The sequence below is a fragment of the Lycorma delicatula genome, chromosome 6 (genome assembly GCF_047948215.1).
Source record: "Lycorma delicatula isolate Av1 chromosome 6, ASM4794821v1, whole genome shotgun sequence".
NCBI lineage: Eukaryota > Metazoa > Arthropoda > Insecta > Hemiptera > Fulgoridae > Lycorma > Lycorma delicatula.
Window position 1 is genome coordinate 102,679,407 of NC_134460.1, and position 1,153,433 is coordinate 103,832,839.

The 1,153,433-nt window shown below is 29.4% G+C and overlaps 8 protein-coding genes across 33 annotated transcripts; 4 read left to right on the plus strand and 4 right to left on the minus strand.

Moving 5' to 3' along the window:
- Positions 1-13,763: 13,763 nt before the first annotated feature.
- Positions 13,764-43,075, minus strand: Patsas (palmitoyltransferase Patsas). The gene is made up of 11 exons (XM_075369458.1): positions 42,787-43,075; positions 35,479-35,593; positions 31,407-31,532; positions 28,903-29,066; positions 26,866-27,001; positions 25,798-25,943; positions 23,537-23,633; positions 21,796-21,948; positions 18,887-19,059; positions 16,438-16,603; positions 13,764-14,010 (listed from the first exon to the last, which is right to left on the minus strand). The coding sequence occupies exons 1-11, from the start codon at positions 42,909-42,911 to the stop codon at positions 13,819-13,821; spliced, it is 1,593 nt and encodes a 530-aa protein (XP_075225573.1). The 5' UTR covers positions 42,912-43,075; the 3' UTR covers positions 13,764-13,818.
- Positions 43,076-43,537: 462 nt separating this feature from the next.
- On the plus strand, positions 43,538-90,757 carry Pgant7 (N-acetylgalactosaminyltransferase 7). 2 transcript variants are annotated; one of them, XM_075368226.1, is made up of 12 exons: positions 43,538-44,004; positions 51,391-51,596; positions 55,282-55,448; positions 62,432-62,639; positions 65,423-65,599; positions 67,623-67,740; positions 69,906-70,031; positions 73,657-73,878; positions 78,509-78,607; positions 79,357-79,482; positions 85,132-85,268; positions 85,676-90,757. In XM_075368226.1, the coding sequence occupies exons 1-12, from the start codon at positions 43,861-43,863 to the stop codon at positions 85,680-85,682; spliced, it is 1,737 nt and encodes a 578-aa protein (XP_075224341.1). In that variant the 5' UTR covers positions 43,538-43,860; the 3' UTR covers positions 85,683-90,757. The 2 variants fall into 2 exon arrangements, with proteins under 2 accessions (XP_075224341.1, XP_075224342.1); XM_075368227.1 differs by lacking the exon at positions 85,676-90,757 and having other exon boundaries at positions 85,132-85,568.
- A 20,370-nt stretch (positions 90,758-111,127) lies between these two features.
- jhamt (juvenile hormone acid methyltransferase) lies at positions 111,128-142,465 on the minus strand. Of its 4 annotated transcripts, none has more exons than XM_075368228.1 (6): positions 142,308-142,465; positions 125,790-125,982; positions 124,686-124,861; positions 122,909-123,041; positions 117,226-117,370; positions 111,128-111,391 (listed from the first exon to the last, which is right to left on the minus strand). In XM_075368228.1, the coding sequence occupies exons 2-6, from the start codon at positions 125,973-125,975 to the stop codon at positions 111,204-111,206; spliced, it is 828 nt and encodes a 275-aa protein (XP_075224343.1). In that variant the 5' UTR covers positions 125,976-125,982; positions 142,308-142,465; the 3' UTR covers positions 111,128-111,203. The 4 variants fall into 4 exon arrangements, with proteins under 4 accessions (XP_075224343.1, XP_075224344.1, XP_075224345.1 ...); XM_075368229.1 differs by having other exon boundaries at positions 142,228-142,364; XM_075368230.1 differs by lacking the exon at positions 142,308-142,465 and adding an exon at positions 138,962-138,982.
- An 18,878-nt stretch (positions 142,466-161,343) lies between these two features.
- scat (VPS54 subunit of GARP complex scat) lies at positions 161,344-287,434 on the plus strand. 4 transcript variants are annotated; one of them, XM_075368233.1, is made up of 20 exons: positions 161,344-161,751; positions 209,615-209,912; positions 213,253-213,375; positions 218,163-218,265; positions 220,318-220,595; positions 224,046-224,188; positions 230,725-230,824; positions 231,444-231,586; positions 233,462-233,591; positions 240,601-240,870; positions 242,530-242,639; positions 244,593-244,742; positions 246,458-246,635; positions 252,581-252,713; positions 257,068-257,173; positions 262,892-263,154; positions 264,388-264,568; positions 264,930-265,082; positions 266,065-266,207; positions 285,181-287,434. In XM_075368233.1, exons 1-19 carry the CDS (start codon positions 161,636-161,638, stop codon positions 266,189-266,191), a joined length of 3,105 nt encoding a protein of 1,034 aa, XP_075224348.1. In that variant the 5' UTR covers positions 161,344-161,635; the 3' UTR covers positions 266,192-266,207; positions 285,181-287,434. The 4 variants fall into 4 exon arrangements, with proteins under 4 accessions (XP_075224348.1, XP_075224347.1, XP_075224350.1 ...); XM_075368232.1 differs by lacking the exon at positions 285,181-287,434 and having other exon boundaries at positions 266,065-266,575; XM_075368235.1 differs by lacking the exons at positions 161,344-161,751; positions 285,181-287,434 and adding an exon at positions 207,567-207,672 and having other exon boundaries at positions 266,065-266,573.
- A 6,720-nt stretch (positions 287,435-294,154) lies between these two features.
- Dscam1 (Down syndrome cell adhesion molecule 1) lies at positions 294,155-901,675 on the plus strand. 17 transcript variants are annotated; one of them, XR_012756684.1, is made up of 37 exons: positions 294,155-294,297; positions 338,915-339,101; positions 551,092-551,276; positions 579,923-580,061; positions 608,353-608,529; positions 622,800-622,949; positions 647,429-647,555; positions 725,499-725,680; positions 727,006-727,263; positions 730,686-730,830; positions 734,051-734,313; positions 735,402-735,563; positions 773,369-773,656; positions 808,559-808,678; positions 809,926-810,099; positions 812,256-812,403; positions 815,062-815,210; positions 816,223-816,354; positions 817,404-817,571; positions 818,272-818,491; positions 819,220-819,461; positions 821,348-821,503; positions 822,193-822,335; positions 822,822-822,978; positions 824,367-824,636; positions 825,505-825,736; positions 830,853-831,029; positions 831,257-831,423; positions 835,667-835,858; positions 843,076-843,243; positions 850,283-850,480; positions 860,624-860,808; positions 861,719-861,899; positions 862,344-862,508; positions 871,189-871,233; positions 875,479-875,542; positions 896,686-896,758. XR_012756684.1 is itself a non-coding variant. In XM_075368244.1 (36 exons), exons 2-36 carry the CDS (start codon positions 339,038-339,040, stop codon positions 896,756-896,758), a joined length of 6,006 nt encoding a protein of 2,001 aa, XP_075224359.1. In that variant the 5' UTR covers positions 294,155-294,297; positions 338,915-339,037; the 3' UTR covers positions 896,759-901,675. The 17 variants fall into 17 exon arrangements, 16 of the variants coding, with proteins under 16 accessions (XP_075224359.1, XP_075224360.1, XP_075224363.1 ...); XM_075368244.1 differs by lacking the exons at positions 608,353-608,529; positions 871,189-871,233 and adding an exon at positions 597,980-598,141 and having other exon boundaries at positions 896,686-901,675; XM_075368245.1 differs by lacking the exons at positions 835,667-835,858; positions 871,189-871,233 and adding an exon at positions 835,461-835,631 and having other exon boundaries at positions 896,686-901,675.
- Positions 901,676-929,202: 27,527 nt separating this feature from the next.
- Positions 929,203-955,525, minus strand: LOC142326802 (15-hydroxyprostaglandin dehydrogenase [NAD(+)]-like). Its single transcript, XM_075369516.1, has 6 exons — positions 955,433-955,525; positions 945,308-945,431; positions 943,006-943,112; positions 941,095-941,271; positions 934,668-934,825; positions 929,203-929,320 (listed from the first exon to the last, which is right to left on the minus strand). Exons 1-6 carry the CDS (start codon positions 955,523-955,525, stop codon positions 929,203-929,205), a joined length of 777 nt encoding a protein of 258 aa, XP_075225631.1.
- A 9,295-nt stretch (positions 955,526-964,820) lies between these two features.
- LOC142326085 (leukocyte receptor cluster member 1 homolog) lies at positions 964,821-973,337 on the minus strand. The gene is made up of 3 exons (XM_075368253.1): positions 973,232-973,337; positions 972,447-972,546; positions 964,821-965,820 (listed from the first exon to the last, which is right to left on the minus strand). The coding sequence occupies exons 1-3, from the start codon at positions 973,252-973,254 to the stop codon at positions 964,879-964,881; spliced, it is 1,065 nt and encodes a 354-aa protein (XP_075224368.1). The 5' UTR covers positions 973,255-973,337; the 3' UTR covers positions 964,821-964,878.
- A 374-nt stretch (positions 973,338-973,711) lies between these two features.
- Positions 973,712-1,103,014, plus strand: LOC142326086 (protein tudor-like). Of its 3 annotated transcripts, none has more exons than XM_075368254.1 (20): positions 973,712-974,930; positions 992,771-993,006; positions 1,005,774-1,006,025; positions 1,012,803-1,013,082; positions 1,027,597-1,027,927; positions 1,031,930-1,031,996; positions 1,034,155-1,034,259; positions 1,046,343-1,046,771; positions 1,054,752-1,054,831; positions 1,056,930-1,057,012; positions 1,063,594-1,063,756; positions 1,066,772-1,066,938; positions 1,071,175-1,071,360; positions 1,075,915-1,076,013; positions 1,076,554-1,076,827; positions 1,081,885-1,082,223; positions 1,089,562-1,089,716; positions 1,090,166-1,090,336; positions 1,093,055-1,093,212; positions 1,097,493-1,103,014. In XM_075368254.1, exons 1-20 carry the CDS (start codon positions 973,947-973,949, stop codon positions 1,101,460-1,101,462), a joined length of 8,529 nt encoding a protein of 2,842 aa, XP_075224369.1. In that variant the 5' UTR covers positions 973,712-973,946; the 3' UTR covers positions 1,101,463-1,103,014. The 3 variants fall into 3 exon arrangements, with proteins under 3 accessions (XP_075224369.1, XP_075224370.1, XP_075224371.1); XM_075368255.1 differs by having other exon boundaries at positions 1,056,930-1,057,003; XM_075368256.1 differs by lacking the exon at positions 1,034,155-1,034,259.
- The last annotated feature ends 50,419 nt before the right edge of the window (positions 1,103,015-1,153,433 follow it).

The following is a 1,153,433-nucleotide window of genomic DNA, read 5'->3' on the forward strand; positions in this document are numbered from 1 at the left end:
ATACAGTTCATACAACTTCTTTATCAATGGAGTTATTTTCTGAGACTTAAATGTCACCTCACCATATGTACTATATGAAATTGTTTGGATGATTAATGAATGCAACTGTGAGGTACTGTTAATACATTACAATAACTAATAATCTTTAAAAAGAAACATTTTAGAAACATACTGATTTAATAAATGTATGCTCACTGTATTGAAAGTATACCTGCAAATATAAAAGCCAGCTACAAAACTGAATATTATACACATGAGAATTCATACATGACTGAGAATTAAAAATATTTCTCTAATCTTTTTTTTTTCCAGTTTAGCCTCTGGGAATCATTGTCAGGTATTACTTCAGAGGATGATATGTATGAGTGTAAGTGAAGTGTGTAGTCTTGTACCGTCTCAGGTCGACCATTTCTGAGATGTGTGGTTAACTGAAACCTAACCACAAAAAAACACCGGTATCCATGATCTAGTATTCAAGTCCATATAAAAATAATTCTCTAGTTTGCACAATAGTTTATAAGTAAATATATTAATAACAGAAATAACTAATGACTGGATGATAGTTTATAGTAAGATGAAAATAGGAGGAATGAGTCACTTTCTTATTCATTTCAATTAGAGTGTAAATAATAAACATAACCAATTTGTTAATGACCAATGTCTAACAAATCAGTGTGATAACAATTATGGGACTGTAATAAATAAAATCTATTTAGTTGATAAATAATATAATAAATTAAGTTTACAAAATGCTATGCATATGGAGTTCATGCCTGATACTACCTGAAAATAAGAACGGTAGTTACAAAAAAACTAAGCCTGATACATGAATTCTGATATCATATTTTAAATCTGCATGAAAAATACTTTAAAAATCAAGTTATTCACTCTCATTTAACAAAATCATTGTTTATCAGTGTAATTGGTATTTCATTTTTTTATCACAGGGATGTTTTAATAACTATGATATAAATTTATCTAGTTTCAGATATATATTGTTTAATTTTTTCTTCAAAATAATTCCAGACAATTTTCTTAATTGTGATTGGTTAGATTAAACTAGATATGCACAAACGGACTTATTTATTGTATATAATAATTCTTTAGTAATGTATCCAGAATACAGTTTTTCTCTAACTCTTATAATTTTTTTCTATTCTTATTGTATCACATTACATCTATTGTACATACACATATGCATATAAATACTCTTTGTATTGGTTCATAAATGAAGCAATGTCCAATACATGGAGGTGGATGAGATGATTGATGGGCGCAGGCTTCTTCTTATCGTGAATTTTAATAACTGTTTCACCAAAATGGTCAGTACTTTATATAAATAAAACATTATCATCAGACTTCACATTACCAATGACTTAAGTTTTTTAAAGCTTTATGAAAAGTTTGACATAATTTTGGTTAATTTTTCTCTGATTATCAATCTACTCTACAAATTGCATTTTGAGGAATAAATTACTCATCCCTCTTTATCAAAATCATACCAACTTTTACTGCTATGATGTCCATTTCAGTCTCAATTAGTGTAAGTACTTAGATTATTCAGTCATTAAATTTATTATATTTTATTTATTAATTTTCCCTTTATCAGACCATAGTTTTTCAATCAAATGATTTTTTTCTATAATCTCATAAAGAAGCTGCACACACTGGTGGACTTGTATAATATTAAGTTTAATGGCAAGGCTCTTTAGAATGATGACTCATTTACAGTGTTCAGAAATCACATGACTTATTAAAAAAATAAATAATGAGTTTATTAGTTGCAAATGGTTTTCTTTGTCATTCTATCAGTTCATCCTTCTGAAATTATTGCCATATGTCCCCACAGTACTGTTTTAAATATTATTATCGTAAGCATCCAATTGTCAGTGGAAATCAGCAGTGCTGTGTTTTTTCACTTACAAAAAAGCCAATCATATTCCACACATCATAGTTAATAACAATGACAGGTCTCTGTTAATAAAAACAATTAAATCTGTATTAAAAGTTGTTCAACTCTTTGAACAACTATTTTGTACCTTTTTATTGTGCACAAAAATTTTGCCCACTTTTTTCTAAGCAAATCCTGAAGGACTTGCTTAGATTATATAGATTATATGTATAGAGTGAAGATTATTTTATTAATTAACCGAAAGTTTTGACAGCTCCAATACCACTTTTAAGTTGTATTCTTAATATAAATATTGTTCTTATACTGGGTGTAAAATTAAGTTCCCCCAGGACTTCCATAACCTATACTACTCATGAAAATAATGGAAAAAGTTCATATAGAACTTTTATGTCTTAAAATGCTTTGTTTGCAAGTTATGGCTAGTAACTTGCAAACAGAATTTTCTGTCTGATATTAATTCATTATTGCTTAGAAATTCATAAGCAATAATTAAAGATTTGTTTGGGAGTTTTTAATGACAGAATGTTAACTTTATATAAACAGATGATTGATATGAATCATGTACACACTGGTCAAAATCTGTGGCCCATTTTTGCAAATTAGAAATAAGAAGATCTAAAATTGATATTTATATCATAATTTATCTTTTGCATTTTTTTTTAACTTCAGCCCACTGTTTCCTGTTATTTAAATTCAAGCCAATTTGCAGTATTGCTAAAACTCCCAAAAGAATTTAATTTTTCTCGCTATATTAAAGTTAAATGTTCCAATAAGATGCAAAAATAAAGAAAAATTATTTTTCCATTGTATAAACCTTTAATATTTTTTACAAAAAAGTACAATACACTTCATTACGCTTTCTTTATCTCAAACAATTAACCAGGATATTAAATTTATTTAGCGTATGGCACCAAAACATAACACCAATTACAGTCAAAATTACCAACAAAGATTTAAAAAACTAATATATGCTACTGATTCAGAATATATGCCATCAGAAAATCTTCAGGATTCCCTTCATAAGCTGCCCTAGGGCAAACTTCTGTGATGTCTCTGACAGTTTGATTTTCACCACACTCACAAAGGGGCATCGGTGTTTTACCCCATCTATACAGGAAATAGGTGCACCTACCATGCTGAGTCCGTATTCTGTTTAACATTGACCATGTCTTACGTGGCAAGTCAAAACCCAGCAGCCTTTCAGTAATACATGGGATTTGGTTATTCTGCTTTGTGGTCCATTCTCAATGCCAGGCGTCAGTTAGGTTAAATCCATCCTCTGTGGCAGTAATTGCTGTTTTTATAGGTGGCTTTCCAGATCGAAGGCGACCACGATTGGCATCCTTAATGTCCTCATGTATTGGCAGGTTCCGGTTGTCCATAATCTTCTTGTACTCTCTTACAAGAGCGTTCATACGGCGCTGGTTCAGGGGTGGTATGTGGCTCAATACCGGGAGGCATTCCACGGGAGTAGACCTGATAACCCCAGCAATCATTCTCATAGTGTTATTAAGTTGAGCATCAATTCTATGAACATAAGGGCTGTTAAGCCACACTGGCGCAGAATATTCAGCAGCCGAGAAGACAAGGTTTAGAGCTGATGTGCACAAAGTGGAAGCCAACGCTCCCCACGTCGTTCCACAGAGCTTATGTATGATGTTTCTCGCTCTTGCTCTCAATTTCCCTGCAGTTTTCATTAGGTGCTCCTTAAATGAAAGAATTCTATCAAATGTCATGCCTAGGTACTGCGGTGTCTTATTGTGAAAAAGCCATGTATCCTCGAATAGAATTTTAAGCTCCCTATTAGCAAACTTGTTACTCAGATGGAAGCATGACACCTCTGTTTTACTAGCATTTGGTTGGAGGCGCCATCACCGGAAGTACCTTTCCAGTTTCTCCAGGTCAGCCGTCAGGACCTCCTCCGACTCTTCAAATGATCTTTCTTTCTTTTTTCCTGTTTAGCCTCCGGTAACTACCGTTTAGATAATTCTTCAGAGGATGATATGTATGAATGTAAATGAACTGTAGTCTTGTACATTCTCAGTTCGACCGTTCCTGAGATGTGTGGTTAATTGAAACCCAACCACCAAAGAACACCGGTATCCACGATCTAGTATTCAAATCCATGTAAAAATAACTGGCTTTACTAGGACTTGAACGCTGGAACTCTCGACTTCCAAATCAGCTGATTTGGGAAGACGCGTTCACCACTAGACCAACCCAGTGGTCTTTTTCAAATGATCTACATTTTATTGTTAGCACCCAGTCAAGGCAGGCGTAGCCATGCCTTTTAGATCTCGTCTTTGGCATGTCTGCAACATAGAGGCTGAAAAGGAGAGGCGCAAGTACCAATCCTTGTGGCAGGCCGTTCTTGAGTTTCCTCGATGAGTTTATACCAGATCCCATTTTAACTTGGAACATTCTGTTGTTCAACATGTTATTAAGGAGGCGAGCTGTTAGTTTGCATGGGATTATATGGAGGACCTTACAAATCATGCCTTCTCTTCAGACAGTGTCATAAGCGGCTGATAAATCAACAAATGCAGCAGAGGTTTTAAGATTTCTTTTGGAACCCCACTTCAATGTACATTGTGAGTAAGAGAACCCGGTCGGCACAACTCTGACTGGTACATCCTCTGACAGATCCTGATGTAGATAAGCCTTTTCAGTAATTTATGTAATATATGTCACTGATAGCAATGCTATAGGCCTGTAGCTATTTATGTAAATAATAAAATAATCAATAAATTTTTGTCAACTGTTATTGACTTAAGACTTTGTTAGCCTTCTTATGAATTGTTTATTATTTTTATTTAAGTTTACTGGAAAATTTACGTTTACTAATGGAAATATTTACCAAATAAGAGAGAGGAGAGAGTCTAGTGATAAAAGATGCAGTTTCACTGCACCTCTTCAAAAGAGGATACTAATATTATTTTTAATGTTTTCTATTGTTGTTCCTTTGAAAAATTCTTATTGATGAAGTTTTCTAAGTAGTTCCAAAATATTTCCTTTTTTCATAAATAATGTTTATTTAATTTTCTGAATTTAAATTTATTCTTCCCTTGATACTTATGTATTCTAAAATTGCACATTATAAGTTTGTTTAATGTTAATGTTTTAGTCAGCAATACATTTTTGCTGCAGCTGCAGCATTGACATGTAATTTATGTTTCCTCTTAACATCTATATTCCTTAACATTTTCATCTCTGTTGAGAGGAACAATCTTATCCTTAACACTAACTTTCTGACTTTTAGGTAGTAATCTAGTTATCCCATTAATTTTTTTAAAAATTTAATTCTATTCAAGACTCCATAGCAGTCTAAAGAAAAAGTAACAAAAAAGTTTCCTACTTTGAATTTATTCCTGGGAAATGTTAAATCACAACCCAGTTCTCTTTGCTAAGGAGCAAATTTAAACTACCTTCAAAATCCTCTACATTCTATTCTATTTCCTAGAGTTAGGATGGTTTAGTTGCTGTAAAAGAACCAATTGTTAAATTAGCTGATAAGCTCTGTCAATTTCAGTTTTAAGCAATCTTAATTATAATACTGTCAGTTATCGCTCTAGAAATAGGAGTAATTCCTATGAATGTGTTTATTTCAAACCCTAGGTAGAAGAAGCTTATCATACTCTAAAATCTATACTCTATGTTCATTTCACACTAATTTTAGTATTAACCTTGCCCAAAAGAACAATTTTTATTTTATTAAATAAAATATTTATATTATATAAATATATTTAATAAAAATATCTGAAATATTTATCTATACTATTATATAAAGAAGAAGATGGTTTTTGTTTGTTCAGGATAAACAAAAAGACTATCATTCAAATTTTTACCCTGTTTCTTGGCATAACTGAGAAGGTTTTTATATATATTTCATCTGAAAAAAAAAAAATATATATATATATATATATATATGTAATAGTGGAAATTTTTGCTGGTTGAAGAACAAATTTTTTTTCTTTTTCTGTTTAGCCTCTGGAACCACCATAAGATATTACTTCAGAGGATGATATGTAAATAAAGTGTAGTGTTGTACTGTCTCGGTCGACCTTTCTTGAGATGTGCGGTTAATTGAAACTCAACCATCAAAGAATACCAATATCCACGATATAGTATTCAAAACCACATAAAAGTAACTGCCTTTACTAGGATTTATATCTTAGAACTTTAGACTTCAAAATCAGCTGATTTGCGATGACAAATTCACCACTAGACCAACCTGGTTGGAGAAGCACAAGCTTTAATGAATTGTGAACTGTGAGTCTCAATCATTCTAGGAGCTGGATTTAAACTGAATGATTCAAATCAGTCGAGTGATTAATATTAAAAACATAATAGAATTTAATATTAAAATAAAATTTAAACTTAAAATAATCTTAAATAAGTTTAAAAAATTCTGGTTAACAATAAATGGGCTTCCCATGGGGACGGTCTGAGGCTAGAGTGGTGAGGTATGCGAGCACCTCATGGAAGGCTAGACCAATCATCACCATCAACTGGTACAAACTGCGTGCTCCTCAGGCACTGTTTTGGAAGGTGCAATGGGCACTTATAATATTTTTGCAAACAATCATCCAATTTTCAAAATTCAAACAGGGAAATTGTTAGTAGGTTGAAGACTAACTTTAGCATGCAGCAGGTACTCTCTCGATCTAAGAGATCACGGTTATTCGGAAATGTTATCTAAAATTAAAAATTATTTATTAAAAAATGTAAACAATATATAATTCATTTGGTGCTGCACTTCTCATTCAGGCCATTAGGCGGTGAGCCGCTAAATTCTCATGGTTCTTTCTTACAGCGAACCACACCCAAGATATTTTTCAGGAAATATTTTCATTTTAGGTCTTATTGAAATTGAAGACAACATGATGTTAGCAATTCATAATCAATGCCAAGCAAAAACTACTGAAGATAAATTAATTAAAATTTGTATACATATTCTTCTTACAGTGTAATTACACACTAAGAAAGGATTTTTTGAAATTTCAAGTTTAAGGGGTAAAATGGAGTAAAAATGAAATTTTTCATTTTTAAGTAGTACCGTTTAACAGTTCTTAACTCTTGTCTTTTTCCAGAAACTGAGACTGCTTCACTTTTACATACATTAAACACCATGTTTGATAATTTAATATGCATTGAAACTATAATATATGGGTCTAATTCATTTAATGAAAAATCAATTTGTTTTTATTGATGTGATATATCAAATATTTTGATGCGTTACTGTCAAGAAGGACTTTGCGATAATGAATGTTTTTTTTTTATTGATATAATTTTTTTTCTGTGAAATTATGACAGTGAACTGTAGTCATGCTCTATCTCTAAATTTGTCTGATTAGAATAAGCTTCATTGTATACTTTGGAAAACCCTCAGGTTTATGAGTTACTTTTTTTTATTTTTTCGTGATGTTCGGTTAATCAAAGATGTTTCAAAGAGTATTTACATATTTATTAATTGTAGAATAAACTAAAAAATAATGCTATGTTAATAAATTACATGATTTTATAAAACTTTTTTTTATTTTATTATCAGATATTACATATATTTAAAATAACATTTAGAGTTTTAAGTAAAAAATAAAGCTTATAGTAATTACATAGCAGAATTAGTTATTACTTGAAATATAAATAATAATAATTAATTATATTTAAAAAATAATAAAATATCCTTAAAATATTTTTTGTTTATTTAAATATACGTAAAGCTTTTTTTAAAGATATATCATATTAAATTTCTTTAATTTTCTTGTTAAAGTATTTATTGTTTGATTTTGCTAGACACTTTAAATAATTTCAAGAAGATTTGTACTGTATTGTATTAGTTTCATTTATTATTGTTGTGCATTTGTGATCTTTTCTTATTTGAAAGTAACTAGTTAGTTACAATTGCATTTTTAAATTTAATTTTATAAATTCTCATACATAGATACTTAATTTATATTATTTTCACTTATTTTAAAAATGGATGAAAATTATATATTAAAAATGGAATTTTTAAAAATGATTTGCCATAAAATACAAAATTGAGGGTTATGTATTATTGTTGTTCATTTCAGTAGCTGCAGATGAATAGCACTACATTAATAACTGTTATTCTTGAGATAAAATAGTATCACCTATATGTTTAGCCATCTGTGCCAAGAATGATGAAAAATATTAATATAACAAGTAGTTCAGCTGGTTTCATTCATTAATGGTTATTTGGTTGTCTAATTCAGTTCAACATGGTTTTGCTGAAAGGTGCATATTCCAGAGTACATCATGAATGTAAGTTAATTTTTAAAAATAATTAATAATTTTTTCATTTGTTCATTTCGTTTGCAGCATCTCTGAAGTGAGCTATATATAATATTCTTATTAGTATACTTATTTTCACTGTAATTTATACTTGATTTGTGTGGTGGATCCCTAATTAAACATCTAAATTCATTCTCAAAGTAAAGTATATCCAGGATTTAAAATAAATCATAAAAAGCAGTTTCTTCCAGAAAGGAAGGCCTATTCCCTTAAAAAGTATTTTTGAATCATATTTTATTATTTCTGCCCATTAAAATCTACATTTAATGAATCTTTGAGGGTACTCACAAAAAAGCAACCATCAAGATTGAGGCTAAGTCTCTTTGTGGGATATTTTCTACTAAAGTTGTTACAAAATTATATTCCTTTTTTATGTTGCCTGACATGTTTTACATTTTCAGTAACAAAAGAAAAGAATGAACCCTGAGAAATGTGCTGATTTAATTTTTTTTATGTGTAGCCACATTTTTCTTTGATCTAGAAAAAGAAAACGCAGGAAATTTTCAAGTTTTTGAGTTTGAGGTCTAAATTATAAGTTTAGGATATGAGTAGGTCATAGTTGGTGAACTCTCATCCTCGTATGTTTCAGAAAAAAATTTCTTAAGGAAGAAAAAAATGAATTTTCTATTCTTTCAGTAATGAAAAATTCAATCCTGGATTTCACAAACTTTCTGTATTTGTTATTACCATACACTTCAGTAATTTTCTAATTTATGAACTTGATGGACCAAAGAAAAAGTGATATGGTGCCTTTTTTGTCATTAACACCTGTCTTTTCTAAGGCCTAGACAAAGGGTTCTTTTATGGTCAGTTGCCTTTCCTTACTTAAGGCTATTAATAGATAACACTCAAGAACAGTCTCCCATCCATTTATTACTAATCATGCCCAATGTTAATTGATAAAAATTTATGTGGGAATCAGTTATTAACATAGTTGTAGAAGCTGCCCTATAAAATCATATTGATATCAATCTGTTTTTAATAAATTACTCAGTTTGATGGTGTTAGATTTTTGATGGATTCAAAGGAGTTTCCAGTTTGATTTTGAATGGAAGAAAAAACAAAAAATCTGTAAAGTTTAAATCGCATTACAGAAAATATTTTACTTGTACTTATACTAAATTGAAATAAAAATAACTTGCATAGTTGTTTTATAATAAAAATTATAAAGTCTTCTTTTAAAACACTATTTTTTAAAGTTCTATATTCTTCAAATAAAGTAGAATGTTAAAAACCTCAAAAACAGATACTTTGTTAGAGATAGATCCAAAAAGATATGTAAAGGACAACACAATAGTACAAAATATTAAATAATTTATAGTAGTGAAAAGGTCTTGTAAAAGAATTATTCATATTTTAAAGAAAGAACTACTTTTCAAAATCACATGTTTATTGATCTAAATATCAAATAATAAATTAATTCAATTATTATATTATGAGGCATAGTGAACATTTTAATAATAAAAAATGTTTTGGCAAATACAGATATTTGGAATTGGAATGTAAAAGTTGAAAATTTGAAAATACAAAAAGGCTCAGAGACCGAAGGAGATATTGATTGACAAGCCAAAAGATGTTACCTCCTCATGAGGATGAGGTGGTGAAGAGACTGGAAGCCAGGAAAAAAGGACTGAGGATAATTAATGTAAGGGATAACCTTAAGGGTGTAAGAATCGTGGCTAATAATAGTGAAACTGAGAAAGAAATCAGAAACAATGAAGTATTAAATAAATATCCCATCATAACTATCAACACGAAGGTCTTAAGGCCACGGATGATTGTATATAGTGTTCCACGAGACATCAGTGAGGAGGAGTTTGTTGACGCAGTAAGAGTTCAAAATATGGATAAGTTTGTGGAAGAATTTTCGAGTCTTTTTAAGGTGGTATTCTGGGCTAGCCACAGAGAATGTAATATGGTCCATTATGTAGTTGAATGCGAGAAGTAATTGCGAATAAAATTCCTAGAAATCGTAGATTGTTTATAGACTATCAGTAATGTAAAATAAAGATTATTTAGATGTCAGTCGATGTTTTCAATGTCATGGCCTTGGTCATGCAGCCAGGGTTTGCAAGGAGAAGGAACTTTTATTTCTTCTATGACAAGGAAGGGTATCTGGTGAAGGATTGTCAGGTTAGAAAGGACTGTGGTCCCCCTACCTGCATATACTGCTCTTGAGCTTGGAAGCCAGCAAATCACAATTGTCGTTTCGAGGAGTGTCCCGCGTACAAACGTGCACAGGAACCTTTGTGCTGCAGAATAGATATCTAGGCGGTTAGTATAGGGTTAAATGTTTTCCGGGTATTCGTTTCATTTTGTTGATTGTTATTTTTTATGCTTTGATAGGTTTAATTATTGTACGATATTTGTTATTTTTATTTTGTTTCACGTAGGTTTTAGAAATATTATTAGCTGATTTTGATGGTAGGAGTTAGGGAGTTTTATATGTTGTTTATTCTTGCTCTGGTTAGTTTAATTTTGCGTTTATTGTTTTGTTGTAAGTTTTATTGTAAATTTTTAGTTATTTATAGGTTTTTTGTTAGTTTTTACAAGATTTCTTTAGTTAGTTTTATTAGCTTTTGTTTATGACCGTACACACTTCTTGTTTGTGATCTATTAGGTTTTATGTTTTGGTTTTGTTGTAGATTTCTTGTGTTGTTTACTCTTGTTTCGGTTAGGTTAATTTTGTGTTTAGTGTTTTTTTATAAGTTTATAGTAAGTTTTTAGTTATTTGTAGGTATTTTTGTTAGTTTTTATGTGATTTGTTTAGTTTATGACTGCCCACACTTCTTGTTTCTCGTTTGTGATTTAATAGGTTTTAAGTCTAGGCTGTGTTTATTAGGATTGATAGGTTTGTTTTTTCATGTAGTTTTATATTAGTTGTTATATTTTGTGTTTATAGAGTTCTTGTTATATTTTGTGTTCTTGAGGCATTATTTTGGTTTGGTATTTTTGTTGTTTATTCAGTTAGGGTTTTGTATTATGGATAGTTTAGTTTTTATTTATATGTTCAGTTTATTTAGTTTGTTGTTTATTATTCTGTGGGGTAGTTGGATGCTTGTGGCATTCACATCGGTGGTATCTTGACAGTGGCCAGATGAGATGTGTCTTGAGGCCATGAAGATGACCTCTGACAGAGCCCCTAAGGGGTAAGTACGGAGGGGGTGGCGTGATGGTCAGACTCATCACATGGTGGATGTCGTCCCCTTGTGGTCAAAATGTCTCGTTTTTCAGATAAACGATATCACATTTAGTTGCCTCTTTGAAGAAGAACGATTTGTACAGTCTGTTTGCTTAGGGCACAAAAAACATTGACCTTAGGGCTATCACAAATGTGCTGCAAGGTTTCATGAGAATTTTCGCTACCCCACATTCAGCTGTTATGGGTATTCATCTTGCCACTGATCTGAAACACTTACTCATCACTAAAAATGTATCGTCTACAATCTATCCATCATTTCTACACAAAACTGCAGCCAAGTAACTTTGTCATCATCTCTAATGGGCTGAACCATGGTTATTTTGTATAGCTACAAGCATGTTTACATAATATGCACCAAACTGTCATTTATGGAATGCTAATCTTGCATGACACAAGTCAAGTTGATTTCATCTGTCTACATGCAAAGCTTTCTTTGAGTTTTTTCACAGCAGCTTCAAGGATAGGTGGGCATCGTCGTTATTTTGTATGTTTAACAGAACATACAATGAATGTTTTCTGCCAAGAGTAAAAATTACTTTTTTATCTTAACTGCTTGTTATATCAGTCAGCAAATTGTGAAACCAAAACACACAGCAAGCATGTTAGTACTGTAAATATATTAAATGGTATCCATTTTTAACAACATTGGTGGCTGAATTTGGTACTAATGTACTACTTGAGTCAAAACTTGATGTGTTTTGCTATGAAATGAGCTGCAACTGAATTTGTAAATTGTCTAAATAAAAATTTTTATATGCTTTTAAAATTATGAAGTGCGTTCTGAATCATCAGTATATATACGTAAAGTATAGGAGATAAAAAGACCATAGATTCCCTCATATACAAAAATCCAATAATCCCTCCCCCAAGACAATGTTGGTCAGTATTGTTGTGAAATCGATTAAAATGTTAGCAATATAAAAAGAGATATTGAAGATAAAAAGAAGAAAAACAAACTTCTTATGAAGTACGAGAAATTAAAAGATATGAGACCCTGAAAATTTTCCAAGAAAGTCTACCATTGGACTGTTTAGATTAGTCCCCATTACTGTCTTGCCAAACAACATAGTTCACATTCTTTCAGTTACCTTACTGTGCAGTAAATATAAGAAGGGAATAAAAGACATAACAAAACTTGCCAAACCTTACTAAATGAGGTAGATTTCAAACATACAATTAATTGATGGCTCATTAGGTAAAGGCTTAACAACAAATCTTTAATCAGATATACATTGTTTACCATAAAACTGTAATTTCTGGTGATCCAATCTGGATGGTTGCTGCCTACCCAATGTCTGTTTTTTATATTATACTACACATCAGCTGGAGGTATAGACAAACAGCTTTCTAAAAGACATATCTATCAACTGCTATCATATTATATAAATCATTTTGCTTTAGAAATATAATACAGTACTGTTGTGTGAATTTTTTCAACTTTATATTACCAAAAATTACTTCTTATAATAATTTGTAGTTGTAATTATGAACCAGTACAACATATTTTACTGTTCATGATTTTATCATCCATTATAAATTACTTCTCCATTACATATTTAGATCATTCATGATTATTAAAAGATCATTTAGTTGAAGCATTACATTTAAACTTAGTATGATATAACAAATTTCAAATATAAAATTGAATGGACAATGTAAAAAAATTAATTTAATTTTTGAGTACATAATTTTTACCCTGTAATCAGTAGACAAGCAGTCAAGATAAAATTGCTTAATTATACAGATTAATCTATATTCTAAACTAAGCAAACTGGTACATCAATGTATCCATCTGTTTGATGGCATCCGCTAACCTGTTAATTCATCTTCAGTAAAAAATTTTGTAATATTTATTTTCACAATAAAATTGTTTGATTCTATTAGAAAAGTATTTTCATAATTTTTTATTCATATTTTTAAGCCTGACTAATTTTCTTTATGCACACTTCATTTAGCATTCATTTAAATTTAAAAAAAGAATAAAGAAGTTTGAAAGTTTTGAATTTTTCTGTAGTTAGTTTTTTTTTTGTAGTAAACGACACATTTGAACTTAATAAATAATAAAATTGACTGAGACGATAGCGTATAATCAATCTTTAAAAGCATTTGATAAAATGTAATTATAAAGTGCATACACGCACACAAATGAGTTTATAATATAAATATCATATAATTTGCTGTATAACACATTTAAATAAATAACTTTCTGCTGATTATTTAACCTTAATATTAACCTTCATTATATTTAATATCACATGGTAGCTCATTTTTACGCTTAAATTATAATTATTTCAAAAACTAAAATAATTTGCATGCTATATTTCATTTAATGAAATATATTTAAAATGAACATTTTAAAGAAAAAAATATATTTATTTATATATAATTTATTTTATGCAGTGTCATCTATTAATAATTCTTGGTCCCCATTTGCATTTGGTGTGCATACAAAAAACTCTAATAAATTTAAAAGTGGCCCACGTGAGAATGGATTTAAATATTTGCCTCGTTTGTCTCTTAAGTATGAGTATCTTTTATAGTTGAACATTTCATTCGTTGTTAAATTCATACATGCATGTAATACCTGGAAAATAAAATTAGAACAATTACATTATTAATTTAATCGCTTACATTGTTAGAAAATATTACTTAAAAAAAACTGAAAATAGATTATTTTAATCACCTCAGACATAAAGCACTTGCTCTATTTCATTTTTAAAGAGTGAATAATTTATTAAAGAAAGTTGATTACATTTTTAATATATTATATTTACCGTTTAAATTCCTGAAGTAATAAAATTTATAAAAAAGAAAGCTTTTTCTGTTGAATAAATTTTTTCATTTATATTATTTGTTATGATTCAGTTCAAGCATCATTTACAATGATTTATTTTTAATCACCATCAAAACAAAGGGTAATAAATGATAAAAAAATTACAAATTTCTTATACACATGCACTCATTTGAGTGTGTGCATCTTGACCCCATAGGGAAAGGCACCCTCCATGTGATGGTTTCAGTGGTCGCCTTGCCACCCCCTCTGTACCTAGCCCTTGTGGGCTTTACCAGAGGTCATCTTCAGAACCTCGGCAATGATATCTTTCATTCAGTTGAGCTTCAGCTAGGATGTCACTGATGCGAATGCCACAAGTGACATTCCCATCGGTGTCCTACTAACTAACATAAACTCAAAACAAAACACATCTAGCCATGTCTCAACAAGACTGAATGACTTTCAGAACGAAGAAACTGAACCCTACTTATCCGAAAGGTAAAAATGAGTTTAAAACACAACGAATCATAAAACGCATAAAAAAACACTTAACAAAACATATCAATAAAAATAAATAATACAACATAACTAACAAAAAACAAACAAATTTATAATCAAACAGAAACAAAAACAGCAACAGTTTAACAAACCATATAACAAAAAACAATAAAACCAAACATAAACACAAAGAAGGAAAGTCCAAGCGGAACATCACACCACTTCATCGATCCTCTTTCTATCGCCAAATATGTAATAAAACTCTACAATCAACTATTTGACCTGGCTTTTCCTATTAACATGGAGATCAAGTGTCGACCCAATAATATCAAGCAGACAAATGGTCCTCATTTGCATTAAGTCATACCATTTTTTTCCTCCGTTTAGCCTCCAGGAAACACCGTTAGGTATTACTTCAGAGGATGATGATATGTATGAGTGCAAATGAAGTGTAGTCTTGTACAGTCTCAGGTCGACCTAAGACTGAGATGTGTGGTTAATTGAAACCCAACCACCAAAGAACACCAGTATTCACGATCTAGTATTCAAATCCATATAAAAGTAATTGCCTTTACTAGGATTTGAACTTTGAAAATCTGCTGATTTGCAAAGACGCGTTCACCACTAGACCAACCCGATGGGTAACATTAAGTCATACCTAGAATATTCATATATCACGTGATAAGCATCATCCAACAATCTGCATTGCAGAGAAGATCATGCATATATCACCCATACTTTGTCTCATCCCATCTGGCCTGCCACAGAGTGACACCATGCTGTTCCATCTCCTTTATATTCTCCAAAGTAATAGTGTCAAATTCTGAAGAAGGCATTACAGGCCTTCCCCGCAATGTATTGAAGGTGCTTCTTCACATAAAATTTCTCATCAAAAAACACCCTGAGGTACTTTCGAACCTGAACATATCTAATACATTGGCCTGACATCAATATGCGGACTTGCCACCTCACAACCAAATGCCCTTTGAAGAGCATCATCATGGTTTTCTTCAGGCTAAACATCATCTTTCATTGACGACCCCATAGCTCGAGTATACTGCATGCTTGAGTGGCTCGAATTCAACTGCCCTCCTCAAACCTCCTTTGACCAGCAGGAGCTCATCGTCAGCATAAGCCATGATGCAACAACCGCTGGGCAACCTCAGCTGCAGAAGTGAATAAAACTCCACAAATAAAACCCCCACAATAAAGGACCCAACACACTCCCCTGTGGACAACTCTTGGACAGTGACTTCCCCACTTCATGGCTGCCCTTGCAGAGCAGCACATCCTGATTTAATCTGGTCTTTGAATGAAATGAATGAAGTTTTCTTAATCACATTCTACTGAGAAGCCTTTCTTTCATATTTTTCTATTTACTAATTTACGAGATCAATAATAATAGTTCAGCTTAAAAGATTCTTAAATAATTTGAACTGAAAGTAGCTTTGAATTGTTTAATTTAAATAAAGGTGTTATTTAATATTAAAAATATTTTTTTCAGGAAAAGTATACTTTTTAAATGTAAAGTATAGAATTAAAGTGTTCATCCTTGAAAAAGACTTAAATGTAAATATTAAAATATATGATATTTTTGCTGATATATTTCATTTTAATTTTCATTATATTTTTAATTCTGTAATAAAAATTCTATCCACCACAAATTATACCTAATACAGAGATTTGTAAGAAAATATAATTAAAAATGTTAAAAGCTATGAGATAAAAAATCAATCTTACAGAAGTGCATGTAAGCGTCCAACCAAGTCCACAGAAGACAAGTGCTTCCACGAGTCCCATTAAGTAAATAAGTTCAAAGCCTTGTATTGCAATACAATAACAGGCAAAATAAATTGTAAATGAACAGTTTATAGCGACACTCATTACAAAAAGGAAAAACCACATCCTGTGAACAATGTATTAGTTCAAATTTTTATCTATGAAACTATAAATAAAAAATGTACAAGTATATTTTACAAAATCTTAGAAAATGATATATTATCATATATATAATCTGTATAAAGACAAAGTTTGTTGTGACTTTTATGTCACCTTATAGTGTTAAGATGATTCATGATCAAGGCAAAGATGAACATCTTTAAGTTAAAAAGATCAGATGATCAGCAAATTTTAACATTAAAATTAATGACTGAAAATCAACTGAGAATGTAAGTAAAAAATTATGAACTTGCAGAGGCCTTTTTAGTTAATGATTGGTGGTTAAAAATTAAAACGAATGACAAAAGATTGTATACCAAAAGATTGTAACCATCAAATCATTAACTAAAAGGCCTCTGCAAGTTCATAACTTCACTTACATCCTTAGTTTATTTTCAGTCATAAATTTTAATGTTAAAATTTGCTGTTCATCTGATCTTTTTAACTTGGAGAAGTATATTCTATCAATTATTTAATGTGTTTTGAAAACTGTAATTTACACTAATATGATGTATGCAGTACATAGTAAGCTTGTGTACATCTATACTGGCTTCTAGTCAAGCATATATTTTTTTTAGAATCGGGATGTATTAAATATTCAAAAAATTCCTAAACCCACTTCATAACATGAGGAACAGTTGTTCATTGTAGTAGTCTTTAGAATAATGGTATTTGTTGCAATCTGTAATCAATAGAAACTCAACAACATCCTTAAAAATTCTCCCTAAGTGTAAGCTATATTCAGATCAGGAGATTCACCTGGCCATTCAGAATTTTCAAACTCAATATCACATTCTCTGTGTTGAATCATAGGAACTTATAAGAAATCTGAAGAATCTTCAGAAAACTGAAGAATCTTGTAAAAATGGAATTACATTTTCTTGAAAAACAACATTCCAAAAGCATATTACATTGCATTGACTTGCTGATCTAATAACCCACATCATTCTCTTTATTGTGAAATAAATTGATACTCTGGTCCACCTTTGCTTTTTAGGAATTCTCTGATAATACTCTTGATTAAAAATATCATTCAGCACAAAAATGGCCAGATCCTCTCTTTTTGGTCATTAAATCTCCAAATTTTGTACAAAAAATTAATTACTTAACTTGTGATACATGAAATCTTGTTCATCCCAATTTTCAAGATTATTACCAAACCATATCTAATGCTCTGTTACAATCTGATTTCATAGACTTTGGAATAGCATAATAGGACTTTTAAAACCAAACTAATAACCATATCTCTCAAGCTTTGAGAAATGGTCAAGTGCTTTCACCATTTCTGAAGAAATTCATTCAACTCTATTTGAAGCCATTCACCACTCCTGCCTTCTTGTAAGAGTTTTTCTGGTATCCTTCACCAAATTCAGTATTACAGTCTTTCCAATGACTGCTGTTTCTAAACTGTAGCTCTTTAGCAATCCCCTTGTAATCGATAATTGTTCACTCCAGCTTCCATAGCCTCAAGAATACAGCTCATATTCAATTTATTTTACAGCACCTAAACTAAAAGAAGCTATAAACAGTAAACAGATCATATTAATAAAAAAAATAAATGGTTATTATTACTCTAAAATAATTTCAGTTAAATGCAAACTTATTTTCTCAAGACTCCTGGCAAAAATTCTTTTACTGATAAATCTTGCAAGCCTCTCTTGGCTAAATTATTTTATACCATTTTGTTGTTACTGATTGTGAGAACTAGAATTTGCATATATTTACAATTATATTTTCTTACCTGGATCAGAAGCATATTTTTGCTTATTATTAATATTACTTCAAATTAAAGTTTTACAAGCCAAGATTAGTATTTTACAACATTTCTCACACACATTCTATAAGGTATGATTTTTTTTTTATTACCTGAAAGAAAAGTGATTTTTTGAGTTTAATAAAACTCAAAGAAATGCTTGCAAAATTTTTATGTTAAGGTAATACTTTATAAGATGAAATTAATTTTATTTATAAAAATATTCTTTTGTATTAGTAAACTATATCATTTATTTATGTAAATGATTTAATTTGTGATTATATAATAAAATTTAAAAAAGATTAGATTTGTTCAGTTAATGTTGAAGATAGTGATCTATATGGCCAATTCTGATATTACAAGCATTTTCCCTATTGATATAAATATGTACTTTATTATAAATCTACATCACAGTTAGTTAGTTGTTTTCTTATGTAAATTATTAAAATTTATACTGATTAACAACCAGTGAAATATAAATAAAATAATTCCATTTACCTATTTCTTACACCAACACAATTATAGATGAATGGGCAGTGATGATCAAAATATGCAACACATCTGTTACATATACGGCAGTGTTTAGCTCGTAGTGGTCTTAAGCAGCGGCAGGTGTGACACATCCTTGATAAAACAATATCCCGTTTCTTCCATTTATCATAATAAGGAATCTGACAAAAATCATTCAGAATTTATTTCTGATGATTATTTAAAACAAGATTTTCCACATAGGAAAATATAAATATATAAATAAATACATAAGAAATCTCCTCAGACTTCTTTTGTGATTTAATTTGATGTAATTGTTTAATGTATAAACTTAGCTAAAGTAGGAAAAGGAGTTTTAATTTTTTTCATTACAGTTTTTTTTTTGTCTTCAGTCATTTGACTGGTTTGATGCAGCTCTCCAAGATTCCCTATCTAGTGCTAGTCGTTTCATTTCAGTATACCCTCTACATCCTACATCCCTAATAATTTGTTTTACATATTCCAAACGTGGCCTGCCTACACAATTTTTTCCTTCTACCTGTCCTTCCAATATTAAAGCAACTATTCCAGGATGCCTTAGTATGTGGCCTATAAGTCTGTCTCTTCTTTTAACTATATTTTTCCAAATGCTTCTTTCTTCATCTATTTGCCGCAATACTTCTTCATTTGTCACTTTATCCACCCATCTGATTTTTAACATTCTCCTATAGCCACATTTCAAAAGCTTCTACTAATCTTTTCTTCTCAGATACTCCGATTGTCCAAGTTTCACTTCCATATAAAGCGACACTCCAAACATTCAAAAATCTTTTCCTGACATTTAAATTAATTTTTGATGTAAACAAATTATATTTCTTACTGAAGGCTCATTTAGCTTGTGCTATTCGGCATTTTATATCGCTCCTGCTTCGTCCATCTTTAGTAATTCTACTTCCCAAATAACAAAATTCTTCTACCTCCATAACATAAATTGTATCAGAATATAAAAAAAAAATATTAAATTAGATTGATAAATATATGTTTATTAATCTAGAAATATAATTCAAGCAGCTAAAGAGACCAGCATTATTATCAATTAGAGCAGTGGTAACCAAACTTTCCTGAATTGTGATGCCCTTCTTCAATTAAAATCTTTCCATGGCACCCTACCCTAAGTAAAAGAAAATACTCGTAATTAAGAGATAAAAATAAATAAAACTCATATATCTTCATAAATTTTTTACTATATTAAAACTAAATTAATAATTAAAAATGTCTTGGTTCAATTAATTATGAAGCTTTTACAATATTTTATGGCATCCTCGCGACTCCCTGGGGCGCTGTGGTGCACAGTTTGGGAATCACTGAATTAGAGTATAGTGCAGGAACTTTAGATGTACTTGCATTACCCAGGTTGTTATTCATAGAAATCTACTTCCTTACTTTTTTCATATGATTTTCTTTCTAGTTGTGTTAGTGTAATATTATTTTAAAATATTTAAATGATTACAAATTGTTTATCTTGACAAGTTTTGAAGTAGAAAAACGAAAATATCTGGTAACAGAAGAATAATTGGAAAATTTATAACCCCTATAATTACAGCTATAATTTTTATTAGCCTGGCTTCTCATCAAAATAAATTGTGGCTCCCTTTCACCATTATTTTTTAAGTAATTTAAGCTAAGAACTACCTTCCATACAAAAAATCTAAAGGGAAGTAAGTTACAACTCTGTCTACCTATACATTCCACCTCTTCATTTATCTCTCATTTTAAATTTTTACTAAAATTTCTTCTATGATGTTTACTTTCATTTCCCAGAAATAACCATGTGCCTTAATTTATCTTTTACTCATGTCTTTATACAGCAAGTACTGGCTCTACAATTTTCTGTTGTCTAAAATAATTATTTCAGTTACCTTAAATAAAAATATTAACCTCATTTTTAAAAAACAGATGCGATCAAATGATTGGCAATAAATAGATTTTTAGAATCTCAACTTTTTTAAAAATCTTTATGGAAAAGTTTTCTATCATAAGATCATGAAATAGTTATCCCTTCAGTGTTGTTCATGAGAGGGGATATCTCTTTAATTAGTCTAAGGTTCACTCGCTGGTCCTGGAACACCATTCTATATTACTCTATGGGAGAATTAAAAAAGTGTCTTTCACATAAAATTTATTTTAACTTAAAAGCTGATAAAAATATAACCTAAATTACAAAAGTATAAAATAAAGTTTTTTTTGTGTTTTGTACTTAACATCTGAAGAAGGTACAGTGTACAAATTGGTTGTCAAGTTTAAATAAAACTTGAGAAAATCAAAAAATATATATATTGTAATTTTTAAATTATAAAAATCAGACCACATAATAATGGCTCTTTCTTTTGTTGTAGGCAAATGACAACAAAATAAGTCATTAAAAATTTAATTCATGAAAAAAGTTAAATATTTGGCATGTAAAAGATGAGTTTTCTTCTTATCAATGTAAACATTGAAATGAATGTGCATTTTTCATAACATTGTCATCGTGGCTGTGAACCAAATTCTTGCAATTTGTTATAATACAAAATCAAACATCCCAGTACTGAAAAATTTATGAGTGCACCCCTGTTCACCCTATCTCTGATTTAGAGCTGACTTACGCTAAACTAATTCTAAAGTATTCATTGATAATGAATCTTTAACAATCAAAATAGCCATCTAGTTTTAGATTTTAAGTAAATATTTCATTAGCGGCTTTTGAATGTTTTTCTTTTCCAATTTATTTAATGAAGTTAAAAATAAAATTTATTTAAAATAAATATAAAAAATAAAATTAATTATATTTATTATTTAAATATAATTAATGATTTAATTATATTTAAATAAAATATTTTATTTTTATTTAATATAAATATAAATAAAATATGATGTAGAAATTATTGCTATGTACTTACATATTTTATAGCTCGATGATAGCTGTCTGTATTTTGTGGTATATACCCTGGATCTCTACGATTAGCAACAATCCAACTAAGCCACATTAATAAATTCCAATAAATAAAACAGTAATGTGATCCTCTTAGCAAATTCCAGGTAATAGGTACACACTACACAAAGCAAAACAAACAGTTATCTATAACAATATGAAATAAAATTTATTTATATATTAAATATATGTAATTATAAAAATCTTCAGCAATCAACAGACCTATACTATTCATCGGCTATGTTTTTAGAAATGAATCAACAAAAATTATTTGAATTCAACAATTATGGTAACAAATAAAATTTATTTTAAAAATATTTCAGAAATACACATATATTTATGTATATTCACACACACACCTGCACATGTGCACACATACACATACTGTACTGTTAGTTTCTAGTATAATTCTTAATGATAATTAAGAACAATTATGAAAGTGTAATGAAGATAATTAAAATATAATTTGAAGATTGTTCAATAAATTAATAAATATGAAAAATAATCTGTTCAGAATTGTTAATGAAAAAGTATGGCTTGGTATACACAAAATTAAAAATCCCTTTCAGCACACAGGAAGGCGGAGGTATTTCACCAATGCTAAATAGGGGATAAAAAAGATTTCCACCTTAAAGTTAAGAAAAACTTCAAATTTACTCAATTCGACAATGGTTGCATGTGAGCAAAAGTTTCACATGTTTAGCATATGACAAGCCCAATCTTCTTACAATTCCAACAACATTTTGGTCATCCCTTGCCTTAAGGGTTGGTCATATCAAAAAATGTTTTAAAGAAAAGTCTTAGGTAATGTTTAGAGGACTAACAACCACTTTAAACCGATTCGATACTGTGCCTATTAAGGGTATGATTTTTTTTGTCTTTGAAACCCCGGTTTTTCCACTCCCTTGGCCAATGGTTGGTGATATAAAAAAATGTTACTTATATAAGTTGTAGGCTCTTATCCAAAGAATAATAGGAACTTTAAACAAATTCAATATTTTACTAAATAAGAACGTTATAGCGGTGTTTCATTTTTTCAATAAAGCCCCCCATGGTTCGATTTTGTCCATTAAGTAACTCAATCAAGATTCATTATATTTTATGTATCAATTTGAAAGTGATTAGCGCAAAATTACGGCAGTTATTGTGTCTGCAAGAAAGTGGAATATATATATAAATATGCATATAAACTTTTGAACTGACAGTGGCTTTGGGGCCTGGGAAACATGAAACGCGAAGATATGTCAAAATTTTCCATAAGTCAAATCATAGTACTCATTACAATAGGTAGCTTTCTTATGAAATCTACCTAATAAACGTGAATTAATATTTGTTTTATAGATGACTTTTTATAGATGATTTTTCCATTAAGTCATATATCTCAAATCACAATGTGATATAAGATTATATGATATAAGATATAAGATTATATTACAATTACGTGCAATTCAAGGACACCTACAAAATTTAAATACACCACATAACTCCCACAACACAAGATATGGTGAAAAATACTTATACTACTAAAGTTACATACCAGTTATAAATGTAAATGCAAGACACTGATGTGTATCCCAATCGTTTTCACCCACTAACATAATGAAAATTAGAACTTTATCATTCATTCTAAATAATTTCTGCTATATACTTCAGAAAATCATCTATTAATAATAATAATATCTTTAAATTAAAAGATTAAGTAAACTTACTCTTAAAAGGTACATGGGATAACCCCACAATAAAACTGAACCCATAAACAATAGAAGTGGTCCTTTAGAGTTACCAGCACCACCAAATAACAAAGACCTGAAAAATAAACAAATTTATATTTAAAAGCAATTGCATTACTTAATTGAATGATTGAATTTACTTAGTTGAATTGCTTCTTATGAAAAGCTTTTATTTTTATTTTTTTTTTAATTCTTAATTTTTTATTTTTAGTTTATGAATAATCGAGTTTTATACAAAACCTGTAATTTTATTAGGATTAAAATTATTTTTTAATAATGACTCAACTTAATGCTTTTTTATTCATGTTTACTTATTAGCAATTTTATGCAATGGCTGCTTCATCAGGTAAGTTCTGCATTTAATTAAAAAAACTCCTTAAAAATTACTAACTTTAAATACAGCTAGTAAACAACTTCTAACAATTTAAAAAAATTGATTATGTGGTGCTAGTATTGTAAATTTGTAGAGATTAGAACTAATGTTTGGTGCTTTAGTTAAAGGTAATTTAAACTTAAATGAATTATAAGTTAAGTTTAATTTTATATTTATTTAACCAATTCAGTACAATTAGATTTTTGTTTAAATTACTTAATATAATACTCCTGATATAATTTTTACTTCCTTGTACAAAGTAACAGAAGTATTGTGATCACGAAAAATTTCATTCGGTTTTCAGATTTCAACAGAAATATCCATTTTGACCTTCCCTAAATCCATTTTGACTAGTTCGACATGACGTCTGTATGTATCTTGCGTAACTCAAAAACGATTAGCCGTAGGATGTTGAAATTTTGAATTTAGGACTTAGTAACATCTAGTTGTGCACCTCCCTTTTTGATTACAATCGAAAGGACCAAAAGTGTCCAAAAAAGACCAGAATCCAAAAAATCTGCATTTTGGACGTTTTCTTAACTGCAGTAATAAGCCCTCATTGAGAGCTTTTCAACGATATATCATAAGTGGTATTTATTTTCATTGGTTCCAATGTTATAGCCAAATAAAATTTTAATAAATGAAATATTTGGATCTTATAAGGCAAAAGCACATTAGTTCAAATCCAACTTAATCTCCTTTTCATTAACTTTTTTTTTTTTTATTAAATATATTGATTTATTAATAATTAATTATTAACCTCTGATTGTAAAAAAAATGTTTACGATAAATAATAACAATAAAAAATATATTTAAAGAAAATATCAGGGAAGTTATTAATGAAATAAAAGTTTATGTACTTTTACATTAAAAAAAAAAAAGTGTTTATGTAATTTAATAGGTGTACAAGAAAGTCATGTGGTGTCCACATCAGATTTTTTAAATTTATATTGGTTTATATGTACAATTTTTTTCCTGTTTTGTTTTCCATATTTTACTTTATAAATACCTACTTTGTTGTAAATATATAAGTTGATTGTTTTAATTATTTACTTTAATTATTTTTTTATTAAATATTTTATATACTATTTTACTGCCCCTGCTAAGTGAAAGCAATGTAAATAATACATTGATTCATAACAAAAAAGATTAATCTATTGTTTTACAGCAAATGTCTCAATCTTTTGTGTAACTGTAATTCATATAAAACAATTGAAGTTCAAGATCCCCCAATCAGAGTTGCTTTTTTTGTTCACTATACAGTCAGTCCCTACGATAAAAAAAATTCAAGGTCACCTCATAGCAGTAGGCTTGACATACTGATGCTCAACGATATATTTGGTTCAGTGAAGAAAGCAATGGAAATCCAATTTCTCTTCAATAAGCATAGCATAGAATGCTTGTTATTCTTGAACATGATTATGTCTTTTTGGGAGTTACTTTGGCTCGTTTCAGGGCATCTACATATATTACAGTTATTTTATCTAGCATACATATATTTCTGAATGGCTAAATTAAAAAAAAAAACAATGATACCTTAGAACAGCATATGCAAATTAATTTAAAAAGTTGTGAAAATTGTTTTGACTTTCCTGTTTCAATAAGTCATCAAGAATCTTTAGTTTTTTTTTAAACAAAAAAAATAATAAACATATTTGTATAAACATTTTTATAATAATAAACATGTTATCGCTATAGAGCAAATTAGATACTATATTAAACATTACAGAAATTTCAGCAGTGTTGTAGCCATTTTATTACATTTGTTTTAAGTTGTAATTAATTGTAATTTGTTTTAAACTAAATTAACATGAAAATATGGTAAATATTACAATGTTTAAATTTATTTTTTTACAACAGTACTTACCAAATTTCTGATATTGGAGGCATCCATCTAGCACGTTTTTTCTGTTCACCAGTTAACACTTGTACAATTTCATCATGTCTATGACTTTTTGCTAATGTTAGTGGAGTTTTACCATTTTTGTCTTTTGGTTCCAATTCAATTTTGCTCTGTAAAATTTATTTTGATTTTGACAATTTAAGAAAATAAAAAACATTTTTTATATAATTACAATGCACAATTTTAGAATGAAAGTCATTTGAAATTGACATAGCATGTTATCAACATTAACATTTATTTATTTATACTGTTAATAACCACAGACTGAAACCCAATTATTGTCACCTTTTCATGATATGATAATGATAATAATAACAATAATGAGAAATAAATTTTGTAGTTCAAGTAAAATCCCAAGCCCCATTAAGACACAAATTCAAAATCTTCCTGATACAAGACACTTTCCTCAGACACCACCACTCCACCAAGTAGAAGTAATGTCAAGACATTAAGGACAAAAACAAGATTATAAAACCATTTACAATCATGAGTACTACTCACATTAGTAAAAGAATTTATAACAGTTTCAAAAACAGATTATCTTCAGAAAAAAACATATGAGATAATTATTTTATTTGTATATCATAGTTTTTCAATTTCACAGAGAAAGACAGAAATCAATAAATACTTTCTTTTCCTACACAGTTCTTCTTTCTACTAAACAGTGGAAAATTCAACATTTTTCATCAAATCATATGGTTAAGAAGCTTCTTTAGCATCTCTTTTAGCAGTGCTTCTTCAAAAACGTTTGATGTCTGGATGTATTAATGTAAATAACAAATAATAAACTAATCTAAATAATAAATCCAGTTTAATACCACTAGAGTTTATACAACTTTTTTTTTTAAAGCATAATACTAATGGCTACTCATTCACTCATTTTCCTTGATAATAGTGTGAAAACCTTTTAGTTTAAGTATTACCACATTCATGCTGCTGAATGTAAAACAAAAATGTTTAATTATACCATATGGTTGTAATTAGTATGATTAAATTTTTACGCATATATATTAACAAAAGCTAAACGTTCACCTTCTCACAAAGTATTTTAACACAAGTGACATTTCCAGAAAGACAAGCCAAATGGAGTGGTGTGGAACCAAAATTATCAGCTTTTTGAAGATCAACTCCAGAATACATCAATAATCTTATCAAATCTGGATGACCTGTTGATTAAAAAAAAATTTCAATACATTAACATTAATTATTAAGTAGCAATCTGTTAGTATCTACAAGCACTTAGAAAATTTTGACCCCCAAATATGATGTTATACTGAAAATTTACCAGTACATACAGATAAATTTATACTGTAACAGTATTTTCAACTGTCAGTTTTAAAACATACAAAGTTATTACAAATAATTATTCTGACATCTATAACTTCCAATTTGGAGAGTAGGGTGCAGGATTAAGTACAATATAAATATATAAAAGGTATTCCTTATAACACCTCCCCATGCCAGCTTATGATCTTACTATTGTTAGCCACTTTTAAACAATGCTGTGATTAACATTAACCCTGTAATAGTGAAAAAAATTAAGGAACTTTTGAATAAATTATTAAATATTATACTTTTCCCCTATTTTACTGACCTTTCCTTTATTAAAATATTAATATGAAATTGAGTAATTTATAAATTTAAGATAAAAATGTGTATGTTATTTATGAAATTTCATAGATAAATGCTGCTCTGTTATTATATATATATATATATATATATATATATATATATGTTTATGTATGGACATGTTTATTTACATTTAATATAATACAGAACATAGGAACTGTTCTATTAATGTATTGCCTATGATAACAGAGCTTACATTCATCTGTGAAATTAGACATTATTTTACCACCAGTTTTGTTAAAAATGGTTATAATACATATCATTGTAAAACTTCTTCTATAAATGGGTCTACTTTGCATTTGGAACTCTTATACTCTGCACATGCCAGAATTAAAATCAGTAATTTTGTTTGTAATTTGTTAAACCAACAATTAATTTATTTGTAGAATATCATCAATTCATTGGGAAAAAAGAAAATAAAAGATCAAAGAGATGTATTATCTATTTCAGTCATTCCCAAACGTTTCCAAGTCACAGAAAAAAATTTCAATTAAAATTTTTTCACCCTCAGTATGACTACTCGTAAGAGATAAAAATAAATAAAACTCGTGTATTTTCATTATTTTTTTTATTTTATTAACATTAAATTAATGTTAATAAAGACAATTAATTGTGTCTTTATTAACATTTGTTATAAATGGTTCAATTAATTATGAAGCTTTTACAATATTTCGCAGTGCCCCTGTGAAGAGGCTGCGGCTCCCCAGGGCACCGCGGCACACAATTTGGGAATGACTGGTCTATTTGATTGTTTTTGTAATTTTAGTAATCTTGCAGCATTTCATAGAAATACTCAATTCTACTCATATAACTACTGATCCTTAGACTATTTTACTAACTCTTCTACATCCCCTTCCTGCCCATTGTGATTTAATTATTTTAAATATTGATATTACAGTGATAATGAAATCAAATGTATTATCTTATAAGGACTTTACATAATATAAAATTACTTTCCTAACTATACATAAATAACACAAAGAATAGCAAAAAAAATACATTCATTTACAACTACTGAACAATTAACCAAACTGTATGCAACATTAGCAGAACAAAGGCTCTGACTGCCAAAGTAATTACAGTGGGGGTGATCTAGGAGACTTGTAGGTGTGATAATCTTTGACTGCACTAGTGGTGAACGAAAAGAGTAAATCATTACATGAAAGTAGAGATAAAGCCATGTTGGGAATTATAAATCTTAGAGTATGGTTTTTAATATTAAACTGTTCAATAATAGTATTTAACTGCAAATAATTACAACATAGTAAAAGAAAAGGTATCCTAGTTTTAGAAGGTGTCACAAAATCACTTCACATTATTTTCATATTGTCAAGCATGATAATCAGTTCTAAATTTGATAATATGCATCATTCAGCATTACAATAATTAAGAAAATTTGTTAATTTTAAAAATAAATTTAATTTTAACAACTACTTTCCTTTATACGCAGCCCAATGTAATGCAGTATCACCATTAATATCTGTCAAATGATTTAGTGCACCCATTCCCAGAAGAAATGCTGTTGTAGCTGCTCTTCCAAACATGCAAGCAGTCATTAATGGTGTTAATCCTTTGAAATCAGCAGCATTTACTGCAACCCCAGCCTAAAAACAATAAAAAATTCATTTATGAAGATGTTTAACGTAATAGAATAAAGATAATAGTTATCTTAAACTTTGTACAATTTAATAGAAACTTATTTCCTAATAAACGCAGTTACTTATATATGGATTTGAATACTAGATCGTGGACACTGCTGTTCTTTGGTGGTTGTGTTTCAATTAACCACACATCTCAGGAATGGTCCAACTGAGAGAGACTGTACAAGATTACACTTCACTTACACTCATCATACATATAGCATCCTCATTCATCCTCTGAAATAATACCTAATGGTGGTTCTGGAGGCTAAACAGAAAAAGAAATAGAAGCTTATTTAATGTCTTATTTTTTTTTTGCTGTAGAATTTCAATTTTTATTAAATGTAGCATTGTATTTGTATTTCATGAGGGATTAAGAAACTTTGATTTCAAACTATTGTACAAAAGCCAAGTCAACAAATCCCATCCAGACAATAGTTTCAATGCAACAGTCATCCATCCTACTCATAGCCCCTCATGATCAGAATAATTTTATCCGAGTTAGGAGGAACACAATTACTGTTAAAAATGTTGCATTAAAGCATTAAACAACCTAAACATATGCTGAAAAAAAATTGTTTTTTTTTCTTACCAAGACTAAAGACCAAACTCACCCATTCACAGAGTTTTGTAAGGTGTTGAATTATCCCATTATTACTGAATTTACTAAAAAATGGAATATTTATTCTATACTTAAAATATTTTTTTAAATTATTATTTATTTAAATTTTTACATGTTTAAAAATAGATGAACTGTAACTGAAAATTTTGAAACTACTATATCAGAAAAGTAAACTGTTAAATATGGACCAAGACCAGTAAAAAGGTCACACGGAATAAGTTTAATCCTTATATCTTTTTGTAACACAGGTTGTTGATATTACAAAATGAAATGATAGATGAATGAAACAAAATCATGTAAGATATTGAAATAAAAAAACCTGTCATTTTTTATGGCTAATATAAGTAATGAAATTGTTTTATTAAAAAAAAGTAATAGTTCAGATGACTTGAAGTTGAGGATTACAGAATGATTACACAAATAGACAGAGGAAAGGTAATAAGTCAAAAAAAAGGAAGGATGAAAACTATGACAGAATAAATAGTAGAAGTTGATTATATTTAATTATTATCATAAATTAGTAGAAACTGGATCAGAAAATATAGTAGAAAAATTGATATCCAAATCACTCTACAAAAATGAATACCCAAGAAGATTGACTGGAAAAACATATTACAGTCATTAAATATGTCAATATTGGAGGAAATTATACACAGCATGAGGAGGTGATACAGGTAAAGAATGAATATAAGTTATTAAAAGTACATGGTCTTGATATTTTAAACAAATGAAGAAAGTTCCTATGGTGTTGTCCATACAAGAAGGCTGGAACTGAGAATGAAGAAGAGAAAAAGAATTTTGAGAAATGGGAGTATTTAAATAAATTAGACAAGAAGCTGTGAGAATGGAGGAGTGGTATGGATATAAATGAAAAAATAAAAAATATGACAACACTACAAAACAGATAAAGAGTTATGATATAAAAAGAAGAAGAAAAATAGATTTTAATATTCTCATCCTCTTTAACTAAGAAACCAAACCAAATCTTCACCTTTAGTCGATGAATGTATATTTCAAATGTTATATTTAAATTACCATGATAAATTTGGAAGTTATGAACATAAACTCAGTTTATTTAATACAAACTACACACAAACATTTATAAAAATAGTTTTCTGAACTTTAATTGTAAATGAATGTTAAAAAAAAGTCTTGTTTTTATCTTCAGTAACTAGATCATTTCAAATAAATATATAATAACATGTACATGATTATGATTAATATCTTATGCAGGTTAATTTTTTGGAGGAGGAGGAGACCTAGCTTTATCCAATATCCACAAAAGCTACTACTTAGCATTTTTACAATTTCCAGATAAGAAATACAGTTACTGGAGTCCTACAGACTTGTTACTATTCTATTGAGCCCAAAAAAAAAACTGCTGTACTGCTGGTTAGTAGAAAGTGGTACCAAAATACTAAAAATGTAGCCAGGACGGGTGGTTGGCACACTTATGGAAAGTATCCAGAGAAGAAAGAATAAAGAATAACAAAAAGAAAAGGTAGAAAAAGAATCAATCAACCCACAGAAGGGCTGCTTTAGTTTATAAGAGTTTATATTCTTCTTTGCAGCGCATCTTATTTCATTAGACAAAAGTAAAATTTAAAATAAAGAAACAATCAGTAATATTGAAATTAGTTATATTAAATTATTGTTTGTGAATAAAAATTATTTAAACTAACCTGCAGTAATACTTGAACAACAGCTGTATGTCCTTTTCGACAGGCCCAGTGAATTGGTCGAGGTCCTTGTGTTCCAAGACATGGTAAATCAACTGGAGCAGCTCGTTCCACCAAATATCTCATAACCTATTTAGACAAATTTAGAACAGACATAACATTTCAAGTACCAGTGCACTGATTTCACATTACTTCAATATTTATTCATATTTAATTACATTAATTAAAAATTATTATTGTTTATTTACCTTCATTCTGCAAGTTATATAAATGTAGTACTTACAATTAGTTCATGATTAGTTTGATAATTACCTTTATAGTTAGTTGGTCTTATCCATTGTCTGGCAAACTGTTCAAGAGACAGTGCTGCTAACTGAATTCCAGTAACCCTAAATATTTTTTAATTACTTGGTTTTATGCAACTAAAGTTCATATGTTCAGTTTATATAAACTTAATTATTTAGCTAATTAATATCAGCAGTTTATTGTGGAATAAATTTCCCATAAATAAATTACCACTATGTTTTATGGTATCTATTTACCCCAAAAATGCTGTGGGCAACACATCCTGCACTTTTCATGGTCTTGTTAAATACTGTACCAGCCTAAGAAATATACAGGCTGAATTGAATCTCATTTTAATTTTATATTACAATTACTAGCTCACCAAACTTTTAAAATCAAAAGGTGATAAAAGCACCTCTCTCACATGGTTAAATTTCTTTTTTTTAAATGTTTGAGAAACGGTTGCTCAAAAATTAGTCTTAATTTTCACCACTGTTATTCCTCTTTTTATTAAGTTCTTTAAAATCTGTTCTTTAAATTTGTAATAAAATCAATTCACTATTTCCAATTAAACAACAATATTAAGGGATCTGTTAAACAGGTAAATAAATGAAAAGTTGAGCAGTAGAAATGTATCTCAAGGCAGTTCAGTCACAAGGCTATTGTGCACTTCCAAAACTACCCTAGTCATTCTAGTTATTTATTTATAATGAGAGACAGAACACTTCTAAATAGTTCAGGAATTTTATCACTCCTAGAAGTAAGGCTTAAAAGATGTAGAAGTATTTTCACTACACAAGCTACTCACATTTACGGACGATGTGAATGTCTGGGAACTGATAGCAAACCTGACAGTTGGCACTAGCTCAGGGTAAACCTATAATAAAAAGTTACCTCTAGTTGGTTTATGTTCACTGATAAAACATCTGTACAACTGAATCAGGGAATCAGAAAAGCCTACGGAATTTATAAATCTTCCCCTTATTTTGCCTGAAGTATTTTTGTAATTCCAGTGTACTCATTATAAGCTTATTTAAAATTTTCAGTTTATTCAAAATTAATGTCAGAGACATATTCCAAGCATATATTAGGTAGGTGAAGTTTTATTAACTGTATACTTTGAAATATTGAATTTAAAAAAATTAAATTCAATAAATAACATTTTTTTTAAATTTAGTTGTATTTCTGCTTTGATTTAATTGGAAAAGGATCTTTTAACTTAAATTGCATGTACAGTAAAGGGTTTTTAATTTTAATATGTAATTTGGAACAAACGATTTGAAAAATTATTTAGAGCAACTGATGATGCAATGTACTTGCGAAAGTGCTCTTGCTTGGATTATGGAATAAGGTAGGTATTATCCTATTTTATTTTATTTTATTAATTCTGTACTTGGGTTGATCGGATTAATATACTTTGAAATACATAGTTCCAGGTCCCAATAGAACTTCATTTTATTTTCAGTTGAGAAAGAAAGCAAATCTTGTTAACAATTCCATACTAACAAATATTTTAACCAATATATAAAACTAACTCCCCATCACAGCTTCGCCTGCGCTATATGGTTACTTGTGTTTCCCATAGCGGTCAATTCTTTTATTCTATGTTCTTTAGTCAAGAAGACGGAGGTAGGTCCAGCCAGTCACACATACAGTTATGGTGGCAGTGGCTGTGTTGGTTGAACCACAGCAGCGCCATATACCTTCGCACCCCTTAAAAAATCAGAATTTAAAAAAATTCTAAAATGGTTTTTAAATATTTACCTGAAGAGTATTTGCAAGCCCAAATTTACTGAATATCTAGTTTACTATAGTTGGGTTTGGGAAAATTTGCAATCATTGTTCAAAACTTTTTTACCCTTTTTCATCCCCTTTCAAGGTCAAATTTAAAAAATCTAGAAATTGGTTTATTGATCTGAAGATTACACCGACCAAAAATCAGGTTGATTTCTTCATTTGTTACCAAGAGATTAAAAAAAGTAACAGGATTTTAAAAAAATCAAAAATTTATTTTAACACTTTCAGTCTCTGAATTTCAAAAAATTTAGAAATCAATTTTTAGATATTCATATTAAGATTACACACACCAAAAGTTAAGTTGATATCTATCTCTGTTACTGAGAAATCCAAAAAAAAAAATTCATTGTTACTCCATTTTAACACATTAAACTCAAAATTTCAAATTTCTTGGTATGCACTTACACCGCAAGGAGAAAGTATATACAAATTTTCATCAATTTATCTAGTTTTTGCTAAGCGTTGATCACTCATAATATTATTTTATATACACATATAGAGCATCCCCCATCTCAGCTTTGCCTGAGATTATAATGTAGCCAACCCATTTTCTAACAGTAATAAATTGATAGAACTTCTGGGTATAGATATTTTTTGCGTCGTTTTAATTTTCTGGTAGCACAATGTATTGACTTTTCAAATTACCACTTCTGGAAAGTCTAACATATAATTGTCCATGAGAAAAACAGTTTGATGGTAAATCAATACCAATATGTTTGAATGGCCTTGCACTTTGTTGATTGTTATAGCAAACAAACGTTTTATAGGAAATTGCAGCCTCTTGAATTGAAATGGTAAATCTGTTGGGATCATTGGGATGCAGGGTATAAGAGCCCTGAAGCTGGACCTGTCAGAGAAGTAGCCTCAATGATGTGATTTTGCATAGTTTTGATTTACAACCTTGTGCCATTATGTAACTTTGTAGAGCTAAGGTTTCATAGTAAAATAATCAGAACTCCCATTTTAAAATCGAGACTATGAGCTGGAAAACATGCAGGATTAAGAGAATTCAAAAATTCTGGAGGATAATGGACTGCACTTCAATATTGATTACAGAATCTACAGATCAATGCCTCCTCCTCGCGGTTCTCTCCACAACCTGGCACACAGCGCCCATCGCATCATACTATATGTGTGTGTATGCGCATGTGTGCATGCATACACATGGCATGATCAGATTACTTGAAGATTATTTTGGAATTAATGAAAAGTACTATTATCTAAACCCGCCAAATTGGTCTAGTAGTAAAAATCAGCTGATTTTCAAAGTCAAGAGTTCTAAGGTTGGAGTCCTTGTAAAGGCAGTTGCTTTTATAAGGATTTGATTGCTAGGCTATGGATACTAGTGTTCTCTTTGGTGGTTGTGTTTCAATTAACCACACTCTGGAATGGTTGACCTGAGTCTGTTCAAGACTACATGTTTACCGGTATGTTTACACTTACATTGCATTACATCTGCAACTATGTCAGGCCTGGCAAGCCGGTAGCAGTGATTGCAGTTGCTAATCTATACACACATGTCGGCCTCTATAGTATGAGTGGTAGCACCTCGGCCTTTCATCCAGAGGTTCCAGGTTTAAATCCTGGTCAGGCATGGCATTTTCACACCCTACAAAGATTGTCAATTCATCTCATCTCTGAAGTAATACCTAATGTTGATCCCGGAAGTTTAAAAGAAACGAAAAAAAAACTCTATACATACATACCCAACCCAGCAGTAGCTGGAAAAATTGGTTGGAGAAAACAATCATTAAAAAAAATACATAAAATAGTTATTTAAAAATCTAATCAACCTGCAAAACTATTTTGTTTAAACTGATAACATGGCTGTATCACAGAGAATTTTGTTCAAAGGTTCAGTAATAATGTGTAGCTTAACAATTTTTTGGCTGACTAGAAAAATGTTTAAATTTGGATCCACTGCTTAAAAATATATCAGTATAAAATCACTTAACAAAATAATAATATAAAAAGAATACTTAACAAAACTTACCTCAACGTTTCCATCCAAAGCTGCCCAATGAGCTGGTGTATAACCCCATTCATCTCTTGCACTAAGCGATTCAGGTCCAAGCTTCTCCACTAAACATTCAATATCTGATACCGCACTAAAATAAAAGTTATAAAGAATATTAACTTATTAAAAAATTTAAATGTTTTCAATTTTAAAATCCCTGTTTATTATATAAAGTTAAATGCCAAATAGTGTTGGTTTTATCATTTCACTACTACCCATTGTGGACTTATTATGGTGAAAGCCATAATTTTTTTTGATAAGTTAATTTTGATACATTATCAACAGGAAATTTTGGCCTATCACCTTCCTATTTATCAAAGCTATAACAGTGTTTTCCCCTTTTCCTGAAAGTTAATTTCAGAAAAAATAATACTGTATATGACACAAACCAAACCTAGATAGAATAATACCAACAAATAGTTTGGGTTATTAATCCTTTTAAATTGAAGAATCAAATTAATGCTATAAATAGTGTGAAAAATAACCATTTCCTAGAGATCTACAAAACAATCCTATGGTTCACTACAGTTAGTATTTGTAAAACCTCATTTCACAAAAGCTTTTATTTTGGTAGGTTATAATATCTCAGTATGTCAATATTTAGCTAGTTCTTCAATGGACTCCCACATATTCATAATCTTTAGAGGTAAGAACTTAACAATGTCTGAAGAAGATATTGTAGAAATCCAAGAGATTACTTTCAGGTGAGTTAGGGAAAATGTTCAGAAAAGATTTTTTACTCATTTTTTTATTTTTATTCATTTTTAACAAAAAAATTTAATCTTATTTTTCATCATAAGTCTTCACTGCATAAAAAAACCACGTTTTTCTGCAGTGCAACTTTCAGGCTGTTCCCACCCATTTACATTAAATCAACTTCAACTGTCTGTTTTAATATATTGTTACAGATGTGTAATCAACAGACCAGTTGTTCTTTGTGTTATTCACTAAAATAGCCATCATCAATGAAATCATTTATGATTCATTCAGAAACACGTGCATGTAGGTTTTAGTTATAAAATATAAACAATAAATATAGTATACAACCATTACTGAGGTTGTATACCCTTAAAAAATTGTTGTTTTCTCTATTTACTTAAATTGAAATATATATTTAACTATTTATGGAACAATCAGATAAAAAGTACACAAACATATTTTTTGTCAACAGTCATTTGGCTGGTAAGGTAAATTGAGTTAAAAGTAGATAAATAAAAATTAATACATTATTCTGATCTTAAAAATAGTTACTTCCTTCTTTATATACTAATTTCTACTCCTTCTAAGTTAACTCTTGAATTATCTGATAAAATTCTAATTAAAGCAGCTAATTTGAAAGTATCAGAAGTATATAAATAAATATCTTTAAAATTATTTTAGATTATCTTGATTCAGGTCTCAAGTTTTATATTTTTAGAGCTGAAGAATTACATGAATATATTTTAGTTGACTTATAGACAGATTGAATAAAATTTTCAGAATACAGAGGCAAGACAAATTTTTTGTATAAAAATAATTAATGTATATTATATAAAAACAAAAAAACCTACAGTTTGGTTTTATATACTGTATTTGTAAATGAGTATGACCATGATGATAAAAAATTAACTATTAGTTATTTAATTAAATTTTAAATCATATAAAACAGTCATTATAATGACATTTATTATATATATATTATTGTATATTATTATTTACCGTATATACCCACTGTATAAATAATATTGTACTATTTATATAAAAATTAGCAACTACATTAATGTACAAATTTAATCAAAGCCACTTTAAGTCTAATTTTAGTTCAAATTAATTGTTCTTAATTCAATAGTCAAGTAGCTTAACATTTTGTTATTTGCAAGCAAAACCTCATATGTAATTTTTGCTAAAATAGGGTTACCCCTACTTTAGGTGAGGTGCGGTGGTAGGCCCGACCACCCCATTGCATTATTCCTATCCTAACATTATTACTTCAATCATGTTTATTATTCATTTCTTGAAGTTAACTACTTTTTATAGAAGTAATTTTTATTATATGTGTTAATTCCTTTCTCTGTTTATTAATGATTTTTATTTAACTTCAGTTAAAATCTTTTTGCTGATGAAGCTTTTCTTTTCTTTTTCCTCTAATCAGGTTTTTAAATCAACTTCTGTTATTAGTTGAGGAGTAGAGAATTAGTAGGCATACTTTTAAAAGTAATACCAATAGAAATTAAAAATTAAATAACAGTTGTTTAGTTATTGACTAAATAATGCTAACTATTCACAATTAATAATGTAAATTGAAAAACATAATTATGCTATAAAACCATTTTAAAAAGACATTACATAAAATCTAAATGTTTTCGATTGTTAAATGTTCAACATCATCAGTACACTAAGGGAAAAGTATCCATATGAATATAAGTAAAAATAAATAAATAAAAAAAAGAAGATAATAACAGTAAATATTAATTGATCAACTAACAGATAATCACTGTAAATCAGCCCACCGGGCTGGTCAGGTGATTAACTCGTCGCTGTAAATTAGTTGTTTAACAGGTAATTTTTGAAGTCAAAGTTTCTGAGGTTCAAATCCTAGTAAAAATGTGTTGCTTTTATACTACTAGACAGATTTGAACAGAACTAGACAGATTTGGATATTAGACTGTGGATAAAGCTGTACTTCGGTAGTTGGGGTTCAGTCAATCACATGTCTCAGGATTGGTTGGCCTGAGTTTGTACAAGACTGCACCTTATTTACGTGTCATACATATCATTGGGCTATGGAGGGGGGGGTTGCATTTTGTTTACTAACTGAACAGACTGCTACATACAAACTATGACTAGACTGGCATATGCCAGTCTACTGCGAAGGTATTCCAGAAAGGGCCCTCCCCCCTCCTGTAAACTGGTGAACCTCTGAAATCGCAGAAAAAAGGAAGGCCTGCCACAGAACTAGGAGATTCATGACGAGGGCGTACTTCCCTGCCCTTAAGAGGCATCCTTCAGATAGATATCATGAATGCAAAAAGGATCTTGTTAGATGCATCCGAGAAGCTAAGAAGAGGTCTTGGAAGAAACAAATTTCGGAAGTAGAAATGGATCCATGGGCAGTCAACATACAATGACCTTGAGAGCACTGCAAGGTTAATAGCTGGCCTCCTGCCTAATACTGGTGGACCAACTATACATCAGAGGAGATTATTAGCAAGAGTGACGTATGCTACAATGCTGTACGTGGCGGAGCCCTGGGTTGATGTAATGAGATTTGCAAAATATCGTGGAAGACTGGTCAGTTCATAGACGATGTTGTCTGCCAATCACAGCAGCATATAGAATAGTCTCTAGGGAGGCAGCTGAAGTCCTGGCGGGTGTAATACCGATAGATTTAGTTATTTTGCAGAAGAAGAGGCTATGGGAACAGAGACCTCTGCCATTAAGAAACAAAAAGCAAATATCATCCCAGATAATGACTCCCAGATCCATGGCTAGTTGAGATACAGATTAACACAGTTCCTAGCGGGTCATGCTAGTTTCAGGGCGTTTCTGTATAAATACAGCCTGGACCACACAGATCACTGCCCTGACTCCAATGAGGAAGAAACTCCTGCCCACATGCATTTCTCCTGCCCACGCTTTGATGAAGAATGCAGGGAGATGTTAAATATGTTTGGCTTGGAAGATATGTTCCATCCAGAGGACACAAAAAGCGTAATGCTAAAACTAGTTAAAGAACGGAAAGCGGTTGAGAACTATGTCAACAAGGTGATAGATAAGCTACACAATTTTGAAGAGTCCCACCAGGAAATGAGATTTCAGAGGGTGCCAGGGCAGATAGGCCTGCGGCTGAGCACTTACAGCACCCCTCGAGCACATGAGGGTCACCTCTGCACAATGAGTTAGTGGGCACTCCGCATTTCAGTGCCTGACAGCATGACACTGCCCTTTACTAGACGTAATGCTCTCCATGAGCGGTCCCAGGAAGGGGAGGATCGATGAGATAGGAGTTTTAGTCAGTGTGGTGCAGACACATATAGGCACTTAACAACATCTTGCTGAACCCGTGTGAGTCCAACACTTCCCCACTTGTGGAGGGTATGTAAATGGTATTTCTTTGACTCACCAGAAAAAAAAATACATATATAAATTGATGGTATACTGACATAATTGAAATAAAATACCATATATTCATATAAATATATTTTCAACTATATTCTAAAACGTACTTACATCAGAGTGAAAAACTGTTGTACAATCAATGAAGATGGCTATAAAGGGACTAAGGATTGGATGTAAATTAAAAAAAAATACATTAAAATAAATTTGGTTTGGTTTATAATTAAAAAAAACATGGCAAAGGCTTCAATAACTTCTCTGGCTTTGCCTATTACAGATGTTTATTTCAAATACACAATTATAAATATTATTTACTTAATTATCCAATATTTAGAGTACAACTGCTAAAAAGATCAAAATGTTCAAGAAAAGAATGTGGGTCCAGTTTGAGTCCCTTGATCGATAACATTTTTAACTTACAAATTATGCAGTATAAAAGTATAATTGAGAATAAAAATCAAAATTTCTAGAAAAAATTTGGATTCTATTTGGCCTCCTTGCCTGTTATATCTCATGTAACTTTTATAATAATAACTACAACTTTAAAAACCAGTAAACTGCCAGGAAAACATCCAAAAACTTTTTTTAATTCTTAAGTTGGATACCATGGGTCCTGCTTTTTTTTTTATAAAGTTCTCATGTCATCAACATTAATATCAGATACATTATATAGATAATCTTAAAAATTAAACTATAAAAAATGTATATTTTAGGTGTAGGTCTCATTCAGCCCCTTGCTTTTTGGGGCTTAAAGCTTTATTTATTGGAGTAATTATTTACTTCAATAAGTTGAACCAATTTGACTATTCAACAAGGCTAAATAAGATATGACACAAAAACTGATCAGAAGTAATGCTAAATATCCTCCAATCTTAAATCTGATTGATTTAAACTTTTGAATTTTAAATTACTTAAGTACTTTCATCGCACTAAACTCAAAAATTACCATTATACAAAAAATTGAAAATTAAAAATGACAAAAACTACCCCTTCCCTTGTTTAATTTTTTCCAAAATTTAATCCCATCAACACCTATAATTTTTGTGTATCATTAACATCTATTTTCTGTGACTTTTTTCTGAATTTTTGGACTAAGGGAGCCTTGAAATGTCGACATTTGTAAAAACCCTCTCAACCAATTTGGCTGATAGCTATACTTTTCCTTTATAGCTAAGTTGCTACAACAGTAATAGAGCTATATATGAGAAAGTAAAAATGTGTTGTTGAGTACAGCATACACTAGCTATAAAACAGTGGAATTTCATCATAATATTTCTAAAGATGCAAGAAAAGTTAAACTAAGGTGCAATTACAATGCTGATGCAATAAAAAACTGAAACTATATTTTTATGTAGTCAGATTCTTGATAAAGATAAAAAAGATTCTAACTTATTTTCGTTGCTACAAACATGGGAAGAAAAAAAAGCATATGTTAAAGGGCTTGTTGACACATGTAGAATTAGGAGGTGAAGAAAATGGGAAACTAGAACTTATGTTGACGATGAAGCAAGTCGGAGGATACAAAATTACCTGTAAGAAAAAGGGCCATAATACTTTTCTGGATAAATGTAACTGTGAAAAAGGGGGTTTCTTGAAAATGTCTTCTCAATACATTAGAGTTAAGGGAAAATTCATTTAAACAATGGTTTAATATGTCTAAAGATACAAGAACAGTGAAAAAAATAAAAATAAAAAATGACATCAAAGATATACCAACTACTCCTCATATAAAGAATAAGACCAGTTTATCTGAAAACATAATGATAGAGAGACTCAATAGTACCCCAGAAGTTCCAAGTGACTACTGCAGAAAATTATCAGAGGTTATATATTGAACCTGTTTTTCTACCAGTATCAGTTCTATATGTTAACAATTTTTTAGATAATGGTGTAAAGAGAAGCAAATAATGGCACCCCATGAAAAAATGTTTAGAAATTTCTTTTTAAAAAGAATTGTTTTGCTATCAAACAGGTATATCTATCAAAATAAGAACAAAACCTTGGTAAGTACCTTAAATGATCTCTCTATAAATCATTCTATTACAACTGAATAATTGTTTTAATAGAAATAATCCACAATGATGATAGCAGCTAATGTCCATATTACTTCAGAACATTTTTTCAAGATTTTTTTTTAATGGATCATCTGACTGCATTGCATGTATGCGTATAACAAGAAGTAAATACCTGTTCACTGAAAATATAGTTGATAATATGTTATTCAAGAATGATGTAAAAAAATCTAAATTTACATCAATCTGTCCAGGAAGAAAATCAAGTATTTGTTCATGACATGTGAACTAAAATACTTTTCAGATAGTGAAGTATATTACAAAGCTAATTTCAAAGATAAGAGGAATATTCTTCCCTAAAGAAGATCAACCTTAAGTCACCTCAAAATATTATAAGATTATACTAAGTTCACCAGCTATCAGTCATTTAAGTACAAGGGCTCAACTAAGCAAAAAAGGATCTATTCATATACAATATATATCATATACAATCAATATCATATATCAATATATATCATATTCAATCTTAGCTGAAATTCTATTGAAACACATAAGAAAAGTTATAATAAATACAATTATTAATTTTAATAATGTTTAATTAATGTAGGTTGCACTATCTAAAACAATGCTTAGATTTTCTTTTTTTAAATAAGTTTTTTAATTTTTTAAAATATCTTTTTTTAATGTTTATTATATGATTCTGCTATATTTTAAATAAATTTAAAATAGTTATTTGTATTCAGATTATAGTAACTTAATGAATACTAATATCACACTATTATATAGTTATGTTGACATAATATTGAGGATACAAGCAAAACCTCACATGTAACAAAAAAAGATTAATTTATTGGTTTATTTTTTTAAATTCTATTACAATCAAACACATAATTTAGAAAAAAATTGTAAAAATGAGTTAAAATGTTTACACTTCTATATTGCCCTTCTTAAAGTTATTAATATTATTTTTTTTCTTGGTTTTGTCTGCCAAGTGAAATATTTTTTACCACCACAGATGAAACTACCTTGCTACAACTTAACTGTGTATATAATTAACAATCTAATAAATAATTTACCAATTTTCACATTAACACTTAATAAAACTGCATTATTTATTTTTTATTTTTATTTGAGTAATTCAATATCTTTAATTATTAAATCAATAAAACTTACTCACCCATTCCTCACCAAATCAAATATTGATTTACAATTATGTTCAACATTATTAAAATCAGTACTTTCAGAACAAGACAGTATATTACTGTCTTTCTGGTCACTGACAACAGCTGTAGCTGAAACCATTATATTACAGGATTGACCTGTACCAGTTTCTAAACCCCAGACGCTTTGGGCAGCGCCCGGACTCGGAAAAACTTTAGACAACGTGTTGCAGTTATAGTAAAAATAATTTCGTTACTAATTCAATTAAAAAACAATCTAGGATTGTTTCATTAATTGATAAGAAATTTTACGGTGTAACGGAGGACAAGCGAGATCTTGAGTAATCAATATTTACGAGATTTAAACTATTGTAACGTGTGCGCCAGCGCACTTCAAAGTATATTCATGAAACCTTGAATTCTTTACAACGAAATCCAGTGATTAAAATCGGAATTAACTTTTATCATAAACACATTAAAATGTATTCCATTAAAACTGAAATTTAATTTAAATGTATATTTTATGTTGATTATACTTATTTCTTTTGTGATTATAGGAAACAAATAAGTTCAATGAAAAAATAAAAAAGAATTATTTAAAGAAAAATATACAGTGAATGAAAAAGTTATTAGTCACAAATAATAAGAAGTTAGTAGATTCCTCTGACTACCGGTGTGCGTTTTCTGCTGATTAGGATGTTTTGTCACATAAATATTGTTATGAGTATTAAAGAGTTTTGTGTACTAGCCGAATCATGTGGCTAACCTGGCTTTTGTTTTGGGTTGAGCAAACTGTTTGACGTGTTCGTAATGCCAGTGTGGTTGTGATAATGTGTTAAATTGTAATTTTTTTAAATGTAGTATTTATTAAATATTCAGAACGTAAATTTATAAATATTATTTCAGTATTGAGGTTTGATTCTTTATCTTTTTAAGTCGGAAATACGTTCTATCTAATAATCAAACAAGATTAATGTCATCATTGTTGCACTAACCCCTATTTTCTTTAGTTTTTTTTATGATAATTATTATTTAATCATATTTATGATAATTTGTTAGTTTTACCCTTTATGTAGAACTTAATAGCTAGAATGAGGATATTTCAGGTTAAGAAAAATAGGCTACTTAAACTAGTTGCTTTTTCTGTGACTTTGATTTGTACATTTTATTTGTTATTAACTCAATCAAATAGAAGTAATATATTTTCCCCGTCATCGTTAAAATCGTTCAGAAAAGTAAGTATTTTATCATTTTTATATAACTTTTATTTATGTTGCAAATTTAAATTTTTAACTTTTTAATTTTCCATAAAATGATTAAATGAGGAAGCACTTTAAAAGCTCAGAGTTAATAGAAAATAAGTACTTGTTAAAAGCTTAAAGTAAATATAAAGATCACTATCTATGAAATGGATAATTAAACTTATATGTTTCGAAGTGTTGCAGGACGGAAAAGTAGATTATTTTTTGGATAACAATTAAATAGTAGATAAATGTAGTAGTATTTCATCAGACTGGAGACAAAATTATATCTACTTGAAAAATTCTTGAATCTTATATGTTGCTGATCTACTTCATCTTGTGTTTTCTCTCATATTTTGTATTTTGACATTAGATTTTAATTCTGTGTAAAGAAAACTTCAAGTAGAGATAATCCATTTTTTCATATTTATTACTTATATACTTAGGCACACAATCATTCCTGCTAGTTTATCACATCTCTAAAATCTGAAAATTTGATCAATTTTACAAAATGAACTGTTTCTAAAACTTATATAATTTTTTTCTGTAAAATATTGGTTTATATTTGTTCACTAGTATCTGCCTTTTTATTTACCCACATTGTTGATATCATGTTTTTTTTTTATTTTAGATAACTAATTTTTAATAAATAATTTCATCTAGTAAGATTGGATATTTTCTCATTAATTGGTTGCCACTTTTCTATTTTTTTTTTTTTAAATTCTGATGCAGTTATAAAATACAACATGATAAGATTCAAAATATAACATGAGATAAGTGCTTTACCATATGAACATGACAACTAAAAACTAAGAAAATCAAAACATATTATTTAAGATTATGTAATTTACTCTATGTAATCATTTAATTAAACTCATTTGCTGAATAAATAAAGTGAGTTATTTTTATTTTCAGTCTATTTAGGTAGTTCATTAAGCTAACTAAAGTAGTACTTATTTCTATTAATCATGTTCACCTGTGGAGGTTAAAATTTAATGGATGTTTTCATAATAGTGTCACACTGCCATCATAAACTGCATGACTCATAATTCAGAACCCATATAATGACATTTGATTTCTTTGTATTTTTTATCCACAATTTTATTAAAATGCTGATGGCCTTTGATGGTTTAAATGTAAACATCCATCTGCAGTTAATTAATTGTGGATAATTCATTTGAAAGTGCCGAATTTCTTATGGACCATTTTGGAGTTACATAGGCCTTTAATAAGAAGTGAGGGTCATTCTATGTCAAATCAACAAGCCTCACAACTTGACCATCATCAATTTCAACAAAATTCATAGGATTGATCATGTGGTGCAAAAAACTTTTTTTTCAGATTTTTCAGTCACTCAGTCTTTTGTGTAGGACCCCCATAAAAAAGTGAAAAAATTGCAAAAAGCAAGGTTCAGGTAATTACAAAAAATTAAAGCTCTTGGAATGGGCTTTCATGTGATCTATAACTTGGCAAGATTTTGTAACATAAATACTTAAAGGTAGCCAAAACATTTACTTGACCTTCAATATATCCAAAAGTGTATTTTTTTAAATTTGAAAAAATATATTTTTTGCTTCCTAGTGTGTTGTAATGTGGTGAACATTTTATAATGGGATTGCAGTGTGATCATGGTGAAATAAAATAGTGAACTTGTACGTACGTACTCATCACTTAACTGCAATTCGTATAGCTTCCAAACATATTTACAGAAGAATTACACAGTGTACACTTCTTTTTACTATTTTTGGTTAGCATTGTCCACCTCTTGCTTTGAGGGGTTATAAACTCTTGCTGTTGGATTTACCCTGGGATCTACTTTTGAAATAATATCACTCCTATGTACATTAAGAACATCATTAAAGTCTGGGTAGTTGAAGGAAGGTGAAGGTCCATGTGAATGTAAGAACTTCATCTTCACTATTTGAGTTTAGTACATATCTTAACAACCAGTGTCCATCATATCTACAGATCAAGAACCCAACCATTTCTGTAAATTCAAGATCATCCTCAATATTTGTTATGCTTGCGACTGTTGAGTTGTTAGAAAATGAAAACACCCTCACTTGTTCCCGATTCTTGTTCAGTGGAACAAAAGATTGGAGTTTCTGAGTACCTGGTATAGTTCTTGCTGTTATTAGCCTACTCTTCAAAGCCTCTTCTTCTCCTTAATGCTGTTCAATTATACTGTAATGGAAATGTATCGACTCAATGTGTCCATTTGCCCAGTCATACAATTGTCGTGGAATCATGATCTGGTCGTTGTAGGTTATTTGAAAACTTGCTGTAGCTACAAGTCTTTTAACAGCCCCTTCCACACCATCACATGCACTTTTGCATTGCGATGTGGCAAAAAAGTGCCACTCTGCTTTGATTCCAAAGTCTGATTCCAGGTAACAAAGGTTGAGAAAATTGAGTGTTTTTGTTATGAGAGGCAGCACCATCACTGTAGTAATAAATCAGGTTTGGTTTTGTGCTGAAATGAGACTGCATTAAACCAATTAAATATCTCTGAAAAAGGTGCACTGCTATTGTAGAAATAGATTGTGAAGGGTGAACTGTTGCCTATGCATTGTTCCAGTGGAAACCTTGGGCTGCATCCTGGAGAGTGAATGAATAGTTTTCAGTGAAGTCACAGATTACAAGATATTCACTTTCTTTCTGAAATTGCTTCAGATGGATGCGGTAACTAGACTGTTGACTAACAAGAAGAGAGTGTTGAAGAAGTTTCGGAAGTTTTTCAAAAAGTATGCTGATGAATTCTTCAGTAGGTTTGACTAACGTCTCAAGGTGTGTTCTTTTATCAACTTCTATCCACTGTTTGTAGGTGATGTTTTCAATGCAGTTGAGCTGGAAAGCTTTCTCAATCCAGAAGTTTGAAGAAGTCAATTCCATTGACTTCTTCAAACCCAGGACAATTTTTGCAATTTCCAAAGTAGCAAGCTTCAGTTGGATTAGCACACACTACATAAGTCATAATATCTTTGTTAAGACTTAATTTGTCTATCGCCTTTTATCAGTTCTTTCATTCTACAATGTGTAACCATAAGTTTTGGTGCATTATACATACATAAACTTGCACCTGCAAGAACACAGTACTTAGGCCTGAGTTTACAGAACTTTGAAAACCCTAGTTTCTGCAATGGATACCTCTGTTTAAACAATGCAAAAGCTTCACGGAGATTACACAGAATTATTTTTTTCTGAACATGGCCTCGTCTTCCATTTATCTTAAGAGAAATAAAATCTTTTTTCCGGGCATCATTCGACTTATTTTCTCACTCTCATACAGATTAATTACTTTTTCTGCTGCTTCAAAAAGTTTAGGATCAGGACATGACTTGATACCTTTTTCTTTAACCAGGCTTTTAGCTTTCCTTGCAATCTAGTCTAATACTCCAAATTCATCTTGAATGTCTTTTGAAGTCCAGCTTTTAGAGAGTGTTGTCAATATTTGCATCCTGATGTTCTTATCATCTGTAGTATTAAATTGTTCCTTCAATTGGTTGACAATTTCACGGTCTGAGGAGAGAGGAATAGTATTTTGTTCAGAGTCTGAATCCATGTTCAAAATTTTGCTTTTGAACACTACTGCTGCTGCTTTCTTAAGCTTTTCTTGAGGGTTTTTTCTCTCACATAGTCATTTTTTCTGAGTAGGTGATTCATTTAAAACAATTAAACTTTTCTTCAGAGCACTTACAGCTTCATCATTTTCAGGGGAACACAAAGGATCTAATTGTTGAAATTCTTCATCTGAAGTAGATTCTTCAGCATTATTTTTAGCAGATGCTTCTAACTGTTTGCAGCAAGTATCACAAATTTTGTAGTCTTGTTTAAGAAAAGTAAATGTTTGCACCAAGTTCTTGCTTACACTTCTCAGGTTTTTCTTATGGGAATTATGATTTGACTTTTTAAATGGATTGCAGCAATACATTTTACTTGAAACTGTAGAAGTTGATGGTTCCATGCTGGTCACTGTGTTGTGGTCCAAGGCTGTGATGAATTAGTCATAAAACTCCAAGTCTGTAGAGAAAGGGAAGCTCAGTTAACGAAGAGCGACTGAAAAATTGGAAAAACAGTTTTTGCATTACTTTATAGATATTTTCATGTGTTCATGGCTTGGATCAGGATATTGAGAGATTGACAATTGAAAATGTTTATATAGTTACAATTTGTTTGTTTAAAAACATAAGAAAAAGAAGACAAATCAATAATGATAACATTAATAATAATAGTAAATGACAGTCATAAAGCAAATAAATAAAAAAAAGTATAGTAATCACAACCACAATAATAATCAGAATAATAATAATAATAATAATAACAGGCAATAAAAAAAACATTCGCAATAACATTTACAATAATGACAATGATTGCAACAGTAAACAATAATATTAAATGTCAATAATAGTAATAATAATAAAAAAAAAACAGAGATTACGTATAAACAGAATTTAAAGTATTCATTAGGATTTATTCGCAGGTAGATAAATAAAATGGAAAAGTAGAATTCAGTCCCATTGACAAAAGACATTAGGATGACCGCTAATTACTTTTAACCACAAGTCTTGTATTAACAACAGTAGATAAGACAAGTTTAAAATTCCTTCACTGTAAATACTTACTTAAAAACTACCCTAACAATTTATGAATGAAATTTAGTACTTTATCTCTTTCATTTATAATCTTTAATACTGACTCATCAAACAATTTTTTGTTTTCATATACTGGAATTAGTTACTCACATCTCACAGACTCTCTTCACAGAACTGATTTTTAACTGGTCTTCCCCAGAGTATTTCTATCCTCTTTATCTGCCGAATTGGACCCAGCTCGAAGCATGAGAATGATTTGACCACCCTCACATTTTCCCATGGAATTCCAAGCCTTGGTCTGATAACTCTTCTCACAGAACCACATGTGTGTAGTGTGTCACATTTCCTTCATTGGCTGGCCAAAAATAGTTAAAGGCAATTACTTACTTCTTTGCAGTAATCATTCAGATGTAACTATCTCACAAAGTAGTAAGTTACAATTATGGAATGTCGGAAAAAATCTTTTTTAAGTTTGCTCAGTGAAGTTTATTAAATGATGGAAAGTGTGAAAAAATCTACCTAAGTGTTAACTGTAAAAAAAAATATCAGCTGTAAAGCTGCAGTCCTGGTAAGAATAAGTTTTTGAAAGTTGTATTAAATGATTGATAGTCCTAAACCAGCTGGATAATATTTTCTTCCATAACCCAAAATCACTTTTCAATTACCTTGAGTTCTGGAAGAAGACATATTCATTACTTCATCTATATTGAGTATGCGGTAATCAGTACTTGTCATTCTAAGAGAGATTGTATGAAGAAAATTCCTAACTTCATATTGCTATTTTACCCTTTTTCATTGATCATTGACTATGCTCATTGTGGCAGTTGTCCATTCAAAACGAAATTGTAGCAATTCTATATACGTTCTAAAAAAAATTCTGTATACATTCTAGTGAGTGATATCCTATTGTGAGAGGTTTTTTAGTTTTATTTACTAAAAAAAAGTGACAAGCTATATCAGTGCATATTTAATGATAATAAATATATATTTTTTTTGGATTAGGATGTATATATATATTTCATAATTTAACTTTTCAGTTGAACTTGTTCTTCTAAACTTCCATTAGGTAGGTCCTGTGGTTCCTTTGTTTAATTAAAAGCATTCCATATAGAATACATGAAGTATCCAATGTTTTATAAAAATGTTCAAACTATAAGTTATAATATTAATTGTAACCTTACAGTACAATTTAGATAAAAATAAAAATTTATAAGGCTATAAAATTGTGATACTATCCCTTTAAAAAGTATACATAGCAAAACAAGGGCATGCTCACTATGTAGTGGCAAGCAGTAAGTTCATAGCATGCTGAATTTGTGTTATTCCATATATAATGGGATGTGTGTTAAAGTAATTTTTGTAATGATATGTCCAAATACATCATTGATTTCATATGTACCTATAAGTAGAAAAGGAGGTTACATCTAAGCTTGAATCTAACTTTGAAAAACCATAATAGTGGATCCTAAAAAAGATCCAGTAAGCCTATGGCTGTGAGATTGGCAAGGTATGTTGGGTTACACTAATACTGTAAGAGGGGAAGAACATTACTAGATGATTAAGAGTGGTAAAGTGTCTTAAGTCTTAATATAATTATTATCTGGTCCGAAGAATATTTGGATTTCATCTGAGTTAACAATAAAAATTAAAATATGATATTCAAAGAACAGCAACATCTATTCCAAAAACTTGAACAAGAATGGCTTTCATATATCACAGCCAATAAATCACGCAAATTTGAAGTTTTGTAACAATACAGTAAAAATTTAAGAAAAATATGAGCATGCAGAAGCTTATAGAGCAAAAATAAGCATACAGAAGCATCATCAGGTGTAAACGTGTTTATTAATCTGGCAGTCCCCAAATATAAACAGCATAATGTATAGACTCTTCCTCCGTAAAGAATGCTGATTAGTTTTCTTCATATAGCCAATATTTCTAACTCTCTTGTAGTTGAAAGGTATCATCTTTGATATGAAGTCCCCCCCCCCCCCATGGGCTTATACTTACCTCTTTTTTCATACTTTCAATGATTTCAAAGTATGAAAAAAAATGTATATCTTGTGTATGAGTATTGTCAGACCATCATAAAATAAATTAAAAACATCACCAATGTAATTTGGAACAATCCAGATAGTCCTTAATATTTTCTAAACATTCATCACTGCATTTATTCCTAGGTTTCCCAAACTTCGTATCAAAGGTGATGCTCTCCAACTACAAGAGACTTAGACATATTGGGTATATGAAGAAAACTAATCAGCATTCTTTGCAGAGGAAGAATCTGTACATTATGCTTTATATGTTTGGGGCTTGCCAGATTAACAAATATGTTTACATCTGATGATGCTTCAGTATGCTTGTATGTAACTGTTAGATAAAAATTCATCACATTTTTTCCTAAATTTGTACTGTATTGTTACACAAGTTCATATTTTCGTGATTGATTGGCTGTGAATATTTGTGATAAGTGAAAGCCATTGTTTAAGTTTTTGGAATAGATGTTGCTGTTGTTTTACTTTCATATTGTTTGACTTAGATGAAATTCATATATTCTCTGGACCAGACAATATTCATGTTGAGACTTAGACACCATGTAATAGGTGTCTTACAACCTCCTATTGTTGTTTTTTTACCTGTGTATCCTAATGAAATCTTTTTGTACAATTTCATTTTTTAGTGTTTTGATGAAAATAGTTTTATCTATTAAAATTTTTTTTTAAATGTTTAAAATCTTTTAATTGAATTATAACTTGCATGTCTGTGAAAAGAAAATGTATTATTTCAGGCTCCTCAGTTGATAGATGGATATGGAAATTTTGAACCACCAATTGTAGTTCCTAGAGAAGGCCCTGGAGAAGAAGGCGAACCTCATAATCTTCGTCCTGACCAGCAAAATGATGCTGCTCAGTCATTGTCAGAGTATGGAATGAATATTGCATGTTCTGATGAGATATCATTAGATCGTAGTATCCCAGATCTTCGAATGCCTGAGTAAGTATAAACGTTTACTTAATTATTACAAATATTCAACTTCTTTTATGAAATTTTCAAGAGTATTTGGGAGGAAAATATAAATATACTAAATTCTGTTTGTAGTCTGTGTTTAGCCAAGATTGTTGTATGAATCCTCGTTTTTGAAACTCGGGTTACTGATATGAAATTCACAATTTTATTATAAATAAAATAAATTATGGTTTCATTTGTCAAGTTGGTAGCAGCTTAGCTTGGAAAAATAGAAGAACAGCTCATCCAATCTCAAAAAATATTAAGAATATTCATTGTTTCAGACTGTCATACAAAAAATGAAAGCTAAGATTAAAATTACTGATTGAATAAATTATTTAGATTCATAATAAAAGCAAGAGTCTCCAAAAAGCATTATTACAATTAATTGGCTTTTTGCAGTGAAAAAATTACAAAATTATATTAACATACTAGTACCGTAATTTTTTATTTCAATGAAACAAAATTGATCTAAAAAGAAAGCACTCCTAGAAATTAAGCTTCAGATAGGTGCAGTCCTGATTTGAAGGTAGACATCATGGAAATATGTTGACTTTTAAAGTAATTTTATCTTTTATTGTAATTTCCATGTATTTTAAAATGGGAGATATCTCGGAATAACATAATAGAGTACTGACATTATTTTAAGGCAGTTTCATCTTGCCATTGTTTTCAAATGCTATGACGTTTCTTAAAGTTTTCACTCTGGAATAGTTAAATTGTTACAGCTATTTCAATAAAACCATTATGGTTATTTTTTCCCAGTCTCCAATATACATTCAAGTTTTTAATTTTTCTGGCATCTGGCAGAAAATTTCTGTTTTGATTAACAATAGCAGATATTACTTAAAATTGTGCTATAAAAATTATATAAAAATTATTATTATAAAAATTAACTTTTACTGATATTATGACAGTAACCTTTTGTTGCAGGTAAAGTAAGAAAATGTTAACATCAATGCCAAAGTAACTGAATTAAAGATTTGAAAATATCTATAAGTAAATTTTATCATTTAAAAAGCAAATTTTTTATGTATTTTTTTAATTCTTGTATTGCATTTCATCAAGTACATATATTGTTATTGAATATAATGGTATTGTTTTAAAAAAAATTGTTCATTTTAAAATAGTGACTGTTGTTTTTTTTTTTTTGAGCATATTATTAAGTTTTAATTCATTAATTCTTAAGCTCAGAAGAAGGGACAATTGTTTAAATGAACAAAATTTAAAACAAATTATTTTCATTGAACTACTCTTCTGCAAATTCTATTTTTGTTTTTATTCACAGCATTTTTTTTATTAATTCCAAAATCTTTAGACTTGTTTATATTTGTTAACATTGTGATGATTGTTTGCTTTAATTTATTAACTCTTTGTTGTTAAGTTATAAGAGATCTAAATAAAAATTCTTTTACCCTCCATCCTGTTACTATGAGAGAGCTATACATAGCTGCTTGTACACCTAAGTGCTATTTGTGATCCATACATATGACACTTTTAAATGTGCACTACTAATCCACACAACTAAATAATTTATAACATATGTATTAATATATTAACGTTTTATCGTTAGATTGCACACTGAATGTATGATATATAATAAGAATTCCTTATTGAAAGACGAGGAGGAATTTCTTGATTAGATTAGCTATCAGATTTTTTTAATTTTGTAAATGCTTTTAAATTTATTTTTTTTTTACATAGAAAGTGATTGTATATGTATATATATATATATAATAATTATAATATCCTTAGTTGGTTTTTACCAGTGGTGAATTTCTCTTAAAATCGTACTTATTTCAATATTTTTTTACGTTATAAAAAACAAAATGTACTAAACTTTTTTAAAATTTTCTTTTAACACATTAATGACCATCTTAAAATTTTAAATATTTACTCCTGGACCAAGGCAGTTTTTTGTTGTATTTTGGTAAAAGGAACTATTCTATAGTATATTTCCTTTAGATCAAAAAGTTGCTGGGAAGGAGTTTTATATAAAGAAAACCTGTGCACCAAATTGTTACATGCAGTTGGAGTAAAAGAAAAAAGTGTTAACTTTACCACTGACCATGTGCACCATATTGGGTCACAACCAGAGATGTTTTTTTTACATTTTATTGATTTAATAGAAAAGAATTGTGTTCCAAAAACATAATAATTGCATATTTTATTATATATATTATAAAAAGAATGGAATTTTAAAAAACAACTTGCACACATATATGCTATATTTTTAGATCAAGCAGAACAAAAAGAATATACCTTTTGATATTTACATTGCCAATTGGTGCCCTTTTCTTTCAGAATATTTTTTTATAGCAAGTTGAACAGCTGTCTTGAATTTCCTTTTTCTGTATAGTGTGCTGCAGCTGATCTTCATGTCTAGGTTGACTTCCAAATCCATTAGGGCAGATACAACACTTTCATGAAATTCTGTTATACTCACATTTCTTCCAGTCACTTCTTGGAACGCAACCACGGCATTAACTACATTATTTGTTAATAGTTCAATTATGTTTTTTCAACACCATTTGATCCCTTGGCGTATTGGAGAATTATAGGAAGCTTTTCGGTCAGAAGTAACAATAAACCCTTTAACCGTATTGTATTTAATTATTGTTGACTGTTTCAAAGTAGGGCCTCTTTTTATGTGCACTTCAATAATTTCTGGGATAGATTTGGTTATCAGAAATAACATATATATATATATATGTTATTTCATTTATGTTTGAAACATGCACTGTCCCAAATATATGGTCTCTGCAAAAATTCAGTATGCATCCACATGATGCACATGGTCATTAACATGTTAATTTGACCAAAAAAAAGCTGTATACTGATATGACATATGATTTTGTAGAAATTCAGTACTTTTCTATTGAAATTTCTTATTACTCCAGTAAAACTCATCAAAAACCATAGTTATGAAAGATTATTCATTAAAATTGCTATTTTAAAATATATTATTATTTTATAAATATTATCAGAATAAACATATAAAAATATACAAAAAGTAGATAAAAATATGTAGTTGCAGGTCTGACACAAAAAAAAATAAATAAATATATATATATTAAAATACGGTGTATTTTAATATAAATTTTGAGCACCTCATTTAGTTTCCAGCAAAAAAGTATTTAGAATAATAGTAGAAAAAAGTACACAAATATATTTTAATGTTCAGTGACATCACCTATTAAAAAAAAGTATTACTTAATTTATATATTGTACAATCTCATAATTTGATAAATCCTTGATGGATTTTTTTTCAAACTGTAAAAAAATGGAAACGTAAACATTACTTCAAGTTATCCTGAATTTAACATTGTTAAATTCAGGATATTGTTGAATTCATTGTTAAATTTGAATTGTTAACATTTTATTTTGTTTTAATTTTAATAAAATTTATGTAATTGTATTGGAAAGTAATTGAATTGAGTAAAATGAACTAGTAAATTGCCCTAAACTAATGAAAATATGCTGACTAGATTGTAATGTAGAATTATATTGCCCACCCTGAATTGTATTCTGTCAAGCGTAATTTGTTTTCTTATGTTGCTTCAGCTATTTTAATAACCCCCCCTCACCACAATGATTTATTCTTCTAATTATATAATTATAATTCTTTTTTATATCTACATCATTATATAATATCTTTTCTTTTAATCTACAGATGTAAACACTGGATGTATCCTGAAGATTTGCCAAAAACAAGTGTAATTATTGTTTTTCATAATGAAGGTTGGTCTGTGTTAATGAGAACAGTTCATAGTGTTATTAATAGAACACCTGAAAACTTACTTGAAGAAGTCTTATTAGTTGATGACTTTAGCAATAAAGGTAAGAAAAAAAATTGTTCATTTTTAGTTATTGCTCTAGTAGAAACCTGATTATGTTCATATTTCATAGGACTGAGATTTCTGCAAATAATTGAAAATAGCAAACTGTTTTCTATCTTATGAAAAAAGGAATCAAAATCTGTAACCAGTTAATTTTGAATTATTAAAATAAATTGAAAAGTAAAATTTACTTAAAAAAGTCATAATAAAATGTTACCATAATACTTTTTCTTTAAATTTCGACCTTCGACTCCCGTTCAAAATTAAAATCCACTACAGTCTACTAACTTTATTTGGCACGACTTCAAAAAGTCAAAATTTACAGAATGTAAAAAATATTACATTTTAGTTTTAGGTTTTTATCTTTTATTTTTACTGGAAAACATGGTTGGTCTACAAAGATGCTGCTTATGAAAAGGCTCTTCACAAGAAATGAATAGGTGAGATGTGTGTATCATGATAAAAATAAGAAAAATGCAAAGACAACGAAAAAAAAGACTTTTACCAGTGTGAGCTAAGGCACTTTGGAATGTAGAATATTTATTATTGTTCTATCAAAATTTTTCCAACTAATTTTCTTGAATGTATGAAAATTGATTTTGATGTTAGAATGATATCAAGTTATACCATCCTATACTAAATGACAGTACAAATCAATCAAAATTAAAAACTAAAAACAATAGGATCTTCAAATTTTGTCTGTAGGCTTAGTAATTTTTTGTTTAAAGATTCTTTTATTTAATTTATCCTTTAAAAAGAAATGTAAGCTGCAGAAAAACTTTTTCTTCAGAATTATAAAACAGTCATTGAAATTGGTTTATTTGGTGAAAGACTTAAGCTTACTTTAAAAAACATAAGCTTGAGTACCTTTCTTTTATTTTAAATGTATTAAAAATGTTAAATTATTTTTGGATTTTTTTCATTGCCTTTGATACACAAAGATGGACATTTTTGCAGTAGAAAATTTCTTTTAAAATAGATTTTTTAACGATGCGAGATGAAAATTTAGACTAATAATCTGCTTTTGATTATTGCTCTCAAAATTTGTCCACATCAACAGTGTTCAAAAAATAGAACAGAGGTAAAAAAGATTGTAGTCTTAATCGGCTATGATAAAATGCATTATTTGAGACTAAGAGAAATTGAACAAATTACTAACATGTTTGATTTTATTCAACTTCAAGTTGCAGGTTAACATAATTTAGAAAGAAAATTCAGTTTTCTTTGCTTGTGGGTAAAAATATTTTCATATTTACATAAATTAAATAAATTTACCTCTATGTATCATTCATGTTTATGATGTTGCAAGGTTGTGAAATGTATTTGGTATATCTATTTAGATAAAATACAATTCTAACTGAAATAAAATGTACTTATATTATATTATTATGGTTAATTAAAATTTTATGGATTGCAGATTATGGAACATTTATTTTCTTTGCTTGCTGTAAGTAATTTTTTGCTAATTGGTCTTAAATCTGTATATTTTTTTTTATTGTTACTACCTGTTACCATGTAATATTTTGTTTTATATAAAAGCAATGCAATTACACCACCAAAAGTAAACAGTTGCAAAATATTGAGTGTAAGGTATAGTTAATAAAAAGAAACCAAAATTGTATTTTCTTTTTATAAAATAACAACAATTAAATTAAATAATTTAAAAAAATAATAATAAATATTAAATTAAAAATTAAATTGTCATTAGGTTAATAGTTTCTGTGTTAAAATGAAACTTAAACATCTGTCAACTTAGGATACTCACAGAGACATTAATTTTCAGTTGACCCAAGATCATGTTTGCCAAGCTGAAAATTATGACACCTGTCCAGCAGATATGTAGAGACACATCAGTAAATAATGCTAGGATTTTATAGTGTGTAGTTTTGTTTGTGTTAGGCTGCTTGTTAGCAGAGAAATTAGGTTGTCACTTGCATCTGATGGAGTCACAATATATACCTTGTGTATAAAATTGTATGTGTAAGTTGTATTTCTTATTTAAATGTATAGTATACAAGGGCTGTTAGATAATTCTGTAACAGAAATAAAGAAAACATAACTTTTGAAAAAAAAATTTTTTATTAACATAATTATTTTTCAAGTCTATATCCTTTATCAAGTTATACTCAAGTTTTTTGATCCCATCTTTGTAGTATGATTTATCAAAGTTTTTAAAATAGATAAATGTTTTGGCAATAATTTTGTCTAAAAAAATTTCTATCAGTCCTCTTCATATTTGGAAACTGGTAATAATCCAAAGACGCTAAGTCTTGTTTAGAAAGGAGATGCAGAAGAATTTTGCTGCAGAATTACGTACAGTTTTGCTGTCACAAACAGAAGAGTGAGCTGGTGCATTATCTTGTAGAAAAAAAAAACGTTTTCATTAAATGTGGTTTTTTCTCTTTATTTTCTGGTTTAGAATATTTAGAAAAATTAATTTTATTGTCTAGTTATCATGTCACCCTTCTTCAGGGAGGCAATAAAGCTATGCTATAACCACCTCAAAAGATAGTTGCCTTACCGTTCCTGCTGATGGAATAGTATTTCGCCTTCTTTGGAGCAAGTTCCCTTTCTTCATCCCATTATTACTTCATTCCAGGTTGGTCGTAATTTTCGCAAGTTTCATCAAATATAAAATAACACAAAAATTTCTCGATTACATTGAAACAGCCGAAAACATGTTTAGAAGAAATGTTTACTTGTTTGTACTTTTATTCAGTTGTGTGCAAACCCTGGTATCCATCTTGCAAACAGTTTTTTATATATAAATAATATTTATGTAAAATATGATGTGCCTATTTTGAGATGTGTATTGTTTTAACAATCTCACACACTTTCAGTTTTTATCCTCTATCATATAGTGGATTTTTTCAATATTCTGTGCAGTTGAAATCTCAACAGGCTGTTCAGAATGTTGAACATCATTTGTGCTTATATTACCTCAAAAAATAACCAAACTATATTTTAACTGCTCTAATCTATGGAACTGACTGACCATAGAATTTATCCAGCTTAGCTTTACTTTCCTGAGCAGTTTTGCCTTTCAAAATGTAATTTGATCACTACACAAAATACTCTTTCATCCATTTTTCATAAATCACAAACACTTGGTCGGGGCAAATGACTCCCAGCCTCAGAATTATGAATATCTCTAACTGAAAGTTGTATGTTCCTGGTAGATATGCGGGAAACCTAAGAATGCCCTTAACAATGTATTGCAATCCTTACCACTTTGCACAGATTTAGCAAACAATACCTCACATTCTGTAATTTATTTTTATTCATACACATATGTATATTTTATATGTATGTATATATATATTTATTTATTTTTTTGTTGAAAATTAAAGTAATTCATTAATATATAGACCACTTTGCTAATAAGATTTAATATTAAATGAAATTTAAACCACCAAAACACAGTAAATAGATAAGTTATATTTAACATATTAATTTCAAGAATCAATTTTCTCTGCATCCCACATCTTCATTTAGTATTTAATTCTATAATTACATTAAAATAAACTGTTTTTATAATTTGTGAATTTTGAATTTGTCGAAAATGTTACTGTTTTATAAATTTTGAAATTATTATATGAATGAATATGGCCTCTCTACTGGACAGTACTATTCATCCATAATAATTTAAGAATTTATGAACAGTAACATTTGCAATAAATTCACAAATTATAAAAACAAGTTACTTTAATGTAATTATAGAATTAAATACTAACTGAAGATGCTGGATTCAGTGAAAATTGATTCTTAAAATAAGTTTAACTTATCTGTTTACTGTGTTTTGGTGCTTTAAATTTCATTTAATATAAGAGAGTGTTTTTAATATAATAGTTATTTCAGTGAGATGGTGTTGAGTTATTGATGAATTTTATTCAGAAAGAAATGAAAACTGGATTTTTACTCTAGTGACTCACTTCAAGAATTTTTCCCATAACTTTATTATTTATGTATGGATTTGAATAAAGAAGGTGTCATAAAACACTTATTTGTAATAACATTTAAATAAACCAGTGGTTGCAGTGATATTAACAATTAAAGAGTTTACATAACCACCATTTTGAAATGAATTGAGAGATCAGGTTCATTATTTTTATACAAGTAAACCTCTAAGTACCCTACAGCAATAAATGAAATTTCAGCTCGACAGTTTGGGATAGACAGTACCAGCTGCTAGCATCTTGCGCTATCCGTCTTAAAGAACAACCATATCACCTGGTTTTTAAAGCAGTCCTTGCAAAACTTCATTAACAAGTGTGTGAAGGCCATTAACATTATACCTATGAGTGTTTGTACCCTACAGTAAAATTTACTGTATTTTTAAAATTTTCCCAACCCATCCGTGTTCATATCATCTGTCGAGACTCAACACCATAAATTTTAATTATGATTTCACCATAATAATATAAAATCATGAATTCCTTTTGCCTTTCAACAGATGTTTTACCAATTTTTCTCCAAGACAAACCCAGACACAGTAGTATACACAGATGGGTCAAAACAGAATGATCCTTATTTTAGCGATTCTTGTAGTGCACTCCAAGCCTTAGAAGACCTCTATTACCTTTGTATTCTAGACATCCTATCATCATCAAAATGTATTATGCAATCGCAGAGTTAAACTATCGCAACACACAAGTGAGTTTCTGCTGGATTCTCCTAGCCATGTGGAAATCCCAGACAATGAACATGCAGATTCTGCTTCTAAAGACATTTGTAGTAACCGTTTTTCATCACTCATATTACTATTGCCGATTTTATTATTGCTGTTAAAACACATTCTTCAAGGAAAGTGTCAAAGTGACTGGACTGCTGCAGTAGATAATAATCTCCAAAACATCAATGATACTGTGCTGCCATAGAGCTCTTCATGCAGGAATAACCGTTAAGAGGAGGCTATTATTTGCAGTTTGCAAATAGGCGCATTAAACTTACTCATGGACATCTCTTGAATCAGACTGATGCATCTGCCTGTGCTTGCTGCGACTGGCAATTAATGGTACATCAACTAGTCAAACCCCTAGATTAAACTACAAGCTTACATCCAAAATATCTTAGGCAAGAATGTATCATTGTTATCGAATGTCTTATGATTTCTTAAGGGCTTACATCTGGATTCAGAGATTTGATTAAACCTATTCTCATTCATTTTACACATCTCTCCTTATAAAATATTTATTAAGCATAAAGTTCTCTAAAATCTAGTTTGTGCAGAATTGCACATTCTGTAGACCAACTAAAATATTATTATTCTTCATTCTCTGAAGAGCCAATTTAACTTATTTTACTTTAATCAGATACATTTGTGGATTCCAGTAATAAGTTTGTGATAATAGTCCTTTAATTAGTTAAATAAAAAAAAAACTTCATTCTTGTAATATGTTAACTACATTCTTTGCGTCATGAGATTTGTTAGTTTGGATTGAATTATTGCTTTTCCTTACACTTCAGCTTCAAGAAACTATTCTTCACATTTTCAACTGTTTCCTTACAATACATTTTTTTTATATATAATCTTTTTTTACCAGGATCCTGAAGTTGTTAGCCATTTTTGTTGCAGAATATTTTTCTCCTTTACTAAAGGTCTAAAATTAAAAGAATCTTAAAATTAAAAACTAAAAACTTAAAAATTCCCTGTAATCTTGTGTATTCCGTTTAGGTTAATCCAAAGTATCCAAAACTTCTGTTTCTTTCATCAAGCTTACCTTAAAAGTTGTTCTTACTTTTTTAACACCATGTTCCTTTGTTGATTATGTTGTTTGCCACTTTCATATACAAAATAATATACCTCATATTTATTAAGGATGTTTCTAAGATTTCTTCCTTTTAATTTAGAAACAGTCAGTACATCTAATGACAAAAATTGATTTGTGTGTGTCATCCTATGCTCTCCTCTGTTATGAGTTTATGATCTAAAGAACATGTAGTTTGTATAAACCTCAACCCTCATGACTGAAAGCAAGTTTTCTTTTAAATATTTTTGTATCTATTAAAAAAAAAATCATGATCAATAAGGAAGATTGCTCACCAATTATCCCCAAAATCCTCAAATTAACCTTCATCAATGTCATGTATTTTCCCATTCTCTCATTTAATTTCTCTGAAATTACAACTCCTTTAATTTTTGCCCTTCCTGTGCTTCCAATATTGGATGTAAGTATTCAAAAGAATTCCTCTTACAGCTGAATTCCAACATTGTCAGTGTTGTTTCCTTCTTTTATTCTAGAAATTTTGGATATCTTAAAGTTATTCAATCTTCTTTATAGTTTATAATACATGTTAAGCAACAATCTATCTTTAATTCATTAATTTCTAAAGAGATCATAAAATGAAAAATAATTACTTTTATTAAGACATCAGGTACTTCAGTGTCATTATTTAGAATAATCATGTTTCTCATGACAAGCTGGTCTATCGTCTTGTAATAACAACGTGAATTTATCCTTTTATAATAATGTTATTTATTACATAATGTTATTATACATTAACAGTTTTAACAGTATTATCTGGTTGTGCTCTCACAGTTAATTCCATACTCAATGGCAATTAACACTTGAAATTATTAGTAATCTAGTGATTTTTAAAAAGTTCTCCTCTGCCAATGATATTTTTACTACTAAACATGTTGATGGTGTTTAAAATTAATTACATTGATTAGATGATAATAATTTGCCAAAAATAGATAAAATGTCAATAATTTACATTACCTTTTGCACAAACCCTCCATGAATTGATCACTTTATTTTGTTAACTAACTAAACTATTGGGTAATAATATGATGTATCTTGACCACATTCAACAGTTTGGAAAAGGAAAAAGTGATGAAGACCAATTGATGGTTAAAATTATATTATGTAGAATTTGGTTAAAATTTAATGCAAAATAACAATTTAAATGATTAATAAAATAATATTTCATATGTTTCCAGCTTTTTGGTGTATTATAATAGTGTTTAATTATAATTTACAGAAAACCTTAAAGGAAAACTTGAAACATATATTGAAAGATTTAATGGTAAGGTACGATTAATTCGTAATAAAGAGCGTGAAGGATTAATCCGTACACGTTCAAGAGGTGCAAAGGAAGCTCATGGTGAGGTTATACTTTTTTTGGATGCTCATTGTGAAGTTAATGTTAATTGGCTACCACCATTACTAGCTCCTATTTATAGGGATAGGTAAGTTATTTCTTATCTAAATATAGTTATTTATATTGCATTTAGTGCAACAAGCTATCCTGCTGTAAAAAAACTGTCACAGCATAGTTTGAATAAAAGTATACATCATTATTTGATATTGATGCTTTTAAATTATACTTTACCTTAATAATATGCATTGTAAAAAATAAAGTCACTTAGTCGCTAATGGAAAACATTATAAAAACCTAGTCATCCTGTACTTTATAAACTAACAGTGATGCTCGAAACACTGATTGTAGAGAATATAAATATTTATATGATACATGCATTGCAGTAAATGTAATTAATATGTGTACTAATATGTGCAATATTTATATAAATAAAAATATAAATATTTGTTAGTTAAAAATCTTATATCTCCAAAAGTTCTTTACCAATTACTTTGAAATGTTGCATTCGACTAAAATGTTCTATAACAACATAAATGTTGCGAAATGTTGCATTCGACACATGTTGCTATAGACTAAAAAACTACTGGACCAGTTTACACATAGAGGAAAACAAGAGAAAGGGAAAATGGAAGAAGGGGAAAAAAAATGGAAAAGAGAAAAGTAGAAGGGAAAGAGAAATGGGGGAAGGAAAGTGAGAGGGAATATGGTAAAACTGAAAATGGGAAAAGGAAAAGGGGAGAAAGGGTAAAAAGGAAAGGTTAAATTTTGTGAAGTTCCATTAGGTTCATTTTGTTGTTTTATCAGACTTTCAGTTGTGTTCATTTAATCTATATATATATATATACTCAAAATATATTAAACTATATTAGTATTGAAATTAGAATAGTATTGACAGATATTAAATAATAAAATTACTGATATACCTAGCTGTAAACCAATTTTAACCTTTAAGTCTCTAAACATTGTCCATAGTAAATGAAATTTATTTCATTTTTTTTTTGTTAGAAAATAATGTCATAATTTTAACAAGAATTATTTCAATATTTGAAGACATCATATTAAGAAAATCATTATTAAAAAAGTAAAATTTCTTTAACTCTTCTTCATGTTCACCCTGACGGGGATTCTTATTCTTTAAGACTTTGGGGATTGACATCCCCATGGGTCTAGCCTCTGCAGCTTTTCTTCCCACTACACACAGTTGCACAGAACACTTTACACTATATACATAACTACATCAAGAACAGTACACAAATTACAACATATACCCTTACATAACCTCATGACAACATCTTATGCTACATCATCTTAACACTTACATTCAGCGGTGTTGCAATACCTTTTGAAACGCAACCGTAACGCAAGACAGAAACTTTCTTGTTGTTGGGTGGATGCTCTACATAGTGAGTCTCAAACAATTTCTTCTGGACACCTGGGTGAACCCAGTTGTATTTAGCTGTAGATGTGTGGGCTCTGAAGAGTGGTATTTTTTTCTGGTACTCGTGGGACCAAAATTAGTAATTCCCAAGAAACCCCTGTGATGGTGATGGTCCATCTGAAAAAACCACCACTCAAAGTCCAAAGGTGGCTATACTACAACTTCTTGGAAGAACACTGCAATATGTGCTCAGTCCACAAAAGAAGGCCACAACACTCAGTGCCAGGAGGAAGAAAAATCTGTTAACTGTGGGGGATCGCATTCAGCTCACTCACAGTATTACCCACCTCTTAAAAAGGAAAAGGCAGTTCTGAGATTTGTACAAAGTAGAAGCTATCATTTCTGGCCACACAAAAAGAGTATAAAAAGACAACACCAAATAAAATTCCTGCTGCACCAACAACGCAGCAAACTACCAAGATCCCTATGAAGTGATCAATCAAAAAATTGTTCACCTGATATGGTGAACCCCCAGCTTCCAAGTCCTCATCTCTTATCTCAAGATCTCTAAGGGAATATAGAGGCCGATTAAATGCCAGAAGAAGCAAAGCACTTCATAAAAGTTATTAACAGCAAAAAGAAAAACCGAATTGTATTTTTCAAATAATGTGCACATTCTGATTATATCTATTTTTATATAAAAATCAAAATATATATAAATAATTTCAAATCCACTCAATAATGTAACATTGGCTGGCCAGGTTGCATGGTTTAAATTTTCTAATTATTTTATTTTTTAAATTTAATTTTTAATTCATTCTGATGTCATATTTAAATATATAGTTATTTTATTTAATTGACTTCACGTTTTGTATATGTGATAGTAATTTTATTACTTTGAATCTTTTAATTTTTATTCTAAAAAAAAAATTGTTATGTTTGCTATGTAATTTTATATAATTTATATACAACTGATGATGCGGGATCCTGTGAAAGTGCTATTGGAATAAAGAAAAGAAAAAATAAGGTAAGTGTCATTTCATTTACTTTGTAATTCTGAACTTGGGTTGTTCAAGTTAGTTTATGATTATAAAAAATACAATATACATATATATAATTTAAAAAAAAAAAAATAACAATTTGAACCCCAAAACAAAGTAACAGAAAATCTATAAAAACCCAAGACCAATATTCGACTTTCTAAGGATCCCGCATCATCATTCGGTACACAATTCTAAAATTACATCAACATAAAAGGAATAAAACTTAAAAATTTGAAAAACATAAGAACTAACCACAAAATTTTTAATAATTTCACAACTTCACTACCATTACTGGAATTGTTGATGAATTATTTTGAATTTTCAAAAACTATATATGTATATAAAAAATTATATTATTATATTTATTTATCGGACATAATTTCTTAACATGATTTAATTACTTCTCATGCATAAATTCACTTTATTATATTCGTTGTAATAATGTTTCAGAACTGTAATGACTGTACCTGTTATTGATGGAATTGATCATCAGACATTTGAATATAGAGCAGTATATCAAGCTAATCACCATTTTAGAGGTATATTTGAGTGGGGTATGTTATACAAAGAAAATGAGTTGCCAACTAAAGAAATTTCTGCTCGTACATATAACAGTGAACCTTACAAGTAAGTCAGTTTTTCTTATTTTTAAATTTAAAAGCTTGTTTAAGCATTAGAATTTTACATTTCTATTAAGTGACATAATCAAACAGTTCATAGGTGACTTGATGTGAGACGACAATCTCTTCCAAAAACGACATTTTTTATTCTCAAGAACAATAACCATATGCCAAACTTAAAAATGAAAAAAGTATAAATTTATTTCCCATTGCTTTTTTTGGTCAAATTTACTGTTATATAACACCCACTAAAATTTAGTTCATATTTAAAATCTGATACTCCTCCACAGGGATTGTCTGTGTGATTAACATTATTACTCTGGCTGTGTGATTAACATTATTACTCATATAAAGTAACTTTAGTGCAACAGACTTGTATTGTTTGTTTTATCTTAGATACAATATATATGTCTAAACCATGAGAAAAATTGGAAATTGAGAGCGTAAAACAGTCTTATATTCCTTCTGTAGGGTACAATGCATTATATATATTCTTTTCTCTCAAAGAATGAATTAAAATCATTGTATGTCAATATTAACAACTTTTAACATTACTATAATAGGCTGATTTTTGCTTTGTACGTTTTACGTAGAATAAGTTGTATTTACATGTTGCCCATGCTATTTTAACCAACACTGTCTGGTTCATCATTTTTTTCTAATGTTAAAGACATGAACCATATCAAGATAATGGTCATAATTGTTAGATAGGTAAAAACTAAATAAAAAACATAGCTTCATTTTAGAAATTAGTGTTATTCCTTTGATATCAGTATTATTAAATTTAATAATAATAATTATTATTATTATTATTATTATTACTATTATTACATTAATTATCTTCAAATTCTGTTAAGTAATAAGTAATCCAGATCAGCTTTTTTAATAACCATATCTTTCTTCTCAAACCAACAAGGATTATACTGCAAAGAAATATCAATAAGTTCATCAAACATTTAACATTGAGATTAGAATCTATTAGCCCTTAGTGAATTAATCTAATGCTTTTTGTCCATATTGTCATTAACCACATGAATTAACATATACTTTGACTTAGTTTTGACTTTAGCCAGATTAATTTATTATTCTACATATCACAAACTTAACTTTTTATGTAATATTACAGTGAAAACTTACAACTACATTGTAGAATAAGATCTTTGCTATATCTTCCTATTAGTAACCAAAGCTGATTGAAATTGGCAGGTTTTGAAGGTCTGTTGATGTAGGGGTAGTAATTAGTAAAAAGGGGTAGTAAGTACATGTATGATTTATTACCATTAATTTGATATTTGAAGATTTTATTTCTATGTTCTTTTAATTTCAATATATTTAGGCCCGTTGTGGTGAAACTTTTTTTGTTAGATTTTATATTTTCTTAAGTATTTTGAAAAAAAAGTAAAGGAGGAAGGAAAAACATACATGGACTATAATTTACATGTTACCTGCCTGCTGGACCATTAGCTTTTGCACAGTATTTCAGCTGAGACATTGGTTATCTAGCAATACAACCTATTCTTTTTTCTTTATGCCATAACGTTTTTCAATTGATTAGAGAATTGAAAGTAGCTTCATGGAAGTAACTGAGATTGTTTAGCTTATATATTAATCTATACTTAGTTATTTATTTCATTAATTTATATTTAGTTACTTATTAATCTAGAGAACTGTTTAATGTAAAGATATATATGAAAATACATTGTTTGTTTGTTATATATTGTATTTGGTTACTTTAAACGTACTTAATAGAATGGTTATAACAATTTTAAAAAATAAAGAAATAAATATTTTTTTAGCTGCTGATGTAAATCTAAAAAAAAATTTGTTTCACTGAATTTTATTTAAATCCACAGAACTAGAATGTGTGGGTAGAAATGTATGAAACCATTAAAGTTACTATATTTTGCTTTTTGAAGTAGAACAAAAATTAAAAACTACTTTGTGAACAAAATTAAAAAAATAAATAAATTACTCAAAAATTTTATTAAAATTGTAATTTATTTTATTCATTTGAAAAAAAATTTGTCTAGGTCACCTACACATGCTGGTGGATTGTTTGCTATTAATCGTGAATACTTTTTAGAAATTGGTGCTTATGATCCAGGTTTACTTGTTTGGGGAGGAGAAAATTTTGAACTTTCTTTTAAGGTAAGCTGTAGGAAAATTAATCCAAAAATGGAATCTTTTTATAGTAATCAGTGATATAATTCGCCTGTAATATAACTTGAAAATAAATTTTTTTAAAGTTCTTAGAAAGTTATTATATATTGCTGTTAAAGACAAATACCGTAACTTCTGAAAGATTTTTTTAATAGCATCATGGTTTCAAATTTTTTTGTAATGTATTTCTAGTTTTTCTGTTCTAGAAATGGTAATAATGCATCACATAAAGTAGGCTACAAAGATTATTTTTTTCTTGTTTTTATTACAAATATGACATTTTATGACAGCGTTAAAGAAGTTGAGAAGTAAAGACTGTTCATAAACTTAAAAGGAGATGCAGTACACCTATGGGTAATTGAACTAATTAAAACCATTGCGTTATATTATCTTCTATATGTATAAAAATGAATGTTTGTTGATCCATATGTGTTCCTATACCATTCATCCGATTGCAATGAAACTGGTGAGTTGTGCACAGACCTGCGAAGGTTTCTGAATTAATTTGGACCCACTAGGTAGCACAGGTTGAGATATTTCAAAATATTGTATTTGTTGTCTGATTTGGCTCATATTCAGAATATATATTAGTTAACGTGAAAAGAAAAAGTTTTGCAAAAACTATACCTGTTAGGTGGCACCGATGTCAAGATATTTACAAAACAAACAAATGTACAGACAGACTTTCTTCTATATATATAAAAGGCAATGTTTGTATGTGTGTGCTATAGACTAAAAAACTACTGGACTGATTACGTGCGGGTTTTTGCAAAAATGATCCATGTTGTCTGGAGAAGGTTTAAAGCTACTAAATCCTTGATTTGACCAGTAGAAAGAAAATTAGGGGTATTTTGAAGTGACTGCTGTGTTTAGAGAGTAGTTTGAATGAAATCCGATAGGTAGTGCTGTTTTGACGATTGAATTTATTTACTTTCTGACTTTTATAAAGTGAAAGGTTAAATTTTGTGAAGTTTCGTAGCGTTTTTTAATGTTTTATTAAACTTTCAATTATGTTTATTTAATCTGTGTATATGCTCAAATCTAGCAATAGCAAAGCATAACAATCAAATTACAGTTACTTATGAAATAAGTATATATATTAACTTGGCAAAAAAAACGATTCCTTTGTTACTGTATTTGTCCATATTTTCCTCTGTACTAATATCTCAAAGACACAAGTATAAAAATCGTTAACCGCCAAGAGTACAGAATTTAATAATGCTTCTTACCTTATGGTTATTATTTTTTAATACCGCTTTCAAGGTTTTCCTTCATCATCAGTTAAACTTTTTTTTTCTCAAATCGCTCAGTAAATTCAAATATTAAAATTACAACATATAAAAATATGTATTCAAAATATTAATAATAATATACTATGTTAATTATATTTTGTATTAATTATATTAGATTTGAGAAAAAAAAGAAAAGTGTAAGATGATGAGGATAAACCTCGATAGCACCTTTAAAAAATAATAAGCATAAGGTAAAAAGTATTATTAAATTATGTATTGTTGGTGGTAAACAGTTTTTATACTTTTGTGTGTGTGTGCATACGCGCAATTTGTTTTAGTATGCAAAAATTAAGAATTATTGAAATAATTATTGTTGAGCTTAACATCAATAACTGGTCTTTATTAATTTTAAGATTTTGAACATTTCCTCATCTTTTTTATTAATGCTGAAAAAAATATAATAAAAGTTAAAAGTGTTTTAAAAGAAAATTTTAACACATATAACAAAAGATGAGTAAATGAAATAATAATAAGATATTAAAATGGTTTTTGTTAAAAGAAACACTTCTGAATTGTTGAAAATTGTTATTCTTTTAAAAATATACCTATTTTTAAAAAAGGTCAAAATTTTTTGCTAGTTAATGATTCTTTGTAGTACGTTTTCTTTGTTTTTATAAAATTGTACAAATGTTGGTTATAAATTAAAATTTACAATTTTCATCATTAAAAATCCTTTACTGCTAGTTCAGTTTTAAGGAACTTAATTACCAGATGTTTTCTTTACTTGTAATTTAAATCACATTTTGACAGGTACATTTACTGTTTATTCTCTTTGATTTTTATTGAGAGTAGATGAAAATCTTTACTGATATTTCAATTTATTTAAAAAATTTATTATGTGATTATTTATGACATTTTCAGATATGGCAATGTGGTGGAAGTATAGAATGGGTACCATGCTCACGTGTTGGCCATGTTTATAGAGGGTTCATGCCTTACAACTTTGGTAATCTGGCCAGTAAGAAAAAAGGTCCTCTTATTACTAATGTAAGTCAGTTATTTTTTTTTTATTTTACGTCTTGTATGCATAAGTATATATGTTTATGCCAATGCGTAAAGCAGTTATAAGTTAATTCAACTGGTTTGGTATTTGACTTATTTTCATCGAAAATTTAACAGTATTTCGAAGTAATGAATATTTCAATTATAAATAAGAAATTTTTCATACACTGAAATTTATGCATTCCATTCAACGTATATATAAATATATGCTCAGCTGAGTTTTATTTATGCCTTTTGTATTGATTATTTATTAAGATTTAACTCTGTATTATTTCATGTTTATAATGTTTAAAAAAAAACCCTAAACATGTTGCATTCACTCGGCTCCTGATGATTCACACAACTCCTGGTGGTTCACTCGGCTCCATCTACACTATATAAGCCGGCTCCCCACTAGAGTCAGTCTGTGTTTCTCTCAGTGTCTCTCTCTGATCACAGTCTTTGACCATCATTCAAAGAACCATTAGTGCATCTTACAATTCTAATATTGTTTAGTCAAAGTTTACACTTCATGCAGTTAAGTAAATTACACATATTCTACAACAATGAATCTTTTTTTGTATATTAAAAATCCTTTAAACATTATGTTTGTGTTTTTTCTTCTCTATAATTGTATGATAAAATATTAAACTTAAGGAATTTATGTAGACATATATAAAATCCACGATTATGAGATTATATTTTGTGCAAGTGAATATCAAGATGTCAATGTTTTTCATTCTACAGTAATCGTCCGTTAAACTCTCTGTTATGATAATCCAGATTACATCCTGCGTAAGTGAATATCAAGATATTAATGTTTTTCATTCTACAGTAATCGTCTGTTAAACTTTCTGTTATGATAGTCCAGATTACATTCTGTGCCAGTGAGTATCAAGATATTGTTTTTCATTAACAAAAAACAGTAATCGTCTACTAAATAATAAGTTAATCCTCTATTAAATAAAAAGATATTATTATTATACTCTGTATTTTTATTATATACTGTGTGTATGTAAAAGAAATATTTAAGGTAATAAGTTTACCTGTACTTTACTTAAGGATTGTTGTATATAAATATCACACAAGGAGATTTTGTGCAAAGCATTTGTCTTAACAAAACAATAATATGTAATAATGTATTTATGCATTTTTTTTTGTTTTTATGAATATGGTTATACAATTCTGATTTTCATTCTGTTAAAAATAAAGTCCAATTTTCTTTTGGCAAAAACGAGCTATGTGTAATTTTATTTTTGTAACTTTCCCCAACAATATAACTGATTTCCTTTTCTTTTTTTGTCTTCAGTCATTTGACTGGTTTGATGAAGCTCTCCAAGATTCCCTATTTAGTGCCAGTCATTTCATTTCGGTATACCCCCTACATCTACATCCCTAACAATTTGTTTTACATATTCCAAACATTGCCTACCTGCACAATTTTTCCGATCTACATGTCCCTCCAATTTTAAAGCGACTATTCTAGGATCCCTTAATATGTGGCCTATAAGTCTGTCTCTTCTTTTAACTATATTTTTCCAAACTCTTCTCTCTTCATCAATTTGCTGCAACACCTCTTCATTTGTCACTTTATTCACCCATCTGATTTTTAACATTTTCTTATAGCACTACATTTCAAAAGCTTCTACTAATCTTTTCTTCTCAGGTACTCCAATAGTCCAAGTTTCACTTCCATATAAAGCTACACTCCAAACATATACTTTCAAAAATTTTCTCCTGACATTTAAATTAATTTTTGATGTAAGCAAATTATATTTCTGACTGAAAGCTTGTTTTGTCTATGCTATGCGGAATTTTATATCACTCCTGCTTTGTCCATCTTTAGTAATTCTACTTCCCAAATAACAAAATTCTTCTCCCTCCATAATCTTTTCTCTTCCTATTTTTATATTCAGTGATCCATCTAATTATTTCTACTACATTTCATTACTTCTGTTATGTCCTTCTTTATTTTCATCCAGTAGTATTTGCATAGGACTTCATAAATGCCATTTAATCTTTAATCTTCCTTCTACTGTTAATCTGAGGCTAAAATTGCTTCCCTTGTCCCTATACTTTTCCTGAAACCAAATTGGTCTTATCCTAACACTTTTATTCTCCTCTCAATTTTTCTGTACAGAATTTTAGTTAACATTTTTTATGCATGAGTAGTTGAGCTAATAGTTCTGTATTCATCACATTTATCTGATCCTGCTTTCTTTGGTATCATGACAATAACACTCTTTTTGAAGTCTGACTTCTTCTTTTTATATAAACAAAATTTATTGAATGTATTTTATAACGGATGGCTTAAATACTTAAATAAGAAACAAGTAGAGAAAAAACTAGTTAAGTAAAAAATATGTTCAAAAGAGGAATGTGTTAAAAAGTATGTTGAATAAAATAACTATTTTTGTATAAAAATTTTACTCCTTTATAGTACAAAAATTAAAATAATTAGAACAAAAGATTTAAAATTAATCTGCAGTTTTGGAGGAAGTTACTTTCTACGATATGCTTTAAAATATTTACACATAATATTGGACTTGGCGAAATGTTTTCTTCTTTTATAGTTCGTATATAAAACTGACATCATCTCAGATTTGATAATTTCTTCAAGATTATATACTATTACATCATATATGTCATGTAAAGACACTGCTGTTGATTTAGCTACCTTGACTACCTTGGACACAAAGTTTCCACTATAAGTGTTTAGTTTTACTTCCAAATTTTTAAAAGCAGTTAGTTGCTTTGAAATGTGGTATGAGCATTTATTTCTCTTTTGTTTTACTTTTTATTTATTACCAGTCATTAACTTTAAGTCATATAAAATATATATATATGGCAAAGGCTCTTTCGTATATATCTGATATAATTTTTCTGCTCTTTTAATTTCTTAATTTTATTATTAATTATCTTATAATTTTATTGACACAAAATTGACTGTTAAAAAAATTTGGACCAGTAAAACAGTCTTGTACCGCTGGGCCATCTTGTAAGAATCTTATAAATAGTTTACTGTAATATATAAAACTAATTAACTTACTGATCCTTATATACGTTTTTCCTCATATGATTTTTTTTTCTAAAAAAATATTTTAATAATTGTAAGGAGTGTAGTGCATAGATTGAAATCATATAAATATCATTAATTATTGAAATTTTGACTTTAATTGATATTAGTAATATTTTTTTTATTTATGTTGATCTGGGATATTTTGGATCCCAGATTTGAAATTTGATAGGCTTAATAATTTTTATTTTGCTACAAAGATTACAAGATTTCTGTTTGCACTTTATGTGATGAATGAATATAATAAAAAGCCCTGTTTCTAATTTATTAAAACAACCTTATAGAATTAGCTAAAGTAATCATTATTAACTTTATTTAAAGAAATGTGTAAGAAAAATATATCTAAGTTTAAAAAACACCCACTGTTGCTATATAAGTAAAAATTACCTCTAAATATAAACTGCATTTTAAAAAAATGTTCTTGGTGGTTACTTAAATAAATTGAAGTATATCTGTTTAAAATAATTATTACAAGTTTTTTTAAATTTAATATTTTTATTAATTAAAATAATTATATTCTTAAATTTATCATTCTTTCTTATTATATTCTTACAGAATTACAAAAGAGTAATTGAGGTATGGTTTGATGATAAATATAAAGAATATTTTTATACCAGAGAACCACTTGCACGATATCTGGATGCTGGTGACTTAACAGAGCAATTTACTTTAAAAAAACGACTAAAATGCAAAAACTTTCAGTGGTATATGGATAATGTTGCTTATGATGTCGTTGAAAAATTTCCTGAGTTACCTCCAAATATACACTGGGGAGAGGTGAGTTTGTGTAATCTATTCTGTAAAATTGAATTGTCCACACAATATTTCTTGATAATTTTGTTCAGTAGTTTGAAATTTTTTTCATACAAAACTTAAAATAATCAGTTGATAATCTCACTTTTACTTGTTACACAAGAAAAAACTGAACTGATCAACAAAAATTATTGGATAAATTTGAATTAGTGATGTTTAAAATCTAGGATGTATCTTTAATTTAACACTTATAGGGAAGCTCTACCCATGTCTGAATAGAAAATAATTCAGTCATAACAATTAATAAGGCTATTGTAATAATTAATAATGCTAATTTAAATGGAAAAAATTAACCCTTGAACCAGCAACTGTATCATTTTAAAGTGGCTTTTAAGATTTTTATGACATAATATGAATGTAGTAAAAAAAAAAACTGGAGAACATATGTTTTAATTATGTTTATATTTTATGAAGTCATAACCTTTGAATATAATTATTAAAAGAATGTTTTATTAATTTAAACGTGACTTTATTTTATAAAATTGTTTATGCATTTGTTTAAAGATCCGTTACTTGTAAGCTGCATTAAAAAAAAAAAATCAAAGATTAGTTCGGTAAAAAACATAGATTGCAGTACAGACATGCATGAGGAACAGCAGTAAACAGATACCATCATGCTGAATCATTTTGTATATGTCAGGATCTATTTACACAGTTTTTATAACCATGTGCACAGGTCCTGCTAGAATGTTGCTATACACTGATTAGGTGGAAGAGAGGTAGCATCAAATTCTAAGTCACACTTGAAAAATCTATGACAAACCTCTTAAGTGATGCAGCAGGCCAGCAGAAATAAAAAAGTGAACCAGTAAAGGTGTTTTGAGTGGCACTTCCATTTAAAGGGAGGCAGACTAATCTCTCGTGAATGAAGAAAAAATAGGTGACCCTGCATGATCACAGCCCTTAAAAATTAGAATAAAATTAGGCAGCAAGTGCATGAAGATCATCACCAAATTTCTGTCATTATCAATGTGTGATTTGCAACTGTGATGTGCAATATTCACATGTCAAGTTCAAGTCTGGTTCCTGATCTTCAAGAAGAAGCACCATATCAGCATTTATCATGATCTCATTACCAAGCCTCAGGTAACCCAAACTTCATTTCAAGAGCCACCACCAGCTAGGCTGAGTGATTAAGCAGCAGGCTTTGCAATGGAAGAGTGAACAAAGAATGAAGAAATAGAGGCAAATGAGGAATGCAGTGAAAGGCATGCTCATAGTTATCTTCACAACGGTTGGGTTTTATGTCATGCACATGTATTCCTGCCGGTTACACACATTGTCAAGTTCTCCTGTATTGTTTTGAGGCATTCAGTGGCCAAAAGGTAATGAAAGTATTTCCACCCTCACAATTTACAAAATGTGAGTAATTTTGATTCAACATCATAAACATCACTCCACACACTACTGTATTTACTGAATTCTGGATTTGGGCCCTAGAAACTTCTTCCTCTTTCACAAGCTTAAACTCAAGTTGACAGATTGCGATTTGACACTATTTATTTTGACAAGATTCAGTGTAAGTCACAAATATTTTGGTTATACTTAAAAAAACACAACATTATAAAAGTGAGAGAAGCACTAGGATCAGTTTATTGCTGCACAAGGGGACTAAAAATGGGAGCCAAGTACTTCAGGTGGTAACCAAATTTAAGTGAGATTTTTTTAATAGTTTTTTCTCAGAATTTTTTCATAACATCTCACTTTAATTGGTAATAATATTTAAAGTATTAACATCAACCGCAGGAACTACTGAACAGTTAAAATAACATGATCCAAATGTAACCAATTTGGATCATATTATTTTCATGCCCAGTCTACAAGATATTTTACAAAGCGTAAACTAATATTAGGTTCTTTAGTTTACAAAGAAAAGAAACGCTTGATTTTTTCGTACTTCCTTTTATATTTTCCTTCTTATTCAATTATTTTCTTATTCACAGAAAAATATTAAGCAAACATTTACGAGTTTACTTCAGTTAAGAACAGTACATTCTAATGTTAACTCTAGAACTGCTGGGCTGATCTGAATGAATGATTCCTTTCATCAATGTTTTTTTATTGAAATCTTAGAATGGTTTCACATGTAAATTTACCCAGATAACTCCATTATTGGGTTCAGTAAAGCTTAAAAAGAGAGCATGTAATATTTATTTAGTCTTCTTTTTTTTTTGTAATATTTAATCTGATAAAATCATGTTTATGATTTCAAAAAAAAAGTAATAATAATTTAATTTAATTATTGAAATTTAAGCTGGATTTTATTTTAGTTTTTCATTATCATGTTCAAGTAAAGATATGTTCTAAACATATTTATATCTTACTATATCACAATTTTCATTTAATAAACAAGTGATGTAATCTTTATTAATGAGAATATTTATGTATTGTATGTGTAATTAAAGTTACACTAGTAAATAACTACAAAGTTGTGTTTTATTTTTCTGTTACATGTGAACCTAAAGTAAATTAGGCTTATGCTTTTAAATAATGTAATTAGTATCTATTATTTGTGTCTGTTCTATTGTTTATATGGAGTTGCATGCAAATGCAATTCACATAACTTTTATTGAAACTTGAAGAATTAACTTATTTTAACAAAGCGTAACAATTTACGTGATTGTCACCTTAGCAATGTCTGCAGCTTTTTAAAATGGATTATTTATCAGAGGACTGCTTTCTCTTGATAAAAAATAAATCTTTAAAATTTACTTGCTCAGGTTTTACTATATAAAGTATTAGGTTAGGAAGTTAAAACTGCTCTCTTTTTGGTAAAATGTTCTTTAATTTGCATGCTCAGAACTATTTATTTTAGCAACAAGTTTAAAGTAATGAAAATTAAAGTAAATATACACAAATTTTCCCTCCCCTCATTTTATAAATACAGGCTTTTCTGGATGAATTCTAGTAAACTATTTCAGGAGATTAAAATTAAGCAAATAAATTTGTAAAAGTTTGTGTGTAAATTACTTTTTTGGATTTCTTACTGAGGGTTGGTTCCTTCCTTGATAACTAAGATTTTGTACTCTGAGGAATACCAAGTAGTTGTTAATGTATACTTATAATAACTTATTAAATAAATCTACTGAAGTAGTAATGATCACCATGTTAACTTCAAAAAAAAATTTTGTCTAGGGTTCATTCTTGTTCAAAAGTACAAAAACAATTGTGTTTGAGTATGAATATGAATTTTATTTATTTCTCTTTACTATTTATTATATTTTATTGCAAATCTCTGTTGCGAAGTGGTCAGGCATGTCATTTTTCATACACTACAAAATTCATTTATCTAGTGACTATAAGAAGGCATAAGCATGTCATTACTGAGAGCTACATTAATACAGTACAAACAGTAATTTCATCGTGATAGTTAATTGTCTTCTGGTCATGACACACAAAGTCGCAAATCAGCTATACAGGCCTATTGCTGCTATGTAGTTTTATTTTTCTGAGCTAAACCTTTATAATACTATTCACAGTACTGTTGTTTTTAATTTGTAACACAGTACAATGTTTTTAACCATCTGATTTGGACATGAACAGCTGTGTTTTGTTTTGAAACTTCGTTACTAATTTACATTGCACATGAAAATTGCTTCTACAAGTGCAGATCATGTTTCTGACAGTGATATTGAAGATTTAGTGTTTTTAAGTGATAGTGACTCTTCTGTTAGTTTTAGTAATATTTGTGACTACAGTGATTCTAGAAATAATGACAAAAATTTAGATGATGGGGCCAGAGGTGGTAATAGATTATGTTAAGCTGTTGACTGGGTAAATCCAAATAATTTTACAAAACCTAATTCATTTGTACATGACTATGGCCCTCATCTTGATTTACACAAGATTCTATTGAGTTAGATAAGTCTCCAGCCCTGAATAAACATTGTTTTACAAATTTAACATTCAGAAAAAATCTTCACAACTCATTGGAACTTTCTCTTCAAGACATAGTAGAACATAAAGTGTTCCAGCTGCAATAAAATTCCCAAAATCATCCCACCAGCTCATAAAACTTGAAAAATATGTTCAGAATTGTATACTTTGTAGCTCTAAAAAGATAAAAAGTCATTCAAGAAGAGGAATTAGATCTTCATTCAAGTGTATACAGTGCAACCTCCCATTATGTAGAGTTAAATGTTTTCTTGAGTATCATCAAGAGAGACGTGTTGAAGTATCTCAATAAAAAGTAGTTGAATTTTTCTTATTTGAATTTTTTATATTAATTATTAATGATAGTTTTTTAAATATAGACCAAATTTTATTGCTGTAGTGATAATAAAATGAACAATATGTGAGTGAAGGATCAACCTAGAATCGACGTTTCTTCAAATTAATAAGGTAAATTACCACCATGTAGATAGTTCAAATAATGACTGGGAGAGAGTTAATGTTGATATCAAAAACAATTTAGTTTTACAGCAAAAGAAACACTGATGACCTTAGAGAAATATATATATATATATATATATGTATATGTATGCTGGCCAGTCATCAGTTTCATAAGTTTTTTTAAAAATAAGTGCATTAAGTTTATGTAGCTTAATTATTTTTTTGAAATATTTTTTTTTGTTTTTTCTTCCTTTTTCTTTAGTTACACAATGTTGCTAGCCAGACATGTATGGATACATTAGGTCACTCACCTCCTGCACTTATGGGAATGTCACATTGTCATGGATTTGGAAATAACCAGGTAAATTAAATTAGTTATTTTTTCTGTATTGTAATATTATAGTTTATTGATGGTGTTATTTTCTTTAAATTATTTTTTAATTATATAAAAACATGTGATTACATTTTTTTCTTCATAAGATAACATGATTATTTGTTAAGAACCTATATGAGTTATATTTCATTGTCTAAATTTTGCGTACAAAGTTGATTTTGTATTTGGTTTTTATTATAATTTATATGTATGCACTAGATCTTTGGTATTTAACAAAGTGCTCATCAATTAAAGATATTAGTTTAGATTCTGCTCATCAATTAGTGTAGATTCTTTGTTGTAGGTGTTTAGTAGAAGAATTATATAAAATTTGAGATATCTGTGTTAGATAGTAGAGAAAATTTTTATCAATTAACATATCCTGCTGTTTCTCATAGAATTTCTTGACAGTTTAAATTAGAATATTCTGTCACCTCATTCCCTAAAATAAACCCTATATATTATCTTATTAAAAAAAATATAAACATTAAGTTTAGTTTTATATGACACATGATTGAAAGTTTTGCTACAATATTTACATCTAACTTTTGATTTTACACTATTGCCATTATTTTTAAAAGGTTAAAGTTTAATGTTAATTCTCCATTTTGTATGACACTAAATAAACCACAAGGTTGAATTTATTTGTAGTCGTTGCTCAGAATGTTAAGATACTTTATTGCCTAGTTTAATTTACCACTTATTTTATGCTATATTTTTATATTTATTTTTTATAGTTATTAAGGCTTAACGCTAAAGGACAACTTGGTGTTGGTGAGAGGTGTGTGGATGCTGATACCCAAGGCATTAAATTAGTATTCTGTCGTTTAGGTACAGTAAATGGACCATGGGAATACGATGAGGTAAATCCTATTAATATTGTAAAAGCTAAATCCATTTAAATATAATTTGCACGTAAAGTATGTTATATTTTTGTTTATTATTAGTAAAACATATTAAAAAATTACGTGGTACAAGTAATTCTGTCCCTTAATTTGCTATTCACTAGCATTAAGAAAGAAATTAACATTTCTTCTAAGTTTACAGTATGGCATAAAAGAAGCAGTCCTTTGTAGTAACTTACTAACATTACACTATCAGTTTTTTAGGTAGATTTAATTAGAAAGCTACCTATTGTAATGGGTACCATGATTCGACTTCCAGAAAATGTTGAAATATCTTCACGTTTCACACCCCCCAGACCCCAAAACTACCGTCAGCCCAAAAGTTTATATATATATTTCACTTTCTTGTGGACATAATAACTGCTGTAATTTTACATCAGTCACTTTCAAATTGTTCCTTAAAAATAACTCATCCCAAAATCTCAGTTGAGTTTGTTAATGGCCAAAATCAGACCATGGGGATAGAAATAAGGGGGGCCTTTTTGAAAAAAAAATATTTCTAACTTTCTTATTAAGTAAAATATCAAATTAGTTTTAAGTTCTTGCTATTCTTTAGATAAGGGCCTAAAATCTATGTAAATAAAGTTTTTTGATATCACCAACCACTGGCCCAGGGGGTGGAAAAATGGGGTTTTGAAGACAACAAAAATCATACCTCCCAAGGCACAGTATCGTTTAAAGTGCTTGTTAGTCCTCTAAACATTACCTAAAACTTTTTTCTGAAACATATTTTGATATGACCAACCCTTACGACAAGGGATGACCAAAATATTGCTGGAATTGTAAGAATATAAACATATGATAAACAAGTGACACATTTTCACATGTAAAATGTGTCGTATTGAGTAAATTTGAAGTTTTTCTTAACTTTAAGGTGGAAATCTTTTTTATCCCCTATTAGCACCGGTGAAATCTACCTCCGCCATCTGGCATGCCGAAAGGGATATTTTATATTGAATTTACACTTTTTATTATATTATATAGTAAAAAATGTAATTATGTCTATTTTTTACAAAAATAGAAAAAAAAGAAAAGCGGAGCATAAAAAAATTTTTTAGCAAATTCTTAGAAAAAAATAAGCAATTTTACATTATTTAAAGGAATAATTCTGTATTTACTTGGATACGCTCCCTCTCGTAAGACATATACTTTAAAAATAATGGTGTAGTTTTTGGGAAAAAAGTTAATATGTAACATTTTCAATTAATTTCTATTTATTTTTTGGACAGTAAAAATGAATTACTAAAATATGTACTTTAAAATTAAATTATTAAATACTACATTATATAATCATAAAAATAAAAATACATTGTAAAAAATATGGATGTCATCCCACATGGCAGAGTCCTCACTTCTATCTAGGTTATTAGAAATGTAGCATTTCTTGAAAATCTTCACAACCAAATCATATGACGTAGATCTCATGCAGCTAAGATTCGCTTGATGTTAATGTCATACTCTGTTTTTTTTTCAGTCTTCCTGTAGGAGTCGTTTCACGGACTGTAGTCACCATCTACTCTCAATAAAAATGTTTCAAGTGGGCTTTGAAAGGCCAATTAATATAAGCATTGATTGAGTAGAGAAATGATGTCATTCCAGTAGGAATACAGGCTTGCACTGTTTTACTTCCTTAAAGTTTTTTTTTTCAAATTGTCTATTACATGTCCTTGAAAACTGTCCATCACTAACATACTTATCAATTTTTGAAAGAACATCAGTTGCTAATTCCACACACATTTTACTCACTAAAACTAGTACATTATCCATTCATCCTTTTTCTTGGTATGTAACAATGACACCAACAGGTAAATTTTTCATCCTTTAGAAGGGTGTTTTTTTTAAATGTAATAAATGGTGGAAGTTTTTCTGCCATCTGCAAGTACTGTCAACATGACTGTAGATTGCTATTTTTCTTAACCATAAGTATGCAAGCAAACAGTTTTATCATTGACAGCATTAATTGTTGAATCTGCCAGGACATCAAAATAAACTGGTGATTGATCGGTATTTCCTATCTCCTCCATTGAAAAGTTATTTTCTTTTCGTAACTGAATTGCATGTCTCCACAAGGCCAAAAGTGTTTCCTCAAAGGCATTTGGCAAATATTGACAAATAGATGTATGTTTTCTTATTGATAGTTTATACTTATTGATAAAATAATTTAACTACCCTCGACTTACTTTAAAATTTTGGTATTTGAAATTCCTTCACAATTTGAGCAGCTTTTAATTTTGCCATCTCTGTTGAAACAGCAAATACTTGCTTGTATATATCTTGAATGTAAGAAAACAAGTGCTTGCAATTAGGACATAACAGATGTGACTCAATATTAAATTACTGATGTGAAATAAAAAGTAATTAAAATGCACTTTATAACTTGTTTATGTTACTACTGTATATTAGTATATTATACCACAATATGTAATACAATGGTTTAGAAGTCCCTGCATGTCTTCTGCAGCTATAAATTTCATGTTAGTTTTTAAGAAAAAAGGTGTGCTTCATATGCGAGTAAATACAGTACTAAAAGAATAGTACATAGCTCACCATTAGTCATGGGAAAGATTCATAAGTAAGATTGAAAATGATTTATATGGTAAATGACTTTTACAAGCAGTAGCAAATAAAACATTAAAAGCTCTAAACATCTCCTATTGAGAGAATGTATAGATTGATTGTACCGAGGAGACTAATTGGAAAAACCATTGGTAAACTTTAGTATGATCAGAACCTAAAAAGAATGATGATTATTGGATGCCAGAAGTTATGAATATAGATAATTTGATGATGGATGAGATGAAGAGTCTGAAGAATAGAAAGGTGATGGAGCCAGATAGCATAAATATGGAATTAAATATAATGAAATTTTGTTGCATCTTGGGTTTTACTTTTTAGCAATATATGTGAGAATACACGTCAAGTCCCAGTAGAATGGAAAACATTTAGAGACATTACCTTGTTTAAGAAGGAAAGTAGAAAATTATGTCAAAATTATTGTAGCATTAGTCTTTTAATACAGCTTACAAATTATATATGGTAATGTTGAATTACAGAATGAAAAATATAATTGATTGTTTACTTACAGAGGAGCAATTGGGCTTCAGAAAAGGGAGAACTTGCATGGATCCTGTTCACTTTGAAACTGGTAATAGAAAAAAAGAACGGACTTTAACCTTGACACTCATTTGTCTTTTATCAATACTGAAAAAGTATTTGGTAACATTAATAGAAGTAGATTATGGACGATTTTAAAGTTAAAAGCTTAGCCATTTCATTTCATTAATATCAGAGGATTATATAGAAACACCACTGTAAGAATTATTGTAAAAGATAAATTGCTTAATCATATCAAGATGAATAATAGACACTATTATTCTTATCCTTTTTTACCTACATTCTTAATGAATAAATGAATATTTTCAACAAATTACAAAGATATTGGAACTCTCTACTTCATTTTTGGGCTCTGAGCTAGATTACTAGGAACAATAAGAAGAATAATTATCTGATTAGAATTAATACAACTATATAGGTGTTTTACGTAACAATTTATATAGGTGTTTTACGTAAATGGAAAGAAGATTATAATTCAAGAATTAAGTGAAGAGGAACACCTCAGAAGAATGCATTGTGTAAACAATATGGTTTTATTTCAAGATAGTAACGCTAACACTGAGGAGCAAAAAATAATTTTTTTTTTGTTTCGGGAAGAAAAATATGTGATGCTGGTAGTATTTTTTCTCCTGAATTCAAATATGATTTCTCCCCATCACCCAAGGTTTCTGAGAGACAGGCAGTTATAATTTCAAACATTTTAATACTTTCTCCATTCTTAATTATACAATATTCAAACATTAGGTAATTAAACAGTAAATTAGGATTCCATTTGCCTTCATACATTTTTTCCATTGCTGAAATCTCCTGATGAAAGTGTTCCCTGAGCTCATCGCTCACTGCGCCAAGATTTTCCGGGAAGAACTCTAGGTGCGAGTACAGGAAGTGTACTTTTAAGGACGTATTACAACCCAAATTTTTATAAGAAGTTATAAGATCATTGAAATATCATGGTAATTTTCCACCTTTTGATTTCCCAAAAAAGTCTGAGTAACATTTTTGAATGTTTGCCGATCTGCTTTCTCCAGTGGATTCAATAGTTCCTCAAACTTTTCATCATGCATTAGTGATCGTATTTGTGGTCCCATAAATATTCCTTCTTTAATTTTTGCATCACTGATTTTAGGAAACTTCTGTTTGAAGTACATGAAACCAGGAGTTTTGTCCATGGCCTTGACAAATTCTTCATTAATCTTAGTTTGATATATAACGGAGGTAGTTACACATTTTTAGGATTACAAATGGGTCATGTTTCACATTTTTCTGTTCAGGAATGAGTGATTCACATTAGGCCATTCTTTTCTAATGAAATGTTTTTTCTGCCCCTACTATCGCATTCACACAAAAAACAACAGTACATTATATAACCAAGCTGCAGACCAACAATAAGTGCAATTACCTTCAAACCACAAATATTCCATTCATACACTGCATATTTAAGCTTTTCCAATATAAATTTAAAGTTTTCATATTTCTTTCATACTAGCAGAGAGTTAGCCACAGGTATTGATGGGAATTTATTGCCATTATGCAGAAGCACAGCTTTTAAACTGACTTTAGAGGAATCATTGAACATGTGCCATTCTGTTGGGTTATGTTCATTGCAAAGTGTCTCCATAAGAGAAGAAATGTCATTACAGTACACGACTATATTTCTGAAGAAAATAGCTTAGTGTACTAAGCTATTTTCTTAGTACACTAAGAAAATAGCACATTATTAACATATGTTAATACATATGTTAATATGTATTAACATATTAACGATATGTTAATACATATCGTTATGTATTAACGATAAATACATATCAGTGTATTAACGATATCAATGTATACATATACAATGTATCAGTGTATACATATCAATGTATTAACGATAAATACATATCATAACTAAAATATAATTTTTTGTCTGCCCTCAAACTTTGAATTTTATGTATGGTAGGGATTTCAGTGCAATATACAAAATTCCAACATATGTTTTTCATTAAGATACTATAAGTATTTTTTCTTGATTTTGATATGATTCATTCAGTTCAAGTCAGATACTTTATACATAATTTATAGTCAAAAGTAGCACTTAACATTGTAAAAGGTTTATCCAAAACATTTTGACATCAGCAAGTATACAACTTATTACGATTGTAGCAAGTGCACATTTGTTTTTTTACTGTTTACTTCATATTAAAATTTATTTGGTTACAATTTCACTAATTGTCAATTAATTGACTGTCATATTGTTAGTGGATATGATTGTATGTTAAACATTTCTACTCTATCTGATAATGGGAAATGGGTGAAAAATAAAGGCTTGTTATTGTTAGTATTTTCTTAATGGTGCATTTAGTTAAGTGCATGTTTTTAATTATTGTTACCTATGTAATGGTAATGGTACCAGTAAAAATAGGTACGTAGGTTTGTTATTTATATACCTGTAATATGTAGAGTTATAGTTATAAAAGTGTGTATAAATTCAATTTTATTATTTATTTTCAGACTGCACATACACTGTTCCATAGGATACATAAAAAGTGCGCTGCACTACATCCACAAACATTCCATTTATCTTTAATGCCTTGTGATCCAGTTAATACTTATCAGCAGTGGACATTTAATGAAATACACCCGAAATGGTAACTTATTAATTTAAATTCAGTATGCAAAAAAAGGTTTTTATGCCATTCCAACATAAAATCAAAGATCAAAAACAAAATTTATCTCTCTAATAAGTTTTTCTTATGGATTGTATTCCCATTTTTTATTGTATTTTTTATTCTAGTCTTTTACATCACACTCAAATTATTATCGTATTTTTTTTTTTTTTGTAACTTTAAATTTGTATAAAACATTCTTAAATGTTTATGAAACAAAAATGTATTTAATAAATATTTATTTTTATTATAAACCTTCTGAACATGCATTTGTACTATAAATTTTTTAATATCTATTATACAAAAAGAAACATTTCTTTTTATTGTGCTTAAAAATAAATTATAAAATTTTCAGTTTACTTGAAATTTTTTTGTATTTTATTTTACAGGGTTTAGAGAGGTTTTTATTTGGTTCTGATCAGAAGAGGTGTGATATTTAACTGTTAATTAAAATAGTTTTGTGTATTGCAAAAATTATATATATATATATATATATATATACAGAACAGAATTACATGAACAGAATATATATATTCTGTTCATATAAGAAAGCAGAATATAATTGTATTAATGATGTTAGCTTTTATTATAGACATGTAAGAACAACCATACTAACTGTTATCTTGTTGGACCAGCTCATCCTACTGCACATAACTATTTATGATTAATATTTTTTGCTTTATACTAATTTTTTTGAAGTTAAAACATTAGTCTATAAAATTAAAATTGGAAACATTAGTCTATTTGATTTGTCTTGTCACACTATATCCTGATAACTGGCTGTTTACTCTTTTATTAATTCTTAAAATATTTCTCTATGAAAAAATATGTTTTTTATGTACAATTATAATAACAATAATTGCATTGCACTGCACATAGTAATTTTATTTTTATTTATTTCTGGATTTTTGTTTAACTAATTACTTAATGAATTAAAGTTTTTTTTTTTAATGTACAATATTTAAAAAATAAAAAACAAAATCTCATTAACACTACTACTCTAATTATTTTACTGCCTGAGTTGGCAGGAAGCTGGAATTTGATGTATTTTATCCTTAAGGATGGTGCTTAGAAAAAGAACTTGGCCAAAGTGTGGTTAAATATATATCCGGAACAGTCTAAATTGAAATTACATTTTTCACAATGTAACCTCTAAATTTTTAGTTTTTCAAGTGAGTAGAAACTTTTAAAGTTTAACATATACACAATGGAAAAAATGATGACATCTTCCTGAGTAGTGAAAATCTTATATAGTTTTTCCCTTGAAGGACCCTAAGATAAATACTAAGATAATACTGTTTTAAATATTTTCTTAAAAAACTGCAAACAAGGTAAAGAAGTATAAAATAATTTATAATTATTTAATAAATTTGTTACAATCATTTGAGAAAAATTATTAATATATAAAATAGCATATACTTGAAATATTTTAGTAATCACGACTATATAGTATGTAATACACACGACTCCTACATCCTTAATTGCAGTTGTTATAAATAGTGTAGTTATTTGAGTTTGCACCAATGTTAGTTCCTCTCCATTGTGTATGCTAATCTGCATACTTGCAGATACATAAAGTACTACCAATACTAGTACAAATATGTATATTATTCACTTCAACTTAGTTTATAATAGTGCATATATTTCTAAATAGTGCAAATGTATTGCAAGAAGATTAAATTTTAAAATATAAGTTTTTCTGCTTTATTACAGTTTTTAAAGTATAATATCCATTTTTCTTGTTATCAGTTTTTACATTCTTTTCTTTTTTGGCAACATTGAAAATAATAATTAGTTGTTTCTGTTTGACAAGGTTTAAAGCATTTTATGCGATACTTGTTTTGACCAGGGCTGGTGAAAGTATGGTACACGTATATGTTTGTATTCAAACAAAAAATTTATTGCTACCATTTAGTTTAAGCATTTTAAACTTGGCAGTAGAATTGAGTACATATGGTTTTTATGGGTCATCAAAATCAGTACTTGTATAGATTATATAACCAATTGATGTAATTTTAGAATATCGTTTCAGAACTAATCGTTCATAAAATATAAAATTTATTTTATGTTTTATTATTTTTAGATATTTTTATCTTACGATTATCAATATTTCCTGGTATAAAACACAGATAAGGGAATCTGTGTTAAAATCATGTATGAAAGTATTACTAAATATTATAAAATAATTACACAATAAATCTTTCTAACTTGTAAATCTTTCAGTCAACATTTAACACTTACCTAGTTTATTTTTCTCAGATATGCCCATCATTAACTATTGTGTCACTTTTCTGATCACTGTCTGTTCATTACTAGAAATGATGGCTGGCTTTTCATTCATCATTTCATTATACTTGATGTTGTTCATCCATTTTACTGATTGAATCTGATTAATTTTATTTACTTTATATTTTAATTTGTGGGAAAACAATTTTTAAATATTATTATTATTACTATTATATTAATAAAATTTTACTTAAAAAAATTTATGTTACATGCACTCATATTTTTCAAGAGTGTTGCACATTACGATAGTAGTTAATAAAGTAATAGCATAATTGCATATAAAATGTAGATGCTGTTGATTCATTTTGTCTAGATGCGTATAAAAAAATATGATCTTATGTACTTGACTTGTTTCAAAATATTCACTTGGCTTGTAAATGGTGTTCACTACTTGAAAAATTTTCATTAACCTTGGTCATGACTTTCTAGAACAGAATTTAAATATTATTTATGTTTGCTAAATATGAATTGTGTAGATGATTTTTTTAGTGAAATAATTGTTTATAATAACAGATGTTTAAAAAGTATTTGTAAAATATTACTGCCAAATAGTTAATTTTATCTAGACTATTAAAATCTTCATTAAAATAATAACGTAGAGTTTTTTGATACATAGATTTCTTGCTCAATGAATTTTCTTATTATATAGTTTATATATTAGTGAGACTTAAAAATTAATTTAAATTTTGTGTAGTATTTTTGTCATTTAAGTAACATGTTTTATTCAAATTGTAAATCAGTTTGGTAGTTCATTTTAATAGTTAATTTTTTTTATTATATTTAAACCTTTCTTCTTATATTACAAAACATTTGGGAGTTCTATATATAAGAAAAAAAAATGATTAATGGCTAGTTGGTTGTTCCAAACATTGTGACATTTAATATTAATTTTAATTAATTTATTATTAAATATTGATTTTAATTTGACTTATGCACAAGATTTTCTTTTAAACTTTATAATAGCTTAGAATATTCTGTCTTCTAAACAAAATATTAAGTTATTATATTATCATTTTAATCAAGTCTATGTGGTAAGTGATAAATGATCAGAATCATGTCCTACAACCAATAAAAACAAAAAGTATGGTTTTTATCTTAAAATGCATTTGTGTACTATGATCCTCTCTGTTGATAAATAATTATGGATGGAAAACATTTGCATTTCATTAAAATCTTGTATGGTTAAGAAAACTCTGTTGCTGAAATTTATGTTATAAATATTATATTTACTTGTAAAATATATTGCAAAAGCAATTTATTATATTCATTGCTTAATTTAATTGACGTCTCAAAATGGCTGCTGATAATTAATTATGCCAATCAGAATAGTTAATAGAATAAGTATTTATTTTTACTAGACAAAATACAGCGAACAAATTATGTGACAAAAAAAATGTGTTGGAATGAGTATTTTTATTAAAAAAATCGAGCAATGTTATTCTTTAATTAGTTGTAAATTTTACATAATTTATAATGCATAGGGAATTCATGATATTCATTTAATTATTATTTACAGTTAATATCCCTTACATTATAAATATTAAAAAATTAATTAATGTTTATATTTTGTCCTCCATTTTAGTGCCTTGAAAAAGAAACAAATTATTTATAAATTAATTAGAAACATAAGAAAAATAATTCCTGATTTTCGTATAATATTTGAATGTGTTAGTGTATTAATTTTAAGACTGAAAAAATAAACAAAATTTAAATTATTTAATATTTTTATTTTTTTAAACTTGACTTCATGTAGAATTTGTATTTTTATTTAATCAGTATTTTCTTTTAAGTATTTTCTAAAAAATAACATTTTTTGGATGATTTTCTTTAGGTCGTTTATGTATTTTTGTATGTAGAGTTTTTATTAATTGTTTCTTTCGTTTTAGATTCATATACATATTATGTATGGTTTTTGTTGAGTAATAAATTAATTATTATAAATGTTATATAAATTATTTTATTGAAATAAAATGTAATTAATTTATGGATAATTATTATTTATTGTTATCATTGATAATAGCGTGACAAAGTTACTGCATGGTAAAGCCAACCTGCAAGCTAGATATTCAGAGAACTATACTTGTTTATAAACTGAAGTCCTCTAGTATCTTCTCCCAGACCATTAGAAAATTTATTTGTACATGTTTATTATTATTCAGTCGTTTCTAATTTAATTGTCTGTTGTGCAATATTTATTATTTTCAGACACATTATTTTATATTTTTTATTATAGAAATTTTATCAATATAAAATGAATATTCAGTTTACATGTAATGATATTGTGCTAGTTACAGTTTATTTCTTATCACTTCAATTAAATAAATAATTGCAACATTCAGTATGATTTCTATGGCAAAGGGTAGTATCTAGGCCATCATGCAGAAGATTCGTAAAATTATCATATTACATTCCCAAGATTTAATTAATTTTATTTGATAAATTAATTGTAAAACATATGTTGTATAAAAGAAATAGAGATTTTGTTTATTGCTATCACTTTTAGAGTGTGTGGTGTACATGATTAAGATCGAATCGTGTACATACAGTAGATGTGATAACTATATCACCCTTTATGAAACTTTAAGCAGAACATAAACTGTGCAGTTCTCCCTTGTCTGGTTAAAAGTTAGCTTTGTCATATTATAACTAGTGTAGTTATATGGAATTCCCACCGTCAGTTGGTAGAAATAGCCCATATAGATAAAATGGCCATACAATTAGCTTTTTATGTTTCTAGATGACTGAGCATATAAAAATTATTTCATTGGCTGTACGTAATGTGTTTTTTGATATAAATTTTCCTGTCAGGTTCATTGTAGCTCTCTCACTACATCAGTTGAAAATGATTGATTCAATAACTTTGACATATTATAAATTTCTTTATTATTATTTATAATTTCATATTCATAAGTTATTTTTTAATCTGTATTAATTCTTTTTTGTAAGTCGTTTGTATTATATTTAATAGTCTTTCCTATATACTGTTTATTTTTAAGGATTTTTTTTGAAATTGCTTTGTATCAATTCATGATACACTCCTGTTTATTAGTATGTGCAGGATTCTCATATAGTTCTTAATCAAACACCCTGAACTAGTGTTTTCTTTTCTTTTTTTTTTAATTATGCAGCATGAGTTTTTGTACTTTCTGTACAAAAATTAAAAAAATGGATTTTTTGTGTACTTTTTACTTTTTCTGTTAATATTGAACTTCTCAAAAATTTGTCATTTGTGATATTTTTCAAAACTAATTAAATTATTTTGCTTATAAGATTTTATTTTTAACATAATTAAAATTATATTTAATTATATTACTTAATATAAAGTTCTTGAAAAGATACCAACAAAAATTGAATTTTTGAAGTCTTGTCCCCCTTTTGTTATTTTCATAAATTTTAAGAGATTAATAAGGAAATGAATCATTACTTGGGAAAAGGTTTGCTTATATGTATTAAATAATTTGTAACATGATATTAAAAAGATATTTTGTCATTCTAAATGAAAGAAAACAAATCAAAGTCAGTCATTTCTTTTTATTTATTTATTTTTAATAGAAAAAGGAGGGGGGTTTAGGGTTTAATCAAATCTTAGACTTACAATTGCGCATATCTTAAGCTGCCCTTACTGAGCTTTCTGTAATGTATTAATTTCTCAACCAAGGGAGGATATCTATTACTTTAAATTCATTATCGTACACGCACTTTCAAGACTTCACTCTTAAACAAAGAATTATGTCCTTGATGTTACATTTTAACTAAAATATTTTAGTTTGATTCACTATGTTACTTTACTTAATGTTGTAAGATTATTTAAGTTTTGTTAATTGCTTAGGTTTGTGTATTGAAATTCTATTTGTCTTTGAGATTATATGAAATATTAAATTTGATAATGTTTAACATTTTTCGCATACAATGTAGTCTAATTGTTGTGTTAAAAGGTAGAAGTGAGCATATATAGAACTTCAATAAAGTGTTTAATATTCCCAATTGATTCTTTTCAAGAACAATTTTGATTTTGCACAATATTTGTAGGGGGATTTGGTTATTGTTCAAATTATGTAAGTATTTTGTTTATATGCTTTTGCTTTTTTTCTAAAGTATGGATTTATCTTCTTTTTTTTATTTTTCCTTTCGTGCAACTAATTGACTTTCATATCAGCATCAGAATATTGCCAATAGATTGTAATGCATCCGATATTTCACTGAGACTGATGACATTCATTCGTATACTTAATTTTTTTTAACACAAATAGTGACATTACTGGCATGTGTATGGCTGATATTGTCAGTGAATTAGTTGTGTAAAAGAACTTAATGAAAATATCTTAGAATTAAGCTATTTGTGGCCAATTTGAACAAAATAATTGTAGTGTATAAATAATTAAGATTTTTTGTTAATATCATAATTGTTATAAATTTTGAAGTAGATTTAAAGGTAGTAATAAATATATTTGAGTTAAAGCTTAACTTCGAGTTAATTTGGACTATTAGGAAGGGACCATTCTAAATAATGAAACTTTGATTTTACACTAATTTTTTTAGGGGGATTGTTAATGTTCAAATTATATAAGTATTTTGATTATGTGTATTTTGATTTTTTCTAAAGTCTGAATTTATATTCATTTATGTTTTTTCTTTTTATTTTTCTTTAATCCCAAATAGAAGAGATTGCAAGCACATTTATAATAACTTGAGTTGAACAGAATTTGGCCAATCTTTCAGATTGGGCAAATTGATTGTTTTATTATTTTAAATTCCTTATGATATGTAACAATTTAATACCAAAATAAAGTCTTGTTCTAAAATTAAACATTGAAAAATATAAAAATTAAAGAATTACAAATTGATGAAATTAAGTAGATAAATTAGTAAAAAAAAAACACGAAGAACAGAATATTAAAATAGGTAAACCAAAAATTTAATTAAACTCTTAAATTATGTCTATATATTAATACCCATAACTTGTAAAAACTTATTTATATTCTGTACTGAAATTTAATTTAATAAAACTTTGTTAGAAATGGTGAACACATAAATTATCCAAGTCCAAAATAGTGAATGAGATTTTAATATATGGTCCGTAACTTTATAAAATTAAATAATATCATAGAGTATTGATATCTAGTATTGATATCCTAGAGACAATTTTTTGTGTTTCTAACATTGAATTTACAATATGACAGTAAATTTAATACGAAACGTATGCTTTTAAAGTTTATGAAATTGTTTTTTAAACAATTATTCTTATTAACTTTACTTTTATTAAGTATTCTACAGCTACATTCTGTATTATTATTATTATTATTATTATCAAATATTAGTTAGAAAATATGTAAAATGATTTCTAATACTAGTTTTATTATATATTTATATGTGCACGCATGTATACACATACACACACACACAGATAGAGAGAGAGATACGTATGATTGAATTTATTTATCAGGCTGAGTAAGAAGAAAGATATAATTTACATCCTGCATGGCACCTAGTGTGCTATATTAAAATTATTAAACTCTATTCAAATTATTAAGGACTTTAACAATCATTGTAGACTCTTTAACAGTAGGAGTACACCTGGTATATATTTCCATTATATATAATGTTGTTACACACACACACACACACACACATATATATATAATTACGCAAGTAGAACCCTTTTTAACCGAACTAAGGGGGCAGAGCCATTTCAGTTAACACGATTTTTCAGATAATCCATGAAGGCTATTGCTATCTGTTAAAAAAACAAAAAAAAGAAGTTCAGTAAAAGTAAACGTATTAAATAAATAGTTAAAAACAGTAATTTACAAGGTACACATATAAATGTTCGTACACAAATCATCATGTGTACACAAGATGATAGATTTTTTCACGCAAGTAGAACCCTTTTTAACCGAACTAAGGGGGCAGAGCCATTTCAGATAACACAATTTTTCAGATAATCCATGAAGGCTATTGCTGTCTGTTAAAAAAACAAAAAAAAAGAAGTTCAGTAAAAGTAAACGTATTAAATAAACAGTAATTTACAAGGTACACATATAAATGTTCATACACAAATCATCATGTGTGCACAAGATGATAGATTTTTTCTGAACAGTTTCTTAACAGCATTTGCAAGCTGCTATATATGCCATCTCTTCAAAAGTAAGATATCAGATTGTGTTGCCTCCTTAGTCTGTTCCACAAAATATAAAGCTTCCTACAAAGTCAAAACATTTTTGTTGACTCTATCATGCATGATACTGTAGTACAATTAATTGATTATTAACATAAGAAAATATCTTCATGCTCTCCTGACCCTGTAGGGGAAGACAGTCGCCATGTCACCCCCTCTATATGTAGCCCTTATGAGTTTTACTGGAGGTCATCTTTGACAAAAGATGATCTTGGCAAAAGACATCTCTCAGCCTTGTTCTTGACAAAGTAGTGTGTATGTATATATATATATATATATATATATACACAGAGAGAGCTTATCTCTAAAGTAAAAACTGTTTCATTGTAAAGTTTGCATCCAAATGGCTCTGGCTTGACCTTTGTTGAACTGGTTTGTGATTGAGGATTACAACATTCACTTGACTGCAGTTTTATTTTTGGCGTGTAATATGAAATCTATGTTTCATCACCAGTAACAATTGAATTAAGGAACTCGTCACCTTTTTCTGTGTAGTGCATCAAAAATTCTAAAGTAGATCCCATTCGGATTTTTTTCTGATGTTTCGTTAAGACGTACGCCACCCAACATGCACAAATCTTTCTAAAGCCTAAACAGTCATGAACAGTGCCATTAATAACAGCTCTTGATACATCAGGAAAAAGAAGGGCCAGGTCAGAAGTCATTGAGGGACGATCTTGCTGATTTATCATCAACGTGTTTCAACAAGTCCTCTGTGATTATTGAGGGCCTCCCCAAATGTCCTTCATCATGCACATTAATTCTGTTATTTCTAAACCTTTCGCACCATTTTCAGATGATTCTCTCATTCATTACATTATCACCTTACAGAGCAACCAGCTGCCTATGAATTTCAGTGGTTTAAAAAACATATGACTCCACAAATTTCAAAAGTTGGCTGCAACATCGATTTTTCTATTCATTTCATAATGTAGTAACTCACATGTAATTAAAGATACTACAACGTAACAACTTACAGACAACAATGCAGTGTGTACATTACTAGCATGGCCATGAATGACACAGGTTTGCCAACCTTAAGAACAGAAATTCCCTGTCAGACTGTACTTTAGAGATATCCCTCGTTTATATAAAGTAAAGATTTAAGTAAGGAACTAATATAATCCCTGCACAAATCAGTTTCGTATTACTAGATTGATACTGTAAAGAAAATTAATTCAGAGGTGTTTACACTAAATGTGATATTGATTAATATTGTGAATTTTAAAAAGTATTAAGTCTTGATATTAGTAGTAGCTGTTAGATTACAATCATCTTATCCATTAACTCCAGATCAGGGAATCTTTTCTCATTAGTCCTTTGAACTAGTGTGTGTGTTTTTTTCATTTTAAATAGAACTTGTTCCTTCTAAGAATTGCCTATTATATGATCTCTTATAAAAATAAACACTGCCCATGATGACATCAAATAATAAGCATTTTTAAATGAACTTCTCACTGAATAATGGAAAGCACAGTTGAATACATTAATGACAGTTTTGGGGGGTTTTTCATTATTTAGTTTATTTTGTTCCAGTTAAGAAAAAATTTACCATTTGGTATATAGTTTTTATTTATATATATTTTGAACAAGCTGTGACTGAAATAGAAATAATGTATTTATTAAAATTTATTTTGCAGTTCAATATAATGTGTTAATTATTACATTCAATTTTCTGTACATAGTAATTTTATTATAATTAATTATGTGTTAATAGAAATAAATTATGTATATAATTAAATTAAATATTTTAAGTTTTCATTTACAATAATAGTAACGTGGTGACTTAGATGAATGTGTGTGCAGTCTCAGTGACAAAATGATTTCTTCAATCGTAATGTAATTTAAGATATCTCTTCAATAACTAGATGTCTCATCAACTTAACCAATTTCTTAATATAAGAAATGTTACATAAAAAATTTGTTGTGCCAATCTTTATATGAGCATCTCAGCATTTTATCTAAAAAATCCCAGTCAGGCATTGGAATTTTTTATACTACAAAATTTCTATTTCATATCGGAATGGAATTGACATATTTCATATATGCAAAGATTTAAAGCTATGTGATGAATTAATAATCAAAAAATAATAATTAACTGTAAAAATAATGAATTGTTTAAAGGTTAATATTTAAAACATTTAAGTTCAAAGCAAAATCCAAAATAATTTGATAAATTTTAATTAAAGAGATTGGCACTGGGACTGATAAAAAGAATTTATTGAATGATTATGAAAATGTTTGAAATACAATCAAAGATGTAAGAGTGCAGTTGTTTAATAGTAATAAAGTAAGAGTGTCTGTGTGAATATTTGTCTTTTTCATCTATTAAATAATGAAAAAAGTAAATGTATTACCACATTTGAGATAACTGTGCAAAAAAAGTGCTATCATAAATAGTACATGATTAAGAAATTATATATAGTGAGTATGATTTCAGTTTGTTTTTTTTTTTTTTTTTAGAGTATTTGTAACTAGATTTTTTTCTAATAATTTGGTCAGGATTTTAACCATTAACATCATTTTCTATTGGTAGCTAAGTAGGTTTTTTATATAGTTAGTAAACAGTTATTTAATGATATTAATATTATAATATAAATAATACATTGTTTTTTAAATAATAACAGTAGTCATAATTTTGGGATGGTTTGGTTATTTTTGTGTATATTTACTATTACTAGGGTAGTGGAACATTGGTTCCAGGTAACATATTAATTACATTTTTATTTATATAATTGAATTACAATTACACATTTTAAAATAATTTGTTTTTCTGATAACTGATGTATATACATAAATGATATCCATTCCATTACTATAATGAAAAGTCAAATTATATATATATACTATTTGTCTTATTTTTATGAAATTTATTATGTGTTTAAGATTTTATTGCATATTAGTTTTTAACGTGTATTTATATTTCATTGTAAGAATTACAGTAAAACCTCACCACATCCAAATGTCTCATTTCTAGATTTTCTCATAATTAGAAAGACCAAAAATTGGAAAAAGTGTTAAAAATTCAAATATATACAGTTAATGTCATAGTAAGATTGAAAATATTGTCTTGCAAATTCTTTTTTTAGTTTTACATCGTTCAGGAAAATCTGATTATATATTATACACATTATAATTGGTTGAATTTATGTCATAGATATATATATATATATATATATATATATATATATATGTGTGTGTTTGACTAGTTATCTACTACTTAAAATATATTTTACTATGTTGATATAAGGCTATAAAAAAAACTCAGTAGTTTGTATTATTTATGTCTTTTTGTAATAATACTGTTTAATAGCAAAAGTTAAGTTTAAAAGCCAGCCTCTGTGGCAGAGTAGTAGTGTCTCAGTCTTTTATTCAGAGACCCCAGGTTTGAATCCCGGTCAGTCACATGCTATAAAATTCATTATCATCCATTGGTAACTGTAAGTGAATGGAAGTCTGTTGTTGCCAAAAATAAATAAAAGGTCATTCAAGTTAAAGGTGTTGTGAATGCTGTAAAATGAATTTATTCTACATACACTACCTCAAATGTTTTAAACTTGCTGAGTTCATGGTGTAACATCAACAGTTATATTAACAAAAAGGAAAAGATCTGAAACTTTTATGAGAACTTATTCCCTAGTATTTTATCCAGTGTCTAGATCAATCAGTAGAAAAAGATATGAACCAAATATTGGTTTGTTATTTTATTACAGTTGATAAATTTTCAAGATAATTTTGTTAGGTAATTTTGTTTTTGGTTATCCTTATTAAATTAAAGATATATGTATTATTATACATATTGGTATACTGATTTAAAAAAAAAATCATTTTCTTTTGTTCAGACGTATCCCAAATGCAGAATCTGTCCCGCTAGTTATAAGAAGTTTTACTGTAATTTTTATAATCTTAAAAAGATTCACTATTTTGAATATAAGTAAGATTTTATTAAAAAGACAATAAGGATTATCATTGTTCTGTGAATAATTATATTATTTTATTTGTGTGATTTTTAAATAGTGATATTGTATTAAACAAATTTAGTACATGTTATTAAATAAATGTGCCTTATTTAGATACTATTAGTATTTACTAAACTTTATACCTTAATGTGGTTTTTAATTGCCTTTCTTAACTGTTTTTAATTTGTAACAGTTTTAGGTACTCTTTATTTATCTGGACAACTCTTGTTTCTTTTTTATTATAATTAAATGTGTATAAAAATGAAATTAATTAATTAATTAAATTCTTTAATCATGGGGTACTGTCAGATTAAATTAGTATAATCTCAAGATAGATTAAAAAAATAATAAAAACTGCTGGGTCGTCAAGAAAGTAAAAAAATGATCTGATATCAAAAAAACATGATAAGAATTAATTAAACAATTTTCATTTTATGTTTACAGGAACCCTTAAAGTACATTTTACATAGACACCATACAAATTCAGATTGTCATATTGCAGTAATGTTCATTAACAACTTCTTTCAGTTCACCATTGTCTTGAAACTGCCTGCCTCCTAAAAACTCTTTCAGCTTGGGGAATAAATGTTATTCCCTAGATGCCTAGTCAGAGCTGTATGATGGATGTTGAAAAACTTTCCAGCCAAAATGTTAAAACAAAACTCATGCTGCTACAGCTCAGTGTGAGTTAGCATTACTGTGATGAAAACACCACTGGGCAATATACTGTGCCGTTTATTCTACATGACACATCAGAGGCAGTGGTGTAATGGACAGGATGCTTCTGAATTTATCATCTGTTCTCTTGGGATGAAGTCAGATATTAGGAGCTTCAATCCAAAAACACAGTTACAATCAACATGCTTCGACTAAGCTTATTTTGCTTTTTTGGCTTTAATGGCAATTTGGAATGATGCCATTCCATTGATAGACACCTTGTTTCAGGTGCTTTTGTAGGTGATCATGTCTCATCAGTGGTAACAGTATGATGCCAAAAGTTTTTTGTCAACTTGAGTACAACTGAGAAATGTCAAAGCTGTTCCCAGTCTTTGGTTTTTATGATGAACAGACAATAATCAAGGCCCCATTTGGTACACTTTTTTGTAACCAAGGTGTCAGGTGAATAAGCTTGTTGAGGAACTACAGGAATCTTTTTCTTTGCCAAAAACTCATTAATTAAGAGTGCAGTATAACAAAGTGCATTGTCATGATGCAGCATCCAGTTGTCTTTGATGGCTGTTCTCATGCGGGCAACTCTTTTAACAACATCTTTCAAGAATTTCTCAGTAAACATATTGATTTACAGTCTGTCCTGTAGGCAAAAACTCCTTACGGACATTGATATTACTCTCAAAGAAACAAATTAGCATGGTTTTGATTTTTGATTTGCTCATTTTTGCTTTTTTGGGATGTGGTGAGTTTGAAGTGTGCCACTCCTTGTTTTAGCGTTTTATTTCTGGGTCATATTCAAATATCCAACTTTCATCAGCGGTAGTAACATTTTTTTTTAGAAAATCAGGATCAGTTTCAATTTTAAAAGATCATGGCACATTTCCACCCTGTTGTTTATCTGTTCAACAGTGAGGTTTTTTGGGACCAATTTTGCGCAAACTTTTTCCATATTCAATTTTTTTGTCAAAATTTGATGGACTGTGTTATGGTTCAAATTCAATTGCTCTGCAATCATTCTGATAGTTGATCGCCAGTTGTATTATATCAAGTCTCTGATTCGCTGAACATTGTCATCACTTTTTGATTTTTTGATGTTAACGGTCTTCCAGACCGTAGATTATCTGCAACTGATTCCCGGCCATCTGAAAATGGTTTAACCACTTAAAAACTTGGGCTCCAGTAGCACATCATCTCCATATGCCCTTTTAAATTTTGAAAATGTTTCAGTAGCGTTCTCACCGAATTTAACACAAAATTTGATTGCACAACATTGTAGATAATTAGTTAGTATCACTCATTTTTGTAACGCACAACGAAAACTTTTCATGAAAAGTTTGTTTATATCTCACGTGCAACAATAGACTAAAAATAATAATACCTAATATAAATCAGTTACCCATTTGTTTATATAGTTCATATACCTTTATGTTTCTAGTATCTTTACAGTGTTGCCACTTCGGCTGCCAAAAAAAAATAGTCTCATTAATTTATTTACAGACCTCACGTGTGTGTGTATATATATATATATATATAAGATTAACTCATGCAAAATTTGGGTAGAACCTGTATCTTAATTACTCATGTATGTAAAAACACATTATTATTTTATTTCAAATATTTTCTGTTTTGAATTTTGTGATTGTTTTTTGAGACAAAGTATTTATTTCAAAAAATGTTTTCCATCGGTAAGTGTTTTAAATCCATCTTGTTTTATATTTTTCAGTTTTTAAAGATCTCTGTACAATCTCTTGGTTTTTGCCTTTTTTTCATTAAATTTTTTTGCTTAAATTTTTTTAAAAATTTGTTTAGCTGTCTTACTTTTCAGAATTTGCTTTCTTTTGTAAAAAAAATTACTTTTAATATCTTTGCTGCCAGCAGCATAATTCTCATTCACATTTTCTTGTTTACACAAAATAGTTACGAAACCCATTTGGTACAAATCTTGTGTTCTAAGTCGTTTACCAACAATTTCATGTAAGACTTGAAATCTGAGGAAATGAGCTATGTTATCATCCTTACAAATTTTGTTGTCAGTTTTTTATCAAGTTTTAAGTCACAAAAGATCCTTCATTCCGAACTACCTTGTCATGAACATTCAATCTTCCTTCATTAAATATAATACACCATTTTATTGTTGATTCATTCATAGCCCTATCATCATACTGTACCCCTTACTTGATTATAAATTTCTCTAGGATGACTTTTTTTTACATTTAAAAACTAGATCACATTTCAGTATTTTCCATTTTATTCACACAATTTAAACTTTATAAAATAGTAACTATGTAATTGTATTTACAGAACTTTGTTCACTCTTGGTTATACAACAGGGAACCAACCAATTTAGTATTGCTGGTGGGAAATCTATGTGTTAGCGCTGCATATAAACATTTGTCTAAATCTCATTTCAATGTATAAGTTTTTTGATAGTTAAAATTGTTAATTAAACGTGAACATTGTTAGATTGTTATATTATACAATATCTTAAAATGTGCAGCTTCAAACATGTGAAAAAGATTTGCATGGGGTATGTTTATTTTACAAATATTGTATATATTTAAAAAACCTTATATTTTCTTCAGAATAGGTTCTTTCTACTAAATACTTCAGCCAGTGTGCATAAAGTTTTTGGGACATTTCTGAAACCCATTCATATTACTGAAACCTGCTACTTTATCACATAAGCAATAATTTCATTTGCATCCTTGTATAGCTGCTATCCTTTCAAAATCAAATGAGGATGCAAATAAAAATAGATTTGTGACAGTTCAGGTTGGTATGATAGATATCCCAGAAATATCACATTGAGCCATACAAGTTACTACCATGGATTGATTTGTTTGCAACATTTTTGAAACAACATTTTTCGATAAACAAGATGCATTTTCAGATTATCATGAACTGTTATTCCAACTTCCGGTGCTACTATTTCTACAAATTTCATTCACATTCACTTGTAACATGCTCAATATTTTCGTCATTTGTTTTAATAGATAGATTCCCAGTATAAGCATTATCATGAAAACTAACCCTTATAGAAGTAGTTTTGTCAGTCTTGAACTGAGGTTTTTTTTTCATTGCTATTTTATTATATTCTTTATCAAGCGATGTTAGTCACTGACTGCAATTTTTTTAAGCAAAATGCATTAACATTCAATAAGTTTCAATAATGGACACTTTGAAGAGCAGTAACGCAACATGCATATTTTGCAAGCACCCAGTTGTTACTATTGCCAGAAATGTGACATAAATACAATACATCCATATTGTAACATTATGAATACTATTAAATAATGAAACAATATTTCTCTGTTACAATTACATTTGAAACAGGTAATACATTCCAGGAACTAGTTAGAATCTAACTCATACATATATGCTAACATTCATAATTACATACCTAGTATAGTCTATATATATATATATATATATATATATATTTTCGCCGAATGGCTTCGACGGCACGTGGCACTTACTAACCTTATGATAGCCCTGAAAAGGCCGTTTTTGTCATCGATTGGCTTTGTCAGCTCGTTGTAATTACTAACTTTATAATAACCCTGAGAAGGGCTGTTGTTGTTGAATGGCTTCAGTGGCTCGTAATTCATAACCTTGTGGTGGCTCTGAAACGGGTAGTTTTTTGAGTTAGCTCTGAGAAGAGCTATTGGGTCTGGAAGCTGGTCTCCGGCGAAGTCTGGGAGTTGCAGCTCATCCATTGAAGTCAGACCAAGCTTCCACTCAGCGGCAGTTGGGTCCCCACTGCAGCATGGTAGTGGTGGCCCACAGTGTCAGTCGTCCTTCACCAGTGCAGCCACGGTAATTCTCCCCGAGTAATCCCACGCTGGGCTGGCTACTGCTGCTGAGTCCGTCGGCCAGGGCAATTGAAGCCCAGTGAGCTGGAGCAGGAAGGTAGCATCCACATCCAGTGGCTCCCTCGGCAGGTTGGCCAGGCCTGCTGCTCCAGTGGGGATGTTGGCATCCGTTAGGTGATTCCTTATTGAGGCAGCTAGGGAACATCTGTCTTCTTCCATCTTCTTCTTCTTCTTCTTCTTCTTCTTCTTCTTCTTCTTCTTCTTCTTGGTCTTCTCCAGGTGGTGGTCGATGATGAATTGAAAATTCACTCTCATGCATGCTCTTTTATTGGAGCCACTATGGTGGGAGAACTGCACAGTCATCTGCGCAGCAGTAGTGATTCTTGTATCAGCGCTTACGTACAGTGCACCAGCTCACATGTGAGTTGCTACTGTGTCTGTCCACCAATATTAAATTAGACACATATGTGGTAACAATATATATATATATATATATATATGAGGGATATCTCTAAAGTAAAGACCTCTGGGAAATTTCTCTCCTTATGATTGGCAAACCTGTGTTGTTCATGGCCGTGCTAGTAATGTACACACTGCATTGTTGTTTTAAGTTTCGCATATTAGTTTCTTTGACTACAAGAGAGCTATACATTATGTTATAAAATGAATAGGAAAAATTGTTGTTGCTGCCGACTGTGAAGTACGTGGAGTCATAAGTTTTGTAAACATTTGATGGTGTTCAGCTGGCTGAAATTCATAGGCAGTTGGTTGCTATGTGCAGTGGTAATGTAATGAATGAAAGAAACATCCGAAAATGGTGTGAAAGGTTTAGAAATAACAGAATTAATTTGCATGATGAAGAACGTTTGGGGAGTTCCTCGATAACCACCAAGGACTTGTTGAAACACGTCGATGATGAAATCAGAAAAGATCGTCCCTCAATGATTTCCAACCTGGCCCTTCTATTTCCTGATGTTTCAAGAGCTGTTATTGGTCGCATTGTTCATGACCATTTAGGCTTCAGAGAGGTTTGCACCGTTGGGTGCCGCACATCTTAACGGAACATCACAAAAAAATCCAAATGGGATCTGCTTCAGAATATTTGATGCACTACACAGAAAAAGGTGATCAGGTGATGAGTTCCTTAATTCAATTGTTACTGGCGATGAAACATGGATTTCATATTACATGCCAGAGAAAAAACGGCAGTCAAGTGAATGTCATCATCCTCAATCACTGACCATACCAACAAAGGGCAAGCCACAGCCATTTGGAAGCAAACTGATGCCCACAGTCTTTTGAGATTAGTTTGGCATACTGCTGATTGATTTCTTGCCATGTGGAACGACTATAAATGCAGAAGCCTACTGCAAAACTCTATGTAAGTTATGGCGCGCCATTCAAAATCGGCAACATGGGTAGCTTACTGACAGCGTTGTCCTGCTGCATGATAAGCGGGTCCGACACGTGATTTACTGAGAATGTTTGGATGGGAAATTTAGTCACCCACCATATAGTCTAGACTTAGCTCATTCTGATTACCATTTGTTTGGAAAATTGAAAGAATTTCAAGTGGTAAGCAGTTCAGGGATGATGATGAACTTAAAAATGCTGTTAATCAATGCCTAAATGGACTGGTGACAGAAGAATATGATGAGGGTATATTGAAGTTGGTGTATCACTATGATAAATCTCTTAATTCATGTGGCGATTATATAGAGAAGTAATATAAGGTATGTAATTTAAGAGAAATAAAAAATATTAAAAACATTTTCAGAATAAATTTTTTTATAATGATACTTTACTTTAGAGATAACCTCTCATATATATATTTATATTAAAATTAATTAACTTTAACTTTAAAATTAATTAATTTTTTATGTATTAAAATTAGCTTATTTATATGTATAGTGTTTATGATTTTTATTCTATAGTAGTGATTTATTTTATATAGCATATGTTACAGATTACAAGGCTTCTTGAAGAAGTTGCAAAATATAGAATAATGTGATCCAAAATATCTGTGGCTGCTAGATGTAATGGTAGCTTTTGTTAATATTTTTAATTTTTGGGAGTTTCATTATATACTTTACCATTGCTTATGCACATATCCATAAAGACTATTATAAGTAAGTTTATGAAGATTTTTTTTTTATTTTAGCTGTTGATAAACTAAAATTGAAAGAACTCTGATACCAGATAAACTTCAAGACTAAAATTGCAGTATACCAATGAGTATAATTAGCTGGAATGATTTTTCCTTCTACAGATACTAATACTTTCATAGTGTTATTTACATTTTATGTATAACTATAATTACATAAATATAAATTTTAGGATGGCTAACAAGAATTGTTACCAGAATGGGCACACTAATACTGTATATTATTTGTTTACCAGAAGGATCAGGGTTTTTTTTTATGAGAGATTTCTTTCCCTTTGTCAAAAAAAAAACAGCATTAAGGTGCTGAGGACTCGTCTTTTCACCCTCTTTTATCTTGCTGCATAATGACAACCCACATGCTTCCTTGCCTTGCCCAAAAGCCACACAGTGAGAATTTGTGTAGGATTTGGTGCTGGAGTTGATAAACTTTATATGTAAAAGAAGATTCTGTCCTAACAAAATCAGTATAGCATTTAGAGTAACCTCATTACCATCGGTTTCCTGCCAATGTTCTTTATCAGTCTTAGATCTCCAATTATTAAGATCATCCACTTGTTAAGGTGAGGAAGATATTTGGAAACCTATTAAGAAGCTTAATATATATTACCCAACTACCTGTTGACATAAATTGATTTTGAAATCTCTTCGGTAGCAAGTACTTGTGTCAGTAAATAAAAGAAATCTCAAATCTTAAAAAGAAGGATCTCCTGTTTCAAAACTAAATCCAACTCCTTTAACCATTCATACCCTGCCTCACTTACACTGTTCAAACCGGCTTTCCCCACAAAAAGGCACGCAAAAGGCAATCATTAACTGTGTGTGCTATAGTTAGAGTATCAGCTCTACAATCACATGACTGACCACACATCAGTTCCCATTTTAACTTCCAGTAACTGCACCTACCCTCTCTGGTACAGAAAAAATTCTCCATTCCTTTCGAAGAAAGTTCATTCATTGGGTCAGAGACTAAAAAATTATTCCATTCATCGAACATATCCGAGGTTGACATCCAGCTGGTTTTAGGCAAAAAATCAATTGGCATGCTGGCTCCAAGGGTCGGTTTTTTGACCTGAATCACCATCTCAGAGCGAGATATCGTGCTGTATGGGGAGAAGTGAGAAACATCTGATTTTGTTGTATTGTCTGAGCAATGCCTCTTTGTGCCAAATTTCAGGGAGAGCTGTTACAGCACTGGCAGCCATGGAAGAGATGTTGTGTTGAGGGTGCCACTAATTGTCCTCATGGCCGTATTATTTGGACATCAATCTCTCTAGCATGAGCAATTTATTTATCTAGCACAATGGAGTGCAGTATTTTCGCAAGAATAAACCAAAAACAAAGTTGTGGTATACAGAGCTTAAATGTGGGCTTCCCAAGTTGATCCAGCAAGATTCTGTACACTATTGATCTTGGTTCTTACCTTCACCGCATTTTTTTGATGGTAGCCTCTATGTTAGAGAGCAATTTAGAGTAACTCACAGGTACTAAGGGTGTTGGTGTTTAAGCCTTAAACCATCAAAACAGTTGCTCTAGTGAAAGCAGGCAACTTATGTCTTTGTTGGGTTGGGTTTGAGCTTACAGCTTCTAAAATGGTTTTTAAGGGCAGCAACATCATTACTGAGTGTAACTTCAGTTTTTTGATAGTTCTTGTGTTGATGAACATCAAACAGATATTGATGAACTTCAAACAGATATACTCCCTATGTTGGATGTTGACCATATACACTTTGAACAGAAGGGAGAACAGACCTTGTGAAAGGCCATTATTGAGGTGTCTAAATGAGCTTTACTTTCGACCCAGGTAGACCTTTAACCTGTTACTTAGCATAGAATTTAGAAATCGTAGAAGGAAGAGATATGGAATAAGATGGTAAAATTTAACCAAGAAGACATGTCTCTGAACTGTAAAATAAACTGCCTTGAGGTCAATGAACATTGCTGAGGTTTTCTTCTTGTTCCCAAACCTATTCTCAATGAAAGATGTAAGAGTTAGGCCTGAAGCCAGCTTGATCAACTGGAATACTGGAGTCTAGAACAGGTAAAATTCTGTTATATAGCATTCTCTCAAGCAACTTTTAACAAACACTTACGCGGGCTACTGGATGATATCTTTCCACACACTCAGGTTCTTTACCTGGCTTTAGAACAGCTACTATCTAAGATGTTTTAAAAATCATACTGGCTAATACAGTATTAAAACAGTTTGAAGCCACATTTTTACCCTGATCATGATAAGTTTAAAAAACTGTAGGAAGATATCTAATCTGGCTGCTTTTCTGACTGGTTGATTGCAGTGATCACCATTTCTAGCTCCTACTAAGGAAAATTTCTGAAGACTTCCAGGGGTGCCTGATGAGATTTATTTAGGTTGTTCAGCCTGTAAAAACACATTTGTCAAAAGAATGACTTGGCAACTTTGACAAATCCACAGTTTGCTTAACTGTGGCTTGAGGTTCAGGATGCGACAGTGTGCATTGAGTTGAAGGCTTACCAATGGAGTTTTTTTCTAAGAAGTGACCAAGCTTTTCGACTGCTATGGGTAAAATTCAGGTTTTTTAACAGAAGTGTTTACCCACTTTTGTCTTCTAGCTCTGTCGACAGAGCTCGCAGTCTTATCAGTTGTGTTGAAGTTTCCATTTTCATTATAATACAGATAAAGGTCCTCACATCCTTGACTCCAACTTAGAATACAATTACTTCTTCAACCTCGCAAAATGCAGGTTTTTTAGAGGACAGTATGAGTGGTGAATTGGTGTCATAATTTTTTATTATAGTAGAAATGAACAAGATGCCATGTTCAAGCCTTTTGCTAAAGATCTTCCAATCAGCTTTGCTAAATTCCACCTTGGCTGAGAAAAGTATCTGAGTGGAGGTATCAGGATTCTAACGGTAATCAAGATAGGTCTGTTCTGAGAGTGGGGGAAGGCACCAAGAACTCTTCTACCCACTACTATTGGCTTTAAAGATCAATCACAGGTGCGGAAACACAAATCTGGTGAGTAACCATGATGCTGCCGAGCCAAGTAAAAAGTAATTGCATCAATTATTAAGAAGTTGTTGTTCTCAGCCCAGCTGGTTAGGCTTCTGCCATTATCATCATCGGACAACTATCCCCACAAATTATGATGACTATTAGTTTCTGACAAAAAGGACAGGATGTTCAAAACTAGGAAGACAGTGTCTGGCCATTGGATATTAGGAGGCTTATAAATATTAACTTTAACTGTCTTGCAGATACTTTTATTGCCAATATAAATGTATTGTCGCCAGAAGTTTTGTGAATAACAGACACCTCATCAATGACCTCTCTCACGTAAGTCCCCACACCTTACACCCTATGACCAATGACTTCCACAAGTCTATACCCCAGGCTACTGCCTTTTGCACAGTTTTCTGAATTTTCAATATGAGTTCCTTGTAGTGCAAGGATATCGGCACTGTTTTCATGGAAGATTTTGCTTAAACACCTACATTTTCACTTGCTTAGGCCCTCAGCATTAAAATGACATATATTTAGAACAGATTCCTGTGCTACCCTTGAAAAGGGTTGGGTGGCAGCTGACATAGCTGGAAGATCATGATCTGTGATCTAGCTACCAAAGTTGTTCTTTTAGAATCTTAAAGGGGATATTAAGGTTCGTACCCGGACCTGCACAACTTCATCTCCCAAGAACTTGATGGAGAATATGAGTATATCAGGAGTTAAAAGAAAAGATATGTATGGTGATTTTGAGTTTGTATCTAAAATAAAGTAGTGGAGTTGTTTGGTAAATACATGTTGAAAGAAAGGTTGACTAGGCTGTGAGAGAATTGGTGTGCCAGGTACTAAAAGAATGAAGGAACAGTTTAAAAGATGATGATTGTATCTGAAGTGGATGAAGATGCCAGGGAGTTTAGAGTATGAAAATGGGAGCAGGTTGCTAATGATTGATATGGTTGGAAAGAAGTTCTGAGGAATATTTTAATTTAGGGTTTGAAAACAGCATTAACCCTTCACCAACCTTTTTTTAAAGTTTTATTTTACTTATTGCTTCTTTATTCAAAATAACATTTTTTTAATTAGAAAAATTAAAATTGCATTAATTCTTATAATAGTAATAATTGTGATTATTGAATATTTGTAACAGAATGTTTATTATAAAATATACCAAATAATAAATGTTATTTTAATATTTAATATTAATGTTATTATTCATTTTATATACATATATTTTTTGGCATATGTCTACTATCAAGCTAAGTTGTATTCATATTAATTTAAACAACAGTAAATATTAAACATTTTTTTGTTGGATAACAGATAAGCTAATTAAAACTAGCATAAACAATCGTCATAAACAGTTATGGGCTTTATAATCCAAAATTTTATGTCAATTATAATATATTTTGATGAATTGTTGAAACATTTATATAAATAATGTATGTTTCATTCGAGTAATCAAACTAATAGATATCTCTGTTTTATTTCAGATTAATAATCTCATGTTGACTATTTAATTGTTCTAGTATATATTGTGAGTTATTCATGATTCAACTAGAACAAATGAGTTTTGGGTCATAAATTATAACATAATTAAAGTTAAGTCCTTACAGCATCTTATCTCATTGTCTTTACGTAAGTTAATATTCATTCTTAACTTTTTACATATTTGTCTGCGCATTGGACCCCATACATAATGATTTATTTGATAAAATTAATTTGTGTATTAAATTGTTTATCAATGGTTAAATAAATTAATTGCAAATTATTAATACTTAGGGATAGTAGTTTTAGGCATTATTAATGTGAAATTTTTTTTTATGAATTTGGAATAGGTGTAGTTTGTAACCCATAAACAGTGATACTGTTTATGGCTTGTTTAAAAAAAAAAAAAAACTGATATGCACTGTCACTACATTTTAAGTATAAATTGATGCATCTTCAGTGGTTAATTATGGAACAGTATTATCTATGATTTTAAACTGTCTAATAAAATTCTAATCATAAAATATTACATTTTATCTTTAAAAGGTTGGATTCCTGCTTCTTGTCAGTGTAAGTGATATAATTGTCTTCTTGTTCATTATTTGTTTTGTACATAACTGTTATAAAAATAAACATTTAATGAAGGAATTTTTAGTTACCACTTTAGACCCTTCTTTGAGAGAAAGTATAGGAATTATTTTTTATTTTGTTATATTAATCTCTTATAATAAAATGTAACCTGCATATACTGGTAGCTAATTATTTACCACTACCAGTATGTCCCATGATTCATATAACCTCTAATGATCTCAAAATGTTGTTCCTGGATCAGCTTGTCATAAGTTCAGTCTAAGAAATACCTTGATGCAAACAAACTACTGTAATATAGTTAGACTAATTCAAATATTATCTTTTTTAATCAGGTCTTCATGATTAATTAATAAAACATATCAAATTATTATATACTAGCAGTGTTTGATAGTCTATGCAAAAATAAAAAAGACAATATGTTGGAAAAAATCGTAATTTCCTTTCAAATTTGTACCCTTGATCCAACAAAGCTCAAGTTTTTTGATCCCATCCTTATAATATGATTTATCCAAGTTTTGAAAATAGGCCGATGTTTTGACAGTAATTGCATCAATTTCCATAAATTTTTTTCTAGACACTTCTTCATATTTGGAAAAAGATAACTGTCAAAGTGCTAAGTCTGGCCAGTAGGAGAATGTAGAAGAATTTTGTAATGTAAAACAAATATTTTACTGTGATAGTTGCAAAAGCTGGTGCATTGTTTTCATCAGCTGTGGTCAGTTTTGTTTTTTTTTGGTCATTGAGACAATCCAGCAGTAATTCATATTATCAGTTATTATTTTACACTTCTGAAGTCAATGAGGATTATGCCACGAGCAACAAGCATTCCAAAAGATGCAGTAGCCATCACCTTTCCTGCTGTTAGAATAATTTTTACCTTCTTTGGTATAAGTTACCCAGCTGCAGTGTATTGTTTTCATTGTTCACTTGGTTTTGGGGTAGTAGTGATGTATTTAAGTTTCATCAACTGTTATGAAACTGTGCAAAGTTCCTTTGTTACATTGAAACAGTGTCAAAACATGGTTAGAAATGTTTACTTTTTCATAGTTTTGGTCAATTGACACAAAGCTATTGCTATTGCTATCAGTACATATGCAGTTTTTGCATATAAATTAGGTAAAATGTTATGTGTCTATTTTGAGATATATATTGTCTTATCTATCTCACACACTTTCAATTTCTTTCCTGTACTGTTATGCACTACCACAACAGTAAGTACATCTTAAAATATCTCTCATAAGTACAGACAGCCGCATTAGACAGATGTTTTGATGAACATAGTAATTACATCTTTGAGAACAGAAGAAATTAAATATAAAACCACATTTGGCAAGCCAGTTTCTACTTAAGTTTAATTAAACAACTCTGGTGGTTGTTTCCTTTTGTACACTGCTGGTATTCAGTAGTGTGTGACAATAATAGTGAAATAACTTATATTTAAAATTATTGTTATAATTTTTCAATAATTTTAACTAAGCACTTTATGCTTAGAGATTTATAAATTATTTAGTAACACTAAGAAAAGATGTAGAAATACTTGTTTTTATTGTTTATATCTTAATTCTTTGTAATAGATTGAAAGTTTAATCCACTTGCAACATTTTTTATCCAATATTCACTCATATATTAATGGTAAATGAATGAAAATTCTCAATTGATCAACAAAAAAGAAAGTTTCTTCCATGCATTTGTCTCAATTAAATAAATGTAGAATGGCGAGAATGAAAAACTCTACTTCTGTTAATTTATGATTGAACCTCTTTCCCACTCACAACCATTAAACCATGATTCATTTAACTAATTTTTTGACAGTATGTTATTAGCAATTGATTTGGTTTAATATATGATATATTTTGCGGTTCACTTTCATTTGTTTTAACCAAATTATGATCAAGTATTTTATTCATTAAACAATTCATATATTCTCCCTGAATGTCGATTGGCATTCTATTAATGAATGGATTAACTGCTTTCAGCGCCTCTGAAAATGAGAAATACACATTAAAACTCTGACAGAAAATAAATTATACTTTAATAGTAAGTAACAGATGTTGCAAAATTATAATTCATTTCATAGAAAATTATGTACAGTACATCGTGTTCAAATTTTCCCATAAATTTTATTGTATTATATCTGTTCACTATTCCATATCTATTGGGGCATTAACTCTCAGTTTATGTATTTATATCACCCTGATCGAGAGCCATCCTCCAATGGGTTTCTCTACCCTGCTTACCTTCTCATTCATCCCTTCTTCCTTTAATAGGTGCTATGTTGGTATTATAACATAACACTCAGCTAATATCAGCTGCACAATGGCATCTAGTAGTTGGTCAAGAAGCCTCTTCTGTATTGGGAACTAGTGGAATAGAATTTCATTTTGTATGTAGAGTTGGATAAAAAGTAATTGATGAAATACCTATTTGGTTACCTTCTACTTCTAAAATTCCATCAACCTACCATTACACTTATTTTTTCATTGCATAATATTTTGCTATTTTTACTGTACTTATAAATTAGATTGGACAGACGATTAAACTGGATGGACTTTTGTATGTAAAATTATGAAATTTTTATCTAATTCATTTCTTAAATAAAAAAAAATTTCAGCAATATGAGATCTAGCTTTATGTAATAAATCAGCCACTAAAAATGCCCCATACAAATATTAGGAGTTTTTTTGCAATTCCAGTATAAAAACGTCCTATGAGTCAAATCCTATTGAGTCTATGTAAAGAATTGTTGATCTGGTGACTATTAAAAAATGACAACATAGGTGAAGAAAAATGTATCTTAATTATTTATTTTTTATTTACATTTAATTTTTGACTTGAAAAATTTATGTTTAAAAATCTAAATTAAAGAAAAATTGAGTATCTATATGTAATAAGACGTAGCCAGAAATTATTTTTAAATAAATAATATGAATTAAGAAAAAATCATAGAAAATATCCAATTTTTAGAATAATGTATGTTTTGTGAAGGCTGTTTGTTTTTTGAAGGTTTTATCTGATTACAGCATTTCAGATGTGGACTGGGCAATTAAGACAACCGTTGTACAAGAAACAAATATCTGTGACATTTTCATTGGCAGAGCTACCCCCCACCAAATTATAGAAATACCAATCATGTAGGGCCCCATACCTTTAAATAAATCCACAGGATGTCTTGTCAAAATTCACAGACGAAAGGAAATTTGGATGATGGGAAAGAATTGATTTAGTATACAGGTCAAGTCGATTTGAAGTCAAGTCGATTTGCTCTTCCTATTCATAATTCTAAGAAAGATATTGCCATCTTACCCAAAATAGCAATGAATTATACTGATCAATAACACTGCCCAAAAAAATATTTTTTTTGACTGTTTCCTTTTCACTTCATTTGTCAAATCTTACTAATTATGGGTTGAGAAAAATGAATATGACAGAAAACTTTTTATTAGCTCGAGTTTCTATGATATATATACAATGGGTGGAAGTATTTTATTTTAATGGATTAAGAGTAAACTATTCATTTAATTATATATACCAACAACATAGAAAGTCCATTTGACATTTTTTTAATACAGTTACATTCTAAGAGTTCTTAATTGATGGAAGAATACCTGGCAGTTGGTTGGGTCTGAAGAGAATCATATGGTGGCTTCATGAGATCGTTGTCTTTTGGCTTTCCTCTTGTAAGTGAGTTCCAGAGCATTCCTACTCACAGACCAGCAGTAATTCGCAAGCATTGCTTCATTCCAATTGCCCTGATATCTTTGTTCCATTACAGAAATATCCTGATGAAATCTTTCTCTGTGTTCATCACTGACTCCACAACTAGGAGGGAAAAAGTCCAGGTGTGATTGGAGAAAATTGATTTTAAGGGACATCTTGCATCCGAGTTGATGGTATATTTGCAGAAGTACTGCCACCAACTGACTGTAGTTTTCATCTCTTCAGTTGCCTAAAAATTCATGAATGAGTCCCTTTAAGACTTCCCAAGCTTCCTTTTCTGTCCCCTCCAAAATTGGGTCAAATGAAGGATCCTTTACAAGTTGTCGAATTTGTGGCCCAACAAAAATATCTTCTTTATATTTTGCATCACTTAATTTAGGCAATTTAAGTACTTAAAGGCCTGTCCTTCTTGGTTCATACTTTTGACAAAGTTTTACCAAACCCAGCTTTATATGAAGGGGTGGAAAAAGAACATCTTTTTGATCCACAAGAGGCTCAGCAATAACATTTTTCTCGTAAGAGTTAAGATTTTTTGCAGGTCAATCTGCTTGAATATAATTTGATTTCCTATACCTACTGTCCCACATACATAAAAAACAGCAGAATTTAGTGTACCCCGGTTGCATTCCTAACAGTATATCAATGACTTTTAGATCTCCACATATTTTCTACTTTGTGTTCAGCATATTTGATTGACTCTAGGAGGATTGCCATGTTTGCATAAATCTCCTACATGTGAACTTTTCTTTCTTTTTCTGTTTAGCCTCTGGGAATTACTGTTCAGGTATTACTTCAGAGTTGAAGGAGGATGATATGTATGAGTGTAAATGAAGTGTAGTCTTGTACAGTCTCAGTTCGACTATTCCTGAGATATGTGGTTAATTGAAACCCAACCACCAAAGAACACCAGTATCCACGATACTAGTATTCAAATCCATATAAAATAACTCTTTTTTCCAGGATTTGAATGCTGGAACTCTCGACTTCAAAATCAGCTGATTTGGGAAGACGTGTTCACCACTAAACCGACCTGGTGGGTTGCCTTCTTGTGAACTCATAGTAATAAGCCTGGCCTCATTGGGGTGCCACCGATACAAATGCCTCGGTAGACATTTTCATCGGTGATTCAATAGCTCAGCTTACTGCCTTCGCTGTAGGCCTTGTTCGGACATCTTGAATGTCCTACATTGTCTTCCTCTGAACTAGCTAACCGAGCTCGCCGAAGCGCAAACCCCGCGCCTAGTTCTACTTGTTATGAGCCAATTTCGTGAATGTCTCGTAATTCGAGGCAAAAATAACACAACGTACCAACAAACATGTTGATCGCAACAACAAAATTTAGTCCTAGTTCACTTAGTAAAGTCAGCATGCGCTAATAAACCCTGACTTAGGTTAATTACGGACTCCGGTCTGGTCTACCAGGCAGAGGGGGATTGATCGCCTACTACCACTCAGCTCCATCACAGAGTCCCGCGTGACATTCACCACAGTAAACCATCGTCGGGAAGCCACTACACCTCACGGCTGCATGGTGTCCCATGCCCTTCGGCAATGCAGTCGTCGTTCCGCCGACAGCTTAACAATTCAACAATTGACACCTCTTATCTAACTAATCGTGGCTCGCTGCCAAAGCGCCTACCTTCAGCCAGTCAACTGTCCAGGCGGACCCTAGCCATCCCGGATCCTACTCTATTACCTACTAGATTCCTTCGGCCGTCCTGCGCAGGGGAAGGAAGCCTGCAACTTTGGACAATCTCTGCGAGTTATCCAGTTGACCCGTAGATCAAAGAAGGGGTTAACTCTCTCAAGTTCCCTTAAAACTCTGGTAACGGGAGTCCGGGGCAGACATAAGGACAAGGTCCACAGCGTCATCGACCCTACAGTCCGGACACAAGCCGGAGTCAACCAACCTAAAGCTAGCCAAACTATCCCTAAAAGCACCTTCCTGAAAGAAATTGCACTGACTCCGCCGGGAAGCGTAATGAACTCTAACAAGTAGTCCAGATCCTGCTGGACTACTTTGCCCAGCGGGGCAGAACTGCCGGATCTGCCCTTCGCTTTCCTGAATGCTTCGACTGCTGGGGAGGACCGCACCTGGGTGGGTGCCCCCGTGTCCAACGCGATGCTCACCTCGCCTTCGGAGGAGCACGTTGACGGCATCGGCTCAGGCTTCCTTTTCCGCTTGGACTTGCAGACCTCCTGAAACTCGGAAACTTCGGTAGGGGCCGAATTTCCCTACCGCCTAGCACATCAAACTTCCCTAACGAAATTCTCGCTGTCTTCCTCCTACCATACTAAATTGGGCAAGTCCACAAACGTGACAACTGCCCGCAGCGAGACAGGCACCTTGTTATTCTCCTGTCACACTTCGTACTTCTTGGCAGCTGCTGGATCGATTAAATGCAATATGTCCAACGTACGGCAAGAAACCACGGATTACGGCCCTCGCTGGAGAGAGCGTGAGTAGACTAAAGGGCACTACCCTTTACTCATTACGGGGATTAACGACCAGCAGTCGTTGCCATCTTTCAGCCACGATGAGGCAGGTATGCGTTGCACAAAACCACACCAATCACCTCCGAAGAAATTAGCAAGGATGAGTCCAAAATATAAAAGTGCTGATTGTGTCCGCAGTCTGATAACCAGTTAAGCATTGATACTGCTGGAAGGTACACACACAACCAGCAGCCAAAAAATCACTGATAATCAACAGATAGCCACAGCACTGGCAATGCACTCAAGGACTTCTTCTGAACTGCATGACCAACAGGAATGAAGGAAGATGGTTGCCAGTAATACAGCTTTCAAACTAAGCTTGGAGGAATCTATGAGTAGCCTTCAATCAGTTCATCTAACTGACTGATTCAAATTCAAACATTTCATCAAGCCATTAACATCGCAGCAAACGACAAGATTGTTTTTCTTCTCAAAAAAAGAAAGCAGATCCTTATGACGATGTCTGTACTGTGAGACCCTGAATCACGTTGAAGAGGATTCCATTGCTGTAGTCTTGATCCTAGAAGTTCTGCCTTCTCCTTCAACAAATCAAGGTTTCAAATGAAATCATTCAATTCCACGTGATTCATTCTGTGCACTTTATCATCTTTTTTGTTAAAATCAGTCATGGAATGTGGAACTCTTGTTGGTTCTTCTTCTTCCACACTGTCTTCATTTTCTACTTCAACCTCATAATTTTGGGGTGTAGTAGGAACTGGTAAACTATCTGAATGTGGAATAGGTCGAATAGCAGATGGAGAATTAGGGTATTCAACTGTTCCTCTTTTCTTCATTGACAATCCTGCCTTTATAGGTGAAGTCAAGCAGAAATAGCAACTATCTGTATGGCTTGTGGGCTTCCGTCAAACCATAGGCACAGCAAAAGCCATAGATCGTTTTTTTATTTTTCAACCATTATCATACTATAACTGAACAAAAGTTGCAACATATATGTGGAGCCCATGATTTATCCTGGTCCCCTTCCTTCATACCAAAATAATGCTGATAAGCAGTTTTCACAAGAGATATACGATTACATTTCTGTGACGAAAATGTTATTTCACCATAGATGTAACAAAAATTATTCACTGAATTTATACATTTTCGTGGCATTTTGATTTAATACATTTTTCACTTCAAAAGCACTCAAAAACCAGAAATTCTGCACTAATTTCAGCACAAAAGCAATATGAAACTCCCAACAACAATAATAATGTTTATAATCTACAAACAGCAAGAGAACATTGTGTTTTGTCATTTAACAGGTGTGACAACTCCAAAAACAAAATTACCCACAATCTAAAAATGTAGATCAGGTAAAAAATGAAGTGTATCTCTAAGGCTATCAGTCATTTTTTGGTGATTTTGGATTCAGCAGATGGAAATACATAAGAATAAGTTATTTTTGTACCCAAAACATTTTTATTGTTGTGCAGTGTAATTGTAGACTGAAAGCCCATACACAGACTGCAACTGATTACTGAACTTATTAACCATGCAGCCAAATTATTCTGAAATGTTGCAGATTGGAAAATAATCTCTGTTTTCTTACCACTGTAGTTTTTATCAAAAGTTAAAACTTAATGTAATTATAATACTTACTTTCAAGTTCTTTAATAGTTCTTGCATTAACTGAAGTTTCTTTTTCATAGCATTCAATAACTTTAAAACCAGTTGCATGAAGTAGTTCACTATAAATTTCACAGGGATTTTGTACATCTTGATATGAAGCATAATTATTTACATCCTAGAAAGAAAACAATTAGTAGTTTAATAGTTACTTTCTTATAGAAAATATTATTACATAGAATAATGCAATAGGATAGAATTATAAAATAATAATTTACAATAGAAGCAAACTGTTTGTAATCTCCAGTTATTTTCTTCTAGTTTATTATATACTTTCTTTAGAAGAATAATGATTCATCTAAATCTGATGAATGTAGCAATTTAATAGAAGGTAGGCATCATCTTATCTCATAATGCTTTATTATCTGCAGAAGTTTTTTATACCTGACTGATTTTGTATGTTTGTACTATATAACAATATTACATAAATGTTAAGCAGCATTGTGACTAAAATTGATTTACTATTAAAATTTTAAATGTCTGTAAGACTTTTGACTGAATTTTGTAAGTTTTTTTAATGTTGTTTTTTGTTTAGCATTCAATAATCTCCTAATTTAATTACTAGTACATTATATCAGTGCACTATATGTATTTGTAAATATTTATTTATTTTAAAAATGTTATTTATTTTTGTAATTTTTTTTTGGTTTTATTTCTACTTGGTTTTTCTGATGTAATCTTGAATAAGGATTTTGTATGTTATGTGCATAAAGGAAGGAAGTTTTCTGAAGGATTTTTTTAACAATAAGATATAAAAACTTTTAATAGTAAAAATACCAAATAATGGACCCTGAAACAGATGACTGCTGAATAAATAATTTACTTTTTGCTGATTATCAGCTATCAAGGCGAGTGACAGAGAGTTTGTTAACATGATACAAAAATTGACAGAAATATAAATGGTAGAGCTGGAAAGTCAGATATTAGAATATCTAATTCCAGGCAACAGAGATTAAAAACAAGCATAGACAAAATTAATTAAAGAGAGCTATTGTTGTTGCATTATTCATTTTTTAACTAAAAATATGAAAAAATGATTTTAAGTTCCTTGAAAGCTACATGATGTACGTAGCTGAGATGTAGGTAATGCCAAAAGATATAGAGGTCCCAGCTTTAGAAATTAACTATTATTGAAGAAGTAATGGAGTGAATTAGTTACAAATTAAGATATATGATAAAATGGGAATTTTTGGAAAATCTTGTGTAGGGTGTGTTCATTAAACAGCAGCATATTTATTTATGGGTATATGTGGTAATGGAAGAGTTGAGGTACCATAGCAATCGTGGGGATGGCAATCAGTTATAAAGAGGTAGAGAAAGATCAACAAGCTCACAGCTATGTAAAACGAAAATTCTCTCCTATATCTGGGAGAGAAAGGAGAGCAAGATGTGAGAAAAAGCTGTTATAACTTTTCCATAAAAGTAAAGTATATTATTAATTGATGGATTTTATTTACATTATGGTTACTTATTCTTTTGTTAGAAAACAAACATTTGCTGTGTGCCATACTTGAAAAATTTTAATTTTTTAAAATGTTTTTTATAACTTCTACCAGATTTTATACATATTTTGTATAATTATAGTCCCACTTTTGCATTATATGCTCCTGTTTGATAAATATTTTGTGTGTTTGGCTTTGTATATTTTATAATTCAAAAATAATTGTATTAAAAGTAATCCTTAAATGTTTGTACTTCATTTTATTTTAATAAGAACACTTTTGGTTGTTCATTGAATAAGAATGTAGAAAGTAATGGACGCAATGAGTCTGTGATTACATTAAAAGGCATTTTATAAGAACCAATATAGATTTTATAACAATGAAGAAAAATTCAGGAGAAAAAAATATTTTTAATGAATGATTAGAAAATACTGAACTTGTTTAAAGTAGGGTAAAATAGCATAAGTTTCTAAAGTAAAGCTTAATTTAGTAGAAACTTTTAATTTGGAGTTTATAAATGCGCTGGAATTTTTTTTTTTAAATATAAGTGGATAATTAATTTGAAGGGACTAGAAAAAATAAATAAAATTGAATGTTTTAATGAAACTTTATCGGAAAAGACTAGAAATAAAATTAACTGTTTTGATATGTTGTTAGTATTCATGATTTTATGTTACTGTTTTTAAATACGTGCATATTATATGAATATTCATTACATTTGAGGAAGAACCACATTGATACATAAGTAAAGAAATAATCAGTTCAATAGATACATGTTAAATCACATTTCATGGTATAATTTGTATAGTTATCATTGTGACTTCATTGTGAAATGTAATTATCACAGTGTTCAACAATGTTTTAAGTGCTTTAAAGTTATAACAAAAATTATGTTGTGTGGAAATCATTTCTTTTACATTTTTGTGTCAGTAAATCAATAATTTTTTAATTAATTTCACTTATATTTGTTGTTAATGCTATGGTTTAACTATATAATTACAACAGATGTTCTTTCTGTGTAATTACATTTAGTTTTATGACTATTTTTATAGTTAATATAAATAATTTTGTTGTATATCTGCATATTATTTCTAAAAGAATTAATTTTCTTATTATTTGTTTTAAATTTCAAATTATTTAATATCGGCATAATTTTCAAAGTTGTATTAACATACTCATTCCTTAATTTTAAATGATTGTTTGATATCCATTACATTACAGTTATAGTAGCAATATGAACCTTTACTCATAATTACATAACTGTTGAAAATTCTGCAACTTAACATTTTAGTGGGTAACTTTATTGTATACAGCTGATAGTTTTTTTAATTACATTTGTGCATTTTTATCAAGTAAAAATAGATTAAAAACTTAACAACGAACTGATTACTTTTAACATCATGATCTAAAATTTTGCATTGAATATGAATGCCTTTATTAGGCAAATACATATTTTGCATGTTTCTCCTCTCTTTTTCTAGTGGATAATACATTTAACAAAACAAGTATGACATCTGAAGTGAATTACTATGTATATGCTGTACTTTCTTTAGAAAAAAACATTTTTATCAATATCACACACATGCTTAACATTTTTTTAAATTTTATAATATTCATTTGAATTTTTTGCATTTTATAATGAAAAAATATGAATTATTATCCAAGCTTTGAAATGTATAGAAGAATATTGAATATAGAACAGTTTTTAAACTGACTACAATATATTGTACTGATACCTTTTTTTTAAGGTGAAAGTTATAGAAATATTACTTCAATCTCAGATACCTTACATAAATCAATTGTCTTAAGAAATAAAATTAAAAAGTACACACTTGAGTTGATTTAAATTATTATTTAAATCAAACATCATGGATACCAAAATTCAAACTTAAATTGTTAAAAATTGGTGGTTTCACAAACTTAGAAAAGATAGAGAAAACGAACTTTATAATATTAAGCGCTGAACTAGTTATTCATAGAAGGTAAACTTGTTAGGTATTACAAGTTACGTTAGTTTGAAAGTGAAAGGAAATGTACAGAACTACACAGACAGTATTGTCTGGTAACATTGAAATTGCCAGATGTTTCTTGTAACATTAATAGAAAATTGAGATGTATAATAATTTAAACAAAATTCTGATAACTGAAAATCAGTTTCGACATCATTGTTTTAGTTTTTTCCTTATAAACAAGAAAAGGTTTTGCATTTTATTAATATTTATATTACATTTTATTCCTCAGTTTTAAGATATGATCACTGAAAGTGTATTTTTTAACAAATTTGGCATTCAATGGTTTCTTTCTAAACCATTTTATTTATTTTTTGTACCAATAGTATCTATAGTTTTCTTCCATACATTGCATTTAGAGTTCAGCAGATGGGTTAATGTTCATGGATGTATAATGTTTATTTTATCAAATTTAAACTAAATTATAGAATCTGTGATATTCTATATAGAGTGCTGGGAGTTAATGTGAAACATTAGTCTTCCCTTAAAATGCTGTAATCATTTTTAGGAATAACAAACACCCCTTGCCAGGCTTATTAAAGGCTTGGCAAGGCTTAGCTTGCCAGGTTATTTTTAGGAATGAACACACTGGGTTGAGTATAGTGTAGCATATCAGCCAAGCCCTCTAAAATACAGGTGATATTCAGCCCTACAAGCTTTCACCGATGATTGTCTCCTGATAGTTCATGGTAATTCACGACCACAACTAGAAGACCAAGCGCAGGCTGCTTTGTCAACCGCAGATGGCTGGGTGGACATTCAAAATTTAAGGATTTCTGAGCCCAAGATGAAGTTTATGCTTCTCAAGGGTGCAGACAAATTATCATACAGTTGTAACCCCCATATTAAGTATAAAGGCTGTGTAATCAGTCGAGTTCGAGTTCATAAGTACCTAGGTGTTTTGTTTAATGAGAAGTTTGTGTTTAGCAACCACATTAGGCAAGTAGCTGCGGACGCAGTCTCTGTGATTCACAAGCTTAGGAGGATTGCTCAGGAGTACAGGCTGTCCTTTCTACATGGTGTTACTGAGGTGTCTTCGAGAGTATGGTCTCTTTATGCTGTATCCATTTGGGCCAAAGGTTGGATAGAAATCTAGCACATATTCAGAATTTAAGGAGTGCCCAGCGTAGAGACTTAATTTTATTCACTGGTGTCTTTAAAACAACCTCCTATGATGCTAACACCATATTCGGAAAGGCTCTCCCAATCGATTTAGTGATGAAAGTTTGGTTGGCCATGTGGAATTGTGAAGAGGCAGTGAGGCTGAGATATTTGGGATGCAGTTTCGAGCAGGACTCAGGCCACCCTGTAACTTATATTCACTTGGAAATTATATTAACAATATTCACCTGGAACTGGAGGTCAAGGGGAAAATTGGCCACTCACAAGTGCCAAGTCAATGTGGTGAGAGCCGCATTGTCGAACTGTGTGGGAGTTCCTTGATGCGGTTGCTTTGTTCAACCAACATCAGTAGTTTACCTAAGAGAAAAGACTCCTACTGCTGCTGTAGGAAGCTAACTGAAAGATATGGCTGACTACCAGCCAGATTAAGGCTCCATGCGCTTTAATGGTGAACAGATACTTGCTGGCATTCAGTGGCCTAGGCGTGGCAGTAAATTGCTGTCTTTGACAAGATAAATTAGTCATTGATAAGTCATATATTTTAGTAGTTGACGGGGTGCGCCTACCCATTTTAGTGATTGATATATGACAAGTGGGCGGTGGGACACGCAAACAAGTGGTGTATGGTACCACACTTATTCCGCTCACGCTTTTAGGTTAGCTCTAGAAGCCAGTTAGGACACTGGTCGCTAAACTGTTTCGTGGCTCAGTAGCCGTTTGTGGCATAGACATTCGGTCTTACGCTTAAGGCGACCAAATGGGGTGGTGGCAGGAGAAATGCCAAGCAAACCAACAAATGCTACAAAAACATTCATCTCATCCTCTGAAGCAATACTTAATGGTGGTCCTGGAGGTTAAACTACTTAATACTAACCACTTCATCCTTTTACATACAATAAAAAATAAGGCTTCTCCAGTACTTATTTACAGTTCAGTCAGTTCTCATATGTTTTTTTCTTCATTTAAGACCTTTTTGATATTTTAGTTTCATAAAATATCCCTTCCATTGTTAATCTAACTAATGAGATTAAACTAAATATATTAATTAATAAAAATTAATTATTATTAATTTTCATAAAATACCAGCATGTATTCTTTCCATTTTGGTTGTTCACTAAGCCATTTATACAAAGAAAATAATGAACTCTTGGCGATAAAAACTATAAGTGCCATTCCACCAGTTTTCAGTAATTTCCATATATTTTCAGCTGCTTTTCTGAAAGAATAATACTTTTAAAATACATTTAAAATATACATTTAATATACATTTTTAATGTTTATATACAATTATTTTTTTCAGTTATATTTATTTGGAATTTATTTATTATGATTTTTTGTGTCTTGGTAGTGCAAAAGGTTAGCAGGACAAGAAAAGTGTCTTCCCACGTAAAAGAATGTTAGCTTGATACAAAAATTTCCAAATAATATAAAGTACTGTAAAATTTAAAAGATTATTGAAGTAAATATTTCACTAAATAATTGTTTACATTTTATTAAAATAATTTAGCCCCTTTTGTAGAACGTAAGTAAAGAAATATTATTTTATATGATTAATTATTCTATCTTAAGTTATTTACTTCTGCTATGCTTTTATTTATTTAAATTAAACAATTTTTAGTAACAGAAAAAGTTCGTTTTCAGTGAGCAATATTCAAAACAAAAAAAAGTAAAGTAAGACAAAACAGCTTGAAAATAATTTAAAAACAAACGACAGTAATAATAAATTTAAAAAATACAAATTAATTACTCATTAATGCAATAAGGATAATATCATTTAATAATATCAAATAGGTTTTTAATGTTTATACATGACAACATTTAAATATTCAAACCAATTATATTTCGTATTACAATTTATTTGAGCGAAGAAAGAGTCTCACATGAGACTCTTTCTTCGCTCAACACATGCAGTAAGTACTGCACTAAATTTAATTGAAACTCTGCTAAGCTTTAAGCAGATGATCAGGCCTGGACTGAAATGCCTTAGCAATATTCCTAAATACATTGATATCTTCATTAATTATAACTGATTATGTATTTAGGACATTCACTGTAACATGGAATGCCAATCATATCAAGTTTTTCGGAACATTAAATGAAATGTCTCTTATGCAATTACAAAGAAGTTATGTACAAAGAAATTTATTAAAAAATACCAGTACTGTCAATTCAGATCTATATTATGTAAATAAATTACCAACTTAATATGTAGTATAGCTTGAAGAACATTATCTTATCCTTAAAGATACCTCAACCAACATTAGGTTATATTAATTCTTTACATTAGAAATACCTTAAAAAGCTTTTCTGCCCATTTTCTACAGTATGATCATAAATATTATAAAATTGGTACAAAATTACGAATTCATATTCCACTGTCAAACTTGCAGGGGAGACTTAAAGAAAATTAGGATTAAAATGTTGGAAGCTGTCTTAACCTTGGTCATTGCTTGGGCCTTTTACAACCTGTACATAAAAGCAGACAGGCCCATGTACAGATTCATCTTCCCATCTGCACAGAGTAGATATAGGGGTTGACCTGATTTTTTTGTTAAACATATCAAGAGAAGAGTAGAAAGAGAAAGCAATTATGAACAGAGGTCCAGGAGGCCAACCAATCATATTGTATCCTTCCAATATTCATTAAAAGTATATACACCATTTAAATGTTTCATTAGAATAAAAAGAATGAAATTAGTATTGTTTCTAAAACATGCTGCTTACATAAAGTTAATATTTTTGCTAATAAATTTCTCACTATATATTCATCTTTAAAATTATATCTAACTGTATAATTGATGAAATTAGATAATTCTTTGATTTGACAAGGGGTATACATTTATCAAGTATACAGCTCTACCTTTGATCAGGTATCCAATGTAAACAGTAGAATGAAAATATTTTGTTAAAAGTTTCATTTCCCAATATTTCTGTCACATTATCTGCAGCAATATCCAGAGTAGTGAATCTCAGTTTATCGTTTTTGTAAGTCTTCTGGGCAAATTTTATCATATCCTTTGAAATGTCAATTCCTGTCTGAAAAGATTACAGAAATAGTTTCATCATTCATAACAATATAACAATACATGTTACTCTTATCTACTATTAGCATATTAATTGTACTTAGTGATTTATTATTATCTGCACAGAAATGTTAATACACTTTCACTGACAATGAGATATAGGTAATAGTATGGTTAAAGAACGGGGAAAAGAGAGGAATAGGTAGGTGTATAAATAAATAAAAAAATTCAAGCAATAAACACATGGCATATTTAAGTAATTAAAAGCATATTCCATGGGTATAATTGTGTACATAGAAATAAGTATGTTATACATGCAAAGTGAACTTTCTATTTGTATTGGTTGATGAGAGAAGAGATGACGTTGCTAGAAAATATAATTTAGGAAAAAGGGATATCAGAAAGAATAAATTATTCAACTTCTGCTAAGAGAATGGCTACCAAAAAAACATTAAGCACCAAGAAATCCCAAACAGTTAAAAGAATTGATAATCAAAATTAAGAAATGGAAGAAGAAAAAAATGAACAGATAACATTAGAAATAGAGGAATGAGGAACAAAGAAAACCATTTATAGTAATGAAGATTAAAAAAAGTTGGATAAATTACTGGAGAAAAAAATTTAGTAGTGGAAGATCTACAAAGAATTGTGGATTGAGTGGGGAAAAGGAGAAGATTTCAATTAATTGATTATATCAAGGTGGAAAGGAAACAAGCAGATGAAAAGGTCAGCAGAAAATTAGTTTGCTATATTTTATTATCCATGGCAAAATATTCATTATCATTATCATTATATTGTAATTTATGTCTTGATCATTCTGGAATGCTCTACACACTTATAAAAATGTAACAGGAGTTTGTAAAACTCTTGAATACAAAGTGTGATTCAGCAGAAAATATTAATAAAAGGGGCAATATAATTAATGAAAAATCAATACTCACCAGACTTGCTGACTTAGGAATTATTGGTAATATAAGATCAACAGTTGTATTTCCAGTACCACAACCGATATCTAAAATCTGTTCATTTTCAACCCAATTTAACTTATTTTTATATTCTTGTAATATTTTTTCATTATCTTTATACTGATTGCTGTTAGATTGTGCATATAATTCTGCATGTTCCATTTTGTATCTGTAAGAACAAGTAATAATTAACCAGTTATTTACCAATTAAATAGGTTTGTGTTTGTATTAGGTGCTAAATTCTTATGGTTTAGGTGATTTGAGACACATATCATTCTTAAAAATGATCTTGCCATCTTTAGACATTCAACTAGAATACAATCACAGTCTTACTAGAAAAAGTGAGAAATTAAATTATTTCCTGTTGCCTTATACTATGTACTGCATATTCAGTAAGAGAGGTAATATTCTTATAATTTTTTTAAATGTCTCTTATATGTCAAAATAACCAACAAAAAATGTAAAACATAAATATACTGTTTAATTTTGATCTGATTAATTACCAGTTTCTAGAATTTTTTAAGCATTTTTGGCCGAAGTGTCATTCTTACAAAAGATTTGTAATAATATAAAGTAATTTATGAAACAAGATCAAAAAAGTTAATAAAACACTTTTAACTAAGTTTTTTTAGCTCCTACTTTTTTTTAATATTCAATATTTCTTTGGATGATAGGAAGCGCATTTAATATCAATTGAGGCATACACAATGCCTGTATGATGGCATTCAAAGTAAATTTACTTATTTATCCTGCAGAGAATTCTGGTTAAATCAGTCATAGTTTTTTTACTCACCAGATTTGCCAAAACTTTTTGGGGATGGGTGGGATGTCTTAAGAAAGTTTGACTTTACTTTTGAATTGCTATTTTGTATCTGAAGGAATAGCAATTTTTACTGCATATTTTTAAACTGATTAACATAATGATCAATATATACTGCTCTCATTCTGAATAGGGATAAAAAAATCTAGATCTGAGGAATTATGGAAACCCTCACAGCCTTTTACTACTGCTCTGGTTGAGGTTGTTTGTCTTACGGGTTTTCTCTGAGTAGATTGTTTCTTTCTTTTTTTATCCTTAATTACTTGCTTTCAGGTGATATTCAGCAGATTTTAACTAAACATAACTGGATCCAGCTGAGGGTTTTGATGTTTGATTGCCTACCTCAGTCTCTAGCTTTATCCAGAAACTGTTTCCTTATCATTGACTGTATAAAAACCCTGTCTGGAGCTAAGTGTTTATAATGTTCCTAATCCTATCAGTCATTATTCTAAGGAGCTGCACAATATTAAAACTTGATCTGAAGTTAGGAATTAGTTTTTTTATTAAATTATTTTTTATTGATGGTTTGCTAGTTATTTTAATTACTATCCTAACATGATCTATTTCAACAAGAATAGTAATTCATCAGCAACTGGAGTTATTATAATACATTTCAAGCTTTTTTATTTACTTACTACAACTGTTTTATCAACTTCAAAAAATTACAATTGTTAACTAATTGCTACAAAATAGTTTTATTGATATTGGTGTAAGATCTTCCGTTAATAATATTCATTGCCTCAAATCAACTATAATCATTCATGAACATTAGTACTTTAAGCAGTCATGCTGATCTACAGTTTAGTTTTGGATTTTTTAATATTTTAATAAAAACATTTGGTAATATAAATGTTTAATCTTCTACTTCAGGCATTAAACCTACCAGCAAGCTTCATCCTCATTAAATTAAAAAAGGAAAGTGGAAATGTTTTTAAATTTTCCTGAACCAAAATTCCTTTCCTATCTTAGGTTTCTTGAAGATTACCAGTGTGATACATGTAATCCCCCAGCCACTCTGGTCTCTAAGAAGGTGAGTTAAGCCTAGTAGGATACAGTGCTACCTCGTTGCCTCCAAGCAGTGAGGTAGTTCATTCAGCTTGCAGGATTCTTTCAAGGTTTGCTCTCCTAGGCTCTTCTGCTCTCTCCACTGTTAAGAATATTTTCCTCTTTCACTTTCAAGACAGTTGACTGGTTGTCACCTCTAATCCTAGGCAGAGACCGTATAACTATATGCTACCATCTGGATCTAAGTTTTATAATGAGGTTGTAACTACTCCTCCACACCTACCCATCCTCTTGAATGATCGACCTGGACTTGGAACCAAGCTGGTGATGGTGTTTGATCTTTAGTGTATATATATATATATATATATATATATATATATATATTCTTAAAATTTGTAGATATGTTTGTAATAACATAACACAGTTATTAAATAACTTTTTAATTAATAGCTCAGGTTTTAAAATAATACAGTTAAATGTATGATATACTCAATAATAATGTGAATTAATATCATAGCTGTATATAATAGTAGGTAGAATTCAGTACTTTCAGCACCAAATTAGTTATAGACAATTTTGACATTGTCAGTTGTAAAAATATTAGATAAAAGCCCCGTAACATTTTTTCCACTTAATATTGAATAATTCATATAATTTAAAAATAAAATAAAATCCTCACTAGTTTTCAATTTGATATATGAGTAGTTTTTCTTTGGACAATCATTGGAGATGATTTTTTACCATAAACTGTATTTTTTGTTACTCTATAATTTTTTAACGATTTAACCCATTTTAATGTGGTTTTTCCAAAATAATCTGTTATTCTTTAATGTAAGCTTCTTATTTAAATATGAACTGTTTAAAATATAATCAAATTCATGAGCCGTTTAAATATCCGAAATCTGTAAACTTTGAATAACTTTTTCTAGTTTTTGAATTGTGATGAGGTCTCGTATGCGCATCTTTTAACAGAAATTCGCACTGATGGTGCGAATACCGTGTGATTAACATCGTTAAACATAACCAGCATCATAAATTTATAATTAGATAAGGAATTATGTTTAAAATAGCATTCTTTCACGCATTCGCATAAACTAACGCCTCTAGCGTCGTTTTATAAATTAATTTTTTCGTGAATTTTGATGAGTGCTTCTTGTACAAACAATATTGCCAGCGCTGTTTTTGTTGTTACGAAACATTCTTTCGCGCTTGTGCGTAAACCAACTACATGTATCATATTTGTGTACCAACATCTTTGCCTATGGGGTTTTTAAAATTTTTTTTATTTGTGTCTTGAGCCTTATTCTTCACTAACTCCGCGATTTCGTAGAATTTATATTTATTTTACAAAGCTTTGGTTTGTTTTAACCTTTTCATCATTAATTACTATTGGATTGTTATAGTACAATGATTTATAGCCTAATATCATTCGGATATTCAAAGTATTTAACTGTCCCTTTGCATCGTTCTCTGCTCTGCTTTTCTTTGTTAGACAAAGACGTTATTTTTCACCTTTGCGTTCCAAAAGAAAAAAAAAGAATGAAGAATAAAAAAGCAGCCTCCCAATTTTACCTCACCAAATCCCATCATTCTTTCCAAAACTTACAATTTTTTACCAGTCAGACTGCCTCCGGAGAGGGGAACGCATTGCTCCTCCAAACACTGAGGCCCCGAAAGGCTTATTCCTGTTAGGCCAAAAGGCGCTAGCACCGAAATGACTTCAAGTGGACTGAAGTGGAATTACGCCGAGAGAACGAAGCTCATGTGAGCCTAGTCTCCCAGGAACAGCCCCGGTCAAATATTTATCATTGATGTAAAGGACCAGAACGCAAATCACAATTACTTCCATAAATATAAGAGCCACTAAATAAATAATGACCCACCCGTTAAAATAAATGCACAGCAGCAAGGGACATTCGTCCAGGTTCTGCGATTAGTAGGAAGATAATAAACTCTTTCGTTATCCTGGCGTTCCATTCCGTTTCTTGTTAACTGCAGCTACTAGAAGTGCGGAGCTCAAACGAATACATTATTATGTCTCGGATTAAACTCCGGGTAAGTTCTATTAGAACAATATTTTACCTCATTAACAATATATATCCCCTATTTCTTTCGGGAACCTAGATGAAGCTGGGTGTAAAAATTTTAAGATAAAAAATTAACAATTTTTCACTATTTTCGTTATATTAAAGTTGCATTACCTATCTCTTTTTAAAAATAATTTTGAATTGAATTACGTAAGTAAAATTTTTAACCGTGTATTTTTTTTTATTAGAACATTCTAAAATAGTGTTTTGGGTGGCCATAAATCTCCAGCATAAACATTTTGTAAAATATTTAATAAGGATGTATTTTTAAAACTTGGAAGCTGTTATAGCCCAAAGGTGTAAGGGATATTTTGACGTAAAAGTATGCAGTGCGTAATTTTTAATAAAGTTTAACTTCCCAATGATCTAAAGACATTTTATAAATCAACGGTAATATAGTTCGTTTAAAGAGAAAACTCGATAGCCGTTAAGAAAATAAAAATCTGAATCTAGATGCGCAGTGTTATTGTTAAACAGTCATCTTAGGTAGATAAAGGGAAACTGATAAAATCAGCCATAAATGTAAAGTAACATTTAGTAATAAATATAAAAACTACTAACAATAAACTTTGTTAATAAACCGACCGAAAAAAATACATCTTACTTGCTGATATACCATAACACTAATGTTGACTTCTAAATAACTGCAAATATTCTTTCAAAATATATTTCAGAACTGTATCTTTCTCAATGGTGTCGCACCACAGAATGAAACAGTTTTTAGAAAGTGGGTCGTATTAAATTTATTACCTTTTAAGTATCTTTTCTTGATAGTAAACACCTACCCATCTGTTTTACTAAAATTAAAGTTATTATCCTTCCTGACGACGTCAAAAATAAAACTTCAACTTATTTTTTTATTGTTTTCAAGATATTAATTCTTTCACTCTATGACGTGCTATATATGTTTTAACTAGAAAGATAAGATAGTTGAAATAAATGATTTGTGCAAACAAAAGCCAAACTTATCGGAAGTAGAACCCTATATTAGCTGATTTACTGTAGAAGACAGCGTGTAACATTATACCAACTAGCCGGCATAAACTATAACTGGTTGTAATTGTAGAACTTTTATCTCTATTGTGGTAGCCGAATTTGTATAATTTCATTTAATTGCATTCCTAAGTATGATATAAATTATTTATTGTAATTTACTATGATTAATTAATTAATTTATTATTATTATTGTAATTAATATAAGTTTTCTAGTTGATAGAAGCTAAAAAAATACATATTTATTAAATTATATTATTTATTTTTTTTTTATAACTAGCTGAAAATCTAAATGAAAATTATGAAATTGTTTTTTATCATTTAGGTATTTGAATGCTCATTTTTTTAATATTTGAATCTTTAAAATTTTTTTTTTTTATTATTTTAATTCAATGATCTTTTTAATGTAGTAGTCCTTCATGATAAATTTTTACTTGCTTTCGAGGCGTATCAAATTAAAAAAAACCTGTTGAAGAAGAAATAAAAAAACGTTACTAGTTAAATAGAACGAGTGTCAGTGACTCGTCCTACTAAAATCCAAATCCGTGTAACGGTATACTACAGAATCCTAGAATGGAATTTTGTTTGTATATAAAAAATTAGTTATTTTGTTTATTTATTTTTTTTTTTTAAGAAAAGAAAAAATTAATTATAATTGTAAAAATTTGCTTTAGTCTTTTAAATGCAACTCTATACTTTAAATAAGGGTTGAGGTTTATACTCGCAAAAAATCTGTTGTGGATACCATATTAAATTACTTACACATTTTTGTTTTCTAAAGAAAAAGTACTTAAAATTTTATTTTATTAATAACTTCTGATATTTTTATTTTTTTTATTGTTATTATTGAATTATTATTTATTGTAATTTTTTTAACAATCAGAGGTTAATAATTATTAATATTAAAAAAAAGGAAGTTAAAAAAAAGGAGATGAAGTCTGATTCGTACCGATGTGCCTTCCCCTTGTAAGATACAAATATTTCATTAATTAAAATTTTTATTTGGTTATAACTCTGGAACCAATGAAAATAAGTACCATTTATGATATATAGTTGAAAAGCTCTCAATGAGGGCTTATTAATGCAGTTAAGAAAACGTCCAAAATCCAATTTTTTTGGATTTTGAGCTTTTTTGGGGCACTTTTGGTGCAGTCGATTGAAATCAAAAAGGGAGATGTACAACTAGATGTTATAACAGTTCTAAATCCTAAATTTCAACATCCTACGGCTAATTGTTTTTTAAATATGCGAGATATATACGTACGTACGTAGTACAGACGTCACGTCGAAACTAGTGAAAATGGATGGTCAAGGATGGTCGAAATGGCTATTTCCGTTGAAATCTGAAAACCGAAATTTTTCGCGATCACAATACTCCTTTACTTCGTACAAGGAAGTAAAAAGATAACGAATGAATTTTTCTTGAACTTGTAGCATTTTTTTTATCATGATTATTAGTTCACATCATATAAGGTCAAAACTTAATATCTTTCACTGCGAAGAAAATATATAGTATTTATAGTGTACGGAAAACGCATGCCGTATGAAATTATCTTACTGGAATTCGAACTCGGAACTTTCCGAATGAAAGACCAAGAGCCATTTTTCTTTCTGTTTTAGTTTAAATGAAAATCAAATCTATTAAATTCTTCTTCATTTTAATTGACCTTTCTTATATAGATTTTCTGAGAATTAAATTCTCTGGAAATTTTATTTGCTTTAAAAAAATTTAATTTAACGAAGTTATTGTATGTTAAACCTAAAAAACTGTTTCGCATTAACAATTTTTTGTGTTTTAGTAATTTTCTCAAAAATTACTAGATACACTTCTGGTAGCTTTTTTATTCGATTTTTCAGGTCAAAACCATCATGTTTAACCTTAATATGTTGTATGTGTTGATTTCAGTGGTTTTGTTTGTGAGGTGTGTGATATCCTTTCGGTTTGTTATGACTGTGTGTGAGCGATTCCCGTTTCTTGATGAAATGCTTCATTAGTGGTACCTAAAAGCGGGAAGCCAGGGGTGAAGGTTTAGTCGGTAGTGCGCAGGTAGTTTAATATACGCCCTTGGTTATAACTGGCGGAACCTGTCTCGACACTGCTTAGCGCCCGAAAAAATTGGGTTTCTCCACCTCTTTAACAAAAAAATAAATAAAAAGTTCCAATAATTTCAATATGGCTTGGAGAAGAAATCAGAACAAAATGTTTTATAAACTATAACTTGAAAACAAAGCGTTTCCGGATAAGTTTATATGAACTTTTTTCTTTACTTTCTCTTTTAGAACATGTCTTAACATTTTTTCGTTCTTTGTAAGGCTACCTTGTGTATATATCTGTGTTAGTAAATGTGGCTAATGACAAAAACTTTGTTATCAACATCAAAATGAATCGCTTTAGGCGAGGAGGATTTGCTTACTTATCATCCAGACAAACCTTATAGTCATTTATAACTTGTGTTTGCAACATTTATGTCAGTTAATCCAACCCAGATGAAATCGTTTTTGTTCTTCCTTGTATGGAGGTAGCTTGGTATCTCAGGAACAGGTTAACCTTCGATCATGAGATTTGGTATAGAAATTGACTGTTAATTTTTTTTTTCAAATTTCCGTAAGGATTTGGTAGAAATAGTGGAGAATCAATACATCGACGCATATTGTATTATTAAAGTTTTACTCGTGAATTTCATTGTATCTTATGAAGTTAAAATATTATATTCGGAAATACAGTTGAAAATATTTTTGAATATTAATCAATCTTACTGATTTTAATAATGTTTCTAGCTTTTGACTGTTCAAACATATCGACTTGAATTTTGTTTTATTCTTTTTACTTCCTTGTATGAAGTAAAGGAATTATTGTGGTTGCGAAAAATTTAGGTTTTCAGATTCGAATGGAAATATGCATTTTTACAATCCCTGAATCCATTTTGACTAGTTTCGTCGTGACGTCTGTATGTACGTATATCGCATAACTCAAAAACGACTAGCCGCAGGATGTTGAAATTATGGATTTAGGACTGTTGTTACATCTTGTTCTGCAAAACTCCTTTTAATTGCAATTGACTTGACTAAAAAAGCCCAAAATCAAAAAAATGGATTTTGAACGTTTTCTTAACTGTAGTAATAAGCCCTCATTGAAAGCTCAGGTACTTATTTTCATTGGTTCCAGAGTTATAGCTAAATAAAATTTTAATTAATGAAATATTATGATCTTACAAGGGGAAGGTACATCGGTTAGAATTCGACTTCTTTTCCTTTTTTAAATTTAAATATATTGTTTTACAATAAATAATAATTCAATAATAACAATAAAAAATATATCCAAAAATCAAACGATATTAATGAAATAAAAGTTTATGTACTTTTAAGAATGTGTATGCGTAATTTAATGGCGTACAAGGAAGTCATGTGAAGTCCTCATCAGATTTTTTTCTATATGAAGCGTTATCAGGGTGAGAAAAGCTTACAATTCTTACCATTGGAATAAGGGTTTTATATGTGGAATTATAAATAATTACAGAGGAATAAATATTAAGTGTAAATTACAAGGGTTATAACTTCTAAAACTTTTTCCATTTCAAACTATCGATTCAGTTTTTTGTGGTTTTTTTTTTATTTATGAGGTATTATCAATTTTTTTTTTTATAAAAATAATTTGTATCCTTTAACTCAGAAGTGGAACATAATTTGTTTTTAATGTTTATAGAAAGTTAGTCAAAAGTATGGAAACTCCTCAACAAGTTTAAAACGGTTTCAGATAGAATACTATAACTTTCAGGATAATGTATCGGTCAACTACTTTACCTTTTAACGAGAAATTGAATTTTCAACTCCTTCTTGGGTGGATGGCCCATGGTTTGTAACAAAATATTTTAAATGTAACACCCTTTACGTGATAGATCATTTTAAAGGTCTCTTTAAGACAAGAAAAATGGTATAAATAAAACTTGGTATGACGTCTGTACCCAAAACGGTGGCGGGATAAAGTGTGGACTTTGAAAATTACTAAATTTAGTAAGTTCAAATAATAAAATTAAATAAAAAGAAATTAAACTAAAATTTATTTTAAAAGTTAAATTAAAATTTTTAAATAAACATTTTTATTTATTAACACAAAAAAAAATTGTTTTTGTTTCAATTTAATGAATAAATAAATAAATAAAAACATTGTCACCTAATCATGCGTATCATCTGATCATTGATGGTTTCTTACCATTGTTACAAAACTGAAGCTTACTTCATTGTTGTGTAATATTCCATTTAAAGTAGTATTTCATTACTTCACTCAGTTTCTTATGAGAATTTATTGTAATCGGTTGGCTGATTGATTTTGTCTACCTACCTTTACCACATTTATTAGACACTTTTGTTATTTACGTCTTTTTTTGATTTTTTTACTGAATTAGTTTTTTCTGTGATACCTATTAATATTGTTATCAACATGTCACTTAGTGACATGTCACTTAGTGAACAGGAGAAGGTCACACTTTTAATGTGAGGCGCTTTGGTGATAAGAGTTAGGTCTTATAATGAAGTAGGTGAATTGTTCAATGCAACATTTAATAATCCTAATCCTATTTGAAAAGGTTCTGTGTCAAAAACCATCAAACGGTTTGAAGAAACAGGGAGTATTAATAATAAGGATAAATCCAAGGAAGCCTACATCTGCAACAAATAATAACAAATCGTTAGAGATTATGCGAAAGAATTTATTAAGAAAGAAAATTTATCAAGAATTTATTGATTATCCTCATTCCTCGACTCGAACAGCAGCACGAGAATATAAAATTAGCCAAAATTTAGGGATTCGAACATTAAAAAGTGAAAATTTCTAACCCTTCAAAATTTATCTAGTGCAAGAACTTAATGAAGATGACTACTGTCGAAAGCTTCAGTTCTGCGAAATTATAGTGAACAATATTTGTGTAAATCCTAATTTATTAAATAATATAGTTTTTAGTAAATACGGCCACACTTTTTTTTTAAATAGCCATGTAAATCGGCATAATTGTCGATACTGGACTGATATTCGTGAACACAGGTATTTTGAAGCACAAACACAATATCCAGTCAAAGTAAATGTACGGGCAGGTATTGTTGGTAGATGATTGATATGGCTTATATTTATCGACGGAAATTTAAACGCAGTGAAATATGAGGCTTTGCTTCTCGACCATATCATTCCAAACGATGTTAGCCTCAACTTCCAAAACATTTGGTTTTAACAAGATGGTGTGACGCATCATTTCGGTCTTCAGGTACGTGAAATTTTAAATGTATTTTTTAATAGAAGATAGATTGGCCGAAAGGGTTAAATAGAAGGCCAGCGAGATCACCCGACTTGTCACCATCATATTACTTTCTGTGGGTCACTTAAAAAGTACTTTTAATCATAATAAGCCCCAGAATATCGATGATTTACAAAATAAAATTCGACAATCGGCACAAAATATCGCTACGGAATCATTGAATAATTGAGTATCATCCTTTTACAACTAACTGGCACACTATCAAACAAAAAATGGAGGACGTTTCGAACATTTATAAAAATTAAATGTAAGTAAATAAGCAAACGTTATGCTTAATAAATAAATATATATTTTTTTAAATAAATTTATTCGATTATATCGATTTAATCAAATTTATTGATTTGCGATAACAGATATTTAAATTAGGAACATAATTTTTTGTCAAAATCCAAATTTTGTAGCCAAAATGGTGACGGGATTTTGAAATTCCGTGACAGACCAAATTTTTTTTATACCATTTTTCTTGTCTTAAAGAGACATTTAAAATGATGTATCACACAAAGGGTGTTACCATATAAAATATTTAAGTTACAACCCCTGAGCCATCCCCCAAGAAGGAGTTGAAATTCTATTCGTTGTCAAAAAGTAGTTGACCGATACCTTGTCTTGAAAGTTACAGTATTCTACCTGGAACGGTTTTAAAGTTGTTGTGGGGTTTCCATTCGTTTGACTCGCTTTGTAAAATTTTTTGTACAAATAGCCAAAAATACTATCGCTGATTGAATTTATTTTAAGTTATACAACTTTTACTGGTTTTTAAAATAATAATTATAAAGCTTTTTTTGTTACTTTTTCGACAAGAAAATAAAAATAATATTTTTCAGAGAATCAATGAAGATCATAAGAATAGTTGTAATTTTCAATGTTAACATTGAAGGATTTTAAAGCTCTTGAAAACTCCGGTATGTTAATTAAAAATTAACTATATTTTTGCAATGTCTTTAGCAACAACCTCATGTTAAATCAGTTTTTAATGTTTTTTTTCATCATCATGAAAAAAAGTTTGTGTGCTTTATATCCTATTACGTTAATGCAGTCATAATGAATTAATAACATTACTGTATCAAAATTTACTTATTCTCTCTCTCTCTCTTTTGTGTGTGTGTGTGTGTGCATGTGTGTGCGCGCGCGTGTTTACAGAGAGAAAACATTTTTTGATTATTATAGAATAATAGAATTGTTAAATCTATTTCCTCGACTATATATCTAGATATTTAGTAATAGAAATTACTGTATAAGTCGTCTGCAATAATATTTTGTAGATAGATAATTTAACAAGGGATATTAATTTTACTGGAGGACTCATGAAGTAACAACTCTAAGAACAGACTTTTAGCATAATTTTAATAATTGCAGATTTTTAATTTATTTTTCAAGAATGGAAGATAAGAATTTTCTTTTAAAAGGCTACCTGTATAAGTAAATATGTCGTTTGTCAGAAGTAAAGAAGCAAATCGTTGTATCGTATACCGAAAAGTATGATTCTTTGGTGTCGTACTATCGGTTCATAGCTAAATTCTTTTTAAAGTTTTAAATCGAATGATGTACATTTTTTAATTATTAAAAATTTCCTGCTATTTTTCGTCATAATTTTCTTTGAAATAAAGTGAGTATATATTCACAATATATAAAGCCATTTTTTTTTTGTTTTTCTTTTCTTTCTTTTTGGCTAAAAATTTTGTTTCGTATTTGTGTAGCCCTTACAGTAATTCTGGATCTAGAGAATTCGTTCTCAAATGGACAATTACGCCCCCTTGTGGACACTGAAGGCCTTCAGGGGAGGGAGGAGAAGACTCACAGAAAATTGGAGGCGTTCAGGCGGTCTAGGAAGGCTGATTAAAAAAACGCAAAAGTTTTTTCTGATATTTAAAACTAAAATTAAATACCCACTACACTAGTACAAAAAATTAAAAGGAAACCTATATATTATGATAAAAAATGATTGTATTCAAACTACAAAACTTTGCAACCAATAGGGTTAGAGAGACAAATAAAAAGAAAGATTAAAGCTTAAATACTCTACTTTTTGACAGTATACTTCAGGTTAAACTATCAAATTAAAAAAAAAATCAATGAGAAGAAAAGTTTTAAAAATTTGAAAGGTTTTTTCGCGTTTGATCGAGCGCATGAAGAAACGAATTTTTTCAATATACTGCATTAAAATCGTTTAAAAGCTTAAAATTTTACCTTTAATTTCTTTTTTTTGTGTCTACAATTTTTCTGCACTGAAATATTCCAGTTTAAATTGAAAAGGCCAGTTTTGTCTTTATTGCTACATATCTCCCGATATAAACAACGTATTGATATAAATAAATATGGAAATTAAAAGGTTTTTTAAATGCTGTTTTTAAGAACGCATGTTAAAAAACAGTAACTGCAATTATTATTTTTAACAGATAGTAAGTTTAAAAATTTTGGGGAACGCTAGAAAATTTTTGATTCTCAATGTGGAGCGGTGGGCGAAACAGTTTTATAATCAATGGTTTAGAGAATCGCGTTAATAGAATTTATGTTCGTTCTTTGTTCTCTTTCTTCACAAATATATTTTATTTACTTTTATGATATCTGTATTAATGTAATATTTAGAAAAGATAGAAATCGATGTAAAATTTTTGTTAATACAGGACTAATTAGAATGTTTATGGCATACGTGTAGAAACGTGTTTAATTCGAAGCTGAAAATAATGAACGTATACCTGATACATGTAAATTTACGTTTCCTTTAAATATTTCCTTTTTTTAAGTAGACAAGAAAATAGATTCTCTTGGACTTCCCCTCTTAAGAAACGTTCGCATTAAACTTTTTTGGCTTCGATTAGAGGGAGATACCGGCAATCCGAGGGTAATTTTATCGTTTCAGTACCTATTGTACTTTATAATAAAATTCGACAGCTGGTACTAAAAATTTGCTTTTTACCGATATAAATATATATTTACGTATTATTCCAGTAAAGAGGTCGAAGAAGCGATAACGTCTCAGCCTTTCGTTGGGAAGATCCCGGTCGGTCTTATCTCTTTTCATACGCTAGAAAGTGTTCACAACGTAATCCTATGCCCAAGTTCACATCTTATGCCGTAAATAAAGTGTAAAAAAAAATTAGTATATATGTAATCATCTTTTCAAAAACTGTTTTTTGTAACTTTTGTAGAGATTTAAACTATACAATCAATTGTTATGATATATAAGCCGGTTCCTTTTCCCATATGAAAATTGAAATTGTCATTTAAAAGTTGACGTTTAAGCGTAGAAGTATATACAGAAAAATGAATACGTCTAGACCGTCCGTCTTCTTATAAATTTTCTTATTAGTACATCGAATTCAGGATAAGAGCAATACAAAAACGTATAGGGTTAATATATATTTAAGCCTGTTTAAACCGAATGAAAAAACAACAACAAAAAACACTACTTTCGCATGATAGACACGGCATTATTTTAATTATTTTTCATTAAAGAATTTTATTTTTATATTTACAAAATATGAAGTATATTTTGCTATTATGTTATTTATGTGCTCAAGTAAATACAGGTATTAGAACCAGTTACAGTTACCGATATGAGAGAGAAATTTTGTAGTGTGCGAAAAATGTCATACCAAATCGGGATTTAAATTGGGATAAAATAAATTTTTATAAAATATTGACTGTTTAATCCCTAGTATTTGTACAGAACTTTAATTTTTAATTTTTTCCAACTTTGATAATGATGAAAATTATTATTACGTTATAGCACAATTAATTTTATTTAAAATTTATTAAAGAAAAAGAAGGAGAATTTAAGAGAAATATTTTTTCAATTGTTTTTTTTATTTTTATTTTGTCGACAAAATAATATAAATTCTTTAAACCAGCGATCTAAATATTTATTTTCATTTTTAAAAAAATCTCTTTTAAGGATCTTCTTTGATTACAAGCCCAATCGACCTAATCGAAATGCTCGAAATTTAAAAGGGTTGATTTTTTTATAAATCCTAATGTGTACTAATTAGATATAAAAATGTTATTATTATTATTTTTTTTAATATTATTAAAATAATATTTACTTTTTAGAGCAATAGTTAAAAACAGATAAATTAAAAATGAATAGAAAATAACATTTTTAGATTAAATGAAATGCAACATACCTAAATTATATATGATCTTAGTAAAAATTATAAAAGAATGTATATTTTGTAAGTCGAATGTATATTTACCCGTATTTGCGTCCTGAGTACTTTAGTACGCGTTGTTTATAAACAAACATCATTGCGGTAGGAGAACAATAAAGTTAATATAGACCACAGAGAAACCAAAATAAAAAAGGATAATAGAAATCAGTTTATTTTGTAAACAGTAAGCTTTTAACATACATAAAAAACACAGTTTGAATTAAGAATTTTCTCCTCCTAACTCCGTAAATAATTACATTTCTGGATAAATGATTTAAAATATTTTTTTTTTTGTCGTAATCATTGCTTGGTATTAGATTATTGTTTAACCTAATGATAAAGTGTAAGTAATTCTGATATTCACACGAAAAATAGTTTGTGAAAATTAGTTTGTGATATTCACAAAGTATTTTCACACGAAAATTAGTTGGAAAACTTGGTGCAAAAGATAATATGTATTACGTCATCCTTGAGTACTTCATGGTCGGCAGCAAAGTCACTCTACATCGATTCTCTGGTAACCTTTTCTTATCATTACTATGACGCAGAATTCTCACCCCTGCGTTCTTGCAATCATAAGAACAGCATTTTTTTTTTTATAACTTTTTGTGTTTTAAATAAAACTAAAAAATGTAAAATAAAGTTTAATTTAAAAAAAAAAAATCTTTCCTACTTTTTTAAAAACGTTACTTATTAGTAATGCGATTTATTCTTCTATAAACTTGTATTTTATCATCAAAAGTAAGTGAATGATTTGTAAGTTGTTAATGTAATTGCTCTGAATTTGGCGCTGATTTCTAAGTATAGAAATTTAAATACGAATTAAAAAATAATCTTTTTTTTTAGATAATTTAATTTACTATTATAACGTTTTCTTGGAAAACGTTTACATCGCTAACGATTAACGATTATTAAAAAATCTAATGTGGACACCACATGACTTCCTTGTACGCCTATTAAATTACATATATACATTTTTAGAAGTACATAACATTTTATTTCACTAATAACTTCTGATTTTTTTAATTGTAATTATTGAATTATTATTATTTATTGTAAAAGTTTTTTACAATCGGAGACTAATAATTATTAATAAATCAATATATTTAAATTTAAAAAAAAAGGAAATGAAGTATTCGAAACGATGTAAGACACAAATATTTATATTTCCCTTGTAAGGTACAAATATTTCATTAATTAAAATTTTATTTGGCTATAACTCTGGAACCAATGAAAATAAGTACCACTTATGATAATATCGTTGAAAAACTCTCAATGAGGGCTTATTACTGCAGTTAAGAAAAAGTCCAAAATCCAATTTTTTTGGATATTGAGCTTTTTTTGAACACTATTGGTCCAGTCGATTGCAATCAAAAAGGGAGATGCACAACTAGATGTTACAACAGTCCTAAATCCAACGTTTCAACATTATACTCCTAATCGTTTTTGAGTTATGCGAGATATATACGTACGTACGTACAGACGTCACACCGAAACTAGTCAAAATGGATTCAGGGATGATCAAAATGGATATTTCCATTAATTAATAATTAACTTAATTTTATTTAAGTTCAGAAAAAAATAGAAAGAGCAACATACTCGTTCAGTTAAATGTAATTGAAGATTAATTAAATATTATTAGTTAAATGTGACTGAAAGAGAATGTATTTCTTTTTCAGTATTTTAATTTTTTCACCATCCATTTTTGCTGATTAATTAGTATATACTAAGAAAGAATTATAAAACAAATAATAATAAAAATAATATTAATAAAGCATTTTATATTGTAAAATATATGATTTTCTTTCATTTTGGCTTTTAATGGATTTGATAGAGTAGGGAATTTTGGAATCATCTAAAACTACTTTTTTTAACTTTTTCAATAAATTTGTATTTTTAATCTTCTTTGATTACAAGCCCAATTGACTATTTTATACTCGAAATTTAACAGAGTTGATTTTTATAATAAATCCTAATGATTTACCACTAGATACTAGTATCTATATGTTCACTAATTAGATATAAAAGAATTATTATTATTAAAATAATATTTACCTTTTAGAACAACATTTAGAAACAAAAAAATTAAAATGAATGAAAAATAAAATCTTTGGATTAAATGAAATACAACATACCTAAATGATAGTTGATCTTGGTATAAATTATAACCAAAAGTCGAACGTAAATTTATGTGTGCCCTAGTAACTTCAGTACGCGTTGTTTATAAACAAATATCATTGTGGTAGATGAACAGTAAAGTTAATATATTCTGACCCTTCCACCAATCTTATTACTGTACACTAACTTTAACTACTATCCCCTCCAGATAAAACATAGATGATCTCAGATTTCCATGACATCCAAGAAAAATATTTCCTTTTAGAAAATTATTTTTGTTACTTTATTTTTATTATTCTTTCTATTGTTATTTTTATAATGTTATGTTGCTTTAACAATTGTTTACTTTCATTTTTTTCATGACTTTTTTTATAAATATTTTATAGTTTCATATTTAACATGAAAATTGATTCTGCATTTCCGATTGATTTTTTTCTTTAAAAATAAGATGTTTAGAATTATTATTTTATTTATTTATTTTTTAAAAAAAATCATTATTTGAGCTTTAATTTTACTTTTGCTATTTTCAAAACTGTTGTTCTGTTCAGAAAATGATTCATATTCATTATCATAAATTTTATTAACATAACCTTCGAAAAACATGAATTTTTTTTCTTAAAAGTGAAAATAGGTCATATATAGACCTATATTTTTCTTTAAAATATAGGTCTATATATGACCTATATTTTAAAAATAATAAATAAAACATTTAAAAAAATATATTTCTAGGCTAAATATTTTTATTTTCTATTTACTTACTTTTTTTTTTTGTATTTAATTTGAAAATAATTTTCTATTATTAATATGTAAACCGTTATTAAATATTATATATATAAATAATAAATAAATATAATAAATAAATAAATAATGTAAATAATTAAAATCTCCCTAATTTTATTCTAACCTGGAGGTGTGGCCGCGAGGCTGAACGCACCAGTTTACACACTTACCGGGTTATATATATATATATATTATATTATTATTATTATTATTATTATTATGTAAACCGTTCTATTAAAAGGCAGCTAAAGACAGCTTTCTTTTTTGCAGCTTTATAGAAGAGTTTTAACCGTTTGATAATATTTGTTGCGCATTTATTACAATACTCTAACAGATTCATTATAACAATAACCTTGAATAGAGTAATAAAGATAATATACTGAGTTTTATGAGTTAATATTAAATTAAATAATGTTTTATTATTACTATTATTAATTATTATTATTATTATTAGTAGTAGTATTATTATTATTATTATTAGTAGTAGTAGTAGTAGTAGTAGTAGTAGTAGTAGTAGTAGTAGTAGTGTGTATATGGTGGTACTGAAGCATATTTCTCCATTCTACCGCTAGGAGCGCTAGTTTCACTGTCTACCATCTTGGAGTTTCCCTTATTCCTTTGGTAAGTTTCTTTTCCCTCACAGAGTTGCCAACCTAATTATTTTTTACACTGTAAATATTAATTAGAATATTCAAAGGTTGGCTGTATTGGATCATCAGCTGTTATCTTCCTCTGCTAAGGTGAGGGAATAATCAGTTGTTGTTGTCATCTGCTAAGTTAAGACTTCAGAAGTTGGCGGGAGAATTAAATAAATAATATTTGAAGTGTAAAAAAGTTAACTATCGGTATCGAACTCAGTCACCCGGTAAGTGTGTGAGGACTGATGCGTTAAGCCTCGCAGCCACACCGTCACCCGAGCTGCCTACATGAATTTTATTTAACATAAGTAGTTAAAAAACGTAACTTTTTATTATATAATATTAATATTAAGAATAAGAATATTAAAAGTTTTATTCAATAGATAAATAATTAAATAAAAAAATTAAATAAGCAAATATATTTAATTTATTTGCATGTGAATTAACACGACTGGTGGGGTAAACTGCTATTAAAAAAATATTTGTTAAAGATCAGTTATGTACGGTAATCGAAGCATACTTTACAATATTTAGCTTTCGTCAAATGAAATTGCTATCACCTTATGACGGTGAACGTTACGTGTTGCAAAGGTAGCGCTAACGGATCCGCTAGCTGGTGCGCTAGATTATTATGTAGATTTATATTACATAAATTATTATGTAGAAAATGTTTCCGTCTTGTACGAAGACATTCTCTCAACAAAATCTTAAACAGAAAAAGAGAGGGAGAAAGAGCATTAAAAAGGTTATTATTTTATTCAAACATGCAGTAATCGTAACCATGGCTACGGGCTTCTTTTGCGGTTCTTGATCTTTTTTTAGTATTCTATATTTTTAGTCAAGCTATAATGGTCGTATAGTAAAGAAAAAAAGAGTTTTTAGGTGGTTCATAAAAGGTTCATTAAGGTTCATAAAAGAGGGATCATCCTTCTCTAAATCTCCCACAACGTTAAAATACCTTTATGAGAGGATTTACATCTGGAATAATTATATCTTTAGGTGTAAATATTTTTCAGTGTAATTTATTCTAATAATTTTTTTCTTTTTTTTTTTCTTTAAAGATCTTCTTCGGTATGTCTTACTGTTTCAGTATAGCCAACGATTTGACCTATATTAGGATCGTTTTCGAAATCGTATAAAATAAATTGCTCATTAGTGGTTAGATACATTGTAAAAAATTATTACAATTGACGAAACTTCCCATTTTAGTATAAATATCTAATTCAAATAAATGAATAGCTTCCTACTGATTAATATTTGTTTATATATATATAATATACGATATAAATAATTAAAATCTCCCTAATTTTATTCTAACCTCGAGGTGTGGCCGCGAGGCTGAACGCACCAGTTTACACACTTACCGGGTTACCGAGTTCGAGGCCTACAGTTACTTTTTTACGCTTTAAATATTATTTATTTAATTTTCCCGCCAATATGTGAAGTCACAATTTAGCAGATGACAACAGCTGATGATGATTCAGTATTACCAACCTTTGAAATATTCTAATTAATATTTAAAGTGTAAAAAATAATAAGTTGGCAACCCTATGATGGAGAAGGAATTTCCTACAGTGAAAAAGGGAAAATCCAAGATGGCGGGTTGCGACGCTAGCGCTCCTAGCGGTAGAATGGAGAAAAATTGATTCAGTACCACTATTTACGCACTATATTATTATTATTATCTTCTTCGACTAATGCAGACATTATTTACCCAGAAGGGAGTATGAGCAATCTTTGGTTTTATACTGTTTAAGTTTTTCATACGGCTGTGAATGGTGTAAAAAGCATCAGAGATAAAAATTATACTAAGCCATTAATGTTTTCTGTAAGAATAATAATGTTTACTGTAGATTTCTTTCTTTGATAGACAAAGTGAAAAAAGGACTTGAGAGTGTTGAATATAATTTGCTTTTCCGCGGGCTTGATACACTGATATTCAATAGTATAATTTGGGTTCAACAAGAAAATAATGGTAAATCAATTTATTCTTCACAATATTTATTAACCTTAACATGATATGCTTTTATTCATGAAAATGATCAGTTATGAATAATTTCTCACGTCAGATTATCTACAAGAATTGTGTTTATATAAATTTATTCATATATTAGTTTTAATGTTAATCTCAGGTTACTTTCATTAATCGACAACCTCTTTTTTGTTTTTAGATTCCTCCATTTCATGTAAAGAATTTATAATAAAATTTCAACTAAAAAAATTATAAAAAAAAAAAAAGATAAAGGAATTCGTAATTTATGTAGTGGTCACAAGTAATAATTTATTACTTTTTTGACAACTCCATCATTCAATAAGCCTATTCTACCATTACTCTTTTCGCATTAGTTTAAGAAAATTAATATTAATCATTTATGCGTAACACATACAATACAGTGCATTTAATTACGTTAAGTTATAGAGAACGAGTTCAAGTAATTTGGTACATACTTAATTGATAATTAACTTGTATAAATTAATAGTAATATTATATTTTTTTATATCCAAAACTAATCCAAGTAATACATGAAAAAATTCCCATTCGTTTCATAATTGAAGATGTCGGCTATTTTCGTAGAAATGAAAAATAGTACAAAGTAGTTCACTGTGGTAATAATGTTTATAATGTTTATAATGTTTATAATGTTTTGATATACTATTAAACTATATAAGGTAATAATTTTTATACTTATATAGAAGTATATTATTATTATTATTATTATTACTTTATATATATATATATATATATATATACATCTAGCATGATTGATATTCACTGCAGCCGTAAATTTTTCATATTATTTGAATTACGTAACACATACACCGAAGTAAAAAAAAACTTTCAGGATTCAACTTTTATAGTAAAAAACTGATTATATTTTATTTATAAAGATCTTTTAAAAAAATAAAATAAAATAAGATAGAACTGAATCCAATTTAGATAGAATTATGAAGGAATTTTATTGGATCGTGTAGGAATTGTATTGGATCACTGAAAATATTAATATAACAAATTCAGTGTGCTCCAATATCATATTGTAAGTACACAGTAAAAACATAATCTTTATAATAAATAGTTTATGATTCAAAAGATGTCATCCCTATTACATTTTGTTAATTTTTTCATCTCCATATCAGTATATACTACGATTACCTTTCTAATAGAGAATTGTTTTTGCAAGTTTTTACAAATATTAATAGCATCTACATCAGTAGGCGATGACTGTTGAATCTCATCAATGTATTTTTTTCTATCTACCTCCTTAGCTGTGGCGGCTTGCGTATAGGCACTGTGGAACTGCAGCATCACCTATTTCCACTTGATATTATCGATAACATTTAGTATAATAATGAGTCCTCTTTTCTTTAATTCTTTATTTATACTTATACAGTATATAATCGTTAAGCTTAATCTCAGTAGACATCCCCCATTTTGTAAAAAAGATACAGAACTCTTTGAATGGAACTGTACGCTTCACAGTTCCAGCGGCGTGGTGTTTGGCTGTTGTGCGCATGCGCACATATGGAACTGCACGCGAGGGAGAGGGAGCATTGTCATTACCGCAGCGATGACCCTGGCGTGCTGATGGTAAGTAGTTTTTTTTTTACTCAGCGTGTATGAAACGTTCCTTGTTCGTTACGTTTTCTAGTTTAATCGGTGGAAGGAATTTGAAAGCGGTTTAGTTGCTTTTTCAGTAGTGATAAGAAGATGGCGGAAAGCAAGAGCTCTTTAATTGTAAAATCTGTCCAAAAACACGCTGGAAGGGCGAAAGAGAAGGTAATTAGTTAAAATTAATACATAGAAATTTCAATTAAGCACCATTGGACTGTAGTGTTTTTAAGTGGACATTTTATTAATCTATTATCTAATAATACTAAAAAATATTATTTGTATGACATTATATTATTTATTCGGTTAAACCGAATACAGTGTACCATATTCTTGAATGTGATAAAGTGTAGAATTAGACTATTATCCTGCTTCCAGCTATTCTATTTCATTCATATTTTTTTCGGTTGTTTTATTTTAGAGAAAACTTTAACTATGACCTTGGAAAGGCACAGAAAAAATTTTCTGGAGCAGCACCCCCACTAATTTTAGCTAGGAGCCGCCACTGCTCCTTAATAACTACCAGTAGTTGTTTTACCAACTCAATTGCCAGTACAATACTTAATCAAATTTTAAACTCCGACATAATAATTTTAATTAATATATTACAAATATTTTCTGAGAAATCAATATTATCAGCTGTTACTTACTCCTTACACCGAGTGTTGTTATACTACAGATATCTATCCTTAATTATGATGGGATTAGCGTTTAAAAAAATATTAAGAACAATTATTCTGCGTGTAATTTGGCTCACATCTAAAGTTAATTTTAAGTGTAATCAGATTTACTTACTTTTAATCGAATTTTAATACGACCATTAGGCGTGAAATTTTTTAATTGTAGTTTATTTAATGTTACTACTTCAGACTTAAATAATACTGAACGAGATTTAAAATTTAAAAAAAATTAATAAAAAATAAATTTTAGTAAGATAATTGTCAGGTAATATAGGGAATAAAAAATTTGTCGTTGTTTTAATTTAGGCCTAATGTTTTTAATCTAATTTTAAAGAAAGTAGACTTTCATACATAATAGTCTAATTTAGTATTTAAACTGATGACTAAGACTATACGTAATGTATAAAAAAATTAATACCCACCAGTTTTTTTTTTAATTTCATAGTGAGAGCTAACAGTTGACGTTTTTCTCAAGAGAGTCTAATTTACAATTTATATAAAAAAAACTAGCCCATCAGGGCTCTCTTCGCTCGCCTTTCCCGTCTATCCAGGGAGCGGATCCCTCTGGACACACCCCCCCCCCGTGTTCGTTATCCTCATGGTTGTAAGAATAATAGTGATAAATATCAACTGAAACGTTCTCTTTCCTCTAACGTTTCTTTCGTTCTTGACTTAGAAACTCTGATACCCTACCGAGAGGGCTAACGCGTCGATGTATATCTTAAAACCTTACCTGGGATAACACGAATGTATCCTGAAAATTTGAAAGCAATAGGTCGGTTGGTTTTCGCGTGATACTCTGATATCCCCCCTCGGTTATTTAGAAAGCTATCAAATTTGGTGAAAAGGGCCAATTGGTGTTATCAGGTCATTTTTTTGTTCCTGTATTAGAATAAAACGCTTGCTTTAATTCGTTAGTGTTACGCAGGGAGTAGAAGAACGTAACGTATGATCGAGTTAAGGCAGGACTTGTTTCGCTAAATCTATTATTCAATAGTTTTCTTTTGTCGATTTTGGCACTAATTTACCTTTATGCCTAGTTAGTTATTTATCTTTGTGCCAATAAAAAAATTAATTAAATATGTAAAATTTACCGCCTCCGGATAGTTAAATTCTAACAACTTGTTTTATGATTACTTCACAAAATTAAAATATTCATTACACAACTAAGTACAAATAAAATCGGTTCAGAATTCGATTGATGTCTAGTCGATAATATATAAACAAAAAATGAAAACGCGTTTTGAGAGTTATAATTATTTTTATTCATTATTAAATTGTTACAAAATTTACTTGAATAACTGTCTATAGATATTTAGATAATCTGTACGGAATATTAAATGATATAAACCTTTAAATATTTAGAATCTCTGTTAGTTCATTGTAATGTAATGTAATTATTTTTAAGTTTTTATCTCATGATTCCGTTAAACATTCTAATTTTATAACTCTTGAGACGAGTACTCCTAATCTCATTTTATGAGGGGTGAACAAGTGGTTTACTAACCAAGGTCAGTAATGTCATTGCCTCCCTAGGATTTTTATTTCTATTAGTATCCGAGGGTAGTAATAAATATTCAAATCAGATTTTTTTTTATTTGACTACTTCCTATCCTCATTTCTTCTTAAATGTATGTGTTGTGTAAAAATACTTTAGAGATCTATACAGATGAGGAAGATTTTGATTGTATATGTTTAGGTTTTGTAAAATACTATTATTGCTGAGAATAATATATTGACAACTTTTATCGTACAGTTAGTCGGGAGCTAATAAAAATTAACTTCAGATCTAAAAATAAAGATCACTAATTTTCAACTATTATATAATATTTTTTTATACGCACACACCGCACGCTTTATTTATGTTTATAATTTTTTTCAACACGTTAGTTTTTTTAAATTGCTGTACATCTGTTAAAGCATATCTTTTAAAAGCTACTAGGAAAATTTATTTCTATTTTTTAGCTTTTGTTTTAAGGCATATTTTTATTTAATTTTGTTCAGTAAGCATTCTTAGAATTTCATATTTAATCAATAGTTTTAAATCTACGTTGATTAATAAATATTATTTTATAAGACAATTAAATTTTAATAAAAATATTATTGTATTAATTTCTCGATTTATGAAAATGTAATCAAAAATTTTACGAATGTATTTAAAATATTTTTACTTCCTTGTACGGTAAGGGAAGTATTGTGACCGCGAAAAATTTCGGTTTTCAGATTTCAAGGGAAATATCCATTCCCTGAATCCATTTTAACTAGTTTCGGCGTGACGTCTGTACGTACGTATGTATGTATATATATATATATATATTGTACAATTTTTTTACGATAAATAATAATTCAATAACAATAATAATAAAAATATATGAAAAATATCAGAAGTTATTAATACAATAATATTTTATGTACTTTTCATTTTAAAAAAATGTGTATATGTAATTTAATAGACGTACAAGGAAGTCATGTGGTGTCCAGATAAGATTTTTTTATTTTTTTTTCTGAATTTTTATGGGCATCGACTGCTAAGGTCATTAGCCCTCGTCATAATCTTTAAAAGAAACTACTATCACCATCTGGATCGTCATATGTAAGGGTGTAAAGGGCCCTTACATTTTATTTAAAAGCACAAAACTACACAAACATTTAAGACATAAAGACAAGGACAATCACAAACACTTATGGGGTGTAAAGGGCCCCAATATTAAAATTTGAGATAGGTTCCCAAAAGACCATTAAATAAAAATTAAAATTAAAACTTATCCTACCATATCTTTCTTTCTTTCTTCTACGAGTCTCATTTATAGTTTGTTTAAGCACCCTCGGGGCGACCAGAACCGCCGTTGAGCAGTATATCAGTCGCGCCAGGGTGCCGTGGCAGTTGAATCCTTCTTATAAAAAGGATATAGGTATGCACAGCATACACCCACAGCCTCGCGCCCTCAATCCACCCTTGAGGGTTCCCCATGCCATCATCGGACACACCCCGACTCACTGCTCTTGAATGCAGGTGAGCCAAAATGGCCTAGGCAAGAGGGCTACCTCCCGTCACTATACGTGCCACGTTTCGAGACTCCCTTATGTATATATGCATACATTTAAAATTAAAACTAAACTTATCAATACCATTTTTCCTTTATATCTATATAAGCTACCGCTTAGAGTTTCTTTTGTCACAGCTTTAAACTTTCATTTTTATAGACTTTTAAGAAGTCCACTGGCGTGTAAAACTGCAACTATATTTTCTTCATTTCCATTATCCAGATCAGCAGTAATATTACTTCTAAAACGGAACCTCTTTCTGAGGTCCTCATATATGGTAAACTCTTCTATAAGATGCTTGATTGTCACTGTTTTATTACAAACACCGCACATTGGTCTCACTTCGCCGGTTAACAAATATAAATTTGTTAATCGCGTATGACCGATTCTAAGTCTGGTCACCGCTACTTGTTCACGGCGAGTCAACTTATAGTCGCTTTTCCATTTATAAGGAGAAGATTTTACTGTGTTTAATTTTGTATTTAATCTCCTCCATTCAGCATTCCACTTGTTTTTTACTATGTTTGTTAGACGGTTTTTAACATCTGCCACTCTTACAGGAAATGCATCCAAAACATCGCAGACTGTTGCCTTTCTGGCAGCTTCGTCTGCGATTTCATTACCTGTAATACCAGCATGCCCCGGAGTCCATACAAATACGCATCGCTGTCCTCGTTGTTTTAGTACGTATAAAATGGACAGGATGTTTGCAATTAGGACATCCTTAATGTTCTTGTTCCGAATTGCGACGAGTGAACTTAATGAATCGGAACATATTAGCACTCTCTCTTCGCAATAGTGTTCAGTGTAGCGAAGAGCTTGCTGAATTGCAGTGAGTTCTGCCGTGTAGACACTGGCCACATCTGGCAGTCTCCAAAAGTGGGCTTCTTCATTTACATATATCGAGCATCCAACACCATGTTCGGTTTTAGAACCGTCAGTATAAATTCTAATATGTTCTTCGTAACTACTGACGGTTGCCAAAAATTCCTGCTGGATGATCACTGCTGGTTTCTTTTTTATTTCTCCTTGATAGAGATCCAAACTTGTATTAACCGCTGGCAAGAGCCATGGCGGTATTTCTCTAGTAGAAATTGCCAATGTATCTGGAATGGCAATTTCATATTTCTTTCTTAATTCGTGGTACCTAATTCCGGCTGGTCTGAATAGGTAGCACGACGTTCGTATAATGCAGCCATGGGATGATTCGTAAACAATTTATTATTTATATGAGCAGGGAAAGCCCATATATTTGCTGCATATCTTAACAAGAAGATCTCTCTTCTATAATGTAGTGGCATTATTCCGGCTTCAGACATCAGACTAGCCGCCGGTCTTGTGCGGAAAGCACCTGTTGCGTATCTTATTCCGCTATTATGAACTACGTCTAACTTTCTTAAGTGCGACTTTCTAGCGGATGAATATACGATACATCCGTAGTCTAGTTTAGATTGAACCAATGCTTTATACAATCTCAATAATGTCTCTTTTTCTGAGCCCCAATTTAAGTTCGATAAACATTTTATAATGTTTAGGGCTCTTTTGCATCTATCACTCAAGTCCTGTATATGTAATCCCCATGTAAGGGATTTATCCAATACTAGTCCTAAATACCTTACGCTGTCTTTATATTGTATTGGATTATCATCAATTGTCAACGCAGGACTTTGATGAGGAATTCTCTTCCTACAAAAGTGTACACAGCACGTTTTTTCTGGTGAGAATTGGAATCCATTATTCCTTGCAACTTCATTTAGAGCATTGATCGCTCGTTGCAATTTGTACCTCACCATAGCAGTCTTGTTGCTGGCATATACGATTGCCAGATCATCAACATAGACGCTTTTGCTGATTTCTACTGGAATGGCTAATATCAATTTATTAATGGCAATGGTAAACAAGGTACCGCTCAACGGCGAACCTTGCGGTATGCCATTTTCCAAGATTCTTTCACATGAATATTCATTGTTGACGCGTACTTGGAAGGTACGGTCATTCATGTAGTTGCTGAGCAGTATAGGCAGATTGCCACGAATGCCCCATTCCTGTATCTGGAGCATTATACCATGACGCCAGGTCATATCAAAAGCCTTCTGAAGATCAAAGAAGACTCCGACACAATGTTTCCTTGTAATAAAGCTGTTATATATAATGTCCTCTAAGCTGATCATTTGATCAGTGGTAGTATGGTATTGTCGAAAACCTGCTTGATACGGTGATATCAGGTTTTCTTTTTCCAAAACCCAGACGAGTCGATTATTAATCATTTTTTCCAATATTTTCCCCATAGCACACGTCAAAGAAATAGGACGGTAGCTATTGGGGTCTGTTAAATTTTTATTTTTCTTTGGTACTGGAACAACATGAGCTTTTTTCCACTGCTGCGGGTACGTTCCATCCCGCCATATTTTATTATAAAGTTCTAATAATCTACACTTTGCAGTGGTATTCAGCTGCCTGATCATATTATAGTGGATTTCATCCGGACCAGCAGCTGTGTTACCTGCTTTTTCCAACGCTTTCGCGAATTCTTCCATTTTAAATGGTACATTATATGAGTAATTATATTCAGTTCTAAAATTTAGTAGACCTTCGAGTTCTTTTTTGGTTCGAAAACCTTCCTCGTAGTTGGCCGTTTTGCTGGCCTTTTCGAAGTGATTGGATAACAGCTCTTCAATTTCATATGGAGTATCTTTTATTTCATCTTCATCTTGAAGGCTAGTTATGGGAGCAAAATCATTACGCCCACAAATCGCCTTCACTTTCCTCCAAACATCTGATGCAGTAGTAGTTTTGTCGATGGATGACACGTATTGCTGCCAGGATCGTTTTTTCGAATCTATCATAAGACGTTTTGCATACGCCCTGTATTTCTTAAAGGCAACAAGCTTTTCTATACTAGGACGCTTCTTAAAGGCGTTATACGCCCTTTTCTTTCTTTTTATAGCTTCACTTATTTCATCGTTCCACCATGGAACGGGTTTCTTTGTAAGTTTCCCAGATGTTTTGGGAATATATCTCGATGCCGACTCAATTATTGCATTTGTTATGGCGTCGACATCGTCTCCGATAACTCCAGTTGTTTCCGGGAGTATCGTTCTAGCTGTGAAGCTCGTCCAGTCTGCCTTTTCAAATAACCATCTTTTAGGGATGGGATATATTGTTCTTGTAACATCAGTTACAATTTGCACCGGGAAATGATCCCTTCCATGCAGATCGTCTATAACATGGAAGCTGTACCTCGGTGCTATCGATCCGCTTATAAGTGCAAGATCTATACAGGACGTCGATCCATCTCTGGCATTGAAAAAGGTTCCTGATCCGTCGTTTAAAATAATAAGTTCTGAATTCATCAGGAACCCTTCCAGTTCTCTTCCACGGGGATCTACTCGATCTGATCCCCAAAGAGAATTATGAGCATTAAAGTCACACACCAGTAAAACAGGGGGGGGGGGAAGCTCGGAAATTAGTCTTGCTATGTCATCCTTATTCCAATCAAAATACGGCAAGTATATGCTGCAGACAGTGACCTGGAGCGGACGCTTCATTCTAACGGCGACCGCTTGTAGGTTTGTGTTTAGAACAACCGCTTCGGTGGTAGCTCTAGTCGATGTTAATATAGCTACTCCACCTCTAACTCTTATATTTGGCGGTTGATCTCGCCGAAATATATTGAATCCTTTTAATTTAAAATTTTCATTTCGGCGGAAATGTGTTACTTGCAGACATATACAGATCGGGTCTACATCATGTACCAAGCGTTGGAGCTCATGGATGTTTGAAAAACATCCATTGATGTTCCACTGTACTATCGACTCACTAATTTTTAATTAAATTATTGTCTGGGTTTTCCTTTCGGCCATCCTTTTTTTCGCTTCTTCTCCATGTTGGGAACAGCAGCATGTTCGCGGAGAAGGTCGTCGCCTGTAAGGCTTCCGGTCTCCGTGTCGGAGACTACCGAAGCCGCCGACGACGACGGACATGGATCGGCGCCGGTTTCAGGCGCCGATTGAGAGGCGGCAACCTGGCCACTCCCCGACACGGGGATAGCACCGGTCACCGCCTGTGGGAGGGGGGACACTCGCCCCCCTGTGTGATTTTTTGTGGCCTCTGGGGTTTAGAGGCCAACTCAGTTGCTGGAGGCTTTGGAGCCTCCATAACAGTCTGTAGGAGTCACCTTTTTCTTTTCATCAAGAATCTCACTGAGACGGACTTGACATTCTGCTTTGGCGTCCGTTTTCTTGAGAGTAAGAGCAACTTTCTGTGTTTTATCTTCAGGAGGCTGTACTAATATCTTTGGCTTTATTGGCTCTTTACTATTGAAAGGTTTCATTTTATTGTCTATAATTCTTTCAATCATATTAGCCAAGGTCGGAGCAAGTTTACTTATGAGTTGACCCTCATCGACAGCAACTGGAGCAGTGACAGGAGCGGCAGCCGCAGCCTGAGCGTAAGTTGTTGTTGCTCTAGGCTTACGGGCGTTAACTATCTTCTTTGCATCGAAGTAGCTGACCTTTTGCAGGGTTTTTACTTCCTGCACAGATACTTCATCTTTGTAGACAGGACAATTCCTTGATCTACAAGAATGCGCTCGTTTGCAATTAATACATGTAGGAGGCTCTTTACACGGCTCTCCCTCATGCACCTCTTCACCGCACACGCATATTTGCGGTCTTTCGCATCTAAGAGCGGTGTGGCCAAAGCGTTGGCACTTGAAGCACCTCATTGGCTGTGGGACAAATGCCCGCACATCCAAACGGTGAATCCCCGCTCTTATCTTTTCTGGCAAAGTAGGCCGGTTGAAAGTGAGGACATGAGAAGCTGAGGGTAAGACTTCACCGTTCCTTCTCATGTTCAATCGACGGAACTCTATTACTCCTTGTGCTGCCAGTTCCTCTACAATCTCTTGCTCCGAACAATTTAAAAGATCCCGACAGACCACAACACCCCTTGAGGTGTTGAGCGTGCCGTGGGGATCAACACGTACAGCTAATTCTCCAATTTTCTTCAGTCCTAGAATCTTCTGAGACTGTATATCATTAACAGTCTCTACATGAAGTCCCGTGAAAGTTTTTCTTATTTCTTTAACAGGGCCTCCAGCACATTTGTTTATTTCTCGAGCGATGAGGAAAGGACTCACCTTCGAGAAATTACCTTCTTCCTTCGTAATAACCAAATACTTAGGTTTTGGGATGCTGCTCCTGAAAAAGGCTTTCTGCAAGCTTTTCCTAGCCTCAATCTCAATCCTCTTAATCTCCGTACTCTTTCGGCGTTTCGCTTCAGGCGAAACAGCCGGTTCTAAACGAGGGTGTTTGCGTGAACCCTCTGCCACGTTTAATTGTTCAGTTTCCATGAACAAATAATCCCTTCTGTAGTAAGGCTAGCCGCCGGGGTACACCCCCACTCCAGGGCTACCAACCCTGGAGGTCCGTTCCGGTACTCCGGTGGAACCGGCATATGTCCTGGCAGAGAGCGGATGCGCAGTCTCTGCACTGACTCCAGGCCCCTACACACCGAAGCTTTCAGGGCTCCCATGCTCCGAACATGGGCACCTTAACTACATGCTTGCCATCGCGGGGGGCATGTGGACGACAAAAGGTCTCCGTTACACCTGCAAATAACTTTGACCGTGGCCGCCACATCGCCAGCTCTAAAGGCGGTATTAATCCATTTCCGTAATCGTTAAGAATGTCGTAACTGCAGGTGGCCGTAAAGTCCAGTCCTGTAATTCGGCCTATAGATGTAAATCGACCGAAAAAAGCATATCCGAGAAACAACACTCGGAACCCCGTTAGCCAGCTATATGTAATGTACTTGAGTACAGCTGTTGCCGCCCTGGACGTGGAACGTAGATGTTGTGTTCCGGAGGTGGGGAATATCTACCTCAGGGCGATTTTTTTATTATTAATTATATCTTACAAATTATCAGTGTAAGAACTGATTTGTTTTAATACAATACTAAAAAAAAGTATTGTTTAGAAAAAATGTAAAGGACTATTAGTAAAGGTACAAAAAATAGTAAATTTCCAAAAACGTAAAAATTTTTTTGACAAAAGAAAGTACTACTGATAAAGTTTTATTACATTAATATATTTAAAAAAATTTATTTACAAATAACAAACTAAAAAAAAAAAAAAAAAAAAAAAAAAATATTTCTCATTTATTCGAGAAAATCTGGCTTCTTGGACTGAAGCATGTAATAAATTCAAATATACACACGACACACATTCACATGTACAGGATATAGAAATCATTATTTTCTGATTCTGAATCTTAAAAAAATATTTCTGAGCTAAAATGAAGAAAAAAAATCAGTATTTCTCGATAACAACAGTTTAAATTTGGAAAATATATAAATACGACAAGCATTAACCAAATGTTTTCCCTCTATATTATATTCAAACATTAATATCCTATGGGGAAACTAACTGGGAAATTTTTTAAACGAAAAACAACATTGTCAGCGTAAATCATCTAATTAATAATAAAATCAATGTTAAATATTATTAAGTAACGTTAATATTAATCACCGTTAGTTATCTCGTTATGCTGTTGATTATTATGGCATAATCATATATTATTGTTGTGTAATCATAATGGATAATTCAGGAGGAAAGAGAAATAATTTGGGAATGATTCTAGAACATGAAATAAGGAAAAAAGTTCATTCAAACATATGTTCGAAAACGCTTTGTTATCAAGTTACGGCTATGAAAAATTTCGGTTTGATTTCATTTTCTCCAATGAAATGAGGTCATTGAAATTTTTATGGAATTGTGCAAGGGGTAAACTTTTGCCCTGAAAAATCGAATAAAACAGATCCCAGAACTAAATCTCCCGTTGTTTTCATGATATTTAACGTAAATATAAAAAAATCGTTGGCAAAAAACAGATTTGTTTTGATATATGTTTGTATGAACGTTTTTCTTTATTTTAAGTCTTGGTTCAGTTCCCATATTATTTCCTTTTACTCCTGAATTACTCTGTATGTAGGCTATATATGATTAAAGATGTAATTTAATATTCAAAATATTTTCACGCAAAATAGTAGGAAAATTATTGGGAAAACTTAAAAATTATACACATTTCGTACAAGAAAGCAAGAGCGCAAGCGCATCTACTTCTAGATCATCTGTGGCCAACCCGCGACTCGCGCGCCACTTGTAGCATGCAGAGTCATTGTGAGTAGCACGAGGAGGATGTAGAAATAAAAACGTTTTTGGAATGTCAAAACTTTGGACAAAAAAATTAAATCTTTTTGTAAGTTTCGATTTGTACGAGTTTTCTCTAAAATTTCGTTGTAGGTTTGGCTCCACATATGTTTGCAAACAGTTATTAACAATTATGAATATGATAAAAAATAAATTCCGATCAAAGCTAACTGATTCTCATTTAAAAATCTTATTGTTGGCTTCTTCAAAAATCAACCCAGATATAGTTGTCCAGTCAATAAGGATTTTTTTGCCAAAAAAATGAGTAGAGTTTATGGAAGTAAATGGGGCTGTAGATTAGGGTAAATATAAGTTGTTTATATGTGACTGGAAAAACATTTCGCTAACTGGACAAAATGGCGGCCGTTAAAAGGTGGTGAAAATCGGTTTATCAATTTTGTAGGCCAGGTAAACTTTCTAGGTGATGAAGTTCTGATTAGAAGTTTTGGTATTAGTAGTACCTATAATTTAAGCCTTTAAACTTTGAATTTCGTTAATTAGTTATTGCAAAAAAAAGTTAAAAATGACAGTTTTTTGCAAAGCAATATTTATTACAAAAATAACTTTTACTTTTTTACTATTTTTATTACTTTAAAATTTAGCTCTTGGAATTTCGAATTCACTAAGTGATTACGCAAGAAATTGGTTTATTCGTTGCTGAGTATTGTAATTTGTTTATAAAAAGACTCTTCAGGTAACTGTAATTATTTTGGCTTTTAAGAACCTTTTAGTGTCTATTTCAAGTGCAATCTATTCTTCAAGACTTTTACTTTCAAATGGTGAACATTTTTAAATTAATGTAAAACTTGTTTAACTTTTTCGAAAAAATGAGCGAAAATTAGAGTGCTCGTGCGGTAGTCTTGGTGGGGGAAGCGGTTTGCGGCAGTCGCGCGCGAATAATAAAGCTGAATTCGTTACTTCAAATCGCCGTGTACGAAAACATCACTCTATCTCCTCGAATTTTGGACGGATCGAGACTATTTCTTTAAACTGGGATAGCTCGAAAAAATAATAACTATCGCGCTATCAGCTTTTACATATTATTTCAGATATAGTCGGCTTTTATGTACATACCACACTCTTCTAACTTTTTGGAATTGTAACCAACCAACGTATATTGATTGGATCGGATATACATAAACACAACAAACAGTGTTTGTAACTAGTATTCTATCTTATTTGTGTTTTCACGGATATTACATAACACAAAAAATCATGTTTATAAATAGTATTCTATCTGCGTATATACAGAGGATTTTACACGGACTGAATTACAATTATAGAGTGCACTCATAGTAATGAGTTACAACATATTACAATGATTATTATTTAAATTTGTCAATTTTTTCTTCAACAAAAACGAAGAGAAAAAATTTCGTAGAAAAATTAATTTTTTGTAGGATGTTATTATTTCTGAAGAATTCTCATTATTAGTTTTATTGTAATTTACATCTGTAATAATTGTAGATGTTTAAATTAAGTTTTTACAATTTATAAATTATAATCGTAATTCAGTAGCAATGTTAATATTCAACTGTCAATAATTCATAGAAAAATTAAATATGTTGACTCATTATTTTAAATCAACATATCTATTTTTTTCTATTAGTATTTCATTAGCATCATAAATTTGTACAGTACCTAATTAAATTAAAAAATATCTATGATATATGTTGCCTGTGTATCGGTAATCATGTGAGTAAAAGTTATTTTGAACGGAAATGTTTATCCTTTAATTTTGTTTTCTTTTTTTTTAATTTTTGCTGTTGTCTGATTTGATATTTAAAGTAATATTTAAAAAATAAGTCTTAAGAAAATTATCACGTAAAACGTTATCGAAGTCATAAGCTTAAAGATAAAGGAAAGGTAGAGAGTGGAAAGAACTTTGTCATGAAAGTAACACTCTTAAGATTCAATGCTTAAAAAGTGGCACCTTATTGAAAAAGGTTGGCCACGAATGTTCTCGATGGTAACGCTATCTAGAAAGGTAACAACTCAGCTCATGCTCAGTATCAGTACATTCTGTTCATTCCATTTTTTTTCACATTTTTATCAAGGCGTCGTTTCTTGCCATCGTCTTTTTTGATAATGACTTTTTTCGTACGATTATTTTTTCTTCTTTATGCCTATCCACATTTTAGTTTAAATTAAAATCATAAAATGTAATTTTAAATAGACTTAAAACATAAAAAATAATAATAAAAATGGCAAAAAAAATGTGCAGTAAGATCTTCAAAAGAATCCTTTTAAAATTCTTACTGAAATTTCTACTTTTTTTAAAAATATGTCCCAAATTAAAAGTAAAGTCATGTACACTTAATTAGGTACAACAGTTAATTAATCATACTATCATATTAATTCATCTATCATAAAATTACTGTAACTGGGCATACGCCTGTTGTTGCTTTAATATAAATAAATTAATTAATTAATTACAATATAAAATCAGGATTTGTTAATTTCTAATTCGAGCATATTTTATCGTAATGAAAAGCCTAACTATTTGACAATTTTATCATCTCCATTGAATTAGATGGAATAATTTTTTTCATTGTGATAAGAATTTTTTTTTAATATCTAAAATAATCTTTATGCAGATATAATATTTATAGATTTAAAAGTTAAAATTAATAGTGTGCGGTAATAATTTACTCCTTAAAATATTCTATAAATGTGTTGATGGTTTCTTATTTTTAAAATTATTTAAAAGAATTAAAAAAGGAATTTAAATTCAAAGTAAATAAAAATATGAAAGAAAATGTTTTTTAATGAAACAAATTTCAGGATGTATTAGATGAAGGTTGACGATACTATCTGCTTAAAATAAAAACATTAGAATTGAATCGGAAGAATTAAATAATCAGTGGTGTAATAAATGAATGCAGTCAGTACATTTTAGATATGTTCTATTATAGCTTTTTAATGCACAGATTGGTACTAGAATCGCTAATCAACTGCCTTGTAAGTAGTGACTCGTAAAAACCATAGATCCGTTCTCCTTTTGAAATCAGGATATTCGCCGGCTGATCCCGTGAAATAAAGTTTTGCGCATGCCTGTTTTGAATTAATCAGCTGTTTGGATAAAGGTTGCATGATGGGTAGTAAAATAGGTTATAGTAAATTTGATGAATCTGTAAATTTACGTTTTAAGTTCGTAAATTCCTTATTAATTGCTATTTGAAATGAGGTAGTCCGTAAGTGGTGTACGATAAGATTATTTAATGCATGTTAAAATGTGGTGTGACGACATTAAAAATATCCAGATGTTTGTTAGGTCGTATTTATATCTCTCGTGATAGTTGTGTAAATTTTTACTTTTAGGTTATGGAAATTCATTTTTTTTTAATGAAATGAGTGATAATTTAATGTCTGAATATTTGTATAATGGAAAAAGTCGATGTGAGTACAAATTTCAGTAGACATTTGCTACAAAAACAAGGCTGGATTGCCTGTGCGTATTGTAATTCAACTGAATTCAATAAACTTCCAGATTTCATTAAGTAAGTAATGCTTCTAGTTAAAATTGAGTTTATTTCTATCCATTTTTATATGAATTATTCAGTGCTTGTATTATATTAATCTATCGTAGGGAAATACTATATTTGACAAATATTTTAAATGAACCTTAATGTCAACTATTTTATGTATTGATTAATTGTGTAGAAGATTTAGTAGAACTCTAAGCTCTAAATAATTTTGTGTAGTTTAAAAAATTTATTTGTCTTTCGGCATATAATGAATTTGACTGTGATAATATACTTCTGCTGTAGTAAAAATTTAATGTCAGACTTCATTATGACATTTTTGTGGGTTGTGTCGTGTGTGATGTTTACGAACTGAATGGACTGATATATTTTTTGTTGTTTACTAAATTAGGATTCCAGTGTAATTATTGGGATTTATTTATTTAATTTTTTCTTGCATTGGTTGAAGCAGTACTTCAATGACTACTTGTTAGAGTGGAATGCTGTTTTTAGGTTATGTTATACCAAATTTTTATTTTCAAGTCTGTCATTCATTTTCATTGTAATTTTTATAGGTTTTGTTAATTATGAGGAAGTTTATGATTAATAATACGATTTATTTTATATAAAAAAAAACGAATTTTTTAACCTAATTTACTGAATTAGATTGTAATTTCTTGTTACTACTCAGGTATGTTATTTTGTTAATATTAGTTTGATGTTTTCATGTGTGAAATCAGCAGTTGGTTTAGGTTTTATTTAAATCCAAACTGAATCAAAATTATACAGTGATGCCATTCATTTTTAAAGTCTAGTTCGAGATCTCCAGAAATTAGATAATTTTCATGCAGCCTCTTAAATTTAGACGTTTACTAGTTTTGAAAAGTTCAAACTAGATAAGTTTCTTATTGAATCAGAAGTCCTGAATTGTGGCAAAAACAAAAACCTGGTATATTACTTGTTCTTTGAATTGATGAATAACCTAATCAAGAATCTATTTATAAAAGGTATTTTTTAGAAATAGGTAATTATTTTATCCATCTTTACTACCATTTCAATGAAAAAACCATTCTAATTAATGTGTTACTTATACATTATATATACTTATTATATTCACTGTAGCTTACATTATGTTACTGTAAATTTTTAAGAATTTTTCTTACTAACCAGCTGGTCTGCCTCAAGTATAATGAGTAGGTTATTATTATTTTTTATCTAATTGCATTCTCCTCAGTTAATTTATTTTAGAGTAACTTATCCAGTTTGATGAAGTATAGATTTTTTAATTAACTGTATATATTTACTAATCATTTCTGTAATTTAAAAAGTAGCTACCATATTCCTAGGATATAATGTTTCTTCTAGGAAACTAATAGATACTAAGTTTATGGTAGATCACTGTTAGGTTAGATACATGCAGTAATATTTTTTCAATTATTCTTTAATTATTTCATTATCTGCCTTCTTGATAGATTAAAAAAACTTCTTTAATCATAATTTTAAAAATAACAAACCTAACTGAAGGCTTTGTGTTTTTTATTTCATATTATAGCTGATGATGGTTTCGTTTTATTTTGAAATTTAGAATTATCCATTATTTATATTGCTCTGAAATTGAATGACTTAATTTATTTCATGAAGATAATTTTTCTACAGCACATAAGTAATGATTATATTTTTAATTCATGATGCTGATATTAACTTAATATGCTTGATTATTAATTTTTTACTTTTAGTACTGCTATCCATCAAGTTTTGTTTTTCACACACTGATTACTGAATATTGTCAGGTTTAAAATTAATTAGTATACTGATCTTTAAGATAATGATATTACGTATTGCAGGTGAAAATTAATTAATTATAAGAAATGAACACATCATGTGGGTGCTATCTATTTATACAAATTTAAAAGAAAAACCAGTTGAAAGTATGTAAATTATAAGATGTAAATAAAAGCTTGAGACAGATTTATGTATTTAATGTAAAATTCAGTTGTTTTGTATTTTTATTTTAGCACAGTCAGTAGTGAAGATTATACAAAACTGTTAATTTTAAATGACAAGCCGAACCAAATTTATTTTAATACTTTTATTTTAATTTTATATATATAAAATTAAAATTAAAGACCGTGATGGATGACTTATTTATTTACTACACCTTAGACTACTCAACATTACTTTCCTCTCATCTCTAAGAAGCATGATGCATAGATTTTATACCATAATTCAGCCTTAAAAATACCAGTATGCTCATTGACTCACTTTTATGGATAAGTAGTAAAATTATATCAAAATATAAAATACATTAGCCAACATACATAAACAAAGACAGAAAAAAAATTCACAAAAAATTGGATGAAAGTAGCTTTCTGAAAATAAACAAAAGAATGTTACACACAAAGTAAAATCACCAAATAAACATAACATACCTTTGGAATATTTAGGTGAGACATTCTATTGCTTCAGGGAGTGAGAGGAAAGTGGGTGTCAATGAGATGAGCTTGGAACAACAGGTGAAATTTGGCAGAGGTGGGATGGTGGACACACTGGCTCATTAGTGACGTCAGGAGCTGAGTGACAGGGGCTCCTCAGAGTCGTTGTTTGCCGATGATCCCCTGGGGATATCGCTCTGGCTATTCTAATTCGGTGACAAGAGCGCCCGGGCGATTGCACAGGGGCTGTATACATACCATGTGAATTAGGTCTGGCTCCTGTATGACTAGAGGGGAAGATTTTTTTAGTGGGTGAGAGCCCTGAACTTGCCGTCAGAGTGAGCCAAGGAAAAAAAAAGGATGCAGTGAAAGTTTAGAAGCAGTTGGTAATAACATTTTTTTACTGCAAGGTATCTTTAGCGCATGTGATTTATCATTTTTATCTATCTGGATAAAAAAATCCATGCCTCACTGTTTCAACATGATTTTTCTTAAAAAAATAAATAAATAATTATTTTTCTTAAAATAATTCCATTTTAATTTCACATTGTCAAATCATTTTTCAAGATTAGGATTTCTCAGTTATTTTTTCTTCAAAAATTAATGTCAGTTTCCTTTTTTAATTACTTGTCTTAGAGGCCTTTATCATCTTTTGCATTTTTACTTTTTCTGCTGAACTGGAGACTGGTGTGGTAAATTGACAAGAATTCTCTTATTTCATCAGATTATTGCTAATTTTAATCTCATTGATATCTTTGTCAATCACTTAATCCTCTTCAGAGCAGCTATGCAGTTTGTTTTTGTTCTCAGTGTATACTTAGTTACTGTCTTCTTCAAAATGGAGAAGATGAGTTTGTGTAGGTGGCTATATTGAAGCACCGAGATGTAGGTGATTTTGCTGAATTTTTAGGGGATTCCTAAATAATAAGTATATCTTCACCCTTTCAGATTGGACAAGCAGTTACCAGACAGTTAATTAGAAAATGATTATATTAAATCATTATTTTATGTTGTTTGCTTTTGCTATAAACAAAGTTGTAAAATGTAAGATTAAACCAATTGTGTGTATTGGATGTTAATGATTTTTTATTTTGTCAGCAAATTGTTGAGCGTTTGATTCAATTAATTTATTGAGTGATTGGGAAAACTACTGAATTCAGATTTTACAAACATTATGTATTTACTTCAGTCATTTATGAACCAATAATGCTGCTATACTTATGAATAATGCTTTTATTTCTGAATGAAGAAGAAATCTCAGTAGCTACCATGTAATCTTTTTGGGACTTTATTTGGTACTTACGTATTAACGCCACCACAGCTACAGCTTTATTTAAAAACAAAGTAGTCAATCGGATTTCGGTGGAAAATGGGCCGATATAGAGTTTAACGATTCAAAACAGTCTCTTTATTAATTTTAATAAATGGTTATTTATATTTATTTATTTTATAAATATAATTTAACCATACTTAACCTACACTCGCTTCGCGCGCCAACCTTGACTAATTAACAGGAGTGTTTGATTATTTAAATAATAAATAATTGCAATAATTACTGAATTTATTAAATAAATACTCAAAAAATTACAGTGTTAATTATGCAAGGTTAGCGAGCATAGGTTAAGTTTGGTTAAATTATATTTATAAAATAAATAAATATAAATAACCATTTATTAAAATTAATAAAGAGACTGTTCATTTTCCACCGACATCCGATTAACTACTTTGTTTTTAAATAAAGCTGTAGCTGCGGTGGCGTTAATACGTAAGTATCCTTTATTTTCATACTGATCAAACATTAAAAGGAACTCAAAATACAGTATTAACAAATTTTAAATATTATTACATGCTGTTAGTATTATTAGCAGTTAGGACATTAATGAAATACAGATGCCTAGATTCTACTAAGCATTGTTAAAATTACTAGATTATGGTTCATTGGTTTATTGTCTGCTAGATATAGCAGTTGGAAGGCTCTGTAAGGCTCATCTTTCATTTGGTATGAGTGGTTTTATTTAATCTAGATCTTTTAAGAAGGATTTTATTTAATAGAGACTTCTAAAACTTTTCTCTGGAAACTTAAAAACCTACTAATAATGACTTGTATGTGTCATATTAAGACGTAATCTGAATATCCTGTTTATGATCTTGTTTTTTGGAAATAGCATTTAAAACCTTTTACTTATCATATCCATTATATATGGTTCTATTGATTTCTGAGCTGGTTGTTTAATTTCTAAGTTTGGATTTAGTTAACCCATATATGCTCATCAGTATATGTTTTTTCACCACTTCTGCAGCCAGTATTTGTTTATCTACAGTTGATTTTTTTTAAAGAAAATAAGTGCTAATCATGTGAATTTCTTATGAAACATACAAATCTGTTTATCATTAAACATTATTAAGTGACGATGAATTTTTTTCTCCTTGGCTACTTTTTAAAAGTCTAGTCTTATCAAAGAAGACTTGAAAATTCTTATTGGAGGGGTGTAAGACTGGAATGGGAGAGAGAGAAAACTACTCCTCCCACATTGGTTCCAAGATTACTCTCCAAGGTTGTTTCAAGTCAGCAGCCTCTAAACCAAAGGTGATGTTGGTTGATAAACCAGCTGATATTTCCTTGGCTGCCTTCAAAGATGAGATGGTGAAGATGGATGCTAGGGGGCAGGGTTTGCGGATCGTCAGACTTAAGGAAAACCCAAAAGATGTTGGAATTTTGGCTGACGATGCTGAAACCGAGCAAGTTATATGGGATATTGAAGGGATAAGTAAGTATCCAATTAAGAGTATTAACACAGCCTCTGTGGCTACAAGTCATCACTTATGATATTCTATATGAGATGGAGGAAGAAGATTTTATGGATGCTCTATGGACCCAAAATATAGTGTTTGGGTGTTTTGATTATGATAAATTAACTTATAACGTTATTGGTCAGGCTGATAGAAGGGATAGCAGAGTAGTTTACTATATTGTTAAATGCAATAATGAGTTGCAAAACATTATTATGGTAAAGGGTTGTTTCTTTACAGATTATCATTCATGTAAGGTGAAAGACCACATTAGGGTTAGTCAATGTTTTAAATGTCTTGGACTTAGGCATTTGGTAAAATTTTGTAAAGAGAAGGATTTGTGAGCACTGCTCTAAGGAAGGGCATCATGTTGATAGTTGTCCTGTCAAAAAGGAGGGTGGCTCACCAACTTGTTGAAATTGTTCCAAGTTTAGAAAGCCGGCTGTCTGGACACAATAGTAAGTTGAGTGATTGCCCCATGTACAAGCAAGCACGGGACTTATTAATTAGTTGAATTGATAAATAGATTGTTTGAAATTTTAGTTGTGAATTGTCTTGTTTTGATTTATATTCTACTTATAGTCTTGTAGGTTTTATTTGTTGGTTATGTTGTTATATTTCTGTTGTTCTCTTTAGTGTTTATTTTACAGAATTTTCTTTAGTGTTCTGTTTGTTTTTCAGGTTTTGGTTATATTAAATAAGTTAAGTTGTTCTTTTTATTGTGTTTTCTTTAATGTTCTGTTTTTCATATTTTTGGTTTTTATATTTGTTTTATTTCATACTATGTTTTGTTGTTTTCAATTTACATCTGCTTCTCAGTTTTGGTTTTAGGTTTAGTGTTCGTCTGTTTGGGCTTGGCGCTGTGTGTTGGTCTCATTCTTCCATCAGATAGGTAGCTTTCAGCTCATTCGGATGGTCTTGTTTAAGACTTGTTTAATGTCTACAGGAACAGTTTAAGAGTAGTACACCGATGGGAATGTCACATGGACATTCACATTGGTGACATCCCAACTGAGGCAAGATAAAATACGTTTTGTTGTCTTAAAGATGACCTCCGGTAAAGCCCCTAAGGGCTAGGTATGGAGGGGGTGGTGTGGTGATTGAATCCATAATGAGGTGGGTGTCTTCCCCTTCAGGGTCAGGATGATTAATAGTGATCAATGAGGAAGCTTATACATTTTATCTGCCCTTCCAAACTTACTACTCCTGAACTTTATTGCAGATTTGTGGTCTAATGTCTTGTTAGAAATTTGTACCATTTTATTCTTTTCAATAAATGATTTATAAAATGCACATAAAGAAGATTCTGACATACGCCCTTCAGATTCAATAATTATTGGCAGTTCTAATGTTATTTTTGTTCTCTTCCACTACAGTACACATGTTTATTTTGTATTCCAAGCTATATATATATATATATATATATATATATATTTATAGTGTATCTCAGGAATGAGTAAGCCAAATTAGGCATCAAGAAAGGTTGCAGTCAACTAGCTGTTGCAAAACATGAGATTTATTTTTATTACTTCTGCTTTGTAAGCGTCATTTGAAGGCACTATGACAGAATCAGTGACTTAGTTCTTGATTGCATTAATTTACAGCATATTAAAGATTCTGTATTATTGTGGAAGTCATTAATGCAAATCATCTGTTATCATTTTAGTTTACAGCATACCATGTTAATATATGAATTTCTTATATTGTTTAAGGATGTCTCATTATTTATTTAATTTTTAATTTACATTGAAATGCTTTTTTTATCCACAAATTGTACATATGCATATATACTATTAGAATTTTAATTGAAACAATTAGAAGTAAACAAAGTTACAGAACACTCTGTTTATGTTTAACATGTAAAACACTATAACTATTCACTTAAATTCAGGATGAACTCAATTAAAAAAAAAATCATTTGTCAGTTATAATTTTTCATTATTCTCATTTTTTAGTAATTATTACTTCTCTATCTGAATTATTCTCTTATGCCTTAATTATCATTTTTTATGAAGTTGAATGAACATTTTTGTCTGTAGCCACTAGTAAGTGTCTGTTCTTGAGTCAATTAAACATTGAATTTCATATTATCCCTTCGTTATCAACCTACATCCAGTCTCTTTTTTTTGTACTTTTGCTTATTAATTTATTATTAGATTAACTTTGTTTAGCATTCAAGTCTACTCTTTTATACATTTTACATTCTATAATTGATTTAATAATCTGTCCCTATTTATTTTATTATATACGTTTCTGTACCAACTGGTCCTAAATATCTATACCAATATTTAAAATTTGTTCCCATTTATTATAAAATGCCAGTGACATTCTGAAAACTGAAAGGCACCAAAAACTGTTACTATGAATACAATTAAATAAGTTATATTTTTTTTTTAATTCATGTCGATGCTTTAAAATAATAAAATCAGATGTGGTGGTGTAGTAAGGAAATACTTGTATAAGTGACCTACGTTGATGATAGCCATATATGGTGTATATTAAACATAAGAATCCATGCACTAATTTGTTGATTATAAAATTAATAAAAAATAAAAAGTCTTTAATATAGAAAGGTTAATTATAATGATCATGATAAAATGGATGATGAAATTTTTTTTTATCATTGTATAATTAATATAAATAATAACTAAAATAAAAAGTTATACATATTAAATTAATATAATTAAAAAATTATACCAATTAATTAAATTTTATTTACTCATGTTTTATTTCATATTCATTATTTATTTTTCTTTTTTTAATATGACATTCTCTGAGACTAGCACCGCTAATTGCCATCAAATGAATTAGTTACTTGCAGTTTGATTGCGTGGTAAGTGTTGTTAACAATTACTATAGCTGTTCTATGATGCAACATGAAATATATTCAAAAACAGCCACCTTAAATTAAGATGTACATATTTTAAAAAGAAATTATCAAACATGTATTATCAGTTTTCTTTAGTAGTTAGCTTGATGTGATCTGTTAACAGGACTTATTCATAATAGGCCACTTGAAATTAGAAAGACCCAACTACTACACAATACTTGTGCTTAGAACAACCTGCTGTTGAGCCAGTATAAGGCTGAAATAAAAATATATTTTTTGACTCATTTGTTACATTGAAAATAATTTTATTTTACTTACTGCAGTATTAAGTTTATTTATTAATTAGGTTGCATATGACTTATAATTTTATTTTCCTTTTACTTATAACGTTCTGAAATCTACATTTACATGGCAATTACTGAGTGATTCATCTAATTGCGATGAAATTTTACAAATATTTTCACATATTATCTCATTAACATAACAATGTCGATTTAATTATAATATGAACTGAATTTTACAGATTTGAAGGCATGGTGGTTATCAAGGTGGTCATGCCATCATTTTATCAACTATGGAAAAGTAATATCTGTGAAAATAAACAGTTTTGGTTTAGTGCCATGGAGCACAATCTTTTAAAAATGTGACATTTTTATCTTCAGTTTGGGGCACTGCATATAATTCCAATATTATATGACATCAGAGATAGTTAGATAATATTACAGTAGAATTATTTAAAGAATTGTATGGGAAGGTATGACCTATGATCTGAACCCCAGACCTTATTTAGATTTTTACTTCTGGGATTATATCATACAAGTAATACATAGTTTTTTATAAATAATATTGAGTTATCGAAAGTAGTTTTTAATACCCACTTACAATTTATTGATGTATTGCATACGTTCACGCATATTAAATATTTCTCTTTGTATAGTTAACGTATGTGTCAATGTGAACAAAATTTTTATTTAAAGCTCTATGGCCGGTTGGATTAGCATGGTTTTTCATGGCCCTTGTGGATGCAATTTGACTTGTTTATCTGATCTACCTTTGTAAAAATATTTTTTACAAAATATTTTTCCCAGAATAATATAAGATTATTTTAAATGAATAAATAAATTAATTTATATTTTGTACGGGTTTTCTTTTGGTTACAAAATGGATATCCATTTTATTCTATTTTCTTTTATATAAATGCTAAGTTTATTTTTTTAATTTTATTTTGGATCCATCCCTGACAGCAACCTATCTGAGGAAATGAAGTATTGAAATTTGTCTCGTGAAAAATGCCACAAGCCTGTGGTTTTCACATTTATTTTATTTTTCAGAGATCATATCATTTCTGATTTTTTAAATTTTTTTTGTTGACCTTGAGTAATTATTAAGTACTAATTATTTACATAACTTGTTATATAAATATACTTATTCTTTGGTTTTTCAATGTTATAAATAAATAAATTCCATTTTTTTTCTTTTTTTTATATTGTTGTAATTTTATATTGAAATTGTTACTCTTGTTAAATTAAGTATGAGATTGTTAAATAAAATTCCAATTTAACGTATCATTGAATTTTTTGATGTTGTTTTTTATTCTCATATTTTTAAATAAAAGAAGGTCATTGCTTACTAAATTATGTAATAAGAAGGATTATATAACTAAGCTTTTATTCACTTTTGTGTTTAATTAATTTAAATTTCATATGTTGTGTGTTTTAAATGTGTGTTTGTTATATTTTGGTGAATTGTTTCAAATATATTGATTCAACAATGAAAATGATAGGTAATACTTTTTTGAAAGTGTTTGTGTATTTTTATTATTATTTTAATAATGGAAATCTGTGTATAACAAATTACTATTAATATTTAATTTTTTTAATTTCATAATTAATTGGAATTAGTTTCAGAAGTTCATGGGTTTTATTTTTTTATGTTGTTAATCCATATTTCAAAACACTTCATTAAACGTAAATATCAAATTCTATGTTTTGGCCAAAATTGTATCATTTTAAATGTTGCTATATCTGAGGTTTTATTTTATAGTTTCTTCTTAAAAATGAATGAACAATTAATAGGTAAAGGAGTTTTAGTTCATTAAACAATTTATTTATAAATACTTTTTTCAGAAAATTTAGCTTATGGATTTATTATTTTGTTTATATAATCTATGATTTGCCAAAATATGTTACTATTTCTTCCAAGGCTGTTGTTGCAACATGATAAAATATTTTTAGACTTTTGTAATATGAGAAAGGAAATAATTTGTGTACTAAGAGTTTTGAAGTCGATGGGACTGTTTAATAACTATCAGTAAGTCATATCTCATAGTAATCATTGCAAGTCACTTGTACTTTATAAACATTAATCAAGATTTGTTGTGTCATCTCATATCGCTCACCAGGCTGATCTAATGGTTAACTCGTAACAAATTACTTGTTTTAACAGCTGGTTTTCTAAGTTGAAGTTTCTGAGGTTCAAATTGTAGTAAAAGGTAGTTGCTTTTATACCCATTTGAATACTAGACAGTGTATACTGGTGTACTTTGGTGGTTGGGGTTCGATTAACCACATACCTCAGGAATGGTTGGCCTGAGTTTACACAAGACTCATTACATGCCATACACATCATCCTCATCTTATTGGGCCATGAAGGGGTTGCTTATTATTCACTATTTTAACAGATTGCAATGTACTCATTAGAAGAAATAAAAAAAAATATATTAAAATGAAAATGAAATAAATCAGATTTTAATCGCATACATTGTTCCTTCCAGTAGTATACTATAATGACTTATTGTTTTATAGATTGATCTTTTTTTTAATGATAGGTTTTATTACAGGACAGCTGCAAGATTTATCATGATTTTTTTTTTCAAATTATTTTTATTGCCACTGCAGCATTAAAGACTTCTCAACAAATGATGATTAGTGATTGTACCACATGCGTTTACATTTAAAGAGTAAAACCCTAGTTGAGAATTATGAAAATAAATAATTTTAGTTTTTTAACAAATATTTTCCATTTTTTTTTTTAATCAAAAAATCACTATTTTCATCTTATAAATTTATTTAAAAATTTGTTATAGTATATAGAATAATTTTTATCTCAACATCTTAAAATAAAAAAATACAGAATGATTCGGGAGTAAAGGGAAACAATTTGGGAAGTGATTCTAGAGCTTGAAATAAGGAAAAAAGTTCATAAAAACATATATCCAAAAACGCTTTGTTATCGAGTTACGGATCGCGCAAAGTTTCACCCGGATTTCAGCCCCTTCCGGGAAAATGTGGTCATACTTAAATTTTTAAGGGACTTATCTATTGTAACGGCACCACTTAAAAGGCGATCTTTAGTTAGTCAGTTAGTCGCTGTAGTTAGTTGTTAGATGGCGCCAAAAGTACCATAATAATATTATAAATATAATTAATCAAACTTAACCTCGCTTTGCTCGCTATTCTTCACTAGCGAGCGTAGATTAACTTTGGTTAAATTATATTTATAGTTTTATTTATTTTCATGTAGCCTTTTAGTGGCGCCATCTAACAACTGACTAACTACAGATCGGATTTTAAGTGGAGCCATTGTAATACATAAATAACATTTTTAATAATTTAATTTTACTTAAATTTTTAACTTTATGATTTCTTTTGATTTTTATCTTAAAAATTGAATAAAACAGGTCCCAGAATTGTATCTCCCATAGTTTTCATGATAACTAACGTAAAACAAAAAAATTCTGTGACTAAAAACAGGTTTTTTTTAGGTTTGAATTATAAACAATAACTTTGTTAAATGACTAATAAATGCGTAAATTTCATTATCAAATCTTGTAGAGAATTTAATTCTGAGAATATTGATCAATAAAGTTTTCAAAAAACACAATCAATTATAAAAACAAAACAGAAAAATTGTATGAATTTGTGAAATTTAAAAATAACTGTTTTCAGTGCAATAAATTTAAACCTCGTGATAATGCTACACTTGGGAGCGCTGATGTTTCATTTGAAACTGATACTTGGCGATGAAATAGAAACATTCTTCACGTGAACAACTTAGTTCTACAACGAGCACGCGAAGAATTTCTACACGACTTATCATTCCACAAATTATAGTATGGAGGACTTTACATGGGCACAGCTGCGTCCTGATCATCTTCAGAAAGTATAACAACTCCAGCTTGGTGACCGTGCCGTGCCGGACGACTGCAGTTTTGTCAACGGGTTAACAGGATTTACCACTTAATTCGGTTCAAACTATTTTCGAATGAAGTTACTTTTATCCATAATGGCATAAACAAAACACAGAATTCATCTCGGTGGTCTGAAGAAAACCCGCATGCTGTAATAGAATAAAATTTCCAGCAACGATTTTCGGTGAACGTTTGGTATGGCATGATCGAAAATAAATTAACAGGCTCTTTCATACTAGAACAACGTGTCACGGAGAGAAATTTTCTGGATTTTTTAAACAATAAATTTCTTACAGAACTTGAACATTTCTCATTGGCGAAACTGATGTATTTGATGGAATACAAACACATTTCACGAATGAATAAGACAATTTTTAGATGAAAAATACTACAACTTCTAACCTATCGGGTAGGTAGTTGCGTATTAATTTCAGTTCCTTCATGTCACTCAATCTTGTTAAAGACTCGACATGTGTTTTGTTTTAAAGAGTATTTCCTTGTAGTACACCGACGGGAATATCACATCAGTGATATCCTGACTGAGGCAAGAACAAGGCTGAGAGATGTCTTTTGCCGGGGTTTAGAAGATGACGTCCGGTAAATCCCATAACGGCTAGGTACGGGAGGAATGGATTGGCGACCGAAACTGTCACATGGAGGGTGTCTTCCCCTACGGAAACAGGATAGTAAATGGATTGGACGTAGAGGGTCGGTAAATTGGTAATCTAGATCATCTGGCCTTACTCCCTCAGATTGCTGTTTATCGGGATGGATGAAATGCTAGGTAAACAAGCAAAAAGTTGACATACTTGATGAACTGATCGCTAGCATTTTTAATGATACTGCCTGCGTAAAGGAACGCGAAAATATTATCAGGTTGGCGGTAGAAAATTAAGAAAACAGTTGAAAAGTGCATCGAGATTAATGGTGGTGGAATTTTCGAACATTCATTGTAAATTAATACAGTACAAACCGTAGTGTGAGTATTTTATTTAAAGTAATTTAAGGGTAATTTTATTTTTCAAATTCTCAATTTATTGTTTTAAAAATGGCTGTTTTTAATTTTTAAAAGTTCATAATAATTTCTGTTAACTTTAGTTCTGTTTTGTTTTTAATAATAAAGTTGATTTTTTTATGTTTCGTAGACTTTATTACATGAAGTTACCAAAGAATTAAATTGTGTACAAGTTTTGATAATAAAGTTTTTAAAGTTAAAAATTTAAGTAAAAAATTAAATTATTAAAAATGGTATTTATGCATTAATAACGGCTTCACTTAAAACCCCATCTGTAGTTAGTCAGTTGTTAGATGGCGCCACTGAAAGGTTACATTGAAATAAAATTATAAATATAATCTAGATCTTGGCCATAATCATGAAAACTACGGGAAATACGGTTCTGAGACCTGTTTTATTCGATTTTTTTATATCCAAAAACATTGACCAAGTTTATCCCGTATATAACGTCTTAAAAATTTCAGTATTAGCTCATTTCACCGGGGGAACTGAAATCCAGCGAAATCTTTTGTTAACCGTAATTCAATAACAAATCGTTTTTGGTCATATGTTTCAATTGACGTTTTTCCTTATTTCAAGCAGTAGAATTAGTTCCCAAATTAATTACCTTTGCTCTTGAATCACATTATATATTACCAGGTAAATTGTAATGTATTTAATTTTCATCTATTTTATTTGGAACGTTTTATTGAATTGAATTTTGAACAAGTAAATTGGAAAACTTTTCATCATGAGTTTGGTGGTGCCCCCCCATTTAAAATTTTAAATGTATTTTTTATACTAGTTGTTTCAGGTTTGATGGTTTTAATTTTTACTGTACTCAGTAATTTTTTATTGAAGTTCATGCTAAATGAATAAACTGTAAAATATTATTTTTCATGAACTATAATTTTTAATGTTTCAGTAAGAGTAAGATATGTTATTTTTTTATTCAGTAGACAAGTCTATTAAAAAAATCTTTTTATAGTCCAGTTTAATGTTCTCTTTTCTTTGTTTTAATATAAATACAAAGAACTGTGATTAATGGACATAAAATAATACTGAAAAGAAAAAGTGCTCAAGAACGACCGACAACAAATAAAAATGTTGACCTAAACATGTATCTAGATCTTGTTAAAATTAATTGCATCTACTTTTAGTTTTTGGTAATTGTGAGCCTGAACGTCCTCAACCTTAATCTTTTTCAAATTGAAGTATGCTGAAAAATATGTTATATAATTAATAAAAATACAAGTTTCAAAAGTCGGAAGAATGAAATTACCTCATTATTCTTCCTCAGAATCTGTAATGGCAGTAGCGTTGTTATCGGATGTTTTGGGCAACTCCATCATATAGTCAGGATACAGTGAAGCAAAAATGAACCGTAAATGATGTACTCGGGTCTTGTAGTCCCTGTATTTTCTTTTGAAAAAGAACTCTGCGAGATGCCCTTGCAAGTGGTGCTTTCAATTTCTTACCGAGGAACGTTTGAGCACACTTCTCGCCACGCACGCTCGATTGTCTGTGTGTGAGGTCCCGTGTCCGGATGTATGAAATTATATTTGTGTTTCATCGCTAAATGTTGGTAACTCTCGTGTTGCAAACAATTATATGTCTTCCAGTAATCGCTAACAATTATTGTACCGGGAAGAATATACTTTTGTATGATAGGCAATAAGGTAGCGTGTGTGATAGCTGGTGCAGCTAACTCTACAAGGTATATATTGTTAAAAGTAAAAATTTTTTTAAATTGATTTGGGAAAAAGATCTGAAACAGCAATTTGGATTTACAGGGTGTACAAAAAAAGAATATCGGTATTTATCGGTTATCTGAAATCCAATTGTTTGCGTATATAAAAATAAAATCATCTGTACGTATAACGTATTGTATATAATTTTTATTTTTAACGATAATCAGACGAGGTTAGCGAGTGTAAGTTTTATGTTGATTCCGCGTAGTGACGTATCGCGCACTATATCAATATAACCTAACCAAACATAACCTACGCTCGCTAATTCGTCTAATTAACGTTAAATATACAAATTATATATATATTTTACCGATTTAGGTGGCCAGCAGACAAGTAGACAGCTTCGTTTTATCCTGACTATACAGCTGATAACACTACTGTCATTATAGATTCTGAGGAAGAATACTAAGGTAATTTCACTTTTCCGACTTTAGAAACTTGTATTTTTATTAATTATATAACAAATTTTACAACATACTCGTACTTCAATTTGAAAAAGATTAAGGTGAGGACGTTCAGGCTCACAATTACCTAGTTTTTTATTTTTTGAAAATGGTTCTTGAGTATATTCTTTTTCAATATTATTTTGAATAATGCGATTGCGTTAGTTAATAGAATTTTGTTTAGATTTTTATTGTTTTCTTACTAATCTCTTTTCTGTTTTCTTGTCCCATTCATGAGCATAGTAATTTTCTATACAGTTTTCCTTTTCTGGTCCTTTATCTTTTGATGTGAATTGTCTAGGTGCTGGGAATTTTTTGGACTATAAAGTAGATTTTTTCTTACGAACAACATAAAATTCTGTTATGAATTACTAAAATATTTATTTTATTCTTGTATTGTTGTAACTTATATAAACAATTATTACGTTTCGGCATGTTTGTGCAGTAAATCCACAAAATTATTTAACTTTAAGTTAAATCAAAAGTTTAATTGGTTAAAATCATTTATCGTGGTTTAGATTTAACAAAATTATTATCAGATTGGCAGAAATAACTTCTTGGTAAGATAGTATAAAAAAAGTCTTTAAAGCATCTTGCATGTTTATTTTGTTTTTTGTTTAATTAGATTATACTGAATTAATGTAACTGTTTTTTTTTATTTATTTATTTTTTGTATAGTTCAATTTATTTATTTGTTTTTATAATTTAATTTGTATCAAGATCAAACTACATTGTTATGCTTTGAAGCAGGTAAATCTTATTTATATAAATGAATGTTTGTTTGCCCCGTATGCGTTCCTATACCATTCATCAGATTCGATGAAACTTTCGTGAGTTGTGCGCACGCCCGCGAAGGTTTCTGAATTAGTTTGGACCCGCTAGGTGGGTCTGAGAGTCGAGATATTTCGAAAAATTGTATTTACGGTCTGATTTGGCTCATATTCAGAATATATATAGTTACGTGAAAAGAAATATTTTTGAAAAAATGGACCCGCTAGGTGGGGCTGGGGTCGAGATATTTACAAAACAAACAAATATACAGACTTTCTTCTTGTTCATATAGAAGGCAATGTTCGTATGTGTGTCTGCTGTAGACTAAAAAATTACTGGACCAATTTACGCGCGGGAAAAAGGGGAAATGGGAAAAAATAAAAAAAGGATAAAGGGAAAAGTTAAATTTTGCGAAGTTCCGTAACGATCAGTTTTTTAATATTTTATGTAAATTTCAGTTATGTTCATTTAATCTCTCTATATATATATATATATATATATTCAAATCTAGCAATAGCGAAGCATTGCGGGTCTGCTAGTATTAAAAAATAATGACAAGCTTAGTGTCGCATTAAGATGCTACAAAGAAGAACAGTATAAGCTGATTTTTGTTACAGATGAAATCAGTTTGATAGTCCTGTGAGATATTGTAGTTTAACAAAACGCCATCAGATTTCATGGTTTATTTTACAGAAATGTTGTCGTTAATGAAAATACGTTTTTCATTTACTGATGTTACTACTTAAAGTTACAATTATTGTTTGCTATGTAAATTTATTACTTCTGTTGCATATATCGCAAGTTTTATTCATCTTTTGCTGTATAGTTATAGTCCATCGAGTGAATGATGTTTTGAATTGCTAATGTAGATTTTTATTTTCCTTTTAAATAATTAATAAACTTTAGGTATAGATAGTTGCATTACCCCAATACCGATGAAAATTATTTCTTTTTGATATTTTAGTAAATGTTATTGTAAATTATTAAAGATTTTCCTTTTTTTTCTGCATTGCTGTATTTAAAAGTAATTAATTTGTATTAAACATGTTTCCTATAAATTAAAGAAGATATATTTAGATGATAGTATTTGTTGTTCTTTTTTCCTTATAAATTCTGTTCTTTTTCTGATTTATTACTGTCCTTGGACAATTTTTATTACTTCAGTGTTCTCATGATTATTCCTGGTATAATTATTTGTTTGATTATTAAACTTTTTATTTTTTATTTTTTTTATTATTATTTCTCTCCTAAAGTAAAATTATCCATTTACAGTTGTTGAAGAGTCGCTCCACCGTGTGTTGGTCTCTTTTTTTTTTGTTTATCTGTTCATAATCTTGACCTTTTTTTAAATTATCCAACTTTCATACTTTCTCCTTCTCATGGTCCTCTTGTTCTTTCTTCTAATTGTTTTGTGAAAGTAGTTTCTTAGTTTATGATATATCATTTATGTTTAGTTTTTATTAAACCGGTTCTAGTTACATGAGGTTTAGAATATAATCTGTGATGCCGCATAGTTGTTACTGTTGTTGTTTAAATCGTGTTGCTTCATTATATTATCCTGTTGTGTATTTATTATTTTAAATAGTTTTTAATAAAGAGCTGGTCCTGAATTCGCAATTCTATTTGTTTGTATTTTTCTAGTCTTTTTTTTTTTTTTTTAGGTATCTACAAGCATTATTTTACACCAAATGGACCGATTTTGGTTATTCACATTTTCGGTTTCGAGGTGAAGTACCTCTGTTGTTCCGTTGTACATTTTGCAGAAATAACTTAAGTGGAAAATTTTTCTTTAAATGAAAAATTTTCTAATGACGATTTAAAGTCATTATCCCTTTCTTGTCGTAGTTCATTATTGTCGGATACAAAGAATTTTCTAGCGAAAATTTAATAAAATTAATCGGGAAAGGTAATAAAATACACATTTCGCATTCCATGAAACCTTAGCTTACGTTCGTTAGTAGTCGTTTTGCTTCGTTTCTCTGCGTTGTTTTTTTTTTTTTTTATAAAAAACGAAGAAGTTAAAAAGTATTAATTCTGGATTCCAGGGAGCCTTAGTTTATTGCAGTCTTTTTTTCATTTTTACTTCATTACTTTTATCTTTATTTTTTTTTTTTTACAAGGCTCCAGTTTTTCACATCTATATTACTTCTGGGCAGCTTCTTTGTTAGGGATAACATTTTTTGTATGGCATCCCAACCCCGTAGGGGAAGACATCCGGCTTGTGACGCTTCCGGTCGCCACACAACTCCCGTCCCATTCATAGCCCTGCTGGGTTTAACAGGAATCGTCTTTCGCCCTCTTAACTTTTTACATCTTATAGTAATAAACCAGGCCTCGTTGGGATGCCACCGATGTAAATGCCTGGGTAGACATTTGCATCGGTGATTTTTGAACTCAGCTTTGCTGTAGGCCTCGTCCGACATCTTGAATGTCCTACATCTTTTCGCTCTGAACTAGCTAACCGAGTCCGCGGAAGCACGAACCCCGCGCCTAGTTTTACTTTTATTGAGCCAATTCTAGTAAATGTCTCGAATTCGAGGCAATTTAACTACAACATACCACCAAAATGTGTTGTTCGCAACAACGAAATTTAGTCCTAACTCCCTTAATGAATTCAACTTCAGTTCATACCCCAGACTTAGGTTAATTACGGACTCCGGTCTGGTCTACCAGGGAGACCAGAGTAGCAGGCGGACAGACCTCCTACTCCCATTCAGCTGCATCGCAGAGTCCCGCGTGACATTTACTTGCTTTCAACCGTCGTCGAGATGCCGCTACACCTCACGGCTGCATGGGATCCATGCTCTTTTTTTGGTATGGCAGCCCAAATTTAAAATAAAAATAAAACACCGGATAATAGTTGCATTAATTTTCCGGAAAGCCGGGAGAGTTATGCAAATCTTAGCCGATTTTTTAAAATTTTTCCAGTGAAGCCGGAAAAGTTACCTAACTCTGCAACATGTAGTAGACTATTATTTACGACTACTGTTTAGGAAGAAAATGATTAATAAGCCTTATGCCTTAATAATTTTGTGGATTCGTTTCGACTTATTTTACTACTGTATCCTTGCTTATCAAAGGTATATTGTTTATGGACGTTTTAACGAGCAGAAATTCATTGCTTATTGATTTTCCAACAAAGAATGTTAATCGTTGTTGTTAGCTCTACAAAAACAAGTTTTTTTTTAAAGGACCACAAATTCTTTGGGATTAATATCTGGGCTTTGTAGTGGCCAATCTAAAGTATTTAATTCCTGATCATTGAACTACTTCAGCCAATAAGTAAGGAAATTTTTACGATCCATTAAAAAATGTTTCTTTGCTTTTAGTTCAAGATACGAAGAGACAAAATACGAACCAAAAGTGTATAAGCCTCCTAAGTGATATTGAATTATGTAAATAAATTATTTTACTCTTCATTAGACCAGATTATTTTGAGATACGAGACTTACGGAGACAGTATATTTCCATCACCTTGACCAATTATAACCAAAATTAAATCGCATCGTGAACCATAATCAGAAGTCATCTCCCTCACCCCGGAATTGTCCAGATATATAACGAAAGTAATATAATATTCTAATTAGTACAAGACCGACTTGGAGCCAAAAACAAAAAAAAAAAGAAAAATGTGTTTTTTGCCCTTACACCATTGTACATGGTATTAAAAACCATAATTTTAAAACCATCAGAAAGTATCTTAACTACCCAAGAGGCATTAAATTACGTAAATAATGTGTATATCCTTTGAATAAAATTTTGATATTGAGACCCATATGATTCGCATCTCTCTGACCTTTTGAATAATTGTAACCGAAATTGACATCAATGCTTCTACGTAAAGAAATTATCGTGCCATACACATTTCATCGGCACGTACAATCAAGAGATATCAACCAAATAACATATAACGTACACACATCTTTTTTTTTTGAAATCTTTTAATGCTAAAATTTTTGGTGAGTTTTTTTTGTGAGAGATCATACAATTTTAATATTATAAAAACTGCGACATGCAAAATTTGAACCGATTAATATACTTTCCCTTATGTAGTGTACTGTTTTTATGTAAAAATAAAAATAAAAAAAATTGAAAAGAAAAACATTTCAATAAAAACAAAAAGAAAATCTCATCATTTAAAGGGGTTAATGAGTTGTCGGTAGTTTTTTTTTATTCGGGCCCATTTTCTATTAGTCAAAATTTAAAGAAGAGTTGATCAATTATTATTTTATAAATTGTTTTTTGTAGTATTTTTGTTTAGTTAACTTGTTTTGTTTCTATTTGTTTGATTTTGATGCGTAGATCTTTCAAGAATTAGCTATAAATAAAAAAAAATTCTTGCGCTCTTTTGCGAAAGAACACTTGATTCTTCGTTTCCAACCTTCTCACTGTTTCGCAATCTGAAACGCTCTGATTTTCAGAGTACAGCGCACTACATACGTTCAATTAACCAGTAAACCAAACACGTAAGCATCAGGTTTCAGTTGGCTCACCACTGTGACTCACTGCATAAGCGCGTTTGAAAAATACACCACTACAGGGTCAACGAAGAAGAGAAATTAATTTTCACCCCGTTCATACCTTGCGACTGAAGTAATACCGTACTTTTCATCGAAAACGTTTTACCACTTTTCGAATACTTGGTGTATGTCAATAGAAAACTATGAATTTTAATATTAAATCTCTGCATCTGGTCTCCAGACAGAAAAATTCCGATTTAAAAATCATTTATAATTTTATATTTCCTCGTACGAAGTAAAGGAAGTATTGTGATCGCGAAAAATTTCGGTTTTCAGATTTCAACGAAAATATCCATTTTGACAAGTTTCGGCGTGACTTCTGTACGTACGTATGTGCGTATGTTATTTCGCATAACTCAAAAATTAGCCGTAGGATGTTGAAATTTTGGATTTAGGACTGACTAACATTTAGTTGTGCACCTCCCCTTTTCATTGTCCAAAAAAGTTGGGCAGTTTGGACTTTTCCTTCACTACAGTAATAAGTCTTCATTGAGATCTTTTCAATAATATATCATAAGTGGTACTTATTTTCATTGGTTCCAGAGTTACAGTCAAATAAAAGTTTAATTAATGAAATATTCTTACAAGAGGAAAGAACATCGGTTCAAATCCGACTTCATCTCCTTTTTTTTAACTTAAATATATTGATTTATTAATAATTATTAACCTGAAATTATAAAAAGATTTTACGATAAATTCAATAATAACAATTTTTAATTACGTTATTAATGAAATAAAATTTAATGTAATTTTCATTTTAAAAGTGTAATTTAATAGGCGTACATGGAAGTCATGTGGTGTCCACGTCAGTTGTTTTTTAAATTAAAATAGTTTATTTGCATTTTCCCAAGTTTAATTTACATAATTTAGAAAGAAAAATCCACTCCAATGTGAGAGTTTTCTAATTTTTAAGCTTTTTCTTAACTCAACATCGTTTGTGTCTATATAATGCTACATATGCTAGAGATTAACATCATCATTCACAATACAATTGTTTCATGACGCTATAAAACTGAAGTTCAAATCCAGTTTTAAACTTGGTTGTTTTTAATTAGATCTATGTATATTGTTGTTAGAGTTTAATTAACGGCTTGTTAGATAAGACTATTACATATTGTCTAAGCTCGCAGATTTTTACCCGAGGCAGTATAACTGATGATTTTTATTGTAAAGACATTTTTTTAAAACATACAAAATATTGTTATTATTATAATAACTGATATATTTTTAACTCTTTTTTTTCACAGATTCGTAATTGTATTGACTTTAAAGACATTAAGCGATTTATTCTGGTATTTAGTATAAATAATATATAAAAGTTTGTAAAATTGATTCGCGTTTTTTTAATTTGTAATTTATCGTATGAATGTTTGTTTACTTTTAAAATCAGAGAATCTAAATTTATAATAAAATAACTATAAATATTGATTCATGTTATTTTTTAACTGTTATATCGTTAAATAATAAAATTAACTGCATTGCTACGGCGTATGTCGTTTAAAATTAAGCATGTTTAGTGAAAGCTAGATTTAACCTTGTAATAATAAATTCGCCCGTTACTATTTCTTTTAGTTTTTCTGTATGGTATATAAGTCATGCAACTTGTAGTAAAAAAAATATATATATATATATGAAGAAGAAAGTTGAAGGATGCGTGCAGTTGAAATTACGTAATAGACTGTCAAAGAAGAACGAGTTGATAACATTTTTACGCGTTGTATGTCACGGAATTTTGTTTTTAGTTGGTTTTGTATTCTTTTCTTTCTTCACCGTTGAATTGCCGAATCGTCAGATTAACTTGCCTGCTATGTGCCCTTCACAAAGGTGAACATCATAACAAACATACTAAAATTAAAAAATTCCCATGAAATTTCGTAAAATTCATCCATATAAATTAATTGTTAATTAAAAACAAAAATAAGTTTGTACGTAAATTTATTTCTTAACGAAATAATGAAGATGTTTTAATTTTCGAAGAACACTAAGTTCTCAAGATTAACATTATTTGTTTCATGGTTGTTTCTTAGTATTTATCAGAAGCATTTCGTAAAATATATTTTTTAAATTACAGATTTTTTTTTTATTAAGGACAGTTTTAAAATGAAATTACAAAATTTTTTTATCGTGATATGGAAAATTTTCTGTCAGTTAAAAAAACCTATATATGTAGGATCATCGTACAAGATTGGTGGGGGTTTAAGGGATGATCAAAAAACTAAATCATTTACTTATATTATTTTATTAATCAAATTATCTATCCCAGTTAGTTTTACATAGTCAGTAAATTTCAATATGTGCGCTTTTTCGTTGCTTAGTAAATCTCCAATTTATATTCAGTTTCTACCCGAATACAATGTAATATATCTTCTGTTGCGGTTGTAATTCCTACCTTAATTTTTTCCTTTAAGTAAGTAATTCAGGTCGAGTAATTTTTGCGAGTATGTTCTTAAAGTACCTTCACAAGAAAAAATCATAAAGAATTTGGTCCGGACTTCTTGGAGAAAAGGGCTTAGGGCGTTCTCGGGTTATCCATCTGCAAAGTTTTTAATTTAAAACCTGCTAACGAATACATTAAAGCAGTAATTCGCAAACTGTGCGCCGCGGCCTCTTCACAGGGCGCCGCGAAATATTGTAAAAGCTTCGTAATTAAATGAATCAAGAAATTTATTATTATTAATTTTGTGTTAATAAAATAAAAAAATAGTGAAGATACACGAGTTTTATTTATTTTTATCTCTTGCTTACGAGTAGTCATACTTTTACTTAGGGTAGGGCGCCCTGGAAAATTTTTAATAGAAGAAGGGCGTCGCGACTCGGAAAAGTTTGGGAACCTCTGCATTATAAGTGTGGGGTAAAGAACCATCTTCTTTAAATAAATTCTATGTAAATTTCGGGTTCATCCGGTTGAGGTATACGATAGTAATCTACATATAAAAAAAGTCATTTCCATTAGTAGTCTTTTCAGCAAAAAAGGACCAGTTACATCATTTTTCATGAAACCACACCAAACATTAACTTCAGGTGTTCCGCATGCTTTCTTAAATATTATATATAGTTTTCAGATCCCCATATTCGTGAATTATTTCTATTAACACATCTATTTAGGTGAAAAATAGCTTCATCCGTATAAATTTCGTAATATTTAAAATGATCCGTTTTCACTATTTTTTTCTAAAATTTCAACAGCGAACTGGAAACGTTCTTCTGTATCAGATGGTTTTATATCTTACAGTAGCTGAATTTTTTAGAACTTTATGAGCGTTTGTTTTGGAATTTGTAACTCGAGACTTCGACTATGGATATAATTCTTAGATTTCGTCTGATTCGTTTAACATTTTCCTTTAATCGGAAGCCTTCCTGGTAATCTTTGTTTGAGAACTGATCCTTTTTCTTTAAACCGATTGAATCAACTTATTGTATTGTTTTCATGTGGTGGCTCATTTTTATACGTACGTCGAAATGTACTTTTAACTAAAATTATTGACTTCAGTTCGGCATGCCGTAGGACAAACTGTGCTTTTTCTTGAACAGTAGAAATAGTAAATAAACAAACTTCAGCAACAATAGAATGACAATGGTTATAATGGCTGTTACTGAAAGGTTTCGGGTGGTTTCAGAGCATCAACATAATTTCTCAAAATTTCCCCTTAATGCCGTGATAAAATCTATTGAAACCCCACCATTCTTTCACGATGATTCTGTATATTTATATATATATATATATATATATATATATATATATATATATATGCGCGAATGGAATGGATTTTAGATAAAATTCTATACAAATCTGTGAAAAAATCAGTTAAATTTAATAGCGAAACAAAGAGATAAATATTAAAAATTAAAAAACAAGACTCAAAAAAACATTGCTCTTAAATATAGGATAATTAAAGAGCGTGCGGGTGACAATTTTGTATATAGCATAATTTTGTTTTCAATTTTTTTAGATTTACGTATTATACAGTTAGTATACATATAATACACATTTATATAACCTGAGATACTCCCGGTAACGGTAGGATTCCAACAGGAGGGTCATACATTTAAATCGGTTCAGCCGAACAAACATATATACGTACACCCTAAATACATTACACTCCTTTTTGGGCAGTCGTGTAAGAATTAGATAAAGCTGTTTCATTCCTGACCAAAAAATAGAGATATGGTATGATTTTCTACATTTTTATATACTAATTAATTATTTCTGAAGAATTTTGGATCTAGATAATATTAATATTTAAAAAAATAAAATTTACTTACAATTTAAAACATTTAATATTGTAACAAGAGCGGGTATAGCAGACCTGAATAACGAATTCCTACCAATTAAGAAGGAAGTAGTAGAATATAATAATGGGAGGAATCCGAAGAGGGTAAAAGGAACCCTTTTGGTAAAGTAACAGGTCCGTTTAACAATCGTCTTTTGTAATACTGCCTGCTGACACACCGAAACAGATGTTCTTCCATGAGAAGAATTACTGAACCAAGGTTTGGAATTTCATGGGAAAATGTGAGGGCGGACGATCATTCTCACGCTTCGAATTGGGTGCGGTCCGGCACATAAAGAGGAGTATAAGGTAGGAGTATAAATACTCCAGTTGGAAGACCAGTTGATATGAGTTCTGCGAATCAGCCTAAGCGAGACGTCAGTCAGTTTGCAAGATGCGAGTCTGCGAGAGAGTTCTACGATAGAGGAGTTATGTGAGTTGGTCTAGTGGTGACCGCGTCTTCCCAAATCAGCTGATTTGGAAGTCGAGAGCTCCAACGTTCAAGTCCTAAGTCAGTTAGTATGTGAGTTTGAAGCGAGATTATTCTGCGAGGAGGTCAGTAAAGGAGCGAATTTCGAGTGGACGTTCGATGAAACTATGGTGACGCCACGAGTAATTCCAGTTCACGAAAACAAGAAATGGTTTGGTGAGTTACTGTAAGACTAAGTGAAAGAGATAATATATTAAATTTCATTCATAAATTGTTAGGGTAGTTCTATTTGTGAACAGCAAAGGTATTTGCAGTTAAAGAACTTTATACTTATCTATTGTACTGGTGGTTAAAAGTGTTAAGACTAGCGGTCATGCTAATGTCTTTTGTCAATGGGACTGAATTCTGGATTTCATTATTTATCTACCTTTGAATAAATCCTGACGATAACTTTTAATACTGTTTTGTATGTTATCATTGTTGTTTATTATTATTATTGTTATTGACATTTTTTACTATTATTGTTGTTCTTGTGGTTGTGATTACTATTTTTATTATTCTAATTGTTATTGTGAGTTGTTTATTATTGTCGCTTATTATTATCATTACTATTGTCGTTAATATTATAATTGATTTGTCTTGTTTTATATATGTTCTTTAAATAATAAATTGTGATTATATAAACATTTCCAATCATCAGTCTCTCAATATCCTGTTCGAGCCTCGAACACGCGACAACATTTTACCAGAATTACTTAGGGAAATTTGACACGGTTGGGCTATTGATAAATATTAATTATTAATGTAGCGGAAAATGTGCCATTTCTCTTAATTTGGAAAACTTGTATATTTGAAAATATCTAATTCTTCGCATTTGATATCACTGACTATGCTCTCACAGTCGGTATTTGACGCTTCGATTCCTCGTAATGCAATTATTCATTCGAAATTACATCTGTAGTAATCCATTAGAATTAAAGGATGAAAAAATGATTTACATATATGTATAAATCGTTTTTAAGAGAATTAAAAATTAAAATATTTTCATACATTTTATTTCGAATGTGCAACTTTTGAAAAAAAAGCCAAAATAAAAAAAGAATATTTTTCCTGACAAAGAATGTTTTCTGATTATTCTGATGTTATATACCTGTGATTAATTCAAATAATGCTGTACTATGATTAGTTTGGGATATGCTTTCTTCTCATTTGTTAACATAATTTAGTATTGTGATCGGTCAAAATTTGATGTTTTCTGATTGGTAGACCTTTTTCTGATAGGTTGGGATACGTTCGTTCTGTTCTGATTGATAACTTAATTCTGTGTTGTGGTTTAATCTAAATCTGGATTTTCTGATTGGCGAATCATTTCATACATAAATTCGTATCACAACTTTCGTGCAATTTCTAAAAATAATTATGTATTTGATTGTTCGCAACGTGTTGTATTGCGAGTGAAGAATTTAGTGCGCGATTCGTGTGAAGAATTTCTTATTACAACAGATGATTATATTTAGCGAATTTTGATCCGTTATATTCCTTCAGTCATGTAATTCCATTCGATATTTGTATTGTATTGGGTTAACATTTGTAGGTTTTGTTTGATATAACTTAGAATTATTTATTTTCTGTTAATATTATCTTATGATTTCGAAGATTCAGTAAATCGATATTACAAATTATTTCTTTATAATTTAGTAAATAATCGTATTTCATACAGTAATATTTGCCAAATTAAATAAAAAGATTACTCACAATAAACTTTATGCCCGTAAAATTAGAAAACATATTTAGTTTGCGAGCTTGTGCTTGAGATGGATTGACTTAATTATTTTTTTTTTTTAATTTATTAGAATGAGGAGATCTTTTTAGGTTGTACTTTGTCTTTATTTTCTACTTCAAGAAAATTTTACACATTGATAAAAAAATAATACCATCTGCCGACAGGTCGGCAGATGGTATTGTTTGATGATTACCTCTGCTTAGTGCAAGTTAGACCTGTACTATTTTAACCTATTGGGTATTCAAGGCTGCTTTTCTGTATATATACTTATATATTTTTAAATTATTTCATTTAGTTATATTTTTTTTATTGTAGCTTTTTTTTAATAACAAAAATAAATTAATATTATTAATTACTCCTTCCTTAAACGGTGGTATTCTCTATCTGGGAAATATTTTATTTCAATTTTAAGTGTTTTTAAATCGGCTATATATTAGCATTTTTTATTTAAGTAAAATAAAATTACTTTTATAAATGATTTATATTTTTGCTAATTAGGCGTTATCAGGCGGTAATAATTTCAGTGTCACATATAACATTTTTAATTTGCCTAAAATATTACTTTTTGTGCAGACAGCTAAAAAATTATATTTTAAGAACTTTTTATTTTTTATAAAGCAATTTGTGTGTGTGTATGCGTGCTCGAGTATATATTTTATTATTTTTCTTTAAATAATTAAAACCGTAAGGTTTGTTCTAGAAAAAATGCTGGAAAAACTTTATTATCATTACCATTCATATGAATTTACAAAATTTTACCATGACTATTAGACCGTACTTCTGTATAACGCTTCGTTTACGAGTTGCTGTTCTAAATATTTCGCCGTTGAATTTCTGATCCATTAGTAAAATGTACTATAAAAAAATTATTAGAACACGAACTATTATGGGAAAATTAATGGTTTTGTGTAATATGCAGCCTGGTAAAAGAAAAAGAAAGTAGTCCTAGAACTGTATCTTAAGCTTTAAGAGAAATATTGAAGTCGAAAAACACACGTTAGTTTATAAAAATCGAACTGATCAAATTTTTATAGATTTATTTAAAACCAATAAGCAGCATTTACTTTTATTTAATTAACTAAAATTATAATTGACTTACCGTAAAGATACTATCTAAATGACGTATTAAAACCCGTTGATCTACAATGTTAGTGTTTACTTAGTTACCCTTAATATTACGTCTGTTCGTAAATATACTTTACTGAAACTGTACAGTCAGTAATTAGATTGTATTTACGCGAGTGTGGGAGTTTTATAATTTCAGATTTCAATGAGTAAGCCTAGATATTCTTATCTAACGAGCCTGTTCGCATTCTCGCACAATTCGCTGTCCATACTTGCTCCCTTGTCACATCGATGTCTGAAAGAGCTACGACGAATCTAAATACTTAAATACGTCAAGTACGACACAGTTGTTTGCTTGCTATTATATTCGTGCACTGACTTTTCCAACTACATTTTATCTGTGTTTTTATGTCGTATGTCATTTTATCTATTCAGTATTTATATCATCATGAAATTTCTACTGATTAATCTCTTAAAGCATTTATTAATTTAAAAAAAAAAAAATCTAGTGATTTGTTTCTCATTGTATTGTAAGTTAATAATTATTTTATATTGAGTAGTGAAATTTTTAATTGCTTTTTTTTTGGGGGGGGGGAGTGTTTACGACCGTATTTCCAGTTTATATATAACTAGTCTTTTTCCAGTTTTCTTTAATTTTTACAGTGTGGCGAGTTGTTGTTTACTAAAATCTGGCAACCCAAAATAGCTTCGTTTTAATCAAGTCTAATTACCTATGGTAAGGAAGAATTAAGTCGTTACTTTGTCATGTAGCTTGCAGAATGCTTGAAGAAGAATATACAATACTGGACGAAAACCTGGGTGAGATGTACGAGAATTAGACTTATATATAAGTTCTGAAAGTGTAGTTGTTGATGCACAGTAGTTCATTTGCTTGACTCTTCTTTTTCTGTTTAGCCTCCGAAACCACCGTAAGTTATTACTTCAGAGGATGAATGAGGGTTATGTGTATGAATGTAAATGAAGTGTAGTCTTGTTCAGTCTCAGGTCAACCATTCCTGTGATGTGTGGTTAATTGAAACCCAACCACCAAAGAACACCGGTATCCACGATCAAGTATTCAATTCCGTATAAAATTAACTGCCTTTACTAGGATTTGAACCTTAGCACTTTGTACGTCAAAATTAGTTATATTGCGATGACGAGTTTATCATTAGACCAACCCGGTGGGCTCATTTACTTGATGCTAGATATGGTTGTGTGTTGGTGTTGATGTCTGGGTGTAGTGGAAGTATAGCATTGGGAGGGGAACGAACTGTTCGTGCGTTATAAAACAATTCACCCTTGAATCACTTTGCATCGTTTGACTATGTCGTTCGTGTCTATTGCATCCTGACCAGTCGTATTATTTTTAAATGCTGTACAGTATTTTTTTATACTAAATTAAAATGTCTCAATCAAAATCGACACGCTTATTACGTGAAAGAATGGTGCTTAGAAGTAAAAATAAATACACCATTATGAATATATTCCTCGATTACTGAATGGATAAAGCTGGTCTACTGGACAGACATAGATTCAGGAATTTTATAGTGATGCAGTTGGTATATAGATGCCGTCGCTGAAAATTGACATTCGTTGCCCGATAGCTATTACGTTCACAAGCTCGAATCTTTTGCTTGGGAATATGGGATAGAAATTTTATAGCGTTTGAAAAATTTTCAATGCGTGACCGAGATTTGAATCCGGAGCCTTCTGGATGAAAGGCGTTGATTCTACCAGTTTTCTTTCTTTATCTAAGGTTTTTGTATTGACAACCAAACATATAAAAACAGGTCGAATGATTGTTGAGATAAAACTTTGTTAATGTGGTCGATTATAAAAACTGATTGTATCTACGTTTTAGAGGTGCGTATTTTATACGACTCATGTGTAATACACATGACTCACTTTGTAATTTGTATATATCATTAAAAGGTTTATGGCTTGGTTTGCGTGTTACATTGTAATTAATGCTTCAAATAATAAAAACTGCTGTTTTTAAATGTATAATAAAGAAATAAATCGACGAATTTTTTCCAAATTTAAAATAAAAATTTCAATTTTGAAAACGTACTGTTATCAGTAAATTCGTGTATGCTATTATTATAATTATCTTGCAACAAAAATATATGAAGTTATTTTTATATCACACGTGTTAATAACGTGTGAATGCAGTAATGCATACAGAAACAATGATTATCAACGGGTACAAAGTAGAGCATTGTAAACGACACGTTAATATTCAATATCGTTAGAAAATATAATTATATAATGGGAATTTGTGATCGGTCGTAAGGTAAATTGCTTTGATTAAATTTGCTACTTTAAAGGATTTATAGTAATCTGTAAAACGGATTAATAGAATAAGTTGGGCTAATTGAAAAGTTCGGTATGTGAATTGATCTTTTTCTCCCGCCTTCCGCTCTCGAACTCTATTTATTTACGCGCCTTGAAAAAATTGGAAGAATACTTATAAACTTTGAAACAAAAAATTGTAGGAAATTGTGTAAAAATGTTTACTTAAAATCTAGAACTACGGGGCATATTGATCTCCGTATAACGGCGAGATAAGTAATATTTAAATACTTCAATAGAATATTACAATACTTCAATAGATAAGTAATATTAAATCACAACTTCAACGCTATTCTAAGTCTAGGAAATTGGCTTCTGTCATCTAAAACTACACAGATAAAACTAGAACCTTCGCGAACATTCGTAAATAATTTGTTAAGCCAGTATTTTCAATTTAGGATAGGAAGAATAAACAAAAGATGAGATTGAAAGTAGAATAGAAATCCAAAGAGATGTTACTAGACCAAAGAGATCGGTGTTAGCCTAAAATTCCATGGAAACAATCACTATGCTTCACTAAAAATTCAATCACTATGTTTAAAAAGTGTTTTTATTTGAAAAGTCTGTAATAAAAAAAAAAACGTATAAACAAATAACGTAGAAGTTCTTTTACTAATTTTAAAATCATTATGTAATCTGACGATTAACCGCAAGAACTGAATCTCACGTGAATAAAAAAGTACTCCATACATTTTTCTATCCAGGGCTATGACGTTTCATCAGAAAAGCCGTTACATATATTCGGCATTGATTAGACTTTTTGCTGTTAGTATTTTTGTAATGGCTCGGTCGGCGATGTCATAGATAGGAAGAAGAACTTCTAGGGCTGCTAGAATTTATGATCATAAACAACAACGTGAAACTACGCGAGAACGTAGATTTTCAAAAGATTTGAAAAGCAACGTACACTATACGCTCGACTAAAAATCGAGTTCAATCTTCGAGAAATATCTTATAGGTTGTGATTAGGGTTAACTCGAGAACAAGAGCCCAGACATAGTTACTAAAAAACTATTTCTATATTCTTGAAGTTCTATATGGATATAGCACGAGCGAAGCCGCAACGGGAAAAGTTAGTTTTTAATAAAAGTAAAATTTCTCAACTGTTTTACATGTTCAGTTTACTTTTCTTGTATAGGTTTTCTCAGAATTAAATTCTGTATAAATTTTGTCCCAACGTTTTTTTGTTTACTAGCAAATTTAACGAAGTTGTACGTCAAACCTTAAGTATTGTATTTTGCGACACTAATTTTTGTGTTCTACAATAATTATCTAAAAAGAGATTCTGGAGATACAGTACTGGGACCTGTTTTATGGTTTTCTTGAACACTCTGTACATGAGGTGTAAGTTTTATTTAATCCTATTACAAGAATAGATGAATTACTTTTACAAATTTCGGTCATGAATTTCTGTGGTGAAACAAAACTACACAGTAACACCATGATTTCAGAAAAAATCAACTCCTTTAAGTCAGTTTGTAATTAAAATAAAAAGTAACAATTACAATCAAAAAGACCATTATAATCACGATTATTTGACATTGTAGAAATGGGTGATGTGCTTAGTTTTAAAAAAGTAAAAAAATTATATTTTGTTAATTTTCGGAACATTGTATTTTTAATGGATTTTCAGCACATACTGAGTGAGTGTAGCTCAACGAAATATTTAACAAAGGATTTTATAACGCCGTGTCAGATACCTTCCTTCATCAAATAGAAACGGAGATAAATTGTATATACGAGATGCGTGAGAAAAGTAATGAGATTGGTAACACTGCGAGCGATCTGGCAACGCCGTGTCTACCGGTCTGTGCTAGACCGGTTTGTTCATCCCTTCCAGATGCTCAGTACGAGTTTCAACTCCCTTCAGCCAACACATTATTTTCGACAGCGTCATCAGTGAAGTTGTGTGTTACGAAAATGGAGCATCGGAATTTGGAACAACGTTATGCAATCAAGTTTTGTGTTAAACTTGGGGAATCCGCTAGTATGACCTTTGAAAAGTTGAAATAGGCCTATGGGGAACATTGCTTATCAAGAGCGCAAGTTTTCCGCTGGCACAAATCATTTTTGGAAGGCCGAGAACACGTTGAATATCAACATCTCTCAGGGAGACCTTTAACTTCAAAATCTGACGAAAATGTTGAGCGTATGAGGGTTCTTGTGGGATCAGACCGTCGTTTAACAATAAGGATGATAAGTGAACAGTTAAATTTAAACACACTGACCGTACATCAAATTTTGACGACGATTTGGACATGCGAAAGGTTTGTGCGAAATTGGTGCCGTAAAACCTCACAACGGAACAAAAGGACAGTCAAAGAAACGTGTACGTTGATCTTCTTGAGAAGATTGACAATGAGGAAAAATTCTTCAATCGTGTGATCACAGGTGATGAATCCTGGACATTTGAGTACGATCCTGAAACAAAGCGGCAAAGTGAAGAGTGGCACACTCCGTCATCTCCTCGACCGAAAAAATGTCGAATGAGCAAATCAAAGATCAAAACCGTGCTGATTTGCTTTTTGACAGTAGGGTCTCGTGCATAAAGAATTTGTTACTCCAGGACAAAATGTCAACCAAGTGTTTTACAAAGGTGTCCTTGAAAGGCTTAGGAAAAGAGTGATTCGCGTGAGACCAGACATTGCAGACAAGTGGATGCTTCATCATAACAATGCCCCGTGTCACACGGCCATTTCCATCTGGGAATTTTTGACCTCAAAACGCATTCCTACAGTTCCTCAACTCCCCTATTCACCTGATTTGAGTCCTTGTGACTTTTCCTTTTCCCGAAATTGAAACATGTCTTAAAAGGACGTCATTTTGGAACTCTGGAGAACAGTCAAAAAACTGTGATCGACCAGTTAGAAGCCCTACCAGTTGAAGCCTTCCAGCGCTGCTACCAGGAGTGGGAACAACGACTTCGCTGGTTTATAGCTGCCCAAGGAACTACTTTGAAGGGGATAATATTGTTATTTAAAAAAAATAAAAACTTTGGTATGTAAAAAGTCAGTCTCATTACTTTTCTCACACACCTCGTATTCCAGACTTTTTCCCAAAATAGTGCGTGTGTGTCTATACGGTAAATTTGACTAAACCAGTGTTTATGAATAATTACCAGTGAATCTGATTAATCGCCTCCAATGTTGGAGAATTTAATAAATTTATAGCAATTTAAAATAACTCGACCATAAGCACTAATTACTGAATTTATTATTTAAATAATCAAAACATTACCGTTAATTAGTTGAGGTTAACGAGCGTAGGTTATGTTTGGTTAGTTTATTTTGGTTCCGTGTACTGACGATTCGTACGTATATCATATAACGTAACCAAATATAACCTACGCTCGCCAATCTAGTATAATTAACGTTAAATATACAAATTATATATGTTATTCTCCAACATTGGAGGTGATTATTCAAATTTACCGTAACTATATATATATATTTATATATATAGCACCGATTGAGCTCAAATTTTAGCACGATATATAACCCGCATCAAAGATTGTTTTCATCTATTTTTAATAAATCTATCTATCTATTTTTAATTTTGAAATGTAAACAAAGGAAAACCAATCAGATCAATGCAAGATGGCCGCTGTCGAACACAACGACCAAATTTCTTTGAATTATATTTAACAGCTAAAACATCTGTATTTTATTAAAAAAAAAAGATAAAAAAACTTTTAGCACGATATATAATCCGCATCAAAGATTGTTTTTAATAAATCTATTTTTAATTTGTACAGTTATTTAATAAATAAGATGGAAATATAAACAAAGGAAAACCAATCAGATCAATGCAAGAAGGCCGCTGTCAAACACAACGACTAATCACAAAGAGCCCGTATGGCCGTTGCCAATGTAAACAAAATCACAACTGATTAAGTAACAAATTTCTTTGAATTATATTTAACAGCTAAAACATCTGTATTTTATTAAAAAAAAAAAAAAACAACAAAAAGAAAAGCCACCAAGAAGAATAACTTACAGTAAATAAATTAAAACACCCAACTTTCTTATAGCCCAGATAGACTTAAGACTAAAAAGTCGAAATAACCAAATACACAGAAAATAATATCTCTACATAATGACCAAAAAATCCTTTGTTAGGTTATGTTTTTACATATATATGACCAAACAATCGTTTTTTGGTCATTTAGCGTTCTTTGCTATGTAAAAGCAAAGAACAAAATTCACAAATAGTAACCCTGAAACCACACAACTATGTATTCGTTTTTTTTTTGTTTTTTCTGACCTCCGAAACCACCGTTATGCATTGCTTCAGATGATGATATGAATGATTTATAGCGTATGAAAATGCCATATATGACCGGGATTCCAACTCGGAACCACCGGATTAAAGTCCGAGACGTTACCACTCACGCCACGGAGGCCGGCAAACATATTCGTTAGGAGCCGAATAGAAACACGACTTACCAATATGGCGTTGTGTGTCAAACCAATTTTATACGGACTATAATTACTTTTAATACGCGAAACCCTTTGCAATGATTGAACATTAACTTAAACCTCCTCAAAAATTATTCTTTTTGAACTAAGCCACATTTTGATATCATTGTTTTTCTATAACACGGCTGGAATTCTTTTCGTTTAATGAGAAGAAGCGTTGTCGAAGACAATAACCGAATTCACTTCCAAAGGACATAATACACCGCTAAACTATTTCTAAATAATTCAAATTCGTGTAATTTTTTTATGAATCGCGTTTTTATCAAAATCTCACCTTTTTCTCAATTGACCTGCGGGGTTTTGTTTTCTTTGGAGACCTTAATTTATTAGTAGGTTCATACTCGAGAATCACGTTGTACACTGAAGCAGCACAACTTCTACTTACGTTAGCAGTTTATTAACATCTGAAATCAACGCCGTTTGATTATTCTGTAATTTCTAAGCATTACTCTGCTTTTGTAAGCATTTAAAATGATGTGTTTTTTCACACGACTTAAGGGCTTTTTTTCGCATCCCACAAATCTTTATATATAAAAATGTTAAGTTCGTTTGTGTACGCTTCAAAAACTCAAAATGATCTGCACCGATTGAGCTCAAATTTTAGCACGATATATAACTCGCATCAAAGATTGTTTTTATCTATTTTTCGCATCAGTCACATACCCGCGACCGCGAGAAAACAGTTTTTTTAACGGTCAGCTGTGTACCAGTGACCGCGCCATCTGCCGGAAGCGAGGGGAACACTCGCCATACTAGCTAACGACAACCGCTGTCACATGTGAAACAATACCTGTTCCCAATTACATTGTTTATTAACAAAAAAAAAAAAAAGTATCCACTTGCATCTGATTCAGATTATTATACAATCTGAATTAAATATTCACTTTAATCGAGGTACTTTTGTGTGATTGTGTCGTGATTGAGCTGCGCCTTTCACCAAGCTCTGAATTTATTAGAAAACGACCAACAGTGGGATATATGTATTAATGACGCGTGCAACACTGCACATCCAAACCAAATTCGCGCATTATTCGCAAATATATTGACCGCTTGCTTCCCTTCATCTCCCACAGAGTTATGGGAAAGATATCGAACGCATATGGCTGAGGATATTTTGCATAGAGTACGCCTAGAAAATACCAATATGACCATGGAATTTACAGAAGGCATTTACAACGAAGCATTGATAAATATTGAAGACAAGTGCTTAGCTATTGCAAATAAAGTTCTTAGTCAATTGGGAATTCTAGTACACACCTGAGCTGCGATTGCTTCATTTGATGTGGATTTATGCCGTGAACAGAGTTACAACTTTGGTGATCTTCAGTCATATGTCCAATCAAACATTCCCAAATTAACGCGTGAACAGAAAGGCATTTATGATCGCATAATGCAAATGATAAATGACGGAGTTGGGGGAACCTTCTTCTTGGATGCGCCAGGAGGAACTGGGAAAACATTCCTCATTAGATTGATTCTAGCAACGGTTCGATCAAAAAATGACAATTATTCTGTTGCGGAATATTAATCAGCCGAAACTCCGCAACGGTACGCGACTTGCAGTTAAGAAATTGACGAATAACGTACAGGAAGCAACGATTTTAACGGGGCCTTTCAAAGGTGAAGATGTCCTCATTCCTCGAATACCCATAATCCCGACCGATACACCATTTTAATTTAAAAGATTGCAATTCCCAATTCGATTGGTATTTGCAATCACAATCAGTTAAGCTCAATGTCAATCTTTAGAATTGTGCGGTTTAGATTTAGATGCGGATTGCTTCTCACATGGGCAACTGTATGTTGTGTGTTCCCGACTCGGCAAACCAGGTAGCCTTTATATCTACGCAGATAGTGGAAAAACCAAAAATATTGTATATCCACAAGTATTGCAAAATTAAACTTTTATGAAACGTATGCTTTGTTTTGTTTCTCATTTCTCATCCATGCAACCACAATGTGCCACAGCGAAGCGTGACGGGTAGAGCTAGTATATATATATATAAACTAGGCCCTCTGGGCGGGTTGCCTTGGCTGGCGGCTTCTCGGAATGGGATTATTGGTGTCCAAAATTGATTACCTCTTGTGTAAAAATATATTTTTTTTTTTAATGATGAAAAGTAATATAACGTAAGATAAATTAGAAATTTAACTCTAGAAATTGATACTAACGAATCGGGATTTTCCGCTAGTGATCAGTTTTTACTTTTCCGCTAGTGATCGGTTTTATTTTTACTTTAGGCCAATCATCATCTAATAATAAATAATAAAAAAAAGCTAATATTATTATTATTATATATCGATATATAATATAATATAGCAAGTATACACCTGCCCACCACGAGACATGTACTAACGAATCGGGATTTTCCGCTAGTGATCGGTACATTCTGTTGCTAAGCCAAGGAGGACACACACACAGACACCCACAAATGCTATTTATTAGGGTAGGATTTATATTATGTCTTATGTTTTGTTACATTTATCAATAATAATAATGAAAAATTTAATATAAATATAGGTCTGGAAGCTTTGTTTTCTCTCAGACTTCTACTCTAAAGATCAAAAAAGGTATACTAAAAGGCCGCTACGGACACACATTTTGTTGAGCAAAATTAATGGTTTTTATTTGCTATGTGCATGAAAGTTGAAGAAAAAATGGGATCTAGAACTGTATTCCGTTGTGTTAAGGAAAATTGTTGTTAAACCGCCCATCTCCGTGGCAGAGTAATAGCGTGTTGATCTTTCATCCGGAGGTCACAGATTCGAATCCCGGTCAGGAATGTAATTTTTCATCCGTTATCAAATTTCCATTTCATATTCCCGTGCACAAGCTTCGGAGCTTATACGGTGAATTAATCATCCAAAGAAAAAAAAATCTGGTCAAAAACCATACTTTTTTTTAGGTTTGGCAGATTTACTTTGTTAAATAACCTATAATCAATAAAACTTATAAAAAAAACAGTGGAAATCAATAAAAACCAACTAAAATTTTCAAAATGCATTATTGTTAAAAACTAAACAAAATAAAAAAATTTGAATTCTTGCATTACAAACGAGTAAACATTTCTTACTATTATACTGTATTTAACTTTTTATTTTTCTTATAGCAGTACATTGATTAGTCGCTGAGCGCGGTAATTTACATAATAGTGATTATGTTCTACATTATTTCAAAACATCATAGGTAGACTCTTTAAAGATTATTTTAATACTGTTATACGGAACTCTTGTCAGGTTAAATTTCAATGCAAAATAAAAGAGAGAAAATTTAGCGTATATTGTTACAATATAATAGTATCGTATCAATGTAAATATCACAACCCGTAAACATTTTATAACAGTTGTGTGAATTTTGCACAAGCTCACTTTTACAAGTCGTAATTTTCCAAAAAAATATATAAAAGATTAAGAACACGCAGTGTTTATCGAATGGAAATATTTTACTGCCGACAGATCAGTTTAGTATTTACCAATGTAAGATAGGTATTATATGCAAATTATTTTATAACAAAAGGAAGAGTGATTAACATAAACAGATATATTCTTATGACGTTTTTTACCCACACATGTATTTGTTCACGTATATACATTTATATTATTGTAAAGCCTTCCGGGTTTTTAGGAGAAGAAATAAGCTTTTTATACTAATTGTTAAATAATTTTATATGTTTGAAATACACTGTGTTTTTTTAAAACCTTATTGCATTATGTAACGGACTTTACAATTTTCTTATTTAACAAACCTAATTCAATTCTCTGTAAAAAGTGAAATTATTAATTAATTTCAATCAAACTTAGTCGTGTAATAGACGCAATTAACATAATTTAACCTACAATTAACGATTGTAATACAATTTAGTTGAAAGATAAATTATACCACCCGATAACAGTGCACAATAGTACAATGGTATGATACATTTTAATTATTGAATTATTTACATGAAGTTTTGTAATTACAAATAGCTGAAAATTTTAAATGTACCTTAATTTCTCAACATTGTAGCAAATTACTTTATTCTATTTACATTTCATCTAGTTATAACTTAATTAATTTTTCAACTGCATCCTTTTATAATATTATTTTTTGCTGCGAAATACGTTATTTGCAGTTGACTGTATGATAACATCCCGAGTAGAAAAACGACTCCAGTTAATATATTATCGTGGTTTTTGCCTTGTTTTTTTTTTCAGAGTAATAAAAAGGATGTTCAAGAAGATAACGATAAAGATAAATTATAAAAAATTGTAAAGCAACTTAAGATAAAATGTTTAATAATGATTTTTTTTGTATTCAGTCATTGACTGGGTTGATGCAGCTCTCCAAGATTCCCTATGTAGTGTGTCGTTTCATTTCTGTATACCCCCTACATCCTACATCCCTAACATTTTGTTTTACATACTCCAAACGTCTGCCTGCAGAATCTTTTCCTTCTATCTGTCCCTCCAATTTTAAAGCGACTATTCCAGGATGCCTTATTATGTAGCCTATAACTATATTTTTCCAAATGCTTCTTTTTTCATCTATTTGCCGCACACCTCTTCATTTGTCACTTAATAATGTATAGAGTAAAAAAAACAAAAAGAGCGAGAAAAGAAAAATGCGTTTCACCTTCAGAGAAGAATCATAGAAGAGAAAAGTGGAACAAAAAAGAAAAAGAACTAGCATGCATCTTGTCGGGTGTAGAGTAAGTAGTTATGTTCAGCTAAGGGCAGATAGGATACTGATAATTAGAGAGTAAACTGACACTTCTTTTACTAAAAAAAAGGACACTACTGAATAGAAAAAAAACGCTGTTGTACAGTAGTAGGAAAATGATCTAAGAGGCAAACCTCTACATTGATGTCGAATAAAACGGAAGAGTATCTAACGGAAGTATCTAATAGGTACACGTACTCGCTGATAAGCAGATTGGAAATGTTTATGAAGCCAGGAGTGGAGGGGAGAACACATGTTACAGTTATGGCGATGAAAACTGCCTCTCCACCCCTCACAATCATTTAAGAAAAATGGGAGAAGCCATATTGAAATGGAAAACTATGAAAAACTTAAACATATATTTTTTTCGCCAAATAACGGGGAATCTAGTTCATAAATATTAAAATTTATGAAGATTGGGAAATTTGTGTTTGGCCGTGATGTGGGAGTCCTAATTGAACAGGATGTCTCTTCAGACGAAATGTTTTAAGGACCTCTCTTTACATGACTTATTATCATGATCGTCCTGTTAAAACAGGACTGTTCATTCGTTCAGTTACCTCATCACTTGTTCTGGTCTTATTCTTCAATAAAAGTTAATTTGAGAACAAAACATAATAATTAATTTCTTTAGCGTTCTTATTCGTTTATTTATTCAATATGCGCGCGCGCATGTAGATCCGGTTCACTTTAATATCTTTCTTCTATCTGTAGAGATTTCATTATCTATTGTAGTTGTTCTATGAATTTCTTTCGCAGTAGTGTATGCCAACTTTAAAATAATTGTTTGTATGTTTAAAAGATTAATTTAGAATTCAGCTGTAATAATGTGAAAATTATATGTATAACAAATATGGAACTTTAAGAAATGTTAAATTCAAAACAATAAAAATTTAAACTTCCGTTAAATTAATTTTGAAATAAATCCCTGTAATTTATTTTTGTATGTTTTTCTCATCCCAGTTACATAAAAGGATAAATAATTAATGAGTTTGTATAGATTTGTGTCACTTAAAATTATGATTCCAACCGTCTTACTGACAAATAATGAATGAGGTCAAAAATTTAATTAATTTTATTTGCTTAATTATCGATAAAAATGTTAACTGTTTGAGCGAATGAACTTAATGTAATCAAGTATATGTTAATTAAAATGCCATAACTAATTATTGTAATCGTTCATTTAACTTTGCAGTTACTAATAATATACTTTTATAATCATCATTTAATCCATTAATTCGTATTTTTTTATAATTTCAGTAAACTCATAAATTTTAATAATGAGCGTTGTAAAACACGAAAAAAGATATTTAAAAAAAATACAGACAATATTGAATTATGATCGAAGAGTGGTTTACGATAAAATTTTTCCGTGATTAGTAATTACTGTAAATTGATTTAATTCTTTAAAAAAAGGTTCCAAATTGTTAGTAAGAAAGAAACAATAATAAATACATAACTAAGTTGTGAAAAATTGTTATTTACAATATTTTAATTTTTCCCTCAGTTTTTATGAATATGTTATGAAATTTTTCGTTTCCTTTTGTTTGTTTCATGAGTGACAGTGGGGTTATATGGATTGAAAGGTAAATCTTCCTAAAAATTATCTATTCTTTCTGAATCTCCAATAATTGCAACGATGTAGAGAATTCCACTATCAGAAAATCAAATGATTTATTACTTCCTTTTTTTTGTACGTTTATGTAAGGTGCTACAACTGAATGAGTATAAAAAACCTGATGTGAAACCATCAGTTACTTCTGAAAACAGAATAGCTATTTTAAAGAATAATTTAGCGTCCAGTGCCAGGCTTACTATGTGAAGTGAACAGCTAAATTGATATCCTTTATTTTCACTGACCCGAATATACTGTTGAACGTCAGCATTCCAAGTTCATCTAAGTACATATTCGCTTTGTTCATTTTAAGAACTCTTTATGTATTATTCATTTTTACCTATTCTTAACTGATGCCATTCTGTACTTTAGATGCTTTATATTTGTTAACGAGCGTAAAGAACATTGCGTCAGGTTGTTTAAACCATAATATGTACTTTTTATTCTGGAAAACATTCTGTTGTATTTAATGTCTTAAGTCAGGAAATTTTTTATTCATAAATATAAAACAGATTAGTGGAAAAATGTTTTAATTATTTAAAAAATATTTTTGAAAAACACTTTTCTAACTTTATTAAGATAATATATTTCGTTAATTTATTCTAACTAAATGTAAGTAAAGCGGAATAAAAAATGATCATTTCTACTCAAAAGGGCTGTGCCTCCAGATTTATTTTTGTAATTCTAATTAGGAGTCAAACCAGGCATAAGTTTCTTTGGCTGTGTTGTAAGTTCCTAGTAAAGGCCTGATTACCGACATCAAATATCAAACTAGTCGAGTATTCCGCCTTCCTATATCAGTTTAATTAACGTGTTAGGCTAGCCTTTTAGGGTGCAAACTCTTTACTTGCTTCTGCATCTAATTCTTTAATGTTAAGTACTCGACTTGTCTTCTAAATTGTTCAGATAACTCTTTTATTAACTCTGAACGCTTCCTCAGTTTTATATTACTGTTGTTTTAATCTCTAAAAATACTGACAATATCTTTGTAGAAATTGTTACATGATCGAAAATATACGTGTCGATTGCATCCAGTACTTAATCGGTTCGGTCATATTTTCATTATTAAAGTGTAAAGAGTTCCTATTTTCTTCAACAACAACAACGGAGTGGCACTACTTTTTACTACTACACATTGTTGAATGTAAATATTTGTATTTTGCCAATATTCTTCTAGCTATTGTAATTTCACAAGTAATTAATGTAATTTAAAAGTTTCATGCGTTTTTTAAAAATCTGAATTTTTTTTTAAAGAATGTCTATTTCTTTCTTTCTGTCATTTCATCGCAGATATTTATCGCCAACAAAAATTAATATCTTAATCTTTATGGTAATTTAATCGATACTTAAAACACAAAACTAACACTTAGAAAAATTAACGCAAACCACGATAACAAAATTCTTCTAGTAAAATGTTATTCTCCAGCGTTATACCTTGTGTAAAAAGGGTTAAATAACAAAATAGGTCAAATTGATACATATGCAGGATATTTTTAAAATCAATAAAATTCGAATTTTTCTAACTTTTCTTTGTTTTATTCAACTTATTATCTTAAATCATTTTGTTCAGAATTAAATTCTGTACAAGTTTTGTTTAAACGTCTTATGTGTTCATTACATCCATTTAACAAAGTTATTATTGTACGTCAAACATAAAAAACAGGGTTTTTTACCCAAGATTTTTCAAAAACTACTGCAGATGCGCTTGTGGAACCTATTTTATACGATTTTCAGGTCAAAAACATTAACAAAATGAACATTATGGAACTTCACAAAATTTAACCTTTCCCTTTTCCCCTTTTCCTTTTCCCAATTTCATCATATTACATTTTCCCCTTTCCCCATTTCCCTCTCCCTTTCCATTTCTTTCCTCTTCTTCTTCCCTTACTTCTATTTTCACCTTCCTCTTTCTCTTTACCCATTTTCTTTTTTCCTTTCCACGTTCTCCTTTTACTTTCCCTCATTTTCCCCGTCTCCCCTTTTTCCCCCATTCCCCTTTTATCTTTTTCGATTTCTCCCTTTTTCGCTAGTAGTTTTTTAGTCTATAGCGAACACACATATCGGAAAATTTGAAATGGAATCGTAAAATATTTAATACAGCGTGTATTGCTTTTACGTCCAACAGATAGCACTGTTTTTAAAAAAAAAAAACATGTTTGTACCTGTCACAGATGTGACATCTTAGGTATATAAATAGTAGGTTTATAAAAACGCGCGTATTCGAATGCAACGTTGTGTCAGAATTTCAAAGCATCCGTGAAGAACTTTAAGAGATTTAAGATTTTGAACTAACGAGCATTTAAATTTTTATTTATATAGGTACACAGAGAGAAAGAGAGGGAGTGAGTGAGTAAAACTTTAAGTCCCATTAATTTTACAATGCTCGTTAATAAAATGGAAACCTTTTTTGCAATGTTTACCGTTGTAAAGCGGAATAATAAGAAAATATTTTCCCTTAAAGTTAAGTGGTTTGAAGGGAGGAAATCTATGAATTATGTAAGTGGAAGAAAATTCTGAGCACAATTTGAATACAGCAAAGTTTTTTCCTTTAAATTAATATAAAATTAGTAATAATTCAATATATTAAATAGGCTATTTCCGGCCTTTAATCTGATACTAGAATGCTTTCTCGAAAAACAAAATACTACTGGATATTACAAAAAATTCATGAATTATATCGCACTTTATAATTGTTAAATAATATTCGACTTGTATTAAGCTATTGAATGTACTATATATTTTTGCGCTAGTGTGTTTTGAATTAAAAATATATCTCAATCGATTAACCGTAGTTATGGATGACTGAATAGGCCTCAGGTAAAGTAAAACTATGATTAATTTAAAAAGTCATGTTAAAGCGTAACTTTTTTACAAATAAATTATACTCCTTAACATTGCCAATATCTAACGTAGGTAAGTTAGATTTAAAAATTCCTGGTATTAAAAAAATAAAAATTTGTTACCTGTAATAGATTAATTCCGATTTTTTTTTCTGTACCGTATTTTACTAATATTTTGATTATATTTCAACATAGATATAAAAATGTACATAATAAAAATTAATCAATATAAACATCTCATGTACTGTAATAAAGTCTAACTTATTCAAATTTACACGTTTTTAAAGTAATTTAACATTGATTTTTGCTTTTTAGCGACATTCTACTTTTTCTTTATTTCTGAATGAATTCAGTTGTCGGTTAATATTCGCGTGACCCACCACGATGAAGTTGCAGTTAGTAATCTGCTCCCAGTTAATCGGTTGAATATACTTTGAAAATAATTACAATGAATACTGTTGTAATGATATTACACTGTATTCTGTTTTACTGCCGTTTTAAATACTGTATTTAATTATTCATGGTTCGTATAAATTGGTGTTTTTTTTAACGATCACCAAATGGAAAACGTGTTTTTATGATTTTCGTTTTCTTTTTTAAACAGTATTTTCATTCGAATTTTGTTAATATAATATTTTTTAAAGCTATTATATTTTATAAAATTCTCTGGAATAAGATTATAAGATGGAATAAGAATTAAATAAGTGGATAATATTAAATAATTAATTTGTTTTAATCACTGTACGAAACAAAAATATACAAGATATTAAAAAAAAAAAATAAAAGTGCAAATTGTCTTTGAATGGTTGAATGAAAAACGAGACAAAGAATGTTTTTCGATAATAACGAAGTTAACCGCCCTGGTTAGGAGAGGCCATAATTACTTAAGCAAAAGAGATGGAGATTTTTCAACCGATTATAAGCTCAAGTTTTACTTTTTCGAGAAAAAAGTATCGAATGGTTGTCTTGAAAGCTTAAAAGGATGAAATTAAGTTTTCAAGAGGTGTGATGTAAATGCAGTGACAGTAATAAAATGGAAAGGCCGACTGCTATTGTTTACTATCGCTGGTCTAAGGTTCTAAGATACCATGTTGAACACAAACAGTGACGATGAATTGGGTTATTTTTAAAATTATTGCCGTCAAAATAGTTGTCTGAATATGGTATTGTGGAGTACTTTTTAAATTCATCATGTTTTTGTAAATTAAATTAAATTAAATTTTATTATTCGATTTTTGGTAACAAATTAATTAAATGCACTGATATATAATTAATTCTTTTTTATCACCTCGTCTGTGTGGAATAATCCATCTTTTTTAAAATGGAAACGTGCAAGATTTCCTAGTGGTTTCGGTTTTAGGAAGATTTTACTGTATGGATGGATGTATGTGTGTGTGTGTTTAGATTTTTCTTCTCAAGGTGACAAATTACTTTTCAGCCGTATTTGCGTGCGGTACACACGTTATTTGAAATCGGACAACATTTTTTTTTTAGACTCTTATGTTACCCCTCTATTAGTGAAATATTTTAAGAATGTTGTATATTCAGAAAGTTTCCTCTCGGAAAGGAAATATAACATAAGCTAATCGCTTATACATTTAAGTAATTAGTGATGTTATATTTTAAATAGAAAAAAATGGTGGGGAAGTGAAGAGGTTTGTTGACAACTGCTTCTTTTATCGTCGTGACTTTTGATCATAGGTTTGTATAGCTATCCATATTGTATGTGTACAAAATGTATTGCACACATTGTTTATTACTAGGTTTTTAAAGCAATCTAGTAGAAATAAATATTGTATCAAATGATATGATATGAAACAATTTTATTCTAGGATCGTGTTCCAAGCGATGACGTATCCAACGAGGTCTACGAGTACGCAGCTCAATAAATGCTTAATGAAATCCGGTTTTTTCTTCAATAGTAAAATTTTAATTGGAAATTTAATGAATTTAGATTATAACATGGAATTTCCAATCTAATAGTGGGATAAACTATCAATTTAAAAAAAAAAGGTTTATTCAATGCTTCACCAAATGGGCTTTTCGGATGTGTCGTTAATTATTACTTATTATAGTGTAATATTATTATTGTGTTAATGAAAAATTAATGCTCTTTTATAATATTGTACATGTGTTTTCTTGTGTTTAATACTAATTGTGAAAGAGTTAGAAATAAAACTTTGTTCAGTTAAAGAGTTCTTCTGCTGGTTTTCATTAAAAAATATCAATGTTTTGGTTTCAATTCATGTAAGTTAATTTAATTTTTATTGTCATTAAAAAGTAGTTGTTATTAAAACTGTAAAAAAAGTGTCAATTATTTTTAATGTATTTATTTTATACTTCCTTGTACGAAGTATTGCGATAGCGAAAAATTTCGGTTTTCAGATTTCAACGGAAATATCTATTTTGACCATCCCTGAATTTTTTTGATTAGTTTCGGCGTGACGTCTATACTTACGTACGTATGTATCTCGCTCAAAACTCAAAACGATTAGCTGTAGGAAGTTCAAATTTTGTATTTGGGACTGTTGTAATATGTAGTTGTGCATCTCTCCTTTCGATTGCAATCGACTGGACCAAAAGTGTCCAAAAAAATCCAAAAAATTTTAATTTTTGATTTTTCTTAACTGCAGTAATAAGCCCTCATTGAGAACTTTTAAATGATATATCATAAGTGGTACTTATTTTCATTAGTTCAAAAGTTATAGTCAAATAAAATTTTAATTAATGAAATATTTTTATCTTACAAAGGAAAGGCACATCGGTTCAATCCAACTTCATCTCCTTATTTTTTTAACTTTATTTTTTAATTTAAATTTATTGATTTATTAATAATTATTAACCTCCGATTGTAAAAAATTACAATAATAACATTAAAAAAAAATATCAGAAGTTATTATTGAAATGAAATTTTATTTACTTTTAATTTTATAACAAAGTTTATATGTAATTTAATTACAGTATAAGGAAGTCATGTGAGTCCACATCAGATTTTTAGTTACCTTGAATACTGTCTTATTTAAATAATTTATATATTTATGACTAAATGACTATATATATTTATATATATATATAGTCATATTTTGTTTATCATACATAGTTTATATGTTTGTTTAAATGTAATTTTTGTTTTAATTTTATGACTTGTGTAATTCTATTTTTATTTATTTAACAGAATTTTGCATATTGCTTGTAAAAATAACCAGACACATAACAAGTTATTTTATTTCATTAATTTTAAATCAGTTGATTTCTTTTACTACATATATATGTTTAAGGATTATAATAGAATTTGTTTATACATTATTTTAATGTATAAAAAAAAATTTACAAAACTTCATTTGATGGATTGGTGTAGTTTGTGATCAAACCTTGAATTTTATTTCATCAATGTTATTTATCTTGAAAGAATAAAAGAAATACAAAAGTAAATTAAATTTGAAAATTTTGCTTTATTTTGTTATAGTAAATTATTGTAAATTATTATAGTAAATTATTGAAACTTTTAAACAATATTTGTTTAAAATTGTTAATGGGTTTATCTGAACTGGTCTTTTTGAAGTTATTAATGAATTCTGTTTTATTTATATACATTGTTAGTTTTAAAAGTTGAATTTTATGGGATTTTTTTTTCTTATTTCAGACATTTGCGACAAAAGCATTGTACCCAAGAAGGTGGTTCATTTGTTTGTCGATACGGTGATAATAAAGTTTGTTGCACGTTACCAGTGGAAGGTGTAAGCGATGCAGATTATGAACAGCATGTTTACAAGCATCACGCTTTTTCAGGCCCTAACAACAAAGCTAGAAAAGTCTCTTCAGCATCTATGGCATCGAACCATTCCCGAGCCCAAAGCTCAGATGGTAGTGAAAAATGGACCATATTTTCAGCATCACAGAACTTACCGGCTGTTCTCAATGATCCAACAAAAGGAAAACAGGTGCTTTTTAAAAAATTTGTTTAACTAAATAGAACAGTGTATATTTTCAGTATAGAATTTTTCTTTGGTATCAATTGCTTGACTGGTTTGATGCAACTTATAACTTTCTATTCTTTGCTAATCATTTTATGTTACCTTATCTCCTATATCCTTTGTCATCAGTTGTTTGTGTTATATATTGTACAGTTTTCACTCTTTAGATTTGTTTAATACCCAAAAATTAAATAAAGCCAAATTACAAGATTCTACCACAGGCAGAATCTTCCATTCATCTGTAAACTTATTCATTTCACACTCTCTTGAAGAACTTAATTTTTAACATTCTTTTATATTTTGTATTTTAAAAGAATCTAATTTTCTGGGCTTTTTCCAGACTTTTCTATGGTTTGTTTAACCACAATAAATCTCTAAACACCCTAAAAACATTTTTACGAATTTCTTTATAATTCCAGAAAATATATTTACAAAAAAATTAATTTTATCTATAAAAACTCTCATTTGTCATGCCAATCTGCTTTTGATTTTTTTTTATTTTTTACATCCTTTGTGATGCCTATTACATAAATAAGAAAATCCTGCAAACTTGTGTTGTATCTTAATGTTTACTTCATTATTATTTTTTTAATTTGATTTTGTTAATTACATTTTACTTTCAAATTAAATTTTTAATACCTTATTTTTTAATTAATTGTAATTTAGAATAGTTGTATTCAATTCATGGTCTAAAAATTTTGTGTAATCCTTCAGAGAAAGTAAAGATTCATAAATCTAATTTATTTATGTCTTGTAATAAACAGCAAAGAATAAATTATTGGTCTTCTCAGTTAAATACTCTTTTTCGTAGATGCAAATTGTTAAAACCAGTATGAAAATACAATATTATATTGTCAGTTAAGAAATTGCTTTTGCCATTTTTGTAAAAATACAGGACTGACAGTAAGTAAAAGAAATGGGTTATAAACTAATGGATGCATAGTAATTATGATGTGTGCTCTATATTTAATTTGGTTATTCCAGATAAAACTACTATCTATTATTTAAAATATTTTCAATTGAACATGATCAAATACAAATGACTTTAAACACCTTCTAGTATTAGTTGTTATATTTAGGGAATTTATTAAAGCAACTGATTTTATGAATTATTATACTTTTGGTTCTTATCTTATTAACGACAAAAAATGATTTCACTGGAAATAGTCATATTTTCATTCTTAAAAACTACTACTTATGTCAAAAATTATTTTATTCTCAGTTGTTTTCTCCTTTATCCGACATCTTAATCTTACATTATTACTTTGATTCATGTTTTATTTTGAATATAACGTGTAAAAGACAATTGGTATTATTTTAAATAATGTTAATGCGACAGTGAATATTTATTTAAGTACAGGACACCCTTTCAGTTCAGCATGCCAATCCCATCCATGACATGTAATTGTTCACATCGTTTTATGTATATTTAACAGTGCCAATGGTTTACATCATAAAATCATGAATAGACCTACTACATACATATTATTTTTACTGAACATATTTTTTTTATTTAACAAACAGAATAATAAAATATGATTTACATTTAAAAATGGGAATGTAATAAAATACATGGATATAAGTATTTTAAATTTTAACTTCACAGTAGTAACGCAAATCATTTATAATTTATATTTAGTGAAACAATAACATACTGATACTGCGTACATACTAAAGAAAAAGTATATAGAACAATTTGATTTTACCATTTATTCATACTGACAGCACACTGGCATCCAAATTATCTCTACATTTTTTTTTTTTATGATGAGAGGTAAATTCTGTAGTGATGAATTAAAAAAATAATAAAGCATTAACTTATTAAATACAGTACTAATGTTATTACTTCCTTGTAAAAAGTAAAGGAAGTATTGTGATCGCGAAAAATTTTGATTTTCAGATTTCAAAGGAAATATCCAGTTTGACCATCCCTGAATCCATTTTGACTAGTTTTGGGGTGACATCTGCATGTATGTATGTTTCTCGTACTACTGAAAAACGATTAGCGGTAGGATGTTGACATTTTGGATTTAAGACTGTTGTAACATCTAGTTATGCATCTCCCTGTTTGATTGTAATCGACTGGACCAAAAGTGTCCAAAAAAGCTCAAAATCCAAAAAAAATTTGGATTTTTAACTTTTTCTTAATTGCAGTAATAAGCCCCCATTGGTTATTGTAAGCTTTTCAATGATAAATCATAAGTGGTACTTATTTTCATTGGTTCCAGAGTTATAGCCAAATGAAATTTTAATTAATGAAATATTTGGATCTTAAAAGGAGAAAGCACATTGGTCTGAATCAGACTTCATCTTTTTTTTTACCCTTTTTTTCAATTTAAATATATTGATTTATTAATAGTTATTAACCTTTGATTGTAAAAAAGTTTTACGGTAAATAATAATTCAATATTCAATAATAATAATAAAAAATATGAAAAAATGTCAAAAGTTATTAATGAAAAAATAATTTTATGTACTTTTCTTTTTAAAAAAATGTGTATATGTAATTTAATAGGTGTATAAGTTATGTGGTGTCCACATCAGATTTTTTTTGACACTAGTTTAAACCTTACACAGTCTGATACATTGGACAATTCCACTTTTTTTTTCATCACATAAGCTTGAAGCTTGTGCATGGGATATGGAAGTGGAATTTTGTTTGTAGCATATGAAAAATGCCATGACTGACCAGTATTCAAACCCAGGACCTCTGGATGAAAGGCCGAGACACTACCACTTCGCCACTTTATAAATTCAATTTCCTCAGAGAGCTCAATTTCTGTATAAAAGTTTAGAATTCTTGAGAGTTTCAATTTAAAAATAAATGAGGTCTAGTATTTTCAAAACTATTAGTTCAGAATTTTTTAATTAGCATTTTTTGTAAATTTAAATTTATTAATTTTATATTTCAATTTATGTTTCCACATTATTATTAATATTGTTATTCTGTTTTGTTATTCTTCTGGTTCATGTATATTTTTAATTATCTTGGTTTAATATATATTTCTGTTTGTTTACCTGTAGAAATTCAATTTTCTTACTGCTTGCTTGCTTCTACTTAAAAAACCTTCTTATAATTTTAACAGCTATTATTTTTGTATATTTTCTTCAGAATTGTAAAATTGATTCTTAATTTAACAGCATTTTGTTATATTTGCAATTTTCAGACAATAATCTGATGTTAGCCTGGTATTTTGCCCTTAAAAATTTATCAGAGATTTATAAAACTATTTTTATAAATGAGTATTTTATTAAATTTTTTGTATACATTATAGTAATACAAATTTTTTTCAATGTTTGCTTTCAGAAAGATTTTTTCACCAAGATGTGGGGTGATAGTTTTGTTGAAGTTACAAATATTCCTGGTCCAAGTTACCTTCCTAATATCACATTGCAACATTTTCAAGGTTACCTTAGGAAGATAGCTAAAGTAAGTATTATTAATGCCTATGTAATTTACATTGATTTTCTTTTCTTTGCTTTATTACTGTTTTTATCATAAGTATTGTGTTATTTATTCTGGCAACCATTTTAGATTAAAATTGTATTCTTTGAGATGTAATTTTTATTGCTTGAATCATGATTAAAAAATATATATCATTAATCTTTATTTTAAAAATTGTGTCGATGGTAAAATTTCTGAATTCACTTTATACACACATAGGTCTTTTTTAAAGTGATTTTTTCTGTTAATATCAGATGGAGCGAGTAAAACTTATTTTTTAAAAATCTGTTGGGTGCAATGATATAAAAATATCCACCAAAGAACACTGAAATTTAACAGTTCACTGTAATATGTTTTTGTCTACCACTAACAGATACTGTATTCAAGAGAATGATGTGTTTCCATTGTGCACCAGTATTTTTATCAAGTCACCTTTCAACTTCATTCATGAACAATTTAAAGAAAAATATTTTGGTGAGTTTATTCCTGTGAAATTACCGTCTACCGTCCATGTCACTGAAAAAATGTTGTGTAATCGATGTTGTGGCCCAGACAAAATAAAGAGAAATAACCAGTTGTGTGAACACTGAACACTGTTGTCAGCAGAGCAATCTTATGTTAAGAAATCCCCATAAGTCAACATATTGATAAGCCCAGAAAAGGGATTCTAATAAGTCATGTAAATAGTTTGTTTAATATGCATTATGGCACTTCCTGTTTACAGCACAGAATATACTTTAAATTTTGTATTTATATGATCTTAGTATTATGAATTATGTAAGTTGAGTGATAGCTATAATTATAAAAGTTGATTTATTAAAGGTCTTCTCAAAAAGTGTTGTTAGATAAATCATTGTATTAAAAATATCAATGAGATTTATCATACATATCATACACCAAACAAGGTATCTACAGACAGTTTTTGACTTACATAAATATATTGTTCCAGGACTCTTTGTGGAAGTCAAAATTTATGTAAGTCAGATTTTTATCATAACCTAAGGTCTTTTGTAAACTTGTATGAAAAGGTACGAAAAAATACTCAATTATGAAAAGATACTGCAATACAAAACTCAATTACATAATCCTCCTTTACCAATAAGGTACAGAACCTCATATTCATACAACACCGATGGTAAAAAATTAACTAATTAATAATAGTTCAACAATAATTAATTACCTCATTACTAGGATCATCTATGTCCAACTTTTCAAATGCAGCATCAGCGATGTTGAAGGAAGTGACTCACGTGAAGTAAGCACTATGTTGTCAACATGAAGACTATTGCTAGGCTGGTTGATCTTTTTAAAAAAAGATCTAGTGGTATTTGAACTGCTGTTCTCTTTTTCTCTGCATATAGTTCTTTGTAACATGCAAAGGAATCTTCAACCATTCTTTGCATCTTAAGGAAACGCGACGAGTTCAGATCCATTTTCTCAAACCGTCTCAAACATGAACTCAAATCCCAAAATGCAATCACCATACATTTCATTCATAACAAATCTCTTTTAACTCTTCTTCTAGCTCAGATTTTTTGCTTTTTTTTAGCAATTTTTGCAGCTTCCAGCTTCATTAAACCAGTATTCCATAATATGTTATAATGTAATTCAATGAGTTCCTCTACATCATGTTCAACCAATTCCATTTCTAGTTGTTTAGATAAATCCACTATTTCTTTGCTCACTTCCTGAAATGTGTTATCTGTTTGGAAATGTCTGAAATATGGAGCAAATTACACACTTTCCGTTATATTTCATACATGTAGATATACAAAAAAGTTATAAAAAGGATAGAAAGGTTGTATTTCCATGCTTTTCTAATGATCTTAATTACATTAAATATTAAATGAATTCCAGAAATCTTGAAGAATGATGTTGGAGTCCTAAGTATAAAGGAATCTAAAGAGCATCCAGTGCTTAAATTGTCTGCATAGATGTTCTATGTAAATAGTTTGCCGTGAAGTTTGGTTTTTCACCCTGATCCACAGGTTGTAAAAATGTAATCTTATTGGGGAAGATTTACATTAGGATGAAAATCTTCCAGATGGAAAGCTTGCTTCAGAAGAAGCAATATCTAAAAAGAGATGCCTTTTTCAAGGATGTTGCACTTTTTGCACTTCTGTTATCAAAGAATTCATAAACCATTCTTCAAACAGAGTGATCCAAACTAGAGTGATCCACAATTTTTTGTGGATCAATAATTAACTGGAAACATTGTTCCTTGCTGACTCCTTTTAGTGCTCATGGATTTTCAGATTGGTGGCTTAACATTGGTTTGAACTAACAAAAACCAGCTGCTTTAACCCCTAAGCAAACACGTCACTGTTTTTAGATACTTTGTGGACAGATATTGTTTTGTCTTCTAAAGAATGTAAGAGTGAGAAGGTATTTTGTGATAGTACAGGCCAGTTTCATCCTCATTAAACACTTGTTGAGACATATGGATTTTCTTCTATAATTGCTTCAAAATTCAATGGAAAGGTTTTCTGCTGCTACTGTATTGCCACTTGTAGCTTCTCCATACACTTGTAAATGATAAAAACTTGTTCGCTTTTTGAAGCAGGCAAACCAGCCATTGCTCTCTGAAAATGTTTGTGTTTCGTCAGGATATGTTCTCTTCAGATCTTTGAACAAATCTTTTTCCTTAAACTGTACAACTATTAGTTTAAGAGGCACACACTTCTGGATGTGAACTTTCATCCATAATGTAATTATCTTCTTTGTAAAAAGAAGCAGCTTTTCCATCTCCATAATAACACCCTCATGTCTCTTCATTATCATTGTCAACTTCATACCGACTGTCCCTTGTATATGCTCTGTGATACAGGCAGCACCTTTCACTATTGTATTCACTGTGTATACTGCAAGCCCAAGTTCATATTTTGTAGAAGATAATCTCTGGACATCTTCACATTTTTATTTTCCTAGCTCTAGAGCTATCCTGCAAAAAGAAAAGTATGGTAATCGGTCAAAAAATGGGGTATAGGTGTTTTTGCATTTCTCAACATTTCATGACACAGGAACCCCAAAAAACAAGAAATGTTCATATGTATGTGTGTTGGCGTATTTGAATCGCTGGTTAAACCAACTTTGATGAAATTTTTTTCAGACACTCGTGTATATGTGGCAATCGTTCAAATTTTGAGATCTATCTCCTGGGGGTTTTTGGAGATCAATTTCCTGAAAACATTTTAAACATAACCCCCACATTATATTAAGTTCAATACATATGTGCATGTTTATCTTACCATTTAAAAAAAAAAAATTGCTTCAAAATTCCAACTTCTCCAAAACTCAAAAAAAACACTAACTTTTTATTTATTGCATATTTTTTACTGAATTTTTTTAATGTCTTCCTAGATGCAGTAGTATTGCAAGTGACCCCAAAAAAAAAAATACTTTGGGAGCAATATTGGGGGTGGAGAGCCAAAGTCTAAAAATATTGATTTTTTTTTTTTTTCAAAAATGTTGGTCTATTTAAACTTTTAATAATGTTATAATTTTATATAATAGATTTTTAGTAATAATATTACAATAAAATTTCATCAAAATTCACCTCCATTCCTCAAAAAAAGAATTAGGTAACGTTTTTTATTTGTTATACATTTTTTAGTGGATTTTCTTTTGTTTGTTCCATTTAACATAGTAAGCTGATAATTTTTTTGTCTGTTTTTATTTCCTCTACTAAATGTAATAAAAATTATTAATAATAGATAATCATAATAAATTAATAAAAATTATCACTTTGCATTTTGGTGCGCAAGCATACTGTCAGGTTCATTGTCTGTAATTACTCAATTGTCAACAAATTTTTACAAATAAGTGTCATTTTGTTCAAAACAAAATGCTGATTAAATTTTATAGTAAATAAAAATTTAATTAAAGAAATAATTACAAAGATTTTGAAGGTGATGTTTTCAAAATTTTTTACTTTCTAGATTAACACACTATTCTTAGATTTGCTAAATTTAATTAAAGTAGTTTTATCCGTTCCTGAGAAATAATTTTTTGTAGAAAATATCAAAATGGCATCCAGACGAAAAAAAACAAAATAGGACTTATATTGATATGAACTTTTTTTACTCATTTTGGTCTCATGAATATTTCCTGATGTTAGGCAAATATGTCCAAGAACACTCCGTATAACTATAATAAATAACCAATGCCAAGAAAGTATTACAATTTTGCTATCAGCCCATTTTTATAATTTACAATTTCAGTTCCTTGCAAATTGTGCTTGTTTTCCAAGATGGGACTTTCTGTTTTGCAACAAGAGTACATTTTTTACCATCAGACATAAGTTTTTCTGTAAGTCAAATCACACATTACTTCTCCAGACACATACAGATTTAGACTGAATGATGCCATACCCCGTGTGTTTCGTACTGTTTATGACAAGTCAGCATTGCCAAATTAGCATGTAGTTCATGCGTTACTCACTAGGTGGCTCTCGGAATGGAAATTAAATACTACTTCTAAATACTAATTTAAAAATTTAGTACTATTTCTTGCTTCAAATGTAAGTACCATTTGTTTATTTTACTTATATCAGAAATTTCTTTTACTAAGTATGAAGTTTTGTATGTCGAATTTAACCCAGGTACAGTCTGCACTTATACAATAGACTTGCCATTTCTAAGTAAAATGAAAGAATTTATGTTAGAAATTGCAATCTTGCATCCTATTATTATATTAAATATTTTATATAATTTTTTATTTGTTGATTAGTTCAATGTAATGTTAATAACATTCCAAGTTTTCTGTTTGTTTAGAGACATCGTAAACACTCCAAACTGAATGCTGCTATTCCTAAACCGCATTCACATGCTGATCTGTTACAGAATTTTCCAAATCTTAGAGTAGGAAAATGTATAGGTATGTTATTACACTTATTAAATATAAACTTTTGTATTATCTAATTTTAACTATTAATCAAAGTGAATATTTTTCATTTTTAATTTGTTTAATTTTCAGTATTCAGTTTGATAGAAAGTTATAATCTTTATTGAAAATTACTATATCAGTAATTTAATAATAATAATAATTACATTTCAGTAATTTTGTAATACTGAATTACATTATTATAAACTGTAACTAGTACAACATATTATATTAGATTTTTGTATAAAAAAATTGGGAATTTTAGATATCTGGAATATGAAAAGTTTCACTGAAAATTTCTTCATATTTTTGTTAGATTTAGTAGTTAAGTTATTCTTTTAAAACCTGAATTATTTGGAATAGAAAAAACATGATTTTAAAGGACTCTTAAGATATTTTTTTGATTTAACTTTGGTATTTCTGAGTCATATTATTAATAATATTAATATATTAACCTTCCTAAATTCAGAAACGCCAAATTCTTTAATTACTTTTCCAATGGTAATGCTGTTTTAATCTGATTAATGTTTTTGTGTTTAATTTTACAAGCTTATTATTTATGTTCAAAAAGGATATATGAATTTTGATGCTAGGCTTGTTTTTTATATTAACTTACAAACCATTCTGTTTTTTACTTTATTATGCTTAAATAGTCTAGTATATAGTAGAAGAATGCTATAAAGAGATTATGTTTGCTTAGAACAACTTTTTTATTGTTCATAACATAGTATCTGGATAAGGCAGCAGATTATTATTGTTTCTGTATAGTAATAAACTAATATTAATTATAATCATGAAAGATTTTCCTATTAAATGATGAGACTGACTTAATTCACTTTTATTTATATGTATTATAGTTCTAATGCTTGTATCCTTCAATAGAGTCTTCATTCACACTTAATTGCTGACACAGTCTTTTTTTCACTGGTGGAAGACATGGAGGATCAGTTCCTGTCAGCTATTTTAACTCATTGCCATTTTCTTCTTTATTGCATCAGTTGACTCAAAACGTGTTCCTTTAAGCACAGATTTCACTCTAGGGAAAAGAAAAAAATCACATGGTGTCAAATCTGGCTTGTAATGTGTTAGACAGCCAAAAACTGCTTCACAGAAAGTAGCATGTAAAAGACATGCTGTCTTAATGAAGAATGAAACCATTTTTCTACATCTCTGTTTATTTTTACTGACCTTTCAGCTTTGTTAAAATTTCCTTACAATAATGCTTGTTCACAGAGTTGGCATCAAATTGGTGCAGCATGGCAATGCATTACACTCTGCAGCATGCTACAGAGTGTGGTGATGTTTGTTCTGGTAAAAAAAACATGTTCAAGGTCTCTGCCAAGAGCTCACTATCAATTCTCGTTGCTTTCTCTAAAAGATAGAAATAAATCATTATTTTTATAGGCGCACCTTTTATATAAAATTGACTGTGTAAAAATGAACTGTATTTAAGTATGACTTTCATTGTATTAATTTACATTTATAACTTTTTCTCCTATTTTTGGTAAAACTATCTTTGTTATCTTGATGCAGTTATTGAATTGTTGATTTTGCATAAACCTTAGCTGTGAAGTCAAAGCTTTTGTTTCAGGAACTTTAGTTTGAGCTAAACTCTGTTTTTAAATAGCTGCTCACTTACTGACAGTTGTCAATTTTTTTTAACTGTAGTTTTCCATTTATCTAAATTCCCTGGTGATGTGACTGTTTCTTACTTGTATTTTCTTTGTTTTCACATTGTTAATTTATAATATTTTAATAGGAAAAACATTTTTTGCATACAATTAAGCATTGATGTATTGAAATTTTGTTTTTATTTTTTTTAAGTGTATGTCAATTTATAAAAAGATAAGCTGAAACAAATAATATAACTCAGGATCAAAAAAATTACGTGATTTACAATTTGCAAACATTTACAAAGAACAAATGAGTTGATCCTTTTACACAGCATATTATCTCTGTAATATTGAATAGTATATTTCAATTTAAAATGTAACAATTGGTTAGGGTTTTAAATTAGTGATTTGTTTTTGCTTATTTTTTTTTCAGATAAATTTCAGTTTGATGTTAGTTCAATCCCAAAAATATTTCTAGAGCAGAATTTTAATTTAAGTTCTATAGAGACTTTTAGTGCTGTTTATCCACATACTGCCATTTCATCATCGTCACCAACATCTTTGTCTACTGCTAATAGTTCATCGACATCTTCTTCTTCTCCTTCTCATAATAGTGTTAATAAAAATAGTAGTAATAATAATAATTATAGTAGTTCAGATATTGTTAACACCAGTTCGCCTAATAGTTCAGCTAAACTTCTTCAAGAAAAGGTAAATAAATTAATTATTTGCATGTAATTAAGTACATTAAGGAGGCTAAATATTTCAATTAAGTGCTTTTATAGTATGTTAATTAGTTTTATATGTTTTATAGTTTCAGAATGTTATTTTAATTTTGAAGATTAGTATATATTAGAAAAAAGTTCTGAAGTTTTATGTTTGAGGTTTATAAAATTTAGTACACATATGCATAATGTATGTGGCATACTGTATGGGGCTTAGTAAGATTAGGTATAAATTTTTATGTTTAATATTTTAAACAAATTTTTTTAATTCAAAGATTTTTCTAAAATTTAATTTGTTACTTTAGAACATTTTTTTATGTACTTGAAATACTGTAAAATTTTCCACATTTTTATTTTTAAAAGAATCAAAAACTGTTAGTTAAAAATATCTTCTTTTTTACTATTTTTTGTATTCATTGTTATAACTTACATGAGGCTCTAAAACTATATGTTAATTTTTGCTATCAAAAAATTATTCAGAATATATAGAATAGTAATTTACAACAAAAAAAAAAGGTAAAAGAAACACCAAAATAAAAAAAAATTTAATTTTTAATGTTAATTATGGAATGTTGTTATGTGTGGTAAACCAATTACAGTCAGACACAGTGTGTAATTAGCTGATTTTTTATTTGATATATCTGTTTATTATTATTTATTATATCCGTTTATAATCTGTTTATTAGTGTATTAGCTGATATATCTGTTTCTCTATATGGTTTTCTTGTCTCACATTGATACATGTGTTATTTCATTTTCATGCCTAAAACTATAGCAGTTCTGTATTTACATAAGGTATTATTAGTCAATAGTTTGTTTTTTTTAATACGTAGGAGTATTGACTTCCTGACTACAAATAAAGACATCAGAACATTTCATATCCTTCTAGTAAGCATTAGTCACATAGAGATCATGATATTGTTACAAAATGTGATACTTCACTTTTGTGCGTAACTCTGTATACAGTTTGTAAATTTTTCCTTCTTTTTAATATGAATTTTTTATAGATAATAATAGTAGGTCATAATTTTTTTTTGATTAATTTGATTAGTATTTATATTTTATAAAAAAATTTATAATTCGAGCAAAAAATAATTTTTTACTATTACTGTATGATAATTGTTTATTTTTTTCCAGTGTTATTTATATTACTTGAAAAGTAAGTTGTTAGTAAATATAATCACAACCATTCATTAATGGTCTTGATATCATCTGTTATGTTGTATCTGCCAGTGTAAATTGGACAATGTACTCCTCCCTTTGGTACTCCTCCTCTTTCTACCACACGTTCTACCACCCCATCATCCACTTCGCAGTGCAGCCTACGTCCCATCAATAGGAATATTCTTCTGAGACTCCCAGGGACTATGAAAAACGTCAGTGCCTTGTGTATAGCGGTGTGAAAAATGCTATTAAAAGATTCTGCACATCTTGGGTAACAAGCACACAGAGATTGCCACTGGGTCGATTCCCTTCAACTCCAAAAATTCTCCCTGTCGATTGACAGACAGCAGCTACTGCATCAAGGGAGGTCCTCCACTTGTGAAAGCTGTATTGTCTTTCAGAGAGACCACCCGCCTCCTCTATTGCCTTTGTGAGCCTCTGTTGCAACATGCAAAAAAAATCAAAAATCTTAGCCAGTGCATCTGCCATGGGCAACAGCCTGTAACATGACAGTATATCGGGATCTTTCCCTGGCTTAAGGATCAAGACTTCTCTGGCTCTGCGTCTACATATCTCAGGAAATATCACCTCTTTGAGGCAAGCATACTATACCTGTAACATTGCCTTTGATCTAGCCCTTGCTATAACCTTAGTCACCAGGTTTGGAGAAGGTTTGGCCCAGGGGGCCTGTCTGCAGGCATACATGATGCTGCAGCAGTGAGTTCATTCCCAGTGAAGGGTGGGGTAGACTCCTCTCCACCCTCTTCATCTTCCAGGAATGCATCCACATGTGGGAAAACGCACCCAATGATATTCTCAACTTCCCTTTTGTTCCGTTGTGCAGGTGCTCTAAATCTGAGGACTCTCCTGACTAGGAGCTAGTAAGGTTTCCCCCACGGGTCTGCATCTACTTCGGCTATCAGCCACCACCAGGAAGCTCTTTTGGCATCCCGTATGAGGAAATTCATCTGTCTCCTGCTTGCCTTGTACTGCACCGTGTAAAGAGCCCTTAGAGAGAGTTGATAAGTCCTTGTCATCAGTCTTTTTAATCTAAGGCATTCACTCTGTTTTATACTAATCTTCTTAGTTCACCAGTATGCCAGTGGGTGGCATTTCCCGCAGTATATTTTGGGGAGTTATCCATTGCATGTCTCCTATTGGCAGTCCACCAATTTAGAGGCCTTCTCTTTGGCTGTTGCAGGCTCACTGCCAGTGAATGTCATGACAATGGCCTGATGATCACTAGCGGTGTAGCCCTTCCATACTTGCCATCCCTGCATACTGCCAAACAGTTCCGGGATGGCGAAGGACACATCCACCACTGAGCCAGAAGTTCCTCTCCTGAAAGTGTGGGTGTCACCAGTATTCAGGCAGACCAAGTCATGTACAGAGGCAAGGTCTGATAAGTTGTTACCTCTGGTATCCGTCCTGGTTGAACCCCACTCTTTTGTCTCTGAAGAGTTGTGAGATCATAAGCCCCAACAGACTTAACAAGGACAGAAAATTAAATCCACCCTAGGAATAACTTAAAAAATAAAAAAATTAAAATCAGTAACTTGAAATTGAAAAAAAAATACGTAGAAGTAATTACAACTCAAGGTTTTCCCCAAGCGGCAAATGCAGACCCTGCCCACAGTTCCTTATGAGGTAACTTTTACTAATTAATGATTTTGCATAATGACCATCTTAAGTATATGCTCCAAACAAGTTTCTTTCCCTCGAAATGTTGAAGAGCCATCTGAGAACAAGCTTGCCCAACCTCAAGATTCTCATACAGAAGAATCCAGTTGTACTATAGACTGTTAGCCAGGTCCCCGTTGGAGAGAAACATGTTAAATATTGTCTGAGTGGAATATTGCTTTCTAAAGAAATATTGCTTTATTTCATTTATTATATTTTGATTTCTTTTTACTCCCTTGTACGAGTTAAAGGAAGTATTGTGATCATGAAAAATTTTGGTTTTCTGATTTCATTGGAAATATCCATTTTGACCATCCCGGAATCCATTGTGTGGTTCAATGTGATGTCTGCATTATTGATTTAACCTCTGATTGTAAAAAAAAATTTAATAATAAATAATTATAATAAAAATAAAATATGAAAAAAAATCAAAAGTTATTAGTGAAATAAAATATGTACTTTTAAAAATGTGTGTATGTAATTTAATAGGCGTACAAAGAAGTCATAAATTATGTAGTCACATCAAATTTTTTATACGTATTTTAAATCTTTTATGATTGTTATCCATTGTACTTAATATTTTCATTTTCAGTTAACCCATTACCTCGATATGGTAGAAGTTCAAATTGCTCAACAAGTTGCTCAGAAATCAGAAGCTTTTTTTCATGCAATGACATCACATGATACATTAATGGAACAACTTGGTCAAAATATTGCTATAGTGAAAACATTAAGGTAAGTTACTTTTGTGTTTACAAAGTGTTTGTAAGTTTTTCTTAAGCACTTAAATATAACAAACAAAAATCAAATTATGCACATCACATAAAGTGCAATATACATACATTTTAAAATTTTCAAGACAGAAATATTAGAAATAAATAATAATTAAAAACACAATCTCTTGAAAAAATACATGTAATAAAAAACAATAATATTAATATTATGAATGAACAATTTTAATATAATGAATTGATTCAGCAAATAGTAGAATTCATATAATTTAAATTTTCATCCAATAGATAGCAATATGTTTTATTATCAATAAAGATTTCTCTTTTTTGGTTAGGTTTACAACCTAACCAAAAAGAGACAACATTCCTTTCTTTAGATTTTTAATTTATTTTAATTTTTACATCTGATGAAGTGGTGCACACCATGAAATCACCAATGATAAGTATTATAAAAACAAGCAGTAAGTAAATATTTTCATTGTTTTATTATAAGTAGTAATAATTATTATACTGGGTGATTAAAAAAGGACTTTACAACTTTAAAAGCATATAAAAATTAATTGAGATAACTTACAGCTTCAGTTAAAATCTCATTTCATAGAAAAACAGATAGTTCATCACCCAACATTCACTTTGATTCAATATGGCTTCCATTTGTAATGCAACATACATCCCACCTGAAGTCAATTTCATTCCAGACTGTAGCCAGCAAATCGGGCATTACCTGTACAGCTACAATGTTAATTTGAAGTCTTAACTCAACAAGATCAGCTGGAAAATGGTGGTACGTAAACCTGATAATGAAACCCCACAAGAAAAAATCTAGCGGGGTCAAATCTGGAGAAGGGGTGGTAATGCAATTGGACCTTCACAACCAATCTACTGGAAATCAAGTATCAAAAAAATCTCGGGCTTCTAGGCAGTAATGAGGTGGTACCCTCCTTGTCTTACTGATAGTAACGGCGTCCATCCTCTTCATCATCATCTAACTGAGAAATTAGAAAATTTTGAAGCATGTCCAGATAAATTATACAATTTATACCTTCTGGAAGAATAATGAGACGTACTGTCTTTGTTTGCTTAGGGCATAAAAAAGTTGACCTTAGTGCTATCACAAATATGCTGCAAAGTTTCATGAGGGTTTTCGCTACACCATATTAGGCAGTTATGGGTGTTTACCTTGCTAGTGATATGAAATGTTGATTCATCACTAAAAATGTATCATTGTCTGCAATTCTATCCATCATTTCCGCATAAAACTGCAATTGAGCAACTTTGTCATAATCTGTAATGTTTAATTGAACAACGCTTAGTTTGTGTGGTTTCAATCACAGTCATTTATGTAATACATGGCAAACAGTCTTTTATGGAATGGCAGTCTCTTGTGACGCACGTCGAGTTGATTTCTTTGGACTATGTGCAAAGCTTTCTTTGAGTTGTTTCTCAGCAACTTCAGGGGTGTGTGGGCATCCTGGAAATTTTGTGTGTTTAACAGAACAACTTTCTCAATGAAGGTTTAGTGCCAAGAGTAAATTGTACGGCCTATTAGGAGGCTCTCTACCATACTCTCCATGAAAATTACGTTGCTAACTGCAAATTGTGAAACCAAAACCCACAGCAAGCATGTTATGCACCCATTTTTAACAACAATGATGACAGTGCTGCTGGCACATTTGGTACTAGTGAACTACACGATTCAAAGTTGATGTGTTTTGCTATGAAGTTAGATCCCAACAGAATTTGTGAGTTGTCTAAATAAATTTTTTTATGTTTTTAAAGTTGTGAAGACCTTTTTGAATCATTATACTGCTACAATGATGCTTAATTACAAATTCACTAAAAAAATTCACTTTTAGTATAATTTTGTCAGAGTATAACTTGTCTAAAGAAAATTTAAAGTGCTAGAACTATCAATAGTTTTTATTAACTTTTAAGTTCAGTAAACTGTTTTTTAATAAATTAACTTAAATTACATATTAACATAAAATACATCTTATCATTTTTGGAAACATACAGTAAAATATGTGATTGAAAATAAAAAAAAATGTTTAGAATGTTTTCTTACTTGTTATACTCTTATTAATTCCTCGATGAAATAAATTTCTGGATTAACAATGCAGGACAAGAATTTTGAAGAAATAATTCTTGAAATCTTGTCCTAATTATTTGATTTATTGCTAAATTGTTTGATTTAACTTTTTAGGGGTATAAGGAATAATTCCATTGTAATTGGGGTTTATGAAAGTTTATAAGAAATGCTTACTTTTTAGATTTTATCTAAAATATTCTGCACTAATGATATAACAATTAAAGGCTTAGCTTGTATTGATTACACTTGATTAGTTTCCCTTATATACAAGAATATGTCGTGGTTCATCATCTTCTATTTCTGGAATACCCTAGTTGTCATCATCTAATTTTGTCACTAATCTTGATTCATACTTGCCATTGAAACACCGATTCTAACAAAGAGATTTCTCATGAAACTTCTTAATATTTAAAATTTGTTCAACTTCTTGAGTTTGAGATGTCAATTATTACAACAAATAAAAAAACTTTTATAAATTTTCCAAAAATTGGCACTTTATTTTATATAAAATTACATAGCCATTTCAGTTCCATTGGAACCATCTTCAGTAGTAACAATCAGTATTATTGAAATATGGAAAGGAGAACATGTAGCTTCTGCGACAATCTACATGTTACTCTTCCAAATTTCATGCGTTTATCTGTAATTGTAGGCTATATAGCAAAGCCATTTAAAATAAAGTCCCAATTTTTGGAAAATTTATAAGTGTTTTTTTTTCCTAACATTTACCTAGATCTTTGTTACACTTATACTGAGATCTCCACAAAGTTTTATTCATTCTTGATGTTTTTTTTTTTTATATATATATATATATATATACTAGATACCCGTTACAGATTTGCCTGCAAAAATTGTCATAACTTATTTATATACTATGTCAGAAGTTCTTCCATTTGGCGTTAAAAATCTCTAAACTTGATGGAGAACTCACTTTGGAGCAGGTCACATGCCATAGGAAAAACATTCTTCTCTTAAATCTATTTCTGCAACTTTCAGTGACTACCCTTGTAACTTAATTATCATTGCAAAGCAGATTTTAATTGGAAATGTATCTTTTTGAACTCGATAGGGTAGTCAAAAGGTATTTGTAATCTTTATAGTTTCAAAGTTATCATCTGCTGCATGATCTCTTCCTTAGAAATTATTGGACCTAATATAAAGTTAACAGAAAAAGGGCTGTGATTATCACTAGACCACATTCCATTTACCTTTTTATTTTCTGAGTTCACTTGCATCCAAATAAATAAGGAAACATATTTTCAGTAAAATATAGGTTACAAAATGAGTTTGGGTTCTAGTTTTTCCTGTTTTCTTCAGAGCTATTTAATGCTTTCTTTTGTTTCACTTGATTTCTTAATAAAGTTTTACATTCTTCAATTGAGCCTCTGTAGGTTTTAGTTATGAAGTAAAATTATTTAAAAGATATACTCCTATCACATTTTAATAGCATAGGTTTTAAAATATCATGATCCTTGCTAAGTTACTGATTAAACATTGTCAGAAAAAGGTTTGACTTTTGTTTGTATGTTAATTTTTTAAACAAGTCAGTATTGTGCAGTACAGGAGTGCCTAATCAAAGAACACTGAACAGTGTTCATGAATATTTTAACCAGTAACATGTTAACCATAGTAATAATAATAATAATGCATATTTTTTTTTATAACTTTACAAAATTCATAAATTATTAGCCATAGAATATTACTGCTTAAATGAGATAAGGTTGACCTTTTTATCTCATTAAATTACAACATACCCTGCATAAACATTTGGTTGCGTGCGAGTTGGTGTTTATCTAAACTAGCTAATTTCTACTTCAAATTATAAGTAAAATAAATAATTTATGTATATATTCATCGTTTACATACATATGCGATGGGTACATCCTAACACACATTAAATATATCTTAATGTAAATTCTAATAAAAACTTCAGGCTCTAATTTCAGTAAATCAAGAATAAATGAACTGATATTAATATTCTCTTTTTCAACATTAAACAAAATAAAATGTAATCCAAATGACACCAAAACCCTTTATAAGTTTTGCTTAAAACTTCAATGAATCCAACACTGAATTCAGTTAAAATAACATTCAGCCTAATTACATTATTTTTTCGACATTTTCTTTTAACTTATATTAAATCTTTTTTTTTTTTTAGATTATCTGCTACATAACATTGTTTAATGTTATTTTTTGTGTCCTTTCTCTTTATGTCCAATTTTTAAATCCTGTCAAGCTACCATATAAAAATATTAGTTATCTGCTTTTTACTTATTCCAGCCTTTGTCTTTCTGAAATAGTTTTTCCCTTTACATATCCATAAATAAACTAAACTTTAATTAAAAATAAGATATATTTGATACTTTGCATATTACTCTGACCTACTATCTCTTTCAAAATACTTCCCTTTACTGTTAATTCACACTCCTAGAATTTTTTATCTTGAATTAATTCACTAAAGAAACTAGTAGAGAAGATGTAATGTGGGAAAATGAAAATGGAAATTTTGTAGCATATAAAAAATGCCATGCCTGATCGAAAAAAAGCAAAAATGCTACCACTCTTCCACAATGATTGGGGGGGGGGGGGGGTGGCGATTTTACTTTTCAAGATTGATTTTAGTTTTGCAAAAAGAAAACAATTTACAAAATCAATTTTCAGATTAGAATAGTAAGAGAGTCGAGTAACAACAACTGTTGTATATTTTCCCAAAAACTCATTGCCGAGGAATAGTGCATGAACAGGTGAAGAACCTATAGTTGACCAACACCTCTTGAGTGCATCGTTTTCACAGACACTCAGATTCTGCATCACTGATAAATAGAATTCCTTTTTTTATATTAATTTTGCAGGAAAAACTCCTGATGAATAACAGGAATATAAAGTAAATAACAAGACCTTATCGTCAGAGAAACTTTATTATGCTGTATTTTGCTTGAGCTAATGATTTTTCCATCTTCCTTTTGATTGGTTTCCATGTCATAAATAATTCACCCACATCTTGTCACTTATGACATTTTTAAAAAATTTTTTTATTACTATTTCACCAATCCAAAATCCTGACTGGCAACAATGTAAACTTCTTCGGTAACAGTTGTGACATAAATTTTGCTGTAATATGATGTGTATTCAAATGTTTGAGATTATTAAAAAAATTCCCATTTCTTGCAACATTTCTCAAACAATTGGTTGCATGTATTTTGATAATAGAGTTCATTTTCAATCGGTTTTCAAGACTAATTCAGATTTTATTGTTTTCAATTGTTATTCTACGTAGTTAGAAACAGTTAAGAAATTAATCATATAATTTTACATGGTTCATTCATTTTGCTCAGTTACTTTATTGAACATTTAAAAATGTGTGATATCACTACATTTTTTAAAAATAATTCAAATAAAAATGAAAAAGATACATATTCTGCTTATTTAAATAATACAGTGTATTTAGTGATGAGACAAATCAATAGTGTGACAACCACATGCTAAATTAATTCATATTTTATTACTAAGAAAAAAATTGTTATTTGAAAATGTTAAAGGATTATAGACATTGGAAATTATATTCTAAATAGAGAAAGGGAATTATTGGCTTTGGAGAATCCTGCACTACTTTTCCAAGAATCTTTTATTTTTCCATGAAGTAGTTCATTGTCAACTGAAAACAACAGTTAAATTAGCCATAAAAAGTCAGTAGTTTTATGGAATCTGAGGATGTAGCAAAGTACATAGCATCTTGTTTACTGTTTATGAGCTTGTTCCAATTAATCTTGACAGTAAACTTCTGCAGTTCAAGGTGTATTTTATAAAAAGAATATTGTTTCACTTTAGGATTGTTTTTTAATTACTATAAATCTTGTTAATTTATTTCCGGATGATTTACTTTTAATCATTATAGTTATTTACAATATTAATTAAATATAGATTCAATCATTTTTTAACATTTTGAATTGTTCTGTTATTTGCCCAATATATTGTTTAAATATTTTTTTTTTTTTTGTAATGTATGAAAACGGCCTTCCCTGACCAGAACTTTTTGGATGAAAGCCTGAGATGCCATCCTTCCACCTTGGAGATCAGCAGAATGATATTTTACTAATTAATTCATTTTTGTATCTATAGGGTAATTCAATTTTAACTATTTTGTTTTTTAAAAAGTGGATTTCATAGCATGTGCAAAAAGCTGAACCTCTCCAGATTTCAAGCCCAGTATGGATCAAAATCAGAAATTATTTCACTTTGCAAAAGAGGTCATCTAGTAAGTATGTTTACTGTTTAAGAGAAAAATACTTATTATTATAATGTCTTGGCTGTGCAGTAATTAACAGTTCTTCACATTATTAGCCAACAACCTGTTGAGCTACAGTAAGTCATTAGGTTAGAAGAAACACTAATAAATGCTTAAATAGTATTTTATTTACTTTTCACAACATACCTTTATTCTTCTGTTCCAGAGAAAAAATACGTAGTATAGATAATGATTTAGTTAAAGATCCACTTTTAATAATGAGATCTGAGAGAACAAGACGGAATCATCATGTAGTGTTAGAAAAGGTATTAGTTTCATTTTTTAATTAGTTATAGTTTCAATTTGTATATTTTTAAATACTGTGTTTCTAATTATTATATTAGCCTAATTTGTAATGTTTTCGTATGTTAGGTTCTAAATTCTTTAATTTACACTTTTAAATATATGATAATCCTTTTCTAAGAGTAATGATGTTCATTATGCAGTCTCTCTGGTAAACAGAATGAAGATCATAAATGATAATTAGTTCATTTGTAGGACCTTGTATTGCCTGCATTTTTGAAGAATTAGCATACTGATGTGATACATAATATATTTGACTCTGTGAAGTAGGCATCAAAACCACTTACTATTCTCTTTCTCTGGTATTCTCATTGTATAAATGTATTCTTGCAAACATCTACGACTTTCTTGTCATTCATTTGTGTTTTATGTCTAATTGCTTACAACCGTTAGTTTGTATATTCAGATATCCTAAAAAATTATTAATTTTGAAACAGTTTCTGTTTTATCATTTTTCTGAAATGGTTTGATAATTATGTTGTACATTAAGAAATTTTATTATTTCTATCTATGTTATGTTATGTTTCTATTATGATACTCGAAGTAATTTATTTTGTATGTAATTTCTATTTTGTATTTTAGCTAAAATTAATGTCTTCGGTGCTCCAAACACAGCCTACTATTCAATTATTATTGTCAACACCAGATTATGTTGCTGCATTAGATCTCATTTATACCACACAAGATTTACTAGCACAGGAATTGGCTGGTGTACATAGTTTTAGGTAATTTTATGTTAGTTTCATTTATGTTATTAAAAGTATTGGTTTACTTATAAAATTTAATTTATTCTATTGTGATTATTTATTTAGTTTTATTATATTTGATGTTTATTTCTGACATAACCAGTAGACTTATTTCTTCCTTGTTATCTTTATATATTTTTTTTATTTGATTGTTACTTGAAAAATCTTCCTTATGCACTCTATTTATTGTCATATTTCTTCATTGTTTTTACTATAAGAGTTATTGTGGCTTGTAATGATATATTTTCATAAGAATATGATTTTTATTTATTCCTTAAAGTTAATTTAAACAAAGTTCAATCAGTAAATTATTTATTAAATTGTTTTTTTTGAATGTTTTTATTTTTTTCTGTTCACAAGCGTTTTCACATATGTACCGTTTCATTAAGATGAATATGATAATAACATTTTTTTTACATTATTCAAGAAGAATGACGCTTGTTTCAGTCACAGATTAGTAAATATATTTACAAATTTAAAAATGATAATATAAATATATATTTAAAGTGATAATTGGTAATTGATTATTTATGAGAGGTAAAAGCAGTAATTGAAATTTAAAATTCAATCTGTATTCTACAGCCATGATGCGATTCACTAAATTATTTTATTAGTTTTAATTGGTTATATTATTTTAATTAATTTTATTAAGCATAGCCTGTTGGTATTAATAACTAAATTATTATTTATATAATGGAATAATGGCATAAAGTTTTTGGATATAAGAATTAATAAAAATTATAACAATTACAAACTTGATGTTGACCTATACAGGAAACCCACTAAACAGGACACCATAATTGATTTCATCCTTGGAATCAAAAAATTTTAATAAAATAAAATTAATATAAGAAAATTAAACATTGAATTAAATAATATTAAAAATATAGCCATAACTAATGGATGTAATGAAAACTTAATAAATAAATTATATAGTAAAGTAAAAAAATTAAATTTATATAAAAGATAATATAAAACTAACAAATAATAATAATGGATATACTAAATCTGAATCCAATATAAATTACAAAAAATTCAATAAAATATTTAAATATTTTGAATTAAAAACTGCATATACAATGAATAACAAAATAATTTTATAAACAGCAGAGATCCTACTAGAATAATAAAACATAACAATAAATTTAATTTAAACAGGGTGTATATAGTTTAAAATGCACAAATTGCAATGTGGAATATATCGACTAATCAACCTTTTTCGATTAGAATTAATGAACACATTAATAAAGGAAATAAAGAAGGATCCAATTTTGCTAGACATATCTTAGAAGATAAACATAATTACAACCTAGATAATTTTATTATTAATATTCTTGAATATTACAATAACTTTCATAAAACAAATGTTATAGAAAAATATTACATATACTTAAAAATAAAAGTTTAATAAATGAACAAACAAAATTTGAAAATGATGTATTATTCAAATAAATATTAAACAATAATTTTGATTCTTAGATTGGTAATACTGCTTCATACTAATAAACATAACAATTGAAACCTTCATACTGACATGACAGATAACGTTAATTTTATTTTACCTTTTGACAATCAATTGTTATATTTATATTTTTATAAAATTTAATTTAGTATAATTAATTATATGTGAAGTAAATAATAATTATAATGTATAACACATCATTGTTCCTGAGGATGGATTAATAATCCGAAAGTGCTTGAACATTACTATTAAAGATTGTTGGTAAGTGGGAATACTTATATAATATTTTAGTTCTTTTATTTATTTATTTTTAGTACATAATTATATTATTTATTAATTTTTTTTGTATAGATTCATTTTTTATTACTGTTGTTTGTTTGTTTTTGTTGTAGACATCTAAGTTCAGAGTTAAATGAAATGGTTAAAGTTATAGATACATTAATGGCTGGTGAATTTGAGAGATACGCAACTGCAGACTTAAACAGGCCTTTATTGGAATCTGAAGCTACAGTACTGGAAGGGGTATGCTAATTTTTGTTTTTAATTACTGTAAATTCTGAAATATAGTCTATTTAAGTTAGTTTTTATTTATGTAATATGTTTACTATACTGAAAAGTCTAATTATTTAAATGCAGATGATCAGCTAATTATAACAGAAATCTGATATTGGGTAAGTAGTTTTTTTATGGGGCTTGATTAAGTAAATTAAGGTAATGCTTTAATTTTTCTTGTACTGGAAGGAGTGACATTATTGCATTTGCTGATCAAATTATTTTGTTACGTACTTTAATTGAAATTCAACAGACATATGTGTGTGTTATATCACACTATACTATGAGACATATATGTCTACAACTGTAACATATGATGTAGTTGGGTTTATCTGTATGAGCTGTGATCAGGAAATATTCCAAATTTTTGTTTTTCTAAAAAAAATCTTTATCTATTCACCAACATTGATTTTGTCACCTTCAAAGTATTTCCATTCCAATATAATACAATCTTGCCAGCACTTCTTGCAATCTTTGAAGCAGTTCTGGAATACAATTTTCGGTATGGTATTTAGCTTCTTCAGCATTTCTGTCTTTATCTCTTTAATGTTGGGAAAATGTCATCTTTCATCTTTTCATGGTTCTTTACATTTTTGGGATTAAGAAGAAGTCACAGGGGACTTTGGTGAATAAGGATATTGAGGCATCGTAACAGTGTTGTTTTTAGCCAAAAATTCATGAATAAGCCGTGAAGTGTGAGCAGGTCCATTATTTTGGTGCAGTTACCATGAGTTGTTCCACCACAAATCCAGACATTTTCATCAGATTGCTTCATGCAAATGGTGTAGAATTTCCAGGTAGTACTCCTTATTAACCGTATGACCTGGTAGCAGGTATTCTTACACTAAGCCATTGAAATCAAAGAACACTGATCAGAACCTTCACATTCGATCGAACTTGATGAGCTTTTTTTGGTGTTGGCTCTTCAGGAAGCTTGGTAAGGATTGGGCCTTAGTTTTGACATTTTACCCATATGCCCATGTTTCATCACAAGTTATGACCCATTTGAGTAGGTCTGGATCATTATTCACTTCATTCAGCAACTCCTGAGCAATGTTCATTTGGCACTGCTTTTGGTCAAAATTGCTTGGCATAAACCAATATGAATACATATGATGATATGCCAACATCATCAGCAACCTCTCTGATAGTCATTTGGAAATTGTCCATAATAATTTTTTTCACTTTTTTGACGTCATCGGTTGTTGATTCTTCAACTTCTTCACAGTTCTCTTGGAAATGTTTGTACCTTTTGTAAATGCTTGTTTTATTAATAGAAGAATTGCCAAAAGCAACATTCAACATTTCCAATGTTGAATAAATCTAATCAAAATGTTGTGGGTCCTGTTTCCTTTTATAATAGCTACATTTTATTCAATTATTGCATGTAGTAAGAATTTTTAATAATTTAAGTTCCAGTTCTGTTCATTTTAAATTAGTGTGAATAATGTATTTTCACAAGTGGAGAGTGGAGGAAGTGTTAGGAGAAGACCAATTTGGTTTCAGGAAAAGTATAGGGACAAGGGAAGCAATTTTAGGCCTCAGATTAATAGTAGAAGGAAGATTAAAGAAAAACAAACCAAAATACTTGGCGTTTATAGACCTAGAAAAGGCATTCGATAACGTAGACTGGAATAAAATGTTCAGCATTTTAAAAAAGTTAGGGTTCAAATACAGAGATAGAAGAACAATTGCTAACATGTACAGGAACCAAACAGCAACAGTAATAATTGAAGAACATAAGAAAGAAGCCGCAATAAGAAAGGGAGTCCGACAAGGATGTTCCCTATCTCTGTTACTTTTTAATCTTTACATGGAACTAGCAGTTAATGATGTTAAAGAACAATTTAGATTCGGAGTAACAGTACAAGGTGAAAAGATAAAGATGCTACGATTTGCTGATGATATAGTAATTCTAGACGAGAGTAAAAAGGATTTAGAAGAAACAATGAACGGCATAGATGAAGTCCTACGTAAGAACTATTGCATGAAAATAAACAAGAACAAAACAAAAGTAATGAAATGTAGTAGAAATAACAAAGATGGACCACTGAATGTGAAAATAGGAGAAGAAAAGATTATGGAGGTAGAAGAATTTTGTTATTTGGGAAGTAGAATTACTAAAGATGGACGAAGCAGGAGCGATATAAAATGCCGAATAGCACAACCGAAACGAGCCTTCAGTAAGAAATATAATTTGTTTACATCAAAAATTAATTTAAATGTCAGGAAAAGATTTTTGAAAGTATATGTTTGGAGTGTCGCTTTATATGGAAGTGAAACTTGGACGATCGGAGTATCTGAGAAGAAAAGATTAGAAGCTTTTGAAATGTGGTGCTATAGGAGAATGTTAAAAATCAGATGGGTGGATAAAGTGACAAATGAAGAGGTATTGCGACAAATTGATGAAGAGAGAAGCATTTGGAAAAATATAGTTAAAAGAAGAGACAGACTTATAGGCCACATACTAAGGCATCCTGGAATAGTCGCTTTAATATTGGAAGGACAGGTAGAAGGAAAAAATTCTGTAGGCAGGCCACATTTGGAATACGTAAAACAAATTGTTAGGGATGTAGGATGTAGAGGGTATACTGAAATGAAACGACTAGCACTAGATAGGGAATCTTGGAGAGCTGCATCAAACCAGTCAAATGACTGAAGACAAAAAAGAAATGTATTTTATCTAGAATGGTGTTTTTCTGTACTTCGATAATAATATTTAACGTTGATTGTTTTTTCAAAAATATTCTTTTAAATTTTATCAGTAGATTATAAAATTTAGGTGAATTATTTTCCTTTTCTAAAAGTAATTAATTTTAATTGTTGCTCACCAATAATGTAATTATATTACACACCAATAATATAATTCCTTCTTTACTGCTACAAATTAAAAAAAAGAGTTATAAATATTATTGAAGAAAAAAGATTTAGAATATTTTTTAGAAAATAAAGGTTGAAAAAGAACAGTTCTATACTTTGATTCAAAGTGTTAGTGTACAGTTGACAGAAAATGTATTCAAGCATTAATACATAAAAATAATAAACAAATGAAATATTGGAAAGCAAATATGTGAAGTTACTAAATTAATAAAATCGCTGCAGAAAAATAAACACTTCAATAGATATCATTAAAAGTTGTTAGAGTAAATATTATGTGCATGTATTAAATAAAAATGCAGCAAATTCAGGAATTTTAAACATTACTATGTAAAACCTCATCAAAAAAATAATATTGAAAAATTTAAATTTAATATAAGAAAATCTGTTAATTTTATGTTAAATATATCAATTGCAAGATGTTAAACAATAATTTATTAAATGTGCTTCTGCAGAAACTTATTAAGATCTTAATACAAAATTATTATGCTGTGTTATGAAAAAAAGTGTTTTTGTTGTCTGACTTGAGAGATAGATATTACTATTTGTTAGGAACAGTAACAATGAATTTGAGCTCAGTATTCATCCCTGATCAAAATCAGTAAACAAAAAAAGATTTCTGCATATGTATTATTCAACTATTAGATTTTCTTTGTTTCTCAAAATAACTTGACTAGCAGCACTCTGAGTTAAGAAACATTTATTTTCATGTGGCCTGAATCCATATTTTACCTTAAAATAGTCTGCCCCCTATGCTAATCTTTTAACCTCAATATCTGACACATATATTACATCCTACATTCTCAATTATCTTTTTTTCTCTTTCTTTTATATTCCAGTTTTGTGTTTTCCACTACTATTTTTACCTTAAACAATTATCTATTGTTAAATTAACTAAACCTAAATGTCATAACATCTGGCCTAACCTGGCTCATAAAATTGTGCATGTATTAATTTAATGGCGTAACTCTTGATTGTGTTTTAGACTGCTAGTTTAAAATAATAATATGTCAGTTTTAATAAAGTGTTGAGATTCTTACAATTCATTGTTATAAAAAACTTGTAAGAAAAAATATTTAGAATATTGATAAAGGTAGCTGATAAGAAGTCTGATCAATGTTTTTTTTGTATATAATTATCTCTTGACACAGTGACTTAAGTAAGTCTATTATTTATTGTAGTCTATTGTATTGTGACTTAAGTAAGTTTTAATTAGTATCTTGTAAAACCTATTTTTCTGCCTTTTTGGCTGCAGTTCTTACATTTTGCAAAAACAAACGTGTTATGTTCATAAGTGCGTGCCATATCTTTGATATAGATTAGATTTTATTGTCACAGTGAAAGAATATTATGCTGTTTTAGAATATTTTCATTGAACAAATTAGCCAAAACAAGGAAGGTGAATAATATTTGGTGAAAAAATATCTTGAGTGATTTCTTGTTAGATTGTAAATAAATACCATTCAGACGATATCCGCATCAAAGTAGTAGCACTTTGGCCTTCAGTCCAGAGGGCTTGGATTTAAATCATAATCAGACATGGCATTTTTCATATGCTACAAAATTTCCATTTCACATTCTCATAGAAAAATCTTTAAGTTTACGTGCTGATAAAAAAAGTTTAAGTTTATGTGGTGATTAATCATAAAAAAGAGTTTTTAATAGTGAAAAATCCATTCTAAGAACATATGGAACAAATATATATTTTAATAAGTTTTGCATTCATATTTATGAAATAAATTAAAATACAACTTCTTCTTTTTTCTTATTCAGTATTGTATGTTGAATTGGAAAACAATCATAGTAGTAGTAATTTTTTGTTTAGTTTCCTGTAGCCTAAAATAATTCAGTTGTTATTAAATCATTCTTTCAAATTCTTCACTCAAGAAGAATCCAGAACCTGTTGTTCCTTTCTTTTTTTTCTGGACTATGAGTTACAATAGATTGTATCTTTCCTGATTTCTTATTATGTGGCCTTAATATTTAATTCATTCCTTTGATAATCATAATAATTACATCATTTATTTACCTAAAAACATCTACATGATTCACCCAAGAAACCTTTTAAAATCTATTAAACACATCAAAAGCCTTTAGTTTTTTATTCATATCCTCTGAAGGTCCAGGAACTCTGTGATGAAAAAAAAGTTGGAAAAATATTATAAGCTTCTGTAGAAAAAATACCTATGAGCTTTAGTTTTCTTTTTTGCTTAAAGGTGATATCAATACTGTTTTTACTATGGATATAACTGTTCTAGCTTTTTCTATTTTACTTTTGATTTTCAATGAGTGATTCCTGTGTAAATTTACCAGACTCCATAACCTTTCCCATCACAATGATCCGCGGTTGATTAGCGCTCTGCGAAAATATGTTGGTATCTGATTGCCTCCATTCATAGTCTTATGCTATCCTCTTGTGAAAAAAATTACAGTATATTAAAGAGATTTAACAGATTCTGACAAAAAAAACCGTTACGATTGGATATTTTTTTATGCCTGTAACAAGAAAAAATTGAAAAGTACAAAAATTACGATAATTTAATTGCAGAATTTTTTTTGCTCATTTGTACCGCGTTTTTTATTAGCAAATTTTTTTTTTCTTTGTGTTTATGAAACATAGTTTGCTGATTTTAAAAATAATACTTTCAAGCAAATCGGTTGAAAATTGGGCAAAATATGATGAAAAACCCGTGTCATTAACCACAGATTAGTAACATATGTTAGTAGTATAAGTGAAAGTAGATCAGAAAACTACGTTTTATAAAAATCCCCATCACTCAAAAGGCTATTCAGATTGACAAAAAACCATTTTTACTGTATACGGTTGTTCATTACGAATCGATGTGTATTACATGTTTACCAATATCATTTGTCAGAAAAGATATTTATAGACCTCAAGTAAAATTGACGTATTTATGATCACAAATTCCTTCTCTTTTTTTTGTGTGCCGTATATCATAATTTGTTATGTGTTTCAATACATCGATATGTTGCTAGTAAGATAAGCTATTTTTGTAAATAATAAATAAATTCATAATCCTCATAGCAATTATAATACATAAGTCACACAACACAAGCACATTTCTGAGAAAAAAATGGTCATATTCTTTCTAGTCTAAATAAAACATTTTACATCGTATAAATGTCGTTCAAATTGTGTAATAAAACTGATTCCTTTGTGAATATAAAAAAAAATAACCGACTTAGATCCCATATAAAATGATTTTGTAACAGCATTTTAAAACTGACGCCGCACATAACCAGTTCCAAGGCTACATGATCTGAAAAGGTTAAATAATTACCATTATTTATCTGGATTTTTGAGTTATGTAACAGAAGTCTCCCTTGACAAAATGATTTTTAATAACTTTGTTTTCCTCATATTCACTCTAGGATCGTACAATTTATTTACAGTTCAATACCTTGTTCAGAGCAGTTACAGCTTGTCCATGATGATTGTGAAGATGACAGTACCGTCAGCATATCATTTACTCAATTTCTTTTTTTACAATAACAAAAATCCCACTACCTGTTCGTATCAGCTCTAACTTGAATATCATTTCTGAATAAACAAAGGAGATAATACACATCCTTTCCTATTCTATGTTGGTCACCCACTTTTATAATACAATAGCTTCCATTCAGATATTTACAGTCTGATTCCAGTGAAAATTAACTACTCAAGTAAAAGGATTTGAAATCTTTAAAAAGTGTTTTTCGAAAAACAAGTCCATTGTTCAGCTGTCTATCAAAAATTTTAATCACAGCCTCTGTTTATCATTCTAGTATCAGTCGTAACATACATCAGGCAATCTTTCTAGCTTAAAACTGCTTGTTCTTAGCAGCTGTATTCCAGTAAAGCCGTTTAAGAAAAACACAAAAAGAAGAGTTGTTATTTTTAAATGCCATAGTTGTATTAAATTGTATTAATGTGTGATGTTTTCTAAAACTGTATTTACCTTCTAATGATGTTGACTTTTATGACTAATCTTTACATGAAATAATTTTTAAACAGTAGCAGGTTATCATAGAGAGAGATAAGAGTTTTCATGTAGTTTTTTGTTTAATGTTCCTGGTTTTTGTTTTTTTGTTTTTTTTTAAGGACAAATTATCTTGTATTGTGCTGGGTATGCTAAGACAAAGTAGTTTTGAATTTGTTGATGCATATCAACAAGAAACAGTAGCAGCGATAAAGGCAGCAGTGAAGAAAACAGGTATTGAGGTTGTTGCATCTAGTGAATTTGCTAATAGTAAAGTTTTAAACGATTCAGTTAGTCTGGAAGACCAGTTAAAAGCTCTTTCTGTTGAAGAATGGACTTTGTTATTAAAAAATGCAACGACTGATCTTCTAAGACTAGTACGTCGAGTCAAAGTAAGTATATCATTATTCATTTTTAAGTTATAAAATAAGCTTATAGTTCAAGTAAAAGCATAATAAATTGTTTCTTAGTTTGAAAAATGTAAATAACTATGCAGAATATATAAAATGAAATATGTTAGCAGTGATATTATGTACATTGGTAAAAAAAATCTAATTTTTAAACTATTAGATATTAGTTATTTCTGAGTATAAAAATGGAAATTCTAAATTATCTAAAGTAGGAAGCTACAATATCACATCTTTAAGAAGCATGAAATAATAGATGTAAAAACATATTTAAAAATACTTGGGATGATGATAATAATAATACTTTATTATAAAAATTAAAATGTATATATATGTATAAATTTTAATTATTTATTTTGTGTTTTATATTACTTTTTATATATTTTAAATTCAGATAAAAAATGATGGGCCACCAGTTTGACAATTTAAATAATACATATCAAGAGAAACTTTAGCTATACTTATTTCATAGCTATAATGTCTATAATCTTATAGGTTAACTTTCTAAACCATGAGTTTGTAATACTTAAACTACCAAAAGTGTATGGTAAAATTCTAAAGTAATCAGATCCAAATTTTTTTCTTTGATTTTTATGTTAAATTTTATTACTAAATTAGTAATATCATAAGATATAACTATATAACTAAAAATTGTAACTGATGATCTAAGGGCAAAAAAAGTCCCTCAGTATATATATTTATAAAATGAGTGTTATCACAATATCTGCTAAACTGATTTTTATAGATAAAAACAGAAATTGAAATATTTTAACATTCTTTGCGTAAGAAAACTTTTAAAAATTTCCATTCTCAAAAAGTTAGTTTCCCTGAATGTGATTAGTTATCCTGAATATGTGTCCATAATTATATATTATAATTATGTTTCTTTTATTTTGTGGTTACCCATTTGTCTAATTTTATAAATTAGACAAACTAGTCAATGGATTTAGGATTTTAGATACAATAAACTTCATGAACTGTTATTTTTGTTGTTTATTTGAAATATAAATTTATATAAATTCATAATTATATAAAATACACAAATCATAAATACACACAGTTAAAATTGAAAGTTATCTAGACGTGCATTTTCAGTATTTTCTTTCATTTTAATTCTTCAGGTTTCTAATTAATTAATAGAAAACAATTATTTTTTAAATTATTTTAAGCTTGTATGATTATTTTCCTAAAATTATAGGCATTTTTAAATGTAAACATGCACGCATGCACATGCACACACACACACACACAAACACACACACTTCTGACCAAATTGAACTGGCCTGGATGTTTTACGTTTGAAAAAGCCTAGAATTTGAGGTGTAAAACATCATGTAAATTTTTAAATTGAATTTAATACTTCTGGAGATCTAAAGAATTAAAATAAAAGAAAATACTGAATTTTGACTAAATTTTTATAAATACTTTACAATTCACAATCTAACCCAAAAAACTGTGTAAAAGAATCTTGAATTTATACTACTCAAGTTCCATACCATATTATTATCCATTTTTTCAACTTCTGTAATAAATTTATCATTAAAAAACTTATAAGTTTTCTTATTTAAATTTTGTTTGTTTGGAATAGATTTTGAAGTTGTAAGATTTTTTTTTACTTAATTTTTATTATTTTATTTTGTGCAGAATGCTAAAGATGTTATGCAGAGAGCTGCTGATGTTAGTGCTGGCAAACAACAATCAATGGTAGCTTCAACAGACAGTGAGATAACTGGCCAGCCACATCTTTCAGTTGTGTTAGTTGATATTTTTTGGATTATTTATTATTACTTTTTTTATACATAATTTTCAAATGTTTATTGATGTATTGAATTTAATATACAGTTTTTTTTTTTTTTTTTAATTTTTTATAGATTTATATAAAGAGAAAATTGCATATACTTCACTATACATGATTTCCATTGTTTTGAATTTTACTTTTTTTGTTTATTTAAAGTTTCTTTTTTATAAATTTCATTACCTTTAACAAGTAAGTAAAATTATATTTTAACCATTCACATCTAGAAGATCTGGCAAGAATTTATGGAACACTAGTATTATCTATTGCGCTGAAAATGTGCAGTTCTTAGTTGGGTGCACAAGGCTGTCTCCCTTCAGCTATGCTATGGTATAAGACTATCTCAGGTGGTGCTGCTGGCGTAGTGGTCAATCTTGTACCCCTGGATCTACTCTTTCAGAAGAGGAAGAAGATATACTGGGGTGCAGGTAAGGCGAATGTGGAGGCATTACTTGTGCACAGGTAGCAGAAGAGATGGAATCAGCTGACAAAAGGCAGATGGACCCATACACTGATCCTACGCCTCCAGAGATGGAAGCTTACTGAAACTTATGGGGGCTGGGTACAAGCTGACCAAGTTCCTTACCAGTCACAGATATTGAAATCCTCTGCACAGTGTGATTATTGCAGGAGGGAAGACACTGCAGAACACATGGTGTTTGTGTGCAATCGATTCCTGCGACATAGGGAAGTACACCAGAAAGAATTCGACATTCATACTCCAAAGAATATCATTAGGACTGTCCTAAAGAGAGTGATTGTAGCATATGGTGTCCTTAATGTTTATTAAGATTACCCAGAAAGAGATGGCTGAAGTGAGAAATTCCTCATAAATCTCCCTTGCGACTGTATTCATATGAAAGCAGGTCCAGCCCCAAAGTGGAGGAAAGAAAAGATCTGGCAAGAAGCCTTCCTGATTTGCCAAAAAGATTGAATATATCCTTATATTATCAAAATGCTATCTCTAAAGATTTTCATTCTCAGTAACTCTATGACACTGTGTGAAATTTGTATTGACCTGCATAGAATAGAGAATTTTCCTAATTTTTAAATGGTTATTATAAATAAGGTGTTTTTATAAAATTTTTATCCTACATCTTACTTCCTTATTGCATACTTCTACACTCTATTTCTTAATGTTATAACATTATTTGTAAGCATGTGCTGTCTCATTGGACTATTTATGAACTTTCAGAGCTGATTGACTTGCACATCAGTAACGCATAATTTTGATGAATGTGCTATTGTAATGCTATTCAAATCAAAGTCAGATTATATCCCTTGAATTTTAATCAAGAATAAAGAAAATAAATTCCCCTTTTATCAATACTAGACATTTTTTCTATTATTTGTTTCTTTTTCTGAATCAAATTAGTATAAATAATGTATTGTTTCAACACAGAAAAGGGTGTACTCTTATTTTGCTTTTTCACATCTGACACAGATTTTCTTATGGTTTTGAGGCAGTAAATTCACAAAAAGCACCAATTTAGAGTTGCTTTCTGTAAATGTTTACCATACAGCCAGTTCCTGTTGTGAACAGAGTGAAGTTGTCACTTGTAGAGCTGATGTTACTTGAATTTTGGTGAGCTTGACATGCTGATAACCCAACTATATAATCGGATTAATGAAAATGGCAACAGGAAGCCACTTTACTCTATACTTTCCCTAGGAAGCGTGGCACAAGGTATTTTTTATTTTTAAGGATAGCTATAATTTTTGGAAGTGACTTGTGACTCTTGTCAGAGTTACCTAAAACTATTATAGTTATGGCATTTAACATATACACATTGATTATACAATATAGTTTACACTTGTATCCTGTTTATTGTCATAGCCAGTACTTTTCAGATTTAGTGTTCACTTGTATAAGTTTATGTAATGAAAATAAAAACTTTATTTGAAATAATAGGTCTGAACCAGGGGAATGTTTCCTGTCATCAGAAGATTATTCAAGAGTAACTCATAAATTAAATTGTCTTCTTGTATCAACATGTCAGTATGCACAGGAACGTTGCGCTCAGTTATTATCTAGTCGATCATTGGTTTGGCCTGAAGAAAAGTGAGTGTTTTAGTTTTTTCTTTTATTTAAAAAATATTTTACATTCAATGCTCATTTATGTTTACATAAATGAGCATTTTTCTTCTTGTGTTTTTTCTCTCTTTTTATTTACTGAAGAATGATACAAGGAATCACCTTAAATATCAAGAATGTATACATTACAAGAGGTCATCCAGAAAATAAAGAAAATTTTGTGTATTTGTATATGCATGTAACCTCCTACCAGTGATTTGATTATTCAGAGAACTGATGTTTATTCCTTGATGTATTAACTAAGTCTGAGCCAAATTTCTGACTATAAGTATTGTATCATTCTAATTGTGTCATTCTTATTTTATCATAATAAGCTTATGAATGAGTAAAGAGAAAATGGTGCCTATTGTTCAATGAAGAAAGATTGCATATTCACTTTAAATATCATTATGGACAATTGTTTCTTTTGATTGAAGAACTGAAGCCAAAAATTTATTGAAATGAATAAATAAGTGAAATTATTAAGAGAGGTAGTTCATTCTTCATAACTAACTCATTTCCCTAATTTTGAAATGTTTGTTTCATCAAATTTTCTTGAACATTTTAACTACAAAAATATTTTTTGTAGATACATTGCTAGATTTCTATTTAAAAAAAAATAAGAAGATGGAATTGTGTTAACATTTCTTGACTGGTATAAGCAAGAAGGTAATGAATTTCTTAATCATTTTATTATTTGTGATCTGTAATAGACTAGTGATGGTAACTCCTTTTATTATAGTGGCATCATTCAGAAAACTCCTTCAAAACCAAAGAAATTCAAACAAATGGCGAACATGGAAAGTGAGGCAGGGATTTTCTGGGATCAGGATCATGCCTCCTTGCTGATTTTATCCTAAATGAAATAATAACAAATTCACATGCTTACCTTTTATTTCATCTAGCTTTTATCAATTAAAAATCTGGTCTATTTCAGGTTGCATTTTTTATTTTGTGATAATGTTTACCTGCAATTGGCTACTTAAGTGCTGCTTCAGAAATTTGGTTAGAATGTTCTTAAATATCGCTCCGATCTGACTCCTAGTGATTTTCATTTGTTTCACAAACTATTAGAATTTTTTGGCAACAGTCATTTTTTTTAAATTGTCAATAAGCGATCAATTAATTTAAGATTTCTATTTTGATGGATAAAAAACTAGTGACATGATATATAGTATAATTTAAGTGGTAACTTTGTGGGAAAAATTAAGATAAGATTCTTTATCTACTGGGTATTCATATATTTATATAAAAAATGTTTAGACAATTTCATATAGGAGAACCTTAAGTTCTTAGAAAAATAAAGGTATGTAATGTATCAACAATGAATTATATCTTATCTCTACAAATTTTTAATTTTAATTGCAAGAGGTCATTCAAAACAATCTTCACTGAACACGATGTACCGCATATCATATTCCATTTATAAACTTTATGTATAATAAAACATTATCTGTTTTTTTTTGTGTATTGAGTAATGATTTATTATAATAGTGACTTAAGATATATTAGAAAATAAAATTAAAGTTGTGAAGGAGCATGTGACAGCTAGTTGTGTAATAACACAAGTAGCACAGCTCCCAATGGATGTAATAAATTGACTGGAAAGACTTAATATTGATGAAGTTAATTTATTACAGATTAGTATCATTTTGTTTTTATCATTATATACATGTATGTATTTATTTAACTTTTTCCTCTAGTGGAAAAGAAGATGACAGTTATGGAAATAGTAAAGTATCAGCACATTGGTTAGCAGAGCGAGCAACTCTAACACAATTGAGTGAATTGTCCAAACATGTTGACTTATTAAGTATAGAATGTGAAAGAATATGTCCTGATGCTCCCCCTTCATTACTTCGATCTGCCTTTAAATCACAGGTAACCTATTGATGATAAATATTTATTTATAATGTGGTTATAAATATTATATTCTTATGTTTAAAAATATAATACACATGCATGTAGAAGATTCAGGATGGAGTTTACACTATTATCATCAAAATGATATATAATTTTTTTTATTATACTATAGGAGTATATTAGTTATTTCATAATTATTCACATTCTGGTAAATGAAAAGTGTTAAATAAGGATAAAATGGTAATGGCTGAAGACTTGTATAATATAAAGTAGTTAATAAACAGTGTTGGATGCAGTTTTCCTGTTCTTTGTAAAATGAATTTTATTTTAAATACATACACATGTAGGCCATAAGTTAAGCACAGTAAAGTTACATCTTTGCTCTCATTGAGTTGTATGGCGAAAAAAGTCAGTATTTTTGACTTTAGCTATTAACTTCTGTTTAATGTTTAATGTCTTGCTTTATTTAAATTCTGTAGTGCATGGTATCATTTCACAGTGGTATCGTATCTAGCTGTTTAGCTGACAATTCACCTAACATACAAGTCATCATGTCTTTTGCAGGTAAAATAGCTCTTCACTGATTGTACAAACTTTTTCACACTTTGCTATTCCTAAGCTCACTAAGAAAGATGCCTCAACTGCTTTTTGAGCACTGCCTGTAAAAGATGATGTAATTTTCTTTGTGTATTTTAGACAGTTTTCAAGCAACATAATCTGTATGTTTAACAGATTTCACATCAAGGCCATGATTTATAGTTTACATTTGTTAATTCAATATTAATATACTCAAGATCATATTTTCTTACAGCTGTTCAAAAAGTTTTAAGAAGTTATGTAAAAATCTTGACTTACCACAAATTTTGATTCTGAAGAAGAGCTTGATGATGCAGGATTTTAAAGTGATGATGTTTTGTCCTGGCATTTTATTAAGCTAGTTAGTTATCCATGTTGATTTATATTTTATTTTGACTAAAATAATTAAACTAAACCAAATTAATTCAAGCAAAGTATGTATATAAGAAAAAGTCCCTTCTGAGAGACATATGTCAACACTAGTATTTCAGTTTTACCAAGTGAAAATGCAACACAGTAACAATCTCCAAATCACAGTACCTTCATATCATAGATTATGTAAAAATTTGAAAGAAATTTATCCACCTGTCTTTAGGATAATCACGATTGAGTCACTTAAGTACTGGGGGGAAAGTATGGTAATACCTTTCTAGAAACTTGTTTGTACATGTGGGATGCAGTGCACGCATGGGGCAGATTATATGTATAATAAGTTACATATTACATGCTACATGTCCACTGTGGTACGTAAGAACCCGTCGACTTTGCATGTTCGTTCTTGGTAGTCAAATAACTGATATTCTTACTGTTGCTGTACATAAATAATTTCCTCAGATTAAGGGATAAGGAAATGCATGATAAAAATACTTTTATATTACAACGTATCAAAAAATTTTGAGAACCGCTGATCCTCTGAATAATAATTAAATATCTTGTACTACTAATTTTGTATTATAATAATTAAAATACATAATTTTTGTATTTTTTTTTTTATTGTTATAGTTTTTTTATATTGTGTTTTGTTTGTGTACCAGCAGTGGTATGCATGTCACAGTTTAAGAACCACTTTCTTAAGAGTAATGATATTCACTACACAACCAGTTTATCATATGAATAAAATTAAAGTGTAGTGAAGAATATAAGTTTCATATCCATGATTCTTATTCTGATTGTATGCTGCATTGTATTATGTTCATTGAAGGCATCTCATGTACCACTTCACTTTTGTTTCCTATTAAATTAGTGGGCAGGCAGGAGTAGGTTTCATTATGAGCAAGAAGATAGGGAAGAGAGTAGAGTATTTCAAAACACATAGCGATAGAATTATTGTAATAAGGATAAAATCAAAACCTAAACCAACAACGATTGTTAACGTCTATATGCCTACAAGCGCCCATGATGATGATGATGAGGTAGAGTGTGTATACGAAGAGATTGATGAAGCAATTAAACACGTAAAAGGAGATGAAAATTTAATAATAGCTGGAGATTGGAATGCAAGCATTGGAAAAGGCAAGGAAGGAAATATAGTGGGTGAATACAGGCTGGGCAAAAGGAATGAAAGAGGGGACAGACTTATAGAGTTTTGCACGAAGTATAATTTAGTAATTGCCAACATCCAATTTAAAAATCATAATAGAAGAATATACACTTGGAAAAAGCCAGGCGATACTGCAAGGTATCAGATAGATTATATCATGGTTAAGCAAAGATTTAGAAATCAACTCGTTGACTGCAAAACTTACCCTGGAGCAGACATTGATAGCGACCATAATTTGGTGATAATGAAATGTAGATTGGGGTTTAAAAACCTGAAGAAAAGGTGTCAGATGAATCGGTGGAATTTAGAGAAGCTTGAGGAAGAGGAGGTAAAGAAGATTTTTGAGGAGGACATCGCAAAGGGTCTGAGTAAAAAAGATAAGGTAGAAAATGTAGAAGAAGAATGGGAGAATGTTAAAAAGGAAATTCTTAAATCAACAGAAGCAAACTTAGGCGGAATAAAGAGAACTGGTAGAAAACCTTGGGTTTCAGACGATATATTGCAGCTGATGGATGAATGTAGAAAATATAAGAATACTAGTGATGAAGAAAGTAAAAGGAACTATCAGCAATTAAGAAATGCTTAAAACAGGAAGTGCAAACTGGCGAAAGAAGAGTGGATTAAAGAAAAGTGTTCAGAAGTGGAAAGAGAAATGAACATTGGTAAAATAGATGGTGCATACAGGAAAGTTAAGGAAAATTTTGGGGTACATAAATTAAAATCTAATAATGTGTTAAACAAAGATGGTACACCAATATATAATACGAAAGGTAAAGTCGATAGATGGGTGGAATATATTGAAGAGTTATACGGAGGAAATGAATTAGAAAATGGTGTTATAGAGGAAGAAGAGGAAGTTGAGGAGGATGAAATGGGAGAAACAATACTGAGATCTGAATTTAAGAGAGCATTAAAAGACCTAAATGGCAGAAAGGCTCCTGTAATAGACGGAATACCTGTAGAATTACTCCGCAGTGCAGGTGAGGAAGCGATTGATAGATTATACAAACTGGTGTGTAATATTTATGAAAAAGGGGAATTTCCATCAGACTTCAAAAAAAGTGTTATAGTCATGATACCAAAGAAAGCAGGGGCAGATAAATGTGAAGAATACAGAACAATTAGTTTAACTAGTCATGCATCAAAAATCTTAACTAGAATTCTATACAGAAGAATTGAGAGGAGAGTGAAAGAAGTGTTACGAGAAGACCAATTTGGTTTCAGGAAAAATATAGGAACAAGGGAAGCAATTTTAGGCCTCAGATTAATAGTAGAAGGAAGATTAAAGAAAAACAAACCAAAATACTTGGCGTTTATAGACCTAGAAAAGGCATTCGATAACGTAGACTGGAATAAAATGTTCAGCATTTTAAAAAAGTTAGGGTTCAAATACAGAGATAGAAGAACAATTGCTAACATGTACAGGAACCAAACAGCAACAGTAATAATTGAAGAACATAAGAAAGAAGCCGTAATAAGAAAGGGAGTCCGACAAGGATGTTCCCTATCTCCGTTACTTTTTAATCTTTACATGGAACTAGCAGTTAATGATGTTAAAGAACAATTTAGATTCGGAGTAACAGTACAAGCTGAAAAGATAAAGATGCTACGATTTGCTGATGATATAGTAATTCTAGCCGAGAGTAAAAAGTATTTAGAAGAAACAATGAACGGCATAGATGAAGTCCTACGCAAGAACTATCACATGAAAATAAACAAGAACAAAACAAAAGTAATGAAATGTAGTAGAAATAACAAAGATGGACCACTGAATGTGAAAATAGGAGAAGAAAAGATTATGGAGGTAGAAGAATTTTGTTATTTGGGAAGTAGAATTACTAAAGATGGACGAAGCAAGAGCGATATAAAATGCCGAATAGCACAACCGAAACGAGTCTTCAGTAAGAAATATAATTTGTTTACATCAAAAATTAATTTAAATGTCAGGAAAAGATTTTTGAAAGTATATGTTTGGAGTGTCGCTTTATATGGAAGTGAAACTTGGACGATCGGAGTATCTGAGAAGAAAAGATTAGAAGCTTTTGAAATGTGGTGCTATAGGAGAATGTTAAAAATCAGATGGGTGGATAAAGTGACAAATGAAGAGGTATTGCGACAAATTGATGAAGAGAGAAGCATTTGGAAAAATATAGTTAAAAGAAGAGACAGACTTATAGGCCACATACTAAGGCATCCTGGAATAGTCGCTTTAATATTGGAAGGACAGGTAGAAGGAAGAAATTGTGTAGGCAGGCCACATTTGGAATATGTAAAACAAATTGTTAGGGATGTAGGATGTAGAGGGTATACTGAAATGAAACGACTAGCACTAGATAGGGAATCTTGGAGAGCTGCATCAAACCAGTCAAATGACTGAAAACAAAAAAAAAAAATTAAATTAGTCATAGTTTGTTGCTAGATTGGTTAGTGGTGATTATCAATGACTTGAAGATTAAAAAATATATTCTTTTTAGATTTTTAAATTATGAAATCTGTGCCTAATTAACAATTAGTATGATGTTGCTTTAGAATTCACAGTATGTCTGAAAAGTTCCAAAACTAAATTAAATAAAAATACAGAATTAAAGATAAACGAATTTACTCACATCAGCCCTTTACATAGAACCCTTCACTAATTATACACTCATTGCAGCACTGGTGGAGCAGCTGTTGACGGCCTCCCAATTTGTTTATCATCATCCAACTACTCTATTGTCTTTAAATTGCTTACACCATGTGTATGTTGCATTACGAGATGCAGCATTCATCACCAAATGCTTGCTGTATCGTAGAATAAGTTTCAATGAAAGAGTTTTGATATCAAACACAAAATTTTATCGCACTTCTCTGTTCCATGTCGCAAGCTCACACAAAGTCACATGAACACAACGTACATGGCCAAATATAACTCAAGACTGGAGTGACAAAATGTAATGAAATTTTGTACACACACTCATCAGATATCATACTACATAGTTCCTTGGTTGTCTGAGAGATGGTGGTACTTGCATCGATTACAGAAATTTAGTTGGTGAACTTTTCAGACATACTGTGTATATATCAAGGAGACAACTAAGGATGTTGGTGTAGGTTGTAGTAATTATATTAAGGTTAAAATATTACCATAGAACAGACGGACATAGAGAGTAGTCAAATAAGTCAAATGATTGATTAAAAAAAAAAAAATGTTGATGTTGAGTATTTTATGATGAAACTAATTGAGCTCGTAAATAATATCATTATGAAAATTAATCTCACATGATAATTTGAAAATTGCTTTTAGAACATTTTAATTAAAAATTAAATAAATGTTTTGAATGTAATTGAAAATTTAAAAAAAATTGTAATGAAAGTCCTCTAATAATTTTAATTTTTCTTCCTCAAAGAATGTGGATAAGTTAAAAAAAAATAGATAAAATTAAAAAAAGATTAATTTAATCAGTATTGAGCCATATTGATTCTTTTTAAATGTAGAATATAACCATAATGATAAAACTTTCTATTCTTTCTTTGCTAATTTAAATAAAATAGTAAAAAAAGCACTTGTACTTAATTAATTTTGTTTTTAAATTTATAGGTGTAATATTTTTTTGTAATTCATTGATATTTTTATCTACTTATAAAATTTCTCCATATGTTTTCTATACCTTGGTCTGTTTTTATGAAATATTTGGTCAATATACATAAGGGATAATCTCAAAAAACCAATAATGTGATGATTAGAAAAAAAAAATTGGATTCCTTTATGATCTAAAATTCAGTGAATACGTGATCAATCCAGTCTTTTTTCTTTTTCAGTAGTTACTGGGAGATAAGCACTATGATATGCAATTTTTTTTATTTGCAGGCAAACAAATTCATGCATCGGTTTCACCTAGAACGTATGACAAAATTGTCATTAATTTTAGAGAGTGAAGCTTGGAGACAAACTGAAGTCCCTGTTGAATTCCAGCAACTAGTCAATCATATCTCAGAATCAGGTACATTCTTTTTATGTAATTTTTGTTTTAAGTAATGTTATTAAATTTTTATCATGTTCTAAGTACAGTAAAATCTGTAATTCAAAATAATTTAGCTGAAGTTCATTTTAGATTATCCACAATCAAAACTAAAGTATAACATATATAAATGTTATACTGTATATAAATGTAAGAAAGACATAATAAATCTACAAATGGAAGAAATGAGCATGTTTATTAAATAACAGGTTAATTGCTACAAAATATGCTATACAATATTTTTGAATTATATTAATATAAATTTCTTTAAAAAATTTCAATTTTCTTCTTAATTTTTTTTATGGTCTTAGATTTAAGGATTGGGATGCAAGTTTTATCTGAGCCATTAATGTATCTTTTGCGTAATCTACGAATGTCAGAATTTGGCTCCCAAACAATTGTCACACATTGCACCTTAATAAAGAAGCACAGCCCCTTCAACCAGTAAGAGCTGTCATCATGTGGCACAGGTGGAGCCAGTGATGACACAGTTTCAGTGATACCTGTTAGGAAAAGGAAAAAAGGATATTTATAGTAGGAGGGCAGAGGATAAGGATATCAACCCAAATAGAGGAAGCTGCTTCCAGTTGGATTTGATTGGGTGGATTTATTGTACATCTTGCCAGATAAACCATAATTTTACATTACATCTCTTCATCTTGTGCAAGTTATCATTTTTATGTTTCCATTCTTGCAGTTTATAGCACTTACTTAATACATTCCTTTTCCATTTTTTGGTAGTTGGTAGCTTTTGCCTGACAAATTTTTTTAGTGTGTTAATTTTAACAACACCATTTTTCTGTCTTTAAAATCTACCTGGTCATTTTTCTTCAGTTTTATCTTGTTCAAAAACTCTTAGTTTGATTTTTATTTGTTTGTCTTAGAAATAATTAATAAAATTCAAGCTGTTTATACAATGCATATAAATCTGTTTCTTTTTTATTTAATAAAAACTAGTTGAATAATTTACATGATACGCCCATGAACAGAGCTTTATGCAAAACTGCAAAAGTGTTTCTCTGTAAAACAAATAAATCATCTCAACCCATTAATAAAAAGAAGGTAGGAGGGTACCGTGTTGTAGATATTAAATGGGTATGTAGATAAATTATGTAAGAGTTGAATTAAAAACAACTTAAGGCAATACCTTTTTAATATTAAGTTCCCTTTAAGTCACTATATTTCACATTACATTCTTTAAAATCCTTATGGAAACATGGCTAAAAACCTCTATTAATATTTCATGTAGAGATTTTGAAAAATTGAAGAAAAAACTCTTTAAGTCTATTTAATTTAATTATATCTTGGTCTGGTTATATCACCAAGTGAAAATAGATAACAAATATCAACAATTTGATAAATAATTAAAAAGAGGAGATGTAAATTAATATTTTGATATATTTTAATGTGGAAAATAATTATTTTAATGTAATACAGGTGTAATTTTGTTATAATGAAATATCCAGATTAACTCATTTTTTAGAATTTTTGTTTGGCCAGCCATTTATAACCTTGTTAAAAAAATCTCATTTTAACGAATGAATCAAACAAAAAAAATCAGTATAACAAAAATATTTTTGGAGGTAAATAATTTTTTTCTTAAAAAAAATTATCTCAGTGGAATTATGGTATGTTATAAGATGAATGATTCACCGAAAGCAAACTATGCCATTGCTTTATCTTGCGGCTGAACGACAAGTTTAGAACTGTGAAGTTAATGTACAGTTCGGTTAGTTGATAGATTTCTTTTATCATTTTGGCGTGCAGCTTTGAGTTATTTGTTTATCTCTTGTTTGTTGTGTTTTAATGTGCAGTATTGTTGTTTTGTGCATCTGTTTTGGTTATCTGTGATGCAGTTTTCAAAACTGTGTAACTGCTTTAATCAAAAATTTACTTTAATTGTAATTAGAATTCAGTTTAAATTAAGATGAAGAAAAAATTTGACAAAGACGTCAGTTTACTGTCAAAGAAAAATTAGAAATGATAAAGTATGTTGATTCAGGTAGAAAAAATTGAAGTAGCAAAAGATTTTGGAATAACTCCATCAACTTTATCAACCATATTAAAAGACCACAAAAAAATAAAGGATGCATATTCTAACATAGCCTTAGCTCCTAAAAATGCTTGCAGCTTTACATGATGATTTGGACGAAGCTGTTTACACATGCTTTGTTGAGATTAGATCCCAAAGTTTGGTCATAAATGGAAACATTATCCATAAAAAAGCTTTAGGTTTTTCAAAACTATTTGGTTATGATGAATTTCAGGCCAGTGTGGGATGGCTGAATCGATTTCAAGGTAGATACAGGATTGCTTACAAAGTGGTCTGTGGCGCGGAAATGGCTGTTCCTGTTCACTGTAAATGATTGGAGAAGTGGAAAAATAAAAGAAATCATAAATCTTTACAAGAATATTTTCAATGTGGATGAAGCAGAGATATTTTTTCAGTTGCTTCCACATCGTACACTGATAGTCAAAGGAGAGAAAAAGTCTAAGCAACATATCACAGCATTTTTCTGTTGCAATGCTACCAGCAACAAGAAATTAAAACCATTAGTAATCTGTAAATCTTTGAAACCCTGCTGCTTTAAAACGGTCACTGTCATGCAATTATTGCACCAATAAACTTGCTTGGATGACCCAGTCCATTTTTAATGATTGACTAGTAAAGCTGGACATTAAGAAGAAACAAAAAAAAAAAGAAAAAATCCTTTTCATAGACAATTGCAGCTCATAATGCTACAGGCAGATTAGAAAATATTCATGTTGAATTTTTCCTGCAAACTGCACTGGTGTTTTACAACCACTTGATCTGGGTATAATAAGAACTGTAAAAGTACAGTACAGATCAAAATTACTTAAGAAAATACTACTCAGTATAGATTCAGATTCAAACGAAAAAATAAACATCAAACACTTTTGCAAAATGATTTCAGATTCTTGATCACTGGTAAAAGAATCAGCCATTAAAAAATGTTGGAGAAAATCAAAACTATTTGACTACACAAAGCCTTGCAGCCTTGATGAACCTGATGAAGACAACAGTGCTGAAAATGATGGAAGGGTCTTGTGGGATTCAGCAGTGAATTCTTCAGCTCTTATCCCAGAATCAATGAGATTTCAGGACTATGTTAACGTGGATGATGATATACTGGTTGCTAATGAAATGAGCAACTAAGAAATTGTTGAGAACGTAAAAACTTCTTCTGCTTTGTCTGATTCAGCTTCAGTAGCTTCTGATTCAGACAGCAATGATACTGAAAATGAAGACGACAAAAGTTCATACAAAATAAAATTGTCTCTGAGTGATGTAAACAAATATTTAACAAATATTCAATCATACTTCACTATGTTCCCAATCGTTCTGGAACTTATTTTTCAAAATGTTAACTCCGTTAAAAATTTCATTTTAAATGCTGCAACTAAAAAGGCATTGCAATAAAAAATTACAGATTTTTTTAAAAGTGGACAATAATTCACTAATTATTGTTTTGTTCTGTTAATCACTTTTCCTTAACACCATACCGGTATCATTTAAATAGATCATAAATTAAATTTTTTATGGTTATTTTATAAGATTCACAATAACAAAATTTCAGTATAACAAAAGGATCATAGCAGTGCTGATGATTTCCTTATAACGGAATTTGACTTATAGTTACATTCAATTAGATTTTATTATTTTGTTTTATTGTAAATTAATTTAAAAAACTTTAATTTATATATACTTTTAGATCAAAGTTGGTGGGCCTTATAGATTCTTTAATTTCCAAGCTATTCTTTTTACTCTATTTTATTTTCATCATTCCCTTAAAAAAAATCAATGGATCAGCTTGATGGTTGAATGCATTACATGAAGAATCAATCTGCTCCTTCTTCTCATTACTACTTACTATTAAGTTCCTTGTCACTTATTTTTAAAAGCTTTTTTCATTTCTGCTTTTCTGTGTCCATGACTCTGATACAGATAGACATACTTCATGTAGAGTTTCCAATGTAATGCTTTCTTATTTCCAGACCATTGTTTTTGAAAATCATCATTTGTAAAATGCTTCCCTTACTTTTTGTTATTCCTTTCTTTCACCACTTTTTATATATCTTCCAGCTGTTGTTTTAATACTAATTTGGTGTTTAAAATTAGTAATAGGCTTCAGTTTCTTATCACAGCCTTCTGCTTTCCACCATTTTTAATCTTATAATTTTTATTTTTTCAATTTACTTGTATACTCTTGTTAAAAAAAAAACATTAATTTTAATTGTCTTGAGTAATCCAATAATTCACAAATTTATTGTGCTATATAACAGACATATTACATCATGTACAATACTTTTTCAGGAAGATTTTCTGTGTCAAAAGATGAAGTGGAGGAGATGAAAAAGCAAGGAAATTGTAAACCAGCTAATGTTTTGTATGTTGGCTCAGAAAAATTTGCAGTCGTAGGGTATGTTAAACATGTTTTTTTTTAAATTTTATTTTATTTACAAGAAATACACATTAAAAAATTAAAATAATCAAATTTTGCTGTTGTGACAAATGTATTGACAAATTTCCCAAGAAATTTATCAGTACTGTTTTAAGGTTAATAATAATAGATCATGTTTTAAGATTGATATATAAAATTGTGTTATTTTCCTAGCATTTAACTCTTCCTGAATTAACTTCAGTCTTTCATTCTTAAAGTATTTATTAAAAATTGTTTTATTCAAAGAAATATTATTTTATTTACCAGAGTGCTTGTCAAATAATATGCCGCCTTGATTCATTACCTCGGTTAAGTTTAATTATTCTAAATATTTTATTATTCGCTGTCTCATTCAGATAAATAAAAGTCTTTATTTCATTTATAATGTGAATTATTTTTATTATAATCTTTGAACATGTAATTCATTTATATAACATTATTATATTAATTATACATTCAATACATTCATAATAAACACATGTTGAGTCTTTGAAGGATGGAACAAGACTGACTAAAAATAGGGCATTAGTCCAATTCAATTAATAACATTAACAAAATAGTGTAAGCACCTTCACTGCTTTAACAAGTTCATTACTGATAACCAACTGTACATGATATCTAAATGATTTACTTATAAGGAATATGTAAATAATAAGTAACATTGAGTTGTTAAAAAAAAAATAATAATCATTTGTTTTATCTTAAAACACTTTTCTGCTTAACTCCCACATTTATAGAGGCATTTATCTAACATAAATTTTTGTATTCCCTCATCATATAAAAAAAGCCATGTCTGAAAATTCTGCTCTGCTCAGCTGTATTAATATTATTGTTGTCGAAACACTGGGTAGAAAGGAAGCTTTTAGTTGCAAAAACAAATGAAAATAACGTGACTCTAAGTGTGGGTTATACAAGGAATGATTCATTTCCAAACCAAATGATGAGTTAACAAATTCGAGAAGCAGTGTGCATCAGTGCATTGTTGTAAAGCAACGTAACACTACAACCATACGTTGCAATGTATTCTTGTATTATACAGTGCAATTTCTTTAAGATTTCTCAGTAGGAGCCAGCCTTATTGTTGTTGGAATTCAACAAACAAAACTCCTAGTGAAAAACAGTGCAAATGATTCTTCAGATTGAATTTTAGCCCTTTCAACAATGTAATGTGCCACTTAACAGACTGACCTAGAGTCTGTTGAAACATCCGTGTCTTGTCACCAGGATGGAGTGAGTAATTTAGGAACTCTAACACTTCCCTCCCTGTATGTCATGAAGACTACAAAGGACTGCCAGCTCACTTGAGCTTGTACTTTTCAAAGTAACTTCAACATTCAACATGATCACAACTTCCAATAATTCAAGTGATCTAGTAAATCAAGTGATCTAGTGAGTGTGATTGTTGAAATATCATGATGGAATAAGATTGTGAATCACCTGTTCTTACAAAATTATAAATTTATTATACGTACCAAATCACAGAAACAGCCATCATGGTAAAGTGTACATTTTCAAGTTTTTCATTGAGATGTTCTGATCAATTTTTTTCATCACCCCCATCACTTGCCATTTTGACCATGCACCTGACAGATTTATCAGTAAATTTTAGCTGATTTCGATATTCGTCATTTAAAAATGGATAGCCAACAAACATATTGTATCATCAGCAGTCTCTGATCAACTTGAACTTTTTTAAATGCTGTGAACAAGATGTAAACACAGACTTTTGTTCTTATAATTATGGTGGTCATTTTGCAAAAAGGAAGGGATTCTACAAATGAAGATGTTTACAAACAATATTTACTTTCAAAATTTTTACTCCACAATTTCTATTAGAATAAAAATAACATATATACATGAAAACAATCTAGTAAGAATTTTTGCAGAAGTTAAAATGAATAATATCAAATTGATGTTACATACAGGGTGCTATATACAAATGAAGGACCACATACAACTATAAATAAGTTAGTATCAGTCCCACAACAGTACATGATTCTTTTTTCTCAGCCACAATTTTCTCATAAAGAATGAATCCCCAAATTGTCATTCATGATTGAATTGCTGCCTGCATTGTGACTGTAGCATGAATTGCTGCCGGCATTATGACTGTAGCACTATTATTAGCAATAATTCTACATCAGCAGTTTCTATTATAAGAAACCACTGACTTTGTAATCGGTACTCTTTTTCCTTCAGTACAGTACATTTTATCTCATCTTCTGTTTTTTTAAACGCTTTTATTCAGTGCAGGAAAGGACTATTATAGTGTAAGTTTATGTTTTTTCAGGATCCTTTAAGAAAAGGTCTAATGTAGTATTCTGTATTTTTAAAATTTAAAGCCATATTGTGTAACATTTATGCAATAGCTTAAGGATACAGGCAAACTGAAACATATAAATTACTGTAACTGGCTTCTCAATAAAATCACCAATGATGAATTAAACCTCCCATATTTCATGATTAATCCTTAACTCACAAAGTGAGGGTATGTCATACCACTAGAATATTTTGAAATGGTGACCCTCATGCATAAACTGTTTCAACGCCACCACTAAAATACTTTTCGCATATGTTCTCTTCTTTCAGTCGCCTTTGTTAGTTGTTACCTTCAGTGCTTTTTAGTGTAGTGTTGGCATTCTGTAGTCATTGTGTTGTACGCTTTTATATTCTAATGTTTGTCGGTTCTATATACCACACCTCGTAGTGAGTGTAACTCTTTTTATACATTCTATTTTCTAATTACTTAATTCTTTTTTCATTACTTTTAATTTATGAGTGGTTTTTTTTTTGTTATAATTTGTTTAATGTTTTCATATTGTTAAAAAGGTTTATTATTTCATTAAAAAAAAAAACATTTTTAAAAAAATTATATTTTTTGTTGTGTATTTTGGAACTATTTTAATTGTACATGATGAATTGTGATCCTAGTGTTAGTAATGCTTCAACTGATGTGCTGAAGTAATAAATAGTTTTAACTGACGATTTATTTTATGAAGACTTTAGTGATGTAGATGATCCAGACATTGATAAAGACTATGTTATTTAAAGTTATTGCAACACTTCATCTGAACGTGAAGATAGTTCAGATGATGAAAAATAACTTCTAATCCTCGGGACAATATCGGTCATTTTTATTATGGGGGAAAATGGGCTTAACTGATCAGCCAAACCTTTCCACACGAGAAATACCAGAACTCAACTGTACAATATCATGGTCCAGCTTCCAAGACTAAAACAACATGTGCGTGCCTTAGGTTCGAAACCAGAACTAGTTGAAATTTGGGGTCTAATTACTGACAATGATCTGTTGCGCAGAATCATACACTTTACTAATGTAAAACTTCAAATAGTTTGAAATTTGCAAAAAATTCCAAACACTACAGATATATGCAATGTTGAACCTATTAAAATGAAGACCTTTATTGGTTTGCTTTTTTTACTTGGCAATTTTTAAATCTAATCATGAAGACACATGAGCAATGTGGGCTACTGATGGAACAGGATGCGATATTTTTCATTGCGTTATGAGTAGAAACAGATTTGAAAATTTGTTATCGCATCTTTCCTTTGATGACCAAACTGACCGTCCTTAATGCATGCAAGAAAATCCAGTGGCTGCAGTTTCTGAAATATTTGAACAATTGTCAGGATTCATACTCTATTAGTGCTTATGCTACAGTAGATGAAATGCTTGTTGGTTTTAGAGGTTGGTGTAGATTTAGAGTTTATACGCCAAAGAAGCCATGCAAATATGGAATAAAAATTCAAGATCTAGTTTTATTTCCACACCATTTTATCAACGGTTACATTTGTGTTGGTAGACAGTGATGGTGATACACTTGATGAAGCTGACAGATAGTATTCCAAATTGACCCAGTCAGTCATCCATCTAGCAAAGAAGTCTATGATAGAGGATTAAAATTTGTCGGGACAGTGCGTCAAAACAAGCAAGAAATTCCACCTGAGTTCAAACCTCAAAGACATATGGTATAAAAAAACAATTGTATCTTACATTCCAAAAAAAGGTAAAAGTGTAATTTTTCTTTCTACAATGCACAATACACCAGAGAGCTGCGAAAAGACAGGCCTAACTTAGTATTTTTTTTAGTTCTTGATTAAAGAAATATTTTTATTTTTATTTTGTGTTTTTTGATAATGTGTAAAGATAATTTCATTTAAGAATATAACCTTGTGTTATATTAAAGTTTTTAAATTTTACTATTGTTATAATAAACTTTTATTTTTGAAAAATTTGTTATTTTTATTTTGTTTTTTTAATATAAGTAATATTAATAATAATTCAGATTGTAAGCTAACAATATTCATTAAAAAAATACCTTTAATAAAAGATTTTATAATGTAATGATGATTGAATTACAGGTTAATAACCTGTAATTTTAAAAAATTTCCAATCTGAATTTTTAGTTACTTCCTTTGGAAAAAGGTGATAAAAAATAAATACAATGTTTTCTTAAGACAAAAAAGTACTAATAAATTGAAATATAAAGTATATATATATATTGTTCTAAAAAGAAGGGTTTGAAAATTGTGATATGACAGACTGGACCTTGTAAACAACTGTAAAACATTTAAACCTAGTTGGTTGAGAGTTAATGAAGCTTTAATTATAACTTAATTTTTCAGATCTGTTATTATTAGTCTGGAGATAACTCCTCCACTTGATGAGAGAAAATTAGGATGTAGTGTGTAGTGTCATGCAATTTTATTGTGCAGAATATCTTATTTTTGGCTGGACTATCAATACAGAAGTCTACCTCAAAATTTTCAAAGAATTTTGTCCTCATTTGGTGAATATTTCAACAAAATTTCTTTCAAAATGTCACATATCTTGCACTTCACTAGTGTTTTTATTTAGAAAACTGAGTAGTCAACAAAAATCTATGGTCTCCATGTTCTCTAAATTTATCTGTTTATGGGACTAATGGAAGGATAAAGTTTATGAAACAAATTTCCATACTTTGAAGGGCTAATATCCAATTTGTTATCCAAGTTAAACATTACATTGACTGAATTGTTTTGCATCAGGAGTCTATCAACATGGTTACTCAAACAGAAAAATGTATCATTGAAATGGACCACTTCCAAATTCTTTTTAAAAATAAATATGTAAATTTTTACTAATAATGTAGCTATTAAGTTTTCTGTTTCATTTCTTTAATTTATGCATAATATTATTGTTGACTGGCTGTTCAGGCAGCCCTTCTGCCAAAGGTTGATCTTAAGTTGTTTACCCTGCATTATTTAAGCAAGAATACAACCCAAACATACTAAGTAATGTCAGTGGGTTAATTAATAATAGAGAATGTTGTTTTCATTTTCTCTAATTTAAAATTCTATGCAATACAGCTATTAAATATTATTTTGATATTAGCATTTCAACAGTTGCATACTTTATAATGTTAAAGATTTTGTTTTTGTTATAAGTTTAAGGGATACCCACCCCAAGTTCACTAGCTGCCACTGGTTATAATGATAACTATGTTATATGTTGACATGCTTTCACAACTTTTGATTTCATTATTATAATAAAATGTTTTAATAGATAATTGCACCATTAAAGTTAAGCAAAATATGTTTTGCTTTAATATATACTATATTTTAAAATTCAGGAATGTGTTTTGAGATTTACTGTTCTGTAGTAAATTTTCTAAATGTAGCTTTTTATTTTTTTAGAACTGTTCTAATATTGGTTGATATAGTGGCTGAATATTGTGTTCGGGCAGAGGACATAACATTAACAGCACATTCATTATTGCGCCATCTTGCTGAATTATTACAAGTTTTTAATTCACGAACTGCTAAACTTGTACTCGGCGCAGAAGCTGTTTCTGATAAAACCGGTCTTAAAAAGATTACTAGCATTAATTTGGCTCTAGTTCTTAGAGCTTTACAACTTATTCTTTGGTTAATACCTCATGTTCGCATTCACTTTGAAGGTCAGTAAAATTAAACATTTTTTAAGTAATATTTTAATTTAATGTAATCATTCTATTTCAGACATTTTCATTTCAACAAAATTGATTTCATAAGGTTTTTTTTAGTATGTAATGCCATCATATACAGGTATGTTATATTTAATTATAAATTTTATACCATAAGTTATTCTATTAAATAAGTCTTAAGATCTTTTTCCTAAAATAATTAAAGGAAGGATCAAGCTATTAGAGCAGTGGTTCCCACACTCTTTCGGATTGCAGCATCCTTTTTCAATAAAAATTTTTCCATGGCGCCCTACCCTAAGTAAAAGTAATCTGACTACTCGTAAGTAAGAGTAAAATAAAACTTGTGTTTCTTCATTATTTTTTTACTTTATTCACATTAAATTAATAATTATAAATGTCTTGGTTCAATTAATTATGAAGTTTTTACAATATTTCATGGCATCCCTGTGAAGAGGTCACAGCTCCTGAGGGTACCATGGCGCACAGTTTGGGAATCACTGAGCTAGTGTTTAAATGTATTATTCAAACACTGGATTGGTGAAACCTAATTATTAAAACATTTTTAAATTAACTAACTCTATTTGAAAAAGAATAATGGGAATTATTCTTCAGGGAATCCCTTACCAGATCAGACTAAGGATACTCAGGCTCTACAGGTACTAGAACCTTCAGTTTATACCTAACAGGTTGAGAATACATCCACAGAATCGAAAATTAAGAAAAAGGAATCAAAGATAAGGAATTGGAGTAACTGATGAGAAAGGACAATCTACCACTTGAAGGACCCATAGTTTTTTCCTGTTTAGCCTCCAGGAATCACTATCAGGTATTACATCAGAGGAAGAATGAAGATGGTATGTGAGTGTAAGTGAGGTGTAGTTTAAATAAAACATAAGACTTTTTTTAAGCACATAGTTGAATTTGTGAAGAAATTTTTTTTATAAAGTTTTAGTGATTTAGTAAATCAACCTAAGAATTATTATTAATACCGTTAAATAAAATGAAAGAGATAAGAATAAGATCATAATGATAAATAATCTTTTGCTTTAATAGACGTTAGATAAATTAAATTTTAATTTATGGCAAATACCAGTTATAAGAATTGAAAACTCTGTCAGATTATTGGTAACTTTTATTCCCTAATAGTAATATATTTCTAAAAATATAAAAAGAAAAATTTTATGCACAAAATGTATGTAAAAATTTATGGAAAAATTATTTTTTCAGGTTTACTTCCTGAAAGTTCACGTATGACAGCTTTGGATCAAGTAACACAACAAATGAGATCACATGTTAGAGATGTTCAGAATAAATTATGTGCTATTCTTGAACCGCTAATTAGCAATGAATTACGACAATGGGAAGCAAAACCTCCAGTTCCATCAAGGGCATTCCAGAATATTTGCAGGTACAAACTGTGAGGAATTGCACTGTGCTACTAATTTAATTTTGTATAATATTTCAAAAGTATTTTATCTCTTGCTTGTTTATTTTGCTTAACCAGAAATTAATTCTTCTATAAACAGTGGCTAAATTAAACTCACTGTTTGGTTTTTATTAAAAGCTGTTTTTTTTTGTTTATAAAGTATAGCTTTTCATATTTTGTAAACTATGAGTAATATGTTTCATTGAAATTCCAATACATTAAATACAAGCTTTTTATTAGCTTCTTCTTACAATTTTTTTTTTTTTTTTTTTGTTTAATTAATCCCTTGCTTTATACTGTAATCACTTTTGTTTAAGGGGTGAATGAATTTTTTTGTGTTTAGTAAGCTGAGAAAGTTATATGAAGCAGTGGCTGGAGTTCTACCTGAAGAGCAGATTGAGGATCTCTACCGGAGTATTAATACAACATTCAAAGATATCTTGAGAGAACACTTATTACGCATGAATATCGTAAACAATGGTGGACCACAACATGGGTATGTGTTTCATACTATTCTATAAAAGTAGTTTTTACTCTACCGATTAAAAATTTTTTTTACTGTAAAAAATGGAAAGTTTGAAATTTTTGCTTTTCAGCTTTTGTTAGAAGTGGCATATTATCATTAAAATAGTATTATGAGTATTAATTTTATACTTTTTCTTTCGCCTATCTGATTTAAACGTGGGCTATTCTAACTTTGTCCATGAGTGGTCAGAAAAATTAAAATTGAAATAAAAACATTCAAAGGATCTTAAAATAGAATGTACTTCTTTTACCCACACTCTCTCTGTCCATTCTTTTTACCTTGCCAAGGTATTTTATGAGTTGGCATTTTTCATTGCTTCACTTCAAACATCATCAATGATTGAATCATCAACATGATTCAATGATCAAACATATCATCAAATGTTTCCTCTGTCAGATGGTCTTCCAGAGTTGGGCAGTTATGTTTGACAGAATCAGTTTGTTTTAACTTGTTGCAATGTGGAACAGTGATGTCTAGAAATCTTTGATGGAACAATTCCTACATGTATTCTGTGTACCCACCACCATAATTTTTGTTCTTCAAATCATAAATGTTTCATTCATGTCAGTATTATTAATCAGTTCAATATCAAAAATATCCAAAGCCAAAGAACAGTCTATCCCCATCTTTTCTGTTATGTTGACATTTTCTTGGTGTTTTTTTTTTTTTTTTTTTAGACTGGCCAGGGATTTTGCTTTTCTTGTGAAAGATGTTTTTCCCCATTCACTTATCTTTTGGAAGATATATTTAAGTTTTATGGTAATTAAAATTTGGTAGACAACATAATTTTTTTTTAACTGTTTGTTATTGTTGGATTTGTGAAGAAGTAACAGTTGTATAGCACATATCACATGGGTGCTTGCATATTCAATATTAACTAGAAAAAAGAAATTGATGACTTTTAAATTAAACTTGCAGAACAATTATAATTAGTTTTTATTCATTTCCCCAGATTGGTAACATCTGAACTGATATTCTACATAGAAGATTTAAAAAGAATTAAAGCATTGCCAGAACATGAGTTAAATTTAAATTTAATGGATGATATTTGGACATCGAGACAAGCTGTGATAAGATAATAATATCCAGACTTAGGTAATATGATTTAACTGGAATAAACACAATATGAGGTTCTTATTAATTCTGTTTGTATGTGATTTAGATATATATATTTATTATATATAAGTATATTTAATAATAGTAATATTTATACATGAATATAGAGCAGGTAACAGTTACTAGCAATTGTTATATAAAAAGATGATATTAAATACAATGTAATCATAATTTTTAATTCGCAAATTACGTAAAAATTATTTATTTAAATGTTAATATTGATAATGTACATATATACGTAAACTTGTAATTTTAATGGTATATGCCTTCAGTTCTATTTAGCTTAGCTGTTAAAAATGAAGTATATTAAAGTGTAAAAGTAATCATTGACTTTCCACTTATTTTTAATGTAATATATGTAATTTTATTTCCATAAATTATCAGCTTAGTAATGAAGTGTAATTTTTTTTTCATCATTTAATCATATTAAATTATTTTAAAATAAATTTAACTTTTTATTTACCATTTAAATATTATATATATTCCATTGTTGCATGAATAATCGTCGCATTTTAATATAAGATATTGGTTCGTCGTGGGTTTCTATTTATTAAATTTATTTTTTATTCGCTTGAATAAAATTGAAAGAAATACATACAGAAAAATCTGTTAAACTAGGCTTCAATTCAGTTTGATCTTTTGATCAATTCAAATTATTGATCATATAAGATTTCTTATCTTAATTTTTAGGGAAAAATAGTGATCAGTAAAAATTTTGCTAATTATTTTTTTTTGTCCAGTTTAATTATCTGTATTTTGGCTACATGTAATTATGGAGCCAAATAGAGACGTCTCCATTTATACAGATGTAATAAATTATACAGTCTCCATAATTATTTAAATTACTTCTTTCATTCTTTTGAAAATCTGTATCTTCTTTTTGAAAATGACTTCTCTATTTAAATGTTACTCTATTAGGGCCAACTACATTAAGGATACGATTAATCCTAGTGAGAACAAATATTACATATGTAATTAGATAATTCATCTGGACTTATCCTTACAATAGTTTCACCATTTTCATACCTTCATTTATTATTTAAACTCCTATTATTAAAGTTTTAAGTTTTTGTAATCTTTAAATAATTTTAATAAAAATGTTAAATAATGAATTTGTAAATAAATACTGAGACATTTAGTTGATGTAAACATGTTGATCGAAAGAAAGTACCCTGTCAAGTCTGAATTGTCAGGTTCCTACTGTATGTAAAAAACAAAAAGATATAAATTATAGTGTGATAGTTGTTTTATGATTCTTATTTACAGTAAATTTTTCAGTTATTCAAACCTTTTTAAGTAGGATTAATTAACAGATTGACTGAAAATTTCAGAGTATAAAAAATGTCAGATTACTCATTGTTATATAATAAAAAAATAAATTATGATTGTTATAAAGTTATAGATTTTTAATAAAAAAAATTATGTTAAAGTAGAATAAAAAAAAATAATGTAGTGCAACCTAAAGTAAGGATTAAATGCCTAGTGGTAAAGTTACATCTTATAAACAAATCCTGTGGCCCTGCATTTAAAAAAAAAAACAGTTTCCTTTTATATGGGTAATTAATTAGTGTTGGTATTTAATTAATAGTAATGACAGCGCTTCATCTGTGTGGTTTCAAATAATGTAAATCAAATTGAAATCAATGGGTTTATTTTCTCTACGATAAAATGAAAATATAAAATAAATGCTAACATTTGTATAGTTGAGAAATTATAACTTTTAACTTTGTGCAGAAAGAAAGAAAACTTTCATTCATTCATTATTTGCTATAAGAATCAATTTTTACATCCTGTAATTTTTAAAATTACTTTAAATAGTATCTGACCAGGTAGGGACCTATATATTTTGTTCTAGTATTACATTAGCCTAATATCTTATGGGATTCTTTAGATATTACCCAGTTTTCATTAATACAATAATACAATTTAAGCAGTTTGTGCAAGTACAATACTGCTGTACTCCTCTTGTTGTAATAATAATAATAATAATAATAATAATCTATGATAACAAGGGAAATATTTTACCATTTAGGGTAAAATTAGTATTTTAGAATTTAATTTAATTTTTAGCTTTTTATGTATTAGGTTACATTTTTCTACTAGCATGATTGATGATATACTTAAACTAAATCTGATATTTTTTCCTGATAAATTAAAATCCGTGGTACCTTTATATGACATAATAATTACAAAAATACCACCGTGAACTACATATATTAAACTTAAATTTTAGATTTTTTTTAATGTATATTCTGCTGTAGTTATTATTTATTTTTTTTCAGTTAAATTTATTTTCCTAATAATTTTACTAATGATAGTAGCTATGTTTTGTTACAACGTACATTTCTTATTTGTGCTTTTATGAACTGCAGTGACTCTTTCAGTTTTATTATGGCATATACAAGTATAGGACTGCATATAATTAGTCTTTGTTTTGAATTTCTTAAATAATATTCTTTTATAGATGATTTAATTTTGTGTTATAATGCAGTGAGTTTCCTTCTTTTTTGACTTATTCGTACAGTAGTAATATAAGTTATTAATGAAAATGAATCTATCTGTGCGGATTTACATGCTATGTATATCATAGTTTTTTTTTTTTTTAAGTCCAATTTGTTGTAAAATACTGAATTACCCTCAGTATTTATTTTAGAATGGAATAATCTTCACCTTGAAATTTGATACAAATTTGATTTCATTAAATTATTATTATTTGTTTTTTTTACATGTATACAACTTTTAATATCCTTTTCTTTATCACAAATATAAAAGATGTGTATTTATTATCATTTCCTCTGTTATTCACTTTATACAGTATTATAAAGTAATATATACAGGTGTTTGAATATGCCTTGATGAATACTTTGTATGTAAATGTGATCAATTTATACCTTTGCATTTATTACATAAAATATTCCCAATTAGTTGTAGATTTTTTAATCTTATGTATATTCTCATACTTACATGAAAATCAGAAAGCTGAAACTATACCATTCACTATGCATCTAAAGACAACATCTCATAGATGACAATCATTCACAAGTACGCATCTTTGCATTTGTGAATGCAGATTCATTGTAACTTGCTGAAAATCGCAATGGAAATTGCCTCAGTCTTTTCACAAATCTTAGCCTTCACTTCAGTAATGCTATGAAGATAATGAAAGAATACTCATTTTTATGAAAATTACCATAAAACATAATCACGTACCAAAATATCTTGAAAGCAGCAATCTACATTCTTACATTATCGTAACCAACAAAATTTAGAATGGTTTCTGTAACCATTCTAAATTTTGTTGGTTACAGAACCCCCCTTTTTTGTTGTTTTGAATGGTTTACCAATCAGAACAACAACAAAAAAAATCACCATATAAATTTTGTTTTTATACAAGAAATAATAAAAAATTTACATAACAATCCTCGGATAAAAATTATTTGTATAACGTAACAATATCTCAAGACTTACATATGTTAATCATCTTCAGTTTATAATTTAATCACAATCTCAACATAATACATATTACATGAAATCATCAATATTCCTACCTACACACAAGTACAATAATACAGAAATCTGGCTGTACAAAAAATTTATTATTATTTTTTTTTGTTACAAAACAAAAATACTTATAAAACAATTATAGACTTATAAAATTCTGAACTTATCAATCCAGTCAATAACTTTTACACATTACAAAACATAACAAATTCATAATAAAATAAATTCTACAAACAAATACTTCTGTTCATTCTATTATAAGCTGACAACATCTTTTATATCAATTCAGATTTCATCTAATCTACTGGTACATAATATTTCATTATAGGTTTATTTGACTTAATATTTAATAACAAACAAATTACATAACTCTCTTTTATATAACCTTTAATAGATTACATTTCACTGTTTTCATAAAAACACGTTATATTAGATATAACAACAAAAACAAAAAATAAACAAAACATTCTGATACTCAACAAATACTAATATTACTATAACTAACATTCACTTAAAACTAATTTTCAGAATTACGATTTATTACTCTTATTTTCTTTAATAGGCCTAAGACCTTCTGACAACATTGTACAGGTCTCTCTCAATGCTGTCTCACCCCGTTTCCTGTATTTTGGTGCTCTCCGTCTCCTCTTACTCCCTTTGAGCTATTATCATTGCGATACATCTTTTCACTACTGCTTTGATCAATTCTATTACTACTTTGCGCATTATTGTTTCTATACCGTGTCTGTTTTTCCCTGCTCTGTTCCTATCATACCTTTCATAGGTATCATGTCTGACATAACTTTGCTCGCCATTATATCTAAAACCTCTGTGTTCACTCCTATTATTAAATTTCTGATCCTCCTGCCATCCCATAATCAGGTTCTCTAATGTATCTAAATTTTCAGGCCGTGCTGCTAACAATACTAGTCTTAAATTTTCTGGTAACTGCCTTGCAATACTTCTTACAAAAGTGGCAATTGGCATAGGCGGATCCAAATATTGTGATTGATTGTAAGTCCTTACTACGTAACTATGTACATCCCAGTAATGAACCCATAAACTTACTACCACCCATTATCCTGCCTCTTAACTCCTCTTGCTTCTCTTCTGACCAAAATCGTTTCAAAAATGATACCTTAAATTCATCAAACCCTTCCCATTCTCTATGGTGTGCCTCAAACCAAAGTTCGGATTCTCCTTTAAAATATTTTCTCATACTTGCAATTTTGTATTCCCATTTCCATCTTTTTTGTTTAAAATTCATCTTTAGATGATCTAAAAATGTTTTTGGATGTGGTTCCCTGTGCTCATTGTAGAACTCTGGTACCATCTCCGCTTGCACTTCTCCAACAACATTTTTATTGACTAAATCTAATTCCAGTTCTTCTTTAAACATTTTATATTTGTTATTCATTTTAGTCTCAACCCCCTCAACATCACTTAAAGCCTTGTCTAAATGTGACTCACAAACATTTAATTTTTTACTAATGTGATTCATACTTTGATCTAATGTAACTAATCTTACGTTCAATTCTTTTTTATTTTTTGTAATTATAAGCTTAGTTTTTTCTCCTTCTTGTACTGCCTGTTTCTCAACATCATCAATCTTATCAAGTATCGTTTTTGATTTATTCTCATTTACCTCCACAATTTTCTTAACTGTCTCATCAAACCTAACCTCAAAATTTAACTGTTTCTTCTTAACCTCTTCATCATGCACATTTATAGTCTCCTTCAATTCTTTATAAATTTGTTGACATTCTTTTTCAAAGTTTTGTACCGTCTTGTCAAAATATATTGTATATTCACTTAACCTTCTATTTGTCTCCTCAATTTTAGAATTTAAATAATCAAATATGGAGTTTATATTCTCAGTTAGTTCTACTTTCACTTGTTCAATTCTATTATTATTTTTCTCCAATTTTTCATTCAAACTAGTCATATTCTGTTCTAGTTTAATATTCAAACTAGTAAAATTTTCTGCAGTTTTTTGTTGCATAGCGATCAAAAATAATTTGAAATCATCATAGTCATTTTTCTGTATACACAAACCCTGATCTCTACTTCCCTTATCATCTAAATCATCTAAGGCCTTACATCTGTCAACAATACTGTTGCTACTCATATCACCATCCTGAAATCCACTATCTGATAGACTATCATTTTCTTTAATGATAGATGGTTTTAAACCCATTTTTTATAGCTTATTAATTTTTTAATAGAAAATATTGTTATTTTTTTTTACAAAGCAAAAGACAGACCATATAACCCACTTCGATTATTCGTGTCCCAGTTCGAGCGCCATTTTGCGAGCTTACTTCCAAATTAAAAAAAAAAAAAATGTAATTTCAAAAGCTCATTGTAGAATCAATATAAAATAAAAGCTCAATCACAAAACAATTCAAATTAAGCGGGGAACAACGAAAAAATGTACTAGGGCTATGTAGTCTGATCACATGTATATTATTAAAATTAAAAAAATAATTAACATTAACAATACGATAAATAATTTTTTTAACATAAATTGAACATATTAAGCATATCGAAATTATTTTAAATCATATATATGGAGTCATAGAAAACACATTTCCACACTACTCGTTTGTCATATTTAAAAAATATATAAAATAACGTAATTAACGTTAACAATACAAGAAGATAATTTTTTCTTAACATTAGTTAAACATATTATTTATATAAGAGTTATATGGAATCATATTATTAATTTTTCTCTTCGTATACATAAGGATACTTTCCTGCACATATAAAAATAATGATGACCTCGCATCGAATACACCTATTTACCCAGTCTCACTGTCCTGTCTCATCGAACAAAGAACACATCATCACTTCCGTGCGATCCAACTCAAAACACGTCTCCACTCCATGACTGCTAAATTCACACAAGCCCCGAAAACAAAGAATGTCAGTCTGGCTTCCCCTGCCAGACGCTCGTTCGTATTTTATGCACGTACACACTTTTTTCTGAGAAAGTATACGTACTCACCAGTCCACAATGACACCACCGTCTGGCTATCGAGACCATGTCATACATCAAAAAACAAAGTTATGTAATACAATTTCTTATCAAACTAATTACGTTTATTTAACTATTAAAATAATATAATACTATGCCTATTCTCTGTTTTTAATATCAGCTAAGCCAAATGAATATTAACTACTTTTTAAAATATTGAAACTTTTTTCTTTATGACATAAATATATATATCGTTCGTAACCAACAAAATTTAGAATGGTTACAATTATGATGAGCTGTAGTAGTATCATCTTGCTGAAACCATGTGCTGTCATTCACCCTATAATTGTTTGCTTCATCTACCAGAAACATTTCAGTCATAATTACTTAGTTTTCTGAAAACAAAGTAATTGTACATCCATGCTGTTTTGAGAAAAATATGGCTGTGTAACTCCTGATTATACTGCATACTATGCTGTCAATTTCTCCCTGTGCAGTTGTCTGATGTAAAAGGCAAGTAATCTTCACAGTTAAGTAATACACAGTTCAGTAAAGTTCTGTTTGTTTGTAACAATTTAAATGAATGTGTGGGTATCATAAGACAGCTAATTTTTTTTTTAATTTTCATCATAATTGACTCTCATTAAAATATGTATTTGAATTCCTGAATCTAATAAATTTATATGTATATAGATTTATTTATAGAAAAATATTTTGTCTAGTGTGATGAATGCCAAATAACAAAGGAACCAGATATTTTTTGTTGATTTGTGATTTGCTTATTCAGCAATGTACATGAACTTTAAAAATGTTCAAATCTATACTTTGCACTGAGTTCTGATGAAACGAGATCGTGACCTAATTTACAGTATTGTCTTTTTCTTATATGCTTGTTTTGAATTATTATTTTACTTCTGATAGTGTGCTAGAAAATGAATGAACTGTTTATTTTTTAATTGTATGTTATATTTTTGTTAACAGTAGGATGGGTGTATAATTGAACCAAAGATTTGTTATAAGTTAAATGTTTTAAATTTTTTATATCAGTGCATATATATTTACTTTCTAGTCATTAGATTACTTTCTAATTAGAAACTTAATTACTTTCTAGATTTATAACTAAGCTTGATTCTTTTGTTTTTATTTTACGATTAGTGTTAAAAATTCTTTTCAAGTGTTATTGTCATTTTCACTAGGTAGTTAAATAATTTTTCCATAGTTCCTGAATGGAAAGGAAATTCTTTTATGTACTTAAAATCTTGTAACATTGCATACCGTTCATTTCTAATTTAAAAGCATCTACTGCAAGTGTAAAACTTTTCACTTAAAATGATTTTTCTTTTTAATTTCTTTGAAAATGTAAATAAATACTTAATAATACTGGGCGTCTGAGAATTATCTGAACAACTTTGATGTCTTATTAGAAAAAAACTATCAGTCCTATTAATGAATGGTTGGTCTCTCTGTAACGGCTAACTCATAAAGTTTCCCTTGGCAAGTAGTAGATAGTGCTATGATTGCATACATAAACACATACATCAGTCACAATGAAAGTCACAGATGAAAGTACAATGCGTAGTGATTTATTGAAACAAAATCAGACACACAAGTTCAATGCAATTTAGAATTCTGTATAACTTGACCCTCCCTCTAGAACAAGTATTCCTTCATGATATGATAAATTTAAAGAAACTGGTAGTGTTGAACATAACAAGGGTGCAGACAGGCCTAGAACATCTGATGGAAAAATGGAGATTATTTATCAGTCTTTTGTTCACAGCCCCAAGAAGTCAACTCTGATTGCAGCGCACAAGTTAAGTCTTCCACAGTTCACCATTCACAATGTAACAATCCATAAAGAAACTATTAAAATTTTGTCCTTTTAAATTACAAATATTGGAGCACATAACATCACACTATTAGAAAGGAATTTATTGTGGAAATGATTGAAAGAACTGAAAATGATTAACATTAACTTAAAAAAGTTATGTGTTCTCAGACGAGGCTACATTTAACATCTTTGGAAAACTGAACACTCAGATTGTTTGAATAGGGGATTAGGAAACCCACATATTGCACTTAGAGATAGCCCAAAAATTAATGTTTGGTAAAGACTGCTTCACGATCACATGATAACACAAATATTTATCTGGATTTGTTAGAAGGGTCTCTTTACCCTCAGCTTAAAGAGTTACAACCCAAAATCACATTCCAACAAGATGGAACGCTGCCACATTTGGGTTTATTGCGTGAATCCCTCAATAACACATTCCCAAATCTCTGGATTGGATGTGATGAATTGATTGCTTGGCTAACTCGTTCATCAGATATAAACCCCATATGACTTTTCCCTATAGGATTTCATCAATGATAATGTATATAGAACTTGTGTAGTAAATAATATTGATGACCTTAAGGAGATGATTGTTAAGACATTCAAACTGATAGATGTGGGTGTTTTACAATAAACATGGCAGTTGGATATTTTGCGAATAATCAGTGGTGCACGCATTGAATATCTTTCATTACAGGTAAAAAAAAACTTTCAGGTTTAATGTTTCTAAATTCATACAACCTGTTTAAATAAATAAATAAATAATTTACTCACTATCAAAGTTGTTCAGAAAATTCTTCGACCACTGGTATAATATGTAATTTCAGTATTGCTGTTTGAGCTGGTGAGATTTATGTAGAAATTAATTTTTTTTTCTTTTCATAAAATTTTTAATTATATGACAGATTAGTGTTGAGAATAGAAAGTTAAGTTAGTGTTTGAAAAAAATTAGTCTCAAATTTGAAAAGTTATTTTCAAATAATTTGAAAAGCTCTTGAGGAACCAAGGAGATAGTTGGAAGAATAGAAGATGGAATAGTTGAAGAATAGTTGGAGAATAGTGAGATAATAATAGATTAGACCATATCTGAAGAGATACATCAATTTTTTTTTAAATTGCTAATATCCGTTCTTCAAAATTTGTTCTTTTTTGTCTTCTCTCAAAATAGAACTTTCAAAATTTTAAGGAAATTGGAATTTTCATACACAAAAATTGTAAAAATTTACAGCGTTTGATCTAAAAAGAATAATAATTATTTACTTTCGTAATAAATTCTAACATTGGTTATTCATAGTAGTCAAAAAGAAAGTGTAATAAACATTAAACTCTGACAACAAAGCTCTATCTAACTGATATATTTTTCAAAATAGTGGATGAAAAGTACATAAAAAAAGCAAAAAATAAAAACAACTGTTATTTGTCTCAGACCATAGTTTAATTTACTTGCTTATGAATTTTTCCAAAGCACATTGAGTTTTGTTGTAGTATTTTTAGTAATGCATTATACACACATATTTTCTATGAGTACTTAGTCTTTTATTGTTTAAAAATTACCTTATTGTAAACTTACTAATGTGAATTGTATTCTAGATTTGAATTGATCAGGATGATTTTTTAGGGTATTCTGTTTGCATATAATATTTTTAAATTCTGAAGAAGTTGTTTTAGAAAAGGCATTTTTTATGTTATTTATGCTTGTAAAGCAAAGTTAAAATTAAAAAAAAATTAATATGATAACATAAAACTTTATTTAGTTTCTTATTAATATGGAGACATAACTTTTTTTATGATAGTATAAATTGTTTTATATTGTTTCTGCATAAAATTGGTACTAAGAGAATAAAGCACTTACACAGTTGGGATCAGTGTGAAAAGTTGTGTCAGAAAAAAATGTTAGAAAAAAAATGATACAATATATTTCACAATATAAAATTTAACTGGAGCACTTTTAAATGGTGATAAGTGTACCATGAGTATGCTTTTTGCATGAAATTTTCAGACATAAAAATCCACTTATTAGAATAAGATGGATTATTTCAAAACCAAAAAACTGGTATTCTAATATGGATCTGTTGCATAATTTCTTTGTTTAGTTATGGACTTAATTGAGGGTCAGGTGAGATTTATTAAATTTATTACAGTGCATGCAAATGAACAGATTAAATGCCAAATACCAAGGTTGAAAAGATCTTGTTTACTAAGCCAATTATGGACAGACTAAGTTTACAGTTGACTATAGACTTTTTAAACTTGGATGTGTCATCTTGCTGATTGATTGGAACTGAAATCTGGAATCATCATAAAATTCTCTCCTTTAAAAGTACTATATATGCAACTTGTATTAGTTAGATTAATATATTTTTTTAATTAATATGGCTAGCTGCTGCTTCTCTAAACAATGAATAATGCTCTTTTAATCTTAAACATGGAATGTTACCACTCACTTATACAACTGTTATTGTGTTTTGTGTAGACATATGTGAATATATCCACACAATTAACAAGTATTAATTGTTAAGTAACTTTTTCTCAGTAATTTTTTTTTTTTTTTTTAATCTCCTGAAGTGCATTGGCACTTCATATTGTAACAAATGTGAATCATTTTTACAAATGTCTTACTACAGCATCACAAAAATCAGTGTCTCCTGATTATTCTTCTTTTATACATTATTTTATGTATCCTATCTTAACTTTTTTACTATATATTTTTTGACAGTGAATTTTGTAAGCTCTTTAATCACTAACTAGTATTCATCTATTTTTACTAGAAGCTATATTCATTAACAATCTTCAGATTTATTTTTACTTCTCTGGAAATCTTCCTTTATAGGGTGATTAAATGATTAACAGGAAATAAGACTGTCAATTTTGTTACATGAAAATCTCTTTATAAAATATGAAGCCTATCTTTTGTTTTTTGATAATGAATTTTAAATAAGTTGTTTATAAATATTCATTTTACACTTAATCACATTCTGGTTCCTTATAAAACCAAAAAGACTTTTTTTTCTTTCAATAAAATCTAAATGATTTTAACAATTTCAAAAGTTTCTACTTCTTTAGACAATATTGTGGCTAAAGACAATAGTCAATTATATTTTGAGAGACGTTTTAGATTGTTAATCAGGCAAATATGTTAAATTTGAAACTTTACAAGAATTCATTTATTTATTTATCTGTACTATAGGTTGCTGCAAAACTAAAATTGCTTGTGTATATTTTTACTTATTAAATGTAGATTACTCCCGTTTCAAGAGATAAACTTCTGTTGAAGCATTGTCAGTGAGTGACTAACACTCTCAGCAGATTTAATGAGAGAGATGCTAATTACTCACTTAATGTGAATGACTGATGCTGTCACTACATAAAATATGTTTACTGATATTTATACAAAGTCGTCTTATTAAAGTTTTTAACAAGCATTGTGTATAATAATATGTTAATAGTAAAACATTTGACAATTGGACATATTGAACTGCATATAACTGCTAAGTAATTTTTTTTTCCCAGTGTTTGGTTATACATGAAATTTAATATTACACCAACTTTTATATTATTTTGTTTTAAAAATTATTAAATATAAATTATTATGTATAGTTAAGTTTTCCTTGTATTTCTTTTAACAGCCAACATTTGATTAACTGCATGCTACGTGTAAAATATTTCATAATATTCATATTATATAATTTTTATTTGTTGTATATATACCAATTTTTTTTATTGAAGATTATTTCATTGTAATTATTCAGTTTTAATTTTATCATTCTCATTTATATCAGCAAGTGGAAATTAGGTTTTTATGTTGTATGTGTATATGCATATCTTTTATTATGACAAATATTGTCTTTCTGAAATCCATAATGCCTAAACATTGGAATTTACAGTGATATTTATTTATTCAGATTATTTTATATAATTTATTGTTTTATCTATTTATTTCTCAATAAAATCTCTATTAAATAGTTTTTAATTTTTTTTTAATATTACTCAGATTATATTTATTAATATTGTTGTATGGTTACATTTTAATGTTAAGATTTTTCTTGTAGTTATAATTTTTTATTTATTCATTTGTTTTTGTTTTTTTTAACTTGGCCAGTTTATGCAAATATTATATGTTTATTTTCGATGATAAAGACAAGATAAAGAAAATTGTTAAAATATATTTGGATTTTAAAAAAATGAAATATTTTCTAACAAAGAACTTTAATTACAGATATTAATATAATTATAAAAAAAAATAATTTTCCTACGTTAGTGCACTGTGTACATGAATATACAATCTCCCTCTCAAAACAAGCACACCTTTATCCTCACCAGCCAGCCCACAACTACTCCCCACCACTTCGTCAGTTGTATGTCATTAGATGAACATACAATTTCTCTACCATCCACAAAATTTGCACTCGGGCAAAGTAATCATGTACAACACTTACCCAATCATCTAGTTACAAAAGTGTGAACAAAGACTAATTGCTGGAGCTTACTTATACTTTTTTTTCAGTAATTCTTTTAATAGACAACAGTTGATTTTCATTTAATTGTTAATTGAAATAACCGAAGTACTGTACTTTTTATGTTTTTATAGGTCACTCTTGTTGTTTATTAAAAAATTATCTGTAGTCAGAGCTACAAGGTACAGTAGCAGATCTTCATTATATGACCTGATGCTGTATAAGCAAAATCAGGTATCTTTTATCAGATTGAATTTCTAACATATAGGCACTTTAATTGATTCATTGTCATTTAAGTTCATATTCAAATAATTATGAATTTGCTTTGAAATAATTTTATTGTTTGAAAATGATGAATGTTTGTAAGCTACTTGCATAAGTAAAAAGATTCTATTTATTATTTAACATAGTTCTTGACAAGACATATGGAATTTGTTAAATTTAGTTAATAATAAACTTAAAGTCAGTAGAATCGTATTTCCAGTGAAATTCACGACTTGTTAAAATAAGATAAATATTTAATCAGATTTTTTTAAAATTAAATTAAATTAAATTAGTATCAGGTGAATTATAAAACATTATATGATTAACAAAGAAATTAATTTTTTTTTTCATCAGTTCAAGATACGGTTAAAAATAATAATGTTATTTATTTAAAAAAAAGCACTTATTATGAAGAACATTAGGGTACAATTCCTAAAAAAAGAGAAAAATTAAGAATTAAATTTTTTTCCTGGCATTTCCCTCAGTGTTAATTTAGTTATGAGATTACTTTACAATTAATAAAGAAACAAACATACCACTAGAATTAAAAAGCAGTTGTAAAAAAAAAGGAATAACCATTATTAACAAAATGCTAAAATATTTTGAATTGTTATAATATTCTTGTTCATTTGAAATTTCATCTGTTAATCAGTTATAGAGAAGGTAAATAAAAAAAATATTGCTTTTTCATTAATAAAAGGATTATTCTTCAATTGTTTTTTTTTTTTTTTTTTTGTTTATGCTTGGATTATAATTGATATATATTAGGGATATATTTACTTATTTTGTATGTGTGATTTGTTGGCATTTTATATATTTTCTGTTTAAATTGTTTTCTCTATAATCTTTTACCTCATATAAAACAATTAATAAAATAATTATTTTATAAAATTAATTTGAAAAGTATTGCTGTTTTTGAAATAGTTTACTTATTGTTAGCCTTTTGTTTTGATTGTTAATAGTATTTACTAAAGTTTTCATAGAAAAATAATGAACTGACATGAAATAATATTTTAAATGTTATATTGTTCATTAAATATATTTATGCTTTTGGAAAATAAAACAAATAGTAAGAATTAAATATCACTTAGAAGACTTTAATTCCATGATGTCAGTGAATGCAACTCTCAATACTTTTAAAATTCTTACAGATAATTGCACTTCTATACTACATAGAAAAAAAATGAGAGCTGCTAAGAGCTCTTATTGTTCAGAATGTGAGCTGTTTTTAAGAGTTACTAAGAGCTGTTATATTAGCAGAAATAAGAAAATTATGGTAAAAATCACACATTATGATGCGTATTTTATTACAGCCTACTAAGAGTAAATAAAAATTTAAAGAATACTTTCTTACAAGCAAGTGTAATATTTGACATCAATTCCAAAGCTTTCTGCTAGTTTTATATATTAAGAGATCTGGTTTTGGTAACAAGGAATCCTCTCCGGGATCAGCTAGATAAGATATGCAATTTCTATTCCCTTAAAAACATCCACTGGTTAATATGATGTCCTAAAACAATAACATATTTAAAATCAGCATAAGTAACAAAATAAACAATTCTCAAGGTTATTAAAAATTTGTCTCACAAACTTGTATTTGTGAAATAAAATATCCTTTACAATATCCGTTCATGGGAATAAAAGTAATTTTTCTAGAGATGTGTATTATGTTAGATAGTATAAACTGCATATGATAATTAGTGTCTTACTTTATTCATAACATTAATAGTCATATATATTTGTTAGCTAGTATAAACTGCATATGATAATTAGTGTCTTACTTTATTCATAACATTAATAGTCATATATATTTGTAACTCAAGGATTAAAAAAATGATGAATATTTTCACATTTTTAGATCTGCCTGGTCGTAGATTTCAGTATAAACAACCAACATAGTGTTCTCAGTTGCTTATTATAAATACCACTAATTTTTTGTTTTTACTGTGAGCAAAATGTTAGTTTTTTTAGACCTAAAATTATTAATATGATAAATTCTGCCTTCCTTTGTGACAAGATTTGTAGCCTTCTCCCTTTCAAATAAAAGGTTCTGGGTTCGAATCTTAGTCAGATTGCATTTTTCATTCACTACAAAGCTCATTTCTTGTCTAAAAAAGAAGTTTGTTGTTGTAATTGTATATACAGCTATAGTTACTGGAGGGAGAATAAAATATTTTGAATTTATGTGAACATTGCAAATTTAAGCCCAACATTCAAATCTTTTACAGTTCGTGTGTAATATTTATTTATAAAACTGCTGAATATCTTATTATGTCCTATATAAACTTAGAAACACTGTTAAAATTGTGAAAAATTTTTGTCATAAATATTAATTTATTATATTTTATTAAAATCAATCATAGCAGCAGATTAAAAAAAATAAATAAATTAAAAATTTCATTAAACTGAATATTCTTTTCTTTTTTCTTTTGAAGCACTTTCATTTTGTATTCTATTTTGTCAGCGACAATTTCAAACTTACATGATTTCTTTTTTTGATGTTATAAAAATATTAAGCCATATAAGAAATTCATGGAAAAAGCAGTAATACTTTTTTGTACAGTTCAGTTTAAAACTAATTATTAGTTACCAGATTATCCTGCTACTATTACAAACATTTATTTTACGTATAAAATATATATTATATATATAATAAAATATATTAAAATATTTTATATTACGTATAAAATATATATTAAATATATTAATATCAGTTTGGCATGAGTGAACTGATCAAGAATTATATGTAACTTTTGTTTCTTATGACATGAAATATAGAATAATATCCTGTATTTAGGAAAATTTAAAATTTATTTATCAATCTTGTCTAAATGATTTAATTAAAAATATCTATGATATATACATGTCAATGCTTTAAAATTTAAGTTAAATTATATGAATGATTCTACCTTAAAAGAGAAAATAGAAAAAAGTGCTCTTACCTCCATAATTAGTACATTCTTTTTTCTTTTCAGTAGCATGTGTTTTTTGTGTACCTCCTTAGTCAGTTGATTTTTTTTAAATTATACTAAATTCCAGAAATTGATATTGTGTACAAAAATCATAAAAAGTATATAAAATAAATAGTGTTAAATATAATTCAGTTATATTGTTATCTCTGAAACATGAAAGTTAAAACATGAATAAAAAAAATTAAATAATTTTTCTTATATTTACTCCATACTGTGAATTATATATATAAAATGATAATTTATGAATTACAAATAGAAGAGTAAAATATCATTATTTCATATTGTTAGTAATTGTAAGCAACTAATGTATAGTTACCGAGTTTTTAATTGACACATTATGTAAATAAAAATATAAATGTATTATTTTTTAATTAAACATTTTATTTAAAAATTGAATGAATTAATAGTTATAAAATTATTAATAACTGTAAGACTGTTTTATTAAATAAAAATTAATATTCATTTATTTTAATGATTATTTTTTGTTGAAAACCTGAAAGAAAGAAAAGCTGGAGGAAAATATTTTCTTGGAAGTAATTGGAAAATCTCTGTACATTGTAAAATTTTATTATTTGTAATCACTATTACAATTGCACTTTGCTGTATATCACAATTCAAATAAATTTGTTTTTAATAGGACTGGAGTATATTTAAATTTAAAAAAAAGTATTTAGCATTCAAAAACTAAAATAGATAATAATTAAGTTTCACAAATTTATTATATTTTCCAAATTAAGAAGAGACATTAGAAAATTAGATCTACTTTTAAACTTCAACTTAAGTTTATGTTTGACAAAACTTGATAGAAAATTTATAACTTGATTGCTAAAAATGCAATTGACTTGAAAGTTTGATCAAATTAATTTTTGTAAAATTACCTATAAATTTTTTTTTAATAAAAAAAACAGAAATAGAATGTTGAACTTAATACATCATTTGCTGAAAGGAATAAACTATACTGACATAGTTTTCATAAGCATTTTAGCACTGTATTTAAGTTCATAATATATTCTCACGTTCACAATCTATTCTTATATTTATTTGGAATAAGTTCAACTTATAATTAAACATCATTCCAAATGTTTTACTTAACTGTAATTTGTAATTGTTTTATAGGGTAATTTCACGTAATCTAACTACAGATCATGAATTTAGCTTTGAGAACAAAAAACCAGCCATAAAAATTTTGAGGTTTCCTCCTCTTTTTAAAAGAAACCTAGTTCAAAGTAAGTTTTAAAATTAGCAGAACATTTTTTTATGGAGTAATTTTGTAGGTGATATAGTTGTAGAATTATTTTTTGCAGCCATATATAAAGCATGGGGTAATAAATTTATTCCATGCTGCTGAGATGATTTTACTGAAAGCAGTTATTTCAGTGAGATATGTAGGTAGCAAACAGAGGACAGATAGAGCATAATGAATCCTAATCAATCACATTTAGCACATAACAATGTTTTGCATGAAATTTTTGACTGAATGGATAAGAGGCATGCTTGCATGCATCATAAAAACTTTCTTTTTGGAAAAACCATGATATTGATTAGTGAACGAGTTATTTTTGCTTCTGACATTCAGTAATAAGTTTGTACATCGCACACATTTTTTCAGGAAAATTGAACCAAATTTATGAAATGTAATATAAAAAATTATGTCACAAAAATCGTATTTTAAACATGGGTTTTAAAATGTTAGATTTAGTCAAGTTTGCCATTAACAAATTAATAACCTCATATATAAGAATTTTTATTTATTTTAGCATTATCAAGAAAGTAGTTATTTTAAGTACATTACATACAGTTTTCTTTATCTGACCACAATGCAATAAAAAAATAACCTACAGATTGTTCATGATTTTCATCACCTGATAATGACAATCATGAACAACTTGTAATGCTCTAGGCCCCAGTTTCAAATACAGTGCAAATGTATTATTACTTTAAGTTAGATTTTAAAATGGACTTACTATCCCTGCAGTTAATCAGTGGTGTTTAAGTCTTATAAGCATGTCTCATGCATCATGTCATGTACATAATCTCTGTCTTGTAAAATTGTTAAAATACTACTACAACTCCAATCTTCCAGTTAAATAATTTTTTAGTACTAAATATTACTACAATTCTATGATTCCATTTTTTTTTTGTAAACTTTCATGGTATGGTGTAGGTCAGTAGTAATAGTTCCAGAAAATCTTCTTTTTTTAAGTTGTTTTGATTAATCAGAGAAGTTCACCTGTTATTGTAATGATTCTGTTTGATAACTACAGCAGCTTTCTTTTATTTTTATATAACTTATTTGTAAATTGTTTTTGAATTAATAATGTTAATAAATTTTACCTTATTTTTAATGGTGTTAATTTAGTTCTAGGTGATGATAGATAATTAATTAGTTTCCTCTAAAATAGCTGCAATGTTTTTTCTTCGAAAAGTTTTTTAAAAAATTCATTGAAAATTTGTAATTTTATCATCTATTTTAGTAGTAGAGGTGAATTTTAATTTGGTGGCTTAAAAATAAAACTCATAGGCTATATTTTATTTCTCAGAGAACTTTGTTATCTTAGTTATGTAATTTTTTGTTTGATATGTTATTTATTAACATTTCATCTCTCAACCCATTATTTTTTATTTTTGAGATGCTATAGATTACAGTATAGTTTATAAATTAATCTTATATATTTTGAAGAATTTAGAAAAATAAATGGTTCTAACTTATTAAAAGGTTTTATTTTATAATGTAAAAGCAGATGTTAATTAATTCTTCCAAATTAAAGATCTTCCAACAAACTTCAACTGATCTCCATTTTTCTTTCTGGTTTTTTTTAGTAACATTAACTGCTATAGTCATAATCCATTAATGCTCTGTTTCATGACTTTAGTGATCTATAAGAACTGGTTTATTAAAACATTCTTTGACTAACAGCACTTTTTCTTCTCACAATTTTAATTCCAGGATGATTCTTCCTGAAACACTCCAGATATTATAGAACCTACAGATTGTAAGTAATGTAATATACCATCTTACATATGATCTTCTTTTGCTTCCTAATAAACTTAGTTGATGCTTAAATCATGTTAATACTACAAACCTCTGCCTTTCATCTGATTAAAATCCCAGTAAACCACTTTTCATACTATGAATTCATTTTTCATCTATAATAAAAACAGAAAACTAATTGTAATTGGCTTCAGCCTGTTATTACTGTATGATCGAATAAAAAAATGATTAACTGGTTTGGATATTGCTGCAACTTCCTTAGTTATTTAAATTCCTCTTCAAATTAGTTTTGTGAAAATTTAGTAAAAAGATGTTGTAGATGTGAAGAAATTTGTTTTATTTTCCATTCAATTTCCTTAGAGTAATGGTTATTTTATCGAAATCTAATAAATGATCAATAGCTTTTTGTAGAATTGAATAATTGTTTTTATTATGTAATGTTTGGTTCATGTTCATGCATATTCTTTTTTACACTGCCTGTTTTTTTCTTTAGTAATTTACATTGTTTTTTTTTTTTTTAATGTATCCTGTGTCATAGCCACATCAACATATAAGTAAATCTAATGTTATTATAACCTTTTTCCCAGAATAAATTTGTAATGTTTACGTCATATAAATCTGTACTCTTAACAAAGATCTTTATAACAAAATCTAAAAAAAAGAAGTTATTTATTGTTATATCATTTTATCAAATTTACTATTAGTGACTCTGCTAATGACATGTATATGAAAATGTGGATTACAGATTATGTCACTGAAGTTTACTCACTGCTTAGCTTATAGTTCAATAAAATTAATACAAGCTGTCTAAAAAGTAATTAGATTATTATTTGATATTAACATGAATGTGTGTTTATTATTTATAACAGGACAAAATGTTAAAAATCATGTTGGTCAGACTGTATTTAAATACTCCTTTAGTAATACAGTTTAGTATTATTCATTTCATACAGGTTGGGTAGCTCTTTTGCTGAACTTATAGGTTTTGCAAATTATCCCATCTTAACTGGTGTTATGAGAGGTGTTTGAATTATAAGAGGTGAATTGAGTAAGACGTGGTTTCAGTTTTTAATTTAGACATATTTTTAATTACTGTAAAAGTAAACCACTATATAATTTAATTTATATAATTGAATTTTACATGCTTTATACCATCCTCCAATATCCATGGAGGAGTGGTAGTATCTTTGTTTTTCATCGAGAAGGTTGAAGGTTTGAATCCTGGCAAGGCTTGTCATTTTTTTCATTATTCTACAAAATTTGTCAAACATCAAGAAATTGTTATTTGATGTTAGCCTGTTGTTTCTCGAGTAAATAAATATATGTGAATATGTAAGCATACACTCAAATATATACATTATATATATACTTACTTGTGTGGTTAATCATAATACCTTAGGAATGCTTGGTTCAAAATTGTACAAGGTAAGACAATTGGGTTTACAACCTGTTACGGATAGTATAATCTTGTATAAAGATTTAATCTTTATAATCTAATATAGCATAAACACAAAAAAATTATTTCTTTATAAATTTTTATCATTTCAGACTTTATACATAACAGATTTACTTTAATAATAATTTACTCATTTTCATAATAATAGACATAAAAATTATAATAAAGATTTTTAAAATTCATACTAAGAATAAACTAATTTTTTTAAGTGATATAATATGTTGTTTAAAACCAATTGTAATATTAATAAAATTATGGCCCTGGTTATTATGCAATTTATTTGTTGTTGATTGAACAGAGAAATGCTATTTTCATTGTTGGTGCTGTTGCTGGTGTAGTAATTTGTTAGTGATTATTATGACCATTTAAAAGGTTAAATAAAATAAAGGTCATTATTGTATTCTTAATAATGCTTAGATTAAAGTATCTTTTAATAAGATTTAGAAATAATCTATTAATGTAATTAAAGTTTAAGAAATTATAAAAATGTAGAGAAAAATTCTGAAATCTAAGAATTGAAAAAGGGTATTGTTAAAAAAATTACTATTATTTAATGTATTATATTTTATAAAATGTATTATTTATTTATTTAATAAATGTATCATTTAATCTAAAATCTGTAGTAATTTTTATTAATCATTGTTATATAATGCTTAGTATTAGTAACACACATTTAAAAAAAATAAAGCAAAGTATTGTTCATAATTCAATTACCTTATCAAAAAAAGATTATGCATTTAATTTTTAAATAATATATAACTTATATTATTGTGTTGTTAATAATAATGTTATTTATGTATGTAAAAAAGGGACCATTAATAAAGTGTTTAATTATTTCATTACTATTATTATATTTTTAATTATTTTTATTTTTTTTTATTTTTTTAACTAAATAAGTGTTCATTTCATATGTTTGTCTCATCCTGTAAATTTGTATGAAAATTTATTAGTTATCTATCAAAACCATTTAAAATTAGAAAACAAAAAATAACAAGACCATTTTATATTCTATGTATGTGTATTTTTTATGCATTCTTGAACATTAACATATTATATGAATAAAAATAGCAAGATATTGTGATATTTCAATATTAAGTTATAGATTGTATTTTCTGCATCATTTCTGTATTGTAAAGTTTTTATCATAAAGTTCCAATTTAAGGCCATCGTAAAAAGTGAGAAAAGGGTGTGGCATCTAGGCAGTATTTTTGATTTTCAAATTGACAACTATAGATTATCAATGTGAATTGTATGTATTTATGAATTAAGATAAAATTTTAATTTTATAAATTACCTGGGGTACAAATAATATGGATAAATTGAAAATGAGATAGGTATAACAATTATGTCATTTAATCAGTGAAAGAATCTTTTTTAAAGCTGAAGTATTTTTTATGTAAAAATATTGCATCAACATTTTCTTTATTTTATAATTGATGAATAAAACCATTTCACTTTAATATTTGAAAATCATTTCATGTATTGCATGTTTTTCTATTCTATCGTTATTGAATTATGCTGCTACTTTTATTTATATTAAATAAATAAATTTATTAAGTAAAAACTTGAAAACAAAAATGTTTCCAAACATAAGTTAATTTGAACATTTTCTCTAAATGACTCAAGTATGTGTTCTGGAAGGGGGTTTCATAAAAACCCAGATAATGGATATAAACCAAAGATCATATTACCTTGATTTCTCCCTATGAAAATTAACATTAAAGTTTTAGAATGTAAATTTACTTTTTTTAGTAGCTATTCTATTTCTAAGGCGATGATTATTTAACGTTTCTGCTGCTGTTTAGTCCATGGTCTGTATTATGTAATGTGCTTACTATTTTCAGATAAATGGTTATTTGCAGTCTGTTCATTCATTATTGGTTCATTCATTGTGGTAAAGGTCAGCATATTGCTGAACTCTGTATCATTTCATACACATTTGAAGCATCTTCTGTTCAGTACGTACAATGAAAATAAAAGCTTGCTTGCACAAGGCAGATAGTCGCTGTGCAGGGCATTACATTACTCTTTTTTCATAAAATTAGACTCATTCAGAAACCAAGTATTCTACAAAACAGTGTGTTTAACTATTTTCATAAATAGCAAAAATTCTTTCCACAATTAAAATTTATTATTTTGTTTAAATTCAGACAATTTTTTTTAAATTATTTAGGCGTTCTTATAAATATTTCTTACTGTATACAATACATAAACATATTGTTTATACTTGTAAAAATAGATTATTAGACTCCCTTTATCAAGTGATCATAAAACGAATGACTATTTTACATGAATCAAAATATTTCATTTGAATTATATTTATATACGCTTGTTGTAATGGGTATTAGTATTGTTGATAATGTTTATTATTATAAACATCATGATAAATAAAATAATGATGTTGTAGGGGCCTACACTACAAATTATAATAGTTTACTAATAGCTTAATCATTTTATATGTATTCATAGAATAACTAAGTAATCTTTTTTTTGCATTGTTGACTAATATTCAAGACAATAAACACCAAGATCTCAATAAAACAATATGAAATTTACTAATAAATTAAATTTGAGAAAAACATGATAATTAATGAACATTCATAACACAGGTAAACAAAATATTTTATACATAAAGAGATTTCCTAAATCAGTTTATTCAATATATCAAAGATAATGAAGATATTACCAAATTCATGAATTATTTCTCTACTTGTCAGTCATAATTCTTTTGTACTTTAAATTCTAATAGTAGATTTTACCAATTCGATCTGATCACTTCTAAAAATATCATTATTTATTATCATCATTTGTGATCTTTTTCTTATCTATATCTTGACTATCTGTTGATAATGTTGCATTATCATGAAAAACTGCTGAATTACGTAATATTTTCAAAATATTCTATGATCATCACTAATATCTTTTTTCATAAATAAATCATTATCCTCATTAAAATCACTATTTTGTTTTAGGTTACACTTTTTAATTTTTATGCAAACATTATAAGAATTAAAAAAATCATGAGCATGCTCCATTTCTTCAGGCACCATACTTGCACGTTCAATCTTCGCACATTAAATGTAATACTACATGACTAGCCACTTTGGCATCAACATTTTACAAAGATGTCACATCATATCCTTCTCCCTGTTGTCTATTTTCTTTTTATCGTCTTTGGTAATATCATTATCATTATAAATATCATCATCATCTAATTTATGGTAGATGCATAATTATTTTTATGAAATAAAACAGAACTCGTTATAAATCATTTGATAAAATATCTTGTTAACATTGTATTAAAAGTGCATATGTCTTGACTTTATTTCCAATGTTTGGATTGAGAACTACAGTCTGATCAGATATATTGATATGAAATTTTACAATATCTTTTCAAAATAACTGTACAGTCGTTATTGAACTATGATGATAAATAATACGCATATATCTGGTTTTAACTGATTGTGGGTGAGTGGTTTCATGAGACACTATGCTACTGGATAACAAAATATGTATGTATTATTTTTTTAAATATTTCAACAAACTTGAGAATTTGTTTGTTCCTTGCTATGAAATTCAACAAGAGCCCTTTTTAATACTTGAGAATCTCAGGTTTACTTTCCATTGGATCAAAGTTTGCTAGATTTTTTTCAGTTTTGAAACAATCTAAATTTGATACCACACCCTTGATTGGTGTTTACTTTTTTGGCAGATTCACGTCTCATCAATGGTAATTATAGGGTTTGGAAATTCATTCTTTTAATTATTGAATCTGAGAAATATTAAGATCACTTTTGTTGTCAAATAGTCTTGTATGAAACAGTAATACATAACTATTCATTTGGCAGAAAATATTTTATACCAAATTGTTTATTAACGCAAGAAAAACCTTGAAATCTTAGATATTATATATAGTTCATCTATATTAAATTGTGTACGGTTAAAAATATCAAACTTAATTTTTTCTTCATTCAGTTATAAGAAAGGATCAATCATTAAGAACCTTGATCTTACTTCAGTATCTCAGTCCCTTGTTTTTACTTTCCCAGTAATACGTGTATGCTACAATAATAGTTACAGCTATAACAGTAAAGTATACAAATCAGTAAAAAAAAGTGGTCTTTTTTAAGTTAGTTTTTTGTTTGGTTTTGTTTTATCAAATTTAATGTTTTTTTAAGTTTTTTTTTTTTTAATGTTTTGTTCCCCTATCATGAATTTAGAAACGAAAATAAATTAACAAACAGTATAAAACCCCAGTCAAATCTAAATGTAAGTTGGCCCCGCATATAGTTCAATCCCTTATTTTATGAAAGAAAAAAGATCTTGACATATATTTGGGTAAATATGGTAATTTATATACAATTACTATAACTGTTAATATCCATACCTGTATTGGTTTTATCTGTCCTTATTGTATAAGACAAGTTACACCTGAAATATCAAAAAGTAGAAAGCCTAGTATAGAGTACTCATGGCAGTTTAACCAGAAGAAATGAGGTAGAAATGGTTTGCTGTTTAGAAAAAATATATATATCCACTTAGTTCTTAAAATTATGCCATATATAGTTTCTACTGATGTTATTTGTAGCATCAAATGCAAAATCTTTTGTTCAAAACATTGACAAATATTTGTACACCAGAATTTACCTGTACATCTTTATGTTTTATATATGCAGCAGAGAAATACAGCTGTTGTAGCCATTTACTGTATCCTAATCTTCATTTTCCTATATCAAAAGTGTCCGTCATTTAATTATATCCTCTCTGTTGCTTCATCCAATCCCCCTTACCGCATATTTATTTTCATTCCTCTTTTCCTTGGGCAAAGTGGGGTTCACCCCAAATCTATTTTGCAGTCAACCATCATGCATTTTGCATATGTCCCCATAGCATACAAGTCGTTTTATTTCAAATTGTGCTCTTTCCTAATACTTTGGTTACTTACATGATACATGATCTATTAGAGACCTCTAATCATTTCCTCTAAAACATCACATCTGTTGCTATAATCCTTCTTTCCAGGTTTTTGTTCAATATCTAAACCTTCACAACATAGGTAATTCCATTCTCTAAAAATGAAGCAAACACCCATTTATTATTTTTTCTAGATATCTTGAACTTCCACAGAACAGAATGCATTTGCCAAATAATAGATTTTCTCTTCTTGAGTATTTAAAATATCATCTCTTCTGTATGAGATTAACATCAGAGTCTTAAATTCATTTACACATTGAATCATTTCCTTTCCCATTTGTAGATTTTTCCCTTGTCCTCTGTTCACCAAGCTTATCCATATTAATTTCTAAACCCCGTTTTTTTTATTCATCTTTTGGCTTCTTAAAGATACAGTTTATATCATCCTAGTTTGCCACTAAAATTACTTGATAATTGGCAAATAACAAACTACACACCTATTCAAAACTGTACTTATTGGGTTACATTTTTGTCTCCAATCATTTTAAATGTTAAAAAGAGTATGGGAACTATCAAGATCCCTGTCTCAAACCTTTGTTTGTTTATTCTAAAACCTGGGAAAAAACCTGCTTTTACTATGCTCTTTGGGCTTTTATACAAGCTTTTAATTGCAATTATATATAAAATTTCAATACTTGATTCTTTCATCACCTTCTACAACCCATTTACATGGACATTGTCATATATTTTCCTTTGGTCAACAAAAATAATGTAATTCCTTTCTATATTCAATAAAATTTTCTGCAAGTTGTTTTAACAAAAAATATCAATGTACTGTAAATATCAATGTATTTTCCAGCCCTCTTTGCTCTTTTGAGTCGACCAATTGCCTCTCCAGCATAGACTCCAATACCCTTCTGTAGAATTTGGATGTAGATGTCACAGTAATTCCCCCTTGTAATTCTCACAATCTATTCTGCAGCATTTCTTATTCAGTTTATATACGCAAGCCCCATTCATTTAGGCTACCTTCTCTGTGCATACAATCATTAAATAGTTGATAGTTTCTAAAATTGCAGTTGTAACATTCTTTATCAATACCTCTAGGACTTCCAGCCCTACCATTATTCATTTTCTTAACAGCCTGCATAAGTCATTATTTGACCAGCTTTTAACCGACAAGAACATTTTCCCCTGTGGAATCCATATTCATAAAATAATTTCTTTCCTCAGTAAATAGTTTCTTGTATTAGTGATCCTGTGTTTTCAGATTTACTGGATCAATCACACCCATATGTTTAGTATTTTTCTTTAGAGCCCTTAATGTCTTCCATATTTGCTTTGATTTTGAGCTTCCCATAAGACTGTCCACCTCATCACACTGTCTTTCCCAATCTTCATTCATAGCTTTTCTTTTTTCTTTCTTTACCGGATATTAAACCTTGTGTATATTTGTATTTTTTACATCCTGGATTTAGTAACCACCAATGGTAAGCCTTTTATTTCTTTGCTATCACTTGTTCTATATATTCATTATACCAGTACACTCTTTATGCTTATTACAATCTACCTCTCTCCAAATGAATGCCTCATCTGCAAAACAAAAATATCTAAAAACATTTTTACAAGATTGAGGTGATTAATCAACCTGTGGGACCAGATAATTTTTTATATGGGTTTTCTTCTCCTACCCTTTTGATAAGTCAACATCTAACTAAACAACAGTGGCAACAGAAGCAGTGTTAGGTTTTTGGTTGACCCTGGATATTTTATTTCCCTAGCATCCACTATAGTGAGCTAATCCACCACCTGGGAAGATGCTTGATAGGGAACTAGGGTTTTCTGTTTTTTAACAAATATATTATTGAAATAATATATACCTTTAATCAGATGACTGTGAAGTGCTTTTTTTTACAAAATTTTAGTGTAAATTTTAAGAATAATATGGCAAAGTTGTAACTACCAGACTGCTGTAAAAATGTTTTTTATCTTCCACTGATGAAGTCATAATTAGGTTTAGAGTCACCACATGTTATATTGTGTTATATGATATTTTCAAATGAAATGGTAATTCATCTCTCAGTACTAGGAAGTTGTTTTAACACGCATTTTGCCATCAATGTCAAAGATTATCACTACCCCTTCAGAATTGTTATTTCTCTAAAGTAATGGATATGTTACATATTTATTTATAATTTTTTGTATATAAAACATATTATTTTGTGTATATACCTTTATATCCCTTTGCTTTTATTTCTGAAGGTTTTGAAATGTTAGTATACGTTTTTTATATTAATTATTTATTTTATATTTATTTTTTTAAATAATAAAATACAATATTAATTGTATAAATGTAAAAATAAAAAAATAATCATAAAGAGGAAGAGAGGGTAAGCTTTGTATATATGAGAGGAATCATTTGGGAAGGAAATTCAATTAGAATTTTAGAGGTGAGGGCGCTTGTTGTTGAGAGCTGTCGTTCTGTTGATGACGTCATGCATCGGAGCTGCTAAGCTATTGGTGGTGCTATCTGCTGGTCGGCGAGCCTAGACTTCCTCCAGGCAGGCGATCGTACCTCATTCATCAATACACCTCGGTGCGTTGAGAGTCGGTGTTCCGTTCGTTCGGTGATATTGTGCGGTCTAATCCGTGTGATTATTGCCTCTTCGCTTCGATTCGCCTCTCGGCTTCTTCCTTTACCGGTAAATATATTTATTATCATTCACATATTATATAAGTTTATTGTTCATGAGTTATTTTTGCACAGATAAAATTATCAACGAATAGGGTGGAGATGTTTCTTTGTGTGCTATTAAAACCCTCCCGGATTAAGTGTTACCTTATTTTGAACAAAATATACAATATGCTGAATCGCAGATTATAATTTGGAAATTGAAAATCGTTTTATCTTAAAATTTGTTTTTTTTATTAATTATTGTGCCAGTTTACTTATAATAATTTATATCGAATTATTTTTATGAGTAAATCTAGCATTACCTATGAATGAAATGGGGAGGATCTGCTTGTAAACAAATAGTAATCTGTGCTATGTTTCATGAATTAAAATGTAACTGAAATTTTATATACTGTCGCTTATATTTTAATTCAGTGTCTGTTAAAACTGGTTTAATCAATATAGTATCATTTTTACAACAAATTAAGGACTGCGGCAATCTTATTTATTTTTTTACGATATATAAATGAACTTTTAGTAAACGTGCGTGCTATTTTGTGAATATTTCAACAGATAAGTGGATTAAATATCTATGACCTCTTAATTGGATAGCATCCCAATAATATTTGCAACCCGTTATTAAACAAAGTTATCAATTGCCAGCAAACATATCCGTTAATGTTTTTTTTTTCAGGAAACTCCTTTTTAGTCGATTCACCTCTGAAAATTAAATACATTTTTAACGCTAGTACTTATTTTATATTAACATTATTGTGATTAAACAAAACTAATTGTATTATAAAAATATACATTCGTATTTTAAAAAAACTATAAATGATAATTAGAATTTTCTAGACAAATTTTCTGCTGCTACTTTGGTCTGTACCAATGTAGATTTTTGGATACGCCCTCCCCTTTAGTTAATCGAAACTATTTAATGCTGGATATAGTTTGTTATTGGTGTATAATATATGACATAGGTTATTTTATTAATTACTCGAATTATATAAATATTATTTCTTGTGGTCTTTAAAATTAATATAAATGTTTTCATTGTTTTTTAAGTCAGACATGCTGAAATTTATATGGGTTTATATTTATAAACTTAAGTCGGTTAATGTAACTTTAAAACTATATTACTTGATAAAATTATCGATTCCATTAATATTTGTCGTTATATGTAAGATTATAAACATTAACATTAACTCATTATTTTAAGATATAGTCGTGAAACAGTTTACGACCTATGCACATTCATTTGATATAATAAAGTATTTGTGATAATTTTATTTACTAATATTGTATTATACGTCTAATAAAACATTTTTTTTCTTTTCGATATATTCTCTAGTAATTATACGGTTTTATTGATTTTAAATTGCATGGTATTTTATTAGATACACATAATATACCAGTGCTACGGCTTGTGTTTAATTCGTAGGCCTTACTGCTTTGTCTCTTCGCCCTCATCTTTTTTTTGACTGAAATATCTTTTCAAATTACTTTTACGAATATATTATTAATCATTAAAGTGAATTTATTTTAAAGGTCGTGTTTCTCATAACTAAAATATCTAATAAATTTCAGAATAAACAAGACGTACAATTTGAATTTATTATACCGTAGTTCTTTTTCCTTTGCGAAACAACACCATGTCAAACATGTTTTGTTACTTGGAAGCTTCCTATTTTAAGTGTTAAAATTGCTAACAACATCAGTACTAATAATATATATATATATATATATATATATATATATATATATATTTAGTTTAGTAAAACATAAAATAAATAATTCTACGATAAAGTAAATCTAGGCATATATTCACATAGGCTATTCCAATTTATTACAAATTTAATTTTTAGAAGAGCCGTAATATTACTTCATTAAGTAAACTGATTCGCATTTTGAATAGAAACATGTAACATAATTCATATTTTCCCAAAAAGGGGTACATTAATTTGCTAATTTAAACAGTCTGATCCACTCGTATACTCGTATTTGTCTGTAGTAGGAGTGGCACTAGCCAGCATTGTTTTTTCAGAGATTAAATGTTCATAATATAGCCTACAGCTTAAATAATTGAGAAAAAGTCTTTATGAGTTTATCATAAGGCCTTATGAGGCTGATTATCGCCTAAATTTGACACGCTGGTTTACGATTATAAATTCGGCTTATTGTAAAAGGCAACGGGTAATTACCCCACACCCTAGTTTAACTAGTAAATCTGGGATCGATGCTTTAGTGCTATTCATTGAAAGGTTGTCATTTTCTAATTAGTGATTTGAATTTAGTCGCCTACAGCCAGTTACTTTGTATCATTCAGTTTGTAAATCTGCCAATTAAACGAAATTTGTTTGCCTTGAAAAATCCGCATCACATAAATCTCTCAAGTCTCTTATATATTAAATAATATTAACAATTAATGAAATCCACCTTACCAGCACTAGAATGAAATGAACTATCAGTAGTTTAAGGTGGATTTCATTAATTGGTAATATTATTTATTTAACATAGCGGTACCATGTTCGAGAAATTAACTCTTATATATTGTACATTTTCTCATTATATATATATATATATTTGGTATGAGTATAAATTCATAGAATATTGGGAATTGTATTTTTTATACTTTTTCGTTATTACAAAGTTATATTGTGTTGTATTTCTCTCTGTCACATTTTTTTTTTCAATCTGCTGCATTTTTGAAAGGGAAAGGAACTGATCTTTATGTTACAAGTATACATAGTACACATGACTCATGGTAGCTTAGTATTTTTTTGTTACATCATCTAATAGTAATATTATGGGTGATTTTCGCATCAGACTTCGATTTAAAGATTTTAACATATTTCTTACCAAAGAATGTGTTTGGCAATGGACATTATCCAATAATTTTAATTGACTTAAGATGAGATAAAGGAGAAAATGTTGCGTCAGGGATCAATAAAAGTGTAATTTAATAACCTTCTTGGCTTAATGTGTAATGAAATTATTTCATTGGTTATTATAGTCCATAATATGTGGTTAAACAAATATTTGATTAAAATTACAGATTCTAATTGCTGAGAACAAAATCGACTCGTTAAGCGTGATAATAATTTCTTGTTCAATGCTATATAAACATTTTTGGATCAATATACTTAGCGTTATAAAAAAATGAAGTGCTACTTAGATTAAACGGAAAACGTACGATTGAACTTTTTAAGATTTATCTTTAGAAGAGTATCAAACGTAAAACTCAATATCTTGACGACTGCCAATTTAAACTTAACGTCAAAAGTAGGGGCCGCTTCAGTACATTAACTGGTTTCGTTGCATACGGATTTTTTATATTTTTTTGTCGTAGAAGGAAATATTTTTCACCTCTGTAAAATTTTCTTTGACTATAAGCAATTTTTGAAAATGTCGATGTCCACTCATACATTCGTGATCAAGATTTATCATTTTTTCCTCGCGAGTCATAACAGTGGGACACAGATTACCAATTAACCAACAGAACGTTGAAAACCTACTGTTTAAATTTTATCTCATCATCCTCAAATGTAAAAATTTTACAGAATCTCATAATGCCTTTATTTATCTTTTTCTTGGTGTTTAGTGATCGAGTGATTAATTCGCTACTGTTCTCCAGATATTATACCTTTATTTTAAAAGGTATAAATTAAATCATTTCATTTATATGGGCATATAATTTGTATGTAAAATCAAAGTTTTGTTTGTACATTAAAAAAATCTTTTTTCACATATTTTCGTTTCGTAACAAAATTTAAAGAAATTATTTCATTATCTTAATTTATGATGTCTGCTCCCTCGGATGTTGTCGAAGAACGATTGAATTGATTTTTGCATAGTCTACAACAAAATTATAATTATTTAAGGGCTCATTCCTTCTCTTGACGGACGGAAAATTACTAATTGAATTTATGTTTTGTTCTACAAAACATGTTTTTTTTAATCTTTTGTTGAACATTTTTCTTTGTAATTTAATATTATTTTCCCTTTTACGAACTGATTTGTATTGTACTGTTTTAAAATTAAATTTTAAGGAAATATTTTAAAAGATAAAATTAAAACAGAATTTTAACCAATATTATTATTATTTATTATGCTTTTACGGCCAACATGGGACCACTTAAGTCAATTTTAGTTGGATCTTTTCTGAGAAAAGCGTGTTATTTTACTCTTTTGAGCTGCCCAGTATTTCTTCATCCGTTCAGATCTTGCTTTCTTTTCTTCATCCGTAAACACCCTCTTCGTTGTATTTTGTCGTTTGTCTGTCTTTTGTTTAAATCTAATTCTTTTAGCTTTGAAATTTTTCCAGTTTTATTCTGTAGGTCAGTCAGGGAAATTCCCAATTCTTTCATATCTTCTCTAATTTCTTTGATCCATCCTACTTCTAGCTTTTCAATGATATTTCTTGACAGTCTTGTTTCCGGTGTCCTTATGAGATGACCGAAGAAAGAGATTCTTTTTTTCCGCATAGTATCAGTAACAGGCACTATTTCTCGATACACCACCTCATTTGGCACAATCCACCAGAGTTTTACCTTTAGAGTTCACCTCTAAATTTCACTCTGGACTGGGTATTGGTTAAAGTTAATTTTATCATGTTTAGGGTGATGGCCCAGGTTTCTCAGAATATTCAGCATGGATGGTCGGTGTATACAATCATAGGCCCTTTTAAAGTCGACGAAGGTGATTATTAGTTGTTTTTTCCGTCTTTTATATAAGTCCATCATAAGTTTTAGGGATATTATTTGCTCCGGGCAACCTCTCCATGGCCTAAATCCCCCTTGGTATTCCCCATTTTAACCAATATTATACATTTTTTTGTTTAAATTTCAAGAGGATTTATTTAGCAAAGATTTCAGAGTAAAAATTCGAAATTTTTGCCTTGAGGTCTTTTCTTAGTATTAGATTCGAATTGAAAATCAATTAATTCAACTAGATTATACTAAACTTTTTACACAATCTTTTTTACTTCCTTGTACGAAGGAAAGGAAGTATTGTGATGGCGAAAAATATAGATTTTCAGATTTCAACAGCAATATCCATTTTGATCATCCCTGAATCCATTTTGACTAGTTTCGGCGTGACGTATGTACGTATCTCGCATAAGTCAAAAACGATTAGCCGTAAAATGTTGATATTTTGGATTTAGAACTGTTGTAACATCTAATTGTGCACCCCAACCCCCGTTTGATTGTAGTCTACTCTAAAAAAAGCCCAACATCCCCAAAAATTTGGATTTTGGACTTTTTCTTAACTGCAATAATAAGCCCTCCTTGCCCTTTCAGCAATATTCATAAGTGCTACTTTTTTTATTGGTTCTAGAGTTATAGGCCAATAAAATTTTAATTAATGAAATATTTTGATCTTACAAGGCGAAATCACATCGGCTCAAATCCAAATTCATCTCCTTTTCTTTACATTAATTTTTTTTTAAAATAATATATTGATTTATTAATTAATTATTAACCGGAGATTGTAAAAAAATTTCAATAAGTAATTCTTCAATTAAAAAAAAAAATCAGACCTATTTTTGATTTTAAATAAAATGACAATAAATAAAATTTTATGTACTTAATAAAATGTGTATATGTAATTTAATAGGCATTATTACGTATGTGTAAATGTAATAGATTTGGTGAAATTTCTGATTATTTAATATTAATTGAAAATTATAATTTAGAATCGTATTATTTTTCGATTTTCTAGTTTAATTTTTATTTAATTATTCTGGAATTTCTGTTTAATTTTGCCTACATTCAAATTAATTATAGAGTGACTGCAAAGAATACCCTCACAAGTACAACATATACACTGAGGCATACATGCCCGATCTTTAATAAATTGCAAAAAAGTCTTTTAATTCATTACTCCTCTGATATTGCCGGACAATATTCTCCATAAGTCGGAGTTGATCATTTCGTTTATTTGTTTTTTGTTGCCAATCATTTCTTTGGTTTAATACAATTCTTCTGATCTTAATTTGTGTACAAGTTCTCTAGTTTTCAAATTTTCTCTCTCTTTTTACTCATCATCCTTTTTTAATCTTTCATTTTTTCCTTGGTCTTAACGTTTTCTTTCTCTTTATATTTATCATCTTCTCTTAATTTTGTTATTCTTTGTTTGGTTTTAACATTTTTTCCTCTTCATATTCATTTTCTTCTCGTTTTTTTTTTGAGATCTATTCCATCATGTTATCATTCTTTTTCCTGTATTATTGTTTCTTTTTCTTTGTTTTTTTTTTCTTATGAAAGTATTCTTATGAATTAAGTGATTTAATCATATTTCTCCTTTTTATGCGAATATGTACTTAAAAAAAACTACGAGATATGAATTGATCGTCCTATATCTACTATTATAGCGGCCAAACTAGATGATGATATCAGTAACAAATTTAGTTGACAGATAACTATATTAATATAGATTTTTATTTGGTTGGCAATTTGTTTAATTTCATTAAAAAAAAATTAGTAAATTCTACGAGGGCTGTCCAGAATGTAACTTACTTTTTGAAATAAAAAAACAGCCAAATAAAAAAAAGAAATTTTATTACATACATTTGAAAGGAACAATCTTAAACCATTTTTCTACATAGTCGCCATTTCAATTGAGGGATTTATCATAACGATGCACAAGATTTTCAATTCCTTCTCTGTAGAAATTTGTTGCCGCCTTAGATTTTTGGCACAAAATTTGTGATAACTAAGTTTCCTGGATACAATTTCATGCAGTAAACTTCGTGAAATTTGACGGAAATTAAGCGAGAGTTCCGTAATCGGCGATTTTCACGAATTTTGTCATTGATTTTCGTCGTCAGTTCATCAGTCAGAAGGCTAGGCTGACCACTGGGGTTCTCATCATGAACATTGGTGCGGCCATTTTTAAACTGAATGCACCACTGCCTTACTCTACCATCACTCATTATTCCATCGCCGTACACCTCACAACGTTGCAGATGAATTTCAATTGGTTTGAGGTTTTTTACCAGTAAAAACCTAATCACTCAACGTACCTCAAAACTCGCGGGAGTTTCTATTGAAGAGCACATTTCAATAATTCACAACAAACAAAGTAAAAAAATCACAATCTACTCGTTACGACAGCTTGATACGTACTGAGTGCAGTACGCATCAAGCTATTTTTACTCCCAAGATGGCGACTCTATCCCCACCCATCTCCACGGTAGGTACAAACGTAAGTTACTTTCTGGACCGCCTTCGTATTTTAATAATAAAAGTTGGAAATTCTTGACGGTTCTAAATACGTAATTGAAATTAAAATCTTAGAATTTGTATTACGTGCCGTAATCGTTAATATTTGTTTACGAATTGACTTGGAATTATTATTCACTCCCAAAAATAAGTCGTCATAAAAAATAACAAGTATTACTTTTCAGGAAAAGTGAGGAGATAAAGCCGTTGTTTTCTTCGGTGACTTAAGTAGACGGTTGAGTATCAGTATGCAAACTCATTCAAATTTTACTTTACAAGCGACACCTTCACTATTATCACCGCAGGAATTGGCTATGTAATTAACAACATTAATCATAGAAAGCAATTCTGATCAGTGTCACTTATATCTTAATTACCTTATCACATGCTCACGACCTTAAGAAAGACTGGTTGGGATATGTAAATGAACAAATAATGTATTCTGTTGTTTTAAAATGGAGAGGAATTACAGAAGTTGCCGAGATTACTCGGCAGGGATTCATCGTAGGTTGAACCTTATCTTGTTTGGGTAGGTTTAAATTTTCGGGTATTTGCAATCTCAATTGCAGTCCATACATTATAAAATATAAATTTGATGTTTCAATATTCAATTTCATTATAATATTTGGATTTTTATTAAACTGTGTTGTTATTAACTTAGATAATTTTAATGCATAATAAAATGCCAACTTAATTATTGATTCTGAGAAAAAACCTTTAGCTATATAAACCAACCGGTTTCTTTAATTTCCTTCATTTGACCTCGGTTAATTTTCCTATTTTAAACATTATATTTCATTAATGTATTTTTAACGCATTTTCTTCTCCTTCTTTTTATTATTATTATTATTATTATTAAATTATATTTTCGAAGTTAATAAGAAAAGGACGAAAAAAATTTAAAAATCTTTTTACGTTCTTAAATAACATATCAAACGTTTACAAATGATAACAATCATTATAACAAAGTATAATATTTTTAGGTAGATTTCATAAGAAACTATTGTAATGGGTACCATGATTCGACTTCCGTAAAATTTCGACATATCTTCGAGTTTCACATCCCCTAGACCCCAAAACCACAGTTAGTTCAAACGTTTATGTATACACACACACACACACACACATATATATATATATATATATATATATATATATATATATATATATATATATATATATATATATATTATATTATATTTCACTTTCTTGTGGAGACGATGACTGCCATAATTTTCCACCAATCACTTGAAAATTTATACGTAAAATATAACGACCCAAAATCTTGGTGGAGTTCGTTAATGGGCAAAATCGGACAAAAAAATGGGAGGGCATTTCCGAAAAAAACAAAATATCGCTATAACTTTACTATTAAGTAAAATATCGAATTCGTTTAAAGTTCCTACTATTCTTTGAATAAGGGCCTAAAACTTATCTAAGTAAAGTTTTTTGATATCACCAACCATCGGCCCAAGGGTTGGAAAAAATGGGGTTTCGAAGACATAAAATATACTTTCCTTAATAGGCACAGTATCGAATCGGTTTAAAGTAGTCGTTAGTCCTCTGAACATTACCTACAACTTTTGTCTATAACAATTTTTTATATGACCACCCTTACGGCAACGGATGACAGCAAAATGTTGCTGGAATTGTAAGAAGATGGAGCTTGTCGTATGATAAGTATGTGAAACGTTTTTCACAAGCAACCATTGTCGTATTGAATAAATTTGAAGTTTTTCTTAACTTTAAGGTAAAAATTTGGTTTATCCCCTACTTAGCACCGGTAAAATGTACCTCCGCCTTCCGGCGTGCCGAAAGGGATTTTTTAAGTTAATGTTAGAAGTATTTATCTTACGGTTTAAAATTCTTTAATCTCATGGAATAAAATAAATTATGCCATAAATAAATACTTAATCGATAAATTAATAAATTATTAATTTTTCCTCTTAAACATAATTGCTGCTGCACCTTAAACAGTGCTTCATATAATTACCAATAAAAGTTTTTTATAATAGGAACAACTTTTCTGTGGAATAATAATAGTGAACAACTGACATTCTGTCGTTGGTTGAACATTATTTTTTTAATAGAGCTTTTTAATTACATTAAGCATTGATATATTAGAGTGGAGGCAGCTTGACCCACCCGAAGAAACTTAATATTTTAAGGAGTACGATGATTAAAATATATTTTGCAATACAATAAGGTTATTTTAATTATTTATTTCCAATAGTTTTAATTTTTAAGGTTAACCCCATTTCTCTCTGCCTCCAAATACCTCTCAAATGTACAGTATAAAGCTGTTTTCATACTTAGTAAATATCACCCTATAAATAAAGTGAAACATCGACACAATATCTTAAACTTCTTGTAAGTTATAAACAAATGATTGATTATTAATATCGTTTACTTTTATGATTTGTAATTTTGTTCAAACTTTTTTTCTTCGTATTCTAATTTACTTATAAAAAATTAATTGAAGGATCTAATAAAGTATCGCATGTTTTAAAATGAATATCGGGGGTTTAAAGTTGTATAATATTTATTAATTTTACTTACTTTGATTAATCATTTTACTTAAGCCGATTAATCAGCAAGTCTTGAGTGATCGATGCGACAGCTGCTTCAATCCTGCGTCTCTAGTCGAGTAGGTCAGCAGTTGGTAACGGTGGCACAAATACTTGATCCTTTGTGAACCCCAAAGTAAAAAATCACACGGAGTAAGATTGGGCAATCGTGGAGGCCACGGCAAACATGCCCTCTCATCTGGTCTCCAGTTAGGGGAGAATTTCATTTAACCGATCACGTACAGCGTTATGCTAGTAAGGAGGCGCACCATCTTATTGCCAAAATAAAGTTCTGTAGTTTGTATTGCAGTTGAGGAAAAAGCCATATTTGTAGCGTATGAAGATAGTTTATTCAGACACATTTGCTTCCGCGAAAAAAAAACGGCCCGTAAACCGTCGGGATACGGCACAAAAACATTCAGTTTTGTTTAAAAATACAGCCAGTGCTTTCAGATTGTTTATGCCATCTACGAACATTATTTTGGATCACAACGGAACGCATGTTGATCGATAATTACTGATTTACACTTTGCAAACTGCAAAACAAAACGCTTTTTGTTACGGGGTCGCCGTCTTTATTACTAGCGCTTTCAAGCGGAAGTAGTACAGGAAACTACGAGTTTTCACGAAAAGCTTCTTTTCCTTAAGAATATTTTAATTATTCTTTATAAACTTATTTATCAATTCTTTGTTTCGATTATTATATTTTGGAACTTGTACAATGGAATTATTCTTTTTAATGTACGGGAGGTTATCTCTAAAGTTAAGACCGTTTCATTGTAAAAAGATTTATTCTGAAAACTTTATAAATATTTTTTACTTCTCTTAAACTGCATACCTTATACTACTTCTCTATATAATCGCCAAGTGAATTAAGACATTTATCGTAGCGATACACCAGCTTCAATACACCCTCGTCGTATTTTTCTGCGGCCATTCCATTTAGCAACTGATTAACAGCATTTTTAACTTCATCGTCACCCGCGAATTGCTTACTGCTCAAAAATGTTTTCAATTTCCCAAACAAATGGAAATCAGAAGAAGGTAAGTCCAGAATATACGATGGGTGATCGTAAATTTCCCATAAAATGTTCTCCGTAAATCACGTGTCGGACCCGCAACATGTAGACGTGCAGCAGGACGACGCCGTCGGTCAGCCACCCACGTCGCCGATTTTGAATGGCGCACCGTAACTTATGTAGAGTTTCGCAGTAGGCTTCTGCATTTATAGTCGTTCCACGTGGCATGAAATCAATCAGCAGTATGTCAAACCGATCCTAAAAGACTGGCCATCAGGTTGGTGATTCAGGATGACGCCATTCACTTGACTGCCTTTTTCTCTCTAGCATGTAATACGAAATCCATGTTTCATCGTCGGTAACAGTTGAATTTAGGAACTCGTCAACTTTTTCTATGTGGCGCATCAAAAATTCCAAAGCAGATCCCATTCGGATTTTTTTGTGACGTTCCGTTAATACGTGCGGCACCCGACGTACACAAACCTTTCCGAAGCCTAAATGGTCATGAACAATGCGACCAATAACAGTTCTTGAAACATCAGGAAAAGAAGGGCTAGGTCGGAAATCGTTGAGCGACGATCTTTTCTGATTTCCTCATTGACGCGTTTCAACAAGTTCTCGGTAATTATCGAGGGCCACCTCGAACGACCTTCATCGTTCACATTAATTCTGTTATTTCTAAAATATTATATTAATATAATATTATGTTATATTAATAAAGTATTATATTATAAATATTATATATCTAAAATATTTTTGAAATACCTTAACACAATCGGAAGAAGTTTTACTTCACTTCTGTTTGAGCTATCTATCTTTACTGTTATATAATTAATGTTTTCCAAAGAAAGCAACATATAAAATATAAATGGCGAATAACGTTATCAGTAATTGCCTCGGTTTTGGTTCTAACAGATGAAACGTTTGGGCCATATAACATTTTAACCCGTTTAGAAGTGCAGTCCGATGTTTTGAAACCGAGTTCGTGTCTAGCAGTGCGGTATGAAAATGTATCTTCGTTAGCAGCTCACTGTTATTGTTATTCCCATCTTTGGCTTTAAAAAAATATCTTATTTGCTGAAGCAGTAGCAGTAACATTAATAGCACCCCTATGTTTAGCTGTTTTCACGTGGTCGTCAATATCACCCTTTCCTTTATGCGCAACTGAAAATGCTCCAGTACGTAGTATCCAATAAATATATTCATTGTTACTTACACAATTTCAAAAATTTTTATTCCTGTTGCAGGTTAACATTAAACACACATTTTATTTTGCCCGTTGCTAAACGTTGAGATAAAAAACGAATAGAGATAAGATAAAAAACTTGTAGATGAGTTATTTCACACACGAAAACAACATAAACACATTGCCCCTGTTGTGTTGCCAAATGACTAAGTAAAAAGTTGTGGCAAGACCGGTAGCCACGCCTTCGTCAAAATCGACGTCAGCGCCTGCTCCAAGGTCGGTTGAGAGATGGGCGGTCGTAAGAGAATGTTTAAAAACAAGATGTCGAAGATAGAGGTCTAAAATTAAAAAAAAAACCCTCGCCAGTCATAAAATTCTCAAATCCCAGACATTTTTGCATCCCCGGACAGCACTAAAAAGCCAGGACTGTCCGGGCTAATCCCGGACGTATGGTAAGCCTATATAATTTGATGGAATATATCAAATAATGTGTTTTTCTAAAAACTAGTTTCTTTTCTTATGTTTTATAAAAGACTCAGGAGTATCTTTATAAAAAATTAAGAAGTTAAACGATCATCACAAAAAAATTTATTTTCACTGAAACTTATTGAAAAAAAAATAAAATCATAACTTGGAAATGTATTATATTTATAAAACAAAGTTAAAACACGTTTGTAGATCTAGCAAATTAGAATTTAAGTGATCTAATAAGATTGTTTATTTCATATGACCATTTAGATCAGATTAATAATAGTAATAATGAGGACATAAACAGTCTAAACATTGGATTTGAGTAAGCGTCAGTGAGACTACTGTTTTATAGGTAAGTGTAGCACTTCTTAAGCTCTACGTTCTCATGCTTGTTTATTTTTTTGCAACTAATCTAGCGTCAGTTGTAAGATTTATAATTAGTCGTTATTGAAAATACATGTCGGTATAAATATTTTCAGAATCTAATGTTTGTCATTAAAAAAACAATTATTTATTTTTTTTCATTATTATGTTAAGAGATTAGTTACTACACATTACGAAATACTTATTTCAGTAATTTTCCTTATATTTAAAAATGCCAAGGTTACAAATGCACCCCCCCCCCCCTTTCCCAGCGTCTAAGTATTGCGTAGGTTGTTAATTACGAGATATCTACACTTCTACAGCTGTACAGCTCTATAGAGTAAGGGACACAGTCCCTTATTTGTGAAGCGAGTGTATTTGAACGCCCTTTTAAAAACCGATAAGTGTAATGTTACTAATGTAAAAACAACATGTTACGTCATCTCATAACGCTTCTAATCGGCGAATAAAATTTTACTTGCCTATTCTTCATTTCCAAGAAATAAAATAAAACGGATACACGGGTACTTTGTAATTGTGCTACATTTCTGAAAGTAGGCCGACTAGTATATGTCAGTTAATGAAGATGACAGTGCACCACCATCTATAAGCATCTGTCCAACACATGTTTTCGAAAAAGTTTGGCTCCACATTTATACTTCATTTCCCGATTATTCAGCCCAGCAGACACTTGGGGCTGGCTAACCGTTATTTTTATCGAGAAAATTGAAAGTAGCAATTGCATACAACACAACGATACTTCCAGAAGGATACGAGTGAGGCAATTATGGTTAACTGGCATCTCTCCTGCTTCGTCTTCTGTAGTTACTGGCATTGTATTCTATGAGATCTCGTATTACTAAATACAAATTATTTGTTATCTTTGCATAGTAAAAACTTAAAATTATAGATAAATTGTGAACTGGGTCAATTTTTTCGTAGTAAAATAGAACCTCGTTTTTATTACGACTCGCTATTCATTAATATCAATAATTAAAATGTTCAAATGCGATTATTATTTTCGGGATGGATATTCCTTCGTCAGGAGAAGATAGTAGATTGGGTTGTAGCTTTTTCTTGAGTAAAATTTATAGCCGTTTACTGGGTCTCTGCATGAAATACTAATAAATTTCTTTTAAAAATGTACGCCTCTTTATCGAGATAACTTTACGTAAACATCTTTCGTAAGAGCTCACTGTGCATTATATCTTGAAAAAGTTGTCCTAAAGTTTTTGAATTTATTGATTGCATACTATGCTTACATGGAGTTTACTCTGAAATAAGGAAGACTGTTATGAGGTGATTCTCATCTGCTGTTCGTATTTTCCGTGCACAGAAAAGTATAATCCACAAATCTTAGGACAATTGAACTAATTAAATTCGTCGAGGAACTTTCATACGATCGGCAGTATGACGAACCGAAATTTTTGATGGAGGGTTATTTTCCCTCAGACGTAGCAGTTTCAGAATAGTCCTAAATTCCGCCCTCCAGGGATTAGGAATATTTTGCCTAACGTCGGGGCTGTTAGATTTCCGAATCAGGTCAATCAGTACTTAGGTCAATCAGTCCTAATGATGAATGCGTCTTTCCAAATCAGCTGATTTTGACCTCCAGCGTCAAGTCCTAGTAAAGGAAGTTACTTTTATACGGATTTTAATACTAGATCGTGGATACCGGTGTTCTTTGGTGGTTGGATTTTAATTAACCACACACCTCAGAAATGGTCGACCTGAGACTGTACAAGACTACACTCTTCACTTCCTCTGTTCACTTACACTCTTACATAACATCCTCATTCATCCTCTGAAGTAATACCTGACTGTGATTAACGGAGGCTAAACAGGAAAAAGGAAGTACTTAGATCGGCTAGATCATTATACGATTTTTCGTATGATTAAAACCCAACCTTTTCAAATAATGAGCGAAATTACTATTATGGGATAACAACTGAGCCACCATATATCCCTTATATCAACGTTTTAAGAATATAACCCCTTAAGGGCTGCCTCTATCATTCGCGTAAAATCCATACATGATTCGGAAGAGGGAGCAATGTTTTTGGGAGGTCGAGTTCTCTAAATCTGTTAATTGTACTTTAGGCTTAACTGATAGCCGCAAAAATACCATTTCGTTGTATGTTTGGGAGGATTATATACTAAAACTTTCTTTAAAATTCTGCTAATAGTTATTCCTTTTATAGCAATAGTTCCTACAATCAAAAGAACTTATATTTTTGTCTTTCCTTGTTTGATTAACCCATCTAGGAGATACATGCTAGACTAATGGCGTACATGGGTACGCCTAATTAAAAAGATTAAAGTTTTTTAACTGGATTTATACGTTAATTTCTAATGCGATTCTATATTATGTGAATTTGCGTACATTTATTTTTAAATTACATAAATAAAACATTATGATTTATTTTTTAAATAATTTATAATTTTGTTGCTTTCATAGACAAGTTGCTTTCATAGCTAGGAAGTGGCTATCGACTCGGTGTTCAACTAGGCTGTGAAGTAAATTGCTTCTAGCGGTCAGGTTTTACATGCAAGTAACTGCCAATTCCGTTAAATGAACATTCGACTAAACAGGCTTTAAAGGTTGTTTCGCAACTTATTAGATCGGTTGTTTGCAACTGCTTTGATTAAATCTGGATCAATTCTGTATTCGGGCTTCCTTTTACGTTATTATGTAAAATAGATGAAGTGGAATGGGTTAAGTTTATAACTAATTTTTTTTTGTACGTGAATAAATAAAAAAGTGAATGTGTATAAAACTGTAGTAGCTTTCCTTTCCTGTATGATTTTTAATACTCCTTCTCTTAATCAATATTTTTCTTTTATAGTATATTTTTTATTTCCTTGGTATCTTATTCTCTTCTTTTTTTTGAGATGCTCTTAACTTTTCCTCGAACTGCTTCTACCAAAACCTTTTTCAATTTTCATTCTTAAGAGCTGTTCAACTCTAGTTTTTTTCTTACTGCTACTGCTGTTAACTTTTATAAACTCTTACCCGTTGACGTTGCCTCCACCTTCTGCTTTTATTTTCTCTTTTTATTTTTTCCTCTTGAAAGACGTACTCGCACACACGCACACTCATAAATTCGCTTACTTGACTTTCCTATTGCATTTTTTCAGTGTATTTCGTATTTTACGTTGAAAGTTTTTTGTGCTGCTGAATCTATCTTATATTGAACTACTTTTTTTTATCGATTTTTCATATTTATGTTTTTTTTTCGCTGTTCTGTTTAATTATGTGACAGTATCTAATTATTTGTCCAGCGATAGGTTTGATTCCTTCATTAATTTCAAAGTAATTATTAAATATGATAAGGTATGATAATTATGTGTACCACTAGGAGTTATATTTAGGAAAATATTTATCAGCTGGTTTCTTTTTTTTTCAAAACAGGATTAGATTTCAAGCTATGATTTCAGGGGTAACAGTTGGTACTAATATATATATATTTAAAACATCTTAAGTACATGACATGTGATGCCAGACTTCGAATTTTAAATAAAATATTACATACCGTTATTAGCGTACATTCGAAAATATGAATATACATTAATTAACCTAATTAACCTATATACATTAATTATTCCTAAACCCTAATCTTAGAACCGCTCATGAATTAGAAGCATACTGCATTGATATCAACACGAATAGAATTGAATTTAAAAGATTATACAGCGCGTCCGTGTACTGATTTAAAGTCTAATCTATGTTTTTATACACAAATAAATCTGACCTACGTGGAAGAGTGGGAGCGACTCTCTCTTATATCCGGAAAGTTCGATTTTTAATCCAGGTCAGGCTTGGGAGTTTTCAAACGCTAAAGTGGTTTTAGAATAGCTTAAATTCCTCTTCTCCAGGGATTAGGATTATTCTGTCTAACTAAAAACTTAGGGGGCAGCGGATGTCAACTACTCCGATTCAGGCCAGTCCATGTCGATTTCGACTATATCATTATAAGATTCTTCCGCTGTTAGGCTCAACCTCAAAAAAAAAAGTTAAAATATCAATACTTTTTCTTCTCAGTATAAGACAAAATTTATGTTTGTCAGAACATGGTTTGTGATTTTATTTTTAAATATTTTTGGTGATGGGGGGGTACTGTTTTTATCTTTCAATATATTCATTTCTTCATTCTGCTGTTTTTTTCAGTTGGTTTGAAAACCCACCCAAATAAATTAAACTTATAGGATATTCTGCAAATAAGATATACACCAAAAATACTTGTAATTATTTTCATATTCGGTGCTTTATGAGTCCTTGCTGTCTTTTCTAACCAACCACTTATATCTTGTACCATTTCATTAGTTACAAAATAAAATATTCTTGAATGGATTAGCAAAATAAATTAGGAATAATCTTAGGCACAAAGAAAATAATAGAAGGATACAGACTGAAATCTAACCAAGAAAAATGTTTGAAGAAGTAGAAGATACCAAATGAGCGGTAAGAAATAGGAGAGTGAGATTCCTGGGCTACACAGAATGGACGAACAGAGATAACATAAAGAAATATTCATTAAATTCTGGATACAGAAAAGCAACTACGGTTTGCTACAACATATGAAGACATAATGACAGATCGTAGGGATTCAAGAACAGGAAATGAAAGAAAGAAAGCTATTCAGACAAAAAATACACAAAAAAGTTGAGTTTGAAACGGTGAGGAAGGAAAAGAATCACACCAAAATGAAATGGTCGGAAGAGAGAAAGACCATACACACGAAAAGAAAGAGTATTGTTTTGTTAAAAAAAAGAAGACGAAATTATGTTTGCGTGGTCCATAGTTGGCATAACCGGATAAAAAAACTAAATGGATAAATTAGTTTGATAAATTCCTTACTAAATAGAGAAAATGATAATAATTTATATTTTATGACAAACTGGGTGCATTAATGTGTAATAAACTTCTTCTTTTTCCTGTTTAGACTCCGGTAACTACCGTTTAGATAATTCTTCAGAGGATGAATGAGGATGATATGTATGAGTGTAAATGAAGTGTTAAGTCTTGCACATTCTCAGTTCGACCATTCCTGAGATGTGTGGTTAATTGAAACCCAACCACCAAAGAACACCGGTATCCACGATCTAGTATTCAAATCCATGTAAAAATATCTGGCTTTACTAGGACTTGAACGCTGTAACTTTCGACTTCCAAATCAGCTGATTTGGGAAGACGCGTTAACCACTAGACCAACCCGGTGGGTTAATGTGTAATAAACTAGTCGAAAGTCTTTTTACCAAAAAAAAGAGTCTTTCTTATTGCTGTGAAACGTATTGAAGCATCTGAAATACAGGCTGTAATTAGATTTGCTTTCTCTTAAGTAATGATTCTGCCGCTTCTGTGGTTAACAGAGTGAAGATGACTTCACCTTTATCATATAATTATCACATATATTTGTTGGGTGACCTTTAAATGTAAATATAAAACAACTTTGGCTCGGTGAAGAAAGCTATAGATAATCGTTTCGCTTCTAACTTTTCAGGTTTAGTAAATCTGGAGTGGTATGCTTTTTATCTCGATATGAAGGTATGCTTATCAAAGGAAACGAGTTGAGTTTCTTGTCGCGTCGTATATAATCATTTTTGATTACTAACCCTTAACAATATTATTGCTACTGCGTCTAGTTGTTATTCAACTAAGACTTAAAAACCATATTAATTTTGTTACTTTTTACCCGTTTTTTATCAATATTCTTAAAAAAAGTTTGTTTCGAATTACGTGTATCCTTAAGATATCGAATTTATTCTTAATACCTCATTTCATTTCTGTAATTTATCTTTTTTTTCTTGTTGTCCATGTTTGGTTGCCGTAAAGTTTTGCACTAAAAATAATTTAAAAAAAATTGTTTTTCTTAAACCAAAAACTACATTTAATATTACATAATTGTTAGGTGGCGTAACTGTAATGACTATAGAAAATGTGATACTGTATTCAAGTTAAATCAGAAAAATTATAATCGTGATCAAAAGCAATAAAATCTCAATCTAAACGCACAAGGGAAGTTAAAAGTCGCTTCCTGTAGGGAATCAGTTTTACTATTTTTTACTGAGATTTAAAAAAAAACTATATTATTACTATTAGAGTGGAACTTCTTTTTTTTAATAAAAATATTTTTTTCCCATTTCTGCTTTGTTATTTTATTTATCTAAATTGGATAGCCAAATTATTTAACTTCTCATTTTATTCCAGGTCTCTGTCTAAAAACCATTTTACTTATCAAAATTTTTGAAGTTGTACTTCTTTTGGTGCGTTAGGAGAAACTGATCAGAGTGTATTTTCATCATGTTACGGAAGTTGCGTGCGCCGATGTAACACACCATGTGTTACTTATTTAAACTTTTATTCATGGTATTTAATGTCGTCTATCGATTGTTGACTCGGTTGAAATTTGTTTGAATGCGATTTTTTTTTTATTCTTGCCAAAGAAGTATAACTTTTTACATGCGTACATAAGTACACATGAACTTTTTTTTTCTAAAATGATTGTGTGTAACTCGCCCACTTGAGAAATTGTAACAATTTTCAACGAACGAATAGTTCGTTGTTGAATTCAATATTTATGTGTATGAATTCTAGATTTTGATTTCGGATTTGGATTAAGCATCGTTAGAGGATTACAAAAATACACGAATAGCCACGATCGGCCATCGGGTTCACCTCAAAACGGCCGCCGAAATGGACCTTTTGTATTAATTATTACGCAATAACTTGTAAGATATCAAATTTGTTCATACGCACTAATGTAAGGTTTACTACAATGCGTAAAATATATATATTTCTGATAATCAATTTTTTAAAATCAAGTGTAAGACCCCCAAAATGACGGAAAAACTATCCTTTTAATAATTAAAAAATCTGATGTGGACACCACATGACTTTTTTCCTGTACGCCTATTAAATTACATTTACACGTTTTTTTTAAATGAAAAGTACATAAAATTTTATTTCGTTAATTCTTTAATTCTTCGTTAATTTTTTCAAATTTTTTTTTTTTTGTTATTGAATTATTCATCGTAAATTCTTTTTACAATGAGAGGTTAATAATTATTAACAAATCAATACATTTAAATTAAAAAAAAAAGTTTAAAAATAATGAGATGAAGTCTGATTCGAACCCTAAGATCGAAATATTTCATTAATTAAACTTTTATTTGGCTATAACTGTGGAATCAACGCAAATAAGTACCACTTATGATATATAGTTGAAAAGCTCTTAATGAGGGCTTACTACTGCAGTTAAGAAAAATTCCAAGATCCAATTTGTTTGGATTTTGGGCCTTTTTGGACACTTTTGGTCCAGTCGATTGCAATCTAAATAGAAGGTGCACAACTAGATGTTACAACAGTCCTAAATTCAAAATTTAATCATCCTACGGCTAATCGTTTTTGAGTTATGCGAGATACGTACATATGTCTGTAAGTATAGACGTCACGCCGAAACTAGTCAAAATGGATATTTCCGTTGAAATCTGGAAACCGAAATTTTTCGCGATCACAATACTTCGTACAAGGAAGTAAAAAGAAAATGTGAAAAAAAATTTTCCGGTGAAAAAACCGAAAAAAACACGTTTTTTACAACTTCAGCGCCACCTAGTATTTCAATTTCAAATTATACGGCATAACTTCAAAGACATTAATTGTAGAGGAGAATGTTCTCTAGATTTTTTATTTGAAAAACCTTTTCTCTAAAATGCATAGATTCAGAGAAAAACGCATTTCAAAAACTTTTTGAATTTTTCAAAAATCTATGGGAGGGGGATGTTAAAAATCTGGAGTTAAGCTTCCCTCATCACCCCTAACATATGGAAAAAAACATCAATCGGTAGGTAAGGATTTTCATATAAAAATATAAATTTACTGTACTATAGATTGTACATATTAAAATGTAAAATCATTATAATTTAAAAATGTTTATTACTTTTAAATTATTGTTTATTAAAAAAAATTGTTTATACATTGAGTTCTATTTATTATGGACGTTTATTCTTTTATTTAAAACATTAGTTTTATCTATATTCTTTGTTGTGTAAAATATTTTTTTTTTTTTTTTTTTTAATACTACAGTTGTTGATAAGTATGAAATATTTGTAACATATCATTTAATATTAAATAATACATATATGCTCGCGCATGTTCGTTTGAAGAAGGAGATAGAAACTATGTAGTGAATGAGTGAAGCGTATGCGTTTCGTATATGATTAATGAGATTCGTTATTGTTAATGAATTAGTAGAAATAGTTTGCGTTAAAAGGTCCTTTTTTAATGTTGTTTTAATTATTTTTTATTTATTTCGTAATTTAAATTTTGATTATAATTTTATTAATTATTGAGGCAGCTCGTGTTCGTATGTAAATTATGTTTATATAGTCAGCTACATGGGTGTTGTGTACAGTAGAAAGCGGATTATATATTAATCATAATATTGGAGGTAACTAATCATTATCACCTTTTCAGAGGTAATTTTTTCTTATATAATACAAATACTTAAATACTTACTTAGGCTTACGTGTAATTTTCATATTTACTATTATCTGTAAATTAATTTTGCAATTTACGGTGGGTGTAGGTAATCAAATAATCCACGTACTAATATTTTAATGCAGGCATGTTAAAAAAACAAACCCACCGGGTTGGTCTAGTGGTTAACGCGTCTTCTCAAATCAGCTGATTTGGAAGTCGAGAGTTACAGCGTTCAAGTCCTAGTAAAGCCAGTTATTTTTACATGGATTTGAATACTAGATCATGGATACCGGTGTTCTTTGGTGGTTGGGTTTCAATTAACCACACATCTCAGGAATGGTCGAACTGAGAATGTACAAGATTACACTTCATTTACACTCATACATATCATCCTCATTCATCCTCTGAAGAATTATCTAAACGGTAGTTACCGGGGGCTAAACAGGAAAGAAAGAAGAAGGAGAAGGCATGTTAAGACAAAGCCCGCCAAGTTTGATAACCAGTACTATTATTTAAGTTTTGACAACACTGGATTCGGCAATTATTCCTTAATGAAACAAAATTAGTTTTGAAAAAACTGTTTATAAAAAAATAGTATTCCAAAATACTGATTTTAAACGCCGTTAACTCTGTACGTTGTATATACTAACTATATGAATGCTAGAAGGCAATTGAATTCCCGCTTCTACTCAGTCCTTGAACGCATTGCACTGTCTCCCCTAACGTACTACGTATCATTGCCCATACCACTTCGCATGCTACTCCCAATCGAGTCTCTGCGCATCGGTGTGTTTACGCTTTTTTAACTTAAAACAGTTATACTTTGCGCTCCCTCTGGAGAGGCGTTTCGGCTATCCAGAAGATGTGGTCGGAACGTCTCGATGATACACGGAAGACCCCGATGGGGACCCTGGAACGGGGCTAAGGTAAGGTGGGACAATCTGCTTCCACGTCACTAGGGAGTAACTAGAAGGTAATGCTGAAAAGTGATGTCGGTTACTCCCGGGTTGGTTAATATGGATAAGAAAAAAAAATTATACTTTGCGCAAGACAATGAGTTATGAAATGCCAGTCGAGTCGGATGATATTCGTTAGCAGTCGGTGAACGAATGCTGTGTTCTAGCTTAGTTGCACATAACAACTTTCATCTGGTTTAAAAAAGTAGTGTTCTTTGTTTAGTATTTAACTGATACTTTATTAAAACAGGCAACACAAGCCTTTCACAAGTATGAGCAGAAAACGATCAATTGAAGAAAAGCATCGCACTTTTCAAGAAAATTGGAAATTACAGTACTTTTGTTTCAAGGAAAAAATCAAATTTTATGTTTGATATGTAGAAACTTCATAGCGGTTTGTAAAGAGTATAATATTAAAAGACACTATGATACAATTTATAAAGAAAATTATGATAAATATGTAGGGAAGATTCGTGAAGATAAATTGTCAGAATTAAGGTTGATACTTCAAAAACAACAAAGCGTATTTGCCAGACTTATTGAAGATAATACAATACAGCTGCTGTAAAAACGAGCTATTTGATATCGAATTTTATTGCAACCAAGTCGAAACCATTCATTAAAGGTGAATTTATTAGCGAATGTATGATTCAGGCAGTGGAAGTATAGTGCCCAGAACGATTAAAAAATTCAAAAATGTAAGCTTAACAAGAAATGCCATTGCCAGCAGAATTGATGTAGCCGAAAGTCTACGTAGTCAACTAAAATCAATAATTCTAACATTTGAGACTTATTCAGTTGGAATGACGAAAGCATAGACGTACAAGTAAAGCCTTGCCAGCTGTTTTTATTCGCAGATATGATGCGAACTTGAAAGTAAGTGAAGAGCTTCTAGAGATTATCCCAATGCACCATACAACAACTGGGGTTGATCATTACAAAAACTAGTTTCTTTTGCAACTGATGGTGCTTCTACTATGACTGGTGTTATTAAAAGAATTATTACACAGGTAAAATAAAAATGCACAGAACAAGGTAATAATTCTCTTCAACAATTTCACTACATTATTCATCGATAAAAACTTGTTCCAATTTCTAAATATCGGGCACGTATTAAAAAAATGTTACTAAAATTGTATATTGCACTCGCGCATGCGGACTTAATCACTGTCAGTTCAGTAAATTTCTAGAAGATATAGGAAGGGAATACCCGATCTACCTTAACACACAGAAAATCAGTGGCTTTCCAGTCATAAAGTTTTAAAGCAATTCTTTCAATTCTTGAACGAATTATTATTTTTTTAGAATCCAAAAATTATGAATGTGAAATATTAAAAGACGATCAATGGCTTTTGCCATTGACATTACAAATCACCTTAGTCAACTTAATCTCAAATTAGAAGGCAAACAGCATGTGATTACCACCTTATTTGACAATATTATCGTTTTCAAATACAAATTATTGCTCTGGCAAAAATAAATTCAAAAAGAAAATTTATCTCACTTTGAATCTTGCGATTGGTTATTACAAAAATCACCACAATTGAAGATTTCAGAATATGCCTTCGAAATTAAATCGTTAGAAAATGAATTCGAAAGAAGATCTTTGGATTTCAAGAAATATGAAAATCAATTTCAGTTATTTATTTCTCCTTTGTCCATTGGTGTTGAAACTGTTGATGAAAATTTACAACTGGAATTAATCGAAATTCAGTGCGATTCCGTATTGAAACAAAAATGTATGGATGTTGGTATTCCATATTTCTATAATTATTTATCACCGGAACGATTTCAAAGTATGTTATTAGCAATTAAACGTATTTTATCTATGTTTGGAAGCACATATTTGTGCGAACAACTTTTCCACTTTTAAAACTGTGGTAAGATCAAGATTAACAGACAAGCAAAAGTTTGGAAATTTTCTTTTTCTTATTTTTAGTCTTTTTTGAAGAAGATGTTAGATTTAGTGAAAACTTCTCTTAAGCAAATCTGTTAAGCTTAACCTATATATGAATATTTTTAGAAAAACGTTTCTTAAAATTTATTTCCTACCTCTAAAAAATGTATGTTGTGTGTTTTTTTCCTTTTTTTTTGGCTCTAACTTTTTTAATTTTTATTATTATTAGCCGGGAAAGTCGTGCAGTACAAATTTAGTTTTTTATATCGTCTGTATAAATTATTGAATTAGTCTCAAGGAAGTAGTTCTTAAGTAATAGCCTAATGCGGAAAATTGGAAACTAATGTAAAATTAGTTCTGCAATCCACTAACAAAAAAAAAAAATTTCCGTTTATGGTTTCCGTAATAACTATAAAATTACTTTAAAATATTTTCTAGCGAATATCTTTAAGTAAAACGTTTAATTGTTTTTTGCTCATCTTTGGAAAGAGGATAAATTTCTTGAAATATCTTCTATCATTTATTATTAATCCCAGATGAACAAAATAAAAACAGTCACATTTATTTTACTGCAATAAAGTGAAAAAATCTGTGATATACTGCAGAATTTTATTGTTTATATCGCCATGTATTTTTGTAAATAAGACTTCACCATTTCTTTGGATGTGCTGCATTTCTTCTCGTTGATTTTTATTTCACGATTTTCCAAAAGTGTTTGGTTGTATTGGTATGTGCTCGTCCCCAATACAGATCAGTTAATTAATGCAACGGTTGATCGTTTGGTGGCTGAAAGTTTATCTTTGTGGCTGTGGTACGTAATCAAATTTTTCATCAGTATGAAATAATATTGATCTAGGTTTTATATTATAATTATAACCCTTAGTAAACATATATATGTCCATTGTATACCATTGTAATGACGTGAATTTACGAAATTTACTTTTTCCCACGTGTTACCATAAAAGAATTATTTTTGGGTATAAACCGTTACCATTTACTTAAAATGCTACAACGCCTGTTCGTAAAATTTCAATGTTAGTTTTCAACGCATTTTTTTAATTGGAGTGTGGAGAACCGAATTTACGTGAAAGTTTTCCTATTTTCCAGTTATCCCAAATTTGTTGTTATAAAACTTGAAGTTTGTTTATTCTTTGTTGTAGCAATACAATTAATCGAACATCAATTTGTTAATTTTCATCTACATTCCCCCTCCTCTTTAAGTGATTAAAAAAGGACTTTATAAATTTAGAACACACAAACATTTATTGATATAACTTACAGATTCGTGTCTCATTTCATACCCATCAAGTTTATCCCCCAACATTCACTTTGGTTCGATATGGCTTCCACTTTTAGTGCGACATACATCTCATCTTAATTCGATTTCATTCCAGGCTGCAGCCAGCAAATCGGGCGTTACCTCTGCAGCTGCGGCGTTAATTCGAAGTCAGCTCAACGAGATCAGCAGGAAAAGGCGGTACGTAAACCCGATCTTTAATGAAACCCCAGAAGAAAAAATCTAGCAGGGTAAAATGTGGGGAGCTAGGTGGCAATGCAATTGGACCTTCACGATTGATCCACCTACCTAGAATCGAATATTAAGAAAATCTTGGACTTTTAGGCGGTAGTGAGGTGATGCCCCGTTTTGCTGATAGTAATGGCGTTCATCTTGGTCATCGTCTAACTGAGGAATTCGAACATTTTGAAGTTTATCCGGATAAATGATACTATTTACGGATGCCTCCTGGAAGAGGAACGGGCCGTACAGTCTTTGTTTGCTTAGGGCACAAAAAATATTGATCACGAATGTGCTGCAAAGTTTCGTGAGGGTTTTCGTTACCCCATATTAGGCAGGATGCTCGCTTTCGCGTGATGAAATATCTTAATCCATACAAATCAGTTGGCTTCTGGCCGGGACGCTCTACAATACAAGCAATAGGGAGAGTGGTCGACTGGGCCGCTCTAGAGAGACAGAGTACCTGGCGTGCAAGAAGAATGCCAATGTTAATCCTGCTGGATGTACACAATGCATTTGATTCAATAACATGGAACTCTATTATGGCAGCGCTGGCTTTGAAAGGGATCAGTGCCTACCTTAGGAGACAGATTTCTGAGTACGTGCCCGACCGATGGGCTGATCCTGACTCCCAGAATGGAAGGCTGAGATTTCAGATCTTTGGGAACGTGTCGCAGGGGTCTGTCGGGGGCCGTTGCTTTGGTTCCTGGTCTATGATGGCGTCCTAGGACTTCCTTTGTCGACTGCAACTGAAACAGTGGCGTACGCTGACGACCTGGCCGTTCTGATCAGTGGGAGGTCTGAGACTGAGCTGGAAGAAAGGGAAATACGGCCTTAAATGCGATCGGGGATTGGATGCGGGGACACTGACCAGAGCTGTCCCCACAGGTCACGGGGTAGAAGGGCCGTAGGTAGAATAAACCTCATGCTAGGCGGACAGTTACTACAAAGGAGAAGATATGATAAAGTATCTAAGGGTACAGATCGACAAATTATGTAAGTTTAGTCAACACATGGTAGACAGTTATACAAGGGCCGAAAAAACCGTGAAATCGCTGAATGCGTTGATTATTACTTAGTTGGCCCTAAGGGAATGCAAACGCCGATTAATCATGTCAACGATAACTTCAGCATTCTTATATGCCGCCCCGGTTTGGAGTGGAGCAATGAGGGTCATGAGGAACCGGGCAAGTCTGCAGAGGCTTCACCAGCGATCGCGGTTGGGTGTTATGACGGGTTACAGAACTACGTCGTACAGTGCGGTGTGCGTTTTGGCTTCAGTTTTGCCAATTGATCAGCAAATTAAAGTGCGTGAGCTTTGTTACGATTGTATGGGGAAGAGTGAGGCTAAGGCTAATGTAATGGCGACATGGCGTGAGAGATGGATGACAGGCAATGGACAAAGAGATTAATTACAGACTTAGACATGTGACGAAAAGGTAACAGGTGAGATAAACGTTTTTACATCACAAATGCTCTCTCTGGCCTGGTTTCTCTCTGGTTTTATCTCAATAGATTTGGCAGGCGGAATTCTCCGTGCTGCATGTTTTGCGACAGAGAGGACACAGCGAAGCACACCATATTTATGTGTGAAGAATGGCACCTATGGCGGACCCGAGCTGGTATCTATAGATTAAGACCCTAAAACCTGGTGTCCTTCATTTTGGTTCTCGGAAAAGAATTGGAGGGCCTTTGACTTGGTGGTCAAGTATGCCTTAAAGGTGTTAAGCGCTAAGGCCGTTGAAGGGAGACGCCGTGGACCTTAGCGTAGGGAAGGGCGGACAGCCCCATCCGTGAGGACCAGCATGCTTAGGTGTGTCGGTCCCGATCAGCGGATGGGGAATCCGGAGCTAGTGTAGGTCAGGGGTAAAATTAAGACCAAAATAATATCTTAACAACTGTGAAATATTGATTTTTAGCTTACGGTACTGTATTATTAGATACCATGGATCTCGAATGTACCCGAGTAGCACTTCAGTCTTATTAAACGGGTGTTTTTTTAAAGTTATTAATTAGGAAAAAGAATTCGTAGACAGGTACAGTACATAGGACTCACCGGGTTGGTCTAGTGGTTAACGCGTCTTCCCAAATCAGCTGATTTGGAAGTCGAGAGTTACAGCGTTCAAGTCCTAGTAAAGCCAGATATTTTTACACGGATTTGAATACTAGATCGTGGATACCGGTGTTCTTTGGTGGTTGGGTTTCAATTAACCACACATCTCAGGAATGGTCGAACTGAGAATGTACAAGACTACACTTCATTTACACTCATACATATCATCCTCATTCATCCTCTGAAGAATTATCTAAACGGTAGTTACCGGAGGCTAAACAGGAAAAAGAAAAGGTACAGTACATAGACAAAGCATAACTTCTATCTAAACACAAAAATACGACTGTAACAATACATGTGCCTCCGTCCTAAACATGGATCCATAAGGTTTGTAGCAAAAAGCGATGGGATATGATATTGTTCCTTTATAAATGATAAGAAAGATGATAAATAAACACGAAGTATATTCCCACAGAGGAGCCGCGAAGAGATACAATTTAATCAACAAAAAAAATGATTTTAGGGTTTCTCGTGTTAGTTGGCGTCTGTCCGTCTCACAGTACATTGAAAGATTTAGAGGTTTTTTTTTTACCAGGATAAGAACATCACATTTATTATAAACAATTTTGTATAGATCGGCTAAAATTTATACTGCAACAGATTGTATTGTTTCATAAATTGAAGATAGATCTTTAATTATTAACAAAACTAAGCTTCCAATAGGAACGTATTCATCTGACAATAGAATATTATATATAACATGTCCATTTCAATATGCAACTTAACTGTAAACAGTTAACAAACTTCCACCGGAATGATGATGTAACTACATACATTCCATAATTAAGAATGAAGCATTTTGTTACGTAACAATTGATTTAATTGTGAGCCACTTTGGTAGATTGTAAATAGTAGTAAGTTGTATTTAGACTTGATTCTTCTTCAAGCAAATATTAAAAAAAAAATTAACTTTATGAGTAATAATAGGCTAATGCCCAGTTAATTGTTTTGTTTAATGAGTAGATGAGTAGTGTTCCTGGGAATCAACCCGGATAAAGTCGATTTAGAAGCCAGCACGTTGACCTCGACACTTAACATAAGTTATTCATAGCTTATTATAGAAATGAAACCTAGACTTAGTATACGAGTAACAATTGTTATCTAAATAAGTTACTTAACATTTTCTTTTGTTTTAACCGAATTTCCGATCATTAAAATTAAAATTGTCTCTAAATAAAATTTTAGTTAAAATCGAAGACCATTCCTGAATGTGTTTTTTATTTATTCTGATGGAAAAAAAGGTGATATTGAGATACAGATTGAGCTTACAATATGAATAACGGGTGTAAGGTTTCTTTTCAACTTCTCATTTTTTTATTTCGTTCATTTTATTTTATTCTTTACATATGACTGAATTTTATGAAAGAAGAGTTCTCTAGAGGTTTTTTTAAATTGAAAATGATCTGCTTAAAATAGTAATATCGATATCTCGTATAATATTTTTTTTTATTTTAATGAAATACTTGCATATTTTTACTTTCCCGTCTAGATAGCACTATAACAGAGCTGCAGCTGTAGGACGGAAAGTACTGTAATCGGTCCAATTTGGGCATACGCGGTTTTCACCGGATCTTGACGTTTAGACACCTAAGTAACCTAAAAAAACCGGATGTTAATGTTCGTATGTGTGTGCTCGTTGTTGGCTACTAAATCACCTTATATCTCAAGAACTACTGAACCGATTTTGGTCAAACTTAGATTACTTCTATATATGAGGCTATTGAGCAAGGTCACCCTCAGTATCTCGAGATTTCGCCTAATTAAGGTCATATTTTTCTTAGACACATTTTTTAACAATTAAGAAGTAACAATATTTGCCAAAAAAACTTTTGCATAATCATATCTTCTCCTAAAAAACGGTATTATAGTCCTCTGCTATGTTTTGACTTCACAGGTGAGCGGTAGAATTAAATAAATAAATAATATTTAAAGTGTAAAAAAGTAACTAGATCTGGCTGGGACTCGAACTCGATCTCCCGATTGACTCGGTACCTGGTGCGTTAAGCCTTGTGGCTACACTAGTCTGACGACTGTACACGCGAAATTTGTTCTATGTAAGTTGTGAAATTAGGTTAGTTAGTGTCAACCGTCGCCGCTAGTACCGCCACATCCGTGCGAATTAAATACGGTATGCGCACACGATTTGGTTAGAATCATTGAATAAATAAACGAAAAATTATTATATTTAAATAAAATGATATATATTTTGCTCTGCTGCAAGAAGAAAAGTATGGTAATTTGTCAAAAAATGGGGTATGGAGTTTTTTTTACCTTCTCGACGTCTCAGGACGTCGAGAAAGTAAAAATTTTGGAATCAGGGATCCCAAAAACAAAATAACGTGGGGAGATAATTTTCATATGTGCGTTGATGTTTTTGAAGCTTAATAACTTTTGACTTGATTAATTGATTTTAATGAAATTTTGTACAGAGACTCGTGTATATGAGGCAATTTGTAAGTAAAATTTTGGGATCAATATTTCCCGGTGGTTGAGATGATTTTGGCGTCAATTTTCTCAAAATTTTACAAACATAACCCCACTTTATATTAAGTTTTATATTAAGCATTCATGCTTACCTTACCATTTAAAAAAAAATCCTACGTTTCCACGGGGGAATTCCCAAATTCCCCTCTTCTTCAAAAATCGACAAAAGCTATATTTTTATTTTTTGCATATTTTTTAACCAATTTTTTTACGTCTTCTTTGGCATAGTAGTAGTGTAAGCAACCCCCCCCCCCAAAAAAAAAACCGTTTGGGGCAATATTGGAGCTATGGGAACCGATCAGATTTTAAAAATATCGTTTTTATTTTCAAATCTTTTTTTATGTTTATTTAAACTTTTGATAATATTAAATTTTAAAACCAAAAGTTTTCTATTTTAACTTAAAATTATGAACTTTTAGTTTTACAAATTAATTTCATCATAATTCACCACCACCGAAAAAAAGTTGGGTAACGTTTTATTAGTTGTCCACATTTTTTAATGGATTTTTTTTTTTTTTAGTTTATTCCATTCAACGTCGTAAACGTAGAAAAAAAATTCTCTTGGAAGGTGATATAAGAGTTGAAGGAGCAAAATTAAATACAGATTTTTTAAAGTTTTTAAAACTTCTTCGGGTTTACTTAAAAATATGATAATTTTACTATTAAACTTCATTATAAATTACCCCCCTCAAAAAAAAAAAAAATCTTCGCTAACTTTTATCATGTATAATTATTTTTCCAGTCTATAAGAATATATAACCAATGCCAGGAAAGTATTATAATTTTGTTGTCAGATTTTTAAAATTAATTTTTCATTTTACGCATATTGTATTATTGTTATTTTTATGTATTTACGAAAGGTTTTATTTATGTCTACATTGACGGTTATTTTCTTTTAAAACATTCTTATTTCCCCTATTATACGCTTAAAATAATTTAAAAACTTTTTTCCGATTAGAAATTATGTTAATCTGGGATCCACGTTTTTATTATTTACTTGTTGAATGACCTTGAATAATTTGTTAACTGATGATTATTGTTTGTTTCAATTAACGGAAAATTTTCCTCTATTGAAAATTATGAAACGAATTGGCCTTCAGTAACATAAGGAGTTTGTGTACCGTTAATCGCAATCTCCATAAAAACAATTTCTTTGTAAAAGTGTTAGTGAATCTACTTAAAACAAAAACAGAATGATAAAAAAATATGATGAATAATACAAACCCCCGAAAAATACAGTATGAAGATATCCCCCGAATCCGAAAAAATTCATATACAAAGAAATTTAATACTATTTGCTACTCTCAAACGTCTATAAAACACAATTCAAAATTTGCGTTTGCTTCAAACGCAGAGAAAAAATATTTAATAAGTTAAGTCTTGCAAAAACTTGAAAATAATAAAAAAACTTCGCTCGCCACGGGGCTGTTTCACATAACTGGTTTAGAAAAACGTGAAAAAAAAACAAGCAGCCGACTCAGTCGTTAAGAGTATCTATTAAGAGTATCATTATGCTATTTATTATTTTGTAATTGAAACAGACCCGTGGCGAGTTAATTTTTGTAATTTGTTCCAAACTTTTGCACGACTTAATTTATTAAATATTCTTTTCTCTGTGTTTGAAGCAAATAATTGTGTTTTAGAGAAGCAAATGGTATTCACTTTTTTGTAAAACAATTTTTTTTCGGATTCGAGGCAAACAATTGATTTTTTGATGGATACCTTCACGCTGTAAGTGTTTTTCGGGGTTTGTATTATTCAACATATCTTTTATATCATTCTGTTTATGTGATAGGAAATTCATTAACACTTTTATAATGACATTGGTTTTTTTTAGTGGTTGCAATATCAGTTGTTTATGTTATATCTTGTTAAAGTTTATGTTAATTATTAATTTTTCTCTGAGTAAAATATATAGTCATCTCTTGAATTTTTTGGCCATCTTTAAATCTTCTATCGGAATCCTTTTCATATTTTATTATATCTATATGTATAATTTATTAATTAAACTATTTTTTCATAATAACCTTTTGATACTTATCCTAGTATTTTCTGAACCTTGACAGCTTGCGCTATCTGACGAAATATAAACGAAACGAATGCTGCTTGTTGTCGGATTTCATTTTTTGTTATATGAAAAGAGTAAAAAGTACGCAAACCTGTCAAGCAATGAATGTTTATTAGTGAAAATAAATTTTATATAAAGAAAAATGCATAACAAAGTGGTATTACCGGTTATCGTGTTTCTGTATGTTTTTTTCAGTGAACGAAAAGTCGCGACCTTCCATAAGAAGCTTAACCATTTCTGTAATTATTCCCGTTTTTTTGTTTTTTCTTTCTCGTGTTTGAATATTTTGGAAATTCACTCGACTCCCAAACAGGGTCTTGATTTTTTTTGTAAGTTTCCGGAGCTACCTATAGGTACTGCTTCAGAGAATGAGAGGAAATGGAATTTTTGTAGCGTGTGAAAATGCCATGCCTGACCTCCAGATGAAAGGCCGAGAAGCTACCACTCATGCCACTGAGGCCGGCGAATTTGTATCTTACGTTCACTTCATTTGATTTACTCATCACCTAGTAACTCTGAGTACTGTTTTGAATATTTTTCGGCAAGTTTCTTTATCGTAGATGGTTAAACTGACTTGCTATAGTCATAAAAATACTCGTAAATTCAATAATTATTTCAAATAAATTTAAATACACAATACTTAATGTATTTACTAGCTGCAGAGGCGTGCCATAGGCACGCAATCCGCAGCTAGAACCTCCGGGCGGGTTGCCCTGGCGGACGGCGTCTCAGACTGGGATTATTAGGTGTCCAAAATACCTCTTGTGTAAAAATGTTTTTTTTTGAATGATGAAAAATTGATATAACGAAAATTAAAAAATTAGAAATTGATACTAACGAATCGGGAATTTCTGATAGTGATCGATAAATTCCGGTGCCTACTTTTTGATTATAGTTCATTATTTTATGAAGAAAAACAATACATAAATAATTAATATATGTCGATACATATGCGATATATCGATTTTTAATAATATAACAAGTATACACCTAGGTGTACGGGTACCTGTGAGGGGACGGGGACTCCATGGGAAAACCTTCGCGAGGGGTTAAGTTAAGACCGGGTTGAGTTAAGTTAACCCGGTCCCGGGTTCGAATCCCGGTCAAGCATGGCATTTTTCACACATGCTACAAATCATTCATCTCATCCTCTGTACAGTAATGCTTAACTGCGGCCCCGGAGGTTAAAAAAAAAAAAAATATACACCTGATCACCACGAGACATTTACTAACGAATCGGGTTTCTCCGCTAGTGATCGGTACATTCCGTTTCTAAGCTAAGGGGGACGGACATACCCACACAAATACTCTTTAGTGTAGAATATTTCTTCGTTAGTACATATGCCGTAAAATTGTGTTTATTCATACAGTGAAATTTGTTTCTGTACATTCTCTGATTATATGTACGTACTACTAGATTTTTTAAAACCCATACAGGGATTTGATCCTGATGTTTGCAAATGAAAAACAGAGACTGTACCTCTACATCTTGGAGGTCGACAAAGATAGGTTGCTAATATTTAAATTTTATTTAATATTTTTTTTAAAATGGGGTGTATCATTGCGGAGTTATTTTTATCTAATCCGGTCCCGTCGAGTACAAAATAATTGGTTCTGTTGTGTTTCTTATTGAAACTATGCGTTAATATTAATATAATTAAAATTAATTATTCACTTTATAGTTTTATGCTATTTTTATAATCCCTTCCATTTTTATGAGTGATCAATCATTTGACTGGTTTGATGTTATTCTTCATTTCTTTTTTTTAACCTCAACGTCATTTATTACATCCTACATCATCTGTTTAGTGTATTTTTATGTTTTTGTTCTTCTGCACTTGTCATCTGCTCATATCCCTCTTTTATTATATTAACTAAACCTTGGTGTCTTAATACATGGCTGACTGACGTATTTCTTTTTTTTACTAGATCTTCCACAAATTTTGCTTTTCTCTTGTTCTTCGTAACAGTTCATTACACGCTTCTGTCATCTCATCTAATTTTCAACATCCTCCTGTAACATCAAATTTCAAAGTCCTCTACTTTTTTCCGTTTACTTATCCTGTTTTCCATATTACATTAAAATTAAAGCGTGTTATACTTCTCACAAACATTTTCAAGAATTTCTTTCTAATTCTTAGATCTTTATTTGATATTAGCAAACATCTTGACTGACTTATTCATTTAATATATGTTAAGTATTTTGCATATATGCTCGCCTCGCTAGTTCCAGCAAAAGGCTAATGAATCTCTCGGCTGGTCATCTTTTATAAATGGGTTATAAACAAACAGGTTTGACAACTTCGGGTCTTTATCCTTTCGAATTTTGTAGTAGATAATAGATTAATTAGGTTTATTTGCTTTATTACATGATACTATTTTTGATGAAAAGATTTTTTAATGCAAATCTACGTAAATATTTTGGCATATTTTCACCTCTTATATGGATATAGGCCTATTTCTTTACAAAATATTTATCAGTTTTTGACGGAAAATACTAATGATTTACATTAGAAATTAGCATATTTACAAGGTTAAATGTTTTAAATGTTACATATGTGAATTATTTTTTTCTTATACAACAATTAAAATTGAATAAATGTTATCAGAGATTTGTACACACAAGTTAATTTTTTTTTACTTTATTTTAAAATAAACAAAAATGAAACTAGGATAAATTTATTAAAAAAATAACGCTATAGTGTATAATTAATTTTACGTAGTCTTATCTGATAAGCTAAAGTTGTATAGAAGAGTTATAGGTGAAAAATTAGTTTTAGAAATAGTTCATCTCTAAATATCAAAATCCTGAAGCTAAATTTTCTCTCCTAAATTGCAGAGATAACTCTCCGTGCTAAATTGTATTATATTCCATTAATTAACCTATAAATTATTGTTATTTTCGTACTTCAGATTTGTTCACTTTCTTCTGTTTAGAAATGTATCCAAATTTCTCCTTACTTTAGGAAATCATTATTTTTTTAAGACGCTATCATTTCATTGTTTAAACATTAGTAATTGGGTAGACTTTATTAAGCATCCGGTCCAGATTAGAATTTTGATCTTCCGTTATAAAACTAGTCATTCTGAACTAGTTTCTATCTGAGAAGAATTTTATGTTAAATTATTATTTTTATTATTTTATCTAATTAAAATTAATTATTTATTGGTCTCTGATTTCTATGAATGTATCAGTCAATTTTTATTTATGCTTTGCTAAAGAAAAAAATGATCAAAAGGTCATTTGTTATCTTTATTATGCTTAACGTAATGTTGTTTAATAATACACCGAAAGTATGCTTTGGTCGTTATCGTATTTGATACCAACAAATTATATTAACTAAACCTTGGTGTTAATTAATACATAACTAATACATGGCTGACTAATACATTACTACAGCGTAAGGGTTTCTCAGATTTTTCTCCTTTTTTTTTATAAGATTGCGTTTATCATAAATGAAAATTAAGGAATTTTGAATTAATGATCCTTTAAACATCAGAGTCGCATATTTCTTTCGGATTTATGTTTGCTAAATATTAGCGATTGAAAAATTCCTCTAACATTGGCTACCAGAAAATAAAATTATGTCTGATATGAGCAAGGAAGTCAAATAATTTCACATCATTTAAATACAAGGATCCTAGAATGTTGACCATTGAGTCATGTTGTAACTGAATGTATAATTAGCAATTCCATTATTTTCATAACTTTCTTGCAACATTTTTACTTTAGTTTAAACTTTTTTTTGAGATCATATTTTAAAAAAATAAACAAACATGCGTGTGCGCGCACACTCTATCTCTCTCGCACATGCACACACACACACACACACACAGAGAGAGAGAGAGAGTGAGAGAGATCTACTTATTACAGACTAAAACATGTATTATGAATAATACTATCTACACATATATCAACTTAATAGATAACGGAAATTGTCAATTTAAATTAAAGGTTGTTTAAATATTATCTATATTAAAATCATTTGTGGGCTTCAACTAATTAATACTCATTTTAATTAAACCTTATAAAACAAATTTTAATTGCTATGATAGTACCCCTATAAGCGTAATTGATTGTATAAATGATTTCCTACAGTCTATAATAACCTTTTTTTTGTAATTATATGTTGTTCTTTATTTATTTATGTAATAATTCATAAAGAATTTTGGTATTTCAATTATTTACTCAGCTGAATTAAAACCGTGTATTATACATTATTTCCCACAGAAAGGGTGCATTAATGTATTGTTTTACTCTTATTTGTCACTGTTTTTTTCATGATGTTTTGTATGTACACTTTAATAGGTACATACAAAACATCTGACATACAAGTGTCATTAATAAAAGTTGTTTTCTTTGAAAATAATGATGTTCATTATAGACAGTACCTATGATGTCTGTTCATCATAGTAGTGAAGATGTCATTTCTAGGCCCAAATCTCACATTCATTTCAAAGTGGTTTGTGTGATGATATGCTAAGGTATATTCAACCCAGTAAAGAAGGTAAAAGAAAACTGCTTCCCACTTTGTTAGTAAATCTGGTATGAATTATTTGTTAATCTTAGGACTGGTTTCATTGATTTCCGAAATAACCTGTGAATTTAATCAGATCAGTTACAACCATTCTGGTTATGATGGCACTAAATATAAATACATATATTTTAATCAGGTATAATTGAATGATATTTTATACATAATACAAAATTATGATAAAAATTAATTCTTACAAATTTGTGTAAAATACGTTTATATATTTTACATGAAGTTGAATACATAAAATGAATGGTTTGGAAAAAGGGGTTAGTTCAGTTCAACCAGAGGAAGCTTAGTTAAAAGATTACTGACTTTTTATTCAAGTTATTACAAATTTGAATTTACTTCAAGCTTGTTAAAACTTGTAACCCATCGGGTTGGTCTAATGGTGACTTCATCATCACAAATCAGCTGATTTTGAAGTCGAGAATTCTAAGGTTTGAATCCTAGTAAAGGCAGTTACTTTTATATAGCTTTGAATATTAGATAGTGGATACCGGTGTTGTTTGGTGATTGGGTTTTCAATTAACTACACATTTCAGGAATGGTCGACTTGTGACTGACTACAAGACTACTCTTCATTTACATTCATACATATCAACCTCATTCATCCACTGAAGTAATACCTTATGGCGGTTCTGGAGGCTAAACAGAAAAAGAGAGGTTAAAACCTGTACGTTATGGGTGATTTCATTGTTCAAGCGGTATTGATAAGTCAACTCCTGTTTAGTAGTTTCAAATTTTAATTTTTTTAATGGCAAACTAAACCAAATTTTATGTAATAAAAAGTTTTAAAACGCTTACTTCAAAATGTTTTCAGTCATCTTCACAACTGTACTTAGTAACTAGTGTTTCTAAATAAACATTTAGTTATGTAAATTAGAATTCTACCAGGACATGCATAGCTTGCCTGTTACTTAATCTGTAAATAAAATAAATGTCTGTAAAAACATTATTTTGTCACTTTTAACATTATGTAGCATGTAGTATGTTCATTCTAAGTTGGTCACAAAAACATTGAAATATTTTAAAATATGTTTTCTGAAATATTTTATTGTTTAGAAAGCTATACAGATAGCTAATTATTATCATCATAAATTTTAACCCCACCATCTCTACACTCATATGTGTATATGTATAGATACTGGCTGTTAATTTAGGTGACATCTGTCAAACCTTCAAAACCGTCCTTTTTTTCTTTCAGTTTCAATAGTATCTTGCTGTTTACCAATAGTATTTCGTTTATAACTGTAATGAATTTTCAGTTTATTCTGTATTATTTCTTAAGATTGTTTATGATGGTCCTTGAGAATATTTATATTTCCAATGAGCTGTTATCAATTGATAAAAGTTAAATGATAATTATTCTATACATTTCTTATGATTGTATGATTGTCCTTGAGAATATTTACACTTTCAATGGGCTGTTATCAGTTGATAAAAGTTAAATGGTATGTTTATAAACAGTTAAAAATATGATTATCAGCCATCATTAAAAAGTAAGGCTCTTTCTTAATGTAACTATGAAAGAAAATATGAAGTAGCCTAATGCTGATGGACTGTTCAAAGAACAGCCTTTTCATCATTTTGTAAAATAATTTATTTTTTAATATTTTTAACATAATACTGCTGCTAAGAAGTACTGTATGAAGTTTTTTGATACATATTGTAAAAGCAGTGGCTGAAGGGGATAATTAAGAACTTATTAAGTTATTTTTTGTCATTATGATTGGCTTAACTAAGGTGTATTACTTTACTTGTACTTCTCTTGACTGCTAATATACTGCAGTATGGTCATCATTTATATAATGAATTTTTTCAAAGCAGAAAATTTGTTCATTGACTGCTCCAGTATATCTTATGGCTGTGATGCATTGAACAAGAGTGTCTAAAATGCTAGAGGCACCAGATAGAGTTACTTTCTCTGAAAGTTGTGTAGTTAACTATTAGACAGTACATGTTCTGAACATAATAGGGAACATAATGATGATGAGGTCTGAGTATCCTCTCTATTTCAGAATTCTTACCATGCTAATGTGTAACTGTACAAAAAAAAATCAAAAGTTACTATGTCAGGTTTCCTACAGGTGTTTAATTATGATATCTAACAGCTGACTGTTGGTAATATGCATTATGCATTATTTATGCTTATAAAAATTATTTTGAACATCAAATTTAGATTGATATATTTGAGTTTTATAAATAAGTAATTTTGTTACATCAGATATTGACATTTTTCTTTTTAATCAAGAATAACAGAAATGAATGGTAGATTTTTATTAGCCCTACTGGGTGATAGGATTATAAATGAATTTATTCCATCAGAATGTACATGACAATTTTGTCTTTATTTATTAAAATCAAAACGATCAAAAATAAATAAAAAAAATTTAGCAGGTAAGTTTGAGCTAATGAAATATAGTTCAGTATAAGAAGTTAGACGTAAAAGATCAAGGTTAAATCTAATTACCAATTAAGTTATTTTTAATTGAACTTCAACCTCTCCAATTATTAGTGTACTCTAGTTATTAGGGCTTATTTAATAACACTATTTCAGGATTGATTATTCGGAGACTTGACAAGACACACTGTAATTGAGTTTATAAATTACTGTAGTTCAGAACAGTAAAAGATTGCTGTCTTATTAATCAATAGATTATTATTTGTATAATTTATTGACTACTATTTCAAAATATCTAAGTAGTATTAAAAAAAAAAAACAAAAAAACAAATACTGTATTTTTTAACATTAATAATAATTACCTATAAATAATGTGAAAATATTTAACTTCAAGTAGATTGTAAGCTTATAGATATTTTTAAAAAAGTGCAGCAGTTTTTGATGAGAATAATATTAATTTTTAATATAAAGAGCACAGTAAAATTTTAACAAAATTCCGTAGAGTAACACTAGTAATAAGAAGATACCATATATGAAATTGAAACAATTACATAAAATCTTAGATATACCTTGAAAAACCCCATTTATTATTGGTATGATTGGTAAAAAAATCATCCGTTACCAAAAATTACAAATTTTTTTTTATACTCAATATTTTAAGTCACTTCAGTTTAAAATTGTAATCTTGGTACAGAATTGGGTGTGGTATTTTTTATATTAGATATACTTATTCTAAGAAATATTTGAGAAATTAGGTAAGGGATGCCATTCTCTATGCATGTTTTTTATGTTATCAAAAAAATAATATTACTGAAAATATTTCTTCTCCATATTTTTACAAATAATAATTCCCCTTCAATAACCTCAAAAAAATGTATTTTTATAAAAATTCTCCTAACTTTTATAAAACTTTCCTAAATTTTAAAAGTATAAAATTTGTGTTATTAATGTTCTGTAAACAAGGCTTTAACAAGATGAAAACAATTTTCAAACCTTATGTATGAGTGGTTTTAAATACACCATATTAGTGGTGGTAATAAACTTATCCCTCTATTAAGAATAGAAGTTTTATAAATGTTAAAAACTTTTCATAATGCTTGTCTATTGACTTGAAATTCTTTCATTATTTTCCCTAAATGAGAAATTACAATAATAGAAGAGTATTAAAAACTTATCAGATGTTAAGAATAAACTGATGTGAATGTATTAGTTACAATCCACAATTGAAAAAGAATTTGTTAGTTTTTTTAATAATTATTTACTGTTTCAGCCTACCAACTTGAAACTTTTTAATAAAGTGCATCCACTTATATATCTATCATATACGTATCATGGTTCTATGATCTTGTTACTAGTGACAGTTTATGCAATTTCACTTATTTAGTTCTAAATGATATGGGCCATATTAGCAATCTTATCATTGCTTATTACAAGAGATTACGAATAACATGATATGAATATAATAGTTACAAGTGTAGATCCACCTTGTATTTTTCCTTTCCTGTCTAGCAATATAGGAGAGCTATAACTATAAAAGGGAGAGTATTGTATTCGATCCAATTTGGGCATATGCGGTTTTCACTGGATGTTGATATTTTGACAACCCAAAAAACCGGATGGAAATTTTCCACATGTTTGTATGTATATGTGTGTATGTTCGGTTTCTCACACCTTATATCTCCAGACTTACTGGACAATTTTGACTAAACTTGGTCAGATTATTTCTGTATATGGGGCATTGATGCCGTGAAATTTTCGACTTAAAAAGATCAAGGGGGTGAGGCTGTAGAGAAAGGCCACCCTCAGTATCAGGATTTCACCTAATTAAGATCTTATATTTTTTCTTAGACACATTTTTAACAATTAAAAATAATATTTGAAAAAAAAATTTTCCAAAATCGCACCCCCATCCCAAAAAGTGCTTTAAACTAGTGTATAAATGGGTATACTGCCCCTTGTCACCACAAAGAGCGCTAATGTAGCACAGATGTACAGCTGTTGTAGTCCTCTGTTATGGTTAAATAAAAGTATAAACATTTTTAATTGTGTGTGTGTGTGTGTGTGTGTGTATCAGAAGAAAGCCGTGTGATGGGAAACTGTGTTGAAGTTTTTTTTTTAAGTAATCATTTTAAGGATGAAGTTTTTTCTTAATTAAAATCTATTTTTTCAAATACTTTAAAATGTTATTGTTCAAGGTATTTTTAATTATGTCTTATAATACCTTTTGGCAAAATTATTAGCATTAGATTGATTTATGCTTATTTCAATAATATGTATTGGTTAACAAATCCCTGTAGGATTTTTTTTTGTAAGAAAACAATTAAGGCTGTTTGAATAACAATTTTTAACTTTATCAATAGAAGAGTTTATTTTTAAATTTTACGAAAATGTTAGGAAAGTTCAGGTAAATTGTTAGCCCAATTAAATGTACACTTGATTAACTGATGAAAGCATTTTATCATGAATTGATAATCTCTCATGTATAATATTTTTTTAATGGTTTTAGGCCTTTCATTGAACAAAAATGTAAAAAGAGTGTTATTAGGCTATTTAAAAAAGCCATCAGAGATATGAAAGGATTTATGAAATAGTATAAAATATATTAGCAGTGTTTAAAGGATCCTTCATCATTTTTTTTTCTAACAATAATTAATTAAAGTAAAGGCAGACAGATTTTAAAAGTAATTTTGATACTCATAATTAGTGCACAAGGAATGGAACAAATCGGTTTATGGAAGTCCATAGAAGAACATTATTTGAATGTTAGCTATCTAATATAAGGGTAAATTTGATGAAAAGTGTTTATAAAAAGGTTAAAACAGTCTTTAATTGAAAAATATTTTTGCTCTATCCCTTTTTTATTTTTGTCTTCAGTCATTTGACTGGTTTGATGCAGCTCTCCAAGATTCCCTATCTAGTGCTAGTCGTTTCATTTCAATATACCGCTCTATCCCTATCTAACCATAATTAATCTAGATAGTAATATATTGAAGAGATTAGCAGATTAGATTTAAATTTTGATTCATCTATATTCGTTACTTAGTCACAAAGGGATAGTATTAAAAACAAGAAATATTTCATAAATTTTTTATAGTTTCATATCTCTTCCATGTAATTTGAAACATGAAAGAAAGAATAATATGACCATTATAAATAAAAAGTGTAAGTTTTATTTAAATAATAAAAAAAAAAACATTATTAATTGTGAATTATGTTTATGTTTTTAATAGTTTGGATTAATTACATAAGTTACTGATGTGCATGGTATCTGCCAATTTGTCAGAATGAATTAATCAACCAATAAGGTTTACATTCTGTTTTTCAACAACAAACTATCAATTTTTTCACATAAATAGAAAGATATTCTAGATATTAGTTCATCCATGCATATACTTTGATGTAATGCACATTTGTGTGTTCTGCATGCCTGGTTTATAGATGTTATTTTAAGATAGCTTCCATCCTTTATATTAAAATAGATTTTTTTTACGAAGGTCTTGTATTTGTGTTTATGAATATGTATTTTTCTCACATTTTTCACATCATTTCAGCCTAAAATGTTAATAAATTTAAGATGTATATTCTAAGTATGATTTCAAATTAAAAAAAAAAAAATGTTTTTTGGTTGTATGTTTTCTTATTAGTTGTGTTTTTTAAGAAACTTCCCTCTTATCAGTCATCCTGTATTGTTTTTTTGTTTTGGCATGTGATGATTATTGTAATATAAATGAGAAAATATATAAATAAAAAATACACATTCATTTTGACTAATGGAATACAAGGTGGTTAGCACTATGCCCTATTTTCCTTCCTTCTTTAGAATCCTCCATTAGTGAGGTGCCCAATACCATCTATTTAAAGATAGTCCATCCTCTAGGTTATTGATTTTAGATAGTTTAAATTTATCAGATATAAACCAGCAGCTTTCAGATCAGAAAGCCTTAAGCTACCAAAATGCAGAACCTCATTTCTACATTTTTTAAGTATTAAAATATTAATTTTTTGTTTTTTAATATAATAATAATGTAATAGTTATAATAATGAATAATAAATTGAATGTGTATATTTGAGATGATATGAACTATTGAAGAAAGTAACTGGATACCATTTCACTTCTCACTTTCCCTATTAAGTCCTTAGATTCTTGTCATTCTTGAAGGCGGCTGATTTTCAGGAATAACTTGTGAAAACTGTTATGGTTATTGCATTTAAAATGTGTGTGCACGCGCATGTGGGTCAAATATTGAGAATTTGATTGACTTGACACATCAGTATTTATTATACAAAGTCTAGGAGTCACTCTATAGGTGTATTAGGTCAAAATGATGGCACAGATAATAGTTTTTTTCTGTCTCAGAACTACATATTTGTGATTTGTGCATCAACTGAAGAACAATCAGTCACATGTTACAAAATGAATATCTTCATCTTGTGTTGTCTCTACAATTATTTACTTCATAAGCACATATTTAAAAGAGTAAAAATCACAAAAATATTTTTACAAACATTACAATAATCAGTTATTTTGCATAAAATTACATGTTACATTTTTTAACCTACTTTATACAAATTAAGATTCCTAAATCCACTAATTTATTATAGTCTGTCCATTTATGATCGTTTTTCCAATGTTTTTTTAATTAAACGATTTCTAGATTTTCTAAAATATTCAATCTTCTTCCTTTTATACAATTATGAATCAGTTTCGAGTCCTCCATTTTCAATTGGGGACTTAATTTGCTCAGAACAGGAAGTAGATAATTATAACATAAATAGACAAAGTCTAACTATAGATAAATGCAGGGACTGCAGCACTCCATGGTGTGAGAGTGATAGCATCTTGGCCTTTCACCCGGAGGTCCTGGGTTCAAATCCCGGTCAGGCATGGCATTTTTCACATACGCTACAAAACATTCATCTCATCCTCTGCAGAATGAATTGCTTGACTGTGGACCCAGAGGTAAAAAAAAAATGTATATATATATATATATATATATAAATGAACAGGAAGAAAAACTAGCCAAATAATGTTTATGATTTGAGTGGGGTAAAAGGTGTGACCAAACTCTATATAAAGCCTTATAAAATTGAAGAAGTGCCAGTACAATGAGTTTTGAAAATAGAGTATATCCTAAACACATCAGCATATGATTTAATTATGACAAAGCTAAGAAAGGTAGAGATAATTGTACTCCATATATATATATATATATATATATATATAATAATGATTTTAAGTTCTAAATAATCTGTTTGTTGTTAATAATTATTTAGTATTGTTTGTAATACGAAATATATTACCTTTAACTTGTTGATTGATAAAGTATAAAATTATATTTTTTTGTTTACTTGGGTTTGTTACAGGTTATTCGTGTAGTGGAGTGTTATTGTGTTTTTAGTGTACGGTGTTATTAAGTGTTCTTTATTCAGTGTTGTGTATATGAGGTCTTTCCGATTTTAAGTGTCAAGTTAAGAACAATTGCAAATATGTGGCAGCAGCCGCTGCACTGCTGCTCTATCGTGGCGCTCATCCTCTTCATGCTTGCTCTTGGTAAGTTTACTACTCTAATAATCTTTAGATAAAAAAAAATATTTATTTACTTAAGTAAAACTATTAGTTAAACATTTCTGTGTAGTGAAGTTTTAAGTAGTTAATATAATAATATTACTTATTTAATACTTCTTGCCACTTTATAAGAATTTGCTTATATATCTAAGAATGCATGACAACAGATGGACTGTAAAAAAATTCAGAATTTTACTGTCGTGGTATTGTATGCTTCAAAAAATAATTTTTTTTTATGTACTTGAGCAAACATATGTCTCTTGTTAATAACAATGACAAATATTCTAATAATGTACCATTAAATCAAATATTATTACAATCTTCTGATGACTTCAACCAAAATGTGACTAATTAATGTTGCGCTTTTATTGTTATTTATTTGTACAAAATAACATTTATCCATTTCTCTCATACTAGACAACAGAACTAATAACATACAAAACACTGTGTAACATAATTTAATACAGCAGATTACAAGAGCAACCTTTTTGTTGCATTTTATAATAATTTACTGACCCATCTAAAAGATCTTCTTCCTATTAATTTACATTTAAAATGAGATAAAATAATTTTTTCGTAGAGGGAACTACATGCAGAATGTTTCTCAAATGGTGGGCTGATTATACTTTTTTGGATTTTACTTGTAAAACTAAATAAAAAATATCCTTTGGAAAAACAGCAATTACAACTTCGTTCTCCCCGTCACACTATTTTGTTATTTTTTATAAAAATGTATATTTCAATTTCGGATAGACGAATTACATTAATATTTGGTAAGCATCTTGGTAAACAAGTTTTAAAATTATCAAAAAATCAGGACTAAATACCTTCCCAAATTACAAAATGTTTAATTGTGTTTATTTTTATTGTTTATTTTTCAATCCGTTATATCCATAAATATTAGTTTTAAAAAAATTTATTTTATTTGCGAAAATATTAAGCCTTCTATTTTGAACAAAATGACATTTTATTTTAATAAAATAATAATAATAATAATAACTGATACAAAATTTCAACATCAATTTTCTCCTATAACTCGATTATTTGTTAACCGATTTTAAAAAATAAAATTTCATTTTGTTCAAAATTTGATAAAATAAATTTTGATAAAACTAATGTATATGGAGATAAACGGATCGAAAAATAAACAAGGCCGTCATTTTGTAATTTGTGAAGGTATTTAAGTTTGATGTTTTGCTAATTTTAAAACTTTATTACCAAGACGCTTACCAAATATTAACATGATTTGTCTATCCGAACTTGAGATATAAATTTTTATATAAAAATAACAAAATGGCGGACAGCGGGAGAACGAAGGATAAACTGCTATTTTTCCTAAGGATATTTTTTGTTTAGTTTTACAATTAGAATCCGAAAAGTGTAACCAGCCCACCATTTTAGAAACTGCCTGTATATTATGAGTTGATTTTTCGAAAATATTAATTTATAAAAAAATTGATTTCTGCATTCCAATTTAATTTGTAAAAATAAGTGTACTCAGATAATTTCCATCATCTGCCAAAATTTCATTTTTCACTGATTTTATTTATTTAATAAATTAATGTTCTTGGTTTACTATTGTTTCATGTACTTATTATTTTATTAATATTGACTTTTTTTATTCACATTTATTATTTGTATTTTGTAATGGTCTGGTTAAAATTATATTAGTTTTTTGGGTTTCATCCAAACAATGGTGGAGGCAGAGGGCTTAGAAAAAACTTAACAATTGGGTGATATGATCTCTTAGAACCCGTGATTACTTCCTTGAACCAGATGTAATTTAGTAGAAAGTTTACAGGAACAGTTTTAAAAACTGTTAGAAATCTGATGAAAATCTGAATAACTTCCCTGATCCAACTTTCTCTTTTTTATAAATAAAAAAAAATAATAAAAGAAAAGTTCGGTATTTTTTATTTTTCAACAGTTTAAAGTGGAAATATGTGTAAACAGTAGATGCTACCAACATTACTTCTCTATGGAATCATGACTGTCACCCTCACGAAGGACATAACCCGTCACTGTTAAGTTTCAAGAAAGAGAGAAGATTTTTAAAAAAATGTTAAACCCTAAATATTTACTTATTTAATAAATCGTTCTAGAATTTAAAAAAAAATTATTTAAGGAAATTAATAAATAAATAAAATAAATGTAATTCAAAATTTATTAATCAATTTCAAATTTTTCAAAATTAAATTTTAACTTTTTTGTAAACCCAGGGAAATTTCATTAACATTGTTCCCTACTTTACCAGAAAATATTTAATGGATTAAGATTCCATAACAATATAATAAATAGATTTAGTAATGCTGTGTATATTTACAATTATATAAAAAGTATCGCACATTTTCATAATTACTTTCTCTGCTTACATAGCAGATAATCATGTTTGGATTGTATGTTATATTTTTTATTTAATAAGTTATACAACTACATATATTTCATTTGTGAAACTGTATTCTGTTGTAATATCATAAATTTCAGGTTATTTATTGATATATGATAATTTAGATTGAATTTATATTATCTAGGTCATTAAGATTTTAGTGTAATGATTATTTGTTTTCTGTTAATCTTTACAAGGTTACATTATAAAAGCGATATTCATAATGATGCTTTCAAACATGATACACGATATTGAACTTTCCCCTTTTCTATGTATATTTGTTTGTTTTAAATGTTTCTTTTAAAAAATACTAGCTAATATGCATGAATTGTAGGTTTGAAGGATGTTGATAATGTTTATTGCTGTTGTAGTATTTATTTATAATAATTTTTATTAATACGTTACGCTAATGTTAATTATGTTAATAATGTTTCTATTTATATATACATACAACATGGACATTTTTTATTTACTCATTCAATACACCATCACATTAGATCCAGCGAGTTGATTCAGGCTCAAATGATGACTTTCTTTCTCTATTCCCTTTTACTATTATGATGGAGGCATCAGATTCTCAATAAATTTTTTCCAGCAATTTATATTTGTTGCTTTCCTTTTCATTTCCCCAAACATCAATTTCTTTCTTTTTATCCAATCCTTCTACTTAGTGCAACCAATTTATGGAGTTCCATTATCCTTCTTCTGCACCTCTGCCGATCCCAGTATCTCCTACTTAAACTTCATCACATCCTGCACAGACTCATCCATACCATTTTTTATGTTCCATAATACTAAAAGTTACATTGTTTGCAATCCACAGTTTTTCTTTATTCCCGCTCAGTTTTACAAGGTTTCTTTTGAACTATTGAATGGAAAATTAGTCCATCATCAAAGCCCTTATTAGAACCTTTACACCAAATGAGGGTCATTGTGATCCAGATCTATCATAAAGGGTACCTACATTGCAACTGTGAGATTTTTTCCTCTCTGATTAGCCCTTCAGTACAAGCCTACTCCTAACCCCAGTTTTCAAACCCAAACCCCGATTATACTCCAGTTAGGTCCCAATTTTCAGCTACGTTCAAATTGCTTAAGTTAATTGGACACTTACTAGGTTAAGTGTTGCACCCATCGGTTTGGTCTAATGGTGAATGCGTCTTCCCAAATCAGCTGATTTGGAAGTCGAGAGCTCCAGCGTTCAAGTCCTAGTAAAGTCGGTTATTTTTACACGGATTTGAATACTAGATCGTGGATACCGGTCTTCTTTGGTGGATGGGTTTCAATTAACCACACATCTCAGGAATGGTCGAACTGAGACTGTACAAGACTACACTTTATTTGCACTCATACATATCATCCTCTGAAGTATTATCTGGAAGATAATTACCAGTGGCTAAACTGGAAAAAGAAGAAGGTTAAGTGTTGGAGTTGTAATGGGAGGTTGAGAGAAAGATTTTTATTAGCAATCAATTTTGTCATCACACCTCATTCATGTCCCACGTAAAGTAAAAATACCAAAAATAAAAATTAAATTTTTTTTATTGATTGATGCTTACAAATTCACTGTAGTTTTTAATGAAAAGCTTCAATTAATCTGTAATTCATACAGCAAATTTCTACTGAAAAAGACTGATGAATTGGGAACCTATGAAAAAACATTTTGTTTATTTATCCCCAATACATTAAAAAGTAAAAAAATATCTTACCTTAAATATTATGTAATTTTTAAATCTTTCCTGTTGAATGGTAACAATGAATATAATGTATTGTTTACCGTAGAAAAGGTTATTAATCTGTTGCATTACAACCTTTCTTATGACCGTAATGCATGTTAAGCATCTGAAGTAGTATTTAATTTGGGTTTCTTTCTCTGAGAGTAACAATTATAAATGTATATTCAGCACCCTTCCTTCGGTAATAAACAATAAAATGAGAGTATGAAGGACTAAATATTACCTGCGTTTATGTGGGCTTAGGTGCTGATATACAATTGTATATTCTGCATAGGGAAGAAGGTGAAACCACTTCACTCATCATTTTCTTTAGCAGTCTGTCATTGGATGACTGTTATTTTTGAGGCTGGCTATACTGTTTTTATAAGTTTCTTTGTCATATGACATTACAGTTATAGCACCTAACATTCATTACCATCATCAGTTTTATGGTTTATTGCCCTGTCTGTCTTAATTCTTTTCTACTTTCAGCTAGACTTTTGAATTTCATGATGTGTCCATTTCCTTTTACAACACCTGTAATTTTTAATCTATTCTGGCATTTCTTTTGCATCTTCTAATGATTCTTCATATTATTATTCGTCTATTTCATCTTTATCAGCCAACTTTATGCCCACATTTTAAATGTTACAGCCTTTCAACATATACATATGCATTTGTAGATATTATATTATTTTTATAACACTGCTATTAATTTTAATCATTTGTAATTAGGGTCACTCTTCCATATAATGTAGAAATGTGTATTTCTTGAAACTCATTGACGTAATGGTGCATGATTTGAAATGTGGGTTTTTGAGAAAAAATCATTTCATTAAAAAAAAATTATTCATTCTTAAAAAAAAAAAAAAAAAGGCAGTATCCATTTCTATCAAAGTAAGGAACAAACAATTCTCCTGTAGTACAGGACAGTACTTTGGGCAGTAAAAGATGATTTGTTACGGTTTGAGTATCATTTTAAAATAACTTTTCTAACTGTTAATTTCTTTAACATTTTCAATCAAAAGATTTTCTTAAACATAAACTTTATTAATGCTGTGAATATTTAAATAATATAATCATATATCTGAATCTTCTGCATCCATTTATTTAATGGATACCAAAAATTAATTTTTTTTCATTTAATACTAATAATTCTTGTTTTATTTTTTACAAATTTACTTTATTATCTTTTATCTTTATCTTCAGTAACTTGCATCATTGCTATTTTTATATAATTATTATTGTATTTTTATTTATTAATATGGATTTTGGCAAAAAAAAATTTTTTGTGGGGGCATGCACTGTTGTAATCAAGATTTTCCTCTATTTTTCCTTATTCCTTAATGTTGAGGCCTTTATTTATTCATGGAATAGCACACACACTTGTTCAATACATTATTTACATCGTAAATATTATTTACGATGTAAATAATGTAATTATTAATTATTATTAATTATTTACGATGTAAATAATGTATCAATTTGAAAGCAATGTTTATTAATTGTATAAATCTTTTATCACATTATTGATATTAACTGATACAATTTTGATCTGTTTTGTATGCTGATATATTATATTATCTAAATTCAAGTTATAATGTTACCTACATGAAGCTTATTTATTCTTGAATTTCCCCTATTTTATTAATCATGTTAGCTCAACAGCTTCTGATTGGTTGGCTAAATTGTCCTTCCCTTATACATTTCCCCTCTTCTTTTAAGTGAGGGGGTAAGTGAGTTGAAAATGAATCAATTTTGTTGGTGACTCATGTGGATTATTCTAATTCTAACCTATTGTAAAAAGTTTTTTCCTTTTTTATTTTAGATTAGTATTTAAATTTTTTTTTAATTTTAATTTTAAATAGATTTGTATTATTAATATTATTAATACATCTGATTTTAATTTTAAATTACCTATAATTTACTAAAAAATATATCTTTTTTATTCAGCGTTTCAACTTCATGTGTTTTTTTTTTTTTTTTTTGCTTATGATATCCCCACGTAAAGCTTGTGTGTGGGATTTGTTTTGCTTTTTAAATTTGTCAAATTGATAGCGAGTGTATCTATCGTACATATAGATCTAATTTTATAAATTATTGAAATATGTCAATACTGTATTAAATAGAAGACTGTCAGTGTTCTGATGAGTAGGAAATTCATTTATTTTTTAGAGTGTTGTGTGAGCGCGCGCGCACATTGAATTTTTAATTAACTACTGTTTTAATGCATGCATATTATTTGTTTAATTTTCAACTTTTTTTGTAATAAAATACTAAACAAATTTACTGTTCAAAATTATGTAGTATGTACTTGTATTTATCATTACACCAAATTTAGTTAGTGAACATAATTAATTATTCATTATAGATTTATGAGTGGTGTTTTATTGATACTATAATAATATAATTAATTTACTCTTTAGTTTACTCATCTTACTTTGTTATTTTCATTTTATTTCCCTTAATCTTTACTGTGTGTGGGCGCGGCCGTTCTGTCTGTCTGTCTCTATCTCTCTCTCTTCTATGTATTATGTTCTATTAATTCATAATTTCAAAGAAAGGTCAGAACATTTTATTTTCATACACGTAATGTGTCAGTAATCTTGTCTGGCGGGAAATTTGTGCGTTTTGTGTTCTAAATATACTTGTGTATGGAGGGGAACGTTAGTTTCATGCAAGTAGTAGGGAAGATTTGTTGTTGGACGTTTGCCATATTGCTTTTGTGCTTCCAGTTAGTGACCCTACTGTTGTTTAAGCTTATACGGTTAAAATCATTAATGCTGGTCTAGGCTAAATGGTAGAAACGTTACCGTTAAATAAATTTAAATTTTTCTATACGTAGATCAATACCCATTTTAACGAATTTATTTCATTCTTTACATTTACTTCATTCCTTTAATAAATTACGTAATACTTTTATTGGGCCAGCTTATTATTTTGTTTTATAATGATTTTTAAGAGATTACCGTTTATTTTTAACGTATACATATCCGATTTTTTATTTCCACTTTTATATAACTAAATGTTCAAGCTTTTGCTGCATTTTTAGATTTGTATTATGAGTTATATTTTTGTCTTTTCTTCAGTCATTATGTATTCTTAGGCGAAATTTATTTTACATTATTTTTATTTTATTATGCAAGCGCGAAAAACAAATAAATGTTATATTTATGAAGTCTCTTGGGAAAAACACTCTCCCTGTTGAATATCATTGTGTATAATGCGTTTACAGTGCGGCGCTAGGTTGTGTAATTTACGGTTGACATTACTTAAAAGAAACTGGAATTAATAGATACAGGAATTTAGATAGCTGAACTCATAGTGAGTTCCGTGTACAGTCAGGTGTTTTTTTAATTATTTATAAGAATACCTGTAACGACTAACCAATCATACATTAAGTAACTATTCTAAATTAAGTTGTGTATTATCTGTCCGGCTATTAAACGTTAAATATTCTGTTCTTTATTATTATATGATGTTTTTTTACTTTTATAGACGAGCAACCATCACAGCAGACCAGACGCATCGATCTGTATTGATGTTTTCCATTTATTATTACTGCATCTGTTTATTGTCTGAGTCTACTGCTATTGTCTTAGCTTTTTGTTCTATACCTAGTTTAACTTTGTTGTCCGCAAGCGCGACCTATCTTCATGTTTTAACATTTATAACTGCGTTTAGGTATTCCATTTCATTGTATCTCGTCACGAAACGGAAACCTTGTCTTTGAAGAAATATATTTTACGAACGAATACATTTAAAAGATTGAATTTATACTGCCTTAAATCGTGTTGTTTTATGGTTTCTTTTTTTTTTTAAAGAATTATTAAATTGGCATTTTCGTTTCGATTAGCATAGTAAAAAAGTGTATAAGGGAAAAAAAGAAACATTACTACGTCGGGGGTAAAGAAAATAATTGGCTTGCTTTTTGTAGTTAATAAACTTGTTATTACGTGGTGGTTACTGTCCTTTTTCCTCTCCATAGCAGTAAATTTAACAATTATTTTTTAAAACATTTTATTCCAGACTTGTCGAGGACAATACGAAAAGTTTGGTTGCTAGACTTTTAATAGGATATACTTCTTAGAAACTGGGTGCTTCAGTTTTTTGAAAATTAGTTTCAATGATGAAATTCAATTGCATAGTTTAACAGAAAAGTCAGTGGTAAATACAGTAAGATCATTCTTATTTTGAAGCGAATTATTTTTCTTCAAATTCATCGGAAATATATAATACAATCCCTACAAAATGTGTAGTTGGAGATCAAACCAGATTAATGTAAATGAAAAACCACTATAGATGTTTTCCTTTTGAATATGAAATTACTACTAATATAGTTTTACCAATAGTTTTGATAAAATTATGAGTTCATTATGCACATATTTTTAAGAAGTGTTTTCGCATGTTTTGGATAATTAATATTATTTCTTTATATTTTGTAAAGTTTCAAATAATAATTACTTAAAAACGGTATACGCGGTTTTAATAAAATATTGTTTTTTGTTATATGAAATAATAAATTATTGATTAAAACTTTAAGTTTTGATCGACAGACTTCACATTTACGTCTGTTGTTTATTTTACAACTTCTAAAAACTGACATCAAAGTTTTTATACTTTCCTGGGCAATGGTTATTTATTCTTATAAAATGAAGAAAAAATTATACATGAAAAAAGATTTAAAAATTCAAAAAAAAGGTTAAAAAATTTGCTATAAATAAACAGATAGCTTTTTCAACTTTTTAAGAAGGGGAGAATTTGGGGACAAATCTATTTTTAAAATGGTAAGATAAAGATGTACGTATGTACTGAGCTTATTATAAAGTGGGGTTATTTTCGCATAATTTTTATAAAATTGCCGGCCTCCGTGGCGCGAGTAGTAGCATCTCGGCCTTTCATCCGGAGGTCTCGGGCCGAGTCCCGGTCAGACATTTTCACACGCGCTACAAATCATTCATTTCGCCCTCTGAAGCAATACCTAACGGTAGACCCGGAGGTTAAAAAAAATTTTGACAAAATTAATCTCAAAGAAACTATATCTTAAAGATATTGATCCCAAATATTTATCAGTAAATTGCCCCATATACACAAGCCAATGTACGAATTTTCATCAAAGTCGGTTTAGCCAGTCAAAAGTAATTAAGCTTCAAACACGCCAACACAAGTATATACGAACATTCCCTTCACCTTTAGGTAGATTTCATAAAAAAGCTACCTATTGTAACGGGTACCATGATTAGACTTCCGAAAAATTTCGACATATCCAACTGCCGTAATTTTGCGCCAGTCACTTTCAAATTGATACATCAAATATAACGGCCCAAAATCTCGGTCGAGTTCGTTAACGGCCAAAAACCATGGGGGTGGAAACTGGTTATTTTTCGAAAAAAACAAAATTTAATAAGAAAATAACTTTCTTATTAAGTAAAGTATCGAATTCGTTTAAAGTTCTTACTATTTTTAGGACCTAAAACTTATTAAAGTTTTTGGATATCACTAACGATTAGCCCAGCGGGTGGAAAAATGGGGGTTTGAAGACAAAAGATACCTTCCTTAATAGGCACAGTATCGAATCGGTTTAAAATGGTCGTTAGTCCGCTAAACATTACCTAAAACCTTTGTCTGAAACAATTTTTGATATGACCGACTCTTACGGTAAGGGATGACCAAAATGTTGCTGGAATTTTAAGAACAGCATGTAAAACTTTTTTAAAAAATGGAGTAAATTAGAAGATTTTCTTAACTTTAAGGTGGAAATCTTTTTTAACCCCTTAGCACCGGTGATATCTACCTCCACCCCTTCCAGCGTGCCGAAAGGGATTTTTTTTTGTTTTTTGGGGTCCCTGGGTGATGAAGAGTCGACAAGTAAAAAAAAACCATATCCCATTTTTTTTTGACTGATTATTATACTCGTACTTTTCTTCTGGCAGCATAACTCTAGAACAGTGAATTTTAACACCCAAGACCGCAAAAGTAAAAAAAAAAGTTAATGGTGAATATTTCGCGACCCTTCCCCAACTCCAATCCAATGAAACCTAGTTAAAACTATTTAGGTACATTGATAGCTTAACCCACCGGGTTGGTCTAGTGGTGGACGCGTCTTCCCAAATCAGTTGATTTGAAAGACGAGAGTTCCAGCGTTCAAGTCCTAGTAAAGCCAGTTATTTTTACACGGATTTGAATACTAGATCGTGGATACCGGTGTTCTTTGTTGGTTGGGTTTCAATTAACCACACATCTCAGGAGTGGTCGAACTGAGAATGAACAAAGACTACACTTCATTTACACTCATACATATCATCTTCATTCATCCTCTGAAGAATTATCTAAACGGTAGTTACCGGAGGTTAAACAGGAAAAAGAAAAGAAAAGAAAGGTACATTGATAGCGACGGATATGAACATGCATGTATGAAGTGTACAAACGTAAGCTATTTACAGGTAAAAACTTGATGTGTACATGTTCCTTATAATTTGATCTGCTTGCATAATATTCGCTGTGAAAACATCATGTTCGAAGATAAAAAAATTCAGTTTATATACCGGAAGATAAAAATGATTTCTCGAAGAGATTGGTATTAAATCCATTTAGTGAAAACGTTGTTGCTGTTACTAATTTACCAGCTGAGATTCACGACCAGCTCATCGAAATGTCTGCCCATAAAACGTTACAACTAAAATTCACATCAGAAGATTTAGATTCCTTTTGGCTTGCTTGTCGAATTGATTATAGAAATTTAGTTAGAAACAATGAATATTATAATCCCTTTCGCTACGTGTTACCTCTGTAAAAATGGTTTTCTGTCTGCGGTTTTGCTAAAAAGTAAATATAGGAATCGTGTTTTATTACTTGAAAAAATTTTTCTTTTGTGTGTTTCTGTAGATTCACGTATGGATGAATTTTTAAATGAAAAACAAGCTCAACAATCTCATTCATTTATTTCCTTTAAATTAGTGATTCCCAAACTGTGTGCCGCGGCCTCTTCACAGGGGCGGCGCAAAATATTGTAAAAGTTTCATAATTAATTGAACCGAGACATTTGTAATTATTAATTTAATTTAATAAAGTAAAAAAATAATGAAGATACACTAGTTTTATTTATTTTTATCTCTTACTTACAAGTAGCCATACTTTTACTTAGGGTAGGGCGCCATGGAAAAATTTTAATTGAAACAGGGCGCCACGACTCGGAAAAGTTTGGAGACCATTGCTTTACATGTAAGTAAAACTTACAAATGTTTACTTATAAATGTAAGTAAAACGTTTATAATAAATGATTTTTTCCTCATAAAATGATTTTGTTATTGTTTACATGTAAAGTTGTAGGCTAATTTCGCGACCCCTCTCTTTCAATATCGCCATCACAACTGTCGCGGGGATCACGACTCCTTGTTGAGAAACGCTTTCTCTAGAACTAAGGATAGTAAAAAGATCGTAAAGTTAATTATTAGTAAAATAATCAATATTGTTTAAAAATTTACGACGCATAAAAAAAAATTGTTTTATGGTGTGATATATGAAAGATTTTTCTTCAAAAAAAAAATGTTACTTGGTTTTAATAGGTTTTTTTCAGTGAACTATAAAAAATTAACATATTTCTTATTGCATATAGATTTTTGTAAAAGTACTTCGTTACAAGTAAAGTGCTACTTGCAAAGCCTGTAAATAACTATAGACATCTGGTGCGTTATAGGCATTTTTCTAGACAGGTCGCCACGACTGCGCTCTTCGTTGTTATTAAACGCGCGCGCGAGAGAGTGAAACTCTACGTTTTCATCGATCGACTCCTTGCTAAGAGTAAAGGGGGAGAGAATGGATGTCGGTGAGAGAGAGACAGAGAATGAGACCAGTTGTAGGAGGAGATAAAATGAGAGTTCGCTGGGTTACGGGTAGGGAAGAACAGTTGGAGATTCAGTGGTTTCATTACCAACAGTTTTAAAATACCATTCAACCCTTCTTTATTTTTTTATAGTATGCATGTTCTCGAGTGAACTCTTCTTCATTTTCTCTTAGATAATAAACACAAAACCACCACTATTTATTTCTATCGTTTATCATATACATAATGGTATGAATGTGTTTATTTTTTTGGCAGTGAAATGCATAACTAGTCTTTCTTCAAATTTATTTTTTTGTTTTACAAAAATATCCTTTATTTAATTGTTTTATTCTTATATCCTCAAATTATTTTCCATTATGTACAAGTTACCTTTTTATAGAATACATCGCTTATTAATTGTTTATTAATTAATTGTTTATCGCTTGTTTATTCGACTCCTGTTTCAATAGAATGTTTTATTTCTGATCCCTACGCGATATATTTGTTATTTGTTTCCTAAATCGTAGTCAGGTAAGTTGTAATAAACTTGTTCGTTAAAAAAAATGTTTCTTTAAGGTATTTTGGTCTTCTTCACTGAATCTCATAAATATTATGGTTTACCGTGTAGCTTCATTAAATACTTATGTAAATAGAGCGCTCCCCTGTTTTATAAACACGAAGACAACTATGATTTCGTTATCAGTGTTACGAAGTATAATCCTACTTTTTCCCTGCATTTACCTGCACTGGTGAACGCAAGCATTTTCTGGTATTTATATAACCGAATTCAGTGAGAACTAATATATATTTTTCTTTAATATTGTTTTGAATAATATTTTTACTTAAAATAATGATTAAAAGTTTAACAAAATAATAAATCATTGACCAAGTTAACCAATAATAAATTTTAGACGATCCTTTTTAGTAATTCAATTTTAGAAATTACTCGGATGTACAAAAGATCAGTTGTACATACGGAGTGTAAAACTTGTTCGACTCTTATTATGAATAAGAATTAAAAAAATCTTCTGTTCGATTTCCATCACTTTAAATAATAATTGAATTGTTTTTTATTTCTACAGGTAGTAATAAGAAAAAAATATCATAGAGTCGTAGAAATATGTTTTTTTAAGAATTATTTTATAAATTGTGCCTTTATTTGTAAAACAATCTGATGTGCACACCACATTACTTTCTTGTGCTCCTATTAAATTACATATACACATTTTATTTTATTTTAAATGAAAAATACATAAAATTTTATTTCATTAATAACTTCTGATAATTTTTCATATTTTTTTTATTGTTATTATTGAATTATTATTTATTGTAAAAGTTTTTTTTTTACAATTATAGGTTAACGATTGATTATTAATAAATCAATATATTTAAATAAAAATAAAAAATAAAAAAAGGAGATAAAGTCGGATTCGAATCGATATGCCTTCCTCGTGTAAGATCAAATATTTCATTAATTAAAATTTTATTTAGCTATAACTTTGGAACCAATGAAAATAAGTACCGCTTATGATTTTGTTGAAAACCTTTCAATGAGGGCTTATTACTGCAGTTAAGAAAAAGTCCAAAATACATTTTTTTATTTTGCGCTATTTTGGACACTTTCGGTTTAATCGATTGCAATCAAAAGGGGAGGTGCACAATTAGATGTTATAACGGTCCTAAATCCAAAATTTCGACATCCTACGTGTAATCGTTTTTGAGTTTCGCAAGATACATACGCACATACAGAAGTCATGACGAAACTAGTCAAATTGGATTCAGAGATGGTCAAAATGGATATTTCCGTTGAAATCTGAAAACCGATATTTTTCCCTATCAAAATACTTCCTTTACTTCGTACAAGGAAAAATTGTTTGATATTTAAAGGAGAATTTGGCAAAACATTAGGTTACTAAATTGAGTTATTCATTTAGGAACGCTATGCCAACGTTATCTGTTTAATTTTCCAAAATATTTATAACGTAATTATAATTAAATATTTAACAGAACAAATGCAGAAGACATGTCAGTTTTTTAAAAAAATATTTATGTTAAGAGGAGGCTGTTCTCGTAAACAGACTGAGGTTTTATTTGTCAGACTTGAAAAATGGAAAGACTCTCCTCACGCTTCGTCCGGCCCGGCATTGGATGCTTATTTCCTAAATTATTTTAATTTTTTTTTTTTTTGAGGTCTTGAGCCTCATGCCAGGCAGCTTATGACCTAGATTTATTCATATGTATATATATATATATATATATATATATATATATATATTAACGCAACCAATATTCATATCGTTCAAACTGCAGTTACTAGTGGATCTGGCAATGCTTCGCTATTGCTAAATTTGAGTGTATGAATTAAACAAATATTGTATTATGTTTGACATTTAATCTATTTCGTTAATTTCATTGTGCTGTTTTTTCTCAGTTTCAATTTTTCTCTGTTCTCTCATTATTTTGGTTCGAATTGTATGTCGACCAATATTTTGTTGTTTTGGACGCATTATTATTTTTAATTATAAAAATTTTATCTTCTGTATAAATATTAATATTATTATTTACGTTTAATTACATTATTGTAGCTTACGAAAACAATGAAACGGACAATATGAAAACAAATTTTACATTATTAATTCACTATTAATTTTCTTTCTTTCGTCTTATTACCCCCGGAATGTTTATCACAGTTAAAATGTTACCAATCTTACCACTTATAAATCATTAAAAAAAAAAAAAAAAAGTTTAAATAAAACTTAAAACTTCTTTTACTAAATTGAATGTTGTATGTACCGAGAGGTGATGTATATATCGATTCTCATTTTCTATATCGATCGTTGTCAGTATCGATATCGACTTCCTCATACAGTTATTATTTGACCAATATTTTGTCGTTTTGGACGCAATGTTATTTAAACATGTAAATATTCTCAGGAAAAATAATAATAAATTGTGAAATTTTCATCGAAATCGGTTAAATAGTTTTTGAGTTATTAGGGCACACACAAAACGAAGATGTTTTTTTATTACTTCCTTGTACGAAGTAAAGAAAGTATTGTGCTGGCGAAAAATTTCGGTTTTCAGATTTCAACGGAAATGCCCATTTTGACCATCCTTGAATCCATTTTTATTAGTTTCGGCGTAACGTCTGTACATACGTATGTATCTCGCATAACTCAAAAACGATTAGCCGTAAGATGTTGAAATTTTGGATTTACGACTGTTGTAACATCTAGTTATGCACCTCCCCTTTTGATTGGAATCGACTGGACCAAAAGTGTCCAAAAAAGCACAAAATCAAAAAAAAATTCGATTTTGGACTTTTTTTTAACTTCAGTAATTAGACCTCTTTGAGAGGTTTCAATGATGTTATATAAGTGGTACTTATTTTTATTGGTTCCAGAGTTATAGACAGATAAGATTTTAATTAATTAAATATTTGGTTCTTACAAGGGGAAGGCACATCGGTTCGAATCCGACTTCATCTACTTTTTTTACCCTTTTTTTTTTTTTAATTTAAATATATTGATTTATTCATAATTACTAACCTCTGTTTGTAAAAAAAAAAATTATGATAAATAATAATTCAATAATAACAATAGAAAAAAATATATAAAAAAACATCAGAAGTTATTAATGAAGTAAAACTTAATGTACTTCTCATTTAAAAAAAAAAAAAATGTGTATATGTAATTTAATAGGCGTATAAGGAAGTCATGTGGTGTTCACATCAGATTTTTTATATAAATTTAAAGCCCGTTTTTTGAGAATATTTTAAAAATACAAAACTTTACTTACAATATTTCTTTTTAAATAGTTTTTTTTTATGGAAAAGAAGGGGGTTATCTTGTATTTTAAGAGAGATAATTGAACAAAATTCAGCCGATCGAAGCTCGTCTTTTTTTCTTAGAATGTCTTCGTTTAGCTCTTATTTGCAATAATTTATTGGGTCTAAAAACCTATCTATATAAAAATTTTTATTTGCATCTAAAGGAAGGTAACCTATAACAGAAAATTATGTCTTGTAAATTTGACGTTGATAAAAACTAAATTTTTGTTAATGTACTATACAAATGTTTCTCCGTATTTTAAATGTTTACCCTCTGTAATAATATTATTTTATTTTTGGTAGTGTTCGATTTTATTCTCTTCAGTAATTATTTGATTTTATTTAATCTTATAAATTTTAAACTACTCCTTTGTTGATTGTGCATTATTAGCGCATCACGTATTAATTAATTTTTTTTCATGGATTGGTAGTAAATAGCATGAACAGTTGGGTGGCTTTGAACTTTTATATGAGAAAATATTTGTTTAGATTTAATTAAAATTAATGTCTATAGCATATGATGGCAATTGTATAAATGTATTTTTTATTTTGTGTCGTAACTTCTAACATAATTTACGTCAAATTTGATTGTAATTGATTTTTTTTCTTTTCTTTTTTTAATTATGACTAGAATTTTAAATTAATATAACCTATTTATATGAAATAAATGCGGTGTCCGGTTGAAAATGTATTATAAGAGTAGATTCTAATTCTCTGAAATAATTTCTTAATAAAGTTTTACATCCGTTTAAATATAGTGTCTGCATGTTAATTAATACTTATTGTCTAAAATAGTATATTCTATAGGCTTACTGTTATTAATAAACTCTAATAGTTGTTATTAGGGCTGGATTTAAATTAGCTAAATGAGTACTCATAATATTACGGGGTTCATGTTCTATTGAAGACAGTTAGTTTTCTCGTAATAGTGTTATTGAACTGTTGATTGCTATTTTTCATTTTGTTTTGATTAACGATGCCTTTTTGAAAATTGTTTGATTAACTGTAATTACTACATTTTACGTACATCCTTGTTTGCTTTATTGAATGTTAAAATCGATTAAACAATTTGGTTACATGATAATTTATTAAAATTATCGATTGATATTATTTCATTATATGTTCACAAATATTTCTATCAAAGGAAAAAATCTATCAATATGCTTTTAAGTTCAAAGTTTTGTGTGTTAAATTTATTTCTATTCGTTTTCTTTGTACATGTTATATTTAATCTATTAAATTTTTTATGCATATTAATGCATTGAATTTAGTGAGGTTTAAATATCTATACGGTACTTAACATTACGAGAATCATGCTAAAAATAAAATATTTTATTCTAAAATATTACAATTATAATTTACGTTTTTTCGTCACCGACATTGATGAATTTATCATAGTGATCCGCAAATATAGGTTTCACGCAAAAACTCTTCCTATATCTAAATTTAGTGAGACTATGCAAGCAGATCAATACTTTATTGAATCTTTAAATACCAAACATACTATTCTCATACCAACAAATCAAGTGTTGATCGTGACGACAGTTTTGTCCTATAATTCAATTTACTCAATCTTCTTGATTTACTTAAAAAAGTCAAGAAGTATATTTACAAATTTAAAAAATTTCTAATGAAAACATACCCTATCTATCTCTGTTCGGTCCGATTTCAGGAGCGAGGTCAATGCCTACACACCCTCCCACACCGCAGCTCCATCACAGCGTTCTCCACACACCCATTTTCATCCTAAGTAATAAGAGAAAATTATAGCAAATTACAATGGCTTGTGAAGTTGATTAAGTGTGGAGTAGTTGACAGCTATGGCGTAAATCCGCGTTGTTTTATTGAAATAAGTGATTTTTCTATATGAAAATCTTTGATATAAAATATATTCCTAAACCTTATATGAAACAGAATGTAGAATTGTAGGTTTGTAAATTTTACATAATTTTTTGACCTAGACTGTTTGAAATTTGGAGAACATTTTGTCACCTTTTCACAATTTCAGAAACGTGTTTGTTTTAAGAGCAAGATTAAATAAGATAGTTAATGGATATGCGAATATGTTATTACAACCTTTGTTTACATAAGGTGGATTGCAATCAGCTCCTACTGATGTTTTTTTTATTTCATTTTTCTTATAGCCTTTTCAATTTCTGAGATAGTAATTGGAGATAAATTCAATCTATTTTTTGTTTATTTCCTCTGATTGATTAGATAGCTCGTACTCGGCCGGAGAATCTGCGTAACATTTTGAAAATAGTCGGCAAAGGGTTGTGCTATTTCTGATTTAGTGCTAAATGAATTTCCATTAAATTATTACTTACGTGAGTCATAATAAATCGTTATATTTTATGAAAAACCAAAAATTCCTATAGTCTTGATTTTATTCTCAGTATTATTAATATATTTATGTTATAATAATTGAATTTTTTGTTAAAAATTATTTCTAAATACCTTAAAATCATTCATATAAAAATTGCCTCTAAACCTACCTTTCATGTAATATTCCTTAACTTTTGATTAAAATAATCAAAAGCATTTTGATTAAAATGCTGTCACACCATATAAGATAGGTCCTGATGCTGTAATATTGTATACATTTTTTGTTTTATTGTAGAATCAGTCTAGTGCTAAGTCTACGTAAATGTTTTCAATGTATTTCAGTTAGTCTGATTCAATAGCCTATGCATTTATCAAAATCCGCTTTCTTAAAGTTACGATAAAGCTTGTTGAGCGAATGATCGTTACCTGTAATCATAATATTGAGAGAGATCCAGATCCTGTTTAATCAGGAGTTTTTTTTTGTCCAGTCATTTGACTGGTTTGATGCAGCTCTCCAAGATTCCCTATCTAGAGCTAATCTTTTCGTTTCGGCATACCCCCTACATCCTACATCCATAACAATTTGTTTTACATATTCCAAACGTGGCCTGTCTACACAATTTTTTCCTTCTACCTGTCCTTCCAATATTAAAGCGACTATTCCAGGATGCTTTAGTATGTGGCCCATAAGTCTGTCTCTTCTTTTAGCTATATTTTCCAAATGCTTCTTTCTTCATCTATTTGCCGTAACACCTCTTCATTTGTCACTTTATCCACCCATCTGATTTTTAACATTCTAATCAGGAGTTAAGCTTTTGGAACACATCTATATAGTGTTTTTCATTGGCAAGAATTAAATATAAAGTTTTCCTATTAACTTTACATACATCATTAATCATTTTGAGAGACATTAGTGACATAAAACTATTGAAGCTGTTCGTTATTTTGTGTAAATAAGATCATTTACGATTATTAATTTATATTTAGGATTACTTCTTACATTTATAGCCTTGAGATAAGTTATAAAAATATTGATATACTTCTGATTTGGAGGAGGAAGGAATATAAAGATAACATACAATAAATGCTCTATATTTAAAACTCTTTCAAGCATGTAGCTTGATAGTGAATAGCCACCTTGAGTTAGGTCATTATATTCGTGGGATTGCCTGCTACGAATTTCACTTCTTATCCCTTATCAAAATTCCCCCTCCTCTTATTTTAATGGATCTAGCAAATTTATCTTTCCGATATGTATATTATAACCATAATAAAACAACTTACAGTTTATGATATCCGATTGTATAAACGTTTCACTTAAACATAATAAATCGTAATCATTATCTGAAACTTGTAATGACAATTGTTATACGTTGGAGCGTAGACGTAACACTTTCTGGTAATAAATGTTATTCAATAAGTCATTATATAATTTCAGTTAGAGCCCTAATGTAAAATGAGCTTAATTCTTGATAAATTTTGAATATCATCACTGTATCATATATTAATTACTGATTTTCCCTCATCCTCACGCACAAATATCTCCCCGTTTTTGACTCAATTAAATTTATACCTCGTTTTTTTTCTCGCCTTGCATCAGTTAGAAGTTGTCTTCTACTAAAGGCAGAGAAACCTTTAGTAAGAGCATTTGTTATATATATATATGAATGTTGTTAGAAAAATCTTTCTTAAAATTTATTCCTTACCTCTAAATATTATATTTTCAGATTTTTTTTTGTACTCTTCTTCATCACTTAAAGGGCTATTAAAATTAAATTAGCTTTGGCACCTCAGATTGATCTAGAGGTGAACGCGTCTTCCCAAATCAGCTGATTTAGAAGTCGAGCGTTCAAGTCCTAGTAAAGGAAGATACTTTTATACGGATTTGAATATTAGATCGTGGATACCGGTGTTCTTTGGTGGTTGGATCTCAATTAACCACACATCTCAGGAACGGTCGAACTGAGACTGTACAAGATTACACTCATACATATCATCCTCTGAAGTAATACCTGAATGGTAATTCCTGGAGATTAAACAGGAAAAAAGAAAGCTTTAGCATCTGCCGGCTTCGGTGACGTAAGCGGTAGCGTCTCGGCGTTTTATCGGGAGGTCCCGGGTTCGAATCTTGGTCAGGCATGGCATTTTTCACACGTTAAAAAAATTGTCATTCACAAACAATACGTAAACAGTGATCCCGGAGGTTAAAAAAAGTAGCTTTGGCACCTATATTACAATTATATTCCGGACCCAGAATGAGAAGCAAATTTTTTTCCATTACTTTCATAAAAGTTATATTTATTTTTTCAATATTTTTTAATAATACTCTGATAAATTAATTTTTTTTTGTTTGGGATGACTTTGTAAATGACTTTTTCCTCAATTTTCCCACCGAATAAAAAAGTCCCTAAAATAAAAAAAAAATAATTTGAAATTTTGGTGCATAATCTTATGTTGGTAATCATCATGAACAATAAAATAGCCCGTTTGAAACTGGGGCTCCCAAATTCTAAAAAAAATTTTTTTAGTTTTTTCTACCTCAGAACGTTTATAAAACTAATTTTGGTTAATATTAGAGATATTATATACAAATTTATTACGGCAAAATTGTCTACGAACTTATATTATCTTTCTAAGGTTACTTATTTTATTTTACAATTTCGTCGAATTTTTTATTTTCACAATTTTATTTTCCTTTTTCATTTTATTATTTTCTTTTTGGTACTTACGTATTAGTCCGTCGACCAATAGATTGCAAACCTTTGGGTTATAGTTAATAACACCCGATATTACCATTTTTATAACCATTTATATTTATGTTATAAATATAATTTAACCAAACTTAAGCCTCTCGCTTCGCTCGCTAACCTTGACTAATTAACACAGTAATGTTTTGAGTATTTAAGTAATAAATTCAGTAATTATTGCAATTATTTATTATTTAAATAATTAAAACATTATTGGTAATTAGTCGAGGTTAGCGGCGAAGCGAGCGTAGTTTAAGTTTGGTTAATTTATATCTATAATTGTAAGGAATAATGCTTATATTTTTATATGTAAATTACGTTAATGATCCCGAAGTTTGAAGTATTTTCAAAGTTACGGGATCATTATGGCTATGGTCGACGAGGTAATACGTTAGTACCCTTTTTTTGTTAAATTTCTTTTTTTTTCATTTTTTACAATTTTACAATACTTTTTGACCGTCGTAGCCGGGAAAATCATGCAGTTCTTTGCCATATTTTAGGTAGATTTCATAAGAAAGCTATCTATTGTAATGGGTACCATAATTCAACTTCCCTAAAATTCCGACATATCTTCGCCTTTCTCATCTCCCAGAACACAAACCACCGTCAGTTCAAAAGTTTATATATCACTTTCTTGACACGATAACTGCTGTAATTTTGTGTCAATCAATTTCAAATTGATACATTATATATAACTACCCAAAATCTTGTACTAGTTCGATAACGGCCAAAATCGGACCATGGTGGTGGAAATGGAGGAGCTTTTTCGAAAAAACAAAATATCGTTATAACTTTCTTATTAAGTAAAATATCGAATTCGTTTAAAGTTCCTACTATTATTTGGATATGGGGCCTAAGCCTTATTTAAGTAAAGTTTTTTGATATCATCAACCGTTGGCCCAGGGGGTAGAAAAAATGGGGTTTCTAAGACAAAAAAAATCATACCTCGATAGCCACAGTATCGAATCGGTTTAAAGTGGTCGTTAGTCCTCCAAACATTGCCTAAAACCTTTGTCTGAAACAATTTTTAATATGTCCAAAGGATGACCAAAATTTTGCGAGTTGTAAGAAGGTGAAATCTTTTTTCTTATGCAACCATTGTCGTATTGAGTAAATTTGAAGATTTTTCTGAACTTTAAGGTGGAAATCTTTTTTATCCCCTTTTTAGCACTGGTGAAATCTACCATCACCTTCCGGTGTGCGGAAAGGGATTTTTTTTTTCTAACAAGTGTTTTGTAGGTTTTTTAACTTAATATTATTAGATATAAATCACTAGAAAAAATTTAATTACATTTGCTGATGATGAATCGGTGTTTTATTTCCTTTTACAGCAAAACCTTAAGCTGACTTGTGATAATTTTAATTTATATTTATTATTATTATTACTTATATTTTTTTTATAAAAAACAATAGAAATGTTGATGGTATAGATCCTATATTTATGTAGAAAATATAGTTCCTTAAAATTTAAAAACAATTTATAGCAGTATTATCTTAACTAAGAAATTATAATAATGGCGGTAAATGTCTTGAGTTGAAAATCACTATTGCGTGATCGCCTACACGGATACATCATTATAATGACACAGAGTTTGTGTCTACCTACATTTAAATTTTTTTTTAACGGTACATTCTTTCTTAGTTAATACATTTGAAGAATGTTTTTTTTTTTTTTTAATTCTTATTCTAAGAACCTACCTTTGCTTACGATTATTTAAACTCAATTTTCTAATCTTTGAATTTAGAAGGAATGCGTTACACCCACACCATTGTGTCGTAAAATTTTAATAATGATGAGACCATTATATTCTGCGTTTGAATATATAATTTAAAATGAATCATTATGACTTGGTGTTGTTACGGATGTTTAATTTACATTTTTTCTTTTTTTAATATGAAATACTATCATAATATTAATAATAATAATACGAGTAATTATTATTATTACTATTAAATTGAAACCTATTTCATATTATTCATCAAATTTTTATGATTTTTATTCTTGTAAATAGTAATTGTTTAAAATATTGTAAAGACTGTGATACTTTAGAGGTCAAAGTTTATGATCGCATGCTTTTGACTCGTCACTTATCACAGTTCTACAACTTATACTATTTTATTTCCCTTTCCACTATTGAATTTAACGTCACGCAATATAATTCTCTTTTGAAATATTATCAACAGGTCCTAGTATTATTTACTGTAATCTCTGTAGTATATGATTCTAAAAATATCTATACCTATTTTATTTGATTTCATGTTCAATTTTTTTATTGAATTGTTGAAAAAAGTCTTACGTATTTATTCAATTTTTATATAATTTTCTTTATACCAGTTTATAATGAAATTAGTCACAGTAAATTTACTTTATGTTTGCATTATTTGATAATAACACAGTCATATATGTACAGAGCTTTCAGTAAGGAGAGTCTGTTCACATTATAACTAGCTCCCTTTACTTCTACTCCCTGACCGGTTTCCTTTGGATACTATTTTTAGGTTTAGTTTACCGTTAGGAAAATAATTTTAAATCGATATTATTTAGTATATTTTAGTATTATATTTAGAAATTATTTTTAATTAAATAAACTAAAATATATTTGCAATATTGGCAATAAATGAATAATGTGCTAAAGAAAGCACACCGGGAATTTTTGGTCTAGTGGTTAACGTGTCGCAAATCAGTTGTTTAACAGCTGATAGTCGAAGGTTTTGTGGTTCAAATCCTAGTAAAAGTCAGTTGCTTTTATACGGATTTGAATTCTAAACATTGGATACCGGTGTACTTTGGTGGTTGGGATTCAATTAACCACAAATTTCATGAATAGTCGGGCTGAGTTTGTACAAGACTACATCTCATTTACATGTCAAACAAATCATCTTCATCTCCGTGGTGGGCCGTGGAGGAGGGTTGCTTGATGTTCATTGGTTGAACAGTTTGCAACGTGTACATTACGAAAATAAAAAATGTACTAAAAAAATCTTGTACTCCTATACATGTATATTTAAATATGCTACTTTGATTTCTTGTATACCTAATGTGTAGTAATAACATATATTTTCAAACCTGGGGCGAGCTCTGCTCTTTCATCTAACCGGGTGAGGATTATATAATTCAACTGCTCCGCATCGCCAGCCTTCGTGGCATGAATGGTAGCGTCTCGGCCTTTCATCCGGAGGTCCAGTTCGAATCCCGGTCAGGCATGGCATTTTCACGAGCTAAAAAAATTCTCATTCATCTGATCCTCTGAAGCAATACCTAACGGTGGTCCCGGAGGTTAAAACAAAATTTTTTAAAAGCCGCTCTGCCTCACGAGGTTGTCAGATGATTATACCCGATCGATGGTGTAGTTTGGTAGTGCCAGTAATAAATATTAGACCCACCGGGTTGGTCTAGTGGTGAACGCCTCTTCCCAAATCAGCTGATTTGGAAGTCGTGAGTTCCAGCGTTCAAGTCCTAATAAAATCAGTTATTTTTACCCGGATTTAAATACTAGATCGTGGATATCTGTGTTCTTTGGTGGTTGGGTTTCAATTAATCACACATCTCAGAAATGGTCGAACTGAGACTGTACAAGACTACACTCATACATATCATCCTCTGAAGTGTTATATGATAGGTAATTACCGGAGGCTAAACAGGAAAAAGAAAAAGGCAGATGATGATTGAATTCTTGAAATTAGGGGTGAATCGGGGCACACGTGATAACGTTTGGTATATGATGGCCCTGTCGTTCGCATGCGAAGCTCGCTAGAATGCGAGTTTTTATATTCAGAATGTTGTTATTTAATTACAATTCGTTTATCTTCAGTTCAATAATAATGCCTAAAAAATAATTGAATTAAAATAATTAAAAATAAATCCCGTAAAAGTAAATTTTTCTATTTAATTTTAATATAAAAAAGAAAGATTTAAGCGCAAATATTTTGGGATTATTCAGTTCAATAGTAATAGGTAATATAATTGTTAGTATATTAAAATAATTCGTTCGTTCGGCCACGAAACGAATTATTTTTTTTACATATACACGACTTTAGTATCCCGGATAATTACTAGTGAATTTTTATGAAAGATTTTTTTAATAAGTTATTTTTGAAAAAGTTAGGGTCTAAATTAATGTATATAAACTTATAAGGCTCATTTTACAAAAGCTTTTAACGTTTGAGTGAATTCCTTTCGCGTGTTTGTGAAGCTAAAATCTGATAGTGAAGTGACTTGAAGCAGCGAATTTCCTATTTTCGAATTTGTATTTCTACCAAAATGGAGTTTTTACTAGTTCTTGTTATTTTTTATTTTTATTTATTAAATCTATTATCTTATTAATACGATAATAAAACAATTTATTTAAATTTATTCATATATATATATATATATATATTTTTTTTTTTTAATTCAGTGATCTATATAAGTATTTTTTAAAACAAATTTAAAAAAAACTTTTATAATATTGTTCAAAATAGTCATTGTAATAAAATTACCAAAAGGTACCCACATATAAGAAAATGCACATATATTTCAATATATATAGCTCATTGTTTGTTGTATTAATATTAAAATCATGAAATTAAATTAATTCTATTCACTGTTGCAGGAAGTTTGATGTGTGTTACAGCAAAATATTAGTTTGATTTAGAATTATAATTTAGATTTCTGAATATCTGATTAGTTGTACCAGATTGTATAAGGTTGCAATTATTTTGATGAATTTGATGGAAAATTATATGTATATGTTTACTAGTTAATGGAAGAAAGTTACGTTACGAAGGAAGTTAAATAACTAGTTACTTGAAAAGAAAAATTAGAAGCTTCTGAAATATGGTGCTATAAAAGAATGTTAAACATCAGATGGGTGGAGAAACTGACAAATGAAGAGGTCTTGCGGCAAATTGATGAAGAAAGAAGCAGTTAGAAAAATATAGTTAAAAGAAGAGACAGACGTATAAGCCACATATTAATGCATCCTGGAATAGTCGCTTTAATATTGGAGGGAGAAGAGAAAAATTGTGCAGGCAGGCAACGTTTGGAATATGTAAAACAAATTGTTAGGGATGTAGGATGTAGGGGGTATACTAAATGAAATGACTAGCACTAGATAGGCAATCTTGGAGAGCTGCATAAAACCAGTCAAATGACTGAATACAAAAAAAAACGAAACAAAAAAGTTAATGGAAATATTTCCCCGCTTCAATTTTTGGACAAATTTTTACTTTCTGCAATTTTATTTTCTTCAAATTAACGTATTTAAACTTTGTGCAGCCGTACTGATGTTAAAGGTTATAATCAAATGTTTTGCCTATCATTTCATCTATCTTAACTTCCTTTTTGAAGTAGTTGTAACGCTTGCTGACATCGAAATGATTATAAAAAATAATCATACAACCCAAACCTTTCTTATATAGCTACTACCCTCTTTGCATACTGTGGTATAAAAAGAATAAATAATAATTCTATAAATACGTACCTTTTGTATAATAATCTTGTACGTATTTACTAAAAGATGTTTAAGAAAAGCGTGAAATTTAATTTTAAGCAGTAAATATAGTAATTTACACTATAAAATTGTTTATATTTTTATCAATCTATTTATCACTATTTCATGATTTGAAATTGACATTAAGTATCAGAATGTCTGTAAACATAAGTATAAAAATAAAATTATTTGGTTAAATCGGCTGTCTTTTTTTTTTAAATTCCTAATTTTGTTCCATTTGGTTTTCGTAAACATGGCAAGATAGACGATTTTATAAGTCTCATCTATTCTGATAGTTACCACGTGTTACTGAAATGTTTCCAAAAATATAATTCAGGGCACGAATCGGTGGTGGCAGGCTACATTACAGAGACGACAATGTTTTGTAATCGGTACTTCTTATATAATGTCTATGTTTGTGTGAGATGTGCGCGCCTTCGGATTTAAACAGTATATTTATATAAGTGAGTTAGACCTATCTATATATACATACACTTTTTTTTTTAGAGCTATGTAAGCACCATAGAGGAATGTTGATTGTTAACTTACTACGTGATTATTCAAATGAGCTATGGTTAAACACGGTCACGCACTTAGCACTTGAAGAATCTAAATCCCATTCTATGCAAAATACAGTCGAGAAGAAAAAAAGACCATAAATATACAAATTTAAAAAAAATAAAAAGTATTTTAAGTAGATGTTGTTGGCCTCTGAAATCTTCTTTTTCTTCTTCGATTTAATTGACCTGTTGCCAGACACTTGACGTTATACGACACGCTATAACGCTATCATAATTACACCTTTTAACGCGCGCACACACGATCTTAGTTGGATTTAACTGCTACTGTTTGTTTCTCTTTTCCAAAATATGTGCGCGCACGTGGAATTAATGTTCCTATAATGAAGAATTTTTTTTTGACATTCCATCGTAATTTTATTTACATTATTATTTATTTTTTAATTATCATTTAAATCTAGAATAATTTTTAAAAAGTTTGTTTGTGAATGTTAGTGAGTCAGTGAGAGTATGTACAAAAATATGTAAACTATGGTAAACTGTATACAAAAATTACTCTTAATTACTGTAATTCTCGACGATATGGTCCAAAAATATAAATTAAACTTTATTAGTGATATAATGGTTAAATTTTAAGCTCTTTACAAAAGCCAAAAATGATAATAAATATCTCTAATTTCTTTTTATAGGTAGTACATTTTTATAAAAATTGTAATACCTATTAGAATTGGAATTATGATATATCTTTATTTTTTGTCATCCATGAGTACTGTCTTGCATATAAGTGAATTCTTTAGTCACTATCTGCTAGTTCCGGTGTATCCTGAAGTTCTTGTTTGCATCCGAGGTTAGCCCTTAGAATATCAGTAGCTAAGAAACACCTTACCGTACAACCCCCTGACTAAAAGGACCAAGAGATTTTTTTTTATCGGGGTTACCGTATAACAGCCGATAACTCGCCTTTTTACTCCTTTCCATCCTGCCACATAACGAAAACCTACATTCCACTATATACCCTGGGGTCCAGCTAAGGATTCATAAAAGTCAGACTTTGCCGGTAGAGTTCACCGGCTACATAATGTAGATAGCTCGGTCCCATTTGACAGAAACAAAGTCATTAACTTACATTTAGTTTGTAGAATCTGATCGATATCAGTTCCTCCGCCGGTGCATTGTAGCAGACTTTGATCCCCAATTCTTTGACTTATCCTGTTAAAGGATGAATAGTGTAAATAATGAGATGATTCGTTGGTATCCTCGAGTTGAAGGCATTAAAAATAAAGTTAGATGATATCAAGAGAAATAGAGCGACCATTTAATGAGGATGCCTACTGAGAGGACACCTCAAAAAGCGTTTTAATAAAAGCTAACTAAAACAAGAGATGTATGACGTCCTAGGAAGATGAACAGAAAACCGCTCGTTATCTGTGAGGATTTTGGACCGGAACAGGAATTTTGCCTGTACCGTGGTATGTAGACGATTATGATTATGACTACTGTGTATTGGTGCAGTAAGTACAGGTGACTTGATACAAATATCACGGCCGTGCCAAAGAATAATAAGATCCCTTGTTAGGCTTATCAGGGAAAGTGAAGATTGAATCGTTTTATTTTATGTTCTTCAGATTGTATATACTGCTTACATGTAATAGGTCTTTATTTTTAGCTCAAAAAGTAGAATTGCAATAAAACAAAAAGTATGTGTAATATCAACCAAATTTTTTTTTGAAGCTTTAAGTGTGCATTATGTTCGAAAAACAATATCATTCATATGACCTCCACGTCTTTGCTTGGCATAGCCAAATCTATCAACAAAGTTTTTTGTTACTTTCTCATAAAACGGCTTGAATTCCACTAACAACGCGACGAATATTTGCCTTCAAGTCATCTGTCGTTAGTGGTTTGTTGCTACAGACTAGTGACATAACATAAAGAAAAAAGTTAAAGAAGTCGAATCACACGATCTTGGTAGCCAATTGACATTAACCATTTCGTTAAATTATCGAATCACCAAACTTTTAGCACAGTAACTGAATTCTTTCACTAGCTGACTGGCATGTGGCACCATCCTGTTGAAACAACTATATCTCATTCAAATCAAAATTTTCCAAATTTTCTTACAAAAAATTACGAATCATAGCTCGTTAACGTTCCCTATATACTGTAAAAGCATCTCCTTGCTCATTTTCGGAAAAAAACGGCCCAGTGATTCACTAAACAGTGATTTTTTTTTCAGAAGTAATGGCGCTATTGAATTAGTAGTTGATTGGAATCATCCAAAATACAGGAATTTTGCTTGTTTACACAGACATCGCCAAAAATGAGCCTTATCTGAAAAGATGATTTTTTTTTTATGAAAATCCACTTCGAACTGTTTTAGAGCCCAATCAATAAACCGTCGACGCAAAGATTGGTTTCATGCCTTTAATTATTGAGGTAGTTAAATCTTATATGGATGTAGAACAAGACTTTTTACTTAAAATTCGCCATATTGTAATTGAAAAAGACCCAGTTCTTGTAAACGATGTGAATTGAATTCGATAAATTTCGATTTTCATGAACAGTTACAGTAATCTTTTAACTTCTTGCATTTCTTTTGTAGAATGTTTCAATATCACGTAGAGCAAGACCTTTTTTCGAATTTTTTAACAAAACGAAGAATTGTACTTTCGTTTGAAGTTTTATGGACACCATAAATATCATGAAGCGCACGATACGTAATCGATTCCATATTTACGTAATAAATTTTTATGATTTGCAAACGTTGTTGAGGCGTGTAGCTTTCCATGATGATTTCTTATAAACTACTGAAAACAAATGACTCTTGAAAAGTTTTAAAAAATCAACGTCACCACCAGAATCTGTCAATTTTTTGTGCTCAGTTTGAAAGACCCTGTAGCATGCCTAGCCATTGAAAGACAAATAATATTGTTCTAAAATGATGTTCACTCTTATCTATGTTCAGCGCCTGGATTGGCTTCTAGTGAAAAACATTCAGAAAAACTAATTACTTAATTAATTTATTCTATTAGTGCTTCTTTCATCGTAGATATTAGTAATACTTTTATTATTGAATATTTACGAGAAAGACATTGTATTTTTGTTTTCTCTCAGCTGCAACAAAACTTAATTTCTAGAATTTTACGAAGAGTCTGAATCAGTGAGATTTTTGTAAAGCATTTCATATCAGTTTCAGTATGTAAAATATGGAAGTTTATATAAAGGGTCAGGCATATAAACCTGACGATTTTTGAGGGTAAAAATTAAACTGTGTTTCGTACTATTAAAACATTTAATATATCAAATTAAAGATCAATTTTTGCAATTTATAGTGAATTACTTACATAAATTTTTTTTATTTGAATATTATGTCGTCCAAATGTTTTCCATTACTGCTCACACACTCGCTTAACCTCATTCTAAAATTTGACATTGCTCGCTCAATCATCACTTGTGTAACTGCTTCAATTTCTCGTTGAATGTACTTTATAAAAAGGAACAAAACTAATAACCCATAATTGTTTTACCCTCTTGTTTACATTTTATTGGGCTTCAAGTCCCTTTTTTATAATAATTATTATTTTCATTATTGATTTATTCATAATTTGAAAGACGGATACGTCGTAGATAAAATCATTAGTCACAATATAACAAGACAAAGATTTTTTTTCTGTAGTATGTCAGACTGACATAGTAGGATACATTCAAGAATTGAAGTGGTTACTTAAATCCTTGAATTTTTTGAATTATATTACGTCACCAAACATTGGAGGATGTAAAAAAACGTGATCCTAAATATTAGTGAAGTATGAAGGGATTTTTAAAGTATTAAGGCAGTTAAGTTTAAACTTTTACTAACAATGTTTATTTAAAAATTTTCCCTGTAATTTACTTTTAACAATTAGTTGGTTTTAATATGTTTTTTTACGTATACGTTTTAAATTACGTTTATCCGAATTTAATTTGTTGTTATTTTCTTTGTAATCGTTAATTTAATTTCTATTCCAAAAAGAAAGGTGGTATTGATATTTGATTTAGGGAAAAAAATATTTTGAGGATCTGATCGAAAGAAAACAAACAAACAAACGAGTAAAACTGGTATTTATTCAACAAAAATAATGCTTTTAATAAATGATAATAAAAACTGGTTTAAGTTAATATTAATGTTAGAATTGAACTGCTCGTTTCTTATTTATAATTAACCGTATTTTAAAATATTTTTTATTTTAAAAACCAGTTCGACGACTGTATTATATTGGTTGCGTTAATGAATTTTGATTTGTTAACAAAATTAATTATGTAATTATTTATATAATAGTTTCCACTTATCAACAATCTTTAATAGTAATGTTCGAGCGTTTTCTACAGTAAAATTAACTAAATTTAAAAAATCAAATAAAAAAAAAGAAAGACAAAAAAAAATTTTTATATAAAAGAAACCTATCAGATCCTACGGGATTATTAATCCATCCTCAGGAACAATTATGTCTTATACATTATAATTATTTACTTCACATATCATTAATTATACTAAACTGAATTTAAAAAAATATAAATATAATAATTGATCGTCATTAATAAAATTCAATCAATTACGTAACCAACGCATTAATTTATTTCAAAATGTGTTATTGATTGTAATTTTTAAAAGAAATGTACGGGGTATTACTTTCGGTCAAATGGTAAGAACGGGAGGGAAATGAATTTTCTTTACATTTTGAGAAATGAGGAGAACGAAAATCCCATTTAATTAAGAGTTGCGGTTGCGTTTTATATATATATATATAAAATTTGTGGCTCGAAAATCTGAGCCACAATTGATCAAATTTCATTGATCAAATTCAAATCAATTTTTTTTTATCAATTTCATTGAAATTTAGATATGCTGAAGAAGTGTATCTGAAGTTGTGCGTTGAAAATTTGATGAATAGGTTGAATCGTTCTTCAGTTACGCTCGATTTAAAATCGAAAAAATTTAAGCGGGATAACTCACGTAGACGCGTGGTTCGTTATGATGCTTTAAATTGGAACGTTGACGTTTCTTTATCTGCGGTATTTATTGTTAGCTAGCAATATTAAACCAAAATTCTTGCTCGGAACTGAGCAATATTTATTTTTTTTTAATTCTTATTTATGAAATATTTGAAATCTGAAGATTCCAGAGTTTTAATACAATCTGCGTAGTTTTTTGTTTTATTTTAATGATAGACTAAATACTTTTTAAAATAGTATATTCCATACTAAAATCCACCCCAACCAGGAGTCATTGTTGTTTTTTTTAACTTCCGGGACCACCGTTTGGTATTGCTTCAGAGAATGAGATGAATAACGTGTGAATATGCCATGCCTGACCGGGATTCGAACCCGGGACCTCCGGATGAAAGGCGGGACGCTACCACTCATTAGGGATGCTGTTTATTGTTGACGTCAACAATAAACACGTTCATTGTTCCTTTTCAGGCGACACGATCACGCCTTAATTTACGATTATCGCTTACTTTGGAAGTTTTATGTTTTTTAAACCACAATTTATATTTTATTTTTTTTGTATCAACTCATTTTGCTTGTCTTTTATTATTAAAAATTTTAATGATTATCTGTATGTGTGTGCATTTTTAGTTGATCTACAGTTAATTCAGTTCTTCAATTATTACTCATGTATACGAATAGCTAATATTTTTCAAAATTACAAAGTCTCCAACTACCATAATTAAATTTTCCCTGCTGTTCTTTAGCTTTCATATTGTGAATAAAATAATTATTTATATATTAATTAGTATTTCCGGGGTTTTAATTGTTCCTTTTTCCGCTCTTTAAGTATTTACAAGGGAACAGATTTTTTCTTTTAAGTATAGATTTATAAAAAACGAATATGCTGCTTTTAATATTCTGTTTCCTGTCTGTCTGAAATGCTTGAATAAATGCTTTTTATTCTTAGTGATATTTTTTCCTTTTGTTTAAAATAATTCAAGACACAAAGAATGTTTTACGTAGATTTCATGAGAAAGTAAGCTACCTATTGTAATAGGTACCATGATTTGACTTCCGGAAAATTTCGACATATCTTCGCGTTTAACATCCCCCAGACCCCAGAACTACCGTCAGCACAAAAGGTTATTTATATATATATATTTCACTTTCTTGTGGACACGATAACTGCCGTAATTTTTCGCCAATTACTTTCAAATTATTCCTTAAAAATAACTCGTCCAAAAATCTCGTACGAATTCGTTATTGGCCAGAATCGGACCATGGGGGTAGAAATGAGGGAGCTTTTTCGAAAAAATAAAATATTGCTATAACTTTCTTATTAAGTAAAATATCGAATTAGTTTAAAATTCCTACTATTCTTTGTATAAGGGTCTAAAACTTATCTAAGTAAATTTTTTTGATATCACCAATCATTGGCTCAGGGGATTGAAAAAATGGGGTTTCGAAGAGAAAAAAGAATCATACCTCCCTTAATAGGCACAGTATCGAATCGGTTTAAATGGTTGTTAGTCCTCTAAACATTACCTAAAACGTTTGTCTGAAACAATTTTTGATATGACACCCTTACGGCAAGGGATGACGAATATGTTGCTGGTGTTGTAAGAAGATTGGGCTCGTATGCTAAAAATGTGAAACTTTTTTTTGTATGAAACCATTGTCGTATTGAGTAAATTTGAAATTTTTCGCAACTTTAAAGTGGAAATCTTTTTTATTCCCTACTTAGCAACGGTGAAATCTATCTCTGTCTTCCGGCATGCCGAAAGGGATTTTTAATTTTGTTAAAAACATAACTATTTTCTGACTTTGATTTGGTTTTATTTTCATTAGTTCATTTATTTATAGATATGATACGGTGATAAAGGAATTGAGGTATACCTATATTTTTTCTATTAAATTATATATTTTGTATTAAATTTACCTGTAATTTACCCCTCTAACAATGGTAAAATTGAAATTTAAAAATGATAGATTAATAGTTATTTTTAATTTTGTCCTCTTTTACAGTAAAAGCAGCTGTGATATATTAATGTTTCTTATTATCTTTAGATCTAGCACTTAATTATAAGTTACTTTTATCTAGCTAAGTATGCTACTAGCGTTAGATTTTGCTTCCTAACCATATTTCCCTAGTTGTTGACGTCATAGGTTCATTTATCCTTCATTCCTTACTTCAGATAATAAGGAACGACATAGGATATAAGAGTGTAGTTTGTTATCCTCTTTGCTTCAAGTAGATTTCTAGTAGTTCGCACATCTGAGAGCGATAAAGCATACCGCTCTCTCACACCCAAGAGTATTGAGACCTAGTTTAATGTACGACGATGCCCTCCCTGTTATGTATCCCTGGTATCATTAATCAGCCTCTTACTTCAACGACATCGAAGATATGAACGCATAAGAACGAAGGGAGATGAGACGGTCGTATGAGGTGTAGGGGCGTTGAGACAATTTCCTTTATTTACCAGGGGTTGTTTCTGATTATTCCTTTTTCCCCCTCCTATTTCGTCCGATTCGTCGATGATTCACCGAAAGATTTATTTTCATCCTGCATTTAGCAGAAATTTTTTGGATTCCTTATGGTACATTTAATATTTTTATTACGTAATATTCTTTTATTATTGTTTTTGTCGTCTGAATGACAAGACAACTTTAGGGCTTGCATTAATGGAAAATTAAAATGTTCCGAAGTTGAAAATAATTAAATTATTTATAACTTTTTTATTAATAAATAAAACTGTGGAATTTATTTATGGAATCGTAACTCTAGGTTAATAATTTATTCCGCTTAAGATTATTGGTAAATATGTAAAAAGAAACGAAATACAGAATGAAATTTTATATAATTATATTTTACTAATTATAGAGTAAAAAATCTGTTGTTAAAGAAAGGTTTATGCTGGGAGGAGAAATAGGTGATGCTTTTGATTTTTAGTTTGTTTTTTTTTCACTGAAAGATATAATTACTTTTTTCTTTATTGTTCCAAAACATAAAAATAATGTTAAATAAAATAAACATGAAAGTAAGAAAAGTCTTAGTTTTAAAAATAAGGTAAAGGTCATACATTTTTTTTTTTTTTAATGTCTCCCGTTTCTCAATTTCAAAATATATACAGATGTTTTGTAGCATACGCGATACCTTTTTAAATGTACGAGTTGAAAATGTGTACTTAAGTAGAATTTGAACCTCCTCAATGTATAATCTGAGCCCATTTTAAAAGAATTTATAATTTTGGAAAAGATTACTTTTATCAATAAGTTTCGATTTTTTGTAGTAATGTTATAAAATAAAATTACTAAAAAAATTGGAAAAAGTCAATTAAATATTGTTGTGGAAGTTAGTTGATGATATTCATCAGTTTTATTATTGATATTTTTATTTTATTTTCTGACGAAGTGAAAGTTTTATTAGAATTTATAAATATTTTATCCATAAAATTCTTTGCTGCTGGTTAAAATTTTACAAACTATAAAAATCTAGCAGAGTTTTTGTGATAACATCGATTAGAGAATACGGAGCAATTACCAGTAAGCGGAAATTACGGAAGAATATTGCTGATTTCCCTGGAGAACTGGTAGCGTCACGGCCTTTCATCGGGAGTTTCCGGGTTCGAATCCCGATCAGGGATTGAATTTTACATACGCTACAAAATCTGTTCTATTTTCATATTCCACGTATAAAGTTCTTTTGTAAGCTTTATCGTAATTTCATCAACCAAAAAAAAAAAAAATAAATATAGATCAGAGAATATATATTATTAAAAAAATATACATATTTTAAAATCTTATCTCTCCATAAAATTATGCCGTATCGCATTCATGTTTTCCTTAGTTGTAGAAAATTGAGTTCACTTGCCTATTGTAAATTTATCTCCATTGCCCGGCTTTTTCCCAAATCTTCTTTTCTTTTCTTTCAGGTATTGTTTTTTTGTGGCTGATTTTTTGTCAACCTATTGTATAATAAATATCGATTGACATTTTATTGATACTATTATTTATGTTTTTTTAATGAACTATAAAAGAGATTACGTTGTTGAATAGTAAACAGACACATTTATATTCCATTGAGTTAATGATAAATAGTTGGCAGTTTTTTTTATTACAGAACATGTATTCCAACTGGGCTTAATAATCATTACCGCTTTTTACTTTCCTGGCATCATAGCTCTAGAGCTATGCTCTCTCTCTTTTTCTGTTTAGTCTCCGGAACCACTGTAAGGTATTACTTCAGAGGATGAATGAGGATGATATGTAAATGTGTAAATGAAGTGTGTAGTCTTGTACAGTCTCAGGTCGACCGTCCCTGAGATGTGTGGTTAATTGAAACCCAACCACCAAAGAACACCGGTATCCACAGTCTAGCATTCAAATTCGTATAGAAGAGTAACTGCTTTTACCAGCATTTGAACCTTAGAACTCTCGAATTCGAAATCAGCTGATTTTGCGATGACGAGTTCATCACTAGACCGACCCGCTGGGTTCTCTAGAACTGTGCTGCAAGAAGGAAAATCAATCAAAAGATGGTATTTGGGGTTTTTATTTGCATTTCTCAACGTTTCATGACCCTGGAACCCCAACAACTAAAAAAGTAGGGAATAATATTCATACTTAAGTATGTAAGTGTTGGCGTATTTGAAGCCTTATTACTTTTGACTGGATAAACAGATTTTGATAAAATTTTGTACAGAACCACGTTCATGTAAAGTGATTTTTATTGGTGAAATTTTGGGGTCAATATCGGTTGGAAGTAGGTAGGGGGTTTTTGAGGGTTAACTTTTTTCAAAATTTTTCAAAAACATATCCCCACTTTATATTAAGCTCAGTACATGCGTGCATGCTTTTTTACCAAAAATAAGCATTATTTTTTTTAAATGTTGCCCGCAAATTCTTCCCTTCTCCAAAAATTAAAATAAACTATTTTTTTTATTTATTGCATGTTTTTAACCGAATTTCTTTTAATGGCTTCCTAGTCATAATAGTAGTGCAAAAAATACTTTGAGGGCAGTATTGGGGCTGGGGGAGCAGGTTAAGTTTAAAAATACCGATATTTTTTTAATCTTTCGTTTTGATTTTTTTAATTTTTAATATTATTAAAAGTTTAAATAATAAACTGGTAGTAATAATATTGCAATAACATTTCATCATTGTTCATTCCCATCCCCAAAAAAGAAATCTTTGGTTACTTTTTTTGTGTATCATTATTTTCCACTGTATAAAAATAAATAACCATTTCCAGGAAAGTATTATAATTTTGTTGTCAGCTTTTTAATATTATTTCTTAATAAATTTTTACAATTTAATTAAACTTTGCTGATACTGTTTAATGAAAAAAAAGTTATATTTTCGGCAAAATTTGCCAAAATAAAGCATTTAAAAATGTTTTTGATTCGAACAATCGCTTATAACTTTGTGAAGCATTGATAAAACACTTTGTTAAATCTGTTTATTAGATAAATTAATAACGTAAATTGGTAATATCATTCGTTATCCACCAATCATTAATTAATATATTCTCCGATTCTTTTTCAGTATTCTTCACCGCGATACCCCTCTAGTGTTACGTAGGTTTTATATAGCAGCTGTGGAGGAATTAAACTGCCTTCAGCCTGATAGATTTACCTACAGGTTATGCGTGATGTACATAATGTTAAAATTAATATGCTGAATTTATTGTATTATTCCTACGTTTATTATATTTTTCTTTTTACTTATTTATAGAAAAAATTATTAATTGCTCGTACGTAATATAATTACGAAGATAAGTTTTAAATTTTATTTTGTGAAAATAAGACTTTATTTAAAAATTAAAACAGCGGGTAGCATCGAAGGAATCGTAATGGATTCAATTTCCAGTTCATATTGCGTGCACAAAGTTTCATTTGTACGGTTTCTAATTCGTCAGACTAATACAGAAAAAACGTTTTCAGGCTACGTAACTAAATACTTTTCTGTTATACTTAGCCTTATTGTAATGTGTTAATTTATAAGATAAAATTGTTATTTTACGTTCTAAGACAAATTATAATTAAAGCAGATTATTAAAACTTACCGTTAATAAAATAATTATGTGAAAGTTACAATAAATAAATTACGAGGCTCGGCTGATAAATTTTGCCAGATTTTAAGGTAACCCACTTGCTCGATAATATGGGCTACTCGTTCTTTAGATATGCCTAACTGAATAGCGATACGTTACTGGATGATTCGTCGGTCACTTTGAAGCAAATCGTCCACCATCTTTCAGTGTTTCTTGTCAGTCACAGAAACTGGTCGTCCGTTGCGAGGCGTGTCCTCAATCGTCACTTTACCAGCTTCACATTCGCGAAATTTCAACGCCCACCTATTCACAGCACTCCTTCAACGGTTTTACTACCGTAAACCGTTTTTAAACAATGAAAAATATTCGTAGGATTCACATTTTCTGCTGTTAAAAATTCGATCACTGTGTGCTGTTTTAACCATGTTGTCATATTGGCCGTACTCGACTCCATTTTAACTGCTACTGATAACAAACCGGTAAACGGATTTCAACGCATTATCGCAGGTTTGTAGAGGGGGATTTTAGCTATCATATGGTGCCACGCCCAACTCGATAGTACCTTTTGTCTCGGTGTAACACGCTAGTGTGCAAAATATATCAGCCGAGCTTTGTAGCTTGTTTATTTAATAAAACTTATTCACCCATATAATTAAGAATAACTAAAAAATAAGAAGTTTTCTATTATTAACATTTATTACGGTTATTTTTTAAAATTGTTTTATTAAACAGGTTTTATATTAAACTATCATATCGTACTAATGATTTTTTGTGTTGAAAAACGCAATTTTATCGTCTTTTTATGCATGAGAAGTAATCCTCCAATGGGATAATTTTTAATTTCCCTAAATCTGGGCTTTCCTAGGGTTAACGCGTTTTAGAGCAAACTACTATTTAATTCTGTTGCAAACAAAATCTGTGAGAATTTCTCATCTCAACAAATTTAGCACTACGTGAAATATAAATAATACTTTTATCATTAATAAGAACGCTCTTTATTCGGTTAACAATTTTATATCTACCAGAAAACCATAATGTAATGGTTATGTTAGCGTTTAAAAATAAATGTAACAATTTTAAAAGGTATAGATTGCACTTTATTTGAAAACATGTTAGCGATTGACATGATATTAATAATGACGATATTTATGTTTTGAGAACAAGTGTAATTCTCTTTTAAGAAAGACTAATTCTCCATCATTGGACAAGATTGGTACTAATGACTTCTTGATAAAACATCCGCTGCCTCTTTACGAGTGTCAAGGCGTTACACCGACGTGTATAACTAAGAAGTAGCAGTTAACTGCGTCAGTAATGTGGTCGTACAGCAGTAGTTGTAGCAGTTATAGATGTACTGGCGTACTGTCTATCCTTTGAAACTGTTGAGCAGGAAATACCTTCTTCCGGTCCTTATATCACGTCTTTGTATTATCCTTATTGCATCCTTACCACCATCAGTGAACAACAAGATATTCCTTCCTTTCGTGTGTCATTGTCTGACTACACGTGTGTGAAATTAGATAAAAGGAAGAGTTTTTTTTTAGCTGTTATAATGCTTTTTTGTCATTAAATTTTTTATTATGCGTTAAGGTAATATTTTTACATTGAGCACGCCATTATCACGCTTAAATCTTTTAACAACTTCGTTATTTATTATAAAAAATATCTGATGTTTAGTTAAATACATAAATATTCTGTAATTTATTTACTGATAGATGAAAGTCCTGGTAGACATTACAAGGATATTAATGATGTGTGGCCAATCTTAATAACAGAGTTGCCAAGTTTTGAACCTTTAATCGTCTACTTATAGTAATTGAATTTTCTTTTGTTAATAATTTTACGTGTTATAAAACATACCTATAAGGTTTAATTTATAAGTAGTTATAAATGAAAAATTTTATAAGATGAACGTATTAATTTAACGGAGTTCTATAAAATGAAAACATGGTACGGGTTACGATAAATATAAACTGCTAACAACCAATGAGAACTGTTCTCACTTATTTATATCTTCGTTTAGATTAATTCTAAATTTATAAAATATATGCATTTCATTACTTAATCATTAGTGTACATAAAAGGATATCTTAATTTAGTGAAGGTACCGATACCTTTATTTTATTACCCATATTAAGGTGTATTATGATTGATTTATCTATTCCACGACCCTTTTTTATGTTTCTGTTAATTGTATTGGTTTTGATCACCTTGACAACCGTTTTAATTTATATTGTTGGGGAAGAAATATGAAGTACGGCTTTATCAAATGTTTCATTCCTATAATATACTTCATATATCATTCTCTAATTTACCATTATTTGTAAAATATAATACTTAATCTTCATTCTGCGCCATCTCAAGCTTTTTTCGATTTAAAAGTACTGAAGTTATTAGAGTTAAAGACAATTGTTACAATTCTAAGCAATTTTTTTTTTTTTAATAACCATTTTCATAAATACAATAGCAAAATAAAATTACCTTTGGAAAATTACAATTTTACTAATATATGTACGTTGTTTCCATTGGTTTTTAAAGCTGTATTTATCCTTGAATTTCATAATTTTACTTACCAAATAATTCTCATTTCCGATTACCCAGTTCAATATCGGTTACAGACTTGTAATTTTATGTAGAAATTTCAAACTCGTGCTTTTGCGATCGTAATAGTATATTTTGTTGATAAATTCTTGGTATTGTTGTATTTAAGATGAAATTTTTGTTGTTTATTCTACAATATTGATTAAAATAGCTTGTATCAGCTCGTTAAAGAAATCTATACGCTCGGTAGAATCTATTAGCCTTCTTTGATAGCGATTTGTTTTCCTCCTGATTTACCGCATAAACAAATCAGTTGATGAAGTGTTTTAATAACAACTAAAACGTTAATAATTTCATTAGATTTTCCTTATTATTAACTAGATAATTATTATTAGACTTTTAATAGTCATTTTTTTTCTTAACGGTCTAAAAATATTGAAAGAACTTCATTATATTCGTAATAAAAAAAAAAAATCGATTTGGCACCGGTAGTAATTTATATAATATCATGAAAATTAACATGGACGAATAGGTAAAAAAAAACAATTATGTTTTAGGTGTCTAATTGGTTGTTTTTGGACAGTTTACTGCGACTTTACCTGTAATAGAAGCATTGTTTAGTTTACATTTATCAACAGAAAATTAAAATTGATTGATTTTGGAAACCAGATATTTTCGTCTGTCATTGTATTTGATAAAAAACAGACGGTCATTATTCTTTATCTGTATCTTGCAAAACTAATCTGTAAAGATGGATTTACGCGTGTAGTATTGTGCGCGTTAACCCACCGGGTTGGTCTAGTGGTGAACGCTGATTTGGAAGTCGAGAGTTCCAGAGTTCAAGTCCTAGTAAAGGCAGTTACTTTTATACAATAAATTATTATATTACCAAAAATCCTTTCGTATCAATTAGAATATAAAAAAGAAGATTTGAATACCGGTATTCTTTGATAGTTGGGTTTCAATTAACCACAAATCTCAGAAATAGTCAACCTGAGATTGTACACGACTGCACTTCATTTACACTCTTATATATTATCCTCATTCATCCTCTGAAGTAATAATTCCCGGAGGCTGAACAGGAAAAAGGAAGTATTGTGCGCGTACTGTACCGCTACCGTGTCGTAACTGTCTTCGACCATCTCAATTTACACCTATCGTACTGTGCTCGTCTCGAACTCCGATTACTGTTGTTGAAACACTGTACGCATATTCCTTCCATCTTGATTTTTTTTTGCTCATTAGTACTCTTTCTTTGCTCATAGACGGAAACGTAGTGTCATGGATCAAGACGAAGAGGACGTAATTATTGCTTGCTGCTTATATAAGCTTGTGCAAGAAGAACAACGGAAGAAAACAAAAATAAAAGGAAAACCTATCGGGTTCATAATCTATACAAAAAATTTCAGAAGAATTTAACTATTATTGGCCATTCCCAAACTGCATTGGTGCGATTGAGACGGGAAGCATATAATGATACAAGCACCTCCAAATACTGGTTCACTGTATTTTAATTACAAAGATTGATTTTCAATCGTGTTTTTGGCTATAGTTGATGGAAATTACAGGTTTGTAGTCGTGGATGTAGAAGAGTTTGGGAAATCTAGTGATGGCGGTATTCTGAGAACTTCGATTCTACTTCAGCATCTAGAACAAGGAACGCTGCATATGCCTTCACTAAAACCACTAGTAGGAATTTCAGATCCATTGTCTTTTTTTCTGGTGGGAGACGAAGGTTTCCCGCTTAAGAAATATTTACTGCAACCCCACCCAAAAATTTTTTCGCAGACTAATGAAAATCAAAGAATATTTAATAATCGTCTATCAAGAGCTCGGCGTATCTCAAATACTTTTGGCCAACTGGTGCAAAGATCTGAGTTTTGTACGGGTTTTTACAGATGAAGCCTGAAAACGCGGGAAAATTACACTCGCTGCTTGTGTTCTGTATAATTTCCTTCACGAATACAATTTCGAATTTCCGTTTGACGATTCCGAATCTGACTTACTTCCATTTCAAATGTCGGTGGCCGTGGTATCATTGAAGCCATGGAAGTTCGTAGAAAATTCGGTGATTATTTTGAAGGACCAGGAAAGGTTCTATGGTAAGTTAATGCGATAAGAAAAGCCTCTGTTGCAAGCAAAGATTAACGAAAATGTCACAAATCTCTCATGAAAAATGATAAATTGTCTAACTGTCATCTGTCCATGACCTTGATGAGTTCTCTTCGAAACAGTCGAAGAGCGTACGGTTTGGGGCACGGTATGTGTACAGTCCTATATGAACGTGTAAATTGAAAACAGCCTATCTAAGGATTTCATATGGGTTAGACCATTTTTCATTTGAAACAATCACTACACGGTAGCTGTATAGTTTGTGCAGAGTACTACGCGTGTAAATCCAGCTGAATAGAAATAAGATATTCTCTCGTTTCACCATAATGTTAATTATAAAACTCTGACTGAATACATGCTATCAAAAGTTGTTTTATTATATGAAGAAACTATACCTTAAATGAGATTTTTTCAGAGTTAAGAAATTTGTGATAACACTAAACCACTAGTCCTTTCAGCTTATTGTCTAAATACTACCTTTTCGGATCTTGTATCCATTTACATTATTTTTCCAAGTATTGTACTTAGTTAAATTACATTTTTCTTAACTAAATTACGATATTCTAACATGCATTAATTTAATTTAATTTTTTTTATTGAAATGTAAAATAATGCTTGTATAATTTTCTTTAGCTTGAACTTTCTCTGATGAATAAAAATCCATAAAAAACAATTTACTGTATTAATTACAGGAAAAAAAAACAAACACATTTTTTTATAAGAACGGATTCTGTGTTTGATAAATTAGGTTGAACAATTAATTACATAAGATTTTCATGAATTAAAATTATTAAATAATATATTTATAATATGAAATTTACTTGTATAAGAGTAAATGAATAATGCATGATCATGTTTTTGTATTCTACACATAAGCTTTTACGTGTGAAACGTACATCAGTATGTCTGGTGCATTGTTGTCAGTGTGCATTTGTTTCGTAAAACATTGGCCAAAAAAAGTTTATTCTAACGTTCCGGAAATTGCTGATTTGGTTTTTTAAGTATTAAGACAATTAATGATTGATTAAAAAAAACATCATGTTCTATGAGACGTTTGTAAATTTCTTTTTATTACTAAATTTTTATAAAAAATTGTTAATAATTTATGATTTTTTTTTTACTGAAAATATTTCCTTCGTGATAAATAACCATGCCAGAGTTTTGGTTGGAAAATGTAGTTCCCGTTTACTAGGAAAAGTGGTTTCCCGTTAGCTTTGCCGTTTTCACTGAAAACTAATTTACTGTTGTACATAAAGATATCAGGCCCATTAAAATTCAATTGATGTTTAGCCGTACATGTGATTTCAATTTTTTTATTCGAGGACTGGCTGTAAAATAAATACTTCTACTCTCAGAGAAAGTAACTTTGAGTAGCGCATCTTCATCCTCAGATAATTTATTTGGATTATAGTCATTAAAAGTTTGAGTACAAAACAATCAATGTTCACCTTTATGTCGAGAGAGCAAGCAGATTAATTTTTTAAAATCTTTTACTAAATCTTACTTAATCTTTTACTAAAACAATACTCCAGATTTTCTATTTAAAAATTTTTTTAAATAAAATTTATCCATGACTTGAGGATAGTGCACGCGTCCCTATAATAAAAAATATTGTTAATTGTTGAAATTCCAAATTATAAAGCAAATAAAACGTGCTTTTCTTGAGAGTGAAACCTTCATTAACTTTTGGAATATTTCCTTGTTCTTCCTTGTACGAAGTAAAGGAAGCACTGTAACTTCCGCATTGTAACTTCTGAAAAATTTCGGTTTTTCAGATTTCAACGGAAATATCCATTTTGACTAGTTTTTCTGCGTGACATGTGTACGTACGTACGTATACTCAAAAACTCGCTTAACTCAAAAACTATTGGTCGTAGGAAGTTGAAATTTTGGATTTAGGACTGTTGTAACATCTAGGTGTCCACCTCTCCTTTTATTGCAATCGACTGAACCAAAAGTGTTCAGAAAAGCCAAAATCCAAAAAACTTCGGATTTTGGACTTTTTCTTAATTGCAGTAATAAGCTCTCATAGAGAGCTTTTTAACGATACATCATAAGTGGTATTTATTTTCATTGGTACCAGAGTTATAGCCAAATAAATTTATCATTAATGAAATATTTGGATCTTATAAGGGGAAGGCACAACGGTTCTAATCAGACTTCATCACCTTTTTTTTTTAATTTAAATATATTCATGTATTAATAATTATTAACCTTTGATTGTAAAAAAAATTTAAGATAAATAATATTTCAGTAATAACAATAAAAAAAATTATGAAAAAAATATCAGAAGTTATTAACGAAAGAAAATTTTATGTACTTTTCATTTAAAAAAATGTGTATATGTAATTTAATAGGCGTGCAAGGAAGTGATGTGGTATCCACATCAGATTTTATTAAAATATTTAATTATCAAAATTATGTACGAGTACCATAGCACTTTCTATAGGATTATAGTTTTATGAAATCATGAAAATATTTTAATAATTGCCCACACACAATCGTTCGTTTATAAAAATATTAAAAAAAAAAAAAACATTTGAAATATTAAGGTATTACACGAGAGTTTAAAAGTTGGTATTTTTCGAGTATCATAAATTATTTTTGAATTTTTCAAAATAACTAATTACTAATTTGGAAATTTTCTGTCGATCTCAAGATCTGTAATTTGTATACATTATTTTCATTGTATTAAAATGAAACAGTTTACAGAAACATCAATGGGCCTGAAGAATAAAAATTTAAAATGATATCTTGTTTATTTATTAGAAAAATATAACTGCTTTCAAACCAAATCGTAAAAAAAATTAATTACTTTTATACTCTTTTATTATTTCTAAATCGATAATGTTTTCATTTATTATTTTTTTTACGAAAAAAATGGAGTGAATAAAATTATTGTGTGGGTTTGATTCCCTTGCTGGGAATAAAACCGCACTTAATTTAAATTAATTGGTTCAAAAGATTCCCGGCAAGGGAATCAAACCCGCATTAATACAGTTAGATTTATACTTCAACCAACTGTACATTTTTTAAAACCTTAATATAATTTTAAGAGTTTTTTTTTATTTCCATATGAATCTCAATTTAAATTTGATCCGATTTATTCTCTCTGGTTGTGTTGTATTTATAAATGAATAATAAGTTTTTTTTTGCTTATTTATTTTTCATCGGGTAAAAAAAATGTAAAATAAAGCTAAGTGAATTAGATAAAAAAGATTTGGAAATATTATTCAGGAATTTTCGTTCTCAGTTCATGATTATTGCTATTATAAATAGTTAGTCATTTAATTGTATCATTTACTATCACACATAATGAGTAATAGAGAATGAATAGTACAAATAGCGAGAATTAATGACAGGAAGTGTTAACAAAGAATTTTCTGTTTTTATTGTAGGGAATATGAGCGTATTATTTTTTTTATTGTCGAAAATTGGAGATATAAAAATTGTTATGATTTTGTTGAAATTTCTCCTAAAGATTTTCGTATCACGAATGAGTAGCTGTAGTTCGTGGTACAGTCGTATTCATTATTACGAGTTTAGATCATTATGCGTGAAATAATTTATGGACGTAATTGAGTCTTTTTTTTTTGTAGGAGGAATCAGATTTTTTTCCCTTAAATCTCTACAAAAAACTAATGATAAGCTACTATTTAATTTCAAATGCTTCAGATAAAACGATTTATGTATTTCAACTGGATGCTTTCACACAACAAACAATTTTCGGGACGTGTGAGGTTAACGTAAATCTGAAACCGTTTTCGGATATCTCTTTGATATCATGAGGAAAAGTAATTTATTATAGAATATATTTTAATTTGTCTTAACGCAAAAATCATCTCCCACTAATTTGCTTTTCAACTTGATAATCTCCTGAGGGATTATGGATCGGATATATGCTCATTGTATGGAGAATGCCTGTTTGCGGATTTTTTCACCATTTACCTTCTTTTTTTTTATTACCCTTGATCCTTTCTTCCTCGATGGGTTTTTTGTGAATTTTTGCTTGATTCGTATCGAATCCGTGTTTGGGATTAGATGACTGAGTTAATAACGGATTCTTCGTAATATAAATTGCAAATAGAAACAAATAACAACAATATTAAAAATAAATAGATAAATAAGAATGCTAAATAAATCTAATTTGCACATTTTCTGTGCGCACGTACACAATATACTCTCATTACCGTGGCTACAGCTTATCTCAGGCATGGCCAGCATACGGCCCGCGAAAAACTTTTCAATGTTAGGTTTTTTTATAAGCAACTGAATAATGGAAAATATGGAAATTTAAAAAACTTGCCAAGAATCTCGCACGTAATCTTCAGCTAAACTTATATTTGTGAACAAATCTTTACTTTAATGAATCTAAATTAAAGTACAACAAATTCCATAATAAAATCTTGTTTACTTAAATGAATGGTTTTTTTTTAATTTTAATATTTCGTTCGACCCGTGAAAAAGATTTTCTTTTCAATTCGACCCGGAGACAAAATCTGTTGGCCACGCCTAGCTTATCTACAAACCCTTCAGTTCTAAACCACTTGAAAGCCTTGCTAAATTCTTTAGATGTGGGATTTCATAACGGTTGTTTAATTATACCAGATACAATCGTATTTTTCAAGATAGGTATCTATATCATGTACGATAGAAAACAAACCTCCCATAAATGAGTAGTGTTGCATGAATTTGTCGTTTTTATCAATTTTCTGTAATTTTCAGTCCATGAGTATATCTTTTGTTTACATTCAGCATTCCCCCATGTTTTTAATATTTACGCCAATAACATCATCCCTTATATTCAGTCGGTATCTTCCCCTTTTTCTTTTCATTCAATATATGATTATTAACTGCCATTTATACCAGTTTTGAAAAAAATTCGGAAATTTTTTTTTTTCATTTCAGGATCTTGCTATTTTTTACTTCCTTGTACTAAAGTATTGTAATCGCGAAAAATGTCGGTTTTCAGATTTCAACGGCAATATCTATTTTGACTAGTTTCGGCGTGACGTCTGTATGTACGTACATACGTACAGAAACGTACGTATATATCTCGCATAGCTCAAAAACGATTAGCCGTAGAATGTTGAAATTTTGGATTTAGGACTGTTGTAACATTTAGTTGTGTACCTCCTATTTTTATTGCAATCTACTGGACCAAAAGTGTCCAAAAAAAACTAAAATCCAAAAAAATTTGGATTTTAGATTTCTTGTTAATTGCAGTAATAAGCCCTCATTGAGAGTTTTTCAACGATAAATCAGAGTGGTACTTATTTTCATTGGTTCCAAAGTTATAGCCAAATAAAATTTTAATTAATGAAATATTTAAATCTTACAAGGGGAAGGTGATGTACCTTCCCCTTGTAAGATTGAATCAGACTTTATCTTCTTTCTTTTTTAACTTTTTTTGTTTAATTTAAATATATTGTGTTTTAATAATTATTAACCTCTGATTGCAAAACAATTTTACGATGAATAATAAATAATTCAATAATGACATAATGACAAAAAAAACAAAATATGAAATAATATCAGAATATCATATGAAATTAACGAAATAAAATTTTATGTACTTTTCATTTAAAAAAAAAAAAGTGTATATGTAATTTAATAGGCGTACAAGGAAGTCATGTAGAATCGGATTTTTTAAAAGGTTTATTTATTCTTTTAACCAAATAGAACTGTAACATTTTGTTTAAAATAGTAGTATAATATAGAATTTCGAAATGTAAAAGGAATTCCATAAAAAAGGAATACTGCAAATTTATTCTTCCGACATTTAGTACGAAAGTTATTAATATTGTATCATATAAATATAAATTTTAATTCTGTGTAGCATATACATATAATTATAACACACACGTTCGCCCGCACGCGAAATTACGTATGGATGTGTATATTATACAGTATGTGTACGGCCATGAGAAGTGCTTTACAATCGTGCGATCATTGCCCAAAAACCAACTTTTGCGTCAGTTGTGAATTTTCAAAAATATATGGTTACACAATAGAGATTTTACGTGTCTGTGTGTCTCCTCATTCATGTATCAACTGTGTCAGATTAGATTATTTTATTCTACTTATGATAATTATATAGTCAGAAGTTAAAAAAATAATTTAATTGGCAAATCCTGTTTGATTTCTGTAAAATTTATTGTCTTAAAATAATAGTCTGTAAAATTTCTTGGAATGTAAGCATATCTTAACTAATCTACTGTTAAAATCGTAAGCATTCTGTAACACTTAACACTATGGCGAGAACGTCTACCAAATGATGTAATTACTTGGAATGTGAATATTTCTTAAAATAAACTAACTTTTTAAAATAAATTATCTTGATATGTTACAGTCTTTACAATTCCAATGGAATGCGTTAAGATTTTTTTTTTATTCTTTCTAAAGAGTTTTGAATGATATAACAATGACACATAAGCTTGTACTCTGCGGCACTTTTTTTTAATATAACGCACAATTAAAAGATCATTTTTTTATAATTTTCATACACAATATATATATATATATATATATATATATATATATACATAAAATTGTAATTTTCTCCAATTTTAAGATTTTCCTTTTTAATATAAAATTGATGTAAGGGAAATTTAACGAAAAAAATTTTGCGAAAATGTTCGACCATCAAGAAGTTAATTACAAAATAGATTTTAGGTTTCTATTTAGCTTTAATATATATATATATTAATGGATGTAATGTTTTTTTAATTGTTTATTTTTGTTTGTTTTAGGTAAGGAGAGAAGTCATATTTAATTAATTTGTAAATCTTTTAATTAAATAACTAAGTTCTGCAGTTTAAGGTAAATTATTTTCTTCTTTATATGTAATTTATAATTAATTATTCACTTTTATTTCTCAAATTTGTTACGTGTCTTATTTTTTTTAAATTTGTTTATAATTTCGTGTTCATGTGTTCAGTTTAAATTCGTTAGTGGTAAACTCGTCGTCGCAAATCACTTGTTTAACAGCTGGTTTTTGAAATCGAAGTTTTGAGGTTCATATTCTAGTAAAAATTAGTTACTTTTATACGGATTTGAATACTAAATAGTGGACTTTGTAATAGGACAGGTGTACTTTGATGATTGGGATTCAATTAACCACACATCCCAGGAATGGTCGGCCTGACTCTATACCAGGCTACACCTCATTTACATGTGATACATACCATCCTCATCTCATTGACCCATGGGAGGGGGGGTATTGCTTATTGTTCATTAGTTGAACAGATTGTAACGTACACATTAGTAATAATATATATTATTCAATATATATAAATCGAGTATAAAATGTTAACTGTATAATCATTTAGCTGTATAGCTATTTTTGTCGAGTATAACGATTTTACTGGTAATCTAGAAATTAAAGTATTATTTGTATAATCTTCGTAATTTACTTAATTACTCGTAATTTACACCAATTTGACGTTTTTCAATTTTTTTTTTTTTTTTTTTTTAATTATCAGTTAACCTACATCTTTTGAAAGCACTCGGTTATTAAAGTATACTGTTTTTCTGTACGTTCGACAAATAGGTGCAGTTGTGTGGAAAAGTTTAAATTTATATATATGCAGGATTATTATTACAGATAATATATAATTTATTTATATAAATATATATATGTTTGTGTGTGAATGATATTTTGGGTAGCCATTCCAGGAATTAATTTTAATGGATAGGAAAAGGGAAAAAAATTTATTTGAAAACACTGGGTATGGTAATTTACATTCATGATCCATCAATTGACCACTGCGTTATCAAATGTCGTCCAACTTCGTTAAATATGTGAAAGGGGAAGAATATTTATTACTTTAATTAAATTCCTGATTTTTTTATAATTACTTAGTGTTTTAGTGAAGTTTAACGGTAACGAAATGAAACTGCCACATGTTTAAGGATCGGTAACATTATTACATATTGAGCAGGTTTTATCTTCACCTGTATTAAATGAAAATATTATTGATTATGTTTTACTTTAAGTAGTTTCTTTAGATTGCTTTAAAACACTTAATTATAAGGTAACGCTGTTTTATATCCTTGTATTTTAATGTTTTAGTTTACTTTATCATGAATCGTACGAGTCACCGCTTCGTGATACTGTATTATTAAATTTTAACACTTATTATAATAGGTTATCTAAAAAGTGTTGAACCTTTTGCGCACGAGATAGTGTTAGCATATTCTGGCAAAAGTCGAGGAAGACCGACGTGTAAGCAGTCATGACATCGCCTATTTACCTAAACATCCATCACAAAACATTACTAAATCATCTGGGGAAAGCGGGCTACAAACAGCAGCTCGACGTTTGAGTGCCATATGATTTGATACAGTAAATTTACTCGATAGGAATTTCTATCTGCTAATCTACCAAAACGTAACGGAGATGAGACATTTCTGAAGCGTTTGATCACGAGTGATGAAAAGTGGATAACCTACGACAACAATGTGCGAAAAAGATCTTGATCGAAGCGAGGAGAAGTTCCACAGTTTGTGGCAAAGTCCACACTGACGCCTATAAAGATTTTGCTGTGTATTTGGTGAAATTGCAAGGGCATCGTGCATCACGAACTGCTGCCGCCAAGCAGAACGATAGACTCAGACCTCTACTGTCGACAATTAGCCCCATTGCACCTAGGAATCAAAAGAAACGGCCTGAACTGATGAACAGAAAGGTGTCGTTAACCACGTTGACAATGCCACACCGCGTAGATCTTTAACGACCCGTCAGTATTTGAGAGAACTTGACTGGAAGGTTTTAATCCATCCACCATACGGCCTGGACCTGGCACCGTCAGACTATCATTTGTTTCGGTCTCTGCAGAATTCACTGAATGATGTTAATTCGATTTCAAAAGAGGCCTATGAAAACCATGTGTCACAATTTTTTGACCAAAAACCACAAAAGTTCTATAGCGACGGGATTATGATGTTACCGGAAGAATGGCATAGAAAAAAATGGTGCATATATGTTTTCATAATATTTTCCAATAATAGTAAATGTATTCTCAATTTTGGCCTTCAAAGGCTCAATCCTATTTAGACAACCATTTCAACAACAAAATTTCTTCTTATCCTGTTTTACTTATTAATTTTTTATTGATAGTGTTCCATTTTATTTTGAAATTTAATTTCTACATTCGAATTTTCAAATGATGTAACAATATCCATGTAAAATTTATACGTATGAGTACTTCATATAACGATATTGATTATCCGATCTAAAATTCATTATTCTTAGATATTCTTTATTCGAAATTAAATATTTTAGCATGTATTATATGTTACGCATATTTTCGAGAAAATTAGTTAATCGTAAAATCGAAAATCTACGTTAAGAAATCAGAATAACGCTTTATTTTTAAAATTTATTATTTTTTTAACGGTCCAGATAGAGTAAAATTTTACTTGCGTAAAACTACTAACCATTTCTCTACTGATTTATCATCATCATAATATCAAGCATTTTTTCTGGGCATGAATTTCGTTATACTGTTTTAAAAAATATATGTATTTAAATATTTCTCAAAAATTTAAGTTTCTTTTATAAGATTGCTGAAATTGTAGAACTCAGAGGAATCACAAAGTTTTGCATTACCATTTTTAACTTATTACGCTTTTTTTCGATATATTTGCATATATTCTCTGATGAATTGGAATATGAACAATACATTATTACATTAGCTTTATGGTAAAAAATTAGAAATAAACAAAAAATTCAATGTTTTCCAGTGTTTTATTTTTATCGCCGTTATTAATAACATATAATTTTGATAGAATAATAATTGCGTTGTATACTCGTGTACAGTTAAAATATTTTAGAGAACTTTATAAAATTAGTTTATTTCATGTTGCGCTGATAAACTGAAGTATGATATTTTAGTATGACGTACTTTTTCGTATATGTTACAGACGTTTTTACATCAAACGAATTTTTAGAATTTTCGTAGGTGTTAATTGTATGAAGTCTATTATATCATAAGATAATGGTCATTATCACCCAATTAGAGAGATTGACCTCCTTTTGTGGAGATAATTTTCTATTGTAGATTGTATTACCTGAAAAACACAGTTTCATCGTTATACATTTTTAATTATAACTAACTCTGAATAAATTACTTGTTAGGACAAATGTAAATTTTTCGAAAGTTTTTCAGCTGTTCTTTGATCGCCTTTGACCTTCCCTCCTCCTACTCTTTAAGGATAGCTGCAAGAGGTGGTGGAAGCTATAAAAAAAGAAAAAAACATATTTTGAAAATTTATGACGGTAGAATAAAATATTATGAGTGAATTCATTTGTTTGAAAAACTTACCATTATGCCACTTCATGTTTTCAGATTTAATTTGCAATAACTTATAAGGAATTACATGAAGATTATTGTTCAGTTGTATGTAAATTTCAAAAGAATATAATTTTAAAGATAGAAATGTACTAAGGAAGATTTCATTTCATTCACTGCATTTTAACAATAGAATTCAACATTGTGAATTCTTTTTTTATTGTTTGCCTATTTGCTTCCGATACGATTCCTTCCTAGTGATTTCTCCCATTTTATCAAATTATTTATGAAGTTTTTATTTCATTTACTTTACTTTTATATATACTATGTATTTTTTCTTTAATCCTCTTTACTGTGAAAAGATACTTTAACTTCTTTTGTCGTAAGACTTAAGTTTTTTCTTTATCAATTCATCAGTTAATTTTTTTAATAAGAACATGAAACATGAACTTTATTATGCTGACAAATGATTTCATTTATGTACAGAGTGTCCCTCGAAGAAACGGAGAAACTTTCAGGACATGTTCTATTGGTGAAAATAATGTAAAAAGTTAATATAAACATACATTTGGAAATGCTTTGTTTTCGAGTTACGGCTAGCGAAAGATTTGGGCCGGATTTCAGATCTAATAAATAGAAGCCTACTGTAATTTTTGGGACCCAAATTAAGGAGTAAAATTGGTGGTTTCTTATGTAATTGGATGAAACAGGTCCCAGAACTGTAACTCCAACAGTTTTTAAGATGTTCGACGTAAAACACAAAATTTGGTGTCGAAAAAGAAGTCTTTTTTTAGGTTTGTAGTAGAAGATCTTTAAGTGACTAATAAGTAAGGGAAATTTAATAATAAAACTTCTAAAGAATTTAATTCTGAGAAAATTAATATAATTACAGCCGATAAAATCTTTTAAAAATTGGTTTTATAATGAAGAAAAAAAGGCAAAAAATAGACGGAAAATCGTATTATTCTTTCTATAACTAATAAACATTATTCTTAATATAGCAAAACAAAAAAATAAAATTCATGAAATGATAAATGGTAACAGAATAAATCTAACAGTAATTGTTCGAAATTCCCTCCTTCACAATGTATACAGCACTCTGTCCTAAAATATATAAAATATTTCTGGTGGCTTTCTGTGTCATCTTAGATTCGTTTCGTATAAATTCAATAGCATTTCGTATTTTAATGAGTAACTCTTCTTTAGTATTTACTTTTTCTTGGTATACTATAATTTTCATATGGTCCCAATTGAAGTGATTTAGTGGCGTTAAGTCAAACCCACCAGGTGAACCCGCTAGTGGTGAACTCATCATCGCAAATCAGTTGATTTCGAAGTCGAGAGTTCTAATGTTCAAATCCTAGTAAAGGCAGTTAGTTACTTTTATACGGATTTGAATATTACAACGTGGGGTATTCTTTGGTGGTTGGGTTTCAATTAACCACACATCTTAGGATTGGTCGACCTGAGACGGTACAAGACTACACTTCATATATATTCATACATATCATCCTCTGAAGTAATACCTTACGGTGGTTCCGGAGGCTAAACATAAAAAGAGAGTGGCGTTAAGTCAGGTTATCTTGGTGCCCAGTCGATTGTTTCACCACGTCCAATCCATTTTAAGAAATTAGTATTCAAGTGATTTCTAGCTACTAAAAAAAATGTGGCTTTGCACCATCGTGCTAAAAAATTATTTGCTATCTAGTTTGTAAAGATACATCCTCCAAAAGAGCCGGCAAATTATTTTTCAAGAAATGAACGTATGCGACTTCCGTAAGGTTTTCATTAAAAACAAATGATCCATAATTTGTCGTAAATAGTGCCACATCAAACATTAATATGAAATCTATGTTGGAAACTAGTTTCCGCAGTAGCATATAGATTCTCTCTTCTTTCCTTAAATGACCATTTTTAGAATTGAAAACTACATTTCTCGTAAAATTGGCTTCATCAGTAAATTAAATTGAATTTACCTTATCAGCGTTGTCTAGAAGCCAATGATCGTTTAACTGCTGGGGGATAATCTCTTAGCGCAAATTTTGAACCTGTGCAAGCAGAAAGGATAAAGATTTTCTTTCCATAATGGACCACGCTTTGTTTTTTGACAAATCAGTGCGACATAAATTCGCCTTTTACTACTGCCTGGGCTATGCTGAATCATACGATGTTCATTATTAACACGATGATTTTTAAAAGTTTTTATTTACTTTTAATTGGCTGTATTTACATTAATTTTCACATTTATTAGTCACTTAACAAAGCTCTTATACTACAAACCCAGATAAAAACCTTTTTCGACATTGAATTTTAATTTTTACGTCGGATATGTTAAAAAACAACTGGAATTACAATTCTGGACCTGTTTTATCCGTTACATAAGAAATCACTAACTTTAATCCTTAATTTTGATCCCAAGAATTACAGAAGGGCTTCTTTTTATTAGAAAACTGAAATCCGGATGAAATCTTTCGTTAGCCGTAACTCAAAAACAAAGCGTTTCCAGCTTGCCTTTTAATTTACCGTAAACACACACACACATATATATATATATATCCTTCTAGAGTTTTGAAACTAGAAGGAAATTAACCATTTAAAAAATGAATAGGAAAAATTTTTAAAACGTAATATCTGATGAATAAAAATATAAATGTTATAACAATTAATGACATCTCCGGTCCTATAAAATATAGAGAACAAAGCGCGATTGGTTGCATTTTTTGTCGTCATACAGCGTAGTTCAAAGACTGCCCTTATACATTCTTGTGGTCGAATTTATGAGAAAATATATGAGGCAGATTTTTAAAAAATTTAAGCATTTTCTTTTGATTCTGTTCTATTTTTATTACATTTTGAACCCCATTCACGCCAAAGTTATTTATTATACAAAGAGATATACTTGCATTTGTATATATTTTTGGAAAAACAGTAGAAAAAAAATAATTGATGAAGTGAATTGTAGTAATTAAATTATTTATTTGATTTTAAACGATATAAATTGTATAAGTTCGCTTTATGCAATTTAATCGCATTTAACTTGTAATTTTATAGATGCTAATCTACGCCGCTCTATCATAACTTCTGCTTGTGGTGCCTCCAGGAATTAAAGGAGAAAAAGAGAATAAAAAATATTTAAAAAAATAAATTATTGATTGTTACGAATGAAAAAAAAGAAAATTGATAATGGTATTTCATAAATAAAATGGTTTTTCAAATTTGTATACTATTGTGGTCTAATATTTTTTGTAAAATTACATTTTTTCTTCATAATCCTTTGTTGTTATGGTAAGTTTTTATTTAATATATGTTAGTTATGATTGCGTCATTATTTATTTAAAGTTGATTATAATCTACGATATTTTTCTAAGAGGTTTAATTAATAAGCTGACTGCACAGTTGTAGGACTTTCCCGTCACGTGGCTTTTTTCTTATGCACGACTTATACACACAACTTAATTAAAAATATTTATCATTTTATTTAAATTTAATATTTTTTGTTTTTATAATTCAATGATTCTAACTAAAGCGCGCGCGTATACCGTATTTCATTCACGCGGGTGTGGCGGTAATAGTGACCACTTTAAATACTTTTTTACACTTAAATAAATATTATAAATTTATTTAATTCTATCGCTTACCTGTGATGTTACAACGTAGAAGACGATTACAGCAGCTGCATATCAGTGCTATACTAGCGCTTCTTGTGGTGAAGGAGGTACTCTATTGACGGAGAGTATACTTACTTAGCTCTAGTTTATTTAGATAATTTTTTGGGATGGGGTACGATTTTGCAAAAAAAGTTTGGAAATATTATTTTTTAATTGTTAATAGATGTGCCTAAGAAAACGAAGACTTTAATTAGGTGAAATCTGAGGGTGACCGCTGTATAACCTCACCCCCATGACCTTTGAAGTTAAAAATTTAATGCCATCAATGCCCCCCCCCCCATACATAAAGTAATCTTACCAAGTTTGGTCAAAATTGGTCCAGTAATTCTGGAGATATAAGGAGTGCAAGACCGAACACACGCACACGTACATACGAACTTCCGGAAAATTTCCATCGGTTTTTGGGTTCCTTAGGTGTCAAAACATCAAGATCCGGTGAAAACCGCATATGCCCAAATTGGAACAATTGCGTACAATACTTTCCCTCGTAAAGCTATATGCAAAAAAAATTTGGAATTATTATTTTAAAAGTAATCTAACAAAGTTTGGTCAAAAATGGTCCAGTAATTAAGGAGATATAAGGAGTGCAGGACCGAACATACACACGTACATATGAACTTCCGGAAAATTTCCATCCGGTTTTTGGGGTTCCTTACGTGTCCAAAGGTCAAGATCCGGTGAAAACCGCATATGCCCAAATTGGACCGATTACAATACTTTCCCTTGTAAAACTATAGCTCTGCTACAGCGCTAGACGTGAAAGTAAAAATGGCGTTATTAATTGTAATACCGTATAATTTAAATGTAATATTGTTATTAATATTACTCCGGGGTCGAATCCCGGTCAGGCATGGCATTTTCACACGTTACAAAAATTATCATTCATCTCATCCTCTGAAGCAATACCTAACGATGGTCCTGGAGGAAAAAAATAAATAAATAAATAAATAAAATGTAATATTATTAAAATTCAGTTTTGTTTTTCTTTCTAATATTTATTTTTCATTTATATTTGTAAACGAATCTAAAAATATGTATTCCAAATAGAATGTAAATTAAAAATAATAATAATAATAAAAATATTATTCATATTTAAAAATAATTTCGTCGCTTTTAAATTTTATTTTTAATACTAATTTAATTCTTTCATGGGAATAAAATTCTTAAAAATTTGCACCAAAAATAAAGTGTGTTATACCTTAGTATTTTTAATTTCTTAGAAATTTCCTAACAAACGTAGTTGTAAGTTTTGTCCTTTAATTTACAGTTCGGAAAGTAATAGTAATTCAAGAATATCATATGTAACTTTATTAATTGTGTTCAATTTATACAATTGTTTGTTATGTTTTTTTTTTATGTATACTACCGTTCGGATTAAAAATATCATAATTAAGACCCGAAGTTATATAGGATTTATTACTAGCATTCGGTAACATTAAGCACCATCTTAACTTTACAAAATAACATAAGGGAATGTTTTCCTTTTAACGTTATTATATTGCGCTTTTCTGCGTAACTTTTTTTTTAATTTCATTAAAACGTTAGATTAATTTTTTTAAAGTGGGTAGTTTTCATTACTATCTTAATGCTTAATTGTGTAAAGTCCTGAAAAGATTCCTTTCAATTTCATTAAAATTTTTAACTTTGTTTTTCAAATCGATTTCATTTAATCTATACTGAGACGAAGAAAATTTTAATATATTTATTACGTGAGAAATTTTACATCATTATTGGAAATTTTGAAAACGTGGGATTATACCATTTAGATTTGACATTACCATCGATCTTTGAATTTTTATTAGAAAGGCATACTTCTTAAGATTAATTTGACCATGTTAGTGGTCACTTTATTGGTTAAAAAAAGATTTATGCACATCGTGAAATATATAAATCGATAGTAATTAAAAAACTGAAGGTTTTTATAGGGTGGCTATATTTTTTGCTTTAGGTAACTGAAGAAAATATAGTTTTCAATTTTTAAGTGTTATTTGTTCAGCTTAGCAAAAGGGGAACCTATTATTTTTAAAGGGATCAACAGAAGTTAGAAGCAGAGGGTAGCTGTGAAAAAACGAACATTTATAATACGCAAGAGTGGGAAGGTTCTCGTTTTGGCTCGCATCTGTTGTTCGTGGTCGTCTACGATTTTCCCTTGGTTGAACATCTGCTGTTCCCTAACTATACCTTCACGTCTGGTTTTCTGCTGTGGGGAATATACCGTAAATTATACCTGGGTTCGTTCGGTTTTTACAACATTCCATTTCTTTTCATATTTGCGTTGTTGCATGTACGAACATGTTGCTGATTACTCAAAGAGAGAGTGATCGTATCTTGACGGTTTGAGAAAGTTAACTTTTAAAATCCGGATTAGAATTTATCAAAAAATATCGTACTTCGATTTTTATACATGTATTACGTATTGATAGCTTCTGTAATTCATTAGTCAATACATTACACGGACTTTTATAAAATAAAGCGTGGTACCTTACCTTTACATTTTTCTTTTTTTTTTTAGCAAATTCTTTGAGGAGATCAGTATAATCTAAATATTACGATAGGATGTACAGATTTGTTTTATAATTTAAATATTTAGAATAATTTTATCTTCTGCTGATATCATTAAACAATGAAAATTATTTCTTTACATCACCTCTTTTGATTTTGTTCAATGATAGCTATGTTTCTTATTTGTGTTCCGACAGAATATTTATAAAGACTTGCCATTTTTCATACGACACGCCACAAAATTAATTTTTTAATTTATGTTAAATTATATTAAGAAATTAATTTTGTTATGAAGAAGCGCAGGGTAGTTGTAATCGAAAGGAAGCTTAGCTTTACCGAATAAAGCCTAGTTTATTATGGAATGTGGTAGAATGGATTTTTTATAGTATGGTTTCAGCTTTAAACAGTTGATTATCGACGATGATTTTATTTTTAGATCAAGTGGTCTAGTAACGGTGGTGTCTATGGGTCATTAATTTTGATATATGAAATGCAATCTCGCATAAACCCCTGACATTTCGCTCAATTCAGGAAATTAGCAAGATTCAATCAGTTGTTATTTAAATTTATTTGAGTTATGTTATTTAAATTTTCATTTTGAACTTTTTTCAAGCAGTAGTTATCAGTTTAGTTTATAAACTTGTCATGTTATTGGTAATATGAATTTTTTATTTAATTATTTATTAAAATAATATCCAGAAAAAGTTTGATAAAGATTTTTTTATTTGGCAGGTAAAAATTAATTTTAGAAACGATTAGCTGAATTATCCGGGTATCAATTTTTATCTATTACCCGAAAGATAAAAACGGAACGGTTTTTCCAGTTATTGTTTAATTTAGTTCATATTTTATTGAAATTTTGAGGTGTATTGTATTCCTGATAAGTAAATCATTAAAAAAAACTTTCCGCCTCATCGGAGTGAAACCTACTCTTTTTACAAACTTTTCGAAGAATATTTCGGTCGCATGTTTTGAGTTTTTGGCGGGGGGTTGGGATAAAAATACATTTTCTTTACGTTTTGAGGTATGGGAAGTACGAAATTCCAATTCATTTAGACTGAGTCCTCCTCACTTATAGGAGAACTGAGTCCTCCTTAGGAGATATATATATATATATATATATATATATATATATATATATATACACACATTGAAATTTATACTGTAGTAATGTATTTGAAGTTATGCATGTGAAATTTAGATGAAGATTGATTAAGTCGTTCTTGAGGTACGTTCAATTTAAGGTTGAAAAACTTTAAGCGGTGTAAGCTAGAAGTGTGACCCACTGGGTTGGTCTAGTGGTGAACGCATATTCACAAATCAGTTAATTTCGAAGTCGAGAGTTCAACGTTCAAATCCGTATAAAAGTAAGGCAGTTACTTTTATACGGATTTGAATACTAGATCATGGATACCAGTGTTCTTTAGTGGTTGGGTTTCAATTAACCACACATCTAAGAAATGCTCGACCTGAGACTGTAAAAGACTAGATTTCATTTACACTCATACATAACATCCTCATTCATCCTCTGAAGTAATACTTGATGGTGATTTCCGGAGGTTAAACAGGAAAAGAGTTAGAAGCTAGGTTTGTTATGACGCTGCAAGTTGGAACGTTGACGTTTCTTTATATGCGGTATCTATTGTTAGCAATATTAAAGCATATTAAAAAAGCTTTTTTTTTAATTTATGAACTACAGTTAATTAATTTTCTTTAAAATTGGTTTAATTGTAAAAAACCCATTTGCTCACCAGATTGGAGCCTCAAGTCCAAATTCAAAACAATCTTTTTCAGGAATTTCAGATTTTATATTTTTTTATAATAAAAATAGCATAATCCGAAGTGTGTACATCATAAAAAATGTTTCTTTAAGAAGTTGTGATAAAGTGTTTTGGATTTTTACTTCCTTGTACGAAGTCAAGGAAATATTATGATCGCGGAAAATTTCGGTTTCCAGAATTCAACGGAAATATCCATTATTGACCATATTGGAATTCCACAGGAATTATCCATATTGACCATCCGTGAATCCATTTTGACTAATTTCGGCGTGACGTCTGTACGTACGTATGTATCTCGCATAGTTCAAAAACGATTGGGTCCTAGGATGTTGACATTTTGGATTTAGGACTGTTTAACATTTAGTTGTGCACCTCCCCTTTTGTTTATAATCGACTGAACTAAAAGTATCCAAAAAAGCCCAAAATCCAAAACAAAAACTGGATTTTGGACTTTTCTTAACTGCAGTAATAGGTCCTCATTGAGAGCTTTTCAATGATATATCATCAGTAGTACTTATTTTAATTGGTTCCAGAGTTATAGCGTAATAAAATTTTAATTAATGAAATATTTGGATCTTACAAGGGAAGGCACATCGGTTCGAATTAGACTTCATCTCTTTTTTTTAAATTTTTTTATATATATTGATTTATTAATAATTTAGTAACCGCTGATTGTAAAAAAAATTACGGTGAATAATAATGATTCAATAATAACAAAAAAAAAATATATATATATATATAAAGTAATATCAGAAGTTATTAATGAAATAAAATTTTATGTACTTTTTATTTAAAAAAAAAATGTATATACGTAATTTAGTAGGCGTACAACGAAGTCATGTGATATCCACATCAGATTATTTTAATTAGATTTTTTTTAACGATATCCTGATTATTGTATTGATTTGGATGTTGACTAATCAAGATTTCAACTGACATCGTTTGTACAACTATCATTTGCCCTACAGGTAGAAGAACCGCCCGCCAATGTAGATCTAAAGGACGAAGAAACTCTTGAAGCTCCCAAATCCTTAGTACAGATGTATTGAGCGTTAAGTCAAAAATCCATTGAAATATGCTTAGAAGGAAAGGATAATTATGGATCTGTCTGTCTTCATAAGGACAGCGATCGAGATGAATTACTTCACTGATAGAAGCATTTCTACAGGTGGTAGACTTCCGTTACACCCATGATCCCTTAGAATACCGGTTATTTTTATAAAGAATTTAGCAGCATTATTAATTACGATTTTTATTGACCGGTTCCAATTTACGCGACAACAGAATTTTTTAAACTATTATTGAGCTTCCTGAGAACAAACTAAGAATTTCATAAGAAAAATCATCACTTACAATTATATGTTAAAGTACTACGTAAATTCTTCGGACAAATTCCATTAAAGACATCCATATTAAATAAATGTAAAAATCTGTTAAAAGGCAGTTCTCTTTTTATTTATGTTAAATTCAATTAACAGTTAAAAGAAGATAATTTTTCAGGTCAATTCGAATTATTATTTCATTTTTAATGTCAGATGCGTACAAGTATTTGATAATTTTCGTCAGTCTTATGTATTAAACAAATTGGGCTGAAAATCTTTTCCAGTCCGTCTAGGCTTTTACTGAACAGATCGGGCTGTTCTGCTCGGAATGACTGATCGATACGTCATCAAGCGTCATCGACTCCAAACTTGAGTACTCTGAGAATTCCTCCAAAAATCCTCATTTATTGCTTAATTGAGGAATTTTTCGAGATTAATAATCAGAGGAAAATCACTTTGAAGTTCCGTCGATGCTTGACATATCTGCGGGCCATTCTGAAAAAAAAACGATCAGTCTGATACGGATTGAAAATAGGTTTTGAGCACGCATTTTACCTGTGATAAGAAAGGAAAAAGGAGAACAAGGAGTTTGGGAGCTGAGACATGTTGTAAATGGAGTAGGTTTTTAGTTGATTTTTTTAAAAATATATAACATTACTTTGTAATAAAATAACGTAACAGAGCAGCAAGGGTATTTATTCAATGAAACGATCGGAATTAGTCATTTTTAAAAATAAACGTAAAAATAAAAATAAAACCTTTGTAAGATTAAACGTTTTGAGCAATCTCAATGTGAATATAAAGTTTTACAAGATAAATTAAATTAACGAGATGCGAAACATTAATGCCGATTACTCTCTGGTAATTTAATTCATAATTATTTATAACTTTATCGGAAATAAATTAAATTTTATTAAAATAAAAATAGAATTCAGATTATAATTAGTGTTCATCACCTTTTTATAATATTTTATCATTTTATTTGAATAAAGCAAATGTTGATTTCCGATGATTGTTCTTTCGTCATGGTTTTTAAGTTCAGTGAAATGAAAACACCATTTAAATTATTTCGATGTTTTATATTATTTTATTAAAAAAAAAGCTCATCTTTTTTATTCCAAGGACAACGTAATATAATATTATATTTTGCGGTTTTAGTGCGAAGAACGGAAAATATCTATTAAATAAATTCGCTATTGTATATAATAAAAATAAGTATTTTGTTCTGTTTTTTCTTTTTATTGTTAGATTTTCATTTTGTATGCATCTGAAATGTTCTTGTATTAATGCTATAGACCTACTATAGTGAGTAATTTTAAAGAATGGTTGAAGGTTGAACACTGTTGTACTACTATCTTTTATTACGTTAGAGTACATAAATCTTTCTTTCTATCTTATTCTATTCTGCTGTTTATCTTTCACAAAGAATGTAATTTTTTTTTTTTAACTACTTTGTGTTTCGTCGTTATCATTCGATACAAGTTTTAAAATATTATATCCTTTTCTTTTTTAGTTTGTGTTTTACACAAAATTTATTTATTTATTTTTTTTTTATATTTATTTAGTATTTTTAACAATAAAAATTTAATCTAATTGTAACATTCTGACAACTAAAGTATTTTCTCGGTTCATTTTTTCCGTCCCCCTTAACTATTTCCATTTCCTCGCGCTATTCAAAAATTACTCGTTCTAAAAAAAAAGGTTCGTGAATAATTTTTAAAATTAATTCGATACGTTTGGTAATAAACCTTTAAAAAAAAATACAAATTTTTTCGAAAGGTATTGGTACTTAGTTATTGGTTATTGGTACTTCGAAAGTATAAGGTACTTTCTTTTAACGATGTAATTGTACGGTAACCTATTTAGAATTAGTGTAAATTTAATCTTGGTTTATGGTCCTATTTGTAAGGTATTATAAATTACACTGAGAAAAAAGTATAAAATTATACTATTTTGGATTATTTGAATATATATATGTTTTAACAATTTCTATTTTAAAATTATTCCCTGTGTTTATGATAAAGGATAAATTATTCCAGGTTAAAACTATTTCATCCTAATCTTTTCACATAATCCTTATTTATTAAGTTTTAGATTTGTTGATTAAAATATTGATAAAAAATTTGGAAGAAATTTTGGAACACCAACAATGTTTGATCCTTGATTCCATATTAGGTAAAGGCAATGTTTCTTATTCTGTCTCTCAACAGAAGAAATGAGTTAATTTGTTGCTTTAAAATACCTGTCCCAGTTCTTGCGTATAAAGCACTTGAGGTACAATGTATCACTCTTCAGAAATGTTTTTCTCTTAGAGTCATGATATTCACTTTAAAAACGAGTCCATGCGCTGAAGATATCACAAACAAAGTTGAATATCTCCGGCATTTCACTGGGTACAGTATATATGGCTCGAAGAAGGAGGCAAAAATTATGTAATTCCTTATTCTCATTTTTAAAGTCATGAAGTCATAAAGACATGAAATGCTTATTATAATAACTGTCTGTGTCAGTTCCAGGTGATTCATCTCGTGCCAGGTCACCAACGAATTTAGGTAATGGTGCTACACTTATATAAGATTTGAAACTGTTCGTATTTGTTTAAAACTACCTCATTTAGGAAAAAATTTCAAATTTTTTCAAAAAAAGTATTAGATTATTTACAAAAAATTAAAATTCTTCGGGTTGAAGAATTAACGAATATTTTGTTAAGTTCGACTACTTCCTTCGAAAATACCTTAAATCCTTTATCCGATTTAAAAAAAATTAATCAGTCTCCTTAATTTCCATGTTATGTCAACAAATTTTATGTTTGTACGTTAAATCGTTCCTGATATATAATACCTAGTAGAAACCATATGTGTAATACATATATACAACATGCAATGTATTCAGGAATTTGTGAACCAAGATTTTAGTGACTTAGAGTCAAAATTATAAAAATTATGATTAGACAAATGTTCTTTGACAGCATTACTTTCTCCTGTGTTCATTGGCGGCTCGTGCATAGGCACTGTAAAACTGCAGCACCTCCTATTTCCACTTGATATTAACATCTCGATTCCCCCCCGAGGGGAAAAGATCCCGCCTCGTAGCGTGTTAGGTCGCTACACCACCCCCTCCGTTCCTAGCCAGTAGTGGCTTTAACGGAGACTTGATATTAACAGTAACATTTAATATAATGAGTCCTTTTTTTCTTTGTACTTGTACCATATATAATCCTTAAGCTTAATATCAGTAGCCATCCCCCAGTTTATGAAAAAGATACAAAAATCGTTGTATGGAACTGTGTACTTCACAGTTCCAGCGGCGTGGTGTTTGGCTGTTGTACGCATGTGTACATAAGAAGCTGCACGCGAGGCTTCGAGGGAGAGAGAGCACTGTCGCTCCCACAATGCCGACCCTGGCGTGCTGATGGAAGGTATTTTTTTTTACTCCGCGTTTGTATGGAACGTTCCTTGTTCGTTCCCTTTTCTAGTTTAGTCGGTGGAAGGAATATGAAAGCGGTTTAGTTGTTTTTTCAGTAGTGATGGCGCAAAGCAAGGACTCTTTGATTGCCAAATCTGTCCAAAAACACGCTGGAGGGGCAAAAGAGAAGGTAATTAGTAAAAAGTAATTATGTATTTGTTTCTGTGTACATAGAAATTTAATTTAAGCACCGTTAGACTGTAATATTTTTAAGCGACATTTTATTAAGTTATTATCTAATAATACTAAAAAATATTATCTGTATTGACATTTTATTATTTATTCGGTTAAACCGAATATTCCCATATTCTTGAATGTGATAAGTGTAGAATTAGATTATTATCCTGCTTCCAACTATTCTATTTGATTCATTTTTTCGGTTCTTTTATTTTATAGAAAACTTTAACCATGGCCTTGAAAAGGCCCAGAAAAAAATTTTCTAGAGCAGTACCTTCAATAATTTTAGCTACGAGCCGCAACTGCCTGTGTTATATTATATATTTAACAGAGGGTTAAGTTAACATTTTCCTTCCTCCCTTAATAAAAATGTTTGCACTTACGTGTTGTCTGGTTAGCAACATAAAAATGAAGCTTTTCTGTTATAGAACTCATCAAATTTTTAGTAAGAACTCTTCGAAGTAGAATATGTTAGAATACACAAAAAAATGTTTTTTAAACAAATTATGTTTAAGTATCATCGATAAAGAGTTGAAAATGTTTATAAATTCATAACTCACATTGCCGTTGAAATAAATTCTCACTTTCATTATCGTATTAAAATATTTATTCTTCTGCTTAGTTGAAACCTATGATGAACAAAATGAAGCTATCGTTTGTAGGACTGAATATCATCTACATTCCAGTGGGTTTGGCATGCTGATATGTAACGTTATATCCGGCTCACGTCATTGAAAAAGGTAATGAAAAACCACTTCAGTTTCCATTTTCTTTAGTAATCTTGTTATTCTTGAGTATGGTGATGTAATTTCTTTTTTGGAAATGACTTTCGATTTATGTCAGTCCCCTGTAACCGTTATGATTATGGCATAAAAACATTTAAATTAATTTAGTCAAGGTTTATTTTAAATCCAGCAGCGTAAATACGATGAATTTTTTAAGAAGATTTATATTTCCTAATGTAATTCAAGTATTTTTTCTGTTTGGCCAAGCCATACAGAAAGTGTGACAAGGAAGCTGTTCGGAGTTTTATAATATTGTTAAAGGAACTTAACATATTGCCGATGAATCAGTAAGATCTATTTTGCTTTCCTTTCCTACTGTCTAGTCTGGCTTTGAGGGGCTCTTTGTTGGCGAGGTCTATATTCTTAATTAAAAATAAAGCTTTAATTATCAATGATGTGTGCTCTAACGGCACTTGTAGACCCTTATTTCACTTTCATAGAATGATGACCCTATAAAGTTACCTTATAATTGGGCTAAAATATTTTAATAAACAACGTGAAAGAATGAGGATTAAATTTACTACTATTCATTTTTTAAAGACGTTATAATATAAATGAGTATGTAACGTGCTCTTGTGATTTTCTTCCCGTACTTGATCAAAATTTTAACGTTTTTCTATGTTTGTCCTTTTTTCTATTATTATTCTCTTACTACTCTGTATATATGTACGTTAACAGCCATAACTAATGATTTAGGGCATCTAGACGTATCAGAACACAAGTTATTGAAGAATAACAATCATGTTATGCTAAACTTATAATGAAAAGTAAGGAATTGAGTGGTTTCCGATTGGCTTCTTCGTTGAGCCGAATATACGATTGTGTCTAGCATGCCAAGCCTGTGAAATGCAGATGATATTCAATCTTATAAGCGATACTTTTATTCTCTTCACCGACTACATCGTGAACATCGTTACTCTCAGAAAAATAAACTGACTTATATCACAGGTGCTTTGAATAGTCAATGCCGTATTAAGGCTGATACAGGAGGTTAAGAAAGCAAATTAATATTTCTCTTTCTGTTGAACGATGCTTTTTTTTTACTTTTAAGGCCGCAAAGGACGACCACTTTAGTCAGAATAATTCAAGTCTTTTTTGCCGATCTTTTGGCCTTTAAGTTCTTAGTTTTTACTTTCTCCCAATATTTAGTCATTCTTAATGATCTTGCTTGACGATCCTCTTCTGAATAAACCCTTTTTGTATAATTAAAAGTTCTTACTTTAAAGTTGGTATTCGGCTCTTTAATAACAAATTTTAATTTTTCGAATTTATTAAGTAAATCTTCGTAAGTGAAATTAAATTCTTGCATGTCTTCTTTAATTTCTTTGATCCATAATGGCGGATATTTTAAAGACCAAAATTGATCGATAATTCTCTTAGTACTCCTATCCTGCGGTAATCTTAACAAGTTTGCACAGAAAGAAATTCGATTCTTTTTCATAATATCAATTAAGAATTCCAAGTTTTCGTACAGAAATTTATTAGGCAATAATCTGTACTGATTTTTGTTTATGCAGGTTGTAAGAATCCTGCGTTCAACTTTAAGCAAAGGTTCAGTCCTATTTTTCTGATTTAATCTAAATAAACTCTCGTTCGAGTAAGTAATTACTGGTTTAACCACAGTTTTGTAATGTCTAATTTTAGTGTTAATCGAGAGCAATATTTGTTGTAAGTATTTTTGGTTACTTGTAGCACTTTATATATACTTTTTCAGCCCAGTAAGGACGTTATTTGAGTTTTTTGTTGTTTCGTGTTGCAAGTATTTACTCGTATAATAAGTCTTATTTGATTTAAAAAAGAAAAGTTTATTAATTGTAAATTATGTAATTTTTTTATACGCGTGTCAGTAATTATGTTGACAATATAAGATTACGAATTGAAATTTAATAAATTAAGTAAAAGTTTCCAATGAATTTTTAAAAGTATTTTTTGTTGGTTGTCATTTCTATTTTTTTTATTTTTATTTTTTCCTAATCGATTTAAGATATTAGTGAAAAATTATTGTTTTAGGGGATCCTTAACATCCGTGACAAAAACCACATCACTTCAACAGTGGTAATGAGAATTTCATCATATTCCTTACCCCTAAAGTACAAGATTATGCAAATTTTCTCTGAAGAAGAATTTATTGCAAAATAATAACTTTTAGGAATATTAATTAATATTTCACTTTATGACGACAGACCAATCTTTAGTACTTAAATTTGATTTGATACTTAATTTTTATTCCTATTTGATTCATATAATTGCTGAGCATAAGTCCTTTTTTCCATGGGTTTTCTTCATTCTTGTCAGTATTTTTACGATTATTAGCAATAGTTTATTGTATAAAGAAAACAATTGTGAGATTTGCAACCAGATACCAGTTTTGTTATCACCATACAACATTTTGTATGTTATCATTATGTTACTCCACACGCTTTAAATACACCATGTTGGTTACATTCATTAATATATTTACTTGTCCATAGATAATGTTATCTTTGGTATGATTTTATGAATTTTTTTTTGTTTAATAAAATGATTTTTATTTTGATTTTTTAAAAATATTTTTATATATAATCGCATATACAATTAAAGTTATTAGCGATTTATAGTTTAATGTACCTGAACCGGTAAACGTGTAGTCTTGAATAAACTCAGACCGACCATTCCTGAGATGTGTGGTTAATTGAAACCCGATCACCAAAGAACACCGGTATCCACCATCCAGTATTCAAATCTTAATAAAAGTAGTTGCTTTTATTAGTATTTGAACTTGAGAAATTTCGAGTTAGAAATCAACTGATTTAAGACAACGAATTTACCACTAGACCAACCCGGTGGGTTATTTTTACTTCTTTGTATGAAGTAAAGACAGTATTGTGATAACGAAAAATTTCGGTTTTCAGATTTCAACGGAAATATCCATTTTCACCATCCCTGAATCCATTTTGACTATTTTTGGTGTGCATCTGTACGTTCGTAAGTAACTCGAAAACGATTAGCCTAGGATGCTAAAATTTTGGATTTAGGACTGGTGTAAAATCTAATTGTGCACCTCTGCTTTTTATTTCCACTGGATCAAAAGTGTCCAAAAAAGTCTAAAATCCCAAAGAATTTGGGTTTTGGACTCTTTCTTAACTGCAGTAATAAGCCCTCATTGAGAGCTTTTCAACGATATATCATAAGTGGTGCTTATTTTCGTTGGTTCCAGAGTTATAGCGAAATAAAATTTTAATTAATGAAATATTTTGATCTTACAGGGGGGAATGCACATCGGTTCGAATCAGACTTCATCTCCTTTTTTTTTTAATTTAAAAATATTAATTTATTAATAATTATTAACTTGTTGTTGTAAAACGATTTTTACGATAAATAATAATTCAATAATAACAATAAAAAAATGAAAAAATATAAGAAGTTATTAATGAAATAAAATTTTACGTACTTTTTATTTTAAAAAAAATGTGTGTGTATAATTTAGTAGACGTACATGTAAGTCATGTGGTGTCCATATCAGATCTTTTTTTGTAATAAAATATTATATAAGTGTAATATGTTGACATAAGAGAGACAGAGAAAGAGTGACGAGATGAAAAATTGAAGAATAAAGTACTTTTCCTACAGCTATTTACCCGTAGTTACCGTTTATTATATATTTACTTTAATAAAAACAAAATAATAATATATTTTTTTATATTGAAGTTTTACTTCGGAAGTCAAAAATATTGTTTTTATGCTCGACGATATGAGAAAACTACAGTAACATAAAAAAAACAAGGGGAAAGAATTCGAATAAAAGATAAAAGTAGTAGAGGATTTACGTAACAGTGTTACAATACAGAGAGTAGGCTATCTAAACAGTGTTGATATATCGTAAAATAAGGAGATCGAATTTTTTATGGATACGGAATCCTAGAGTGGAAGTGAATTCTGGTAAGAGTAAACTGAAAGATCTGAAAGTAAAACAAGCAGATTGAATTCACGTGATATATACGTAATATTTATTCGTTTGACGTAATTTCTACGGATTATAAACCTAAAACGAATAAAAATGACACTGATCCTTCTTACGCAAAGTTTCTCAAACCTTTTCTACTCTTATCACCACTTTCACATCAATGTAAATTATTTATGCCCCTAAATTTAGTGTTACGTTAAAAAATATTACATGTTTATTTTTAGAATTTATGAATATTCATAATTAAACATAAAAATAAATACGCGATTTTTTTTTTTATTTAGCTTCCGGGACCACTCATAAGTATTACTTCAGAAGATGAGTTGAAATAGCAATTTTGTAACGTGTGAAAATGCTATCCCTGACGGGGATTCAAACCCAGGAGCTACGGCGAATCATAAACCACTTCTGGAAAAAATGTCATAGACATTCTACAAAATAACAAACATCCCGTACAGGAAGAGTGAAGAATAAATTAGTTTCTTGTTCGCTTTTCCTTATCTATATACAAAGCAATTAAAATGTAGGTGATAGCTTTTACTTTCAGATAAAGGTTTTATAAATGATATTTGTTACCTTAGGTGCTTTAAATATGTGTAAAAAAACTTGCGCAGTTCTGCGCAAGAAGACCGGCTTTTTGTTTCAGACGCCCTCACTATTTCGCAGTCAGAAACGCACTGATTTTCAGAGAACAACGCACTACTTATGTTCGATTAACGAGTAGAATCTACACATAAGCATCAAGTTTAGACTCTCCCACCATTGTCACTCACTGCATAATCGCGTATGAAAAATTTACCAATACAAAGCGACATAATCTCAATTTGGTCTATTGTCGACCTTAATGAGCGTAACTGAAGAACGATTTGACCAATCTTAATCAAGTTTTCACATGTACAACTTGAGATACACTATTACAGATATCTAAATTTCAATGAAATTGATCAGTAGTTTTTGTAGATTCTCGAAAATCTCCAAAACTACTTCGAAATAATGGTGTGAATGTCCGATCAAATTAAATATTTGCATAATTCCTTCACGACTGCAATCTTACTGAAAAAGTTTATTTTAGCTGTTAAGAAAAACTATTAAACAATTCATAAAGTAAGGTAACGAATAATTTTATTTTTAAGCTGCAGAATACAGTTTATTGTAAAAGATCATGTACTGTGCATATTTCATACTTTGTGTGATGTTATAAAACTGTACTTCATTATAATTCTATACTTAGGCCTATTTATATTTTAAATTTAAGTGATTGGTATTTTCGTTCTCCTCATACCTCAAAACGTAAAGAAAATTTATTTTCACCTCCCGCTATCGCCATATGATCGAAAGTAATACCGTAATTTTCTTCGAACCACTGACAGTTAATATAAATATAAATAACAAATTAATGTACCCGTTTCTTTTGTAAAACAATGTGTAACGTATGATGCTTTAACTAAACAGTCAAATTATATTAGTGTACCTAAATCAATTTTTTTTTTTTTTAATTTTGCATTATATGTTTCTTTAGAACGTTTAATAGATGTGATGAATATTTCACTTGTTGTTCCCCATTGTTTATAACAACACTACAGATTGTGCATATTGTTTAACATAGGTATGTCATGATTTTGTATTTTTTTAAATAAATCCAGTTTCAATTTTCTAGTCGTTTAATTTTTTAAGGAGATTTTTAGTTTCTGAATTTCATGGTTTTCTAGTTAGCTTTCATTTGTGGTAGCGAAGTGTTTAATTTCATAATGTGCGAGTGTTCATAGTAAATGCGGTAGGTTTGTAATGAACTTTTATCTTTGATCTAAATTATTTCAAAGATGTACTCCATACTGTACGAGTACGCTTTATGATAAAAAATGTTGATTATTATTTTTTTGTGTTATATAAATATCCAATAACATAAATTTTAAATTAAATTTCGTTTGCCATGTCTCTCACTCTTACGATGTGAAATTGTTGTTTAATTCAGTATTTCTCAACACAACTGATACAGCGGATCAATAAATATTTTAAGCTTTTATTACGGTCCGCACAAAGAATTACATACCAAACTGAAGCAGATTTATTTGTTTTAGTAATTCGCGGACTAATTAACTTTCTTTTTTCTGTTTAGCCTCCGGTAATTACCGTTCATATAATACTTCTGAAGATGAATGAGGATATATGTATGAGTGTAAATGAAGTGTAATCTTGTACAGTCTCAGTTCGACCATCCCTGAGATGTGTGGTTAATTGAAACCCAACCACCAAAGAACACCGATATCCACGATCTAGTATTCAAATCCGGTGTAAAAATAACTGACTCTACTAGAACTTGAACGCTGGAACTCTCGACTTCCAAATCAGCTGATTTGGGAAGACGCGTTCACCACTCTATCAACCCGGTGGGTGGACTAATTACCTAAAAAGTTAAGACAGTACTCTGAACTCGCAGTTGTACGGTAAGCAGTATTCGGTTTTCTCAGTTGTGTCCATTATTATTGCCATTAAAAAAATGAGCAATAATGCATTTAAAGGTTGTAAAACTTTGTAATAAATATAAAGAAGTTTACCGACAACTAAAATTTTTCTGCGGACCACCGGTTGAGAAACAGTGGTTTAAATATTATGATGCATTGTTTCAGTCGGAATCTTTGTTTACTACTCTAATGAATGTGTAAACAGTGAAAATTGTATTTATATGGATTAATGGATTACATAAATGGAGCTAAAACACCCATTTTAATTTTTAAATTTGGAAATTTCTAGTAATTTACTGAAGGTTATTTGTAAGATAGAAACATCCTAATATTTTGCGACATTAGATGGCATTAATTACGTCGTGGAAATAGTGTATGAATGTCCGATCAAATTAAATATTTGCATAATTCCTTCATGGCTGTGATCTTACAAATATTGTACTTATTAAAGAAAACTATTATACACTTCAAAAAGAAAGCTAAGGTAACGACGAGTAATTTGATTTTTGAGTTGTAGAATACAATTTGCTTAAGTTTATTGTAAAAGTTCATGTTTTTTTACATATTTCTTACTACATAGGATATAAAATTTTACTTCATTATAACGTGAAGTTGTAGATTGGATAATGATATCACCGACCGTATCTAATGCATCACATTTATTTGTAACCATCTACGTACTTCGTTACAAACCTACAACACATTATTGTGTAACAATGTTCTTATTCGTATAAATACGAATGGTTTTTATCCATTTGTGCAAGTACTGTGTAATTTAGAATAACTTTTAATAGATATTGTACTTTACATTTATTTAACATTATATAAAAAAATCGTATCGCTTCACGTAAAGTATTACTACCACTCAAATGTCAAATGTTTCTCTTATTTGGTAACGGAAACGGTCCAATGTTCTCTCCAAATTTATCTTTTGGAAGGATTTTTCCTATTATATCACTTCCAAGTGTGTGTGTGTGTTTAAAAATGTGTACAGAGATTTCACAAAATATGGCAACCGTAAATAACTTTTCAACAGTTAAACACAGAAAAAATAAAAGTTACCAATTGCTCCTACCGCGAAACTATCTATTTACTTCCTTTTTCGAAGTAAATGATGTATTTTGATCGTGAAAAATTTCGATTTCCAGATTTCAACGGAAGTATCCATTTTGACCATCCCGGAATCCTTTTGTCTCGTTTCGGCGTGACGTCTGTACGTACGTATTTCGCATAACTCAAAAACGATTAGCCGTAGGATGTTGAAATTTTGTATTTAGCACTGTTGCAGCATCTGGTTGTGCACCTTCCCTTTTTATTGTAATCTACTGAACCAAAAGTGTCCAAAAAAGCCCAAAATCCAAAAACATTTGGATTTTGGGCTTTTTCTTAATTGTAGTAATAAGGTCTCATTGAGAGCTTTTCACCTGCATCATAAGTGGTACTTATTTTCATTGGTTCCAGAGTTATAGCCAAATAAAATTTTAATTAATGAAATATTTGGCAAGGGAAGGCATATCGGTTCGAATCAGACTTGATAATTATTAACCTCTGATTGTAAAAAAAATTCTTGATGAATAATAATTCAACAATAAAAAAAGTATGAAAAAATATCAGAATTATTTAATGAAATAAAATTTTATGTACTTTTCATTTTAAAAAAATGTGTAAATGTAATTTAATAGGCGTACAAGGAAGTCATCTGTTGTCCACATCAGATTTTGTTTTAGTACAAGACCATCACACCACAAACATCAAAGGAAGATAAGTAAAAAATGTTTAACGAAAGGGTAGAATAGTGACAAATCATTCTAAAAGATAACGAAAAAAGAACATTTTTACGTCAAAAACTTGAAGTTACCAACAGCCCTAACCAAAATGACGGCCATTAAATATTTCTCATAACTAATTTCAAAATTGACAACTCATATACTCGTATCGTAGAGAAAAATTTTGAGGTAGGATCGTTTGCTAAATTTTGTCGTTTCATTGTTGAGTTATTATTTAAGAGGTACTATAGATCACTTGGAAAGTGAAAAACCATAAATGGTTATTATTTTGGTTGGGGTTGTTGTAGCCCTTAAATTTTTACTTTAAAATCTTTATTACTCTTTAAAATGATTTGTCACAATCCTCTCTCTCTCTCTCTCTCTATATATATATATACATATATATAGAGGATTGTGACAAATCATTTTGTATGTCATTTTGTCGTTTTGTGTATCATTTTCATGTTCTTTTATATATATATATATAAAAGAACATGTTTTGACTATCTAATAATCAAGGCCGAGCAAAAACTACTGAAGATAAATTGATGCAAATTTGTATACTCGGTCTTCTTACGGTAAAAGTGCACATTAGGAAAGGATTTTTTTAAATTCTGAGTTTAAAGGTTTAAAATGAAGTAACAATGACATTTATTAATTTTTTTTCGATGAAAAATGAAGATATCAACGTGATTTTTAGTGTGTGTAATATTCATCTAAATATCTAAAGACCAATTTTTAGATTTTTGGAAATTCGACTTTGAAAGGTGTGAAAAAAGGTAAAAAAATTTCGTATAATAATTACAATTTTAACCTCTTCCGACTATACTAAACGAGATATTCACTCAATTTGGGATTGCAAATACTCTTCAGATAAATGTTTAAAAACCATTTTTGGATTTTGCGGATTTTAATATTTTAAGGGGTAAAAACATCATAAACTGTTTTTTAATTTTTACGGTTTTGTTACCACTATTGAATCAATCTTTATGAGATTTGATAGCTTATGATTGTAATTTATGTATGGTATAATTTTGTTTATGTCTTTCGCGAGCAAAGCCGTGACGAGGAATCTAAAAACCAATTAAATACAATAATATTCTATTAAAGATAATAATACATTTTTATTCATCACACACACACACACACACACACACACACATATATATATATATATATATATATATATACACACATATATATATATATATGTGTGTGTGTGTGTGTGTGTGTGTGTGTGTAATTATATTTTCTTCTTATCTCAAATTATGGCTGTAAATAAAAGAAAAAACCATTAATCAAACTTTAAAGCAAAATATAATTTTACTATATACCTTTCTCCTTACACATATACTTTTTTTTTGTTGAATCTGAATATTCATTTACTATGTCTAATAATGAAACACTAGAATATACGATTTTCTCTCTTATCATTTTACTTATAAACTAAATAATACCGGTTAACTTCAAGTGCAATCTGGAACTAATGAGTATGACGTCTCAAGTGAGTCGAAAAACAGTAGTAGAAAAACAGTAGTAATATTACAATAACTTTCCATAAGTATTTCACGCAAAAATTTTAAATAGAATTTTACTTTTTTTAAAGTTTTTCTTCGGTGGGATGTTGATTTTTCATCTATTGTGTTTCTTACATTAATCATCAATACATCAATAGCATTGCTATTATTATTGCTCTATGCTATTGGCATAGAGTTGTGGTTACTCTATCAATGTGTTAGACAAAATATTCGTATCCTTTAGTTTCCTAAAAATTAATTCATCGTTTATTTATTATTAAATCTTTCAGATAATAAATTTTATTAATTAATTTTTTAACTATAAATTTTAAAAATAATTAATTTTTTAACTGGATAAATTTTATCCAGTTTTTTTTAAACTAGCGTAGATTGATTGTTGTTATTGAAAAGAATATGCCTTATTGGTATTGTAATTTCATGTAAGGTCATCTACAACGTAATGGTTACGTTATGCCGTGCGTACATTTCACCTCATACAAATTACGTGTGCGCTTCGGAAAAACTTTACTAATTTTAATTCCCACTTATTTGGCTTTTATATTGACTAAATATTAAGCAAAACTACAATATTTCAACCTCCGTTAGTTCTAAAATATATTAAACAACTGTCGCTTTAAAAAATAAGTTTTTAGAAGCTGGTGATATTTTTTCGTGGTATTGTAGTAAATGAATAGAGATTGGGTAATCAGACAGCTCATTGTTTTAGATGAATTGAGTTTACTTAAGAATCACTGTTTCTCGCTGAATGACGTCAATAAATAACTAATAAATTGGTCACAACAAATTTATAGAAAGAATTTCTGATTGTTAATTCATTTTCGTTTATTTTTCCTTACAATGCCGATTATTAGATTATGAAAAAACTATTGATTGTTGACTGGATATAGTGTTACTGTTAGGAATGACTGAATAATATAATCATATTTGAGGAGTGTCGTTACGCACTGTATCTAAATATGGACAGATAATATCTCATAGTAATTATTCAGATTTCTTAAAAATATTTTATTAGGAAACTCTAAAGATCTGCATAAAATTATGTTCTTTGTAGACGAAATTTGGGTACTTATTTATTTGGTATGTTAATAACTAAATAAATATGTTCTCAGATCACACACAGTTTTTACGAAGATTTTTTTTTAATTAACCAAAACTTAACTTTTCTGTAATCCTATTGTAAGCCGTATATTTTTACAAGATATAATCTGTTACTACGAATATTTCATCGAATAATTCACGGAGGAGAAAATTAATTTACTTTATTACGGCGTTATCTTTAGAAATCAGATCATATCAAAAAACTTAAGCTAGTGTAATTAAGGATGTATCTTTTAACAGATTACTTTTTAGTACGGAGAATAACTAAGAGCTTTAAAGTAAAGACAGTTTCATTGTAAAAAAAAATTATTCTGAAAACTTTATAAATATTTTTTTATTTCTCTTAAATTACATACGTTATAACTACATACCATCTCTATATAATCGCCACATGAATTAAGACATTTACCGTAGGGACACACCAGCTGCAATACACTCTCATCGTATTGTTCTGCCGCCAGTCCATTTATCGGTTGATTAACAGGATTTTTAAGTTCATCGTCACCCTCGAATGCTTACCACTCAAATATTCCTTCAATTTACCAAACAAATGGTAATCAGAAGTAGTTAAGTCCGGACTGTATGGTGGATGATCGTAAATTTGCCATCCAAATGTTCTCAGTAAATCATGAGTCGGACCCGCAACATTTAGACGTACATTATCGTGCAACAAGACGACGCCGTCGGTCAGCCGCCCACGTCGCCTATTTTGAATGGCGCGCCGTAACTTACGTAGAGTTTCGCGGTAGGCTTCTGCATTTATAGTCGTTCCACGTGGCATGAAATCAATCAGCAGTATGCCAAACCTATCCCAAAAGACTGTGGCCATTAGTTTTTATCCAAATGTCTGTGGCTTGACCTTTGTCGGTCTGATTGCTGATGACGCCATCGGATTGATGATGACGCCATTCACTTCACTTGATTGCCGTTTTCTCTCTGGCGTGTAATACGAAATCCACGTTTCATCGCCGGTAACAGTTGAATTAAGGTACTTCACCTTTTTCTGTGAAGCGCATAAAAAATGCCAAAGCAGATCCCATTCGAATTTTTTTGTGATGTTCCGTTAAGACATGCGGCACCCGATGTGCACAAATCTTTGTAAAATGTTCATGAATAATACGACCAGTAACAGCTCTTGAAACATCAGGAAAAAAACGGGCCAAGTCGGAAATCGTTGAGCGACGATCTGGTTTCATCATCGATGCGTTTCAACAAGTCCTCAGTAATTGTCGGGGGCCTCCCCAAACGTCTTCATCATGCACATTAATTCTGTTATTTCTAAACCTTTCATACCATTTTCGGAGGTTTCTTTCGTTCATTATATTATCATCGTACAGAGCAACCAACTGTCTATGAATTTCAGCCGATTTAACGTTTTGATGGTTTAAAAAACGTATGACTCCACGTATTTCACAGTCGGCAACAATTTCGCGGCCGACTTTCCTATTCATTTTATAACGTAATAACTCACACGTAATCAAAGATACTACAACACGACAACTTACAGGCAACAATGCAGCGTGTACATTATTAGCTTGGTCATGAACGACACTGGTTCGCCAACATTAAGGAAAGAAATTTCCCAGCGGTCTTTACTTTAGAGATATCCTTCGTAGTACTACTAGTAATGGGATCAATTAATGAAACTTTTCACCGGTGTAATAACTGAAGTTGATAAAAAATGTTAAAGCGTAAACAAAAGATTTTATAAAATTAGTTTATTAGAATTTTTTGAAATGAATTGAAAGTTATCCAGAGCTGTACATTCGTACCATAAAAATCATTTTAAACATTATTTATAGGTTGCTCTGTTAACCAGAGTAAATGTGTAAATATCTATTTTTAAAAAGTACCAGTCGCACGATTTTCAAACGTTGTACATTTTGACAATTCTAGAATATGCATTTCAGATGTTTCGTTTCATTAGTACACTATTAATTTTGTACTCATTCCAATATAAACTATAGCATTAATTTGAAATATTACTTTTATCATTTTGGTTTTTGTTATCGCTAAAGACCAGCGTCCTACTGTTTCTCTTGTAGTGTTTCTTGACTACTCATTTCCATAAATTGTACAGACATTAATAAAATGTAATAAATATGCGCTACGTTGTGCAATTAAAATTTATATTTTTTGGTGAAAATATATCATCATCTGGTGTTTTACCTTGTAGCAGGTCCCTTACCCTACCGCTCTCCATCCGTTTTGTCCTAAGCCTTCTCCTTTTTATTATGTAGTTTCCAATCTTCACCACATCTCTTAACTTCATCCTACTTCTTTCTCGCTGTCTTTCTTCTTCTACTGATCCTTCAAATTCAGTTCTCAAGATTTCACTTCCTCTAAACATGTCCTAACCAGTTAGCTTTTCTTTTGTGTACTACCCACATAAGTGTTCTTTCTTCTTTAATCCTGTTCATTACTTCTCCATTCCTTACTTTATCCGTCCATCTACTTTCTCCATTCTTCTTCTAACCAACATCTCAATAACCTCGATTCAGTACCTCTTGCTCTTCTTCATCGTCCTTGCTTCATTCTTATACATTAGGACACTCCATACATAACATTTGGCTAACATCTTTCTTAACCCTTTAAGTCATGACTTTTATTACATAGTAATTCCCTTTTTTTAGTAAAGACTTTCTTTACCATTGCTATTCTTCCTTTGATTTACACTCTTGTATTCTGTCACCACAGTATTCAGATATTTGTAATTCTTTTTCTTTTGTCTATTCTTCCTTCACTTGTCATTACCGCTAAATCCTATTGTTAACTTCCATTATTTTAGGTTTTTCTATATTTATTTTCAATTGATAGTCTTCCATTCGTACCTCCAGAGCTTTAAAGATGCTTTGAAGCGCGTATGTACAATCGGCTAGAATTACCTTATCATTAACAAACCTTATGAAAATATTTAGAGATCAGGAATTAGATAACAAAAGAAAGAAATGTCATTACAATTTTACATTTAAAATTGAAAATACACTATACAAATTTAGCACGTTTGATTTATTAATAATCATAAAACTTCTCAAAAAATTTATCCATTATAAGTTTCTTTTTAGGGTACGTCGTTGTTATCTTTTTCGCTGTAATTTAATTCTTTTTTGTATACTTTTGAGTGCCCTAAACTGTACCCATATTTTTTTTATTCATTATAGCACTGGATTTCAAATCGGATAATGCAATAATAGTATCTTATTTCGTTTTTTAGTCCTTTGGTCAAATTCTTTTTATTAAAAAATTAACTGATTGCAGATGATATTTCATTATCTTAGATTATGTCATAATGAAAACGGAAATGTGGAAATCTAGGAATAATTCATACAGATTTATCTTTCGTTACATCCTTCGAATTAAGTTTAGATAAATAAAATGTACTATAAACATAGATTTTTAAAGAGAATGAACTGTTCTATTACTTTTTTATTTTTTTTTAAATTTAATTTTATCAAGTTTCCTGTTAATTTTAGTTTTTATGATACAATAAAGTGTTATTCATACTAGTTACGTATGTAAACAACTCAAAAATTATTATAATCGTTCGATATTTTATTCAGCAGTTAAAAAAACAGCCTAAACAGTAACAGATACTTTGTAATATTATTATAAAATTAAATAATATACTGCACTTGATCATTTGGTAGATGTCATTTATCTGAAATAGTGCTACAGATTTGAATGTTTAATCAGCTCTAATTTTCAGCAATGTTTATTTTTGTTGATGTCTCAAAATGGGAATAATTATTGAAAAACTGCCTTCACAATTTGTTATACTATCAGTATAAATGAAAAATATTTATTACGTAACCGTATTGCTTATTAAAAAAAGCCAAAGTTTGGATCCATTTCGGCGGATAAAATTTAAACCCATTTTTTAAAATAGTGTTTTGTAACAATGTTGTTTTTATCGTCTAGTCACACTCACTTTTGTAATATGAAGCCTTTCCCAGATTTTTAGAAGTGTATCAAAATTTACAAATTAATTTATTTGATGATAAAAGGTTGCGTAGGAATAAAAATTTATTAAAAAAAATCTTATGTAGACACCATATGACTTCCTTGTATGCCTATTATTACATAAACACTTTTCTTTAAATGAAATCACATAAAATTTCATTTCATTAATAACTTGTGATATTTTTTCTATTATTGAATTATTATTATTCATCGTAATTTTTTTTTACAATCACAAGGTAATAATTATTAGTAAATCAATATATTTAAATTAAAAAAAATCTAAAAAATTGAGATGAAATCTGATTGGAACCGATGTGCGTCCCCTTGTAAGATCCAAATATTTCATTAATTAAATTTTTATTTGGCTATAACTCTGGAACCAATGAAAATAAGTACCACTTATGATACATCGTTGAAAAATTCTTTAATGAGGGCTTATTACTGCAGTTAAGAAAAAATCCTAAAGCCAAATGTTTTTGGATTTTGGACTTTCTTGGACACTTTTTGTTCACTCGATTGCAATCAAATAGGAGGTGCACAACTAGATATTATAACAGTTCTGAATCCAAACTATCAACATCCTACGGCTAATCGTTTTCGAGTTAGTGAGATATATACGTACGTATAGACGTCACACCGAAACTATTCAAAATGATGGTGAAAATTGATATTTCCGTTGAAATCTGAAAACCGAAATTTTTCGTAATCACAATTCTTCCTTTACTTCGTACAAGGAAGTAAAAAAAACAAAAATTGAAATACATGGAACAGATAATTCAGGATGAATCTTTTATTAATTATAATTTTTTTTATATTATAAAATTAGCGCAGAACGAGGTGAGTGGAATGTAGCATCAAATCAATTACACGAATGGCATCATAAAATGTCTTGTTTATATTAACCCTGAGATTTAAAACTTACTCTAACTTTATATTACATATCAAAGCGTCCCATAAAATCGGGCGGAATCATTACAAGGGGAAACAGAGGTCGTTAATTATGAAATTTATGATAATATAATCAGTGGATACTTCAAACAGCTGAAATTTATTTTAAAATGTGAAATAATCTTTCCTTTTAACTTTCCTTACATATAAAATAGTTATATGTATATATATATATATATATATATATATATATATATATATATATATATATAATAATAATACACACACATATTGTAGTAATTATATTACATTATAATTTGCTGCACTTAGGTTTGTTATTATTATTATTTATATTTAACCTCGCATAATATTACCGACCGGAAATTCTTTAATTACGTGTAAGTTATTATAATGGAAGAACACTTTCTTTACACACAATTTAAAATCTTATCAGCTATCGTGTAACTGTACTTAATCTTCCAATTCATTATATCTGCCTTTTAAAAGTGAAAATTTATTATGTAGTATTTCATTTTAAGATATTCTTAGAAAAAATAATTAATTATTGATGGATCGATAAAATTACAACATTTTTTGGCGTAATTGAATTATTTTATTAAATTTTAAATAAACATTAATCAAACTCTTAGTTTTCCGATAAAGTAATAAGCCTAATTTTATCAAATATTCTATTACCGTTTACTGTCATCTCAGCTGTCCAAGAATTACGTTAAAAATGTATTATTATATTAGTTACAGATTTTAATTGCAGGATATTGAATGAAATTTATTTTGGATTAAGATTCGTATAATACATATTGTGGTGCGCATTAATTTGCGTCACTTAACCTTTCACTTTAGACAGGAAATTGGGGCACAGATGGTATGGTAAAGAGATCATATGGTTTTGTCGGAGTATATTTTCGCCAACATCTATTACACTTAAATTAAGTCTAGTAAAACGGTTTTAGTAAATGTGTTTAATAAAAAGGTTTTATTTTTGGTACTTGAGAGTTTTTGGACGTACTAATTTTTTCTTCTTTGTTCGAAAATAGAGCTAATAACAGTAACATATACCCTTTTCTCAACCCTTGGATGGACAAATTAAACTTAGCACCCGATAGTTCCATCATCTAATGTCATGTACATTCGCAAAGAATCTGAGATTGGCTTCATATGAAAAAAGTATTATGAGTATTGGAGTCATTTAGATGAAAAACATTTCTTCTTCTGTTTTCTGATTAAAAACGTAGTATTCAAATCTTCCTGATTCTTGAGAACCGATGTTAAAATCAAATTTTTTGTTTTTGTGAGATTCTCTTCAGAAAAGAAACATCACAGTTGATGTATTCATCACCTTAACGCTTTTTTTTCATCTTTAATAAATATATTAAAATATGTTAACTCACTAATAGATATTACAACAACAAGAAATTAGCCTTTGATTGAGTTACAAATATTCTCTTTGAAGTTCCTTGGCGCATCATGGTTATTTACCAAACAACTGATGGAAAGTCTACAAACATCGTAAAGTTTGCTCGTATACTTCCAGCATACACATCATCGTTTAATCTCTATCTCCTTTAATTTAAATTTAAAAACACGTCCGAAATCAACAAATCCTTTCCTGTCTCATTAATCATTGTTTTTCCTCTACTTCTGTTTCGTGATATAAATTCCGTGAACGTTATACTGTTTTTAAGTTTACTTTCCAAAATGAGATCGTTTGAAAAGTAAACTGATATATCTCCTTTTTTATGTGACCTTTGTTTTTTTCGTTTTGGATTCTTTTCATTTTCAACTGGTGCCCAACTTAGCTACCTAAGCCGCAGTGGTAGTATCTACTAACCGTAGCCCAACTTAGTCGTGATTATTTGCAGTAAAATAGTTCGTTTTTTACTTTAAAAAACAAGATAAATTCTCCATATAACTTCGAAACATGTGTCTGAAGAAGAATGTGGAATGGAAAATTTTTAACATCTGAAAAATGTCTTGTCCGCCGAGATTTGAACACGGGACTTACGGATGAAAGCTTGAGACGCTACCTCTTCGCCACGGAATTGGCAAATATTTCAACACAGCAGATTTTTGAGGTGAACAATCGAACATTTATTAGGATTTTAAACAGATTTAGTGGAACTGATGTTTCTAATGAGCTTAAAAAATATTAAACGTATTTGTTTTATATAACATACAGTATTTCCAAAAATTGCTGCTCAGATCACTTAACGGACATTAGCAGGGATGCACGAAAAGATGTCAAAATAGTTACCTGAAAAAATTTCCTGTTTACAGTCGATTCAACTGGTAATTTAAATTTACATACTTTTTCAAGGGTATATTAATTATAAATTTGGAAAATAGAATGAATTAAAAAACTATACGGTTTCTTTTAGTGGATATCTAAAACATTACAAACGGCTGTAGAGACTCACGAATATCATGCACTGTAGTTTTTTTGTTTTGATAGCACAAATGTACTAACAGAACAATGACTGAAACACATTTTCATCCATCTCTGTTGAATAAAGAAACTAGAGAAGAATACAAAAATTTATTGTTAATTAATTTAAAAAAAAAATAAAAACGTTTACTTTTTTTTCTAATTATATACATAAAGATGGATTTTTAACAAAGCTTTGTCGAAGGATATAAATAAAAGAATGAATTAACATGCGAGAGAAAAATAATGATGAAGAACTGTATGTTTTATAAAAATGTAAGAGAACTTCCGGTTTACATTAAAAAAGTAATACAAAAAAAAAATTGAATTGTTCAGTGAGGTCTGTCTTCAGATAATAAGTAATTAAAACAAAGGTTTTTTTTAATATTTAATAAAGAAATACTTTTTAAGTATAAGGATGATTTTTATACGTTGATTTGTACGTATGTATATAAAACAAAATGTTTATGAGATAATCGAGAACTTGATCTGTCTAGTTCCAAATATCTTTGAGTTACAGCTGCAGCAACTTTCAACACCAGCTGCAAGCTTGTCGTACGAACGAGCGGCAGGTGCTATGTTCTGAATTTTGTTTGTAAATATATATATATATATATATATATGTGTGTGTGTGTGTAGTGTATGCCAGGTGCAATCTGTTGTACAGTCACACCAAAAAATATTCACGTTCCGTGGTCTAACAGAGGCTGCTTTTTATATAATCTTGAATATTTCATTTAATATTAAGTTTATTATTTATTTTGATTATTTTCAAGTACATTCTATAACAAAAGTATTTTAGCTGTTTTGATGGTGTATGTCTTTTAATGGAATGTAATGCGGTATTTAAAATAGAAAGGAGGGTTGTACTGTTTGCGCTTCCGTGATGACAGTTGTCTATTTGTTTAATTAGAAATAATTATCCTAACAATGTGTATTAAATTAATTATTAAAAAAAAGGAATTCGTCGACTTTTTAACAGCTTTTATTGGATATATCGCGTACATAGGAACACATTTTTCTACATTTTAGACATTTAATTATTTTTATTTTATCTTTTTACCGACACTGAAAAAAAAAATATGAGGTGTATTTCTAGGTTATACACGTGTATGTTGACTGTATTGCTTACGGTGAAAATGATGAATTATGTGAAATTTTAACTATTTAAGTAATTTTTTTTTTACAAATTGTAATCTTAGTGTTACATAAATTTGTTTTTTAGGAACACTAAAAAAGAAATTTAGATCTCCCAGTGATTCATAATATATTCTGTACTCTCCGTGGGTTACATATATCTTCCATTTATTAAAAATAATTAAGCTTTTCAAGTAATACTGAAAACCAAATAAAACATCCTCGAAGAAAATTTTTCTGGGTTAACAGTAGGAGATATAATTTGGATTATGGTGGACATTTTCAATGAAAATCGGTTCAGCAATTTTATGGTTATAAATAAATAGGAATAAAATGAATGGATCATTTCCAACAAAATTTCGTAGAATTTCTTATGATGCATATCTCTAAATTTAAGTTCTAATTTTCGTTATACCAAAATTACCTTCCAGGATGTCCTGTTTTCATATGTACCCAAAGAACTTTAGTCTGCCCAGATTTATTAATGTACTGTACATTAAAAAAGTATTTAAATTTATACAATTGAACCTCTATGTAAAGAAATCTAGAATGCCGGGAAAATTCGTTAAATAGAGTTTAAATCTTTTATTTTTATTTTTTGACACCTTTGTCAACTTCGTGTATAACGCTAATTTTTTCCGAGACACTAAGGTTTTTCCGTTTCGTCAGTGTGTACTATATAACACAGTACTATATAAACGCGATTAACGTAATCTGAAGACAGATCAATTGAATTAATCCCAGGAAAAATTATTGCTGAATTGTACGTATGCACTAAACAATAGAGGAAGTATGCATTAAATATTTCTATGAATTTTTGTTATGTCTACGTATTCTAGATAAATGAATAAAAGTTTGCACAGTAATTTTAGTGATCTGCGCCAGTTAATGAATTTCGGGAAATTCCGCTACTTTAAATATTAGGCAGACAGTAACTGCAGAACACGTGTTTAAATCGTTTGTTAGAGTTTTATTGTTAATCGGTTAGAAGAGACTCTTGGGAATTTTCGATTTACCAGTTCAATAAAATAACCCGTCCATTCTTGACTGTTGTTAAGAATACTTTGTTTGTATACAAGTATAATTTAGGTACGGAAATTAAAAGGATAACTACCTTAAACTCAGAGGTGTCCAAAGTACTAAATTTAATGTCATTATTAAAAAAAATAATTTCGTAAAAATTACTGTATGTTATTAGGCATTATGTCACTGTTTCATTATATAGAAGTATGAGTGGGTTAAATAGAGGTACATTTATACGTAGTTTTATTAAAATGTCACGGTGCTGTAATAAATTTGTAATATCGGGGTTCGTTAAATAGAAGTTCGACTGTACTATAATTTAAAAAGATTAGATAATAAAAAAAATAATAATTTTTATGTGCTTTTCCGTGTATACTCTTTTTTTAATTGGTTTATGTGTTGCGTAGCTTAAAAGCGTACGCAACGAGATAAAGATAAATTAATATTAACGTCCGGTATATAAATGTCTTATCTTAACATAAAAATATATAGCCAGATAATATTTTTTCTTTTATTCTTTGTTTTAGGGCAACAGTGGTTAGTTAATTTTTAATGAAATTTTAGATTTTTTCAATGAATTATGTTCCTTATTTTCTCTATGTATGTAGAGCCTTGCGAATATCTATTAAAATTCGTTTAAAAAATTAAAAACCGTAATAAATAAAATTTAAAAAAATTTAAATTATGATTTTATTTTTAAATCAGTAAATAACAGTTGAAAACACAAGTTTATTTATTTGCACATAATATCTGAAAATCGAACTGGTTGGCCCTACAACCGTGTGAGCATTGAATTATTTATTACGTGCATATCAGTAAAATTAGTACAGTAATATTGTTCGTTAGTAAAGTATGTTTAGAATAGTTTAAATAAAGAATCTATCTTTAAACTTGTAATTGGCTTTGACATTAGTATATCAGTTTTGTTGGACGATGCTCGTTGGCTGTTTACCAGTGTTGAGAACGTGTACGAATTTTCTCAAAACAATTAGTTATTCCAACGCTTTGAATTCATTGTTAATCATGATGTACTTTGCTTAAAATTATAACTACTAATTAATTCTGCCTCGATTGTTCTGGAAATATAAATAATTTCGGAAAAGTCTTTTATCATACAAATTGTGTCACGACGTTTCCCTGGGATTTTGCTAACCTATTCTACTCGTGAAAATAATAGAAAAATTTCATATGTCCTAAAATGCTTAGTCTGCGAGTTAAGGCTAGTAAAAGATTTCACTCATTTTTAGCGAAAGTCCGAAAGAACGTCGTGATACACTCTGTATAAGAAAAGTAATTTTGGGAAGTTAATTAACAGAATTAATCGGCGTTCCTCCAGGTTCCAGTTTATATCTTATGCAGAAGGAAAAAGTCTGTGGAAAACCCGAAAAATGATGAATCAACAATTGTTTTAATTTTCTTTGCACTAATCCTTATTAGCTGAAAAACTTTGCGTCTGCAGCTAGTAAATCACAAAATCCGTCATAGAAGACGGAATTATCAATTTAAATGCGGTACCTATTTTTTTCCAAAAAAAGTTTATGAAAAATCATTTTCTTATAAATGTATACTTTAGTATTATTTATTTTAGTAATTGCATGATAAATGGGTAAATAAATTACATATAAATAACTTTTTGTGTCAACGATTTCAATGTTAAACTAAGTTCTTTAAATAAGAATTCTTGCGTTGTGCCAGAACTAACAGAGAAACAAAGTGAAGTAGAACAAGATAATGAGTGAATTTGCCTAAATTTTTTGTCATGAAAAAAAGCCGTATTTCGTTGTACTTTATAAAAAAATAATTATATTCATTACGTTACGTCCATAAGTTGCAATTACAGTTTGTCAATTTTAATGCAGTAAAACGTTTATTCTGTGATATCAGTTTTTTAATTTTACTTTTTTTTTATTTCAATATTTTAAGTAAACTATTACGAAAACTATTTGTATTACTTTCAAGAGTTTTTGGTTAGTATACTTGTAATATTATATTATACATTTCAGTTATTTCTTTCAAATACAGTAGTCTCGTGTTATGTAATCAAACAAATGTATGATTATAAATACATGTATATATAATTGTTTTTTAAACTTACTTTGTCCGAATTAGGTAATGTATTTTATTTCTTTGTTTGCATATGATAACATTATACTCTTTACATATAGAGTGGTTTTGCGGTCATTATTTTTATTGTTAAATATCTGATATACAACAGGATTAATATTTTATTATAAAACTATACGTTTTAGATAATTAGCATGTGTACATGTGAAGGACGCATGTTATATATACTCTGCTGGATGCAGTGTATTATGCTGGATGAGTTAGCAATTACAGTATTATGAAAGTTTACTTTGTTATTAAATTACTGTAATTTTTTCCTTTCTTTTTTATAGTTCACTGCATTTTATGAGTATTTTCACAATTTTGCTTTTTGTATATTTTATTTTTATTAATTTTCAAATAATTGCTAGCAATATTACAATTTTATTTAACTATTTTTTTTTTTTTTTACCTACTGTATCATGTTATATTTTTTATTTTGAAAACTATTTTCTAGACTATGACGTATAAATGAAAAAAAAATTACTTTTACTAGATTATAACCCTTATTATTTTTATATTTTGGCACGTATCACTGAAAATTATTATTTTTGGCAAAAATACGAGTAAATATGTCTTTAAAATAATAAAAAATACGTAAATCAAACTGTTTGACTATAATGTTTTCCACAAAATGTATGCTACATACGCATTTTGTTTTATTTATTTGATTGTTATCGTATAAATTAATTTTGCACAAGATAATATCCGACTACGTAATTACCTTGTATTTTAATTATTTTTATTGTTTTTATATATTTAAGATACAATTAACAGTTTTTAAATTTTTTCATAACCATAAGTAAAAATAAATTCCTTATAGAATAGAAGATAGAAGAAGATACAATTGTTAATGTTAACAAATTAATTAAACGATTGTTAATTCGAAGAAATTGTTTTGATGTGATTTTAATATATATACGTTTAAAAAAATTAAAAAGAGTTGAGAAAAATTAAAAGTAAATAATAAAATATGTTTTTGGTTGTTTATGTTTTTTTTAATCATAAAACGTACTGTATTTTAATAAATTTAAACCTTGAAGTTTGGTTTCAATCGGTGGTAATCTCTCAAGAATGGTTTGTCTGTGATAACTCAAGACCAGCTCGCCGATTTTATTTGGGTTTTTTGCCGTTGTAAGGTTATATGTTCCCATAAATAATTATTTTGATATTGAATTAATTTTTATGAAAAATATGCAGTATTTAAGAGAGAAAAAAGAATATAAATAAAATTAATTTGCCTCGAATATAATGTAAAATATTGACTATATTTCGTGTACGTTAAAAGTTCGTTCAACTTTGAAGTAATTCTTATAAGTATTCTGCCTAACGGTGCGAGTGGTAATAAATTATTTTTCTACATTTAAATGGTGAAAATTGACTTTTTATTTAAATGTAATAATAATCCTTTTTTTCTTTTTGGTTATAATATATTTTTATTAAATTATTTTAATAATTTTAATTTTTTTATTAATTAATTTTAATTGGCCCTGTCATATGCAAAATTTACAGGCTAAGTACTTTTATGCATGTTTATAATAAATGATAGTTCATACCGTGACGCGATGATTCAAACCCTGATCCCTGATGTTTTTAAAAGGGGTGGTGGTTGTACTGGATATTAAACTTGGCAACACGGTCTAAACAGTGCCGTCCGCCCGCATCTAATACGCAGTCGCGTACCATGTGGTCGTCATAGCAACAAGACTCTGGCCAGAAAGAGCGAGAGAGAAAAGCACTGTGTAAGCCTACATTATACTACAGTTGACAGTTCCTACTATACGTTCTCAGTTTATAATTTGAATTGAGAGATGGAAAATGTTTGTATGTAAAATAAGAATGAAGATAGAGAGAATATCCGAATATCGTACTGCTGCTACATGTTAGTTATTGTAGCTTACGTCGCCAACCTTGCGCATTGATCCAGTTTTTTCGTAATAAATGACATATACTTACACCCGCACGAACATACCAGTATTGAAGTGACCTCATCTAATTTTACATACTAAATATTATTACAACACTGGAACATAACACTCACTTTTGTTATTATTTTGTTGTTTATTGTTACCGCCCTCCTTATTCGTTCTTTCGCATCCCCTCTGTTTGCTAGGCACTCCATATATGAATTGAAATTTTTATTATATTTGTTGTTGATTTTGTTTCTTTTTATGTAATCATTGATTTATTCTCAAATAAATGTTGATACAGTATCTAAGTATCAACGGTTGATATAATAGTTATCCAATTTATTCAAATTTAAGATGATTTATGATTTTTTTTCAAATAGATAAACACTTAATGAAGTATTTTCATACGAAATGATTTTTCAGTGGTGAAATTTGATCGGATGAGATAACCAGATAAGAAATTGCAGTTCGTGTACTGATATACATAATTTTGTTAAACTAGCAGTAAAGCCCCTTTACGCGAAAAAATATGAGAAGCTCAAGAAAACTGTTTTGGAATTTTCATTCATTAATATGCAAAATGCGGAAGCGTTTTTGTCGGATTATAATCCTCCCAGTAAAAAGGTCGTAGATCTCCTTTATGCGTGTTTCTATCTTTCTATTGTTTCAGTTTTTAAAGGTTTTTCAATTTTTTCCATCACTTTATGCTATTCACTTGTTTACAATTCAGTCATACATATTCTTTGATTGTTACTTTAGTTTTTAAAAAAAATTGATAAAAATGAACAAAAAAATAAATGTTCAAAAAAAGTCCAAATATTTCTTTAAATGTTTTTTAAAAAAAAAACCTTTAAATGTTTCGTTAAATATTACAGAGATAGAACAGTTGTTAATTGTTCAGTCGACTGAACAAAAATGCCCAAAATAAAAAAAAAATTAGATTTTGGACTTTTAACTGCACTGATTTCATTGAGAGCTTTTCAACTATATATCATAAGTGGTACGTATTTTCATAACCTTTGTATTTCTTTTATTCACCAAATAATGTTTCTTTACTATATATGCTACAGAATATATAATGTAAAGGAATTTCTTTAGTGAAATTAATTTGGAATGAATGTAGTTTTATTATATTCTGTTGTGAAATAATTCGTCGTATACACTTCTTCAACTCGGCAAAGGAATGTATTACGTAATCTAATGTAAATACTCAACATTTTGTATTTGCGAACAAAGATATTTTACACTAAGTTATTAGTACATTATAAATAAATACATTAGAACTTCTGCGGTTTATCGTACTGAAAAAATAATACACAAAAATTTCAAAACTAAACACTTCACGAATTTAAAAAAATTCTCGTCAATAGGAATAATAATTTAATTGGTTTTTGTTCTCGATTACTCTTAGGCGGGATGTTTTTCCGGAAATCACGCTATTAATACATTCTCTATTAGATGTTTTCGTTTTCCTCGACTCTTTTGCCACGGATAGGAGGTGTAATCTATCGGAAATAAACTCAAATTTGGTTTCCTAAGTGTTATATTTCTTATTTAGCCCGGGCAAGACCTGTCTCCCGACCTCTTCAGCACACAAATACTTAAAATAAGTCAGCTTTCATCATATTTTCATTTTTATTTCTTTTATTATTCACAATTTATTTTAATTTTATAAAACTATCAATGCTTCAACACTATATCTTTCATGTAAATATTTAAAAAAACAAAATATTAGCCGACAATTATGTGGAACATTTTAATCGAAAAAAGAAATATACGATAAAACTTTATTAATCCACTTAAAAAAAAAAATATATATATATATACTAATATTTCATCAACAATAGTTCCGAGCATTTTTTTGAAAATATCAAATTTAAAAGTAAGCACTTTGAATAACTATTATTTGCCTAATAAGAAAAAAGTAGTTTTTTCATATAGCTTAGGTTTGTAAGTATTTAAAATTGTTTTCTTCAACCAGTTTTCCGGCTACTGAATTAGTGTCTCTCTCTCACTCTCTCTCTCTCTCTCTCTCTCTGTGTGTATGTGTGTGTGTGTGTATGTGTGTGTGTAGGCAAATGCAATTACCGCTACCGGCTTAACATCACTGACGTAGCTGCAGATGTAGTGTAGTGTAGTGTAAATGTATCGGTAAATATATAGTCTGGAACAAATTCAGGTCGATCACTCCTGAGACGTGTGGTTAATTGGAACCTAACCACCAAAGAATACCGGTAACCACAGTTTAGCATTCAAATCCACATAAAAGCAACTGCCTATTCAAGGCTTCGAACCTTAGAACTCTCGACTTAAATCAGCTGATTTTTGTGATGTTAAATTTAACCAGCAGACTTAACTAAAAGGTTTACTATTTAAAATATTTGAATTAATTCAAAGAAGAGTTTTTTTTTTCAACAAACCTTGGTTTGTTGAAAAATTTTTATAAACTGTACTTGGCTAGACTTACAAAAAGCTTTTCATACATTTTCTTTTTCGACATGTATTTACTTAATAATTCTGTTTAAATCTCTTCGATGAACTTTATATGCTTGAAAAACGTGTGGCAGAGGTTTGTTCAAGAAATACCGAACCTTTTTAATTACGCGCCAACGGAGATATTTAGTGACGTGCGGTTGGGGGCATTGTATTCCGCATAACCTCCTCTGTAACCACATTTCTTGGATTATTGATATCTCGTTTAGTTTTTGTGTTATTGTTGTTTGAGTACAACATGTTTAAGTGTTAGTAACGATTTTGTAATGTGTGATTTTTTGATAACCAAACTTTTGTCTCAAGGTCGTACCCGTAAACCCAGCTTTCGCCTTCCGTTATGATCCTTTGCATGAATGTTTCATCAACATAGGCTTGTTCAAGAATTGGCCGGCAATTATCCACTCGATGTTCTTTCTGCTGTTTGGTCATCAAACGGGGGACAAACTTTGCTGCAACTCGATGCATGTTCAATTTTTCAGTCAAAATGTCACGGCATGATCCAATCGAGATTCTAACCCTTTCAGAAAGTTTTCTAAAATCAATCTGCGATTTGCACGCACAAGATCGTTAATTTTTTGAACGTGTGTGTCATCAGTTGAAGTCGAGGGTCATCTTCAATTAACTGACTACAACTTTTAAATCGTGAAAACCATTCGCAGTATTGTGTAAGACCCAGAGCATCATTTCCGTAAGGTTGTTTCAAAACTTGAAAAGGTTCTGTAAAGCTTTTCCCCAGTTTCACACAAAGTTTTACGTTGTATCATTGCTCCCGAAAGACGCAGATTACAAAAATGGCTACTAACATTTAAACACGTTGCACTCAAATAACAAATAATACGAAAACTAAACGAGATATTAACAATCCAAGAGCATGTGGTTATGCAGAACATAATACTGCCAACCGCACGTCACTAAATATCTCCGTTGGCGCGTAATTAAAAAAGCGTTAATTTTTGAACAGACCTCGTAAATAGAATTATATAAACTCGTAACAGTAATTCGGCTGATACCATTTTTATATCCCTAGTGGTAAGATAAAAATTTATAAAATAAATAAATTAAAGATAGATTTTAAAAATTAAAATTATGATTTCCTTGAATAGATAAATTGATTTATAATATGGTTATAGGTTATCACAATACAAACTGTGTATTAAGTAAAACTATTTAAATAATTAAGAAGCCAGTAAAATAATAATGATTCTTATCTCTGACGATGATGGCGTAAACAATACGATTTTATTTATCTAATTTCTCAATAAAAAGTGCAAAAATTGTCCTATTCATAAATACATTTTTTTTTTTAGTGAAGCTGTTGAATAAATATTATCAGTCACGGCGATACAAATCGGTTAAAAATAAAATTACATATTTTAATGTGAAATTTTTGTTTACAATTTTTGCGACACATCTGCATGAAGAATAATAAAAATTCTCCATTTTTTTTTTTCAACGAGCGGGCATCAATATTTGTGATCATTAGCTAGATATTGGTATCTTATGAAAAGATACCTGACCAGGATTCGAATCAGGGACCTCCGCACACTATGACGAAACGCTACTTAATCAGCCACGGAGATTGGCTTAAATAAATTACTTGTTTAGTTATGATGACGAAAGCTTAATGTTATCGAAAGCTAAAAAAACGTACATTATGTTGCCTCTTTAATGAACGAATTAAGATATTAATTAGCAAACTTACAGATTACAAATTATCAATAATTAATTTAACTTCTTGGCTTAGTCCTGAAATAGTAATGATTACACTTTTAATCGGGTTGAAGTCAGCGCTCTTAAAAATTAAACCAGCTTTCGGTCTGATTACTCCCACATACATACAATTGTTGAAACAAATTTTCTGTTAGTATGTTCTAAGGTGGCATTCTTATGATACGTATAAATTTCACCTAAAGTCAGTGCTGTAAAAGCGAACGCCATTTTTATTATAAAACTCATTAAAATTTTATAGGTTTGTGTAATCTTTTTTCTAATAATGTAGATTTTCATTCCCTTATATCTTTCAAAATGTTACTGCAGTATGTTTTCCGTTTCATGTTTTAGAGTGAATTCTTTTAAGCGAGAATCCTACAACTGTTAGCGTTTCCTGTTTTCTAACTCACATTTCCTCCGAATCTTTGTTGAATTTTTCTTCTTTTTTTTTTGTTAGTAATATGTACATTCTGTAGTTCCCTCTTTATTTTGTTTTTCAAGGATTTCCTCGCATAATTTTATTTTTATTATTTTTCTATTACACGGTATCTGTTTCCTCTTATCCTTCGCTGATAACCGTTTATTACAAAGTTATTTGTTTGAATGAAAATTTTTTTTTTAAGTAGATTTAGAAGATTTTTAATTTATTTCTTTTTGACTGATTAAAAAGTAAAATATTTTTCTAGCCAATCTTTTCTTTGTTTTATTGTAAGAGTTCCATAATAGTGATAGTTTATATCCAGTTAATATAAAAAAGAGAACAACTTCTTTTTTTCTTTTGAATAAATTTTATTAATTTTTTTATCATACGTACCCATTTATGATTCATTGATGCTATTTGTGTATTTTTTTACGGTAAATTTAATGGATATTATCTACTTTGATGGCTGTTGTAATAATAATGATACATGTTATTAACCCCCAGAAGGATGATACTGTGACAAAAGTGTCTATCGTCTTGGACCATTTGTGTCAGTTTTAATTTACTTACTGTTTTACACTCCACACCCTTCCTCCGTTCTTTTTTTTCAGTGTCTCTTTCGCTCCATTTCTCTTGTGTTTGTTTCTCTATAGCTTATGTGAATGCGTGTACGTGTGTACGCAATAGGAAGTGGTTCATTAGCTTCTGAATTCGAGGGTCAGTCAAAATAAATGAACGTTCAGCCTACGTCAGTTCTAATATACAGTACACTCTTTGGGTTTAATCTGTAAGTTCCACGAGGGAATCGTATTGAAAATTGCATTTTATTATTTAATTTCTGGTGACTTGATAAACGAATGAATTTGATTAATAGAACATTTAATGTTATAAGATTATTTTTTATTTTATTTTGTAATATTACATGTTTTTTTTTTTATATAAGAGTAACGAGTTCTAAATCTGAATATATATATTTCATAAATTTAGACGTTAAATCGGTGTGTTTATAAAAAAAATGTATAGCACGTATTAAAAGTCAATAAGCCCAGTTTTGAATAATAACGTTATAAGTGTTGTTCAGGATATTTTATTGATGGTTAATATTTTAATGCAGTTAATTCTTTCAAATCTACAGAAATGATTAATTATTCATAGCAGGTTAGAAATTAAAATATGCAAGAAGATATTGTGTAAATTACATCCATATAGGATTATGTTTTACACGATTTCCTACTCTACAGGTGTGTGTGTACGCGTGGATAAAATAACAACATCTCTCACTGTTTAATTGTTTTTTTCACTGTTCCTGTAATTTTGAAAACGTAGAATAAATTTATCATTCCAAAATTCCTTAAAACTTTATCTCGCTGTTCCTTAATTATTGTTAAAAAATACTGAACGCTGAAATTATAGGATGCTTATCTTATTTGTGTAATAAACGAACTGTTTTCAAGTCGTAAGTAAAAGCAATGAAAGTATGTGTAGAAAAGTGAATATTTAAATAACAATCCGTTTTCTTACCTATAACCATAAATATCTACTGAGAGACACAGTGACGAGAAATTGTACGAATACACCAATTTATCGTATCTGCGGTATATCCTGTTTATTAGTTTTAATACATTTTTAACTGCATTTACAGAAGAGAGAATTAGAGAGGCTGGAAAAATAAAGCTTACCCTTTAAAGTTGGTAATGGACCTTACAAATATGGCGCAAGGATCTTAGGATGATTGAGGAGGGGGTTCGGCGCTTTGCTTACTTTTCTGACAGATGCTTTTTTTTTACACAAATGCTTACGTAAGATAAAACAAATAAAATAAAATTGATAATAATTATTCCGAAAACATTTCAGAGATATTTTACAAGCACTTGGTTATGAAAATATTCTAGAGAAATTCTAGAAATGTTCCAAGAATAATTTAGCAGTTTTGGTACATTAATGTAAACCTAATTCATACTCCTATCCACCGGGTTGGTCTAGTGGTGAACGCGTCTTCGCAGATCAGCTGATTTCGAAGTCAAGAGTTTCAAGTTTAAATCCTAGTAAAGGCAGTTACTTTTATACGGATTTTAATACTAGATCGCGGATACTGGTGTTCTTTGGTGGTTGGGTTTCAATTAACCACACATCTCAGAAATCGTTGACCTTAGACTGTACAAGAATACACTTCACTTACATTCATACATATCATCCTCTGAAGTAATTAATACCTGACGGTGGTTCCCTTAGGCTAAATAGGAAAAAACTTCATACGCCTATTCGTGAAAATTAAGTAAATAAGGATTATATTGAAAAATAAATACTACATTTTGTAACTAAGTTATTGTACTTTTATTCATTTTTACTTTTTGTACGAAGTAAAGGAAGTGTTGTAATCGCGAAAAAGTTTGGTTTTCAGATTTCAACGGAAATATTCATTTTAACTAGTTTCGGCGTGACGTCTGTATGTACGTATTTATTTCGCATAACTCAAAAACGATCAGTCGTAGGGTGTTGAAATTTTGGATTTAGGATTGTTGTAGCATTTAGTTGTGCACCTCCCTTTTTGATTGCAATCGCCAGGACCAAAAGTGTCCAAAAAAGCACAAAATCCCAAAAAATTGTATTTTGGACTTTTTCTTAATTACATTAATAAGCTCTCATTGAGAGTTTTTCAACGATATACCATAAGTTGTACTTATTTTCATTGGTTCCAGAGTTAAAGCCAAATAAAATTTTAATTTATGAAATATTTGGTTTTTACAAGGGAAGGTACATCGGTTCGAATCAGACTTCATCCCTTTTTTTTTCATTAGCTTTATTTTTTTAATTTAAATATATTGATTTATTGATAATTATTATCCTCTGATTATAAAAAAAGTTTTACGATAAGTAATAATTCAATAATAGCAATAAAAAAATAATTTGAAAAAATATCAGAAGTTATTAACGAAATAAAATTTTATGTACTTTTCATCTTAAAAAAATGTGTATATTAATTTAATAAGCTTACAAGGAAGTCATGTGGTGTTCACATCAGACTTTTTATTTCATTTCAATATCTCTTTTCATTCCCATGCTACGCATATCTGTGCAAAATTTATCAACCTAGACTCGTATATTTGATAAAACTATTCTAAATACTAACATACTTAATTTATATTGCAGTAAGGGATTTAAAAGAAAATTATATAAGTAATTCTAATGGATAAATTCATAATTTTAACGGATAAGTTTTAACTTATAATGATACCAGAATAACTAAATTTAGAAATCTTATTAAAGCTAAGAGGTTATATGGTTTTTGCTTCCAAGAGATAAGGGAATTACAAATCATACGTAAAAACAAGTGCTTACTTAATTCACGAGTCTTATCAGAATAACAATAGTTGTATGATGGGAATTTAAAAAAAAAAAAAAAGAATAAAAACTAGTACAAATATTTAATTAAAATCATAAAATATATTTATATACATAATCATGCAGACATACGTATTTAATAGATAATAGTTAAATGAAATTCAATTTACATTATTGATTAAATGAATTTCAAACTGGGTTCAATAAACTTTGAAATTGTACCACTTCACTTTCATCCCTGTCTATGAATAAAATCTAAATGCGTCATTGACACATTTCTTTTCAACTGCGATTCCTGTCGTCGGTTGTTGAGGGAGTGATTCTTGATAGCACTTCTACTTCCTATAGCATACATGCAGTACTATATAACTATAACGTTACCTAACTTTCAACAACGCAATGACATCGACTAGAATAATATTGTATAAGAACTGGTAATATACATTGTAGAGCATGAACATTTCCCTTGGTAATAATATACATTTCAGTTGTTTTTGAAGATGCAAATGATATTTGAATTTATTTCCTTGCTTATAAAATTATATATATATATATATATATATATATATATATATATATATATATATATATATATATATATACACGTATTATAAATATTTTGTCTGTCACGTAATATTTGATTAAATAAATAATAATATTATAGTATGTCTAATTAGTGCTACGTAATTTTAAAAGAATTTCTAAAAAAAAAAAAATGTAAAATTGTAATCGTTTTAAAGCGATCACTGGATTTTTTTTCCAAGTTTTGAATGTAAATCACTATTTATATCGAAATGATCTGTTTTTTCTACTTTTCTCCTTTATTAAACAATTCCTATGAAAGATTTTACTCCATAAGCTCGATTGCCTTTTGAATAGCATCTGCTGTATTAATCATTGGAAGGTTACCAGTTATCTCGAATATTCAAATATCCAAATCGTTACTTTTAGTTTTATATTTTAAAATGTGTATTTTTTATTAATTCCATATTCATATTTCAATTTATATATATGCTAGTTGCGGAGGGGGAGTGGACGGCACGCCTCCGGGCCGGTTGCCCTGGCGGGCTGGGTGTCGGAATGGGAATTTTGACCAAAATTACGATTAGTGGTAGGATGTTAAAATTTTGGATCTAGAACTGTTATAACATGTAGTTGTGCACCTCCTCCTTTTGATTGCAATCGACTGCAATCAAAAGTCCACTAAGCCCAAAAATCAAAACAAAATTTGGATTCTGGACTTTTTCTTAACTTCAGTAATAACACTCTTCAGTATAAGTTCTCATTGATAGCTTTTCAACGATATATCAAAAGTGGTACTTATTTTTATTGGTCCCAGAGTTATAGCCAAATTAAATTTCAATTATCAAATATTCGGATCTATAAGGGAAGGCATATCAGTGCAAATCAGATTTTGTCTCCTTTTTTATTTTTTTAGTTTTTTTTTATATAATTTTTTTGTTAACATTTCTTTTTTTAAATTAAATATATTGATTTAATAATAATTATTATTAACCTCTGATTGTAAAAGAAGTTTTACAATAAATAAATATTCAATAATAACAATAAAAAAAAATAAAAATTAAAGTCATTTAAAAGTTATTTGTGAAATAAAATTTTATAGGTTTAAGAATGTGTATATTTAATTTAATAGGCATTATTACATACGTATATATGTAATAGAGTTGCTGAAACATCTGATTATTCAATATTAATTGAAAGTTATAATTTAGTATTGTATTATTTTTGGGTTTTATTAGCAAATTCTTATAAAAATTGTATATGTATTTAAAAAAATTGACTTTATTTAATTATTTGACAGAAAGATAAAGTACATTTTTGAATTCAATTCAATTTAAAGTAATTGATGGAATTTTTTTTCACTTGTGCTAAATATGCAAAAGATTTCTGGTATGTATTTCAAATTTCCGGGGTGTCGTATAAATAAAAGTTAATGAATATTCCGTTTAGTGAACTCCTGTATACTGGTTACAAAAATTAATTTCCATCTTACGGTGTAAAATATTCAGTTTTTATTATATTTGGTAAACAATTTATTTAAAGAGTAATCAAGAGACTTTTACTCTAACCTAATATTTCAGATAAGATTGTTGTTGAACTATTTATTTTTTTAAGAATTGGTGGATTGTATCTTACTTTCAAATGAAATAAGTTTTAGTGAAGTGCAGAAAAAATGTGTATATGTAATTTAGTAGATGTACAAGGAAGTCATGTGGTGTCCACATCAGATTATTTTATGAAGAAAAACAACACGTAAATAAAAAATATATCATTAATACATATTTTTGTATATATATGCGATGTATCTATGTATAATAATGTTACAAGTATACACCTGACCACACGAGACATGCACTAACGAATTGGGATTTTCCGCTAGTGATCGGTACATTTACTAGTGTATTGTACTAGTTTTATTGTACTAATAGGTATATATGTATGTGAGTATATAAATGTGAATAGTGAAGTAAAAACTAAAACAGTGTTTTAAAAGTAAAAGGAAAAAAAATTATTTAGAGAATTTCATTTTTGGAACTACTGTTGTTATTTTTTATTAAAATAATTGATTAATATTGTAAATGTATCTCATCTATTGCAGATTTTTATTTAAGAAACAAACATTTGAAACATGATCAAATCTACTTCATTTCTTGTGACGTATTGTTTACGATAGATGAGTATAACTGGTCCGACCATCTTTGCTTAGTTGAACGACGGATTGAACATATGTCGTCCTTGCGTGTAAAATTCTATATATTTCGTTAGGACGACGCCATGTCATCTTTTGTTGATCTAAAATGTTCAGCGTTTCATATTGAATGCGTATATCAAGTTGTTTTCGCTATCTAACGGTTAATTTTTGAACTGTGTTAGTTTAAATGAGATGATGTTAGTGAGGAACTGCGTAGATGATATTTGTGAGAATTTTTGTTTACGTGCGTGTTGTTGATTTATTTTCCATGTTTATTCACAGTTATTTTTGATTAAAAATTAATAAAATGTATTATATTTATGACCCTAAATTAGTCAAATTGTTTTACGATATCTTGGATTATAACAAAGGAGAAAATTTTGATTCTGACAAAAGAAATTGAGGTTATGTCTATTGAACGTGAACAAATTAGTGGATTATGTTTGATAGTGGTTCTGAAGGGGACTACATGACGAACATAGGGACCCGACGTACGAAGATCCGGCAGGATTTGCATTTAACGGAGGATGATTATTATGACCACGGATGTTAAAAAATAAAAAAAATTGTTTCTGTAACTGAACTTTCGGTAAGTGATATTGTTGTAATCATTTTACTTCATGGCCTACTTGTTTTACTAATATTCCTCTTAGTTTTTTCTGAAATTCCTATCACTTTTACTGATAATTCTATTTGTACCGAATTAAATTTAGCCTTCAACTTCATCAGCTTCTGTTATTGGTAACGTTACTTCTCAAATATGAGAAGTATAAGGAGTGAAATGGTTTCCCGTTATTTTCTTCACTGAGATGAGTATTCAGTTCGTCAAATCAACTGAAATGCAGCCGATATTCGACTGATTCGTTTACTCTGTTTGCTGTAGGAAATGGTTGTATAATGGGTATCATTACTTTCAGAGAATGGTAGTATACAGGAACTTATCAATGTATCCTTTTCTAAAATGATACATTATTCATTTATTTACTTTCTTTACTGAGAGATATGTATTGTCAAATACTTAATACTGCAATTTTCAATCAGGTAAATTTTATTTTGTTCTGTAGTGTGGTTTTTTATTATTTTAATTAAAAATTAGTTATTTTTTTATGGATAAATTATTATTATAAAACATATTTTTATTTTTATTGAAGTGAGTATTATGTGTTAATAGAATATCGGAATTCGTTAAATGCAAAATGTAATTTTATGATTGGACTGGTTTTCAGAAGGTAATTTTATTTTTATACGTAGTACTTTCACATTGAAGTTCAACAACCCACTCGTGAACAACACAACTCAAATATTTTGCCCACAACAATATTATATATGTGTGTATGTATATAATTACGCTAATTACAGGTTCATCTTAATAATATTAATCGGGTATATGTTTATTAATAACTTATGATGTAATTATGGTTATTATATTACTTGATTAATTATTGTGTAATTATATTAATTAAACATAATTAATCATTAACTGGAATTTATTTATTATATCTGTAGATTAATAATATTACTATTATTTTATTTACTTTTTGATTAATTACATCAAATTATATGTCAAGGTTTACAACAAAAAGCCAAGTCGAATGGAATTTTTAATTTATATGAAAATTTTAACATCGGCTATTTATTATAAATAAAATTCAGAAAAATGTGTTTTTTTAAACTTATTACTGTATTTATGTAAGTTGTAATTTCAACAATGTAAAGTTTGTTATTAATTATTCCAAGTGGCGTCTCAAACTTAGGGTGTTGTATACAGTAGAGTGAAAGCCAAAGAGCTACAATTAAGATATCAAAGACCCACTTGCGGTTTTGTTAATTGACAACCAGACGTAGCTACAAACGAATTAAATTCACCCTGGCGCACGCGCAGTTATTAGCAGTAGCTTTCTGTAATCTCTTCTGTCCTTTTATGTTTTAACGTATTCTTTCGTTGTCTTTGAATTCAAGGTTGATGGTCATGTTATGTTATTGCGTGTTCCTGTTTCCATGAAATTTTGTTAGGTAATATAAAAAGATTTGTTAAAAAAATGTTTTACTTTTTCGTGTATTTTGCGATGATATTACTTTTTGATGAAATTCATTTCGCAATTATTTACCACTGTTTTTTTTAGATATTGCTTCATTTGTACAGATTTGTCAAGTTCTTAACATTAAAAGCTATTAAATTGGCAATTAGGTCGCATACTACATATGTAATGTTAATTATGTATAGTTGATGTAATATTAAAATATATAATAAATCGCTTTTTTTACTTGACTCAGAAGATCGACTGTTAAATGCAGGTTATATTCAACGTTTCAAGCGACTGAACACTCTATTAAATAGAGCAACTGGCTGAATAATTAACATCATTACTTTCAGAGTAAGCGATATTTAGTGCCATTTCCATTTCAAATGGTTTTTATGCATCACAATCATAACAAACAATAAATTGCAATATATTACTCCTTTCGGTAAAAAATAATGGATGAGTGAGTTACGCCGTATTGAGTGGAGACACATTGTCTCCATTCAGTAGGAGAAAACCATTAACGTATAAGGAGTGATTAACGAAGAACAATGTAATTAATAAACTTGCAGAATATGTTCTACTAGTGAAAGTAAAGAAGAAAGTTTATATAAATGTTGGTCTCAAAAACAAGTAAAAATACTGTTCTGAAATGTATTTATTTTTTTTTCAATTTTTCAGGTTAGATTTTGCAGAAAACCACTAAATTTACCTCTTAATTTGGGTTTTAAAAAAATTACAGTCTGGGTTAATTTTACCGAGGACTTAGAAATCGGGGGGAAATTTTTCGCCTCGGACTTTTGCTAATTAAACGTTTCGGAACATATGTTTATATGAAATTTCTTCTTTATTTAACTAATATTAATTGCCCTGAACGTTTGTTACATTCTTTGCGAATCACTCTGTATACAACATTACGATTATTTCTGTTCTCACAGTTTCTTCGTTTTCGAATTTGAAAGTATAAAGTGTGAAAAAAACTACCTAACATTATATAAACTGAAATTACAAAACTAGTAATTTTTGTTATTATTTTATATATAATTATTATATATATATTATATAACACTAATGGTTGTATCACTCGTTTATTTTTTTGTTGGAATGTAGCTTCTTAATTGTCAATTTACATGTAACAGAAATGTTACATGATCTGTTTTTTTTCATAATTCTATTTTCAACTATTTTTCTACTACTTTTACAAATAATAAAGCTGGTTTAAACAAATTGGCTGTTGAATATTTTCTTTTCATCAATTTTACTTCCTTGTACGAAGTAAAGGAAGTATTGTGATTGCGAAAAATTTCGGTTTTCAGATTTCAACGGAAATATCCATTTTGACCATCTCTGAATCCATTTTGGCTAGTTTAGGCGTGATTGTACGTACAACACAAAAACGTATGTTACACAATGTACGTACACAATGTATGTACGTATAACACAAAAACGATTAGCCTTAGGATGTTGAAATTTTGGATTTAGGACTATTGTAACATCTAGTTGTGCACCTCCCCTTTTTATTGTAATCGACTGAACCAAGTGTCCAAAAAAGCCCAAAATCCAAAATTTTGATTTTGAACTTTTTCTTAACTGCATTAATAAGCCCTCATTGAGAGCTTTTCAACTACATATCTTAAGTGGTACTTATTTTCATTGGTTCCAGAGTTAGAGCCAAACAAAAATTTTAATTAATGAAATATTTGTATCTTACAAGGGAAGGCAATCGGTTCAAATTTCATCTCCTTTTTTTTTAATTTATTTATTTTTTAACTTTTTTTAATTTAAATATATTGATTTTTTAATGATTTTTAACCCGTGATTGTAAAAAAAAAATTACAGTAAATAACATTCAGTAGTACAAAATTATGTATGTGTAACGTATATAAAAAAAAAACGGAAGTTATTAGTGAAATAAAATTTTATGTACTTTTAAAAATGTGTATATGTAATTTAATAGGCATTATAACATTTGTGTATATGTAATAGATTTGGTGAAACATCTGATTATTTAATATTAATTGAAAATAATAAATTATAATTTTCAATTAATATTGTATTATTTTTGGGTTTTATTAGCAAATTCTTATAAAAATTGTATTTGTATTTTTAAAAAAATGATTTTATTTAATTTGACAGAAAGATTGGAATTGTTGGAATTTTTTTTCGCTTGTGCGAAATATGCACAATATTTCTGGTGTGTATTTCAAATTTCCGGGGTGTCGTAGAAATAAAAGTTAATAAACTATTACGTTTAGTGAACTCCGGTATACTGGTTACAAATGTTAATTTCCATCTTGCGATGTAAAATATTCAGTTTTTATTATTGGATTATTTGGTAAACAATTTATTTATAGAGTAATCACGGGACTTTTACTCTAACCTAATATTTCAGATAAGATTGTTGTTGAACTAATTTTTTTTTTAAGAATTGGTGGATTGTGTCTTACTTTGTATATGTAATTTAATAGGCATTATTACATATGTGTATATGTAATAGATTTGGTGACATCTGCTTATATAATATTAATTGAAAATTATAATTTAGAATCGTATTATTTTTGGATTTTCTAGCTTAATTTCTGTTTAATTTTATTTAATTATTTTGGAATTTCTGTTTATTTTTATCTATATTAAAGTTAACTACAGAATGACTGAAAAATAGACCCTCACAAGAACAACATATACACTGAGGCATACATGCCCGATCTTTAATAAATTGCAAAAAATTCTTATCTTTTAGTTCTTTACTCCTCTGATATTGTCGAACTATATTTCGATATATTTCCCTAAGTCGGAATTGATCTTCATTTCATTTAGCTCTTTGGTTTGATATAATTCTTCTGACTTAATTTGTGTACAAATTCTCTAGTTTTTAATTTTTTTCTAGTTTCATCAATTGTGTAACTGTCCAATTAATAAAAGAATTGGAGGACCGTATCTCACTTTCAAATGAAATAAGTTTAAACGAAGTGCAGAAAGAAATATGTATGTGTAATTTAATAGGCGTACAAGGAAGTTATGTGGGTCCACATCAGAATTTTTAGTTAAACATGTCTATTAACATTTTTATGTTAATTTTTTAACATATAATTTCTTTAGTTTTGTAAGATGTTTTTTCAATGAAGAGATATTTTCATTTATTTCTTTCCAGTATTAGGTTAAATATATTTTAAGCCGTTTCTTTTTTTACCTGCTTCAATTAACTAGTAATTATTTCTGTTCTAAGAAATTATTTTCTCCATTTGTGGTGAAATAGTTATTTAGTTATAAATAGGTATGTTTATGTTTAGTTAAAATGAAGTTTTCCTTACAGATAAAAAAAAGTTGGAAGTTTTGTTTATCAATTTTGATTTTGGTCCAATTATTTATTATTTTTTTTTATTCTAATTTGTTTAATTCAAAATATATCATAGATCATCAATAATAATTATCTCATTTGTTTTCCTGTTTTTAGTCTTTCTTCATCTACATTTGTTTTACTATTTTATAATGTTAAACTACCATTCCCCTGTTTGAATATCTTATTATGGCATAACTAATTAATTAATCTTTCTTTTTAGAAGATTATGCTTCAAACTTCACGTTTTTTTCAATCCGCTTTAATACATCTTTCTTATTTTAAATTTTATCAAATTTTCAACACGTGATTATTATTTTTTAAAACGTCATAACATTCTTTATACATTATACATTGAAGAATGTTTTTATTTGTAAGTTTATAAGTTTTAGTTAATGTTGGTCGGAATCTTTATAAGAATATTCGATTAACCCACCGGATTGGTCTAGTGATGAACGGGTCTTCTCAAATCAGCTGATTTTGAAGTCGAGAGTTCCAAAGTTCAAATCCTAATAAAGTCAGTTACTTTTAAACGGATTTGAATACTAGTTCGCGGATACCGGTATTGTTTGGTGGTTGATTTCAATTAACCACACATCTCAGAAATGGTCGACCTGAGACTGTACAAGACTACATACACTTCACTTACACTCATATATATCATCCTCATTTATCCTCTGCAGTAATTCCTGACGGTGATCCCCGGAGGCTAAACAAGAAAAAATGAAATAATATTCGATTAAAATTTTGCTTGAAATATTCTGTTTGTCTTTCACAATTTCTGAAAGATGTTTCTATGGTAAAATACTAGACCTAAAAGGTTTATGTTAACCTTTTCAACATAAAAAATGAATTAATTATGGATATATATTATGGTTTTTAATCTTACATTTAGTAATTATCGTTTATAGTCGGATCAGTATTAATTTAACCGAAATATATTTTACAGCAAATAAATAAATGAAAAAAATTAGTATTAAAAATTAAGAAAACTATCAATGATTTTAAATTACTTTATATGACGATTATAAATAAAAGTAATAAATTATGATGAATTAAAGTTATATATAAAAATTCCATGTCCAAGTTAACAATCGAACTGGAAAACTGATTATTCCAGATTATTCATTACGTTTTATAAAATGTAATTGGAATGTATTAGAATCCTATTGATTTATTAAAATAATAACCAAAAATTATATTAGCGATACATAGTTCTTCCTAGATTTCATGTTCATTGAATTTTTACATTTTAATGTAAATTAATTTACGTGGTATGAATTATTGAAATGTTTAGGTGAGATTACTGTATGTAAAATTGAGCCTCGTATAAATTAAATAGTAATATTTGATTGGTTTGTGATCTGTGATATATATATCCTCACAGAGATTTTATATATATATATATATATATATATATATATATATATATATATATATATATATATTTGGCTTTATAAGTACACTGAAGATTTTGTTTTAAATATTCTGTTAAAAACTGGAACTGTCGAAAGATTAAATAAAAGGAATCATTTTGTAATTTATACTGAGCTTACTACCGTTCTAATTTTCCCCTTCTGTTTTTTTTATTTTCGTTTCCGTGATCATTACTCCTTCTTTACCGGAAAGAAACATTATAAGTAGACTTTTTCATTTGATTAATGTAACTTAGTAAAATTATTTATTAATGTTATTTTTGGTTTTCTTTTTTTAATCCACTTTACATCTGAGTAAAATAAAATTAATTGATTTTTCTATTTTTTAAGTTACCGCTTAATGCTATAATAACTAGTAGTAACTTTTAGAGTTTAAATTAAACTATAAAACGTCTTAACTCTTCATAAACATTATGGTAAATCAAGTTTCGAATAATTTAAAATTATTTTACTACATCCTTACTGCGTGGTTTATGTAAAATCTTTATGACAAAATTATAAGAACCACTTAAAACCTTTATTTTGGTTCGAATCACTTCTCCCTCCCCTTCTAAAATTCCCTCACCCCCTCTTTACTTAGACGCTTTGTCGAAGAGAGGAAACTCCAGTAATTGGTTTGTTCCTGGTCGGTGTCTACGTTATTGTATAAAGTTATTTCCCATGTTATAATCGAATAGATCGTACCATTATCATCAAAGTTGCTGCTATACTATCATATCTCATCATGAATAGTCTAACAACCCTCTTTTTTGTCGTTTACTTTGTATTTTAAACAATGAATTCATGACTTGTTATTGTTTACATTGTCATGAAAACCGGTGCCTTAAAATAACAGTTGTCCGGATGAGGGAAACGTGGCTGTGTACGATAACAATGAGGGCACGTTTTTAAAAGTCATATTATAATTTTTTGTTGTATAAAATAAAACATAATAATATATTCACTATTTTAATTATAATTTTCATTTTAAATTTTTCAGAAGCACCGTAATTTTTTTTTAATAAATCGTGCGATATCATTTATTAACTGCATCCTGCTCATACAATTTATTTTAAAATTTGTTAAAGACTCTCTGAATAAATGTAGTTTTCCTCGTGTTTTTCTGCTATAAAGTTGACGTTTCCATAATTTAAGAAATCTAATATCTGTAATTATTATCCTCATCAATATTTTAAGTTATTTCTTTTAAAGTTTTTTTAAAAATACATCCGCTTTCAAATATTTTCCAGTTTTTTAACTGGTGAGTTCAAACAGTTCTTCAAATAGGGCAGAAATCGAGCAGCTCTAAAAATACCTAGTTTACTGAAAGAAAATAATATGGTAAAAATTATCTCTAAAACCATAATCATGCGACGGGTAAGTGTCCGAACAGTTTATATAAGTCAATTGAACAATTCCATTCACTATAAATTCCGTTAGGAAGTCTGAATTTCGCATTAGATGCTTTTGTAATATATGAAGGAAATATAATTTGTTTTAGCACATATTTACGCTAATCTTATCGGTCTGTGATGTGTTAATGCCAGTGATTCCCAAACTGTGCGCCGCGGCGCCCCGAGGAGCCGCGGCATCTACACAGGGGCGCCGCGAAATAATGTAAAAGCATCATAATTAATTGAACCATAACATTTATAATTATTAATTTAATGTTAATAAAGGAAAAAAATAATGAAGATACACGAGTTTTATTTGTTTTTATCTCTTACTTACGAGTAGTCATACTACTCAGAAAGAAAGGGCTCCATGGAAAAATTTTCATTGACAAAGGGCGCCGCGACTCGGAAAAGTTTGGAAACCACCGTGTTAATCCCATCTTAAGTAAATATACATCGATTCTCGAAATAGGAGAGATGCCCATTGTTTGAAAAGGTCCTGAGATACTCCTACAGTGGAATTTTTTGTCTCGTTTTGCTGTGTTTTTTTTAGCAAACCATCCTTTATTAGCATCATCTACCATTTTGTTCTTATTATGTACTTTCTAGTTTCGTGTGTATTTATCGGACTCGCACAGCACATGTACAGGTACAGTTACATGTTCTTGGTAAGAGTAGGTCTCTCTTATTAGGTACAGGTTTACGATTTGATAAGAATGGGTCTTGACTTCAGAACTACAAAGACCGTTCCTTTTGCGGTGAAGTCACATAATGTCAATGATCAAGTTGAGGTGCTTGTAGAATATAATCGGGTTTTTTAATCCATCCAAGTATTACAATACCTCAGTCGAAAGCGCAAAACATCATACATGTATATGAATGAGAGATTAATGATCAGTGTTTTTATTAAGAAATATGAATATTTTAGTGATCTGTGGAGTTTTGTGAGCTAAAATATGTTTCCAAGATCTCCAATTTTTTTAGACTAAAAGAAATGGCAAAAAAATGTATTAGCTACTTTTTCTCCCTCTCTTGATTGAACTAAAATGATGCCAGATAATTTAGTACATTAATCAATAGCGGTGACGTATCAAACTTCATTACATTTGACGAAAGGTAATTCGTAGATTAGTAAAAGAAGATACGTTGTTTTTATAGATAGATACGTGATTATCTTACGTAGTTCATAACAAATTTTTTAATGTTATCAGGGTAAATCAAATATAAACGGGATTTTTTTTAATAAATTTATTTATTGAAAAATAAAAGACAAATAATTTATTTTTCTACATAGTTTCCTGCTTTAGAAATACATTTTTCCCAGCGAGAAGGAAGGTTTTTATCGCAGCATCGTAGAATGAAGCTGGTTGCATCAGGAGCCAATTGCGCACGAATTCCTCCACGCCCTTGTCATCTTCAAATTGTTGCCCTCCTAGAGCTTCTTTAAGCGACCTAAACAAATGAAAATCGCTGGGCGATAGGTCCGGACTGTAGGGAGGATGATAAAGTTGAGTCCAGTGCATTTCTTCTAGTTCTGAGACTGTTAGAGCTGTAGTATGGGGCTTAGTGTCGTCGTGGAGGATAGCCTCTCGAATCAGTTGTTCTCGTCTTTTACGGCGATATACAGCCCTCAACCTGTTCCAACAGGTCGCAGTAGTAAGCAGCATTAATTGTGTATCAGCAAAATGCATCGCCGGTCGAAAAAAACGGTTGAGAGAACCTTGCCAGCTGACAGTCGAGTCTTGGCTTTCACTGGGGCTTCCTCCCCTTTCCTGCGCCACTCCATACTGACTTGTTTCGACTGGGGGAATGTACTGGTGGACCCACGTTTCGTCGCAGGTGACGATCCGACTAAAAATTCATCACTTTCTTTTGCAAACCTTGCTGTAAGCCTCTGAAAGATCTTCAAACCTCTCAACTTCTGATCTACGATCAAAAGGCGAAGGACCCATCCGGCACCCACTTTACGGAACTTTAGGTCGTTCGTGATGATCGCTTGACAGCTCACATAACTTATTCCGACCTGTTCTACAATTTCGGTTACTCTCACCCGTCAATCGTCTTCAAGAATGTCTCGAACCGCGCGAATGTTTTCGTCGGTAATACTGGACCGAGGACGGCGATCGTGTTTCGGATTTTCCACTCGTTCTCGTTCTTCCTTGAGTTCTTTATGCCAGGCAAACGTACGAGTCTTTGATAATGTTTGGTCCCCGAACTGTGCAGTCAATTTCCATCGCTTGAACTTTTTCACGAGCCAGAAATTTTATAATTATGCGTTCGCAGCGAAGGAGTACACCTATTACCCCGACATCATGAGCGTTACTGACGGGTTGGTTGGGAGTGTGGAATGGCTGGCTCTCCCCACTCCTAATGACCCCACCCAAGTACACTAGAAGCGCGGGCCCAGTCCTACCAACCGTAGATGCTCAGGTACAAAAATCCCGTTTATATTTGATTTACCCTCGTATTTAGTTTTCTCCCAACAATTATGTCTAAAAATCGTTATTATTTTGGATACTTTTTCTTTTTTTGAATATGCATTCTTTAACTAATATAAAAAACTCTTTCTTCAAATGCCTAACCGAGATGAAAAATGGAGTCATTAACGATATTCAATCCAGTCCTGAAGTTATTTAATTTTATAATAGAAGGAACTTTAAGCTATGCGTAAATTAAAAGATAAATGCTTAATACATATATATTAGTTATAGAATATAAAACAGATGATTAGTCTTTGGGTAAAAAAATCTTTTTACGAATACCATCAAACCAATCAATTGATTAATTAAAAAAGTAAAATGATGCTGTTAATTTGGATGCGTACTAACAATTCTCATTTGTATATAAGAAGAATGAATCACTGGAATTTCCTGCATATTTTTATGCGCAATCTTGAATTCAAATATTATGAATTAAACGAAATAATTAGATTAAATTTAAAATCATATCTTCAAAAAAAAAGAAAAGGAAATAGAATATGGAGGCAAAATTAGCTTAGTAAATTAAAACTTGGTTCTCTTATTAAGATCTGATTGCGATTTTAGGTTCTATTTCTGATTACTGCCATTTTTTCTACATCCTAAATATATTAATATTCAAAAATTAATAATGCGTATCACGTTTGTTGATAACAGCGGAAATATTGCCTTCGGCAAAATTAAAATAAAATCATGGATTCTTATGCCTTCCTCTTTATTGTAATACTTTAATATTATCGTTGTTCTGAATTCTTATCAAAAAGATATTCACGCACAATAATGGTGTACGTGTAGTCCCGTATTTGGTCGTCAAAAAGTTGTGTAAATGGATATTGTAATGCGTGACTTGCGTTCCTTAACAAAGTAACCTTTCTTTAGATTCCTTCCTTCCTTAATTTCAATTTCGTTGGTCTAGAGTTACATGTATTATTTGTTTAATAATTTCTTCCCTTTTTATTTATTCACCAACCTTTTCTTAATTTTAAGATGAAATTATATTGCTTTTAAAAGGTTTGTATTATATATTTTTCGTTTTTAGATACATATTTTTTATTTATATCTTAAACAATAGAAAAATTGAGTTTTACACTTTATTAAATTTGTTTTTGCACATTGTTTAACTTTTTGAAGAAAGCCTTAGAATTTATGAAAAAGTATTTAAATTAAACATGTTTTTTTTCTTTTTGATAGTGAAATTTCAATTAATCATTACTGCGTTAAGATACTAAAGACAGTGATAGACAGCAAAACATTTACTCATCACTGTCTATTAATTTCTAAAGATGGTTAAAATTGTTGATATTTTTTATCGCAATTCTCCTTTATCTCAAAATTTTATTTATAACCTGTTGGAAAAAGTAAAGTCGTTATTGTAAATAAACTATTTTTGGAATCTAATAAAATTTAAATATTTTCACAATTAGAAATATACTGATAAATTTTAATTGAAAAAGAATGTTTAAAGTTTTAAGAAAAATTGGTTTGACATACAGAAAAAGAAAGAGATCTGTAATTTATTCAGGAATAAGGTCCGTAAAAGTAAGTAATCCATAAAAATAGAAAATGAGTGAGAAGTCTGCTTTACAGAAACGATGAGTCAAAGATTTAACCTTTATTCTTTACGTATATATCATACATGAAAAATTCAATAAAATAAAAAGAGAAGAAAAAATAGCGGAGAAACCTTTTTTTAAAAAAAGTAATGGATTCCCTTCCTACTCTTTTTGAATAAATGTAGAAATTAATTAAAAGTAATTAATGATATGGATTTACTACTGTTAAGAAGAAATTCTATTTAAAAGTAAACGTAGGAAATGCGACTGATACAAGATTAATATGACAGAACGTAGTATGCCGGAAGTAGCAAACATTTGTTATTTAGGTAGTAAAATAACAAAGGATGAATGAATTAAAAATACATTTAAAAATATATCTTAAACGGTGGAAAAATAGGGGTTACATAAACCAGTTTTCTGATTAACCTCACAAAAGTAATAATCGTTTAAGGAGAAACCAAACACAGATTCTACGATTAGAAAGAAATGTTGAAAAAGAAATAAATTTCATTGGTTTACAGTAGCGAAATCATGGACTATCGGTAAAGAATAGAAATTTTGACATTGAAAATTAAGTGGTAGATATTGTACGAAATGAAAAGTTTTTAAAATAAATTGAAAATAGAAAACCGACTATGGCAGAACGTTTTAGAGGGGGAAGAACAAGGTTTAATCTATATTAAAGCATTCAGGATTAGTGAATTTGATCTAGATGAAGTACAAAGGGTAAAAGCAATAAAGAGAGAATATGTAACCCCTCATGAGGATGAGGGGTTATAAATTGATCTTAAGAAAATACAGGATAGAAAGAAATCATCAAATCATTCAAAGGACAGAAGACACTACCCTCCAAAGAAAAATAAATTTTAGAAAAATTCTGTCATCTGTATGAATTAGGGTCTTTTTTATGATTTTAACCTTTACAGATCAGGAAGCCAGTAAAGTGGCTCAGTGCGGTGACAGTTTTAAAACGCTGTTACAAAATCATTTTATATGGGATCTAAGTCGGTTATATTTTTTTATATTCACAAAGAAATCAGTTTTATTATACAATTTGAACTATAGTTATACGAATTAAAATGTTTTATTTGGACAAGAAAGAATATGACCATTTTTTTCTCAGAAATGTGCTTGTGTGTGTGTGTGTGACTGGTGTATTATAATTGCTATGAGGGTTACGGATTTATTTATTATTTACAAAACTAGCTTATTATATTAGCAACAAAACGATGTATTGAAACACATAATAAGTTATGTTATACGGCACACACAAAAAAAAAAGGAATTTGTGGTCATAAATGTGTCACTTTTATTTGAGGCCTAATAAATCTTTTCTGACAAAAGATATCGGCATCAATGAAACACATACCGATTCGTAATGAATAACAGTATACAGTAAAAATAGTTTTTTGTCAATCCGAATAGCCTTTTAAGTGGAGGGGATTTTTATAAAACGTAGTTTTTACTGAATCTCTTTCTTTATACTAACATATGTTACTTTATTGTGTGAGTGAGTACGAGTGAACTGCAGTAAGTAACTTACTATCGCAAACCGGCGTTCCGTTGGTAATATATTATTTCATTATTTTTTTCAAAATTACATCGGTTTTTTTTTTATTCAGTGCGATTTTTTTCACATATAGGGCGTTTTTTTTTAATTTGTGATTTTTTTTTATTTGCCGTAATTTTTTTTTTTATCGAGACAATGAATGACGAACAGATTAGGTTTGCTCTTGACGAAGAACTTTCAGATTATGACGAAAATGACAGTGACGACCTTGAGGGCTTGGACGACATCAAAAATACTGAAATTAGGAGTAACGATTTTTCGGAACCGCATCTCCTGAATTTTAGTAGCGACGATGATGATCCAGGTCATTCGATTAGTGATACTGACACGGAACAGAAAATAAATGTAGCCGGTTCAGTTCTACATCCACATGCTGAAGGAAACGGTAATATATTTCATGAAATCCATTATCGTTCTCCAGTGCAGTTGGATGTTGAAACGCAACCAGCTGTTGAATTTCCTCTCCAAGATGAGGAACTTGACACGGCGGAGTTACAAGAAAATCCAACTGACCGGGCCCAAAATGACGAAACAGTTACAGATGACGAAGGTTACGAGTTGGAAGGTCGTCTGCCGGTTCTTGGAAATCCCTGGTTAGTTTGTACTGATAGGTGTAAATATGACACACTAAACAGTTTGCCTTTTATGGGTCCGGAACCAGGTGCATTTGTAAAGAATCCCGACCTTTTGGCTAAATCCGCTCCTCATAAGAGAGGTCGGCCTAAGAAGCGTCGTAGGAATTTACACAATGTGCCTGAATATATTCCTGATCCCCGTATTCATGGGCAGACGCCGTTTGCCGTATCTATGTTGTTTTTTGGGGCTATCCTTGAAAAAGTAACATCACAAACTAATTTGTATTTTCAAAGCCGTAGACCTGATAGGCCATTACCTAAGGACAGAATTCAAGGTGACGTTAGTCTTGCCCAGATGAAACGTTTCTTTGCAATCATCCTGGAAATGGGTCATACTGTAAGACACACTTTACAAGAATACTGGTCGACTGACGAGGTTTCCCATTTCGCTTGGTTTGGGAATACATTACCGAGAACTGTCTTTCTTCATATTTAAAGTATTTACACTTCACTAACCAGGATCCACCAATAGAATCAGAAATGCAAACTGGTAACTATGACCGCCTCTGGAGAGTACGCGAAATATTTTAAATTGCTCGTCAGAAATCTCGTGAACTCTGTAATCCACGACAACAAATTGTAGTTGATGAGGTTTTATGCGCCTACAAGGGTAGAGTCTTGTTTCGGCAGTATATACCTAGTAAACGAAAGCGCTTTGGGATAAAGGTTTACAGACTTTTCGATAATTCTGGGTACACATTCGATATGAATGTATATCTCGGAAGACAACGAGAGGAACAAAATGTAAACGAAAAAATTACTGAACGTACAGTTATCAATCTAATTGCAGGTTATGAAAATTGTGGATATCATTTGTATATGGAAAATTTTTTTTCACCCCTGCAATTATATCGACGACTGAAAGATGTGGGAATTCTAGCTTGTGGAACAGCTCGATCCAATCGTGCTGGAATGCCAGCTGAATTCACACGAAACAGACGTAAACAATTAGGTTTGACCAGACACCGGTTAGCCTGTCGTACGACACTGGATGGAATATCTTGTATTCTATTCAATGACAAGCGAATGGTAACACTTCTGTCTTCTATTCATGGGCCTGCTGAAGAGGGTAAATACAGTGTAACAATTCACGGTACAGAAAATGTCGTGAGACCTGTAATGATTGTAGATTACAATAATTATATGGGGGCTGTTGATCAATCTTATCTTCTGTCTTCAAGCTATTACTTACATAGGCGCATGACAAAATGGACGAAAAAACTTTTTTTCCACATTTTTGATATGCTCTTTTTCCACATTTTTGATATGCTCCTTGTCAATGCTTATACGGCTTACAATAAATAATAAATAATAATAAATAATACGGCAATAAGATGGAGAAGAACCAATCCTTCTGATGGTTTCGAAATGAGGTTTTGAAAGGGCTTGTTTCATCATCTCCTACGAGATTTTATGCACGAGGATCTTATGTAAGAAATCGTGAATTTTTACGTCTTGAAAGTTGTGAAACAAGACATTTTCCTAAACGTGAGGGAACAAACAGTTTTAGACAATGCGTTGTGTGCTCGGCAAACGGCATTCGCGTAAGATCAGTCTGGAGGTGTGTGGCTTGTGAGGTACCACTCTGTATAGATGGATGCTTTCTCGTGTATCACACACGCCAAAATATCACCAACTAGGGGTAAGAGCTTTTTATTTATAAATTTATTACTTCATTTTATTTGTTTAGGTTATTTATTATTTTTCATCTATTTCATTCTTTTGTTTTTTTGGGGAATCTCCCATATTGCGATTTATATGTTGGTGTAAAAACTAGTGCGCGCTCGTAATTTCTTATTTTATATATTATATATATATAATATATATTACGATTTTATATACATAGTAACATAAAAAATAACTGTTGTTTGTACCGAATAGCTTGTAATTACTGGGGTAATTATTATGCGTTTCATGAACTCTATTGCCCCCCCCCCCCCGTGGCGTGTAACAGCAATACTCTGTTGTAAAAAAAGTTTTTTTACGTAATAAATGCTCTAAGGAAGTCTTATAATTTTTAAAATAAATTTTACATTATATGTAACGCTAAGAAAAAATAAATAACTATAAAAATTTCTCGAAACTGATATGCTAATTAATCTGTAATTTATGACACGGGTTTTTCATCATATTTTGCCCAACTTTCAACCGATTTGCTTGAAAGTATTTTTTTTTTAATCAGCAAACTATGTTTCATAAACACAAATAAAAAAAAAAAAAAATTCGCTAATAAAAAACGCGGTAGAAATGCGCAAAAAAAATTCTGCAATTAAATTATTGTAATTTTTGTACGGTTTCAATTTTTTTGTTGTTACAGGCATAAAAAATATCCAATCGTAAGGTTTTTTTTTGTCAGAATCTGTTAAATCTCGTTAATATACTGTAATTTTTTGAAAATTTTTTCACAAGAGGGTAGCATAAGACTATGAAGAGAGGCAATCAGATACCAACTATTTTTGCGGAGCGCTAAGAAGCGCGGAGCATTGTGATGGGAAAAGGTTAAAGAATCGTAAATCATTGATAATAGGTAACCTATTGTCGTGATAACACGTTGTCTCTTGGTTACAATTCTTCCTTCACTTCTCAAAATGTTATTTAATGAAATTAAATTTCTATTGTTATAATAAAACAATTTTTTTTTAAATTATTATTTTTTATCATTTAAATTGAGTTTGAAATTATAATGCTACAAGTTGTTGTTAATCGCCAACAATTGTTAAATTATTATAATGTTGTTATTGTGTAACAAATCTAAATTTTTTATCATAATATTATTTCTTTTATTTTTCTTTTTAACATAATTTTCGTGATGTGACCTCTTCCACTTGGAAGATGAAGAATCTTTTCTTCCTGGTTTGTACTGTTTCCCTTATATGGACACGAGAAAAAAAAACCGTTAAAATGAGATAGGTTATTAAGATTTAAAGGAATTTACCGTACAGATTTTTCTCTACTTCTTTTTTAAAATATGTTTTTAAATGGCATAAACTACTTACAATTCTGTACAATAAAATTAGATCCAACGTTTTTAATCTTCAGTGATCTATGGTATTGTATTAAAATTGCTTTGGTTTTTGAAAAATATTCCTTACTTCACTTCTGTCAATTCTTGCGTTGCTTATATCGCAACGCAAGAATATTGCGGAATTATTCGATTGTAAATATGCAGATTTCTTTCGTACCCCACTCCTGTTCATTAAAATCGCGAAAAATAAAAATTAAATGATTCATTACTTTCATTCAAAAATTAATGGAATTAATTTTAAAAAAAGTTCGCAAATGATTGCTTAAATTTTTTGGGAAACTTATTTTGGCCATTGTGGGTTTCAGCCTCGAAAAACTACTACTTAGAATTAAATTTAAGTGAATTATTACAGAATATAAATACGAAAGTAAAAAATTATTTAAAAGGTTTTTTACTTTGGATAAATCTTGAAATGCAGGATATTTTGTGACCGTATCTCCTCAAGAGATACGGTCACAATTTCGTTCACCATTTGTCATCGAATTGAATAACCCATATTCAGATGATTTATATTATGTAATTTCATAAAAATCAGATGATCCAGTTTGAAGATATAAAGCAAATCGATAAATGACTTAAACAACCTGAAAAATACCAGTTAATTATCCAGTAACCTGAATGAAATTGTTCAAATATGTAACCGAAGGGATATACTAATACAATAGAATCATCTAATTAGTACAAGAACGTGACTTCGACTTCAGAAATGACAAAAAAGGAAAAAGTGTTTTTTTGCCCCCACCCTTTCATGGGGATTTGAAGAAGACCAAACAGCATCAAAGAATGTTAGCTACTTGAAGGGAATTAAATTATGTAAAAAATATTTGAATACGGAGTTCATAAAGTCCCCCGGGATCTTTCTCCCTGACCAAATTTGGTCAAAATTAAACGACATCATGTTCGGAAATCATTGTGCCAAATTCCATGCAAACCGATCCATAGAATCTGGAGATATAAAAAAAAAGTAGACCAACGTGTATGCAACCTTCCGGGATTTTTCAGTACTAAAATTGTATTTCTGATTGGAATGATCATGAATTGTTACGATCCGCAAAAACCTCAACTTGGCCTGATTAGCATATTTTCTTTATATTTTTATATATTCTGTAACTGTATAGTTATACAGTATAATACTCGGTTAAAATAAAAACTCTAAGTTTTTTGAAGCTTTCGTTTTCGTTAACGTTCTGAAAGAGTTATTTTAATGTAAGCCTATTTAACGAATAACAATTTCGTATTGGACTGTTAATTATTTACGTAAGTTATTGTATATATTTACGTGTGCTATATTTAATAAGACATTCATCACATGTAGGCATTCGTAATCATTTTTCATTATTGCATTTGAAATAATAAACTTTATTTTGACCGGAACAATAGCGTATTTATTTTAATTTCAGAGGTTTTTGTAATAGTTTAGAAATGGTGCGTTTATAATGTATTGAAAATGATACAGATTAGTTAAGAGTGAGTAAACCTAGTCGTTCAGATTCGTTAAAATTTATGAGTAGATTTGCATTTATAAACACATCCCCGTGAATATTTATAGGAATTTCTATTAAAATAATATTTTACGAATAAATAATTTAAGATAGTTTTTTATTTAAAAAAAGTAATTTTTAACAATGTTTTCAATGTTTAGAACATTATCGAATTTTTTATAAACAACCTGTAACCGAATATGTCTAATAGATCTTAAAATCCCCACATATTAAACTAAGATAATTCATTTTTTTTCTTCTGGAGTTGTTTTAGACGACTGGAAACATATATTATCGTTAGTCTGACTGCTAATAATAACGTTATTCATCCAAAACAAAATGTCATCTTTAAAAATACAAGCTTATTAAATACGGGTTGTTTTTTAACCTTTTTTGATTTTTTCTCATTCGAAAAGTGCTGTTAAATTGGAAGTTTTATATTATGCAGATCATAGATTTTGTATTTTTGTTTTTATTATTGTAGCAGACAATAATAAAAGCCAATGCAATCGTTACTTGTTTTTTTTAAATTTTTTAGCTTAATTTACCAAAAAACCTGACCTTGGACCTGTTAAATTACTGGCATGCCGATTACTGTACCAGTTGGTCGAAAGACATAGTTATTTATTTATATAATACCAGGTTACAGAGAAACTGCGTGTAGTATTTCAACAACCAGAAAGTTGGTACTCTGCAGAGATACCAAGGCATCAGTTCGCAGTCTGGCGTGTAACTGTAAAGGTACCGATAAATGTGTACTCTTGAACAGACTCAGGCCATCACTCCTGAGATGTGTAGTTGATTGAAACCAAATAACAGTGGTATCCACAGTCTAGCATCCAAATCCATATAAAAGAAACAAGGACGAACCTTAGAACTCTCGACTTCGAAAATGAGCTGATTTTGCCGGTTTTATATATATATATATACACACACGAATACATATATAAAACTCGCAAATGTACATACGTATATTTTACGTATGTCGTTGCTTACTAACCTAAAGGTTGTCGTTATAAGATAAACCCTAATTATTATGATTGATTGCCTGTAAATCTTTCTTCATAGTTGTAATGGAAAGGGATATTCATTTATTAGAGAATGGGTTGTAAAAGGTTGAACGATCTGGCATAACAAACTTTACTTCTTTGCGTGCAATTGGCTCGTAAAGTAGGAAGTTTTTTTTAGAGTGTATTTCTTTGCTTTTAATGCGTTATGATAAGAGATAATTTCGATTCGTTATACTGTGAATATTACTCTTGATTTGAAAATCTGGATAATACACTGGGTTATAAATTATCTTAAATTTCTTATTGAAGAAAGCTCTGGGGCGAGAAAAGGAAAATTATAAAACATCGCACTAGCTTAAAAAACCCCAACCTTTTGTACGTACTTTCTATGGTTTTGTGAATTACCTTAGAACATATAATTTTTCTACTTTACATTATATTTATTTTTAATAATTAAGCGTTATTAATATTTTCATTGTTTTTACTTCCTTGTACGAAGTAAAGGAAGTATTGTGGGCGCGAAAAATTTCGGTTTCCAGATTTCAACGGAAATATCCATTTTGACCATTCCTGAATCCATTTTGACTAGTTTCGACGTGACGTGTGTACGTACGTGTGTATCTCGCATAACTCAAAAACGATTAGCCGTAGAATGTTGAAATTTTGGATTTTGGACTGTTGTAACATCTAGTTGTGCACCTTCCCTGTTGATTGCAATCGTAAAATGTCCAAAAAAACCCAGAATCCAAAAAGTTTGGATTTTAGACTTTTTCTTAACTGCAGTAATAAGTTCTCATTGAGAGATTTTCAACGATATATCATAAGTGGTAGTTCTTTTTATTGGTTCCAGAGTTATAGCCAAATAAAATTTTAATTAATGAAATATTTGAATCTTACAAGGGGAAGGAACATCGGTTCAATCCCACTTCGTCTCCTTTTTTTTAACTTTTTTAAATTTAAGTTATTGATTTATTATTAATTTATTAACTCCTGATGGTAAATTTTTTTTTACATAAAATAATAATTCAATAACAAAAAAAATAAAAAAATATCAGAAGTTAAATAGAGTTTAAATAAAATTTTTCGTACTATTCATTTAAAAAAAATGTATATGTGTAATTTAATAGGCGTACAAGGAAGTCACGTGGTATCCAAATCAGATTTTTTTCTTTGTTTAATCTGTCTTTCGATTAATTCCAACTGAATATCCTCTCTTTCTCTCAATCCTGAATATTTTGCTTAATAACTTTATTTCATGTTCCTTTGTTAACATCTGCAAAATATCTTAATCCTTTTTCCCCCTCTATGCTTGATCCTTCTTTTTATATAAATTATGACCCTATCAAGATATTTTCTTTTTTCTCATAATTCTGATCAAATTCCAATTCTCTCTTTACTCCATTTTTCTATCTTTATTATTATGTATCTGATTTGTTTTCTCGGTTCTGAAATGTAATTTTGCTCTTTCAATGTCAATCGCAATTTACTACAACATATATTTTGTATATAATAATCCAATCATTAATAAATCCTTCATTATTAATAGAATTTGTTGTTTATCATAATAATTATTGGTCTGCAGTAATTAGTATAAAAACTATAACCGGTTTATTCTTAAATTTTGTTTCTTTTCTACCAGGCTTTCAGAAATACGATATAGGGGATGTAGACAAAGACAGAGTATGAAATAAAGGAAAAGGATGGTAAAAAAAAAAGATAAATAATGACTCATACTGAACAGCAACTCCTAAAAGAATCTCCAATTCCATTATTAATTATTAATGTAAAACAATACGTGTTATACATGAATAAACAGAATTCTCGTAATTATTTTTAATTCACTTCTTTTTCATTTGTTATTCAACAAAAGATGATCATGACTAAGAGGGCAACTTTTAAATTTCTCAACCAGCTTGGCAGATGTTTTTTTCTTCTTTTTTTTAACATAGGTTTTAATCAACAGTTACTTTATTGACTACTTCCTACTCAGGTCTTATTGTTGCACAGTGAAATGTATTAAAGTACGTAAGAGTGAAAATGAACATCTGTTCTCTGAATTAATGAATTATACAGTAAAAGATTGTTTCGTGGATTACGGGCAGGAAATAGTAATAATTTATATTTTGTCTTTCATTAGTACATCTTTTAAGTTACATTTTTTTTTTTTTAGTATTATTTCCGTCTTTTTTTACGTATTTAATTAATTAAATTAAAAATTGGAAGCAAATTACATTTTTTTAATGCATTTAGTTTAATTATTGTAATTTTTTCCTTAAATAAGTTATGAGAATATTCTGATTTTAAACAATCAGTTAAAGAGGTACGAATATTTAATTATTCGATTTTTTAAATTGTCTGAAATAATTAAGATTTTAACAAAAAAATAACTGTAATATATTATGTATATAAGAATGAGGGATAATTGTTACTTAAATAGCTCACTATTTAAAACCTGGAGGTGCTAATCTTGTAGGATTTCTATTATATATCCCCTGATGCCAATTAAGATTCCTGATGATAGTCGAACATTTCTTAAGAAAAATGCCAAGAGTACGGAGAACTAGTCTTACATACTTCTGATCAGGTCTGAGAATAATGTGAAAAATAAAGGTATCAAAAGTTAGGAGTGCATAAAACTGCTGTTTATAGATTTTTCGTGTTCTTAACATTTGTAGAAACATAAACATAGTAGTTTTCTTTGCCTTTCTCCTAGAAGTTCTGTTTTTTGACAAAGTTTGATATTTTTCCTGGATATTTCTATTTATACATGCTGTTTCTGAAATGCTGGGCTGGCTATACGTTTTTGGATTCTACTTGTAAATCGAAACAAAAAATATCCTTAAAAAAATGTCAATTTCTCCTTCCCTTTTCTCCCCCAATTTCTCCCCCTTTTTTTCCAATTTCTCCCCCTTTCCGCCATTTTGTTATTTTTATATAATAATTTATACGAGTATCTCGATTTCGGATAAACGAATCACATTAATATTTGGTAAGCGTCTTGGTAATAGTTTTAAAATTATCAAAAAATCAGGACTTTAATACCTTCGCAAATTACAAAATGGCGGCCATGTTTATTTTTCTATCCGTTATATCTCCATAAATATTAGTTTTATCAAAATTTATGTTATATACTAAAATATTAAGTCTATATTTTGAACAAAATGAGATTTTATTTTTGAAAATCGGTTAACAAATAGCCGAGTTATGGCAGAAAATCGATCTAATTCTGTGTCTGTTTTCATGTCCACCACTTTACGTTCAATCCGATTAAATATTAATTGTTTTTATTTGTTGTTAATTCTAATATTGTAAATTTGTATTAAATTAAGTAATAATTTTCTCACAGTAGTAGATTTAATAATTATGACACAAAATTACAACATCGATTTTCTTCCATAATTCGGCTATTTGTTAACCGATTATAAAACATAAAATGTAATTTTGTTGAAAATAAAAGACTTAATATTTTAGCAAATAACATAAATTTTGATAAAATTAATATTTACGGAGATACAACGGATTGAAAAATAAACATGGCCGCCATTTTGTAATTTGCGAAGGTATTTAATTCCTGATTTTTTGCTAATCTTAGAACTTTATTACCAAGACGCTTACCAAATATTAATGTGATTCGTGTATCTGAATTTCAGATATAAATATTTATATAAAAATAACAAAATGGCGGACAGCGAGAGAACAAAGAAGTTGCCATTTTTCCTAAGGATATTTTCTGTTTAGTTTTCCAAGTAAAATCGGAAAAAGTATAGCCAGCCCACTATTTTAGAAAAACCCAATATATACCATGCCTTTATTATACTATTTACTTGGTTTAATTAAATTTAATTTATTATTGCTTACTTAGTGTCTTTTACATGATAGATACTCGTACAGCAATTATTTTTCTTACATTTTATGATTTGTTACATAAGCAATTCATTGTTTTTTTTGTTTTTTTTTGTTGTAAAGACCTAACTATATTTTTCACATTTTAAGCATCTGCAAGTAAATTGTATCTACAAAAAAACGTTTGTACCTAAAATATTTTTTTCCTTCGTACATTATGTTAAATAGTATTTCTTCGTAACGTTTTTTTTTCAAAATTGTATATTGAAAACATCGTTTACACGATTTTATGTAATTTGAATATCGTTATGTTTAAAAAAGTTTTGTAAATGCATAAAGTTTTTAAAAATCGTTTTAAAACGCTTAAAAGAATTCTTTTTTTAAAATAATTATTAATTTGGGAGACTTCTTAGAATGTTGCAATACTAATTAGTGTTATAATGATGTATTGATTATCATTTGTACCTACTATGTTATCCTCATATAAAAGAAATTTTCTGGGGAATGAAATGAAAACTTACGTTAACATTTCGTTTTAGTCTGTGTCTGTACAACGTTATTCTGTATGTTAAAGTTTATTTTACGCAGCAGGCACTCACACTTGAAGGGTCTCTTGTATCTGTTTCTAATTAAAACTCCCTTATTTTTAAAAGACAGAAAGGGAAGGTTGAGGAAAAGATAATAACTTCGACTAGTAATTTAAGCTTTCATAGCTTTTTTCGCTTTTTTTTGTAAATTAATCGGTCTGAAACATTCACAATCTATTAATTTTTGTTGGTCGCTTAAGTTTTGAAAGCGATCAAGATAGAGACTCAACTGAAATCATAATCATATCCCGGAAGATCCGCTTTTAAGAGACAAGATTGTTTTAATTTAAATATTCTATTTAAAAGTTAAAATTATTCATTGAAAAAAGCACTCCGTACGGTGTTAATGAGGAGAGTACAAAATAATTGATTAGGATTTGTTTGAAATTTGTGGAATACACGTATCCATTTGATTAAGAATGAATTTCATTTTAGATTTAGATTTATTCTAGGTATTAGATTTTTAAAAAATATATTTTTATTGCTTAACAGTTTATTTAATAAAAATTCAACTCTGCATAGTAACCCTCCCCTTCAAAATGCTCGTAATATTTGTATTTAAGAAGGATATTTTTGGAAGGTGGCCGCTCTAAATTAAACCTCAGATTCTGTGACTGCCTTCTGCAAAGTAATTGAAAAATCCCTCTAATTTCAGCTGAAAATTAATGCATTTATAGGATTAACCTATTTAAATAATCTAATCTTTCTAAATTAGACGTTTGATGAACACGTACCCTTGTATATACGTATATCATCCCTACAGAACAACCCTCGATTGAAATTTGATTTAATATTCAGTTACGATATTAATTATTTTTGAATGTATAAAATGTTTTTTGTCACTGTTTATTTTAATTATTTTCTCCCCTTTATAATTTTCTTTACCTTAGAAGTTTATTAAATTCGTTAAATTTTTAAAAACAATATTGTTTGGTTCCTGGAACTAAACGTTATAAATTTTGTTTTAAGAGTTGAGGTTTTTTTATCTACATTATCAAATCCTTTCGTGTCAGAAGTAATTGCAGCAGGAATCGAACAATTTACTTGTGTTTTGTTGGTCTACTGTGATCTTTCATTGTGACATATTTCAGGCGTGCCTTTGTTTTATCTTTTTTTCTCTCCACTTTGATTAAAATAGAATTATATGTCCGCACGTGTACTAATTGAATTATAAAGCAAGTGCGTGTTGGTTTGTTTTATACGAATAACTTTACGAAATACGAACAAATACCTGTGCACTAATTCACTAACACGAGGATACGTTTTCTTTTGTAAGCTTTTTTTTTAATGGATTTGACTTCTTTGTGAGGGTATATCACAATTATTATTCAAATATCTTCGTCCAAAGCTTTTTAAATCATTTTTACGCATAGTCTATGTTCTTTGATTAAAACAAGACATGTTTGAGAATTTTATATAAAACGCGTTTTGATTAATGCATTGAATGTACAGAATGATTCAAAGAAACAGGAAATTTAAAAAATTAAATAACGTTAATGAAAAGTTTTTTTTTAAAAATGAATTTTTTTTCATGTAATTGTACAGATGTTGCCATTTTAGGATACATACATTTTAGTTTATATTTTAAAGATGACATCTTCCAGGTGACCTCCTCTTCTACGTAAACACTCACAAAGTCTCTTCGTTAAATTGTTCATGGTTTGAGGTAACATCTCAACTGGAATTTCCGCAATTGCTTCTCGGATTTTTGCCTTCAGTTCTTCCGTTGTAGCAGGTCTGCTGTGGAACACTTTGCTTTTAAGGTGACCCCACAAAACGTAATCGCAAGCTGAGAGATCAGGCGATCTGGGAGGCCATCTAATGTCACCATTTCGTGAAATGACACGTTGTCCAAACAATCGGCGTACAGGTGCCATCGATATTCGTGCATTATTTGACGTTGCTCCGTCTTGTTGAAACCAGGCTGTGTTAAGAATTGGTGGAAATCTCTTTTGTTGTTCCACAACAAAGGTTTCAAGCATGGCTACGTAACGAGACGACGTCACTGTAATCTCAATAAGGTTGTTATCCTCAAAAAAATAAGGACCGATAACACCGTAAGATGATATAGCACACCACACGGTCACTTTCTGGCTGTGCAACCGACGCTGGTGTAGCTGCGTAGGATTTTCTTGTGCCCAGTACCTGAAATTTTGCTTGTTAACAAATCCATTGAGGTGGAAATGCGCTTCGTCTGACATCCACAGTTAAACAAACACAGTGAACAAACTATTCGTTATCATTTATCTTCGGAAGCATTACATTACAGAATTGTGCTCGCACAACTGCATCGTTCGGTTTCAGTTCCTGGACGATCTGCAACTTGTATGGATGGAATTGGGAGTCCTTCACTAACATTCTTCGAACACTTGAACTATGCAATTGTAAAGATGCTGAGAGATGACGGATTGACCGATATGGACTTCGTGTGACAGCATCTTGTAAAGCTTGAACATTCTGTGGTGTTCGCTCACGGCCTGGAAGTTTCTTTTTCATTGCCGAACCAGTTTCCTTAAAATTAGATATCCATGTTTTAGTTGTATGTGCTGATGGAACACGGTCGTGCCGTCCCAGATTAAAATGACGGCGAAATTCTCTACGCGCTTCCTCCACACTGTCATTGTTTTCGTAAAACGCTTTGATACCAAATACACGTTGCACACCACTCCAAGGATCCATGACAACTAAATGGGAGGTTAGGTTAGAGAGGCTGGCGCCACTTATCAAGTGGTACCAATCGCCCACGGCTACCAACATAACTTTCAAAATTTCCCGTTTCTTTGAATCACCTGTATATGAATTGGTGATCACTGATATGTCTCATTTATCGCAGCTCGTAATTCGTAATTATAATTTATTTAATTTCAGTATTTATTATTATCGTTTTTTTTTTTTTTAGTAGGTAGTTCTGATTGTTTTATTATATAAGTGTGAAAATTTATCTGTTTGCAACAGTATCACGCGTGAACCAACTTTTGATATCAAATTTTCAGGATACGATCGTGTTATCCCAGGGAAGGTTTTAAGCCATAGGTCGAGACCCTAGCCCCTTTGGAGGTGAAGTTGTGAATTAAAAATATTCTTTAAAGAAACAAAACTTAGTCCTTCGACTCCACTATGTTTCTATAATCATGGCGACAGAAATATAATGAAGTAAAATGACTAATTAATATTTCTTTAATGAATATCTGAAAATATTTAATATTCACACTACTATAGTTACTGCTTTTCTGTCTTTTGTATTTACTTCTTTTTTTTCAAGTATGTTAAATCTGTATTCTTCCTTCTTGATCTTTCCTCTCCTTTTTTTTGGTAAATAACATCCCCGTTCATTATTCATTTTTCGTCTTCTTCCCTACGTGTAGTTTTTTCAATCTTTTTCATTATGTCCTCTAAGAAAGAGATTGAATCTAGGACGATTATCAAGTGCCGCTAAGCATAGCCGGGTTTCACGAGAACAAGACATCAATGAGGAAAGAGATCAGCGCCTGGAGGTTGAACGATCATATAAAAGCGAAAGTTTTTCATAACCAGGATAACGAACGCGTCGTGGGCCCTGGCTAGAAGGTCGGGTGAACGAAGCGAGTCCTGACCGGTTAGTTGTGTTATAAAAATGAAATATTTTAAACGTAATGTTTTAAGTTAATTAAAATATTAGAGTATAGTTTATGATTCATTCTCAATATTTATTCGTTTCCTTTAAGCAGCCACAGGTCAACTGCGTAATTAAATCCGCTGACGAGAGATGAATATTTGTAGCGTGTGAAAAATGCTAATCTTGACTGAGATTTGAATGTAACAATAATATTATCCACTAAAAAATATCGACTTTAAAAATATTCTGTTATAACATTTTAATTCATAGAGGTGAAAAATTAATTTTATTACATACAGTTTAGAAAATATTTAAGTAAAATTAGTTGATTTCACTTTGGTTTTAAATCGGTTGAATCGTTTTTCGGGCACTTTACAATAAATTTATACGGTATAGGAATAAATTGTTTAAGCTAAGCCTCTTTCACTCGCAGTTTTAAACGCAACATTTATTTTTTTTTTCTTTGTGTATAATTTGGCCAAGTTTTCTTTAACTAGTCATTATTAGTTTTTCATAGTCTATGTAGATTTTGAAAAAATCAATTAAAAATCTTAATTATTTTAATACTTTATGTAAAACGAACGAAATACGAGACTGACAATCTTACTTATTCTTAAAAGATAATGGTTAAAATTTTTGAGTGAATGTAGTGGTGGTGGAAAAACGCCAGCCGCTGTTTGTAGATATGAATTCGTTACCGTGGCGATACTCCAGAGTTGCCACTTTTCTGAGAACTGCGAGAAGACGTAGTGTTCTTTTATATTTTAGCCAATACATCGCTACGGTGATTGTCTAAATTAAATATAAACGTAACTATAATTATAAAACATAACTCAACCGAGTATTATGTTAGATTTATAAAATGATAATTTAATTTTTATTAAGTAATTCATGTTTTTAAAATTAAAAAGAATTATAAAGTTATATTTGTTATTTCATTCTCGATTAAATTGATATAGTACGTCTATTATAGTAAATAGTTTTCAAATCTATTAAAAGTTCGTACAAACAAATGTACTTAAATTACTACTATGGTTTACAAAAGTTTGAGTACAAATTTAGTAATTTACTTCATTTTTTAATGTTCGAATCGTGTTTGTATAACTTCTTTGTTCCTGTATTTTAAAAACAGTTTTAACTTAAAACAAATATTCTAAAGTTTTTAAGCGAAGTATATATGAATAATAAATTAGTTTACCTTTTTAAAATTTCAAGTATATACATTTGTTTTCTTAAAAGATGTAGATTACAACTGTACTATTTATAAATTTTAACATAAATTGTTAAAAATCGACAGTAGGAACCATTTAAATTTGTTATATAGTTTACGAGTATTTTAAATGCATATAAACACATTTTAATTGTTTTTTTTTTGGCAGAATCACAATGTTAAAATGACCACCAAAATAAAATTTAATGAGTGTAATGAATGAGTATTAACGGTTGACTTTTATACATACATTTATTTACGTAATTTTTCTTATCGTTTGCGTCTAGTAAGTAGACCGACCGACCGATAGATAAATCTATTTATATTAAACTGATTAAATTAATTAATTTATTATTATAAAGATGTTTTGTTTAAAACACGCATGGAATAGGTATAGTTACTGCACTGAATACGTTTTTTTACATAATTAACAATTATAGTAATTTTTATTTAACTAGGTAATTTACAGTAAAAAAAGACGCTATTTTACATTAATAGTAGTTATTCTGTACTGTAATTACTTCCTTAGAAAATTAACATTTTTTTTTTCTTTTCTTTAAAGTTATTTTACATTTATCGTAAACAGCACATATTTTTAAATGAATGCTAATAGTTGCTTCCGGTGTTATTTTTATTTAATGTCACTAATTAAAGATTCCTTTCATAAGAAGAAATTTATGGCATTTAGTAAATCGTGTTTTTTTTTCAATTTCACTTAATTTATATTTTATTTTAATAAACGAAATGAAATAAACCAATTAAAACTATAGTAATATCAGAATTTGAAATTTGGTTGTTGCGATAGCATTTTTTCTACGTTCTGAGATTTGATTAGTAGTTAGATTATTGTTTTCTGTAGATGTCATTTGCTATAGAGATAATTTGATGTTGTTTTTTTTTTTTATTTATTTGCTGTAATGTGTAAATCTGTTCTAATTAATTCGGCCCAAAGAGATAAAGATAATATTGTATGACTTGTAAACGAGGTGTAGCCTTGTACAGAATCAGGCCGGCCATTCGTGAGATGTGTAGTTTATTGAACCCCAACCACTAAAATAAACCGGTATTCACTGTTTAGTATTTAAATCCGTATAAAAGCAACTAATATTTAGGATTTGAACTTCAAAATCTTCGAATTCAAAAATCAGCTGTTAAACAAGTGATTTGCGACGACCAGTTAACCACTTGACCAAGTCGGTGGGCTATTGATAATTTAAGGTTGTATTGTTCATTTTCATCTACACTTAGAGTTACACTATGCCTATCCAATTTTCTTTCATTGTTGTTCGATTTAATACTAGGTGTTGATTAATTTGGAGAATCAATCAATTTTATCTCCATATTTCGTTCATTAAATTAATTTTTGGTTCTGCTATTTATACAAACGCCTTCTAAAATTGGTTCTGAAAATGATTCAGATTTTTGCCGACCAAATTTTTTTTTTATACATAAATTTCTTGACTAATTTTAAAAAAATCTCACGCAGTTCTGCGCAAGAAGATCGACTTTTCGTTAAGTTAATCAGATTTTAATAGTTTTTTAATTTGGTTAAATGTCGCTAACAATAGATACCGCATATAAAGAAACAACGTTCCAACTTGCACCATCGTAACAAATCACGCCTCTAACTATCCCCGCTCAAAATTTTTTTCGACCTTAAATTGAACGTAACTCAAGAACGACTCGAACAAATCTTCTTCAAATTTTCACGTGTATTACTTCAGATACAGCATATCTAAATTTCAATGAAATGATTTCGTATTTTTTATACGTAAGCCTATATATATAGAGGAAACCTCAGTTTAAGTGAATGGTATTTTCGTTCTTCCTACACGTCAAAATGTAATGAAAATTCATTTTCCTCCATCACTTTCATTATACAACCAAAATTAATACCGTACTTTTCTTCGAAATGTCGGTAAAAATGTTCTACAGTAGGCAATAACTTAGTTTTTATTAATTCACTCGTATTTTTTAATGTTTAATCAATTCTGTTGCGTAACTTTTTATCTGGTTTGTTTTTAAATAAATCCTCGTTTGGCTTTATCTGTGTCTGTTCAGGGTAGAGAGTAGTTATTGATTTTAGTAATTTTTCGCTTATTATACGATCTGACGTTACCTAAACTTTGTAAAACAACTTTTAGGGTGGCATCGAGAGGTTCAAACTTGCTGTTTTGCTTAAACATATAATTTTGTGTGTGCGCGCGCGCACCTGCAATAATAAAGTAGATGATTCGTTATTGACTAATTTTCCGATCTTAGAATCCTTTATGCTTATCTTTCATTTTTTCATGTACGAGTATGAAATAAACGATTTTTTTTTATTCTTACTTCAAAAATATACTGTATAAACTTAAAAATTATTTTCCCCATTTTTCTGAATATCTCAGGTAAATTTCGATTTAGTACATATTAATTTCCCTCTAATCGTTCCCTAGGAATTTATCTACATACTTTAGGAGTAATTTTGATGAAACTATAAAGATAAGTTCTTCGTTGGTTTGCAATACTGTTTTTTTTTTTTTTTTTTATCTTGCCTGTTTACGGATATTTCCGTAACGTAAATCATTCCTTTATATAAATGACGTTATCGGTTACATGTAATGTGTTGACTTTTGCAATCTGTGTTTAAATATTAATATTTTCAATATTCAGTTAAAAAACTGTCGTGTCTTTTTCCAAGCTAATGCAGACTGTAAATCGGTTGAATTACGCATTTTATTAGTTTAACAATGTAAAAAAACCTGCGTGCAAAGATATTTTCTCCTATAAAATATCGTACTTCATCAAATCGATCCAGAAATATAAATTTTGATCAAGATTTAATACTCTTTTGCAATTTAAGGTTTATTAGTAACAGTTGTTTTATTGCAAATGAATCTTCTATACTCGTAGAGTTTTTCTAAAGTTTTTAAAACGAATTAAATTTATTTAACATAATTATTTATTCAGTATCATTATTTTTATATAATAATTGTACAAATTTATTTAAATACGTCAGAATTTAACAATAGTGTAATTAGATTATTGTACTTTAATCGCTGATGGCAGTTTAACTGTAAATGTCATGTTACAAATTTACTTTGTAAACGTTTTAATCCTGATGCTGGCCGGCTATTTAAAATTCCACTTCACCTTGACACAAAACCAACAACCCGCCCTCAATCTTGTTAAACGTAAATGCGTTCGTTTTCAACAGACGTGGCTCAACTCGCTACGGTGTACAAAAAGGCTTTCTTTATATACCTATGTACTTCTTCTATTTCATAAAACATATTTTACTCTTTTTTTTTTCTTTTCTACATCCTTCCTTCTTCTTCAACTCGATTCTTTTCAGATAAATTATTTCTTTCTTTCTCATCTTTCTTGTATTCTTAAAAAAAAACTTCCGTTTACTGTCGTAACACTTTCTTTATTATTTTTTGTTTTGGATATAAACTACATTTTTTGTTCTCCTTTTTTTGGTTAAAATAAATTATATCTACTATATATATTAAATGGAACGAAGCAAATATTATTTTTTAACCGAAATAAAATCGGTTAGTAATCCTTTTTCGATAATATATATTGAAAAATTTATACAAATCTATATAATTTCATTAAAATTAATAATACATAATTCAAATGGTTATTCAATGACTTCACACGTACACGTGTAATAATTAAATTTATTTCGCCCGAGTTTGTGAAAGGTGTAACGAAATAAATATTTATATTTTCATCCGTCAAAATACAAAAAGTTAATTATTAATTGTTACCTTTAACTATTCATCGGTTTCGGTATTAAAATTTATTTTTGTAATATTTTAAGCTAGAATATCTTGGTGTATTTGTATTTGTCTTCGTGTTATGTGACTGTAACAGATATTGTCCTAATTTTTTGTATGGAAACTTGTTCCGCGTATTAAAACTAAAACTATAAATCGTTGAATTAAGTAATGTGACATGTTAATAGTGAAATTAATGAATACTCGTAACGATTGTAAGCATATATAGGTACTGCAGCCTATAATATATATTTTAACATTTCTTTGTTTTATTCAATTTATCTTACACCATTTTATTCAGAATATAATTTTCTATAAGTTTTGTTTAAAAGTTATATGTACTTATTACCTATTTAACAAAATTTATTGTACGTCAAAAAAAAAGCAACAAAAAAAACAGGATTTTTTACCCCAAGTTATTAGTTTCACCCCAGTTTTCTCAAAACTTACTGCAGAAACGGTTCTGGGACCTATTTTATACGATTTTTCAGGTCAAAACCCATAGGAAATCACTAATTTTGTCTGTGAATTAACGTCCTAGAAATTTCAGTACGACCTTATTTCACCGGGGTAGCTGAAATCCGAGTGAAATGTTTCACTAGTTGTAAGTCGCAAACGAAGCATTTTAGGACATATGTTTATATGAACGTTTTCCATAATTTTCACTTGTAGTTATGAAAATCCCGGGAGAACTTTGTGATACTCCTGTAAATTAAGATATATGTAAGTTACCCACCGGGTTGGTCTAGTGGTGATGAATGCGTCTTCCCAAATCAGCTGATTTGGAAGTCGAGAGTTCCAGCGTTCAAGTCCTAGTAAAGGCAGTTATTTTTATACAGATTTTAATACTAGATCGTGGATACCGTTGTTCTATGGTGGTTGGGTTTCAATTAACCACACATCTCAGAAATGGTCGAACTGAGACAGTACAAGACTACCACTTCATTTACACTCATACATATTATCCTTATTCATCCCCTGAAGTAATACCTGAACGGTAATTCCCGGAGGCTAAACAGGAAAAGGAAAAAAAAAGGATAAATATAAGTTATGATTTAATATATTAAAATTTTCTTAATTTAATGAGTAGTCTAATTGGGAAAAAATTTCACGTTAGCCGTGTAGTTGTTAATGTTAGGTCGAGATATGATTAGTATATATAAAATATTTTCTTATACTTGCTTTCTTGACTAAATATATTGAAATTATTTTCTGATAATGTTGCGCCAATCAACTGGCTAATCAGCCAATTCTAAGTTTCTAAGTTCTAAATTTGAATATATATATGTATAAAAATGTGGTTAAGTACTTTATAACTTTCCCGGCTCTATTAATAACAAAAATTATAAGAGTTAGACCCAACAAACAAAAAGAAAACAGAATGTGTATTTTTAGAATTGAGAATAAATTTTAAGAAAATATTTTCTGGAAATATTCGTGTCTTTTTTATTTTATAATTGTAGGATTGGAATTTTATTATACTTTTGAAACAAAATTATATGTAATAGCTTACAGATTTGATTGATTTATGTTTAAAAATAATAAATAAATAAAAAGAGATAAAAGATTGGATATTGTTAAGTTGTGATATTACATAAGTGTTAACTGTGGAATTTGTTTATTGATCTACAGATTTATTTTGTTTTAGAAGTTTCATTGTTTCCATATTTTACATATGTTATAAAATCTTTTTTTTGTATGTTTTCTATTTTCTTATTCTATTTTAATCACACTTAATATCTCCTTTCGTCTTGCATAATAAATATCTAAATAAAATATTCTTCTATTTTTGTTCGTATTTTTTTTTTACAACACATAAGCTTTGTCTGATATCGAATATTCTATTTGTGCCGTAAGGAAGCATATTCATTGTATTGCATCAGTTTTTTTTTTAAATGTAATTTTTGTAATAATAGTATAACTATTTATTATTCTGATTCATTGTTCTTCCTTACAATTTCCATTCTCATTTTTAAAAATAGTTTTATTTATTCATTGAAAAAAAAAAAGCTAGCAAAATATTGCATGACTTCACTAGCTATTAAAATAAAATTAAAAAAGGTTAGAGCAAAACAAAAAGAAAGAATATATATTAACAAATTTGCTTAAGTAAAGTTTTCTTTAAATCTAACATCCTCTGGAATAAAAGTTAAAATAAGAAAAACAGGAATTTCAAAAACGTTCTGCATTTTAGGTCCAGGGTTTATAATTTTTTTTTAAATTGTAGACTTTTCTTGTAATATATGAAGTATAAACTTTAAAAAGAGTTTTGAAAAACAAAAAGGAGATACAGCAAAAGAACGAAAAACATATACATCAATTTTAAAAGCGGGGTTAATTGTTTGAAAAAAATTGGATTATTTATATAAGCATTGTAGGTAACAAATTTTCTTTAATAAAGTTTTCTCTGAAATATCCCTGAAGAAAATCAAAAATGATTTTATCGCGATATCCTACCAACCACCTTAACGAATTTTGAAAAAAAAAATAATACGATCAGTGCCCCATATATAAAAATATTTGAACCAAATTTGAACAATAGATTCAGTCAATCTTGAAATATAACGCCAAAAGCAGTGAAACGTATTTACGTACGGACATACATTCATCCATAATTTTTTGATCTAGATGAGCAAATTCGGCCCTAAACCGTAAAGATTCGCAAAAACCCGATACGCCATTTGTAGTATGATCACCATTCATTATCCTAGCTTTATTTGCCGGGAAAGTAAAAAATCTGCTGTGGGCACCACATGACTTCCTTGTACGCCTATTATTAAATTATATATACACATTTTTTTAAAATAAAAAGTACATAACTAATTTTATTTCATTAATAACATCTGATATTTTTTCATATATATTTTTTTATAATTTATTTATTGTTATTATTGAATTATTGTATAACTTTTTTTACAATCGGACGTTAACAATTATTAATCAATATATTTAAATTAAAAAAAAAAAAGTTAAAAAAAGGACATGAAGTCGGATTGAACTGATGTGCCTTCCTCTTGTAAGATCCAAATATTTCATTAATTAAAAGTTTATTTGGCTTTTGTAACCAATGAAAATAAATACCACTTATGATATATCGTTGAAAAGGTCTCAATGAGGACTTATTATTGCAATTAAGAAAAAGTCCAAAATCCAAATATTTTGATCTTGGGCACTTGGTCCAGTCGATTGCAATGAAAAGGGGAGATGCACAACTAGATGTTACTACAGTCCTAAATCCAAAATTTCTACATTCTACGGTTAATCGTTTTTGAGTTATGCGAGGTACATACTTATGTACAGACATCACGCCGAAACTAGTCAAAATGGATATTTCCGTTGAAAACTGAAAACCGAAATATTTCGCGATCACAATATTTCCTTTATTTTGTACAAGGAAGTAAACAAATTTCAGTTTATGGGATTATTAAAAAAAAAAATCGAATTTATTTAAGTTGTAATTAACCATCCATATCCAGTTATTTCTGTAAGTTCTTTCAAAGTAATTTTCGTTCGTTATTCTGGATAATTATAATATAAATAATTCGATGAATATATTTTTTAAAAATTCCAATTTTTACAGATACTACGTAATAATTAGTCATTCATAGATTTGATACGGTTTCTCTAAACTTTATAAAATCGCAATCACCAAACTTTATAACATTTCCTTTATTACGTTAACAAAAAACTATTCTACTACAGTGACATGTATGTGATATATTCTTTATATCTACAAAAAAGATAAGAGACCCCTTTTTTATCTTTACTAAAACGTTTTAGATAACGATGTAATTCAGAATTAAAAGGAAAATTCTAACCCTGTTTATACAAACGTCAGTTATAAATAAAGTAATGAATATTTCGTTTTTGAGTATATTTAATTAAAAAAAATTAGGATTTGGAAAAAATCCTAAAGGATGATCTTAAAGGATGATTTTTATTTTTTTTTTACTCCTACTAGAATATTTTAAACTAAACTAACCATAAATAATTGATCGGAACATCAGTGAAAATAGAATTATATATAGAGATTATACTAAGATTAGATTCTCTCCTTTTTAAATTTCGTGAAAAAATCGTCTTAAAAAGATACTTTGTAACATTTTTTTAAATGAGATTTCAAAAGAAAGAAGCTTGTTTTATTATTAATTAAAACTTAGTTACTTAATCAAGCTCTCTTCTGCACCGTTCAGTATAAAAGACGTCAGATCCTCCATTTCTTGCTTATCCCCTCTTAACTCATTACTCGGATCTATTCTAAACTTCTCTTTGGTCAGCAACTCTTTCATACAGTACAACTTTTCTTTCTTGGTCGTTCTTTTGTTCTGCACGCCTCCTATCTTTTGTTTGGTAACAAAATTTTGGAAGTTTTTCACTTTAGTTCTCAATGGATGATTAATCAGTAAAATATTAAAATTTTTCGTCCTCATCTCACGTCACTATCATTTTTATTAGTCATTTTTAGTTCCGTTAGTCCAACCTTATCGTTTGGAATTCTCAATACAAAAGGTACTGAAAAAAATAATTAATTCTAAACCAAAATTTAATTATCCATTACAGTACAATTAACTAAATTAAACAAAAATTAAATAAAAAAAATAAAGACAAAAAAAATTTTTTATTAAAAACCTATCGAATTTGTATTTTCTTGGGGTTTTATATATGATTCAACTTCCAATTTTTTTGAGTCTGAATATTCATATGATCAATATCATTGACCTTCCCCATAATTTTCCTATAATATTTTACCCTTGAATCCGGTCGATATTATTTTTCTTTATTCGTTTCATTTTTTTTTTTTTTTTTAAATAAACGAACGGGTTTCGAATTCTCAAACGGGCTGGTTCGTCATCCTGTATTGCATATTTTTTACAATGCTTTTTCCATTCTCATCCGTATTACTGAGGATAAGAGTATTCTTTACTTATGTTTCTTTAATTAATGCTGTTTTTCGTCTTCACTTTATATTACCATTTATCCGGATCCCAGGTGTTTCTTTGGCTTGGGCGAATTTCCAGAAATGTTAATTAAAAAATAACTCTGAAAGAAATTGAAGCAGTGTTAGAGTATTCATTACTAACAATGTAATTAGTTGTAAATACTATTACTGCTTTATATAAATATGTGCTATTACTTGCTTTATATAAATATGTACATGTTAATATCAATTGTAATCATAAAATCGCTATTGATTTTGCTATTTAATGATATTAATATTCATATCTATATTAGCATTTCTGGTTAGAATATTATTTTAGAACGAAGTTGGACATATAGTACAATTAATATTTGCTTTGATGTTCGTAATAAAGCTTTCCCATCACTATTGAATATTTATTATGCCTGGCAGTCTAAAATATAATATCTCTTGGATCACTCTCTCTCTCTCTCAAAAAGCCATAACTAGTTTTCAAGATAAAAAATGTAACTTTTTAAATAATAAAAATGAATTAGAGCAATCTTTCCAGTTAAAAATTCTAACTTTCATCGAATTATATATTTACGAGGAAAAAATGGTTAATATCTTAAAAATAACCCTACTCACCGTTATTAAATCTAACAGCAAAACTGTTTTTACGTAACACTTTTAACACACTTAGTGAACGTTTAAGGGCCTTATTATTTTTCATTTGCCATTTTTCATAAATTTATCAATCCATTTAAACAATTCTCTTCCTAGTGCTTTTTTTTTAAAATAAAATAATTGTTTTACGGAACAAATAATATACTTTGTTGATAAAGTTTTAAATACATCAGCTATCTAAATTAATTTTAATTTTTTCCACTGTTACTTAACGTGCACAAATTATATATGTTTAAATAATTTGTCATTAATGCCTTCTAAAATTTTATTTTTTTAGTTATTACTAGCTTCTCCCGGAGTGCCTACGCCACGCCCTCCGGGCGGGTTGCCCTGGCGGACACCGTCTCGGAATGGGATGATTAGTGTCCAAAATTGATTACCTCTTCATCCCTAGAACTAAAATACAATTTACTGGTTCTTATTGCTCAGTGTGGACAATTTGTATCATCGATTTTCGATTATTGGTCAATTTTTCAAGTTACTGCTTCTTCTGGCTAATTTCGAAGATAATAATAATTAGTATTTCTGATTTCATTCACTTAGTAAAAAAAACTATTACTTCTCAAAGAAAAGATGATATTTAACGATATTAGAATAAAAATTCCTTAAAAGAACAACTACACATAATTCAGTCAGAACACTCTGTAATGGGCTCTAATTAGAACTATAAAATATATTTAAAATTAATAAAAATTTAATCTTAAATAATAATAGAAAACATGAATTTATAATGTAAATTAAAACATCAGTATTAATAATAAAAAAAGTGTTAGCAGTTTCTTTTTTAAATTAAAGTGAATATTCCATGAATAATGATTAGGAAAATGAAGTCAGAAAAGGATGATGAAGGAAAGTCAGAAGAAACAGTTTTCCAGTTGTACCATGGTTAATTTGAGTAATTACGTTTTGGTTATTGTTCATTATTTTATGGAGAAAAACAATTACATAAATAAAAAATATATACTATTAATATATATATTTTGCATATATATAGATTAAAGAAATAAATATAAATAATAACAAGTACAACTAATAATATAACAAGTATTCACCTGACCACCACGAGAAATGTACTAGTACTAACGAATCGAGATTTTCCGCTAGTGATCGGAATATTCCGGTGCCTGTTATCTGAGCACGTTATTACTTATGGTTGTACGGAATGACATCACTCGTTCTACTGTTGTTTTATGTGCTAAGGGCAGACACACACACACACACACACACACACACACACACACACACACACAAAAAGCCCTTTAGTATGGTAGGATTTATTTAGTACTTTCACATATTTATTTCACTAATTTTCGGTATATTTATTTATTTCTTATAAATTTTTTTGACAGCAATATCTATACTTAAAATTATTAATATGAACTCATAACCGCGTATATTTTGTATTTATAAGTCTAATTTTGACGCTGCTTTGATCGTGATTTTTACCAACGTTTCGTTTTGATTAGCCAAGAAAAAAGCTAAGACCTTTTGAATCCTAAGGCAAATTTGGGGCAGCTCCGTTTTTAACAACGGTGTCATATTACGCATCCCTGGCTAGATCTCGTATATGATGTTTATTATGTACTGTTAAGAGAGAAATATTTATTTAGCATGATTTAAAAACACTTAAACATTTCTGAAGAAGAAAAACAAAGATTATATTTTAATAATTTTATGTCTTAAAATTATGTTATTTTTAGAGAAAACACCGTGTTATTGTAAAAAATGCATGATTTTCCCGCTACGTATAATGCCGCCATGTATAATTTGATAAAAGTATAACTTTTATGTAAAATTTGCTTCTCATTTTGGGTCCGGAATATAATAAAGGCGCCAAAGCTACTTTAATCTTAATAGCCCTTTAAGTGACGAAGAAAAAAAATTCTAATAGTAAAAAGTTATAGAGTTAAAAGTTAAATAGTAAGAGTTACAGCAAAAAAAATATATATATATATTTTTTAGAGTTGAAAGAATAAATAATTTTTAGAGTTGGGGAATAGATTTTCAGAAAACTTTTTCTAAACATACTCAGGTTAAGCGTAACAAATTTGCATAAGTATAGTTTTCTCTAAATCTAACATTCGCTTTAATAAAGATTAAAATAAGAAAAGAAAGATTTCAAAAAACTTTTCTGCATTTCAGTTCTGCGGTCTATAATTTAAAAATATTAGACATTTCTTGGTAGCTCTAAATATGAAGTATAAACTTTCAAAAAAATTTTGCAAAATATTTTAACCGAAGGGAAACAGAACAAAAAAACCATATTTCAAATATAAGAGGTGGGGATTGATTTTTTGAAAAAAAAATTGGATTTTGTATTGTAGGTAAAAAATTCGCTTTAATAGTTTTCTCTGAAATGTCTGAAGAAAATGGAAATTGATTTTTTCGCGATATCTCCCTTCCCCTTATAGAATTTTGAAAAAAAATTAATGTGATTATACAAATATTTGAGCTAAATTTAAAAAAAATGGTTGAAGTTAATCCTGAGATATAAGCCCAGAAGTTGTGCGTCGCAAATACATGTTTTTTGGTCTTGATGAACTAATTTGATCATAAAACGTAAAGATTTATAAAAAATCAGATATCCCGTTTTTGACTTGATCACACAAATTACCCGTTTAATACAGCTATTCTAGCTACATTTCCCGAGAAAGTAAAAATTTAATATGCATTCTAATTAATGTAAGAGATTCCATAGCAATTACAAGGCATATCTCTCGAGGAGATATGCCTTGTAATTTTCCAATTACAAGGATAATTTCTCGCCTTAAGGTTGGCGAACCTGTTTCGTTCATGGCTACGCTAGTAGTGTACTCACTCATTGTTGTTTGTAAGTTGTCGCGTTGTATTATTTTTGATTACATGTGAGTTATTACATAATAAAATGAATAGGAAAGTCGATGTCGACTGTGAAATACGTGGAGTCATATGTTTTTTAAACTATCAAAACGTTAAGTCGGCTGAAATTCATAGGCTGTGAGTTGCTATGTACGGTGTTTATGTAATGAATGAAAGAAATGTCCGAAAATGGTGTGAAAGTTTTAGAAATAACAAAATTAATGTACACGAAAGAACGTTCGGGGAGGCCCTCGATAATCACTTGTTGAAACGGGTCGATGACGAAATCAGAAAAAATCGTCGCTAACGATTTCCGACCTGGCCCTTCTTTTTCCTGATGTTTTAAGAGCTGTTACTGGTCGTATTATTCATGAACATTTCACAAAGATTTGTGCACATCGGGTGCCGCACGTCTTTACGGAACATCACAAAAAAATTCGAATGGGATCTGCTTTGGAATTTTTGATGCGCTACACAGAAAAAGGTAATGAGTTCCTTAATTCGATTGTTACCGGCGATGAAACATTGATTTCGTATAACACGCTATACAGAAAACGGCAGTCAAGTGAATGGCGTCATCCTCAAACACCAACCAGACCAGCAAAGGTCAAGCCACAGAATTTGGACGCAAACTGATGGTCACAGTCTTTTGGGATCGGTTTGACATACTGCTGATTGATTTCATGCCACGTGGAACTTGTATAATACAGAAGCCTACAGCGAAACTCTACGTAAGTTATGGCGCGCCATTCAAAATCGGCGACGTGGGCGGCTGACCGGCGTCGTCCTGCTGCCCGAAAATGACGTCCACATGTGGGTCCGACACGTGATTTACTGAGATCATTTGGATGGGAAATCACCCACCATATATTTCTTATAGTAGTTCTCACTATATAGTACTTCTGATTATCATTTGTGCGGGAAAATGAAAGAATCTTTGAGTGGTAAGCAATTCGTGGGTGACGATGAACTTAAAAATGATGTTAATCAGTAGTTAAATGGATTGGCGGCAGAAGAATACGTCAGGGTATATTGAAGCTGGTGTATTATTATGATAAATATTTTAATTCATTTGACGATTATATAAAAAAGTAGTATAAGGTATGTAGTTTAAGAGAAATAAAGAATATTTATAAAGTTTTCAGAATAAAGTTTTCTACAATGAAACTGTCTTTACATTAGAGATAACCTCTCGTAATTTACTCTGTAAGTTTATTAAATAGATAAATAAATTTATAATTTAAAATTTTCAAGTTCTCAATTACCATCAAGTACATTAATTGTACTTGTTTTTAAATTTATGGTTTTAGGGTACCTACATGATATTTTGTTTTTCTTTCTAAATTTTTTAAATATTTAAACAATTTAATTTAAAATCTATTTGTAGTTTGTAATTTTATCAATTTGATAGTGAGTCATTTTAAAATTCGTTTTAAAAAGATAAATAAGTTTTACACATTTTATTCTTAGGTAATATAGAACATAATTTGGTGTTTAGTTGATTTATTGGCCTTTAACTATTTTTCGCTGGTATTATTGTAGGGGATACGAGTATGTAGTCGGCTGGACAATTCCGATGCAGAATAATTTAATAGTTTAGGTTATGGGTTGAGCATGCGGGTTTAAATGGAGATCGTTGAAGGGGTTCTATGCCCTAAACCTCCATTGGCGTAACTGCTTTATGTATTCTGACGAGATTTACATGATTTTATGTAGAATATGCGAATCCTTTTTTTTGTATATACTCACATACGTTTTTTTAACTGGGCATTTCTATCGAGTAAATAAATAAATTTCGTGTATTTACTAATTTACAATACTAGAATTAACAATAAATAAAAACAATATTTAATCGAATTGAACGTAAAGTAGAGGACATGAAAACAGACACAAAATTACAACATCGATTTTCTGCCATAATTCGGCTATTTTTTAACCGATTATAAAAAATAAAATGTCATTTTGTTGAAAATAAAAGACTTAATATTTTAGCAAATAACATACATTTTGATAAAACTAATATTTATGGAGATATAACGATTGAAAAATAAACATAACCGCCATTTTGTAATTTGCGAAGATATTTAAGTCCTGATTTTTTAAGTTTAAAACTTTATTGCAAAGACAGTTACCAAATATTAAGTTGATTCTTCTATCCGAACTTGAGATATACATTTTTATATAAAAATAACAAAATGGCGGACACTGGTAGAACGAAGAAGAAATTGCCATTTTTCCTAAGAATATTTTTTGTTTAGTTTTACAAGTAGAATTCGAAAAAGTGTAGCCATCCCACCATTTTAGAATCAGTCTGTGTGTGTGTGAATATATATATATATATATATATATATATATATATATATATATATATATATATATATATATATATATATTCCAGTATTGAAATATTGCCATTTATGATTATAAATTTTATGTTAAGTTTGGGCACAGTTAACTTTCCTTGTGTATTGTTTTATCATTTTTTAAGAATTTGATGTATTAACTTAGAATTGTAATTTTTTTAAGTAAGTGTCATAATTATATTAATAATTTTGTTCGTAATCATTGCGAGGCTTGTTAATATTTTAACTTCTTTATAAATTCTGGATAATTGTACAACATGGTGAGGAATCAAAAAAAAAATATATATTTATTTATAAATAACTTGTTGATTTTGTAGAAAGCCAACACAAAAATATATATTTCTTAAAATTTTAATGTTGTATATTTCTTTATTAGTTTATGTCATAAAATATATCCTACTTATAAGTAAATAAAATTTATCCTTTATTTTAAAATTACATATGTTTTACCACGTTTGATCCTTTCTTTTTTATTTAACGATCGTCAACTAAGCACATAGTTTAAACATGTGTGCTATGGATGACAGATGATGAAAATGTTAAAAAAAAAGTCTTGCCACATGTAGCGTTGGGTGTTATCTCAGCGGAGGTGTGAGAAAAAGTTGTTTATATAACGTACTTATTTGAATATTCGATTATACTGTTATATAAATGCGTTACAGGTTGCTTTTATTATAGTTAATATATTAAAAAAAATTACAAAAACGTTCAAAAGAAAGATTCTTTAAATTTCCTGTGTCATTAGCATTGAAATCTCGTATAGATCCTTTATTTTAGGGTATTGAGTGACAAAGCTTTCACAACCCTATTTTAAATTTACTCCCTCTCTTGTGTACGCACCGTAATTAAAATAGAACGGCATCTCTTGGGAAAGACAAATCGATTTCATTTAATTACAATTGCATTAGTTCTATAGCCATGGAGGAAGAGTTGCTTCCTCATAGAATTCGTTATATTTTTATCCTTTCATTTTATTTTTGTATAAAATGCGGTATCTCACTGTAAAATGAATGTATGAATACGGAAATTTGCTTTTTTTATTTTATCCCGTTTTTTACCGTTTTGGAATTTTATTAGAAAGCTTAGTATGTATGGCTTCTTTTAAAATCTCTAATTACTGTTTAAAATTATTTTTTTGTTTGCAGTCTACTTCCCAAAATTATATATATATATATATTTATTTATTTATGTTTTTTATTTGTATCTATATAATAAACAGATGTTGATGAAAGAATTAATTCTGTTTATGCATAATAGATGAAAGAGATAGTACTGTAAGTTGCCGCCACTTACTATACAGTTCTGTTGTACTTACTTTAAATGCGAGAAACATTTCAAACGATTGCTCTTGGCGAGAATGTTTGGTTATTGAAAACTTTTAAGTATATTCAATAAGTGAGGAAAATCTGTAGAAGACTCATCTGTTTTTTATTTCAAAAAAATATTTTTTTTATTTTTTCTCTTATTTTCTGGAAAATATGTTTAAAAAATGTAGAAATTTACACTTTATTTCTCATACATCTTCGACGTATTAAATGAACTAATAATCCATTTTATATTTACAAGAAAAAAATCCGTTGATGATATATTTATTTTATTGGGGTTGGTTACATATCATATGAAATAACTTTATTATATTAAAAAAAAACAAAAAAAAAAACGTGTATTTAAATTAGATTATTCATTACAATTTTTGTTAGTACGATACAGGAAAATTTATCTGTTAAAATTTTTATGTACAGCAGAAATAACATAGTTTGGCCGGTCACGACCGTTACAAACTCCCCACAACACTGATGCCAAATGTAAAGCAAAATTAGAAACATCAGGTCAACGGAAATTACATCATGTTATATCCAGTTTATTCAATCGATCAAATTCTTATTGTTATTTTTGTTAGCATTATTTTCGTTACCCGACGTAACGAACATTTATTTGTTCATTTTGTAAAAATTAATGTTCTAAAACTAAGAAATGTGATTTTATATGTATCGTCATTACCTAATAGTGTATTTTATTTTCGTTGAGCTTACGTTAGATTTTGGGGTCTAAATAAGCTTATTAGCGGTAAATTTAGTCAAATTGATTCCTGAAGATTTTATAGTCGCATGATTGATTTTAATTAAGAATAATGATTATGCAACTTAAAGTAGAGGTAAAAATGTGACTGAATAATTACAAGTTGTTACAATTTTGGTAATACATATTTTAATCCATTAACTATTCGAGTCAGATAATTTTATAAAAGTTTCATTTCACTTTCATGTTATAGTTGGGTTTAATGAACTTAGTTGTTGATCTTCATGCCGGTTTAATATTGATTTTTATGAATTTCCTTATATTTTACACGGAAAAGAAAAGACTGCATTTTTTCTTTTTTAATAAACATTACCTTCTTCTTTGTTTTTACTTACAGAAGAAACATTTCTTTGTTTATTTATAGTTTAAGTTTTCACTATTTATGGATTATATTGTAATTACGAAAATATTTTGTACCTATAAACATAAATAAGAGAACATATTCTATCTGCTCTTTTAGTTAGCTGATTAAAATCTAATTTTATGAAGAGATAATGAGTATTGATAGAAATATATTGTTTATCTTTTGTTTGGTTGAACCGACCGTTCTCCCTAAATTTTCTTCCTCCTTATGACTGTAATATGGTAGATAAAAATAAATTACTCGTACATTTTACTTGTTTTTTTTTGCTAATCTTTTTCTTTTGTATACTTCATTCATTCCTTCTAAATTTATCTTTAATCAAATTTTGTTTCTTTCCTTATTCATTTTACTTCCTTGTATGAAGTAAAGGAAGTATTGTGATCGCGAAAGATTCCGGTTTTCAGATTTCAACGGAAATATCCATTTTGACCATCACTGAATCCATTTCGACTAGTTTCGGCGTGACGTCTGTACGTTCGTACGTATCTCGCAAACTCAAAAATGATTAGCCATAGACTGTTGAAATTTTGGATTTAGAATTGTTTTAACATCTAGTTATGCACCTTTCTTTTCGATTGCAATCGACTGGACCAAAAGTATCCATAAATGTCCAGAATCAAAACAAAAATGTTTATTTTGGACGTTTTCTTAAATGCAGTAATAAGCCCTCGTTGAGAGCTTTTCAACGATATGTCATAAGTGGTATTTATTTTCATTCGTTCCAGAGTTATAGCCAAATAACATTTTAATTAATGAAATATTTTTATCTTACAAGGGGAAGGCACATATCGGTTTGAATTTGACTTCATTTTCCTTTTTTTTTAAATTAAATATATTGATTTATTAATGATTATTAACCTCTAATGGTAAAAATATTTTTATAATAAGTAATAATTCAATAATAACAATTAAAAAAAGAAAAAAAAGAGAATTTATTAATATAATAAAATTTTATCTAATTTTTATTTAAAAAAAAAAATGTGTATATGTAATTTAATTTAGATTTAGCGTACAAGGAAGTCATGTGGTGTCCACATCAGATTTTTTTTGTGTTTCTGTACTTTTGTTGGTGGTATCTTAAATCATGATCGCTCATCAATGATTTCCCAATGGAAAAATTGCTAGTCTGAATCTAGCTTAGACACGTTGAAATTTGTAACCTAATGAAAGACTTCCTAAAAATCCAGTTGTAGTACAGCAACTCATCTTCGATTATGGAAAAAATGTATATAGCAAAATATGGTGGGGTTTAATTCTTCCCTTCTACTAATTGTTCTTTATTCATCTTCAGCTTCACATTTCAAAAGTCAAAACTTCTTTTATCTTCTTTCTAGAAAATCTTTATTTAAAACATTAAAGTTTTTTTAAAACGGTCAAACTTTTCATATAAATCATTTTATTGATTTTTTCTTCTGCCTTTTTCTTAGAAATGGTCTGCAAAATACACAAATTTTATTTTGAAAGTTTTTTTTTTAAATTAACTTTCCATTTTATTATAGATAATGGTGAAAAAACCTTCAATATTAACCGTTGGGAGGCGGTTAGCGATGATCAGAGGATTGCAACTGATTATAATTTTTTTTTTTGTGAATTTCTTTTTAAGAAATGATAGACAACTGAATAATGATAGTGAATATAGCTAGCTTGTTTAAAAATTTCAGTTTCTTATTTTTATCTTCTTTTCCGTTTATTTTATAATACGATGCATTAGGCGTTTTATTACTTATAAGCAGAACAGGAATAGATTAAATATTAATTGAAAATAAAATATTAAAACTGAAGAAGCTTAAATTTATTAACCATATTCATCTACAATAAGAAGTTTTTCTCCAAGATCGCGAAATTAAGATTAAAACTGCAGTAAGAACAGTAATCTTATATAGCACTGACACATTTTACTTAACCGACCTCGAAAAATTGATCAAGATCGAAAGAAGCTCACTAAGGAAAATTCATGGTCCAAAGCTAATAGGAAAGATACAATCTGAAATCTAACAAGATCTACCAAAATCAACAAGACTTAGAAGTAGCGATAAGGAAGAGAAAGTTAAATTTCTTGAGGAATATGATCAGAATGGACCCAAATAGATTAAATAAACAAATCTTTGATAAGCTGTGGAACATGAAAATCAAATTAAGTTAGCTGAAACATATGGAAGAGGACCTCCAAAGCATAGGTTTGAAAGAAGAGGACTGTTGTTACAGAGATCCGAAAAATAATTATTAGTGTTAAAGTTCATGTAGAAAAAAAAGGAAACAGGAAGAAGATGGACAGATAAACAAACAAAAAAGAAGGCATTGCGAAAAAAATGATAAATTTATTGGAAAAGAGAAAATAACTTAGAAGTGATATTTTCACGGTCCTAAGTTCGCCTTTTCGCATAAAAAATGAAAAAAATATATATATTAGGCTATTGTAAACAAATTAATTGAAACGATAAATAAATTTTATTTTAAGAAAAACAATCGTACATATTTTTTAATTGTTTTGTTGATGGTTTTTAAGTTAAAATGGTGTGAAACCAAATGTGATTATGTAAATTCTGATATTTTTAGAATTTTATTCGTATTCTTTGTCGTCTTTTTCCAAGGATTATGCACAGTCTGCTCCGATATATCTGTCCATTTTTTGCGTATTCGTCCCAAAACGTTCGCATATCATCAGCTTGTATCTCTCTCCTACTTCTTTCTAGAAAGTAGGTGTCTTCCATCCTCTGTCTGTTCATTTTCTTTTATAAAATTTCTAGTTTTATTTGGTTTGTTTTCAGTTTGACGAACATGTTTAATCTCAGATAGCGGATGCAAAATAGAAAAGAGACTGAGAACTGGAACGACGAAACTTTACTGAGATCAACGGAGCTCAGTGCGTCACTATTTTTTAAATTTTTAAACGTTTTTCTCGCTTTATTTTAAACCTCTTGTAATTTTACTTTTACAGGACAGTACATACAATGGATGAGGTATACGAAAGGACACTTAATATCTGAAATTCCAGTTATTATTTTACCTTCATAATATCATTTATAACTCGGTTATCAGTGATGACATACATAAGGGCTATTCGAATATGAAGCAAACTGCAGTGTATTGATTTCTGTTTATATTTATATGTTGATATTTATTTGTAATGCGGATGTAACAGGGTAAGGATAAGTTCCGATATAATCCTTTTCCAATATCCTACACGTACTTGGTTCTCTTTCTCCTTTAGTTTTTCTTTCTCTGTCTTTTTACTTCTATCATCATGAAACGATATCCAGTCATTCATGTACAGTGCATTATATTCTGGTTCATCAAGCGTGTAACACGACTCCATTCCTAAACACCGAAGCGTAAACGTCTCTTATATGTTGTAAGGTAAAAGATGATTTTGCTGTGATACCGTATTTCAAAGCTGTTCCATTTTACGACACGTTATCTATATAATTCCCCCACCTCACAGAAAATAGATCAATAACATCCCATTCTTGTCGTGGAATTATTTGTTGTCATATTTTATTAAATTATGATGTAGGATGTATCGCGGAGTTTTCTCGGGACTTTCGTGACCTATTCTGCTTGTGAAAATAATGGAAAAAGTTCATATAAACATATGTCCTAATATGCTTCGTTGGTAAGTTACGGCTGGTGAAAGATTTTGCCCGGATTTCAGTTACGCCGGTGAAATGAGATCGTACTGAGATTTTTTGGACGTTAATTAAGAGAATTAGTGTTTTCATATGGTTTTTGGCCTGAAAAATCAAATGAAATAGGTTCTATAATCGTATCTGCAGTAGTTTTTGAGAAATCTGGGGTGAAAACCAATAAATTGCATAAAACCCCTGTTTTTTTTTATATATGATATACGAGTATAATAATTGTATTAAATGAGTGATATGTGTATGTTTGAATTGGCGGTTGCTCCTATGTAGATTACTCTTTAACATTTTTTTATTGATAATTTCAGATAACCCGATTAACGGATAACGGAGTTAAAAGTGGATTGTACTGTATTTTAATAAATAACTCAGTATTATATCTTATGAGGGTCCTAATTAACCGATGAAAATATATTTTTAAACTTCGCAAAATATTTTTTCAAGTATCCAATAAAGTTCTTTGTGTGTGTGTGTGTTTGTTTGTTTTTCTTATGTTTAATGTTAAAAATGTAATTTGTATTAACGTACTACTTTCTTTTTGTGTGTTACAGGTAAGAGACATCCTACTTCTTTTATAAATTTGTGAAATAGTAGCCTAAATAAATAACTCAGTTTCAGGTAAATTTTTTTAATTTCAACTTTACACGTGATATATTTTCGAAGCGTCTCTTGTTTATTTATATTATCCCACTCTCGCCCCCCAATGGGGGAACTCAGGTTGAACGGTTTAAACTTCATTTAGATATTTCTCCGAACCCATATAATTCTTGAAATGAGGAAAAACGTTTTTCTTCTTTATCGAAAACCAGACCTTGTTATCGGGCGGCTGGATGAAAATCAATTTGCTGCTATTTTTTAGCTCTCTGCTTCTGAGCGACAGTAGAAGAATAAGCAAAAATTTTCGAATTGTTTTTTCATTTTGAGGCTTGCGTATTCAAGAGGAAGTATTCGGGTAAAATTAATTTTTAAGAAAGTAATCCCTAAGTGGTAGTAACAAATATAATAAAGATTTAAAAGCTTATTTAAAAGCAGTCATAATTCTAAATAAAGTTGTAATTTTCTAGGAAGGGGTAAAAGTAAAAATTCTTGGCTAATTCTTTTTTATAAATACTAAAGAATAAGAGCTTTCAAAATATTAAAATTTATACATTTTAATGCAATTACAAGATGGATTTAAATTTATAATAAATTTAAAAAAAGTTATTACCTCAGATCATTGGAATGTGGACAAAAGTTTTAAAACAGGTTTGAATTCCTATTGATGTAGAAAATATAGATGCAAAGTACACTATTAACTTCTTTCCTAAAGCAAAATACAGCTAAAAAAAGAAAAATAGATAGCTATTTTTGGGGAGGGGGTGAATATTAAATAAACATTTATGGTAATTTGTGATCTAAATAAAAACTTCAACTTTTGTTAGAATTTTTTTTGCTAAGGTACCCGTAAAGTTTGAGATTTTATTTCAGCCAAAATACCCCATCCACCCCTTTTTTTAATTTTTAGAAAAATTTAATACTTTCTTTTCCCCCAAACGTAGTATCTATCTAACAAGTTTGAAGAAAATCGGTCAACTTAGTTAACAGTTATTACACCAAATACGAGAAGCTAACATACATGCACATAGTTTGTATATTCTATATGTACGTAAATACGCATCCGTCTCTAAAAAAAAGATTTTTTGAACTTAGGAGAAATAAAATTAAACATTTGTTTTTCACAGTTTATTTATAATTTATTTAACTCTACATTTATTTATAATTTTTTTGTGTTGTAAATTTTTTTAAATCTCATTAACGCACAAAAAGACAAATTTTTTTTAGATATTTTTTCGAGCGATCTATATACTTTCTCGTTATAGCTATAGCGAGCATATGTCGCTATGGCCGGGAAAATAATTTTTTTTTATTAACTCTTAAACTTTAGTAAATTAACTGTTAATCAGGAAAATTACTATATATTCTAATATATTTTATTCATAAGACTCACTCAACGTACCAAATGAACATTCATGTTTTCTTTATATTCTGAACGTATTTTTTAGGTAGATTTCATAAGAAAGCTACCTATTGTAATGATTCGATTTCCGGAAAAGTTCGACATATCTTCGTGTTTCACATCCCCCAGACCCCAAAACCACCGTCAGCTCAAACGTTTATATATACATTTATATATATTTCATTAATTTATTTATAGTATTTAATTTCATTAATAGTAGAAGGAAGATTAAAGAAAAACAAACCAACATACTTGGCGTTTATAGACCTAGAAAAGGCATTCGATAACGTAGACTGGAATAAAATGCTCAGCATTTTAAAAAAATTAGGGTTCAATACAGAGTAGAAGAACAATTGCTAACATGTACAGGAACCAAACAGCAACAGTAATAATTGAATAACATAAGAAAGAAGCCGTAATAAGAAAGGGAGTCCGACAAGGATGTTCCCTATCTCCGTTACTTTTAATCTTTACATGGAACTAGCAGTTAATGATGTTAAAGAACAATTTAGATTTGGAGTAACAGTACAAGGTGAAAAGATAAAGATGCTACGATTTGCTGATGATATAGTAATTCTAGCCGAGAGTAAAAAGGATTTAGAAGAAACAATGAACGGCATAGATGAAGTCCTACGCAAGAACTATCGCATGAAAATAAACAAGAACAAAACAAAAGTAATGAAATGCAGTAGAAATAACAAAGATGGACCACTGAATGTGAAAATAGGAGGAGAAAAGATTATGGCGGTAGAAGAATTTTGTTATATGGGAAGTAGAATTACTAAAGATGGACGAAGAAGAAGCGACATAAAATGCCGAATAGCACAAGCGAAAAGAGCCTTCAGTCAGAAATATATTTTTTTTACATCAAAAATTAATTTAAATGTCAGGAAAAGATTTTTGAAAGTATATGTTTGGAGTGTCGCTTTATATGGAAGTGAAACTTGGACAATCGGAGTATCTGAGAAGAAAAGATTAGAAGCTTTTGAAATGTGGTGCTATAGGAGAATGTTAAAAATCAGATGGGTGGATAAAGTGACAAATGAAGAGGTATTGCGACAAATAGACGAAGAAAGAAGCATTTGGAAAAATATAGTTAAAAGAAGAGACAGACTTATAGGCCACGTACTAAGGCATCCTGGAATAGTCGCTTTAATATTGGAAGGACAGGTAGAAGGAAAAAATTGTGTAGGCAGGCCACGTTTGGAATATGTAAAACAAATTGTTAGGGATGTAGGATGTAGAGGGTATACTGAAATGAAACAACTAGCACTAGATAGGGAATCTTGGGAGAGCTGCATCAAACCAGTCAAATGACTGAAGACAAAAAAAAAATATTTCACTTTCTTGTGGACACGATAATTGTCGTAATTTTGCGCCAATCACTTTCAAATTATTTCTTAAAAATAACTCGTCCCAAAATCTCGGTCTAGTTCGTTAACGGCCAAAATCGGACCATGGGGGTGGAAATGGGGTGGCTTTTTCGAAAAATCAAAATATCGCTATAATTTTCTTATTAAGTAAAATATCGAATTCGGTTAAAGTTTCTACTATTCTTTGGATAAGAGCCTAAAACTTATGTAAGTAAAGGTTTTTGATATCGCCAACCGTTGGCCCAGGGGTTGGAAAACAGGGGTTTTGAAGACAAAACTTCATACCTCCCTTAACAGGCACAGTATCGAATCGGTTTAAAGTGGTCGTTGGTCTTCTAAACATTGCATAAAACTTTTATCTGAAACAAGTTTTGATATGACCAACCCTTACGGCAAGGGATGACCAAAATGATGCTGGAATTGTAAGAAGATAAGGCTCGTTTTATGTTAAACATGTGGAATTTTTTGCAATGTATCTATTGTATTGAGTAAATTTGAAGGTTTTCTTAACTTAAAGGTAGAATTCTTTTTTATTCCCTTACTTAGCACCGGTGAAATCTACCTCCGCTTTCCGGCGTGCCGAAAGGAATTTTTTTTTTCATATATGAATAACTTTAAAAAAACTAAAGATTAATTAATGTTTGATTAATTATTATAGTTTTACATGAAAGTAAACGAATCTATTCTAATGAATTAACCATACAAACTACTAAAGTATTTCTATTTATTGTGTTTGAAAAAAAATCATTTATTGTCATATTTTATATTTATAGTGTTAGTGCTGTTTGTTCAATACAAATGAAGTTATGGAAAAAAATTCCGAACATGATCGTATGAAACAGAGGAGGGTCTTGGTTTAGTTGGTTGTCTCCCACAGTCGCAACGGTATGGTGGGTCAAAGGGAGTACAGTAATGTGGCCAGTCGTTGACTGTATCAATGTCGCGCCATCGCGTCTTGAATATCTAACAAGTCACACTCTGTTCGTATAATAAGCTACAATACATCAGTATACTTTTACTGTACACGTACTCCACCCCCATTTCATCTCGTCCTGTAGTTTTATCAGTTATAACGTATCAAAGCTTATAGTTTGTTTAGTATTTGGCGGCTTAAACAGTAGTCCAATTCTACTCATTTTTCGGTGTCGTATCTGAAAAAAAGTATCTTGAATCATAATATTTATGTTCATGAGGTTATTTCAACGGTTCCGATTCTTAGTGGATTTCCTGAAAATTTGTAGAAATCGCTACTTCGCCCGGTCAGATTTTCTAAGCGGGTGTCGGGAAAAGAGGAAACCAACTTTTCTTTACGTTTTGGAACCTCCTGAACACGATTCTGCAGCGTTTATATACACATGTATGTATATATAAGATTTTTTCGTCACTTCTGTCGGATGTGAATCGTAAACAATTTTGACAAAATTTGGTGGGGTGATATAACCCTGTTGGGAGTAGAGCTTTATTGATTTTCAAGCGAATCGGTTCACAGAAATCGAGTTAGAGCCAAAAAATTGTATTTTTTTGGTACATTTTCAATTTTTTCGTTCTACTGCGCGCAATTTTAAACAGATCTCTATGAAACTTGTTAGGATGATTGAAACCTAGTAGAAATAGAACCTTACTGATTTTTAAGCGAATCGGTTCATGGGAACCAGGCAAAACTGAGTTTTTGGGTACGTTTTCATGCTATAACTTGAAGGACGACATGTTAGAATGCCAAAACTAGATTTTTGCGAGTACCATTAGCTGCGAGCTAATTTCACTATTGTATTTTAGTTTCGTAGTAATTCAAAATGTGATCTTGTGTAAAGGGAATCAAAAAATTGGCATCAAAAAATTCAGTTTTGAAGTTTTAATTGTTTTGGTTCGATTCGAACCTTTTCTTTTTTGTGAGCACGGCTCTAAAACCAATCAAATATTGGGTAATATATCAAGCTGAGTAGTTTGTAAATAACAATTGATGCAATCACAATTCAACAATATGTGAAAAAAGATGATGAAAAAGCACAAATATTCAAGTGAAATGCAATTTATAAATCATGACAGCAATGCAACATCCTTTTTTGCTCATCTAAAACCGGAAATCCGCCCTTCTGACGTACTTATTACGACAGAGTTTTATTACTTTTAATCTCAAATAAAGTATCTAATTTTATTGTATATAATTTGTCGTTTGAAACTTTTAACGTTGGATTTGCAGTAATGAAAACTGTAACATGAGAGATTATAAATTTGAGAAACAAATTTCTCTACCGCCTAATTTTCTGATTGAGTATAGAAAGCTACCTTGTGATTTTAATTGATCTTTTAAAAATTCCTTCTCCTAAAAACTAATTTTAAGGTGTGGATAGCGTCGTGGAATGCCTAATTTCACCTAACCTTTTGCCATAGTGGGTTAATATTTTGGGCAGCAAAATATATTTCAGATAACGTATTCTTTCAAAAAAATACATCTTTTATTCACCAGATTGTGATATATATTTTTTTTTAATGATTGTAATTGAGACTTTGTTCTAAGGTTAATTCTCCAAAATGTGTAAACCGTGTAAATGTGTACATATTAATGTGTAGATCATTAATATTTGATTAGCTTCTGTTATGTTAATTATCTTTAAGCAGTCCTGATTTGCCAGTAAAAAATATTCTTTAAAAAAGATGACTGTCTTTATTTTTACGGTGATTTCAATATTTAGAATTCTCAGAACTTAAGTGCTTAAGAACTTTCAGACAATATCCATGATGAGATCTCCTCAGAAGATGTTTTATCATAAAAAAGTCGCAACCTAATTTTGTTACGAATAAACACTTTACAAAAAAATAAGTAAATAAAAACGTAAGGTTAAATTTCTACGAATTTGATTGGTCATATATCTAAGGGATGTAAGCTCCTTTGAGCTTGATAATCCTTTTTCCCAATATTTTTGGAATAGGCAAAGGCTAAATTTTTCGGAAAGTTTAATAACGGCTGCTTCAGTTAGACAGTAATCCCAAAATGACATATTTTTACTTTCAATGCCTTCAAACGATGTAAAAAATAAATTGTTTTGAAACGTGTTTTTTTTTTTTTTTTTTTGTCTTCAGTCATTTGACTGGTTTGATGCAGCTCTCCAAGATTCCCTATCTAGTGCTAGTCGTTTCATTTCAGTATACCCTCTACATCCTACATCCCCAACAATTTGTTTTACATACTCCAAACGTGGCCTGCCTACACAATTTTTCCCTTCTATCTGTCCTTCCAATATTAAAGCGACTATTCCAGGATGCCTTAGTGCGTGGCCTATAAGTCTGTCTCTTCTTTTAACTATATTTTTCCAAATGCTTCTTTCTTCGTCTATTTGTCGCAATACCTCTTCATTTGTCACTTTATCCACCCATCTGATTTTTAACATTCTCCTATAGCACCACATTTCAAAAGCTTCTAATCTTTTCTTCTCAGATACTCCGATTGTCCAAGTTTCACTTCCATATAAAGCGACACTCCAAACATATACTTTCAAAAATCTTTTCCTGACATTTAAATTAATTTTTGATGTAAAAAAAATATATTTCTGACTGAAGGCTCTTTTCGCTTGTGCTATTCGGCATTTTATGTCGCTTCTTCTTCGTCCATCTTTAGTAATTCTACTTCCCATATAACAAAATTCTTCTACCGCCATAATCTTTTCTTTATCCACCCATCTGATTTTTAACATTTTAACATTATATTTTTCCAAATGCTTCTTTCTTCAAAAAACTTGAAACGTGTTAGGAAAATTATTCACTTTTCTTGGTGAATAAGTCACCAAAGAGATAAATTTTAAACTTTCGTTTTCGATTGTCAAACCAATGATAGCGATTCTCAACAGAATTAAATTTTCTATTTTATTCTTTTTTAAGGCTTTGATTTTTTTTTTAATTTAAGGCTAAGGCTATGATTTATAATTTTTTAAGGTTACGTTTTCTTTGTCTTTCAAAAGTATTAAATTATTAATAATCAGCGTGCTTCCGGTATTTATTATATTAAGCTACATCTTCATTATCCTCATTCCGGAGAAAAAACAATGCCCTTATACGCTACATATCAAAATCTTTTTTAAAGCAGAATAATAATTACGGTTGTAAAACGTAAGATTTATTTATTTGAATATTTTACAATAATGAAAGAAAGAAGCAAGCAATTTCAGACGATTTAATTTTGTCCTACTTGTGATATTTCTTTTAAAGAAGCAGTGCATCGAATAGCCCACGCATATAGCTGTTATGAATAAATAAACGAGTAAATGCAGATTGGCTCAATCAGTTGTTAACGTGGAAAATGATTCGACATTGGGACTGCTGTGCACGGCCTACATTATTCACGACGTAAACGATCAACAGTCGCCTCCTACTAGGTTCTTTACTAACTCCGACTTGCGTGTCTGACTGTAAAGTTCGATCTCATTGGCCTTTTAATAAACAGTTTATATATTTTTTTGTTGTTTTCAAAAGTAAAAGAAAAAATGGTCTATTACAACAATTAACACAATTTTGTAATTTTACTTTTCAAAAAGTGTTTTTGGTTTGTTTTAAATAAATTATTTTTAAAATCGTTGAGTATTTATAAAAAAACATCATGTTATACAACGTGTGGGTTGGCGTATAAATTTTCTATGCCTACACTGTTTTAGTTCGCTGAACTCCTTTATTTAATTTCATATCACGTTGTTTATATTATCTTAGAAATTAAATTAAGAAAATAGTTTTACTGAAGTTTTGTACTTCTTGAATCTTGTACGATAGTCTACACGTAAAATTGCCCTTATCGCAAAATTATATTTTTTTATTAATAAATTTTTAGCATATTATTTAATAATACAAAAGTCCTAATTTAATTGTTATTAAATTTTATTAACACTAGAGAAGTAGTAAAGTAACCGATAGTTCTATTAAAGCTTAAATCTTACTGTTTGTAGTTTTTGGATTTGTAGAACAGTAAGTACATTGATATTTAAAAAGAAAAAAGTTGATCTTGAGTCAAAAATTTTAGATATTTTGAAATAAAAAATGCCTGCCTTTTAACGTACGTAGTTCTTTACACTATTAAAATCTACTATTAACTTCAAAACGCCTTTAAAAACGGTACATTTTGTCAAACAGACACGATTTTTCGCTTTACTTCCGCTAATGCATATCTTTTTAGACGTCTAATTTTATTAGCCTGAAAAAAATATTTTATGAGTAACAAAAATAACTTCTTAAAACTGTGATGGTAAAAAATTTATTTTCCTTTACAACCATTTGCACGTTTTTAAGCTTAATCACTAATAGTAGCAATTCTGAAATGTTCTTAATATGTTGTTGCTGCTGCTGTTGTTGAAGTTATTTTTGTACTTTTTTCTAGTTTGTCGTAGGAGGAGGAAAAACCTCTGCCAGCCACCGACCGCCCGCAAAAGACGGTAGTGTCGGGCTCTCACCGATTAAAAAACCTCCTCCTTCTTCCCATAGGAACTGGACCTTGCCGCGAGGCATGAACACGGTTCTTATGTGACTGGTGTGGGATACACGTACTGCCGGCTTCTGAGCATCCCAGCTCAGTAGGGGAAGACACCCGCTTTGTGACGCTTCCTGTCGCCGCACCCCTCCTCATTCCCAGACATCTTGAAATGTTCTACATCGTTGTCCTCTGACTTAGCTAACCGAGTTCGTGGAAGCACGAACCCCGCGCCTAATTCTACTTTAATGAACCACTAATTGTAAATGTCTCATAGATTCGAGGCAGATTTAAAAACAATATACCACCAAAAATGTTCGCAACGCATTGTTTCGCAACAACGAAATTTAGTCCTAGTTCCCTTGGTGAACTACAAACTTAGTTCATACCGCAGACTTAGGTTAGTTTACGGACTCCGGTCTGGTCTACAAGGGAGAGGAGGACAGACCTCCTACTCCCACTCAGCTCCATCGCAGAGTCCCGCGTGATATTTACTTCCTTTCTACTATCGTCGATATGTGCTATACCTTACGGCTGCATGGGATTGATGCCCTCGGCATTGCCGGCTTCTGAGCATCCCAACCCCGTAGGGGAAGACTTTCGCCTTGTGACGCTTCCGGTTGCCCCCCTTCATAGTCCTGATGGGCTTTAACGGGAGTCGTCTTTCGCCCTCTACGTTTTACATCTCACAGTAATAAGTCAGGCCTCGTTGGGATGCCACGGATGTAAATGCCTCGGTAGACATTTGCATCGATGATTTTGAACTCAGCTTTTGCCTTCGCTGTAGCCCTGGTCCGGACATTTTGAATGTCCTACATCGTTTCCCTCTTAACTTAAATGTCTCGAATTCGAGGCAATTTAAGTACAACAAAGGCTTCTGAGCAGCAGGATCTGACATTCACTGGTAGTCATTTGCAGGTGACGACCCGGTTGGGCTCCCTCCCGGCTGCCCACTCCCGGAGACTGGCCGTCAGCCACTACCCATCTGACAGTTCACCCTTGGTAATATCTGTGATCATGCATTCTACCATAGCCCAGCTCCTCCTGGACCTGTGTATGCAGCCCATAACGTTATCAGGTTATAGTTATCCCAGAGTCTGATAACATTTTACCCGCGATTGCTCCCAGTGGTGACAGTTGAAGACTGTTGAAGTAATTTAACATTCAACTTTTTAAAAGTGCTTGAATAACTTAATAAAATTTTTATGAATTTAAATGAAGTGATTCTATATTATAAGATAATAAGTGCAAAATAAGATGAGCGCAAAATTTAGTGACGCAATTATTATTCTATTAGTAGCTTTTTAGTGTTTTTAGAAAACTGTTACTAAGAAGTCAACAAAGTTGAAAATTTTTTTAAATGTTAAAATAAAATATAATCATTCAAATTTGTTAACTAATAGAAATATATTCATTAAGGTAAAATTATTTTATATATCTAATTGTCGGTAGGGAGCTCCGCACTCTGGACTCCCGCTATGTTTGTTATCCTCATGGTTGTGAGAATTATACTGTTAAATAACAATTAAAGTATATAAACTTTACAAATATCTGAAAAACAAACTAGATTAAAAAAAAAAACAAAGTAGTAGTAACAATCTTTACTGAAGTACACTGACCTTTCACGAGGAAAAGTTCACAACTTCACCCCCAAGGGGACTAGGACCTCGATTTATGCTTAAATATTCCCTGGGATAACACAAATGTATCCTGAACATTTGAAAACAATCGGTCGGTTCTCGCGTGATGCTGTTGCAAATGGACAGAAGAAGCCGCCTCAAATTTATATATCTATAATAGAAAATATGACTAAATTTCCCACAAAATAAATAAATAAACTTAATATATTTCAGTAAAAGAGGGAAGATTTGTGTTTTCGCACAATCGTTCAATCTGAAATAAATAAATACTGTCGTCCTCAAAGCTAACGTTTTAAACGACTATACAAAATAATACTATCGTATAGTAGCGGTTACAATTATTTATTTTTGAAACGTCTGTTTATGAAACGGAATTTTTTTTAAATTAACCATGTAAGCTTCTCGAAACTTGTACATTGAAATATGCAGTGTACATTTTACAGCGTATGAAAAATGCCGTGCCTGGCCGGGATTTGAACCTTCGAATGAAAGGCCGAGACATGTGAACGTAGCATTTTAATATTGCAAATATATTTAGAATTTTACTCTAAAAAAAAGTAGTTATGATATTCATAGTATAGTTTTAATGGTATTTCAAAATAAATTAATCGATTAGTCTGCCGTATTCATATTTTCTGTATTGATACTTAGATGTAATCGCTGCTTTTACTAATCACCTTTTGTAACAATCGCATATTTATATGGGCTAATAAAATCATTAGAAAAATTTAATGTTAATATAACTTGTAATCTATGTACCATATAATCAAGACATCCGTTCCTGTTTTCCAATTTACGATAAAAAATGCATTAAAGAAAAATAGATTGGCATGATGTAATATTTAGTACAAAACTGCTTTAAAATACGTGATTCACAGTAAAGTAATATTTATATTTAACCCATTAATTCAAGGTAATATAAACAAATAATAATAAAATTAGTTATTAGCTGGTGTTATTTAGAGAAATGGGTCATTATTTCACTATATAATCGGTACTTTCTTTATCTAAATGATTGCACATTAGGTAATGAAATGATGAATTATTAATAACCTCTAAATGCCTCTACGTACCAAGAATAGTGAAAGTGGATTAATTGAACGTGAATAATTTAACATTTGTATTCTAATTATAATGATTAAAAACTTTTCTTTTTCGCTTTTATTTTAAAATTCGAAAATTGTTATGTGTAATTTTTATGTCTTCAGAAAAAAAAAATACGGCGGAGAAAAATTTAAATTATAGTTATTAGTTAAGCGCATTACGTTCCCGATCACTTCTATGCCGGTCTTAAAAGAGCCGAATGTAAGTATGAAAGATTGACTTTTCTCCATCATCGCTATTTTATTATATGGTAACTGTGATAATTTTTTGTTGTTCCCTGTGTCGAAATAAATATGAAGTTGTGGAACGTGCAAATAAAAAGTAAATATAGTTATCCATTGGGGTAAAGTCAGGAGATCTAGATGGACATTCGACCTAATCTCGTCAATCTATCTAGCTTTTGGGAAATTCTTCTTCTTTTTTTCCACTCCACCCCCCGGGCCGGATCCATAACAAAACAAAGTACAGCCTAGGGGGTTGACTACTCAAATGGGCCTCCCAGTCCGTCGGCTATAAGTCTAGTCCGACAGGTCAGCCCGCCGGTTATATCTTTTCATTGCCTGCCTCTAACTCCTAGGGCGGGATATCCAAGCCCGACTATGTCGTTCCTGGACTCCACCCCCCGAAGCTGGGACTCAGTCTTGACGCCAGTGCCTCTTGACAGCACCCTGTTCAGGGCACTCACAGCGGGTCTCGGTTTTATTCGTGAAGAAATGAGAGAGTCCCAGTGCATCATCACTGCCGCCCATCCGTGCAAGCACAGACGAACGGCAGCTCCGTAGTAGGCTATCCCTCAACCCCTCGCCAGAATTTTGGGAAATTCTTGGTCAAATGTAAGCTAACGTAATCCGGTTTTCCGATAACATCAACGATGGACTGCATATACTGTTTTATATTTCCATAAAATTTAACAGATTCTTTCAATACGATATTAAATACACTATGCTTTATGTAACTCATAAAAACAGAATTTCAGCCGTACCGTTGGGTACTTTCCAACATATTTAATAAATTAATTTTTGATTGCACACTCAATTTGATAATTTAGAAAACTCTTAACATTTTCACGTAACTATAAAATTACCTACATTTATTTTTATCGAAATGCATACATATTAAAAAAAAAAAATACCGAAAGAATTAGATGAGGGCAGTTTCCGATTAACTTTTAATTTTTATTAACAGAGGTATTATTAATAAATTTAATTTTTGGTATCTGTGCTCTTTGTAAGAAAAAAAAGTAGTTTAAATTACAAAATAAGTTGAATTTTTTTGCCTTTTAACGGAAAAGCAATTTGAATTTTTTAAATCAGATCATCTGTTACCTAATTTTTAATAATGTTTGATGGGATCTTTTTATCAAATATATAAACGCCATCAGCTTTATATATTTAACATTTACCTTCATCTTCAGTATTATTTATTTGGTAATGTTCATCGTATTTGCTTATAAGTAATTCATTTGTAGAATAAAAGATTTCTGTTTGTCTAAGTGGAATGGTCTATCAAGTTATACAGTTTAGACTGTTCATTAAATTTAATGTTCGTTAAGGAAACAAATTAAGAAACTAAAGTTACTGTCTAATTGTTAAAAAAAACATAATTTTTCTGGAGAGGATGGTAGTATATTTGGTGTTATTCTTAAATGCTGTTTAAGTCTTCTCAAATCTTTTATTACAATGTCTTTTCGATATAAACTTAACGTTAATCTAATCTCACCTGTATTTTTTTTTTCAATGTTGATATCAATGGTATAAATAACTTCAAAGAATTTATTTATTCCCTTGTGCCCATATTTATGCCAAATATTTTTAAAAAAGGCTTTGGAGTTTCTTGAGTAATTTGTTAACTTTAGCATGGATGTACAAGTCTGATTACTGGGTAAATAACTAGTTTTGTACTAGTCAAAAGAAATCATACAGATGATTTCTTTTGACTTTTACCAAGTGTTTATATAATCTTGCATTACTATAATATGTAAATATTGAACCTTGCGATAAAAACTGAAGACATTCATTTTTTTATGGTACATGTAAACTAGATTATTATTTTTCGGTATTTTTATCTTAAGAAAATTGAGAAACTAAAAATATGATAACCATACCCTTCCAGTACCTGAAAAATCTTGATCAAATTCCGATAAAATTCACAATAAATTGTTTGTCGGTTATTTCCGGTAATTTCCTTGTATTACTTACCTTGGTATTTTTTAGTCGGTACTTTTCACAGTTTTTTTAAACTAATTTTTGATTGTTACATTTATTGAGTGTACGAAACTGTTTATAACTGTAACATAAATATCGAATGTTTGGTGCTAATCTACTGGATTGATATATTATAAAGTTTCACCGTTCTAATTGTTAATACTATTGGACAAGTAAGAGGTTGTTAATATGATTTTAATGAAAATCCCATTTAATAATTTTTTTCTCATCGTTGCACTAATTAAATTAGCAAAATAAAATGAAAAAATTGGGTAGTTTTTTGTTTATACATCGGGTAATAAGTTTATTTTAAAAAAAAACCACCAGTATTGCCTTAGAGATAATTTTTTTTCCTAACAATTGGATTATGTTTGGATATTTTTAACAATTTAGGTAGGCCGGTGGGTGGAAAAAACTACCGAAAACTATCCTCTGCAGTGTTAGATTTTAATTTTCGCACAGAGCTGTGTAGTTCGCACTGAATAAATATCGGCTTACGAAATCTGTAATTAAATAACTTCGACGAATTACTGAGTAAATTATGATAATGATACTATATCCATCGTAATTTTTATTAATGTGCTTTACAAAACAAACACGAGAGTTGAGACTGCAGTTACGAATGGCCAAAATTTTATTCATATAGTATCATAAGTTTTATGATATAGTTGGAATTTTATCAGTTTAAAATTAAAAACGACGTATTTTATTTTGGTTTTTCTTTTTTTAACATCAAAAATAATTCTCATTAGCCTTGGTTGTCCTTATATGCATTTTAGGTAAATAAATTTTGCCTTTTATTTATTTTGAGAAATGGTAGTAACCAAAGTAAACAAATTTTTTTAAAAAGTTTTATTTATTTTGTTTTTCGATTTAATTTAATGTTATTTAATCGTTTTTCTGGTTAGTTGTTTTGTTTCTATTTATTATATATTACTACAACTTTTAATAAAACCGAATAAAGTATAACTTGCGTGCGGATAATTTTTGTTTGCATTTACGTATATTAATCAAACAATAATTTATAGCTCAGACAAATATTTGCAATCTTCCGTGGCTTTTAGATAGAATAGATAATATATTGATAGTAAACAATATAGATTTTGTTTAAAGCACCGAATCAAACGTATAAGGTTAACATAAACATTCTTTATTTTTTTTAACTGTAATGCATTTGAATACAAATGGAATTACACAGTATATATATATATATATATATATATATATATGTATTTTTTCTTTTTGCTTTACGAAAGAATAAAAGTCTTAAATTGTGAAATATTTAAAAATGCAGCAAAAATAAAAGGGCAATGTACTATTATTTATGGGTATGCAGATTATTTTTGTTCTGAGTCTAATCTAGTAAACGGTTGTTACATCAATATTTGTACAGTCATTTTGTAAGATTTGCACTCATTTCTCTGGATTTATTAAACAACGATAACTGATAAACATTTTACCGGATAAAATTATCTACAGAACCTCATCTTTGTGTTTCTCTACCACCCCGTTACGCCATTGGGGGTTATTTCGGTTCTGAATCATTTAGTATATAATGTTGGAGATTTGCCCGTTGGTAGAGGTGTGAGGTAAATGCGTGTGACGGCTTTAGAATTAATACCCTGATTTTGGAAGTAAAACAGCATTACGTAAACCCTGTTTACGTAAAACAGCATTGTTAAACGAGTTTTAATTTCGTTAAGTGTGAATGTTAATGATGAAAACCGAGTAATCAACATTTATATTCGTAATTCATATCTGCATTTTTATCCCGTTACTGGTTATCTTTAGTAATATGTATACGCTGTTCTTAGCAAATCCATATCATTGTTTTTTAATGGAAGATAAAAGTAAAAAACAAAGGTGCAAGGGTAAACGTTGGTTTTTATATATAGATTAGGTTTTTATACATAGCAATAGCAGTACTCGAGAGAGTAAACGAGGTCCTTTTTTAACTCAATATTTTGGTGTTTGTTTGTGTTTATGTATTTGTAACGCCGTTACGGACAAACAAGTTTTAAATTACTTTTGCCATAATATTCCTTGCTTTTAGGCGAAAAAACGTTCATGTAACGATTTTTCATTAATCTTTTTGTTCCAAATTAGCTCTGCTATTTTTATTAGGCGAATGTGATGGTGAGGAGCAGTAGTGAGAAGTTGTCAGCCACTCGGCTACTCCTCCCGCCACTTGTGACTTCGCCCACTATTTTCCATTCGGTTTTTTAGCGTTTATGCGATAGATGCTTTCCTGTTTACGCTTTACTTAATCTGTAAGCCTACATTTTATTTCAAAAACCGTGTTACTATTATTTTAAAACAGAATTTTGTAGCAGCAATGAACTTAATTTATCCTGAAAACATTACATACCATTGCATTAATACAATAAGATTATTTTTGGTGTTTGTTAAATCTCTTGCAGTCAATTTCAATTTGAATTTTCTTTTTATTTCCATGGTATTAGTTTAAATTCATTTGTAGAGCTCAATTTAGTTAACTCAATTTAAAATAAGATTCTTAATAAAAGTAAATTATTATTCAGGCTATATAAACTTAAAAAATCCCTTTCGGCGGAGGTAGATTTCACCGGTGCTAAGCAGGGGAATAAAAAGAATATTTCCGCCTTAAAGTTATGAAAAACTTCAGATTTACTCAATACGACAACGGTTGCATCTGGAAAAAAGTTTCACATGTTTAACATACGAACCTTATCTTCTTACAAATCCAGCAACAATTTGGTGTCATCCCTTGCCGTAAAGGTTGGTTATATCAAAACTTGATTCAGACAAATCTTTAGTTAATGTTTAGCAGACTAACGATCACTTTAAACCGATTCGATACTATGCCTATTAAGAGATGTATGATTTTATTGTCTTCAAAACCTCTTTTTATCCACCCCCTGGGCCAGTGGTTGGTGATATCAAAAAACTTTATTTAGATAAGTTTTAGGTCCTTATCTAAAGAATAGTAGAAACTTTAAAGGAATTCGATATTTTACTTAATAAGAAAGTTATGCAGATATTTTGTTTTTTTTCGAAAAAGCTTCCTTATTCCACCCCTATGGTCCGAGTTTTCCTATTACCGAACTCGACCGAGATTTTGGGTCGTTATATTTTATGTATCAATTTGAAAGTGATTGGCGCAAAATTACGGCAGTTATCGTCTCCACAAGAAAATGAAATATATATATATATATATATATATATATATATATATATATATATATATAAACTTTTGAACTGGCGGTGGTTTTGGTGTCTGGAGGATGTGAGACACGAAGATATGTCGAAATTTTCCGGAAGTCGAATCATGATACCAATTCAATAGGTAGCTTTCTTATGAAATTTATCTAAAAGTAACTACAACCAACTCGATTGAGGGATTTTTTATCATCCCTTACTGTCAAAATCGATATTTCTGAAGGGATTTACAGAACGATATTTTCTTTTGTTAGGTTACAACGATAAGTCGCTTACAACAGTTTTGCCAATAATCAAGATACTTTTCTTATTCTTACAACTTCTATCGTTGGATTATTCTTTCACTTGTATAATATTTCATTACTTCTTGTTGTATATAGTGGAGTAAGTAAATTTTGGAGAAGATTATGCCTGTCCATGACGTTTGGTACTTCAAATGTTAGTTGTTTCTTTCTGAAATTAAAAAATATTAGATATAATTAAATTTTTTTTTCTATTTCGTTTCAGCCTTCTATGGACCACGTTTGGAAACGTGGTCAGTGGGCAGCATTTCCTTTTCAATCTTTTCTCTTCGCAGTGCTCTCATCTTCTGGGATTGGATTGGTTTTCTTTCTTTGGATCAGGTGCAGGTGTTCGGTTCTGTTTTATTTCTGTTTGCGAGCTATCTTGTAACCTCCTGATTCTCTAAACCAGTCTCCTGATTGCTTTGTTTGTTGATCACTTCCGTTTTTATGGTCTGTTCTTATGTTTGTATATTGATGTCATCGACTTCCTTCTTGTACCAATTTATATTTTTGTTTCTGTTTTCTTTGAATTCTAAGGATTCTTTGAGCTAGCCTCCTTGTAGGCATTCTCTTGATATGGCATAGAAACATAGTCTTCTTTTATGAAATGTGAATTTGAGTTTTTATTTTGTTTGGTAGAGATAATTATTCACTAGCTTTTAATTTGTATTCTTTCTGATCTCTTTTTGGCCCTAGGATATTTTTGAGGAACGTTTTGTGTATTTTATTTATTTTAAAAAGCATATATGTGTTTTAAAAATTTGTTATTTTTATCGACAAGTTAAATGAATTTAGTTCTATTGATCACTATTGGTGATCTCTAATGAAAAGAAGAGAAATAAAAAAAAAGAAAGATGAATATTTTTTTTTTTTAATCTCATTCAACGAATTTCAATTAAAACAGAGATATTTTGAATTATTTTATATAGCTTTTCACGGTTCGTTATCAATAATTTAAGACAGTGGAACAGGATCAAAACATCTTATGTCGTATAAGGTACAGGAAATAACTTATTTATTCTCCCACTTAAATGTTATTTAATCATCATCATATAGAAACACAAGGGACTTTACGTATTATTATTTGACTCGGTGTTGTCTCAAGATGGTATTTAACTGTGAATAGTTTCCTCGTATGTTGGCGTTTAATGAAAATACCAGGTAACATTTTACAGATTTTCTGCTGAAAATACAACCACAAAAATTGGAATAAAATTCTAAATTATTATGTTCCATTAAATTTTCAAAAATATTCTGTCAAGTTTCCGATGACAATTTTCCAGAAAGTTGTTTAAAAAAATATTTGTACATAACAGTTTGTTTCGTAATATTCCTGTGATGTGATTACAAAGCAGCCGAAAATATCAAGACCGCATCAGTTGAGCTATAAAGAATTATAGAATATTTATCGTTTGTAACTATTCAGGATTTTACTCCTTTTTTCTATTTATTTATAGTTGTCCCAGCGAATTTACGGGCTTGTGACGTCACTAGCTGACATATGTTGTATGCTGATATTTTTGTTTTCCAAAAAAATATTTTTGCGCGTAATTATTATTTTTATTTAATTTTTATACTTATAAACAATACGGGCGCTCAAACAGTACATTTATGTTGTGTGTTCAATTCTTTCCATTTGAGTTGATTAAATGTATTAAAATGCTGAACGATTCAATCTTGTAAACAATAACAGTTCCTTAACCAATGACTAATGCTCTGATTGATATTATGTACAGGCCTATGAAAATTTATACATGCAATTACAAATGATGTCTTTCGTCACGATTATATTTAGATCCGTCATTCGTCGTACACAATGTGTGGTTATAAAGAAATAAACTTTAGTCCAGTTTTTATCGTATTCAGTGATGTTATTCGGATAGCGTTTTTGTGCGGTCATATTATTTTATAATTAATTACTCATTGTTTTTCGAAGTTTTTTTGTAATACATTATGTTTTGTTTTATTTTTTGTTCGTGTGTTATTAGTGCGGTTTGTTATGGCTGAATTTAAATCCGTAGTTAAGAAAAAAACTTAGGAGTCAAGCACTTGAAATTATCAATTATGTTTATGATTTTATGAAAAAAGAAGCTCTAAAATTAACGAACGACAAACATATAATTGACATTTAAAAATGCGAATAGCTGCTGCTGCTTGTGGGATATCAAGAGCACAGGTTCAAAAACTTAGAAGAAAAAAAAATCATGATTCTTCAATCAACATCCCAATCGTGTTCTTTCAGCACGCCGAAAAAGTACAAATGACGTTTGAAACCTGTCAGTGGAGTGGACAGTTTTGATCTAGGTGCAGTTAATGACTTTAATTCGAAGAATGAATTACCTACTTTAAAAAAATGTCAAGAACTTTCGTCATATATTGATTTTAAAGGCAGTGAATCAACTTTAGCTGTTATTTTGAAAGTGTTAGGTTTCAAATGCGTGAAACTGAAAATAACAGAAAAATTTTAATTGAGAAATCCGACGTCAGGTGGAAGAGAGTTGAATACTCGTATTTGCAGGCAATGGCCAAGTACAGACAAAGCAATGCTATAATTGTTTATTTGGATGAAACGTACGTTTTAAGTTCGCATTGTTCGACAAAATAGTGTTCTGATAGTAAAGTTGAGGGACCTCATGTGCCGATTAATAAAGGTGACTGTTTAATTCATGCTGGAGGAGAAATGGGTTTTATTCCGAACGCATTACTAATGTGGAAAGTCAGTTCGAAAAGTGGCGACTACCATGACAATATGAATACAGGCGATTTCATGAGATGGGCGCGTAAAAAATTGATTTCAAATCTTCCACCAATGTCAGCAGTAGTTTTTGATTGCGTTTCTTATCACAATACAGGTATTGATAAAGCGCCAAATTCTAACTCCAGAAGAAAAATATGACCGATTGGCTGGAGAAAACCCATATTCCGTATAGTTCAGAAATGCTGAAACCACAGTTATATGAATTAGTAAAGTTACGTAAAACTAAAGTACAAAAATATCACTTGGATGAACTTTTGAAAAAACATGGGCATCGTGTTCTTAGACTCCCACCGTACCATCCTAATCTGAATCCGATCCAGATGGTATGGTCACCCATAAAAAGACATGTGGCGAGTCATAACAACATTTTCTTTCACAAATGTTGAAAAATTAACTACGTAGAAAATTAATTCCATGAATGAAGATGACTGGGAACCCTGTTGTGAAAAAGTAAAAAATATTGAAAAAGAGTATGAAAAATTGTAACCACTGATAGATGAATTGACAAAACGTTATATTTTACGTGTAGACTGTAGTAAAAGTAAAAATGAAAGTGACAGTGATAGTGATTCGTTTAGCGAGGACGGTGACCTTGCTAGATGTTTGAATTGGAGCATTAAGAAAATTCAAGTAAGCTTTTGTTTATTATTAAAAATTAATAATTGAGAACAAATAAAGGTTATAAAAGAATTAATTACTTATTGTTTGTAATTAGTAAATATAAATATTATAGTTATTACCGCGTCTAAAAAGATAATAAATAATACTTGGATTTGATACGCGGAGTTGATGTTTTCAGGCCGAGTAGCTATACGCAGTCTGCTCGTGACGTCACAAGCTAGTACATTGGCTGGGCCTACTACAATTCGAGTATTTAAATAAATAAATAATAAAAATAGTAGTAGTAAATAAACAAATAAATAATAGTTAAATAATAGTAAATACGAGTATTCAAATATTTATTATGCTCTTGTAATTACATTATTTTAGTATTTTATTTTCCCTGAAATTTTTAATAGACATTAAAAAATTGCTTTTGTCATATTTTTAATACAAAATTTGCTCAAGTTTTTCTTTTTATAAAGTCTGTAATGGATGTTTTATAAGTTTGCTGGAATGTATAAATTCTAGTAAACTATATTAATATTTTATTTCCTATTTATCATAGTAAATTTGATAAACTTACAAAGAATTGTAATTAACGAAACAAGTAATACTGGTAATAAATTAAGTATTATAATAATTTTATCAACCATGACCCGTTGGTAAGATTATATAATTAATATTTAAAGAACCCACTTACCAACAATTCTTTTATATATACGTTCAAGGTTTTCATAATAAAATTCCGTAATCAGGAACTTAAAAATTTATGTTGCAATCTTAATAAAACTAAAACTTCTTCGTCATGTAAATTTGTTTATAATATATAAATTTAATATAATGTAATTTTAATTTGTTGACATAAACAAATTTACATGACGAAGAGGTTTTAGTTTTATTAAGATTATAACATACATTTTTTAAGTTCCTGATGATGGAATTTTATTCTGAAAGCGCTTGAACGTATATATATATATATAAAAGAATTATTAGTAAGTGGGATCTTTAATTGCTAATTAAATTAAATATTAACTGTTTTTACTTTAGTATCATATTTATTATTATTGTTTGTTTTCCTGTTGTTTTCTCTTTTTTTAAATCTATAAATAACCGTTAATTAACCCACCTCACGTTAAGCGCTAAAGTTTTAGCTTATTAATGAATATTCTATTGTTAGATTCGTGATGGATGTTATTTATAGGATTTACCGAAATAATCTGTACCTGTTTTACATTAAATGATTCTGATATAAAGTGCAAAACTATAAATAAACTAATGCTATTCATGTATAATTGTGAATTTATAAGTGAATCGATTAATTATTGTTCCCCTTCTTTTTATCTAACTTTTTATGTAATATAGTGAAGAAAAATTAACCTTAAATATAGATTACTTCGACTAAGAAGTGAAAAAAAGGTTTTTCGTAAACTAAATTTTCCTTGCTTATTCATTTGGCTATATGTTATATTAATTATTGTAGAATGATCGATTCAGTACTTGAAAAGCGCTTACACGTTTTGAATGTATGTAGCGAGATTTGACCTATATCCACTAAACCCATATAGACCGAAGTAGTAGGAAGGAAGTTAACAAGGATTAGAAAAAGGCGTGGGTGTTGTAAAATATCTCCACGGATTCCTTTCCACCCCTAATCAAGAAGAACTGCCTGGATACCTTCATATATCACAATCTTGGAAATGAGCGAGGGTTCCCTTTAGGAGAGCTGTTCTCAGATGGGTTTTAAATTTCTGTAGTAAAATTAATTTTTATTGAATATGTATTTTAAGCTAATAAACGTAAAATCTTTTGTTAGCAATGTGTTACACACTCGAAAACGTACTTTATCTCCCGATGGAGATAAGGCTCACAATCAAGGAAAAAAATATTTCCGTTCTTTTTAATTTTCTGTGTATCGTTTATAATTTTGTAAGAAAAATAGTACTACCATACATGATTGTATTTTAACATAATCTCGGCTATTCCTAAAAATCATTTACAAGAATTATTTTGAACGTAAAGATATCTTTTATTCTCACTACTTATTCCCAAAATAAATGAGCAAAAAATATAACTTTTTTCGACTTTATACGTACTGTTCTATCGAATTGTTTGACATACAATGCTGCGTAGAGCCTTGAAAACAGTTTTAAAATGTTACTTAAAATAGTTAAAATTTTAAAGATAATCTTTTTTTTCAATTTTCATTAAAACATGTATTTATTTGCTTGTTTTGAGTTTTAATGAATCAAAATTTTGAGTTTTAATGTATAAGGTAAAAAAATTGTCTTATTTTATTCCCTTAATGAGATTTAAAGGAAAGGTAGAAGATTTAGAAAAGAAATAAATAAAAATTCTAAGGGAAATATTGCGTCCAATCATTAAGATAGGAGGAATTGTAGGGTAAGATCAAACTTTGAACTGTAAAACTTCTTTTCAAAAATAACAGTTTAAAAAATTCATAATTTTTTTTTGAAAATAAGAAAACTAACCAAGATAAAGGTTGTGGACGAAAAACTAGAAATTATTTTTAAGAAATAAGAATTAAACAAGATTTAATATTTGACAGACTCAACTTCAAAAGAGAATTTAAGAATTTTTAAAGGTCTCCAGAAAAAGAAAATTTAAGACAATAAATAGTCAGAAGAAAGGAAAGGGTATGAGAGAACACTGGAAAAAAAATTAAAGGGATTAAAAATAAATAATTATCTTTCATGGTCCGTAATTCGGCCGGCAACGAATATAAATGGTATATTAGTTTTCATAGAAATTAAATTCCTCAAAGAAAGCAATTATTGTAATTGCATCCATAATGACATAGATAGTTATATGTCTTGTAAATAATATTCTGTGCTATAATGGTCGATGTATTTTTTTAAGGAAATGATTATCGCTGAAATAGTTATTTAAAAAAAAAAAAAAAATTGCCTATAAATGAAAAACCGTTTGTTAAAAAAACGCCCAAATTTGTGATTGATAATAAAAATACATTACTTTTAAAGCGGCCACTTAGGCAGATTTTTAGATTTTTTCGCGTTTCATACATGAATTAAATCTTGAGTTAGTAAAAAATTGGTATTTATTTTTCATTAATATTTCAGTACTGAAATGAATTTGTGTTGCTAATAAGAGAAAAAAGAATGAGGAATAAAATATATTACTTTCGACTTTTTACCGATATTTTGAAGCGAATTATGTTTAAAAATTATCGGAAAAGATAAAATATGACTTTTATAATCATATTCATCAACAATGTTTTATTCAGTATTTCTAGTTTTATTAAATAGAAAAGAGTGTTTTTATTTGTATTTTTATGTAAAAAGTGTTTTATAATCTTTGTGTTGATATTACAAATATTACTCCGTACATTATAATTTTTAAATGTATAATTTTAATTCTAAAATTTATCTTATTTTAAACATTTCTCATGGATGGTTAAATAATTATAAATATTATAATATTTATAGTGAAAATAATTTGCGTAACTTTAATAAAGTTAAAACAAGGAAAGGTAGAGACAATTCTTTGTAATACGAGTATATTAATTTAATTAGTGTAAGAATTCAGCATCATCATGGAATGATGTAAAAAAAGCCGTTTCTGGTTTCATCTTTTGCTTTGTTCACCCTACTGTGATCAAACATTATTCATTGTTTCCATGGAAACCTTTTTTAAAAGGTTTTTTTTTTTAATTTGAACAGGGAATATCACTACTGTATCTGTTACCATATGAACTGAAGTGGAAAAATAATGGAAATTTTCAAATGATTTTGTACAATGTGCGTGCTTGTTTTTGTGGTTTGAATGTACCACTGAACTGTAATAAAGCTTAAAACTTAAAAAAAAAAATATTATATATTTATAAAGTGAGAAACTTCATCATTGATGTATGATAATTAACATCGTCAATTTGATTAATCAGTCTTTATTCTGAGTTATATTGAAGGACTCTTTTTTTGTCGGTGGTGGGGGTTGGAACCAATTTAAGTATAGTTTTTTAGGTATAAACATTAAAAAAAAAAACTTGAGTAAATTTTATATTAAAAATATGACAAAAGAAATTTTGTAATATCTATTAAAAATTTCAGAGAAAATAAAATAGTAAAAATTATGTAATTACAAGAGCATAACAAATATTTAAATACTTGTATTTACTATTATTTATTTAACTATTATTTATTTATTTAAATACTCGATTTGTAGTAGCCAAGTCAATGTACGAGCTTATGACATCACGAACAGACTGCGTATAACTACTCGGCCTGAAAACATCAACTCCGCGTCTCAAATCCAAGTATTATTTATCATCATATTGGACGCGGTCCACTCATATTTACATTTACTAATTATAAACGATACGTAATTAGACGCCTAGATATTCTGCACTAAGGAGGTTGGCAAGTTTTGAATTGGAGAATCGTTTAGTTTTCATATTACACAAGAAACTATATCCAAATAATTAAAAATGTATATGTTCTTTTGTTCAAAATCTTAAATCTCCGAAAGTTCTTCACCGATTGCTTTGAAATTTTGACACAACGTTGCATTCGAATACGTCAGTGTTTATATATACCTAAGATGTTACACCTGTGACAGATAAAAACATGCTTTTTTGAAAAACAGCGCTATCTGTTGGACGTAAAAACAGCACACGCTATACTAAATATTTTAGGATTCCATTTCAATGTTTCCGATATGTGTGTCCGTTATAGACTAAAAAAGCACTGAACCGATTTACTCGCGGAAAAAGATAAAACGGAAGAAGGGGAATCGGGGAAAAGGAATAACTGGAAAGAGGAAAAGAAAAAAAGGGGAAGAGAAAGATAAATGGGTGAATGAAAGGAGAGGAAAAGGGGAAATGGGGGAAGGGAAAGATAATATGGTAAAACTGAAAATGGGGGAAAAGGAAATGGAGAAGGTGAAGGGGAAAAGGGAAAGATTTAATTTTGTGAAGTTCCTTAAATTTGTTCATTATGTTAATGTTTTATCAAACTTTCAATTGTGTTCATTTAATCTAGATATATATATATATATATATATAGCAATAGCGAAGGATTGCCGGGTCTCCTGGTTAGAAATAAGATTACTAAAACCATCATTGATTGTATTAGACTAAGCAAAATGTAGTAAAATTTAAATCGATATTTATTTAATGCTATAAAATAAAATGCGCGTAAAATAAAAAAATTGTATCGATTACGTATGAAATGATGAGTCTTCATTATTGTAAAAGTAAAATAATTGTAAATGTAAATAAAATAATTGTTAGATTAATTTATATTAAATTAGAATTATGTGTTTTTCCAATATCTCTAGTTTTTTTTATAACTAAAATTTGATGGAAAAAAAATGATAAAAACACGCGAAAAATATAGTTAAAGCGTTTCCTAAAAGATTATGAAAGAAAGATTGACATTTGGTTTACAGATTTGACATTCAAATACATTTATATGATAGCGTAGAAATGTCTATCGCACGGTAAGCTCACCAGAAAGCGTTTTAAACAAGACATAAAGCCCACTCAATCGGTTTTGCTCGTTCATGACGATGAAGTAAAAGGGAGGAGCTACGGAAATCCAGCCCCGTGTGCCGGAAATACGACCTCCGAATCACCTTCAAACCTAATTTCCCTCCCTCGTGTCTGATTCTCAATTCCATCTATATCACCTGATTCATATTACACCTGTTTGTGTGTAATACCGTAAGCTAAAGTAGAATCTTTGAATTTAACCAAAGTCAAATCGATTTATTTTTATTTGATTTTCATTTGGATTCAAATTGCGTAGATTACACGTATCGCATTTCTTTTACGATTTAAAAAAAATAGATTGTTTTAATATTATATTTCTAATTGAAAAAATTGTTTATTTATTTTTTCATTAAATAACACCTGATTATTCAAATACTCTAGTACTGGATCCGGAAAAGCCGCTATTTATTTATTTTATTATCTACGTTGTTAATATCTGAATTTATCATTTACTGGGTTATTTTTTATCGTTTAAAAAATATTTAATAGAATATCCAGTTCTTAACAAGGATCCATTCTAAAATAAAATATTTTTACGTGCTTTTACAATTTGCTACATAAATTGATATATTTATAAATGATAATTATATATGATTTCAACGGAAATATCCATTTTGACCATCTCTGAATCCTTTTTGACTAGTTTTGGCGTGACGTCTGTACGTACGTACGTATCTCGCAACACTCAAAACGATTAGCCATAGGATGTTGAAATTTTGGATTTAGGATTGTTCTAACATCTAGTTGTGCACCTTCCTTTTGTTTGCAATCGACAGGACCAAAAGTGTCAAAAAAAGCCCAAAATCCAAAAACATTGGATTTTTGACTTTTTCTTAACTGCAGTAATAAGCCCTCATTGAAAGGTTTTCAATAATATATCATAAGTGGCACTTATTTTCATTGGTTCCAGAGTTATAGTCAAATAAAACTGTAATTAATGAAATATTGGATCTTAGGAGAAGGCATTGTTATCTGATAACAATTGAGACCTTCATACTGTTATGACGGAAAACGTTAACTTTATTTTACCTTTTGACGATCAGTTGTTATATTTATATTTTTATAAAATTCAATTTAGTATAATTAATGATATGTGAAGTAAATAATTATAATGTATAACACATCATTGTTCCTGAGGATGGATCAATAATCCGAAAGCTCTCGAACATTGCTATTAAAGATTGTTGGTAAGTGGAAACTATTATATAAATAATTTATATATTAAAACCAACGGGCCATGCTTAATAAAATTAAGTTGATGTTACTCTAAACCAGGAGCTCTAGTACTTTTTCTTACCCTGTTTAGCCTCCGGTAACTACCTTTCAGATAATACTTCAGAAGATGATTTGTATGAATGTAAATGAAGTGTAGTCTTGTACAGTCTCAGTTTGACCATTCCTGAGATGTGTGGTTAATTGAAACCCAACCACCAAAGAACACCGTTATCCACGATCTAGTAGTATTCATATCCGTATAAAAATAACTGACTTTACTAGGACTTGAACGCTGGAAGAACTCTCCACTTCAAATTCAGTTGGTTTAGGAAGATGTGTTCACACTAGACCAAGCCGGTGGGTAGGAGCTCTAGTACTGGATCCGGAAAAGCCGCTATTTATTTATTTTATTATCTACGTTGTTAATATCTGAATTTATCATTTACTGGGTTATTTTTTATCGTTTAAAAATATTTAATAGAATATCCAGTTCTTAACAAGGATCCATTCTAAAATAAAATATTTTTACGTGCTTTTACAATTTGCTACATAAATTGATATATTTATAAATGATAAATATACTCACGGTTTCCCAATTAAGAGATATCTAGATTAAACAAGAACATTGATTCATATCTTTTTATTTTATTTTCACGGTTTCAATTTTTGATTCCAAGATTGTAATTAGATTTCTTATTCCTGTTTATATTAAAGTTCTTTTTCATAGAAATGAAACATCAGAAGACTAGTTGTATAAAGGAAATTGGGATGAAATAAGCAAAAGAAAAAATACGTAGTGAAAGGAAATAACATCATCTGTTTATTTAGTTATTTTCGTAATTTTAATGGGGAAATTTATGGTTAGTCATTTATTTTAGAACGGATGTAATATTTTGTTTTATTTTGGTTTCTATCTTTATGTGGTTGTTTTTTCTTTCTTGCTAACTGATCTGTTTTTTTTTGGTTTTTAATGCTTATTTTCGATTATTGTACGTATATTTAGGGTTTACGAGGATGTTAGGTATGTGGTAAAAATTATTATTAGATATTTATATATACTATCACTATATTATTTTAGTTATTATTATTAAATCCATAAATAATTTAACTGATTAGAACATAAATTGTGTATGATTGTTTTGACATAACTAGAACGAAAAAAGGCGGTAGCCCATATATATTACATAAATTTTATTATTCCCCAAATGTTATTCTTTATTTATAATAAATATTTTATGATTCTACTGCAGCAGAAAAATACCGTAAAGATGTTATTTTATGATAAATTTACGCAATACGGTTGCTGTAGGTCAATTCGGCGGGTCAATGATCCAGTGGAAGATAACTTCAACACTGTTGCCGGAATGGAATCGAACAGGAGTTCTGTATTGCGCTACTCTATACCAGATGTAAACAACAGACGTATACGTGTCTGGGAATTGGAGAAAAGCGGGGTTGACAAGGGTACGTAGCGGGGGGGCTACAAATCGATAACGACCAACGCCCACCACGCATCCTAGTAGCGCGTTATGCGTACCCTTTTTGCTGTTCTCTTATACTTTTTTTTCTTTAGTTTCATTGTTCTGTTCTTTTTTACGGTTATTGTTAAGTATTCTATTTCTAAAACAGGGAAGTTCGGTCGCCCGGAACTGTAGTTTTCAAAAGTTTCATGAAAAATAAGGATAAAGTAACAAAAAACATTTTTGTTAAAGTTTAGTGTAATAATTTTCTGATCGATACCAATATTATACGATGTAGAAATTTATCTTAAAATATTAAAAGGAAAATGAATACGAAAAATTGCCTTGGTTTCGTCTTCCGTTTTCGAACATAATCACCTTATCGTTTTCAAGCATTGTCTTTATTAATGAAGGATATGTTTGTGTTAATAATTCTTATTCCTGTTTGTAAAAAATTGTTATTTCACTAATTAAACGTTTGATTTATTGTGTTCGGTTTGATATATCTTTTATTGATAGTTTTTCAAATGTTGACTTATTCTGTAGTTATTTTTTTGTCTTTATCTGTTGTTTTATTTAACCTTTAAACCTTTTGCTTTTATAATATCTTCGATCCGATTATTATATCTTCAATGACAATAGCTTATTCAATTTTTCTCACAACCATTTTCTTACAGTGGAAAATAAATTTTTAGAACGATCTGCTAAAAAATAAAATCAATACGTATATAAATATTTTAATTTAAATCTGTTTACAAATTAGAATGATTTGATTCCGATAAAATAGTAGTAATATTATTGTATAATTACACATGGTTGCTCAAGTAAATTATTACCCGTACACGTGGATGCAATGTTCTGCGGTTGTATGTTATCTCAATTATTATTATATGTTTCATTTACTAATTATTTGGAAATGGTATGCATTTGTTATTTCTGTACCTTTATCAACCATTTTTAACGTAATAGATTAGCATATTTACGCCTAATTTTCAAAAAAACATGTCACAAAGAACAACAAAGTTCTATGAAAGATTTAAAATGTTTATTTATGAATTTCAAAAATCTACTTGAGCAACATGAAGGCGTGGAAATTTTATATGAAAAGAGAGATCGTTGGTATATCAATTTTATTAATAGATAGATATAAATTTAAAAAAAATTAAACAAATTTTTTCGCAGTTCTGCACAAGAAGATCGACTTTTTGTTATTTTATTTTGTATAACATTTTTTTTTTAATTAAATGAGTTAACTAAAATAGGTGTAATTTTTTATTTATTTAATATTAAGATACGTTTTCTGTTTATAAGAAAATTTTATTATTATACCGTAATTTTATGAAATAATTAAATATGAATTGACCATACACATAAGCATCAAATTTAAACTCACTCACCACTATGACTCTGCATTAGTGCGTATAAAAAATACTCCAAAGTCGACATAACTTCAAATTGAGGTTACGTTGTCTGTGGTTGACATTAAATTGACCGTAACTGAAGAACAACTCTAGCAATCTTCATTAAAGTTTCACATGAACCGCTTCAGATGAATTACTACAGCGTATCTAATTTTCAATAAAATTGATCCATTAATTTTGGTGGTTTTCGAGCCACAAAATTTTCAAATTTGTTTGAACAGTTGAGCATAACTGATGAACGACTCAATAAATTTTCATCAAATTTTGACATGCACAACTTCAGATATGAAGTTGTGCATGTTATGCACTACTACGGTATATCTAAATTTCAATGAAATCGATCCAGAAGTTTTGATGATTTTCGAGCCACAAATTTTATACACAGGTCTTTATTTATATATATGCAGGAAATTATATTTTAAATGACTGGTATTTACGTACTCCTCATACCTCAAAACGTAAAGAAAATTCAATTTTACCTCGAATCCCACTGTACGACCGAAATTATCGAACTTTTTTTCGAAAAGTCGTAAAAATGAAATTAAAGAACGAAACTTAGATGTAGTATTTTTTGCGGACTAATTATGAACATAAATGTAAGAATTACGTTTTGAAGGTATGTTATTTTCATATGAAAATAAACTAACGTAAATTATATTAAGGCAGTTAAGATATGTGTTGTGTTTAATAGAAATAAATCTAAATAGAAGTAAGTCCTTTACAAGTTCATTTTACCGATGGTACTGTGAACATTGTCCATAATGCAGGGCCATCGTAAAAGAATGGTGGAGCTGAAAGCTCGACTTAAATAAAAACAAAAGTACATTTATGTTGTTTTATTCCCAAATTCTCTTGTTAAATAACCCTTACATAATCTCAAAAACTCGAATAACAAATCTCAAATAACATTTGTTACATAATAAATAAATTTCACTATGCTCATCCCTCACTACCAAATAAATGTCGAAATGAATAAATCGAATGAATAAATGTCGAAATGACTATCAAGTAAATCGAAATTCAGTTTCTGCTTATACATGATCTAATATAATTGCTTCCTTGAAGTAATATGTAACTGCTTCCTTAATTTTTTCCTTTAAATGATTCAGATCACATAATTTTTGCGGGTAAACAACGTTTTTAATATATCCTCATTAGAAATAAAATGAAAAGGCGTTAGGTCCGGACTTCTTGGAGACTATCCAACTATATCGATCATTCTGAAAAATTGTTCATTCAAAACAAAAAATAGAAATTGTTCATTCAGCTAAAATACAGAAATTGAAGCAGTAGTTAAAATTGTTGTTACCAAACACATTTCGGATGAAGGTTTTCATTCCTACCATCATAATTTCTCAAAATATTCTTAATGCCTTGATATCCTTTCTTTTTTTCTTGTTTAGCCTCCGGTAATTACCGTTCAGATATTACTTCAGAGGATGGTTGAGGATAATATGTACGAGTGTAAATGATGTGTAGTCTTGTACAATCTCAGTTTGACCATTCCTGAGATGTGTGGTTAATTGAAACCCAACAATCAAAGAACACCGGTATCCACGATCCAGTATTCAAATCTGTGTAAAAATAACTGACTACTAGGATCTGAACGCTGTAACTCTGGACTTTCTAATCAGCTGATTTGGGAAGACGCGTTCACCATTAGACCAACCCGGTGGGTTAATGCCTTGATCTTTTCCTGTTTTTTAGCTTCCGGTAACTACCGTTTAGATAATTCTTCAGAGGATGAATGAGGATGATATGTATGAGTGTCAATGAAGTATATAATCTTGTACATTCTCAGTTCGATCATTCCTGAGATGTCTGGTTAATTGAAACCCAACTACCAAAGAACACCGGTATCCACGATCTAGTATTCAAGTCCGTGTAAAAATAGCTGGCTTTACTAGGACTTGAACGCTGGAACTCTCGATTTCCAAATCAGCTGATTTGGGAAGACGCGTTCACCACTAGACCAACCCGGTGGGTTAAAAATATATACCCCTGGTGGGATTCGAACCCACAATCCCCGGTTTAGAAGACCATGCCTTATCCATTAGGCCACAGGGGCTTTAATGCCTTGAGCTAAGTTACTGAAACCTCACCATTCTTTTGTAATGACTCTGAATTTAAGAATCTTTACGCTTTCATTGTTCAGTATTACGTAGGTGATCTAAGATTATGATGTGTACAGGAGACAAACACAGTTTTTTTAAATAACATTATCTTTCTTACGTACTCTTAAAAAGCCTTGAATTTATGTTTGGTTTTCTCGTTCACAGTTTATTGTCGTTAGTAAAAAAACCGGTATAACCATCTTTTTTTTATATGAGGTATTGGTTTCATATGATAAACATTTTTTATAAATAATCCGTGATATTTGAAACCGAGATTTCTTATATAACAACTGCATTCTAGTTGGACTTGTCGATTTCTGTAAGTTGTTATTATAAAGTAACTATGTTTTACTGCTTTGATTCATTTTTATCTATAACATTAATTTCAAAGTAGAAAGGTAAAACTGCAACGTGTGTGGTGGTTTACATATGCAGGTCAGTAATTCAGCAAAGTTGTTTTACAGCATTTACCAGTTCTAGTCATCATAAAATCATTATTTTTTTTAAATATGTGTACTAAAATATCTGCAACAAGTCTGAAATATATTAGAAACGGTCAAAAATGCCAACAGCTGAATTAAAATGTATATTTATAACTTTCAGGATATAATGAGAAGCCAATAAAAATATACTTTTTTGAAAATTTTACTTTTGTTTTGTAAGTCAAGGAAAAGATTTGGAAAATTTGAAGTTTGGTAAAGTTACTTTTAAGCTTATTTCTTATTTCAAAACCAACGTGTTGTTTGTCTTTGTGCATTTTTCTATATTTAAAGATACAATTTCAATTACAAAAGTACAATTATCTACCATTGTTAAAGTAAGTATCATAAAAAAAATATTTATTTATATAACTGAAAAATTATGGTTTCCAAAGTAAATAAAAAAATAATCTCCTTATTTGTAATTAGCATAAAAATTAATGAAATAGAGCCTATCAGATAGAGAATTAATTGGAATGATTTTGAGATTTAATTTTTACTTAACTATGCTACAAAAAAGTATAGTAATCATTCAAAAAATGGACATGGATTTTTTTATATTTCTCGACTTTTTGTGACACAGGAACCCTATAAAACGTAGGGAGTAATGTTCGTATGTACGTGTGTTGGCGTATTTGAAGCTTATTTTACGGGATCAATCGATTTTGATGAAATTTCCTACAGAGATTATTTGGGGGCAGTTTGTTAGTAAACGTTTGAGGTCAATATCTGCATTGGATAGGGTAGAAGTATTTTGAGGTCAAATTTCTCAAAATTTGCAAACGTAACCCCACTTTAAATAAGCTCAGTAAATGAGTGGATGTTATCTAACCATTTTTTTTTTAAGAATTGCCTAAAGATTCCTCCTTTCACCAAAAATCAAAAAAGACTATCTTTTTATTTATTGCATATTTATTAACAATTTTTTTATGTCTTCCTAAGCCTAGTAGTACTGCTAGTGACTCCATCCAAAAAATAAATACGGGGGGGGCAATATTGGTGGGGAGGAGACGATCAAAGTTTAAAAATAGTTTTTTTTTTTAAACTATTTTTGGTCTATTTAACTATTAATATTAAAAATTTAAATAATAATAATATTACAATAAAATTTCATCATAATTCATCCTCCCCACTTACAAAAAAATACATTTTAGGTAACTTTTTATAGGTTGCACATTTTTAAGTGGATTTTTTTCTAGTTTCTTCTTTCTAGTCTGGAAGAAACTAGAAAAACTTAATAATGGTAGATAAATCAAAAAGATTTCTTAGAAAGTGATTTGGAGGCGGGAAAGCAGAAAAAAGTTTTTAAAATAACAGATTTTTTTAAAAATTTTATAACTTTTTTTGGTTTATTTAAACATATGATAATTTTAAAATATAACTTCACCATAAATTACCTCCATCCTAAAAATGAAATAAATCTTTGGTAACTTTTTTGTGTGTCATTATTTCTCAACTATAAATAACCAATACCAGGAAAGTAATATTACAATTTTGTTGTCAATATTTTTTCTTCTATTCAAGAAAATTATTATTTTTTTAATTCTGATTTCTCAAGAAAAAAAGAGGTTGAGAAGTTATCAAACTTTCATTAAATAAAGTATGATAAAAGAAAAAAATGTTAAAACTAATGAAGAAAATAACGGAAATTAAAACAAAATCTTTTTTTTCTAGAAAAATTAACTGAATACAAGAAAATCCATTTAAGTAAATATATAAATAAAACCTGATTAAATTAATAAATACAAGTGTAGACTTAATTACTAGAAATTCATGAACTGATTTCTTAGGAGAAATAGTAACGAATTAAATTTAAGATACATTACCATAAATCAGAAATATCATTGCTTAATAAATAAACATACTGTGTTTATTCAAAACTTTACATTATTTTTTCACACTTTACGTAATACTGTAAAATTAGATAGTTAATATTACATTCGAATCGGATAACGTATTCTCAAATATTTCATCGTCTAAGCATAAATTATGAGTTAAAAATCTTGTAAAGTTCACAATTGTAAATTAATCGTGAAATATGTATGCAGTTCATTACTTTTCCACCAGGTTTAATTTTGATCGGGTGGGGACTACTTTGAGATGCCATTGGGGAAAATGTAAGACCGTAGTTTTGGTGGGGATCCCTTCGGGGGTTCCCCACTAGAGGGGGGACGTCAAGATCGGAGTCCCGGTGGGGAGTTCCCAAAAGGGAATACCTCATTTGACGCATGGTATGCAAAAATACCGAATCCCGGCTGCCTGGGCGGGGACTTGCGTCCTTCCGAGGTAGTTTGAGGCGAAGGCACTCCCCCCGGAGCTTAGTTTATGATTAATTACGTGTCCGGCTCCGGGAGACGGGGAAACTGCAGATTTGTATTAAAAAAAAAAGTTACATTTTGATGAGTGAACTTCGTTTGTAATATTCCAAGCTGCTAGGTAGTTTGTTAGATTTGAATTATTTATAATGAAAGATTTTTATTTTTTTTTTCAAAAAAATTTAATATCCGTACGAAACATCAGTTTAAAATTTTCTTCAGTTGGATTTCTTGTCTGCTCTTACGTTATACAAATTTCCACAATGTGGAAATAATTCTCCTTAATAGTAATTCTTAATAGTCTGTTTTAAAAAACAAGTATATTCTTTTTTTTAAGTATTCAATGATCCTTTCTTTTTAAGGTATTAAATCCAACAATTTATTAATATTTTCGTCTAAAACCAAACTACAGTCATTAAACGAATAAGTACAGATGAAGGACGTGCGTTAAGATAAAATTAAACACCCTATTTTTACCCACCGGGTTGATTTAGTGGTTAATGCGTCTTCCCAAATCAGCTGATTTGGAAGTCGAGAGTTACAGCGTCCAAGTCCTAGTAAAGTCAGTTATTTTTACATGGATTTGAATACTAGATCGTGAATACCGGTGTTCTTTGGTGGTTGGGTTTCAATTAACCACACATCTCAGGAATGGTCGAACTGAGGTTGTGCAAGACTACACTTCATTTACACTCATACATATCATCCTCATTCATCCTCTGAAGAATTATCTAAACGGTAGTTACCGGAGGCTAAACAGGAAAAAAAGAAAGAAAGAAACACCCTATTCTTATAATAAAAATTAACAGTAATTTAAATTATTAACTCGTTAAATATCGTTTAAATAGAACTTTTTAGAACTTGAGAAAGTATTAAATGATGGACGTGTAACAACCTCATGATTACACCACGTCTTTTGTCTCGATCTTTCTAATTGGCGTTAATCCTTTACTCTTATCACTAATCAACGGCTTTCATTATTGATAGAAGTTAGGAGGAGGGGGGATATGCAACTTTATTGGTTAATTCGAGTCACTAAGATAATATTTGTTTCCACTCGTCGTGTTACGTGTGCTGTGTGTAGTTCATTAAAATTTGATAAAGTATACCAAAGGCATTAGATGTTCAGACTTCCGGGTATTAGTTTAACTGAAGTTAGGTAATAGAATAAGTTTTTTTTAGTTCCTGTACTGAGCCAGGGCATGGCGCCTACCTGCATCTGGTTATTTATAGTTGAGAAATAATGGTACGTAAAAGAAGTTACCTAAAATTTTACGCCGCCACAACATTTTTACCATATTATTGAGGGATTAGCGATATTAGAAATAGAGGAAGCTTGTTGAGGGATAGTTTAACTTTAATCCTATCAATTCTGCCGTGGATTAAATATAAATTATTTGAAATTGTTTAAGGTGTATTTGTTTTTTCGTCTTACAACTTAATTTTGATTCCATGTAATGTTTATAATGATCCCAATACCGTTCGTACAATTAATTACATCATAGTTTTATGATACATATTAATTTTTTTTTAAAAAGTCGTAGATTACTGAGGCGTTTCAATAATTTTCTAAAAATTGCTTACTGATGTTGAAATCATTTTTAGAAATTTAGTATACTTCTAAACAATAAACCTTTATTAAAGGTTTATCCTAGTAAATTGAACCCATTTAGAAATTCATCATTGAAACTTTGAAAAATAGTAGCGACAAAAATAAAATTGAAATACATTTGCATTTACTTTTTTCACGTCATATTTCAACATGAAGCATGAAAGTAGTTTCCCTTCTTTAACCGTTATATTTAACCTTTAATTTGGGTCTCAAGAAACACAGTTTTGCCTAATTTTACTGAAGGCGCAGAAATCAGGGCGAAATCTTTCGCCAGCCGACAACACTCGCTAACGAAACTTTTCCGAACCTATGTTTATACGAACGTTCTCTTTTATTTTCATTCACACGACCTGGAAATGTGTTAAATTCTTCGTGAATCACTCTGTTTATTGATTTATTTTGCAGAAATATATGAATTTCGTTATTTTTTCTGATTTAATATTATACAGATTAATTTAATTTCTAATCTGAAATTTGTTATTTCAGAAAGTTTAATAGACGTTCTATGAAATAATTATGGTTTTTAATTTTTCTTTTATATTTACATACTATACGTACATATTGTTGCAATATTATTAGCGATTGCTAATAACGTAATAAATATTAGTTGCACGTAAGACTGAAGCTGGTAGAAACACCTGTTACTGATCCCTTAGGTATTCGGGTTTCTTCGGAATAGAATTATGTTTTGCTTAAAACGTAAAATATAGAGTAAATTTGTATGAACGCGAATTCCTCCATGTGCATGTAAACGTGATCATTTATGTTCATTTGATTATTTATAAACAGAAGAAATTGAGTCAAACTAGTTCTGGTTTACCTTGAGAAGTTGTTCGAACCTTCCGTTACAATTCCTTTCCTACCGGTACGTTCTCTTTCCCTCTCTTTTTTCAGTGTCCTTGCAATGTTACAGGCAGATTCACTAAAATTCTAAGAAATATTATTAAATCATATTTTCTAGAACGAATTATGATGATTATGGTTTATTATATATTTAGAATTGTTGGAAACTTCTTTTAAGGTAATTTAAAAAAAAAGGTTTTGTGTTTGACACAATACATAGTATGGTAGTCTTATGTAAAGTGGATTGTTTTATCATAGGTATTTTTACAATTTTTTTTAAAGTAAAATTAACGTTTATCTTATAACACTTATGAAATTCTAAATTTGTTTTCGGGTTATGTAAGAAGGAAAGTAATTTATTTTAGCATATGTGTAATCTATGTGTGCTCTTATCCTGGTTAAGATACCCTTATTTTTTAAAGAAACAGGGTAATAATATAAATTATACCGACTACCCTGATAGGCAGATCGTCTTGTTCTTTACCACATCATAACTGCTTTTCTCTTGATCACGTCTATTCTATTATCGGTTATGTGGGTGCAGATCTGACTTACTAGGTTTTTCATCCTGAGGATGCCTGGCGTTAGAAAAACCATTGCGTTATTAATATTTGATAGGAGGCTGCGTAAGAATCGATTCGACGACTCTGATCCCATCTGGTGGCTTCATAACAAGCTGGATAAAGTCTTCGCTGTTCCTAATTACCTCCTACCAGATACCGAGAAGGATGGGAGATCCTGTATAAATAGTTGGAGGGAAGGCCTGCTTTGTCTATCTGTTTTATATTTGATTGCTGTACATAAATCTTAGCTCACGCTAAGATACTTATCCAATCGATTTCACCAGGTAATCCATTCTCATGTCTATAATAATACAATAATAACGTTGAAAAAAATTACTGTTATAGTCTTTCTCTATAATAGCTTATCGCATTTTCGTTTTCTAAAATTTTTATATAAAATGAATTTGCCAATTCAGCCTCTTTCATATTTATTAATAGTTGTATGAACATAAATATCGCTCATTTTGACGGAATTTAACAAATTGAGCTCTTCAATGAAATTGGAAATATGACGGTGAAATTTAAAATAAAGTACCAAATGGAATCGTCGATTATAAATAATATTGGAAAGTTTTTCTATTGCTAAAAATAATTTTCTGTTAACGTAACCACTAGATGTCACTGAATGATGACTCTCGATGAGGTACTTTCACTCTACTCCCGTTTTTTTTCCAAACAGTAAATATTACAACAAAGTTATTATTCATCATGTTGTATAGAAATGTATATATAAAGATCACCCACTAACCAGCGACTCAGTGAGTGTGGCTTATTGTCGGCGCTCTTCCCAGCAGCTGTAGTAGCTGCCATTTTTTCGATTTGCATAGAATTTCTTTTATTTTTATAAAAACAAAAACAAAAGAATAATGAATATTGCTGCTCTTTAGTATACCCGTTAAGGCCCGTCAGGGCTAGGAACGGTGGGAGTGGAGTGGCGACCGGAAGCGTCACAAGTCTTCCCCTACGGGGTTGGGATGCTCTTTAGCAGCAAAGTTCATTTATACATAGTTAAAAATTAAGTCGGTAATAAAAAAAAAAAAAAAAAAAAAAAAAAAAAATAGATTTGATGATTTTTTTAACCTACTTCGATGTAATTGGTTTTCAAAATAAGTTTTTTAATTAATTTTCTTATATTTTATAATTTTCTTTTTTTAGTTTAGTAGGGGGAAATGTTTATCTTTTATTTTAATTTAAGTGTATCCAATTTTTTATGACTAACGAAAGTATATTTTAACCTATCGATGTTTCTTTATTTTACTTGTTTTTTGTATCCATTCCTTGAGCTTCCTGATTGCCTATTAGCCCAATAATAAGCCATTTTAATTGAATTGTTTGTCACTAGCTGTAATGTTTCAGTTCAATATTTACTTGGACACAGGTTATCTCGGAAAATATCGTAATACGAATAACTTTGAATTTGACTCCATCAGGTCCTATTTTATTACGTTGACATTTCATTGGGGCCGTATATATATATTCCTATGTGCCTTGTTCTCCATATACTCAAGATCGAAGCCTGCTCGAAGGGTGTTCTAATCATCTGGTGGCCCTTCAGAGGCATCAGACGACGTAATATATTATCACCTTCGTGATAGTATAGAACCTAAGTTTAGGTCAATTAATCATTGTTAGCTACAAAAAATACAAAATTATACAAAACATTTTGTAAATTATATATTCTGTATATGAATAATAATTAAATTTAATTTAACATGAATTTAAATAAAATTTTCATGTGAGTAATAGTTTTTATGCAAAAATAATCATATAAAATAAATTATTTAATTATTTGCATCATTTAAATAAATACAAAAAAGAAGAATTTAATTTAGATTAACATTTAGTCAAATTAAATATTTCATTTAAAATTAAAAATACTATCTAATTATTTGTATAAATCAACCAACCTAAATTGTATAATTATATTAATATAATTTGTCTTTATGCTCTACTTCAACTAATTTAGGTTCGATTTTCGGCAGGGATCTAGAATTTTATGTTTTGCTATTGTTTCTAATTAAACGGTTGCTTGTTGTTAAAAGTAAACAGAAATCCAAACTCCCAAAACAATAAAATTGTTAAGGTTTCGGCGAGAGTTTGTCGTCAATTGAAAACATCGAAAATCAAAATTTAACAATTTATTTATAGTTCTTCAAAAAAACATTGTCCTAGTTAAAAAAGTGCAGATATGTATAAAAAGCGAGGTAATTGTTATATATTTTTTCTAGTTCATTTTCTCAAATACAAAAATATTCTCAATCCGTTAAATATTTTCTTCGTTACATTGAATATTAAATATTCATAAATATTAAATATTTTATTCCTCTACTAATATTGTAACTAAATGATAGAACTTTTTTAATATAAAAGAAATAGGAAATCACCGAGAAATAATTGGAGATAAACAATTTATATATATATACTTAATGCTACAAATCATATAATAAAAAATTCGTCAAATATTCTCAAATATGTTGATTGAAAATGCAAAAACTCTTGCCGGCCCGATTTCATACTTGAAACAACTTCATAAATTTTAATAATTCATGATCCATAAGTGAGTGTTCTACTTCTTTTTTTGCTTTTGAAAGACGATGATTCACAATGCAAATTATATGACTGATCATTCTCTAGTTCTAAATCCTAATTATTCATTTATTAGTATCAAAATAATTTAAAACTATTCGGGAATATCATACAAAATAATGTGCATGTTAGTTTATATAATTATTTTCGAATTTTTCTTGAAAATATACTTAATTTTTTATCTTTGAATTTTTGACAATGTTTAAAGTTAATGAAAAAAAAAAATTATTTTTAGTTCATGACAGTATCAAACGATTCAGTCATTGAAAATAATTAATTAATTAATTAGCTGAAAGAATATTAATGGTTCGTAATTTTCTTTGTTTTTTTGCTATTATTTCTAATTAAACGCTTCCTTGTTAAAAGTAAACAGATGAAATTTTTTTAAAAATGGGAATGTACCATTTAAAATTAAAATTAAGTTTAAAAAGTCTATTTAAATGCGTGGTCTTGTTGATGATAACAGAACTTTCTTTGGTTCAGTAGTTCTTTTATCGAAAATTTTAAAGATAAACTTAAGTGATCTAACCTTATGCGTTACGTAAAAAATAGTAATTCTTGAAAGTAAGGTAAAATAATATGGTGTCTCCCTAATCAGAAGATTATGTAAAGATAGAATTACTAGAAAAACCTTTCGGCTTTGATTCTTTGTTAAATCGGGGTAATCCTCTTTCTAATTATTTTCACTCTATTCTTGTTTCTTCGATTACTGATCTAAGATAGGTATAAGGATTAAGAATTTCATAATTATTATACCTGTCTTTGTATTTCCGTTTGTTGAATTATGTTGCAGAGAAAAGTTGGGGTTTTTTTTTTTTATTAAAGCAGGCCTGCATTTTTTGATTTCCCTTTTGAACGCAGAAATATAGACATCTCTGTTACAAAATTCTTTATATATAGATTGCATGTTAAGTGGAGTAAGGCTTGTTGTAAACCACAAATTTGAAGAGGAAGTGATTGACGAAGGAAAAGGAAGAAAGAACGAAGAGGTGGCGTGGGAAGTACTGCACCACGTACAAATATTCATCTGAATTACAAATCAAATCATAATGTTTCAATTCCTGATAATTCATCATCGCTATATCATCACCGCTAATATTTAAATTACTATCATCGCTCTCGTCACTTACCTTAACATTTTCAAGGACTTTATCAATTAAAGTTTCCCGAGACAAATTGATATTTCTATTCAGTATTTGTAACAGATTTCCTCGTTCTTCAATTAGTGCAGTAATATCATATAATTTAAAATGTAACATTTTTTTGCGACATATTGTCTTTTAAAACATCCTAAAGTTTTCGCTCTGATTTAATTGTGGAGAATAAGGAGACAATCTCAAAACACTGTGGCCTTTCTCGGCTAAAACTGAATCGATTTAAACAATGTAACACGCGGCTTATGAAATTTTATTAAACTGTACAGTTCTGATTTCAACTTTGTATTCATAAGTAACACGTTATTCTGAAAAAAAGTCAATCGATCATGTCTGCTTTTCGCGTGTCGTATTCGGAACGCAGTTCAGATGCACGTTACAGTATGAAACATTATCGGTGACGATGACTGAGTTAGGGGGATGTTTAGGAATTAATTCTTTTACCCATCGTTCTAATTAACAGAATTCATATAGTCATGGTAATCTCCTGTTTTGGTACTAGATTTAAATAAAAGAAGCTCGTTCTTGACAAAACCATTTTCGGAACCGGTATGAACAATGCCAGTATTCTTACGTTTAGAAATCTGAGCAGCAAGTTTGCAGTCAGAGCCGTCAGCCCACGATTTTGGTTTGGTATTACTAACATTTACAAAGGAATTGTCCATGTAAATTATATTATGTGGGGGAGAAGTCCCTTTACACTGTAATAAATCCAGCTTAATAGGACTCTACTATTGCCAATTCTCATCGCTGATATCTCTTACTGCTGCTGAAAATGGTGGGGGAAGATAAGCCGTGGTAAGAACCGTCCGGTGTGTTCATTCGTGGTGGGATTACCTTAGCCGTAATCGAATGTGGAACGACAGGGGATGCGAGTGAGTTCACTGTCAAAGAGTGCTTTTTTGTTAGATTGTGTGATGGTCCATGAACATCCACACACTGGTAAAACATTGGAAAACAATATGAATTACTTCTTTGTGCGTTTTGGGAAATCGTCACCACCACGGCAGACGTTACTGACATGGGAGAAGAAGGCTTTTGCAACGGGAAGTGTTTTTGATGCTCCACACAGCGAGAGGCCGAGCACTCGAGCTGAGACGTGTGCTGTTGTGGAGGCATCGATTCAACGATCACCGATGAAATCAACGCGCAAACGTTCTGCAGAGTTAGGCATTTCAAGATCGATAATGCAAGACAATAAAATCCGAAGGACTTGGAAGTTAATTGTTTTCGTCTAGCTACAGTTAATGAGTTGAGTGACAATGATCTTGACTGACGTATTTATGCATATCAGTTATTGCTTGAACGCTTTCCGAGAACAAACGATAAAAAGAACAACATGTTCTCAGACGAGTGAGTGCGATTTATCAGAGCTCTGTTAACAGAATGGTTTTTTCTGGGCGAAAGACAATCCACAATTTTTGGAGGAAAATAACACCACCGCCTCATGTTATGATTTGGGCTGGAATGACAGCTTAACCTCAAATTACATAATATTAAGAAAATTTAATAATTTATATAAAGGTTGAATATTCCTAACATTTCAAACGTTATAAAAAAAATCCATAGGTTAACAATTTAATTAAAATGTTTTAAAAATGTGCAGAAATACTATCTATGTTTCGGGGTGGGGTTTTATTATCCTCTTGATTCTGTGATAAGATTTGAAAATTGTTACCACCCTGATACCGCCTCATTTAAAGAAAAGAAAAGAAACTAATAAAAAAAAACTCCGGGTTCTTCTAATTAATTAAAGACGAAATCTAATCTGTAATTGTAGTTTCTTTTTATTTATTTCAGTAATAAGTAATACAACAATGGATTCCCTCTTTTTTTATTATTTTTATTATTAAAAATCGGATTTTATCTCAACTTTTTATTTTTATAATCGCGTTAAAATTTGTAACATTTTAGTCTATAACAAAATATTCATATTTTTTTCCATGCTTCCTTTAAATTATAATACACAATCAAGCCGTGTGAAATAGATTGACTGTAAATTCGTTAAAAATCAAATGTAATTAAGGGAAATATAAAATTCTACTTATTTATTTCATTATCTTTAACCATCTTACTACATTATACCATAAAAAATTGTCGTAATTTCTTCTACTTTATTTGATTGGTGCACTTAATATTTATTTTTTATCAATTTGAATTTTTAATTTAATTGGACAGATTGGGTTATCGTATTTTTAATGATATTGTGGAATTATAAAATTTCCTAACGTCAGCGGCTAACTCACTTCGCGTACCTACACTTAAAACGCTTAAAACCACTTAAGATTTTAATTATAATTGGAATAATGAATTTAAAGTTTATTCCATTCTAATTGCATTGAAAATTAATTTTAATTGGTGTAGAAAGAATGATTTTTGTTTTCTTTTTAACTATTAACCAAAAATATGAATTATTTTGTAAGCCTAATTTGCTTTTTAATATACTGAATTGATTTTCTCTTTCGGCTAACAAATTATTTCATATCAAATATTTTTATACATTTTAACATTAAATGCGCATTTTTATGTTCTTTGTGATTTTTATTTTGTTTTTGTTTAATAAAAAAATTCAGTGGAATAAAAATTATAAAATTTAATTAATTAATTAAATATTAAAAAATATTACGTAATTTGATGTATAACCGCAAATGCTACAACAGTCTTCGTTCCTAAAAAAAATATAACTGTCTTTAAATCAATAATAATAATAATAATAAAAATTAAAAACAAATTATTCTCAGTAAGTAAAACTCTTAACAAAAATTTTATGCATATAAGATTATAAGGCAAATATAAAAACAACGCATGGGGAATTTTAGACAATTTTAAACAACGCAAGAGTTTTTTTTCAGATTAATTTAGTTTTTAATCTCATGGTTTATAAGCTCATGGGTATCCTTGTGAAACTTTTGTAGCGTATAAATAAAACTCCAAGTGGTGCTTAGATTATAACAATATTTTTATATGAATTTTGTGATTTTTGATTCTCTTTTTTATTTGCTTTAGTATTATGTGTGTAGTCTTTAGTGTATCTGTGTATGTCTTTGGTTTTTTTTTACAACTATTTGTCGATCGATATGTTATGTTCTATAAAAAACTAAAATAGAAAGACGTAGATAATATGATATGAAAGTTTGACGATGTTTAAGTACATTTTTTTGGGGTGTTAATTATCTGGGTTTAAAAAAATTAAATAAAGACTTACTAAGACGAAAATGAAATAAGTAGGAAAACCTTTAGATTAGTTCTCATTATATATTAAGTAACTTTAGTATTAAGAGAGCCAAGTTGGTGTCTATCCAATATTTATGTTTTTTTTAAGAAATAATTTTTTTTCTGCAGTTTGTTAAATGTTGTTGACGTCAGACAATAACCAACACAAGACATGAGCTTACGTTACTGTACGCTTGCTAGGCTATTGGAAGTTGATATAGAATTAAGGAGAAATTAGTTTCGGTTATAACTTGCGGTTTTTTCCTTGTAGTTTTGTTGCCGCAAATCTGATCACACTTAATTACTATTATTTAATATTGTGAAATAGCTTTCAAGAATTTTTGTTAATTATTATATATATTTTTAATAATTCTAGCATTTTCGTTCTTAATCATTATTAACTATTGATACATAGTTTGTAAGCTATTATTTGTTAACTATTAATTTTTTTTAAATGTATTCCTTAAGAGGAAAAACATTAGCCTTTTATCCAGCTGAAGTTGTAGTACTTTTAAAGAAATTGTGCACATGTAATTACTTACATTTTAGGTAGATTACACAAGAAAGCTACCTATTATAATGGATACCATGATTTGACTTCCGGAAAATTTCGACGTATTTCGCGTTTCACATCCCTCAGACCTCAAAACCACCGACATTTCAAAAGTTTATATATATATATATTTCATTTTCTTGTGGACACGGTAACTGCCGTAATGTTGCGCAATCACTTTCAAATCGATACATAAAATATAACGACCCAAAATCTCGGTGGAATTGGTTAATGAGAAAAATCGGACCATGGGGAGGAAATCGAGGGACTTTTTAAAAAAAAAATTATCGCTATAACTTTCTTATTAAGTAAAATATCGAATTCGTTTAAAGTCCTACTGTTCTTTGGATAAGGGCCTAAAACTTATCTAAGTAAAGTTTTTTTGAAATCACCAACCATCGACCCAGGGGTTGAAAAAATGAATTTTCGAAGCCAAAAGATATCATATCTCCCTTAATAGGCACAGTATCGAATCGGTTTAAAGTAGTCGTTAGTCCTCTAAACATTACCTAAAACGTTTGTCTGTAACAATTTTTGCTGTGCCCAGCTCTTACGGCAAGGGCCCAAAATGTAGGTGGAATTGTAAGAGGATGGGGCTAGTCGTATGCTAAACATGTGAAACCTTTTGCTACATGCAACCATTGTCATACCGAGTAAATTTGAAGTTTTTCTTAACTTTAAGGTGGAAAGTTTTTTTATTCCTACTTAGCATAGTTGAAATCTACCTCTGCCTAACAGCGTGCCAAAAGGGATTTTTTTTATTATTAGTACTTAATTCATTATGCGGGCACTACTGCCGAATATATTTTTTAATTAAAAGAAACGTACCAATTTACCCATATATTTGAATTTTTACATAATCTTGAAATATTAACTTTTTAATTGAATGCGGGCACCACTGCCGAATATATTTTTTACTTAAAAGAAACGTACCAATTTCCCATATATTTGAATTTTTACGCAATCTTGAAATATTCGCTTTTTTATTAAATAGCTACTAATTGAAACATTTTTTACCTTTATTTACTGTAGCTATTGGAAACCTACGAAAAACAACAATTTTCTCCGAGTATATGAAATTACTTTGGGTTAGTCGATTTTAAACTGAATTAATTCAGTAATAATAATAATCTTCTAATACTATATAGAATAATATAAGACTGTGTGATGATGTCAAAAATAGTGTATCGGGTTTTTTGCAAATCTTTGCGTATTAAGGTTCAGAAATCATGCGTGTGTATATATCACAATATATTTGCTTATGAATGTATGTACATGCACATTGTATTCGATGTGAGTTGCTTTCATATTTAGCCTTTTTTAAATGCATAAAATTTTGTTTTGTGTTGTTTTTTTTTTATTATCGATTTATGCGAGTTGTATTTTTTAGGACTAAATAGTCTTTCAGGTTTTACATAAAGTTCAAGTAACTACTCGTATCTTTTTTTAATATTTAATTAATGATATATTGTAGTCTGTGTTTGAGTGAAAATTTCTTTAAAAAAAATCGCAAAATTTTTAAATGTATAAAGATATTTTATATGAACTGATTTGTTAGCCGAAAGAGAAAATTTAATATAAAAAGCAAACCAGGCTTACAAAATAATTCATTTTTTTTTTTGTTATTAATACATGTATATCACAAAAATCATTCTTACTACACCAATTTATACTATGAAAATTATTATACCTAAAGATCACCTAATTATTATGATTTACAAATCTCGTAGTTTAGTAAAAATAATAATGTTGCCAATAATAATTCAGTTACTTCTAACTAGCAAATGCCTGCCCTTAAACATATATTCATACCGTCCCATTCATAATGAAAAGGAAGTTTTGATTCATACAGAATACCTAAAAAAAGTTTATCTTATCTTTTGTAAAATTTTTATTTTAGGATGATGACAGTGAATCATAATATCTTTCTGCATGTTTTTATGCCAGTGGTGTTCACCTTTCTATGGAAAAGAAATTGCTTAAAAAAATTTTCATCGATTTTGGTACGCATATTCTTATAATTGACGAAGATTGGTTATGAATTTAGTCTCCTTTTGAGGATTGTAACTCCTTTTAATCTTCATAGGATTTGAACTTCCTAAAAAGCTTTTTTAGCGAGTATCTCAGCCTTAAGAGAAACAATTTACTAAATTTCAAATTTAATACAGGTAGTTCTTGTGATAAATTCATGTGTGGAAACGGCTTTTAAAAATATAATTTAAAAAATGTTTAACTTTTCCGGCGAATATAACTAGAATAGAATATTAAAGGAGACAGTGTGGTGATGGTGTGAAAAATAGGGTATCCAATTTTTTGCAAATCTTTACGTTTTAAAAACATTACATATATTAGAGATAACTTTATTAAAGCAGATTTGTTACCTACAATACATAATAGTAAAAAAAAATCAAAAAATCATCCACCACCCCGTTTATTTAAAATTGAAATATTTGTTTTTTTTGTCGTTTTGCTCTATCTCCCTTCGGTTTAGGTCTTTTCTTCCAACCAGTTTTCTAGCTATTGACGGGTCTGGGTGTGTGTTTACAGACAAATGCAATTGCCGTTACCGGCTTGCCAGGCCTCACGTAGTTGCAATGTAAGTGTAAATATACCGGTAAACATGTAGTCTGGTACAGACTCAGGTCGACCTCTCCTGAGACCTGTGGTTAATTGAAACCCTACCACCAAAGAATACTTCGAAAATCAGTTGATTTTGCGATGATGAGTTTAACCACTAGACTAACCCGGCGGGTTTAAATATTTTTCAAATTTTTTTTGAATATTTATACATTATTTCTAGAACTATCAAGAATTTTTTTCTTATGTTACCCTTTATTGAATGGGGTTCAAAATTTGTAGAAAACTTTACTTAAGCAGATTTGTTAAGCTTAACTTACAGTAAAAGTTATCTTAAAATTTATTCCCCACCTCTAAAAAAAATATATATTGTTTTTTTTGCTCTTGATTGTTTTTATTATTAAACTTTTTTTTTGTATTTTTCTTCATATTAAAGGGTTATTAAAATTAAAGTAGCTTTGGCATCTATATTATATTCTGGACCCAAAATGAGAAGCTAATTTTTTCATTTTCATAAAAGTTACACTTAAATTTTCAATATTTTAAAACAATTGTTTTTTATTTATTTATTTTTTTTTTGTTAGGGATCAGTTCTTTATAAATAATTTTCCCCATAGAGTAATATATCCCCTAAAATCAAAAATTTTCAGTTTGAAATTTGGGATTTTCTTATGCTAAAATCTTATTTTGGATATCATCACTTTTGATCGGCGTAGCCGGGAAAGTCATTCAACACTTAGCCAAAATTTTTATTTGATAAACAGTTACGATAAGATTTTGGAATGTGACCGAATTGTTGATTTTGTGTTTCATGATTTTCCCTTATATTACTCATTTAAGAATTGTTGTTTTCAAAAAGCTTCCCCTAAGAGGAACCAGCTTACTTAATTACAACCTCTTAGTTTTAGAGTTAAATTTGTAGAAATTGCTTGAAACACTCGAAATTATTTACAATTTTGGAATCTATTTTTCAAATGTATGTAATAAAACATTTTTGATGTAAATTTCTCGTAATAATATACAAGTATACATGCTGAAAAATTGTAAAAATATTTAAATTAATGCTTTTCAATTACTAATTTCAACTAGAAAAAATGGTAGTGACGTCGTTTAGTTAACTAAGTACAGTTTAGACATTCAAACCCCGACCCACCGGGTTGGTCTAGTGGTGAACGCGTCTTCCCAAATCAGCAGATTTGGAAGTCGAGAGTTCCAGCGTTCAAGTCCGTGTAAAAATAGCTGGCTTTACTAGGACTTGAATACTAAATCGTGGATACCGGTGTTCTTTGGTGGTTGAGTTTCAATTAACCACACATCTCAGGTATGGTCGAACTGAGAATGTACAAGACTACACTTCATTCACACTCATACATATCATCCTCATTCATCCTCTGAAGTATTATCTAAACGGTAGTTACCGGAGGCTAAACAGGAAAAAGAAAAAAAAAAGAAAGAGATTCAAACCCCAGACTTGAATACTAGATCGTGGATACCGGTGTTTTTTGGTGGTTGGGTTTCAATTAGCCACACATCTCAGAAATGGTAGACCTGAGTCTGTACAAGACTATACTTCATTTACACTCATACCTATGAACCTCATTCATCCTCTGAAGTAATCCTGACAGTGGTTCCGGAGGCTAAACAGAAAAAAAGACATTCAGACCCTCCGGATTGGTCTAGTGGTGAACGCGTCTTCGCAAATCAGCTGATTTTGAAGTCGAGAGTTCGAGCGTTCAATCCCTAGTAAAGGCAGTTACGTTTATACGGATTTGAATACTAGATCGTGGATATCGGTTTTCTTTGGTGGTTGGGATTAATTAACCACACATCTCAGAAATGGTCGATCTGAGACTACAAGGCTACATTTCATTTATACTCATACATATCATCCTTATTCATTCTCCGAAGTAATCCCTGACAGTGGTCCGGAGGCTAAATAGAAAAAGAAAAAAGATATTCAAACTCACCGAGTTGGTGTCGTGGTGACGCGTCTTCTCAAATCAGCTATTTCGAAGTCGAGAGTTCCAACGTTCAAGTCCTAGTAAAAGCATTTACTTTTATACGGATTTGAATACTAGATCGTGGATACTGGTGTTCTTGGCGGATGGGTTTCAATTAACCACACATCTCAGAAATGGTCGACCTGAGACTATACTAGATTACACTTTACTCACATTCAAACATATCATCCGCTGAAGTAATACCTAACGGTGATTACCGGAGGCTAAAAAGGAAAAAAAGTTTAGACATTCAGGAAGTTTATATAAAAAAATTTTATATTTTACTTACGTTTTTATTACTATATATACACTTAAATATAGCCGTTTTTTTTTTTCATTATTAATGCTATTTTACTTGAGTAATTTTTTATTTGTCCGTTCATTAGCGGAATTATTACTTTATTATTAATTCATATATAACATAATAAATGTCCTTGTAATTTTTTTAATGTTTTCAATTCCGTGAGGTAAAATAGCCAATTTGCATTAGCAGTAGCTATTTTGTGGATGATTTCTCATGCGATGGTATGTAAAATTACTGTGGAGTGTTGTTTACTACCATCACGTATGTTTTGTTATTTCTGCCAACCATATGTCTGTCGGTATATGTATTATAAAACTTGTTTCCGCAGATCCTCACGATATATATATTTATGTATTTTTAAAGAATGTTTTTGAACAAATAATACTTTCATCTTCTGCACGATAGTAAGAATTTTTTTTTAAAAATAGCCGTTAGCATTTAAGTTATTTTTATTTGTGTTACATTTTTACAAAGTGTAATTACTATATAGTTTTGTTTTTTTTTTAACAAGGTATCATTTCTTTGCATTTAATTGTCTTTATTTTGTAAGTATTTAATGCCGTTTGCTAAAGGCGTTCTTACGATATCCTTGGTTCAACCTACGATGATTTTACTGGAAAGCGCTATTCAAGTTTCATCCTACGATTATTGTAGTTCTCTCTTAAAAACATTTCATAATTTTAACTGCTATTCTTTAACTTAATATCATCTTTGTTATGAATTTATCTATTTGCTTATAACTTTTTTGTTGTATCTGTAGGAACTTAAAATGTATCATTCTTTTTCTAAGTCGTTTCAGTTTCGATATTTTGATACAGATGAATCGAAAATTACACAGAATATGTTGATTGATTTTATTGAATAATTAAAAATAACGATCCAACTGAATTAAGAAGAAAGACCTTAGAAATAATTTATTATTACAAGATAGAAAGGAATACGTATCAAATTGTTTTGTACTACCTATTCCAGTTTTTCTTTTAAATGCTTCTTTCAACTCAAGTGAATCATCTGATTCAAGAATCCACCAGTAAAACTTGACATTTACTCTCAGTTACACGTAACGCCGCTTTTTAATTTAAATATAACTGGAATTCATGGGCTAGCTATTAAATAATTTGCAGCAGATTTACGTTCGGTTCAATAAACTATATGATGGGAGATTAAATTTCTCCTCATAATTAGTTGATTAAATTAATTAATTTAAATCTCTCTTAATATGTTTCTCTTGATTAATTTTTTCCATTATCATTTTTTCATCGAAGAAAAAACCTTTCTTTAAAAAAAAAAAACAAAACACCATTTATAGAAACTGACATTTTAGATTCTTTCCGTATTTATTAATGACGAAATGGAATAGGCAAAAGTATGTTAAATCTTGTACGTGTAAGGGTTTTACAATCAAAGAATCAATTTACCAATTTTGGTAAGGTTTCTTTAACTGCGGGAAACAGTTGTATTTTTTACTTTTTTTAATTTTTCTCGTGTTTCAGAAAGAAACGTAGATAAACAGTCAGTACACTACCTTTTCTTCAGGAAAATGTTGCTGATAAATACTGGCGAATATCTATTTTATATAAACTACTTTTTATTGTTAATTTAGCTCTATTTTAGAATATGGATTAAACGCTAATTAAATGAATTGCAAATAATATTGACATTTTCAAAGAGTGTTTCAGTAAAGGATTGCAGTATTAAGATATAAACTTTAACTAAGACGGTGAATCATAATTTTTCTGTTCAGTAGAAATAGTAAAAAAAAATTGTGTTATTTGCTTTTCTTTTATTTATGCACCGTTCATTGAAGATATAGTAGAAGAGGGATGTGTTGAGTTGTAGATACTATTTTGTTTACTCAATCGAATTGAGTTGCTATAGCAACGCTTTTATACAAGTTTCTCCCCTTCTGAGTTATTAGTTGGAACGGAGTGCTTCTTCATTGTCAGAATTTTGCTACTGTTAAATGTTTTATTTATAGTAAACATAAAATCTTATTCTACATGAATTGTTTCATTAGTGGATATAAACCTACGTAATACCCACTTAAAAAAGTTTACTATCATTGTTAGTAAATCAGACTATCAAGCTATGCTTGTTTTTTTTACGGAAAAAGTAGAGGGGAAGCTATTTACAACAGTATTATTACGTTATAACTCTTCGTAAATGTTATTTAATATTTTTTCCTCTTTAAGTAACAAGGGTAAAAATGAACAATTAGTCAAAAGTTGAATTATGAAAAAAAAATTAAATTAAAATTAATTACTTTTTACAGATTGGTGGCTTATTTATGAAATGTTTTTAATACTTTGAAATTCATAATGTGTATCATAATTTAATTTACTGTGGTATTCGTCTTTTCATTTTTTAGTAACAATTTCTTTTTAAAATTTCCAGAAGTTCAATTTAATTTCAATTGCCTGTTCGTTTTAATTAATTTTTTTCTGTACTACAGAATACTGTTATATACATGTGGCGCGAAATCGACTGATATATTTCAAACGGTCATAAATAATATATGGAAACAGGAAAATAAGTGAAAACGTTTATAAATACTTCCAAGAATGCTATTTATTACCCGTAGATTAAAAACTTATTTTTGAAAATTACATCCGTATACATTATTCATTCTTGTAAGCGTGTCTGGAAGTTGCCGTAACGCGCGTCCATAAATCCTCATCAATAATTGCAACTTCTTTAACGGTGCTTTTTTTTGAGTTCTTGATAAATCGTGGAACACACCGTCTTTAAAGAACTCCCAAAAGAATTTGGTACACTAAATTCAAGTGAAAGAGGAGTATCTCCGGAACAAGATATAACAGTTACAAATATTTCACGAACACGGCTATACTGATTCGCACACTAAGAGTTGTTGCTTCATCTTGCTGAAAATATCGGTTTTTGGGGGTCAATACCAAGTCGTCGTAAGAGACGGAAGGAACAAATCCTTCCGTTTTATAGTCCCATATCATTCTGAATTAACAGTCACTGTTCCTTAATGTCATTTAGAATTGCGGACCGACAATCCTGAAAACACCAACTACACCAAACCTTTCCTTAAGGAGAATTTAACGGCATTTGAAATTATTCATTAGAGCTCATTGGTGACCGGTATTACGTATTTTGTTTGTTTACAAGCCTGAAAGATGAAAATTGGCTTCGCCGGTCATTAAAAAATTTTTCAGGAAGTTTGTTTTCCTGTAGCACACCGTTCATAGCGGTGCAAACCAACTTGTGCTTTCTTATGTATGTCATGAAGTTTTTGAATAATTTTCTATTTGTAAGGGTGCAATTTGATGTGTCTGGGCGTTAAATTAATTCTAAAATTTGAGACTGCTGTCGCACCAAACGTCGAGGACGGCGTTGAAAAGCTTTTTTCACTCTTTGTATACCAAAAACTACCAGCTTATTCAGATTTTTTCACTCAAACCGGTTTTTTTTTAACCTCCAGGTCCGCAGTAAAGCATTTTTTCCGCAGAGGATGAGATTAATGTTTTGTAGCGTGTGTGAAAAATACCATGTTTGACCGGGATTCGAACCCAGGACCTCCGGGTACTCAAACCAATTTTTTTTTTGTTTAACCTCCGGGTCCACAGTTAGGCATGCTTCAGAGCATGAGATGAATGATTTGTAGCGTGTGTGAAAATGCCATTCCTGACCAGAATTCGAACCCGGTTTGGAATTCCAGGACTCAAACCGATTTGGAATTCCAAAACTGTACGCGACCACGAGTACGATTACAGGTAACACATTGTTACACACTCCAAACCTTCATTGCGACTGATTATATGAAATGGCATCTTCTTCTCTGCCATTTCCCCTTCCATCAACCAGGACAAGGTATCGCACAGGTGCAGTATTCAAAATTGAAATTTTCAGTCAGTTCCGGGCCATCCTGCATTCGTTTACATATTAATAATCTGTTTTTCATACGTTTCTATTTCATATTCCACGTGGTGAGTTTTAAACTATATTTTAGATTTTCGGTTAGTAGTATATGGCGTCTCTCGTGCTGTATTTATTGCCGCTCGTGAATGAGAGATGAATCTTTAATTTATTTCATGAAAATCGGTGCAGCCGTTCTGCATTTACAGACTATAAATAAACATGTTATCTTTATAAGTAGTTCTGTACTTCCTCCAGCTTAGTAATGTAAATAACACTTACTTTGGATTTAATCTCACTACTATATAAAAGATAGCGTCTTTTTCATTTGTTCCTGATAACCAAGAAAACTACTGCACCGATCATTACGAAATTTTAATTGTAGGTTTCTTATGATCCCCTGGATGATTATTATAGTTTAAACCTCACCAATATGCAAATTATAAATGAAAAAAAACGTAAAAAATAAATAACCTACAACTTCTTTTATTAAATTTGATTTCGTTGTCTATTTCGATATGTATTGTCTATATCATTGGCTATGTCAACAATATCGATTGCTTTAGAGAGTTATGTGTTCTCTAAATTTAATTTTATCGTCTAATCCGGTGGTGACCTGCGAGAACTCATCCACATGCGAGTAAAGTAGCACTCTGTAGATTTTTATATCCTCAACTAAGACGTTCCATCAGGGTAAGCCATACACATAGTTGGCGTAGTTTCGACTTTCAATTTTTTATTTTCCTATTGTGTACATTGCAATCTGTTCAACTAGTGAACAATAAGCACCCCCCTCGTCGTCCCATGGCCCAATGAGGTGAAGATGGTATGTATAACGTGTAAATGCAGCGTAGTGTTGTACAGACTCATTCCTGAGACGTGTGGGTAATTAAATCCCAACCACCAAATTTATCCCAACCGGTATCCACTGTCTGTTATTCAAATCCGTATAAAAGCAACTAACTTTTACTAGGATTTGAACACGAGAACCTTTGACTTCGAAAATCAGCTATTAAACAATTGATTTGTGACGACGTGTTAACCAATAGACCAGCCCGGTGGACTGACTTTCAATTTAGTATTAATATTTTCATAACGGCAAAGCTCGGCGAGGTCATAGGTAGAAAGATTTTCTAAGGATATTATTTTTAATATACCATACTCCTAATTGTTTCCAGAAAGGAATCCCTTACTGGCCAAACTTTCATGACATCTTTTTTCAAAAATTGTTAAATTTTAATTTCACTGATTTTTTCTTCTTAAATGTATTTTACGTGAGAAATATTGAAAAAAGAAAGTATTTCAATGTTATAATTGCTTGATTTTCTTTATGGGAGTGAAATCTGGACGATGTCAAAAAAAGATAAACATGTCCAGACATCTGAAATGAGATTTTTAAGGAGAGTGAAGGGAGTGAGTAAGTTGGACAGATATAGGAATGACAGAATTAGGAATGAATTCCGGGTGATGGCTGTCAATGAAGCAATTAAGCATCATAGAGATAACTGACTGGTTTATGTCCAGTAAGTGAAAGATAGTAGGTTACCTAAACGTGCATTGTACAATATCCCGAGAGGAAGGCGAAAGATTGGAAGTCCGAGGTTACGATGGGAGAAACAGGTCTAGAACCTAATCCTTGGCGGTAGATAATGAAAGTATTTCATAGGAAGAATACTCCGTCAGAAAAGTTATTTAAAATCTTCTTTGCCGTAATTTATTTCGCCTACAAATATTTTTATTAAAACGAATCGTATCCGAATAAATCACCCAAAAATGTTTTCCTTACAAGGAAACGGAACTCTCTTAAAATTTCAAAAAACTTTTATGATGATAGTTGTTGGAAATTGTTTTCTTATAATTTTTTGTTGTAAAATAATCCTGAGCTGGTAGAAAAAACTTCTTTTGTTAAAAGGGATTTGCGCACATCGAATATTTTACTCTAATCTCAATTAGGTATATATTAAATTATCCTAAAAATGTTTTTATTAATTATTTATAAGTATAAGTAAAGAGCTATACATAATTCAAGGTAGTACATTATTTTATTTTGTATGAAACACAGAATTAGAAATGTTGTGAGTAGAGATAAAATCTCAATTTTATAAATATGTATTTAGATAAGAAATGATTTTTAATTGTAAATTATATAAAATGAATGTAATAAATAATTTATTTTGACGACATGTGCAGTGGCGACTCTTAGCTAAAATTAGTGGGGGTGCTGCTTCAGAAAATTTTTTTCTGGACCATCTCAAGGCCATGGTTAAAGTTTTCTGCAAAATAAAAGAACCGAAAAAATGAATCAGATAGAATAGTCGGAAGCAGGATAATAATCTAATTCTGCACTTATCACATTCAAGAATATGGTAATATTCAGTTTAACCGAATAAATAATAAAATGTCAATACAGATAATATTTTTTAGCATTATTAGGCTATTTTGGGCGACTTTTGGTCGGGTGACTTTAGAGTAATTAACTCAGCGTCAAATAATGGGCAGGCAGGAGTAGGTTTCGTGATGAACAAGAAAATAGGGAGGAGAGTAGAGTATTTCAAGACGCATAGCGATAGAGTCATTGTAATAAGGATAAATTCAAAACCTAAACCGACAACGATTGTTAACGTCTATATGCCTACAAGCGCCCATGATGATGATGAGGTAGAATGTGTATACGAAGAGATTGATGAAGCAATTAAACACGTAAAAGGAGATGAAAACTTAATAATAGTTGGAGATTGGAATGCAAGCATTGGAAAAGGCAAGGAAGGAAATATAGTGGGTGAATACGGGCTGGGCAAAAGGAATGAAAGAGGGGACCGACTTATAGAGTTTTGCACGAAGTATAATTTAGTAATTGCCAACACCCAATTTAAAAATCATAATAGAAGAATATACACTTGGAAAAAGCCAGGCGATACTGGAAGGTATCAGATAGATTATATCATGGTTAAGCAAAGATTTAGAAATCAACTCTTGGACTGCAAAACTTACCCTGGAGCAGACATTGATAGCGACCATAATTTGGTGATAATGAAATGTAGATTGGGGTTTAAAAACCTGAAGAAAAGGTGTCAGATGAATCGGTGGAATTTAGAGAAGCTTGAGGAAGAGGAGGTAAAGAAGATTTTTGAGGAGGACATCGCTAGAGGTCTGAGTAAAAAAGATAAGATAGAAAATGTAGAAGAAGAATGGGAGAATGTTAAAAAAGAAATTCTTAAATCAGCAGAAGCGAACTTAGGCGGAATAAAGAGAACTGGTAGAAAACCTTGGGTTTCAGACGATATATTGCAGCTGATGGATGAACGTAGAAAATATAAGAATGCTAGTGATGAAGAAAGTAAAAGGAACTATCGGCAATTAAGAAATGCTATAAACAGGAAGTGCAAACTGGCGAAAGAAGAGTGGATTAAAGAAAAGTGTTCAGAAGTGGAAAGAGAAATGAACATTGGTAAAATAGACGGAGCATACAGGAAAGTTAAGGAAAATTTTGGGGTACATAAATTAAAATCTAATAATGTGTTAAACAAAGATGGTACACCTATATATAATACGAAAGGTAAAGTCGATAGATGGGTGGAATATATTGAAGAGTTATACGGAGGAAATGAATTAGAAAATGGTTTTATAGAGGAAGAAGAGGAAGTTGAGGAGGATGAAATGGGAGAAACAATACTGAGATCTGAATTTAAGAGAGCATTAAAAGATTTAAATGGCAGGAAGGCTCCTGGAATAGACGGAATACCTGTAGAATTACTGCGCAGTGCAGGGGAGGAGGCGATTGATAGATTATACAAACTGGTGTGTAATATTTATGAAAAAGGGGAATTTCCGTCAGACTTCAAAAAAAGTGTTATAGTAATGATACCAAAGAAATCAGGGGCAGATAAATGTGAAGAATACAGAACAATTAGTTTAACTAGTCATGCATCAAAAATCTTAACTAGAATTCTATACAGAAGAATTGAGAGGAGAGTGGAGGAAGTGTTAGGAGAAGACCAATTTGGTTTCAGGAAAAGTATAGGGACACGGGAAGCAATTTTAGGCCTCAGATTAATAGTAGAAGGAAGATTACAGAAAAACAAACCAACATACTTGGCGTTTATAGACCTAGAAAAGGCATTCGATAACGTAGACTGGAATAAAATGTTCAGCATTTTAAAAAAATTAGGGTTCAAATACAGAGATAGAAGAACAATTGCTAACATGTACAGGAACCAAACAGCAACAGTAGCAATTGAAGAACATAAGAAAGAAGCCATAATAAGAAAGGGAGTCCGACAAGGATGTTCTCTATCTCCGTTACTTTTTAATCTTTACATGGAACTAGCAGTTAATGATGTTAAAGAACAATTTAGATTCGGAGTAACAGTACAAGGTGAAAAGATAAAGATGCTACGATTTGCTGATGATATAGTAATTCTAGCCGAGAATAAAAAGGATTTAGAAGAAACAATGAACGGCATAGATGAAGTCCTACGCAAGAACTATCGCATGAAAATAAACAAGAACAAAACAAAAGTAATGAAATGTAGTAGAAATAACAAAGATGGACCACTGAATGTGAAAATAGGAGGAGAAAAGATTATGGAGGTAGAAGAATTTTGTTATTTGGGAAGTAGAATTACTAAAGATGGACGAAGCAGGAGCGATATAAAATGCCGAATAGCACAAGCTAAACGAGCCTTCAGTAAGAAATATAAGTTGTTTACATCAAAAATTAATTTAAATGTCAGGAAAAGATTTTTGAAAGTGTATGTTTGGAGTGTCGCTTTATATGGAAGTGAAACTTGGACAATCGGAGTATCTGAGAAGAAAAGGTTAGAAGCTTTTGAAATGTGGTGCTATAGGAGAATGTTAAAAATCAGGTGGGTGGATAAAGTGACAAATGAGGAGGTATTGCGGCAAATAGATGAAGAAAGAAGCATTTGGAAAAATATAGTTAAAAGAAGAGACAGACTTATAGGCCACATACTAAGGCATCCTGGAATAGTCGCTTTAATTTTGGAAGGACAGGTAGAAGGGAAAAATTGTGTAGGCAGGCCACGTTTGGAATATGTAAAACAAATTGTTAGGGATGTAGGATGTAGAGGGTATACTGAAATGAAACGACTAGCACTAGATAGGGAATCTTGGAGGGCTGCATCAAACCAGTCAAGTGACTGAAGACAAAAAAAAAAAAAAAAAAAAAAAAAAAAAAGCATTATTAGATAAAAAATTAATAAAATACCCGCTTAAAAACATTATAGTTCAGTGGTGCTTAATTTAAATTTATATGTACACAGAAACAAATACATAATTATTTTTCACTAATTACCTTCTCTTTCGTCCTTCCAGCGTGTTTTTGGGCAGATTTAGCAATCAAAGAGCCCTTGCATCCGCCATCTTCTGATCACTACTGAAAAAAACAACTAAACCGCTTTCATATTCCCTCCACCGACTAACTAGAAAAGGGACTAACTAGAACAAGGAACGTTCTATACATACGCGAAGAAAAAAAAACAAAACTATCTTTCATCAGCATGCCAAGGGCGGCACTGTGGGAGAAACAGTGCTCTCTCTCTCCCCTCGCCGCCTCGCGTGCAGCTTCCTATGTGCGCATGCACACAACAGCCAAAAATCACTCCGCTGGAACTGTGAATCGCACAGTTCCATACAAAGATTTTTGTATTTTTTTCATAAACTGGGAAATGACTACTGACATTTAGTTTAAGGGTTATATATTGTACAAGTATAAAGAAAGAATTAAAGGAAAAAGATTCATTATATTAAATGTTATCGATAATATCAAGTGGAAATAGGGGATGCGGCAGTTCTACAGAGCTTTTACGCGAACCGCCACCGCACATGTATTACCACGAACTGTGCTATTGAAACAAAAAATTAATGAGGTATATGAGGCTTACACTATAAGTTAGAAATCAGTTTTTTCTTCGTCAGAAGAATTTGATAGTTAACAATGATATTTTTCATTAACCAGAAAAAAAGATACATCCGATAAAAAAATTCTTTAACATAATTTATCGAAATTAGAAAGATGAAATTTAATTAAGTAATTTTAAATTGTTCATTAATCAGTATTTTTCAATCTATGCTTGCTGGCTGATTGTTTTTAAGTAATTCATTGAAGTTAACAATATTTTATTATCGATACAATCGGCTGTATTTAATTATAATCGACCCTTTAATTGCAGTATTTAATTACTCAAATGCAGTAAATTTTTAATTCCTTAAATACTGTGTTTAATCCTTTATTTTATTAAATACAATATATTCTCTTTTTCAAATAATTTGTTAATCGTTTATTGTTTCGTCTGTGTTACAGAAAGAGCAGCATCTGAAGAGGATACAATGGGGCCAATATTTATAAAAGAACCTCCAAACCGAGTAGATTTTTCAAATACGACAGGTGCTGTAGTTGAATGTACTGCTCGAGGACAACCAACACCGGAAATCATTTGGATAAGAGCTGACGGTACTGCTGTAGGAGACGTGCCTGGACTTAGACAGGTACTCTGTACTGATCTTTGTCGCCTTATATTTATTTTTAGTATAAGACATTATAAATGACTTCTGTTTTTTTTTTTTTGTTTTAACAAATTATTCATTCTGGTATTTGTTTTTTTTAAATATTCAGGGTAGTAGTTCGTTATACGTGATCGAAATACTACCTGTTTTCAAGTGATGTAATAAATCGTTTCATAAAATGTTTTTCTAATGTTCAATGATTTTTTTTATTTTATTTAAATGTGTTTGTATGGAAATTAGTAATTAATTCCAACTCCTTGGTTTATCATTAGATTCAGACACTCGTCGGCCTTTTTTTTGTTATTAATTTACATAATTAATTCCGCTGTAGAGTATTTAATAATTTAAATTTATTGCATTATAATAATAAATAGAACGACCGTCTATTTGTAGGATTTTATTTTTATTTCTGCTTGCAATGCGTCTTCTCTTAGTAACATGTTTTTTTTTTTTTTTTTAATTTTAGTAATGTTCTCTCAAAAATACGATTTTCTAAAAATATTATTTGAATTATTAATGTGAACAGAAATAACAATATGTAAGAAATATACACAGTATGTCTGAAAAGTTCCCGAACTAAATTAAATAAAAATACAGATTTAAAGATAAACGAATTTACTCACATCAGCCCTCTACATAGAACCCTTATCTAGTTATACACTCGTTGCAGTACCGGTAGACGCCGTCAAATGCTCTGGAGAAATCACTTTGTGGGATCACCTTCAAACTACTTCGAGCAAGCCCTTTGGATGGCCGGAATGTCGTCGAAAAAGCGGCCTTTCATCTTCAACTTGAATTTCGGGAACAAAAAATAGTCTGCTGGAGCCAAATAGGGTGATTTGATTTGTGACGTAATAACTAGTTAAATCTGTTGACATTGTGTGCCGAGGCATTGTCGTGCAAGAGAGACCAACTGTCCGGATCCTGGCTTCTCAGGCCGGATTTGATGATTGCGACCCATCAAGCGATTCATTGCTTCCAAGTAGAATTTAGAGTTCACGGTTTGACCAGTTGGGACAGTTTGACCAGTTGCGCGTGCATTTTCGCAACGTTTTGGTCGAACAGCTTTTGACGGCCTCCCACCTCGTTCGTCGTCAACCAACGACTCTCTTCCGTCTTTAAACCGCTTCCACTACGTGTATGTTGTATGAGACGCGGCTTCATCACCGAATGCTTACTGTGTCATAGAATAAGTTTCATCGAAAGATTTTTAAAGTCGAACTCAACATTTTATCGCGCTTCTCTGTTCCATGTTGCGTGCTAGCACAAGGTCACATGAACACAACGTACGCGGCCGATTATAACTCGGGACTGGAGTGACAAAACGTGATGAAATTTTGTACACACACTCGTCAGACATCGTATTGCATAGTTCCTTGGTTGTCGGAGAGATGGCGCTAGTTGTATCGACTACAACAATTTAGGTGGGAACTTTTCAGACATACTGTGTATTTACACATTTATTTCATATCATAACGTTATAGGTCATTTAATGTTGGACTACGTTATTATGGAATATAATATTTGTATTTGAAAAAAAGGGTATTTTAAATGACCACCGAATTTTTTTAAATGAGAAGCTTTAACTCGTAAATATATCTACAAGGTTGGAGAGCTGCAGAATCAAACGAACTCGTTTAGAGTTGAGTAGCAATTCTCAATGTCTTTAGCCCCACGACTCCCAAAAAGTAAAAACGTATATAATGAATATTTCGCGATCCCCCCACCCTGACCCAATTAAACCTAGTTAAAACTATTTAGCTTCTTTGATAGCTAAGGATACATATATGAGGTGTACAAATATAAGAAATTTAAGGTTCCAACTTGATGTGTATACGTGCTCCTTGTAATTTCTGCTTGCATAATATTCGCTGTGAGTGCGTCATGTTCGAACATGCATATGATACGTTTGAACGCTTCGTGCTCCCAACAGTATAAAAGAGGCGTAAGGGGTTGCAGAACGTCAGTTTAGTTTTTCGAATGCGAAGCGTGCGTCTTGTACCTTTATTTAAGTCTTTTTAAAAGAGTAATTTCATTGAAGATAATAATTGAGGTTTCTGTCTTTTAGTGTGCGATCAAAGGGTATAATAATTTTTTTAAATTAAATTCTTTCGGAAAATGGATAAATTTGTGAAAAAATGAAGTGAGGAAAATCTGTATCCAGTGGATCTATTGGTAAAAGGCAAGATTGTACAGTGAAAGTTTTTTAAATTATTGGATGGAAAGCCACAGTGCGTTGTTTGCTTTCAAGTTTTCTCCGATGAAAGCGTGAAGCCATCAAAATTCCATACTTTGAAACTAAAAATCCGGATCGTAAAAGCAAACCCTTGGAATTTTTCGAAACAAGATGACACTTTGAGAAATCAACAAGCTTCTATTTTTATTTTTATTTCAAGCAATACTGATAAAAGTATACTTGAAGCATCTTATCTTGTAGCATTAAGAGTAGTTTAAGATGTCTAAATTCCAATGCAATCGTAGAAAACCTCATATTGCCTGCTGAAATTAATATGGTTTGTGTTTTAACAGGCATGGAAGAAGAAAAACCATAGAAAAAAATTCCGCTTTTTAACGACACAGTATCAAGGCAAATTGACGACATGGCTATTGATGTTCGCGATCAGATAATTCAGTAAATTAGTTCAAGTGAATTTTTTAGTATTCAATCTGATGAATCAACAATTGGTTAAATTTCTCAGTTCTTATGGTTTGTGAGATATGAATGCGATAAGGCAGATAAATTAAAGAAAATATGTTGTTCTTCCGATCAATATCTGCTTACGCAAAAGGTCATTGTCTTTTTTTTAAAATGAAATTACTAAAAACTACAGGGTGATTAAAAGAAAGCGGAAATTTAAAAAATTAAATAACGTTAATGAAAATATTTTTTTAGAAAATGAATTTTATTTCATGTAATTGTACAAATGTTGCCATTTTAGGATACATACATTTTAGTATATTTTTTTAAGATGACATCTTCCAGGTAACCTCCTCTTCTACGTAAACACTCACGAAGTCTCTTCGTTAAATTGTTCATGGTTTGACGTAATATCTCAAATGGAATTTCCGCAATTGCTTCTCGGATCTTTGCCTTCAGTTCTTCCGTTGTAGCAGGTCTACTGTGGAACACTTTGCTTTTAAGCTGACCCCACAAAGGGTAATCGCAAGCTGAGAGATCAGGCGATCTGGGAGGCCATCTAATGTCACCATTTCGTGAAATGCAACGTTGTCCAAACAATCGGCGTACAGGTGCCATCGATATTCGTGCAGTATGTGACGCTGCTCCGTCTTGTTGAAACGCTGTGTTAAGAATCGGTGGAAACCTCTTTCGTTGTTCCACAACAAAGGTTTCTAGCATGGCTACGTAACGAGCCGACGTCACTGTAATCGCAAGACCGTTGTCATCCTCAAAAAAATAAGGGCCTGTAACACCGTAAGATGACATAGCACACCACACGGTCACTTTCTGGCTGTGCAACGGACGCTGGTGTAGCTGCGTAGGATTTTCTTGTGCCCAGTATCTGAAATTTTGCTTGTTAACAAATCCACTGAGGTGGAAATGCGCTTCGTCTGACATCCAAAGTTCGTGAACAAACTCTTCGTTATCATTTATCTTCTGAAGCATTACATTACAGAATTGTGCTCGCACAACTGCATCGTTCGGTTTCAGTTCCTGGACGATCTGCAACGTGTATGGATGGTATTGCAAGTCCTTCACTAACATTCTTCGAACACTTGAACTATGCGATTGTAAAAATGCTGAGAGACGACGGATTGACCGATGTGGACTTCGTGTGACAGCATCTTGCAAAGCTTGAACATTCTGTGGTGTACGGACGGTTCGCTCATGGCCTGGAGGTTTCTTTTTCATTGCCAAACCAGTTTCCTCAAAATTAGATATCCATGTTTTAATTGCATGTGCTGATGGAACACGGTCGTGCCGTCCCAGATTAAAATGACGGCGAAATTCTCTACGCGCTCCCTCCACACTGTCATTGTTTTTGTAAAACGCTTTGATAGCAAATGCACGTTGCGCACCACTCCAAGGATCCATGACAACTAAATGGCAGGTTAGGTTAGAGAGGCTGGCGCCACTTATCAAGTGGTACCAATCGCCCACGGCTACCAACACAACTTTCAAAATTTTCCGTTTCTTTGAATCACTTTGTATAACATAGATTGGACAAAATTCATTGCAGTATATAGTGATGTTACAAAGGCGATACAAAGAAAGAATTTTCAGGATTTCTGAAGAAAAAATAAAAAGATCATCTTATGCAAAGGGCGGAGTGGACTCATTACTTTCTCAACAGATATGCTCTTGCCACAAAAAACATCCCGGAAAATTTCAGAAAAATTCTTTGTAGAGCTGTAAAAATGATTAATTTTATTAAAAATCGACCTGGATAGGTAATTTACTAAACTATGCGATGAAATGGACGAAAACAAAAAATCTCTTATTTTCCATACAGAGGTCACATGATTATCATGGGGTAAAATGTTAACCCGGTTATTGGAATTACGAGGTGAATTAATAATATTTTCCAGGATAAACACGCCATTCTTAATGTTTTTACAGAATAATGAGTGTATATTGCTATTGTATTATTTAGCTGATTTTGTATTTTCGCATTTAAACGAGTTTACTGTGAATTTAAAAGGATTAATATAAACATTTTAGTAATAACAGAGTTTATGCTTATATTAAGAAGTTTTATATCCGGATTAGTCGCCTTCAAAGCAAAGGTTTTGATATGTTTACATTTACTTCGATTATACTGAGAAAAAGTTGGATGAAGAAGACACTATTATTCATCACAGATCGAAGAACCTGAAGATGCAGTTGCGTGAGCTATAAATTAAGTTGGCGGATTATTTCCCGGAAGATAAAAATTATTTCTGGAAGGGATGAGTACTGATCCGTTTAATGAAAAACGTTGTTGCAGCAGCTAAGTTACCGGTTTAGATTCACGACCAGCTCATCGAAATGTCTGCCGATATAACGTTACAACTACAATTCACTTCTGAAGATTTAGATATGTATTGGCTTGCTCGTTGAAGTGAGTTTGGAAATTTAGTCGCAGAAGCATAGAAAATATTAATTCCATTTGCCACTCTTATCCATGTGAAAAGGGTTTTTCATCAACGGTTGCGTTAAAAACTAAATATGCAAATCGTCTTTTATCACTTCAGATGAATTTGCTTTCATGTGTTTCTAACATAGATCCACATATGGAGAAACTTTTAAATGAAAAATAAACGCAACCATCTCATTAATTTCTTTCCATTTATTTCATTATTTTCATTACATGATACTTATAAATGTAAGTAAAATGTTGATAATAAATGATTTTTTTTCGCATTAAATGATTTCATTACTGTTTACGTGTAAAGTGTAGGCTAATTTCACGACTCCCCTTTCGTATCTCTGCGACCTCCAGGCTGAGAAACACTGGACTAGAGAATGAAGAAATGACCCCAATATATCTGAAATAGGATTTTTTTTTTGTAGAGAAGTGGTTGTAAACTTCTACATGCAAATTAGTTTTACACAATTAACCGATTATTCAATTAAATCGGTTTTAAATGCAACTGCGTTTGAAGCTAAATTCTTCGTGAACGATTTGTCAAGTATTAGTTTTGCGTTGAATTTTAGTTTGTTTTAAAGTCATCGAAACTATTTTTACTTCTTTGTGATCGCGAAAAATTTCGGTTTTCAAATTTCATTGGAAATATCCATTTTGATCATCCCTGAAACCATTTTGACTAGTTTCGGCGTGACGTCTGTATGTGTGTATGTATCTCGAATAATTCAAAAACGATTAGTCGTTGAATGTTGAAATTTTGGATTTAGGACTGTTGTAACATCTAGTTGTGCACCTCCCTTTTTGATTGCAATCGACTGGTCCAAAAGTGTTCAAAAAGCCCAAAATCCAAACCTCTTAAGATTTTTACCTAAAACTTAGACGCCTCATAAAATTCTCGAATTAGAATTATTTAAAATTACCTAAATGAAACTGGGCAATTGCTGTTCTACTTTTGCAAGGAACATAAGTATACAGAAGAAATAAACTGCGGTAGAATTAGACACGTGCTGTTGATATTGTTAATTAGGTTTTTGTTTAAAAGAAAATTCGACCGTACTAATCCGCCAAAATGACTTTGGAAAAGTGGAAGTAATATAGCCTAAAAAATATTATTTACAATCGGCTTGAGATAATTTATTGAAGCCAAACAACCGTTCTTCTCAATTCTTTGAAAGAACTTTTGAACATAATTTTAGTGAAGTAATCACTTCACAAAGTTTTTATTTATGTTAAGTAGCTTACATAATTCTTATTTACGTTAAGGTAATAGTAAATTTTAGTAAATATAATAATAACATGTACAACAATAATGAAAGTGATGGATAGAAAATACTAAGCAAGATTGTGTATTGTTATACAACAGAATAAATACCAAAATTACGTTAAATAAATATATCTTTATAAAAGAAAAAAATATTTGAACAGATTATCACGGAATTCGTTGAAAACATTTCGTCGGTAAGAGGTGATGAAGTCAATGAACTATGTTTATTTACAATTCTAAACTGACCTAACATAATAGTGTAATGAAAATGGAAAAAAAATAATCGTGAAAACATAATATTTCAGTTCAATTAGATTACTAATAAAGAACACTTTCAAAAAATACCTCGAATTTTGTTAGACAACGTTGTTTTTTCGATCTGATGAACCGCAGTACTCATATGTCATTTTATTTATGTTTTTAATGTACTTTACGATTCAAAACCGCTAGATAGCAGTACTTGATAGTACTAGGTAGCATACAAAAACATGATAATGTACTTGAAATAATAAAATTTAAAAGAAAATATATTACAGTTTATTTTAATAGTAAATGCTGTTATGTAAATGAAAGTACTGAAGATGAAACAATTTTTTTAATTCTAATCATTTTAAAAAATAAATAAAAGTATTTAGTTTACAAGAGGTTATACTAGTTTTATTAAAAAAGGAATAAATAAAACAAAAATAAATTCGATTGGTAAAATCGAATTTAACGATAAAAATCGAGGGTTACAGTTACAGAGTAGTAAGTGCAATATTACATCATAGATTTCCAATTCGCAAAGGTCATTATATTTGTTTTATTAAAAAATGAAAAATATGATATGAAGTGAATGATATGATTATCAACAAAAAAAAAAATTGCTGTGAATTCAATTTGTTTGGTTTTAAGGCAATAAATTTTAATAATAATTCCATAAGATTAACAATCAGTAATTCAAAAAAAAAAAAAATAATAATCTAACAAAACGCAGTGGTATCTAAAAAAATACAATGAAATTGTAAACCGTAGGTAAGAGTCTCACAGATGTCATTTCTTCCGCTCAAAAAAATAGAAATTTCTGTAATATAAATAAAACTTGATATCAAAAAAGGTAAGACGCTACATGACTATTACCAAAATCTATTATTAATTTAGAATTAAAAAAAAAAAAATACATGTTAAATATATGGAATAGACAGTAGATATACAATAATAAATAATAAGCAATGTTTAAGCGTTTCATGTAATAACAACAACAAAAAATAATTTTTATAAAACTCTTACCGGCTCGATTTCATTTATATGTAATATACGTCAAATTAACAGAAATAATACAATTCTTATGATTATTCGTTGTTTAATAAATGAAATCGGGCCGGTAAGAGTTTTGTAACAAATTTTTATTTTTTTACCTATTATGTGGAACGCTTAAACATTGTTTATTATCTCATATTGTTTATCTATTCTCTATTACATATATTTAACATGTATTTTTTTTAAAGAAAATTCTAAATTAATAACAGAATTTGATAATAGAAATGTGGTGTCTTACCTTTTTTTATATCAGTATCGTTCTGTTAAAACAGTTTTATTTACATTACAGAAACTTTTGTTTTTTGAGCGGAAGAAATGATATCTGCAAGACTCTTACCGTAGCCAATAAAATAAAAGGATTTCCTCACCCCTCCTTACAGTATTGCAGGATTTTCCCCCCACCCCATCCATACGGTCATTTTAAGATGGTGTTAAGAAGAAGGTTATATGGTGGGGGTGGAAAAACTCTATCTTATTGGTTGATGACGTGATATCCCTCTTTTTATATGGTGCAAAGTATACAGTCCAGTATTTTAAAAAACAATTTTAGTGATAATGTTGTTTTGATAAATATGGTAATACAATTTTTGAGCTGATTTCGGTTAAGTTTCTTCCAATTCTGTTACTTTTGAATTTTTGTCGTAAAATTTAATTTCTTCAAACTTGCCTATAATAAAAGCTTCTTCCTTTCTGTATAAAAGCTATGAAGATCATAGCTTTTTCATATCATTGATATTCATTTTTCGTCTGCTTCCGGTTTATTGTTTATTATTTATTTTTCGAAATATTCGACCTTGAACTCGCTTATAGTCCTATGTCAATGAGAATTTATGTAAATTATTTCTCTTAACACCAAATTTGTTTGTTGAAATTATTATGTTTTCTGAAACCAATAATTTTTATGTTAATTAGCTTAATTTCAGATTTCGTACTTCCACTTATCCAAAGCCTTTTCGGTAGATTTTAGCTGATTAATACGGTCAAATTTTCTTTTAAACAAAAACCTAGTTAAGAATATCAGCTGCACGTGTCTAATTCTACCGCAATTGATTTATTCTGCATACATGTGTTCTTGCGAAAGTAGAACTTCAGTTGCTCAGTTTCATTTGGGTAATTTTAAAAATAATATCCAGTTTACCGAATTGTAAAAAGTTGGGTAGGCTTTTAATTAAAAATTATTTTTACTTCGAGTAGTGATCACAGTGAGTGATGAGGGATTGAGGCAACGATAATATAATATTAGAATGATTGAATAATATTAAGAAAGATTGAAAATAATGAATATACTTTTTAATTTTGCAAACTATTTATTTTTTAATATTATGCTTGACGTGCGTTGATAGAGATTAGCGGAATGATCTCATTTTCTTTGTTTAATTTAAGTCATTATTATTTTAATTGTAGAATGAGTAGTACGCTACTGAAAATAACTAGTTTTTATATAACATAGGCTATTGTATTTGGCATGTTCATAGATATCGTTTTTACGTTCATTTAATTTTTAAAAAAAAACTGTTTTATTAATCGACTTGAAAAAAAAGGAGAGGTTCACAATTCGACTCGTACATTATTTTTTTAAGTACGTTCTAGTTTTGTTTTTTTACAATTGGACCGACTTTTAGTGATTTTCTGTTTTTTATATTTCTGGAGAAAATTCTTCTGGTACTCCTGTTGTAAGGATTTTCAGTTTATTTTTAACACAAGGTATTTTTTAAATGAAAATTTAAATTGCCTACATGAATGATTTGAATATATTTTTCTTTTTTTAGTAATTTTCATTGATTAGAATTCGATTATTATAGCGTAATTGTACATATATTGTTTTTATCCTGATTTATATCTGAAGTTTTTTTCATGGCGTAATTCAAAAACCGTCTAAAGAAGAATTATGTTTGGAATGTACTTCTGAATGGTTTTGAAACATGGTGAATAAGAAAAGGAGAGAGAATTTGAAAAGTAGGCGTGAAGATGGCTAAAGAAATGTACAGACGAAAGAAAAGTGAATTAACGTGAAGAGTTAACGATAATTAATGCTTAATTAGAACGATTCAGTACTGAGAAGTTAACTCTTTGGGATTCTAATGAGTGGAGACTTATTAAAACAGTGCTAGAAGGACCAGTGGAAGGTTAGAGGTCAGAAAATAGTGGAAACTATTGTCCATCAGGAGAGTATCTTCCAACCAGAAGGCGGATCTTGTCAGGATCTTTTAACCAGAAATAGAAGGGAATGAAAACGGATATATTGTAAAAGATCTGCTTTAAGGCAGATAACCATGCTGAAAATTGCCAGAAAATAAATTGGATAACTTAAGGTAAAATACTGCACATATATTCCGAATTCCAGATGTTCTGTATTATACCTTAGAATTAATTTTTTATCGGCTTTTCTTTCAAACGTACATTTTTTGGTGCTACTTTAGTGTGCGGTCTATCATCATCGTGAAGTTTAAAGTAGCACCATCTACTCTGTTAGCATCCCACTAGCATCAAGAACACTTACCGTTGCAAAAACTTTCTTCTCCCATGTCAGTAACCTTTGTCGTGATGGTGACGATTTCCGAAAACATACAAAGAAGTCATAATATTCTTCATGTTTTACCAGTGTGTGGATGTTCATGGACCCACACCCTAACTGACAAAAAAACGCTCTTCAGCAGTGAACGCATTCGTATCCGCTATCATTCTACACTCGATTACGGCTAAGGTCATCTAACCACGAATGAAACACCGGACGATCCCCACCACGACTTATCCTCCCCGCCCTTTCCAGCAGCAGTGAGCTATTTCAGAGGTGAGAATTGGCAATAGTAGAGCGCGGTTAAGCTAATCCGCTTTCTTGGTCTAGTGGTGAACGCGTCTTAAGTCCTAGTAAAGCCAGTTATTTTTACGAATTTGAATACTAGAACGTGGATACCGGTGTTCTTTGGTGGTTGGGTTTCAGTTAACCACACACCTCAGGAATGGTCGAACTTGAGACTGTGAAAGACTTACACTTCATTTACACTCATAGATATCATCCTCATTCATCGTCTGAAATAATACCTGAACGGTAATTCCCGGAGGCTAAACAGGAAAAAGAAAGAGCGCTATTAAGCTGGATTTATTACAAAGTAAAGGGACTTCCCATCCATCTGAATTAGATTTCCTTTTAATATCTCATTAAATTGATTTATCAAATACGTTTTGTTTATTTTATTGGTTAATTATTCTTGTAGTTTATGTAATGTTTATTTATTCATAGAGCTCTAATTATAACGTTGTTAAATTCATAATTTATTTCGTCTATTTTCATAAATTTATTAATTACCTTTAGGTACCATTTCTTATCTATTATCCAGAAGAGAACTCTCGGGAAAAATTACGAAAAATTATTTCGTAAAACTATTACATTAAATATTATTTTCCCTAAATATTGTCCCCTGAAATCATTTTCTCAAAATTCATTTCCAGGGAGTTAATGAGAAAAAATAACTTTTCCCTAACAGGTTACAAAACTCCAATTTTTTACTTTTAGAAGGTTTTCTACAAAAATTATTTCAATTTTTGTATTTACTTTTCGAATCCTAATCGATTAGATTAATGGAGGGGGACAAAAGAGACTTAATTTTAATTTGTCACTGGTTGTCATTATCATTTTAAATTAAGGCAGTTAATATTTTGTTTAGTTAGTTCATTTTGTAAGTATTATTAAAATTTATTCGCTGTTTGTAGTATGACGTACAGTTATGCACCTACATTGATAAATAAAAATAAATATTAGGATATTTGGTAAAGTTTATATGTATATATATTATGAATTGACATAAAAATAAAATTGTTGTGAACGGTATATGAATAAGACTTCAGTCAGAAAATTTGTATTACCCGTAGAATATTTTTATGTATTCTAAGCTCTCAATAAATATTATTATATGTGTATATAATAAAGATTTTGAAAGTTTGAAAACAAATATTTAACAATAAATATAAGGAATTCATATTTACGTATTATATGATGCCAATGCGGCTTTTAATTTAATATTAAGGTTTTGTTGAATCGACTCTTTTCTTTATTTATTCCAGCTAAACGAAAAATTATCCTATTGCCGATCTCCATGGCAGAGTGATAGCGTCTAGGCTTTTTATCTGGGGATACCGGGTTCAAATCCGGGTCAGGAATGGCATTTTACATACGCTACAAAATTTCATTTCTATATTCCCATTTACAAGCTTTCAAGACTTCTATGGTGAATTAATGAATTAATTCATAAATACAAAAAAAAATTATAATAATAAATTAAGATGTACTTATTATATAAAACTGTAATATGTTATAGATTTTTATATATAATAAATTTTTAGTCTTGATTTTGATAGTATGTAACTATGAATTATATAAATGAAACCAGTCTGCGTTATTGTTTGATAAATTAGATAAACGTGAAACAGAAGATTTCAAATGTGAATTGATTTGTACATTAAATGAGTAATTACGTCTTAGATTTATATTTGGAACGTGCAAATAAAAAATTTGAAGTAATTCAGATGAGTCCAAAACATTAACTATTTTATAATTAAACAATAATTCTATTCTGTCCATTGCCGAATCTAAATTCGAAATTTTTAATAGATTAAAATATTACAATAATCGTGCTGAGATAAATTCTTAGGTATTCCTAATGCTGAATACCTGAGAAAAAAATTCCGTGGTTTCAATTAATTTGAGTTGAAAGCTGAAGTTGCCAAATAATTGGGCACTATATTAAAATTGGGTAAAAACGAAAAGTAACGTGTCGGAAAAAAATGTTTATTCCTAAAGTTTTTTGTATATCTGTAAATTAAATTTACTTTTTGACTTTAGAAACTGTGTAATCTATATGATACTAAAATTTTAATTTATTATGAATAAAGACACTTAGATCTTAACGTAGGCGCATTTTTGTACAGTAATGTTATTAAGTGTGTAATTATATTGAATATCATTAGTATTTCCAAAACGGATATAAAAGCATTTTCCGAAATTACATTTAACATCATTAACTCGCACCGATTTATCAAAATCAGCTTGAAACAACATAATATCAAAAAAAATCACGAATCTATTTATAAAGTTTGGCATCATCCGCAAATATTAAAATTTCGAATATTTAATTATCGAAGCAAATTCATTAAAGAAAACAAGAAAAAACTATGAACTATGATGCCTACCTTGGTCAGCGCTAGAGGTTACATTAAATGGTTTTTGATATATTGTTACTGACTTTAACATATTGGATTCTTTCAGTAAGAAAAAACTCAAAACATAATAATAACGAACCATTTAAACTAAATGTTGCTAAATGTTGCCAAGTAGTAAATGAATGTTGACGAATGTTCGATAAAAGTCGGTGTAAAGTTAATCGATTATGCAACTATTATTTAAAGATTCAATTATAAATATCTTGTAAGGTTTATTTGAATTGATTTACCTTCAAGGAAACCGTGCTTTTCAGATACGATATTTTAGCAATAAATGACATAATTTTATTATAAACAAACTTGTCAAATAATTTAGTAAATATATTGCATTTGTTAATAGGTCGGTAGTTATTAACATTCGTATTATCATCAGTTTTAAGTAATGATTTAATAAAACTATTAAATAATGTAAGGTTTATTCGGTTTGCGATAATGTAAATTTCAGTTTTTGCTTACCATTTTATTTTACCATATTTTTTAACGCTGCAAGTTTTATGACTGTACGTGTGCTTTGATGGAAGAAAGGTTAGATTTTGTTTTCTATTTCCATCTGTATTTCATTTTACTTATATTTTCTTGTAAAATGAAATAAAATCCTTAGGGAATTTTTTTAAAGATAGGTACTCTATTTTAATTAGTTAAAGTAAAATAAATGTTACGTTGTAATTAAAACGTATTAATTAGATTGGGATTTTACATGTAATAAAACACAAATATTGAATATAGATTTTGACCTGTTGTTAACGTACGTTACATAAGATTACACTCCCTACAGTTTGTATATTTTATATAAGCTTATCACGAATATTGTACATGTGTATTTTTACAGACAAAATGAACTGATTAAATAGCGCCAGACCCTCTCTGATTCCCACTGGGACTCGAACCCGGAAAGGTTGTATTCTTTGATAAAATGTTGGTTTGATTTATACGGCAATGTAGTTAGCTCCTATTCAGTTCAGTATTAAATAAGTTTTCTTGTTTTAGATTTATCTAGAAATGTTCTCCTCAGAAGAATACATTTTTAAGAACTAATTGTTGATGAATATATTACTTTTATCCTCCAAATGAAACCGCTCGCCAAAAAATTAATGCGTACTCCTCCCATCTCCTTCCTTAACTAGTGTTACTTCACCTGGTTTTTAGCTGGAAGCGCTTAATTCTTAAATTAAAATAGATTTAAGAAGGGATTTGTACGTTAGTAATCACCCTGTGCTTCTCTCGTCTTTTAAATACTATTATTTGGTGCTAAATATCATCATGTAATAATGCCATCTAAAGAGCCACTAGATTTACCTGCATTTTTAATTATTGTGATTTTTTTTTGGAACCAGTTGCATTAGGCACGTAAATATTCCTATTATTTCACATACTTTTATTTTATTTCTTTGTACTTAATATGACTTTCCAAAACTTTTGTATCTTCATACTTCCAGTTTACCATCCTTTCCAAGAAACCTTATTTCTTAAAAAGCATAAAATAAAATATTTATACTTAGGTAATCAGTACTATAAATTTGCTAATATTCCAAAAAAAGAGGGACATAATGAAAATTCATTATACACGTCAGTTTACGTATTACTCTACAATTAGTATTTAAAATAATATTTTTCCAGAGAATATTAATTATATGGAATCCTGATGAAGTAATAGGAATAAAATATTTATTCAGGTTCATGTTAAAACAAGAAAAATATAACCTATTGGTTTCAGTTTCGAAAGGTCGATGACAGTTTGGGATTGGCGAATGGATGCGAACCCTCGGTCCCAATTGATTACCTAGGGTTTTCTTCTTATTTCTAACTGCGCCCTTTATTCTTTCTAAAAAGTAATAAAGTGATGTACGCGGATTTGAACGTACATCCCTAGTTTTCAGATACTCAACTAAGAAAAATGAGGATGATATGTTATACGTTTTCTTTAGACAATTTGCTCTTAGTTATGTACTTAATATTTTATTTAAGTGTTATATTTTACAGAATTTACGTAAAATTGTTAATAATTGCTGAAAAATATTTTTCTTAATGATTTTATTTATTGCTTTTATTTTATTTAGTATTATGATAAGGAATTTTTTTGTTCACCAATTTTGAAATGAAATGAATTTGAAATCGTAGGTATAAAAAAACAGGCTCTCAGATTTGTCTTTTATCAGAAAAGGAGGTTTTTTCTGGTAATTCAATTTTGTTTATATTAATTTATATCGTTGAACTATTAATCAGCGTGAATAGCTAAATATTGTTGAATCACTGGAGCACTTCTGCACACGATGTGTTAATTTAAAAGCAAACGGTTGAAAATAGATAATATCTGCCCTGATCGATAATATGCTACTTAAAAAATGGAATTATTGATATGACTTTTATAGACGCGCTCGCGCACATACATACACACACACATTAAATCTCAATGTTTCTTACTTATATGATTTGTAACAACCGTTGGTCAGCAACGGTTGTCACAAATGCTTATTCAAAAAGTCGTTCGGGTTTAGATTATCGAATTTAGTTCATAAATTTTTATTTATTTTTTTGGATAACGTGTCAAAAAAACCATATAATAAGAAAAAAAAAAGAAAATTTGTTACAAAACTCTTACAGGCCCGATTTCATTTAATAAACAACGAATAATCATAAGAATTGTATTATTTCTGTAAATGTGATATGTATTACATATAAATGAAATCGGGCCGGTAAGAGTATTCTAACAATTTTTTTTCTTATTATATGGAATGCTTAAACATTACTTATTATTTATTATCGTATGTCTATTTGTATTACATATATTTAACATGTATTTTTTTTTTAAAGAAAATTCTAAATTAGTAATAGATTTTGATAATAGAAATGTAGTGTCTAGCCTTTTTGATATCAGTATAGTTTTGTTAAAAACAGTTTTATTTATATTATAAAAATGTTTATTTTTTGAACGGAAGAATTGATATGTGCGAGACTCTTACTGTACGGTTTACAATTTCATTGTAATTTTTTTGGATGTCATTGCGTTTTGTTAGATTATTATTTTATTTTTTTTTAATGAATTATTAAAAAATCGTATGGATTTATTATTAAAGTTTATTGCCATAGAACAAATTGAATTTCACGGCTAATATTTTTTGTTAATAGTCATATCATATTTTTCCTTTTTTGATAAAACTAGTATAAACCCTGACCTTTCGGTTTTCGACCTTTAGGAATCGAAAATCCGTGATGTAATATTGCACTTATTACTTTGTAAATGTAACCCTCTTATGTAACGACGGCCTCCGTGGCGCGAGTGATAGCATCTCGATCTTTCATCTAGCGGTCCCGCGTTCGAATGCCGGTCAGGCATGGCATTTTCAAACACGCTACAAATCATTCAACTCATCCTCTGAAGCAATACCTAACGGTGGACCCGGAGGTTTAAAGAAAAAAAGTGTATTTTTATCGTTAATTTATTTATTTATTTTATTAATTAATTTATTTCTGTTTTATTTATTTATTTTTTAATAAAACTAGTATAATCTCTTGTAGACTAATACTTTTATTTCCTTTTAAAGAAGTGATGGGAATTAAAAAAATAGTTTCATCTTCAGTACTTTCATTTACATTAGAGCATTTACTATTAAAACAAGCTGTAGTATATTTTCTAATAAAATTTATTATTTTAAGTAGATTATCAAGTTTTTTTACGCTATCTAATACTGTCAAGTACTGCTATCTAGCGGCGCAATTCATAAAGTTACATTAAAAAATGAATAAAATGACAAATTCGAGACCCGCGGTTCATTAAATGGGGAAAAAAAAGTTGTCTAACAAAATTCGAGGTATTTTTTTGAAAGTGTTCTTTATTGTAATCTGATTGAACAGAAATATGTTTTCACGCTTATTTTTCCCCCCATTTTCATTTCATTGTTAGGTTATGTCATGTTTAGAACTGTAAACGTAGTTCGTTGACTTCGTTGCCTCTTACCAACGAAGTTTTAACAAACTCCGTGATATTTATTTTTTTTAACCTGAAAAAAATAAATTTTAGGCCCTTCTTTATTACGAATAAAATCGTTGCTTGCTTTCGTTGCATAGAACTTACGTTCGTTGGGGATTATTTTAGTTTTTCATTTCTTTCTTAAAAAAATTTTTTTTTCTTGAAAATTTTGTCGTATATCATTTACATTAAAAAAGGTAAATTAATTATTTATATTTTATAATCATTAACGGATTTAAAAAAAAATTATACATATGGATGTGCTATTTTACCAACCGGATACGTTACTGTTTTTTTCTTCAAAACCTAATTTCTAAATTACTCAGTTGATGAAAATCATTTCAAACATTTCGTTTTAATGTTCCGTGCATGTCTGGTAATATACTTCGTATGTAGTTTGTAATTATTGAATTACTTCATAATATACAGAAAAAATGGTACGTAGTTATTAAAATAATAACGGTGTACCGTTTTTTTAACATTAAATTGATGACAGAATAAATATAGTCTTATTATAAAAAATAAACAAAAAAAAAACATTTCGGGCCTAGCTCGTATGATTGAGATGAGTGCACTTACATTTATTATCTCTGTTTCCTCCTGGTTATTTATCTTTATTATTATTATTATTATTATTAAAATAAAATTATATTATTGCTGTAATGATACTTTAATTACTACTTAATATTTAAAATTAAATGTAGGGTATATACTTTTAAATTTCCTTTATTTATTATTGATATGTTGTTAAATCCTGTTCATGTTCAATGACCATGAAAGTTTCTCTTTTCCTTAAGGAAAGATGCTTAAATGTTATTTTCTTGAAAATTTAATTTCATTTTTCTATGTTTTCCCCCTTAAAATTACATAAAACACTTATGTATACACTTATGTTTTTGTAAATTAAATAAAACTTTAGACATTTAAAATTAAATAAAAATTTCTAAATAAAATTAAAAACATTCTCCGGAAATGTTTGGCGATGTCGTTTCATATATATATATATATATATATATATATATATATATATATATATACGTAATTTTATTCCCTCTTATACTTTCAGATTATCGTTTTTATATTTTCTCAACTATTTACCCTTTCGAGACTGAAATTGCAATGGCAACAGGACTTTTACCTTATTCATATGTTGTACCACATTTGACGAAAACCACCAGATCTGAAGGAAGTAGAAAATTTCGGCTAAAACCATTATATTTTAATTACAGTCATTTTGTAAAATAAATTTATTCGACAAAATCTTCATTTTTTTTTAATAAAACTCAAAAGTCTTACTATTTAAAATTTCATTTAGCCTAGTTCTAGCCGAGATATGGCTGCTAACCCTCTTTGTCTCCCATTCCTTTGAGTGTCCGACTGTAGAATTTTAATTAGGTTCAGTATTAATATCACCAGTTAAGTGTACATATATATATATATATATATATGCCAAATTTAACGATTTTTCGTCAAGGCATTATAAAAAAAATATATTACCATACACACACGAACAAAGAGAATATATCCCGGAATTTTTACTCGATATCTCATGACCCACTGAATCAAAATAAAAACCATAAAAGTGGAAAGGTGATTTTTGAAATGATTCCGTACTTTGCTTTTTTTTATACTATGTACCTCTATATAATGGTTAGGAAAGTAGTAATAATCTAAAACGACCTAAAAAAAAAATATATATAAAAAAGGTAAAAAGCTTTTTGTGATTGAATTTCGACTTTGAAGTCGTTCCAAATTAAGAAAAGTAAAAAAATAATAACTTAATTATAATTCGGCGTTTTTTTTTCAGATGGTCGTTTTATTCTTATTTTAGTTTAAAAACATATTTCGTTAAAATTATTGTATCTATATATATATATATATATATATACCCATAAGCGTGATTGGACATAATAAAAAACACTGCCCGCAAGAAGAAAGCCGTTTGCAAAAAAGTTACAAAGGAAGAGGTCTACATCTTAATAAAGACAATAAAATGAATGTAGAGAAACGATGTGAATAAACTACTGAGCGTGCGTTACGGGGTTGGGATGTGGAGAATATTTTGGGAATGGGGAATGAAAATGAATTTTCTGTACGTTTTGAGCGGGGCAATTTATCCAGCATTATATCCCCGCTCAAATTTTTTAGAAAAAATTTGAACGGAGCAAGTTAGAAGCGTGGTTCGTTATGATGCTGCAAATTGGAACGTTGAACCCGCCGGGTTGGTCTAGTGGTGAACTCGTCATCGCAAATCAGCTGATTTCGAATATTCTGATCCTAGTAATACGGGTTTAAATACTGGATAGTGGATATCGGTGTTCTTTGGTGCTTCGGTTTCAATTAAACACATATCTCAGGAATGGTCGACCTGAGACTGTAAAAGACTTGATTTACATTCGTACATATCTTCCTCATTAATCCTCTAAAGTAAGACCTTACGGTTGTTCTGGAGGCTAAACAGAAAAAAAGAGAAAAAAAGAAGTTGGATCATTAACGTTTTTTTTATCTGTGTTAGCTATTGTTAGCAATATTGTTCGGCGTATTCAGGTAGGTAGGTTACCATTAACCCACCGGGTTGGTCTAATGGTGAACGCATCTTCCCAAATCAGCTGATTTGGAATTCGAGAGTTCCAGCATTCAAGTCCTAGTAAAGTCAGTTATTTTTACACGGATTTGAATATTAGATTGTGGATACTGGTGTTCTTTGGTGGTTGGGTTTCAGTTAACCAGACATCTCAGGAATGGTCGAACTGAGACTGTACAAGACTACACTTCATTAACACTCATACATATCATCCTCATTCATCCTCTGAAGTATTATCTGAACGGTAATTACCTGAGGCTAAACAGGAAAAAGAAAGAAAATGTAGGTAGGTTACCTACTTTGAGAGTTATGATGATTGGGTATGTGTTTGTTATCTAAGGATTATGTTGTCTGTGTAGTGGTGTATTTTTCATACGCGCTTATGCAATGAGCTTGATCTTGTGTGTAGTGTATACTGGTTAATCGAACATAGTGCGTTGTATTCTGAAAATAAGAACGTATCTGACGGAGAAGTGGTTAGGGCATCAGATCTATCAACTGACCTTGCTACACTATACTAAAATTATTTTTCTTTATTATCTATATTTTGCGTGTAATTTTATTTTAATTTGCTTATCGACTGTTTACTTATTTCTGTTTCTTATTTTTTATTAATTTGTTTTTTTTTGTTGTGAATTTTTAGATTAGAATGAGTTGATAGTTTTTCAAAAAGAAACAAAATAAAATAACGAGAAGTAGGTCTTCTTGCGCAGAACTGCTCAAATGTTTAACTGATTTTTATACACATATGTTAGTATAACATATTCAAAAAAATTACAATGAAATTGTAAACCGCACGGTAAGAGTCTCGCAGATGTCATTTCTTCCGCTCAAAAAACAAAAATTTCTGATATATAAATAAAACTGTTTTTAACAAAATGATATTGATATCAAAAAAGGTAAGACACTACATTTCTATTATCAAAATATGTTATTAATTTAGAGTTTTGTTTAAAAAAAAATATATGTTAAATATATGTAATAGACAATAGATGTACAATAATAGATAAACAATGTTTTAAGCGTTCCATATAATAAGAAAAAATATATAAATTTGTTACAAAAATCATACTGGCCCGATTTCATTTGTTAAACAAGAATAATCATAAAAATTGTATTACTTCTGTGAATGTGTTATATATTACATATAAATGAAATCGGGCCGGTAAGAGTTTTGTAACAAATTTTTATTTTTTTTGCTATTATATGGAATGCTTAAACATTGCTTATTATTTATTATTCTATATCTATTGTCTATTACTTATATTTAAAACGTGTATTTTTTTTTTTAAGAAAGTTCTAAATTAATAACAGATTTTGATAATAGAAATATAGTGTCTTACCTTTTTTGATATCAATATCATTTTGTTAAAAACAGTTTTATTTATATATCAGAAATTTTTGTTTTTTGAGCGGAAGAAATGATATCTGCGAGACTCTTACTGTATGGTTTACAATTTAGTTGTAATTTTCTTTGACATCACTGCGTTTATGAATTACTGATTGTTATCTTATGCGATTATTATTAAAATTTATTGCCTTTCTAGAACAAACAAACTGAATTTCACGGCCAATTTTTTTTTGGTTGATAATCATACCATTCACTTCATACCATATTTTTCCTTTTTTAATAAAACTAATATAATGACCTTTACGAATCAAAACTCTGTGATGTAATTTTGATCTTATTACTTAGTGTAACCCTCGATTTGTATCGTTAAATTCGATTTTACCAATCGAATAAATTTCTGTTTTATTTATTCCTTTTTTAAATAAAATTGGTGTAATCTGTTGTAAACTAATACTTTTATTTTTTATTTTTTTAAAGAAGTGATGGGAATTAAAAAAAATGTTTCATCTTCAGTACTTTCATTTACATAAAAGCATCTACTATTAAAATAAGCTGTAGTGTATTTTCTTTTAAACTTTATTATTTCAAGTACATTATAATGTTCTTAAAGGCTACCTAGTACTATCAAGTACTGCTATCCAGTTGCGTGATTCGTAAAGGTACATTAAACAAATGACATATTCGAGTCCTTCGATTCATCAAATGGAAGAAAAACGTTGTCTAACAAGATTTGAGGTATTTTTTGAAAGTATTCTTTATTACAAGCTAACTGAACTGAAATAAAATATTTTTACGCTTATGTTTTTCCCATTTTCATTTCACTGTTAGGTTACGTCGTGTTGAGAACTGTAAACGTAGTTCGTTGACTTCGTCGCCTGTTACCGAGAAGTTCTAACGAACTGCGTGATATACAGCTGTAAGATTTTTCAAACAAATTTTTTAATCGTATTATCTTGTCGTGAGAAATTAAATGCTACTTTTCAAAAAAAAAAATCTTACATTTTAGCTTAAAATACTTTAAATGGGAATGTCATTTGACTGTGCATGCGCGCGCGTATGTTGTGTGTGTGTACGCGTGACATGACAGTCCAATTCTAAATACATATATCAATTATATTTCAATTAAAGAATTTTTTTCTTCGCCTTTATTTTATTTTAAGAAAGATGTAAAAATTAAAAGTAAGCTAAAAAAATATAAAGCTAATTTTCAATCAAAAAGGAAATATTTACCCCTTATTTATCGGCCTGTATTAATAATCAATAATAATATGCAGGAAGAAATTCATCAATTTAGTAGAATGCCTTATTGATTAAAAACTGAAGAATACAAAGAAAAAACTTAATTTGCTCTACAGGTTTATTAAAAATTGGAACAAATAGTGTAAAAAAAAATCTTAATATACTGTCGCTCTCGTTAAAACGCCGTTACATAGAACGCCGTTTCTATTTGGATAGCAAAACATAGACGTAGTGTAATGTTTTTAATGTTACTTTTTTTATGACAGTGTTCCTTCGTTTGTTAGATCTGAATTTTTAATTCAGATCTGTCAGTTACGATAATAATTAATTTTATGTATCTAATTCATTTTATATATATATTTATAATAAAAGAAAGTAGGGCTGTCAAATGGACAGAATCACGTTCAGTCAAGTTAATTTGCATTCATGTAAAAAATAGAGCTTTATTTATTTTTTTGTTTTATTAATATTATGATTAAAAATTCACTTTTCAGCATACAGAATCACTGTTGTGTAGCTTTGACTACTGTTGTATGTTAATTTTAATATGCATTTGTTGTCACTATTATTAAGTGTTGTATTTGGCGAAGGTGAAATGTTATTACATTGAACGTTCTGTCATTACTGACCTCATACTGTACAGCTCATTTCATTCAAACCTCTCTCATACATCTAATCTATTTTCCCGTAAACATTTTCATGTATTGTGTTCGTATTTCTGTTAGAGATACTATGAATAGAATACATTACTCGTTAATGTATCTTTTTCACTGTATAATTGCGTGCATTTTTTTGTATGTTTGCCAGAATTTAAATGCGAAATGATACAGTAATATCGTTGTTAGTTTTTGTTATTGTTATTATTGATTTTTCATTTATATTGCAAGGTTTAAGTTCGTTATTGTTTAATAATTGGTTCATTGTCAATCCTTATTGTAACGTAATACAATCTGTCGTATAATAATTACAGGCTTACTGATTAAATACATTCATTAAATTCAAATCTATTTTTTACAACTGAAAACATTTTTTCTAATAAATTACTACTGTTTAAAAATTAAGGAAGGGCATTTAAAATTATTAACCGTAGAATACAAGATTATCAGGACCTGAGTACAGAAAGTCACGTTTAATAAAAACCGGCCATTTGTCTGTGAGCAGTATTTTTAATATTCGTTAAAAACGAAGTATAAGTGTTCAAAGTTTTTCCCTGTTTAGCCTGCGGGAATTACTTCAGAGGATGAGTGAGAATGATATATAAGTGTAAGTGAAGTGTAGTCTTGTACAGTCTCAGGTCGACCATTTCTTATATGTGTGGTTAATTAAAACCCAACCAGTAAAGAACATCGGTATCCACGATCTAGTATTCAAATCCGTATAAAAGTAACTGCCTTTACTAGGACTCGAACGCTGTCTAGTCTTGTACAGTCTCAGGTCGACCATTTCTTATATGTGTGGTTAATTAAAACCCAACCAGTAAAGAACATCGGTATCCACGATCTAGTATTCAAATCCGTATAAAAGTAACTGCCTTTACTAGGACTCGAACGCTGGAATTTTCGAATTCCTGGCTGATGACTGTAAGATGTAATCAGTTAGAGGGTCAAAAAGACGACCACCGTAATCAGATTATTGTAAACTGAAGCAGCTACATTCTGGCTGCAAGAAATTGCTTTCGACGTGCAGGAATTTTTACCACAAGCTGGCGAAGTTACTGACGTCGCATGCGAAGAAGAATCTTTAGCGGAATGGGGCAATAGTCTGCAAAACCAATCGTTGTCAAGCATTGTATGAAAATTATCAAGAGGTTGACTAAGATTTAGAAACGCATGAAACTGTAACAAATGATGATGTAGTGGCTTCAGTACTAGCAGAAATAGATGGGGACAACGATGAAGACATCAACCCGCCAAATTTTCCAGAAGTTTTAGCGGCAATGAAAACCGTTTGCCGGTTTCTCAGTTTTTCAGAAATTGCTGATGAAGAAACAAAGAGTGATTGTTTTAATTTTGAAAAGAACCTTCGAAAACTGTATTACAACACGAAATGTTCGAAACAAATCAAAATAACCGCCTTTTTGCAGAAATAGTTTTTCTCTATCTTCTTTTACTCTACCGTATTTGTGTTTATTATTGCATATTTTTGTTTTTTTATATTATTATTTTACGGAAATAAATTATTATTATTATCTTCATTTTTAATGATTACTATTTTACTGTATTACAATATCCGTGTAGGTGGGATATTAAAGTAGTACCACAAAGCTACCGAAACATCGGTTAATGACTATCGGTTATAATGACCTAAAATCGTCGGTTTCTTGAACGTCGTTATAAACGATATTTATTGTATTCCACTTCCGTTAGGAGTTCCTGCGGTTAAGATGTGCTCCTTTAATTACTGACGGACATAAGTTTTACAAAAACTGAAGTTTCATATTTATTATTTTTTATATTAAGTGCCGAATAATTTTTAAAAAAATAGTTTAGTTTGTATCTACTTGATGTAAGAGGGTACTACCGAAGGAAACCAACAGGTTTGTAGTATTAATGCTTAGATCGCAGTCTTATCTCCGATTTTATCTAGCGCAGCCTCTAAAATGGAACCAGAAAAATTCTTGTATAAAATCACCTTCAGTTAAGAAAAAAAAATTCTTAGAAACAGAAATAGAAACATGTGATAAAACATGTTATAGAGAAATAATACAAACTAGGTTTATCAATTACAGATTTGACTTTTTTTTCTTATAGCTTATGACACTCCTAGTAACGTAAGGATTCCAACACTAGGTCATTCAAAGAGAAATACCAACCAAGTTTATCAGTTACAGATTTGACCTTTTTTTTATAGCCTATGATACTCTCGGTAATGTAAGGTCATATATCTAAATCGGTTCAGCCGTTGAGCTGCTACGGTGGAACAAACATACATAATACATTATACTCGTTTTTGAACATTTGTGTAAAAAATTTTATCTCTAAATAATTAAAAAATTCAAATTTATAGGGTTAAGATCATTTTTAGGGGAGATCATTGAGGTCAGCTATCCATCCTTCTTGTTCGATCCATCACTGATGAAATATTTAGTTTAGATAATATGGAAAAATTTGGAAGAGCTGTAGAATAAAATTTTCCAATATTTGAAGCACTGAACACCCATCTAACATTTTCAAAACGTTGTTCCCTGTTATAGTTTTTTTCACAAAAATAGAAGGGATGATAACTGTTTCGTCCAATTGCATACCACACATTAACTTTTGGTCAGAATATTGATGTTGCATAATCACATATGAAAGTTCAGTATTCCATATTCAAATATTATACCGCATTCTCATAATGAAACATGAAACCTAGATTCATTAATGAAAATAAATTTGTTTAAAAACACCTCCCCATCATGATCTAACTTAACCAGAATGTCGTAACATACTTGTCGTTTAATTTTGTCCTGTGGAAAATTTTAGATAATCTGAATTTTATAACCAGTAAAGCATAGTTATGTCTTTAAAACGCTATGTACAGTATTGTTTGTTTTTGTAACATTTAATATCTAAGTCTACAGAAAACAACTGCACCAATTTTTTTCAAGCCAAGTCATAACTTGGCTGTTTACTTCTACTGTTTTGTTAGGTAATGATAATTATTCTGAATGTGACTGCTTAAGTAGGCTGCCCATTTCTCTGAGTTGTTTGTTTCATTGATGGGTATTATTTTTGTGTGGTGATTCTTCATTGAACACATGACGATATTCACATTTAACAAGTTTAACTGGCTCTAATTTTGTAAGCCACAAAACATTATCACATTTTTTCCGTAAGTTTAACAGACGATTAATCTTTTGGAATAAAAGTTGACGTTTTTGTCATATTGAAAAAGGACTCGCCTTAAAACGACATATATGTACTCTGTTGAGTGCTGATAATGTCAGTAAAAGACCCACACCAATCTTGAAGTTTTGAAATTAGGACATGTCAATAGAAACTTAGCGTGTGGTTTTGGCAAAGTTCAATAGTTTTCTGCTTCCCCTCTGAATTGTCTGATTTCATTAGTTTCCATTCATTTGTTTTTTCTTATTTTTCACGTTCTGTAAAATATTCATGAATTAACATGATGTTGTATAATTCATAATAATCAATGAGATGCTCTTTCTTTTGAGAAAGGCCAAACATTCAAACTTGTATAAAATGTAATGTTTGGATTCCTTTACCTCCTAGATGTTTCATCTGGAAGATCCCGAATTCGAATCCCAATCAGATATGACATTTTTCATGCACTACAACCTTTCCAATTCATATTCCCATGCACAAATTTTGAGCTTATGTGGTAAATTAATATTTGAAGAAATAAGGTAAAACGTAATTTAAAAAAACAAACTAAGAATTTTATTTTTAATAGATAAATGTAGTAACTTATTTAATCACATACAAAATTTATTTTCATTTTTCAATAAATCAGGATAGGGCAGAAGGGTAATGTGTGTAGTGTACCTATACAAGATGTACAGTCAGTCTTTAGCTGCATTGTTGAGATAATACTTATGGTATACCACCAAATATGTATGTAATATCCAAGTGTTTTCTTAATAAAATATTCTTTAAAAAAATAAAATGTAGACATTATTTAAGGAATTAGTATAGAATATGATATATCATACATGAATTATATGACATGATAAAATGAGTATATGACATGATTTCATTCTTATATCGGTTCATGGTCTTGCATGCATTAATTTTATGAATAGAATGAGATTTTAATGATAAAAATGGACTACCATTTACTCTTATGGTTTATTCATAGAATTGGATAAAAGATTTCTTGAAGGTGATAAAAGCTGTATGACAGTGATGTTACAATCGTTAGGCATGTGTGTAAGTTTATGATTGTGAAAAATCTATTTAAATAAAAATATGGATTGACTGGCAAGTAATAAACACCCGATTACAGTTTAATTTTGCCTGCATGAAAACTATGTGGGTATATGAAGTATTAATCATTAAAGATGAATAAAAAATGCAGCTTATGAAATAATAGTTTTAGCAGTGGACCAAAAATAAAAATATAAAAATTAAAAAAATGAAATGTAGTCCATTATGTTTATTAAAACATTCACAACAGTGAAATAGAAATTTAAAATTCACTTGATGAAGTTAGTGCTAAAACAAGAAAAAATAGATTTTTAATTAATAAACTAACTGATAAAAAAATTAAAATTACGAATTAGGTAGATTTCATGAGAAAACTATCTATTGTAATGGGTACCATGATTCCACTTCCAGAAATTTTGACTTATCTTTATGTTTCACATTCCCCAGAAGCCAAAACTACTGTCAGTTCAAAAGTCTATACATATATTTCACTTTTTTGTGGACACAATAACTGCCGTAATTTTGCGCCAATCACTTTCAAATTGTTCCTTACAAATAACTCGTCCCAAAGTCTCGGTCGAGTTCATTAATGGCCAAAATCGGACCATGGGGTTGGCTTTTTTAAAAAAAACAAAATATCGCTATAATTCTCTTATTAAGTAAAATATTGATTTGTTTAAAGTTCCTACTATTCTGTGGATAAGAGCCTAAAACTTATGTAAGTAAAGTTTTTTGATATAATCAACCATTGGGCCAGGGGGAGGAAAAAATGGGGTTTCGAAGACAAAAAAGAATCATGCCTTCCTTAGTAGGCACAGTATCGAATCGGTTTAAAGTGGTGGTTAGTCCTTTAAACATTATCTAAAACTTTTGTCTGAAACAATTTTTAACCAACCCTTATGGCAAGGGATGACCGAAATATTGCTGGAATTGTAAAAAGATGCAACCATCATTTGCAACCATTGTCATCTTATTGAGTAAATTTGAAGTTTTTCTCTTAACTTTAAGGTGGAAATCTTTTTTATCCCCTACTTAGCACTGGTGAAATCTACCTCCACCATTTGGTGTGCCAAAAAGGGATTTTTTTTAAATTAATTAATTTTTTTGGTTAATAAATGAAGGTAAGATATTGATATTATTATTTCTTTTATTTTTTAGTAAAATAACTTTTGGGTGTGTGCAATATGTGAATGAATTAAGTATGTATGTGTAAGTAATGGTTGTTAAAGTTTGTCTCAATCTTAGTTTGAGTAGGCCTATTTTGTATATTACTAAAGGTAATACACATCTTACATTATGTAGTGTTGGATATATCACAACAAATGTTGGTTTGTTACTAATTCTGGAATTATTGGTTTGTATCACTCCTTTATCACATATCATAAAGTCAGTCAGAAACCACTAGTTAATCTGTATGTTAAAATTTAATCCACGTGTTTCCTTACTTATTTTAAAACGTATGAAACTGAATTAACCAATGTTAACCATTAACCATATTAACTCTACTAACTACAATAAAAAATTAAGATAATGATAGACTGTTTTAAAATACGTAAGGAAACATGTGGATTAAATTTTAACATAAAGTAAGTACCATTAAACTAAACATTAAAAAAATAATAAAGTATGTTCATCATATGGATCTTTCTAAATGTTTATGTTTGTCATAATATTCAGATGATACATAAAAATATTTTACTACATCTTTTATTTTACTACTGTTATATAACAAGTTCTTTTATTTGTTATTAGGTATTACCAAATGGTAACTTAGTGTTCCCTCCGTTTAGAGCAGAGGATTATAGACAGGAAGTTCATGCTCAAGTTTACATTTGTTTGGCTAGAAATTCAGTTGGATCTATCCATTCAAGAGATGTCAATGTTAGAGCAGGTGAGTTTTATCTATTCTTTTTATTTATTTATACCGTTATCATTCTATTTTTATGTTATTTATATAATTCTTATTTTAATATCTTTATCCTATAATTTTATTTCTCTTTATACATTTCTAATGTTTATAAATAATTAAAATTCATGATAATATTACATTTTATTTTATTCATATGTGTATACATACTGCTGTACTTAATAAAAAAAAATGTTTTTTCTATTGTGTTTATTTGCAACTTAAACAGTAATATTTTACTTTAGAAGTAAAATTGTTAATTCAAATCTGTAAAATTTCTCCTAATATGGTTATTATATTACAATTTAAAAAAATTGCTTATATTAAAAAAGATGTTTATGATTATTGTAATATTTACCTAACAGTAATATTATTTTATTACTGTGATAAAGAAATAATGAATAAAAATACTCATCAAGATATAGTACTGGTTTTATTGAGAGACATCAAGAACTTATAATCTTCTGTTTTATGATTAAATAAAGTGAAAGTTGTTGCATGTAATTTGTTTAATACCAATTTTGTGTATACTTTATTACAGTTATTTTTCTTAATATTATATTATTCTGTCCAGGTTTTTATTTTATAAATATATCTGGTAAATTGTGTTTCATTTTCTATTTTAATTTAGTCTTCTTGTGAAGATATTGTTGCGTGTTCGCGGCTAGATCAGGATATTGAGAGACTGACAATTGAAAATGTTTATATAATTACAGTTTATTGGTTTAAAAACATAAGTAAAACAAGACAAATCAATAATAATGACAATAATAATAATAATAATAACAATAACAAGCGAAAATAATAAATAACTCATAATAACAATAATAATTAGAATGACAATAATAAATAAACAAATAGTGATCATAGTAATCACAAGAATAACAATAGTAATAGTAATAATAATAAATATCAATAGTAATAATAATAAATAGTGGTTTCCTACAAAACAAAATTTAAAGTAATCGCCAGGATTTATTCACAGGTAGATAATAATAAAAATCAGAATTCAATCCCATTGACAAAAGACATTAGAATGACTGCTAATCTTAACACTTTTAACCACTAGTTTTGTATTAAACAGTAGTACAATAGAGAAGACAAGTATAAAGTTTCTTCACTGCAAATACCTTTGCTGTTCACAAATAAAACTACCCTAACAATTTATGAATGAAATTTAATATATTATCTCTTTCACTTAGTCTTACAGTAACTCACCAAACCATTTCTTGTTTTCATGTACTGGAATTACTTGTAACATTATCTAATCGCACCGAGAACTTAATTCACTAGAAATTTGCTTCTTTACTAGCCTCTTCACAGAATAATCTCGCTGATAGACACCTCGCGGACTCACATCTCGCAGACTGACATCATAATACCTCGCTTAGACTGATTCGCAGAACTAACTTTTTACTGGTCTTTCCTGGAGTATTTATTCTCCTACCCTCTTTACCTGGACCCAACTTGAATTTCCCATGAAATTCCAAACCTTGGTCTGGTAACTCTTCTCTTGGAGCAACATCTACTTAGTATGTCATTGGGCAGTATTACAAAAGACAATTGTTAAACGGATGTGTCCTTTTCTAAAAGGGATTCTTTTAGCCCCTTTCTGGATTCTCCCATTATTTTATTTTCTATTACTTTTTTCATAATTGGCAGGAATCTGTTGCTCAGGAGGTCTGTTATCCCAGTCTTGTTACAATATTATAGAATAAAAATAATTATTTTATGTAATTTTTACTGCTGATCATTCTGACCTACAAAATTTTAAAAATAATTATTCGTTTTTGGTCACATAGGAATTTCACATCTCAAGAATAATAATATTTAGTAGTTCAGAGTAATCAGAAAATTACTGTCCCCTTGACTTCATTGAGTGACAGATGTTAACAAATAAATATTTGATTATAGAGTTCATATTAAAAAATAACAACATATAAAATAGATGATGGAAATAATTTAATATGGGTACATTGGCCTTGACATGATTTGGTTTGCTTTGAAACAGTGTAATTGTGGAATTCATGGAGTTCTTTATAAATATATATATATATAGTATACATAGGGTTTATTTGTTTGAGGATACTTTATCAGTTGCATCACTTATTGCACTTTTGCTGATCCCTATGGAAAGTAATCTGTTAAAGAAACATTACTTTCTACTATGAACTTTATGAAATTGTAATTACTTTCAATTATGATGGATGAAAGTGGTTATAGATATACAGAAAAAAGGGTAACAGTCATTTCAAAGAAGATTTAACCAACAATATAATATAGCTTCTGTAAAGTACAACTTTATCATGTAGGAGCCATGTTACATGATCTCTGACAATCACAGTCATATATTCTGGAAATTAATAGATTTATCAAATATTCCATTGTAAATAATAATTCAAGAAGCTCACATTCAAAGTGTTATAAAAAAACAAAAAAAATATATGTCAGTTTACTGAAGAAGGATTACAATGTGGTGTTGTTATTTGTAGACACTTAAACATAGTGCTCAGTGATTTTTAGAATGCTTTATTTTATAACAATTATGTTACATTTTCCCCTATTGAGTAAATAATGCTGCACATTAATGCATCATCTCATCAGAAAGGAATTTAATTATATTTAGATTCATCTTTTTCCCTATTATTTCTTATAACAACAGTGAGAATGATATCTGGGATACAAGGCATCAGTTAGACTTTTACATTCTGTTAAAGTAATGAAAGGTACTATAGTCCTTGTGATGAACATAGTGAATGTTGACATGTTTAGCTTAATAACCTACACTTTCAGTAGACTTAACTTGCTGCTACATGACAGTACATCAGATCAATGAGGAAGGGAACAGAAAATCATTATCTCTTTAAATTGTCTAGTAAGCCTGGTATTGGTGCTATATTACAGTTGTGTATGTTTTTAATTTATGGATAGGGTTTGGAATAGTTTTATTTAATGGTATGAGATTTTTATAAATAACATTTAAAACAAAAATTTTGTCCTAGTTAATATTTAAACTTTTATTACAGTATTCTAAAATTAGATTTTATTTTTATTTATGTAAATAATAATTTACATAAAAATAGTAACATCACTTTCATTTTAAAACTTGGAATTGGAATAGTGTTTACTTTTTTGTATTTTATTTCAGTACTATGTTTGTATTATGTTTTTTTTTACAATTATTTATAAATGGCTGAGTCATCCATGTTTTCATTACCATGAAAGGAAAGGCTTGTTCTTTAACGCATCAAAACCTTTGCCCTATTTTGTAATTACATTACTTTTTATAGCAATTATTTATTTATTCACACTGGAAATCAACAAATACCCTGCTTGTTATTAAAGATAAGTTTTATAGCACGAAAAAATTGCCAAGCCTAACCAAAATTCAACCCCAGAACCTCCCAGATGAAAAGTAGGGTAGATAGAACTCTACCACGGAGGTGAGTCGAGAGTGGAGTTTTATAATAAAATGTTCAGTTTTAATCCACAAAACTAGTAGTTATTAATGTTATTTGAAACCCCATATTAAAATCTGTAATGTATAATTGATCCTTTTAAAGTTAAAAATTTAACATTTTTTTTTTTTTTTTTTTTAAAACGTATAGTGTTATATTCAGGATACTGTCATTCATTACTTTAATTCAGATTTTGTTTGCAGCCCATTATTTGACATCAGTTTCAGATACCGTACTGCTAAAGATAGAAAAATCTTTTTTCATTTAACACAGCAACCTCTATTCGGTAAGCTATCATTTGCTTTAATTATTTTTTCAAACAAATATAATATTTTGTTTGACAAAAATATTTTATTTGATGTCCAACTCAAAAGTTTAGCAATCTGGGTTATTCAAATCCCAATGTATTCTTTATTTTCAGGCGGGACAACATATAAGCAAGATTGTTTATATTTACTGTAAAAATCTCTGAAGTTCAAAAAATAAGTTTAAATATGATATAAAATTCCTCTTCTTGAGTTGAATGTAATTTTTTAAATATTAATTTTTCCACTTTTAATCTTATTCTCTATAATTTCCATTCAGCTCTCCCATTAGATGTTTAAATTACTCTCAAATATTTAAATTCAACATAATGTAATATTACCAAACAAGGTTTCCAAATTTTTCTACTCTCTTAACAACCATTTACTGTGTCTTATCTTTCTTAATTTCCAGTCCGATTTCTTATGTTCCCATTTTCAAGCACTTAATCATCTAAAAACTCTCTCTCTTCAACCTAAACCATAATTACTTGATTGTTTGCTAACAACAAAGATGTGGTTATTAAATAAAAAATTGTTTAATGTATTGACTATAATGGTGATTTATTTCCTAAACTGATTTGATTCATTGATATTTATTTAATTAATTGGTGTTCTGCAATAAAATAAGAAATTTCATTTTAATTATAAAAGAGCAAAAAATTATTTTTAAATTTTATTGAGATTCACTTCTGATACAAGGTTTTGTATTATTATGCTGAAATGCATTTTAGATTCTTTATATTCTCAGGAGATATTCTCTCAGCAAAATCCTTTTATCAGTGTTGATAGAAAAACAGATTGAATTCTGGTGTTATTGATTGAAAAAGTAAAATAAGAAAAAGTTGAAGCAATCAATTGGAATACATACATTCATTCATTTTTTTATACGCTAGCTAAACTGTTTTTTTATTTATTATTTCTTACATAAAAAAAATCATGCACATGATTGAAATTAAATTTATTTTTATTCCTTTCTTATGATTTAAAAATTATTTCTTTTTCTGTAAATAAAATCACTTTTAATTTCATTAATATGAAATAGCCAACTGCATATTAATTGTATATCTTATTCCATTACTATTATATTTTATTAATTAATATATTACCATCAATAAATTGAAATTTAGTTTTCATAGTATTTTCTCAACAATTTATGGATGGGTTTTAAATCCAACCATAATAAAAAAGACATTGCAATTCATTTACTGATTAAAGGAAGTTTCATTTCTCCTTTGTCCCTTGTAATACTATCTAGGGTAGTATTTCATTAGTAATTTGGTTATATGAGTAAGCCAAACTCATTTTCTTAGTTTTGGTGTTGTAATAGTAATAAAATAGTATTTAATCATGCTTACCATGTGTGCGTACATACACACATGCACACACACATACACACACACAGAGAGAGAGAGAGAGAGAGAGAGAGAGAGAGAGAGAGAGAGAGAGAGAGAGTGTATAACAAAATTCTCCCTTTATAACCTATTCTACATGTGAAAATAATGAAAAAAGTTTAATTCGGATTTCAGCTACCATCTATTTTAGATTTCAGTTACCATCTATTTTCTTCAATAGAAGGTAATCTGGCTTATTTTGATTTTTTGTTTTAGTTTTTATTTTGATATTTTTTAGAAAATAAAAAAATAACTATGTCCACCCCTAAAATCAGACTATTTTCTACTCACATCACATCACATCACATTACAACTGCGTAATTCAACACATTTCAGTTAACAAGATAAGGGCCTTACTGTGCTTTCTTTCTATTTTTAATAAATTATTATTTTAACCTCGTAGTTTTTTTTTACATACCCAATATTATTGTTCTTTGATGAATTTTTATATGATATTAATTTAAAAAAAAACCTGAATTTTCTGCATCTCAATTTAACATGCATATAAATATATGATCAAATAATTTTAATTAATGCCTTCTGAATTGCATCTTATTTATATTCTCACTTATTTACTTTAATATTATTTAATTTTATATTTTAATTTATTAATATGAACTTTAACCATTTTTCTTTTTCTTTTTATAGTTAATTGCATATTTTGTAATGCAGCAAAGATCAGTTTTACTATGGTTTCTCTAGATTCATCCAGAGAAATTTTAGGGCAGTGTCTTTTTTTATCCATGGAGTAACATCATTTATTGGGATATCCATTCCTGATTTGATCTGTGCAATATATTATTATGTACTGTCAGAACAAGTGATTTATTTATTTATTTATATTTTTATAAAATAATATCGTTTTTGGATTATTTATTTTCTCTTCTTCAAAATGAAAAGAAATAATTATACATGATGATCCAATCTGTATAGCATCTTTTTATGATTGTTTAGTTTGCAACAAGAATATTATTGTCCTTGTCACAAAGACAGGACACTCCTTTGTCTCTTGTAATACTATGTAGGATAGTATTTCATTAGTAACTTGGTTGTATGAATAAGCCAAACTTATTTTCTTCGTTTTGGTATCATCATAGTAATAGAATAATATTTAATCATGCATACTATATATATATATATATATATATATATAGTATGCATATAAATACATATATAGTAATACTATATATGTTTAGCATATATACTACTACAAGTATATAGAATGTATATACTTCATTATACACTCTTCGTATATAAATAGTATAATATGATTTTTCAGGTCAAAAACCATAAGAAATTACTAATTCTGCCTCTTAAATAATATCCTAAAAATTTCAGTATGACCTCATTTCACTGGGGTAGTTGAAATTCAAACTGAACTTTTTCCATTATTTTTATGAGTAGAGTAGGTTATGAAAAGTCCCAGGAGAACTTCGTTATACACTCTGTATATATAGAGTGTATAACAAAGTATATACACTCTATATACTTATACTACGTATATAATGTAGTAATATAATATATAGTACTGCTATAAGAACTAACTAGTGTATTGCTAACTTTGAAATAACAATTTTTCAAATAATTTATTTTATTTCTGTCTTTAATAATAAAAAGTTGTCATCTAAGTTATTTTTTATTTATTTATTTTTATTTTACAATTGTGTAATAATTTTGTTTTTACAAATCTTTCACATCACCAAAAAAGAATTTGGTTTTTGTTTCTGACAAAAGTACTTTGACAAATGTACTAATATACTATTTCTAAAAAAATTCGAATTTTTCTAACCTTTCTTTGTTTTTTCAACTAATGTCTTTACTTTATTAAAAATTAAATTCTCTATAAGTTTTGTATCAGTCTGTTTATTACCCATTTAACAAAGTTATTGTACATCAAACATAAACAAACGGATTTTTACTCCAATTTACTGGTTTTCACTACAAATTTCTTAAAAATTACTGAAGATACGGTTCTGGAATCTATTTTATTAGATTTTTCAGGTCAAAAACCATAAGAAATCACCAATTCTGTCCTTTAAATAATGTTCTAAAAATTTCAGTACGACCTCAATTCACCTGGGTAGCTGAAATCCAAGTGAATTATTTCACTAGCTGTAACTCACAAACGAAGCATTTTAGGACATGTGATTATATGAAATTTTTTCATTACTTTCACAAGTAGAATATGTAATGAAAGTCCCGGGAGAACGTCATAATACGCTCTGTGTGTGCGTGTGCGCGCGCGCGTATTTAAATGTGAATACATCGTAATTTTTGAAATAGCAATATTTTATAAAATTGTTAATATTAATATTTTAATCTTTATTTGCAATAGTTTTACTCTGATTAATTTTGAAAGTTTTTTAAGCCAATCTGGAGCACAAATTTATGTGTGAAATTTCCCAAACGGCTTACATGTATTGGTACATCCCAACCCCGTAGGGGAAGATACCCGCCTAGTGACGTTCCGGTCGCCACCTCCCCCCCCCCGTTCCTTGCCCTGTTGGGCTTTAACGGGGGTCCTATTGGTACAACCTAAGTGTTACTTTTATTAGAAAACTCTTGTTTTATATATGTATATATTTCAGTCATAAAATGATTGAATTGTTGATAATAATTAATTATGAAATATTTAATTTATTCTGATTATTAAAGTAAGATACAAAAAAAAAATAAAACTACACTTATCTTGGAACGTCAACTATAATTATCCAGATTTTTTTTTATTACCTTATTACGTTCTGGTAAAGGGAAAAAACTAGCAATAAACTTGTTGACTCAAACTATATATATATATAAATATATATTTGTGTGTGCGTGCGCGCCCGAGTGTGATGAATGTGTATAGAAAGAGAGAGAGAGAGAGAAAATAATTAATCCTGTGAAATTCCTTTGAAATCAAGATACACTGCATTACATACTTGGCTACCAAGAAAAATATGATGCTATCTGAATTTTCCGTTTATTCAAACGATCTGAGACTACAACATGGCTAACTGGTTTTACTTTACGATTTTTGTCTCAGCCCAAAAAATATGAATGAACTCATTAATAACGACCATTCAAGTCGTTCTTACACTAACTAGATGTGAACAAACAATTCACATGTGCATTCAGTTATCAGTTCCCCTGTTGATCGGTATATGTACATGTGATCTGACGTATGCAATGTTCAATGACCATTCAAGTTACTTTTTAGTGCGGTCTGTTACACATGCTTTTTTTATTTATTATACATTTTTTTTTTTAATTCAATTCTTAATCGCTTTGTGTTAGCGGCCTAAGAACTCGCTTTCTGAAATTAATTAATTTGCTTTTTGAATTTATGTTTTTTTTATGAGTGTATATATGTATATACATCTATCGTGTTTATTTAATTTCGAATGACATATTTTGAATTTGATTTAATAATATTTTCCTATAAAAAAGGGTATAAATTTTAAAAAACGAGAATAATATTTTCCAGCTATAAAAGTATTATTTTAAATGCGCTTAAAAGTTTGTAGGAAGAAAATTATAAAAATGGTGTAGTTATACGGAAGTACTTAAAGTTTCAGTCGTCGCGGCATTTCCATTTAGAAGTGTAAATTCTATTATTACAAAAACAAAAGAAACAAAATAAAACTTCAACTAAAAAGCAATTAAAAACATAAACTGTATTTTTCAATAATAATATTTGTAAAGCGGCGATAAATAAGAAATATCATGATTTCAGTTTTAAATTTAAAATGTTAACACTAATTAAAATGTTAAAAGCTGTAAATTCCGTTATGTTCTTAATATATTAATATGAATTTTATATTAAAGTGAAAAAAAGGTTACAGGGAGGTATGTAGATCTATAATTCATCTTTCTATCTCAATTTCAGATTATCATTAAAATCATTGTATCTCTCGGATTCATAAATATAAAATTTAAATTATCGAAGTAATGCAAAATAAGATATTTATAGTTTATTAATTTTGCCAATTTCAATTCAGAAACAATGTAATGATTCTAATTTTATATCAGAATAAAAAAAATAAAAAAAAGGAAAAGTCAATGAACTTAAATCTCGACGTTAATCTGGACGTTAATCTCGAACTCCGACTGGTTGGAATGTGCTATCTGTTTTATTAAATCATGGTCAATAGTCAATAATATTCTTTAAATCCTATAGGCTTGGCCGCATTTTATAATTTTTTAGTATTTCTGGTACTTATTGTTGCATAGATCTAACAGTTTTAGAAGTTAAGCGAAATAAAAAACCTCCGTAGAAAATGAATCTGTCAGTTGCAAATTCGTGTTTCAAGTATACATAAATAATCATAATGGATTTAATTTGGGGTAACAAAATTATTAATTTTATTCTAATTTATCGCATTCTACCATTTACTGTATGTAATTAATCCTTTTATAAACATTTTATATAAGTAAAAAAAAGAAGTAACTTTTTATGATATAAATCTAGAGATTAAATCTTTTGTTCAAATTGGAAAGTATTACCTCCAATTCATTTACGTTGCGAATTTCGTTAATTACACGTTTTCGGTTACAGATATCGAGTTTCTTGTTACCTGTAAATCTTGAATTTATTGGATTTAATTTACTGTAAAATCTTTTTATAATTTGCAGTGGCAACTTGCATAGGCACTGTGGAACTGCAGCACCCCCTATTTACACCTGATATTATCGATAACATTTAATATAATAAGTCATTTTTTCTTTAATTCCTTCTTTATACTTTTACAATATATAATCCCTAAGCTTAATGTCAGTAGCCATCTCCCACTTTATGAAGTTTATGAAAAAGATACAAAAATCTTTGTGTGGAACTGTGCGCTTCACAGTTCCAGCGACGTGGTGTTTCGCTGTTGTGCGCACATAGGAAACTGCATGCAAGGAAGCGAGGGAGAGAAAGCACTGTCGCTCCCGCAGTGTCGACCGCTGGTGGAAGATAGTTTTTTTTTACGTAGTTTTTTTTTTACTTTGCGTGTGTATAGAACGTTCCTTGTTTGTTCCCTTTTCTAGTTTAGTCGGTGGAAGAAATATGAAAGCGGGGGGTTTATTTGTTTTTTCAGTAGTGATCAGAAGATGATTTTTTGGGCTCTTTGATGCCAAATCTGTCCAAAAACACGCTGGAAGGGAGAAAGAGAAGGTAATTAGTAAAATCTGTTTATATATTTGTTTCCGTGTACATAGAATTTTAAATTAAGCACCATTGAACTATAGTGTTTTCAAGCGAACATTCTATTAAGTTATTATCTAATAATACAAAAAAATATTATCTGTATTGACATTTCATTATTTATTCGGTTAAACCGAATACGGTTCTTAAGTACCATGTGCTTAAAAACAGTGTACCATATTCTTGAATGTGATAAAGTGTAAAATTAGATTATTATCCTGCTTCCAGCAGTTGTGTTTGTTTCATTTTTTCGGTTCTTTTGTTTTACAGAAAACTTTATCCATGGCCTTGAAAAGGCCCAGAAAAAAGTTTTTCTGGAGTAGCATCCCCTCTAATTTTAGCTACGAATCGCCACTGCTAATTTGTTGCATTCTGTCATAACAAAACAAAACAAAATTAATACATTTTAGTAAGTTTTCAATTCCAAAAAAAAAAGTTACGGATTAATCCCTAATTTTTCTTTTGATCCCGACTTGGGATTGGCTCAAACATACGATTAAATACTACATAATCACGCCTAAAAATATTACATTAAGAAGTAATTGGATGTCTGTAGCATTTTTGTTATAATTCCCCATTTTCATTAGATTTTTATGAGTTGGGGATGGATAAATGAACGTCTGTTACGTATAGGCGAAGTTACTATGTTTACGTAGCCTTTCATTTGTAAGTAATTAAAAAAAAAATATGTATATATTTTAAAATAAAATAAATAAATTTTTAATTTATTAATCAATATTTATTAAATTCAATCATTTTTGTGTTTAATATAATTTTAAGCTTTCTTTAAAATGTTATTCCAAAAAATAAATTTCGGAGAAAAATGTTAAGATCTTGAGATTGACGATTGATTCCTTTGCTCTCGATTTTTGTATGCGATCAAATTCTGTGTACTAAAATCGTATTATAAGTTCTTGTGATTCTCAATAAATTTTTATAGACATGTTACAATTTTATATGGTGGCAGGAATACAAATGTTTCATTAGTAATTTTATTAAAATGAAATTTATTTTCAATAAACTGGTTCTCGAGTTTTATTTACGAGATACGATTTTAAACAATCGATGGGCAGTAGACAACATTATTGTAATATCTGGATACTTATGAAAGTTTTTTTTTGTTAATACTCGTACATGGAAATGAAACGAGTTGATTAAAAAAAAAAAAGCTGACAACACAGTTGTAAGCCGCATGACTCCGGTCATGCGGCTTTTTTTTCTGATGCCAGGCTTAGACACACACTACTTAATTTACAATATTTATCATTTTATTTTAATATTTTTGTTTATTTAATTCAATAATTCTAACTAAAGCGCGCGCGCGCATACGTATTTCATTCGTGCGGATGTGACGGTACTAGCGGACTCTTTAAATATTATTCATTTATTTAATTCTACCGCTCACCTATGACGTCACAACATGGCAGATGACTGCAGCAGTTCAGTCGCTAAACGGGATGTGGGGTGTGTAAGGAGAGGGTGGCGGGTTAAGACCCTTTAAAGGGGAACATGTTTGTGGATCCAACGATATGGTAACAGGAAAAACTGCAATGAAAAAGACCCATTGCAAAGCCTTCTACAACGTTTCAAAATTATTACTTATTATTATTTATATTATTATTACTTAAAATTATTATTATTTTTTGGAGTGGGGGTGCAATTAGCAAAAACATTTTTACACAAAAGATGTTTTTTTTAATTGTTTACAAAAATATTTTTAAAAAATTCAACGAAAATCACCCCTTTTACTGCCTTCCTTAAAAATTCGAAATTAAAACCATTTTTAGGGGTGGGGTGAAATTTACCCAAACATTTTTTTTACAGAAGTTGTTTACTTTATTAATATTCACAAAATGATCCAAAAGAAATATAACCTTAATTATGCAAAATCTGGAGATGATTTCGTTTTTCCCCCTGTATCAACCACCCCTCTGATTTTTTGATCTGAAAATATAATAGCATCAATGCCCCTACTATAGAAATATTATAGCCAAGTTTGATTTTGAAAATCGGTCAAGTATTTCTGGAGATATAAGGCGATTTACACACCAACATACATGTGTATGTACATACGCACATTTTATTGCAGAAATTTTGATGCCATTTTTTGGTTTTCTGGGGTTCTTAGGGGTCAGTTCGTCAAGATTCGGTGAAAACCAGATAAGCCTAACTTTAGTGAGCGATCACCATGCTATATAGCTATACTATATAGCATATTTTATAGCTATAGACGGGAAAATAAAAGAGTATTATTTTAATTGCAGTTATTAAATCCTTAACATATCATGTTCTTTTTTTTTAGTTGGTATTACATTTCTCAAATTTTCATTAAAAAACCATTTAATTGTACACATATTTTTTTAACACAAAAACTATGGTGGAGAATTATTGACTGAAACACATTCTTTAATTTGTAATAAATATTTTAAAAAAACTGACAACACACTTATAGGACTTTCCTGTAACGTGGCTTTTTCTGATGCATAGCTTACACAGACAACTTAATTTAAAATATTTATCATTTTATTTAAATATAATATTTTTTGTTTATTTAATTCAATGATTCTAACTAAAGCATGCACGCATACCTATTTCATTCACGCCAGTGCAGGAGTACTAGCAGCCACTTTAAATACTTTTTTACACTTTAAATATTATTCATTTATTTAATTCTACTGCACACCTGTCATGTCACAATATAGCAGATGACTACAACAGCTGTATGTCACTGCTACACTAGCATTCCTTGTGGTGAGAAGGAGTACTCCTGAGGCAGTATACCCACTTAGCCGCTAGTTTACTTAAATCATTTTTTGGGGTGGGGATGCGATTTTGCAAAAAAGGTTTTTTGAAAGTATTATTTTTTAATTGTTAACAAATGTGCCTAAGAAAAATAAGACCCTAATTAGGTGATATCCCAAGATATCTTGCTGTACAGCCTCACCCCCTTGACCTTTTAAGTTGAAAATTTAATGGCATCAATGCCTTGTATATAGAAGTAATCTGACAAAGTTTGCTCAAAATAGGTCCAGTAGTTCTGAAGATATAAGGAGTGCAAACCAAACATACATGTACATACAAATATCTGGAAAATTTCCATCTGGTTTTTTGGGTTCCTTAGGTGTTAAAATGTCAAGATCCAGTGGTCCCAGGAGGGGGGATGGTAATTATACACGTGATTGGCAAATGAGTATTTAAATTAAGTTGATTAAATTTATTTTATCGTTATCTAATGTTATATATTATTATATTAAAAATTTGAATTTCTTTTTCAAATATATTATCAGATTACAAAATAAATATTAAATAGTCTCCTATTTATAACATAAGTGGTTGTGTTTTCTGTCTGTTGATTCAAGAATAGCATCATTTATTTTTTTTCAAATGACATTAGATGCATAACAATTTCAAAAAATTAAAAATCTTAAAAGTAAAATGGTGGTATTTATGAAACTGCTATTGTTATTTTGAGTTAGAGATGCATGTTTGGAAATTGAATGATTTTCTTCTTCAAAATGAATTTTTTTTTCTACAGGCTTGTTAACATAATTCATTGGAGATTGGCTTAGTTATGTTAATTTTTAACACCCTACCTGTTTTTTTTTTAATGTATTTAACCCGTTTAAAGTCAGAATAAACCTATATAATAGTAGTTAACAAAATCAAAATCAGGTAAGCTCTCATGTGGATAATTTTGTCATATTCAAGATTAGATTTATATGAATTTATTTGTCTTTATTTGTACCCTAACCTTTTCTGTGATATATTGAGTATCAGCAGGCCCATGTTTTTTCCATTATTTCCTTCCATCTTGATTTGGGTGTCTTTCTCGGTTTCTTATCTGTGCTATTTCAATTTATTCTTGCAATTTTCTACTTGTAGAACCTACCTTGATGATTCTTCTAATATGCATTGTTCCAGCGCCCACACACGCATGTGAGCATGCATACACACACATAATATATATATATATATATATATATATATATATTTATTTTTTTAAATTAATTTCTATAAGTAGTTATTAATAAGATTAATGACTTCTATGCCACTGTTATATTATGACTCAAGCTTGTTTTACAGCTGGTAACTGCTGCTTTTATATATATAAAAGCATATATTATTATTTCCAATTATTCTCCTTTAAGAGAGCACGTGAATTTGAGCCAATCATGGCTTTACTTCCTTCTCTTTTCTTTTCTTCCCAAAACCTTCTCATCACATTCACTACGTTTCTTTTTCCTCACCTCTCTCCATCGTCTTCCTATTGTTTCTCATTTTTGCTCTATATATTCTTGTATATAGGATAGGATAGGACAAAATATTCTATATATCTTTATAATTTTTAACTACTTTTTATCTGAGTATTTACAGTAAGTGTTGTGTTTTATATAGTACAGCAGTATGTAAAAATAATGTGGAATTCAGTTATTCATATTTATATTAATTAGAATAATTTCTGTAATATGATCAAACAGCCATAACAGTTTACTCATAAAAATAAAGAAATGACTTTGAAGAAATGCTTATATATGATATTGTATTTGTATAGCAGATAGCTGATATATTGCAAGTGTTCTGTCATACAAATAAATATTGAATTACTTATGCTTCTGGCATTTTAAAGAAGTAACTGAAGTTTAAGACACTTTATAATTTATGTTAAGTCATTCTTTCTGTCGTTCTTTTTTTTCTTTCATTCTTATTTATTCTTTTCTATTATTATTATTTTCTTATACTTTTTCATTGTTTTTACTACGAACCATTTCTGATGTAAATTTCTTAATGAAGTGTGAAGTATGACATTGTATAGCATAGCAGTATATAGATTGATTGTCTATTGGTTATACTGCAATAAATGTACATATTTTAAGTTTTTTAATTTTTTTTCTAAGTAAGAAATTCTATAAATGTATATTTTATGTATAACTTATTTATTCTATTTATACAATTCTGTTTATTTTTAATGTTTTGTTATTTCTTTGCTGCTCTAATTTCAATATGATAATGAATACCAGTTTTAACACATCATTAATTTTCTCTCTCCTGTGTTGTTTACTTTCTTTCTTTTGTATCATATGAAGAAGAGACTTATTTTAACTTTTTTTTACATACAGAAATAAAATGTGTTAAAATATTTATTTATTTTTTATTTTTTTTCTTTGTAATGATAATTTACTATAAATGCCTAAAGGATTGATTTTTAGGATATTTCACTTATGAAATGTGTACTGTATATAAAATGTCAGCTGGACCGGGATTTGAACTGAAAACCTTATAAATGTAGGGTAATGAGGCAATTGTACAGTCACCTTACCATTAAGGTCAAACTTTAAAATTTATTTATTCTTGAAATTTATGTTTAAAATACTATAAATTCAAGTACTGTGAAAGGATTAATTATATGTAAAAAGTGCAAGTTTACAAAAATAATCTGAAGTGCTGAATGTTAAGAGTAATTTTTTCCCTCTCAACTACTGCCTGCTTACCTCATGCTTTTTTTTAATATATTATATATTCTTATATACTTTAACATTAACATGGCCCTAACAAAGATTAGGTAAACATTTGGTACAGATAAGTTAGATATAGGAGACCAGAGATTTGTTGAGTTAATCTGGTCATCAAAGAAGCCTCATGATAAGAAACTGATTGGAAATTCGACCTTTTGCGCCTGAACCAACAACAGTGTTTGTTTACTTCTTCTTCTGATGCTCTACTGCACATTTTGGGCACATATCTGTTATGGTTGTATGACTTGATCCTTCCAATTTTACCTTAAATGCTTTAAATGTCTGCATCCAGTTTGATAACATTTATATGTTTAATTCAGTAACAATTTTTTTTACATGATAGTCCAGTTTCCTGAATAATTCTTTGTAACCTTATTTAAATGAAAAATGTTACTAATTTCTTATTTCTAATTTTTGCATATTGTCTACCAAAGGGTGCCCTATCGCATATCTTAAAAAACACATCTCTGTTATCTGAGTTCTTTTATTTTGCTTAGCAGACACTAAATCTTCACTTTGTGTAGATAAGTAGAAGTTGATCCTACCCAGTAAAACCTTACTATGGATTTTTTAGAAGTTTTATAGAATCTCTACAAAAATCAGGAGATAGGGGTAAGAGTATGAGAGATGAAGAAAAGAGACTGATTCAGAAATAAGAGATTCAAACCTAGCTCCATTACTTTTCAACCTGTTTATAGAAGAAATATATAGGAGTGAAAGAAGAATTTGACTGTGAAGTGACTACCCAAGGAAAAAAATTGAAATGTGGAGTTCATCGATAACATTGTTCTTTTGGTTGAAACCAAAAATAATTTAGAAGAAATTCTGAATGACATGGAATTAATGCTAGGAGAGAAATTAAATTTGAAAATAAAGCTAATGAAATGACATAAAGCAGAATAATGAAGAATTAAACATTATGATATGCAAATATAGTACATATTGAAAGTTATAAGATTTTTCTGTTTAGAGAGTAAACTAAAAAAGATGGATGAAGTTTTAAAGTAGATGTTAAAAGCATAAGAAAAAAAAGATTTTAGTGAAAGAAAATCTGCCTAGTATCAAATATAGAAATTACAAAGAAATTCTTGAACTGATTTATGTAGTAAGAAGCCAAGATTTGTATCAACAACACCAGTTTTTATTTCAAACATTACAATGATTTGGGGAGATTTCATTAAATATACTTTGTCATTCATTAGTATTTATTTCAGTTTTATTTCTCTAGTAATGTGTGTATTGTATATATTTTTATATTGTGTGATGTATATATTTTTTTAATAGCATTAAATACACAATTGTACAATTAAATTCTCATCTTAAGCCTATTTATTAACACTCTCTTTTTTGAAATGTTAGATTTTTCTGTTTGAAATTTTTAATTTTCAGAATGTTTCAAATGCATTCTGACTAATCGGTGAGTTTTGATCTGTACAGTTTTATTAGTTACATGTATATCTCATTTAATAAGAAGTTTAAAGAACCTTATTTTATAGCAAACATAAAAAATGCTGCCCTTAACATCTAATTATTTATTTATTGACGTACACATAGAGTAATTTAATATTACTCTGAAGATGTTCTGTGATTTTATTATTTAATTTTCTTTTTCTTTAAACAGAGTAAACTGTTACAGCTGTTCTCTATGGCTATTATTAGCTAGCTACCTGTGAATTTTTGGTTAAGTATTCTAAAATGGAAGAGAAAATTTGTTTCTATTAATGTAGTTTTTCTTTCAGATTTAACTGTATTCCACTTTTAGATTTATTTATTTATTATTATTATTTCGGTTTAATGTGTGTGTTATTTTGTTTACTGATACTTATCACAAATTATATTTTATTTTGTTTTTAGTAAATACTATAATTTTTTGTATTATTTTTATCTATTTACTGGTGGTTGTATGAAATAATTCATTTAGCATACAAAAATAATAATTATTATTTATTTATAACATTTGTTTTTATTGTTGTTGATTTCATGTTGTATAAATGCTACGTTACCATTTAAGGCTTAAAGTAAATATTGTTTCATTTACAGCCCAATATTAAGTTATTATCTATTTTCAGTTGTATCTCAGTCTTATGAAACAGATGTCAACAAGGAGTATGCCATCCGTGGTAATGCAGCTGTTTTAAAATGTCAGATACCTTCATTTGTAGCAGATTTTGTTTCTGCTATTTCTTGGCATACTGATCAGGGTGATGAATTCTATCCAGGAACTGATTTTGGTACTTTACCAAATAATTAATTTTCTTTTGTGATTATTCTGTAGGATAGAAATGTTTCTAATTGAATTAACCGCAATTTAATTTTAAGATTTTGTTATAATTTAAGATTAAATTAATTTCATTTTCAATTAAATAAAAGTTTTATTATAATAATACTATATTCATTTTTACCATAATACAATTCAGATATTTTGAGGGATAATTACATGATTTTTTGTAAATATCTTTAAATTGTAAAATTAGATCATTTTTAATATATATGAAAAAAGTTTTCAGTTTGACCTGTACTATGTTTAATGTGTTCAAGCATTATTTTTGCACTGTGTTGATTATTTTTTCATTTTATATTGGAAATTCATTTCTTTAATGATCACTGCGTATTATTGGATTGTTTTAGAATAATGATATACCTTCTGAAGTCATTCTGATTTTAAATGTTTTCATATGAAAATTCAAATGTGGTTGAAAGACTTTGATAAAAAAAAAATATTTGTTTTCCTTTGCAGAAAATATTAGCTTTAGTCTCTTCACATAATTTATTTACATTACTTTTTTATTTTTATTAAGATACAAGTTTCTTGTCTTTCCACTTTTTTAGAATAACTTTTCTCATGTGTGCACAATTTTCATAGGCTAGTCCATCAGTTCATATTCTAAATAAAAATCTCTCTTCTCTGTTTAGCCTCTGGAATCACTGTCAGGTATTACTTCAGAGGATGAATGAGGATGATATGTATGAATGTAAATGAAAAGTAGTCTTGTGCAGTCTTAGGTTGACCATTCCTTTGATGTGTGGTTAATTGTGAAAACCAACCACCAAAGAAAACCCACTGGGTTGGTGTAGTGGCAAATGTGTCTTTGCAAATTAACTGATTTCAGAGTTGAGAGTTCTAAGGTTCAAATCTTGGTAAAAGGAGTTACTTTTATATGGATTTGAATACTTGATTGTGGATACCGGTGTTCTTTGATGGTTGGTTTCAATTAACCACACATTTCAGAAATGGTTGACCTAAGACTATACAAGGCTACACTTACACTCATACAATCATCCTCATTCATCCTCTTAAAATATCCTGACGGTGGTACCAGAGACTAAAGAGAAAAAGAAAAAGACAAAAACCCCACCCAAACAACACTGGTATCCATGATCTAGTTTTCAAATCCATATAAAAGTTAAAAGCCTATAAAAGCCTTTACTAGGATTTGAACCTTAGAACTCTTGTCTTCAAAATCAGCTGATTTGCAATAACAAGTTAACCACTAGACCAGCCTGGTGGGTTGTATTCTAAATAAAAAATAAAACCGTAAAGTATTAAAAAAAAAAATCAACTGAAAAATCCATCGTAAAAACTTTAAAGAATAATATATTTCAATCAGTTCTTTTAGTTTTGTCTTTATAATAATAGATGTCAAAGTAAGGGTTTGTAAGTAATTGGTAGAGGATTTAATTTAGCATTAATCTCTAAAAGTAAATAAATATTTAAAAAAGAACTGAAAAAGGGTACAATTATTTTTAGATCTACATTTTTTTGATGAAATCTTTAAATTTTATTTATAATTATTGCTTTGCTATTTATAAACAGGAGTGTGTAAATAACCATTTACAAAAGTTTGTTGAATATTGTATATAAATGTTGTTAGAATTATGGGTTTTTCAAATGCTGTTTCAAAGATTTCTTTTCATTTTCTGTCTGAAGGAAAGGTCAACTGACCTTTCCTGCTAGAGTGTTTCTGTTCATTTTTAACCTTCTACATTGTGAATTCTCTTCTTTCTTCATTGCAATTTTATTTTGGTATTTCATGGCTTGTTCTTATTCAGTTTGCATTGGTGTTGTGTTCATGGATTATCTGCTCTATAATGTTATTAATTGTTACATGTATCCAAAGTATGTTACTCTGTCGAATTCAAAAATATATAAAATTAAACTCATCCATTGTTGTAATGATATTTATTTTTACATTTTATTATTATTTAAAAACTTATGATCTATTCATGCAGATTGATAAAAAAATTAATTTTACAGTTTTCATTTCATTTTCTTTTGAATTGAGGATTTATAAGTTTTGAAAATCAGTAGTACAGTTTAAACAGACATGCTGACATTTTTTGACTCCTTGGTTAACTTCTAGTCCTCTTTTTTTATTGATATATCATTCCAAAAATATGTCTTACTTTACATATAGAATGTAAATTAAGACATCCTTAAATGTAATTCAAAAATCTTAATTATTTGGAGATTTTTTTATAGCATTTTTATTACACTCCTAAGAATGGATTTTTTCTTAGTTCCAATTTTGTGTTGTACAGAAAATATTTATGTATCTATTAATTACTAAGTATATGTAGATGTCTAATACACCAAAATATTTTTCGATATTGACAAATGAATGAATAGAAAGAAGTTGGGCCTGCTTACAATATGTACATGACATACAATATGTACTATGGGAGGAACACAACGTGGCAGGTTAAATATTGTAATAACTCTATAATCATTTTTGCCAAAAGTTTGAAAAATTCAGAAAATTAGGTATTTAAAGATAAATTTTGAAACAAGAGGATTATAGTTTTTGATAATCTGTATGTAAAGACCTTATTTATACATATGTTATACAAACTTTTACTTTTATGTACTTGAAATTTTATTGTGGTTATTCAAATAGAAACACTTATTTTCATCACTCACTCATTCTAAAAAATTGTTTTTGTTTCTGTTATTATAAAAAAAAAAATAATAATATCTCCACAGTTACAGTATTAATCCTACTGATACATTTAGTTTTTCATCCTTTTTATATCGATCTGACCCATTATGTTTGTATTATGTTTTTAATTAATTTTAATGTTGTTTCAGATCCTCTGCTTATTTATTTTGTGTATTTTTTTTTAGATGTGTATCAAAATCCTTTAAAAATAAAATTATTATTGATTTCTATTTACATTTTTATTATCTTTATAAATACATTTATGGAACCACTTCTATCAGAAAATCAAAGATAATAATTAATTTTATCATCAATGGGTAAAGATATCCCTTAGTTTGTTTAACATTTTATGTAATCTAAAAATACTTCTTGTTGAGTGATCATTTTTACTGTATAAATTTAAATTTTGCTAATTTTTTATTTTTTAATAATATAAATATTAGAGAAATTTATTGCTCGAGTAGTTATTTTTTAAATGTAAATTTATTTATTATTTCTTAAAAGAGTAGAGATTCTTTGCCCACCATTTTATTATACTTTTAAATTAACATTTATTACATCGTCTTACATTGTTTTGTCGATAACCCTAAAAGTTATGTGAATTTTTAATGTTATCCCTTCAGGTACTTTTATATTTACTTGAATTTAATAAACCGATGGATGGTTTTTATCATATGTTGGTATTGTATCATTTATTATTATGAAGTGAAGATCATTGTTAATTTGTAAGAGTTTGTTTTTATTTACAATCAGTAGGTGTTTTTTTATTGAATTATATTTATAGAAAATGGTTTATAAAATATTTGTTTCAACATTAGTTCCTGTTCTGCATATCTATCAAAATACCAATATTATTCATTCGTTTCATTTAAAGACATTTTAAATTTTATATAAACCATCAATATTTACACAAAATACTGTGGAACTGGTGAGATGTTTATACAAAATTTATTAATATGATTATAATATTTTAAGAGTTAGAAAACATATTCAGGTTTGTCTTAATTTATGACCATCAGCCTGAGAGCTGTTTTAATCTGTGATTTATGGATGCACTGTTATCATTGACTTCTGTTGTCTATGTCTAATAGGCATAGACTTCTACTGTATGTCTAAGTCTAGTCAATACTAGAGACAGCATTGTTCAATTGTTTACAAAAAATGTGAAGAGTTCCTTTCTTCACATACTGACAGATGTTTGGTACAAGTATATTATATATATGCTTCAAATTAATTACCTCCCCTGTAATTAATACAGTTGTTATTAACATATAGTTATTTTTTTCTTTAAATAGTTCTTGATGAAATTTGATGCAATATTTTATTTTGTATTTATGCTTTATTAATTTATTTTTAAAGGATTTTGATTGGCGTATAATTTGATTGTAATATTCATTTCAGTAATGTTTATTTTCAATGTCATAAAATATTATTTAAAATCAATTTTTGTGATCTATTTGGGTAACAGTTGTTGAACAGTATTACCAAAGTGAAGTAAATAATGAGTATGTAATACGCGGCAATGCAGCAGTATTAAAGTGTAGTATTCCATCATTCGTTGCTGATTTCGTTACGGTTGTTAATTGGCAGGATGATTCAGGAAATACGTTCGGCACTGATATTTCTTCATCACAGTATGGTACTTGATAAGTGTTTGTATGACATTTTTCTTAATTTTTTTTCAAAATACCTTAACCTGTATTATTGGAAAATTATAGAACAGAAATTAATTAATTTTAAAAAAATAATAATTTTTTGATTTAGATGTGGAATTTTTGTTCATTGAGTCCAGCTACATTAACATGGGCCATCATTGAGATGGGTTGTTTTAAGTAATCGCACACTGTTTGTTAGCATTCTACATAAATTATATGAAGTGTGACTATTAAATAACAAGACTAATGCTGCTACAGAAGAACTGTGGATGCGCCAAATTAGTATGACCAACAGCTGTGTAGCGTGAAGCCTACAGTGGAAGGTTTTTTTGATATGGAAGGTCACCCTTCCACGTCAAAAACTGATAAAAATATTGAAAAAAATTGGTAATCTGATCTGATCTGACCATTGGTTAACTATTCTTGTGTTTATTCAAAGTCTAACTCCATGAAAAATGCCTAACTCCATGAAAAAATAAGAAAAAACGACCCAAACTGTGGAAAAACAAGTCATGGGTTCTTCATCAGGACAACACACCGGCTCACGCTGCATTTTCTGTCAAGACATTTCTAGCTAAGTATAACATCCCAATGTTAGACCATCCCCCTCGCCTGGCACCATGTGACTTTTATCTGTTCCCCAAGGTCAAATCTGCATTAAAAGGAACAAGATTTCAGACCATTGAAGCTGTAAAAGAAAGAGCAGCACACATTATGAAAGAGCTCACAGAAGAAGATCTCCAGCACTGTTTCAAACAATGGAAAATTTGCATTGAGTGTTGTAGGGATACAGGGTGGTATATATTGAAGGGACTAATAACTAAATATGTATAAATTTATAATAAAATATTTTATAGCATTAGTCTCGTTATTTAATAGCCACACCTTGTATATGTAGAATATAACAGAGCAATATTTTATACTTTTAGCAAAAGAAGATAACAGAAACTGAATTATTTTAACACTTAATATTACAATTAATTGTAATACTTAATTTTTTTTAAATCGTATAGTGATGGAAGATGTTGATTAGTTTTTCAGTTTGGATGGACACTTTGGTTTTTTATTTTCTCTATGTATATGTAATGAATATGGGAAACTGGTACATTTCAAAAGTTCGCTTAGATCTAGGCACTGTATGTTCTTATATTACTTTACAACAAGTTATTCTATTTTATTCAGTTAAATTATATTTTTAATTAGATTAATTTTTATGGTATGATTAGAATTCTGTAGATAAATTTCTGTGTATCATGCATGTTTGTTTTATTTTTTTTTAACTAGTCAGCATAAAAAATATATGCTTGTTTTATAAATAAATAAAAATAAACAAAGTAAAATTTAAAAAAAAAAACTCTTATGATTTCAGTAAATTGTTTCTGTTTTTCTAAGGCGGCTAAAACTGTATACGATTTAAAATATTGCATAATCAGTGAGAGTGCTTGTTGTTTGTTTTATCTGTGTAATCTGTCTTAGAGTTTAGTGTAAGAAATTACATTTTGTTATAGTGATCATTTTATATAAACTGAAAAATTTCATTTTAAGCTATCAAATGTATATTTTTATCAATATACCTATATTTTAAGTAATTTAAAAATACAATCTACTCTGTTTTATTGATTATCTATTTAAATATTAAAAAATTAACTGTCAAATATAGCAATTAAATAGAACTCTGCAGTTTAGAGATATCTTTCAGTCCTTACATTATCTTCAGTTTTGATTTTTATTATTATAAAACAGTATTAAAGAAATTAAATATAAATTAGCAGTGCTGATTTTTAATTAAAAAATGGGGGAGAGAAAGAAATAAAAATTTATAATTTTTGTTAATTTTTATTATATAAATAATAAATCATTGGAAAAATTGTTGGGTTTTCAAAATATATAGCCCCAGTAATATTTGTAAACATACACAATGATGATTAAAAAAAACTGAAATGTTTTTAAGCATTTCTAAAAAATTGACATTTAAAATGGAGGTTTAAAAGTTCTTTACATATCTTAAATGGTTTTGATACATGATTTGTTTGTGGCTGTGCAAATAATAAAATGGTTTTAAATCTCCAGCTACATCCATTTGGTCATTTCTGGCATAAGCATCACAATGGATCACAATAAAAGCATCACAATAATACGTTGTTCTTTTTAAATCTTGTCAAAAATTGTTTGTTGCTTGTTTTTACACCATTTTCTTAATGTATATCCAGTGTAAAAGTGCGCTGCAATAATGTTGGACTTCAAAAAAGCCAAAAGATAGACACATGGAGTTTCTGTATGGAAAACAGACTCTTAAAACTTTAGGTATTGAAAAGTTGATATGGGCTGATGCACCATCCTGAATGAAAATAATACAGGGAACTCTTTCTCTCTCAGTATCTTTAGGAAAAACCGTACCTTTCCAAGATGACTACATAAATGATTTCTGTAATACTATTCTCCATTAAGAAGAAGATTCTGTAACTTTATCTTGCAGTAAGTAACTCATGCCACAGTTTTACTTTTAAAGAATCCCAAACGTTCTCATGAATTATTTTCAGTTGTTAGATCCCAGATTTCTTTCTTCTGGTAGCAATATTTCCATTGTTTGAAAAGTGGTTTCATCTATGCTTAAATCCAGTGTTTAAAAAAGTGCATAAAATACAAATTCAGGGAATTTTGATCTGTCTAACTTTGTATGCATGCAGATGCAAATGCTTATGGAAAACATTTTAATTTGTAATTTTTAGAATGTTTAACTCTAAAATCTGACAAATAATAAATTTAATGGACTTCTGATGTAAGATAAGTATATTTGTCATTAGATGTTTTTGTTGGCCTAGAGAATAGTGCTGTTTATATTTCCCATTTCATGCAGCTATTAAAGCCATTAATAACGAGGTAAATTTTAAAGATTTACCACGGTCAAGAAATGTTCATAAAACATTGCATTATCCAGATCATACAAATTCTTAACTAAGTCAACAATCATGATCTAACACTCATGATCTTACCTGCTCTTAAAAAATTGTCACAATTCGCACAAATTTTTGCTTAAAATTTTGTTGATATAAAATAAAAAAAATAGTAATACAGGTAATAAATTTATTTATGGTAAATTATTTCTGGCTGAAAATTTAATAACAAAATTAACATCTTTTTCTATAGGGATTAAATTAATTTTTGATTACTACTAAATTTTTAACAGTTTAAATCTAACATTAATGAAGCCCTTCTTTTCTTTGACATTGATATGTTAGTTTTGTTTGTTATGTGATAGTTTTGTAATCCTGTCTGTTAAAACTAATTAGCTGATTTTGTGTTTTATTTTCTTTTAACATCTAAAAGTTGCAAGTAACTTAACAATAAATTCATCAATAATTTTCCAGGAGTTTTTATGACCTAAATATTTATCATCTCAATATGCTAATATTATTTGTTATTCATTTTTTCTTTTATTAATTCTGTTTAGTTTATAGTATTTATATTTTTATGTAATAAATGTGCTTTTAAAATTACAATTTTCTATTCCAAAATATGTTTTGTAAGTTGGTTATATGATGGCTAGCTAATCTTTAGTCAACCACTTTAAAAGTACAAACATTCATTTTGATATATATGTACATAGAGTATAATTAGATTTGTTTTACTGCATTTGAAATTTGTGTTTCTGATTAAATATTATTTTCACTATACATCTTTTTCTTCATAAAATGTTTCCCCGTTTTATACTTATTATCTTCATTTTTTTAAAAAATAAGATATATTCAACGTCAGAGAATTTTGTTTAATCTACAGTTTAATCTTTTTCTCATTCTTGACAAAAGATGTTTCTGATCCTTTTAATCAAAAGTTTGTTAAGTCCAATTAGTATTATTTCTGATAACAATCAAAAGTTTGTTACATCCAATTAGTATTATTTCTGATAACTTGACCAAAATTTTGATAACTAAATTTTTATAATAAAGCTTAAGTTTTTTGGCTGGACTCCCAAATATTAAAAATTAGTAGCGTAGGAGAACTTTTTTAAACTTATACTTTATGTGGCAAACACTACGGTGGCAGATTCTTCTGTAAGTTAAATATTTTTATAGAGAAAATGTTTTGTTAAATTCACATTTATATTTTGAGTAAAATCTAACTTAATAATATAAATAAGGATGCAAGCTAGTTTTAGTTAAAGTTTAGGAAATAATGTTTTCATATCATTTGTATATACTCATATATAAAAATACAATTTTTTATATTGCAAAAGCAGTATTTTAAATAATTACAGGTTAATGTATTTTGGATAAAAATAAGTAAACTATATGAATGCATTGAAGAAAGAATGTTTGATTGTATTTTTTGAAAATTAATTATCCTTTTTATTAATTCCTTTTCCCAACTACTTCTTTCTTGTTCCTTAAAGTTGTTAACCAGTACTACGAAGCTGAAGTCGTGTCAGAATATGTTATTCGTGGGAATACTGCAGTGCTCAAATGTAATATACCTTCATTTGTTGCGGATTTTGTTAGAGTTGAAGCATGGGTATCTACTGATAAGGCTGTTTATCTTCCATCAAATGATTATGGTAGTTCTGTAGTAATATTATTATTTTATAATTATTTTACTGGAATTAATCTTTTTAAGTTTCATATTATTCCTCTACTGTTAAATTATATTTTAAATTCTGTTAATGTAATCCACCTAGTACAAAATATTGAGATAAGACATATCTTAATTTTATCATGAAAGTACTACTTTTGCGGGATCCCGCATCCTCAGTCACGATTTAATTATTTAATTTAACTCTTATCTCATTATTCTGTACCGGATGGTTTATATTAATAGCATTTAAAAATATAAAATATTATTTTATAATTTATATTTATTTTTTACTTAGTATGTTTGCATTGGGTGATTGATTGATTTTTTTTTATTAATTTTTTTTGTTATCTCTCAGGCTCCTTTCATTAACCTTCATTATCAGTTCCATCTGTCGTTTTGTTTTTCAGTTTTTATAAACCATTTAATGATTAAATGAAAATATATTAAATAGAAATATTTTATTCAGTAGTATAATCCATACTTTTTGGCTTTTTGGGGGTTGCAACTACAACTAAAGGCATGAAAAGGATTAATCTAACCTAACATCCCCCCCACCGTTTTAATTTCAGTTTTAGTTTTTGTGGTCATGGAATTAAATTTTAACAAATTGATTATGACATTATTTAGAGACTATGATTTTAGTGTCACCTAGAGTTTAGTTCTATATTGTCAATTGTCTCTTTTGAAAATTTATCAAGTAAATTATTAGATTTGTTTTCATTTGATGTTACCTTGATACAAGCAGTTTATTTATTTCACTTCTGTTTTTAGTATTTAGACTATAAAATTATTCTACATAAAAATTATTCTATTTAATGAATGCCAGTTGAATTTTTCTTTAATTTGTATTAAATCAAATTATTTAATAGTTTAATATATTAATTTATTTTTATTTTTCCTTCATTTCCCATTACATGTATAGTCACAAACAACTTATAAAATTTTATTTCTGCTGTAGTTAATGACCAGTGTTTCCTGAAGTACTTTTATTTAATTTATTTATTTTGTCTGGACCCATTTAGTTATTTTTAAATTTAGTTTTTACATTAAGGACTTAGAATCTTTCAAGAATAGGCACATACATAAAAATTGTTTTTTGCTTCTTATTAATGCATTCATCCTGATCCTTCCTATTCACATATACATTCATATTTATTCTTTTTCAGTAGAAGGTATTTAAACGAATTGCAGCAATAATAATAAATTAGTGTTTCTTAGTTTCAGGTAGCAGATCTAGATTAAATATATTTTTTGTTAATTTTTATCATAATTATTTTTCAGTTGTTAATCAATTTTATGAAGCTGAAATATTAACAGAATATGTAATTCGTGGTAATACAGCTGTTTTAAAATGTAGTATACCGTCATTTGTTGCTGATTTTGTACAAGTTGAGTCATGGTTAGACAATGCAGGCACTGTCTATCATCCTTCAACTGCCAGTTCAAAGACCGATTATGGTAATAGTTGAAAATAAAAGATACTCATAAAAAGTAAATTTTATGGTGATGAATGGTGGTGAATATGATGTATGTGTTTTAAAGATAACTTTACTATTCTTCTTTCATTCATGCTAAAATAATACTTATATCAATTAAGGTTTTTTTATTATATGATTTAAACCCATTTTTCTAAATTTAACTTAAGGAAAATGAATTTGTATTATTTAACAGAAATTTTTCTGTATTATTTAATATTAGATTATTTTAGTGAGATAAGTGTGTATCAATTTACATTTAAAACTACATCGGTTGAAGAAAAGAGAGAAGATAACTTTTAAATTGTAAAATTATTCATAATACTACTTTAAATATATTGCGAGTTTTGCTTAAAAGTTAAACAGTTTCACTCACCTAATTAAATATTTTACATGTGGCAAGTGATGTATGTTAAATTATTCTACTTTAGAGATTGTACAGATTATATGGTAAAGTTATCTAAAACCAAAGTTTTGTGTTTGTTATCCCTTCCTAAATGTTTTTGGCTCAATCACCATGACAGTGTTAGATTTTGATTTTCAGAGATGGCAGTCACCAGAAGTTTAATGAAATCTTATTTTCAGGTGCAGAATTATTCATAAACTAATCTTTATATTTCCTTTTTTTTGTTCTTGTTTAATTAATTTACTTTTAACAATTACTGAACATTAATTTTACAGCAATCTTGGTTTGTTTTTATATCAAAGATTTTTCTTTTATTAATAAATAATTCAGCATCTACATGCATGTTTTACTTCTACAGTTGTGTCGCAGCTTTATATAACTGAGGCTGAAAACGAGTATGTCATACGTGGTAATAGTGCGGTTATGAAATGTAAAATTCCAAGCTTTGTTGCCGATTTTGTTGCTGTTGAATCATGGATTTCTGATAGTGGTGATACATTTACTGTTAAAAATTCAGCTAACAGTGATTATGGTAAATTGTAAATGGATTCGTTATAGTTAATATTGTGTTTGATGTGTGACATTGTTATTAATCCTGTAATATATTTATTACTGGAACTTTCTTTTCTTTTGTTAAAAATACCATAAAATTCCTTAATTTAATTATCTATTATTTTGTTGACTGTGTATAACATTTTGTAAATTATGATTTTTTAATAAATCTGAAGGAAAAATTTATTTTCTCATGTTTTACTGAACTGTTTGTTTTAATTAAAATATTTACGAACTTAATTATTTAAATATTTAGCTCATAAATTTCTGGTTTATTCATAGCATTTGCATTTTGTTCCTATTTGAACTTAATATTAAGAACATCAGTCTTTAATAATTTAAGAAGTTACTTCATAAAATGTTTCAAGGTCAGCATAAGATTAATCAAAGTGTTCATTACACTATAAAGATCACTGGATAACATCTTTTAGATCATCTGGTCTCAGGTTCAATATCTTGCATGTTTGAGATCATAATAAATAAAATGAACTGAAGTAAATAGGATCCTGTCTTGGATCCTTTAACAAAATGAAATTCAAACATCTAAAATTAAAATATAATGAAAAAATATTTTTTAATTAAAATATAAATATATTTTCAGTATATGAAAATATACTGAAAACATTTATATAATAATAATGACACATTTTCCTTCATAAAAATAATTTTAACCTTATTATTTTTTTCTGAAAGTAGTCTCAAAAGTAAAATCGGGTAATTTTTTATACAATAGCTAAATATGGATTATGTAGTACAGGAGTCCAAAATTTATACTATAAGATTTTAGCACAGCACTTTAAGTGCTGTGTTACAAAAAATCATGGGTCACTAAGTTGGTATAACTGTTTTTTCTCTTGCTTATTATTTTACAGATTGAATTTTGAAACTTGTTTTAATTATTTTCTCTTAACTTACAGCCTCTCATTTGTGGTATTCACCACACTTGTTAATTCATTTAATTTGGAGCATTAGTTAGCCATATTAAGTTAATGTTCTTTCATTAACAAACTAGTTTTTTCTTATAAAACATTTACTAGTTTTCCTTTTGATGTTATTCTTAGTTTCTATGAGCATCCCTTCAGTTTTTAATTTTACTGTTGTGGCCAAAAAACAATTTATGTAATATATTCTTCATTTTAAACCCAAGTATGTATATATATATATTAAACAGTAAATAGATTAAATATAAATTATAAGTTTTTCATTTTTGTAAACTCATTTTTCATATCAGTTTCTTGACAACGTGTTTTGCTTTATTATATTCTATATACTACATTTTTATTTAAAACATAAATCATAAGTGATTTTAATTACTATGATTTTCAGCCACTAATAATAGCCAACAGTTTACAATAAAAAAGACCCAATGTTTTTTTTTTTTTAACTTTGATTAACTTAGGGAAATTAATTAATTAATTGTAACTTTGGTCAGTGGACTTCTTTCTTATCAAGGATACTTGTTACATCTTATTTTTTCAGCTATCTGTTATATATATTGTAATCTTCAATTATCCTTTACTAATTTTTATGTAGTTTAAAGAAACATTAATACAATATTATTTATTAGGATTATTTTATCTTGAAAGAGGCTGTAAAGAGAAATTTAAAACAGTATCTCGTTCAGCTTTTTAAAATAATTTTTTTTATTACATTGCAGTCTTAAAAATGTTTAATATGTTTTTAATTTTTATTTATATAACCTTTTCCAAAAAAATGTAGAAACAAATATTAATAAAAAATACATCCTGCAATATTTTCTGTTATGTTAAAGAAGTCAAAGAAATGAATATTTGTTATGCATAAAGCAACAATTTAATAAATTGAATTCCTCTCTTTTTATAACATTTACCTATTCTTAAAGGATCTGGTTCATCAGTGTCATTTATTATACTCATCTGTTTGTTATTAATTCAATTATTATTTTGTTCCTTTAGTTGTTGCGCAGCCATATGAAGCTGAAGCAGATAATGAATATGTGATAAGAGGTAACAGTGTTGTCATGAAATGTGAAGTTCCTAGTTTTGTTGCTGATTTTGTGTCTGTTACAATGTGGGAAGACAGTGCTGGAAATTCTTATTATCCTAGTCAAGATTATGGTACATGAGCTAGCTTATTGTACATGTTTATTTTAATTTCTTATAATTTATCAGATTTTATTTTATTTTGTTTTACAAATTATTCATTGAACTATGAGAAAGTACTGCAGATTATGTATTGTAAAAATGTTTGGATTAAAATATCTTATAATTTATCTTAAAATTCAGTCATCCTTTTTTACTAATTAATTTTTAAAAAAGAAAAAGTAATAAATAAAACCTTTTTCATTTCTTTTTATTGTGAATGGTACTTATTTATCATTTTATCTGTCTGCAGATAATCTTTCAATTTAAAATCAGTAAAATAATAATAAAATCAACCATAAACTCATTGGTTAAATGAGTAGTAATTATCTAAGTAAAAGGAGATAAAACAGGGAGATTCATGATGTTGAAGTAGCTAAATTCAAATTTAAACTAAAAAATTTGATTTAAACATTTGAATTACCAAATTTCATAGTTTTGAGGTTCAGTTATTTTAATTAATTAAAATTAACTTAAATCCCAGTTATATTTAAGTTTCTTACAAAAATTTTTTATTTTTGAGTAAGTGAATTATATGATAATCTGTAAATCCAGGAAACAGTATTAAGGAACCTTTAATGATAAAGATTTACCTGTTTTGAATAGGCCTCAATTTGTTGATCTCTCACATCAAAAGGCAAAGTTTTACATACTGCCTTTAAAATGTTAATAAATTCTAAATATGGTTACTATAACCATAATATCTTTATATTAATTAATATTTTAATGATAATGCTGATCTCTACGACGGAGAGTGGTAGCATCTTGACCTTTCATCTGGGGGTCCTGGGTTCAAACTCCAGTAAGACGTGGCATTTTTCATTCACTTAAAAATTCCATTTCCACATTCCCACTTACAAGATTCAAAGATTCTGCTTGGAATTAATGAATTAATCTATCAAGCAAAAAAAAAAATTATGTAACAAGGGAATTTTTCACAATCATACCTTTGGAAAGAAGACAAGCTGCTAAACAGTATCTGGTTTTAAGACTAAAGTGATATAATCCCAAACAAATGTAAAGCCATGACAAAAAGTTCCTGAAATATAGTTATTTTTGATAAAATTCCTGGAATCCATTCTTAGAAACTTTCAGATACTTCATTTCATTAGCATTTTTTATTTATTTCTTTTCAGAGTTGATTTCAAGAGGAGGTAATGAATAATTATCAGCTGGTTTCAAGTCAGGAGAATATAATGGATCATCCAAAGATATTATATTATGCCAAGCAAAGAATTTCTTGATAACTGTGGATTTATTTTGCTGGCGACTGTTTTGCAAAAGAACCCAGTTTTTTCAGTTTTTGAGTTCATTTCCTTCTGATAAATTCTGTAGATTTGAAAAATATCATCGTGCACTTCTTTATTTAGCATTTGGCCTTTTGGAGTCCATGGTGGACAGTACCCCACTTTAAAAAAATAAGCTACATAACTTTTCATTTAATCTTGTACAAATAAGAAGCATCATTATCAAAAATAATATTATCTTCATAGAAATTCTTGTGTTACTTATAAATTCTGTGGATTTTTTTCATTTCAGTGTGCTTTATCAAGAAGTGGGTATATCTGACAGCTAGTTTTGAAGCAGAAAAAAAATTTGACATTTATAACTTTTCAGTGACAGTAAATTAAGTCTGTGGTGTGGTGTTGTTACAGTAGAAACAAGAATAATTCCAGCTTACTGTGATATATTAATGATATTTAACTTTCCTCACATGAAATAATTTTCCTGACATGATTATTATTAAACAAAAGACTCTGATTCCAGGAACATTTTTAAGTTACCTATTATATAATTCTAATAAATGAGACTTAATATTTTTTATTAATAGATGATTTGATTAGCTAACAAAATTGAGCATTGTCAAACTATTATTGAAAATAGTGTTTTATATCCTTTTGTTTTCAAAACTATTTCCTGAGATGTTCAAGATATTGTTGAACCATCAGGTATTGAGGGAAGCAGCTTTATCATTTACATTAAGACCTTATATTTAATTTTCTTTGCTTTTTATTAAAATATTATTAAAAATCTGAATCAAAAAATTGATGAAAGAATTTTTTTATTTAATCTTTAATGTTTGTTAGTTTGCGTTATTTAATTAACTTCAATTTCTACTTCAATTCTTAATAATGGTTCTCATTCTTATTTGTTAATTTAAAAACAAGTTTTCATAATTTTTAATTTTATGGTATTGTACATTAAAATGAATAATTTGTAAATTATTATCAGTATATATGCTGTTAACGCTCACTATTACATTATTTTTTTTATTTTTTCTAAGTATGTGAGCGTTGGTGAATGTTTGTTAATTCTTTGTTTGATTTTTTGACTTATAAAACTCCTTCCTTTCATCCAAGAATTAGTTTTTAAATACACTAACCACTTAATTTTTGTTTCAGATGTTAACTAAATTTTTGGTTTTTTAAATTGTATGTTGTTTCTATTAATATATTCATTATAATTTTTCAGCAAAAATTAATTATTCAATATTTAAATATTTATTTTATTTTGTTCTTAAACAATTTTTTTATCTATTGATTTTTTTAAACAATTTTTCCACAGTTGTTCATCAGTATTATCAGAGTAGGGTTATTGATGAATTTGTATTAAAAGGCAATACAGGAACATTAAAATGTTTAATACCAAGTTTTGTTGCTGATTTTGTACAAGTAACCGAGTGGCTGTCTGATGATGGTTTGACATTTAGTGCTTCAATGTCAAATGATATCAATAATTATGGTAATCATGTTACCAAATAATTTCTTTGATTGAATGATTTCTTATGGTTGGGTTTTTATTTAAAATCTTTTATTTCTTTAATCCTATCTATCTTTCAAAGTAAAAACTATTTTAATCCTTACCTTTCCTTTTTCTAAGTTTTAATGAAGATTCATCTGCATTTATGAACATTTTATGTTTTAGTAAATGTTGGAGAAATTACTGGTTGATATTTTTAAATTTATTTAATTTTTTTTCTTTTATCAAACAGCAGGAGGAAATGTATGGAAATGAAAACATATGAATGGATCTACTGTGTTTATTTGGAACTTTGTAACAATTGATCACTTTTAATGATAAATTTTTTTTTTTAGGTTATTGTTTTTTTTAAATAATTTATTTTTCAGATTTGTTTAATCTTGCAATTTTATTTAATTTTTATTTAACTGATTACTCTTAGTGATGAATGGTTTTTTTTTTATATTACTGTTTTATTTAGATAATTTATTTTTCAGATTTTATGTAATCTTGTAAGTAGGTTTTCTTTATGGTGTTGTCATAATTTTGTATAATATAATAATAATAATTTAATTTGTATTTTTGATTACTTTTACTAGTAATTTTCAGATTAATTTCATTATATTTGTATCACTTTTCTTCATGTATTAGCAAAATGTAATTAGTGTTTTTATTCTAAACTTATATCATTCCTGTTGTTCTAAAAAATGCAAATTAATTTATACGAACACGGCCTTGTTAACTCCATTGTCAATTTAAGATAATATTTTATAAAATTCATTATTTTAATATTAATATAAATATTATAGTGTGTACGCGCGCACACACACACACACACACACACACAGAGAGAGAGAGAGTGAGAGAGATGGGGGAGATAGTGAGAGGGGGGAGAGAGAGAGAGAGTGAGAGAGAGGTCTTGGCCAGACTTATGGGATTATTTATGAACATCAAAATAAATTTAAAAAAACAGTTCATGCCTAACTTGCTTCATTTTCCCTCTCTCCACCATTTTGTATTTTTTTTTTCAGTAAAAATTATTGTCTTAAGAATGGCTTGAGATATTTTGATGAAATTTAGTGAAATATACCCATCATGTTTAAATAAACTTGTAAAATTTTACCTTTGAAAATTCCAAAATAGTGGCTATTAAAATTTTTTAATCATTAATATCTCTGTAAATATTGAATTACGTTCTTAGTTCATGTTTTATTAACTAAAATGTTAATCCTTTTGTTGTAAACTAAATAACACCTCATTTGTTCATATCAGTTAATAAACAGCTGAGATTGTTAAATTATTGCACAGATTATGCAGTCTGTCAAATTTGTGCCTGTTTTCACCTAGAAAAATAGAAAATTATTAATTGTATTTAATTCAGTTAGTGAAGGAAGTGGAAATGACCCGAACAGTGGCAGTGACAGTGAAATTAATGCCCCATTTAGAGAATTTATCTTGAGGCAGGCCAGAGATATAATCAAAATACAGGTCAAACAAATACATACATGTGTTGGCCTATATACACTTTCCAGACATTTTTATAACTGTTTTGTGTTTTTTCGACTAAGGGTGTCTTGAAACATCATATCTGCAAAAACCCTGATACCCAAAATTTTGGCAGATAACTTTCTCTTATAGCTATGTATGATGCTGCAGTATTATTAAAATTATAGCTGGGAAATTAAAAGTACAATATTTATAATGTGGATTAATAAAACCAGATTGAAATATTTTTTTGGCAAGTACTAAGGATCCTTATTTCTTTCTCAAAAATTAAAAAAAAAATCCTTTGATACGTTTTTAATAATAAATAAACTGTACAAGTGTATATATAATATATATATATATATATATATATATATATATATATATATATATATATATATATAATGATAGATATCTTGAAATAATGAATTATTTGAATCTATCTTATAGGTAGATAGTTAAGTAAAAGAATAATTTGAACAATTATTATTTAAAAGTGAAAAGCGTAAATGCTCAAGAATTGTTTATAAAAAAAGTAAAAATCTGAAGTTATAGGAGTTTACAACACCTACAGAATCCAAAGTGGAAGAGAAGGGATCAAAAATAAGAAAAGAGGTTGGGTGTTGAGTAAGCATCCTTTCTCTATTCTAGGTACTCCATGACTAGATCAACACACACACACACACACACACACACAGAGAGAGAGAGAGAGAGAGAGTGAGTATTCTCCTGTAGAATATAGGTGAATAAATGGTTCTCAGCCAACCCATTTTGTTAAGGTAACATAAAGAACTATTGCATCAGTTCATAGTTATAAGTATTTAAGCATGTAAGGATTTTGATTCTGGTAATTCTTTTTTTTCCCATAATTTTATTAGTTATTTTTCACAAATTACATTTCTCTTAACAGGTGAAGGATGAATTCTGTCCAAGAATTGCTACTTCTCGTTGTTGATTATGCATCATAATTATCTGTTTCAGTTGTCAATCAATATTATGAAGCACAAGTATATGATATATTCGTTATCAAAGGAAATGCTGCTGTTTTTAAATGCAATGTTCCCTCTTTTGTGTCAGATCATTTGGATATTGTATCTTGGGAAGATACTCAAGGAAATAAATTTCTTTCTTCAAATGATTATGGTAATCTTTAAAGTATGAAAAAAGTGTGATATCATTCCTTTAAATTTTCCATTTTGACCATATTCCTATTATCCACTCATATTGTTATTAATTTCTAAATTCCTATTGTGATCTGGCTTTTCTCATGCTACTTCTATTTCTATTTATATTTTTTGTTGATTTTAGGGTAGAATGCAGATAATTTAAACACTGTTATCTTATCTAGAATAATATATTTTTGTTCCTTACTTTTACATTGAATTTTTTTTTTTTTTGAGAAATGGGCTCTAATTAATGGGAGAAATTACAGAATTTAGTCCAAAGCAAATAATGTATATGAAGAACCAAAAAAAAACGCACAAAGTTTTTTGCATGAGACGTGATGAAAGTACTGTTATACTGGCTCGATGTATTGAAACATTAGTTAAAAGATTAGTCATTAGTGAGTATATACAATTAGATTTAGATCACCTGATCTTCACTACAACTTCTAACAAGGGTGTGGAATTTTTACACCCATCATTTCATAAATCTTAAGGCAGTCTTTAAAATACATTTAAACTCATCTCTTATATCAGAATGATTTAAAATATAATTTGTTTCCTATCTGAGGAAAACGTAGAAGATTTACTGCATCAGTAAGTTGCCTAATCAGCAGTGTTGTTATGCATGGTTTATTTATTTTACCTTCCCTGATTCAGTTGAAGTTGGTTTTATTACAAACACAGAAAAATATTTTATTACAAAGGAAAGTGTTTATTTTGTTAATAAAATACTTCCTTTCTTTATGTAACTAAAATAATATAATATGAATTCTTAATTTTTTTTATAATACAAATAAATTATTCAATGATAAAAATACTGGGCCAAGAATTAAGAGATTTAGGTGTTTCTTTGTGGTTGTTTTTTAATTATGATATATATTTTTAGGGTGCATAAAAAATTAAACCATGGGTAATTTTCACATTGTACAGTATTAGTGTTTTTCTTTTCTGTTTACACCTGTCATAAGACAATAAGATAATATCTTTGAAGTTCTGGATAAAAAAAAAAAAAAAATGAATTTTGTAATTAATAAATATGCTCATATATTGGTTTGAATTCTAAGGTGAATTCTACTGTATAAATTGTTTGTATTGTAAAAATCATTTAATTAAACTCCAAAGTATAATTTTCTATAGTGCTTGGTATATTATTAAATGTTCTGTGAAGCTACAGTTTATTTAAATATAATGGTTCAGTCAATGTAATAATAATTTGTTTTAATTACAGTGAAAATGACTGTGTACATAATATATATATATATATATATATATATATATATATATATATATAAAACTATTGCTACTTAACAGTAATTCATTTTTAATATCTTTATGTGTTCTAAATTTGTTATTATTAATATTACTTACCATTGTTTGTATGTTTTGGTTTTATTTCTGTTTAGTATTAGTATTATTATTATTTTTTAAATTATTTGGATCATATTGCCAAAGGTATACCTTCTTTCCAAAGATGTTAAGAATGTTTTACCTCACACTTCAATTATTTACAAGTTGGTTTTTATGGCATCTATTTGAATTTGTATTTTAAACCTATGTAGCAACCATCTTTTTGTTAAATGTTTGTCATATTTTCAATTAAAAATAAGTTTGTTCAATGAAGTTAATTTAGGAACAGTATTGATTTAAATCTAGAAGACTTTAATTTATAATTTACTTTTTCCAATTGTTGATATTATTAGTAAAAAGAAAATATGATTTTTTTTCAGATTTCAAAGTGAATTTCAGTTCTCATTAACTGCATTCTCATTTTCCCTATTATTTATTTAATTTCAAAATACAATTTTTTTTATTCTAAACGTTTTTCCTGTATGTCAGATATTCTTCTTATGAACTTACTGGTCTATCTATATATATATATATATATATATATATATATATATATATATATATATATATATATATATATATATCTATTTGTATCCATTCTCTCCATATGTTCCTTATACCATTACTTTAAATGATTATAGTTGAATTTATCCAGAATAAACTTATTATTAGCTTGATGTATTTGAAGAAGCAGTTACAGTATGTATTCATTCCTGAGCTTGGTGATAAATTGCATATGTTTATAAAGTGTAATTTTATCAAATCAGTTTCATGATTTTGTCGGGATAATTCATTTATTATTGTAATTTTTATCACTTATTAATTATATATTGTATTTTTTTTCACAGGAATTAAAATTTCAATTTTTTAGTGTTAATTTTTTTCATGTTATGATTATTTTTGTTTTTTACTTAATAATTATTTTTCTGTTTTTATTTAAGAAAGTATTAATATTTTCATAATATTTATCATAATTTTTAAACTTGCTATTTATGTTTTATAGAAAAGATCTTCCTGAAATCCAGTTTCTAACTGATATAGCAGAGAGTTGACTGAAACAACTATTGCAGCATCTATTAGTTCTATTTGTGTAACTATTGAACCTTTAAAAGCATAATTTTTTATAAATTGATGCTATTAAATATTTCATTTTTCAGTTGTTACGCAACAGTATGAGGTGAATGTGATGGATGAACACGTTTTACGTGGTAATACGGCTATAATTAAGTGTCATATACCAAGTTTTGTAGCAGACTATGTAGTCGTATCATCATGGTTACAAGATGGTTCTGAAGAAATTTATCCCAGAGACAACAATAATTATGGTATTCCTAATATTTTAAAATCTAACTGCTTATGTTTTTTTTCTGATTACAGGTGTTTAGATATCTTTATTGATAGTTTATTTCTATTCTTTAGGTATTTATTTCAAAATTGATGGGCCAGATCCATATTACTTCCTTTTGTATCCCTAATTTTTCCCTTACTTCTTAACATTTTTTTTTATATTTTTTTTTTATTCCCATTCATATACCAAAAACCCAATTTATTTTTTATTATTTATTATTTTTTTTGTTTGTATGAGTGAGTGAATGAGTTATTAAATTATTTACTTAAATTAGTTTATAGATAGTATATTATTATATATATATAGTTTGTACTATATTTAGAGTATTTCAGTTTAAAGTAATGTTACTTACAGAAAGTTTAAAAAAGTCAATCTATTTAATACTGATGTTGTTTTATATAACTTACAACTATCATACTGAAGTGTACTAGTTTTATCCATAAGAATAGTGGATAGATATTCTCTTATTTATATAATATTTCCATTTTAAGTAATGTGTCAAATTAATTGTTAAATTAAACTGCATTGCTATTATTGCAGTAACACTGCATAACTATTATTGGTTTAAATGTATTTTAATGCACGTTTATCTTGACACCAGTTTATAACACTATTCACTTGCAGTTTATTGCCATTTATTAGATTTATTACTTATCAGTTAAAAAAAATTCTGTAAGTAATTACATTGTACAAATTGATAAACACTTTTCTTTCATAATCCTTTTTTTATTAAATTCTACAGTAAATAAATTGTCTAATTGAATATAACATTTTTTTGTTTGTCAGAAATTATTAATCTTTTAATATGAGTTTAATTTTTTTATATGCACTTCCTCCTATATTATTAAGATTATAATTTCATTCTACATTGAGAAAGATAAGTTTTTTATAATAGCATAATTATCTTCTTTAAATTATATTTTTAAATAGTATTTTTGAGTTATAACAGCTACATTTTGTTATTTGAATAAAATTTTGACCTTGACAGTTAAAAAACTAGACCATTTTTTTGTGTAAAAATATATTAATAGTTTTCAAACATTAAAAAAAAATCTTTTATTTTAATGTTTTATTCCCCTGTTAAGCATTACATACTTTTATTATTTAATATATATTTATAATTTATCATAGAAATGTCAGTTTAATGACAGTTTTGAAAATTCACATTTAATTAATTTTTTTTTAAGGCAGTCATAAATATATTAATTACAAAAATTGCACACTATGCTATGATTATTTTAAGTATTTTATTGGGGAGTTGATTTTCATTGAAATTAAAATTAAAATGGTTTTATATCTGCAAAGTGTGATTCCTCCACACCGTTATTTGAATATGCAGAAAATCATTTATAGTGGAAATGTAAAATCCAAGATATTACTATGTTTTACAGTTATTCTGATACTTTTAAATCTTATTATTTTAAACTAAAATTAGGGGCAGTCTGTTTCTGTACCTAGTAAAAGGTAAAAGATTGCTTTATTATATGCAGAATTTCTTAATTGCTAAGAACAAAGGCTCCTTGAATGTATGGCAGTTGTGGTGCAGTTAGCACTAGATGGTGAAATTCTAGACAAATTTATTTTAGTATTATTTTATATGGTATACAATGTTTTCTGGTTACAGCAGCCACAAGTGACATCAATATTATTGCAGTAAAAATTTATTTTCTCTCTTGAAGTAATGAAAGATAAAAATTTGGAGGTATTATTCTGATATTTATTAGTGATATCTTCATAGTAAGTGTTTTGTTTGTATGTAAAAAAGAAAAGTGTTTGTTAATTCATTAATTTTTATTTTAAATACTTATGCATTAAATAATGTTTTACTATTATTTACAATGCTGCATATCTTAAAAAAAATATTTTTATCTAGTTCTTATTAATTTAATTTTTCAAGTTATTACAAAATTCTTTAATTGTAGACTGGTATGGAGTTCTTAAAAATAAAATTTATAATCCTTTCAATTATAAACTTAGTTTGATTAATACAATTTTTTTTTTGTATGAAAACTTCTGATTAAAAATTATAAAATTTCTATTTTACAGTTTTTCATTTATTATGATTTCCAATCATAACTAATGAAATTTTTTAACATAATATAACAATGGATTATTGTGTAAAGGGTGAATTTACAAGATGTGATGGTGTTTATTGTGACAAGGAAATGACTAGTATTGCAGGAATTCTATTAACTATTCAATTCCTAGAATATTAATGCTTCACTGTTATATTCACTCTGCATAACTTCAACTCAAAATGTTTCATCCCTTGTCCTTAACTAACACTCTGTTGTTACAGCATCACAAAAACATCTTCTGCAGTATATATATATATATATATATATATATATGTGTGTACATAGTACTTGATTTGACATCATAAAACTTATTAGACATTGCGTGTGATGTTGAAACTGAACACTATTATTATTTTATCTGCTACTAATTTATAATATCTTTTTTGAATTCTGATCCAGAAATTAGAATATTATTATTTTAAATTATTTATTAATTAGTTATCTATTACAGATTACATATTTTGTTTTGAAAGTATTTGGTGAATGGTGGATAATGCCATTGGCGGCCAGGTGTTCTGTGGTTCAGCAGAACTCTGTTTCAAATCTACGTTTATATGGATTTGGAAATTAATTTACTGGGACACTTAAGCCATTAGGATACAATTACAGCATCATTTAGACATGGACAGGATGAGATCTAAAGAAGATCTGATGTTGATGAATAATTGTTGAAATAATAGCCTTTTTTGTAGTTATTTAAAATTTTGTTTTAACAAATGAAATGTTTTACAAATTGATTGTTGTAGGATGGCTGAATTATTATTATTATTATTATTTTGTAGATGTAGTAAATTCAAATTGTGATGTTTTCACATCAAAACTTCATACCATTACTTGAAATTAAGTTTCTAATATCCCACACCCTACCATAAGGTTAGAATATTTTGTTGAAGGAATTTAGTAGTACCAATAAAAATGCAGCATTTAATTTTAATTTTTTTTTATAAGTTCTAGTTTTTAGTTCAGTTTATTTGCTAAATAAACTGACTAATTCTTTATTGCTATATTACAGATGGAAAGTATTTAGTATTACCGTCTGGTGAATTACATATTAGGGATGTTGGTCCAGAAGATGGTTATAAATCATATCAGTGTAGAACAAAACATAGATTAACAGGAGAAACAAGACTGAGTGCAACTAAAGGACGTCTAGTCATCACTGGTGAGTTTTTATTAACTGATTTATTTTTTTCGTTCAAATTAAATATTATCACTGGCCATCCAAAAATTGTTAAATCCAAATATTATCATAAGTTAGTATATTTAAAGAACACTTTCATTTGTTATGGAAAAATTCGAAATATATAAAAAGAGTATTCATAAGTAGTAAAGAGTGTTTACTCCATACCTTAAAAATACCTGTGCAATTTTCATTTGCTTAAGATCAGATTCAAATTCAATTAATATATGATTCAGTTTCTTAATGTATCAGTGAGTGTGATGTATTATGTTGAAAAAAGAACAAAAATATTTACTCCCTTTTTCTATAAATTTTATTTATTTGTATTTATTTATATATATGTTTTTTTTTTTAATAGTGTGATAATGTATATCAATCTATTACTAATGTAGCTTTATGATTTACTGACTTTTATTACTTCATATATATGTTATGAAGTCAAAGTCAATTTACTGTTTGTGGGTAAAAGGAAAATGATCATCATTTCTACAGCCATTGGTTATTATTGTATTTCCATTCTTTATTTCTTTTCCTAACCCAATAACAATATTTTCTGATTGAATTGTGAAAACCTGTTGTTACAATTCACTTACATTCTATAAAACATTTGTAACTTCAGATTTATATGGTTTTTATTTTTATAAGTTTTACGTTATCAAACTTTTATGTCAAAATCAGTAAGTTATTTCAATATTATTTTCTGTTTGATACAGTTTTAATCTATAATGTTTGTTGAAGAGGTGTATAGTTCAAAAAGCATTCACCAATAAAATGAAGATCACGTTTTCAGCATACATCTTTGTATTTTTATGTACATTAAATTTATAGATGTAAATAAAATTTATTAGTAAGTTTAATCAAAAACTGTTGTAATAAAGTTGATGAAGGAAAATGAAACCATCAAAATTGTTGGAAAAAATTTATTATTTTTAACATTTAATTGTAAATCTGTTTGATGGTTGTATGTCAGTTAGTATTCTTGTTTTAATTAGATAATTTTTTATGGTTAAATATTCTGTGTAGTCAACTTTGAAGATAAATATCCCTGAAAAAGATTGCCAGGTTTTATAAAATATACATAAAAATTTATCCTGTCAAGCTTTATGTTTGTTGTTTGCCTCTAAAACATTTGTTGTATACTTTTTCTGGCATGTTTTTTTTTAACATAAATATGAAAAAGAACATATTTTTAGAAATCTGATTCAAAGGCCTTACTTGGCTGATTGAATCCTTAATCTATTCTATTCTATTTCAAATGTTGAACAATTATCTATGTAATATTTTAAATGGATTTGTCAAATCTTAAGTTATTAACTTTTATGTTTTTTCTCTTCTTCATTCTTTTTTGAATATATCATATCTCTCCAAGCACTAGTCATAGATGTATAGGATATACTGTATTTCCATTGTAATTAATTTAATTTTCTAATTTAAATGTTAAAGTAATGTGATATTTAATTATGTATATATACAGAGTGATTCAGGAGGAAAGGAAAATAATCACCTTTGAAACGGTTCCCTTGGGAAGCCATGCAATGCTTCAAACCGTTTTCCCACTCTTCACAGCAGTATTAGAATTCAGAAACCGGAATATCCTTCAGATGGTTGGTTACATTTTTTTAAATGTTTTCTAATGTTCCAAAATGGTGTTCTTTGAGGTGTTTTTTTAAAGTCGGGACAATAGGAAATTGTCACAGGAACACTTATCATGATGCAGCATCATGAATCAAATCAAAACCATGCTAGTTTGTTTCTTCCATAGTAATTGCATTGTTCATAAGAGTTTTTGCTTACAGGAAAGACTGTAAATTAATATGTTATAATAATATGAGTATTATAAGAATATGTTATAAGTGAGTATGTTATAAAACTGTTTCAAGAATATGTATTCTTGAAAGACTGGAAGTCTTGCCTGTGTGAGACCAGCCATCAAAGACAACTGGTTGCTGCATCATGACAATTTACCTTGTCACACTGCACTCTCAATTAATGAGCTTTTGGAAAAGAAAAAAATTCCTGTAGTTCCTCAAACATCTTATTCATCTGACTTGAGTTCCTGCGACTTTTTCCTGTTCCCGACTTTAAAGACCTCAAAGACCATTTTGGAACAGTAGAAAACTTAAAAAAAAAAATATTCGACCATCTGAAGGATATTCCGGTTTCTGAGTTCCAACACTACTGTGAAGAACAGGAAAACCATTTGAAGCGTTGTGTGGTTTCCCAAGGGAACTCTTTTGAAGGTGATAGAGTCTATGTATAATTTGATTGTAAATAAAAAGTTTTTCTGAACCAGTCTCATTTATTTACCAACCTCATAATACATGTCCAAAAATGCTCTATTATTGAGTTATGGCAAGTGAAAAATTTTGACCATATTTCAATTCACCTGGTGAAATGAGGTCATACTGAAATTTTTAAGGTCCAAGGACTGTGGAAACTTGAGGTTTCTTATGTTTATTGACCTGAAAAATCGAATAGAACAGGTCCCAAAATTTGTATCTCGCAGTTTGCATGATATCTGATGTAAAACAGAAAAATTTGGTGATGAAAAACACTCTTTTTTGAATCTGAAGTACAATATGTTTGTTAAATGAGTAAAAAATGCCTGAATTTAATTTTGAGAAAATTGATGTAAAAAAGTCTATAAAATAAAAGAAAAGCTTTTCTTATTAAAAAGAAAACAGAACAAAACTTAACAGAAAAATATTATGAATTTATAAAAATTAAAAATATAGTATCTTGTAGAATTTGTAATAATCTCTGTGAGAATGGTTCACTTTTCAGCGATTATGTTTCATTTGAACATCAGCGTTAATTGGTATATGGTGTGATGAAAGGGAAAATATTTTTCAGCTGGTACAGCTTAGTCCTACAATGAGGACACAAAGAATTTCTATACAACTTAACATTCCTCAAGTACAGTGTGGAGGACATAACATGCTCACAGACTAGATCCTTATCAAGTTCACAAAGTTCAACATCTCGGTCTTGGTGATCAAACCAGATGACTGTAGTTTTGTCAGTGGATTAACAATAATTACCACTTAATTCCATTCATACTATTTTCAGACAAAGCTACTTTTATCCATAATGGCGTAAACACCACATAGAATTCACATCAGTGCTCCGAAGAAAATCCACATGCTGTAGTTGAATCAAATTTCCAGTGACGATTTTTGGTTTACATTTGGTGTGGTATGATTAACAATCAGTCAATAGGTACTTTCATATTAGAAAAATGTGTCATGTGGAGAGATTATCTGGAATTTTTAAATAATGAATTTCTTATAATACTTGAAAATGCCTCTTTGGCAAAATAAATTGATATGTAGTATCAACTTGATGGAGGACCAACACATTTCACGAATTAAGTAACACAATTGTTCGATGAAAAATTTACTGGCAAATGGACTGGACATCGTGGGTCATTAAATTGGTCTTATAGATTATTGGACCATTTTCCCTTACATTACTGTTTATGGGAATGAATGAAATTCGAGGTATACAAGCAAAAAGAGACATATATTGCTACCCTCATCTTGGAATGTGAAGACATCATTAGGTTGGTGACAGAAAATGTATAGAAATGAGTTGAAAAGTGGATGGATGTCAGTGATAGAATTTTTGAACAGTTATTGTAAATTAATGTAGTATAAAACAATTAAGTGGTTTATATCACAATTTTTTTTTTTAAAGTAAATTAAATGTATTTTAATTTTTCAAAGGTTTAAATGTATCATATGGAATACAGCTGTTTTTAACTTTTACAAATTCACATTTTTTCTGTTAAGTTTTTGTTTTTTGTTTTGCTTTATTTTAAATAATAAAAGTTTTCTTTTTTTGTTTTTCATAGATTTTATTATATTAACTTTCTCAGAATTAAATTATTTAAAAGTTTAGATATCAAATTTACTCATTTACTAGCTATTTAACAAAGTTATTGTAATTTAAGAATTTTATTTTTCAACACCAAATTTTCTTTTTTACATAGGATATCATGAAAATTACAGGAGATACAGTTCTGGGAACTATCTTATTTGATTTTTCAGATCAAAACATAAGAAACCATCAAGTTTTCTCCTTATATAAAGCCTAACAATTTCAATGTGACCTCATTTCACTGGGGGAACTAAAATCTGGGTGAAATTTTTTGCTAGCTGTAACACAATAACTAAGCGTTTTCTCACATATTTGTACAGGCTTTTTCCTTATTTCATGATCTAGAATCAGTTTCCAAATTATTTTTATTTTTTCCTGAATCCGTGATCAATGAAAGATAGCCTCTGTTGGGATGTCAGAAAGTATAAGTTTTATGGGAAATTTTAAATGGGGAGGAATCTTCCTTAGATTTTTCCCTACATTAAAATTACAGTATTAGCATTTTTGAAATTTTTGCCCTTTTCCAATATGGTGGTTAAGTTCATTATTTCAAACTAAAACCTCATGTTTTTGTTGCAATTTTGGGTAGAGCATAGTATTTTAAGACACTTCTATTTGATTTAAGACATTTCTGTTTTCTTTAAATACAGCTGTTACAGAACATTACAAAATTTTTCAGCAACTCACAAAACACCTGATAATTATTTAGCTTTAAAATTGTATTTATTGTTTTTGTAGTTTTACAATTGTCAGTTCACTGCTATGGACATGTGGTGGATCTTTTTTAAATTTGTCCAAAGACTTTTCAAAAAGTATCTGTATTTTTTTTAAAGCCACCCAAGAGACATATAACTGAATAAATTACTTTTTTATGTACACTTTACAAAATCCGACCACCTACTTCCAAGATTTTTACTTTAAATTTTGATTGTATATAACATTTAACAGGATAATAACTGTGCTAAGAGATAACTTACAAGAGATTGGCAGATGTAATTTTAGAATTTGAATAACAGACATTATCTGTTATGTAATGAATAACTTATTTGACCACTCCATCCATTTTTTGGTCTTTTTGATTCAGTGAAACATTATTGTAGATTAAAAGTTAATAATTAATTTTTATACTGTTTTAATGTAGTAGTACTTCGTAATAAAGAGTGAAAAAAGGTTTGATAATAAATTTTTCTTTGAGAAATGATTTTACAATTTTGGATGCCTTGTGATAATAATTTTTAAAGAGATTTTATTTAAATATTAGTATATAACATATATTATACTTCAATTAAGTCAGCATAATTATTTGTTTGTAATGTAAAACCATTAATTTTTACAATTCCATCATTTTTAATGAGTACGAGAGATTATTTAATCAAACTTAACTGCATTATCTCTTTTTATATTAACTTTTTTTTTAAGTTAAATGTGCTTCATTATTAAATTGTTCATCAAATTGCCTATTGTTTTAAACATTTTGTAAAGTTAAGTATTTTAATTTTTTATATTTATGTGTAAAATGTTGCATTAGTAATATAAGTAAATAAAGACATATATAAATTCATAAATTAGTTTATGATTGTAATTATACTGACTAAATTGAATTTAAAAAAATAAATTTTCATTAAAGAGTATTATTATTTAGAAGCTGTTAATATATTTATTACAGTTTTGAAACATTCATAATTTTTTCTTTGTTTTACAACTTAGGTTGAATTAAAATTAACTGAAAATATTAGGTCTTAGTTTTCCACTTAATAAAATGATTAGTTTTGATTTAAATCAATGTATTTATTATTTCATACTTATTTGTTTAATATTTCAGATGGCAAATTTTTTTTATAATATCAATACTGATATTACTTTAAAAATACCACATTTTCAATTTTATTGTAAAATTTATATTAATACTCTTTAATGATAACATTGACAATTATTTACACCAAACAATCTTTCTTTGACTTTTTTTGCAATATATGTTATACTAAATGAGTGTCATAAGTAATAAATTAGCATGGAAGACTTGACATTAGATTAAAATATAAAAATAATCAAAATTGAACATGTCTGATTTATTCAACTGTTGATGTAGGCTACAAATTATACTACTACATTTTTTAAGATATTGAATTTATTTTTATTGATGTTTATTATTATTTTTTTTACTATTTTAATTCACTTATCAGAGAGTCTATCTATAACAATTGAATTTATTTCTTAATTTGATTAAGTAAATTTTTATTGTGTTGAAGATTAGAAAACTTATTAACATATTGATTTTTAATGTAAATTGCCAATTCAAATTGTATTTATAGAAATATTAATGGGTATCCTTATGATATTTTATATTAATTTGTGCTACATAGTCTGACACAGTAGTAGTTCTATCATATTTTTTCTGTAATAACCAATTGTAAAAATAGATTCTATTAAAGTTGAAATAATTTTTATATTTTATTTTTTAATCTTAATATTCTGTTGCTTTTCTTTAACCCTTTTTTTCTTTATCTTCATAAATATGTAAATTCTAAAAATATTACTCTATATTGTGCTAATTTTAAGTCCATTCTATTAATTGTTGGATAAATAATCAGAATTTTAAGTTTTATTCACTCATTTCCTTTGTATTACAGTAATCTTGAAAAATACTTGTAAACATAAAAATGTTTAACAGTTTGGTGTAAATAAATGTTCAAGAAAATTATCAACATATTAATGTTATATTTAGCATGTTTAATTTTGTCAGAGTGCTTTTAAATATGTTTTTTTTTTTTTAATTTGTACAATTTTAATTAATTATGTTATTTGAAAATAGCTACTTTTTCATGGAAATAGTCATCTTTATTATTAATTTGTATGATGTTTTTATTAATAAAATTTGATAAAATATTAAATTGGTATTATTACCTTTAATCATGTTATTGAAAACAGACAGCTTTGAGCTGCATTTGATACACTGTAAAATAGTGCTTATTTCCATTTACTGTTAGTATATAATAAGAACTAGAGTGGTTGTACATGCATACATATTAAATATGAGCTCTTGTTATAAAAATTGGTAGATTAAAATAATGTTATGTTTCCTATGCCCAATATAAAAGTATCTGGATTAAAGAAGTTATCTGGTAAAAAGATAACTCTGCCAATCTCCATGGCAGAATGGTAGTATCTCGGCAAATTCCAGTCAGGCATATGCTACAAAATTCCATTTTCATATCCCACACACAAACTTTAATCTTAAGTGGTGATATCGTCAAGCAAAATAAAACTTATTTTTGCTATAATTATTGTGAAAACTTAATTTTAAATATAAGAAAATTTTTATTTGAAATTTACTGGCTTCCTTGTTTGAGTTTTCAGTTTTACTGACCTATGATTAATTATGTAAGATTTACATTAGATAATTTAAACATTTTAATGTTTAAATATAAGCAAAGTGTTTATGTGCTGTTTTACATACCCGATCCAGTCTTATGGTTGTAATATATTTCGCATACCTGAATTATGTGATGTATCAGTCAAATTTGCTTTCTTTAAGAGCAATGATCTTCACTGCAGTCTTCCCTGTGGCAAACAAAATACAAATGTTACTTACAGAGTTGAATATCATCTGTTTTTTGGCGGAGTTGAACATGTTATATATATATATTAAGGATATATCCAAATCAGTGAGGAAGCTAATGAATTTCACTCCTTCCATTCTCCTGATAAAAGTGGCACAGAACTTTTATCCTGAAGTAAATTTGAGAAACTCTCTGGACTGTACATAGACATTACTGGATCATTCTGTATTATAGAAATTATGGGACATTATTGTTATTACTTCCAAACATATTTATTTTTTTTAACAATTTGCAGTAAATTAAGTTTATAATAGCTTATGTTTTGCATTGTGTATTTATAAAATAATTCATATTAATTATTTCAACAGATTTTTTGTCTAATAAAAGCACTCTGACAAGTATTTAAGTTACTTTAATTAGCTTTAGAAGAAGCCTGAATGTTGGGATAGGGTACCCCTGCTGCCGGGATTCAAAATTTAACTTTTATTTTTCTTCCAAATTGTCATTGAATCAATTTATTTTATACTCTATTATAATTCTATTTAATACCTTATAGTAACTATTTTATACTATATTGTGTTGTAACATTTTTTGGAGTAAAATGATTTTTAAACAGTTTAGTAATGGAATATAAATAATCTTTAAATTGTAATTTTTAGATTTTCTGATAAAAAATAATTGTATTTTGTACTGCATATATTTACCCTTTCAGTCCAATGGTATACAGTTAGGAAGGTAAGTGTAGTTTCTGTCTTCTTCAGTGTCCATTAAAAAACTGATTATAGGTGTTTTCAAAAGTAATTAACAAAATATGTAAAATTAGAATTTTTGTCATGTAAGTGATGTAGGCTATATGATTTTGATGTGAAACATTTTATAAATGTATTTTATTTACATTCATAATTTATTTCATTTTATTTTTATTAGAGTCATATGAGAATGCAGAAATGTGTAGAATTATTCAATTTCGTAGGCCACAGTCAGGTGTGTTCTCCTTCATGATTGTAATTGGCAAGAAATTTCTTGATTAAATTAACATAAATCTGAGGTTTTAAATTTTTAATTATGTGTTTAATGTAATAAAATAAAGCTGTCAGTAACATATTAATTTTATAAGAAAGGAATTTAGTTATTATTAAATGAGGAGGGTTATTTAAGTATTAAAACATGGGTTACTTTTGAGAACAGTCGATAACTTAGGAGTGGTTTTAAAAAATCTTTGCATTTAGAGCCAGTGGGTGCCACTGCCCCAAAATTTTCCAGTGTGGAAACTGGAAAAATGTTTATAGCGAAATTTGATGGAAGTTTCACCATGCTTTGTCCTGCCCAGGGGTTCCCTGTGCCTGCATTTAGGTAAGTTGTTATGATTTCATTTATTCACAGTTTTATATATCTTCATATTTCATTTTAATAGGGGATTTAATTTCTTATAGTATGGTAATATTTGTGAAAACAAACCGTTAATCTGCCTGTGAAGAAGGGTCAATGCATATAGAGAAATATACATTATTATATTACAGATATGAGGATATAAAAACCTACTTTTTAAAGTCTAAATTCACTGGTCTCTATTATTCTATTTTATTGGAAATATATTTTTCTCTACACTTTCCTAGACAGCTTATGAAGCAAAATTAATACAATTTCTCTGTATGATTTACAAAATTTATTACTTTACTTTATACTAATTATAATTTTTTACTTTCTTTATACTATTTTAACTGAACTCCATCTTCTATTAAAGTGATGTCATGATATGATTGGCATTTGATTCTGAATTTTGTTTTTAAAAAAAAATAATTATAATTAGTTTCTGTGTTGCTACATAAGCGGTAACATACCTGCTTGTGATAATCCTATTCTAAAGTTTAGCAGACTGTCTTTAAATAGTTATTTGTTTAAACTGTGAGACTTAATATTTTTACAAGCATTCTCGTAAACTCTCATATTTCTTTAATCAGTTTATTTATTTGTTATCAACATTTAACTTAAATTAAAATTTTTTAATATTTTTATATAATTACTCTGTAAAATAAAGTGTATATATATTTTCACTTTAAAAATTATTTTCTTTTGGTGTCAAACATAAGTGATTACTTTCCCATTGTAAATTAAAAAATAATATTTTCATATAAAAAAATGAGTAAGAACTTATTTTTTACAGTATACCTTTATACTATAAAAGCATAGAGCATAAATAAATATAGTATTTTTTAAACTATATTTTTATATAGTATATTTTTTCGGTTTCCCCAAAATGATGTAAAGTAGTGCAATTTATTCAGTTGTATTATTAGGATTTGGTTTATTATTTTATATTTACGATTCTACAAACAAGCTGGGAAGAAAAATTTTTCAAGTTTATTAGAATTTGGTAGTTTTTTGTGTATTGTTTAGAAATAATTAAATTATAGTAACAGTATGTAGTATTGCAACTGTAATAGATGTAATTAGTTTTTCTTATTGACAAGAAGACTTCAATTTATTAATGTTTTCAAATTACCATTGTCGAAGCTTTAGAGTATATACAATAATGAAGAAGTAAAAAATGTGATGTGAACACCACATGACTTCCTTGTACGTCTATTAAATTACATATACTCATTTTTTGCTGCACTTCATTTAAATTTATTTTATTTGAAAGTAAGATATGATCCTCTAACTCTTTAATAAAGTGGACAGTTACATAATTGCTGAAGTATTCGTTTTTATTAACATCAAATATTTATACAATTATTAATTCAACAATCTTAAATGAAATATTAGGATAGAGTAAAAGTCCCTTTATTATTCGTATTACTAGATCAGTATTATTTGTATCTTCATGAGTTGCTGATTAACAAAGTTTCAGATTTCTAGTGTGTTGTATAAATAAAAGTTAATAAAATAATTAAACTATTTTGTTTAATGAACTCCTATATACTGGTTACATATGTTAACTTCGACCTTACAGTGTAAAATATTCAATTTTTATTATTGAATTATTTGGTGAATAATCAAAAATGAAAAAGAAACAATCATACAGTGTTGTGACGTCAACAGAACGTCCTTGGTTGACAGCGTTGTGGTAGATTTTAGAGTGAGGGTGGACTGTATGTGTTTATAGGTGATGAATGAAGACAACACCTTGTTGATTACTAAAGATTGTTTAATTGTATGCCGTCTTGGCGGTTTAAAATAATTTTGTACCATAACACTTGTAACTTATAACTGAATGTTAAAGATAGCAAACATAAACTAAATAAAACTGTAATGTAATGTTCATCTGAACAAGAATTGAGAGAGTCCATCCAGACGCGACCACCTTTGGTCAGGTATGAGTGTAGACTAGTTAGAAGACGCTACGTACAGTGCTCAAGGGAGCAGCTTGTGACATAGAGTGGCATGATGGTCTGGTGACCATAGTTTGCCGTGAGTACCCTAGCCACCACTAGGTTTCAGCACCCGATGGCAAGAGGGGTTGAAAACGTAACATACAGGAAAGAAAGATAACATGAGGAAATATATCTCAAAAGAACGACAAGAAGATGAATATGAAGAGGAAGAAAATGTTAAGAACAAGAGAAGAATAAAAGAATTAAGAGAAGATTATAAATATAAAGAGGAAGAAAATGTTAAATCAATGAAAGAATAAAAAGATTAAGAGAGGATGATGAATATAAAGAGAGAGAAAATTTGAAAACTAGAGAACGTGTACACAAATTAAGATCAGAAGAATTATGTCAAACCAAATAGCGATTAAATGATTGGCACAAAAAACAAATAAATGAAATGACGATCAACTTTGACGTAGGGAGAATATTGTCCTACAATATTAGAATATTGTAGGACAATATTAGAGGAGTAAAGAACTTTTTGCAATTTATTAGATAGGGCATATATACCTCAGTGTGTATGTTGTTTTTGTGAGGGTCTATTTTTCAGTCACTATTTACTTAACTTTAATTTACATAAAATTAAAGAGAAACCAAACTAGAAAATGTAAAAATAACACGATTCTAAATGGTAGTTTTCAATTAATATTAATTAATCAGATGTTTCACCAAATCTATTACATTAATGCCTATTAAATTGCATATACACATTTTTAAAAGTACATAAAATCTTATTTGACTAATAACTTCTGATTATTTTCTAATCTTTATTTTATTGAATTATTATTTATTGTAAATTTTTTTTTACAATCACGGGTTAATAAATATTATTAATAAATCAATATATTTAAATTAAAAAAAAAAAAAAAGTTAAAAAAGGAGATGAAGATGGATTCGAATCAATGTGCCTTTCCTTAGATCCAAATATTTCATTAATCAAAATTTTATTTCGCTATAACTCTGGAATCAATGAAAATAAGTATCACTTATGATATATTGTTGAAAAGCTCTCAATGAGGGCTTATTACTGCAGTTAAGAAAAAGTCTAAAATCCAGATTTTTGGGATTTTGGGCTTTTTTTGGACTTTTTTTGGACACTTTTGGTTCAGTTGATTACAATCAAACAAGGAGGTGGACAACTAGATGTTACAATGATCCTAAATCCTAAATTCCAACATGGCTAATTGCTTTTGAGTTATGCAAGATACATGCATACAATGTTCAGACATCACGCTGAAACTAGTCAAAATGGATTCAGGGATGGTCAAAATGGATATTTCCGTTGAAATCTGAAATTTTTTGCGATCACAATACTTTTTAAAATTTAAAGACTTCCTGTTAATTAAAATTTTAATTAAGTTATAACAAAGTTTTGTAAAATAGTTGTTTTTAATTTCTTATCTGACAAAATAAATATGGAAGTTGCATTGATTCCATAATACGTGATACAAGATGTTCTTTCTCTTCAATATTTGTAAAAGTTTAAAACCAATACAATGTTATCACCATGATATGAATAATAAAATCATTCCCTGAAATCTAATAATTTTGTTAATTTCCTTTAAAAAGCAAAAATTTAAAGTCTTCTGTTAGTTTAAAAGAATTGCCACAAATCATTCAACAAAATAATGTAAAAGTAAATAGGAAGTTTTTAAATTTTTTTTTTTAATAATTATTCTGGTCTTTACATGTAATAATCATGTAAATTATGCTTATTGTTAAGGGATATGTTCTTTCATGGGGGTATATTATTTTAAATATGTTTGTTTTTCACTTTGAAAATTGCATGACAGTTTTTTCACTGAAGTTTATTAATATGATTTTTTTTTAAATATGACTATAGTTACCTGATTGATGCAACAAATAGGGGGTAATATGATCTAAAATTTATAAATACCTTAATTTAAATCTGTTTCAGTAGCTTTTTCTTTGAATCTTAACAATATATTTCAGTAACAAGCTTCTGTCCATAATGGAATAGTATAGGTGTGATTATAATAATCCATTATTGTAGATTTAGGTAATAAATTAAAACAAAATAATTGTCGTTAATGTAATAAGAAAGATGTACAAATTTACACTAGTATATTTGTAATAAAAAAATAAATAAATAAATTAAAACCATATACAATTAATTGTTTAATGAACAGTTTGATATATTTTATTATTTAATTTTAATTCATCACCTTAAAACAGACTTATTATAAAAGCATTTGCTACAAGTAACATGTGGCTAGGCACAAAGAACATGCGAGATAGATTTGAATCAGGCCATTTGTACATTTTTAAAAATTTTAAAGAACTCAAAGATTACTAAAATTAAAAATAAATTTAGTCTTGGATTTCATTTATAGAATGTTGAGAAGCTCAACATTTTTTTGGTTCAGCTCAACATATCATTCAATATAGGTTATCTTCTCATTAAACTAATTATAAACACCCCTAATTATAAATGTAATTAAATATTAATTTAATATTTAACTTATTCCATATTAAATAAAAACTTAACCACCAAAACACAGTAACAAATAAGCAAATTTAAAAAACTAACCCTAATAATTGACTTGCAAGATCCTGTATTACCAGTTGGTATTCAATTCTATAAATATATCAGTTATTAAATAACTTAAAATATAGAAAAACAACAGCACTACAATTACTGAAAGTTCCATTGGTGATAATTTTAAGTGTTTATGAATAAATTTTAAGTGTTTTAATAATCAATTTATCTAATTATAGAATTGTGAGCCAACTGATAATGCAGGATCCTGCAAAAGCTGATTATTGGTGTTAGTTTTTTAAGTTTACTTATTTGATAGTATGTGTTAGTGGTTAAGTTTTTAATTAATATTGAATTAAGCTTAGTAGACAATATGTTGAATTATTTGAATTTTCAAAAATATAATTTATTATATTACTAAAAATTTATTGCATGGAGTTTTTCTTTAAATATGATGTTTGCAGTTACAGTTAATTGCTGGGCATTATTTTTAGTGAAATATTGAAGTGTCAGTTAAATTATTTATGTAAAGGTACTTGTGATTTGTTTTCAAGCGGATTGTAAATAATTATTTGGAAGAATATTTCATAAAAACAAACTTTCTAGCAAAAAAATAAATACTATTATTTTTTCTTTTATATAATGGTTTGCTTGATCAGTTACTGTGCTGTGCTAATTAACAGACATTTTCTTATGGGTAATTTTATTTTTAAAATATTTTCTAAATGCTATAAATCTGAATTGATGTAGTCCATTATTTACTTTGCAGACTTGATTGTTATATTTTTATGAAGGCTATTTTTTAATACCAATATTTATGAATATTGTCTGTGTTGTCAGTATAGGGCTATTTAACTGATAAAGTTTTAAGTTTAGAAATTATCTAACATTGTAATTGAATCTTCTTTCCATTCTACATTTCCATAAGGTAAGTTTATCTTATTCCATTACAGAACCAGTTGGAATGTCTGCTCCTAAGGTTTCTACTTTAGATCATCTGAATGCTTTTAAAACAGAAATACACTCTTCTGTATCAATGCTTTGCCCTGCTCAGGGTTATCCTGTTCCTCGTTATAGGTATATATATATATATATATATATGTATATATCTCTTGCTTTATTTTTCTACTAATTTATAAGAAACAACACTTGCTGGGCTGCGGCTGTGTTATGGTATGTATGTATCTATATTTTGTGTCATTTAGTTTAGTAAAATGATTAATGGAAGTTCATAATAACATTTTAGAACCTGTTGGAAGTGTCAAACCCAAATTCCCAGCTCTTGTGAATGGGCTTATTATTGAGTCAAAAATGAAATCAACCATAACTGTTTTGTGTCCTGCTCAGGGATATCCTGTCCCGATGTCCAGGTATGTGGTTTTCTTGTTTCCATAAAAAGAAAAGCTAACGCTAATGGTTTTTTATGTTGTCAAATGCAATCCATAACATTCTTCACGTTTATTTTTTAAAGTTTTTGATTATACTTCTCCTTATGTAATTTTTTTATTCATATTGTTAAACTTGTCTTCCTGTTTCTTAATGTAAGTATGTATTTCTTATTTGTTAACACAAAGAACCTGTTGGATTGACAACACCTAAGTTTTCAACTATTGAAAATATTAGAGGTTATTATTTTAAAGATGGACAACAGTTGACATTATTTTGTCCAGCTCAAGGTTTTCCTGTTCCTTCCTACAGGTAAATTGCATTATATTATATTTCAATTGCTGTAACCAACAGAAAACAAAAGTTATTATAATTTTTTTCCTTTCTTGCTATAAATATTTTATGAATTTTCATTTTAGTTTTTAAAATTGTTGGAAACGCATACTCAAAGTATTAAAAAAGTTATTTAATAAAAATGCATTCACTAAATTAAAATTTTTAAATGTATTATTATTCCTTTTTATTTTTAATTCCTGCACTGGGATAACCTATCTTATTTTGTATAATACTTTTTCAGTTAAAGTTCATTATGAAATGTATTGAATTATATTAAAAGAATCCCTCTAATTATAAAAAAAATATTTCTTTTTTTATCAAAGAACCAGTTGGATCAACTGCCCCAAAATTTCCATCGATGGAAAATTCTCGTGGCTTTAATTTTCTTCGTGATCAGCAGGTGACATTATTTTGCCCTGCTCAAGGTTTTCCAGTGCCTTCTTTCAGGTAATTTAGATTGTACATTGTAATGATATAGCTATATTACTTGTTTACATTATTAAGTTTAATTTAGGATTGTAATTGGAATTTTGTATCAAGTCTTGATGTTTACTTTTCTTTTATTAGTTGTTGGAAATAGAATTAATCTGTTAGTATATATTGTTCACTGTAATTACAGAACTTTTATATTTATTATGTAATGGATTCTGTTAAATAGTTTTGTACATAAAATAATTGTTTTTTCTTCTTGAGTTGCTTATATGTTATGAATAAATACAGTCCTTTGTATAACACAGGTATAACCTGTCCCAACACAACTTTGTTTTGTAAACTTGTTTCAATTTAAAAGTAATTGGCTGTTCCTGTTTATTTAAATTTCTTTTAATTCGTTTTTCATTTTCATAAAAGAGCCAGTTGGTTTGACTGCTCCAAAATTTCCCACAATGGATAATTCACGAGGTTTTCAGTCATATGTTAGCCAAGAGTTGACCTTGTTGTGTCCAGCCCAGGGTTTTCCAGTCCCTTCATACAGGTAATCAGATTTCTTATAAAATTAAAATTTTTTAGAAACTAAAATCTTTCTTTGTTATATAATGGATATGCTGCCAAATCCTAATATTGTTAGTTTTAATATAAGTTTCTGAATTTTTTAAAATCATTTTTTAAATAAAACTTATTAATATTTTTTTTTTTTAAGAAAGTTATTTTTATTTTTTATTTTAGACCAACCTTAATCCTTCATTCAGGTAAAAACTAGTTAGTTGTTATAATTTCATTATACTAAATTTTATTTATACTAAAAATTTAGTGGCTCAGCCTAATAGATTTCAATAATCTTGATTGACATACAGAGCCTGTTGGTAGTGTAAAGCCAAAATTTACTACTGTTGCTAAAAGTCTAACGTTTGAGGCTAGACAGATGGAAAGTATGACTGTTCTATGCCCTGCTCAGGGATATCCTGTTCCGTTGTTCAGGTTGGTTTATATTTTAAGATAATTTCTTTAAATATTTTAATATTTTGATTTGTAGAAGGTTTATTTGTGATGTTTGTTTTTAATTGCTATTAGAAATCATGCTGTTTCCAAAATTTGATTGCTTTCTTTATATGAAATATGATCTGTGAAAAAATTCTTTTTGTCGAGTTGATTTGCAGCTGATGTCGGTTGGGATTCTGGTGAGTTGATAAACAAAGTATATACTTTTGAAAGTAAAATTTGACATTTCATCTTTGAATTTCCTAACTGACATAATTTTCAACTATTTTTTTATTTTTTTAAAAATTACCTAAAAAATTCCCTAGAAAGTATGTTTTGAGGTAGTAGCTTATCTGTTAGCAGAAATGATGCTTTGTGTATTATGAAAATTTGTGTTTTGTCAGGTAATATTCATTAAAAATATTTTAGGTAGGATAAAATATATATTTTCTTTTAAATTATTTGGTCACTCAAAGGATGTTCTTTCAGCTTGTTCTTTACTAAGTCTGCACATCTGTGTCTCCCAAACATACCCATTCAAAAACAAGCACATTCAATTTTTACAATTCATAAATTTATGTGTACAAATGTAAATAAATGGATTAGATCTTTTGGTCCAATCAAAATCATGGATTGATTAGAACTTTTCATAATTTTACTATAGTTTGTTTATGTTTATATCCCTCAGAGCTATTTAAAAAAGAATGATGATTTTAAGTGATTGAATGATTGTTCTATTTTGTTTTCATTGCTTCAAAATTGAGTATTACCTAATCTTTCAATATACTTATGAGAAAGATTATTGGAAAAAACTGGCTCCAGAACTACTTTCTGGTTTGGCAGAGGTACTAAAATTCAGGGGTTATTCCATGCTCTTCATTCAGGTAAAAATTTACTACATAAATTTATTACTGTTATTTTTACCTATAATTGATTTTTTTTTCTATTACTTTATGTGCTAAAGAACCGGTAGGAAGTGTTAAACCGAAGTTCTCTACTGTTGCAAAAAGTTTAACTTATACTTTTGAGGCAAATGAAAATGAAAGCATGACAATATTATGTCCTGCTCAAGGTTTTCCTGTTCCATTATTCAGGTGGGTTTGAAATTATGTATTAATTTTTCCTTTTTTATCTCCTAATGTGGCTTTATGTCTTACAACAGCCTCATTCTTGTTAATCAGCAATGTAATAAATTAATGATTCTTTATTTGAAAAAAATATATATATATATATATATATATTCAATATTAATTAAAAACTTAACCAACAAAACACAGTAACAAACAAATAAACTTAAAAAATTAACACCAATTGATTTTTGCAGGATCCCACATCAATTTGTATAAATTTCTATAATTACATCAATCGGTTATCAAAAAACTTAAATCATCACTATTACAACCCTAAAATTTGTTATGGTGAACCACTGATCTCTATATAACTGGATAGGGATCCTTATTTATGGTGTAAAATACAATTAAGTGTCCAATATCGAAGCATACTCCAGCATCACAGAATGAGGTGCTGGGAACTAAATAAAACCATCGTACGCTTGCACAACTATAATCATGATGGTAGGGATGTTTATTTTACTCAAGTCAGATAACCAAAAGAACATCTCACCGGGTTGGTCTAGCGGTAAACGCGTCTTCGCAAATCAGCTGATTTTGAAGTCGAGAGTTCCAACGTTCAAATCCTAGTAAAGGCAGTTACTTTTATACAGATTTGAATACTAGATTAAAGTAATTAAATAGCTAATATATGAACAATTTCTAAGCCAATTTGAAAAATCAAAATATAATAAAAGATGTTCAATTTTTTCTACCAATTTCTCGCAATATATTCTGAACCAATTTCAAAAATAACCTTCAAGTTTTCAGCGTAGTTTATTTAGTAGCAATTATTAAGGTTTACATTAAATCTTGAAATAGATTGATTAGTAGCAAGCCTGCTCACCATTTAAGCGATCAAGGTTCAAGCCTTCTTCTAAGTATTCCTTCTTTTTTTTTTTCGATTATTACAGTTTATATCAGTTTTAACTGAATTGAACAATAGTTTTGCAACTGCTATATATATGTAATCAATATTTTTTATTATTTATGAAAAACAACTTATTATACATTTACAATAACTACGTAAGTTTTGTAATTCTTACACATTGTTATAACCTCAAATTGTATGTTGTACTTACTTAAAAAAAGATACATTGTTCAATTTTGTATCTTTTGTTTTACAAAACACACACTTCTACATAATGTTTACTCACAAATTTATTTTCAATTTAAGTATTCACAATCAGTTGTTTATTAATGCAATAAAAATAGGTAACTTTATTAAAAATACATAATCGGAACACTTTTACTGCATCAATTTAAATTTTAAATGTGGTTTTATCCCTATTCTTACACTTACCTCTGCCCATGCATCGTCGTTTCATTTTAGTTCTAATGGTTCTACCACTCATTTAGTGGCATTAGTTTATGCTTCAAATTTTACTAATTCCAATACATGGGGTCCTCTATCCAGTTATATAGAGATCAGTGTGACAGACACACAGCTCCACTGTCATTACTCTTAAGTTAACTTGAAGCTTTTCAGCAATATGTCATAAGTGGTATTTATTTTTTATTGTTTCCAGAGTTATAGCCAAATGAAATTATAATTAATGAAATATTTGGATCTTATAAAGGGGAGGCTCATCGGTTCGAATCAGACTGCATCTCCTTGTTTTTACCTTTTTTTTTTTTTAATTTAAATATATTGATTTTATTAATAATTATTAAACTCTGATAGTAAAAAAAATACGATAAATATTAATTCAATAACAACAAAAATAAAGTTATGAAAAAATATCAGAAGTTATTAATGAAATAAAATTTTATGTATTTTTCATTCTAAAAAAGTGTGTATATGTAATTTAATAGGCGTACAAGGAAGTCATGTGATGTGGACATCACATGACTTCTACATTTTTTATACATGGTAAAATTTATTATACATTTAGCCATTACTTTTGATGTACGATCTATATCTTTCAAAATAAGATCCACACTATTGCGAGCAGTATCCAACTCAACAGATCTTTTATGAATAGCCTTCTTGGTCAAGTGACCTTTGATACACCTGGTATATATATATATATATATATTTTTTTTACTTAGCAAAATCAGTTCTTTTTTTGTTATTATATTTGTCCATATATTCTCTGTACTAATTACGTCAAAGACAAAAGTTTAACACAAATTTTCCACCAACAGTACAGAATTCAATAATGCCTCTTATCTTATGCTTATTGTTTTTTTCATTTAATAGCGCTTTCGAGGGTTTCCCTCATTGTCAGTTAATAAAACTTTTTAAATCGCACATTAAAATTGTTACATATTATAAAAATATGTTAGTCAAAAAATTAAAATAAAATATTTTATGTGGCCAGCCACATATACAGTACTGTACTAATATTATTTAAAATTTTTATTTTATAAATTATACAGATGTGCTGTTATCTGTGGTAGTTTTGATAAGAAAGTCATTATCAAACTCCGTCTATACATTAGTCAAATTAAACCATCGTCTATACTTGTATATATAATATTTTTCTAAAATATTTAATTTTTTATTATTATCACATCCTTTTACAATTTCTGTTATTTTTAAATTTGTATGTAAGTCAATGATTGAATGTTTATTGATTATTAAATGGTCTGCAAGATGGGAGAAACCTAATTTATTGTTTTATAAGATCTAAAGTGTTCTGCAAACCTTGATGTAAATGATCTACTAGTTTTCCCAATATAAATTTTGTTGTAATCATTACATGTTTTATTATACGACTGTATGGTCTATCTGCTGGTTTATGTTTTTTATCATTATAAACATTAACCAAGTTTTTAATAATGTTGTTAGTATAGGAATATTTTATATAAATATTTTCATCATCACATTTATTATTTATAGGTATCATTGTTGTATTATTAGATTTCAATTTCTGTTTTTTTATAAATATTATCAATTAATGATGTGTTATAACCATTTTTTACTACAATACATTTTATAATATTTATTTCTGCATCTAGTTTTTCTTTATTATTCTGTGTGTAATATATTGCTGTATTTGACATGTTTGTAAAGGTATTAATTTTGTGTGCCCAAGGATGATTTGATTTTCTGTTAATTGTTATTTTACTAGTTGTTGGTTTCCTAAATACGGATGTTATAATTTTATTGCTTTTATTAATTTCTATGTCAACATTTAAAAATTTATTTTTCTGTATTTGTCTGTTTTGAAAGTAAATTTTAAATTATTATGATAAGAACTAAGTTTTTTAAAATGATTAAATATTCATTATTTATAATAGGTTCATAGACTACCAAGCTACCAAAATATCATCAACGTACTGAACCCATAATTGAATTTTATTAACGTGGGTAATACCATAGACTATCCTATTCTCAAACTCATGTAAATAAATTTCGAACATAACGGCCAGTAATGGAAATCCCATGGGCAAGTTATTAACTTGTGTGCAAAAATTCATAGTTAAAATCAAAATAATTTTGTTGACATACATTACTAATTATAATTATAATGTTATCTATAAATTTTGGGTCTTCATTATTCATTTTTAGTTTATTTCTTATTGTACATATAGTTTGATCTATAGGGATATTAGAGTATATGTCAGTTATGTCATAACTTATAATTGTAGTATTTTCATTTTCTATTAAACTATTTAATTTAATTAAATTGTACCAATTTTTTACAATATACTTATTTTGTAAATTGATTTTTGATCTTAGTATTTTATCGATTATTTTAGTAATAAAATAACAAAGTGTGGATTTGAAACTAATTAATGGACGCATTGGGTTATCTTGTTTATGTATTTTAGGAAGACCAGTAAGTTTGGAGTAATATATATATATATATATATATATATATATATACATATATATTACATATACATATTACTATGAGCTAATGGTCGGTCTAACTGTTAAGAAAAGAAAAGCAATAAGTATAACTTGGCAGATTAAAGAATTTAGTGAAAGTTATATAAGTTAAGTTGTTTTTATTTCTTATGACTTTTTTATTTTTAATGGGAATAGATTTTTTAAGTCTTAAAGAAATTTGAAGATTTTACCATAACATATTGAAGTATGAGTGAATAGCAAATAAAGAAAACTGATAAAAAATTAAATCTACTGTATAACAGCCAGTATTTCTGTCAACAAAGCTGTAGTGATCAATTGTACAATTAAAGAGTATATTTGGTTTGAGATTTTTTTAAAAAGTGTTTTATTATTAATATTATGACCTTGGTCATGTGTTATGAGGAAGACATTTTAATGAGGAAGATGAATGAAATGATTAGTGAAAAAATATATTTTGTGTCGTAATTTTTAAGATATAAAATTTGCTGCGTATTAATATGTTATTTTACATATATCCTATCCCATCATTCAAGCAGATAATTAATTTTTTTTTAATTAGTTTTTAAAATTAACGTAACAATGTTAGATTTTTAAATATTTTATTTAGAAAGTATCTTCAAAGATAATTATGCAATAAAAAATGTAGGATTTTACTGGTACATGTGCACATATTTATCTTATTTTTGTCGTTGAGGGATTTATATTTTCAGTTGAATTAAAACTTTAGGTACAAATTTTTCCATAATTTTTTTAAGCTTATGGTTTATATTCTATGAAACACTTAAAAAGCATTTAAAAATTCTATAAATAATTTTAACAAATATTCTGTAGTTTATTGGATGGATAAAACATTACAGAACCTGTTGGTGCATCTAGGCCTAAAGTCTCAAATTTGGATCATCTTAGAGCTTTCAAGATAGATTTATTGGGTTCTATAAGTATGCTTTGTCCAGCCCAAGGTTTTCCAGTTCCATTTTTTAGGTATGACTTTTAGATTAAATAACTACATACTGTTAAAAATCAGCACATATCTAATTCAATAATAAAAGAAGAATCTATGTAAATAAAAATGTACTTGTTTTTTCAAAATCTTAAATCTCCAAAAGTTATTTACCGATTGCTTTGAAATTTTGACACAGTGTTACATTTGAATATGTGCGTGTTTTTATTAAACCTACTATTTATATACCTAAGATGTCTCACCTGTGGCAGGTAAAAACATACTTTTTTAAAAACAATGCTATCTGTTGGATATAAAAGCAACTCACGTTATACTAAATATTTTACGATTCCATTTGAATGTTTCTGATATGTGTGTCCGCTGTAGACTAAAAAACTATTGGACCAATTTACGTGTGGAGAAAAAGGGAGAAAGCGAAATATCAAAAAAGGTAAAAGGGAAAAAGGAGAAAATGGAAAAAAGAAAAAATGGGAAAATGGGGAGAAGGAAATGGAAAGAGAAAAGGAGAAAAAAGGGGAAAAAAGGAAAGAGAAATGGGGAATGAAAGGAAATATAGTAAAAAGGAAAATGGGGAAAGGGGTAAAAATGAAAAAGGAAAGGTGGGAGAGGGAAAAGAGAGAAAGGGTAAAAGGGAAAGGTTAAATTTTGTGAAGTTCCATAATGTTGATTTTGTTAATGTTTTATAAAACTTTCAATTGTGTTCATTTAATCTATATATAATATACTCAATCTATCAATAGCAAAGGATTGTAGGGTCTGCTAGTTTATTACATATTTATATACTAGCAGACCCGGAAACAAATATTTGTTTCCGGGTCTGGAAACAATAGGAAAGTGAAAGCAATTGAAAGTTTGATAAAACATTAACAAAATGAACATTACAGAACTTCACAAAATTTAACTTTTCCCTTTTACCCTTTCTCACTTTTATTCTCCCCCGTTGCGCATTTTCCTTTTCTCATTTTCGCATTTTTTCTCATTTACCATATCCCCTTTTCCCAGTTTCCACTTTCCCACATTTGCCCATTTTTCTACCCATTTCCTTTTCCTTCCCTCATTTTTCTTTAATTTATTTACTTTTTCCCGTTTTCTTTTTTCCTTTCCCCTTTCCATTTCCTTTTTTCCATTTTTCCCTTCTTCCCTTTTTACCTTCCCTTTTACCTTTTTGATTTTTCCTTTTCCAATTTTACCCTTTCTCCCTTTTTCCCCGCACGTAAATCGGTTTAGTTGTTTTTTAGTCTATAGCAGACACATATCGGAAACATTGAAATGGAATCGTAAAATATTTAGTATAGTGTGTGTCACTTTTACGTCCAATAGATTGTGCTGTTTTTCAAAAAGCCATGTTTTTACCTGTCACAGGTGTGACATCTTATATATATAAATAGCAAATATATGACAACACGCGTATTTGAATACAACGTTGTGTCAAAATTTCAAAGCAATTGGTGAAGAACTTTGGGAGAGTTAAGACTTTGAACAAATGAACATTTACATTTTTATTATATGGATATATATATATATATATCCATTATATATATCCATTATATATATATATATATATATATATATATATATATATATATGTACTGTTGTACTTGATGGTATTATTTAAGGAGAAATGAATTAATTGTTTTTACATATTTTATTAAAGCAGGGATTAAGAAGATAATTATGGAAGCTTATTGTTAATTAATTTAAAAAAAATTATTTCAAAAATGAAGTTCCTGACAATTTAAAAATAACTTTTTTGTTTAAAAATAACGTGTTTAAAATAGCCATTTATAATTTATTTTTTAAATTTTGCTTCAGCTCAGAAATGTTTGAAATATTGAGACAAATAATTTCATTCAGTTATTTTTTATATAAGTGAAATATTTGTACGTAAGGAATAACTTTTCAACCATTCTCCTCAAAAATGTAAGATAAGGTGATGTGATGAAAACTATTTTTAATTTTATTTTGTTTGAGCTTTGAAAATTTTTATTCTGTTTTATTATATATATATATATATATATTGGACTTTATTGTGATGGTTATTCATTCTCTAAAATAACTGTATTTATAACTGTTATTATGGAGAAAATATCAATTAAAAGATCTTTTATTTCATTCAGAACCGGTTGGAAGTGTTAAACCAAAATTAGCTACAACTTCTAAAAGTGTTACTTACCTTATTGCCAATTCTAAGGAAAGTACAACAATCCTTTGTCCTGCACAAGGTTACCCAGTGCCAATGTTCAGGTGAGAAATTAATAGGTTATATCAATTCTTTTTATTTTTTACATGATGGGTAATAATAAACTTGGGTAAATAAACGTGTGCAAAAATAATTCATAGTATCGATTAACAATCTTTCATTTATTTTCCAAAAGTTATTTGCCATTTTATATTTAATTTTATTGTAATTTGTCTCAAACATCTTAATAATGTTAATTTATAGCATAATAATTGAGCATAAGATTATTTCATTAATAATTTCATAATGAAACTGAAGAACCTGTGGGATCTACTGCCCCAAAGTTCCCCTCAGTGGACAGTGTTCGTGGATTTTCTACTACATTCAATAAAAGTATCACACTTCTTTGTCCTGCTCAGGGATTTCCTGTACCATTTTACAGGTATTGCAAAATCTATTTTTTAAATTTTATTTTAGTTTTTCTGTTTATATTATTATCAATCTAATTTTTGTCTATATGAAGTAAATCTTGGCATTGTTATCTTGTCCTCCATGTATAATTTATCCTTTAAATTTTTTTTGTTGTAATATTTTCTAACCTTTTTTGAATTAGTAGTTCCTGTCCAAGATGTTGTGCATTAATGCCAGGATTTTGGGTGTTATGCATAGAAATTGAATAATGGTAAAGAAAAGATAGAGAACCTTACTTCAGTCTAATCAAAGACAATTCATTTCTTTGATTTCTTACCTCCTTCATTTCATGCTTCTTTGTCACCATACTGTCAATGGCACCAAGCAACTGTAGGGTGTTCTTCCCTATCCAAGCTTTGCTTTCCTAAAAAAATAAATACAGTGAATTGTGTTAGTTGCCACACTTAACAATATTTTTTTTGTAAATCTTCTTTGTATCAGTGGTAAATTTATAAATCCTTGATTTTTCATTTCTTTGTAAAATTTCTTCCTATTTTGATGTCTATTAGTATTCAAAACATTTTTCTTTGTTTTTCTATCTGTGATTCTCCATTATACATATACTTTTATATATATCCATTATACATATATTGTTTTGGCCCATTCAAAATGTCTTCCCCTTTTTTATGATTCTCATCAGATTTCCATCTCCTCTCATTCTCTTCTACCATTTAACTTTTTCTTTATTCATGGTCAATTCCAACTTTCCTGGAATACTTTTCTACCTTCCTTCTTCAGTCAACATTATTAATCAACAATTTTTCTGGAATCAAAAGTACAATTTATGAAACATGGTGTATAAAGTAAAAAAAAAGATGGGAGCTTTATATTCTCTTTAAATTTATTTTTATTTTTTCCATCTTCTATCATTTCAATTTCTTTTTCTTTTCTTTTATTTGTAGTATAGTAAAATTTATTTTATTCCCTTCCATATGTAGTAATATCTTATTTCTAATCCTATTGATTGGTTTTATCTAGAATAAACATCTGTGCAGCTGCATCAGAAAATATGCTGGTTAGTTTTGTAACAGGATTAATGTTTCATTTGTGTTACAAAATACTTCAAAAAAAATTGTCTTACTATTTGCCAAATATACATTTTCAAATAATACTTCATGTTTTCTTTAAGCATTTCTTTTCTTATTCAATTTTTTCTTAACTTTTTCTTTTCATCAGTTAAATATAGTACCAGTCTATAATATTGTTCACTTATACTTAATGTAGTTATACTCGTGTTCCTTCTTTGGGTTGTTCATTTTTCATTCCAATTTATAAAACTAATAGTTTTAATTTATCCTCATCATGTTTATCTCAGTGTTATTTTTATATTGAGAATATATTCTTACATGCTTTGAAATAAATCTCACTTTTAAATTCTTACTTTGTTGAAATAAATCTAGTAATTGGGATGTTAAAAATTTCTTTTATAACTGAAGAATTTTGGGATCAACAACACTAAAGTTCCCCTCTCCTAATAGTGTTCATGGCTTTTTTACTGCTTACAATAGAAATATTTCACTACTTTGCCCTGCACAGGGATTTCCTGTGCCATTTTATAGGTATTTCTTTTACACTAATATTAGATTATTATATATTTTTGTTTTGCGTTTGCATCATTAGAATATTGTGGATGGATTTTAAATGTGGAGTATTGTTAATTAAATATTTTCGAATAGTACACAAAAAATTGAAATATTTTAAATTTAATGAATAAAATTTATTTTTCAACCAGTAAGTATTAACAAATTGTCTAATGTTTTATAGTATGATATTGTTAGATATTTTAAGAGATCCAAAATTTTAATAGGCAAGTGATTTCTTATTATAATATTGGTAGACTCTTTTCACATAAGCTAACATTTACTGGTGTTGCAATAATTTTTTTTTATAGAAGCTGTGATGGATAGATAGAATAAATACTTTTTTCTTGAATTATTCACGAGCATAAACAATATTATTTCAATTAAATTTTTAAAGTGAACTGAATTGTTAAAAAAAACATATTTTTCATTCCTTTTTCAACATTTAAATGTCCTGATATCTGTATTTTAAAATTATAATAGAAATGAGTTCAGTAAAATTTCTTCTATTGATATTGCAAGTTTTTGTAGATCTTTTGTTATAATGAATCTTTCTGAAATGTAGGTGACTTCGTATATAACAATACTATAGCAATGTCATTACAACTGGTGAAGTTGGATCTCACCTATGGTAGTCTATAATTTATTGCTGGAATGTAGTTTATTCATTTAAAATACATTTTTAGTCTTGAAACTATTTTGTAATTTATTTTTTATTTGATATCTAAATAAAACAACAGGGAACTTTCACAGATGTTGCTTTATGTGAAAAGACCAATAAAAATTTCATTTAATGCATGCTAGTATGGTACTAATTCAAAATTGTAATATCTTATTAGAACCTTTGGGATCTTCAAAGCCCAAAGTTCCAAATATGGATGATGTACGTGGTTTTAAAACCATAGTGAATTATACTGCTACTATGATCTGTCCGGCTCAAGGATTTCCTGTACCATTTTTTCGGTAAGAAATTTTATTGATTTCTCAACTACTTTATTATTCAAGAAGAAAAATTTTATTTTTGTTTTTCATATTGTACTATATTTTTTTAATTACTTAATTTTCATCAAAAATTAAAGCTTGATATTTGCCAAGTAAAACACTAATTCAGTTTGGATTAATTCAGACCATTCACCCTCCAAGTTTTGAAACCTGATTGGGGTTCTACATAAAAAATTCAGTTGAAATTCAGGAAATTCATTAGAGCCCCAATTGAAATATAGGGGCTCTCCAGAAGGGGTCGAAGTTTGAAAAATATGCCCAACAGAATTGGTAGACTGCTCCATCACCCATTCACTTGATATAAAAATATATCTTGATATAAGAATGAGAATTGATGATTGAGAAAAATAATTGTTCTACAATTTAAAGAAAGGAGCTCTACTTTTTCTTACCTTTTAATACATTATCTTCATTAATTAAAAAAAATTGTTTATTTAATAATTCAAAATTTGTTTGCTCTGGTCATTTGTTCTGGTTGGATTTGTTTTTGTCTTCTTTATTTTAATATAGTTTGAGCAATCTTTTTGTATGCACCTGTTTGTTACTTCTCAATTTTGTCTCTGTTGTGCAAGCTGCATTTTTTCATTCAATTCTTCTAGTTTTTTCTTTTACGGAATCTTTCTTACTGATTGTTTATAAGGATTTGTTTTACTTTGAATGAGTAGGACAGTATTTTTTTTGTGTAGGTGTCGGTTAACTTAAACATTATCTGTCATTTTGTAAAATTTTTATTAAAATATGTTGGAACATCCTACTAGTGAAGAGATATATAAAGAAACAAATTTTAAGTTTACATTCTTCTGAATTTAGCCATGTGAAAGTGCTGTTTTATTAATATTTAAGCAAATTAATCTGGTAAAAAAATAATTTAATCACTGTCTGAGTCAGCAATGCAAAAAATCATTGATCATGAAGTATACAATTTTTTTTTAGATCTTAGTTTGTTTTAAAATGTTATTGCATTACTTTTTTTTGGTAGATTATGACAAGAAAATCTATGTTATTGCATGAAATATTTGGCAATAACACAAAATTGTATTAATTTTGGTATACTTTTCTTGTATTTTGCAGTATTCTTTTTTTTAATTTTGGTTTCTTCTTTGGCTAATACAAAAGTTTTGTTTTTAAATATTATAATACTGCACTGTTTTCTAAATTGGATTATAAAAAGTTTATTTCATTTCGACATAATTTTTTTTATCAGAACCAGTTGGTGCATCTAAACCTCAGGTTCCGAATTTAAAGGATGTCAGAGGTCGTGCTACAGATACAAACTCCACAGTTGCCATTCTGTGTCCTGCTCAGGGATTTCCAGTTCCTTTCTTTCGGTATGATAGTCAGTGGAATTTTTTACAATTTGTTATTAGTCATTCTGTTCAAGTAATTGTATGGTTTCTAGTAAAAAGAAAAGTGAAGTTATTTGAAGATTTGATGTTTCATCAAAGCTCTTAAATCTATTAGCAATAATAAAACTTCTTAAAATATAAATAATAATTGTTTCAGTAAAGAAGAGCTCTTGTGCTTGTATAAAATCAGTGATACAAAAACTGTTGCATATAATTTTATTAAATAATTTCCTGATATTAAGTTTATATGCATTTCATATGTGAAAGTTTGGTACTTAACGTATTAACACCGCAACTACAGCTTTATTTAAAAACAAAGTAGTCAATCGGATTTTGGTGGAAAATGGGCCGAAACAGATTCAAAACACTGTACACATTTTAATTTGTTTTCAAACACTTTAGCCAGCTGATGTACTGGAATGTCTCATATGTACACTGTTATTGCAGTTTTTAGTCAATTGTGCATGGTTTGTTGCAGTAGATGCTTCTTTCACTGCGCCCCTTAGAAAGTAATCGGGGGAATCAGATTGGGTGATTATGCAGACCACATATCCTTCAAAATGATTTGTTTTACAAAAACGAATCATGTTTTTTAGAAATATGTCTTTGACATTTTGTAAAAAAGTGGCACCATCTTGTTGGAACCAACTATGATTGATTTCCATTTCTGTTAACTGATTAATGAAGTTTGTTAAAAAACACAATAAAGATCATGTTAACTGTATTTTTAAAAAAGATTGGACCCACAATGCACATTCTATTCACACTGACCCAGACTCCAGTTTTTGCTTTGTCTAAAAATTGTTCATGTAATTCGTGCAGTTGGGGGGAGGGGGTTAGTTGTCAATCATTGTTGTGTATTTTGTGAATTAATATATCCTTCCAGATGAAACTATCCTTCATCTGTAAAAAAATGTAATGTCAAGGATACTTTTGAATTTTGGTCATAAACCATTGGCAATGATTTAGTCTTTTGACATGATCTGTTGGTTTAATTTCTTCAACAAACATTACTTTGTAAGGAAAAAGTTTCAGTTCTTCTCTTACAGCTTTATGTGTGGCAGCAAGTAGTGCATCTTGCTGCTGTGCTAACTTACACACATTTACGTTGATGGACTTTCGGCTCTAGCATTCAAAATATCAAGCAGCTTCTGTTCATTTAGGTTTAGGTGGTGGTTCTTCTAGTTTAGTTCCACTTCAATCGCCTGCAATTTTTCGATAAGAGTTCAAACTGCATTGCAGTGAAGAACAGGAGTATTTGGAAACTTTTTAGAAAACTTGTGCTTCACTAAATCAGTATATTTGTTGCTTTCATGAAAAACATGTTCAAGAAGAAAAATGCGTTCCTTTACCAAAAGAACCATTAAGTTTCTCGCATTTATTGATTTCTATAAACGAAACAACAAGAAGCACTTTCAATCATTCAATCAGTAGTTCAACAACTGACGTCTTTGTGTATTACTGAGCATTGCTCAGTGAACCTACAGGGGAACCAATCTAACACTGACAGAACAGAATGTACCACATAATTCTAAAGCATACTGCATAGCAACTTTCTGAATGCTCTGTATAATGCATGAAAATCTCAAGCCTGACTTGGATTAAAACCCAACACCTTGCTGATAACGCTTACAAAGTATGATTAATGTGTAACTTTGATATTACAAGATATGTTCTATATATTTGAATAAAAATATATCTTTACATTTTTACTAAAATTCTGTTATTTTTAACTGTGGTAATTGATAAATATTTTTTTTTTCAGTAGAATATATTGTTTCAATGTAATGTTAACAGATATTCAAAACATCTATATCAATTCCTCTTCTTTTAGTAATTTATGATAAAATTATTACATAGGTATATATTTTCTCTAAAATAAGGGATGGTTATTTAAAGATTTTGTTTGCTTGTATGCTTTCTGACATTACATGATGCTCATTTGATACTTTTTTTTTTGATGTAGAAATATAATAACGTTCATTATGAAGTGTATTGGTGAATGTAGGTGTGGAGTGCTGACAAATAAAGGAAGTTTTAAATTATAGAACCAAATATATTTTTTATTTTATTTTTTTTTATGTTTTAAAACCATAGGATCACTTTAGTCTGTCCATTATCCAAATCTCTTCAAAGGGACTGTTCAGGGCCTTGTAATCCTCCCAGTACTTTTTCATATGTTCTGATCTCTTTCTGGTATTGAAAATGTTCGTGTTGTGAGTTTCTTGTGAGTGTAAAGCGAATATTTTTGTCCTTGATTCTTCATTAATTTCATCTTGTCTGTAATGTCTTCTGGTGTAAGGCCAATTTCCTTCAGATCCTTTCTTATTTTTCTGATTCATCTGCATCCTGTCCTGGTGTTTTTCGAGTCGAGATTGTACTGTACCAGCTGTTTCAGAAGTCTTGATTGGATCTTGCTTCCTCATGATGTGTCCAAAGAATCCTAGTCTCCTCTTATGCATAGTATCAGTGATGGGTTCTTTGTACACTACTTTGTTGGGGACAGTCCACCACTCCTCATCTTTCTGGTAGATTTTTCTAATTCTTTTGATTTTCTGGAGTCTGTCGGTCTTCGATTATTCGTTCAGGTGGAAGAGTGTTTCTGCTGCATATGTGGCTTTCGATTTTATAACTGTGTTGTAGTGTTTTATTTTTGTTTATGTGTATACAATTTTTACTGTAGGTGTACCAGTTAATTTTTGTGTTTTAGCTAGTTTGTTTGTTCTTGTTTGGATTGAGATTTTTTTGTTATTATTTCTCTGAGGTATTTAAATTGGGTTATTATTTTGACTTCATTACCGTTTATGTTTAGTTCTTTTAATTGTATTGGCTTTTAGGTCATAATTTCTGCCTTTTTGAATGATATTTTGGGACAGTTTTATCTGAAATGTTTTGAAGTTCTAATATCTGTGTTTTAGCTTCATCAATGTTGTTTGGTAGCAAGTTGTGCCAAGTCTTCGGCGAAACCATGGCAGTTTGTTTTGATTTTTCGGCCTATTTTTTATATTTGTAGCAGTGAAAGTCCATCACATTGGTACAGTCCTGTTTTGATCTCAAATGGTTCCGAGAGTTTAAATTTCACTTTTGGCTTAGTATTTTTGAGGATTAGTTTTATTGTGCGTTTTAATATGGGATGTAGTCTGAGGTGTCTTAGAATTTTTAGTAGGGCTTCTCTGTGAGTGCAGTCACTTGTTCGCACCCTGCCTGTAATTCTCGGCCCGTTGACTAGGGTGTTCAATAGGTGTTTGTTTGTCGGATATTTCCCGGCTTGCTGGAAGCGTGGAATCTTGAAGCTGTTGTTCAAGGGGGGCGACAAGGACCCCACCGTTAGTTCTTCTTACCGTCCTCTGACGCTCTTACCAGTTGTTGGGAAAATTTTCGAGAAGGTACTTTACCTTCGCATTAATAGTAGGCTCACTTTGATTCACATGCTGATGGACGACCAGTATGGCTTTAACCCGGTAAGAGTACAGAGGATGCGATTCTTAGGGTCCTGGATCTGGCTTCAGGCAGTGAGTACAAGTACGTACTCGGTGTCTTCTTGGACATATCCAGGGCATTTAATAACTTGTGCTGGCCCTCTGCCTTGTTTCAGTTGCAGAAGCGTGGTTGCACGCAGGATGAAATTAGGACTCTCTCGAGTTATTTCAGCGAAAGAACTGTTGTCCTTCGTGACGGCAGTTCGCAAGTAGAAAAGACCCTGTCAAAAGGATGTCCGCAGGGCAGTGTATTAGGTCCACTCGTCTGGACCATCAAGTTTGACTCTCTCATGCGGCTACGTTTGCCTAGTGGCTGTCGCGTTGTGGCTTATGCCGACGATGGACTGCTGCTGGTTGAGGGTGGCTCGCATGCTGAGATTGAGCTCAGAGCGGCACAGGCATGTAGGGTTTTGCGGTTGTGGAGTCTTCAGCATAAGATGGTTTTCAGTGCGGAGAAAACCACTATGATGTTCTTGAAGGGCCGTCTATCTGCGACTCGCCATCCGTGGGTTGTGATGGACGGTCGTTCAATTAGGTATGTCACCCTTCAGAAATATCTGGGTGTCATCCTTGATGAGAGGCTTCTCTTCAAGGAACACCTTCAGTATGTGGCGAAGAAGGCAGTTGATGCTTTCTTCGGCGTCCGTAGAGTGGTCCAACCCGATTGGGGGTTGAATTTCCGTACCATGCGGATTCTTTATAAAGGCGTTTGTAAGGCCATTATGTTGTACGCTGCGCCCGTCTGGGCTCATCGTTTGCGGTACCAATGTTATAGGAACATTCTATTACGAGCCCAGCGTCTTCTTTTGTTAGCTGTTGTCGGTTGTTACAGGACTGTCTCGCGAGAGGCAGTAACTGTGATCGCGGTCATCAAACCTCTAGATATTTTGGCTACGGAACGTAGCCAGCGATATGTTGCAAAGAAGGGAGACCTTCTTACTGCTGGGCGTATGCGTAGATCGAAGACCAAGGATTCGACTCTTGGCAAGATAGGTGGGATACTTCTTTGACAGGTCGTTATACGCATGGTATATTTCCCAATGTTAGAGAGTTGCGAGCTGTTAGCTGGATATCCCCCAATCGGCATACCACTCAGTTCCTCTCTGGACATGGTGCCTTTAGGGATAAATTGGCCAAGTTTAGGTTGGTTGATTCTGGCTTCTGTCCGGACTGTAGGGTCGATGACACCGTGGACCATGTCCTTCACATATGTCCCCGGTACGAAGCTGAGCGTACCAGAATTGCTAGGGAACTCGAGAGAGTAAACTCTATTTTGGATCTACGAGTCAACTGGAGGACTCGTAGAGAGTGGACAATAGTTGCAGGCTTCCTTCACTTCCTCGCCCTGAGCAGGGCTGCCGAAGGGATTTAGTAGGTGATAGGAACCTGGGTAGCTAGGGACCACCTGGGCAGTTGACTGGCCGAAGGTAGGCGCTTAAGGCAGCGTGCCTCGGTTAGATGTATTGATGGCATATACTTAATAACGCTGTCGGCGGAGTTGCGGTCGTTGTCGGCGGGCGGGGTTATCCTTGCCCGGTGGGTGCGGTCGCGCTCCGACGGGGGCACTTATGAGCTAATGACACTGTCGGCGGGGCTTCTCTGGGTACTGCTTTGGTGGTATGCAAGGGAGTCTTGAAGGCGGTCTGCGAAAGATGGTGAATGTCACGCGGGACTCCGTGATGGCGCTGTGCGGGAGTAGGCGTTTATTCTCCTCTCCCGGGCGGACCGAAGCGGAGTCAGATAGAAAGTCATTTTGAGTATTAAGCTGGGTTCTTAAGGGAACTAGGTCTAAATTTCGATGTATGAAACTTTAGTGGGAAAGTTTGTTGTTTAGGCAATTAGTACGGATCTGAGACATTCAGTAATTGGCTGTATAATAGTTAGGACTAGGCGCGAGGTCTTCGTTCCGCGGTTAGGCTTCTAGCTTAGTTCCTGAGGGCGACGTGGTAGCTGCAGGTGTCCGTTGTTTTCATTGTGAAGGCATAAACACGAAAAAACTATCTCGGGGTGAACTTTACCGATGCAGATGTCCCTCGGGGCATCTGCATCGGTGGCATCTCTGCGGGGCCTGGACTGAAAGCTGTGGTGCGCAATCAGTTTGAGGGCGAGAAGATGTCCTCCGTTAAAGCCACTACTGGCTAGGAACGGAGGGGGTGGTGTAGCGACCGGACACGCTACGAGGTGGGATCTTCTCCCCTGGGGGGAATCGAGATGTGAGTGCAGTCATATGATTTCTTGAAGTCTACAAAGATTATCACCATGTCTCTGCTTCTTTTTCTGTTGTAACCATTATTAGCTTGAGTGAGACTCATGATCTAGTCTGGACAGCTTCTCCACAATCTGAAACCTCTCTGGTATTATAGTTCTTTCTTGAGTGGTAAACTGATCCTGTTGAGGATATTTTTGAAAGAATTTTGTATTTTGTGTCCAGGAGTGAGATTCCCCTGTAGTTGTTAGGGCCTGTTTTGTCTGTTTTTTGTGTAGCAAGTGGTTAAGAGCTGTCATCCAGTATTCTGGTAGTTCTTTGATCCAGATGTTGACAAGCTAAAGATGAAGGGCAATTTTTGCTGGTCTTCCTGTATGTTTTCAGATCTTTTCAAAAGTCTGATCTTCTCCTGCTGCTTTGTAGTTCTTCATCTCACTCAGTGCTTGGTAGATTTCTTTTATTGTGGGAGGGTTGATGTTTTCCGATGGTGTTGTTGGGTTGCTTGTGTTGAGAGTTTAGGAGTTCTGACTGGTCTTCACAATTTAGGATTTGTTGAAATATTTAGCTAGGATTTCTGCATTTGTCTTTATTGTTATGGGGCAGTTTGTGGTTTTTATCCTTCATTATTAGGGCTGGGGTTTTGTATTTTTGGAGTTGTTTTTGATGGTTTTGTGATAGTCTTAATTGTGTTTTATTGAATTCTTCTTCTATTAATTTCAATGAGTCTTTATGGTGTCGTCTTTTTATTTTCCTAGAGTTCAGGTAATTTCTTTCCTTTGTTTTACTAGATTTTGAAAGGCTGTTTCTGATTACTGGGATTGTTGTAATAGTCATGCTTGATGTCTGTTCACTGTTTTATCATTTTTGCTGTTCCAACATTGATGCTTTTTACAGGTTGTATTGGGGGCCAATTCTTCTGTGATTTGTTTAAGGTTGTTGACTAGGTCTTCGAGTTTATCTGTGATTTTTATTTTTTCATTCTTGATTATTTGGATAGGGTCTAGTTTTCTTTTAGTTTCAGGGGCTTGGTTTTGTTGCTTCTTGGGGAGTTAATTTAATTTTAAATTTGACTTCGTATGATCTGAGCCTGTGTCTACTCCTTTTGGTGATGTTTGTCCATGAAGACATTCTAGTTGCCATTCTTTTATCTTTTATTGTAAAAAAAATTTTTTGCTTGGTTTACTGGTTGTTTTAGATATGAATTGCATAAGGAATTATAGATTGTAAAATTGAGGGATGCATTGGTTTGGATAAATTTTATAATTGCTGAATGCATGCTGAATGTGAGAGGTGGAATATTTTTATCAAGTACATATTACAAATAGAATCTTCCATTACTATGAAATCAGTTGTGACTAATTAATATAATTTTTAAACTGTGCAGATGTACATTTTAACTTCTGTTTTGCATCATTTAAAGTTTTTTCTCAAATTATTTTTAATTCTTTTTCAACATATATTAGCATGCAGTTTCTTTGTTAAATTTTACTAGTAAAAATGTCTTTGAGTTTTTGTGCAATATACATTGGTATATTTTTGATTTCCAATTATGTTTAAACATTAAATCATATGTTTTATTTTCTGTATTTAATTGTTCTCATTAATACATCAAATAATTAATTATATTCATGAACTGAAAAAAATAATTATAAAATGTTAATGTAAACTTAAGTATACTAAATGTTTATTTTAATAATTTACTAGAGGTTCCCTGTTACAACATTTGGGTAACAAAATTTTAGGTAAACGTTTTTTACTGTAGAAATAAAAATTTACTTGAACAAAAATGAATGATTAAAACTATTTTATTTTGCATGTAGAACCAGTTGGAAGTGTCAAACCAAAATTTCCAACTATTGATAAGAGTCGTACATTTGATTCAAAACAAGGACAAAGTGTCACTGTTTTATGTCCAGCTCAGGGGTTCCCTCTACCCATGTTTCGGTATGTAAAATTAGGTACTATTTATAATTTTATAGACATATTTATATGGTTTTTTTAATTCTTTTGGTTAGAACCTGTGAGCAGTACAGCTCCTCGTGTTGCATCCAAATCAAAATTTGATGTAATACAGCATTTTATAACAAAATCAATCAGTTTACTTTGTCAGGCTCAGGGTCATCCTACCCCAAGTTTCCGGTCAGTTTTACATTATAATTTTTATTTATTAGTTTTTTAAACTTCTTTGTCTTGTAATATGAGATAAATTAAATTATTTAGGGAAAGCAGTATTTATTATTTCACATTGCTGAAGGTAATTTTGCTTTGTAGTTTTGCATCTTGAATTGTTTCATCGGATTATGCCACTATAACATTTTTAATTAATTGTACTTCCTGTTAAATTTTGTTTGTTGTTCAAGATAAAATGTGATTAAACATACATATTTTTTAATGAGTCATTTTTTTAATTTACATTTAGGAAGCCAGCCAAATTAAACGATTTTTTTAAGTGAGTGAAAGATGAATTTAAATATTAAACTCATGGTATTTAATTTTTAGAAGATCTTACATGTTGTTTTTTCTTAAAAAGAACTTTTGTGTGTAGATTATTGTGTGTGTCTTATTCCTGAAGATACTCTGTCAGTATAATTTATTATATCTTAAGTATTTGGTGACTTCATAATTAAACAAATATGGAAACTTTTTTTACATTAAACTGAAAAAATAATGAATGAAATCAATTCATTAATTACATTATAAAGGTGGTTAAAAAAGATTCGCTTTTCAGTTGACCTGCTTTTTTTTTATAAGTGGAGGTGTTGTTAATGGTTTTTGTCTTGAAGTGGTTAGGAAATTGTTTTATTATGTAGTTGAATATGGTGTATTTGGTCTATGTTTGTTCATTTAATACATTTTTATCAAATCTATTATATTTGTAAATTTTGTGTTGTTTATTTTTTTGCATTGTCCCCCCCATACATGAAATTTGTATGTTGTGATTAATATCTTTAAATGTGTGTTCTATTTATGAGATATTTCTCATTGGCTGATTTTTTTTTTTGTATTTGTACTTCGTATTTATGGCTTGTTCTGCTGAATGTAGTATTTAGTATAGTCTTCGTAGATTAGTTTATCTAATTCTGTACTATGATGTTTGTCAGTGTACATTTTGTTTTTTTTTGCCATAGTATCCTGATTTTAAAGCAACTTAGTCAGTTTCAATAATGTTGACAATTTTGTATGAATATTGTTGATTGTGTAAGTTGTGTATTTTCTGTTGCTATATGAGTAATTGATTTTGTTTTGTATTATCTGCAACATATTTTCTGCAAGTCCAGGTTTGTGCAAGATAGTATATATTATAGACATTTTATTTAGTTGAATTCTTTATTATAGTTGCAGTTGACAAGTTTGTGAATCTGGCTATGCATCATATGCAATACAGATGCAAGTTGTGAGGGATGATTATATAAGTTGTGTCAATGTTGAAAGTTTTTTGATTTTTAAAAAAGTGCTGCTTGTTTTCTGTTTTGGATGTGGTATTTATTAAAATACAAAAATATTCTATGATTCTAATTAATGTGATTATTAATCTTTTTCTTAAAAAAATTAATCACATGAACATAATAATTACTATTATTATTTTATTGTTTTTGTCACTGTTAGAGTGATGAATTTCTAACGTAATGAATTTTATCAATATTTTTTATAAAAATTATTTATTTTAGAATTCATTATAACTTGGTTAAATTTGTATTCATATTTATCAAGTGAATGTTTTTTTTCATACAATTGATGTATTTTTAATGTTAGAATATGAGACTTTGTAGCAAAATTCTGGAGTATCTAGTGTAATATTTGTATAATTATATATAAATACTCACAAATAAAGATTTGTTACAATTAGGCTTTAGGTCTTTTTCAGTACCTTTGTTACAAGTCATCTTCACTCCTTTAGAATTCATCTGCTAATATTTTATTTACATTGTCTGTGAATGTGTGTGTGTGTGGGGGGGGGGGGGTGCTTGCATAGATGCACATACTATTTACCACACTTAATGGTAGTTATCTTTTTAATTTTCTCATCATTAAGTATAATTAAATAAATTAATAATTTTATTCGTATTAATTGATTGTGCTGAGAAACTTATTACCTATGATGACTAAAGTGGGTTCTGCATTTCTATTATTAGGAAACAACCAATGTTATTTTTTTATATTTGAAAATTAATTTTAAATGTTATTAAATTTTTTATCTTAAAAAATTAATGAGAATTATAAAGAATAAATGTTATAATAGTTCTATCCTTCCATTATAAATATTTTAATTTCATTTTATAAATATTTAGTTTAATTTTAATTGTTAAGTAAAAAGATATTGTAATCAATTTCTTAACATTACATTTCTTTTAAATGCAGAACCAGTTGGTGCTAAAGCTCCAACATTTTCATCGGACTTACAAAGTAGTTCGTTTACACGAAAACAAAATCAAAGTTTTGGAATATTATGTCTTGCACAGGCATTCCCTGTACCTTCATTCAGGTGAGACAGTTCATTATTAGAAGAATTACACTAATTTATCATATTTAATTTCTCATTTTCAAAATTGGAAATAAATAGAACCAGTAGGATTTAAATCTCCAACATTTTCATTGGAAGCAAAATTATTATGGTTTGTTAAAAAAGTCACCCAGAGTTTCGCTTTGTTATGCCCTGCTCAGGGTTACCCTGTTCCATCATTCAGGTATGTTTTTATGTTGATTTAATTTTAATTTTTTTCATTTAAATGTGGATTATAATATCATGAATGTCATTTATTCAGTATAAGACTAGATAATCAAGTTTTCTGCTGAATAATTGAAACAAATTAATTATTAATGTTTTTGTAATGAGAGTCTTTGTTTCTTAAATGGACAGGTAAGTAAATGTTATTATTATACACTGAAGTTTAACAAGTGTTTGATTCTAAACAAATAAGATTGCTGTTATTTTCTCCCTACCTTTATTAATATACTTCATACAGTTGCAGCTGGTGTTACCTAGTTTTTGCTTGGTCCAGTCATCTAATCTTTATTTCTTGCTTAAAATGTATTATTGATCTTCCTTGAGTTCTTGATCACTGGAAGATTTGTGATCAGGTAAGGGTGTAGTGTGTTTTACACAGCTGTCGCATTAATTTCAAGAGTCTGTCTTATTGATATTGTATTTAATATTTTTAGAAAAACATTAATTTGTAGCTACTCCACTACTTTCCCCTTTTTATTTACAAACTAGAGCATGCAGTCATATAGTAATTGTTGTTGCGTCTGAATTGTTTCACTTTTAAATTATATCAGTACATGATTAAGTTGTTGGTTTCCTATGTTTTTTTAGGTTTTAATGTATGCTAGAAAACTTATTAGGTTTGGATATAAAGTCTTTGATATTGGACTTATATTTCATTATATACTACTGAATTTAAACTGAATATAAAAAACAGGATCATGTTAATTTGAAGGAAAAAGCAAATTTTAAATGAACCTGTTACATCATCTTGCATTATGTAGGAAAAAACTCAGTTTTTAAGAAATTATGATAGAAAAAGAATTAATATTCATATCGTCTACTATTTGATTCACAATAAGTAGAAATATCAAAAGTTTAAAAAAGTATGTATATAATTTAAATTTATAATAAAAACTAAGAAAACTGTCATACCAACAGGAAACTTAGATTGGAAATATAAGCAACCCACTAGAGAGAATAATAATCTGTTACTTGATTTTCAGGGATTAAAATGTCTGAGGTCATTAAAAATATCTTATTATAATATTACTTGTAATTTTTACTTTCCCAGTTATAGCTCTATTGATTCTACAGCAAAATTTAATGAAAGTAGCTGAAAAAGTTTTTATACGTTGAAAGCATTTAATTTCAGACAAAATTAAAAAAGGGGATGGTAGTTTTTAACTCTTGTGTATTGATCTTAAAAAATTTAGGTTTAATACAATGAAAGTACTTAAAGTTATTTAAAATTTCAAAGTTTAAGTCAATCAGATTTAAGAAAGGCAGATATTCAACATTATTTTTAACTATTTTCTGTCTCGTACTGAAAAACACAAGAAGAAATTTGAGTATATATATATATATATATATATATATATATATGCTCCCATCAGATAAGGGGCATCATGGTACCTACATTTTTTTTAGCCTTATTGAATAACGTTGGACCAAATTGGGCCAACTTATTGAAGTAGATAATTACACTAATAAAAAAAATTTAAGCCAAAAAAATAAGGGCCCCATGGAATCCAACATAAAAATTAAAAAATGTTATTAATTTTTTTTTTTAATTTCTGAAATTTTATCTGCTTTTGAAGTTGTGGCTGTTATTAATAATTTTTTATGAAGTATTTGTCAAGCAAGGGGTCATCTAGAATGCAAAATTTTTTACTACAAATTTCTATCACTTTTTTTAAATTATACTTTTAATATTGCATATATTTTAAGATAAAAACTTCATTTGATCAAGGAATCAAATTTGGACCAACATTTTTTAATTGAATATTTTGATCTTTTTCAGAATTGTACTCTAAATATTGCATAATTAAGACTGATATTTAAACATTCATTGGTGTATTTGAAATAAAAATCTGTTGAGGGCAAAGCTAGAAAAGTTATGCAACCCTTCTCCAGTTTTTTTAACATTACTAATTAGATTGTTTAATGCTAAGTTTTGTTGTTTCACCTCTAAGGTAATATTTCATTTTCTTATTATCATAGCTATCAAGTAATGCAGTAATTTGTGCATGAATTTTGACCATACATAATAAATCTTAGTTCAAAAATTGTATTCAATGATTCTTCATAGAAAACTTGTTCATTTCTATCCAAAATCATCTTTGAAGTTGAACATGGCAGTTTTTGACTTTGAATAAAGATATTTTAAAATTTTATAGATCTATGTTTTACTGAAATCAAAAAATTAATTTTAAAATAATAAAGTTAAATCATTTCTTCTGATAAATCCATATGTTCCTATCTACAAGTTAATAAATATTTTATAAAATTTTGTTAGATGTGTTATTAAGAACCCCACCTGATAGTTTTTTACATTTTTAATTAAATTTTAATTTTTCAGCTAGATAAAGGAATAAATTTTATACAGATTTTTTTTTAATGTATGACTATTGTAATAAGGCAGAGGGGGATCCTGTTTACCAACAGATTAATTAAACTTTTGAGAAATTAGTAGATTTATTGCTGTTTTAATTCAAAATAACAATTTTCTAGAACCTGTAGGGACTAAGGAACCAGCCTTACCTGCAAGTTCCAAAAAAGCATGGTTAGAATACAAATATGCCAGTGATGTGACTTTACTTTGTGTTGTTCAAGGATTTCCTGTACCATCTTACAGGTAGTTAATTTTTAATTACATCTTAATCAATTTTAAATGCAGATTTGTCATTATTTTTGTGTTTTTCATTGGTTAATATCCATGTTGTTTCTTGAAATTGTAAAAACTGTACTCAAACATTTTTTCCTGGATCAATTAATATCAGCTCAGATGGTTTTATATACATGATAGGACTTTATCGAAGTGGAGGGGATTGTAGTAGTTAGTTTCTTTCGATTGGTTATTGATTTTTATATTTTCCCGAGTATCAAATACTCACTGTTTTTTCTTAAAGCAGTTTATTTCAAAAAAAGAAAAAAAACATTTTTTCTTGTTGTTTATTTAATGATTTAATATTGCAGAGGTATCTGTCCCTTCATTAACAGTATGTTGTACTTAAGATTACTAACCAAATAAGTTGTTTTGTGGTTGCATTTGCTTATTATTTAAGAATATTTAAAGGGGATTAATAATTCTTTATAATGTATCATTTTATGAACAGAACCTGTTGGATTGAAAGGACCAAAATTTTCCTCAGTTTTAAAACTGATATCATTTGATGTTGTCAGTAAATCAGCATTATCTCTTTTCTGTCAGGCTCAGGGGTACCCTGTGCCAGCATTTAGGTAAGATATTGATGTTTAATTTAGAATAGAGTGATTTTAAAAAAAAAATTGTTTTATTAAATTTTACTATTAGGCATAACCAGAAAATAAAGGTAATTAAAAAACAGATTGAGAAATATTTTTATTTTATTTTGTCGGACTGTGATTTTCCGTAATAATCCTCTTTAGGTTTTTATAGTGTAGTTACTTTTATAACAACATTACTTAAGTTGAAGCAAAATGTGAGTAGTGAGTCATATGATCCACTAAAGCTCATGGGCAGTTAATATCCTTATATTGATTTCATTAGTATGATTTAAACGGAACAAATTTCTCTTAGAAATAGTATTGTTTGTTATCTTAAAATAAATAATAATAAGTAAGTAATAAAAATGTCTTTAATTATGTAATTAAAGAAGAATAATGATTACCATTAATTAGAGAAGTCTTTCTATTAAAAAATTAGATTATAATTAAAACGTGGAGCATTTTCTTAGCCTTGAGTAACACACTTTGAAATAAACAGTTATACACAGTTTAATTATATCATTAAAAAAACAAATCTTTGTTTTATCTTCAATATAGAACTATTTAATATTCTTTCCTAACAGACTGTAAGTTGTTACATCAATTGGCACATATTTCTTATGCAAGTCTGTTACTGGAGGCTGAGCTAATCAACAATAGAAAGTAAGCTAGAGTTTTAGGATTTACTAGAAAGCTGAAATTTTTAGTTATTGGAAAACTAATTCAGTTGAATTTGCAATTAATATGTTATTGTGAGCTAACTTATCTGACCACTTTTTATTAATTGTCTAGTTTAAGAAATTTATCATTTTGAGTATAAGGGATGTGAAATTCAATGTTGTCCTTTTCATTTAATTGCCGGTTTATTTGGATTTCTACGGTTGTTATGAAAACTATTCATTCTATGTGAAAATCTATGCACAGCTTAGCAATATTTTATCATGATAAAATCCAGATAAATACTAAGTTTTCAGTGATTCAGTTCTTTGATTTCTTTGCATTTTAACTTTTCACCATCTTAAAATATACTTCTGTTTGATGGGCTGAGTTAAAAATTATATACATTTTTACAACAGAAAAAATTATTTTAAATCTACAGTAGTGTACAAATTAATTTTTTATTTAATAAAAAGTAACTTTATTTAGAAAAAAAAAAATCATACCTGTACAATTTGTAAATATCTTGTAATTAATATGGCCTCCTTTATTTTTAAGCACTTCATACACATGATTTGGCATCAATTCAACATGTGTTCTGCACATTTTTTTGATTTCTTTATCATGTAATCATAGTGATATTGTTTTAGTGAATTCAATTTTTGTGGTACAATTCAGAGACATTTTTTGACTGTTTCTCAAAGATTTTCAGTTGGTTTATGTTTGGCGAGTTGTTTGGTCATGGGACCACTTTAATGTTTTGTTCCTCGAAAAAATTTTCCATTTTTTTGGCATTATGGCATGGCACCAAACTTCTTGTTGGAACACTCCAATACCTTGGAATTTATTTTGAAGTTGTGTCACAACTCTTTCCTTCAGAATCTTGATATACCTATCACTTTTCATCATACAATCTTCTGGAAGTAATGAACAAGGGCCTTCAAATGCAAAACAAGCTCAAACCATTTTTTTTTTGGAGGGGGGAATGTTTAACTGATTGTTGGATATGAGCTAGTGATGAATTTTCATCTGATGCTTTTCTAATGTATGGAACCTTTGACCCTGAATATAAAAATGTGACTCATCGGAAAACAACATTTTTTCAAACTTCTTTGGTCCAGTTAGTAGTGCTTTGAATAGCCTTCTTTTGCATATTGCTGGTGTTAAAAGCTGCTTTTTAGCTGGCTGGATGAGCTTTCTGTCCAGATGCAAGAAGTCAGTGTCTAACAGAAGTCACGTAATGGCTGATAATACTTGATTTAAATCCATAGCAGATAATTTTGGATCAAGTTTACTTTTTCTCCCTAATAACCTATTCTGTGTTGGAGTAGCTTTTCACATTTGCCTATCCTTTGAGGTGAAAAGGAGCCAGTTTCTTTAAATTGTTTTAAAATAGTATTTACTGTCCCTAGTCCAACACCACACTTAGAAGCTATTTGTCGTGTCATACTGGTACGCTCAGAAAGAGAAACAATTTTTGAATGCTTTCTTGAAGTTATGCCCATTATTATATGTTCAAGACACAATGAACAAAAAATATAAAAATATAATTGTGTAATAAAAATTGAATTTAACTTTACAAAAAAACTATTTATAACATGAAAATTGCTAAATAACCAAAGAACCATAACCTGCAATATGCAGTCAGCTTAAAGAATGAATGTGTTCAAGTAGTGTAGCCAAACATTGAAATAGATAAAAAATTCCCAGTGTTTTGATTAATTTGCACACTATTGTATAACATTCTAGGTTATTAGCTTAGTAGCACAGTGGATTGGTAAAGAAAGAGCTAGAATAAATATATGTATGATTTGTTCTGGTATCCAGATCATTTTTATCATTACCTTCTGGTGTTTACGTACGAATGAATTTATCATAAAATCTGGTTTAAATTTTAATGTTTATGTCTCAAGCCCTATAATAAACATCAGATCAAAGAATGGTGGGTTTTGAATTTTTTTACCTATTTCCAGAACCAGTAGGAGCAAAACCTCCTACCTTATCAAGTGATATTAAAAAATCATGGATTGAAAGGAGAGTTAGCCAAGGGTTTGGTTTATTATGTCAAGCACAGGGATTCCCTGTTCCCCTTACCAGGTATTGTATTGCTTTTGTAGGTTTACATTTTGTGAGGTTATTGTGTTATATAGTAATATTTGTTTAGTTTTAGTTTTTTTAGTGGAATTATATCTTATTTTTTATTATGTTTTAAATACTGACAAAAACATTAAAAAATTGAAAAATTAGGCATTTTCAAGATTTAAATAATACTGTTAATATTAGAGGTGGGCATTTTTGTTGTTTCTGTTAGATGAAAGTGAGATGTTTGTAGAAAAAAAATCTGTTTATACAAACTTTAGGTAAAAACAGATTGAATTATTAAACTGTTAATGTTCACGACTCATTTTTCCATTGCATTGTAAAACTACTTGCTTTTTGTTTGTTTATTTTAAAAGCAAAAGTTTCATTTTTTTATTTTTCTCAGTGCATTGGCTGCAGGCTACAGGTTGTTGTAGTTGAATACCATAAATCATTTTATCACAAGATTTGACAGTTTTATGACCCTTTTATTCTGCACTTTAACATTACATTATATTTATGAATAAGATTTACATGATTTTTAAAACCATTTGATGTTAGTAGGTAGTTGCTTACAGTGTATATAATATTGATAGAACAGATTTCTGGGCAAGTGACCTTTTCTTTCTTTTTCCTGTTTAGCATCTGGTAACTACCGTTTAGATAATTCTTCAGAGGATGAATGAGGATGATATGTATGAGTGTAAATGAAGTGTAGTCTTGTACATTCTCAGTTTGACCATTCCTGAGATGTGTGGTTAATTGAAACCCAACCACCAAAAAACACCGGTATCCACGATCTAGTATTCAAATAACTGGCTTTACTAGGACTTGAACGCTGTAACTCTTGACTTCCAAATCAGCTGATTTGGGAAGACGCGTTAACCACTAGACCAACCCGGTGGGTTGGGCAAGTGACCTGTTCTTAGCAAACTGCAAACAGTTTATTCACTTTAACTGCTTTTCTTAATTTAACATTTGTTAGTGTGAGCTGACAGCTCTATTTGATGATTCAACATGTTTGCTGTGCAATATTACTGTTGGGTAGAAAAAAATGCTTTCTACCGAAGTGACACAACAGTTTGTTATTTTCTGAGAAACAACAGTTTGGTCAAACTATTTGATATTTCCCGACACTTCATTAGTTAATATAATCTGTATTTTTTTATCTGGTATCTAAGGAGGGTATATGTTTGATGTATATGAATGTTTATGGCTGTCCAAAACAGTTTTACCAGTTTTTGTGAATATTCAATCAAATGCCTTCCCCTTTCAAGCAAGTGTCATTAGATCCATATGTGATTTGAAAAAAAAATTAAATGATTTTTACATTATTTAAAAATTGCTGAGCCATTTCTGATTAAAGGGCTCATGTCATCATTATGTATCATATAGCTTCTTTTTCCTGTTATTTCAAAATAAGTATTTTTTTTACTTATTCTGTAAATATATAAAAATAAAGATCGATTGCAATGGCAGGGTTTTCTGTACTAAGGTTTAACATTTAATTTAACATCCTGCTTGTTTATGTAAATGATTATGCATCATTGTGTAGTGTTCATTCAGCTAGTGCAGCAGATACGTCTAGATTTTATTGTTTATTACTTTAAATTAATTTGTACGATGCTGTAGTTCATTATCATAATCATCTTGTGGTGTTCTCCTGATTGGTAGTTCCCTTGTGCTGCCCTTCTTTTCAGTAGGTCCTTGCCTATTCTTTGTTCTTCTTAAATCCTACATTTTTTATTTCATCTATCAACATGAAACCGTCTTCCCTTTCTTCATCTCCACTTAAACTGTTTCCTGAAGAGTTACTTTTAGTAATATTGTTTCTCTTGGAACTTACCTGATCCAATTTCCTTTACTTCTTTGAACTATATGTATGAGTACTGCTCTAATCTCAGTAATTTTCCTAGTATTTCTTCACTTCTCACATGTTTCGTACATTTTATTCTTTTCATTTTTTTCCACACCCCACATCTCTAAAGCTTCAGTCCTGCCCTTTTTTTCTAACAATTTATGTTGTTCTGTGAGTTTCACGCCATCTACTTCGCTTGTACTTTATTCATCTTTTCTTCAGCTTTATTCTATATACCTCTTCACATAATTGTTAAAGGTTTCTTTGCTATTGCTCTTCTTGTGTTGATGTCTACTTCACTCTTCTGATTCTATGTTGGTGTATTCCCTAGGTATTTTTATTTTTTAACTTGTTCTGTTATTTCTTTACCTTCACTCATATGTCCTTTGCATTGTTTATTCTCATAACCATTTCTTTCTGCATTTTTATTTTTATTTCATATTTTCTGTTTCTTCTTTTAACACTGTTATTACCATTTGAAATATTATAATTATTATATACATTAAAATAATTGTACTAATATATACATGTCAAAAAACTTAGATAAATAAATTAGCAGTGTTTCCAGAAGTTAAAGCTGAATTTTAACTATTTATTAGTTAATGTGTTTATGTGTGAAATGGTAAAACTTCATAAATAAAAAAAACAATTAACGTTTGCGGTTAAAAAAAGTATTTTTTTTCTCCATTAAAAGAGCTTCTTGTAAGATAATGGAGTTATTTTAATGTATGTTATGAACAATTTTTGAGTTTATTTTATGGGGGTACCTATCTTAGATTTGGGCTTTGGAGCTTGTACAGAAATGTTAATAAAAGGCATATTTTTCGTTATATTTAAATAGAGCCTGTTGGTATGAAGAGTCCAACATTCTCAAATGAATTACGTAGTAGCACATTTTTCAAACATACTGGACAAGGCTTTTCTATTTTATGTCAAGCTCAAGCTTTCCCAGTTCCGCTATTCAGGTAATTTTATAACTTTTGATTCTTCTTGTAATTAATTTGCATTTTTTTTAATAAATGGAATAATTCTTAGTGGAGTTTTAGTGGTAATTTTTATGACTAACTAATTGATTTGTTTTTGTTCTATCTAGTGTTTCCAATTAATCATTATGACCTCAATGAAATCTGTGTAGTAAAAATGAAATCTATGTTGAACGTGAAAATAGTTAAACAAATTACATAATTTATTAGAAAATATCGTGTGACAATATGAGTTTTAAAAAAAATGATTAAAATAAATTCTAAAATCATATAGGCATCAAAATTAATATTAATTTGTGTATTTAAATTTGGATAGTTAGAAATTCTATTGAAAAAAAATATTTCAAGATTGGTAAAAAAAAATATTCACATGCTGTCAAATAAGTTGTTAAAAAAATTTGATTTCATAACATTTAAAAGATTGTGAATTTTCAGGAGTATGTATTAAATTTATCTATATCTATTAATCATATTGAGTTCATACCAGTTAATAAAAAAAAGAATTAAGTATTATTTAGTTTTAGTTGCTTTATATTTGAGCTAGAGAATTCTGCAATCAGAAATTATTTATTCAACTTCTTTCATAATAATTTTTATTGTTAGTTTATTTTGTTAACCATCATGGAACTAGCAACACTTTAAAATTTTTTGAAAGTTGTAAATGACTCAGATTTTATTAATTTCTTCAGTGGAGTTAAAGTGATGGCTGTTTATATTTTTTTTATAATCTTAAAAAGTTTCAGTTAATGTATTAAGATATTTAGTAAAAACTACTATGTGCAGTTTTTTTTAATAATTTAATCAGTATCATGTGTATTTATTATAAAAAATATATTTATCTTATATTATGGCATAAAAAACCTGTCTTAATTAGTTGTCTTCTTTCTTGACTGCAGAATAATGTCTTTATCTACAGCAGTTGACTATTGAAATAGTACTTTATCTTCTCATAAATGGTTTTATTTATTACCTTATTTTATTTTATTAGTTTTAAGTTTTTTAAAATGATTTGAGAATATTTTTTTTTAGTTTGTTATTTTCTTTGTGGATAAAATAAAAATATTAATTTTTGTTTATGTATATATTGATCTGTAGAAAACACTGCATTTATCAGTTTCTTTTTTTGATAATGCTGTTTTATTATTCGTAAGTCCAGATATTTTGTCCATTATGAACCATTTCATAGCTCATAATAAAAATAATAATACGTATCTCCCCAAATTAGAGGAAAAATCTATTTCTTGTCCTGACATTACGATGGAACTATAAATATAATTTGCAGTGAGACATGTAGGTCTTAAAATGTAATATTAGAAGGTAAACTAAATTAGTAGTTTCTAATGCTTCTTTATTTGAAGTTAAAAGATATATATTTTTTACATTATGTACAGAGTTGATTTCCTGTGTGTGCTGTGTTTTTTTTTTATTTATTTTTTTTATGAAACTGCTTTGTTTTCTGAGCTTTAAAAAGAATTATGCCCTTAAAAAATGTAATTAATATAATTATTGGATCAATTTTTTCTAACTTTAAATTGGAGACTACAAGATTTAATGTTGTACAGGATTAGGTTTGTTAAAGTTTACAGAATAAAATGAAATTGATAAATTATTTAAATTAGGACTCGCATTTTGTTTATTGGTCGTTAATTTTTTTGTTTAGAGCCAATTGGTGCTAAGGCTCCAAGTTTTTCATCTGATGATCTGAGTCGAACAATTTCTCGGAAAGTTGGTCAGGGATTTGTTCTTCTATGTCAAGCTCAGGCTTTTCCATTACCTTCATTTAGGTATGCCTAAATTTATTTATTTGTTTGTTTAGATTTCTCAGTTGAAACTCATTATAAAATTTACAAAGACATTGTTCTGGTTTTTCTTAATTGTTTTAAATTATTGATCATAAAAATTTATAAGGGTATAATTTTATGTTTCGCTTAAAGAATAACATTTTATTTGAGGACTTTACTGTATTAAAGTTAATAACGGGCAAATCTAAAATTACATAATCTTATACTTAAGAGAAGAAACTCTCTTGATAGCATAACATTTTGTAGAATTATGAATTAACCTAGATGACAGTACAATAAATATAAAAATACATTTTATAAATATAAAAATACATTTTATATATATATAAAAATACATTTTATATATATAAAAATATATTTTATATTTAATAATATTTGAGAAGGACACCCCACGCTTTTATTATTCATGATTTAAAACTTAAAGAAATTTTAATAAATTCACTTAATATACATTATTATAATTAAATTTGTGAATAGAAAACAGATTTATTGATTATCAAATCATTTTCAGTATAAAATGTTATTTGAATTTAATCAAAGAGTTTGTTATAAACATATTTTCTTTAATGTGATTTAATGTGAAAGTGAATTTTTTTTTTAGCATATTTGTATTGAAAAATTTTTCCAAACAATAAATTCAATAATTTACAAACAGTGAAATTTCAGCACTTTTTTGGTACTTTTTCATTAGTTCAATAAAAGCATATTCAAACATTTTTTTTATCATTTAACATATGATCTTTTACTTTTAATTTTACATCTGACATTTTCTAATCCAAATACTGTATTTATTTGCTGGAAAGGTGAATTATAAAATATGCCAAATCAAGAGATAATGAACAGTTTAAAAAATACTAAAATTAAATGTAGAGAATTGTTACTAATCCCAACATTTAGGATCTTATTTTCTTTTTGAAGTATTAATGGAACTAAATCATTTTAATATAGAACCAATTGGAGCTAAAGGTCCCACTTATCATAGTGATGATAAAAGTAGAACATTTTTTCGTTCATCTGGTCAAGGATTCTCTCTTTTATGTCCGGCACAAGGGTTCCCTACTCCTTCTTATAGGTGAGAGATTTTAGTTACTCTGTGTGGATTTTAATGCTGTTTGTTTTTGTAGGGTTATTCTGTGTATCAACTATGGAAAAGGATGTATAAATCTTGCTAAAATGAATTTCTTTATTGTAAAAATTGATTTTCTTTCTGCATGAATGTTAGTATTGATCTTATTTGTAACTAGCTCAAGAGACAATCAGCATATTTCTTCAGGTAAGGAATTATTAAATTAATCTTTCAGTATATGTTTTAAATTAGTATTGGGGAAATAGTAATTATTAGTGTATCTGCATTATTATTAATTATTATTGAAATTTTATACAAAAACATGTAAATTGTATAAAATCTCACAAAAATTATTTCTATTCTCAAAAAATTTTTTCTTATAAAAAAGGAGAGCATAAAAATGGGTTTTCTTGTTTCCGACAGAACCAGTTGGTGTGAAGGCCCCAATCTTTTCAAATGAAGCTCATAGCAGTTCATTTTACAAATCTGAAAATCAAAGCTTTGGCCTTCTGTGCTTGGCTCAGGGGTTCCCAGTTCCTTCATTTCGGTAGGTAAATTCACAGTAATTAATATTAACTACATTCACGTAATTTGTTGTTTCTAGAACCAGTTGGTATGAAAGCACCGACATTTTCTGGTGATTCAAGGATTAGTTCTTCTGTTAAAAATTCAGGGCAAAGTTTTTCTATTCTTTGTCAGGCTCAAGCTTTTCCTGTTCCAATGTTCAGGTATCATTGTAAATTATTTTTTAAGTTTTTTTTAAAGAAAATTAAAATGTGTGCATGAATTTTTAAAAAAAAACTTTTACATTCTGAAAGCTATTACCATTGTAACACTTTTACCTGGCCCAGGGAGTATCATTTCAGCGTTTTGGGTTTTAGTAATTAATTTTTTTTATTTGAAGTATATTGATTTATTTCAAATTTTTATAGAACCAGTTGGTATGAAAGCTCCTACATTTGCTAGTGAATTTCGTAGTTTTACTCTGTACAAGCGAGCAGGGCAAAGTTTTACACTTCTTTGCCTAGGACAAGCATTTCCTGTTCCAGTATTCAGGTAAATTTTTTATAAATTTGTGAATATAAAGTTATTAAATCTTATCTTTCTGAATAATATTTTTTTATTATTTCGATATATATAAAGTTTTCCTGGCTCAGGGTATCATATCCTAGATAATGTGTTTGAATAAGTAATTCAGGTTTTTTAATAGGAACTTTTAAAAATTTGTAATAGAACCAGTTGGTATGAAGGCTCCTACATTTTCTAGTGAATCACGTACTAGTTCATTTTATAAACGTACTGGTCAGAGTTTTTCATTATTGTGTCAGGCTCAGGCATTTCCTGTTCCAGTATTCAGGTAATAAATTTAATTCAGTTATAAATATTATTTTTAGATGTTTTAATTTTTATTCATCAGTTGATGTTCATATCCAGATTTATTTTTTCTTAATTTTAATATGGCTATTTTTGCCAAGGAGAGTCATGTGTTTTCCTATTAGTGTATACCAACGTCTAATTAAAAAGACAAGTAATTTACATAAGTGACTGCTAACATTTCCTTGAGATGCTTAGCTACTGTTGCTATGTGACGTAAATCATTACTTATTAACTCCAAAAACTGATTAAAACATTTCCATTTTTAGTGATTATATTCATTAACAATGTGGGGTCAACACCGATCATTTATTTGTGATTAAATATTTTAATATTGAAGCTGTACATTTCAGATCAGGTGTTGGTGTAGTATGCAAAAATGTGTTAGAATTGGAGCTTATTTCCAGTTTTGTACAAACATCAAATTTTTTTTTTTTATTTAGATTGCTTTATGCTCATCTACTGGCATTTAAAATAAAACTATGATGTATTTTAATTATTTGACTCTTATTATAATTTTTTTAATTCATTTTAAGGATCAATGTTAGTTGGTAGGTTATAGATGAAGACTAAAATTTTTCCTTTATCATAAGATTAAGGAATCTTAATCTTACGATAAAAGATATTTTTTCATAAGAATAATATGAATAATTATTAATTAATAATACGTAATTATAATAATTATTAATTAATAATACGTAATTATAATAATTATTAATTAATAATACGTAATTATAATTATTATAATTAATAATACGAATAATTAATTAGTGTTTTAAACACTAATTAATTATTTTAATTTGTGTTTTTACTGATTTTGTATAGTTTTAAAGGATTTTCGGCGATGATTCTGCTGAACTTCATAGGCATATTTCTCTCATTAAAATAATGAAAAAAGTTCATACAAACATGGGTCCGAAAACGTTTTACTAGCGAGTTTGGCTAATGAAAGATATCGCCTCGATTTCTGCTCCTCTGCTAAAATGAAGCCCTACTGAAATTCTGGGAAGGTAAATTAATGGGCAAATTTAATGGTTTCTGTGATTTTTGACCTGAAAACTTTTTAAAGTTGGGTCCCTAAACTATGTCACCATTATTTTTTTTAAAAAATAGGGTGTAATAAACAAAAAAATTGAGTTGAAAAACCCATTTATTTTAGCTGTGGTGTAAAATAACTTTGTTAAATTGTCAATAAACAAATAAAACTTACCGTATTTATTCGAGTACCCCCCGCACTTTTTTCTTTGAATTGGAGGAAAAATAAGGGTGCGGGGCTTACTTGAAACATAGCCTTTAGCCAGGATAATGTATGTAAACATTTTCTTAGAAGTACCTAAATATAGTTACATTAGGCTTTCGTTTATCAATACCGGATGCCGTTTATACAGAATACATCCTTAATTATGAACATCCTGTTCATATTATCGATAGGAACAAAATTACGGTATTTTTATAAAACTGATTCATTCTGTACAGGCTGCATCCGGTTTTAATGACACTACAGTTACAGTATCAGTTATGTTATGCTTTGTATTACTTCTGATGGATCAAAATTACCTCCATACATTGTTTTTAAAAGAAAAACTCTTTCTACCGTACAGGTAAATGGAGTTATTATCACAGCACAGGAATCAGGTTGGATGGACGAAACTTTAATTTTAGATTGGATCAGGTGTGTTTGGCAAAAGCGGATCAGGAGATTTACTTAATAAAAAAAATACCGGTATGCTAGTAATGGATAGTTATCGGGGGCATACGACTGATAAAGTGAAAGACATTTTAAAAAGGGAAATTATTACAAACCAAGTAATAATTCCAGGTGGATTGACATCTCTATTGCAACCACTAGATGTCTACATTAATATAAATCTGCATTCAACAACTGTACAGTAAATGGATGGCTGATGAAAATTTCTTTCTCACGCCTATAGGAAAAATCAAACGCCCAGATTTTAATCAGATTTGTTTTTGGATAAAAGATGTTTGGGAAGGTATTTCCACAGAATTAGGACGAAAAGTTTAAAAAAATGCGGAATATCTAATGAACTTGATGGTAGTGAAGACGATCACCTTTGGCAGAGCGACGTGGAGACTACCAGTAACTCTTCTACAGACATTGACAGCGACAGTGATTAATTAAAAATAAAATGCCATATTAAAAAGTGTATTGAAATGATCCTTTTCAACATGATACTTTTTTCGTTTTACTGGCCTACTGATTCTGAACTAAACTAGTACTTTTGCGGTAATTAATTATTAATATAATATTAATATTGTAATTTAAATGAACGAATTAAATGCTTTACCTACTGAATATTTTCGTATTTACGTATTTTTTTATCATATTTGTTGCACTTTAAAATACCGGTATATACTCGATTTTTTTTTAGATTTTTGGTCTGGAAAATCGATGTACGGGTCGATTATTCGTGGGCGGGGGGTACTCGAATAAATACGGTATTGGTTAAATTGATAGAAAATTTAATTTTGAGAAAATTGATGTAAATAAAGTCAATATAAAATAAATAATAGTGCGAGAAATTAATGTATTCTTTAATGCAAAACAATATATACCAATTTGGAAAATTGGCATATTGAATTACTATTTTAAACTAAAACAAACAGCTTTCTATTCATGGATAAAGTTGTAAACAAATTAAAATTCTAAAACCAAATAAAATAGCATAATTTATTCTTACATTACATGAAGTATTCAAAATGTCCACCATCAACCTGAAACACACTTTAGCACAGCGAGTTACAAATGAGATATCATTTTCTAGCATTCTTGGGTTATTTCCAATTTCTTTAGTGGTCCACATGATTCTTTGTAAAATTTTATTTGCATTTTATGATTTTTTGTACATACACTAATGTTTTCATATATTCATACAAAAAGAAATCCATATGAGGTATCTTTCTTTTCTTTTTCCTGTTTAGTCTCCGGTAACTACCGTTCAGATAATACTTCAGAGGATGAATGAGGATGATATGTATGAGTGTAAATGAAGTGTAGTCTTGTACATTCTCAGTGCGACCATTTCTGAGATTTGTGGTTAATTGAAATCCAACCACCAAAGAACACCGATATCCACGATCTAGTATTCAAGTCCGCGTAAAAATAACTGGCTTTACTAGGACTTGAACGCTGGAACTCTCGTCTTCCAAATCAGCTGATTTGGGGAGACGCGTTCACCACTAGACCATCCCGGTGGGTTCCATATGAGATATCTAACTGGACATAGTTGAGGTCCACCTCGACCAATCCAGCTGTTATTTTTTCATTCAGATAATGAATAACAGGATTAAAAAAAAAAGGGGCTGGTAATGTTGGAAATACGAGGACGGTTTGGAAAGTTTGCAGCCTGATACAGAGATACCACTAGTAGATCTAAATAGTAATTTGTAGTTAATTTATCCGTTAGATGGCATACTAAACAGTTTCCAACATGTCTTCTCAGTTATTTAATTGTGGTGGTTAAGAAGTAGCAGATGAGTGTTGTTGTTTTGTGAAAAATGGATAAAATTGAAATTTGAGTGGAAATAAAATATTTCATTGTGAAAGGTTTAAACCCAACAGATATAAAAAAGGAGTTAGATTCAACATTAAATGAATCTTCTCCATTGTTTTTGTAAAAAAGTGGGCAGCTGAATTCAAATGTGGTTGAACTTTGATGATTGCATCATTTTCATTGTTTGATCAATGCGCATCATCTTTGATGATGAGCGTTCAGGATGCCCTGCAACTGCCACAATCGATGAAGACATCACAAAAATCCAGAACGCGGTATTAAAAGATTGATGATTGAAGATATGCGAGCTTGCAGAGATTGCAAAAATATCAGTAGACCATACTCACAACATCTTAAATGAACATTTAGGTATGAGAAAGCTATTAGCGCAATTGATTGGTGCCACATTTATTAACAGTTGACCAGAAACGCACTCAAATGAACATTTCTCTTTTGGTTTAGACATATTCAATCATAATTCAACTGAATTTTTGCAATGTTTCATTACTACTGATGAAACTTGGATTCAGTATTACAGTCCTGAGATGAAAAAAACAGTCCAAACAGTGGGTTGAAACCGGTGTAAGTGCTCCAAAGAAGGCAAAAAGTGTTTAATCAATGGGAAAAGTCATGGCCACTGTTTTTCGGGAAGTTCGTGGTATGGTGCTCATAGACTATCTGGAAAAAGGAAAAACAGTCACTGGAGAATATTTTTTTAGCATTTCTGGAACAATTGAAGGAGGCCATTAAGACCGTACATTCACATTTGGGCAAGAAAAAAGTGCTTTTTCACCATGATAATGCACACATCTTCTACTGTTGTTGATAAAACTCATGAACTGTGTTTTTAATTACATCCACATGGACCATATTTGCCAGATTTAGCTCTGAGTGATTATTTCCTGTTCCTGAATTTGAAGAAATGTCTTGGTGGGCGAAAATTTGCTTCAAATGAAGAAGTCATAGCTGAGACAGATGCTTATTTTGCAGAGCTTGAGAAATCATATTTTGCTGAAGGAATAAATAAGCTGGAAAACAAACAATGTTTGAAAATTTCTAATATTGTAAATTACAGACTATTAATACTGTACAGCATCCCTAGTGGGTAATTAATGTAATAATAATTAATAAATATCATAATACTGCAGGCAGACAAATACATTTTTGTGTAATTTTTCTGTTATTGATTAACTTGGAAGTACAAGTAAATTGCTGTTGTAGGATGTTGTTGGTAGTTAATTTAATTCAATTTTCTCAGAATTAAATTCTCTGTCAATTTAACCAATAAGTTTTATTTGTTTATTGAAAAATTTAACAGTTATCATGTACCAAGGCTAAAAAACACTGTCTTTTTCAACTTAATGTTTTTGTTTATTACATTCTATTTCATAGAAAATAATAGTGATACAATTCTGGGGCTCTTTTTAAAAATTTTTGAAATCAAAAACCATAAGAAACCATTAAGTTTGCTCCTTAATTTACCTTCCCAGAATTTTAGTAGGGTTTTATTTCAATGGAGAAACAGAAACCGGGGCGAAATCTTTCGCTAGCTATAACTTACTAATTAAGCGTTTTTGGACCCATGCTTATATGAACATTTTTCATTATTTTAATGAGAGAAATCCCTATAAAGTTTAGAAGAATCCTTCTGAGACATCGCTCGCGCGCGCGCGCGCGCGTGTGTTATTTTTCGTTAAACATTTATTAGATGTTAACTAGTAATAGCATTTAATAGAAAATAAATGGTAGCCAGTAGGTACTACAAATAAAAAAAACAAAACGTGTTTGAAACTGATAAGTTGAAGTATCAAGTGAAAGTGTATATACATATTACTTTTAAAGGGTTCTACAACAACCATTAAAAAAGGAGTTTGTAAAACATGTTAGAAAAAATCATAAAAATATTACAAAAATAATTAAAATAGATTTGAAGAATATTTTATTAAAAAAATGGATATGATTGAAATTAAAATATGCATTATTATTTAAGAATAGTTTTTAACCAAATCAGTGAAAAATTCTTAAAGGAAGGATATTTTAAAATTGAAACTGGAAAAAAGAAAAGAAAAAGTAACTTTATTATAAATTAATAATTATGATTTGAAAATTGATTTAATGGATGTTTAAAAAATATTTAATTTTTATGAGCAATATATTGAACTCTTCATCCATAATCTATAAGTTTCCCTGGGTGTATGCAAATTTGAAAAAGGTATTTTATAAACTGTTTAAAATAGTATGTAGTAAAAAAATAAAAATTTTATTAAATATTGGTAAATTATATATATCACATTATTACACCCTTGTTAATTGGGTACTTCATAGATAAAGAAAGGAACTCCTCTAGCATTTTCCTAGTTGAATCAAGGAAATTGGCAAAACATTTATCAAAGCAGTGTCAGAAATTACACTATTAATTAAAAAAGAAATAAAAATGTTAAAATCCTTATTAATACACTTAAATAAAAAAATGAAATAAAGTAAAACAGACAGTGAAAACACTAAATGAATTTTAAAAATAACCATTTGGAGGACATTAATGAAAATTGTTTGAGCTAGTGTTATTTATTCATGTCAAACAACATAAGAAAATGATTTTTTTTTTAATTAGTGTTAGTTAAAAACTAATCAACAGAATATTATTGGTACTATTTTAATTTTATTGTAAAACATTAGTTGGGAGTTTTTTTGAATGGGTCAGTTATTTATTAAAAAGGCCTGCAGAAATATAGTTAAGACCTTTATTTTACGATAAGTATTGTGCAGAGTTACATGACAACAGTTCTATGCCTAATCAAATAGAAAGTGATATTGTTATTTATTTTTTTCCTTTTTTAAGGATACATGACATTTTTCTTTGTATTAAGCAGAGATTGCATATTCATAAATATAAACACATGGGTGAGTTAAAATTTTTAATTTATTAAATGTTGGTCTACATGATTTATGGATGCCAAACAATAATTTGGCAGTCAGTTATTGTATCTAGTATTTATAAAACCTTTGTAACCATCTCTGAGCTAAAGAATCCCCCTTCTCAGAAGTTATTACTTGTTTTTTTTTCATCATCTTTAATTATAATAAGTAATTATTCTATTTTGATATAGTGTTTGTCATAATTTAGTAGATACACTATGAATTCCCCCCTTCCAGCAATTTTTATATCATGCTATTTGTTTCAGTTTAGAACTGTTTGAAACTTATTAATAATTTTATTAATGTTATTTTATTATATGTTGTGTTATGGTTAAAACAACCTAATCCCAACATTTAGGATATCATAAATGAGAAGAAATAATGTAATTATATATATATATATATACTTAAAATTATCATGTTTAAAACAAAAATAGAACCTGTTGGAGCTAAAAGCCCCACTTTCTCCAATGATGACAAGAGTCATTCTTTTTTCCGTTTATTGGGACAAGGATTTACACTTCTATGTCCGGCACAAGGGTTTCCTGTACCTTCTTTCAGGTGAGAATTTTATTGAAAATTTACATTTAATTAGTCTTACAGAACCGATTGGTGCTAAAGGACCTACTTATCATAGTGATGATAAAAGTCGTATATTTTTCCGATCATTGAATCAAGGGCTTTCTCTTTTATGTCCAGCACAAGGGTTTCCTGTACCTTCTTTCAGGTGAGATATGGTATATTATCATAAAATTATGTACATTAAATTTTACAGAACCAGTTGGTGCTAAGGCTCCTACATTTTCAACAGATAATAAGAGCGGTTTATTTTTCCGTTCATTTGGAACTAGTTTTTCTTTATTATGTCCAGCTCAAGGATTTCCTGTTCCATTGTTTAGGTAAGATTTATCACTAGTAAAAAGCTACATTATTTTATTGTTTACACTTGAAAACATTTGCAAAAACAACTGTAACAGTGGTTTTTATCTACTTCAAATGTAAATACGTATATATGTAATTAATAAATTTTATTGGCAAAACATTTAATAGAAAGGAATTTTTTTAAAACTTGAATAATAAAAACAAGATGGTTAAAATGATTAATTTTATCTAAAATGTTGAAATAAGACTAGTATTACACTGGATTAGTTTTTATGATTGAGCCTGTCAGCTTTTACTTCTTTATGTTCTGTATTCTGTTTCACATTTTCTTTATAATAATACTTATAAAAGTTAGTTATCTTTGTTCAGCTTATAACTTTGTTTATGAACAGAAGATTTTGGCAATAATATTCCACCACTTTCAAAATCTTCTATACTAAAATCTGTGATTAAAAAACAGCTGGTAAGGGTTGGAATTAGTGTATTCATATGTATATATCAGACGTTGGTCAAGAAGAAGGGAATTTTTGTGAATTATACAATCAGAGAGAAAAGAAATGTGAATTGTTTATAATTTAGAATACTAATCTGGTTTAGGTAGTATGTTTGTAAATTGATTTGTTATAATGAGTTGATAATCGTAGTCCTATACAGAGTGTATCACAAAGTTCTCCAGGGACTTTCATAACCTTTCTACTCATGAAAATAATGGAAAAAGTTGATATAAATATATGTTCTAAAATGCTTCGTGTGTGAGTTAACAGATAGTGAAAGATTTCACTCTGGATTTCAGATACCCCTGTGAAGTGAGGTAGTACTGCAATTTTTAGGTCATTAGTTAAAGAGCAGAATTAGTGATATGGTTTTTGACCTGAAAATTTAATAAAATAGGTCCCAGAACCATATTGCAGTAATTTTTGAGAAAAGAACACTGTTTCTTGTGTATAGAACACTTTTTTGACGTACAGTAACTTTTTTAAATGGGTAATAAACACCTAAAATGTTTAAAAAATACTTGTAGAAAATTTAATTATGAACAAAATGGTGTAAGATAAGTTGAATAAAACAGAAAAGTTAGAAAATTTTGAATTTTATTTAGAAACAATACATTACTGCATTTGTCAGAAAAGTATTTATTTAATGTAAACAAAAACCAAATTCTTTTTTTGGTGTGTGTAAAGTTTGTAAAAACAAAATTTACTGTTAAAAATTGCTGTTAAAAAATAAAAAAAACTGAAAATTACACAATTGCAAAATAAAAATAAATAAATAAAAATTACTTAGATAATTTTTTTTATTAATGACAGAAATTCAATAAATTATTTGAAAAATTAATATTTGAAAGATGGCAATAAAATAACAACAGCTGATCAACAATCCACAGTACTGTTGTAATTAGTGATTAAATCATTCTGTAAGATACATTAAGTATATTGGGTACTGTGAACTGTGTTGTTTGGGAATGAATGCTTTCTGTGAATTTTAGTTTGAACGTGATTGGTTTACCATTGAAGTAATGCCATACTTATTTACAAGAGAGGAATATGCTGATTGTATTTATTTTGGGTGTGTATAATGCTAAGGTTATAGCCGCTACAGTAGAATATGAAATAAATTTTCTGAATCGTAGGATTCCAGATTCAAAACACCAAGCACAACTTTTCGCAATCTTTGTAAACAGGTTCATTACCTGGTATTCGTACCAGCCATGAATAATCTGTCCAACATGACACTGTTACTGATGAAATTATTATTGATGCAGTTCAGTGTAGTCCAGGCATCAGTACACGATGTCTCTCTAAGCGGATTGGAATTTTGCATTCAATGGTTTGGAGGACACTTAAACAAAAAAAGTTTTATCCTTATCATAAAGAGTCAGTTCAACATCTACACCCTGGAGATGGTGTGCTTTGCTTGTAGTTCTGCAGCTGGAGGAATACAAATCAACAATTTTACAAGTTTGTAAAAGTATGTTTTGTTTACCGACGAGGAAAATTTTACTCGAAATAGCACCTATAATTTATGCAGACAGCGTACATGGGCCTTATTTTTCATAAGGTGGAATTGCCTTCCACCTTATGAAATGGTGGAAGGCAATTTTCAACACCAATTTAGTGTTAATTTATGGTGCAGCCTTCTTCACAATCAGCTGTTTAGCCCATTCATATTACTTTGCCACTTAAATTCTGAGATGCACTTGCACTTTCTTCAAGAAGAATTGCTGCAGCTGCTTGAAGATATAACTTTAGTGCTGAGATGCAAAGTGTACTTCCAGCATGCCTCTCCACTTCTCTTGTACTGTTTCCATTCATCTTTTCCCTGGGAAATGGACCAGTTGTGGATGTCCACATTCCTGGCGAACAAGATTTTGTGATCTGGGGATCACAAAATTTAGATTTTTGCGTCTGGGGATGGATAAAAATATTGTATACAAAACAAAAATACATGCTCTTGAGAATTAATTATCCCCATTATGGATGCAGTTGAACAGCTTACAACAGCCCTGAAAAACTAAAAAGAACAAAAGATGCGGTATTGAAGCATGCCAAGAAATGTAATGAAAGTGGCAGATTTATTATGAGCTGGTACATTCAATACGCTTTGGTTTAGTGTACTGTTTCATCATTAAATAACTACTTTTCTGACAAATGTAGTAATGTATTGTTTCTAAAAAAAATTCAAACTTTTCCAACTTTTTTTTGTTTATCCAAATTATCTTACACCATTTTGTTCAGAGTTAGATTATCTACAAGTTTTGTTTAAAACATTTATGTGTTTATTACCCATTTAACAAAGTTACTGTACATCAAACATAAAAAACAGTGCTCTTTACCCTAATTTATTTGTTTTCATCCCAAATTTCTCAAAACCTACTGTAGACACAGTTCAGGGATTTATTTTATTCAATTTTTCAGGTCAATATCCATAAGTAATCACTAATTTTGTTACTTAATTAGTGTCCTAAAAATTTCAGTACGACCTCATTTCATTGAGGTATCTGAAATCCGAGTGAAATCTTTCACTAGCCGTAACTCACAAATAAAGTATTGTTGGACATATGTGTATATCAATTTTTTTAATTATTTTCATGAGTAGAAAGGTTATGAATGTCCCATGATGCACTCTGAAAGGTTCTGAGTAGAAAGGTTGTGATGCACTCTGTTTAGTATAGTTGGTGAAGTTTTTAGTGTACCAGTATGTATACTGTTTTGTGTTTTTTTTTTAAAAAAGTAGTATATTTGGATTTTGTAGCTGGATGTGTACTTTAGTATGCACTTAAAAATTTTTGTGAGATGCCAAAAAATGATTTTGCATAATTGGCATTAAACATTGAGCAGTTATTGCAAGTGATGTTATGAACTGTGAGATTATTTTGTCTGTGGTATGTGTTGTGTGTATAAGTTTATTAATTATTTTGTGTGTTTTGAATATTCTAAAGTATTTCTGGATTTTTGTTTGAGAATGCTCAAAATTAGTTAAAATAAAATTTTAAATAATTTTGTGAGAAGTATTTTTTAAAATTAAACTTAGCCCTGCCCCTCTGACAGAAACATTTTTTTTAAATTTTGTTTTCTTGCTGATGGTTATGTAAAGAACTACAATTTATATAACTGAATTTTATACAGCCCTTGTATTATAGATAACATTTTTGTAATTAAAATCACAGCTTCATTTTTGCTTCTTGGTAAAACTGCTGCATTCTTTTATAGTACCCATACTTAAAAAAAATATTTTAACAACTTTTTTTTATCTCAAATGCAGATTCCACTTCCCCTTTTTGTAAAATTTGATTTTTTCCCTTTCATGATTTATTTTTAGAGCAAGGGAAAAAATACCAAGCGCCAGATTTCTATAAATAGTTTATTTAACTGGGGAATTCAACTTTTTATTTTTCATTGGTGATTCATTTTATAAAAAGTACTTCAAAGGAAACGCATTAAATCAGATTAGATCAATTTCTTTTAAGATTTTATTTTTTTTAATTTTTGAACAGGTAGGTTCTTCCTAATAGAAATAAGTTGGGGATTTGTTAATCTACCGGGATTACAGCCAAGTCAACCTTTGAAGTTGATCCTACTGTACGTAGAATTTTTTTAAGAAGTTGTTTCAGTTGACATTAATTCATATATTGGCCTCATGCTATTTTTGTCAGTATTTCTAATATTATTTTAATATCAGTACTTATGATATAAATTATACTTCATAAATCCTTATTTTAAAATATAATTTCATTTTTTTTATTATAGTATATGTTTATACATACTATTCTGTATAGCTAACTGAGCATTTTTTTAAAATTCCTAACAGAACCTTTAGGAAGAGTATCACCTAAGGTTCCTAAAACTTCAAGATCTGATTCGTTTGATGTAGATTTTGGAGAAAGTTATAGTCTGTTGTGTGAAGCACAAGCATATCCTGTCCCAATATTCAGGTGAGGTAGTTCTAACTGTGATTTCTTCATTTCATTATTATGTTACACAAATGATGATACTTATCACTCTAGAGCCCATTAGTGGTATGGCTCCAAAAGCTCCTCCAGTGGCTAAAATTTCAGTATTTGGAACTCCTGTCAATAGAAGTACTTCATTATTATGTGAACTGCAGGGGCATCCTATCCCAAGTTTCAGGTATGTTTTATGATAATGGAAAAAACCAAAATTATTAAATAATATTTGTTTTTATTTCATTTACTTTTACCATAGATAAGTTACTGTTTTCTTGAAGTTGCTATGTATAAAAATCTTCTTAAAATGTTCACTTTACTATTGAATATGAATATTATAAATTGTATTTTTTATATTCTGTCTTTTCTGTTCATTTGATTTGGTGTTGATCATTGACTTTCACCTTCAGTTTTTTCTGTGGCTCCTCTCTTAAAACTTTATATTGTTTTCTGTCCTTTACAAACCTAATTCAAATGACTTGGAATTCATTTTCTATGCACCACAAAACTGTTAGCTATATTTCATCTCCATCTAATTCTTTTATATATACAACAATCCCTTTTTTATTTACAATTTTTCAGTTATTTATGCAACTAATTGTTGAAATAAAAAAATAAAATATCAGCCGATTTTTCTATTTTGGATTATTAGAAAGAGGTAAATTGTTAATATTGATAACTGTTATTAATTTTATCTTTGTTTTGTGCACATTTTGTTGTTAGCTGTTAATTAAATGTAAATTATATATAAGACTAAAAAAATTACTGTAACTCATTTTTTAAAATAAATTAATAACTGCTAACTTTATATCAAGATTTTTATGCTATAATGTAACTGTTTTTTATGGTTTACTTTGAAAAGACTTTTAAGTTTGAAAGACCTCAGTAATAAATGTTAATTCTACAGTAACTAATCATTTTTTTAATATGTAAAAGAAAATTTAATTAGTTTTATAGAAATAAAAGGGTATTTGCTGCTCAGGATAGATCTCATTACTTGGATTCCTTCAAGTTATTTAAAGCATACTGCTACTCTGATGTCCATTTATGGCCATGATTTATAAAAAAAAAAATAAAGTTTGAAAGAAAATTAGCACAGTTTGTTAAAAGATAAAAATCAACTTATTTTTGTGTTTGATATGAAACGTGCATTTTAATTTGAGTTATTTTAAGCAGCCCTGCTGTCCTGATTCATATTAATGGACCCTAATAAAGTTGCAACTGTAAAACAAATTACTTGCTTCAGAGTTACAAATGATTAATTTTCTTTGCTGTATTAAAAATTTTAATTGCTGTATTTTAACTCTAAAGTTATTTTTAATGGTTCTACCAACTTGGTTTACTAATGGATCATACAGAAAATAACTGCAAAAAAACAAATAAATTTCATTGTAATTATATTATTTCAAAAAATACCAATTTCATTTTATTATTAGATTAATATTTTATAATAAAATGAAATTAGTATTTAATGCAACTTCAATTTTTTCATAAAATTCATATTGTAATATCCATAATTTATTAAAAAATTATATCTAATGAATAATCAGGGGTCCAATGTATGGTCATTGTTAATATCTGCAATTTATTTAATATTCATTAGTTTTTTGAAGTTATTTTTTCATAGTATATCTTATGGATATCAGTAGATTCTGTTATGTGATTTAAATATTTTTGTATGTAGATGTCTATATGATTTTAAATATACACAAATCTATGATAATTTTATGAGGAAAGTTATAGAGTTAGTATAAATTGATTTTAACGTTATTAACTAGGTGAACTTTGTGGTAGAATGGTAACGTCTCAGCCTTTCATCTATAGGTTCAAATCCCAGTCACAGTCAGGCATGGCACTTTTCACATGCTACAAAATTGATTTATCATTCCTCTAGTAACTTAACACACTGTAAGCCTGTTGTTACTATGTAAAAAAATAAATTCAAGAAAACAAAAATACAAAATTAGAATTTCATTATCAATTTTTGTTACCTGTTTAGTAGTAGTTTCTAATCTTCTAAATTATATTAATAACTTTTGAAATTAATGTTTCATGTGAGACTAGGTTTGGTTAAAAAGTGAATTTGAAAGTTAACATGAGAATTTATAAATATTTGATCTATATTCTATTTATTAATATATCATATCACTTGAGTGTTGTTTTTATTTTAAAAGTTGCTTGCTTATGTTAGGTATTTGTTTTTGAATCATAAAAAAAATCACATTCATTTTGTTCTAATCACAAAACAATTTATTTTAAATGAGAAATTGACTGTTTGTTTATGTTGAATGATGTTAAAAACTAGATAATGTTCGGCAAGCTACTCTACAGGAATTTTTGTTGAAACTCGAGATACTTTTGGAACTGACAAGGCGAGTCATAAAACAAATATGTTGAATGGAAATATTAAAAAGCAAAGTTTTATATTTGTTTAATTTGTCATTAAAACATTATATTATATTATTGATCTCATTAGTAGAAGTTTTTTTTACAATTTTTGACAGGAAGGGTAAATTTCCCAGCATTCAAAGATTATAAATATAAATTATATTTTTAATTTCACCTATTATGTTATCCATTAGAACCAATTGGAAGTACACCACCCAGATTACCACCAAAATCAAAATTGGATGCTGTAATGGGTAAAACAAGTATTCCTGCGGTTTTGCCTTGTGATGCACAAGCAAATCCTGTCCCATTTTTCAGGTATTCTTAATTATAGTTTCAGTAGCTATTTCTATTTGCTATTTATTTTTAGTTTTCTAAGTTAAAAAAAGATATTTTTGAAAAAAATTTCTTTCAATAAATTGTAATTTTATTAAAATTATTTATTCTATCCAAACATTTTTTTAGTATTTGTTTTTTACGTGAGTTAAGTACAGGTAGTTAATAGCTTTATTTATTCTTTAGAACCGCAAACCAGTGTTGCACCTAAAGCACAAAATTCACTTTCAATCGGATCACGAGTAAATAGTATTGAAAACACAAATACTTTCTTAATCTGCAATGTTCAGGGTTATCCTATCCCAAAATTCAGGTAAGATTTAATTAGAATTTATTAAAATTTTAAGTACAATCCTGACTGGAGTGATTCATTTTATTTCTTGTTACTGATTTTAAAAATTACATTTTTATGTAAGTAGATATAAAATTAAGCTATCAAAATTAAAGAGTCAATTGGTCATTACAAAAAGCAAACAAAGAGAAAAATATGATTACCTGATCAATATTTGTTTTAAAATAACTGTATTTTATTTTTTCTATATGCTTATCAATATTTTTAAACAATTTTCATAGCAAGCTTCTTTTTTGTGCAAAAAAATACTGCTTGAGGTTTTAGCCTATCTAGTGCTGGTGTTATTAACTTTTACTCCTTTGTCAAATTGTTGAAAACCAACCCACTATTTTAGTTGAAAGAAGAATGAACATCTCTTGGCGGAAAGTCTGGATTGTAAGGAATTATCAAAAATGTCTTACTTTTGTGGGAAGAATTGATAGATTATTTGAACAGTTCAGGCAGCTGTGAGTTTGGCTATTAATTTATGTAAATAAGAACATATCACTGATTCCTAATGGCACACTTCAGTTTTGTAACTGTTTCAAAGTGCATTTTGATGTAATTGTTATTTCCATGCTCATATCATCCACAAAAGGACATTTTTAGTCTCTGAAAGCAGTAACCATTCATTCATCTTTCAAGCCGAGTTTGTGCTTCAATTCAGTTGAAAAATTCGTAGGATCCATGTTGTAGGATATGTAGGACATATTGTAGGATCTGAATTTGTAGGATCCATGTTGCCCATAGTTAGTGATTGCCTAGTTTTTTTTAATAAATAATTAAATTCTAATTGTATCTCTGAAATATCTGGAAATTCCATATTGAGAAACATTTATGAAGCTTGTTAGGAAGTTGTGTAGAATTGGACATTTATAAAACATTTTCCTTTTCTTGTTCAAGGTTGTCTATAAGTCACAGTCACCATTCATTCCCCTTCTGCATCATGGTATTTGTAAGGCATTCATTAAATTCATAGCACCACAGCTGTAACTTTTCTTCTCAGATTACTTGGGACTTATAATTTTCAATCAATTTGTGGTGAAAATCATCTCTATGAAGACCAGCTGTTGCATTAAGAATTGAATCACAGATTCAGCTTCATAACTGATAGGATCGCTTATTGTTGCAGCAATAATTATTTTTTATTATAGTAAAACAAACTAAAATTTCTGATGAAGTGGCTAATAGTTGCCAAACATGCATGGTTTGGTTCACTGTTGTCAATTTTTTTTCTCAACACCAACTCTTATTTTTGAAATACTCCTTGTACCATATATAATGTGTTTTTTTTTTCAAAAACTGTATGACTATTTTCATAATATTTATCATTAAGTATTTATATTTGATTGTAAAACTTTGGAAAACTTAACGTTTAAAAATTTAGAGCTGATGCTCTATGTTTGAAGTTTCTGAATAGTAATTTTTAATTGATATGCTGAATAAATAAATGTGTATTACATAAGAAAGGGATTTGAGATATTTATACAAAAAAAAGTTGATAGATTCTTTTTTACTCTAAAGTTATACTTATCTTCAATTTTTTATTAAGTTGTATCTTGGAAGAGTTTTTAGTGGTGTACAGCATTAATAAAATTATATAGAATTATATTTTTGAAATATAGTATTTCAGATTCTTTACTCCCTTTTTTTTCTTTTTGTTCAGATCACTATGGATCACATTTGTAGTTTTGATTTCTTTTTTTCCCCAAAAGGTTTTTATTTTTTTGCTCTGTTGTTATTGATTTTCTTCCGTCCATCTATTCAGGTTTACACTCTTCTTTTTCTTTCTCTCTGGAAACTTAAATTCTCAAATCTTTTCTAAATTTATGTCTCTGTCTTTATGCAGATCCTTAGAAATGTTCAGTGTTTTTAGATCTGTTTTTATTGCTTTAAACCAGTTAGTCTTTATGGCTCTGTTTATGTAAAAATTAAATGTTTTGGCAATCTTTGGTTTTTAATTTTGCATAAATGTCCATAAAATAGTAGTCTTCTTTTTCAAATTAAGTCCCCTATTTTTCTATATGTTTGTAAATTTCTTTTTCACTTTTCAATTTGTAAATTCTAGCTTCATATTTTGGTGCATAATTTTTTCTTAAAATATTTTTTTCTACTTTTGCTATTTCTTATTCTGAAAAAACTTGCAGACATGGTGCCCCACACAGTGCTTCTGGTAGGACTACAGTTTTATAGTGCCTCAGTTTGGAGTTATATGACAGGGTTTTTTTATTGTAATTGCTCTTTGTGATATGACAGGCAGTTTCCAATTTTTGTACTCTATTCTTCATCCCATTTTTTTTCAGTTATATTTGGTGTTATGATTTCTCGCAGATATTTAAATTTTTGAACTCTACTTATTTCTTTGTTGTTAGAAATTTTATTAAGGGTTAATGGAAAAGTAGTTAATTTTTTGACAAGAAATTTGAAGACCAGTTTTACTTGTGCGTTTGCTTAGTTTTGAATTTTGATTTCAGCCTCATCTATATCTCTTGTGAAAATTACAATATTGTCTTTGAAGGCCGGAATATTTGTATTTATGAATTTAGTTTTAGTGCCCATTTTTATGTTTTCATGTATGTTTAACTTTTTAATTTCTTTCTCCTACTTTCTTATAACATTTTCAAGGGCATAATTAAAGGGATCGGGCGAAATCCATCTCCTTCCCTTACACCAGTTTTAATTTTGAATGATTCTGAAAGTTCCTCTAAGAATTTCACTTTTGATTTTGTGTTTGTTAATGTTTCTTTTATAATTTTTATTATCTTGGGATCTATCATAAAATCTTCAAGGATTTTAAGAAGGGATTCCCTGTGGATGTAATCATAAAATCTAAAAGTCATAAAATGGGCTTTCTTAAAATCTATAAAAATTGTAACTTAATTTGGGTTTTTAATATTTTGGTATAGTAAAATTTCTCTTAGATTAAAGATTTGCTCTGTACAACATCTTCCAGGTCTAAATCCTTCTTGTATTCTTCAATTTCTTTTTCTATTGTTGGTTATTGTTGGTTACTTAAAAATATTTTGTACAAAACTTTGTATGGGACTGACAACAGTGAAATTCCTCTGTAGTTGTTAATATTTGTTTTATTTCTTTTTTTGTGGGGATTTTTTCTATTTTCTCTCTTTGTTTAGCATGTATAAGTAATTTTTTGTGCAGATTTGTTGAAATTGAAATGTTCTCTTAATATCGTTTCAGTATTTATTTTTCTTGAATTGACTCGAATCTTTAATATTCCTACTTAATAACTCTGGAAAGATGGGATAGAATTTGATCAATTGTAATAGAAATATTTAAATAGGTAGGAATAGAAATTGTAAATTTGAAGTTATATTGGTGACTTTTAAAGAATTTTTTCTTATAGAAACTGTTTATTTGATTATTTTTCTGTGCTGCCTAGTTAAATATGCTACGTATTTTTTGAATATAAAATGCTTATTTGTTTATGTAATGTTCTATTAATAGAAATATTCTGTTAGAATTCTGCACTCATTCAGTATGGTTTGAACTTATTTTATGAATTCTAATTTTTAAACTAAATATTAAAATAAACAAACAGTGAAAGTAAAATGTAAATTTTCATTTAGAACCACAAACAAGTATTGCTCCTAAAGTAAAAGATCAGGATGTTGGCAGTATGAAGAAATCAGTTTTAAAAAGGAGTGTGGTGACATTAGTGTGTTCTGCACAAGGTTTTCCGACACCTTTTTTCAGGTTTGTTTCCAGTTGCATTCTTTTGTACCTTACTAATGTTATATTTTGTATATTACTATTGTTATATATGCTGTGAATGTTTTAACCATTTGACAACTGTTATAATTAGTCAATATATTGTAATGTAGTTTTATTATGTTTTTACAATTACTACTTGTTTCTTAATAGAAAAATCTCTCTCTTCCTTTTTTTTAACCTATTGTAGTTATTTTTTACTTAAACTTAAGTAGTACCCTTTTGAAGTAAAAATTTCAATACTCGTATTTTAAAACCTACATTTTTTTTCTTGCAAAGCCAATAAGGAAATATTTCTATGCCTTTTCTAAAATTGCTTTTAGGTATTTTCTATCATATGCCATTTTAAAATTACTTCAACTTGCTTTTAGTAACCTTTGAGGCTTTTTATTGTCTCAGTTACAGATGTGCGTTGTGTTGATTCATGTAAGCTTTTCTCCTAAACTAAACTTTCAAAATCTAAATCATTTTGCCATTTGTAAGAATGAAATTCATATTGACTCATTTGATTCTAGTTGTGGCTGGACTTTATATTAAATAGTTGTTATGAGTGCCATTTTAATGTTCAAGGGCTGTTTTTTTTTTCAGCTTCTGATGGGCTATAAAGAAATTACACATTGACATAACAAAATGATTTTATTACTAAAAGTTAAGTAGTATCTAACTTATTTTTCTATATAATCGCCAAAACAATTGAGGCATTTGTTTTATTGTGACACCAGCTTTCCGATGCCCTCTTCAAAGAAGTTTGCTGCCAGTGAGGTAAGGTTCATCTTGACAGCCTCCTGAAGTTCTTCATTGATGGTGAAGTGTTGTCTGCCAAACCATATGTTCAATTCTTGAAAGAGGTGAAAATTGCTAGGTGCTAGGTCTGGAGTATATGTTGGATGGTCGAAAACTTCCCACTTGAATTGTTTGAGAAGGTATTGTATCATTTTGGCACAGTGTGGTCATGCATTGTCATGTATCAAAACCATGCCAGACGAGAGCATGCCTCTTCCTTTGTTCTGGATTGCTCTGTGGAGGCAACGTAAGGATTCACAATAAACTTCCTTTGTTACTGTTGTTTTCTGCTCCATAATGTCCACCAACAAGACACATTTATGGTTCCAAAAAACTGTAGCCATTGTTTTCCTGTTGCTCAGTGTCTGTTTGAACTTTTTCAGTTTGTTTGGAGAAGTGTGCGTCCACTGCTTAGAAAGTTCTTTGGTGTCTGGATTGTCTACTGGGTCCAAGTCTCATCACCAGTAATGATAAACTTTAAAAACTTTTCACTCTCATTATCATAACACTTGAGAAACATTAAGGCTGATGCCATTCGCTGTATTTTGTGATCATCACTCAACATTTTTGGGACCCAATGTGCACACAGTTTTCGGTATCCTAGGTCTTTAGTCATAATTGTGCACAGACTTTGAAATTAAAGGGATTTCTGCAGAAAATTTGCTTATCATAATCCTTTGTTTGTTGTGGACAAATCACACAACACGCAGACATGGCTCCCACCTATATCTTGTACTTAGATGTATGATCGGAGGCTGAAGAAAAATAGCCCTTGTACTATTACATATGAATGAGGTATCAAATTAATTTCTAAAAAATAGATAAAAAGCAACAAAATAATACAGTCAATGGCTTAAGTAATGTTGTGTGTTTATTGTTACAATGATATGGTTAGTCAGAAGATGAGTTGATTTTTTTCTTTTTAGAGAATAATTAATCGTGCTTTAAATTTAAAATCACAGAAATAAAAATTTGAATCAAATGATATTAGTGTTTATCAACTTCAGCTAAAAGATCCTATGGAATAAAAGACTTTTGTAATCTGTTTACTGATATTCTGAACTCCATTTATTTCTTTATATATTTTATAATAAATTTTATAGGACATTTTTTTATTAACCAATGTAACTTTGATTAGCATTAATGGATGAAATCCTGTTTTGTATAATTAAATTGCAGTAAACCATCTGATTGATTAAGTAATAAGCACTATTTTTATTGATGCCTATATTTTTATATTACAGTACCTAGGATTGTTTAAAAAAACTGGTGATTTGTCAAAATTACTTACCTAAATTACATAAAAAAATTATAGTTACAGATCTTGGGTGAAAAATATTCTTAACAATAATTGCAATTTTTATTACAATAATAATTTGAAAAAAAAAATTTATAAAATAGTTTTAAAATTCTGACCTTGTAACAGAAGAGTAGCTCTTCTGACTTACCATGTGTGTAAATATGAAACTGGAATTTTTGTATGGAAAGTACACGTTTATTGTATGAAAATGATAAAAAATATTATATTCGAAATATTGTCCATTGCTAGCTATACATTTTTCCCATTTCTCTTGACAATTTATATGAATACCACACCAAAATAACTGTTGCTCTTTTGAGGCAAACCAGTCATCGAGCCATTTTTGTACATTTTCACGAGAAGTGAAGCACTGCCTAGCAAGTGCATGTCCCATTGATGCAAATAAGTAGTAGTCGGACGGGGCTAAGTCTGGTGAGTAAGCCGCATGTGAAAGTATTTCCCAACTGAATGCCTCAATCATTTCCTTGAGTGGTTTTGCTTGTTATGGTGCATTATCATGAAGAAAAATCACTTTGTGTTGCCTTTTTTGGTATTCTGGTTGTTTTTCATGCAATGCTTGATTCAAATCAATCATTTGTTATCGGAAATGTTCAGTATTTATGGTTTCGCCAAGTTTTAGCAGTTCATAATAGATCACACCTTTCTGAACCCACCAAACACAGAGCATTGTCTTCTTTTCAAAGCGATTTGGCCTTTTAATCGATGTTGATGGTTTGCTTGAAGTTACCCATGATCTTTTACACTTACGATACTCAAAATATATCCACTTTTCATCACCTGTCACAGTTTGATGGAGAAATGACTTTCTTTTGTACCTGACGAGCAGCATTTCACAAGTACTTTTTTGGTTTTTTTCTGTCTTTCATTCAGTTCATGTAGAACCCATTTTCCCATCCTCTGGATCTTTCCCTTGGGTTTCAAACATAGAGACTGCTTCTCATGTTAAATTTAATTGATCCGCGATTTGTTACATTTGAGCATCATCCTCATCCAACAATGTTTGCAATTCGCTGTCTTCAAACTTTTTCGGTGGTCTTCCACATTCTTCGTTTTCATGTCAAAATCGCCACTTTTGAATTTTTTTTAACTACTCAAACCACTGTGATTTACAAAGAGCATGCTTACCGTAAGCTTCGACAAGCATTTGATGTGATTCTACAGTAGTTTTCTTTAAATGGTAATAGAAAATCAGTGCTGTCTGTAAATCATAGTTTGTAGGTACAAAACTCGACATGTTCAATGCTAATTAAAACTATGCTGTTGTATACAACTTGTATTGTGAGTTGAAAATATTTGTCAGTTGTCAAAGAAGGAAAATGGCGCCAATGATGTGGTTTGACAGTAACTACATTGACAGCTACGGCCATCTATGGGCAAATTCCAGTTTCATATTTACGCACTTGGTACATCTAGAAGATTCTTAAAAACCTGTCAGTTAGATTTTATAACATTCATTCTAAAAATTTCATACGTATTATTCTCATGATAAGCCTTAGGTATTCTTGATGAATTATTCATTAATAAAACAAAAATAGAAAGAAAAATATTAAAAACAAAATTAATTAGTAACTGACATTAAAAATTATTCAATTAATAACTAATTTAAAGAATTTTTCACAGTATTAAAATAGTACTTGTAGTAATGAACAAAATATCAATAATATACGTAAATGAATTGATGTAACTTCAAATGAGATTTAATGATTAAAGTTTGCCCATAATATTCTCTTTGCCTAAAGGATCTCATGTGCAACATTGTGCTATAAGTAGTACCGTTGATCCCACAGTTTAGAAGTCTACCAATAGACTTCTAAACAGATTGAGGGAATAAACTTTCTGATCTGGTTGAGTGAAACATTTTGGTCTTGAGATTGATTAATTTTTACTTCATTAAATTTGACCTTCATTTGAGTTCACTTTCATTTTTTCTGTTTTACGAGAATTTTTTTTAAGTTCCTGTTGATAGGATATTGATAATTTTTTTTTTAAACTTATTTGAAGTTCTTTTTTTGTAGATTTGTTCTATGGAATTGTTTATTATTGCTCTATTGTCTACAGTTGTCTGTTTATATATAAGTAATTATTTTTTTCACATAGTGTTCTTTTATCATTTGTCACTACACACCGTTGTCAGTTCTTCATTGTTTCCTTTCATATCTCATACTTCATGTCACTCAAATATTCTGTTCACATTAATTGTTCATTATTTTCATCAGTTAGTGAAGAAAAAAGTTGGCATTTATATGTATAACTTCAGTTAGTAAAAAAAAAATATATATATATATGTACTTATACATCCAGAGTGCAGATTAACATTTTCCATGTGTGATAGTTTTGTTGTCCCTTTATTTTTAATTACATTTTCTTCTCTGAAGTGGATAATTTTTTTCTATTGATTAATAAAAAGTTTTAATTATTAATTTTATCCTTTCACTTGCTTTAATTTCAATAGAAATTCTTTGTGCTGTTTTTTTTACCAAAAATTGTAGAAAATGTTAAACATTGTTACAAAATCACATACTCATAAAAAAAAAAATAATAGTTTGAAATTTTTGTTATTTCATTCACCATCATTGTATGCCAATGAAATTATAATTCATGTAATATATATTTTATGAAAATGTACATTTAATTTCTGGGAAGAATTGAAGTAATTTGTAATAGCATTTTGAGTGGTACATATAAATTTTTAGTTATTCTTTAATGGATTTAAGTGAAACTAAATGTGTAATTTTATTGCTGTGGAATTTTATTTTGGTCTCTTATATTGCATATTTATTTAAATTTTATATATCAGAAAATAGAAAAATAAAAAAAGCTTAACTTTTATTTTTTTAATAGAAAAGAAAAAATTATTCATCTTAAAAATTACATTTTTAGCAGCTCATTTTTAAAAAGTATCAATGAATTATTTATATAAAATTAAGAAAAGTCAGTTTAGATGAAATATAATCCACAATATATTCTTTATTTTACATATATTTTTTAATATTGAAGTTCTTTAAAAAGAGAATCATACATTTTTCATTGTTAAAAAATTGTGATTCTTTTTTTTTTACATGCAGACTGTAAAAACTTTTTCTTTGACTTTTTTCATTAAATTCAGGTTTTGTACTTGGGAATTCTGTTATAATTAATTAAATTATATAATTTAATAATCTTATATATACATATATATTTGAAAAAATAAACATAGATATTTTTCTTTTGGTTTTCTGTGCAGAGCCGCGGATACGCGTTGCTCCCAATGTTTAGGACTGAAGTGAAGTTCCCTTCGATGGCGAACATGCATGATACAGTCTGTGAGATAATTCAGGTAAACACTGAAAATAATAACAATATAATGTGGTCAGGCTTCTTCAATTCACTTCATTTTTATTCACTCCATGTTTACCACTTCACTCATCTCATTCTGTTATTGTTTATTTTTTATTTATTTATAGTAAATTATTTAAATTGTATATTCTTTCATTACCAGTATCCCAGTTGCACTTAAGTATATCTTCCTTTTTTTTCTAACAAAAAAGGAAGGTATTTGCTTTTTGCCTGCCTTAGGTGTGTAGTGACAATGTAGAAGGCCATTTTATTGAGTTTAATGATTATATTTTTCTTTTAATTTTATTACATTTTGGTTGGAATATTCATATTTTTTTTTTTAATTCTTGTTTTGCTTTTCATCATTCTGTTTTTGTTATTGATAATATTCATATAACATTAATTCTGTTATCGGCACCTGTAGAAAATCTTCTATACATAAAAATATTCAGAAATTAGCAGATATTTAGTTTTTCTACTAAATTGCTTTAATTATATTATTGTGTAGCAGTGAAACACTTAACCAGCAGTATAACTCATTGAAGTTATTTGCGAGAGTAGAATAACTAAATTATTTACATGTTGATAGAATTGTTTTATGTTGATAGTTATAATTGTTGCTCTTGGTAATACAAACAGAAATTTTGAGTTTTAAGTGAGTTAAGAGCAGTTGTACGAGAAGAAGAATACTTAATGTACTTGAATGATATTTTGAAGTTTCTTTTTCCCATCTTCTGTAAAATGTATCTAAAATACACTGGATGTGTGGTATTCAGTTGGTAAGATGATGTAGATTAAAGCAATATTGAGAGTATTGATGTTCACTTGCTTGGCATTGTAAAGTCACCAACAATAATTTTTGATACAGATAAAATTAAAAACTGAGATTGTATCGCATGTTATCCTAAACTTGAAAAATTGCAGCAGAGAACCTGGCAAATATTCACATAATTGTTATTGATTTGTTAATCTCTTGATTACATCAAATGTTTCAGTGGCATATGGGATTCTAAGCTGATTCATTATCATTTGATTATAATCGTGTGTGGAGACTCAAGTGTATCTCCTTGAAAAATCTCAATTACATGGTCATCTCAATTATTTATGGTATTGGTGGTACATTTTTAGATCACAATATTAGAATACTGCCTCATTATAAAATATTAAATTTATCCTTGAGTTAGAGTATTTCAATATTCAGTGCAAAAAGGCTGTTCATTTTAAAAATAAAAACACAAATTACTTTTAATTTCATTGAGTTCAGCTGTTGGTAAGTTTTTAAACCAATGTGGTTATAAAACTAAACACAATTTTAATTACATTTTTATATTTCTTCAATTATCTTCAAATACCTTTCAAATGTAGATAAATAATTTTACTTTGATAATCATATTATCAGAGTGTTATTGTGAATTTGTTTCTAATCATCTATAAATAATGGATGGGAGGGAGTTTTAATTAAATTACTTTTCTATGCCTTTTACATTTTGAAGAATTAATGAAAAAACAATGATGGATAATTGAGATTAGTATCAAAACTTAAAGTAATAGGCTTATCCATTTTTTTATGTTAAGATCAGATACGTAAAATAATCATTTATACAATTAGAATCTTGAGTTTTGAATTTAAGTAGGAGGATTTTAAGGACCAGAAGAATATGATGAACTTTGCAGTGAACATACTTCATAGTTCGGATAAAATAGTCATAGTTTCTGGACTGATTACTTGATTGAGATACAGCATTGTGATTGATTATACAAGATATAGATAAATTTTTAATAAACTCAACAGAAAATTAAAGAAAATGGAACAAACAGATTTTTTACTCATTTACACTTTTTCTAATAAAAGTTGTAGGAAACAAACTATGACAAACCTAACTTCAAGAAAAAAAGTCAAAGAAGGTTTAGTCAGAGATTGTTGGGAGTCTAAAAATTATGAATTTTAATAAAAATAACTTGTTATAAAATTTGGGTAATAAGTAGCAAAAATTGTTGCCTGTATACTTGCTAATGTTCTAATAAAGATTTGTGTTTAGTTTACTTATATTAGAAGTAATCTGGAGACCTTATAGAAACTGTAAATATTGTTCTAAATCTGTTTACTTATTATTAATTACTAGAAAATTTATTCAGCAGAATAATTTTTTACAGTGTAGTTCTGTATTCCAAACTCCATAATTGAAAGTTACAGTTATCCAAACAGTAAAGAGCTATTTTTTACATATAAAAAAGGTTAAAAAATTAGATGATATATTTCATATAAAGTTTTAGCTAGAGATTGCAATGTATTTATTATTATATTTAATGTGTCTCCAAATGGCATAGATTATTTAATGTGTGGGAGGTAGATAGTTTGAGTCCCAACCAAAATCCCAACTAAACCAGTTGTATTTTAATATTAATGGCTCCTCAATATTGTTCCTGGCCATCTACCATTCTGTTGTTGCATTCTAAATTACAACAAATTCTAACATTATATCCATCTGTGGATGTAATTATATAGAGTATATTCATTACATGACCAATGTATACATTACATTAACAACGTATATGTCTCTATGGACTTGGAGGTGCACTAGATATCTGAGAATTTAATGGTAGTCATATGCAGTCATTCAAAATTATAATTGTATATACATATATATATATATATTTTATAATTACATTATACATTGCAGTAATGGAAAATAGATTCTAAATTTCTCCTTTTATTGCAGCTCAATGTTTTTTAATACAATATTGAATAAAAATAACAAATAATGATGTCAAACCCCTTTACAAAATACCAAGATTAATATGCCTCTATAAGAAAAAACTTTTTTTGTATAAACAAAAGGAAAAATAAATGAAGAAAAATAATAATATTGAAACTAAGTGTATGATTCATTATAATTACATTTCCCTTTACATGCTACTATCAATAAAAATCTGATATGGAGATAAATGACTTCTTTGTACGCCTATTAAATTACATTACACAATTTTTGCTCCACTTCATTTAAAGTTTGATCTGAAAGTGAGATACAAACCTCCAGTTCTTTAATAAAGTGTACAGTTACACAATTGCTGAAATATTTTTATTTATTAACATCAAATATTTATACAATTACTAATTCAACAATCTTACATGACATATAGAAAAGTCCCATTATTACTCGTATTTCTAGATCAGTATTGTTCGTATCTTCATGAGTTGCTGAAAACAAAAAGTTTCAAAATAACAAAAGTTTTAGATTTTTGGTGTGTTGTATAAATAAAAGTTAATAATAATAATTTAACTATTCTGTTTAGTGAACTCCTGTACACTGGTTACAAATGTTAATTTCGACCTTACAGTGTAAAATATTCAGTTTTTATTATTGGATTATTTGGTGAATAATCAAAAATGAAAAAAAAAAACAATCTTACAGGAAAAAGAAAGATAACATGAAGAAGTATATCTCAAAATAACTACTAGAAGGTGAATATGAAGGGGAATAATAATAAAATTAAGAAAAAGATGATAAATATAAAGAGAAAGAAAATGTTAAAATCGAAGGAAGAATAAAAACATTAAGTGAAGATGATAAATATAAAAAGGAAGAAAATGTTAAAAACAAAGAAAGAATAAAAGTATTAAGACAAGATGATAAACATAAAGAGGAAGAAAACATTAAGACCAAGGAAAGAATAAAAAAATTAAGGGAGGATGATGAATAAAGAGAGAGAAAATTTGAAAACTAGAGAACATGTGACAAATTAAGATCAGAAGAATTATATCAAACCAAAGAGCGGTTAAATGATTGGCAACTTAAAACAAATAAACAAGATGATGATCAGCTCCGACTTAGGGAGAATATTGTCTGACAATAGAGGAGTAATAAACTGAAAGATAAGAATTTTTTTCAATTTATTAAAGATTGGGCATTATTAGGATGGCATGCCTCAGTGTATATATGTTGTTCTTGTGAGGGTCTAGTTTTCAGTCACTCTGTAGGTAACTTTAATGTAGATAAAATTAAACAGAAATTCCAGAATAATTACATAAAATTAAATAGAAATTAAACTACTAAATCCAAAAATAATACGATTATAAATTGTAATTTTCAATTAATAATGAATAATCAGATGTTTCACCAAATCTATTACATATACACATATGTAATAATGCCTATTAAATTACTTATCCACATTTTTAAAAGTACATAAAATTTTATTTCACTAATAATTTCTGTTTTTTTTTCATATTTAAAAAAAAAATTATTATTTATTGAAAAACTTTTTTACAATCGCGGGTTAATAATTATTAAATTAATATATTTAAATTAAAAAAAAGAGTTAAAAAAATAAATGAAAAAAAGTTTAAAAAAAAAAAAGGAAATGAAATCTGATTCTAACCAATTACTTTCTTCGTAAGTTCCAAATATTTCATTAATTAAAATTTTGTTCGACTGTAGCTCTGGAACCAATGAAAAGAAGTACCACTTATGATATATTGTTAAAAAGCTCCCAATGAGGTTTTAATAACTGCAGTTAAGATAAAGTTCAAAATCCAATTTTTTGGGATTTTGGGCTTTTTCTGGACACTTGGTTCAGTCAATTGCAATCAAAACGGGAGGTGCACAACTAGATGTTACAGCTGTCCTAAAACCAAAATTTCAACATCCTATGACTAATCGTTTTTGAGTTTTGCAACATACGTATGTGTAGACATCATGCCAAAACTAGTCAAAATGGATTCAGGGGTGGTCAAAATGAATATTTCCATTGAAATCTGAAAACCAAAATTTTTTGCAATCACAATATTTCCTTTACTTCGTACAAGGAAGCATAAATGCAAATACAGTTACATAAATCAAGATAAACATGCATAAATTAAATCGGTCAATTTGTAACCAAAGCATACAAGCACAAAAAAGACAGAAATGCCCATTCAGTTGAATGATATACAGTTAGCACCAGTTTTTCTTTTGTTTTTTTTTTTTTAATCATTATATTACTTTGTGGTCATGGAAAAATATTCAGGACATTCTAATTAGAGGAAGAGTCATATAACAACATTACAGAAAAATTGTAGGCTGTAAACTTTGCAGACTTCTCTCATTTCAATAATTAATGTATGAATTGATCACAAAAATTTAAGAGCTACAAAAATGCTGCAGTATATTTTATATTGTAGTTATTTATTTATTGCTTTTAAAATTATTTTTGTAGAGAATTTCATTGCCTTTTTTTAAGATTTTTGTTTTTGCATTAAAATGTGTTAATAATTCCTATTTTTAATGAATTGTTTGTGTCTTAAAATCAACTAATGCCCACTAATAAACCTTATCGTCTTTGATGAATTTCTAATTTAAAAATTTGTTATTGACGTGAAGAAGACTTTTAAAATTAATAGTTTTTCTTATCTTAGATAAAAAATTTTAACCCTAGTTATATTTTAACCCTAATGATTCTTCAATTCTCTGACCCAAGTTACATCCAGTATTCACTTTTCACTGCGCTTCTTACTGCAGTAAAGACAGGCAAAAAAAACTGTTGTGGTTTTGTAAGTAGTGTGGGTTTTGGAAGAAGACCAAGACTCTTGTATATAAATAGTAAAGATAAATATTACAAATGCATTGATTACTACTACTATTAAATTTTATAGATTATATTTTTAGTTCTTATCATCTCTGATCACTGTTCAAGAGGAATTCTTTAGTCTGTTTTATCTTATTGTAGCAAGCAGTGATTGGCTTTCCAATTATTCAGTACAATTCATGTTTCTATAATTACAAATGAAATTTATGCAGAGTAATAATACAAAATATAAAATCAATTAAATATTTCAATAATTTAAATTTAATCTTGTCTACAGTTACTATCTAATAACAGAGACCACTGTTAATAATTTTTTTGTTAATTCCTGTAATTTCTAAACTGTTTAAAACTGTTGGATTGCTCAAAATACCTTAAAAATGTTTAATTTTTATCTAAAAAGAAGATAAGTCTGTTTTAAATTTTGATTGATATATTAAAACCCATTTTAAAAGAGTATAAAATTTATAAATTTAAAAAATACAGAAAAAGTTTTTTAATAAAAATATAAGAATATTTTAACAAAATTACAAAGTTTTCTTAATTATTAAATTTTTAATTTGTTGTTTTTGTTTCGTTGAGATACCTTTGATCCCACTTTTAGTGTTGTCTCTTTTTTGCTTTTATATGTATACTTGGAAAATTGTTTATGCAATTTTATTGTTAATTCTTGTTTGATTTTCTCGCCGAATTAATCATTTGCTTTACTTAATCTGTACTGCAGCATTATTTATTCTAGTGCGGAGGTGATAACCTTTTTGGTTGTTTTCCCAATTAGACAAATATTAATTAATTAAAGGAGGTGCAGTTTTATTTGTCACGTTATTTTATCTTGGAGATTTCATATTTTTATCTGTTTTCAGAACCTCAAACTAGTATGTCTCCTCGTTTGAAAGAAATGAATATTGGTGTTAAAAAGGAAAGTTCAGGATCAGATCTCTCTTTACTTTGTTTGGCTCAGGCATTCCCAAGCCCATTTTTCAGGTATATTAAGAGATTATTAAATAATAAATTGGATGTCTAGTGTGAAGTAGTCTTTGTGAGCATTTTCAATGAAACTTTTTTCTATTAATATTCTATACATTTTTAAAGTACATTTAACATGTATTTTTTTAAATGTATCATCAATTTAAATATTTCATTAAATATAGTGGATTTAAAATGAACTTCTTTTGTCAAGTTTAAAAGGCATGGTAATAAATGCTAAAAGAGTAGGAGAGTGCACCCTTTATTATTTAAGTTTGTTGATTTATGGGAATTGGTTTATTAAGTTCACCTTGACTGTAAAAATTTGATGAATATATTTTGATCTAACAATTATTTTCTGTAAGCAGCTTATCAGATGAATATGTTTTTAAATTCTTTTACCTAGTTATGTTCTTATGTAACTCAAATATACGTCAAACCACTGTACTTATAAAGACTACATTATTACCTTTTTTTGTAATTTCAAAATTTACTTTCCCATCCTGTACTATTTATGTTGGAAAGTTAGCATAGTGAGGCGCAGGAACTTTGTGCTTCCGGAAGTTGGTAGAGTAGTGTAGAGTAGTGGGCTACGTGGTAATGCTAATAGGTGTCCGATGACTTTGGAAAAGCTAAGACAGGGCGGAATTTACTGATGAAAATGCCTTCCAAGGCATTCGCACCAGTGGCATCTCACCGAGGCTGGTTGATGACTGTGGAATATGATCAGTTCGAAGGCTAGATGTCCTCCGATGAAGCCAATAATGGCTAGGAACAGAGGAGGTGGTGTGGCAACCAGACATGTCACAAGGTGGGTGTTCTTCTCCCTCGTGCGGGGGAGGAATTGAGTTATTAATACAAGTAGGCATCTGTACTGCATAACCATTTTGAATCTGGTTGGTTATTGAAGTAATAATGCCATACTTATTTTTGAATGAAGAATATACCAATATGGCATGTGTGAAGGCAGTGCTATGGCCTCTATTGAAGAATATCAACAACGTTATCCTAATCGCATAATTGCTAATGGATTCCAAATCCAAGAACTGTTAGTGTGGCATATTTTATGTTATGGGAAACAGGATCTCTTCTTAGCAGTAAATGTATCTCTATGACTGTTCCCTCTACATGATGTTAATGTCGATGAAAGCATTATTTTTGCTGTTCAGTGTAGTGCCATTGTCAGTACTATCTTTCTAATCAGTTGAGTTTCATAAACTAAATTATGGAGGACATGAAAGAACAACAACCTTTAACCATATCATAAACAAAAACATCTACAAATCTAACATCTACATACAGAAGACCCTGCCCTTCGCTTGACATTCCATAACTGGTTAAATACTCATTGACAACTCTTCAAGTACATTTTATTTACTGATGAGTCACAGTTCACTTGTGATAACGTAAACAACATGAGACACCAACACTCTTGAACAGAAGTGAACCCTCATGCAACAGTGGAATGTAACTTTCAGCAGTAATTTGCCATTAATGTATGGTGTGGAATTATTCATAATCAGTTGATCGGACTGTTTATTTTCCAAGGGTGCTTCACAGGTGAGGCATACTAATAGTTTCGTCAAGAACAATTACAGCCATTACTTGAAGACGTTCATCTTGCAACATGACGGCGTGACTCCACATTTCTCTTGTACTGTTTCTGCCAACTTGAATCGGCAATTTCCAGATAAATGGAATGGTCAAGGCAGTTCATAATTCTGGTCACCCAGATCTTACACCGATGGATTTTCGTTATAGGGTTGGATGAAGTGTAATGTTTATAAGTTGAAAGTAAATACCCAAGAGCAGTTACTTGCCTGTATTACTGATGTTTTTGAGCTGTTCTACAAATGTACAGCAAGTGCATTGAAGTAAATGGAAACATTTTCAAAAATTTATTGTAAATTTTATTAATTTTTTACATTAAAAATCATTTTACAGTTAAATTTAGCTTTGTATTGTTTTAAATAAAAATTCATTTTATTTAACTGTTATTCACTTTCTGTTTGCTTTATTTATACTATATTGTTTGAATTAGATTTTATTAAAGAATTTTATACGTTTATTGGCTATTTAACAAAGATATTAAACTAAAACGTAAAAAGTGCATTTTTCGACTCCCATTTTTTCCGGTTTTCTAAAAAACTACAGAAGTTATAGTTCTTGGACTCATTTTTTCAATTTGTCAGATTGAATTTCATATTGAAATAATCACATTAGTTTTCCCAAGAATTTCTGTATGGCTTCATTTTTTTTTTCTCCAGCGGTAACTCGTTAACAAAGTGTTTCCTGTATTTATATTATATACCTATATTTATATGCACTTTTTTCTTTATTTGTACATGTGGAATGAGCTGTCAAAGTATCTGCATAACGTGGTAAATCACCTGTATACTGGTAGATATTCATTATAATGAAAGAAAATATCCAACAGCAAGGGACAAAAGTCCAGGGTACAGTGTGGAGACATAATAAATTTTTCAACACTTTATTGTTAGGTTAGGAAAAGTATTAATTAATGGTAAAAGTAGTGAAAGTCACTGAAAATAAATATTGTTATCATGAATAGTTAATTAGTTGTGTGTAGGATGGTTCAGTGAATGAAATATGAAAAAATACTTAGTTGGGACTTAGGCAGAGCATAAGGGAATGAAAGTACAAATAGCATTTGAATGGAAATATTTTTTTGAGGGAGCATTTAGATTCCCTAGGAATATTTGATGAAGCAATAGAAGAAGGAAGCGGTGATAGATTATAAAGAAGGGGTAGAAGTGGAGGGGGGGAAATAATGGGAACTCAGGAGACTATTGTGAAACATGATAGAAAAAGAGATGATGAATTATTTGTTTAATTTTATGTAACCTGTTTACATCATTGACTGATTGATAATATTCAGTAAATGTTTCAGGGGTATTAATTTTGTTATATAAATCTTGTCTAGACAATATAATATCAGTCATTGTCATTCTTTTTCTTACTGAAAAGGAATCAACCACTGTGTTCCATATATCTTGACCTAGTGCATCTTATCAGTGTTTCATAGGCTTTTTGAAAATGTAGGTAGTAGCATTATTGAAGATCTAACTAATCTTCTGAAATTATATTTATATATATGTACACAACATACTATTTCCTTGTGTGAAAAAATTATCTACTTTATTTCTTATAAGAAAAACATGATAAATAGTTATTTTGTTGAAAAAGATTATCACAATTCGGAGTTATTTTTTCAGTTTCAAAATTTTTGGCTAGTATTTTTGAATTCTGTTAATTTGATTTTTAGATTAGCTTTCTTTCATTTTTATTAATTTTAAAATGATATCCATCTTTGTCTCTTAAGTGCTGTAATTGAATTGGTTATTTGAACTCAAAAAGAAACACATGTTATCTTAGAATGAAATAGATATAAGATAATTATTACATGGAATAACAATTTCATCCTTATTAGGTTTTGTAGTATTGAATCAGTTACTTCATTTCCTTCCTGATCTGAATATGCTGTTTGACATCGAAGACAAAGTGTACTAAAATGTTAACAGTTCTATAAGTTATATCTCATCTTTATTTACCATAAATATTGCCGTGTGGTGACTCATTGCTCTTTAAGAAAACAACCTTGCATGTTGTCTCTTTTCCCTGGTGTAAAATAATAGATTAATCTAATTAATAAATTAAACTATATTATTTAATAAATTAAATATATTATTTATTAAATATTTAATATTATTATTTATTAATAATTTATTAAATTATATAAGTTATTATTGTATCCCCGTAAAAAATAAATTTGTTAAAACAAAAAATCATATTCTCTTAAAGACTCCTCCACTTACATTATAATCTGTATGGTTATTATTATTTTCTGAAAAGGTGAAAAGGACAGTTTTTGATATCAGGCTTAGTTTTTAATTTTAAGATCCATCTTTGTAGATATCTCATTACACTTCTCATTCTTCAGTTTCTAAATTATTTCTCATGAACATTTTTTAAGACATTTATTTCTATATAATTAAACTTTGGACACATATGTTGTTTAATATCAAGAATTTTGATTGCTTTTTAATTTTTATTAGAATTATCATTGTAAATATTTTTACATTACTGAAAATATTTGATGATATTTTACATGTTAGTAGAAGATTAGTTGTAGTTTTTCACTGACCCTTGATGCACATTATTTTCTGTGGTATTAACCATTTTTGTATTAAAGACTTGTCAATAAAAATAAAATAAATCATGCTGTTACAAGAACTTTGTGAAAATTTCTTATTTTTTAAAGTTTTTATTTATTACCTTAAAACTAATTTATTCATCAACTTGTATTGTTTGGACCCATTATTAGCCTATTTTGTGTTGATGGTATTTCTCGCACCTTAATTATAAATAAAAAACTAAAGTTTGTAATTAATTGACTTTTCATTCATTTTGGATATTATAAATTAGACTGACAGCCTTGATAACATTTCTGAATTATCTTTCTGGATTTCTTATATTGAACTGTTGTATATGCTCATTTATAATCCATATTTGAAAGTATTGTGTGCTACTTTGTGACCACATCATAAGTCGAAAAATAATTAAATAAAAATTTATTGAAAGTTTTAAAATAAAATAATTGTCCTTTACAGATATGATTTTAATATGCAATTTTATTTTTGTATAGTACTTTTTAAAGTTACACATTCAGGTTTCAAACTTATAACAACTTGAAATTTATTATAAAAAAGGTATAAAATTTCTCTTATAAAATTTCAGAACCAACCAGTAATATAGCTCCAACAAAACTTGATGAGAAGTATGAAGGAGGAAAAATATTTGAAGGCAAAATTCTTTCTACTGTTTATTTATTGTGTAAAGTGTCAGGTTATCCTGTTCCTTTTTATCGGTGAGATTTTATTCAAAACTAATTGTTGTGAAAGTATGTTAATATTCCGTAATTAAGATATAAATTACTAAACTGAAAGGAGTTTTTAGAAGTGAGGAATTTATATTTAGAATTTTAAACTTTCTAACTGTATTAATTAAATACAAAGTTTTAAAAACTTATTTAATATCACTTTCAGTTTCTCAGTGAGCATCTTCAGTAATTGAAAGTATTATATTGAGTTTTAAAAATAATTTATTTAATAAATTTGGTTTGTCTTGTCATTTAAGAAGTTTATATTTTTCAAGTAATTTTCACTTTCTACCATCATGAATATTATTGTAGCAGAATAATATTTGAAAAACCATTTTGTGGAAACTTTTACAGCATTTTAGTGTTTCATGGATTTTATTTCTCATAAATGTAATTTTTAATTTTATTATGAGGACTGGCAGTGAAATAACTGTAAGGGCTTTTTTTATCATCTAAAAATATTATTATATTTACTTCTTTAAAAACAAAAAAGTGTATTTTGTTATGAGTGATTATTAAATTGGCAGCAGGTTTGCCTTCCAACATTATTTGAACTGTAAGTATATATATCTTTTACTTGTTTTTTTGGTATGTTGATGTATATGTATATAGAACCAACAAACAATATACCACCTAAATTCGCTGGAATGAAGATAACTGGAAGTATTCTGCATGAGACACGGGAAAATCAATCAGTATTAATACCTTGTGATGTTAGTGGTTTCCCTGTTCCAATATTCAGGTATTAGATAATATAGTTTTATTAATTTCTGGATTAATGGAGGAGAAATATGAACTATACTTACACCAATTATGCTCAGTTGGAACTTCTTAATTTACTTTTATGCTGCTCACAACTTTTGTGACCTTTTAAGAACTGTCTTCTAAGGACACTCGATCACAAAGTTGTAGCTCTGGTAACTGTGTGTATTGTGATTTCTATCACTATCATAATCACTGTAAAGTTACAAGTTATCCATTTATATTTCCAGGATTTCTGTGTTATTAAGTGATATTAAGCTTATAGTGATGATTTACGTTGACATCAGAATTTTTCAAAATTTTAATATTTCTACTCTGTTTGTAGCTTCTTTAATGGAGACTTTTAAACTTTTAACATAAATTAATACAAAGCAAGAATTTATTCTTTTAATTTAGCTTACACTAACTGTTTTGTTCATCTGCTTCTATCTTTCTTCACCTACTGTGTTTGCCCTCTACTCTTCTTTTTCTTGCATTATCAAATTAACTAACCGTGAATGTTGTAATATTTGCCTTGTCTATCTAGTTATTCTTCTCTTCGTAGTTTTTATTTTTTATTTTTATAAATTAAATTTTGGTAGTTGATCTTATCCATTTTCAGGCAGATTTTTCCTGAAACTGTGCAGTTAATTAAACGCCAAACTATACCATAATGAGAAGGGTTCAAATCCTGTTACAAATAACTATCATTAAATTTGCCAAAAATGTTTTCTTTTTTTTGTAGTATCTTAAAACTTAATCAAATGCTATATATACTGCATACTGTCTTTTCTGTTGTCCACTTTTCAGTGACATGAAATAGGATGTTCCTCAATTTTAGATAACAAAATTTTCCAAACTGTTATTTGATTTTGGTTATAATCTAAACATTTTAAAATAAAAAAGTATACTTCATAACTAGTCAATATTCCAGGATGGTAGTAATTTTGTCATTTTCTGGATTTTTTTAATACATAGGAATTCTTCATTTTTAATCTGAGGTATACATTTTTACTTGTACAAGATTACTTACACTTCTGCTTCCGGATGAATTTGATCTTGATCATTAGTATATTGTTTAAAATCATTAGCTCTGTTTCAACTTCTCAACATTACCTCTTGCCATATAACATCCTTATTAAAAAATTTTTTTGTGATTAAAATTAGATTAAACAATTTTATGTTTATCAAAGTGGACTGATTATTATGGTGTAAATGATAAAAACTGATTGAAAATGCCTATTAACCTTACTGAAAAATTATTTTTGTTTTAAAAAATAATATATAATATATATAATAGATATTTTATAATTTTTTTATCTTTAAAAATCCATTTTTTCCTTTTTATTGTCATGTTTTGATAAATAAATATGATTAGTTATAAATTTTTATGATTTGTATTTCTCGTCTGTTGAAAACAGTAATAAGGTATACTAAATATTTGTAGTTGTAAGGTTAAACTGTACATTGCAGAGCCTAAAGGAAGATTGATACCAAGGGTATCAAAAGAGCGATTTGAAGGTAATAGTATTGAGGCTGGTAAGCCAGCTGTTCTTCTTTGTCCTGGACAAGGTTATCCTGCTCCTTTGTTCAGGTAATACATTTTTTCTTTATTAATTACTTTACAAAAGAATTTTTATTTCTCTCGAGGTAAGTTTTTTTATTTATTTTTTGAATGTATATGTAATGAATTTATATTTTTTCATGAAAAAGTATTGTATTAACTTTAATGAGGCAGTTTCCTATGTTGTCTCTGACAATCCAAAATTTATTGTCTTTTTATTGAATATTATTAGTTCAATAAAACTACTTTTGAAATGCGTTAAATACTTAATTGACTTGCTCAGATAGATTTTTGTACTCCCCAGCTTTAAGTTTTAGAAAGCATTCATATAAAAAAAAGAAGTTATTTCTGAGTTACATTATAAACATTATAATGTTATAAGGTTTAAATGTAAATTTTTCTTTGTATGTAATTTCTGTTATTGAACATTCACAATCACCTGCGTAATAATAATTTATCTGCAGCTGACTGGAATAATGAATTGAATGACCTGGAAAATCACTTAGGAAAATTATTCAACTATGAAACTACCCATCAACTTGGATCACAGTTTCCTACGAATTTCACTTGAAAAATGAGATGTGGAACTCAACACCTCTCTGTATGTCTCATTACTTGTGCAAACTAACTCCAGCTTTCTCCTCATTACCATCATAATTACTCCTGTGCCAGTCTCCAGTCTTTTGAATATTTGTGTGTGTGTGTGTGTGTTCTAAAATGTGTATATGTATATGTATTTACCAAGTTATTTATTTTTTTTTATAATTATCAATTACCATTGTTTTTTCTAATCGCTTTTCTTCACATCAAGAAAAAACAAGAATTCTATATCCTATGCATAAATGGAAATGTGAATTATGAGCTATTAAATGGACAAGTAAATCTTTAAATTTATCTTCCTTCTTGTGCTTTATGTTTAGTCATATCTCCTGAAATAATGAAGGGTTATTATGTATAATATATATTTTTTATTTGTTCAATCCTTTTTTGTACTTGTGAACTGTTTCTATATAGAGTTTACTCCATTATTACGTAATTTTTTTTTTATGAATTATCTTATGTTTTTACAAATTTACATACGTAGTCAGGAACAATAAACTTAATATTATGTATACTCTTTTTTCTTAATCAACTTATTAAAAAAGATTTATTTTCTTGAGTTGCCACAAATCATAATTGACAGTAACATTATAATTTAAAGTTAATAATTGCTTGATTTATTTTTGTATAAGATTATTAAAATAGGTTTCATGATTTAATAATATTTATTTAAAATTAAAGAAAAGAATAATTGAATTTTGTTTCAACACTTCAAGGTAAGATATATTTTACATTTTTAAGACAAGATTATATTAAAAAGTTAATAATTGTGATCGTAAACGTGTGAATTTTTTTCATCATCTGTAAACTGTATCTGAATTTTATTTTTATGGGTTCTAAAGTAGAATGGCAATGGGTGAATAATTTTGGTAACATCTTACCATTGCTAAATTGCTTTATTTATTTGAAAAATAAAGTCTGTCTCCTACATTTCTAAAGTTTTTGCATTTTTAAGTTTTTGTTTTATTTGTTTAGTGTAAATTTCTAAGGAACATTTGAATCCAACTACCTTCTTAGAACTTGTGTGTACTATAGATTTTGTTAAATTTTTTGATGATGTAGATTGTTTTTTGAGAAGTGAACGCCATTATTGTACTTCACATAAAATTTGTTTATATATCTTCATAGATAGAATATCCAGTTCAGTATAACCCTGTTATTCATATTCTTTGTATATATAATTACTGATAGTTGATTATCACAAGTTTTCATTTACGACTTCACTTGTAAAACATTCTGATGCATGCGACTTGAATGTTGTGAAATTAAATAAATTAAGCGGTCAGGGAATGGCTCAAGGGTTAGAAGGCATATTATGTAAATAACTTTATTTTTACATTACAACCTCATAATGCACTTCTAGTATCATTCTGATCCTCTGTATCATACCATTTAGAGAATAACTTAGTGGTAATTCTTACTTTTAATTATTCACTTTATTGAAATTTTTTTACTTGTTTTAGATGGTAGAGATTATCATTATTATTATTATTTTAAAGTACCTTAGGTTGTGATAATTGTTAAAAATGACTTTAAATCAGTAAATTATACTACAGATTTTTTTTAGTTATGATATTCTGCTGTTATGATTTTAATGAATTCGTTTTGTTGTGCTTGTTAATGTACATATTTATAAGCATATCCTGGCAAAATGTAAAAAAAAAAAAAATAAAAAGTTGGGGTTATTTCAGAACTTCTCTGAACATTTAGGCTTCTTCATTGAGTTTCATGTACTACAAAATATCTTAATTTCTATTTTAATATGTAAATTAATAGAACCGACTAGCAGTGTGGCTCCAAAATTATCTGATGATCGTTTAAATGAAAGGCGTTTTACTAGTGGTTCACAAGGGAGTTTATTATGTCTTTGTCAGGGTTATCCTGTACCAAGTTTCAGGCAAGTTGTTTCATTTTATGAACATTTTCAAATACTGAGAATTTTATTTTTGTAAATAAATTTTATTAATTATTTTATTAGCTGAATATTTTAGAAAATCATATCAATATTCTTTTAGTATTTAAATGATTTGAGTAAATCAATGAATTTAATAAGTCAATATGATTTAAATTAAATAAAAGTGTAAATGGTTTGTTACTTATTATGATTTTTTAATTCATGTAATTATCTACATACCAATTACTTGATCAGATCTTCTTGATCAAATGAATTTCATCAGTGACATTTAGGAATTAATAATTAAAGTGTTATAATATAAGTGTGAATTTAAAATGTAATATATATATATATATTTATATACATTTATATGTATATATATATATATATATATATATATACACACACACACATAATAACTGAGGTAAATATTGAGTTCAGTGGCTTAGGCAAAAATGTTTTAAAATATTATAAATGAAAATATAGGATTATTCAGAGGAAATAAAAACTTTTTTTATATTGAAATGCTTATACATATAAAGGAGTCAGTTGTAGATAGAATGTGATCTACAGAATGTGAATTCTGTGATCCACAGAAATCTGTTTTATAGACATGGCATTGGCTTTTTACTCAAACTTTGCTTCTCTATACTACTCTTTAAAATGTTAAATGTACTTTAGTTACCATCAGGTTTTAACAAATGTAATTTTTTCTTTCCCAGAACACAGTAAAAAGTTGTTCATTTTTATTTTCTGTAAATGGCTTTTTAATCTTTTAAATTTAGTATTTGGTTGTGTTTCCATCCCACTTGGAAAGATCACTGTTTTTCAGTTCATCTTATCTAACTTTTATTGGATGTGAATAGAAACTGGTCACATCACACAAAACCATTTGTATTTTTTTTATTTAATGCATTATGTCTGTTTTAAATAACTTTCAACAACTGTCAATCTCAATGGCAGAGTGGTATCATCTTGGCCTTGTATCTGAGGTCCCAAGTTTAAATCCGATCAGGTATGGCATTTTTTGTACGCTACAAAATTTCTATTTGCATGTTTCCATATACAAGCTTTGCAAGTTTATGAAGTGAAATAATTCTTCAGGTAAAAAAAGAAAATTCTAATAAAAAAAACTTGCCTGATATTTTTCAATGCTTTAGCATTTTAAGAAATATTTCCCTTTGTGGTTTTTTCTATTGTAATGGAAGGAAAGATTAAATGAAATAAAACTATTTATCTGTACTAGGTTTTCACTTATACAATCAAATATAAATGATAGCAGTTTATTAGAATCATCAGAAATTGTAATCATCCAAATCACTGCCCACAATCATTTATATATTGTTCAGGGTTATATCACATCTTATTATATTTTATATACAGTATTTACATTGGAAAGGCACTTAAAGAATGATTTTGAGACTGTTAACCATATTTTTGCTATTGAAAAAGTATATTCCAAGGTAAATGTTGATTTTCAAGTATTGATTATGGAATCAAAATTATTATAAACAATGACATACAAATCAAATTTTATTATCCCGACTACTGGGACATATTCATAGTATCAGAAACTCTAATAAAAAATGTTTTATTTCATAAAGTGTTTTTGTGCAGCATTTTTATCAAGAAGTTTGTTAGAACTTCGCCAGTAAGAGTCAGTAGAACTGAACGGCGTAACGAAGTCAACGAACTATGTTTACAGTTCTAAACATGACCTAACATAACCTAAAAGTTTAATGAAAATGGGGGAAAAAAAATAAGCATTAAAACATTATATTTCAGTTCAATTAGATTTGTAATAAATAATATTTTTAAAAAAAACCTTGAATTTTGTGAAACAACATTTCTTTCTTACGTTTGATGAACTGTGGGACTCAAATATGTCACTTTTTCCTTAATAAGGTAGGTTTATGAATTGTGCTGCTAGATAGCAGTACTTATTCCTCAAAAAGGTGGGTTTATGAATCACATTGCTAGGTAGCAGTACTTAACGATGCCTTTGAATTTACGAATGATCTCGTACAAAAACGTGATACTATACTTGAAATAATAAAATTTAAAAGAAAATATACTACAGCTTATTTTAATTAATAGTAAGTGCTCTTATGTAAATGAAAGTACTGAAGATGAAACAGTTTTTAAATTCCCATCACTTCATTAAAAAAAAATTAAGTATTACTTTACAAGAGATTATAGCTGCTAATGAACCAGAAAACACAAATAGTAGGAAAGCGTTACAAATGTAGCAACAAAGATTTGTTACATAAAACAGAAATAAATTTTATTGGTAAAATTTTTATTCTACAATTAGAACTATTTGAACTAATTGATGGAGAAATAAAAAAAAGTTCATTTAATTATAATAATAATATAAAAAGTATGTCCACGGATACGATAAAAATCGAGGGTTGCACACAAAGTAATAAGTGCAATCAAATATTACATCATGTATCTTTGATTTTTGAAGATTATTATACTAGTTTTATTAAAAAAGGAAAAATATGGTATGAAGTGAATGATATGACTATCAACAAAAAATTGGCCGAGAAATTAAAAAAATGTATATTTGCTTGTTCTAGAAAGGCAATAAATTTTAATAATAAATCCGTAAGATAACAATCAGTAATTCATAAAAAAAATAAAAGAATAATCTAACAAAATACAAGGATATCCAAAAAAATTACAATGAAATTGTAAACTGTAGGGTAAGAGTCTCGCAGATACAATGAAATATAATTACAATGAAATTATAAACTGTATGATAAGAGTCCAGCAGATATCATTTCTTCCACTCAAAAAACAAAAATTTCTGTAATATAAATAAAATTGTTTTTAACAAAATGATACTGACATCAAAAAAGGTAAGACATTACATTTATATTATCAAAATCTATTATTTATTAAGAACTTTATATAAAAAAAACATATGTTAAATAAATGTAATATACAACAATAGATAATAAAGAATGTTTAAGCATTCCATATAACAAGTAAAAAATAAAAAAAATTGTTACAAAACTCTTACTGGCCTGATTTCATTTGTATGTAATACATATCACATTTGCAGAAATAATATAATTCTTATGATTATTCATTGTTTAATAAATGAATTGTTTTGAAACAAATTTTTCTATTTTTTTCATATTATACAGAACACTTAAACATTGTGTATTATCTATTATTGTATATCTGTATGTCTATTACATATATTTAACATGTATTTTTTTAAAACAAAATTCTATATTAATAACAAATGTTGATAATAGAAGTGTAGTGTCTTATCTTTTTTGATATCAGTATCATTTTGTTGAAAACAGTTTTATTTATGTATCAGAAATTTTTGTTTTTAGAGCAGAAGAATTTTCGGATCGGTAATTACATTTTTAATTTAACCGCATACAGTCCATTGTAATAATTTTTATTCATACATTCAGGCTTTTTATTTAATTTGTAGAAAATATTATTTTAGTGAATAATTTATTTTTTCCTACACTTGTGCACATAGAGCCTACTAGTAGCACAGCTCCTAAAGTTACTTTTGGCAGACTTCATGAAAAATCTTTACAGGAGAATGTTAGTGGAGCATTATTGTGTTTAACACAAGGATTTCCTGTTCCCAGTTTCAGGCAAGTTCTTTTTTTATCATAAATTGTTTTATGGGAATTCTGTTAGATGTACATCATCCAGTCTTTATGTTATTCTCTGACTAGTTGCAGATCAGTAGTCAACACTAGATGAAAATTAATAGGTGATATTCTTAAATGAAAGGAATGATAATGTTATTTGAATCTGCTATAGGTAACATAAATAGTTTAAATTACAGGCTTACTTTTTAAATTGTGTTATTTCACATGAAATACCCCCCTTCAGCAATTATTTTTTTATTAGATGATGTATTCAGTGCATGAGTTTTCATGTATTTTTGTGTGGAGGGATATGATATGTAACATTTGAATTTGAAAAATGCCAAACCTCATTATTTGAACCCAAAATTTCCTAGATGAATGTAAAATACATTCTGCCACTGAGGTCAACACTTTTAAATAAATAAAGCTCTTCCAAATCTATAATTATTACTATAAAAAATTTAAATTGATAATATTCATTATGAAAAAATAGGTAACATAATATCAAAATATTCTAAACTGATTGAATTTCTCAATTTTATTTAAAATTACTAATTTTTTTGTTCAGTTTTTAAAATAGTTTTCACTTTATTCCTTTCAGAACTGTTACTTTATTTTGCACAAATGTTATTTATTTGCTATCTTCTTATAATCATTACCATTGTTTCATATAACTTTTAAACTCATTTTTTTATTCTATCAAAGTTGTATAATTAAAATTTTTACATTTTTATGATATACATGACATCATTTTTGGATTTTTATACTCAACATATTTCAGAGCTTATGCCCCATTGTCATTTCATTTATTTTAGATTATTGAATATTAAAATTAAGTTAGCAAAAATATTCCACAAAAAATAAATAAATAAGCATATCACATTTTACAACAGTAATCAACAAGTTAGATATGCATCTTAAGTTCAATTAAATAACTATTGTAGATTTAATTTTCTATTGTTAACATTTTGATAATAAGATTCTTATTGTGAAAGAGTATCTAGCGTAGCTATTGTGTATTCAGTGTAGGGAGAGTCAGAAATATAGCTTCCTATTTCATCGCATCATGTGATGACAGTATTGTTGCTATAGAAGTGACAAAGTGCCATACCACTGGAAAATAAATTCTTCCATTCAAAGAGTAATACACAACTGTTCCAACCATATTCTTTTTTTTATTTCCCCAATCTTACCATTTACATCCAAATATAATTAGTAACACTTTGAAACTTATTGCTTTACGATACATGGCTACTGGAATAATGTAAATTCATTTTTTCCTCAATTATTTTTCTCAGCATGGCAATGATCATGGTTTCTGGGTCTAAACTCAGAAACCCTTCAAATAACCTCACAGTAAATAGTCACTGGCTCTGTGATCAGGGGAGCTAGCTGACCATTCTGATTGGTCTTTCCTTCCCTGCCATTTGTATGCAATTCGCAATCCAAAATTTCCCTCGCTTCAGTAAAATAGTGTGAGGAACGCATAATATAAGCAATGTTCATGTTCTTCGGTTTGCATCATGGCAGTACAAGTTCTTGCAGGATTTTATAATACCATTAGCATTTTGCTATACCATTTAGCATTTATAATACCAATTAGCATTATTAAATCTTTCAAGATTTGCTTATTCTTATCAGTTCTTCCAATCCAATCATTGCTGAAATTGTGACCAATCTGCATTTTGAATGTGTGAATTCAGTAAGTTGAAGTTTCTTGGCCTTAATGTTTCATTGAAAATCACATCTTGCCAGTCTTATTACTTCACAATCATTCCTTTATGCAATCACCTATGCTGCAGCTGCAATTTAATGCTGCATGCTCAGCACTATGCTATATGCTAGTGACAGAAGCTCAGGCAACTGACTTATCTGAGATTATAAAATAAATCTTCAAGTTTAGTATACCACTTACCATTTTTCTCTACAACATACAGCAATACACATTTATTTATTCCACTCGTGTAGCCATATTTCTGTGTCATTCTCTAAAACACATTGAGGAAAAAGTGAAACTGGTTTTATAGCATTTGATTCTCATTATTTTTGTTTTTAAAAGAATGAGTTTTTAATTCTTCTTGTACACTCATATATCTCTCTTATATAATACGTATATGTTTAAAATTTGTAGGTAAATTAGTGTAATTCTGTAGCAGAACTTTTCACCAATTTGAAAATGTATGGAACTACATGAATATACAATTTACCATGGGAAACAAAAGAAATAAATCCAATTTTCTTGTCAATAATTCAATAACTATCAAATGCAGAATTTTTAAAAAGCCAACTTTACAGATCTACAAATGGAGAATTAACCAGTCCATACCACAAAAACAGTAGCAGCATTCAATAGCATTATCTACAGATTTAATTTCTATTTCTCTTGAAACAAAAAATTTTCAAGAAGAATTGTCTGCCTTTATTACTTATTTATTGATAATTATGTATTGATAAAATACTAAATAACTACTAACTGATATTAATTATTAAATTAAGAATATTAATTAAACTGAAATACTCAGGATTGGATCACTAAACTTGTGAGATCCTTCATTGCTCAAATTAAAATAAATTCCTGAAAATAAAAATAAACTAAGTTGAATCTTCTAAAAATGTATTTCATTTTCACTAAATTTTTTATTAAAAATTCACATTTAATGCAGTTGTAAAGAAATATCACTGATATCAGGTATTATTCTACATTGCACTGGTGCCATCTTTGATATTTCTGTATGACCTAAAATAATTCCTTAAATGTAAAAGTTAATAAAATTTCTTTTGAATTTATAATTTAGCGTTTTATATTAAAATTGGTAAATTAATGAAGCAGCTCAAAAAATCTGAATAAACAGGTTTGTATTAAATTTATAATAAAAAGTGTACTAATAACAATTCATAAATAATTTTCTGTTAGCAGTACTGTTCTAAAGATGTTAGCCTGAGATTGGTCAAAACCAAGTGGTGAACTATGATTGAGGTTACAGCCTCATATAAGACAGTAAATATTAATTTTCTGATTAGAAACATTGGTTTTGGATTGTTTTAAAGTTATGTTTATAGAAATGTTTTTTTTTATAAAGAAGGGCTAGGAGTTCAATCGGCCACCTTGTGAATGTTATCAATAATTTATAACTGGGAAAAATTTAGGAGGTCATTAAGGGAGAGGGATACCATTTAACAGTTTTTCCTTTCTTTCTTTTATTTATATTACAAAATTCAACATTTTGTAATATTACATGATCATTACTTACATTACATTTGTAACTCCTCGAATATTATTTGGTACCAAATAATCATTTTAAATAGTTTGAATATTAATCTTAGAAGATTTAAATAAATAAAAAAACAGTTCTAAGTGCTTAATAGCTATTGAAAGAGTACTTTAAGAATGGTTGTTTTATATATATATATTTAATATATAAGTTGAAATCAAGAAATCTCCAAAATCAGTAGTTATTTTTAATTCAGTTTTGGTGGTTGGGTATTATAGAATTTTTTAATCTATTTTCAGTTTTTGTTTGGTAAAATGTTTACAATTAGTATAGTATTTTTATTGTTCTCTGTTTGTTATAAACTTATCCGCTGCATTTTTCATAAGATGAACATACATATACTTTACAAGACACATTCACACATACATATACATATTCCACTTTTCTTTTATTTCTTGCCTCCCATTGTATATTTCTGATGTACTTATACGTCATGTACTTTGTATTGAGTACATGTGTGTAGTTAATTTTTTTTACATAATCCAATAGTTTCATTATTAATTTTTCTAGAGTTCTTTGTTTCCTAATTGACTTTAATATGTCATCTACCTCAAATAATTAGATTTCTGGAAATTGTATACTGAAATTTTTAAATTCACAATTAATTATTGACATTTATTTTTGCTCATTGTTTATGGTCTATTTGTCTGAGCTAATTATTAATTAATAATTATCTTATTAATTTATAATTAATAATTATATTCTAATTATTAATTGTCTGAGCTATAATTTTCACCGTAGCTTATAAATTATTAAATAGTATAAAAAAATGTATATCATTAACTTTTTTGTAGTTATTTTTGTGTGTGTATTATTTATCTGAAGCTGTACTGACATGAATATTCAATTAATTAAATCTTAAAGTTTTTATAATTGTTGTTTATTTGTTATATTGTCTTGATACAGTAGGATTTTTTTTAAATTAATTTTTTGTTTTGTCTCAATCAAAATGAAATTTTGTTTTGTGAAAATAAAAAAAGAAACAAATGATGCATATTTAAATCCCAAAAATGCTTTATATTTATTTGTTAAATGGATTTCCTGTTTTCACTTAATGGAGTTGTTTTAAATGGAAGAATCTACGTTTTTAATAATTATTACTATATTTAGGTCATGAGTTTAATTTCTGATAAGAGTCTGGATTTTCATACTGAGATAAAATGATCTTGTTTGGTCTCGTTATTAGTAAAATTTATGTACTTAAAAAAAATCGATCTATTTATGAATATTGGGGTGTCAGTGGATTAATGTTAGCTTTTTTACATGTCAGTGCAGTAATCAATTTTAACACAGTTAACCTTTTAACACAATTGCACATTGATATTATTCCCCTGATACAATCCTGTGGTTAGGTTCTGATAACAATACATCCTAAAAAGCTATAGGTATATTCTTTGCACAGTCAAAGTATTCATCAGGTTTTTAGATTTTAACATAATTGCACAAGATATACAAAGACTTGTGGAAAATCATAATCAATTGAATCATTCAATCAGTTCTGTTCCACTTACCAGATTTCAAACTAGTTTTGTTTATATTATTTGTTGTCTGTTGTTAAATTATCATGCTGTATGAATCCATCAGCACCTAATTGAATTTTTAATGTAATTTTTATTTCAGTAAGTAACTACTTGATATTTAAACAACAAACCAGGTAAAATTTATTACCTAGTTACTTTTAACTGTATTTGAATGAAAATGTCACTGGTTTCAATGTTGAACCTAATTAATGATATTGTGTCAGAAGTGATTTACCTGAGACTAGGTACTGAATTCTGCTGTACAGCCTGTTGTGAGACAGTAAACCAAATTGTTAGAGTTATTTCCTGATTTAAATCATGTGCTGCAATGAATAATTGTTGTATTAGAGAGATGTCAGAGCTTTTTTTTTAATAACAATGATTCTCAGGCTATGATGTGATCATTTTTAATGTCCCCAAAAAGGAATGCATAGTTACAGTTCTAAGTATTCTTGCTTTCATGCAATAGGTTAAAAAATGAAGTGTTAAATGTTTCAATAAAAGTTATGAGATTCATAATGAATTTAATGGTTTAACAAATCAAAGGTAAAATATTTTTTGTCTTGTGTTTTTTTGTACTTATGTTAAGCATCAGGCAGTAGTTGTTTTAGTTTCAGAACTTCTTAAATTTATTTTTCTTTGCAAAAAAGTTATTTCTTTTTATAGAAGTTTTATATAATCAAAATTCTAAAAACTTCTATTGCATTCTTAAAATATGGAGTACATGTGTTGTGTTTATTTTTTACACTTTTTATTATCAATAAGCGTATTAATAAGTGTATTATTAATACATTTAGTATTTAGGAAGTACTTATTGAATGTTCCATGTGTGCTTAGGTAACAAATTTTTATTGTTATAGTAAAGTAAAGTAATTTATGGGTAATTTTTAACATCTTGCAACATTTTTAACCACTTGTTTTGAATCTGTTTTTTATAATATTAATGAACTCATTTTATATTAGTTAATATTATATTTAAATTCTATTAAATAAACCACCTAGTACAGAATATTGATATAAGACATATCTTATCTTAATTTTTCATGAAAGTACTTTTTGCAGGATCCTGCATCCTCAAGTCAAATGAAAATAATTCCAATATTGCATAATAAAAATTTAATTTAATTTCAATTTTTTTATTTAAAAATTTTTATTATTAAATAACAGAATTATTTTGATCATGACTGAGGATGCAGGATTCTGCAAACGTATACTCATGAAAAATTAAAGCAAGATATCCCTTATCTCAATATTCTGTACTAAGTGGTTTTTTTAATAGAATTTAAAAATAATTTAACAGTACAAAGGAATAGTATGAATCTTAAAAAGATTAATTTCTTTAAAATAGTTAATATATGTATGTTAGGAGTGAGAATATGTTTATTGTAATATTAAATGAATTGGTTATAAATGTTTATAAAATAGTTTAAAACAGAACCCATATGAATTCATTTTTTAAATATTTTTGACAAAATCACTGCCAGATGTTTTTAAATAATTGTACTATTTTTTATATTATGTTATTATAAATTATTTCTTTTTGTTTCAGATGGTTTAAATTTATTGATGGCACAACTAGAAAACAAGCTGTACAAATGGATGATAGAGTTAAACAGGTATCTGGTACTTTAATCATTCGTGAGGCTAAAGTAGAAGATTCTGGAAAGTATCTTTGTGTTGTTAATAATTCAGTAGGAGGAGAGAGTGTAGAGACTGTACTTACGGTGACTGGTAAGTTGAACATGTAAATTTATTTGTATTTGTTCTTCATTATGTGTGTTTGTTCATTCCTTAATTTTAAATCAATTAAATTATAGCAATATAACAATATTAATATTCTATATCAATTATAGAATATATTATATCAATATATATTATATTCTATAATATATATATATAAATTATATTATTATTTATTATATTAATAAATAATATTATATTGTTAATTATTTCTTATTAATACTTATGAATTCCATTTCAGTCAGGATTGTGTCAATAGTGGCAAATCAGTAAATTTAATAATATATAAAGCATTTTAAATTAATAAAAATTCTGTTTAAATCTAGATATTTTGAGTTGGAAATTATCAATAAGATTAGTAATTATGTAGTTAATATAAGAAGTACCTTTTTTGTGAAAATCTGATCTGATGAAGTAGAGATGGACTTTTCTATCTTGTGAGTTTAAAATATAAGTTTTATCATATATAAAGCCACATCTTTTCTTTAGCCTTAAAAGACATTTAAACATATACTAGTAAATATTTATTACTAAGTATTACTTTTTTATAGAAAAATTATTTTGTAATCTTTCCTTTTATTTGTTTTAATTCTATGACTTGATGATTTGTAGGAAGAGCAACTTGATCATTATCTAATAATATATGTTACTGATTTATAAAATGAATGAAAATGAAATTTTTCCAAAGTACTGAGAAGTAATGTCATATGAACAGCTAGGTGTGAAGTATAAATATTAATGGGCTTATTGTTAATTGTTCAGTTCATTAGGTAAATAAAGAATTTTAATATATTTGTGAGTTAGCATTTGAGAAAGCTTTGGATTATGAGTGAAGTGTTAAGCAGGTTATTTATTTATGTATAGTTATATATATTTTTATCTCTTCTTCCTTGTTTATGTATCATGAAGTCAGTTATTCTAGAGAGAATAACATGTGTCCAGGCAAAAAAGGTATTATTAGCCTTTAGAGCAGTTGTTTCCTTAATAAACCTTGGTGGGGTGATATTGTAGGTTGCTTATATATATTATTTCTCATCTTGGGCTTTTAAAAAAAGGTCAAGTATTTGTTGAATAAAGTCAGACCTAGTACTCCTCCAATAGTTTAATCCAACAGTTATATCAAACAAATAATTATGCATTTTATGGTTAGAAATTATAATAGCGTAAAGCTTTAAATTTGTAGAAATTGGAAGAGATTTGTTGAAATCAGTTTTTTTCATATAACATTTATAAAGTAATCTTACTTAAATTATTATAATTAATGTTTACTTAATGCACATATTTATATTACTTAAACTTTTATTTCCTTTATTCAGCTCCACTTGCTGCTGGAGTTGAACCGACCACACAGACTGTTGACTTTGGCCGACCGGCCGTGCTCAAGTGCAATTATGAGGGTAATCCAGTAAAAACAATCTCATGGTTAAAAGATGGAAAAGCTATTGCTGGACATGAAGAACCCGTATTAAAAATTGATTCTGTACGAAAAGAAGATAAAGGGATGTATCAATGTTTTGTACGTAATGAACAAGAAAGTGCACAAGCTAGTGCAGAACTAAAACTAGGCGGAAGGTGTAAGTATTCTGTTAATATTTCTTTATTTCTTTATTATCAAGTGAATTCAAAGTGTAGTACATTTAAATTATATATTTTTCTCATTACTCTTAATAGAAATATTAATTATAATCATTAAAATATCTGATTACCATATTTTTTAGATCTATTACTTCACAGAGTCTACTACTGTGAGTACTACTCTGGCTTCACAGAGTCACAAATTGATCTTTTTTGTTTGAAAATGAAGTGTTAAAGAAAATCTTGGCACCAGTTCAAAATTATACATTTTTTAAAAATCAGCAAGAACTGAGACTTGAAAGAGCTGTTTGTAGAGGTAGAAATTTATGGCAAGAAGAGGAGGTTGTGAGGACAGACATATTTTTAGATGAGAGAATGCTAACATTTTGAAAGAGATCGGGAAATTAAAAATGGATGCTAGTGAATTATAAGGTAAGCCAAGAATTAGATGGTGAGATAGCCTCATGAAGCTAAAAGGAAGTTGGAAGCTAATGAAGAGATAGCAGAAGATAAAAGTAGGGCAAACTTTACTGGAAGAGATTTTTTTTATCCATTGCTATTGAAAATGTATGGAAAAAATTTATAAATCTCAATTGTTAAAAGAAAAAAAAATCTGTCTTAATTTTATAATTATTTTAAAGCAAATATTAAGCTTATGTTTAATGGTTGTTGGTGAAATTCAGATTACTCATATTTTCTTATTATGTATAATTAAAAATTAATAAATTTTGTCAATGTATATCCTTGTAATTCAGCTCTCTTAGTATAAAGATTTTTCCACTGTACAGAACGTATCTAGAAGACTATTTTGGAAATCCCATTCAGCTTTATTATTCCCTTTTTTCATAATAAACTTTTAGCTCTCAAATTATTCTTAAAGTGGCATCTTCAGTTTGGAGATTGAAAAAACTCCCATAAAGTTATATCAGGGAGTTAAAATTTGCATAATGTGGAGAGGTCTGGTCTTTTGTGACAAATAACATCACAAGAATGGTAGACACATTTTGATATTTATTAACTGTTTCATTTTGAACCTGTTTGTGATGAAAACTCTATGGTAGTAAAAAAATTGCCAGCATCACTTTCAATCTCCTTTCTATATTTTTTTAACTTAGGATTCTTTGAAGGCTAAACTTCATTTCTGTGATGTACCAATTTACCCAACTTTCACCACATAAATGGTGGTGAAACCATTTATGGTTCTAAGAAAGCAGAATGGCTGTAGGCTTAATCTAGCACATCCTGGATGATACTATACAACTGCTCAGTTGCAAGTAGTTATGTACAAATTTGCAGTCACTTTGTACATGCTCCAATCATTTGTTAAAACTGTACCCTTAATCTTCACTAACACCAACCTCATCAGCAATTTCTCAGTCAGCCAATGATACTTTCTGAATAAATTACATATTTTTTTCAATAACATCAACATTTTCAGCTTTCATTGATGTATCAAACAACCAGAATATTGATCACTTTCTATTAAAGTTTGACCACTCTTGAAGGAATTTTAATTATTCTATATGTAATCTCCTTAAACATGGATTAACATTACACAAAGTTATTGTATGATGGAAGTATTTGGCACAATTATCTATAAAAACTGCAGAGCAGCAACTAATACTCTAAAAAGTGTGAAAAAAATCTTACTTGTGAAGCAAGTTGTGAACGACATTGGAATGTCCTAGCTCATGTTCACTACTTCCATCAGAAAAGTTTTCTACTTCAGAAGAAAAATATAAAAAATCACATATTTTTGAATTTAACGTGTATTTGATTTACAAACTTCTCAAACTTTAAATAAATATTACTTTTTATTAGTCTTTTAATTTTTATTTTTATTTTATATGGTAAAGATTCTTTGTATTTAATTAAAAATTTTGGTAAGTGCATGTATCTGAAACTAATTAATGAAAACTTTTAAGAGAGATATAAAATTTAAATTTAAAGATTAAGTTATTATTCTTTTGCATTGTTTTATCCATGATGATAAACAGTTATATTTATTCAAAATTATTAATTTTTTTGAAAAATATACTAATTTATTTGAAATTAATTTTTCTGTTAAAAATACATGATACAGCTTTAATTGCTTGAATAGCCATCTTCTACATAATCAAAATTTCATAAAAAAAGTGACAGACATTTATTACCAACCTAGATCATATAAAAAATTAAAAGCTCATATATCTACAATTTAAAAAAGCATGATCAAAGTAATCACATTTCTTATCACCTGAAGATTATATAATACAGTAATTTAATTTTATAAAAATATATAGCACATGTAATAATACTACTGGGTGTAACAGAGCATTCATTGATTCACTGTACATTGAATAAAAAGTAAATAAAAAATAATATAAAATTCATCACACTAGCATACACAAACAATGACTCAGAGAAAATGATTTATAAATTTGAAAAACTTATATGCAGTGTTATCTAAAAAAAAAAATAAACTATACACCCAAAACACAATGTCCAGTAAGTTTAATATAAACTATTTTGACTGTATAATGTTCTGTAATGAATTAAAAGGTTACAGCTTCAAAGATATAATGTACAGGTAAAAGCTCTCTATAACAATATTGAGTCAACATTTACTGACCACCTCATAGAAGAAAATCCAAGATCACCAACATGTCAACATTTACTGACCACCTCATAGAAGAAAATCCAAGATCACCAACATTAATCACAACTTAGCTATTCAACACATATGATAAATAATCAAAAGCATATTTGAAAATAAATACCTCTCCATGAAGTTCCATGGCAGAGTGGTAGTGTCTTAGCCTTTTATTCAGAGTTCCCAGGTTCGATTCCTGGTCAGAGATCGCATTTTTCATATGCTATACAATTTCTATTTCATATTCCCATAGCACAGGCTGAATTAATCATCAAAAAAAACTTTTTTGCATATTTGAACAGTAAGAAGTTAAACATGAATATACTTCTTAAATGTATGTATCACATACAATTTGGATTTGATTTTCTTTTTAACCCAAATATGTGTCTTTCTAGCATACAGATCTTGGCAGTAGTAAAATCAATCGATGGTAAACAATGAAAAACAATAGCAACAATTAGTGGCTAGCCAGTTGGTGTAGTGATTGCTATGCTGGCCTTTTAGTCAGTTGATTTCTGGAATTTTTAGCCTGTTATTTCATCTATCTTATTTTTTTCATTAAAATAAAGTTTGAAAAGGTTATAAAAATATAAAAAAATAGTAATACAAAATTTAGGTGATCACAAGAACAACTAAAAACATTATGATTTAAAAAAAATTTAAGTAAATTTGGCTTGGTTTGCTATTAAAAATTAACATTTTTGTTAAATGATAAGCAGCATATTTTTTGCATAAATAAATTCTGATTCTTCAATTTTTAATATTATATAATGTAATTTTTTTGTGCAGTTGAACCTCCACAGATAAGACAGTCATTTAGTGAAGAAACAATGCAGCCAGGTCCTTCAGTCTTCCTTAAGTGTGTTGCTTCTGGAAACCCAACACCAGAGATTACATGGGAACTTGATTCAAAGAAAATATCCAACAGTGACCGGTACAACAACTACTGATGTTTTTTATTAAACAAGGCAAGTGGTTCGTTTTTGACCACTTGCCTAGATAATATAAATATTTGTTATTAATGGACTAAAATCCACGAATGTTAATAATTTTATTAAGAGGATTTGTTTAGATGTTCACTAAAAACGTATTTTGTTCAATTTAGAATTCTTTTAGTTATGTATTTTAACTGATTGCTATTGTTTTTAACTAATTTAAGATGGTAATGCCGACATGTGTGTCCATTAATCATCATATCCTAGTGTTATTAATCATGATTATCTGGTTATATTAGTTCTTGTACACATTATACTTTACCACTTTGTACAATTTTAAATTGTCAGTTCAATTACAAAAGATTTAGATGTTATTTAAAAGTCACATTGATATTTTTATTTTAGCCAAAAAAAAAAAAACAATTTACTAAGGATAAGCATAGAGATTTTCTAAGTTTCATAGTACAATAAGTATAACAGAGAGTTACAAATAGAAAATTTGTCAAATTTTATCCAGTTCATGGTCTTAGAGATTAAAGAGTAATTTTAAAGTTAAATTTGTTTGCAATATGTATTTGTTTGATTCAGTGTAAAATATGGACCTAGGAACTTTAGAAATGTTGGGAATACATGTATTTGGGCAAGTGTTTTTTTTTAGTAAATTGTCAAGGTTTTGAATGGTTTATTCAGTGTGCTATTAAGTTTTATTACATCTAGGAGAAAAAAGGCGAATTTTACAATAAACCTTATTCACAGAAGAAACTGGACATTTCAATGTACTTTGCCTTTGTGTTTATATAAATATCTTTGAAACTTTTCCTGCTTGGGGGAGACAGTAATTATTGTTTCTCACAGAAAGGTGAACATTAATTTGTTTCGTGGTAAAGCACTAATTTGTTACACTTTTTAGTCTTTATATGGATATGATTATTTAAAGCATCTAATATACAAGTATCAGTATTTGTTTTCTTAGAAAGTGATGAATTTATTAATCAGCCAGTTCTTGAAGAGAGCAATGAAAATGTTAATTAAGTATTAAACCAGTTATTTATATTCTTCATACACTTTAAAGCAAGAAGAAATCAGTTACATAGTTTATGAAAGGATTTAACTTTTTACTAAGAAAATTTCTTTATTGAAATATTCCAACTTCCAAGGGGGATTATACAGATAAATTAATCTTCATTTCAACATTACATATATCAAATTCATGTTTTATTTTATTTCATTCATTCAAACACCAATTTGTTTTGCTTAAGTCATGTGATAGAACAATAGATAAAAAAAAGGTTCTGAAAAATATAAAGACATGCATTTCAATCACATCAGAAGGATCCAAAGATGATATGTGTCGGCTGACAAACAAAAAAGAATCAAATTACAGTGAAGACTCAAACTAAACTGTTAGTGAAAACTGCGATAGCAGTGACATTGGTGAAGATGTGATATTAAAACTCATACAATAGAAACACAAGTCTAGGAAATAAAAATAATTTGAAATTCTCTTTAATTAATAGTGATCATTTCCCCTGTTCTGAATTCAGCTAAAATTATTTTTTTAATTAAAATAATATGAAAAAAGAGTTAATTTAATTATAATTAATTATTAGATAATTTCTTTTATTTTTTTTAATTATAAAAAGGTCTGTGCATATATTTTTATTAAAATATGTTTGTTGCACATATATGTATTTTTGTATCATGGAATGAGGAATGAAGGAGCTTAATTAAAAAACAGTTCTATTGTGAAATAGATTAATATGAGGGTGAATCAAATATAAACAGTAATTTTTTTAAAAATAAATTTATTGATTAATAATATATACAATTCATGCCTTCATCATTTCTCTGTATAGTCTCCTGCATGATCTGCAAACTTTTGCCAACAATTTGGAACCTTGAATATTCCTTATTCTTAAAACATTTGAGGATGTATTGTCAACCAATTGCACACGTGCTCCTTGATATCTTCATTGTTTTCAAATCATTCCCCTCCAAGCGATTCTTTCAAGGGCATAAACAAAAAATAGTTACAGGGGGACAAATCTGGACTGTAGGGAGGGTGTGAGGATTTTCCAGTGCATTTTTCTTAATTTATCCTTGTCAAAGTCACTGTGTGTGGCCTGACGTCATGGAGAAGGACGACATCTGATGAGCATACCTCATCTTTTGTTTTGGTAAGCAGCCTTTGTTAACTTTAGCAGTTGGAAATAGTAAACCGCATTCACTGTTCATTGATTGTGAGAAAATCAATGAGTAAAAACTCCTCTTGAGTCAAAAAAAATCATTGCAAGAACTTTTCCGGCTGACAGATGGGTTTTGGCCTTTACTGGGCAGCTCTCATCCTTCCTTCATACCATTTTTGACTGGAGTGTAAAGACGGACCATATCTCATCATATGTGATAATGTGCCTTAAAAAAGCGTCTCCTTCTGGTCGAAATTGGCTCATTAGTCTCCCACAGATCTCCAACCTGATCTGTTTTTGATTTTCGATCAACAACCTCAGAACCCATTGAGTACTAATTTTTCTAAAACCAAGATGATCAATGGTAATGGATTGAGCACTCCCATAGCTGATAATCACTTCTGATGCGATTTCTTGAAGAATGACCGGCAATCACTGTTGATAAGCTCTCAGACAACACGGGTGTTGTCAGCTGTGAGACTTGACCTTGTGCGTTGATCATGACTTTCATTTTCTACACTTTCTCACCTGTCCTTAAATTGTCTGGCCCATGTATACACTTGGTTCTGGGACAGTATAGTAGCATCCCCAAACTGTACCTTTAAATGAGTTAAAATTTCCACGGGTTTAATGCCTTCATTAGTTAAAAACTTTATGACTGTATGTTGTGCAACAGACAACGGAAGCTCTTGCTCACTCATGACTGTATTGATGACAAAATAGAGTGGAGGAGTTAATCATGCGGTTCTGCCTCTCTTAACACACCGAACATTAACCCACCCCTCTGCCAACCAGCTCGGAACTGCTTGCTACGTAGAGTAGCAAAATTACCATTTAAATTTGATTCACCCTTGTATTTAACATAAAATTAGAACAAACTTATAAATTTATACATGTGTATGTAGGAATTTTTTTTTTTAATTCTGTTATATTTTAGTGTATTGTTATCTCAGTTATCTTTACCATTATATATCTCACCTCAGTGTACGTGATATTAATTTTAGCAGTTATATAGAATTTTTTCTTTATATAGGTTTCAAGTTGGACAGTATGTTACAATGAATGGTGATGTTGTATCTCATTTAAATATTTCTACTGTTCAAACAAATGACGGTGGCCTTTATAAATGTATAGCATCATCTAAAGTTGGATCGGCCGAACACAGAGCTCGACTTAATGTTTATGGTACACCATTTGTTCGACCTATGGAAAAGAAAGCTATTGTTGCTGGTGATACATTATTTGTGACCTGTCCAGTTGCTGGTTATCCAATTGAAAGCATTGTTTGGGAACGAGGTACTGATTTAATTTTATAAGTCATTCTTTAAAAATATCATGTAATTGATTTTTTTTTTTGCAAAAGTTACAATAACATAAAATTTCCTATACATTGCGTCTGGCAGACATAGTGATTGTTGTCAATGATTATCTGATTATTGATTTTTGTTATATCAGAATACAAAAAAAAAATCATGAAAACTAATTAAATTTATAAAATTTCTGAATGTAAATGTTTTGTTGATTTAAATAAATGTTGTTTCTACATAAAATATACTAGTTAACTGGTTAACTAGTTAAATGTGCATGTAAATTTTGACTGTGGCTAATGAAATAGAATTAGTTGTTATTTCAGTAAATACTTTTACCAACCTCTGTGGCAGATGGTAATATCTCAGCCTTTCACTTCGAAAGTCTCAAATCTGAATCCTGCTCAGGCATGGCCGTTTTTCATACACTACAAATTTTCCATTCCATATTCCAATGCACTAACCTTGAGCTTTTGTAGTGATTTATTCATCAGTCAAAGAAAAAGTAAACTTATGTTGTTCTTACTGAAATTTAATAATTATGTTCATAAAAAAAATTAAGTTTGGGAACTAACAAAGTTTGAAAATAAGTTTAATATTTGGTAATGAAAGTGTTAATTATAAAAGAAGATTATAAATTATAAGAGATTAGTGGTTCTGGGCATGATAAAATTACATCTCTTTATAATGTATTAATTAAATAACATTTAGTGCATCTCTGGGAGTAGTATATTGAAAATAAAAACATATGAAGTTCGGATAAATGCTATCAGTTAAGGTTACATTATATAAATTACTAGATTATTGAAATAAATAAAAATTTTGATTTGCTTAGGGAAAACCATATTGTTTATACATTTTAGCTAATAGTTTTAGTAAATACCTTAAAAATGAAACTAAAAAATTAGGATGAATAAGTAAGTGAATATTTCATTTTTTGTATAATGAGCAATTATAAACTGTAGCAGTATATTGATCTAACAAGAAACAGCTCATTTATATTTTTACCTTCGGTGAACCTTTATTGGAATTCATGTTAAATTAATTAAAAAAGCAAAATAATTATTTTATTTACAGATGGAAGACAATTACCTATAAATAGAAAGCAAAAGGTTTTTCAAAATGGTACATTGATCATTGAAAATGTTGAAAGATTATCGGACCAAGCAACATACACATGTGTAGCTCGTAATTCACAGGGGTTCAGTGCTCGAGGCAATCTTGAAGTTCAAGTAATGGGTGAGTCAGAAGATATGTTATTTTTTATTAATACATTAAGGTAATTCTTATAAACCAAGGCTTAATTGTTAATTGTTCCTATTGTTTAAAAATAATATTTAATTACTTTTCTTTATATAGTCTGTAAAGACTGTATATAAATTATAGAATTTAATTAAGAAATTAAATCATTATTGTTACATAATTATTATTTATTATTAGTCGTTATATTACAATATTATTTGTGCAGAACACGAAAATTACGCGGAATTAAAAAAAAAAATAGTTTTAATGTATTATATCATTTATATGAAGAAAAAAATATATGTTTGAACTTTTTTATTTTTGTACTTTGCAAATTGGTCTTCATAGATTAAAATGTTTATTTTATTTTGTTTTTTGAATATGTATATTTGGTGCATTCTATTATATAACTAAGCCTGTTTAAAATTACATTTTATTTACATAATCAAAATTTGAAGTCATAACAATATTCAGCTCTTGCTAAAAATCAGTTTTCTGGTACTTGAACTTCTCATTGTTTATAATTGTTGAAGGGTCAGAATAAGGAATTTTAAGTACTGCTACAGATAATGTAAATAAAAATAATTTTGGAAACTTGTTAAATTATTGGTAATTTAAATAATATCAGTATTCTTAGATGTATTTTTATAACTTTTATCAGGGGCAGGTATACAAATACAAGTTAAGCTAAAATTTAAAAATTCAGAAATTCTTGTAATTGTTAGTTATTTGTAATTATTATTCAGCAGTGTTAAAATATTATTAAAAATTGCTTACATTTAATTACCTCAAAAGAGACTTTTGAACCCTTAATGATGTTGAGGTAGTTAAATTTGTGTATTTTAATAAAAGAAAAAATCCGTTAAAGATGTTGCTTTATTTACATTTGTAGTATTTTAATTTGCTCTGTATTTAAAAAAAATTCCTTTTTTGGAATCGAAGAGCATTAAGTTAATCGTGATGTTTACTTTTGATTTGTATACTCTTTGTTTCTAAAACAATAATCATCTTTGTTTGATTATCTATAAAAAAAGAAGTTTTTGAAAAAAAAGTTGAGTTTTAACTTAAGCTTCAGTTTCGGTTTTTTTAAGTAAAATTTACCACCAAGAAACAAAATGCAAATGTGTCAGGAGCGTATACCCTTAGATATTGCATGTAATTTGCAATAGTTTTGTAGCTGCTGCTGGACCTTTCTTATAAGATGATGGTTATGCATCATAACAGATGAGATTATGATTACTGAATGAAAGAAAAATACAATTTGTTCCAATTATTTTAGATTATAGAATTTTTCATTTAGAAATAGTTTATACTAGTATATTTGTTTATTATGAAGACTGGTTTGTATGTTGCCTTGGTTTGTAAGATTTTTTTTTTGATAGTATTTCACAATTTTTTAATTTTTAATTTAAATGTTTTATGTTATAACAGCTTCTAAGCTGTTATATAATTTATACTCTTTTTTTGTACTTGCTGTAAACTTTAGAAGTTGCTAATTTGAAATCTTTTTGTAATTAGTGTATGGATGTTTTTGTTTTATGCTGCAAATCTACAAAAAGATGAAATTTGTAAAATTGTTAAAAATATTTATTTTTTTTAATAAGAATTTATGAACTTTTTTCTACTGAAGATGCTGTCTTATTCAGTGGTATATATTATGTTAGGTTTTATTTTGTTACTTATTATTAGACTTTAGATGCATTTTTTTTATTCAGTTAAAATTTTTAATTAAATTAGATTGAATTTCTATGGATGCGTGATTTTTTTACATTTCTTAAGGCAACTTTATCTGCCTGTTGATGTAAACTAATTCAACAAGAAAAAATTGCAAAAAAAAGGTAAGGTGTATATATACTTGGTGTTGACATTTTATTTTGCTTTTGCGCCCCATTTTGTTTGTTGCCTAATATTTGTTTGTTTGCTGTGTGATTGGCCAGCTTTGAAATATATTAAATAGCTTGATGAATATACATATAAATATGTATATATAATTTTATATTTATCAGTGTTTTAAGAAAAAGAGTTTTCAGGGTCATACGCAACTTGTTGAAACCAATTTTTATTAAATACTTTTGTAGTAAAATATTAGTTTTTATTTTATTTTGGTTCTGTGTTAGGTAAATTAATGTGAAATTAATTTTTATTTTTATTGTTCAATTCATTTCTTATGCACAAGTATATTTGAGACTGATTTATAATTTAGACTATTATGCTACCATTTGGGAGGTAATTTTCTCATTAAAATTATGCAGATTATTTCACTGAATGAAAACATCTGAAATCTTTTCCACAAGATTTGGGTGTAGGATGCTGGCTCCAAGTATTATGTTTGTTGTCATTTTATATTCGTAAAATTGCTTCTTAATTTGGTTTAGTTTTATTGAAAATGTGATATATTTATTTATTATTATATCTTTTTATGCATTATCATCTAGTTACACCAGTAATATCTCCATTCCAATTTGATGGCCCAGTAAACGCTGGGAATAGTGTACAATTGAATTGTTATATTAGTAAAGGGGACAGGCCACTACGTATAGAATGGCATTTCCATGGGCGGGAAGTGACCTCTCATGCAGTGGGTATTAGAACAACTCTGCTTGGAGATCGAGCTAATGTACTTGCTATAGATTCTGTGGGACCCGGCCATCGTGGTGAATATACTTGTACTGCTACAAATCCCGCTGGGACTGCTAATTATTCTGCAGTACTTGATGTTAATGGTTTGATATTTTACCATTAAAAAATATGTTTAATTTAATCTATATTTCTAGGAGAATGAAGAAATTGCACAGATATATACTGAATAAAAAAGTGGTTTATTTTTTAGTATTTTGTGTTACAGTCATTTAATAAATCCTTAGTACTGTTGTTTGTTTTAAACTGAATCATTATCAACTTGAGCCTACAGTGAGCATGAAATATTGTTGTTTTTTTAAAATTGGTTTTGTAAATTTGATTTTGTTGACTGTAAACATATTTATCATTTAGATACTTCGTTAATCAAATTTTTGTTCTTCAATTTTGTTAAAAGTTTCTTTATTTTCTTCACTTTATTATTCAGTTCAAAATGCATGTTTCTTCTCATTTTAATGAAGTTTTTTTAAGCCAAAGATATGCATTCACTCGATTGTAGTGCTGCAAAATCAGAATCCATTCCCCCATAAATTATTATTATTTTAACCTCTTCCATTTTATTAAAAAATGTTCCTTGATTATCCAAAATAAATAGATTAGATTTGTTTTAGAATATCCATTAAAGGGAAAAAAGGAGTCCAATGTGTAAAATTATGAAATGAACATTAAATTTTACTTGTTGGAATAAATTAATTTAGGTATATATTTGTAATTACACTTAAAATCTGTGCATTTCTTCATTTGATTTAGAGTTGTTTGCAAGTCATATTTGGCCAGCATATTACCTGGGTGTTGCCATTGTATTTTTTTATTTTTATTTTATGGGCGAGCATTCTGCTGTTTATTAGTGTTATCATATATCATTTATTTCATTCTGATGTTTGTAGAAAGTATTATAAATATAATTATTTTTTAAATTTATCTATCTTATTTTTGTTATTTATTATATGTTATAATCATATTCTACCAGCACATTAATACATTTAGACATCTGAGGCACAATTTTTTTTTCTATCATAAATTATTGTTTTTATCAATATTTTATTGATTTATTTTATTTATTAAGTTACATTGGCAACATTTTTATTTATATTTTTTTACCTTTACAGAAGATTAACCCTTTATGGAGGTTTTGATGATTGTTTGCGTTATATAAAACTTGTAATAATGCTCTTTGTAATATACATTTTTCTAAGTTAATAATGTATATAAAAAAGCATTAGAAAGTACACCAAAGTCATCAATTACCTAAACTGAACTTAATATTATTTTTTGTAAAGGATTGTTATATGAAATTTTAAGATGAAAATGTTAAATTAGGATAGTGATGCACTGGTTTTGATTTTAATGATGCATTAACAAGTATGATGATAATCAGTGAACAATTATCACTTTTGACATTTTCCTTGAAACAGGTAAATGGAGCCATTTTTCGACAAATATTCATTAAAAAAATGTTGCATATTAGAAAACAGCATGTAAGGGAGCAGGCAACAATACTTCATTTTAGGAAATGATGAATGTACATATATGTACATATATCATTTACTAATTACATGTACATTAACTGTATTTTGTTTTACATCTAATTAATGCCAATCTTTACTTGATTCTTGTTTAATTATTGGTTTTGCTAGTAATTTATTTAAACTATTATATGACTGAAGTACAATATTTTCTAATAACTTTTTTTACTATAGATTAATTTGTACATTTTAAATAAATTACCATGTTTATAGATTCACCTTATGTGAACATTATGTATAGACTGAAAGTCAAAATTTTTGGAACTAATGTTTACTAAAGTTTTAAACGTAAAATAAGTTGAGATCCGGAAAGCAATTACACAAAAAATATTGTGTTAATAATGTAATAAATTATTTCTAGAGGATATAAAAATCTTAACTTTCACCATATACAAGGGTAATATTGATCTGATCCTTCTGTAATTATACTCTATTAGCTTACACTTTTTTTCTCCATCTACATTTGATTAATCTCTAAGATTTCTTAATATGAGAGAAAGTTATAATTATTAATGTGAGTTTTTTTGATTGATAATTGTACTTCATAACAAAACCTTTTTTTAAAGATTCAGTCATGAGTTTTATAAATTATTCAGATTGTATATTGATTTTTATTTCAAAGTTACTTCAAAATGGTGATCAGTGTTGTGATATTTTTAATTTATAATCACTTTAGAGGTTTTAAAAATTATAAGTTTACAGTGTAGTAAAATTTTGTTTTTTTTTATGAATCAATGTGTACATGTGTTTTAATATTGATATAATAAAAATATTATTTGAAAACAAAGCTCTAATAATAATAATAAATTATGATTTCTGTGACAGTTTCACCAAAAATTTTGCCTTTCACATTTGGTGAAGAACCATTAAATGCTGGACAGCTAGTTACTGTACCATGTGCTGTCATTGAAGGTGATAGTCCAATTACATTAAATTGGCTGCTTAATGGTGAAACTATTAAACCTCGTGATCGAATCACCATAGTTCCATTAGGTGAACGCAATGTTATATTAAGTATTGGTTCAGTTGATGAAAATCATATAGGAAATTATTCTTGTGTCGCTAGAAATCCTGCTGGACATCACAAAATCACTTCATTCCTTTATGTAAATGGTAATTTAGTCCTTTTATGGTTGAGGATCCAAGAGTTGTTAAATTTATTATTTTTTTATGCACTAATTAGGTTTACTTAGCTGTGAAAGTATTTTCATATTACTGCATGTTTCTAACATTTTTTATGTGTTTATTATTCATTTAAAAAAAAAATTCAATACATAATGAAATACTTAATATAATTGTTATGAAATTTGCAGTTGTGGCAGAGTTGCTTGCAGCGTGCATAATTATTAAACAAGGAAAAGCCCAGCACTATTTTCTTATCCGGATGTCGGCTTTTTGGCTGTCTAACGTGCTCTATTTTAATATCTTTTTTCTCTTCAGTCCAGTAATTCCTAGCTAGGTTATTGCTTATCGGTACATTTATTAGTGTCAGAAAGAGAGAAAGCAGCTATTTATTTGGGAAAACTAGGAAGTAATTTTGAATGAATTTCTTTAATATGGAAAATACCCAGCAAGAGCTTAATAATTTCACTCTTAAGTAAGAGATATTTTTCAACTGTATAGATTGTTATTTTACTTTTACTTGTAAGATGGGGGTTGAAAATCATTTATTTGGCAGCTATATGTGTGTGTTTGGTGGGAAAGTATTATGTAATAGCATTGCCAATAACTGACAGTTATTGGCAATGCTATTCCATTATTTATGGAATACTCTAATTCATTATTTATGAAGTAGAGTAAGACATTCAATGAAAGGATTTGAATATCAAGACTAGCTTGAAAAAATGTTATATTCACTTTTATGAAAATTTATTGGGCTGGTTTATTTATTAAAATTAATTTTTGAATATTAATTAAATACATTAGGTTACTTAAAATGAATGGTTGCCTCACTCTCCTATGAGAAAGTACACTTTTGCTGTATTTTTGAAGTACCATCATTCACAGAAAAAGTTTTACTTTATTTTTCATTTATCTTACAATTTAAACCGTCTACTATGTCTAGACAGTCTGAACTCTTATTAGATTATGTATTAGCTAGTCTATATAGACAATAACTGCAAAATTTATCTTATGGTTCACTAACTTGTGTTAATCTGTAAATTTACATATATATAATACTTTACTGGGGAATCTAGTTATAAGGAGAAAATATTTTGTAATACAGAATACCAAAGACAAACAAATTAATGAATCATTAATTTGATTATGAGATTGTATAAATGATATTATGTTTGTATAAATTTAAAATTAGATATAAGATAGCTTAGTCTGGAACTACACTGGTATAGTTTGTATTATATAACAGAGTATAATTACATAACAGTGAAAGTGGACTCTCTCATCGGCCAGAATACAATCATTCATTTTATTGCCTAGATGGATATTTAATTTATAGTTAAAAATTAGATAAAAAAGACAGAACATCAAATATGTCAAATAAATTTATTAAAATTAATATGTTTGGCACATTATATCCTATCGATAATACCCTAATTGTAATTTTAATGCTGTAGTATATAATGTTACGATTTAAAAAAATATTATTTAGTGATGACTTATAATTTTTAATAATAATAAATAAAATGATGCAAGTTATTATTCAATGTTTAAGGATTATTTGCATTGTTTGACAATGTTAAATGTTTCATTTTACAGTCCTTAGTCCCATGAACAAGAAAAATAATACAGTTCTACCCAAAGATTAATTAAAATTATCAAAACTTCTTTAATTTACCTGTTCAAAAAAATTCTATCCATTTGTCATGAAATTATTGACATCTGGATTCAGAGTCTAAAATATCATTTATAAAGATCACCTATACTTGGACTGGAGTACATGACTTAGCTGAAAATGGATACCTCCTGTTAAATGAAAAAGAAAACACTGTGCCAGACTCGTCCTTGTTAAATAATTCATACACAGCTATCTACTCTGGTTTACAGCTTTAAATTTCTACCATGCTTCTGCATGTCAGCTTTTAAAAAATAAACTAAAGTGCACACCCAGTACAAAATTAATTGTACAAAATCCTTTCAGATATTTTTAATATACCAGATCATATCCACATACTCCAAAAAGATACTAAACAATCTGTGAGATTTATTGATAATTAATTTACAGTTTCTTTTATGAATATCTTTATGGAAACATATCAAATTATATTTTATGTAATTTTAATGAAAAAAGGTCAAAATATATATCACTTGTTTCAGTATTATTAAGTGCAAAGCCATGTTTAATACATCTCCAAGTACCTAAGTGGGTGTGGTTTATTAATTTGTTCTCTGCCAATATAAATATCTTTATAAAATGTTTTTGTAACTAAGTTTTAACTAAACAAAAGCCAAAACTCATAACATTTGATTCAATTTAAAATATTTTTTATAAAAAAAAATATTTCGTAAATTAATATTTTAAATTGAATCAAATGTTATATATTTTGGCTTTTCATTATATGTAAAATATAATGAAAAGTCAAACACAGTAATTTGGGTGGCTGTTTACTAGTCTGTCACGAATATCATGTCAGTTTTGGATTTTTAAAAAATCCATAATTAATCGAAGTTGATAACCTATTAAATTTTTATTTTATAAAAATAAAATCACAGGATTCCACATCTTCAATTGTTATTAAATTATATAATTACATTAAAACATATTTATTTATAATTTTGTTAATTGTTTTCTTTTTTGAAAATTTTGAAATTTATTATGGACAGATATGCAAGTTTTGCTATCGCTACTGGAATGCTACTTATATGATGTAACCCATTCAATTTATTTTACTTACAATTAGGCGAACTTTTCCTATTTTTTAATGGTGTCTTTTTTGACAAACTAATATTATCCCTAACATTACTAAATATTAGATTACCTCTAAACTTTTGAAAGGAATTTTTAGAAAATAGTAATTAATTAGTCTTTCTTTAAATGTTTTTACCAATAAAAATAATATTATAATTAATTAACTTTACCATTTGCTTTAAGGTTGAATTAGTTACAGTTACCTCCCACCAGCAGTCAGTTACTACCACCAGACAAAGCATAAAATAATAAGCCCGATATAAATTTCTACTGGTAATTAACGTAAAAATATAAGTAGTTATTCAATATTAAGATTAAAAACCATAATGCAGCTAGCCCCCAGGAATTTGAAAAGCAACTGAGTTACTCTCATAAATAGACAGTCTGTATATTATAATTATACAATTAGTATTAGTTAGTGATAACAATTTATGTTTTACCTAAAATTATAATTTTTGAGTATTTTTAATTAATATAACATATCTTGTTCCCCTTGGTAACGTTTTTAAATGAGTTGGCAGTCAATTAAATGACTGACTAATTGTAACTGAATTACATTTCTTTAATTTTCAAAAAAGTTATTTTTTTGGCATTAAGACTATTTATTTGACCAGTTCCAATTTAGGATATCAGCTATCTGAAGGTTTCCTGCTTCTTCTTTCATAAAAAAATATTTAATTTACTTGTTCTATAATAAGAATTTTTACATACCTTTTTTTTTGTAGTGAGGATTTTTGCTAATGCTTGTTTTGTTTTTTTATATTTTTAAAAATTTATTTATCTATTTACTTAATGTTCTGATACTTAGTTCTCTGGCAGTCTTTTGTATGTTTACAAATTCAGTTATCCTGTGTTCTTATTTCTAAAGTCTTATTTATTCATGACAAATTGATTATTAGATGGCCCCAGTTCTGGTTTCAGGTTTCATTCTTACACTAAACGCACCTAGAAGAATGCAGAATTCATATTCTATGCAAATGTTCTAGTGTACAATCATAACCAGTAAAAGCTAAAAATAATCATTGCTTCATTCTTTGATTGATCAGGTGTCATGCAGTTGTTATCTAAAAATGGAGAACACTTTCTTTTTTAATGCCCTATGTTATTATTTTCATAACTTTCCAATGTAAATGTTGTAATAATGAAAAATTTTACATGTGCACAAAAGAAAAAAAAAATTATACAATATTTGATGACCTATTAGTGTTTGTTTTTACCAAGAGATCACTTACTTTATTAATTAATTAACATAATATAATATCATATCTCCTTAATGCCAAAATGGAAAGAAATCAACTAAAAATCTGATTCTTTTTTGTTTTGTTGGTCGTTTTATACTATTGATTTATAAATATAAAATTTGGTGAGAAGTGCAGTTTCTTGAGATTACTGTTTTTTGAAGATTGATTACTGTAGCTTGTTTTTAAGAGTGATTTCTGTAAAATAATTTTATCATGTTTTTATATGATTATAAAAAAATATAATTATTAAAAATTAAAAGTAAATAAAAACATTAAAATTGAATCAAATTACATTTAAAACCATACTTTTTTGTCAAAGAACTGAAATGAACTACTTAGAAATTACATGTAATAGTTGTTAAAAAAAAAGAAAAGAAAGATTAAGAGTAACGACTGTTGACATTTTTTGCTATTTTATTTTTACAAAATGGTAATTTTTTGTTGATAGTTCATTTATTTCCCATTTTACTTTTGGGTGATTTTTTTTGCAGTATTAATCAAGTACTTTTCATGTAGATTTCATAATTAACTTACTCTGTGACAGACTTCACAAAATAAGTCTTTTCTAAAGACTTTCACAAAATTATTTTATTTGTCATGAATTTGTGTTGTCTTGATGCTGAAGAAAATATTTTTTCAAGATTACAGTATCTTGATGTATAGTACGTATCTTAATCAGTATCTATTACCGTATCTTGATTAGTCTTGATTTTTACTTAATATTGTATGAAAATTCAGGAATGTTAATTAATTTTATATTTAATTTAATATTATAATATTGTTGAAAATTTCACAAAAACTAATGGTAATGAATTTTTTTCAAATTAAGTTCTGCCATATATAACACCTTTCAACTTTGAAGGAGAGGCTAATTCTGGTGATAGTGTTCAATTGAATTGTTATGTCAGTAAGGGCGACTTACCTCTTTCAATAAGATGGAGTTTTCACGGTGAAGAACTTCCATCACATTATGGTATTATCACCATAAAAATTGGTGATCGTTCAAGTCTGTTGACTGTACCTCATATAATGGATACACATGCCGGCAACTATACTTGTACAGCACAAAATGCAGCTGGATCTACAAACCATATAGCAACATTAGTTGTGAATGGTATTTTACAATTTTTTTTTGTTCCAGTTGTTTCTTTTTCTTTTAATTTATTCATTTTTATTTCCCACTTTTACTTTGTTTACTTTAATGTATAACGTTATTTTAATTTAAAATATTTTTTTTCTTTATGTTTTATATTTGACCTGTTTTCCTTCTAATTCACTTTTTTAAAATAAATATTATCAATTTAATCCAAAGTTTAAAGTCAAGATATTTGATTTGGTTAATTAATATTAATGATATATTTATAAATTTTATATATAATAATGTATTTCTAAAACTTTCACATTTTTAATGTCATTAATGTTACTGTTCATAATAATTAAATGATGATTCATCAAAGAAAAAAAAAATAGTGCATATATTCTACAATCATTTCATTTTTTCTTGAAAGTTCAGTGGACTTGAGATGTTGTCCATTCAGATTGCAGTATTATATTTGGAAAACTACAGTTTTGTTTTTTTTTTTGTTGAGATTATAAAAAATACATACTACATTTTCTTATAAACATTATCTTTGAAAAAGTTTTTACATATTTTATTATAAAGAAATGTTTTGTAAAATTTGTGAAGAAAATAATTTTTCCAAAATGAAATCTTCTTTATACTAAAATTCTTATTTTCGAATGAATGATTGTTTTTATCATCCATCAGTTTTAGTACTACTGTTTTCTCTTGCTGCTAGAAGGTAGTAGCTGGTAGCTGTTAGAGGTGTAGTCCATTTAAAGTTATCTTTAAATAGATTTGAGTGCATTTCATCTTTACTTTGGTGTACGTTGTTTAGGTTCAATTGACAGCATTATTTTAAGATTGTTTAGCCTAGCGACTGGTGAACTGTAATCAGTTTTTAATTTGTTTAATTAAAAAAAAAAAACTTTTATTTAATTATATGTTCATTTTATATTAGTTTCATAAATTTGAGTTTTTATGTATTTTTCATTCACTATCTTGGATTTAATTTCAAAAATACAGACACGAAGGTTTTGATTAGCATTTGATTTGCCAAGTTCAATATTGAAATCTAATTATAGGTTATGATATAGTGGTATGTCTTTTTAAATTTTAGGATTTAAAAATCACTTATGTTGTGATTTTTTAGAACTAAAATATCAAAATGATATTTGAATTATCAAAAGATGGTAGTATAATATTTGAGAGTTGAGAATGATAAGACATTTCCCTGAATTTTTAACTGCTGACAAAAACCACAGGTTACATACTTGGTTTTAAAGATACAAAATCAAAACAAATTAACATAAAGATAAAATAACACTTGATAAGTTGAGTAATGTTTAAAAGAAGAAATAATTCTTATTTTATTTATTAGTTTTGCCTCATATAATACCATTTTCACAAGAGGAAGAAGCTTTATCTGGTGACAGTGTTCAGTTGACATGTCACGTATCTAAAGGTGATCGGCCTCTTAAAATTACATGGAGTTTCCATGGGGAAGAATTATCGTCTCATATGGGTATAACCACTACAAAAGTTGGAGAACGTTCAAGTATTCTTACCATAAATTCAGCATTGTCCGCTCATACTGGAAATTATACTTGTACAGCAACAAATCCTGCTGGCTCTTTGTCTTATACTGCAGCTGTGAATGTTAATGGTATAATTTGTTAATTCATTTGGTCATTTAAACAAAGTTTTTTTTTGTTGAATGGTGCTGTCTGTATCTTGTAGATAAATTTTGAATACTTATTGATTTTGTTTTAATTCTTTACAAAAATAATTTTCATAACATTAAATTAATTTAATGTTTAGATTAATTTATAATTTATTTATTTAAATTTAAAACAACATAGAATTAATTATTAACTCTTGATTCATTAAAAAATAACTTTTTAAAGGTATATCTATAACAGTTTTTATGAAAAATGATTTAATTCTATTACTTCTTTGTTATGTGTTTTAATATTACATAATCCTATTAAATCCTTTTTCCCTTTTATCAATTCTATAAACCTGTGTTAGGATTAATGTATATTTTTGAAGAAGTATAGTTTCTGATTTTTGGTGATAGTCTTGTTAGATTTGCTTGGACTGTAACTACTCATCACTGTTAAACAATACAAATAAAAATGCTATTCAATTAAATTTGTAACTGCAAAATTAGTAATATCATTTACTTGTTAAACAAGTAGATTAATCAAAGTAGAAGAAGAAATAGAGATTGCTTTGTAAATATATATATATTTAATAAATATAATTAATTTAATATATATATATATATATATATATATATATATATATATATATATATTTCTTGTTACTTCTCTTTTGTAAATAGTTTTAAATATCCAAAAATTAATTTTGGAGCTTTTCTTTAGCACTTCCACATATTTTGATTTGACCTAGTTTTCGTGCTATAAATTTGTTTCTTGAGATTTGAAAATTGGATGACTTCTGTGCTGCAGTTAATTTTATACTCTAAACAATTGTGTAAAAGTGTTTAAAGCTTCCTTCTATTAAACATGAATTGATATAATTTTTCTTTCTGTAATACTACTTTTTACATATCTAGATAAAGAATATTCTTAATTACGTCTCTCTTTGTGAGTATTTCTTGTAGCTGACAACAGTAATGAAGCTTTCTAATAACATGCTTGAATGTTCTTTTTATAATAAAACCAATCCTTGCAGAGATTTTGAATGGCCATCTCAGACCACGTGTGCCAGATTATTGGATAAATTGGATTAAACATGCCAAATTAAGAGACTTGTTCTAAAGTACACTTATAATTGTAAATTTTCTATAAAATGCTACCATCGTAAAAATAAAATTTTTGATACAAGAATTGTAGTGGTCACTACATTTCTGAAAGAACTTATTTTACAGTCATGATATCTGATTGATGAATATTAAAAATATTTTCGTTAAACAAAGTATTTTGTGTTCAGTTTTTTTGCACTTCCTGAAGGTAGTAATTCTATATTTTTAGTATTGAGGTATTTGTATAAAAAAGACAACAACACCAACAATAAACAATATACACTATTTTAATATTTCATCTATGTAGAATTAAATATTTTACTAGTATATGTAAAATACTATACTAAGTATATGTATATACACTCATATTTATATATGAGTAAGTGTGTTAGAAATTGGACTTAACAGAACCACATTCGATCTGGATTAACCAAAAGGTGTTTTCTTAAAATGGAGTATCCACCCTCTGATTAATTCTTATAATATGCCACGTTTCTGGATTTTAATTGTTATTATAAATGTTTAGTACTTAAAATGAAATTTATTTTTTCTAAAATTTTTTTAGAAATTTCATTAGATAAGTCCAGATTAATAAAAAAAACTCCAGATTACCAGTCTATGTAAGTGGTTTTTGCTGTATACATTGTTATTTAATTAAACGATCTGTAAACACATATTTTACTTTATAATACCTCATGGTTTACACGTGAATTGTAAAAAAAAATAAAATATAAAAATTAACAAAGCATATAATGACTTAAATAAAACAAATTTAATCAGGTTGATCAACAGCTCGGACAAATTAACTTTATTATAGTTAGAATAAGATTATGTGAGCAAAAAGAAAGCTGAAAATTAGATGTATGGAAACCCTGCCTATAGAAGATAATTTCACCTAGATTTAAATAATCTGCTTCTATGTGTCATTGGTTTTGTTAATTTTTTTTAATTGTATTTTTTTTATGTACATAGATTTTTTAGTTTATATGCTGGTAGAAATCATTTTTTTCATTTACATGTTAACATAGATATTTTATGTTTAGAATAATATATGTTTCCTAAAAATATTTTGATTATATTTCAAAGTGCTGCCACATATAACTCCATTCTTCTTTGAGGGTGATGCAAATTCAGGTGATAGTGTGCAGTTAACATGTTATGTTGGTAAAGGAGATATGCCGCTTTCTGTAAAATGGATTTTTGAAGGGAAAGAGCTTATTTCAAATTCAGTTGGTGTATTAATAACTAAAATTGGAGAACGGACGAGTCTCTTGACTCTTTCTAGTGTTACTGCTGCACATGCTGGAAATTATACATGCATGGCTATAAATCCTGCTGGTTCTACGAATCATACTGCATTATTGTCTGTTAATGGTATTGTTTAAAATATGAATTCAATTTTTTTTTGTTCATAAAATTAGAAGCATGTGAATCATACATAGAATTCTGTTATTTATTGTTTATAATTTTTGTAAAATGTGAAATTTTGAAATATATAAAGCAGAAAACTCTATTATTAAATTATTTTTCTGATAAATTTTATGACGATGCAAGATGTTCATGATTTATATATTTAAAAAAAGTATATTGTGTATTTTATTTATTTATTATTTTTTAAAGTTAATTTATTGCTAAAGTTTTATTATAAAAAATATCATTAAATTATTGTTTACTCTCCAGAAATTTAAAATTAAAATGAAAAAAAAATAAATAGTTGATCATTTTGTTTATATAAATGATACTCTAAGTTTAAATTTTAAAAAAAAAATATATATATATATATATACCTCTATTGGGATTTTATTTTCAATTTTGTAATTTGGATTGAATAATTGGAACTTTCTTAGGACTGGTTTGCCTGTGACTGATCAAGAGCAATTGGTAATATATATATTATATAATTGACTTTGCTAAACGATGTGCAGCCTGTAGTAAGAGGTATATATTTTTTATTCATTGTGTCAATTAAAAAAATTCAAGCTAAAGCCATGATTGAATATATGGTCTTGGATTTAACAGTCAGTTGTTTACTGTTAAGTAATGAAGACAAATTTTAGTAAAATAATAAAATATTTTAAACTCTATTAAAACCTTAATATAAAGAAAGGTAGTGGACACATTGTAGTTAGTTGATTATGTATTCATACATGAGTGTATAATTTAACGGTTATTGATTTTCAAATTCATTTGAAACTGGTTTAAAGCATATTTTTTGTAAGAATTACTTCATTTTAAGCCAGCATGCTGTTCTTATTTTACATTAAAAAAATTATTGAATTATTTCTATTATTACAGCTGATAATAAAATAAAACCTACCTATTGTGTTTTTATTTACGTTTTAATTTAAATCTCACAGATAATACAAATAGATATGATGTGATTTATCTACTCTTTTATTAGTGTGACTTTAAATGTTTCAGAAAATGCATATGTCTGTTGCATTTTATGTTAATTTTAATTAAAATGTCTTGTTTTATTTTAAATATTTATCTTGTTGTCAGTGGAAAAAGTAGATTGAGCATGATGAATTTATTGTAGATATTTTTACTCAGTTTTGATTTTTTAATTTATTATTATTTTGTACCCTTGGAAAAGGATATAAAAACTTTGAAAAAAATAGATTTTTAAAATTTTTTGTAACAATGTTTTGAAAGTTTTTCAGTTTATTTTTCACTTTTTTCACCTAACTTTCCTTTCAACAAAACCACTGCTGAAAGATGATATATATTTAAAGATACCTTCTTCAAGTAAAAATAAAAAAAAAACCTTTATAGGTGTTCAAATATTACTTGTCTTTGTCTTTTCTGACTACTCTCCATTTAAATTTTGCTTTTAGCTTGGTCAATGGCCTTTCTTATGAGAAATCATGGAAAATTGATTAAATGGCAGTGTTCATTATCACAATAGAATTACCACCAAATAATTCATCACTATGTCTATCTAAAATGCATCTTAAAATTCTATTCTTATTTAGATATAAATTTTAAATAGCTCTCAGCTATGATTGTGTCAGTATAATTATTAAAAAAAAAGAATTTTTTGAACAAAAAGTTGAATTATTATTTAACAACTAATATTATTGTTGGTATTATTATAATAATATAATTATTATTATTATTAAATTATTATTTAACAATAATTATTTAACAACTGTATGATTTATTATCAATTAATCATTCAATTTGATAAGCTTTCTATTAAAAAAAAATGAAAAATTAGTCATCAAATATTTACCCGCTTTTGTTAACAGTTATTTTTTATTTTTAAACAATCTGTGCACATTATAAATATTTTTGTTGTATCCATAAGTTTTGTTAGATTGTATGAGAATGAAAAAAGTTCAGAATCTTTTGTTGATCTGAGCTTATGGAATAGATATTTAATTTTTGGAGTGTCAAATTTCTTTCATATAAAAAATCATACTGTCATATAATTATGGTAGAAAGTATAAGATTGTAGTACTGGTCCATATGTTTTAAAATTACAGGCTATCAAAATAGATGATGCACCAGCATGATATATAATTTTTTTCCCACAAAGATTAATGGGTTTTGAAATTTGATTGGGTGTACGTGAGTGATATATGTGCATTCATCTGAATTATTGGCTGATGTATGGTTAATTTTTTTTTTTTTTACATTTAAATTCAGTTATAAATGATGTAATGTTTGTTTTATTTGCTATGTTATCCTCAGATTTATTAGGACATAATTATATAATAAAAAAAAAATATTTTTAAAGTGTGGTTTTTTTTTCTTTTGTTTTTTGAGGCAACACCCAGAATAGTTCAGTTATAGTAAGGTTTTTGATGTTTAGTTTTGCCGCATATTATACCATTCTATCAACAAGAAGAAGCAACAAATGGTGATAGTATACAGTTGAATTGTCTTGTATCTAAAGGAGATGGTCCATTAAAAATAAGTTGGAGTTTTCATGGTGAAGAACTATCTTCTCACTTAGGAATTAAAACAACTAAATTTAATGAACGGTCTAGTATTTTAACAATTACTTCTGCTATGGCCGCTCACTCTGGAAATTATACATGCACTGCTAGCAATCGTGCTGGCACTACTAGTTACACAGCAACTGTTTTTGTTAATGGTACATTTACTGTGTAATATAATGATGCACTGCTCATTAGCGGCATGTTGCACAATATATTTGTACCATCAGTTTTGTTCTTAATCTTTGTAATACTTACCTTCTTGATCATTAATGTTTTCATTGACTTTAAATATTTGCATTTACCATATTTCATCTGTTCACCATGATTTCATTATTTATTAAAAAAAAATCATTTGATTAACTAACATAATTTTTTTATATGGTTAGTTCTTTTATGTAATTGTTAGTGTAACATTGTTCAGAGCACATCTGCACATAACTGTGTTGCATGTGCATATGTTATATTATCTATATTATTATTGTTTTATGTAATTTTTACCTTTATTCTCCTTTCTTAATTTATAAATTTAAGAAACTTTTTATTGCTATGCAAAAATGTATGTATTTTTATTTCTTTATCTTTTATACATAAATTCTGTAATGTTATTCTTATTCGTAATTCTTGTTAAAGATTCAAAAATTGATTTTGACTAGCACAGATAATAATTTTTTTGAAATATACATATATTTTTTTTTTTATTTAAAAAAAAATATTTGGTTATATGTTGTAAAATATTAAGCCTGAAAAAGTAACTCTTTTTTTATACAGATCTATTTTTCTATTATAATAATTTAATCTTAATTCTCAATATCCGTATTATTAGGTCTAACAATGTCTAATATTTGTAAATTCTGAATCATGATAATCTAGTAACATTGTTTATGATCATGTTAAACAGTCCCACCAGTTATCAGCCCTTTTGTATTGGAGTCACAGATATTTGCCGGTGAGGCAATACAAGTTAACTGTTTTGTTTCTCGTGGTGATACTCCTCTAATAATTGGATGGCAAGTTAATGGACAATCATTGTCAATTACTGGTTCTGGTGTTACTACAACACAGATTGGTCCTCGTACATCACTTCTTACTATAGGCTCTGTGATGGATCAACATTCTGGAAACTACACTTGTTATGCTGAAAATAAAGCTGGCCGTGCTGAATATACAGTCGCATTAAACGTACATGGTACTTTATTGTACTAATGAAGAGTTTGGTCTTCTACAGTCAGGCATGCTAACTTCCGCTTGTCATCGAATTGTGTGCAGTAATATAAATACATGAGCAAGGTGAATGACACCTGCTCAATCTCTCTCTCTCTCTCTCTAATTGTTAACTAATTTTTAAAACGACATCGATATGTGCTCATTGATATATGTATTTTTTTCAGGTAGTAAAGGATGAGTATGAGTAAACTTTATATTAATTCAGTTTATTGGTAAATGAATTTTACACATTGCAGTGAAAGTTCTTATGTGTTCACACTTGAACACAAGTTACTTATATGTTTGTGTATTCTCTTCCATATGTATACATACACTCACGCTACATAGTTTTTCAAACATCAAATTTCACCTAGAAATAATTTTCTATTTTTATTAAGTGAATGTGTGAACTTATCTTAATTATCTCAAATAAAAAACTAAATCCTGAATCAGTACTTAATGATTTTGTACTTATACGAGTAAAATGTTTATTTATTTAGTGAAGATATAAATATTTAATTTATTTACTTTAGTTCTATTATATCAGTGAGCACATAATTTCAGTAGTGTACATCTGGAGTAAATTAAGCATGTATTTTACCTACTTTTTGTAATTATGTGTTAAAATATAAAGTATACTTTTCCAGAAAATCCTTTTATCAATTTTGCTTCATTTTATTTTATCCTGCAAATATATTTCAGTGATTTTAATACCTGTCTTAAAGCAATGCATTCATTGATTAGCTGTTAATGTTATTCCATTATTTTATATTTATATAATGAACTCTTGATGGCCGATCGTAAACGAGATGTTTCTGTTGAAACAAAACAAACATCTTCTAATTATAAAACTTAATGTTTTAAGTTTGGATGACAGTTTAATAATTTCTGTACATCTTTTTGGCTTATAAATTAAAATCTGCATGGAAATATTACTTTAAGAAATATTTAACTCTGTATGCTGAAGTTATTTTTTAAAACGGTATGAAATAGTCATCTACTCATTATCAGATCTTAAGTTCTGATTGTAATCTGTTTTTATCAAATCAGTGAAATAAAGCAATTAAAATATTTCAAGACAAAATCAATATTTTATTTATATTAATTTATTTTATATTAAGAGAAAAACTAAGTCATTAAATCTTTTGTGGAAATTCTTCTTCTACCTTTTAAATATTCCTACTGTACTCTTACATTCCTTTCAACTTCATGTAATCAACAAAAAAAAAAAAAAAAAAAAAATTGTATAGTTTATTATTTGTGCTCAGACATCATTAAAATATTTTTCTAATTTTAATGGACATATTGTAAGTGCTTACAGAAATAAAATTTGCTATTATTTTGGTATGTAATAAAATAAAATAAGTGTAAATAACACTTATTTTATTTACACTTGTAGTTTTATTTACACTTAGTTTAATAACACTTATTTTATTTAGGAAAGGTATTGACTTGTTTCAGAAATAGAAGTAAGAATCTTTCATAGTATCAATTTTGAAAGAATAACAATTCAAAGGTTTCACATTATTTTTCTATGTCCACATCCATAGAACATATTTTAATATTGGTTATCATTATAGAAACTATATCTTGGTGTACAGATAAAACTAGTAGGAAACATGGAAAATATATTTGATATTTAAATCTTCCTTTTTATTTTTAATTTTGATCTCCTCTTCGGCTCACAAATTATACATTTATATGTAATTGTTTTTTATAAGCTAACTATAGATTTCTTTAAGAGTTGACGTTATTATAATTATTTCATTTTGTAATAATTACATACATATAAATTATATTGTTTTTCCTACAAATAAATTCATCTTTATAATATTTAAATAAAAATTATTCTGAATTATTTCATTCTGTGAATGAAATTATGACCAGTAAATTACGTGAATTGGTTGAATAACACATTTTCTATCTTATTACTTAGCCAACTACATTTAGTATCTGTTGTTATCATTGGTAATAGCTTTCTTTTTTATATGTGGATCAACCAATTTCATTTCATATCTATTATCTCTTTTCACTCAATGGTAATTGTTGTTAATGCGTTATTTTTTTTAATATTTTGATTACTTCAATTCAGTTCGTCCAAAAATCACTCCATTTACTTTTGGAAATGATCCATTTCAATTTGGACAGTTTGTATCGATTCAGTGCTCAGTAGCAGAAGGTGATTTGCCTCTCACTATTTCATGGACTTTTAATGGAGCTCCTCTTACATCATCAGATGAAGTTTCTGTTTCAAAAACTGGAAGACGTATTAGCACACTCACGATAGAAGCTCTTTCACATGAACTAGCTGGAAATTATACATGTATCGGTAGAAATGAGGCTGGAGTCGATAGCTACTCATCGAAGTTATTAGTTAATGGTTTGTTTATTAAATCTGGAAATGTCTCAGTTCCTTAGCTTGCATGTTTTATTAATTTTGTTCACTTATCTATCCCTTGTTTTGTCAAACATCCTACATCCAAAGAACTAAGTTTGTTGGGTATTTTAAAATATTTATTCATGTTTTTTATAAATCATAAATATTAAAATTTAATTATTTTTGTAAAATACAAAATACAGATATCTAAATGGTTATTGAAATAAATTGATAAACAAGTCTGTTTTCAAAAACTGTTGACAAAACTTTCTTTACCTAAAATCTAAACCTAGATAGCCTCTTTGACTGCCAAGTAATTATCATTTGAGTACTTTGTCTGAAGCTTCTACTGGTGATAGTTGGGAGATGAAATTATCATCTAGGTGGATATTAGGTAGAGAAAGTTTTGTAAACAATCTTTGAGCCTAATTTTGTTTTCCAATTTTCATTTAATTTATTTTAATAATATTAATTAAAACATTCTATTATTTTTAATCTAACTGCATTTTTAAGGCTTTTTTTTAATTAGTTTATTCATTTTTTAAAATTCTAAATAAATTTTTTTAAGTTGTTGTATTTGAATAATTTCTTTTTAAAAAAAGGAACCACTTTATTAATATTTTTAAGTTGAGAGTATTACAGATTTTAAGCCAAGTTCTCATTTTTAACAATTTTTCTTTTTTGTCATATTTTATTACAAAATGTTGTTATAATGTTGCAAAATTCTACAGTAATGTTTCAAGGTTTTTATTCATAAAATTTTAATAACTTTAGTTCCACCAAAAATGAAATCATTCAGTTTTGGCGATGAACCTCTTGAAGATGGACAGTCAGCATCAGTTCAGTGTTCAATATCAGAAGGTGATTTACCTATTAATATCACTTGGTACTTCAATGATGCACTTCTGGAATCATCTGATGATATTTCAGTCTCAATGAATGGTCGCAGATCAAGCAGTCTTAATATAGAAGATGTTACTCATAAATACGCAGGAAATTATACTTGTATTGGAAAAAATGTTGCTGGTGTATCTAGCTTCACTGCGTTATTAAATGTTAATGGTTCGCAGTATTTATTTTTATTTTTGCATGAATTTTAAAAAGAGCACAAACAACGTTTTTAATTCTTCTTCTTCTTCTATTACCTTACAGAAAGTATTTCCTAAATTTTCCTGAATTAATTCTAAAATTCAGACATAATTTTAATTTTTTTTTTTTTTTTTATTTTACCACTACAGTATTGCAAATAAACATTGTTTAGTATTGCAGTAAAATTCTTTGATATTTGGACTTTTTTTTTTTGTAAGGCCAGTATATTGTTTTAAAAGGGTGTTTTAATATATTTTATTTGTCTATTTCATATATTTGTGCATTCATGTCTTTATTTAGTATAAATATATAAAAAATTGTATGTAGTAAGTATTTATTTCAAATTTTGGTAACATTTGTATATCCCAAGTTATGTTTAGAAAAAATAAGTATTTCAAATATCTTGTGCTTATATAGGCTTTATTAAAGGCAACACCCAGAAAAAATCTTTTTTCTTAGTTGTCTACCTTGGGTACAAGAACATCAGAAATAATAGTCATTCAGTAATGCTTTCTGTTTTTCTACAGGTGTTATATTTCTTCCCCTTTCTTAGTGGTTATCATTGAGGGTTCATTTTAAGTACCTTTTGTGATTTTTAATACTAGTTCTGTTTATTAAAAATTATTACTTTTCTATATATTTTTATAATAAACATTTATTTTCTTTAAAAGTAAAAGTAATTTTTAAATAATGTAAAGTTAAATATTATTTATTTGTATTATACGAATTTCTCCGAAAAATAATTCTAACATTTACAATTGCAGTCCCTCCTATAGTGAATCCATTTTTCTTGGAATCATCAATATTTGCCGGTGAAGTAGTTCAACTAAATTGTTTTGTGCCACGCGGTGACACTCCCCTTATGATTGGATGGCAAGTAAACGGTCAGTCATTATCTATTACTGGTTCTGGAGTCAGCACAACACAAGTTGGACCACGAACATCTCTTCTTACTATAGGATCTGTGATGGATCAACATTCTGGAAATTATACATGTTATACTGAAAATAAAGCTGGTCGTTCTGAATATACAGTCACATTACATGTACACGGTATTGTACTGCAAACCTAAGAAGATATTCTACAGTCAAGCATGCTTAATTAATGCTTTTGTCAGCAAACTATATGCAGAAATATGCACATAATGCATATTATGTGCAGGCAAGGTGAAAGGACACCTGCTTAATGTTATTTTCATTTATAATTTTATTTCAATTTGATTTTCAGGAAGTTCTTTACTATTGTGCTCATTGATTATGAATTGTAGTTATTCATTATATTGATTGTTATGTAGTAATATCCAAAACTTGCAACTGATAAATAATATTGGAATTTATATTTGGGTCCTGGCTAAGATTGTAAACTACACCCCTGACAACTTATTGGTTCAGTACCACCTGGATGTTTCCGAAACTAAATTATGCTATTGGAGTTTATTAATGACTATGAGCGTAGCATCTTATTAAATACATACACAATGTTAAAGATAATTTTAACATCATATCTAGTCTTATTTTATTTGTCAATAGTAATAAATGAACTGCCTAACAGAATATTAGAATTCACTTGATGAGAGAAGGCTTTTAGTTAGTAGGCCATTCTCATTCTTAATATCCAAATATGATTTACATTAAAAATTAAAGAATTTTTAATTATTAATGGAGTAGTAATAATAGTTATATGTAGTACTAATGATTGTTTGTATATGTTATAATTTTTTCTCCTTTTCGTTCTTTTAAATGTTTAAATTTAACTGACCTGTCCTTCTGATTATAATCTATCTTGTAATTGATATTTTCCTCTCTTCCAAAGTTCCAACTGATTTGAAATTTTGCATATAGGTTCATTCTCAATGACATAATAGTCAGTTATTATTGTCATCAATTGATTAATAATTGATGAAATTACAGTAAAATTAGGTTTAATATGGAAGACTAATAAAATGTTTACTTCACTGGAAATGTGATGTTTCATGATCATGTATTTATTTAAAACATACATTAATTTGATCCCAGGAACTAAATTATTTTACATTCAAGCTAAATTTTATATATTCATATTCTAATAAAAATTACTGTATTCTTTACTTGGATTTAAACCTTGACCTTGCTGACAGTATTGATGCTAATAATTACAAAACTAACAGGTTAAACAAAGAGTTATGCATGCAAATACAAATTATGCATTGAGCAAGTGAAATAAGAAATAGACATCTAGATTCAAATGAGCTAGAGGTGATATTTGAAAGTAAGGAAGTAACAGTTGCCAGTAATCATTTCAGGTTACTTGCTACTTAATATCTTATGATAAAGATTAAATACTTAACTGTATGGTTAAAAATAATTAAACTTCATATCAGAAAAAATGCATTTGTACCTAGTACAAGTACCATTTAATCTATTTTTTTTAAATGCATTTATATTTCTTAATGCTTTTCTTAAATACATTTATATTTCTTTGTTTACTTTTTATTTGGGTATTTATTAATTATTTATGTTAGATGTCATCATGGTTTTCATAATAATTAAAATTTTACATTTTAGATAAACACATCAAACTAAACTATGTGTTTAAAGGATTGTTTTACATTCTAACTTTATAAAATTTGATTCTGATCAATGAGTATTCATAATAGCAGAACATCTGAAAATTATTGAGCATGAATCATCTGTTTCTCTATTTTCTCTCTGTGTATAATTTTATTTATTGTCTTTTTCACTGCATACATGTTATACATATTCATTCACCATTACCATCATAACTATGTGAGCTACTTTTTTAGTTATTTGATATAAATTTTGTGTATATTTTGTAGATATTGTTTTATTTTTTAATATTTTGTACTTCAATGACAAAAGTACATGCTTAGAATGACATCAACATTTTAATTTTTTTCCTTATTATCAAATGGCAGGATTTATTTTTTATTTCGTTTTCTTTGTATTGTTATATTTTAATTACAGACCATTGTTTTATCATTAAATCACGTATAAGAATATGTGAAATGTATTATCATTTTTTTTTAATTGATCATATTAATTTAACCATGTGGTGTAATAAGACTTTTATTGTCTAGTTTTGTGTGTTGTTAATTACAACTAGTAATTTGTTGTATATTCATTTTTGAAGTCTGATTTTCTGAATATTTTATTTTAGTACGTCCAAAAATCAGTCCATTTTCTTTTGGAAGTGAACCATATAAATTTGGTCAGTTTGTTTCAATTCAATGCTCCGTGGCTGAAGGTGATACACCATTAACTATATCATGGGTTTTTAATGGTTTACCTCTATTATCATCAGATGATATTTCTGTTTCAAAAACGGGAAAACGTATAAGTACACTTACAATTGAAGCCGTTTCTCATGATTTTGCTGGAAATTATACATGTATTGGTAGAAATGATGCTGGAATTGATAGTCATTCATCTGAACTTCTTGTTAATGGTTTGTTTTATTACTTCTTTATCTTTGGTCTGTCATGGTAAATTTTATCAATACATACATATATTTTTTTTTAAAAAAAGCTTTTTGCATGTTATGTTTTCTTTGGCTGTTAATGTCATCATCCTACATCCAAATATTTATTTAAAATATTAAAATTATGTTTAAAAATGTTTCTGTTAGGAAGCTTTCAGTTAGGGATACAGAAATTTGTTGATTATAGATTTTTAAAAAATATAAATTGTTTAATAAATAACATAAGTGTTACTTTTTTTTTCACTAATTACTATTGTTTATTAGTTTATTTTAAGTTAATTGAAATTATAATAACAATTTGTATCTGCTATCACAAAAAACAGGTTGAAATTGTTTTAAATACATGATGATATGTAGTATGATCAAGCAGTGTTGATTGATGTAAAGTACTCTTTTTAAATTTCTGATATAAAACATAATGTTCAGAGAAACAATCAGCAATTAAAAATATTTCTTGTAAAAGATAAACTATAGAACATCAGTTATCTGAATACTGATTATCCAGATTGATCTGATTGAATTTTTTCCTAAATTTATAAAAAAAATTACAAATTTCTTTTGAATTTATTAGTTGGATTTTAAATAAAATATTCATACAATTTAGAATGCAAAGTATTAAATGAATGTGTAATCAAGACCAGTCGTCTATATAATATGTAATTTTTTGGGATTCCCATTATCATATTTATATTTACAAAGAGAATTGCTTCATTTCAACTCTTTGTAAACATTATATGTAGATAAGATTTTTAATTCAATTACAGTTAAAAATAATGCATCTAAAGGTAATATTTGACTATGATTTTGTTAAAAAAAAATTCAAGCAGTCCAATTATTTGGATTTCTGCTTATCTAGATCCTGAATGTGATCCACAATTATTTAGAGTTCTGTTGTACTGAGTAATATTATAAACTACATATTTTTGGTAGATCTTGATGTTTATGATTATAAATTTTATTTGACTAAACAGCATCATTATAGTATTGTAATCATTAACAATATTGTACTTAATTGAATTGTTTTTTCTTTGTGAATTGTTGTCTTTCCTCATTGACTTACCATATGATAAATAAATTTTATGAAGAAAAATATCATCTATTTTATTAGTTCCTCCAAAGATGAAACCATTTACATTCGGAGATGATCCGCTAGAAGCCGGACAGTCTGCAATTGTTCAGTGTGCTATTTCTGAGGGTGATTTACCAATAAATATAACTTGGTCATTTAATGGACAAATCATTGAATCTGGTGATGATATCTCAGTATCAAAAACAGGCCGTCGAGGTAGCAGCTTAAGTATTGATGTTGTTGAACATAGACATGTTGGAAATTATACATGTATTGGGAAAAATGCTGCTGGCATATCTAGTTTTACAGCAGCTCTTAATGTTAATGGTTCGTTCTTTTTCTATTAATATTGAAGATCTACTTTTTCTGATATTGTTGTTATAATATTGCCCTTGAATTATAAAGCTTTTTAATTCTGTCATCTTTTCTTAACCTAAACATATTTTTCCTTTTCCTGTTGATGAAAGGTTTAGTAGTTGAGTTCAGTTTGTTCCCAGTTCTGTTAATTTCAATATCACTTGATTTTCATCATGTATAATTTTTCTTTGGTAGGCATTAGATTTGCCATTGTAATATAGAACATTTTTTTATGTTAATGTTTTTTGTTAATGAATAGGAAAAAATAATGTTTAAAACAAAGTAATAAATAATAAGTGGTGATATAATTTTTTTTACTTTGTTGTACTGGTATAGCTAATATTTTTGTCAGAGATTATGTTGGATATTATTGTTATTATTATTTTAAGATGTGTAAGTAAACAAAAGCAACAATTAACAGCCTGTGTTAATTGTATCATATTAATTAATAAGTTTTTTTTTTTTTGTAATCAAGGTCTTATTGTAAAATTGTAATAAGTATGTATTGTAAATTGTACGTTGTTTCTTATAATGAACTGGTTTCACAAATCAACACATGCAATGACTCTGTAATAGTGTTTTGGGGATTGAAGGTCTTGAAGTAAGGATGGGTTTTCTACTAATTTGAGTTGATTGATAACAAGTTGAAGTTGATAACAATTGAATCACACATAATATAGCAGTTATTAAAATTAAACTACATTGAGCTTTGTTCTCTATGTATTTGCAATTGTAGATTGTTGACATTTAGTACAACTTCATTCTGAGATAAATGACTATAGTAACCAACGTGATTAAAAATTTACAAAAAAAGATTTTGCACTTTACAGGTATGGTACTAAGTACCATTTCTGTTGATTTTTCAGTAAAATAAGATTTAACATAATATTAATTTTTTAGAGCAATAATCAAGTTTGATTTTTCATTTACTTTTTGATATTATAGACGAGTTGTTTTACTGAACAGATTTGAAGCTGTTTGATAAAATGCATGTTCAATCAAGATTTTTTTTGTTTAATTATTTTAATAATTATTCTAATTTAGTTCCACCTAAGATGAAACCATTCACATTTGGTGATGATCCACTCGAAGCTGGACAGTCAGCGTCTGTTCAGTGTGCAATATCTGAAGGTGATTTACCAATAAATATTTCTTGGTCATTCAATAATAAACCATTGATATCAACAGAAGATATATCTATAGCGATGATTGGTCGTAAATCTAGTGGGATTAATATTGATATCATATCGCACAAACATGCTGGAAATTATACATGTACTGGAATGAATTCTGCAGGCATCTCTAGTTATACTGCAGTTTTAAATATAAATGGTTTGCTTCTTTGATATAGAGGAGTAATGCATGCATTTAAACGCTTAAAGTATATCAATATTTATTTTGATGTCATTTGCACTTTTTCACATATAATTTATTTTATTTCTAATTTGAAGGTTTTTATTAAACAATTTTCAATATTATTTATTATAATTCAATTAACATTTCTTGAAAATTGAATACTGTAGTTTTTGGAGTATTTTATATTTTATTTTCATTCATTTTAAAAACATTTAATTTTTTTTGTAATGAAACTGTTCATTACTAATTTTTTTCCTTCTCATTAAACTGTTCAGCTTTCCTTCTCATGAAGCTGTTCTTCTTTTAAACTCTGCCTACATGTGTCTGTGTCAGTATTAATGTTTAAAGATAGTTGTTTATAACTTTGGATAAGTTCAAATCAAATGCATTGACTTTTATGATGAAGTCCCTACAATTTTGAAAGTGTTATAAGTAATTACATCAAAAGTAATTTTGCTACATCAGAAATGAAGCAGTATGCAGAAATAAAACTTTTTGTAGTTATCTATGAAAATTACACCTTATGAAAACACCTGATTTTTCTATAAAGCCAAATTTAAATTACAGACATGTTAAGTTGTTCAACATTTTATTTAGTCTATTTTTCAGTGTACTTACCTGATAATTTTCATTTTCTATGGTCAACAAACTTTAAAAGTAAACTCTTACTTTGTTAGTTATGGAAATGATTTTTATAGTTTTAAAACCATATTCTTTTAAGGATGTTGTTAACGGTTCATTAAATAAGTATTAACAGCTGTATTGACATTTGATGAGTTTATTGTTTGTTATGAAAAGAATAGTTTGTTTTTAATTTCCCACTTGCTCACTTTTATTTTATTCCTTACTTCTTAGACATTTTCTTTACATATTTTTATGTACTTTTAATGTTTGCAGAAGTAGGTATATTATTTCACTGATTCATTCATTATTGCAAATTACATAATTATCATTTGAGTCACTTACACTTAGCAAAAATAATTAGGAAGTAACATGTACTTTTACTTTCCCATCTATATAGCAACTATTATAGCTATGTAGAAGAGAAAGTATGGGAAATTGGGCACATCTGGTTTTCACTAAATCTTGATGAATTGACTCCTAAGGTCCCCAGAAAATGAAAATGGCATCAAAATTTCCAAAAGGTCAGGGGTTGGTTGATGCAGGGGGAAATCAAAATTGTCTCCAGATTTTGCATAATTAAGGTTGCATATTTTCTTTTTGATAATTTTGTGAATATTAATAAACAACTTTTGTAAAAAAACGTTTTTTTTATCAATTTCACCCCACCCCTAAAAATGGTTTTGAAGACTTATAGAAGGCAGTGGAAGGGGTGATTTTTGTTGCAGTTTTTTTCGTTACATAATTTTGCGAATATTATTAAAAACAACTTGTAAAAAAAAGTTTTTGCTAAATTGCACCCTACTCCAAAAAATAGTAATAAGTTTTAAACGTTGCAGAAGGCAGTACAGTGGGTCTTTTTCATTACAGTTTTTTCTATTAGCATCTCAATGGATCCACAAATTTTTTCCCATCAAAGTAGAGTCTTAACCCAGCCATCTCCTTACACACCCCATATCCCACTTAGCGGTCGGACTTCTACTGTAGTCATCTGCTTTGTTGTGACATCATAGGTGAGCAGTAGTATTAAATGAATAATATTTAAAGCATAAAAATTTATTTAAAGTGGCCACTAGTACCACCACGCCCGCATGATTGAAATATGGTTTATGAATGAAATATAAAATATGCGCCCGCACTTTAGTCAGAATTATTGAATTAAATAAACAAAAAAAATATTGTATTTAAATAAAATGATAAATATTTTAAATTAAGTTTGTGTGTGTGTGTGTGTGTGAGCAGTGCATCAGAGAAAAATCGTGTGACAGTAAAGTCCTACAACTGTGTTGTCAGCTTTATTAGTATAATTTTACATCTTTTATTCTTACTGTGGGTATAATTTGCCATCCTTGTTATAACAAATAAGCATTCTCTATCCATTTTTTGGCTTTATATGTCCTTGTAATGTTTACGTTATTATACATTTTAGTTTATTATTCTTGATGCTTAAATTTTTTCTATTGATTCACCAAATTTTTATGTTAATTCTTTGTTTCTGTAGAATGTTATTTGAAATGTCATTGTTGTTTAGTATTTAATTATCTTAAAAAAATTAAAAAGAAGTCTGTCATTCAAGTTTTGTATTATGTTTGAAATTATGAATTTTGTTGATTGTAGTTGAACTTAATATTTATGTATATTACTATATATAACTGGTGGTGGTGGTTCTTGGTTTAGGTTCTATTTCATGAAGTAATTTATTTTTCAGTGAATAGTTTTGGGGCTGGCATTCTATCATCCAGATCTTTTAAGAGTTTTTATTATAATTGTCATATTTTTACAAAAAAAATCTTAAAATAAATAAATGTAGTTATAAATATTTTTTTGTAATTGCTAACTGGGGATCATTTATTATTTGTTTGATCACTCTTTCATTACACCATTAATGTGTTCAGTCATGAATCATGAGACTTAAGTTTATCAGTTTTTTAAAACTGAATGTGGCTGCTTATGTTATGTATCAATATTTAGCTTTTTTATATACCATTATGTTTGTTATGTATAATTATTATTACGCATATTTTTAACATATAATTATAGTGGCACCAAAAATTATGCCATTTACATTTGGTGATGATCCATTTGAAGCTGGAGAACCAATTCTAATTCAGTGTATGATACCTGCTGGTGATTTACCATTAAATATTTCTTGGTTGTTTAATGACAAGCTGGTTTCAACTCGTCATGATATGAAAGCAATGGCTAATGGTAAAAGAGCTTCATCTCTTAGTATTGATGTGGTTTCGGCTGAACATATTGGTAATTATACATGTCGAGGAGAGAATCGTGCTGGAAAAACAAGCCATTCTGCTCAACTATTGGTTAATGGTTAGTTATTAATAGTTTCTTTTTTTAGAAACTTTCATGTAGAAAATTAATTGCATTTTTTACTATTTCTTCACCTTTACAAGTCCTTCCTTAATTGTTTATAATACTCATTTATTATTCTTCTCAATATTATTCAAAAACTTTTGACAAGACTACTTAAATGTAAGAAACTGTCTATGCTAGTAGTCATCTCCCCCACTAAAACATGGTTATTATCTCAGATGTTTCTTAGTAACAGTACAGCAATTATCTAATTTTAATGAAAAGGATCTACTAACAGACAGTCTTGACTCTAAAGATATCATTATGCAATGAAGACTTTGAGCAAGAAAGTAAAAAAGAGGATCTTAAAAATGGAATTTATTCATTTGTACCTGGCAAAAATTACTTTATCTATTACATGTTGTCGTTTAAGATAAAAATAGTAAACAGCCTTGGATGAGGATATAGTTCTAGTTACTATTAATTTAATTAGAGATTAACTATTAGTTTTGATGGAGGTATAAATTTCATTTCTTTTATCTTGCCCTATGTTTTATAATGAAAAGGTCTTGATGAATCAGTTGGTGTTTCAGATATAGTATTCTCAAGGTATTATTTCGTACATATAATTTTTATTTTATCTTGGGAATTTCTGTAATTTTTTTTCCTAAGTGATAGTATTTTGCTATCTGTATCTTTTTTTTGGAGCCAGTATTTGCAAAGGTGGGGGTTTTGAATTTAACATAAAAATTAAAATATATAAAACACTTTTAAAATGATTGAAATCTATTTACATATTGTTTAAATATTACATACTGTTTTGTGCTTCTTTATACATTGGAACATTATTCGACAATTTTAGTTTCTCCAAAGATGATACCCTTCACATTTGGTGATGATCCCCTGGAAGCTGGAGAACCCATTTCTATTCAATGTATGATACCAGCTGGAGATTTACCACTAAATATTTCTTGGACATTTAATGGTGATCCTGTATCGATGCATCATGATATAATGATTATGGCTAATGGCAAAAGAGCTTCTGCACTTAGTATTGATGTTGTATCAGCACAACATATTGGAAATTATACTTGTTGGGGTGAGAATCGTGCTGGTAGAACGAGTTATTCTGCTCAGTTGTTGGTCAATGGTTGGTCTCATATTATTTGCATTAATATGAAATATGTTTATAGATACAATATTATTATTTCAGGAATGTTATGTTAGATTTTATTTTAATTTTCCCTTAATTTCCTTTCATATTCCTTTCTTGCTGTTTGTGGTAGCTAGAAAGGGTCTGTTACAGTTTCAATTTCCTTTGCTTTATTCTCAACATATTGTTATTTTTTCTTTAAATTCAGTTTTATAAATGTATTCCTAAATATTGCTTTAGTTATGTTTGTAAACATGATTTTATTTATAAAAGTTGAGTTTCAGATTTATTTTTGATGATGAATAGTAGTGTAGTGATTAAAATGATCCCTTTTCAGATTAAATGATTAAGGATCTCAATATTAAATAATTTGCTTTGTTTATGTATTTACTGGTGATTATTTTCCATGATCAGTGATCATTCAAACTGGCCAAAATGTGTTAGTCAGGTAGGGGAGATTTACATTCATTCATACATATCATCCTCACTCATCCTCTGAAGAAATACCTTACAGTGGTTTTGGAGGCTAAACAGAAAAAGAGGGGTAGGGTATGTATTGTCGCACTATATTTTGTAAATTTTTATAGTCCAACCTTTTGTGTTAAACTATTTTAACTTATTTTTTCCACTGATCTACGGAATCTGAAAATTCTTCTGGATTTCTTTTTATTTTGTTTAGATATAAACCTAACTAAATTAAAACCACTATGTGACTTATAACCCATTTAAATTATTTAATAGTTTTAAAGCTTTTCACAGAACTATTTTTTCTGATAAAAATGTTACTGACTGCTGTATGCTAGTTTTTTTTTTTTTTTAGTATGCAACCTCAGACCACTTTTCACCTATTATAACTAGGAAGATAAAAAAATTGTGATAGAAACAATAGGCAAAAATTCCCAGATCCTTGCTGGGAATCAAACTCGAGATCAAATGATCTAAGGCCAACACGCTAACCACTATACCATTTGGCTGGCCAAAATGTATTTTCATGGCATTAAACTAAACATTAACTAATTTTTTTAATGAGTTAGTAATGTATTGTCTTTAATAACAGAATAATTTAAACTATAACCCTTAAACTCTAGTTTTCTTTGATTCAAAAAGACCAAAAATGAAACAAATTTCTTTGAGGTAGATTATGAAATTTGATTACATTAAAATTATTAAGAATTATTAATAACTTTCAAATAATAGGAATATTCTTCCAAAGGACTTATAAAGATCAAATTACCATCTTATTCAGTTGTATTTCTGGTAGTACTATTGATAATGGTGGCCTTATTACAAAGCTTAGCTGTTACGTATGAATTCAAATTTAATTTATCTTGTATTTCTTTATTTAACATATCATAAATTTAGCAAAACCAATCATATTAAATGAACTAACATAACATGAGTATATTGTTCTACTTATAGGATATCCAAACCCTTTTAAGATGATTGTCGTAAATTACAGTGCTACTAGAAATCCTACCTAAAGTTTTTATTAGGTGTCAATTAATTTTGAAATCTCTGGAAGAGTAGTTCCATTAATTTGAAAGCAAGTTGTTTTTTAATTTTTAATTATTAAAACTATATACATATATATTTGTACTTCATAATGTCTATGATTATGCTTTGAGCATAATTTTTTATTTATTTAAGGAAATTGTTAAATCATGTTGTACTGTTAGACGCTCGCCAAATTAGTCTCTATAACTTATACCAATTGATTAAATAAAAAATTATAATGCATAAGTTATAAAGATATGACAGAATTATTTTTTGAAAAAAATTGCGCAATAGAATTTTTTATTTACTATTGTTATTTTAGCCGAGTTCACTATTGTTGCATGTATCTTAGATTTCAACTTAGAAGTATGTATTTTTGTATCCATTAGATTATTTTTTTGCTCCAGCATCATGAATGAATTAGTATTTAGGTTAATTCAATAAATAATGTTTGTTTAATGATCCAATAAATAATTTTTTTATTTATGTATCAATAAATAAATTTAAAAAAAACGATAAAAATTAGTGTAAAAAACATTACTGTAATACGTTAACATAATAATTAATTATACTATATAATTAATTTAAAATGTATGTTTTTTAACTGTTTAATTTTTTGAATGATATATTTTTATTATTTTTTTATTTTAGATGTTCAAAAATATTATTTATTGTTAGAGTTTAAAATATTTACTGGTTCCTTATTCTTTCACATACTTTCATATTGTAGGATTAGGTATAAATTAATTTTGTTATAACAGTTTGCTAAATTATTTGAAAATTCCAGAAATCTTGTGTTGTTTTATTTATTTATTTTAATTACGTAATTCTCTCACTATTTCACATAGTGTAGGTTTGTGTTAGTCTTTTTTTATGTGTGATTAGTTTTGAGTTTTATTTTTAGTCCTACCAGTCATAAATCCATTTTCTTTTGGTGGTGATTCATTCCATACTGGACAGTCAGTGACCGTCCAGTGTACTGTCTCGGAAGGTGATCTACCATTGACAATTACTTGGGCTTTTAATGGAGAGCCAATACAGTCATCTGAAGAGATGTCAACTTCTAAAATTAGTAAACGTGTAACTGTATTAGCTTTTGATTCAGTTGCTGCTAAACATGCTGGAAATTATACATGTTTTGCCCAAAATCCTATTGGAAAAGCTAGTTATACTACTTCATTAAATGTTAATGGTTCGTTTTTAATGGTCAATTTTAGTTTATTAGATTTTTGCATGCAACATAGCAGTTTTTGTTTTTCATTTATAGTTTGTGAATAAGTAGAAATACATTTATTATTCATGAAATAGTTTTTATTAGAAACACATACAATCTTAATGAAAAGGATTAATTAATATCAAAAAAGAAATCATTGAAATCTTTAATAAAATCCAAAAATGAAGCCAATAATTTCCAAATGTTAATAATTTATTTTATCCTAATCATTTCTTATCTTTTAAAGGTTTTTTAACAATTCTTTTTTCCCTTCAGGTTGTCTGTAATTTTTATTTTTTTGATGTTCTCTCTGCCACCCTTTACATATGCTTCTAGTAGAACAGACAAACATGAATATATTGTCTCAGAGATATACAGAACACTGAGTAAGAGAGAAAGTACGAGGGTTTTTTTTTTCAAGGTCCGATCGGTTGTGAAATAAAAACCCGTGCAAAAATCAGATGAACCTTTGCGCATATGTGTTGCGCAGCGTCTCTAGTGTGGCCTTCAATCATGCCACGTCACTTCATTTAGTTCTGAACACAGCTAGCACGTAAACATGTCTACAACAATAGCATCTCCCGCCAAGTGTGAAGTGCGTGAAGTAATTCGATTTCTTCAGGCTGAGGGGTGTAATGCAGCTGAAATTCATCGACGAATAAGTAATGTGTATGGTGACACTTAAATGAGTGGCAGCAAAGTGCGACAATGGTGCAGGAACTTTAAAGTAGGACATACAGATGTTCATGATGCAAGTGGTCAGAGAAGGAAGCGAGTGTCAACCGATCTCGTTGAGCGAGTAGATGAGGCAATTTGAGAAAATCATCGGTTCACAGTTTCTGTATTGAGCGATTCATTTCCTGAAATTTCAAGGTCAGCTCTCTAATTCTCTAGGTCAAGTCTCTAATTCACCATTGTGAATTAGAGACTTCAGTACCGCAAACTGTTTGCGAGATGGGTTCCCAAGATGCTGTCCGACCATCACAAAATAATGAGAATGGACGCCTCTCTAAGATTTCTCCAGTGCTACCACAATGAAGGAGAAGATTTTTTGAACAAAATTGTCAAAGGAGACGAGACATGGGTCCATTTCGAAACTGAAGAAACAAAAGAACACTCCAAACAGTGTATGCATTCTCATTCTCCCAGTAAACCAAAGAAGTTCAAGCAAACCTTCTCCAACAGAAAGTGTATGGCTACTGTGTTTTGGGACCAGAATGGAGTTCTCTTGGTGGAATTCATGGAACGTGGCACGACCATCACTGCAGCCTCATACTGCGTAACTCTTCAATGTCTATTCAGAAGGGCTATTCAGAATAAGCGGAGAGGAATGTTGTCATCAGGCATTGTCTTTCTCCATGACAATGCTCGGCCGCACACTGCAGCTGTAAAAATGAAGCTCCTGTAGCGTTTTCGTTGGGAAGTGTTTGATCACCCACCATACAGCCCAGACTTGGCTCCATTCGATTTTCACCTCATTGCTCACATGAAACGCTGGCTAGGAGGACAACATTTTGGCACAGACAGCGAGCTGCAGACCAGCTTAGAAACATGGCTGAAAACATAGGCGGCTCTGTTTTATGATAAGGGTTGGAAAGTTGTTACCATGCTACGACAAATGTCTAAATCGGCGTGGCGACTATGTAGAGAAATAGCGTAACTATGTAAGTACTTGTTACAAATAAAAAATTTTTTATTTTCACTGTGGTTTTAATTTCATGACCAATCGGACCTTGAAAAAATAACCCTTGAATTTAGAAAGAGATGGGTATTTGGTTAATATTCAGAAGTATATGGTTAATGTATTTTTAAGTTCTGCTATCCTTGCTTCTTAGTTTCTAGCTGTATATTGTAATCAAAGTGCACCTTGATTACACTATATAATTTATATACACTGCACTTGAATTCTTGCTAGACTGTAATTCTATTAAACCATTAACTTATAAATTCTGTAGTTGCCTTACCTCCTTGGGATTCTGTCAGCTGATTAACTCTTAGCAATTACTCTTTTTTTCTTAATTTTGTTTAATAAATTCTTGCCACTGGGGTGTATTTTTTTGTTCTTTCAGTCTTTGTTAGTATGCTTGTAGGACTTCTTTAATGTTTCAAGTGCTGCATATATGGGATTATATATATATATCCTGTTTTGCTTTTCAGTAACAGCATTAATTTCTGTGGTCATTGACCTTTCCTTATTTTTTTTAACCTTTAATTAATAGAAGTTATCAACACTTTTATGTATCTACTGGAACTAGTTTATTAAGTGGGTTTTAGTTTTAGTTATGCTTTTGTGTTCTTACATTGTCACTTTTATTTTTTATGATGTTTCCAGAAATTTTCCAAGTTTAATGGACCTTTCCTTGTGTTGTAAAGGAAGTATTACATCATCTTTTCATGAACACTTTAATATTTTTTTATTACACTTTATTAATTTAGTATTATTAGAAATACTGTATGTGTTTCTACTAATTCAATTATAGAATTTAGATGGCATAGTCTATTTTTTTAGATTTGCATTTTGTCATATTGCTCTTTTTGAATGATTATTTTAGTTTTTAAAATTTGATATGTGTTTTCATATTTTAGATGATTAGTAAAAAGCGAGTATAATGCCCATTTTATTTGATATAGAATTAAAATTAATTTAAGTTTATAGAAAAGCATTTGTACTAACATGTAGGGTTAATGTAGAATACTTTTTCACCTAAAGAGTTTTTCCACGGTGTAGGATTATTTAAGTTGTTAACAGACATATGATTCTACAATTTTGTACTATTTGTTGTTTTTTCTGAGTGTTTCTTTTTGTTTTCCTTTTGTAAAATTATTTTGTGTGTTTATCACATTTTTTAGGACTGCACATATTTTTTATGATTATGTGTGGCACTTGCACTATGTTATTTTTTATTTTTATTTAATTTTTACCAGGTTTGGTCATCTGTGCCTTCTGAATTTATATCTGTTGCAGTCTGCTATCTGAAATAAATTCAGTAGCTTTTTTGTGTTAAATATTTTACTGTTTTATTTTTATGGACAGTTCCTCCTAAGTTGGCTCCATTTTCATTTGGTGAGGAAATCTTAGAAGCTGGTGAGTCAGCAAGTGTACAGTGTTCTGTGTCAGCTGGTGATCTACCGATACAGATCAGCTGGTATTTTAATAATGATACAATCAATCCAGTATCTGGAATTCTTACATCTGTTATCGGTAAACGGATTAGTGTACTGTCAATTGAGTCCATTGATCATAGTCATGCAGGAAATTACACATGTGTAGGAAAAAATCGAGCTGGGAATTCATCATTTACTGCTACACTTAATGTTAATGGTTCGAAATTACATTTTGTAATTAAGATAAAAGGGATGTTTTGCATGTCTACACTACTGCACTTTAACAGTTTCTGTCTTATAAAATTTATCCAAAATCCTGTTTCATTAAATCATCACATGTTCAGTGATCCAATATTTTTATTTCTAAAATGAAATTTCTGCTTAGGTAAACTTTAATTCAGTTGTGATAACAGTTTGTTCTGAGATAGTATAAAATGAAATTAAAACTTTAAGAATAATATTAATATATAATAAGAATAATAAAACAACATACATTAAGGATCTTTCCTTAAATGATTGTATTTCAACTTAATTTTATTTTTTGAGATTATTGAAATAATGTTTTGTCTTCGTAAAATTTTATACAAATATAAAAGAGTCAAAAGGAAAAAAAAATGGTGATTTTTCTGCTTCTTGGAACATTATAATTATTTTAAAAAAAAACTAATTGTGTTGATAATCAATAGTTTGTTTATTACTCCTTTTTGTTTATGTTGAGAGTGGTGGTATCTAAATATTATTGGCTTTAATTATGTTGGAAATATTTTACTAGGTTATATACAGTTTGGTGGTACTTGTGTGTTTGTATTGTGCTATTAGTTATTTTATCAAAAAAATGTTCATACATTCGGTCAAACGTGTTGTAATGAAATGTTTTGCACAAATAAAATTGTATTGTTTTAATTTTAAACTGCATATTTTCCAGATATAATCAGGTTTTCTCTAACCACGTCATTAAAATATTTATTTCCAAACTGAAAAGGCATTGTACATTTATTTATTGCAGTTAATTAAAATATTATTAAAGCTGATAGCTTTATACTGCTTATATTTTTGTCAGTATAATATTATATTTACTGTGTATATCTTTTAATTGTTTTGAAGTACCCCCAAAGATGATGCCATTTTCATTTGGTGATGATCCATTCCATGTTGGAGAATCAGCTACTCTTCAATGCACAGTCTCTGATGGTGATCTGCCTTTAACTATGTCATGGTTACTTAATGGTCATCCAATAACAGCTTCTGATCGTGTTATATTATCTAAAATTAGTCGCCGAGTTAGTGTTCTTACAATTGATCCAGTTGCTGCTGAAAACGTAGGAAATTATACTTGTCTTGTACGGAATCTGGCAGGCGAAACTTCCTTCACAACTCATCTACTTGTTAATGGTTATACTATATTTTTTCAAAATATCACGATTTTTATTTATTAAATTAATGCCAGCTACTTTCTGGAAATGATATACTTGCATGGTATCTAAGAATAAATTTATTCATGTGGTTAATGATTTTTTGCTGTTACATATTTATATTAATTTTTTGTTAGAATATTAGATATAGACTAGTACTTTATGCAACAGTTATTTAGTATAAACAATGTTGCACAATACTTCATGAACATACGTTATTCTATCTGAAACTTCTTTTGAAATTGTATGCAAAACATTTAATAATATTTATTACATGTTTTTAAGATTTCATTTATTATTTAAATCCATTCCTAAATAACCTATTCTATGTTCCTAATATCCTCTTATACTCCAATATCATTTGTTTATGTTTAATCATAGTTTGTATGTAGGATATTGTTGTTTTTTTAAAAGGTATTGTACATGTAACTGCATACTTCAAGAAATGTTCTGCCATATTATTTTTGTTACTTTATTTTTTATGGATTTGTATGTTTAGGTTTTTTATGATGTTATGTAGGCTGAAAAAATAACCATTATTTGTAGTAATAAAAGCATATAAATCTTATGTTTCTGAAACGTATTTATTATTTTATGGTACTTTTATTGAATGTTAACCAGTAAAAAGACATATGAAATTAATCATTTAGTTTTAACAATATGTTGGAGAATTCACTGCTAATTAACCATAAATTAAACAAGCTCTACAAAAATGTACTCTGGTTCATTTTTTGAAATTAAAAAGTAATTAAGTTTATACAAACTTTGCAGGACTGCTTGGAATAATTAGAGCTAAAGTAGGTTTTAATGTTATCAAAATCTAGTAATGTGTGCGGAAATTCTAGGTGTTTTATTAACTGTAAAAGCTGTGAAACTTGTTCTACGAGTGAAATTTTAAAAGAAATCAAAGTTAATATTCACTAAAATGAAGACGAAGTGTTTAGAAGAGTGCACTGTTTAGAAAAACTTATGTTAGATTTCAATAATTTTATTTTGGTTGTTGTAAGTGATACTAATTTCTTGACAGCTAGTTAATGGGCCCTTAATCTGTTTAAAAATAAAGAGAAAATAATAATTTATACCTCACTTATTAATAATTTGTACCTCAAATTATTCTAAGTGGTCTTCATTTAGTTTAAAAAAACTATAGTAAATAGTTTAATGTCACATTAATTAACAGCTAATTCTTTTGTAGTTTTAATTTATAAATTTTCATAGCGGTCCCACAAATTTAATTATGTAAAAAATTATTATATTGGCTGGAAAATATATAATCAGTAAGGAAGGAGTATCAGTATTTTGCTGATAGTAGAGATTAATTTTTTATATCATTTCTCTTTTCTCAAAATCTTTCGGTTTTTTCAAACCATCATCAGGAGATATTCAGTTTGAAAAACCGAAAGATCATGAGAAAATACATCTTTTTTGCTGTTAAGGTGTTTAAAAACATTTTTTTAATTATTTTTCATTTCTGTTTATTTGAGAATAATATTCTAATCATACTGGGTGTAATAAGCTATTCTTATTTAACTTAATTTTTATTGAGGTTGATAATCATTAAAGGATGTATGCTTAATGGTTATATTAACCAACTACTACTAACAGCTTAATAATAATAATAATAATAATAATAATAACTGGAAAGATACTGCAAAGATACTGGTAATTTATTATTATTAAGTGTGGGTGGCTATTATTTATGATCATTATCTAGTTATTACCATATTATTATTAGTTTTAAATTATTTCTTATATTTTAAATAAATATTTATTTTAAGACTGTAAAGCACATAATTTAAATAGTGTTTTTTACAATTACCTAACACTATACACAAATGTAACTTAGTGTTTTTATTTGTTTTGTTTTTTTTTAATTTTTTTCCCCCTCACAAATATATACATGTTGAGAGAGTAAATTTGCAATCCCAGGATTTGAGCTGTTTACAAAGCATGTATAACCTCCACTACTCTCAGAAACATATGTGCCTCAGCATTAACATATATACATACACTTACACTAAAAACTTGGCTATTATTTTTTAAAAAAACAATAAATATATTATATATTTCTCAGAAAATCAGAGTGGTTAAGAATAAATACTTAAATTTTACCTTATACTGCTGGTTTTGTATTTAACTCCTTCATAGGATGATAAGTATCAAAAGATCAATATAATAGATAGAATGGAAAGAAGAGTTTTGTTATTTAAAATATTTTTGATTGTTTTAAAGGTTTTTAATTTTGTTTAATGGATAGTAATAATTTTAAATATACTGTGGAAGTGGTTGGTTTTATTTATATTTTCATGAGATTTTACATTTTATTAGAAATGATGGATTACTTTTAATCATTATTATAGTGCCGCCTGTCCTTGCACCAATCACTGTCAGTCCAGCTACTGTTGGTGATACAGTGCAGTTATCTTGTCTTGCTACTCGTGGTGATTCTCCTATGTCAATCTCATGGAGTGCTGAAACATACGGCAGGAATTGGAAATCGTATTCTGGTCGAAACCTTTTACCACCCGGTGTTTCATTGACTGAACTTTCTGATCGTGCCAGTCTACTTGTTATACCTCAAGTTAAACCGTACCATCACGGCAATTACACCTGTTCTGTCTGGAATGATGCCGGATATACTCATCTTACTATTCAGCTTATTGTCAACGGCATGTTTAGGTTTTTTTTTTTATACTTTTACCCCAGAAAATGCAGTTTTCATGCTGCTTTTTATGTTAAAATTAATGCTTTGCTATTTGGACTAACTATATTAAGCTGTGGATTTTTAACATGATTTAAAAATTTAGATATGTTAAGGTAAAATAGAAAGTGAATTAAAATTAAAATTTTACACATACAAACAAACTCACCAATTTCATTGTTACCCTTAATAAAAGATTTTAAATTTTTAAATGCTCTTTTAGCAAAATGAATTAAAACGTATATTGCAAAACGTCATTAAACATTTTTTTTTCATATTGAACTAAAGGTAGATGCGATGACAAACATACATATTCACAAATTCTGTTTTTGAGTTATCTGTTTTGAAACATCTTTAAAAAGACTTAGGTTATAACTAAATAAGACTGCAGTCAATGGAAGATAAACCCTAGTTTTGTTTAATTATTTATGATATGCAACCACTGAAGAAATTGCATATCGTAACCAATAATTAACTCGTTAACTTATATTTATACATATTTTTCATACTCGAGTGGTTTTGGTATGGTAATATGTAACCTTAGTTTTTTTACCAATCTGCAAGCAGAATTGGCATTCTGGTTGGAAATTTGTTTTGGTGCGTTTTTTATTTTCTGTAGTATGGTTTTTCAAAGTGTGGGTTTTTGTGTGTCTTAATCGTGTGGTTAGTGATTAATTAACTTAATATTTTTTTGTTCACTTATACCTTTTATATCCTTTATTTATAATTTAAATTATTAAACGTATAAATAGTATTTCAGACACTTATAGATTAAACTGTTCTCAGAAATATAAAAATTTTATATACTTATAACAATATATAATATAAAAAATACTGTTCTTTCTAGATATTGAGAATTTCATTATACTATTTTGATAGTCATCAAAATGCCCTCAGCTAATGATGTAATTATTAAACTAACTCTTGTCAGTCATTGAGTTTACTCTTGAACAGTGTCATATACAACATTCCCCAGGATTGATAATTAGTTGTCATTAGCTTTTAGTTATTAAAAGATATTTTTTTGCACAGGAAAGTGGAGATATCATGAAATAATGGTGAAGTTATTTTATTTAATATTTTATACTATTTTATTCATTTATATTTGTCACTTTATATTACTTATTAAACATCCAGAATATTACTTGAATATAAATTCTAAAAAACAAAATTTCTCAGCAATAATACTACATTTAACTTATTGTAAGATTAGGCACATCATAATTTGTCTTAATGAAAGTACGTCATTTCTGAACTAAATCAGTACTTTTTATTTAATTTTATTCACTTTCTAGCATTTGAAGAAAAGGAAATATTTGTTCTATAATATTTAAATTCACTGAGTTTTTGCCCATGATGATGATAAAAATTATTTAAAACCATCTTAGGGTAACTGATTCTGCTGTTCTTATTGGCATCAGCTGATGTTATTGCTGACAATTTTTTTTTAAATTAGGGAGTTAATTACTTAGAATATAGAAAAAACATGTGTTGGACTTAAATCATATTTGTTTATTAAATATATTGTTTAGTTTGCATTACTGATTTTCTACTTGTATAAAAATATACAAAAAAATCACATCTTAACCTACTTGAACATTAAAATATACATAAACACACAAAAACACAGCAATGATATACTGAATGAACCAGCACAATTCAGGTCCAAGAACTTTTAAACAATATTCTAAATACAGGTCTGCCACATTCAAAATCACCAGAAGCAATAGAAATGCCAGGTTGTGAACAGCAGAATAGTCACTGAAGATGATTAGAATTAGAATGAAAATGCTTTAAAGTAATTAATTAAAAACATGATATGAATAAATTTTGGTTGGTTTACAATTTGAAAGTTTGTCATTTTAAATAATTTAAATTCTTTTTGTTAGTTCTTGTGTTATGGTTCATTTACTGGTTGTAGTTATTTGTTAAGAAAGATATTGATATAAATTATTTAATAAGTGAGATAAGCTTTATTTATTTGCCTATTAAGTAAGCAGTTATTTCTTATTTTATATTCATTTAGTTTTACCAAGAATTGTTCCATTCACTTTTGGAGATTCGCCAATATTCGCTGGGCAAGCTGCTCAGATTACTTGTCTGATATCAGAAGGCGATTCTCCTCTTGATATCAATTGGATATTTGAGGGATCTAATGATATGAAATCATTAGGCATGTCTGCTATGAAAGGCCCAAAAGTTAATATGCTTTTCATTGAATCAGTTGGCTCACGACATACTGGAAATTATACATGTTCAGCGACGAATAATGCTGGAACCGTTAAATATTCTACAAATCTTAGTGTACATGGTATTAAATTTAAATCATTTTATAATACATTTAATCTGGTAATTCTATTTCAGTGAATAATTAATCAAATATGCATGATTTGTAACTAATGTAGAAGTTTAAACTGAAAAAAAAATTAACTAATAGAAATTTACTCTAAAGAAAAATAATTAAGAAATTTTGCATTAAAAAATTATTCTTTCTGCGAAAGTAAATTTATTTTCTGATCCATCAAATTTTTTATATTCACTTTAAAATTGGCATATTCATTTAAGTTTGTTATGTAGTTATATGGCTCCTGCTGAAATCATTTGTCAGTTTAATTTGCAATAAAAAACAACCTTACTGTTAAAATATTATTTTTATCAAGATTTTATATATTATCTCCTGTGCAGAATTTCCTAACGATTTAATCATTAATTGCATTCTTATCGTATTATCTCGTTGCAGAGATTTCTCCTGTCATAATGTAAGAAAGTTGTAGTGCTTTTAATGCAGTCTAACTTCTCTTGTCACCTTATCATTAACATCATAACTTTATCTCTGTCTTCTACATCACTTATGTTACGCTTTGGAATAAATTTAAATTAACTATTGATTAAAGATATTTTTGTGCATTATTTCTTAATCAAATACATTTTAATCAGTAAGGTTATTTTATATTGCTTGAATAGTTGCATTTGAAGAAATTTTTTACCTAGTTTATCAGTGTAACTGGTTTTGGAGCACTGTGTATGCTATTGTTGGTATCAGTTTTTTTTTAAGAGCTGAACGTCTAATGTGTTGTTCAATGAAAAGACAGCTATTGGTAATACAACAGCAGTGTTATACTATGCTCTCTTAACAACTTACAAAAATTTACTACTGCCATATAAAAATTTGTTGTAAGATTTGTTTTTGCTAAGCTTGCTATTTTTATGTAGTATGGCTTTGACATGGGGTTACATAAATTGTTTTCATTATATTTTGTTTAAACATCTTTTTTATCATTTTAATCGATTTAATTTTTTTCCTTTAATTTTTCTTGACTCCTTTTTATATGTATTTTCTATTGCTCTATCTTCTGTTATCTGCCTTTTTCTGTTAATTTTGTTTGTTTTATTTGTCTTCTTATCTCATTTATTTTCATCTTTTCTCAGTCAGTTTTCTCTCCCATCTCTTTCTATCTCCTTGTTACACCTTTTCTTGAATCAATTTTAATTGTAAAGAATAGTTTTTGGTGGTTTTAGTTGGTATTGATTAATATTATTTTACTAGACAGACCTTGTTTGTGTGTTTAGTGGCACCTCGTGTTTTACCGTTTTCTTTTGGAGAATCACCTATATTTGCTGGCCAGACAGCACAAGTTGCTTGCATGGTAATAGAAGGTGACCCTCCAATTGATATTTCATGGAGTTTTCATGGTACTGATCAAGTCAATTTATCAAAGTTAGGAATTACTACAACTAAATTTAGTTCAAAAGCAAATTTGTTATCAATAGAATCTGCAAATTCTCAGCATCGTGGGGATTATACTTGTATTGCAAAAAATCCAGCTGGTAGTGTAAGCTATTCTACCATTCTTAATGTACATGGTAAATATGGGTTTTTCTTTTGTGGTCATGTGTAATTTATTTTTTATCTAATTTTATATTGACTCATCATTTTTCCGTTAGACTTTACTGTTGTAATGTTAGAATGATTTTTTGGTACATTTTTGTGTTATGCAAATATTTAACGTTTTATAATTTTGCATATTTCTTAACCTTACTTGATTTTGTTAAATAATAATGAATTCTTTCTATTTATTCAATGTTTTATCTTTTTATGAATATTTTGGATTTTATTAATGATTGGTCCTGAATTATTCCTATTAAATAATTGCAAATGACTTCAGAGCTTTGCAATTTTCATATGTTTATTTTGGGAGAATAGAAGACATTGAGTAATTTAGATATGAATGATAGAGTAGCTAATTAAAATTACAATCAATATATATTTCATATATATATTGTAATTAAAACTTTTGCAGTTAATTTTTGTGTTAATAACAAAACACAATATTTCTGATAATAATTAATTTTTCATTGTCATTTCATAATGAAATGTGTTTGATAGCACTTTAAATCACATGCTTTCAAATTATATGAAATTTGTTTTCCAAAGGATCTTTCAGACCTAATTACGTAGTTTCTTTTCAGAGATTATCATTTTACTGTTTTAATGGCAGTTTTATTAAAAAGGTTACTAAACTGAAAATATTTAATTACTAAATATAGATAAAAAAATTATTCAATTACATTAATTGACTTTAGTAAGTAAAGGGAGTCACCTAATGTAATTAAATAATACTTTTTTATCTAAAAAGTATTATTTCTTTATTTAAGTGTTTTATTTGTCAGATGTAGTGTAATTTATATGATCACTGTCATATGTACAATCATATTAATTGTAAAACTATTAAGTCAAACAATATATTAAACAAATAGATACAACATAAATTGAATATATTATTCAGCTGCTTATTAAGAAGTAATCTAACCTTTTTACATGGTCATCATTAACAGCAGCTCACTCACTAGTAACTACTAAAGGAGAAGGTGTACTTAATTAGATCATTTGGTATAACAGATTCCATGTAATTTGAAAGTGAGTGTTTATAAATTTTTAATAATTTAAAAGAGAAATATTATCAATTATGAGCAGAAATATAATTAAAATCAAGAAATTGATAAACTTCATTATTAAGAAATCAAAGTGGGGTTGAGATAATGCAAATATAATAAAAAAAATTTAAGTTTTGTTTTCCATTTCCTTCATAATACCTAAGGCCTATCACTACACCTCTTATGCTGATATAGTAAAAAATTCTTTTTCTATAAATAAATACATTTTCTATGGGTGTTTTGTTATTGTTTACTAATGACTTTGTTCATTTATTTAATTTTCTGTCATACAAAATCAATGGGAAATACATTCTTCAACATTGTAATCACTTGTTACATTTTGATTTTTTTTTTTTTATTTAAAGAAAAATTCTATTGTTGTTGACATCTAGTGGCACCTCGTCTTTTACCATTTTCTTTTGGAGAATCACCGATATTTGCTGGTCAGACAGCTCAAGTTGCATGTATGGTATTAGATGGTGATCCTCCTATAGACATTTCTTGGAGTTTTCACGGTACTGGTTCGGGTGATTTCTCAAAATTAGGTATTACGACAACAAAAGTTGGTTCAAAAACAAATTTATTACTAATTGAAGCGGCTAATTCACAACATCGTGGAGAGTATACATGTACTGCTAAAAATCCAGCAGGCAGTATAAGTTATTCTACAACACTTAATGTTCATGGTAATATATTATACTAATTTGGTTGCAACAAAATACATTCGCATGTCATCATTTGTTAATGTTTATTTAATAAAAATTTCAGTCATATTATACACATTTTTTTTTTCTATTCTTGACTGATATTTGTTTTTATTTCTATTGTTTCATACCATCATTCCTTTATGACTAAATTTTAAATAGTGCACAGTAATTTTAAATATTAGTCTGATTTTCTTCAAGTACTGTATTTAAGAATTCATGTATTGGTTTGTAGAAGGCTGTTACTTATTTTATTTATTTTGCAGTGTTAAAATTAAAAGTATTGTAAGGAAGTCTGATTTAACTTTTGAGTGTAATATAATTTTGGAATTATTTTAACAGTTTGCTTTATCACCAGTTTCTTCCTATTTGTACTTCCCATTATGAAGTCTTTTGCTAAAGTTCACAAATATCTAAAATTCGGTTAGTTGAGTTTTGACTCATTTTGTTGATTTTTTTATCCATCCTATGTTTAATTACGAATTTACTAATGCCTAGCTCTTATTAAGTTTTAAACATATCAGATATTTTATATTATTTTATTATTAAGTTCTCTAAATAAGCAATATTTTATTGATTATAATTATTACCTACCTCATTTGTTTTAAAGTCTTGATAAAATTATTTAATTTCAAGGAATAGCTAAAGGAATAAAATCCAGGAATTAACGATAATTAACGGAATAAGTGATGAAAAAATGCACGTGGAATAGTTATATGCTCATATTTTAAATAATTTGTCAAATCCGTGAATATGTTTACAATTAAAACTGTTTTTTTTTTCAGCTTAATTTTATTACTTACAGAAATAGATTGTATGCATTTTATTGTTATATTCTCCTCCCCATGATTAACTGAAAATATTTATTATAGTGTGGAGTTTTTATGTAAAATTATTATTTAGATTGCTTCATATTCATTTTAGTTTTGCCTCGGATTCTACCATTTTCATTTGGGGAATCCCCTATTTTTGCTGGGCAATCGGCTCAGATTTCATGTTTTGTCTCGGAGGGTGATTCTCCTGTGGATATAACATGGCAGTTTGCGGGTGAAGATGATCATTTAAGTTTTTCGAGTCTTGGTATATCAACTACAAAAGTAGGAAAAAAAGCTAGTATGTTAGTTATTGAATCTGGAAATTCCAGGCATCAAGGAATTTATACTTGCACTGCTAAAAATCCTGCTGGTATCGTCAAATATTCTGCAACACTAAATGTTCATGGTATTCATTTATTTTAAAATCAATCATTTATTTTAGTTATAATCCAAAATTGTGAACTAGAAGTTGTCTCACCCTTAGTTTTTGATTTTTTACTTTGTGGCTTATTTATTGTTTCATTCTGAACCATTACCTTACTACTTGTTCAACAAATACACTTTAAACATTTATTTTAAAGCTATACAGATTTTAAACATAGCACAAATGATGATAAAGTTAAATTAATTAAATTAAATTTGCACATTAAACGTTAGTATAAATTACATAACTATAAAACATGTATTTGCTTATGTCATAACTTTTATTTGTTTATTGTTTTAATCATTAATATATTAAAATTTCATTCCCTTATTTTATTTTTTTTCTACTTTCATTCATCTAGCTGTGTATTTGTTCTTAAACAAAATTCATAATATAAAAACAATTTTCTTAAGATCTATTTCTTATTTTATAAATTTTATGACAATTATAAAGGTATATTAATATGCTATTAATATTACTATGTATATTACATAATTAAATTTGAATATTTAGTTATTATAAGCTTCTTATGTGTATTTATAAGGAAAATTACTCTTTGTTTATATAAATTTACGCTGAAAATATTAGATTAAAGAATCTAATACAGGAAGATGTTTGAAGATTTTAGAAAAACAGAATAAGAGTCAATATAGATTTATTTATGATTAGAAGGTTGAATTGCTGTGGAATAGTAACTATAATGTTGCAATAAAAAATAGTCTGTTATGCCAGTTCAGAGTTTTATAAACATGTTGAGCAAACCACAAATTAATTGAATGCTATAAGTTTGGAACAGAAGTCACTAAAGTACAAAAATTAGTGCAAGAAAAACATGTAAACAGAAGAAGAAAAAATTATCTGATTTTTTATTACAATTGTAATAAATGTGTTTAGAGGATATTGTAATGATGTAATTTTAGCTAATTAATTTCTTGTTTATATTTTGTTATTAATTGTGGGTAATTAGATGAATAAAGAAATTTTCAATGCAAACAGAAGGGAAAGTTGAAATTTCAGTAGCAAATGTCAGATTTGAGGGTGTTGGATAGCAATAAAGACAGTCATTCAAACTTTGTGATTGCAACATACTAGTTTAACATACAAGTTTATCTTCAGTTATCTAAACATAATTTTATACTGATTTATTCCAAATCATGCCATTTACCCACTAAAGAATCACAACATAGCAATGTACAAAGTGAAAATTGTAAATTTTTATATTTACTTAGTTTACAGTTCAATTATGATTTCACAAAAAAGTTAAACAAAAATAATGTAATATTTAATGATATTCTGCTTATATTATGTATTATTTGAGTATTACGTTCATAAGTACACTTTTCAACTCTAGTAAAATAACTGATTGTCAAAAAAGAGCTTCAAATAGTGATTAAAAAATTGCCCAAGTTTTAGTTAGTTTCAAAACAATAATAATCCTTCTAGCCAAGCTGGGTTAAAGGGCCAGCCTCTGTGGTGCGAGTGGTGGCATCTCGGCCTTTCATCCAGAGGTCCTGGGTTTGAATCCTGGTCAGGCTTGGCATTTTCACACATGCTACAAATCATTCATCTCATCCTCTGAAGCATGCCTAACAGTGGACCCGGAGGTTAAACAAAAAAAAATGCTGGGTTAAAGGGAACTACTCCGTTATATCTAATTTTCACAGTTTAATAAGACCAGTGTTCCTGTGTACATGAATTATAACTCCGATTTCATTACACATTCACCTATTTCAGAGATATTAAACAACTCAGAAGCCAAAATACATATATACACATACCTACAGACCTTGTTCCATAGTTTTTCTACATTTTTGGCTACAGTGTGGCCTTAAATTATCAAGAAAAGTAAAGACCCAGGTACTGTATCCAAAATTTTTACCCAGTTTATTACTTTCTGCTATTACAGTATTCTACTAATATATCAGTAAAATAAAAAGTTGCTTCATTATAACATTGTTATAGAAAAGAGCCATGTTGTTTTTTAAAAGAATCTTTTTTAAACTTTTCTTTTTAATTTTACTAGACTAAAGGTAGGCTATTATGCTGTGAAATACTTCTCAAACAATACAAGAGTTTAATTGATTATCATTTTTCTTCTGGTGGTTGCAGTGTTAAATATAAAACAGTTTTAGGATAGAAATACACAAGTCTTTCAATTTTTAGTTGTTTATTGTTAGCATTATAGATATGGTTGGGTTAGATGTGATTAATATTGGCTATTGGTCAAGGGATTTGATTACTTAACTTGATGTTGATTTAAATTTAGAGGTAAAGGTTAGATTAATTTAAAGGTAGTGGGCCTAATATGAAATGATTGCTAAATCTTAAAAAGAGAGATCATATTTATCATATTGAATAGTTTCCATCTAGTAATGTGAAGTAAGTAAATCTCCTTATCTAATAATAGTATGTAAATACTTACAGAAGGCCTGCAAGAAAAGATATTGCTGTATTTAAATTAATTTAAACTCAGTTATCATAATTTTCTACTTAAATCAGAGATAATGTAATTTTTATGTTGATTAGTTGCACCTGTTATACATCCGTTTAGTTTTGGAAGCTCTTCAATGTTTGCTGGTCAGTCTGCCCAAATAACTTGTTTTGTTACTGAGGGAGATTTACCTCTTGATATATCTTGGAGTTTTCATAAAAGAAATTCGACTGAAAATTATATCCATTCATCATCTGTTGGTATTAGAACCATGGAAGCAGGAGCAAAAACTAGTCTTTTATTTATTGATTCAGTCGGAGCAGAACATCAAGGAATTTATACATGCACTGCTAAAAATCCAGCTAGACTTGTTAATTATTCTACTAGTTTAGACGTTAACGGTAACGTCTTTTCAAGCATGGTTTATTACTATTTCTTATGCTAATTTATGCTTTCTCTGCTCACTTTGCATTCTTTTTCGGTGCTTAAATTATTATTATTTATATCATTTTAAATTTTTTCTTTAATTTCTTTGTAAAGTATTTCTTAAATTTTATTTGTTTTTTCCCCGAATTCCATTAACTTTTCTGAATATTTTTTTTAAGTTTTCATGAATGATTCATTATCTGGTCTTATTATATTGTAGGCTTCTGTATCCTGCTCCTCAAATATTAAATGCTTTTAAACCTGCTCTATGATTAGGACTTTCATGTGATTGAATTCTGCTTTGTTTGTTGGTTGATTTTGCATTTAAGTTACAGTTACACAATTTTTTATTCTTATTTTCTTTCTCATCTCTAGTTTGATAATGAAAAATATTAATTATGACAACAAATTTCAATAATTTATTTATTATTTATCTGATTTAATGAATAATTAATTAAGATATTTTAATTTAAATAGCTACCATTTTAATAATACTAATGTTTGTTGTTATAAAGTTTAAATTATATCTCTCATTTAAACTATAAGTTGCTGGCTACTTCTGGCTTGTAGAAAGTTAAAAAATTTAATAAAAGATAGTTCTGGTAATAATACTTTGCATTGTGTTAACACTGTATGGTTTTTTATTGTATCTAAATATTTACTCTAAAATTTAATTCAAATTAATATATCAGAGTACATCTTGTAATAATTCTTAGCTATTTCTATGAATCAGATGGTTAATTTATATTTGTCTATATATACATCATATCCATAAAGTGATCCATGCTAAAAGTAGTTTTGAGAATGGAGATACTCCATTCAACTATAAATGTTAGAGTAACAGTGCTTGGAAGGGCAGAGCTTGGAACAGTAACACTCAAATCAGCCACATCCATGTATCACACCATACGTATAAAGTGATAGATGTGTATATCCTTATGTGGTGTATATCCATATATACACCAGTTTTATGGATAGTTATTGCCATATTTTATGGGCATATTACTTTCATCAAGACAGTGAAAAAATTTATATAAATAAAAGTCTTGAAACTCTTTATTATTGGATTACAGCTAACAAATTAAAGGTTAAATAATGCTATATTCTACAAGCAAAAATTATTGAGCAAATATGGTGATTTGCCCGAATCTTTGCAATCTTAGTTGAAAAATGAAAAAAATAGGTCCCAGCACCATAGTTTCAATAATTTGAGAAAATTGTTTATCACAAGAAACTGGAATTGAATGAAAAGTATTTTTTTTTTTTTTAGATTTTGGATGAATTTACTTTGTAAAATTGCCAATAACCAAATAAATCTTTATGACGAAATTTGAAAATAATCTAAATCTGAGATAGTTTATGAAATTAAAGTCAATAAAACAGAATAACATAATTAAAAAGTTCATTTTTATTGAAAACCAACAAAATTCTGAAAATTTTTCTTTGCAGATAAGTGCGAGGGATATCTGTAAAGAAAAGACCGGGGGAAATTAAGAAAAACCTCTCCTTAAGGTTAACGAACCTGTGTCGTTCATAGCCAAGCTAATGTACACATAGCATTGTTGTCTGTAACTTGTCGCGTTGTAGTATCTTTGAGTGAGTAGTTTTCTTTCGTGTGAGTTATTACGTTATAAAATGAATAGGAAAATCGATGTTGCGCCGACTGTGAAATACAAGTAAGCATACGTTTTGTAAACCATCAAAACGTTAAGCCGGCTGAAGTTCATAGGCAGTTGGTTGTCGTGTACGTTGATAGTGTAATGAATGAAAGAAACATCCGATAATGGTGAAAGGTTTAGAAATAAAAGAATTAATATGCACGATAAACGTTCGGGGAAGCCCTCAATAATCACCGAGGACTTGTTGGAACGCGTCGATGATGAAATCAGAAAGATCGTCGCTCAACGATTTCCAACTTGGCCCTTCTTTTTTCTGATGTTTCACGAGCTGTTATTGGTCGCATTGTTCATCACAATTTAGGATTCAGAGAGGTTTCTGCACGTTGGGTGTCGCACGTCTTAACGGAACTTCACGAAAAAATCCGAATTGGATCTACTTTGGAAATTTTTGATACGCTACACAGAATACGGTGAGTTCCGTAATTCAATTATTACCGGCGATGAACCTTAATTTCGTATTACCTGCCAAAGAGTAAATGGCAGTCAAGTTAGTGGCGTTATCCTCAATCACCAACCAAACCAATAAAGGTCAAGCCAGAGTTATTTGGACGCAAACTGATGGCCACAGTCTTTTGGGATCGGTGTCGCATACTGCCGACTGATTTCATTCCACTTGGAACGACTGTTAATGCAGAAGCCTACTGTGAAATTCTACGTAAGTTACGGCGCGACATGGGCGGCTGGCCGACGGCGTCATCCTACTGCACGATAATGCACGTCCACATGTTGCGGGTCCGACACGTGGTCTGCTGAGGACATTTGGATGGGAAATTTACGATCACTCACCATATAGTCCGGACTTAGCTACTTCTGATTACCATTTGTTTCAAAATTGAAAAAAGTTTTGACTGGTAAGCAATTCGCGGGTGACGACAAACTTAAAAATGCTGTTAATCAGTGTCTAAATGGACTAGCGGCAGAAGTATACGACGAAGGTATATTGAAGGTGGAGCGTCACTCCAATAAATGTTTTAATTCATGTGGCGATTATATAGAGTATTATAAGATATGTAGTTGAAAAATAAAAAATATTTATTAAGTTTTCAGAATAAATCTTTTTCAATGAAACGGTTTTTACTTTAGAGATAATTTCTCGTTAAAAAAATGTTCTACTATAAGTGTTTAGTAAATTTTTTTGATACTAGGAGCACTAATGTACATAATATTGTGATTATTTTCCATTTTAATAGAAATATATGCATTTTTTCTTTTTTTGGAATGAGAGAAATACACCTATTAAGTACAGTAAGAACTTTCTGAAAAGTCAGTTTTATGTACATCTATTCTTAGATTGTTAGTGTCTTGTTTTTATTATCATCAGTGTAGTGTGAATAATAGATTTCAATCATTTCTCATTACGTTTTAAGTGGAAGATAGCAAGAGATAGCTTGGAGAGTGAAACCTTTTTTTGTTTGCTGTATATTTTAGAATAATCGTAGATATTGTCACCTGTTAAAGCATTCTAACTTATGAAGTTCAGATTACATACTTGAAAATATAATCATTGGATAATGTTAACATTAATATAAATTATTGTTGCAACCTTTTAAAATGTTGGCTTTATAGCCAAGATTATCTAAGTACACATCATTTTAATTTCTTCTTTGGACCACAACATATTGTTTTTAATTTAGTTTTACTTTTTAAAATATTATATAAAATCTATAACTTTTGGCTATGGTTTATCTTTATTGGTCAATATTAATTTAAAAAATATGAATGTTTGCAGTGACAAAACAAGCCTAATTGTAAAATAAAACACCTTTTTAAAACTTGGTTCAAATGTTTTTATTTTTGCAACCTTCTGCATTGACTATTGCTATTGTTCTCTCAGTATTATCAGCTGTTGAAATTATGATTTTAGTGGCTTCCTTTTTTTATTAGGTAAATCTTTTTTTAAATGTTGAAAATTATTTGGATTTGAATTGTATCAGTTAATTTGTCATTTTTTGTGTGTTTTTATATGTTTAATAATTTTATAATATCTCTTAGTGTTCTTAAATCATATCAAAACATACAATCTGTATATTAAATTAATTGATACAAAACCATTTTATGTATTGAATGAAAAGACATAATTTAAATCCATAACATTTTTCATAAATACATCTACCTAATTAAAAAAAAAAAAATCAGCAGCATCGGCTAACACCAGTCAAGAACAGACACACCAAAATTTCAAGTCTTTAAGACAGTTGTCTTATAAAATTTTATTATTTTAGAATCATTTATATTTTCAAAACATTCTATAATATCACTTTTATATGATTTTACACAATTTTATATAAAATATTTACCAACAGGTTTTATAATGAATATCATGTTTTTTATTGTCTTTCCTGTCACTAAAGTTACAGAAAACATTGAAAATTCGAAAAATATATTAATTTTTACACTAATACAATTTAGATTTTCTTGATGTGTTTTCTTTGTACTTGATGGCAAAATGTTTTGCTAGCTTCAAATTTTTTTATTAAACTTTTATTTTAGATGTATTCAATCCTCTCTTTAGTTTACTGTTACACTTAAGGTGAAACATTAAATATTATTATCAGGGTGCTTTGTTTTCATTTTAACCTGTAAGTTAAAAATAACTATACTACTAATCTCAAGAGTAAAGATGTTTTGTCTTTGGTCATCATCAACTGTTAAGTTTTTAAATTAATCTCAGATCATAGCAATCAAAATTTGCTGCTCTGCTTCTATAAAAAACTTAGAAAAATAAATTTACTTACAATTTTTCTGTAATCTTGCAATAATAATATTAGTAATAAGCCACTTTTGAAATTGGTGTATTGAAGTTCTAAAGTTTTGAAAACAGTAATTTTGGGTAAATATATTTATAATTCACAAATATTTATATATATATTTTGTATTATTATTACAGTGTCAGTTAACAATGAAAAATAATAATAATAATAATAGAGTTCTAATCACCAAATCTTATACTTTCATCATAATTTTTTCCAAAGTTGAACTTTTTAGATACTTTGAATCAAAACAATGAAGATAAACAAATAAAGATATGGAAATAAGAAAAATATCCACATTTTAAGCACTTATCCTTTTTCCTTTTTCGGCCTCAACAGAAAGATCATTTCCATTACTTAACCTGGTCCTTTTCTCCAGGTTAGATAGCATATTTATTAATATGAATGCAATAGATATTTGTTTTAGAGGTAGAAAACTTCCATTATATTTTCTTCTTTGAAGTTCTGATATTAACTTTGTTTTCTTTACTGTCACTATCAAATTTTTAGTTACACCACGGATAATACCATTTGATTTTGGTGAACCTATATTTGCTGGACAAGCAGCGCAAGTAACTTGTTTGGTATCAGAAGGAGATTTACCTCTTGAAATTAGATGGAGTTTTCATAGTTTGGGTGATATGGCTAAACTTGGAATATCAACAGTTAAAGCTGGGAAAAAAGCAAGCATGCTTTTAATTGAATCAACTGGTCCTCAGCATAGTGGAAATTATACTTGCATTGCCAAAAATAAAGCTGCATCTGTTAATTATTCTACTTCTCTTGAAATACGTGGTAGAAAATTAAGTCTAAAAAAATAAACTTCTTATATTAGCATGGTTAATTTCAGTCGCATGTTTGTAGATTGTCATCACGTTTACTTACCTTCACTTGCATATTTATTAACATTCACCAGTTCACCCTCTCTTTTGTTGATATTTTGGTTTTGTTTCATTAAAAATTATCTTGATTAGGTTTTTCCTCATTACATTATTTTAGTTATTTGTATTAATTTTCTTTCTATTATTATTTACAAGAGTTACATTAATTCCTGTAAAATTCATTAGCATTAATTTAGTAAAGTGTAGGTGTCCTAAGTAATCATTCAAAAAAATATATCTTATATAATTTTTGCTATTTTTTATATATTTTTTTAATTTATTTCATATACTCAGTGGCACCACGTATTCTTCCATTTGATTTCGGAGTATCACCAATTTTTGCTGGTCAGGCAGCTCAGGTTACATGCCTTGTATCAGAAGGAGATTCACCTTTAGAAATTTCATGGAGTTTTCATGGGGTTGGGGAAATGGGACGTCTTGGTATATCAACGACTAAAATTGGGAGTAAAGCAAGCACACTATTAATTGATTCTACTGGTGCCCAGCATCGCGGTATTTACACTTGTACTGCAAAAAATCCTGCAGGATCTGTTAATTACTCTACTAATCTTTCTGTTCATGGTACTTTGACTATTAATTGATGATTATTTTATATAAAATATTCTCTACTGCATGTAGATTCATATTGTATTAAAAGAGTTATTTGTCGTGTACTCGTAATATGTCGTAAATACTTGAGCATGTGTAATTTTGCATATCACTATATATTCCTTTGTCAAACGTTTTGTTGTATTTTTTCCTATATTAGTTAAATATTTATTTCAAAGATTAATTTCTAGAATATGCCTTAAAATTTCTTTTTAAAAAAATGGGAAAAATTCTTTCTTAAATCCTTTTGTGCTGCATTTCCAAATATTTGAGATATTGGTATTAATAATTACTAAACAAAATTTCATTTTATTGTAAAATATCACATTTCTAACTATTAATATAATCAGTTATTTAACTTTTTCAGTTAGAAACGTTTTTTAGATGGTGGTTTAATTCATGAAATGAGTTTGTTTCTAAAAATAATGGTTTAGGTCAAGAAAACTGTCTCTGCAAAATATGTACAAAGATTTCATGAATGATTTTTCATTTCTATTATCATATTCTTCTTGTAGTAATTTTTTTTTAATCTGTTAAAAATATTTAATTGTTGTTAAAAATATTGTTAAAAATATAATTGCTGTTAAAAATATTTAATATTTAATTAAATTAAAAATATTTAATTGAAACTTATTAATGATAAAAGAAATTCTAGAAATTCTTTTTATGTTAAAATATGTCACAATGCTAACAAGTTGTTAGTTGCTTGATAGTTAAGTGAATGATCACATTTTAATAGAAAGACTATGATGGAGCTTTTCTTTTATTTTTATTCATTCAGATGTGATATAAAAGGTGTTATAAAGATGCTTTTGTAATTAAAATTATTTTTATGCAATATGACTTAAGTTCAATGATAATGTAACATTTTTCAGGATATCTTACTTCTTTTTTTGTCTCATGGTTACTAGTTATTTTTTTCATTGTTGTTCTTATTTTTCATAGTAGACAATTTATGAAATATTTCAGAGGATAATATTTATATTAGTTTTTGAATCGCCTGTAGTATTATTTTCAGTATGTTATTATTTTATTAAGTTTTTATTAATTTTAGTTTGGTTAGGCTAGTTTGTTATGTCAGATTAGGTTAGGTTGTTTTTAAACTACATGAATTTCTGTTTTGTTAAGACTTCAGAATAGTTACAGAAGAAATACATTATTTCAGGAATTATTATTGATTAAATTCTTACATGATTACAAATTTATGCTTATCAATAATGCAGCTGAATTAAATCAGTCTGAATTGGATATGTAATTCTTTATGTATTTTTTATACTAATAAATAATTTTTTTTTGTTAAAAGGTATGCAATTAAATTTACTAAGTACGTATAATTTAACATTTTTTTTATAGTCTTTTATACATTTACATTCTTATAGTTGCCCCTCGAATTATTCCATTTGATTTTGGTGAGTCGCCAATATTTGCTGGTGAAGCAGCTCAAGTAACATGTTTAGTATCACAAGGTGATGCTCCTCTTGATATATCTTGGAGTTTTCATGGACTTGGTGATATGTCACAACTTGGAATATCAACAAATAAAGTTGGAAAAAAAGCTAGTATGTTATTAATTGATTCTGCTAGTTCACATCATAGAGGCAATTACACATGTACTGTAAGAAATCCTGCTGGTGTCGTCAATTATTCTACTAGTTTGGAGATTCATGGTAATTGTAGTCAATGAAGATAAATGAAAAAGTGTTGGATGGGTTGTGATAATTACATTCTAAGAATCCCTTTTATTCAGTTTTATAACTGTTACTATTAGATAAACCCTAACAGCTTGAGTGATGTGTACCCTGCTTTCCAGCTCATATTAATTTTATGAACCTAATTAATTGTATTTTTATTTTATTTTAGTGCTTTATTATGTTAAATGGTGTAGCTATTGAGGTGTTTTATATGTTATCCAAAATTTTTCCAAACTATAATTAACAGTAATAATTTAGTTTTGTAGTTTTTCTATTATTGGATATAAAAATATTTAAAATGATTGATCATTTAGTCCCTTTATCTTTATTAGTAAAACAACCTTTATTTTTATTAGGTATAGGTACCTTATTTCCATTCATTTTCATCACCATATTAATCATACTTTAAAGTAATTTATTTAGTATTATTTTTTGTTGATCATTCCAATATTTTTAGATCTAATTTAATTTTCTATTTATATTTTTGTACAATAAAATGTTTTTTTAAGATTCATGAATGATATATGTTCAATAATAGAATATGCTTTGTTCAGTAAATAAGCATTATTTATTTATTTTAATAAATAAAATCTGATTAATAAATAAGCATTGATTAAATACAAGAACTTCTTTAATAAGTTATGTTACAATTCCTATAACAAAAAAAAATAATAAACATATTATAAATGAAAGCCACAGATGTTTAGGTCTGAAATTATTATTCTTACAATCTTGGATGTATTACTCTTATATTTCGACTAGGAGAATGAACAAGATAGTTGGTGAAAGAATGCCAGACCCTTTGCTGGAAATGGAGCCTGGTATCAGCTGATCTAATATCAAGCATGCTTGCATATCTTTATATTTTTGTTGTGTTTCTAATTGAATATCTTATAAAACATAATCAAATATTTAAAAAAAAAAATAATAGAGTAAAACTTCAATTACCCATCAAAGTTGGGGCAGTGGTTGGTTATCTTAGATACTGGGAAGTGTAGTTCAAGAGGCCTATTTCAAGTATCACTATTTTTTATTAGGATTAAACGATCGATCAGTTAAATGACAAACATTATTGCATTTCAGTGCATAAATATGAAAATCATGATTAAAAAACTGGTGTGAATGTTAAACTTACAGATAAAAACAGCAATGTTTTCTACATTGTTAAATAAATTTTAATGAAGCAGAACTTAAAATAAACACAAAATAAAAAGAGCTAAAAATATACACAAGCTCAAGTTGTGTATATTAAAAAAGGAAATGCATTATGTATCATTTTTTAGTATATAAATCTAATATATATATATATATACCTAATGACCAGAGCATGCTGTTGTATAAATGCGTTGCTCAGTGGAGTTTGTCAACAGGAGGATTGTCCTATTGCTCAATAGATTCATACTTTTATCAGTCTAGTTTAGGAACAATTATCTTCATTTGGCCTATTCTACTACTATGGAACCATCCCATTAGTTTGGATCGAATCTGTTATAAAATCTTCAGTTTGTAGAAATGTGCCTAGTAGAGGCTCTACTACATCATGAAAATTCAAGTAATGTTATTATAATGTGTAATAGAGGGTGAACAAGAACAATCAGTCAACTTATTATTTAAATACATGCAATAGTTCATTTAACTATTGCATTTAAATAATGCAATAGTTAAATGAACTATTGCATGTATTTAAATATTTAATATTCATTTCTTGAACAATACTCTTTGTTCACCTGGTCATTCTTTTGAAAATTTACAAGTAAATTTTCTGTATTAAGTAGATTTTAAATTGAACTTCTTTTTGAGAAAATGCATCTTCTTCTTTTGTATTTTTTATTACACCGTAGTATCATTAATTTAATATTTAATTTTTGTTGTTGACTTATCAAGAAAATATAAAATATAAAATGTTAAACTGGGTGAACTGTAAGACAAGTACAATAAAAAAATCAACTATTACCAAAAAACATTGGCCTCATCCAGTGGTCCTTTGAATACATACTTTTACTTACTGACCTAGGATTTTCAGTTTTGGTTAGCAAATCATGCTTGACTATGTTTCACGGTAGATAAAAGGTCATCATACTAAATTATGACAAGGATTTTTTTTGTTGAAAATGTATGCTTGTGTTTGGGACTGTATGTTACTTTTAACTTTTTATATATTATTTACTTATATTTTTTTATAGTTGTTTTATGTTTAATCTTTGTTTACATCTGGTTACTTTAGGAGTATTGTTTTTGCTTCTTTTTTTCTATTAATATCTATTTAAAGATAAATGAAACTATTACAAGCATTTATTTTTTCAGTTCATGAATATCTATACAATTTTGTTGAAGTTTATATGAAATTCTGTGGTTTTAGTTTTGCCTCAGATTGAACCATTCAGTTTCAATCCAAATGGGATGAATGGAGGTGGTTCAGTTAAAGTGATGTGTACAGTTATATCTGGTGATCTCCCCATAGAATTTCTTTGGTTAAAAAATGGTGAAAAAATCGCATCGGATTCTGATCACAAGATTCAGCAGTTGGATGATATGACTAGTATTTTATCACTTTCTCATTTATCACTTGATCAATCCGGAAATTATACTTGTATTGTAAATAATGATGCAGGAAAAACAGAACATTCTTCTGTTCTTAAAGTCAAGGGTAGAAATTCATTATATTATTGCACTTTTTATTAGATGATTTATTTTCTTTAATTATTTATATTTTTTCTGTTATATCTTATTTTGTTTTAACTGTGTTCTCTTCCTGCCTCCTATGCACATATAAATCAGTTTAAAGATCGCATAGCTTGCAACTTTTTCTAACTATTACATTTAAATATTTAATATTCATTTCTTGAACAATATTCTTTGTTCACCTGGTCATTCTTTTGAAAATTTCTTCTAAATATGTTGTGGTTAAAGTTGTGTATGTTGAGGTTTTTAATTCTTTTTAATATTGTTACTCTAAACCATTTATTAAAAAGTAAGTCAGGGCATTTTGTAAATGTAGTAAAGGGTAATTTGAATAAAAGTATAGTAAAATAAATGTTTCGTTATTAAACAAAATGAAAAAATTATGAATTTGTACTTTTTAATTTTTTTTGCAATAGTTTTACAAATGAACTTTCATAAAACTTGTTTATAAGAAATGATAAAATCTAACCAAAACTTCTTTATTGGAATCTCGATAATTCGATTATAAGTTGTAATAAGTTATCTTTTTGTAGTTCCTTTAATATAAATATAAAATCATGGATTTTGAGTCTGTTTTAACTAATTCTTTCATGTAAACACAATGTATTTTAATGTGGTTACTCTATTTTTATGAACTGAAGATTTTATTTAAAAAAATGATTGTTCATTGTGTATGATACCAATCATGAATTAAAAAACATGTGCATGTTCTTATTTAAGTATTCCATTGATTTGTGGTTTTATGTATTCATTACAATAAAAGTATGTTATTTTGATCAAAAGTTTTGACTAAAAGAGTTGTATAAACTATTTAAATGTAAAAAAGGTATTTTTTATTGTTTAATTCTTCCCAAACAGAAAATATCTATTAGTTTTTAATGACTACATTTCTTTTAAATGAGTAGAAATTCCATCTTTGCTCCCCTTAACATTATCATCGGAGTATGTAAAAGAAGGTGACTACGTCCAGTTCACTTGTGTTTCTGCTAAGGGTGATCTTCCTATATCATTTACTTGGCTGTTAGATGGTGAAGAGATTGGTACGGCTGCGACAACAGTGAATGTCGGCCGCCAAACATCACTTCTTATCATTCAAAGTGTAACATTCCGTCATGCTGGTGAATATACATGTATTGCTTCTAATCCAGCTGGTGTCGCTAACAAGACAGCAACCCTAATCGTTAAGGGTACTTACTTAGTCTACATGTATATAAAAAAAATTGTTTTCTTACTTGTAATGTAATGCTTTATGTTCATTTATCAGATATTTTGATCTGAAAGTGACGTTCCAGTTTATTTAAATTAAAATTTCCTCTAAGCAAATAGTAACATCTTCTTATAACAGTCATTCAGTAACTGTATTTTTGAAAATAAAATCATAGAACTTTGACAAGATGAATCCTTTTTTTTATTAGAGGTATAAAATTTACACTTCAAAATATCATTCTTGGATTTACCCTTTTTTTTATAAATTCAACAAATCTGTTACTTATTTCTGAACCTCACTTTCCGATCGGCCTGACTTGTCATGACTGTCATTTTCATATAGTTTGTATGAATTTTTCTGTTCAGGCTTCAATCTTGTTTCCTTTGTTCTGTTATTTTTTCTATTTTATTACTATCCTGTAATTTACTTCAATGTGTGTTTATAAAATTATAAATCCTTGAAACTAAAAGACAATTTCTCATAGAAATTACAAATTGTCTTAATTAAAAGTTCACTATTTTTATTATGTAGAGAGATTACTTGTAATGTTATTTATTTACACTTTACTGTATATTTTTAAATATAATATTTGTTCTGTTACTGAATGTTTTAAACATAATTTATTACTTTAAATCAATTACCTTATATCAACCTTGCAATGTAATTATGTGCTTTTGAACTTAATCATCTGGTTAGTTATAATATTGATTTTGTTTTCAAATACAGATTAAAAATAATTTTTACTTTATTATTAATTTTAAATAATTGCTTTATATTTGTCATGATCGGGGAGCTAATGAGTAGTTCATTTAACTATTAATGCCTTATAAGGTTTGGTGCAATTTTTACATTTTTATTTTACAAATGCTATTTGCTCTGCCTGTAGCAGTTATACACTGTATTATCATATTTAGTTCATGTATAATAGTGCTTAGAGCGTGACTAGTTTCTGTTCAGTTGCAATTAATAAAAACACTTTCAAGATATATTTCATATCTTATGTATTTTCAAAATTTGGTTTTTATTCATTTTTCCTTTAGAAGAAAATTAGAATGTTAGGATAGGTTAAACTTACATTTGGTAATTATTAGTTTTGTTATTTGTATACTATATATGTTTATAATCAGTCAACTTATTATTTAAATACATGAACGTTTGATATTTTTACTATCTAATCAATTGGAAATAATCGTGCAATTTCAGTAGCCCTTAAGCAGTATGCATTAATTGTAGATGTGTTTATTTCTCATTACTTAAAAATTGTAAAAATTGATGAAAGTGATTTCTTAAACGTAATTAGAGTAACAGTACAAGTGTTACTTTATTTTTTAATGATGGTATCTGGGACATTAAGATTTTATTCCTATTTAATGTCTTGATTTCAGAAGCCTAGTTTATTATAACATTGAGTTAATTTAGAATTATATCAGTTCATAAATTTTTTAAATGCTTAGTTCCACAAAATGGTACTTCAGTAAAGTTAGGAATGTCAGTCTTGGCATCTTTTGAGACCTTCACTTAGTATATTCAACTCTTGTACACACACAATTGTTTTTATCTTTTATGATTTATTTTTTATAATTTTTTCCAGACATTTTCATCACCATCTCAACAATTTACCCTTTTCTCAACCATCAATATCCAGTAGATAATTCTAAAATTCCGACCATGAACAAATTGAATAAAGACCATGAATAAATTTTAATAGAAATTATAGCTAATACTAACATTATCAAAATATTGATAGTGTTGCATAGTATTTTATATTACTTTTTTGTAAATATATATTTTTAGAACCGATTTTGAAAATAAATTTAAAAAAAATAATTAACTCACAAACTTATTTAAAACATTTTCCCTCATTTTTACAATAACAGATCTTAATTTTATATCAATGTTTATAATTTTCTATTTAATTCTGGAGCTTAGTGGATAATCTCAGCACTGCTTTATGATGCAAAAATATTGGATTTGAAATGAGAAAGGGAACATTAGATATGGATGATCTCATTTAAGTGTAGTTAAAATTTGAACCACTTTATCATTAAATTCATTGTAGTTTTTTTTAAATGCTCCTTGAGGGGTTGAAGGGATGTGAATTTTTTACACCTATTCTTGAATGAACTTAATCAATGGTCAAAATTGTTTTATATCTTTCAATTTATGGATACTAATGATTGTATAATAAAATTATGAAATACTAAAGATGACTTAACATAAAAAAACCTTTCATTTTTTTAGAAAAAAATCTGTTTCTAATAATAGCCTGTGTCTGAAGAACATTTTTTTTTTATGAACTTTACTTAGGTGAAAATTTTATTACTTTGGTGAAGTTTAGGTTTTTTAAAAAATATCAAATTAATTTAACCATGAAACGTTGTTGAAATTATTTTTATAATAAATGTTATAATAAAAAATAAATGTGTGTGCATAAATGCCATTTGAATTTAAACTAAAAAACACTGTCAAATTTATAGTTTATTGGTTGTTATATTATAGTTAATATTAATGCATGAGTATTACTACAAATAAGTTGCATTTTGTAATATTTTCTGTATGTAACTTATACTACACATAATGTTTACAGTTTTCTAAACTTAAAAAATATTGAACTATTTTTGTATTTATTCAGTTGATTTTTTTTTGTAATTTCTGTAGTCTGATAAATTTTATTTTCTAATAATTTAAACGTATTAATTTATTTGTGAATTAGTTAGGATAACATTTATTAAATAAATTAGTATTATTATAAACAAGTAAGTGTAATGCAAGGGTAAATTGTCTCATAAATAAATTTAATTATTGCAGGACAAATGATATGAATAAGAGATCTGCATATTTTAATTAAATAATCAAATAGATATATACACAAATATATATATATATATATATATATATATATATGTATATGTATATGTATTGAAAACATTTCTGGGGATTTTATTATACATACATTTACTATTTTTTTTTGTTTTTTAAACTGCTTTACTCTCTGTATCTATTTTAAGAAATAATATGAAGTTTATACAATTGCTTAAAACATATTTTTTCAAGTTATTTTTAAAGTTAGAAATTATTAAATCTAATGCTGTGAATTCTTGATTAAATATGTTAATTTAAGATTAATAAGCTCTTCATAAATAAATTTATATTTTTACATTAGCTTCATGTGTTTTCATTTGTGGTAGTGTTATTTCAATAGAATTCTTAGTAAAGAGTATTTTCACGTTAAGATATTAATTATATTGTTATAATAGAACATTTTATATAAAAAGCAGTGATTTTGTATTTAATTTACTTTCAGTAAATAATTATCAGTCTAATATATATAGTCAGAAAAAAGATGGAAATTTTATTAACTCTGATAATTAAAAATAAATAATTTTATTTAATAAAATTTATAGTTTGTCTGGAATTTATTTTTATATTGCAGCGTTGTTAGGAATTATCATCTGCAAATTTAAAGTTTTCATTATTGTTAAAAGTTCATTGTTTATTTTTTCATAATGATTTATAATTCTGCGTTGAATATTTTGTTCAGGAATCCTTTCCATCCTTTTTATCCTTTCATTTATTTATTTTAGGTAGGCTAGAATATGGTTAGGTAAAAATTGATTTAAAAAGTTATTAATAAATTTAAAGGCAATTAATTCATATCCTAACCTATCCTTACCTATTTCTTACCTTCTAATTTATTATTAACTTTATTTTTTTCTTTCTTTTTATGTTTGCATGAATTTTTTTAATATATTTTTTGTTTTGCCTGATTTCTTTCTGTTTTGTAATATTTAACAATATATAACACCCTTTCTATTGCATGTTTGTAGTATAGAAAAGTAGCATTTAGTACTGCACCATAGTTTAATGACTTTATTAATGTGTATCACTCATAAATTGCATGTATATTTGTGCACAATCACATTCATAAACATTTTTGTACACTTAGAAAAGGACAATATGTAAATAATTATGTGTTCCTTTTATTAACTACAGTCTCATGACCAACAATAATAAATATGTTAATAGAACTTCAAAAAATTGGCTATATAAGTTTTATAAAGTATTATTTTTTTTATTTAAAATTAGGTTTTGATTAGTATTTGTCTAAAGAAACTCTTTGGAAAAAAACAATCTTTATTGTTAGTCAGTTTTAAAAATTTACTTAACTTGAGTTATTGAAATTACTGTTTCTTTTTAGAGTAACACTGTTACTTGTTTTAGCTCCCTTTTTCTCTGCATGGTTCAAAGGAGGATTAGGATGGATATATATATATATATATATCCATTCTCCTTTGAACCATGAAGAGAAAAGGGGAGCTAAAACAAGCAACAGTGCTACTCTAAAAACAGTAATTTCAATAATTTAAGTTAAGCAAATTTTTAAAACTTTTTTTAAACAAAGAGTTTATTTAGGCAAATACTAAATAAATAAAAAATAATACATTATAAAATTTGTATGGCCAATCTTTTGAAGAAGAACCTAAAATATATAATAATAATAATAATAATTAAAATAAATTTTATTGTAAAAGTGTTTATGGGTCTCCTTATCATATATGTATTTAAATTCTATTAAATAAACCACCTAGTACAGAATATTGAGATAAGAAACATCTTACTTTAATTTTTCAAGGAAGTACTTTAGCAGGATCCCACATCCTAAATCCCACAAAAGTACTTTCATTAAAAATTAAGGTAGGTATGTCTTATCTAAATATTCTATATTAGGTAATTTCCTTAACAGCACAGAAGAAAAATATGAATCTTAAAAAGATTAATTTCAGTAAAGTAATATATATATATATATATATATATGTATTAGAAATATAGTAATACTTTATTCTAAAGTATCTTTATTTCATTATTTCATTGCGTCATATGTTCATGTGACATTGGGTGTTATCATATTTATTTTCATCCTACCCTTTTCCATGGAGAATATATAAAGATTGTTTCTTAAATGTACAGTTTCTTCATGCTAAGCTGGACAGATGTATACTCAAACCACTCTCTTGTTTGTACAGTCTGTCTTCCCTCAATTTACCCTTGAATAAGTCTATATTTCAAATTCTTAACAATATGATCAAAGTATTCAAGCTTCATCATAATATCACCAGTGAAACTCCTTTTATTTACTATCCTTCTTAAAGTCTCATCGTTTAGAAATTTTTAATATATAATTCTAAATAATTATGTGCCAAATACATTCAGACATTTGGTATTGTTACAACTTCTAATCTCTGAAAGGGAAAACCGAATGAAATAATACCTTAGTATTCAGATAATGTCTTACCTTTCTTTTTCCTCTGGTAATTACCGTTCAGATAATACTTCAGAGGAAGAATGAGGATGATATGTATGAGTGTAAATGAAGTGTAGTCTCGTACAGTCTCAGTTCGACCATTCCTGAGATGTGTGGTTAATTGAAACCCAACCACCAAAGAACACCGGTAGCCACAATCTAATACTCAAATCCATGTAAAAATAATTGACTTTACCAGGACTTGAACGCTGGAACTCTCGACTTCCAATTCAACTGATTTGGGAAGATGCGATGATGTCTTACCTGAATTCTGAGTTTTTTTTACACCAAAAGGTCTTTATCTTGAAGAAAGTGCCACATGTCACTTTAATTTTCACCTCTGTTTCTTCCAAATTTTTAGTACATCTGTTTATCCTTGTCCCCAAGTGTTTATCCTTTTATTACCTTCTTTTTTCCTTATTCTTCTTTAGTGAATCTTTCTTTCAACACATTCTACTTTAGACTCGTTTTTTTTTTTTGGTCCTGAGTATTTTCTTTATTTTATTATAGCATTTTCCCCTCTTAATGTCTAAGCATTCTAATCTTTCTCTTCCTCTTACCATCTTTTCTTTCCATTTTTCCTTCTATTATCCTTTATTAAAACAGATTCTATGTAGGCTATGCCCCATTCAATATGTTTTCCTCTTTCTTTTGTAAAGTAAAATATTACTTAGTGAAGTATAGCAGTAGCAGTTATTGTTTCTGAAAAACTAAATAATAGAAAAATGTGAGTCTCTATATTAATGATAAAATGAAAAATTAAAGGTATGATATGATAAATGAATGTAAATAAAAATAAAGTTATTTGTATTTATAAACAAGCTGCATTATTATATTTTGAAATAAAATCAGTATAAAAACAAACAAACACATAATGCAATATTTGAATTTGTAAAATAAACTCATCACTAATTTTTGCTTGATAAAAGTGTTTTTATTTTTTTGATCTTGCTTTATTATAAAATTGAATAATCTCACCTGTACACATTAATTTTATTTTTAATTGCACGTATTAACATGAGTTTTAATTTATTTTGTCAGTGTAACTGTTGCATGATAACATATTTTAGTATTTTATTACATAAGTTTTTATTAAATATTTATTAATTTGTACTATTTATTTTTTTTATGTTTGTCTATACAAAAGATGGATTTTTAAAATTTACATTAACATAAATCGTTGAATTTTTGATAAATTTTTCTTTTTAGTTGATTAAAATTTTTTGGGTTGTGAAATGGTGGATTATGTTATCTCCCACAAGCATCAGGATTCCTATGGTGAAGCATTAAAAAAAATTGTTAAATGTATTGCTTATTTTTGTGCGACTAATCTCTAGTTTTTTTGACTGATTTTTGAAATTTATGTAGATTTTGTAAGAGTTTTGAAATAATAATTTTTTTATGTCTTTCTTGTCCTGTATGTACGGAATTCATCCCTAGTTGGATAAATGAGGAGGAAAACATAATAATCTTGTTTATCCTTTAAAATAGTAGAATAATGAAAAAAGAGATTTATTCATTTAAATTTTTCCTTACCTTACTTTTTGTTATCGTTTTTATTAACTAAAGTATTCCATAATAATTATTCTTACTAGATTCCATTTAAAAATATGATTGTTTTCTTCTGGCAGCATGTAGTGATTACATGACCTAAAAGATTAAAGTAATGTATTTGTCCATCATATCTTAACTGCTTAAATTGCTTACTGTAATCTCTTGTTGGAAAATAGCACTTATCGTGAGTAGAATACTCTATACTTAAATTACAAGATATCATCCATCTTTTGTTAATAATGAGAGGATTGTTTTCAAAAATGATAAAATAAAATTTTGAAATTATTTAAAGATCAGATGTATTTTTTACATTCTGTAATATTATTTAGTATTTTTATCTATAAGGATTAGCCTTTTTTTAATTAACAAACTCAGTACAAAAGTGTTATAAATATATTTATTAAAAACATATCACATTATGTTTAATGAAATATGCAGTTATGGTTCTGAGTAAAATGTTTGGAAATTGAACTTGCCAAAAAACTATGAGTACTTTATTATCTTTTTTGAGTAATTTATTATTTTTTTATGTATGTAATACATATACTTTTAAATTTGCACCATGAAAACAATCCTTTTTTATTTATGCTTTTAATATATAGATATTTATTTTAAGAAACCTCAAAAATTCATGCATATTCATCAAATAGTTGAGTTAATAATTAATAAATTCTTAAAACTGTCACTGCTTACTGTCATTTTAAGTATTTAAAAGAAACACATTTTATTAATTCTTACTGAAAAAAAAAAAACAGAAAATAATATTTATTATAAAGGTTATTAAAAATGATCTTTCTGATTACAAACTCATGTTTAGTAACACTTAGATACATGAAAGTATCATCAATGGAAAGGAAAGCTCAAAAATTTCTTGTGGCTGGTACAGATATCATGTAGTTATTGATTTTGTCGCAGGGGAGTAGGAGAGAAAATTGCTGCCAACGAAGACAGAATGTGTGTTTGATTTTCAGTCTGTTATCAGTGTGCAATGTAATTTTATAAAGAAGTTTGGTGAAGATGCACTCAGGGGGCCCAGTAAGTGGTATTCTAACTTTAAAGCAAAGGGATAAGCGAAAGCGATCTGTAAGTGAAAGTGGCCATCTACCAGTAAGTGAGGTGTGAAAGAGTTTCGCAGAAATCCACAACTGAAACAGGATATCCAAGGTTTAATTTTTCAACAAGATGGGGACCATTCTATTTCCATTTAGATGTCGGACATGAACTGAAAAGGCAACTACCAAAGAAGTGGATTGGGTGTCCTGAACATCACAATAGTGAATATTTGCATTGGCCTCCACCTCCTCCTGACCATACATCCTGTGACTTTTTTCTCTTGGGGTTTTGTCAAACAACAAATATATCGGCCACCTTTACCACCTATGATCCAGGATCTTTGAGAGGAGGCCAGGATCCAGGATCTTTGCATCAAGAGGCCATTGCATTAGTGGCTCATCCAATGTTGCATGTATAGCAGAAATTAGTCTACAGGCTTGATGTGTGTCATGTATACAAGAGCTCATATTGAACACATGTGATGCGATGTTATGAACTAAATGTAATGCAAAACATTTCAAATTTTCCTTTCCATTGATGTTACTTTCATATATCTGAGTGTCATTAAAGATGATTTATTCAAGTCTGTAATAAGAAAGATGATTTGTAATTAGTCTTTATTCAATTTCAGTAAAATTGAACATATCATAAACAGAAAGATTTAAATTAATTTTAATAAATGGTGCTGTTTAAAAAAAATCATTCATATCTGTCAATATTTCATTAAATATATTTAGTTTGCAGTATAGTATAGTTGCTGCATCTTCGCTTTTTATGTAGAAGTTACTAGGTTCAAATACCAGTCATACAAAATTTTTTGCTGAGTACAAATTTCTACATTATATTCCTAAACGGAAGCCTTCAGGTGTATTTGCTAAATTAAATCTTTTAACAGAAATATTGCAAATTTTGCTATCTGTAGATAATAATAAATATACAAATAGTTTTTATTTAAATCTTAAAAAAAGATTGGAAAGTATCATTTATTTATCTCGTAAATTGTATAATCTTAAAATTGAAATTTTAACTTTTTAGTTGGATCTTTTTAATTTGCTTCATTTTCACAATTGAAAACTGAAATTAATAAAAAGAATTCAAACTGAATTGAATCTATAAATTCAAGATAATGAAAGATTTTGAATTTCCAAGAATGTAATTACTACTTCATAGAAAAGTAGGGTGATTGTATTTGGATATTATCCTGTCATTACCAATATGAATAAATAAAATATTGTTGAGCTGTGTTTATCTGCTTATTAGTGGTATATATTTTGATTCAAACAAATTGTTTTAAAATACTTCCATTTTTTAATTATTTTAGCCAACCAATTTTAATGTTGATGTATAATGTTAAATATAAATTTACAAATTGAGTTTGCAAAGATTTATTTTCAGCAAGTAAAATTTTATAAGGATATATAAGTAAATATTTCTGTGGAATAAAATTTTTATTTTATCTCGTTGCTGCACTGTAATTCATTTGAAAGGAAAATTAATATATTTGTAGTCCAAATAAATTTTTTAAGCATGAATCTTTGAGGTTGCTTTAGATTATTGTTAAAAAAGTAAAAAATAATGCATTTTCTTTGTTTTTAAAAAAATATCTTTTGTGGTTTATACTGCATTTATAATATTCAACAAATTAAAAAAAAGTATTTAATACATAAAGCTAATAAAATTAAATTTAATATTATTAATTAAATACTTAAATTGTTTCAGCAGTATTTAAAACAAACATATTTTTTTAAATTTCATGTAAAATTACATCTCAGAAGTTATTGAAAAAATATTGTAGTTATTTTATTTTTGTTTGTTATATTGTGACAGAAATTTTTCTGATGTGCACTTATTTTTGATCTGCAGTTCCTCCTCGTTGGATTCTTGAACCAACTGATAAAGCTTTTGCACAAGGTAGTGATGCAAAAATTGAATGTAAAGCTGATGGATTCCCAAAACCAGTTGTCACATGGAAAAAGGCTTCTGGTAGGTTAAATTTTTATTATTTTTTTTTTATTTGTTGGTTAAATAAATAAAGATGTTTCTAGTGAATAAGGCGAACTACATTCTCTTATAGCTCATTGTTTTCGTAACACATTGATCCCAGAGAGTTGCATATTGAAAACAAAAAATAAGTTTAGTATTTTTTTCAATACAATTTTCAATCAAATTATTTTCACTTATAAAATTCAGTGAAGACAGCAATCTTATATGGTGTCTAAAAGGTAATAAATGCTGTACCAAGATTTAAAAGAGATTGGTGTTGTCAGAATATAAGTTGACTACTGATCAATAATATTGCATTAATCATAGCTAAGAAAGATTAGTTTCTTTCTAACCTAACATATTAACCTTAAACTTCATTTTGGGAATACATAAAATTGCTATCGTAATTAATTTTACATATGACAAATAAAATTTAAAATTTAGTTATATTATAAATTTAGCTGAAAAATATTCATATGTTCTTAGATTCTTATTATTCAACTATATTTCATTTATCTTTATCATGTTAATGATTTCTTCCTATAGCTCTTGAATTTTAATTTATTATTCTTTAATACCAAACATCTAAAGTGTTACCCTTCCATCTCAGAAATCAAGAGATGTGTATATAAAAGATATAGTTTTATTACATTTCTCCAATTTTGATAGAACAATTGTAATTTTATTTATTTTATTGAGCTTGAAGTAAGAATGTGTGAATTCATACAGGTATATAATCCCTAGTGTCTAATAAACCAGTACTTGACTGTTTTATATTTAACTTTAAAAATTATCAATATGATTACTATAAATTGTTACTGGTTGACTACATTTTAACATTCTCTATTGTATTACTGTTTTTGTCACACTTTTATTGGTTTTAAATAATTTTAGTGTGAGGCTCAGATTTACCAATACTTTACTCGGTCACTAGTTTACCGCTTTGATTATCACCCAAACAAGAAAAAGTGTCCCTTAACAGTTCATTACAACTGGAGTTGCCATCCCCATTGAAAAAAAGCAACCAGCTGTTATTTTAAAAATTAGTTTGTATTCAAACATGGTTGCCTTTCAATAGATTAACTGGGACGTTTTAAATTCATGAAGTTACAAACAATGTCATCTATAAAAATGACAACTTTTTTTAAAAATTGATTACCTTTGTAATTAACATAGTAATTCTTTGTTTCTTCATATTTCCTAATAATTTTGTAACTAATACATACTTCTTATCTATCTATATATAGGGGATTCACCAGGTGATTATAAAGATTTAAAAGCTAATAATCCTGATATTAAAGTTGATGAAGGTACATTGTCTATTAATAATATTCAGAAAAATAATGAAGGCTATTATCTGTGTGAGGCTGGTAATGGAATTGGATCAGGACTTTCTGCTGTTATAATGATCAGTGTTCAAGGTAAATTAACATTGTACTATGTTCTTGTATTTATTTAGGCATCATTTTATTTATGATTTTGATCTTGTTAATTTTTAATACTTATTCTTACCATCCTTTTGATACATCTTTTTATTTTATTTTTTATTATATAATCAAAAATAAATAGGCTGGCAAAATACATACTAGGAGAAGTATTATTAATATCCCTTGATAGTTTAAAGTTCTGGAAAGAAAGACATTGAAATTTAAAATTATTATTAGTTAACATATATTTTGTTGTTGCTTATAAGAGTAATGTGGCTGTAATGGATACTATGAGATTTAAGAAGGTGATTCCTTTAAATATTTGGGAAGTTTAATGTATATGAAAAACATATAAAGAAAAACAAAAATTGGATCAATTAAAGATCTCTGAAAAATGTCTGTTTGCCCTGATTGAACAGATTTAATAATATTGAGAGAATTGAGATTCTGATATACATCAGTTGTTAGAACAGTTTTGCTGATTGTTGCTGAAGCTTAAGAGTCTAAACAGGAAGATTTAGATGAAGCACATTATATATATTAGAATACAAAGACCAAGATACTACTAGATATTTGGCCTGTTAAAGAAAATTGGGGATTCAAAATAAAAAATATTGTTTGAATTCTTGCGTTAAAGCAATGAGTAATAATTAAATAACTTGATGATTTTTAGTTCCTCAGTCAAGTATAGAGAAGAATCGACCACCAATGAAACACTTATAGTCATCTATTTTATGCATGAAAACTAATTTTTTTTGTAATTTTTTGAGTGCTGTCAGAAATATTTTTTGTAACAATTAAAATTTTTTAATTATAGCGGTCGAAGTGTATAATCTCAGTTACTGAAATAAAATATATTACTAATAATAAATGACAGATGTCATTTTATTTTTGTAATACGTGTTTTGTAAAACATGTTATTTTTGTAATACATTGAAGATAGTAGCTGCCAATATTATAATTTACCACAAAATAAAAGTATGGATTAGATTTGTTGATATTTTAGCAGTGCACAATTAATAAATTGATTTAGAACATGAATTGGTTTAAAAAAGGAGCGTCTTCATAAAACTATACATCTTAGGAAAAAAAAGATAATATACATTTCATTCTTAAGATACCTGTTAATTAAAACATTGTAAAAAAATCAATATTACAAGTAACAAAAATTAACCCTAAATCATTACTAGTTTATCCATATTACCTAAAAACTATAGTAGTATAATTATTACTGTATAATAGACCCTTAAACTGTTTAGATGAAAATATTGAATTAGATAAAGAATTTTGTTAATACACAGCTACAAAAAATGGGTGTAATGTAAGAGATGTATATAAATTAATTAATAAATGCCAGTTTAAAAGAAATTATGTATATTCCTTTAAATTACAATTGTAATTATTACTATTAAATAATTTAAACAATAGAAATTAAATAGAATGATTACTAACAATAAATATAATTCTAACATTTATAATTAAGCAGGTGTTTATAATAATAAAAAAAGAAGTAAAAGTAAAATTGAGAAAGTACAATTGCAAAAAATTCTGCTAAGAAGTGACAAAAAGAAAGTTGAAAATCAGTATCAGGAATATTTACTAGAAAATAAATAAAATAAACAAAAATCTAATTATGATGATCACATTAGATTTAAATAAAACATATTTTCTACTTTAGAAAATAAGTAAATTTTAGAAATGCTTGATGGCAAATTTAGCCCTCCCCCCCCCCAAAAAAAAAGGCAATGAGAATATAATTAATGAACAGTAAAAATTTGAATATGACTGGCGACATTGAAAATAATAATTTAATTTAGATTATTCAGTATCAAAATAATAGTTTCCATTATCTCCTAATAGATTGTAATTACATTAGAATAATTCATTTCCCTTCCTTGGCAAAATAACTGTCATCTATCTCTACAATTTAAAAATTTTAATTATGTTTGTAATTAATGTATTACTAAAAAAAAATGTCTCTTGAAGAAGAGATCTCTACAGAAATACTCAATGAAAATCACAATAAAAGAATGAAACAAATTTTTAATAAGCAAATTATTGTTTGAATTCATTAATTCTGTTCTCTTTATGTATTCAAGAACTAAGTATTTTCATTACACAGTAAAATAATTTGATTTCTAATGTTTTAGCTCCACCACAATTTGAAATAAAATTACGAAATCAAACTTCAAGAAGAGGTGAACCAACTGTTTTACAATGTGAAGCAAGAGGTGAAAAGCCCATTGGAATATTATGGAATATGAATAACAAACGATTAGACCCAAAGAGCGATAACAGGTTGGTTTTAGAAAATTCAATCAAATATTAACACTTTCTCTTTGTTAAGACCCAGGTTTCATTTCATGTTCTTTAAATTGTATTATTAATGAGTAACTTTAAATTTTATTTAAAGAAGGACTTTTAAATTTTAAAAGTCCTTCAAACAGCTGCACACAGCTCCAGGTGGCTGCAAACAGCTCGGGGCGGCTGCACTCGGCTCCCTCTATGTTAAAAGCAAACTTTTACTTTACGCTAGCTCCTACTAAAATAGTCAGTTTTCTGCCAGCTGTCAGTGATTCAACATGTGTTAATATAATATTAGTATATATAATGTTATTACAAATTCAAATATTATAATAAAATTAATTTACAGTATAAAATAATAAAGACTAATTATTTATTTAATTGAACCAGTAAAACAAAAGATTAAGAATAAAAAACTTAACCAAGGTGGCAATTATTCAACACTGTTAACTAAAAATTAAATCTGTAATTTTTGCTTACAGTTTTGTTTGCTTGCTTGCTAAATTAGAGTTCTCAGGTTCAATTCCAGGTCAGGTCTAATAATTTTTATTTCTATCCTTCCCTGTTGCACATATTTAGATACTGGGTGTCCAGCAATGAACCCTGCAGTTTTAAATTAAATTTACTTTATTGAGAATTAGAAATGTATATGTTTTATTACATGTAAGTACAAAGTCTAAAGTTTTTTTACGTCTTAATGTAACTCTGTTTGGGCAAGCACTGTTTACACCCTTGCAAATGTTAAACTGGTAATTCACCTCATTCCACACCCTGGCAAGCATATCTTCAGGGATCGCTTTCACAGCTGCTGTTATTCTTTGGCACAAATGGTCAAGAGACTGGATATTTTCTTGATATGCAATGTCTTTCATAGCTCCAAAAGCTATGAAAGACATTTGCATATTTTCAATCTGCAGAAACAAAGTTCTTTAACATGTCCAAATACACTGTGCTTGCAGTAGTTTACTAATGGAAAAAATGGTCCAAAAATTCAAGTATGCATGATATCAAACCAGAAATTCACTTTCAGACAGCTACAGATTTGTGTGGATTTTCTGAGTCCCATACTCGACAATTATGGTGATTCATGACTCCATGAACAAGAAATGTTGCTTCATCAGAAAGTAAAATGTGCTGTAGGTAGTTCTCATCAGTAGTAATGAGGTTAACAAATTGAACTCTTTGTGGCTTATGATAAGTTTTAATTTCATTGAATAGCTGCAGTATATAAGCATGAAGTTTTAATCATTTGTAAACAGCATCATGGACAGTGCTTTTAGAAATGTTTAGTTGATGATCAACATTACAAACTGAACATTTTAGACTTCATTGGAAAGCGATAGAATCCTTTTTGTTTTATGGCACTAGTTTTAGGCCTACTGGTAAGTGTCCTTTCAAAATCCTTCTGATTTCCAAAAACTGTTTATACCACTTATGTACACTTACTTTGTCAATCAGGAAATTTCTATGATATTTCCATATAATTTCTTTGTAAGACAGTCACTGATTTTGTTTCTACAAAACAGTATACACACTGTGTTTTCTCTTTAGGTAGTGCCCTGATACTGAAGCCCAGTCTCATAATAGCTTGATCTGTGCAACACTCTAATGCTGCTGCTATCTGAAGAAAATGTATAACTAAAACTTAATTGTTGTTGCTTCGTATGAAACACTATTGAGTGCTGCAAAATAAAAATTATATTCGTTCTTGAAACTCTGGAGTTCTTTTTTGGACAAAAATATTTTTCATATTTTTTCTTGAAATATGATACTGATTTAGTTATCTAAATTGTGTTAACTTAAAAGAGTACTTTATTGACATCGGCATCTGAAATTATTTGAATTATTCTTATTTTGAGTGATTAGATGTATATAGTTAGGTATAATACGATTTAGCCCACTGGGTTTAGTGGTTAACTCGTCATCGCAAATCAGCTTATTTTGAAGTCGAGAGTTCTAAGGTTAAAATCCTAGTAAAGGCAATAATTACTTTTATATGGATTTGAATACTAGATTGTGGATACTAGATACTGTTGTTCTTTGGTGGTTGGGTTTCAGTTAACCACATTTCGCAGGAGTAGTCGACCTGAGACTGTACAAGTACACTTCATTCACATCATGCTTATCATCCTCATTCATCTTCTGAAGTAATACCTTACGGTGGTTCCGGAGGCTAAACAGAAAAAGAGAGGTGTAATAAAATTCTTGTACAGGATTTAAGCATATTTTATGCATTAATTAATTACAGTGAAGAATTCAGTATTTTATTCAAACCTGTTTAAAAATTAAATTTTTTTTTCATGTTAATTATTGAAGTTCATCTTCATTTAGGTTTTTGGTCATTATTGTGAAATGCTTTTTGGTTTAAACCAAAGCCTAATTGCATAGTATTTTATCAATTTTTAAATACGGAGTATGAAATGATATGTTAATTTTACCCTTTAAAAATTGTAAGTCTTTTCTTTATTATTGTCATTGATGTTATTTTGATGATAAACTAAATTTATTGTGCTTTGCCTAGAATTAGCAGTTTTGAATTTAGTAGTCAAACATTTTACTCATAAAACAAATTGTACTCTCATGGAATTTTAAATTACTGATGTTTTTTCTACTTATCTCTTATAGATTTTAACTATTTAAAACTTTTTTTAGGTATACCATTCGTGAAGAAATCTTGCCAAATGGTGTACTGTCTGATTTGAGCATAAAGCGAACAGAACGAGCAGATTCAGCTTTATTTTCGTGTATTGCAACAAACGCATTTGGCAGTGATGATACTAGTATAAATATGATTGTCCAAGGTAATATTTTATTTACCTCATATTGATTCACTAGAATTCATTTTATTTGTTGTGATTAATTAGTCTTTAACTTCACTAAATAATTTTACATAGAATAAAGTAAAAAAAAAGCTTATTAGTTAGTTGAAAAACAGTATGAGAGATCATGGATTCAGCTCCAACTGGATGCTTGTAGGATTAACGTAAGCATAAATATATGTCAGTTAATTTAATTATCTATCAGTCACTTCCTCTCATTCACTTGGCATATCAAGTTTTTAAGAAACTTTCTAAATAATGTTACTCCTTACTGATCGTTGTTTAAACTTCAGTTAACTTTTATCAGAAAATATTCACAAGCTCATTTTCTTTTCTGAATTCTATGAAGTCAGGTATATATTTAGTTATTTTAATTCCTTATGTAATTATTATTTATATAAATTCTATTTTGGATTTCAGTGAATTTAGTTGATAATATCTCTGTAGAACTATTTAGGTTTTTTTATTGCAAGATAAGTCTGTTTCGTCAAGATTCATATATCTTTTGAAATCACTTAATTGTGTATATGTTTTTTTATTACTTACTAGTACTCTGTTTACCATAGCACTGTATATCTAGGACTCTTACATACTAAAATACAGTTCAGCTGAAGTACCAATCTTTTATCTGGAGAGATATTCACTGGAGTTTATTTTTTATATTATATTTAATGCAAATATAGTAAATTTTCTATGCTTTAGTGTGCTATAGAGTTGTGGTGAGTTGCTTTGCTACTTTTCTGACTGAATACAGAAGCGTAATAATTAATAGACCTACTGACTTCGGTGTACTTGGCAGTAAAAGGATTTTAGAAATCACTTCAGTGGTTTTTAGTTTTATTGCTACTTATATTTACTTAATAAATGAAATTTTATTTTTATGAATTCTCATTCAATTGATTTTATTACTTGATTGAGACCTGTTAAAAAAGCATAATTTTAAATTTCTTTTATTTTTGTTTACTGATTATATTTGTTTGTTAATCTTTTACAGAGGTACCTGAAGTTCCTTATGGTTTAAAAGTTTTAGATAAATCTGGCCGATCTGTTCAGCTATCATGGAATGCACCATATGATGGAAATTCACCAATCAAACGATATCTGATTGAATATAAAATTTCAAAAGGTAATAAATTTATTTATGTTTGTATTGTTTTTTTTAATGTAAATTTTGTGGTAAATTTTGATTCTTATACCTTGATATTTGTTACTTTTAATATTAATTTTGATACTTATATTGTTGATGTTACATTCTTTATGTTAGAATTATGAAATTTCTCTATCGTTGATGAATGTAAAATAGATATTTATTCAGAAGAAGAGTACTGGATGTAAAATGTAAACATGATTAATTTCTGTAACACTTATTAGTTTTAAAGTTAATTAATGAAGTTATAAAGTTATCACTAACTAAATTATAAGTAAATTAATTAGTGATGATGTGTGCACAGAATTATATGCATTCATTCTTTCTAGTATACTGAAATTAAATCTTAGTCTTGTCGAAATAAAATCTAAGATCTTGAAGTATTGAATCCAAACTGATGATTTTTGAAAATGTCATTATGTGTCTACTTATTCCAGGGAGTTATGGACTAGTTTCATTTAAATGTAATGTATGGTTTCAGGGAGATTTCTTAGTCTTACATTAATCGATCAATCGGTCTTAAGAAATATATGGATCCAGATAAAGTAAAATTTCGAAAAAGGTTAGTTTTTATAGTAGCAGCTATCATGATTTTAAGTAAACTTCTGACTATTTTTACAATTCTGCTTAATAATGCATAATAGTTGGTACATTTAGAAGCAGGTATGTACCCTGTCTCAGTCCAAACAAATTTTTTATGAACATGAGCCTTTTTGGTCATTGTTATTTGATCAACTTTTTGAAAGTAAATTTTATGGAAAAATTTCCAGTTTCCTTTATATAATTATAAAATATTGTGGATTATAATTATTCATGAAAAATTGCCTAAGTATTATGAAACTTTATTTTCCTAGAATGTAATATAGCTTTTATTCAAATCCAAAAATTGCAGTTTGTATAGTAAAATAAAGTATTGAAATTTTCACATCGGACAGTCTGTACTGACTTTTGCTGATTATTTTCATTGTTGATATTGATTAACTACTTTTTATTTTTATGAATATACTTATGTTTTAAATGCTTCACAGGCACTTGGGAAGCAGATATCGACAGAGTTTTAGTACCTGGACAACAAAATATTGCTGAAGTTCTTAATTTACGACCTGCTACTACATATCACTTGAGAATTGTGGCTGAAAATGAAATTGGTGCTTCCGAACCATCTGATACTGTTACTATCATCACCGCTGAAGAAGGTAATTTTTATTGCAGCTATTTTAATTTCGTTAATCAATTTTTTTGAAAATTGTTTTACATGCTTATTCAATATTAAATTGTGAAATATATGTTCAACTGAGACAGTTATAACAATTTACATGAAATTTCTGATCCCATGTTCAGAAATGATTTGGATAAAATTAATGGGATGCATTGGATAGAACACATTTAATAATGTGTAAATCAAATTTTTATCTGGATAAAAACATAAGTATAAACTAAATTTGTTTCTCAGAAAAAAATTCACTACAAATGAATTAATTCTATAATTAAACCAACTCTGGATGCCAATTTTAAAATGTTGGATTTATTGGGGGGTAATAATGCTATTAAATATATGTTTAAAACATTTGTATACTTGTATTTCTTTGATATATAATATTAAGCCGATAAAGTACTATATTACCCAAATTTTTATTAACTTCATAGATTTGAAAACTTGTTTCTGAAGAAAAAGTCAGTTATATTCATTCTTAATTGCTTAATAATCCTTCTTTTTTTTTAAATAACTGCCTCTGGTACTAATTTGTGCTTAAGACACAATCTGTTAATTTTTTATTTTTTAATAACAAAATTTAACATTTCATGTGATTGTTATAATTATGAGTATTTATATTTTATCTATTCTTAATTAATGTAGTATTTTAAAAAGCATTAATAATGTTATTCAATTTTCAGCTCCTAGCGGTCCTCCAACTGGAGTAAAAGTCGAGGCTGTAGATCAGTATACCTTGAGAGTTACATGGAAACCCCCAGAGAGAGATCAATGGAATGGTGAAATACAGGGATACTATGTTGGTTATAAGCTTACATCTTCTGATAAACCTTTCTTATTTGAAACTGTTGAATTTAGTAAAGAAGAAGGAAAAGAGCATCATTTACAGATCGCAAATCTTAAGTATGTTGATTTTTTAAAAATATAATCCTATACTTTTCCAAATACTTTTTTAATATAATACAAGTATTAGAAAATGTGTAATTGTAAAATTCATTTTAATATTAGGTATAATGGAAATATTTGTTGATCATTTATAAATTTGAGTACCCTGGCAGTGAAAAAATTATTTTAACATATTTCAATTTAAAAAGTATAAGTTTTTGTTTTAATCATTTTAGTTTATGGTGATACAAGTGTTAGCATGCTAGCCTCCTTCAGTTCCATGCTAGGATTTCCAACGTTTATTATAAATAGAAACTTTAGTAGTTGATGCATTTAAAAATAAAAAGTAAAGGAAAGCAATTTTTTTAGTTATTAACATGAATTAAAAGGGAGTATTAATGTATCAGTTGCAGTATTTTTACATCTTAATTTTTTAAATGTATTCCATTATTTTATCATTTTCTTGTGCTAAAATTTAACTCTTGCAGAGGAAGAAGTTTTTTAAAATCTGCTAACAAGTGTTGTGCTCCTTACTTTGGTTGTTTTTACAAGCGTGAATGTGATGATGTTGCTTATTAATTTTGTTTATTGAAGTTTTTTTCTAGATAAACCTAATTAATGACCTAAGTTTTTAATTGACTTTATCTCTTAGTCAGTATACCTTCTAATAATTGATACAAAATATTTAGACACTTTTTTTTAAGTACATTCATTAAGGTGATCTTAATTTATTATTTTTTTTACAGAACATACACTCAGTATTCTGTAGTTGTTCAAGCATTTAACAAACTAGGTGCTGGACCTATGTCAGATGAAGTAAGACAATATACAGCAGAAGGTATTCCAGAACAGCCCCCGCAGGATACAACATGTACCACTCTAACATCACAAACAATTCGAGTATCATGGGTTTCACCACCTCTTACTGCAGCAAATGGTGTTATAAAAGGTTACAAAGTTGTATATGGACCAAGTGACACATGGTATGGTAAGTATTATTAATTTATTATGTAAGTATTAAAATGTTCATTTAGTTTTTGGGTCATATTACTTTTAAGTTGGCTTTCGTATGTTATGCGAGGGTTATTTTTTTCAAGGTCTGATCGATCGCGAAATAAAAACCTGCGCAAAAATCGGATGAACCTTTGTGCATATGTGTTGCACAGCGTTTCTAGTATGGCCTTCAATCACATCACATCACTTCGTTTAGTTCTGAACACAACTAGCACGTAAACATGTCTACAACAATAGCATCTCCCGCCAAGTGTGAAGTGCGTGTAGTAATTCGATTTCTTCAGGCTGAGGGGTGTAATACAGCTGAAATTCATGGACGAATAAGTAATGTGTACAGTGAATCTTCAATCAGTGACAGCAAAGTGCAACAATGGTGTAGGAACTTTAAAACAGGATATACAGATGTTCATGATGCAGGCGGTCAGGGAAGGAAGCAAGTGGCAACATATGATCTTGTTGAGCGAGTGGAGGCAATTCGAGAAAATCGTTGGTTCACAATTTCTGTATTGAGTGATTCATTTCCTGAAATTCCAAGGTCAGCTCTCTACAGCATTGTGTGTGAGTGACTTCAGTTCTGCAAACTGTGTGCGAGATGTGTTCCCAAGATGCTGTCCGACCATCACAAAACAATGAGAATGGACACCTCCCTAACGTTTCTCCAGTGCTACCACAATGAAGGAGAAGAGTTTTTGAACAAAATTGTCACAGAGGATGAGACATGGGTCCATTTCGAAACTGAAGAAACAAAAAACAATCCAAACAGTGGATTCATTCTCATTCTCCCATTAAACCAAAGAATTTCAAGTGAACCTTCTCCAGCAGAAAGTGTATGGCTACTGTGTTCTGGGACTGGAATCGAGTTCTCTTGGTGGAATTTATGGAATGTGGCACGACCATCACTGCAGCCTCATACTGTGTGACTCTTCAACGTCTACTAAGGGCAATTCAGAATAAGCGGAGAGGAATGTTGTCATCAGGAATTGTCTTTCTCCATGACAATGCTCGGCCACACACTGCAGCTGTAACAAAGAAGCTCCTGCAGCGTTTTCGTTGGGAAGTGTTTGATCACCCACCATACAGCCCGGACTTGGCTCCATCCGATTTTCACCTCTTTGCTCACATGAAAAGCTGGCTAGGAGGACAACATTTTGGCACAGACATTGAGCTGCAGACCAGCGTAGAAACATGGCTGAAAACATAGGCGGCTCGGTTCTATGATGAGGGTATTGGAAATGTCTAAATTGGAGTGGCGACTTTGTAGAGAAATAGTGTAAGTACTTGTATAGTATAGTATATGTAAGTACTTGTTACAAATAAAAATTTTTTTATTTTCACTGTGGTTTTAATTTCGTGACCGATCAGACCTTGAAAAAAAATAACCCTCATAGAAATGTAATCTTATAAAATTAAATTAAATTTTTAATTAATTTTGTAGCAACTTAACTCTAAAGAGAAATTTAGTGAAAATTCAGCAAACATTTTGGGTCTGGGATTTTGCAAGTTAGTGGTTCAAGACCCTATAGTAAAAAAAAAACAAAAACACAGAAATTTCTGTAAGATGTATATACGTGTTTACGTACATATATGCCTGTATTTTGATTAATATCTTCAGACTGGCTTAGTATAAATTCTTTAAAGAATTTATAAATTTTATAATTTATAATTTTTTAGTATAAATTTTCAAAGAATTTATACTAAAAATGTTTAAAAAATTTGATTGTGTAGCTTTTATTTTATTATTTTGTAAATCCATTTTAGTCTTGTTTTTTCATTGTGGATCATTTTGCACTGAGTTGTAAAAAGAGTTCTTGGATGATAAAATGTTAATTTTAATAATTCTTGTATTTATTATTTTTTCAGATGAAAATACAAAAGATACCAAAATAACAGCATCAAGTGAAACAATTTTGCATGGTTTAAAAAAATTTACTAACTACAGTATGCAAGTACTTGCTTACACATCTGGTGGTGATGGTGTTCGGAGTGGACCAATTCATTGTCAGACTGAACAAGATGGTATGTTATTTGTTTTTTTTTTTTTTTAATAAAAATAAAATTTGGTTATTGATAGTAAAATTTTGTAAATATTGTATCAGGTACAAGTATAGCTAAATTGTAATTATAGTGATTAATTAAATATTGCAATATTAATATTTTATTCAAGAATTTTTTTTATATGATTTTAATGCAAGATTAACTTGAAAGGAGGGTATTTAGTGTGTGGGCATTAGCATTATAAGGAAAACTATTGGTTAGTTCTCAACTAACTTTTTGGCACAATACAACTTTCCTTGCATTGTATTTCATTTGAGCAGTTCAGCAATGTTATGAAATCATTCTACTTCATCACAGAGTGGTAACTAAGCTACACATCATGTCAAATTATTCAGAATTTTAAAATCCACTGGTGGTTTTGATTTTTTCCTGTACAATATTGTTAGACAAAAAAGAGTACATGTCTGTCTTTTAACTTCCCTGTCTGAAACAGTATGATGCTACACTACACCATAGTGCCTTTCAACATATTAAATTGTCTATATTGTATATCAATTATCTGCTGAAAATTCATTTATAAAAAGTGCTAGTAAATTTATAAAAATTTGTGTAAAAGTAAGTTTTATTTCAATTTTATTTAGATAGATTTTGTAAAAATATTTCATTTTTATTTAACATTAAAGTATTAATTTTATGACTTTTTATTACAGTTCCTGAAGCTCCTGCTGCAGTTAAAGCATTAGTTATGTCTGCTGAATCAATATTAGTAAGCTGGAAACCACCAACTCAGCCAAATGGTCTTGTTATTCAATATACAGTTTATCTAAAAGAAGATGGTGATGATGCTAAGGATGTAAGCTTATTTATATTATATAAAACTTTTAGCAATGATTTGATTATTTCAGAATATTTAAGTTGCCCTTCTTATACAATCTTTAACTTTTAAATGTTATCTATAAATAAATTCAGATTTTTACTATTTATCATTTTATGCAGTTGCATTGTTTTGTAGTGATATTGGTTTATTAAAAAATTTAGTCATACTTTTAAAGCTACTGGTTGAATGCAGAATTATAACTGTCTCAAATTACTATTTGATTTATATTCTTGTGAAGTATCATCATGATAAAGAAAAACTACATCATACATTAACAATAAAGAAATGAGACTTAAAATAGGTCAAATTTTATTTTAATAATGTAGAAAATGTATTTTCTTGTTTATATTTTACTACTGTTGTAAAATTACCTTATTTAGAGATTTTTAAAATAACCAAATTAAATCCAAAAAAATTTTTAGAAAGATTTAAAATAATTTATGTTTCTTTTTTTATTCAAAGGAAGAACCTAAAAGTCAGAAAGTTCCTGCTTTCCAAATGAGTTATGAGGCATCCGGTTTGAAAAAAAAAGCAAGTTATGAATTCTGGGTTACTGCTTCAACAAATATGGGAGAAGGTCAACCATCAAAATCTGTATCAATTTCACCTAGTACTAGAGGTACATATCAGTAATTTATTATATGTAATAAGCATTAGTTTTGTAGTGTATTATTAACAGTAGTTGAGTGAACTTCAAGAACCGCTGAAGGCATGGAAAGAAACACAGAACACATAAAGTGGTACGGAATAATATTATATAGTGAAATGTGAAGTGGGAATTACGCTTGGAGAATATTTTGAAGTGGAAAATTTATATGTATATGAATGAAATACGTTAGCTTAAATTCTGAAAATTTTATGTGGCGCAGGGATGCACTATAGAAAAATAATAAGTTGAAACATCAAGTTACTGCATTTAACACTAACATGAGCATCAGGGAAACTGGTAATGAAAAGATGAAATATTAGAAGAATGCATGCAGGCTGGTGAAGTAAAATTCCTGTGAAGTAAGACAGGAATTAGAAGGACGGATGGGATCTACCAGTAACTGTAAGGATAAATGACAAAGCTCATTAGCATTGTAGCTATGGTTGCTGCAACCAGTACATACAGCAATTCTTATGTTTTCACCTGTTGTTCAAATCAATTATTGAATTACCTGTTCAGCACACTCATCTTCTTCATTCTTTATTTCTTAACCACATAATCTGTTATAAATAAAGACTTAGAAAGGTATTTAAAGAATGAAGGAAAAGAAAATATTGATATAGAAGTCAATTAATTCAAATAATTTTAAAAATCTAAAAAGGAAATACCCGTGAAATAAGACAGAAATTAACCAGGATAGACTGCATATTTAGGTTAGATGCAGAACTCATTAGTTTTGTAGGCAGGTTGCATAGTTACATATGAAAGATTAGTTATGGAATAGAAATGTTTCTGTTAACACAAAGAAGAGTTGCCCATTAATTTATTATTAAAACATTAAAACTGCCAAAATAATTAAAATACTCATACATTATTAATAAATTTTAATTTTAGTTTTTATTATAATTTAATTTTAAATTTATTATCAAATTAATTATTTAATAGTTAATTAATATCAACTGACTTGATGGTATGCCCTGGCTGCAGAGGTTATAAGCCCTGAAATTTCCAGTCAAGGTGATTCATTCAGAGGAGTACTGCATCCATTGTATATCTTGATCTGTAAGAAAAATAGTAATAAATGTCATTTCAACTGTCATCTGTGATTGGTTTTTTTTTTAATTGAAGATAGTCAGTAGAATTATTAATTAAGTAAAAATATTTTAAAGGAAATTGCCGTCAGTAGAAGAAAATTTATCATAGTTAAATTATTTAAATAAAAAAATAACTAAGGTCTGTTTCTTATAATCCTACACTTTTCTTTTCCTATTTTTTTTTTTTTTAAGCGTTAAAAGTAAATTAAAATAATATAATAAAAATATTGATGTATAATTATATTTGAAATATTTTTGTTACAGTTCCAGCAAAAATTGCATCATTTGATGACCAGTTTACAGCTACTTATAGAGAAGATATGAAATTACCATGTCTTGCTGTTGGTGTACCAGCTCCTGATGTTACATGGAAAATAAAAGGTGTTGTATTTGAATCTAAAGACAGAATGCGTCAATTACCTGATGGTTCATTACTAATAAAGGCTGTTACTCGAGCTGATGCTGGTGAATACTCATGTTCTGTTGAAAATTCTTTTGGTCAAGATACTGTCACACATAAACTTGTTGTATTAGGTAATATCTCTTTCAAAGTAACTTTTATTGTAATTAATAAATATTATAATATAGCAGATACATTACAGTAATACAGAAAAGCTTTGACAAAATTATCAGTTAGTATCATTTCACCATTGATTACTAATATAATATCTAAACAAAGTATGCTGGTAATGTCTATTATAAAAATATTGACTTTTTAACAAAAGTTGAAAATAAAATTACCATTTGTAAACTTCAAAATCTTCTTTTCATCTTTATATGTGTACCAGTCTCCAAGTAGTGTTAGCCAAACTTAAGGACATCAAAGTAAACAATTAAGTTCATGTGGACAAACGCCCTATCTTACTTTATTTTTCCTCTGACCACCATTTACTTTTGTTTTTTAATTTCAATAAAAATTTATACCTTAAGAATGTATTGAGATATTTTAATGAAATTTGTGTACATGTAACAACAAACATCTACAAAATAATTAAGTTTGAACATCTTACCATCAAAAATTTCAAAATGGTGTCCATTTAAATTTTTAAATCAATTGTAGCTTTGTAATATATTATTTTTATTGAATTAGTTTTATTAGATAAAATGTTAAGCCTGTTATTATGAACAAAATGATACCTCATTTCTTCAAATTTGTTGATAAACAGCTGAAATATGACTGGAATTGTTAAAGTGAATTGTAAAAATTATAGTCTTGACAATTTTGTGCCCTTTCTATAGTAATATTAATAGAAATAAGTGTTTATTTTTAATTCAAGTATGTAACATTACTCCAAGGAAGTTAACGATAACATTCTTAGATATATTTCTTTGTATTTTATTAATTTTATCATGCCATTGTGTTTTAAATCTGCTTAAACAATTTTATTGATTTTTTTTTCAGCTCCTCCTCATAAACCTCAAGTAACATTAACTGCAACAACAACTAACTCAATTACAATGAAATTAAAACCACATCCTGGTGACAATGAACCAATTCATGGTTATACTGTTCGATATAAGCCAGAATTTGGTGATTGGGATACTGTTCAGGTTTCTGCAACTACACAAAAGTATACATTAGAAGGATTATGGTGTGGCTCTCGATATCAAATTGTTGTTACTGCTTACAATAGGTATTTATTTCAGGTTTTGTGTTCTAAATAAAATTATCTATATTATAAAATTATTATACTTGAATATTCTTGTATTTTTTTTATGAGGTGTATTTGAACTATCATGCAGTATATTTTAATGATGTAGCATTGTAAAATAAATTGAGTTTATGTTATATGAAATCAATGTAAATGTACTTTTGATTTTTGTTAAATCTTTATTATTATTTCTAATATTATAAAATAAGAAAAGGTTTTGTTACATTGTTAGAAATTACTCTTTGAAATTTGTAAATTATGAAAGAGGTTCTTTTGTACATAGATACAAACAGTTTTTTTTCTAAGAAAATATATAAAACAGAAAGTATTATGATGACTGAGAAAAAATGTATGGTTTCAATTTTTCAGTTACCCATATATGAGTACAAGTGAAAAAATACACATAAGAGATTGTTATTTTTTTAAGGAATTAATCAAATTGTAGTTTTCATCATAAAAAGTAATATTACTTTTTAGATTGTTTTCTTGCTGAGATTTTTTCATGAGAGTTGTGTTTGAGAAATTAACAAATGATGAAAATAATTTATTGTCGTTTATTTAATTAATTATTTTAAATGTTTGAAATTCAGTGTTAAGTTGAAATTCAATTGTGTGTGCTATAATGTTTTATTTATTATGACACTGATAGACAAAAAAAAATTGTTTAATGTTTTTCTCTAAGTGTAATACCATTTCTTGAATTGGGTTTTTTGCATACATTACAGATCTGTAAATAAAATTTTTCTATCGCCTTTAATTTTAAATAAATTATCTTTCAAAAAAAATTAAGGGAAAATATAGTTAAAATCTGTAAAATTTATAATTTTTCATGGCCATACCTGTGTTACAATGATTTTGCTGATGCTTTTCTTTTATAAATAGCCTCAGGCACATCCCTATTTAATGTCCAACAGTAATCGACTAGCATGTTTCTTTTTTTTCTTCTACTCCTATTCCCCTGGGCCGGATAAACAATGAAGTATTACTTACCCAGGTGAGTATCCTTTTAACTCTAAGGGGCCTCCTTAGACTTACTGCCACCGGCAGTAATCCGGCATGGCAGATCAGCCCCCCCCCCCCCAGGGATCTTTCTCAGTGCCTGCCTTGTAATTTCCAAGTGGAGGTAACTGAGCCCGACTGTTCCGTTCCCAGCACTCCAACCCAGCAACTGGGTCTCTTGGTCTTTTCTTTTTTCCCCAGACCTAAGCGTGTCACCCCTCGTGACCAGGGCCATCCGCCACACCATACTCTAGTACCCTCATATCTTTCCGCGATATCTTTTCCTTCCAATATGGTGAACACAAACGTATCCACCCTTCTCCAATCAATTTCTGAGACCAACATATATGTAATTACTTCATCAGGCCTAAGGCCTTTGGATGCCTATTCTAGGTAGTACATAAGCATGTGCTCAGCTGTGTCGTCCGATGGGCAATACATGCATATTGGAGTCTCCCACCCTCTGATTCTATGGAGAAATGACTCCAAATTACTGTGCCTGGTAAACATTTGTGACAGACTAAAATTCATTTCACCAAAGCCCCTTTCACACCAGGGCTCCAGATCCAGGATCAATTTCCTCATCCACACCGACACTTACCCCCGACCACCATCTTCCGATCCAGGCCACCAAGTAACCGGTTTTGCTTCCTGTTTGCTTAAGCCATTGTGTCTATTATTTTGTTCATATACCAGCAGCAGATCTATGGGCGGCGTTGAAGCCAGTATATTCGTCGAGTCGTATAACACCCTACGAAACACCAAAATTATCCCTATAAGTTATCTTCTATGAATCCTCTGAAGTTTCATGACGTTCCTCTGTCTCCTGACCGTCGCACATCACACTGAGGCTGCATAAAATATGGCTGATGTTACTGCTGACAAAATTAATTTCTTCTTTGGGACCCTAGGCACAGTACGCGAAGTCATTATCAAGTTTAAGGACTTTATCATCCTCTCGGCTTTCTCACAACGCTCCAACATAAGCTCGCTAAATCAGAGTCCTTTGTCAAGCATAACTCATTAAGTATTTCAGAGTTATCGAGCATAAGTATTTTACTGTATTTCTCATCCGTAACGGCAATACACCGATTTTAAGACTGATGGGGCCAGTTCTTCTCTTCCCCAAAAGGGTGATGTATTTGCATTAGTGTGGTGAAGCTCTAGTCCATGCTCGGCCATCGGGCATCAATCTAGACCAACACCTTATTACCTCGGTCTGTTACTACCTCCTCATTCTGGCCTCCAACAAAAACCGCAAGATCATCCGCAAACACGATGGTATCAGTGCCCTTTGACAACCTTAGTCTCAATACTTCATCATAGACGATAACCCATAACAATGGCCCCCCAGGACTGAGCCCTGGGGAACGCCTCCGTGTATTTGAAACAAGTGACCCGGCCAAAATCCGAACTGATTATCATGGATACTGACATCTTGCCTGAGTTCATCCAAAATACGAGATGCCAGCATCCATTTGACTGCCTTTCCCAAATTGTTCAGCAGACACAGTGTCCGATATTCAGGCCACTGTGTCTGCATTCTGTATTCTTTGGGAGGAAATCACCCTGGCCTCCGTCCTACAAGTTAGGAACATCTTCCTTTCCATTCCATAGTTTTCTACGTCAACTATTTGCTACAGCACCGTAGCTATTAGGCCCTTGAGAACGGCGTTGCAGGGACTCCGTCTGGTCTTGGACTTTTTTTATTTTTTAACTTTAATATTGCCTCTGTAACTTCCTCCAGAGTGTATCTTCTGATATCACATTTGATAACCTCGGTAACTTCCTGTTCCTGGCAGGGGAAAAGCTTATCAATCTGTCGTATTACTTGCTCCTTCATGAGGACGGGCAGATATCGGCCAACATGCCTCATGGCTATCTGATATGCCTACCCCTATGGGGCGTCCTGGCACAATTCATGCCACTTTTCTCTTTTTGCACATTTTATTTTGTAATACAATAGTCTTCTGCTTGCCAGGTAAGCTTGCTCAGCCACCTCATACGCAACCCCGCTGATTGGCTGCTGTAGCCTTTGTTTTCTATGCTTATTCTTCAGAAAAACCCATCTGAGCTTGGCAATTTTGTTGGACTACCAGTCCATTTCTCTGTATAGCGGCTTTCCATCACCGAAATGTCTTGGTGAAAACATTTCACTTGTTCATCACTTACGTCTCTGAGGTTGCCTGGGAAAAAATCCAGATATGAGTGGAGGAAATGTATTTTCAAAGACATATTACATCCCATAGCTCTGTATGAAGTAAGATGTTGATTAACAATATCGTGGTAATTGTCAAATTTTTGTTTGCCGAGATTGTTTGCAAATGTCTTTAAATGAAGCCCAAGCTGCACTTCTACATTACTTAACATTGAGTTAAATACATCATCTTTGACCAACTCTCTTATTTGAGGACAAACAGATATTCCTTCTATAATTTTTCCTGAACATTACATTTACATTTGGAAATTTCTGCCTCATGTATAAAAATTCAGGACTGTCCTTCTTCATTGCTTTTACAAAATTTTTCACTAGCTTGATATGGAGAGGGGATAAAACTATGTTTTTGGTTTCAACTAAGGACTCATGAATTAAGGACTCCATATATGAATATTTTTCATATATGGAGTTAAATTGTCTCGTTTCTTCCACTCTTTGGTAACATAATGTTTTCCCTAGCTTGGCTGTCCCATTCGCAAAGAAAACACACGTACTTAGTATAACCTAACTGCATGCCTAACAAAATAGCTATAACTTTCAAATCACCACATATGTTCCAGCTGTCTTTTTTATAATTTATTCTTTCAAAAACTTCTTTCATCTCATTGTATGTCTTTCAAATTAATACCGTAAGCGATTGGTATCAAAGGATTTATTACCTTTGTGTATGTAGTAGAACCACTTTTAAACTATACTTGTACGAATCTATGAAAAGGCTCCAGTCCTCAGGTTTATGAATTTGTCCTAAGTGCAACGTAAGCTCATCAATATTTGTGCAATAAACCATATTATTTTCATCAATAAAGTACTGAGAAAGTTCTTTTTGTTGGCTTTGAAAGCCAAAATTTTTGTATTTTTTGTGGTAAATTCCAACCTTGCAGTCTTGATCCTAACAGTTCAGCTTGACTTTTTGATAAATTTAAATCCCTAACCAAGTCATTTAATTCACCTTGTAATATAAGATGTGGCTTATTAGAAGATAATTCAAAATCAAAATCATTGTTGTCTTCTTCAGTACTGCCTGATTCTTCATCGCTGCTTTTGAAACATATATTCACAGATGGCTCAGGAACTGGAATAATTTCACTGTGAGGTACAGGCCTGATTGCAGATTGCAATGAAGGATATTTTACAGTATGTTTGGACATTTTAGAAATTCCAGACACACTTGTTAAACAAAAGTAACAAATTTCAAGGCATTATGACACTGCACTGTTAACAAACTTAAGACAGCTATAAGACTGAACAAAATTTATTCATTCATAAATCCAGTGCTTAATACAAACAACATAGCTGTGTTTTCACCTACATGTTTTGCACAGACATGATTAATCTTGTCCATCAAGGCTCACTCTTCAGTATTAGATATGATGTCATAATATGTGACTATGATATGATTTAATTCTTTGTGTAATATTGTTTTTTTATAGCTTGCAGATTATGATTATAAAGTTAAACAATAAAAAATGAGTTAACAGAATACAATATAGGAACTTAAAATGCTAACTGCACGTTGAAAAATGAAAAAATCTTTTAACTAAAATTTGAAAGTTTTTCAAAAATGGTGGTTGATAGAAAGATTCTGAGATTATAATTGTTTTTAGCATCAAAAAACATTAAAATTATTTATCGCATGTTAGGAAACACAAATTATGTTTATCAGTGTAATCTTTTAATAGAATTTATGATTTATATTTCAATCAGAACATGAATGTAAAGTGGTACAATTATTTGAAAAAAAAAATGCTTATAATTATAGATTGTTTTCATTAATTACAGATTTTTAGGACCAAGATTTTTCTTTAAGGTAAAAGTAAGTGTAGTTTTATTTATTTTTATCATAATAACTATTTATTATTAATTATTTCTTTTATTTCTTAGCATTGGAACTGGTGATGAATCAGATATGTTAAATACAAGAACAAAAGGATCAAAGCCAATTATTCCTGAAGCGAGCCGATTCATTGAAGTATCAACGAACTCGATTACACTACATTTGAGTGCATGGTCTGATGGTGGATGTCCTATGCTTTACTTTGTTGTTGAACATAAAAAGAAGTAAGTTGTAAATTGTTTCTTATTCGTTTAATTAAAAATTATTTAGCCATACTTTTTTATTTTTAAATAATTGCCATTTAAAAACCAAATACAGAACATTTTATTTAGTACATTGCTTATGACTACTTTACTCAGAAAATGTGTAAAGCTAATTTATTTATCATTTTGATCTGAAAAATAAATTTATATTTCTTAGTCTTTTAATTTATAAAATATTTTGTTTACAGGTCACAGTTAGATTGGAATCAGGTATCTAACAATGTTAAACCAGGTGGTAACTTTGTTGTACTTGACTTGGACCCAGCAAACTGGTATCATCTTCGTGTTACTGCCCATAATAATGCTGGATTTGCTGTCGCTGAATATGAATTTGCAACTCTTACTATAACTGGTGGTAAGTTGTATTTATTTTAAATAATTTAATTTCTTACAATGTTTCTGGAATGTCAGGTAAATTATTTATTAATGAAAAAAGATTTTTATTTTATTTATTTTTTTTAATTTAATGATTTCTTTTCTTAAAATGTGTTTTACAGAAAATTATGTATTAGTTAGGGAAAATTTTTCTATTATATTTGATATTGTTTCTACCTGTGCTGATTTTATGCTGTTCAGTGTTTTTTACTCTGCTAATAGACTTCATAGATGTCAGAGGTACAAAATAATCTAAAAACCTTGCAACCCAGCTATGAAATTATGTAATATGTTCAGTGGAGTATATTTATTCATTTTTTTTGTAATTAATACAGATGTGGTGTGAGATTATGAAAATTTTCGAGTCACTGATATAAATTATAGGATTGAGAAAGCAGTAGTAAAAATGAGTGTTAAATATAGTTGTAATTAATGGATTTGTTTAATTGACTTTAGTTTTTCAGAATTGCATTAGTAAATCATTGTTGAAAGTACATTCTTTAATCTAGTAGAGTTTAATCTTTAGTAGTGATTTCTGCTGTTGTATATCAATGTCAGCATACTATATCCAACAATGTAATAGTCAATGTGAGCAACAAATTTATTCCTTCACCAAAGGATAATGAGTTGCTGTATAATAAATAAGCTGGTGTATTATGAGCTGCTGTATAATCTAAGTTATGATTGTCAGCATTAAGAACAAAATAAACCAAAAGATTATGTTTCAACTTTGGAAGTACTGTCACTAAATAAGGCTTATAAGAGCTAATTTGCTTGTAAAAGAACAAAAATAACACTTATACTGTAATATATATATATATATATATATATATTTATTACAAATTAATTAATAAATTAGTAAATTATGAAGTATACTAATCCGGTTTAAGTAATTGCAATACTTTAATTAAAATTTAAATCGGAAATTAGGGCTGGAAAAAAATTCAAGTTTTAAAGTAAATAAAATAATTTTCTTCATCACAAAAAATTATTTTCAAATTATATGTAAAGATTAGCTGAGTTTTTGTCACTTTTCCATTTTCAGTTGGGAAGCATTTTCTTTCACTGTAAGAGAAAATGCATCTGTTACTTGGAATTATTAGAAAAAATAACCATTAAACCCGTTGGTCTTACTGTTTTCAGTCATCGGGGAACATCTGGTAATTGAATAAAAGAATTCAATTCAAGATCATCAGAGGTACTTCAAAGTCCTGATGTTAAACAGCAATAAATACATTTTGTTAGTCTAAATATTACAAGAGTAAAATATAAAATTTGCTACATTTTCTCTCCATGACTTTTAGTGATGATGTTAATTTAGAATGCAAACTTTTTCAATGACAAAATGAACAATTGTTTTTAATAATAAATAATATTAATAAAAATTATTTTTAATTTTAAATAAAAATTATAAAGTAAATTTAATATATTAACTTTATTAGTTAACTTAAAATTGTAATATAAATTTAAATCTGTTTTCAGCGATTTAACAATATCGTATTTCTTTTAAAAAATCTATAATGTTTATATTGCATTAAACTGTATTTTATATTTTAATATATTTTGTTATTTGCAATAAATAAGTAGATAAATGAAATAACTTTAAAAAAATAAAATATGATTTTCTAATTATGAAACTATATTTCAACACGTTATGTGGTTTTAATTTCCTTGTTTGCCAATTATTCACTTGATTTTTACTAGTTTTAAACTTTTATTTTTGCATGATACTGCAAAAGAAATACATACTTATGACTGGAAATTTTGATTGTGGTCAATTAATGTTTTCCCTCTAAAAGATTAACTAATCAGAAGTGTCACAGAATTCTCATGCTGTATAATGTAATGCCATATTCAACAGTCAAAAACATTTTTGAGCATACTAGCGTACATCTGAGGTGTAATTATTTCATTATTCACTTATTATTATTATCTTATTCATTTCACAAAGTAATTTAGAGCCAATGATTCCAAACACTGTCACTCCTCACTGATAGTAAACTTTTCTCATTCTCACGATGCAGTGGTTGTTCATGCATAACATAAAGTTGTTTGGAAGATTATTGTTTATGGTTTTCTCTATTACTGCGGCCAATTAAATTGAAAATTAGCTTTGTGTTAAGCAATTAAGTTATGTAACTCTTAAATGTTTTCACACAACATTTGAATGAATTTGTTCCAAAAATCATAGTGTTTTAGTAGATCATTTGGCAGATTTTATGAACAATTTGAATTTTTTTTATCGTTGATAAGATAGACAATAATGTTGTAAACACCATACTTATCTATCTGGTGCCTTCATTGATGATGAATGTTAAGTTATTAGATGTTGAGGGCTCTGTAGAACCACTTGTCTTATTCATTCAGAATTTTCAGGAACAGTCAGTCAGTGATAAAGTCATTCTTGGAACATTCTCAAGGAACAGTCAATGATATCATTATTTAATTCATTTTTGATGATTTTTAATTATTTCTACCACCTTAAAGGATCATATTCATGTTGAGACACATTTAAATTTTTCTAAAAAATATTTTTTGAACGTCAGTGACTGAATTTATATTTAATAAATTCTGTAATAACATTCATATGATGCCTTGAAAACTGTTACTTTAAGGTCACTAACAAGTAAATTGTAAGCAGTTGAATACAATCAAATATACTACTATTTTCCCACTTCAATTATTCCCATTGTAGGGTAATTCAAGTAAACGATGCCTCAAAACACACCAGATAGTTGTTGGGTAATTCACATCACGTTCTTCTTGGCCCATGTTCTTGCCTCTACAGAGACACCCTGTTTGTTCAAACTGGTGAAACTGTCGACATATGGTCTAACTTGGATTGAAGGTTCAATGTTAAATCAGAGATAAAGCGCATGCTGCATTGCAGTTGCCAACTGATATTTGTATAACTTATTTCCTTTAAATATTTTTCACTTAAATAATTTTTCCCCTTTAACACTGAATTTAATTTTTTATGGTAACATTAATATTACCAAATTATTGGCCCAAATTATTTAATTAATTAAATTTAAATTATTGGCCCATAATTGCACCAATAATTTAATTATTTGGTTAATTATAATTAATTATTGACCCAATTATGTGGCCAATTTCAAATTTGTCATTGTTTTAGATTTCATTTAGATATATGGTATCATTGAAATCACTTTCCAGATATTATATGACTGAGATTGGCATTTATTAGCTTGAAAAAATAAATAAATGAATGAATGATATAAATTGTTTACCATAAGATATTAAACAAAGCATCATTGTAAAATATGTAGTTAAACAAATGCAACTCTGTTCTGTTAAAACATACTGTGAATTTGCCTATTCTATTCTTAGTTTGTTCACACATTAAAAAATTCATTATCATTAAAGAAAAGAAAATAGCAGTAGAACACTTGCAATTGGTCATCAACTTGTAGTTAGTTGTTTGAGTAAAAAATATATAAATATATTATTAGAAGTTATTTTATTAATCAAATATTATTATTTTTATTATTATAAACTAATAACAATAATCTGATTGTAAAGACATAGCTCTGATTGGTTTCAGGCCTGCTATTACCTCTGGAAAAAGAGAATATCAGTTAAAAGAATAAAATTCTAAGTCAAGCTTTATTTGTATTAAAATATATGTGAGGTTTTTTCTTCATATTGTATGATTGGACTTTTCATAAATGAATGATTTTCTTGTCTATTATTTATGGGCTTTTTTTAAATTTAATTTAAATTTATTTCAAATACAGTATCATTGTTGAAAATAATTTATGAATTTATACCACTTTTAATTTTTTGCTAAACAGATCTTGATTAATTCACCTCACTGGATGTTTCAGTATATTAGTTAAATGATGCATTTTTTTATTGGTTTTCAGTCAGAATTTTCCTTTTATTACTAGTTAGTTTTACTTCTTACTTAGTTTAAATAAAAACTAGTGTGTAAATATTTGGTTATTTTATTGGTGAATATTGAGCGGGGAGTCAGAGCCGCCTTTGGTGTTTCAGGTACAATAGCACCCGCTCGGGAGCTTCCAGACCAGGGTGGGCCTGACTCCCCCCTCCGTCTTCTTCTCGCCAACTTGAATCTTGTAGTACCAGTGGCATCTGCTCTTCTAGTCATAATTGTTGCTATCATCGTTATGTGCTTCTTACGTGGAAAAGGAAATCACCATAAAGGTGAGTAAATTAAATTAGTTTATTATTGATTTCAGGAACGATTGCTCCTCCTCATCGAGGTTTACCAACTTTGCAACACTTCTTTCCTTGGATACCATATTGGGCTGTTGATCTGAATGTTGTTGTACCGATTGCAGCTACTGTTGTTGTTATATTTGTTGGTATCATCGTTATTTGTGTTGCATTTGCAAGACGATCTAGAGGGCCTGAACAAACTCGTTTAAGAGGTGATATAAATATATAAGTATATATTTAATTAATTTGTCTACTTTATGGATTATATTTAATTACTTGATACTTTCATGCAAATTTTTGTGTTTATATTCAGAAAAATGTTTTTTTAAAAAGATTGGTGTATTATATTTTTAAAGAATTACTTCATGCTATTAAGATGGAAGTGTTTAAGATTAATGCTGTGTAAAGTAAATAGGTAAAAGCAGATAGGTAAAGTAAATAAGTAAAAGCAACATTGCTATTGCAATATGAGTATTCATTTAAAATATCACTTAGATCCGATATAAATCTTTTTTATACAAAATATATTCCAATCATACTTGTTTATTTTGAAGATGTTTTCGAGTGATCTATGTTTGAAGTGTAACCATTGTTTCCAAATTATATAAGAAATATTTGAATAAATGTAGTTTTAAGAATTATCGTGATCTGTTCGTGTAATATGAAGTTCGTTTATCAGTGGATCACAGTTTAATGTAATTATGAAGTACTGATGCATTTACTTTAACTGTTCTCTCACTACAACATTGATGAAATTGTGTAAATTTTACACCAGATTTACTGTTGAATATTTTTTTTACACATATATGTATTTATCGTCAATTGTGTTGAAAGCTTTTAACTTCTACATAAAAAAATTATTACATTTTACATTAACTTCATAGTTAAATTTGATATAAAGTTAATAGTTAATCACATCCTGAAACATATATATACAAGAGAGAAGGAATTTACCTCCTACTTAATGGTGCTTGGACTAGTAGGCCTTTCCATTGCTGTCTGATACAGGATTGTAAGGAATCATTATTCCTTAGAAGCATACGTCAATGATTTAGCATATAAGGGAAAAAATATTTTAACAATTTGATTATTTGTGTGAAGCATTTTTTCTTGTTAATAAAATATATTACTGCGTTGTTAGTGATTGTTATTACTGTTATGTAATAACTCTGAAGTATTCACTCCGAGCATGGTAGCAACTATAAAAGAGAGATAAAATGCACCATAAATTATTAAAACAAACTTTTAATACAAATCTAAAAAATTATTATAAGAAATACAGGAACAGGTTAAACAATATAATAAAGAAAGCAAAAATTGATTATTTTAATAATAAGTTTCCAATCAAATAAAAACAATATTTTTTTTTTGTCTTCAAGTCATTTGACTGGTTTGATGCTGCTCTCCAAGATTCCCTTTCTAGTGCTAGTCGTTTCATTTCAGTATACCCTCTACATCCTACATCCCTAACAATTTGTTTTACATATTCCAAACGTGGCCTGCCTACACAATTTTTTCCTTCTACCTGTCCTTCCAATATTAAAGTGACTATTCCAGGATGCCTTAGTATGTGTGTCTAAGTCTGTCTCTTCTTTTAACTATATTTTTCCAAATGCTTCTTTCTTCATCTATTTGCCGCAATACCTCTTCATTTGTCATTTATCCACCCATCTGATTTTTAACATTCTCCTATAGCACCACATTTCAAAAGCTTCTAATCTTTTCTTCTCAGATATTCTGATTGTCCAAGTTTCACTTCCATATAAAGCGACACTCCAAACATATACTTTCAAAAATATTTTCCTGACATTTAAATTAATTTTTGATGTAAACAAATTATATTTCTTACTGAAGGCTCGTTTCGCTTGTGCTATTCGGCATTTTATATCGCTCCTGCTTCGTCCATCTTTAGTAATTCTACTTCCCAAATAACAAAATTCTTCTACCTCCATAATCTTTTCTCCTCCTATTTTCACATTCAGTGGTCCATCTTTGTTATTTCTACCACATTTCATTACTTTTGTTTTGTTCTTGTTAATTTTCATGCGATAATTCTTGCGTAGAACTTCATCTATGCCGTTCATTGTTCCTTCTAAATCCTTTTTACTCTCGGCTAGAATTACTATATCATCAGCAAATCGTAGCATCTTTATCTTTTCACCTCGTACTGTTACTCCGAATCTAAATTGTTCTTTAACATCATTAACTGCTAGTTCCATGTAAAGATTAAAAAGTAACGGAGATAGGGAACATCCTTGTTGGACTCCCTTTCTTATTACGGCATCTTTCTTATGTTCTTCAAAAACAATATTAAGAAAACATAAAACATGGGAATGTATGAGATGTTATCTCTAAAGTAAGACTGTTTCATTGTAAAAAAAATTTATTCTGAAAACTTTATAATTATTCTTTATTTCTCTTAAACTACATTCCTTATACTATTCTCTATATAATCTCCACATGAATTAAGACATTTATTGTAGCGACACACCAGCTTCAATATACCCTCATCATATTCTTCTGCTACCAGTCCATTTAGCTACTGGTTAACAGCATTTTTAAGTTCATCGTCACCTGCAAATTGCTTATCACTCAAAAATTCTTTCAATTTCCCAAACTAATGGTAATCAGAAGGAGCTAAGTTTGGACTATATGGTGGATGATCGCAAATTTCCCATCCAAATGTTCTCAGTAAATCACGTGTCAGACCCTCAACATGTGGATGTGCATTATTGTGCAGTAGGACGACGCCATCGGTCAGCCACCCACATTGCCGATTTTGAATGGTGCGCCGTAACTTCATAGAGTTTTGCTGTAGGATTCTGCATTTATAGTTGTTACATGTGGCATGAAATCAGTCAGCAGTATGCCAAACTGATCCCAAAAGACTTTGGCCATCAGCTTGTGTCCAAATGGTTATGTCTTGACCTTTGTTGGTGATTGAGGATGATGGCATTCACTTGACTACCGTTTTCTTGCTGGCATGTAATATAAAATCCATGTTTCATCGCCAGTAACAATTGAATTAATAACTCATCCCCTTTTTCTGTATAGCGCATTAAAAATTCCAAAGCAGATCCCATTCGGATTTTTTTGTGATGTTTCATTAAGATGTGTGACACCCAACATGCACAAACCTTTCTGAAGCCTGTGAAACATTAGGAAAAAGAAGGGCCAGGTCAGAAATTGTTGAGCGACAATCTTTTCTGATTTCATCATCAACCTGTTTCATTAAGTCCTTGGTGATTATCAAGGACTCCTCCCCGAACATTCTTCATCTTGCATATTAATTCTGTTATTACTAAACCTTTCACACCATTTTCGGACATTTCTTTCATTCATTACATTATCACTGTACACAGCAACTAACTGCCTATGAATTTCAACTGGCTTAACATATTGATGGTTTAAAAAACCATCAATATGTTTGACTCCACGTATTTCACAGTCAGTGGCAACATCGATTTTCCTGTTCATTTTATAACGTAATAACTCAAATGTAATCAAAGATACTACAACGCAACAACTTACAGACAACAATGCAGTGTATATATTATTAGCGTGGCCATGAACGACACAGGTTTGCCAATTTTAAGGAGAGAAATTTCCCTGCGGTCTTTACTTAAGAGATATCCTTCCTATTAATGAAATATTAAGATACAAAAAAAGAAATTACATAACTGAAAATTGAACCTAATAAATTAAATACTTTACAAATGTAGGAGAATTATTATGCAAATGCAGTACTAAAAAATACAAATAACTTAAATCTGCCTCTCTCATTAACCCCATCCTCTATTTAGCCTGTTTCTTAACCCAACAAATATTACTGAAATATTAAATGTAATAAAAATTTTTTTAAATAAATTGTCACCTGGAATTGATAGTTTTAATGCTTCTTGCTTAAAAGAAATAAGTAACTACATACAAAAACTACTTGAACACATAATAAATAGATGTTTTATTGAAGATATTTTCCTACTAAATTTAAAATAGCCAAAATAATTGCAATACATAAATCGGGAGATAAAAACAATTTGCAAATTACAGACCTATAAATCTGTTAAGTAACTTTGCCGAAATAATTTGAAAAAAATATTAAAAAACCAAATAATAAAGTTTCTTGATAAAAATAATTTTATTCATAAAAATCAGTACGCTTTACAATCTGGAAAATCAACAAAAGATGTGGTTTTACATTTAACCAGAATAATTAATAATTTTAATAAAAATAATAAGACTACAGCAATATTCCTCAATTTAGCTGAGGCATTTGACACAATACCTCACAAAATTTTAATACATAAGCTAAATAACTGGTATACGAGGACCAGTAAAAGAACTGTTTGAAAACTACCTTAAGGGTAGAACTAAAATTCTGACTTCAAATAATTTTAGTGAACACAGAAAATTCTCAAACTTTGGACTACCACTAGGTACTGTTTTCTTGCCAATATTTTTTCTAATATATGTCAATGATCTTTTAAAACTGAACCTTTCTAACAGTACCATGGTATTTTTCGCTGATGACAGCTTTGGTTTTTTCGAGCGAGGCATGAGATGAAGTATATAAGAGTGCTACCTGTGGATTACTTATAGGAAAATCTTGGTTTGAAAGTCATATTCTTACGCTCACCCTGAATAAGATGAACTATATGTCACTCTCACCTACTAAAACTGGCAAAGCTCCTTGAGAATTTCAACTAAAACTACATGTTCAGTAAATAATAGTGAATTGATAAACAGTAAACTCCCGTTGTCAGTCAATAGATGAAGTCAAGTCATTAAAATATCTTTGAATAATATTGGACTATCATATGATGTGGAATGTCCATGTACAGTATGTAACATAAAGAATAAAATATCTTATTCATTATTTATATAATAGTTTCCACTTACCAACAATCTTTAATAGTAATTGTTCAAGCCCTTTTGGATTATCAATCCATCCTCAGGAACAATGATGTGTTATAATTATAATTATTTATATATTAATTATACTAAATTGAATTTTGTAAAAATATAAATATAATAGTTGATCATCAAAAGGTGAAAAGTTAACATTATCTTTCATGTTAGTATGAATGTCTCAATTGTTATGTTTATTAGTATGAAGCAGTATTATCAACCTAAGATTCCAACTGGCATGACGGATAACATTAACTTTTTACCTTTTGACAATCAGTTTATATTTATATTTTTATAAAATTCAATTTAGTATAATTAGTGATACGTTAAGTAAATAATTATAATGTAAAATATATCATTGTTCCTGAGGATGGATTAATAATCTGAAAGCGCTTGAACATTAATATTAAAGATTATTGGTAAGTGTAAACTATTATATAAATAATTTATATATTAATACCAATAGGCCATGCTTAATAAAATTCATTTAAATACCTTATTCATACTTTTTACAAAGTAAACAAAATTAAAGATCTTGAAATAAATATGAATTATATATTTTGCATATGCTCATTCACTTTTTCAATATGCAATCAAGATATGAGGAGGAACATGTGATACCCATCTTAATAAAATATTTATACTCCAGAAATATTTAATTAGAGCAGCTCTTTGTAGACCAAGGTTATATCCTGTTACATGCTTATTTGAAGAATTTAAAGTTCCTACTTTGAGACAAATATCTGTCAAGAAAGTAATACTACACATAAATAAATATATAAATGAATTTAAATTTAAAAATACACTGCACGGTACTCTTTCAGCAGGAACAAATACTTCTACCACATTCTTTTCAAAATTAACTGTTTGCAAATATCAAATTTTTGTATTACTCTAGTATATTTTTTAATAAAGTCCCCAATCATTTTAATGTCCAAATAATAAATAGTAATCAATCAAAGAAATGGATGAAACACAATATATATTTTAAATTATCAAATTGAAACAAAAATAATCGATACTAATAACAATAAATTTAACATATTATTATGAGTAGCACACAAAAAAATAAATTAATATACTAATTAATATTAAAAATCTACATGCATAAAACTGTGAGTGTTAAGGCAGTATAAATTCATAATAGTGTTCAGTTTTCTTTTGAGTATTTCTTGTTGTCTTAACATACGTTATCTTATAATGTATTTTTTTTTATTCCTCAACAATGAAATTATTTTTTTTAGGTTATGAATGTATTATATTTTATTTTATTTGATTTCATCTCGCAAACTTGAGTAATTTTACATTCTGGTTCTATGTATTTTTTTTTCTACTTAATTTTTCAATTTAAATTTTTATTTTTTTATTTTTATGTATCATGTTACAAAAATCATGTATTTTTATTTAGTTAAATATTTTATTTTTAATTAGTTCTTAATTAATCATCCTGTTATAATGATATGAACTACGGGTAGCGCTCAAGGTTTCTTTTGCTACCTGCGTCAAGGATAAATATGTTGAATAAAATTGTATATGTAATTTTCAATTTGCAATAAATAAATATTATTATCATAATAATTATAATAATTACTAACTTTTGACAGTATATTATTTTTATACATGACTGTTTTGTAAAACTACTTTTTAGTTCAAATTAGCCCTTTTTACTCTGCAGAAAATGATAGCACAATTGATTAATATTAAAAGAAGTTACTTGCATGTAAATAGTATAAATTTAGATAACATAAAATTTTACATCTTTTTTTATTTTGTTATTGGTCCTTGTAATTCAGCAAGAAACAGCAATTTCATTAATTAAAAAATTTTATTTTATTTTTTTTAATTTTTTTATGACAATATTTTTAAAGTGCAAAAAACTCAAGAAACTGTTATGGAGTTATGCCATAACAGACTATCATCCGGGCTACTACCTTAACAATGAATGCTTAATCCTGTTCACTAGTTACTGGTAATCACTCATTTCTTGAATTGTACATCTTCTTCACTAATTTTGATATAGTTTTCCAGAGTAACCTTTGAGAAAGTACATTTTACAGTGATTCTCTACAGTTTTTTGTTTTGTGTTAGATTTTTGCTAATTACTTTCTGTATGCAAAATAGTTAAGTTTAAATTGGGAAAGCTAATGATTTTATTAAAATTTGAAAGTTATATATATATATAACATAGAGTGTACAAGAATATGGGAGCTGGGTGATGTTAAGTTTAGATGAACAAAAGTTCATTACAAAAAAATTGCACCTGTATAAAAATATGAAGTATGAGTAAATGCCTTCTCTTTTTGTTTCCTACTCATAAGATCAGCAACCAAAAAAAATTCAGAGGGAAGTTAATACCTTTTGTAAGTAATTTTGGTAACATATAATAAAATTATAAATCTCTAAGTAAAGATTATAATTTGCAAGAAAAATGTTTTTCTCATGTTAGTTTTTATGTCTTTAAAATATCTATTTTATTATCTTTAAATACCTAAAATATATTGGTCATAAAAAAATTTTTCAGATGACATTGTTTATAATCAGTCAATGGTTGGTGGAAACACAATGGATAAGAGACGTCCAGATCTTCGTGATGAACTTGGTTATATTGCACCACCAAATCGTAAACTGCCTCCAGTTCCAGGATCAAATTACAACACATGTGATAGGATCAAGAGAGGTACTGCAATAAGTAAGTGGTGGTTTAGCAGACATGTCATGCTACATATCAGTTGATCTGTTCTGAAATATGATTATTTCATAGATCAGAAACTGATGTGTTACAAATACTACTGCTGATGAGATTTTGCAACTATTCCAGTCGGTCTGATACCAGTCAACATTCAGTAAAGTAGTAGTCAATGTATTTTAATTTTTTGTCAATGGCACTGTCTGCTGCATCGCTTACTTTTTTTTTAAATTCTTTTATATCTTAAATTTATTGGCTCATTTCATTTAATCTTATTAAGAAAGAAGGATGAAGTAGTGAAATAGATTCTTGTAATATAACTAACATATATGGTGATAAGAAGTAGAAATCATTCCTAATTTAAGTAATGAACTAAAAGACCATTGAAAATTTGTAATATATTTCAATATTAAATATTTATGAAGCTATTTTTATTTTATGAGAACTGAAAGATAGAAGATTAATTGAGAAATAAACAAAAAATAATGATTTCTAAAGAAGTATTGATAAAAATGTTTGCTTAACAGTGAATAGAATTAAACTAGAAATGTTGCATTTAAAATAAGTTACTTTGAACAATTACATGGATTGGTGAAATGGCTACTATAAAAGAGGGAAGAAAAAATAAGAGACATTTGGAGTATATGTGTTTAAGGAATATTAAGAGAAAATTAAAAACATGGCTTAAGTAAAAGTTGAAATAATTATTGTATGCTGAATAGAAATGATTTTACTGAACTAAATACTGAAATAAAGAAGCAATTGATGAATAAGAATCATGTGAAAGGAAATGCAACATAAAAATAAAAACTGTTAAATAATAGGAAAGAATGGAGCTATCAGTTGTCATTGATTGATGCATATGTTATTTTAAGCATCATATGAAGTTTATCTTGATTAATGTGAATAAAGATTTTAATTCACTGAACAGCAAGACAAAACATAATGCTGTAAAATTATTAAAAATTATAAGCTAATTGATTTCAAATTACATGAAAATTGTAATCAAAGACCCTTTTAGACATAATTATCAGAACCTTTTATTGTAGCAGTTATTGGTTGCACTATTATTAAAGCACCATCTTAAAAAAAAGGTAGAAAACCCTTTAGTAGAACAGTAGTTATAGTGTAGTGTTTACTACACTTGATTTTTTTTTAATATGTTGGGTGGAGTACCTGTTCGTGTTTTTCATGCCTTTGGATGAATGTGTATCCAGCCTGTTTAATGTGGTACTAAATACAATCACTATAGATCAATCAGTACAACAAACTAAAAAAATTTCTTCAAAACAATTTTTTTAATGAACAAATTTCTATAAAGCAACCTAAAAAACACATCTCTGTAAACATTGCAACCCAGAAGTATTCAAATTGAACTTCACTGTTGTATTAAATATTACATCATACTAAATGCACATTCAACCATTTATACAAAGAACACTTCTGTAAGTGTGAATTGAGTCTTTACCCAAAGCACAATAACATAATCAACTTTTATAAATCATATAGAAACAGAATGCACATTCAAAAAGATATAAACAAAAATCTGCAACTTATGCATGTAATAATAAAAAACTAAGATCATGACATACTTGTCAATAGAAAAATATTAAAAAATCTACCAACATCAAAAATATGACAAGAACAACATAGCTAAAATATAAATTAATTCTAAAAGGTTCCTTAAGAATAGTGCCGTTGATGCTTCACTAAAGAAGGTGCTGCTAATTAGCTCCAGAAGGTCCTTTGGATGCACATTCTGCATGAAATCTGAAAGTAAGTTTATAAAGCTTTAATAATAATAATTTAAAAATATAACATTTGTTTTGGTTTTAAATCCACAATGTATTACTTCATTTAATGCTTTTTGAAAGTTATAACTGGTGAAATAGAGAGATTATATAAGAGAATGGAGTATTTTCCCATGAAATCAGTTCATCTTCGATAATTTTTAAATCTCTTAGAAACCCTTTCAAGAATTTTGTTGCATTTCGTATGGGTATTTGTGATACTGGTCGTTTATCTATACTTAGAAGATTAAAAAAAAAGAAAAACTAGTTTTGAATATAATAAAGCAGAAAAGCTTTACCTCATCAAATTTCATTTGAAGAATAAACATGGAAAAAAGTAATTTTAGATATTCAATATTTTTCATTAAAGAAAGATCAAGTCATAATATCAGCTCAATTTGTTGAATCTATTGGTCATTTTTATTTAATCTATGCTTCATAACTTAAAAAATGCACTTCATGTATCAGTTTTTAAGGATACACATCAATAGTAATTTGTCTCAAATATTACATTCAATAATAATTTTTTAATTGATTTGGTGCTGTTTTAACATAATGTGACAAGAGGATAATCTAATAGATTGATGGCAACATAAGCATCTAAGAAATATTATGTAGTCTGGCCAGTATACATACATGTTACCATTATTTTGTTCTTCTTTCTTTGCCCTCTTTATAAATTATTTGCTTTGCATATTCACCTTACATTATACGTACATAGATATTTAGTTTAGAAGTACGTACATTATTTTTATGATGTATATAGTTATTTATGTGATTACATGATATACATGTATCATCCTTCTTTCTGTGTTTCAATTATCATACTTATAAAAGATTTTATTTTTATTATATTCATTACAAAATTCATTGTAGCATGAATAAGTATTTAACTCCTTAAATAGTATTCCATTATTATATCTTTGTTTTTATGAAAAAATAGTTTTGAGATTAAACTTTATCGTTATATGTTTGCACTTTCATTTATTCTTAAAATATTATTTAAAAATGTCTATAACTACACTTTAAAATCTGTTGTACAAGTTATTTTATTTTATTTTATTTTTTGTTGACAGCTTTTTTTCATTGAATTTATTGTAAAATGGACATTCTCTAGCAAATATGAATGGTGCAATGAGTATTTTATTTCTGTTTGTTTATTTTTTATTTATTTTTTCTATAACAATTTGAGTACAATTTTTTTTTATAGCCTACAGCATATTATTTTGTAGTTGTTTTCTAACAAGTGCGGTTTTCTAGTTGTGACAATTATTTTACATAAATATTTCCATCCAGAACTGATTTAGTTTGTTAATTTTATGTTTTTACTTCTTTTTTTCAGTTCATAACTATTTTTACTTAATTACTTATTAAATTATAATCCATATCCTGCTTTTGGCACTAACTGCTTTTTGCTTTAAAATAAAATACTGCTTTGTAATAAATATGTAAAATACAATTTTATTTTGCTTATTACAATAAAATAATAAAATTGGGTTGTTAATAATTTACTCACATTAATTTAAATATTTTTCTTTGTATCAGTGTAATATTTATGAATACGAGGTGTGGCTATTAAGTAACGAGACTAATGCTATAAAATCATAAAATATTTTATTTTAAATTTATACATATTTAGTTTTTATCCCGTTCAATATACACCCCTCCTCTATCACTAAAATGCTCCATGTGAATTTTCCATTGTTTGAAACAGCGTTGGAAGTCTTCTTCTGTGAGCTCTTTTATGACGCGTGCCGCTTTTTCTTTTACAGCTTCAATGATCTGAAATCTTGTTCCTTTTAATGCAGATTTGACCTTGATGAACAGATAAGTCAGATGGTGCCAGGTCAGGCAAATAAGATGGATGGTCTAACACTGGGATGTTATACTTGGCTACAAACGTCTTGACAGACAGTGCAATGTGAGCCGGTGCTTTGTCCTGATGAAGAAACTATGACTTGTTTTGTCATAATTCGGGTCATTTTTTTCTTATTTTTCATGGAGATTAGCAAGGATTTCAAGGTAGTAATGTTGATTAATAATTTGACCTTCAGGAACCAGTGAAGGTACACAATCCCATGAATATCGAAAAAGCAATCATCATTGCTTTGAATTTTGATTTTCTCATTCGAGCTTTTTTAGCTCTCAGTGAAGTTGGGCTCTTCCAATGCATGGATTAACGCTTAGTTTCTGGATCATAAATGAAAAACCAAAATTCATCACATGTTATCACTCTTTTGAAGAAGTTTGGATCATTTTCAGTGGCATTCAAACTGTCAGAACAAACATTATCACGAGCTTCTTTTTGTTCGATTGTGAGAATTTTAGGCACCATTTTCACACACACTTTTTGCATGTTAAAGTTGTTATGTAAAATTTGCCCCATGCTTTCTTGGTCAATTCCTACAGTTTCAGCAGTCACGTGATAGTTAACCAATGGTCAGATCGAATGAGATTACCAATTTTTTCAGTATTTTTATCTGTTTTTGACATGGAAAGGCGACCCAGGCTAACATCATATTCAACATCTCGGCCATCTAGAAAACGCTTAAACCACTCAAAAACCTGTGCATGTGATAAACATTCATCGCCATATACTTTTTTTTAATAAAAGATAAGTTCCAGTAGCAATTTTTCCAAGTTTCATATGAAATTTCACAATAATTCTTTGCTGTAATAAAACACTTATCATTTTTCAAATGAAGGCCAGACTAATATGTCTAGAGAAACTGGAGTGGCAACTATCAAAAGCTTCTTGCTACACAGCTGTTGGTCATACGAATGTGCTGCATGCACAGTTCTTCTGTAGCAGCATTGTTCTCATTATTTACTAGCCATACCTCGTAGTTCACAATTTTTTTCTTTGGTCAAATTTATGCTTTCAGATGTTAGTTACATTATTTATTTTATTCCATATTTTTTTATTAAGTTCATTAATTTGATATTAATTGTGTTATAGAGTTATTGTTTTTAATTGGTTTACCTGTTTTAATAATAAATTATAATAGTGCCTTTTTTTAAATAAAGTTATACACTTTACATTCATTTGTTTTTTAATACATTTTTTTACAACTAATAATGAACATTATTGTTGTTGGAAATAGGTTTAAAAATATATATATATGAAAAGAAATTTCACATTAATAATATTTTTCTTAAACTTCTAAGCTGGCTAGTAGAATAAGTTTCCACTGGCATAATTTGTTTTCTTTGTATATTTTGAATCATGATATAAACTTTATGTTCTTTATTATATTTGTGTGGTTTCTTATTTATTTAAAAATCTTTGCAGCATACCTTAAACAATATCCAATAGTGTTTCACTGTAAAATACTATTAGAATTTTTGTTAAGTTCTCAAAAGATTTTAAACTGTTTTCCATTAGATTTTTATCTTAATATTGCTGGTCTTAGTTGTATAAGTTTTGTTGAATTTTCTAGAGCATTGATAAATTCTTTCCAACTTCATATTAAAGTTTTAGGTTAACTACATCTGAGAGCATTATTGCATAAAATGTAAAATCACAATAACTAATCATCAGGATCTGGCAATAAAACATTGAGAATTGTTTTTTTTTTAAGATTGTTTATGCATTAGTATAGATTAGGTGGCTTGTCTTTACCTATACCACCTCAGTCCCAGAATAGTTTTATAGGCAAACTGCCCCCCCCCCCCCATAAACTACACAAATAGCAAGGATGCAGTTGATTAAAAAGATTCCCATATCTTTAACATGAATTCAATGTACATCTAGTAAAATCCACAAAACACTATTGGGGGAAAGAAACAGTTAAAAGGGAAAGGTACAATCAGCGCATAGAATGATGATAAAACAAACAAACAACCTACCCGAAGAAGTATCTCCTGAATAAGTAGCTTTCTCCAGTCAGTGGGCATCCTTTGCACTCACTATCCCTTAAAAAAATCAAGAGTACTCTCATCTAGGATAGGAGTAGCATAATATTATCAACAGTTTTGTGTAGAACTCCTTAAATATATTCTGCTACACAATCCTTTTCTTCTTGATATTTCCTGAGGTGAGGGCATCCTGAACGAAATCCTTATATATTACCCATATACTGTATGGATTGTGGAAGAAATCAATTAAACTATGAAAACTGTTCTACCAGATCCTCACCACAGAGTTTTTTAAGATGACGGTTCATAAGATTAATTTTTAAAAAATCTTTTATATGTTATTTTTTTAAACATTCACTTTTTCATTTCAATATTTCATTCCTTCAGTTTTTGTGTAATAAAAATCTTGTTTTTTTCATTTCACACTGCTGCAATTCATAATTTTAATGTATTGTGTAAAATGTCTGTTGATACATGAGCGATTTATTTAATTTCTTTTTGATCTAAAAACGTTTTTGGAAAATATTCGTGATTAACTCTGGTTAATCACGAATATTTTCCAAACCTTTATACCTTTATTTACCTTTATTACCTTATTATTTACCTTTATTATATACCTTTATTTTAATTTGCTCCTTGTTTATTATACTAAGTTATAAAATTTCATTATTGTTAAAAACAATCTAATTTGAAATAGTAATTATTTTATTGTTCGGTTCTAAAAATTTACAAATTTTTATAAGGTTAGCTGTGGCTGGTGCAGTCAAAAAGTTATATGCTGCTAAGAGGAGAAAATAATTGTAACAATATTTTTCCTTTTTTTTGCTAAAATTTCAGTAGGTAATTGTAATGTTCAAATCCCTGTTATACTAGTCATGCTAACAGTATGGAAAAACAGTTCTTGATATTTTATGTCAGATCTTGCAGTTTTATTGAAGAAAATATTTTATCAAATAAAAAGATTCTGTTAATTTAATTCAGTAAATTAGATGTGTTAGTAGAATGAAATTGTAAAGTCATGAAATGTAGATTGAATAAAAATCTATACTTGGGCATTATTCTTATTTATAAATTTGATTTAAAAGTTGCTACAAGTCTTCTTAAAAATTCACTGTAAATTCACACTGATAATATTTTGGAATTGTGTTTTATTATGTTTTTGTGTCTTTTTCTTTAAAAAAAAACGTTGATTTGTTGATTACAGTTACAGAAAAATTTGTATTGAAAGAAACCTTAAAGATCTGTTTTATTTTTCTATTAATTATTAATTTTTTTAAATTTTATTTTAACAGCAAGTGTTTTAATTTTGTTACTTTTTTATATATTTTTTTATTATTTTATAATTATTACATTTTTTTTATTTACTTAACACTGACACCATTCTGTTTGGATAGAGCGATGTCCGGTATGTATGTCTGGATGTGTGTGTCCCTGTATAACCCGTCATGATATAGGTCACTCAGGATCTTACCGTGGTCACACAACATGGGATCCTCGCAGACACATGTACGAGGAACTAGGTTCATGTCCCAGGGGCCGATTACCTCCCCCTCCTTGTCATGGGTCTGATGAGACCATGTATCATCGATCAGGTAAAATCAACTTAAAAGTGTGTGACTCAATTTTTTTTTTATCTTGAGGGTGAACTGTATTTTTTTCTTGTTTATTATAAAAACTAACATGTGATTGTGTGTAAATTATAACAAAATTATATTAGATTTTCTTTGTTTTATTTTAATACAACCTAAATTATGCTTTTAGATACATAATGATATTTTATATTAACAAAATAATTTATTATGTATTTTGATTAAATATTTTGAGTTTAAACTCATCATCAAATAATGTTTACTTATCAGATTAGCTGTGTAATCATTGAACCCAATGATGTCTTTCGTGAGGAAATGTTTCACTTCTTCATTCAGCCTGTTGACATCATTAGATCTTTAGTCTTTGCCTTTTCAAATTTTTCACTTGTTTTTGTGTTGTCATTTTCTTATATAGTCTTGTTTCACTGTTTTGCATTTTTTTTTCACATTTTTAGTCCACGTCAAATTCTCCTTCAGGTAATATATTTCCAGCAATTATTTCAGTTTTATCTTTTCTAATTTATGTTGTTATATTTGTACCAACTTATTTGTTGTTCTGTCTGTAATTTTTTATTTATTTTTATAATCTTACTTGGTGTGTTAATTGGTTATTCATCAAGATGTGTCATCTCCAATTTACTTTTTATCCTTTAATCAGTGATATTTTTATTAGACCTTAATTAATAATAGTTTGAAATAATATTGTGTTTTGTTTTCCTTTTAAATATTAGTTTTGGATTTTGTTTTTAAACATTTGGATTGAATACATTTTCTCTTATCTCAGTCAAATTCATGCAAACTTTTGTGGGAGAGCAGTAGCATGTCTGCCCTTCATTGGGAGGGCTCTTTGTTCAATTCTAGTCAGGTTTGTTATTTTTCATACAGTATAAAATTTCCACATATTTTAACGTACAATTCTCAGGTTTATATATTAATCATAAAATATAAATTTTTTAATCAAATAATATTTTTGTGTATATGTCTAATATAAACACTCTGTCCTGAAATTTAGGCGCATTAACAAGTAAATATGTATCTTGGTACTCACTTACCCAATTTGTACAACTCACTGTTTTGTCCATTAATGGATGTGTGCTACTGTACATTCCATTCCCATCCTTATTGAAGTTATTTCCCTTCTTTATGTACACATCACTTCCTCTGCTGTATGCAGTCCAGTTCAGTGACTTTTGTTGAATATAATTTATATAATCTTTTTCTTCCAACACTTTAGTCCTTCAGTAACCACATGAAGGTTTTAGTATTTAATATATTGCATATGATATGACTAGTGTGTGTTGTTTTCCTTTATTTTTATTGTAGTTACCAGTTCCTATTCTTAATACGATTGACTTAAAATTTTTCATTTCTGACTTTCTATCCATGATGTTATAAGAAATTTTCTATGATCCGTATCTCAAAGGCCTCCACATTATTCAGTGTAAGCGCTTTTTATACACTATACAATAATACTGGCCAATTTTAATGTTTATGAAACTTTTTTGAATTTCATGAATGTATCTAGGCATTTTCTCAAAGGGCATAAGAAGGCAATGAGGAAAATGCTTCATTCCCAAGAAAGCCAGATAATAATATTTCTGTTAGGTAAATAATTATTAAATTCTATTCTAACAATAGTCTATTCTAAACTGTTATGTAAGTAGCATATCGCAATACACTGCTGGAGGTAGAGTGGAACAGTATTTGATGTTGAATAGAAGCTCTGATTTAATCCTGATTATTAATAATGTGCATTAGAAATTATAATAATTAACATAAATATACTATAATAATACTAACATATTAACTGCTACCTAACATATTTTAATATGTTATATTAAAATAATATTAACATACTAAAAATTTTCAGTGATTAATATTTTTTACCTATTAATCTGCACTTACAGTATCTGCTAATTAGTATTACTTTATATGAAGTATACTTATTTACACAAGAGGTAATGTTAATTTAAAAATCTAGAGTAATTATTTAATTTCCTTGTGAATCTCTATTGATCTACCATTAGTGTTGTAATTTTCTTTTTATTACAATTGTTTCAAAAGATATTTTAATTAAACTTCATTCACCTTAATATTTAATCTATGATAAATTTATTTTCTTTAGCCCGTAATACAAGTTTTGACAATTAAGTTTGTGCTTTCATTAATGGGGGTAGTGGTTATATCAAAAAGCATGAAAATTATATCATTGCATAAAGTGAGTTTATCAGAATTATATTTTTTTCAAAGAGGAATAATAAGCCAGTAAAAAGTGTAAATTAATTAACATACAAAAAAAAAACCACTCAGTATTCTATCATCTTGACTGGTTTTGGTATTGGTTAATGTATAAAATATATCGTTAAGCTAGAGAAAATAAAATATTTTAATTAAATTTCATGGAGATATATTTAAAATTATCAAAATTAAACTACAGATTATATTTTGTCATATTTTTGGAAAGAAGTTTTGTTCTTCTTGGTGTTTTTGTTGTTTTTTCTCTTTCATTATTTATATGTAGTAGATTCTGGATAGTAGGACCACTTCGGGATTATGCAATCTTACATAATTAAAAAAAAAAAACAAAATAGAGGAACAAAATACAGTAATGGTTGCTATTTATTATCAGTAAAATAAAAAAATAAAAAATACTTGTCTCTTACCTGTTTAAACTTTTTGAAAAACGTTCTTTACTTCGCTTTCCCATCGCACTTTTAAAATACTTGGCATTCTACAAATTTCGCACAGACTCATAGTTCTTCTTGTGGGCTTCTTTCGCACTGAAAGAAGCCCACAAGCCCACAATTTTCTTGTATAAAATATTTCTGAAGTCCGTCAATGAAATTTTTTGCATCTTGTGTAGGTACACATTTTACATCAGGCTCATCTTTATCTTCTTCAATCTCACCCAGTTCTTGAGTACCAGAAATGTTTTTAATTATTTCTTCATCGCTGGTTTCATTCTCATCATAGCATTGTATTCTTTCGTCTATATTTGAAAACTTCAAAAATTTGAACGTGGTGCTGCAAAAAACGTAATCCTTGTCATTGGCATTGACTTTTAAACCACTTTTGGCAAAGCAATTTCTGATAAGCTACTTTTCACTTTATCCCAACTATCGGCTACAAACTGAATTGCCTGCATCAACTTTACAAGTGCACTTCAATTGTAGCCGAGGAGGTCAATGTATTTCCTTCAATTTCTTGTTAAATTTAACTTATTAGTTTACTTCGTTAAATAAATAAAAATTTTTTATTATTCCCATGGCAAGCAGTTGAATTAAACCTGTATTCATTGGCAGAAACTTAGTTTGAATGTTTTCTAAATCTACATTAGGATGGACAGCACAGTTATCAATAAACAGACAAATCTTTCTTGATTTTTTCTTTAACTCATTGTCCCAAGCCCTCAGCTAATCATGAAAAATTAGACTTGTCATCCAGGCTTTTATATTAAAATAGTATTGCACAGGTAAACTCCATTCTAAACCACTTAAAACATCATGGTTTACGTGCTTTACTAATAACAAGAAGTTTTAATTTGTCACTACTAGACATATGCATGCAACAAAGCACAGTAATTCGATCCATTGGTTTTTTTAACCAGATATGCAATGTGTTTGTAACAGAGAGACCCATCTGGCATAGCGCGATAAAACAGGCCTATTTCATCTGCGTTATAGATGTCATAGAGTGAATATTTCTTCATACTTCTGGAAGTTTAGAACTCTTCCATGAATTGGAACTGCCCAGTATTAGCGCTTGCCTTTTATCGTGAGCCTTTTTAAATTTTATTTCACGTCTACATTTCCAACACCACAACCAACCGACTGTTGCTTTGAAATCATAGTATCCCAATTATCTTGCAGGCTCTTCTGTTTTTTTGTTTTAGCATAGAACAACTGACACTTACTCCTTGACTAGTAATGGTATAAAACCTTTAAAGCTTTTTTCACAAGTGAATCCTTTCCTTCCTTCACGTTTTCGTTTTTGAGAAGTTCCTTCTTTACATTTGTTAGACCATTCACATTGAAGAGTTTCTTCTTGCTATAAAATCTGAGCTATTGTAGTTTTTCATGCTACCAGAAGTTCTGCAAGTTTACGCTGACCAGTGTTTGGTGGATAACTTTTTATTTTGTCTTTCTGCCAATGTCATGTCTTTACTCGGCACGGCAACAAATTGGATAAATTATGAACACCAACTTTTAACTAAACTAACACTTCAAAGTATAAAGATAAAAGTGATTAAGAAAATTAAACGATTAACGAAAGTAAAAAGATAAGCAAAAGTGATTAGAAATAATTATGGAAAAATGATAACAGCACCATACACAATGAACAACGGACTCACAATGAAGAAAATAAAAACATTTGCCGCCATAACTGCATGATGTTATTGCCATGCACTATGTTCTGTGCAGATTAGTGATGAAAAAATAATATAATTAATATTAAAAAAAATTAATTAAGTTATTCAGTAACAGTCAAGCAATTTAAGTTACGAATAAAATTGTGATATTTTAGAAATAAAAGAAAGAAACGAACGAGCTTGTAGGTTTTATAAGCGGCATTTTGGACTGTTAAACCAGAGCAATTTTACATGAATTATACCAACATGTTTCCATTTTAACAAAAATGCCCCAATTAAACAGCTGCCCTGAATAATTGGTGGTCCTATTAACCAGAATTCACTGTATTGTAAAGAAACATTATTTTTTAAAAAATAGACCCTAAAATGTGAAAAAAATTAAAAAAAGAGTTGTTTTTGACTTTTAACTCTGGAATCATTTCAATTTGTTTATGAACTGTATTTTTAACTTATCCTCACACGTTGATGGAACATTATCTAAACATCCATGTTTTCTGAAAGAAGAAAATTGTTAATGTATAACGCAAAAGACAACTTATAAAAGGTTAAGTAAGAAAAATTATAAAAATAAATTAGAAATTTATGATACTTACTAAGTAATCATTCCAAGAAACTAACTATTATCATATTATGAGGGCTATACCAAAATTGACTTCTGATTGGCTGGTAGAAAATACAGTGAGAGTGAGAGAGAGAAGGAAAGATCTTATTACATACTTAAGGTAAATTATTACATTTCAACATAATTACCATCCACATTCAGACATTTAAACTACAACATTAGCTTTTGGTGACTTTCATCAGAGAACTCTGCTGCCAGTATATTTTTAACCCAGTGACTATTATTGACTCCTTAAGCCAGTTAATGTGGTTCTCATTTCTTTCAATGTGCAGAATAGCCAGCTGGACCTTCATTTTAATAAAGAGATGGTAGTGCTTTGGATCAGTTCTAAACTGAAAAGTAGATGATTAGAAATCTTCCTCTTGAACTTCTTAAATAAACCTTTTGTGTGACTTATAGTGCACATTTTCACATAAAAGGGACTGTCCTTTGTTAATATTCCACGTCACTTTTTGTGGATTGATGTCCAAAGTTTCTTCATTGTCTTTCAATAAACTACTGGATTATGGTTTTTGGTTCCATTAATTCTGCCAACAAATATCCCTTGTGGCCCAAAATATTCTAGCTATTTGATATTGAACATTTTCAGTTTGATAGTCAATTTTCTTCCTTAACATGCATACATATATGTTGCTCTTTGAATTTCTGGTTCCAGTCTCTTTCAGCACCATTACTCATAACATTACTACCAATAAATATGACCCTATCATCAATGAATCTTGGAGTTGCTAAATCCATCGCCTTGAAAAAACAAACTATTCCATACACCTTACAGTTGGCAGGAGAAACAATAACTAGTTTTATGTTTTAATGATGTTTTGTTTTTATTTAAACTATTTAACCAGTTTTGAAGAAGAATGAGTGATAGGTAATGTATAACAAAATTACTGATGCTAGTGGTACTGTACATAAATTGTATTGCTATGACACTGGTTTATTTTAAATAACTATTTACGAGTAAGTTTTGGGTCATTTTTAATTAGCATGCTTTTTTACATAACCATGCTTGAAGATTTTCATTGTTCATATTAATTTTATTGTTTACTATTGTTCATTTATTTACTGCTTTTTGTAATATTTTCTTCACCGAAGCAGTTTCTAGAAATAAAATACATTTTGATGATCTATTGAGTACTGCATTAGTTTTTTGATAGTCGACCTTAAAGTTAGTTTCGAAGCCTATTTTTATGAGTATTGTTCAAATAACATAATTACTTAATTTTTAGTAGTTAGATATATAACAATGCTTGTAACTAAACAAACTTAATTGTTAGATTTGTATTTTTTCTATTTTTTTCTATTTTGTTTTAATTTTTCAAAAAAATATTTATTGTTTTGTTTTTATCTTTCATATTCATTTTTTCATCTAAAAGATTATTTAATATTTTGGGGTGATAATATTAATTTATTTAAACATAAACAATTCTTTTCATATTTAGACATTTTAAACAATTGAGCACATTTCTTTGCTGCACAGTATGACAAATCTGATTTAAAAAGGCGATACTCATTGTAATGTTCTTTGTTTATTTGCTGGATGTTTATGGAATTGTAATCTTTATTTTTTATAAATTGCATAAATATTTGATGTATCTTTTGAAGTAAGATTTATATAGTCTTCTTAACATTACTGTCCTTTATTTTCTCTGCATGGCTTTTGTATGTAAGTGCTTTTGTATTTGTATTCTATTTAAAACGTTTGCATGCAGTCTTTAAAACAGAAAATTGTTATAAAAATGGATTTTTTGTAGGTTGTTTGATGTAGTACTTTTTTAATCCTTAACTAACAACTATATTCAAAAAGATGGTATTGAAAAGAAATTTTTTCTCATGATTCCACTGAATGAATTTAATTAATTCACAAAGCTGAACAGTAACTATTTGATATGGGATATGTATTGTTTATCAGAAATTATTTTGTGACAGAATATAAAAATAACAGTAGATAATATAGCTGCTAGATAAGAGTTAATTATTTAAAAAGTTGATAATTTATTAATATACATGTTAATTCTTTTATGTATAATGATGAACAGATTATCATAGTTATGTTGTGAGATACACAATTATGTTGTGAGTACAGTAAGTAAAAACATACAGGTTTTTAAAAAATAACCAGTTTATTTTGGCGAAATTAGTTCACAATTGATTAATTTGAAATACCAGCAAATAATTGTTGGTATTGCCAGTTATTTAAATAAAAAAAGCCATTGCAGATAACAGCATGTACATTATTTATGTGTCATAATGTATATATTATGTAAATTTTAATATATTATGAAGTTATGTGAGTGTTTGAATTTACTATCATAAATCGTAGTAACGTATTTATTAATATTTTATGTAATTTCAAGTGGATTGTTAAATATAAAATCTTCTTTTTATTATTAAAGAATATAAGTAGATTTATCTGTTTTTTTTTTTTTTTAAGAAGGCTGTGGATTTATTTGTTTTTTAAGTATACTGTTAGTTTTATCAGAATAGATTTTTTTATAATATTACAAATATAATGGTGTAATTGAAGCACACAAGGGTTAAAAGCCAGATACTGATTTATATTCTATACTGATTTATACTGATTTAAATTCTATAACAGTTTTGAAATTTTAGTTTTGATAGCAATCAAGCTGTTTAACTTGTTTTCAGTTGTTTAGTTTATTTGTTATTTGTATTGAGAATAGTGGCATTTAAGCTCATAATATAAAAAAAGTTTTTACGATGCTTCAATGTTGATGGAAAAATAATAAGAATATTGTTGCTCTCCACAAAGAATTACATGTGAGATTTACTAATTTTCCACTATTGACCTGTCTACAGTTGTACAAGCTGATCATAAATTAAATTATTTATTTAATATTATAATTATTTAATTATTTTAATTTAATTAAGATTATAAATTCATGATCAAATAAACATCTATACCAGTAATTTACTGGTAGAAATGATTGGAATACATTAGTAAACAGCTATTAGGCATCAACTATAAAGGCTTCTGTTAAACTGAATATAACCAGAACAAATTTGCAAAAGATTCTAAAAAAAAATGAAGTTAAAAAATAATTATTGTCAGCCTATATTACTTATGAAAATGGTTTTGACTGAAAGTTGTAATTTGGATGAATTTATTATTGAAAAGCAGATCTAATTTTTCTAGATACAGTATGTTAAAAAATTCTTCAAATTGAACAGCCTAGTAAACTGTCATAATTGTCTATTGGCTTGTTAAAAATCCTCATAATTATGGAGAAGGAAATTAATGTTCTTGAAGATCATATTTGCTGTGGATCACAAAGGAGTGTTTGCATTCTACTTCTACAGAATTGTGACAGGCAACTCATATTTTGAGATGTTATTCCCAATTATTAAACAACCTTATGGTTTTCACTGGCCATCCTGTGTTGCACACCTCTTCACTGTGCTCTTCATGATAGAGATTACCATCAAATCTTTCTTGATTGGATGGGACACTGAGAAATTTACAACTGGCCATTGCAAATGTAGTGGGCAACAAAATGGCCACCATATTTATGTGATTTTTGTTTGAAGAGTTGTCAAGAACATTCTGTTTTCTTCAATTCTAAGTAATCTAAATCACTTAAAGGTTAAAAGTCAATTGATTTTATGAATTGGGACAAAAATTTATTTAAATAAATGTGTAATTAGGTTGTTAAATATCCCAGACAACAGTTTGAATACTTTCCCTGATATTTTTCAAATATGTAACAATAAAAAACATTTTTTTTGTATATCTTTTTTCTTTATTGTTTTCTTTTTAACAGTTTTCAGTACTGTCAGAATATAATTAAACTACAATTTAGATTTTATTGAAATAATACTTGTCCATCCACCTATCTGATTGAAATAGTATCCAAACTATTCAGTTTAGGAATTTTTAATTAATTTTACTTAATTATTTTAATGTTTGTATAAAGAAGAAATAGCAGGATTTAAACATTTTCTTGTTTTCAAAAAATATCTGCTCAATCTTTACTTCCTTGTACAAAGTAAAGGAAATATTGTGATCGTGAAAAATTTTGGTTTTTCAGATTTCAACGGAAATATCCATTTTGACCATCACTAAATCCATTTTGACTAGTTTTGGCGTGACATCTTTATGTTTGTGCATACATACATATGTATCTTGCATAATTCAAAAACAATTAGGCATAGGATGTTGAAATTTTGGATTTAGGACTGTTGTAACATCTAGTTGTACACCTCCCCCTCTGATTGCAGTAGACTGAACCAAAAGTGTCCAAAAAGCCCAAAATCCAAAAAAAAATTTAATTTTGGACTTTTTCTTCTGCAGTAATAAGCCCTCATTGAGAGCTTTTCAACGATCATACTTATTTTCATTGGTTCCAGAGTTACATCCAAATAAAATTATAATTAATGAAATATTTGGATCAAGGCACATTGGTTCGAATTAGACTTCATCACCTTTTTACTTTAACTTTTTTTTTAAATTTAAATATTTGATTATTAATTATTAACTTCTCATTGTAAAAAATATATGAAAAATAATACCCGTAGTATGCTGTTCTGTTTGAACTGAATGTACATCATTCTTGAGCAGTTCATCTGAGAAATATTTGTTATTTCATTTATTATAAAGTTACCAACTTTGCTGATACTTAATTATTATTATTAACTAATCAAATGCTCTTATTTTAATTAAATGCAAGGATACATTTTTTACTTCAGTATGATTTGGGGACCTGTGATCAGTAAAAGACATTCTATTGAAAAAAATGAGCAATTTTATTTACCGTGTTGCATTAAGAATTAAGTAGGTCATCTTTTTTTTGTTTTTGTTACCTTCTTTTTTTATTAATGTTTTCTCCGGTTTTCTTTTTTAACTCTTTTTTTAACGTTTCTTTCTTGTTCCTAGTGGTAAAGATTGAGTAGAAAATCTAATTTTCAAGTAGAGTAATAGATGATTAATATATACTGCAAAATTTAAATTTAAGAAAATGAAGCAAAGAAGTCAAGGGTAAAAAAATATGAGAATTTTAGAAACTTGTGTTTTTGTTTATTTGTTATTTTGTAAAAATACAGTAATATAACAACACTAACATGCATTCATAGTAGATAAGAAGTTAATTCTTTAAATTATACTGAATTATTATATTTATACTTTGAATATTGTTTTAAGGTATGGAAGATGAAATCTGTCCTTATGCAACATTCCATCTCCTTGGATTTAGAGAAGAGATGGATCCTTCAAAAGCAGTTCAATTTCAAACATTTCCACACCAGAATGGTCACAGTGGAACATTAGGACCTAATGGTGTACCAGCTAATGGCCATATTCATCATCGAAGTGGGTCACAATCAATGGTCAGTTAACATAAAAGATTAGTTTTTTTTTGTATTATAATCATAAAAAATACATTTCTTTATTAATTTTTAACTATTTTTTCTTATCTTTTATTTTCTAGTTAATGAAATTTTGTTAATTTATTACCTTAATAATAGTTAATTTTATTTTGATAATTTTGGCTATCATTCATTTTATATAATTTGAATTTTAGAGAAAAATAAATTAATTTCTTTGTAATCTATGAAAAATTTCTTAAAAATTAAAAATAATTTAGTTTCTGTTATTAATTTCTTTATTAAAGTAGTCTCCATTTATTATAAAGTAATGAACAGTACAACCAGTTTTCATGATTCTATTTTTTTTAAGTATGGTCACTTGCCAAATCAGTTACTCCTAGAATGAAACGTTACATTTTTCCTGTCTAATGAATTTATACAATTTAATTTTTTGTTGTTTCTTATTAATTTTAATTTGTTTATTTAATTTATAATAGTGACAATGAGCAGAGCTGTGTTAATTTATTTATTTATTTGTAAGAATTTTTTTACTGTCATATCCACTACATATTTTGTGAAAAAAAGTTTGTCTTTGAATTGCAATCTGAATAATGCAGTAAAAACATGAAACAGGTTTTACTAGATTAAGAGCTTTTTGAAAGTGTTATGGTTTTGAATTACATCTACCTCTGAGTTATGATTAAAAAGTAACACTTCTTTTAAATTATTAAAAATTGTAGTCTAGCTTTTAAATTAGTGAAATTGTAACATGATGTGAAAGTAACACTTAATATTTTATCATTTTATCAATAAAAAAACTACTTATTTCTTCTTGTTAGAGGAAAGAATAGAGTTGTTTAATTTTTAAGTGTTTATTTTTGATATGATGTGTTGCTTTTAAATCAATTCAATTAATATATTTAAATTTCAGCCACGTGCCAATGGCCGATATTCACGAGTTGGTGGAGGACCCAACTCAACATTTTCCCCAGAATATGATGATCCTGCTAATATTGGTCCTGAAGAAGATCCTTATGGCAGTCAGTATTCTCCTTATGGAGCACCTTATGATCATTATGGCAGCAGGAATTCTGTCAGTAGGAGAAGTGTTGGTAAGTATTTTTCCTTTTTACAAATTACATTGCTGTCACGAAGTAAAAGTTATTTTAGAAAATTTTTTAAAAGTTTGCTTTCTACCTAAATACACAGAAACTCTGTTTCTGTGTATTTTAAACTAATTGAATTTTAATTCATAAATTTATTATATGCATAGTCAGTTAGCAACCTTGAAAGTTATATAAACTCAACTACCACATGTAATCTGTTTTATAAGGATCTAAAAGGATTTTAAGTCTTACCACATTTAATTCCCTTAGGTACTGATATACCCAACCAGGAAAATATATTGATTTTACTATAATTATGGTTTTTGTACTATAATTAAGGCCAAACGTATGGGTTTACACTGTTATGAATCAGTATAATCTTGAGAAGTCTAATTTTCTAATTTAATCAAGTAATGAATTCATGAAGTAAAGTTTATTTTCTCTTTGAAGGTTCAGCTCGTAACTTACCAATTTCTGGAAGTCCAGAACCACCTCCACCACCTCCTAGAAATCATGATCCAAATAGCTCAGGTTCAGCAAATGATTCAAAGGAGAGCAATGAAATATCAGAGGCAGAATGTGATAGGGACCAACTTGTTAATCGTAATTATGGAGGTAAGTGGTAATTATATAAATCAACATCAACTGCAGTAACTATGACTTAATGAAAAGAAAAAACAAAATATATAGAATTGGTAGTGCTATGATTCAGACAGTCTTGTGTTCTTCAATTTCCATCTGTCAGTTATTGTGTATTTCTTATTATTTCCTTTTAGATTACATATTAAAGTATATGAGTCATTAATTTTGAGTAGTGTATTAGAAGTATTAATATTTAATAATTTTATTGATGTTATAAAAAATAAATTCTGATTTCTTTCTTTCTTTCCTATTATGTTGTCTTCTATTGCTAGGTTTGAGTTTTTTGATTTCTAATGAATATTTTTATTGTATACATGCAAGAAAATAATGAAATTATGAACATCTTTAGAAATTTAGATAAAATTAACTTCATTGGTGTAAACTTTCTCAACTACTTTTTGAATACTGTCCACTATAATTTATTAAACTTAAATAAATATAATTTATATAACTTCCATAGTAAATATAATTTTAAGTCAAATTACAAGTAAACATTTTCAAGACCTTATCATAGACTTCACAGTTACTCTTATATATAATGATTTCTTGTTAAGGTTTTTTAAATGTTCAGTAAATATTATTTACTGTATTAAATTTAATTACATTTTGCAATATCCAGCTGTCATTTTTAACCCCTCTGCACTTTGATATCATTCTGTAAATCTTCTGTACCTTCTGAAAATTTTAGAACAATACTATACACAATTTTTTAATGTACTTTATATATAGTAATTTTCAAGCTTGGTGGTAAAACTTATACAATTTTTTTTTTCAAATTAAGTAAAGTTCAATAAGATTGTTACTATTAATTTACTGTATTAGTGTGATATATTTTATTTATTTAATTAACAAAAGTTTTTGCAGATGTAATTGCTCCGTTTGAAATTAACAGTATTAATGTTTGTTAAATTTATTCTAAATTTTGTTTGTAGGAAATTTTTGATGTAATTAAATTAAATCGTACTGGCATAAAGTGCAATTTAAAAGCTGTAAGCTCATACAAAACCAAGATAAATGCTTTATATTAAAAAGAAAGACTGAAAAGAAATGAATGAATTTAATGTATGCGGTGATTGACATTAAGTTTTTAGTGCAGTATTTAAATCAGTGACATGAACTTGGAACATTTTAAAATTACTTCTAAAAAAATTAAAAATAAAATCTACAAATTATTTTTTTCCTACAGCCATTATTGTTTTAACAAAATTTTCAATCATTTCACTGTGTTCTTTATTCTGCCTTGAAAGAATTTTTCCTTGTAATTCTTTCCATTAACTTTATTATTCATCATTTCATATTACTTTGTTATGATCCTCTACTTAAGTTAAAAACAAGATGGTAATCGCTTGGTGTAAGGTACAGGTTCTAGGGAGGGTGATAAAAGATTTTTTAATGAATCACTGCAATACCCGAACCACTTAATTAACTGTATGAGGTTAAGCATTACCATGCAAAACCGCAATCCTGCTGGAAATTATCCATTTGTTGGTATACTTTCATAGCAAAATTGTTTTTACCATCAAGAACCAAATTACAGCAAAAACTTCATAGTTGGTTAAATTATTTTTAACCTTTATTATAAATCAATCATGTTGAGGATACAGTAGTAACACCTATCCTAGTACACCCAACAGCTAATGTAAGTGTTATATGAGCGCTGGCTTGATCCCAAAAATACATTGGCAATTATTTTAAACAGATCTTGATTTAAAAATGCTTTTCTTAAAACACACTTATTTTTAGTGTATAATTCATTCACTTAATATACAGATAATCTGTACAAATTTTTTAAAACTTGTCAATGGCTCTGCAACATCTGTTTTTTTTTTGTGGTTAATGTAGTAGAATTTACAGTAATACAGTACTTCAAAGATTACCATTTTAAAATATTTTTCTAATGTTTATTACAGTTCCATTTTTTATAAAGGTAGAATTAAGCTAAATAAAAAAAAAGGTTAACCATTTTTTGTTTCTCACAAAACATAATACAGTGAACATATTTTTCATATTTATACGTTGTACTGATATAATGCAGTTTTCCCCCTTTCTTATAATTTTAATTAGTAAATTAAAACATAATATAAAATTTTATAATTAAGAAATTAATAATGATTGTCATTTGATAAATTATAAATTAAGAAAATATTAATAATTGTATTGGTTACAAAAATCAATGTCTTCAAAGCATTTTTACACAGCTTAATTAATTGCTTAATAAAATAAAGCAGTTCCTTGTTTTAAAGAAGTATGATTTTTTTCTGTTGTTACTATCTATTATTATTATATGTAAAATTATATAAAACAAAAAACATTTATTAATATGTAAAACTTAAGATTTTTTAAATTATGTTTTTCTTTTCAACATAACCTGTTTATGATAAAATGCTGGTTACAAAGGTAGTATCTCAGTCTCTTAGTGCTAGTGGCATTTTATTATTTTAAAATAAACACTAATCCTAATTGCATTAAAAGTTATTGTCTAATAATTGTATTATTAGAATATACAGCTAATATTGAGATGTTTTCTTTTGCTTTTTAAATTTAAGTGGCATGGACTCCTGTGACCATTAGCCCATGATAAATATATTAAATATTTTCTGTAACATTCTGATTGTTTGAAAAAACTCATTTTTGTGTTACCTCCTCAGAATCACAAATCTGCTGTAAAATCTTTTCTGCCTATTACTCTATGCAAAATGTATTCAGATCTTTATTTTACGATTTTTTTTTTTTTACCTACTGTGAAATAAAAAATAAAAAACAGAAGTTAGTACTGCAGTCCAGTTAACTCAGTCAGAAATAATCAAACTGCATTAAGGCAGATATGACTGCCAGATATAAATTCAGAACTACATCAATGATTCTGGTTTTTTTCTTACTGATGTGATGCAAGTCTTGCAGAATCTTAACATACCACACAGCCTGTTCTTAACAGACATTTAATTATACAGAACCCTAAGAAAAACAAAAAAATATATATAATTTTTTTAAAAAAGACATCTTTACTGAGCAAAATATAGCTGCAGCTGATGTATATATAAAAACTGCTATTTTATATATATAAATTTTGGCAGTTAGCTATTGTCGGTTAATTCCATCAAGTTTTGAATTCAATTATCAAGACTTGAATTCAATTCTTGTATTCTGTAATGTACAACTCTTATTTAATGACAGAGTTTGTTAGAACTTGATTGGTAAGAGGTGACAAAGTCAGTGAATTACATTTACAGTTCTAAACATGATCCAACCTAACAATGAAATGAAAATGGCAAAAAAAAATAAGCATGAAAACATTATATCTCAGTTCAATTAGATTAGTAATAAAGAATACTTTCAAAAAATACCTCAAAGTTTGTTAGACTTTTTTTTCCATTTGATGAACCATGGGACTTGAATATGTCTTTTTATACATTTTTTTTAATGAACCTTTATGAATCGCACCGCTAAATAGCAGTACTTAATAGTACTAGATAGCATACAAAAACTTGATAATGTACTTGAAATAATAAAATTTAAAAGAAAATATACTACAGCTTGTTTTAATAGTAAATGCTGTTATGTAAATGAAAGTACTGAAGATGAAGCAATTTTTTTAATTCCTGTCACTTCTTTAAAAAAAAAAATATATAAGTATAAGTATTAGTTTACAAGAGATTATACTAGTTTTATTAAAAAAGGAAAAATATGGTATGACGTGAGTATATGACTATCAACAAAAAAAATTGGCTATGAAATTCAAATTGTTTGCTCTAAGGCAATAAATTTTAATAATAAATCCATAATATAACAACTGATAATTCATAAAAAAAAAATAAAAGAATAATCTAATAAAATGCAATGATATCAAAAAAAAAAATTACAATGAAATTGTAAACCATACGTTAAGAGTCTCACAGATATCATTTCTTCTGCTCAAAAAACAAAAATTTCTGAAATATAAATAAAAATGTTTTTAACAAAACAATACTGATATGAAAAAAGGTAAGACACTACATTTCTATTATCAAAATCTGTTATTAATTTAGAGTTTTCTTTAAATAAAAATACATATCAAATATATGTAATAGACAATAGAGATGAACAATAATAGATAATAAACAATGTTTAAGTGTTTCTTATAATAAGCAAAAAAAAAAAAGAAAAATTTGTTACAAAACTCTTACCAGCCCAATTTCATTTATATGTAATACATATGACATTTACAGAAATAATACAATTCTTATGATTATTCATTGTTTAATAAATGAAATCGGACTGATAAGAGTTTTGTAACTATTTTTTTTTTTTTTTGCTTATTATATGGAACACTTAAACATTGTTTATTATCTATTATTGTATATCTATTGTCTGTTACATATACTTGACATGTATTTTTTTTTTAAAGAAAATTCTAAATTAATAACAGATTTTGATGATAGAAATGTAGTGTCCTACCTTTTTTGATCATATTTGTAGTTATCTTCAATAACGTACTTGGCTGTCAAAAAGTACAACCATTAATTTTGGTTATTTTTTCTTAAGACTTTTTCAAAAATTAAAGTGTAAAACGAGTGAAAAAAGTGTACATGGTCTTAATATGATAAAAATAATGTATGAAAACGGGTTAATAACACCTAAACATGGGTTTAAAGGTCATATTTAGATATTAAAGTAAAGTGAAAAATATATGAGTATATTAAAATAATTTAAATATAAATAAAAATTAATGTTGTATAATCTATGCCTTATACATAAAGAAAAAAAGACTGTTTCAGTATTTTCTTAATTTTTAATTACTTCTTAATTCCCCTTTGTAGTCTATGCTAAGACTGTAGGAATCTTCTTATCTTATTTAATATTCCAAAAGGTGTTTACAGTTAGCCTTGCATTGCAAACAGTATAAATTAGTTCATCTCATCTTGTTAAGATGTAGTAAGATATGTTATTGCTATATCCAGTTGTATATTCTCTTCCTTCTCAAGTCCTTCCCTTCTAAGAGGACTCTTGTGCATAATAGAATTGATAGTTAATTCTTTGGGCCATACCAGTTTGAGTTTTTCAGAAACATGACACTTCAGACACTAATACAATAGACACATCTTTGAATGAATTACATGTTGCTCTCTTTGGTGAATTTCATATTATAAAATTGAAGTGGTTAAATAATAAAAGTATAGCTTCCTTCATAGAATCCAAATCATGTATTTTCAGTTGGCTGCAGTTCCACTCTTTGAGTCATCAAATCAGGAATAATATTGCACACTGTATCAATGAACATGACATTTGGTATGGAACTCTGTACTGTGAATTAATGCGACAATAGTAATGTCTAATATACAAAGAATCTGAAGCTCTACCAACACTTTTTTGCTTAGAGTCACCTATTGTACAGCCTATTTACCTCAACACGTACTCTACTTTATCTGAACAGCAGCTGATGTAGTGTGTAGTACAGTAAACATATCAGAGTGGATCCATGATAAATGCAATTTCATTGACATATGGAATAGATATAACATTGATCACAAATAGATATTAATAAGCAGTTTCATCTATCTGTACTGTAGGGGAACATTATTTGATTCTTATAGAGAAACTATTCCTGTCATTTATTATCACCCACAAAATCTTTCTAATTTTCATTATTTTACATTTATAACATAATTATTCATCTCTTCAGATCTATTAACATCATCAAACTTCAGTTATTTTTACCACATAGTGCAGTTTTATTCGTTATAATATTCATCAAAAAGTTTTATGACAGAAGAAAAATAATTGTCATATTTATTTATTTTTTTAAAATGCATCTTCAAAAAATTATTTTATACTATATTTTATATTATCAGTATTGTCTGATTCTTATAGTGTCTACTACAGCATATTATAAATTGATAATTTTTTTAGTTTCCTGTACAAGAAAGTTCTGCAACAGAAAGTAATCAGATGTATTTAGTAATTTGGAACTGCCTTAAATATGCAATTAACTTATCTGGTGGAGGATTTAAAAATTTTTTTTGTGTAATTAAAACGCTTCCTAAATCATTATTTTTTTAGTTAGAACAATTTTGCATCTGTCTGGTGAATGGGTTATTGTTTTTTTGTAGTTTAATGCAAAATGTTTATCTAGGAATCATAGTTTGTATAATATAATGTTTAAAGGTAAGATTTTGATATAAATAAAAGGTTTAGTATTTTGTATCTTACAGATTATTTATACAGATGTTTTTATTATTAGTTAAGTAAATAATATTTTCTGCTTTATGTGTTTCACAAATATTTTTGTTATATCCACTTTTTAATTTAACTTCACATTCTATAGTATTTTACTAATAAGTAAGTATTATTTTTCTACATTTTGCTTCTAAATGTTTAGTTAATTTTTTTTTTTTGAAAATTGTAGACATTAAATTATTGAAATTGATTTAATGTCTGTTTACTTGGTTTTTTTTTATATAATATTTGTTTACTAGATGTTTTCATTTATTTATATTATTTTACAGAATTATAAATTCAATTATTTAATTTTGTTTTTTTAGTATTGCTTTTTTTATGATAATTTAATTTTTGTTTTTAAGTTACATATTTTAATGCACTTAGCATGTGCATGTTTGTTGTGCTGGTTTTTCTTTAAGAGTTATTACCATTTCATGTTTGTATATTTTTTCAGTAATATACTAAGTATTTTTAATATTATTAATATAATTTCAAGTCCAATGTTGTGCTTAGTTATTTTTATTACAGCAATTTTTATTTCCTCGTCGTCCCTAATTGTCAACTTTATACAGTGTTTACTATACATCTTTACTTACATAAACATTGTGTCTATTTTTTCATAAAAAGAGTTCTGTATAAGATTTTCTTATTATTATTTTCATTGGTTAGTATTATTTTTCTATGCTTTGTTTTTAAATGTTCAGTTAATTTTTCTCTAACAAATAAATAAAGCTCACGTAGATCATAATAAAACTGTTTATGATATTTTTTCATATTAGTGTTAGTTGTCAATTCCTCTTAATATCTGTAATCAGTTGCAATGAAATTTCAGAAATACTTAAACTTTTCACTCAAATTTGCAACCTTAAGGAAGTAATAGGGATTTTTATGAATATAAAAAGTTCATTTTCTTAAGTTTCAGATGTGTGATATATAGATTTTATTTGTTTATTTATTTTTTGTTTGTCTGTATTATTAGATAATCATTGAATTTTCATTTCACTTTCTGTAATGGTAATCAATGTTTATTTTACCAGAATACAACAAAAATAAATGAAATGGAGGTACAGTAGTAAGTGCTGGAGCCATAATACTTTGAATGTATTGTAATCCCTCAAATATTGTTCAAAATTAAGTGATACATGAATAGATTTAAAAAATTTAAACTAATAGTTCTATTTCAAAATACTTTTCAATAATAATAAAATACATACTGAATGAAATAATTTAAAAAAACTTCAATTGCTTCCTGGTTTTCAATTTATTATTATCTAATTTAAGGGCCAGTTTTCTATCTAACTTAAGTCTTATTTTTTTTAACTAGGCTACGATTATTCATTTCATTACAGCACACCAATCCCACTGAAATATAAGGAATCTTCAGGATTATAAATTACACCTTCACTCTGTTCACTGAAGGAATTCTAACTGATAATTACTATTGGGAATGCAGCTCTGATTAGTGCCACTTATATCTCAGATACTTTACACGCATCACTATTGTAAGGAAGACAGATAGTTTAAAACAGCAAATTAATATTCCTTTTTCTGTTGTGAAACAATACATTATATACACTACCTAAACTCAACAGGGAAAAACTATGTAGAAAAATAAACAACAGCAGCATATTTTTTTATTTACAGTATTACACATCTTTCTATTTGAGAGTTATTTAAGCTCTTCTTTTTATATGATTTTCTTTGATCTTTTTTTATTTACATATTTCAACCATAAATTATGTGAATGCCTGATAACTACTTACTTTAAGCCCTGTTATACTAAACAGTTATAGATTGTTATGTGTAACAATAGTTCTTCCACTTTTCTCTTATCTTATGTTGGGATCCGGACCTATCCAACCCTCTACTTCTGCGAATTCACAAAGTATTATTTCTCAAAGCTTTGTTTCCATACTATTTATGGCTAAAAATTTTGTTATTGTTCTGCTTTTACACCTAACCATTTTAGCTTCAAGTGTAGGAAAAAATTGATCTGTACTGTATTTGTTACTTACTTATTGTAGCTACTTTTAAGGCCTATTGTCTTGCCCAAAGGAATTTATTCCCCTTTCTATCTTGAATTTGACTCGCATGATAATGCTATTAGATTGAAAAGCTGCATATAAATTTCCTACACAATCCTCTTCCAACAATCATTAATTTATTGATTCAGAATTATACCATTTATGAGAACAGTATTCCTTTACAATTATTATGTGATATATTGAATTAACTTATTTTGTTTTATATCCCTCAAATTTTCTTCATTGTCTTCTTTTTCTTAAGAATTTTGTTATAGTCTGTTATTATTATTATTTTTTTGTTACAATTTCAATGAAAAATAACTAAAGATGATATACAATTTGAAATGGTTTTGGCTTTATTTTGATTAACCAAGCAGCATGAATTGTGTTTTTGTGTTATGCAAATGCCACCTTATTTTATTTTCTCTGATCAGGATTCCTGAGTACGGAGAGTTTCAGAGGTGTTTTAGTGTAAAAAGGTAATTATTATACTTTTTAAAATTTTTTAATTATTTTTAAAAAACAATGATATTAATGCATCTGCATTATATATTTTTCCAGTCATGTTTTTTATTCTTTATTTTACACATCTCAGATGTTTTGTAACATTGATATTTTTTATACCAAACACTAATTTTCTTAATACTTTGTTGAAAGTAGATTACTTTTATTTTGTCTATATTATATTTACTGTGAAAGATTAAAAAACTCAACAAATGAGAAACTGCACATTATATGATAATTTTGCTATAGAATGCTTCAGGCTTTCTAATTTTATTGTGCTTGCATATTTAATCAATTATTGCATTTTAATCTGTTAAACTGTTTGGTTTAAAAGGAGTTTGGGTTATGTGTAAATTGTTTTTTCAAAATTATTTATATAATTTTTAACTAGTTAAATTGCTAATTTATTTTTACTTAAATTAATATCATTGTAAAATATATTAATTACTCAAAAGATTATATAATGTAATTGTATTATATGTAAATATTGATAAAAAAATATTTTTTTTAAAAAGTTTTCAAGTTTGATAAAAATTTTTTCTAACCTTTTTTTTACTTTATTTCTGTCACCTTGTAGAACTTGTTTATGGTTTAGTTGTTCCTCTGCATTATTAGTTACATTCATGGGATTGGAACAAGACCTTCTGATTTTTTGTTGTTACTTTCATTTTTTCTGACACTACATATTTTCTCAATTATAATTTTGTAAGATAAACTATGTTTAGTTATACCAGTGAATACACACTACTCAAAGCAACTACTGCAATAGTTCAGTGGCTGTAAACAATGCCTAATATCCTATGAAGTGATTTTTTTTTTATTATAGATTTTGTTTAAATTTTTGATGAGATCAGATTTAAATACCAAAATACAAAGTGTAAGTTACAATTCTATTGATCTTGACAATTGGTGAATAGATTACAAAAGTACTTTTTTTTTTAACTTATGGGTTTTAGAGATTCAAATTCTACCTCTGAGTAGAGGAAATATATATAATGAATTATTTTATAATAGAAATTAAGTACATTAATTTGTTATATTATGTACTCTAGTCTTTCTTTCAATTGTGGAGCATTTAGAAGTATCCATCTGAGTTGCTTTATCTCAAAGTAATCATGATCACTCCAGAGCCAGTCTGTGGCAAGCAGAGTGGTGTATCATGCAAAAAAATAAAAGTTAAAAAACACACAAACTTGAACCCAAGACCTCATGGTGAGAGTGGAATGCTCCTCACTCAGTAGCTCCCAGCACTATGACTGTAGATATACAAATAAGCTACTTGAACCACTCCAAAATCTGTAAATGTAGTTTACTCCAAAGTAAATCCTAGTTGAAAACTGCCATTTTGGATTTAAAGTAGGGACCCCCACCAACTAATTACTGGAAAGGAACACAAGGACGATGGGGGATAAATATCCCTTATCCATTGCAGAACCTGGGAATAGTCCCTTACTACTGGGTCTTTCGTATTTTCGGGTATTTGTTTATTTAGTATCAGTTATATATTTGTTTTGTTGATGGATGGAATTGTGGACTGTATTCCAATCCTTACAGATCAGTTTGAAATATCAGTACTTGAGCTATCCTTGGAAGAGTAGGAATGTATTTGCATCTTTCTCCTGACATGGTTCCCCTTCAGTCCTTCCACTGAAGGCCTGTTGGTGCTACTGCCTTTTGATCTAGCAGGAATGCACCTTATGGGATCCTAGTTATTGGAGGATGGCAATGCACTCCCTTTGCCAGAGGGTGCTAACAACAGGCTCACACCTACCACCCTGCAAAAGGACAACAACTATCTCCATTGTAAGCTGATTGCCTGCCCTTAGCATAAGCTTGTTCTCTTTGACAATGGTTTTACCATTTCCGATGTGATAATAAAACATACATGAATCAAGCTATCTGTTTAATTTTTCATTTTTTTTCAGTGGTGGCTATCTATACTGAGATTCAGAATGATGAACTCTAAAATCTTTTCTAAATTTCACTCCTGTAAGAATACAAGTGTCTTCTCATCTTTTCCCATTCTATTTTATTTTTCCCTTTTCTGGCCTTTTTACAGTTTATAAAAAAAAAAGATAAAAAATTTCTCAGTGCTTAAAAGCCATTAAATTAAAGAGAAAATCTCCCAACCTTTTTTTATCAGTTTAATGAGCATCTCTTGTATGCTTTATCTTGGTTTGGTAAGTTGATCACATTTTGAATCTCTATACTATAGAACAGTATTCAGTACACTTACCAGGAATTTATTTAATATATTTTTTTTTATACATTAATCTATTACAAATGCAAAATCAGTTGATTCTTAAGATTTTTTTATTTAAGATTTTTGTTTGTTTGTTTGGATTTTAATATTATTTTTTTCTATTTATAAATTAAATTACCTAGCTCTCCATTCCTGGTTTTTGGTAATGTTATATTATCTTTATTAGTTTTAGAAATAGGTTATTTATAATAAAAAAAGATTGTTGTTTCATTGTAATTTCTATATCATTTGTAAAATATTTTATTGATATAAAAATGAGCATTTGTATTTGCAATTTTGCTAGTTCTTTGTATAATTGATCTGTTGTTACACATGTTGATTTATACACATGCATCACGACATATATGTTTAATTAGTAAACTTGGTTATCTAATACTTATGTAGTTTAAAATTATATATAATTCAAACCAATAATTTGAAATTTAATTATATTTCCTTATAAGATTATTATTTCAAGTGTGAATAAAATTATAAGAAGTGAATTATCCAATCTGTTTTTTTATACAACATAAAGTAAATATATAGGTCAGATTTGGTTTAATGCCAATTCAAATATTTCCAAGCACATTGTCAACAAAAAAGAATGATTGTAGTTTTTCATTTCTGCACAGAAAAATGTACAAATCTTTATAAGTTGTATCAAATGTTAAAATCTCTATAACACATTAATGATAATTACTTACACCATAATAGTTTTTAAATAAGTCATAGATGTGTTTAAGATTATTTTTTTTATTTTATATAAGTATGAAAGAGATAAAATTATGAGAGAGAGAGAGAGAGAGAGAGAGAGAGAGAGTGAGAGAGTGTGTGAGTGAGTGAGTGAGAGAGATAAAAAAGAATGACAGCCAAAAATATTTTTACATTTTATGTTTAACTAACTTATACATAGACATATCTGGCATTGCTCAGGTCATAATTTCTTCATAGGCCCATCCATTTGTTTTTTACAAAAAATTGTCTCTAACTTTCCACAATTAATATAAATCTCCTTAACATTCCTTCTTGAATTAACCTTTCAAATTCAGCCTGTTTATTACCTTACAATTGGTATGGTTTGAATGAAAACCCAAAGAGTTTGAAGAAAGAACATGTATTTAAACTTTCAAACAATATACAGTACAATAACTAATGCAACTATACAAATATACTATATGCAAACAATAATTAATGCAGCTATAAAAATATGTACAAATTAATTTAACTTTTAACTGGGTTTAATTTTATTTTTTTAAATTAATTAATCATGCATGAGCACTGAGAAAATGCTTATAGAAGGATAAGAACATTTTGAAAGAATGCATAAAATGTGGTCAGGCAAACATTTTTTTAAAAAATATTATAGAATATTCCCAAATGTTCCAGAATTTTAACCTTTTATAATGTTTTAAGATTCTCACCCCTCACCCTTCTCACAGCAGTTGCAATAGGGATTTAACAGCACAGTTTTTTTTTCTATGTTTATGTAATAATTGTCCCAAGTTTGTTTGAATTTGTCCTGTGATTTAGGAGGAAGTTTGGAACAAACGTACCCAGATACCACGTATTGTACGTATAAACAATGACTTTTATTTATATTAAGATTTTTAATTTTAAATACATAACTTGTATTTTAAATTGATTAATGATTTGCTTCAATCTCTGATAACCAAGTTTATTTGAATATATTTTGTGTTCTAAATAAAAAAATGCATTTCTTTTTTTTTTGCTGCACTTTGTATTTTTATGCAAGAATAATAGTTTCTTTTTAGTTCATTTAGCTTGGATTATTTTCTAGTTATGATTTTTTTTGCATTGAATTTTATTTTTATTTGAAGCATTTTTTGTATAATAAAACAAAATGCAGTTTTTTAAGTATAAATTAATGTTCTATTGTTAATTGTATGAAATAATTGTTTTTATTAATTATGTTTATTTATTTTCTGATGATGACTTGAGAATGGTTTTTTATTTTCAGTTAATATGAGGGCCAACTCCAAGGATGGCATGACCACCGAGGAGATGAGGAAACTAATTGAAAGGTCAGTGTTATCAACTGATCAAAATTAAATTTCCCTCCTGGCAGCATCAATCATTTTAATTTTAATACCATTTTCTTAGTATTTTTTTTTATCGCAATAGCACTATTATTTAACATTTTCATTCCCTCATGATTTAGTGCTTTATCTACATTTTAAATTTCACTGATTTTTTTAAATGAATAATTTATATTTATAATCTCTTTCCCATATCACTAGAATTAATCATATTATTTTTTTTAATAATCATTTTTACATAAATGTATATCATGTCTAGCAGTTGTGTGTAGAAATAACACAGATTAGCATTCATTTATTTATAATTGTTCATTTAATTGATGTTTGAAAGTAATAGTGTGAATTTTGCAAAATATAATAAATTTATACTTTAATTGCACCCTTATTGTATATGTTTTATTTATTTATTTATTTTTTATAATTTAATTAATCTTTTTATTTGCTTATGAAGTTTTTAATTAGTGGATTTTAAAGAGATTGTATTACTTTTAATAAAGTCAGGTTCTGCTGGTTCTAGATTTTTCTTAATTTGATATAATATGAATCATGGAAAAACATATTTCACTTATTTTTCATAATAATTTATATTAATTATGATTCTAATTGGATTAAAAATCCAATTAGAGCTTCCTGCAAGAACATACAAGAGCTTTTTCTATACAAGAGCAGGAAGCTCTTGTATAGAAAAAAAATCAGATTTTGATATATATCTTTTAACTGTTTATAATAATTAAATCCTTACATTTTTTAAATTGATGTATGTAGTAATTCAGAAGTCTCATTAGCTTTGCAAATTTGCTATTCTTCAAAAAGTTCTTCTATAGATTTAAATTTTAGATCTATGCAGCATGAGGGCTTGGCCTTATCCAGTTGATACCATAGCTGCTAGTTTTCCTTTATATGTAAACACCAATTAAAAAAAAAACTCAGACAATCTCATAAGCAATGTCACAATTAGATGAGCCCCAATTAAGAAGCAGCTAGCTGCTCCCTCTTCAGGTACTAAAAAGTGTCATTATGGTGTAACAGGTGGAAATAAATTGATAGGATTTGATCTGAGAAAGAAGGAATGAATTTTATGTAAAGCAGAAGCACTATTTATATGTGACTTACTCATTTTCTGGTATTTTATTCTATGTGCTGCAGTGCTTTCTCATTCCAACTATTAACATCTGCCATATGAGTTTTACTTACATCAAGCATAACTAGGGTCATCCAAGACCTTGGCCAAGAATGTAATTAGAAAGCAAGCATAAATACTAGCTGAATAAAAAAAATTACTCACTTTAATCTTGAATGTATGAATATAAAAATACTGGATTTACAAAGTAAAGACTCCTGTGAACAACGGAAGTTACATTAAATTGAAATGAATAGAAAGTATTTATATTTGTTGTACTCAAGTTGTATTACATCAAAATACATACAATTCACTCCAAATTATTGGAAGTTGAAAGTTAAAAACACACATCGAATACTATACTACACCTCTTTCTAGTTCTGATACACCTCTCCTCTTCTCTTGGGACAGAAAAAGCAAATCAAAAAAAAGAAAAAAGTTATATTTACAAATTTGACACCTATGAAATTTTTTCATAAGTGTCTTGATTTTAATTATTTCTTGATAACAAAATAAATCATCACTACACTACAGTGTTTTTAAAAGAAAAATGAGTTGATCACATGACCTCATAACTACTTTATATTATACCTTACCATAGTGTAGATGTTGAATGACAGTTGGTAGGAGTCTTGGTGAAAATTAAACTGGTATATAAATCTATAATGTTTATACATGTTAGTTTTATCCTGAAAATATCATTAAAGAACATTTGAAACTTATTTAATTAGAGATCCTTTAATAATAAAAAAAGATCACACAGTTAACATTTTTGATAAAGAGGCCAGTGGCAAATAAGCAAACTTCTTTGGGAGTAGAAGAAACTGAGTATGCTGTAATGCAGAGGAATAGTTATAAAAGATAATATTTCAACAGTACGAGCAGCCTTGAATAAGTACTAAAAATATTAAGAATATTACTTAAACTTAAGTAAAAGAAACTCAGAGCAAAACTGCTTAAACTTGTTTGCAAAAAAAATTTTAATGATAAATTAAAACCATGGAGATTTCTAGTGTTTGAAAAACAAAAACTGTACTTTGAAAATCTCAGATCTAGAGAAAGATCATATTGTATGTAATTTGTACAGTTTTATTTGAACCTTGAGCTTTCAGAATGGATATGAATACATTCAAAGTTACAGTAAAAACAGCCTTTACTGTTTTTATGTATATTTTTAGAAAAAAACTTACTATTCCAAATAAATTAATATTTTGTATTACATTCAAGAAAATATATTTTTTTAGGACAAGTTCTTGGTTTTCCATATTCTGTTCAGATTCAATGGTTTTTTGGCTTAAAATTAAATATCTTTGATTTATTAATATAGTTTGATAACTGTGTTATTAATATGCAACATAATCCACTGCTAATTATTTTGCTCTTTGCATTAATGTAATTATTGTTATTTAAAAAAATAAAAATATACATAATAATTATAAAGTAAATAAATAATAAAATAAATACATAATAATAATACATATAACTTACTGGCTGATAAATTTATATTTACCCAGTTGTTTTTATATATTGATGCCCCACTGGTATCAGTCAACTAATATATTTAAATATTATTAATCAAATTAATTCAAACTGTAGAGTTTGCCCTTTCTGTAGATAATACAAACTAAAAGAACTTCATAATTTTATTTTTACTTAGCAGATTTGTAAAATTTGTTTTGTAGATATTTTAAAATTTTTGTTTTCCTTTTTTTTATTTTATTTTTCAACTCTTTTTTCAGCCTGCACATTTTATCTGTTGATGGTTTTGTAGTTAAATACGTAATAGTCATAAATGAAAGAATAATTGTCCTTTATTATTGCTATTATTTACTGTATTTATGTCTTTCTCACTACTCTGATGGTGCTGTACAGTATTTATACTACTTGTGATTCTTTTTTGAAGATATTTGTAACTTAAAAATCCTTAATTTGGATATTTTTATGATAAATTGATATATTTTGTATTGCCCTTTATTGGAGATTATAGTTCAATTTTAACTGTACTATGATGCAGTTATAACAGTTTATTAATATTTATGTTAAATTTGATTCACTACATTTTTAAAAAAAAAAGTAAGTAGAAAACAAATTTACTTAGCCTTTTGATAAGTGGTGCTCACTTAAACCTTTATAGCAAAATAACCTTTAGCCTAAAGCAAAATTTAAAATTAAATTTAGTAAAAGCATAAATTTCACCCTCTTACTTTCTCTTATTGTATACTGGTATTGTGTAAAAACAATTTGACATTCGAGAATTTGGGAATTTAAAAAAGTGGATTGTCAGTTTGTGTGCTTTTCTCTCTTTGTGCTTCAGCCAAATATTGAAGTATTTATTTTAATTTTAAATCACTAAATCTATTTAATTTAGAAATACTGACTGCTCAGAGACCAACAGCTTATTATTCATGCTTGAATTTCCATAAGGAAGATTGAGATATTATTACAAAGCAGATTTAAGTAAATCTTAATGCTATCAATAATTCAGTTTTATCTTCCACCCATCATTTGTTATTAGGTTTTTTATCAATGTATGATTTGATTGAGCACACTCTTTATATGCTGTCATTTATGAAAAAGATTTGCAGTTGTTTTTGAATAGTCTCAACAATTTAAACAGTTTCTTGATGTTCTGAGAAATTTCTGTATTTCATACCTCACTCTCTTATCAGTTCAGATTCTGTGTGTGCTACCAAGAATACTATCAACCTACTGTGCTGAGTTTAGTGTAGTAAATGTACAGTCCTTCAGCATGTAGTATGAGGGTGAATCAAATATAAACGGTAATTTTTTTTTATAAATTTATTGGTTAATAATATACTTTAATCATTTCTCTATATAGTCTTCTGAATGATCTGCACACTTTTGCCAATGATTTGGAAGCTTGAATATTACTTGCTCATAAAAAGTTTGAGGACGAGTCATCAACCAATTGTTCATGCACTCCTAAACGTTTTCATTGTTTTCAAATCATTTCTCTCCAAGTGGTTGCTCTCTTTCAAGAATACAAACAAAAAATAGTCATAGGGGGACAAATTGGGACTGTAGAGAGGGTGGTCAAAGGTTTCCCAGTGCATTTTTTTGCAATTTATCCCTTGTCAAAATCACAGTGTGTGGCCTGGCATTGTGCTAGAGAAGGATGACATCTCTGATGAGCATACCTCTCCTTTTGTTTCTGTAGGTGGTTTTTTTATTGTAGCAGCTGGCAATTGTGATTGTGTCAGCCGCATTCATCATTCATTGATTGTGGAGAAAATCAGTGAGTAAAACTTTCCTTGAATCAAAAAAAAATTGTTGCAAAAATTATTCATACCAAACCACACCAATTTAATGCAACACTATACTCTTTACTCGCCAATTTTGACTCAAGAGTATAATGATGGATCCATGTCTTATCATATGTGATGATGTATCTCAAAAAATCATTTTCTTCTTGCCAAAATCAATTCAGAAGTCTGTCATGGATCTCCAACCTGACTTGTTCTTAATTTTTGGTCAACAATCTCAGAACCCATCAAGCAGCAATTTTTCTAAAGCCAAGATGATCATTCATAATGGATTGAGCACTCCCTGACGCGATTTCTTCAACAGTGAACGGAGATCACCTTTGATCTTGGGCATTGATCATGACTTTCTTTTTTTGCTTTTCTGGCCCATGTATACACTCGGTTCTTGGACTGTGTAGCATCCCCAAACTGTACCTTCAAAATGAGTTTAAAATTTCTGCGAGTTTATCGTCTTCATTAGTCAAAAACTTTAGGATTATACATTGTGCAACAGACAACGGAACCTCTTGCTCACTCATGGCTGTACTGACAACAGAACAAAGCAAAGAAGCTAACCAAGTTGGTTCCCCGTCTATCACACCAAATATTAACCCCCTCACCCCCCACTCTGCCATCCAGTTCGGAATTGCTTGCTGCGTAGAATAGTAAAATTACCATTTAAATTTTATTCACCCTCATAATATATAATATATATAAAATATGGAAAACTACGTAGGATTCTGCTACTTACTTGTTAAAAATAAGCTTTTTTATTTTGTATTTTTGTCCGTGTTGAGTATCCCGATAAAAGATTGTTGACAATGTGATTGATTGTAAAGATCTAAATTTCTTGTGTTTCTAGTTTTTTTCTGGAATTTTCATATGAGATTACTTCGATACTAATACTTTCTGGTCTTTTTACTCAAGAGAGTTTGGCAAGAGCATTTTCTAACCATTTATAACGTACATTACACACACACATTATCTGACTGTCTCGCTTGTAAAATAACTGTGTGAATGTATAATCAAACCCTCTCATATTGTAGAACCACAATATCTTTCTTCTGTCTACACTTTGTTTTCACTCACCATTCCCTTTAATAATTAATCAGTTGAAGTTGTGTTTTTTATTGTTGTTGTTATTATCTTTTCTGCCAAGAACACTATAATTTCTATGTTGAGAACTGTTTATCTTTGTTAGCTTCATTCTTTTATTATATGTTGATGCATTTCGAAACCACTCCATTGTCAAAACTTATTGTACTGGTATTTTTAATTTTTGTTAATTTTTATATAGCATTTAGTCAACACCCCCACCTTTATTTGACATCATACCTTATCTGGGCTTCTTTTTGTTTATTTGTTATTAATGGTTAGACTTATCGTTTAATTTTATTTATCTGTTTCCTGTTTTCAATAAATTGAGGTTCTTGAAAAGTAAATCTGCTTGATTTTGATCTATTCATTTATGATTGTTTTATTGTTACTTTTTAATTTAAAGATTTCTAAGTTTTCTAAACTGTTCATTCTTCTTCTTTTAACACATTTGTGAATCGATTTCATTGATTCTTCCATTTTCATTGGGGAATGTCCTTCTTTTATTAAGTGCGTTGCATAATTAGAACTTTATTTTTGATTTTTACTGTGTTCATTATATCTTAATTTTTATTTTTTTCCACTTGTCCAATCAAAATAAAAAGTAAATGCATTTACTTTTTATTTTGTATATTTCTGTTAAAAATCTTTGTTAGTGTATTATTTGTATTTATAGCCATTCTTATATTACATTTACTAAATAATTGTTTAATTGGATAAATTTCTTTCCCAGTAAATGTTAATTTACTCCATTTAAAGGTTTTTTATCATTTGTTGTTTTAATTTCATTTAATTTATTTTTATTTTTATTCATTTTTCTGATCATTTCTTTTTTATATTCATTATTTTCTGCTATTTGAAAAATAGTGTTTAATTTTTTTATATGCTAGTTTCTTTAATAGTAATTTTTGTAATCTATCTGACATGTATCTAAAAGCTGCTAATTTATGCTCCATTGGGTGATTTGATTTGTAAGCTATGATGTTATCTGTATACATTTCTTTTCTGTATATTTCAAAATTTAGATTATTATTATTTCTTTTTATTGGTAGGTCTAAAGAATTAATAGTTCCGTCTTTCTCTTTTTCCATCATTTATTTAATGTTATGGTGGAATTTATTCATTTCTTCCAGAATCTTTTCTTCATTATTATTATTTTTTTTTTATTTACTAATAGAGTGTCATCCATGTAATTATTATATTCTGAACTACTGTATTTTTTCATGATATCTGGTATAATCTCTTCTTCCATTTTTGAAATATACAGAAAAGAAACGTATACAGATAACATCATAGCTTACAAATTAAATCACCCAATGGAGCATAAATTAGCAGCTTTAAGGTACATGTCAGATAGATTACATAAATCACCATTAAAGAAACTAGGATATAAAAAAAAGAAGTGATCAAAAAGATGAATAAAAGAAAAAGAAATAAATTAAATTAATACAACAAACAATAAAGAAACCTTTAAATGGAATAAATTAACATTTACTGGGAAAGAAATTTACCCAATTAAAAAATTATTTAGTAAATATAATATAAAAATGGCTATAAATACAAATAGTACACTAGAAACGATTTTTAATAGTAATACACAAGAAAAAGATATTTACTACAGTAATGACATATACAAAATAAAATCTAAATGCAGTGCAACATATATTGTACAAATGGGGGAAAAATTAAGATATAATGAACGCACAGTAAAAATTAAAAATCAAAATTAAAAGAAGAAGAATTAAAATCAATAATAAAAGAAGAAGAATGAATATTTTAGAAAATTTAGAAATCTTTAAATTAAAAAGTAACAATAAAACAATCATAAATGAATAGATCAAAATCAAGCGGATGTACTTTTGAAGTACCTCAATTTATTGAAAACAGGAAATAGATAAATAAAATTAAAAGATAAATGTAACCATTAATAACAAATAAACAAGAAGAAGGCCAGATTAGGCATGATATCAAATAAAGGGAGGGGCGTTGACTAAATGCTATATAAAGATTAACTGAAATTTAAAAGTACAAATTTCTACTATTTGAAAAATTGTATTATAAGTTTTGACAATGGAGTGGTTATGAAATGCATTAACATATAATAAAAGAATGAAACTAAGAACAGTAAACAGTTTTCAACGTAGAAATTCTATTTTTGACCCTTATAATATAATCAAGATATTCATATTTCTGCATCTGAAAATAATAAAATTAATTTTAAGTTATCATACTCCTTAATACTTTTGATGAAGTAAAACACTGCTTGGTCTTCAATATTACATATCATTCAATTACTGTTTCTGCTGGGTGAAATTAATCATATCGAATATCATTCTCTATCAGTAATATAATCCTATTACCTCTTCTTTGTATTGGAATGCCTGACTATAATAATAAGCACAATTTCCATTTGAATGTATATTGCACTGAACATTTTTGATAGTTTTTACAGGTACTGAATAAAAAATCCAAGTCTCTGAGTAGGGTCTTAGGAAGAGGAATTCCTTCCAAACCACAGACTTATGAGAGATCCCCACAAACTTTGCATGGATCCAGTGAATGTTCTGAGAAAATAAACTGACTTAAAATCACTGGGAGAAATATAATAAAACACAGTATCTTAAAATTATTAAATATTAGACGACTCACTTTTAAAATACTGAAAGTTTTTCTACTTAGATTCTTTCAGTGCTAATTAACAGCACTTTCTTCAGTACAGTTATACTAGTAATGATGTTAGTACCTGTCTTAAAAATGTTGGGACACCCATTAATTGTGTAATTAATAATTATAATATATTTGATCTACATTATAATTGTTTGTTCAATATATTATTTTTAATTGCAAAAATAATACATTAAATGAACAACAAATAAATCAAATATTTATTTTATTTCATAATCACGAAGTTTCCTAATGTTTTTAGAACATGCACCATTAATAACAGAACTGTTGAAAACTACTGACTAAGGTCTCTTAATTGCTCCAGAAAATACTGTGTAAGAAAGAGTTCTAATATTTTTAAAGCGACTTGTTTAGTATTTCATAATCTCAAATTACATACTTAATTTTAGAGTTTTAGGTTCCAATAATGCTCAAATTCAAAAAAATACCTTAAAAAGTTTGGTGGCTTTATAAATAAAATTGTTTTCATTATATTTTATTATTTAATTTAAATTTCCTTTGTCAAGTCCTTATTACTTATAAAAACATTGACCAATCTTTTTCCTGTTTATAGGTAAAATTTTTAACATTTTTCATAATAATGTAGATTTTATTTCATATCATTTTTTCCTTAAAATTATTTTTGACGTTAAGCCTTCTTCGGTATTTACTTAACTTTGAATAAATTTTTACCTGCAGTACAGTATATTTTAAACATTTGTTTAATTTTGCCTTTTCTGAATATAAAACAATCCTATTTTATATTTACTTTTCATGATTAAAATTCTAGCTAATTGGTTTATATTGTTTGTTTTTTATTTTAATTATTATTTAAAAAAAAAAAAAATAGTGAGCCAAACTTAAAAATGTACTAAAATTTAAAACTAAACATTTACTACATTTATACATTATGCGTACTATTAGTTAATTTCATTCAATTAATAAATCTTACTCTCTTTTATATTTTATTTTGAAAGTAAATATTACATGGAAATAATAATAATAAGTCTATTACAAGTATAAAATGAAAAATTTCAAAAACCCCCAGTAAAAGATTAAAATTTTTTAAAGTTTATAACATTTATGGCTCATAAACCTTGGGAGAACATGACAATTAATTCTGTGAAAGAATCAAGTCTACAACTGCAATAGGTACCAAGAAAATCATGAACTTAACACCACATAGGTGAAACATATAACCTCCTTTTTTCACGTAGTTACAGTCGGGGTGTTAAAAAGAGAACATAATATTCAACAAAAATGGCTCATGTTTTTTATTTAAATAAATAATAATTTATGCAATTTAAAAATTTTTGATTCATTTGAACTGATTAATATGCATGTTTTTTTTTAAACTAAATTTTACGAATAGTTCCAATTGATGACTGCTGCCTTCTTTTTAGAATTTTTCTATTATAGTATCTTGATTAATAAACAAAGTTTCTCTTAACCACATTTCAACCCCATTACCCACCCCACTCAAGTCACTGTAGTTAATAATAATAGAATGTTTATTGTTATTGTGTGGTTATCATTGTTTTGTATTTTTCTTTATTGTAATATTAATCTCTTGTTACATGGATTCTCACTCACGCTAACAGGAAACCGTAAGTTTATAATTATAATTCTGTAGGTGTTTGTCTTTTCATTCATTTGTTTATGCTTTGTTTATATTTATTATTGGTTTTTATATCAGTATGTATTTGTGTTGGTAACATTGTTTTGTGCATTTCTAATTTATTTATTTGCTGAAGTGTTGAGCAATGTTTTTGAAAACAATAGATTAATTTAGCTTAGTAATTAAATTGTATAAAAATTAAGAAATTGCTAGTTTCAGTCGATTGAACAATGTGTGTTTACATAATACTTTTTTTTTTATAAATATTGGTTTTCTCATTCTTTTTTATTACACTTATCTTTCTGTTACAGCCTTTATTAATTTTAATTTTTCTTTTCTGCACTTGAAGAAGCTGTAAAAGGCAGGAAGGAAAAATTTTTCAACCCTCCTTTTGAAAGAAATCAAAAGATTTTTCTGGGATATATATTTTGTTTTTATGAAACAGAGTGACTTTTGTCGAAGATTTTTCAGTCTTGGACATATACAAGATTTATCCTGGTAAACTCCTGAAATAATAACTTTTCTGCCTATCTTGAAGTTTTTCTGGTTTATTGACATCAGAGCACAACCCCTCAACTTTATATACATTTTCTATTTTGTGAAACATGTTCAGGACTTTTCTTTTGGGTTACTTTGTGGTTCACTAACAGTTTTTTTTAAATAAAGTTAGTTTATTCAAACAACCTTTCAGTGTCTTTTCAGTTTAGGAAATAAAGAATGTCTACTGATTTTAGTTTGGGCTGTGTAATGACCACAGCCTGCTTTAAGAATTATGTTTTAATAGCAGTAATTACATCAGCACATCAGTGAGGAGCATTCATCTGGTTATCTAAAAGACATTGTTCTCAAAGAGAAGGTTTTTCCCAAAGACTATCAGTCCTTCACTGATAGAATAAATATGTAGTGAATTATGCCCTTGGAATAAGACAGAAAGACTGTTACCATCACTTTAGCACCAGACCGCACTTTTTTGGTCACCCTTGTGATACATTGCTGTGGTACTGAAAGCTTTAATCATTTCCAAGTAATTTTTGTCCATTTCAAATACCTCCATAAAGGATTTTCAAAATTTAATTCCAAGTTTCACATAAATTCATTTCAGAAAGCAAGAAAAGCATCAAAGTTTGACCTGCTTACTCAAACAGAAGCATAAATGACTAAGCAAAATATTTCACTTCAGTTTTTGCTTGGTACTTTGCAGAATTGTGACTATGCATTGTACAATAATGAGTATCCTACTAGTGGTACTTCTTGATTTATAATTTCATAAGCTCAGGAATTTACTGAACAAAACTGAAACATTTAACACAGTTGATAATATGTTTGTCTCTTCTGAGCTGTTGTTATGCTTTTATTCATTAATGACATGATTGTGATAGTATTTTGAGTAAAAAGTAGTTATTAACAGTTGAAAATTTGAATGAAGGTGTAGTTTTTATATTTTAAAGTAAAAATTGGAAGTGAAAAATGTCATACTCAAAAAATCTTTCAGATCTGTTTTATCAAATAAGTATAAAGCCATTTTCTGAGTTGAAGTTTTTTTATTAAAAGATCAATTTTATATGTTTTATTCGTTACTCATATGTGTAGCCTACTGATTTTTTTTTTCAGTTTTTGAGGAACAATAAGATTTTAAAATTTTTCTACATTTGTAAGGCTTTTTTTCAAAACTGAAATAATTATAAGTATTATACATTAATGCAGTTTTATACACAAAATCATAATATTATAAAAAAAGTCATAATTTGTATTGACATTTAATAATTGACTTTAATAACATCCAAATTAAAAGCATAATAGTGAATAGGAATACATTATTTATAAATTTATCATGTTTTCAAGAATATAAATATTTTTTAAGTATGACTTTTATTCTCACCGAATAATAATTGTTCAGTTGACTGTAAAATTAATTTTTTTAGAGAAATAATTATATTGTTTCTTTTTCAGATTATGTTAACAACTTTTTATCCTAGAAATAGGATGTAAAAAGTACTGAAGATGTTATGTATTGTTATTGTTGTTTCATACATATTTCCTTTTAATATCTATAATTATTTTTGTGTGTTTTCCATTTTCTTCCCTTTTACTATTTATTATTGCTGTTATAGTTTAAAAAAATTGTTGTGGTTTTATTTATTATTTACTTCTATATGCTTAGTCTATTAAATTATGAATGACTTATGTGCTCCTTATTTAGGTTTCTTCAGTTTTTAAAAATATAATATATAAATAAAAGAAAAGGAATGAAGTTTTTATTTAACAGTAATTGGTAGTAAAGTGCTTGGACTGATATTCCTAATTTATATTGTATATAAATTTGTCTGAAAGATGTATTTCTTATAAAAAATTAATTCATTTTGTATTTCTCTTTTTCTAATAAAAGTTTTTATTAGATATATTTTTTTTGCGGTGTGTAAAGTTGTAGGATTAAAAAATTATATTTCAACCTTTTTTTCTATAACCATAAAAATATGTCCCCCGCCATTGACAGTATTACTATTACTGGTTGAAATCATAAAATATTCTGATCAGGTTTTCAAAATTATACAAATCCTAGATGTACTACATCTAATTTTATTATTATTGTTATCATGTGTATGCATAATATCTATTTTATTAGCAGATATTGACAACTTGATTTTAATCTCAAAACTTTATTTGGTGAAACCTTTTGTCATGATAAAGTATTATTTTGTTTTCAAAATTATTATTCTGTCATTTACAGTACAATTTGACATTATCCTGACAATTGAAAATTCATCTTTCTATTTTTAACTTCAGTGATATAGGGTATTCAGATTATTCATTGACAATAATCTGTAGTTCATATTCTTTTTTATTTTAAAATTTCATTATGTTTGAGTCATGTAAGATATTGTGAAACTATCAATTTGGACAGACGTAGTTTACCATTTTACCCAGGCTGGCTCTGTAATTGCATTTTTAAAACGATTCTCTATAATCAAGTTCAACAAAGTTTCCTATTTCAATGTTAACAATATATTCTTCATAGCTGTTTGTTCTATTATTGTTAGCTGCTGTAATAATGAAATAGCTTAGAAATACTTTAAATAGAATCATTTTTAAATACAGATATATTGCTTTTTTTATATATAATTTAAACTAACAGAAGTATAATTTTCATTTTTGAATTCTAAAATGTATAATATTCTGGTTACTTGTCATCGTATAGGCGCCAGTTCAAAAATTATTTTTTCCTTGGAAAGATAATATGAGAATCAATTTAATTTTTGCATTTTTTGTTGGTTTAGTTGGTCAATATGAGTATGTAAAAATATTCGTTATTTAATGAAAAAACTGAAGTAAATTTATTGAAAGAGTGAAATATAGTCCTGTTCTAACTTGACCTTGTGGCATATTCCATCTTTTTGTGTTTCAAACACAAATTTTCCAATTTTTGTGAAATTTTTGCAGTGAGATTCCTTACTATTAAAAGGAACCTCCTATGTGTAACAACTTGTCATAAAATTTTTCAATTTCAAAATGTCAGCAATTACTTTGCTTAAATAGCAGGATTGATGATGGTCTGTGGTGGAGGGAAAATTTACATCACCAAGCTGCTAACATCTATTCTCCTTTCCACTAATGATGACAACCATCAAGTTTCAGTTTGTCTCTCAACAGTTAAATATTAGATACTTCATTTACATTTTCTATTTAATCTTTTAGCTTAATACTTATTATAAATGCTATTGGTAAAACTCACTTTTTTTGTCATTTTCCTCTTCAACATCATATTTATAAAAAAAATTGAAAATACTAAGAAACTTTTTTTAAAATAGAAATATAATAGAGGTATCTTTTCTATAATCAGCATTTAATGATAGCCACTGTCCACAAAAATCATGCTTTTATGATATTGCTAATAATATTATTTTCAGCATTAACTTGACCTATTTCAAACGATTCAATTTGGTACTGTATTTTAATTTTGATTTTATTAAGTTCTTTTAAAGGTGACTTTAAATTTTGTTTTAGTGATCAATATCAGTTCAGTATAAAGTGATTGATTCTACTGTATTAATTTAATATAATGATTTAAATAAAAAATTCTTGTCATAACTCTTTTAGTCACATTCGAAGCCATCCTCAGTAACTCGTGTGCGGCCAGCCCTTGGTCAGTATCCAGTGACCACCATCGTATATTTATTGTATAACAAAATAAAATCTGTTTCACAAATGTGTGCAGCAAATCAACAATATGATAGTATTATGATTCTAATGTAATTTAGGACAATCCAACCGAAAAAAAACACTTCTCTTTACTTTTAACATAAAAATGAAGTAAAAATAACTTGTAATACAAAGATTAGAAAATTGTGGTAAAATAATATATTTATCATAAAAATAAAAATTTAAGAAAGTACATTACTGCTATATTAAAATTTCATCAATTAAAACAGAAAAAAATATTTGTTTCCTTAATGTATTCAATACCCCCAATAAGCTGCTGCCTGTTGAACTATTGTCAGAATTTCCTAAATTTATCACAATATCATCAATAATATTTTCACGCAAACTGTCTGCTTGCTTGCTTTTTTTCTTTTTTAATTACATTGTTGAATGCAGTTTTTCCAAACATTCCCATCTACTCTGTTAACACTTCTGTCAATAGATTTTTTTACATCACTTACCTTAAATGTTGTGTTATTACTCCCAATGTAGCCTTTGACTTGTGCCCATGTTAATTTTATCAGATTAAACTTGCAATGGTATGGAGGAAGATACAACATGACAAATTTTTTTAATTTTGCTATTTCATATACTTTATAATTTCATCCCATATCTCCTATTCTACTTTATAATGATTCAGCAATTTCTGATTTTCAGGTCAAAGTGTTTGAATTTTTTCAGTTTTCAGGCAATGGTATGGCACATCATCCATTACTATGTGGATCCTTCAACAACAATGCCAACAATTATTTTAAACCACAGCATGAAATTGTTATCATTCATTTCATCATGATACTCTTGGGAAGACATGGATTAAACTTTTTAAACCACCATTCAAAAATTCAAAAACCCACTTTTACTTCCTATGTGTGTTAGTATTAATTGTTTACCTACTGGGTGGTAAGAACCTTTACCAGTAGATGAACCTTTCATAAAAGCATCTGTTGTGCTCTTTATTTATTTATTCAACCATACCTTTTCCCATACACATCTCGCATTAACCCAAGTTTCATCTAGATAAAAAATTGTCTTGCCCTCTTCATGAAATCGCTTAATTTCTCTTAAATATTGACTGTCACATGAAGTAATATTTTTACATTCAATCAATAAAGAACTATTTTTTCTGGATTTGAAACAAAAATTCACTGATTTTAAAACATGATGTAATATACTTTTAGAAATATTCGGCAATTCATTATCGGTATTCACAGCATGTAATATTTTGTTCAAGTTAGGAAGTTCATAATTGAAAGAAAATGAATGAACTTTTTTTCTGATATTTGAATCTTTTTGGGGCTAAGATGTTTGCCATCAATGTTGTGTTTCTTTGTTATATTAAATATTTTTCTTTAGCTAACGCTTGTTCTACTTCTTGCTTTTCAATCAGTGTCTGACTGCAAATTTCAGTGTTACCTTGTTTTAAGGTTATATATACATTGTTGATTTTTTGCAGAGCTACTTAAGTGTTTTCCCAGTTTATGTTTCTCGATAGAATCGCTCATTGTTAAAACCTGATTGACACAAAAACATGGGTAAATTAAAATTAATGAGAATAAAACTGTTATAAAAATTAACTATAAAATTTTATCTTACCATATGAAGTAACACAATAACACAGACAGAAATACTTTCTTTCACAGAATTGAATAATGGTGGGAAGCATTGCAAATGATGTCATCGTTATTAAACATCAATAACAAAGACTAAAAAAAAACATTTAATTGCTTAACATCGGTATGCCATGTCACCAGACAAGTGACAGCTTAGCGTAAATAACTATACGCATAAAACAACAATTTAATTATACTTGCACATAGGAGTGACAAAATGATACAGTCTAAACTACTGAGATATAACTCATACATGCTGAATTCATATTTATATCTTCTGCATTGTTTCATGACACAAGGATTAATACCAATATATTTTATTTGTAAAACATGTATTTTTATTTATTTACTAGGAGACCTGGCAATACTTCACTGTTGCTAGATTTAAATATATATATATATATATATATATATATAGAATCAATGCACACAATTGAAAGTTTGATAAAACATTATAAAACTGAACATTACAGAACTTCAAAACATTTAACCTTTCACTTTATAAAGTCAGAATATAAATAAATTCAATTGTTAAAACAGCACTATCTGTCGGATTTATTTCAAACTACTCTCTAAACACAGTAATTGGTTCAAAATACCCCAACTTTCTTTCTACTAGTCAGATCAAGGATTTCAATAGCTTTAAACCTTCTCCGGACAATGCAGACCATTTTGTAAAAACCTGCATGTAATTCGGTCCAGTAGCTTTTTAGTATATAGCGGACACACATGCAAACATTGCATTTTAAATATATAGAAGAAGAATATCTGCTTGTATATTTGTTTGTTTGTTTCGTAAATGTCTCAACACTGGTGCCACCTAGTGACTATAGTTTTTACAAAAATTTTTCTTTTCATGTAACTAATATATATTCTGAATAGGAGCCAAATTGAAGCACAAATACAATTTTTTTTAAATATCTTGACCCGAGTGCCACCTAGCAGGTTTACACTAATTCAGAAACCTTCGTGGGCGTGCACACAACTCACCAAAGTTTAATTGCAATCAGATGAATGTTATAGAAACACATATGGGACAAATAAACAAACATTCATTTTTATATATATAGGTTTTGTGGGATTATATGTCAGATTTTAAGTGCTTCATTTTTTATGAGGATTTATATTTTTAAATAAAATGTTTTTATTAATACCTACTGCGCTTTACAAAATGGACAAAGTGTTATGTAAGTGTTATTTGTATCATTGTTTCTGAACTATTGGTCTCCATAATAAAGTACGGTGTTTACTGTTGGTTGGCCTCCATGGTGCAAGTGGTAGCACCTCAGCCTTTCATCTGCAGATCCGGCGTTCGAATCCTTGTCAGGTATGTCATTATCACATGCTACATTTCATCTCATCCTCTGAAATACCTGACAATGGTACTGGAAGCTAAAAAGTGTTTACTTGTTTTTTTTTATTTATAAAACGAATTTTGAAACAAATGAAAAATACCAATCCTGACATGGATTCAAACCCAATCTTCTTAATAAAAGGAAGAAATCCTACCATTCTGAACTTAAATCAGATTACTTTTAAATAAATTGTTTTTTGTTTTTGTTTTCTTTATATGTAAATAATAAAACCTGTTGTTATTAACAGTTTCAAATTTAGTATTTTTATTTGGAAGCCTTGGTAAGTCTATCATAAATAGTTAAGGGTTTCAGACTGAAAAAGATTGAGAAGCATTGATGCACATAATAATTATAAATATATATAATTTGGTAGTTTGCAACTTGACATAATATTTTATATTTAATTCATTATTGTTGCTTCAGTTATGCCATTTATATTTTTATTTTGTAATTAATTTTTTGCAGCTTTTAAAAATAATTCATTCATATTCATGTAGTTGTGAACTCTTTACTCTCCTATGTTCAATAATAAATGAAAGTATTGTAATGTAACAAAAAATTTAAATTGAAATCACAACTAAGTATTTTAAATGCTTAATTTTTTACTCTTTAGATTAGAACAAAAAAAATGTATTACATTGTTTAAAAAAAAATAGTTCCCTATATAAGATGTATCTAACTGTTCTCCCAAATATTTTAAAAACAAATAAATTTTTTAGTTTAAGCTAAATAAATTGAATGGTTCTTACAAATAACAATCTTTTTTAAACCATTATTCTTGGTTCTTAGAAAAAAATTTCTTAAAATGGTAATTCAAAAGATTTAGAGAAAATATATCAATTATAAAATGAGATTATAATATATTATACGAGGTGAACTGGTAGGGCTTTTAACTGGTCGATCACAGTCTTTTGAATGTTCTCCAGAGTTCCAAAATGACAGCCTTTTATGACATGTTTCAGGAAAAAAGTCACAAGAACTCAAATCAGGTGAATAGGGGGATTGAGAAACTGTAGGAATGCGTTTTTGAGTCAAAAATTCCCTGGTGGAAATGGCCGTGCGACATGGGGCATTGTCATGATGAAGCATCCACTTGTCTGCAATGTCTGGTCTCATGCGAATCACTTTTCGTGAACCTTTCAAAGACAACTTTGTAGAACACTTGGTTGACAGTTTGTCCTGGAGGAACAAATTCTTTATGCACGATACCCCTACTGTCAAAATAGCAAATCAGCGTGGTTTTGATCTTTGATTTGCCCATTTAACATTTTTTCGGTCGAGGAGATGACGGAGTGTGCCACTCTTCTCTTTGTTTCAGGATCGTACTCAAATATCCAGGATCACACGATTGAAGAATTCATTGTCATTGTCAACCCTCTCAAGAAGATCAATGCACACATTTCTTCGATTGTCCTTCTGTTCTGTTGTGAGGTTTTTCAGCACCAATTTCGCACAAACCTTTCGCAAGTCCAAATCGTCTGTCAAAATTTGATGTACAGTGAAAGTGTTTAACTGTTCACTCATCATCCTTATTGTTAAATGACGGTCTGATCTCAGTAGAACCCTCACACGCTCAATGTTTTCATCAGATTTTGAAGTTGAAGGTCTCCCTGAGCGAGGTTGATCTTCAACATGTTCTTGGCCTTCCAAAAATTATTTGTGCCAGCGGAAAACTTGTGCTCTTGATAAGCAATGTTCCCTATAGGCCTGTTTCAACTTTTCAAAGGTCACACTTGCGGATTCCCTAAGTTTAACATAAAACTTGATTGCACAACGTTGCTCTAAATTCTATGCTCCATTTTCGTAACACAACTTCACTGATGGCGCTGTCAAAAATAATGTGTTGGCTGAACGGAGTTGAAACTCGTACTGAGCATGTGGAAGGGATGAACAAACCGGTCTAGCACAGACCGGTAGACACAGCGTTGCCAGATCGCTTGCAGTGTTACCAATCTCATTATTTTTCTCACACACCCTGTATGCTAGGTAAAACATATTCAAAGTAATACATGCAAAATTGTATCAAATTTTTTATTCTCATTTCTCAATTTTTTTCAGTTCAAAGTGTTGTTGTAAAAAACTATAAACATTTATTTTAACTTTTTTTTATTACATTACATTACATTTGGATGAAGTTTTAAAAATAAATAAATCCATTTGAAATAAACAAAGAACAGGCCATTAATTTATTGTAATCCATTTAAAATTCCACGCCCCATATTTTAAAAAACTACAGAAATTCATAGGATTTATTGACATACCTTGTTATGATACAACAGATGATACAGATGATATTTAAATGAAAAGTAAATGATAAATAAAAATATGACAGCCTTATAATAAATAAATAATATTGTTTTAAAGATTAGACTATTTACTAGTTAAAACTAGTGCACACAGATTTTATTTGAATTATAACAAATATATTTTAACATTAGTAAAACTATTAGGTTTTAAAATTAAAATAAATAATGTAAAACTGTGTAAAAGTTTAAAAAGTTTTTCTTCACTTAATAAAATAATATTGTTTTTGAAATTTTCTTAGAGGTAAAATCAATGTGTCTTTATTTTAGCATTTTGATAATTCAGCATCTTCTTTTTTAATTCTTAGGCTGGTAGACTGACTATTTCTGTTTTCTTAAAAAAAAATCAAGGCTGAAATAAGTAAAAACATTTTTCTTCTTGCTGTGTTAAGTTTTTTTTAACAAAACTACAGATTTTTGGACTTCTCTTGTTATTTTAATATTTCCCTTCGTATTAGCTCTCTCTTCCTTCATGACCGTAATACAAGAACAATAAATTTAAAAAGATTCTGTCTGTTTCTGTCTTGAAAAAATTGAGATTTTAAAACAAAAAAGGGTTTCATTATCTTTGTTTAAACCTTCTTCAATTTCAAGATTATCTTAGTTGTTGAAGTCTTTTATATGGAATTGAAGCAACTCATCCATATTATTTTTAGTTATATTTTCTAATCGCATATGTTCTTGCTATGTTAACAGTGTGGCACCCCTTGAACATTCAAAACAGATGCATTAGAAATAAACAAGAAATAGGCTATTTATCTTAATCCATTTAAACTTCTGTAAGGTGAATTGTTAAAAACTAAATAAAATTCATAAATTCTTATTTTTATGTAGATTTTTAAAGTGTCTCTTACAATCATTCAAGTCTTATGACATATGATAAATCTTCTTCCAAATCTCTTTTATATAAAACAATAAAACTTCTGACTGCATTGCTAGTACTTTCATTGGATTTTTAAAATATGATATTTTACCATCACTATCCTCTATAAATTGATTGCAATACATGGTGATATTGGTAATGAGAATATATTATGCAGAATTGCATAAAGTAAAGGATTCTTGTTTTGATGTTAGATGACCATTAAAGTGGGGATATTAGTCATATTAGTAATTTTCCGCTGGTTCCTGCTAAGAAATATGTTAAAGATGGCTGTTAGACTAAATAACTTTTTCTGGTAGATTTTAACCATTCTGAATCAGTGAAAGATAGATAATTTTATAAATTTTTGGATCTGTAAACATCATAACTACATGAATTACAAGTATTAGTTTTATAATGCTTATTAGATTATAGTCACAGCAAAGAATAAAATGAATTAATTTTTTTTTCTCTATAGCATTAGTCATTATTTGTTGATTTCTTAAATTAATTTTAGCAAATACTTTAGTTGCATTTTTTTTAAATTGTGTATTAAGCTATGCTACTTATTTAAATATCAAAACTTATTGATACTTTTACTAAAACGTATGCAACTGCCAATATTTTTTTTTAATTTAACAACTACTACAAGATCACATCTTAGTTACAATTTTGTTTTTTGTGTGTATATATAAATATAATTATTTTACTGAAATTAATTTTTTTTAGATTCACATTATTCCTCTGTATTGTTAAATTATATTTTTAATTTATTAAAATAAATTGTCTAGTACAGAATGTAAGACATATCTTTCCTTAATTTTACCATAAAAGTATTTTCACAGGATCCCACATTCTCAGTCATGATTGAAAGGTTTAATTAAACTGCAATTTGTTCAGAATATGCCATGAAAGTATTCTCATGGTAAAGTTAATTTAAGATTGCCTTATCTCAATATTCTGAATTAGATGGTTTATTTTAATAGAATTTAAAAAATATATAATATTTATTTATTTTTGTATTTTTATCTTTTTTTACAGAAACGAAGCAGGGCAACAACATCTCCAAAACGGAGGGCTCGGGCTCACAACCTACGATACTGTGGCAGTGTAATCTCTAGTCTGCAAAACCTGTGCCATAGATTATATCCATAGCCTGATAACTTGATTAATTCATTTCATAAATCAAGGCTTTTTTTCAAATTTATTCTTTATCTTATTTAGGAAATTTTATGTTTAAAATTATTTTTGCAGTTCTAATGATTTTGTATAGTTGTATCCTGTCTTTTTTTATGTAATTAACTGATGAAGTATATAGATCTTACTTAAAAAGTCTATAAATTATAAATTTTTTAAAATTATAATTTGTCGTATAAATATTGCAGATCAGTAAAATTAATATAATTTAATATTTGTTCAAAAAAAGAACCAAAACAAAATTATGTTACAATTAAAAAAACCCAATGTAGTGTTTTCACTGTAAACACGTAAGTGACACCAAGTATAAAATTATTATAATATCATATTTTCTCACATTTGAAATAAAAACCTCGATTATGTTATGAGATAATCAGGCCTGCATGTATATGTTATCGGTAAATTTAAAAAAATAAGCACCGGGTTTAATATTATAACATGCCATCAAATTAACATACTAAATAATCATCTCCAACACTGCAGCTAATGTTATTTCTACTAATACTATTACTACGTATTAACTATTATTATTATTAATATTAATTAATTAACAAGTAAATAATACAGTTAATTGAAAGCACATATTAGAATTCGTATTTTATAACATTATTATATTATTATTATTATTATATTATTAAATAATATATGTGAAATCAAAATAATAAATTATTACTATCGGTATAACTTTACTAGGTATTACATTATCATTATTATTATTGCGTTAATAATGTTTCAGACATATTGTAATAATAATTGTATTACTGAGTAGCGGGGTTTTCCTAAAAATACTACTATTTAATAAAATAAAAAAATATATGACTAATAGGATTATAAGTATGATGATATTGTGGTAATAATTGTACTATTAAAAATAATGTAAAGCAAGAAAAAGCTTACATGTTGGTTTTTTAACGTTCTCATATGAATGAAAAACAAACTTATGTATTGTTAATAGTAATAATAATATTGAAAATGAAGTAACTATTAAAAAAAAACAAAACAAAATAAAAGTTGTACAGTAATTTATGCCCTGCAAAATTTAAAAAACATTTTTTATTATATTTTATTTTCATCATAAAATCCTGTTGTGATTTTTTTCAAGTAGTACCTTGAACTAAAAAAAAAGGATTTATACTTGCTATATAGTCTATTGTATATAAATATTGTACTATTATTATTAAAAAAAAAAAGATTATGTATATTGCAGTGCTTTGTTTTTTTTTTTAATTAAACTACTATGGTGAAATTGTTTTAATATTCAGCCGTGATCTGATTATAGATAAAAACAAAATAAAAAATAAAAAATACTCCTTTTATTCAGTAAAATTATATATATACATTATTATTATCATTATTATTATTATATTATGTATTTTGATATTTTATGTGTAAGTATATGTGACTAAAATATTATGCATATAATATTAATTGCTGTCAGTTAATTCATTAATTTTTTTAATTTCAAACTTTTATTGTATGAAAATAATGTAAATATGTATTATTATTTTTACTTATTAATTATTAATAGACTGTGCATGTATCTATTAAAAAAATGGTAATATAATATTAGCCTGATGCTGAGAACGAGTTGATTTCATTACATAATTATATAGAATGATGTTTTAATAATTAATAAATAAATAATTTTAAGAATCTAAGCGTTAACTATTAATTGTATTGTACTGAATTTATTTCTTCCAATTCATAATTAATTATATTTTGAAAATTTAGGTGATGTAAAATAATTATGATATAAAAAAATTATATATTTAAAACTCACCATCATTTACTAGAAAGAAGTAATGAATTTAATTATTTTTATTATTATTTGTTAGAAAAATAAATTTAAAAAATATATTTATAATAATAGTGAAAAAAATTACATAGAGTCTTGCAGAAATATAGTCGGATGTACGTTAATGATTGATGGTCCTACACCATTTTATTTATTTATTCTTTTTTTAATTTTATGAATGGGTTGTGATCATGAAGTCGATCATTTCTCATAAAAATGATTTTGTAATCATTTTACATACTATTATATATATAAGTATTTTTTAATTAATTGATGATATTTGTATCATCATTGTTGTAATGTGTAATTATTACTTGTATCGATGAGCTCAAATGTTTTTATTATTATTTTTATTATTATTATTACTAGTAAAGAATGTAATGTGATATTTTTTCTTCATGTGTGTTTGAAATATTTCAGAATTTTAATGTTAATTTTAATTTCATTATTATTAACCCTTTCATGTCCTATTTTGGAACTGGTTCCTTAACTAAGCAATTGGTTAAACTTTTCTAGGCAAAAACTCCGTATTCTGAGATTACCAAATGTTTTCAGTAAAAATAGATTTTTAATAGAATCCTATTTAATTTTTACTTTTTATTTTTTCATTTTTTTTTTTTTTAAGAATTAATATATAATTTTAAATTACTAACTTGAATCGACATAATCACATAAATACTTTTTTTATGCGCCAAGTTTTTCCATAATTAGGTGGAATTTTTCAGCCAGTTGCTCTTCCCGACATCAACATATAATTGTGCTGATACAATAAATACAACCAATGACTCTATCTTTTGTGATATTTATCTGTGAGATAATACTGATTTAAAAAATTCTTCAAAGTATAAATCTTTACTTTTTTGTAAATGAACAAAATGCAACGAGGTCTGTTAACCTATTCAGTAATAATGCAATTTTTCACTATCAAGCAAAAAGCAATAAAGAATTTCTCAGGAGTAGGCCAACTTTGGTATAGACCATGAATTATATAACACTGGACAAATTAAAGTAAAGGACTTTAAAGGGTTAATTATGAGTACTTTTATGTTGATTTAAAATATTAAATGGGATTTGATGATTTAGAATAGCACAGTGAGGGCACAAAACCTGATGTTAAAAATAAAATTATTAGTTTGCTTTCTATTAATTATGTATAATATTTTGGTTGTTTGTTCATTTGTTTATTCGTTGTTTGTCTTTTTATAAATCTTACTATTTAAGGTAAATAAATTGTTATTAATTTGTGATTTAACGTCAAGTTTTTTATCTTGGCGCTAATGTATACACGTCGTTAATATGTCCGTAATTGTACCTCTTTCTTCGTCTAGATTAATAAATCCTTTCTCTTTCGCTGTATATGTGTCCTTGCTTTTTATTAATTCTTTTTTGTTACACTAACCTAATTAGAAAATATATATTAGGTTTTTTTTTTTAAATAAGAATATTATTTGTTAATTGTATATTTTTATCACTTTTTTTATTTTTTATTTTATTATATTTTTTAGTAAGAATTAGTAAATGTTTTAGGTTATTAATTATTATAAATGTATTTTGCATTTTTACATGTAATATAATGTAATTTGTAGGATATATTATCATATTATAATTATACATATATATTTGAATTTATAAGTCTTCATAAGTCATCGAAATTACAATTTCATTTTTAATTATTAGATTTTTAACTTTATTGTAAATGTGCTTTTTTCGTCCAGTAAATTGCTATTAATTAAATACAAATAAGTAAATTAAAGATTCAGTCAGTAATAAAATAAAAAATTATTTTTTATTTATTTTATTTTTTTATTTATAATGCAACCCTTTTTTATATGATTTATTTCTAGGTTTCTCAGTACTGATAACTATTTTCATTATTCATTTTTCAGAATTATTAACTTCATTTTGTACCTTTTTTTATTATTTTTTTATGTTTTTTTCTGTTACTGATTGCATCTTATAAAATTGCATGAATATAAAACGTATCATATTTTTATTGGTTTTTAAATTACTTTCTATTGTGTAGATAAAATTAGTAATTCATCATGCGAGTCCATTCCATGAATTTTATTAATATTATTTTTATAATATAATTGTTGCTTTTATTTTTTGTCACTACTAGAGTATTTTGTGATAATAAAAAATATTATAACTTTGTTAAATTTTTATGATTATAAGAATATTTATAAAAAATGGAATGGATATTTTTATGCGTATCATACAGTAAATTTATATTTTAATTTGCATATAATTTATCTCATAACCAAAATAATGTAGATGAAATGTTGGCACAGTTTTATATAGCTTTTGGTGTTGTTCTTCAGTCATTGCCATCGCTTTTCAGCTTAAAATAATAATACTGCTAGTCAAAACTGATGCATTTTTAAACCAATGTTAGGTACCATAAATACAAAATCCTTAAATTGTATTAACATTTGTCTATTACATAATATTTGATATACTGATACCCAGTAAGAATTTATTATTACACAATCATAAATTTTCTAATAATAATAATAATAATAATATCATTATTATTATTGTTATTAATTAATTTTTCTTGTGAATGAGTCTTTCATGTGTTAATATGCCATACTGTTTATGATGGTATGTTTTTGTGAAAGTTATGACAAGTGTATATTAAAAATAGCTTGTGTTAAATCACAGCTGTCTTAAGCAGTATACTGTATGTAATGCAAGGTTATGACTGAATGCTTTATTTAATATTATTAAGTGTGTATATTGTGTATTTTTATGAGTTTCATTTTTCTCTTTTTTATTTTTATATATATGTAATTCATAAAGTGATAAATAAGTTTTAAATTTTAAATGGAAGATTTTTAATATTATACAAAATCAATAGAGTTAAAGCTTTATTTGCTGTTTCTTTTAAAGCATGAAAATTTAATACAAAAATTTTTTAATTCCTTATGAGGAATATAAATTTTTATTTCAATAAGAATATAAAGAAGAGTCAGATGCTATTTGTACCAAAGTTGTAGGATTAATAATTTTAGGACTTTGTGTTAATAAAGATTTACAAATTAAATTAGTGTTTTTATTTATTTTAATACTTACATATATTCTCTCTCTTTTTCTTTCTCTGTATTATCATAGGACATTCCTGCTTGCTGTATCATGTGGATTTTCAGACCCTATTAACAGTTGAACTTGACAGTGTCAATTACTTTATGAAGATATGTAAAAATTGATTACTGTTCACGGTGTTTCTCAGGTTTTCCTGAGGTGTTTGTAATCAGGTTTTCCTGGAGCTTACTACTTAAAAGTTAAAGAGTTTTCATTCAATCATTGTTAAAATAATTATATTATTATTTCACTATCATGTACATTAATTTAACATGTAAATTAAATGAGTAATTGCAAAGGGTGTTGAATTATTGAGGTTGCTACAATTTTTATACTTACATGGAAGTCATGCTGCATCATTTTTTGAGTACTTAAGGTAGCTGAAGCTGAAGAAGCAGAATCCCAATTTCATGCTCAAAGGTCCCAATTGTCTTGGCCAAAACATCATGTTGATCTCATTGATTCATTGCATGGGTACTCAGACACATGAAATTTACCTCCAGGTTCTTGTTAATAGAATTCAAGCATCATAGTTTTAACTTAATGCTTCTAAATATACTTCCCGAATACTTTTTTCCTTGCTATTTAATATCTTTATAGCTCTATTTGAGTATTGTTTGCAAAATGAAAATTAACATTTTCTCATTGACTGTAGTATTAACTACTGTAATATATTTTATTTTTCAATCTGATTTATTTCGTTTTTTTCTTTTATATATAATTTTTTTTTATTTTACTTTGTATTGTTTAATGTTCTTATAAGTTAGTATTGCTTTGCTACAATATGTTATTTTAAATTAAATTTTAATATTAATTTCTTATTCATTTTGGTAAAAAAAGCTTTGTATTTATACAAAAGAGATGGAAAAAATATGTTAGATTTTCATGGAAACTTGGTTCTAGACTGATCTTAGTGAATAAAGTAAAAAAAGTTACTATGTTAATAAGCAAGTTTTTATGCTTGTCCATTAAGTTTGGTTTGCATGTTTTAACCATTGACTTAAGTTTATTTTGAATTAAGTCCGCTTTAGGGAGATTAACACTCTTTTTAACACTCTTAGGGGTTGAACTTTTAAAAAAGCTTTCTTAAAGACCATTTAGAATCCAAGATGAATCAACTTACAAATTTTAGACTCGTAAGACTAATGGTACTGGAGTTATCATGGTGAGTGAGTGATATTTGTCATTTCTGTAACTAACTATATGTATGTGAATGTAACTATGTCATTTGATTAATTTACTTTGATCTTTCAAGACTTAGCCAAAAACATAAAAGATATCAATAAAAAATAGATTATCATGAATTTGTGAACTGGAAAAGGGGAATCTCATCTTCGCAAATATAAATAAGCTATATCTATCATTTAATATCCCTCACTTTTTTCCTCCTTTATTCCAACCAAAGTGATATCACTTTGTTGGGAATAAAGGAGGAAATTAAATTACCTCCTTAAAAGTGACATTAAACGTCACTTGATATTTAAAGTCACATTAAAAGCGAACATCAAAATGTCATTACCATAGTGCCAGATAGAAATTCTTAGAGGGAGAATGTCAGAGAACAGGACTTATAAATAATTGTTTTTATAATTAAATATAGTAGTAGAACAACATATTATCATTTCAAAAACTTAATAATGTTATTTAATTTCATAAAAATTCAAAAAATAATAAATTTAGTCTGTGCAACATTTGTGCTTATTTTTCATTAATAAATCTTTCAGATCTTGGTTCTAAAATTAAAAGAAGGATAAAAATGTCTAACTTTAGGTTTAGATATGAATGTATGAAACATAAAAGACAAAACAAATTAAACTTTATGTAGTAAAATTTATTTTTACAAATTTCAGATGTGGAATTTTTTTCTGTAATATTATACTTTTTTTTACATTGATGTTAATAATTTCCATAAGTTCAGACATTTACTTTTGTAAGCACCTGTAGTGCTGCTAGACAGTTTTGTTAATATTTACGAAAAATGTCAATCCTGAACAAGATTAGAACAGAACTCTGGAGAAGTTTTTAATTTTTCATATTTTCTCATCATAAAACAGAAAGTCATCTTCATTATAAAACAAGTTTAATACCTGACTGAGTAAATGAATCGGAATGGACACATCTAATTTTTTAGCAGTACTACTATAGCCCAAGAAAATAGTTTTGTACAGTACACACAATGAAAGTAAAAACTTGTGTTAGAGTAGGTTGAGACTTGATTACTACAGAATCTGAAAACATTTACACCCATCTAATGGAAGAACAACAATAATTGTTGCACTTTTATTTATGCATGTTAATTTATGACCATTTTCATGTTTTATTAAGTTATAATTCATTATTACATAATTAGTATTAATAATTCAGTAAATAAAGATTGCAAAAACAAGAATTTTAATTTAGGTGTATTTTTAAACTATAAAAATATTAACTAGTGCTTGAATGTATTGTATCTGTTATTACATTAAAGTAGATATACAGATTATTGTACAATATTTAACATTTTCAGTTCTTTTTTTTGTATAGTTTTTCTCACTCTTGATTGCACTATTATTATTATTATTATTAACACTTGAAATTTGCATTATATGCCCAGTTCCTGTGCAAATTCACCATCTTCTCTGTCTTCATTGGAACAGTCACTTTCACCAACACTGTCTAGATGTATGATAAATTTATCCATCATTTTGTCGGTTGGCGACTACATCTTCTTATAGGAAGTTTCAACTTTTTTTTACAAGTTTGTAATATGATTTCCAATCATTCTTATTCATTTTTTCCTCAGCTAATTTTTTAATATCTGACATTAAAAATGTGTTATTATTACCAATATATCTTTTCAGAGCTGACCATACTGTCTTGATGGGATTTAAATTGGGATAGTTATTTGGAAGTCACAGCACAACCAGTGTTTTTTTTAAAGTTCATCAAAATGTTACTTTATTTTTGAATTTCTGTTGATTTAATTATGTCATTAAATTGTGGTATTAATATTGCTTTATTAAACAGAATATTATTCTTTTCCAACCAATTAATCATGCACTTTTTCATTTGAATTCGGAGGCTTCTCTAGAAATGAATTATGGTATGGCACATTATCAATAACAACCACTGACTTGGGGGAGAAGACCAGGAATTAATTTTTTAGGTGCCCACTTCATGAAATTGTTGTTATTGACATTGTTGTGATGGAAAACAAGTTCAAAAAGCAGTGACTATCACAACAATGTCAATAACAACAATTTCATGAAGTGGGCACCTAAAAAATTAACATTGTGTTCAGAATGAACCCCATTTCTCCTCCAGTGTGAATAATCACCTTTATTAATCGGCACTTACTCCTGCACCTCTGTCATCTGACCATGATTCAACTATCTCGTTAAATGAGACGTTAGAATATATGATTCAACCAAATAAACAATCGGAGAATTTTCTTTTCTGCACTATCAGTCATTTTTCTTAAATATTTTATCCTCTTCCACCAGATGTTTTCTTTTTCAATTAAATTTTCCTATTATTATCAGTTTTACACCACTTAAACTCTAGCTCTGTCTGGATAGCTGCTAGTGTACTTCTAGAACCTTAAAACTGAATACTCTTTTCAAGTTCTTCTTGTAATTTATTAAATGTAGACAGTTCATTATGTTATACGTGAAATTCGTTAACTATTCTAATTACAATGTCTTGATCGAAACTGTCTAATCCACTAACTACTTCTGAACATTGTTTTTACTTTTTTTGTGTGCTGAATGAACACGACTATGATTTAGATTTAAGAAGATCATGCTTTTATTTCTGGATTTTTTGAACTTCAGATCTTGAAATCTCACAAGCTGCAGCGATTTTTCATATTTTTGAGTAAGTATTAAATGTTTGTCATCTTGTAATTTTCCTAACTTTATAGCCTCTTTCTTCATAAAATCATGTACATTATTAAATATTTCATGAGCTTGACTATAGATCTGTTTATTCTTAACAATGGATTTAAATTCTACTATTACAGAAAAAAATTTCACATACAAAAAATGCAAAAAACACAAATTCATTAATGCACACAAAATATTAACTAACATGCCACACATTACAGAAGGAAAAACTATACCATTCATATTGATACATGCCAAGAATTGAACTAAATCAGTTTGTTGAAAATGAAAAGTAAACATTAGTATTGAATATTAGTCAAAAATGCAAAAAAAGATTACTTAGCTATTCCTTGAATATGTATAAAATGATTAAACTACAGAAACAAGACCAAGCAGCACCCTAGTTTCAGCAATTGTCTGCCTCGTGCAAGCAAGCTCTTATTTTCATCGTATGCACTATACAAATAAAAAAATATATCTTATAATTGCCTTGGCATAAATCGGTACATGATCAAATATATGATCATATTATTTATTTAAACAATAAATCATATTTATCGGTAGGACTTCATTTATATAAAATAAAAATTATTACACAGAAAGTAAGCTATTACTAATGATTAAAATGAATGAATAGCTGAATAAGAATTATATATTATGAACTTTGTTAAAAAATTAAATCGACAAAAACTGATTATTAAAACAGAGTAATTTAAAATGTTGTTAAACTTAAAACGTAAAAAAAACATTGATTTTAGATTTGATTAATTTAAATATTTTAAAGTGTGATAAATATTGGCAGTGCTTTAATGTTAAATCACATGTATGATTTTCAAACGTAGTTTAAGATGTGTTGAGTAGTTTTTTGAATAAGTGAACAATTTGCTGAAGCAGCAAGTTTGATATGATGGTAAGGAAATATGAATTATTCTCTTATTTTTAACAGTAACATAAATAATGTATACTGTTCAATTCAGTTGAATCTGATAGGTTTTTTTTTTTTTTTAATTTAGACAATTGTACTGTAATGGATTAAAAAATCTGATTTTAGAATAATCATTTCTTTAGTACCTTTTGTATCAGGGTTAATTGAGGGTTAACAACTTTTATCTGTTAATTTGGTATATAAGTATGTATTGCAATCAAAATCTATGAGGAAGAGACTGGATTATATAAAAATGATAAATGAGGATGTAGGCTGTAATAAATATATTGAAGTTAAAAGATTAGCCCAGAAAAAAATTAATGGAGAATATCAAACCACTCAAATTATTTAATATTTAATTCTTTTTTTGTCACATCTCTGGCTTTATTTTACTTCGTTAAAATGATTAATTTTAAAGCAGCATATACGAGTATATTTACAATTATAGTTAATCACAGCTGACTCCATAATATGTAATGAAAGAAATAGAAAACACCTCACCCATTCATTAACCAGGCATGATTAAGTTCATAAAGAATGATAATATGCTTTTATTTCAACAGGCAGAGGAATAAAAAAAAGACTTCCTGGAAGTTATGGACTTACCAGAGTAGTATTAAAACCCAATAAATTTTTAACTAATAGAACTTGTTTTAAGAATCCTAAATTCACAATAAATAATTAATAATGATTAGATATAGACATGGTACATTTGGTTTTTATTTCTGGGTAAGCAGCTTAATTTATTTCCCTAGTTAGAAAATTTAGTGATCAAATTATACTTTTTTTAATATTAAGAGGTTCATTGTTAAGAGAAAAAATGTTTAATAGTGAAAGGGTATAAATGCATTTATTATATTTTTTGTATTTCATTGCTTTTTTTATAATGATTCATTGTGTAAAAAATTTATTTACTTGTTTTATTTCAATAATTATAATGTATTAAAATTCTACAATATGCATTTTGTTGTGACAGAATATGAAAAGTGATTTTACCTTTCAAGCGAATATAACCACCCATGTTAAGGATACAAGAAAGGATATGAGTTATATTCATCACAACTGTTTTCATTATAGGATTATTATATTAGTGTAACCTTGTGCATATGGAGTAATCATAAAAAAAATGTCAGATTTAGCCACAAATCAAATTCTCTCTTTCTAGTTTAGCAGGCAATCACATTATCGCCTAACTTCACAGTGGCTCACAGTATTATGTTCCAACCAGAAAAAAAATTTTCTCGTAATTTTTTAATTAATATAGGCTTAAAATAACACAGCTATGTAATAAAAAATGTATTTTTCCTTCACAAAAATAAAATTTATTCCAACTGGAATCATTGGGCAGTATGAATGGGATATGAAAGCAATAACTTGTACACATAATAGTAATATTACTTTTTAATAGTTACATAAATTACTGTTATATTAATAAAAAATATTATAAGTAACAATGAAATAAATCTAGTCAAAATGTAAATCAAATAATTAATGAGTAATAAAATGATTGAATTTAATATTTTATTAGAAAAAACATGTGAAATTGTTTGAAGCAGTTTTTCTTATCTGATAAACAAAGTATCAGATTGGATTTAGAACATTTTATCCTTGAGTAAGAGTAGACACGAAATCTACACCTTGATTTTTGTGTTGAATGTTCAGGCCAGTGACCTATTCCACAATACGTATATTGAACTGGTAGAGGTGCTGTTGGTCTCTTTTTTGGAATATTTTCATTATCTTATTTATTATTATCTTATTTATTCAAATGATGGTCTCCTCTTTTCCTTTCATTTGTTTTGCCTGCTGTGAGCAAAGCATTAGCTATATCTAATTTGAAATTAACTAATGACAGATACTTTATACCATTTTGTATGCACTCCCTGTGGTACATCAACTATGCATTTACTGTACACACGTCAAAAATAAAATATTACATTTAGGTGAATTGACGCACATGGATATCAATCCAATAGAAGTTTACTAACATGCCATGCAGGTCGACACCACCCATATAAGCATTGTAAACTTTGATGATGTTTGGTTGTTCAACCATTATGTGTTTTTGGTCTTTTAGAGTCCAATAACGTACTGGTTCAATAGGCTCAACTTCCAAATGTGATGATGCAGTGTGAACAGATTTATTATCAAACCACTGTACTGCAAAAATATTACTAAAAATCTCATTCCTGAAGTCAAAGGTATCGCAGCCTCCTTTTTTCCAACCTTAATGTAGTATTCCCCAACCAGCATTTTAACCAATACCAGATCCTCGTCCTCTACCAAGATCTACTCCTCTGCTAGACATCAGAGCTCAACACCTTTTCTCAGCTCTAAATATATAATTACCTCCAGTCCTTGTTTTAATATTGCTCCATGTTATTACCCCCCTTGGTGGCCTTCTCTCATTAATTATGGCTCTGGGTTTTGTCAGTATCATAAAAAGAACACAAATTTTTTCTTAGGAAACGAATTTTATAATATTACAAATAGCATGAATCCTTTTGCTACAGTTTATAAGGGCGGCTCTAAAAACATTAATTCTGCTGGTTGTGCCTTTGTGGTTGACAACAGAACATACATGTTTGGTCTTCCCAGCATTGTCAGCATTTTTGTTGTAGAGCTCTATGCTATTAATAAGGCCTTAAATATAAGTAGCCCAACATTTCAACATGTATTTATGTACTCAAATTCCATGAGTGCCTTACAGGCAATTAGTGACATGTACTCCAGACACCCTATTGTCTATGAGATTCAGTGTGTTAGTTCACAAGTACCTCAACGTAATACAACTGTGAGCTTCTGCTAGATCCCCAGCCATATTGGAATTTCAGGCAATGAGTGTGCAGATAGTGCAGTAAAACAGGCTTGTTTTCTGTCTACATTTACCAGTCGCATTGCTTCTACCGATCTTGTCTGCCTCCTGAAGAAAAGGTTCTCTTTGCCACAAAGAGAATGGGGTGCTACTATTAAAAATCAGTTTCATCCAATCTTTGAAAGAATTTTGCAATGAAATTGACACAGAGTATCAGAAATTGATAGACTTTAGTAAACACTGTGTCACTGTGGAGCTTCTTATGTAGAAATAACATTGAGAGGAGGTTATTATTTGCCATTTGTGGAGAGGGCATACCCTCACAGATATCTGATGACGCAAACAGATGCACCCCTTTCTGCTTGCTGCGTCTACCAACTAACAGTAAACCACACCCTTGTGGATTGTATTTGTTATATGGCATTGCGTCGGAAGTTTAAACTAGGGGCAACATGCAAAATATGTTGGGGAACAATGCAATGATGTTATTGACTGTCTTGCGATTTCTTAGGGTCGTCTGTTTATATACAAATATTTGAATTACAGTAGCTTTAGCTATTTCTGTCATTTGCTGTAAAGCAGATGGTAATTTTATTATTTTAGTTGAGGTAAATAATGTCACATAACTTTTATTTTTATTTCACTTTCATTATACGTTACAGGCTTTTTCCTTTTAAGATGCATTTTTACATTACTGGGTTTTAGTTTTTAATTAATTTTTTATTGTTAGTTTTTAACATTGATTTATTTACAACAAATATATTGTGTCCGGGTGATGATAATGCGAACAGTTTTTCGTCCAGAAAAAAATCAAACGATTGTGCTTCTAAGTTAATTCAAATATGTTTTGAACAGAAATTTAGATCTAGTCATACAAAAACAGAGGCTACTGTTAATGTGTTATCGCCAATAGTAATAAGTGAATTAAAAGATCACCTCAACGAATGCAGCTGTGTTACTGTATTAACTGATGTTTCAAACCACAGATCCAAGAAAATATTCCCTGTTTTAGTTCGATTCTTTTAATCATATGAAGCTAGATTGGTCTTGAAATTCTAAAAGTCAAACTTTTAGAATTTCAAGACCAATCCAGCAAAACATCAGATGTTATTGTAAATTATCTAATGAAAGAATTGACAGAAAATAATTTTGGCTTCAAAAATTGTGGCTTTTTATGGAGATAATACTTACTGAAATTTTGGCTCATTGAAAAGACAAGGTGTCAACAATTCATTGATAGAAATAGGATGTGGAGCTCATATGAGTCACAGTGCAATTAAAACTGCTGCAGATTGTCTACCTAAAGACTTTGAATGCATTATTGTGAAAATATATTCACACTTTTATATTTATAGTGTTCACGTGGAATTTTTGAAAGAATTTTGCAATGAAATTGCTAGGCTGTAGATGTCTTGTGCTTATGCTATTGAAAAAATTTTAAAACTGTACAAACCATTAAAAAACTACTTTTAAATATTGATAAATGTCCAAACATACTGAGAACTTTTTGAAACCCCTAAATCTGAATTATGGCTTTTTTATGCATGCACAGTCTGCAACGTTTCAAGCTGTGTTACAGATCAATGGTCAGAGTATTTCTGCAATTGAAACCATATAGGAAATAAATCAACTTAAGACAATTTGGTTTTGGAACATTGGAACAAAGTCTGTTTCTTCCCCACTTCGTTCTTAATTTAATGGCAAAATTGCAAGAAAAAAATGGCTGCAGTGGTGTTGACGAAGAATATATGAAAACTACAGCTGTTAAGTTTTATAAAATAAGTAAGGAATATTTAGAGTGGTCTTTGTTCCATGAAGAATCAGAAATATTTGAATGGGTGAATTTAACCAAAGTACATATGCAGTTAGAAATTCAAAGTGTAATGGATGCATTGATTGATAAAGGATTTATTAATTGTAACTACATTACACCACAAAAAGTAATAGAGTGGAATATTGGGAATGTTCCAACTGAAAGTTCTTGGGTGGAATTGTTCAAACACTTTCATAGCAATAGTTTGAATCATACAACTTTCATATAATTATTGAATATATTTTATGTTTCATTTTTATGTATAGGGCAAACTGACTTGTCCATATGATAATTTAACGGTAATATCTAAAAGTTGAATGAGCAGTTCTACCACCAGTGAGCAGCTTCGCAATGCTGCCTGATGCAGACATCACTACACCGATAGTAAAGCTACCTGTCGAACGAACAAGAGCAAGAAATGGATTTATCAAAAAGGTTTTCCCAGTGCCTCCAGGAGCATTAAAAAAAAAAAATTTTTTTTGTCACCATGGATATCGTAAATGATTGAATCATATGTTTGGCGCTAATGTGCTACTAATTTAGAAAGATTAATATTTATGTACTCTTGAAATTTGTTGAAATTAAAAAAATTGGGAGCGGCTCACCATAAGAAAGGAGCATGAGAATTTAGCTGCTCACCACCTAGCGATGTGAATGAGAAATCCAGTAAAGTAAGATTATTTATTATTTACATGTTTTAATAATTATTTTTTATCTTAATATTGAGTATGACACTTCGGACAGCATAATGAAGCTATTGTTAAAATTTGGTAGCGATTAGTTTAGCAGTTCTTGAGATTTTTGCTAACATACAAACAAATGTTTCCTACCTCATGTGAATTTTGAAAATCAGAAGATTGGTTGCGAGGATATAACAACATTTCTGTGATCTGTTAGATTGAGTGTACCTGAGCCTGCAAACATTAGCCTTCAACCTACTAACAAATACCCTGTTGCAGGGTAGATTAGGGAAGGAAGGATAGCCCCAGTCATGAGGGCTGGCATGCTCAGGTGTGTCAGTTTCAAGGATTGACTGGGGACTCCAGGGACAATGTTAGAAATGAAAAGAACAGAAAAGACCTGATACCGGTGCTGTGTTCCTGGCTGTAATGCCCAGACACAGCATTAGATTGGGCAACAAAAATTAAAAAACCCAAAAGAGCTGACTGGCAAGTCGACCTCCCATGACAGATATACTGCTGGCAGGCAGGGACGCTCATTTGAGTAATTACACTCCTCTGGGTTGCGTAACACCTATCAGTCGGATCGACCCAGAGGAGTAGAGGGGGATAAAAGGTTAGCATAAATAATTCATGGTAAGAATGTACTTTTTTCATTTAATTATTCATTGTCAAAGAGGACTTTCATTTAAGTAAAATAAAATAATACTGCTTGTGACTGATGGATATAAATAAAAACTTCATTTTGTGTTTTACTTAGTTGAAGATTTAACAATATCAGGTTGTAATCAATGCAGCATAATATTTTAATATGGTTTAATAAAACATGAAGATTTAATTAAATAAGGCAAGATATGCAGTAAAGTACAATATTTTACTTTTAAGAAATTCTACTTCACTAAAATAAGATTTTTGAAAATAATAGTGCACTTAATGAATATGATGTCCCTAGGTATAAGAAGTAGTGCAAGCGTTTTCCATCAATAAAATCTGAAAAAATTCTAATTTAATAATTGACAAAAGTAAATTATTTTTTCATGACCCTGAAGTTTTATTCTGAGACTTTTTTTCTAAATAAAATTATGTTTTAATTTTCTGAGTTAAAAATTTTTAGTGTGTAATAGTGATTAACAAAGAACTAAATTTTCAACAAGCATTTCAAGTACTTAATTGAAAATCGCATTGAAGAAAGGTAGTATGGAGACAATTTTGAGATATACTTAACATGACCATTTATTTTTTTCCTCAAAACAGGACATTTATTAATCTTTAGGAAATATGTGTATTCAAGAAAACTCACGTTAGGATTGAAATAACTTGAACTATGTATTTCTAAAAGAACTTTAATAATTTTATCCAAAGTTTTTAAATGCAAATGTTTTGCAGCAAAACAAAATAAATGTAACATCAGCATAGTTTTAAAATAAATACAATGAACATTTTCTTAAATTTAAAAATTAATTGGTATTATACTTATTAATATGAGTATAACAACAGGATGACAACATAGAATATACTATTTGACACAATATAAATATTTCACTTATAAATTCATACTATAGTATGTATTAGAAAATTATAACCAAACTAAAAATTGACTTATAACAAACTTACAAAATGAAAATATTGTTGTAAACTGCAATATTCAAGACAGGAAATATATGATTTAAGCATTTATGTATTTTATATATAAAGCCGTAGAAAGTTTGTTTGTCTGTCTGTATGTTATTACAACATGTGAGAACCAACTGACTGATTGTTTTAAAATTTGCAGGATACATTTGTGTTATCTCAGTGAAGGGTTTAAGCCACACACCAAGGCCCTACCCCTCTTGGGGTTGGAATTGTCAGTTAAAGATATCCATTAAAGAAGAGAACAATTAATGAATTAAAATTTTAATTAATTTCTGTCAGCATGGCAACGGAAATAATTTGCAAAGTTTTCCTCGTCAAAGGTCTATGTACTTTAGTTACTTCTATTCTGTCTTTTGTAATTTAGTTTCTTTTTCAGGTTTCTATAAGGCCTGAATACTTTAACTGTTATTTATCAATATTATTCTCACAACCATGAGGGTAACAAACTCTGCTGGAGTCCTGACTGGACTGGAATGGAATGGAATGGCAAGTGAAGTAAACTCTGGCCTTAGGGAATCCTTGTGTGAATATATATATATATATTTTTAAAATCAATTCTTTTAATTTTATATTGATTTTATGCCTTGACTTCATATTTTTACAATTTAATTTTTGATTTTAATTAATTCTTCAAATTTTTAAATTTTGTTTTAATTTTTAATTTAACTGAATAAAAGTTTAAATTCTAAAAATAAAAGGATTAAAGGTTTTAAATTTTAAATAAATCAATGATAAGTTATTATATTTTATGAAGTTTGTAATGTAATTTGAGATGAATATATGAATATGTAATGCGGCTGATGATGGGAGTAAATTGTGAAAGCTCTCCTGCATATATAGTGGAATAAGGTGTCATCCTACTTTATTTATTCTTTACTTTGGTTGATCTAATAAAATAAATAAATATGTGTATATATATATATATATATATATATATATATATATATATATATATATATATATATATAAGGTGGGGTTTCCCTGTATCTGCTGATTACAACTGCAAAGCGGAGGAGCAGACAATAGAAGATATTGTTATGGAGTGCCCACTTTGAGTGTTTGACGGTGATCTGGGGACTCTACATCAAGTGACTCTGAATGCTTTGGACTGGTTGTCAAATTTGGACATTTCCATCTGATTGTGGATAATTTAGTGTACTTTTAAACCATAATATATATATATATATATATATATAGAGTTGTTAGTAGATCTTGTAGGGCATCGTACAAGGGAGAGTTCTTATGAGAAGTGATCCTCTTGAACAAGTCCACCTTAGCTGCTTTCCTCCTCAGATCTTTTGGATCAATATTAGCTAGGACAAGCAACCACTGAATGGGAGTAGATCTAACAGTACCAGTGATAACCCTCATGGCTTCATTGAGCTGTACATCAATCTTTATTGTGTGGGCACTGTTTTCCCACACAGGGGCATTATATTCACCAGCTGAATGCACAAGAGCGAGTGCAGCAGAGCATACAATATTGGCATCCACACTGCAACTGCTTCCAGCAATCTTGCGAAGTAGATTCACTCTTGAGCCAAGTTTCTTAGATAAGCTGATGCATTGTTGTTTGAATGTTAAGGACTGACCCAGAATGATTCCCAGATATTTTGGATTGTAATTATGGGACACTTTGATTCCATCAAAAGTCATGTGTAGCTTCCTTAGGGCTTCTTTATTATTTGGATGGAATGCTGTATCCTAAGTATTATTTGGGTTAGGCTGGAGTGTCCATTTATGGAAGAAATCACTCAATTTTGTCAGATTACCTGTCAGCACACTCCCATAGTGCATAAGATCCTTTTTCTGGAAGACCAATGCTAAATCGTTCACATACTGGATTTTCATGAAGTCCGTGGCTGGCATGTCATGGGTATACAGGCTAAACAGAATGGGGGGCCAGAAGTGATCTCTGAGGTAGGCTATTATTCAGAGTGCTTCATCTGCTAGTCCGTCCATTCAGGAACACCTTAAAGTGCCTATCAGAGAGCATCTTGCTCACTAGAAATGCCCGCCTTTGACACGGGATGACCCCCAACAAACTTCAACATTAATCCTTCCCTCCACACAGTGTCATAAGCTGCCATAAGATCCACAAAAACAAAACTGCAACCGATTTGAGACCTCGCTGAAACCCAGCCTCCACTTCAATTGTCAATGTTAAGACCTAAGACCTGGTTGCAGCAGCTTTGATGCTTCCTAAAGCCACCCTATTTGGTGGGGATGATTTGATCAATGGCATCTTTGGAATGCGATTTAGAATAGCCTTTCTAGTAGCTTATAGGTCACGCTGAGTAGCGATACTGGTTGATGGTAAGAAGCATCAGTTCTGCCTTTGCCTGGTTTCAGGATATACCTTAGCCTGTTTGAAAAGCTTCAGCAATTTTCCAGTTCTCAGAAGCTCATTGAAACATTCAATGAGTCACAATCTAGTTTTAGGTCTGATGGCCTTGCTGACCTCTGTGGCACGAGTAGTAGCATCTCGGCCTTTCATCGAAGGTCCTGGGTTCAAATCTCAGTCAGGCATGCCATTTTCACACACACTACAAAAAAAAAGGTCTTATATCCTTAAGAAACTCCGGATATATGCCATCAAAGCCAACAACTCTATTTACCTTCAGCATATTCAAGGCTATATCAAGCTCCTCAATGCAGAAGTCACGTAAGTAGTCAGATGGAACCTATTTATGCACAATTCATTTTTCCCGGTTCGTGTGTGCGCCTTGTCTATTTCAGTTTTTGAAATCTTCATTAGTCTGGATCCAACATCATTGGGATTCACACATGTGACTGTATTTGACAACCTTGGGTCTGTACCAATCTTACTTATAAGGTTCCAGGCCTTCCAACTAGAATGCGTAAAGTTGAGTCCTGCTCTCAAGAGGTCATCAGCTGTTGTGTCATTGTAAGTTTCCTGATACTCAGCATATAATTCACTACACTCATGAGACCATCTGGGGATGTACTTCTTCCAAGCACATCAGTGATCAGATGCAAATATATTTTTTACTAATTCATCATCATTTTTAAATGAAATAATATTTTTACTATTAATAATGCTTAAAAATAGAAAATTTTTTTATGTAAATATAACCAAAAATCAAGACCTAAAATGGTGTCTCTTCAGTAGTAAGTTTTGTTTTATTACTTTATTTAAAGGTTTATTAATAATAATCAGTAAAACATGCCTGAATTACGGTATTAAAATAACATATATATAGATATTACACACTTGCATATAAAATATTATTCTGAGCACTTTTGTTGTAGTGATGATTACTTCATCAACTCTTAAGTATTAAAAAAAAACTGTCAATGTTTAATAAATTTAGGATGATATTCATCTATGGCATAGTAAATTAAAATCACAATAGACAGTTTACCTCATGTATAGTTAAAATAACATAGAATAATTACTACATATGTAATATAACATGTATGAATATATATTAAACACACCCAGACAAACCTGACAGGACATATGATATTATCCCAGAATACGAAACACTCGAAACAGACTAATTTGGGAGAGTTCCCTGTTGCCTTTTTTTACTGAACAGAATATACTGCAAAATACTATGACTGATACTTATATATTACATAAATACTTAAAATATTTTTTGTTTATAATAATTTTACTTTTTCTTTCCAATATTTTTTTATAGAATATGTATGCATGGTATTATTATTTTTTAAATTGGCATAAGCTATTTCTTATTAGTTCATTGTCTACCTTTGTTACTGACTTACTAACTGAGCCAATCTTACAGCAGTTAGCATTTGAGGTGAAGGATACTGTTGTTCCTCCTACTCAAACAAGAAACTTATTTGTTTCTAATCGTTTCTTTTTTAAAAAATATACTCCAAATATTTATAAAAAAAGTATAAAAATATCTAACATGTTTTAAATTTCACACTTTTGGCTGTGAAATTCTTTTTTTTAAATGTAATGTCTAAATTAATTGCATACTACACAAAATGCATACTTTTATTATATTAAATATGATAAATATCTCTGCCTGCAAAACACTGGAATGTACAATGATAATGTTTTAATTCAATAATGCATTTGCACATTAGTACAAATGCTGTACTAATGAACAAATGTTGTACAGAGTACAACTACTGTACTGGACTCCAATTCTTGGGCATATTAAACAAAATCACATCTAGTCCTTTTATTCATTACAATAGTGCATGGGTGCATGCCACGCATTTTTAAAAGTATCATTAAAATAGTACATAAAAATAAAATCATTAACAAAATTTTAGATATCCATTTACTTTGTATACTACTAACAGTACTTAATAATTATAACATAAAAAATCTAGCCTAATTCATAAAAATATTTTTTTTAAATTTTCTAAGATGTACTTCAGTTGATGTATAATGTTAAAATAATTTGTGTGCATGTGTATATGCGTATGCATTTTTATTTCAATAATATACAAACACTCAAGATTGTGCGTTAATTTTATGTTTTCTAATTCACAACTACGTTTTCTGCAATTAAAAAAATAAAATAAAATAAAAACTTCATTGTCATAATTCAATTGTTACAAAAAAGTGATTTTATTATAGTTAGCTTAGATGTTACTTGTAGATGTAATAAACAAAATAATTTTTACACACAGTCAAACAAAATGTGATTGTTGATATAAATTATTTCTTCTGTCTATAATTTTTTTCTTGAGTATAATTTTGTTGAAATTTTATTTAACTTAGTTTAGATTGTTTTACTCTAGTCCGAAGTAAATTATTTACGTTAAAAATGATATGAATTTATGTTTGGTCAATGTGAAGTAAGTTTAGTGACAGAACCAGATTTTTTTCATTGTTTAAACAAAATACTGTTTAAAAAATTACATTCATAAAAGACTTTTTAAGAATTTTTAAGTCTGTAATATTTAATACACTATTAAGTAAGTTCTATCTTCTTTTCTTAAAATATTTCATTAACAGTTTTATATTTCCTGGAGTTTTTTCATTGTGTATTATTTTGTTGTCATTTTTTTAGCTTGTCTAAAAAAATAATCATTAACTGGTAATTAGTGTAAAATTTTATATAACAATTGAAATTATTGTTATTATGTATTTTACTGCATATTCTTATAAATTTATAATTAATTTAATTAATATAATTTATTTACTATAATGTTCATGTATTCTATCTAGTGTCGACTTCCATGATAGACTGACAACACTTGGCCTTTCATCAGCAGTACCTGAATTCTAAACAATGTAGACTTGGAATTTTTTACACACTACAAAACTCATTTCTTTGTAAGTTAAGATCATCAGACTGTGATAACTAAGGAAATAAATAAATAAAACTTTAAGTAAATAATTATTATGTTACACGTGCATTAATTCTAGGATCACTACTAGATAACAATTCTTTATTACTACTAATAACAAGCAGTAGAAAACTATAATTTTTAACTAAAGGAGAAAATAATTAATTGCAAATTATGTTACTAATTTTTTTATTAATAATTTTTTCCAATTATCTGATTTTTTTATTCATTTATGTTACTTTCAAAGCTACCACTCTACTTTCAAGGTAATTTATGATTCTTGTCAAACATATAGATGAGAGTTGAAATTATCTTGCTTTTGAAATTCTGAATGAAAATTTGTAATCAAGTTTTGTCACAGCTGATAAATATTACTTTTTCCTTTCTATATCTGTAAAGTCTAATTAGATTTTACCTTTTTTGAAATAAAGAATTATGACATTAATGAAACTTTCATAAAACTTTCTTCTATTATCATAGGTTATCTTTTCTCTAATACAAATTTTACAGAGTATTTAAAATTATTTGAAGTAATTTATAGAAGTCTTAGATGTTTACTAGTCTTAGACATGTTTATTAGGTAAATTAAAAATCAGAGGTAATTGACAATTAAACTGAAATTTGTGCAATAAATTTTGGTTTGAGACGGGGAGTGTAATTTTATCACTTTTGTTTATAAGTGGATGAAATGTGTGAAGAGGGGGAAGGCAAAACTAGGTGGAGAAAAGGGAATTGCAAATGAAGATCAGGGATTAGTTAATGAACTGGATAAAAGGATTGACCCACACATATGAAAGTAAGTAGAGAAAAAAGAAAGATTTTGATGTAACTAGAAAAGAGAGGGAACAAATAGGAAATCTAAAGATGAAGTTCTTGAAATAGTAAAATGTTTAAAATATTTGTTCAGTGAACTGCCGGAAAACAACGGAATTGGTGGAGAAATAAAAAGGAAAGTACAGAAAGTGCAAGTTATCAGAAGGTAAAAGGAAATGTATGGAGTAGTGAAGTGCCAAATAAATACAAGGAAGTCTTACACACACTTATTTCATAGCAAATCAGCAATGCAGAGGAGGTTTGAATTAACAAAAAAATAGGAAAAACTAAATTGCAAGCTATGGAAGTGGAAGTAGGGTTGTACAGGGTTGTATAAAGAAGTGCAAAGAAGGACTCAAATAATTATAGAAAATGTGATGGGCAGAGTAAGAAGAGCATAATAAAAATGGATAATTTGTTAACAGAATGAAAGAAAAATCAACAAAATTGAAAGTGATGAATTGAGAAGCAAATGGGAGAATAGAAGTACAAAGAAGAAGAGGTGGTAGACAAAGTAAAGGAGGATAAAGTTTGGTAGGATTGTGGAAGTTGAAAGGGTAGTGGTGGACGGATATAATGAAAAACAGTCAAGATTCAATGTTTGACTGATTCCGAATGAGGTAAAAAAAAGCTCAGTTACCAGATATATAGCAATTATAATTTCCTTTGGGCCCAACAATTATCTGTACATTTCTGTTACTTTGAGTTCTGTCTCACTTTGATATGAATATCATTGTTAAGCACAAGTAATAAGGTGTGAACAAGATAATTTTTGCAATTTTCTTAAAACAATTTTTGGCAATTTTTCTTCCCTTTCTAGTAGTTTTAATAATGAATTTCATTTATTCAAACTTGTATCTGTACATATTTTGCCCATTATTGCATGGAGATATCTAAACATGTGAAAACATAATTGGTTTTGCATGAGCAACTTTCATTAGACACTAAACAGAATGAAATTGAAAAAAAAACCTTTTCAACAAAATTATTCTACCAAATATGAATGTAATGCATACATACAAAGGTGTAATTGTTAACAATTTCTACCAAGATCTTAATATAAAAAAAAACCTTAGTTTGTTTAGTTTTTTTTTAAATTTATTTTGCCTGAATTGATACATTTTTAACAAAAAAGTTAAAATAGAAGAAAAACCAAACTACTTACATGCTAAACAAAAATATTTCATAGCTTCTACCTGTTGTTTTGTATTTAATACTTAATATCTTTGACTATAAATGATACAATAATCTTGCAACAAAATATAACATATTTTAATTCAAATACTCTTCTTAGAGAATAAAATTGTGATTGTTTTATTATTTTTTTAAGCAATACAAAAACATGTTGTAATGTTAATAAAATCCTTAATCTATGCCAGATTCTAAAAAATAAATAAAATGATTATTGTCGTAAGTCACAATTGACAGCAGTATTTCTTCAAATCATGAACATTGCTAGAGAAGTGCCTTGTCTAGCAATATTACTGATCTAAATTGCAATTTAATTAATTGCATGTGTTTTCACATCTCCATTTGTGTGTGTGTGTGTGTGTGTGTGCGCATGTGTACACATGCACTACAAGCTTGCACACTGTTTTTACCATGGTAATATTTATGATTTCTGTTGGAAAAAACCATGAATTTTATTGTAAAATAAAAAACTTTGAAATTACATTATTTATTTTAATTTCTTACCTATCATCATCATCATCATCAATCAACTGAAGAGAGCTTTTCTGTGACACTACAAGACTTTGGTTCAAATCCAGTTTAAAGTGTAATAACCTTTTACCTTTAATTAGATTTAAATATCAATGTTCATGTTCATGAAATTCAATTAACTGTTCTGTCTCAGGAATTGTCAGCCTAAGGCTGAACAAGATCAACTGCCAAATTTATTATTGAGCTCATAACCTTTATGTGGTATTTCAGTTTCAGTATAAAAGTAAAATAAAATTCAGTTACAATTATAAGTCGTAATTAATTCTCTAAGTAAATATTTTTTTCACAAAACATTAGTTTAAACTAGTTAAAATAATCTATAATTAATTGTTCATATAACAGACTAAATAATCTAAACAGTTTATTATAAAACACATTTTAATAATAAACGGTTTTTAAATTTGCATTATAAAATATATAATATAACATTTAATTTTATTTAAATACTATTAAAATCAATATTATGTTATAATAAAATTATATAATCATACAACAGCCACAATATATTTTAACTGTAAATTTAATTTACTAAAAATACTTAATCGGTAACTAAATTTAATTAATTGTAAATTTATCAGAATATTATAAACACAGGATAATAAGAAATGCTCGGCAAAACTTCACCATTATAAATTGTATAATTCAGTGATTCTTTAACCATGTGTATGTGATTGTATAAATACCATACGATTTTAAAATAAAAAGTTAAATTAAAAAAAGAATAATTTTTTTTCCAGTTTTGCCTATAATTTACAGATTGTTTAACTATTTGAAACATTAAAAATCAAATACAGATTTTTCTGGTACACTCACTACACAAACTACTGTGTTGGATTAGGTCTGTGGGACCCAATCCATCACAGCTACAGTTGATATCTATAGATTTATGGAATATCATATAAAACAGTCCGGTCTGTCAGTAACTTGGACTAATATATTTATTGACTGTTTTAATAAAAAAATGCATAAGTTAGCAAAAAAATACTGAATAATGTAGTACTTTTTTCATTCTACACAAAGGATGTGTACTTGTACAAGAGAATATTTTAATTATACAAAAATTAAATTTGTAGATTTTGATAGTATGTATGTAAAATTTCTCTACCTTGGTTTTACAGAATCTTGATGTTGATGTAGGATCATGAGAGCTAAGTTGGAAGTGGTTTAGCTACTGATAAAAAATTAAGACACTTAATTATCTCTTAATGTTTCTTAAATTTTAAAAATTAAATCACTGTCTTCTTTTACTAATGTTCTGAAGTAAAATCACTTCCTATTTGGATGTTTAGCAGAAGCAACATGAGTTAAAATCAGCTGCTGCTAGAAAAGCATTAATAAAAGTTCTAATAGTTTTTCCTTTTTTTAAGCCAGTGGAATATAAGTACATGTCTACAAGTAGATAACTTATAAAATTTAAAAAAAGAGATAAAAATAAATAGAGTGGACATAACTGAAGTAAGTGAAGTTAAACAGAATGCAAAAGGTGAGGATAATAACTCCCAGCAGTGATGAATTACACAGGAAATAACAAAGGAAGAAATTTCATGAATTGTCCTAAACAAAGAAATAAGAAAATTAAGGATAATTTTTATTAATTGTACAATGATTGCTGTCAGGATAGGAATGAAATGAATAGTTTACTCTTAATAGTATTTTACGTACCAACTAGTCAATGCGAGGATAATGCAGTTGAAGCAATCTATGTACAAATAAAGATTTTGGAAGCAAAAGATAAAAATTATTGTGATATAAAATGGGTTTGGAATGCTGTGGTAGAAGAGGGATAACAACATCAATTAGTGGGGAATTATGGACTGGAATGTGAAAGGAAGAAAGACTTGTTGAATTTATTAGAATACATGTGGAAGACAAAAATGTTCAGAAATGCAATAAAGAAGTCATATATGTTTTCAAGAGCTGGTGTATTTAGCAATTGTATACCACTGGTTGCAAAACAAAAACTAATGTTGAAGAGAGTTAAAAGAGTGAAAAAAATAAATTTATGGAATCTTAAAAAAAAGTTATAGTAGGATAGAAGTTATCACAAAAAGAAAGAAAACATTAGTAGGGAAAATGTGAAATTATACAAAAAGCTTCCTGAAAACAATCATGATTACTGTTACCTAAAACCATAGCATAGTTTCAGTAAATTCTGAAAAAAAGAGAAAATATAAAACAAATGTTACGAAGAACAAATTGGATTCAGGAAGCAAATAAACTGATATTCAAGGTCTGTTCAGAAAATAATGGAACATTTTAAATTATTTGTTAATGGAAATATTTAGTGACGTGCGGTTGGCAGCTTTGTGTTTCACATAACCTCCTCTGTAACCACATGTTCTTAGATTTCTTGTTTAGTTTTATTGTTATTTGAGTGTAACATGTTTAAGAGTTAGTAGCGATTTTTGTAATGTTTGATTTTCGGGAGCAACAGTACAACATAAAATTTTGCATGAAACTGGTGAAAACTTTCACAGAAATGTTTCAACTCTTGAAACAAGCTTACGGAAAGATCCTCTGGGTCATACGCATGTTACGAATGGTTTTCACCATTTAAAAGTGGTCGTGAGTAATTGAAGATGACCCTCGACTAGGAAGGCCTTTGACTTCAACTGATTACACTCATGTTCAGAATATCAACAAATCTGGTGCATGCAAGTCGCCAATTGACTGTCAGAGAACTTGCATGCAGAAGAGGTTAGCATCTCAGTTGGATCATGCCATGACATTATGACTGAAAAACTGAACATGCATCGAGTTACAGCAAAGTTTGTTCCTCGTTTGATGACTGAACAGCAGTAAGAACATAGAGTGGATGTTTTTCATCAACTTCTTTAACAAGCTGATATTGATGAAATATTCATGCAAAGGATCATAATAGGAGACGAAAGCTGGGTTTAAAGTTATGACATTGAGACAAAAATTCAATTTTCACAATGAATTGGCAAAGAATCTTCACGCCCCAAGAAAGCACATCAGTTTCGATCCAATGTCAAAGTGATGCTCTCTGTTTTTTCGATTTGAATTCTTGCCTCAAGGTGAAACAGTAAACTGTGCATGCTATCAAGGCGTTTTACAATGGTTGTGTGAAAAAATACACAAAAAGACCAGAAAAAATAGAAAAGAGTTGTGGAGAAACAACTAATGGTTCTTCACCATAACATTGTGTCGCATACTCAGCTTTGTCAATTCATCAGTTTTGTGCCAAAAATCAAATAACTGCCCATCCTCAGCTTTCTTACTTGTCAGACCTGGGTCCTAGCAATTTTTTTCTTATTTCTGTAATTAAAATTACATATTGATGACATTATGGTAAATTCATCATGTACTTTAGAGGCCATTTCAAATAAAGCTAAACAGGACTGCTTTGCGAATTGGAAACCCTGCTGGGAAAAGTGTGAATAGGGGAGGAGAGTACTTTGAATGGGGCAAGACCAATAATCTGTAAAAATTAACAATAAAGATTAAAGAATTAAGTTTGCTTATTTTCTGAACAGACCTTGTACGGAAATGACTATGGAAAACTGTTGATGAGAGGTATATAGAAAGTGGTAAAGGAACAAATGAATCATATATACACTTTATATGAAAAAGTATTCATCTGTGTGAAATGGGATATAATTAAATAATAGCGAAAAGTCAAAGATTAAATTTCAAGGTTTTAGATTCATTAAAGAATAGTACCTGAATCAGAAAATTATTATGAAACACTCAGGTTGAGTATCCATTAATGCTCAACATGAGTGATTTGATTTAAATTAAGGGTATTGCCTACTCCCAACTTTGTTTAATGTATTTGAAGGTTAATCAGAATGTAAAACTGCACTTGATATCTAGAGATTTATGGAATATCATATAAAACAGTCAGTAACAAGAAGAAATATATTTAACAGTTTTAATAAAATAATGTATAAGGTATCAAAAACATACATAATTTAGTATAACACTGTTTTCCTTCTATATGAAGGATGTATACAAGCAAATATACAATTAAAACAAATTCAGGAAGGAATCCTGCATAAAATGCTGTAAAGAGTATTATTTAAAAATTTAACTTTGTCACTTCCCTGATTCAGTTTCATTTATAATTTAATATAAATTGGTGAAGTTTTACTAATTTTTCACAGTTCTTTTAAAATGAATATTTATATTTTTTTATTTTATTAAAGTAAGCCACACCAGTAATTATTACACTTATTCTGTAACGGTGACTACTAATAAAATTTGTGTTTCGTTACTTTAAAAGAATCATTTACATCAGTATATAAATATACCATACTAATATAAATTATATATGTTTATATAACTGCCATGACATATCCATACCTATAAATGCATGAATCTTTAAACTTTTTTTTTTAGATAAATAGAAATACCTAACTGTACTTAGCTAATGTGATAAAAGTAATCAAGACTTGGCTGCCACCACAAGTGCACTTAAGTTGAGCAGAGCATAATTAAATTTAGTACACTTTACTGTTAGTTTTAGTGGTTAACAACAGAGTAAAAGGTTATTACAGATTTATTGAATGATTGATTTAAGAGGTGTAGAGTAGACTGGCTTTATTCTAAAGATATATTAGCCTTTTAGTTTGGCTTTTTTTATCATTCTCAGATAGAAAACAGAGTCTTTGGTCTCTGGAGAAGCCCATAGGTAAATCAATGTAGGTTCTAATCAGGAATCATTATCTGGAAACCAGTGGATAACTGTTTTCATTTTGGGGTTGTTAATAATAAACCCATCAGGTTGGTCTTGTGGTGAATTTGTCATTGCAAATCAGTTGATTTCAAAGTTGAGAGTTGTAAGTTTCAAATCCTAGTAAAGGCAGTTACTTTTATACGGATTTGAATACTATATTGTGGATATCGATGTTCTTTGGTGGTTGAGTGGATGTGACTGGATGTGTGGTCGATGTGGGACTGGTCGATGTGAGATTGTATGTGACTACATTTCATTTACATTTATAGATTTCATTCTCTGAAGTAAATAATACCTTAGGGTGATTCCGGAGACGAAACAGAAAAAGAAAGAGATTGTTTTGGAAAAGGAAATATTCAGATATGGAATTTGTGAGATATTTACATATCAGTTAATATATGTGTAAAGATATATCAGTAAAGATATTTATAGACTTAATACCAAAATCTTGCTAAAAGACCAACCTCTAAGAAGCTTGAAACAGAAGGATACCTAATTTTACCTTTTATGCAGAGTTATCATAGGGCAAATTAATTTTAACCATTTATCACTGTTTTTAGTCATAATCTCATTTACAGGTTCACCTGGATCACATTTTCTATTTTGATTTTGTATATATATATATATATATTATTTATATACTTAATTGTGTGTATGTTACTGGATTAAATTTAATAAATTTAAAAAGTAATATTTTTTTATTAACATTTCATTGTTAGTATCGTCATTTGTGTGTTATATAAAATGAATTTCCTACATCCTTGTTTTTCTTTGTTGTTTAAAGTGAGGATCCTTTATAGCTTTTCAGGATTTTTTCCTTTACATGCCAGCCACTGTTAGTAAATTTTTAAAAACATTTTTCTGCTGGTTAATATAAATTATTTTCTGTTAATATCTCTTTATTGAATGTGTAGTATCATTTATATTTTACAGATCAGACGATATTCTTCTTATTAAAATCAATAAAAAAAGTTTTAAATATGATTCAGTTTCTAAATAGAAGTACACCTTTCAGTGGTATTGCTGTTGAAAATTATGCTCTTCTAATTTTTTTTAAAATCCCTCTACCATGTGTTCAAGCACAACACCTGCATTATATTTGTTAATCTATTATCATATTTATAAAATTAAAAATTAAATTTTATCAAATTTATAATGTTTGTGAAATACACATGATAAATTTGAGTATTTGATCATGAATTGTGTGGTTTGTATGTTTAGAATTTGCATTTTGTGATTAATATTTTTATATGTGTATCCTGACTGAATTTAGCAATCTGCAAAGACTGATTCTGTGGTATATAATGCTGGATTTTTTTCATGAAACATTGTATGTGCATTATATAGATTAATAAATACAGTTCTGTTATATATTTCTGGGCTATTGGGTTACCATGTTTAGTTGAGTTATAAAATATGCTTAGTGTCATTTGGATGTGTGTATTTTGTTTGTTGCTTAGAAAGAAATACAATAGTCTCTTGAGTTTTCAAGTTGGATAATTGCCGTGGTGCAAATGGTAGCGTCTCGGCCTTTCATCCGGAGGTTCCAAATTTAAATCCTGGTCAGGCATGCTACAAAATCATTCATCTCATCCTCTGAAGCAATACTTAATGGTGATCCCAGAAGTTGAATAATTAAAAAAAGATTCTATACAGCAGTTTTTTTATTAATCACAAAGACTTCTAATTTGGTTTCATATTTTGTCCTTTTTCAAAGTTGTTCAGAGCCTTCTATTCTCCAACAAAATTAGTCTTTCTCAATGTCTATTCCACTACATCTTTTTAAATTGAATAAGATCTTAACAAAACCACAATTTTAAAAATTTCAGGTAAATAAAATATATATTTGAGAAAATAGATGAAAACAAGAAAGAAGGAGAATTTTGAAGCAGGAAAAGTAGATATATTTAATGGAGAGGGAAGGTAATATAGTTTATTATAAGCACTTTATGGATATGAAGTGAAATACAGTTCAAAATATACTGCAACGTAAATGTAAGAACATTAAGTTTTCTTTATTCTGACAAAACCTGTTTATAAACATAAAGTTCAAATTATCAAGCTTTGTCCAATATGCTTTGCTCCTTTCAGTAGTGTTTGAGGAGGCTCACCATACCTAATTTAAAAAAATAATTACTACAAGCTATTATTATACAAATATTTTAAATACATTATAGAATATAATAAAATATATTATGTTAATAATATTAAATATTGTTTAAAAATGGTAAAAAAGTTTTTTTAAATAGCCAAAAATGACAATATTATTATTATTTTTTTTTTAACTTTTCTTACATCTAACATCTATCATTTGTAATATTAATATTATTGTTATATTTAAAAAGAATGTAAGATATGAATCACATTGGTTTTTTACATCATTCTTTTGATCGTATAACATAATTCTTACCCTTTATGATCATTTTAAAAAATTAACTCTAAAAAGAATAGAAATATATAAAAAGATAGTATCTTAAGTATATTTTATAAGTAGTTTCATAAGCTACATACAATATTTTTACAACTAAATTTGTAGGATTGATTTCAACCCATTTCTAAGTCGGTATCTGCATGCATAAGAGTGTATGATTTATTCATTACTCTCTAATTATAAGATATTTTACAAATAATGATAATTGTTTTACTGTTGTATGAGACACGCAATACTTATTTAACAAGTTATAAAAATGTATTGTGCCTTAATGAGATAACTTCAGTTTAATTATCATTTTCCAACTGTAAGATAAAAATAATCAACCTTACTGCATGCAGTTTTCTTCATTCTTAAAACCAATCGCCCACATTTTCAAATTTATCTAACAGTTTTTCACATGCATACACTTAAATAGTTTACCTATATATTTTTCAAATCAGTGTAGTTATGAATTTTGCTTATTTACTGTTAGGCACTTTATAATAAAAGAAACTTATTACTGAATCTACAGAAGTCATCTTAAAATAAACAATAAAACATTTTTAAAAATTCATTTTTTCAATAAAAAGATTCCATCAGTATGGATAATAAAGATTCTTCCAAATGTACTATGCATTCTTATAGAATGAAGTAAAATACCTGTTACATTAAAATGTTAAATACCTAATTATAATAAAATTAAAATAATATATTTGTTGGCTAAAGCAGGACCTGACTGGACGTAAAGCAGTAGAAAATCTTTGTACACTTTGCAGTTTTAGGATTTAAGTAATTATTTCATACTAATATGATGATGGAAATTTTACTTCATGAGGAGGTTGTTGGTTTTCAACCACCCAAACTGATCCATTAGCTCCCTTTTGAAGTATATGAATCAGAGCACGGCCAACATTTTGAGAGCTGTAACAGTTAAAAATAAACATAATATTATACTTCTCTGTCAACTAAATTTGACATTTATTTATTAATAAATAATTCACTATTATTACTTGAACTGTTAACTTAACCTCTTCTAACAAAATAGATTTGATTTTAATGTGATGTTGCCAAAAAATTAAGGTCAACTTTGATTTAACATTATGCATACTTAAAAAAAAATAGTCTTTTATTTAGTGTTTCTCATTTAATTTAGTTAAAATTTTTATTGAATTTGAATAATAGAAGTAATATCTACCACAAGTCAGTTATTATTGACTGTGGCTCAAGAAAATGATTTAACTTGGCATTTATGAAAAAATACTTAAAAGAGAATAATGCTATCATTAATATATAAATAGTATCTGATACATCAGGTTTTTAATTGACTACAATATATTTTAAGAGAAAATTGTAAAACTAACAAGTCTAAGCTAGCTTTCTTATTAATTCAAGATACTCTGCTCTCCAGCACATACAATAAAACTGAATGTAAACAAACCACTCATACATGTAAAAATAATTTCAATCTGTATTAAATTTATTTATTAAAGATTAAAGTGAACAATGACTATCAACAGCAATATGCATTAACTTTTATTATTAACTAAATGAAAGACATGACCACTACAACATGGCATTAACCAACTCTCTATCGAGAGGTACTAATTCGATATATCAATATCATATAGTATCGATAAACTAAAGCAACATTATTTTCTGTTTTTATTTAACTAGTACTATATAAATACTAGTACTAAACTAAGAATATAAATATTATTTTACTGAGATAAATCTTTTTAAGATTCATATTATTCCTCTTTACTCAATATTCTGCACTAGGCTGTTCCATTAATATATTTATATTATAATATATTTTAGATGAAAGCTAGAAAAAAGCTTTATAAGAGTTATTTTCAGATTTAGTCTTTATGGGGTTTTTTATGCTAACTTTATTGCATCTGCCCAGTTTCTTTTTTTGTTTAATTATTTTTTCAGATTTTGGTTAATTCTAATAAAATGTAATGTAATCTTGATGTTCATGGACTGATGACCCATGAACTGAATAGATAATCAATTACTGAATAGATAATCTGAACTTGCATTATATGGTTAAAAAATAATTTTTAAACATAACTGTTTACAGTATTGAAAAATATTATACAATTTTGGAGTAATAAAAGATTAACAATCAGAATGATCAGAACAATTAATTTAATTAAATGAAAATATTAAAAGACTCAGAATCTCCTCTCTTAGGTACCTACAGAAGTATTATATGTATATTCACTTACAATTCTTTTAGACCAGTTAATTTTTTTTTAGTTAAATAAATTGGTGTAGTGAAAACATGACATTACTTCAATATGAAGCCACTATTAAAAATATTTCTCATCTGGAAGCTCATTATGCCAATATTTAAAGAAGGAAGCTAATTTTAATTCAATCTATGGTATAGGATTTTTGAAAAGCTCACATTTAAAAATGTGTGACTTTTTTCTCAAAAACAATTTGGATATTGAAATCAGATACAAATTAGATTAAGATTAAAAAAAGGAGGGAATACCTCTCTCACTTATTTACCCACTTAAAACTTTAGTAAAGTTTTAAAATCTGAACTTTAAAGTTTTAAAATCTGATGGAAGTAAAGTACTTCCATCAATGATATACCCATGATTTTGGTATTGTTGAATCCCTATTACTGTTCTTAGATACAGTTTAGAAATCATTGTTGTAGAGATGAAGATGGTTTAAAAAAAAAGAAACAAAACTCTCTTATTATTTAATTTATTGTGCAGTAGTAAAAGTCATTAATTAAAAATTTGCGATTTGTAAATAATTACAAAACAATGTCAACTGATGATAATAAGATTGTTATTTAAATTATTTTATAGTAGCAAAAAGACGAGCCTATAGCCTGCCACAAAAACATTAATGGTTAATGTTTATTACACATGATTTTGTTAAATGTTTTTGCTAATTGTAACTAAATAATGTTCACGAATTCGGTATACTAACAATGAGCAAAAATCAGTAGAACAATGAGCTTCAAAATCAAGAACATTTTAAGCCGTTTCTTGAGTTGTGATTTTTTAACACAGCTGTAACCCCAATGTTATTTTTTATTTCTAAAATACAAATATAATTTTAGATAAATCGTTCATATCAAGAAGTATAAATCGTTAAAATGAATAAATCGTTTGTGCACTTGAATCAAAATAAAATTGTAAGCACATATAGCAAACAAACCAACATTTGTTTGCTATATATCTCCATTTTTTAATGGAGATAAATTGCTGTCAGTTTTCAATAATTTCACAAAAATTGCTTTCAGATATTAAAAATATGGTATTAGCATAAAAAATAATGTCATTTATAATAATAAAAAATATACTAATATTTTAATAAAATCACAAGTGTAATTGATTTAAAAATTTTTCAAATTAGTAGTTTTGCATTTAATTTATATAAGAATAGTAAGGTTTTTAATAGCAATTGTTTTTTTTTTAAAATGATTGATTATTACTTCTTAATAAGCATGTATTCTTCATAACATCTGAGAGGCTTACTCAAGCCTCTCAACAAATATTTTATCTGATCAATGCTTTTTTTTAAATATTTTTCTGTTATGTCTGAAGTTTGGCTTTTTCATATGAAATACCATTAAAATAAAGATTATTAATCTTTAAAAAAAACACATTTAATAATCTTAGCCAGATCTGATCAACTATGTTTGTTTTTATCTTTGTTTTATATTATTCTGACTTTAAATTTTTTTTCTGTCTAACTTTTACAAAATAATTATACTGCAAAATTATTCTTTATACTGGTATGATAGTCTCTTAGTTAAGAAGCATTTAGAAAATTCCTGATTTGCCAACTTCAATACTTTTTGTTATATGAGGATTTAAATATTTAATATATAAATTTATATTTAAATATTTCTTCAGTGAAATATTATATTATATATATATATATATATATATAATATTTCTTTGATTAAAATAAATGGATTTAAAACATTTCTATAAATGCAATTATTTCATAAATTATAATATATTTTAATTTTAATTCCTTTTTTCTGTCCTAGGAACTATTCATCAGTTTGCTAAAAGAAGAGTGTTCAGCAAGTTATTACTAGTAAGTTTTAAAAATCTTAATCATATAACAATATTGGTAGATAATTTCACGAAAGTTGCTTCAAAGCAAAACTGTAAACTATTTAACACTTGTATTGTAAAACAATAGGTATTGGATGAGGAGAAAATAAATTTTTACTGTTTCTATTTATTTTGGAAGACTAATCTCAAATTTATTTCACTTTTTATTTAATAGGCTAAGTATTAAAGCTTAACTACTTTAAAAATACAGCATCTGCAAAACTCTTTATAGGTGTTTATTTGCTACAGAAGAATTGCATTTGTTTATGGAATATTGTTACTGAGTTTTGAAATCACTTCTTTTTTTTAATGTTAAATGAGTTGGTTTTGTGATAAACATAAGAGATCTGTAAATAAAGTAATGAGACTAGTTTTTTCTGGTAGCCAAATTGGCAACATTGTAGAGTTACTAGTAAACATAGGGTTATATGAACAGCCGATTTATATTAGGTATTAATATTTTTAGTCTATTGTTGCCACAAGACGTAAACAAACTTTTCGTGAAACAAATTTTTTTTGTGAATTACAAAAATGAGTGATACGAATTATGAGCAACGTTGTGCAATCAAGTTTTATGTTAAACTTGGTGAGAATGCTACTGAGACTTTTCCAAAATTGAAAAGGGCGTATGGAGATGACGCTCTGTCACGAGCCCAAGTTGTTAGGTGGGGTAAATCGTTTTCAGGTGGCCGGGAATCAGTTACGGATGATCCATGCTCTGGAAGACCATTAATGTCAAAAAGTGATGACAATGTTGAGCAAATCAGAGACTTGATACGGTGCAATCGGTGATTAACTGTCAGAATGATTGCAGAGTAATTGAATTTGAATGAAACCTCAGTCCATCAAATTTTGACAAACAAATTGGACATGAGAAAAAAGTTTGTACAAAATTGGTCCCAAAAAACCTCACTGTTGAACAGAAAAACAACAGGGTGTTCAAGTTCAATTCATCCACCCTAGGATGAATTGAAACTGATCCTGATTTATAACTTATTAACTTTTTTATAAGTTATTACTAGTGATGAATCTTGGATATTTGAGTACAACCCAGAAATAAAATGCCAGAGCAAAGAGTGACACACTCACCACGTCCCAAAAAGCAAAAATCAAGACTATGCTAATTTGTTTCTTTGATAGTAATGGCACTGTCCATAAGGAGTTTTTGCTTACAGGACAGACTGGAAATCAGTATGTATACCAAGAAATTCTTAAAAGATTGCGAAATAGAGTTGCCCATGTGAGACCAGCCATCAAAGACAACTGGATGCTGCATCATGACAATGTACCTTTCACACTGCACTTTCAATTAATGAGTTTTTGGCAAAGAAAAACATTTCTGTAGTTCCTCACCTGACTTGAGTTCCTGCAACTTTTTCCTGTTCCCAACTAAAAAACCACCTTAAAGGACACCACTTTGGAACAGTAGAAAACATAATAAAAATTGTAACCGACCATCTGAAGGATACTCCAGTTTCTAAGTTCCAGCACTGCTATGAAGAGTAGGAACTTCATGTTTGAAGTATTATGTGGCTTCCCAAGGGAACTATTTCGAAGGTAATACCATGTATAGTTGGATTGTAAATAAAGAGTTTTTTGAACCAGTCTCATTACTTTATTTACAGACCTCGTAATTTCATTGTTTAATTACTTAATGTGCATTTTTGCTTTATTATACTGCAAAGATGAATAAGTTTGATTGATAGGATAAAAATCAATTCATTATGTATAAAACTTGTGATTACATGTGAAGTGAACATTAAAAAAAATTGGATAAATGAAAAAAATATTCACACTAGTGAGAAAAAAGAAAAATTGGTAATTTTTTTCTACATGAATTTCTTTATACAAGCAGCATTACTAAGATTTGATAATTAATTTGTGTGTAGTCCTCAGTGTGCCAAAGAATATACTAGATATTTTTGATTTTGCAGATAGTTATGTTACAACATTTCACCCATATTCATTGAAAAATGACATTAAGAAAAAAATTGTCTTGTAATATTTCACTTGATTTATTTATAAAATTTTAAAGGTTTTAGAATTGAACACCATTACATTTATTGGTTTCATACTCGTTCACTAATGATTACTACAAGAATAAATTACATACAATGTTAATTTAGAATAATAAATTAGGATAAATGATTGTTACTATGGAATTTACTTACGGCTGATATGTCACATTATCATATGTACGATGATATAATGGTTCAAAGTCTGGATAAAGTAAACCTTTCTTAATCTCATCAATATTTGTGTCACACTTTGTTGGCCCAGGACAAATAGCCATAACGCGAACACCAGTTAAATTTAAATGAAATGGATCCTAAAAAAATAAAATTAATGTAATTAACATATAATTAAATGTACATTATTTTTTTTTTTTAACTAAACTTATTAGAAAAAGATGTGATTTCTTGTTTCTCTACCCAAAAGAAAGTCATTCTTGGTGTAGATACTTCGATGTTACTAAAAAGATGTTCATATTTTTAGTAACATCAAAGTATCTTTATAAGAACATTCAGATAAATTTAGAAAATTGTACTTAATAAGTGCTTCTACAGTTATTACAGTAAAGATACTGTAAAAACAGTTTATGTAGCAAGAGTTCAAGCAGTTCAAATGAATTGCTATCCCAGTGAAAGTGTGTATTTGCTATCAGAGGTTAAACTGAATGAATATAACTTTATGTCCTATGATATGAATAAAGTAACTTTTAGGGATTCAAACAGAAAACTGAGAAAAAAATTGAATTAATTATTTTGTATTGACCATGATTCATAACACAATTAAATAATGAAATGAGATTAATTTATTTATCTATTGAACTGAGAAATTTTTTTTTCTGTAGATCAACTAAATATTATTCTTCACTGAATAACTTCCATGATCTAAGTATTTTAAAGTTATAATATTTATCTACTACTTAGCTTTGAACAAAAATATTTTCCATAAGTCAAGTTTTTCAGTAAACGTATTTCTTGTAGTAATTTTTGAAAAAGATTATGAGATTAGCATTATAAAAAATTTACTGAGCGCAGCAGGATCAAGTGCATGCAGCAATTAAAAAGAATGACTTTCATGAATAAAAAAACTGACTGGTATCACCACTACATACAGATCCACGCTACATGCACTATTATGATAATATGTATGATTATTCTGTGGTTAAATTACCGCCCTGAAGACAACATCAACAGATTAAGGGACACAATGGACAGAAATTAAACAACAAATTTCAACAACAGTAAGGAATTTACTTATTTTAATGCTATGAATAAATAATTTTGGAGTCAACTCAGATGTCCAAATGGAAAACTCTGAAATTCTGCAGCTCTGTTATTGAAACAATGAACTGGACAAGTTTTATTGAGTGGCTTCAATAGAGGCAGAACATTACCATTAATGAAGAGAAGTCAGGGCAGCCCTTCATAAACATAACTCTATTAATGTATCCGAGATTTTAAATAGCTTGTGACTGAGGATTATCAGATCATCAGAAAAAACTTGTGACATTCCTCAGAATGTCATCTGGAACAGTACAAGCGATCTTTACTTCTGACTAAAGTTTCATATCAAGGGTTATCTTTGGCAACAGGAGCTGGGTCTATGGCCAGAATCCAGGAAATGAACTGTAGATTTCATGTGGAAGGGCCTACACTCTCTAGTATGGCATATCAAAAGACCAAAAGCTTGCTGATCCTTTTCTTTGACCATCATGGGACTGTGCATCTTGAATTCATTCCAAGGATCAGACTGTCAATGCAGAGTTCTATTATGGTATTCTGAGTGATATTCATCATGGAAATGTGAAGTGTGAAAAGACAATTGGATGCTACATCATGAAAATGTTCCTGCCTACATAGCATACAAAACAGGCAGGTTTTTGTTTAAAAACATGATTGTTGCTCCATACCTTCTATAATGACTGGATTGGATCTGTGTGACTTCTACCTCTTCCTCAAGCTGAAAGGTTACTTTTATTAGTGTATACAGAGACCTGGTGCTTGTGCTAAACAACATATTTCAAAAGTGGATGAAACTGTGTCCAAGACTATTTCAAAGAGGATAGTAATTAAATTTAAATCAAGTACCTCCTTTTATAGGCCTGGAGTGAGAAACCTTTTACTCACCTCATGCATCTCTAATTAAAGAAATTTTATTACTTTTGTTTATTATTATTATTATAGCATACATCAACTTTTGGAAAGAATTTTTTTTATAAAAATGTGATAAACAACTGTATTAAAAAACTTATTTATTACTATGATTTTGGATATGCTACACACATATTTTAATGAAAAGGTGTTATGGATAGGTGAAAAATATGATTTCATGATAAGTGAAAAATATGAAATATAAATACACTATTTTTTTTTTTTTGTCTTCAGTCATTTGACTGGTTTGATGCAGCTCTCCAAGATTCCCTATCTAGTGCTAGTCGTTTCATTTCAGTATACCCTCTACATCCTACATCCCTAACAATTTGTTTTACATATTCCAAACGTGGCCTGCCTACACAATTTTTCCCTTCTACCTGTCCTTCCAATATTAAAGCGACTATTCCAGGATGCCTTAGTATGTGGCCTCTAAGTCTGTCTCTTCTTTTAACTATATTTTTCCAAATGCTTCTTTCTTCATCTATTTGCCGCAATACCTCTTCATTTGTCACTTTATCTACCCATCTGATTTTTAACATTCTCCTATAGCACCACATTTCAAAAGCTTCTAATCTTTTCTTCTCAGATACTTCGATTGTCCAAGTTTCACTTCCATATAAAGCGACACTCCAAACATACACTTTCAAAAATCTTTTCCTGACATTTAAATTAATTTTTGATGTAAACAAATTATATTTCTTACTGAAGGCTCGTTTAGCTTGTGCTATTCAGCATTTTATATCGCTCCTGCTTCGTCCATCTTTAGTAATTCTACTTCCCCAAATAACAAAATTCTTCTACCTCCATAATCTTTTCTCTTCCTATTTTCACATTCAGTGGTCCATCTTTGTTATTTCTACTACATTTCATTACTTTTGTTTTGTTCTTGTTTATTTTCATGCGATAGTTCTTGCGTAGGACTTCATCTATGTCGTTCATTGTTTCTTCTAAATCCTTTTTACTCTCGGCTAGAATTACTATATCATCAGCAAATCGTAGCATCTTTATCTTTTCACCTTGTACTGTTACTCCGAATCTAAATTGTTCTTTAACATCATTAAACTGCTAGTTCCATGTAAAGATTAAAAAGTAATGGAGATAGGGAACATCCTTGTTGGACTCACTTTCTTATTACGGCTTCTTTCTTATGTTCTTCAATTGTTACTGTTGCTGTTTGGTTCCTGTACATGTTAGCAATTGTTCTTCTATCTCTGTATTTGAACCCTAATTTTTTTTAAATGCTGAACATTTTATTCCAGTCTACGTTATCGAATGCCTTTTCTAGTAAATAATAAAAATATTTATTATTATTATTTAATATTATATATATATATTATTTAATATTAAATAATATATATATATATATATATATATATATATATACATTATTTAATATTAAATAATAAATATACTAATAATAATAATATAAATTTATAATGGTAGGGGAAAATATATGATTTCCAAATAATTAAGCTTTTTTTGTATATAAAAAAATTTAAACAATAAGGAAGGCTTCTATTCCCAAGATTTATTAGATTTTGATATTAGTTTTTAATTTGTTTTTTTTTTTTGTATGTAGATGGTTTGCCGATCGATATTTTATATAAAAAAATAATTTAACAACTGTAAGTTGTGATTCAAGGAACTTGAAATCACAGCAATCCAAGCTGGTTGTAGTCTTCCTTAAACGATACGCAGAGCTTCAGACATATCCATACAAAATATTTACACTACATATAAATTATTACACACTCTACAGCAACACCCCACTTTCAAATCTAGTCAGAGACATTTTTCAAGTGTTCCTAATTGTCAAAAACTTTGTCTGATATGACAAAAAGATGCTGTTAAATCTCTTTTTAAAATGTAGACTTAGTGATTAGTTATGTTACACTCTAGAATAATTTAAAATGATGTCTTGTTTGAGAGAAATAAAGATGTATTTTTAGATCCACTGTGTGAAATTTTAGTTAGTTTTTATCTTTTTCTTAAGTATTTTGGAATAAAGAGTAAAGAAGGTTTCTGTGCAGCTGTTAAAAATATTGAAACTGTCAAGTGCAGACAGGAGCTCTTATTTACACAAATAACCATCTTATAAAACTGATTGGGATGTGCGCTGCTCCAAAATCAAAGGAATTTAATTTTTAGAGTATTTTGCATTCCCAGGTAAAAATTCTGATTTTGTAGCCTTAGTCGTGCATGTTTTCCAGGTAATTGAACTGGGTTAGAAAAATTATGAGAAGACAAAAACGCCTAGGCAGAGATATAAAGATCAAGGGATGCCAAGGGATTAAAACAAAATGTCATATTGTAAGTTTAATTTTTCAAGCATGGCACCATTGGTGTACAAGATTATTTATAAATTAAAATTCAACTTTACCAATAATTTGTATGTGTTTTTCGAGTACTTTCGGTCATTCGACCATCAACAGTAAAATTTTTCATTCAATTTAAAAGCATTAAAATTAAAAGTAATATCAGTAGATTGAAAAGTTGTGATGGTTACTTTTAGATAAAGTAACAGTCATAACTTTTACATTATGATAATGCTTTTAAATTGAAAGAAACTTTTCCTGATGATGGTCGAATGACTAAAAGTACTCGAAAAACACAGACAAATTGTTGGTAAGGTTGAATCTTAATTTATTTTATTTATATATAAATAAATTATCATATGATTGGTTTCACATATTAACACAATCTTTTGTACTGACAAAAAATCTCTTTCGTTTTTTCAGAATTGCATGAAGCTTCCAATTCCTTTAATTGAAATATCTATTGTATTCAGTATAAAATTAATTTTGATTAGAAAGATAATATAATTCTCTTTTTTTCAGCTGTACATGGATTATTTGCAAGCCCATTCTAATCAGTTCTTCCTCAGGAACCAATGCAATTTTATTTCTGTGTCAGAGATCATGGCTTCATGTAGGTATGATGCTGCATTTTAAATTTAAAAAAACGTACATTAATTGATCTTATAGTGATTTCGTAAGAGGAAATGAAATTAAACCAGTTTCTGATTTCACATCAGGCTGTACTGTCCATGTGGACCTACATGATATATCATGCAGGTCCACATTAAGTCCACATTGCTAGTAACACTAAATGTTACTAGCAAACACTCCAGTATAAAAACATGATTGATCAAAACAGGTTTTGAAATATGCTTTTGTAAGTTCACAATTTAAAAATATGTGGTTGAAAAACCAGACTTGAAATGCAAAAAAATATGTCTGTAAGTAATGTTTTGGATTCTATTGTGACCAACTCCATAGAATTTTCTGTGCAGGAGGTTAAAAATATTGAAACTGCCAAGTGCAGACAGGAGCTCTTATTTACATAAAATTTTCATCCACAGTATTGTGCAGTGTAAAAGAGAGGGCACTGTGAGATCAATAAGAAGAAATTCGGCAGATGAAAATATTGATAAATAATTCAGAATGAATGTGTATTTGTGGAAATTAAATGCAGAAAAACATTTTTTTTAGTGCTGGTAAAAAATTGTGGTTTTACTTAACATTATCAAGGAACAAAATCACCTTGGCACAATAAATAGAGACTGTTTGTATTCATATAGTTATTTAAATATGGTTTTTTTCATCTAACAGTCAATTGTAGTTAAACTTTGTAACTACAAATGTTTCTCACACATAGATAACTGAGAGGTTATGGGATGAAGTTTAGTGATAAGTGTCTTGATCTTGTAACAGAAAACAATTTTGTGGGGCACCTCACTGAATTTATGTTCAAATCAAATATCCTGACCTAGGAACTCTTATACATAATATCTTCACTGAGATTTCCCAACCACACAATTCCAATACAGTTACCACACAATAGGCCATGGAAGGTAATTTAAGGTCAGACACTGACTTCTCATCAGACTAATAGCAGATTTTTGGTATTATATATTTCTGGCCTTTTTCATTATTGATGACCAAATATAGTTATATAATATAAATTTGAAAAGAATCAGAGGTAATAACTTGTTAATATGCATTTGTGGTTGAAATAATGTATAATTACTGGTCATAGACTTCAGTGTAATTTTTGTTGTATAACATAATAAAAAATTCTTAGCATAATTAGATTTTCATTTCACTGATCTCATTCCATGAAAATTTGTTCTTTTTGAAACAATTATACTATTCTTTTGTTTTGTAACATCCATACATTGGTGAAATGTATATGTGTTCATTTATAGGATTCATTTAAGCTTTCTTATCACCAAGCTTTCTGCAAAAGGTTTGCTCTAGGATTGTTCAACACACTGTATGCACAAAATCATAAAATATGAAAAAGCTTAACTCAATTACATACAAAGAATGTGGAGGAAGGTATGATTTACTAACACAGCTGAAAAGTTCATAAATTAAAATTTAATCCAATTAAACATTTATGAATACAGTAAAACTACAGTTTTATGACATACCCCAAAAGATCTTGTAAATCCAATAATTGCATGTTTAGTTGCAGAATGAATTGGTGCACAAGGACTTGGCATAATTCCCAGCGTTGATGCTGTAATTATTACTGTTCCACCTCCTTTTCCTCCCCGTTCTTTACGCATCAATCTTTGAGCTAAGAGAGTTCCTCGTATAACACCATTCTGTAAAAATAAAAATTCTTTTAATTCTGAATAACATATGATACAGCACTGGAATGATTGATGTAGCTTATTTTGTAACCAATCTTTTAGATACAATATGTTTAATATACGTTACATAAAAATTTAGTTTGGTTTGTCATTAAAGAAATCAATAATTTTTTGTCAGTTGTCATGGACAACATAATCAGATCCCTAAACTGTTGATTCCCATTATCATTAGCCTTACTACAATAATTGTAAGATCAACAAAAAAGAATCATGAAAAACATATTTTTTTAATATAAGAGGTGTGTGAGAAAAGTAATGAAACTGATTTTTTACTTACCAAAGTTTTTATTTTTTTCAAACAACAATATTATCCCCTTCAAAGTAGTTCCCTTGGGCAGTTATACACCAGCGGAGTCGTTGTTCCCACTCCTGGTAGCAGTGCTGGAAGGCTTCAACTGGTAGGGCTTTTAACTAGTCAGTCACAGTCTTTTGAATGTTCTCCAGAGTTCCAAAATGACGTCCTTTTAAGACATGTTTCAATTTCAAGAAAAGGGAAAAGTCACAAGGACTCAAATCATGTGAATAAGGGGTTGAGGAACCGTAGGAATGTGTTTTGAGGTCAAAAGTTCCCTCATGGAAATGGCCGTGTGATACGGGCCATTGTCATGATGAAGCATCCACTTGTCTGCAATGCCTGATCTCACACGAATCACTCTTTTCTTGAGCCTTTCAAGGACACCTTTGTAAACACTTGGTTGACAGTTTGTCCTGGAGGAACAAATTCTTTATGCATGATACCCCTACTGTCAACAAAGCAAATCAGCATGGTTTTGATCTTTGATTTGCTCATTCAACATTTTTTCAGTCGAGGAGATGATGGAGTGTGCCACTCTTCGCTTTGCCGCTTTGTTTCAGGATCGTACTCAAATATCCAGGATTTATCACCTGTGATCACAGGATTGAAGAATTCTTGGTCATTGCCAATCCTCTCAAGAAGATCAACGCACACATTTCTTCGATTGTCCTTCTGTTCCGTTGTGAGGTTTTTTGGCACAAATTTCACACAAACCTTTCGCATATTAAAATCGTCTGTCAAAATTTGATGTACGGTGAAAGTGTTTAAATTTAACTGTTCACTCATCATCCTTATTGTTAAACAATGGTCTGATCTCACAAGAACCCTCACACACTCAACGTTTTCATCAGATTTTGAATTTGAAGGTCTCCCTGAGCGAGGTTGATCTTCAATGTATTCTCTACCTTCCAAAAATGATTTGTGCCAACGGAAAACTTGTACTCTTGATAAGCAATGTTCCCCATAGGCCTGTTTCAACTTTTCAAAGGTCACACTCGCAGATTCCCCAAGTTTAACACAAAACTTGATTGCACAACGTTGCTCTAAATTCCGATGCTCCATTTTCATAACACAACTTCACTGATGGTGCTGTCAAAAATAATGTGTTTGCTGAACGGAGTTGAAACTCATACTGAGCATGTGGAAGGGATGAACAAACCGGTCTAGCACAGACCGGTAGACACAATGTTGCCAGATCGCTAACAGTGTTACCAGTCTCATTACTTTTCTCACACACCTCATATTTAACAAAAAAATTATTCTATGCAATGTTATGACTAAAAAATAATTGGTAAAAATTATCGTTAAAATCTGTAATCATATTAAAATTCATAGATAAATTTTTCATTTATCTTATATGATTATGATTTACAATAATTAATTACACTTACAAGATTCACATCTACTTCTAACTCCCAGAAACGATCATTAAAGATTCCTGCATTGTTAATAACAATATCAAGTCCACCAAATGCAGAAACTGTCTTCTGAAATGACTCTGAAAATAAAAATAATGTTATTATTTGTTTTAATAAAGTACATTATTGAGGTGGTCATTGATCAATAATACCAACAGAATGTTTAAAACTTCACCCAAATCAACATCATATAGAAAACTGTTTATTACATGTGGCTTTAATTGTTAGCATTTCATTCTTATCTCTCATTTTTTAATTTTCAGGATGTTACATCTTCAAACATGGGGCTAGCAAGTTTGGTTTATTATAATTCTGGTGTCCAAAAAATAGTTACTGGAGGTTTCAGGAACGAATATAGATTTTATTTTGCAACACTCTATAGTATTTTATGTGTAATCTTCAAGCAACAACAATTAAGCTTTAGTTTACACATTTTCCATCAGATAGCAGCTGAATTATACTGTTGCACAGGCCAAACTGTTATGAGCCCAGGCTTCAATACTATGGCGTTGCTACAAGAGAAAGCATGGTGTGTGTACTATTTCACAAAAACAAAATCAGTGACTCTTAAACAAAGAAATTATATGAAAGTCTGTTGTAGAAATTCTTCTAATGACAAAAGCATATGTAAGCGGTATGAACACTTATTGGAAACTGGAAGCGTTTTGAAAGGACATTCACCAAGTAGACATAAAATAAATCCTGAAAACACAGAACGAATTCAATTGTCTTTCCAATGAAGTTCAGAATGTTCATTTCTTAGAATTAATCATCAACTAAACATTCTTAAAAGCAGTGTCCATGATGTTGTTCACAAGTGACTGAAACTTCATGCTTATAATCTGCAGCTACTCCATGAAATTAAACCTATCATAAGCCACAAAGAGTTCAATTTGTAACGTCCACGTTAGACTTAATTTCTGCTGATGAAGATACATGGAGTTAGGGTGAGCATTCTTGCTTTCCATTCTGACAATATTAATGATAAACCCAAGAACTATGGATTTAACAGTTTCTTTAATGTATCACTGTATTCCAATCTTTAATTTGATTCTGTTTTTTTCTTGTTACATAAATGTGTCACATCCCCACCTGTTCTTTTTAAATCAAGTTCTTTTCTTGACTTTTACAATGAATTTTTTTAAACTTTTTTCAATCCATTACATCCTTTTTGGCATCTACTGCTATTTCCCATTCATTTCTATAATAATGAATAAGATTAATAAGTAATCAGAAAACACTGTAAGTAAAGGAAACATTTGATGGAATTACAGCATGTAAATAAAAATTAGTTGAATGATATGAAGCAAAGGGCACTTTTACAGTCTAGATAAAACCTGGATACTTCATTGTAAACGAGAGACAAAGCGTGCCATTATGGTGTGGGAAAGAAAGGGATAGCAGGTGCAGTGAAGATGAAAATGCAGTTTGTGGATGAAGTTTTTGGTGCAGTATATTGGTACTATGAAGATTTTGTGAAAGTCGGTTTTCTTCACAAAAAGAGGGTAATGAGTTAAATAAAACAGTGAACAATCATTTCTTATGTCAAAATAGCCTAGTCTAAATAACAGAATTCCAATTCAGATCATGGTGCAATTTTAAAAGACATTTTGCTAATATTTTTAATGAAATGATAATGTGATAATCTCTAATAAATATATATCTTGATTGTTAAAACTGTTTGCTTTAAAGAAAAAGAAATCTGATTTTCAAACTTTTATACATGGAATGTCACATTAGTAATTAAATGTATTCAGGTTAGAATAGTAGTAGCACAATTACATTTTCATGCAAAATTGGTTAGTAATGCACTGTTATAGAAAGGAGCTGTTAGCAACTTGCATCATTAATGTAATAAAAATGTAGTCAATTCTATTGCACACTCTTGACATTCTATTGTCAAGTTCTTGATCATATCACTTTAGACATTAAAATGCTTCATCGAATACATTAACTGTAACCTCTCTTTAGCCAAAAGTACCTTTAACATACTTTTCATTATGTAACATATTTTCAAAATTTAAAAATATTTTGGTGGTCTTGGTTGCTACATTGATATCTATAGTTGTGTATGAAATAATTTTGTTCTATTATGATTTTGTTTTCTTATACAGTGTAGAATAATTTTGGTCTGATATAATAATTAACTTATTATACAAGAATTTAAAACTTATTTCATCATACTAATCTAACTATTTATTTTAATTAAATTAGTACCTGAAAGGCACAGCCTTTTTTTAAGTATAAATAATATATTTAAGTTTAGTAATATTACCTTCAAATTGTGGATAATCTGTAACATCACACTGGCAGAATAACGCCTTTCCTTGACCATATTTCAAACTAAAGTCTTCTACTAACTTCTCTCCCTGATCAACATCTAAGTCACAAATAGCAACCTATAATAATGTGAAATAAAAACAAACATAATACTAAAATTAGTCAAAAATTTGAATATATATATATTTTTACAATATTTTTGCAATACTTTTATATTCCTTGTCTATTTATCTACTTTTACAACAAAATGTCAATGCGTTATAACAGCAGCCGATGCTTGATAATGAATTTTTGTAGTGTATGAAAAAGTAAAAAGCTGATTGACTAAAATTCTGAATCTTCACATGGAAAGCAAAGATGCTATCAGAATTTTGTGAATAATATGATCCTGATAAATACTCCTTTACAGTTATTTCTTCATTCAACTTAACAGACAAACATAAGAATACAAAAAAAAAATTTAGTTAAATATCTTAAAATAAAAGTGATAGTAACATGAAATATAAAAATTATAAGCAGTGTAACGTTAAAAAAAACTAATTATTTTAGCTTTTCGTCACTATAAGTTAACTTCCAAACCATGCTACTGCTATAGCAAAAATCTGATGTGGATACTACATGACTTCCTTGTACAGCTGTTAAATTATATACACACATTTTTGCTGCTCTTCATTTAAACGTATTTCATTTGAAAGTGAGATATGATCCTCTAATTCTTTAATAAAAGTGCCCAGTTGTTAAAATATTAGTTTTTATTAACATCAAAAATTTATTCAATTATTAATTCAACAATCTTACCTGAAATATTAGGTTAGAGAAACGTTTCCTTGATTACGCTTTAATTGTTTACCGAATAATCCAATAATAAAAACTGATTATTCTATACCGTAAGGTCAAAATTAATATTTGTAACCAGTATACAGTTCACTAAACGGATATTTAATTATTATTAACTTTCATAACTTTTCATTCACACCAGAAATCTTGTAAATAGTACACACAAGTGAAAAACATTTTTCAACAATCTTTTTAAATTGAAATATTTCAAAATTGTATTTATTTTCTGTCAAATAATTAAATTAAATTTTTTTTTTTAAAAATAAATATATACAATTATTATAGGAATTTACAAAGAAAATCCAAAAATAGTTTGACTCTAAATTATAATTTTCAATTAATATTAAATAATCAGATGTTTCACCAAATATATTACATATACACATATGTAATTTCCTATTAAATTACATTTACACATTTTTAAAAGTAGATAACATTTTATTTCATTAATAATTTTTTCATTTTTTTTATTATCATTGATTTATTATTTATTGTAAAATGTTTTTAAAAATATTTTTAATTAGCAAAATATTTACACAGGCCGATTTAGATGAAATCAATCAGAATGAAGTTTATATTGAATATAACGGAAGAAAAGTAACGACAGACGGTAATAAATTTGATTATAAAAGTTTTTGAACTGGAAAGATGTACCACCCGAAAAAAAATAAATAAGCAGTCACTTCTCAGCGGACAACACTACAGAGATAGTCGCGTGCTATACACCACATCGTCATGGTGAAATCTACTACCCTAGTTGCAACGACGCGAAACTAATTTCCATATAAACGCCTCATTTCCAACGGAATATTGTAATGTCCAGTGTAGCGTATTGACGTTATCTATAGCCATCCTTTTGTCGTAATTCAATAGCGCCATTATTTGTAACTATAGTGTTTATCGCGTGTTTATTCGATTTGATATTTGTCCAGTTGCTCGTTTGGGCAGTGTCCCACAAAGCCTGCCATTGCTGCAATAGTATGTCTGTCGCATCTTGCCGATTCATTCCCTCATAGATGCGTAAGCGTTTCTTCGTCTGAAGTTGGATCGGCAGGACCACCGCGAGGACTCCCGCCGCTATAATGGACACCGTTCTATACGCAGATGTAATCTTAAGATTCATCCTCCGTTGCAGCGCATTTAGCTTTTTCTTGTTCCGCTGAATATAGAAAGCCGCATGCCACGCTGGTGTGGCATGTAACATTATGGGAGTCGCGGCGGCCATAATCAATTTTCGTTTGAACGCTTTCGGGCCCCATTTGTGCCCCATCAGCCTGCTAAAAGTATTTATTACTTTTTCAGCCTTCATCGTAATCTCTTCGATACGCTTGCTATATTTCCCCGACTACTGCAACACATTCCAGGGTATTTCACAAGCGAGGTCATCTTAACAATATATTCTTCTACACGTACACGGATGGTTCTGATTCTCCTTCTGTCCGCTATTGCTAGGACCTGAGTTTTCTTTGGTTCAAGTTTGAGTCCTCGATTTAGAAGTCATGCGTTCGCCAGCTCGATAGCCCTGTTAGCTTTCTACTCCACCTCTTCTACAGATCGACCTGACACCAACAGTGCTAGGTCGTCCGCGTACGCAATTAGAGCCACTCCCAGTGGATATCGTAAATTCAAAATGCTGTCGAACGAAATGTTCCAGAGGAAGGGGCTTAATACAGAGCCCTGGGTCACGCCCCCCTTCATCTGGAACCTACATTCTCCCTCTGCCTGAATCATTAATTCTCTTGCACACAAATATTAGCAAATAACCGCCCATAAGTAGGCGCTGATATTTCTCTTCTCCAATTCGTCCGCCACCACAGCCCTTGGGAGATTGTTAAATCCATTGCGGACATTCAGGAGGACCATTAACAGAATCTGTCTGGTCCTCCAGGTGCCCGCTCTCCACCCATCCGCCCACAATACCACTCTTTTTAAGGCACCTACGGTCGACCTTCCTTTATGAAATCCATATTGTGATCGAGATAGGCCTCCGGTTGTTACAATCTTCTCCTGTATGCGATCCGTCAACAACCTCTCGTACAGTTTGCAATCGTTGGTAGAAGACAAATCGGTCGAGATGATACTGCCATGTTATTCGCATTTGGTTTAGGAATTACCACCAATCTACCGAACTTGCAAGATGCGGGGAAGGTTCCCTTCTCCAAAGCCTCACTCAGTACTTCTAAGACCATCTAAGCTAATTTCTTGGTCAGCTCTTTCAATAATATGCCTAGTACCCCGTCTGGGCCTGGGCTTTTTTTGGGTTAATGTGGGTAATCGCCCATTGCAATTCATCTATGGAGAATCTTCTCTTGTCAGAATCTGGCTTAACCACGCGATCGCCTTTTTCAGTAATAAAAAGCTTTGTAATCGCTTGTTCGATCTGGTCCCGAGTAAGCGAGGGGAGGGGCGCACAAACCTCTTCATAACAATCCGATACACCCTCCCCCATATATCGTCCTCTAACTCCGCAACCAGTTTCTTCCATTCGGCTCTCATAGCGTCTTTGACAGCAGCGCAGAATTCTTCTGAGAGTTTTTAAAGGTTACTTCTGCTCGTTCGAATTCACTGGGTCTGTTCCTTATGACATTTTGTAGTCTTCTACGGGCCGCCCACATCGAAACCCTCAAATCAGCAATTTCTGGCGTATAATATATACTTCACCTGGATATATTTCTTCGCGAGCGGCCCTATGGCGGTCGAATCCTGTCATACTCTTCGATCATAATGTTTAGAAACATATCCGGGTTTCTACCTACGCATATTGCTGTTTTCCTTTATACTGCTTGAACATAAGGTCGTGTTTGTATCCTCGTACGTTTCCATCTCCGTCTCTCTCTTTGTACAATCGGCTGGTCCAGATTGACCTCGAAGAAGATCCCTAGATGACCACTTGCGAGTTCCAAACCACGCACCATGAAGTGACCTTACTCATACTCTCTTCCGAAAGAGCAGTTATATCAATCACAGAGCCTCTACCATGACCTACGAAAGTACAGACCCTTGGCGTGTTGATAACTTCCATTTTGATTGAGCCCAGCATTGCCGCCAACTCGTAGCCACGGCGAGTAAATTTCGTGTCACCAAGTACAACAGACTCGACATTAAAATCTCCCGATAAGATGACCGGTCCTCTTTCTGCTCTAACTGTGTCTTCAAGTTCATTCAGAAATTCTTCGAATCTTTCGTCATCACAATTCGGCGAAATGTATCCACATATGATGACACACACCGATAATCGTATGGCCAGTATTCCTCTGCCATATTTGGTTTGCACGACTGTCCATCGATTCGATACATTTAATACGGCCGTGTCCAAAATTTTATCCGTGATCCAACCACCAGAAGCAACCTTACGGTTTGGTTCAACAGCCAACAGGAAGTCTAAATCTCTGTCATTAGCCACTTTCCACGTCAGGTCTTGTGCCGACGTCATTCTATTCATATTAATATGTATTATCTTCATCGTTATTCGTACAACATAACTGGCCTCCGATCCGGTGTCCGACTTTCCCACAGTTTACATTATTTTGCTTTATGCCCCACACCTCCACAGTTATAACCCAGTGAGGTGCGATTTGGACCGTTACAATTCCTGGACAAATGTCCTAGGCCCCAATACTTACAGCATTTGACTTCTTCGGTGTTAATCTCGACGCGTTGAATATCATCCAACTTTTATTCTTGACTTATTCGTTAAAAGTTTGCCGTCTCTCGTTAGTAGTACAACTGTTGCCTTCTGGGTATTCTCGAAAGCAAGCTTCATAGCGGCTACCCGGGGCGAAATATCCGACCCGATCTCTTTCTTAAGTGCCAAATTCACTTCTTCAGCCGTAGAGTCAGTGTCGAGATCTTTCACGTAAAATGCCGTCTTTCGTCCCCCGTATGGTCTCTCTTCAACTACTGCATCGGTAACCTTGGCGTTTATTCTCATCTTGACGTCATTTCTTTTTGTTGTGGACTCGACTATCCTCATCTCCACCGATTCAGCTCTGCCTTTTTTGACGGGTAAGATATCATCCGCCATGTCGTCCCCGATGCTTCCTTTTACTTCTTTTTTAATAGGTCGACGTATGTCGTGTCTGTCTTTTTAATTGTAACTATCGACGAGGCCGGACCTTCGACTCTCCTCATCGTCACTTCTTTCTCTATTCGGAAAATATTCTATTTGTCGTCAGCCTTATCTAACCTACGACTCCAATATTCTATAGCTTTGCATGCACCTTCTATGTTATCATTTGGTATGTAAAATACGAGTCTTCCGTTTTCAGCGCTGCGGACTCTATGTCGGGCTTTTGTAAGATTTCTGACCAAATCTTCGTTTTTCTCCTCGACCATGAACACGTAGGTAGTGAAATTATCTGAGTCCTCATCTTCCGGATAAAATATATCCGTACTTCTTGTATTTCTTAAAACTGTGCCACATGGCATATTTGTTCCCGCATCTAGTCTCGTCGATATTCCAGGGACAGCTTCTCTTATTTACCATTTGCCCAGTCCTCTTGTGACAAAAGGAATACACAGGTACCTTCTACCTCTTCCCAGCCGGGAAGCCGTATGCAACGTCCAAGCGTTTAAATAAATCTGTTGGCCATCGTATGTTCATAACCTGTTCCAAGTCGACCATATTTTGGGGGGGGGGGGGGTGATTTTTATGTTGCCAAAAATGGGGTCGGAAATTTTTTTTGGGGGGAGAGTTATTTTGGGTCAGGGGTCGGATAAGTCAGAAATGACGTGAAACGCCTAGAAAAGGAAGGATTTGTCCGGACGAGGATTTTTTTTTTGGGGGGGGTATTTTTCGGGTTTTTTGGGTTGGGGCGAGGAGTAGCGGAGGCCCGGATCAGGGATGATCCGGGAGGGTTTTGGTCCGAGACGAACAGGGTGACAGAGAAATGAGAAAAAGTGATTCCCTTATAATTGTCTAAGTATCTAATTACTCCGTTGTCCAAAACTCACCAAATTTTGTGTCCATGTCCATCAATCTTTCACCAACAAAATCCAATCCACTAATCCAAGAAAAAGTCACCAAAAAACCAATCGAAAAGAGCAGAGCAAAAACTACACGTGTCTTACCACTAATGCAATCCCAACTCGACAGAATAGTTGATACTGGAGTGCTGAAAACCCACTTCAGTTACATGAGAAACCGTTGCATATTCTAAAAATCACAGAGTGGTGTGCGCTTATCATCGAGCATTATTGGGTCATTTGTTTTCAAGATGGTCAAGGAAACAGTTCAAACACTACAGAGTGTTACACAACCACGGTCATAACATTTTTGAGGCAAGAATTAACTCTTGTTTCCACAACGTACTTTATCCCCTTTTTCCCTTTCCCCCCGGACCGGATCTGCAGTCAAGCATGACTCAGTCCGAAGCGTGTCTTTTGCGACTCTAACGGGCCTCTCCGCCTGCCGGCAGTAAGTCGGCAATGGCAGGTCAGCCCGCCGGTTCTGGATCTTATTGTAATTTGCCTGCATCTAACTTGCAGGCGGGGGTAACCGAGCCCAGCTATGCCATTCCTGGAACCTCGCCTCGTCCACCAGGACTCGGTCTTTTCTCCAATTTTTTTTTGACCCGGGGCTTGGGAGTTTCACATCGCCGTCTTCTGTTGTCTTCCGCTTCCTACCGTGCAGTAATTTGCTTATAGCAGCTCTCAAGTAAGAAATAATATTTATGTTTCTTAATTCTTCCATAATACTCGCTTACGGGATGCTGTTAAAAGCATAGCGGACATCCAGGAGGATCATCAACGGAATCTTTCTGGTCCTCCTGGTGCCCAGCCTGCATGCATTAGTCCACTCCACTACCCAGCGAAAGGCGTCGACGGTAGATCTTCTTCTCATAAAACCGTATTGCGACTGGGAAAACACCCTGCTGCTTCTACTTCCGCCCAAAGTCTCTCTGCTAGGAGCCTCTAATATAATTTACTTAACGTGGGTGGTATACAATTCGGTCAGTAAGCCTGAGCTATGCCCGCAGCCACTGGTTTGGGTATAAGCAGCAGTCTTCCAATTTCCCAAGACACGAGGAAACCTCCCGTGCTCAGGGCCTTGTTTAAAGCTTCTAAAATCAGCCACGGATTTGCAACTGCTAATCCCCTGAGTAGTGCATCTTTTTTATCTCCTATTTAGCACCGGTGGAGTCTACCTCCGCCTTCCGGCAGCCCTTTCGGCACGCCGGAACAGATCTTTGTTTCTTTCTTACTATTCTTATTAATATTCTAATTAAAAATCATCTAGTAAGAAACTTTTCACTCGTATTTAATTTTTATGTCTGTACTGTGAATGATATTTGTAAAGTTGCAAATATTAATATTAAAAAGTTTTTCTGTTACTGAATGATATCTATGTCATCACAGTTCAGCAGTTTGAATATCAGTTGTTTTTAAAATCATATCGATGAAGTTTTGATATTTATATTTTTTTTCTCAGGTAATGATGTGGAGTTAAAGAAAATAAGCATGGCCACCTTGAACCATAGACTTCATTAAGGGAGAAGGAGAGAAAATTTATTTCTTTAGATTTATCTCAAAGAAAATTAATTTTATTGCTATTCTTTTTTAAAAGGATGGTTTCAACAGAAATTATTGAAGAAAACCCATTTAAGAAAATTCTTTCATGGTAAAGATATTGACTCTTAGCTAACTCATGTTATATTTTAAGCAATTAACAACAATTTTTCGAGCAGCCTAAAAGATTATACATGACAGCATCGGCTGAACCAGTTTGTATAGTAATTATCCAAGGAAGAAGGATACTGAATAAGTAAGACAATCAAACCATAGCAGAACTGCAGAAGTGATCGGGGTTTTTTTCTTATTGCTCAGAACCAAAGGTAAATGTTAAAAAAAAAGTTTTTTTTTCTATAATTCTAACATCTTTAAAACTGAGCTATTTACCTGACAAGAGTCCCTGCGACTTATTCCAATTCCCGACTTAAAAAAAAATCTCAAAGGACACCATTTTGGAACAGTAGAAAACATTAAAAAAAAGTGTAACTGACCATCCGAAGGATATTCTAGTTTCTGAGTACCAACATTGCCATGAAGAGTGGGAAAACCTTTTGAAGCGTTGGGTGGCTTCTCAGGGAAACTATTTCGAAGGTGGTAGAGTCTATGTGTAATTGGATTGTAAATAAAAAGTTTTTTTGAACCAGCCTCATTACTTTATTTAAAGACCTCGTATATTAAATTTAAAAGAATCTATTTTACATGAACTAAAGTTTCTTCTTTTTAATGGACTAAATGTGGAAACTCTTAATTTAAATCATATGTGGTTTCATTTTAATGTCTGTTTAAAATTTACTCTTCTGCAAATGAACAGATTTCAATAATTCTTTTTCACTTTGTATAGGAAGTTCTTCTGGTGGTTTTGTTGCAAGTTTTTCGTAATAATTTAAGTGGAATTTTTTTTAACAAACAGTTGTATTTTTTAAATAGAAAAATTTAATTTCATAATCAACCATTTTTCTGCTATTGCTAGCACAGTATTAGCCCATTACGATGATATGCGGGTGGCTCCTTTTTTTTTTCGAAAAAATAAGTCGGAAAACTTAGATAAAATACATATTTCTTTCATATTTGGTAGTGTTTTTTCTTTGCATTTCTTTTATTGTTTTTTATCAAGACGTAAGATTTCTCGCGTTGCGTTTCTCCTTAAACGCAAACGAGCAGCGGTTTTTTAACGGTCTATCCATATTTTTAATAAAATAAAAAACATTTTTAATACAATAAGAATCTTTAAAAATTCCAAAAAGATAATATAATATTATACTTTAGGTTCTTTACATTTCGAATTTTTTTACGTCGGTGCCAAATTATAGGTTAGATTGATCGTTGGTAGAAGATATTAACCCGAATTAAAATTTAATTTAAAGAAAACTTGAAAAAATATTAATTTTTATTCTTTGGATGGTTTTTTTGAAGTCTGTATTTTTATGATAAGGAAATCAATAGGTCGTAGAAAGCTGCAATATCTTTACGTTTCATTTAAACTTATCATATAAAGTACATTTCATATCTCTAAGCGTTTGTTATAGATAACAAAAAACAACAAGGATTAAAGGTAATGTACTAATTTTAAAAGTATTAAGCAAAAGCTAATTTGAAGAAAATAGAAAATATCTTGTTACACCGGCCGTATCGTGACTAGAAATTAGAATGTTACCTACTAAACCAAGGTCCCGGGTTCGATCCCCGGGTAAAATTCAGCTTTAATCTTCTAATAAACATGTTAATAAGTTTCTATGAATAAATAAAAACTTTCCCTTTATTTTTATTAAGCTTTTTTGTTATTTTACTTTGTTGCTGGAAAATTAAAAAAATATATTCTTATACATTTGTTATTTCTGTAGGTAATAATAAACAATGTGTCGTGGCATAACTTAAAAAAAATCTAGTGACACATTTCTAAATATAATTTTTAACTTGAAAACTATGTCTTCTCATTTACTAATAGTGCGCGGATAAACAAAAAAAAAAGAAAATATTACTCCGTTTTTGGAAATCTGTTGTAGGTATACCGTCTTTATAAAGGTACTCTCTTTTACCCCATGATAGTCACTGTAGAGTTTGCAACCCAAAATAATTGAGCTTTATTTTTTATCTCGAAAACAAAGTTTATTTATATTACTTAATTATCAATTGTTTCCATAAGATTTGAATAGTCTGGTTTCTGTAAAAAAAATATGGTTATTATATGTATTTACTTTTTCTAGTTGATTTTTCTACATGGAAAATTTTACCTTTAATAATTAGGAAAAAATAAGAATAAAATTATATAAGCCTTACTAGTTTCTCTTGAGCATTTAAAAAATGAAATAATTTCAACGAATGAATCTGTAAATGTGATTTTGGTAAATAGTATTGCAGCGCTTGTTTATAAGGATTTTGTTAATTCGAATATAATCGTATGGAATGTTATAGATTAAATTTTCATAATTATAATTGATCTAGCACTAATTCTAGAAATCTATTCATATTCGCATCAATAATTTAGTGTACGGTACAAATATTTATTTTAATCGTACATTAATAATAATAATAAATGTTTTATTGGATAATATTTTTATCGCATTGATTTTTGTATTTCCAATCATTTATTAAATAAATTACTTAATAGCGGTTGAAAGAAATACAGAAAGAGAAAGTTGAAGGGCAATGGATCAGGCGGGGACAATTTCTGCTATCAGTGAAAGGGAGTAATTGAGGTAGAGTCGGAATTTTAGTTCAGGTCTGTGTTCAAGGTCACAATATTAATTACAATATTATACTTTTTGTTATTTACCTTTGCTCCATTCTTGAGAAGTTCGTCGGTATATGCTCGGCCTATAGCACCCGCACCTCCAGTGATTAATGCGACTTTACCTTTAAGGTCCATACTGTGACGGTTTTATAAGCAAAACCAGCCGGTGGGCCGCCGATACATATCGACTTAAGGGTGTAAACGGGGTGGGGCTTTACACGCAGACTCGCGCCATTATACCGCCAAAACGTACCCCTTACGCGCATGATTATATCGATGACGTCACGTCACGCTATTCTGTATTAACGGAGGTATACTTTTATTTTCTTTGAAGCGTTGTTTTATTTTTTCAGTGGTTTCGATATATTGGTGGTAATCAATTGAATATAAATTGAAAAATAAAATACTACAATCTGCTGTATAATTGTGTATCATTTCTCTTTCTAATTTGTATTAAGAAAAAAACTTATTTTACAACAAATCTATTGCAAATTTTTTAAGAACACTAAGCTGCCAAGAGAAAAAGTCTTATCAGATTTAAATAACTGCCTTTTATTAAAAAAAATAACTACATAAATTCTTAAATGAATAAATTTTTAATTTATTTTGACACAACCGTATCAAAATTTAATTACTTATTGAAAATATTCTTTAAATAATATTGTCAGTTACATTTAAAGAAACTAACACCTGACACTTATTTTCATTCTTCTTTGATTGAAAAGACATTGGTATTTATCTAAAAATTGAATAGAGTAATGTAGATAATTTTTTTCCATAGCAAGTCTTGGATTATTAACAGTTAGAAAGATAAAGATAATCACATAGAATCTAGAATTCAGCTGTGAAAGAAATTTCACAGTATTTGAAAACGATCAGAGTTTCTTTTTTAACCATCATTAAATGGATCAAGCATTATAACCATGAGTTCCTAGATTCCTGTTGATGTTTATAATAAATTGGACAGGAACAAAAAGTTTAGCAAAAATAATAAATAAGAAATTATGTGTGAAGATGAATTTTCAAATTTCTCTTCAATTTATTCTTTAACAGATAAGACTGAATAAATCGATTCAACTTCCATTCCAATTTATATTTTGTATGTGCTTAAAACAACATTTTCTATGATATATAAGAGTATATGAGTACTGGCTGCAATTAATACACATTTGTTCATACCTCAGAAAAGAAAAGAGATAAATGAAACAATCATGGCATAAAAGTATATTTTATTTAGTACAGAAGCTTAAATTATTTTTCCATGTAGTCATTAAAGTTACTTTACAGCTACACATTTCTCCCAATGTTGAACCAGTTTTTTCATTCCATCAATGAAGAATGCTGACAGTCTTTCCTTGATCCATGACTTCATTGTGTCTTTCAATTCATCTAGGGTGAAATGAATATCCTTCTAAAATTGTAAAAAGAAGTGAAAATCACAGGGTGGCAAATTTGTATATATATACACACACACACACACACAGTTGAAATGTCCTCCAAGTAATCAGTCATGTCCACATGTTTGGAATTCCAGAACACTCAGGAGAAATTTTTTTTTGTGTTTTGAATGTTTTTAATTGCGGCAAGCCGCAGAGATAGTATTCCATGCTCTGTTATTTATTTTCTAGATTACAATGAGCATCCAAGTTTTGTGCTCTGCATATTGTTCTGGAGGTGTTGATGTAACAGATGTACAGTGGTGACTTTGACAGAAAATGAGAGGGCATGGGTCAAGTTTTGAAATTAAGTAATAAGTAAATGAAACTGCAAGATGGCGCATCTGTCGCTTTGTGCAACATTATGTCAATATGCATTACATCATATTTTACTGAATTTTTTTTGTAATTAAATAATTTTAATTTATTTGAGAAAAGTGATATTTTTATTTTCTAATGCTAGCAACACTGTTTGACAAGTACTCTATTCAAAATAATAGAAATTCACCATTGGTATGATTAATTAACATTAGACTGGTCAATAAACATTACAGTCAATATTGTAGTTTATTGATATTGGTCTAACAAATTAGATGATTAGTTCTTGGGTTATTGTGAATATAAATATAATTAAACATTCAACATGTATTCATATATTTTCCAATTTGATTCAAATAAAATCAGTGAAGTTAATAAATTATTAAAAATAATTTCAAGCGTAGCGCCCTTGGTATATAAGATTAGTTACAAGAATAAAATGAAAATCAACCTTCCCAACAATTTGTTTGTGTTTCTCTAATACTTTCGGTCATTCGAACATCTTCAGGGGATAAGTTTTCTTTTAATTTAAAAACATTAAAATTAGAATATGTAAATTAAAATGTTATAGAAAAAATTAACTTTGCTGGTTCATGTTTTGTAATAATTAAAAGACATTGTCCAGTTTATGATTAAATATTAATTTTAATAAGTTATAACGATCATTACATGTTTAATGTTTTAGTTTGAGTTATATTAACTGAAGATTACATTGTTGATGAAAGTGCACATGACAGAATAAGAACTAAATTTAGACTGAACAGTGCATTAATAATAATAAATTACTAATATAAAATATCAACTGTTAAAATAGGCTAGCTGAATATACAAATTTTACTTTTAAAAAAGAGTAAGAAGAACGAGACAGTTTTATGCATTAGTTAATAAGAAGAAAAAGTAAGCAAGACTTAACATAAAAAAAAATCAGATGTATTTTACTTTCTTATATGAAGTAAAGTAAAGGGTATATTGTGATTGTGAAAAATTTGGTTTTTTAAATTTCAATTGAAATATGCATTTGACTATCCCTGAATGCATTTTGACTAGTTCGACGTGATGCCTGTATGTACGTATGTATTAGTGGTGTATACAGAATTTTGTTAAGGGGCATCACAATTAAAATTGTTTACAATTGGCATCAGTATTTTAAATTTTGTGTGTTATTATTATCATTATTATTATATCAACTACTGATATATTTATTTTTCAATGATTGAATATTAAAACGCTCATAAATAGCCTAATAAAATCTTCTATAACATATTTTTTTCACAGCCTTAGGCTACACAATAATAATCATATATTTTAGTCAATGGTTATTTATATACGATAGGTAAGCCACTTTACATAGTGAATAAAATCCATAGAAGCAATCAAATATAATGAAATAAATTTAATTAAACACAACACATCAATATGGAACTCGCAGAGATTGAAGAATGAAACTGGCACTGATGAATCCACATTCTAGGAAGGAATTTGAATAATTTCTCTCAAACGTTCAAATCAGTACGCTACTATAGCGTATTATTGTTTTGAAAAATCATTGTTTCAAAAGAGTACGTACTGGTAGTTAAATTAATATAGTATTTATAATGTATGTAGCGCCTACAGTATATTATGTTACTACATTCGGAAATATCAGCATTCACAATACAATGTCCAAACGATGTTTCTTTTTCATTAGTTCATTTAAAACATCTTCTGCAGTTGTAGTGTAGTTTCTAGTATGTTGGGGAGAGCTAATCCATTCAAACATGAATTTCCAGTAGAATTATGCAAATGTGTTTGTAGGGAATAATGTTGAGAAACATTGTTCATTTGGACACTGGGAGTGCATCTAGTACTTCTAACAAAGTGAATAAATTTGGCATTATGTTGGGATTGCAAATTTGTGCAACAAAACGCCATCTATGGCTGTTTTTGGTTGGTCTCCTTTCTCAAGATGTGTAATTTTTCTGTACCATAATTTTAATTAATTATTCAGGTCTACCTGGCAACTGCTTCTTATGTCACTGGTGTAGTATTCTGTGAGCAAAGTGAAAGCAGAAACTTGAGACAGCAGGGGCAGAAGGTCTGGGTTGTTCGTAGGTAAAAGGCAGTGAAAGCCTTTCAATATTTCCTTGTTTTTCAAGAAACACAAATCTAGTTGAGACATGAAGGTATCCAGAAATGGAATAAAAGTAGAGATACGGAAGTAAAGTTCTGGCGTCACTGATAAGTCCAAGTTTACACGGTTTTTTGCACGCGCTGCCATGTGAGGGACTTCAATGTAGGCTCCAACCTATTCAGACTTTAAAAGCACAAATGAAAATTATTCATGTTTTTTCATATTTCATTTCATTTCACTGTAAATATCTTCAGCAAGGTTTACTGCTTCCACGAGATCAATAATTGAATTCTGCAGGAATTTACACACTAGAAGAGTTAAAGAAAACAGTCTCTGAATACAAAACAACGATGTCACAAATTGACGGTCAGTCAAAGCACATAAAAGTGAATTTGCTTGTGAGGACAAGTCTTTGTCATTCTATTCTGATGTGCTTTGAAGGGTTGCAATAATAGGGTCATAAAATTCCACCATCGCAGCCATGGAATTATACCTTTCCAATCAACTTGTTGTGCAAAGTTGAATGACTTTTTCATGGCGTGAAGTTGTAGTTTCCAGTTCACTTATTGCCGATTTTAAAACAAGTTGCCTTTTAGGGGTATTAAGAAATTCGTACAGACTCGATATTGTACCCATACAGTTTTTAATGGCAGTTACTTCACAAGCACTGGATACAGCTAAGTTGAGGCTGTGCACTGAGCACTGGACATATAAAGTCGATGTAATTATTTCCTTTACATGTATCTGGACTCCATTCACTTTTCCTGACATGGACATAGTTCTGTCATACCCTTCACCACAAATCTTATTTAAGTTTACATTTAATGAATGCAACTTGTCCAATATCACTGTTGTGATTCCTTTTTCACACCATACAATGAATTGTAGAAAGTTTTCCTTCACAGTGAAATTTTCTCCAAGCCATCATTTTCTTCTGGTTCTTGGTCGACCTCACTCTATTCATCCTGAATCTTTGTGGCCTCGCAGAGCGATACATTTTTTCCGCAAAACAAAATACTCCCAATAATAGGAATAAGTTTATTCTTGTTCTCCACTTTCTTTTGAGTTGTTGCAGTATCTATTGACTTTTTCTTCCCCCATGAAATTTCAGCCAAAGTACCGGCTACCTCCAAACTTTCTTTGTTATAAAGACACTTCTCATGCTCTAAAAATCACTCGATGGCATCTTTCCAGTTGTCAAATTTCTCACTACAAAGTTGACCTAAGGGCTGCTTCCTAGAGCCAACACAATTTCTTGGAGCAAAAAGTACACAAAATTTACAAAAACTCTCTCCCTTAAATTTGGAATATGCAAGCCTTTCCCAGCGGTAAATCAATTTAAACTGTAATTTCAGATTTCTCTTTCCTTGTGTTGGAAAAATAAATCCTGGATTTGGTTCCCAGATATTGTTCAAGATCTCCAGTTTTTTTTTTTCATTATACAAGTCTTTTCCAATGTAAACACCAATATCATACGCGTGTGGTTCACTGGAACTTTAAGATCTGGAACCAGAACAATATACTTGTCACTTCTAAATTATTCAGTGGGCACGTGAACATTATTGAATGATGTCTATGTACATATGTACATTCAATACCAGCCGAGTTTTCACAGGAGGGTGTGAAACTAGTTTCAGGAAGAACATTTGGGACAGCATAATATCACATGGCAGAGAAGAAATACTTGGCAATGTGGAATTTTCACTAACGTTACAAGAATCACTACCGGCAAGTGACTTTTTGCTAAGAAATTGTAAAATTGAACTTTGGGGTCACTTAGACATATTAAAAAGAACCTGAACGATAAGGTGAAGTTTTTATTTAACAATATGAACTGCGAAATGCACTAAACGTTAAACTTACTTCCACAACAAAATCTGAACTCATGCTGACGACTGAATACCGCTTGACAATGTACAATATTTCATATATGCACTGGTGCTACTGTACAGCTGTCCTGACAATATGTGAAAATATTGTGTTAATTTTTACAAGTAAGTTTATATGGTATTGGCCTTATTATATTACAAGGTTGGTATTACTACTGTACCTTCTTAATAAGCAGCACAGCTCTTTCAGTAGATGAGTAGAGGTATATGCTTTGACATACACTGCACCAGTGAGAGCATCGCCGCCTTATCAGAATGCTGAATGATGGCTACTGTGTTGCATGTTGAGTAATGTACTGTACATGCCACAGCTCCGAGTAAGGAGATTAAATTATTGAAGAAGCAAGGGCGGCAGACTGGATCTTATGTTGATGGTTTTTGTTACTCTGATAGTGAGAAATTTGAGGAAAGAATACGATGAATTTAAAAAAAAACTAAAATATATATATGTATTGATAGTATGTTTATTATATATAGGCCTAATATTAAAAAGTACTTAAAATAATAATAAAACAAAATATGAAAAAGTATCCACATGTTATTAATGAAATAAATTTTATATACTTAAGAAAGTGTGTATATTTAATAGGCATACAAGAAAGTCACGTGGTACTCATATCGAATGATTTTCTTTACAATATTGAAAGCGTACATATTAGAAATAATAACATGAAGAATAATAATATTAATAATCATTGATTTGTAATCACAATAAGTCATATAAATGATCCTGTAATTAACAATACAATTATAAATGAATGAATCATACAAATAATATAACCTTTTTTTTCTATTTTTTTTTTTTGTTCTCGATGAGTCTGAGAAATACTGTTTACATATCCAATGTCGGACTTGCATGGGTTCGGTTAGATGTTTTTAAGAGCATCTGTGTGCTCACACCCTTAAAAACTCACCGCTCCAGTTAGTCCTGCTTTCTAGCATTATGCAACCTCAGCATTATGCCTTACCTCAAACCTCCCGGCAACTCTGCAGGAACTGGCTATGCCGTGTCCTATGTAGGTCCCCTTGGGCTCATTTCTTTATTATTGCCATGCTTCTAACCATCACACAACTGTGAGGTTGGGCTCCAGCCAAGACTCTGTCTTTTGTTTTCCCCAAGCACGAGGGATCCCTGGTCATTCATCAAAAGCGGCCCACCTCAGCGAGCCGCAATCTCCTGAGCAGGACTACCCTTGGAAATCCCTACCTAACAGTTCCCACTCATTGTCCCATTCCCTGATCTTCCTTTCTTTTGTACCGATAATTTTAGTTACCATGTTTACCACTAATTCCCAATTACGCCTTCCTGTCATCATGAACCTTACCCTACGATCTCTTCTGGAGTAGCCTAGTCACACCCAGATTTTGTCTGACTTCCTCCCATCTATTACATGAGTAAATCATGTTCAACCTAATCAAACTCCTTGCAATATATACATGTTGGGGTTTCACGCTTGCCATACTGGTGTAGGTAGGCCTTGAACTCTTCATGCCCCATCAACATCTGGGAGAGATAGAAGCCCTCCTCCAATAGAGGTTATATCACTGATATAACCTCTATTGCATTTTTTGTAAGATGATACTATACATCTGTATAGTATGGCTAGTGGCTCTTAGTTGTAACACTGAGCCCCTGGCCTTGTTCCTATTTATTTCAAAGGCCTCTGCTCATGCTGGCACCGCATAATAAATGATGGATGTTGCAACAGATAGTATAAGCCTTCTTGATAAGCATGGTCCTCTATGATTACTCATTAATCGACATAGCCTTTTCATCATGATTTCTGCTTGATCACTGATTTTATTTAAAACACAAGTCTCTATCCTCTAACCAACCCTGTATTTTGCCAATCGCTGCAGCAGCATTTCCTCAACATCGTGTTTTGTTTTACTGGTGACAAGGAGGGTCAGATTGAATTAGTAGCATAAGCTACTAATTCAACGTCATCCTCAAATTCTAGCCTCTGCACACCATCGAATACTAGGTTCCATAGGAGTCGTCATAGGACCGACCCCTTTGTATATGTCTATCTCTATATCTCCATCCTCGCAGCCCTTTTCTCAGCTATGTCTGGTGAGCACCAACATACTCTGCGTTTACCTGGCCTGTCTTGCAACCTTTCTCTTCTATACACATCACTTAAGACCTTCAACAACCTTTCAGCCGTGATCTGGTTATTCCTGTCAAACCTGCCTGAAACCTTATCAGCTACAGTTTTGGCCTATCTTTCGCTAGGCTTCCAGCGAGGTATGCGCTGCGTGCATGTCCCGGCCAGACACTTTCAACTGTGAATGTTATAACTCTATGATCAATAGCCAACTCATCATGCCATACCTTCCAATCACCAATCATCACCATGATCCTGACAAATATTGCTGTCACGTCCACTACCGAGCCTCTCCACCTGCCAATGTACGTGGGGATGAGGCCTGTGTTGCACACAAGTCCAACCACTGAAAACAAGGTTGCTATCACATATCTTCTTCTTGTCAGGGCATCTTAAAAGTAATTTGTTATTCATTTTTCCTTTAAAAAAGAATTGCTGAGAAATATTATTTTTTCATTTTTTTTTTTTTTTTTTTTACAAAAACATGTTTTGTATAATTAAAAAATTAATTAAAAATAAACTTTCCTCTGTCCTTTACATGTGTTAAATGAAAGTAACTAATATTTTGATCACTGTAATGATGAGCACATATAGCCGGGGCTATATGAGCAAGTTTTAGGTTATTAAGATCAAAGATTTTGTTTTGCACATGTCCCAACATTTTACCCTCTTGCATGGCCAATGTTACCTCTGGGACCACCATTAGGTATTACTTCAGAGGATGAGATGAATGACTTGTAGTGTGTGAAAATGCCATACCTGACCGGATCGAACTCAGGACCTCCAGGTAAAAGGCTGAGACGCTATCACTCGTGCCACAGAGGCCAGCAAATTCAGCAGTAGTCAAGTAAAAACAAATTGTTCATCAGCCAATAACTAATTAAAGGTAGCCAATGTCCATTTAGATGTGGTATAAATACAAGTCAATCTTGATGGATCATATACGTGATATGATCTCCATTCTCTCTATTGTATGTAGAGTGTTTTCTCACAAGATTTAACTAGTATAGGAATCTGATGTAAAGATCTGGTCTTTTGGTTTGATAAATATAAAAATGAACGATGTATGCCATAACTTTGGTATCAGTATTGTAAATTATCTAGACAATAGATCGTTCTGAAATATACAATTAGACAAAATTAATAATTGTTGGATTGACTGGTTTTTATCATTCAAAAAATATTTCTTAAAAAAGTAAATTTAAAAAATATACTTTGGTAAACCTCCCATGTCAAATATATGAAACTGCAGATGAAAAAAATTCCTACAAAAGACATTACATTAGTGTGATTGGAGTTTGTTTCATGTACTCCTTATTCATGCATTGAAGTTTTAGTTTAGCACATACAAACAGTTGAGCTGAGAAGTTTCCGGCCAAACATGTAGATTGTACCAATAGCTTTAATTTCTTACTGGCATTCTATAGTTATCTTACTATACAAAATTATCTAAACCAGTTTACCTTTAAAACACCTTTTTCAGCATTCAATGAAGAGGTAAAAACATTCAGATTTGTCAAGGGTCTTAAATTTTATATAAACATTGGTAGTACAAATAAAATTTACAGCTAGACATTCTACCTCTATATTTACATGTAAATTAATACAATAATAAGCACAAAAAACATTATCTCAACTTATCATCTTGAATCAAATTTTGTTTAGCTAGATGTGGGTTAAACTGGGAATTATATTTTTGTTTTATTAATGGTACAATTTGTTTACTTTCTCCTGGTAAAGTTTCACCTCTAAGTTTTGCTAAATGTCTCTGTGCACGTAACTTTTCTTCTGTTTCTCTTTGTAGTCTTTCTGCTCTTAATCTTTCCAAGACTGAACTATTTCTCTTCAGAGAATCCTCATTAGAATAAACATCTTCACTTTCATTATCACTGTTATTACCATGATCTTCATTGCTATTATTATTATTATTATTATTACTACTACTACTACTACTACTACTACTACTACTACTACTATCTTCTGATTTACTTTTACGCTTATATTTTTTATGTTTTTTACTTTTTTCTTTATGATCAAAATTATGCCTTCTTTTTTTTGATAAATGTTTCTTATATTTTTCTTTTTTTTTCTCATTATGCTTTTTCGTTGCCGTACCACTACTGTGTTTAAGATTTTTGGGCGAGATCTTTTCTTTCTTTTGAAACCGAGAGAGTTCTGTCTTAAAACCAATATATTTTTTAATGTTATTTAATGGGTCTAAAAGATTTTTTTTTACAGCAGAAACTTCTGTATTATCTTCAATATCTAACAATCTTTTTGGTACTCCATTATACCATGAAAGTTTTCCAGTTGACTCAACTGTATCTTGACCCAAATAGGTCAAATATCCAATCTGTTTTTCATATTTCTCCTTTTCTTCTTTCTTTTCTTTCTCGTATTCTTTATTACTTCCAGTAAATGACACAATGCCTTCTTCAAGATCTTTGAAAAAATTTATATGTTCTTTCTTTTCTTTGTTAATTACCAATTTCATGTCTTCTTTAATTTCATGACTACTGCTGTGAAACCTTGCTTTCTCTCTCAAAAAAGCTCTTCTTGCTTCTTGTTCCTAAATCAAAAACAAAAATCAATGAAAATAAATGTGAAAGCCAAAAAACTACATCATACTGCTAAATATACTATAAAAAGCAAACGTTTAGCGAACTAGTTTATGAGAATACAGGAGGAGAATGATTTTTGTTTGCGATTGCTTTCTTGTTTTCTGGCCAATACACATGGATGAACAATGAAAGTACAATGTATTTATTTGTTTTATTTATTACAGCAGTTTTTCTAAATAAACTATAATTTATTCAAGTTGATAAATAGTCATAAAAAATAATTATTATAATTATCTACATAGTAATTAAAACAATTGCAAATAATACACATACGGTTCACGTCATATTTTTTTCTAAAGGTATCACTAACCGATTAGTTACACATTGTGCAGTGTGTATGAATTTTGTTTTAGGACTCAAAGTTGGATGTAAACCAGCATCTTTCTCAACCTGGGGGTCACGGTAATATGAAAAGGGGAGTTGGGAAATTCGCCTACAACTTTATATATGAACAATAATGAAATCATTTCATGAGAAAAAAATCTTTTATTATAAACATTTTACTTATAAGTACAAATGCAAAGAAAATAAAGCAACAAGATGGTTGCATTTGTTTTTCAGTTAAAAGTTTCTCCATACGTGGATCTATGTTATAAACGCACAAAATCAAATTGTTTTCCATGATAAAAGACAATTCCTACCATCTATTTAGTTTTTAATGCAACCACAAACAAAAAAACCCTTTTCACAGATATAACGTGAAAGGAATTAATATTTTTACCATTTCTGTGACTAGATTTCCTTATTCACTTTGACAAACAAGCCTAAATATGTTATCTATCTTCAGATGAATTGAACTGGACGTGATAAAAACATTTTATTAATGGCAAACAAAGTTCACGCTTTTTATTAAGAAGGTTGATATCTCGATTATTCATCTACAAATCAAAAATTTTGATATATTTCCACTCACTTCCGTATTGAAAAATTTTTGGATGAAGATCCACAACAGTTTGGATAGCATGAAGATTCACTTGTGTGAGCTAAAAATTCAGCTGGTGGAGTATTACCTGGAAGATAAAAATGATTTCTCAAAGAGACAAGTACTGAATCCATTTGCAAGACTGTTGCAGCTGCTACATTACCAGTTTGAGATTCATGACAAACTCCAAGTACTAGGATGAAACATATCACTAAAGATTTACTTCTTATATTCTCATCTGGATTTTTCCCTACCCAATCTTTTAGCTGTGAGTGATGAAACAGAGAATACTTTTACCAGGAAATATTCACCATGGAAACATACTACCAGGGGAAATGGAAACCAATGGCTGACTACTGCTGGACTCTCAAACTGATGAAACTATACAGCAAACTACACCAGGAAATCCAAAAGAAGCAAATTTTATACATATAGAAATTGCACTTATAAATACTGCTATTCTACAGTCATAATGTTTTTTTCTTATTATATAAAATGGTAATTACAAAAACCTATGCTTGATAGAAAGAAACCACTTACATATTTGAAATCAGTATAATACTATACGATTCAACTATTAATGTTCTTGTAACAAACAAAAAATGAAATTTTGTTGTCCAGTGTAATTCCTGAAGCAGATGGATGAAAGGAGGGACAAATGCCAATGTATTCACTTTTAAATTACATAAAAAGTATCTTAAATTTTTTTGGTTTAGTAATATCAAATTTTAATACATTTAATCTCAATCACTTTTTTTAGAGCTTTTTTCAAACATATTTTAAGGTTTTAAAAATCTGAAACAGAAATTTTTTCAGTTATGTTTGATATATAAGGTAACTAACAGTTAAATAGTTGATGCATGCTATCATTATAATGTATGCTATAAGTAAATCATTGCAAGATTCTATTAGTATACTAGTAATTAATCGACTAAGATTATATATATGTTTACTTAATTCACACAGTTCATGATGTTCTTAAAGGTAACATTGACAGCAAAATAAAGTAGTGCAGATTTGGACCTACATTGTTATGAAACTGCAGGTTTATAAAATTTATTAAAATTTTTGTCAATGTAATGGACTGTCTTAAGTGGAAACAACAGATGAAGGTGGGCAGTAATATACTTATGGCCAATAGACTTTTATCCTGCTAGTTAGCCATGCATATAAAATTAAAAAACACTACTGTTTTTATTTAGATAAACATGGTAAATAATTAAACAATGGAATCAAGTTCAGGTAGTTACCTCATTAAAGTTTTACATGAATGTAAAAAAGTGATTTTGAATTACAATATAATTAAAAAACCACAAAATCAGTGAAAAATATTATTCTAGAAGCACTTTCTCACCATTTTGGTGAATCATCAGCTGGTTGAAATATTTATGATAATACATTATCTGGTACCACAGTAAATTATGCTTCTATCTAATTAATTTTCACTTAATTATGAATTCATCAAATATAATTTAGCGTTTATAAGAACAGTTCCATTTCATGTAGATAAATATTTCTCTTCAAAGTTTGGAAAACTCAGTTGATGTACAGAGTGGGGATAGATTGCTGGACTAACTAGCAATTAGCTTCTTGTTAGTTATAATGTGTCATGGTACACTATCTTCTCCATCACACTATTAGCAGTACCAGTATCACTTCAAACATCACCAGGTTCGAATCCCGGTCAGGCTTGGGATTTTTCATATGCTACAAAATTCCTTTTTCATTTCCCACACACAAGCTACAACCCTTTAAACTTATGTGGTAAAATCACAGTCATTAATAAGATTAAAAAAATACACCAATGAAATTTTATTTTATGTTATTTCATAACAAAAAGTAGTTATATCTCATGATTTATATATGCCAGATTTATCAAACAATTTTATTTTATTTTTGTTTTTAAACATGAACATTTGGGAATATTACGTCTGGAGGCATATTTTTATATTCTTTCTTAATGGGATATAAAAAAAATTATTTTCTTCTTTCTCATGTGTTGGGTTTCCTCCTATTAGGGTTACAAAAGCTGATCATTCCATCTTTTTCTTGGACATTCTAAATTTCTGCGTCCATCTGGCTTATACTTTTATAGTAGCTTAGGTATTCTCTCATCTGCCATTCTTTCAACTTGGTTTGTCCAATTCAGTCTGCACATTTGATTTGTCTATCAAGGTTATAGATATTTCATACATTTCTGATGTCAGTGTTTCTCTTCCTATCCAACAAATGGGGTCCTTGGATATTTCTTAAACATCTCATTTCTGTGGCATGAATTCTTTTTTCCAATTGTTTTGTAAGACAAGTTTTTGCTCCTCTACAGAGAAATGCTGTGATTGATGCTGTTTTATAGAATTTAGTAGGGTTTCTTTCTGAACCTTATTCTTCAAAACTCTTTTTATGGTACCATTAGAATAATTAAATTTCTCAATTTTATATCCTAAATAATTTAACTGTAACACTTGTTCTATGATTTCCTTGCTGTGTGTGCGATTTTTGATCTGATGTTATCTTTACCACAGAAACCCATTATTTTTGTTTTTCCTGAGGATACTTTCATGCTATATTCTTTTGCTACTTTATTCAATTTAAAGAAAGCCTTCTGTGATTGATCTTTGTAGGTAATAATTTTTAGATCATCTGCAAACAGCAATGATATAACAAATTGTTTCGAATTTAATTCATATGTGTAATCTGGCATGCCATCTACCCATTTTCGCGGATCGTCTATGTATATATTAAACAATACTGGTGACATACTGCAACCTTGTTGAACTCCTAAATTTATCATAATTCTATTATTCCCTTCCCCTGAAATGACTTTGGGTGCCTCTCTATACATTTCTTGTATGATGCCTATGAGTTGTTTTAGAATTCCTAGCTTGTTTAATATTTGGCATAACTTTTCCTGTATTACTTTGTTATATGCTTTCTCTAAATCTACATATAATATGTGTTTCCATTCCAAATTGCTAATGTTTTTCTATCAGTTGCTTTAATGCAAACACATTATTTATACAATTTCTATTCTCTGAAACCAGCTTGTTACTCTCTTAAAATAGTTTCTACTATATTTTCAAGTCTTTGTGAATTGATTCTTGAGAATATTTTATATCCAGATGGTAAGAGGCTTATTTTTCAATAGTTTTGCATTCACTTCTTTAATATTTTTTAAGGATGAGTACAATGGTAGCCACTCTCCATTCATCGGGGATGACCTTCCTTAACCAGCACACATTTAATAAATGTAAATATCTCTGCTTCACATCACTAGAAGCATATTTTAGCATGATAAAAATTTATAATACAGGGTCATTATAAAAAAAATGGTTGGGTTTTAGTTGCTTGGATCAAGGTATTAGACATTTTGAAAAATTATCCCTATTGGTAGCACTGACAGCCTCTATCAAAAGGTTTGCGTAACAGCTATTTTAACCACTACCTGTTCAAAAAAAAGTACAGTGTATTTTGCGGCATGCCAAACAAATCAATAATTTTATTTCAATGTGCATTTTGATGTATGTATGAAAATTAAGCACCAAATGAAAATATATGCTGTTAGTTTAATTGGTTCATCTGTTCTTAAGCAGAGATTGCCTGGAAAGCCACCAGTTTAAAATACAATGTTGAATAAATCAGACAATCTGCAATCACAAGTCCATCACTTATCAATGCCTCAGATTAAAAATTCCAAAAACAATTGTTCACAATGTTCTATATAAAAGGTTGTGCTTCTATGCATTCAAAATTCAATTACTGCAAGAATAAAACCACCTAATATAAAAAAATGTTTCCTCTTTGCTGCTGATTTTTTAGACAAAATTAATGATAACAAATTATCATTAAATGAACTAACTTTTATGAATGAAGTTACTTTTAACCTAAACTAATTTGTTAATAGAGACAATTCATGAATATGAGGATCTGAAAACTACATGTCATTTTTGAGGAAGTTAATGTTTGGTATACTTTAATGGAAAATCATGTAATTGGGCCTTTTTTCTTTGCTGAAAAAACTATTTATGGAAATGTTTATTTTGTTGTGTTAAATGACTTGCTTTCAACAACCAGAAAAATTTGAAAAAATACAACAAATCTATTTCTAGCAATGTAGTGCACCCTCACACTTCAATGCATTCATTAGCCAGGATTTAATGAAAAATTTGTGGATAGGCTGAGTAAGCCCTATTACTTTGTCCTCCAAGAAATCTGTACCTAATCCCTTGTGACTTTTTTTTGTGAGGATGCATTAAAAACATTGTTTATTGTAAATAGAATCATTTAAAGGAAAGAATTAAGCAAGCAATTACAATCATATAATAGTAATTGCTTCCTTAATACCCAAAAGGGAGCTTGGTGAACTGTTTCTTCATTTTAATCTAATGAAAAAGCATTTTCTGGAAGCTATTCAGAATGCATTACTCTTCTGTTAAAATAAATTATTTATTAAATGATTTACACATTCTTGAAAATTAGACTTATAGTATAAAAATGAAAGTTTAAAAACTGAACTGCATACAGTAACTTATTTCAACAAAATAAAAGAGTTACATATTAGTCTGTAAAATAGATAATTTTCTACAAACTCTCAGATTAGTCAATTCTATTAATTGCTTAACATCTATTTTGGTCTTGATGTCTAGTGTCATTCTTTTAATTTTAGAAATAGACCAGCTAATTTTCAAACTCTTTTTTCTAACCTACCTGCTAACTGTGACATCCAAATTCTACTCAATATTGCTCATATGATCAGTCAAGAACTGTACTATACTGATAGTTTCACTTCTGACACTGTCAATAGCAGAATTAATATCTGTAAACAACTAATATCTTTGAACAGTAATACTAAATCAATTATAAAAGTTACCTGATAGTGCACTATTACCATATTTGCACTATTTCAAGTAAAATAAATAACTTTTTCTTACCTTTTGTTTATAATTTACCACTAACTTATACAGTGTGTTAGCATTTTTCTAGTTTAGTGCTATGGCAATGTATTACATGAGTTTTCTGAACTGAAAAACATCTCTAATTCTTATTCATGTAAAATATGTAAGTTTTTTATTTTAATACTGATTATCATTATCGGTACTTACGTATTAACGCCACCGCAGCTACAGCTTTATTTAAAAACAAAGTAGTCAATCGGATTTCGGTGGAAGATGAACAGTCTCTTTATTAATTTTAATAAATGGTTATTTATATTTATTTATTTTATAAATATAATTTAACCAAACTTAACCTACGCTCGCTTCGCTTGCTAACCTTGACTAATTAACACCGTAATTTTTTGAATATTTATTTAATAAATTCAGTAATTATTGCAATTGCAATAATCAAAACACTCCTGTTTATTAGCAAGGTTAGCGAGCGTAGGTTAAGTTTGGTTAAATTATATTTATAAAATAAATATAAATAACCATTTATTAAAATTAATAAAGAGACTGTTTTGAATCTATGTTAAACTCTATATCGGCCCATTTTTCATCGAAATCCGATTGACTACGGATATCTGCGGTGGCGTTAATATGTAAGTACCTCATTATCAAAAATCTAAACAGATTTTCTGATGTTTACTTAAAATAATATTAAGTGTTTAATTATAATATTAAAAAAACTATTAGGAAAGTTTATTTATTAGGAACCTACAGCAAGCTTTAACTTCCTGACTCTTTCTTTTTCTTTTTCAGCAGCCTCTGCTTCATCTTTTCGTACTCTAGCAATGTTCTCCTTTGTCCGAACATGCCACCTGTAAACAAATATTTATAAAATTAACTTCATTAGGATTTGTCATTAGATGTATACAAAGTGGTTATAAATTAAATAAGACATTTGATGGTTTGTAAAAAACAGTTTATAGACTTTATAAATGGTTTGTAAAAAACCTCATATGAAATAAAAAATAAACAGTTTGGCAGATACATTGGAAGAAAAAATGCAATTTTTAATTATTTAATCAGTTTCAAGTGTTAATGCTTTCTCTCAAGCTGTTAAAAAACAATGTAATACGAAACAATTCCATCCCTGGGTATTTCCTATAAGATACAGATTCTAAAAATGTTATATACTGCTGAATTTTACATGTACCTTGTAATACAGCCAAATGCAACAAGAGTCACATGATAATAGAAATAAATCTAGCTGGAAGTGATAAAATGAATCGTTCAGGGTTGATGGTAAAAATAATTTTAATCCCGAGATTATATTTTTCAGTTTAAAAGTATACTGTACAAAAATTATTTACAACACAGCGGTTTTCGTTCATTAAAATAATAAAGTCAATAGGATGGTGTAGACAACCTAAAAAAACAACTAAGATACTAGCAAAAATTTTCAACCAGAAATGAACAATAATAATCGAACACAAAAAAATATAACCACGAAGAGATTATACACAACACAGAAAAATTGAAGAGAGAATCCTGAATACGTACCTCTTTTTCGGTAATATATTCATTTTAATTCATAACCTTCATCCACAGCTACTAGTAACAAATTCAGAAATATCCCAACTAACTTTAGTTAGGACTGCACACATATGTTTTGAAAGAATCTGTTTTGAAATGTTTTATTTTCGGTTCTACGTAGAATAAAATTTCTTTAAACAAAAAAAATATGAGCTATATCAACAAAAATATACAAGCTATATCTTCAGTAAATGATTTACAAAAAAATGTAAATAAATAAAGGTATGAGATAATTTCATTACAATTATACATTAATTTAATGTGTAATACATATTAAAATTATAATGAAGATAATTTTGGAAGTATTTTGATTTACTAGCTATAATTGAAAGGTTTTTTCCTATATTTTACAAATTAACAATACCAAAATCTTTAACTTTTCCGGAAATCTTTCGATTGTTTAGCGCTAAGAACAAGGAATAAGAATAAGATTCTCACGATGTACGGCTGCGTTATTTGTAAGGTGCCATTTTGTGGTGGGTGATTTGTTGTGTAATGGTAGATAAATTTTAGGTCCATTGTTCGTTTTTCATTTCTACTGTCACGTGGAATATTATTTACTTCTGTTTTGTATATATTATTCTATAAGAGAGTGAGATGCTAATTAGATTTCATTTAGTGATAGGAATTTTTAACCGGTTTCATCTGATAACCTAGGTTGTTGGTCGTGTCATCATTCATCATGAGTTTTATAGAATTGTTCATTACCTTTATAGAAAAAAACGGTTCACTTTTGAAAGTATATGGACAAGTGGATCAGAATTCAGCAGAGTTTCTTGAAAAATTAATTTATCAGTACACCGATACATTTGAGCACTTGAAAATTGGCGAACCAAAATCTGAAAGAGATATTTATCCTGGTTTAATATGTTGCGCTAGATATAAAGATAACAGATATTATCGTGCAGAGGTAAAGAACATAATTCAGTTAACTCCTGGTTACGTATCTGTTCTTTTTATAGATTATGGAAATACTGACAAGGTTAAATTAACGGATATTCGTTTATTGGATAAAATCGACGAACCTACCTTTTCTACTCTGCATAGACTTGCCACCGAATACTACCTTGCTGGTGTTAGACCAATTAACAGTGATTGGGATGAACCAACTATTAATTTTCTAGAAGAAGCAATCCGATATAGAACAGTGAAATGTGCAATAATTGATGAAGTTATTGGGAAGAAACTGATAAAGATATTTTGGGGAGAGAATGACATCTCAACATATTTGATGGGAGTGAATGCTGCTATCCAAGTAACTACAGAAGTTCAAAAGATTCTAATTGAAACAAGTGCAGGTTACGTTCCATCTCGGTATACTGTTCCTCCCCCACCTCCTGTTGCAGGAAGTTCAATGGCAGTTGGGTCATATCCGTCAATACCACTGCGAGCTCCTTCTCAAATGGGAGCGCAGTTACCATATTCCCCTGTCATTAATCGAGCTCCTGTACAACAAGGAATGCTGCCAGGTGTGAGAGCAGGACTGCCTCTTACAATGAGTGTTCCTCCTCCACATATACCTCCACCTCAGCCTTTTTCAGTTCCGGTACCAGCTCAAGTGAAAGCTCAACAATTTGCTAGTGAAATGTTGAAAGAAAACACAGAACATGCGGTGTATGTTAGCCATGTGGAAGATGGTCCCCTTTCATTTGCTGTTCAACTGAAGGTTAGTTATTTATTTTCATTTTCATTTATGAAGTTACTAAATTCTTAACTGTCTCCATGTGTTATAAATACATTGCAAATTGTAATTTCACTACTGTACATAAATTGTATGCATCCAAACCTTCAAATTAAATTGCTGATTGTGACCTAATTATGTCCTTTAGTTACAGTTTGGTGTACATTGAATTGGATGACTTTCGTGTTAAATTTTACTTTTAGATTTAGACAAATAGAATCATAAAAAAAATCTGTTAAAAGAAGCTTGTACCTTGCACCCTGATAATGTCTGTTGACACATTCATTAAATTTGTTAAATATCTATTATTACGTGCTGTTTGTGTGTAATACCAGGAACATCTTAAGAAGTTATGAAATGGAAATTGGCCAAAACTATGTTCAATAAACAGTATCTGTATAAGGTCATAAAATATAAATAAATAAATATATATTTTTGTGAAATGCAATGCTGTATTACAGGCATTGGTGTCAATTATGTTGCAGAAGCTATAGAAACATTTTTTAAAAAATAAAATAAAATAAAACACAAATAGAAATAAAGTGAATATATGATTTGCCAGTTGCATATTTTGCAATAAATCTCCAGTATTTAGAATTTTCAGTGATGTACAGTTATTCATGGTTCTGCAATAGCAGTTTAATTTTCCTTAAAATGCATGCTAATTTTTTCACATTTTACAGGAGTTTAATTGAAATTGTATTTATTTTGTTAGTTGAAAGTTATTTCTAGAAACTATAATAAAAGAAAAAACTAAAATAGAAAATGCTATTCTATTGCATTCAGAGCGTTCAGTTTTGTTTAATTCAATTTTTACTATTACACTTTAAAAACTTATACATTATCATCCAGCAGTAATGAAACAAAGTATATTACATTTTTCTTTACTTTGCCAAACTTTTATATGAGCTAATCATAGTACATCTGTCATTTGTTGTTAAGGTTGCCAGATCTTAGGTTTTTCTGGCACAAAAAGTTTTTATTTTCTCCATTAAATGATTATTTCTTTTTTTTTAATAAATCAATGAAATGATAGACCTGAATACTTTAAAATGCTTTTATGAGTTTGTGCGATAAAAATAATTGTGTAATTATATTACTTAATACCATATAATTAAGCATCCATTATACAAAAATATTCTGTTATGTTGGTGCGTTGGATGTATTGCATATTATACTATTCACATAATGTGTATATATATATATATATATATATATATATATATATACAGATTGATTGAGATCTTAACCAGTCATCACACACTACCAAAAAGGAAGAAAAAGCTGCAGTATCAACAGGTTTATTTGAAGAATTCATTCATTGTGTTCTGTCAATGGGGCAGGTCTTGTCATGGCTGCCTCCACTAGTTCCTGTCCTGTGCAAGTGTTTTAGTTTCCGAATATTTTCCTCTTTCCACAACCCCATCAATCAACTGAAATCTTCTTCTTCCCTTTCCTCTCTTTCCATTTACCAATCCTTCAACTGCATCTATCACTAACCACTTTTGTCTCATAAAATGCCCTAGCCAAGTTCCTTTTCCTGCCTAAAATGGTATTAAATATATTCCTCTCCTCTTCTATTCTTTTCAACACTCAATACTCTATCCTGCCAACAGAAGTTTACCATTTTACACCACACCCATATCTCAAATGCCTCAATTTGTCGTTTGCCTTCCTTTCTTAAAGTCCACATCTCTGCACCATAAAGCATAACACTCCAAATAAAACATTTTGTCAATCTCTACATCAACTAAATTTGATTTCCCACATAGCAAACTCCTTTTCCTACTAAATGCCTCCTTACTCGTTGCGTCTAATACCATACAATTTGTTTTCTTTTTATTATTTTCAACCCTAGATTTTCACAAGCCTCATTAAGATCGCCAAGCATTTCATTTAACTTTTTTACACTTTCTGCCAGCACCACCATGTCATCAGCAAATCGTTTACATTCTATTCTACCATCTACTGGCACCCCTCTATTACTGTTCAAATCAGTGTTGATGATTTCTTCTAGATAAATATTGAATAGTGTAGGTGACATGCAGCATCCTTGTTGCATTCCCATTCTTTTCTATATATTTTTCACCAATAATTCAAAGCAGTTCTATGGCATCCCTACTTCCAACTCCCCTTCTTAAGCCATATTGTTCTGCATTATCTTCTTCCAATTTATTGTTTAACCTCCTTTTCAGAATTCTTAGTAAAACTTTTGCTGCAAAATTGGACTAATAGTCCAGTATTCTTCACACTTTTTAGCGTTAATTTCTTTGGTAATTGCACCATTATTGTATCCAGAAAGTCTGTAGGCCATCTATCCTCATCATAAACTTTATCGCATAGATCCAACAATAGAATTTCTCTATTCTCTCAAAGAGCTTTAAACAACTCAATCGGCAATTCATCACATCCTCCAGCTTTTCCATTAGCCATCACTTTCATGGCCATACTTACATTTTAATATATTATAACCGTAGTGGTCTTTATGAACTTTGTTCTCTTCTTCTATTCCTATCATTCAGTGCGTATAAATTCATGATGTACTCCTTCCATATCATTTTCTACTTAATTCAAGGTTACTAAGCCCTTGTTCTTCAACTCAATCTGATACACTGTAGAACTTTTTCCATTTTTTCTGAATACCATTTCTGCAGCTTCTTCTTTGTACATTACATTGTATCTCTCATCTTTTTCTTGTTTTTCTATTGCAGTACACGTTTCCTGCAACCACTTTTCCCTTGTTTACCTTTTATAGTTCTGTTTACCTTTCTCTGTCCAAACATTTTTCCATTTACTCCTTTCATTCATTTTTTCTATAATTTCTGAATCACTCCTCCAGCATTCTTTCACTGTTCTTAATTCCTACAGTTTCCCCAGGTGCTTCTTTTATACTATTTTTCATATTTAACCAAAGGGGTTCCCCTCTTGTTCTTGTTTTTTCCAGTATGCTATTTTGCATCTGTCTTATCGCTTTGTTTCTTAGTTTTCCAAATCATAGGTACTTTGATTCTGACCAACCTTTATTTTCTTGAGCTTCAAGTTGATTTCTGCTACTAAGTTGTGATCAGAGTTAATATCTGCACCTGGATAAGCTTTTGCATTTTTCATACAGTTCTTATACCTTTGACATAAGCTTATAATCAATTTGGTACTTCTCTCCATCCAACCTTGACACCCACGTATATCTCCTTCTTTTATGATTTTCAAACATTGTGTTTTCCAATACCATATAATTTTCCATGCAGAACTCAACTAATCTCTCTCCTATTTTGTTTCTATTACTTAAACAATGTTTTCGTATTATTTTGCCTTCTTGTCCTTCACCAACCACAGCATTCCAGTCTCTCATCATCAATACACATGCCTTTTTCCTTTCTTTCTCTAGTATATTTTCCAGCTTTCCATGGTAGTAGTAGAGTGGATGTACTCGCCCAGCGTGGATGTGCATTTCGATTGCTCTGTGATTTTATCATTTTCTATTGGTTTTTTTGGTACGAACGATTTGGATTGATTGGTGGAATTTTAACGTAAGTGTCCTGTGAATTTTTTGATTATTGATTAATGGACTTACTTTTTATTATGCCTTTTACGAGATCTGCTGTATTGCCTCTGGCAATAGAAGTTATTTTTGCTATTTACATTGAGGACTGAAGATTTTGTTATCTATTAATGAATTGTCTTTTTTGTTAGTTAATGGACAGTACTTAATAATATTATGTTATCTTGTCGTGTGAGATAATATTAAATAGAATATTATTTCTCAGTATTGATAATCATTTTATGTTATTTACTGGCGTTATAGGTTTAAGCGATAGCTTGGTTAGTAGCTTGACTACTCAAGCTACATTATTGATATTTAATTAATTTTTGTTTATCTTACCAGCCCCTCCATAATAATGGAAGGGAAGCTGGCAGAAGAACTGGAAGTCGCCCCTGAGCCTACGATGTCGAGACAGGCAGCAATGGAGGATCGGCCCATCCTGATTGCCACCAGCACTATAATATCTGACTGCTGGTGGAGGGCTTGCCTGCCAGAGCAACAGTGGAGGGCCAGGAAGGGAGCCTAACGGCTGAAGGTGAGGCAGTTCTCCATCAAGGAGGAGGAGGAGGACATACCTCTTGTCATGGAGATGATGGTCTGGCAGCTTGAAAAGCTAGCCAAAGAAGTAAGGAAAAACATGGATAAAAAAGTTAAAAGAAGTCTAAAGGAAATTGATATGGAGTTCACCGCTGCTGTGAAAGACTTAACGGAGAAGACTGATTCGTACTTCAACCCTACTAGGAAGAACCAAATGGTCAAGGCGACTACCCGGACATCAGTGGTCACGGGCTGCCCAATACTAGATAATTGGACAATGGTGTCAGGGTGGAGGATATGGCTGACTTTATAAAGAAGAGTTAGCTCAGGAAGGCCTACCAACATGTACGCAAAATTGCCAGATAGGAGTGACCCCCCAAAGAACATAGAAGCAGTTATGGACATCAAAGAGATTACTGAGGGGAGACTGATGGACACTTTGGCGATGAGGCATCCTCAGGCAGCTTGGTTAACGAACATCCCGAAGACTAGTAGCAGGGTATGTATTGTCGGCAACCATGGAGGCGACGCTTATTGACGAAGAGTCGGAAGAACGAGTACCGTGAATGTTTTTCACGTGGTCTTTGTTGATTCCAGTAGTGAGAACGATCTCGTCCAGACGCAGGTTGACGCGTTTCAGAAAGTTAGTAAGAACGGAGAAAACCTTGATGAGATTCAGGCTGAGATCTACGGAGGGGAGACTGCAGTATACGTAAGAAAAATACTAGTGTGAAGGCAGCACGTAATTACTATGTCACCGGCCCAAGTGGTAGAACTCCCTCTGTCTGGCGGGGTGAACCACTGGCGAAAGAAATGCATAGAACGGATACACTTATTCTGAAGTCTAATACGTCACACCTGGACTTACTTAAAATCGTGAGATCGGATGTTGGCGTTGCAGGCACAACAGAGATTCTATCCGTAAATTTGGACAACATATAGAGGTTATAGAGTTGAGGAGGAGGTTAAAAATACTGGGGCATTTAAGCAGGCAGTGAAGACTGCCACCAAGGATGTCACCATACAGTCAAGAACCAGAACTGTTGCTCTCTGCATACGCGATCTAGTGGGCAATCTGCAGGCGGAGGATGTAGTAAGGGGCTTGGGGAGGTGGCCGGCCCTGAGCTACCTTATGATTTACGGATTACGTTGTGATCCGTTATGGAGAGACGAAGATTGCAATCTGCAGACTCCCGATCTCCTTGGTTGTGCAGGGTTGACACCGTGGAGCAGTCCCTGCGGTGTTTCAAGTGGTTCGAGGCGGGTCATACGACCCGAGGATGACAAGGAGAAGACAGGTTGGGCTCTTTCTTCAATTGCAGAGCCGAGGGTCATAGAGCCATAGATTGTAAGGCTGCAGCAAGGCGCTTGACCTGCAGAACCTAGGGGTACAGAACAGGCGCTTCCTCATGCCCTAGAGGACCCGGAAAAGAGACAGTTGAGGAAAGTCGGGGGAGACCCGTCTGCACAACCGGATGAAAATGGTTATCCAGATTAATCTGAATCACACTAGGCTGGCAAATGACCTTCTGGCCGGATTCTCATCGGAGATGGGCGTGGATGTTGTGCTCATCTCAGAGCTGTATGTCACCCGCCCTCAACCCGGATGGCTGCTATCCAGCGATGGGGGGGGGTCGGCTTTGTGGCCTAGTAGTAGCGTATTTGTACGTGATGTGCATCTAGATAGAAGCTTCGTTTGGGCGAGAGTAGGGGGCATCTGCTTATATTCGTCTTATATGTCGCCAAATATTACGGTTGAAAGATTTGAGCAGGCACTGACTACTTTGGCCAGAGACATTCTTACGCACTGTCCTGTTCTGGCGGGAGACTGCAACTCCTTGGACAGACTCCCTGTATGTTGTCTTATAACGGGGTCTTCCCATGTCACCCTTCTGCTGTGGGTGATCCTGGAAGGTTATGTGAATGACCTTGTCTTGGCGGTGGAGGTTGACACAGTTTGGTAGGCTACTGGTTAAGATATGCAATGCTTATCAATCCATCAAAGAGTGGATGGCAGGGGTGGGCCTCATGCTTGTCCCTGATGTTGGCAAAACAGAGATTTTGGCAATTTCTTTTGCCATGAGACTCACCTTGAAGGGAAGATGGAGTGAAGCAAGAACTGCAATTAAATACCTCGGGGTCTGCATCGACATGAGGCTCCGGTTTGGAACACAGGCCATTGAAGTGGCTACCAAAGCGGAGAAGACGGAGAGGTTCGTTGCCGGTCTCCTAGTCAACTGTGGTGGCCTGACCCAGTTGCGGAGAAAATGCAGGTTGGAGTTGCATACACCACGTTGTACGGGGCGAAATGTGGGGGAGCGGCACTAAGTATGTGAAATATTTAGGACGACTGAAGGCTTCACCCAGGAGATGCTGTTTATGAATTATCTGTGCTTAACAGTTTCTAAGGAGTCGGCCGAGGTCTTGACTGGCCTTTTTCCTATAGACCTGCTGATTGAGCAAAGGAAGAGATTTCAGACATTGGGACCTTTTTCGCCCGCCAATGAGGAGAATTCCTGCTGATATTGAAGAGTTGTTAGGAATCTGGCAAAGCAGGTGGGACAATGGGATGAAAGGGCGGTGTTTGCACTGCATTGTTGGAGATATTAGAAAGTGGTACCAAAGGACTCATAGCTCACTGGATTACTCTTTAATACAGTTCCTGGCAGGCCATGAAGGCTGGTAGAGCTTACTTTTACAGATTCTGTTTGGACTACTCGGACCTTTGTCCCATGTGTGCTGAGGAGGGACCCCTCTACATGTTTATTTTAGTTGTACATGATTTGAGAAGAATGCACGAATGAGAATGGACGCAGAGGTCATGTTTGGAAGACATTCTCAGACAATGTCTGGAAGACACTCAGAGAATTATGATGAAGAGTACTGCTTGAATGGAAGGCTATACAGGACTATGTTCAGAAAGTGAGTGACAGATTACATGCCTCAGAGGAACCTTGACAGGGAATTTGATGCTGGAGGGTGACTGGCCTGTGGTTGAGTGGTTAGAGGGCCCCCCAACCATGTGGGGGTTATCTTGGTGCAATGAGGTCACAGGGCACTCCGCATACCGGCATCTGATGGCTGTATACTTCTCCATAAACTTCTTCAGTATATTGTGACTGCATATATATTGAATTATCACAAGATCTTTATCATCCTATCCTAATCATATCTGGCGATCATCAACAAAATCATTAATTTTGTCTAAAAAATCAGCAGCAAAGAGGAAACATTTTTTTATATTAGGTGGTTTTATTCTTGCAGTAATTGAATTTTGAATGCATAGAAGCACAACCTTTTATATAGAACATTGTGAACAATTGTTTTTGGAATTTTTAATCTGAGGCATTGATAAGTGATGGACTTGTGATTGCAGATTGTCTGATTTATTCAACATTGTATTTTAAACTGGTGGCTTTCCAGGCAATCTCTGCTTAAGAACAGATGAACCAATTAAACTAACAGCATATATTTTCATTTGGTGCTTAATTTTCATACATACATCAAAATGCACATTGAAATAAAATTATTGATTTCAGTTTGGCATGCTGCAAAATACACTGTACTTTTTTTTGAACAGGTAGTGGTTAAAATAGCTGTTACGCATTTAATAAATTCGAATTTAATAAATTTATCGAATGCCTTTTCTAGGTCTATAAACGCCAAGTATGTTGGTTTGTTTTTCTTTACTTCCTTCTACTATTAATCTGAGGCCTAAAATTGCTTCCCTTGTCCCTATACTTTTCCTGAAACCAAATTGGTCTTCTCCTAACACTTCCTCCACTCTCCTCTCAATTCTTCTGTATAGAATTCTAGTTAAGATTTTTGATGCATGACTAGTTAAACTAATTGTTCTGTATTCTTCACATTTATCTGCCCCTGCTTTCTTTGGTATCATTACTATAACACTTTTTTTGAAGTCTGACGGAAATTCCCCTTTTTCATAAATATTACACACCAGTTTGTATAATCTATCAATCGCTTCCTCACCTGCACTGCGCAGTAATTCTACAGGTATTCCGTCTATTCCAGGAGCCTTTCTGCAATTTAAATCTTTTAATGCTCTCTTAAATTCAGATCTCAGTATTGTTTGTCCCATTTCATCCTCCTCAACTTCCTCTTCTTCCTCTATAACACCATTTTCTAATTCATTTCCTCCGTATAACTCTTCAATATATTCCACCTATCTATCGACTTTACCTTACGTATTATATATTGGTGTACCATCTTTGTTTAACACATTATTAGATTTTAATTTATGTACCCCAAAATTTTCCTTAACTTTCCTGTATGTTCCGTCTATTTTACCAATGTTCATTTCTCTTTCCACTACTGAACACTTTTCTTTAATCCACTCTTCTTTCACCAGTTTGCACTTCCTGTTTATAGCATTTCTTAATTGCTGATAGTTCCTTTTACTTTCTTCATCACTAGCATTCTTATATTTTCTACGTTCATCCATCAGCTGCAATATATCGTCTGAAACCCAAGGTTTTCTACCAGTTCTCTTTATTCCACCTAAGTTCGCTTCTGCTGATTTAAGAATTTCCTTTTTAACATTCTCCCATTCTTCTACATTTTCTACCTTATCTTTTTTACTCAGACCTCTTGCAATGTCCTCCTCAAAAATCTTCTTTACCTCATCTTCCACAAGCTTCTCTAAATTCCACCGATTCATCTGACACCTTTTCTTCAGGTTTTTAAACCCCAATCTACATTTCATTATCACCAAATTATGGTCTCTATCAATGTCTGCTCCAGGGTTTTGCAGTCAACGAGTTGATTTCTAAATCTTTGCTTAACCATGATATAATCTATCTGATACCTTGCAGTATCGCCTGGCTTTTTCCAAGTGTATATTCTTCTATTATGATTTTTAAATTGGGTGTTGGCAATTACTAAATTATACTTCGTGCAAAACTCTATAAGTTGGTCCCCTCTTTCATTCCTTTTGCCCAGCCCGTATTCACCTACTATATTTCCTTCCTTGCCTTTTCCAATGCTTGCATTCCAATCTCCAACTATTATTAAATTTTCATCTCCTTTTACGTGTTTAATTGCTTCATAAATCTCTTTGTATACACACTCTACCTCATCATCATGGGCGCTTGTAGGCATATAGACGTTAACAATTGTTGTCCGTTTAGGTTTTGATTTTATCCTTATTACAATGATTCTATCGCTATGCGTTTTGAAATACTCTACTCTCTTCCCTATCTTCTTGTTCATGAAACCTACTCCGGCCTGCCCATTATTTGAAACTTAGTTAATTATTCTAAAATCACCTGACCAAAAGTCGCCTTCCTCTTCCCACCGAACCTCACTAATTCCTACTACATCCACATTTATCCTACCCATTTCCCTTTTTAAATTTTCTAGCCTACCAACCTTTTTTAAACTTCTAACATTCCACGCTCCGACTCGTAGAATGTTATTTTTTTAATTTTCTGGTGACCCCTTCCTTAGTAGTCCCACCCGGAGATCTGAACGGGGGACTAGTTTACCTCGGAATATTTTACCAAGGAAGGCGCCTCCATCATTGCTATATGAAAATGCAGAGAGCCACATTTTCTTTGGAAAAAAGCAGCTGTAGTTTTCCATTGCTTTCAGCTGCGCAGTACTCAGAAGACTGAGTGATGTTGATATGGCCGTTTAAATCATTCTGACTCATGCCCCTAACAACTACTGAAAGAGCTGCTGCCCTCTTTCAGGAATCATTCCTTAGTCTGGCTCTCAACAGATACCTCTCCGATATGGTTGCACCTTCGGTCCAGCTACTCTGTATCCCTGAGCACTCAAGCTCCCTCACCAACAGCAAGGTCTCATGATTCATAGAGGAGGATTAATCTCATACGAAATTTAAAGTTATCCAAAAAAACAGTCTGAAATGCTTGCTTCCCGGCAAAAAGGATGGAATTTTCAAAAGAATACAAAGATGTTTCTTATTGTAATCATCATTCTGAATTTAAAGTCTGTTTTTCTGAAGATAGTGACTTAGTGTTTTGAAATGACATTTCTTCTCTTTGGAAACAAATGAACATAACCCAACAGAATGGCGCTTGTTCATTAATTTCTCTAAAGTTAGTTTAAAAGCTCTGGTTCTGCATAATGGCAATTAATTCTAATCAGTACCTGTGGCTCACTCTGCTAGTATAAAAGAAACATATGAAAACTTTAAAATTTATATTGGAAAAGCTTCAATATGCAGTGTATGATTGGAATATTTGTGGTGATTTGAAGGTAATTGCACTTATTCTTGGTCTGCAGCTTGGTTACCCTAAGTACTGTTGTTTTTTTGTGTGAATGGGTTAGAAGGGACAGAAAAACCCATTTCATTAGAAAAGAATGGCTTAAATGCGAATCACTCATTCGTGAACAGAAAAATGTGAAACCTTGTGTAATCCTGAAAATGTGTATCTACCTCTGTTACATATCAGACTAGGTTTAATGAAGAATTTCACCAAGGCCATGCAAACTACTTCTGGTTTTATGTAACAGAAATTTCCTAAAATTAATGATGCAAAAATTAAAGGAGTATTTGTGGGTCCATAAATATGATCACTAATGCATGATGAAAAGTTTGAGGAACTATTGAATCTGCTGGTAAAAGCAGCTTGGCAAGCATTCAAAAATATTACTCAGACGTTTTTGGTAAATCGAAAGATGAAAAATTACTTACCTGGACATTTGGTGCACACATTCATCATACAGCTGTAGTTATCCTTGTCACAAACAAAGATGTCAAACATTAAGTTTGGGACCATCCGTCATGAGTTTGATGTTCTGGTGGTGGGAGCTGACAAACTGTATGAGTTCCGGATGCACCAGCCAAGATATATCATTTTGGATGGAGTTCGCAGAACTTTGATCTTCCAATTTTTACCTCAGGGTTTTCACTTAAAATTCATTTAAGTTTATTAGAACAAGGTGCTTTGCTTATGCACTTTAACACCATCAACACATGTGCTAACACAATCCTTTTTGCCAGGGCACAGCTTGCTATTATTGTCATCTGCATAAAAAAACTTTTTTATTTGTCTTGTTACTAATTTGTGGTTTATGTTATTTACCTAACTACGGTAGAATGCCTTGCTCATAACTAATTCTCTAGTAAATCTAATCAAATGCCTTTTTTTTGGAACATTACCTCATGCTTTTTTTTCATGGAGCATTACCTCTGACAGGGAAAGTATACAGCCATCAGATGCCAGTATGCAGAGTGCCTGCGATCTCATTGTGTGAAAACGACCCCCACATGGTCAGGGGCCTAGCCAGCCTGGTACCCTCTGGCTTCGAATTCCCTGTCAAGCTTCTTCCAAGGCATGTAATTTTTTATTCACTTTAACGTAGTCCTCTATAGCCTTCCATTCAAGGGGTCCTCTCATCATAATTCTCTGAGTGTCTTCTGAATTAAACATGACCTCTGTGCCCAAGGCTTCCAGCAAGCATTTCTTGGCATTCATTCTCAAATCGTGTACAACTAAAATAAACATGTCGGGGGGGGTCTCCTTCTCAGCACACTTGGGACATAGATCCGAGTGGTCTAAACAGAATTGGTACAAGTAAGCTCTATAGCCACCATGGCCTGCCAGGAACTACTTTAAAGAGTAACCCAGCAAGCCATGAGTCCATCAGTACCAGCTTCTAATATCTCCGACAATGCGGTGCATCCACTGGCCCTTCGTCTCTTCGTCCCACCTGCTTTGCCAGATCCATGAGTCCATCAGTACCAGCTTCTAATATCTCCGACAATGCGGTGCATCCACTGGCCCTTCGTCTCTTCGTCCCACCTGCTTTGCCAGATCCATGATTAATTTTTTTCAATTGTTGGAGGTTATACACCCAAAATGCTACAAGCAGCATCCAATTGTTCAATATTATGATGTCGGTCAATCTATTGCTCTTGGTCTTCACATTCATATAGTTCTTTGTTCTGCTAAGAAAAAATACTTTTGAAATGGTTAACCCAAAAAGACATTTCAGAAACTAAATTTAAATTTGGAAAAATGTGTTCTTTAAGAACTTGCTCTAATGTTATTTGCCTTAAGGTTTTTACAACTGTTTTTTATGAGTTCTGAAAGGGTCACAACAGAACTGTCTATACACGTGACTGAATTTTGATGAAGGAATTGATATTGCTAAGTGGGTTCATTTTCTTAAAACCCCATCAAAAAGTGCACTGAATATTCTAAAAGTAGTTTGATTTAAATTTAGAATTCCATATTCAAATGTTCTTGTTTACATTCTCATTAATAAGAATATTCAAGAAAACAGACTGATCAGGAAGCTCCTGTGAATTAATAAAAGCAGAACTCCAAGTGGTTGTGAATTTTGAATGCCTACAAAGGAGTTTTTTGAATGTATAAAAAGAATGTGGTTCTATTAAGAGATGCAAACAAAGATTTCAATAAAGTAGAATCAAAAGGCAACAAAAATTTGTGTAATGTGTTTAGTTGCAATACTTTTTTAATGAAAGTGCCCTAATTTCCTATTAAAATTATTGTACTTTAACTATTTACACATTTGTTATATGTAAAGTTTGAATATAATATGTGCTAAAAATCTTAACTTTTTTCTCAGAAAAATCTGGCAAATCTGGCCTACTGTATTTCGAATTGACTGTGAAATAAGGTCCTGTTTTTAGGTCATCGTATTTTATTTTATTCATTTATTTATTTGGTTGTTAATGGCAGATTGCTAAACTTTTTTTTTTTTTTTTGCATTACTGATTTTTAGAGGGATAATATTGCGTAATATTATTTTTATAAAATCTTGTATTTCAAAAGAGAAGTATGAAGTCACAAATACATGATCTCCACTGCTGGGACTTAAACCTTTCTATGCTGTTTCTCAACAGGTGTTTATTAAATGCTGAGGCAACACAGCATAGCAACTGTAGGCAACACAATTGATTGCATAGATTTTATATATATGAAAATGATTAAAACATTGCAATAAAATTATCTAATGAATATCATACTTTTAACATATTTTTCCTTTCTTTTTCCTGTTTAGCCTCTGGTAATTATCATTCAGATAATACTTCAGAGGATGATATGTGTGAGTGTAAATGAAGTGTAGTCTTGTACAGTCTCAGTTCGACCATTCCTGAGATGTGTGGTTAATTGAAACCCGACCACCAAAGAACACCGTATCCACGATCTAGTATTCAAATTCATGTAGAAATAAACTGACTTTACTAGGACTTGAACTCTGGTACTCTCGAATTCCAAATTAGCTGATTTGGGAAGACGCATTCACCACTAGACCAACCCGGTGGTTTTACTTAAACATACTTGTGAATATGTAAATGAGTAACGCTTGTTAAACATTTGCTTCTGCCTTTAAAGCTAATATTTGTCGGTGAGATCATTCTTTTATTATTGTAAATCATTGCACCTCTCTCTGTACACTATTTTATGGAGTTAATCATAGGTTTGTTTTCAGTTGACATGTTTTTTTATATTTTCTTCTCAGACTTTTTCTCAAAAAAGAAAATAACACAAAGGTATAGATGGAAAGAACATCTAAAAGTGATTTTTTATGTTCTTGGAAATAGTACAGATGGTATTGAATTCAGTAACATTATTCTTGGCACTGGTCAAACTTTTCACAATCAAATAGACAATTTGATAATACAAAAAAAAAAATAATAGACAATTTTATTTTGTGTTATACTTTAATTTTAGGTTGTCAATTTTATTTCAGAACGTAATTTAACAAATTCAGTACAAAATGAATGAATTTTACCTGTTGACATAATTACTAGTATGGTTAAGTATGATCTTCATAACATAATTCTACTGCAATATTTTATTCATTTTCTTGTATAAAAATCTATGCAATCAATTGTGTTGCCTACTTGCCAGTCGATGAACTGAATTTTTTTCTGTCTTGAGTAAACTTATTTTGTATTTAGCATATTAGTGTATATTTATTTTAAATAAAAGTTTAGCACTTCTGAGAATTAAAATAAATAAAATGTTCATGTTAAAGCATTTCCCAAGTCAAATTAAGGTTTTTTATTATACCTTAAAATATTACATAATATTTCATATAAATACTAACCAGATGTAAAATGGTTATTTTCTAGTATTACTTGTTTCTTTTACATTTTAATTTCTTAATTTTTTTCCTCGCTTTCATCTTTAATTTTTTTCCATTTGTAAAAAAAGAATTTCCTCCAATGTTCTGATGATTTTTGAAAATCAAGATTATCATTGCTGTAATATTTCCTTTTATTAGTTGTAAATGTAGTTTTTAGTTTATTAGCTTATTTTTTTTCTCTGTGTATGGCTTAGGGGTATTGTAAAATTTCCTGATGTCCCAATAATAACTGACCGATGCTCAGGTATAACAATCAGGGTGGCCGTATTTTAATTGTAGTGATGTCTATTGCATGTAATAGAATCTTTTTATTTGTGTATTACTGAATAACTAGAAATTTCTTGTTGAAGAAGAATGTGGAATTAATTGCATTGTTAACGTTGACCAATAACATTCTACTTTATTCTTTCTTATCAGATAGTATTTAAGTTAGCATTAAACACTCATATTTCTGCAAAAGAAGTTGGCTTGTGATTGTTTGATTTTATGGAGGAGACATTTTTCACAACCTGAAATTTGATAAGGTATGTTTAAATTCATTTTTTCAAATATAAGACTCAGATTGGTAGAATATTCAGTTCACGCATACACTTTATTTCTCAACACATGTTGAAAGTGATTTTTCTCTCCTGAAAAATCCTGAAAAATTATTTTCTAGTTTTTCAAGTACAGAAGGACCATTTTGAAATAAGATCCAGAGATCTTGCACCTGGTAGTCTTTAGAAATCAAGCAGTGACCAGAAATTTCTGAAACATGATTGCTATCATCTGTAAGTATTGTGATCAGCAGTGCCATTGTGGTGAAACCATTATTCCCATTCATTTTCTTATAACAGTATAATGAACTGTTAACAAGTCATGATAAACATAATTTGTATTTTTATAAAGAAAAACCAACTTATTTCTCAGTGGCTGAAGATTTCAAACTTGTCACTAAGTGTTTATTTATGAAAAGTATGAGGATTGCTTCATTTTTAACTATGTTAAGTGTTATGCAGCCATATTGATAAAACGAAACCAAGCCTCACCACTAAAATAAATACATATTTTCAGTTAACAATTAGAGTACGTAGAAGATCTTTCATAGTCTGGTTCTTTCAGTTCTTAAACATCACCAGATCATTAAGCATGGAATAAGTATGGAATTATGGAAGTCCTGTAACTGATTATTGGCAGTTCAGTCTTCAAGAATAAATATGTTTTCTAATGAGCAAGTTGCACAATTATTCATATTCTGAAGAATTTTCATGGTTAATGATGTGTAGGCTCTTTTGATACTATAGGTATTTCTTTCTTTTTCCTGTTTAGCCTCTGGTTACTACCGTTTAGATAATTCTTCAGAGGATGAATGAGGATGGTATGTATGAGTGTAAATGAAGTGTAGTCTTGTACATTCTCAGTTCGACCGTTACTGAGATGAGTGGTTAATTGAAACTCAACCACCAAAGAACACCGGTATCCACGATCTAGTATTCAAATCCGTGTAAAAATAACTGGCTTTACTAGGACTTGAACGCTGTAACTCTCGACTTCCAAATCAGCTGATTTGGGAAGACGCGTTAACCACTAAACCAACCCGGTGGGTTTGATTCTATAGGTCTGGTAAAATTTATTAATCTAACACAAAATCATTTACTTATTGGGAATTGCAACTAGGAAATATTCAACTGAAACTTATTTTTCACATTAGAATTATTTATATGCAAAATAAGTATTGGCATAAAAATTGCAAAAATGACTCAAAATGAAAATGGCACTGCTGACTCAATAGAAAAAATTGATTACTGGAAATGACAATGCATGATGATGTACTATTTCTACTCCTATCTGCATCTAACCTTGAATGCAATATTGCCATTTGACAATTAAACATAAAATTTACCCTTGCATAAGTTACACATACTCACTCTAACGATTGCATCATTTATTAGACATCCATAAATAAAACGTGGTTTGTTTGGAGTAAACAATGCATTGAATCTGATAATTTTAAGTAAGAAAAATTATTACTTCAGAGTGATTATTTCAATAATTTCAACTGTTTCTAGTCATCACAAGCAATTTGAAACAGAGTGATTTTAGAATAATTTTGGTTCTTTAAGTTGTGCATTTTTAATACAAAATTATATTTAAATTGTAAAGTTAATACTACTACTACATTGTTGCCAAAGTATTGTAAACAATTTTGACTGGCCATAACTTTAAAACAAAGCTATTTCTTTACTAAAGGAACTTTATTTTCAATTATGCATATAAAGTTCAGCAGGAAACCTGGATTCAAATTTTTGAATTTCCAAAAGTTGAGAGTCAGTTAGTGAATGTGTGTGTGTGTGTGTGTGTGTGTGTGTGTGTGTGTGCGTGTGCGCGCGTGCGTGTGTGCGCGCGCGCTTTATATATATAATATTATGTAAATACACAGGTGATTCCAAATTGCACTGCAGTCTCTTGGGAGATGATTTTATGGCCAAAAATAAGAAAAAAGCTTCAGCTGATGAAACATTTAGCCCTGCTTTCTGCTCCCTGTGTGAAATTAAACAGTAGTAAAATTCTTGGGGTTAAATCAAGGGGGTAAATTTGGTGCTTCCTTATAGTTTTTCATGCAACAAATTGAATAAAAGTAGTCCCAGACCTCTATATCACTTATTGGAAAGTTCATGTTTTTAGGTTTGGAATAAAATAACTTTGTTTACCACTAAACAAATAATGATTTCTAGTTAACTTTGTAGAGAATTTAATTCCGAGAAAATTTATGCAAATAACATCTATTAAAATTAAATAGAAATCTGAGAAGTTCAACTTTAATTTGAAACAAACACACAAACTGGCTAGGAAAGTGATATGATTTTAAACAGAACAATTTTCATAAATGTTCTCTTTTGTTTTCCTAGAAATAACTGAAGTAAAAATAATTATTCCAACAGTTTCTAAGTGATCATTGCAGCAATTTTCATTTGTTAAATTTGTGTTCTTGTTTCATTTGTATGTGGTTGTAGGTATCAGCTGGATAATTGAATGCTCATAGAAGAGTAAATTTAAAACATTAAACATTTTTTATTGAATCAAGGCATGTATATATTAATTAAAATATCTTCTCAAAGTGGTAAAATGTCTTATTAGCTGAAAACTGTGTTAATTTTTGTGCATCAGGAAAATTTCAGTTTTATACATCACAATCTTTATTATAAGCAAATAAGAAGTCTTGAAAAGAAATTTCAAAAGACTAGGAGAGTTCTAATTTTTTTCTCAGCGTAAGCAAGTAGTTGTTTTGATTTGTCATTTAAGAAAATTCTTTATTACAATTTTCACCAAAAGGCAGTAAATATACTGCTGGGATAGTCACCTTAAAACCAATTAGAAATGCTTGTAGGAAATTTGTATTAAACATGCACTTTGTAATATCAGCATGAATGTATTAAATCCATTATTAGTATGTTGGTAGTTTTTGTGTAAGGTCATTGATAATTTGCTGCATAGTCAACCTTGTGATAGTTTACAAAATGATCTCTATGAGCTACCAGTAGCTCACAGTCAGTGTTTTAGCTACAGTTGGTCTAGTTTATGATTTTGGTCTTTTTTAGTTAATTTATTTTAATAATATACTATTAATGTTTATAATATTGATTGGTTTTTGTTATAACAGGAAGTAGCAGAACATGCTTTAACAAATCTGATGGCAGAATTAGACGATCATGATCCTGTCCCAATATCAAGACCGTTACTTCCTGGTTCAATTTGTTTGGGTCGATTTAGTGAAGATGGAAGTCTCTGTCGAGCAGTTGTAATGCATGTCATGAATGATAAATGCAGACTTTATTACCCTGATTATGGGAATTCTGAAGTTCTTCCGTGCACCCAAATTTATGACATGCCACCACGGTAAGTACGGTCTAATTGTATAAATAAAATATATAAAGCCATAGTTGCTTATAATCTAGTACTTGTGGATGCTAAATAAGGATACTGATAGTATAATTTTCTTTAACATATTAATTGTTAGCAGGAATAATTAATTTAAATTTAATAAGAGTATTATATAGCACATTACTTGCAAAGTTCTGGTCATGCTAACAAAGCAGCAGTATTCCACTGACAATCTGAAATTAAGATTTGTGATAGTACTATAAGTTGCCCCTTACATAAAGCAGCAGACCTTAAAGTAATAGTATTTTTTAATATTTTTTTATGAAAAATGTTTGTAAAATAATTTACAAGAATATTCTTATATATTCTAATCTATTCAGTTGCCAGTAATAATTTTTAATGTATTTAAAAAGTAGTTGTTCTAGCACTTTTATTACTAACATTATCAATTTTATGTTTAAAAATACTCGTGCATTAAAAGAATTAGATGGAAACCTATCGCTATTGATTTGTTTTATTTAGCAAAGTTAAATTGTTAGTTGAAATAAACCTATCTGTATTATAATTCCGGTTGATTATAACAATTTCGCAATCAAATTTTGTTTGGTAGTTTTTAATTTTGATTTATGTATGTAACTTTTCAAGGCAACCAATTTCATAAATTGCTTAAAATATTAAAATTTCATAATATAAATTGTATAAAAGCACTTCTATTCCATCGTCTTTCAGCATATGTTTAACCAATTTCTCCCAAAGACAAACTCATACGCAGTAGTATTCACAGATGGGTCAAAAGAAAATGATATCGTTGGGTGCACATTTGTTGTTAATGACCAATATTACAAGCCAATGATCAAATATTAGGTCTACCTAATATTACAAGCATCTACACTGCTGAACTGTATGCCATCAATAAAGCTTTGAATATCCAAAATACCATCACATCCTTATTTATAGCAACTCATGTAGTGCACACCAAGCTTTAGAAGATTTATATTCTAGACATCTTTGTCATCACCAAAATTCATAATGCAGTCAATGAGTTGAAGCATCACAACACACAGAGAGTTTCTGCTGGATCCCCAGTCATGTGGGAATCCTGGGTAATGAACATGCAGATTCCTCTGAAAGATGCATGTCTTAAGGAGGTACTGGTCTTTCACCACTTTTGTTGTTATTGCCAATTTTATTAATTTTGTTAAAACACACTGTTGAAGAAAGTAGATTCCAGCACATCAAGGATACTATGCTGCCATGGAGCTCTTCATGTAGGAATAACCATCAAGAGGAGTGTTATTTGCCATTTACAAATAGGGCACATTAAACTTACCCATGGATACCAAGTGAATCAGACCATAAGTGAAGCCTCCAGTAAGCCGACACTTTTCGTTTTCTGCTGAGGATGTTCATGTAATGCCACTATTTTACAACTTTTTGTGAGTAGGCCGTGGTTACATGATCACTGATCACTGATGATAACTGATCACTGCCAACATAAGTAGCTATGTCTGCAGTTGAGTGCATGGTGCTGCTGGTGGCAACTTTGTTAATATTAAAAAACAGAATTACATTTTATGCCTTGTTCTAATGCGAGTAATACCCATAAACCTTGTTATAGGCAAGCGGGTCAATCCATTTGAAGTGACTCCGAGGGTGGTTGCTTGACCAATTAAAAAAAAAAAAATTGAATCTTACCCACTTGTTTCCTACATGTGTCAGAACCTTAAAACTATTTTTTTTATTTTTTTATTTTTTATTTAATCAGTTTACTTGTAGCCATTTTTGTTATGGTGCGCACATACCTATTTTTGTGATTGTAACTGTTATGGAAAAAATCATAACTAAAGAACTATTGGTCCTGGAAGGATAAAACAAAACAACTTATTCATATTTTCTCAAGGTAAAAGATTGGTCCAGTGGTTTATTTACCTATCTCTCTTCTTTCTATGAGAAAATTACCAATAAAGTTGAACATTAAAAATGGTGAATTTCACTTTCAGTAAATTTTTTCAAGAAGCAGGGATGGATGGCATACACAGTTTGAATTATTTTTTATATGTAGGTATGTGTTAGTAGTTTTACCATAAGTAATATTAATTGCTAATATTACCTGGCTGATATACTTACCCCTAAATTTTTATGGATTTTTGAAAACTTAATTTTTTTAAAAAGATTTAAATTTTGGATTCAAATAACTCTGATGGGGCTAGTGATAAAAATTTCAAATTTGCACAGCTTAGTGTTTTTGTAGATGTTTGTGGCAAATAAAAATGTTTCTTGTGTATTGTTATAATAAAAAGGTTATAAACTCAAAAATCATGAAAAACCTGTTAAAAGCGATAACATTTTGACCTGCTGAATAAGTGCTCCAAGGGTGTTTCTCCCTTGGAGATAATTGAAGATCTGCTGGATCAGGATGAGGACAATGGTGACAGAAAATGTGGCACCTTCATTTTATTAGTACTGTAGGTCATGAAAGTGCTTTAAGTCTATTTAACATGTAACATATTAAGTTGGCTGAAGAAAATGAAGTGCAGCTGTAGATATTTTGACATTAAAACATTTGCAAGAAAATAATTTTAAACTGTCCATTAAAGTTGTATTATAATATCAGTTATTGAGATTAATAAATTAATATGAAAGTAATGTAACGGTTTCTGTTGATTATTCCATTGATATGTATGTGACTATCAAGAGCCTATTGTTCCACATACTTGTGGACTGTGTATGTTATGCAGCATTGCATCGGAAATTTAAATTAGGAGCTAACATCTGAGATAATTCTAGGAAACAATAAGAGGATGTTATCAAATATTATGTTGTTCTTTCTGAAAGTGATACGTCTGTATTCGATTATTTAATAGTTATTGTAATGTTTTTTTTAATTTTATGTTGTTTTACTTTTTCCTATTTTTCCTGTGTATTTTGTTTGTAAATTTTATTTTTTTTATTATTTTGTTTTTAAATCTCTTATACTTAGAAAGTATATAACAGATATGTAACTGATATAATAACTGTATGTTATTATAGAAGTAGATTGTTAATCTACTAACCAATTATCTTTAAATTAATTGTTGTCTTTTATTAATTAAAAGATAACAATTTGTTAATTGTTATCAAGCAAAAAATATATTGTATATAAATTTTAAGGCAAATTTAAAATAATAAACCAAATATAATTACGTCCTATATAAATTAGCAAAACTAATAGGCAGACTTTTTCAGCCAATTAAGTTTGTCTTTAACCATGATTGGCAGAGTATCATTTTGAGATTCCCACTGACCTATTTAATGTTTGCGTATTTAAAAAATTGTCTTCCAAGTTTGTGATTAACTATGAAAGCTCTATTCCTAAAGTTTTCATCATTTTGCTGTCTTGAGGATTATGTATTTTTAGCAGTATTTTATAGATTATTAAAGAGGCAGATTCAGTTCGTCTGATAAATTTGTTATCCTAAGATATAATCTACTGTTTACAATGTTAGCTGATAAATGAAGTTGTGATATAACAAAAACAAAACATTACTAAAAATTAATAACCTGTATTAACTGTTGTTTTTCTTTCTCACAAACTTGTAAATATTATTTCTCTGTCTAATCATTTGCATGTTATTTTCAGTGTAAAGTAGATTTATTTTATTTATGCTTATTCTCTGATTGGAAATTATATTTCCCCTTGTTCAAAGTTCTGTGTATTGTTTCCCTTCTATAATAAGCTATGCACGTTTGTTTGTAGCTAGTAGTTCCTGAGTTTTAGTTAGCTAGTTATTATGTGAAGTAGCAATAATTTATCTGGGTGCTATACAGTTCATTGTAAATATGTGTAGATTTTGTTTTTCTTCTTCTCTGACTCTTTAGAGTTTTTTGATGTGAAAAAAGACAATTCATTAATTTCTTCTTGGCATTACACTAAGTTTAGAGAAAAATTATTAAAATTTATATTAGCTTGGAACTCGGCTTCTATGAAACTTAACAGCCAGAGAAAAGATAGAATTTTACATGATATTGAAAGTAACTGATGAAAAAATATGAATAACTTGAGCTGATTATTTTGTCCTAAGTAAAGCTTAATAAGTCACATTGTCTTTGATTAAATACAAGTCTGTATTGAGTAATTTCAGAAAAAATGGAGTTGACAGTAATAAGCATAATCATGTAGAAGTTAAAACATTATATAAAGTAAAATGTATTAATAAAAGTAAAAATATTAATAATAAAAAAACGTTTTTCTTATAATGATAAGAAAAAGAAATTGTGTATAAAAAACAATCACTTGACTAAATAGTTACATGTTCTTGTTCCTGATAAGATAGTTCTGAGAATTTATTTTAGTTATTGAAAATGTTTATTATCAAATTGCACTTGCATTATCACCAATGTTTGCTATTATAAAATGCTGTGCAAGATTAAAGGTTAATTATCTCGTAATTATTAATATAATGTCAATTATAGAATAAAAACAAAATATTCACTGATATTTTTATATATAATACTGCAACCTGTGAACTTTTTTTTTATTCTCATTTCATTACTAAATATTAAGTTGGCCGTTGAATGCAATCCCATTACCAGATGGCAACAAAAATGAAATTGCCCTTATCCAGTGTGTCATATATTGGTAGGGTGCTGTGTTGAGAGCATATAAAGGAGGTGATTTAATTCTATTTTTGACAAGACCATCAATAATTGTTTAATTTAAATCTGGATACAGATTTATGTTACATCTATTTATGCATTCCAGTTTTTCTTTTTTATATTATACATGTTATATATTCTTAGTGTTAAACGTGTTAAAAATTTCCTGCCACATCTTAATTATTTCACCATATGATTGTTGTGAATAATTTGAAAGTACAAGGGTCATTCAGTAATTTAACAGTTAAAACATTTTTAGTGAAGAAAACTCTTAATGCAGGTAATTGAAACTTTTGTAAGTGTTAGTTGGCAACCTTGCAAAGATTGTTAGTCAGCTGTTCAATTAATACTTACGTAAACATAACCTCTAAAGTCTTAGTTACGATGGCATGTCCACTCGAAGAAAGTACTTTTGAAGAATAGTGTTCTGTGATCCAATTTTTATTTTCAGAAAGTGTACAACCATCAGAAATATACTTTTAGATGAACAAACAATACTGCAGTTGTTACATAAACCATTTGAGTTTTTACATGTGGGTGGAAAATTTAAAAAGTGGCTGTAAAAGTATGACTGATGAGCACTGCTCCTGGTGTTTTGGTAACTGTGTCAACCTTAGATTCTCTATTGATTCACTTATCCAAGAAGACTGATGACTTACAGTTGAACAAATTGCTGAAAAATGTAAGGTAAGTGTTTGCATAACTCATTCCATCATTCAAAACAAACTAAACTACCGTAAGACTTGTGCAAGGTGGATTCCCAGAGAGCTACTGTTCATAACAAAACCAAGAGATTTCGCATTTATACCGAACTCAAAAATCATTTCAGTAATGAAGGTTTTGGACAGGATTTTCACCTGTGATGAAACTTGGATGTCATTTTGAGTAGGAGTGTAATCATCAAAGCATGCAGTGGAAATGCCCTGAATCATCTGTGTGCAAGAAATTAGAAACACAACCATTGACTGGTAAGGTCATGTTAACCATCTTTTGGAGTGCCCATGGTTCGATTTTCTGTGATTATTTGAAGGAGCAATGCATTATCAACAGCCCATACTACTCGGCCACAATTGAGAACAAAGTCAAGTCTGTGTTTAAGAGGAAATGTCCGGGATGGCAGAGGAAAGGTGTGCTTCTTCAAGACAACACTCTACCACATATGGCACAACTGACGCTGAAAACTATTGGCAAAGTGGAATCAAGAGTTCCTACCTTATCCTCCTTACAGCCCCTGACCTTGCCCCTTCAGATTTGTATTCCTTTGGTCTGATGAAAGAAGCTTTGCATGGCATCAAGTTGAACACAACGAAGAGGTAAAGATAAGAGTACAAAAGTGCCTTCAAGATAAGGAAAAGAATTCTTTGCCAAGGGGATAAGAAGACTAGTAAAAAGATGGGACAAGTGCAGAGAAGTTTGTAGGGATTACATGGAAAAGTAGACAAAAAAATTGTATTTGTTTAATAAATCATTTTTGCTGTACAGCTATTTGTTTAATTATTGAACGACCCTTGTAAAAACAATTACTCATTACAATTTAATTTCAAAAATTAATACAAAAAAATTATGTAACCAGTATTTTTAAATTACTTAGGTGTATTTGACTTGTCAGGATGTTGGCAGGTCAAAAATTTGAACACTAGCTCCTTTAATCATAAAACTTAATCCTTGTGATGAGAATAAAGTTGTTTGCAAAAAATAAAATTTATTACTATATTAATTTTCCTACAGTTGTCAGATACTAACGCCACAATATCAACTTTTATAAACTCTCAATAAAGAACACCATTGACAGGGAACTCGGCGTTCTATTTAGCAGTTGTACCATTTTTTGGAATCTTATAAATCCCAGGCATTTAAGATCTGTAAATGTAAATTATCTTTTATTATTAATGATAACTGAAAAAAGTTATTATTATGTGAAATCTTAAAATTTTTTACAGAGTTTGAATTCCTTAGAAAATTCATTGTTTCCCTTTTTGGGAATTATTTTAAAGTGAAGTTTTTATGTAATATCCCTTCAGAATGTTTTTGAAAGTTTTTTGAATGAGATTAACATAATAAAAGTATATAAAGAGTGAAGGTTATGTGAGATCTAGGGATTCCTCCATCAGTTTATTAATTTGTTAGAAGACATCTGTTAAAAGCACCTAGAATCCCAAAGGTGCTTTAATGGTATTATACATCACCATATAAAGTTATAGACTGATAAGTCTATGAAGTTGTTAACTCTGTGAAGTGTAACTCTATGAAGTGTAATTTAACTCTGTTACACTCAACCACTTATATACTTTGTGTTTTATAATTTTTATACATATTTACAAAAATGTTATCATAAAATGTAAATTAATTTGTCTGTCTGTAAGATTATGTTGATTTTAAAATTTTTAAGTAACACTGAATTCAGAGTGAGGTTTTATAGAATTGAGCTTATTGTTCATAACCCACTGGGTTGGTCTAGTGGTTAACGCGTCTTCCCAAATCAGCTGATTTGGAAGTCGAGAGTTACAGCGTTCAAGTCCTAGTAAAGCCAGATATTTTTACATGGATTTGAATACTAGATCGTGAATACCGGTGTTCTTTGGTGGTTGGGTTTCAATTAACCACACATCTCAGGAATGGTCAAACTGAGATTGTACAAGACTACACTTCATTTACACTCATACATATCATCCTTATTCATCCTCTGAAGAATTATCTAAACGGTAGTTACTGGAGGCTAAACAGAAAAAAGAGAAAAAAAGAGAGCTTATTGTTAATAACCCACCAGGTTGGTCTAGTGATGAACGCGTCTTCCCAAATCAAGTGATTTGGAAGTCTAGAGTTCCAGCGTTCAAGTCCTAGTAAAGTCAGTTATTTTTACACAGATTTGAATACTAGATCGTGAATACCGGTGTTCTTTGGTGGTTGGGTTTCAATTAACCACACATCTCAGGAATGGTCAAACTGAGATTGTACAAGACTACACTTCATTTACACTCATAGATATCATCCATATTCATCCTCTGAAGTATTATCTGAACGGTAATTACCGGAGGCTAAACAGGAAAAAGAATAGAGCTTACTGTTCATGCAATCAATTGTTGCTGATAATACTTGTATTTAATATGATTAGTAACAGAAAATCTGTAATGTTCTTTTTAAAAATGCAAGACTGTAATTATAATGTTAATTAAAAATTACTTTAAAAAATTTCTGTAATGTATCAAAATTTAAGTGATGTGTGAAAATTCATTGTTCAAGAACAGAACAAATTGTTTTTTTACATGACAATTTTCTATCTTTCAGCTTTTATCTTCTAAATTTGTAATACTGGTATGGTGAAATGCTTTGTTTATGAAGGGGTACAAATTTAAATAGAAATGTCAACAGTTATAATAATTACAGAGCACACAAAAATTTTTTATTCACTATTTCTCAATCTTAAGAGCGTAGAATAGGTGTGTAGAGAAATGAGGTAAACCAGGTTCAGAGAGAGGAGAAAAGATAGATATTTCTATTTCTCAAGACTTTAATACTCAAGACTTAAATCATTACAGACCAATATACTTACTTCTGCCATAAGCGAGATTATTTATTAAAATGATTTTAAACAAAATTAAACCTGAATTGGAAAAATATCAACCATCAAAACAAGCACAATTTTGTTTAGGATTCTGTACAATAATCATATCCAGGGTAATGATAAACCAATAGAATTTCAAATACAGGTAATAACATTCATTGGTTATCTCTACCGCATAAAGTTTTTGATTCCGTGAAACAACAAATTGCCCTACAGAGCATTAAGCTCTTAAATACCTCAATTTAATAAAAAGTATACGTTCAGTGAGTAAGACCAGAATAGTGATGGACCAAGTTGTTTCATATTTTAAAGTAGGAAAATTAATAAAACGGAGATCTTTTATTACCAGCTTTGTTCAGTGCATTCTTGGAAGAAGTATGCATAAAACTGAAATGGACAGAAACAAGTTTGGTGTAGAAGCTATGAGTGGTCGAAGATTTAACAAATCTAAGGTTTGCAGATGATTTGATGGTTTTCAGATTATCAGATTTGCTTAATCTCCAAAAATATTAGAAGAGATGTTAAATAAAGTGGCAAAACAAGGTGACAGCTGGTTTAATAATTAATTAAAAAAATACTGTTCTTTTAACAAAGTTAAGAAAGAATTAAAACTGCTAAGAAAGAAATAAACTATTTTGGGGTTTAAATTTCAGTACCATGCATGTTCTTTATAAAGGTATCTGCGAAGCTATAATTCTGTATGCTGCACTTGTCTTTGCTGACCAAATGAAGTATAAAAGTTACAGAAATATTTTGTTGATGGCTCAGTCTTCCTACTAGTGTCAGTGATCGGTGATATAAAACTGTCTCTCTCGCAAGGTAGTTCTTGTTATTGCAGTTGTTAAGCCTATTGATATCCTTGCTACTGAGTGCCAATTATAATAAAATGCCAAAAAGATAAGCCAACTCGCCTGTAGACACATGTGAGAACTAGGTTTCTGTTCATGGCAGATCAGATGGAATGTATCTTCTGATGGGCATTATATGCGTGGTATTTTCCTGGATGTGAAAGGTTACTGGATATGGTACTTGTAGGGATAAGGTGACTAGGTTTGGCTTAGGCTCAGGTCTGTCTGCTAAGTAGAGTTTATGGCAATATATACCATGTCCTGTATGTCTGTTCAACATATGAAGCTGAACTTACTAGAATAAAGAATTTGTGAGATTTAATTCTGATCTAGATTTGCTAGCAAGTTGGAAAACTTATAAATAGTTGCTAGCTTACTTAGGTTTCTGTCCCTGCAGAGGGTGGCTGAAGGGATTTGATGCTATAATAAAATCAGTGTAGCAATGAGTGTTTTGGCATTTGGCCCAATCAGTTTAGCTATGTGTCTTCAGAACAGAGGTAGAATGTGTAAGGAACTTGGTGATGGAGGTGCAATGTGGGAGGGTGAAGGCATTGACCTCACTCCTGAAAGCGGATCAGATAGGAGTACGTTAGTATTTATATCTTTGTTCAGATTTCTTAATTGTCTTTGACAAATTAAGAAATGGAACTTTGTATTTATAGGAATTGTTGCGTTCAATATTTAAGTATAAGGATAGAAATTTAGAAAGATGTTTCTACAAAATCTAAATTTCAGTTGAAAGTATATGTTTGATAATACAGTCTAATTTGAAGTTTGGTTATGGAAATGATTATTTTGTGTCTTACAGTGTAGAAATTGAGGGGGGGGGGTTGTGTGGCAATGGGGATCATCACCAGGCTCTTCTCTTATGGGAATCAGGATGGGCAAACAAAACAATCTAGGGAAATTGGTGAGTTTTGAAAGCAAAACATGGAAGGAGGCCCAAGAAGGACAGGAATTGTTTTAGGGAAAAAAATTCATTATGAAGAACAATATACAGAAAGGTAAATTATTAGACTGTTGTGACACCTTGTCTCACCTAAGGTTCACAAACTTTGACTTTGTCAAAGAAATTCATACAAATTATAGGTTACTCAACAATTAGTGAGAGAAGTGTATTTGATATGAAAAGGAAAGACAGAATTACTTGTGAAAAGATATTGAAACACATGAGAGTGGCAGATGTGGTTAATGTGAGGTAGAAATTGAAGTGGAAATAGGCTGGTCACCTGACAAGATTAGAAGGTGGACAAATCAAGTTATGTTTTGGAAACTTTTCTATTGGAAAAGGGAAAGAGGTTGACAGAAGAAACAGTGGGAGGAAAATTTGAAGGAGGCTGTAAAATATTGATGTAGATTTTGTTTAAACAGAGTAGAATGGAATATTGGAAGAGAGGCCTATGTTAATGGGCCTGGTGTCAAATGTCGAAGTTAGTTCAAATGGTACTTTGTTAAATGAAGTAAGTTTAATTTATTTATTTATTTTTTTTTTAATAGAAAAATTGTATAATTTTGTTGTAAAAACTTAAAACTGAAAATAAATAAGGCATATTTATTTATTTAATATGAAATTAATCATATTTCTTTTTGTCTTTCACAGTTTTTATGTTCTAAATTTAAAATACTTTAGATAAGAAAGATGCCTTGTATATGAGGAGGTAGAATTGTAAATAGAAATGTCATAGGTATCTGTATAAATAAAAATGTAAATGTTAGTTTGTTCAAAATATTAAAATCTCCGAAAGTTCACAGATTGCTTTGAAATTTTGACACAATGTTGCATTTGAATACGCGCATGTTTTTATATACCTAAGATGTCACACCTGTGACAGGTAAAAATATGCTTTTTTTTTTTTAAAAAAACAGTGCTCTCTGTTGGACGTAAAAGCATCACATGCTATACTAAATATTTTACGATTCCATTGCAATGTTTCCAATATGTGTGTCTGCTATAGACTAAAAAACACTACTGGACCGATTTATGCGCGGGGGGAAAAGGGAGAAAGGGAAGAAGGGGGAAATGGAAAAAATAAAAGGGGGAAAACAGGGAAATGAAAGGGGAAAGGAGAATAAAGAAAAGTGGAAAGGAAAATGGGGAAGAAGGGGGGAAATGATAAAAGGAAAAGAGAATATGGTGAAAAGGGAAAAAGGGAAAGGTTACATTTTGTGAAGTTCTGTAATGTTCATTTTGTTAATGTTAATCAAAATTTCAATTGTGTTCATTTAATCTATATACTCAAATCTAGCAATTGTGAAGCATTGCCAGGTCTGCTAGTAATTAATAAAAGAGTGCAGTAAACTATTTTTATACACTATTTTTCAGTGCAGTGCATTTTGTTCCAGTGGTTGAAAGCTTCTTGATCTCAAAAGATATGTCTTTTTGATGCACATTCATCTGTATTTGCATAGCATCAACAATGACCTTATTATAAAACTTGAAATTCTCCTAATAATTTCTTACAATGCACTGAACAAATGATAATGTAAATCCAGGCCTTATAGGTGTGGAGTAATACATACTTTTTTTGACTCTTGTCTCATTTTCGTAGCTTAAGCAGTAGCATGAAGGTGAGCACTGTTCTGGTCTCTCCTCTTGAAAAATATCTTCAATTTATTGTGTAATATTGTGGCATAGAATTGTGCTGCGCAGTGGAGTACATTTTGTGAGGAAGTTGAGATAAAGTATTCCCAATAAATTAGTTTTACTGTACCCAGTAAAAATATAGTTTTTGCTTTCCTTTGATGTAGATGTATTTGAGTATTATTGCTCCTGCATACGTGCTTGCTTTGATATTTGGTTGAAATATTGCACCCATATTTCATCACATTATTATAATCTAAAAAGTTATTGATTATATCCCATACATATTGTTCTAGAAATTATGTCACATCAACTATCCTTTATGTTATGTTGCAAAAGGTACCCATGTAGCACTCACTTTGCTAAGTTCGATATGATTTATTGCTTCTAAACTCCAACATTTAATGCTTTTCAGTGATTTCTTTAATAACCACCAATTTCATTGTTTGTTTTCATAGGTTCAGGTGATTGGCAGGTAGGCACGAAATATTCATTATATATATTTTTTTACTTTTTGAGGGTCATGGAGCTAAACAGTTTTGAGAATTAATGCTCTAGTGTTTAAGTATCATATAAATATGATCTGAAATGTCCCTTTCATTTGTTATAAGTATTATAATTGTCAGGACAACACTCAAAACATTCGTTTTGCTCAGACATGTTGTTTACAACTGATAGGGGTGAGAGAAAATCAGCTGATACTACTGACAATTTCAAATTTGATGTTTGGCAAGTAAAATGACTGTCTTGCACATACTGTAGATTAACTTTTGAAAATTGTTTTAAGTTTGAACCTTCCTAAATTTATTGAAATATTTACACTGTAAGATTTCTGTTGAATATGCAATAAATAAAGTAATTTATTCTGAATAAATTATTCACAAAAGAAAGCGAACCATTCACTCTAACTATTTGCTTTCACTTGTCATATCTTGAAATTTTTCCCTTTTTTATGAGAATTGAAGGTAAGGCTTGCAGTACATCAGTCTCTTCAGAATTTATTAAAAGTTTGAATTTTAATGGCTTTTGGTAACATTCTGAATGCTGGGCGACACCTTTTATTTTATAAGCTAGTGCTGAAGGGGTTAATGTTGCCTGTTCTTTTTTTTTTTAAAGAAATTTTTTAATTCATACAGTTACTCTTCTCTTATTTTAGGTTCATTGAACCCAAGGTAATGGCATTAAGATTTACACTTGCTGGCTTTAAAAATAAGAAAATTACTCAAGAAATGAAGGATATTTTTAAAGAAATAGTTACAGATAAGGAACTTCGAATGAAGGTAACCCCTATAGAGGAAAACCGAACAAAACAGTACTGTGAACTTTATTTACAAGGACGTAATGTAAGAGATTTGATGAAAGAACTTTCAGTGCCTCTGGAATATACAAAATTGCATTTTCTTCCAAGGTAAGTTTTTTAATTACGGTAGGTTTTTCTGAAAAACCTTTCCTAGTTAAGTTTTTTATTGTACAATAGTTAAGTTTGGTAGATTTAAATTTTAGTTTTCTTGCTGTGGTTATTTATTAAAACCACGTGCAAATAAAACTGTAATATAAAACTAAAACTATTCAGTGGTCTGAGCATATGTCAGATCAAAACTATTTGGATTTGTACACATATTCTCACAGTGAGAGCTAATTTTTCCAGATGTCCAACTATCTGGACTATTAATAAAAAAATTAAAATACACTATTTAAAATATATGAAATACTTATAAATAAAGCTTTGCTTCAACAGATTTATTTTATCATCTTTGTTTTATTGGTTTTTTTAATTGACGTATTTGTAATTTGTATAGCACAAAACATAAAGTAAATTTAGGCCTCTTTAAAACTAATTATAAAATTAACTTCTGATAAAATTGATGGAAACACATTAATATTTGTAAGCATGGACTATGATTTAATGAGTTACATATAGGGTTGTCACACAAAAAAAAAAAAAAACTCATGAATGTTTGTTTATGCTGTGGGTGGTTAGAATATAAAAACATTACATATTGTAATTTTTAAGAAATATCTTTTTTAACTTAGTAACAACTCAATTTTTCTTCAACATGTTTTTGTAAGTTCTTCTAATTAGATTTTTTTTTATAAATTGTAATGTAGTAAATTTTATTTTTTTCAGATAATCTTTGTGAATTCTGATTCTTTTATTAGCAAATTTCTACTCTTTGGATATTTTTAACATATTACTGTAACTGTTTTTTATTACAATCTATATATTTATGTTTACTGAAAGTCATTTATTTTGTTATTTTCATCTTTTCCTTAAATGTTATATCCAGTAAATATTAGAATCATGTCCAGTTTATACGATTAATCTTTTTCAATTGCTTTAAGTTTTGCAGTGATCAACACATTAGGATATTTTCTTGTGAAAAATAATTTTAATGTTTCACTCTGCAATATTTAATGGTCTTTGGTGTTAATTTTGTGAAATTTTCTTATAAAATTGATGTAGTTTCATGCTAAAGTAGTCTGTAAGATCATTTCACTGGATAAAAATGTTTCACTATATTTATTTATTTATTTATTCTTTAAAATTTATGTAAGGTAAAATGTTTTAACCTAATATTATTACAGTATTAAGGTTTGTCATCTATGCATACAACATTTTTCAGCTTTGTTATTTTTAGTCTTCTTTTCATAATAGAAGTATGATTATAGTAGTAAAACTATCGAATTTTAGGATTGATAAGAAATTTAGTTTTAACTTGTGTGAAACTTCTTAAAACAGGAAACATATTATCATCTGGAAAGTGTTTATAATTAACAAATTTCATTATAATATTAAGATAAAAAAGTTATGTTTTAGTACATAATAAATAACAAAAATATAAAATTCTTTATGGCAGTTTTCTTGAAGTGCTCTCGAATAAATTATTAGAATTAGAAACCATAGAAGTGATGTTGAATATATGTTCTCTTATATTAGATTTTGCAGCAAGAAATCCATTTAAAATTAGTAAACATGAAAGATAAAGCGAATAATAAAAAGTTAATGTTATAACTAATTGTGCTCTCGAATAAATTATTAGAATTAGAAACCATAGAAGTGATGTTGAATATATGTTCTCTTATATTAGATTTTGCAGCAAGAAATCCATTTAAAATTAGTAAACATGAAAGATAAAGCGAATAATAAAAAGTTAATGTTATAACTAATTTAATTAGCAATAAAAAAATTAAAATAAACAAACCTGCACTGGAAATTGAATGTAATAAATGAGAACAATAAAAAATGATAGAAGTTAAAACCTAAAATCAAGACTTTCATTAAAGACCATTAATTGTTGCAGTGAGTAGTTTTAAAAATTCTGGGAAAGGTTAGATTTACTTCGAAAGGAAGTGAAAAACAATGTGATTAAAGAAATAAAGAAGAAAATGGAAAATTGAGTAAAAGGTAATAGCAAAAAATGTCATGTTACAGCTATACTGTATTCAGTTAGCTTGTAGAGTGAAGAATAAATAAACATTGCATTTGTTAGTGATTTCATCATGTTTCTGCTGAGTTATGTGCCTTTTGTCAGTGCCGATTCACAACCCCCTATCTATATACAACATAGTCAACATTACTCATCACTGTGTAATTATTTAGTCATGTAGTACTCGTGTAATCAAACTTTTATAAATTCATAATAATGCCTTTCAGTTCTATTAAAACCCTTGATCTTTTCATGTGATCACTTTTTTTGTTATCATGTTCAATTTTGAGAGCTTGTAAACACTCAAATGCGTGGTTTGTTTACATCAACTCTATAAGGTTACTGAATTGGGTATAAATCAGTTTGTGTAGATGAAGATTAAAGTGGAAAAAAGATTAATGGGTACTTTGAAGAAATTTTGTCTACCTCAGTAATGAAATTGACTAGGCAGGTATAAAGCAATTAAGGATATAAAAAAAACTAAAAGTATAAAAATTGAAGTGAAAAACTTTATCAAACAGCTTAAGAAAGGAGAAAAAATAAGTGGAATGGAGAAGATATGTTATAGAAAAATTAAAAGTGTGCCTTTTTTTATACTTATGGAATTCTTATCATGTTGCTAAAAGATGACAAGAAAGGAAGAACTTTCCATAGAAAATTGTTGAAACGGGAGGGACACTATTTTGCTGTAGGTTAACAAAAGTTTATCTACGTGAATGAACTCCTTTTGACAGATTAAAATTGAATCATAAACATTGACCTTGCAGTAAAAATCATCTTATTTATCTAAGAATGGAATAATATTGCTAACTTATTCAGCATGAATATTAGCCAAATATTTTCAAAGAAGATATTTTTGCCAATAATACATAAGGCTTGCTAAATAATTCTGAGAGCATAGACATAAAGCACAAATATACAGCAAAGTATTATATTGAGTGAAATGCTGATAGCAAAAGATATTGCTGATACAGGTTACAAATTATATCAATTTATTCATCAGGTTATAGTGTAGGAGTAGCACTTTTTTCAGTATACATGACAAATTTTTTTGAGATTTAATTTTGATTTTAATAGTTAAAAATTGTTGGATTTGATGGTAGAATGCAAGGCAAATAAAGTTATGTATGTATTATACATAATATTTGTTGAACTACCAAGTCCAAGTGAGTCTTACTTGAATTATTTTGATATAAGACTTATTCATGAAGATAGGTCAACAATAATAAGTAGGAGATTTTAATATTGATTTATTAAAAATTGATACTTAGAGCAAACGAATGAAATGGACGTTAGGTAAATAGTACAATATAGGTAAATAATTAAGAAGTAAAAAACTAGAATAATACAAGGGAATAGCAACTCTGTGATTATTTTATAACTAATAGCAAAAATATAATTACAATAAATAGGATATTGTTGAACAAATTTTAGAATATAAACACTTGCAATTGTTGTAAAATCAAATATAAAAATGAACAGATAAGTTTTCGTTTTCATATACAACATAATTAGGTTAATAGGAAGCAACATAAACTAAAATGCGAAGTTAAGTTTTCATAAAAAGACAAAGATACTGATGATGTTTTAAAAGAATATCTAAATAAATTTAAAACAATAATAGGTTACAAGATATATTATTGAAAAGTGTATTAAAGAAAATGAAATATGATAAAAATTAAGACATATACATAGAAGAACAATTTTCAGCTGTGGTAATTTATAAAAATATACTGAAAAAGGGCCAAGAGTTGGTTTGAAAAGCATAACTGGAAATAATATGTGGCATACACTAAAACTATTTGTTGAAAAAAAGCAGGATAGTATTAGTAACCTCATGGTTATTGGGAAATTGTTTTGTAGATCCATGAAAGTCTAATTGCCGGAGATTTAAATTAATTTGTTTGCTTGTAGCATTGACAAATTAAATAAATACAACAGCCTTTGTAAGAAACATTGGATTGTATAGAAATGTTTGAAAATTGTAGCTTGTATTGCATAAGTACATTTACTTAGAATGAATTACTTAAAATTTTAAGAGTTTATAAATAAAATCATGTTGAAGAAGAAAAAGTTGATGAATCATTTAATATTAGGTATGCTTTGTCTAATAATTGGTTACCTATTGGTTAATATTGTTATTGATTTATCAGTCATTTCCGTTATAAAAAACAGAAATTAGAAAAGTAAAAGGGTGTTAAGTTAAATAAAATTATACAAATAAATACTGTTTATGTTATGAAAAAACTGTAGAAATGCATCTTAAAAATGTAATAGATGCATTCTTAAGTAAAAATAATATGCTTACAAATAAATAATCAAATTCAGGAAAGTTCATTCTCATAAAGCAGATTTGAATTGTGAAATAGATTTATGGAAACGTGGTTTAGATACAGGAAAAGTTAAAGTAATTTTTTTTGTATCTGTAAAGAGCTTAGAAATTATACTAAGAGAAATAGGAAAATGTATTGTTAAGATTCTAATAATAACTTTGTTAGATTAAACATTTTTATAAGTAGCTAAATAGAAATCTATGACTCAATAGTAATGATAATATAGAACAAGTAATCACTTTCAATTATGTAGAATTAAGATTATACAAAATGTGTATAACTTATTTATTTGAAAGTATTACACTTCTGTAATTGATATTTGTGCTTCTGTTTTATTTTTATATGATCAGTCAGTTGAGCAGAATTCAGAAATTACAAACTGAAATTGTGCAAATAATGTTATAAGTAAATAGGAGTACCAAATTTAAATTTGAAACTAGAAACATGTTGTATTGGTGAAGTGGTATGGAAAGAGAAACAGTGTTGGTATGTATAAATATACTCAAAGTATCAGGTGGCCATGTTGATAAAAATTGAAAAAAAAATCAAGTTGTATTGTTTATCCATAATTCCTCCTGCCATCAAATTGCAAAGACATAAGAGATGATTATATTGTCTATAAACAATTTCTTTTGTCTAATCCTCTTAAATCAAGATATATGTTTTTAAAAGCTGATAGAAAAAAAAAATATAAACATGTAGACAGAGGTTGCAAATATTCTTAAATCATGTGTTAAGCTCTTTAAAAAAAAAATTAAAATTGCATTTATTAGTGTGTTTTCAGCAAGGAAAAAATTATCTTTTTTGGAATATCAGAAAGCAGAGGTAGATAAATATAAATATAAAATTAAAATTAATATAAAAGATAAATATAAATTCACCGGTGCTAAATAGGGGATAAAAAAGATTTCTACCTTGAAGTAAGAAAAACTTCAAATTTACTCAATACAACAATTGTTGTGTGTGAAAAAAGTTTCACATGTTTAGCCTACAACAAGCACCATCTAATAATTCCAGCAACATTTTAGTCATACCTTGCTGTAAGGGTTGGTTGTATCAAAAATTGTTTCAGACAAAAGTTTTAGGTAATGTTTAGAAGATTAACTACCACTTTAAACTGATTTGATACTGTGTCTATTAAGGAAGGTATGATTTTTTGTCATTGAAACCCCCATTTTTTTCCACTTCCTTTGCTGATACCAACCTTTACAAAATGTTTTAGTCCCATATCTAAAGAATAGTAGGAACTTTAAAAGAATTAAATATTTTATTTAATAAAAGAGGTAAGCGATATTTTGTTTTTTTTGTTTTTTTTTTTTGAAAAGCCTCTATTTCCATCCCCATGGTCTGATTTTGCCCATTAATGAACTCAACTGAGATTGTGGGTTGTTATATTTTATGTATCAGTTTGAAAGTGATTGCCGCAAAATTATGGCAGTTATCATATCCACAAGTGAAATTTATAAAAACTTTTAGTATAAATAAAAGTTTAACTTTTGAACTGACCGTGGTTTTGGGGTCTGGGGGAAGTGGTCGGTCATCCCTTGGCATAAGGGTTGGTCATATCAAAAATTGTTTAAAACAAAAGTTTCAGGTAATGTTTAGAAGACTAATGACTACTATAAACAGATTCGATACTGTACCTATTAAGGAAGATATGATTTTTTTTATTTTTGAAACTTCATTTTTTCTTAAAGGTAGCTTTTTTATGAAATCTACCTAAAAGTATTGGGAAAATTGCCAGAAATAGAGATTGAAATCATTAAAAAAAACCAACAGTTCTTTAGAAGGTTTACCTCTGAGGTAGAAGAAAAAATTACTCTGTGAATGAATTAGAAAAATGTTCACCAGCTTCTGTGTGATGATAGTGTGTTTTGAGTTTTTCTTTTTGATACAGATTTAAGTATAGATAATGAAGATGACAGTTCAGGAGTGAAATACCAGAGGAAAAATCTGAAAAGATCTTTCTTTCTGAAGCCACAGAAATGTTAGGATGTTATATTTTGAAAGTTAAAGGAAAATGTCTGCTCTGATGAACTATTTACATTGAAACATTTATATGATAGTGTAGCAAAAAGTGTGAAAGAGTTTTTGATTAATAATTTAAAATTGATCATATTATCTATATAAAGTTTGAATCTTATTACAACAATTTATAAATTAAATTAGGTTACTTATTAAGTTTTATTGTAATTATCAATTTTTCACAGTAATAGTGACTTCAGTAATAGTTTTGTGATTCATTTCACCTACATGTATTTATCACTTCATTTTAGCTGTACATTTTTATACTTTTTTTATAATCATATTTTAAATACAAAGCGACTAGAAATGTTTACAACAATACTATCAGATGACAAATTTAATTTAATTTTCACTTGTTGAATTAAATAATGTACTTTATTATTCTCTTCTGTGTTTCAGAGGATCTATAGAACGTGTAGTTGCATCTTATGTGGAGAGCCCTACAAGAATAGTCATACAACTTGAGCGTAATAAAGATACACTTAGTACTGTTATGTCTTGTCTGGCAGTTCATTGTAAAGATGCTAAGAGAAATAGTCTTTCTCATAATCAGTTAAAAGAAAACATGCCAGTCTGTGCTTTATACCCATTTGATAATACATGGTATCGAGCACAAATAAAAGATTTCACAGAAACTGAAGCTACTGTATTATTCGTTGATTTTGGAAATGAAGATGTGGTAAGTTGTGAAGTTTTATTAATTCATAGCACATTTAATATCATTATTATATGTGGTTAAAGGAAAGTTTCCAGGATCATTTTCAGTGTTATATTCAAAGGAACATTGTACTTGACTGCCTTATTCTTAAAGCATTATATTGTGTCATTTTAAAAATAATTTTACTCATAATTACATTCTTTTCTTGTAATTTTTACAAAAAAAAAAATTAATAAGATTTAGGATTAAATATGAAATAACAAGTTTTTAAATTTGAGGATATATGATGAAATGCCGTCGTACCTTTACACATATTAATTTTATTTAAATTCAATTAAAAATATTTAACATCATATCTGAAGCAAATGTTAAATCTCATGTTATTTAATTTTTGGAAATAGTAATATTATTAATTGCTATTATAGCTTATTATCGTTGAATAGATAACTGCTTTTTTAATGAAGACGTGGTTTTTATGTGTTTGTGTAAAACTGAGAATAAAAAAATAAATATTAAATCTTGATACATCACAGTTTCATTACATTAAGTTAACAGTAGTAAGCCTAAATAAGTATGTGAGAAATTAACAAGAAAAATTAAGATTAAAAAATGTTTTTAATGTTTTATATTATTTTTTTTTACGTGAGTTACTACTGTTTATTAAAACAATAATATCAAAACTGATGGTGGACCAAAATGATGTCTGTTACGTGAAAGAGGATAAAAAAAAACTTTACACCCTTGCCTTGTTTACTGAAAGGGAGATATAGTAATGTCTTGTGGTGGCAGTACTGGTTATGTTTTCTTCATGCTCCCCCAGCAGCAATTCTGTAAGACATTTGGTACATGTGCAGTGTTGTCAATGTGGCGTGTCCTCTAGAAGTTTTGTCCAGCATGTTCACTAGTCAAAAAATTACAATTGTGAAATTCATCACCAAATTGTTGAGGTATACAGTGAGAATGCAATGTCATGCCCCATGCCATATGTTGAGAAACAGAAGAACAAATGTGAGTGACGAACAGCATGCTGGGCGTCAGGTTACGCAGAACACGTAAATGAAATGATCTTGAGTAACCAATGCATTAAAATTAGAGAGATTGCAAGTGAATTTAACATCAGTTGTGCTAGTGTGTTAAAGAGTGTGTACAATGGGTGCCATATCTGTGACCGACAACCACATACATCAACATTTTGCATCTGCTCTTTCTTCTCTTCAACATAGTTCCAGTACTGGTCCACAGTTTTTGAAACAAATCATCATAGGGGATGAGAACTCAATGCTTCATTACACTCCTGAAACTAAACGAGAATCACATGAATGGAGACAAAATTTTGCCGCAGCCAAAAAAAGTAAAAACATCCCCACATGTTTGAAAGGTATTCTGAGGAAGTTGTTTACAGTGAATATATGCTCCGAGGAACAACAATCAATGCTGAATTTTACTGTGAAACTTTAAAAAAATGCATAACGCCATTAAAGTTTGAAGACCCAAAAGATTGAGTGATGGGTCATTTTTCTTTACGACAACACTACTCATTCAGTTCATGTGACAAAGGAGTTACTGCAAAAATTTAAGTGGGAAGTGTGGTCTCATCCACCTTACAGCCCTGACCTAGTACACTGCGACTACCACCTGTTTGTTTGGTCCTCTCAAGCAAGACCTGAGAGGGGAGTGTTTTGCTAACAATGATGAACTGAAGGAATCAGTCTTTAAATGGTTGAAGGAGGAAGTTGGAGGAAATTTTTATAAGAGTGGAATTGAAAAACTTGTCACAGGGTATGAAAAGTGTTTAGAAAAAACTTTGTGATATGTTGAAAAATAGATAAAAATATGTAGTTTTTTGTTAAATAAAAATAAATTGTATGTTTGTTTCATAGAAGGGGTGTAACTTACTTTCTGATCATCCCTTGTAATTGATTTGGTGGTTCATATGTCAAAACCCTCTTGACCAAAAAGTTAGTAAATCATTTTCAAAAAAAAATATTACTGTGAAAGTCAGGTAGCTGTTAAAAGACATGAAATCATTTCTTCTTTATTCTTGTAACAGTCCGGTAACCCTGTAATCTTCTTTCTCACAAGAGGTTGTTATGACATGTATTGTAACGTTCAGTTCAGATTTTGAACATGTTCATTCATAATGTAGGATCCTAACCTTCAACAGTCATTTATCTTTACAAGATAAATGGCATTTATCTTTACAAGATAAAGATAAGATAAGATGGCTGTTATCTTGTAAAAAAATTAATAATTTAAGTATGATAAAATGTCTATATAAGTCTATTGTATAATTCAAATGTGTGTGTTAAATGAATTCATAAAGGAAATCAGGGATATTTTTTAAGGGCTATTTTTATGTAAAAATTGAAATCTGCGAAATAAGAAAAACTTTATTTTAACAAAATAAACTTAAAAATATATACTATTGTAACAAGGGTATAAGGGATCTTTTCCTTGTTTGGACCTTAACAGACCTTTTTCCTGTTTAGCCTCTGGGAATTATCGTTCAGATATTACTTCAGAAAATGAATGAGGATGATATGTATGAGTCTAAATGAAGTGTAGCATCGTACAGTCTCAGTTCGACCATTCCTGAGATGTGTGGTTAATTGAAACCCAGCCTCCAAAGAACACTGGTATCCACGATCTAGTATTCAAATCTGTATAAAAACTTGACTTTACTAGGACTTGAACGCTGGAACTCTCGACTTCCAAATCAGCTGATTTGGGAAGACGCGCTCACCACTAGACCAACCGGGTGGATTGGTATAATGGGTTCCTGCCAATTAAGAAGAAAGTAGTAGAAAATATAATAATGGGAGTAATTCAGAGAAGGGTTAAAAGAAACCCTTTTAGTAAAGCTAACAAGTTCATTTAACATGTCCTATGTAGTACTGCCCACAACATACACAAACAGATGTTCAGTGAAAAGGGGTTACTGGACCAGGGTAGGAATCTCATGGGAAAATGTGAGGACATATGATCGATCATTCTCATGCTTTGAGTTGGGTCCAGTTCTGCAGGGAAAGAGGATAGGAGTATAAATACTCTGCGGAAGACCAGTTATCAGTCAGTCTGTGAGAAAGTGCAATCATGAGTTCTGCGAAAGAATTTTAAGTGAGGAGTTATACCAGTCAATAAAAATGCGAATTAATACAAGTTACATGATTGACTTCACAAGTAATTATAGTGTGAAGAGTATATGAAAACTGGAAATTCGGCGAGTTATTGTGTTAGACTATAAGTGAAAGAGATAATATACTAAATTTCATTTATAAATTGTTAGGGTAGTTTTATTTGTGAACAACAAAGGTATTTGCAGTTAAAGAACTCTTCATACTTGTCTTATTTATTGTACTGTTGTTAAAAGTGTTAAGATTAGCGGTCATGCTAATGTCTTGTCAGTGGGACTGAATTCTGGTTTTCACTATTTACCTGTAAATAAATCCTGACGATTACCTTAAATTCTGTTATGTATGCAATCACTTTATTGTTATTATTCGTTGTTGTGGTTGTGATTATTATTATTTGTTTATTATTATTATTGATTTGTTTTTTTTTTTTTTTACTTATGTTCTTTAACTAATAAATTGTAATTAAATAAACATTTTAAACTGTTAATCTCTCAGTATCCTGATTTTTTTTCTACATAAAACTATTTTTCTACATATTTGCCATACACTGAAGTACATTTTTGGTATTTGATTATACCAGCTTCATTATTCTGTTACTGAAGAATTCTCCTGTATGTGATTTAAACAAATTAATTACTGTTTTGCAATTTCTCATCATCTTCAAACTTCTGCTATGCAAGCCATTGTTTTAATGGAGAAAAAGGTAATCTATGCAAGATCTGGATTATAAGGTGATGTTTGAAGACTTCCCAATGAAATCATTACAATTGTTCAGTGGTTTTCTTTACTGTGTAAGGACATGTGTTATCGTGGAGAAATAAAATTTCATTGGTTGGCTTCCCACGCCTTTTGTTTTGAATATTGAATTTTTTCTCGCTTAAATTTTTTGGGTTTTGGGGATGATGAATGCTTCCATTGCATTGATTGCTGCTCAACATATGAATAAGATACTTATGTCCATGTTTCATCACTAGTCACAGTGTGTTTCCATAAATCATCACCTCCATTTTCATAGTGTCTCAAAAATCTTTGAGCTGCAGCAAGATGTTTCTCTTTGTGCGTTTGTCAACATTTTTGGTCTACATTTTTTACACAACTTTCTGTAGCCCTGTCTTTAAAGTTAAAATGTCATAAATTACTGATGGCAAAACAAAAGGAAATTCGATTGGTAATTGTGAAACGGTAAGCCTTCTTCTGTTTTCATAGTTTCGCACTAACATTTTCAGTTAATTCATCTGTGATGACAGTCAGGCATCGTTCTTCATCGTGAACATTTGTTTCTCCTCCATAAAATAAATGATACGATTGGCAAACTTTACCTTCGCACATAACATTAAATTGTCTGTAAACATCAACAATTTCTCGCCAATAGATAATGAATTACTGATTGCATTTCACAATTCTTGGAATTATTTATTGTAGCACTTACTTCAGATAGGCTATACACAGCAATTAATGCAAATAACATTAACTTATTGTTGCAAACAAATGATTGCTGATATAAACTTGCTACACTAGTGCCGTTAATTTCCACCGCATCTAATGGTGGCATTGAAAATGCCCCTTGCTTAAAAAAAACACAGCATATTTATGTTGTGGAGGTAAATATCAATCTTAAAATGTTGTATTTGTTACAATGTATTAACTGCGCAAATGAGCATGGAAAGATTTGTAGATAAAAAATTGGTTCTTCGGACCAGATAAATTCAGAGCTTAGTTATATTTGTAAAAGGCAATGTGTAATTTTTTTGAAGATGCAAATTATTTGTCAAGGACATTCCATTACTTCAAGTCTCATGGATCACTAACTAGTCATCCTAATCAGTTATTCAATATTTATTATTAAATTTTGTACCATTATAGTCATAGATTATGATAAATAATTCAGTAGACTTATGAACTGTTAATAAATTCTCATTCACTAGTGAATGAATGAATGCTAATAATTTTAACCTGCAAATTCATGACAGTTTCTCTTTGGAAAAATAGCTGAGAAATCTACATGAATTATCGCAAAAATATGATTGTATTCAATCACAAATTGAGGAGCTGGATTCTAATGAAAATGTTTCAATGACAGAATTCAAATTAAGGATAATTTATGCAATTTAAAATGTAAACTAAATACACTAATTAATATTTTGTTTCAGTTAAAATAATTCAAGTACAGATCAAATATAAGTCTCAATACAGTTAATCAAACCCAGTTCCCATTCTTTGATGGAAATATTCTTGAGTGGCAACATTATTTTAATATGTGTTCAATGATTTGGTGCATTCCAGAAGTGATTTCTGATATTCAAAAACTCAATTAAACATTTCTTCTCTCTAGGGAACAGAATTTGATATATCTAAAAATTTGCTTATTACCAGTAAATTACTCACAGCTGTTCATCATATTGACATAAAAATGAATTCATTTAAAAATAAATCTATCTAGCATTTTTTCATTGTATTAACATAATTATAAGCATAACACTTTGGGCCATGAATTTATCAGTGGATGTCTTTGAACTTAATTTTCACACAATCACAGCTAAGCATGGAAGGAAAAATCGTCTCGCATAATTTCTTGATTTTCTTGAAGCTAGAAGACAATTAATTAAAAATGTGGCTGGTAAAACTTAACTTAAACATTATATCTCATTCATGATCCAGTACTTCACATAAGTTTACTACTAAATCAACCAACAGTCAAAACAGCTCGATATTCTAGTAAAACTCAAAAAACAATTTACTCAATTATCAAGTAAATTCAAAAGATATTTTTTGTCACATGTACTCAAATCATTACTTATGTAAAATTAAATTTCTTAAACCTACATATTGACAAAAGTGAAGAATTTCTGACAAAAAATAAATGCTGTTGTAACTGTTTTTGTCTTGGTCACATTTTAAGAACTGCTTCAATGAACATACGTGCAAAATGTGTTAGAAAAATATGATTCTTTAATGCATGAAACATTTAATTCTAAAAATGACTTATACATATTGTGCCATTAAATTTTACACAAACTGAAATATTCTTTTATCTACTGTGCTGTGTAACACTACAGATAAATACGAGAATAATTGTTACTTGCAGAATACTCTTAAATTCTGTTAGTCAAGCAAATTTTTGTACTGCTAAATTTGCACAAATTACCACCAATAGTTGTTGCCAATCAAACTCCTGTTATGAAGATTTCAACTTTGAAGTTCAGTTTGCTGTATTGCCAAATTTGACTGTAAATTTTCAAGCAGAATCTTTCAACATATCAAATTTTAATTTATCTAAAAATTTATTCTTAGCCTATCCAGATTTTAACATTTCTTCTAAAATTGACCTTAATTTTTGTGCTGAATTTAATGTGATCATCCCAAATAAAATCACTCATAATGCTCAGTATCCAGTCATTCTGGAAACCAGGCTAGGCTATATTTTTGCTGGAAATCTACCCATCAATAAACAACTTAATAAACCAGTTTCATCATTTTTTACTCAAAATGACAATCATAATTTTTCATCCCTCATGGAGGTATTTTGGGAAGTTGAATAACTTAATTTGAAAGATTGTCATTTTAAGGACAATCTTATTTGTGAAACTCATTGAAACTCATGAATATGGAAGATTTGTTACAATCTCATGCAAATCAGAGAAACTTGGCAGTGCTAAACAAAGACTCTTTAAGTTTAAAATGTAAACTACCTTAAGACCAAAAATCATAATCATTCCTTAAGACCAAAATTACTCTTTTATTCATGTAAACTTAAATCATATGTCTCAACCCATTTCAGATAATCAGTCAAGCATTTAGTCAGTCAGCTATTCAAGAAACAATTTTATATTGATGATTTTATTTCAGAATGTGATGATCTAGATGTAATAAAAAAATTAAAATTGGATGCAAATTATTTGTTGAAACACTATGATTTTCCACTCCACCAGCATTTTGGTAACCATCAAAGTGTAATTCCATTTAACTATAATTTCAATATATTGGCAAGCAAAAATGAAAATTGCGCAAATTAGGAATTTTCTTGAATAATCATTCAGATAGTTTCATTTTTATTAAATTCAAATATTAATCTAAAAGAAATGTTCAAATATTAACACATTAAAATAAATGTTCTGTCTGTCTACTGGAATTTACCACCCACTAGGCTTAATTGGGCCGATAGTATTCTTGTGCAAACATTTTATGCAACAATTGTGACAAATGTTATTAGGATGACATCTTACCTGATAATTTACAGTCCCAGTGGTGAGATTTATACAGTCAATTAAGATTAGCTAGCAATATTATCATTAATGGATCAGTTAAGAAAATCGGTTCTAGTAAACCACTTAAAATTCATAGATTTGCTCATGCATCACTCAAGGGTTACGCAAATTTTATTTATATGTCAGAATCATTTATTCTAATAGAAAAATTTAATTTAATTTACTCTGTTCAAAATCTAGAGTTGCACAATTCAAGCAGATACCAAAACTTTGAGTTATGTGGTTGTTTAATCTTGCTTGATTGACTCGTGATAATATCTTTAAACTACTCTCAATGAAATTCTGTTATAATCTGACCCCATGATTGCTCTTTACTGTGTTCTTGGTATCATCTAACTGGTAAGTATTTGTTGCTAACAAGGTATCAGGAATTCAACAATTTACCCTCTATTGCTATATCAATTTAGCCAACCCAGCAGATATTATTCTATCTCGTGGTTGCTACCCTGAATGACTTCAAAAATAGGATTTGTATTGGCACAGTACTCATTGGTTTTTACAAGATTCATCATTCTGATCAAATAATCTTTTTTCTATTGAATTCATTCCTTCACCTGAGTGTGAATACTGAAAACGTAAAAGGATTCAATCTTTGTTTCTATATCATTCATAGATATTTTTAAAGATTTTTTTGTCCTTGTCCAAATTGATTCGCACTTTTAGTTTAGAATTAGAAAAAAATTAAATAATACTAAATAATTTAATGTTTATATTCAAATATCACAGTTAATGTATTTTGGTTCAGAAATCAATTATTGTAAAATAAAGTAAATTATTTTTTCCTAGTCCATTTTTAGACTAAAGGTATGTTTCATGAAAGTGGTTGTCTTCAGAATTCCAAACTTTTCTTATGATAAAAAATATCAACTTATCCTACGTCCTAATGCACACTTAACAAGATTAATAATTGAAAGAGAACATTTGCGTCTTATTACACGGCAGTATTCAAATAGTCCACAGTTCTGTTCATGAAAGTTTTTTTCATTATCAGTGATAGTCATTATACAATTTATCATTGTAAAATGTGTAAAAGCTTTCATTTCAGTGCTAAAAAACTAACTTAGCAACTTTGTCAATTACCATCTGCTAAAGTTACTCTTGCAAAACCACTCTTTTGTTCATTAATGGCAGTCTTATATATGGTTGTTTATATGTTGCTCTACTAAAGCCATACATTTAGAGATAGTATCCAAGTTAATGTCAAAAGTTCTCATTGCCACAAACTCTTATAGGTCTTCTAATCAAATACTCTCTGATAATGGAACAAACTTCAAAGCAACTAATAATACTCTACATGAATTATTTACACTATTGAAGTCGAAAAATGTTCAATCCAATATTCAGTCTTTTTCAACATTACAAGGCATAGATTGGACATTCATTCCTCCTTTCTCTTTGCATTGTGGTGAATTGAGGGAAAGTGGCATAAAAAGTATTTAATTCCATCTTTTTCATGTAGTTGGTTGAAATATTTCTTAACTTTAAAGTTGTGTTAAACCATACAAACTCAAATTGAAGCTTGTTTAAATTCTTATCCTTTGTTTACTACAGGGTCAGTACATTTAAAGTGTCCCAAAAAAACATAAGCTGGTTGCTTGACTAGTTAAAAAAAAAATGAAACTTGCCCACTTGTTTTCCACATGTTTCAGGACCTTTAAACTATTTTTCTTAAATTTTTTATTTAAGCAGTTTACCTGGCCATTTTTGTTATGGTGCACACATCTATTTTTGTGATTGTAAGGGTTTACAGAAAAATCATAACTAAAAAATTATTGTTCTGGAGGGATGAAACAAAAAGCAATTTATTCATATTTTCTCAAGATAAAAAGACTGGTCCAGTGGTATCTCTCTATTCTTTCTATAAGAAAATGACCAATAAAGTTAAACATTACAAACTGTGAAATTTCACTTCTGGTAGTTTTTTTCAAGAGGCAGGAATGGCATACACAGTTTGAATTATTTTTTTATATGCAAGCATAGTAGTTCTACCATAAATAATATTAATGATGATATACTTACCCTAAACTTTTATGAATTTTTGAAAAATATTAGATTGAATCCTTTTACGTTTTCAGTATTCACTTTTTTAGAGAAAAATAACTCTATGGGGGCTGATGATAAAAATCTCAAATTTGGACAACTTTTGCAGTGTTTTTGTAGATGTTTATGGTAAATAAAAAATTTTTTGTGTATTGTAGTAATAAAAAAGGTATAACATCTCAAAAATCATGAAAAATCTGTTAAAAGCGATACCATTTTGACTTGCTAAAAAGTGCTCCAAGGGGTTTCTTGTCTTCTTTACACCTTACATTTTTTATATTTAGTCCCTTCATTGTTGAAGTTGGCGTTTTTAATATTTTTAAAATAGTTTTTTAAAAAATTATTAATGATAGATCGTAATTTAACCAACAGAAGTAACCTAGTACAATTTTGATTCAAAAATGCTTGTAAAACTTACCCAAACTGAGATTTCAATGAGTAGCCTACATCTTTTTCTGCTCAGAAAAAATACTTTTGAAACTATTAAAATAAAGAGACTTTCCAGGAACTAAATCTAAATTTGGAAACATGTGTTCTGTAAGACCTTGCTCTAATGTTAGTTTTCCTTCACTGTTTTTTATGAGTTCTCAAAGGATCGCAATAGAACTGTCCATACAGGTGAGTGAATTTTGACAAAAAATTTTTTTCATGATATTTACAAACACTAGTTACATCTGAATTAATACGTAAAAAAATAAGTTGGTTTTCATCACTTAAATTCACAAATTTGAATGAGTTCTTTTGGCACTGTACCATACACTGTTTTATGACACTATTCATTCACATAAATTCCTATGGAACATTGTTCCTCCATTGTTTTATGTGAAATTACTTGAAAATACTGTAAAAATTTAACTGATCTTAAAATTTACAAATACTATTATTAAGTTAAACTTATTTATTTAATAAACACTTTCAAACACAGGATGAAATTTGAGACACTCTGTAAAAATGTGAATGACACTGAATAATGTCAGACTGAACAGTCTATAACTGCAAAGCTAAATGATGCAACAAGCATAAATGAGCATGTTGCAACATGAATTTTCCTGATGACTGGAAATGACTTCAAGCGCCTGTTATAAACACTGCAGTTGAATGATTCAAACAAGTCTATTTCAACTATAGTAATAAGTATAAAAATATTGAAAAGAAGACAAGAAACACACCCCCTTGGAGCACTTATTTATATTTAGTGAGTCAAAATGGTATCACTTTTAACAGGTTTTTCATGATTTTTGAGAGGTTATAACCTTTTTATTAGTACAATACACAAACTTTTTTATTGTCATAAACATCTACAAAAACACTAAGTTGTGCAAATTTGAGATTTTTATCACCAGCCCCATCAGAGTTATTTTTCATAAATTTTTCAGTTTTAAAAAATTCATAAAAATTTAGGGGTAAGTATATCAATATTATTTATGGTTAAACTACTAACATATACTTGCATATAACAAAATAATTCAGACTGTATGCCATTCCTGCCTCTTGAAAAAATTACCAAAAGTGAAATTTCACAAGTTTTTCATGTTCAATTATTGGTAATTTTCTCATAAAAAGAAGAGAGATAGATAAGTAAACCACTGACAAATTGTTTATCTTGAGATAATATGAATAAATTGCTTTTTGTTTCATCCTTCCAGGACTAATAGGTTTTTAGTTATGATTTTTTTCCATAAACCCTTACAATCACAAAAATAGGTGTGCGCACTGTAACAAAAATGGCCACCACAGGTAAACTGCTTAAATAAAAAATCTAAAAAAATTGTTTGAGGTCCTGAGACATGTAGGAAACAAGTGGGGGTAAGTTTCAATTTTTTTTTAAATTTGTCAAGCAATCACTTTCATTTCAAATGGATTGACCCTACATCTTCTGATTCAAAGGATCCACAACCATTAATACCTGGACTTTTTTTATTGACTATATCACTTCAATTCATGAACCTGATGTCGCTGAAATTCTTTTCAATCATATGGGGCATTGGCAGTTAACTAAAAAGACTGATTCAACCTATTTGGAAAAGGTAATCAAAGGATTATGTAATCGGTTGCAGAAACGATGCAAATGACAAACTCCTTAAAGAAGTATCTGTAAAGGTAATATAGAATTGATCTAATGAAAAATATTCATCCTAATTTCCAACAATAAATCAATTCAGTGTACCAATTTTTTTCCTACACCCAATGCAATTCTTATTTATTCATTCAAGATTTATTTATGTAATTTATTTATTCAAATATTTATTCATTCAAAATTTAACTAAAGATTTTTTTATTCAACTTTTATGTTTTAATATTAGACATTTGAACTAAAAGTCTGCCGATTTTTCAGTGGGCAGTATTTTAAGACATGAAATCAAGTTTATTTAAATTCAGTTCATATTTGAACATGCTTGTTCATAATATGGGATCCTAACCAAGTCATTTATCTTATTTCAATTGAAGTGTGAATAATATCCATGTATAGTCGTCGTTCATCTATTCTATAATTCAGATATGTGTGTTAAATGAATTCATAAAGAAAATCACAGAGTGCAGTTCTTCTAAACATTTTTCTTATTTATATGTTGTAACAATCAAAATTAAATTTTTTTTTACATTCATTTAAAGAACGAGCATTTGGTGCGACGTATTAGCTATGTAAATGAGCATGGCAGGATTTGTACATTGCTTTATAGAATCAAGAATAAGATATATGTTTTTAATTTGAATGATTTTGTAGAACTCTGTTATCTAATTTTATCATTATTTGTAACAGATTTTTAATGCAAGACACGGTGTATTGGACCATTTTTTGTGCCTAACTTATGCTGTCAATATTTTATGCTGTCAAAAATTATTTAATTGAAATAAGATTCTGATTAATATTGGCTATGTGTAGGAAACTGTATTAGATAAAAAGTATTTATAAGATCCATATTCCTCTGTACCAATATATTGTATGTATTTTTTAAATCAAAAACCCAAGAACAGAATTACAAGTAATTGAAATCACTCGTATATTTTTCTTTCTTTATTCCAATAGCACTTACACGGGATCCTGCATCATCAGTTGTATATAAATTATATAAAATTACGTATCAAAACATAACATTTTTTTTTTTTTGTAGAAAATATTTAAATTTTTTATTTTAGATATGACATATATTTAAATATGTCAATTAATAATTAAAAATTAAAATTAACCTTAAAAATATAATAATTAAAAGATTTATACCGTGTAACCTGGCCTGCCAATGTTACTGAGTGGATTTGAAATGTTTTATATACATTCTGGTTTTTTATCTAAAAACATCTGTTGCTGCTTTTATAAGTATCATCTTCATACTCTTGCCTGAAAGTTGGTCAAGTTGGAAATTCTTTTGTACTTATAAAACTTTTACTATTATTTAAATTGATTGATTTCCACTATATCCAAATTTGACTATTTTCCAAATTTTTTTCGAATACAGTTAATTGTTATTAACCCAATTTACCATATTTATAATTTCTAATGTGCTCTAAAAATATAATTTTAAAAGATCTATTAGTTTTATTACCTATTTATTTTATAAATTCTGCATGAATTTTCTTGTATGCCAGTTTATTTACTTTTATCATAAATATTAGTTATATTTTCAACTACATTATCAGTGTATAAATATTTTAAATATATGTTGTCAATTTTTGTGTATCATTTATAGGTGTAAGAGTTGTGGAATTATTTATTTTTGAAATTTGTTTTTTGTATATATTATCAATTAAAGAAACATTGTTTGTAACCATTATGTTTAGCAATTTATTTTATATCTATTTATTTGTTTAATTTACTGTTATTTTTATGTATAATGTCTGCAATTGCTATACATCATTAATTGCTATCATTTTAGCAATTGCTATACATCATTAATTGCTATCATTTTAGCAATTGATTGCACGCAATTTAAAAAAATTAAGATATCTTTAAACAGTATATTTAAACAATATTAAAGTATATTCCAAACAAAGAAGTAGATATTATAAAACAAATTGCTAAACATAATTGTTATAATGTTCCTTTAATTGATAATATATACAAAAAACAAATTTCAAAAATTAATATAAATATTAAAATATTAATATAATATTTATGATATAATAAAATATTTAAAAACAAATATATATATAAATATGTAATATAACTAAACACATTAGAAATTATAAAACACATCAGAATATATATATAAAATCTTTCAAATTCACTTTGTAACATTGGCTAGCTAGGTTACATAGTGTAAATCTTGTAATTATTTTATTTCTAAAGTTGATTTTAATTTTTAATTCTTAACTGATGTCATATTTAAATATATGTAATTGATTTAATTGACTTCATGTTTACTATATATGATAATAATTTTAATCTTTTAATTTTTTCTAAAAAAAAAAATTATGTTTTGACGTGTAATTTTATATAATTTATATACAACTGATGATTCAGGATCATGCGAAAGTTTCGTTATTTTTTATTTTGTAATTCTATACTTGGGTTGTTCAAGTTTGTTTTTGATTATAAAAAATACAAAAGTATTTAGTTGAATTTTTTTTTATGATAGCAAATTTAATAACATATTTTCCTTCTCTCTCCTCTTCTCCTCTTTTTTTTTAAATTTTATTTATTGGAAAGAAATTTTTTGATATAGAATTCTGAGTGCATAAATTATGTTCACCTGGAGAGAAATTAAATCTTATTAAATATAGTACTTCCAAAAGATTATGATTAAGCTGGTTGTGTTAAGAATTCATAATAAACATTCTAACCGGATGGGCTTTGTATTAAGCCATTAATTAAGTGAGGGGTGTGTAGGGGGTAAAACTATATATGAAGAAAGAGTAGTGAGGTGCATCAATCTAAATCAGTTCAAAAATTAACATAAAAAAGAAGGAATGCAAAATATCTCATCAAATCAATTAAATGAGTGATGAATCCAAAAAAAAGTATGTTTTAATATTTAAATAATAAAATTTTGCTATATGTTTCAGCTCAGAGTATCAGATTTAATTTGTTGTACAATAATTTTTATATTTCATGTTGAATTTTTACAATTATGAAATAAATAATGATACTTTATTTATAGGTTCCAATTGCATCATTACAACGCATCAGTTCTGAGCTAGTACAAAAAGTTCGTACCCAGGCACTAGAATGTTGTCTTGCTGGATTTGAGACTAGTCAGCCTGATCAAGAAATAGCTGATAAGTTATTTAGCATAATTAATGAAAAGACACTGACAATGCAAGTGTTAGAGGTGATGAAGAATCAAATGCTCATTGTTAATCTATTAGATGATAATGGTGTCAGTATTACAAGTTGTTTAAAACCTGCACCTGTTGTACAAGTTCCAGCCTCCAGTCGACCTATTACACGTTCATCTCCTCCGTATGTTGCTGCTACTGCTGATGATGAAGGTAATGACATAATTAGCTAACAGTTGTACTTAGATTAGAGATTACTTCTTCTTATTTGTGAATGAGTTTTGTTTGTAATGGTTGTTTTTTATTTTTTTTGTGTAATCTTAAAGATTTATTTATAATCAAAATTTTAATTCATGATTTGAAATTAATCCAAATCCTGATAAAATTAAAATGTATACTTATTGGGTGTCCAAAAATCAGAATATCTACTAATTGTTCAGTCTTTCTACCTTTACTGGAACTTAGAAATAACATTTCCGTGCCTTTCTTAATATTTTCCACAGTTTACTAGTCATACAAGATTGGTTCTCTCCCTAATTCAATTAAATAATTGTTCTTTCCCTTTTCAAATGTTTTCTATTGTTTGGATAATCGATTTAAAACAATTAAAATCTTTTAAACAATGAAAATAGAGAGGTTTTTTCATTGTCACATATCTACACTTGTCACATATCATATCTACACTTGTTCATTAAAATTTTTTTTTATATTGTTCAAGTCATTGATATCATATAACACCAAATTAGTATCTAAAACGATTTACCTCATATGATATGTTTAATGCTGAAGCTTTTTTTCCATGGAGCAAGGCTAATCAATAATAAAGTCCAGATTATTTTACTATTATTTTTAAACATAACCTGATGGCAGGATTTTTGTTATTTTTAAGAATTTATTTCAATTTAAATCCTGCATAATTTGTGATTCCAGTGAACAGGTAACCAGATAACCAAATACTTAACAATTGTGATTTGCTTTACTGCTGTAATTCAAATTTGGTTCTGTTAAGTCATTTAACCATACCCTATTTGCCATTTGGTTTAGAGATGTTAATATTACAACCATACAATTTATTGAGGTTTTTAAAAATTAATTTCTGCATCACAGCTTCTAAAACTGATATTATTTCAGTTATAAAATTAAAACATTTGAATATAAAATTTACTTGCTCTTGAAGCATCATGCTGTTTTTATTAATTTTATTGCTTGAACCAGAACTGAATTGCCTGTTAAGGTACTGAAAATTTTATGTAATCAACAACAATTTTATATCACTACTCATATAATATAATCTATTATTTTATATATTTCACAATTCTATCAAATTAAAAGATTTTTACATTATTCCAGTAATAGGATGCTGAAAATAATTCACTATCGCTAACAACAGTTTTCAATAATAATAAAAAATTATACTTTCATTCATTCTAACCATTATATAGTGTAATACATTATGTAGATCATGTCAGAAATTGGTAGCTACTTTTACAGATCTAAAAGAGGAACTGTCTCAGCAAGGGAAACCTTCGGAAAACCTTGAATAGAACAGCATCACAAAATGCATAATTATAATTTAAAATATAGGTGTAATTAAGGTCTTTATTCAGTATTTAAGTATTCAGTATTTAAAATACGAACACATGAAATAGTAATATGGAAATATGTGAAGATATTAAGTATAAAAATAAATAGAAAATCACAATTCAGTAGCTATTAATAAACATAATTTGAGCACATATTTGTGCACACTGTTATTTAAAAATTCACAGAGTAAAAAAAAATCTTAATTGTGTTTGTGGCAAAAATTGTTTATTTTTAAATAGTTTGGTAACTTAGTAAAGATAGCACAATGGAAGCATAATAAGGCTCATTCTGAAGTATTTTGTGGAGTCATATGAAAACAGTTCTGTGGTCTGGCTTGATAGAACTGGAAATATTTTTTAATATTATTTTTTTTATTATTAATATTTAATATAAGATTGGACTGTCATATTTAGTGTTAATACATGGATAAGTTAACATTTTTAATTTTATAAATATCAGTCTCAATAATTTGTGCTTATGGGTGCCAAACAATGATATGATAGCCCAATTTTTGTAAATTATATATTTCAAGTGGAAATATTATCTTAATAAATATTAAATAATTATGACAATGAGCTTAGCTTTTTATTTATGACACTTCAAAGCAGTTGATATTGTTGCCAATAAAATCAGTTTGATCATCCCATTATCAAATAAAATAACCAAAACTTTTGCTTAAGCAACCGAAAAATGCTATTGTTTTATTATTATTATTATTATTATTAATAATGGAAATTCTATCCATGCTAATTCATCAATGTTACATTTACCTTGAAGGCACAATGCAGTGGTTTTGTCCAGATTTAAAATAAATTTATTACAATTCATTGAGAGAATAAAGCTTTGAATTGCCTACTAAAAATTTAAAGTCCTTTAAATAGTCATCTTCAGATACAGAAACAGTTGTCGCATCTACAAAGAGGACAGATAAGTAACATTGAATAGTGCAGTAGTTGAGGCAGATCATTAATTAATAGTAAGAAAAGCAAGGGACTGAGAACACCTTTCTGTGGCATTGCACATTCTAAATTTTTACATGTGTATCCTTATTGAAAGATAAAATTTCAGTTGCCTGATTACACCAAGGACTTATAAAATAAATTTTAAGCAGCTTCTCTGACACCATAGCTACTAAGTTTTTTATTAGTAAAATGTGTGGAGCTAAATTGAATTCTTTATCGAGATCACAAAAAATTGAAAATGGATGTTTGTTACTTACATTAAGATATTTTCTTAAAACTAAGAAATGGCTCATAGATAATTTTTTCTTAAAACCACGCTGAAATTTTGTTGATACGTTATGTTTAATTTTTAGTTTTATTTTTAAGTTTAAATTTAAACGAAGTTTTCAATTTTTTTTCAGTAAATACAAGCAGTAATGAAATTGCCTATAATTCTGTAAATTAGCTTTCTTACATAAGGGAATAACAATAAAAGTCAGGAAAAATTCATTGTTGAAAGATTTTTAATTAAATTTGAAACAGTTCTCTTAAACATTTTAAGGAATTTCATAATACTGAATGTTTTAACTTCTTTGGCATCTATCTACAGGAAATAAAAATACTGGTGCTTCAACAAAACCATTCAAGATGTATTGTAGGAAATGTAAATTGAATATTTAGTGCATGAAGCCTTTACGTGATTGAAATACATCATAACAAACAGAAAATGAAAACAAAATATGTTTTTCATTTTCAAAAAATTTATTTAAAAAAGACACATGTTTCAGTACATAGTAGATTCCTCAGATATTATGTACAAAATATTCTGTACATTACAAATAACTTAAGCATAAATTCATTTGTAATTTTTCAAAAAATTTTGAAAATCAGAAAAATTATGTTACACATTTTAGAGATTCCTAAATGTAGAGCTAGGTTTTAAAATTCCTTTAGTATTCTGTTTTTCTTTTTTGTGTAAATTGTTAAATTTTTACTAAAGAGAAAGCTATAAAAACTGGCCTTCTGAAAAATAAAAATAAAATGTTAAATTTTTTATCAAAATTAAATACTAAAATTAAAGTTCATACTTAAGGAATAGCTTCTATGTTGGTCAGTCGGTGTTCTTTCTGGTGAATCAGTAAGAAATGTTTTACCCTTTTTGAATTTCTTTGGTCTTTGTAATCAAAAATTATATTTATCTTTATTTGTTTTTACATGTTATAACAGTTCTTAGACATTGAATATTTAAATAGGAAATCTTTATGTTAAAGAATTTTGAGGAGGAGGAGGATCAATTTGATATTTTAAGAGTATTAGGATCAACTTGACTCAAAATTATAAGTAGAATCTATTCTATTTTTAGGGAAAGAGTTGTTAATGTTAATTATTACATTAGGTAATCTGAATACTGATATGGGCGGTATGTGAAGAATTTAATAGAGGAGTTATTTCAAAGACAGAAGAAGAATCCCTAATGGTTATAAGTTTACACCAGACTTCCGGATCCTCCTTCTAAAAACCAAGATAGAGAGAAATAGAAACTGATCACTTTTCTAATATCCTGTAAATAAATGTTGACCCAGTATGTTTTTGTGCTTTTAAGTAACAGTTAAGTTTTAAACCGATGTTTTTAGTTACTGTTTTTTGTATAAATAAAGAGTAATTAAACATTATTCATGAATTTTATCAGGTTGGATAGAGGAAGAGGAAGTTCACCCACCAATTAAATCACGTGATACTCCACCTGGAAGTGGACGGTAAGTTCACTTGTATTTACTACTTTTCTGTCTGTTTTTGTATTTTCTTTAATTTATGTCTATTTTCTTTAATATAATGTTAATATTTTTTAATCAAATGTCTATTAGTCTAATTTCCTTGTTAGAACGATTATGATTTATTGGTTAACAATATTTTAGATTAATTATTCCAATTTTTAATTGAGTGGTTTAATTTCTTTAATAAGAAAGAATATTTGTATAAATAATTACAAGGTTTTGCATAACCTGTTGCTAGGAGTTCAGAGCATAGATATGAAATTTGAGCAAATCCTTTTTTATGTCTAAAAAGAAATTAATATGCATTTGTGAACAATAGCAAACCTAGTGGCAATGGCAGACTAGTGTATATTCCATGTTTTTTTTTATTTCAATACTGACTTGACTCAACAGTTAATAGACCCACAGTTATTAAACAGTACTGGACTTGACTGCTTGGAAAATCCACTGCTATATCAGTGAGTGCCATGGAACTAACTCATAATGGCAGAATATGTTTGTATCAATTCTTACAATTATTTTAAATATTGATTCACAAAGAGGATAAATCCTTTATTCATACATTTCATCCTTTTTTCATATACATATATTTGCACATCCAGAACAGGTGATTAAAGAAATGTAATCGAATACTGATTTGTTTTAAATGTCTTAGATGTATTTTCCTGATGAAAATTGCTATATACCAGGCAAATTGTAGTTAACATGTTATAGATTTATATATATACTTTTTAATAAATATTTAGTATATTTTTAACTGATTTTACATAGTGTCATTGGTTTTTCAAATCCCTACCAAATGGTTATGCGAGGTCTCAAAATTGGCTTGTTCTTGGATTAAATTTATAATAAATGGATAAATTTACTAATATTTAGGTTCTATCATCTGTAATGTCTTGAGGTTTTCACATTTTTGAACAATAATATTTGATTTTTCAATTACAAATTCAAAATATTTCTGGTTATTTATTTGTACACATAGCTTCTTCATTCTGTTTTCTTTTTTCTTTAATAATTCTGTCAGATTTGAACAGTCTTTATTATGTTAATTTTAATTTTATATTGCAGGTATAAACCTATTCTTCCTTTTTTTATCCTGTGTGACAGGAAAATAGATGTTAATTTTAATGTTGAAATAGAGTAAAATAAGATTTAATTACTAAATAAAAATAAAACAATAAAAAACATATATTTTTACTATAGTAATAGTTTCATTAGATGTATTAACCCATCCCTTTTAGTTCTGTTGTTAACATGTTCGCTAACTTTTTATTGTCAGTGTATTCTGCATGCTATTCTGTTATTAATGCATGGAAACCTAGAATAACTACAGATGTCATTGCCTATCCTGCAGCCAAAAACCATTGCTGCTGTATGTTAGGTGCCTGCATGATGAGAATGAATTTGGCCATATGTGTCTCATTGACAGCAGTGAACACATTTACTATTTATATCAGTTAAGCTTAATTTAAATAAAGTTTTCTTTCAATTACAGTTAATTACATTTTTGTTGCATGTGATGGGATCTTACTACATTAAATTTATTGTACTAAGTTTATGTGTAAGCAATAAATTAAGCTGTTACATTTTTGAGAAAGTGGAATGGATTTTATGTGAAATGAAATAAAGAATACATATTTTAAATGTTGAAAAAAGCTTGTTTTGTTTAGAAAAAATTGTTTTTCAGAAGGAAAATATTAGAAGTGTAAACGAGCTGTGCAGTTTTGATGAGGCACTAGTGTATCTTTACTATTATTCCAATCATATCAGTCATTTTGGTCTTGTCTTCAGACCATAATCCGTTTCACTCATTTTGTAATTAATTTTGTAAAATTCTGGCATTGTAATTATGTTTTACTTCTCATTAACTGATGGGTGTTATTAATTATTGTCATTTTAAAGAAGTACTTGATTTTATATTTTAAAGTCTTTTTTTATGTGCATGAATTCATCTTCTTATATAAAATTACTTTAGGTAGTGAAGGAGGCATTGCATCCGTAAACAGTTAAATAGTTGTATTTGTTTATGTTTTAAGGCATATTTTATAGTTTAATTCTCTTTGATGCAAGAATTATGAGAGCTAATTTTTTAATGAATTATTAATATATTGTATTTATTTAATTTGTATCTTTATATTAGGTTCATAATCAAAACACAACAAAAAGGATCATCTTCTTTTTCTGTACAAAACCGTCTACATAAGAACAAGGTTTCATATCAACGTTCTTCCTATAAGAAAGCATGGTAAAGTTAAAAATGGGTGAAACTACTGTACTAATGCTTTCTTATTCTTTTTAATGTTTTTGCATTAATATTTTTCTTTATTATTGTAATTGCCAATAATAATAATAATATATCCAGCAATAATAATCCAGCTTTTTATGAGGTAGCATGTATATATGGTTTATTTTTGTATTCCTATGCTGTATTGTTTTAATTCATTTGTTTATATTTTTGTTGTTTGAGATGTGCAGTGTTGCATGTTTTATTTATGTTTAAAGATGTTTTTTCAAAAGGTTTTTTTAATTTCATGTTTCGATTAAAGATTATTAGTTACTGGTTGTTAGCAGAATTATACAATTCTAATATTTATTATAATTATTATGTACTGATACTTAATTTGTTTTAGATTAAAAGAATTAAGAGTGCAACATTTATTATTGCTGTGTAATTAGTTTTCTTTAAAGAATTGGTTTTAAAGAATTTTTGTTCAACTCTTGTTTGACTGTAAGAATTATCAGTAGTTCAGTTACTGTAATAATTATCGACATAATATTTTCTGTTTATTATTATTATTATAATAAATATAGGCCTGGAGCATTAGACATAAAACAGGCAATTATTCAAAAAACTTTATACCATTCTCTAGATTCGAATGATTATGTAATCAATGAAAACTAATGTTTCTAACAAATAAGTAACATGAATCAGGTTTTAAAAAACTGAAAAAATAGCCTGATTAACGAGTGAAAATTGCTTTAGCTCGGCCGAAAATCATGCAGTGAAAAATGTCAGAGGAAAGATTTTAGGTTATATTGTTAAACCTATAAACTGAGATGTAGATAATGATTCCAAAATTAGGTTACAAGCAATTTGCAAAAAGCATGTACTAGTGTGAACCCTGTTCACTGTTTTGCTATCTGTGTTTCTTGGACAATTCAACACAAAACGATTCAGAATGCAGATCAAAACAATTTTTAAAAATTCCTTAATTACCCCTCCAAAATTCAGCCCTTAATGTTAATTTGCTTTGGAGATAGGAATTTTGCAGTAAAAAACACATTACTGCAAATATGTCGGGAACTATGAAACTGATTGTTTGAAGTTTAAATTAAAGGTAAAAAAAGTACTTTTAGATGTATTGGTTTCTATTTTTTGAGAGAGATTGTATTTTAGAATATTGAAAAATTTTATAAACATTTATAAAAAAAATAGAAAATTAAGCTGAAGATATTGATTTGATAAGAAAAAAGTTACGTTCTACCTCATTTTTCAATCTAGCTCAAGTAAATTTAGAAATTCGTGGTATTCTCAAAAGCAGAGTTATTTTGTTATAGCATCCTGCCTGGAGGTACTTTTTGGATAACATAGATATTTTTTCCAAAAATATTTGAAGTGTTTTGAGAAAAAATAAGCCATAGTCTCAAACTTAATGTCCATTTTTCATGCTTTTTTTTTTTACCTTTTTATGCATAATGTGCATGACCTAATCATCGAATCGTTATCTGTAACATCTCAGTTTATTAATTAAACGATTACCTAGAACTTTTTTCCTCTTTACATTTTCTCCGGCAAGCTGTATGCGATTTTTGCCAGTCACTTAGCAATTCTTTTCAATATTCCCCCTTCCAAAACCTGATTTGTGTCTCATTATTTTTGGAAACATTAGTTTTCATCAGTTATATCATCATGCCAACTTAGAATGGTACAAATTTTTCTTATATCAATGTCTTCTAATGCCTCCTAGTGTAATATAATTTTATTTATAAAACAGTGTATAATAATACATACAGTTTTTAAAATGAAACTACGTAAAACTTTATTTCATTAATAACTTCTGATATTTTTTTATTTATTTTTTAATTGTTATTATTTAATTATTTATTGTAAAAATGATTTTATAATCAAGAAATTAATAATTGTTAATAAATCAATGTATTTAAATTAAAAAAAAAAAAGTTAAAAATAAAAGGAGATTAAGCCTGATTCGAACTGATTTGCCTTCCCCTGATAAGATCCAAATATTTCATTAATTAAAATTTTATTTGACTATACCTCTGGAACCAATGAAAGAAAATAAGTACCACTTATGATATATCTTTGAAAAGATCTCAATGAGGGCTTATTGTCTAGTTAAGAAAAAGCCCAAAATCTAAAAACTGGATGGCTTTTTGGACACTTTTGGTCTAGTTGATTGCAATCAAAAAGGGAAGGTGCACAACTGGATGTTACAATAGTCCTAAATCCAAAATTTCAACAACCTACGGCTAATCGTTTTTGAGTTACAAGAGATAGATAAGGGTATGTACAGACATCATGCCAAAACTAGTCAAAATGGATTCAGGGAAGATCAAAATGGATATTTCCATTGAAATCTGAAAACCTAAATTTTTTTGCAATCACAAGCCTTCCTTTACTTCATACAAGGAAGTAGAAATGGCTGCTGCATATAAAAGTGCCACAATTGGTTGCTGTGAGATATAATTTTGTATTTCCATTCTATGAAACTTCATATTTTTTACTGTAATAGTTAGATTAACATGATGAAATAAAACTTTTCTGTCTCTGTTAAGATTTCATTTGTTAAAATAGTTTGCTTTTTAGGTTGACATTATCTTGATGGCTGACTAACCATAAAGATTATTTACTGTTATAAGCATGTGCATGTTATTTTACTGAGTGTTTGTTGTCTGTTGTGATCTTGATTGTTAAAGTGGATGAAAATAAAATAGGTAAAATGTGTTACACATTCCTATCTTCCAATTAACAAAGAAAATTTTTTTAATTTTATTTGATCACACTTAGACTGCAATCCTGAAGGGAATTTAAGACGACTTAGAGGTTTGCTCTTCAGATAAAAGTACGTCAGGTAGCCATATACTATTACAACGTGAAGATATGATGCCGATGATTTCAAAATAATTAATGAAAATATGGATTAAATTTACTTGACTTGGCTGAACAAGTAACCCAACTAATACCAGGAGTCCTATTGGTAATGAAAGAGATACCATATTTATTGGTAACTAATAGAGATATCATATAAATGAAGAGACTGATACCAGTAATGAATTTCTAAGGTGTAAATTCTGATTTGATTGACACAATGATTAATTGCTTGCAAAATGAATTTTCTAATTTATTTTTCACAAATTATGTTATTGAACACTTAGTTGTAGAAACAAATAGGTGTGCTGTACAGCAGAAAATTGCAGAACACATTACTCTATAAGCTTGGATAAATAAATGGTACAGAACAGATATTATTAAAATTAAAACAAGTTTTCTTGTTTTAACTGTGCTAGACAAGGTCTAGTGCCTTTGTCTTCAGTGGAACATTATTGGAGGAATGACAGATTTATCATTAACCATTAAAAGAAAGATAAGCAAAAATAGATTTGAAATACTTTTAAGTATTTTAAGAAAAGTATTTTAAGAATTATTGCTTAAATAATAAAGCTACAGAAGCCACAGGCAGGCTTTTATATGTTATGTTAGTTTATTGCGGCAAGGAAAATCAATCCAAAACGTTCTGCATCCTTGAGGTCAAGGTAATCCTTGGCCTCATAGAACCATATCTTGATTGTAGACTGTCAGTCTATAAAAGTGTAGAACTTGTTGAAAAGCTTCTAAACCATGGAACATAGTTTGTACATTGAATAGAAAACAAAAATTAAATCCCCTTGATGTAATAAGAAAGAAGCTGAAATTGGGTGGAAAGAAGGTGAAATTGGAAATTTGGCAACATATTGCTCAAAAAAAATAACATGATTGTTTTGAAATAGAAGGACAAGAGGGATACATCAATGATTAGTACTATAAAACATAGAGATGAAATGATTAGTAAACAAGTTCAGGGAAAATTAATGATAAAGCCTGCTGTGGTCGTGGATTATAATAAAGGGAAAACATGCATAGATTTGTCAGACCAAATGTGATCCTACAGCAGACCATTATGGCACTATGGCAGGTAAAATGATACCGTAAAGTTGTTTTGTTTTTAACAATTAGTACCATAAATGCATTATTGATTTATCATGCAGTTATTGTAACTTCATTATCTGAAACAATGTAGAACCCATTGCCAGTTCAGGAACAACATATCTGACAAAAACACAAAAGCCATCAAGGTGTTATTATTAACAGACAATAAAAAAAAATTTCACAATAATAATTATGGCATTAATACTAGTGGCATTGTCGCATTTTAAATCTATTAGACAATAATGGCAACAGTAAACAGTAATAATATTACATGTTAATAACAATTAATTATAAATGTCAGTCGTAATAATAAAAAGAAATTACATATAAACAGAATTTAAAATAATTGTCAGGATTTGTTTACAGGTAGGTAAATAGAATGGAAAAGCAGAATTCAGTCCCGTAGCATGACAGCTAAGCTTTACACTTTAACTGTTAGTCTTCTATTAATAACAATAATACAAAAGATAAAGATAGGTATAAAATTCTTTAACTGCACCTTGCTCTAAACAAATAAAACTACCCCTACAGTTTATGAATGAAATTTAGTACATTATTTCTTTCACTCAAGTAATTCATCGAAAGTATTTCTTGTTTATTGGAATTATTAATTCACTCTTTCACTGTCCTCCCTTCAGAATGCTCTCGACTGATGTCTCGCAGACTCCCCTCACTGGACTGAGATCACAACATCTTGCTAGACTGGCTTGCAGAACTGATCTTTAACTGGTCTTCCCAGGGGTATTACACTCCCCTCTCCTCTTTATCTCCCAGACCGGACCAAACTCCAAGCGTGAGAATGATCGACCAAGCCCTTTCATTCCTTGCCTTCGTTCGGTAACTCTTCTCACTGTACAAACATTTATTTGTCCATTGTGTGTGACAGTGGGCAGTATTATAAAAGACAATTGTTAAACGGACCTGTTACCTTACTAAAAGGGTTTCTTTTAGCCCCTTTCTGGATTCTTCCCATTATTCGTTACTCAGGGCTGTTACACCAGTCTTGTTACAATATGTAAGGAAGTAGTCTCTTCTGTGTGTGGTGAGCAGCTGCTCAAAGAAACATAAAAAAAGTAAAAACATACTGTTAAGGTTGTTTATTTTACAATCAGTCTTTTAATTCAAAATTGTAAAAATTTGCGATGTAAACAGTGTTAATTTTTTGGTTAATTCTGTGACAGTAAGTAGTGTGTGTAAATTTAAATTTACTTAAACTGAAATGGTTGTTTCCCAACAAGTTTTACATTGAAATGATAATTGTTGTGCAATTCACTGACATGTTATACATATGTTGAGTAAAGTGTGTTGTTTAGTTTTTTTGGTTTATCATTACAGCAGTTGGAAGAGAGTGAAATTATTTCATTTATAATTAGCATAACATGTAGAATATAATGTACTGTTAAGTTTAATTTTGAAACTTCAGTTCATGTCTCATACCGTATTGTTAAAGAGATCTAAATTTATGTTTCAACATTTTTTTCAACGTTATCATCTAAAATTTCTTATTACATAAAATGTAAGAGTACAGTATGATTTTATTGTGCAAAATATGAAAATCTTGGGAAAAGAAATTTCAACACTGGTGGTATATTTGGCCACTTCTTGCTCAGAAGACGATTTAAAATTACTTGACACATTTATGTCTCATAGCAATAAATTTAACTTAAATGTTTTTTAAGCACCAGCCAACCTGTTAAATTCTACAATTTGTTATTTAATTTCCTTAGTCGTGCATTGTTTTTCCATAACATATCAAATAATTTAATTATTAAAACAAAAATGTTTATTGTGTCTGAACACATTTATTGTGATATATAATATCTATATTCCACAGTTTACTAAGTGAGCAATTGATACCCTTGAAGTTTTTTTATTCAAATGCTTCCTTTAAAGCAAATATTTGACTAATTTTTTTTACCATATATAACATATTTTATATAAAAAAAAAAAAAGGTGATATAAATTAAAGATATAAATTTTTGTAAAATCTTGATTTTTTTTTTTTTTTTTTTTCTATTGTACCAAGTGTACAGAAAAGAATATCGGAGATCTAATTTACCTACTTGTTGTTGTTTGAGGTGTCTTCTATTTATACTACCTCTTGTATGAGGTGTACAGCGTTGATTAGGCTAAAATCAAATAGAAAAAAGGACTGTTTTAGTTGCACACATGACAATAGATTGATTTCTTATCTTTTTTCTGCTTGACAGCATCACTAGCAAAGCTGGTTACTCCTGAACAAACAACTTTGTGTTTTGGTAAATGTGAATCTGTAATTACAATTCGTAGAAAGTTTCATTTTAATCCTCTTGAGTATGAATAACATTCACCAAAAACATCGGTTTGTAACAATTGGATGTTTGTGTAATGGGAAGATATACTGGACAATCGAGGGTGTCTGAATAAAATGTTAAATATGTCAGGGAGTATTTTGCTGTGTAGTCCAATTAGAATTAGCAATACTGGTGATGACAATGTGAAATGTTTTAAGGAAACACTTTAGTATGCTTTCATACAGTTTTGAAGCCTGGTTAATAAGCTGTGCATGCTGATGTTGCAGTTGAAATGTTGCAGCATGAAGATGACGACTTTCTTGATCCTATTGCATTTAGTATTGTCAACATTTCAGTAGTAGAAGTTCACACCCATATGTCCATATCTGTGGATCAGAAAATCCCCATGGACTCATGCAATGCAAAAGGGACTCTCCAAAATTGTTCCTATAGTAATGTGTCCCTATGGTAAGGTTTGGGAACATTTTTTTTTTCACTGAAGCAAGTGTAACAGGAGTTGCTTATTTGGATTTGCTTTGTACATGGTTGTTTCCTCAAGGGGAATTATTGAATTAATGGGAAGTAAATTTAAAAGTCTTGGTTAACATTTTTTTAAATATATAGGTGGCTGTTGGCTGTAATAATAATTGATTGTGATATTTAAAAAAAAATTTATTTCTCATAATATACATATAATGAATGCTTTATGGTGGTACACATTTTATTATTAAATACAAACATCCACTGCACATAGATTTTCATTAGGTATCTATCTGAAATTGCCCTCTTTATATTTTTATACCTCTTTCAATGTGTTGTTTTAAAGTGATTACTTGATTTTCTCCTTTGTTACGGTGTTGTATTGATAATGTCATATTTTATGAGATATTTTGTTTTTGATGTCATTTATGAGTTCACGCCTAGTGTACTTGTGTTAGTGTACTCTAAACCTTATGTGTTCTCGTTTGTTGGCTTATGATTTTTGTAGCCAGTGCTGGATTTATTTATGGATATATGTACTTCTTAAAAATTTAGAGTTAGAATGTAGTTAGTTTTAGTATTTTTTTTTTTTTTAGAAAATAAGTAGTAACTTATATGAGGAAAACAATTATAGGCACTGTTAATGGTGGTATTCAATTTTCACACTTATTTTTTATGTTGTCTGTAATGCATGTTTGTTACTTAATACAAAAATATTGTTACATTCTAAGCAAGAGTTAGATGGCTCATAATGAGAATGTGAATGTGGTCGCTTCTATTGTGCTTTCTGCAAGAGTAATTTTTATTAAGTCTGCAAGATTTTTTTTTTTGAATCTGTTAAATAATTATTCATGTTAATTTTATAAGTGACTAATTTTCTTGTGATTACATAGTTCTCTTTGGAAGAGTGGTAGTTTCTTTGTCTTTAATTTCACAGTTCCTGGGTTCCATTTCCAGTTAAATCTTATTCCTATGATGTCTAAGATTAATATAAATAAATTAAAGGTAACTCTTGTATGATTTTTTTTAAAGTGACTTCTTGTGATACTAGTTTTTATTTCAGTTAAAATTTCAGTTTTGTTGATAAAATTATTATTCATTCAGTTTCTTATTCTTCTAAATTTAACTACAGTGCATTCAGAAAGTTGCTGTGCAATGGAATTACAGAAGTGTAACAATAAAACTTAATTTATTATTTTGTGTCTTTATTTCATTAGTTTATAGAAACTATAAAATAGTTTGAAAATGATCTACCTCCTAATATTAATAGAACACACTCCACACACTCTTGTTTGTTTTCAGACTCTTTAACAGCTGATTTACTGGAATATCTTGTACGTATGCCGTAATTGCAGTTTTTAGTTTGTCAGTTGTGTGTGGTCTGTTGTGATATACTGCTTGTTTTGCTGCCCCTCATAGAAAGTAATCTGGGGAAGTCTCATCAAGGAATCGTGCAGGCCACAAACCCCTCAAAATGTTTCATTCACCAAAGACATTTTGTTAAAAAGTCATTGACCTGTTACCTGTGTGCGCTGTGTGCCATCTTATTAGAACCATCTTTGATTGAGTTTCACTTCTGTTACCTGACTAATGAAGTTAGTTAAAGCAGCATAATTAATGATGATCACCAAAAACTATATTTTCAAAAAAGATTGGACCCACAACGGGTGTTTTATTCATACTAACCCAGACTCCAATTTTCACTTAGTTGTCGACCACAGTTGAGTATTTTGCAGATTAACCCTTTGAGAACCACTTGATTTTATGTCAGGTTCAGTTTTATGCTAAAAAGACTAACTGTTGATTTTTCGTCAAACTTATTGTGAGAATGAAGATTTGATGAAAATCTCATCAGTGTTAAAATGACTGTACTGATCATGTTTGGTTGTTATGGCAGATATGACGGTCTGTTTATGAGAGGTTATGATTGTTATTGTTTGCATGTGATATTGGAATTAATATTCGGATGGTAAACAAAAATAATTATTATTTTGAACTTAACTGTTTTTTTTTTTATTTTTAGAGAATATTTAATCATGTTCGTTGCATAATAGGTAAATATAGGGAAATCATAGTTTGTTCAGAGTGAAAAGGAATGCTTTATTTTATTAATTTGATTTTTTTTATAATACTCTATTTATTGGTGTGTTGCATAGTACGTAGATGAGCCAAGAACATAATGTGCTTATCATGGTTTTTAGTTTGTGATGTTCGGATCATAACACTATACTTATTTCATCTTAGTGTTATTTCATCCGGCAATATTTATTAGCGAGTTGCTATAATGTGTAAAATGAGTGGCATATTTTGAACACCAAGTGAAATTGATTGGGAGCTTAGGAATGTTCAGTCTGATAGTAATTTGTGTACCAACAGTTCTAACCTAAATTTAACTAAAATTTATCAGTTTCTTGGCAAAAATGAAGAAATTTTCAGGTTTAACACAAAACAGGACAATTATTCTAAAAATCATGATGTCCATAGTAAAATTTTTCTTGATTTTCAGTTAAATGACTTCAAACTCATTTTTTGGGTTTTTTATTTCTGCTTATGGGTTCTTTAATCTTTAGAAAAACTTGAATAAGATATGACCACAAAAAATATTTCTAGTTAAATTTAAAAAACTGCTAAAAAGTATTGATAATAAAAAAAAATTTGTAAATTTTTTAAGCAGAAGCTTACAAATATTCACAATAACATAAGCATGCAATTTTTTTTTAACCATAAAGTGATATCTATAGAATTTTGATGAATAAAACATTTAAACCATTGACCATAATTTAGTCTTTTGGCATGATCTGTAGGTTTCAGTTCTTGAAAACACATTATACTTTGTTGGGGAAAAGTTAAATTTTTTTCTTAGAGCTTTATATATGATAATAGCAAGTTTGATATCTTGCTGCTGTGCTAACTTACACATTCACTTTGATGGACTTTCAGCCATAGCATCTGAAATATCAAGCAGCTTCTATTCATTTAGTTTAGGTGGTCTTCAATTAGTTTCTTCAACAGAGCCTGTTGCCTGAAATTTTTCTACATGAGTTCGAACTGCATTGTAGTGAGGAGCAGGAGTATTGGAAAATTTTCAGAAAATTTGTGCTTTACTAAATCAGTATACTTCTCACCTTCATAAGAAATGTGTTCAATGAGAAAAATTTGTTCCACTACCAAAGAATCATTATGTCCCTCGCAGCTATTGATTCTGATAAACAGAATAACATGAAATGAGGCACATTCAATCACAATTAACTACTGACATGGCAACCAACCTAACGCCAAAAGAACAGAATGCACCACATAATTTTAAAGATATTGCACAGTGACTTTCTGAATGCACTGTAGTACTTGCTTTCTTATACTAAAGGAAAATAGGAATTTATGTAACTGTAATATTCTATTATGTTGTATTTTATTCTAACATTTGATTTTGCTATCATTTTATAGCACAAAATTAATTGCATTAACACAACATTTTTTTGTGTTAAATAACAAGCTACAAAACGTTATACATAAATGATATGAGTTCAAATCACAATCAGGCATGACATTTTTCATATGCTACAAATTTCCATTTTTATATTCCCATGCAGAATCATCTTCGGTAAATTAATTCATCGCTCAAAAAAATTTTGACTGATTGAGCAGAGTATGCTCAAGTATGCAGGGTATGTTCAGAATTTTTTTGATGCCTTAAGAAACAGAGGTGAGAAGAATATATAGATATTTATGTTTTCAGTTGATTGCTATTTGAGTAGTAAGTTCACTCAAATAAAATTCATTTTAAAAAAGAATGTTATTATAAAAAATGACTTCATAACCATATTATTTTACATGTTATGTCATAAGATTACATTTGTCAATTTTTAACTTATAAAGTTTCTTGTGTTTATGTGAACTACATCTACTTTTAAACACTTATCTGCTTACAAGGAGAGTAGATATGGAAGAGAGCTTTTAAAAAATATTTGCTGTATTACTATTTAATTTTCCTGTTTTGAATCACTTTATTCTTCAACCCAGATATAAAAGAAGGTACAAACCTTATTAGTAACTGTGTTGATGTTGCTATAGACTAGGGTCTAAAATTGATTCTGTCTTAACATTTTAGCTTGACTTTAGTTAGGAAATAGATCTCTGATCAGGGCTGAATATGAACAACTAAAAGTTTAGTATGTTTATTTACAATTATATTGCAGTGTTAAGAAATGTATTTATTTTTAAAAGTGTTACACAACTTGTCATTAATTACAGATTAGTTGTGTAATTTTGCTTAACAGTTGAAGAGTAGGTTATAAAAATGTTACTTAACTTAGTTGATGAAAAAAATGAAAAAAGTTATATACAGCTATAAACATCATGGTTCATTTCTTAAAAAGTTAAAATATGCATTTCTACTTGAGTATCTGCTGTATATACACCTGTTAACTCAACTTCTTTGCTATTATAAAAAGACATGCTTGACACTATATCATAAATTGCTTCAAGCTGTTCTCTTGCTTTAATACCATATAACTGGTCAATAAACACTTCTAATTTAGAAATTGGCTAATTAAAATTTATTTTTACTTGTGTGTTACATGTCTACTGAATTGTATATGATTTAACCTTAACTAAAGTACCTGACCGTTGTTACATAACTTTATTTTTTTATATATTTTAGTTATTTTTTTTTTTATTAAGATTATTTATTTTAAAGAATTTTATGTGAATAATTAAAAGTATTCATCTATTAATTTTGAATGATTGTTGTAAAAAAAAAATCATTAATCTGTATAATCCATACAATTGCTAAGTAAGTTTTGTAGTATATGTGATTCTGACTAATTATTTTGCACACATACAAACGTAAATGAAATAAGAGTTCATTTTTATTGTTACATTGTATTAACCCCAAATTAGGTCTATTTATCACTTGTGTTAGTACTAAATTTTCATTTTCGATTTTATGTTTTGAAACCTTTTCCTTTTTTATATTAGGTGATAAGGTACAAAACGAATGATAAAAATTATTGTATTCTTTAAGATATGGTATAATTTTCAGACCTTGTTAAATCAAAACTTGTACTTATAAATGTTATTGAGATATTCACTTTATCAAAACTTTTTATAGCAGGTTTGGTTTGAATTTCCAAAAACTTCATTATTACAGTTACAGGTTTATTTTATATAAATTTTATTACTAAAAGTACTTGGAATTTTAATTAGTCAAGCTAAATTAATGAGAGGTAGTTTTTGCATATAGAATGCATGTTTTTTTGGATACTGCAAAGTGTTTGGTATCAAAGAAATAGTACATTCGTTAAACATGAGTTAATTTAAATCAAAATTAAACTTGATTGAATTTTAAAAATTTTTTAAACTTTTTTTTAGGAGTGACAGAAGTGATGATAATCAATTTGGAAAAAGACCCTCTAATGAAGATTTGGGGGGAATTTGGCGTTCAAATAGTAAAGAGGAAGGCTACTCTCCTCATGATAGTGATAATAAATTTCAGTTCTCACGAGATGACAGGAAAAGTGGTAGATGGAATAAAGAAGATGATAATGGTAGAAATAAGAGACCTAGGGATTTTAGAAGTAATAGAAATCGCAGTGGTGGTGGTGGCGATGATGATAATGATAATAGACAAAGAAAGTGGGATAAACAGGATGATGGTGGTGGAGGCGGTGGTGGTTTTGATGCTAAGTTTAATAAGAAGTGGGATAAAGATAGAAACAGAGATAATGACAGTGGAGGTGGATTTAATAAATGGAATAAAGAGAACAATAGAGGAAGATCTAATGGAGATGGACTTAGAAAGTAAGTAGATAAACATTGTTCTTTGTAATAATATTGCTCTTGATCCTGAACAGAATTGTCAGATTAGTATCATTTATCATCTCTGTTTTTTTTCATTGTATTCTTGATGCCTTCTTCCTCATTAGTTCTGTGGATCTAGGTCAAGATTCTATTAGATCTGCAATGCTGAGGCCTTAATAATTAGAGCCAGTACAACCTTGGTTGAACTGACCTATAAAAATTATTGTATTTTTTTTAAGAAATTGTATTTTCAGATCTTGTTAAGTCAAAAAGTGCTGTTGTCACCATCTATAAGAAAAGCTGGTGTGTGGGTTTATTTGTATGCTGTATGTGCTCATATTTTTATTTTAGCTTATATTGGTGCAGAACGGACCAATGGTGGTATGTCGGGTGGCTGTGCATGGCGACTCTTCGACCCTTTTTCAGCAGATTCTCGCACTGAAGAAGTCCATTGTCAGTTAATTTGCAGATTGTTTAAATTTAATTTCTAAGTGTAGATTATTTTGTATTTTTATTTACTTACTATTTATTTAATTTTATTAATAAAAAAGAAAGGGATTATTTATTAATAATTAGCAGTAAAAAAAAAGGATTCTTTATTTAGCAGAAGAGAGTCGTTGGTGTGCATTGTGTGGTCCGCTCTGTGCCAATAGCAGCAGATGGACTGGCAGCTAACACAATCTCACAAGAACACATACAAAATTAAATAAAGAAGACTGCGCCCCCCCTAAGCCGCCAATCCCTGTTATCAATATGGCTGGCATTAAACATTATTAAATTCTATATCTACTCACTTCTTTTAAAAATACCAAAATGTTCTCTACACACTAATATTTCTTTTCTTAAAATATTTCTGTAAAATACTTAATATTCTCACAAACATGAGGATATGAATGTGTTGGTCCAGGGGACAGAGCTCTCTGGATAGACAGTCGGGCAAATGAAGTGAGCCCTGACCAACCTATAAAAAATTATAATTGAGATATTCACTTTGTTATCAAAACTTTAAAGCAGGTTTGATGAGGGTCATGTCTTTCCTGTCTTCTGGCTGTAGTAATTCTAATTGCTGAAGTGGATATTAGGTAAAACCTGGCCTCCTAAACCCTTTGCTTTTCTGTAAAAGACATGCATCAATTTATTTATTCATTTTTATTTTTTACTAGAGATTACACATTTGTTTACTCCAGCGAGGTTCAAATTTCAATTGATTTTCTGGTATTTCTGGAAATCTCCCAAATGGGATGATAGAGAACAGTGGTGTAGTAGTTTATGGCATACAGTTTGTATCAACTACCTTAGGGAGCAACAGTTATTATTTACTGTAAAAATATAATTTAAACTATTCTGCAATTTAAGGTTTCATTGAAAGTTTTAGGAAATTATTTAGGAAAAAGTATAAAATTCAATACATTGTAATGAAAGACACAAATACTCTGCCTATTGAAATTTTAGCTCATGCAAATACAACCAAACTATAATGAATAAATAGTTTCTTCTTCATCCAAATTTTTCTTCAGATATCTAGATTGTTGATGAAAGCATGAACTTTGTTTTTTTATAAACTGTTTTGTTTTGTTTTATAGACTTTTTTTTCACATCCCTGTAAATTCACATTCAAGTTGTTTAAATGCGAAAACACATCAGCTAAGTTAGCAAACAGCAACATATACTTATTGTTCTGTAAAAACATTTAGAATGGCATTTGTTTATCCTGGAAAAATATTAATTCATCTTGCAATTCCAATAACCGGGAACACTATCCTTCGCAATAACCATCTGATTTCTGTATAGAAAAGAGATTTCTTCTTTTTGCCCATTTTGTCCCATAAAAGCATGAAGCTATCAAAATTAATTTGACACTTGGAAACTGAACATCCAGATCATAAATTGATATGGATGTCAACCATTCTGTAATGGTTGATTGCTTTTAATAAAATTAACCATGTTTACAGCTTTAAAAATAATTTTTTTTAAGGTTTTCCAGCATATTTTTTGTGGCAAGAGTTTGTTTGTGAAGGAAGCACTGCATCCATTCCGCCCTTGGTATATGATTATCTTCTAATTTTTTTTCCATGTTCTTTCACTACTTATTGCAATACATTTTGTCCAATCTATGTTATAGTTTTTGAGTAGCTTCGTAAAGGACATTGTCCTGTTGCATGACCAGGTATTGATTTGCAAAACAGTATATTTGTAACATTTCACAAAACATAACTGAGAAATGTTAGGCTTGTTTTACAAATAGAAGCTTGTTGATTTCTCAAAATGTATAATTTTCTATCAGAGATTTCCAAGGGTTTACTTTTATAATCTGGAAGTTTAGTTTGTAAGTGTCAAATTAATTTTGATGGTTTCATGCTTTCATCGGAGAGGACTTGAAACCAAACAATGCACTGCGGCTTTCCATCCAATGAGGATAGATAATTACAATAACTGCCACTGTACAATCTTATTTTTTTATCAATCGATTCACTGGATGTAGATGGCTCACTTGGTTTTTCACAAATTTATCAATTTTGCTTAAGAATCTAATGAAAAAAACATAACACCCTTTGACCAAATACTAAAAAAACTGAAACAAATATTACTTTCAATGAAATTATGCATTTAAAAATTTAAATAAAGGCACCAGATGCACACTCCACATGTGAAACTAAACTGGTGTTCTGCAATCCTTACACCTCTTTTATACTATCTTTTTTTTCTTTTTCCTGTTTAGCCTCCGGTAACTACCGTTTAGATAATTCTTCAGAGGATGAATGAGGATGATATGTATGAGTGTATAGTCTGCTGAGAGCAGCATGATATATTCAAACATGGGCATCTACTGTTATGTAAAATACGTTTTTTTTTGTTTTTTTTTATCGTTGTGGCAGTACATCAAGTGTGACAGCAAATGATTAATTATTTGCAATCTCCTCTGTTTATCTGCGTAATGTCAAAGTCAAATATGAAGCATGTATGAAACCTAACCTCACATTTAATATCGTGGTGAAATTGTGCATTGTGTTTTAAATGTTTAAAACATGTAGAGATTATTTTAGTTGGTGAGTTCCTTTTTCGTAAATATGTACACATTTTGTATTATACTTTACTGTTCAAAATTTGAGTTTTATTTATCCATAATGAATAATAATGACTTCAAAGAACATAAAAAATCTGCCAATAATACTTCATCTTGGTTTTACTATTTATATGGTGAAAAAAATATCCTGGAAAGAGATACAAAACATGTTCAAGGATTATTAAACGTTTTTGGAGGAAGTACAAGCGGACTACATACACATTTAAGAACACAACATGACATTAATTTATTGAAAAGAAAAGAATCTGAGACAAATTCTAACTTGCCTAAAAATTATATTACTAAAGCAAAGATATCACAAATTACAAATTTTTTTAATAGAAAAATTTACTGTTTCGATTAAGTTTTATCTAGAATGATACCATTGACTTTAATTTAATTGATAACGTCATTAATTGCAAGAGGTTTCAAAAATATACCAAAATTTGTTCGTAATTTTTTAAAAAAAGAATTAACAGAATTAAAATTAAATGGTACAAAATTTAGTATCACATTTGATGGATGGACATGTGTACGAAAAGATGTTTTTTAAATATAAATATTTTCAGAAAAGAAAATTTGGAATATAGGACTCGGGCATGTTTCAGGTAATATGCCAGCTGCAAAATGTGTAGAAGTAGTTAATTGCAAATTGGAGGAACATGATATAGCACACAGAATCAGTGTGGTATGTCGACAAAATCAAGAGCAGATGAAGTAAAACACTCTGAACTTAGAAACTTCTAATTCTGACTTAAAAGAGTGACAATGAAGAAAATAATACAGTTGTTGAAAGTACCTTATTTGGATATGAAAAAGATAATAGTAATGAGAACGAAATATTAACTTGCCAAGGATTGCTTACTATAATTAAGAAAATTTGAAAAGTTCAAATTTGAAAAATTTGAAAATTTAGTAGTTCCCCTACTAAAAATGCTGTTTTACAAAAATATATACTTGGTGAAATAAAAAAAGAACTTCGCTAATGTTAGATTCTAAAACATACTGGATCAGTTTGCTCTTAATGATGGAACGATCTTTCAAATTAATAAATTAATTCAGAAAGCATTAATTTACAATTTAAATTAATTTTTCCAATAGTGAATTCGATTTAATATCTAAAACTGTATCAGTTCTACTTCCAATAAAGCTGGCGACTTCCAATAAGTCATTATGTCGGAAGGATATCCCAACTTATTAACAGCAAATGCAACAATAAATTTTATGTTGCAATCATAAACACGCCACTATCTGAGGAATTGTGAACGGCATAGTGGACTAGAAAATATTTTACATATTTATAACAACTTTAAAAAGAAAAGGAAAAGGAAGAAAAGAAACTAACAATGCCATATTTAATTAAGTTTGTCATAAATTTCCACAAAAACATTTATGAAAAGCAAACACAAGCCTATCCAGAGGAATTCATTGAAGATGATGTTGATGTTAATATCGGAAAAGAATTGTCTCTCGAGAAGAAATTACTTCTAGCTAAAAATAAAAAAATTGCCGCAAATAATAATACAAAAAATAGATTTATCCAAAACCATCTGATTGACTTGAGTTGTTAGAAGAAGAAGACTTTGAGACAAATATTTAGAGGAAGTATATCACTCGTTATTAACAGTATCATCAACCAGCATGGATGCAGAAAGAGTATTTTCAACTGCAGGTAATTTGTGCACAAAAATATATAACAGGCTTACTGACACCTAGATGCATTATGTTTTTTACGATCACAAATCAAAAATATGCAGCTAATAAATTAGTTGTTTTTTGTTTTTTTTTACTATTAGATAATATATAATAGGCAACAACAAGATTTTTCTGTGGTATTTACTTTTCTTAATAGTAATACATATGTTTTGTTCCTTTATTGTGTGTAATACTGTAATGGTTTATTTTTTGTAGTATATTTTATGTTTATAATGTTATAAATTATTTTACTGCTCTTATTAATAATATTTGATCCCTTTATTTTATATTTGTACATAACAAAATTGTATTTTGTTATACAACAGTATTTTTGTGCCTTTTTGAAAAATGCCTAATATCGGTATTAACACTGGTATTCTGGTACAGTGTTTAAAATAATACTGAATACTGGTAATGTATTTTTGGTCTGGTATTGCAGTCACAACAAGCAGACCAAATTACAAGGAAATGTACATATCAAGTTGAAACCTGTAACTTGCTCATATTTGTACATTTTATATATGCTTGTTATTTGTCACTATCAGCACAGCTAAATAGTTTTAACTAGGTCCATTGGTTTGGTTTAGGAGTTGTGATTGCACATTATATATATATTTTTTTTACTTTTTGGGGGTTGTGGAGCTAAAAAGGTTTATCTCCTATAGAATAAACAAGTTGTGCTTTCAATAAAATCAAATTTCAGAAAAATTAGGCTGAACATTTGTCTGTCTGCTGAAATTGATTTCATTACTGATTAATTAAATGCATTACTTTGCTGCTAGGGTTGGTATAGTGCTATATAATATTAGTAATTTACATTTTGCAGTTACCTCACAGAGAGGTACTATGAGATATTGTCATTTTTATTCATTGTGATACCATTTGGTAAGAACATGTTATTTTATTTATTGATTTTTAATTTAAAACTTTTTAATTTTTTATAATTTTTAATTATAAAATTTATCTCAAAAAGGCATTCTATATCAAATTTACATTAGTAATTTTGTTGTAAGTTATTAGTAGTCTTTGTTGTTCAAAATTGATGACTGTAATAGAGTAGATAAAGTAAAAGTATAGAGCATCATCATTTCACTAATAGAATATGCAGACATTCATTCCATTCAAGATTATTTTAATAGTTTTCCTACACAAGTTGTCACAAAATATCATTGTAAGTTTTCCAGTCGAAAGATTTCTAATAAACAAGTAGCGTCATGGATAATAAGTTTAACAGAAAAAAATTGTTCCCCATAAGATTAGGACTTCCTAAATATTTTGATGCTCTCCTAATTTTTTTACCTATTTTGGGTTCATTTATGTAGAAGTTTAGATAATGTTTTGTATGAAATATTTTTATAAAAGATATTCCACAGTAGTTGCATGTTTTGTCACTTTTGTGGAAAGGATGAATAAAAAAATTCATTCATTTAGAATTTTTTCTGGTTTCTTTATTTTTTCAATTTTGGAACATAATTTAAGCACTGCATCATTATGGAATTCTCTTCAGAAGCCTTAATTATTTTAGTTTTTCTTCCTATAAAAATACTCATAAGCAAGTATTGTAAAGAGGGTCATTTATAGTAATATGAAAAAGGAAAGAAATCATGAACTTTGATACATGAAGTTCAGTTTTTATTCATGAAGATTTTGTATGGTGGACATCATACAATGAAGACCTATCCATATCATCCTCCTCCTGTTCACTATTTTGAAGAAAGTAATTATGATTGGTGATTGAATTACTTTTAGTGTTTAGTAGAAAATTTTTTTGCACCCCTTGCAAATGCTTTTACAGACCGAGCAACATTTATATGTGATTGATGATACAAGTAAGAACTCAATTAATTTAGATTATGTAATTACATAAACTTGTTACTAGTTCATTTTAATGAACTGTTATAACTTTTAGAGGAATTTCACTTACTAACTTAAGTACATGTATTTCTGACATGATGGGAACACTAGTACATTTTTCTTACCCTCTTGCTCATTACCAGAATAGAACATTTCTCAGTGGTATATTTGCGAAGATGGACCACACTAGGCCAGTCAGATCACATGATATGAACCTTTAATTCTCTTTCTGGGAACAAACAAAAAAAATTTGCCACAGAAGAAATCAAGAACAATCCAACATTTCACAGATTTTTCAAAAAGTACTAGAGCACAACACTGGGACATATTTTCATTTTTACCTCTTTTAAGTTTAGTTTAAAATCTAAATTTAGCTTGCAAATAAAACAGTAGTACAGTGCTGCATTGTTTTACTAAAATGTTTGCATTGCTTTTAAATCAAAATGTGAACATTTTTTATTAGCTGTAACTTGGAAAAAAGTGTTCCTGAACCATTGTTTATATGAAAGTTTTCCATTTTAATCAAAGTGATATGCCAGTGAAATTTAGCAGGAACCATCCTGGAGATCTAATATACTTACATGTATTAGGACAAAGAGCAACTGTAAAGTAATTTACGCTCATTAATAACTCATAAAAGAAAATTCTATTTGCTACAACAATAACTAATCTTTACTTTTCAGTGCAAAATTGTTTATCGCTTTACATTTCTTCGAAAAGAAGCCAGTTCTCTCTCATCCTGTCAATAAAAAATTCTGGGTTTTTTTACCTACAATCTGATGTATCTTTCAATTTATCCCTGGAAAAATGAATGCTCTAAAATTAAATTCAGAAAGAAACACCAGGTGTCAAAAATTTCAACTTCATGAGGGTTGGGTGTGAATGTGTTACCCACCGGGTTGGTCTAGTGGTGAATGCGACTTCCCAAATCAGCTGATTTGGAAGTCGAGAGTTCCAGCGCTCAAGTCCTAGTAAAGCCAGCTATTTTTACACGGTGGTTGGGTTTCAATTAACCACACATCTCAGGTATGGTCGAACTGAGAATGTACAAGACTACACTTCATTCACACTCATACATATCATCCTCTGAAGTATTATCTAAACTGTAGTTATCGGAGGCTAAACAGGAAAAAGAAGGATGTGAATGTGTTTTTATATAATAATAGTCATTTTGAATAAATTTGTCTAATTTCTTTAGATGCTTCTTATCAGACACTGAAACTGATGATTAATCACATAAATGGCTTTTAAACAAAGAAGAATGTTATTAGGTTTTGGTTTTTGGCTGTTAGTTCATTTAACAGGGTGATATTTATTATCAAATATCTATTTTATATTGTTTTATCGTGTTTTTTTTTTTTTTATAGATTTGATGATAAAAGAAGTAAACCATTTGATAAGGATATTGGTGGAGATGGCTGGGATTCAAAACCAAGAAGTAGAGGAGGTATGCTAAATAAAAAAATTATTAATTTGTGCTTTTATTTATATATATTAATATATTATTTAGAAATATATTTTTTTTTATTCTTTTTCTTTGTTTTTAAGTTTGCTCAAGTTCATGTTTAACACTTTTGTTAGTGCTCTCTCCTTCCTTTCATGCCAGTATTTTTTTAACTCTCGCTTTTTCTTTTTTATATTTCTTTAAAAAGCCATGTTGATTATATTATCAAAATTTGCAGCAAACAATGCTTCTGAATGATCACTGTATTCAAATGGCTTAATTTTGCACATATAGAGAATTTTTTTTTATGTACATTCTTTGTACTACAGTACTAAGTATTATGCCAATTCCATTATGTAGTATTATGCCAATTCCATTTTGTTCACCCAATTTCTTAGGAAGATTTTTTCTTGGCCATTCCATTCTGAGTATTTAAACTGTCTTATTTTTTCTATACCTGCTTTTTTAAAAGTTGGGTCATTCTCAATATTGTCTTATTGTGTTATGTTTCAAAAAATATTTGAAGGTTTGGTCTTTCTGCTGTTCTTTTAAGGGGTTTATTTATTCTGTTGCAATTTTAGGATCATTCAGCAAAGTAACCAAATCATCCATAAAGACGAGATTAATCTATTATCATGTAGCATTTTGATACCTTCCTATGCCATTTTTGAACTATACTATTTTGCTTTTCACATTCATTTTCTACTTGTGGATAACGTTTTGAGACACAATTAAAAGCAATGGTGAGAGTATCATTCTCTTATCTTTTTATAGGGAAAGGATTAAACATTCTACCAAAAAATTTAATTTTAGAAGTCATGTTAGTGTTTCTCTGATTATATTATTTCTGGTTTTACCATCCTCACCAAATTCTTTTAGTATTTCAAAAAGAGATTGACAAAGACTTGCTGTATGGTGTTTAGTTGCTTGTGCTTCATAGATAAGTTAAACAGAAAAAAATTGTTCCACATAGATTAGGACTTCCTAAATATTTTGATGCTCTGCTAATTTTTTATCTATTTTGGGTTCAATTTATGTAAGTGTAGATAATGTTTTGTATGAAATATTTTTATAAAAGATATTCCACAGTAGTTGCATGTTTTGTCACTTTTATGGAAAGGATAAATAAAAAAAATTCATTTAGAATTTTTTCTGGTTTCTTTATTTTTTCAATTTTGGAACATACTTTAAGCACTACATCATTATGGAATTCCCTTCAGAAACCTTAATTATTCTTAAGTAATTATTTCTTTAATTTCATATCTTTTCAATAGCAGGGAATCTAGTAAAACTTTGCTCACGTAGTTTTTATCCTTTTTTTTAGGATCATAATTTTTAAAGTACTTTACCAAAATTTCAGAGTTTTCTTTGTTATTATGGACTAATGTTCATTTTCATTTTTAAAACATACGATTCCAAGCTTGGGTAGCCTTTGAACTTAAACGTTTGGTTGAACTCATGGGTTATTCTTTCTGAAGTATCTTAGATTTTCTTTAGTGGCTGTTTTCCCCTTTATTATTTAAATCCTTAGTTATCTAGATTTTTTTCATCCAGATGTTTTGAGAAAAGCTTTCAGCTGCTTCTTTGAGGTATTTCTAAAAAAAAATGGGGAATTTAATGTTTAATTTTTTTTTTTTGTATTTTTATTTAATCTTGATTCTATTAGATAAGATTTTATATTTAAATTTCTGCAAAAAAATAAATTTTTTATTTTTATTTAAAGAGAGCAAGAGGAAGTAGCATTGTGTGATCTGCCTGTTCCTTTTAAATTGATTATAATTAAAAATCATTGTTTTCTGATAAAAATTCAGAAAATTTTATTCTACGAGAGCCTGCCTGGTCAAAGAAGAATTTTATTGCTTCAGAAATGGTGCCCTTGGTTTAATATCATAAATTATTCCATAAAGCAGTTAACAAAAATTGAGATAGCAGTGGGAATAACTACCATCCAGTAACCAATTGGTACAAAATATACTTTGATACAGTATTTGAATTGATGTATTCTCTCATACACTTGTTATGGAAAACAAAAAAAGATTGAATTTATATATAAATCTGTTAATTTTAATTACTAATAGCTAAAATGAATATTTTGTTTCAGGTGATTTTGGAGTTTCCAAATTTGATAAAAAAAGCTCGTACAGTAAACTGTCAAGCCCAAATATACCTTCTCCTGTAAGTCTTGTAAGTGTATAAGTGTATATTAATTGTTTGATTTGAATATTAATAAAATGTATTATTGGCAAATAAAATATTAATATTTCTCAATTAGCAAATTCCATCTTAGCAATAGAATATAATTAGTTAAAAAAATTAATTTTTATTTTTCACTTATACTTGGGATTTTTTCTTATATATTTTTCAGAACTATTTCAAAAATTTCTACTCCATCAGAATGTTTTATGTGGAATTAAATTTAAAATATTTAAAATAATAAGATAATAAAGAGGTTTGTTTGACACTGTCAAAATAAAATATAAGTGTCAGTTTGAATTTCCACATAAAACATTTTGATAAAGTAGAAATCTCTAGAAAAGTAGTAAATGTGGATGAAAAAACAAAACTTACGTGGGTGTGTGTGTGTTTGTAGTTAGGATCTGATTACTTTTATTAGGTAAATTAACACATAATTTGTTTTATTTAGGGTTTTTTTAACATTCATTTACTTTGTACAACAGTACATTTAGTTTTTAAATTATGTGAGGGTTTCCCCAGATAGTAAAAGTTTCTGCCATTGAGTTTCATAACTTCTCTTTTACCTAATGTTGAAAACAAGATTAAGATAATGTTATTTGTCAGTTTGATTTTGCATACAAAATCAATGGGCTCACTTGAAGTTGAGCCACTAGATCGCTAACACATCTTTCATGTCATTTACAACCAGGGCTGTATAATCTTTCATATGAAATAATTGTTAATGAAATTTCTAAATTTAATTTTTTTTCCATCTTTTATGACCACTTAGGATCACTTTAGTTAGTCCATTATCAAAGTCTATTTGAAGGGACTGTTCAGGCCTTGTGGTCCTCCCAGTACTTTTTCATACGTTCCATCTCCATGCCCTTTCTGGTGTTGAAAATGTTCGTGTTGTGAGTTTCTTTCTTATGAGTGTAAGGCGAGTGTTTATAATCTTGATTTTTTTTTTTTTTTTTTTTTTTAATTTTATATTGTCTGGTGTCTTTCTGTTGTAACCCAATTTCCTTCAAATCCACCTGCATCCTGTCTTGATGTTTTCCAAGTTAAAATTGTAATGTACAGTTGTTTCAGAAGTCACAAATCTTGCATCCTCATGGTGTATCTGAAGAATCCTAGTCTCCCCTTACTTATGGTATCAGTGATGGGTTCTAACTCTATGTACATGACTTTGTTGGGCACAATCTACCACTGCCTTTCTTTCTGATACTTTTTGTTGATGTAGGTTCTTATGATTTTCAGGAGTCTCTGTCTTTGATTGTTTCTTCAGGTGGAAGTGTGCTTCTGATACATATGTGACTTACGGTTTTATAATTTTGTTGTAGTGTCTTATTTTTGCATTTATGGATAGACATTGTTTGCTGTAGGTGCATCAGGTTAATTTTTGTGCTATAGCTTGTTTGCTCTTGTTTGGAAGGCTTTTTCATTTTGGTTGTTATTATTTCTCAGAGTTATTTAAATTGGGTTACTATTATGACTTTATCACTATTTATTCTTACTTCTTTCAGTAGTGTTGGTTTTTAGGACATAATTTCTGTCTTTGAATGCTATTTTAAGGCCAATTTTATTTGCATGTTTTGAAGTTTTATTTGCTTTGAAGTCATTTGGTAGTAGTGCCAAGTCATTGGCAAAACCAAGGCAATTTGTTTTTATTTTTTGGCCTATTTTTTTTGGGGGGCGGGCATTTATTGAGTCATTCCCTCATTACCATTTCCTCCAGAGTACAGTTGAGTTGTAGTGTCCATTGCCTTGGCACAGTCCTTTTTGATCTCAAGTGGTTCCATGAATTCACATCTGAATTTCACTTTGACTTAGTGTTTTTGAGTCAGTTTTATCATGTTTATTAATTTGGAGTGTAGTCTGAGGTATCATTGAATTTTTAGTAGGAATTCTCTATGGATGCAGTAGTATGCTTTCTTGAAGTCTGCAAATGTTATGACCTTGTCTCTGCTTCTTTTTCTGTGTAATCCATTATTAGCTTGAGACTAGTCTGGACAGCTCTTCCAGGGTCTTAAACCTCCCTGGTATTCTATACTTATTTCTCGGGTTGTAAAACAATCCTATTGAAGATGATTCTTGAAAGAATTTTGTATGTTGTGTCTAGGAGTGAGATTCCCATGTAGTTGTTAGGGTCCGTTTTGTCTGCTTTTTTTGTTTAGTAGGTGGATGAGGGCTGTCAAGTGTTCTGGTAATTATTCTTTGATCCAGTTGTTGATTAAGGATGGCTAGGATTTTCACATTGTCTTTATTATTAAGAACCAGATTATGGTTTTCATTTTTTATTAGCAGTGTTGGGGGTTCGTATTTTTGGAATTTTTTTAAGGTTTTGTGTATCGTCTCACAACTACGTTTTTCCATTCTCCTTTAGTGTATTTGGGGTGTTTCCAGGTTTTGTATTTTTGAGGTTTTCTCCTGAAATGTGTGGATTTTTAGATTAATTTGTGGTTTCTGCAGAGATCGATGAGTCATTCAATTTTTTTTGGGCAGGCCATTTTCCAATGAAGTCGTGGCATCTTCTTTCTTTGCCTAGTTGAGCGTTGAAGTCTGATTAGTTGGTTAATAGGATTTTTGGGGTTGTTATTTATGATCTGGTCGAGTAGGTCCCAGAACCTTTGTTTTGGAGATTTGTTTTTATTAGTGGGGGCACAGGCGTTTATTATGTTGTAGATTTTATTCAATGCTTTTAGGGTGAGTGTTGAGATTCTTGGAGATTGTGACTTGAATTCTTGTATGAAGTTTATTATTTAGAGGTTGACCAAAAAGTCTGTTTCAAACTGTGAGACACTTTCCATCACTCTCTTCCCAGATATACCTTTTTAGAGCCTATATCCTTTAGATTTCATGGTATCCTGATTAGTGTTTATTTCCTGCAGTCCTGTGATGAGAATTTTGTTTTGGTGCATACGGTCGGACATTATTTTTAATTTACCAGTCTGCATGAGTGAATTTACGTTGTGTGTGGAAATGTAGATGATTTGCTTCGGTTTGATTTTTGATTTTGTATTGTTCTTGTTCATGTGTGCAGTGTTAGGGCATTCCATTACTTGTAATCGCATGTTATGATCTAAGTGGCAGCCCACCATATCTGAATGCTGCCTTCTCTGAACTCTGGTGTTGCTTGGTTCAGCCAGTGGAGTATGCTGTAAAAGACCTTTCATGGTCCACTGTCAAGGGGTCACCTGTGGTGCCCTCGGGAGTTGGTCCAGAGTTACAACTCTATATGTGATCTAATGAGGTGATAATGGGACTTGATGATAGATGAAGTTGTGAAGATTGTGTAGGTTGAATTTATCGGACAGATTTCTACTATTTGTTCCACATAAATCCAGGTGCACGTGGAGGCTCAATCTGACTTTGTCAGATTGAGTCTGACAAACATTATATCCATTATTTTATTTGTATATTTAATATAAAAATTTTAAAATGGTTCAGATTTTTATATAAATATATCTAGCATGAGTGTATTTCATCTACATGCTGGTCGTAGTCTACAAAAAATAATACACAAAGTTGTATTTTCCCATTGGTTTGGAAACAAGGCATAAAATTCTTCTCATAGGTTTTGTTAGATTTTTATTAGAAGACCACATTTTGAGAAAAAAAAAAGCCTGAATGAATAAAAAAAGAAAGAAAAGTAAAAATAAGAAAAAAGTAATGAATAAAAGATAGTGAAATCTCATGTTAAAATTAAAACTTAACTATAAAAATAATTTTGTCAAGCATAGCTTGATTATTTTTGAGGAAAAATAAGTCATTAAATTCAATGCACAGACAACATATAAGAAAACAGCCAAAAAAATTGAGTTAAATAATTTAATCTCTGATGAAAATGTCAGCAATTAGGATTAAAACATTAAGAACAATTATATCAGCATAAGATCTATTCCCTTTTTTAAAAAGAAAGATAAAAGCAAATTAATCTGTTCTTCCTTCATGATTTCTTATGGAGGACAATCACAGTTATTCAAAATGCTTTCTTTCTACGACAGTGCCTCGTCGCTATCTTCTTTGATATCAGAAAGGCGTTCAACAAAGAGGCAGCATGGTATTCTAAACACCCTCAAAGAATGGGGAGTTAAGGGCAATATGCTTGCTTTTATTAGGGATTTGTTGAATGGTCATACTTTCTGTGTTTGTGTTAGAGATTCTCTCTTTGGTAGTGTCACCTTGGAGAATGGAGTACCTCAAGGAAATGTTTTAAGTGCCGCCTTATTTTCAGTAGCCATCAATGGTATTACTAAATATGTGCAGATGCCTGCTAAATGTTGTTGCCACCTTATTTTATATAGCTATCAATGGTTTTACTGAATGTGTGCTGATGCCTGTTTCATGTTCTTTGTTTGTTGATGATTTTGCTGTATGCATTGCATCCTGTTCAACAGCCACAGCAAAGAGACTACTACAGAACACTGTATCTCACCTTGAAGCTCGGTCCAGGTTATACCGGCTTTACATTTTCACCTGAAAAAACAAAATGTGTAATCTTTTCTCGTCTGCAGGACCCATTTATTCCAAAAGTCTTTCTCAGTGGAGATATTAGATTTTTAGGTTATTTTTTGATAGCTGCCTTACGTTGGTCACGTCGAAGAATTAAAAACATGTTGCAAACTTTTAGATATGCTTCGATAGCAATTGGGGTGCCAATTGGTCATCTGTGTTGTGTTTTTATTGATTTTTAGTTCATTCCTGTTAACATTATGGTTGTGTTGCTTACTCTTCTGCACATGATACTGTGGTTAAAATTCTGTATGCTGTACATCATGCTTTCCTTTGGCTTGCTACAGGTGCCTTTAGATCAGGCCCTGTTGTAAGCATCCTTGTTGACTGCAGTGAGCCAACACTTTGGGATAGATGGAACCAGGTTTTGGACATCTTATTTTACCCATCTTAAGGGACAGCCAAATCACTCTGCTTTTGAGCAGTCCTTGGAAATCCTTATTTTCGAAGATATGAGGACCATTCACGTTATACTGCACCTGTAGGTATTCGCACCCAACATTTACGGCACCTTATGATTGTTGACGCACCTTCTATTTTTCCAATTTATTCGTGTCCATATCTTCTGTGGAGAATCAACCTTGTAAATTTTATGTTTGACTTCATGATATTCAATAAGGAATCAACATCACCTATTTTCTTTCAACAAATGTTTCACCATATTCTCCAAGACAAACCCAAACGCAATGGTATACATGGATGGATCAAAACAGAATGGTACAGTTGAGTGCATATTTATTGTTAATAACCGAACTTGTATGTTAGGTCTACCTGGTCCATACCAGGATCGAGTGTCTTACTTAGTGTCTTTACTTCTGAACTGTGTGCTATAAATAAGGCTTTGAATATCATTAACGCAAAGTATTGTCATATTCTTGTTTGCAGTTATTCGTGTAGTGCTTTCCAAGCCTTAGAGGATTTTTATTCCAGACATCCTATCATCACTAAAATCTACAATGCAATCGCCAAGTTGAACCATTGCAATAAACAAGTGAGTTTCTGCTGGATCCCAAGCCACGTGGAGATTCCACGTAATGAATGTGCAGATTCCGCTGCAAAAAGATGCATGTAGTCATCCTTCACACCCGTGTTACTACATCCACCGTTATTAACTATGTAAAACTCACTCTTTGCACAAAGTGGCAGGATGACTGGATGGCTACAATTGATAAACTCTGGCACATTAAAGATTTTGTATTGCCATAGGACTCCTAATACAGGAAAACTCATAGTGAGGAAGTGGTCCTTTGCAGATTGCAGATAGGATATACGAGAACTACTCACGGGTATCTGATGTCAGCAGTAAACACACCAGTATGCATTCGACGCAACTGCCACTTGACTGTGCATCACATCCTTGTAGACTGCATATGTTATGCAGCCTTGCATCGTAAATTTAATGTTCCAGGAATCCTGTGCAATAATAAAATTGTATGTTTTTGTGTTCAACATTTTAGTTTAAGTTTTTTATTTTCTCTATGTTTTTTAATATCTTAGTTTGTTTTGATTTTGTTTTTAAAATTCTACTTTGATTTTTAATCAAAGTAGTAGTAGAATAACAGTAGTAGTAGAATAACAAAACTGTTATTCGCCCAAACATGAAGAAAAAAATGATTCTCATATGTTACTACAGACTGCCATCTATAATAATAGCCTCTAAATACGTAACTTGTTGCTAATGCTAGTTCCCAAGCAAATTTGTATTGATCAGTTAACTGCCTTTATTGTAAAAAAAAGGGTCCTGATCCCAGTTTACTGTACTTTGGTTAGAATTTTTTTCACCACTCATTCCTTTTCTTTATCCGTGATCCATTCCACATTATTGGTTCTCTTGAGTGTAGCTTTGACCCAGCTACATCCTCCATGTTCATGATTAGGATACCAGAATTACTGGTAGAGCAAAGTTAAAAAATTGATTGTAGTGATTGAAGTAGTATTTTGTATTGCTAATAATGAAGACCTAAATTCTATTGTAAATGAAGGAAGCTGAGCTTAGGTTGGTAGCAACCAACAAGTTGAACACTTGCTTAATATGTATGTATTTTATTATAAATTTGTCTTTTTCTTTTATGTAGCCTAAGAAGATTATTGTCCCAACTCCTGTCATCTCATTAGGTGATAAGATTACTGTGGAACTTGTGTATTCTTTAAGTCCTGCAGAATTTTTTGTACAGAAAAGAGAAGACCAATCTGAATTAACGAACCTAATGAGCATTATTGCATCAACATATACAACAGGTATATACTGTTACCTTTTGTTGGGGGTATAATAATATAGTAACTAATTTTTGTTTTTATCTTGTAGTGTCTTAGGCTAAGTTTTTTGTGATTGCTTGCTTGGTTTTTTGTTTAATGTATGTTGAATAGCTGGTCAATTTAAGTTGAACTTTATCCTAGGCTCATTTTTTAATGCTTCTAGTGTTTATCTTCAGCATTCTGACCAAAAGATTTTAATTAGCAAATGTTATTACAACATTAAAATCACAGTGAATGTTCCTAATAGTTCAGTGAGTTAAAATAGAGTCCCAGTGAATTGTTGCTTAGAAAGTTTACAGTGAAAATTTGATCTAATAAATTTACATCTCCTGTAATGGTCAACTTTTTCAAATGTAGCAAAAGTAGTAGTGGTTTTGCTGATATACTCTCACATCAGGATATCGCTCTCTTGTGAGCCAGAGCCTTCCAACAGATGACCCTCACTCAAATTGGTGTATAATTCTCTATTACATAGTACGCGCAACACTTAAAAAGTGAAAAAAACAGTTCTCCATTTGTCATCAGTACACATTTGTCAGTTGGCAGTCGCAAATATCACATTTGCGACTGCCAACTGACAGTACACCACCACATCCTTGTGGATTGTATTTGTTGTGTGGCATTACATCACAAGTTTAATTTGGGGGCTAACATTTGAACTATGCTAGGGGATGATGAGATTTTATTATCTTATGTATACAGTTTCTTAGGCCATTTGTTTATACTCAATATTTTAAATTACTGTAGTGTTGTGTATCTGCTATTAATGCTAATTTCCATATAGCAGTTTGAATTTTTAGTATTTTAATTTAGACATAAGATGTGATATGTGTTTGTTTATTATAATAAACATGTCGTGTCTGAATGATAACACCATAGCATTTTCCTCCCAGAAAAAAGAAGAAAAAGAAGGTTTTGAGATCTTGAAATTTTAGCAGTTTTCTCAAAGACACACGTCATTACAACTACTATTACCTCACCACTACAGTTCCATTTTTGGCTGCTTTGTTCCACATTAAAACGAGAACTTCACATCCTATTTTGTCTGTTAAATGTATGATTTAAAATTAAAATAGCGTTATTCCTTCTACTAATAGAAGGAATTTTACTAATTATGTAAAAGGATATCTCTGCTCTCTTCACCATGTATCACCTTTTTTTGTCATTAGAATGGTTCTGAAAATAGTTCAATAGAATTGTTAAATTGAATCATTTTGTTATTAAATGAATTCTAATAATAGTAATTGCTTCTTGTGATTGTGCAAATATATGCACAACTAATAAAACGTTTTAAAAAATTAGTGGATAGTATATGAGGTGCTACCCAAAAGTTTGGAGAATTTGAATGTCGCGCGCGAACCATTGCTGGTACGACCTGCTGCCACTAGATGTGGCTAACAGTACTCTTTGTGAATCAGTGTTCCAACAACTGTGATGGTGAGAGGCTGCATTGTTGACTTTCGTGCGGTTGTGTAACATTGTGTTTTACTGCTTCGGCGAAGTTCTAAATGGCAGATTTTAAAGAGCAAAGAACCTGCATCAAATTTTGCTTCATGTTTAAAAAAACTGGTACAGAAACCCATCGCATGCTTGTGGAAGCATTTGGTGACAATGCTATGAGCAAAAGTAAAACTTTTTTGTGGTACAAACGATTGAAAGATGGACGAACGACAGTCTATGACTGTGAGCGTTCAGGAAGACCATCAACAAGTGCAACATCAGAAGACATCACAAAAGTGTGAGAGGCTATTGTTGCAGATCGTAGACAAACAATCCATGATGTTGTGCAATCGTACAAATATGGGTCCGTGCAATGCATCTTGTCGGACAATTTAAACGTGAGATGCATTGCTGCAAAATTCGTACCAAGACTGTTGAACAGCGACCAGAAACAAAATCGCGTAGCTGTCTGTAGTGAATTGAAAAATTCAGCAAGAGATGACCTTAACTTCCATCTCCAACATCATAACCGGTGATGAGACATGGGTGTACGGGTATGACTCTGAAACTAAGCAGCAGTCGTCGCAGTGGAAGTCACCAAATTCACCGCAGCCAAAAAAAACATGCCAAGTTCGCAGCAACGTGAAGTCCATGATGATTGTTTTTTTCGACATCAAAGGCATTATCCATAAGGAATTTGTTTCTCTTTGTCAAACTATCAATGGGATGTTCTGTTGTGAAGTTTTGAAGCAGTTATGTGAAAGCATTAGGCACAAACGTTCAGATCTGTGGGATAACAACAGCTGGGTTCTGCACTATGTCAACGCGCCTGCGCACACATCGCCAGCCATTTGGAAAAGAAGGTAGTGATTCCCCACCAAACCTATGCACCTGACCTTGCCCCATGCGACTTTTTTCTTTCCAAAAATAAAATTTGAATTGAAAGGCTGTCGTTTTAACACAATTGAGGAGATTCAGGAAGAAAACACAGAACGTGCTTTGAACACTTACACCTGCAGACTTCCAGGGATGCATGGAATCATGGGAAAAACGCTGGGATCACTGTATCAATGCCCAAGCGGATTACTTTGAAGGAGACAGTGGAAATTATAAGTTATGATAAGTTATTTTATTTTTATGGTAAAATTCCCCTAACTTTTGGGTATGGTGTTACCCACCATACCCAAAATTTTTATGTTGGCGTTACATTAGTAAAATATAGTAAAACATAGGTATATGTTAGTAAAAAGAAAGTGGTCAGACTTTCTTAGTCTTCTGAATTATAGCTCAAGTCATAAATAGTATTCTATTGCAATCTTTTTCTTTATGTTATTTTAATCAAAATATTGTAATCTTTCATTTGATATGCATTCAACATAATCTTTGACAAGTAAATGAATTACACTGGTGTTTTAAGAGGAGGCTGGTTAATCAGCCTGTGGGAGCCAAAGAATTAAATTTTTTTTAACAGTAACTGATTTTAATAACTAACTCAAATTTTGAATTATTTACTCCTTAAAATATTTCATATTATACTTGTCTTGTCTATCTTTACAGGAGGAACAAAATTAGAATCCTTTGAAAAGGGTACATTTTGTATTGCTATGTATTCAGAGGATCAAGTTTGGTATCGTGCTGTGATTGAATCTAGTACTGCTAATACAGCATCTGTAATTTTCATAGATTATGGAAATTATGAAGAAGTCGCTACAGACAAATTAAGGGTATTTTGTTTTCATTTCCTTTAAGATACTTAGTTGTCTATTAATGTCATTAATAATGAGTAATTCTCATACAAAAAATATTTAAATATAAATATTTAGAAAGTAAACATTTTTATCTTTAAACTATTTCGTATTGAGATAACAGAATGTTTAGAACATAGTCATTTATTTTTCATTTTAGTTACCATGAACTGTTAATGCACGTGACAAGTCTAGAAATAAGTTATTTAATTTTGACATCAAAGAGTTCTTAATATTTGTATTATGGAATCATTTACAAATATTGTAAATGGTAGTTGCTTAGAGTGAAAAATGGGACAAAATTCGAGGTTATGTAAAAATAATTATTGTGATTTTTAGACTCTATATCATCATGCAGTAGATGCTACCCATATGAACATACTTAACAGTTATATTATCTGGCTTTTTTTTTTTCAGCTTGTTAGTAAGCATCATCATTTATAATATCTTAGCAATGAATTTCACCAGCAATTTCTTCTTGAAGAAATCAGGTGGACTGTACTGTACCTTGGACTGGTGGAATTTGGAATTGATATTGGCAGATTCTAAAAGATGTGACTATAATAGTGCCTATTTGGCAAAAATAATTTCCATTTAATTTTTTATGTATATCTACCATCTCTCTCCATAAAATCTGATCACTCCACTTTAGCAAGTAGGTTTTTAAAATTATGTTGAAAGAGTTTTTTCCACTATAAAATATCAGTTTTTTTTGGGGGGGGGATATATTAATATAAATACAGTGCAGTTTTAAGTTTATTCTAACATTTTTAAAATGGTATTTTAGATATATTTTAGTCAACTCTTTCAGACGTCAACATAAATCCAGAAAGAAATACTCAAACATTTATACAATTTTTAATTTAATTTGGACATATTAATTTTAACTTGGAAAAAACCTGTTCGTTCTTTACCAAATTTTCAGAAGAAATGAAAATTTATAAATAACAAAGGAAGTGATAAATTTGGGAGTCAAGAGTCCCAAATTTTGTCTACTTAGGTTTGTTTGTAGAACCCCTTTTGCATAACTACTTGTACACATCAATAATTAAAAAAATATCTTACTAATATATATAATACTAACGAATTGGCCTTACTAATATATATAATACTAACGAATTGGCCAATCCAAGATTAATTTTGCCATTTTAACATGTTATAATTTTATACATCATTTTGCCATTTTAACATGTTATAATTTTATACATCATTTTGCCATTTTAACATGTTATAATTTTGCCATTTTAACATGTTATAATTTTAATAATATTTGTTATTTTATATATATATATATTTCTTTTTTTTTTAAGTCGCCAAGTAAAAAATCTTCTAATTGATTGAAGAATGTTCCTTATGGAGTAGCCTTTAATTTAAAGTTTTCATACCTGTGTTCCTTATAGTTCATGATTAGTAAAATTTTATGATCTTTTTTTTTTATATTCACTAACAACTTACTACGATGAAATCTCACACAAAACTGACGCTTCTTGATGGCATCACAGGTCTTGATGGTCTCATTCGAAGAAAGCGTGTTAGACCTGTGCTACCATCAAGAAGCGTCAGTTTTGTGCGAGATTTCATCGTAGTAAGTTGTTGAACTATAAGGAACACAGGTATGAAAACTTTAAATTAACGCACCACGCTTTCTTCGAATTGTCAAAGTCTGTGTGAGTGTGTGCACTCACACAAATGTAACAGTCTTTGTATAGAAAACTAGTACACTTTTCCAGTATGATGTCATGCTGCTAATAATTTTTATGTTTTAACAAATATATCATATATTGACATATTACAAAATAATTTAATATAAAACAGATTCATAAATTTAAATAACCCAATTTAATTTAAATTTATGTCAGAATTTATAGTGGTTACAATATGTTTTATATGAATTATGTAAAAATAATCATTTAATAAAAGAAATGAGGTGCACTAAATTATTGTGATAGCTAATGAGCTTTTTTTGAATTATATTTAGCAATTCTCTTTAAGATTAATTTCTATAATTGTTCAGGATATTCTTTTTTTAAATTGTACCTTTTCTAAGAAGTAGGCATAAGAAATATACATAACTTTATTTCAATTTCCGATTCTTAGAGATCAGATTTTTTTGTTTATATTGTTAATGTGAATTGAACCATTCAGAGCAAATGTGTTACATAATTTATTACCAGAAAAGTTACACAAAATTTTTTACTTGTGAAAGAATGATTTGTGCTTTGGCAGTTTGTTTTTTCTAACAGTTATATAACATATGTTTTGCACACATCAATTTAAAAATAAAGATTTGTTTACATTAATTGTTGCTTATTCAATAATGTACAGACTGTACAGTAGATTTTAGATCAAGAGACAGGCAATGATGTTTAAGCTGTTAGTGTGCAGGCTTGAACCATAATCTCGGGAAATTGGTGTGACCAGTGATTTTTGTTTTTCACACTCCAAATTATTATCACAATGCTACAAGGACAGTAGAATATATAACAAAAATTTAACAAATAAATGTCTCTTTGCATGCAATTTATATAATTATAATTACTTTAAGAGAAAAAATGTGCTATGTTTTTTGCAAGAACTTTAAATGCACCTTTCTAAATTCTTTTTTCAGTTCTTTAGAATTGTGTAGTTTGAATGTATGCACCTTTCTAAATTCTTTTTTTCAGTTCTTTAGAATTGTGTAGTTTGAATGTATATCAAATTAATTTAAACCTGATCATGTTCTATTGAACAGCAACCATCATTCTTGGTTGTTTCTACTGTTCACCAATATCAGAAGAAAAAGTCACATGCATTAGTATTAGTGAATGAGTGTGTATTATTACTGTTGTTATGACCTGGAAATACTTTTACGTGTGATTTAAATGCAGAAGATGAAATGAATGAAATAGGTAAAAAAAAATTCCAGACCTTATTGGGAATTAATTTAGGCAAATTTATATATCAGATGTTTCAAAAGGAGACCTTTGTTACTTGTTCATGCCTGTTTTAAAAAATTGTGATATGTTGTTCTTTGTAATGTAATTCTTATTTTCAGGGTTAGTTTTCAGTTCAGTTAGTGTTTGAGGATTATTCTGAAATCCTACGCTCTTAGGTAAAAACCAAGAAAATAAAATTTAGTTGTGTAAAATCTGATGATCATAGTTGCCTCAAGTCTTAAATGAAAGAATGTCAGACATATAGCGTGAGATCTTATTGAAACCAACATTCTAGTTTGTTTTCCTCTAACTTTATCATAAACTTTGGAAAGGAATAATATAAACTTCACTTCTACATTTTTATCATATTTACCTTAAAACTTAAAAATGAATGTCTGCATGGTGAAAAAAAATTGACAATACATGTAGTCTAGGTAAACCAGGTAAATCATTAAGAAAAACTCATACACCATAATTCAACACTTCAGTTCTATTTTATGTCAAATTTTAAAGAATTATATGCAAAATAAATCTATAACATGCGCAAACTTATCTTTGAAAAACCACAATTGATGGTATGTGAATGGATGATAGACATTGATTAAAGTGTTATCACCCAGTACCCTAATTTTGGGATACTTATTACCTTAAAATGTGTCAAAAGAATGCCTGTATTATATTTTTTTATAGATTGATGACAGGAATAACTAATTTCTGAGGTGTGACTAAAGATTGCATGTGTGAGTGTGTTTAGTATACAAATGATGAATTTAGTTTGCTGATAACAGATCGTCTTGTAAGAAATCCTGTTTGGGACTCCTATTTAGCTGTCGTGGACTACACAAAATATTAGAGCTATGATCCATAGTGAATTTGTTATTCTAAGTTTTATGTATTTATTCATTAATTAAAATGTTTACTTTAAATAAATGTTATCTATTATGTAATTACTTAAAAAAATTAGTATTAAATAGTAAAGTTTTCTTTTACTGTGAAATTATTACCAATTAACAAACATTTTATTAAATCATCAGTCATTAACATTTTATTTATGTCAGTCATTTGTATAAAGAATATGTTGAAACTTGCAAAAGAGAACATTAAAATATAGAAATAAAGTAGATTTAAGTAAATTGTGATATTTGTAAAACCAAAATGTAGACATTAATTAATAATTACCAAATACTATATTAATTACAAGTGTTTAATAATAACAATTTTTGTTCATAAATTTCTATTTCTTTTGTTTTTATACAGATAAGTAACACACATTTCATCTGTTAATTGTCTTTTATTTTAGGTTATGACAAGTGATTTATGCCTGTTACCTGCACAAGCTATAAAATGTGGTCTAATTGCAGTTCAGCCTAAAGCTGAAAGTGGTGCATGGTCTGATGAGGAACAGACAGAATTTGCAATTGCTACAGAAGGTAGATGCTTACAAGCAGATTTCAGAAGTAAAAAATTTTCTGATGACACTTACCAGGTGATTTTTTTTAATTATGATATTTTTTTCTTGTAGTGTTTATTTCAACTTTAATGAGTTTGGTGTGTATTCCTTTAACATACTCTAAAATAATTTGCACACATATTTATTTAATTTTTTTCATAATAGTTTATTCTTTAGTACAATTATTATTCTTTTTGGTACATCATGTAACTTGCCTCTAAAGGCTGAATGACATTTTTAGTATTATTGTTAGTCTGTTGGTTCATAATGCTTAAAATAATTGTTACATTATTTGGTTTCTTCTGCATTTTAGATAAGAAATGATGCACTAATTTAAATAACAAATGTATAATTAGGGTTGACATAAAATAAATTAAATTTTTTTTTTATAATATACATCATTTTCAGTTACGTTTTACTCTTTTTTTAAGAATCATTAACTAAAATAAATACCCCACTAAAAAAAATCAGTAACTGAATAATATACTTAACTGCGTGAAATGTTGAATTTTTTTCAGCATTAATTCATGTTATGTTTTTTGATAGATTGACTCATTGATTGGTGCTGCTGTCTGTAGTTGTGAAAGGTAGTTGAGCCAAATTTCTTTCCAAATATAAAATAGTTACAACAAATAGTAACAAAGATACCATGGTGAAATATGCCATTAGTAGTGATGTTAATGTTTCAAATGGTACACTTCAAAAATAAGCCCAGACAGGGTGTTACAGAAGAAAGGTAACATTGATTTCTTTTCTTTTTTTTAAATGTTGTCAGATAATTTTAGAAGTGGATATAAAAAGAAACCAAAAGTTTTATGATACTCATATTAACCATTTTAAGTACATGATTTTGTGCAGGTCAGGGTCTCAAGAGCCAATATAAGTTTGCCTTTTTGCAAATTCTAGTAATTATTGCGGTGTCCTGGGATGATTAAATATTTAAGAAGATTTTGTCCTGAACTTCATAGACAATACTGATTTCACTGTGATAACTATGTAATTTTAGCCTAGAAAAACATGAGTAGTCTTTCATATACCTCAAAAATTAGATCAAGCTGCAAGGGGATTTTTTTACACCATTACAAAACGATATGCTCTTCCTAAAGATAAATAAGCTACTACTTTTCCATAATTTGACCACTATTTTGCAAAAGTTACAGGTTTAAATTACTTAAAAATGCTTCATATGATTTCATTAAAATCCTGTTACGTTGATTACTTTATTGTAAACTATACATTTTATGCTTATTTTTAATTTCTCGAAGGATGTTTTATGAAGTTACTGAATTACTTTCTAGGAATGTTAACTTAAAATCAAAATCAATCGTAACATGTGGATTCAAACATAAATACTAACCTACAGTATACAGATTTCAAGTGTACTTAATACTGAAATAAATTATATCTGAAATTCTTTTTCTGAAAATTGTGATTTGAAGAAAATTATTTTTTTTGTGATTCTAAGATTACAAAAAAAAAAATAATTTACAGTTGTTTTATGAACAGTCATAAAATACCTGAAATAAAGTTTAATTCTACATGTTGTTTTTACAGTTACATTCAGCACATTTCTTTGACTGATATTTATCAGTACATAATGTGATGCAAAGTATTTAATCAAATATTTATGAGGGTCTTTCAAATATAAACCATAATTTGTTTACATATTATATTCATTTACTGATATTAGATAAAATTAAATAAATTACTTATTTTTCTACACAGTTTCTTTCAACAGATACATTTTATCTACTGGATAGGTAGCTTACTGATTCCCTCATCAAAAACCAAGATAGCTGCCACAACAACCAATTATTTATTGCAGCCATGCATTGTTGTGGAGAAAGAGGATGTAGTGAATCGGTTGCCAGGGTTGTTTGTTGTAGTGGCAGCAGTATTATGCCTCATTTACCATCCTTCGTTTGTGTCCTCTTGTGAGTCCCAAAACACAGTTGCTAGAACTTTTCCAACTGATAAGCATTTCTTGTGGTCTTGATCAGCACCCACTCAATTTTTTCACTACTCTATACACCTCTTGCTTTCTGGGAAGTATCAATGAATCCACATTTCAATTGATCACAAAACAGTTCAAAAATACCTCTCCTCCTCAAAGCAATTCAGAAGCCATTGATTGACAGATGTCTTCCTGAACATTTGCCTAGTGAGAACATTTGTGCCTAGTGAGAAGATGTGGAACCCACTTCACCAACACTTTGCTATATCCAAAGAGTGTCTGACACCATTGTATGCACACTACCAACTTTCATGCCCACCTCAGTTGTGATTTCAGCGAAGGTTATGTGACAGTCACCTTTCACAATGTCCTGAATGGCCTATATATGTTATTGACTCTGATCTGTGGATGACGTTTGTGATTTTCGTTCTCCACTGCATCATGGCCAGTTGAACATTTTATGGCGCAAATCAAAAACTTGAGTTTTTGACAGGGTAGCATCACTGAACAGTGCCTGAGTTGTCAGAATTTCAGAGGTCCTTGATAGCTTGATTGGCAAGAAATCTGATTATCATATGTTGTGTAACAAACAATCTTACTCAGGCATTCTGCTAACATGGGAAATTCTGGTTTATATTGTAAGACCAACATAACGGACCTGAGTAGTAATAGATTCCTACCAATTAAGAAGAAAGTAGTAGAAAATATAATAATGGGAGCAATCCACAAACTGGCTAAAAAAAGAAACCCTTTTAGTAAAGATAACAGGTTTATTAAATTAGCTTTTCTAATACTGTTCACTGACATACCTTAACAGGTGTTGTTCTGTGAGAAAAGTTAACCGGACCAGGATAGGAATTTCATAGGAATGTGTGAGGGCAGACAATCATTCCCACGCTTTGAGTTAAGCCCAGTCCAGCTGGAAAAGAGTGTAGGAGTATAAATACTGTGGGGAAGACCAGTTGAGACGTTATGATGTCAGTCTGTGAGAGAGTGCTACGATAGAGGAGTGATTGTGAGTTCATTGCAATTAAGGTGATGTCATAAGTAATTCCAGTACATGAAAACAAGAAATGGTTCGATTACTTTAAATTTTGTTTTGTGTTTAATTATTGTGTTACTGTTGTGGTTGGGATTACTAAGATTATTATTTGTTTGTTATTGACGTTTAATATTTACTGTAGCCATTATTGTTATTATTCTAATTATTATGGGAATTCTTTATTGTCGCTTATTATTATTATTATTATTATTATTATTATTATTGATTTGTCTTGTTTTATTTATGTTCTTTAACTAATGAATTGTAATTATATACAATCAACTGTTTTAATTGTCAGTATCTCAATATCCTGATTGAGCCGCGAACACGTGACAATATTTAAAAAATGATCCTTGTATTTTACAAGAGAGAGGTAGAAACATATAATGTAAATGGGGAAAAATGAGAAGAAAAGAAGTCATTCTGACAACAAAATTACCAGTAATAAAAAGATAGTTATAGGATACATCAAGCAAAAAACCATTCTGAAATTAACATATATAAAAAGTAATGAAAGAATGCGCTGTGGAAACTATAAGAAATTGAATTGTTGGTAAGAGCTACTAACCAAACTTCAGATTGAGCGTTACAGAAGAAGAAGAACATTGTAAAATTTTTCAAATTAATTGGTATGCAGATTGCCAGAACAGACATAAAAAAAATTAGTAGTAATAATAGTAAATTACACACAAGGGATATCATAACAAAATTGTGATAGCAGTTTAATATTATACTTTTTTTTTTAATGCAGATCAAAAACAACAACAGTGGATTTGGAACTAATTGCAATATACCTCAATAAAATAAAGTCAGTCATAGAAGTTAACACCCCAATAATTTACTTATTTTATTGTCTGAGTAGATATTGCAGGTACAATACATATTAATCTCTTCATCTTTGATTGCATAACATGTACATGTTTTTATCATTATTTAATGTATAACAACAACACTTTTTTCTAACAGTCTATAAACAAGATCAGGATAGTTAAAATTTTCAACATTAAATTCAGTTCACAAACACATGAATATAGCAGAGTTAAGAATAGCCAGAGTTAAGAATAGAGAGAATATCAGTCACTCCTGTAATATTTTTGCAGAATTTCCATAACAGTATCCATAGGAGTTCTCCATCACTCTAAACAATATTTTCATGAAAATTAAAGTACCTCAGTAAAGTTGCATAACTCAATTTTTTTTTAATTCTTATTTTTTGCTGTGATGTGTAGATCACAAGCAAAAAAGCTCTGATAAGAGCTCTGCTCTTATCAGTAGATAGTGGCCATGCTTAAAATCTGTGGACGAGAAAATTTTAGTAATCTGTTAATCTTTTTTACCAATTAATATATTTTCATAAATTATTTTATTTAACAGACTGTATTGCTTAATTACGTAGTGTTACTACTTTCTATTAATTAACTTGATTTTTATGTTCGTATTGATGGTAAAAATCAAAGGGTATTAAAAGACAAGAAAGTAGCAGTATTTGTCACTAGACATAATTTTTTTTAATGTGGTGTAAAATGTTGTTAGTAGCCATACAAGTATGTATAAAAATATTCATTTTGTTTATTCTATATGTGTTTTGTTTCAGATTTTTCTTAAAGTTATAGAAGGAAAAGATAAAGATCAAGTAATTAACCATTTGTTTAATGCAACTGATGAAGCAATAGCAAGTGTCAGCCCATTGCTAGTATGTATTTGTTTTTTTTGTAACTTACATTTCTTTGTTTTTTTTTTTTTTTAATTTAATTTTGGAAAGAGCAGGTTTCCACTTTCCTTTTCAGAAAGTATGTTAATTTTGAACAAAACTAATAATTGTCCTCTCACCATATTTTTATTCCTTTTTATTAGGATACCCTGTTAATTCCTTAGTGTTTGCCATCATTTGCTTCCTTTTATTACGATTGAAATTTTTAACCTTAAAACTGATCTTCATAATGTATTATGTACCTTGATAATAGCTCATTGCATTTTTATATGAGGAAGATATCACGTGTTTTTTACATTTACATAAGTTTTGCCCATTATATTTAAAAAGAAGTTAAAAAAGCAGGCCAGGGTATTTTTAAATCACGATAACTACTTTTGTATAACTGGATTAGTGGATACGTTTTTATATACAAAAATGTACTGCTTACTTTGAAAAATAACTATAGTTTTATTTATTTTATATTTTTTTAATTATATTTATATATTTTCATATTTTAAATTGTATTTTTTATAATTTCAGGATGGCACCAGCAGTTTTAAAACATACCCATTGACAGAGGGAGAAATAGTTGATATTCAAGTGACATGGTTTGTATCGCCAAATAATTTCTACATTCAGCCATTAAAAACAAATGCAGCATTTAGAGAAATGATGGAACATATTCAGGACAATGTTAGATCTTTTAAACATCTTACACCTTTTAATATTAAAATTGGAAAAGCTGTTATTGCTCGTTCTAAAGAAGATAAAGTGTTATACAGAGCTATCATTAAAGAGATGGGAGGACTTTCAGGTAAAAACAAATTTATGGATCAATTTTTGCAAAGGTGAATTAGTAAGCTTATTTTGTAGGACATTTATTTTAATAATCAGACTTTCATTACAAGCTTTTTTAACTAAACTGTTCTGAATTATAATTAAAAAATTATTTAGATGTCATACAAAAAGTAATGCCTTTTTGCAATAATATAGAAATAAAGGTTTTATGTCCGTCATTTTTTTAGCCTACAAAACACTTACTGTCTGATAAAATTGATTTGCAAACATCGTGGAGTTGTAACTTTGAGAAGTTACTCATAAAAGATAAACAAATATTTAATCATAGGAAAGTTAAAATTTTAATTACATTGTGAGTTAAACTCAAAATACACAGATTTTTGTACCATAAGTTGTTGGATTGGTAATTGTACAGTTCTTCATTCCATTCATTACATTCTCTGCTATACGTTTAATTTCAAAATATTACTCCTTACATTATTTGCTGTATTTTTTACTTATGCAATTTTTTAATCTTTTCCTTTGATCCTGTTTATAATAGAATGGTTCTATAGTAATAGAACTATCCTGATAATGACAATCTTCTATACTAGAAGCTTGTATCATCGTAATATAGTTGGTTTCATAAAAATAACATTTAAATAAAACAATTGATCGCTGAAATTGTGAACCCAGTAAAATGTATCTAGGTTTTCAATTGCTGAAATTAATGCAGTTACATATTTAAAAACCTGAAACTAGCAGGTTCTGAAAATTAACAGACTTAATAATAATCATGTTTGTTTTTACTTACACATTTAACACAATTTATTCAACACGTAACAAAATAGAATATTATATGGTAATATTGATTTTGTTTCTATATTTTTTCCAATATAAAAATTATTCTTCTTCGATTTAACTTACAATGTAGTATACGTTTTAGTCCATGTTGTTTTTATTAAAAGTCAAATTTCTTATTCAAAAACTTGCTCATTTTTATTGCTTTGTTTCATCAAAGATCAAATGGTAATATTAAATGGTTAAGTGTTAGTATTGTGTTATCTTTGTGAAATATCAATGGTAAGAAAAAAGTCTGTTTTTACTCTGTATCTACTCTGTCAATTAATGAAACATGTTTTACCTGTTAGTAAATTCCAATAATGTTAATGCATATTTCATTAATGCATTTATATTTCATTTTACATATTCAATATATAAATGGCTGTATCCTGAACTAGTATTATTATTACTATTTGCAAACTACATAGATGTACTACTGTCCACACAAATTATTTAAAAAAAAAATATAACCCTCAAAATTTCCTAGTCATCTTTATATTCTTAAACAATAGATATTCTGTATGTTGTTCATTTTGGTTAAGCTTATAATGAAACTAGTGAGAACAATCCTCATTGTTTACGTAAATCTAATCATTAATAGTTTGGTATAAATAAAAACTAAAATACTCTACAAACTTCTTAGAAAAAGTCCCTTGTGGATTGACCCTCTCTTTTTTCCCTTACCCTTTATCATTTTTACTTCCTCCTGTTGTGCCTATGTGTCCACAGTATTCAGGATTGCACAGTAAAGCAGCTGAGTGCAGCTATACGGCTCCTCTTTTGAAATTTAACTTTTCATTGATACGAGGGTAAGTCAATTATTATCCGCAATTTAGTTTATGTTTATGTTTGTAGTACTGTCATGTTGCATAGATGACGCATGCATGGTTTAATTGTTATGTCTGTGCAGGTTTGATGCTGCTAGGTTCCTTCCATTATCGCTGCCCTGCCGTTAACCATGACTGCTTCGCTTTCTGTTAGCACCAAAGAAGAGAGAGCAATGTTCAGTGATCCATTTTTTGTGGTCGGAAGGTGTATCAAGGGCCGAAATTCATCAAAGACTTTCGGTACAGTACGGAAACAGTGTGTTACCACAACGGTGTGTCTATGAATGGATTGAAAAATTCAAAAATGGTTGCACAAGTGTTACACATGGCAAAGGAGCCGGGCAACTGTTTACTGCCACAAATAAGGAAAATATTGAGGGTGCACATGATATGGTTTTCTTAGGCAGATGAGTAACTATTGATGAAGTGGCACATCGTCTGCAAATTAGTCATGGTTCTGCCTACGAAATCATCCACAACAGACTTGGGTTTCATAAAGTCTGTGCAAGATGGGTCCCAAAACAACTTGTTTTGGGACCTGTTTTGTTTATGCAACTCACACAGTTGCATAAACAAATGCGTTTCTGCAACTCACACAGTTGCATAAACAAATGCGTTTCTGCAACTCACACAGTTGCATAAATAAATGCGTTTCTGCCAAAAACATTTGGATCGTTATGGTAACAAATGGGATATCTTCTTCAACAGAATCATCACTGGTGACATACATGGATCCATCATTATGAGCCGGAGAGTAACAGCAGAGTATGGAATGGAAACATCCAAATTCGCCAGGCAAAAAACAGTTCAAGACCTAACCATCCGCAGGAAAACTGATGCTTACGGTTTTTTGGGACTCACAAGGCCCAGTATTGGAGCATTGTGAAGAAAGGGAATGAAATAAACAGTGCGCGTTACAGTGAGATGCTTACTGCCAAGCTGAAGCCTGCAAATCGAAGCAAACGCCAAGGACTGTTGTTGCACAAAAATGCCTGTCCACATACTGCTGCCCACACTGCTGAAACACTCTTCAGAAACTCAACTTTGAAGTACTGGCTCATTCTCCATATAGTCCTGATCTTGCCCCTTCTGACTACCGCTTGTTTGGTCCACTCAGAGGCATTAAGCGGCCGTCGATTTACCTCGGACGAATTAGTGAAAGAAGCGGTGCATTCCTGGCTCGCAGCTCAACCACAAACTTTCTTTTATGAGGGCATCAGGAAGCTTGTGCAATGATGGACCAAGTGAATTGAAATGCAAGGGTTCTATGTTGAAAAATGATGTACATGTAAGTTTCATATTTGTATTGCAATAAAATAAACTACATTGCGGATAATAATTGACTTACCCTCGTAGTTTGCTTGTTGTTATCATCAGATTGCTTATAATTCTAAATATTTTTTTTTAATTTGACACATTGTGCTATTTAATAATTCCTTTTGTAAATTAATGTTACTTCAGAACATGTTTAGTTTAAAAAGAATTGTACAGGAGTTTTGAATTTTGGGGATCTGGCTTCATCCATTGAGCATTTCATCCATTAAGCTTACTATGCAACCACTGGGCAGAAGGCAGAGTCTCTCTATGTTGGTCTACAACAGCCGCCCTCCCTGCTAGAATACAAAAGGATCTAGCATGATAATAGAATTACATCCAGAGAACTGAAATTGAAGAAAGGATCAAGGACAAAAAGTGGGTAATAAGAAGACATGATTAGCCACTGGAAGAACCTGCAGTATGAGACAAATCCAGAGAAGTATGAGGCATGGTTTTAAAGTAAGTTCTATTTTGAAATGAAAATGAAACTGAAAAATAGAAACAAACTTTATTATTTATGCATAAAAACTTCATTTATTTACTTATTTTCTACATAGCTTCCTTCAACTGCAACATATTTGTCATTGCATTTCACTAGTTTCTATACCCTCTTCAAGAAATTCTGTGACTAAAACCTCACAGTAACACTAGTTCCAGATTATCATTATTAAACCTTGGTGATACAAGTCACTGTTTAAAACATAGAAAAAAAAAGAATTGCTGAAAACTAAGTCAGAGCTACAGGATGGATGACTGAAGATTTTCCAATTGCTGCTGTCTGATTTGCTGTGTGGCCAGGCATTGTCATGCAAAAACAAAATTCCATGGGATAGAATTTGTTTATAGCTTCTGTAAGATTTTTTACAATGTTTGTCTACATTTACAGTATCTCTGCTAAATCACTAAATTGAACAAGCAGTGCTCTCTTTTTGTCCAAAAAAAAAAATCAGTAGACATTAGCTTCTTTATACCAAATCTTCTTATTTGAAATTCTCTGATGTAGGAAATAATGAATACTACTTACTATTGCATTGACTGATGCTTTGTCTCTACGTTTCTTATTCAAATGTAAGAAATCCAGGTTTCATCTCCAGTAACAATGTAATCAAACAGTTCATCACCTTTATTTTCATAAAAGCTGTAAATATATACACTATATAAGCGCTGTATATATTGTGTGTATGTATGTGCGTGCATGCATGTGTTCATTTGTTTGTTGACATCTTTGGTACTCATCTAGCGCACAATTTTATAGCCTAATTTTTCAAACAAAGCTTCATTGTCACAAGACTGGCGATAATTTTATCATTTTTTTTAATTGAACTATCCTTAACACTTTAACAGCTGGCCACCACTACATTCTTCATTATAAATGTTTGTTTCCCTTGAACGGAATGGTACCATTTATTTGAGCGCCACTCATGATTTTAGGCCTGTAAAGGTCACAAATTTGACTGTGAAATTTTTCAGTTGAACTGTTTTTTATCATCAAAAAAATTATTGCTCCTTGTACTTCACACTTGGCGGGATCATGAATTGGTAGCAGTCAATATAATTGACAACTAATAACCAAATAACTAAATTATATTTGCTAACGGTTGACTATTGGCTGAAATAACTGAGCTACACAGACTATCTGTTTACATCACATATATAGGTGGCAAATTCAAAAGAATCTTACTTTAAAAACACACCTTGTACAAATGCTCCTCCAGATGAATGTGTGCCATGCCCATTCTCTTTTGAGAAGAGCGCACTTTTTCCCCAGTTAATAGAAAATGTTGACTTGCACTATTTCGCTGCAGCAAAAATTGCTTTTAATCATAAAATTAGATTGTCTAAAGGTAACTAGTTGTTACTGTAGGCAATTTTTTTCTGAAGATTTATGAAAGATTAAAAAAAATTGATTGAATATATTTTCATCCTTTGTGTATACCATTATTTTAAATTAATTAAAACATAGTTTTATATTAACAAGTCTTGTTGTGTGGGTTTATTAAAAATAAAAATATAAATTGTTTGAAAGCAGTTCTTATATATTTTGTTATTAATTATTTGTGTAATTATTTTATTAATATACTTAAGATTTTTTTTTTTTCTTTCTTAGGACCACTGATAAATTTTGTAGATTATGGCAATAATGAAAATGTTGATAAAAATCAAATGTATGAACTAAAATCTGAATATTGTATTATGCCATGTCAGGCTATTTTATGTAGCTTAGCAGGTATTAAACCATCTAATGATGAATGGCCAAGATTAGGTACATCTAATATGGAATCATTTTTTGAATCTGATGTTTACAAGTGTACAGTGCAAGCAGAAGGGGAAAATGGTGTGTTTATTGTTACACTTGAAAATCAAGATGGAGTTAGTATTTCTAACCAACTTATTATTAATGGATTGGCTATACCTGATGGCACATCTTTTATTCAGCAAGAAAAAAGTAAGTTTAGTTATTATTTTTAGTTGTATGTATTTTTTGTGTTATTAATGAAGTAAAGCGATTTTTATAACTTACTCAGATTGAGATTATTATTGATCAGGAACATATTTGATTTTCCAGTCTATCCATCTGACTGATAGTGTTTCACTTTTATACGTCCTTCATTTTGTTTCAACTCTATATCTCCATTTTTTTGGATTTTTATATCAACAAATGAATGTGTTTTAAAAAAATTGCAGGGAATTAATTAGGAATCCATCAGTACATAAAAGATAAATTCTTATATGACTAGAAATGTGTAGCTTTGACATTACTTCTTGATAAATTAAATAGACAAAAAACAAATAAAAATTTCTTTACAAATTCTATAGAGAATTAATTTTGTGAGATTTGATAGAAATAAAAAGTTGCAATTTTAAACAAAAAAGAAAAAATCTTCATAATGCTAAAATAAAAACTAAAAGTAAAAAATGTATGTTTCTAATAAAGTATATGTTTATATATTATCGTCTAAAACCAGGAATTAAAATATTACCTTGCAGTTTTGAATCTCTGTATAAAATTTGTATGAAAAAACTCCTTATCTTAAAAGAAAATGTATTGATTTGTGCTCTTATGAAAAGTAATTAAATGCAATCTATTTTTCTTATGTACAGTAAAAATTGACTATTGTTCATGTCAGTTGTTTGTGTGTTTTTTTAATAAATGTTTACTCTTTACTGTTAGGATTGATTCTTTACAATCTAGATAGTTTGGAATATCTCTGTCATTATTTTATATCTCATATCTCGCTAAGAAAATTGAATAGTCAGAAGTAAGGATAACTCCAATGGCTGAAGTTATATTTAATAAACTGGTTCTAGTAAATTTTTGCTGTTGTATTTGTAACATTGCCCATGTAGTATTCAGTACCAATTTTTTTTTTTAAATAACTAGTTTCTACATGGATAATACTTAGTTTTTTCATAAGTCACTTTTTAAATGAGATTACCAATTTTGCAATCCATTTCATCTAAAAAACAGTGTTAAAATAATTAATTTTCCCACAATTATGATGATGATGATGATGATAGTTATTTTACTGAGATGTCATTTTATTCTCATGACTCATGTAAAGTTTTTCTAATTAGTAATTTTTTGTTAACTTGGATTCTTGGTTAATTTTTAGTAATTCTGATGTTTTTTAACCAACAATGTAAGTATGATTGCTGGAATATTACTCATTCTTTAAGAGAGTGCTCATTTTTATACATTTAAAAATGTTACAGCAATTTTTTAAATTTAATAAAAGTAACAGATTGTTTACTGATTTCAAATGTATATTCTATATTTACTAGTTAATGGTAAACTAGATTTAATGGGAAATTTGTTTCTTTTAATGAATACTAAAGTAAGTGATCATTACCAAAGAAAAAATTGAATAATCCCATTAAGAGACATGTACAGTTTTTAATTCCTTTCCTTTCTTTTCTCTTCTTATAATAAGATTAAATAAGGTTGCATAAAAATGGTTATTAATAACAACTGTTTATTTGAAACTGTAATTTTACTGCTATAAGAATGCTTGTGCAGGATTGACCAAATATATAGTATCATGAGTTAATATGAGTTAAGCCTTCAATAATCAGAGTTAGCTCACATTATCTTACATTACATTCTTACTCTTGTCTAGTTTTTCCTTTAATTTTATATGTGGTTCTAACATTATTAAATGCTTTTACAGATACAAGTCTTGCGTTATGGTTTTATTTATCTTTCTTCAAAAATAAATCAAAGCCCCTGTGTGTTTCTGGATCACCATTCTTTTCTTAAAATTTTAATAACTACTTGCAGTATGTTTTCTTTGGATTGATTTTTAGATTAAAATAATTCTTTGTTATGTCACACTTGCACTCTCATATTTTAATCCTAACCTAAGTTAGATCAAATAGTATGCAGATGTACTTTGACCCTCAGCAAGAATTAGATCAGATTAATAAAAAGTTATTTTTAAAGTGCTATTTCTGTATATATATATATATATATATATAGTATATTTCTATACACACACCCAGTAAAAGACAAATATAAAGGGCATTTAGGCATAGATCACTATGGAGCGACATGTAGATGCACACTGTGCAGTAGTTGATGTGCATACCTTTAATGTTTGAGTAATTTCACATAAAACTTTAAAATCATTAATAAAAAGACATACTATAAATGTCATGTGTGTGTAAAATAAATTTTTGAATACTACAGTTATAAATTAAAATCAAAAAGAAAATTTAATCAGTTCATATTTGCATGTTAGAGATACAATTTTATATGCTGTCCAGGTCATCTTTGGTGTTTACTATTGAAAGCCTGGTAATATTCTCTTGCTAATAAATTTTAGAATATTATAAAAATTTGTTAAAACACATTGATATCCCACTGTTATGAATTATTTTTTATTTCACTAAAGGTGATTGAAATGAAAGAAAACAAAAAATTATTACATGATCTTATCAAAAATTTGTGGGTTAAAAATAAAATGTAAAATAATGTGTTTTCAATTCAGGAAAAATAAGAAGAATAGACTGATTTTGTATGAATAAAATGTACGTTTTTTCTCATCTTGGTTGCACACACATTAACACAGTAAAACGTGTTGGCAAAGTGACAATGTACCAGGTGGTTTTTTAATAGTAGTGCTGGTGACCATTTCATTGTGGCTGTTGCTGGTGGGAACATGGGGCTGGTGGGAACATGGGATTCATAGATGGTGCTTTTTTCTTCCTTGTATGAAGTACAAGGCAGTATTGTAATCGCAAAAAAAATCTCTTGTTTTCAAATTTCAATGGAAATATCCATTTTGACCATCCCTGAATCCATTTTGACTAGTTTTGGCATTACATCTGTGCGTACATATGTATGTATCCCACATAACTCAAAAATGATTAGCCGTAGAATGTTGAAATTTTGGATTTAGGACTTGCAACATCCAGTTGTGCACCTCCTCTTTTGATTGCAATCAACTAAACCAAAAGTGCCCAAAAAAGCCCAAAATCTAAAAAAACAATTGAATTCTAGACTTATTTCTTAACTGCAGTAATAAGCCCTCATTGAGAGATTTTCAACTATTATTTTCATTGGTTCTATTATAGCCAGATTGGGGAAGCCACATCAGTTCAAATCAGACTTCATAATTTAGTAACAAACAAGTTCATAATAATTCAGTAACAAACAAAATAATATGAAAAAATATCAGAAGTTATTAATGAAAAAAATTTTTATTTACTTTCAGTTTTAAAAAAAAATGTATATATGTAATTTAATAGGCATATAAGGAAGTCATGTGGTGCCCACGTCAGATTTTTTAAAATATGATTCCAAAAGCAAAACAGAATTTTATCGTTAAGAGATGAATAATGAAAATTTTTTGAAGTAAATTGAAAAGCAAGTTAATTGACTACCAGCAAATTGTATTTTAGTCACAGATAACGCACCTTACCATAATAAAAAAATATACCTCCATCATCCAATTCATTCAAAAAAGATATTGAAGAATGGCCCCAAAAAAAATAAAATCAACTACAACCCAGATATAACAAAAAAAGAATCTTTACACATTGTCAAATTACACTGCCCTGAACCACAATATGAATTAGATGAAATACTAAATAACAAAGGAATTACATTGCTTAGATTGCTATCTTACCACCCAGATTTTACCCAATTGAATTTATTTGGAATATAGTTAAAAAAAATTTGAGACTGCAATATGTCCCACATGTCATTAATAGAACTGAGAGCCATTATATTAGATGCAGTTTTGTAAATTCCTGTAGAAGAATGGAAAAGATCAGTTTTGAAAATTTAGGAGATAATAGATACTTACTGGAAAACAGATTATTAATGGAAAATGCCATTTTTGGCATTTGAAAATTAATACAGATGTATTAATGGAAAATTAATACAGATGTATTAATGGAAAATTAATACAGATGTATTAATTTTACTCCTTAATTTATGGAGTAAAGTTGGTGATTTCTTATGCAATTTCAGCCGGGAATAGGATAAAAAAGGTCCTACATCTGTAATCCCAGTAGTTTGTAAGATATCTGATGTAAAACAAAACTGTGTCAAAAAAAAAACAGTTTTTTTTTTTTAGGTTTATAATACAGTACCTTTGCTAACTGACTAATAATTGCAGAAAATTTAGTAACAAAACTTAAGAATTTAATTCTTAGAAAATAAATGTAAATATAGCCAGTCAAAACTAAATACAAACTTTTAAAATTCTGTTTTTTATTGAAGCAAAACATATGAAAAATAGACAGGAAATATTATTCTTTTTGTACCCAACAAACAAACATTCTCTTTAAAAACAAAAATGCTAATTACTGAAAATAATTTTCAAAGAAATACAAAATTTATAAAACAATGTTTAAGCTGTGTATGTTCAATTAATTTACACAGGTTGAAACAAAATAATTATGTAAAAAAACTAAATTTAAATGTATGTTACTTCAGAAATATTTTTAAAAAATGTATTGTTCCGAGATCTGTTCAGAAAATAACCGAAATTTATTTTTTTTAATGTTTATTACTCATTTTACAGATTACTGGTCCTTCTCCCCTTCAAAGTAGTACTCCCCTTCAAAGTACTCCCCTCCCCTATTCACACACTTTTCTCAGTAGTGTTTCCACTAGGCGAAGCAGTCCTGGATAGCTTCATTTGAAATGTCCTTTAAGTAATCAATAGCCTCAAAAAGGCATCCTTTCATCATTCTTATTTTTTCGACGTGCTTGCGTCATTCTTCCTGAACTCGAGCTATATCATAAGTCCCAGCCGCAACGAATGGTTTCCGTTCATGGGCGGAATTCAAGAGTTGTCTCGATACAACTCTTGGTCTCTTTGAGGATTTTTCACATACCTGTTGAAAAACGCCTTAATACTTGTCTGAAAGTCAGTCGGTGATTTGCAGCATGCACCAGATAGTTGGGTTTTCTGAATGTGGATGTCATCAGTTGAAGTCTCTGTAAGCGTGTAACATGTAAAGGTTTTATTCAGTTTCACGTAAAATTTTTGTTTTATCATTGCTTCTGAAAATCTCACATTACAAAAATCGCTGCTAATACTTAAACATGTTAACACTCAAATAACAATAACATGAAAACTAAACAAGATATCAGCAATCCAAGAACATGTTAGAGAGGAGGTTATGCAGAAACAGGGCTGCCAACTGCACATTACTAAATATCTCCATTGGTGTGTAATTAAAAATGACTTCATATAGGTTGGCAATAATGAAAATTATTTATTTCATTTGAATCAGTTGTCATAAATTATCATACAGATAAAAGAAAAATATATAGTGTTATCATATCTTAGTGTAAAAATGCCCTTTCTGTTTTCTAATGAGGAATATGCTGATATAATTTTTGTTTATGGATTTTGCAACAGAAATTCTGAAGCTCTTGTCATGAATATCATGATAGATTTCCTGGAAGGTGGTTTCTAAATAGAAAATCTTTTCTTCAGTGTATCAGCATTTACAAATGAAAGGTTCATATCCAACTTGTTTTCTGTTGAGAATGCCAAGTAGATCATCATGTTAATGATGAACATCATGTGATTCAGCAAAGTCACACTAGTACTACAAGATGAATTTCATGTCGTACAGGTTTGTGAAAAAATAAATTGTGACACATCCTACAAAAAGAAAATCTTTATCCTTTCCAGAAGGTTTAAAATTACTGGCCAAAAGATTACCCTCGGCATCTGTCATTGGCTTCTATACAACGCTGTTAAGGTAAATTCAATTTTATTTGCTGATGAGCCACTTTTACAAGAAACTGAGTCTTCAATTCTAAAAATAGTCATTTATGGTGTGAAGACAGAACACATGGTACTGTGAAAACCTGTTTCTAACATAATTTCACATGAATGTTTGGTTTGGCATTATTTATGACAAGATTCTGGGACCATTTGTTTTTAATGAAAACCTTTCAAGAGATGCAGACATTCCATGTCTTGAAAAATTTGCTGACACTTTTGGAGGATGTACCTTTACAAACTAGATTGCAAATGATTTTCCAGTATGATGGTTTAATTCCACATTTTTCTTTAGAAGCTTGAAATCACTTGTATGCTAATTTCTGAAACTGGATTGGACATGATGGCCCAGTCAATTACTCACAAAGATTACAATGCCACTAGATTACTTCATTTGGGACCATATGAAAATAGTAATATACAAACCAAAAGTTAATACTAAAGAAGAGGTTACTCAGTAAAATATGAAATACTATTGAATTTATACAAAACGATCCTTAGATGATATGGAAAGCCACCGGAAATATTTGTCAGGCTGTGGCCTGTGAAGTCAGGAATTTCTAACAATTATTATAAGATTTTTTCTTCTGTTACCATTTATAATTTTATTTTTTTATTTTGCTGTATTAGGAATAATGTTTGTTAGGTATAGAATAATTAGAGTTTCTGACTGTGTTTACTTCAGTAAAAAACAGATTAAGTTATTTACTTTTTATTGGCTGTATTTACATTTTCTCAGATTAAATTCACTACAAGTTCTAAATTTTTCACATTTATCATTTAACAAAGCTCTTGTACTACAAACCTAAAAAAATTGTTTTTCTACTCAAAACAAAACAAAACTATAAACTCTGGGACATGTTTTATAATATCCTCTTTCCCAGCTCAAATTGCATAAGTAACTGCCAACTTTACTCCTTAATTTAGGTTCCAAAAATTACAGTAGGGCTTCTTTTTATTAAAAAGCTGAAATCTGGGTGAAATCTTTCATTAGCCGTAACTCGAAAAAAATGTTTCCAGACCTACGTTTATATAAAGATTTTTTTATTTTCACCAGTAGAACATGTCCTGAAAGTTTCTTCATGAAAGTTTTTTCCTGAATGTTTCCTATCTATAATATACTATAAAGATGGAACACAATTCCATCTTTAGTGTTATGATGACTTGCATCAGAGTAATGTACTATAATATTGATAGTAATTCAAACATTTTTGCTTCTATTGTTTAGTTAAATCGATCGTGTGATATTGTATTTATAAAAATTTTATGAACATCAGTTGAATGAGTAAAATGATCAATAGTTTGTATTTATTGATAGCAAATATTTATTGTTAGCTAAGGAAAAGGTTTTTTTGAAACGTATATTTCCAAGAGAGCATTTCACTTACCTTGGTAAAGTGATAGTGTTATTCCTTTACATTTGCAAAGTATTTTTTTGGCGTTCTTATCATATTTAGTAAGACCTAAGCCAAAGTTTTGTGATTATATATGATCAGTGGTCGTTGCTATGTCTAATGTTTGTTTCTTTTTTCTAGCTTACACATTAGTGGAATTGCCATTATTGGTTAAGCAAACTTTACTTGCACATGTGACTTTTGTTGAAAATTGTTCAAAGTTTTATGTCCAGTTATTATCAATTGAAGCAACAACTATTCAGCAAGAGCTTGACCGAATTACCTGTGTGCCTGAGGTATTATAAATTTCTATAGTATGTGAATTGTATATTTTGTTTGGGAAGGAATTATGTCTGTTCAATTTTTATATTATTTTTGTAATTCACTTGACCTTTACTAGAGTTTGTAAATTTAATATAAAACAAAGTAATGAGCAAGGCTAGTTGTTTAGTAACTTATACTAATCTACAAAAAAAAAAAGAAAAGATATATAAAAGACGAATAAAATCATATTAATAAAATATCAGCTCGAATACTATTGGAAACAACATAAGTGGAATTTATATATAAAATATTACTCAGCGAAATTTTCATTTAGTTTGTGATATTTTATTGAATTTGTCTAAAAAGGATATTTTGCTTAATCATTGTAACAATATTTTCTTTTAGTTGTTAGCTTGAATCATAAAGATGACAAATTCCTTCCTTTTTTTATTAATATTTTCCCATGTAATTCTTATTTCAGAAGTTGAAGAAAATAGAATCTGATAACATTACAGATAATTTCTTATACATTTCCACTTTGGATGGGACTGTGTGGCAACGAGCACGTGTAATCAACAAATCTGGTACTTCAGGAGGAGTACATATTCAGTTCATTGATTGTGGTATTTGTGCCGAAGTTTCATCAGATAAGGTAACATTTTTTTTAAATTCTTAGACAAATTTAGGCTAAATGTTTATAGTATCTGGCTTTTTTTATCACTGTTACATATTTTCCTGTCAATTTTTTTTCTAAAAAAGATCCAATTTTTTCTCTAAAAATTGTACTTATGCTTAAAGCTATTAATGAGAAGTGAATGATACTGACTTTTTCTATTCTCTTTTCTGTTAATTGATGAAGTAGATCTCACTTAAGTTAACAGTGCTTGTAAACAAACTTACTAGGGCAAGATTATGATATCTACAAAAATGACGTTTGACCTTAGAGCCAAAGGTATTCCTTCACATAAAGCTTGAGTATTTAATAGTGTATGGAACATATCTTAAAATGTTCTTTGTGCATATATTGCGTAGATAAGCATCAGTCTTTTAAAACATTTACATATTTAGTAGATATATTGTGTTATATTTTTACAATAGATTAACTAATCATTAATAAATAAAATTCTAAAATTAATGCTATAACAACATTGATAAGATCTACTTATCTTACTTTCCCTGAGGCAAATCCCTTGCACTGTAATCATATCTATTCTTATTTTTTATTAAAGCATTTATAATTTTTACTTTTTTTGTGCACCGATCCTTCTGCACTCTTAATCCTTTTCTTCATGATATGTCCCAGCCCGTTAGCTTCCTATTCTGAATTGTTTCACTCTCCTCATTACTCCCAATTTCTTCCATGTCCATATTTACACCTCCACTCTTTTTTTCTTAGTGCCCATGTTTCATATTCTTACAAAAGTACACTTAAAAAACAATTGTAATTACCATTCAGATAACAGCATTGCGGGTAGAATAGACTGTTGGCTAGAATGGATGGATTGGAATTGTCACTATCATTTTTTTTTTTAAATGACATCATTGAAGAAGACCTAAGATGTGATCTGTATCAAGAAAATGACTTTTTAAATTAAATTTGCTGCCATACAAAGCAAATAAAAATTTTATAAACATACATTACAGGACATTTTTTCCTTTTAAAGATTATTTGATTGATAACTCTCTTAAGGACTGAACAGATAATGAAAACACTATTTAAGAAGCGGCAAGAGAGGTGGTCTTATCCTCTGATAACATTGCTTTCCTTGAATTTACTGTCAGATATAAGTTTTTATGTAAGTAAAATTTTATGACACTATGGTGCTGCATTTAATTTAAAACTGTATACATTTACTCCTGAAAAGCAAAATTTTTGGCTGTTCAGTATTGTAAAATACAGAAGTAACATTAATAATATATTTAAGTACTTAAAACAAATATATTAAATAAATGCAGTGAAAAATAAATTGGTTTTATACAATAGGAAATATTTTTATTTTTGTTCCATTAATTACTGCTGCATATTAATATTTTTTTTTGTAATACAATTTTGTTTGGTAATACAAAAGTTGATAGAAGATTATTATCAAAGGAGTCGTGGAAAGATTTATCAGTTGTGATAATGGTTATACACTTAAAACAATCTCTAGACAAATTACTGTCCAAAACACTTGTTGAGAAAAACTATGGCCAGAAGAGGTTTAAAAATGTTTGTTGAAACTGCATTTTGAGAGAATAACTGAAATAGGAAAACACTTACCAGAAAGTTGTGATATACTGTCAGAGGAGGTAGAAAGCAAACTATTGAAACTAGATTATGTTGAACTTGATGAGGTGACTGTGAAAGTGATGATGAAGCAAAGAAAGTGGTACTGCTTTATGTAAACAGTCATCTAAAAGTTTGCAAAGTTGCTGATGAAATTTCAAATGAACATCTGAAAAATAAAAAAGCAAAGATCAAATTTTTATCCTACAAAAAAAATTTTAATGAACCAGATTGCCTTTATATTATGAAAAAGACAAAAGGTATTTATAAAACAAGACAAAAGGAACTGCAATAACCAGTTTTTTTTTTTACAATAACTGTAATGTAATTAGGTTTTTTAGTACAGTTTAAAAAATTTAGATTTTTCATGTTTTTTAATTGAAATTAAGACACCAGATTGTAGACGGTCAATTAGATGCATATGTTACAAACACATAAGCTTTTTTAGCCACAATACTACATTTACTACCCCTTCCCTCATTCAGTGAATGTGACTAATATAATGAGGGTATTGTAAGACTATTTTCTTTGAAATTGATATTATTATAAGTAAACTTTGAATTTGTTATTAATATAAGCTACGTGATATTTTCAAATAATCCAAACTTTCATTCATCTGATCTCATTAGTCGAATGAATGGACTAGGCTGTATTTACATTTAAGCTAGATTTTGTATTGTATTTTAACTTTATCATACTTAGCTATAGACTCCTATTTAAGCTGAAAGTAGAAAACGTAAGTATCAGTAATGACCTTGAAACTGTTGTAAAAGTGTTAAATAAAAATTAGAGTTTGTCTACTTAGTTCATCACTAAATTCCATTTAAATTTGAAAATATGGCATCAGTATCAATATTGATCGATAAATTATCACATCACTGGGAAACTGATAAGAGGGGGGAAATCAGATAGCTTGCTGTCATAGTTGTTATACAAGGTTATTATTACAAAATTACTTCCCATATGAATTAGTAATGTTAGTATAAATTTCTGGATAATCCAGATTTTTATGTAATTGAATTGCTTTCGGTCCTGTTAACCAGAACAAGAAAAAATATAGTTTTTGTGAATTTATTAATTTGTTGATTTTATATTTGATTACAGATATTTGAATTACCAAATACATTATCAGTGATACCACCACAGGCACTAGAATGTGGGTTAGCTGTTAAAGGTGTGGATGATATAAATGTAGAAGATTTTAAAACTGAAGTTTTAAACAAAGATGTATTGTTACATGTAGAAAGTGTTGATTTACAAAGGTTTGTTAAATTTTTATGAACTATTGTAATGTAGAGTTAACCTATTTAAAAACAGGTGTACTATTTATTACATTTAAAAAGTATAGCGTGTTATCTACTAACTTTCTACTACAAATTTTAATTTGTATTATTACATCAAGTATGTTATATTTTATTATGTTAATTTAGTTTAAATTAAGGATTAAGTTTTTATATGCACAGAGGACAAAAAAGTCACGAATGAAATATGTAACTTGATGAATTTTGTAAAACTAATTAGCATGCAGTAATTATTAATTGTAATTAAGTTTTTATTGATATCCCTTTACGAGTATTGTAAAAATCACCTTCAATAAGCATGGTGTCAATACAGAATCACTAGAATTTGCCTTATAGGCTATTTCAAAATCATAACTTGATTAGAATATGTCATTTTGCTTTGTTTATGATACATTCATACATGATTTTCATAGTTCATTGTCATATGTATGCTGTTTTACAAATAAAAAATCCAGGTAGTATGTATAAGCTGTCTAGTGTAAGTGAATAAACCAATATGATCTAACAAAATAATGGACTATTTAACTCCTTGAATGATCATTACAGAAGCCTACTGAAATATTCCATGTTGAATAAATTTTGATACCAGAAATTTTATCTCAAACAATATTTTCAGCAAAGGAACCAGAAAGGGTGAAAAGTAAAACACAATTCCTTTTAATTCTTCTGTAAACTTTGACTTTAGAAGTTTGCATCAGATTAAAAACTACAAAACTAAATAATCCTTTATTTGGTGCCTACTGCTAAACACTGTATTTAAAGAAAAATTGAAAAAGTATTTTTTACTTTATAGTCAGTATTTGTTGAAGATTTAATGCTTGTTCTTAACATTTTCCATTTTCTTAAAGATCTCTTTTAATCAAATTTTTGCTACTTCAATTTTTTTCCAAAGTTGGATACATTCCATAAACAACTACCTATTGTTAAACTCATAACTTCATTTAAGGAATTCATTATAAAATTTGGTTCATATCTGTTGTTTATATTGTTGTTCGTATTGTTGTTGTTTTCCTTCGCAGTAGAATCTGAATTTGTAACTTTCAGATTTGTTACTGCTAGTTTGTACCTTGACATTACACATAGTAATAACACTAGCATACAGAAGAAATTAATTTTTTTTTTATAAGACCACCGGCGCCTTGCTTATTTGGAAGGAGCAATGTAGTGCCTCCTTCTCCAGGAGGGAGTCGCATATGCTGACTGAATTAAATTGTGGTCTCTTCGAGGGACGGTGTGGGTTGTCGTATGGGTTTTTATAGTGTACGAAAATTTAATTGTGAAGACTGTCACTTTCGCGCAGTTTCCATTTATAGGTTACGCAATATAGAGGCTCCAAAGCCTGGTTTGTCATTTTTTTGGTTCTCGTACCGCCTCTACACGGTGGTTCATTTAATATGGCATGAGGCAGTTTTCTTATACCCTGTGGAGTAGGGTCCTCTCGGCAGATGTCCCAGAGATGGCCAGGTTCGCACACGGCCACTCTACCGAACAGACTGCGTGCCTTCGCCACCCCCACCATGGATACGGTGTGTAGTCCCGTATCGTAGTGAAGAGTGACATGTTTCTGATGAACCATGGTGCTGCTCCAAATATTGTCCGCAATGCTATGTTTTGGATGGCTTCTAATTTCTTTGGAAGCATGGAGTTCAACAAAGCTTCCTATGCCGTATGCATATCCATATGCTGGTAAGCATATGTTAGAATCGGCAGGACGTATAGCTGAAAAATGAGCAGTTTGATCACCAGTGGACATAGGCTGGCTCTGTTCAGTACTAGCTATAGTGAATCCTTGACGGCCTTTGCCCTTTGGGTCAACATGTTCTCCTAAGAACCGTTAATCCAGGACTACTCCCAGGTATTTGACTGTTTTCCCAAATGGGATTTTCTCTCCTGAGATTTCCAGCTGCCTGGCTGGAGTACGTGTCTTGTACGTGAACATCATTGCCACCAATTTTTTACAGTTGACCTTGATTTTCTACATATCGAGCCATGGCTGTACTAGATCCAATTGCCTTTGGAGTCTCGATAGCGTAATCTATACTTCTGGATTCATAATAATATGCTGTGTAGTCTGCGTATAGAGTTGTTTTGACTCCTTCTGACAGTGGCATATCATTGACATAGGCCATGTACAAGAATGGCGAAAGCACTGCTCCTTGGGGGACTCCAGCGATTATGTCTCTAGTGGAGGAGATTGTGCCGTCCCCCCTATGCGTACAACAAATTGTCGGCCTAGTAAATAAGACCTTATCAATCTGACATAGCGACCATCGTATGTGTGAGTTTATAAAGCAAACCGCTATGCCAAACTTTGTCAAAGGCTTTAGCCACATCTAGAAAAACGGTTGCAGTTACCGCTTTTCTATTTAGGCCTCTGACAAGACTGTTGATTATCTTAACCAGTTGGAGGGTTGTCGAGTGGCCCTCCCTGAACCCATTCCGGAATGTGTGGGCTCCGATCCTGTCAATACCCGGAGCTTTGATTGCTGCGGAAACCTCCGCCTCAGTGACTTGGTCTATTTCTAGTGGGCTGTCCTCCACCTGTGCTAAATAATCTATGAGGAAGGGCTCCATCTCGGTTGTGTGGTTGTCGTTCATGGTAGAAGGGGGATTTGGAGTAAATGGTTCTCCATGGTGTCAGTGAAAACCTCCGCCCTATCTGCCTCTGAATATGCTAGAAGGCGGCCTCATTGCCCCATAAGTGGGTGGCGGGGCTTCTTTCCTTCTCGTAGTTTTGTGTTTAGCCTGAACACCGAGGAGTGGTTGTCTGATACCGAGGCAAGGTTATTCATTCCACGAATCATCTCAATGTTGTGTCAGCAGCTGTCTCACTCTGTCTTAGATTATAAAAAGCCCTTTTATCATCTCGGGACAGGGTGATTTGGTATCTCCTCCTCAGTCGGTATTTCTCTGTTATAGAGAAATGTGTCAGATGTGAGGTGGGAGATTATTGTGGATAGGCCTCGTGGTCTTTTCCGTAGAGCTGTTTGGCAGAGCCTCAGCCATTGATGATGTAATGCGTTCGACCGTGTCATCGTTAGAATCACATTAAAATGCTTTTGTAAATTTTCAGAGTTTTTTAATTGTTTTTTAACTTCTCTGGGCCTTCTATTCTGTGCCTGTTTTTTAGCCTTAACATATCTCTTTACAGTCTACATCTTAATGTACCATTTGATTGATTCTAATCTTGATTCTTACTCATTACTCTTACTTCTTTCATTTAATTAACTATAACTAGCCCATTGCCCCAAAACATATTGCCCGTAGCCTTGTTCTCTTTTTTTCAAAATGTTGCCACTCCCCTTAAGTATTTTATGGTTTTTAAATGCTTTGTTGACTGATCACTACATCCAGAAAGCTGCTTTTGAATGTTTTTTCCTTGTTATTTCAAAGTTAATTTTCTCTTTTTTCTATTTGTCTTTTTATTATCTTAACTATAAAAAAGAAAATCTACATTCCCTTTGGTTTAATTAACATGTTCCCTCCCCAAAAAAAGTTGTTTAATCTAGCTCTAATATTTTGTCCATCTCCTTTTTTTAAGAGAAATTTTACTTTCACCAACCATAATTTACATAAAATTAATCCTTTCTTAATGAATTTTAAAATTATTATTGATGAAATTAACTATTTTAGTTTAGTTTATTAACTTTTCTCTGTTTTGCATTCATTTTTTTTGTGACAAATTCCAGTATTGAATTAAATTTGTTCAATTCTTTGCTTCCTCTCCATTATCTAATATTACGTTCTATTTATAACCAAATTCGAGTTTACTTTTTTCAAACTAAGTTAGATTTTAAATGCTCTTTATTTTTCAGTTTACTTAAACCATGCAGAAATAATTTATAAGTGATCCTCAATTTTCAATTCAAGTATCAGTTTGAAGTAAAAATAATCACCTTACATTCAAATATGATAATTTATCAAGGGTGGATTCAAATTTGTAGAGTGTAGCTATTGGTCGGTCTTGTAACTTCTTTCATTTAGGTTAAAATCTGTTTGGTATATTTGTATTGTCTTCCATAGAGAGTTTAATGTTGTGGATTTTCCTGATCTAGAAGCTGTAATACATGATTAAGATTACAGATCAGATAAATTAACATTTTAGAATTTAACATAGAATTAGGACAAGTTTTGTTAATAGGAATATTTTATTGGCTGTAGATTTATTTTTTTTTATTAAGCAAGATAAAAAATGTTATTACTTTGTGATATGATTATTTAACAGATTGTATTTTTTTTAGGTTGCTGGTGGTTGTCTATTCAAATGAAGGTGTCTTGTTGAAATTCTGTCAAGATAAGTCAACAGTTAAGTTAAATGAATTAAGTGCAATTTGTCCAATGCCTGTATATAAAAAGCAAGATAGAATGTATATTTCACATGCAGAGAGTGGTGAAATTTACATTCAGAAAGTTTCAGATGGTGAAGTAATAAAACAGCTTCTGGAAGAATTATTTGCATGGAATGAAGATTTGTTAGTTACTGAAATAGAATGGAAACCAGACATGTTGTGTTCTGCTAGATCTATTGCTGATGAACAATGGTACCGTGCTAAGATAATAAGAATAGAACCTGAAATTACTGTGAAATATCTGGATTATGGAAATAGTGAAATTGTTACAGTAGATAGGTTAAGAAAACTTGAAAAATCATTTTTTAAACCATCTGCATTAGCTCTAGAAGTTAAGCTGCCTGTTAATTGGCAAGTTTCTGAAGAACATTTACTGGAACTTGTGCCAGATAAAGAATTTAACACAAAAATTGTAAAATGGCACGATTCCTGGTTTGTAGAAATGATTGATGACAATAATGAAAACCTTAGTGACAAACTTATTGAATTAGGATTTGCTACCAACCTAGAAAATTCACCATTTATTAAGAAAATTAGCAGTTTATCAAAATTAATAGTCGGTGCAAAGGTTGGTGTTTGTAGATCACATATCTGCTCTCCTTCTCAGTTCTGGGTAATTTTGAATGAAGATTTTGAAGATCTTGAACATTTACAGGACAAACTTCAAAGTAATGTATCATTAATGAAAAATATAACAGGAACACCTCCATCTGACATGATAGCTGCTAAATTTTCAGATGGTATCTGGTATCGAGCTTTATATATTCCTTCAGAGAATGCAGTTTTTTCAATCGATTATGGTAATACAGAGCATAGTAGTGGAGAACTGAAAGAATTGCAGGAAGACTTCTTGCAACCTGGTGGTTATGCTATACCATGTAGGCTAAATGTTGAACCTCTTCAAGATGCTTGGAATGATGAATCTGTAGAATTTTTAGAATCTTTAGTTCCAGATGATGTAATAATTGGTCATGTATTAAGCATTGGTGAGGTGGTTGTAGTTGATTTGATTGTTAATGACATAAGTGTTTCAGATTGTTTAATCAATGAAGGTCTTGCTGGACATGTTTTGTCATCAGTCTTTGTTTCACATGTAAATAGTCCAGGTGATTTCTATGTACAAGAAGAAAATCCATTTTTAGAAGAAATAAGGGAGCATTTAACATTAGCAGATAATTTTACAAGTATTGAAGATATAAGTAGTTTTAAAGAAAACATTTTTGCCGCTCAATATCACATTGATGGTTTATGGTATCGAGCAAAACTGTTAACATCTGATGAAGATGAACATCATGTTCTTTTCATTGATTATGGAAATTCTGATGTAGCTGTGGAATTCAAACAGTTACCAAAAGAGTTAATTGTCATTCCTTGTTTGGCTAAACATTGTTCATTAAAATTACCAGAAACTGTTGAAAATTGGAGCGATGAAGCAAGTGAAAAATTTATCGAGCTTGTTGCTGATGGTTCAACACTATTTCAAGTTGAATTCCTTAGTAATGATGAGCCTGTTTCAGTTGAGTTATTCTGTGAAGGACAATCAGTAAGTGAAATGTTATCCAAATCACGTGTTTCACAGTGTGTTTCAAATCTCAACTCTGAAAAGGTTTTAGTGAGTCATATAAATACTCCTTCTGATTTCTGGATTCATTTAGAAGATTCTCCTTTAACAGATCTGTTAAATTACTTTATTGATGTTGAAACATGGGCGGTGCCAAAAGATATAAGCATAGGAAAAATAGTAGCTGCACTATTTGAAGAAGATAAACAATGGTATCGGGCAAAAATTTTAGATAAAACAAGCGATGGTGCTGTTAATGTGTTGTTTATTGATTATGGAAATACAAGTGAAGTAAAAGAAATCCGTGAACTTTGTAATGAATTGTTACATTTACCACCAATAGCCAAGCATTGTTGTCTACAATTTCCAGATTATATTACTGAATGGCCACCTGAGGTTATTGAACATTTTCAAAAAATCACTGGTTATGGAACAGAAATATTTAATATTAATTACATTACAACAGAAGAACCGGCAGTTGTAAAATTGTACGTCGAAAACGAAGACGTAACTATCAAGTTATTGGAGTTATACCGTAAGAAGGAAAACATAGAAGATTGTAAATCTGAAGTGTTAGAAATTGCAACAATTAGTCATGCAAATTCTCCAGCTGATTTTTATATTCATACAGATAGATATAAAGTTGATGAAATGGTAAATCATATGTTTGAAGCAGATAACTTTGAACCATTGAATACAGTTATTGGTGGTGCATTAGTTGCTGCTCAGTTTGCAGATGATGGTCAATGGTACCGTGCTACAGTTAGTAGAGTAGAAGAGAATTCATATTTTGTATTTTTTGTAGATTACGGGAACAGTGCTTCAGTTACAGAATTGAAATCATTACCACAGTATCTGTTGGACATTCCACAATTATCACTGTTGTGTAGCTTACAGAATACTGAAAATTATTTTGATGATTGGACTGAAGAAGCATGTAAAATGTTTTTTGAATTAAATGCTGATGGTACTACAGAATTCGGGTTGAAAATTATAAGTGAAGGTACACCGACAATTGTTGAATTGTTTTTTGAAGGAAAACCAGTTTCCCAGCTTTTATCTCTAAATGGTTCATTACAACAAAGAGAGGTAAGTTGTTCATCAGATAAAGAAAGAAATTATAAAAAAGCATTAAATATTGTCACTGAAGAACATACATTTTCATCGAATGAATGCCTTGAAAATATATCACTTGCTATAGAAAATCTAGTTGAAAAGGATGTTCATACGGTTAACATTAATAGTGAGGAAGATATCTGTTCTCAAAAGCCTCAGTTAAATACATCAAACAATGAACCAGTGATCATACTGAATATAAATGAGTTAATTGAGGATATTGCTGAAGGGGAGCAGAGAGATAATATAACTGTGAATGAAAGTATAGACATTGCACTTAGTCCTGTAGTTGAAAAGGATGTTCAGACTGTTGACAGCAATAGTGAGGAAGATACCAGTTTCCAAAAGCCTCAATTAAATCTATCAAGCAATGAACCATTGATCATACTGAATGCACATGAGTTAATTGAGGTTTTTTCTCTAGGGGAGCAAAAAAAAAAAACAGTGAATGAAAGCACAGACGTTGCACTTAGTGTAAATAGTATAGTAAGGAATACAAAAATCGATCATAAAAGTGAAGATGATGAAAATATTGAATTAATTAAGGAAACAAATATAAAAATTAATAATGAAGATAACAGTGTTCATGCGATAACAGTGAGTGGTATTGAAGCTGAACATAAAGGTGAAAAATCTGTTAACAAAAATGTAGAAGTTAAAACCATTGTAAATGATGTGGAAATTCAATATAAAAATGAAGAAACTACTTATTCGAACAAATCAAGTATAGAATTTGACAGTTCATTAGAAAAAAAAGAAACAGAACCTTCTCAAAATAAAATTGTAGCTGATTTTATAACCAATGATAAAGATTATCTGCAAGATGTAGAAGAAAGTAAAACGTTTGTTGAAAATGGAAATAGTTGTCTGAATGAGGCAAAAGAAAATATTGAAATCGATAAGCATGTTCCAGCTTCCGATGTTTCCAGTGAATCAGAAAATATTAATTTAATTACAGATTCAGTAATGAAAGATACAGAAGCCATTAAAAATGAATTACACGATGGTAATATATACACAGATGTTGCTAAAACAAATTTTGTAAATAATGTAAATGATAGTAATTTAAATGAAATAGAAAAAGAAATTGTTCACAGTAAAACTCCTTTAACTGAAAAAATTGTTCCTGGTCCAATTTCACATGGCACTCCACTAAAACTTGAAGAAGCTGACACTAGTTCATAATTCTATTACACCATTAACTATATGTAGTGTTTGATCATATTTATATGTAATATATATACATTTGTTATACTGTACTTGTTTTATTATATTATAATTTATGGTAATGAATTTTTTTATGCAGTAGTTATGTATAATTTTGTTTATATATTTTATCAATGATGGATGGTGCTTAATAATACTTGTAAAGCTAGGTCTATGCAAAATGTGATAATGAGTATCTCAAGTTTGTTCATTTGCTTGAGGATTTAGTATTTCTTTCATTATTTTCTTTATTTTTATTTTTTATCATTACTGCTTTATAGTGGAATTTTTCCTTATGCAACTTGTTGCTTTTTGTTTATTTCTAAAATAAAATCTATTTATTTATAAAATAATAGCATAATAGTAGTAACAAATGCATTAAAGTAAAGAGTTTTTTATTAGTGTTAAATCACATAATGTTGTAGACTTAACAAAAGTAAAGTCAGTTAAATTGCATTAATCAAAAGAATGTGGTATTTTTTATGTACATATATTTTTTTAAGAATAAAAAAATGATTTTTAACTACACGTTATCTACTTTCCTGTTAAGTAAATATCATTTCATGTGAAATATCAGTTGATTCGTATATAAAATTTACAACATAATGTCATTTTGTTTTTTTCATCTGTGGTGACTGCCTTCTCAAACAGTAATAACTCTAACATAACAGTTGTAAATTTACTTCGTTTTTAATTTTATTGTATTTTCTATTGAATAATAAGTTCTCAAATTATACACTTGCAGTAGAGCTGGTGTAATAGAAACCTTTTCTATAAAATAGAAACCTTTTTCTTTTTTAGCCAGCAACTGAAGAGCAATACTATGTTATAGTATTAAATAGTAATTTTGGCTTGAAGTAAAGCAACTTCAGCTATTAACTAAAATAATTGTTTAGTGAAATGAGCCTTCCAAATAGATTTTTCAGGGATATTATTATAAATAATACTTTCAGGGTTGTTCCTGTATTTACAGTTAATGAAGTGCAGTGATAAAACCAACAACTTGGAATTAATAAAGTTTTCCAGTAAGTAGTTTAAATCATGTTTCCTTTAATAAAATCTTCATAAATTAAAAGATAAATTAGTTGAACAACAGTTTTTGAAGTGTACATGTTTTTCAAAATGTTTAATGCAGATTTGTGTTCTGTTACCATTTTATACTGGAATTGATAGCAAGAAGAATATTATATTGTTTTTTTTTTTATGTATATTTAAATTTCATTCCTACAAGTTTTAAATATTTAAGTATCATAAGTAGAGAAAAGCAGTTTTTAAAAATTATTTCATTTCAAATTTTAAAAAGTATGGCAGTATATAATTTTAATTAGGAACTTTCTGTAATACTATAATTTTGTTTAGTGTGTAAGAGGTGGATGAGTTCATGTTGTACATTTATTTAGTTGATACAATTTTACATTTGTTTATATACTCATATAAGATTTAAATTATGCATTTTTGTATTATAATTGTTTTATGTTTGTTTTTGTGCATATTTTTTTTCTTTCTAAATAAAATTTTAATTTTTCTCATTCTTGGAAGTTAATTTAATTAATAGTTTGTGTACAATAGAATATTTGGGTGAATGTCATATTTTTCATTTGCTTTTCATTAACCATTTGAATGTCAGGGTAATAATCTATTGTTACCCACAATTAGCGCTAGAACTGTCAGGGTACCGAGATCGGTACACTGTTTAGTCTCATTTAATTTATTTAAATCGCAGCTAAATTGTGCTGGAGTGTTGTATATTGATTCTATATGTTTCATTCTACATGTATATCGATATTATTCGGTTTTAAATGGCTGTTTCAACAAACTATCGATATTGAAAGTCATGTTCATTTCCGAAAATCACATTCTTCATTGCACATAACCTAATACTTGTTTGCGCTTGCTTATTTTGTAATATATAACCGTAGTTTTGTTTAGTAATTGTTTCTATATTCTTTTTATTTGTTGTTGTTCATTTTTGTGTATTTTTTCTGAAATGGAGCCAACACTGGGCCCAAATGGAAGACTTAACGATGATGATTCACAAATATTTTGATAAGTACAATGATAACGAATACACAAGAGACACAAATAGTGGTTCTGAAAGTGACAGTGATGTTCTAGGTAACATAATGAAAATGAAGATGAAATGGAAGATACACAATATATTGAAGTGATAGCAATACAGACAACAAGGACAAAAATTGTCATGTACTCTCAAATTTCTATCATAATATTGTAAATAATTCAAATTTCATACTTATGATTTTATTTATTAATTTATGTAGATTTTATGGACAGTGGTGAGTTTTAATCAAATTAAGTATAGTGTTAGGAATATGGAAACAAAAATACTTTCTTAAATTTTTATTTAAAAATTTAATTTTTCTAATATGAACATTTGAAAGTGAAAAATATGACATTTTCTAAACATCATCATATGCTGCATAATTTTCTGGGTAAGTGGTATTTTTTCAAATTTATAAATTGAAAACAGCATAATATACAATGGTTTCAATAACACCTCTGCATGCCAGGATAAAAACACGACAGTTTTAGCACAACCCACTTCGAAATGACTAACAGCAAAAGGGCTAAAAATAAAAACTGGCCTTTCCTAGTTTGAAATATATACACAATAAGACTCAAATGAAATAGAAAGGTAAATATTTCTAAACAGTTTGGTGTGACAAAGGTTAATTCAGTGGTTAAAATTAAGTTAGTGCACTAAATTAAGGTGTGTGTATAAATAAACAAATGTAATAAATTTATTTGAAAATTTCTTATTACATTGTTTTTTTAAATAACGTATAAATTGCAATTGGTTATTTTTGTTTTAAAGAAATCCTGCTGTATTTTTCTCATGAAAGCTTTATAAATATTTCACGTCTCAACACAATTGCATGTGTTAATTTAATTATTTGAAATTATTTAAACTGTAAATACTCACAACTCTTAATTGTATATAATTGAGGGAAAGTAATATAGTGAAGGTTTTCTTGTTCATATGATACATGAAATTTTTTACATTAAAATTTACTTTCAATTTTGTATTCTTATTACTTGTTAAGTAATAATCTTTATTATTTACTGAATAAAATATTTTTAAAACATTTCAGTCTTTAGTGCATCAGTTAGTATAGTTTAAATAAAAAAATTAACTAGTTTTTTTAATAAATTATATAAATATGTAAAATGTTAACTTACAATCATTAATTTTTTTTCATACTGAAATTGCAGATTTTTTACAGAATTATTTTCTTTAATCTGGAATTTTTGGTAGGGTAATTTTTTTTCATTGTTACCTATATCAATTATTGACATTGTTATAAATATCCATTTATTATGAAGATTTTTTTAATTGAGTTTTTACTGTTAATCATTAATACTTTTTATTAACCAATAACAGTTCACTTCATTTTTTCCTCTTTAAATTTCATATTCATAGTTATCCCAACATTTTCCTTTTTCTTCGAGCCACATGGTATCATATTTTCTTGTACTTTACTACCCGGTCAGGGCATGCAAAGCAGTCCATTAGAACCCCCACTGCGTTCTTCCTCATGCTTGTAAGAATAAGAGATTAATGCTGATAAATAACAAATCCTGTTCAATATCAGTAATCAGTAAAACGTTCAAGTGATCTGAAGTATGCTGGTTTCAAAATAGTCAGCCCCGTCTTATAATTACTGTTTTTAACTGTGTTAACATCACAAGGAAGTGATGTTCTTATTTTTTCAGTCAAGTAATAATGGCAGAGGCTGTGTGTTGGTTGAGCCCATGTGCAGTACAGTATCACTCTACACACCTTTGAAGCTACTTTTCTCAATAATGGAAAGAAACATTGAAAAAGACAGAGCTTTTTTTGTTGAAAATTTAATTTCAAATATTCCAACTCGTCATGGAATTCGATTTGACCAATGGTTTAGCCGTGGTAAAGTTGAATATCAAAGAACATAATCTGGTTACAGTTGTTACCACAAGCCATTAAAACGGCCACAGATTTCAAACTGTGAAACATTTCATAATTGCAATAATTGTTGTCTTATGTTCTTTTCAGATATAAAAACTATGTTTGTGCAAAATTTCAGCTCAATCAATTTAGTTTTTGCATGAAAGAGTAACAGAATCATGAACACAATATAACAGAATCAGCAAGACAATATATCTAAATTAAATTTTCACTTCCAATAAACATTTTTTTAAGTGGATGATTATATTATAAAACATGAATTTAAAGATTTCGGTTGTGTAATTTAAATGATCTTCAGAAAAGTAAATTTTAAATTGGTTTGTAAAAACCTAGCATAAATTGGAAGTAAATCTGTAAACAGTTTTTTCCCGCAGTATTTATTTTATTACAACCCAAATTATACAATTAGATTTCATAATAGATTGAGTTACAAAAGTATTTTTAAGGAAACAGGTTTTCAGTTAAATGTACTAGGTTTTAGCCTGTTTTAAGTTAGCCTGGTTTTTTTTGTTTTTTTTTTTATATTTATTCAGTAGTTTATTTGATTTTCTTTTTACAATGTAAAAAATACCTTCAAAAATGAAAAGATTTAGAGATCATAAAAAAAGTTTTTTGGAAAGAAAAAATCTTTTGTAAGAAACAATCTAAAAATTATAAAAATGTTTCTGTGGAGTGGTATACCTTATGGTAGTGAAGCATGAACCATAGGAAAGGTGATCTTTCATCTGATATTACAAAAGGAAGTTGAAAATTAAGTGAACTAATACAGTATGAAATAAACATATGAGGAGAGAAGCAACAGAATCTTGCATAAAAATATAGTGCTTGCCTAGCCACTAGTAACCCTACAATACTGTAGTAGAGAAATTATATGCATCTCATACATACGTACATACTCTCTATTCAATATAAGAAGATGTCACAAAATAATAATGTATAATATATAGCACAAAATAATTTAATGTATAACTTGAACAAAACCTTACCTCTTCGAAACAAGAAAAGCTTACCATATTCTCTGTCAGTGTCCAACAAATGCTCAATATCTTCTATTATATATGATTCTTCGTCACTCCCAGAAGTTGGCGTTGATGATGAATCATCTCTGACATTAATTATTAGTTTCTTGACCACAACATTGAACAAAAGTCCCACATTTTCTTTTCTTCTTCTGTAACATACTTAACTGACTGTTTCCACTTATCAGTTGATAGCTTGTTCATGCCGTTTTCAAGCAGGATTTTAACTCTTTCATTTTATATATTTTTTTTTTTTCGGGCAACATAACCTTTTACTTGGCTCCTCATTAACTTAATTGCATTAAGGTTACGGTGATAACAAGGAATCTTAACACCGTATGACCTTTCATTTCAGCCAAATCATTTCATTTAAAAATTTAATAAATTTGTCACAATTGAGTTTTACATGTTCAAGGAGTTCTGCTTTTAAACTGTTTTCTCCTAAGTGGATTTTTTGTTATCACAGGCATAAAGCAATTGATTTCTCTATGAACTGTCCTCTACAACAATACTATTTTCAGCTAATAATGACAATACATTTTCAAACCACTTGCTAAAATATCTCTGTTCATGTAATCGTGGTACTCCAGATTTTTTGGATTTAAAAACAAGTAATCCGCTCTCTAAAACTCCATTTTCATTGCCAATATGTACCACAATTAATCGCTTTCCTTTATTTTTTGGAGGTTGCAGGACCGTGCTTAATCCTGACAGAATTGCTGTTTTTACTGATGTAACTCTTGTATCACACCTAATTCTTGAAGTGGTGTGGCCTTCATTTACCCACATCTCATCCAAATAAATATATTTCTACCAATTTTTCTATTATTGGCTATTTTTTAAAAATAATTATGCCCCAAATTATGATTTCCTATCGATCAACAATTACACTTTATTTCTTTTAATAAAATAGTACATCCAGTGTTTGGTAAATCCTTATCACAGCCAGCAGTTTTTTTTTGTTTCAAAAAAAGAATTATGTACAGTCTGTATTATTACATTTTTGTCAAATTCATCCTATTTTCCTAGCACAGGATTTTTACGTTTTTTTATTTTTTAACAGGAGTTTCTACCTTTCCTTTTCGATTTATTTCAGTCCATAATCTATTAATACTAGTAATCGACACACCAGTTAACTGAGAAGCTAATTTCTCTATTTCCTTTTTAACCAATGTAAGATTTTTCTGCAGCAATTGATTGAATACGTTTAATTTTTTTTTCATCACTTTGCAAATCTTTTCCTTTTCTGTGCTTATTAAAAGATGTTCGTGAATTATCGGCCATATTGATAAACTATTCGAATACACACACATACAGGCTATCACACTATCAAATCTACAATAACGCCGAATATACCTACACACTCGCACGTATCAAAGTACTGAAACAGAACTATAATTAAAAGAAAGTTAAAAATATCCAGTGTGGAATAAGATAATTTATACTGCAGTTTTGAAGCTGGTGATAAACATTGACATTTGTTTATAAACATCCAATAACAGCTCGGCGTGTACATTAGTGTGCTCTATATGGATGCTTTACCACACTGGCAGTTTGTTTATTTCATATCTCCTTAGAATGAACATAGAATACATTACTTACATCTCCTCTTCTGTTCTGGAGAGTAAGTTCATTTTGATAGTTAATTATACAATTGAATGTTGTAAGCTGCTTATACCATCAAGTTGAATACACTACTGTTGTTTTCTAATATATATATGTGTGTATAGCCTCTGTGGATGCAGAGTGATGAGTAGTTTATATGAAAATTACTTTTATTATGCTTAAACTAAAGTTTTGCATAAAATGTTATCATTAAACCAGTTTTATTTCAATGCTGTACATTAAATATATGTAGACTCAAAACATACAGTTCTTAAATTAATAAATTTGAAAATCTGCTCATAATAAAAAAAAAAAGTAACAATCACTTAAATCTAAACTTTTATCTTCACATGAGAGTAGGTCCACGAGTCATAAGAATTTTGTTATTAATAAATTGGCCTTTCCATGTAACACAGTCATCTTGAGAAAATTTATTCCTTTTTTTTTTAGATTGGTTCATGTTTTCCACTTGCATGTTTGAGTGAATAAACACAGATGTAAGTTTGCCTGCAGTGGGACTGTCCACCACTGTCAGCACGTTCAGCTCCCATCAATTAATTTTACAGTCTTTTCATTACACTTTACAAGTAATAGATCAACTATCGGTGCAATTAATTAATATTATCACTTTTTATTTCTGACTCGTGAATTATGGTAAATTGCACATTCATCAGAGAATAACACTTGTGCGAGACCTGAATTTGGAAAATATGGTAGGCTCCACTCAACAGTTCTTTGATAAAAGTTGGTTGAAATGGCTTTAGTTCCAAGACTTCTAATATAATCATGGCATATTAAATTGAGCCACTAGTTTACAATTAGTTTGCTTTACCAAATTTGTTTAAACTCATGTCTTTTTTCATCCTTTATGCAAACTGTCTTTAACACTGCATGCATATTTCTTGTTTTATGTGACATGTCCTTGTTTAACCAAAAATGTATTCATTATTTGGGACACTGTTTGCCCTATACGTCATCCTTCATCCACCCAACACATGTCACTAATCACATCCCAACAAATTGTATCTGAGATAAGTTAGTAAAGACATTATTTCTTAGCACCCTTTTATCACACTACTTTCAAAACAATAGCAATATGTTAATCGCTAGGAGGGAATACAGGAATTTTTCCATTGTGCACATGGCTAAAATCTACATTCATTCAAGTCACTCATAGCAGAGCCTTTGTCAAAACAGAAAAAAATCAATTGAGAATTGGGGGTTCATTCAGGACTGCTTAATGATGTTAAGCTGACCTCAGCAATTGGTAATTGGAAAAGGATCAATGAGAGTATAAGTTAATGAAAGATTTAGGAGATAAGAATGTTTTGATTGCCTCTTATATTAAGTAGACAGAGCACCAAGTCTGTTAAAAAAGTCATGGAGATATTGCTAACAAATCAACAATATTCCATATATAGTGGATATGTTAAAATGTAAATTGATGGCATTCTTGCTAAGAAGTGGAACACCATTCTTTATAGCTTGCCTTATTTGGAATTAAATTCAATTGAATTGAATTAATTTGACAGTTAAAAACTGGATAGATCATATAACACTACATTTGATAATAGAATTGTTGCAAAAGAAAGTTTCTAAAAATAGATTAAGAAAAATGTTTGATCTGATAGAAAATATGGTTGTATTGTGTGTTTTTAGCTGTATGAAAAGTAGATACAACCATTATATGGGGCTATTGAGATACAACTACTTTAGTAAAATTTGACTTTTTTATTGTTACAACGTGGCAGCTTAAAAATCTGTCACAATGACCGAAGAGTTACAGTGAACTTTAAAAAAAGTTTGTTACAGTGAGCATTTAAAAAAAAACAGTTTGTGAAAAAATGGAATTTCACATGAAGATTGGATGATTTTTTACGATATTAGTAAGGGTGTAACTTAACAACAATGCCTCGAATTGCTTTGTTCATCTTTTGGCAATGAATCATCATCAGAAAAGACTATTTACAATTGGTTTGCAGAATTTCACTGTGGTTGTGCTTCCGTCAGCGATGAATTTTGTGAAGGTTGACCAAAATCTGTTGTTCCAAAAAACATCGAAGCTGCATGCAACAACATTGTTGAGAATCAGCATGTGACTTGCTGTGAGATAGAGACATCTTTAATAGTGCATTCGATTTTGCATGACATTTAGCTGTGAAAAAGTTCTGCTTCTGGGGATTCCGCATAATTTGACCAAAACTCATAAACAGGCTCATGTCAATTGGTCTAAGGAAAAGATAAAAAAATTTGACCAAAAAAAGGAAAATCTGTATACAATATTGTAACAGGAGATGAAACTTTGGTATATTCATATGAGCTGAAACTAAGCAACAATCAACTGGGTATTCAAAGATGAACCGAATCTTCATGAACAAATTGGTTCATTTGTGAAGCATTTCCAAAAAAATGATTGCTTGTTTCTTTGGTTATACTGTACATTTAGCAATCATTGCTTAGAGGATCAAAGAACAGTTAATGCTGAATGATATATAATCAATTTGTTTGCCAGAAGTCATGTATGAAATCAGGAAAAACAACCGAAAACGTCCCTGCATCATTCTTCATCATAAGAATGCCAGCCTCTCGCACTGCACATTAAACAATTATTTGACAGAGAAAAACATTGAATTAATGTCTCATTGGTTATATTCAACTGATTTATCGCCTAATTTTGTTACTGAATGTTAAGCGAAAATGCGTGGACAGTGATTTCCTTCAATCACCTCAAGAAGCTGTTGAACAAATGCAGAGGTGAATAAATCTTGAAGGCGAATTTTTTTTTTTGTAAATTTTTTTAAATTTTTTCTTTTATTTTTTTTGTAAAAACTTAATAAAAGGTGGTCCTTAATAAAATTTAACACTAAAGAGTAAATATACTATTTATAAAGCATTCCTTATTTTTCATTGAATTTAATTTTTTGAATAATATTTACTCTTAAAAATTATATGCTAATAATAAATTTAAAAAAAGTCATTAACATTATTATTAATACTTTTATATGTAATATCAATTTCTGGATTTCAGTATAATTTAAAAAATTAACTGATCATGAAGGAATATTAAAAAAAAAATGCTTTAGTAAGAAAGTAACAAATATAAATGTAAGAGCAGTTTTTGGTATTTTATCAGAATCATGATTTAAAGTAAATAATAACACACTGGCTTGTATATATATATATATATATATATATATAAAATAATTATTTTTAACAAAATCGTATAAATATACTTGTTAAATTCAAAATTTAACTGAATGGTTTTGATTATTCTGTATTGTCATAAATAAAATTAAGCAAAAGAATGCAAACAATAACTCATGACCACATCAATTCTAATCATGATAATTGCTTCACAGAAATTATAAATCTTATTTAATATTCAGTTTAACTTCATTCAGACCAAATTGGTAATACATATAATAATTTATATGTAAAATTTTTAAGCTAGAAGTAGTTTAATCTGATAACTAGTAAATCAATTTTAAATTAAATTCTACTGAAAAAGCATTATTTGTTTTTTCCTTCAATTCATATATATTATTGTATTACATTATAAATATTTTTACAATAAGTAAAAAATTATGTTAAATTGATATTTTTAGTGGTCAGTGAGAATATGTTATAAATCATAGCATACAGAGGTCACCAGTAATACAGATTCTGGTGTTGCGAAAGGTTTATATTTCCCTGTTTTCTAAGTTTATATGTATCATTACTTATAATTTACACAGGAGATGTCTACATAATTTTAACACATGAAGTATGAATAGTAAGACATTTAAATTTATGTTCACAATTCATTATGGAGAGTGCTTCCAATTTTAATTTACTTGAAAATAAAAGAATCAGAAGAATAAACTACTTACACATTTCTTACATATTTAATAAAAATATGTAGAATAAATACTAAGACTATCAAGAAGAAATATGCTATTCAAATTAATTTTTTTTAAATTTATTTTAGTATATTTTATATGAATGGGAAAAAAGCGAAAAATAATTTACAAAAAAATACAGTTAAGAAAAAAGTAATAAATTTTTTTTATTGATCTCTGTAATTTATTTTTTAATGAAATTTCACATGAACCTTAGTGGAGCAATACAAAAAAAATTTAATGTTTATTCTATTGCATATTTATTTTACAATTTGCTTTTTTATTTCTGGTGCTATTATTTTTATGGCACTGCAAAGTAATATTAAAGCTAAATGACCATGGCAAAAATACAAGGGAAAAACAAAATTTGTCTGTTAATTTTCCTCGTGAATATTTTCTCATTTTTTGAAATTTTGCTAATGAAAAACCATTTTTAATATTATATAAGATTTAAGTAATTTTCAGTTATGAAATATTTTTAAAATATTCAATATACTTCTTCAAATTAAAGTGTTTATCATAAGTAAATATAATTCTGTAAAAAATATCTTCTACTTTATGAAGATATTTAGGATGTTACAGTCTTGAAGTAATTACATTAATATATATCAGTTTAACAAACCGGAATTTCACTGGAAATTCATTCTACATACTCTAATTACAAACTTAACCATTGGTTAATAATAAACAAACATGAAATCATTATTTTACCTATTTAACAAATTAAATCTTTTTACTTAGACATGAAACCTACACATATTTCATTTTAAATGAGACTTTTAAAGTTATGGTTTTTTAAGGTTATCTTAGAACATAAGAAATGAAGATAGTGCATCAAACTTAGGCAATTTGATCTACGATTTAATAAAAGTGACTATTGTAATCCTAGGAAATGGAAAAATATTTCCATCTCAGTACAAAAGCTCCAATTTTGAGTGATTAAAAAGCTCCAGTGATTAATTAAACTCATCAATGTTAAAAGCTCTTAATGGCATGAAAAATGATAATTTTCTAACCCTGTAGTGCAGTATAGACAAGATTAACTGCTGTACCTTACTTTCAGTGAAGATGTAACTGAATTGCTTCAAGTTCAATAGGGATGTATAGAGTGGTCAGTACAAAACCATTTTTATGTGTTGCTTTCATTGCGAGTTAAAATGTCCCATCTTAGGAGGAATTGGGGGGCAGAAAGGGTATTTCTTGCCTAGAATTTGAGGTAATGAGCTATTCTGGTGATATCTCACCTAGTATAGTTCACCTTTCTCAATGTCTGCCCTCTTACTTTTACTTTATTTGTACTTTCCCATTTTAGGTTCTGTGAGTGTAGGTCTAACCCAGCCAGGTCAAAGTTAAGGCTGAGATGTGTATAGCCAATATGCTTTTGATATCTTTCTACATGAAGAAGGATATGGAGATTGTTTTCTGCTCAGCGGTTACTCAAGAAGCCTGTTAAAAGCCAACCTCCAAAGATAACACAACTTTTCTTGTCACTTTGGACAAACCTTGAGCCTTACAATCTGATGCCGATCAATCTTTTGACACCAATTTAGCAATTATAAAAAGTAAGTTTCTGTTAGAAATTCCAATAGAATAAATTGTCCTGTGGCCTTCAGGAATTTTTCTGTTAACAAACAAGGGGAAGCAGTAGAAGACTAATGTTTCAGATTTGTGTTGGCTAAAGAGTTGGTAGGCATTGCCTTTAAAATATAAAAAGATATTATTTAACTGCATTAAATTTTTTTTCAGATTTATATTTTTTTAAATATTTAGAATATTACCAAATAACAGCAGCATTAATAACAAGAAAATTAGTACATATACTTTATTTTTACTTTAAAATAATTATTTTTAGATTTTAATTAGTAAACCCACTTCTGTTGATCATTCAACTTTCTAGTAAACAGAAAAAGTGAATTTTTGTTCAAAGTAATAAACATATTTATATTGTATTCTGTGAATATTCAACAGGTATTATTTTTTAGGTAAAAAAAAAGGAAAGAAATATAAAAAATGATTAAATATATTTTTATTTAATTTCCTTTTTTTCGCATTTCTTCAATTTTCTGAGGTCTCACAACATAATAATTATTTTCTTTTGCTGGAAGATATGTAAAAAATACTTTCCTTAAGTTTTTATTAAGTTTTGAGGCGTAGTAATCTGTATTCATTGAAGGATAAAGAATTCGAGCATCATCTACTAATGATTGTTGAATGTCATGGTGAAACTGACTTGATAGATTGTTCGCCTGAAAAATGTAATAAGTAAAAGATAAAAAATACTTAAATAAGTGTTTACTTACCGCTGTACATTATTTATTAGCATTAACCATATTTTAATCATATATTAATTTTTTCTTATGTATTTTTACCTCTGAGAAAGGCAGTGTACCTTAGCAGTAACAGAAGATATACACCATAAATAGTTATTCAAGTAAATAAACCTTCAAACTTGTATTTAAACTTATATTGTAAAATTGATAGTTGATAAAATTTATTAATAAAATTGAAAATGATTAAAGTTAAAAATTGATACATTAGGGATAATACTGCTGGAATTTAGAATTCAATAGATATACAGTATATTATTTTACTGAAATTATTTTAAGATTCATATTACTTCTGTGTATCTAATACAGAATATTGAGATAAACCCTGTTTTGTTTCAAAATTCTGCATTAGATGGTTTATCTAATAGAATTTAAATATGCACAAATGAGTAACTCTGACCGAATATCCAGATTTTGGATGTTAAGAAAAAGAAGTTTGTATATTAGAATATGAATGAAGTTATTACTTCTTGTAATAACTTCAAAAAAAGCGTTTTTTTTATTTTTCAAAAATAAAAAAAACGCAGTTTGGATTGCAGTTGCTTCATCTTTATTTGAAACATTCGGCTATAAAAAATACTAGGTAAGTATTCACATATTTTAACATAGTCTGTAATTCTAGACTCTGTTATATTGCCAAGGCAATGGTCCAGCCTCACTTACAAAATGATTTGTGAGTGCATCTCGGTAGCGATTAATAGATCTGTTTACGTTTAGGGTATCGTCAAAATTATAACCATTGCGTTTGCGGACAAAGTTGTGCAATACACAACAACACTACAATGTCAACAGCAAAACCTACATTTACATCAATTGGCCTGTGAATTGAAATATGTGTATACGCCACTTGATGCTAAGAATTCCAAATTCGCCCAGTCCTTGACAACCTGTAGTTAGACTCTTTTCAGTACTATTAATTGTTTGTCAGAGAAACGGCGAAGAAGATTGATTAGCTGATAGCCTAGATGCTTTATCTCCCACAAACGCAAAAGGTAAAGCTATCGTAACACCCGGTACTAGGAAACATTAGTGGGTTAGTCTCAATATATAAATATCTCAATATATCATTAGTGGGTTATCTTTCTATATAAAAAAGAAGTTCTAGAAATCGTAGAATCCGAGTATTTTCCCAAAGATCCAATGTCGATGTAGATAAAACTGTAATTTGAATCAGCTACTGCTATTAGTACGATAGAAAAATAATGTTTGTAGTTCATATATGAAGATCCATTTGCAGTTGGTTTTATAATTCGAATGTGTTTTGCGTCTACGGTCCCCACACAGTTGAGAAAATAAGCTTGATTTCTAAAACCCACCGCTATATTATTCCAATCTGCTTCATTAAGAACAGGAATATATTTTTGTTTCATCACATACCACACTGTTCTGCAAACAGTTCTTAACAATTTCACCTGCCGTTGAACATCCAACCCAAGTTATAGTGCAAATCCTCTAAACTGCATCCACTGCCAAGATAGCTGAAAATAAAAACAGCCCTTACAACTGAACTAAGATGTTATTATTTTTTCTTATGTTGTCATTTATTTGTTCTTACAATTGAACAAATCAGAAATGTTATTTTTTTTTTGTAGTACAAGATGCAGAGAAGAAATGGATAAGTATCAGAGATAATTTTGTCCGAAACCGCAAAAATAAAGTAAAAGCCAGTAGGTCGGGCTCTGAGGCAAAAAACATAGGAAGTACTTGCTAAAAAACCGCTACTTTTTTTAGAAAAGCCCGTGGAATTGCGAGCTACCATCAGCAGTATTCCAGAAAATCCAGAACAGGAAAATAATAGTAGTATTGATAAGGAAAGTGACAGTTGTAAAAATTATTTTGAGGGAACTGTAGATCAGCAAGTTACTCCAACAATTTCAAAACAACCTGTGGTAGTAAATATTGCAAAGCGTGCTCGAAAAATTAATTATATTGAAGATAAGTTCATCAGTTGATGCTCATCACCCAAAGCAAGATTTATGTGAAGAAGATGAGGATCTATCCTTTTTTAAATCTGTTCTGCCTTCAGTTCGGAAATTAAATTCTGATCAAAAGTTTACATTTAGAATGCATACATTGCAACTTGTGCAAAAATAAAATAAAATGAATTGAATAAGTTTGGTACTAAAAGTAATAGCAAGCATTTCTTTTGGTGGAACTGCGCTCCTCATATTGGTATGCTATGTGATTCTTTTAGAATGCAACAGTTCATCAAAGGAATTTGTAGACATCCGAAAATAATTAAAAATTTGTGTTCATCAGCTCTAAGACATGCATACAGAGTATAGAAATGACCATACAGATATAGGATGCACTCACCAGTTTCTTTTTTGACTCTTCTTTTATTTTTTAGCTAAAGTACTACCAAATACGAAAATTTACCTACTTCAAAAACGTCCATTGTGTCTGAAGTGAATATAGTTTCACCAAAAATATAGCTAGCACACGTTTGTAAAAATACAATGTTTGTGTGACAACTATTAAACGTGCGCCAAAAACTACTTGCGTTACAACACATGTAAAAAAAAACGCTAGTCTGTCCCGGGCCTTAATTGTATTTTACACTTCAAGGATCCCCTACCCAGTTATATAGAGATCAATGGTTTGTTTATACATGTATATGAATTAAATCCATATAGTTGCATAATACTAAGAAATTCATTTATCAGGTTATTATTATCAAGAATATTCAAATTCGTATCCCCTATTAAAATTACGTAATCGTCCGTCTTTATATTCTGTAGACAAGCATGTAAGCTAACCAGGCAAGAATGAATGTTCTGGGAAGGTGATCAAAAAACGGCAGTCTGTTTATGGTTCCCATTATCAATTCGTAAAAAATAATACCAACTGAATTTTCATTTTCTAATTCTACTTTCATAAACTCGTGTGTAATATTTTTATCTATAAATAAACATATACCGTCACTTTTTGTGAATTTATTATTTTGAATCACTACGCTTTAACCTTCTAAACTGAAATTAAATTCGAAAAATAAACGCTCGTCTGTCCTGAGCCTTAACTGTATTTTACGCCATAAGGATCCTCTATCCTATTTATTTTTATTAATTATATTTACTATATTAATTATTTAATACAATTAATTTATTACATAAGTAAAAAACAAATTTATCAAAGTTTTTTCTTATACTTATATTCGTATGAATTACATTTAGGTCATATTTATGATTAAAATATAATTGAGGATTAAGATTAAAAAAAAAATATAATTTATTTCTATTGTATCATAGCAGTTGTACGCTATCATATCATCTAATTCATTAGTGAAAGGTATAATTGTTTAGTTAAGCAAGTCCAATTAATAGAAAGTCTGATAAGAAAAGAAAAAACCCAACACTAATAATAATAACACAATAAAAATAATAAGAAATCTCTAAAATTACCCAATTCCTGTCGAACTAAAATTAATACCTGTAATCTGAATAATCAATAAAATATGAAAAATACTAAATTTTCTGTTACCCATTAAAAAATTAACACCAACACAATTATAGTGAAATACATAGAAACATAATAAAATATATCAGAATCAAAGTACTGACATTACAATTTGTAAACAAGTTTTTTATTTTCTAATAGAATAATGTCATCCACCTTAGTGAGTCTGACGGCTCTTTTGAGTCAAGTTTTTCCTTTATAAACAGTTTTCCTTCTTTCAACCAAACATATGTAAGGTTGTTTTGTTTTTTAATTTCCCTGGCTCTACTTAGGATGATTTTGTTCGGTTGTGTGAGATGTTCATTGATAGAAGTACTTCCTTGACGAAGACGTGCATTAGTAGATTTAAGAGATCAATTTTCTTTTGTGACCAAAATAATAATAATAATAACCAAATGACCAATGACCAATCAAATAATAATAATGGTTCTAATTACATTAGTTTAAAAATAAATTTAAAATGTAATTTTAAACTTACCTTCCTTCTGAGCCACTGACGTTTATCCCAAGTGAATTCTGTCAATTGTTCTGCAGTAAGATTGCATCTAGGTGATCTTAATTCAGATGTTGTATTTAGGAGATAACGCCATATATTTTTGCTTTTGTACATTAGCTGAACTGAAAATTGACAATTTATTAACCATTAGATTGTAGAAAGAAAAAAATAATTTTCTTTTATATTAATGAACAGATGTAAGATCTTGGGGTTTTGCTGTCTCTTATTTCAAGGCCTGTTTCCATAAAATTCATGTTAAACAGAATCAATTATAAGATAAAATAATAAACTATAACATTTTTTATAAATTTTAAAATATGAACAAAACTATTACAATACAATAAAATATCTTTTCCACAATATCTTTTTCTGAGGCATTTTTTAAATGTCTTTTGTGCGGAGTATGATGAGTAACATTTTACTTGTTTTAGAAATTAAAAGTTTTCTATCATTTTAATTATATATATATATATATATATATATATATATATATATAAATTAATATTGCTTTGAACTGAGTTATCATTACTCTTTTCCTACTTTTTATATTGTTTACACTCTAATGTTATAACATCCCTGATATCTGAAATAGTTTATTTTCTATTTGTTCTACTGCTGTGAAAAGCTGTTATGCTAAGTTATAGGATATATTAACAAACAGAAGTGATTGGACTTTTATCACTGTTCCTTAAGTCAATAGATGACAGCTTGCTCTTCCATGTTATAAACATTCAGTACTCAAAAGATGAGAGTTTTAAAATTAAAAAAAAACATTTATTTATGACAAATGTAAACCCAGTTAATGATATTGAATTATGATTTGTTAAATTATTGTTTGCAAGGGAAAAAATGATGAACCATATGTTATGCTTTTGCGAATAGGATCAATATCTTTCACCTGGGTTCAAATCATGATCAAACCTGGTGTTTTTTGCACATTACAAAATATATTCTCATCACTTTTTTTTGTATAGCCTCCAGGATCAGTATTGCTTCAGAGGATGAGATGAAATGGCAATTTTGTAGTATGTGAAAATGCTATAATGCCATACCTGATCGGGATTCAAACCCCCCGGGACCTCCAGATGAAAGGCAGAGATGCCTTTCATCACTAGTGACCACTAGTGTGATTCTAGTGGCACTAGACCACTAGTGCCATAGAGGTCAGTCATCATCAGTATTATTTGTAACCGGGTAATCTACTGTACCTTAAAGAAATAATTACATAAATTTGAATTCACACAGTTTTATTAATCAAAAGTTAATTTTAGGTAACATCTTTTAACAATATTCTGCACATAAAAAAGTCCACACCTTAACACCCTCAACCATTATGAAATATATTAACACACAACAGTACTCTAAATAAATAAATGATTCAAATCGAACTCACTTTTTAACCAGATTTTAAACAAGTCTGTTTAACTCAAAAAAATTGCCAGCATTAACTATATGAGATATGCCAAGGTGACTGCAGTCTCACATGATTGCAAGAAAATATGTAAAGTTCTGAAAGCATTATATTTATTAAATTTGGTTCAGTTGATCATTAAAAATGTTTGTAAATTTAAATAATTTTCGTTGCTGAATTATGGACTGAATAAAGCACATTTTAGGAACTTACACTATTTAAGAATCTACTAAGTAACTTTAAACAGTTTCTACATTATTACAGTTATTCTCAACACTCTTCTATAAAGTTCTCTTTTATGTATTAAATTGTCCATTAAATTTTTCTTTGTACCAGCTATTTCTAAACCATAGATTTCTCTTAAAAAAAATATATTTACCTTTTTCTTTTTCTGATAGTTTCCTTTTAATACCTCTTCGTATTTCATACCATCTATGAAGCACTGGATGTCTTTTTAGATCAGGAAAATCAGCAAGCGGATCTCCAGCCAATGCTAGCATTTTTATGGCAAACTAAACCATAAAATAACATTACATCAAAATTAGATTAACTATACTTGTATACAGATAGATTATATTATTGACTCCATTATTCTAGCTGTAATGGTTTACAGCTACAATAAATTACACATTTGATTCATCGAAGGCTTAATATAAATATATATGTATCAAAATCATATCCCAGTTAACTTACACCTTCTGGTGACAGTATTCATAGCAGTTGAAATATGAATTGAAGATTAAACGTATTATCAATATTATTAAATGAACCATCTTGTAGAATAATAAAATAGAACTCACCAAAATCTTAAATATTTTTTTTTTGGTTCTTAGACCATCTTCAATCTTTTTTTCAATGTAACTTATATAAATAAACTGGCTTGATTTTTTTTAAATTAATGTTTTATGCAGTAGTTGTAATAATAATAATAATAATCCCCACGTCCGGAACACAACATCTACGTTCCACGTCCAGGGCGGCAACAGCTGTACTCACGTACATTACATATAGCTGGCTAACGGGGTTCCGAGTATTGTTTCTCGGATATACTTTTTTCGGCCGATTTTCATCTGCAGGCCGAATTAGAGGACTGGATTTCGCGGCCACCTGCAGATAAGAAATTCTTACTGATTATGGAAATGGATTGATACTACCTTTAGAGCTGGCGATGTGGCGGCCACGGTCGAAGTTATTTGCAGGTGTAACGGAGACCTTTCGTGGTCCACATGCCCCCCGCGATGGCAAGCATGTAGTTAAGGTGCCCATGTTGTTCGGGGCATGGGAGCCCTGAAAGCCTCGGTGCGTAAGGGCCTGGAGTCAGTGCAGAGACTGCGCATCCGCTCTCTGCCAGGACATATGCCGGTTCCACCGGAGTACCGGAACGGACTTCCAGTGTTGGTAGCCCTGGAGTGGGGGTGTACCCCGGCGGCTAGCCTTACTACAGAAGGGATTAACCGTTCATGCAAACTGAACAACCAAACGTGGCAGAGGATTCACGTAAACACCCTCGTCTAGAACCAGCCGTTTCGCCTGAGGCAAAACGGAGAAAGAGCGCAGATTCTAGGAAAATTGAAGTTGAGGCTAGGAAAAGCTTCAAAAAGCTTTCTTCAAAAGCAACGTTCCAAAGCCAAAATACTTAGTTATTACAAAAGAAGACTGTACTTTCTCGAAGATGAGTCCATTCCTCATTGCTCGAGAAATAACAAAATGTGCGGAGGCCTTGTTAAGGAAATTAGGAAAACTTTCACGGGACTTCATGTACCATGTGTCATGTGACAGGAATGGCGAAGTCCTACCTTCTGCCTCTCATGTTCTCACATTTAACCGGCCTACATTGCCGGAGAAGATAAGAGCGGGGATACATCGTTTGGACGTGCGGGCATTTATCCCGCAGCCAATGCGATGCTTCAAATGCCAACGCTTTGGCCACACCGCTATCAAATGTGAGAGAACGCAAATATGTGTGTGCGGCGAAGAGGTGCATGAGGGAGAGCCGTGTAAAGAGCCTCCTACCTGTATTAACTGCAGAGGACAGCATTCCTGTAGATCCAGGAACTGTCCTGTATACAATGACGAAGTAGCTGTGCAGGAAGTTAAAACCCTGCAAAAGGTCAGCTACTTCGAAGCAAAGAAGATCGTAAACGCCCGCAGACCTAGAGCAACAACAACCTATGCTCAGGCTGCGGCTGCTGTTCCTGCTCCTGTTCCAGTTGCTGTTGATGAGAATGCAATCATCAACAAACTTGCACCTACCTTGGCTGGCTTAATTGAGAGGATAATTGAAAATAAAATGAAGCCTCTCAGCACTAAAGAACCTGTTAAGCCAAAAATAATTGTACAGCCTCCTGAAGACATCTCCAAAACAGAAAGTCGCTCCAATACAAAAGAAAACGGACACTAAACCTGAAAATTTAGTGGAAAAAAAGAAATTTAGCGAAATTTTAGTGGATGAAAAGAAAGTAACAGCTACAGAGTCTGTTATGGAGGCGCCCAAGCCTCCTGTAACTGAAGTGGCCTCTAAGCCTCAGAGGCCACAAAAAATTACACAGGGGGGACGAGTGTCCCCCCTTCCACAGGCGGTGACCGGTGCGACCCCCGTGTCTGCGGTCGACCAAGTTGCCGTCCCACAATCGGCGCCTGTAACCGGTGCCGATTCATGCCCGTCGTCGTCGGCGGCTTCGGTAGTCTCCGATTCGGAGCCCGGAAGCTTCACGGGCGACGACCTTCTCCACGAACACGATGCTGTTCGAAAGATGGAGAAAAAAAGGACAAAAGGGTGGCCGAAAGGCAAGCCCAGACGATAATATAATTTAAAACCAGCGGGTCGATAGTACAATGGAACATCAATGGATGTTTTTCAAACATCCATGAGCTCCAACGCTTGGTACATGATGTAGACCCGATTTGTATATGTCTGCAAGAAACGCATTTCCGCCGAAATGAAAATTTTAAATTAAAAGGATTCGATATATTTCGGCGAGATCAACCGCCAAATGTAACAGTAAGAGGTGGAGTAGCCATATTAACATCGACCAGAGCTACCACCGAAGCGGTTGTTCTAAGCACAAACCTACAAGCGGTCGCCGTTAGAATGAAGCGTCCGCTTCAGGTCACTGTCTGCAGCATATACTTGCCGAATTTTGATTGGAATAAGGATGACATAGCAAGACTAATTTCTGAGCTTCCCCCACCTGTTACTGGTGGGGGAAACACCACCAGTAATTTAATGCTCATAATTCTCTCTGGGGATCGGATCGAGTAGATCCCCGCGGAAGAGAACTGGAAAGGTTCCTGATGAATTCAGAACTTATTATTTTAGACGACGGATCGGGAACCTTTTTCAATGCCAGAGATGGATCGACGTCCTGTATAGATCTTGCACTTATAAGCGGATCGATAGCACCGAGGTACAGCTTCCATATCTTAGACGATTTGCATGGAAGCGATCATTTCCCGGTGCAAATTGTAACTGATGTTACAAGAAAAACATATCCCATCTCTAAAAGATGGTTATTTGATAAGGCAGACTGGACGAGCTTCACAACTAGAACGATACTCCCTGAAACAACTGGAGTTATCGGAGACGATGACGAAGCCGTAACAAATACGATACTTGAGTCGGCATCGAGATTTATTCCCAAAACATAAGTGAAGCTTATTAGTTATGGCTACTTTCTATTAAATAGAAAGTGAAGAAATAAGTGAAGCTATTAAAAGAAAGAAAAGAGCGTATAACGCCTTCAAGAAACGTCCTACCCTACAAAATCTTATTGCCTTTAAAAAATACAGGGCGCATGCAAAACGTCTCATGATTGACTCGAAGAAACGATCCTGGCAGCAATACGTGTCATCCATCGACAGAACCACTACTGCGTCAGATGTTTGGAGGAAAGTGAAGGCGATTTGTGGGTGTAAAAATTTTGCGCCCATAACTAGCCTTCAAGATGAAGATGGAATTAAGGACACTCCAAACGAAATCGCAGAGCTATTATCCAATCACTTTGAGAAAGCCAGCATAACGGCCGATTACGAGGAAGGTTTTCGGACCAAAAAAGAAGAACTCGAAGGTCTACTAAATTTTAGAACTGAGTATAATTACTCATATAATGTACCATTTAAAATGGAAGAATTCACGAAAGCGTTGGAAAAAGCAGGTAACACAGCTGCTGGTCCGGATGAAATCCATTATAATATGATCAGGCAGCTGAATACCACTGCAAAACGCAGATTATTAGAACTTTATAATCAAATATGGCGGGATGGAATGTACCCGCAGCAGTGGAAAAAAGCTCATGTTGTTCCAGTACCAAAGAAAAATAAAAATTTAACAGATCCCAATAGCTACCGTCCTATTTCCTTGACGTGTGCTATGGGAAAAATACTGGAAAAAATGATTAATAATCGACTCGTCTGGGTTTTAGAAAAATGTAAACCTGATATCACCATATCAAGCAGGTTTTCGACAGTACCATTCCACCACCGATCAAATGATCAGCTTAGAGGACGTTATATATAACAGCTTTATTACAAGGAAACATTATGTCGGAGTCTTCTTTGATCTTCAGAAGGCTTTCGATATGACCTGGCATCATGGTATAATGCTCCAGATACATGAATGGGGCATTCGTGGAAATCTGCCAGTCTTACTGAGCAACTATATGAATGACCGTACTTTCCAAGTACGAGTCAATAGCGAATATTCATCTGTAAGAAATTTGGAAAATGGCATACCACAAGGTTCGCCGTTGAGCGGTACCTTGTTTATCATTGCAATTAATAAATTGATATTAGCCATTCCAGTAGAAATCAGCAAAAGCGTCTATGTTGATGATTTGGCAATTGTGTATGCCAGCAACAAGACTGCTATGGTGAGGTACAAATTGCAACGAGCGATCAATGCTCTAAATGAAGTTGCAAGGAATAACGGATTCCAATTCTCACCAGAAAAAACGTGCTGTGTACACTTTTGTAGGAAGAGAATTCCTCATCAAAGTCCTGCGTTGACAATTGATGATAATCCAGTACAATATAAAGACAACGTAAGATATTTAGGACTAGTATTGGATAAATCCCTTACATGTGGATAACATATACAGGACTTGAGTGATAGATGCAAAAGAGCCCTAAACATTATAAAATGTTTATCGAACTTAAATTGGGGCTCAGACAAAGAGACATAATTGAGATTGTATAAAGCATTGGTTCAATCTAAACTAGACTACGCATGTATCGTATATTCATCCGCTAGAAAGTCGCAGTTAAGAAAGTTAGACGTAGTTCATAATAGCGGAAGCCACCGGGTTGGTCTAGTGGTGAACGCGTCTTCCCGAATCAGCTGATTTGGAAGTGGAGAGTTCCAGCGTTCAAGTCCTAGTAAAGTCAGTTATTTTTACACGGACTTGAATACTAGATCGTGGATACCGGTGTTCTTTGGTGGTTGGGTTTCAATTAACCACACATCTCAGAAATGGTCGAACTGAGATTGTACAAGACTACACTTCATTTACACTCATACATATCATCCTCATTCATCCTCTGAAGTATTATCTAAACGGTAGTTACCGGAGGCTAAACAGGAAAAACAAAGTTCATAATAGCGGAATAAGATATGCAACAGGCGCTTTCCGCACAAGTCCGGCGGCTAGTCTGATGTCTGAAGCCGGAATAATGCCACTAGATTATAGAAGAGAGATCCTTTTACTAAGATACACAGCAAATACAGGGGCTTATCCTGCCCATATAAATAATATACTTTTCAACAACCATCCTATGGCTGCATTATACGAACGTCGTGCTACCTATCCAGACCAGCCGGAATTAGGTACCACGAATTAAGAAGTAAATACGAAATTGCCATTCCAGATACATTGGCAATTTCTACTACAGAAATACCGCCATGGCTCTTGCCAGCGGTAAATAAAGGTTGGATCTCTCTCAAGGAGAAATAAAAAAGAAACCAGCAGTGATCATCCAACGGGAATTTTTAGCAACCGTCAGTAGTTACGAAGAACATATTAGAATTTATACTGACGGTTCTAAAACCGAACATGGTGTTGGATGCTCAATATATGTAAATGGAGAAGCCCACTTTTGGAAACTGCCAGATGTGGCCAGTGTCTACATGGCAGAACTCACTGCAATTCAGCAAGCTCTTCGCTACACTGAACACTATTGCGAAGAGAGAGTGTTAATATGTTCCGATTCTTTAAGTGCACTTGTCGCAATTCGGAACAAGAACATTAAGGATTTCCTAATTGCAAACATCCTGTCCATTTTATACGTTCTAAATCAACGAGGACAGCGATGCGTATTTGTATGGACTCCGGGGCATGCTGGTATTACAGGTAATGAAATCGCAGACGAAGCTGCCAGAAAGGCAACAGTCTGCGATGATTTGGATGCATTTCCTGTAAGAGTGGCAGATGTTAAAAACCGTCTAACAAACATAGTAAAAAACAAGTGGAATGCTGAATGGAGGAGTTTAAATACAAAATTAAACTCAGTAAAAACTTCTCCTTATAAATGGAAAAGCGACTTTAAGTTGACTCGCCGTGAACAAGTAGCGGTGACCAGACTTAGAATCGGTCACACGCGATTAACAAATTCATATTTGTTAACCGGCGAAGTGAGATCAATGTGCAGTGTTTGTAATAAAACACTGACAATCAAGCATCTAATAGAAGAGTATATGAGATATATGAGGATTAAGAGATATATGAGGACCTCAGAAAGAGGTTCTGTCTTAGAAATAATATTACTGCTGATCTGGATAATGGAAATGAAGAAAATATAGTTGCATTTTTACACGCCAGTGGACTTCTTAAAAGTCTATAAAATGAAAGTTTAAAGCTGTGATTAAAGCATCTCTAAGCGGTAGTTTTATATATATATAAGGGAGTTTCGAAGCATGGCACGTATAGTGACGGGAGGTAGCCCTCTTGCCTAGGCCATTTTGGCTCACCTGCACTCAAGAGCAGTGAGTCGGGGTGTGTCCGATGATGGCATGGGGGACCCTCAAGGGTGGATTGAGAGCGCGAGGCTATGGATATGCGCGGTGCATGCCTGTAGCCTGTTTATAAGAAGGATTCAACTGCCACGGCACCCTGGCGCTACTGATATACTGCTCAACGGCGGTTCTGGTCGCCCCGAGGGTGCTTAAACAAACTATAAACGAGACTCGTAGAAGAAAGAAAGATATGGTATTGATAAGTTAAATTTTTTAATTTCATGGTCTTTTGAGAACCTTATCTCAAATTTTAATATCGGGGCACTTTACACCCCGTAAGTGTTGTGTGTTGTACTTGTCTTTTGTGTCTTAATGTTTTTGTGTAGTTTGTGCTTTTAAATAAAATGTAAGGGCCCTTTACACCCTTACATATGACGATCCAGATGGTGATACAAATTACTTTTAAAGAATGTGACGAGGGCTAATGACCTTAGCAGTCGATGCCCGTAAAAATTCAGTTAAAAAAAATAATAATAATAATAATAATGTCAAAATAATGTTTTGACATTTAATAGGCCGAATCTTCCTGAAAAGGTACGAGCTGGCATCCATCGGGCTTGATGTACGAGCATTTATTCCGCAGCCGATGAGATGTTTTAAGTGTCAACGATTCGGAAACACAGCAGCTAGATGTGAAGAGCAGGAAATATGTATATGTGGAGAAAAAACACACGAGGGTGACCCATGTAAAGACCCTCCAACCTGCGTTAACTGTAAAGGGCATCACAATTGTCGTTCAAGAAACTGCTCTACATATAAATTAGAAACAGCGATTCAGGAAGTTAAAACGCTTCAGAAGGTCAGTTAGCCTGAAGCGAAGAAAATTGTTAATCAGCGTACACCACGACCATCGACTTCTTACGCAGAAGCAGCGGCTGCCCCTTCCACATCTAAAATTAACGTGGAGCAGTTGCTTAACACGATGGCTCCAAGTCTTGCGACGATGATTGAAAGAATGATTGATTCAAAGATTGAGTCGACTCATCGGATGGAACAAACTAAACATGAGGAGGCTCACTCTCCGTCTGACGCCGTTGACATGAGAGACGCACCAGCACAGTTTAAATCACCAGCTAAACCTGCGATTACTAAGCCACCAACTGAAGTAAGAATAAAAAATCTTGACTTATCTAGCAAAGAGAAATGGATCACTCCGTCGTCTAGTCACAAACTTAAATAAATTGTGACAAGAAAATCTGAATCTACGGAAATGGAGGTGCAAGTTATTATTGAGAAACCACCAGACGTAGAGAATATAAAACCTGTACCAATAGACCCTCCAAAAGCGCAAAGATCAGCTTCGGTGAGAGCATCTATTTCAGCTGGACCCAGTACTGCAGTAGAGATAGAGTCCAGCTCATCCGCCACGGAGAGTGCATCGCTTGTTAGTTTAGATTCCCTCGCAAAGATGCTAACAGCACCGACGAAACTTTCATCAACTGACGTCAGCCGCAGAACGTCACTGGCATCCGAAAGAGAGGAAGACGATGCCATGTCTGAGGCCTCAGATACGCTGTCATCAGAGGTTGAGGTCGTCAGAAGAATGGAGAAACGGTGCAAGAAAGGATGGCCAAAAGGAAAGCCTAGAAAGTTCTGGAAACTTCTGGATTCGAAGTTAGAAGAACCTACATTTTTGAACATTTTTTGATTCATAAGAATGTAAATCATTGAACCTTTTTTTTAATTTTTTTTATTTTTTGAAGTGCGATGGGGCTAATGACCAAAGTAGTCGACGCCCCTAAAAACCTCAAAAAAAAAATAAATAAAAATAATAATAATTATTATTATTATTAATTATAATAATTAATAATTAATTACGCCGGTTCCACCGGAGTACCGGATCGGACCTCCAAGGTTAGTAGCCCTGGAGTAGGGGTGTACCCCGGCGGCTAGCCTTGCTACAGAAGGGATCAACCGTTCATGATAATTGAACAATCAAACGTGGCAGAGGGTGCACGTAAACACCCTCGTTTAGAATCCTCCGATTCGCCACAAGCGAAGAGGAAAAAGAGCAAAGAGTGTGAGAAAATCAAGAAAGATGCTGATAGAATCAGTAAAGACTTACGTAAAAGCTTATTTGGCTATAGTGTACCTAAGCCAAGATTTTTAATTATTACAAAGGAGAATGGAAACTTCCAAAAAGTTAGTCCATTCTTAATCGCAAGAGAAAATACAAATTGTGCTGGTAGTCCCGTTAAAGAAATTCCAATGACTTTTAATGGATTGCACGTCGAAACTATCAACGACGTGCAAAGCCAGAAAGTCCAGGCGTTGAAGAAGATCGGTGAATTTGCGGTTTCTGTCCAACCCCATAGCACACTGAACTCATCCAGAGGAGTTGTTGTTTGTCGCGATCTTCTTAATTGTACAGAAGAAGAAATTGTAAAAGAAATGTCGAGTCAGGGAGTGACTCAGTGTCGCAGACTAACCATGCGAAGAAATGGTGAAGTTGTTCCTTCGGCCTCGCATGTTTTAACATTTAATAGGCCGAATCTTCCTGAAAAGGTACGATCTGGCATCCATCGGCTTGATGTATTTTGAAGCATTTATTCCGCAGCCGATGAGATGTTTTAAGTGTCAACGATTCGGAGCTAGATGTGAAGCGCTGCTGTGTTCCATCCATCGGATGGAACAAACTAAACATGAGAAGGCTCACTCTCCGTCTGACGCCGTTGACATGAGAGACGCAGACAGAGAAGTGGGATGGGGCTAATGACCATAGTATTCGATGCCCCTAAAAACCTCTAAAAAAAAAAAAAATAATAATAATAGTAATCTGCGGGAGTTTACTGTTCAGTTTGACGGGGGGGGGGGGGGGGGTTCGTGCTTCCGTGAACTCAGTTAGCTAGTTCAGAGGGAAACGATGTAGGACATTCAAGATGTCTGGACGAGGTCTACAACGAAGGCAAAAGCTGTTAATCACCGATGTAAATGTCTACCGAGGCATTTATATTGGTGGCATTCCAATGAGGCCAGTCTTATTACTATGAGATATAAAAAGTAAGAGGACGATAGACGACTCCCGTTAAACCCCATCAGGGCAAGGAATGGGGGGAGGGTGGTGTGGCAACCGGAGTGATGTTCCGGTTGCCACACCACCCGGCACCTAGTCACCCGGTAGGGGAAGACTAGGTGGTGTCTTCCCCTACGGGGTTGGGATGTTCTTCATTGGAGTTGGATCAGGGAAGGCTCAGGAGATATGTCAGGTAGGTTGTAAGGTAAGTTCCAGTTACAGAGCAAAATAGGATAATCCAACACTGAAACTGTCAGATGCATTTGTTCCTGTATTGGTCAGCATTCTGATCAGCGTCTGTTCCTCAAGCTAGAGGCAGCCGATTATATGTTGATCAGTAGGCATTAGGTCACCCTGGGGGTGCTCCCACCAGTTCATTTTTTTTCTTGACCAGCTGTAGAGGGGCTGATGTGAGCTTACTCTGACAAAGAATAGTCTTGACAGCATCGTGTAAGAAGATAGCCACTTAGGACCCTGATCAGGTTACGCACCTGATCATGGATACACAGGTCAGAATCTGTATTGTTTTGAGCAGGCCCCAATCCATCCATATTTTCTGGGACTGAGCAACTGGAGACCAGGCTCAGGGAATTAAGGTAAGGGAGTGTAATGCCCCCAAGAGTACACCCCTTCCTGATTAACCCAGTCTACCCTTGTACACTTAGTGCTATTTTACTAGAGTTTGGGTATCTTTAATGAGAAAAACCCAGAAGATAATGTTTTTGGACAGGGGATAGCCAGCTCCCCAACCCTTTTGAGTGGAGGCCTAAACTACACAGGTCTCCTTCAATATTTGGGTCAGCGCCTGGCCAGATCCAGATCCAGGAAGGGAAGAGTCAGAGGTAATGCCTTTTGAAGAGACTGCAGGATCAGACTCTCACAGAAGGATCTCTGTCAGCGCAAGCAGAGCTCAAGAGGCTCCAAACACAAGTAGAGGTAGCTGATAACAGTGATCAGACACAGCTGGTAACCATACTCAGAGTATTAGTTACTATCTGACACAGGCTGTTGATAAACAGAAGGTTAGTGTGGACATCTATAACAGCCTACAGTTCGTAGAGGAGAACCTTGATGTCATGAACCTTGATGTCAAGCTTGCGAATGACAAGAAAAATTGATATTGAGCAGCCAAGCTTCAGAGCAGCACTACCTGCCTATCTAGAGTTGCCAGCATCGCTCAAACCTCAGAAGCATCCCAGATCATCAGATCAGAGCAACAGCTGCAGTCCAAAGTTGGAGCGAATTGAGTACAAGAAACAGCAGGCTGCAGCAGAGCCAGTTGTAGATGATTCAGTTGAAATAGAGACAACTGGTGGAAAAGAATTATGGTCCACAGTCCTTTAGGTAAAAAGCCAGAGGCTCTGCTGTGAACCTCGACAGTTCATCAACATCTTCTATTGTAAGAAAGAAGGTTGAAGAAGGGGGAAAGAGAAAAAAGTAGAAGAAATCAAGACAGTGCTCTAGGGTTAAGGAATGTAGTGGTGATTATGCCTGCCAAGAGGAAATTTTATGCTGAGATACTGGGCGCAATTTGGAAGGAGGTACACTCTAAAGAATCTTGTATAGAAATTAGCTGATTAGGAAATCTTGTGACAGCAGGATTCTGCTGGAGCTGAATCACTGCGATTATCAAGCTGAATTTAAACAGGACAATAAAGTAGCGTGAGATGCATCTTACCTGTAATTACTTATCTGTAATGTACTTATCTGTAATTAATATCCTCTGTATTAATTACAGAGGATATTTACATGAAAAAATAATTGATTACTAGCCTATACAATTTTTATTTCAATGCAACCCATACGTGTATTTTTTATTTTTTTCAATGAATGAAATATGTGGGATAAAGTTTAACAGAATCTATGATCAGTAAATAGATATTTTATTCAGATTTACTGATAATTACACATCATGTACACCATACCAGGAATGGTAAGAGTACTTACTGCTTGGTCAAAAAAAAGAAAATACCCTGCAATTACCAGGAAAAATCAGATTAGTGTTACAAATGCGCAACGAATATTAAAAAATGAAGTTGCACATTGATACATTAAAAAAATCAACTATATGTGAATAATAATGGTAAAGTAAATAAAATAAGTAACTCAACCTAGAATGTGTTAATTGAAATTATCTGAGAACATATTACTTATGTTAAATGAAGATGCTAAAAACTCAGGCTTCATTTTTAATAAAGTTATTCAAATCTAACTGGCAAAATAGCATAACAAAATCTTTTAAATTTACTTGGTGAAACTCTTATGAGTGAGTTGCAATTTATTAAAAATTTAAACACACAGAAAAAGGCTCTTTCTTATATATCATATTATTGAATTGCATCAAAAGATTTCTGTTTTCTGCACAAATGTTAGTGGATATTGTTACAAGTTATGGATTTGTTACAAGTAATGATAAACATAAATTATTGATCTGATACAGATAAAAAGTAATAATACTTAATAGAAGAATACTGTTTGATGTATCACTGCATCTTCGACAGCATTATATTATTAAAAGAAAATTGGAATGAAAAGTTTAAGTATTCAATTATTTGTCTTGCAATTTGAATTAAAAACCTTCATTAACAATGTTTTTTTTTTCTCTAATAAGATTTTAATGTGTAGTAAGAATATTAATCATTCTAAATGCAAACACATCATACTCATTATGATATAAAAAAATCAGTTTATTATCATAAATACCCTCAGAATTTGATCTTTGAGATATCTCTTATCTTTCTGTTTTCTTTCTAAAAAGAAAAAAGCCATTGATTTAAAGGCTATTAAAAAGAAATTGGAATGAAACAGTTACAGAAATTCTTAGCTGAATCAAGTGCAGCAAGGGAAACAAATAGGCAGAATTTTATGTTCTTAACATTTCAGTGAAAAATGAATTAAAAATGTGAAAAAATGGATAATATAGGTGATTTTTCTGATGGTGGCTCACAAACTTTCTATGCGATGAAAATCTAATTTCTAGTTTCCTAGCTGTTTCTGTAAATTTATTACAATTTGTAACATTGTTACAGCACATCCAAAGTTTTATAATTTATTATAATTACTTTCAAACACTATTTCTTCAATATTACTTGGAGTAAAATTTATAAAAACAATACTTAACCTGTAACTGGTCTGCAACCTTTTTTTTTTTTACTTCTTCTTGAAGTTTTCTCACTAGGTTTTCTAACTCTGATTCCAATACTTCTACATTTTCTAATAACTTGATTGAATTACTTGGCTTCCTGCCTGAAGGTTCTTTCTTAACATTCTGAAAAAAAAATTGCTAAATTACTGTAATACTAATAGAGGCATAGTTTATTTTTATTTTTCACAAGAATATAAAATAATTATTATATATTTTACAGATTAAAAATAACAAAATAGAAATAATAAATTAAAATTTAATGGGTGTCATAAATTTTAATTTATTTAAGTCAGTTTCTCAATACCTGCATTTTCTGGTGGGTCTGTCACAAAAACATATAAAAGACTGTTCTGAGAATATAGATATATCTCTCAGAGACCCTTAGTGCAACTGAATTCATAAAAGGACTTGATGTTAGAATATTAAACTATTGTTTTAATACAATTTTATCTCTCAAATTTTCATATTTGTATAGACTGCATATGACTGTATTTTTTGTGTATTATGTATACATTTATTACATTACTGTATTACTTTGAAAGACACAAACACCAGCATTTGTAGCAATTTTCTATACAAAGTGATTACAAATAATTCATTGGATTTTAAAAATCGTGTTTTGAAAAAATTAGTACACAAAATTATGAATGATACATGAAAATAAACAGAAACTATCCAAGTTTCAGGTTAAATTTAAATTGGTCATCAACAGGTAGCAGCACAAGCTCAGTTTCTAAAATGGCGTCAATGCAACAGAACACATAAGAACTGGACACTCAAGCATTTTGGATGAAACAATGGAGAGAGTCAGCGCGAGTTTCATTCATAGCCCAAAGAAGTCAACTCGACGCACTAGTAGTCAACTTGATATCCGCAGCCAACTGTCTGAAAGATTTTGCAAACCTGATTACGACTGAAACCGTACCGTATAAAGTTATTACAAAAGTTACAACTAAATGACAAAGTTATCAACAAACAATACAAATTTTGTAATGATATGCAGGAAGCTTTGGAGAATGACGATTTTGCTAACCATATGGTGTTTAGTGACAAGGTGACATTTCACTTGAATGGAAAGATGAATTATCATAATGTCAGGATATGGGGTACTGAATAACTAATTCTGAAGAACGTGAACATAATTCCCCAGAACTTAATATTTTTGGCGCAATTTCTAAAACAAAGGTGTATGGACCGTTTTTCTTCTCCAAGTATACCATGAATGGTATTCATACCTCAATATGATGCTTTTGTGGTTGGTTTCCTCAACTGAAAGATGACTGCAATAACATTGTATTCCAACAAGATGGAGCTCTGCCTCACTGGCATACTGAAGTATGAGGCTTCCTGAACGACGAACGCCCGCACTGTTGGATCGGGCAATGTGCAGATGATGACTAAGTGCTCTTAAAATGGCCTCTTAGATCTCCTGATCTCACGGTTTGTGGTTTTTTCCTTTGGGGGTATGTAAAAGACTGTGTTTACGTGCTACCGCACCCAATAATTTTGGTTGAGTTTCAGGAACACATTACAGCCGCACTTATGATCATCAATAGGGATATGTTAACATGTGTGTGGGCTCAACTGGACTCCCGCATAGATATACATCTATGCAGGAGTCCATCCTGCATCTATGTGGGAGTCCATCTATGCGTGCGTCACATTTGCATGCCTTCATTTGTCACACAACATATATCGTGTGACAAATGGAGGCCATATCAAATATTTATGTCAGTATGAGTGAAACTTATACAGTTTCTGTTTATTTTCATGTATTATTCATAATTTTGTATACTGCTTTTTTAAATACAGATTTTTAAGATCTGATGAATCATTTATAATCACTCTGTATATGACAAAAGAAGTTCATTTTAAGTTGCATAAATTTTTTCCTGAAACTGATGAGGATTGCTTTCCATCAATAACAAAAATATCCTCCACATGTTATGTAATGTTCCAAGTTTTGTTCATTAAGCTGAAGAATAATCATTTTGTATGGATAGATCTTAAGATCAGTAAGTAAAACTTTTGGCAAATTTTTAATGATTAAGGGTTGTAAAAAGGATTGCTAAACTAGTGAATGAATTTACTTCTTATGTTGTTTCTTATATGGTTACAGTACAGTAAGAGTAATTGTTATAAAAATTATACTATTTCAAAACACTAGCATAAACACTGGCAAACCTTAACTGGAAAAGGCCCACAACTGTTAAAACAGTACATTGATTCTATCAGAAATATTTCATTTATGATCTTGATCACTTTTGTAGTAGAAAATCTGAAAATGGTGATTCCCCTCCTTAATATTGTTTAAATTAAGATATTGCATTTTTAAACCAATGCTAAAAAAAGAAGAAAAGTTTTTTTAATTATATAAAATATGTTAATAAGTTAGGCTGTTTTTATCATCTTATTTGAAATGCATTTTATCCTTAGCAAACCTCAATGGGGAGATTCTTTAAGACTTTGGGGGTTGGCATCGCCCTTGCCTTAGGGTTTTCTTCCCACTATATTAAGAGCTGCAAAACTCTTTACACTATACACATACACTACATAAATTACAACATATATCCTTACACAATCAACACCCTACACTATTACTTCTTACACATACACTCGGTGGTGTTGCGACACCTTACGAAATGCAATTATAACCATAGGTGGAAACTGTCGTGCTGTGGGTGGATGGCTCTACATAATGAGTCTTGAACGATGTTCTCAGGGCACTTGGGTGAACCCAGTTGTATTTAGTTTTAGCCTCTGTACGTGGGCTCTGCAGAGGTGGCCCTGTATTTCCCCAGTATTTGTAGGACCAAAATTAGTATTCCATAGTAAAACCCCATGATGGTTGGTGGTCCATCTGAAAAACCTTGAGGTCTTGAAAGACCTCGATCAGCTTTGTCTGATGATGATAATATTCCCAAGATGAATAATAATTTAAATGATGACAAATCACACCTGCAATATAGTAATTTCAGATATGTAGTTCTACGGAATAATCAGAAAGGAGGCTCCATTCATAAGGTCTATCTTTTGTAATTAATAAGGTATCCAACTAATTAATAACTGACTCCTCCAAGAATGTTAAAAAATTGAGAAACGGATAAATACTAATAGAGACTTGCAGTGAAGAGCAGAGCCGATTGCTCTTACGCCTAACCAATATGGACGGTATAAGTGCAGTATCTCATTAAACATTAAATATTAGCCAAGGAGTGGTTTTTGCCGGGATCTTTTTGAGATTGACGTTAGTGAAATTACCGAAGAGCTTCGTCCCCAAGCTGTTATAGAGGTGAAGAGAATAATAAAAAGTCAGAGTGGGATGGAAGAACCTACTTCCTCCCTTATTTTAACATTCAACCTTCCCATGCCAATGAAGAAAATTAAAATAGGATACCTGTCAGTTAACAGTACGACTATTCATTCCTAACCCACAGCGATGTTTCCAGTGTCAGAGGTATGGTCATACCACAACTTCTTTCCCAAACATCGCAATATGTGCTGGATGTGCAAAAGAAGGCCACAAAGTTACTGACTGTCAGGAGGAAGAAAAATGTATTAACTGCTGAGGATCGCATTCTGCTCACTCGCAAGATTGACCAACCTTTAAAAAAAAATTAATTCCCAAAATTTGTACCGAACAGAAATTATCTTTTCCAGCTGCACGAAAAGAATACAGCTGAACTCCCAAAGCCTGGTTAAACCAGATGTCTCTTGCTGCCGCTACATCAAGCCAAGACCCTGAAAATTCAGATAATAAACAGTGGCTCCTGCAGTGAAATAAAACAGCTTGTTCAGATGTTTTCTGATCAAGTTGCCCACAGCAATTATTTCAGAGCTAAATAAGAGTACAGGCAAGAAGGACATTATTAGTGGAAAGACCACCAGTGGTTTACCTTAAACCGCTTTAATCGCTACCCTGCCAAATGAAATTCCTGCTGCAGCAACTACCAAGAATCCTTTAAAAGAATTTATTAAAAAAAACAACGCCTGCTACGGTACCTCTGGCTTCCAAATCCGCATCTTGAGGTCTCTTTGAGAATATGATGGTGTTATTTATTATCGAGAAAATATAGAGTTATTTACAGCAGAAAAACAGAATCACCTGTAAATAATTTTTATATGTATATACATATGATATATATATATATATCTGTAGTATCTTCATTTATGAACATTATCCATTGGAACCTTTGAGGTTTCCGTTCCTGGTTGAAGATGTTCAGGTATTGATACTTGCACAAGAACTTTTAGTAATGTGCTTCCAAGAAACACAACTTTTATAACAAGATGCAGTAACTCTCAGAGGCTATTTCTGTGAGGGATGACTGTCTTGTAGACAGTAGAGAAAACAATGGGGGTTGCTATCTTCATGCAGGATAGGGTTTCAGCTTCAAGGATACTAGGATAGTGAACCACTAGCTACCCACATCCTTGCAGTAGCCATAGAGAGTTAGTAGCCTCTGTTCCAATCAAACTGCACATCTGCAATCTATACCTTTCACCAAACATCGAGTTCGATGCACTAGATATACAAAATCTACTCGTTCAAATTGCATTTCCATCATTAATAGTAGAACACTTTAATGCCCACCATATTTTATGGGGCTCAACAATCTGTTCCCCTCAAGGAAATATCAAACAGATTGAGACAGGATTTGGACCTCTGTCTACTGAAAGATGATCATGCACATCTATGTCTTCATCGACTGGTACTTTGTCCAACATTGACCTCCCCTTATACTTACCAAGTTTACTCCCTCATCTTAATTAGTCTGTCTGTGACAACTTAAACGGCAGTGACCATAAACCAATTATCATTGCTTTTGGTGCCGACCACATGGAAACAGAAGACCAGGAGATGAATTGTTGAAAGAGCAAATTGGAATAGTTTACCATGAAGCCTTCCCATCAAAATATGACGATATTGCTGATGCCTTTCACCAACTTACCTGTTTTACCTCCCTGGTACTTGAGAATGCTTTAAAATTGCAATTTTTTGCAATTGATTCAAACCACAAACATCAGAAAATCCAAGGCGTCCTCCACTCCCTGATGGAATGATGATTGTCAAAACGCGATTAGGAAACGACGGCAGTCACTATGTAAATTTAACCGCAGACCTAAATATGAACATCTAAACTTGTATCTTAGAGCTAGGGTTATATATCATCGCGTATTCATAGACGTTAGGAGCAAGTCATGGAAGAATTACACAGACACCATCTCACGCACTACTCCCACGTCTACTGTGTGGAGAAAACTTTGTGCTATTAAGGTTCCCAGAAACCCACCAGTTTGGTCTAGTGGTGAACGCGTCTTCGCAAATCAGCTGATTTCGAAGTCAAGAGTTCCAACGTTCAAATCCTAGTAATGGCAATTACTTTCATTCGTATTTGAATACTAGATCGAAGATACCGGTGTTCTTTGGTGGCTGGGTTTCAATTAACTACACATCTCAGAAATGGTTGACCTGAGCTGTACAAGACTACACTTCACTTACACTCATACATATCATCCTGCGAAGTAATACCTGACGGTAATTCCCGGAGGCTAAACAGGAAAAAAAATTTTCGGATGCCACAAACAGTCTATCTTCCTGAAGAACTATTTACTTCATCTTCTGCAGTCTATTATTATTTTCGTACGGTGTCCCTAACTTCATCATACACTAATTTCTGAGGTATGAGATACGAATGGAAATATTATTGTTAAAAACTGGTGATTCGGTCGACGAATTAAATGCTCCCTTTACATTCAACGAGTTGTTACAAGCATTAAAAAACTCACTTGACACCTCCCCTGGACCTCATAATATTCGTCTCAGTATGCTTTCAAACCTTCCCAAGCCGGCCCTTCATCATCTACTGCGTATATATAATGGTTTATTCTCCGTGCAAGTGTTCCCACCCATCTGGTCGGAAGCAATTGTGATACCACTAATTGAATCTGGTAGCGACAAAGCATGCTCCACAGACTACCAATCTATCTCCTTGACGAGTGTTTTGTGCAAAGAGAATGGTAAACTGAAGACTTACATGGTAGTTAGACACTCTCATGTCTCCAGAACAATGTGGCTTTTGCCAAGGACGATCTTTCATTGATCATTAAACAGGTACGGTGTTACCATGGGATACTTCATTTAGAAAAATTCGCCGAGAGGAACTGGTCTTGTGTCGATTATGATTAGGACATATCAGAGATACTCAGAGGAACCTGATGTCAACGGAAAACGCACCAATGTCCGTAAGATGCAACTGCCGCTTAACTGTGCACCACATTCTTGTGGACTGTATATGTTATACAGCCTTACGTCGAAAATTCAAATTAATTAGAGACATGCATCACATCGTAGGAAATAATAAGAATGTAGTAATACCCGGTCAACCGAGTATTGTTATTTCTAAGAATAATCAAAATTCTTCATAAAATTTAATGGTAAACGACCATAAATTTTTATTTTATTTTGTAGTTCGTGTTGTATATTTTATTTTAACGGTCACGTTTCTTTTATTATTGTAGTTTTAATCCTACTGCTATATTAGTTTTCATCTTAGTTTTTAATCTTATGTAATTAATATTTTAATATCCGAGAAAGGGCTTTTTCATTACTTTTTTGACTCAGGCGATGATAAAGCGAAAGCGTTTTTCGTTCCAAAAAAAAATTTTTAAATATACTTGGCAAAAGTATTAAAATAAAAATTTATTTTATGATGAATGTAATGATAAATTTTAAATTTAGAATAGCCTACCTAATTCTTTCTGTTACTTACTTTCAAAAGTAAATGGTAACATTTTGTTAGTAAGTATAAAAAATATGTAGAGTTACATTTTGAATATAATGAACGTATAATATAAGAGTGACCTTACACTAAACGATTTTGAATTCTTTAATTTAACTTTTTTTTATGAGCTAATTTAACAATTTTTTCTTTAGGTTTAGAAAATCAGCTGGATTTCAATATCATGTTAACATTTATTCAGTTTTTGCTATATTTCTCAACATGACAGTCGGAGATTTAAACTAAAATCTTTGAAACTATAGTCTGAAACAATTTAAAAAATTACTACCAAATGTTTTGAGTTCCTCTTATATAACCAGTCTTTAGTGAAAAATGCTGCTGCTATTCAGAAAAATTGACAAAATAGTTAAATTTAATATATAAAATTATGTCTTATGTATTTATACATTTATTTTGTAATGTTCATATGTGTTAAGAAGTAGTTTTTTGTTATATGTAAAAATCAAGATGGTTGTAAATGTTAGTGGATTTGTGTAAATAAGATAATTGGCAAATACTGACTGTTGTCAATTGTCTTAATCTCTTGAAAGTTTTGTTAAATTGACTTCATGTAGTGTCATTTGCAATTCCATGTTTTTTTTTTAATCTTGAAATATACAGACCTCCCAGTGTCAGTTTACCAGATTGTTTAAACATTCTTTATTCTGCCTAAGCTTACAAATACTAGCAGTAAAAAAATTATGAATAAGATGCTAATGTAAATTTCGATAATAAAATTGGATTTAAAAAACTTATGGACTTATTTCATTCAAATGTACTCACACAATAACTTACAAATATGTAAAGGTAAGAAAATAAACTCTACATACGTCGATTATATTCTAGCCAGACTAGATTCTGAGTTTTTCAATTTAACAAATAATATTATCTACCTCTCAATCACTTAGCATGAACATTAGTTTTAGGAATATCTAGTGAAATGAAATGTCTTCGCTTACTGATATTTTAAAAAATGTCTCTTATGTTTAATCTAGTTATGCTTTAGAATATATTAAGTATAAAAATCATGGCATACAATTTTATTCTCTGTTAATATAAACAAAAAATATGGTAAATTTTATAAAATTATTAGTTAAATTTTCTTTTGGGTACATGAATAGAACCTACCCAAACCTATTCTTTTAAAATTTAAAAGAGTCATTGTTGTTGCATCAACAGTCATTGTTTACACCCAAATGTTTGATTTAATTGATGGTGTGATTTTTTTTGTGTTTAAAATTAATAAAAGTAGACAAGTATTAAAAATTAAAAAGATAGTCCAGCAAATTAAAAAGATGTTGAAAATTATTAACTTCTAAATTTTATATCTATACTGGCTAAAATCTTTCAAAATATTCTCTATGAATACTTGGAAAACTTCTTTGAAAAACACAAAATATTTCAAAGATCTCAACATGAATTTAGAAAGAGATATTCAACTACATCAACTGTTGTTGAATATACCTCTAATATAATAAATTACATTATGCATTTTCAAGTACAAGACTGTTTTTGGACACTTCTAGAGCTATGCAATTAAGTTTCTTTTACTACATTACAAATAAAATGAATATATTTAGATGTTATGTTATGATAATTGACAAAAAAAGGTGTAAATGAAGTTACTTTCATTTGTTTTAAATACAATGCATTGATTATTTGGCTGCATACTCTTGCCTTTCTCTTTTTAGAGTTCTGCATAATTACCCACAGATTCTCATCTGTCTATGAGACTGTAGAGTCCACTCCATACTTGATCAATCAAATATTAAATTATAAACATTGATTGTCCTTACTCTTTTCAAGTTTTAGGTCTTATTCACATACCCAAAAGAGAATTTAATTCACAGATTCATGATGATTGCAAAAGTTCATTTTTATCAATTTTAAGAAATGTAAATAAATTTCTTGAAAGAATTGTACATCTATTTAACTTTTCATCTACAGTCCTGTCTTGATAGTATTGAATTTTAGTGCCAAACGTATAAGACACTTATAAATCAAGTTTTCATTCTGTAAAAAAAGACCATATTTCATATCTTCAAACATGGTTTTACTCGGTGGTGGCTCGTAGCTAAAATTAGTGGGGTTGTTCCAGAAAAATTTTTTTTCTGGCCCTTTTTAAGGCCATGGCTAAAGTTTTCTGTAAAGTAAAAGAACCAAAAAAAAAAAGAATCAAATAGTATAGCTGGAAGCAGGATAATAATCTAATTCTACACTTTATCACATTCAAGAATATGGTACATGTATTTTTTTTTGTATACGGTTTAACTGAATAAATAATAAAATGTCAATACAGATAATATTTTTTAGTATTATTAGATAATAACTTAATAAAATATCCGCTTAAAAACACTGTAGTCCAGTGCTGCTTAATTTAAATTTCTATATACACAGAAAGAAATATATAATTAGATTTTACTAATTCAAAGATATTTAGAATATTATTATTCTTTCTTTTTTTTTTCAAAGATATTTAGCATTAAAGGAGCCTTGCTTTCCACCATCCTCTGATCACTACAGAAAAAACAACTAAACCAAATTCATATTCCTTCCACCGACTGAACTAGCTAAGGGAACGAACAAGGAAAGTTCCATGCACACAGAGTAAAAAAAAAAAACTATCTTCCACCAGCACACCAGGGTCAGCACTGCAGTAGCAATAGTGCTCTCTCTCCCTCGCAGCTTCCTATGCGTGCATGCACACAACAGCCAAACACCATGCCACTGGAACTGTGAAGCGCACAGTTCTATGCAAAGATTTTTGTATCTTCTTCATAAACTTGGAGATGGCTACTGACATTAAGCTTATATATTATACAAGTATAAAGAAAGAATTAAAGAAAAGAGGACTCATTATATTAAATGTTATTAATAATATCAAGTGGAAATATGGAGTGCTGCAGTTCCACAGTGCCTATACACGAGCCACCACTGGTTATATGAAATTGTGGAATCTCTTTGTCCAGTCTTATTATATTCTAATGCTTTACTATCACATGTACTCATAACTATTGAAACCTTAATCAATACAATAATCAACAGTTTAGTAAAGTTCAGATAAGAACAGTTATTCAACAAAACTTAACTCAGATTTTCATAAACCCTAAATCATCTCCTAAAGAGTAGATCATAATCCTCTCATCTCTTACATATAAAAAAACTTCCTTAAAAAAGTCGGATAATACATTTAAAAATTAAAAAATTTTTAATGGGATGCTGTTGTTCAAGATGTACTTTAATGTACAGAGTCCCTTTACAATAATATTCATTTTCTTTGAGCATGTTGGAAAAACACTCTGATTTCGTTAGATAACTGCTTCATAGTTTTATCGTCTTTTTTTTTATCTGTGGAACAGTAACTGGGTAATCAAAAGTCAACACTGACTGGTAATTCCACATTGGCTCTATGTGGTATTTTATAAAGTTACTATTTTCTTGAATGATTAGTTGAGCCTCAATTTCAACAAACTGAATCGTTGGCTATGTTTTTTATATGATGATTGTAATGAAGATTTATTTAAATGTATCAAACTTGCATAATGACAAACCAAACCAGTTTTTAAATGTAGAGTTTCTAAAAACTCTGTTCATAATGTTTTCAGTTGTTTAAATCACCGCTTTCAGTGATTTTTGCTGCTGCTCTCACCCTAATATCAATTACTTTTGTTAATCCACAATAACTGCTATAGTTATTGTAAATTAAGTTACGGTTATTGCATTAAATTGTATTAAGTGTGGTTTTTTCTTATACATGTGTAGAACTTCAAGTACATTGTTAATGATGGGATATTTACAATTTGCACTGACAAAATTCTTAGCAAGTGTTGGTCTCTACGTAACTATAGAGAGCTTTTAAGTATTTGTTATACAAACACCACTTGTCACCAGTTACTTAAAAGTGAAAAAATGTAAATAAATATTGGAACCATTAAATTTATTAACTTTTGTTTAGTTTGTCATTAAAAATCTGGTAGTTTTACATAAATTTAACCATCTTTTGAACACATTATTCAGCATAAATGCTACAAATTTATAGGTTTTGTTATGAAAATGTATTCATGGATAGTTACTGATAAGAATATTGATAAATAAGTGTATTAATATGTCACTGTCAAAGCTACTGGTGGATGATTTTATTGTAAAGTACACTGTTTTTTCAGAATATTTAATATAAAGTGATGATCATTACATCTCTTTTTCTGACATTACTAATATTTCTGTTCTAGAATCTACTTACTTTAGAAGCACTGTCATATTTAGTTTTTGAAGCACCATGTACTTTTGAACATATTTTTCTCTGAGATTGTTTTTCTATTCCAAATATATTGTACAGACCATCAATATTATTGTGTTCTAAACATTGCTTCAGTTGTTTTCTATGTTCTAATTCTTGTTCAGTTGGTTTTCTTATTATTGATGCTATTAGATTTGCTATTGCTTCTTCTAAATCAATTTCATTTTTATTGACTGTACCAGCTCCTTTATCTATAGAAAATGCACCTTCTTTTGTACCACCATGCATATAATCATCATCAATATATTGTAATATATCAGTTCCTACATGTGCAGGTAACCACCCAACTTCAGTTTGAGCTGAAGATGATTTTACGTCAACTTTACCAAATGGTGGTTGTAACGGAACTTTTATAAATGGTAATAATTCTGCCACTTCTTCTTCAATTTTTTCTACTTCACTGTCATATACTTTTCCATGCTGTAATAAAATTAAAATTTATAATGAAGTGTTGAATTAAAGAATTGTTTTGAATACTTAGTTTTTCATAGATAAAATATATAAACTAGTTTTAGGCTACTATAATTCTCTTTCTAGACTTCTATGGGAAGTTTTACATGTAAAGGTATTGAATTTAAAAAAATTATTTTTAGAGAATTTTAATCTACAGTATGTCTGAGAAGTCCCCCAAATGCCTTTCTGCAATTAATATGTAGCTGCTGTCTTAAAGGTTGCATGGTATTTGATTCTTAAGAAATAATTTTTTTACCTTGGTTGGTATCCCTACTCTCAAGGTCAGGTAGAACACTAACACTCTCTTGTTTCAAAGCAAAATCATATTAAAAAATACTTGAATATGAAACCATTTCCATCAATGTTTATAAATGTAGGGAATAATTAAGGCCTATGTATCTCATTGTCAGTACACAACAGACGAAGAATTGCATAACAGTGAGGGGAAACCTTTAAACCATAACAACTGGGATACTTCCCAACTTATCAAGGAAGACATAAGGAAATAAAGACGCATCTGTGCATTCAACTAAATGGTGTGCTCACAGATCCGCTGGATTAATAATTCATAAGTATAAATGTTCAAAATATATGTACTAAGTCCATGTATATTTGTCAGGAGGTACAAAAAGTTCTTGGACATACTGTATATGTTCATACAGTTATCTATTTCAATGTAGTCAACACAATCACTCCTAGAGTATCAGTAAAGAGATTGTGTAATCAGTAGTAGTATGATTAATTTTCACATTTAGTATAACCACAACAAGAAAGGAAAGTAAAATCCAAACAATGAAAATGAAATTTCAGAAATAATTAGGTAAAACAAGAAAAATAAATTCAGTATAAAAATCTGAGCAACATAACTAGATAGGAAAGATAGTTTTGAAGATTCCAAGGAAAGATTGTTTGATAAATTAGTGATAGAAAGGAGATCATGTAAGTCAGATTTCTCTAACTATCTTAAAAAAGACCATATTATGCTGTTCAAATAGGACTGCATAAGCCACAAAAAAAAAGGGAAAAAAAGCAGTAGAGAATGTGAAAGAAGATTTCAGCAGGAGGTTCTAGGATTAAGGAGAAGATTGACAAGAGGAGAGATCATAATTATTCATTCACACCTAACCCAAAAAATTACACATGTTGATTAGATTTTATTCTTGTACCAGAATATTTGGTTTTACATAGTAGTAAATTTTTATACTTTTAAAAACTGCAAAGGTTTCAAAGTATATATTTTAATTAAGAAAAAGAATTTGACAATGTAAAATGGGAACATTTTATGAAGGTATGAAAGCTTAAGGTGTTCACTAGAGAGAGAGGAGATTGATTCAGAACTTGCTCATCTAAAAGGAAGCAATAATCAAAATGGATGATAAATAGAGCAGTTAGATGTTGCAAAGAATGTGAGACTGGTGTGGTAGTTATTTCTACTCTGTTTAACAAGAATGTGGAAGAGACAATAAGCAACAAGCATAAGATTTACAGATAATTTTATGTCCAAATATGTTAGAGTTATAATTTATTTGTCAAAATCGGCAACATCTTAATTAAATATAAGAGGATTTTGAGGGAATGAATAAAGAGACTAAGGACGAAAGGTTTGGGCTTATATTAAAAAAAACTTATAGCAATAAAAGGACTGGGAAAAAATAGAAGAGGAAGGTGAAAATATGAGTCATAAGAAAGATAAAAAGAGATACACTGAATTGAAGAAACAAGAGAAAAACAAGAAAGGGAAAACAAAAGAAAAGATGTAAATATATCTACAAAATAGTGTTCATAGAAAGAGTAAAATAGAACTGTTTTCTGTTACACTGAAAAGTTATTTTTGTTCCACTGAAAATTAATTATAAAACTATTCAAGTAATTTATCAGATTATGGAATTTTAAGATATCTGTTGTGAAACAGTTTTATGATGTGCATACATCTAGTAGTATTTCCACTTAACAGTAATTCTTTCTCATAAAAAAAATTAGAGCACGGATTTGTTTGTATTTTTGTTTGTCATTTACATTTTTATTTTAGCTACTATTGGCGCAGAGGACCATTGGTGGTGCGCCGGGCGGCTGCGCACAGTGACTCTCCATAAGCCTACTCTCTCCCGCTAGAAGCAGTCCGTTGTCAATTAATTTACAGATTATTTAATTTAATTTCTAAGCAAAGGTTATTTTTATTTGAATTTTATTTAATTTTATTAATAAAAGAAAGAGATTATTAGTTAATATTTTGCAGTAAAAAAAGAATTCTTTATTTAGCAGAAGAGAGTCGTTGGTGTGCATCCGTCGGCGCATCACGTGGTCCACTCTGCGCCAATAGCACCAACTGGACCAGCAACTAATACAATCTTTTTTTTTTAACCTTCAGGACCACCATTAGGTATTACTTCAGAGGATAAGATGAATGACAATTTCTGTAGCGTGTGAAAATGCCATGCCTGACCGGGATTCGAACCCGGGACCTCCGAATCCAGGGAATCCGGGAATCCGAATCTGAGACGCTACCACTCGTGTCACGGAGACCGTAAACTAACACAACCTTACGTGAACACACACACACACGCCTGTTATCAATATGGCTAGCGTTAAACATTATATTTCTGTTAAAAACTTTTAAATTCTATATCTACTCACTTCTTAAGCCTATTTTAAATATAAAAACACCAAAATGTTCAGAAAAATATTCTCTACGCACTTAATATGCCCCGTGGCTAGTGGTCGGGCGAGCGAAGCGAGTCCTGACCGGCAAGTTATATGATTATAAATAGTATAATTATTTATTTTTTGAAATTTTCAGATAATATTTCTTATCTAATTAATTTAACTGAAATATAACAAAATATAATGGTATATGTATATATATAAATATGTACTACCGTGGGAGACTGATATCTAGCAAATGTTTATATTCTCCGGTAAATGTCGACCAATACCAAATTCGAAGGTGAAAGACCAAAATACTTGCTTATTCGGACCATCCCCGATGTATGTCGACAAACACGGATAAGCTCTGGAGGGGGTCGAAACAAAACCTAGAAATTAAAAAAATCTCTCAGTACCAATCTCTAAGGTAAATGGTTTACGAGAAACCCTCGTAAAAGATTGAAGTTTAAATTTAAGCCAAAGATAACCTTCACTCGCTAACCTCGTCCAATTAACGTTAAATATACAAATTATGAGTTATTCTCAAACAATGTAGGCGATTAGTTAAATTCACCGCATTTATAAAACAACTTCATCGAATTTTCAGCATTTTATAAATTTAAAGGACATTTAGGATATATAGAATGTGTTAACTGCATGGATGAACAATAACGATACAAATAAATGTTCAGATAGTTAGCCCTTTTTTCAGTTTTGTTATAAAAATATTTTTATTCAGCTTTTACCATCAAAGCATGCTGAATTTGATTAATCACCTCCAATACTGGAGAATAACATACATAATTTGTATATTTAACGTTAATTAGACGATGTTAGCGAGCGAAGGTTATGTTTAGCTTAAATTTCAACTTCCGTTTTTCTACGAGGGTTTCTTGTAATCTCATTACTTTAGAGATTGGTATTGGGTAATTTTTTCTTAATTTCTAGTTTTTGTTTCGATTCCCTCCAGTGCTTATATGTGTGTGTCGACCTATACCGGCGAAGGTCCGATTGTACAATAATACGAAGTGCGACAATAAAGTAATGAGAGTGATTTTTCTTTGCAAGATGTGGCAACCCTGCAACTTACGTAGGCACACCATCTTTGACCTTGGTCTATAAGCTACTTCTAGTCCAAGCGGCACATTGATGCAACTGCTCAGTCGTGAGTTGTGCTGTAATAAGTGACCACGTGTTTGTGTTTCTCGTCACAGAAATGGAACCGCAAAATATTGCTCAACGGTATGCCATTTCTTTTTGCGTTAAATTGGGTGAAAACGCGACGACAACTTATGGTCAGCTTCATAAGGCTTTTGGAGAAGAGGTTATGTCAAGAGCTCAAGTTTTTCGGTGACATAAAATTTTTAGCGAAGGCAGAACGAATGTTGAAGATGAAGACCGCAGTGGACGACCATCAACCTCGCGGACAGATGTCAACTTGACCAGGGTGTGTGAAATCGTACGATCTGATCGAAAATACTTGCAGAAGAACTCAACATCAATCGAGAAACGGTTCGTCTAATATTAACTGAAGATCTTGGTATGAGAAAGATTTGTGCAAAAATGGTCCCCAAAAATCTCACACAACAACAGCGAGAAACACGGAAAAATGTGTTAGAGCAAACGGAAATTAATCCAGATTTGTTGAGCCGTGTTATCACTGGTGATGAAGGTTGGTTTTTTCAATACGATCCAGAGACAAAACGACAAAGTTGGCAATGGTGCTCAAAGGGATCACCCAGACCAAAAAAAGCTCGCATGTAAAGTCAAAAGTGAAATGCATGCTTGTGTGCTTCTTCGATTCCAAGGGAATTGTTCATAAAGAGTGGGTGCCTCCTGGACAAACAGTTAACCAATATTTCTACAAGGAAATTTTAGAAAGACTTCGTAAACGAGTTCGTGTCCGTGCCAACACTGCTGATAATTGGATTCTGCATCACGATAATGCGCCATCCCATACTGCTCTGTCAGTACAGCAATTTTTAACCTCAAAACAAATTTCAGTACTACCACAGCTACCTTATTCACCAGATATCACTCCGTGCGACTTTTTTCTATTTCCAAGAGTCAAAATGGCGGTCAAGGGATACCATTTTCAAACAACACAAGATGTCCAAAAAGCTGTGACGAGGGTATTGGAGGATATTACAGAAGATGAGTTCCAGAAATGTTACCATCAATGGCAGAAGCGCTGGAATAAATGTGTGCAATCAGAGGGAAACTACTTTGAAGTAGACAACACTAAACATGACTAAAACGGTAAGCAACATTTTTTTTCACATCAGTCTCATTACTTTATTGTCGCACCTCGTATAAGCAAATATCTCGCTTTTTCACCGATATATTTGGTACGTGTCGACATTCATTGGAGAATACTACCATTCTCTAATTTCGGTAACATATATACAACATATACATATATACACGGTAATACATATACAACACATATATATATATATATATATATATATATATATATACACGGTAACATATATACTAATCTATGTACAAAAGAATATGTGTATTTTGAAATTCTGTTAATGCTAAGGACTTCAGCTATATATATGATGATTAAAGTGATGATTTAAAAGATTTTAAGCCAAGAGACTTTGGCTTAAAATTAACTTCATGAGCAGAAAAGTAAGCTTTCCTTTAAGAAATGCAAAAACTGTATTTCTTTAAAATGCAGTCTTGCTCATTCTAGAAATTAAATAATGTACTATTTTTTTTAATAATATCTTTTTTCTTAAAATTACTTACTTTATTTAACACTATAACTCAATTTCAAATTACTGTACTTGGGTTCATACTTCCAAAGACCTTTGAAGCATCAGACATCTTAGTTATATAATCAAACAAAACATCAATTTTATGTTGGGTTTGTTTTTTAACTATTTTTTTTATCAGTTTTAGTATGTTTATAAATTTTACATTGTTTAACTATATTTATATCTCGGTTTTTATATGTTATGTGTAATATTTATAGATATGGTTCTGTTTTCATCATCATTCTCCATTAAAAATGATGGTACGTGTGTTTGTTTTGTGTGCTCACATTTTTATTTTGGAGGCTATCGGCGCAGAGCGCACCAATGCTGATGCGCCAAGCGGGTGTCAACTGTCTCTCGCTAGAAGTAGTCCGTTTTCAGTTAATTTACAGATTATTTAATTTAATTTCTAAGCATAGATTATTTTCATTTATATTTTATATTTGAATTTTTATTTATTTATTATTTAATAATTTTATTTATTTAATCTGATTAATATAAAAAAGGGGATTATTAGCTAATATTTAAAATACAAATTATTGATGGACTCAACCTATTTAACAAGTAACCTCGGACTCCTCAAATATTTAACAGTAAAAAAGAGATTATTTATTTAGCGGGAGTGAGTTATTGGCGCGCATCCGGCCGGCGCATCACGTGTCCGCTCTGCGCCGATAGTAGCAGCTGGACTGGCAACTAACACAACCTCACATACTTATTTCATAATAATTCGCATTTAAAGTTTAAGTATGAATTATTATGAATTTTAAGTCTTAAACTAAATCAAAAATGGAACCAAATCCAGATCACAAAAAATAAAATATCAAATTGTATATCATATTAAATTTTATGTTAATATTATTTTATTTAAGAACTGATTTAATCTAAGTATACATTTAAAACGAAATAGTAGATTAGAAGAATTTCTTTCTAAACTTTTTCACACAGAATTCTTCTATAAGTTCATCAAAATCTATTTTTCTGAAGGTCTCATTTTCGATGCACAAAATTCTCGATGAAGACAACCTCGTCTGGGTCTCGATTGATTTTTGATATTTTTAAGTCTTGAAAATGGCCTTTCTCCAGCACAATTAGTGAATATTAAACTGAGAAACAGCCGGAAGATTGATTCCACATTAGGGAAAGCCACTTCAATATTTTCTTTGAATATTATTTGATACAAGTCTGTATGCGACAATGTGGAATTTTTTGAAGGCTTATGCGTTTGTCTCGCATATGTGTGGAAATGAAATAGTTCTTCAGTAAGATTTTGGTTGACATCTTCTGGGTATTCTTGCATTAACAGCTCAACACCTCTTTGAAGTTCTACCTTTGATAATGTAAGATCGGCAAGAAAGGAAAATATTTTCACATCATCATAAACAGAAGCTCTTCTTAAATTTGATTCTAGTGCAGCTAATATAGGAATAAATGATTTAATCCTAAATTTATCTCTTGAAGAGAGTTCGTCTAAGGCATCAGGGTCAGATGAATTTTCGTAATTCCCTTGCCGTTTACTTCTTCTTATCCTTCTGGCAGTTCTATATTCAGTATTTGGCAATGTGTTTTTTGCTTGTTGCTCAAGTGGATCAAAATCTTCCCTAATTTCACATAAAATATCCAAAAGTGACCTGTACCAATCTGCGCAACTACTAAATAAAATATTAAGGTTTTGAAGAATTTTATTTACTCTTGAAAAATGTCTCAGTATTCGATTCCAGAAATGGAGCGTAAACACGAATTCAAATTCTTCATCTTCTCTAAAAGATTGTTGGCCCTCAATCCAGTATCACTCTTTGTATTATTATCTGAATGTAAATAATTTAGTGCATCGGTGATATCATTGTAATTTTCTAAAATAGCTTCTGTAGCTTTTGCGTGTGCCTCCCACCTAGAGTCTGATAAATATTTAGGCACTTTAGAATGAGGTTTTAAATGTGATTTCAGAACTGCCCATCTTTTTGTGGAAGACGAAAAAATATATAAACTTCGTTCACAACACCAAAAAAATTAACAGCATCAAGGCAACAATCAACAGCTGAACGACCTACTAAATTTAAAGAGTGACCAGCGCATGGAACAAATCTTGCAAACTTGTTTTTTTCGATAATTTTTTGCTGCATACCATTCTATCTACCAGCCATATTGGCTGCATATCATAAGACTGTCCTCGGCATTTTCTGAAATCAATTTCAAGTTCAGTAGTGATATAGTTAAATACTAAATCAGCTATGCTTTCCCCTGAGTGATCTTTTAGCTCAAGGAAAGTTAAAAATCTCTCAGTTGGCAAACCGTCTGCAGGTGAAACATATCTAATAATTAAGGTCAACTGATCAGTATGAGATATATCAGGAGTGGAATCTACTGAAAAGCTAAAATAGCCAGCCTTTTTCACTTCCGCCACAATTGTGTATTTCACTTTATTTGCCATAAGTTGAATAATTTACTCACATATAGTTTTAGACAAATATGAAGGTTTTCCTGAGCCAGTATTTCCATATCGATCGAAATGATCTCTTAAAAATGGATCGAATTTGCTACTAGTTCTACAAGACCAAACTAATTGCCGTTATTTGGAGTTCCAAACTGTTCATTGTCCCCTCTAAATGGTAAGCCTTACTCTGCAAGACTGCAAATTACAGCGAAAACTCTTTCTATAACGTAACGCCAGTATTGCTGCTCTTTTCTTATTTCTTCTTCTAGCTTTGAAGTTAAAGTTTTCCCTTTTGCTCTTGTTAAGTACGTTAACATAGCATTCCTATGATTTTCCGAATTTTCATGAGTTTGAATGATAGCAGGGGTTTTCCAATCATTAAACCTTTCAGAAGTTCATGCTGTTGTAGAAGATGCAATATATTTGGAAAGAGTTTACAAACAAAGCAAAAAACGCGGCCTTTTGAGGGGGTGTACACAAGCCATTCTAGGGTATATTTTTCTCTATTGGCTTTTGTTGAATAAAAAATTGCTTTTGTACAAAATCTGGCCTGATTCTTATATTATCGCTTAGAATTTAAAAATGGTCCGCAGTGATACTGAACTTGAGGAGGGCCCTTCTCTACCCAATATGATACATCATTTTGCGATAAATTTGTCCAGAAGCCAACATCTGTTACAGTAGACATATATTTGACATCACTATCTAAATTTGCAATATCTTGAACTTAGTGTTTCTCATTAGATGTCGGAAAAAAATTCTGAATATTCGTATTATTTTCTTGTCGCTCGTTTGTATATTCGTGTTCAGTAAGTTGCTCTTGAATTAGTTCCATACTTTCACTTTGAGTTGGTGCAACGGCCGTGTCCTCACATACAACGTGCTGCATTGCTTCCAATTGAGTAGTACTAGTTGGCACATGCATGTAAGCAGTAATCGGTGTTAGCTTCTTCTTCTTCTTAGCAATTTACACCAATCTGCACTTTATTTATGCAAGAACAAACCAGAGCTTAATAGCATAAGGCACGCCAATATATTTGTCATAGCAATCAGTGAACGTATGAACTATACTTTAGTGCAATCTAGTATATACAAACGAACAGACCCAATGAGCCGAACGCGTTGATCTTAACCAATACATTTTTATGTTTGTTTATTAGTCATATGCGTAGAATTTCTCCTTATTTTCGGTCCAGTCTTTTAGTGTTCACTGTTTTTAGAATAGTGTAATTTTAATTTTGCTAACAATTTGA

Excerpts from the sequence above, each read along its gene's own strand:
- LOC142326802 (XM_075369516.1), bottom strand. The coding sequence starts at position 955,525 with ATGGACCTTAAAGGTAAAGTCGCATTAATCACTGGAGGTGCGGGTGCT. Across the intron at positions 945,432-955,432 it reads TTCTCAAGAATGGAGCAAAG|GTTGCTATTTGTGACTTAGA; the intron begins GTAAATAACAAA and ends ACATTATTATAG. Across the intron at positions 941,272-943,005 it reads TAGAAGTAGATGTGAATCTT|AATGGTGTTATACGAGGAAC; the intron begins GTAAGTGTAATT and ends TTATTTTTACAG.
- scat (XM_075368233.1), top strand. The coding sequence starts at position 161,636 with ATGGAAAAAGTCGATGTGAGTACAAATTTCAGTAGACATTTGCTACAA. Across the intron at positions 220,596-224,045 it reads CTAAACTTCTTCAAGAAAAG|TTAACCCATTACCTCGATAT; the intron begins GTAAATAAATTA and ends TTTCATTTTCAG. Across the intron at positions 230,825-231,443 it reads ATCATGTAGTGTTAGAAAAG|CTAAAATTAATGTCTTCGGT; the intron begins GTATTAGTTTCA and ends TTTGTATTTTAG.
- LOC142326085 (XM_075368253.1), bottom strand. The coding sequence starts at position 973,254 with ATGAATATATTACCGAAAAAGAG. Across the intron at positions 972,547-973,231 it reads AATATATTACCGAAAAAGAG|GTGGCATGTTCGGACAAAGG; the intron begins GTACGTATTCAG and ends ATTTGTTTACAG. Across the intron at positions 965,821-972,446 it reads TCAGGAAGTTAAAGCTTGCT|GAACAAGAAGCAAGAAGAGC; the intron begins GTAGGTTCCTAA and ends TTTTTGATTTAG.
- LOC142326086 (XM_075368254.1), top strand. The coding sequence starts at position 973,947 with ATGAGTTTTATAGAATTGTTCATTACCTTTATAGAAAAAAACGGTTCA. Across the intron at positions 993,007-1,005,773 it reads ATTTATGACATGCCACCACG|GTTCATTGAACCCAAGGTAA; the intron begins GTAAGTACGGTC and ends CTCTTATTTTAG. Across the intron at positions 1,066,939-1,071,174 it reads TCGCTACAGACAAATTAAGG|GTTATGACAAGTGATTTATG; the intron begins GTATTTTGTTTT and ends CTTTTATTTTAG.
- Patsas (XM_075369458.1), bottom strand. The coding sequence starts at position 42,911 with ATGGTTTCAGCTACAGCTGTTGTCAGTGACCAGAAAGACAGTAATATA. Across the intron at positions 25,944-26,865 it reads TTAAAATACTTTGTGAGAAG|AGCAAAATTGAATTGGAACC; the intron begins GTGAACGTTTAG and ends TAAATTTTACAG. Across the intron at positions 21,949-23,536 it reads ATCCCATGTACCTTTTAAGA|TGTGTACCTATTACCTGGAA; the intron begins GTAAGTTTACTT and ends TGCTTTGTGTAG.
- jhamt (XM_075368228.1), bottom strand. The coding sequence starts at position 125,975 with ATGGAACATGCAGAATTATATGCACAATCTAACAGCAATCAGTATAAA. Across the intron at positions 124,862-125,789 it reads TTCCTAAGTCAGCAAGTCTG|ACAGGAATTGACATTTCAAA; the intron begins GTGAGTATTGAT and ends TAATCTTTTCAG. Across the intron at positions 111,392-117,225 it reads AACTATTAAAGAACTTGAAA|AGGCGCTGAAAGCAGTTAAT; the intron begins GTAAGTATTATA and ends TCTCATTTTCAG.
- Pgant7 (XM_075368226.1), top strand. The coding sequence starts at position 43,861 with ATGAGGATATTTCAGGTTAAGAAAAATAGGCTACTTAAACTAGTTGCT. Across the intron at positions 65,600-67,622 it reads TATAACAGTGAACCTTACAA|GTCACCTACACATGCTGGTG; the intron begins GTAAGTCAGTTT and ends AAATTTGTCTAG. Across the intron at positions 78,608-79,356 it reads ATGGATTTGGAAATAACCAG|TTATTAAGGCTTAACGCTAA; the intron begins GTAAATTAAATT and ends TATTTTTTATAG.
- Dscam1 (XM_075368236.1), top strand. The coding sequence starts at position 339,038 with ATGTGGCAGCAGCCGCTGCACTGCTGCTCTATCGTGGCGCTCATCCTC. Across the intron at positions 725,681-727,005 it reads GACTGTACTTACGGTGACTG|CTCCACTTGCTGCTGGAGTT; the intron begins GTAAGTTGAACA and ends TCCTTTATTCAG. Across the intron at positions 773,657-808,558 it reads TGCTACACTTAATGTTAATG|TTCCTCCTCGTTGGATTCTT; the intron begins GTTCGAAATTAC and ends TTTGATCTGCAG.